At 39.9% G+C, this 910,558-nt stretch overlaps 3 protein-coding genes and 1 pseudogene across 4 annotated transcripts; 2 read left to right on the top strand and 2 right to left on the bottom strand.

The window, feature by feature from the left end:
- Positions 1–81,745: 81,745 nt before the first annotated feature.
- SAMD12 (sterile alpha motif domain containing 12) lies at positions 81,746–585,476 on the bottom strand. 2 transcript variants are annotated; one of them, XM_062188075.1, is made up of 6 exons: positions 585,384–585,476; positions 542,564–542,742; positions 396,816–396,857; positions 379,228–379,357; positions 303,067–303,207; positions 81,746–90,378 (listed from the first exon to the last, which is right to left on the bottom strand). In XM_062188075.1, exons 1-6 carry the CDS (start codon positions 585,394–585,396, stop codon positions 90,356–90,358), a joined length of 528 nt encoding a protein of 175 aa, XP_062044059.1. In that variant the 5' UTR covers positions 585,397–585,476; the 3' UTR covers positions 81,746–90,355. The 2 variants fall into 2 exon arrangements, with proteins under 2 accessions (XP_062044059.1, XP_062044060.1); XM_062188076.1 differs by lacking the exon at positions 396,816–396,857.
- On the top strand, positions 342,518–343,264 carry LOC133758291 (copper homeostasis protein cutC homolog). Its single transcript, XM_062189465.1, has one exon. It carries the CDS (start codon positions 342,535–342,537, stop codon positions 342,964–342,966), a length of 432 nt encoding a protein of 143 aa, XP_062045449.1. The 5' UTR covers positions 342,518–342,534; the 3' UTR covers positions 342,967–343,264.
- A 32,476-nt stretch (positions 585,477–617,952) lies between the features above and the next one.
- Positions 617,953–618,096, top strand: LOC133758988 (U2 spliceosomal RNA; annotated as a pseudogene).
- Positions 618,097–868,066: 249,970 nt separating this feature from the next.
- TNFRSF11B (TNF receptor superfamily member 11b) lies at positions 868,067–896,851 on the bottom strand. The gene is made up of 5 exons (XM_062188074.1): positions 896,744–896,851; positions 877,330–877,699; positions 873,522–873,713; positions 870,801–871,025; positions 868,067–869,188 (listed from the first exon to the last, which is right to left on the bottom strand). The coding sequence occupies exons 1-5, from the start codon at positions 896,771–896,773 to the stop codon at positions 868,800–868,802; spliced, it is 1,206 nt and encodes a 401-aa protein (XP_062044058.1). The 5' UTR covers positions 896,774–896,851; the 3' UTR covers positions 868,067–868,799.
- Positions 896,852–910,558: the final 13,707 nt, after the last annotated feature.

Genomic DNA, 910,558 nt, shown 5'->3' with positions numbered 1-910,558 from the left:
GCGGAGGCGCGGCGAAGGCGGGCCCGGCCGGGGCCCGCGCGACTCGGCTGCCCCGGGCGTTCCCGGCGCCTCCTGGAACGCCTGCCGGAGCAGGGGCCGGAGAAGGTGCAGGCTCCTTGGAAATGGGGCCGTGGGGGAGCGCCCGGGGGGCGGGGGAGGAGGGGGAGACTTCGGAGCCGGCCAGCCCACCTGCGAGCCGCCGAGGCCCAGTATCAGTATTTCTTACAAAGCGTGGAACCGCATCCCTGCTCCTCTACGTGGCCCGTCTCTCTTTTTTCTTCTTTCCTTAAGGCGACACGGCAGTCCCCAGGAATAAAGAATGATTACGGTGCTGCCTGCGTGCCTCTGTAGGAACACCTGTCCTCCCCCCACTCCTAGCACCCCCCCAGTCTGCAGCCCAGGGAAGGTAATGAGATTCAGTCACAATGCCCACAGACGTTTTCTGATAGCTGAGGAAACTCCGGTTAACTTCAGCTTGTCCTACCCTAAGAGCGATGCTGTTTCTCTCTTTGTGATGGGTGTGATGGTAGTTTTAAAAAGACGTCTCTGAAGGATGGGTGACCAGTAGAACTGCCAGCCAGCCCAGCTGTGGCGGGAAATTCGAAGCAGAGAACGATCCTAATTACAGTCAGTAGGAGATGGTGGGTTCTTCATTAAGTTGACTTCCAAGGTCCCAGCCCCTCTAAAAGCCCACCACGCCCCCACCCCTAAAGTGCTAGGTGCCTAGCAGAATCTGTGGGCCAAGCCCAGCTCTCTGGCCTCACAGGCTAACACCTCCCACCCTCAAGTCCTGGGGCCTGGCCAAGCTGGACACACAGTTGCCTAGAGCAGCAAGCTGTTTAGTGATTGTTTATTATGGGAGGGACTGGGAGGCAAGAACCCTACTTGCCTGAGGCCGCAAAAAAAAAAGAAAAAATCACCCAGCTGGCGTGAATGAAGGCAGGGTGAAATGATACAGTGGAAACATTTCGGCTTCTGTTGTTTCAGATTTGTTTTAATAAAGGGGGGAAGGGGCGTGGGTGGTACATCACTGTGCATTCCTGAAACCTCTCCCTGTTTCTAACCTGCCAGAGATGAGGCAGCCTTTCCAGATTTGACTGGTGGTGCACCCTGCACAGTTTGGGGAGGCCTGGGATAGGAAAGACGATTCGGTCATCTTCCAAGTACGATGACAACGAGGCAGATAAATGCGGTGATGGAAACCACATGTGACCCACAGCTCCCCGGAGCCTGGGGAGGAGGCTGAGAACGGTGGTGCCGGCAGAGCAGGGTGCGGATAGATGCGTTCCTGGGGGAGTTGCAGCCCTCTGGATCCTACCCATGACCTTAGGGGGAGCTGGCACCTTCCTTGCCCTCTTGTGGGCTCTTCCTGCGTCGGCATGTGTTTCTTGCCCTTCCCGCCTGGCTGTGGCTGATTCTCCTATCCCACGCACCATTGTTACCACCCCCACCACCCCCCACATTCCACAGTACTGCACAGTGTGAGAAAAACTTTGGTCCTGGAAATGAAGGCAGGCATGGATCCAGAACTGGGAGCTGCCACTTCCTGGTGCCTTGAGTATGTGTCTTAATCTCACTGAACCTTGGTTTCTCATTTGAAAAGTCAGAGTCAGAAGACCTTTCCTGCCAGCCTCTTTGCATTTGTAAACTGTAAATCGCTCCACATGTGTAGCATCATTAGCCTCAATTCCGCATTTCAAGATCCAACTGGAATCTAAAGTAGCCCCTACAATGGCATCATCATTGCATCTCCCTCTGTTTTATTTTTTTCCTCGCCCTTCTCATTAGCTGAAATCGCTCTCATTTGCTCATTTCCTGCCTGTGTTTCTCCACTCTGAGAAGAGCTCCCTGAGAGCAAGAGCAGTCTGCCCTCCTGATCCCCAGTGCCTCAGGCAGCTCCTGGCACTTGGGTGCGGTCCAATCGCTGATTTGAATGAATGGACAAATTACTAAATTTCAGCTTTACCCCTGCACTTTGAACAGGCTAGAAAAGAACGATCCCCCTAAGTTCAGGCACCAAAAGCAAAACATAAACAAGTGGACTGAATCAAACTAAAAAGCTTCTGCATGGGAAGGGAAACCATCAACAAAATGAGAAGGCAAACTATGGACTGGGAGAAAATTGATGTGAACCCTACATGTGTTAAGGAATTAACATCCAAAATATTCATACAACTCAATAGCACATAATAATAACAATAATATGATTTTTAAATGGGCAAAGGCAGTGCTGTGGCCCAAGTAAAGCTTCTGTCTACAGCGCTGGCATCCCATACAGGCACTGGGTCCTGTTCCAGAGGCTCCACTTCCAATCTACATGTCTGCTAATGAACCTGGGAAAGCAGCAGCAGATGACCCAAGTGCACCCAGGTTGGAGACCCTGAAGAAGCTCCTGACTCTTGGCTTCGGCCTGGCCTAGTTTCAGGCATTGTGGCCATTTGGAGAGTAAACCAGTAGATGCAAGATCTTGCGCGCGCGCGCTCTTTCTCTCTCTCTCTTTCAAATAAATAAAAATAAAGTCTTTAAAAATGGGCAAAGGTTTTTAGTTTCTTTCTACCAACACGTTTAAAACATATGATACACAGATTCAGGTCACTCAAATTAAAATGTATCTTTGATTGATTTTAGCAGCTTAAATTTATGGACAATCTTATCTATAAGCCATTTAAAATAAAACTCTTAATAAAATTTCCCCATGTGGACATACAATATGTACACACATATAATATAGCATAATAGACCAATATAGCAATTTTAATAATAGCTTTTAAAATCTTTAACTCTTTTTGTAGATTTGAGTGACCTGAATCTGTGTATCATATGTTTTAAACGTGTTGGTAGAAAGAAACTAAAAACATTTTAGATGGTTGTGCTTAAGTTTACTGGTTAAACAAACTACACCATGTTAGATATTTAAGAGGTGTTTTCAAATACATGATTCTTAAAATTTATAGAAGGCATTGGACCTTCTGGTAAATGTTTTCTTAAGTTGTTATCTAATGGTTGAAACAGTTTGCTAAGTATTCATGTGATATTGCTATTGTCAGCAAGCGATCTAGGACTTGCTCCCTCATTTCTCTATTCTAAGCCCAACTTGTTCTTTCATTTCTCTATTCTCTTCAAGGTAGGAAACTAATTCTATTATGAAGGAATCTGTAGGATGCACAATTTAATCTTTAGACCTTATAAAAGAGATGGCTAACATTTTTCTGTAAGAGCATAGCCAAAATAAGAACTTAAATAATAATCTCATAGCTAGATTCACTTCGCCATCAGCGAAGTATACAGTAAGTAGCAAAAACCTCCCTTTCAGACCAAAGGGAAAGAAAGTTTTAAAGTGAGAATATAATTTTCCTCATGGGCATTGTCTACCTTAGAAAAACTACTACAGAACATGCCTGTGACTATAGACTTGTAGTTCAGGCCACAGAAGATTAGAGATGGGACACGGGCACTCCCTTGACTTGCATCCTCTGGTCTGCTTTAACACAAACCAGGAGGAAAAGAAAGCTCAGCATCAGAAGCAATGGGTGGCAGGCCTATTACTGGCTGATCTGTACAGTGATCTGCCTCAAAGAGACCCAACAGGCCAGTCCACTGCAGTGGCTTTCAATGTGGTAAGCCTGGGCTTCAGCAGAAGTCAGCTTGTGAAGAGCCCTGGCAGCTCTGCCAAAAGTTGGATCACTGGAAATGGACCTGCCCTGGAGTCGAAGGATTCCAGGTCAGAGCCACAGATCTTATTGGCTCTAAGCTGAAAAGCCCTTCACTCAGCCCAACTTCCAAAGTGACCACTGCAGCTGAGGGGATGGTCAAGTAGGGTCAGCAACATTGCAGGCAGAACTGTACATTTCTTGTTAGAGATGCCCCCTGCCTTTACCTGGCCAGCTCTCCTCCCAGCCCAGCCAAGTAATGAAAGTCAACAGAGTGCCTTCCCCTAGGAGGTTCACACCTCCCTTAGGATATACCCCATGTGAAGAGATAGATAGGTCTGGGCCTCTGAATTTACAAGGCCTAAAGCCCACCAGATTATTATCAAGCCCCTTCTATCAGGTTCTATTTGCCTCTCAATCAGAAAAATTACTTGTAGCTTAGACAGCACCTTTCTTAGCTCCTCTAATAATGATTCTGTCCTTTGTTCTAGACCCTGTCTAGTGCACTTGGGCCTCATTCCTTTGTAATCATAACCTCTATTCTACCACCAATGGCTCTACTCCCAACCTGTGTGTACTGATGGTCCTCTTCCCCACTTAATGCTGTATAATTGTTCAAACCTGGTAAATGCCACTCTTAAGATCATTGGTTACTATCCTCACTCTGTCTTTTATGACCTTGTCTAAATATGATCAGAGTCGGTAAACTTGGAAGGCTTCCATAGCCTTGGCAACTCATGACAATAGCCTAGGATGGTTACTGGCGCCGTAAACTAGAGTGTCAATTTGTTGGGTCAACAACAGGAGCCACTGTGCACTTGCTCCTCATGTGGGATCTCTGTCCTTAATGTGCTGTACATTGTGATTTAATGCTATAACTAGTACTCAAACAGTATGTTTCACTTTGTGTTTCTGTGTGGGTGCAAACTGTTGAAATCTTTATACTAAATTGATCTTCTATATATAAAGAGAATTGAAAATGAATCTTGATGCAAATGGAAGGGGAGAGGGAGCGGGAGAGGGGAGGGTTGCGGGTGGGAGGGAAGTTATGGGAGGGGGAAGCCATTGTAATCCATAAGCTGTACACTGGAAATTTATATTCATTAAATAAAAGTTAAAAAAAAAATGGGCAAAGGATCTAGAAAGATGTTTTAAAAGAAGACATACCAAAGGCCAATGGGTACATGATACTCAACATCACCGACCATCAGGGAAGTACAAGTTACAACTACAATGGGGTGTTGCTTCAATGCTGTTTGGACAGCTGTGAACAAAAACACAAGAGACAACACTTAGGAAGGTATGGAGAAAAGGGAACACTATTTGTGGGACTGTAAGTACAGCCACTGTGGAAATGGAGGTTCCTCAAACAATCAAAACTAGAACAATGATGCAACCCAGCAAAACCCGCTTCTACATACATACCCAAATGTCAGAAGATCAGTTTGCTGAAGAGTTGTTCACACTCCCATGTTCACTGCAACATCATGCACAATAGGCAAGATAGGGAACAACCTAGGCACCTGTCCATTGATGATGGCTAAATAAAAGGCGGGACATTTAAATGATGGAATGTTATTCAGCCACTCAGAAAATGAAGCCCTGCCATTGGAGATGGACAGATAAACCTGGAGACTATTACGTTACGGGAAATAAACCAGGCTTAGAAAGACAAACACCACCCCCTGATCTCACACTTCTATGCGGGTTCTCACAAAGTCAAGCTATGGAACAGAGCCCGAGAGTGGAGCAGTGGTTGTCAGAGGCTAGGGCTTGGGAATGGGGAACCGCGGTTCAAAGAGTATAAACTCCAGTTCCAAGATGAGTAAGTTGGTGATTGCAGCCAGTGATGCTGTACTACAGACGTGGAATTTGCTAAAACAGTAGATTTTTAAGTCTTCTCATAACCAAAAAAAGTAACTGGGGTGACAGGTGTGTTCATTAGCTTCATTATGGTAATCTTCCCTGGTGTGCATATATATTGAATGATCATGTTATACACCTATTTTTAAATGTATACAATTTTTGTCAATTATATCCCAATAAGGCTGGAATGTAAAAGTAAAAAAAAAAAAAAAGACCTCAGGGTAGTCCCTCAAACCAGGACTGAGTCTCTCATTTGAGACATTAACCAGGGATATCTTTTTTTTTTTTTAAAGATTTATTTATTTGAGAGTCAGAGTTACACAGAGAGAGGAGAGGCAGAAAGAGGGAGGGAGAGAGAGAGAGAGAGAGAGAGGTCTTCCATCCAATGGTTCACTCCCCAATTGGCCACAAGAGCCAGAGCTGCGCCCATCTGAAGCCAGGAGCCAGGAGCCAGGAGCTTCTTCTGGGTCTCCCATGCAGGTGCAGGGACCCAAGGACTTGGGCCATCTTCTACTGCTGTCCCAGGCCAGAGCAGAGAGTTGGATAGGAAATGGAGCAGCTGGGTCTCCAACCAGCGCCCATATGGGATACTGACGCTTCAGGCCAGGGCATTAACCCGCTGTGCCACAGCACCGGCCTCCTAACCAGTGATATCTTAACAGAGTTCAAGTTCAGCTATTAAAATCCTTTAACAGTATAATGTCAAATTGTATAACTCCTCTGGTCAAAGTCCTCAGAGGATTTCAGTATTTCTTTTTTTTTTTTTTTTTTTATTTTTGACAGGCAGAGTGGACAGTGAGAGAGAGAGAGAGACAGAGAGAAAGGTCTTCCTTTGCCGTTGGTTCACCCTCTAATGGCCGCCGCAGCTGGCACGCTGCGGCCGGCGCACTGCGCTGTTCCGATGGCAGGAGCCAGGTGCTTCTCCTGGTCTCCCATGGGGTGCAGGACCCAAGCACTTGGGCCATCCTCCACTGCACTCCCTGGCCACAGCAGAGAGCTGGCCTGGAAGAGGGGCAACCGGGACAGGATCGGTGCCCCGACCGGGACTAGAACCCGGTGTGCCGGCGCCGCGCAGTATTTCTCAGATTGAAAGCCAAACTCTTTACAATGCCCTCCAATGTCCTATACGATCTTTTCTAACTGGCCACCTAATCAAACCATTCTCACACCATGTCCTGCCTGGAACTCACTCTCAGCAACCCAATGTCCTTCCTCTCTCCACTCAGATTTATTACTTTTCTCTTTCTCACAAATGCCAAAACATGTCCTCGCCTCAGGGCCTTTGCATATCCTTTTCTCTACCAATCTGCTCTCCGTATCTGCATGGCACACTCTCATTTCCTTCACATCTTTCCTCAGATGCTTTCTTACCATTAAGACATTCTTTGGCCACCTTAATAAAATAGGATGGTCATTTTCCTACTCCCTCACCTTGCTTTATTTTTCTCCTTATCATTAGTCAATGCCTCGCATACTATATATTGACTTGTTAATTTATTATTTATCTGTTGCATCAAGACATGAACTCCAGGGGTTTGGCTTTTTTGATTTGTTTGTTTGTTTTGGTTCTTGTCTATATCCCTAAGCACTAACATTCATTCAAGCCCTGTTTAATTTCCTCTTTCAGAAGTAATTCTTCTTCAGGACTGACTAAATACATAGGAAAAAAATGTATGACATACAAGAACCCAAAAGATGTTAATTCTCGTCTTACTTCTGCCACTCACTCTCTAACCTTGAGGGAGTCACTTCGCCTCCTTAAGCTTCAGTTTCTCACTGGTAAAGTCAGGAATGGTTATAATATCTATCATGCATAGCTCACTGGATCACCGTGAGAACTGACGGAGGACAAAGGAATAGCATTTGAGAAAGTCCTGTGCAGTCCACAGTGCGCATGGTGACTATGAGATTTGACCAGCACACTCCTGGACAAATAGCGACACAAGGACATGAGATCATGTTTGCAAGTCAACAGCATTAAATCTAGGGAGTGTTGCCCAGCAAACATACAACCGTTTCCAGATGTTCTGTGAACTCTAGAATGGTCATTGGCTATTATAAATAGGAAACAGGAAGAAGGAAAACTCATAATAGAAGAAAAACAAAGGGGACCTTTGTATAAAGTGCCATAGGCACACATGCTTTTCAAAAGTCTATTTTTCAAGGGTCTATAGCTACTAACTACTAATTTTAGCAGCTATAGGAAAAATAATTCATTGCATATTGAAAGTGATAAGTGTTTAAATTCTCTAAAATGTGGGTATTTGGCCTTGTGGTTAAGAAGTCCCTCAAGGTGCCTACATTCCACATCAGCGTGCCTGCTCCCCGGTTCTAGCAACTTGTTGTAGGGTCCTGCGAGCCCTGGGAGGCAGTGATGGTGGTTCAAGCGACTGCAGTGCCCAGCCTGAGATGCTGCAGGCATATGGGAGTGAACTGGTTCATGAGAGCTCACTCTCTCACTCTCTCTCCCTGTATCGCAAATAAACAAATTTTTTTAAAGATTTACTTATTTATTTGAAAGTCAGATTTACACAGAGAGAGAAGGAGAGGCAGAGGCAGAGAGAGAGAGAAGTCTTCCATCCACTGGTTCACTCCCCAATTGGACACAACGGCCGGAGCTGTGACAATCTGAAGCCAGGAGTCGGGAGCTTCCTCCAGGTCTCCCACATGGGTGCAGGGACCCAAGGACTTGGGCTGTCTTCTACTGCTTTCCCAGGCCATAGCAGAGAGCTGGATTGGAAGAGGAGCAGCTAAGGCTAGAACCAGTGCCCATATGGGATGCCAGCACTGCAGGCGGTGGCTTTACCCACTGCCCCACAGCTCTGGCCCCAACGAATTTTTTATTTTATTTTATTTTTTTGCCAGGCAGAGTTAGACAGTGAGAGAGACAGAGAGAAAGGTCTTCCTTCCGTTGGTTCACTCCCCTAATGGCCTCTGCGGCCAGCGCTGTGCCGATCCGAAGTCAGGAGCTGAGTACTTCCTCCCGGTCTCCCATGCGGGTGCAGGGACCCAAGCACTTGGGCCACCCTCCGCTGCCCTCCCGGGACACAGCAGAGAGCTAGACTGGAAGAGGAGCAACCGGGACTAAAACCTGGTGCCCCAGCTGGGACTAGAACCCGGGGTGCCGGCGCCGCAGGCAGAGGATTAGCCAAGTGAGCATGGCGCTGGCACGATGAATTTATTTTTTAAAATGTAACCATACATTGACTGGTAAGGTGATTGTTTTTCATAAAGTTATGGACAATTTTATTTGACGTAGGCATGTTTAATATTTTGGTGCAATGTGCCGAGGTTTCTGAAGGCACCCCCAGCTCCTACAAAGACTAGAAACTCTGCAGGGTATACCCTACAGTCGGCTGTAGGAGATAGAAAAAGACAAGCAAGTTGAAGACCAATGAGGCATCAGGGAGAAGGAGAGAGATTCCCAGCCGGGAAAGAAGACCCCTCCTCAACCCATCCCAGATTTCCTATTCCTTCTTTGCCTGGAATTTGGGGAAACCTGGGCATTGTTTCTGCATATGCAGCCTGGTGGGCATCTTCTCCACAGTGCAAGTGGGGCTCTGTGGCCTCTCGAGCTGAAACAGCCAGGGATGCCCTGTGTAGACCACGTAGGTAGAGGAGAGGAGAGGGGAAGCAGGGGCTCCGTTGAGAAGGGAAGAGGAGGGACCCCAGCAGGTCACCCCAGGTTGGCCAAGCAAAGAAAGCCAACCAAGGGCAAAAGGATGGAAATTTGACCTTGGATGTGCAAATCCTGACCCAGGGACTTAACAGGCATTCTGGATCTCACAAGGTTCCTAGGCCACAGGTATTTTCCTTATCCACTGTAACAAATGAGGAAGGCAAAACTTAATCCTGAGAAGGGCTCCAGGCCATCCGTTCACATGTTCCTTGAGTACAGATTTACTGAACAGCTACCCTGCACCAGGCATGGTGCCAGACTTGGGGGTATCTGCCTGTAGCCTGTTGTCACTCACAAACGCTTTCCTGAGAACGCTGCTTGAGCATCCCTAGAGCCCTGTGAAGTAGGACGAGAACATTATCCCGATTTTGCCTATGAGAAAAGCAGGCAGCTCCAGCTCAGGGTTTCTTAGCTTGGGCTGCATTGGCACTCTGCTTCACATACCATGCTGTGCACTGTAGGGTGTTTAGCCACAACCCTGGCTGCTATGCACAAGTTCCGACAGCATACCCGACTCCCACCTGTACCCCACAGTTGTGACTCCAGAAAAGATCTCCAGACGCTGCCAAATGCTCACAGGGGGCACAATCATTTCCCACTGAGACCACTAATCCAGTTAGGTGACATGCCCAGGTCAGCTGATTTTCAAATGGAAAATTCAGAACTTGACCCTTGCCTTCTGGCTCTGTGCCAGGGCTCTGCCACAAGACTGCAGCTTCCTTTAGAGAATCTAATATATCTTCTTTCTTCAAGGCAGGTAGATGATGAAAAACTCTCAAGACATTAACTTAAGAAATGTATGAAGAACCTACTATGTGCAATGAACTATTTAACCTCTCCGGGGTCTGTGCTATCAAAGATACATAAGATGAATCCGCCCCCATTCAAATGGGGGATTAGGTAACACAATAACAAGTAAATAAACAAGCAAGCTAATTTCATGTAGGTCTCTGAAGAAATTAAAAGGACGATTTGCAAGGGTGGGGAAACTTTTCTGCCAAGGTCTGTTTGGATATGGATACATCCTTTGTGGGCTATACAAAATTATCAACTTAAAAATTAGCCTGTTACCGATTTATTGAATCCGAGTCCCACCTACAGTTGCTTTGCAGGGCCAGACCAAATGATTTTGTGGCCTATGGGCTGGACTTTTCCCAGCCCTGACTTAAAGTACAGATTGGGATGAGGAAGAGTAGGAAAGCTCACTTCAAGTAGGACGGACATTGAAAGCCACTCTGACGAGCTCACATTTGGGATGAGAGATGTACAGGAGATGAGGAAAGAGACTTGGGAAGAATGTAGCAGGCCAAGAGTCTAGACAGTGCAAACAAAGGTCCTGGGGTAGATATGAGCTCTAAGAATTAGCTCAGTGGTTTTCAAACTTCAGCAGATATCAGAACTACCTGGTCTTCTGGGTCCAACCACGAGATTTTCTGATCCAGTAGATCTGGGGTGGGATCTTAGAATTCGCAACAACTTCCCAGGCAGGGTTGTTACTTCAAATCCTAGGACCACACCTTGAGAATCACTAAGGTAGAGAGCATCAGTAGAGGGCTACTGTGGCCGCAGGGTGGCCAATCCAGGAACAAGGAGTAGGAGATGAGTGCAGGGGCATTGTTTCAGGAACCTTTGCCTCCCCTGCTGGTGCTGCCGGGGCAAATTATTGAGACTTTATTTTACAGGTGGGAAGGCTTAAAAAGTTTTAAGCAGGAGAGTGATATTATCTGATTTCCATTTTTAGCAACTCACTCTAGCTATTGGTAAGGCAGGAAGTCAAGTTATATATTCAGTAGATATATTAGCAAGTCTATCTTCCTTTCTGTAAGGACTATTGTAAACAAAGATGGCAAGGCAAGAAAAGAAGGGAAACAGAACCAGAGTCAAGACAATAAGCCCTGGTCACTGGACAATCAGCCAGCAATTGCTAAATGGGCAAGGTAACTTGCCTTCTCTTTGTCAAAACTGCACGTTGAAGCTGAGATTCTGTGGTATTAACTCTGTGCTTCGTATACTGACACCTCACTAGCCTAAGTCATATTTAGTTGAGCCTTTTGCTTGTATTTAGCAACTTGGAATTGCCTCCTATTTCACATGATAGGACAGCCTCTTGCTGCTAAGTGTTCTCTGAGAAGAAACGGTGACAAAAATATTGCCTTATCTAAGTTAGCGCGCCATCCATCCTAGGAGTCCCACGCAAGTTTTACTGACCCCTGACCGAAGGTACAAAAGTTCTACACTGCTTGCTTGTCTTGGTACCTTCTGTTTTCTCTAAAGGCTCACATTCTTTTTTTTTTTTTTTTTTTTTTTTTTTTTTGACAGGCAGAGTGGATAGTGAGAGAGAGAGACAGAGAGAAAGGTCTTCCTTTTTGCCGTTGGTTCACCCTCCAATGGCCGCTGCGGCTGGCACGCTGCGGCCGGCACGCTGCGGCTGGCGCACCGCGCTGATCCAATGGCAGGAGCCAGGTGCTTTATCTTGGTCTCCCATGGGGTGCAGGGCCCAAGCACTTGGGCCATCCTCCACTGCACTCCCGGGCCACAGGAGAGAGCTGGCCTGGAAGAAGGGCAACCGGGACAGGATCGGTGCCCCGACCGGGACTAGAACCAGGTGTGCCGGCGCCGCAAGGCGGAGGATTAGCCTAGTGAGCCGCGGCGCTGGCTTGGGCTCACATTCTTTTAAAAATGTATGTGCCACATGATCCCTGATTTCTAGGGACCTACCCTCCAGGAAGAGAAACAGATACTGAAATCAATGAAATAAATTATCATTGATAATTGATAATCATAATAAAAATCAATGGTAATCAAATATCAATCAATTGACAATCATCAATAATCATGATGAAACAGGCTCTGAGTTACACTCTACAAGGGGAGGAAGTGGCTGTGTATGTGTGGGTCCCCATTAACATTTGTAGATCTATTTGTTAATGGATAAATGAGAAAAAATGAGAAATGGAAATGTCATGTGTTGAAAGTGATGAAATCAGATGTCACCCACCATTGAAGTTCATTTTCCCATTAGATTTTAACACTTTTTCAGAGTTACAGATAGAGAAAGGGAGAGACAGAGAGGTCTTCCAACTGCTGTTTCACTCCCCAAATGCCTCAATGGCTGGAACTGGCCCAGATTAAAGCCAGGAGCTTCTTCCAAGTTTCCCTCAGGGGTGCAGGGGCCAAGCACTTGGGCCATCTTGTACAGCTTTCCCAATCATAAGCAGAGAGCAGGATCGGAAGAGGAGCAGCCAGGACTAGAGCTGGTGCCCATGTGGGATGTCGGCACTGCTGGCAGAGGCTTAACCTACTATGCCACAGCACCGGCTCCAACACTGTATTATACAACAGTCTGTCAATGCTGCCTTGACTTTACTTCTGTCTTTTTTAACTTCTGGTACTCAGTGGAATCAAGTTTATCGTACAGTCTGTCAACTGAAAGTTTTATAATCTGCACTTCTGTATTACTATGGTCCAATAATTATTGGTGTTCACGATGATAACCGTGAGACCCTGGGAGATCTTAAAGTACCTGCCAACTCACTCAAGTGAGGTTAAATGACATTTAGCCCTACTTGAGTGAGCTAAGTGTGTTTCATGATTGTCCAATTCATTCATAGTTGGTGATCCATGCACTTGTGATTAGCACACTGGTTAAGATGGACCATAGAGCTAGCTATCAGAACAATCCCTGGATGCTCCTAGGTTGTTTCTTTGATTGATTTTCTTATATTTCCCTGAGTCCTGTATTCTTGAGTTCTGGAGGGCATGTCTCTGGGTCATTTCTTGATGTCAGTTGCCTTCTAAAATCGGTACAAATACACACATATACCTATGAAAGCCCACATGGTTGGGGACTCCTCTCTGGCCTAGGAAAGCCATCATTCTGGAAATCCTCAATCAAACCATTCCTCAGATTATAAATTCTACATAACTTGAGGTCCATCTCAGTTATCAACTCCCTAGCTGTTCTACCTCAACTCCTGTCTCTTCACACACAGATTTTCTTAGTTTCCCAGAGATCAGTCCCATGATGGAAGTTCAGACAACACAGGAGCTATGAGTAAAAGGATATGAAGATTCCAATATTTAAATCTGTCTTGATATGGTAAATTTAAGCATCGGGCTTCTTTCTCTGAAAATTTGAATATTTAAATCACAGCCAAGCAAACTGAAAACATATATTCTGGCTTTAAGTAAGCCTTAAGATCAATCACTGTCGATAGGGGCAGAGCTCGTGGCTTTCTTAATCGTTCTGTCCAACTGAGGGCTGTAGCCAACAATACTCTACCCAACCTGCTGGTGCAATAATTCCTCATGACATGGGAAAAATGCAGACTACGACTAGATAAGCCTGGTCCCTTTCTCTTCCTTCCTTCCTTCCTTCCTTCCTTCCTTCCTTCCTTCCTTCCTTCCTTCCTTCCTTCCTTCCTTTCTTTCCCTCCTCCTCCCCCTCCTCCTCCTCCTCTTCTTCTTTCTTCTTCTTCTTTTTTCTTGGCCTGTGGAGACTTGTAAGAGGAACCTTCAATCAAAGCATGCTCCAGGCACAAGATAGACAGGCCCCACTGCTTTGTGAAGCTTCCCCTACAAACATTTCTCGACCCTTTCTACAGCCCCCATCCCAACATCCTCTCCATCTAGGCTCTATTCTGACCTACTGACCCCCTTGCTCGTCTGATCTTGGAATTCCTTGCAATAGAAACTGCTGACTACTGTAAATCACATGCTGCCTTGACAAGGAGAGGGTGAACCCTCCAGGGTTTAGGAAGAGACAGCCATGCTCTTCAACTGGAACTGATAAGACACTACAGTACACTAGGATTACCTTTCTTCCAAGTCATATGGGACCAATGAGTGGAGGCGGGGGCCATCGTGAAAAAGCTGCCAGTGGCCACAGCCCAGTTCCTGTATTCATTACATTCTCTCCCATTTTCCTGTCTGGTCTGGTATGGGAGCATCATGTTGCCACTCAGCTGTGCACACTTCTACTTGTTCAGCATATGTACTTTATGAGTTGCATGACGTTGGCGGCAAGCGAGAGTATAGTGGCTAAATGCAGGAGCTTCAGAATCTGATCTCTGGAGTTCGGTCATCATTCTGCACCCCATGGACTCAGGTTCAGGCAAGTAACCTAAGGGCTCTAACCCTCAGTTTCCCCAAATGCCCCTCCCTAAAACGAATGATGCTAACTACTTCAGATGCATTTGGGATTATTCATGTAAGGCTCACTCAACAGCAGTGTTTAAGAGGAGGCACCTAGTAATGTTAAATACTGTAATTGCCTCCCACCCCTTCCCAGTATCTCTAGCAGCCCCTTAAGGTAACTCATTGGTTTCACATTCTGTTTTTTCAGCAGTTGTCTTCCAGAATTTGAATTAATGCCCTTCATAATAAAGATTGGCATTTCAGCAAATCATGTAGAAGTGTTGCAATGACTATGAGAGGACATGCTCATTCATCCATTTATCCACTCAATACCAAATACTTATTGAATGTCTACTGTGTTCCATGGTGTATATCCTAGTGAACACCCCTGGCCACGTGTTAGCCTATAGACTGTGAAGTCTGCTTAGGAAGACCATGGGGAACAACCAAGTTAACACCTTAAGGAATTGATAAATGCTAGCACTGCTCAGGAAAGGAAGCGTGCTCTTAAAGAGCATGATCAGGAAGACTTCCCCAAGGAGGAATTTAAGCACAGACACAAAGGGAAAAAAGGAGCCAACCTTGTGAGAAGCAGAGGAAGAATCAGAGGGAAGGAAGAGCAGATGCCAACAACCTGAGGCTGGACAAGCCAGGCTGCCTGACCTAGGGGCAGAAAATAGAAACAAGTGACTAGAGCCTTCACTGAATAAGGCGCCTTGGCCCTGCAGGCCAGCAGCTCCTGTCTGAGGAGGCTGTTTGTGACAATGTCCGTCTGTCACCCATATGAGAAGGAAACTATGGAGGCTCAGAAATATGGAGGTGAGCCATTGGGATAATCAAGCCCATCTCCTCTAATCCTTTTCAAACCTCCAACTACTGCATCAATGAAGCCTTTCTTTAACAGTTCCATCCAGGATAGAACTGGCATCGTCTGGATTCCACTGCACTTGGTGCAGAAGTCAGTCCTAGTGGCTTTAATGCATTATTGTGTTTATTCTTTTATGCATCCATCACCCCTATAGGACAACAGTGCTGGGAGAAGCAGATTATATCTAATGAATTTTTGTAACTCCAGCATTTAGCACAATATCCACCCTTAGTTGGTGCTGTAGAAATGTTAGTTGAATGAAAGAATCACCACTACATTTCTTATGCTCACTGTTGCCAGGAAATATGCTAACTGCTTTAAATATATTAACCCATTTAATTCTACAATGCTAGAAGTATGTACTGTTTTTTACATTAATATATAGTGTATCTTTTTTATTATTTATTTGAAAGACAGAGAATCACACACACACACACACACACAGAGAGAGAGAGAGAGAGAGAGAGAGAGAGAGAGAGAAAGGAGAGAGAAGAGAGAGAAGAGAATCTCTACTGGTTCCACTAGTTCATTTCCCAAATGCCTGCAATGACCAGGACTGAATCAGACAGAATCTAGGAACTGGGAACTCAGTCTGTGTTTCCTGCACATGTGTCAGGGACCCAACTACTTGGGCCATCACCTGCAGCCTCCCTGGGTCTGCGTTAGCAGGAAGCTGGAATTAGGAGTGAGCCAGAATCTCAACTCAGGTACTCCAACGTGGGATGCAGGCATCACAAGTGGCATCTTAATCATTGTTATGTTAAGATTGTGCCAAATACCCACCCTGGCATGTACTGTGATCAGTGATATTTTACAGACGAAATTAAGGTCCAGAGAGGTTAGCAACCCACCGAGGCTCTTACTGTTGGAAAGCAGTTCAACTAGGATTTGAACCCAGGCGGTCTGGCTCCAAGGCCCTTGCTCTGGACTTACGGTAGTGCTTCTCAAACAACTGTGCACGAGAGGCACCTGGAGCCCATGTTAAAATACATTTCAGGGCCCTACTTGCAGTGTTTCTGATTTAGTAGCTGCATTAGTTAGCTGTCACTGTATTAAAAACTTAGCCCCAAATTAGAGGCTTGAAACAACATTTACCACAGCAGACATGTATCAGTGTTTCTGTGGGACACGAATCCTGGCCCTGCTTCTCTGGCTTAGAGCCTTTCACCAGGCTCCAGACTAGATGCCAGAGGCTGCAGTCCTCTTAAGGCTTGACTGGGGGAAGACCAGTTCCCCGCTCACTCACATGGCTCAGGACCTTGCCACATGGGCCTCCCCAAAGGGCTGTTCACAATACAGCAGCCAGCTTTCCTGTTGGCAAAGGAGATAGTACAGCCAAGGCTGGGACCAAGTATTTTGGTAACTTCATCTCAAGGGTGACATGCCTTCACATTTGCCTAGGCTCAAAGACCGCCTACCACAGTTGATGTGGGGTGGGCCCAAGAATTTGTATTTCTGGCAATCTCTCAGAAATGACAGAAGAGTACACTTTTGAGTAGCACCAGCATACCATACTGAATAAATCAATGAATGGGTGACTGAATGAATGAATGAACAAATAAACCAGCAAACCAACTAACACCTATTCTTGACTGGATCATACATTACATTTATATAAGGCATTTTTCTACTGTGGCTGCCATTACTACCACTTGCACCCCAAAACCTCCTGTCAAAATGGTCAAGAAGGAGACTATGTACCTAGGAAACCAGGTGATCACTGTGTCACTCCTTGGAAAACACTGGGCTGGTCTGAAGTGGACACATCCTATCTTCCACTTCTCACAAGTCTCACTCCTAGGAGCTATAGAGCCCTTCATGACAGCCGAACACTTTGTCCAGTGAGTTACAGGCTCAGAGCAGGCAGGAATAATTTCAAGGGACTCCTTTTCCTTGCCTTGTCTTTAAAGAAGGTGTAAAGATGATTCATTTTTCACAGGAGTCCTTAAGAGCCCACCCAATGAGGGACTGCTAAATTAAAGTGGATTTGCTCTTCCTGCCTAACCTAAGCAGGACTGGCTGGTGGGTCTGCCTCTGGACAATTTCTCTGACCTTGCTTCCTAGTCACTTCTGTAGTTGACCCCTGCTACCTGGTAGAGAGAAGACACTGGGACTCTGGTCCCAGCTCTCACTGCCAACTTAAGAGACCCAACAGCACACACCTTCCCCTGCCCTGCCTGGAAGGAGTGTTTGCTGAGCCGAGCAGCTGCTCAGAGTACAGGGAGACAAATGTTACTTAATACACGTTCTTATTGTGCATTGGTGTGTCAAGAAAAATTAGATCTCCTTGTTCTCCACTTGGATGTTGTTTTAAAAAAAATCTCTGCTCAACCTCAATGCACCTCACAACCCCTGGCCCCTAACTAAAGAATCCAATCGTAGCCCAATTTATTTTTCTTCTCATATCCTTAAAATAAATGTCCTCTTGTCACATTCTGACAGCTTCTAGTACATTCTACCACTCCCACTGCACATAACCCTTGAGTCTCTGAGTCTGTTAGCCTCCCAGGCTTGTTTTCATGCCCAACCTTTCCCTGTGTGGTGCATGGTGTAGCCTGCTTGAGATGGCCAGAGAAAAGTGTCTCTCTGAAATGAGCACAAATTATCCCAGTGTTAGTTCTTTCTGGGGATTCTGTTTTAACTATAAATCAGTGATCAGAAATCTCCCATTATTATGAGAGTGTATGCAGCTTAAGTGTGTATGTGTGCAAATGTACAGCCTTCATCATATCAGTAATACGTTGATTGGGATGTGTACATCAAGAAACTGAGTCGTTGACTTGAATGTAGCAGATATTCGTCCCTTAGGTGAGAACACAGTGGCTAGCACCACGCAGCCTCTTCACCTGAGATGGTATATCATTTCCGAATTCATGAGGCCTAGGCTCCTAGGTATTCTTTTAGCCCTCTCTATGGAATTGATTTAGATCCACCACTGTTGCCTCCCTCTCTTCCCTCCAAGTTCATCCTTGCTTCCTCTTTTGTGTACTCACATTGAGAGCTAGAATCACCCTTCCTATCTGCCACACTAATGGCATGCAATTTTTTGGAATGAATGGCTAAATGAATGAAGCCATGTTCTGAAGAACAACTAACTAAAATAAAACAGGATCAGTGTATGTCTAACCCAAGCAGACTTACTGGAATCGGACGAAAATTGGATGATGCTGGCAATGGTTATTGATGTTGTGAAGGAATCAGTGTTGAATGAAAGGTTTTCTTTTATTGACTCGTTGCCATGTAAAGTTGACCAGTCCATCTGGTGTGGCTCAGCCCTGTACCTTATCCATGCCTCTGTAATAATGATTCTCCCTTCCCACTTCAAATGGTGATTGTGAGATAATATAATAATGGTAACATAATAGAAGTCTCAGAAGGACTATTAACTTCATGAGAACTAGGCTGATCTATTTTTCATCTCTGTTTCCTGGACACTTAGCACAGTGCCTGACACACTGTAAGTGCTAGTCACGTGTGTGTTGAATGAATGAGGGAAAGAGTGAATTAACCCCTCTAATAATATAATATAATATGTGAATTTGTGAAGGGACGTTCTGGAGGAGAAGAAAATTTTTAAAGTTAAAGGCTTAGAAAGAAATATCACTGGAAAATTAATCATCCTGATAAACCATCTTCAAAATACACAGGCTACAGGAAAATGGAATTTTCTTTACAATAAATCGATTTTCATTTGCATTGCAGTGCTGCTTGTGATCACTAAAGGGAGGCACATATTTGGAATTGCTATATTATTTCTGTAAGCCAATTTGCCTTATTCTCAATAGGTTTACTACTGGCTGAGGCTCCAGGTTCCAAGCTAAATCCTTCACCCCAGTATACGATTTATTTGGCTCTAGGGAGAGATCATTAACTTTTCCAGGGTGAGTGTCTCAGAGGTAACAAAATGGCCCTGTGGCCAAGAAGCCAAGCTCAAGACCTGCATCGCAGCCACCTCCCTGGCCCCATGCCAGGCCTCCTGCAGTGACAAGGCTTGGAGGCAAGCTGCCAATGCTGGAGGCTGCGTGTGCACACACCTCTGGCTTCATGGCCAATATCATCAATATATTGTTTCCCACTTTAAACCTTCAAAAATAAAGTCTCTCTTGAAGACATGAAAAGATGGAATTTGCTATAAAACTATACTTTGAAGAGAACCAGGTTTATCATATAGGCTGGAATGAATTTTATCCTCCAATACCTTTAAAGCCTGAGCGTGATTCAGCTGCATTGGTATCCTCTGTGGCCAACAGCAAAAAGGCAGTCTCCTCCCTCTTCTGCCAGAGCCTGGTGGGTTTCTAGCCAAGCACAATATGAATACAACTACGTTGACAGAACGCATCTACATGTCTTTAAGATGGCTTGGCCTCCTGCAGGGATGACTTTCAGGGCCCTATGGGCAAACAATAAATGATACAGTTTTTATAACTTGATTAAAAACATTATTGAAAGTGAGACACAGTGGGAGAGAGATACAGAGACAGAAGGATAGAGATCTCCCATCCATTGTTTCACTCCCCAAGTCCCTGCAATAGCTGGGGCTGGGCCATGCCGAAGCTGAGAGCTAGGAACTCAATCCAGGCCAACCAGGCAGGTGGCAGGGACACAAGGACTTGAGCCTCACTTGCTTTCTTCCACAGTGCACATTAGCAGGAAGCTGGAATGGAGAGCAGCGCCAGGACTCAAACCCAGGCACCCCAGTATAGGATGTGGGTGTCCAAAGCAATGGCTTAACCGTGGCACCAAAATGTCCACTCTAAGTGATGTACTTTTTGAAGTTGCTAATTTGGTGACTGAAATTATTAAAATGAGCAAATTGAAAAAAGAAACAGGTTAACTAACAAAATATGATAATAAAGGGGAGGTATATTTTTTCTTTCTGTAGCTCATTTCGGATGCAAGTGACAGCATAGCCAAACAACTAGTGGCTTCAACAAAAGGTCTTCTCACCTAGCACATGGCCTAGAGATTGGCATTTGTTGGAGAAGCAGGCCAGCACTATCAGGAATCCAGAGACGGGGGAGAGAGGGAGTAGAAGAGGGGGAGGTGGGTGGAGGGAGAGGGAGATTCCATCTGCTGGTTCACTCCCCAAATACCCACAACAGCCTCCAGGGGTGCTGAAATCAGGAGCTGGGAACTCAATCCAGGTTTCCCATGTGGGTAACAGGAACCCAACTACTTGTGCCATCACCTGCTGCCTTGCAGGAGCTGTATGATCAGGAAGCTGGGGTCAGCAGCCAGAATCAGAGCTGGCTATGAAACCTGGGAGCTCAGATGCAGAATGTGAGCATTGCCACCTCACCACCAGTCTAGGTTAAGATCATCACTTGTCCCTGCAGTCTTTCTTATTCTAAAGGAAAATTGTCCCACAATCCCTGTCCCCTACAGCATTCTCCTAAAGTTTCATAGGCTAGAAGTGGATTACACGGATAGAATCATCAGCAAAAGAGAATACTATGACCATTATTAGCTTAGACTAAGAATCATCTGTCAGAGCTGAATCTACTTCCCCCAGTATGCTGCTGCTCAGTTCCCACATAGAATTTGGATTGGGTTAGAAAGGAAGAAAGTTGGGAAAGCGGATAGGCTACGGAGTGTTTCTTCTGCACTGATTTAAGTATTTATGACAATTAAGCTTAAAAAAATGGGTTAATAACAAACTGCTAACAAATTTGGATGATAATCATACCACCAGGGTTAGTGCTGTGACGTAGCCGATGCATGCCGGTTGCTCCATTTCCGATCCAGTTCCCTGCTAATGCATCTAGGAAGGCAGCAGAAGATGGCCCGAGTGCTTGGGGCCTACACCCATGTGGGAGATCCAGATGAAGCTCCTGGCTTCGGCTTGGCTGAGCCCTGGCCGTGGTGACCACTTGGGGAGTGAACCAGCTGATGGAAGAGCTCTCTTCCTCTCTCTCTCTCTGCCTCTCCCTCTCCCTCTATGTAACTCTGTATCTCAAATAATTTGAGAGGAAGAGTTACCAACTTCTGTATGCCAGAATCCTCCCCAATACATTCTTCCTAATTTTATTGTCTGCTCCCAAAATGAAGTCCTTGAGCAGAAGTCAGGAGAGCTGAATTTCCAGATAAATGAGGAATAGTAAAAAGAACATGTGGACTCCTACAATTTATGTTTATTAGTTTGCTTCCTTGGAATAACACCTCCTCCCACGAAAGAACAACTTATAATATCATTGAAGGGTCCAATGAACTCACAAAATCAAAGCATTCTGTGTAATACAAACTTTCAGTACGTGCTATGTATTATTATCCCAATTATAGTAAAAATAACACTTATTCCAAAATTCTATTTTTGTAAATTATATAGTTCTATAGAAAATTCAGACAACACAGAAGATAAAAGAGAAGATAAAAATGACCTGTGTTCATTATCAAGTAATAACCAATGTTAACATTTCCCATACACACTTCCAAACCTTTTCCTTTCATATTTACACTTTTTTTAGAAAAAAGTAGGCATCAAACAATACTATTTTGTAATTGAAATTCTTTCTCTGCCACATAAGAACATTTCATACATTATTCCATATTCATACAGACAGCTCAACAGCATGATTTTTTAAAGTTTGTTTGTTTGTTTATTTATTTATTATTTATTTTTAAAGGCAGAGTGACAGAGAGAGGCAACAACAGGGAGAACTGGTCCACTGGTCCTCAATGCCTACAACAGTCAGGACTAGGCCAGACCAAAGCCAAAAGGCAGGATCTCCTTCTGGGTCTCCCATGTGAATGGCAGGAACCCAGGGACTCGGGCAGTCATTTGCTGCCTCCCAGGCACATTAGCAAGAAGCTGGATCAGAAGTGGAGATACGAGTTGACTGCAGACACTTTAAAAGAGGGATGCTGGTGTTCCAAGCAGCGTTTTACCCCTCTGAGCCACAGTATCCACCTCTGCTGCAGGACTTTTTTTGGCATTCATAGAGTTGCTCCACATTTCACTCAAGCATTTCCCCTATTGGACGTTTATTTACAAAAATCTACAAAGGAAAGCAGTGCCTCAGAACTTTTCAGAATCTTAGGGTTTTTCTGATGAATGCTCTGCATATATTGCAACACCTTTAATTCCAGCAACAGGAGGATACACAGGCCTAGAGAGTTCTATTTTTTTCAAATTTATTCCTCCCTTGCTATTATTTCTTTGCTGAACTGCTGTTATCCTCAACTCAGATTTCTAGAGCATTCAGAAGACTGGGGACACACTCCCCACAACTGCTCCATAGTAACTCTGGAGGTGTCTGCAGGGCAACCTGGCAAACATGATGCTGTTCATGGAGAATATCTTGAACAAGTACTTCTGGACTTCTGGATGGAGTCTTCTGGGCCCCAAATTAGAAACGGCTAGTTCAAAGCCACAGCAACCTTTGCTCCATTCAACTGTTCCTAAGTACTGCTTCCTGGAATCCCCTGAATTCCCAAGGCAGTTCCATACATCTCATTCCATCCTACTCTCTGGAGTCAAATGTGTTTTAATTTAATTTTATTTTTTTTATTTTTTTTTTATTTTTTGACAGGCAGAGTGGACAGTGAGAGAGAGAGAGAGAGACAGAGAGAAAGGTCTTCCTTTGCCGTTGGTTCACCCTCCAATGGCCGCCATGGCTGGCGCAATGCGCTGATCCGAAGCCAAGAGCCAGGTGCCTATCCTGGTCTCCCATGCGGGTGCAGGGCCCAAGGACTTGGGCCATCCTCCACTGCACTCCCGGGCCAGAGCAGAGAGCTGGCCTGGAAGAGGGGCAACCGGGACAGAATCCGGCACCCCGACCTGGACTGCCGGCGCTGCAAGGCGGAGGATTAGCCTATTGAGCCGTGGCGCCAGCTGTCAAATATGGTTTTTAATCCCAGGAGCATCCGTAGTGTAAATTTTCTTACATATATTTTCATTACTCAGAAGTATAGCATATGCTTGGGTGATTTCACAATGTGGCCCTCTATCAGGTAAACTAATATTTATTGTGTGTTCTAGGGAGAAAAGGAGATACTTACAGTGGGTAGCCTACAGTGTATTACCTCAGATGAAGCATACAATACATCTGAATAATTTCCACCTTGACAAAATTGGCATTTTCATTACCTATTTATTATATTACCTATTTCATTACCTATTTATTACATTCACTTCTTTTTATGTTTTTTTTTAATCTCTTTCTAAAGTTTCTTATGAGTATTGAAATATGATCCTGTAAGTCAAGCATGGAGCTCAGTATTGAAGGCACTCAATAAATGGCATTTCCCTTTTCTCTTCTGCTTTGGTACTGTACTGTGGTTTAGAAAGCATTTTGATATCCATCATTCATTTTGTCTTCTTAACCCTGAGAGAGAGCCAACACAGTCTTTACATTCATTTTGTGTATGTGAAAATATTTACATTTAGCTGTGTTGATCCTGTTTCCTATTTTAGATTGTGAATTCTTTCAGAACAAATGTCTCCTTTAAATTTCTTTTTACCAAATAACTCAACATGTCAAGATTCAATATCTGATATACAGCAATAATGATTTTTTTTTCTATTAAAATCTATCTTTAAAAAATGGTGGTTGGGGCCAGCATTGTGGTGTAGCATGTGAAGCCTCAGCCTGTGCCGCTAGCACCCATATGGGGGCCACTCTGAGTCCCGGCTGCTACACTTCTGATCCAGATCCCTGCTAACACCCTGAGAAAGCAGCAGAGGGTGGCCCAAGGACTTGGGCCTCTGCATCCACTTAGGAGACCCAGAGGAAGTGCCTGGATCCTGGCTCAGCTGTGGCCATTGCAGCCATTTAGAGAGTAAACCAGCAGATGGAAGATATTTCTTCTCTCTGTCTCTCCTCCTTTAAAAAAAAAAAAAAAAAATGGTGGTTTTTCTTTCTTTCTTTTTTTCCTCCCAGAAATTTGGCTGCTAATAGAATAAGACAAAGTACCCTTTCTAATGTGAATTTATGGAATGATTGTCTGCTCATAAAAAATTATTCTCCAGCTTGGAGCAATTAAAGTGGTCTCTCTCCTCTCCAAATTAATGTAATTAATACTATAGTCTTGGTTGTTTATCATGTCTTGATAATATCACAGGGGAATGAAAATATTGGCTCTCTTATTCCCTTAAATAGCTGAGATGAAACTGTTGGGGGCTCTAATGTTACAACAGCTGTTTCTCATGTCCTGGAATATAATTGGTCGGTACTGAGGTTGCTAAAGTGTAAGAAATTGACTTTGGTTTTATGGTTGCCTACTCCTGGTGGCAGGAAAGATGGGAAATGTTAGCGCTCTCTAGTAATGAAAAGGTAAAACCTCTTCCCCAGTGAAATGGCAGCGTCTGGACCCCCTCTGTGTCGTTTTCGTCAGCAGCTCGCTGCCTGCACTTGCTAGGTAACACGCCTGGGGAAGCACGACCGTGCTAGCTCCCCTCCTAATTAGCTCTCAGCCCAACGCAGCTGGCTGAAGCGCATCAGGGCTTTCCCAGGAGGCGCTCTTTCTCCAAGTCGCTGTAAAGTGGTCTGATCTCCAGTGACAAACTCAGTAGGGGATTTGAGCCCGTAATTATCCCAAATAACCTGGAGGAGCAAGATTCTTTAGTGTGGATATCTTTATTGCTGAGGAAAGCATGCCCCGGACTGTTAGACACGCAGATTCTCAGGCCCACTGTGGTAGACCTGTGGAGCCAGAAGCACCACCACGAGGAGGGGCCCGCAGTCTACGGTTTAATGAGCTCTCCGGGCGACTGCGATGTCACTAAACTTCGAGAGCGGAGCCAGGCTATACTCATCAGTCTACTGCTGACTCGTCTTTCACCTAATCCTCATTAGTCTCTCGAGGAATACAGCGCGTAGCAAAGCACCCACTCACCTTCGTGTCCGCTTCTTCAATGCAGACGCACGCCTCACTCATTATCGCGCCTTTGCTCATTCACTTCCGGGATCGAAGGGCACGGCCTCCCAGTCATTACTGTGCTCGTGAATCTTAAGGGGATCTGGTGAGAAACACAGTTTCAGGCTTCGCAGAGCCAGAGTAGGCCTAGAGGGTCTGCTGTTCCAACAAGCTCACAGGTGCTGCAGCTGGTGATCCAGAGACCACACAGAGATGACCGAGGAGCTGGCACATGTGAAACCAAGTGCACCTTGGAGAAAGCAACACATTTTAAGAGATGTTAACAGTTGATTGGTGCAAAATGAAAGATCTTAAAGAAATTAAGAGTGTGTGCTGTTGGGCCCTGAAGATGGGCTTGGACAAGCGTCTCTCCACTGCAGACTGTGCTGCCCGGTTCCTTGCACTGCCCAGCCTTCTGTCCCCAGCTGCTCCTACACAACACCTTCACCCTTTCTTTCTGTCCCACTTTGTCCCCCACACCGTCCTTCCTGATCCTTGTAACCTGGAGCCTTAGTAGGCATCGTGTTGGTGCTTACATCAGTTCCCATGAAATAAAAAGCCAAAACAGTTCCAAAATTTTCGAGGAGTCTAGTGGGAGTCCTAAGATAGAATTTAAGATCTAACTTTTCCACTGAAAGAAGTTTGTTGCAGTTGCAAACCAAGTACTCAGTGCTGAATTCTGGTTTCCCTGATATTCTCCATCCAATGGGCTGCAGTACCTCCACCCTTGGGCTGCCTTTTTTTTTTTTTTTTAAGTTCTGCCACTTTTTTTTAAAGATTGATTGATTGATTGACTTGAAAGAGAGAGAGAGAGAGAGGCAGACACAAAGAGAGAAATCTTCCATGTGCTGGTTCACTCCCCAAATGGCTGCAATGCCCAGGCTGGGCCAGTCTGATTGGAAGCTGGGACCCAGGAGCTTCTTCTGGGTCACCTACATAGTTGCAGGGGCCCAAATACCTGGGCCATTTTGCGCTGCTTTCCCAGGTGCATTAGCAGGGACCTGGATTGGAAGTGAAGCAGACCGGACTGGGATGCCAGCACTGCAGGCAGTGGTTTTATCTGCTATTCCACAGCACCAGCCCTAGCCTTGCTTCTTTAGAATGGAAAGAAATCAAGTGTGTGTCTGGTTTTTCCAGCAGCTTCCAGGCTGGCAAGTTTCCATTAACCTTTGAAAATTACTTCGCAGTTTCCGTTTGAGGAAAACTAGTTGTATGCACAGCTTTTGCTTATGGATTTGGCTCTTCTAGCCCAGATGCAGACATGTGCATTGCAGGAGGGGGAGCCACTGTGATGTCTGCCATGGTATAATGGCAGAAGGAGATTGGAGGAGATGTGGAAAATAAGGCAAAACTGTGATCAGTCAGCAAGGAAGAAAACTTAGGGTTTTTTGTGTGGGCAAATTCCTGGACAGCTTTTTTCTGCCTCCTCATCTTCCCCCATTTCTTTCACAATAGAGGTTCTTCTTCCACAAGAATGTGCATCCCCAATATACCGCTAGTGCTGGAAGTTGCCCTGTAGTCATTGAATTATGTGATTTGGAGGAGGAGTATCAGTTGTTTTCCTTCTAGACTCTTTCTTAAAGTTCTACTGGTTAGCACACTGCAATTCAACAAATGTGAAGAAGAGGTCTTTTTTGCTTATAAAAGCTAACTCTTTTTCTTTCCCATTTTCTTTTGTGTGTGGCACTATGGTTGGAGGGGAGGGATTAGATATCAATAGTAGGTAGAATGAGACAATACAAAGTGTGGAACAGACATCTCTTTGGAGTAGAGGAACCAGGGTCAGATGAGAATGGAGGGAAAAACTTGATTTGGGTATTAAAGGATAATGAAGGAAGCAGCATGGGATAGTGTTTTTTTTTAATATAGATTTCTTTATCTGAGAGGTAGAGTTACAGACAGTGAGAGGGAGGGACAGAGAGAAAGATCTTTTATCCCCTGTTCACTACCCAAATGGCTACAATGGCCGGAGCTGTGCCTATCCAAAGCCAGGAGCCAGGAGATTTTCCAGGTTTCCCACACAGGTGCAGGGACCCAAGTACTTGAGACATCTTCTACTACTTTCCCAGGCCATAACAGAGAGCTGGATCGGAAGAAGAACAGCTGGGAATAGAACCAGTGCCCATGTGGGATGCCAATGTCTCAGGTGGAGGATTAACCTGCTGCACCATAGTTCCATCCCCCTAGAATAGTTTCAAGAATATGGATCTTATCCCAGAAATATGAATATGGGCCTACCATATGACCCAGCCATCCCACTCCTGGCAATTTACCCAGAGGAAATGAAATCAGAATATGAAAGAGTAATCTGTACTCTTATGTTTATTGCAGCTCAATTCACAATAGCTAAGATATGGAATCAACTCAGATGTCCATCAACAGAAGAGACTGGCTCAAGAAATTATGGGATATGTGCAAGATAGAATACTACACAGCAGTAAAAACAAAACTGAAATCCTGTTGTTTGCAACAAAATGGATGCAACTCAAAACCATTATACTTAATGGAATAAGCCAGTCCCCAAAAGACAAATACCATATGTTCTCACTGATCTGTGGTAACTAATGGAGTACTTAAAAGGTAATCTATAAAAGTGAAATTGACACTTTGAGATGTGATGCCTTTGAACAACCCTTATCTCGACTGTTGAGGAAAGGATTTTTTTCATACTATTTACTGAACTCTTTACTTAGTGTATGGTTAATCTTATGTATATAAAGCTAATTAAAAATAGATATTCATAAAAAAGTAAGACTGGGAACAGTAGAAGATGGAGGAAGAAGAGTGGGAGTACAGACGGGAGGGAGGGTAGGGTGGGAAGAATCACTATGTTCCTGAATTTGTGTATATGAAATGCATGAAGTTTGTATACCTTAAATAAAATGTATTGAAAAAAAAAGAACATGGATCTTTAGAACATGCATCCTGATTCCATCGTTAGTGGGTGATTTTGAGCAGGCTGTATAGTCAATGACTGCGTGAGATTGTATGTAGAAGCACAGTGTACGTCAAGAAATACGTGCAGAAAACAAATGCTCTAGGTATTTGCTGTGGTCTGAATATTTGCATTAATTCATACATTCAAATTCTCATCCTCAAGGTGATAGTATTAGGTGGCAGTACCTTTGCAAGGTGATGTGTTCATGAGAGCAGAGCTCTTCTGAGTTGGGATAAATGCAACTGTCAAGGAGGCCCAAGAAAGACCCCTGTCCCTTCTACCACATTAGAACACTTCTAGAAGGTGCAATCAATGAACAAAAAAGCAGGCCCTCACCAGACACTGAATCTGTTGGTGCCTTGATGTTGAACTTCTCAGTCTCCAGGACACTGAGAAGTAACTGTGTTGTTTACAAGTTATCCAGTTTATGTTATTTTATTATGGCAGCTGAAAGAGACTAAGACGGAATTTGAAACAGAAAAGAGTTTGAAATGGGAAGTAAGTGGTTCTGGAATTGCAGGTCAGTTGTCAGGAACTGATGACACAAGGCACCCAATAGGCTTCAAATCTTCTCTAGCAGCTGCTACTCAGGTTCAGGAAGCCATGTGCAGTATCACAGCTCCCCTCCAGCCTCAGATCTTGTTCCCAGATCAGCTTTCTGATGACTGCAAATGCTCACGTTTGATGGAGTGTGTATCAGCCAACACCAACACAGGAAGAATGGCCCTTCTCCCTTCCTCTTTTCAATCTCATGAGAGTACAACTCCATGGGTGGACCCTATGTTATACTCAGCTTAACAGTAAGGGAGACCTGGGTATGTGATTTTTGAAGGCATAGTAGAGCAGAGGTGATGGAAATGGATATTAAAAATACCTAGTATAAATGCAGTGTAGAGAATCCAGTAATGATAGTTTTCACTGGAAGACCAAGTCATTAGGTGAAGTCAGCCCAGAGTTTGGTGTCAGCATTTTGGCAACAATAAAAAAAAAAAAATCTTTCCTTTAAACTTAAGGAAGACCTGGATGGTGGAGGGAAAGGATTGTCCTTAGAAACCGGCAAGGAGAAAACATATAACTGCATATTTTTCCCATTTGTCCAATGAAAACTAATGAGAGCTTCTATTATGTATGGCTAGGATAGTGAAAACAATATCATAGCTTGTTCACGTTATGAGGCTGGACCCCTATCTTCCTCCTGCTCACCAGCCAAAAGCCAGAGGCCCACGTGCCTTGAATTTTCGTTCAGACTCTATCAGCTGGGACCTTCTCCTTCCCACTCAGTCCCTTGGGGTGACAAACACATTTACCAGCAGCTCTGGAGTCACGATTGCTTACAGACACAGGGCCAATCCAAACAAGTCCAGCTGGAAGGCACTGAACTTCCTCCCCTTTTGCCCTCCTCCCAGCTGAAACCACAGGGGCTTTTGAGCCTCATGACCAGCAGACAAAGCTGAAGCAAGAGAAGCAAGTCTCACCTCCCAGGGAGGAGCACAGAGCTACTAGGATGGTCTCAAACCCATTCTATCAAATAACATTGACACTCTTGGAAATGGACAATGATAGAAGTATAAATAATGATTAAAGCAAGAAAATAGACTGTAAAACTAGAACGAAGCCAAAATATTTGCACTCTTCTACCTCAATGTATCCTTCACAAATCTGGGAGTTTGTCTGTCTTATGTGTTGTTATATTTTTCTGCATCTAGGACAGTGTCTGGGATGTAAAAGGCAATAACTCTTCTTGAGATGGAGGGCAGTGTTTCACAGAAAAGTTGGCACTCAACAAATATTCCACTTGCCCTGCTATATTTTCTAACCTCTCTTGCAGTTCAGTTGGGCTAAATAATTGGTTCTGGCCTATAGGCTATGAATGGAAATGAAATGTGTCACTTCTAGCTAAGGTAGTTAAAGGCCCTAAGCATACTCCACCTTTCTTCTCTTTCCCTGTAGCATCTATGGAAACCATATCTTGATTGATAATATAGAAGAACCTTGGATATCTTAATCATTGAGGGCCCCCAGTCCCTGGCTCCATGATCCCATGACTCCATGACCTCCATGACCTACATCAGATTTTACATGTGTAACAAAGTTTTGTTGAGCTAAATCTCTGAGATTTTAGGATATATCTGCTATTGAAGCATTGCCTAGCCTAGCCTAACTAGTGACTATTGACTTGCCCATACATTAATGCAACAGGTATTTTTGAGCACTCTAGAGTGTTAGTCACAGAGGAAAGAATATTTAGAAACTGGCCAAAGAATGAAAAGCTGTCGAAGGAAATTCTAAGATTATGAAATTTGCTAAGGGATGTGGCAACAATTTAGTGACTCAGGTTTTCTGAAAGTCCTGGGATTTCATTAGCTCTTTGTATAAACTCAGCAATTTGAGACTGTCATATGCTTAGAGAGGACTAAAAAATGAAAATTATAATTTCTTTCATATTTACATAATAATTCCTTACACATTTATGTATTCTTTATGCTTTCAAAGGCTGTTAAATGGTATGATCTCATTATAGTCTTCTCAATAATCCAGTGAGGATAACAGGCTGGGTATGACTGTTCCCATTTTACCATGATGGAAAAGGAAGCTTAGTCGGGGAGGATCTGCAGATCTTAAATGAAGAATCTTCACACTTAATTTTCCTTTTCCATGTCACCTTCCAGCAGCATTAATTAGGATATGACAAGGGAGAAAGATGAGATTGGGACATTCAGCTCTAGAAAACCAAATATAGAGAGAAAAGTAAAGGAGAGCTAGGAAAGGCCTGGCTAGGAAAGGCCGAGGTTCTGACACAGCCTTGGTCATCTCTGTGGCAGTTACCAGAACATTGTGGAAAACGGAGTCTCCCTAGCATGGTTCTCCATGGTTATGACCTAGGATTACAGCCCGAGGTCATGAAATGATAACTTTTGTGACATGAAATGATACCTTCTTAGGCTCAGCAGCTAATAATCCTACACATCTTGAGGCCTTACCTAAAGAATCTCACTACATGTGTGTGTCTTGAGGTTTGAGAGACCCTGCACCTGCTTAGAAAAGTTTTTCCAAGTCAGCCTCGGTCATGTATTTCTCTCAGGACCTTGAACTTCTTGTTTCCACTGGCAAAATTAACAAATGTTAGACGCAAACTCTGACTACTCAACAATGTAAAGCCATGAACTGAAATGACAGTAACCTTTTAAGAATCAATGTCAGCATTCATTTTCACCCAAATGCTTTTAGCTCTATGAAAAGAGTCTATTTCTGCAATCGTGCTTATACTCTCTCTAGAAGTTCCCCCTTTTTTTCTGCCATCAAATGCCACTCAATCCTTCTAATCCCAATTCAGAATCTTTTATTGCAGAATCTGTGCTTGGCAATGGAACACAATTGTGAATGGAACACCTCAGATCTGTGGGCTAACTTCAGTCTAGCAGACACAGCATCTGTCTCTTGCTCTCTGCTTCTCCCATGAACCCAAGTACTCCTACACTGGCCCTCGCAGCACACTGCTATGTGTGAGTATCTTTGCACAGGTAAGCTCTTCGATGCCAAGGGCCATTCATGTGTCATACACTTCTTATATCCACAGTGCCAGGTAAAGGAGTGGGCCACTTGATGAATGTGTCTTGTTGTATGTCAGTGACTAATGTTATCCTGTGTCATAGAGCTCATGGGAGGATAGGGGTGGAGAGAGAGAAGAGTGAGGAAAAGGAAATATGTTTAAACTTGGTCTGCCTAGAGCACAGACCTGAAGATTTCTCAGAATAATGAATAATAATAATAATGAATAAACCACAGGCACTAGCTAGGGCCTGCTGATTGCTAAACTCATTAAGAAGGTATGATAGTGAACCTCTTCTGATTGAATAACTTAGCTTACCCAATTTGTTTAAGCTTACTAATGGAAATAACATCATGAAACTTATCATATTAAAAACTAGAGAAATTTTCAAAGATTGACTTTGAGTTGTGTTTTCTGGAAACACAATCAGTTGCCAGTACCTGGTCATCTGATTTTTTGAGAATCATTTATGCCACACAAAACCAGTAGATAATCAAGATCCTTGTCCTTTATGTAACGTGTTTTTTAGACCTCCTCATTTGCAAAATTAGGTATGTGGATCCCAGATCCGTTTACATAAATGTTTTTGCTTTGATGTAAAAATCAATTAACTATGGATTTATGATTCTCTTTAAATCCAGAAAAGAACTTTGGAGTTAAACTCATCCAAATCCCTCAGTAGCCACATGAGGAAACTGAAGTACGAGCCAAATGACACATCAGAGGTCACGCAATTTACTGGTATCTAAAATGAAGAACTCATGATGTATACTTGTGCACTTCGTACCAATCACATCAGGGGGTAAAATGTAGAATAATGTTAGCAAACGGTACATGCAGGCAAGTGTGTCTTGACAGCCTAGACTGATGGAGGTTAGGAGTGTTCTGCTGTGAGTATGAAATTTAGAACCCAGAGGATCTACTCTAAGGTGGAGCTTAAAATTAAGCTTGTAAGACTTAATCTCAAATTTTCTGGGCAAGGGCAAAATGAAACTGTCAATCCAGGAAGTAAAAAAAATATAAAGTTCAGAAAACAGACAATATCTAAAGTTCTATAGGATACATGTGGCAGGAAAACATGGAGAAGGACCAAGGTCTATGCTCTCATTTCCCAGATCCCCCAGCCTAGGTTAGAGCACCTTGTTTATTTACCCCAATGTGTTAGTTTATTATAGCTGTTCTATACAAACTTGTGAGCTTAAAACAGCATAAATGCATTCTCTCACAGTCTGGAGGCCAGACATCCAAAATCAAGATGTTCACAGAGCTGTGCCCCATTCAAAGTCCCCAGGGAGAGAAGGAAGGAAAGAGGATAAATGAGAAGGAAGGTGGGAGGTGGGGGGGGGGGGTGTAGGGAGGGAGAGAGAAAAGAGGGAAGGGAAGGGAAGGGGAGGGGAGGGGTGGGGAAGGAAGAGGTAATATTTCCAAGCCTCCTTCCAAATTCTTATAAGATTAATTTAAAAGTTAGAAAAACAAAGATGGTTTCATAAGCTCAATTATTTAGCAATAGAGCTTCTCTTTCAAAGGATAAATTAAAAATCCCTGTCATCCAGTACAATACAGGCTTTGTTAGATGTTAGTGGGTCAGGCTAGGGTGAGAGGGATGGAATACATAGAAGTGTGTGCTACTCTGGCTTTCAAGGAGACTGCAGTCTAGTGGGGGAGTTAGCCAGTCATACACTTCATAGAGATGTGGCAATGACTGAACCTCGGCCAAACAATTAGGTCCTAAATCTTGTAAGGCTTTTAATGTTTCTGGATATCATTCTATATAAAGCAAAACTCAATTTAGATTTCTAGGCATAAGTAGTAATATTCAAAATTTGCTATTTGATAGCAAAGAATAATTTTTTAGTTATATAATTTCAATGAAAATATCTATTGTGTTTCATACTCAAGTACCTTATTCTATAGGGTTATCCTGAGTAGTAAATTATATATTTGGCATAAATCTAAGTATTGGAAAAATACCCAGTTGAAAATAAACACACAGATGCTGGCATCGTGGTCTAGCAGGTAAAGTCACCGTCTGCAGTGCTAGCATCCCATATGGGTGCTAGTTTGAGTCCTGGCTCCTCCACTTCTGATCCAGCTCTCTGCTACGGCCTGGGAAAGCAGCAGAAGATGGCCCAAGTCTTTGGGCCCCTATGCCAGAAGAAGTTCCTGGCTCCTGGCTTCATATAGGTGCAGCTCCAGCCATTGCAGCCATTTGGAGAGTGAATCAGTGGATGGAAGACCTCTCTCTCTGTCTTTGTCTCTCTCTCCTTTCTGCCTCTACATCTCTGTAACTCTGCCTTTCAAATAAATAAATAAATCTTTTTTTAAAAAAAGAAAAGAAATGCAAAATTAACATCCTTTCTGTAGTACATTTTGTAAATGAACCTGAGTCTTCAAATCAGAAAGTTCTTAAATGTTGTCCACCACCTGCGAATTATATAAGATTAGACATCATTCAGTGTTGAACACTATTTTAAACTTTCATTCATTCCATAGTAATTTACTGAAATCCTATATGTGTTTTTCTGTGAATTGTAGATATAGTTTAAATAAAACTGTGTCTCGTGTCTTCCAAGAACTTGCTGTCTGTGTTAGTCAGAAAGGAAAAGGAGACTCAGCCACAAACTTGAATACACAGTTAGTTTGAATGGAGAGGAAGATGGTAAATGAGAAAAGAGGAACAAACAGGATCTGCAGAGAAATCCCACACATGCCCATGAGGCATCCACAAAAGGAAAATGGAAAGAAGCAAAATGAGGTAGAGAGGGCCTCAGACCACAGTGCAGGTCCGATAGACTCAACCAACCTGAAGATTTCCTACAAACGGAGTCCTGTGTTGGCCATGGCTCCACCATTCCTCTCAGTCATTGGCTGGGCTGCCTGGAAAGATCATGGTCTCAGCTCAAAAGCTGAAGCAGATCTTGCAGGCATTAACAGCTGGAGGCTGTCAGCTAACTGCACTCCTTGCAGTTAAATAGCAAGTTCTTTCTTGAAGGGAGATCAAAGTGACGCAACCCTATGGCTGCCACATGGTGTGACCAGGAAGAAGGGCAAATAAACAGGCAATTTAAATCCAGTAAGGGTAATGACAGGGTGCCATGGAGCTTAAAGATGGAACACTGAACTTGGACTCGGGTACAGGAAAATTTCCAGAGATGTAGTACTTAAGAAGATGCCTGGATTGTTAGTAAGAGTTAGCCAAATGGAGGAGTGGGGGGGGGGGGGGGTAGAAAGATGGTATTCAAGGCAGGGGTGCAAGATGTGCAAAGCCTTGTGGGAGAGAAAGCTTGGTACATGTAGGGGGATGGAACCAGCAACAGTATGATATGATTGTAGCATCACATTGCAGGAAGGTAGTAGCAAGAGGTGAAGCTGGATAAGTAAATAATGAAGGGCCTGGTAGACCATACTAAGGAATGCAGGCAGCATAACTATCTGCAAAATGGTCTGTGATTTGAACACACAAATACCAACCATTTTTCCCTGTTAATCTTGTAGAGAATGCTGAAGACACAGTATTTCAATTTTGTGTTTAGATGCTAGTTGTCCTTATAAAAACTCAATTGTGCTACCTATGAACAAAGATTTGTTATCACTAATTGCCTTTTTCATGAGCATTTTTACCCAAGGCCACCCAGTCCATCCCCTAATAGGTGAGAGAAATTACAATGCTGATGAGCTTTGTTTGGAGAAACTGGGAATCCTGGAGCCACGGGACTCTCAGAGGCACCAGAACAAGGTAACAGAGCAAGAATCTGACCAACCACGTTGGGTGTTCCCAGCATTAAAAAGAAAGTTGAGAGCCAAGAAGGTGTTTGACTGACTTCTGACACAGAGAGCAGTGTTTTAGGTATGATCCCTGGGATTTCCCTTCTAGGCTAGTATTCTGAGGAAACAAAATAATAAATTTAAAGTTTCATGGTAATTGCTGATGACAGTATTGATGGTGAAGATAAAACCATATTTCCTGTTACTATGCTAAGTGCTGCGTACGTGGTTTTATATAATACTCAGAAATACCGTATTGAACTAAACAAGCAGGGACTGGTAATGATGCCAGTTGTCCTGTGACAGAGAGGTGAAATGACATGTTTGAGGTCATACAGTTAAAATTCACAAAGAGGTTAAACAAAGCCTTATTTAAAAAAATTATAAACAAAATCTGGAACTCATTGGGGGAATACTGAGTAATTATAAAAATGACTCTTACAAATATTTCTGATATACTCTTTAGTAATAAAAAAAAGTAGAATGCAAGATTACACATAGAATAGGATCTTCTTTGCCAAGATTTAATTGATATACCATAAAATGTACTCTTTTTATGTGTATAATTCAATGAGTTTTAATAGCTTTTGTAAGTTTTATTTATTTATTTGAAAGGAAGCAACAGAAATAGGGAGACAGCAAGAACTCCTCCATCCACTGGTTCACTTCCTAAATGCTTGCAGCAGCTAAGGCTGGACCAGGTCAAACTCAGGTGCCTAGAACTCTAACTGAAGTCTCCCACATAGGTAGCAGAGACTCAAGCACTTGGGTCATCATCTGTATCTGGGGTGCATTAACAGGTAGTTAATGGGTAGGATTTGATCACAGGCAATCTGATATGGGATGTGGGTATAATAGCCATATTCTTTATCTGCTGTGTCGCTACAACTCAATTATTTTATTTATAAAAACTCAGAGTACAACCATTACCACAATCTAGTTGTAGAGTGTTTGCATCATATCTCCCTGGCACATACCACCTCCCATCAACCAAAAAAATCTCTCATGCCTGTTTGTAGTCAACATCCATTCCTACAGCTTTACCCACTATGCCACAGCACCGGCCCCCTATTTATTTATTTTTTAAAGATTTATTTATGTACTTGAGAGGTAGAGTTACAGAGAGGGGGATACAGAGAGAGAGGTCTTCCATCCACTGGTTCACTCCCCAAGCGGCCATTGGGCCTATCCAAAGCCAGGATTCAGGAGCTTCTTCTGGGTCTCCCATGTGGGTGCAGGGGCCCAAGCACTTGGGCCATCTTCTACTGCTTTCCCAGACCATCAGCAAAGAGCTAGATTGGAAGTGGAGCAGCCGGGACTCAAACCAGCACCCATATGGGATGCCGGCACTGCAGGCAGATGCTTAACCTACTACTCCACAGCGATGGCCCCATTTTTAACTTTTTAAACATTTATTTATTTATTTGAGAGGCAAAGTTACACAGAGAGGAAGATACACAGAGAGAGGTTTTGCAGCCACTTATTCACTCCCCAGATGGCCAAAATGACTGGCGCTAGGCCCATCTGAAGCCAGGAGCCAGGAGCTTCTTCTGGGTCTCCCAAGGGGTTGCAGGGGCCCAAGCACTTGGGCCATCTTCCACTGCTTTTCCCGGCCTTTAGCAAGGAGCTGGCTACTATGCCATAGTGCTGGCCCCTATATCTTTTTAAAGAAAGCACCAAAAAGGCTTTCAACATGGCTGTGCCATTTTGCATTCTCATCATCAATTCATGAGAATTCCAGGTCACTCACATCCTCACCAACACTTGTAGTTGTGTATATTTTTATTATAATCAGCTTAGATGTGAAGTGATATCTCTTTGTGATTTTAACTCATACTTTCCTGAAAACTAAAAATGCTTAATATTTTTAAATAAGCCCATTTTCCTGCTATATATCTTCAATTATTTTTTTGCCCATTTTTGTTGGGATGTTTTCTTATCACTGAATTTTGAGTTTTCTTTCTATCTCATATATACAAGTTGTTTCTAAGATAGATGATTTTTCCCCCAGTTTTTAGCTTGAGTTCCTTTCTTTTGTTATATTCTTCCAAATAACAGATACTCTTAGTTATGATGAAAAATAAAACAATTTTCTCTTCTATAGATTGTATTTTTTGTCCTAGCCTAAGGAATCTCTGTCTAATCCATGCTTCCAAAGATTTTATTCTATGTTTTCTTCTAAAATTTTTATAATTTGAAACTTTCAAGTTAGGCTCATGATCCAATTTCATTTAATTTTTTTTCTTAGAACAAAAATTTCCAACCAAATCACCTTTGCACTTTGTTGAACCTATCTGTTGAACCCCATGTGTAGACTGCTTTTGGCTTTTATTCTGTAATTATTCACCAGCACCACACAGTCTTGATTATTTTACACCAGTGATTCTCAACTGGAAGTGATTTTGCTTCCCATCCTATTCCTCTACCAGTGGACATTTGACAAAGTTTGAAAAACATTTTTATACTTACAACTAGACTGATACTGTTGAGAGAGACTGAATAGGATGCGCAGGACAGTCCTAACAACAAAGAATTGTCTACCTCCAAAAGTTAGGAGTTCCCTATGGAGAAACTATTTGCTTAACTTCTCATGTACCTTCATTGGTATTTTTTAAAATCTCACCTATAAAATGAAAATTTTACTTCAGTATACTTCCATTTAGCCCTTCCTTGCCTTTATATTATTGTTAGAATTTTACTTCTATTTTTGTTGCAAATATGACGTATCTTTTTTTTGTTGTTGTTGCTTTAAATAGTTGATTATCGGGGCCAGCAGAGTGACTGAGTGGATTAAGCGGCTGCTTGCGATGGTGGCATTCCATATTGGAATTGCCAGCTGGTCTGCTTCCCAACCAAAGTCTTGCTGATGTATTTGGGAAGGCAGTAGAACATGGCATGAGTTCTTGGGCCCTTGTCAACCACATGGGAGACCTGAATGTAGTTCCTGGCTCTTGGTTTCAGCCTGGTCCAGCACCAGCCATTGTGGCCACTGGGTGAACCATCACCTGCTGCCATCAGAGTGTGCATTAGTAAGAAGCTGAAATATTCGGAGTGGGACTCAAATCCAGGATATCTGATATACAATACTGATATTCCAAATGACATTTTTAAAAAGATTTATTTTACTTATTTGAAAAACATAGTTACAGTACAGAGGGCGGGGGGGAGGTCTTCCATCTGCTGGTTGACTTCCCAAATGGCCACAGTGGCTGGACCTGAGCCGATCAGGAGCCAGTAGCTTCTTCTGGGTCTCCCACATGGGCATATTAGCAGGGAGCTAGATCAGAATTGGAGCAGCTGGGACTTGAACTGGCGCCCATATGGGATGCTGGGGCTGCAGATCAGAGCTTTAACCTTGTGTGCCACAGCACCAGCCCCTCCAAATGACATCTTAACTGCTGTGCCAAACATCTGCCCTGGCCTTCATTTTGGAAAGGTATTTTTGTAGGGTAAAACATTCTAGATTGACATATTTTTTTCCCACACACTACTACTGCTTTTTAGCTCACACTATTTCCTTTTGAAATTTTTACTTATTCATTTTCACCTTATTTGAAACACACACACACAGAGAGAGAGAGAGAGAGAGAGAGAGAGAGATTTCATCTGCTGCATTTCCCAAATGCCACAACTAGGGCTGGGCCAGGTCAAGGCTAGAAGCCTGGAACTCAGTTCATGTCTCTCAATTGGATGGCAGGGACCCATGTACTTGAGTTATCATCTACTGCCTCCCAGAATGCATTGGCGGGAGTCTGGATTAGAAGCAAGTAGCTAGGACTTGAATAGTCATTGTGAAATGGGATGTGGGTACTCCAGTTGACAACTTAGTTGCTGAGCTCACATTATTCTTTTTTTTTAATTGTAAAATTTCTTTACTTTTAATATAACAAAACAAAACTCATCCTTATGTCACCAATTTTCTACTTGAGAAAGTGTTAACTCCCTTTTACCATATAAACATACCTTATCAGATTATTTCTGGTGAGTAAATCTGCTATCATCTTTGTCTTTGCTCTTTTGCATGCACGAGCCTTTTTGCTAGCTGATTTAAAAATTTGTTCTTTTTAAAACATTTCTTTGTTCGTTTGTTTTAAAGGGAGGGGAAAAGAGAGAGATACCTATCATCTGCTTGTTCTTTCCCCAGATGGCTACAATAACTGTGACAGGACCAAAGTCAGGAGCCAGGAACTCCATCCTCTTCTCCCATGTGTATGTCAGGGGCCCAAGTGCTTGGCCATCACTTCCTAGGCACATTAGCAAGAAGCTGGATTGGAGGTGGACTGGCTGGGCATGAACTGGCACTCTGATGTGGGATGCAGGCATCCCAAGTGGCACCTTGACCAACTGCACCACAACATTCACTACTAAAAAATTGCTTTTGTCACTATTTTTCATAAGACGGATTGTGATGCACCTTGGTGCAGTTTCTTCTTTTGCTTTTAATGCTCCTTGTACTTGAAGTTTGTCGAACTTATTTGTGCAAGTTTATACTTTAATTCAGATTTAGAAAACATTTAGCCATTAGTTCTTCAAATGGTTTTTAGAGCCTCACCCTTAGGGCCTCTGATTACATCTAAATTTGTTTTATAAAGTTGTTCCCCAGTTCAGTGATGCTCTGTTCACTTTTTTTAAACTGCTTGGTTCATTTTTTTGTTAAGTATTTGCCATTATTTTAAATTAATTGAGCATCTTTTTTTTCACATTTTTTATATTCTATATTAACTGCTACATATCAGAGAAAACATGATATTTGTCTTTTTGGGACTGGCTTATTTCATTAAGCATGATGGTCTCCAGTTGCATCCATTTTGTTGCACAAGACATGATTCATTCTTTTTTATGGTTGAGTAGTATTCCAGTGTGTGTGTGTGTGTGTGTATATATATGTATATATACACATATATATATATATATATACACATATATATACATATATATATATGTGTATATATATATATATATATACACATATATATACATATATATATACACACACACACACACACACTGGAATACTACTCAACCATAAAAAAGAATGAATCATGTCTTGTGCAACAAAATGGATGCAACTGGAGACCATCATGCTTAATGAAATAAGCCAGTCCCAAAAAGACAAATATCATGTTTTCTCTGATATGTAGCAGAATGAATCATGTCTTGTGCAACAAAATGGATGCAACTGGAGACCATCATGCTTAATGAAATAAGCCATATACATATATATATATATACACACACACATCACCTTTTTAAAAAAAGATTTATTTATTTACTTGAAAAGGAGAGAGAGAGAGAGAGAGAATCCATCTACTGGTTTACTCCCCAAAGGGCCACAATGGCTGGGGCTGGGCCAGGCCAAAGCCAGGAGCCAGGCACTTCATTCAGGTCTCCCACATAGGTGCAGGGGCCCAAAAACTTGGGCCATCTTCTGCTGGTTTCCCAGGTACATTAGCAGGGAGCTGGATCAGAAGTGGAACAGCCTGGACTTGAACCAGTGCCATGGGATACTAATGCAAGAGGCGGCTTTACTTGCTACACCACAGCGCAGGCCCAACCACATTTTCTTTATCTAATCATCAGTTGATAGCACAGCTATTGTAAATTGAGCCACTATAAACATGGGGATAGAAATAACTCTTTTATAGGCTGATTTAATTTCCTTGGATAAATTCCTAGGTGTGAGATGACTGGGTCATCTGGTAGATCTACTTTCTGGCTCGAAGGAGACAAACATGTCTGTTCACTTTTTATTTTTTTTTATTTTTTATTTTTATTATTTATTTATTTATTTATTTTTGACAGGCAGAGTGGACAGTGAGAGAGAGAGAGAAAGGTCTTCCTTTTGCCGTTGGTTCACCCTCCAACGGCCGCCGCGGTAGGCGCGCTGCGGCCGGCACACCGTGCTGATCCGATGGCAGAAGCCAGGTACTTATCCTGGTCTCCCATGGGGTGCAGGGCCCAAGCACTTGGGCCATCCTCCACTGCACTCCCTGGCCACAGCAGAGAGCTGGCCTGGAAGAGGGGTAACCGGGACAGGATCGGTGCCCCGACTGGGACTAGAACCCGGTGTGCCTGCGCCGCAAGGTGGAGGATTAGCCTAGTGAGCCACGGCGCTGGCCTATGTCTGTTCACTTTTAAAGTCTTATTTCTATCTATGTTTCATTTTGGTTAATTTCTATTGCTTTAGCTTCAGTTTCCATTATTTTTTTTTCTTTTTTTTTAATTTGAAAGGCAGAGCTACAGAGAGGCAGAGGCAGAGGGAGAGAGAGAGAGAGAGAGAGAGAGGTCTTCCATCTGCTGGTTCACTCCCCAATTGGCTGCAACAGCTGGAGCTGAGCTGATCCGAAGCCAGGAGCCAGGAACTTCTTCCGGGTCTCCCACATGGGTGCAGTGGCCTGCAGACTTGGGCCATCTTCTACTGCTTTCCCAGGCCATAGCAGAGATCTGGATTGGAAGTGGAGTGGCCAGGTCTCGAACTGGCAACCATATGGGATGCTGGCACTGCAGGGGGTGGCTTTACCCAGTATGCTACAGCGCAGGCCCCAGTTTCCATTATTTTTCTTCTGAAATATCTGATGTGCATTTACTCCTATCCTGTGCATTTTCCATCTCTGACATTTTTGTTTTCCCTTCTAAAGTCTCTATTTGAAAAAAAAAAACTCTCTGTTTTCTATGTATGTAGTTAATATATTCAACATTTCCTTCAGCTTCTTAAATGTATGACAGTCAGTGACAGAATTTAAAGGCCTGTGTTCAGTTCCTGACTTCGCCCCCCAGGCTTTTGTCTTCTTGGTGATATGGTGAGGTGGAGGCCATTGCAATGGCAACCAACAGGTTTGAGGTCAGCTTCTCTGTCCTATACTGACTCTCTCTGTATGCGTTTTGGCCAATCACTGAAACACTCTGTGACCACTTTCCTCAAGTAGAAAATGAGAAAGATGGGTGATTTTTTATCCGGGTTCTGTGGAGTCTTGAGTTTGCTTGGAGACACCTCAGACACAATTGGGAAAGCCACATACTTTTCTCCACATGGGCCTTTGTTTTAAGAAAGGGTTTGATGGCTGAAAATGAACTTCAAAATAAACGCTCCTCGACACAGCAAGAAGAATGACGTGTACTGGGTAGGCTCTAGGACCAGAATATCTGGTTTCTTAGTCTACCCTTGATGGATGGTGTGAGACCAGGCAAGTTTCTTTAAGCTTCAGCTCTGTCAACTGTAAGAGATTATAAAATTATGGTGAAACAGTAAATTGTGGTGACACTCCAGTGGTCTATCCAGATACTCTGACTCCTTGTTTCTGTGTATTCCTCTGTTGGCTTCTGTGTGCCTGAACATTTTTTCAGATGACTAACCTCAAACTGCAGGGCTTTTTTACCTGGGTTCTTAGCCAGCCAGAAGTACTGGATGTTCGTGTCCCTCTTGAGCAATAGGGTATAGACAACAACTGACATTTGGGGATTATCGAGTCCTTGACCTCAAGCCTGGAGAACTCTGAGGTGAGATTTTGCCCAAAATTGCATCTTTGCTAAGCTTCTTTGCTTTCCTCATTCCTGTCCTTCTTTGCATTTCCCTTATGTGTTTGTCCTGGACTGACTAAATTTAATAAATCACACTTATTCCCTATCTATGAATCTTTTTGTGGAAAACCTAACCTAAAATCTGAAAACAGTACAGTGCCCAAAACATTATTAGTACTCAACATATGTTAGGTGTTATTATTGCTACTACAGTTGTTAATTTTCCTTATTTCCTTTTCTGGGTGGCTCTTTTGTGAAAATGTGAAATCATATCATTTTTTAGTTTTTTCTTTTGACAAGCTATAAACTCATGGTGGCTTTTAGTTAGTTAACACTGTCTCTGGGGGCTGGGGTTGTGGCTTAGCGGGTAAAAGCTTCAGCTTGCTGTGCCGTTATCCCATATGGGTGCTGGTTCAAGTCCCGGCTGCTCTACTTCTGATCTAGCACTCTGCTGTGGCCTGGGAAAGCAGTGGAAGATGGCCCAAGTGCTTGGCCCCTGCACCCATGTGTGAGACCAAGAGGAAGCTCCTGGCTTTGTTCTGGCCCAGCCCCAGCTGTTGCAGCCATTTGGGGAGTGAACCAGCAGGCCTTTCAAATAAAAAATAAATAAATCTTTAAAAAAAGAAATAAAACAAAAAAACACTGTCTTTGCTTAGTACTACAGGAATGATATGTGGTCTTTTATAATTACATCATGGGACTTTCATTTTGAAAACATACATCTAGACATTACAGATCATAATCTCAGCAGAAAAATAAGAATAATGATAATAAAGAACAATCATTAACAGCCCAGAGTGACCATGGCTGGGATCAAGCACAGATTAATATTTTGAGTTAGCAAAAATCAAGCCAAAGATGCAAGATGGGAGTATCCGCAGAGACTAGGAAATCCAAGGGTAATACAGACCCTAAGTAACAATAAGGTAGAAGCTACTCCGCCCTCAGAGCCTTCTCAAGTATCCACGGGTAAAGGGATTATACTTAGCGGCAGTTCAGATGTAAAGACCATGTTCAATTTTGGTTTTTACAACTTAGAAGAGATATAACGAAGTAGAAAAGGGCTCAGCAAAGAGCAGAGAGACAGTAAAATAACTGGCAAATAGAACCTCTGAGGAAAGGTTAAATGAATTTGTATTGTTTACTCAGAGAAAGAAAGGCCAAAGGTCTATTTAATACTTGTCTTCAAGAATTTAAACTTAGGATCTCACCAGATATCCTTCACCCCAGAAGACAAAACTAGTTACATCCCACTCCTCCTAGAAAGTGAGGGATTTAAGGTTTAGCATTGCAAAGAGAAACTGAGATTCACAATGGCCAGAATTTCTTGATTCAAGAGAAATTAATGTGTTGGAAAAGCCACCACTGGTAGTGGAATTTCTGTTCCTAGTGTTTTGTGACACATAAGCCCAGGGCCTTTCATTATCAGAAGTGCAACTTTAACAATGGTGGGTGGAAATCTGCGAAGGGTCACATAGTTGAATGGATCTATCTCACTTCAATTGTCGCCTGCTGCAGCTGCTGTTCAGATCAACATTTGACAAGCTGTGGGCTACGACTGATTCTCATAACCACAGCCTGGCTGAACAAAGTTAGGAAGGGAGCCCCAAGGAACATCACTCATAAGCATACTTCTACTTGCTGACTGTTATCAGTTAGTTTTCCCTGCATAACAAAACACACCAAAACGCAGAGGCAATAATTATTGACTTTCTCATGCAGGCTTGAGTGCCTAGGCTTCAAGTATCTGCTGGATTGACTCTGCTTCATGAGTGTTTGTTGGAGAACATGGGTAAGTGGGAAACAACTACCCTTGGGAAACACTCTTGTGATGAATGCAGTGCAAATGGGCCAGCCGCACTGCACAAGCACATTTCAGAGCCCTGCTTGTATCACATCTTCTAGCTCCCCGGTGAAACTCAATGCCCAGGGAAAGGGAGCTTCACTCTGTCTTTTGTGGGAGACACTGCCGTGATACACTGCATAGGGTGTGGGTAAAGAAAGGGGTAATGACAGGGGCCAATAATGTGTGCAGTCCTCCTCCTTTTGCTGAGAGAGGAAAGGTCAGCTTTCACATGTAGTTCAGAATCAGATGACTTGGAACTAAGGTGTTGGTTGTTACAAGATTCCTCCATGGCCTAGATCTATGTCAGTCCTAAGCTTGATTCCTCTTGTTTTGGCCATAGAACTGATCTTGTCCCTTGATCCTGCTTTAGAGAGGGGGGTGACTAAGGGCCAGGCCATGAACCTGGAGTTACTCTAGGCCAGAGTGGCAGCATTTCTACCTTTTCTCTTCTTCCATATCTACCAAAAGCAAAAGTTCATGCTCTATAGTTTTAATGTGAATTAATGGTTTTATAATGGTTTATTGATAGTTTTTACCTATAGGCATCCAATTTAGAAACTTCAGTTTCACGTTTGGTCCCTACTTTTTCTTCATACCCTCATCCAATTTGTTTTAAATCTCTTTAATGTATGTCTGAAACAACTTTCTCTCCCACTTTGTTTGCTACCTTCCCCACTGAGATCCTCTCTGTCTCTCTCTCTCTTTTTTAAAGATTAAGTAATTTATTTGAAAGGCAGAGTTACAGAGAGGAAAAGGCAGAGAGAGAGAGAGAGAGAGAGAGAGAGAGAGAGAGAGAGAAAGAGAGAGAGAGAGAGAGAGAGAGAGAGAGAGAGAGAAAGTCTTCCATCCACTGGTTCACGCCCCAAATGGCTGCAATGGCTGGAGCTGGGACAATCTGAAGCCAGGAGCCAGGAGCTTCTTCTGGGTCTCTCACAGTGTGTGCAGGGACCAAAATGTTTGGGCCATTTTCTACTGTTTTCCCAGGCCACAGCAGAGAGCTGGTTTGGAAGTGGAGCAGATGGGACTTGAAACGGCACCCATGTGGGATGCTGGGACTGCAGCTGGAGGCTTTACCAGCTACGCCACAGTGCTGCCCCTTCCCTGTCTTTTATTTCTGCAGTCATCTGAATTGGTCACTGCCACTACACTGCAGCTGATCCAACCACTATATTGTAGCAAATTTCTTTTGAAAAAATCAAACCAGATCATGTGAAAACCTGCTTATGCAAAAGCCAAAGAAGAAGCAATCAATTATCTAGTATGTATCTATTAAATGATACCAAAATATGGCAGTTGAGGACCTCCAATATCTTGCTCCCTTTCCAGCCTCATTTCCTCTCAACCCACCTGTACTCCAACCACACTGAGCTACCCATTTATACACGTCACCTACTTCAATAAACACTTGTATGTGTGCCTGCTATCTCCTATGCTTAAAATGTCCTTCCATATATCTTTGACAGGCTGAAATTTCTAGTCATTATCATCAAACATCACTGTTCTTTCAGAATTAATCATTCTCAACTGTGAGTCTCTGAGCACTCTGTTCATACTATTATCACCTGGCAGGGCTCACATAACTGTGCGTGTATTGATTACTCACAGAAACTCTTGGGTGAAATAAGAGCATCAATAATGTTCTGCACAATGCAGAAACCTTTCAGAAGGCATTTAGCTTGGATGTTGTTCTTTTGCTTCCTGAGATCTAGGGTGATAGATAGAATCTTCATACCATTACATTTCAGCATAACTTAAAGTGTATCTATGGCTGTAATAGACAATAATGCAGAGTTGGTATTGGAGATTAGTAAGCATCCTATGGACCAACACTACATACATTTGTGCAATAGCCATTTGGGGACAATGATATTTGGAGTTGTGGTAATAAATACCTATAACCTAAATCTTCAAAGCAATGACAAAAGAAGAGAAAAACTCTGTAATGGTACTTCATACTTGAAATAAAAAAGGAAGCAAATAGCCTGGCAAAGGACCATTCTTCTCACCAAAAGGACTGAGCAAACAGACATAGAACCACAAAGCAAGATGAAAAGAGTTAGGTCCCAGCATGATGGTGACATTCTTGGTTAACATCATGGGCAAGACTGCTCACAGTATGTTTTAGTAAGATCTGCATATTAATTATGGCTTATTCATTCAACTTTAATATTGTATTTACATGCATAATAAGTATGCATTTATTAATTTGTTTCTATTTAGTATATTTAGTATATATTAAGATGTGGATTCAATCAGGCAAATTCTTTCCTTTTTTTTTTTAAGATTTATTTATTCATTTAGAAGGCAGAGTTACAGAGAGGCAGAGGCAGAGAGAGAAAGAGAGAGAGATCTTCCATCCACTGGTTCACTCCCCAGATAGCTGCAATGGCTGCAGCTATGCTGATCAGAAGCCAGAAGCCAGAAGCCAGGAGCTTCTTCCAGGTCTCCCACATGGGTTCAGGGGCCCAAGGACTTGGGCTGTCTTTTACTGCTTTCTCAGAATGCATTAGAGAGCTGTATCGGAAGTGGAGCAGCCGGGACTTGAACTAGCGCCCATATGGGATGCTGGCACTGCCGGCAGTGGCTTTACCCACTACACCACAGCACCGACCCCAACTTAATCCTTTTCATTGCTTTTAGTAAGTCTTGGTAGAAAAATCTTGTTGTGGGTCAGGAATTTGTTGGAGGGTTAAGGGACACCCACATTCCATACTGGCGTGCCTGGGTTTGAGTCCACCTCTGCTTCTGATTCAATTTTCTGCTATTGTGACCCTTGGAGGAAATAGGTGATGGCCCACGTACTTGATCTCTACTACCCTTATAGAAAACCTTTATGGAGTTCCAGGATCCTGGCTCCAGCCTGACCCAGCCCTAGCTGTTGCAGGCATGTGGGGAGTGAAATTGTGGATGGAAGGTCACTTTCTGTCACTGTCTCTATCTGCCTCTCTTTAGCTCTGGAAAATACATAAAAATAAGCAAAGAAATTTTAAAAAAGAAAATCTTGTTGCATTTTGCCAAAGTTAGAATGGTCCCAACTTCAAATTAAAGTAATGACCTAATGTTCAGACTATATAGATCAGAAACATCATTGAAACAAAGTGTTTCCTCTTTGGGTGGGCCACATGTGATGAAATTTATAATAGTGCTCCTTATAGTTCTACTAAATTGTAAGAGCCATAAAACCCGGGATTGCATCGTATTCACTGTAGGACCTAGCGCTGTGTCTGGTGTACCATAGGTGCCCTGTCAGTGCTCACTGATCTGAATTGAATGGGTATGAGTAGGATGTACTTCAGACTGCATCAGAGGGGGAAGTTCCAAAGCAGGGGAATGCCAGGGTGCCCCTTGCTCAAGAACTCTGGGGCAGGGACCTATGGCAGAGACTTCACTACTTTTTCCCCACACACCTCAGCACATTTCTAGTCTGTTCAGCTTCTCAGAGGATAAATAATTAAGGGACAATGGTACGTGTCCACATCAGCAGTGTCCATGCACTGAGCTGAATACAGTGAAGCAGTCGGGAATTTTTATTCAGGTTTTAGATTTTTTTTTTTTCCTTCTCATTCTTTAGTTAATCCACTCAGCTCAGTCAAATTAAGTGTCACAATCACAGAAGTAAATCCAAGCATTTCTATCCAACATCAAATTCTTTCTGTATCATAAAGCATACATTTCTTTCATAATATGTAACATTAATATGTGATTTATTTCCAGTCCTAGGCCATGAATAATCTCAAAGTCACTATCGTGTTTTAGTTGAAGACAAGGGAAGCAATAAAATGTCATCAAACTTGCATGCAACTGGCTGGGGAATCCACAGTGGCCATCACTCCAGCTCAAGCATGGTTGCTTAGCAGCTTAGCGACTGTAAAAAAGACCCATTGATGGCAGCTCCTTTCATTTCAGTGGCTACATGGCAATAATAATAACACGTAATCACTCAAGCCAACACAGAACAAACCAGCTGTGCTGTAAGATAACATCAGATTGAATCAGTGTGAAAATTTGGCCTAGTATGGCTTGCGTGGACCCAAATGTCTTTCAACCAACTTGCCTGAAGATGCTAATGACATTTTTTTTTTTTTTTTTTTTTTTTTTGTGGGTGGAAAGATGGAGTGAAGATTTCCTTTTGTATTTTAGAGGCTTGTTGGAGAAACACTGGATACCAAAACACTGAGCAGGCCAGAGCACTGGATGTTTTGAAAGGGCTCCAATGTCTGTACTGCTTGGTACAATCAGTCCTCTGTCTTCATCAGTTCTATATCCATAGATTCACTCAACCCAGGGTTGAAAATATTTTCCAAAAATGTACCCATACTGAGCATGTACATGCTTTTTTCTTGTCTTTGTTTCCCAAATGATATAACAATAATTTTAATAGTATTTAGATTATATGAAGTATTATAAATCATCTAGAGTTGATTTAAAGTGTATGGGGGGATGTGCTGAGGGTATATGCAGACACTACTTGCATATAAGGGAGTGGAACTTGTGGTGATTTCGCCATGTGCAGGGGTCCTGGATCCAATCCCCATGGTTACTGAGGGACAACTGTACTTTTTGAATGACTTAAAGTAAACTAAAAACAAAGACTAATGTACTAATTTCTATTTTTCCCAGGATATCCAGATTTGGAATTTTCAATTTAATAAGTTTTTTAAGGGCACCATTTATGCACAAAGGTACTGTGTGAAAAGTTCATGATAATACAAAGACAAAATTGCCACGGAGTAGAGGGAGGGCATGTGTACAGAATCCTATAAATGCGGCAAAACATTGGGGGAAGAGTTGAAAAATGCTTTGTTAAGGGACTCTGAGTATAACATATAGAATATCTGATATAACTGACTGAATGAATGAACTCTGTGTTTTGTCAGATAAATTATTAAGGGTTGGTAGGACTTTTAACCTATGGAAATTTGGAGAGGAAAACATTATAAACAAGGGAATTATCAAGAAAATGTGCACAGAAATAAGAAAAATTCATAGCAGTACTGGTGTGGTGGTAGTGGTGGTGTGTGTGTGTGAGAAAGGAACAAGTATAATTTTGTTAGATTGGAAGAGATTACAGAGAGTAGGAGTCACTACAGAACATTGAAGTCATGCTTTTTCAGGACTAATACATCAAGATTAAATACATATTTACTTCAGGGGTTCATGTCAAAATGGGGAAATGATGTGATTTTTTTTAAAAGATTTATTTATTTATTTGAATGTCAGAGTTACACAGAGAGAAGAGGCACAGAGAGAGAGAGGTCTTTCATCCACTGGTTCACTCCCCAGATGGCCACAGTGACTGGAGCTGTGCTGATCCAAAGCCAGGAGCCAGGAGCTTCCTCCAGGTCTCCCATGTGGGTGCAGGAGCCCAAGGACTTGGGCCATCCTCTACTGCTTTCCCAGGCCATAGCAGAGAGCTGGATTGGAAGTGAAGCAGCCAGGTCTCGAACTGGCACCAAAATCGGATGCCAGTGCTTCAGGCTAGGGCGTTAAACCACTGCACCACAGCACCAGCCCCATGATGCGATTTGAATAGGACTTCAGGAAGACAAATGTAGTCTGCTGCACAGTACCAAGCTCTGTAGATGGTAAGAGAGGTTTGGGCTCCAATCTCAGCTCCACCAGTTGCAAAAAGAATGATCCCAGATGTGTTACTTAAACTCTCCAAGCCTCAGATTCCTCTTTAGTAACGTGAAGCTAGCAAGCCCACCATGAATGTATTAATCCATGAACAAGAAGAAAATTGGCTCCTGGGAGAGAAGGTAGGGAAGGGGACTCGAGAAACCAGTACAAAGGGAATGACAGCTGTTGCTTCTGAAGCATATATTGCAAGAGGGACGTGCCTGTCAATCCAGGTGTACAGAACAGCGTATCACCTTCAACTTCTCTAAGTGAGATGTTTCATAAATAAAATATACAAGCCCAATTTGTGATCATGATTGCTGGTCATACTATCAATCAAGTGTGTACAGACCTTGGCGCACAGCAAGTTTTCATAAATAGAAACTATTTCATGATTGTTTGCACAATGTTACAAAGAGGATAGTGGAATAGAAAATAGAGGATGAATAAGAGTGGCAAAATAAAGTTGTAGGACTTCTAGTTAGAGCCAAGATGAAAAATAGGGAATAAGTTTGCCTTTCGAAAGAAGGGAAATGTTATTATATTCTTAGAATGGTGCCTAGCTATGGAAAGCCAAAACACGCTGGAAAAAAAAAAGACCTAAATGAAAGATCTCTGTGAGTGAGATCCCAGCGGAAAGAACGGGCCATCAAAGAAGGAGGTACCTTTCTCTGAAGGGAGAAGAGAACTTCCACTTTGACTATGACCTTGTCTAACTAAGATCAGAGTCGCTGAACTCAAAATGTTTCCATAGCCTTGGAAACTCATGACAAGAACCTAGGGTGATTACTGACACTATAAACAAAAGTGTCAATTGTTAAATCAACAACAGGAGTCACTGTGCACTCACTCCCCATGTAGGATCTCTGTCCTTAATATGTTGTCCAATGTGAAGTAATGCTATAACTAGTACTGAAACAGTACTTTACACTTTGTGTTTCTGTGTGGGTGCAAACTGTTGAAATCTTTACTTAATATATACTAAATTGATCTTCTGTACATAAAGAGAATTTAAAATGAATCTTGATGTGAATGGGATGGGAGAGGGAGCAGGAGAGGGAAGGGTTGCGGGTGGGAGGGAGGTTATGGGGGGGGGGGGGAAGCCACTGTAATCCAAAAGCTGTACTTTGGAAATTTATATTTATTAAATAAAAGAAAGTAAAAAAAAAAAAAGAATTGTGCCTAGCAACTACATTGAATCTGTTCTCTTTGTATTAACATCATATTAACATGACAATTGATGAGAATTTTGTTGTAGTAATTATCATGCATTTGCAATGACCCTGAGAATCTAGTGTATTTATAAATTCCTTTAATAAAAAATTCTTAATATGATTTTAATGAAAAGAGATCCCACTTTTATATAAAAATACCCTAGGATATGGACAAAATATATGAAACTAAATTTTTCAACATAGAGAGAACCAAGCAATGATGGGTAGCTCTTCTGGAGGGAAAGAAAACAAATGAAATGAGTCTAGTGTTGCCCTAGGTTGCTGTGCAGACAGTTTCCAGGCACTGGAGCAGGGAACTCTGAGTTGAGGAGACAGAGGTGAGAAATCAGGAAGGCCAAGCCAGTAGCCAGCGTTTGTAGGAGAGAATACCAGAGAAGGCAAAACTGAACAGAGAGAGGGCTCTGGGGTTTCTGGAGAGGATACTCCTTGAATATTCAGCTGAATAATGATCCGCACCTTCAAGGAAACCATCCAGGGCCAGGGAAAGAATCATCTGAAGGGGTTACAGAAATAACCATCTGTAAAGAATAGAGGGAACAACCTTTATGATCTCATACAGGACCAGGAAGCTTACCTGCTTATGCCAGCAAGAATATAAAGTATCATAATTCATGAGACATCAGATAGGTTATTAAGAAAGGATTTATTCCACTAGTAGAGAATAATTAATCCTAGACTAACTGCTTCTCTCCTCTTACCTAGCAAAATATAACAGTACCTCAAGGAATCAAACTGTTGCCAATTTCAAAACAGCTTGACTTTATTCCAGAATAAATCTCAGAAATATTAGTAGTAATATAAAAATATCCACTATGCAACAAAGTAACACACTATCTAGTCATTAGTCTGATGAAAGATGTACACTACCCATACACGGAAAACTATAAAACATTGCTGACTTGGACAAATGTAAAGATATACTATGTTCATGGATCTGAAGGCTTGGCAATTTTAATACATTGATTATCTCTACAAATCTATAGATTCAATGCAATTCCATTCAAAATCCATGAAATTAGTATGGAAATACAATGCATCTAGACTAGGGTAAACAATTTTCAAAACAAAGAGCAAAATTTATACTACTTGATTTCAGGGCTTACCATGAAGTGACAATTATCAAAGTAGTGTTGTGTAGATGGCAATGTAGGCAGGAAGATCAATGATATGAAATAGTCCAGAAACCAAAACATAGAGTCTCATACAGTCAATTGAGTTTCCAACAAAGTGGAGAAAAAATTTCATTAGATTTTTTTTCTCCAACAAATGATGGCAAATTATCTGCATATACAAAAAGAGGAAATTTGATCTATACTGTGAGCCATACAATAAAATTGCCAGGAAGTATATCATAGATATAAATATGGAACCTTTAACTTTACAATTTCTGGAACAAAACAAAGAGGAAAATATTTGTAACCACGGATTAGGCAAAATGTATTAGGTCTAATCCAAAAAGTGTGATCTATAAAGGGGAAAAAAAAACTTAGCAAAATTATTTATTTTCTTCAAAGATACAGTGAAGAGATTGAAAAAAAAAACACAAGCTATACATAGGGAGAAAATATTTACTTGTCATGTATCTGGCAAAGGGCTTGTATACAGGGTGTACAAAAATATATTAATAATTTTCACTAACTAATATGTTCAATAAATAAAATTTTAGCAAAAGGTTTGAATAAATATTTCACCAAGGAGTACAAATGGCAAATAAGCCCAAAAAACAGTCAATATCATTTTAACAAATGTGAAATAACCTATAGGGATAGAAAGTAGATAGTAGTCACCTGGGGCTAGGGAATATAAAGGTCCCAGGGAATTAAAGCACAAGACAACTTTTTTTTTTTCTTAAAAAAAACCTTTTATTTAATGAGTACAAAATTCATGAATACAACTTAAGGAATATAGTGATTCTTCCCACAATACCTACCCTCTGAACCTCACTCACACCCCTCTTCCTCCCTCTCCCAATGCAAGTCCCATTCTCCATTAAGATTCATTTTCAGTTAAATTTATACACAGAAGACCAACTCTATAGTAAGTAAAGATTGCAACAGTTTACACACACACACACACACACTGTTTGAGAACAAGTTTTACAGTTAATTCCCATAATACAACTCATTGAGGACAGATGTCTTGCATGGGAAGTAAGTACTTGGTGACTCCTGTTGTTAATTTAACAATTAACACTCTTATATATGACGTCAATGATCACCTGAGGCTTTTGATATGAACTGCCAAGGTTATGGACACCTTTGAATCCACAATCTCTGTCAGTATTTAGACAAGGCCATAAGCAAAGTAGAAGTTCTCTCCTCCCTCAGAGGAAAGAACATTCTTCTTTGATGGCCACTTCTTTCCACTGGGGTTCTCTCACAGAGATCCTTCATTTAGGATTTTTTTTTTTGCCACAGTGTCTTGGCTTTCCATGTCTGAAATGCTCTCATGTGTTTTTCAGCCAGATCAGAATATCTTAAAGGCTGATTCTGAGATCAGAGTGCTATTTAAAGTGATTGTCATTCTATGAGTCTGCTGTGAGGACTGCTTCCCATGTTGGAACATTCTCTTCTTTTTAATTCTATTTATTATTATCAGACACTTGATCTTAGTTATATATGATGCTTTTAACACATAATACTATCTATATGTTCACTTTAACATTTTATATGTTCACTTTAACACTTAAGATGGTATTTTTATCACCCAACTTAATGGGATTTGGGGTCCCATAGAAAGCTTTTAAACTGTACCCTTAGATGTAAGTCCATAGGAATGTATGCAGAACTATACAGCTTTACAGTTACAAACTTCCATCTCCCTCTCTTATACCTACTCTTATTTTTTTAATAAGATCCATCTTCAATTAACTTTATACAAATATGATTAACTCAATGTTAAATAAAGAGCTCAGCACATATAATAAAAAAACTGTTCCTTGACAATCAAGCCAAGGGCTGTTCAAGTCATTGCTTCTCTAAGTGTCAATTTCACTTCTATGGATATTCTTTTAGGTGCTCTACTAGTTATCACAGATTAGGGAGAACATACAGTATTTGTCCCTTTGGGACTGGCTTATTTCACTAAGTATGATGTTTTTCAGATTCATCCATTTTGTTGCAAATGATCGGATTTCTTTCTTTCTTTCTTTCTTTTTTAACCACTGTGTAGTATTCCATAGAGTACATATCCCATAATTATTTATCCAGTCTTTAGTAAATGGGCATTTAGGTTGATTTGATTCCATGTCTTAGCTATTGTGAATTGAGCTACTATAAACATGGGGGTGCAGATAACACTTCTATTTACTGACTTCATTTCCCTTGGGTAAATTCCCAGGAGTGGGATGGCTGGGATATATGGTAGCTCTATATTCAGATTTCTGAGGTATCTCCAAACTGATTTCCGTAGTGGTTTTATCAGTTTACATTTCCACCAACGGTGGATTATGGTGTCTTTTTCCCCACATCCTTGCCAGCATTTGTTGATTTCTATATGAAAGCCATTCTAACTGGGTTGAGGTGAAACCTCATTGTGGTTTTGATTTGCATTTCCCTGACGATTAGTGATCCTGAACATTTTTTCATGTGTCTGTTAGCCATTTGGATTTCCTCTTTTGAAAAATGTGTTTAAGTCCTTGGCCCATCTCTTAAGTGTTTTTTTCTTTTTTTATTCTTTTTTTTTGTTCTTGTGGACTCTCTTTATCTCTTTGTAGATTCTGGTTATTAATCCTTTATCAGTTGCACACTTTGCAAATAATTTCTCCCATTCTGTCAGTTGCCTCTTCACTTTCCTGACTGGTTCTTTTGCCATGCAGATGCTTCTCAATTTGATATAATCCCAGTTGTTAATTTTGGCTTTGACTGCCTGTGCCTCTGGGGTCTTTTCCAAGAACTCTTTGCCTATGCCAATATCTTGCAGGGTTTCCTCAATGAACTCTAATAATTTGATGGTATCAGGTTACAGATTTAGGCCTTTAGTCCATTTTGAAAGGATTTTTGTGTAAGGTGTAAGGTAGGGGTCTGCTTCAAACTTCTGGAAATCCAGTTTTCCCAGCACCATTTGTTGAATAGACTGTCCTTGCTCCAGGAATTGGGTTTAGCCTCTTTGTCAAATATAAGTTGGTTGTAGATTTGGATTGGTTTCTGGTATTTCTATTCTGCCCCATTGGTCTGTCCATCTGTTTCTGTACCAGTAACAGGCTGTTTTGATTCTAACTGCCTAGTAGTATGTCTTGAAATCTGGTATTGTGATGCCTCTGGCTTTGTTTTTGTTGTATAGGAGTGCTTTAGCTATTTGAGGTTTCCTGGGTTTCCATATGAATTTCAGCTTCATTTTTTTCTAGATTGGAGAAGAATTTCTTTGGTATTTTGATTGGTATTACATTGAATCTATAAATTGCTTTCAGAAGAATGGACATTTTGATGTTATTGATTCTTCCAATCCATGAACACAGAAGATTTTTTCTATTAAAAATTTTTTTTTTGTATTTGTTTCTCTAATGTTATGTAATTCTCATTGTAGAGATCTTTGACATCCTTGGTTAAATTTATTCCAAGGTATTTGATTTTTTTTGTAGCTGTTGTGAATGGGATTGATCTTAGAAGTTCTTTCTCAGCCATGGCATTATCTGTGTATACAAAGGCTGTTGATTTTTGTGTATTGATTTTATATCTTGTTACTTTACAAAATCTTCTATGAGTTCCAATAGTCTCTTGGTGGAGGCTTTTGGATCCCGTATATATAGAATCTTATCATCTGAAAACAGAGATAGTTTTACATCCTCTTTCCTAATTTGTAACCCTTTGATTTCTTTTTCTTGTCTAATGGCTTTGGCTAAAACTTCCAGGACTATATTGAATAGCTAATGGCTTTGGCTAACACTTCCAGGACTATATTGAATAGTAATGGTGACAGTGGGCATTCTTGTCTGGTTCTGGATCTCAGTGGGAATGCTTCCAACTTTTCCCCATTCAAGAGGATAGTGGCCATGGGTTTGTCATAAATTGTCTTAATTGTGTTGAGGAATGTTCCTTTTATACCCAATTTGCTTAGAGTTTTCATCATGAAAGGGTGTTTTATTTTATCAAATGCTTTCTCCGCATCTATTAAGATTATCCAATGGCAAAAAGGAAGACCTTTCTCTCTCTCTCTCTCTCTCTCTCACTGTCCACTCTGCCTGTCAAAAAAAAAAAAAAAAGATTATCATATGGTTTTTGTTCATCATTTTGTTAAGGTGATGTATCACATTGCTTGATTTGTGAATGTTGAACCATCCCTGCACACCAAGGATAAATCCCACTTGGTCTGGGTGGATGATCTTTCTGATGTGTTGTTGGATTAAATTGGCTAGAATTTTGTTGAGGATTTTTGCATCTATGCTCATCGGGAAATTTGGTCTGTAGTTCTCTTTCTCTGTTGTGTCTTTTCTGGGTTTAGGAATTCAGGTGATGCAGTCTTCATAGAAAGAATTTGGGAGAATTCCCCCCCCCCCCTTTCAATTGTTTTGAACAGAATTTAATTGAGGAAACATTGCTGTTACAAATAAGTGTCTTAGATTTTAGTCCCTTTTGTAATAGATAAAGGATAAGTAAAGGTTAAGAAAAGAATAAAAGTGGTGTGGAAGCAATGGTTGGTAAGTTCTGAATTGTTTCAATTGTTTTGAGAATAATTGGTGTTCTTTAAATGTCAGGTAGCATTCCACAGGGAAGTCATCTGGTCCTGGGATTTTCTTTGTTGGGAGGGTCTTTATTACTGATCCACTTTCCGTCTTGGTAATGGGTCTGTTTAGGTTTTCTATGTCTCGCTGGCCCAATTTAGGTTGGTTGTATGTGTCGAGGAATTCATCCATTTCTTCTAGGTTTCCCAGTTTGTTGGCATACAGTTCTTTGTAGTTATTTCTGTTTATTCTTTTTTTCTGTAATGTCTGTTACATTTCCTTTTTTTATCTTCATAGTTGGTCTTAGCCAAATGGCCGACTAGCGATTACTTTTTTTTTTATCCCTAATTTTATTGATTTGGGTCTTCTCTCTCCTTTTTTTGGTTATTTGGGTGAATGTTGTGTCAATTTTTTATTTTTTCATAAAACCAGCTCTTCGTTGTACTGATCTGTTGTGTTTTTTTTTTTATTTCAATTTTGTGATTTTTTTCTCTACTTTTAATTATTTCTTTTCTCTTACTAGTTTTGGGTTTGTTTGCTGCTGTTTTTCTAGATTTTTGAGTGAACTGATAACTCATTTAGTTGGTGTCTGTCCAATTTTTTGATGTAGGCACCAATTGCTATATACTTTCCTCTTAACACTGCTTTTTGTATCGCATACTTTTTGATATGTTGTATTGTTGCCTTCATTTGTTTCCAGAAATTTTTAAATTTTCTTTTTGATTTCTTCTTGACCCACTGTTCATTCAGGAACATATTGTTCAGTCTCCATGTGTTTGTGTATGTTCTAGAGATTCCTAAGTTGCTGATTTCCAGCTTCATTCCATGTGGTACATCTATAGTGGCAGTCTCTTTTTAGTTAGGGTGACTGTTGCCATATTTATGTAAGGGATATGCAGGAAGGACAACCAAAGGATGTCTATTACAAAAGATACTACAATCCAAAACCCTTATTTGTAACAGCAATATTTCCTCAATTAGGGTGTGTTTTCTTTTAAGAGGCTTTCTCAGGTAGGTGATTTTGCATTTCTGTGTGTTGGTGGGGAGACTTTATTCCCTTTATCATAAGGGACTCTACCAAGTGCCCTGGAGCCAGCCTCCACAGTGTACACTTGCTAACAGGGATGGAGTCTATCCCTACACAAAACTAATTGTTGAATCCTTGCAAATGGATGAGGCTGCTAAACGGAAATGGAAGTTGAGGAATTTCTGCAACTACAGGGGCAAAGGATAAGAAAAGAATAAAAGTGGCATGGAAGCAATGGTTTCTAAGTTCTGAAACACAAGATTGAATGAAGTGACAAATTCAAGACACAAGAAGGTTTTGATCATTAAATGGTCTCTGATGTCCAATGAGCATTAAAAGTGAAGAGGATGAGAACTGAGAAGAAAATAGGAAGTTATAGCCAGCGCCGCAGCTCACTAGGCTATTCCTCCGCCTGCAGTGCTGGCACACCGAGTTCTAGTCCCGGTCGGGGTGCCGGATTCTGTCCCGGTTGTTCCTCTTCCAGTCCAGCTCTCTGCAGTGGCCCGGGAGTGCAGTGGAAGATGGCCCACTGCACCTGCATGGGAGACCAGGAGAAGCACCTGGCTCCTGGCTTCGGATCAGCGCAGTGCGCTGTCCGCAGCGGCCTTTGGAGGGTGAACCAACGCTAAAGGAAGACCTTTCTCTCTGTTTCTCTCTCTCTCACTGTCCACTCTGCCTGTCAAAAAAAAAAAAAAAATAGGAAGTTATTAGTAATCTGGCTAAAAACAAAAACAAACTTTGGAAGGATATTAGAGACTGATGCTTAATTTTGAGGGGTTAAATACTGAATGGATTTAAGTAACTAAGTATACATAATTTCCTATATTGTCTTTAAGTATCTCAGTAAAAATTTATAGGGAATCAAGGTCAATGAAAGTAATTTCTCTAACAGTTTGGATAATGTGCAATGTTTTTAGGAAGGAGGATCAAGGCAGTAGGAGAGATGTAGGCCAAGGCTGACTATTACACAGTGGTTTTCATACTTAGCCACACATTGGAACCACCTAAGGGCATTTTGAAGAAATACTGGTGCCTTGGTGAATTAGATCAGAATCTCCAGTTGAAGCAAAGTCACAGAGGGAGGGTGAGGAGCATCAGAGCCTTAGTCTTCAACAACTAGGGAGCAAGAACATCAGTAGGAATGGGATTCCTCTTTTAAAGTTACACAGCTGCTCTTAGCAGAGTCAACAAACAGCTCTACCTTTGGCAAGGAGGAGGAGGAAGAGGAAACGTGGGGAGGAGGAAATGAAAGAGGAGCAGCAGAGGGAAGTGTAGGGAGAGGGAACAGCCAGAAGAGGAGGGAGAGAAGGAACTCCTGTGGTGTTTGCTGTGGTTCAGAGACACTTTTTAAGACTTTGGCCCCACCCCACCCCCAGCTTTCATTATTATTTGGGGTAAAGATCAATGGGGGAAATATGAACTCTTCAAGGGGAAAATGCAATTTTGAAGCAGCTCCCTTTGCCTTCTGGGGATTTTGAAGGTCAAACAATCATTGTCTGCTTCAGCTGTAACAAAGCTAGAGGGGTCAGGGGGCACAGCTTCCCCCACCACTGTTGGGGGTCATTCCAAGCAATAACACTGCAGCCTGAAGAGGGTCAGGCTTATGCCAACTTTTCTTAAAGACCTCAGGGTACTGAGTGCATTGTGCTCTTCCATCCAATTTTTGTCCCTTTTCAAGCTTTTCCAACTGCAAGCTGTTCTTGCAGAAGGACTGGGAGAAAAGACCAAGGGCTTTCACTGTGAGTGACCAGCATTCACTCCTCTGCTCTGAATCTTACATGCTATGGGCAAAATTTTTTTTAACTTCTTCAAGCCTAGCTTCAGTTTTTCTTTTTAAAGAAAAACCAATAATGTCTATTTTCATGCTTGTGCATGTATGAACATTAGAGATTCTTGCTCTTGTATATACATAACTAAACGCTTCATCCACATTTATGAGTCAAACATTTTTTTCTACTGTACACTCACACTCACTCTCAATACTACTGGCAACAGATGTGTGGATTTCCCCCCACACATCTATTTCCTGCAGCCACCAACTGGGTGTTCTATTGTTTAACTCAATTCTGACCCTATCTACCTGGAGATAGCATTAGATTCCACAGATTCAGGACTCAGTCCCACCAGAATGGCCCCCCAGCTTGTGTTTCTGACAGATTGGCTGTCAATTGGAGGTTTACTTGATCCCTTTCTTGGGTTTGATAAGTTGCTAGTATGGAACAGAAAATTCAAGGAAACACTTGACTTGCATTTACCCATTTACCATAAAAGGCTACAATGCAGGGAGAGCCTGATGGAAGAAACGCATGGGCAAGTTATGAAGGAAGGGGTGCAGAGCCTTCCCTCTCGGAATGTGTCACCCTCCACGTGTTCAACAAACGGGAAGCTCCCTGAGCACGTAGTTTATGGAATTTTACAGAGCTTTCCTCACATAGGCAGGCTCAATTATTAACCCAATCTCTATCCCCCTGTCTTCCCTGGAGGATTGGGGGTGGGATTGAGCCTTCCAATCTCCTAATCATGAAAAGTGGCCTTTTTGGTAAACTAGTTTACATTCAGGAACCCATCATGAGTCATCTCATTAGAACAAAAGACACTCCCATCACCTGGGAAATTCCAAGGGATTAGGAGCTCTGCGTCAGCAACCAGCATCAAAGACCAACTATGAGAACAAAAGATTCTCCTAGCACCCCTATTGCTCAGGAAATTACAAGGGTTTTTAGGAGTTCTACCAGGATACATGGTTAAAGACCAATACGTATATTTCTAATCATAAATTGCAATGTCCCAATACATATGTCACCTAACAGGATCTGAAACAAAATGGCATTGCACTTAAAATAAATGCTAGCTGCAATCATTTGCTGCTTCCATGCTTTTAAGTTTACTTGTAATCTTTTAAACCAGTGGTTCTCAAATTGGGATCCTTAGATCCATAGCATTAGCATCAACTGGGAACACATTAGAAATACAAATTCTCCTGCCCAGACCTAAGGAGTGAGACAAATTGTGGGTGGACCCAGCAATTTGTGTCTTAATTCCAATGTATGAAGTATGTGAACCTTTGTTCATTTGTTCTAGATGATCAGGCTTGCTCAAGTCAGTTATGCAGGAGGGTCTTTTCTCTTTGTTTTGTGATTCTTTTTTGTGATTTCTTTTTGCATTTCAGATATCTGAGATTTCCAGTGACTCAAATGGATTCTTACATTATATAACCAGCAACGGGAGGACTTACAGCAATCCTCTATTATTCAGTTGGCCTTGATTGAGCGCTTATTTTATGCTAAGCATTGGTTTTAACCAATGACTTTGAATACTTGGTGTCATTTAGATTGTTTCATTTGTATTTCCTATATTTCCAAACTAATTCCTATGCTTTCACAGGGCAGCGATGCAGGATCCCATAGCATTTGAATATGCTATTGGGACAAATATACATGCATGGTTGCCATTGCTGTCTAAATGACAGGTGCTTACAGGATTTTCTTCTTTTTTAGAAATAGGAAACATCTGGATATTCAGTCAATATTTTTTCCCTTTTTATTTTTGTGACTTGAAACAATGATAAGTGACATGGTTGGATCCAGTTGTTTTTTTTTTTTTTTTTTTTCAACCATTGATCCTCTCCATCCAACTCCTACACCCTTGGCTTCTGTTTGCCTTTGGATTTGTCCTTGAAATATGCCTACTTTGTGTGGCATTTTGGTTTCTTGGTTGGTATGTTGGGTTTCTCAACTTCATCCGATTTCAGTTCCATGCAATAAATAATAGCCATTTTAGCTAGAGTTTTAGCTATGAATAGCTTCTCTCCTCATAACTTCATCTTATATTTATTGCCTAAAATGATAGATTGAAAGTCATCACCTAGCAACTGGCACATTTTTCTCTTGTGGTCTAGTTACTTGTAATGATTGACTATTGCTATCGCTTCACTTGCTTGTCCTCAAAAGTGGATATAAGGGGTACTATAAATAGAGGTCCATTTACATACTCTCAAGATTATCAGTGCAACTTACTGCAACGAGTTCGGTTGGGTAAACTTCTTTGTCTATCAATTTATTTCTTAACAATCTTCAAAAGGAGTAGCTTATTCAAGCCTATCTAGGATTTCATACTTACAATACCTTTATTAGTTCTGTTATCTCAAACCCCAGATCTCCTGTTGGAGACTGCCTTTTGTGGCTCTGTAAAGAAAGCAACTAAAAACTTAAAGCAGGAAAGAACACAAAGATTTTTATATCGCTTCATGTTCATTTCTCGTATATTGCTCTGTCACAAAAAATTAATGCTTTGTACTTTAAAAGAGCCTTTCATCCAAGAACCTCAAAGAACTTTATAAATAAGTAAGCATGATTATCCACATTTACAGGTTGGGAATGATGCACAAAGCTGTTAAAAGTACATTGTGCATTATTACCAAACTCCTGGAAGACGTTCATTTTAATTAAATGCATGTAAATTAGTTGATTTGGTGTTTAAAAAACATGCACACTAGGTTTCTTTAGGCCTCAATAGACCGTGGATATGAACAAAAGTGCAGTAGTGGTGAAGTCAAATTTCTCCAGCTCTTCTCTCTTTCTACATAATTCAAGAATTCAGCTTCCTGCAAAGCCCCCAGGTGTATCTGGCTGTCCCCAGGGGGCATCTCTCCTGTGCTGCAAAAACATCCATCCCAGCTGGCTCACTCTGCTTCACTGAGCATCAGAATTTCCAATCAGGTACAGGGATGAAGTTTTCTCCCATTTGCTTTGCCAGACACCCTCCATCCTCCAAAGTTAATCACACCCCCTAGGTGCCCAAGATGCACAGTGCCCAGCCACCTGGCATGTCATGGGAGAGCAGATCCTCTTCCCTGTGTGTTGTCATCAACCAGGAGGCAGCCCAAGGCAGAGTATCTCAAGCTCCAGTGTTTTGCAAGTGGCTTTTCTGTTCAAGGAAAACAGTTCAATCACTTCTTGCTTTTCCCTATGGGGAGCTAGATTCAGATATGGGCTTGACAAGGAACATCAGATAGACTCAGAACTCAGTGACTTCTGTGTGCCAGAATGTTGACCCTAGTATGCACCATGTTGACCCTGGTATGCACTATGATCGAGAGAAGAGCAGTCCCTATTCTCTGGGACCTGATATGATACCATCAGCTGGGCCCTTGAGATTCTCCCATTGAACATGAAACATACACAGAACCTTGACATCAGGTAAAACTGTTCTGTGTCCAGGATGGACCAAGAGCATTCTATAGTCATGTTGGAACACAGACAAAAAGATGAGCATTGTGTAAACCACACAAATTGCCAAACAATCTAGCTAGAAGAGGGAAATTCCATCAGAAAGTTGTGGTAATTCTATGATTGGGCATCTTAATAAATTTTGCAGTGGGTTAAACCACATTTGTTGGGATGGCCAAATCCTACATTGGAGTGCAGGTTCAAGTCTTGGATATTCTGCTTCCCATCCACCTTCCTGTTAATGCAGACCCAGGAGGTGACAGATGATGGCTCAAGTGCTTGGGTCCTTGCTGTCCATGTGGGATACCTGGATGGAGTTCTGAGCTCTTGGCTTCAGCCTGGCCCAGCCTTGGCTGTTGAGGGCGCTTTGGTAGTGAACCAGCAGACATAACATCTCTCTTTCTCTACCCCTTTCTCTGTTACTCTACCTTTCAACTACTTGCCTACTTACTTACCTAATTAGAATTTGAAAAAAGAATGAGGGAGAAAGAAAGTTAGGCTAAGGGTATGATTGGTAAAGAAGTTGCTTTAGCCCCTCTTCTTGGCAGCCAAACCAGAATGAGGTTCTCTCTCATTCAGTCCTTCCCCAATTCCTATCACCAACCCATATCCTAGAAATCTGTCCTTCCTTATATACCCTAATGGAGGCTCCCCCCACTCTCTATGGGGTCCCATTCTCACTCACCAGAGTGAACAGCAAACCCAGTGAATTCAAACACACCTCTGTTCCCTAGGGTCTTGGGCTGGTGGGCTTTGGCACCTAAGCAATGGTCTTGCCCTCTGATTTTTTGAATGGGTTTTGCCAGTGCAGGAAGCAGCAGAAAATGGAGGGAAAAAAGAGAATGGAGTCAGCGTACTTCTTCCCTCATTTTCCTCTCTCTTGACCCCGTGTCCTCCTCTGTTCACATTCCCATAAACACACAGGCTCCCCTGTGTTATTAGCTCTGAGTTACCTCGCTAATTCTTGCTGATTTCCCTAAATTCTGACTACTGCTTTGTATACCATCTCTTTCTTAAGAACTCAACCACCTGACATGAGAGTGCTGTCAAAGGAGGCCTGGACCCTTAGCACCCCAGGCTTTCTTACTGCATTCTCCCCCTTTCACTCTTCACCCCTTTCACCCCTTTTCTCCATTAGGTTGTGTCCCTCCTGACTCGTCAGCCTTCTTGTAAATAGGCCTTTGCATGCCTGCCTCACCAGTTTGCTAGGCACATCCCAGGCAGGGCAGAATCATGCTTTGACATGTTATCTAACATCTATGTGACATAATTAACAGTTTTAGGAAAGATCTTCAGAAATTATGAAACTTTAAGATCAACTGAATGGCAGGTGTTTCCTTCTCTCTCTCTCTCTCTCTCATTGAGAGACAGAGAGATAGAGACAGAATGCTCCCATTTATTTGTTCACTCCCTAAATGCCTGCAAAGGCTGGGGCTGGGCTAAGACTGAAGTTAGGTGCCAAAAACTCAAGCCCGATCTCCCCTGTGAGTGGCAGCAGCCCAATTACTTGAGCCACCATCACTGTCTCCCAGGGTCTCCACTAGCAGGAAGCTGGAGTCAATAACCAGAGCTGGGTAGCAAATCCAGGCACCTTAATGGTAATGCCAAAAGCCCATCTCCTTCTCTTCCTCCTCTGACTGCAATATCAGAAAACTGCAATTGCACAACAGTTGTTAAAAAGTCCCTTAAGGAAAAAAAAATTAGGGTTATGTAGATGAATATGTGAAAGAATGAACCCATTTTCACTAGACAGTACCAAGAATATGAATCCCTAACCACAGCCATGGCCATGGATCACATAAGAGAGCACCCTTAATGAACACATGTGAAGATGTTTAGCATTTTTATACTTTTCTCTTTGGAATCAGCCAGAGACTTCTAACGTCCAGAGAGCACAACAGCCATGTTTCCCCCCCACCAGAAGTGCAGATCCCGCCTCAGGATTTTCACGTCCAGCACGCTCTTTGTTCTCCTTGTCACTTAGTGTGGCTCTCTTATTGTTTCATCAAAAATGATACATTTTCTTTTACAATATGTGATTTTGAGGAGCTTTCTTACAGATGTAATTGCTTTAAAATTACACGTTGGGGCTACATTTCATAGTCCCTGTGGGAATACATCTTCACTTGTGTAATGTAAGTCAGTATGAAAATAAGATTTGCTTCAAGAAAATCATTTTATAGTCAAGCTTCAGGACCACATGTAATCCGTCTGTCAGCTGCACCAATGCCATAGGCAGAAATCCTAGCACCCAAAATGTTCTTACGGGGGAGCTAAGGATAGTTCTAGAGGTTTTTAGAAGAGGAAATACGTACATTTCTGAAACATATTTATTCTAACTGAAAAAAAAAATAGTAGGAGCACAACAAAGCAATCCCTTTTTTTTTTTTAAAAAAAAGTTTTACAATTTATTTATTTTCATTTTATTTGAAAGGCAGAGAGACAGAGAGAGTGAGAGATCTTCTATCCAGTGGCTCACTCCCCAAATTCCCACAACAGTTGGGGTTGGGCCAGGTTGAAGCTAGGAGCCAAAAACCCTATGTCAGCATCCTACGTGGATCATGGGTAAATGGTTCGTGAACCATCACATGCTGCCTCCCAGAGTGCACATTGTCAGTTAGATGGAATGTGAAATGGAGCTAGGACTTGCACCAGGCATTCTGATAAGGAATGCTGGTGTCAAAAGCTAGGTCTTAACCAATGTGCCAAGTGCCAGCCCCAAGCGATCCCTTCTTGAAATAGGTAATATAATAAGCTACTTGGGGGGACTCTTATTTTGGGATCATTTTTCTCAAAGACTAAGGAAAACCTTAACTTAGGGGTTAAGTATTTCCATATAAAATAATAAATAATTATTTAAAATAAACACATATTAAGGAGATGGGAAATGTTGCATGAACTTACAAATTAAACATCTAGCCTCCAAAAAAATGACAGGTTTGTGGTGGCTGCACTGGGCCATGATCTCAGCCTCTGGAGCATAACTGAGACTCTCATATCTGATGCTAGGCAGTATCTCCCGGTGAAACCTAGTTCATAGACTTGGAAATGCGTGAGTGACTTCTCAGCTGGGGAAAGCAACAACTCTAGATCTTGGTCTTCACATCCGAGGAAACTGTATGAGGGCACCTCAAAACGTTATTAGGAAAATGTCATTGAAAGATAAGTTTCTCAGGAACAGCATTGCGGTGCATCAAGTTAAACTGCTGCTTGCCATGCTGCCATCGCATGTTTGAGTGTTGGTTTGAGTCTTGGCCACCCTGCTTCCAATTCAGTTTCTTGCTAATGTGCCCGGGAAGGCAGCAAGCAATGGCCCTGAACTTGGACCTCTGCCATCTATGTAGGAGACCAGGATGGATTTCCTGGCCACTGGTTTCTGCGTGGCTCAGATCTGGCGACTGACATCATTTGGGGAGGGAACGTGGATGGAAGGCCTCTCTGTCTCTCTTTCTGTACCTCATTTCTTCCCCATCACTCTTCCTTTCAAACAAATGAATAGGCAAATCTTTTTATTAAATGATAGTTCATTTCAGTGTAGAAACAACACTTGGAATACACGCTTGATTTTTTATAATATGCATTTTCCACTAACTTTTTGAACTCACAAAGCTCTTGCAAAGATTAAATACCAGCCATAATTCAAAAACGTAACACAGGTTCACGCGAGTTATCTAGCCCCTGGCTTCAGTCTGTCCTAGCCCTATTGGGGAGTGAGCCAGCTCTGTTCCTGATTTCAGCTTCCTACTTATGCATGCTCTGGGAGGCAGCAGTGATGGTCTGAGTAACTGGGTTCTTGCCATCCATGTGGGAGACCTGGATTGGGTTCTTGGTAGCTAGTTTTGGCCTGACTTATCCCTGGCTGCTGGAAGCAATTGGGGAGTAACCAACCTGCTGGAAGACCTTTGTCTTTCTCTCTCTTTGCCTCTCAAAGAAACAATCAAATAAATAAGTGATAGGCCTAGATAGAAGAGGTAAAACTAGATAAGTCTTAGAAGATAATGTAAATCTTGTGTTCTTGGATTAGGCAATGTTTTCTTCAACTGGATGACAAAGGCACAAGAAAATGTAGGTAAATTGGACTATATCAGAGTAAAAAAGCTTTTAAAAATTTAATTGTGTGTTTTTCCATCTTCGAGGCAGAAAGAGAGACATCTTTCGTCTGCTGTTTCACTCCCCAAATGCCTCTAATAGTTGGGGGGAGGCCAGACCGAAACCAGGAACCTGCAGTGCCATCCAGATCTTCCACATGGAGGGCAGGGACCTTACAGCTTGAGCATCACTGGCTGCCTTTCAGGATGCAGGAAGATGAATTGGCAGTCGGCAGCCTGGACTTGAACCAGACATGGGATGCAGGTGTCCCCAGCAGCAACTTAACCACTATGCCAAATGCCTGTCCCCGAAGTTAAAACTTTTGTGCTGCAAATATTACCATCAAAAAGTGAAAAGACAATAGGCAGAATTATAGAAAAGATTTTTCACCCACATACCTGAAAAGAGACATGCATTCAAATATATAAAAAGAACTATTATGTCTCAATCAAAAAACCAAATTAAAAAATGGTAAAAGCATTTTATTAACAACAGCAAAACAACAAAATGGTCAAAGAAAATGAATAGACATTTCTCCAGAGACGTTATACAAACTACCAATAAGCACATGAAAAAATGCTCAACATCATTAGGCATTTGGGAAATTCAAACCACATACTATCTCATACCCACTAAGATGGCTATAATTGAAAACTTGCAAAATCACCTGTATTGGTAAAGATGTGGAGAAATTTCAATTATTATACGTTACTGATGAACACCTAAAATGGTTCCCTCATTTTGTAAAATAGTCTGGCAGGTCTTCAACATATGAAACATAGTTACCACATGACCCAGCAATTCCACTCCTGAGTATATACCCAAGAGAAACAAAAATAGCTAACCAAACAAAACCTTGTAGATGAATATTTACATAAGCATTATTCATAAGACTCAAAAATAGAAATGGTCCATCAACTGAAGAATGGACAGACAAAATGTGGAATATTCATACCAAAAGAGTTCTACTTGTCGATAAAATGGACTGAAGTAGTGATACACTTGCTACAGTGTGGATGAGTGTGAAATCAATCCATCATATAAGACCACATATTATATGATCACATTTGTATGAAATGTCCAGATAGGTAGATCTACAGAGACAGAAAGCACATCAATGGTAGGCAGGGGCTAGGGGAGAGGAAGGTAGGTTGGAATGGGGTGCAAGATTTCTTTTTCAGGCCATGGAAATGTCCTAAAGTTAGACTGCACAATCCTACATATTTTTAAACACTGAATTGGGCATTTGAAGTGTAAATTGTGTAGTATATTTATAATTCTTCAATACAGCTGTTTAAAAAGAAAAGGAAAGAGAAACCCAAAATGGATTTTAAATGTTAGATTTTTCGATCAATTTCATTAGTATAAGTTTTTAAAACATAAAATAATGTTTTATTATTGCATTGGCTTTACTGAACACTATCCTGTTTGAACAAATTAGACACCATTGGAAATTTGGATAGAAACGTAATTACCTGAGTTGAACCATGGCCAAAGGCATTCTACTCTAACTGGAAAGTGCTATTGGTTTTTTTTTTTTTTTTTTAAGCAGCTCTTTTTAAGTATAATTGCTATACAAAAACCCCAGCCCATATTTAATGCATACAACTGATGGATGTGGCCATATGCATACATCTGTGAAGCTGTCACCACAATCAGGTAAAAGTCCATCTCTCCCTTCCAAAAGCCTCTTCCTGCCCCCACCCCCTGCCCGTTTTTGAGATATGAACACTTAACCTGGGATCTACTCTTTTGTAATTCCCAGTGTACAATGTAATTTTGCTCATTGCAGATACCACATCGCACAGCAGAGCCCTAGGACTTATTCATCTTGCATAACTGAAACTTTACAACCACATTCAACAGCATTCCCCATTTCCCCCTGTCCCTCTGCCCCCAGCCCCTGCTAGCCACCATTCCATTCCCTGCTTCTATGACTCTGAATATTTTAGATACCACATGGAAGTGCGAGCATGCAGTATTAAGTCCTTTGTGACAGTCCTAGGATGTGGGCTTGCTGCCCTTGTGCAAGAAGCAACGATGCTTTTCCACCAGCCCCTGCTTCCTATTGGGCAAGTGATATACACAGTATTGACTCTCCGTTAAGAGGGCAACCTCCTGAGAACACTACTCCTTGCAAGGCTGGAAATGTCTGCCGTTTTCTTGCCTTCCATCCAAGTATTGATCGAGACGGAGTTCTATTTCTATGTAGCTTACAAAGTATTAGGTGTCATCTGACTGTGAAGTTGGTGCTCTGAAGCCACCCACTGTGAAGGGTTGAGTGTCTTTATGGGAGTGGAAGGGCCGAAGGGCAAGCTGGTGGATTAAGAAACAGAAGTACTTTCCTTAAAGGGCCTGGAGGCTTAGCTCAAAACCAAGGCCCCTGAAACCTCCATCTTACTGACACTGCTAAGAAGTTGCTGTTGTATGTTAGAAGGCATTGTCTTTTAGACAGTGATTTTCTGTTATGGGATGAACTAATTTTGGATGTGTTTTTGACTATTATGTATACAAAAATCCGTAAATCGATTCATAATTAAAAAGAATGCATGTTAATAATTGTATGCCACATTTTAGACAGTTTGATGTGTCAGAAAAGTGGGGTTCCAATCATGGTTCTGCAAGCTAAAAGTGCTGGACCTTAGTTAAGCCATGTAAACTCTTCCTGTGCTACTCTACCAGTAAATGAATAATTTTACCTGTTGCATAGGACTGACCTGAGGGTTCAATGGGCGCAGTATTTGCTGACATGCTTTTGTAGTGTGAAAAGGGCTCTCATGGTTATCTTTGTTGTATACAAACCTACTATACTACAGCGCCAGCCCCTCTATAAGAACTTTTTTCTCCTGGTAAGACTGAAGGCCCCTGTATAAGCAGGTCCACAAGGTTGAGACTGGGCACTCAGATTTGCTGATTTGTTGGTTGTTTTGGGAGCCCTTTGGTATTGAGGAAAAGACAAGTGTTCTAGGCACATTTCCCCAGCTCATCACTCAGGAGGCTGGGCACTGCATGGGTCAAGTGTTTCTGGGTGGGCCATTTATTCATTCAAGCATTTAACAATTATAAATTGAGTGCTGCTTTGGGATGAACTGGTTCACCAGGCTGATAAAAGTGCCATTCCCAGGAACTTATAATCAGTAGAGGAAGATCCAACAATCAATGAAATAATGAAATACAGAATTTCAGAGAATTCTATGTGTTCTGCAGAAAATAAAGCAAGATAAAAGGATAGAAGTGGTAGTGGAGGCTTCTTTTTCCCCTTATTATTTCGAACAATTTCAAATCTACAGAAAACTTGAACTAACTTTGCAATGAACACTTACTTTCTCATCACCTAAATTTACCATTTATTAACATTATTCCTCATTAGCCATTTCTCTCTGTGTGCATGTCTCTATGTATGAGGGGATTTTGAAAAGCTCATATAGAGGGGTTGGCACTCTGGCGTAGTAGGGTAAGCTTCCATCTGCAAAGCTGGCATCCCATGTAGGTGGTGGTTCATGTCCTACCTGCTCCTCTTCCAATCTAGCTCTCTGCCTGTGGCCTGGGAAAGCAGTGGAGGACGGCCTGAGTGCTTCGGTCCCTTTACCCATGTGGGATACCCAGATGAAGCTCTTGCCCCTGGCTTCGGAGTGGCCCAGCTCCTGCCATTGAGGCCATTTGGGGAGTGAACCAGTGAATGGAAGACCTTTCTCTTGGCCTCTCTCTCTCTCTCTTTAGTGCTGCCTCTCAAATAAACAAATAAATAAAAAAGTCATAGAAATCAGAATTAAAAGATAATGTATTTTGCTGAGAGAAACATTTGAAATCCATGGATAGTTTTTTTGAATACCTGCTTTCCATCACTGTTTTGAAGTCCCTTGTACTTGAAGCTTCTCAACTGATCAATATGAAAATTCAGAGCCATCATGTTGTAGCCCAACTGTCAACCACATGTTTTAGCTTTGGCCATCCAAATTTGTTTGAGCAATTTTATTGAATATTTTCTTGTTTTTTTTTAAACCTTAGTATTTAATAAAAAAATCAAAGAGAAATGAACCAATAAATATTCTGAGACTAGAGTTAAGAAATGTGAGCCCCATGAACTAGTGTAATTAAGACCTAAATTGTAAAAAGGCCTAAATTGAAGTTATTATTAATATCAAAAGTGGTACATCTTAAGCCAACCAACTCTGTTCAACTGAGAAGGAAAAGAATAAAATGAAAGACTATATACACAGATATGGGAATATTTGTAAGACAACCTGAGAAAGTAAGGGGCAGTAGAAATTTTATATATATATATATATATATATATATATATATGTGTGTGTGTGTGTGTGTGTGTGTGTAGTTTTAACTCTTCTTGAACAAAATATCATCTACAAAAAAGCATAAAAGACTATTGCATAATTTTTTTCAAACACTAAGATTTTTATATATGTCTCATGTTAATATTTCCCATATAGGGACAGGAATTTGGCATAGCAGTTAAGGTACGTTTTAGGATGCCCACATCCCATATCCAAATGTCTGGGTTGGAGACCCAGTTCTGCTTATGATTCCAGCTTCCTACTAATGTCCACCTTGAGAGGCAGCAGCGAAGGTGCAAGTAGTAGAGTCTCTGCCATTCACCTGGGAGATGCGGATTGAGTCTTGGCTCCTGGCTGTGGCCTGGCCCAAACCAAGCTGTTGCAGGCATTTGTGGAGTGAATCTGAAGATGGAAGATTTCTGCTTCTCTTTCTTTCTCTGTCTCTTTCTCTCTCATACACTCTGTGTTTCTGCCTTTCAAGTGAATAGGAATAGACATAGATTTCTCAAATTAATTAGAGTAATGAATCCTCAGTGCCATAGCAGATAAATCCTGAGATTTCAATGACTTCTACAATAAAATTATATTTCTTACTCATATAGTGCCTGGTGTGGGTGGGACAACTTTCTCCATGTAGCCTCACCATCCGGCACCTCATCCAGTGGGTTTGAGAAGGCTGGAAGGCGATACTATGGCTATTTGCTTCTACCTAGGCGTTCCTGAGGGTATCATTGCTTCTGTTCAAAGTCCATAGGCCCTGGCCCAGACACAGACTGTGCAAGACAGCACTTGAAATACTCAGTGAGCATCAATGGTTTCTGCACAGAAACCAGAAAACTCTTAGTGATGGAGTCTTCAGGAAAACCCACGTGGTCAGTCATGGTATTAGAAGAAGTATTTGGAGTAAGAGAAAACAATAAATTAAAATCACCATCTTTTAGAACATTTTCTGGAAATTTTCCTTTTTTTCTTTCTTTTGGCTCAGGTTTTCTCCCCTACTTCTTTGAAGGCCAAATCATCACTTGAGTAGGGCCCAGGTGACAGAGGCCTACTGCCAATCAACCACTTAGGTCAAGTTCTAGTTTAGGCCAGAGGAGGCAATAGAGGGTATACAGTCTGACTCATGCTGACACAAGGCTAGGTAGGAGCTTGGAATCAAAATTATGTGTACCAGCTGTGGTGCAGCTGTGGCGCTGTGGTGCAGCGGGTTAAAGTCCCAGCCTGTACTGTGGGCATTACATATGGGCGCCAGTTCAAGTCCTGGCTGCTCTACTTCCTATCCAGCTCTCTGCTAACACGCCTGGGAAAGCAGCAGAGGATGGCCCATGTTCGTGGACCCCTGCACCCATGTAGGAGATCTGGAAGCAGCTCCTGGCTCCTGGCTCAGATGGGCACAGCTTCAGTCACTGTAGCCATTTGGGCAGTGACCCAGTAGATGGAAGACCTTTCTCTTTCTCTGTCTCTACCTCTCTGTAACTTTGCATTTCAAATAAACAAAATAAAACTTAAAAAAAACCAAAACGATGTGTACTGGTAAAACATGCATTTACCTGCATTATGCCTCATCCCATCAAATACCTGCATTATCCAAGATCATGAGGCAGCCTGCTAAGAGCTCATGCCAGCATTGTCCTACCCAACTCACTGTCACCACTGAAGATAAGAATTCAAGTCATAGGAGGAGCTGAATTCAGAAACATTGTCAGCTTCAAAATACAGCTGCCTTTGATGGTTAGCCTAGTATCTTGCAGTCTAAGGAAGTGTCTTCTCATTTGGACTCAGCTCTGGGCAGCCCTAAAGGCTGGCAGGAGCAATCAGTCTCTGGGTCAGCTTCTTTCTCTGTGACTCCTGGTGGGAGGCAGAGTTGACAGGGTGCTAGCTGGCTTTGCCTGACTGCGGGGGTTGGCATCTCTTTTTTCATTCTCCTAGGATCACTTAAAGAGCTAGCAGGTCTGTGTCTTTCTCACTCATGGCTGCCAGAGGGAGAGCTTGACCAGAAAGTACTATTATTCACATTTGCCTCTGTGGCTCTTGAGGAATATGTGACAGAATTGCAATAGGTAAGAACTAGGGGTTAGAATTATATGGCTCTACATGCCAGAGATATTTAATACTCACAAATATCCACATACACACCACAACCCTTCCCTTCTCTCTTCTCTGCCCCATCATTTCCTACCCATCTCACAGGCAGGCAGAGCCACGTGACTCACTCTGTCTGGTGAGCTCTGGTGAAGCTTCATGCCTCTCTCTTCCTTTGCTGTATGGGTGTGGAATCCAAGATTTCCAGATTCTAAAGCTTTCACAATCATGGGCGGGAGGAATGGTAGGGTGAGAAGTATCACTAAGTTCCTAAATCTGTATACCTTAAATTAAAGAAAAAAAGAAAAAAAGGCCCATCTAACACTGACTTCTTTCATGGCATAATCTAAGAAATTTCTCTTTCTTTTCTTCTTAAGGTGGTTTGGGTTGGTTTTAGCCACTTGTAATTGAAACATCTTGACCAGTGCCCCAACCTTGGAGAGTGATATAAAAATTAAACAAAACAGTGCACTAAAGTGCCTGCCATCTTACAAATGCTCCAAACATGGTTGCTCTTAAAGTGTGGCTGTTAGGGACCTCCAGTCATGAGCCCAATATCTTGCTTATGTGTTGCTCTCAATCCTTTAGGTAACCTTAAGATTTGATGAATTCATGAATGGAGGCCACATTATTTTGGCCACAACAGGTTTTTCCCCCCCACTTCATTGCACATAGTTGCTTTGCTCTTTTCTGCCTTGGAGGAACATCACAGGAAGCAGCTATTTCAGAAACCTTTATCGTGTGTGTTAGAGGGACTTTGTCCACTGCTTTGCTCAGGGTCCTACCTGTAAAGACACATTAAGAAAATTTTCAGACTTATGTGGGAAGAAACACTTGACTTCTTGCAAAGTGACACTTCTCCAACTGCATTAAAGAGGACTCACTGTACTCTCAGGGCTTAGAGGCATAGCTCTAAGCATGGTGAGCCCAATTCTTCTATTTTATATTAAAAATTCTTGTGAGTTTCATATTGTTCCCTGTTATACATCTATGTTTATTTTTGTTGATATTGTAAATCCTATACCATGTCACTTTGATTGTCTCCAAGGTTATCAGGAAATCTATAGTTCATCTTTAATAATGATGGCCAAAGAGTATAGGCCACAACCTACATCCTTGTCTTGATCGTCTAATTGTTCTACATTTTCTGTGATCCTGATTTTGATTTATTTTTAGCTTTATATTTTACGGTCTATTTTCTTGTGAATTGCCTCAACTACTTTGTGGATATAAATGGGTTATGAATAAATAAAAGCACTCATATAAACATAAAGAGAAAGAATTGACAAGCTTGCAATTGTTCCATATGAGGACAGAGGATATATATACTTGGTTTCCGACTAATAGCCACCTTACCCCCAATGTTAGCTGAATTGCGTAACATGTTGCAAGAAAAAAAAGTGTTTTAAAATTTTAACAGAAACAGTACAAGCAGGCGTATCTGACAGTCTCTTGATACAGAGAAAATCAAAACTACTAATTTGAAGAGAATACATTAACACCAATTTCAGAGGACAGATGTTGGAATCAGCATTCGAAAGAACAAAACTATTTGCTTCTGTTTTACCAAAGGCAATTGGAGAAATATTTTTGTTAACATAAATTTTCAAGTTTTTTCTTTTTTTCATACTACTTGTTGAACTCTTTACTTAGTATAGAGTTAATCTTACGAGTATAATGTTAACTGAAAATAGATCTTAGTAAAAAATATGAATAGGAATAGGATAGGGAGGAGGAAGAAGGTGGAAATGCAGGTGGGAGGGAGGTAGGGTGGGAAGAATTATTATGTTCTTAAATTTGCATATATGAAATGCATTAAGTTTGTATACCTTAAACAAAAAGTTTCTAGGTTTAAAAACAGAAAAAACCATAAATGAAAAACCATAAATGTTCATTATATTATCAACTTTATAAATTGGTACAGAAATTGCGTAACAGTAATATCTTCAGCATGAACATCCAATAAATAACTATCTGGCCTTTTAGATATACTTAGAAGCACCAAAGAGCTGAAAAATGCACAATGAGGGCTAAGAATTGAATGCCTGTTCACTTCTCTGTCTCCTTTTCTCCATGAAAACTGACCTTATCTACACAATTTTCTATTGTATTTCCAGGGCCTCCCAAGGAAGGCACCCAATAAATACTTGTAGAATGAATCATCACTCTCTTTCCTGTTCCTGTGAGAGGAAGTTTGCCCTGTATTGAAGGCCATCTCATCCCTGGTTTCATTGCTTCTCCTACCATTTCTTCTTTATGAATTTAATTCCACGTTGTTACATAAAGCAGAAATTCTTAAAATGGGTTGGGTTCTGAAGGTCCTTGAACTCACTGAAAACATATGTCAATGTTTGTGTGTCGAGTACATTTTGAAGAGATCATCCATAGCTTTCAGCCATGTTCAAAAGGTACACTGTGATCTTAAAGAGGTATAAGATCACCTCTAGCAAAATGCCTTGCATATGGCAGACGCTCCATAGATGCGTTTATACTGTGATGGTGGAGATTTTGTGTTTCCAGTCAGAAAGAGCTGGGTTAGCCAAGTGATCTGGCCTAGGAACTGAATTTATTTAAGCCTTATTTTTTTAATCCAGTGAGATTAGCAATATGTATCAGAATGTTGTTAGGATTGAATGAGGTAATGAAAAGAATGCTTAATCCACAATAAGCATTCTGTTAGTGTAGCTATTATCTTGTTAGAGTAAATGAAATCATATTTCAGAGATCATTTTCACATCCTCATCAGGATTGAGTCTCATTTAAGCAACTTTTGCTTTTCAAAATGAAATAAAATATATAATTTTTAAGTATTCTATTTTCATGTAGCAGTATCACACATGAACACACTTTCAGAAATATCATCTTTTGGGAGTTATCCCAGAAACTTTCTGAATCCTTTAAAATGCAGCTCTGAATTCTAACTCCCTTATTAGTTTTGAATAGGGTTTCATCCAAAGAAAAATACCCAAAGTGTCAACTTTGATATCATTCGTGTGTGTTTGCATTTTTTTTCAGATTCTTTGAAAGATTTTTTTCTGGTTATGTTGTATTGAAGAATAATTTTTAATGACTTTGGATTAACCAACAAATATTCACACCTACTTGTGTTAGTAATGTTACCAGTGGTGGGCTATGTGCTTGTATGATTGTTGAAATCATGGTCCAAGTTCTTGTTTTCTTTGAACAACTGCTCCTTGTGAGATAAAAATGTCTAAGTTAAAAAAATTCATCAGTCTTGGGAAGGAAAGTGAACTATGGTGTATCAGAAGCATATAGGTTTCATGAATTTTAGAAAGAATGCCTACTGGTAATTCCTGTAGTATTTTTTAAAGATTTTATTTAGTTATTTGTAAGAGTTACACATAGAGAGAAGGAGAGGCAGAGAGAGAGAGAGAGAGAGAGAGAGAGAGAGAGAGAGAGAGAGAGAAGAAAGAGAGAGAGGTTTTCTGTCTGCTGGTTCACTCCCCAGTTGGCTGCAACAGCCGGAGCTGCACTGATCCAAAGCCAGGAGCCAAGAGCTTCTTCTGGTTCTCCCACAGGGGTGCAGGGGCCCAAGGACTTGGGCCATCTTCTGCTAATTTCCCAGGCTATAGCAGAGAGCGGGATTGGGAGTGAAGCAGCTGGGGCTCGAACTGGCGCCCATGTGGATGCTGGGACTGTAGGCAGCAGCTTTACCTGCTATGCCAACAGCACTGGCTTCTGCTTAGTTATCTTTAAAAACAAAGTTAGAGAAAAGATTGTGCAAAGTTAGAATTTGGTTGAAAATTGTAAGCTGCAAAGGGATACTGGAGTCTATCTATTTCAAACTCCCAGTATTCTAGGAAGGAAAATTAATACCTAGAAAGAGGTGAACCTTAGTCAAGATCACATAACTATTTTCCCCTCTCCCATTCATGGTTGGTGACAGAGCTAGTAAGTCCTAAATTCATGGGATTGAAAATGAAATAGATGCTACATAATAATTTTTAATAATAGAAAGTTTGTTGTCAGTTCACTTTCTGGCCCCAGGGTCTCTATCTCCCTCTCAGGGGCTGATATTTTGCTTCATTTATTTCCTGGAACTCCACATTCACTTGACTAAGATAACATGGCCATCAGCTAATGACTGACTTAGAACAGCATTTCCAAAAATGTGAGCTCTGTGGGCTCCTAATTGGGATTCTCTGAGGAAAAATAGTTGATGCTCAAATTTTGAAATACTGCACTAAACCAGTATACATGATTATTTCCTGCCAGACTTATCAGAGCCTTTAATGTGCTAATGTACATCCCCAGTCTCTAGTACATGTGTCACATTTTCATAGTTTATTTGACTATTTAACATTTTGCATCTTTCCCCAATCCCAACATCTGAGAATGAATGGGTCCTTCCAAAGACACCTGCATTTTGATAAGGAATACTTAAAGAAGAAATTATTTGTTGAGCTGCTAATTTCTCTTAGGATGTAAGATCTTTAAGTTCAGAAAAAAAGTCATTAGCTTCTAGAATTACCAATGTACAGAGTAAACACACAAGATCCATCTATGTTAAGTGAATACATGAAAATATTTCCAGTCCCAAAAGGCTTACCTTTTAGAAGTAGAATTTGAGCCACCAATGGCAGCTACATTAAATTTCTGTTACTCTCCAATTTTTAGTCATCGATTCTGCAGTTTTGGGGTAAGAGTTACTAAGAAAAACAGAGAAAAATTGATAAAGACAATTATTAAGGGAAATAGTGCATAAATGTAGTCCGTTTGCTCTCTTTGTTACTAAAGAAAATTCAATATTAACCAAATTGGTTTTTATGCTTTGGGGAGACAGAGTCAGGCAGCAGGGATAGAGGAGCAGAGCTGCAGAAGCAAAATGGGAGGATTATAAGGAAAGAGGCTGAGATTGAGAAGTGCTCTTGCTCTAAAGACTAGAAGTAGAAGGAAGCAGCTGCCTTGGGGTAGAAGAGAATGAGGGTGACATAGATGCAAAGAAGAATTTTGAAGATATTTTTCTGTGTAACACATCCACGCACTCATTTCCATACACTATGCTTTTGGAGTTCACGAAGGGCAAAGGGTAATCTGGCTACCCTTTCAAGAGCATTTTCATCTCTCTCCTGGACTTCCCTGCAGAGTCTGGGCCATGGGGCCCTATGATATCTGGGTGACATGACCAAAAGAAGAGAGATAGGAGAGAACAGAATCCTGTCTAGTTTTCCATTTCTCACAAGACTGGACATTTTCACATACAAATCTCATGATCTACTCTCACCTCCCATCTCCCCAGTGCCATGCACAAACAGAAGAATGTGACTGCTTTTATTAAATGTTTTTTAAAGCTGATTTTTTAATATTTGCACACTACTCACACAAGTTCATAGAAAGCTGTTTTATAATGTTCACATATCTAAAAATAGAGGTGTGAGCCAAGTATGAAAAATCCGAATGAGTTCATAATCAACATAAGCAACCTCCTGCACCAGAGACAGTTCTTGGGAAAAATAAATACCAGTAAACTAGAATGCATTTTAGGATTTATTTAGCACAAGATATCCAGCAGCACAGTGCACACTGAAGGGTTTTATAATATTCTGAAAAAAATCTTAATTATTTTGGTGCTCTCAACTGAACTGAACTCACAAACATCATTGTCCTTGGATCCAAATGTAGCTACCATATTTATGCAGAAAAACGTGAGTTCTTCCAATGAGTGTGTTCATTGACATTGACAAAGTGGTATAAATGGGAATATGCTTACATCTGGTTTGGGAGAACCTGCTTCCTTAAGCTTTCACTGACCTCAGAAAATGCATCTGACCTCAGTCTTCATTACTATGAGATAATTTGCTTAATGAAATGTTGGTAGGGGCTACTAGCTCAGTAGGTGAGAGGAAAATAAGCTGAAAAGAATGTGGCACCAAGTTTAACTAAATTCACCTAACATTTCTTGAGCAACTATTATATGCAAAGAGATGGGAATAAAATGCTATGAGTACTCTACCCTAAAAAAAAAAAAAAAAAAAAAAAAAAAAAAAAAAAAAAGAAAGATAAAGGTGTTAGAAGTGAGAGATAGTAATGGGAGTTTGGGGAGAAGGAGAAGAGACAGAGGAAGTAAGTACAACAGAGATAGGTAACAAGATGATCTTACAGACAGGAGGAGATCATTAAAGGCAGAGGAAAATGAAGAAAGTGGTGTCAAAGACAAGAAGAAAGAGAACGATCAGAAATGACCCCAGAAAGATGAAGAGAATGTTGGGTTTGGGGGCTCTCGTTTTGACATCTTCTGAGGAGGTTAACTAACAAAAAGTTCACCCATTTTCTATATCCTTAACTGGCATGTAGAGAAAAAGGGGAAAAATTATGCTTTTAGAGTTTCAAGGTGTGTGAAGATACTTAGAAGCTTTATTCATTGAGTAAGTAAGTTAATATGAAAGGTCATCACAGGTTTTGCTTATGGAAATATTTCTCAGAAAATGACAAAATCTAAAAAAGACCCTAGATTCACAGCAAATATGTCAGAAGAAAAAAGGCAATTCGTGCATCCTTTCTTTATACAATTTATAAATGCTTTTTCCTCTCTGAGAAAAAGTGCTTCTTCTGTACTGGTTGAGGCAATTCATCACATTCAGCAAAGTCATGGTATCCATAAGTACTCATTACAATGTCTCCTTGAGCAAATAAAGGGTGAAGATGGTAATTTAGTGTGGGTAAAATGGTTTGTTGTTTGTATTTGATGCATCCTACTATTCAGGGTTTTTTCCCTTAAGTTCCAGGAATTTTCTCGGCATTTTAAAACTATGTAGATGTGATTTAAAGGCATCCAGATGCTTGCTTAGCTAGAAAACTGGATGTGTCAAATCTGTCTGACAGCACTGGTTTCTAACACCATGCTATGGCTTGGATACTAGTTTGAATGAGCCAAAGGCTTATGTGTTAAAGGCTTAGTCCTAAAGTATTGTTAGTAGCACTAACAGAGCAGAAAACTTGATCTAATCATCATGTTTGGAGGTGGTGCTATTGGGAAGTGATTGGATGGAATGAGGTGGAGCCCCAACATGACTAAGTCATGGCAGCTTTGTAATAAATTGCATAGCATTGACTTACAGTTTCCCTGTCACTCTTAGTTGCCTCAAGACTTAGCTATCAACATCGTCACCAGAGCACAAACCAATGGGGCTCATTCAATCTTGGACTGTGAACCTCCAAAACTATGGACCAAAATAAAATTCTTTTAAAAAATTAATTGCTTCAGGTATTTTGTTATAGTAATGGCAAATTGACTTTTTCACACCCTAGATCTCTTGGGCATATATAAAGGTCAGTATCTCTATTCATAATATACAGATTGCTTATACTTGGTTGCCACTGGAGAGACATGGAGATGGGAGGCACTAGGGGATGCCATCAATCATGCTGTTACAAGCGCTTATGACTCTCACTGGTGAGAGCAAATTTGTGGACGAAGATCTGTTGTCTTCTTTCTAGTGCCTTATCATGTCTGGGAGATGAGGAGAATTGTGACTTTTACCCAGCTGTGCTCAACACTGAAGCCTGTAACAGAAATAGCAATCACACTGGTGGGACTTGGTGCTGGGGGAATTCTGTGTGCTGGGAGCTGGAGGGAGACCACCAATTCATTTCACATATATTATTTCTCCAGGAAACACAGCGTAATTGAGGACAATTTTCCACCATGAATTGCATCATTAGCTAACACAGGGAAAGTGAAATGCTGTTAACTTTTCTTTTTCTTCTGCAAAGCTGATGAACTGAAGAAAACAGAAATGAAAAGTTTAATATAATTTTTTCCAAGGATATATGTTGAAAATCAGAATCAAAACACTTTTACACGGTAATAGAAATCCCACATTTTAATACATTGCCATGCACATAAGGAGTCAAGGAATACTGAATACAAAATAGTCAAATATACAAAATGATAAAGCAGATTTTCAAGCCTGATAGAGATCATGCTCACAAACACAAGGGGGCAACAATCTGTACAGTTTCATTTTTATCAATTTAAAAAGAATCATGCCCACCCCCCACACCCCAGCTCCTCTTGAGGACAATCCCAAACAGAAGGAAACATTTTAAGAAAATACAAAGGCGACTCAAAGGGAATTGGCAAGTTGATAGCTGCTTAAGAGATGGAAATCAGGGGTTCAAAATTGTGGTGCACAGTAATTCTTATGTTTAGAGAAAAATGTTTCTCAACATCTTCTGCCCTGGGAAACCAGGGAACTAAAGTGAACATGCAACAGAAAAGGCACTCTTGTTTTACCACATAACTCCTCCTCCTAACTCTAGTCCTGGGAATTTGTCAAGGGTGCATAGCAAAAATAAAATAAAATAAAATAAAATAAAACCTACAGTTGAGGGCCATGAATAAAGGAAATATTTCATTAGCTTAACCACTCTTCGAGGACCAACAGAATCAGACGGTTGGTTTAACTCCCTATTAAGGGAAGCTATAAAAATATCTACCATCTATATAATCTTCTGGGTTATGAAATGTGCTTTTAGCCATGTTTGTGAAACCATGAAATGGTTTGTTTTTCATCATACACTTTCCCCTCAGACCTGTGGAGAACACTGGTCTTAGATTCAGTTGATGATTGTGTGATTTTTTTTTCCTGCTGGGTGAAGTCATTCACTAAGGCTGTTTGGTGTGGCTGTCTGCTTCCCAAGCTGAAACTTCACACTTGGGTTGGTCTGCTCCAACCGGAGGCCTGGCAGTCTTTGTGTCTCCTAAGCCACGCCTGAGGTTCCCTCCCTCAGGAGATCATGAGACTCTAAGTCTTTGGGAGGTGGAGAAGTGGAGATAAATGGAAACCCTGGCCATATGCTCTGCAGACCAACCTCAGTATACTGGAAAAAGCATGTGTGTGTGTGCATGAGTGTGTGTGCATGTGTGTATGCGTGTGTGCGTGCATGTGTGTGTGTATAAAATGCTGATTGTTACTTCCTCGTCCTTCTTTCTTTTTCCTTTCTAAATTCCAGAATGGAGGTTCAGTAATAACTGCTTTGAGGAGAAAGCCTCAAGCAAGGGAAGTGGATCACTGAATCACGCCCCAAGCCCAGCTCACCATAATAATTACACAAATCTTGGTGGCACAGAACAGCGTCTTCTCTTAGCTCACTCTGGCTTCCAAACAGGCCTGTCTGCTGAGTAAGGACAGACAGCATCCCAAACGGCTGAGCAGAGGTCCCAGAGAGATTGGGTAAATTCTCCTCGTCCAGCATTTTTAAGAAGATTTATTTATTTGTTTGAAAGACAGAGTGGCAGAGAGAGGAGAAACAAAGAGAGAAAGATCTTCCATCTGCTGGTTCACTCCCCTAAATGCCCATAATAGCCAGCACTGGGCCAGGCCACAGCTAGGAGTGAGGAATTCCACCCAGGTCTCCCAGATGAGTAGCAGGGACCCAAGTACCTGAGCCATCAGCTGTTGCCCCCATCATGCACATTAGCAGAAAGCTGGATGGGAAACAGATGTGGGACTTGGTCCCAGGCACTCCAATATGGAATACCAGGGTCCCAAGAGGTAGCTTAGCTTAATCTCCTGTTCCACAATGCCTACCCCTCCAGTACTCTTGAATTCAGAATATTACCTTCCCCTGTATCACAGCTGTGCCAATCTCCACAAAGTCCTAAGAATAACTCAAGTATATAAACCACAACAGATCAATATTTTCTTTTCTCTGGTGCTTTTTACTGCTAATATGTAATTTTGTTACCATATTGATCTTTTCTAAAATTTTGTGTAAAGCTATTTAATTCAGTGCCTAATGATATTAAATAGTTGGATTAACTGGAACTAGAGTAGTATGATTTAGTGATATATGAATTTTGGTGGAATTAGTTTCAAAACATTGATGCTGGCTTGGTTTTTCAGCAGACTGGTTAAATCTGTCCCAGTTCTGATTGAGACTTGGAGCATAAAGTCAAAAGCTGGCATTATGCAGCTTTCTGTAATGTGAGTGTCTTTCACTAGCCAAACTGGGGTATCCTCAAACATGGCCTTGTAAAGACATTAGTTCTGTATTTGTGAAGGAAAGAGAGTGGTAGAGAAACCATTCGGAGCCCAGAGAACCTTACAATCACCTATGTGTGAACTGAAGCAAATAAAACCCCTGACTCTCCGTGGGCGCCAACACAGGGAAGAGGCTAAGACTTCCCATTCTGGGGATCTGAAGTGGAAACTGAATAAGAATGAAAAAGATGCAGCTGCAGTGTTCAGACGTTAGTATCCTCTTCCATGCCACATTCTCTTAAAACTTTCCACCTGTAAGCAAGGACATTTTTTATGTGAAAAAGAACTGGGCTGTGCATTTCTAAACCTCTGCAGCTGACATGTGGGGAGAACCTTCTTGGTCTTCTCTCAAATGCACTGAATGGATCTAGATCTAGGAATTGTCAAAAGTGGCCAGAGAGCCAGCAGACAGCTCCCAATGCAAACAGACTAAAGGTCATTAATTGTGGTTAGAAATAAAATGCAGGAAATACAATTAACATTGATTTAGGGGTCACAGAATCAAGGACCAGGTGGTGCTTAAATTCCAAATCACCTTTTTCGGAATTATGCTTGAATGAAGGAGTTTATGCAATGCTTAGATAGGTGTTTTCATGGCGTCTGTGCTTTCTTACAGGTTGGGCTACCTCCCGAGGAGATGAGAGAAGACCGTCACCAATTTGTGGATGGGACAAAAGAAGTTCCTTCATGCTCCACACATTTAATGGTGAATAAGATTTTCTCCAAGGGTATCTTCAAGAACATTGGCCCTACTCCAAGCAAAATCATGACCAAGTATGAGTCTCCTGTTTTAGGCTTTGTTTTAGCAGAGAGTATATGAATGCATTTTTACAGAATTTGAGGGGGGCAGGTTATTTGTAATTAAAAACGATCACACAAAACAGATCTGTGCACTCTTGCACATCAACCTAGCCTGGAATTCCATGTTTGGTAGCTGTGCGTCTTGATGCAGCAAAACCACAGAATTTTTCCTTTGATTCAAATGACTGCATTTTTAAAAAGGCTATTAACAATGCGGGATGCAACCAGGAGAGTCTTCAGTGTTTTAATTGTTTTAGGTCTTACTACATCCAACATTGGATTAATTTAATAGCCTCTTTGTAGTTCATGTCAGCAGGACTGTTTCTAATTCTCTGCACATTAGGCAAAAAGGCCTTGGTTTCAGAACCTCTGTAATCTCCTAGGAATACATTGGCTTGGAATATAACATCAATAAAAGAAACAAGTAACCACATAAAACTCCCAAGCCACTGGCTCCCAAACATGAAAAGAATTATGTAGAATCAGAACTAATGTCTAAGTATATACAACATTAAATATAAGGTGGTCTTCTGAAAGTTCAGGGAAAATCTGTATTAACAAAAAAATCTATAGCTAGATTTCAAAATTTTGCAACAAAACTATATTATCTTTTCATCTTTTTCCACAAGCTGTTTGGATTCGTTTCATATGATGCCAACCAGATAACTAATTAAGCACAAGTTGCACAGTGACTTTTACTAGTCTTAGTGCCTTCTAATGCTTGGTATTATTGGGGAGGGGGAGGCTCTGGAGTTAGAATGCGTGAGGTGCTTCAAGATTTTTAAACAGCCTCACAGGCTAATGGAACCACAGTTTTGCAGATCCTGGTACACTCATTTTCTGCTCTTTCATGGAAGGCATTTTGTTGTTGGGCAGGAGGTAAAAAACCTACCCAACGCCCAATAACGATGTCCCTTTATATCTGTCACTTGTACAGTTCACCCTAAAATATTAAGACTTGGGGAACAGTGCTTGTCCCTCTCTCCCCAGGCTGCATGCCTTCCCAGCCAAGAACCTTCCCTGTTGAGTCAAAGTGAAGGCCAGAAGGCAGCCAGCACAGATAGCTTCCTGCTTGCCACCTTCCCAAATAAGAACAATTTATTAGTTTTTCTTTTGATTGAGGCATGGCACAACCTTCCCTATGTATTTGGCCAGCTTTTCCTCAAGCTTCCTGCAGCTTTCAAAAGATGCTCCCTGTCTCCCAGAAAGTGCCAGTCCCCAGAACAAAATAAGGCAATGAAGGCCTCTTTTACCTTGAAGCCATGTGGTGGTGTTGGCATCCAGTGCACTGATAACCAGAATTCACAAGACAGTTCCCTGGTCCCAGGGTTACAGGCAGATCTGAGGAGCTGGAGGGGCAGGACCTGCTCGTCTTTGAAGTAGAGTCCCCAGCTGTGCTCCAGTAGGAACATCTCCTGGGCTGACTTCCTCCCCGATTACCCAGGCTACCCACGCTTCCTTTGGATTAGTGGCACTGACAAGGCACCACCCAGAGAGGAGAACCCATCTCCCATTGCTGTCTGGGCAGCAAGCTGTCGCCAAGAGCATGCCTAAGAAGGAATTATTAGTAAGGACTGGGGAGAAAAGGTGATGACTAGGCTGTTCTATTTGAGTTCTTTCTAGAATATTTGAAATCTTAATAGAAAGGGCAATGAAAAGAAAAAAAATCACAAAACAAAGCAAAAATAGTGGGGTGGAAGGGACTGTGGGAGAGGTGAAGAAAACTGGCCTTTAAGCAATAAAGGAATTTATGTCACTTTCAAAGATTAGATTTTTAAGGAGAGTCTACAGCAGCTTTAAGTCTAGTGGTCAAGTAACACAATTACTCTAAAGACTGCAGAGGAAAACATCACAGGAAAGAGGCTGCTAATGCACTGGGAAGAGGAGGTTTTGGTAAAACTCAAGTGCTCTGGGGATCTTGAAAACTTCACGTTCTTGAGACTTTCATTGTTGTCTTCCCAAATTAATTATCTAACATTTGCAGATGAGGGAAGCGTTTTTTGCAAATAGTAAGGAGGGAAATCCACTGGAAGTTTTTACTCTTAGTTTGTATTCTCATGTAAAGTGGGGCTTCCTTCCTTTCCTCCCTGAATGTTGAAAATGGCAGAACTTCCTTAGAGCTAAGGACTGTGTGCTTCTGTCTGGGTGACTGAGATGCGACTTGGAGAGAAACGTGGCGTGTTGACCCGTATTCTGGAGGTAGAAGTCAAGTCTGCGGGTGCACAGCTCACAGAGCTGGAGCAGGGATTCACCACTACCCATACAGGACGTTGATAAGATCTCTATCCCCCTAGGTATGTCTTACCCTACTGAAGTGATTCATTCGTTTTTTTTTTCCCTAGCATTTTTTTCCCTAGCAGAGCTGCCAATGCTCTGCATGTTTAAATCCAGTTCTGGAGCTTGAACAAGTTAATCCCCTTGGCATCCTTAGAGAGACTGATAATTATTCATTTTGTTCATTCCCAAGAGTGCCTTTCCTGCACAAATGTGGGTGTTAGCCTTTTAACAAAGGGTGTAGCATAGGTTTGAGTAAAAGGAAAAGTTGAGCATCAACAGTATACAGCCCTTACACATCAAAATATTTATTCCTTACCACCCTCAAACTCACTTCCCATGAAACAAAACTCACCAGAGCCACTCCTGCATTTCTGGGAGGTAAAATTTCTACACCCATCTGAGGAAGAAGGTCCCACGGGAAGGGACCGTTGGTAATCACAGAACATCATCTTGTAGCCAAGAGGTCAAAGCCTGAGAAGAAAGTCATTTCTCCATTTTTTTTGCTGGTTTTGCTCTTGACTGCTCAGATTATATGCCATTATGTTTCCAAAACTATCCTCCAAATGATTCCAGAGGTTGAGTTTGGAAAACAGTAGTAGTTCATATGCAAATATGTGCTTTGTTCCAGGCATTAAGGCATTTTTACAGACTGTCTTCTACTGGGCTCTTTAATAGTCTTTATTTTATCTTTTCCTGTTTCCATCTTCACTCATCATCTTTCAAAAATTCTCCTTTGACTACAAAAAAATCTAGGAAATTACTCATTTTAACTATTTAGGATATTTTGCAAAAAGTCAAAGTAAGTAACAATGCACTAACATAAGTTAGACATCTGCACCCTAAAGCATGTCTTGTTTTCCAAGGGTGTTAGCGGTTGTCTCAGCATGTCCTTGGCTAACCCAGTTAATTCCCAGCTACACTAGCTCAGTCCCGGGCAGTGATTCTTGAGGGTTCATCAGGCTCAATTTGGTGTTCCCAGGACCAGTTATGGAACTGGAGCTTTAGCGAATCCACCATAGTGATGAATAATTGTGCCTCTATAAGGGATGAGAATCTATGTGGCCAGCAGTGGACATCAAGGGAAGCAACTGAGAGCTGCTTTGGGAAGCACTGTGGGCCCTGGAAGGGTAGGATGTCCCTGTGTGAGCCAATGGGGTGTGATGCCTTTCCCTCCTCTGCTACACCTTCAGGCACGAAATCTGCCTCCTACCTGCTGTGCTTAGTTCCCTGGGTCTCTCTGGCAGAAAGTGAACGCTGTCTGGATTCAGCTTTCACTGTGGAAGACACAGGTAGTGATAGTGTTTGGGAGAAGGAATGTCTTTCCTGCATAAGTGTGGGTGTCAGCCTTTTAACAAAGGGTTAAAAGCAGTTTTATAAGGGCAGGGGGTACCTGTCTTGTACACTGCTGTTATCCCAGTGCAGTGCTTGGCTTGTGGTTGATCCTCAATACATGGCTGCTGGATAAAGGAAGGAATGGGAGGAGGAGGAGCTCTGCTGTTGAAACTGGACTTCCTGAGATGGGCAGTGGAGAGGGGATGTTATAGCGCTGGGCATTAGCAAGCAAGCAGGGTTTGGCTTCTTAGCTCTGGATTTGGAGACAATTTTGGTCTGCCGAGAGTGTGACGATCATGGTGTTGACCTCTTCAAAGGCCGGATCTTGGTGGTGACTTTCCCACTTCCTTCTTGGAAGCCCCCTTCTTCAGTGTTGCAGCCTGACGGGGGCCGTGGTGACTCACCCTGCTGGTGACTCACTCCCATCGAGTGTGGATCTCTCTCTCCTTCCCTGTCAGCTTTCCAAATCTCAGGGAGGGGTGGTTTCCAAAGGCTGTGCATTTCCTGAGACCTTGAGAGGAGGCAGGCAATGAACATGGATTGGAGATACCCTCAAATGTCAAGTTTGCTTGTGTCGGAAGGGTTCCAGAAGGTGATCCGTAGATTTTTAAAGGAAAGCCTCTGATGTCTGCCTGCTCCAGGCTAGGACAGGGGACACACAGTACACACTTTGCTGAATTTTTAATTCAGCCAAATTTATGTTAAACACAAAAACAAAACAAAAGTAAAGCCTTTTGTAGGGCCAGTCAAGATGAACATTTCTCTCATGCTCCTAGATGAGCAATCATAACTGATTTGACAGGTTTCCCAGACTGCGCTTTGTTCTAAGACATAGTAAAAAATAATTAGCCATGGGAATAGACCCAGAAAGGATTAAAAGGGACTAGTAGGTTCCAAACTGAGGAATGAACTTAGTGTGATACTGAACCCCTTTTCTTCTCTAGGCACACAAGCGGAATCATTTGATGTTTTTTCTGTTCAGAGAATTGTGATTTAAACTTGACCTAGAAATTTTTCCAAGGTGTTAAAGTGATACTACACAGGAAAACCGCATTCTGTAGCCTGTACCATCAATCCACCGTGGTTTGTTGAATAGACAGCTGCTCCCTTTTTCTCTCTGGATGAAGTCTTCTTCATAGAAGGAGGAAAAATGTCCACTGGCCACACAGAAGCCTCCTGGACTGGAGGAAATGAATGTGCAAGTGGCAAGTTGTGCCTAGGTCCAAGGAAACAAGAGCTGAGGGATTACAGTCACCAGGCTCTCCTCTATTTCCTTCTGGTGCTACAAGTAATCCATTTATTCGGTAAAGAGTCAAGAGGTTAAGTCTAACAGTATTATGGCCATATTTACACCAATCTACCACAAACGACTTGGGATATGCTAGCAGTAGAGCTTGCCTTGGACAGTCTGAGCCAGAAATAAGATACAATTTATAAAAGAAAGAAGAAAATACTTGCTTTCTCACATGTACTGAACGTGCTAATTCATCTTGGTATAGTGTTCTCCTATAAAGTGCTTAAGAATTGGACAGAAGACCTTTGGACATTATAACTAACATCATGGAGACATGTTTACATTCCTACCAGGGCATAAAATCGCAAACACTTCCACTGAGATTGCAGAACTGCTGTAATTTTTTCTAAAACATCATGCCATCTGCACACATAATAAAATAATCCAGTAGTTGCCATGCTAAAACAGGACCTCTAGTGAAGGGACAGGCAGCTCCCCAAAGGGAACTTGAGTTATGCACAGTGATGAAAACTGGAAGCAATTTCCCAGCTAATGGTCTGCCAATGACCACTTGGAATGAGTTGGCACTGTATATTATGCACCTCATTTTAAAATCTACAGCAAACTCAGGTTTTTTCCAAAGCCCATAATCTTGACTGAATGGGTGTTTTTTCAGTTAATCCGGTTAATCTGTCAGTGCTCCAAGGATATCTTCTGGCAGTGCCATGAGTTAGTCTTTCAGGGAGGAAGAGGCCGTGTTCATATCAACTGGCAGGACAGCAGCTTGGAAGGCTAACCGTGTTTATGGAGAACCCTCGGCGGAGGCTGCAAGAAGACAAAGGGGAAAACATGGTAAGTTCTTTCCTTTGTGTTCACAGATACTTACCATTGCAATTATCTTATTCAAACAAATCTTAACACCCTTAGGTCAAAGAGAAAGCTCTAGCCTGGATAATGGTTACTCACCTCCAGGATGGATTAAGGGTGCTTATATTCATGTAGAAGAGCAGAGCATAGAAGACACCCATCTCAGAGACAGGTGAAGCTGCCTGCAAGGGAGGGCAAAACCAGATCTTGGGGACTGGCATCTGGCCTTACGATGGGTGCAGTTTGGGAAATCATTGCATATGATATGGGGCTTGGTACATCTACCTGATCTGGAACAAGATCACACTGGGAATGGTATGAGGCATTTGGGGATGGGAGCGTAGCGTGGCATTTATTTATCAGGAAGATTTCTTGAGATAAAATCAAGAAGGAAATATTTGAAGCAGGACAGTTAGAGAGTTCTGAGTTTGTTAGCTGCAAAGTCATATTGGCTGAGCAGGTTAGCGACTAGATGGAAAGGAAGTCAATAAAATCTGACCAGAGATTGAACTACTCAAATTACAACCCTGCTAATGGCCTTGGGAATACTGGTGCAGATATATTTTCCTGATTATTTGAATTTTCATTTTCAAATTTTACTCCCTACAGTTTTTTATAAATGGAAACTCAATAATTAATTATTATGAGTGAAATTGAATATTTTGTTCAGAAAATATTGTATTAGCTTTGTTTCATACACAAAACTATGAGGCGATAGAAGAGAAGGATAGCAAGAATTCTTGATATAAAAGAACAAAATATGTCCTGGGTTTACAAATATAACTTGCTTTCCAAAACATGAAGAGAGTGCATAAGTTGTAAGCAACTGTTTGATTAAAACTTGCTATTTTTGAGAAAAATGCAAAAACAGAAGGTACTCTATAAATGTATTAACATCAAATAGTAATATACAATTCTGATGGGTTGTATTGATAAGGTTGTAATGAAAGTAGAACTCTAATACGTTGTTGATGACATTGCAAACTGGAAAAATAACATCCATTTATTTAAAAACTAATATAAATACATATTCCTTGACATAGTGATACCACTTCTAGGAGTATAACTCTAAGGAAGTAATCTCAAGAAAAGAAAAGAAGCTTTATGTACAAATATGCATGTGGAGGTTATTTACAATCGAGGAAAAGCTAGAAGCCACCAGTCTCCTATTGTTGAAAATTTAGGTTAAGTAAATTATGGTACATTACATGGATATGTGATTATGTGGTCATTAAAGTAATATTAATTAGGATTATTGCATAACAACGTGGTAAACAGCGGTGATATACCACAATATAAAATTTATACACAGGAACAGCAAAGAACTGTAGGTGAAAATGGTGAAGCCACAGGGATTTTTATTACTGTCATCGTATTTTTTGCAAAACAACTAAAAAATTTAGTCTCAGAGTGGTGTAGATTTGAACCATGAGCACAGATTAAATAAAGTATAATGGCTATTTTCATCCAGTAACAGTACCTGGAGAATGGATACTAGGAACCATTCCAGCATTACCGAAATGGGGATAGAACCAATGTGAGCAAAAATCTTCTGTGTAGTTCAACCAGGAGACAAACTGGACAAACCAAGTGGGCACTAGGAAACTGACATAGCATACTGTCTTTGTGACTTGCTAAAATAAGACCCAGAAAATGTATGACCTTGGAAAAGAGTTATTAATAAGCCACAAAATATATGTTCAAAAGGGAGTAATGATAATAAGCAGTGAGTCCTAATGAGCACTATACTTTGAATCCTGTCAAGAGTTGATAATGAGGTCATCCAATCATGTTTTCTCCATGAACCTCTCCTAGCTGATAGATATAATAACTTTAGTGTCTAACAATACTTCTAACCAGAGGTAAGCTGAGCCTATTATACTTTCACTTGTGACCAATCTAAATACTAAATACCAATCTAAATACTAAGTATAGGTAGACTTATCCCCATTTCATGGATAAAGAAATGGAGGCCCAGAAGCATTATTAGCCCAAGGTCACAGAGCTATTGAGAATCAAAGCTGTGTTCAGAGTTAAGTGTACCCACCCTAATCACATAGAGCAGTGACAGAGACAAATATTTAAAGTCTAAGTATTTTAGAATTGTTTTCATCCCTTTCTATGTAGAATTCTATGCTTATCCATAAGTCCAGTCAGCACAATGAAGGGCCCTGCTGAATAATTTATAATAGAAAGAGCAGAGAGATAATCCTATTTGACATGAATATAAACAGAAGTAGAGGCCAAAGAGAGATAAAGTGGGGGCTTAGAGAATGACATAGGAGATCTGGGGTGGTGGCTGCCAAGTGTTTGTTGGGGCAAAATGTCCCCTGTGCTGTCTTCCCATGATGTCTAGTACATCTTTCCTTCTAAAGTTAGCATTGCATTTTTTTTTTTTTGAATGGGTCAGCATGTTGAGTTGTGCTTTATGAGCAAGGACTATGGCCAAACTAAAACTTGAACCTTAATTCTCCTGTCTTACATGCATGAGATAGGCTCATCTAATATCACTTTGCTAGGGACTTTTCTTACCCACCATGGGAACCATGTCTTTGGGTATTTATAAGCTACAGGAGGTTAAAATGCAGACTCTCAGGTTACCCTAGACAGCTGAGGCTCTGCAAAAGGGGGATTGTGTGATCATCTACACAGTGTACTTTTGGGCTCCATCCCCTGTGCTACAGCCATCTCAGGCTCCTTTCAGCTCCTCATACGCACCGGGTTGTTCATGGCCTTTGTTCAACCTCCCCTTCTGCCCAGGATGCCTTCTTTGTATACTGCCTTTACTTTGTGCTAATTTGGCTTCTTGAATTTTTTTTTAGTTTATTTATTTTAAAGGCAGTGCAACACGTTCCCTCCTCCCCCTCCACACACACAGAGGAGAGAGAGAGAGAGAGAGAGAAAAGAAAAGAAAAGAAGAGAAGAGAAGAGAAGAGAAGAGAAGAGAAGAGAAGAGAAGAGAAGAGAAATCTTCCGTTTGTTGTTTCACTCACCAAATGCCTACAACTGCCAGGACTGGGCCAGGCAGGAGCCAGGAGCCAGTTACTCCCTCCTGGTCTCTCAAGTGGGTACAAGGGACCTAAATAACTGAGTCATCGTTACCACCTCCAATGGTTGCATCATCAAGAAGCTGGATTGGAAGCAGCGGTGTGAGAGCCTTCACAGCAGTTGAATGTACCCCAACACCCACCCTGACTTCTAAATTTTACTCCACTCCAAAATAATACTTTATTTTATCTATCATTCTTCCCTGATTGTTTGAGGCCAGTGCTGTATCTTAATGATGCATCTTCCTAATCCAATGTCAGGTATACAGAAGGTGCTTAAAAGTTGTGCAATTAAGAAAGGAATGGTACTAGAAAAGTCTCTTTTTTGGGTTTACTTTAGTAACTAATTTTGTATGAGTCCACCCCATAGCTCAGATCTGTGTAAGAAGACAGGCATTGCCTTACGTTTCCTTCTCTACATCTAACAGCTAATCAAGGAAGATACCACGAACATCCTGCCAAAGTGTAGATTTTGCAGCTAACAAATACAAAGGGCTCGTCTTTTTTACCTGGTGGGTCAACATTACTAGTACAGCTTTCCTGGATTTGATCATCATATTTAGCCCAGTGGTTTCAAAATCTGGGGTGAGTGGGACGCACTGGAGTCCTATGGTTAAGAGCACAGGCTTTGATGGGTCTTGGTTCATATTCTGTGTTCTCCACACACCAGTTATAATAGGTGTCGAAAACACAAATTTTTCCAAACCTCAATTTCTTCATCTTTAAAGCAGCAATCATAATCCTCATGTCAGTTGCTGTGATGATAAAATGAGCTCCTAGGAAAAGTACTTTGCATGGTGTTTAGTAAATAGTAAGTAACTATGTAACTGCTGCTATTGTTTCACTATTATTACCATCACAAATACCCCACATTCCTTTGAGACATAAGATAGAAATATGCCAATTTGCATATGCCAATATGGCTGCAGCAGGGCCAGGAAAAGCAATATAATGCCTCAGAGGTCAAGCTATGGCACCCCTTGGAGGCAGATAACACTCCTCCTGCCCGTCAAGGCCACTGTCAACACACACTGGCTTCCACTTTCTCCCAGATTAGTGCACACATGAACAGACAGTTTGTTGACAAGGAGAGTTTGAAACACTTCAAAGGGAGGAAGTGACAAGCAGGAGGCAGCAGCCAGCCTGGCCCAGAGCTCGAGAGCAGATCCCAGACCAAGGGGTTCAGTGCCAGCTTTCCTCACTCCAGCAGCAAGGGCTGAAGAGCTTGGTGTGGTTTGGGAAGAAGAGAAGATGTTATACCCAGGTGGCACTGCATCTCATGGCAAGAAATTAGACTTCACCCTAAAAAGGCTGTATAGCATGTTCCCTTTGGAAAAAAGGGGCTGCATCTTCCACAGGAAAGTGTCTGGAGACTGAGCTCTCTGAGGTGCATCTGAGCTGCACTTGGATGCGGGACAATGTAGATCAGGTGTGAAATGCACATTCCAGGTGAGCGAGATGCACAATAGCATAAAATAACAGCCAGTAAGCAGAGCTAACATTCATTGAGCAGCTACGATGTGCCAACTGAGGTTTTATAGGCAGTCAGACATTGAATCCTCATTGCCGCTTCTGGATTGCATTACTCCTATCAACTAGAGAAAAACCAGGACAGCTTCATTAGCTTGTCATTGCCATACTGCTGGGGTGCAGAGAGCTGGGACTAGAACCCAGATCTCTTCATACCATGAGGCGTTCCTGACTCAATAAGAAGAAACGTATGTTAAGAAAACATTTTTTTTTTTTTTTTTTTTTTTGGACAGGCAGATTGGATAGTGAGAGAGAGAGAGAGACAGAGAGAAAGGTCTTCCTTTGCCGTTGGTTCACCCTCCAATGGTTGCTGCGGCCGGCGCGCTGCGGCCGGTGCACCGCGCTGATCCGAAGGCAGGAGCCAGGTACTTCTCCTGGTCTCCCATGCAGGTGCAGGGCCTAAGGACTTGGGCCATCCTCCACTGCCTTCCCCGGCCATAGCAGAGAGCTGGCCTGGAAGAGGGGCAACCGGGATAGAATCCGGCGCCCCAACCGGGACTAGAACCCAGCGTGCCGGCGCCACAAGGCGGAGGATTAGCCTGTTGAGCCACGGCGCCGGCCAAGAAAACAATTTTTTAGAAAAAAAAATTATTTAATTATTTGAAAACAAAGAGAGAGAGAGAGAGAGAGAGAGAGAGAGAGAGATTGATTTCCCATCTGCTAGTTCACTCTCCAAACTGCTGCAATAGCCAGGAGCCAGGAACTCCATCCTGGTCTTCCACATGGATGGCAGAGGTCTAACTACATTGGCCATTTTCTGCTGCCTTCCCAGGTACATTAGCAGAAAACTGGATCGGAAGCAGAGGAGCCAGGACTAGAACCAGCACCTGGATATGGGATGCCAGAGTCACAAGTGGTGGCTTAATCCACTGCACCCAATGCCAGCCCTAGGAAACAAATTCTTTTACTCCAATAGGATTCAGGAGAGAAATCAACTGTTTGTGTAAAACCTTCACATTTAACATGAATCCTATACATAAATCGTCATAAATAAGAGATTTGAACCTAGGGAAAGTGATTACATTTCTATTTTATTTTTAAAAACGTTTATTTATTTATTTGAAAGGCAGAGTTATAGAAAGAGAGGAAGAGATGGAGAGAGAGAGATATATTCTATATGTTGGTTTATTCCACAAATGACCACAATGGCCAGGGCTGGGCCAGGCCAAAGCCAGGAGCTAGGAGTTTCATCCAGGTCTCTCACACGGGTGGCAGGGGCCAAGCACTTGGGCCATCCTCCACTACTTTTCAAGGTCATTAGCAGGGAGCTGGATCAGGAAGTGAAGCAGGCAGGACACAAACAGGTGTCTATTTGGGATGCTAGCATTGCAGGCTGAGGCTTAACCCGCCATGCCACAATGCCGGCCCCCTAAATGTACTATTTCAACAGTGCAAAATTTTTCCTGTGTTTGGAGCTGTGGTTCTCATCTGGGTGCAATTTTCCCTCCTAGGAGACAAGTAGTAATATCTGTATACATTGCTGGCTGTCACAACTTGGTAAGTACTATCCGCATCTGGTAGGTAGAGTCAGGGACTCTGTTAAACCTCCTAGAAGGCACAGGACAGCACTCATAACCCAAAATGGCAATTGTGCCGAGGTTGGTTTAGAAGATAGAGTTCCTTGTTTATCTTCTATTCCTGGTAGTGAGCCAAATATGTCACTCCCAAAATAGGCCAAGATAAAAACCAACATAAGTATGGCTCTTGTATGTACAGGAAACAAGACTAATTTCAAACCGTGCCCTCCTCTTCTGTTCATCATTTGCTCATTTTATTTGATTTTTATATTCAGTGTAATCAAAATCTGTAGTATGAAATAATCGCTGAGTTTTAGAACCTGCGCAGGCATACCATTATAGGAGTTCAGATGGGATGATTTAGGAGGTATGCTCAATTAATTAATTAGTATGTATGGGAGAAGTTAGGAGATAAAGAAGGACAAAGGAGGATTTATGCGGTAATAAAACTAAGCTCTGCTCCCAGCCCATTTGATGGGAGAAGTCGTATGGATTCTTGGTGGTCCTGTTCCATTTCTGCTGGCTCCTCCCTCCATGGGTTTGGAGGTTGTTGCTCATTGAATATGATTAAGGAATCAACTCTACTGCCTGACTGCATAAAGATGGAGGTCAGAACCTCAGACAAGATGGTTATCAGGATGCCAGAGAACTGGGTTACGGGAAATAAAATAGATGATGCATACAAACTAGCCTGTAACTTCTCATAACTCTGGAAACCACAGTGAGTCTGTGATGGTTTAATTTTGTGTCAGCCTGACTGAGCCATGAGGTATCCAGATATTTGGTTAAATATTATTCCGGGTGTGTCTCTAAAGGAGTTGGTGGATGAGATTAATATTTGAGTTGGTAAGCATATCGCCTTTGCTAATGTGGGCGGGCCCCATTCAATCCACTGAAGGCCTGAATGTAGCAACAGGCTGAGTAAGGGATAATTCATTCCCTGCTGGCCTTTGAGCCAGGCCATTGGTCTTCATTGGTTTTTTCCTGCCTTTGGTCTTAGACTCAGACTGCATTTATGCTAACAGCTCCCCTAAGTTTCCAGCTTGCAGATTTTGGAACTTTTTGGTCTCTATAATTACAAAAGAGACAATTCCTGATAATAAATTTCTGTCTCTGAAATATATAATAAATGTATCCTATTTGTACTGTTTCTATAGAGAACCCTAAGTAACACAGAATCTTTAGATGACACTGACCATAGTGATAAGGACTATTGCTAGTCAAGTACATACCAAATGCTTAGCATCACGCCATGAACCTGTGCTGCTTTTTCAGCAACCAAAGTGGATAGGCACCATGACCCTCCCTCCACAGTTGAAGAAATTCAGATGTTGACATAAATGACTTACGACAGGCTGTGGCCTTTAGGTCAGGCTATGGCCCTAGATCTGGCTATGAAATGTCAAAGGCCTGTTGGTTCCAAACGTGTTAATAGGAAATAAGAGATCTTAAAATATCATAGGAACAGTTTTAGCTAATTATTTGTGTTTAGAAGGGATAGGCATGTGTTGATTTCTTCAGTTAGAATGTGATGGCTCCTGATACTGTGAGATGGGCTTTGCTGCTGCCTGACTTTGCAGTTCTCATTGGCTTCAGCGGTCACCTCTCTGCAGAGTTGTAGAGGCTCCGATGACAGTGAAGCTGCTTCACCCCTGAGAGAATAAGAGAAATGAAGCACCTGTGTGCACAGCACACTGTCCTCTTTCATCTTAGCCCCAGGACAGGAAACAACAAAGACACTATATTTGTTCACTTGCTATTCTACCACAAGTAAGAAAAGCTGTTAGTCTACACTGTGAGGCTCAAGAATCTCTCATGAAACCAGCATCTTTCCCCAGTGCTTCAATAATAGCTAGTTGTCCACCAGACAGAAAAGGGATATAGGTGGTGGGAAAATTTGGTTTGTAGCTTTGTTCTTTTCATATAATAAAGCACCAAGAATCCTGAATGTAATATAGTGCTGTGATCCCAAAATTGAGTTTTAGAGTTGAACAAACAAGAGTGGCTTTGAGACCTGAGTAAGATATCCAACTTGTTCAAAGTCCCAGAGAGTCAGCCAGATTCCATCATCATAGTGCTGTTTACTTTCTACAGGTTTACTGATATACCAATCAAACAACATGTGTTTCATTGAATGCTCTCTAAAATGACCCGCACTGCCTAGGGGACTACAGGGCTTGAGGAGTTTCAAGCCTCTGTCATTATACTGTATTAGAATCTGTATCATATCGGGGAGGGTTGCGGGTGGGAGGGAAGTTATGGGGGGGGAAGCCATTGTAATCCATAAGCTGTACACTGGAAATTTATATTCATTAAATAAAAGTTAAAAAAAAAAGAATCTGTATCATATCACATTAGAATCATCTGATAATGTATCCATTTTTTTAAACTTTACTGTGCTTAGGAATCTCCTAGGGAGGTTGGTAAAAATAGTTTTCCAGGCTCCAATTTGGGGAGAATCTGATTCCACAGGTATGGAATGGGCCAGAGAATTTGAATTTCTAGAGATGTTGTAAGGGATGCTGGTATTGCTAGTCTGAGGACCTCTCTTTAAGCACCACTGTATTGGAGTTCAAGTGCCTTATGGCAAAATGTGTGTCTTTTCTTTCTGTAGTACATGGTAGAATGTCTGGAATCTCAAAAGTATCCTTAAAACATTTGTTGAGCGAGTGAATGAATAAATGAATGAGTGGAGAAAGTTATATGAGTAGAGTTAGCAGTTATAGGAACAAAGTTATATGAAAGTTACATGAATACACATTACATGAACAGAGTTAGCATTTTTAAGGACAAAGTTACATGGTTATATGAAAGTTACATCAACAAAGTTAGTAGTTTGTTCAATAATTTGTTGAGGGGAGCATAATATTATTTTCTAATGGCAGCTGGTTTAGAAATTTCAGAGACAGAGAGACAGCTTCCATCCACTGGTTTACTCCTCGAATGCCTGCCACAGCCAGGTGAGTGAAAGCTGAGACAGGAAGATAATCCATGTCTTCCACGTGGGTGATGGGAACCCAATTCCTTGAAGCCTAGCCATTGCCTTCCAGGCTCTATATTGATGGGAAGCTGGAGTTGGGAGCTGGAGCCAGTAGTTAAACCCAGGTACTTTAATATGGGATTTCAATGTCTTAACTTTTTTTAATAGCAGCTCTCAATTTAAAAAAGGTTAATACATTTATTTGTTTTCATTTTTTTTAAAGGAAAAAAAATAGAGTAAGATAGACAGATCTTCCTTCTGCTGGTTCACTATTCAAATGTCTGCAACATCTTGGGCTTGGGAGTCTCCCACATGGTTGGCAGACACTCAAGTACTTAAGCCATCATCCACTGCTTCCCAGGGTATGCATTACCAGGGAACTGGAATAGGAAGTAGGTCTGGGATTTGAACTCAGGCACTCCAGTATGGGTTGTGGGCATCCCAAGTGGCATCTTAACTGCTGCAGCAAATGATGGCCATTTACCTGGTGTCTTAACTGCTTGACCAAATGCCCATCCTTCTTCCTTTAAAAATTAATTTATACTCCTCTTTGTTGCTCCACCTAATCTTAATCTCATGGGCTTCTTTGTTGACCAGTGCAGTAGTTTCTTTATTAGAAAAACATTCTCTGAGATTTACTGCTTTAGGAAAAGTACAGTTAAAAAAATTCTCCAGATTCTGTGGTTTTTCCAAGAAAAAGAAAAGTGCACTTTAAGGAGAGGATACAAGTTATATTTTAGTGTTTCTCTGTTTGCATGTCAAGTCCCAAGGGGCTAGAAGTGTCTCTTTTTGAAACAACACTATGTAATATGTATATGTGTGTACATACACACATACTCTCACACACATACACACATAAATAATACTGATAACAAATGATGAATTCACCACAGAGAATCTTAGAGCAGAGGGTATCTTAAAACAGTGCTTCTCTGGCCGGCGCCACGGCTCAATGGGCTAATCATCCACCTGCGGTGCCGGCACACCGGGTTCTAGTCCCGGTCGGTGCACCGGATTCTATCCCGGTTGCCCCTCTTCCAGGCCAGCTCTCTGCTGTGGCCCGGGAGTGCAGTGGAGGATGGCCCAAGTGCTTGGGCCCTGCACCCCATGGGAGACCAGGAGAAGCACCTGGCTCCTGGCTTCGGATCAGCGTGGTGCACCGGCCTCAGCATGCCCGCTACAGCGGCCATTGGAGGGTGAACCAATGGTAAAGGAAGACCTTTCTCTCTGTCTCTTTAAAATTTTAATGTGTATTTGAGTCACATGGACATTGTGTTAATCACATTGTTCTAACAAGCTCTTGATGTTACCAATGCTGCTGGTCTAGGAACCATTTCTTTGAGTATCAAGGCCATAGATTTCCTTAATCTATAGCAACATTGTCCAGTAGAATTTTCTGAAATAATGTAAATGTTCTACATCTGTTCCAATAGTCAGCCATTAGCCATACATGGCTATTGAGGACTTGAAATGTGACTAGTGCATGGTGGAAATTCAATTAAAATTTTATTTAATTCATTAAGATTTAAACTGTCACATATGCCTAGCAGCTACCACATTTGGCTGCACTGCCCTATGGAGCAGAAATGTGAGGCGGTGATTTAGTAACAAGCTTCCAGAAAGAAGAAACCTCAACGGCAAGGGGAAGCTCCAAACCTTTTGCCCAGATTGTAAATTTACTCTTGTTCCCACTCTCCCCCTTCCTGTGTTATGTAGGGGGAGCCCAAGACTTCCCCTCTGTTTTCTGTCATGTTCCCAGAATCACTGTATATACAAAATAGTAATTAGGAGAGGCTTTATAAACATTCTGAAGTGCAGAAGATTATCTCGTTTATATAAACCTCTTGAGTTGGCAAAATTGAGTGAGAAATCTTATGAGGAATAGTTCCTTTGTCATGAGCCCTTTCACCTTGGGTTATGGCTGAAGACAGGTTCCAAGGTTCCATTGGCCTGGAACACAGAGGCAAGTGCAAATAGTCCAGACATACCAGAAAAGTTTAAAAGGAAAAGCAAAAAGCTCAGTTCAAACTCAGTTCCTATAAATGAGAAAGTGCCAAGGGGTAGGGAAAGGGTAGGGCTTGGTTTTGTCTGAACTGTAGCTGCCGGCTTTCAGCAGGCTATGGTCTATATTATAGTTAACAAGGTTTGGAGATCTTCCCTAGGCTGGTGAGTGCTAATTTCCATTGAGGAAAAAGTTATGAGGCTTGGATGTCTTAATGATAACAGGTAATTTCTCTGTGTGGGCAGAGTTACAAAGTGTGTTGCCATGAAACTGTGTGGACTGCACTATTGCTATTGTGTACACAGTTTCCCCTTAAAGAATCCACTTGGCACAAGTTGCAAACCTGTTGGGGACTCCCGTGATTAATTGCTTCAACTGGCTGGTGGCCATCAGCAGGATCTTGCAATTTACCAGGTTCTGTACAGAATTATGAAGCTGAAGGTTTAATGGGATTTCAGGTAATAGAGCCCAGATGTCCAGGACTACAATGTTTGAAATTACACTGCTTGCAAGGCTGCGGGGTTTAAACGTTATTTATTCCTTGCTTAGTAGATTTCACTATTCCCTTCTTTATGTAATCTTGGAGCAGTCAAATGCTAAGCACCTTCACCTTGACATACTGTATCCAGAGAAGCCAATCACACACATACTCAGGGAGACAGCACTCCTTTCTTCCAGCTCAGACCTTTGGGATCACCTTCCAGCCAAGAGTATGGTAATTAACAGCCCCCTACTACCTTGCTGCTATGTCGCACTTAACTTCTAAATTGCTTTTGCAAATTTAATTGCATTTTATTCTGTCAGGGTTTGGGAGAAATTGGCTAGGACAGGTATTATTGTCTCCATTTGGATGAGGAAACCAAGGTACACTGAAGACAGGGATACTAATAGCTATCATTTGTGGAACCTTTTCCTGCCAAGTACTGTTCCCATGGGGCTTATGTACATCATCTTGTTTAAGGTTCCTCACACTGTTGTAGTTGATATGATTGTCAGCTCCATTTTGAAACAGGCAAACTGGAGCACAGAGAGGTTGGGTCCCATTAATAATAACCACTGCAGCCAGGATGGACACTGGGACTCTGAGCTTTAGTTACTGAGCACAGTCACTCCCCTAAGGAAGCATTGCCAGCATCACAGAGCAGACCTAGAGTAGCTTTTTTTTTTTAAACATTATTTGCAAGGAAGAAGACAGATCCTGGGTATGTTTGTCTAATGAGAAGTCACCTGTGTCCTTGTTCCCTATTCTGCTCTGCTCAGCAGTGTAGCCACCTGAGTGTCCCAAGGCATTGCTTATTGGGATCCCACTTGAAAACAGACTTGGTCTAGTAGTAATTGATGAAATTTATTCTGGGTGGTCCTACCTTTGTCAACACAGTCCTTATGTCTTCCCTCATCTTCCTGCCTCAATGCTACTCTTCCTACAAGGGCGGCTTATAGGTTCCTTCCTGGAAAGAATGCTTCAGATAGTCCCACAATGCCCATCTCTCCCTGTCCTGAAACCTTATGTGATCGTTTTTTTGAATGAATGGATAAACAAAGGGAATAAACATAATTTGCTGGTAGCTGTCCCACGCACTCAGCTGAACACCAAGGAAATACAGATGAATACCAAAACGATAACCCTTGTTCTTAGGGAGCTCCCAGTCTAATAAGAGAGATACACAGAAAAACCACTACCACACCAGCTCCTGTAGGCTGCCAGAGGACTTCAAAAAGCATGTGGAAAATGGAATTAAAAGTTAATTCTGATGCATAAATGTTGAAATCCATACTTTTTAAAAAAATTGCATATTCCATTAATTTTTGGACATACTCTCATATTTTAAAAGGGCAACATTCCAGAGTTGCACACTGGAATAGGGATACATGCTGCTGTTTATAATGGGGCTGGTAGTTCTGCCCAAGCTTTTCCCCACTCCTAGTTGGGAATTTTCAAGTGCAAAGCAATTGTGTTTTATGTATGTGTGTTCATATGACAGGGTATGCCCAGGAGCCTCCTCTCCTGTATTTGCAGTGGAAATAAAGAAAGCAGAGAAGAACTCTTGGGGTTGTTCACAGTGGCCATGCAATGGTAATGGCCAGGCAGGGAGAGGAAGATGAAGCTCCTGGCATTTCCTTAGATTCTGGAAGCAGCAGTGACCTAAACCCAGCTCTCTTCTGTTCAGTGCCAAGGGTGCTTAAGGTATTGCCCTAAAGCAACAGCTTGGGCAAGTCTCTCCCAAATCGATTCCTGTCCTCAAGGATTGGAAAATATTTTCTACTTTGAATTATTGCCATTTCAGAGCAGCGACTCTGATTACTTAGTGTTATGCACCCCTTTATAAAACTCTGCACAAATTAGCATTTTCATTAGCAACTCTTTAATTTAGTTTTGGGGGACTGCAGTAACATTTTATTCTTATTTTTGAAGTTTGTGAGGGATGGGAGTGGAGATGCTCTCATTGTACAACATTCATCTCTTTCTAGAACCATCAGCCTGTATTGTTCTACACTAGGAATTAGTATGGGGTTGGGGCCGGCGCCATGGCTCACTTGGCTAATCCTCTGCCTGTGGCACCCGCATCCCATATGGGTGCTGGGTTCTAGTCCTGGTTGCTTCAGATTGGCGCAGCGCCAGCCGTAGCGGCCATTTGGGCAGTGAACCAATGGAAGGAAGACCTTTCTCTCTGTCTCTCTCTCTGTCTATAGCTCTACCTGTCAAAAAAAAAAAAAAAAAAAAAAAAGGATTCAGTATGGGATAGTGAAAAGAGCAAGTTTTCCCAATTGCTGGTTTTCAGATTGGTCAAGTCATAGAACCACTCTGGGCCATCTGGGACACAGCTCACTAAAAGGTGGTAATTTGTGTGTGTGTTTAGATTTTTTTTTGGTCAGCCTATGTATATTTGATTGATTTCTAGATGCATGGTTAAAATGGATCACTAAGAAAAAAATCCATCTTGCCAATTACACTATGATACAATGCCTTTGGTAGTCCTGCAAAAGATACAATATTAACCTTCTGATGCTCTGAGAAGTCTTTCATCTGTTCTGAATAAACCTGCAATTTCTCTGCCTTCAGGTAGAAGCTTCACATGTGCTAGGCAATCCTTTTTCATGTATCTCAGTAACAAAGCACAACACACTTTCATTTAACTGGTATTCTCTTTCTGATATTGCAAAGCTCAGACTGTAGCTTTGCAAAAACATATGAAATTGTGGTTATTCCTCTATTGTCAAAATTTGCCTCATTGATGGTGAGGTGCCTCTGTTATTTTCAGTACATAAAATGCATTTTTGCTTCAATGCCAAATTATAGGGTAATATTTTTAAAAGCACTTAAAAATAGCAATTAAACTCAACAGGTGAAGTATGTGTGTGTGTGTCTGTGTGTGTAAATATATGTGCATAAATATCAAACTTGAGTGCAGTGGTGAAAATCTGAACAATCACAAATTCATGCATCCAAGGCTATCATGTGACCTATAGTGATTATAAAATTTCCTACATTGTAAAATATACAGTTCAGAAATGTAAAAATATGGGAAAAAGTGTATCTCAGGTGCAATGAAACAATGACAATTGAAAGAGCATTTATCATGGGTCTTGTACCTGAAAGATGCTCAAAAGATTCCAAATTCCTTTCTTTTTAATAAACAATGAGAATGTGATGAGGCTCAAAAAAAAGCATGAATGGAGGCTAGATTTTAAATTTGATTCTTGTTAGATAAAATTTGTATTTCAGGAACTACAAAACCATGAATGATCTCCATACATCATGCAAATTATTTGTCATATCCTCTCTTGCTATCCTCATTCAGAGGTGGAGTCTTTTATTTTTGCTACCCCACTGAATATGGGCTAGGTCTGTGACTGCTCTGAGTGATAGAATATAGTACAAATTTAATTGTGTCAGTTCTGGGCTTACTCTACAGGAGGATTGCAAGCTCTTTCCTGTTCCTTTGAACAAAGTCACCAGGCTGTGATAGCCAAGGAGGTATAAGGGGAGGCTCACATGGAGGAAAACTGGGGCTTCCAGCCGACAGCCCAAGAGAGTACCCAGCTAGCAGCATGGACTACTTGCCAGCCACTCCAGTGCACCATCTTGGATGTGGCTCCTCAGCCCCAGGTGTTCAGGGAAAAAACCAAAAGATCCCTGCTCTGTCTTAGCAGGATTGCAAAATCATTACCAAAGAATAATTGTTGTTACTCTGAGTCTTTAAAATAGGGAACAGTTTAATATGCAGCAACAGATCATCAAAATTTATAACCTTGTTAATTTTCACAGATGCTCTGAGTAAGACTTGTTCTAGAATCCCGAGAAGCAGAGCCTGGAATTGAACCTAGACCTGCTGACTCCTACACTGAGAGCTTTGCATAATTACTCTGCACACTGGAGTTCTTACAGGCTAAGCAAAGCTTACGGAGCTCTGATAGTCCTTAGTTCTCACCTGACTGTATGATGAGAGGTGCCTGGGTCAGTTCCTGCAGGTTCAGGAAAGAGAGGAAAAATTAAAAAAAAAATTCAAGAAGGAAACTATTTTTGCAATACACACACACACACACACAAACACCAGATTTTGTACCTTACTTGGAAATTGAAAGTAATATTCAGGACTTAGATGTACTTGTTATACTCTCAAGCTTTTTTAGATATTTTGTGGTGAACCCAAGGAATAAACTTGTAGTAGAAAGAAGCAAGAATTTCTGAGGATTCAGTCATCCCAGTCATATTATTCAGGACAGAATTCCAAGAAGGCATTGAACACTTAGTTGGCAGAATATGACACAGGAACTGTATGTTTCACATTGCTATCCATCAATGTCAAGATCTTTTGTTTCAGTCTGGATGCCAAGATTATGGTTTCTGCTTGCATGTTAAAGTGTGTCCTTGGTAGCTTCATCTGTATCTACTGCAGCAATACTATCAAGCAGAGCAATGTATGCTCTTCTGAAGAGATGTAAGGGGACAGATCTTTGTCGCAGAGAAACTCCAAACATCACTGAAATAGGGAGTGTTTTAATAGGCATGTATCCAGGCTGCTATTTACTATAGTTACGGATGTTAGAAACTCGAGATGTAATTTAATTCGGAAATCAGAAGGTAGAGGAAAGTAATTTGCTCAGTGTTGAATTCAATACAAATAACTTTTGTTTCTCTTTACTTTAAAACTATAGCACTAATGAAATTGTAATTCTTTCCCATGACTTGCCAGCTGATGACAAAGCTCTTATTTCCTAAAGAAATCAGCAGTGTAGGAGACAGTGCCTTATAGCACATGGACATAGCAAATTACAGAAAAGTGCAAAGTGCAGTAGAATGATGACTGGAGGTGAAGACAGAGGTTAGATAGGACTAATCCTCAGATGAGAGGTTAAACAAGAAGGTCAGACTGTTTCAGCAGTTGTTATATTTTAGGAGAATTTATTTGAAGCATTTAAAAATCTGAATAAGAATTATCAAGCTAGAGGAGTACTACTTCATAAAAATCTGTTTATTATTTTCTTTGTAAAACAAGTTAAATGAAACTCCTTTATTTCAAAAGTTAGACTCTAGCTATTTCTATAATCTAAAACAGGTACTGGCCAACTATTGCACCAGCAGGACATATCCAGCTCATCATTTGCTTTTGTAAATAAAGTTTTATTGGAACATAACTATGTTCATTTGTTTCTGGATTTTCTATGGCCACTTTCAAAATGCAGTGGAAGAGCTGAGTAGTTGTTGCAGAAATCACATGACTCAAAAATCTCATAATGTTTATTACTTGCTGATCCATGATGAAATAAACTTAATATTGAAATAAATCTAAATGTTAGCAAAAAGGCTTTGAGTTTATATATTTCAAGAAAAATAGCTGTCACCAGGTGCTTTCTACTTTCCTGTCCAAACATGATCCATTCCTCTTCACTCACAGCAAGTTCTGTGAAGTAAAATAGCAGGATAGAAAAAGCAAGGACCTACAGATAATACCTACTAGTAGCAGTTTATAGGGAATTCAAAAGAGAGAATAAAGGACTAAACTGTAGCAGTCTGGGGCAGTGCCATAGCATAATAAATAACTGATGTGTATGACGATAGATTTAAAAATCTAGTGAGGTGCTTAACAAGATAAGTATCAGCGATCTGTAAAAGTCTTACATATTGGAACCTTTCTCAGCATTTCTTATAAAGATAGTAATCACTGTGTATGAATGTGGTATGAGACTTCAGCAAGTTGAGGATATGACTTTGTGTACATAACACATATATGTAAACATTCATTCACTACTCCTACGCTCTACGTTAGTCCTTCCTTGCCAGTCCATGGTCTCAACATTCATTTTGTAGGCCCTTGCGATGCCTTCCTCTGGTCTTGAGCACTTCCCTTTGTGCTCTAATATATCCAAAACACTTTTGTCAGATTTGTGCCCCCACAAAACTATCTGTTATTCATCATACACAGCAAACGAACACTTACAGGCAAGAGATTGTGCTAGGTGGTGAGGGAGATTCAGAACTGTATAAGGGAATTTTTGTCCACAAACTACTTAAACTATCAGGAGGAAAGATATTATATTTGTGGAAATATAATTAATAGTATAAGGCTCTAGGTGATATATGAAAATATGTTCAGTGGGTTTCATATAAGAATGTGACTATCACATAATAGGCTGGTTCTAGAGAAGGTGGAATATGAATGAGGTCTTGGAAGAAAGGAGAAAAGGGGGAGAAAGTGTTCCAGGAAGCTTGTCTCATCTGTATCCAAATACCTCCCAAGGCTCTGCATTCCTTAACAGATAAATGCAAATGTACCAGACTGTATCCAAGGCTCTCAATAATCATTACCTAACTGCCTGCACCTTCCACAACCTCCTGCACAAATAAGCTCTCCTCCTATTTCTACCTGCATTTCCCTGACTTCAATATTCTTAGTATGGAGAACAGCTTCTGGTCTCTCATGTTCATCCCAATCCTGTCCATTGTTTGAAGCCTAACTTCTCCGTGGGGCACATCATGGGGCTCATTTTAACACTTGGTCACATTTGATTCTGTTGCATACAACTAGTATGCAACTTATGCCAATTGTGGCTCAAAGCTCAAGTGTTGCTGCACTCAGATTGGTCTAGACCCAATAAGGCAAGTGCACCCAAGACAGCTTGGATATGAAATTGATATGAGAGCCTAAATTCTTATTCTTTTTTTTTTTTTTTGGACAGGCAGAGTGGATAGTGAGAGAGAAAGAGACAGAGAGAAAGGTCTTTCTTTTTGCCGTTGGTTCACCCTCCAATGGCCGCTGCGGCTGGCGCATCGCGCTAATCCGAAGCCAGGAGCCAGGCGCTTCTCCCGGTCTCCCATGCGAGTGCAGGGCCCTAAGACTTGGGCCATCCTCCACTGCCTTCCTGGGCCATAGCAGAGAGCTGGCCTGGAAGAGGGGCAACCGGGATAGAATCCGGCGCCCCGAGCGGGACTAGAACCCGGTGTGCCAGCGCCGCAAGGCGGAGGATTAGCCTGTTAAGCTATGGCGCCGGCCAAATTCTTATTCTTAAGTTATTTACTTATGTTCTGTGGATCAGCTCACAGACTGGTACCAGTGCTTAGCTAACACTTTTTCATCATTATTATTATTTGGTTTTAATTTATAAATTATTATATATGGGGTACAATATGATTGTTATGATATATGTATACTTTGTGAAATGATTAAATCACACCAGCATGTATGCTATTTCACACAGTTAATATTTTGCATGCAAGAACACTTAAAATCTACTCTTTCTGGGGTAGGCTTTTGGTTTAGTGGTTAAGATGCTAGCTAAGATACTTGTATCCCACATTGGAGTACCTGGGTTTGATTGCTGGTTCTAGCTCTCTGCCGATGCAGACCCTGGGAGGCAGTGGTGATGACTCAGGTAATGGCTTCTTGCCATCACCATCATGTATGAGTCCTGGATTGTATTCCTGGCTTCCAACTTTGGCCCCAGTCTAGTTCTAGCCTGCTGTTGAAGGCATGTGGGGAGTGAAACAGCAGATGGGAGCTCTCTCTATGCTTCTGAAATATATCAACATTTAAAAATCTAATCTTTTGGCGGGTGCCGCAGCTCACTAGGCTAATCCTCCGCCTGTGGCTCCAGCACTCCAGATTCTAGTCCCAGTTGGGGTACCGGTTCTGTCCCGGTTGCTCCTCTTCCAGTCCAGCTCTCTGCTGTGGCCCAGGAGGGCAGTGGAGGATGGCCCAAGTGCTTGGGCCCTGCACCCACATGGGAGACCAGGAGGAAGCACCTGGTTCTTGGCAATGGATCGGTGCAGAAAAAAAAAAAATCTAATCTTTTAGCAATTTTGAAATACATAATATATTGCTATTAACTATAGCCACCATACTGTGCCATAGATATCACAAACTTATTCCTCCTGTCTCACTTTGTCACCTTTGACCAATACCTCCTCCAACTCCCACCACCTCACCAAGTCCCTGGTAACCACTATGCTACTCTCTGCTTCCATGAGTTCAACTTGTTAGATTCCACATATAAGAGAGATCATGCAATATTTGTCCTTCTGTATCTGGCTTATTTCACTTAGCATAATGTCCTCTAGGTTCATCTACATTGTCACAAATGGCAGGATTGCTTTTTTTTTTCATGGCTAGTATTCTATTGTGTACACAGAATATACCATATTTCTTTTATCCATTTGTCCATCAATGGACATGTCTTGTGGGTCCGCACTTTAAATTGTGCTGCTCTAGTTTACATTTGTCTCTTCTTATGAAGCCTGAAGCATTTATTATCCATTTTTAAGGACCGAAAACTGAAGGTCTATAGGCCAAATCTAAATCAATTTTCAATGTCTGTTTAGATTTCTTTGAGAAATTTGGAGTTGTGGTTTCCTGTCTCACATCCTCTAATAGCAATGATCAGCTGGAGCTGAGCAAAGCTGTACCATTAGATGTGGCGTGAACTCTCTGATTCCCCACTATCCTCATCATATTCCTAGTATTCTTGGGCCAGCTCACCTCATGCTTGTGTTTGCCCAAACCTTGTAGGCATTCATGTCTATGATGTGCATTTGGCCAGAGTCATTATAATATGTACTCTAATTGCTCACTTTTTTTTTTGACAGGCAGAGTTAGACAGTGAGAGAGAGAGAGAGAAAGAGAGAGAGAGAGAGAGAAAGGTCTTCCTTCCATTGGTTCACCCCCCATGGCTGCTACGGCCAGCGTGCTGTGCCGATCTGAAGCCAGGACCAGGTGCTTCTCCTGGTCTCCCATGCAGGTGCAGGGCCCAAGCACTTGGGCCATCCTCCACTGCCCTCCCGGGCCACAGCAGAGAGCTGGACTGGAAGAGGAGCAACTAGGACAGAATCCAGTGCCCTAACCAGGACTAGAACCTGGGGTACCGGCGCCGCAGGCGGAGGATTAGCCTAGTGAGCCAAGGCGCCGGCCTCACTTGTTTTCACAAGCAAATTCCTGGAGGGGAGAGACTATACCCTATATTCTCAGTCTGTCTCTGTTGTTAGCCTAGTGCCAGTATAATAAGCAAGTGCTTTTTCCCCCAAATAGTGCAATGAACAAATGATGTATTCTATCTCGCTTGTAAATCTAACATACAAATCTTAAAGCAAATGTACCAGACAGTTTTGCTAACATTCTTGGATGAATTAAAGGCAGCCATAAATTCTCTGAAAGACCTTTCCAGAAAGAGATGGAGGTCTATTTCCCCACCCTTTGAATGCAGGTTGGTCTCTGACATCGTTATAGCCAGTGGAGCATGGTGGAATGATGCTATTCTCGTTCGAGCCCTGGCCTCTAAGAGGACTGCCAGCTTCACCTTGGTCTGCTAAGAAGTCTAGTTATAGAGACCCTAAAGAGAAGCCCTGAAAATATATGGATTGGGGATAGCTCGGCTGAGCCACATCTTCCAACCATCCCTGCCTTGACAACAGGAATGTGAGTAAAGCTGCTGTGGATCAGACCTGCCATGAGCTTGATACAATTTAGGAATCACAATACTGCATGAAGCTGCAGAGGCACTTCACTAAGCCTTCCACCAACTCTTTTTCTTTTTTAAAATAGTTATTTATTTGAAAGGCAGAGTTATAGAGAGGCAGAGGCAGAGGGAGAGAGAGGTCTTCCATCTGCTGGTTCACTCCCCAAATGGCCACAATGGCCAGAGCTGCACTGATCCAAAGCCAGGAGCCACAGATTTCTTCCAGGTCTCCCACACAGGTATAGGGGCCCAAGGACTTGGCCATTTTCTACTGGTTTCCCAAAGCAGAGAGCTGGATCAGAAGTGGAGCAGCTGGGAGTCGAACCGACGTCCATGGGGGATGCTGGCAATGCAGGCAGCAGCTTTACCCACTATGCCACAGCCGTGGGCCCCAAAATGTACATTTTAATAACGTGATCTCCTTCCCAAGAGTGTTATTAGTTAATGACTACATTTTTCTTCTACTATTCTTATAATGTTATAAAGTAATTTCTCAAAGAATTTTTCCCAACTATTGTCATCCATTTCTCAATTTCCTGTGGTAAACCCTGGAAACCAATTGGTGATAATTATGATTCAAACTACTTTTGCAAAACAGCAAGAGCTAGACTAGAATAAGGGTGGGAAGGCAATGGAAACAGAGTTGAGAGCTGCTTCATTAATTCCTGATGCTTTACTCCAAATTAAAGAGAAAAACAAAAATAAAAATAAACAGATTAAAGCCTTCTAAAAGAATAATTTTTCCACATTTTGATATGGCTGCTTTGTAATTATTTAAATAGTGATTATGTAAATATGTAGAAACTGTCCTTATGCCAACTGCTCCAAGATCCAGAAAGTGGAAGGGGGTGGTGGACATTTGTGCAGAGAGAACACACACAGTGGAATAGGAAGATTTCTGGAATTATTTGCACATCACTTCTACAAGAAAATAACAGGAGGGAAGATATCTTGGTGTTAAATTGGAGTGAAAGGAGCTCCTATGAGGAAGTCAAGACTCACGGTGAAAAGAAATAAAATTTTTTGACTCCCTTGTTATGTAATTATGGTTGCACTCTATGCCATAAAACGAAATCAAACCTATATTAATTAAAATGATCTCAACCCCAGAGTGATTCACAATCTCTCGGCAGAGGTAGAGAGGAAGTAATTGCACGTATTTGAAAAAATTTTTAAAACATTTGTGGGAAATGGAATGGAAAAATAAGTTTATTTTGGTGCAAAATAATTTTGAAATCCATGCATAGTTTTTTCATAATGTGCATTTTCCATGAATTTTTGAAGACCTCCTCGTATTACAAATGGAGAAGTGCTCTATGTATGGTGTTGAAAGTGTGTTGGGAAATATGGAATAACTACCTACATCCAGGGAGTGAGAGGGACCATTTAAGCTGAGTCTGAAGCATGAGTAGGTTATTTCCTTGTATAGCCAGAGGAATAAAATTTCTGGAAGTGAATTTAGTTTAATCCAAGGTTTGGAAGAATGAAGGGGCAGAGCCATTCCTGGAATAATAAGATGTAAAAAAAAATCTATCAGATATGGCTTAGTCATATAATGAGTTAATGAGGGGGAAGGAAGTGGGGAGAAATAAGGTTGCAGTAGCTTGCAGCTGAATTGGGTGTTTGGGGCCAGATCATGAAGAGGCATGTACACCAGGCTAATGGGTTTGCATTTTATCATGTAGGCAGTAGGCATTAGGAGCGTTATAAAGCACAGGGTGTGTCAGGATCACAGTTAGGGTTTAGAAATCACTCTGTATTGGTACCATAGGAAGTTGATCGTATGGTTTGCTTTTGCAGCAATTGTCACAGCTGCCCTTTTTATATTTGTTGGAGTGATTATTTGATTACCACTTAATTAAAACCCAGAACACCATAAAGGCAAGGTCCATGTTTTGATTTTGCTCAGAACAGTCCCCTTTGTACCAAGCACAGTACCTGGAACAGAGAAGAAGTTCAGAGATGATTTGGCAAGAGAGTCAACTTACTGAACAGTAGTGTGAGCCAGGCGAGAGATGAGGAAGGGTCAGAAGCAGCACAGGACCAGAGATGGCAGCTGCCAGGGAGGAGCTCTGACAGACATTTCCAAAATCAAAATCCTAACTGAAAAGTGTGGTGAGAGAAAGGACAAAGGTTTGGGGGGACTTTGAGGTTTCTGGGATGGGTGATTTGGGGTAAGGGCAGCTATCAAACAAGCCAGGAAGGGACCAGTGCTGTGATGTAGCAAGTTAAACCACCACTTTAGATACTACCATCCCATATCACAATGTTGGCTTCTCCACTTCCAATTCAGCTCCATGTTAATATGTCTCAGAGGGTAGCGGAAGATGGTCCAAGTATTTGGACCCCTGTGATCCATGTGGGAGATCTGTGTTTGGAGTTCCTGGCTTCTGGCTTTGGCCTGGCCCAGACAAGACTGGGGTAGCATTTTGGGGAATGAAACAGCAGATGGAAGATCTCTTTCTGTCTCTCCCTGTCACTCTTTCAAATCTAATCTTTTTTTTTTTTTTTTTTTGACAGGCAGAGTGGATAGTGAGAGAGAGACAGAGAGAAAGGTCTTCCTTTTTGCCATTGGTTCACCCTCCAGTGGCCACTGCGGCCAACGCATCATGCTGATCCGAAGCCAGGAGCCAGGCGCTTCTCCCGGTCTCCCATGCGGGTGCAGGGCCCAAGGACTTGGGCCATCCTCCACTGCCTTCCCGGGCCATAGCAGAGAGCTGGCCTGGAAGAGGGGCAACCGGGATAGAATCTGGCGCCCCAACCGGGATTAGAACCCGGTGTGCCGGCGCCGCAAGGCAGAGGATTAGCCTGTTAAGCCACAGCGCCGGCCTCAAATCTAATCTTAAATAAGCTGAGAAAACAGGAAGAAAAGGAGGAGTGGGCCTTTCTGAAATGGGAAGAATACCTTATGACATCCAGGCAGAGGCATCACATGGACAGGAGGCAGAATGCCAGAGTGGAAAGAACAAAGAAGCCAGAGGACTCAGGGTTTGGGTCTCATCATTTGCCAGCTGTGTGAAGGTGACATAGGGTGTGTTATGTGCTTCTCTTAAGTCAGACTCCAACTTGCCCAATGGAGTGATAAGAATCTCTGCCAGAACTAACTTAGGATGATTTAAAAAAAAGATTTATTTATTTGAAAAGCATAGTGACAGAGAAAGAGGGAGAGACCAGAAAGAGAAAGAGAAAGAGAAAGAGAAAGAGAGAGAGAGAGAGACAGACAGACAGACCTTCCATCCATTGTTCACTCCCCCAAGGGGCTTCAACAGCTGAGGGTGTGCCAGGCTGGAGCCAGGAACTGAATCCTGGTTTCCTGTATGAGTGGCAGGGGCCCAAGTACCCAAGTATTTGGGCCATCCTCTCTGGGTTCCCAGGTGCATTTGCAGGGAGCTAGATATGAAGTGGAGCAGCTGGGAATTGAACTGGCATTCATACAGGATGCTGACATTGCAGGCTGACATTTAACCTGCTACACCACAATGCCACCCCCAAGATGATATTATAATAATATAAAATTTAAAATGTATGAGAAAGTGCTTTTTAAAAGTATACAGCATTTTATGAGGACTCCTAGATATAATTATTGATGTTGCACTGAAAGAGTAGTGCATCCCTCAAAAGAGCAAAGCGCTAGTTAAGTCAAGATCACAGGCTTAATACATAGGACAACCTGATTTTTTAAAACTACAGATAAACCCCAACTTTTGGCCAACAGCCTTATGAATGGGTTTGACAGCACAGTAGACTAAGCTCATCATCAGAAAGAGAAAGATCTCTATCCATGGCTTCTTCTAAGAGTGGCTTATTCAAGTTTAAACAGAAGATGAGGATTGGAAGACATATGTTACAGCTTATGCCTGCATAAATGCATTCCCTTAACAATCTCTAGAGCCTTCCTTCTTTTTAGAAAGTCAAACACAAATCCCTTTAATTGAACTCACCATGACTTATGTGTTGTACAACGTGAATTAATGCTATAACTAGTGCTCAAACAGTGTTTTACTTTATGTTCTGTGTGGTGCAAACTGATGAAATCTTTACTTAATATATACTAAATCGATCTTCTGTATATAAAGATAATTGAAAATGAATCTTGATGTGAATGGAATGGGAGAGGGAGCGGGAGATGGGAGGAGTGCGGGTGGGAGGGAAGTTATGGGGGGGAAGCCATTGTAATCCATAAACTGTACTTTGGAAAATTATATTTACTAAATAAAAGTGTTTATAATAAAAAAAAGTATTTTCATTTTATTTGGAAGAGAGAGACAGAGAGAGAAAGATCTTCCACCTGCTGGCCTATTCCTCAGAGGCTCTCAGCAGATCAGACCTAGCCAGGTCAAAGCTAACAATACCCAATTTGGGTCTCCGACAGGGATGGCAGGCCCCAAGCACTTGAGCCATCACTTGCTGCCGGCCTCCCAGGATGTGCATTAGCAGGAAGCTGGGACTGGGAGCAGAACTGGAACTCGAACTCAGGGGCTCCAGTATGTGGTGCTGACATCCTGAGGGCCATCTTAACCACTGAGCCAAACTCCCTCCCCCTTCCTTCTAACGTGATCCCTTTGTTCTTTAGCCCCCATCCAAGACTTCACCCCTAGGATCTAGGCCTACCAATTCAATGTCAGATTCCGTGCAGCACCAAGTCATCCCTGAGCTAATTTCAGCAGCATCTGGGATTTCCCTGGAAGATACTGACTCACAGAGTAAACATCTCAGCATTTTGCACTTGAGTCAATTCTAAAGTTCCAAACTGTCTGTTGGATAGGAACAGAAGACAGTGAATCAGATGGCTGGTTTCAAGATTCCTAAAACCGTACATCACAACACCCCTGTCTTGATAAGCAGCTGGGCTCATTGGTGTCAGTCTTCCCATAGAACCTGGCTCCCACTGTTAATATGGGCCCTAAGAATGGACACCTTGAGGAATAGAATGGTCGAGTTTCTGAGAACAATCAATAGGGCTGTATCTTCTATCTGTCTCAAGTCCTTGGATGCGTTATAAAAGCAATAATATGCCCAGGAATGAACTCATAAACAGTTATTCATTTTATAGCATAATAAAAGTGCAGCAATATTGAGTTGGGATTTAGGCAAAGAATTGGGCTGGTGATAAGATCTGTTTTTTCTTACTAGCTTTCTCACTGTGTCATTTTTAGTAAATCACCAGGTGACTCTTGACCTCGGTTTTCCCACCAGTGAAACCGATAGAATAAGATGGGTGAGTATGCAAACAGGTAAGGAAAACATTTCGGATGTACAGTGAAGAAGGCTTGCCACATGCTGGGCTCTGTTCTTGACTTTGGGATACATCCCAGAACAGAACAGAAAGAGTTCTTGTGTTCATGGAACTCTTAGTCCAGTGCACGGAGAGACAACAAACACACAGTAAATAAGTAAACTATTCTTTATTTTGGAAGTTGATAAGGTGCTGTTTAAGAAAATCACATAGGACAGGTAAAGTGGGGGCCAGCCATGTGGCACAGCTGGCATCCCATATCTGAGTGCTGGTTCAAGTTACTGCTGCTCTGCTTCCTATCCAGATCCCAGCCAATGCTACTGGGAAAGCAGCAGAAGACGGCCCAAGTATTTGGACCCCTCCCACCCAGGTGGGAAACCAGGTTGGAGTTCCTGGCTACTGGCTTTGAAATAGTGGATAGAAGATGTCTCTCTCTCTCTCTCTCTCTCTCTATCTATCTATCTATCATCTATCATCCCTATCTCAATCTCATCTATCTCTATCTCATCTATCTTTATCTCTATCCCTTACTCTCCCCTTTTCTCTGCCACTCAGCCTGTCAAATAAGTAAATACATAAATAAATGAATAAATAAACAGAAGAGGTAAGGTGGAATTGGAGCATGAGGATGGATGGCAACATGTCAGCTATAGGATCTGAAGAAGCCTGGGTTCTAGCCCTGCCTAGTGACTCTTCCCATTCATTGCATCTGAATAATTCACTCAGTTTCTTATGGTGGCTGTGATGACTCAACGAAGTAAGGGGAGAAAAAAGCACTTAGTGCTCAAACGTTATTATTACTATTACCCTTATTTTCTAACTGCAAACTCTATGACTCCATAACAGTGAACTCAAATAATAAGCGTTAGTGACAAAGGACAATATTAACATCACAAAACCTGAGATGTAGAGAATCCAAGATGGCGGAATAGGAAGGGAGCACATTGATATTCTTCAGCAAGACACAGGTTAATAAAAGTGGAGATACTGCAGGGTCAAGGAAGAGTAGGGGAAGAAACAACAGAGGAAACTCTACCGGAACTAGTGATTCACAGCGGACCTGCGTGGAGAGCGTGGGAGCCCAAGTTCGGGACACCAGCAGCAGACTCAACGCACCAGCGCTGGAACGCGAGGTGAGCCGAACCTTCATAGCCCGAGACACCAGCGGGCAAGCGGAAAGAGGAGGCTAGAGGGAACGAGGCTTGAAACTCCGTGGGGAAAAGTTCACCAGGCTAACTAGAAGAGAGAGAGAGGAAAAAAAAAAAAAAAAGTGACCGAAACGGACACGAGTTTCTCTCTCTCCGCTCACCCCTCAAGGGCGAGCAAGACAAAGAGCAGGCGCCATTTTGGACATACGTCATAAGCAGGGCGACCTCAGGTCTGCACCGGCCCTGAGCCTAGCAGAAAAACCTGACTCTGGGGGGAGGGGTGAAATAACTGGAGATTAGCATCTAACTTGGCAACCCAGTGGGAGACTGCAGGAGAATTGGAGCCCACACCAAGGGCAGCAGAGATTCCCTGTGTGGTCCTTGGGAAAGAGCTTCCAATCTCTGGCTCCTGTGGGTATATCATTTGCCTGCTAACTACCTCCAATTACATTCAGCTGTGTGGAATTACTTCCCTTTTGAATCAACAAAAGAAAGAGACATTTACCACACCTAACCTGGGAGTGTCATCTTGACACACCCTCAACCCTGAGGAACCAAACACAGCTCTCAGTCCACACCCATCTCAAGCCTCTAAGGCTCCACTAAAAGCAGACAGTCCACTTAATCTAGAGTCATAGTATAAGAAAAAAAAAAAAAACACCACAGTGAAGAAACCAAATATCTCCAACATGCCATACAACAAACGCAAAAACCGAGGTAACAAGAACAAGGAAGACACTATGACGCCCCCAAATGAAAAAGACACCCCAACTCAAGATTATGAAGATGAGGTGATCGAAGAAATGCAAGAAGCGGATCTCAAAATATTGATAAGAACATTAAGAAGTTCTTAAAAACAAATTCTTGAACTACAGAAATCCTTAAAGGACAAGATAGAAAATCTCTCTCGTGAAAGTGAAATATTAAGGAGGAATCAAAATGAAATGAAACAACTAGTGGAACAAGAAACTGTGATTGTGACGAGAAATCATAATGAAATGAAGAATTCAATAGATCAAATGACAAACACATTAGAGAGCCTTAAAAACAGAATGGGCGAAGCAGAAGAGAGAATATCAGACTTAGAAGACAGAGAACAGGAAAGGAAACAGGCAAACCAAAGAAAAGAAGAAGAAATTAGAAATCTAAAAAATATTGTCGGGAATCTACAGGAAACTATTAAAAAATCTAACATTCGGGTTCTAGGAGTTCCTGAAGGCATGGAGAGGGAGAAAGGATTAGAAGGCATTTTCAGTGAGATACTAGCAGAAAATTTCCCAGGTTTGGAGAAGGACAGAGGCATCTTAGTACAGGAAGCTTATAGAACCCCTAATAAACATGACCAAAAGAGATCCTCACCACGACACGTCATAATCAAACTCACCACAGTGAAACATAAAGAAAAGATTCTAAAAGGTGCAAGAGAGAAACGTCAGATTACTCTCAGAGGATCTCCAATTAGACTCACAGCAGACTTCTCATCAGAAACCCTACAAGCTAGAAGGGAATGGCGAGACATAGCCCAGGTACTAAGAGAGAAAAACTGCCAGCCCAGAATATTATATCCTGCAAAGCTCTCATTTGTGAATGAAGGTGAAATTAAGACTTTTCATAGCAAACAGAAACTGAAAGAATATGTTGCCACTCATCCTGCCCTGCAAAAGATGCTTAAAGATGTGTTACACACAGAAACACAGACACATGGTCACCAATATGAAAGAAGGTAAAGGAAGGAAACCTCACAGCAAAAGATCACAGGAAGCTCAATTTCTCTTTGACATAGAATTAAACTCTGATGCACTGTTAGAGCAATGTGTTAAAGTAATCTATTATGTTCTCTTGATGTCTGTTAAATTCTAATTGTTCAAAAACAGCTGAATTTTTATTAAGAGCTATGGGTTATTTAACTATGTGCTTATTTTCAAAGACTTGAATAATCACCTTGTAACAATGATCAAATTTGGACTATGTTATGTCATGATTTTAAGGAATCTTAGTTCAACCAGATATTTTGGATTTTGATATTGGTCTATTATGCTATGTTATATGTGCGTACATATTGTATGTCCACATGGGGAAATTTTATTAAGTTTTATTTTAAATGGCATTTAGATAAGATTGTCCATAAATTTAAGCTGCTAAAATCAATCAAAGATACATTTTAATTTGTGGGACCTGAATCTGTGTATCATATGTTTTAAACTTGTTGGTAGAAAGAAACTAAAAACATTATAATGGTTGTGCTTAAATTTACTGGTTAAACAAACTACACCATCTTAGATATTTAAGAGGTGTTTTCAAATACATGATTCTTAAAATTTATAGAAGGCATTGGACCTTCTGGTAAATGTTTTATTAAGTGCTTATCTAAGGGTTGAAACGGTTTGCTAAGTATTCATGTAATATTGCTATTTTCAGCAAGTGATCTAGGACTTGCTCCCTCATTTCTCTATTCTAAGCCCAACTTGTTCTTTCATTTCTCTATTCTCTTCAAGGTAGGGAATTAATTCTATTATGAAGGAATCTGTAGGACGCACAATTTAATCTTTAGACCTTATAAGAGATGGCTAACATTTTTCTGTAATAGCATAGCCAAAATAAGAGCTTAAATAATAATCTCATAGCTAGATTCACATCGCCATCAGCGAAGTATACAGTAAGTAGAAAAAAAAAAAAAACAAAACCTCCCTTTCAGACCAAAGGGAAAGAAAGTTTTAAAGTGAGAATATAATTTTCCTCATGGGCATTGTCTACCTTAGAAAAACTACTACAGAACATGCCTGTGACTATAGACTTGTAGTTCAGGCCACCGAAGATTAGAGATGGGACATGGGCACTCCCTTGACTTGCATCCTCTGGTCTGCTTTAACACAAACCAGGAGGAAAAGAAAGCTAGGCATCAGAAGCAATGGGTGGTAGGCCTATTAATGGCTGATCTGTACGGTGATCTGCCCTCAAGGAGACCCAACAGGCCAGTCCACTGCAGTGGCTTTCAATGTGGTAAGTCTGGGCTTCAGCAGAAGTCAGCTTGTGAAGAGCCCTGGCAGCTCTGCCAAGAGTTGGGTCACTGGAAATGGACCTGCCCTGGACTCGAAGGATGCCCAGGTCAGAGCCACAGATCTTATTGGCTCCAAGCTGAAAAGCCCTTCACTCAGCCCAACTTCCAAAGTGACCACTGCAGCTGAGGGGATGGTCAAGTAGGGTCAGCAACATTGCAGGCAGAACTGTACATTTCTTGTTAGAGATGCCCCCTGCCTTTACCTGGCCAGCTCTCCTCCCAGGCCAGCCAAGTAATGAAAGTCAACAGAGTGCCTTCCCCTAGGAGGTTCACACCTCCCTTAGGATATACCCCATGTGAAGAGATAGATAGGTCTGGGCCTCTTAACTTACAAGGCCTAAAGCCCACCAGATTATTATCAAGCCCCTTCTATCAGGTTCTATTTGCCTCTCAATCAGAAAACTTAATTGTAGCTTAGACAACACCTTTCTTAGCTCCTCTAATAATGACTCTGTCCTTTGTTCTAGACCCTGTCTAGTACACTTGGGCCTCATTCCTTTGTAATCATAACCTCTACTCTACCACCAATGGCTCTACTCCCAACCTATGTGTACTGATGGTCCTCTTCCCCACTTAATGCTGTATAATTGTTCAGACCTGGTAAATGCCACTCTTAGGATCATTGGTTACTATCCTCACCCTGTCTTTTATGACCTTGTCTAAATATGATCAGAGTCGGGGAACTTGGAAGGCTTCCATAGCCTTGGCAACTCATGACGACAGCCTAGGGTGGTTACTGGTGCCATAAACTAGAGTGTCAATTTGTTGGGTCAACAACAGGAGCCACTGTGCGCTTGCTCCTGATGTGGGATCTCTGTCCTTAATGTACTGTACATTGTGATTTAATGCTATAACTAGTACTCAAACAGTATGTTTCACTTTGTGTTTCTATGTGGGTGCAAACTGTTGAAATCTTTACTTAATATATACTAAATTGATCTTCTTTATATAAAGAGAATTGAAAATTAATTTTAATGTGAATGGAAGGGGAGAGGGAGCGGGAGAGGGGAGGGTTGCGGGTTGGAGGGAAATTATGGGAAGGGGAAGCCATTGTAATCCATAAGCTGTATACTGGAAATTTATATTCATTAAATAAAAGTTAAAAAAAAAACAAATAAATATCTTGTAACAGTTAAAAAAACAAACAAAAAAAAAAAACAAACAAAAAAAAAAACAAAACCTGAGATGTAGTTTTGCCATGTGTTTTGCTTAAAGATGTGGCCCATTATGGGAACGATAGTGATGCATGCTGAGGCAGGAGCACCTCTAAGATTCATACAGGATAGACATCTGCCAGCTACCTTTTTACTTCCAGGGTTTAAAAAACAATAAAGGAGACTTATAAAATTTAAAACAAAGCCTTTTAATTTTATGTGGTCTAACAAGCCCCCAGAGGCTGGCTCTTTTGAGAAGGAAACACCTGAGCAATAATCAGAAATGGCAAAATTGTCTCCTCTGGGTACTGACATTCACAGATACGACTTTTTCTTTTTCATCCAGGCGCAGCGCACTTCTGGCAGAGGTGTGAATTTCAGTGCATCACTTATAGAACTGCTGACCTCTGTGGGAAATGTTTAAGTCTTTTGATGTAACTTATTGTTGAGCAAACAGTATTTCTGGCACTAAAAACATTTGGGGTTTATATCTGTTTCCATCAATCTTTATTCAATGACATTATCACTGCTCCCCTCTTACAGATATTTCTCAACTGAGAATTCATGAAAGGGCAGAAGGCTGGAGAGCTTGTTTATTGAAATGACCAAAAGATTTTATTGCACACTCCCGCCCCATGCTTATAAGGATCATAAAATCACTCATGGGAAATTTCTTTATTAGAAAATAATACAAGTTTTTTTCCCCAGTATTCTTCTTTTATTGATTAAATCCCAAACATCTAGAGGCTGTTACCATCAAAAAATCAAGCTGTATTCATTCATTCATTCACCATATGTTGAGTGTTAGGCACCAGCTGCTGTGCTAGGTGGGCACACCTGTAAAGCACAAGAGTTCACAATTCCAGGGAGGGCCCTTCCTGCCTCTGCACACAAGGCTGGGTTGCCTGGGACCTAAAAGAAAGTGAGTCCATTAAGTTTACAGAGAACCTGGCCTAGCTTCCCAAACACTGCTGGGAAGGTTGTGTTGCCAGGGCCTTTGGAGTCTGTGGGTTCCCAGAAAGAATCAGGGCGGGAGTGGGCTTTGTGCCATGTTAGGGGCAGCAGGATCATTAACTTCACTAGCAGTTTGCAAGGGAAGTGGGTTAATGGGCCAGAACCTTTCTGGAGCTTAATGTTCAGGAATTTTGACTAAGTCCTCAAAAGAGCAACTTAAACAATTTAGGGAAGTTTATTTCAACTCTGAAAACTTTACTTAATATATGCTAAATTGATCTTCTGTATATAAAGTTAATTGAAAAATGAATCTTGAAGTGAATGGAATGGGAGAGGGAGCAGGATTTGGGAGGGTTGCAGGTGGGAGGGAAGTTATGGGGGGGGGTGGGAAAGCCACTGTAATCCAAAAGCTGTACTTTGGAAATTTATATTTATTAAATAAAAGTTAAAAAAAACTTTATGAAGGGCCTCTTTATGAGGGTAAGTTGGGCCTAGATGTATATAGGCAAGGATATAATAGTTCCTGTCTTCAAGAAGCTTCCAGTCCAGTTCATAAGGTGGGTCAGGCCAGTGCAGCAGGGGATCCAACAGTGCAACCTCAAGCTCATTAACGTGGAGGCAGCTGGGCAAGGGGCGATGTGTCAGGCCCAGAGAAGGGAAAGTAATTTGTGTAAGGGTGCAGTGAGTTACAGCTGGTTGAGTCCCCAGAGTAGTTCAGTCACCTCCTGTGGCTTTGCTGGAACTGGATCTCCATATACAGAGCTGACTCAGCCAGGTTTTCTGGGTCACTGAGATTCATTGGTGTGTAGTACAAAGACAGAGAGCTCCCACATATGAAGTGTTTACTCTGAGTCAGATGCTATCCAAAGTGCTGGCACATATTAATGCTTTACATTATTATCTCATTTAATCCCCACTAACCATTTGTATGGGAGGTGCCATTGTTTGTCTATTTAATATGTGAGGAAACTGAGGGGGCCCAGAGCTGTGGCGTAGCTGGTACAGCCGCTGCCTGCAGTGCTGGCATCCCATATGGGTGGTGATATGAATCCTGGCTGCTCCACTTCTGATCCAGCCGTCTGCTATGGCTGGAAGCTCCTGGCTCCTGGCTTGGGATCAGCCCAGCTCTGGCCATTGCAGCCATTTGGGGAGTGAACCATCATATGGAAGACCTTTCTGTCTCTGTCTCTCTGTTACTCTGCCTTTCAAATTATAAATAGACAAATCTTTTTTTTTTTAAAAAAAGGAAACAGGAATGGGGATGCTAAGTTATTATCAAGAATTAAACACATGCAGTAACTTGCTATTCAAATCCTTGCTATCTGGAGGCTAAGCTATTCTTATATTTCAGCAATGGAAATGTTAGCTGGAAGATCTATACCAAAAGCATCACTGGATCCTATCAAAAATCCCATCCTTATACAGCAAACTATAAATCTCAACATTGAAAGACCTCCTATCCATCTAGCCATCCACACAAATATTCAATAAACATTTATAGAAGAACTACTATATGCTATGCATCGTCTAAGAAGCAGGAGATACAAAGATAAGTATATATACAGTCCATACTGTCAAGGAAGACATCATAGGGAGGTAGCATTGTCAAGAAAAATAATTAGAACCGAATAAGGTCTGTGTTAAACTGAGATAGGGGAGGAGTTCCTTGGGTGCACAGAAGGAGAAGGTACTATAAGCTGGCAAGAATTGAGAATGTCCAGAGTGCAGACATGTGACTGAGGGTGAGGGCTTCTTACAGCAGCTTGGAAGCCTTGGACATGTGTGTGGGGCAAGCCGAGGAGTAGCAAGAGGGTGAGTGAGTAAGAGATTTTATACACCATTGGGAGCATTAGGAGTGGTAGACACTGAATTAGGAATCAGAAGATACAGGTTTTCCTTGTGGGCCTGCTTTTTTTTTTTTTCCTTGTGGGTAGGCTGCTGGGTAACTCGTTTTTCTTTTATAGACTCACTTTGCTCATTCATTAGCCCAGAGTATTGATGCACAATCAGTCTGTAGAGGCATACTGTGATGGTTATGGAGCTTGGGAGAGAACATTTTATTGACACAAAATAATATGATTGGGGTGGGTGTTTGGCCTTACAGTTTCAGGTGCCACTTGGTATGCTCCTATCTCCTACCAGAGTTCCTGGTTTGAGTCGCAGATGCTCTGCTTCTGATCTAGCCTTCTGCTAATGGTGCAACCTGAGAGGCATCAGGTGATGGCTCAAGTTATTTTATCCCTGTCACCCACATGGGAGACCCTAATGGAGATCCTGTCTCCTGGATTCAACCTGGCCCAGCTGTGGCTATTTCAAATACTTGGGGAGTAAACCAGTAGATGGAAAATCTCCCTCTTTCTCTAATAAAATTAAAATAATAAAAAAAATTTTAACCCCCAGTGTTACAATTATGACTATCCTCCCACTTCTCAACTGTCTCTCACCATTCAATGACAGGTCTCAAACTTAAATGAAAGAAAAGCAACCCCTGAGTAAGAAACAGGGCTTAGAGAAAAAAATGTCTACTGCATCATGTATGGATTTTTCCCCCTGATTTATTTATATTTCCCCAAAGTTTAAAAGTCTGCATTGTAGCTTATTTTAATTATTTTGCATTTTGCATTTAGCCTTTTATCCCTTTCCTTTCTATCTTAGCAGTGAACTTTCAGACCTCCTAAATACTCTTTTTCTTTTTGGCTGGATTGAATGGAGAATCTCTGTGGCAATGTTGAAAGCCACTTGTTGATGATGGCAGAACCTCTGTTGGTCTAGGGTGGTGAATGATCTCATAGATGAGAACCATCCTGCCTATTTGTTCACTTGCATGCAATAGAAGTTAGGTTACTGGAGTCATCATTCATTGTTTTGGTCTATCTGTTATAGCAGTTGGCTTTCTCTTAAATGTGGAGGACAAGACAGGCCTCACTCTATGTCTCACTCTGTGCTGAGGAGACAATTTAATTGCAACCAAGTTTGGAATGAGATGAGAGAAGCCCAAGCTCCTCAAAGCAGCACATGACAGGAGGATATAAACCACCCTGGGGGACCTGAGGAATGACCTCCAGGTTGGACTGAGAGGGTGAACTGAAGCTCATCAGAAGGGGTGTTCCTATCAGAAGGTCAGCAGGAGCAAAGAAAGAGCATGTTGGTTTGAGGAAATGGAACAGGCTCAGCTGAGCTGGAGTAAGGATAGGGACAAAGTTGGGGAGTGATAAGGGATGTTGCTGGAGGGTTAATAGCATCACATCAGTGGAGAGAAAGAGTCTCCATTAGAACACCAAGCTGAGAGGCTCTGGCTTCATTTGAGTGACACCTTTTTGAGACAGATGCACTGTCCAGCATCAGTCCTATTTCATCTTTGCTCTAAGGGAAGGCCAAAGTGTGTGTGTGTGTGTGTGTGTTACAGAGTAATGAAGGAAGAAGTTTGATTCAGTTACTGTTGACCTGAGTCATCTCAAAGAGCAAACTAGGGTGTTGGCTTGCAGGATGCTGCTAGCCTAGTCTGGATGAAGTCTATGGCACCAGGCAATTTTAGCAGTTCTATCACCAGCTTTGACAAGTTTAGCAGAAATGAAGAGCACCAGCCTGATTCCAGCTTAAACAGACAATGCTGAAACCCTGCCAGGAAGAATCTGAGCAATATTTTTGCAAACTTTAATAGCAGCTCAGAGAAAATGATCAGAGAATTTGGCTTTGCAATGCAGTAGTGCTTAGGTGGACACATGGAATAGGAGAGAGGAATGAATCGATTTTTTTTCCTCTTTCACAGAGAATAATATTTTTCTTCATCCCAAACTGAGAGGAATTGGCTAAAGTCTAAAATGCATTTGTCTTGTTCCTCCTTTCAACTTCTCTATAAATTGTCCATAGGTTTTTGTACCCACCGTTAAGGCAGTCAGTTTACTGCCTGAAATATCTTCACCTACTGGAAATTATATTTCTAGAAACTGTAATCTTCTTTGGTTGAGACCTTAATTTGTAGCTCAGATGTCTCACATGTCAGACACTGACCATGAGAATTAGGTGCAATGTTTTTGGATATGCCAAGTTTTGGTTGAGTTGCATGTATTATTTGCCTCTGGGACAAAGGAAGTTGACAGCTTCCTGGATCCATGAAACAGAGGAAAGAGATAGTTTTGAAACCTGAACTTGGATCAATTCCCAGGTCTGCCATTTATAACATGGTGACTTTGACATTGTTTAAGCAACTGGTTTTCCTCTCACCTGTAAAATGGGGACATTCTTGGGCTCCCAGGTAGATTAGATTAGGTAGTCTGTCTACCAAGACAGGTACTTGGAGAGTACCGGCTTTTAGGAAAATCCTATCCAATCATTACCCTTCCTCCTTCACCTCCCCCTAAAGGCTGAGAGAGTAGCTTGTAAGGCCCTGCATTGCAGTGTGAATTACTTCTAGGTTAGCGTATGAACTCCTTACTATGAGGCCATGAATGCGAAAGGTCCACCAACACCTGATCATCTAGGCAAGAGTTAGATCAGGCACCATATGGGAAATGGTAAAGTATTTCCCTAGGGTACTGAGGTATCTTAAGAGTCAGAAGGATTAGGCAACCTGACTTAAATAGGAGCTTTCAAAAACAAGCTTCAAGCTACTTCTTGGTAGGACTGGTACCTGTGGCAGAGCTGCTCCCATTGGGCTCACCTGCAGAACAAATGAAAGACCTCACTTTGGAAATGTTAAAGGGAAGAATGGGGGTGGGATGGCACTGTGACATAGCAGGTAATGCCACCACCTGTGGCGTTGGCATCCCATTTGTCCACCGGTTTGAGTGTTGGCTGTCTCCCTTCCAGTCCAGCTCTCTGCTAATGCGCCTGGTAAAGCAGCAGCAGATGTCCCACGTCCTTGGGCCCCTGCACCCACATGGGAGCCTGGAAGAAGCTCCTGGCTCTTGGCTTCAGATAGGCACAGCTATTGCAGGCATTTGGAGAGTGAACCAGTGGATAGATGATCTCACACACACACACTCTCTCTCTGTAACTCTGCCTTTCAAAATCTTAAGAAAAAAAGATGGGATGCTGTCTTTTCATCTTAGAGCACTGTTTTCCAAAGAAAACAGAACCAGGCAAACAATGGTAGCGGAGGAAGTAGGAGAGAATTATTATCCTGTAGGCAGGACTGGTAAATTCCCTGCCAGTCTGTGGTGAGGAGTTTGTAAAGGAAGGTGTGGATGTACACTTTCTCATTCACAGTCTACAGGAATTCTACCCCCTTTAAATGCAATCTACCTGCTTAAAAGACCTTCCCTGATGATTCTTCTTCCCAAAGAGGGCATTCTCTACCTCTGATCTTGGCTTTATACTGTCCTAACATTTATTTATACCGAAATTACAGCTATCACTTTCGTTTTGTGTTAATAACTGGTCTCCCAAGCAGAATACATTTGTGATGGCAGGGATTGCCTGTCACTTACTGTTCTCTCCCTGCACAATGCCTGACCCAGCATTCAAGAAATAGTCATTGAATGGAGCAATAAATAAAATAATAAATATTTATGGTAATTATTTTTATTGTTTTCTGGAGGTTAAAAAGATAATTCTTTTGGTCTGATTTCTAAATTTTTTTTAGAAGCAGAATTAGCTTTTATCCACTTTTCTTACATAAGCATCCTCAAAAAGTTCTTTGTCTGATGAATTCCTAGTTATGTTTAGATAAATATGCTTTCATTTTAGAATTTCATCCTACTTCTTAGTAGTCACAAGATATTATCCAAATAAATTCTACCATTGTTTATTATGGAAGCTGGTCAATTGTCCCAGAAGTACAAACCTCAAATTTAGGGTAAGAAGCCAAATCTCACCTACCATATATGTCACATATATGTACAATATACATTATATACTATGTTAATGAACTTAATTACCATACATTTATTATCTTTGAACATGTATACCGGTAGGGTTTAAGCATTTTGATTAAGGAGGAATAATTCCTGCTCAGGCAATGGAATGTGAGTCTTGCTACAAAGTAAGAGAGCCCCTAGCAGTGCGCACTGATAAGATTTCATGCTTTATACTTCAGAGTAACATTCATTTTGTTCTCAGTTGTTGGTGTTATATTTAAAGAGTCAGAGGGGACACAGAATCAAGGACAAGCCTCACGGGCAAATCATGTCTTCACAGTTTACCTGGAAAACAGGCAAACAAATATCCAGGATGCACAATATTCAGGATTTTCTTCTCTCTTTACCAAGTGTTTCATTCTGAGTTTTCTGTCTCTCTGCTTCTCTCTTGCATAAAGAACTTAAATTCACCTGTGCTGAGAAGACGTCATAACAGTTTCCAATATTTGGCTCTGGAGCAGGTGTTTTGTGCCTTGGGCCCTGTGACATGCTATAAATTGGCCCCTTTCAGCTGCTGTAAATGGGATAGTAACAGTGATGATCAGGCAGATGTGTTGTGAGATTAAATAAGTTGATGGTACAGGGCCAACCACTCAGTAAGTCCTTAGTGAGTGTTAGGAGTTATAAGTAACTCTATCTGGTGACTATTTCATCTCTTTAACAGACTCTTCCACAAACCCCACACTGCAACAATATTTGTTTTATTAAAATATTGAAGCAGAGAAGCCCCACTGAGCAGCAACGTCTCATTTGCCAGCAAGCTCTAGAGAAGACCAGGGAAGTCGGCAGCCAAGGGCCTTCATAGCATTAAAGCAATTACACCCTGCGTTATTAAACTCCCTGGTATCCAGTTCAATTCGCTAAATAATAAGAATTAAATACAGCCCAAATAGTAGCACTTTCCCTCACCCGTGAAAGAGTGGCACTCAACAATGAAGCTCTCTGGCTAAATTACCAAGTATGAGGCCTAAATTTAGGATGGGGCAATTCTGAAACAGTTGATTACTGAATCTGAGATTATGGGTGTTCTTGTGAACTGTTGAAATTGATGAAATAAATATGAAATGATGGATTATTACAGACACAATTATGGGAAAAACTTTGCTTGGGCCGGCTGCAATTGTTCTGCACTGCTATAAGAAAAGATTATTGAAAAGCAATTGCGACTCATGCCTACAAAAGGCACTACAAATGCTATCTACCTTCTATAAGAAATTTGATATAGTGACTGAATAGAATACGTTTGTGGCTAATATTGTGCCGTAGGTAGAGCCAGTGCCTGTGATGCCCATATCCCATATCTGAGTGCTGGTTTGAGTCCCAGCTTCTCTGCTTCCTATACATCTCTCTGTTAATGCACCTGGGAAAGCAGCAGATGAACCAAGTGCTTGAGACTCTGCCACTCACGTGGCAGACCTGGATGGAGTTCTTTGCTACTGACTTTAGTCCAGACCAGCTTCAGTCACTGGTGCTACTTGGGGAGTGAATCAGTGGATGGAAGATCTCTGTCTCTGCCTCTCTTTCTGAATCCAAATAAATAAATCTTAAAAACAAAAAGAACAATACATTTCACTATTACCTTTGACCCTTAAGATGAAAAGATATGGATTAGGAGACTGGAACCCCTCCTTATGATTCCTTGGATGAAAACCAAAGCAGAAATGGCCACAGCATAGAAACCAGAGACTGGGCAAGGCAGTGGTTTCAACATGCTCAGAAATTTACCTTCTTGGTTTCTAATCAGTACCTGAAAAGACCAAAGGGCAGAAGGGGTCATGGACTGCTCTTTGACACAAGATAGATCCTATGGCTCTGCCACTTTTGAGCTACGTATTCTCAGTGGGTTCTGTGATTTTCCTAAGTCTTGCCTTCCTGTTGGTAAATTCAGGATGGATTAGTCATCCCTTCTTCATAAGGTTGGTGTGAAACTCCGGATTAAAATGTAACATGAATTATTTCATTCAACATCGATGTAAGTGCTCCATAAATGGTAGCCATCATGATGATTATATTCTGCATTTAAGGTATAAAAACTTCATGACCTTGGGCAAGGTGTTCCTGTGTCTTTGTATGGAAACAAGATGACTAATGATTAAGAAAAGATGATTAAATTGTTGGGAGCAATAAGTGAATGGCTCAACAATTAGTTCTATGGTTAGCTCTCTCTATATAATATAGAGATATATAGATTATATATATAATATAGCAGCTCTCATCAGCTTCTCTATTATTACCAATAACTTTGTAGTTATTTTAAGAGTCAGTCATGTCTATGAAAGGGTTTGGGGGAACAATGATTCTGGGGCTATTGCCCTGAACCAGTGGTGTGATGGGTGCCTTGAACTTGATATTCTCCTAACAGGAGTGTTCTAGTAGCCTCATATATGCCAATAAAGGCTTTTCAATATTGGAGTCTCCCAATGCCACCCAGAACCTCTCAGCATTAGAGGAATAGGAAGGTTGGAAGGAGGAGTCAGAAAGCTGGAAAGTCATTTGCTTACAAGGCCTTTCTTGGGAGTTTTGATGTCATTGTTCAATAGGGTATTTTTCTTATTATTGGAATAACACACATGGCACTTATCTTTTTGGGACTGACTTATTTCACTATGTATAATGGTTTCCAGTTGCATTCATTTTGTTGCAAAAGACAGGATTTCATTCTTTTCTTTATGGGTAGTATTCCATAGGTTTGATATATCATACTTTCTTTATCCAATCATCAATGGATGGACGTCTCAAACATCATAGCTAAATGTAAATTTTAAAGTAAAATGTTTTGAACTGTATTTTGGTAATTTTTCCTTATCGCTTTTTCTCTCCCCTTCCTCTCCATCCTCCTCCTCTTCTGGTCCAGTCTATTGGGAGTTTCTAAGAAAAGGAGACAGATCTTCTTTTAAACTCTACCAGGTCTCCATATCACTTTCTATACCAAAGCACATCTTGACCAGGATTTTAGCTGCTAGCACTTGTAATTTGTACCAAAAATATGAAAACTAAATAGCAAAGGATATGAGCCCTCCAATGATCTTAAGTTTCTATTTTATCATCTGTAATATAGGGTTATAAAAACAGTAGCTCATTCATTAGGAACACTGCTAAGGTGAGATCATGCATCTGGTGGCTTAGCAGTGCTTGGCACATAGTAGGGGGTCATATGTTCCAGCTAATATTGTTGGTCTGAAATCTTAGTATTCTAGTATCAGAAAGCTAGAATTCCAGTCAGCCAGAATTTACTTCTTTTTAAAAATTGTGGGATGTTCCAAGATGGTAGAGTGGGGAGGAAGCTTAATGCTCTATCCCAGGAGAAGATAGTCTAAAAAAAGTGGAGATAGTATAGTCTCAGGGAAGAGTTAGGGGGAAAAATGGCAGATGAAACTCTACAGAAATTAGAGGGACATAGTGAACCTATGTGGAGGGCATGGGTGCCCATGGCTTGGGACTCCAACAGCCAAGAGCCTACACACCAGTGCTGAAAGTGAGGTGAGGCCAGATCACAATAGTCCAAGCCACTTGTGCTAAAGTGGCAGGAAGAACCTAGAGGAACCAGGCTTGGAGCCCCGTGGGAGAAAGTCTACCAGCCAAACTATAAGAGGAAAAAAAAATAAAAAACAAGGACAGGATGGACATGTTTCTCTCACCCCAATCACTTTTACAAAATGGCATACTATAACAAGCCAATAGAATGGATGCCATTTTAGACACACATAACAACTGCGCCAGCTTGTGTCTATGCCTGGCAACCAGCCTAGTGGAGACTCCTGACTCTGGTAGGGAGAATAAACAGGGGGCTAGGAGCTTGTGACTGTGTGAAGCTTCTGAACCGGGAATGTGAAAAAAACTGAGGGTGTGTGGGAGGACTCACAGTGTGGCTGGGACTTTGAGCAGTCTCAGGGGAAGACTACACAAGCTGAGAGGTTCCTGGTTACCTGCTGAGAGACCGTGCTGGGGAATCTGAATTTACACAGAGGACTGCACAGATCCTTTGTGTGGTCCTTGGGACAGAGCAGATGAATATTATACCCACTGGCGCTAGTGCTCAGGCACTGGTCTCTATTGAGGAGAGGAGCTCAGCTCAGAATATACCTCCCTTCTGATTAAGAGAGAGACTAAGATGGAGATAAAGTGTGTGTGTGTGGGTGTGTGTGTGTGTGTGTGAGAGAGAGAGAGAGAGAGAGATTGATTGATTGATTTACCATGCCAAACCTGGGTGTGTCACATTAGGCATGCCCTTAACCCTTGAGAACTGAACAGAGCTTCCAGGCCACACCCATTACTATAGACCAAATGGAATTAATGGGTATCTACAGAACACTGCATTATACATTTGCAGAATACATATTCTTCTCAGCAGTACGTGGAACTTTCTCTAGGATTGACCACATACTAGGCCATAAAGCAAGTCTCAGCAAATTCAAAAAAATCAAAATCATACTATGTATCTTCTCAGACCACAATGGAATGAAGTGGGAAATCAGCAACTCAGGAATCTCTAGAGCAGCAAACACATGGATCCTGAACAACATGCTCCTGAATGAACAGTGGGTCATAGAAGAAATCAAAAACTTTCTGGAAACAAATGAAGATGACAACAGAACATATCAAAACTTATGGGATACAGCAAAAGCAGTGTTAAGAGAAAAGTTTATAGCAACAGGGGCCTACATCAAGAAATTGGCAAGACATCAAATAAATGAGCTATCAATGCATCTCAAGGATCTAGAAAAACAACAGCAAACCAAACCCAAAACTAATAGGAGAAAAGAAGTAATGAAAATTAGAGAAGAAATCAACAGAATTGAACCCAGAGAAACAATACAAAAGATCAGCAAAACGAAGAGCTGGTTTTTTGAAAGAATAAACAAAATTGGTGTATGATTGGCTGAATAACCAAAAAAAGGAGAGAGAAGACCCAAATCAATAAAATTAGAGATGAAAAAGGATATGAAACAACAGACACCACAGAAATAAAAGAGTCATCAGAAATTACTACAAAGAGTTTTATGCCAACAAACTGGGAAACATGGCAGAAATGGATAGAGGGGCTGGTGCTGTGGCGTAGTGGGTTAAGCTGCCACCTGCAGTATTGCCATCCCATATCAGCCCTGGTTTGAGACCTGGCAGCTTCACTTCTGATCCAGTTCTCTGGTATGGCCTGGGAAAGCAGTAGAAGATGGCCCAAGTCCTTGGGCCCTTGCACCCGCTTGGGAGACTCAGAAGCTCCTGGCTCCTGGCTTCATATTGGCTGAGTTCTGGCCCTTGTGGCCAATTGGAGAATGAACCAGCAGATGGAAGACCTCTCACTCTCTCTTTCTGCCTCTCCTCCTCTCTCTGTGTAACTCTGACATTCAAATAAATAAATAAATCTTTTTTTTTAAAAAAAAGAAAGAAATGGATAGATTCCTGGACACATACAACCTACCTAAATTGAGCCATTAAGACCTAGAAATCCTAGACAGACCTATAACCAAGAGGGAACTTGAATGAGTAATAAAGGCCCTCCCAACAAAGAAAAGCCCAGGATCAAATGGATTCACTGCTGAATTCTACCAGTCATTTAAAGAAGAACTAACTCCAATTCTTCTCAAACTATTCAGAACAATCGAAAAAGAGGGAATCCTCCCAAATTCTTTCAATAAAGCCAGCATCACCTGAATTACTAAACCTAAAAAAGATGCAGCAGAGAAAGAGAATTACAGACCAAGTTCCCTGATCACCATGGACACATAAATCCTCAACAAAATTCTATGCAACAGAATACATCAGAAAGATCATCCACCCAGACCATCAAAGAAGGAGGTACCTTTCTCTGAAGGAAGGAGAGAACTTCCATTTTGCTTATGGCCCTGTCTAAATACCGATGGAGTTTGTGGACTCAAAAGGCTTCCATAACCTTGGCTGCTCATGACAAGAGCCTTGAGTGATCACTGACATCATAAATAAGAGTGTCAATTGTTAAATCAATAATAGGAGTCATTGTGCGCTCGCTCTCCATATAAGACCTCTGTCCTTAATGTGTTGTACTATAAGAACTAACGGTAAAACTTGTCTTCAAACAGTACTTTATACTTTGTGTGTCTATGTGGATGTAAACAGTTGAAATCTTTACTTAGTATAGAGTTGTTCTTCTATATATAAAGATAATTAAAAATGAATATTTTTTTTTCTTGTTTTTGACAGGCAGAGTGGACAGTGAGAGAGAGACAGAGAGAAAGGTCTTCCTTTTGCCGTTGGTTCACCCTCCATTGGCCGCTGCGGTAGGCGTGCTGCGGCCGGCGCACTGCGCTGATCCGATGGCAGGAGCCAGGTGCTTCTCCTGGTCTCCCGTGGGGTGCAGGGCCCAAGCACTTGGGCCATCCTCCAATGCACTCCCTGGCCATAGCAGAGAGCTGGCCTGGAAGAGGGGCAACCGGGATAGAATCCGGTGCCCCGACCGGGACTAGAACCTGGTGTGCCGGCGCTGCAAGGCGGAGGATTAGCCTAGTGAGCCGCGGCGCCAGCCTTAAAAATGAATCTTAATGAAGAATGGGATGGGGGGAAGAACTGCTATATTCCAAAAGCTGTACCTATGAAATTTGTATTTGTTAAATAAAAGCTTTCTATAAGACAAACAAAACAAAACAAAAAATTGTGGGGGCTGGTGCTGTGGTGTAGCAGGTAAAGCCACTGCCTGCAGTGCTGGCATCCCATATGGGCACCGGTTTGAGTCCCAGCTGCTCTACCTCTGATTTGATTCTTTGCTATAATCTAGGAAACCATCAGTGGATGGCCCATGTCCTTGGACCTCTGCATCCATTTCAGAGCCCCAGAAGAAACTCCTGGTTCTTGGGTTCAGATTGGCATGGCTCTGGCCATTGCAGCCAATTGGGGAGTGAACCAATTGTGGAAGGAAGACTTTCTTTCTCTCTCTCTCTCTCTCTCTCTCTCTCTCTCTCTCTGCCTCTGTATAACTCTGCCTTTCAAATAAATAAATAAATCTTGTAAAATTGTGGTAAAATACACATAAAATTTATCATTTTAGTCATTTTAAGTGTACATTTCAGTGGTACTAAATACATTCATATTGTTGTACAGCCTTTATTTCCACCTAGGTTGTGGATAAGAGCCCTGAGAGACTGAATTTATTTTATGCCTTGTGCAAAGTCACACAGTGTCCAGGAATCTGTACCTTACACCATTCAGAGTATCCTAGAATTTGGAAGGATCTTTTCTTCTTGTGCTGACTCAAATTTTGCAATTAGTAGTGAAGTTGGGGACATAAGTAGTGTTATTCAATTAGTGAAAATATTCATTCCTTAAAGATTTCTTGATCAGCTACAATGAAAAGGTCACATGTAAGAAATTTTACAAGACAATCTCAGTTATTTCTTATAATAGCCCTAGTGGTATTTGGTTGGTAGTATTTTTTTCATGTTAGCAATGAGGCCATGCATGTCCAGAGAAGTTTGGTAAGCTATTCAAGGTTGCATAGTCAATAAATGGAAGAGATGGGATTCAACACCAGGGGAGTATGACTTCAATAAATTTTGGATGAACCTGGTTGACAGGGCTTGTTGATATTTTCTAGGTATACAATTTTCCCTGTAAAGTCATAATGATATTACACTAATTTAGTGAAGCAGACCTTTTGTTACCACAGGAAAAAGAAACAGATTATTCAGCAAATGTGCTTGAAGCAGAAGAAGTTAGGTCTCATTGTTTAGAGTGAGAACACTGTTGAATTTGCGCATTAAGGTTCTCTTAGGTTTTGCAGATGGGTTGTTGGTCATGGTGATGATGGAGATGACAGCAATGCTGATAACCATAAACCACGGAACATCTACTACATACCAGGTTCTACATTATGTGTATTCATTCCTACAATATTTGCTGGGAATCTTCTCTGTTTTAGGTATTGAGAGTATGGAAGTAAGACAGTAGGTTCCTGTTCTCATGGAATTTACAATTTAATGTGCCATAAGGATTCTAAATAAATAATTGCATAACTTACTCCTCCAAACAGAGAAATTATGTTACAATGATAATAGGACAAACAGTAGATGCCTACTTTTTGAGCATTTACTTTATGCCAGACAATTTTCCATGTGCTTTACATACAAAGTATACTCTTCTACAGAATACAGAATTATTCTATCTAACATAAAGGGAAGCAGGGTTTCCAGCCAGACCACTGGTTATGAATTGCTTCCAAGGAGCTATGTGCAGAAAGCAAGTCTCCTCATCTTCACTCCACAGGTTACAATGCTTCTTTTAGAAGGGCTGAGATTTTTCCAGGACATGAGTAAATTAGCATGATCATTATTTTCAAGGAATCAAGGATATTTCCACATCTTGAATGTTAAGATGATGATGAATTAATTTAATAATAATGATAATATCCAAAGTGTGTGCCACCTACTTTAGCTTATGTAGCATTATCTCATGGGTGTCTTAGTTGATACTTATAAGTGCCCCATACGTTTCTGGATGTGTAGGTGCAGCTGAAACTCAAGTAGAGAAACCCCTAGGATGGGGAGCTGAGGCTCTCTGCTGACAGCCACAGGCATGATGTTGGACAAGTATCTTCCAGCTTTGGTCTAGTCTTTAGATGACTATAATCCTGGTTGACAACTTGGCTACAACTTCAGAAAGGACTTTGAGCCAGACACAGTCAGTTAACCCAGTCCTACATTTGAGTTCTTTAGAAATCATAGGAGAGATAATAATGTTTGCTGTTTGAAGAGGCTAAAATTTGGAGTAGTTCGTTATACACTACTGGATAAATCATAAACATTTGAGAATATAGAAATTCATCTTTGGAGTCACATATTTCCAGATCTGCATTCCAGCTTTGCCAGTTATTAGCTCTGTAACCCTGGGCAACTCATTTCACCTCTCTAATTTAATTTCCTCATCTGCAAAATGGCGATAATAACAGCACTTACGCTCTAGGTTGCTTATTTTTCCCCCAGAGTAAAAGAAGTGGTGCTTGTTAAACACAATGCTTGGCACAGAGCATGCAGTCACTACATGGAAGTTATAATTATTATTGTTATTATAATCTTCTGAGCTCATCTGGCAAATATTTGACATGCTGATTCTTCTTAAAGTTCTGACTACTAGTCTTGCTCAATTGGATTATGCAAAATGCATCTTTTGATGAGGAAGACATACTCAGCCAGAGAACACAGATTTCTCCTGCTATTGCCCGTGGTGCTGAAGGACATGCTAAGATTAAAAACCAGCAGCCGATGGAGCTTTTTTTCTCCTGTCCACAGAGTGCTGATGAACAGCATTTTGTAATGCAATTAAGATCACACTGAGGAATGAGTTCTCCATCACCCCACCATTCAATCACCTTCCCCTTCACCAGCAAGAGCCAGCATCACCTTCCCCTACAAACAACTACCTGACCCCCAGTTCCTTAGTTGCATCCCTGCAATGGAAATCCATTGATTTTAGGGGCCAGAGTCCAATATTTCTATCCCATTTTTCTTTTTCTGGTCTGAACTGAGGTCAAAATTAATGACATACTCATTTTCAGTAGGGCATTTTCTGATGTGAGTGATTAGAATCTTCTTCACGAATCCCATTCTTCAAATCCAAGTTTCTCCTCTTTTTTGAGCCCAACGGCTCCTCCCATCTCTGTAACAGGGGGCAGGTGTAAAAGAAGGCTTTCCATGAAAACCATCACTTATCTGTACCAGCCACATTCAGAAAAGGACTCATTAAGGAAACTTATTTCTTACAGAAGTATTCAAGGAGATGAGTTACTTCTACCACACTAAAACCTCTGCCTTCCTTGAGACAAATGAGCTCTCTTCTTAGATCAGAATGAAGAATCCATGTGGCTATCTTAGTAGGTGGTAAATGACTTTCTTAGGGAGAATTTTGAGGTAGTTGTACCTTGCTGGAGACAATCCAGCCTCTTGATGAGCCTCAGGAGGATACTGGTGGACAGAGGGGTAAGAAATTTGACTCTTGATCCTTCCTTGGCTACTAATTATCTATAACTTGGGAAGGTCCCTACACCTCTTTGCGTCAACTCACTTTCCTTATGCACAAAACGGGGAGAATAGCTTTACCTACTTTTCAGAGTTTGCATAAAGATCAAATGAGCTGATATCAACAAAAATACTCTGAAAATAACTTAAATGCCTTCAATTTATATAAACATTCAGTTATAATAAATCTTAACAATAAACCAAGCTTAATGAGTGCCCTTTTTTTCCAATACACAAAATGAAGAAATGAAAAAAAGCAATGACATGTGAAAGATAAATGCTTTAAGTATAAATAATACTATGTAACACCAGGTTTTTTTTTTTTTTCATTTCCAATTATCTTTATGTACAGAAGATTGATTCAGTATATAATTAGTGAAGAACTCATCAGTTTGTACCCACGCAGAAACACAAAGTGTAAAAATACTGTTTCAGTACTAGTTATAGCATCACTGCACATTAGACAACACATTAAGGACAGATCCCACATGGGATGTAAGTACACAGTGACTCCTGTTGCTGACTTAACAATTTGACACTCCTGTTCATGGCGTCAGGAATCTCCCTAGGCTCTAGTCATGAGTTGCCAGGGCTATGGAAGCCTTTTGAGTTTGTCGACTTTGATCTTATTCCGATAGGGTCATAGGCAAAGTGGAAGTTCTCTCCTCCCTTCAGAGAAAGGTACCTCCTTATTTGATGGCCCCATTCTTTCCACTGGGATCTCACTCACAGAGATCTTTCATTTAGGTCTTCTTCTTTTTTTTCTTTTCCATGGTATCTTGGCTTTCTCTGTCTTTAATGTGCTGCACACTGTTATTTAACGCTATAACTAGTACTCCAACAGTATTTTTTTCACTTTATGTTGCTATATGGGGGCAAACTATTGAAATCTTTACCTAATATATACTAAACTGATCTTCTGTATATAAAGAGAATTGAAAATGAATCTTGATGTGAATGGAAGGGGAGAGGGAGCGGGAAAGGGGAGGGTTGGGGGTGGGAGGGAAGTTATGGGAGGGAAGAAGCCATTGTAACCCATGAGCTGTACTTTGGAAATTTATATTCATTAAATAAAAGTTTAATAAATGGAAAAAAATAAATAAATTCTAAAAAATACTATGTAACAAAAGAAAAATCAATAATTTGTTTGACAAAAGATGCTAAAGAAATAAAAACATAAAGACGACAGATTGCCAGAATACAGCATGCTGAAAACTTTGAAATAAGCATTATCTTGAATCTGTGAGAAAGATAAATATAAAAAGAGACATGAAACTTACCCCACCTCTCAAATATAGGAATTTAAAAAGACTAATCTTCAAATAGAGAAATTTAACTAAGAATTATATTAAGTTATTCACAAATTCACTGATTATCTGAAAATTCAAATTAAAACATTTAGATATCACTTAACACCAATTTGGTTGACTGAAATTAGAAACCTGAACAATATCATGCACACCGGAGGCAGTGGACAATGGTTTACAGTCTGGGATGCATATGGCAGCGTTTAGGGAAATTAGGCATGAACGTGCTCTATGATCCAGGAATCTCCATCCTTGGTCTGTAGCAGACAAATACTTCTCAGTTATTTGTAGGAGACAACACAAGTAGGGTAGTAGCTAAGCACAATGTGATGGAATGTCAGACAGCATGAATAGATTTTAAAACAATGTAGAATAAGAGAAAAAACTATGAGGTCTATGGCACAATATTATCTGTATGGATTACAAATATATCCACTTTATATATTATATAACATTATATATTAATAATGTATCTAAATGTCAATACGTTGGCATTTCTGCATAAGAGGGCGAGAAATAGAAGTTAAATTTGAAAACAGAAGGAAAGGGACAGACACTGTATTACTACTGTAGCTGTTTGGGACACTTGCATCCCATAGCGCAGTGCCTGGGTTCAAGTTCCACCTCTGCTTCCAATCCAGCTTCCTGCTATTGCAAAGTCTGGGAGGCAGCAGATGATGGCTCAAGTACTTGGGTCATTGCCATGTAGAAGAAGTAGATGGAGTTCATGGCTCCCGACATTGGCCTGGCCCAAACCTAACTGTTGGGGGCATTTTCAGAGTGACCCAATGGATGGAAGATAGCTCTGCCTCTTGCATTCACTCTTCCATTCAAGTACATTAAAAAATAAAATAAAAACTTAAAAAAGAAAACAGAAAGGGAAAATCCACAAGAATCTTTTGAAATAACTAAAAAAAAAAAAATGTGTCATGAATCAAGCAGTAGAGTGAACACAATTCTGTGTATCCGTGGTGCAAAAAGAAAGTCTGCCTGCAAAGTGCAATTTCATTTTTGCTAAAATGACATACCCAAGTGTGTGTATATATATATATATATATATATATATATATATATATATACTTAAAAGTGGAAAAGGATTTGCAATAAATTTTAACAGTAAGCATTCCTGGGTGTTGGCATGGCGTACAATTCTTATTTCACTTTACTTAGTATATACTAAATTGATCTTCTGTATATAAAGATAATTGAAAATGAATCTTGATGTGAATGGGATGGGAGAGGGAGTGGGAGATGGGATGCTTGCAGGTGGGAGGGAGGTTATGGGGGGAAAAGCCACTATAATCCAAAAGTTGTACTTTGGAAATTTATATTTATTAAATAAAAGTTAAAAAAATTATTATTTCATTCTTTTGTTTATCTGTATATTCTAGACTTTCTACAATAGACATGCATTCCATTTACATAAAGCAAAAACAACTTTACCTAAAAATACTAAAGCTATATGTCATGTTTTTCTGTCTTAGTAATAAATACACATGTCTGCGGTGCAGGAAGTTGAAGGCTTGTGTCCTTGAAGGATGACACAATCTTCTGGTCATTCTTCTCATGAAAATGGAGAGGTTAACTTTAAAGAAATGATATTTTCATATCCAGACTTACCACAAGATTGAACTCTGTATGAAGAGAGAGAAAATGGTATACTGGGACAATGGTTTTCTTTCACTGGACACCACCCCCCCGCCCCCCCGGCCAACAAGCTTGAGTGTATGGCTAAGAAAACACCATCTACAGAAATTATCTGAGCTTTTCCCTGCTAGAAATCCACTGTTAGAAATACTTTAAGTATCTGCCTTTAGTTGGCTTTGGTTTTTCTGCTGAGATTCTAGAACATTTGCAGTCATTTCCATGGGTTGGCCTTCTCTTTACATTTTTGCAAGAAAAAGAAATCAATTGATATTTGCATGTGAAACTAATGTGTTATTAATATCTGACTTTGGTAGTCCACTAAGAGAGGGAACTATCTTTGTGTGCGAAACTTTTGGATGAGAGCTACAGGGTATAAGGAGAATACTAGTCAAAACCATGAACATTGGTGATAAAATGTTCTGAATGAGAGAGTAGGAGGAATTTTGTTTTCTGCCAAAAGGAAAAGTGGAACAAAAGCTAGAAAAAAAGAGGGAAGAGAATATATAGAGAGGAGGCATCAGGGTCTGAATGAATAAGCAGATGATAGTCCTTTCAGGGTTTTATAAACAGATATATCTAGTGATAAATCTGAAGTTATTTGAGATCTACAAACAACTTCTTTTCCCTGCACACATTTTCAGTAAGGTTTATTTCTGGAAATAGGAGAGGAGGCTTTTTATATCACAGAGGCAGCAAGCGTGGAAGAAGAGCCCAGAGTTAGAGAAATCCTGAGAATACCTCAGGCTCCTTAGAACCCACAGCAATCCTGATAATCACATCCCTTCTGTCTGTGTCTTCAGAGTGACCACAACTGCCAAGCTGTTTATTTTCCACTCCACCAGACAAACAAAGCCAAGGCATGTCAAGCTGGGCAGATAACTGCTGTTTTGGGGACCTGAACAAGATATTAAAGATGGCTAAGAAAACTCCAGTTCATGTGATTAGATACTGTGGGGCCAAATCAGTGCTCAGAAGAGTTTCTCTATGACCAGTGAATTTCTTCAATAGTCTGGGTTACCTGGAAATGAGAACTATGGAACAGCAAATGTTAGGCATTTGTACCAGTAGTACACTCTTGTGCATTGCAGGGAGATGGGGCAGAGGCATTAGATGGCCTTGAATTGTCCTAGCTTGCATAGCTCATTTGTAATGCTACACAGTGGCATTATCATCCTCATTTTACAAGGCTGAGCTCAGAGAGATTAGATCACTCACCAACATTTCATAGAGTTGAGAAGTGGTAGTGCCAGGATTTGACCCAGACCTGTTTGCGAAGTGTAGTATCTTTCTACTCTGTTATATTCTTCCTTTTGTAGGAACAATCAAAAAAATATATAGTGTTTGCCTTCAGGGAATATTTAATAAAAAAAGGACTCACTGGTAAACCTATTTTCTTTTGATGTTTCCATCATGTTTGATGATGTTTCTTGCATTGATCACAAAACCTTCTAGTTATGAGGGAGCTGTGGAGAGCCTCTAAACAGGCAGATCTTCCTGGAGTTGGGATAGGGAAGGGAGAGGCTGGGAATGAGGAGGTAATTTTCATTGAGGAAAGGTAAGCTAATATAAGGGAAATGAGAACTCACTTCAGACAGGATTTAGTGGCAGAGTAAGAAATAGCAGTGGGAGAGTGGGAGACAACCAGCACGGAGGAGGAATCTCAAGTGAAATGGAAAGGGATGCATAGGCATAGACTTGCCTTTCACTTGCTCACTTCTCTTCAGCTAGGGGAGTGTGTGTTGATTATCTAACTTTGCAGGTATCAAGCACCGAGCTACATGCTGAAAACTCAAAGAGGAATATGCAGGGGAAACATGACCATTAGTCTAACTAAAGAGGATTGTGGACATTATTGGTCACCTTTCTTCCTTCCCCTTTCTATAAATATCTGAACCTTCCAGCCATGAAATCCTAGCCAATCATGACTCTCATCTCTTGCAAAAGTGACTGGTATAGGAATAGGCAGCAGTCTTTCACAGATTCAATCAGAGGAAGCTCAGAGCTTTTGTCTGCTGGTGAGGTGGAAAGAAATCTTTTCATCAGGATAGCAATAAGGAAACTTGTGCTAGGATCAGTAGCAATCCTTCTGATACCATGAAGGAATTAATCTGAGTTAACCCATTGTCAAGAGAAACACAGAGAAATGAAGCCCTAATAATCTTTGAACCTTTGAACCAAATGAAACTTGATGTGTGCATGTCTGTCTGTTTTCATTTATGTGTATCCATACATTCCAGTTTGAGTTGGATTTTCCTCAACATGGAGAAAAAATATAATCATTTTCAGGATACATCAGAATAGATCATCACCCCAATGTTATATAGTGAGTGCTGTAAAATAACTAAGAACAGAATGACAGGGGATGTTACAGGAGAGGTACTGATCCCAGTAGTGGGACATAGGGAGGGATTTCAAGGAAATGCTGGCTTAGCTGTTTTGAAGGGCGAACTAGAATCAGGTGGGGGAAAGAGATCCAGGTAGAGGGCTCAGTACGAGTGGAGGTTCAAAGGCAGGAACTACATAATGCTTGTGGGGAACATCAAAGGGTAAACTGCAATTTGTGGAGGAGCTTCAGTCTCCCTGTGTAGATGGAAAGGATTGAGACAGGGATCTAAGCAGGGCAGTGATGTATCTAGATTTGCAAGTGGCTGAATTGGAAGGATAAAATCAGAGGCAAGCCTGGAGACAGGGAGCTCCGTGTGTGGGGGACCATTTATCCACACTCAGATGCCCAATGGTGCCAGACAATTGTATACAATGAATGAGAAGAAAAACAAAAACAGTTGCGATCATTGAGGAGGTTACTGTTGCTTGGGATTGATGTAAATGTTCAGGTAAGAGCTAGAATGGAACAGTGTCTCTGGATGGTGACTAGTAGAGACATTGGAAGATATCAAATTTTTAACAGAACTGTACGTTATTTATTCCCAATACAGCCTAATTTAAAATGATTAATCATTTTCATACACTCAAAACTGCTATTCAATTTCTGTTTAAAGGGATCACATGGTGCACATTCAGCAGTGACTATTTCTATTCCATTATTCCATATTGAACATGGAATTCTTATTCGTGGTTACTCTCATATAAAGTTTACCTCTGACTCTGGGCAGACAAAAGGATTGTTAGCTCTGGGGTCAAAGTGGTATCCAACCCTGATGGATTGGTGGTGGCTGCATGTAGGGCAGTGATAAGAAAATGTTAAGATCACTCAGATTGATTTTTGATGTTTGCTGGGCACAGGCAAGGTCTGATGGCAATCCTGACTGTGTATTTGCTCACCTGGCCTTATTCCACTGTTTGTTTCACTCACTGTCTGATAAAAATGATGACTTTGTTTTAATATATTTGAATACTATATCCTCGTCTGAAAACATAAGTGTAATCAATGGAAGATAACTGAAATATGATCAGTGGTAATTGACAAAAAGCCCATAAACAATTCTTATTAAAAACTCTTTTAACTCGTTAACATACACTTCTCCTTAAATGCTCAACTCTCTAACACAATTCAGTCTAAGATAAATACAGTTATGAGCACCTCTTTATTCATGAGAATCTGTTCATGTTCAAGAACCATCAGCTAAATGGAATGGCTGCAATTACGAAAATACTATTTGAATGAACAATTATTTTATTTAGAAAAATACAAGACACACATATCACATACAATTTCCTTCAGCTGCAGGTTTTTTTTCTTGTAAGTAATTTTTAGATACCCTATGAAATAGTATCTTCTGGAATATTTTATATTTTGAAGGGAAACAAAGGTAATTCTAATGACATGTAGCACCTCACTAACCAAAGACATGCAGTAATCGCAGGTTTTCTGTGTGTGTTCTTTGCTTATTCTTACTCCAAACAGCAGCCACAGGCAATGTAAAGGTGCAGAGTACAGATAAATAGATTTATCAATGATTGGATGAATTTCTGTTGGAGTTCATGGTGGGTGTATCTGAGGTAGGTGTAAAAGGACCTGTGTGACACTGTGTGACACTGGTCTCATAACTAATTGGGTGACTGTGAGCAGGCAGTGGTCTCTGAGTGATGAGGAGAGTCCAACGCCAAGTGTAGAGCTTGAAGGGACATGAAAAGATAAGCTGAGCAGTTCTGCCTTGTGCCTGAACTTAGGCTGAGTTTCTGGCCTTAGGGATAGCAGACTCAGCCAGTCAGCATAACTAGGAATTCCCTTGATCCTTCTAGGAGAGCATTCTGTGTGGGTAGGAAGAGCAAGGCAAGCAGGGTCAGCATGTTATTTAATTTCATGATCCCTGGTGTGTATAGGAGGCTGATGGAATAGCATGCAGTTAGAACACCTTGAGTTTGAATCCTGGATCATCAAAGAACAGCTTACCACTGTAGGAAAGATGTTTAAACTCCGTGAGCCTCACTTCGCTGATATTTAAAGTGGCAGAAAATGAAAGGGCAGTGCAATAATAGAATATTCTACATAAAGTACCTGAAACAGTATTTGTAATGCAGTGGGCACTCCATAACCAGGATCAACCTAAACTCATTCAGTGTGGTGGTAAAGATCCCAAAATACCCTAAGGCTTAAGGATGCAGTGGTGGGCAAGCAAGAAGTTGAGATCAAAGTCAGTCAATACATTATTTTTGTCCCTATGTTGTAAAAGCATATCAGGCACAGAGCTAAATCCCAGGGAGTTGAAGACAGTGTTTGTCCTCCACATTTGAGGTGGTGGGCAATATCTGGCCTGCAGGCCCATGGGGCCCACAACATCATTTATTCTGGAACTGCCAAGGTAATCACAGGCAGTACTTGAAATTCAATGTCTATAGTAGGTTAATTTAAGTCGATTATTTTGCATGGCCTGTAAATGATGTTATAAGTATCCAAATGGCCCTTGGGGAAAAAAAAGTTTCCCCATCCCTGCATGGTTCTTTGTGCCTTTAGGGCTCTAAGCATTTGTTATGAGACTCTCACAATTTTATTATGATTATTGTCACTTAAAATGCACAAAAGGAAGATGCACGAGTGTTGTGTGTGAGTAGCAGAAGTCAGGAAAGGCTTTGTGCAGATGTGATCTATGATGCTCCCTGAAAACTCTGAGTTTGGTCTTGAAATTATATCCTCTTCAGTTGCATTTTGTAGCAGCAGGCAAGGAAGCTGGGCAGCCAAGCTTACAGTCCTTGCATCTCATAGAGTAGCACCAGGTATCTCAGATGACAGCCGGGTCCCTGCTGCTCCAACCAGGGCATCAAAGCCAGCCCTGCTTTGGTTAGAAATAAGGTGATTATCCCATCTGAAATGAGGTGGCAGAGGTAATCACGCATCTGAAGCTTTTCTTGTCTGTCTAGTGCTCACCAGGTCTTTTCACACCCCCACCTTTGCTGTGTGCACTGAAAACCTTTTGCTTTTTGGTTACTTGTGCTTTAGAAGTTCTCTCCCCAACCACTTCTCGGAATGGAAATTTAATCTTCAAAACTGTTCTGCACTGCTGGCCCCAGAATTAAAAGCAAGCACCTTCAATGGGGAAATTAAATTTATTTGATATACCTGTACATGTATAAAATTGGATCCCGCACCCATTTGGTTTGCAGGCTTGCACAAAATGCTTTTAGCTATATTCTGTGCCTAATACCTAATTCGCTGCTGAAAGGGGGCCAACCTCAAAGACCTTGTCTCCTACTGATCCAGAGCAAGGTGATCATTAGCTGAGAGCGGGCGTCATTTTCGCTTCGAGCTGCTCCCCATGCGCTCACTGTAATCCACAGCTGAGGAGTCTTCCTTGGGGAACTAAATATTCAGTTGACTGAATTTTCATTAAAAAAAGAAAGAAAGAGATACCCAAGGGGAAAGATACTTCAATTATAAATATCTATATTTCATTTCACAGTCTCCTCTCTGAGGCTTCCTGGTCGGTGCTGCCTGGTGTTAGAGGGTAGGACTTCAGGTTTGCATTTGCAGGGACTTTGGCTTGAAGGAGACGCTAGGTGAAGTTAGATTTGCCCTTCTGGGCTCCTCCTCATGTTCTGCAATTTAGCTCCCAAGGAAACAGCACCCATGTTTTCTTCCCTGTGCTCAATGAGGATGCCTAGGTGCCTAACAAGAGATGAAGACTGGGGCAAACAGAGAGGGAATGTGGACTGGCTGCCTGGATGGAGGTGCCCTCACAGAGAAGTCTATATGCTGATCTGGTCGGATCCCCTCCTAGGCCAGGCCAGTCCTTACTCCATGCCACAGAAAGCTGCCTGATGAGCAGTCACTGGCACTCCCCTCTCAGCTCAGCAGCCTCTTCGGCTGCCGCTGGTTGCTTCCTTCTTCATCTTGCCCCCTCATTCTATCTTCCTCTCTTGCTTTTCTCATTTCCTTCTCTGCCTCCCTCCCTCCTTTCTCACCCTGCTTGTTCCTTCTTCTTCTCTCTTTTCTCTGCCTTCCTTCTTCTACTTTCTCTCTCTCCTCTCCATGCTGTGCTACTTCTTTCATTTTCCAAATATTGGCTGATTGTCTGCTATTGACAGTGAGTGTACCAGGCACCAGGAACCCACTGGTGGCCAAGCAGTCTCCATCCTTAAACTGGAATCTGAGCCAAGCCTTTTGGGGGTAAGGCAAATTCCATGTTTCATCCTCTGAGGGACCATTGCTGCTCCGCTGAGTGTGGCAGTGAGGTGGGCAGAGTGGGGTAGCATTGCTAAGAAGAGAAGAAGGACGCCACCTAGAGAGGATCAGAGCCAAATCTGGGTATTTCATAGACAGTATGGATGGGGGAGAGATGGTAGCCCTTTAGGGAGCCACAGAATGTCCAATGTGCCTTGGTGAGAGATGTGAGTCTCCCTGGCTATTTCTTTGAGAAGCAGCTAGAGATGACACATTCCCCAACATACCTAATCCTAGTCTGGAAAAATTAAGTTGAGTGAGTGTGGTCCATAGTTCATCAAGAATTCCCATGAAAAGACTGGGCAGTATTAATGCTCCCTAAGTACTCTGTTACACAACTCAGTTTTCTCAGTTCCAAAAAAGGAAGAGTGGTAATACATATTTTGTACCATTTCAATGTATATCATTAAATAAATTATCTACAGAAAACTATGTTAAACTTTAATGTTGTGTGTTATGTATTACTTCTAAATAGAATGTTCGGCCGGCACTGTGGCTCAACAGGCTAATCCTCCGCCTTGCGGCGCCGGCACACCAGGTTCTAGTCCCGGTCGGGGCGCCGGATTCTGTCCCGGTTGCCCCTCTTCCAGGCCAGCTCTCTGCTGTGGCCTGGGAGTGCAGTGGAGGATGGCCCAAGTGCTTGGGCCCTGCACCCCATGGGAGACCAAGAGAAGCACCTGGCTCCTGCCTTGGGATCAGCATGATGCGCCGGCTGCAGCGTGCCGGCCGCGGTGGCCATTGGAGGGTGAACCAATGGCAAAGGAAGACCTTTCTCTCTGTCTCTCTCTCTCACTGTCCACTCTGCCTGTCAAAAATAAAAAAAATAAATAGAATGTTCTACTTTTTTCTTGTTTTAGCATTTAGGGATACATTCATACTGAAACTCTTTATATCTCAGGACCTAGCAAATTTCCATGAACACAGCAGGCCACCAGTGTATCTCTGATAACACTGCTGCTGATATAGGTATTTTAGGAAGCTTATGCTCCTGATGTTGCTTCTTCTGGGGTGAGAACACACGATGCTGATACATTCTCTGGGCATGGCATAATCTACAATCTTTAGCATGTGTTCAGTTCAATGCATGAATAAATAATGAATTAACCAAGTAACCTATGTCCCAACCAACACCAGGCCTCAGAAAAGGAGGACAACCTGATCAATGGATATAACACTAAAATGTAACAGAAGGTGATTTATATGAAACCAAAACCTACTTATTTTTAATTCCAAAATATTTATTGAGTACCTGCTATGCAGCATGAAGAAGGCACTCAGCATGGGAAATATAATTCTTGGGCTTGCAGTTTATAACTATACTTTCTGTTTAAAAAGTCCTTACATTTTAATCACGTTGCAAGGTTCTAATTGTATACCAGAAAGTTGTTTCAAACATTTTTTAGATAAAGGTGAAGCTTAGGTGACAATGGCCATCACTAGTACGACAATAATCACACTTGAACCATAGACTCCTGCAAGTAAAATAGATTTTATCCAGGAGAAATTGGCTGCATCTGTTGTGGATGAAAGATGGAAGATGGAAAGGTGGGTGGTGGGAATGCGAGCCATTAACCGCTCATTTTGGAATATAACTAAGCTTTGAAAAATCATCCTGGAGTCAATTCACCATATGTCAAGTACTCGACTCTGGTGGGTGTTTTCACCCTGGGGTCTTTCAGGCCAGGGTTGACGGGAGAGTGAAGAACAATTGCAAAAGTGGCAGTGATGTAACACTTAATCTTCCCAATAGCCCGTTATCAGCACTGCAGTCTCCTTGCTGGAAACAAGAAGGCTCCAGAGATTATGATTCATGCCACACGAAAAGACACAGTGAGGTATGTTGGAAGTGATCTTAAGCAATATCCCTATGTCCTCATCCATCTTGCCACACCAGGCTCTTTGGAGGCAGTAATTAATAACATGTGCCTAAATTGTTTCCATTCTCTCTGTCCTGCGGCCTGCCTCCTTCCTCCCCTACTTTCGTCCCATGACAAATGAGTCAGGAGAGTCCCTCTTCCTTCCTAAATGATCACACCGCATGATGGGCCTTTTCCTCACCCCAGTGCCCACTGCATGGCCTTGCTGTTCCTCAAACTCTGGCCACGTGGCTGAGACTTGTCCTCACTCAATCTGCTCAGCCTATGCTTCTCCATCTTCCTAGGGCCCCTCTCATTCTCTGAGAGCCCCCTTGTTCCTCCCTCAGACTGATTCCGGAGAATGGGCAATTCTATTCTTAGTGTTCGCACTTGACTTTCTCATCTGTCTCCCTAAAATTACTAGTCCCCACTCTCCAGTGATTACAAATCTGGTATTTCGATTTCTTCCCTCTGGATTCTCCTATTTCTTCCTCAATGTATTCTCAGTATCTTCTCTACATCCTAATTATGATGTGGCTCAATTCTGTTGATATGATATCTTTAGAATACTGACACCTCCACAAACTTAATTTTATTTATTTAGTGGGGGGAGGGAGAGAAGATGAGGGAGAAAGATAGGGGTAGGGAGAGGTAGAAACTCTTCCATCACCTGGTTCACTTCCTAAATGCCCACAATTGCTGGGGCTGGGCCAGGCTGAAGCTAGGAGGCAGGAGTCTTCTAATCCAAGGTCTTCCATGTAGGTGGCAGGAATACAGCTACTTGAGCTACCCCTGCTGCCTCTGAGGGTGTGCATTGGCAGGGGTAGAACCTGGGACTCCAACATAGGTGTTCCAATACAAGATGTGAGTAACCACTATGCCAAGGGCCTGCACCCTGCACAAGCTTTAAATTAATAAACTCACAGAAGCACCTTCAAATCCAAGTTTAAGTTACATCATTGTGATGAAACCAGTATAGATGGGAGAACAGACTACCAAAGCAGGGAAAATCAGATATACATAAATCTAAAGAAAACTATTATGTGCCTTATCCTTTACTCCTTGTCTTCTAAAGAATATAACTTACGCTCCATCCCTATTGTAAAAATATTAGGTGAATAGAATAAAAACCAACAGAAATAAAGTCACCCTAGACACTATATTATGGGATAGCTATTGTTAACATTTTAATACCTTTTCTTTAGAATATTCCTGAATATATTGGATACAGGAAAACACATAACTATACATATGTACACATACGCATATATGTTATTAGACATAGAACTTACTTTTTATAACTGGGACAAATGTATGATTGGCCTACAGATTACAAATGGGTTATGTTTTAACAACTCCCTTTACATTTGCATGAGAACATATTTCCTATTTGAAACAGCATTATTCCTGGTATTTAGTTTCTTAGGCTAACCCTCAAAGATTAATTTAAATATAAGAAGAATTTTGCTTAGGATAAATGGACGAAAGAGAATAAGAAAACCTGTTTTCCAATTTCAGTCCTGCCCCAGAGATAAAACCCTAGTAGAAGTCAAGTTTCATTTCAAAGTGTGCAAGGCCAAAAAGAATGAAGTCCCTGTTAAAAATAGTAATTCATATCTTAAAGGCTTATAACACATTATCTTATATGTAAATAACCAGTGTCTAGCAGTACTTAATAGATAACAACAAAACGGGAAGCAGCAGCAGCAGGACTGAATGTATCTGCTCAGCATTTATGTTTATATATATATATATTTTTTATATATTTATATATGTTTATATATATTCTTCTCAGTCACAGAACGCTTGGCTAGCTCAGAGAGGCTTCTGGGATACCTTGGATTCAAGCAGATTGCAAGAATTCAACTGAAATTTAGCAGCTACACTGATTCCACTTTTCCTAAACCCCCTCATCCCTCTTTTCCTATGGTTACTAACCCTAAATGCCACCTGAGTTCAACTCATCTCCTACCACTCTGCTGCTTGCTCATACTCCAGACACAGGCCTCGAGATACTGTCCCAGACTGCATTAATGATCCCACTAGAAAAGGCATCCAGAACCACAGACAGCTGCTCTTTGCGATCAGTGTAGACAAAACAAAGCTAAATATTCATCATGTCCCAAAGTCACTCGATGTAATTCTTGCTGTGTTTGGATGAGACTTAAATGCCAGAGAAGTGATACTTCTCACCCAAAGCAGCCCAGGAATGATTTAATCAGACATCTTCTGCCAGAAAGATGGTTAAAAGCCACCATATTAAAAAGAACCATTAGCCCAGCCCAACTAACTGGTGACCTATCTGAAATGTCAAGACAGCAGAACTCAAGAGATGCACAGAATTTTTTTTCTGATTGTTGCCTTTTTTGAAAATACAAATAGATGCTTGTTATAGTCTAGGAATTTATCTTTCCAGGACCAGCTATTTTCTTGACTCTGGGCGAGTCAGACTGTCTTGATTTCTTCAATAGCTGTGCTCACAGAAATGATCATATGAAACCTGCAGGTGCAAGTCATGGCATCCCTGTGTCCACTCAGTTCCGGGGATGCTCACAGGTTAGCCTGGATTTGGGGTCCAGCCCTGAGAATGATCTGCTCTCAGGATTGTGTCAGGTCTCTACTCCCAGGTAGAACCTGGCCAGACTTGGACTGCTTTCTCAAGATGAGAATCACCATCTGGGATCCTGTCACCACTGGGAACTGTTAAGACCGGGCATGACCTTGGAAGAATGCAGTCAGTCAAATGTCGTTCTTGTCCCAGTATTCAGAGCTCTATTGGACATGATCCCTTTTTTATTATATACAGAGTGTTTTTAAATGAAATGCTTAGCCCTGACCTTGCTCACCATTCAGGTAAGTGTTCCACTGCAGGTTGCTTTATTCTGGCATGAGGGATTATTCCTTGCTACAGCATCCAGAAATAGCCTAACAACCCAGACAAGTAAGCCGTTAGATATACCAGAGATTCTATCCACTGTTGTCAGGCAGACACTGAGAGTCTTAACCTTTCTTTCTATCCATTAAAAAACACAAGCGTTTGCAATGGAGGAAATACAAGGAAGGGAATTTGTCCTAGGAGCTGGAATGCACTGGGCCATTCCCAATCAGTGAATGTAAAAGAGAACCCCACAGCAGAATAGGAAACAGGTTAAAGTTCAGTCATTTCATTTCCATCTCCCCTCTGGGACTATTACAGCTCGCTCTTTATCTGTGACATGAAAGATTAGCCTGTGCTTTTATTACAAACCACTTTCCTCATCTGAACTTTTGAAGTCCTTATCTTTGGCTTGTCACACCTTATGTGAGTTTTTTCATACTGGCAATTGAGAAGTTAGATGATACTTTCCATTAACACTTTTTCAGTGCCTACCAGGTGCCTGGCACCATGACTCTATGCTAGGTGCAAATACATGGGACTTATTCTACCTAAAACATCAAAGAATATCTTACTGGCTTGTACTATCCCAGACTCTGTGTAGCCTCACAGGCCATAAAAATGATATATTACTCAAATTTAACTTCTAAATAACTGCAGTAGTTAGGGGGGTAGTGAAAAAATAGAGTTAATTACTCTCTGAAATGTTTGTGTACCATTGGCAGGAATGTTTGAATGATTACCAGTCCATCAATCTATGACTCTATCCTGTATCAAAGATATTGGAAAGTTGATGTGGCCAACATCATAAAGGCCTGTTAGTAACAGCCATGATGACACCACACTAATGTGGAAGAGACCCATAAGAGAAGATGAGAACTGAAGAATATGAAGGCTTCTGCATGGCTCAAATAAGTCAAGTTCATCTGCCAGGTTCTTGTACATCCAAGCTTAAACTCACGACTATGGATTCTCATCTTAGATGTGATGTATGAAAGCTGGCTAGCCACATTTTAAATACTCAGCAGATTAGAAATAGCAAATTAGTATACTTCAGTGCTTATGGGTAAAGTGACAACTGTCACCCACACAAGGAGAGTGGGAGGGAAAATAAAAATCATGAAACAGAAACAAAGTCTAAAAAATACAGTTTACTTCGGATGCAGGCAAACAATTCTAACATGTCTTTTTTTTTTTTTAAAGATTATTTATTTGAAAGGCAGTTATACAGAGAGAGGAGAGGCAGAGAGAGAGAGGGAGAGAGAGAGAGAGAGACAGAGAGAAGTCTTCCATCCGATGGTTCACTCCCCAATTGGCCACAATAGCTGGAGCTGCTCCGATACAAAGCCAGGAGCCAGGACCTTCTTCCAGGTCTCCCATGTGGGCGCAGGGGCCCAAGGATTTGGCCCATCCTCCACTGCTTTCCCAGGCCATAGCAGAGAGCTGGATTGTAAGTGGAGCAGCCGGGTCTCGAACCAGCTGCTTTAGGCCAGGGCGTTAACCTGCTGCGCCACAGTGCCGGCTCACTAACATGTCTTAAAGATGTTAGGATTGTTACAGCTGGTACCCTCACCTAACAGTCTAGGAGCTCGTATATAACAGGTCAAGGGTGTGACTGTCATATTTTAGAAATATTTTCTAGGAATGCTTAAGATTGAAAAAGTATTTAATGCAGTGGTTTTCAGTGAGATGACAATTTTGCCCTCCAAAGGCCATCTGCTAATGTCTGCAGACATTGTTTGGTGGTATAACTGGTGGTGCTGGTGTTGAGATTTACAGCAGCATCACTGGGTAGAGGATAGAGTTGCTGCAGGACATTCTACAATGCACAATTAGGTCCTGATTTCAAAGTATCTTGCCCTATGTGTGCATAGTGCCAAGACTGAGAAACTGGACTTTAATGGAACACAGTTAACTATCAGAAAAATTTACTTATGTGGCCCATTTCAGTTCCTATTGATGTAGGAAAAGGAGGCATCCTTGCATCTTATCTGCTAAGAACTCTTTACCTCTTTAATCTCATTTGATCTTCACAATAACTTTACAGGATAGTTGAGGGAAAAAGCATAACTCCGATGTTAAGGACAGGAAAAAAAAGAGAAACAGAAATGTTTCTAGTGATGAACAGATGTCCCGACTCCCCATCTTGTTCTTGTTGCATAATGCTACTGTTCTTGATATCTATTTATTTCTAGAAAAAAAAGGAAGAATCAAAACTGTATCAGTTGCTAATATATATCAAGCTGAATAATAAGAAATTAAAATAAAGATGTGGGACTTTGGTTCAGGTATAGTTCTTTGGTTCACTCGTTCATTCATTCTCCAAACAGCTACTGAGCACCTGATGCACACCAAACAAGGATATTGGAAGCAGCTACAGCACAGTGGAGAACAAAGTAGACATCTCCTTGCCACAAGCTTATGGGTCAGAGGTCTCTCATACTTGGTTGGGCAACATGTGGTGGAAAGCCTGGGTAACATCTCCAACGATCAGAACAAAGCCTCACAACATCTCAGATCCATTCCCGTGTACTGTACCCTTTATGTTCCAGTCATGCTGATGCCTAAACAAGCTTTGTCGATGTCTGTGATCTGTATACTTCCATTTTCCCCTGCCCCTTGTTATATTCTTCTTCTTCTTCTATTACCCAGAAAACTTGAACGTATCCTTTGAGATCCATAATAAATGTTCCCTAACCCTGGGACTAGTAGCTTTATTACCTGGACTCCCACATTATTTTGTAAATACCAGTGTAATGTTTATTACTATGGGTCAATAAAATGTATCTACTATGTGCCGATCTCTTCACCCATTAGATTGAGCAGATTGAGGGATTCATAATTGTGCTGGACTCTTCTTTTTGTCTTTCCAGTCCCATTCTCCACCTTTTCTATCCTCCTCCATGCCCTGAGAGGAGAACCTCCAAACCTCATTGATGGGAGTCCATTCCCTCCATCTTCCAGGGGGGTCAGCAGGAGTTCCAAGGGGTGGGAGAAGAGTGATGTTGGAGTTTGCCCTCTTTGACCACTTCCTTGGCAGGCCACCCTGACTTGCCTGCATTTTCTCAGAAATGGTCTTCTTCATACTGGCCCCTCCCTTTGTTCATTTGGGTCACAGGGTGGGCAGGGCTCCCTGATGTTTGATCCCTGGGGACCCTTGTACCATCTCTTGTGGCTTTATCTAAGCCCAGTCCAGACACTGGCAGTTAGTCCCTTTGTGAAACTCTCAATGCCAGAATTTAACAGAGCTTTTTCTTTCCTTTTGCAGGACTATAATCTTACTCATTTTAGTATTCTAGTGTCTAATAAAGAGCCTCGCCCAAAGCAGAGGCCCCATAAATGTTTGCTAAGAGTGTAAATGGATGAATACAGATCTTACAATCAAATTTCAGTCAGTCTTAGAATTTTTTATTTGTTGAAAAAGCTGCTTTCATCAAAGGCTTCACTTTCCTCAGAAGTTGTGAATTATTTTTTTTGAACTCAACTCAACATAGGACCTCTTATTAGCATTGCTGTTTTTGTCATTTTCAACTTTACAGGGAACAGAAATAAGGTGATGTTTGTACTTTCCCCTAGAGCATCCAACATTTCTTCTATTGAGTTCTTCATTACTAACCTCAACACAAAACAAAATCAAAGCATGAAACTTCTATCCTAAACGAGCCCTGGTCAGGAACTTTCCACCTCTGAGGATACATATAATGACAGTTGGGTAGACAAGAAAGGAAAAAAATAAATTTGATGAGACTCTCATATTTCAGTGTTTCCAAAGTGAATATAACACATTAAATGAGCACCAAGCTCAAAGAAATTCCTCTGGAATTGGTTGGTAGCTGTGTTTACTAAGTTAGCAAGTGCCTGCTAGCAACGGGAAAATTGGTTTCAACTTAATGTGGCAACTAAGACTACACATTATTTATATTTTTTAGAGCTCTTATTGTCCCTGGTTACTATTTTTCATGGTTTCATGAACTGGTAGAGTCTATAGTAGTGACAGCTATTGACCTTTATAAAATTTTTGCAATAGGTGACAGGTTCTGCAACTTTTCCAAGCTTATCTTCCTAGCAATATTACCAGGTAGGTGGTAGAGTTACTATTTTATGGCTGGCAAGGCTGAACCTAGGGGAAGATGGTATAGAGGCAGAATTTGAACTCTATAAGGGATCCTCAAAAAAATAATGAAAAAACTATGCATGGATTTCTATTTTTTTTGGTGCCCAAATCAACTTATCTTTTAATTACATTTTCTATGAACTTTTTGATGTACCCTTGTGGGTTGACTCAGATGTCTCAGGTTGCAATGGACCTTCCTTCAATCAATAGCCACTCAACCCCAGTATCAAGGAGAGTCAGGTGGATGCCTAGGAACCTTTGAATTTCAATCCTTTCTACACCAGTTCTTTTGGTGTGGAAGTGCTCAGATTTTCACATGGATCCAGGGAGAACAAGTCACTTAGCTCCGAGAATGGGTTTGGGATGATGTTAAGGAAGAAAAAGAGAGAGAGAATCAAAGAAAAGCAGTTTCACAAATTTTCAAAGTTAAAGGGATTTCTACATGGTAATGAAACACAATTTACATTTCTGTTACTAATCTAAGAAACTTTCCCACAAAGAGAAAGAAAGCTGGGGACCCATGTTAACTTGGCTGTTTTTTTTTAAATGTTACCTTAAACCTAATATATTACAAAGAAATCACCACATAGAGCAGATGGAACAGCATACAGCAGATGTAGAGCCAAAGTCTAAATAGAGACAAACAATTCTTCAGTTAACAACAAGAAAATGAGGTGGCGGCACAGACAACACGGAAAAGCAGTTGACATGGAGAAAAGTTACTGGAAAATGCATACATTATCACAACTGAACAGAGCACAAAGATTATTTCACAGCATTTGAAATGACATCGCCTTATGTCTTCCTGGCATACAAAATAGACTTCTGTGAACACTCAGGAGGAAAGCTAAAGGAAATCAGAAGGCTTTAAGGCCATGCTTGGTAATCATAGTTGGAAATATTCCACCCAAGGTTTCAATAGGCTTCTAAAATACAGCTCAGCTCATAGGAGTATTTTCTCTATGAAGGGCAGGTACTCAAATAATTTTTTATATATTTATTTATTTTATAATTTTTAAAAAAGATTTTACATATTGATTTGAGAGAGAGAGATACAGACAGAGAGAGGGAGAGACAGAGATAGAGGTCTTCCATCCGCTACTTCACTTCTCAGATATCTGTAATGGCCCAAACTGAGCCGATCTGAAGCCAGGAAACAGGAGCTTCTTCTGGGTCTCCCACGTGGGTACAGGGGCCCAAGCACTTGGGCCATCTTTCACTGCTTTCCCAGAAGAGAGCTAGATTGGAAGAGGAGTAGCTGGGATATGAACTGGCACCCATATGGGATACTGGCACCAGAAGCAGAGGCTTAGCCTACTATACCACAGCACCGGCCCCAGTACTCTCCTGACAAGTTTTCTTCATTAGCTCTACTTTTGTAATTTTAAAACTTTTGCCTAATGGGCACTTTCAAACATATGCAAGGACTTCAAAAATTTCAAGGAAATGGAATTAAAAATAATTTTGGAAAAAGATTGAAATCCATGTATCATTTTTCATAACATGCATTCTTATAAGCTTTTTGAAGAAATCTCCTATGCATGGATTGAAAGTTTTCTTCCCCAAAATATCTTACCTTGTAATTCTATTTTGCACGAACTTTTTAAACTAGTCTCATGAAAAAGGTAGGAAGAATAGTACTGTGCACCCACATTACCCATCACTCAATTTCAACAACCATAAATAGATGTTTTCCTTGCAACATGCCTTGTTTCCTTCTCCACATATTTTTCTCCATATTTGCAGCCACTCTTTTTTTTTTTTTTTTCTGAGAGAAGCAAGACTTTAATGAAGAATGCTACAAGTATGGACAATAATTAGTTCTCATATTTAAAAAAAAGATTACAGAAAACACTTTACTGAAATTTTTTTGCTAAAAAGACAGTCTTTAAGGATGTCCAAGATAGACAGCAAGCACAACACAGTACAAAAGGAGAAGGGAATTTTGAATTCCAGTGCAAGACACTAACACAGCACAAGTAGAGAATCAGGCAGAAGCAACCATTGCAGCCACTCTTAATTAAAAAGCCCCTTCTTAGTTTTACTGTTTGTAGAATGCGCCTACTTGCTATAGTTGACGGCTGGAAAAAAAGCTGTACTGTGGTAAGCACAGAACCCTGCCCAGGGGAAGCATTCACTAAAGGTTCAGAAAAACAACAGTAGAGGTATGGAAAGATGATGTCACTGGTGAATGTGACAGTGGAGCAAAATCAGGGCAGGGCCATCAGGGGCTTTTCAAGATCTGGCCTTGTTTTATAGTATTGGATATTGGGAAATGAAACTCTAAAGACACATTTTAGGGAAGCTAAAGAACAGATCCTGCTCAGAGGTACAGACACATGTCTCCCAGACAGAAATCTGTAAGTGTGTCAGCCCCTAGGTTTAGAGACTGGCCCTTTATACATAGTATTGCCCTAAATGCCACCAAAAGGTTGGGGGAAAAAACAAACTCCAAAAGATATTGCTACTAGCTTCCAGAAAAAGAAGATGTCCATAGTGAAGGTGGAATAATTACAGGAGGAAGACAAGAGCAGACATAAAGCAGAGCATATGTGGAAATACAATTGAAAGATTTTATATGTGAGCATTTAGGAGATGCTGAATAATCACTACTGCTCAAAGAAAGGCAGCACCGTACCTTGGAGAGCACTTGGCCCTGCCTGTCAGCAGTGGAGATGGAAATGGCACTCTCAGTCAAGGTGCTGACAGTAAATGCATAAACAGTCCTTAAAAAGCTTCCACAAGTTGCAAATGCACGAACCACTCCTCTCCTGAGCCACAAGAACATGGTTTTCATCATGTAATTTGAGACTTCCTTTAGTTTCTGAAAGCTATAGCCAGATTCTATTGCAATTGAAATAGTGCTACATTCTGTTGTTTCTAAACATAAGTTCTAGATTTATTTTCATCTTCAGTCTAACTTTCTTAACTCGTTTTTTAAGAACACCTGCAAAAATGAACATGCTCTTAGCTCTATCCACAAGGCATATGGTTCCCGGGTAGCTAACCCTGTGGCTCTTGTTCTGACAGCATTGTTACCACCCACTGAGGAATCTATGTAAGATGAGGAAGTCTTCAAAATGTTCAGGGCCATGCACATTAGTTTTTAATTCCATTTTCCCACGAATATTTTGAAGTTCCTGTGTACAAATAGCGACACATCTTCTGCCTTCTGTTTTCAAGTTTCACTAGACTGAAATTCCAGAGTTCTGGCCATCTTTTACAAAAACCTTCACATTAAGCCATGGTATTATATTCCACTTTAATGACACAAATTATCATGTGTTGACACTTTGCTTATAAAGTCAAAAAAGAAAGATAAAATTTTTTTAAATTGTCATCTTTTATTTATTTTTTATTACATTTTTTTTCCTTTGGATAAATCTGGTGTTCTTTAAAGGTTTATTTATTTATTTGAGAGGCACTGTTACCGAGAGAGAGAGAGAGAGAGAGAGAGAGAGAGAATGAGAGAGAGATCTTTCATTCTCTGATTCACTCCCCCAAATGGTTGAACTCTGTAATTAACACACAATTACTCTTAGGTGTTTAAATTTTAACTGAAAAGTGATCCCTGTTAAATTTAAGAGTGGAAAAAGAGAGGGAGGAGATGTACAATTTGGGACATGCTCAATCGGACTTGCCCCAAATGGTGGAGTTAGAAACGTGCCATGGGATTCCAATACAATCCCATCAAGGTGGCATGTACCAATGCCATCTCACTAGTCCAAGTGATCAATTTCAGTTCATAATTGATCACACTGATAGGTCTAAGAGTCAAAGGGATCACACAAACAAGACAAGTGTCTGCTAATACTAACTGATAGAATCATAAAGGGAAAAAACTATCCAACATGAGTAGCGGGATACACAGCAGACTCATAGAATGGCAGATGTCCTAAATAGCATTCTGGCCTCAGAATCAACCCTTCAGGCATTCGGATCTGGCTGAGGAGCCCATGAGAGTATTGTAGGCATGGAAAGCCATGACACTCTGGCAAAAAATATATAAATAAATAAATAAATAAGAAAAAAAAAAAGAAGACCTAAATGAAAGATCTCTGTGAGTGAGATCCCAGTGGAAAGAATGGGGCCATCAAAGAAGGAGGTACCTTTCTCTGAAGGGAGGAGAGAACTTCCACTTTGACCATGACCCTATTGGAATAAGATCAAAGGCTTCCATAGCCCTGGCAACTCATGACTAGAGCCTAGGGAGATTCCTGACGCCATAAACAAGAGTGTCAAATTGTTAAGTCAACAACAGGAGTCACTGTGTACTTACACCCCATGTGGGATCTGTCCTTAATGTGTTGTCTAATGTGAAGTGATGCTATAACTAGTACTAAAACAGTATTTTTACACTTTGTGTTTCTGTGTGGGTGCAAATTGATGAAATCTTTACTTAGTATATACTGAATCGATCTTCTGTATATAAAGATATTTGAAAGTGGAAAAAAAACAACCTGGTGTTAAATTGGAAATTGCATAGAAAATTAATCAATTTTTAAAAAAATATCATGTAGGATCTCTGTCTTTAATGTGCTGTACACTGTTATTTAATGCTATAACTAGTACTCCAACAGTATTTTTCACTTTGTGTTGCTATGTGGGGGCAAACTGTTGAAATCTTTGCTTAATATATACTGAACTGATCTTCTGTGTATAAAGAGAATTGAAAATGAATCTTGATGTGAATGGAAGGGGAGAGGGAGCGGGAAAGGGGAGGGTTGTGGGTGGGAAGGAAGTTATGGATTGGGGGGAAGCCATTGTAACCCATAAGCTGTACTTTGGAAATTCATATTCATTAAATAAAAGTTTAAAAAAATTGTCATCTATCTTTTATTTATTTTTTATTACATTTTTTTCCTTTGGATAAATCTGGAGTTCTTTAAAAGTTTATTTATTTATTTTTTGAGAGGCACTGTTACTGAGAGAGAAGGAGAGAGAGAGAGAGAGAGAATGAGAGAGAGATCTGTCATTCCCTGATTCAGTCCCCCAAATGGTTGTAACAGCCAGGATTGGTCTAGGCCAAAGTTGGGAGCTCGGAACTTCATCCAGATCTCCCACATGGGTAGTGGGGCCCAAGTATTCAGGCCATCTTCCACTGCTTTCTCAGGTACTTTTATTAATAGAAAGAGAATTCTAGAAGAACTGGTGGCCTGTCACAAAATCATCAGTATATTCAGAGCTGGATGCTGTCTAAGGCTGGTTAGGGTAACTAGACTGAAAATAATATTGCTGTCATGGGCACGAGAGTGAAACAGTGCGGGTGGAAGCACAAAATGAAGCAAATGTGCTATGGTGAGAACCGGAGTCTCTGGACATGTGACGTGGGCATCTGACCTGTTTTACACATGTCCCAGAGGCACAGCACACCAAAGTTCACCTTTCTCTCAGCTGCTCATACCTGGTTGAAGAGTTGTAGAGAAAGGGAATGACCATAAGATGTTGCAGACCTGCCAGCACAGCAGTCTAAGGACTTACACTGAGACAGAGCTGTCCTCTGTAGAAATGAAGGAACCACCGAGAGGGTAAGGTTAATTCAACAAGTCCCTCTCTGTGACTTTGGTTCTACTGCTTCTCAAATGGCCACTGAAAGTTCCATTATCCTGAAAATGGTAGGGCTTGGGCAATGTTTTCAGTTGTTTCCAAAGCTGATTAACTGAAAGAATGGAACTGCACCACAATGAAGCATTTTCATAATGAAACTTCCTAAATCCAGTTATCCCAGCACTATCATCACTATTAAGTTTGTGAAGTATTCCCAACTCTCCTTAGGACTTGCACATCTTCAAAACATCCACAACTGGCTAATTGATTAGGACTTGGCCAGACAGCTCCAGGTGGCTAATTGGTAAAGTGATATCTCAAAGAGAATTCATCTTTAATTATGGGCATTTGACATCTTTATGTACGTTTTATGAGACATTAAATACATTTTCACTAGACATCCATTGAAGCCATATGGCAGTCTTGAATATGTAGAACAAATTGGGCATAATGGAATGCTACTTATTTATTTATTTTAGAATGGCAAGACATAACTGATGAGGGTACTGTCTGGGCAGGACAGAGGTTTCTTTTTGCACCACTTCAGGGTAGACAGAGGTAGTAGATACCAAAGCAGACAGAGTCCAAAGAGCAAGTAGGAAAGAGATCCATAATCATTTCTCGTTATTCTAAAAGGAATATGAAGACATAAAATAGGACACAATTGTGTGTCCTTGTTCTTACCCAATAAGTGAGTTGGAACTGGATTCCCTGTCTTCAGATTCATTCATTCAATTCAAAAATTATTTAGAATGACTAATAATATGGAGAAATCTTATAGTAGGCTCACAGACATTTAGCTCATCTATGAGTAGGCATCAAGACTTGGTGATTTTCCTAAAGTATAATGTGATGACAGGAAGTTTTCTAAAGAGAGTGCCTACAGCTTTAGTGAGCCTTCATGAGATTAAAAGCCTCATGAATGAAATCAAAGGCTAAGAAACACAGAGCTTCAGCCAAGACTGTAGAAATCATACTCTTCAATAGTCACCTTAGTACCTAGATATCACCTTATAGCTGTTAGAATGGCTATTATCCAAAAGACAAAAGAGGAGTGGAGGTGAAGATGCAGAGAAAAGGAAACACTGGCACACTGTTGGTGGAATGAAAATTACTAGTGTCTTTATAGGTAACAGGACAGAGATGCCTATATGCTGAAGAATAAAAATGCTTTGCAAAGTTTGTGTCGTGGTTTGGACAAGATTTGACTTCTGAAACTCCTGCAGATATTTAAAACCCCAAATCTTATGTTAACAGTTAATGGGTTGAAGTTTGTGGATAAAGGGTGAAGGTTTGATCTAATTAGGGTATCTGGGAGGTGAGCCTTGGGGGAGGTCTTTAGGTCACTGGTGATTTGCCCTGGGAGGGCAGTTCTCAAAAGAGGGTTGCCTCGAAGAGCTGAGCGTGCTCCCTATTTTTCTCTGCTTCCTGATTCACCATGTGATCAACTCTCTTTTCATCTTCCAGTCTCATCAGATGTCTGAACCTAATGGAACAGCTTGAACATGGATCGTGAACCTTCAAACTGTGAACTGAAACAAACCTTCCTCCCTAAGAAGCTCTGCTCAGTTTTGGTTAGAATAACAGAAAGCTGACTAATATAATTTGCTGTAAAAAGATGATCTGGCAATATCCCTAACCTGATAAACAGATATCTGCAAATCTTTGAATGATAGGCTTATATTACTACTTTTAAAGAACTGATTTACCACCATGGAAATGGTAGACTTTACTCTCTTTCCTCCCTCTATTCTATCACACATATTGTCTTTCTCACCCTTGCTTCATTCCAATAGAGTCATTCTTATAAAATAAGTATTTAATGTTTATATTACCAAACTATTTAAATGCAATCCAGGGTTGAATGTGGAGGACTCTACCTTCGTGACTCCTTTCCTGTGTGACTATTGCTTTCTTGGGAGGTAAGAATGATCTTGTTTTTAAAATTGTTTTTCTAAATACTTATCACCAACTCAGTCTTAAACTCTTCACCAATTGTCTAAATTCCCTCTTCAGATGGTCTATTCTTCAGGGATCAATTTCATCTTCCTGGAGAAGTATCTCCTGGATTCCCCGTCTCAGCTATGCCTTGAATACTTCATTGCCAGGGACTCTAAGTACTCCCTTCAGGACACAGTTTCACATGTAGGGGCATCACAGCCTCCTTAATTACTGGGGATCTGGGGATCTGTTTCTCAAACTTTCCAGTAATCTTTATTTTAGCTCAGATGTCATTATCTGGAGACTGCCAGTGTATTTACTATAAATCCATCTCCTTCCAGCTCCCCAAGTTTTCTAAAATTTTGCAGTTCTCTTTTGTTTGCCACATCATGATGGATTCATGCCTTCAACATTTTTCTTCGCTGTTCTCTCTCTCTCTTCCACCCTTTCCCTTCCCCCAAGTTTCTCAGGAACAAATGTAGAAGTGAGGATTTAATCTGCTTTCACATTTTCTGAGTTCAGGAAATCAATGTTACAGAAAACCAGGCAAATATGTTAAGCAGGCATTTTATCACCAGCTATTTATGTGACAATAGCCAAAATACTATTATCTGTAACTTATAGATGAAGCGAATGAGGCCCATTCTGCCTCCAGTTACATCATGTGCCATAATGATATAGATATTGGATACCTTATGCCCCATTCCTCTTTCACTTAACCTTCCTAATTTTAGGTTTCTATAGAGCTTTGTCTTGTTGATAGTCAATAGCTGCTTTTAGATCCCAAATACCTGAGAATTGCCTCAGTCAATCAATACATTTTGTCATGCTCTATTACAGCTGATCAATATGGACAAGGATGCAATGAAGTGGAAGCAAGATGCTTAATTCAATAAAGTTTTGGGTCTCTTTTATTGACCCCAATGCTTTAGTAGTGCTTACAAAACTTCTATATTCCTCTCACCTAATTTGTTTTATGCCAGCTAGCAAGAATTGTTTGCATAAAAACACCTCATATCCCTTCCCTCATAGTTTCAAACTGAACCCATCAGTGCAAATCGATCTGGAGATTAGATTCATCTCTGCCTGTTTGTTTAACTCTGGGTAAGTAATCACTACTTCAGGTGTATCTCATCTGTGCAATGGGAAGCAAGGCTCATAGGCTGGTATTGCATGGGCCTATTACCATGAGCAAACATGTTTAGTGCAGTTGCCATGGTAAAGAATTTTATTTTATTTTTTTCCAAAGATTTATTTATTTATTTGAAAGTCAGAGTTACACAGAGAGAGGAGAGGCAGAGAGAGAGAGAGAGAGGGAGGTCTTCCATCCGATGGTTCACTCCTCAATTGGCCGCAACAGCTGGGGCCGCACCAATCCGAAGCCCACGTGGGTGCAGGGGCCCAAGGACTTGGGCCATCTTCTACTGCTTTCCCAGGCCATAGCAGTGAGCTGGATTGGAAGAGGAGCAGCCGGGACTAGAACCGGCACCCATATGGGATGCTGGCGTTTCAGGCCAGGGCATTAACCCATTGTGCCACAGTGCCGGCCCCAAGAATTTTATTTCTGATATGATTGCTTTTAGTGGTTGTAGGGAAGGGGGAGGTACCCTATGTTTTTCTATAGTCATTACTACTTCCTATTACAGAATCACAGCCAGGCTGCTCCACTAATTTCTATGAACTGTCTGTGCCATGGTTTCTATGAACTGTTTTTGAGGTGCTTTGTTTTTTGATTTTTTTTTTTTTGCACAATGACTCGGTATTCTTTCATACCCCTTTTAGCACTAACCTCCTTTCAGTTTATGGACACTGAATCTTGAGGGTGGCAGAGGTAGACTAGCACTGTAACCACATAAAATCAGAAGGAAAATGTTATAAAATGACCTCTCTGTGTTCCTTCTTCCTCTATATGTTTCCATATTTTGCTTTGATCAATGCCCAAGAACCACCTGACTCCTCTTTCTCTGTATTTCCATTTCCTGGAAAGACATTAGTGCCAGCAAAGTCACTGCCACCCCTTTACTTCTCTCCTGTCTCACTCTATATGTTTGCTATATTTAGATTGTCAATTCCCACAGTGTATGATAGTATTGAGTTTTCATCTTCCTCTTCTAAATGTTTATTTGGATTGCAGTTTTTGCACTACACACACATTGAATGAAAACATTCCTCATTTCTTTCTTTTTTTCTTTCTTTCTTTTTTTTTTTTAGGGGAAAGGTTTATTGTCGGGTGCGGGAAGCCCGATGGGCCAGGGGGAGAGGGCGAGAGGGCGAAAGAATAAGAGAAGGTAAGAGAGAGAGCATGTGTTTGGGAACAGCTCCTGTTAAACCTTTGCTGGGGGGTGAGCAAGGAAGTAGGAGCAGCAAATCCTATTAGGGTTGGGGTGGAGCTGAGAAGGTGGCCATGTGGTCACCTGGCTTCCAGCAATGGTGGCAGGGGCTAGAACCTATGATGGTGTCTGGGGCGTAGACTGCACCACAGATAAGACTGCACCATTTTACTAGCATTCCCTTCTTTTGTTTTTTTATAAAAGAAGAGTTGTATGGGATTACATCAGCCCCAAAAGTCCAGGAAGGGTGGAGGGATGATGATCTGTCTTTAGAGCTACTTCCTGCTGACATAGGGCAATGAGGTACTCTCCGCTGTCATAGGGCGATGTTTCAAGCTGCTGTCTCCTGGGTGGGGAGCTGAGTATATCCCTGTAACAGCATTTGGTTGACTGCTTGGTTGGTGAAAGCTATAACATTCCTCATTTTTATCTGGACTTCTTTTGAGGAGTAAGGGAGTCACAAAACAAAGTGTGTTCTTTGAGTAGATTTCAGGAAATGGCCATTAAAAGGCAAAATTAGTGATACAATTATGATACTCTTTCCTCACAGTGCTTCTGCATATCCTTGAACATTTCTGGGAACATGCACTTGATTTTAAAATTGTAAAAGAAGGGCCAGTTGGGGGCCAGTGCTGTGGCACAGTGGGTTAATGCCCTGGCCTGAAGCGCCAGCATCCCATATGGGTGCCAGTTCAGGACCTGGCTGCTCCACTTCTGATCCAGCTCTCTGCTATGGCCTGGGAAAGCAGTAGAAGATGGCCCAAATCCTTGGGCCCCTGCAGCCACATGGGAGACCTGGAAGAAGCTCCTGGCTCCTGGCTTCGGATCAGTTGCAGCCAATTGGGAAGTGAACCATCGGATGGAAGCTCTCTCTCTCTTTCTCTCTCTCTCTGCCTCTGCCTCTCCTCTCTGTGTAACTATGCCTTTCAAATAAATAAATAAATCTTAAAAAAAAAAGAAAGGCCAGCATAGTGGGTAAAGCTGTTGCCTGTGATGCTGGCATCCTATGTGGGTGCCAGTTCATGATCTGGCTGCTCTATTTCTGATCCAGCTCACTGCTAGTGGCCTGGGGAAAGCAGCAGCAGATGGCCCATGTGTTTGGGCATCTGTCACCCACATGGGAGTCCCAGAGCTCCTGGCTCCTGGCTTTGGCCTGGCTCAGCTCTGCCATTGTTGCTTTCTTGGGGAATGAACCAGCAGATGGAAGATCTCCCTGTCTCTCTCTCTCTCCCTCTCTTTCAAAATAAATAAATAAATTCTTAAAAAAATCTTTAAAGAAGACAACAGTGAGGTATATCCTGAGTTATAGCAAAACAAAACAAAACAAAACAAAACAAAAAAACAAAAAACCTGGTAAATTAACAGAGAGCAGACAGACAAGCATAAAGGAGAGAAAACATCTTACAACTTAAGAAGGCCAAAGGTTTATACCATTAGTTGAATATAGCTATTTGGCAAGTGAGGGTCTTAAGGGTTTCAAGTCAGAATCAAATGGAGCAAGGGTAAGTTATAACATCTCTTCTAATTAGACTGGGCAGCCATGATTCATTGTTGGTATGCTGGAAACTGCTTGAATGCAAGGGAAGAAGGAAATGGAACAAAAGTAATTTTTTGAGGACCTCTCATCTGTCAATTGTAGCTTTTATATAAGTTCCCTCACTGAATTTTGTCTAAGGGGAAAGCCCTATGATGACTGATTGAAGAGAGTAGCTAGTCAACTAATCAGCTTGAGACATGAAGAGGGTACAGCTCAGGAAGGAGACCAGAACCTGGAAGCCTCCAGGATGGCCCTGTGAGCTGGTAGGTGATATCACTGGAAACAGATTTCAATAGACGGCCTTACAGGAATGGGGTGGGTTACTCCAATCCAGTCAGCATTCAGGATCCCTCTCTCCGTAGTAATGAGCAATAATAAGCAATGCATATACAGAGATGGGACACCAAAAAATCTGTCTCAAGGAATGTGTCCTGTGGAAACAGGTCTGAGCATCAACAAAATCGGTATAATTATGAGGTATGGACAACTGTCTTCAGGAAGTCATGGTGAGAGGGAGCCAGGCAAGGCCTAGATCCATGACACTAACGGTGGCTGTGGTGCCATCTGTGTCTACATTAAGCCCAACATCATGCAGGCATCTTTATATTTCTTAATCATCAATTGTAGTGAACTTTCATTTTCTGCTTTCTACATTTCAGGAAGATACCATTTTGTTTTGACTCCCATGGTAAGGGGTAGGCGTTAGGTTTTCTGCTTTAGAGAGAGGAAGAGGAGCTCAGGGAAGTGAGGGAATTGGCAAATGATCGAGTGAGCACATTGTTAAGGTTACTGAGTGATATGGATTATGGCCATTAGAAGTGAAAAATATGAATTAAAAGAATCTAAAGGCAAATAAAATGGATAATATGAATGCAGGCCTTCCAAGCGATGGCTTAGTCCACTACACAACACCTGCCTTTTTTTGTCCCCAGATTAGTTTTGATAATTTATAAGTATTTTTAGATTTAAATCATCTGTTTTATTTAAATTTTCAAATTTGCTTGCATAGATTAGTTTACTACATTGTCTTCTTACATGATTAAGTTCTTGTGCACATGTAGTTATAGATCTGTTTAAGTCTTTGTGTCGTTGATTTGGGCAATTTCTTCTTGTGTGTGTCATCAGGTCAATCTTGCTCACTCGCTATTCTTATCAAAGAACTGACTTTTATTGTGATCCTCTATTTAAGTTTTCTACTAGTTTTTACTATTTTAATCTTGCCCCATTCTGCTGCTTTTTAAAATTTTCACTCGATTAACTTAGTATAATTTTTTTCTTACATAGGCATTGCAGCCTCATCCTACATATTTTGTTAAATAGTACTTATTTTACATTTAATTTACACACTTTTCATGTTTTATTTATTGAACTGTATGTTTTTTAACAGTGCATTTTTAAGTTTTCATAACTATGCACTTAAGCATCTTTTTATAATTTGTTTATATTATCTATGGTAAAATATTCTTTTTTTTCTTTTTTTTTTTTTTTGCTAGGCAGAGTTAGAGAGAGAGAGACAGAGAGAAAGGTCTTCCTTTTTCCGTTGGTTCACCCCCTAAATGGCCGCTATGATTGGTTGCTGCGGCTGGTGTGCTGCGGCTGGCATTCTGCGCCTATCCAAAGCCAGGAGCCAGGTGCTTCCTCCTGGTCTCCCATGCGGGTGCAGGGCTCAAGCACCTGGGCCATCCTCCACTGCCTTTCCAGGCCACAGCAGAGAGCTGGACTGGAAGAGGAGCAACCGGGACAGAACCGGCGCCCCAACTGGGACTAGAACCCGGTGTGCTGGCGCCGCAGGTGGAGGATTAGCGTAGTGAGCTGCGGCGTCGGCCTATGGTAAAACAGATTCTTTAAAATTTGTTGAGAGTTGGTTTATGTTCTAGAATGTGATTTTTTTTTTTATAAATTTTCTATGTCTCCCTTAAAGGAATAACTGCTGTCCAGTAGTTGGAACAGTATTGTCTATATGGACTGCAGGCCGCATTGTTCATTATGTTGCTGTAGTTTTCTATATTCTACCAAAAGCCTTATCTAAAAATTTCCATGCATAATGTGGAGTTGTATACTTCCTATTGTGATTCTATTATTTTGCCTTTAATATTTTAAACTATGCTGTTGAGTACATATAAATTCAACATTATTATAGCTTCTTGGAGAATGTTAACTTTAAAGAAAATGCACTATACCTCTTTATATCTAGTATATTCCTTTTTACTTGTAATTAGATTCTGCAAGATACTATTAAGGAATATTTTTTCCATTTGTGTGTAATACGAAATTTATAATTTTTGCCTTCCCACTCTGTGTCTCTTTATAAACAGCATTTATCTGAATTTTATCTGATGATGTGTGTACATGTTTGTTAATCTAGTTTGATAATTTCTGTCTTCTAATAAGAGAAGATAGTAAATTTGCATTGATTTTGTTGACTGAAATATCTAGATTGGTTTTTAGCACTTCACGTTGGGGAATGTGTTCCATTGTTTTTTTATTTTTCTATTGCTACCTTCCTTTCTTGGTTTCTTGAGCATTTTTTGGGAAGTGTTTCTCTCTTTTGAGTTTTTCCTTTACAAGTTTAGAAACTGTAGACTACACATATACCCTCTACAACCTGGTTTATGAAAAGTAAGTAGTCTGTGTATTTTTAAAAATAAACAATAGAAACTTGTTTCTTATGGTTCTTGAATCTGGGAAGTTTCTCTGTTGTGAGGGTCTTCTTGATGGGTCCTCCCACGGAAGAAAGGTGAAAAAGGCCTACCTAGCTTCTTTTATGTTCCTTCACCCAACTCCCTGCCTCCCCCACTCGGTTACCCTCCTGCCTATATCATCCTTTGGCTCCTGGCCTTTGTGTGTGTGTATGTGTTGTGTGTGTGTGTGTGTGAAAGATATCTGATTCAACCTGCCATCCTGCCCAGGGCCCAGGTCTTCACATTGCTCTCCTGTCTTCCACACAGTACAGAAGAGCTATTAACGTAGATTAAAAATGTCAGCTCCAGGGTTAGTTTAGCTCTGTGTTTAGCTCTGTGAAAAAGAAATTTCTGGAAGGCTTTTGACTTTGATTATCATATATTTATAATCTAACATATTTGAATATAAACTGGGAGTGTTTTTTCTAAACATCTGGTCATTCATCTTGCTAGAAACAGAAGACAATGCTTTGGGTTTTTTTTTTTTTACTTAGTTTTTTTTTTTTTAAAGATTTTTATTTATTTGAGAGGTAGAGTTACAGTCAGTGAGAGGGAGAGATACAGAGAAAGGTCTTCCATCCTTTGGTTCACTCCCCAAATGGCTGCAATAGCCGGAGCTGCACCGATCAGAAGCCAGGAACAAGGTGCTTCTTTCTGGTCTCCCACGCAGGTGCAGGGGCCCAAGGATGTAGGGCATCTTTTCTTGGCCATAACAGAGAGCTGGATTGGAAGAGGAGCAGCTGGGACTTGAACCGGTGCCCATATGGGATGATGGCACAACGGGCGGAGGATTAACTTATTGTGACACGGCGGCCCCTACTTAGTTATTTTTAAAGATTTATTTATTTATTTGAAAGGCAGAGTTACAGAGAAGCAGAGGCAGAGAGGGAGAGAGAGAAGTTCTTCCATCTGCTGGTTCTCTCCAGATGACCACAATGGCTGGAGCTGGGCCGATCTGGAGCCAAGAGCTTCTTCCAGTCTTCCATGTGGGTTCAGGGGCCCAAGGCTCTGAGCCATCTTCTACTGCTTTCCCAGGCCATAGCAGAAAGCTGGATCAGAAGTGGAGCAGTGGTACTTGAATTGGCACCCAAATGGGATGCCAGTGCTGCAGACTGGGGCTTTAACCCGCTGTGCCAAAGTGCCGCCCCTGCCCCCAATGCTTTGGTTTTGATGCAATAATTTGCTTTTGTAATGTTGACAGGTTTATAAAAGCCTGGGACAACAGGGAGAAGCTAATTTATTTAATTTGTATGTCATGAGTTAAAAAAAATTATGGAATTGCAGTTTCAGATGATATTCTTTAGCAATCAAGGAAATAAAAAAAGGATTAGTTTTAGTTAGGTACTTTTCATCCATGCTGCACGTTGTGTTCATATACTTACTTTATTCATTCTTAAAATAACCCTATAAAATAGTAATTATTGTCCCCATTTATGGATAGGGTACCTGAGGCTATATTTTGAGGTTCACCTAATAAATTGGTACACAGACTGTTCTACAACTAATTCCGTATTTCACGCCCTTTCTCCTGAACCATGTTGCCTTTCCCCAGAGAAATAGCTCTCAGGAATTCTTTTCAAAGCTGGTAAGAACAATCTTGGTTAGTCTTTCATTGGTAATTTTCATAGCAAACACTGTAGTTATTTACCCAGCATTGGTAGAACTCTGCTAATTGCTAGAGCTCATTCTGTTAGCAAACGTTATTTATCGACTCCAGAAAGGGTCCAGATTGTGGGAAAACATAAACAGTGATAATATAAACAAATCCTTTGAAAGAAAACCTTTGCTTGGGTCCTAGCATCAAACAATTTTTAATTGTCATTTTTACTTTTGACCAATTATCTCTTATGTAAGCCTCTTTAAACCTCTGAAAATAATTAAGCTTCCCATAAAATCTTTGGTGTTGGTTCATGTCATAAATCTCATACATATATCTGTTTATGTAAAAGTCCATATAGCCCTGTATGCTAATACAAACTTAATGGAATCCCCCTTGCCAATTTCCATAGATTACTCAAGAGTGCCATGGATAAGCAAATGTTTCTTTATCACTGTGCTTCACCACTATGGAACTTACCATAAGCAAATCATTCAGGAAAAGATTCTCTGTCCTTGGCTTTCCAAGGGTCCTCCTTCCCCCAGCTGATTTTAATGCCTAAAGTGGATTCAAGAGAGTTCCAACATCTGGGTAGCCTAGCAAAGAAAACGAGGCACATGGGCCAGTTTTCATTTGTCATTGGTTGCCTGCTGCTGTTAAACCCTCACCAGTGGAACATAACCATTTCTGATCAAAATCAGCCTGGAAACAACATCCCTAAGTCAAGTCAGCCCACTCTCTAGCCATATGGTTGGGGGGGGGGGTAGTTTGGATCAGTATAATTTAAGGGTCAGTGATCACAAACCCCAAGCCAAATTCGTCAAACTTTCCATTTTGAAGCTTCATACATGATCAAAGTGATCAATAAAGCAGTAGAAAGCGAGCTAGAGGAAAGTAAAGGTATACTGTCTCCATTATGTAGCCACGCACATCTGTGAAGTGGGTCATAAGATATCACACATGAGGTTGTAAAAGACTCTAAATCCTTCTTTGTGCAAGATTTGCCCCAAAATACAACTTAGAGAAGAATGTATTAACATGTTCTCCCAGTAGGTATCCCTAGGTCTGCTGTTAAAACAAAATGGGTGTGTTTACATAATCCGGGCATTCAAGAAAAAAATTACGCCATTCAGCGTAATTTTCCCAAAGGAGCTGAAACTGAACAGAAACCAACTGCACATCTGGCTTTGGGGGTGCGTCAGCCGCCTGTGCAAAAATGAAGATGAATTCCAAGTGGTCAAAAAGCTCAAATGTTCATCCCTGACAATTTTTGTTCTCCTGAAATGGAAAGTACAACAATTGTTTTTCTGAAACATAAATTACAATCAGCCGGTGTTAACTCTGTTACTTTTAAGACATTTTGATCTGACATTTTGTCTATTAATTGAGTATGTATGAAAAGGAAAGTACCCTAACACCTTTCCGTGCTTTTGACTGGAATGGAAATATAGATCAAACGTGGATGTGTTTTGTGCCTTTTTACATGAGGCAATGATCAGATGTTACCATCTTCTCATTAATGTTTATTAATGTAAGAAGAAATGGTTGCATGAAAAATGATGTAAATGTTGTTTTTCTAAAATTTGATTATAATCAACCAGTTCTAGTTAATATTTGAACCATCCTTTGAACTGTAGCCAAGACCACAGCTGTCAGATACAGAACTGAAATAGTTAATTCACAGTTTCCTTGTTTTGACATAGTGGTGTATATTATATTGTTTTATATGCATAAGAGGAACTAAGTAAAAAGTATATTTTAATGTTGTAATCTGGATATGCATATTTCATGTATTGTTGCTTATTTACATACAGCACAATCTTGTTCCCCATGCATCTGAGATTTCAGTCTTTTCCAGGCAGCTCATGGGAGACAAAAGCCTGTCTTTGTGGGATTCACTTCACCAAATAAATGTTGGTTAAACGGCCCACTTGAGTGCAGACACAAACACAAAGACATGCATGACTTAAAAATTTTTTTTGTGTGTGCAAATAATTCCCTTCCACAGTATACTACTGAGATTCAAAGTTGACCTTTGTACTTTCTTTCCACCTGCACGTGGGACAGGGCTGTTTTGTCTTTTAGTGGTGATGATTGGAGGGTTTGGGGAGATGGAGCACAATAAATGGTCGTGGGCTTTCTTCTGTTGCAAGCACTCAGATAAACAAGATCACTAGCCATAACATTTCTTTAGTTGAACAAATTCGAAAAATAAACCCTTGTGTAAATGATAGCACAATATTATCATTCTTAGTCAAAATAAACTTTTTACTTGAGTTGTTATGGTGTTATAGTAAATATTCCCTTAGTGTCATGTACAGCCAAGCAACTTGAGTGGAGCACAGTTCCTCCAAGTGCATCAGTCTCAACTCCAATCAGCCCCATTGCCCACTCTGAGCTACAGGGCAAGGGAGAAGCATGAGTTTGAGAAAGAATCAAGAGTAAATTATCATCACTAAAACCTCCAGGGTGACTTTGTATTGCAGCCCTCAATAGAAATATGGTGAAGGTAGCCTGGATGTTGCTGATAGTACTTAATTACCTGGAAGGGGTGTAGCAATGGACAGCAAACTCTGGAGAAATAAAAAATTGTGAGTCTGTGTCTAAGAAGCAAATTCCATTCAGCAGCAATAAGGAAAGAGAAAAGGCTCAAGCATTCTGCAGAAACTGGTTTGAGCCTGGCTTCTGGGGAACACATATAAATGGTGACAGGAGGTTATTTTCTCATTAGGCAACTGAGACTATCTCAATTGTATTACTATATATGTTCTGTGCCCCAAGCACTTTGGTGGGAGAGATTCTCTACAAGAAAGAATTCTTAATAATCACAGGCTATGTCAACCAGCTGCATGGGGGCAGGTGTCTCCATGATTTCAATTTAAGTCACTGGCGTATACATTCTGCATCCCCAAGCAGAAATTGCAAGGCTGCCTTCATCTGTACTATCTTCATGATCATATCCTACTTAGCATTTTAGCAGCACCTTATGTTTACATGGATATTTTATGTTGTTAAAACTCGTTCACATATTATCTCAATTCAGTGTCAGACACAGTGAGTGGTGCTAGCAAGACAAATATTGTTATTTCTCTTTGACAAACACAGTCGCCAAGGCACAGATTTTCCTAAGGGCAAGGAATTGTTATTCTAGGATCAAAAAGGTCCTTTGAGAATTCATTTTGTCCTCTGCTTTCACGGGTTAGATGATGAGAAACATCATAGGGTGAGTTAGAAAGAGGGAAAGAATTGAGATTCCACAAGGACTTGGAAGCAGGCGCTTTCCCTAATTGTGTCATTAGACATGTCCAGTGGAGAGGCAGTCCCCTTCCTTCAAGGGCTTTTCTGTGTGCTGCAGCTGAGAGTGTCCAGGCAAATAGACGCTGCGAGGCAGGCACAGAGTCTGTCTTGTTCCCCCTTGACTTATCATTCCCTAGCACAGTACCCACTCCATAACAGGCAGACAATAAATATTTGGTGAACGAATGTATGTCTGCTAATAGATAGTAGGCATTTTTTTAAGAAATAGAGCTGTTGACATCTGGCATAAAGTGATAATCTCTAGACTAGAGAGAGCAAAGAATATGTCATTGACATGCCAATCTTCTCTGTACATGACATGATACATGCAGAAGTAGCTCAGAAACCTGCTTTGGGGTGAACGTGGAGAAAGGTTCTGACTCAAACGCTGAGACAAGCTGGTAGTGTGCTAAGTAGCCTCAGACTTGGTAGCCTTAAATATAGACCCCTCCTGATTATAATTTCAGAATGGTTTAAAAGCCCTTCCCTGGTTTCTAAACCGATTATCTCTTCTACCCTCCCTAAAATTTGTTCATCACCCATTTCACTACATTAAAAGCTCTGATTCTCCCCAGGGGAAATTTCAAAACTTGCTTTCTTCTCCTGTCAACTAGGTACAGTTGTAGCCCCTGCTCTAGCCAGGCATTGGTCCCTTCGGGTGCTTTTGCCAGGAAGGAGGTCAATAACCACTGAAGAAAGACATTAACAATCTCTGTTTTAAGGCAAATCATCAGGAGAAGAGGGTAAGCGATTGGAGCTGAATGACATTGGATGGTAATAGCTTAATTTGCCTCTGTTACAGTTCATCAGGTCCTTTCACTTCCATTTTCTTGTCTGACCATCATGACCTTATGGTGCGAGTATAAACGATTCTTTCCCTTTTTCTTAAGATGGGTAATGTGGGATTGGAGTGGCCACATCACATTTAAGGTCAAACATGTGACAGGAACTTGAATTCAGGTCTTCTAACCCTAGGTGCATTGGTCTTCTACTTTAAAAAGGAACTGGAGTCAAAGGGAGGGTAAAGGTACCTCTCCCTCTTATCTCTCCTGTATAGGCTGATGTACGTCATCAGTTGAGCAGATAGAAAGCTAGGCTCCGGCTGCTGCCTGAAGTCCAAAGAACTGCTGAGTTAGAGGAAGGGAAACTTTTGTGTAAACCCCACCTTTCAATTTCCTGCCATTTATTTCTCTTACTTTTGAAGCACACAATATTTTGCTCTAAGGTTTAAGAAATTGTTGAAGTTGAAATTCCAATTAACCTCGGCAGTAAATGCCATAACTCTAAGGGAATTTTCATTCTTTATAAAATGAGAATTGACCCCAAATGTTCCTGGAATTTGCTGAAACTGAACAGTTATCAGGCTGTAGATGCTTAAGTGGACAGCACTTAGTCGTTTAGACTGGAAATACAGGGAAAAGGTGCCGATTTTAAAGGAAAGACATCTATTTTGAACATATAGCCTGTTTTCAATAGTAATGGTTTCCTGCAATCTATTTTATTTTTATATCAGCCACATATATGCTGTGCATATGTGTGCATATAGTATACATATGTATGTGTACTCATGCACACATCTATGAGGGGATTTCACAAGATCCTGTGGAAAAACAGAACTAAAAGATAATGCACATTTTCCATGAACTTTTTGAACTGTATATTCACTTACGCTTTTTCTCTTGTTCCTTTATGCATATCACGTAATCCTAAATTGGGTATCAGGTAGAATGAGCTGGACAATTATATTCATGGGTTAAATACACAAACAATAAAAATGCCACTGGGCCTAGACATCTCACAAATAAAATCCAGTTTTAAGTGTGGCTATATGTGGAATTTCATGTCACCTCAATATTTGGCCACGAGTGGTGCAGGAAAATACACAACGCTCCTTCTCAGGCACTTTACTTTTAAAGGAAATATTGTCTCTGGAAAAAACAAGATATTTCTTTGTAGACTCACTCAGATCAGTCAGAGAGAAGGAGGGAGGGAGGGAGAGAGAGAAGGAATGAGAGACAGAATGAGAGAGAGAGAGAGAGATCTCTTCTATTTGTTAGTTCACTCCTCAAATTCCCCCAACAGCCAGAGCTAGCTGAAGCCAAGAACAAGGAATTCTTTTAGGGTCTCCCAAATGGGTGGCAGGGATCCAAACGCTTGAGCCATCAATTGCTGCTTCCCAGGACGTGCGTTAGCAGGACTTGATCTCAGGCACTCCGATATGGGACACAGGTGTCCCACTGTGTTATAACATCTGTCCTGTAGTGCTCACTTCTAAAGAACAAAGACGGCTCTGAGTTATAGCCTTCATGCCAATAAAGTGGGTAGAATAAGGTGACATTAAATACTGCCTAAACCTCCCTTTCACCAATTTCATTAAATGAAGTCTTTCCTCATATGGAGATATTTTAAAAATTCATGGACAAATGGAATTAAAAGCATGAATTTTGGTGCAAATTTTATTTTAAATCCACACCTAGTTTTTTTCAGAATATTCATTTTCCATCTATTGTGAAAAAAAACTTTCACACCAAAATAAACTCGTTATTGCATTTTTCCATGTTTAAAGTACCATCATATGTGTTTTCTGCTAGATTCCTTATAAGCAACCTTGAAGATCACTTCTTACCCTGACCATTTGTTTTTTTGTTCTGGTACTCAGTGTCTCTATGACCCTACATATCTTTTTTTCTGAGCTGTAAAGATGAGTTGTTTTAAGGATGAATACATGTAGAGCACTTTGTGCCTGGCATATCAGAATACTTACTTTGTAAAGGTAAGTAAAACAATTTACTCATCTTTTACAGTTTGAAGTATACAATTGGCTTGAAGAAGAGCTATCTAATGTGAACTCATAACTCCCTTGAAGCAATATGATTTGAGAAATGTTCATATTGAATTTTACCAGAATCAGCTTACCCTATTTGGAAGACCTGCACGATTAGGTTGATAAGGAAGTGATGGTGACTGAACCTTCAGATCATTATTCCTAAGGAATTTGAAATAGTCCCACTTATCCCTTATACCTAGACAAAAAAATGGAGTATCAAGACCGACTGGAAATGTTGGTGTGAAATCCACTAAATTCTCTTGGAATTACCAGAAGTGACATATGTATACTCAGTGTTGGCTACAGGAAAAACTTGGAGAAGTAGTGATTCAAAATTCAACTGTTTTGCAAACTACATGATTCCAGGCACACAAATGTCAAGAATGAATGGGACACTATAGTTACTAAGTATTTGGCACAATGGGTGTCCAGTAACCAGTAGCTATCACTATTATAAAAGCCCGAGGATGTGAGAACTCTTGCTGGATGCTTATAGCAGGGCTGGCTGTGGAACTGCATGGCCTGAGCCTGGTAGTGGGGTAAGCAAGTTGTAGAGGGCCCTTCTGTCTGATATACGGTCAGGGATGGTACTTTTTTACTTTGTTGGGGCCTGTTCGTGTCTGAGCAAGGTTTGTTTCTTATTTCTCCGCAAGCCCCTCTTCCTTCTTCCTTGTGAAACCAATCCCATCTTCTTTTCCTACCAGCATCTTTAGAAAAAATAAAGGCTAACAGCAGCACTCTCTTAGCCTATTGAGAACATTTTCTTCTGTTACCCCTGAGGCCATGTGTCATAAGCTGGCAGAGTTGTCTATGCCAGGGTGATGGGACCAGGCAACTGGACACATGAAGAGAGCCGGTCAAAGGAGGAAGGAAGGAAGCTCTAGAGTTAGCAGGATTGGCAGCTCTTCCACCTGCCAGAACTAGGCAGTTCCATTGAGCTTGATAAGGGAGGTTTGAAGAAGCCAGATTTAGGATAAACAGTTTAAATGCTTGTCACAGCATCTAAGTTCAGAATCGAACCTTAGCTTCTCTTGAGAGATTTCCATGTGAAATCGCATACCTGTTTCTACCATGTTGAATGAAGCTGGGAAGGCAGCCTGGCTGCCTGTGCCTGAAGCTCTCAGACCCTTGTTCTGGTACTCACTGTCTCTGCAACCCTACAGATTTTTCTCTGAGCTGTAAAGATGAGCTGTTTTTAGGATGAATACATGTAAGCACTTTGTCCCTGGCATATCAGAAATGATCAGCAAACTTAGCATCCAGAACCGAGACACTGATTAAGGAAGAATGTTCTTTAATTCCAACAGAAAAATGAGAAGTCAGGACCAAGAGCTAGGAGAATGGAAGGAAACAGTTCATTGATGACAATCATTGTAATAGTGTTGGGAGTTATAGGAAACCCTAAACTTGATATTTATCAACTCGGCTCAGTTTTCACTAACCTGTATAACTCACCCTATCAATTTGCAATAAAGAGTAAAAAAAAGAGGACGGGGTGGGGCAAAGGAAAATTTATGAGGTTTGTCCCTAGGGATTTTTCTTGTTTGCTGTTTTGGTTTCCTATGATTTCAGTTTATCGTTTTTTGTTTTGTGTTTTTTCTTTTTGTTTCCTCCCCCTGCTGTCTTAGAGAGGTATTGTGAAGCACGGACCTTCATGAATTTATGAGTGTGGCTGTGCTCTCCAGACCTGGCTGGTTCACACAAAAGCCCCTAAAGACTCTGTGGCCTGAAGAGTCATGTTTTCTACTCACGCTGAACCTGACATTGGCCCACGAGGATGGGAAGATTGTTGGAAAACTTCCGCTACTCCAGACTGTTTAACTTCAATCCCATGTACTTGCCACAGGAAGAAAGAACATTTACGTGAAACTCCAAGGACTGATCTTCCTAAAGACTAAAGTTATACCTATCAGCAGCAATAAATTTCTCTAATCATAAAAATAACCTTGGAAATGATAATAATTTTGAAAAAAAGATTTATTTATTTGACAGTTACAGAATTGGGGGTAGGGAGAAATCTTCCATTTACTGGTTCACTCCCCAAATGACTGCAATGGTCAGAGCTTGGTTAGGCCAAAACTAGGAGCCAGGAGCTTCTTCCAGGTCTCCCACATGGGTGCAGGGATCCAAACATTTGGGCTGTCTTTTATTGCTTTTCTTAGGCCATTAGCAGAGAGTTGCATTGGAAGTGGAACAGCTGGGACTCAAACTGGTTCCCACAAGGGATGTCAGTGTTGCAGGCAGCGGCTTTACCTGCTATGCCAGAATGCCAGCCCCAATAACTGTTAGCTATGATAAAACTCTGTGCTAGGTTTCATAGGGTCTCTCTTTAATCCTTAGACCAGTGCTGCAAAGTAGGCATTACTGCCTCAAATTTACAAGTATAATGGCTGAGGCTCAGAAATGCATCAAATATCACAATGTCTGGTAGAGGTGGAGAGAAATTCACATCTCTGTGAGCACAAAGCTTTCCTTTGCTTCTCTCTTCCTGCCAACTGTCTGTTACAATCTTCAGAAAGCCAGGGAACTCCAATTTGACTGCCTAGGAACATCTTTCCCATTCCTTTCTTTTCCTTCTGGAATTGAAGCTTGTAAGCACTGGAGACTAGCACTCTCAGACGATGACTTTGGATTTCTCGGAGAACATTACACACTACAATTACTTTACAATAATTAATGAGAAACAAATACTTTTTTTTTGTTAAAAAAGCAACCATTCATTTAAAAATGATTTTAATTTTATAATGACTGGTATATAATTATAGCAGAACAGAGCTATTTGGTTAGAAGAATAACTTCAAAGATTAGAGCCCATTTACTGTTATTTGCTTCAGGGTTCTAATTACTTTGCAAACCACCAAAATGTTCTATATGATTACTAACAGCATTCAATAGTGGCTCTGAGGGAACTTGAACCAATACCTTTTTTTGAAATCCTATTAACATGTGGGAAATAAATAATAAATACTAGGGGCATGTATACATGAAGTCTTCATTACTTTCCCACTTTGTTGCTAGTTCAGGTCTCTCATGCTAGAAAGGTAAAAAATAAAACCCAACATGTCTTCCAGGTCATTTTTGAAATAAGACCAACAAAAGATAAGAGAGGAACAATAAACACAGTATTTTTTTTTCCTGTAATATATTAGCAAATCCTAGTAACTTCAATTTGGTTTCATTACATTTCCAATATGTGCATGCATCAATTCATCTTCTTTTCTTCCCATAGTTAAGATTTATGTACTTTATTAATCACCTTGTGACAGTCATCTCAGCAGTTTCATGTAGCAGAGTAAACCAGTCAAACCATGTCAGACTCCTGGGGACGTCAGGTGGCAAACTTTGGATTCCTGGCAACTTGAATTACTCTAGCCAATAGGAGATTTTTTTCAGAGTGATCCATCTTAGGATCATGTAATATATCACATCTGCCTCTGCTCTTCTCCTAATTGATAGGTTGAAATAGAGACACCTGCTACATCACAAAATGTCCCCCTAAAGCTGCCTTGGCACACAGGTTCCTTGGCTACAATGGATCAAAATGGCAGGCAGTTAATGTTCTGTTTTCCGACTACAACATGAATGATGTGAAGGGCCCGTGTGGCATTCAGAAAGCCCACATCCTCCAAAGGGCTTTGACAAACAGCAGCAACCTTCCCTGCACTCACTGCATGCTCAGGTGGGTGAAAAATGTGATGCTGCCAGGTGTGATGGACCAGTCATTCATGTCGCTTTCTCAGCTTATAGTATGCTAACCAGAACTGTGGGCTGCTGGCAATCTACTTAAGTTGTTGTCACCTGCTCAAATTCTTGATCAGGATGTATTTTTTTTAAATCATTTTTTCTGATGCCAACTCTGTTATCTCTAAAGTTCTGAAAGGACACAATTCTAAGCTTAATGCAATATCAAATGATTTTCAAATACCCTTTGTTAAGTCTCTAAAGTATGTTTAGGTTAACTGACATCTTCCTTTGACATACAGAGAATATATAGTTGGACTCCAAATGTAGCTATAATCAGAAGGAAGCAAATTTACAAAATTATGCATTTAGAGGAGGTATCTAATGAGCTTTTTTAGCTCTTGCCTAAAGCTAAAATCTTTTTGGGGGCACTTTTCACAATAAAGAACTCAAGAAAGATTCAGTGACTTGGCCAGCTTGCAAAGGGTCAGCTAAGTAAAAATTATAGCCCTTGTACAACAGCATAGCCCATGAGACCAAAAATAAAAGTGACCAGTGAGAACTATGGAGAAGGAAATGGGTTATCACAGTGTTATTTCTACTGTCATTGAAATGTACTCATACTTCCCAAACCTGGAAATTAATAGCACTCAAAAGTCAGCCTTATAGGTTTATAAAGGAAGTGTTGTTTACCAAAGAGACTCCTAGACCAGAAATTGAGAGATTTGTTTTCTAGCCTTGACCTTGGACTAAATGGGAGCTCCTTAGCGTGGGCCCTCAAAGCTGCCACAGAAAAGGGTTGGGGATAGGTAGTGGTTACTAACCAGTCATGCAAAAATGGCAGTGCTCTCTGTTGCTTATAAAATTTTCACAGATATCATACATTTACCCATAATATGATTACCCAGGTTAATCAAAATATCACATTTGTTTTTTTTTTTTGTTTAAATTATATTAACTAAGCGAGGTAACACTAGCTGTTTCATGCCAATCAAACGCTCTGGTTGGAGGGTCATGTTTTCACTTACTGGGAAGTCAAGTTAATTGCTACCTAATAAATGCAAATTGTAAAGAGAATCTTTCAAGAAGTACAACTCATAGGGAAAAATAAGTTTTCAATGGGAACTTAGAGGTGGCTGGTTTAGATATGGCTTCACAAAAATCTCAGGTTTGTTATGACTACAAATAGAAATACAAAAAAGAAAAAAATTATTCAGTCTTTTTCTATTGTCTACTGAGTTTTAGTGTAGAACTGTTTTTGTTTACTAAACCCATGGTTTTACAATTTCCTTCCCCCTCCAACCTGTATATACCTGCAGAAATCGTATTTTAATCAAACCTCCCAATTTCCGTGGCTTACTCACTCCTCGCTTCACTGGCCTAATGATTTTAATAAGCAGCTTAAAAGAAATGTTGGCTTGTACTTATATTTCAATTTAATTATACAGTTTCTAGTACAACGAAAACCTTAAAAGTCTTCTCCTATTTGTGGCAGTGTTTCACTGTGTTTATTTGTTAGGGACTCTAACAAAGTCAGTTCACTTTCTTTTTCTCTCTTTCTAGATTAACACTGCACAGAAAAGAGAGCAGTCTAATGTCCCATCATTGAGTGTGTAGATGAAGAGGAAAGACAGAGTCCCTCCCCAGGCCACAGGGGCCGCTCCTGCAGCCCATAGCTTGGATGCTCCCCTTCCATTTGGTCCCACCTTTTCTCACAATTTTCTCACAGGGGAAAAAAAAAACCAGGAAGTGGAAAAAAGAATGGCATGGCAAGTCAGTTAGTAATCACAGTCCCTGTGGAATGGGAAACAGCATTCCCTTTATGGTCTAATTATTCTTGAGTTTCTTCAATGAAATCAAATCAGGCGAGTTTCCAGTGCCTGGCTGATGTTTCAGAGGCCTGGTTTCCGTGTGTCTGTAGCCCTGGAAGGAAATATTTACTAAGTTCCTGGAGTTTCCCTATTAGCATCTATTACCATTTAGTTCCCAGAAAAATATCTGTCATTTTTATAACACGGAAGGAAAAAGTCAGAGGAACATATGTAAACTGTCATGTGTTTTCTTTGCTTGAAACCACAAAAGAGTGACTTTGAAAGGGGGTGTCAGGTGCACACAGAGCACCTGACTCTTCACTGACAACTGGTTAGAAATTTAGGAACTGACCCTGAGTATGTTTTTGCTTTGCCTGCTAAAGTAAAAGACACACATCTGTTCTCATCCATGTTCTTGCATGTGTGTCTATAAAAGAAGAAAATGCTACAGGGTGATGCTTCCAAAGCTCAGTGCTATTGCCTACTATGAACAGCACCATGCCAGGAGATTTTGGTAAATCTAATCAAATGCATTCTGGGACCCTTGGATCAAAAGCAGTATTCATAATTCGCAGAAAAAACAATACAATGGTGGCTACTTCTGTTCAGCACTCATGGTCTATCTGGCTAGTCTAGTCTTTAAAAAAAAAAAAAAGAGGGAAGAAACCTTGCACATAGGGCATTGTTTTATCTTAGTCTACATTTGAAGATCAGAAATGCTAAGCAGTATACCCAAGACGACATAGGTGTTAATGGCAGAACCCAGTGGACTCCTTTTCCAGATACCCTCAGGATTATACAGCTTATCCTCCTCATTTACATAGAGCAAGAAGATATTTAGGCAAAATAAGCTAGTGAGTACGAAGTATTAAGGCTAGGGAGTTTTTAATACACTCAATGTTATGATTTATGCTAACTTCAAGGGAATGTTATTTTGACGTTTTGTTTCTTGTGGGCCAGAAAAATGTCTGTTTTGCTCACATTAGTGGAGGCACAGGCTAGGCACTTAATCAATAAGTGTAAATGGAAAGATGATGTATAAAATTGAAGGCAGACAAGTCAATTTATATTTGGTTTTAAAATACATGGTTTTCCTCAGCAGTTTTTCTTCCTAAGATTACTTATTTCCTCTTTAGGATCGTCGCAGCCAGCTTGACTCCTCTCTCTCTTTTCTGCTCCTTAGCATTCTGGTGAAAATTGGAGTCAGATGTATGCTGCTGGAAGGCAGCTGGAGATGGAAATGCCTAATGTCCTCAATGTGCAGCCAGAGCCAACACAATCCTCTTTGCCCTTGGGTCCAAAAGGATATTGCTTCAGGAATCCTAATTCCCTTCCCAACCATTCTACTGGCAAACTCAGGGTCTCATGGATTGATACTATGTGGAAGGGACAGGTGAATGAGGATGGATGCTAGTGACAAAAATGAGGTGTCCCTTACCTGCCTTAAGACAGAAGTCAACTCTATTGGACCAGTCTTACACTTGACTTCTTAGGCTCTGAATATACATCACAAAGCTAATCATAAACCCACAGTGAAGTAAGATTTATCACACACTGCTCCGCTTAGCAGAACTGTTCTCAGACTTGGGGTATTCTTGCTTTCCAACCTGAAGACATTCTATTTTCATGTCAGACATATACACCTGTAAGGGCAGGAAGGTGTCCCATGTAGGCAGCAGGGACTTGAGACATCACCTAATGCCTCCCAGGGTGCCCATTAGCAGGAGGCTTTAATAGTGAGTAGAGGGGCCGGCGCTGTGGTGCAGTGGATTAACACCCTAGCCTGAGGCACCGGCATCCCATATGGACGCTGGTTCTAGTCCTGGCTGCTCCTCTTCTGATCCAGCTCTCTGCTGTAGCCTGGGAAGGCAGTAGAAAATAGCCCAAGTCCTTGGGCCCCTGAACCCGTGTGGGAGACCTGAAGAAGCTCCTGGCTCCTGGCTTTGGATAGGTGCAGCTCTGGCCGTTGTGGCCAACTGGGGAGTGAACCATCAGATGGAAGACTTCTCTCTCTCTGCCTCTCCTCTCTCTATGTAACTCTGACTTTCAAATAAATAAATAAATCTTTAAAAAAAAATAGTGAGTACAGATGGGACTTGAATCCAGGAACTCTGAAATAGGATGTGAGCATCCCAAGAGGCATAATAGCCACAAGTGCCTACCCCAATATTTTTTACTTGAAAATTGGAAAAAACAGGGCTTATAAGTCATGTAGAAACAAAAGGAATATGACATCAATTTTTTGGCATACCAATTCATTTAGAATTCTACATTAATTAGCTACAACACAACATGGAAAAAAGAAAGAATTGGATTTCTCTAATCAGCTGAATTACAAGGTCAGAGCTCTAAATTACTGCTTTCTTGTTTGAGTTGCAAATTATTGGTGAAAAGATATTTTTATTTTTATGCATTCATTTAATCTCATGTTTACATACTTTTCCCACAGCTATCAGAAAAATGCTGTAATGCAAATATATATTGCAATCCAATAGGTATAGATTGCATTTTTTATCATTCTAAATCATAGCAATGCTTTGAAGATCTGAAATAACCAATATTCTACTTATTTGAAAAGAGAATCATGTCAAAGGAGTACATTTAAGCCCTAAATATCAATGGGTAATAAAAATACATAATTCTACATATGAAAGTATCAGATGCTGGAAATGCTATGGTAATTTTTATTACATAAAATCCTAGGTGTAAAATATATGTTAAATCCTAGCACATAGAATATGGCTTAATAATCATAATGACAAACCTAGCTTTCATTTATAGAGCATTTACAAAGCAGCTCACAATAGGATGTGCATTTAGAAAATCTGTTGAAGTATAAGAATGAAATCTTGCCTTTAATGAAATCAAAATATAGGTTACAGAGGGAAAGAAAGAGTCAAAGGAAATTATAATGAGCATTTCTCATGGGCTCAGTGTTCAGCAAGGAGCAACACATGTACATATGCATGGACTTTGTAGGCCTGACACTCACAGGAAACCTGCCAGGTAGGTGTATTCATGCCCACGCTGCTGGTAGGGAGGCTGAGGTTCAGTGAGGCCATCACATGGCCAAGAGGTGAAGGCCCTCATCCCGAACTTCATCTCACTCTCTTTCCACCCGCATCCTTGTGTTTCCCATCACTTGCTTGTTCGTAGCTTCTCCAATGCACGCTGCTTGTGTTTGAACTTATACTCAATATGTTCCCTGTTTCCACATACAACTCAAACACACTCTTATGGAAGAAAGCCTTCCTTGATTACTTAGCCAGGTAAAGCTCTCCTGTCACATGCCTAGCCTGCAACAAAGTATTTTTTTTTTTGATTATTTATTTATTTGAAAGGTAGAGTTGTAGAAAGAGAAGGAGAGATAGGGAGGAGAGGGTGGGAGAGGGTGGGAGTGAGGGAGTGAGGGGGAGAAGGGAGAAGGGGAGAGAGGAGGAGGAGGAGTAGGAGGAGGAGGAGGGGGGAGGAGCAGGAGGAAGAGGAGGGGGAGAGGGAGAGGGGAAGAGGGAGGGGGGAGGGGGAGAGAGAGAGAGAGAGAGAGTGAGTGAGCGAGCGCGATATCTTCCATCCACTGGTTTACTCCCCAAATAGCCTCAAAGTTGGGATTGGATCAGGCCAAAGTCAGGAGCCGGGAGATTCAACTGGGTCTCACACATGAGTTCCATAGGCCCAAACACTTGGGCCACTTTCTACTGCTTTCCCAGGTGCATTATCAAGGACAAGGATCAGAAGGGAGCACCTTGGACTTGAACCAGAGCCAGAGACTTGAACCAGATGCTGGCATGTAGGTGGCAGCTTAACCTTCCACACCATGACCCATGAAATTTTTAATTCCCTAATTATTTTTAGAAATATTTAATTAATGCATATCTCTCATACACACTAGATTCTAAGTTCCCTTAGGGTACAGTCTACATGTCACAGTCTTCATGTATACACAGCATTGAACAAGATACAGCACATATACAGTAGGTACTCAGTAGACGTTGGTGGAGAGACTAGCATAACAGCTGTTCTCTGATAAGCTGAAACTTGCCTGTATTTCTACCAAGACATTCTACTTTTATTGTGCACAGGTCACCTTATTATCCAAAATGCCATCTTATGTTCTACAAAATAAGCAAAGAAAGCTTTGGTCTTAATGTCCAGTGGTTAAATATTGGTTCATTCATTCATTCACCCACTCACTTGTTCAAATCAGGTATTTAAGAAATATTTGTTATTCTGTGCTAGGCATTGTTGAAATCTAAGTGTATACACAGGTACATAAAACAGACACAAATCCTTAAGATGAATGGCATTCTAGTTTAAAATATTCTAGTTCACAATCTTGATCCAATTTCCAGGTGTCTATTGTATAAGGTTGTGTGTATAAGGTTGAATGACATACTGCATGCAGACTAACAGACAACTATTAATTAATATGGACATATTAAATATGAGGTCTACAGAATAATGAGGTGGATGTAATGAGAAGCCCTCCATGATGGATGTATTCGAATGACTGTAGTGCTTCTCAGTAGCCAGGCATAGATTCTGCTCATGCCTGCATGGCTCAATATGTAACTGGAATGCCTTTTTGACAACTGCTCTCCTGACTGGTTTATGATTGGAGTTATCACCATGCAGTTCCTTTTCATTTTTCTCTCCAACTTGATAAAGAATCTTAAGAACATCCAAAACAATGTCACTTGGGCTCTGATGGTCATTCAGAAAGAAGAGTTACCCCAACATGAAGGCCATGGTCATTTTTTGGGGTAAGGACACAACCTCTGGGCTAACATGTGGCACAGAGAGTCTGAGTCATATGTCCTATCGGAGTCCTGATTCTTCTTCTGTACACGCTGCTTCTGATCCAGCTTCTTTCTAACATATCCCGGGAAGGCAGTGGATGATGGTTCAAGTACTTGGGACTCTGCTTCCCCCATGGAAGATATGGATGAAATTCCTGGCCCAGCCCTGGCTATGTAGGCATTTGGTGATTGAGCCAACAGATGCGGTGTCTATCTGTCTGTCTGTCTGTCTGTCTCTTTCTCTATCACTACCTCTCTTTTTTTCACTCTTTCAAATACTTTTTAAAAAAGGACACTACCTTGCAAAGTAACTAAGTTCACAGGGACAGCATATACTGGGTGTCCAAGCTCTGTATGTTCATTCAAAAAGCCAAAAGAAGAAATATAAATGGCCAGTAAAAAGATGCAAAATCAATTCAAACCTGTCAGAAAAATAAATGCAGCATAAAGTTGTATTATTCCTAATTAGAAAATATCAGAACATAAAAGAAGACTTAATTTGGAGAGGTTTTTAAAGGAAGCAAAGTATTATAAGCTCTCAATGGAAGGATAATTGATATAAATTTTCAGAAGGGCAGTTTGTTCACATGCAAGTATAATATGGATTCTTTAAGATGCTTATAGGGGCTGGTGCTGTGGTGTAGTGGGTAAAACTGATGCCTGCAGTGCCAGCATCCCATATGGGTGCCTGTTCGAGACCTGGCTGCTCTACTTCCAATCCAGCTCTTTGCTATGGCCTGGTAAAGCATTAGAAGATGGCCCAGGCCGGCGCTGTGGCTCAACAGGCTAATCCTCCGCCTTGTGGCGCCAGCACACTGGGTTCTAGTCCCGGTCAGGGCGCCGGATTCTATCCCGGTTGCTCCTCTTCCAGGCCAGCTCTCTGCTATGGCCTGGGAAGGCAGTGGAGGATGGCCCAAGTCCTTGGGCCCTGCACCCGCATGGGAGACCAAGAGAAGCACCTGGCTCCTGGCTTCGGATCAGCGCAATGTGCTGGCTGCAGCGGCCATTGGAGGGTGAACCAACAGCTAAAAGGAAGACCTTTCTCTCTCTCTCTCTCTCTCACTATCCACTCTGCCTGTCCAAAAAAAAAAAAAAAAAAAGAAGATGGCACAAGTCCTTGGGCCCCTGCACCCACGTGGGAGACCCGGAAGAAGCTGCTCCTGGCTTCAGATCGTCACAGCTCTTGCCATTGTGCCCAACTGGGGAATGAACCAGCAGATGGAAGACCTCTCTCTATCTCTGTCTCTCCTTCTCTCTCTGTGTAACTCTGAATTTCAAATAAATAATAAATAAATATATTGTTTAAAAAGATGCTTATATACTTTTTTTGAGGCACAATTTTGCTTGAAAAAAACTAAAATGTTTTTGTAGGGTAATTTTTATTATTAACCATAATAAAATATTAATAGTAAATTATCAAATGCAGCAGAAAATAGCATTTGTTTGACCCATTGCTACCCATCCTTGTGAACTGCTTCCCAGTATAACTGCTTTTAGTTATTTTTGGTTATATTTATCAGAAGAGTTCATATACCTTTTTCATGGAAATCATCTGCTAAGAATCTACCCTGGAAATAACTGGCATGAGCACAAAGATTTAGAAATAGGGATGTTCATCCTAGTATTATAGATAATAATAAGAAGATTATAAGCAACAGTTGTCACAATTGTTTGAATAAATGATAATCATAATATACAAGAGACTATTAAGCAACCAGATAGACTTAAGTGGCATGGCAATAAATCAGTAACTATATGAATTACATAAATATAAAATACAATATTGACAAGGCTTATCTTTGGATGGTGATTTGTGTAATGGATGAATTTTTCTTAGGGTTGTCTTCTTAGCTACAAAATTCTCAGTAATATTTGCTCAATATTAGAAAAAATGAATAGTTTTAAAATGTGAATTATCTGTGTTTTCTAATCTTTGGGCTTTGATTTCATGTGAGGGCAGTGTTGCGGGAAGTGCATGTTTTAACAAGAGCTACTGACCAAGTCTGTGTGGAGGAGACATCAATGGGGTAATGACACAGCAATTATATGATAGAAAGAAGAGTTTCTGACTGGAATCTACTTGAATCATAGGTGTTCTTTGAGGTGACCTGGGAGAACTGACAAATGAATAGGCTTCCAGAGCCTGGGAGATACCAAGTCCCCAGCTTGGCAAGTGGTCAGATTCAGTGAGGTTGGGGGTTTCAGAGAAGGGGTTGTTCTCATCTTGGCAGAGTTCAGAGAAAGTGGCTATGTGTCAGAGAGCTTCAGCAAAAGTAGTATTAGATACAGTGTTAAGGAACACAATTTTCTGGCAGGCTCTTTGCACTCTACAATGTAACCCTGAGATGAAAGATGTGAGCCACTCCAAGTCCATTGGGTTTGAAGATGCCTAAAAGGAAAATGCGCCCTAATCCACATGGGGTCAGAAGTTCTAGGATGGCCTTATTAGTAAGGCAGAGCTGTCCAGTAATGGGCTTTAAATGAGAGGAAAAGAGCTTTGGTTTCATCAATGATGAAGCAAACAATGTGTGGGCAGAACCATTTTGAGAATACAAGAATCCAGCAGTCCAAAGGATAGGCAGTTGGGAAAGACTGGGTAAAAGATGACAAAAAAAAAAAATGTAGCAAGGTGGGTTTAGAGGATGTCCAGAAGGATGGGCCAAGTTTTTTCATGACCAAGTTTCTTCATAGACACATGGCGCTATGCTTAGTACGTCTAAACCAATTCAAGTGCTTTTTGGTTTGTTTTTTGGTGGAATTGAGGGGTAGATGGTAGATTGATCCAACCTACTCTCAAATTTACATGCTAAAAGTTTCCTCAAAGTTGGACATGGTTCATTTCATGATGATGTAAGTCAAGTCTACTAGCATATAGCAGCCAATGCTCACTCCAAACCTCAGGGTTTGATGTAACAAAAGCTTTCTCTTCTTTTAAGTGACAGCTGTGAGGAAGGCAGTTTTCCTCCACACATAGATGCACAGACCTAGGTGCTTTCATCTTGGCAGGCTTCTACCTTCAATAACTGGTCTTCATAGTTGCCCATGAAAGGGGAGAAAGAAATTGGAAGACCATCTGAGGACTTTATGGTCAGGCTTGGAAGTGGAGAGCACTTCTAGTGACCAGAACCTACGCATTTGGGAAGGCTGGGAAATGCTGTCTTTCTTGTGTTTCAGGAGAAATGAAATAACATTTTTTTAAACATGTGGTCCAGAACAACAGCATTAGAATCAACTGGGATCTTGTTAGAAATGAAAACTCACAGGCTCAGCAACCAATGTTTCAACAAGCCCTGCAGGTGATTCTAATGCATGTAAGAGGTGCAGAACCATGAAGATAAGAGATTAGTCAGTCTCTTTCATGTACTTTTTGTTAATTTTTGAATGTTACAGATTACTGATAGATAGCTCATGTTCAAAAAATTGTATACATTTCTGTGATTTTAACTCTTATTGGGAATTAATCAATTTTTATAACGTAAATACAAACACATCTTACTTATTTTGAACTTAATACATACATAAAGATGTTTATAAGAACTACATACACTTTTGGGAATTCATTTATAGACTCACATAACCTTTACATAAAGGTTAAAAAGTAAATATTAATTTAACTATGGTTGAACCATTTGCAGAAATTCAAAAAAATAGAGTAGATATGCTAATGATACATGAGAAACAGGACCAAATAGATTGACAGGAGAATAAAATTCTCACACAAAAATGACACTAAAACCAGAAAGAGAGGAGCAGGCATTGTGGTGCAGTGGGTAAGGCCATCCCTTGCCATGCTGGCATCCTATATTGAAGTGCAGGCTGGAGTGCCAGTTGTTCCACTTCTGATCCAGCTCCCTACTAGTGCACCTATGCAGGCAGCAAGTTCTAAGTACTTGGGGCTCTGTCACCCATGTGGAAGATCTAAATGGAGTTTCTGACTCCTAGGATTGGCCTGGCCCAGACCTGGCTTTTGCAACCAGTTGGGGAGTGAACCAGAGGATGGAAGATCTTTCTCCCTCTCTCTCTGTGCTCAGCATTTTAAATAAATAAACAGATAGGTTGATAAATAAATATTTTTAAAAAAGAGTTCAAGAGAAAGAAAAACTTGGGAAATGTGCAGAGTGAAATGTGGTAGGGTTACTGGATATGAAACACTAGCAAGCTGTCATGAAGGTGGAGGACCCATAACATGTGAAATGTGCTACTACCATGAACAATGTCAAGGGGAAAAACTTGAAGTGAAAAATACTCAATCTGCCCTGATGGAAGTGGTTCTCTTGGAGCAGTGACTCACAGAATAACTGAATATCTTTATTAAAATGCTCACTGAGGAAGGTCATTCAAAGCTAAAAGCTATAGATACAAAAACAGCTTAGCCATCTCAGGCTCATAAATAGATCCTAGGATTAATTGTTGATCTGTATTTATTCACAGACCCCCAAGAGTTCCTTCGAAAGCTGGAGTACTGTAGTCATTCAATGCTAAAACAGTGAGATTGTTCACTTCTTTGCAGTAAACATATGCATAAGAAAATTGCTTTAGGATTTCATTAACTGTTTTTAAGACCTGCTAGCATGGCCTATGCCATGATGGCTATACATACTTTATTTTTTAATCAGTTTTCACCTTTATATTATAAAAGTCACACAGGCTCCTGGCAGAAGGAATCTGTATAGACGCATACAGACTCTATTGCATTTCTACTCTTCTCACACAAGACCACTGCCACTCGTTCTAGATGTGATTCTTAGAGAAATTTTCTATAGCAACAGACACACTGACCTGCAGATAAGAAGATCTCATTTAAAATAGGCATCTTCATTAGCAGTCACAAAGAAGGCAAAGATAATATACTTTAGAAGATGACAGCAGCAATTAGACTTGCCCCAAATGATGGAGTTAGAAATGTGCCAGGGGATTCCAATACAATCCCATCAAGGTGGCATGTACCAATGCCATCTCACTAGTCCAAGTGATCAATTCCAGTTCACAATTGATGGCTCTGATAGGTCTAATAGTCAAGGGATCACACAAACAAGACAAGTGTCTGCTAATACTAACTGACAGAATCAAAAAGGGAGAGAAAGATCCAACATGGGAAGTGGGATACACAGCAGACTCATAGAATGGCAGACGTCCTAAACAACACTCTGGCCTCAGAATCAGCCCTTAAGGCATTCGGATCTGGCTCAAGAACCCATGAGAGTATGGTAGGCATGGAAAGCCAAGAAACCATGGAAAAGAAAAAAAAAAGAAGAAGACCTAAATGAAAGATCTCTGTGAGTGAGATCCCAGTGGAAAGAACGGGGCCATCAAAGAAGGAGGTACCTTTCTCTGAAGGGAGGAGAGAACTTCCACTTTGACTATGACCCTATCGGAATAAGATCAAAGTCAGCGAACTCTAAAGGCTTCCATAGCCCTGGCAACTCATGACTAGAGCCTAGGGAGATTACTGACGCCATGAACAGGAGTGTCAAATTGTTAAGTCAGCAACAGGAGTCACTGTGTACTTACACCCCATGCGGGATCTGTCCCTAATGTGTCGTCTAAAGCCAAGTGATGCTAGGACTGGTACTGAAAGAGTATTTTTATACTTTGCGTTTCTGTGTGGGCGCAGACTGATGAGGTCTTTGCTAATTATATACTGAAGTGATCTTCTGTATATAAAGAGAATTGGAAATGAAAAAAAAAAAAACAAAACAACCTGGTGTTAAAATGGAAATGGCATAGAAAATTAATTATTTTGAAAAAAAAATTATGTAGGATCTCTGTCTTTAATGTGCTGTACATTGCTAATTAATGCTATAATTAGTAATCCAATGGTAGTTTTTTCACTTGATGTTGCTATATGGGCAAAATGTTGAAATCTTTACCTAGTATATACTAAACTGATCTTCTGTATACAAAGAGAATTGAAAATGAATCTTTACATGAATGGAAGGGGAGAGGGAGCGGGAGGGGGGAGGGTTGCGGGCGGGAGGGAAGTTATGGGAGGGGGGAAGCCATTGTAACCCATAAGCTATACTTTGGAAATTTATATTCATTAAATAAAAGTTTAATAAAAAATATTATGTAGGATCTCTGTCTTTAATGTGCTGTACACTCTTATTTAATGCTATAACTAGTACTCCAACAGTATTTTTTTTCACTTTGTGTTGCTATATGGGGGCAAACTGTTGAAATCTTTACCTAATATATACTAAACTGATCTTCTGTATATAAAGAGAATTGAAAATGAATCATGATGTGATTGGAAGGGGAGAGGGAGCAGGAAAGGGGAGGGTTGTGGGTGGGAGGGAAGTTTTGGGAGGGGGAAGCCATTGTAACCCATAAACTGTACTTTGGAAATTTATATTCATTAAATAAAAGTTTAATAGAAAAAAAATGTTTAGATAAAAAAAAAAGAAGATGACAGCAGGTACTGAGAAAATTAGAAAAGATCAGTTTAGGACCAACAATAAAATAAGCATGTAAATGCACAAATACATAAATTGGGTAAAACCCTTCACATATTTTCTAGCACCACATGTTGGAGAATTTTTTTTTTTTTTTTAGCTGAGGTCGATTAAAAGGGCAGAGGACCAGAGGGAGAAAAATTAAACCTGTATCTTAATCATGGAAGACAGAGGAAAAGTTGGAAGCCTTCCAAGCAATCTCCAAGGAATTGTGCCCTCTTACTGAATTTCTCAGGTCACATCCTGTAAATGTGAATGGTAGCATCCTGACTCTGCAGCCACATTCATGTATTCCTTTGCTCATTAGTTCATTTATACATTATTTTCTGCGTATCTACTATGTGACATTCGCACTGATCTCAACTTAGAACAGAACTGGAGACCAGCACACATGAAACATTTGGAGAATAAGAGATGATAAATAATAAGGAACAAACTGAATATAATTAACCACCAGCCTGCATGGTGCCATGAGCAACACTTAATTAAATCCATGCCATAATGCACATCTTGGTTCTAAGAAAAGTCTCCTTTAATCTCTTACTTTCCACTGCAACAAATATTTGCATTTTAGTCCAGTAATATAATTTAGCAATGCCAATATTTCCATGCTTAAAAGGGAACTCTGTTATTCTTGAAATGTATATGTATGTTTAAAAATTTCTGTTTAGTTTCAGGAGGAAAGAAGGTAGACCTTATTTCCTGTAGTGATTGGTTCTTCAAACTTAATACTTCTTAGAAAAAGATGTCATAGTCTCATACAATTCAGAGGAGCCTAAGAAATGAGAAAGCCCAATCTTTTACCTCCAGGTAGGATGGAACCTCTAATGTGTAACCTTGTCAAAAAGTTATGGGGAAATTCTCACGTATCTTTTCTTCCTGCGTTTATTGAATCAATCTGCAACTAAGGCATCTGGTATTGGAACCTTATAAAGCCATATGTGATGCTCACTAATACAACATGCCTGGAAGGAAACTAAGTTAATACATATGGCTTTAAATTTACAAATGAAGACTCATCCATCATCAAAGATACAGCATACTCACTTCTGTGACATAAAAAAGAACTTAAAGGGATATCTGTTTTCATTTGTGTATCATCCCTTTCAATACTAGCAAGAGAAGGACATATGTGCATTTTCTGGACTTGATCCAGGATATGCAACACATTCTACAAAGGGATTTGTGGACCTGCGGTCTCTTAGACATGTTACGTCAATTACATGTCAGAGACAATTAAATTGTGGTGTCTTCAAAGGATGACATATATGTATCCTGCCAAAGTCATAAACATTGGAAGTCCTTTAAAAAAAAAAAAAAAAGCATGACTATATGCAAGATACGGATGGAAGACAGTTCTGGAAAGGCTTGCTGTTGCTACACCCCAAATACAGTATGGTTTCCTTCTCTAGTAGAAAGCACATGCATCCCATATTCCACCACCTCACACACCCTATTAGAAAAGCCATTAACAGAGAGTTTGTTTTAGAAACCTATGACTGAAAAAAAGTCAGAGGACACAGAATCCTCCTGTGTCTTCACTGTTGCCAAGACCTTCTTGGGGTCTCAGAAAGAAACTTTCCCTTCCAGTTTTGACACTTTTCTATTTGGCAGAGTTCATTTTTTTCCCTGCCTGTGTTTCTAATGGAGCTTGAAATTAACATGGCTTTTTGTTTCCCTCCTAATTTGTGTGCCGCCATCTCCAATGTTGTCAGCATAGTTCTGGGAATAGGGTTTGTTTACTGTTTCTGTGGAGCCAGCACAGGGAGAAATGCAGGAAAGACGGTTGTGCTCATCCCTTTCCGGTTTGAATTCTTCTTCCCTTCACAGAAATGGTGGTCACTAAGCAGTCAATGACTGTCTTCAAGTGCCTACCCTCCTCAACATTTCTGGACTGGCGTCGCCACCATTGAGTATATCCCACCCCCCACCCCCCACTACTCCTCCTTTACACGGTTCCCGGACACTAACATTTTCCTCATTATCTCCATCCTTCAAAGGTTCCATCGATGGGTTCTCCCCATCTCCCTAATTCTTTGCTCAGGTTACCCATTTCCAAGTCTTCAGATACTCCCTATAGAACAACGCCTCTCAGTTCCAAATGTTTCTCCATTTTGCCTTTTCCTTTTCATTCAAAACTATGCTTATATCTCATGATCATATCAAGTTCAGTTTCAGAAAACCTCACAACAACTTTGGTAAGACAGAATTTCCACTTTGATGTCTTCATTGTCTTTTATTCTGTTTTGTCCATTAGTTTCTCTTGCGTCATTACCAGCATTCACCTTTTCCATAAAGGCTTTTTTTTTCAATCAATAAATACATTTGGGAAATGCAGGAACCTCCTTACTTTTGTGTTTTCACTTGTAATACCTTTTTAAAAATTTACTATTTTAGGGCTGGCACTGTGGCGTAGTGGGTAAAGCTGCCACCTGCAATGCTGGCATCCCATATGGAAGTCAGTTTGAGAACTAGCTGCTCCACTTCCGATCCAGCTCTCTGCTATGACCTGGGAAAGCAGTAGAGATGGCCCAAGTCCTTGGCCCCTGCACCTGCATGGGATGACCCAGAGGAAGCTCCTGGCTCCTAGCTTTGGATCAGCATAGCTCCGGTTATGGCGGCCAATTGGGGAATGAACCATTGGATGGAAGACCTCTCTATGCCTCTCTTTCTCTGTGTAATTCTTTAAAATAAATAAATTAATCTTTAAAAAATGTACTATTTTAACCTTTTAAGATATACAGTTCAGCAGCATTAAGTACAATAGCAATGTTGGGCAAACAGCACCATGATCTCTTTCCTTAACTACTTTTCATAAATACAAATAGGAACTTTGTCTTCTCCCCCATCCCAAGGTAGGTTCTATTCTTTCTGCTGTTATTAAAAAAAATTCCCCTATTCTAGGCACTTCATATTAAGAGGAATCATATTATGTTTGTGTCATTTTTTCTGGCTTATTTCATTTTGTGTAAGGGTTTCAGGATTCATTCATTTAGTTCATATCAGAATATCATCCTTTTTAATGACTGAATAATATTCCACCATAGGTAATATCATATTTTGTTTGTCCATTTGTCTGTTAAGAGACATTTGAGTTGTTTTCACCTTTAGACTGTTGGGAATAATGTTGCTGTGCACATTGGTATATTAAGTATCTTGTTTGCATTGTTGCTTTCAATAGAAGGCCCTTCTTTAACTCAGAAAATTTCTTACCTCCACTCAAAAATTATATTTAGCAAGGTCTCCATGATCAGTAATTCCTCCAGGTCTACAGCATAGGTTTGGGTATTGTTCTGGTTGCTTACATGTTGGCTTTCAGATTTGCGTTTATCTGTCTCTGCCTACTTGCTTGTGTGAAACTACAGACTTGGCACTCTGGCATTCAGGTAGCCTTAGCCAATGAGAGTAGATGGAAGGAAACTGAACGGCAGAAGGAGGGAAAGGCCTACATATTTCTTCCTGCATTTTTTTGCTTCAGTGTCTTTTTGGCAGTAGCTGCATCTCCTCCTGGCTCTGGCTCCCACTGGAATAGTCCACTGGGTTTCGATTTCTGCCCAGCAACCTGGCCATCCAGGCTCTGTCTTTCCCTTCATGCCTCCAGCTCCAGTAGAGGTAGAAATTTCCTACTGTTGCTAATCTTTTCATTGCTTCATTTTTTAAGTTTGTATATTCAGTTATTTTATCACTTGCGTTACCATTCCCCTGCATTCATTTCCTTCTTTTAAAAATATCTGGAGTGGTATCTGTCATCTTGATAAGACCCTTCATGTCAACTGCTCTACTGGAAAAAGAAGGCCCTGAGTTTCTTAGGTCAAAGAACTTATGGCAGTGACTCTTAGTATATCATCCTTCTAATCAAAGTGTTGTCAATGATTCAGTTTCTCAGCCTCTTTCGTAGTTTGGTGTGGCCACGGGAACAGGATCTGGCCAAAGTGACGCAATCAGGTGTGATACATGGCCCATTCTAAAACTTCTTGAAAAGGCAGATGTTACATATTCCTTACTCCTCCTTCTCCTCTTCTTTCTATGTTTTGGAACATGGATGTGGCACCTGGGGCTGCATCTTGGAACATGAGGACATGGATCACATTGTAAAAGGGACAGGGCCAAAAAACTTGAAGGAGGCTGAGTCCTTGAGAACTCAGTGGCGTAAAGCTCCCACCCAGACTTGCCCTGCCCACCCAGGAAATTTTATATGACTAGCAGATAAAATTCTCTTTTGTTTAAGTAGCTGCTATTTTGAGTCTATGTTTATTGCAGCCAAGCTGAATCCCAACCAATTTAGAAGCCAAATCATAAGCTCAATGTCTGTCCCAGACTGCTGATGTTTTCTTGTACATTTCTCTAATTGAAGACAAGTCCTCATCCTCCAATTTTATCCTAAATTTTGGCCTCTTATTTATACTTGGAATTGATTTATTCACACCTATAAATCTTTCAAAAATCTTTATTCCCTTTAATAACTTCTACTTTGCCTATTAAGTTTTTTTTCTGAAATGGGGGTTAGATCCAGCCACTCGCCAAGCTGATATCCAACCTAGTAAATGATTAAAGTCTGGATGTTAGAGAATTTTTAATTAAAAGCCTGGGTACATTGTTCCTCAGGTATTAATAAAGTCGGTAAAATGGAGAATCAGCATGACCTAATAGCACAAGACAGGACGTTAGCGTCCTGGTCTGATAATCCCCTTCATGAAGCTGATGGGCTGTAACTGCTCCTAATGACAGCCAAGCACAGATAAATCTCATCTATACTTTACCCAAGTGGGCATCAATTAGAAACACAGACTTCTATGATGGTGGTTCCCAGACTTTATTGTGTGTGAAAATCATTTAGGGGAACTTGTCCAAAATGAAGATTTATATCCTTCTGCTCATGATTTGGTCAGACCGGCATAGGGGTCATGAACTCTTAGCTTAAAAAAAGACAGCAAGTGCCTCTAAAGCACATGGTCTATGGACCATCCTATGAGAAACACTGTTTCTGGGGAACTCATACAGGCTGTCAAGCAGCCACAAGTAGAGAGAGCTGTCATCAGCTGAGAGTGGGATTAGTGTTAGTTAATTCATGTCTATCATGTGGCAGGGGCTCTGCTAGACATTATTTAGATGTCAACTTTGTTTATGCTGACAATAAACTTGCATAACTATTATTGCTACCCTTGTTTTATACTGAGAAATCCAAGATTTTGAGGAATTACGCAACTTGCCTTAAGTGACAAAGCAGCTTCACAACCTGGGTGTGTTGTGTGTGTTCCTCTACTTTCACTCTGTACCCTTCTCCCAGCATGCTCTGGGCTCCTAGATGCTGACCTGGAAGTAAAGCATCTACCTCTGGCTTCTGGTAGGGTTGGATTCTGTCAGTGGGTGGTATTGGAAGAAGACCCCAAGAGGAAAAGGAGTAAGTGGAGGGTATTTATTCCCCCAGCCTTCCTCACTGCAGGTGCCCAAGCCTGCTTCCCTTCACCAAAGGCCACAACTCCTTTTTGTGGCTCTTTCTATGTGACCATCTCATTCCAAATTCCTGTATCTATTCCCTTCTGTGACAGTAAATAGGCATCAAGATGATAACTTATGCTCTTCCTCGTTTCCTCTCTAATAGGATGAGTAGGTTGCTAACCCTTTTCTGCCTTGGTAGCCTGTACATGACTTTGTAAATGCAATAGCTTCCTCATTAAATTCACCAGATCACCTCATTTGAGTATTTGATCTGTTTCTTGCCAGGAGCCTAATGAATCCAGAGTGCTGGACTATGAAATCTTCTTTCCACCCTTCTCACCCCCTCACTGTGTCCTCTCACAATGGCAGTGAGGGTGACAACACTGACACGGTCTAAGTACTTGTTATGTGTAGGGTGTTTTACATGGATGTTCTTATTTCATGTGTACAACTACCCTAACTAAACTATGCATTTGGCATAGATTTATTCTTTCTTTCCAGAGGAGGAAAATGTGGTTCACAAAGATTAAGTCATTGTCTTATGTGGAACCAGGAAAGGGTAGTGTTCAGGTAGGAGTGATACTTACGCCTTCTAACAGGCATTAGTTCTGTCACACATTATTTTCCTAGCAAATGTGTAAATAAAATTGTTGAAAATGATGTCAAAAAGAGGGGCACTGTAAAATGATTAAGGGATCAATTCAACAGGAAGATGTAACTATTATAAATGTATATGCACCTAATTACAGGGCACTGGTTTATTTAAAAGATATGTTAAGGGACTTAAAGGGAGACTTAGACTCCAAAACAATAGTATTGGGGAACTTCAATACTCCACTCTCAGAAATAGACAGATCAACAGGACAGAAGATCTTATTTAATCGACACTACAGCCCAAATGGATCTGACAGATATCTACAGACCTTTCAATCCTACATTTAAAGAATTTACATTCTTCTAAGCAGTGCATGGAACCTACCCTAGGACTGACCACAAACTAGGCTATAAAGCAAGTCTCAGCAAATTCAAAAGAATTAGAATCATACCATGCAGCTTCTCAGACCACAGGGGAATGAAGCTGGAAATTAGCAACTCAGGAATCCCTAGAGAGTATGCAAACACATGGAGACTGAACAACATGCTCCTGAATGAACACTGGGTCATAGAAGAAATCAAAAGAGAAATCAAAAAATTTCTGGAAGTAAATGAGGATAACAACACAACATATCAAAACTTATGGGATACAGAAAAAGCAGTGTTAAGAGGAAAGTTTATATCAATAGGTGCCTACATCAAGAAATTAGAAAGACATCAAATAAATGAGCTTAATCCCTAAGCCTGAAAAAGATGCAGCATTGAAAGAGAATTACAGACCAGTATCCCTGGTGAACATAGACACACAAATCTTCAATAAAATTCTGGCCAATAGAATGCAACAACAAATCAGAAAGATCATCCACCCAGACCAAGTGGGATTCATCCCTGGTATGCAGGGATGGTTCAGTGCTCACAAATCTATGTGATACACCAAATAAACAAACTGCAGAAGAAAAACCATATGATTCTCTCAATAGATGCTGAGAAAGCATTCGATAAGATACAACACCCTTTCATGATGAAAACTCTAAGCAAATTGCTCAATACAATCAAAGCAATTTATGAAAAACCCACGGCCAGTATCCTATTGAATGGGGAAAAGTTGGAAGCACTTCCACTGAGATCTGGTACCAGACAGAGATGCCCACTCTTACCACTGCTATTCAATATAGTTCTGGAAGTTTTAGCCAGAGCTATTAGGCAAGAAAAAGAAATTAAAGGGATGCAAATTGGGAAGGAAGAACTCAAACTCTCCCTCTTTGCAGATGATATGATTCTTTATTTAGGGGATCTAAAGAACTCTACTAAGAGACTATTGGAACTCATAGAAGAGTTTGGTAAAGTAGCAGGATATAAAATCAATGCACAAATATCAACAGCCTTTGTATACACAGGCAATGCCACGGCTGAGAAAGAACTTCTAAGATCAATCCCATTCACAATAACTACAAAAATAATCAAATTCCCTCCAGTCTGCTGGGTTTTACCCCAATACACTCTTTCCCTTAAAAAATAATCCATATTGAGTGTATTTTTGTGTAAGGTGTAAGGTAGGGGTCTTGCTTCATGCTTCTGCACGTGGAAATCCACTAGCAATCAGGGAAATGCAAACCATAACCACAATGAGGTTTCACCTCACCCTGGTTAAAATGGCTCACATACAGAAATCTACCAACAACAGATGCTGGTGAGGATGTGGGGAAAAGGCGACACTAACCCACTGTTGGTGGGAATGTAAACTGGTTAAGCCACTTTGGAAGTCAGTTTGGAGATTCCTCAGAAACCTGAATATAACCCAACCATACAACCCAGCCATCCCACTCCTTGGAATTTACCCAAAGGAAATTAAATTGGCAAACACAAAAGCGGTCTGTACCTTAATGTTTATTGCAGCTCAATTTACAATAGCTAAGACCTGGAATCAACCTAAATGCCCATCAACAGTAGACTGGATAAAGAAATTATGGGACATGTACTCTATAGAATACTATACAGCAGTAAAATACAATGAAATCCAGTCATTTGCAACAAAATGGAGGAATCTGGAAAACATCATGCTGAGTGAAATAAGCCAGTCCCAAAGGGACAAATATCATATGTTCTCCCTGATTGGTGACAACTAACTGAGCACCAAAAAGGAAACCTGTTAAAGTGAAATGGACACTATGAGAAACAGTGACTTGATCAGTCCTTGTCCTGACTGCTGACGAACAACTTAATACTTTATCTCTTTTAGTATTTTTTTTTTGTCCTACTTAATACTATCGGTTGAACTCTGTAATTAACAGACAATTATTCTTAGGTGTTTAAATTTAACTGAAAAGTGATCTCTGTTAAATATAAGAGAGGGAGGAGATGTATAATTTGGGACATGCTCAAGCTGACTTGCCCCAAATGGTAGAGTTAGAAACGTGCCAGGGGATTCCAATTCAATCCCATCAAGGTGGCATGTACCAATGCCATCTCACTAGACCAAGTGATCAATTTCTGTTCACAATTGATCATAATGATAGGTCTAAGAGTCAGAGATCATATAAACAAGACTAGTGTCTACTAATACTAACTGATAGAATCATAAAGGGAAAAAATGATCCAAGATGGGTAGCGGGATACACAGCAGACTCATAGAATGGCAGATGTCCTAAATAGCACTCTGGCCTCAGAATTAGCCCTTAAGGCATTCAGATCTGGCTGAGGGGCCCATGAGAGTATTTTAGGCATGGAAAGCCAAGACACTCTGGAAAAAAAAAAAAAGAAGACCTAAATGAAAGATCTCTGCGAGTGAGATCCCAGTGGAAAGAATGGGCCATCAAAGAAGGAGGTACCTTTCTCTAAAGGGAGGAGAGAATTTCCACTTTGACTATGACCTTGTATAAATGAGATCGAAGTTGGTGAACTCAAAATGCTTCCATAGCTTTGGCAACTCACTGTAAGAGCCTAGGGTGATTACTGATGCCATAAACAAGAGTGTTAATTTGTTAAGTCAACAACAGGAGCCACTGTGCACTTACTCCTCATGTAGGATCTCTGTCCTTAATGTGTTGTACAATGTGAATCTATGCTTTAACTAGTATTCAAACAGTATTTTACACTTTGTGTTTCAGTGTGGGTGCAAACTGTTGAAATCTTTACTTAATATATACTAAATTGATCTTCTGTATATTAAGATAATTGAAAATGAATCTTGATGCAAATGGAATGGGAGAGAGAGCAGGAGAGGGGAGGGTTGTAGGTGGGAGGGAAGTCATGGGGGGAAAAAGCCATTGTAATCCATAAACTGTACTTTGGAAATTTATATTTATTAAATAAAAGTTAAAAAAAAAAGAAAATGATGTCAAAAAGTCAATGCACTGATTTTCCAGACTTTTATTTGAAAACTTGTATTTCACTTCAAAAAAGGAGTTTGTTTCTACTCTCTCAAAACTCAGATCAGACCCTTCCACTGCACAGGTGTTGAGTTGGAACCACTGCCTCTCCCCAAGCTCCTCTGAGGAAACAGCCACTCTCTATTTTCCTGTGCTTTCCATAGCACCAGATAAATGGTTTTTAAACTCTTTTTGGTTCTTTTGATTATTGCTGCACTTTTAGAAATGATCAATATAATTCAAAGAATAAGTGCTAGAATAAACCCAAATTGTAGGCAACACAAAAACTTCAAGGATTCAGTGTTTGTTGATTCTCAAATTATTTTTCTAGCCTTGCATGTGACTGCTTCTGTATATAATCTGATGCCTAAAAGATCAAACCGTATCATCATTAAACCATATGTAAAGCATGGGTGTGTCTTCTGCTTCTGACTTAAAGTCTTTTCTTATGGAGTTATTGAAGTTACTTAAAAAATAATTATTGGAGGAAAGAAAAATCCTTAAAATTTCTCCAACTTTGCTTAAAGAAAATCATTTGCATATCAAAAACGTTTGTTGTACTTCCAGGAAGAAGAGGAAGGGACCCTAACTTGTTGTTTGTGCTGTTTCTTCTGCCCAGAATGCTTTTCTTCTATGTGTGCACCTCCAGAGTCTCCAGTCACCCTTCAACCTTAGCTAGTACTTCACCAGCCAGAAGAAAAATCGCTCCCTCCTTTGATTTAATTACATCTCAGACTAATATTGCTGGTTTATGTTCATGTTCCTACCTGGTAGAGTAACTGGTATTTGGTATGTGTTCCTCTCTGACTTTGGTGTGTTTTGTTGTAATAAGGAGATGCATAATACAAATGACTCCATTTTTAAGACCTTCTCGCCATCAGACAGTAGGTTTAGCCAATTAGACACTCTGGATGGAGAGCATGAGGTAGAAGCTGCACATCCATTACTGTGGAGATGCTGGTGTTGCTATGGCAGAGCTCAGAGTAAAAGCCAAGGGTGTGTAGAGGTAAGTGAAATGATGGGTTTCCTGAGCCCTAGAATCAGCTAATGTGGAATGCTCTGAACATCAATGATTTCCCTAGTATTATCCTGAATCCTGCCTGTGTAGTTAGGTAGAGAGAGTAGCTTTCCTCACAAAGTCAGATGGGTGAGCTTGTTCACAAGTCATTTCTAGAATTTCAGCAGAGAGCTTGGGTGTCCTCTAATCTTTCCAGAAGGTTTTTTTTTTTTTTTTTTTTTTTTTTTTTTTTTTTTTACAGGCAGAGTGGACAGTGAGAGAGAGACAAAGAGAAAGGTCTTCCTTTTGCCATTGGTTCACCCTCCAATGGCCGCCGTGGCCGGCACGCTGCGACCGGCGCACCGCGCTGATCTGAAGGCAGGAGCCAGGTGCTTCTCCTGGTCTCCCATGGGGTGCAGGGCCCAAGCACTTGGGCCATCCTCCACTGCACTCCCTGCCCACAGCAGAGAGCTGGCCTGCAAGAGGGGCAACTGGGACAGAATCCGGCGCCCCAACCAGGACTAGAACCTGGTGTGTCAGCACCGCAAGGCAGAGGATTAGCCTATTGAGCCGCGGCGCCGGCCCTTCCAGAAGTTTTGTAAACATCTAATTCTCTATATTAAATATCTGCTGTTTAAAATAGCTAGAATGATTTATATTTTCTGCACTTGAGCCCTGACTGATATCTCTATCAAATAGAGAGCTTGTTGAAGGCAGGGTCTATATTTTATCTGTCTTCTCCTTAAAATAGTGCTTGTTACAAACTAGAAAGATTTAATTGTATGTTGATGTGAATAAGCACTTTGTTAGGCTAATACTGTGCTAAACATTCTCTACCAAGTAACTGATTCTCAAAACAGCCTTATGAAGTCAGGACAGTCACATTTTCAGAAAGGTTTAGCCAATTGCTTAAATAATCTGTTACAAGACCTGGCAGCTATTATCAGATTCCAACCCAAGTTTGCAGTCTTCAAAATCCTTGATTTTCTTCTTTTTTTTTTTTTTCCTTTTGTCAGGCAGAGTTAGACAGAGAGAGATAAACAAAGAGAAAGGTCTTCCTTTTTCTGTTGGTTCACCCCCAAATGGCTGCTATGGGCAGTACCGTGGCGATCTGAAGCCAGGAGCCAGGTGCTTCCTCCTGGTCTCCCATGCGGGTGCAGGACCCAAGCACTTGGTCCATCCTCCACTGCCTTCCCGGGCCACAGCAGAGAGCTGGACTGGAAGAGGAGCAACTGGGACAGAACCCAGCGCCCCAACGGGAATTATACCTGGGGTGTTGGCATTGCAGGCGGAGTATTAGCCAAGTGAGCTGCGGCGCCGGCCAATCCTTGATTTTCTATTACATGATTGCTTCTCTATATGAGAGAGGGATTTTAAAAAGATTTATTTATTTTTATTTATTTGAAAAGTGGAGCAAAAGAGAGAGAATGAGATCTTCCATTGCTGGTTCACTTCCCAAGTGCCCACAACATCTGGGACTGGGTCAGGCTGAAGCCAGGAGCCCAGAACTCCACTTAGGTCTCCCATGTGGGTGGCAGGGACTCAAGTACCTGAGCCAGTATCAGTTGCCTCCTAGGGTGTACATCAGCAGGAAGCTGCTTCAGAAGTGAAGAAAGGACTCTGATCCGGGATGCAGACATCTTAACTACCGTTTCAAATGACTGCTCAAGAGATTTCACACGGAAAATGATGCCGAAGAGTCACTACTGACTGTCTTATTCGCTCATCAGAAATATCACAGAGCTGAAAGTCAGTTTCTGAAGATGAGTAGGGGTTACCCTGTTGCAAAGAGTCATTTTCCTACTGTGTGAAAGATATTCCAGTAAGCAGTCTGCAGTCTTCCTTGGAATGTTACCTTGCCCCCAGGCCTTTGCAATCACAGTCAGAAAGTGGCCCAGAGCGTGCTATGCAAACTAAGGAGATGAGGAAGCTCCCTTGTGAGGAACCGCCTTAGTGAAGACTAAAGGGCTTCAAGGCCTTTTGATATCCCCAAGTTCCTGGTGGGAGGTAATTGACTTGTGGTTAACACAGAGAATACCTGGGGCATTGAACAGGGGCATCCAAAGTGGCATTCTTGAAATAATGAATACCCTTAGGAATGCGCACTATTTCCCAGTAATTGTTACATAAGCAGATTGTATATATTTGTCTGTTCTTGCTAAGGTTTTGACACTAGACTGATGTATTGGAATTTTAATGCTATATCACTGTGCATTCTGTAGATGAAAGCGGCATTGCTTATTATTTGGGAATAGAATATTTTAGATTTCATTACATCTGCAGTGACTATACCTCAGCTAAGTTCCGTATCTTCTACTACCTCAAGACATCTTTGAGATATATGCCAAATATTTTCTTATTATATGAGGAGACATATCAAGGTGTAGTGGTGCAAACACACACTATAATCTGGAGAGACTGGATGGAGGGACTGCTCTGTCTTTTGGACCATGGAACAACTTGGAGGGAGACCAAGGTTTATATACAAAAAACCTGACCTGGATTAGGGTCATATGCATTCTAGAACAAAGGTCAGAAAATCTGGTCCACCACCTGTTTGTATAAACAAATTTTTATTGGCTCACCACCAAATAAACATTCATTTGCATCTCAGCTATGTCTGCTTCTGTGTTACAACAGCAGAGTAGTGACAACAGAACTGTCTGGCTCACAAGTCACAAATGTATACTGGATAGCCCTTTACAGAAGAAGCTTGCTGATCCCTGTTTGGGATCATTTCTATAAGATGTCATTATGCTAGACTCTGCAGAGTTTCACACCCATTCAAAGGCAGTCTAGGTGATTGAAAATTAGACAAATACTAAGGCTCACATGCACTTGGGATCTATATTGAGGCCTCTGCCTTCATTAAATCTCCTGGAAGAAATCACTCTTTGTTTTTTGTTGGTTTATTTTTCTCCTTCTGTCTCTGCACTGCGACTCTCCTTCGGTGGGACTCTGTTCTCAGTTCTCTATCTTCTCTTCCTGAGAAGGCCACTCTTTTGCTTGATTTCAATCATCACCACATTTTTGACAACAAAGGCTTTTTCTCCAGTTATATCTCTAAAATATCTACAAGCCTATCCCTAACAGAGTGTCAATTATATCTTGTTTTATATTTTACTATTATCTCAAACTCCATATGTCCATATGATCTATGTTCTCTTTGATGTTTCATCTTTACAATTTTTAAAAAGATTTATTTATTTATTTATTTATTTGAGAATTACAGAAAGGGTGGCAGAGACAGAAAGAGACAGGGAGATCTTCCACCCACTGGTTCATTCTCTGGGACTGTGCCAGGATCCTGGAACTTCATCTGAGCCTCTCATGTGTGTGGCAGGTGGTTAAGGCATTTCATTTATCTTCTATTGCTTTCCCAGGAGCATTACGAGGGAGCTAGATTGGAAGTGGAACAGCTGGAACTTGAACTCACACTCTATGGGATTTCTTACTTGCAGGTGGCAGCTACCTGCTGTGCCACAACCCTGGCCCCTGGTGTGCCACCTTTACTACCACACTATGATTTTTCTTATATTTGGGCTTCAAATAAGGTGGCATGTTCAATCTTGTTTGCCCTAGAAATGTAAATGTTCCTTAAAAATGTTCACTATTTTATATATGGATTATTTTAACAGAATTTAGAGATCTTTCTCTCCCCAGACACACCCTGTAGTACTCTCTTAACCTTCATCAATGGCTAGTTCCATCACATTATATAGCTACCCAGAAGTTTTGCTTTATTTGTTCATGTGTCAAATATAAACACCCTCTATCAAAGTCATTGTTATGGTGGCTCCACTTTGCCCTCCACCTTGTTTTCTACTGCTTGGTAGATGCCTCTATGTGAGCACTTCAAAATTCTATAGACAAACTCTATACAATTCAGCCTGAATTTCCCACTTATACTTTAATGGCCTTCCATAGTCCTCCCACATCTCCCACCCTCACATGCTTCAGAACCCAGATCATATCTCACCTCACGAATATTTCCAGGACCGCTGCATCCTTGCTTTTGTTCTATTCTCTAAACCTCAGCAATATTTAATTACACATTGTCTGAGAATATTGCTTGATGTGGATTAGTCTTATCCTTGTAAATTACATGTATTCAGGACAGGCCTTAAGCTTAGATGACACCAGTTAGGATCCTACATTGCACATTGCAGTACCTGAGTTTAATCCCCCATTCCAGCTCCTGACTCTAGCTCCCTGCTAACGCAAACCCTGAGAAGCAGTGGTGATGGCTCAAGTAAATGCATTCCTGCCACCCACGTGAGAGATGTGGATTGAGTTCCAGTCTCTCAGTTTGTCATCTAGTTATTATGGGCATTTGAGCAGTGGACTAGTGGATGGGAGCTCTCATGCTTTATCTGCCTCTGCTCCTCTAATAAATAAATATTCAAAAGAATATGTGTAATCTCTTACTCCTTACTGCTTCCACCATCCCCACCTCAACTATCTCCAACTACAGTTTTTATTAAACCATTTGTAGACTAAATACTAAGACATGCCCTATGTATTTTTATGTGTATCTAATACAAAAATATTTTTGATGACAATTTTATCTAATGTGTACCTTTGGAGAGACTGAGGTACAGAAAGATTTAAACAATGTATTCAAGAATCAGAGGTAGCTTCAAAGACTAGATTAACTTCAAAACTCCCGCTCTTTCCAGATCAGACTCCCAGGTGACATACAGACTAAACAAGGGAACATTTATTATATTGGTTCAGTATTAAATGAAATAATAATATTCCCTAGTTACTACTAAGGAATTTTATCCTTTCTAAAGTGGATTACTCAAATTCATGGGAAGACATCCACAGAAGGAAAAATTTAGATTGCATCCCCAAAGGGTGAATTACAACATACAGATTTCAAGATTGGCATTTTCCTTCCATTAGAAGCCACTGGTGCAAAGCCATAGATCGAGCTGCTTAAGAGGTTCCTTCCTTGTCCCTTGTCTTCTGTGGGATTTCAGAAATATATTTTCTATCATAAATACACACCCAAATGAGAAACTCATGTAGAATAGAAACCAATTTATAACCCTCTATTGATGTATTAGCGCAAAGCACTGATGGCACGCAGGTGTGAGAGCAGCAGGGAGGAAAATTAGATAATCTGATGGCAATTTGCTAATTTACAAGTTGAAAGAAGGTGTTCTGGTTTTTCCTCACTTATACATCTCAGCCAAGCGCAAAACAACAGCTCTAAGGGCTGAGGTGATAGCTTTGGAGACCCTCCAGGAAGTAACTGTGAGACCTGCCAATCTTCCCTCCTCCTCTCTTGCAGGCAGCTACCTGTAGTGATTCTACTGGCAACCTGAAAATGCCAAGGCTTATAAGAAATACATGGAAACTAACAAATATTCGGCCCATTTGGGATAGCAGATAGGATGTACAATATATGACCCCAAAGAGCAATACAGTTCCTCCAGGCAACAGTGGTGACTTATGGTAGGTTTATAGAGAGGTCAGCTCACAAATCTTTGAACAGAACCTCTTCCATGATCTCATTCATTGCATTTTTTCCTAAGTCTGGAATATTCACCCTGGCTTATATGATTTAATGGAAAGAACAACTTTGTGCTCAACTTTATGAAAGTTTTCACTCTTGGTAGGAATGTACTGATTGTTTAGGTTGCAAATGTGCTTTTTGTTTCTATCCATATCACTATATATTATATCCATATCTATAAACAGTATTATATATGTGGAGAGCTAGGGAGGGAGAGAGAGAAATGGAAAGAAGGAGGGAGGAGAAGGAGAAAGGGGAGCACTGGGGTGGGGAAACAAGGGATCCATATTTACAAATAATTCTGAATTTTTACTTGAAAGAGATTAAAGGTGAAGATTCTTGCAGAGGTGATTAATGCATAGTTCCAAACATTTCAAATGAGCCCAATTCTAGATTTCACTATCCCCATTAACTTAAATGATAAGAGCAAATACAGGCTTGACATTTTCTATACATTTTTCTTCTCATTTCTACCAAACTACTTTAATTTATAAACTGTATAAATAAAATGAAATCTTAACAGCATTCATTAAATAGTACCACATGGCTTTACTGCCAATGGAAACCTGAATGTATACTTTTATTACCACTTTGAAATAATTCTAGACTCATAGGAAATCACAGAAAAATGTACAAGGAGGTTATGTGTCTCTCAAACCTAGAAAACTGACACTGGTGAGATCTATCAGTTTTATAGCACTCGTGTGTGTGTGTGTGTCCATGGGATTTATTCACATGTGTGGCTTTGTGTAACCAAAACCACTGCCCCATACAGAATGCATCCCAGAGCAACAGAGTTCCCAGTGTTGTACTTTACAGTCACAACCATTTTTGTAGAAAGCTTTTATTTAATGAATACAAATGTCATAGGTACAGTTCTTTCATAGGTAGCAGTTCTTCTTCCCATACCTGTCCTTCCACCCCACTCCTGTCCCATCTCCTATTCCCTCTCCCATTCATTAAGATTCATTTTTAATTACCTTTATATACTGAAGACCAACTTTATACTAAGTAAGGATTTCAAAAGTTTTCACACACACAGACACACAATGTATAACATTCTGTTTGTTGACAAGTTTTACCGTTAATTCTCATAGTACAACTCATTAAGGACAGAGGTCCTACATGGGGAATAAGTGCACAGTGACTCCTGTTGTTGATTTAACCATTGACACTCTTATTTATGATGTCAGTGATCATCCGAGGCTCTTGTAACAAGCTGTCAAGGCTATGGAAGACTTTTGAGTTCACAAACTCTGTCAGTATTTAGACATAAGCAAAGTGGAAATTCTCTCCTCCCTTCAGAAAAAAGCACATCTTTCATTGAGGGCCCCTTCTTTCTATTGGGATCTCACTCACAGAGATCTTTCATGTAGATCATTTTTTTGTCACAATGTCTTGACTTCAATGCCTGAGATGCTTTCATGGGCTTTTCAGCCAGATCCAAATGCCTTAAGGGATGATTCTGAGGTCAGAGTGCTATTTAGGGCATTTGTCATTCTATAAGTCTGCTGTGTGGCCCATTTCCCATGCTGGATCATTCTCTCCTTTTTAATTCTATCTATTGTTATTACCAGACACTTGGTCTTATTTATGTGATCCCTTTCAGTCACAACCATTAACCATTACCCATCCCTAATTCCTGCAAATCACTAATTTATTCTCTATCTCTATAATTTCATTATTTGTTATATTTGTGGACTCATACAACATACACCCCTTTGAAATTGGATTTTCCCTCCAATTCAACATAATTCCTTTAAGATTTCTCCAACTCATTGCCACATACCAATAGTTGGTTCTTTGTTATTGCCAAAAAGTAAGCCATAGAATGTACCAGTTTATTTAACCTTACACCTACTGACAAAGGTGTGGATTGTTTCCAGTCTTTGATAGTCACAAATAAAGCTGTTTTGAATCTTAAGTATATAGGTTTTTGCATGAACATACATTTTCATAAATAAATAATCAACAAATGTTCAATAGACTTCTTTTAAAGGACAAAAACTGAAAAAAATCAGTATGTTTTATTTTGGCATTATGCAGTGAGTAGAATAAAAAAGTTAATTGAATGAACATATTTACCCAATATCCCTCTACCCACACTCAATAGCATCTAGGCTGTTAGAAAGATTGTTTTCCAATCAGAAGCCTAAGAAGACTGGACTGGCTTCAATCCTACAGAGATACACTCACATGGAAACACTACTATTTGCTCTTTGTGGATGCTGCTAATTTATCAATTGTTTTCTGGAGCTCTTTTTTAAAATTTTTTGACAGGCAGAGTGGACAGTGAGAGAGAGAGAGACAGAGAGAAAGGTCTTCCTTTTGCCGTTGGTTCACCCTCCAATGGCCGCCGCGGCCAGCACGCTGCGGCCGGCGCACTGTGCTGATCCGAAGGCGGGAACCAAGTGCTTCTCCTGGTCTCCCATGGGGTGCAGGGACCCAAGCACTTGGGCCATCCTCCACTGCACTCCCGGGCCATAGCAGAGAGCTGGCCTGGAAGAGGGGCAACCGGGACACTCTGGCACCCCGACCGGGACTAGAACCCGGTGTGCCAGCGCCGCTAGGTGGAGGATTAGCCTGTTGAGCCATGGCGCCGGCCTCTGGAGCTCTTCTGAAAATAAAGCACGACAACCACCACCAGCACCATCACCAATAAAAGTCAACCAAGAAACCTCCAAAAAGTAAGTGAAGTTCTATTCCTATCTACAAGTTTTAAAATTCTGCCACCAGGACAGGTGATGTGACATAATGAGTGAAGCTGCTGCTTGAGATGCCAGTACCCCATATCAGAGTACCTGGTTTGAGTCTCACCTACTTTGTGCTTCTGATCCTTCTTGCTAATTTGCCTGGAAACAGTAGATAATAGCCCAAGTACTTGTTGTATTCTTGCTACCCACATGGGAGATATGGATAGAATTTCTGGCTCCTAGCTTTGGTCTGCCTAACCCTCATTGTTGTAGGCATTTGGGGAAGGAACCAGTAGATGGAAGATCTGTCTGTCTCCGTCCCTCTGCCTTTTAAGTAAATAAATAAATCTTTTTTTTTTTTTTTTTGACAGGCAGAGTGGACAGAGAAAGAGAGAGAGAGACAGAGAGAAAGGTCTTCCTTTTGCCGTTGGTTCACCCGCCAATGGCCGCCGCGGTAGGTGCGCTGCGGCCAGCGCAGCGCGCTGATCTGATGGCAGGAGCCAGGTACTTATCCTGGTCTCCCATGGGGTGCAGGGCCCAAGGACTTGGGCCATCCTCCACTGCACTCCCTGGCCATAGCAGAGAGCTGGCCTGGAAGAGGGGCAACCGGGACAGGATCGGTGCCCCGACCGGGACTAGAACCCGGTGTGCTGGCGCCGCAAGGCGGAGGATTAGCCTAGTGAGCCGCGGCGCCAGCCGTAAATAAATAAATATTTAAAAAAGCTTTGGATCTAATAAAAAGATAAACTTCAGGACATGATCAGGTCATATATATTTCTGTTATTTAGGCCACATAGTCTGCAGTACTTTATTTTGAAGCCCTAGAAAACTATACAGTATACCTGCATGTAGCCCCACAAATCCACTCCAAGCTGTTCCACCAGAGATGCATGGAAATGTTCACCCAAAGCATATCCAGTTATAGTCAGAGCATCATTTTTCACAGCATTATCTCAAATTGGAAACAACTCGAATACCCATGAACTGTGGAGCACATAAATAAATTGTGATATGTTCACATGTTGGACAATTTAGACCAATATAGGAATAATCTAAATTTTTGGACTACATAAATGGGTCTCACAAGGAAAATGTTGAATGAAAGAAAGCAGACACGAAAAGTACATCATGTGTGTCTCTGTTTATATAAAAAAGTACAAAAACAGATGAAACTATTCTTCACTATTAGGATTCAGGATCATGTTTACCCTCCAGGTTACCCTTCCAGGATGGTGTCTGGAAGGGAGCAACAGATGGCTTCCGGGGTGCTAGTCACGTTCCATTTTTTTGATGTGAGTGCTAGTTACATGGTTGTACTCAATTTGCAAAAATTAAGTGAGCTACACACTTTACAAGTGTACTTTTCTGGGTTATAGTTGCCTGCAGGAGTTTTAGAAGGAGGTTTACCATAAAGAAAGCTGGGCATGAGCAGCTTGCTCCCTAAATTGCTCAGATTGAGAGAGAGAGAGAGAGAGAGAGAGAGAGCGAGCGAGCAATGAGTTGCTTTCTAAGTCTGGTGAAAGGGCTTTAAGGCCACTCCCAAACTATGTGTCACATGTTACTGGGAGCTTTCAGGACAGAGTAAGGAATGTAAAGAGCCAGGCCCGTGGCCAGCTAACTGCTCTGGCAGAAGACAGATTGAGAGACTCTGAAGTGGGGGGCAGTCTGTCCTCAAGCACATCAGGGCAGGAGCATTTTGTGAGGACCAGGTTTGGGCCTTCTTGAGGAAAGAGCTAAAATCTCCCCAAAGGCCACTTAAAAGGGAAAAAACACAGCTCAGCTCTAAACCTAAAAACATTGCTGGAATATTGTGAGTGAGAGAAAATATAAACTTGAAGAAGAACACAGACACATTGGTCACAAGTGAGCCATCTCTGGCAATGAGGGTGGTGGAGGTGTCTGCAGAACCCATCAAGGAGCAAACAGCCCTCAAGAGCGAGGGCCAGCTAATGACAGCATTCATCAAGAACTCTCACGACTACCTGCCTCCCTCGCCCTTCTCCAATTCAGTAAAAGTTTGAAACCCTCTCTGAGCAAGGAAAAGAATTCTATGGGATAACAAGGAAACTCCACACTGAGAAAGAGAGGATCATCATTACAGTTTGAATTTTAACTCATAACTCAGCCATTAGACCTGCTGGAAATCATGGCCTAGGGAAAGATAAGTCACAGAACGATCTATAAGTTGATAATATACCCACAAAATGTACATCTAGAATGTTCACTTCTCTCCAAGTACTACACGTTGTTCTTAAGTGAGATCAATACCACTTTTTCAGTGACATAGACCAATTGGAGCTATTCATTCAGTCGAAGGTGGGGGTGGGTGGGTAAGGGAGCCATCCAGGGTAACTTTGAGTGATCAGGAAGAAGCTGATGTCAATCATCAAAACGCAGATGCAGGAGAGAAGAGCACATCTGGTGATTCAGGCAGTATATGAGTTCAATTGTAGGGTAGTCTCTGGATGTAAGGTGAAAATGTTGGGGGCACAGCTGAGAATTGAGGTATGAAGCCTTAGAAGAAATAGCCAGGACTATACACTTTGGTGTATAGGTGTAGGCGATAGTGTAGGAGTGGAGGTGGGTTTCCGAGAATATCAGAATATGATTTTTATAAGGAATGATCTACTAGGGAGCCTGTTTTTTTTTTTTTTTTTTTAAAAAGCAAAGTAGATAAGAAAAAGGGAAGGGTGACTTTGCAGAAGCCGAAGCCTGAGAAAGACCCTTTAAGGAAACAGTGATTACATGTAGCAAAATTCTACAGATGTCAGAGACCAGAAAGAATGGACAAGCATTGACTTGTGAAAGCCGCAGTGATATCAGAGTGATCAGACAGTGAGAAGACTCTGGGGTTAAAAAATGAAAACAGTGAAACAGGGAACGGACATGAGAAGCACAGACAGTCCACAAGGACTACTCTAGAAATCTGATGTAGTGACAGAGAGCTAATGCTTAGACACAGAGAGTGTGAAGGAAGAGATATGAACTTTTTTTGTGTGAGATGAGGTTTTTTGGGGGTCATCTGATGAATCCTATGGAACCTTTTCCAGATTTTTTTTAAGAGCACAATGGAAAATATAGGTGATCACAAAACAAACTAATCATTTGGAAAATACCAAAGCAGTATATAACAAATCTGTGATAGAATAATACATATGACTCTTTATCAATGCATGTCAATGCATGTCAATGCATGAATAGGGTTTATTGTTAGGAATAATAACTACTATAATTTGAAAGTAATGAAATGCATTTCAAGACATCTTCTGCAACTATTTTTTTTTTTTTTTTTGGACAGGCAGAGTTAGAGAGAGAGAGAGAAAGGTCCTCCTTCCGTTGGTTCAGCCCCCAAATGCTCGCCACAGCTGGCACACTGTGCCAATCCAAAGCCAGGAGCCAGGTGCTTCCTCCTGGTCTCCCATGCAGGTGCAGGGCCCAAGCACTTGGGCATCTTCTGCTGCCTTCCCAGGTCACAGCAGAGAGCTGGACTGGAAGAGCAGCAACCGGGACAGAATCTGGCGCCCCAACCGGGACTAGAACTAGGGGAGTGCCGGCGCCGTAGGCGGAGGATTAGCCTAGTGAGCCGTGGCACGAGCTTCTGCAACTATTATATGATTGAAAACCATTACCTGTGATTCTAGTGAAAAATTGATGTTAAGATTACTGAGGTTTTGTACTTATATTAATAATAGAAAAATGCTAAATTCCAGTAAAATGATGAATATAAGGTATAAAGATTTATAAGGGTACTTTGAAAAGTTTGTGGAAAATGAAATTTAAAAGTTTGATTTATTTTTGGAGCAACTGTGAAATTTATGCCTATAAATATATTCAGAAAGTTAATGGAAAATGTGTAACATAAAACTCAATGTGTGGGGCCGGCGCCGTGGCTCAACAGGCTAATCCTCTGCCTAGCGGCGCCGGGACACCGGGTTCTAGTCCCGGTCGGGGTGCCAGAGTCTGTCCCGGTTGCCCCTCTTCCAGGCCAGCTCTCTGCTATGGCCAGGGAGTGCAGTGGAGGATGGCCCAAGTGCTTGGGCCCTGCACCCCGTGGGAGACCAGGAGAAGCACCTGGCTCCTGGCTTCGGATCAGCGCCATGCACCGGCCACAGTGCGCCTGCCGCAGCGGCCATTGGAGGGTGAGCCAACGGCAAAAGGAAGACCTTTCTCTCTGTCTCTCTCTCTCACTATCCACTCTGCCTGTCAAAAATTAAAAAAAAAAAAACCTCTATGTGTGGATTTTGTTATTTGACAGGCAGACAGAGAGAGAGCCAGAGAGAGGGAGAGCGAGAGCGAGGGAGAGACAGAAATAGATACTGTGTGAGTGAGCCAGAGATTCATCCCATCCTCTCATCTGCTGGTTTACCCCTTAAATGCCTCTAATGGCTGGGGCTGGGCTAGGCCAAAGCCTAGATATAGGAAATCAACCCAGGTTTCCCACATGTTAGAAACATTTCAACTACTTGAGTCATCACCTTCTGCCTTCCTGGTCCACATTAGCAGGAATCAGGAATATAGCTGGTACTTGAACCCAGGTACTCTGATATGAGACACAGACATCTTAACCAATGCTTTTACTGCTAGGTCAAATGCCTTTCTCTGTATTTCAAAAAATGTTTTGCATCAAAGTTAACTCATTCTTTGTTTTTCAAAAAACTAATCAATCAATTTACTTGAAAGGCAGAGACAGAGAGAGGGAAAGAAGTTATCTGCCATCCATTGTTTCACTCTCTAAATGCCAGTAATAGCCACGGTTGGGCCAGGCCAAAGCTGGGAGCTAGGGACTTGATCCATGTCTCCCATGAGGGTGACAGGGACCCAACTATTTGAGCCATCACCTGCTGCCTCTTGGGGCACATCACTTTTGGATGCTGGTTTGTGTCTCGGATGCTCCACTTCCAGTCCAGTTCCCTGCTTGTGTGCCTGGGAAAGCAGTGGAGGATGGCCCAAGTATTTGGGCCCCTGCACCAATGTGGGGGACTTGGATGAAGCTCCTGGCTCCTGGCTTCAGCCATGGCCTAGCGCTGGACATTGAGGCCATCTGCAGAATGAACCAGTGGACTGAAGATTCCCGCCCCCTACCCCCCCCCCAAACCCCTTGCCTCTGTAACTCTAACTTCCAAACAAATAAGTCAACCTTAAAAAAAAAGAACACCATGCTAAGGAAAGAGAGATTCTCTATTTTTTAAGGTGAGAAAATCTGCTTTTGTTAAGAGTGGGAAGTTCTGAGTCTTGCTCTGGGCAGTATGACAGTATAATGCAGTGGACAGGGGGAGGCACAGAGCTAGACTCTTATTGAGTTTAAATTCTAGTCCTCCTGTATGCTAGCTGTATAATATTAGACAAGTTATTTAACCACTTATATCTCAGTTTCTTTATATATAAAGTGAGGGTGAACATTAAATAAGACTACATTAGCTATGATCATATGGACCACTTTCCATTTTTCCAACATTCCAAGCCCAAGGGACCCCTTCAGTTCCTTAATGTGCCCCATTCTTCTTCCCAGTGTTTTTCTGTCTGGAAGACTCATCCCCTGTTCTTCACATACCTGCCCTGTTGTCACCACTGGGGGACACAGTCTAAATAATACCTTCTCGGCGATGCCCTCCCAGAAGCCATCCCAGAGACACTCAATGCCTTCTACCATTATTCTACAGTTTTCAACACTCTTTACCAGAATTTGTACTCTTTCTGTTTGCTGTTGTCCTCTCTGGTGAGCCCCATAATTGCTGGGGTTGTGTCTGTATGGTTCTCCTCTGCAGTCCCATGCCCACTACACAATAAGCTCTCCATAAAAGTTAACTAAATGGGGGCTGGTGCCGTGGCTCACTTGGCTAATTCTCTGCCTGCAGCACTGGCATCCCACATGGGCACCGGATTCTGCCCCGGTTGCTCCTTTTCCAGTCCAGCTCTCTGCTGTGGCAGTGGAGGATGGCCCAGCTGCTTGGGCCCTGTACCCACGTGGGAGACCAGGAGGAAGCACCTGGCTCCTGGCTTCGAATCGGCGTAGCCCCAGCCATAGCGGCCATTTGGGGGTTGAACCAACGGAAGGAAGACCTTTCTCTCTCTCTCTCTCTCACTGTCTAACTCTATCTGTCAAATAAAAAAAAAAGTTAATAAACCATTGAATAGGGAACCACTGAAGATACTAGGGAGACCCCTGGTTACACTCAGGTGGTGGCTGTGCATGGGTTCAATCAGGCTGTTCTAAGTCATCTTCTGGAGCTGGCAGAAGGTCAAATGTATTATTTGTTTGCATTAACATGTTTAACAAAGCAGCGTTGCTTCAAGTACTAGAAGGAGCTTCTCTCTGTATGAGACAGAACCAAGTAAAACAAGACCTGAATAAAAATTCTGGGCTGAGGGATAATAGTTCCCCTTGCTGTAGGCAGCACACATGATATCCACGGATAACGTTCCTACCAAGCCAGTATTTTGCCATTGAAGCGATGGAAGAGATATTGATCTAGCATTCAGGAGCCATGCTTCCAGCTCTGACTGGTTAACTGAGTGATTTTACACAAGTCAGCCTCTATGAGCTTTAGCTTTTTTCATCTCACAAACGGCAATTTAAAAATATTTGCTGTGGCAGAGTCTGCTACCTTTACCAGATCCCATTCTTGCCTTCACAAGTCTGGACTGCAATTGCACACTTCCCTTGGGGCTGAGGTGTTTATGTGATTAGGGTCTTGACAACACAATGTAAGCACAAGTGACATTTGTAAGCTCTGTTTACTTGCTCAAGGCCCTCTGCTTTCAGGCTGGAATGGAAAGAACTGTAGGAATCTCAAAAAAGGGAGTATTAAAGATGGCAGAGCTGCTGCCAGACTGGACCCCTAAATGACTTTATGGAACGGAGCCTCCGCTGACCTGTGACCTTCAGTTAGGTCTGTTAAATGAGGGAGAACTAGGCCACTAACTTTCTGGAATATATTTGTTACAGCAGCTAGTGTTTCTCTAATAGGCATGTATCATCTACTTTATGGAATCCTGGGAGAAAGACCTAATATATGAGAAAGAGCTTTAGGAGGTAATAAATGTTTAATATATAGTATTTGTCATCATTCATTCCAAGAAAGCAAATATGTAATAGAATATCTCATACAGAATAGATATTTAATATTTACTTGTTGAATGAATGGATGAATATCTGACTGAAACAACAATCCTGAGATTAAAAGAAAAAATTCTATACCACAACAGGGCTGGCAAGAGATTTATTTGTATAGGGAAAACCTTTAATTAATTCAGTTGGGCATATGCAAGTAAAACAAAAACTTCCTGAATGTGTGAGTCTTTTAAAAATATTCTTGTTTTCACTTTTTAATACCTTGTTTCATAAAATAAGTTATAAAATAATAAAGAACATTTTGACAAAAGGAAAATACACCCTTGATCACACTTCCCAAACAGCATTCACTTTTGCTCATTGCCATCTAATTTTGTCTATATGCATGTCTGTTTTTCATTGACAAATCTGCTTCTTTTTCTCACTATTTTTAAATTTGTACCAATAAGGGAAGCATAGACCTGGTAATTTTCCAGAAGTGATTTAAACATTGAGCTATGTAATACCTCTAACAATTCCAATTTAATTTTGCCAAGGGTTTCCATTCTTATTAAAGAACATACCAAGGAGGGGGACGTGATTTTTTTAAGAAAATACAGGTGGATGTTAAGTCTCACTACAAGTAGGGTGATCAAGATTATAGCTATTTGGGAGGGCACTTAGCCTAGTGGTTAGGATACCAGTTAAGACATTCACGTAGTACATTGGTGTGCCTGGGATTGTTTTCTGACTCTGCCTCCTGATTCTAATTTCCTGCTAATGCAAACCCCGGGAGGCAGTGCTGATGACTCAAATAGTAGGGATTCTGTCACTCATGTGGGTGACTCAGATTGAATCAGATTGGCTCTGGCTCCAGCTCTAACCCATGGACATCTGAGGAGTGAATAAGCACATGGGAATGTGCAAGCTCTCTCTCGCTAGTGTATGTGTATATATATATATATATATATATCTCACATATATGTATAAATATGTATATATATAAATATACAAATACATAAATTTCTTCACATTCTATTGAAGTGCTAACTTGTTGCTCTTACAAAAATTACACAAAGGGCAAGTGAGTATATATGGATCATATTCAACAACATTAATTCAATGGTTGATTTAACAAATATATTAAGTACCCACTACGTCTTAAGAAGAATATGGACTCTGTGGACTAAGATCCCATCGCTACCCTTAGAGAGGTTATAGTAGATATGAAAGACAAGAGAACACTGCAGTGTGTTCCAAGAGGGTTTAGGTGAGAGGAACTTGGAAGAAGTGAGACCTCACGTTTGGCTTGTGGTTAGTGAAAGAAGGGAAGTCCATGAGTGAGAATAAACAGAAGCAAGAAAGAGCATAGAGTTCAAGGCAATGCAAGTTATTCTGCCTAACTGAATATCAGTAGGATCCACTGGGAGAGGCTGAGGCAATAAGCAGGTGTCAGCTTATAGAAAGTGGATAATCTTCACCAGAGTGGTGACTGTGTTTTCTTGGTGTTGCCTAGGACAGCACCTGGCACACAGCACTCAATAATGTGTCTGTGGACTGAGCTAATTACATACACCACACCACAATCTGCACTTGATTCACTAGTTGTGATGAGCTCTAGTTGCAATGGAAGAGTGTGGGGGTGGGTGGGTGGGACGGCTGAGGGAGAAGGACAGCTCTTCCCCTGTCTGTGGAGACTGGATCTGCGATGGTGTGCTTTTCTGTGCTGCCTGCTTCTCAACACAGGATGCTGCTTTGAGCTGCCCACCGCTGAACAGCAGGGGGAGGCACATCAAACCCTCACTGCAGAATGGCTTCTTTAACCCAATTTCCCTTTCTAACAGCATCATAAATGCCACCCATGTAGCCTCTCTGGACGTGCTTGCAAGGGAAATGCATTAAAGCCATTTCCAACTCCTTAGGCTAGAAGCAGAATCAGGGCGCGTGGGGGGATGCCTAGGGAAGCTGCATAGGAAACAAGCAGACAGAGGGGAAAGGCTGGGAAGACTTTTCCTGTTTGTCTTTCCAGTTTTACTGACTTAGAACTGACAACAATTGTACACATTTAAGGTATACAATGCTGTGTCTTGACATATGTATGCATTATGTTTACCACAGTCAAGCTAGGAATCTACCCAGCACCTCATTTGGTTATCTCCTTTTGCATCTGTGGTGAGAACACGTATGATCTACTCTCTTAACAGCCTTCCAGTATACATGCTAGAATTATTAACGATTGTTAATTATAGTCACAGTGCTGCACATCAGGTCGTCAGGCCTCATTCATGTAGTAACTGAAAGTCTGCACCCTTTGACCAACGTTCCCCACCCCACACTGTTCCTTCTTCTCGATTCCAGGCCTCTCATTTTTTGACATTACTTTTACTTGAAACTGAATATCAACAATATAAATGTACCACAAGTCTTACTCTGTAGGGAGACGAACAGATTAATAAACCAGGTCTAGCAATACTGAATAATTTGGAGGCAAAACCAGAGTTGATTCACAACAGCCTGGCAGGGTAGCTTACTTTGGAAATGTTTTGCCACCACCCTGCTGGGCAAACTAAAGAGGCATGGTGCTGGCCACTCCATGGGGAGAGTGCATGGATTCAGCTGCTGCAGAGTGATGTGAAATTAAACAGAGAATGAAATGTGTGATCTTATTTAATCACACCTGGTGCTTCAATTTCTCAATAACGGCGCCCTGCTCCACTGTGTCAAATTGGATGGAATATATATATATATATATATATATATATATAATATCTAGAAGATGGATTAACTCTGTAATACTTGCCAATCAATTGCATGGATCTCAAATGCAAATAACAACTGTGTTTTCTTGCAAAATATTTGGAAGCAATCATTCCAGGATCAGCATGGAATTGCCAGGACTTAGGGGTGAACAGTTAAATGCCACCTCCTATCATAGGCCAAAAACTCAGCGACCCAGGCTTGAGGGTGGTATGGGGAATATAATCTATTTTTGTACCCAAATTCTATTCTGGGTCATGTTCATCTTCTGCTCAGATAACTGGATAAGTTGAATTGCTTCAGATCCCTAGGAGTTAACAGGTACCAAGAAGAGGGAAGGGGAACCATTTCTGCCTATTTAGGGGTATGTGCTTGTTAGGAATTGAAGTTTATTAATTTGTATCTGAGTTGATATTAAGTGGACAACACCATACCCACCTTTCTACTTTGGCACCCAACTAAGAAGGTGTTACTTTATAACAACTGTGGGTTTATCCTGAGTATCAAACAGTTTAATTCTGTAGAACTGCACGTTTTCCTGGCTAATCAAAAATGGCAACGGGATGCAAAATGACCTAGTAAATCACTTTCCATAAAGGACAGCAAGGAGCTTCATCTAATGTAAAAACGGTTATCCAGTTAGATGTCCCTGTTTTTTAGAGTGGGGGGAATTCCTTCCACATAATTCTATTGAGCAGCAGACAATAAATGCTTAGGTATAATTAGCCTAACGTAGCCAACTTTATAGTGAGCTTTCACATTTGCAGTGGAGCAAATCACAGATGAAAACAACTAGAAAATAGCTATTTTTCCCTTTCCCTAAAGTGACCACGCAGTGGCCTGAAAACATGCACTTGAGTGGTCTCCCACAGATGCACTGCTCGTCCAGAGCTTTGTTTGGAGAACTTGACTCAGTGAAGGGAATTACATAGGGAATACATGAATACACTGCCCAGAATTTTAATGTGAAAAATGTTTCAGGAGCCTGGGCTTTCAATATTTTGCTTTGTTTTGTTATTTAAAAAAATAACCTCCTGGAAAAATACTCTTTCCTGCCTGAAAGCCAAGTGATTGAAAGAGCTCCCGGTTTCTTTCTCGCTTCTGAGAATCCAGTGTAAAGCTAGCCATCTCTGCACCACTCCACCACAGGGATCCCAGCATTGTGTGACCCCGGGCTTCCCATTTTAAGACAGGGGGCTTCTTGGGGGCAGAAACTCTGACTTATGAAGCATATGATACCCCACTCCTTGGTCATAGGTACACAGGAACAAATTGAACAATTACGCCAAAGGGGGCATCAATCTGGAAAACAACCAATGGTCTTGTAGTGTATGGAAAAATAAGGGATAAACGTTAGAGGAAGGAGGGAAAAGAAGGCAGGAAATCAAGCGACATTTTATTGAAATCAATTCCAAGATATTAAAAAAGAACAGCTAGATGGGTCCTTTATAGTCATTGAATGAGGATCTATAATAACAAATAGTTGATTTCAAAGCAGGCTCGTCTATTTTTGTCATGGGCTACATTTCTCTGGCTCCCTGATGATCTTAAGCAGGCTTCAGGGTTCATGGGCTCCAGCCTTTCATGCAGGCAGGCAGGCAGGCAGGTCTGACTGGCAATGATGAACTGGGGCAAGATTGATGTGGCTGGCGCTGAGGTTCTGACATCTCCCATTCAGAAGATGAATCTCCAGATGAAGCGTTGTGAATGCCAGGATATCTTCTAAGGTTTGCCAGATCTATTTTCAATCTTCAACGTGTAGCTTGAGTGTGACATATTTTCATCTATTTAGAGATTCTTGTTGTAGATATTATATATTTATAAATAAATATATAACAATATAATAGATAATAATATACATTAATCATTCCTGGTTATATTTTGGTGCAGAAATACCCCAGTCTGCTGTCCCCATCTTCTCCTAGGTAGACAAGGCCATGGGAATGACCATGCCTCTCCTTTTCTTTAAAGCCTACAGAAACTCATCCATACTTTTAGGATACAACCAAAATCCTGATCCTGTTTTTTCACAGGCCCACAAAAACATGCTACTCCCATTCTTGGGCCATTGCACAGTTTCCTTATGATGTCCGTCTGCTAATTTACTCTGTTTACTGAGGCCGTCCAGTGGAGCTAGGAGTCTGTGGGCCTCTCAGATGTAGGTATAATGTCCTACACAGATTACAAGTTTTGTGCAAGCAGGCTGCCAGTTGTGGCTAAAAAGCTTGTTTCCAGACCTGCCCGCATCTCCCCCACTATAGATTCCTGTGCTGCATGTGTGACCTTGAGGTTTTAATCACAACTTCAAGTAAGTTGCAATCTCCCACCCAGCGCTAACAGAGGAGGGGGCTGAGGCCCTAAGGGGAATCAGGATGTCTCCAAGAAACCCCTGCTATCTCCATGAGCCCCAAGCTAATCAACATACTATATCTGAAAATCCCGTCAGGTGGGCACCCCCAATGAACAGACAGTAGTGCCTTAAAAACCCTGGGCACTTCCTGAAAGCCAGCGTCCCATTCGGGCTCTCCGTCTGGTCTCCTCTCAGACCAGATGCTTCACTGTCACTTGTAACCAAATAAAAGTTTCTGCTTCTTTACAAATTGTTTCCTGGCTTTTTATTCCTTATTAAGCTGAGGGAAAGAACCCAAGAAACTCGCTCTGGCAATAGCCCTTCCATCCATGATTGGTAACATTTCTCAAATTCTCTCCAGTCTTCTGGATTCCCCCTACAGACCATTCTCTCTATTGTACTGTTCTCCCTGGGGCCTTTCTTTACTTGCTCCTCAAGAGTTCAGATTATTAAACACTTCCTCAAGAATTACTTTCCATGCCCTCTCATCTAGGTTCCCCCCTACATATGATCACATAGTACCTTCACAGCTATCACTTAATAATTACTTGCATAATTATTGATTTAATGACATGTTCAAGTGCGTATTTTACATGCTATGAAATCTGTGAAAAGATATGGTTTATTTATTGTTGTGTCCTCAGTACATAGAAGGCGCTCAATAAATATTTACAGAATGATTGAAGAGCATCTTTTAATTTGAATTGACTACAACCTCAAGTATTAGGCAATGTGATAAAGTCCACAGTGGGTAGACTTTGGACTCTTTTGGAATGTAACTTTTGTACTAGATAATGAGCCATGACCCTTAGCAAATTCTTTTCTCACATAGTTTATATTTTTTGGAAAAACCTAACAAAGACTGATTAAAATATTGTGACTCAAATTATTGTGAGTGAAATGAAGATAAATCTTCAATATGCAAAATTAAAAATTATTAAAATATATATTACTATAAAATAAAAACAAACAAAACACCTATGTATCAGCTACTGACTTAAGAAGTAGAATTTTTGTAGAATTTCTGAAATCCTGCAATATCTCTTCCAGATTCTACTCCCCCTACCCCCGACTTTCCACCTGAGATAACCACTGTGCTGTACTTGTGTTCATCATTCACTCGCTTAAAAACTACTTCAGCCACCTAGGTACCTACTTCTAGTTTCAGCAATACATTGCTCAGTTTTGCCTGTTTGTGAAATTTATATAGATGGATCAAACTGAATATCTTCCATAATTTGGATCTTCTATTTAACTTTTTGCTTTAAAGATCATTTACTTTGTTTCAGAGTTTCACACACACACACATATGTATGTATATGTATGTGTGTGTATATATATGTATATATATATATACATACATATATATATATATATAGAGAGAGAGAGAGAGAGAGAGAGATGGAGGGAGAGAGAGAGAGGGAGAGAGAGAGAGAGAAAGGTATCTTCCATCTGCTGGTTCACTTCTGAAATGCCTGCAACACCCTGGTCAAGTCTGGAACTCCATCTGAGGCTCTCATTTAGATGGCAGAGGCCCAAGTACTTGGGCCACCTTCTGTTGCTTTCCCAGGGACTAGCAGAGAGCTGGATCAGAAGTGGAGCAGCCTGGAACTGGAACTGGCATGCATATGGGATGCTAGTGTGACAGGTGGTAGCTTAACCTAATGTGCCACAAAGTCAGCCTCTCAGCTTTGTTTATAATGTTTGTCCATGTTGACTACATGTGGCTCATTAGGATTTATATGCATTATACAGTATACTACAATCTATTTAATTATATAACTGCAGATAAATGTTGGGTTTATTCCCAGTTTGTTGTTATTACTTGCTTTTTTATGAACTTCTTCCAGCCTCTTGGGGAAAGGTTCTTCATATTGAGGACTGAGATTTGGGTGATAAGGTATTCCATAGGAGCAGGAAGGACCGGCTTCTATGGGACAACATGGAGCATACAGTGCAGGGAAAAGATTGTATATGACTCAGCCACACAGAATTCCCATGAAAGTAGGGATTCTTTCTATATAAAGAGAATAAACATCCTAGGATTAGAAAAGACATTACCCTGACTCATGTCAGTTCTACCTAACTTACATAGGTAGACATTGCATGTAAGATACTACACAGACTAATGGGCAAGGTAAAATGTAGAAAAGATACATAGAGATAGATCTTGATGCAAGAATTCCTAGATATGCAGAAAACTGCTAAGTCAAAATTCTGTGACAGGGATGCTGATAAACTTGGTCCTTCTCCATGCTCCTCACACTTCTGACTGGCAAACACCATGCAATATATATCACACAGCCACTAACTTAAGAGATCCGGGCACTGCAGAAAAGTCACCTCATGCGCTGCTGGAGAGTGAATTATCAAACGGGGCCCAACATGGAATTAAAAAGTCTCAACGCAAAAGAGGGAATAATCATAACATACAAAATAATGGTACACTACACAAAGGATTTACCGTAAAAGAAATATGGAAGTTTAAGAGACTAACTTCTTTGTATTCTGAAGATAATTACTTAAAATCAAGCCTACTAAAAAAAGAGGCAGCAAATTGAAATAAAAAGGGATCTTTGGAAAAAATATAAACAAGCAAATAATTCCACAGCAGAACTTAAAACTGCATGGAAAGCTGCAATGAAGAGAATCATCCCTGAATTAGACAAGTCAAGCGGGAAAATGGCCTGAAATCTGGAGGCACATCAGAAATATAAAGTGTGTATGTGTGTAACACTTAAAATATACATTCCTAGGATCAAATGCAGAAGAACTTGAGTTAGTAGACCTTGGAGGAGGCAAAGAAACCTTTATTTACAGGAACTCCCATATGTGAGCATTTGTCAATTTTCTGTTACTATGGCAAAATACCTGAGATATGCTATGAAAAAAAGATTTTTGGAGACAAAGTCCAAATGGTGTGATATAGACTCTGGCATAGGCCCTATGGTGGATGACAGAAAGCCTATGGAGGAAGGAAGGAGTAAGCCAAGAAGTAGACAGAAATTGGGCTCAAATTCAGGTATTTATAACTATCCTCTTGAGAACTACCTTCTAAGACACATCCCCAGTGACCCAGTGACCCAGGAACCTCTTCCTAGCCCTGGCTCTTAAAGGTTCCATCACTTCCCAATAGCACCACCCTGGGAACCAGCCTCTAATGCATGGGCCTGTAGGGGATATTCAGCATTTAAACCAGAGTAAATTCTGAAGATCAGTCTGGTTTAGAAACCATTAATGTGAACACAAACTTGAGACAACCACCCATAGTCAGAGGGAGAAAAAAGGCAAAGGAAAATGATTAATGAGAACAATATTAAGAACCAGGACATAGTATGAAACAACATGAATAATAGGAGAAAAGAAAGAAGCAATCAGAATGCATGCAATAAAACTTATTTGGAAAATGTATATTGAAAAAAATTTCATGGAAGTGAAGAAAATACCTCTAGTTTTTAAAGTTTTACTATGAACTTAGTGAGAGCTGAGAAACACAAATGGGTAGGTTAAGAAACTGCTTGTAATGCTTGCTTTCCTTGGAGTCCTGTCTCTGCTTCCAATTTCAACTTCTTGCTAGTGTGAACCCTGAGAGGCAGCAGGCGATGGCTCAAGTAACATGGGTCCCTGCCACTCACAAGGGAGACCAGGAATGAAATCCAGGCTTCCTGCTTCATCCTTAGTCCTGGCTGTTGTGGGCATTTGGGGGAGTGAACTGGCCAATGGAAGATCTTTGTTTCTCTTTCACTGTATGTATTTTAAATAAATAAATAAATGACACCAAAACGATTCTGAATATTAAGTGCATAAAAGGCAACTTAACAAAACCCAGGAGAAAGCAATAGATCCCCTACAAAAGGAAAGATGCCAGTGGAATCTGTTGGCTGGTTTTCAGGAAGAATGGCTACCCTATGATTCCTAGAGTCTATAACCATGCCAAGCTGTCAGCAGTCAGTGAAGGCAACAAGAGAAGATAGGGAAGAGCTTGAGAATGCTGATGTCCTCTATGGTAACTGAAGTTCACCAAGAACGTGGAAATAGAATAAAGACATCTAAAAATTACACAATTCTAGGAAGAGTGTAAACAATCTCATTCTTGAGACAGGAGGTCTGATTGTATGAGGATCTACAATCCAACTGGGACAAAAATGTCACAGGATGGCAAAAGCTGGGAGAGAAGCTGGAGGAAAGAAAGTGCAGTCGTTTCTTAATTATATATGGAGAAAAATCAATGGATTGCTTCATTTTTTATATTAATAATTCAAGATTTAGAAGATAGTATTTAGACAACATGCATCATTATCATTTAGAAATTTGAAAAACTATCAGAGAAACATAAAACATATCTTCCAAATTCCTGGGATAGGGTTGAGGAAGAACACAGAAAACTCAGACCATAAAGCAAAAATTGGTCCCCTCCCCTTCAAAAAAGGGAGCAGGGACAAAGGAAATAAGAAAATATTAGAATCAAATCTAAAGTAAGAGAAAACAATGAAATGGTTAGTTTTTATAACTTACACATATTCATGAAAGCCTTAAAATATACACCAAGATGTTCATTGTTATTTCTGCATGGTAGGTTTAGAGTAACAGTATTTTTTTGTTTGCATAGCTAAAATTGAAAATTTTTATGACAATGATGATATAATCTATGCAACTGAAAATAAAGCCTAAACTTGAAATTCTTCTCCCTTCCTCTGGGTGAACATGGATCACAAGGCTGCTCATGAAACATAGAAATGACCGGTACAGCGGCAATGGCGAAGACTGGCATTTTCTGTGGTTATTCTACCTGTTTTACTGATTTGACTCATTTCCCCAACAGGATGCACAGGTGTCCTTCATTTATTCTGTCACAACACTAATTACTCTTTACCACTGTGCCTTTCCCTGCTTTTCTCAGCACGACCACTGCCGTGATAGGAAGGCGTCCTTAGGTGATGGCTGTGTGTACTGCGCATGCAGAGGGTGGGAGAGCTTGACTCACAGCCGCAGGAGAACAATCCTGCACTGGGGGGTCAATCCCCAAAGGCTATGAGAGTTTATTGAGCACACGCCAATACCCCAGCTCCATATCGTTTCATCAATATTTCCATTCAGCCCTCATAATCGCCCTCATCACCAATCTCAAACGCAAGCCAGACTGAGCACGTCATTTCTTAAATCTTGCTGCCATCCCTGGAATGCTTTGCTTTGTTCAGGCTCAGATCTGGAGTTTCCTGTTCCATGATTTCTGATTCTTCCCCCATGCAGGGGAAGTTACAGGCCCCTTCTGGTTTCTGTGGACACCGTCTATCTTAGCCCCTTATTTATCTCCTGTGTTATTGTGACTGCTTAGTAATCTGTCTCCAGAGGAGGAAGTGTCTGTCTCACAGAGGAAAACATGGGGATTCTTGCAGGCAAAGAATGTGTGGTATTTACCTTCCAGCATGAGTTCAGTGCCTGAAAGGTAACAGACAGGTATTAATTGTGTGTGTGTGTGGGGGGGGGGGGGCTTTTAGGAGCCTGGTCACGTCAGTTCCCAGCCCCTCTGTCCTTTGCTTACATCTTTTCTCTTGGTGAGGGAGACCCACCAAGGGTCTACAAGATGAAATTTGACAGCACGGCTTGCTCTAAGAGCTGCCGCGCTCACAGAATCACCCTCTCCCTGTGCACAATTGAGTTGTTTTACTTGAAAACATAAGTTGCTGAGACCCTGATGCCAAGTTCACTGTGCTCTGTAGCTCTAATGTCATTAAAGACCCTAGTGCATCCTGAGTTTCTAAAACATCTACCTCCCAAGTCCCACCACTCTCCAGTTAGAAGCTAACACCAAGCTTGTTTGGCTTTCTGTATCATGATCCCAAAGTGTGTCACTTCTCAAGAGAAAGGATGCCCATGAATAGCTGATGTTGATGTCAAAGATTCCCAAGCTGAAGAACGATCTCACCCACACCTATCTTTCAGAATATGATTGAGCCACGATTCTTTTGTTTTACAAATGTGCAAATGAGGATAAAGAGGGAGTGTCTTATTTATAGGACAGTTAAAGGAGTGTTAAATACACAGGACTTGCACTATGTAAAACATTAGAGGAATTAGGAGCTTAAGAGACAACTATTTTAACATTTACTTTATATGAGGGAAGTTGAATATTCATTTGATTACTTGTTTAGAGCCTTTGCCTATTTTCTTTTTTTTTTTTTATTTGACAGATAGAGTTACACAGTGAGAGAGAGAGAGACAGAGAGAAAGGTCTTCCTTCCATTGGTTCACCCCTCAAATGGCTGCTAAGGCCGGAGCTACACCAATCCAAAGCCAGGAGCCAGGTGCTTCCACCTGGTCTCCCATGCGGGTGCAGGGCCCAAGCACTTGGGCCATCCTCCACTGCCTTCCTGGGCCACAGCAGAGACCTGGACTAGAAGAGGAGCAACTGGGACTAGAACCCGGCGCCCATATGGGATGCCGGCGCCACAGGCGGAGGATTAATCAAGTGAGCTACAGCGCTGGCCCCCCTTTGCCTATTTTCCTGCTGGACTATGATCATCTTACTTCTTATTTGTTTAATTCTTTATTTGGTAGAGCCATTAAACCTTTAAATATAATGTAATATAAAATGTGATCTCAAAAATAAATAAAATGTTAAAAATAGATTAATATAAAAAAGAGAGAGAGACGGAGGAGACAATTGAGTCAGGTTAATGTACTTGATCCTCCTGCAGGCTCCTCTCTGGTGACTGGCACTCTCTCTCTGTTGCATAACACCACATTGTCCAAAGAGCTCAATCATCCCACTTCTGAGGTATGTGTGCGTCCCATATCTTTAATGACCATCCTGTAAAGCCGGAAATCATCTTTCAAGATGCAGTTCAAGCACCAGGTCTTCTGCAATGCACTCCCTAATGACTTCACCCATGGTTAGACATACAAACAGCATACTGTGATAGCAGCTATAAGCTTATGTCATTCTATTAGAATTTATCTGCTTTCTCATCTCTATTCATGTATCTATTCAACAAATAGTTGTTGAACGACAGGAGCAAGTCAGAGAGCTCGTTGAGGACATGGCCAGTGTCCGTCATCCCTATCACCCTAGGCCTCCTTGCATGATTCATGCACATAATCTCTCTCTGATGCATGAAAAGATGATGGGCAGATAAAACTGGCTCTTTGATAGTCAGGGATGACCATGCTGGTTTGGTAATGGAGAGATGCTTGCCTTTGTATTTGAGACAGGTAGAAATGTCACCACAGTATTTTCTTCTCCTTCCTTTCCTCCATTCCATCTCTTCCTCCTCCTTGATTTTTTTTTTCAAAAAGTGCTTTAAAATATATTCTTACTTATTTGGAAAGAAGAGACAGAGGAGAGAAGTCATTCCTAGTTCACTCCCCAGATGCCTGCAACAGCAATGGCTAGGCAAGGCTGAAGCCGGGAGCCTGGAACTCAATCCAAGGGACCCCTGTACTCCAGCCCTATCTGTTGCCTCTCAGGGTCAAGCATTAGTAAAAAGCTGGAAATCAAAGTGGAGCTGGGACTAGAACCCAGACACTTTGATATGGGATGCGGGTATCCCAAGTAGTATCTGAACTGCTATGCCAAAGCCATGTCCTTGTCTTCAGTAGACTACACATACTATCAGGAATTCCTCTCAGATTTAATTTGATTCACATCTCCTGTGATTCTAGCTTCCACTGGGTTCTCCTTTTAAATTGCCAGTGTTGTTACTCGTTACTCTTCAAATCTCTGAAAATTAGTCATTGTCTCAGATCCATTTCCCAAAAAATGTGGTATAAGAATCTCAATTAACTTTATCCCACTCCTGGAGACCCACGTCTACATCTCTGTTTAAAAAATGTGTTCTGCAAAAACACTGAAGGTCTTTGCATCACACTGCAGCTGTGGGTCCAGAAACTTCCACACCTGTCCCTTTACCTTGATTTCTGAAGGTGTCAGCCAGCTTCTTATTAAAGTTTATGCCAAATCTCCCAGTTACACCAAACTTTCTTCTACCTTGGGGAATGATTAAACATTTGATCTTCTCTCTCTGCAGGAAGGCCAGAGAACTAATTCACAATGGGGTACCAGCTCAGGGAAAACAGCAACATGGGAGGAACAAGCATTGTGGCAGGCACTGCACACATTTCTATTTACTCCTGAAAACCCCTCAGGCTGTAAGGACAGTGTTGCTTATTCTCACATTGCCAATGAAACAGATTTGGTCACATGGTTAGAAAATGACAGCACACACATTTGAACCCAGCTCTGACTCTGAAGCCAAACCTGGATTTTCCTTCTGTGGCAGGAAACTCAGTATCAGGGAAGGTTACCCAATAAAGCTAGTTATTGTTACTTTCTTGAAGACTTCAAAACAGACACTTTGTTATCTTTTATGGATATGTTATGCATGGTTTCACCTGAAATCAGAGCAAGACAATGCAATCTTTCTTTTTTTTTTTTTTTTTTTGACAGGCAGAGTGGACAGTGAGAGAGAGAGAGACAGAGAGAAAGGTCTTCCTTTGCCGTTGGTTCACCCTCCAATGGCCGCCGCGGCTGGCACGCTGTGGCCGGCGCACTGCGCTGATCCGAAGGCAGGAGCCAGGTGCTTCTCCTGGTCTCCCATGTGGATGCAGGGCCCAAGGACTTGGGCCATCCTCCACTGCACTCCCTGGTCACAGCAGAGAGCTGGCCTGGAAGAGGGGCAACCGGGACAGAATCCGGTGCCCCGACCAGAAGTTGCTTTTGGGTCTATGATTTTTATGATAGAATCATCTCTATAAATTGAGGAAGAAAGAGCCTTATGCTTCAGGAATTTTACCATGTCATCCTCATTTGAAATTTTCAGCATTCACGACTCAGATTCAAGACCTTGTAACTAAGCAGGTCCTTAGTAATTGCTAACCTGGGATCAGTAATCTGTGTCACATGTCAGTTACATGTCAGTGTCCCTGGACACAACTTAGGTCCCGAAATATTAATTGATTTAGATCCCTTAGTAGCAAAGAGACCAAGCATGTTGTCTTTGACCTTATTTTACCTGCTAGGCACCTCCTTGCAGGGAAGGCAAGGCGACTTTCATTCACTGAACAATGCAGTGCCTTAGGCCATGAGAGTCCAGGTTTGAATGTACTGAAATCACCAAGGGTAGCAGATCACACAGGCAACCTCCAAAACAACCAAGAGCAACTCATAATTAATCTACAGATAAAAGAAAGGATGTGAAATTTAAGAGGACAAAAATACAAATCAGTGGGAGAGTTAACGTTTTCAAGAAGACTGAAAATTCTTTCATTTTGCAAGTATATCACTTTGGTCCAACTCAGACAAACTCAGTGCCTATTATGCACAAGCTAATAATCACTATCCATAGTTTATACTGCTTGCTTAACTTTAATATATTTACTTTTGCAATTTAACCTAACTACTTAGTGAGTTTCTTTGTATTCTAAAGCTGAGAATCTAAAAAGCTACACTCCTAAGAAAATCTCTCTTGATAAAGATGGTATTTTCCCCTCAAAAGCTTAAAATGATGATAAGCTTCTAACAAACAATTTTTTATAAGAACATATTGACTGTACTTATATAATTTTAATGTAAACCAAAAGAGTGTGTAACAAAATCAAGGTATATATAAATAATTTAGGAACTTTTTATATACCTTGTATATGAAGGTTATAGGTTTATATCTAAAAAAGTAAAAGTAATTGTTAAAAATACATCATATGATTTGATTGATTCTAACAAAAATTTTAAAATGTTTATTTATTTGAAAGGTAGAGCAAGAAGGGAAGAGGGGAGAGGAAAGAAATCTCCCATCTAATAGTTCACTCCCAAAATGCCTACAGCATCCAGGGTTGGACCAGGCCAAAGCCAGGAACCTGGAATTCCAGCCAAGTCTCTCTTGTAGGTGGCAGGGACTCAAGCACTTGAGCAACCATCTGTTGCCTCCCAGGATGTGCATTTGCAGGAAGCTGAATCGGAGGCAGAGGTTGGACTTGAACCTGAATCCCGAAATGGGACAAAGGCATCCCAGGAGGCAACTTAACCTACTGTGCCACAAGATCTGCCCTGCTAAACTTGAAGAATTAAAGATGAAAGGAGTGTGATTGTCACAGCTGTTACCTTTCTTATAAAGTTTCTACAGAGGCGCTTGGAGTCTATTGAAATAAGGCAGCAGATTAATTACATTTAGGTATTTCATCAGGTTCTACTTCGCCAACAGAAAGTCATTTCCACCTGCAGAGCTCAGGCTCCCGGGGCTAGACACTGCCTCAATGGCTAGGAAATTGACAAGACAGCAAAGGCATCTCCCTCAGAATTTCTTGCCAACCTCCTGTTCTCTTTATTTAACATAAACAAAAAGAAATCATTCAAGACCCAAATGCATTTTAATCAACAATCTGCAAATATCGATCATATCAATATATTGACATTGACGCTCAACCTCACAGGGAGAATAAAGATCTAGATGCCATTTATTTCTAAGATTAAACAAAGGTCTTTGCTTCCCCTCTGCCCGACTTCATCAAAGTCCTCAATTATGAGGAAAACAGGGAAAATATGCACAAGCTGACACTTTGCCAAAAATACTTGAGAAGGAAAAAAGATAATTCCTCAAAGTTCTTGGCATGGGGGATGAGCTGATGCCAACCAGAGCCTTTCTCACATCTCTCTAGAATGAACTGGAATTCTGGAGCCGCCCCACTGCTGCAATGTGGCTGCAGCTTTGAGGAGTGGTGCTGGTGGCGTGGCCTCGCTGTCGTGTCTGCAGTCTGGCAAGCAGAGCCTGACGGAACGATGCGTCAGTGCTTCTGTTCCTGCTTTCCTGATGGGTCCCTGAGGGTGGCTCTGAGGAATTGTGCCTCGGTTCCTGCAACTCTAATGGGCTATTCTGCTCTCCTTCCTTCCTGTGTACTCACTCCAGTACGGCAAGGCTGCTTCTTTGGGGTAGGTGGTGGGCAGCCCCCTGCCCAACTCTGGGCTCCTCCAAGGCATGTTTCCCCATCCCTTGTTGTTTCTTCCTGATATAGGAGTGAATAGCGGCTAGACACAGATGAAATGGTTTTCCTGCATAAAAGAATGTGCTAACCCAGGAGGCATGACCAGTATTTAATTTGCTGTCTGTGTTCAATAGACTGTGAGCTCCCCAAGGGCAGGGACTATGTCTCATTTGTCTTTGTACCCTTGGTGATGAAAACACATTCATTTGTTCATTCATTTATTCAACAAGTATTTGCAGAGAGCTGACAGTACAAGATGAGTGAGGCTCAGGCTTCAACAAAGAAATCAGATATTTCATTTGCGCCACAGGCTGGATTGCCAAGGAATAAATGCATTCCTAATATGTTACAAGATACATAAATATACCCTCCAAGTAAATAATACAAAAGCTGAGCTATTTGACTCACAGACTCAACGAAGTCAAGGATGAATGGGAACTACTTGTACAAATAATGGAACCAGTTCTCAGAGCTACCCAGTCCTTGGCCTTTTATTCTCTTCACCTTGAGCAAGGTGGTCCATGGGAGATAAAGCTCTTCAAGTGGAAATTCCCATTGCTCTGTGTATCCCTCCTGCCCTTACAACCCAGGTTTGTCATCCTTTGGTATCCACAGGGACAGGTTCCAGAATCCCTTGTGGGTACCACAATCCACATACTCATATCTCTTATAGAAACTGGTGTGGTGCTGCCTATAACCTATGCACCTTCTCCTGTTCACTTTATAACAGCACCGGATCACTTATCATATCTCAGATAACATAAATGTTACCTAAATACACTTATTACATGGTAATGGCAAGATAAGTCTGTGCAGTTTCAATTAGGTGCAGTTCTACCCTGCTTCAAATTTTTTCAATCCGTGATTGATTACATCTATGGATATAGAACCTGCCGATATAAAGGGCTGACTGTGTGTATGTGTGGATACTCACACACACATACATATATACAAGGATACTTCAAAAGTCTGAGGAAAAAATAAAAAGTAAGTTTATTTAGATCCAAACTGGCCTGAAATATATGTTGATGAGGAGAGTCTTCAAATTGTGAAAAATGTGTATTGTAAAAAAAACTATTGCATGGATTTCAGTGAAGAAGTGTCCCACGTGATGAAGGGTAAACATTGCTAATTTCTTAGCGCCTAGGCCTAGAAATTGGTTTTGCATCACTTGTTCCATATTTTAATGACTGGATTCAAGGGATGCAGTACCCAGACCTCACTTCTCAATGGGAGGTGAGTTGATGAATTTATGAATATCTTTCAGTGTGCTTTAGTGTGTTTAAGAGAGCCACATCTACGCACCAGATTGCTGCATGGTGGGACCCTGGCCATGTCCTAATCAGTTCAGGCTGTTATAAGAAAATATGTTAGAATGGGTGGCTGATAAACAAGAGGAATTAATTTCTCACAGTTCTGGAGTCTGCAGGTCAGGGAGCAGCGTGGTCAGGTTCTGGTGCACGCCCTCTCTGGGCTGTAGACTGATGACTTCTTACTGTGTACTCACATGGCAGAAAGAGAGGGAGAGAGATCCCTGGGCTTTGTTTTATAAAGGCTAAGCTTATTCATGAAGGCTCCACACTCAGGACCTAATGACCTGCCCAAATCCCTACCTTCAAATGCCACCAAGTTGAGATTAGTGTTTCTATAAGTGAATTTTGGAGGAAACATAAATATGCAATGTACAACAAGCCCAGTATAAGAATGGAATTTTCTATTTAAAATGAGGAAATGTCCTTATTTTGAAGTGGCTGGCAACTGATGCAAATTTTGTGAAAAACCCTTTATGTACAAGATATGCACATTCACAGATACTGCCCATTCCCACCAGTACACATCCTCAGCTTCTTGCACTAAGCCAGATTCTTTTTTTTGTTTGTTTAGTAAATATAAATTTTCAACGTACAGTTTATGGACTGCAATGGCTTCCTCCCACTCCATAACTTCCCTCCCACTTGTACCCCTTCCACCTCCCGCTCCCTCTCCCATTCCATTCACATCAAGATTCATTTTCAATTATCTTTATGTACAGAAGATTGATTTAGTATATATTAAGTAAAGATTTCAACAGTTTGCACCCACACAGAAACACAAAGTGTAAAATACTGTTTGAGTACTAGTTATAGCATTATTTCACATTGGACAACACATTAAGGACAGAGATCCTACATGAGGAGTAAGTACACAGTGACTCCTGTTGTTGACTTAACGATTTGACACTCTTGTTTATGGCATCAGTAATCTCCCTAGGCTCTAGTCATGAGTTGCCAAGGCTATGGAAGCCTTTTGAGTTCACAGACTTCGATCTTATTCCGACCGGGTCATTGTCAAAGTGGAAGTTCTCTCCTCCCTTCAGAGAAAGGTACCTCCTTCTTTGATGGCCCTGTTCTTTCCACCGGGATCTCACACACAGAGATCTTTCATTTAGGTCTTCTTTTTTCTTTTCCATGGTGTCTTGGCTTTCCATGCCTAAAATACTCTCATGGGCTCTTCAGCCAGATCCAAATGCCTTAAGGGCTGATTCTGAGCACAGAGTGCTATTTAGGACATCTACCATTCTATGAGTCTGCTGTGTATCCCACTTCCCATGATGGATCGTTCTTTCCCTTTTTGATTCTATCAGTTAGTATTAGCAGACACTAGTCTTGTTTGTGTGATTCCTTTGACTCTTAGACCTATCAATGTGATCAATTGTGAACTGAAATTGATCACTTGGACGAGTGAGATGGCCTTGGTACATGCCACCTTGATGGGATTGAATTGGAATCCCCTGGCACGTTTCTAACTCTACCATTTGGGGCAAGTCCTATTGAGCATGTGGTGAACTGTACATCTCCTCCCTCTCTTTTTCCCACTCTTAAATTTAACAGGGATCACTTTTCAGTTAAAATTTAAACACCTAAGAATAATTGTGTGTTAATTACAGAGTTCAACCAATAGAACTAGAAAAAAATACTAAAATGGATAAAGTATTACATTGTACATCAACAGTCAGACAAGAGCTGATCAAGTCACTGTTTCTCATAGTGTCCATTTCACTTCAACAGATTTCCCCTTTGGTGCTCAGTTAGTTGTCACCGATCAGGGAGAACATATGACATTTGTCCCTTTGGGACTGGCTTAATTCACTCAGCATAATGTTCTCCAGATTCCTCCATCTTGTTGCAAATGACCGGGTTTCATTGTTCCTTACTGCTGTATAGTATTCTATAGAGTACATGTCCCATAACTTCTTTATCCAGTCTACTGTTGATGGGCATTTGGGTTGCTTCCAGGTCTTAGCTATTGTGAATTGAGCTGCAATAAACATTAATGTGCAGATGGCTTTTTTGTTTGCCAATTTAATTTCCTTTGGGTAAATTCCAAGGAGTGGGATGGCTGGGTTGTATGGTTGGGTTATATTCAGGTTTCTGAGGAATCTCCAGACTGACTTCCATAGTGGCTTTACCAGTTTGCTTTCCCACCAACAGTGGGTTAGTGTCCCTTTTCCCCCACATCCTCTCCAGCATTTATTGTTGGTGGATTTCTGAATGTGAACCATTCTAACCGGGGTGAGGTGAAACCTCATTGTGGTTTTGATTTGCATTTCTCTGATTGCTAGTGATCTTGAACATTTTTGCATGTGTCTGTTGGCCATTTGGATTTCCTCTTTGGAAAAATGTCTATTGAGATCCTTGGCCCATCTCTTAAGTGGGTTGTTTGTTTTGATGTTGTGGAGTTTCTTGATTTCTTTGTAGATTCTGGTTATCAACCCTTTATCTGTAGCATAGTTTGCAAATATTTTTTCCCATTCTGTCGGTTGCCTCTTCACTTTCCTGACTGTTTCTTTTGAAGTACAGAAATTTCTCAATTTGATGCAATCCCAATTGTTAATTTTGGCTTTGACTGCCTGTGCTTCTGGGGTATTTTCCAAGAAGTCTTTGCCAGTACCTATATCTTGCAGGGTTTCTCCAATGCTCTCTAATAATTTGATGGTTTCGGGTCATAGATTTAAGTCTTTAATCCATGTTGAGTGGATTTTTCTGTAAGGTGAAAGGTAGGGTTCTTGCTTCATGCTTCTGCATGTGGAAATACAATTTTCCCAGCACCATTTATTGAATAGACTGTCCTTACTCCAGGGATTGGTTTTGGATCCGTGATCAAATATAAGTTGGCTGTAGATGTTTGGATTGATTTCTGGTGTTTCTATTCTGTTCCATTGGTCTATCCATCTGTTTCTGTACCAGTACCATGCTGTTTTGATAACTACTGCCCTGTAGTATGTCCTGAAATCTGGTATTGTGATGTCTCTGGCTTTGTTTTTGTGGTACAAGATTGCTTTAGCTATTCGAGGTCTCCTGTGTCTCCATATGAATTTCAGCATCATTTTTTCCAGATCTGAGAAGAATGTCTTTGGTATTTTCATTGGTATTGCATTGAATCTGTAAATTGCTTTTGGGAGAATGGACATTTTGATGATATTGATTCTTGCAATCCATGAGCATGGAAGATTTCTCCATTTTTTGGTATCCTCTTCTATTTCTTTCTCTAAGGTTTTGTAATTTTTATCGTAGAGATCTTTAACGTCCTTGGTTAAGTTTATTCCAAGGTATTTGATTGTTTTTGTAGCGATTGTGGCATTTTTGTATTGTATACACATGCATTTGTGGTATTGCCTGTGTATACAAAGACTGTTGATGTTTGTGCATTGATTTTATATCCTGCTACTTTGCCAAACTCTTCGATGAGTTCCAATAGTCTCTTAGTAGAGTTCTTTGGATCCCCTAAATAAGGAATCATATCATCTGCAAAGAGGGAGAGTTTGAGTTCTTCCTTCCCAATTTGTATCCCTTTAATTTCTTTTTCTTGCCTAATAGCTCTGGCTAAAACTTCCAGAATTATATTGAATAGCAGTGGTGAGAGTGGGCATCCCTGTCTGGTACCAGATCTCAGCAGAAATGCTTCCAACTTTTCCCCATTCAATAGGATGCTGGCCGTGGGTTTTTCATAAATTGCTTTGATTGCATTGAGGAATGTTCCTTCCATACCCAGTTTGCTTAGAGTTTTCATCATGAAAGGGTGTTGTATTTTATCAAATGCTTTCTCTGCATCTACTGAGACAATCATATGGTTTTTCTTCTGCAGTCTGTTAATGTGGTATATCACGTTGATTGTTTTGCGAACATTGAACCATCCCTGCATACCAGGGATAAATCCCACTTGGTCTGGGTGGATGATCTTTCTGATGTGTTGTTGCATTCTATTGGCCAGAATTTTATTGAGTATTTTTGCATCTATGTTCATCAGGGATATTGGTCTGTAATTCTCTTTCAATGCTGCATCTTTTTCCAGCTTAGGAATTAAGGTGATGCTGGCTTCATAGAAAGAATTTGGGAGGATTCCCTCTTTTTTGATTGTTCTGAATAGTTTGAGAAGAATTGGAGTTAGTTCTTCTTTAAATGTTTGGTAGAATTCAGCAGTGAATCCATCTGATCCTGGGCTTTTCTTTGTTGGGAGGGCCTTTATTACTATTTCAATTTCTGTCTCAGTTATGGGTCTGTTTAGGTTTTCTATGTCTTCCTGGTTCAATTTAGGTAGGTTGCATGTGTCCAGCAATCTATCCATTTCTGATTGATTTCCCTGTTTGCTGGCATACAAGTCCTTGTACTAATTTCTGATGATTCTTTTTATTTCTGTGGTGTCTGTTGTTATGTTTCCTTTTTCATCTCTGATTTTATTGATTTGGGTCTTTTCTCTTCTTTTTTTAGTAAGTTGAGCCAATGGGGTGTCAATTTTATTTTTTCAAAAAACCAGCTCCTTGCTTGGTTGTTTTTTTACAATTTTTTTTTGGATTCAATCCTATTGATTTCTTCTCTGATTTTAATTATTTCTCTTCTCCTACTAGATTTGGGTCTGGTTTACTGCAGATTTTCTAGATCCTTGAGATGAATTGAAAGCTCACCTATTTGGTGCCTTCCAATTTCTTGATTTAGGCACCTATTGATGCAAACACTCCTCTTAACACTGCTTTTGCTGTATCCCTTAAATTTTGGTATGTTGTGCTATTATCCTCATTTACTTCCAGAAAATTTTTGATTTCTCTTTTAATTTCTTCTATGACCCATTGTTCATTCGGGAGCATGTTGTTCAGTCTCCATGTGTTTGCATATGCTCTCGGGATTCCTGAGTTGCTAATTTCCAACTTCATTCCTTTATGGTCTGAGAAGCTGCATGGTATGATTCTAATTCTTTTGAATTTGCTGAGGCTTGCTTTATGGCCTAGTATGTGGTCAGTCCTAGAGAAGGTTCCATGTACTGCTGAGAAGAATGTAAATTCTTTATGTGTAGGATGAAAAGTTCTGTAGATATCTGTTAGATCCATTTGGGCTATAGTGTCATTTAAATCTACTGTCTCCTTGTTGATCTTCTGTCCTGTTGATCTGTCTATTTCTGAGAGTGGAGTATTGAAGTCCCCCAGTACTACTGTATTGGGGTCTAAGTCTCCCTTTAAGTCCCTTAACCAGATTCTTATAAAGAAGTTTTAAAAGAAACTGATGTATATTTGGAAAATGTTACCTATAGTTGAAAATGAATATTTTAAGAATGTTTCATCAGCTTTGGCAACATACTTTTACTAAAAGCACATCATAGAAAGTGCGGAGCTTTCTATATAACTCTGTAATGACCCATAAGAGAAAACTAATTCCGCCTATTCTTTTTTTTTTTCTCTTTTTTTTTTTAACTTTTATTTAATGAATATAAATTTCCAGTGTACAGCTTATGGATTACAATGGCTTCCCCCCCCGCCATAACTTCCCTCCCACCCGCAACCCTCCCCTCTCCCGCTCCCTCTCCCCTTCCATTTGCATCAAGATTCATTTGCAATTCTCTTTATATACAGAAGATCAATTTAGTATAAAGATTTCAACAGTTTGCACCCACATAGAAACACAAAGTGAAACATACTGTTTGAGTACTAGTTATAGCATTAAATCATAATGTACAGCACATTAAGGACAGAGATCCCACATGAGGAGCAAGTGCACAGTGGCTCCTGTTGTTGACCCAACACATTGACACTCTAGTTTATGGCGCCAGTAACCATCCTAGGCTGTCGTCATGAGTTGCCAAGGCTATGGAAGCCTTCCAAGTTTGCCGACTCTGATCATATTTAGACAAGGTCATAAAAGACAGAGTGAGGATAGTAACCAATGATCCTAAGAGTGGCATTTACCAGGTTTGAACAATTATGCAGCATTAAGTGTACCATCAGTACACACAGGTTGGGAGTAGAGCCATTGGTGGTAGAGTAGAGGTTATGATTACAAAGGAATGAGGCCCAAGTGCACTAGACAGGGCCTAGAACAAAGGACAGAGTCATTATTAGAGGAGCTAAGAAAGGTGCTGTCTAAGCTACAATTAAGTTTTCTGATTGAGAGGCAAATAGAACCTGATAGAAGGGGCTTGATAATAATCTGGTGGGCCTTAGGCCTTGTAAATTCAGAGGCCCAGGCCTATCTATCTCTTCACATGGGGTATATCCTAAGGGAGGTGTGAACCTCCTAGGGGAAGGCACTCTGTTGACTTTCATGACTTGGCTGGCCTGGGAGGAGTGCTGGCCAGGTAAAGGCAGGTGGCATCTCTATCAAGAAATTTACAGTTCTGCCTGCAATGTTGCTGACCCTACTTGACCATCCCCTCAGCTGCAGTGGTCCCTTTGGAAGTTGGGCTGAGTGAAGGGCTTTTCAGCTTAGAGCCAATAAGATCTGTGGCTCTGACCTGGGCATCCTTCGACTCCAGGGCAGGTCCATTTCCAGTGATCCAACTCTTGGCAGAGCTGCCAGGGCTCTTCACAAGCTGACTTCTGCTGAAGCCCAGGCTTACCACATTGAAAGCCACTGCAGTGGACTGGCCTGTTGGGTCTCCTTGAGGGCAGATCACTGTACAGATCAGCCATTAATAGGCCTGCCACCCATTGCTTCTGATGCCGAGCTTTCTTTTCCTCCTGGTTTGTGTTAAAGCAGACCAGAGGATGCAAGTCAAGGGAGTGCCCAAGTCCCATCTCTAATCTTCGGTGGCCTGAACTACAAGTCTATAGTCACAGGCATGTTCTGTAGTAGTTTTTCTAAGGTAGACAATGCCCATGAGGAAAATTATATTCTCACTTTAAAACTTTCTTTCCCTTTGGTCTAAAAGGGAGGTTTTTTCCACTTACTGTATACTTCGCTGATGGCGAAGTGAATCTAGCTATGAGATTATTATTTGAGTTCTTATTTTGGCTATGCTATTGCAGAAAAATGTTAGCCATCTCTTTTATAAGGTCTAAAGATTAAATTGTGCATCCTACAGATTCCTTCATAATAGAACTAGTTTCCTACCTTGAAGAGAATAGAGAAATGAAAGAACAAGTTGGGCTTAGAATAGAGAAATGAGGGAGCAAGTCCTAGATCGCTTGCTGACAATAGCAATATCACATGAATACTTAGCAAACAGTTTCAACCATTAGATAACAACTTAAGAAAACATTTACCAGAAGGTCCAATGCCTTCTATAAATTTTAAGAATCATGTATTTGAAAACACCTCTTAAATATCTAACATGGTGTAGTTTGTTTAACCAGTAAACTTAAGCACAACCATATAAAATGTTTTTAGTTTCTTTTTACCAACAAGTCTAAAACATATGATACACAGATTCAGGTCCCACAAATTAAAATGTATCTTTGATTGATTTTAGCAGCTTAAATTTATGGACAATCTTATCTATAAGCCATTTAAAATAAAACTCTTAATAAAATTTCCCCATGTGGACATACAATATGTACACACATATAATATAGCATAATAGACCAATATAGCAATTTTAATAATAGCTTTTAAAATCTTTAACTCTTTTTGTAGATTGCCAATTGATTTGAATTGCTTTTTCTTTTTAGTAACCTCAGTTAACCATACTTTCTCTCAGTTGGTACTGTTAATACATTATTGGCTTCATCTGTTTACAGAGCCATCCCAAAGTACTGAATACAATAAAAGTGGCTGGTAAAAGTCCATAGGAACCTATAGGAGGACAGCTAAACACAGAACCAACAAGGCTTTAATTTTATGAGCAGCAGATCATATATAACTGTGGATGACAAAAGACTTTAAGTCGCCATGTTTAAAATTATAAACTCATCAACCAACAAGAGGCACTTGCTTACTTCACAGTATTTTTGAAAGCACCTGTAGGATTTTACAAGTATTTAACCCTTTAAGTCTCTGGGGCTTTCTCATTAATATAACTGTCATGTCTAGTAACACAAGATCATTAGACTTTTTAATTCTCAAACATTTGTATTAATAGCATTTTCCATTATAGAAACTTAAAGTCTGGTACCACATCACATCTTGACAGTACTTCTAATATAATCCAAATAGACTGATTAGTTGGTGTCTCTATAAGATGAGAGACATAGGTCCTTCGATTTTTTTCAGTTGGGCCCAAACTAGAAAAACCAAAGTCCAGGATTTACTGGAAATTTTAGAGACCAGATTGTTTGAAACTTTGATTTTTTGAATGCCTGTCAAGAATGCCAAGAAGGCTCAAAATCCAAAATATCTGGTTGAAATAAGATTTCTTAAAATCATGACATAACATAGACCAAATTCGATCATTGTTACAAGGTGATCATTCAAATTTTTGAAAAAAGCACGTATTTAAATAACCCATAGCTCTTAATAAAAATTCAGCTGTTTTTGAACAATTAGAATTTAACAGACATCAAGAGAACATAATAGATTACTTTAACACATTGCTCTAACAGAGCATCAGAGTTTAATTCTATGTCAAAGAGAAATTGAGCTTCCTGAGATCTTTTGCTGTGAGGTTTCCTTCCTTTACCTTCTTTCATATTGGTGACCATGTTTCTGTGTTTCTGTGTGTAAGACATCTTTAAGCATCTTTTGCAGGGCAGGATGAGTGGCAACAAATTCTTTCAGTTTCTGTTTGCTATGAAAAGTCTTAATTTCACCTTCATTCACAAATGAGAGCTTTGCAGGATATAGTATTCTGGGCTGGCAGTTTTTCTCTCTTAGTACCTGGGCTATGTCTCGCCATTCCCTTCTAGCTTGTAGGGTTTCTGATGAGAAGTCTGCTGTGAGTCTAATTGGAGAGATCCTCTAAGAGTGATCTGACGTTTCTCTCTTGCACCTTTTAGGATCTTTTCTTTATGTTTCACTGTGGTGAGTTTGATTACGAAATGTCGTGGTGAGGATCTCTTTTGGTCATGTTTATTAGGGGTTCTATAAGCTTCCTGTACTAAGATGCCTCTGTCCTTCTCCAAACCTGGGAAATTTTCTGCTAGTATCTCACTGAAAATGCCTTCTAATCCTTTCTCCTTCTCCATGCCTTCAGGAACTCCTAGAACCCGAATGTTGGGTTTTTTAATAGTATCCTGTAGATTCCCGACAATATTTTTTAGATTTCTAATTTCTTCTTCTTTTCTTTGGTTTGCCTGTTTCCTTTCCTGTTCTCTGTCTTCTAAGTCTGATATTCTCTCTTCTGCTTCGCCCATTCTGTTTTTAAGGCTCTCTAATGTGTTTGTCATTTGATCTATTGAACTCTTCATTTCATTATGATTTCTAGTCACTATCAGAGTTTCTTGTTGCACTAGTTGTTTCATTTCATTTTGATTCCTCCTTAATATTTCACTTTCACGAGAGAGATTTTCTATCTTGTCCATGAAGGATTTCTGTAGTTCAAGAATTTGTTTTTGAGAACTTCTTAATGTTCTTATCAATTTTTTGAGATCCGCTTCTTGCATTTCTTCGATCTCATCATCTTCATAATGTTGAATTGGGGTGTCTTTTTCATTTGGGGGCGTCATAGTTTCTTCCTTGTTCTTGTTAGCTTGGTTTTTGCGTTTGTTGTTTGGCATGTTGGAGATATTTGGTTTCTTCACTGTGGTGTTTTTTCTTGTTACACTATGGCTCTATATTAAGTGGACTGTCTGCTTTCAGTGGAGCCTTAGAGGCTTGAGATGAGTGTGGACTGAGAGCTGTGTTTGGTTCCTCAGGGTTGAGGGTGTGTCAAGGATGACACTCCCAGGTTACGTGTGGTAAATCTCTCTTTCTTTTTTTGATTTAAAAGGGAAGTAATTCCGCACAGCTGAACGTAATTGGAGGTAGTTAGCAGGCAAATGATATACCCACAGGAGCCAGAGATCAGAAGCTCTTTCCCAAGGACCACACAGGGAATCTGTGCTGCCCTCAGTGTGGGCTCCAATTCTCCTGCAGTCTCCCACTGGGTTGCCAAGTGAGATGCTAATCTCCTGTTATTTCACCCCTCCCCACAGAGTCAGGTTTTTCTGCTAGGCTCAGGGCTGGTGCAGACCTGAGGTCGCCCTGCTTATGACGTATGTCCAAAATGGCGCCTGCTCTGTCTTGCTCGCCTTTGAGAGGTGAGCGGAGAGAGAGAAACTTGTGTCCGTATCAGTCACTTTTTTTTATTTTTTTTCTCTCTCTTCTAGTTAGCCTGGTGAACTTTTCCCCACGGAGTTTCAAGCCTCGTTCCCTCTAGCCTCCTCTTTCCGCTTGCCTGCTGGTATCTCGGGCTATGGAGGTTCGGCTCACCTCGCGTTCCAGCGCTGGTGCGTTGAGTCTGCCGCTGGTGTCCCGAACTTGGGCTCCCACGCTCTCCACGCAGGTCCACTGTGAATCACTAGTTCCGGAAGAGTTTCCTCTGCTGTTTCATCCCGTACTCTTCCTTGACCCTGCAGTATCTCCACTTATATTGAACTTTCTCTGCCCCCGGACTAAGTGTGCTCCCTGCCTATTCCGCCATCTTGCCGCCTCTCTAATTCCGCCTATTCTAACTCATTTCTCCTGTTTCTAGCTTTGCCAAATCACAGTGAGATTTAAACTATGGTGATTTTCATTTCTTGCTGAATTTGACTGAGAACTAGAAACACAAGATGATGGAGGGATTGACTCAATGCCCCAAAGGAAAGAAAAACAAAAGGAAGACCAGAAGCTAAGATTGATATCAACTGTCTCAAATCTAGATTCTTAAACTCTTGTGACAGAATCTTCTGACTCAGAAAAACTGGGGAATGTCCAAGAGTCTACATTTCAAATTAATTCTCTAGATGACTCTGATGTACATGGTCAGGAACAACACTGCTGGTGCACAATACACAGACATGCTTTTGGGAGAGTAAAACTGGGCACAGCAATAATACAGATGGTTCCATTTATGAGTTGGTGGTCATAGGGTCTAGTTATTAATAAGAGTCATGAGAAGAATGTATATGGTGTGCTCCACTTCTCGGATTCTGTGTGGAATTGTGCTAGGGGTAAAAAAAAGATAAGGTTTCTTTCTTTAATTTTGTATTAGGTAGCTAAGTAAGTTTAAGAAGGTCATTTCCCAAATGAATCTTGATGTAAATGGAATGGGAGAGGGAGTGGGAGATGGGAGGGCTGTGGGTGGGTGGGAAGTTACGGGGGGGAAAAGCCACTGTAATCCATAAACTGTACTTTGGAAATTTATATCTACTAAATAAAAGTTTAAAAAAAAGGAAAAAAAAAGAAGGTCATTTCCCCTCTCAGGGCCTCAGTTTAAAATGAGAAGGGTGGGCGTGGGCTCCAATAAAGGCAAGTGCAGCTCATCATATCCTGTGCCAAGGGAGACCCTGCTCAACAGTGCACCATCTGCACATCCAGTGCAGCAAAATATCAGCTCATCCCTGGCTTCACAATGCTCTACTGAGCCAGGGGTTCAGCAAATGGGTTGAAACCAATTTTCCAGCCTTTGTAAATGATCTTGGTGGTCTCTTTGTTTTTCATAGATTTTTAGGTAAAAATCCAATGAAAAAATCATGAAAGGTAGTTTTGGAGGGGGAAATAGTTTGGTGGGGGAGAGAAGTTTTGCTGAAATGGCAACCCTCAATCTGAGAGGGGTAGGGGAGCCAAGGATTCTTTCTTTCAGTCAGTTTCAGGACTTTCCTGGTTATCATAGTGTTGGGGGTGTTTCTGTAATTGCTGCTTGGGAATTCTAGCAGCCATATATCAGGATAACCTAAAGAAGGGGCAGGGCTGGGATCAGGGTGAGAAAAACTGTGGATCTGCACATACATGCACTCGAAAGTTAGTACCTCCACACCTTTTGTGCCAGGCACCTCCCTCTCACTCTAGTTCCAGCTCTGAATTGTGAGAGCAGGACAATGGCATTGCAAGCTTGCTGTGAGTTTCCTTCTCCACCTTAAATCTCGTGGGCTCAGTGGGAGAGGGTTGCATAGAAAGAGAAGTACAGTCAGATCAGACCAGACTAACCTAGATTTTCCATGGATTTGATTTATTGTTGGGCATTTGATGTAAAGAGTAAAGATCCTAGATCTGTACTGGGTTAGCTGTGCAACTTTGGACAGGTTATTCAACATCTAAGTCAGCTTTCCAGTATGTAGATTGGGGATAAGAATACTTTCTTGGCAGAGGTGTTGTAACAATCGAGACTGTATATGTATGTGGCACCTGGCACTTAGCATGTGATGAGTATATGGAAATTCTTACCTTCCTTCCAATTTCCATTCTGCTTCTAGTGACTGCCAGGAAATGAAGCAAGCTAGAGGCAGCAACCTTTAAGCCAAAAATGGATGTGGAGGCCCATGTCCTTGTGCAGAGGAAGCCTGGCAGGTCTTTACATGCATTGTTGACTCTGTGACTCACAATTACATTCTCTTAACTCCTTCCATCCTGCTTAGGATGTGCGCAATGTGGGGAGGTTGGCACTACAATGCTGAGATCTAGAACACCAGGAAAAGTCTTCTAAGGCCTAAGTTCCAAGAAAAAGTATCATAAACACTTGCATCACAGGACAGCTTAGTCTGAATTATAGTCATCATTTATTTACACGATTAGTATGCGCCGGGCCCAGTGTTGGACACTTTATAAACATTATCTAAGTTAGCCCTTACAACACTGTAAGGGATAGATATGACTGTTCCCAGTTTATGGATGAGGTAATAGAGGCTAACATGGCTAGTGAACTGCAGAAATAGGCCATGAACTGGATCTATTCCTGAGTCACTAGCCTCTACTTACTGTTGACCATTCAGTATTCTGGAAATATAAAAATCATAGGAGTTATTCCTTGCTCTCATGAAGTTTGGAGACACAGTGAAGAAAGCAACAGTAGGAGGTGATAAAGAATAGTATAACATCGGGGCCAGGGCTGTGGCATGATGGGCTAAGCCACTGCCTGAGGCACCAGCATCCCAAATAGGCGTGGTTCTAGTCCTGGTGCTCCTCTTCTGATCCAGCTCTCTGCTATGTCCTGGAAAAGCAGAAGATGCCCCAAGTGCTTGGAACCCTGCACCCGTGGGGAACCCCGAAGAAGCTCCTGGCTCCTGGCTCTGGATTGGCCCAGTGCAGACTGTTGCAGCCATTTGGGGAGTGAAACAACAGATGTAAGACTTTTCTCTCTGTCTATCCCTCTCTCTGTCTGAAGCTACCTCTCAAATAAGTAAGATCTTAAGAATAGCATAACAGGTTATGGCAGAGCTCAAATATATAGTAAGCTCCTTGTCACAGGGACTTTCTTTTCTTTTCTTTTGTATTCTAAGTTTTAAGCAGTGAATGACTCTTAGTAGGAGCTCACTTGCTATGTGTTGGATGCATAAATTAAAAAAATGGTGTTATGGTACACACTACAGACAGGGGTATCAATAGGAATTCTAAGATCCTAGAAGTACAAGGGAGGAAATCCGATTCATAGGAAATAGAGTGAAAACTGAACTGAGTTTTGCAGTGGTCATCGAGCAAAGAGGGAGAAGAAACACACCAATGAAGGCAAGATGCAGCAGAAGTATAAGGTATTGAAAGAGTGGCGTCGCGGCTCACTAGGCTAATCCTCCACCTGCAGTGCCAGCACACCAGGTTCTAGTCCCGGTAGGGGCGCCAGATTCTGTCCTGGTTGCTCCTCTTCCAGTCCAGCTCTCTGCTGTGGCCCAGGAGTGCAGTGGAGGATGGCCCAGGTCCTTGGGCCCTGCACCCACATGGGAGACCAGGAGAAGCACCTGGCTCCTGGCTTCGGATCAGTGTGGTGTGCTGGCCGCAGCGGCCATTGGGTGGTGAACCAACGGAAAAAGGAAGACCTTTCTCTCTGTCTCTCTCTCTCACTGTCCACTCTGCCTGTCAAAAGAAAAAAAAAAAAAGATAGAAAGAGCGAGGAGGATGAACTGCTGAGAGAATTATCTGTCTGTCCATCTAATCAGTCTGGCAAAGAGCCAGTTAGGTCAACTAGTAACTGGTGTGTTGTTGATATAAGCCTGTCTGTTTTCTGGAAACAGGTCAACAAGGGCAGTAAGCACAAGACCAAAGGAAAACAGGGTCAACTGGTCTAGACATAAAACACAGGGCAATAACGTAGAACTGGCTGAGTGGCAGGAAATGCAGTTCTCCACCCATAGTAGAGGATGTGCAAATATAACTTTGGCAGCTGTGAAAAACATAAAAGGAGGAGAAGTCAGCCATAAAGAATGTGGAGGAGGAGGAGTACCAGGAAAGGTGCTTAGAGGAGCACACGCTGGGGCTCAGCACCCTCTGTGTTTGCCTTTTCATGCACCATAGCAGCCGACCTGCTCTCAGGGGACCCTGGTGCATCTGTTTACGCCGCAAGATGAACTCAGGGAAATCATGTTTGCTGGGGGACGTCACAGCCTCAGTCATGAGGTGCAAAAGTCCAAGGAGTCCCATTAGTTGGGTTTTCTGATTTGATACATTTTAAAATTTTATTAATATATAATTTAAATGTATTTTCATAAAAATCACAATTTTCTATAAATTTATGAAAATAATTGTAACTGGATTGAAGAGCTAAGTATAAAGATGTATGACTAGAAAGGATGGCTGTATTTTTTATCTAAGATTTATTTATTTATTTGAAAGTCAGAGTTACACACAGAGAGAAGAGGCAGAGAGAGAGAGAGAGAGAGAGAGAGAGAGCACACTAGCGAGCAAGCGAGCTCTTCCATCCAATGGTTCACCCCCAATTGGCTACAATGGCTGGAGCTGTGCTGATCCGAAGCCTGGAGCCAGGAGCTTCCTCTGGGTCATCCCTTGCTGGTGCAGGGGCCCAAGGACTTGGGCCATCTTCTACTGCTTTCGCAGGCCATCGCAGAGAGCTGGATCAGAAGTGGAGCAGTCGGTTCTCGAACTGGAGCCCATATAGGATGCCGGCGCTTCAGGCCAGGGCGTTTACCCACTGCGCCACAGTGCCGGCGCCAGGATGGCTATATCTTAAGACTATTGGTCCCATCCTTATTCTTCTCACTCAGTTATTCCAAAAGGATGATGAAATTGTACCAGTTGCTTTCCCAGTATATATTTAATCTATGTATCCAGTATGGGAGGAAACTGTTACTTAGCAATGAATTCCACATTGTGCCTGAAGAACCCTTACCTTCTTTTTTTTTTTTTTTTTACCAAAAAGCTCCAAATAATGATGTAGCGTGATCTCTACCTTTAAACATGATGAACAGCTCATCACGCCCCATGGAGTAGGCTTTGTAACCCAAATGACCCATGAGATATTCAAGGCATTGTTAAGAAAACAATTTTCTGGATGTGATAGGAGTCCACAAGGGACATCCCAGGTTCGGTGATTCACTAGGAGGATGCATGGAAGACAGCATACAGTTGTATTCATGGCTAAGGTTTATTACAAAGAAGGATACAATGCAAAATAAGCTAAGAGAAAATATTCATGGGCATAGTCCAGAGGAAATCAGGCATGAGCTTCCAAGGTCCTGTCCCATAAGACTCACCAAGGATACATTTAATTCCTCAACAATGAGTTGTGACAATGGGTATGGAATGTCTATCAGGAAAGCTCATTAGACCCAGTATTCAATGTCTGTACTTAGAACTAGCCACTCAAGCACAGTGTATATCTAGCATGTACCAAAACTTCAGGTTCCCTGAAGGAGAGCAGATGTTCAGCATAAATGGTGTTGTTGCACAGTTTAGGCACAGTGATCCATTCTGGTTACAGAGTTACGGAAAATACTCCTGAGACCCAAGTTTTCAGACTGTTAGCAAGGGACAATCTTGCAATAAGGACTTCCTAAGGAAAACATTAACTTTTCCCCTCCAAGGTTGTATGATAAATGTAAAAATTGCGGAATACAACCCCTATATACCGTGGCCACCTTCTGGAGTTTAGTAATGCACATTATTGAATATTATTTAATATTAGACTTTGAGAAGTAGTATGGTATAAAAGATTTTTTAAACCAATGCTTTCCCCATTGAACCAAGGTCTCTTTTTTTTGAGAAATAGAATACTATCTACCTTCTGTTGGATACTAATATTCATTTTTATTATTTATTTTATGGGGCCAATGTTCTGGTATAGGAGGTTAAGCCTCAACTTGTGACACCAGCATCCCATATGGGTGCTGGGTTTGAGAACTGGTTGCTCCACTTTTGATCCAGCTCCCTGCTCATGTGCCTGCGAAAGCAGGGAAAATGGCCCTAGTCCTCGGGCCCCTGCACGCACATGGGAGACTTGGAATAAGAGCTGGCTCCTGGCTTTAGATTGGCCCAGACCCAGCTGTTGCAGCCTTTTTGGGAGTGAGGCAGCAGATGGAAGATCTCTCTGTCTCTCCTCCTCCCTCTATAACTAGGTTTCAAATAAATATATATTTGCTTTTAAAGCTTTTTTTAGATTTATTTTTAAAATTTTTAAGATTTATTTTTTATTTATTTGAAAGGCAGAGTTACAGAGAGAGGAGGAGAGATATTCATCCACTGGCTCACCCTCCACATGGCCGCAAAAGCTAAGGTTGGACCAGGCCGAAGCCAGGAGCCAAGAGGTTCATCCAGGTCTCCCATGTAGGTAGCCAGGCCCCAAACACTTGGGCCATCTTCTGCTGCTTTCCCAGGCACATTAGCAGGGAGCTGGATTTAAGCTAGGACTTAAGGGCACCCATGCGGGATGCCGGTGTTGCATGTGGCAGCTTAACCCTTTATGCCACAACATTGGCCTTGGATACTAGTATTCTACAGAATTCAATTTGGAAAGTCCTGGATGAAGTATATGAACTCCCAGCATTTCTCCGGATGCAGTCATCACTATTCATTAAACTCACTAATAATAACTTCTAGCACTCATGAGTACATGGCTCTTACTGTGTGTTAAGAGCTTTTTATAAAACAATGTATTCAAAATAACAGAGGTTGGGCTGGGTCACCTCTGAGTAGGGCAGAGCAACACAGTAGGGAATTCAGAGCTCAGACTCTGAATTTGCCTGCCTGGGTTAATCTCCCAGCTTTGTCAGTGATCAGCTATATGACAAAGTGGCTTAATCTTGATGTACCTCAGTTGGTTTATCTGTAAAATGGGAAGTATGCTTAGTAAAATGGAAGTGCTACAAATGAAACTGTTCTGGCTCAAGGAGTTTTTATCTGTTGCAACGAATCACCATAAGGTATAGATAAAGACTTTTGGCTTCAGAGGGTTACGAGATGGGCTGGTCAGAGGAGGGCAGCTTGAGGACCCCAGAATGGTCCCAGCTAGAGTTGGTGCCAAGCCCAAGAAGCCCTATATCCACTGCCAGTCAAAGCCGGGGACCAACTCCAGGGCGTAAACACAGAGTGTCACAGGCCAAGAGACACCGTTAATTTCCTGGGCATCTGGGACTAGGGCCAAGAATAGAAGTGATCTGTTTTGCCTGTAAACAGCAAGAAAGACCCTGAACAGTCTCCAGTTAAATCTGGCAATTTTATCCATATGCTCAAAGAAAGGCACCTCACGAGAAAATCCCCTCTGTCTCAAGACTCATACAGATCTACATGGTAGAATAAGGAAAAGGGAACAATGCCAAATTGAAAAATGACAAACTGCCGTCAGGAAAAAGCCGATTTTTACTATGCCTTAACACATTCTTTATCCCTTCTCCAGCTATCTTCAGCTGAGGAATGTTCTATGTAACTGAACAATCCTTCATCAAGATATATGAAGAGTCAGCAGTGCCATTCTGTAAAATGGAGGGCAGTGACCCATTTGCGGTGTGCAGCCACAGGTGGATATACTATGTGGGGGGAGAAAACCTCACTGTATGGGGTGTGAGATAGTTGCTTGGGTGAAAAGATTAGTTTGCTATCTCTTTGAGACAATCCTAGGTTTGTCATGTCCATAATTGTTCTCACAGAAAATTCCCTGTAGCCGTTTTCTTAGCATCCTTCTGAAGTCAGGATCTAGAACTTTCCATATCCCGTGGTTGCATTGTGCTTGGTGCTTGGTACACAGTATAAGCATAACAAAGGTGCACTGAGTAAATCAATGGTCTTAGTTCACAGATCCTTCTATTTCAGACGTTCAACACCCGCCTCCCTCCCTAGCAGCATTGGATATGTCAAGGCCTGCTTGTTCACTGAGCCCTGCCAGACCCTACTGTCACCCCCAACCCAGGGGCAGGACCTGTTCTCATTGCACAAAGCTGCTTGTGAACAGCAGTATGGGTTACCACTGTAGGGGCTCCTACTTTATTCCTGCACTGTTCTGGCACTTTTGCACGGATCCGCTCTTTTATTCCACACGACCACCTGTAAGCAGGTCTGTTTACTGCTTTCACTTCACATGTGTACATCAGTGAGTCCAGAGAAGAAAGGAACTTGCCCAAAGTCTCACAGCTGGGAAGTGACAGAGACTCTAGTTTTACTCTAGATTTACCAGGTCATGAGGTGGCTTATTACGGTGTAACTGTTTACCAGTTTATGTCAACGCTAACCTGAGAGCAGTGCTAACTAAACAAATAAAACCAAGGATTTTGTGGTTAGACAGAACCTGAGGTCAAGGTCCAGTGCCTCCAATAACTAATCATGTGGCCCAAACCAAACTATTTCAGTCTCTCAGAGCTTTGGATTCCTTTCCACAAATGTTAATTACAGAAGAATCTACTTCATGATGTAGGCTGTGAAAATGAAATGAGTCAAAGAATGTGAAGTGCTTACCCAAGTGCCTACCAGAGCTTCATTAACACTAATACTCACTTAAATGTCTATTTTGTAACCATACGATCTGGGATTTGCTTGAGGATTAGCAGGTGTTTGACAAATGCCCATCAAGATAAATGAATGAATGAAAGAATGAATGAGTGTGTGTGGGGGTGTGTGAGTGTGTGCATTATTTGTCTTTATTTGGTTGTCCAATGCAGTAAGACACAAATAGAAAGGTCAATGGCATTTTTATTGTCTCATAGCAGATCTTATTTCTAGGATGTAAGCCTCATGAAATAAGTGTCAGTTGATGTTTAGTTCACAGCATAGCTGATTCTTAATCAATGTGGCACCCAAGCAGCCATATTGACAATAGGAAACCCCACTCTCTTTTTCCTTTCTTTATGTCATTCCTAGTTCTGATATTTTACTTTAGTTTCTTTGATTATATAGCATCATCTCCCCGATATGGCTCTGTGACCATCATTTGCTCTTTCTTGCCATATGGGACATAAATCTTTAAAACTCACTTTTCAATGGCTCCATCTTGATGAACTAACTAAATGTAAGTTTCTTTCTCTAAATGGTAAGGCAAAAGAAAATTTATAATTTGGCAAATTCACATCTCTGTAACATTAAGTATAACAAAAGCACTCACTATGGTAAACATCTTTTTTTCTTTTCAAAAGATTTATTTATTTATCTGGAAGGCAGAATTATAGAGAGAGATGGACACACACACACACACACACACAATCTTCTATCCACTGGTTAGCTCCCTAAATGGCTGCAATGGCAGGGGCTGGGACAGGCTGAAGCCATGAGCCTGAAACTCCATCTGCATATCCCACATGTATGGCAGGGGCCCAAGCACTTGGGCCAGCTTCAGCTGCTCTATTAGCAAGGAGTTAGATCAGAAATGGAGCAGCTGGGATTAGCATCAGCCCTCATATGAGATGCTGGCATTGAAGGCAGCAGCTTAACCCACTGTGCCACAATGCTGGTCCCTATGTTGAACACTTTTTCAAACTTCTGGCAATCTCACAAAGACCACAGGGCACAGGGGATGTTTCCAGGTGAGGCAGGACATACACCAAAGTCCTGCCTTAGCTGTTGCTGATTGGTGGAAACTTGGACCTATCAGTGTTCATGTATAGGGAATTTGAAAGCGTGTTGGGGAGGGTCAGAACATAAATAGGGCAGAAAGAAGCAAAGCCAAGAGAGCACTTAAAAGAGTTTCAAGAGCTCTAGCCACAGACAGAAAACATGAAGAGAGTGGACATTTTCTGCCATCCTTTGAGATGTCATACAGATAACAGATATTGTGTCTGAAGACCAAAGAAGGTAGTAGGTAGAAAAGCAGAAAAAAGTGGAAAAAGGCGCATATGATTGGATTCTCGCTGGTTTTCCAGAGAGAGTTCTAATTCTTCCTGCACCTCTGTTGTTCTGCTCTGGAGCCTTGTCAGAAACCACCGGTGGGTGCATTGGGACTGCCCCTCCAAACTGCACTGCCATGCTGGAGTCACCTTAAGTTAATTTCTGTTCCTTATAACTACAAGAATCCTAATTTACCATGGCAAAACCATGGTAACAATTAGGGGTGTCAACAGTAATCCTTACATGTGTGTAACACTGCACATTTACAAACTGCTTAGTATTATTAATATCTCCTACAAGCAAGTACTACAGTAATGCTGCTGAAGCAGTCATCCAAGAACTAATAATTGGGTAACAGCTGGAGGTTAAAAAGCAAGCCAAGGAGAAGGAGTACATTTACTGAAATGATAGCTAATATGAAAATACTGGATATAATTTCCCTTATATGAGTCCATCAAGGCCACATGACTACAGATCAGTAAGACTGTAGGGGGAATTTTTTTTTCCTATTAGAAACAAATAAAACAATGAAACAGATGGATTACTGTTTTCAAGATTAAGATTACAAGAGCACAAAACACTGGCTATGCTTAGGTGGCTCAGAAAAAAAAAAAAAGGTTTCCATAGCTCCTAAGAAATATGGTCTATTCTTACAGATGCCAATAAAGCATTATGCAACTGTCAATTTCACAATGGAAGTGCCACCAAAGATTCATATTTAACAGACAAATGTCATCGACAATGGGGAAAGGTGGTTGGTGGGGATCTAAATTAACTAACCATGATTGAGGAAATAATTGAGGCAATGAAAAGATCAATAGGAAATCAAGCTATTCTCCAGGTCCTGAGGGCTTCTCAGTGGGATATTTTAAAAGAAGAGCATTTTATTAACTCATCCTATTTCTAATACTCTAAGAAATGCAGTGCAGGGGCCTGGCCACTGCTGAAACGTGCAGACAAGGACACTTAAGCTAACAGGAGAGCCAGGGAACGAAGGATAAAAAGGAACTTGGTCACATACCACTCCTGATGCAATACAGCCCTACAGGCAGATCAAAAACAACAGAAACATTGTTCCAGATTACAAAAAATACCATGATCTTGCTGCTTTAGAAAATTTGGAAAGTCCAAGAGAATTCAGAGAAGGAAGTTAGAGATCACTGTTAAGCCACCCTCCAGGGACAGCACTTGTTAAAACATGGATGCATTTCTTTCTAGTATTCTTTTCTATGTGTGAAAGTAATATATATTTACATTTATTGCATATGCATTATTAAAATATTTTTATATTCCTGGATGTGCTGTTTTCATATTTTTTTCTGCTTAATATCTAGTAAGTATTTTCTCTCATTACATACAATTTCAAGGCTTTGTCATAATGTAATCAACTATTAGGCATTTATAGGGTTTCCACTGTATTATTTTCTTTTTTTAAAATTTTTTAAATTTATTTATTTATTTTTGACAGGCAAAGTGGACAATGAGAGAGAGAGAGACAGAGAGAAAGGTCTTTCTTTGCCGTTGGTTCACCCTCCAATGGCTGCCGCGGCCGGTGTGCTGCGGCCGGCGCCACCGCGTGATCAATGGCAGGAGCCAGGTGCTTCTCCTGGTCTTCCATGGGGTGCAGGGTCCAAGTACTTGGGCCATCCTACACTGCACTCCCTGGCCACAGCAGAGAGCTGGCCTGGAAGGGGGGCAACCGGGACAAAATCCGGTGCCCCAACCGGGACTAGAACCCGGTGTGCCGGCACCGCAAGGCGGAGGATTAGCCTATTGAGCCGCAGCACAGGCCTCACTGTATTATTTTCTATGGACCTAATGTTTGTGTTCCTGAAAAATTTAACATTTTAATCCTAAACTCCAGTGTGGTAGTATTTGGAGATAGGGCCTTTTGGGAGGTGATGAGCCCATGAGGGCAAAGGCTTCACAATGGGGTTGGGGGCCTTGTAAGAAGTGAAATTCCTCACCCTTTGTTCTGCACTGGAAGATATGCAAGATGACAACAGTCCACAAACAAGGAAAAAGGCCCTTACCAGAAACTGGATCTGTTAGCACCCGCATCACATCTCATCTCAGACTTGAAGTCTGCACAATAGTGAGAACAAACATTTTTGTTCTTTAAGCCACTTGGTCTGTGGCACTTTTGTTATATAGCCCACACTAAGACACTCTTCTTTTTTAATTTTTGCTTCAAAAGTGCTATTTCCATTTTCTTTCCCTTCCCTTCCCTGAGATCCACCTGGACTTCTCCATCCACATCTGTGCTGTGGCAGGCTGACCCCCATGGACTGCACAACCGTGACCCCTTGCTCTTCAGCTTTTGCCAGTGAGCAGCAGCAGTAGGAGGTAGGAAATGAGAGGTAGCTATCTTCCTTTGCCCACCCTGGTGACACTTGGTGTCTCTGGCACTTGGTTGCCTCCCTCTGCCAGGCCTCCTCCCTCTGGTTGGCTGACTTCTGCATGACTCTGGCTCTCCCCAGACCTCTGAACACACTCCCTCCCCTAATTCCCCTCAGCCCATGCTGCTGCTTGTCCAGGCTAGACTGAACAACCTGCCTTGTGAGTGGCTGAGCAATTGTTCTTTGAATTCTCTTTAGATGCCCTCTTGACTGCTATTGAAAATTTCAATGAACAATTGCGCATTATATGGTCCAGCTCTGTGGAAATCCGTTATTTATAAAAGGCTTAAAAAAAGCTGACACATGCAATCTCTATCCCCAGTAACAGGAGGCTTGGTGCAGGTAAAATACTGATAACAAACTTGTGCAATAAGGAATGTCTCGACTAGAGTTTTCTCGCCGAATGTTTTCAGAAAGTCTCTCTCATGGTACTTCCCTCATTTTTCTTCCCTCATATTCACAAACCACATAGTTTTCCCCTCCTCCCAGCCTTTGATCTTGCTATTAGCCCAGATCCAGTGGTCCCCCAGTTGCCTCCTTATTTCTAGGCCCTAAGGGAAGCCCTACTGCCTTCTTGAGTTCTTGGAGTTCACAACTTCTCTCCTCAGAGTTACTGGAGCTATGATGCTCAATATGGTAGCAGGTAGTCAAGGTGGGAATCTGAATTTAAGTGCATTAAAGTTAAATTTAAAATTCAGGGTGGATATTTGATGCAGCAGATGGGATAGCATGTGGGCTGCATTCCATATCACTGTGCTTGGGTTTGAGATTGGCTCTACTCTCGATTCTAGTCTCCTGCTAATGTATACCCTGGGAGGCCACAAGTGACAACTCAGGTAGTTGGATCCATGCCACCCACAAGGGAGACCTGGATGGACTTCTGGGCTCCTAGCTTTGGCTTGACCCAGCCCTAGGCATTTGAGTAGTGAGCCAGCAGATGGAAGGTCTCTGTCTCTCTGTCTTCCAAATAAAATAAGTAATAAAAAAGCTCCTTATTCACACTAATCATAAATCAAATGCTCAGTGGTCACCTATGCTTAGTGGGTACTGGAATGAAGAGGGCAGATCTACCATATGTCCATCATTTCAGAAAGCTATATATGACAGAGGTGGTTTAGAGTTACTTAACTATGTATGATTTGAATATTCATTAAATCATAGGTAGTCCTGAATTGTTCTTTAGTTAAATCTTGTTGGCAGAGACAAGAAACAATAATAAGAAGTCCGTCTTCCTTATTCTGAGTCAAAATAGTGCCAGGCTCACAGAACATAGTAAAACCACTTGCTCACTTGGATAATGATCATGAGTATTCCCTATTAGAACATTTAAAAACAAGGAACTCTTGATATTGGACGCAAGAATACAGAGCAACAGTATATATAGCCTAGGTAATTTGGAAGGTAGTGGTGAAAGGGATTCTTATAGTCCTTATGCTAATGCCAGCAATGACTCTGTGCCCTATAAAATGTCCTTCCTATGTAGTCAGAAAGAACCCATGTGAAACTTCAGAAGTGATTCCTCAATAAGCTACTCATTCAGATCAAATGACATCCTCAAAAAGATCCAAATGTGCAACTGTATATAGAAGCTTCCACAGCCTCCCCTAGACTTGTTCACGATGAAAAACTATCTCTAGTTATGGTACACCTCTGACTGTGATTCTGCTTGCCAAGGAAATGGCCCTGTGTCTGCAGCAATTGAATTGAAGTGATAAAGCTATATATCCCCTATACAATGCCTTCTCTCATCTGGTTGTTTTGAAATGATTGCAAAATGTTAACAAAAATTCAGTGTTTGATTTATTGTAATAGCATTATCAAATCTATATTTCATCCCTAAACTAATCTCTGGAAAGAATGTGTTCTTAGAAGAAAAGCCAGTTTCTATCTACCATTTACTGAGATCTGTGCTAACAATTAATTTACAAAAAAAATCTTTTTCCTCATGGCAACTCTGTAACCTAAGCATTTTTGTACTCATTTTACAGCACAGAACTCTTACTTTAAGAGAAGATATGTCGCTTGCCTAAGATTATATAGGCAATGAGGGACAGAACTGGGGTCACAACTTAGACTCTGACTGTGAAGACCATGCTCTGAGCCACTCTGTGAATCTTCACTCCAACACTGACAAAGATGATGCTGGGGATGGGGAGCTGATGGAGGGCTGCCATGACACTCACTGTATGGCCCTGTCATGCTGTTTCATTGTCTCTCTTCTTCAGCACAGCTTCTGGTCCCTCTCAAGGTCTTTTCTGGTACTTTATTTGAACAACATTTTGTCTGAAGTGTCTGATGATATGCACAAATGGTGACCTGCAACTCGGTGAAAGAGGCACACCTAAGTCTCGTGGAGCCTGCACATCTAACTCCAGTATTTGGCACAAAACAAAGCCTGATCTGAGAGAAAGTTGGGAATGCTTGGTGATCAAGTGTGTATCCCACCCCCATAGCAACCTTGACATAGGTGTCTGATGACTTCAAAACTCACATTTTTCAGTCTCAGATATCTATTTTGTTAGATGTTTCAAAGCCAGGAGCCAGGAACAACTTCTGTCTCCCACATGGATACAGGGGCTTAAGGACTTGGGCCATCTTCTGCTCCTTTCCCAGGCACATTATCAGGGAGCTGGATTTGTAGAGGAGCAGCCATGGGGCTAGCGCTGTTGCTCAGTGGGTTAATGCCCTGGCCTGAAGTGTTGGCATCCCATATGGGCACCGGTTCGAGGGCTGGCTGCTACACTTCTGATCCAGCTCTCTGCTATGGCCTGGGAAAGCAGTGGAAGATGGCCCAGGTCCTTGGGCCCCTGCACTCACTTGGAAGACCTGGAGGAGGCTTCTGTCTCCTGGCTTCAGATTGGTGCAGCTCTGGCCATTGCAGCCAATTAGGGAGTGGACCATCAGATGGAAGACCTTTCTCTCTCTCTGTCTCTCCTCTCTTTGTGTAACTCTGACTTTCAAATAAATAAATAAATCTTAAAAAAAAAAAGAAGAAGAGGAGCAGCCAGGACTTAACTGGCATCCTTATGGGATGCTGGCAATGCAGGAAGCAGCTTTAACCTGCTATGCCACAGCACTGGCCGCTCCATTTTTCCTCTATTGCGCTTACCACACTTCAACAGTATGTATGTACATCTCAGTTCCTATAGGTAGGATATCAGCAAGGAATGTGCTAACTGAACAATGCAGTTGCGGGGGCAATGCACTATAGCTCCTCATGCGATTCCTCCCTGGCATGGGAAAATAACCAATTTTATGAATGCCAGGAACTCTCACATGCCTCCATACATAGATTTTTCCAACAACCAATGATCAACTTCAGACAGCAGTGATATTCATGTTGACTTTTGTTAAATTCAGATAAATCCTCATTTCCTACTTATCTTTATCTTCTGCTTCTTTGGCAATTACCTTAAAAGCAAATTTAAATCCCTATAAAACCTGCATTTTAACAACTGCAATTAGGTACTTTAAAATTAAAAATGTCTTTGTTACAGTTTCAGCAATATTCCTTGCATGCCCTTTTATCATTATGAGTCAAAATTGGCCACCTGTTGACAAAATCAATATTAGAGAGGCCAAAGCAGGATAAAAATAACCTGGGAATACACTTAGCTTAGGATATTAAGAGAGATTACCAATTGGCTGAGCATGTTCCAGGACCCCAAGTGAGTTGCACTAATTCACAAGAGTATGGTAATATGCGGAGAATAGAAAGTATTTTAACATGTACTTTGTTAGGAAGTTAGAGATATAAAACAAATTTCTAAAGAAAATGCTTAAGTAGTTAAGATGGATCAGTGATATAGGGTATGACATTAAAATCTATATGTGTGTGTATACATATATATGTATATAGGCATAGACTTTCTTCAACATACAATAGTTAACCTTAAGATTTATTGACTTTATGATGGTGTGAATCTGATACTCATTCTGTAGAAACTATGCTTCATATATGTGAATTTTGATCCCTCCTTCCCATCCCTCCAACCAGTGATATTCCATATGATACTCTTTCTCCACACTGGGCAACGGCAGGGAGCTGCAGCTGTCAGTCAGCTATATGATCATGAGAGGAAAAACATGGGAGCTAAGCAACAATGTACTCAGTGCATTTTCACCTTAAGGATATTTTCAACTCACTACAGGTTTATCAAGAAGTAATTCCATTGTAAGGGAACAACTGTGTGTGTTCTCTTTCTTCCTTAACCTTTATCTCTGTTACTGGCTGAACTGTTTCCCCTCCAAAACACATATATTGGACTCCTAACCTTACTACCTTAAAATGTAATTTTATGTGTATGCATGGATTTCAAAAGTTGTTTGCACCAAAATAAACTTTTCTTTTTTTTTTTTTAATGCTTTTTTTTTTTTTTTTTGACAGGCAGAGTGGATAGTGAGAGAGAGAGAGAGAGAGAGAAAGGTCTTCCTTTTTGCCGTTGGTTCACCCTCCAATGGCCGCTGCGGTTGGCGCATTGCGCTGATCCGAAGCCAGGAGCCAGGTGCTTCTCCTGGTCTCCCATGTGCGTGCAGGGTCCAAGGACTTGGGCCATCCTCCACTGCACTCCCGGGCCATAGCAGAGAGCTGGCCTGGAAGAGGGGCTACCGGGATAGAATCCGGCGCCCCGACCGGGACTAGAACCCGGTGTGCCGGTGCCGCAAGGCAGAGGATTAGCCTGTTGAGCCACGGCGCTGGCCTTTTCAAAATAAACTTTTCAAATTCCACTTTCCATGAATTCTTGAAGTTCCCTCATATTTGGAGACAGGGTCTTTAAAGAGATAATTAAGTTAAAATGAGTTCATTAGGGTGGGCCCTGATGCAATATGACAGAAGTGCTTAAAATAAGAGGACATTAGGACACAGACAATACTCAGAGGGAAGACCTTGTACAGACACAGGGAGATATCAGCCACCTACAAACCAAGGAGAAAGGCCCCAGGAGACACTAACCCTACTGATATTCTGATTTTGGACTCCCAGCCTCTAGAATACTGGGAAATGAGTGTCTGCTGTTTAAACCACTGTGTCTGTGATCCTTTGTTATGGTCACCCTAGTAAACTAATATGATCTCTTATCAGGTTCTAAAACCAGCTGGGACAGGGACTATTTATACTGTGTTCTCAGCTGTAACTGTATTACCTGGCAGAGAGCAATGATGAAATATTACATTCCCAGTATATTCAGTTAAAGCAACACAGAGGTATCTTAGAGCATATGCTCTTTGGATGTGAATCCTAGCTTCATCATTTCTTAGAATAACATGACCTGCTTTAAATCACTTAACTTGTTTGTGCTTCAATTTCTTTAAAAAAGTATTTATCTGTTCAAATAATTCAGAGGGAGAGGAAATCCTCCCATCAGCTAATTCACTCCCCAAATGCAGGGCCATGGCGGAAGCTTGAAGCCAGGAACAGCAATCGGGTCTCCTATGTGGGTGGCAGGAACCCAATTATTTATCTATCACTGCTGCCTCCCAGGGTCTGCATTAGCAGAAGCTGGAGTCAGGAGCCTGAGCTGGGAGTAAAATTCAGGTATTTCAATATGGGATGTAGGCACCTTAACCACTAGGCTAAATGTTCACTTCATGTGCTTCAATTTCTTGAGTTGCAAAATAGAGATAATAATAACCTCTAGGGGCTGGCGCTGTGGTGCAATGTGTTAAAGTCCTGGCCTGAAGCGCCAGCATCCCATATGCGCACAGGTTCTAGTCCTGGCTGCTCCTCTCCAATCCGGCTCTCTGCTGTGGCTTGGGAAGGCAGTGGAGGATGGCCCAAATGCTTGGAGCCCTGCACCCACTTGGCAGACCCAGAAGAAGCTCCTGGTTCCTGGCTTCGGATCGGCACAGCTCCGGCCATTGCGGCCATCTGGGTAGTGAACCAGCAGATGGAAGACCTTTCTTTCTGTCTCTACCTCTCTCTGTAACTCTGCCTTTCAAATAAATCAATCTTTTTTTTAAAAAAAGAAAACTTCTATCTATCTCAGAACTGCTGTACATGTACAATGACAAAATAGCGTGGTTAGAATAGTGTTGATACATAATAAAGCATATAATAAACAGTAGTGATTATGTAATGCTATTTGCACTGGCCTCCTGTGGGATCAAGTATCCTGGGCCTACATACCAATTCTGATAAGACTTGCACAAGTCTAGCTTTCTGAAATAATCACTGATCCAAAAGATTTTCAGGTACTATCTTGAGCCTGCTAAGTAACCAATACATAACAAGTGCTCAATAAATGTTTACATTTGAATACTCTCCAGAACTGCCCTTATAGGATCTAGAATGGAGCTGCTAAGTTGCAGCCTTTCCTACCCCACTCAGGATCTACTCAAATCACCATTTCTTTTCCACCTGGGCAGTAAGATTCCAGCTAGAGACAATACCCTCCACATTCTTATCAAGGAACAAAGAAGTCAACTCTTTCTCAACATTTACTTTGTATGCCCAGGGCTTGAATAGTATGGGCTCCCTGGAGTTGAAGTGATAATTATTTCAATTATCTTTACTGTCACCACACTTAGCATATACCAAGAGCTATTTTAAGGATGAAGAAACAAAAAACCTAGCAGTTCCTGACCCCAGTGCAGGCTTAACCCCAGGGACCAATTGACTCCTAGTACAATTGCCTTCCCAATGGAAACTGCCATGCTGTCATAATTTTAACTCTTATTATGCTATAGAGAAGTCAAAAGGATGATTTATTTAAAGACTATGTTTGTGCCTATTTTGTGGAGTTAACTCCTTAAGCTGTTGAAAACTCAACTTTCTAGCCCTTTAAACTTAGTTTTGTTTACAGACCTCTTAAGGTTAAAAACCAGAACCAGAGGTGGAGTTGCTTGTTCTACAGGAGGCAAAGTGGCAGTGTGTGTATGAGGGGCCTCAGAGTATCTCTGTGTACTGTGTACCCAAGGGGCTTTTACCACAAAGGATTTCCTATGTGTGGTTGGGAGACAGTCTACTGTGCAAGGTGGGCATCAATGGCCATTTCTACTTTAACTGTATTTGTTTCCCAATGAAGAATTCAAATCATTACTTTACCCTTTCAGTATGTGTTCTGGGAAAGCAGAATAAAAGCTTAAGAACTAATAGGTCAGTCTTCTGGAATGGGATATGATTTTCTCACGTCCAAAAGTCTTGCGTGAGTCCTTTGCAGCCAGCCTACCTATTTTAAGAGAGAGTGTCTGTGTTTGTTTTCTATACTGTGTAACAAATTACCATTAAGGAACTCCCCTAATGAATGTGTAAAATCATGTATAGTAGAAACCTCACACCCACATCCACACACCCACACACTGTTTTTACTTATATGCATGGCACAGTTGTCATATAGTATCATATGGTTCCAGAGTTAATCTGTTCTGCCATGTTTTATGCCCTGGTGCCTCCTTTGCATCAACATCCTTGTGTTTTTGGACTATTATTAAATAAGGGTTAATTGAACACAAACACATGGTACCCTGAAATTCCATCTGGTAACTGAGATGGATATTAGGTGCTTAATGGGCAGGTAATTTATAGAATATAGACAACCTGGACAAAAATATGATTCACGTCCTAAGCAAGAAACAGTGGACAGCATGAGATTTCAAATTATTCAGAAAGGAATGCAATTTATGTATTTATTTAATTGAAAGGCAGAGTGATAGAGAAAAATCTATCTATATATAATTTATGCATATGTATATACTTTGTTTAGATTTGTTTATACAAACACACACTGAGTATCTTCTATTTACTTGTCCAATCCCCAAATGCAAAATCTGAGGTCTGGGCCAGGCAGATGGCAAGAACTCAGTCTTGGTCTCCCATGTGGGGAGCAGGAACCCAAGTATTTGAGCCATCAGGGTGTTCTCTGCCTTTCAGGGTGTGCATTAGGTGGATCAGAAGCAGAGCTGGGACTTAACCCAGACACTATGATATGGGATGCAGGTATCCCAAGTGAACTCTAAACCACTAACACAATTTCCTGTCCCAAGGAATTCAATTTAAAAGTTATTTCTGGAATTATTCCATCTAATATTTTCAGACCATGGGTAACTGAAACTGAAGAAAATGAAACCAAGGATTAGGATCACTGCTCTACATGTCAGGCACTACATACCCCACAGACTTAATGTGGAATAAATAGGCAATCAGCCAGTTAGGTCTATAGAGCTGATGTCATAAGCTGCCACCATCCCTTCCCACTCCTTACCTGTCAATCAAAATGTTGGCCTTTCTATAATGTATATCCCTTCTAAGCATTTAACATTATAATGTTAAATCTGGAACCTGCACACAGAGGTTATAAAAGGAGTAGAAGTTGGGAGTGTGGCCTTTTCCCACTGTGGACATTTCTTGAAAGCACTGTGCTCATCGTGTTGGTGTGTGAACGGAAGGTTTTCACTCTCCTACCTTTTTATTCTTGGACAGAGCTTCCCTCTCACAGGTATCACTTTTGATTTCCCTTTCCTCCCTAGTTGGTGTGCAACTCCTTGGCTCACTCATGCTCTGCCCACACTTGCATGTGAACATATGTATGTTTGCTCCTTCACTGCTGAATAGCCTGTTCTTGTTTGCACACAATACCAGTCTCTGCTAAGTATTCCTATCTTTGTAGGAGACAACAGTCTGATTTAAAAGTTAATAAATTCATTGCCCAAATCACAATGGCAAACCAGCCAGGAGTATATAACCCTAAAATGGCAGTTGGTAAATAAACATTGGTTGCATTTTTTTCACGTTATGGGAAAATCACTTGGTCAGTTTAAAGGGTTTTATTCCTCTGTTCTCAGATCAGTGAGCTTTTGAAATGCAAGAGTTTATTCTTCTGTTTTTTGCCTTGGTAATTGTAGGGCAGCCTCAGGCAGGAAACATTGTTAAAAAGACTGCTCTTCACCAGCTCTGCTCTGGAAACACTGGAACAGGTTGGTTCTCAGCACTGAGCCATTACTGCTGCCTAACTGGTATCTGACCTGGCTTTGTCTTCTGTATTATATTCTGCTCAACCCATGGCACCTGCTCCTCTCCTTTGCTTACTGGAAGGGGGAAGGAGGAAGGGCGAAGAGCCATTTCCCATTATCTACTGACTACATCCAGCTGCCAAAAGGCTCGGAAGTTGTTCTCTATCAGAAGTAAGGAAGTAAGGACCTCCCTTCTGGCTCTCCCTTTCCAGGAACGGTGGGCCAGTGCTAGCCGTGTTTGAATGGCAGCCAGCCTACTTACAGTTTAGTTAGGGCTCGATAGCTGTTGCAACCTCTCTGCTCTAGGACAACTAGTAGCCAAGAGAAATGCAGCTGTTTTGGTTCCTGGTGATGAATGTGGTTTCTGCTAGCCAAAGGGGACCTAACAGTTAATACATAGTCAAGCCCTCCCTTACCACAGAGGTCAGCTGTGAGAAATACTAATGCTGGGATTTCTCGGCTACAACATCTGAAGATGCATGGACACTGGCCCCACCCTGGAGGTGAGATTTATGGCCCCCTAGGGGTTGAATACCCTATGCATGGCAGAGCTTCAGGGTTTAAGGAAATTCTGACAACTGGTCTTAGCTTTACACTGGTTCTCTCATCCAAGAGCAGAGACTCCAGGTGTGAGGTACAGTGCCCCTAGAGGTTGACCTCTAGCAGTACTGATGACAGTCCCAAGCTCATCTGGGATGCTGGGAAAATGCCCCAGTCATTCCTCTGATGTACTGGCATCTTAATGGCTTGGCAGTATGCCTCTTGACCAGTTACCCTAGGTTTGGTAGTTAGGAAAATTCAAGGGGCATTGGGTATTGCCCCTTGATCTAGACTGACCTTCAAGGGAAGCTCCAAGCAGGCTGAAACAGGAAATCCTACCTTTGCACACAAAGAGGAAATTCTAGGATGCCAGATTCCATCCAATGCAAGGATTGACGTTACATGCGTAAACATAATGAGGCTTGTGGAGAACCATGTTTGCTTTTGTCTTTTCAGGTTCTGTAGAGACTTTTACCTGCATATAGTTCTGCAATTAATCCTATGGACTAACTTCTACGGGTAGAGTATCAGAAACTGTTCATGGGGCCCCAAATCCCCATGAGCCTTATGCTAAAAATAGAATTTTGGAAGTTTAATGATATAGACAGTGCTAAAGAGGAAAAGGGACTCTCATGTGGGAAGCAGTTCAGACAGCATGCTCATAAAATAGCACCTGCTTTAAACATTGCCCAGCACCCTCAGAAACAGCCCAAGAGGCATTCTGGTCTGGCTGAAAACCCACAGGAGAGTATTTCAGATGTGGAAGCCAAGACACTGGTGCAGGGAGTGTCTGTCCATGAAGTACCTCTGTGGTCCATGGTCTAGTGCAAGAGAATTGGTCATCAAGAGGGAGAATGTTCCCACCCTCTGAAGGGAGAATAGAACTTCCACTTTGCTCATGGCCTTGTCTGAAGAATGATGGGGTCTTAGGACTTAGGCGGCTTCCACAGCCTAAGCATCTCATACCAAGAGCTTTAAGTTATTACTGAAATCATAGATTACAGTGTTAATTTGTTACATTAAGACCAGAAGTCACTCTGTAGCAACTTCTCATGCAGGACTCCAAACCTCAGAGAGTTGTATTATTAGGGAAGTTGATAGTAAACCTTGTTCTAGGAAATTTACTTTGTCAAATAGAAGATGTTCTTATCTCTCACCAGTTTTTGGTGATGTCTGAATGTCCATTTCCTTTGCTTAGAAGGGATATACTATCATCACTGGCTACTTCCCTCAAGGTAATTGCTCTTCCAAAGAAACTCTTCCAATTAAAGAATGTAAAGAATGTGGAAATTCTGCAGCCCCTTGTCTAAGGAGGACTCAGATGAAAATACCATCCAAGTATTAAACTTTTAGGAAAATAGGGACAAGAGTTTCCCCAACCAAAGCTCAAATTTCTAAACAAGATGTAAACTACTTAGGATATATTCTGACTATGGAAAAATGCGCACTTTCACTGAAGAGAAAGGATGCTTTTTATGTACAGGACCACCACAAAGAAACAGCTAACGACATTCCTAGGAAGGGCGGAGTTTTCTAGAATGTGGATTCCAGGATTTGGGTTGGCAGCCCAAACTTTATATGAGGCTTTAAAAGGTCCTGACACAGGCCTACTTCACTGACCAGGAGAGTAGGAGAAAGCCTTCCGGAGCGTTAAAGAGCTATTGACCGAAGCTCCAGCTCCAGGAGTCCCTAACTTGGACAAGCATTCACTCTGTAGTAGAGAAACAGGGAATAGTTTTAGCTGTACTACCTAGATTGGGTCCACTCTCATGACCAGGGGCCTGTTTTTTTCTAAACAGCTAGATTCAGTGGCTGTAGGATGGCCTGCATGCTTGAGGATAGTTGCTGCAATAGCACTTTTGGTGGAAGAAACCATTAACCTGACTTTGGGTCAGTTACCTGAGGTTCACACTCCATACCAGGTTCAAAGAGTCCTAGAGATTAAAGAATGTCAATGGCTATCAGGAGGATGTCTCACAAAATATCAGGCTCTTTTGTTAGACTCACCTGAGGTATCTCTCAAGGTATGCCTAGTCCTCAGTATGGCTACTCTTGCTATCTGAAAGTAATGTGATTAGAGCCTTGCAATTAGGAAAAGGCCAATGAGTTACAGATTCCAAACACCCTGTCCTTGTATTACATGCACATGCTGCAAGTTGGAGAGAAAATCATTAAGGAAATGCATGACTCCACCCACCCAGGAAGAGGATCCCTGTTGCAAATTGTTTCTCAAGTATTTGGAGGGAAACAACTGCATAGTGTTATAAGGAAAGTAACTCATTCCTGTCCTCTGTTTGCAAAATAACCCTGGTGGTCAATAATAGCACATCAAGCCACCTCCTTTGTTCACTCCTGTGCAAAGAACATACCCAGGTGAAGAGGCAGACAGACTTTACTAACATGCCTTCAGCAAATAATTACAAATATCCACTAGTCCTTGTTGTTACTTTCACGGGATGAATAGAAGCCACTCCAACTGGAACAGAAGGATTCTAGACTTCTCCAAAGCCCTGTTACAGGAATTAATTCCTCACTTTTGCCTTCCAAGGTCAATGACCTTATGACAGTGGACCTTTTTTTTGTGTCTAAAATAAGGAGCAAGTAGCTACTGCTGTAGAGATCTCCTATCATTCCCATGCCTATTGGAGATCCCGGTATCAGGTAAAGTTGAAAAGGCTAATCATAGTCAAGAAAATTCTAAGCTTTGCCAAGATACCCCAGAAACATGATTTAAACTATCGTCTGTTTCCCTCTTCAGCATGAGAATGGCACCCAAAGCTTCTTTAAAGCTTAGTTCATTTGAAATGGTATATGGAAGACGCTTCCTTACTCCTGACATCCTTTGATTTAGAAACTGAAGATCAGATAAGCTGTATCATTAATCTAGGTCAGGTGCAAAAGGCTCTGCTAGAGTATGGTAACAAAATTCTTCCAGTGCCAGATTCCAAAAGTCACCAACAGCTTATATCCCCAGGAGACCTAATTTTATTTAAGACTTGAAGGATCTCCTCTGACCAGCTGCAGCCTAAATGGAAGGGATCTTACCGTGTGCTACTTAGCACTTCTACTGTAGTTAAGTTACAGGAAATTCCAAGCTCGGTGCATTTGTCAAAGATTAAACTTCTACTTTTTGAATCTTCTTGGGTGTATGCAAAGAACAAGTCTGCTTACTTTTGTGAACCAATTGAAGACCTAAAACATCTGTTCAACTCTGGCCTCAGAATCAGCCCTTAAGGCATTCGGATCTGGCTGAAGAGCCCATGAGAGTATTTTAGGCATGGAAAGCCAAGATACCATGGAAAAGAAAAAAAAAAAAAAAAAAAGAAGACCTAAATGAAAGATCTCTGTGAGTGAGATCTCAGTGGAAAGAACGGGGCCATCAAAGAAGGAGGTACCTTTCTCTGAAGGGAGGAAAGAACTTCCACTTTGACTATGACCCTATCGGAATAAGATCAAAGTCAGCGAACTCTAAAGGCTTCCACAGCCCTGGCAACTCATGACTAGAGCCTAGGGAGATTACTGACGCCATGAACAGGAGTGTCAAATTGTTAAGTCAGCAACAGGAGTCACTGTGTACTTACACCCCATGTGGGATCTGTCCTTAATGTGTTATCTAATGTGCAGTGATGCTATAACTAGTACTAAAACAGTATTTTTACACTTTGTGTTTCTGTGTGGGTACAAACTGATGAGATCTTTACTAATTATATACTGAATTGATCTTCTGTATATAAAGATAATTGGAAATGAAAAAAAAAAACCTGGTGTTAAATTGGAAATGGCATAGAAAATTAATTAATTTAAAAAAATATTATGTAGGATCTCTGTCTTTAATGTGCTGTACACTGTTATTTAATGCTATAACTAGTACTCCAACAGTATTTTTTTTTTCACTTTGTGTTGCTATATGGGGGCAAACTGTTGAAATCTTTACCTAATATATACTCAACTGATCTTCTGTATATAAAGAGAATTAAAAATGAATCTTGATGTGATTGGAAGGGGAGAGGGAGCGGGAAAGGGGAGGGTTGCGGGTGAGAGGGAAGTTATGGGGGGGGGAAGCCATTGTAACCCATAAGCTGTACTTTGGAAATTTATATTCATTAAATAAAAGTTTAATAAAAAATAATTAAAACAAAACAAAACAAAAAAACATCTGTTCAAAAAGCAGAAATATAAGTAAAGTCTTTACTCTTGTCCTATCAAGGTTGCCACAATTTATAGTAGATATATACTAACAACCTGTTCTGATTCTCTCAGGAAGGTGCTATTGGCAGAAAAACTCCTTAGTGAGCTCTTCTGTCATAGTAAAAGATTCTGATATACTTCATGAAGCCATGTTCAAAAATCTGTCTATTGCTTGGGGCAACCTAGCCTATACTTCAGGCCAACTTTCACAGCAAGTACTAAAGTTTGTGAATGTTCTAAGATAGCCATGGACAATGCAAAGATAATATATCTGCACCTACTATTTGGGAAACAATAAAATATATTTTACTTTCTTAAAGGGGATTCCACTTGTGGTTTATCTTTTTCCAAATATGCTCATCCTAATTGATAACTTTGTTTCAGAATTTGACAGCTTCTAAGAGCAATGATGACTTTGAGGCGTCCACAGCCATCGGCAGTGACGAGTGAAAATCCTCTGGCTTGTGAAATGGATCCATTAGATGAGACAGGTAGAGGTTCTGAACCCAGAATAGGAAGGGACAATGTTCTTGATCAGCAGAGAGTAGATATCTCTCAGTAGCTCCTTAAGACTAAGGCTCAGAAATGTCTGAGGTTTTGAATGATGTGGGATAAACAGACAAGCAGTTAGGCCTGCAGATCCAGATAATAAAGATAGGCAAGCAGTTAGTTAGGTCTGTGGTGCCTGATGTCGTAAACTGCTGCATCCCACTTCCCATAATGCATCTGCTATGTCTGGAACCTGCGTACAGAAAATAGAAAAGGAGTGGAAGACATGACAGCCATCTCTTTATGCCATGGACCTTGCTTGAAGGCACTGCGCTCATCTTTTTCACATGTCAACTTCTGGACGTGAATGGAAGATTTTCACTGTTTTGCCTTTCTATTCCTGGATAGAGCTTCCCTCTCACAGGTACCACTTTTGATTTCTCTTTTCTCTGCAGATTGTGGGCAATTCTTTGGCCCGTTTATGTTGTATAGTTCTCTGTGTAGAGTGACTTACACTCACATGTGAATGTACATTTGTTCCCTCATTGCTGAATAAAGTGTTCTTGTTTGCACACAATACTACTCTTCACTTACTCTGAGGAAGACAAGAGCCTGGTTTAAAAATGCATAAATTCATTGCCCACATCAGACCAGACTCCATTGTCCAGTAGTGACTTCTAATCTTATCTGGCACAGAGAACTCAATAAGTTATTAAATGACTGATTGAATGTTTATCCCATTTTAATCACTTAAAACACCTTTCATAATGTTCGTTGTATAGTCCATACCCAATGAATAACCTTTAAAAATTTCAAGGAAGGCCGGCGCCGTGGCTCACTTGGCTAATCCTCCGCCTGCGGCGCCGGCAGCCCGGGTTCTAGTCCCGGTTGGGGCGCCTATTCTGTCCCGGTTGTTCCTCTTCTAATCCAGCTCTCTGCTGTGGCCGGGGAAGGCAGTGGAGGATGCCCCAAGTGCTTGGGCCCTGCACCTGCATAGGAGACCAGGAGGAAGCACCTGGCTCCTGGCTTCGGATCTGCGCAGCACCTGCCGTAGCGGCCATTTGGAGGGGTGAACCAATGGAAGGAAGACCTTTCTCTCTCTCTCACTGTCTTAACTCTGCCTGTCCAAAAAAAAAAAATAAAAAAAAAATTTTTTTTCAAGGAAATACTAGGTAGAATTTTAAAGCTTTCATCATCAATTAGCATTTTCAAAAGTTAAATACACACAGGTGGTTAAAATATTACCTTTGATATTTTCTTAAAGTCCTAAAGGACTACAATGATGGGTATGGTTTACTTTCCTGTTCTGGCACACACAGATGCATGTGTGTGCACAAATATAAATAAATACATACCCATACCTGCACCTAGATAATATCTACACAAGTAAACAACCACTCATACATTTGTTCATCACAGCTTTGTTTATACAGTACTTCTACACAGTGGAAGAATCATTAGTGTATCTTTTGTGCTGATGTAAGAGACATTTTTCAGTGAGCAAATGAGATGAACCCAAGTTCCTACTAAGAAATTCAAGCCTGGAGAACTGGATAAATAAATATAAATGAGTTCATTTGACAGAGTGACATTTTCATTTAATTAAGGCAGAAAATCAGCTTTAAAACAAATGATTGTCCCTGACAAAGAAGCAGAAACTGGTCCTTAATTAATACATTTCTAATAGCTCTTCCCTGGGCTGAGAGGAGTCTTTAGCAAAGGAATACATTTTGGAGCAGGGCAGGGGCAGGGCAGGAGAAAGTAATTGGGTTAAAAATGAGAGAAATAGGAGGGAAAGAGACACAAAAGATAATGCATATTTAAACTTTTAAAAACAGAAAATTAGGGACCTTTTATTTATGCATTAATGCATGTCAACTCAAAGACCAAAATTATTACAGCACAGCTTTGGTATAACAAAACCAATATCCAAATCTCAGGAGAGGATCAAGTGATTTTTTTTTTAAATATAAAAAATTTTAGGTCAATGAAATTTGTTCTTTTTTTTTTTTTTTTGACAGGCAGAGTGGACAGTAGAGGGAGGCAGAGAGAAAGGTCTTCCTTTTTGCCGTTGGTTCACCCTCCAATGGCCGCCGCAGTAGGCGCGCTGCGGCCGGCGCACCGCGCTGTTCCGATGGCAGGAGCCAGGTGCTTATCCTGGTCTCCCATGGGGTGCAGGGCCCAAGCACTTGGGCCATCCTCCACTGCACTCCCTGGCCACAGCAGAGAGCTGGCCTGGAAGAGGGGCAACCGGGACAGGATCGGTGCCCCGACTGGGACTAGAACCCGGTGTGCCGGCGCCGCAAGGCGGAGGATTAGCCTGTTAAGCCACGGCGCCAGCCAAATTTGTTCTTTTTTTTTCATTGCTTTCTCCTTTCTGTGGTGTGGAATGCTTTACAGACACAAATGACAAAAAAAATTCAGATTGCCTGATACTTACATGTGCATGTATAATAATTACAGTAAACATAAATCTCATGACAACCAACCACATGATAGAAATGGGATGAATTGAAAAGTACACTCAAAATCTCCCTACCCCTAACAATATTTATCAGTTTTTAGCACCAAACATGACTTTTATTTCTGTGAATATCATGGAGAGAATCAGTCTTCAAATATATAAATCAAAGCCACATCACCTCTTACATAATAGACAATTGAAAGCCTTTAGGTCACTGTTAATAATTTTCTGTGCACTCATTTATGCCAAATCAATTTCAGTTAAATCAATTAAAATGGCAAGTAGTGAAATTTCATGTCATTGATCTAACAAGATTAAGATTACTCAGGATATTTGGAGACACTAGGAAATGCTAGGCTGGCATCTCTGCTTTGTTATGATGTCAAACAGGGAGATAAACAAGTTTGATTTCTTAATACCCAGTAGTTCAGGAATGTAGCAAGCAGCTCATTGAAAGCATACACCACCTATTCCTAGTAGCCCAAAATAATGGAAAATGGAGGATGTGGGAGTGATAACTATGTGTGATGAGCAATATATTAAAACATTTTATTTAAACAGTCTCATGTTCAGTATTAAAACTACATCAGGCCGGTGCCACGGCTCAATAGGCTAATCCTCCACCTTGCGGCGCCGGCACACTGGGTTCTAGTCCTGGTCGGGGCGCCGGATTCTGTCCCAGTTGCCCCTCTTGCAGGCCAGCTCTCTGCTGTGGCCAGGGAGTGCAGTGGAGGATGGCCCAAGTGCTTGGGCCCTGCACCCCATGGGAGACCAGGAGAAGCACCTGGCTCCTGCCTTCGGATCAGCACGGTGTGCCGGCCACAGTGCGCCGGCCACAGTGTGCCGGCCGCGGTGGCCATTGGAGGGTGAACCAAGGGCAAAGGAAGACCTTTCTCTCTGTCTCTCCACTCTGCCTGTCAAAAAACAAAACAAAACAAAACAAAACAAAAAACAAAAAACAAAACAAAACAAAAACTATATCAAATTCAAGGGTTTATCTTTAGAAGAAAAAACGACGTATGTCTGAAATGAGATATTTTGCCTAAGGAAGGCTGCTGAGAGCCCTGGTTTTGGAGGCAACAACAAGTCATCTCTCTTGCCACAACGGTTAATTTCATCTGTCAACTTGACCGGGCCATAGGGTACCCAGATGTTTGGTCAAACATGATTCTGGTTGCATCTGTGCATGTCTTTTTGGCTGAGACTAACATGTGAATCTATGGACTTAGTAAGCAGATGGTCTTCCTGATTGTGGGCAGGATTCATCCTATCAGTTGTAGGCCTGAGCAGAACAAAACAGGCTGATCTTTCTGGGAGGAATAGGGAACTCCTCCTGATAACTCCCTTTAGGCAGGACACTGGCCTTTTTTCTTTCTCTTCTATGGTTTTGAGCCTACTGGCTTTGAGACAGGAACTTAAACCACGTGTTCTCTTGGTTCTCTGGCCTTTGTACTTGGACCAGAAGAACTATACCATTGGCTTGGGACGTCTCAGTCTCTCTAATCATGTGAGCTGGTTCTTCATAAAAAAAATTCCTTTCTCTCTTTGGAGTATAGTGGTACTTTTAAAAAACATAATTTTATGTTGGTATAAAATTATCTTGATATCTATGTTCGGTTTGTTCATCATCTACATTTTCTGTGACTTTCTCAGGACCCTGCATCCTATTGGTTCCATTTGTCTGTAGGCACCTAACTAGTGTGACCACTTGTAGTTGTGTGACCTTGGGCAAACACTGTAGCTGATGATATTTATTTTGCAAAATTATTGAGGGGACTAAAGATAGGATCTTAAAATGCCAATGTGTTAATAAGTACATAATCAGTATAAGCTCCAGACTTCAATTTGGTGAAAAATCGGAGATTTGGGAATCAGTGCCTTCGTGCAGAAATAAAATTATAGTATCTCATGCTAACTATTGATTTTGAAAATGACTGCCTAACTTTGTGAGACTAATGAATGCCTGCACTATTCTTTGTAGAGCTGAAGCAACTGTCTTTCTATTTTTCCCCTTTATGTTCACAAGAAGCTTTACCATGGAAGCTTTGCCCTTATCCCTGCCAAGCACAGGGAACTTATACAGTGCTTTGTTTATTGCCTTATGGAGCTGCCCAAGAGAACCTGGGAAAATAGGAGGTGAGATTTCGGTGGTGTTGCTAAGAACTATGGAGTGTGAGCTACCTTCTTAGTTCTCAAGGACATGACCTGCAAGGTTAGGTAAGAATGCTATGATTCACCCTAGTTTGCTCTTTAAAATGGGATACCTTCAATACTCAAACACCTGCAAGCCTCCCTCTGAATTTACTTTGTCATGACATGCTGATTCATTAAGGCCAAAAAGAGTTTACTTTGATGCCATTAAAGAGATGTGCTGTGGGCCCAAGGCACTGTGTGCTGTGAGCTTTCACAGTGATAGATGGTGGCCCTCAAGATTTCACATGCACAGGAGTCAACTGTGGTGATGCCTCCTGAGCCCAAGAGCCTCATTCTACAAGTCTGGGTAAAGCCCAGGAATGCATTTTTAAGATATAATGCCCAGAAAATTCTGCTGCAGGGAAGTTGTGGATTTGGGGAGGTCTCTTATTTCCTGTTTCTCAATTTATCTCCAAATGTTCCCCATCTTCTGATTTAATTTTTCTTCATTCCCATTTGCCACGACCCATGTCACGCTGTCATCATCCTGTATGTGGCTTAATGGCTGTCTGGTTTCCAAAATAATGTCCTCCAGTGCCTCTTCTCACCTTTTGTTGCATGAGTCTGATCAGGATAGTTTTTGGTTTCAAAACTCTGGAGTAGTTGCCCATTGTATTTGGGATAAATTCTAGATTCCTGAAGTAAAGCAAACAAACAGGTCATTTACTTTACCAATTAGTCCCGTCCTCATATTTCCAGCATTGTATCTGTTGTCTCTCCTCCTTTATCATTTCTTTTGCCTCTACCTATACCATCCTTTTTCATGTTCCTCAAACACATGAAACTTCCTCTTCAATCTTGGCATCTGTGATGGTTAATCAGATGTGTAAACTTGACTTGGGTAAGGGATGGCCAGATTACTGGTAGAACAAATTTTTAGATATATCTATCTACAATGTACTTCCAGAAAAAAATAGCATTTAAATCAGTAGATTAAGTAAAAAAGTTTTGCCCTTATCATTATGGGTGAGCATCATCCACTCCATTGACAGTAAGGACAGGACAGAATGGTGGAAGAAGGACATTCTCTTTCTCTTCTTGAGTGGAGGCATCCATCTTCTTTTACTCTTGGACATGGTAGCCATTGATTCCTGGGCTTTTGTGCTTTGTGACTTACACCAGTGACTCTCCTTATTCTTAGGCCTTTAGACTCCCAACAGTTTTCTTGATTCTTCCTTTTACAGATGGCAGATCCTGAGTTTGTGTGAGCCAATTCCCAAAATAAATCTTCTCTCAAATATCTACATAGGTCTTAATGGTCTTATTTTTCTAGAGAACCCGAATACAGCCTCATATCAAGTTGTTCCTTCCAGCTGGTAAATTTTTGTTTCTATAGTCCCCAAGCACTACCAGTCCTGGGCTAGCTCCCTTTTCTCTTCTGGATCTCAGCTTCCCAAGAAAAATTTTCCTGATTCTTGAAGCCAGGGAAGTCCTTTTGCTTGTTTGCTCTCCCAAACATAATTGATGTCTCATTTCATGTCATTATCATGGTACTACAATTTTGTTGGTGACTCTCTTCCTATCAAATTATAAAATCCATGTGTATGAAAAACATGTCTATTGTGCAAGCTGTATTTCACTAAAACCCAGTAAGCAACCTTGACACTCAGCAGATGCTCATTAAATATATGGTTTTACAGTAAATTCACTATTATGGCCTGATATACCTCTCCAAACATCTTATCACCTTGGCAATTTTATATTTGTGATATTTCTTTTTTTTTTAACTTTTATTTAATGAATATAAATTTCCAGTGTACAGCTTATGGATTACAATGGCTTCCCCCTCCCATAACTTCCCTCCCACCCACAACCCTCCCCTCTCCCGCTCCCTCTCCCCTTCCATTTGCATCAAGATTCATTTTCGATTCTCCCCATACACAGAAGATCAATTTAGTATAAAGATTTCAACAGTTTGCACCGACATAGAAACACAAAGTGAAACATACTGTTTGAGTACTAGTTATAGCATTAAACCACAATGTACAGCACATTAAGGACAGAGATCCCACATGAGGAGCAACTGCACAGTGGCTCCTGTTGTTGACCCAACACATTGACACTCTAGTTTATGGCGCCAGTAACCATCCTAGGCTGTCGTCATGAGTTGCCAAGGCTATGGAAGCCTTCCAAGTTTGCCGACTCTGATCGTATTTAGACAAGGTCATAAAAGACAGAGTGAGGATAGTAACCAATGATCCTAAGAGTGGCATTTACCAAGTTTGAACAATTATACAGCATTAAGTGGGGAAGAGAACCATCAGTACACACAGGTTGGGAGTAGAGCCATTGGTGGTAGAGTAGAGGTTATGATTACAAAGGAATGAGGCCCAAGTGCACTAGACAGGGCCTAGAACAAAGGACAGAGTCATTATTAGAGGAGCTAAGAAAGGTGCTGTCTAAGCTACAAGTAATTTTTCTGATTGAGAGGCAAATAGAACCTGATAGAAGGGGCTTGATAATAATCTGGTGGGCTTTAGGCCTTGTAAATTCAGAGGCCCAGACCTATCTATCTCTTCACATGGGGTATATCCTAAGGGAGGTGTGAACCTCCTAGGGGAAGGCACTCTGTTGACTTTCATTACTTGGCTGGCCTGGGTATTTGTGATATTTCTAAATACAAAATACACAAATTCTTCTAACTATAATTCCTGGCTCAATTCAGAGGTTACTTTTTCTTGGAATATTTCCTAACATATCCCTTTTGGGTCAGATGCTCCTAATACATGATTCTACAGAGATCATTCATATTTCTGTCACCCTCTTACTTTCTATGATATACCTTTTATGTATGTATTTCCTTCACTTGGTTTCAAGGGTAAGAGCTGTCATATTTGGCCGGCGCTGTTGCTCAACAGGCTAATCCTCCGCCTTGCGGTGCCAGCACACCGGGTTCTAGTCCTGGTTGGGGCTCCGGATTCTATACCGGTTGCCCCTCTTCCAGGCCAGCTCTCTGCTATGGCCCGGGAAGGCAGTGGAGGATGGCCCAATTGCTTGGGCCCTGTGCCCACATGGGAGACCAGGAGAAGCACCTGGCTCCTGGCTTTGGATCAGCACGATGTGCCGGCCGCAGCGGCCATTGGAGGGTGAACCAACGGCAAAAAGGAAGACATTTCTCTCTGTCTCTCTCTCTCTCACTATCCACTCTGCCTGTCAAAAAAAAAAAAAAAAAAAGCTGTTATATTCATCCCTGTATCCCTTACATGTAGAATATAGATATTGGTTTGCATATGGTATATTCTCAATACATTTTTGTGAACAAAATTGAATTAAATAAACTTAAATAATGACTGTACCTGATACTATAAAGGGATAAACAAAATATAAAGGGAATACTAATGGATGGAATACTTCAGATAAACACAGAAGACTTTATTCTTGGGTGAGCTCAAGACTACAACAATGGCTGTACCACTTTGGAGTCCATTCACATTGTAATCTTTGCTTCTGTTGCCTTCTGGAGTTGGAACCCAGAAACTGTGATGCAAGGAGAGGCTTGAACATCCACATCATTTAGAATTTTATGCCAAACAGTGAGAATTAGTGGCCCTAAATTAAAAGGCCACATAAAAATCAGATAATATAAAGCACTAGGGAGAGCAATGTTAAAACATATAGATGGTATATTTCTCTGCTTCTTCTTAGAAAAGCCAGAGACACTCAGTGAATCCCAGAAAATGGCTTTGATTTCTTCTTACCCATTCTACATGTTATTGTCCTAATACAACTGCCTTTCTAAAAATCCCATAGGACATTTGAAAGTCACAGAGATGAGATGGCAGGCTCTGGACTTATCTGAATAAAGACACTGGTGTCAGCTGTGCAAAACCCATGATGCATCTTTCTGTAATGCCGCATCAGTCACTTAAGATCCTTCAAATCTATAGTGAAACCACAAGGTCAAGGTGACGTATCAATGCAAAACCATGAATATCTTATATTGTCCAATAAGCAACAGAAAATATATTGCTTCATCCAAGACATTTAAATGCAAATGGGTCAACAAAGCAGAATTTTGAGGTTGGGAGTTCTGCAGAGGCAGACATGAAGCTATTATTGCTATGCAAAGAATGACATGAAACACCGAATTTTGCAGAGGCAATGACAATGATAATTCCTGATAAACAAGTCTAAATTAGAAAAATAACATGTGGAAAACTCTCCCATATGCTTGTTAGGAGAACTATCAAAAGCACTATAACAGACAGATACTTTTGTACCATGAAGAATGCAATAGAGAAGAAGCAGGAGTCAATTTCAAATAAAATATCTTAATGGATGAACTGGCCCACAATAGAGTCCCAGAAAGAAAATGTAATAGGAATGGATGGTAACTAGATTTATTTGTTATAATTCTAACCCCTTTTGATTAACTGATGTGTGATGTTAATAATCCCCCCAAAGAAGTCTGTGTTTAGTTATCCTAAATGTAAAGCTCATATTAAATTTCTCTGGTGGCTTAAAACATGATAAAAATGGGGCCAGCACTGTGGTACAACAGGTTAAAGCCCTGGCCTGCAATGCCAGCATCCCATATGGGTGCCAATTTGAGTTTCGGCTGCTCTACTTCCAATCCAGCTCCCTGCTAATGCACCTGGGAAAGCAGCAGAGGATGGCCTAAGTGCTTGGGTCCCTGAAGGAAGATTCTGGCTCCTGGCTTTGGCCTGGCCCAGCCCCAGTTTTTGAGGTCATTTGGGGAGTGAACCAGCTTGAGGATGTAGCAGTTTGAAGAGCTGTCATCTTGGAGAAAACTGAGAAGAACATGCAATTGGCAGATCATAGTCAAACAACACTAGATGAAAAAATAGTAATGAAAGACCCAAATCATAGAATAATCTTTATAAAATTCTGTGAGATGACTCACCCAACATGAGTTACTGAGCAATGAAATGGGCTGTCAGAGAAAGGGTGCACTTTACAGTCTCTTGATATTGTCACTCAGAACACTTAAGAATTGAAAATATTAGGAAAAACAACTCTAAGCAGGTGGGTGCCTTATCTGAGGGACCTTCAAAACATTCCTGAAAAATGCATGTTATGAAAAAAGTATGCAGAAGCCTCTAAGGCACCACTGAAAGCAGACAGTCCACTTAATATAGAGCCATAGTGTAACAAGAAAAAACACCACAGTGAAGAAACCAAATATCTCCAACATGCCAAACAACAAACTCAAAAACCAAGCTAACAAGAACAAGGAAGACACTATGACACCCCCAAATGAAAAAGACACCCCAATTCAAGATTATGAAGATGAGGAGATAGAAGAAATGCAAGAAGCAGATCTCAAAAAATTGATAAGAACATTAAGAAGTTCTCAAAAACAAATTCTTGAACTACAGAAATCCTTAATGGACAAGATAGAAAATCTCTCTCGTGAAAATGAAATATTAAGGAGGAATCAAAATGAAATGAAACAACTAGTGGAACAAGAAATGGTGACAGTGACGAGAAATCATAATGAAATGAAGAATTCAATAGATCAAATGACAAACACATTAGAGAGTCTTAAAAACAGAATGGGCGAAGCAGAAGAGAGAATATCAGACTTAGAAGACAGAGAACAGGAAAGGGAACAGGCAAACCAAAGAAAAGAAGAAGAAATCAGAAATCTAAAAAATACTGTCAGGAATCTACAGGATACTCTTAAAAAACCCAACATTTGGGTTCTAGGAGTACCTGAAGGCATGGAGAGAGAGAAAGGATTAGAAGGCCTTTTTAGTGAGATACTAGCAGAAAATTTCCCAGGTTTGGAGAAAGACAGAGACATCCTAATACAGGAAGCTCATAGAACCCCTAATAAACATGACCAAAAGAGATTCTCACCACGACACGTCATAATCAAACTCACTACAGTGAAACACAAAGAAAAGATCCTAAAATGTGCAAGAGAGAAACGCCAGATTACTCTCAGAGGATCTCCAATTAGACTCACAGCTGACTTCTCTTCAGAAACCCTACAAGCTAGGAGAGAATGGCGAGACATAGCCCAGGTGCTAAGAGAGAAAAACTGCCAGCCCAGAATATTATATCCTGCAAAGCTCTCATTTATGAATGAACGTGAAATAAAGACCTTTCACAGCAAACAGACATTGAAAGAATTTGTCGCCACTCGTCCAGCCCTGCAAAAGATGCTTAAAGATGTGTTACATACAGAAACACAGAAACACGGTCACCAATATGAAAGAAGGTAAAGGTAGGAAACCTCACACCAAAAGATCACAGGAATCTCAAACCATATATTAGAAAGTATCTTTGGCTAATGGCAGGGCAAAGTTACTCCTTCTCAATAGTCACATTGGATGTTAATGGCTTGAACTGTCCAGTTAAAAGACACCGATTGGCTGATTGGGTTAAGGAACAAAACCCATCCTTTTGCTGCTTACAAGAAACCCATCTATCCAACAATGATCCATACAGGCTGAGAGTGAAAGGCTGGAAAAAGATATACCACGCCAACAGAAATGAAAAGAGAGCGGGCGCAGCCATCTTAATATCAGACAACATAAACTTTACCACAAAAACTGTTAAGAAAGATAAAGAGGGGCACTATTTAATGATTAAGGGATCCATTCAACAGGAAGATATAACGATTATCAATGTATATGCACCTAATTACAGGGCACCAGCTTATTTAAAAGACTTGTTAAGTGACTTAAAGGGAGACTTAGACCCCAATACAATAGTACTGGGGGACTTCAATACTCCACTCTCAGAGATAGACAGATCAACAGGACAGAAGATCAACAAGGAGACAGTAGATTTAAATGACACTATAGCCCAAATGGATCTAACAGATATCTACAGAACATTTCATCCTACATCTAAGGACTTTACATTCTTCTCAGCAGTACATGGAACCCTCTCTAGGATTGACCACATACTAGGCCATAAAGCAAGTCTCAGCGAATTCAAAAGAATTAGAATCATACCATGCAGCTTCTCAGACCACAAAGGAATGAAATTGGAAATTGGCAACTCAGGAATCCCTAGAGCACGTGCAAACACATGGAGATTGAACAACATGCTCCTGAATGAACAATGGGTCATAGAAGAAATTAAAAGAGAAATCAAAAATTTTCTGGAAGTAAATGAGGATAACAGCACAACATACCAAAACCTATGGGATACAACAAAAGCAGTGTTAAGAGGAAAGTTTATATCAATAGGTGCCTACATCAAGAAATTGGAAAGGCACCAAATAGATGAGCTTTCAAGTCATCTCAGGATCTAGAAAATCTGCAGCAAACCAAACCCAAACCCAGTAGGAGAAGAAAATAATTAAAATCAGAGAAGAAATCAACAGGATTGAATCCAAAAAAAACATTACAAAAAATCAGCCAAACAAGGAGCTGGTTTTTTGAAAAAATAAACAAAATTGACACCCCATTGGCCCAACTAACTAAAAAAAGAAGAGAAAAGACCCAAATCAATAGGATCAGAGATGAAATGGGAAACGTAACAACAGACGCCACAGAAATAAAAAGAATCATCAGAAATTACTACAAGGACTTGTATGCCAGCAAACAGGGAAATCTATCAGAAATGGACAGATTCTTGGACACATACAACCTCCCTAATTGAGCCAGGAAGACATAGAAAACCTAAACAGACTCATAACTGACACAGAAATTGAAACAGTAATAAAGGCCCTCCCAACAAAGAAAAGCCCAGGGCCAGATGGATTCACTGCTGAGTTCTACCAGACATTTAGAGAAGAACTAACTCCAATTCTTCTCAAACTATTCAGAGCAATCGAAAAAGAGGGAATCCTCCCAAATTCTTTCTATGAAGCCACCATCACCTTAATTCCTAAGCCAGAAAGAGACGCAACATTGAAAGAGAATTACAGACCAATATCCCTGATGAACATAGATGCAAAAATACTCAATAAAATTCTGGCCAATAGAATGCAACAACACATCAGAAAGATGATCCACCCAGACCAAGTGGGATTCATCCCCGGTATGCAGGGATGGTTCAACATTCGCAAAACAATCAACGTGATACACTACATTAACAGACTGCAGAAGAAAAACCATATGATTCTCTCAATAGACGCAGAGAAAGCATTTGATAAAATACAACACCCTTTCATGATGAAAACTCTAAGCAAACTGGGTATGGAAGGAACATTCCTCAATGCAATCAAAGCAATATATGAAAAACCCACGGCCAACATCCTATTGAATGGGGAAAAGTTGGAAGCATTTCCACTGAAATCTGGTACCAGACAGGGATGCCCTCTCTCACCACTGCTATTCAATATAGTTCTGGAAGTTTTGGCCAGAGCTATTAGGCAAGAAAAAGAAATTAAAGGGATACAAATCGGGAAGGACGAACTCAAACTATCCCTCTTTGCAGATGATATGATTCTTTATTTAGGGGACCCAAAGAACTCTACTAAGAGACTGCTGGAACTCATCGAAGAGTTTGGCAAAGTAGCAGGATATAAAATCAATGCACAAAAATCAACAGCCTTTGTATACACAGGCAATGCCACGGCTGAGGAAGAACTTCTAAAATCAATCCCATTCACAATAGCTACAAAAACAATCAAATACCTTGGAATAAACTTAACCAAAGACGTTAAAGATCTCTACGATGAAAACTACAAAACCTTACAGAAAGAAATAGAAGAGGATACCAAAAAATGGAGAAATCTTCCATGCTCATGGATTGGAAGAATCAATATCATCAAAATGTCTATTCTCCCAAAAGCAATTTATACATTCAATGCAATACCCATCAAGATCCCGAAGACCTTCTTCTCAGATCTGGAAAAAATGATGCTGAAATTCATATGGAGACACAGAAGACCTCAAATAGCCAAAGCAATCCTGTACAACAAAAACAAAGCCGGAGGCATCACAATACCTGATTTTAGGACATACTACAGGGCAGTTGTTATCAAAACAGCATGGTACTGGTACAGAAACAGATGGATAGACCAATGGAACAGAATAGAAACACCAGAAATCAATCCAAACATCTACAGCCAACTTATATTTGACCAAAGATCCAAATCTAATCCCTGGAATAAGGACAGTCTATTCAATAAATGGTGCTGGGAAAATTGGATTTCCACGTGCAGAAACTTGAAGCAAGACCCATACCTATCACCTTACACAAAAATTCACTCAACATGGATTAAAGACTTAAATCTACGACCCGAAACCATCAAATTATTAGAGAGCATTGGAGAAACCCTGCAAGATATAGGCACAGGCAAAGACTTCCTGGAAAATACTCCAACAGCACAGGCAGTCAAAACCAAAATTAACATTTGGGATTGCATCAAATTGAGAAGTTTCTGTACTTCGAAAGAAACAGTCAGGAAAGTGAAGAGGCAACCAACAGAATGGGAAAAAATATTCACAAAATATACTACAGATAAAGGATTGATAACCAGAATCTACAAAGAAATCAAGAAAATCCACAACAACAAAACAAACAACCCACTTAAGAGATGGGCCAAGGACCTCAAGAGACATTTTTCGAAAGAGGAAATCCAAATGGCCAACAGACACATGAAAAAATGTTCAAGATCACTAGCAATCAGAGAAATGCAAATCAAAACCACAATGAGGTTCCATCTCACCCCGGTGAGAATGGCTCACATTCAGAAATCTACCAACAACAGATGCTGGAGAGGATGTGGGGAAAAAGGGACACTAACCCACTGTTGGTGGGAATGCAAACTGATAAAGCCACTATGGAAGTCAGTCTGGAGATTCCTCAGAAACCTGAACATAACCCTACCATACAACCCAGCCATCCCACTCCTTGGAATTTACCCAAAGGAAATTAATTTGGCAAATAAAAAAGCCATCTGCACATTAATGTTTATTGCAGCTCAATTCACAATAGCTAAGACCTGGAACCAACCCAAATGCCCATCAACAATAGACTGGATAAAGAAATTATGGGACATGTACTCCATAGAATACTATACAGCAGTAAGAAACAACGAAACCCAGTCATTTGCAACAAGATGGAGCAATCTGGAAAACATCATGCTGAGTGAATTAAGCCAGTCCCAAAGAGAAAAATATCATTTGTTTTCCCTGATCGGTGACAACTGAGCGCCAAAGGGAAACCTGTTAAGTGAAATGGACACTATAAGCAACAATGAACTGATCAGCTCCTGTCCTGACTTTAGATGTACAATGTAATACTTTATCCTTTTTAGTATTTGTTGTTGTTGTTGTTGTTCTAGTACTATTGGTTGAACTCAGTAATTAACACACAATTATTCTTAGGTGTTTAAATTTTAACTGAAAAGTGATCCCTGTTAAATCTAAGAGTGGAAAAAGAGAGGGAGGAGATGAACAATTCGGAACATGCTCAATCGGACTGGCCGCAAATGGTGGAGTTAGAAATGTGCCAGGGGATTCCAACACAATCCCATCAAGATGGCATGTACCAATGCCATCGCACTAGTCCAAGTGATCAATTTCAGCTCACAATTGATAGCTCTGATAGGTCTAAGAGTCAAAGAGATCACACAAACAAGACAAGTATCTGCTAATACTAACTGATAGAATCAAAAAGGGAGAGAAAGATCCAACATGGGAAGTGGGATACACAGCAGACTCATAGGATGGCAGATGTCCTAAACAACACTCTGGCCTCAGAATCAGCCCTCAAGGCATTCAGATCTGGCTGAAGAGCCCATGAGAGTATAGCAGGCATGGAAAGCCAAGATATCATGGAAAAAAAAAAAAAGACCTAAATGAATGATCTCTGTGAGTGAGATCCCAGTGGAAAGAACGGGGCCATCAAAGAAGGAGGTACCCTTCTCCGAAGGGAGGAGAGAACTTCCACTTTGACTATGACCCTATCAGAATAAGATCAAAGTCAGCGAACTCTAAAGGCTTCCATAGCCCTGGCAACTTATGACTAGAGCCTTGGGAGATTACTGACGCCATGAACAGGAGTGTCAAATTGTTAAATCAGCAACAGGAGTCACTGTGTACTTACACCCCATGTGGGATCTGTCCCTAATGTGTCGTCTAAAGCGAAGTGATGCTATAACTAGTACTGAAACAGTATTTTTATACTTTGCGTTTCTGTGTGGGCACAAACTGATGAGGTCTTTACTAATTATATACTGAAGTGATCTTCTGTATATAAAGAGAATTGGAAATGAAAAAAAAAACAACCTGGTGTTAAAATGGAAATGGCATAGAAAATTAATTAATTTGAAAAAAAAATTATGTAGGATCTCTGTCTTTAATGTGCTGTACATTGCTATTTAATGCTATAATTAGTAATCCAATGGTAGTTTTTTCACTTTATGTTGCTATATGGGCAAAATGTTGAAATCTTTACCTAATATATACTAAACTGATCTTCTGTATACAAAGAGAATTGAAAATGAATCTTTACATGAATGGAAGGGGAAAGGGAGCGGGAAAGGGGAGGGTTGCAGGCGGGAGGGAAGTTATGGGAGGGGGGAAGCCATTGTAACCCATGGGCTATACTTTGGAAATTTATATTCATTAAATAAAAGTTTAATAAAAAAAATCCCAAAAAAAAGTATGCAAAGATTTCAAAAGCATTGGCATGAAAATTACCTTATCTTTTAATTCTATTCCCCAGTGGACATTCTGAAGTACCCTCATGTATTTAAGAGTACTTCCTTAATGTGTGTATATTTAAGAACACTCACCATTGTCTTTACTACTTGAATCAATATAGAAAGAACATAAAGCAATAAAACAGATTCTAAAAAAATGAGGAAAAAAGAGGAAGAGATTCTTGATGTTGCTCATGAGACTGATGATCCAAATGACTTTGAATCTACTCTTAAATTATGAAATCACAAAAAATTCATATTGCATTCACTGCTTTGAGAAGATAAAGTAGAAAATGAGATAGAGTTAGAAAATGAATGAAAAGGGCAACAATTATATTTAAATTGGCAAAAACAAAGGATTCTCTTTCTGCTGGGCACTATACTAGGAGTACAAAACAAATTACAAGATGACTAAGGTTACTTGGAATATACAGGGGAGACAGAGTAATACTACCCTACTATGCCTTAATAGAGTCTCCCCTTTATGCTTCATGGTAGCTATTGGCTACTTGTTAAAACTTTTGTCCTTCAAGGACCATGTCATATAGTATACCAATGGCAAAACTTCCTTATTTACCTAGTCTCAGGTGAGGCTAAGTTCCAGTTCTGTACCATCATTATACAGCCACACATCTGTAAAATGGCATTCACCGCTCTTGCCTCATTGCTAGACAGAGCACTTAATTTTATCCCTTGTATCTGCCACTGGTTCTGGAGCTCACTAGATGAAAGAAAAAGTGGATACCATGTGATGAATACAATATTATCCGTATGAACAAAGTGTTTAGTAATACAGAGGCTGTGATGATAGGTTCTACCCAAGAGATGATGTAAGGCTTTTCAGAAGACACCCTATCTCATCAAGGCAAGGTCTTTTCATGAGTTTCATTACACCATCTTAATAATAATCTTATAAAATGGATCCTATCCCCATTTTTATAACTAATGAATCTTAATTTCTGACAATCGACTTGCTCAAAGTTAATACCTCTATGAAATACCTTAGAATGGCTTTCCATAGGATGCTAAGGAGTTGGATTTTATTCCGTAGGCGACTGGGAGTCATCAAATATCTTAATGATGGAAGTAATATCATCAGAAATATATATGAATTAACTCTGGTAATAGAAGTGGGAAGTTAATTGAAGGAGAACTGAAGGAGCAGGGCAGAGACTAGAGATCAAGTGATAACTAGTTGATTATCTTAATGGCCTGGGAAGGAGCTCAAAGGGATGAATTAACAGTGGCTCAGAGGATTTGGCCACTGATTACGTGAGTGGTGAGGAAAATGGAGTAATCAACAGGAGACTTGGAGCCATCTTTATTAGGTAATGGAGTGAGCAGTAGAGGGTGTTTATTTTGAGAAGAAAAATGGGGGAGGAACAAACTGGGAAGCTGAAAGGAAAGACAATAGAATTAAATTTGGACATTTTAAATTTGAGATGTCAGGGGAATATTTGGGCTCATTCATACCATTTAGGGGAATTAAAATAGGGATCTGAGACTTCAGAGAGGTCGAAGATATAAAAGAGAGTTGCTGTGAAGTAGGGCATGGCTAAAGCAATGAAGTCAATGAGATTTTACAGACAGCATGCAAAATAAGAACCAAGAGGCCCCATCCCCTGGAGGAATCAGTACTTGAGAAGTGGTCGAAGAAGGAAGTTTGCCACCAGCCTGAGGAAGTGCCATGAGAAAGAGGAGAGCCAAGAGGTCATCCGAAAACAGGTGAGCCCCAGGAAGCACAAGCTCAGCATCATCCAATTATAAGGTGGAAATGTGAGAATGACAAGAACTGTTATGTGAACATCACATTTGTAGCACTAGTGCCACAGCTAATACAAAACCTGGCAGAGTCTCAGGATTCAAATAGTGTAATTTCAGAGACACCAGAAAACAGGCCATCAGACACACTTCGTAAATGTACAGAAAGGGAATCTGACCAGCTGATGTTTTCTTTGCTAAGAGCAGGAAGAGAGACAAAAGAAGAGTTTCTCCATGACAAATGGGAGAGCTATATCCTACTGCCTGGCACGTAGATGCTGAGAAAATTTTATCAAGTAAATGAGTTAACATCAAACATGTTTGACCTGAACATATTTATTTATTTATTTATTTTATCTTTTGACAGGCAGAGTTAGACAGTGAGAGAGAGAGAGACAGAGAGAAAAGTCTTCCTTTTTCCATTGGTTCACCCCCCCCAAGTGGCCGCTACGGTCGGCATGTTGCAGCCGGCGCACTGCGCCGATCCGAAGCCAGGACCTGACACATTTTGAAAGAAATTCAGGAAACGTCTTAAAATGGTAGTGACTCCAAGAGGTGCTAGGTAGTATTTTTACGGAGACACATTGGTATTTCAGAAAACCTTGCAATATTTTGTACATATTAATGCTAGTCTACAACCCTGTTATCCTGCTTTTATTGTCTTAATAAAACTGACCTAGACATTTCTGATGAGGTAAAAAATGTATTTATTCACTTCTAGATACTGATCCAATGGAATGGAAAGCAAAAACTTACATGTGAACACTGACAGTAGCTTTATGAGTATTTGACAAAACTGCAGACAACCCAAATGTCCTTCTAATAGGGGAAGAGCTAAACAAATAATGGTTATATATCCGATGGAATAGACAGCAAAGAAAGTAAATGGACTGGTGACACATACCACAGCTTTGACAAGTCTTAATGCATTTCAGTAAGTGAAAGAAGCCAGATCCCACAATTCCATTTATATGACATTCTGCAAAAGGCAAAACCAAGATATGGCAAACATCAGTGTTTACCAAAGGACAATTGTAATTTGAGGAACTGATAGCAAAGTGGCACCTGGGGGTAATTTTTTGCAATGATGGAAATTTTTTTAACTTCTATTTAATACATTTAAATTTCCAAAGTACAACTTTTGAATTATAGTGGCTTTTCCCCCCATAACCTCCCTCCCATCAACAACCATCCCATCTCCCACTCCCTCTCCCATCCCATTCACATCAAGATTCATTTTTAATTATCTTTATACACAGAAGAAGATCAATTTAGTATACACTAAGTAAGGATTTCAACAGTTTGCACCCACACAGAAACACAAAGTATAAAGTACTATTTGAGTACTAGTTATGCCGTTGATTCACATAGTACAACACATTAAGGACAGAGATCCAACATGAGGAGTAAGTGCACAGTGACTCCTGATGTTGATTTAACAATTGACACTCTTATCGATGACGTCAGTAAGTACTCGAGGCTCTTGTCATGAGCTGCCAAGGCTATGGAAGCCTCTTGAGTTTGCCAACTTGGATCGTATTTAGACAAGGCCATAGTCAAAGTGGAAGTTCTCTCCTCCCTTCAGAGAAAGGTACCTCCTTCTTTGATGGCTCATTCTTTCCACTGGGATCTCACAGAGATCTTTCATTTAGGTCTTTTTTTTTTCTTTTTTCTGCCACAGCGTCTTGGCTTTCCATGCCTGAAATACTCTCATGGGCTCTTCAGTGAGATCCGAATGCCTTAAGGGCTGATTCTGAGGCCAGAGTGCTGTTTAGGACATCTGCCATTCTATGAGTCTGTTGTGTATGCTGCTTCCCATGTTGGATTGTTCTCTCCTTTTTAATTCTATCAGTTAGTATTAACAGACACTAGACTTGTTTATGTGATCCCTTTGACTCTTAATAATGATGGATCTTTTATGTCTTGATCATGGTGGTAGTTACAGAACTGTGTTTGTTATCAATTGTAGAACTGTACACTAAAATGGCAAAGTTTTACTGCAGTTAAATTATAATAATAATAAGAAAAAGAATACTGGCATGGGAATTAGGAGAACTGGGATCTAGTTTCAGTTATGGTAGCAATTAGCTGTGTAACGATGGACAATCCTCTAATCTTCCTTGTGTTTTGTTGCTCAGATGTGTAAAATAAAATTGAAAAATTTCTCTGATTTTCTGTTCTACAATACTTCCTTCTTTAAGCAAGGTGGTGGGCCAGATGGCCTATTTCAGTTCAGATGGACTGCTTCAGTAGCTGAAGTATCATTGCAAGGTGACTGGACTAAAATACCCATTCAGTACACACAGTACTGAAAAGTATTCCTGGATTAGAAAGTAGTGTTACTAATTTTTGTCATTCCAGAAAATGGGGCTTTGAGAAAGTCCATCTGGTCATACAATTCTCAACTAAAATTTGACACATATATTTGGACAATGTAGAAAAATCCCTTCAGGGAACACTAATGTTTAATGAGCCAAAACTAGCCTTGGTAAATAATCATGCTGTTCTTTTTCCATTTTGTAGGCACGAATTAGAAAGGCATTTAAAGATGGCAGTGTTTATTGCTATCATCTGCCTTATCTTCCAGTTGTGACATTGCTTTCTACTGCCTGAATTTATCCAACCCTCATAGCTGCTGGTAGTTTTTTGAACTATTCATTTATTTGTAGTCAAAAAGGTCATTGAAAGGGATACCCCAAGAGTAGCTTCCTACTGTAGGGTCCCTGGAGTTGAGGGAAACATTTACAGCACAAAGGGAAAATACTAAGAATAAAAATAGCAATCTTAATGATGACATCAAAAGCATATTTTTGAATTTGTAAAGCAGGGGTCTGCAAACTACAATCCAGAAATATTTTTTATTGTGTTAAAAACCACAACTTTAATTGTACCATCTTAGCCGTTTTTAACTGTACAATTCAGTAATGTTGAGTATATTCAGGTTGTTGTGCAACAATAGTTCTCCATAACTTTTCATGCTGCAAAACAGAAACCCTGTACTCATAAACATTAATTCCTTCTCCCCTAGCCCTTAGAATCTACCTTTTACTTTCTGTTTCTATGATTTGACTACTTCAGATACATCATGCAACATAATGCTCTTGAGGTTCATTCATGTTGCAGCATGAGATAAGATGAATAATATTCCACTGCATGGCTATACAATGTTTTTAAAATCAGATTTGGACATTTGGATTGCTTCTACCTCTTGGCTATTATGACTAATGCTGAAATAAACATTGGTCTACAAACATTTCTTTAAATCCTGCTGAGTACTTTCAAACATACACCCAGAAGTAGGACTGCCAGATGACATAGTAATACTATTAATAATTTTTAACCAACCCCCGTGTTGCTTTCCATATTGGCCTCACAATATTATACTCCTGTTAATAAGGGTTCCAATTTCTCTACATTCTTGCTAATATTTGTCATTTCTCTTCTTTTGATAGTGGTCATTCTAATGGCTCTGGGGTGATTTCTCAGTGTGGCCTTCATTTGCATTTCCTAGTGAGTAGAGATGTTGAACATCTTTTCATAAGCTTCTTGACCTCTGTGTATCTTCTTTGGATAATTATCTATTCAGTCCTTAATTATTAAAATTTATTGTTGTTGTTGAGCTGTAGAAGTTCCTTATACATGCTGGATACTAATCCCTGTCAGATACATAATTTTAAAATATTTTCTTTTATCCCATAGACGGTCTCTTCACCATGTTTCTTATTTCCTTTTATAAGTAACAGCAATTACTTTTGTAAATAAAGTTTTAGTGCAACATGGCTATGCCTGATTCATTTAAGTAAATGTGTTTGCATGGTAGGGTAGTTGCAACATTTACTATATAGCTCACAAAGACTAAAATACTTGCTATCTTACCCTTTACAAAAAATGTTTGCTAATCCCTGGCATAGTTTATATGCCATAAGCTATAAATTCTCATTAAATTATCACCATGGCATGGGAATTACCAGAGCAGAACAGTGAAGTGTAGTGGGTCAGCACTTGCTATGAAGTCAGACAGGCCTGTGCTATGCTTTTACTAGTGGTCTGACTTTGAGTGTGTTCCTTAAGTTCTTTGTCTTCACTTTTTCCCATAGGTAAGATGAGGCTTACAAACAGTACTAGCCATTGTAGGGAAGATTTCAGCAGTTGATGTGATAGTAGTGCACATTGTATCTACAATAAACATTTAATACTCACTAGCTAAATGAAAAACAGTCAACAATCAGTGTCACTGGGGGAGATTTTCTCCTAGAAATAATACTCAATATTAAAAAGCTGAGGATATGCTCATATCCTTGATTATGGATTAGTTTGAAGTATTTCAACATAACTTGCACTACCTTTTCTCCCTTCTCTCATGAGTCTAGCAGGAAGAATTAGATATAATAATTTTTCTGGCACCATAGTGTTTCCCAAGAAAAAAATAGAGGTTCCTTGACCTGGCTAACTTTCTAACAGGAACATACAATCAAAACTTTCAGATTGACATCCTGCCTACTCCACAGACAGGAATCAGAAGATCAAACAGCTACACACAGGAGAGAACCATCATAAAGGCACCAAAGAGAGACATGGAAGCAAGGCCAGACACTGATAAGGTAACTTGTAAGTGTCAGGTTGTTAGGGGCCATTGTGCATCAGGGAAAGCAGAGGCCAGGATTTCAGCTGAAGGACAATTTGGGATGCAGACGATGAGCTATGCTGGGAATTTTTGTCATGGTTCATCAATAGTACTTATAAATTGGTATCTTTCCTATGCATCCACCATACTAAACCTTGTAAATATCTTACAGTGTTTGTCTTTTAGTCAGCAACTAGAAGGAGCAGAGCAAGAAAAAGGAGGGGCAAAGAATTCATTTTCTTTGTGTTCAGGTAACTCACAGCACCTAGAAGGTGCTCTCCTGGTCCATTTGTGATTATCTTGGCCACAGTCACAGGGTCCCTGGCCAACTGGTGAAGAATCAAAAGCTTAAGATAAGCTTTAAAACAGCAGTTTGAAAGTTGGAAAAGGGGCCTTAATTACCTACTATGTCATTTCCCCTAGAAGCAATGCTTAGTGAACTTTCAGGTGTGGCTACCTAATTTGGAGGTCTGATTACAAACTAATGTACCTACTGTTGTGTGTGTGCACGTGCATGTCTGTATTTAACTTTCACATCCAAAAGTGTGATGCTTCCTTTAGAGAAAAACCTTTAGGGCACACTCATCTGTTTCACTTTGGAATCGATTACCAAGTTTGTGGCAGGTTGTTCCGCAAGTTCTCGGTGGGGCAAGATGTCACCCTTTGAGGACAGAGTTTCTTTTTACACACAGCAGCCAAACATTCAGCTGTAGATCTTTACATAACTTGAATAATCAAGCATGGTAAAACATGGTGAGTCAAAAGTAAAGCCTAGATAAAACAAAGGACCCTACTAAAAACACAGAGAGGATCTAACTACACTTTGTTTTTTAAAGAAGATAGATAAAGGACCAGGAAAAAAAAACTCATACATGAAAAGGTGGTCAACATTAGTCATCAGGAAGATGCAAATCAAAGCCACAAAGACACAGACATTCCTTCACACATACTAGAATGCCTGAATGACACTAGTCTGTGCTGGGGAGAATGTAGAGAAGTTGAAATTCTCATATTCTGCTGGTGGGGATGCAAGATGGTGAAGTGACTTTGGCTTTGGTTAAACACTGAGCTCCCATGTGAGCCAGCAATTCCATTCCTACATGAAAACAACTGCTAATGCAAAAATTTGCACATAGATGTTCAAAGAAGTATTAGCAATAATAGCCATAATTCAGAAAGTATCCAAAGTTCCATCAACTGATAGAGAGATAAAATATGGGCTATTCATATAGTGGAGTATTATTTAGGCATAAAAAGTTAAACACAGACACATGCTTACATCATGAGTGAACATTATCTAAGTGACAGCAGCCAGTCGCAAAGACTAAATACTGCAGGATTCCATAGGAAATGGCCAAACTAGGCAAACAAACAGAAAGGAGATGAACTCTGTGGTTGGGGTGTTGGGAAGAAATGGGGAGTGATTGTTAATGTGTGCATGGGGTTTCTTCTTGTGCTCTTTATTATGTTTTCAACTGAATATGTTGACAGTTGTACAGCTTTGCAATGATTAAGCTAAAAATCACTGAATTGTACATTTTAAGTGGGTAAATTATATGTTATGTGAATTACATCTGGATAAATAAAGATGTTAGAAAAGTAAGCCCTGCTATAAATTGTATGAGGTTAAGTATATAGCTTCTACCACTGCTAACAATACTTAGTGTCATTATACTGAGAGATTTTTATATGTTTGCTCCTTTAATTCTTAGAACACTGCTACTGGTTGAGCAGAATTACTGATCCTTATTTCAGAGATAAAGAAATTGGAGCGGAGAGAATGAGTAATTTTACAGAAGCAGCCCAGGAGTAAGTTGGGACCAGGATTTGAAGTTCAGGCCCATGATAATTTGGTGCTAAAATTTACTCTCCCGTCTTTATGGCTTGTTTAAAAGATTCATTACTTTAATTAGCTAATATACTCAAACACTTCAAAATAAAAATTGACATAAAAAGCATACACCCAAGGACCCGTATTTTGAAACTGACTCCAAAGATAGGTAGGAAACTCACAGGAGAAGTTCAATTTGGAAATAAATCCCTTTCATAGAGAATGGACTACTTTGAAGATGATAGCCTTCTTTCAACTGTGTAAGATAGTGAAAATATTTGTTAAATAACAAAGCAATGGTCTGAATGTCACGTCTACTTGCAAATCATCTGGTGCAATCCTCATCTCCAAAGTGGTGGTACGAGGAGGTGGCCTTTAGTACAAAACTAGGTCATGAAGGCTGAGTCCTCAGGAATGGAGCTAGTGCCCTTATGAAAGAGATTCTGGAGAGATCCCTCTCTCCTACCACACGAGGGCACAATGAAATGAATATTCAGTAAGAATGCCCACGAGAAAATGGTTTCTTACCAGACACTGAATCTGCAGGTGCCTTGGTTTGGGACTTCTTAGGCTCCAGAAATGTGAAAAACAAGTTTTTGCTGTTCATAAACTATTCAGTTTGTTGTATTTTGTTATAACAGCACAAATGGTCTAGATAATCAATAAAAAAAATTTATACTTATACCAAAGGGACTTATACCAAAGGGACAACCCTCCATGGGCCATGGAAAGATGTTAAATTTCTGTATACTGGAAATGTGAATCACACTCTTCAAAGGGGAAGCCCAGAGCTTTTTCAAAAGTTGCATAACATTCTGAAATCTCCTTTTGTACTTGCTCAGAACACTGTTTACGCTAATATTTGAGGAGACGAAGAATCACATATTCAATACTGAATCACAAATGGTGAATTTCCTTATGCTATCTATGTTAAACAAATCGATTCACTTGAGTAGGATCGAATTCCAATTCTTGTGATAGCAAACCTAGACTCAAAATATTTTAGGACTACCCCAGTTGTCTTTAGAAAATCTATTATTTGTCATAAAAAACTAGTCAATTTTGTTTCCTTTATAAAAAAAAACCATAAGTTCAATAAGTTACAGAATTTCTGAAGGATCTATGACCAAAATGAATACGAATATTAATATATAAAGGACAAAAACTAAAAGTTAAAATGAGTGCAGACAAAATATCCAAGAGCTATAGAACAGTGATGTCTTCTAATGGGGATGAGATGAAAGAATTCAAAACACACAGCTTTTCAAAGCTAAAGAAAGTGACAACAACTGAAATGAAAAGGCTGAACTTAGCATTACCTTCCCAGAACACAAACATATATTTATCTTAATAGACTTAGCTACTATCTCAGGAAAAATCTTATATATTATGCATCTAGGGCAATGAAAGCTGTAGAGAATGATTTTGTAGAGCAAACACACTGTAGGCTGACAATAGCAGAAACAAAGAGTCAAAGGCACAGGCAGTGAGTTTAGGTCTCATTCTGTGTATTGTCACAGTAGGAAAACAAAAGACCTGAAGGCACATCATAGACTACACAGAACCCAGCAGAACTACAGTTGTGGTTGAAGCTTTAAAAATGTGCATATGTGTATTTTCTGATTTTAATCATAACATGGATTGGAAAATAGAGGAAAATACTTAAAATCACCCCACATCTCACCACCCAGATCGAACTATTATCAAAATACTGGCAAATTTACTTTTAGCCCTCTTTCTGTGTACATATATGAATATACATTTTTCAAAAAATTAGGATTAAGCCATAAATAAAATTTTATACATTGTTTCCCCCCCCACTTTGTATTCCCTCTTGAGTAATTTCCTATGTTATAATATGTTCTTTGAAGATTTAATTTTAGTAACTACATTATGTTGTATCTTATGAATTTAAGCAAAATTTGATTCTTTCCATCTTACCAAACTCTAGATTATTTTTAATTTTTGCATTTTACAAATACACCGAGATGGACTTTCATATAGCTACTTATACCTTAAATGAATATTAAAAGTATATCAGTATGTCACATGGAAATTTAAATCACTCAGTGTACCAGTACCTGTAAATTCACCAAAGGAAGTCTCCAAGGATAATATTCAAGTAATGCATATCAAATAAACAACACTATTTTCATATCACTCACAGCCTATATTTATCCATCTGGAGCAATCATCTTACAGATAGTACAATATTTCCTCTAGCTAAATGGACTATTACTGGGTTAATCTAAATGCAATAACACGAAACTTGGCTGACCCAGATTTCTCCAATATCAGTATGCATGCAATTACAATATTTTGCAGATTGGAAAATACCCAAGGCTCTCAAAAACACATATTTTATCATCCTTTCATTTAAAATGATACATAGTACATAAAAAAAAAGACAATGGAGGTTGACAGCAACTAAATCTTAGGTAGGTACTCATATTCAAGTATAACTTAAGGTTTTCTTCACATTCTAGCTTTACTTTGTCACTGCCACAGCTATAAAAATTGTAACTGTTCTCATCATATTGAAGTTAATGATTCTTGTAAATGATTATGTATCCTTAATAGTCCAGTTTTAAGTTCTCTATATTTAATTTTTAAAAATTATTTAATTTTAAATAGGGTGAATATAGTTCTTTCAATCTCTAAAGTATATTTTTATAAATACATTTATGTATAGATACACACATTTAAAATATTTTTCTTCCATTAGCCAGTGAAAAGTAAAGTCAAACAAAACACATAACACAAAAAACCCCACTTGTATCACTGGTCATTTTACTATGGAATCATTCAAATTCCAAGGTGCCCCTCAGAAATGGTAGCTGGATGAAGATAATTAGAGCTGCACTGTACAGCTGTGTAGACTGCACACTTTAAAATCTAGGGAGTGTAACTGTCCCCTGAACTATGAGACTGGTACTCTCTGGGGTTAAACAGTGCACAGTTTATACAGCTGGATGTGATGCCTTCTAAGCTAGCTCAGGCAATGCTGTTTGCTCATCTACCACTTATTTGTACATCCTATTCTGCAGTGAGCTATGAAAAAGAAAAACTGGGGGAGGCACGTGATCTTCATAGTTTCTTTTTTTAAATGAAAGAAATTCTGCAAAGAAATAACAACAACTCTCTGTGGCTCCTCTCCATCATGGTGTCAAGATTTTCTTTTTCCCTTCACCTTCCCTTCCACCCACCAGGAAGCAACAGGGTACCTTGTGTGAGTAACTGCAGGTTTCTGACTTCTTCTCGCACCTTCAGCTGGAGCACCTGCTGTAAGATGTGTTGCCGGAGGTTCTCCTGGCCAATCCCCATTCGCTCAAGCTTTTTGTCAGTGAGTCTCAGCAAGGCTCTCCCTGTAGGTTAAAGAAAAACAATTTGTTTAGGAAGGAATTCTGTCTTCCTCTTAGGTAACTCTGTCATAACAGAAGTTTCTGTCTAAACATGGATTCGAGAATAGAGGGCCCTCCATTATCCTTGCTGATGGGAATGGATAATCTAGACGAAGAAAACCTACATCTGTAAAAGAAAATCCCAATTTTAATTAAATACAGATTCTCAATTGACCCATACATTGGGTACATAAAATTGCAAAATTTTAACCTGAATACTCAGGTTAAGGAATGCAGGTTTCTAAGGTGACAATACTGCTCACTGGGGATGGGTTTGCGGGAGCCCGAGTCTCCGCAGTGTGTCTGGAGAAGTGAATGCTCCATAGGTATACAGCACCCCCTGTGACTTAAGCCAAGATACAATGATACTTCAGTGGAGCATGCACTGGAAGCCTAGTTTTATTTTGCAGGCATCCAACTCTCCTGCTGGAACCCTGGTGTCGGGTGAGAGTTTTGCTTATGGCTGGTGGGAGCTATGACTTGACCTCAATTAGTGGCAAAGGGAAAGGGTTCTGGCAGGGCTGCGGGTGAGAGGAGTGAGACGAGCCAGGGCATCTCAAGAGAGAAAACACAAGGTGCCTTGGAGTGTGAGTGTCTACGTTGTTCAGACACCCTGGGCTCTGGTTAGCACAGCGTGGCCTCCTTTTAATCCTTAGCTTTCCCTAGAGGTCTAAATGTTTCCTACTGTGATTTCTAACAAGTTCTCAAATTTTGCTATTGTGATTTCTATCAAGTTCTCAAATTTTCCACCACTCTGTGCTTGTCCTGAAATTAAACATATTTCTACTTTGAGGGTTTCACAATAAATAAAGGGGATGACCATTAAATGCCCATAGTATCACCTTCTACTTTCTCCTTACATCCCTCCTTAGGACATCTGAAGACCTTTGGTAAGTCTATAGGCACATTATCATTTACTCTTCAGAAACTAAATGCTCTGCATCATCGAAAAAGAAATTCAACAACCAGAAGGTGGGGTTCATGGAGATGTTCATCAAAGGAACCGAAAGCCTAGGAGGCCAGTGAATAAAGAGATAAGTGAATGGAGAGAGCCAATTAGGACCATATCTATGTGGTTTACTCTTCTTATTTCCTCCTCTTCTTTGCTTGTTAAGTTTATCAGATAAGTTAGGTTATATGCTTCAGTGACACCCCCAAAATATCAGTTGCTCATTTGCTTCCAAAGTATTTTGCATGTTGACAGCAAATCTCCCCCATCATGAACACTGCTGGAAGCCAACATGAACATGAGGAAGTGCTAGAAGATCTCATATCGTCAAGGAAATGCTCAGCCTGAGTCATTTATGAATTAATGACAGGATCTAATCATATGTTCTTTCCCACCCACAAAAGGACAATGAACAGAGTTCCAATATGTGCCCAGAAGTGGCAGAGAGAGTTAGAAATATTTGAAGGGAAGCAGTGAGAAGAACTGTACTAATATAGATTGTGGTCCTGGATCAGTGTCTGCTAAAAATGGGAGTTCAGTAATGGGTGAATGTTTGTGGTGGTGGTGGTGGGCAATGGGCTGAAGCTTCAATAGAATGTATATCAGGAAGAGCAATCCTAGGTAGCCATTGTTCAGACTTGGCAAAACCAGGAAGATCATAGTGGTTAGGAGAAAGAAAAATATAAAAGCAGACTCAGGTAATTCCTTTGCCTTCTGAGGTAGGTGGAATAATAGCCCAGTGAAGATGTTCGTGTTCTCATCTCTAAAACTTGTGAATTGGGGCTGGCATTGTGGCATGGTGTGGTGAGAAAGGCCGCCACCTGTGTCGCCAGCATCCCATGTGGGCGTTGGTTCATGTTTTGGCTGCACGACTTCCAATCCGGCTCCCAGCTAATGGCCTGGGAAAAGCAGCAGGGGATGGCCTAAGTGCCTGGGCCCCTGCTACTGGCTCTTGGCTCCTTGCTTTGGCCTGAACTATTGCTGGCTGTTGAGGACATCTGGGAGTTAACCAGCAGATAGAAGATCGATCTCTCTCTCTCTCTCTCTCTCTCTCTCTCTCTCTGTAACCCTTTCAAATAATTAAATAAATCCTTAAAAGAAATAAACCCTACATACCCCCCTGATTGGCAAAAGTTTAAAAGACTGACAAGTCTAAGATATCAAAATTAAAGAAAAAAAAAACCTATAAATTTGCAAACTTACATGACAAAAAGGACTTTGCAAAGGTGATTAAGGCAGGGATCTTAAGATGGGAGAGTACCCTGTACCATCCAAGTCGGTCTAAAATCTAATTACCTTAATCCTTATCAGTGAAAGAGGGAGATAGGATAGCCTGAGGGAAAATGAGAACCAGAAGATGTAACAATGGAAGTAGAAGTTAGAGCAATGTAGCCAAGAGCCAAGGAGTTCACATGGTCTGAAGAAGCTGGAAAAGAGGGTAAAGATTTCTCCTCCAAGCCCTACAGGAATGCAGCTCTACCAACACATTGATTTTTGCCTCATAGCACACATTTTAGACTTTTGACTGTCATGACTGTCACAAATGTAAAATAATAAATTTATGTTGTTCTAACCCACTAAGTCTGTGATAATTTGTTGCAGCAGCAATTGGATTTGTAAATGGAAATAGCATGTTTTCAGGAGGCCAACAGATGGCCTTAGATTTCCATTTCCTTCCCAGTTTTTGGGTAGTGGCTTACTGAAAAGTAGAGAGCAGAGGAGAGCTCAGAACAGTGAGACTAACTTTCAGGCTTCCCAGCCAGTTGCTGCCTTCCAGTGTTTTGTTCATCATCAGATCTTAGTCCTGAAGCTGCATTGAGAAAACAAAGAACTGGACTTGGGTATCACTTATGTGGATAATCAGTTTCCCAATAGCAGACATCTAGATTTTTAAACACGTCATAAACTTTGAAATTTGCATAAACCCTCCCTGAAGTACAGATGATCTAAATCCTTGCCAACACTAAAATGTCGATCACTCTTCCTTCTTTCTGTTCCCAATTATTTGTGCTCTGGTTTCACAAGCTGTGGCATTCCATAGTGAGAGTTACTGAGGCATTGGAAAAACACATGGTAGCTTTAGTTTTGAGAAGTTGCCTGGTCTGAAGAGGACATATTGTTTACAACTTGGAGTGCTGGTTTTATTCCAGTGCACAATGCTCAAATTTTGTTTGATGCCTCCATGAAAACCTCTGATCTCAGCCTTTCTCCATAAATGCATCTGGTTGGTCAAAGATTGGACACCTAAGCCCTACCAGAATTTATCTCTGTTCAGGTGGGTTAATTCCATCAGGTTTGAATACACAGTTATAAAACTCTATCAGTTGTAGTCTGTGCATTCTGATTTTATGTTACAAACATTGTGCCTGGGAACATTTTACATATTACATGCCCAGCATGTTCAAGTGGCTTAATCCTAATCATGTGAATATGGGTGCTGTTCATGCTATCATTATTTCCATTTCTTAAAAAGGGAGAATTTAGAAATTAAAGATTATTTAGAACATAATGCTTTCCTAGTTTTTCACATGATGCCTGATTTCAGTTGTGCTTTATTTTCCTTGGTAGGAAAATAAAAGGTTTAGACTTTAGGAAGCCAGATGAATGGTAAAGTTCACAGAAGAATTTCCTGATAAAACTTCTAAAAGAGACCATGATATGTATACCAAGGACTTTATGAACAAATCTAATTCACTATCTTGCTTGCATAGTTTCTACAGTGTTTCCTGTGTCTGTGACCTTGGAAAATTTTTATAGTAAGTAGATAATTTCCAGGAGCAAATGTCACATCCACCTCCTATCCCACCACTTCTTGCTGACCACAGAAATAAATGAATGTCTAACAAAATGTAGTGTTCCTTTTGGTGCTGGTATCAGGAAAGTGATAAGTCATCAATCATTAATCTTTTTTTGTAGTTTAACTTTTGTTACCATAAAAATTCCATTGTTAATATATGCTCAATATTTGCTTGTTGAACTATGTCCCTGTCACTTGGTTACCCTCCCTGAGTATTGTGCACAGTAAGGCAGATAGGGTCACTCTTGGAACTTTTGGATTGAGAAGGTAGGCAGGTAAAGATAAATGTGAAGAGGTGTGTGATGAATGCAGAGGAGAATCACATACTGGAACTCAGAACTGGGGGACCTAACCTAGTCTGGGCATTGGGAAACTTTTATTCAGTAAAGACATTTAAGCTGAAACTTAAGGAGTAAGACAAAATTATTATGTACTATAGAGGGAACTGGAAGAGAGGAACTGGTAGTCATCAATCATGGAGGAAGGGTGGAGAAGTGGGGGTGCTGATGACTTGATTTGATGAGCTGACACTGCATTCATTCACTGAAATATTGGACTATGGCCTACAAATAAATTAAATATTGGACTATAGCACTAAATAAAGAGGTCAAACATTTTAAAAAACAAATTTTTTAGAAAACTTTTATTTAATAAATATAAATTTTGAAGGTACAGATTTGGATGATAGCAGTTTTTTCCCCTATAACCACCCTCCCATCCACTAACCACCCTGTCTCCTACTCCCTGTCCCATCCCATTCTTCATTAAGATTCATTTTTACTTATCTTTATATACAGATCAACTTAGTATATACTAAGTAAAGATTTCAACAGATTGCACCCACACAGAAACACAAAGTATAAAGTACTATTTGAGTAACAGTTTTACCATTAATTCAGATAGTACAGCACATTAAGGACAGAGATCCAACATGGGGAGTAAGTGCACAGCGACTCCTGATGTTGATTTAACAATTGACACTCTTATTGATGACATCAGTGAGCATTTGAGGCTCTTGTCATGAGCTGCCAAGACTATGGAAGCCTCTTGAGTTCGCCAACTCTGATCGTATTTAGGCAAGGCTATAGTCAAAGTGGAAGTTCTCTCCTCCCTTCAGAGAAAGGTACCTCCTTCTTTGATGGCCCATTCTTTCTGCTGGGATCTCACTCACAGAGATCATTTTTTGTCACAGTGTCTTGGCTTTCCATGCCTGAGAAACTCCCATGGACTTTTTAGCCAGATCCACATGCCTTAAGGGCTGATTCTGAGGCCAGAGTGCTATTGTCATTCTATGAGTCTGCTGTGTATCTCACTTTCCATGTTGGATTGTTCTCTCATTTTTAATTCTATCAAATATTATTAGCAGACACTGATCTTATTTATGTGATCCCTTTGACACTTAATCCTATCTTTAGGTGATCAGTTTAAGTTCATAATTGATCATAAAGATAGGATTAAAAAACAAATTTTAAAAAGCCCTAGATAAATCAAATAGTTTTCAAGAGTCCAGTAACCAAGTATATTGAAAGGGAAGCTGCCATCAAAGCAGACAACTGGGGGCATTCTCAGGGCTTTAATATTCCTGCCTCTTTTCAAAAGGGTGCCTTGGTCATACGATCCTGCAATCACCAGCCTACACAGAGAGGGATCAAGGAGTGAAAAATCAACTCAGTTTCAAAAAAGCAGCACCAACTGTTTTAGGACGCACTCAAACTGGTTATAAATGGTATTTAGGTGAGCCAGGCTGCTAGGTCCTTCACAGACTCATAGACTCTTGGGGTTAGGAGAAGTGTAAAATCCTTCACATTGACCAAATTTCTTGACTTTAATTTTGTTTTTTTCAAGTATGTATTGAACCTGCCAGTATTCTGGGTGCTGGGGATATGGAGGGGAGTAGTGTCTTCTGTCTTTAAGGAGCTGATTATTTAGCATAAGGAAGGTGATATACAATTACTTTAGAATCTGGATCTAGATATGGATCTGGAGATATTGACATGATGTCAAGTGGTCATAAATATTCCCAAGAGAAAGCTGGATATGTGGGGGAAGATGAGGCCATTATTGGAAAAATGGAGCTTATCACAATTTGGGTAGGTAAGAAAGGTCTCTTTGGAGGAGATACATTGGAGCCAGAGAGAAGGATGAGGATACAGAAGCATCAAAGCAATTAGAGGAACAGCAGGAGGGTGTTGTGTTGCTAGGCAGAGCATGCAAGGTGAGAGAGTGGTAATAAATGGGGTCTGACAGAAGGCAGGGGCCAGGTCATATAGGACCTTGGCAGCCTTGGAGGGAATTCTGGATTTCAATCTGAATATGCATGACTTTGAGCAAGGAAAACTTGGGCATGACATCAGGTGTTAACATATCCCTATGGTTATTAAGTGGAGAATGGATTGGGAGCAGGGGAAGAAGTACAGGAGCAAGGAGAGGCAATAAACTTCCATTGTAATCTTAATAGGAAGTGATGATGGCTCCAGATGGGGTGGGAGGCGGAGGGGGAAGAAGTGGTAAGAAGTAGAATAATTCTGGATATATTTTTAACGACTTTACAATGCATAGATGTGGGATATAAAGGAAAGGCAGACACATCACAGATGACTCAGGTTTTCAAACTGATCCACTGATGGCTGCTGGTACCATTTCTGGGCAGGAGATTGAGTCACTGCTCTAAGAGGATGTGCTGGATGGTGGAACTCATGGTGGTGATCCTGCAGTGTTTCTTTTTGAGAGTATATGGATCTAGAGAAGTAACGAAAATCATAGAATTTTTTTTAAAAGGGGAATGGTTAAACTACTTCTTCCTTTTAATGCTTTCATTACTTCTAGACTCCTCAAATTCCAAAGCTCTGAATTGAGAAATGGTGAAGTGAGCAGAGGCATACATTGGTGGAATTTAGAGAAATAGGGAAGATTTTGTAAGACCACCTCCTCTCCCTGCCCCCCACAGACTTATTGACCCAGGAATTGCCTCCTGTGCTGAAAATATTTCCCAGGACAACCTGCAGTTTGGGGCGGGGTAATAGTTAGTGAGGGTGTTCACCCAGCAGCATTGATCTGATGCTATGGTAGTAACAGAGATTTGCTGCCCTCCAAAGCTTGAGTATATACACAAAACCATTGCTATGTGGCTGGCTAGAATGACATCTCACAAGAGTCAATGTGATGGTAAATTTTATGGTCAGCTGGACTGGGCCACAAGGTGCCTATGTACTTAATCAAACATTATTCAAGGTGATTCTGTGAGGGTGTTTTTTGGGTGGGATTAACATTAATAGATTGCCTTTCCTCATGGCCAGAAACCATGGCAGTTTCTGGCCTTTGTGTTTGGACGTTGGCTCTGCAGATTGTTGGACTTGCCAGCCTCTAAAATGCATGAGCCAATTTTTCCCATAATGAATCGATCCCTGTGTATCTCCTTCTTGTTTCTCTGGAGAATCTTAATATATTAGAGAACTTTTCCTGTCGGGCCCAATCTAATCACAGGCTCCTTCTCATTGACTCTATGCAAGATCTAGTGATGCTCATAGTTATTGAACAACTACATTTAGTGCTGCTAAATAAATGTAAAGGTTGTCTTTTTACCCACATATTGATGATCTCCAGGTAATTAAATCACTGTGTTTTCTGGTGACAGTCATCAAGAGACTGTAAAATAACAACTAGAAACTGAATGTAGCAGAAGGAGGGAGACTCATTGGTAGTGACTAGAGAATCACATGACAAGTCACAAGGAACACATAACATGAGAGTAAAGGCATACTTTGCCTTCCAGCAGGCTTAAAGAAAGGTAAGTCCTTTGTTCCATTTTTGAACAAACATCAAATGACATTACCTACAAGTCTTCCTGGGCAGATGGGTAGCATGAATAGGTGAAGGATAATCAAATCACAGAGCTCTTTATTAGTTTCCTATTTTTTGCTATAATAAATGATCAAAAAACAGGGTTTAAAACAATAGATGTGTATTCCTCATAGTTCTGAAAGTCCAAATTTCAGCATCAGTTTCTTCAGGCTAAAATCAAGGTGGCAGCAGGGCCACACACCCTGTAGAGGTTGAAGGGGAAAATTTATTCTGTGATACCTCTGTCTTCTGCTGGAGGCCAGCATTCCTTTGCTTATGGCCACATCACTCTAATCTCTCCCTCCATGTTCACATTACCTTTTCCTATGGTGCATGCATAATCTCATTCTACCTGTCTTCTTTAAGATTTATTTATTTATTTGAAAGGGAGAGTTACAGACAGAGGTGGGGTGTTGGGCAGGGGGAGAGATAAAGAGAGAGATCTCCCATCTGCTGTTCACTCCTCAAATGTCTACAATGGCCAGGGCTGGACTAGGCAGAAGCTGGGAGCTTCATCCAGGTCTCCCATATGGATGGCACAGGATCAATTACTTGGACCATTTTCCACTGCTTTTCTAGGTGTATTCACAGGGGACTAGATTAGAAGTGGAGCAGCTGAGACTGAAACTGGTGATGCCACTTTACAGGCAGTGGCTTAACCCACTGAACCACAACACTGAGTCTGCCTCTCTTTTATCAAGACAGTTGTGATCAGATTTAAGCCTACCTGAGAATCCAGGGTCATCTCCTCACAAGAAGATCCTTAACTTAATCACATCTGTAAAGATGCTTTGCCTGATAGCACTTACAGGTTCTAGGGGTTAGAACCTGCTAATCTTGGGTTGCTATTCAGTCTCAAAGGAGACTATGAGGCCTCCGACTTTGGCACAGGACTCACTCACTGTGTTACCCTTGGAGAAGTGAGGCTCACAGAAAGTGATTTGACTAAAATCATATGATACAAAGATTTAGGTCTTGGCATTTATCTCTGGCCTTCAAACCCCATCTAATAGCCAGTACCTATTTCAGGTGTCCTCCATCTTTTGCTCTGAGAATTGTAGCAGATTTCCTGTTTCAGCTTTTCAATATAAATAATTGCATGCTGTAAGGTACAGTTGGAAATGACAGATTATGTTGGAGGTAGACAAAGTGTAGCTTTAACCCCTCACATACTGGGAAATCTCAATGCCACTTTCCCCAGATAACAGACTGAATTTCAAAGCTTCTTTTCTGCTAGAAATAGATATCCTGGACAGTTCCACACATAAATGGCCATATGTGCACTGGGTGAGCTCCAAATCTGCTCTCAGGTAAAGGTCTGCGTCATTCACTAAGCAGATGTCCTTGATTCTACCCTAGTTCCAACTAGGCGTGAGCAGCAAAGCATCAGGCACTGGGCGTACAACCAGTGTCCCCTAGTCTGAACCTGTATTTCCCCCATTACATCATTTTTCCAAAGTCATGATTTCTGGAAGAAACAAGAAGAGAGGCAGCATGACAAAAGCACAGGATCACAAGCTAAAAGACAGGAAAAGCACAGTCTGAGTCTTCATTCTTTCATCTCTACAATGCAGATTAAAAAAATTACATTACCCGGGTACTGTAAACAGTTCATGGAAAAGTGAAATTAAAAGGTAAGTTCATTTTTGTATAATCATTTTTGAAATACACAAATAGCTTTTATTGTAATAGGCATTTTCTATGAACTTTTGGAAGACCCCAACTCTTTCAGGAATGACCATGGGGATCAGAGGAGGTAATACATACGCGTGTTCTTTGCAACTTGGATCTGCTCTGAGGGGTACTCGAGTTCCTTGGATGGTCTTGATCTTTTCATTCTCCTCTGACTCATCATCATCATAACAACAATAATATACAACAGTGATAACATTTTTTGAGTAGTTACTATGTGTTAAACACAGATCTAAGTGTTTCACAAGGATGATGCATTTTCAACAATTCTGTTATTTGAAACTGATTAAGCATAAAAATAGCTCTAGTTCATATACCTAATAAACTGCAGATACAAATTCAGGTAAAGGTCATGCTCTGAATCACCTCCCTATACTGCCACCCAGGAATTCTTCATAGAAACTTGGGTGTTCCTCAAATATGCTTCTGCCAATTCTCTTATGGGAAGCACCACTCAGGCTGGTGAGAGAGACTGAGTGTCAGGAAAATGTCAACATCTTTGAGGACTTAGAGACAAGCAGCAGGGATATTGGTATAACCTCATCATCATACACAAGGGTGTGATCATCTTTGCATAGTTGAGAGGAACAGGGGACTAGGGGGTCTTTGAGGGAAGCCATTCAGCAGATTCATCTACTCCTTTATTAGAGACTGGCTATTGCATGTGCCATGGATGGAAGCTGTCATTCTATAAAGAACTAGGAAGACACTGATTAATAGGATAATTTCCTTGCCAGAGGGATAGGCTCTGGTTCTTTCAGAGTCCATAGTGGGGACACTTTATTCATCTGGGGAGCTTGAATAAAAAATAAAAGTCAGGAAGGTGAGTAGGAAAGCAGAGGGCATTCAAAGCACAGAGAATGGCTTAGGCAAAGGCAGATGTGAGACCCAGAAAAAGACATTAAAGGAATTCCAAGAAACTGAAAATGCTATGTATAAAGCACACATCAAGAAGTACATGGTGCAGGGCCTTGTGTGCCATGTCATGATGCTTGGTCTTTCACTTTACAGACAAGCCAGTCTTTGTCTTGTGCTTTTTTCTCTACTCTCCAGAAAGCAACATTTATGAGACATAGAGATGATGTTCACAGTAGTAAAACTCTCCCATTGTAGAACAAATATTAGCAATATTTTATATTTGTTTATATTACATCCTTGGCTTAAAAACAAATATAACAACCCTCCTTCTGAATTTCTCATTATTATTATTATTATTTTTGTCGTTTGGGAGCTGTTCTTCCTCACAGGTGCTCCGGTTGTCAACACAACATACTTGAGAAAGGAGAATTGTTTTGAGGGACAATGGGAATTAGTTGGATGACTGGTAGACTAGACATTTTTTTCCCTCAACATGAACAATCTCAACTAATTTTTGTTATATTAGACTAGAAGCTATTACTACCAATATTTTTAAGAACCAAAAGGCCCAAAGTTCTATGAAATCTCTCAATTTTAAATTTGCCAATTTTTCCCACACAATGAGAGCCTGATGGATCTTGTATATGTGTTCTATTTGGCTCCCAAGTTGCCACTTTCAACAGTAGCCTGTCAATCCTACTTCTCACACATCCCTCCTACTTTCCATGCAAAGGAATTCAAGCAGCTTTGCCTTCAGGGTTTCACTTGACTCTGGGAATGGACTCCAAGAACTGTGACTCTGTTGTGAACAACCTATTCTAAATTAACAGCCAACTAAGATGAAGGGTAGTTGAGGACTAGACTAGTCTTCCATTTTTTTAATAACCTAGAGATATACTGCAAGTCCATCTTCCTAATTAAACCCCAGCCCCATGCTTGATTTCCTAAAGGTGACTACGAATCACCCAATACCAGAGCCAGCAAGGACTTAAAGGTCAGCCAACCCATTACCTCAGTTCCTGGCAAGAATGTACACAAAACCTTCCAAGACCAGTAAGTCTCCTCTCTTCTACCTGTGAACACAGCCAGTGCCAAGCTCAATCTCTCACTTGGTTACATTTAGAATGATTAGTAGTTAATTGAAGACCCCTTCTCTGAAATAGTAAGAGAAGGGTTAATGGGTTATTTGCACTGTGGTTACTGTAAGTAATTTACTATACTGATGGGAACTATATATTGATTTTTTTACCAGTCTTTGGTAAAAAGACTGTTTTAGACAGTCTACTTTTTGGCTGAATATATTCAGGTGCTGATGATGTTAATAGGAGGAAATTGGAATAACATTAATTCCCACCTGAAATATAAATTCAGAAAGAAATTATATTATGGTACTCTTCAAGCAGAGTAAAAAATGTGTTCCAGCATTATTTTTAGCCCTCCCAAAAAGAATACACAGCACCTTAACAGTAAATTAAAGCTTACAAACTTTTATGTTGTTAGTACATATAGTTACCAGATCCCCTCTGAAAATTAATTAAAAAATATTTTGTTTGGGGATTTCATTTTAGTCCCTGAGTAGACTCAGTAATTACTTCCCATGTACCTTACAGCAGATTTTTCAAGCAAAGAAGGCTAGTAACAACCTAATAAAGACTATAGTTGATGATTTATGATAAAATAAACAAGCTTCAAGGTCTTTTCTGATTTTGATAGGTAGACTAAACCTCTTGGTACATTTGCTTTTATTTGTCAGCATTTATTTGTCAGTATTTGTATATTGTTTTGGGACTCTCTGTTAATGGACTGTCACTAGATGAGCAACCCAGTGCGCATTAGGCATCTTTTAAAATTAATTACCAAGAAGCATATGAAATGTCTATTGACAAGCATCCTCTTTCCCCTTGTTCTACTTATAGCTATAATAACCAAACACATATATCATTCATAAACCAAAAAGAATGGGCACTGGGAATGCTGGTTCCTAGATGTGAATTAATCTAAACTAGTTTCCATAGACAAGGTGATCTTTAAAGAAAAGTTCTAAGTTTACTTTGACTTCTTTCCCTAAGAGCCAAGAGATTAGTTTTTCCTTAAATTTTTAATTATTCTTATTTCAGAGAGACAGAGAGAATGATTACATTTTTAAATATTTAACTTTATTAGTATTAGGAATTTCTTTGCTAGAAAAATTATGAAGTGAGTATTGCCTTAACTTCATATACACTTCACAGGAGGGATGGAAACGGTGCTCTTGCCTTCCTGGAACTTAAAAGTTACCTGTAGATCTATGACTAGTAAACGTTCAAGGGCCTATACAAATTATACAATAAAACTCTATAGCCATGACCATGAAGACTGGGAGCTCTGTTAAGAAGGCTTTGGTAAAAACAGGGAGATCTTGAGTTTGGAGTTCAAAGTCCAGAGCTAGGTCAACCCATTATCATAAATATGGCAACTGTTGCAATAATTCATTTCTCAAGGTTTCAGCTGTTTCCATTGTAAAATGGAGATAATGTGATACCCTCTCTGCTGTTGTGCTGATTATGCACTTGTTGAGTAAGAAGGATAAAAAGTCCTATCATTACCCTTAGGGAACAGACCTAAAGAAAGGTAAGGAATCAGCTGAAACAAGATGGGGAGCTGTGGTAGCTTGCTCAAAAACTGATGGGGCACTTGTATGGATGGTATCCTGATGGTGGCACCAGAAAACAGTTCTAAGGAGAAAGGGGTAAAAAGCAACAGGAAATTGTACCTACTGCATGCTCTGTTTCAAAAGTCATCAATCTGGTGTGCAAGCAGAGTTGAAGTTTTCTGCTTGACTACTTCTATCTTTGTTGTGGAGTACTGTTTTGTGTAGTGTAGGATATCTTTCTGCAACGCTGGCCTTTCATCGGCAAGGTCCCAATTTCAGCAGTCAAAAATATCTCCAGATTTTTGGGCACTTTTTGGTTGATGGACAAAATTGTCCCTGGTTGAAAAGCATTAATCCAGAAGTTTGCTTTCCACCAATTGGAATGTGAATTAGCATCCTCAAGGGGTAGACCAAAAGGCAGACTAATTCCCAGAACTGGAGGATTATAGGACTCACAAGGTGAGACAGCAAACCAACACTAAACTTACCTTTGGGGAAAGCATGTTAAATATCAGGCTTTTTTCCTATTAATTGTCCCAACTTAATCTATACCACCATCCTGGGATGTATTCTTATCCTCATTTTTAAAGATGAAAATGTTCTTGGATAGGAAAAAAAAAGCACACAAATAGCAAAACAGAGATTCCAACTCAGTTTTGTAAGTAAAAACTTCAGTGTATTTGATCTTGAAATATCTCAAATCCCATAACCACAGCACTTCAAGTGATATTTAACTTATGGAGCCTTTTGAATAAAAGAGCGATGAAAGTTGACTAAAGTTTAATTATTGCCAGAAGACTGAATGAATTAACATTGAACTGAATCATTTTATAGCCAAATCTAAGCCAGAAGAGAAAATTATACCAAAGTATCTGATCTCACTTTTTATTTTCAACTTCTGTGTTTCCAACTTACTCTGGGTCCATTTTTATGACCATATACAATAGACTATAGACAGAGTCTATTAATTCTGGGGGAAATGTTAAAAAAAATACCCAAATAAATACACAACCTCCATAAAAGAAAAGAAGAAAATGCTTTCATGAGAAGACCATGGGAAATCTAAATTAGATTAAGGTATAAGGAAAGCAAATTTGAAGAAGGCATATTTAGGTTGAGATATGAAGAATTAGATAGACAGATTGGAATAAGAATTGAAGTTCTTTTCTTAATTTTTATTTATCTAGTAGAGATACAGGAAGAAAGTAGGAGACAGGAAGAGACAGACAAAGCTCCCACATGCTGGCTCATTCCCTACAAGGCTGCAATAGTAGAAGTTGGACCTAGGGGCAAGGAATGCAATTCAAGTCTTCCATATGGCTGGTAGGAACCCAATTACTTGAGCCATCACCTGCTACCTGCCAGGGTCTGCACTGACAGGAAGCCAGGCACTCCTATATAGGAGGTGGGTATATTAACTGCCAGGGCAAATGCCTGTTCCCTGAAAGTGTTTCGAGGCAAGAGAAAACATACATAAAAATATTCTTCTAGAACAGGGCTTCAAAGGAAGACAACAAAGCCAGTGAGAGGGACAAGTGGAAAGGGTAGAAGCTAGTGATTTCAGATAAGGATATAGCGCAGACAACAGCAGGATCACACATAGTCTTGGAGGCATATCAAGGATCTTGTTATTGACTCTAAGAGTGATGGGCAGTTAGTACAGAGTTTTAAGCAAAGGAGAGACATGATGCAATTTATGAGTATATTGCAAAATTCTGTCTCTGGCTGCCAATAAGTAGAATCTCAGTTGAAAATCTAGGTGATTTTTGAAAGTAAAGAAACTAGTTAAGAAACCAGAGCTTTTGAGCCCACAATTGATGGCAGCTTCTAATAGAGAGGTGGTAATATGAAGACATGTAGACTGGAAACATTTTACATGTAAAATTAAAAGGTATTTGAAGCAAGACTGAGGGGTTGTCAAGGGTGATCTGCAAAGGTGCTTCTAGCTTGGTCAATAAAATAAGAAAAAGTGTAATTGCTGACTTGGGGGAATACTGAGTGAGCAAATATGAGAGGAATGAATAATATTTTTGGCTTATGTATGTAATAAACCTAAACTGCCTATGTTCACAGATATTCAATGGAAAAACTCAATGTATGTATAAATGTACAGGCTAGAGCTACAAGGAGAAGTTGAGTCAGGAGTTTTAATCTAGTAGCCACCGTCATAGAATTGACATACAAATCCACAGGCATGGGGAAATCAATATGAGCAGTGTAAGGGGGTCCTAGGATTGACCCTTGAAAAATTCTTGTCTTAAATGGGTAGATCAGTGAGTGGGCCATCAAGATAACTTTTTAAAGATTTATTTATTTATCTGAAAGGCAGAGTATGAGAGAGGGAAAGACAGAGAGAGGTAGAGACACACAGAGAGAGAGAGATCTTCCATCCACTGGTTCATTCCCCAAATGACCACAGTGACCAGAGCTGGGTCAATCCAAAGCCAGGAGCAAGGAGCTTTATCTGGGTCTCCCATGTGAGGGCAGGGGCCCAAGTACTTGGGCCATACTCTGCTGTTTCTCAGGCACATTAGCACGGAACTGGATCAGAAGTGTAGCAGCTGGGACTTGAATTGGAGCCCATATGGGATGCCACTGTGCAGCAACTTTACCCACTATGCCACAGTGCTGCCCCAATCCCCTTTATAAAAGATTTATTTATTTGAAAGTCAGAGTTACAGAGAGATCTTCTATTTACTGGTTCACTCCCCAGATGGCTGTAATGGCCAGGGCTGGGCCAGGTCAAAGATAGGAGCCACGAGTTTCATCTTGGGTCATCTTCAAGTGCTCTTCCCAGGCCATTAGCAGGGAGCTCAATTGGAAATGGAGCAACTGGGACACAAACTGGGACCCATATAGGATGCCAGCACTGCAGGCCACAGTTTAACCCACTATGCCACAATGCCAGTCCCTACGAATGGCATTTCTATGGAGTGACTGGAGACATTGAAAGAGGAATGATGTGTCAGAAAGAATATGTTTCAGGAATGAGCAAGGGGCCATCTGATGAATGTTGAGAACTCCATCTCGTGAAGACACTGGAACACAATTTGCAATGTAAGGTCTATTAAGTACAGAAACCCAGAGTCTATTCATCTGAGCCATTTGAGGAGTCTAACATGTCTAGATCACTCAATAACTGCTATTCTCCTATATTAGTTAATTTTTGTTTGGCCTAACAGACAATGGTGAAGGAGTTACATGGAAATAGATCCATAAATCTTTCACATCATCACCATCATCCCATCATCATAACAATGGGCTGAGTATAACTGTTTATCATTTCTCATTCTTTAATCTCTCTGGCACCCTCTGGATAGGTTCAATCATTATCCTCATCATAAAAAAAGGAAAATAGGACTTAAGAATTTAAACAACATGATCACAAAGGTAGCAGGGGACAGTCAAATTTCAAATTGTTAATTTTCCAATTTCAAAGCTTATCTGCTTCCCTTTTGTGGTCTGGACTTTCTCTGCATATACAAAGGCAGCCTTGCACAAGAAAAGAATCTTTGTCTTTTTTTGTAGGCCTCCATAAAGTGCCAACAATTTTATTAATATAAAATTCTAGAAAATGCAAACTTAACCATGTGACATAGTAGAACAGCGGTATTAGGAGAGGAAGGTTAAGTAGAGAGAGATGGATTAAAAAGGAAATGAGGAAACTTTTGAAGTGAAAAAAAAGATGTATTGCCTTGAATCTGGTGGCTATCTCATAGGAGTATTCATAAGTCAAAACTGATTGAATTGTAAAATATATAAGGCTTACTGCACATTGGTTGTGCTTCAACAAAGCTATGAGAGGAAAAGAAAAAATAAGCATATGATTAATGAAGGGGTAGGGTGGTGGGAAAAATGGAGAGAGAAAAGAGCAGAGAAAAGTAAAGATCAGAAAACTTAAACTGAATTCAACCACAATCCCGAACAATAATTGTTTATAACCTCTGTAATGGACTTCAGGCTGTCACTTTGGACTCTGCTCCCTTCCCCCAACACTTTAGGACTGAAGGATTCCCAGCTACTTTGCTTTGTCATCTACTGACAGCTATTAGTTCTGCTTGGAATTCCCATAGGCTTAGAGAAGCCACCTTGCCCAAGGTCTTGCCTCCTTTACCTGATAGCTGCCTGAATCCATCAACTCGTGGGAATGGGGGCGTAGGTACAAAGGTGCAGCCCCTTCAGTTACTCTAGCTCCAAGTACAACTTTTTGAAGGGAAATCCTAGTTCTAGAGCTCTCATGGGGATGCCTATGGTCTTGCTGTGGCCAAATTACAGTCACATTTCTTCTTTTGTCCAATCCTGCTATTTTTCATTTCCCTCATAAGGACACTACCAAATAAACTGGCCAAAGGGGGATGCTGTTCTGAGTCTGCTTCCTGGGGAACTCAAATTCTGATAGGCTTCCACTGGGTAAATTGTGATTCCCTGCCACAAACATGACCTGTGCCTGTGGTGATTTTAGAACAGCTCAGGTAACTTCCATGTAGCACCCAACATGTTTCTAGATCACCTATCTCTACGGTTAGTGTGTGTGCAGAGAATAGAGATGAATTTGAGTAGTGACCTCTGTAACACATAATGAGTAAGATAAATCTGCTATAAACTCTATGTGGACACTATTGATTGCACATGTGCCTCATTTTTCATAACACCATGTACACTATATGATCAGTGGACCATGTGCCTAAGCACCACCCAAATCATCAACACATATGTATGTATGCATATACATGCATGTATTTTCACACGCACAAACATTTAGTACTATCTATTTAAGGGCTTGGTACTGTGATAGGGGCTTGACAAGAATTAGCTCATCAGATTCTCATAGATGGGTGTGATTACTTTCCTCTTATGTATCAGATGAGAAAACTGAAGCCCAGAAAAGTTAAGGATCCTGAGAAAGATTTCCCGGCTAGAACAGCTGATACCTTGGGTGAAATCTAGGACCATAGCCTTCAAATCTTGCCCTTTCTATCACTATACTACCATGAATGTCATGTTGAGCAAATTATGTACAAAAATTTGTGAATTTTACAAGAGAATGAGAGATACTAAGTAAGACTCACAGATCCTTCATCTGTAAACTTAGATTTTGTATAATCTGTTTCTTTAAATCAGGAGACACCTGTATATGTGAATAAGTAAAGTCACAAACAAGAGAGCCACAGGGACATGTGGCATTGTCCTCTGCCCCTTGCAGAAGATACGTTTTCTCAACAACTGAAATGAGGTTGCTTTTACAATTGAAATGCTTTCCTTTGTATGCAGAGTAATGGAGCATAGCGGAATACATGCCTTCAGCTACAGAAATCTGTAAATCAACACGCACTCCACCACATTGTTACTGAAAGAACATGCACCCTTGTACGCCGGGAGACAGCCTCTGTCAGAGGCAGGGCTGATTCCAATGAATACTGATCAGCCACTAAAAACAGAACCGAAATTTAAAAAGCATCTTATAACTTGTAAATGTATTGCTCTCATAACATCAACATCTTGAATTCAATGAAAACTATATTGGTTAAATTAAGTCTTCCACATAAAGATGTCAAATCTTACAACTTTTCTATTGCAGAGAAGAGCTTCAAAATGTGTCTAAACTGAAGAGTTAGATGAACCATCCTTCAAATGATTTTATAGAATTGTTAGATAGAAAATCATAAATCTTTAATTGAATACAAATTCCTTTTGGTTTAGGTTAAATTTTCCAGTGTCACATCACTCCTGTCCAAGGCATTCAAACCACCTCTGTATGCTGTTTCTAAGAAAAGAATATAAGTGTTTATAACAACTGTTTCTATAGTCCTCGCTCGTTTATGGACTGCTATGAAGACTGAACAAGCCTGAAAATTTGAATTTATAATATTATGTACATATTTTCTTTGGTAGTAAAACAACAGACTTCCTAGTATCTTTTTGCCTTAGGATCTGTGGGTTTCTGGACTGGCTTATTACAGCTCAGGGCTTTATTTAAAATAAGAAAACATTAAAAAACTCACAAAGCCATCTAGGTTAGATCTATGAGAAATCACCATTTAAATGAGCCATGTCTTGAGATTCACTGCTAGGCTCGCTCTCTCTCTCTCTCTCTCTCTCATTCACTCACACAACACACACGCACACACACACACATCTCTTTGAAGATATTGGAATTTCTCAAATACTGACTAAATGTTCTCCAACATTTCACCTTGAGATTTTATTTTCAGAATATCTTCTTATCACTTACAAATGTACCCATGATTTTCAATCTCACTTTAAAGATGAAACTGGGCCTTTCTTGAGCATGATTTACCTTTCCTTTATTTGTTCCTTATAAATTATATTTCAAGTTCAATATTCTGATTTATAAGATCCATTTCCTTGTCTTTCCTTATGAAAAAGGCACATATTTTCAAGATTAGGTTCTAAATAATCCACTGCATTTAATTATGAAAACCTATGCACCACAGGGAAGTTGGGGAGAAGAAAGTCATACGCTACAAAAAGAAATAATTCAGTATTACAAAATCATGGAAATTAGAGATAGAAAAGGATTATTAGGTCATCTATCAAAGAAAGTACATGCATTTGACACCCAGATTTAATATGCCAAAGATGTTGGGTCACCGGAGGTACCTCCAACCTTTTGATATAGTAGAGAAACTAAAAAAGAACATTTAAGCAGTGAGCCCTTAATCAAAGGCAAGTCCTCATAGATCAAAATATCAGACAGAAATATGTAAGATGCAGAGGAGAGGCAAATGGAGAAAAAACACTGAAACATCAAGGAGATAAAATTTATTTGAAAATGTAGTAGATAGAGATTCAAGTCATGTATGATACCTACCCTGTGAAAGCATCCAGGGATTGGGGTTTATAAGGAAACTACTACAGACAGAAATGTCAGAGAGGTCAAAGGCTGAAGAACATTATTGTATATGTAAAACCCCAACCTTTCTTCTGTGGGATGACCCTTAACCCTTAGAAATCTCCAGCCCTGTTTTCCTTCTGGAAAAGAGTAATGGACAGCAGAAGACCCTCTTCTGAGTGTTTTATTGGGGTGGGAGTGAGGGAGGAGGGAATGGGACTACAGGGCTCTGGGTTGATAAAGTAAAACCATAAAAGAGCAGATGCTGGCATTTACTAAAATAATCAGAGCAGAATTATCCAGAAATGTTAATCATCTCCAGATTTCATCAGATGACCTTTGATGACACAAATCTTGGATAAGTTCTAGGCTTGATTTTATTGTTTTGCTTTAGTAAAAATTGACAGTAGGAATTAGTTGTCACAGGCCACTTAAAAAAGGAAAGCCTGCTGGAATGCATAATGGAATGAGACAAAGAGTTGGTGGTAGGCAGTCTCTAAAATTTATCAAAATCCCTGTCAAGAGTCTACCTACCCACACTGCACTGTGGATTGGGTACTAAGCTTCTTTCATGATGTATCACATCTTTCCACATAAACACAAAGCTAGCATGTGCAAGTGTAGGGAATGTTGAACCTATATGTCAGCCTACCAGTTCCTTTAACACAACTCTATGAATTCAAGGGAATCTGTTCATTTCCACCAGATCACTGTTGGAACTGGGCTAATGAAAATGAGGGGAATGGTATAAAACATGTCCTAAACTGTAGAGCAAATTGGGCTGTCTCAGTGGAAATGGGGAATAAAGGCTGGTGTGTTTCCATAAACATTATATGTAGTCTGTGTGTGTGTGTGTGTGTGTGTGTGTAGTTTTTAAAACTGTAAGTCAGCATAGCAGAATAATTGAGTAAAAATTCTGGGGGCCAGCTTTATAACATAGTGGGTAAAGCCACAGCCTGGGATGCCGGCATCCCATATGGGCGCTGGTTTGTGTCCTGGGTGCTCCACTTCTGATCCAGCTCTATGTTAATGGTCTGGAAAAAACAGTGGAAGATGGTTCAAGTGTTTGAGCCCCTGCCAGACATGAGGGAGACTCAGATGAAGCTCCTGGCTTCAGCTCCTGGCTCCCTGGCTGTTGTGGCTCTCTGAGGAGTGTAGAAGTAGATAGAAGATTCTCTCCCTCTCTCTAACTCTGCCTTTCAAATAATTTAATAAATGTTAGAAAAAAACCACAAAGAAATTCTGGAATAAGATCCTTAGTAGCTCAGTAAAGCTGAAGAATAATTTTCTTTATCTTCAATTTTAACATCTGTTAAATAAAAGTGTGATAGCATTTATTTACTAAGATTGTCATGAGAATAAGGATTAAGAAAGATGATCTATCTATATATGCATAGCACCTTTCATACAGGAAGGTTTTACAGCTGCTATTACTAAAATAAAAACAAAAAAAACACAACTAGTTTCTTACATTAAATTGTGAATATTTGGAGAAAATGACCTTAAAGTGCTAACTTTAAAAACTGAAATATGACAATTCTATGGTGTAGAGTACATCAGAGAAATCAATCAGAGAGAGAGGAAGATCTAGTGAGGCAGAGAAACAACTGCATCGTCTGCTTTACAAAAAGAAACATTAACTTGATCCAGAAGGCTGTGAGGCTCTTGACAAAAAAGGTTTCCACATCTTTGGAATATAGACTTCATATTACCTTTGGCTTTCAGCAATTTAAGTCTCAGTGCAATGTGTTTTGTTTCCTTTCTCTCTTGCATTATTTATTATTTATTTTTATTAATTTGAAAAGCATAGTGATTCAAACACATACACACACAGATAGACATTTAAAAAAGAGAGAAATCTTTCACCTACTGTGCCTATAACATCCAGTTTGCAGCCAGAAGCCTGGCACCCAATTTAGGTTTCCCACGTGGATGGCAGGGACCAAAGTACTGACCTATAATCTACTGCCTATCACAGTGCACATTAACAGGAAACTGGACCGGATGTGGAGGTAGAACTTGGTCCCTGGCACTCTGACATGGCGTGCAGCCATCCCTAGTGGTGGCTTAACCTGCTGTGCCACCGTCAGCATCTGTCTCCTTTGTTCTTGGTTGTTTGGAGATGGACACCACTGACTTAATGCACTCTATGCAGCTCAGGGCCATGTTAGATTGATGTTTGCTGTTTATCCTGCTGGATATTCTCTGAGATTCTAGGATCTGTGGCTTGGTGTCTGAATTAGTTTTGTAAAATTCTTAAAGAAATGTCAAATATTTCTTCAGCCTTATTCTTTCTTCCTTCAATCTGGAATTCTAATTACCCATATGTTAGACCATTTGATATGAAGGGTGGCTGAGATTTTCTGAGGTAGTTCTGATTTCAGAGTGTCTCAGTTGTTAGCCTGAAAATATGGTCACTGCAGATTTAACTTAACTTTTCTTAGTTACCATTGGAGATTTCTGTCATGTAGATTTAATTCAATTTCTTGTAGCTGGCCTTTGAGGTTTCTATTGTTATTTATAATGGTAGATACACAAATTTTAATGACCTTAAGAGTCAGCAGAGAATTTGGAATACAGGTCAAATTCATGGAATAGAATTCTGACTTACTGGATCTAGGGAGAGGCCTGGGAAAGCATATTCTTACCAAGTACCCTGAATGAGGCCGACACAGGTCATTTGGGGATTATACTTAAGAGAAATGTTAGCTCAACAAATACATTACTTTTTGCTATATTGAGAGTCTTACAAGCTTTGCAAGGTTAATGTCTTTCTTTCTGAGATATCCTGTTCTTTAGTCTACTAATTTAAATTTATTTTTCTCATTTTAGTTCAAGAAAGGACTGTTCTTACAACTCTACCATAATGGCTAAAACTGAAAGTACTGACAATACCAAGTGTTGGCAAAGATATAGAAGACCTTAATCTATCATGGTCTGCTGGTTGAAGTGCAAACTGAAATAATTAATTTTGAAAACTCTGCGGTGTTTACCAAGAGAAACATACAAAAGACTTGGAAACTCCGTTTCTGAATACAGAACTGGGTACTCATTTCTAGTAAATTACATGTACAAGATTGTTCATGGTTGCTTTATTGGAAATAACTCAATGTCCCTCAGCAATTCAATAAAAAATTAGGATGTATTCACACAATGGAGTATTGTTCAACAATGAAAAGCCAAAATCATAGCTATACTCAAAAACATGGATGGATCTCACAGAGAAAATGTTGAAGGGAAAAAGATAGGCATAAAAAAGTTTATAAACAATATTATAGCAGTAGAGGTTATAATATTGGTTAACTCTGAAGACATTAGGTGGGAGAAAGCACAAGAGGGACTGGAAGGGTTCTAAAACTTTCTGTCTTGATCTGAGTGGGTTTTATATATGACTGTTTACATACAAAAACATTTAATGAGCTGTACAATGAAGATTTGGATACTTTACTGTACATGACAGAAAAAAGGAAAAAAAAATGAGACAGAGAGGGTCAGGGAGATGAGGAAGGAAGCACTGAATAAAAGAAAAAATTTTTTCCTAAAACTTGGAAATTTAGAAAACAAGTTTGAAATTTCTTTGGGTCCTTGCCACTAATAACTTCAACAGTCATTAGTGTCCCTCCTCAGCCATCATAGTACCAAACTTTAAAGAAAGGTGAGGTGAAGATACAATTTTTCGGGGCGGCAAGATGGCGGAATACGAAGGGAGCACACTGATAGTCCGGGAAGAGACAGTTTAATAAAAGTGGAGATACTGCAGGTTCAAGGAAGAGTAGGGGAAGAAACAGCAGAGGAAACTCTTCTGGAACTAGTGATTCACAGTGGACCTGCGTGGAGAGCATGCGAGCCCACAGTTCAGGACACCAGTGGCAGAATCAACACACCAGCTCTGGAATGCGAGGTGAACTGAACCTCAATAGCCCGAGACACCGGCAGGGAAGTGGAAAGAGGAGACTAGAAGGAACGAGGCTTGAAACCCCGTGGGGAAAAGTTCACCAGGCTAACTAGAAGAAAGAGAGAGAGAGAAAAAAAAAAAGTGACCGATACAGACACGAGTTTCTCTCTCTCCGCTCACCTCTCAAAGGCGAGCAAGACAAAGAGCAGGCGCCATTTTGGACATACGTCATAAGCGGGGCGACCTCAGGTCTGCACCAGCCCTCAGCCTAGCAGAAAAACCTGACTCGAGGGGGGGTGGTGAAATAACAGGAGATTGGGACATAGTGAATGTGTGTTGCTAAAGAACTGAGACTGTGAAAAAAGAGATGGTAGGGGAGAGAACTCACAGAATTCACGTGAGTGCTCTCCAGAGACGCTAAATTCGGTAACCTTGGCAACCCAGTGGGAGACTGCAGGAGAATTGGAGCCCACACTGAGGGCAGCAGAGATTCCCTGTGTGGTCCTTGGGAAAGAGCTTCTGATCTCTGGCTCCTGTGGGTATATCATTCACCTGCTAACTACCTCCAATTACGTTCAGCTGTGCAGAATTACTTCCCTTTTGAATAAAGAGAGAGAGAGAGAAAGAGAGAGAGAGATTTACCATGCCTAACCTGGGAGTTTCACCTTTGGCACACACTAAACCCTGAGGAACCAAACAGAGCTCTCAGGCCACACACATCTCAAGCCTCTAAGGCTCCATCGAAAGCAAACAGTCCACTTAATATAGAGCCATAGTGTAACAAGAAAAAAACACCACAGTGAAGAAACCAAAGAATATCTCCAATATGCCAAACAAAAAAACGCAAAAACCAAGCTAACAAGAACAAGGAAGACACTATGACGCCCCCAAATGAAAAAGACACCCCAATTCAAGATTATGAAGAAGATGAGATCGAAGAAATGCAAGAAGCGGATTTCAAAAAATTGATAAGAACACTAAGAAGTTCTCAAAAACAAATTCTTGAACTACAGAAATCCTTAATGGACAAGATAGAAAATCTTTCTCATAAAAATGAAATATTAAGGAGGAATCAAAATGAAATGAAACAACTAGTAGGACATGAAACTGTGATAGTGACGAGAAATCATAATGCAATGAAGAATTCAATAGATCAAATGACAAACACATTAGAGAGCCTTAAAAACAGAATGGGCGAAGCAGAAGAGAGAATATCGGACTTAGAAGACAGAGCACAGGAAAGTATACAGTCAGACCAAAGAAAAGAAGAGGAAATTAGAAATCTAAAAAATATTGTTGGGAATCTACAGGATACTATTAAAAAACCTAACATTCGGGTTCTAGGAGTTCCTGAAGGCATGGAGAGGGAGAAAGGATTAGAAGGCATTTTCAGTGAGATATTAGCAGAAAATTTCCCAGGTTTGGAGAAGGACAGAGGCATCTTAGTACAGGAAGCTTATAGAACCCCTAATAAACATGACCAAAAGAGATCCTCACCACGACACATTGTAATCAAACTCACCACAGTGAAACATAAAGAAAAGATCCTAAAATGTGCAAGAGAGAAACGTCAGATTACTCTTAGAGGATCTCCAATTCGACTCACAGCAGACTTCTCATCAGAAACCCTACAAGCTAGAAGGGAATGGCGAGACATAGCCCAGGCACTAAGAGAGAAAAACTGCCAGCCCAGAATACTATATCCTGCAAAGCTCTCATTTGTGAATGAAGGTGAAATTAAGACTTTTCATAGCAAACAGAAACTGAAAGAATTTGTTGCCACTCATCCTGCCCTGCAAAAGATGCTTAAAGATGTGTTACACACAGAAACACAGAAACATGGTCACCAATATGAAAGAAGGTAAAGGAAGGAAACCTCACAGCAAAAGATCACAGGAAGCTCAATTTCTCTTTGACATAGAATTAAACTCTGATGCTCTGTTAAAGCAATGTGTTAAAGTAATCTATTATGTTCTCTTGATGTCTGTTAAATTCTAATTGTTCAAAAACAGCTGCATTTTTATTAAGAGCTATGGGTTATTTAAATATGTGCTTATTTTCAAAGATTGGAATAATCACCTTGTAACAATGATCCTATTTGGTCTATGTTATGTCATGATTTTAAGGAATCTTATTTCAACCAGATATTTTGGATTTTGAGCATTCTTGGCATTCTTGACAGGCATTCAAAAAATCAGTTTCAAACAATCTGGTCTCCAAAATTTCCAGTAAATCCTGGACTTTGGTTTTTCCAGTTTGGGCCCAACTGAAAAATCGAAGGACCTATGTCTCTCATCTTCTAGAGACACCAACTAATCAGTCTATTTGGATTATATTAGAAGGACTGTCAAGATGTGATGTGGTACCAGACTTTAAGTTTCAATAATGGAAAATGTTATTAATACAAATGTTTGAGAATTAAAAAGTCTAATGATCTTGTGTTACTAGACATGATAGTTATCTTAATGAGAAAGCCCCAGAGGCCTAAAGGGTTAACTACTTGTAAAATCCTACAGGTGCTTTCAAAAATACTGTGAAGTAAGCAAGTGCCTCTTGTTGGTTGATGAGTTTATAATTTTAAACACGGCGACTTAAAGTCTTTTGTCATCCATAGTTATATATGATGTGCTGCTCATAAAACTAAAGCGTTGTTGGTTCTGTGTTTAGCTGTCCTCCTATAGGTTCCTATGGACTTTTACCAGCCACTTTTATTGTATTCAGTACTTTGGGATGGCTCTGTAAACAGATGAAGCCAATAATGTATTAACAGTACCAACTGAGAGAAAGTATGGTTAACTGAGGTTACTAAAAACAAAAAGCAATTCAATTCAATTGGCAATCTACAAAAAGAGTTAAAGATTTTAAAAGCTATTATTAAAATTGCTATATTGGTCTATTATGCTATGTTATATGTGTGTACATATTGTATGTCCACATGGGGAAATTTTATTAAGAGTTTTATTTTAAATGGCTTATAGATAAGATTGTCCATAAATTTAAGCTGCGAAAAACAATCAAAGATGCATTTTAATTTGTGTGACCTGAATCTGTGTATCATATGTTTTAGACTTGTTGGTAGAAAGAAACTAAAAACATTTTAGATGGTTGTGCTTAAGTTTACTGGCTAAACAAACTACACCATGTTAGATATTTAAGAGGTGTTTTCAAATACATGATTCTTACAATTTATAGAAGGCATTGCATCAGAAGCAATGGGTGGCAGGCCTATTAATGGCTGATCTGTACAGTGATCTGCACTCAAGGAGACCCAACAGGCCAGTCCACTGCAGTGGCTTTCAAAGTGGTAAGCCTGGGCTTCAGCAGAAGTCAGCTTGTGAAGAGCCCTGGCAGCTCTGCCAAGAGTTGCATCACTGGAAATGGACCTTCCCTGGAGTTGAAGGATGCCTAGGTCAGAGCCACAGATATTATTGGCTCTAAGCTGAAAAGCCCTTCACTCAGCCCAACTTCCAAAGTGACCACTGCAGCTGAGGGGATGGTCAAGTAGGGTCAGCAACATTGCAGGCAGAACTGTAAATTTCTTGTTAGAGATGCCCCCTGCCTTTACCTGGCCAGCTCTCCTCCCAGGCCAGCCAAGTAATGAAAGTCAACAGAGTGCCTTCCCCTAGGAGGTTCACACCTCCCTTAGGATATACCCCATGTGAAGAGATAGATAGGTCTGGGCCTCTGAATTTACAAGGCCTAAAGCCCAACAGATTATTATCAAGCCCCTTCTATCAGGTTCTATTTGCCTCTCAATCAGAAAACTTAATTGTAGCTTAGACAGCACCTTTCTTAGCTCCTCTAATAATGACTCTGTCGTTTGTTCTAGACCCTGTCTAGCGTACTTGGGCCTCATTCCTTTGTAATCATAACCTCTACTCTACCACCAATGGCTCTACTCCCAACCTGTGTGTACTGATGGTCCTCTTCCCCACTTAATGCTGTATAATTGTTCAAACCTGGTAAATGCCACTCTTAGGATCATTGGTTACTATCCTCACTCTGTCTTTTATGACCTTGTCTAAATATGATCAGAGTCGGCTAACTTGGAAGGCTTCCATAGCCTTGGCAACTCATGACGACAGCCTAGGATGGTTACTGGCGCCATAAACTAAAGTGTCAATTTGTTGGGTCAACAACAGGAGCCACTGTGCACTTGCTCCTCATGTAGGGTCTCTGTCTTTAATGTGCTGTACATTGTGATTTATTGCTATAAGTAGTACTCAAACAGAATGTTTCACTTTGTGTTTCTATGTGGGTGCAAACTGCTGGAATCTTTATACTAAATTGATCTTCTGTATATAAAGAGAATTGAAAATGAATCTTGATGCAAATGGAAGGGGAGAGGGAGCGGGAGGGGGGAGGGTTGCGGGTGGGAGGGAAGTTATGGGAGGGGGAAGCCATTGTAATCCATAAGCTGTACACTGGAAATTTATATTCATTAAATAAAAGTAAAAAAATATATCAAAAAAAAAAAAGAAAAAAAAATATCGGACAACATAAACTTTACCACAAAAACTGTTAGGAGAGACAAAGAGGGGCACTATTTAATGATTAAGTGCTCCATTCAACAGGAAGATATAATGATTATCAATGTATATGCACCTAATTACAGGGCACCAGCTTATTTAAAAGACTTGTTAAGGGACTTAAAGGGAGACTTAGACCCCAATACAATAGTACTGGGGGACTTCAATACTCCACTCTCAGAGAAAGACAGATCAAGAGGACAGAAGATCAACAAGGAAACAGAAGATTTAAACGACACTATAACCCAAATGGACCTAACAGATATCTACAGAACTTTTCATCCTACACAGAAAGCATCTACATTCTTCTCAGCAATACATGGAACCTTCTCTAGGATTGACCACATACTAGGCCATAAAGCAAGCCTCAGCAAATTCAAAAGAATTAGAATCATACCATGCAGCTTCTCAGACCACAAAGGAATGAAATTGGAAATTAGCAACTCAGGAATCCCTAGAGAGTATGCAAACACATGGAGACTGAACAACATGCTCCTGAATGAACAATGGGTCATAGAAGAAATTAAAAGAGAAATCAAAAATTTCCTGTTAGTAAATGAGGATAACAGCACAACATACCAAAACCTATGGGATACAGCAAAAGCAGTGTTAAGAGGAAAGTTTATATCAATAGGGGACTACATCAAGAAATTGGAAAGGCACCAAATAAATGAGCTTTCAATTCATCTCAAGAATCTAGAAAATCTGCAGTAAACCAGACCCAAATCTAGTAGGAGAAGAGAAATAATTAAAATCAGAGAAGAAATCAATAGGATTGAATCCAAAAAAACATGACAAAAAATCAGCCAAACGAGGAACTGGTTTTTTGAAAAAATAAACAATTGACACACCATTGGCTCAACTTACTAAAAAAATAAAAAATTTAATAAAAAAAAAAGAAGAGAAAAGACCCAAATCAATAAAATCAGAGATGAAAAAGGAAACGTAACAACAGACACCACAGAAATAAAAAGAATCATCAGAAATTAGTACAAGGACTTGTATGCCAGCAAACAGGGAAATCAATCAGAAATGGATAGATTGCTGGACACATGCAACCTACCTAAAGTGAACCAGGAAGACATAGAAAACCTAAACAGACCCATAACTGAGACAGAAATTAAAACAGTAATAAAGGCCCTTCCAACAAAGAAAAGCCCAGGACCAGATGGATTCACTGCTGAGTTCTACCAGACATTTAAAGAAGAACTAACTCCAATTCTTCTCAAATTATTCAGAACAATAGAAAAAGAGGGAATCCTCCCAAATTCTTTCTATGAAGCCAGCATCACCTTAATTCCTAAAAAATGATGCTGAAATTCATATGGAGACACAGAAGACCTCGAATAGCCAAAGCAATCTTGTACAACAAAAACAAAGCCGGAGGCATCACAATACCAGATTGCAGGACATACTACAGGGCAGTAGTTATCAAAACAGCATAGTACTGGTACAGAAACAGGTGGATAGACCAATGGAACAGAATAGAAACACCAGAAATCAATCCAAACATCTACAGCCAACTTGTATTTGATCAAGGATCCAAAACCAATCCCTGGAGTAAGGACAGTCTATTCAATAGATGGTGCTGGGAAAATTGGATTTCCACATGCAGAATCATGAAGCAAGACCCCTACCTTTCACCTTACACAAAAATCCACTCAACATGGAATAAAGACTTTGACTGCACAGGCAGTCAAAGCCAAATTAACATTTGGGATTTCATCAAATTGAGAAGTTTCTGTACTTCAAAAGAAACTGTCAGGAAAGTGAATAGGTAACGGACAGAATAGGAAAAAATATTTGCAAACTATGGAACAGATAAAGGGTTGATAACCAGAATCTACAAAGAAATCAAGAAACTCCACAACATTAAAACAAACAACCCACTTAAGAGATGAATCAAGGACCTCAATAGACATTTTTCCAAAGAGGAAATCCAAATGGCCAACAGACACATGAAAAAATGTTCAAGATAACGAGCCATCAGAGAAATGCAAATCAAAACCACAATGAGGTTTCACCTCACCCCTGTGAGAATGGCTCACATTCAGAAATCTACCAACAATAGATGCTGGAGAGGATGTGGGGAGAAAGGGACACTAACCCACTGTTGGTGGGAATGCAAACTGGTTAAGCCACTATGGAAGTCAGTCTGGAGATTCCTCAGAAACCTGAATATAACCCTACCATACAACCCAGCCATCCCACTCCTTGGAATTTACCCAAAGGAAATTAAATTGGCAAACAAAAAAGCCATCTGCACATTAATGTTTATTGCAACTCAATTCACAATAGCTAAGACCTGGAACCAACGCAAATGCCCATCAACAGTAGACTGGATAAAGAAATTATGGGATATGTACTCTATAGAATACTATACAGCAGTCAAAGACAAGGAAATCCATTCATTTGCAGCAAGATGGAGGAATCTGGAAAACATCATGCTGAGTGAATTAAGCCAGTCCCTAAGAGACAAATATCATTTGTTTTCCCTGATCGTCAACAACTATCTGAGCACCAAAGGGGAAACCTGCTGAAGTGAAATAGACACTATGAGAAACAGTGACTTGATTAGCTTTTGTGCTGAATGTTGTTGTACAATGTAATACTTTATCCATTTTAGTATTTTTTTTTTTGTTCTGGTACTAGTGGTTGAACTCTGTAATTAACACACAGTTATTCTTAGGTGTTTAAATTTTAACTCAAAAGTGATCCCTGTTAAATATAAGAGTGGGAAAGAGAGAGGGAGGAGACATACAATTCGGGACATGCTCAATCGGACTTGCCCCAAATGGTGGAGTTAGAAATGTGCCAGGGGATTCCAATACAATTCCATCAAGGTGGCATGTACCAATGCCATCTCACTAGTCCAAGTGATCAATTTCAGTTCACAATTGATCACACTGATAGGTCTAAGAGTCAAGGGGATCACACAAACAAGACTAGTGTCCGCTAATACTAACTGACAGAATCAAAAAGGGAGAGAAGGATCCAACATGGGAAGTGGGAGACACAGCAGACTCATAGAATGGTAGATGTCCTAAATAGCACTCTGTGCTCAGATTCAGCCCTTAAGGCATTCGGATCTGGTTGAAGAGCCCATGAGAGTATTTTAGGCATAGAAAGCCAAGACACTCTGGAAAAAAAAAAAAAAAGAAGACCTAAATGAAGGATCTCTGCGAGTGAGATCCCAGTGGAAAGAATGGGGCCATCAAAGAAGGAGGTACCTTTCTCTGAAGGGAGGAGAGATCTTCCACTTTGACTATGACCCTGTCGGGATAAGATCGAAGTCAGCGAACCCTAAAGGCTTCCATAGCCTTGGCAACTCATGACTAGAGCCTAGGGAGATTCCTGACACCATAAACAAGAGTGTCAAATTGTTAAATCAACATCAAGAGTCACTGTGTACTTACGTCCCATGTGGGATCTGTCCTTAATGGGCTGTCCAATGTGAAGTAATGATATAGCTAGTACTGAAACAATATTTTTACACTTTGTGTTTCTGTGTGGGTGCAAACTGATGAAATCTTTACTCAGTATATACTGAATCGATCTCCTGTATATAAAGATAATTGAAAATGAAAAAAAAAAAACCCTTGGTGTTAAATTGGAAATTACATAGAAAATTAATTTTTTTAAAAATATCATGTAGGATCTCTGTATTTAATGTGCTGTACACTGTTATTTAATGCTATAACTAGTACTCCAACAGTATTTTTTTCACTTTGTTTTGCTATGTGAGGGCAAACTGTTGAAATCTTTATATATACTAAACTGATTTTCTGTATATAAAGAGAATTGAAAATGAATCTTAATGTGAATGGAAGGGGAGAGCGAGTGGGAAAGGCGAGGGTTGCGGGTGGGAGGGAAGTTATGGGGGGGGGGAAGCCATTGTAATCCATAAGCTGTACTTTGGAAATTTATATTCATTAAATAAAAGATAAAAAAAAATAAAGTGTATCTGATTTAGACCAAAAAAAAAAATTGGTAAATCAACAACAGGAGTCACTGTGTACTTACGTCTCATGTGGGATCTGTCCTTAATGGGTTGTCCAATGTGAAGTAATGCTATAACTAGTACTGAAACAGTATTTTTACACCTTGTGTTTCTCTGTGGGTGCAAACTGATGAAATCTTTACTTAGTATATACTGAAGCGATCTTCTGTATATAAAGATAATTGAAAATGAAAAAAAAACCTTGGTGTTAAATTGGAAATTGCATAGAAGATTAATCAATTCTTAAAAAAATATCATGTAGGATCTCTGTCCTTAATGTGCTGTACATTGTGATTTAATGCTATAACTAGTACTCCAACAGTATTTTTCACTTGGTGTTGCTATGTGAGGGCAAACTGTTGAAATCTTTATTTAATATATACTAGACTGATCTTCTGTATATGGAGAGAATTGAAAATGAATCTTGATGTGAATGGAAGGGGAGAGGGAGTGGGAAAGTGGAGGGTTGCAGGTGGGAGGGAAGTTATGGAGTGGGGGGAAGCCATTGTAATCCATAAGCTGTACTTTGGAAATTTATATTCATTAAATAAAAGTTTAAAAAAAGATACAATTTTTCATAAATAAATATTAGATGTGGATAGAAATCATACATGAAAATACCATTGGCTTCTTCTGATTTCTCTCTATGGTCAGTCATAAAAAATATTTGGCATGGAGCAATGCAATAAAGTTCAATGACATCAAGAGGCAGAGGAAAGCTGCTATAACTTGTTTAATAAGCTGAATTGAACCAAATCTAAGAATTTCCCTCTTTTACAGAAGAAAAGAGAGAAATAGACAAGATTTTCTGTAAATTTTGCCTGTCTCCCATATTTCTTATGAGAAAATTAGGCTAAAACAAACATTATACATTCTTTTTTTAAAAATATGGTAGTAAGCATATAATTGTTGTATGACAGATTTGGTAAATTTTTACTTTTTTAAAGAGACTTATTTATTTATTTGAAAGTCAGAGTTACACAGAGAGAGGAGAGGCAGAGAGAGAGAGAGAGAGAGAGAGAGAGATAGAGAGGGCCTCCATCTGCTGGTTCACTCCCCAGATGGAAACAATGGCTGGAGCTGCGCTGATCCGAAGCCAGAAGCTAGGAGCTTTCTCTGCGTCTCCCCAATGGGCGAAGGGGCCGAAGGACTTAGGCCACCCTCCACTGCTTTCCCAGGCCATAGCAGAGAGCTGGATCAGAAGTGGAGTACCTGGGTTTCGAACCAGCGCCCATGTGGGATGCCAGCACTTCAGGCCATGGTGTTAACCTGCTGTGCCACAGTGCTGGCCCCAAATTTTTACATTTTGCTTTACCCACTACACCACAGCACAGGCCCCTAACTACTTTTATTTTATCACAGCAAATTTTTCAAGTTCTTAAAGTTTATGCTTCCTATATGCCCGTCTGTTTACCTGTTCTCTCATTCCAGCAAATCCTGTCTTTCAACCTAATCTACCTTATGCCTCCTTTCCCTCACAAATCGATAAAATCTCTCTCTCTCTCTCTCTTTTTTTTTTTTTTTTTTTGACAGGCAGAGAGGATAGTGAGAGAGAGAGAGACAGAGAGAAAGGTCTTCCTTTTCCGTTTGAGTTCACTTTCTTACTTCATTCTGACAATTGCATATCAGACTGAAACTCAGTGTCCCTTGTACATACACTGCAAAAGGCCAGGTAAATATAAATAAAAGATTACACCAACCATTTGTTTTTTTGATCTACATATCCCGGGTTATACAACATCAGGGTGTGGACTATTATTGCCTGTACAAGACATGGTCTCCATCCTACCTGGACACTCCGATCTGCCCTACAATTCTCACAGAGATTCTCTTCAATTCTGTACCACTGCAGCAGTCCAAGTTCTGCAGGATCATCCATCTCCCTGTCCAGGCACTACTCCCCACCATGATCAATAAGAAGAGTTGGCAGAAAAGAGCACTTTCAACTCTATGCTGCAATATCAACTAACAGCCTCTGCTTTGGGTCAGACCTAGACAGAGTAGTCAAGTTTTCACCTTCCTAAAGAGATGTTAGAAGACCCAGGGTACTCCATCTTGGATCTTTCAATTTAATAAGCTATTTTGTAGCAACTCTACTCCATAAAATATCATTCTTACTAAATCTGTTATGCTGTTTTTAGTTTTAAGAGCTCCATTACTGGCTGATTGAAAAGAAAATTCACGCATTTAATCATCAAGGGTTCCTTTATTTCTAGCCAAAATCAAAAGGCCATAGTGGCTCAAAGGAACACAGGTAAAGCCTCTCAGTCAGAATTTTTAGAATTTAATCCCAGCATGGTTATGGAATCTTTATATGGCTTTAAGCAAGGAATTTCAACCCACTTTGCTTTGCTTTCCATTTAAAAGAACAATAACAAAAAAGATATTAATACTGTTAACTCAACTTGGCTAATTTTTGAAGACAACAGAATCATTTATGAGAGTTAAAATGTAAAACTCAAGCTATCAAGATAAGTTACAAATGGGAAGGGTGCACATAGTAGAAAACATTGTTAATCTTTATTGAAAATGAAATTAATTTTCCAAATGAGCCTCCAGTGGAAATACATTTTTTAAGAAAATAAGTTCTAATCGTCCACAATGTTTTGACTAGAACATTGAGAAGATGAGTTGAGAATGACTGAGATTTTTGCAATTTTCTTTTTGTTGTAGACACAGCAATTTCATTATTCATTCAACAAATACGGAATGCCTACTTTTTTTTTAAAGATTATTTTATTTATTTGAAAGCAGGGTTACAGACAGACATAGAATGAGATCCTCCATCTGATGCTTCACTTCCAAAGTGGCCACTATAGCTGGGGCTGGGTCAGGCAGAAACCAGATGCCAGGAGCCTCATCTAGGTTTCCAACACAGATGCAGGGGCCCAAGGACTTGAGCTATCCTCCCTCCGCTGCTTTCTCAAGCACACCAGCAGGGAGCGGATGGGAAGTGGAGCAGCCAGTTCTTGACCCGGCACCCATATGGGATGCCAAGACTGTAGATAGTAGCTCAACCTACCTAGCCACAATTCTGGCTCCTGATTGCCTACTTTGTATCATTCCATTTATTTAAATCGACTCAGTATCTATTTACTGAATACCTCTTTCTCAATTGCTTTGATTACAGTGCGTGTTTGCAACTTCAAGGTGCATACCGGATGACTGATTGAGGTGTGGAAAGAAAATCCGAGATTGAGGCAGGCATTTGGTGTAGTGGTTAAGATCTTACTTGGGATGCCTGTATCCTGTAACAGAGTGCCTTTGTTCAAGTTCTGGCTCTGCTTCCAATCCTTAATTCCTGCTAATAAACACTCTGAGAGGCTCTAGGTGATAGCTGACACTCATGTTCCCACCTCTGACTTGGACCTGGTACATTCCCAGTTGCTGCAGGCATTTGCAGAGTCAACAAGTGGATGGCAGAATTTTTTCTGCCTCAGTTCTCTCCTTCGCTCTCTGCCATTCAAGTAAAACAAATAACAATTAAATAAATGCAAGACTCTATATTTACTTTTTGTTTTAGAAATTAAGTATCCATTAGTTTAGAGGCTATGGTATTTCTAAAGTATCCCCAAGAAAAGGAGTGAGGAGATAGCAGGGCTGCTCATTGATCAGAAACTGGGACGTATCATTGACATGTGACTGCTTACATGGATTTGTAGCTTATAATACTTAGTTTTAACTAAACTAGCTCATATAAAACAGGTAAGGAAGTTAAAACAGTCATTGGAAAATAAATAATGGAGAAGTTGCCACTTTTCACTCCAAAAAGAAAAAAATTAGTAAACTGTGTTGCAAGGTAAAAGCAACAGTGCTATACCATTCTGACAAAAAGATAGCCCTGAATTCAAGATTATCAAAAAAGACTAATTTAAATATATTCACTGTTGTTAGCTGTGAATGCCATCTTAAAGTATAACATTTGCCTTTAACCTCTAGCTAGAGATAATATGCAGTCATAGTGAGATATTTTAAATTTTTTATATTTATTTTTATGAGGTTCATGTTTACTTTTTATTTGTAAGTAGGTTTTATAGCAAGCATAATCATGAGATTATTTATAGAGTGTATATCTAAAAGTATTTACACCTATTGGAGATATGTGTTCAAAAGTATTTATTCCTTTGGTTGTATGATAACATACAATTTGAAATGCTGAGAGAAGCTTGGAGAAATGAAGGTTGAAAGTCAGAGTTACATGATGCCTCATTGAGAACAAAGGGATATGGTCATTTGAAGTTAAAGTTCTACTATTTCAGCAAGGTCTATGAAAAAATTTTCATATGAATTAATATGGTGGTTTTGAAACATGCATTTGAATATTGACACTCCTTTCATTGAAAAGTAGGGGCTAAGGCTCCTGTCCTTGGGTCTTCATAGGTTGTGTCTGTTTTGACTAACAGACTTTGTTGAGAAGACAAGCAAAATCATTCATCATTTCCTGGTAGTTTTGGGATGCTTGCTACGCTAAGGAGGAAGCTACCTGCTATCCCTGACTTTCGGTTAAGACAGCCATGTAGGAGAGGCCATGTGCAGGTGAATAGTTTCAGGTGAACCAAATCTTCAGAGCCAGCTGTCACTGAGGCCACGATGGGCCTTCTATACCAGTCTACCTGCTGGGTGAAAACCAGTGAACAACCTCAGGTGACATTATAAGTTATGGAGGAATCACTCAGCAGTTTTCCTACAACTTACTCATAAATCATCTGAGAATGATGTGTTTTCTTAGGTCACAAAATCTTTGGATTCTTTGTACATAGAAATACATGACTTTAACCAGATTTTGTCCTAAGAGGTGAGGTGCTATATAAGAAAAAAAAAATTAAACATGTGGCATTGACCTGGAGACTAGGTTGTGGAAAAAAGATGGAAAGAGTCTGAAGAAGCTTCCGGTGAGAAAAGTGAGAAGAATGATAATGGAAAATGTGTATAATGCTACGAAAAGCTGTTGTAAAAGAGAATTATATAACAGTGGTGGGAATTTTAGAAACTTTTGTTTTAAAGATTCATGTTTTTAAAATTTATTTGAGAGAGTGAGAGAGAGAAAGGGAGAGACAAAGAGACAGACAGCCAGACACACACATAGATCTTCCATCCACTGGTCTACTCCCCAGATGACTGCAATGGCTGGGGCTGGGCCAGGCTGAAGCCAGCTTCTTCCAGGTCTCCCAAGAACTTGTGCCATCTTCTGCTGCTGTTCCCAGGCCATTAGCAGGGAACTGGACAGGAAATGGAGTAACTGGGACACACGTGCCCATTTGGGATGCCAGTGTTGCAGGCAGTGGCTTTAACTGCTATGCCACAACTCCAGCCCCAGAAACACTGTTACGTATAGTATTGTAGAAAACAAAAAATGTATTAATTGACTCTAAGATTTCAAGGATATCAAAAGTTTCTTTTCACTTCGTTTTATAAGTTGCAATAAAATACAGATGAATTTAAAAGTAACTTTGAAGTTTTCTATCAGAATTTAGAAGAAAAATAAAGGAACCATTAATTACTTAATTCTAAAGTAAAACTGTTTCTCTACCCCAGTATCTCCCAGCAGAACATCATCAACACAGGAAAGTGAATTAGAGTACAAAGCTCAAACCTAGGACTTTATGAGAAAGATGTGGTCTCATGGTTACTATGAACACACAATGTAAAACCATTTTTTAGTACCTTAAAAGATTTGAGATGATGTATCACAGATAATTTTATGGGGGAAAAATCATGATAGGTATCATGACCCAGTACCCTGTAGAGTGTGATAAAACAGGACTTGGAAAAATTTTAAGGGCATTGTCCCACAATGGGCCATGATAAAGAAAGGCATTTTTCCAAGATTTTAATGCATATGACTTTGTCTAATAAGGCAAATTCCAATAAGATTTCCTGAAAACCCACTATTTTTTAAAGAGAATTGTATTGGCACAACACACCAACAACTCAGACTAAAAAGGTCAGATACAGAAACAAAGATCATACGTTGCACACAAAGCTAAAATATTGACTATCTGACACTTTATAGAAAAAAGTTTGCTGACAGTCATCTAGATTTGGTAAATCCAAGAAACACAGACACTCAATCCCAGGGAACAGTAATAGGCTTGGCAAGATTTCAGAACTGATAAAGACTTGTACTTATTATGGTGATCTTATCCCTATCCCAATATTTTGTGTTAGAAGGCAGATGACTACTCTCTTTAGTTTACTGACATTCCTCTCAAGGAGCCATACCAAGGAATGGCACCTTAAAAGGATTCTTACCTAAATCTGCACCTGAATTAAATAATAAGATCCTGGATTTTGAGCCTGAGCCTGTCATGCTAATGGGATAGATCTTTGGTGGGTGAGTTTTATGAAGGGCTAAGTATAATTCACATAAAATAGTGAAACAGTTTGTTGTCTGAGCAATGACCATGGTGATTGGAAAACATGTGTGAAAATTCTTTCATACTCCTGAAGAGAGGTGGAGTCTGCATTCCCTGTCTGCAAGGATTTGGGTCTATTCCAACTTACAGAGAATGCCAGAGGCTACTGCATAAATCCCACCACTAGATTGGAAAGAACTATGCATTTTCTATATAACTCTTATGAGATATTTGCTCTAGGGAAAGGCTTTGCCATGTAAAGCTTTTGATCCCCCTCAGCCCCCATAATGTTGGAGTGGAGCAGTCACTCTTCCTGATAATCCAGCTGGGTCCAGACTCCTAGACAAAAACACCAGACTAGGGAGGGATGCTCTCTTGGACTAGATGAGTTCATCTACCAGCTGAGTATCACTGAGAGTGGGAAGATCAGAAGAACTGCTCAGTTAAGCCCTTCCAGAATCTTTGACTCCCAGAATTTGTGACATATAATAAAATCACGGTTGTTTTCAGGTACTAAGTTTTTTAAAAAAATATTTATTCATTTATTTGAAAGGCAGAGTTACACAGAGAGGCAGATGCAGAGAGAAATCTTCCATCCACTGGTTCACTCCTCAAATGGCCCCAACAGTTGGAGCTGTGCCGATTCGCAGTCAGGAGCTTCCACAGGGTCTTCCACGTGGGTGTAGGGTCACAAACACTTGGACTATCTTCTTCTGCTTTCTCGGGCCATAGCAGAGAGCTGGATCACAGGTGGAACAACCAGGTCTTGAACTGGTAGCAGCTTTACCTGCTACAGCACAGCACCGACCCCTTCAGCTACTAAGTTTTTTTTTTTTGACAGGCAGAGTGGACAGTGAGAGAGAGACAGAGAGAAAGACAAAGAACTGTGCATGTCCCTTATTGCTCTTTGCCGTCCTCTGCCAGTCACTTTCCACCGAGCCTTTGACATGGTACAAGATCCAATGGCAGCCCTAGAGACCCTCTTAACCTTGGGATTTGAGCGAGTATTGACCAGTGGATGTGACAGTTCAGCACTAGAAGGACTACCCCTAATAAAGCGACTCATAGACGAGGCAAAAGGCAGGATTGTGGTAATGCCAGGGGGTGGCATAACAGAAAGAAACCTACAAAGGATCCTTGAGGGTTCAGGGGCCACAGAATTCCACTGTTCTGTTCGATCTGCTAGAGACTCAGGAATGAAGTTTCGAAATTCCTCTGTTGCTATGGGAGCCTCACTTTGTAGCTCAGAATATTCTGTAAAGGTAACAGATGTGACCAAAGTAAGGACTTTGAATGCTATTGCAAAGAATATCCTGGTTTAGCCAGACCTCTCTGAGACACATGATGATCACTGGATAAAGGTAGAAGTATAACCTACAATTTCTTATGAGACAGTTTTAACTTACTTCTCTTCACATGGCCATGGAGAATGTTTTCCAGAAGAAAAGGAACTTGAAACAGAGATACAATCACTTTCTTTGCTTAATCTTGCCAGCCATTGCTGTCATCATGAATAAATCTGGTCTGTGCTTTCTCTGCAAACAGACTTAGTTTGTGGTGAACTGGGAAAACTCAGCTGCAAGGTACGAATTTAGAGTGTGACTTCAGGATCAATTCAGTAGCAACGTTTTTCTTTTTCTTTTTTTTTTCTTTCTTTTTTTTTTTTTTTTGACAGGTAGAGTGGACAGTGAGAGAGAGACAGAGAGAAAGGCCTTCCTTTTGCCGTTGGTTCACCCTCCAATGGCCGCCATGGTAGGCGCGCTGCGGCCGGCGCACCGCGCTGATCCGATGGCAGGAGCCAGGTGCTTCTCCTGGTCTCCCCTGGGGTGCAGAGCCCAAACACTTGGGCCATCCTCCACTGCACTCCCTGGCCACAGCAGAGAGCTGGCCTGGAAGAGGGGCAACCGGGACAGGATCGGTGCCCCGACCGGGACTAGAACCCGGTGTGCCGGCGCCGCAAGGCGGAGGATTAGCCTGTTGAGCCACGGTGCCGGCCACGTTTTGCTTTTTCATTTATAAAGTAGGCACGCTGTGGCCGGTGCACCACGCTGATCCGATGGCAGGAGCCAGGTGCTTCTCCTGGTCTCCCATGGGGTGCAGGGCCCAAGCACTTGGGCCATCCTCCACTGCACTCCCTGGCCACAGCAGAGAGCTGGCCTGGAAGAGGGGCAACCGGGACAGGATCGGTGCCCCGACCGGGACTAGAACCCGGTGTGCCGGCGCCGCAAGGCAGAGGATTAGCCTAGTGAGCTGCGGCGCCGGCCTCAGCTACTAAGTTTTAAAGTATTTTTATTATGATTCAATAGGAACTGTTCAATATGTATGTGTAGGGTATACATTATGGGGAGGTGCTGTGGACCCAGCCGTGGAACTTGCTTTGATCAAATGTGACATAAGAAGGGATTTAAAAAAACAACAAGATTGGGTTTCTCTTCACTTGCTATGAGAATATGTACCTGGGCCAGCACTTTGGAAGACAAGACATGGCAGCAAACTGTCTTACATAAATGAACAGCCAGCTGCCTCCAAGACAAGTAACTGCATCCAGCATTGCTACTCATCAAATACAGCCTAAATTTCCAGGATGCAAACTTGTGAGCTAATAGTTACTGTTCTGAGTTGTTCATTTTCTACGTTGCAAATGTTGCAAATGTATCGTGCTATACCATTTTAGTAGCAACAGTTAATCAGTACAATGAGAACTTTTATTTTGTTTTATCTTATGGTGCTTTCCTAACAAAATACTTTGTATCTAATCTTATAGTTTCCTGCACTGTCCATAGTTCCCTCAGCATATTCAGTCTACTATATTGTCTTACAATGCTCTTTGGTTCTTGAATATCCATTACTCTCTTTTCTGCCTCTGCTAATACTACATGTTCCTCATATTCCTGCTAAAATCATGTAACCCTAGAATCAATCAAGATCACTCCATCTCACAATAGTTTTCCTTCCCTTCTGGATGCTTCTTTCTTTCTTTCTTTCTTTATTTGAAAGTTAGAGTTCCAGAGAGAGAGGGAGAGACACAGATAGAGTGATCATGCAGCTATTGGTTCATTCTCCAGATGGCCTCAATAGCCAGGGCTGGGCCAAGACTAAGTCAGGAGGCAGGAGTCCTAGTCACTCACATGGGTGGCAAGGGCCAGGGCACTTGGGCCATTAATCTCTGCTTTTCCCAGGCCATTAGCAGGGAGCTGGATCAGAAGTGGAACTGGTGCCCATATGGGATGCTGGTATCTCAGGTGGCATCTTTATCTACTATGCTGCAATGCTAGATTCTTGTAGAATGCATTTTGTTTGACATTCTCTTTCTTTCTTGTTTATTTGAGAGAGAAGGAGGAGGGTGTGGGAGAAGGGAAGAGGAAGTGAAAAAGGGAGAGATCCCATCTGCTTCCAATAGTTAGGCTGAAGTTGGGAAACAGGAACTGAATCCAGGTTTCCCCTGTGGATGGCAGGAACCCAGTCACTTGAGCCATCACCATTGCCTCCTAGAATCAGCATCAGCAGGAAGCTGGAGTCAGAAACCAGAGCTGGGTGTTGAACACAGGCTGATAGGGATACAGGTGTCTGACCTTGCATCTTTTTTTTTTTTGACGGACAGAGTGGACAGTGAGAGAGAGAGAAACAGAGAGAAAGGTCTTCCTTTTCCGTTGGTTCACCCTCCAATGGCTGCTGTGGCTGGCGCACCGTGCTGATTCGAAGCCAGGAGCCAGGTGCTTCTCCTAGTCTCCCATGCGGGTGCAGGGCCCAAGCACTTGGGCCATCCCCCACTGCACTCCCAGGCCAGAGCAGAGAGCTGGACTGGAAGAAGGGCAACTGGGACAGAATCTGGCGCCCAGACCAGGACTAGAACCTGGGGTGCCAGCGCCGCAGGAGAAGGATTAGCCTATTGAGCTGCGGTGCTGGCCTTAACTTGCATCTTTTTTTTTTTAATTTTTTTATTTTTTTGACAGGCAGAGTGGACAGTGAGAGAAAGAGACAGAGAGAAAGGTCTTCCTTTTTGCCGTTGGTTCACCCTCCAATGGCCGCTGCAGCCGGCGCATCATGCTGATCCGAAGCCAGGAGTCAGGTGCTTCTCTTAGTCTCCCATGCGGGTGCAGGGCCCAAGGACTTGGGCCTTCCTCCACTGCCCTCCCGGGCCATAGCAGAGAGCTGGCCTGGGAGAGGGGCAACCAGGATAGAATCCAGTGCCCCAACCGGGACTAGAACCTGGTGTGCCGGTGCCGCAAGGTGGAGGATTAGCCTGTTAAGCCACGGTGCCGGCCCTTAACTTGCATCTTAACAACTAGGCCAAACATCAATCCCTACATCATTCTCTTAACAATTAACTGTAGATTGCTTTGAGATGCTACTTAACTTGTGTTTTTCATTTCCTATATTTTAAGATCTGCAAAGGCAGATATCATGTGTCATGTTACTTCCCCCCTCTCACCCCGGGTCCTATAGCACTTAGCCCCGTTTCACCAACATAATAGGTGCACAATAAACAGAGGAAGAAGGCAAAGAATGAGCCATAGTTTTTGAAAGGGGCTTAGGTAGACACAACAGAACATGCATTTTATAACATTGCCTATAATCATATTCTATTACTTGAAATTTGAAAGAATAATAGAACTTATGGAAGATAACTGAGCAATTTGGTACAGGGTCAGAGGGTGGGAGGGAAATCTGCTGAAATCTCTAATGTTTTCAGTGAATCAGAGTCTTAATGGGTAAAAAGGTATTAAACAATTGCTGTCAGTCTTGACTATCTGCCAAATGACTGATCACAATGGCAGAGCTGTATTTCCCAACTTGGAGGTTTTGCAAGTCGTTAATAAACTGTGCAACACTTACCAGGTGTTTGGTTAAAGCATGCCTACATAAAGAGTTTGCAAATATTTATACTCCACAGAAATCCTCCCACTGTATTTAGAGAGTTGAAACAGAATAATTGTTTTAAAAGATTGTGTTTCTGATGCAGGGGCATTATATTTCTAAGAATCATAAAGAGAAGTATTACTCTGAAGCTTTTGTCTCAACTTCCCCTCACAAGGAAATTATCTATGAAGATAATATGAGAAAGCTGAAGTAAACTGTCATCTGCCAAACATTCTATTTTGATGACAATGTATCATATCTAACATTTTTTTTTAAAAAAAGGAGAAATAAGAAATACTCCTTTAATATCTGTTTGGGAAAAAAAAAGCATTCAAACCAAATCAGCTTCAATTTTGTAAGACACAAGCACATTTGTTAACTTTTCTCTTTCTTTTAAGGGGAGTCTTTAAGTAGGAAGTTGGAAATTAAAGTGAGGTCACATATGTATTCTGCCACTGAAATAGAAGTATGTTTCAGGGGCAGGATTTTAAGGTAGGGAGGGGGAAACCTCATGAGTCCTTTATTATTACTCTTATTAAAGGATAAGAGCATTCATTTCACGTTAGCCATAAGAGAACCCAATGTGCTTGCTTATCTAGCAGAAGATGGTAGGTGTAAATTACTACATCCACAAAGAATGCTCTACTTAGCAGCGCATGTCTAGGGCCAACCACCAGTGCTTTCTGACTAGTGGGGACCAGTGGGGATATATACGACTCTTTTCCTATCACGGGATACCTAACATGGAAATTGATTAATTTATATCCAAGGATGACCTAATAGATTTTTTTTGATTCATTGTGATTGGCTGTCACTTCCTATCACGTTAATTTAGGAATTCCTACCTACCAACGGGAGATCTTGCAGGAGGAACCAGAAAGATAAGGAAGTGCCCACAGAAAGCCCATGCACCAGTGTGAGTACCCTACAGTTGGCTTGTGTGAAAGCTCCCCCTTCAGGAACTTAGAACAACTGCAAAAGGCAACAAGAGGTTGGGACAAAGGAAAAAAAAAATCCCCAAAATTTCTGCCCAAGGCCATGCCACAAAAGTATTTTTCCCCTTCCTTTGAAGATCTTTTATTATTTAACTGGAACCTCTTGTAAACTAGAGACATATAATGAAACACATTGTCATCCATGCCTGCCCAATCACCCTCCAGGAACAACTATTATTAAAAGAATAAAGATAGGGGCCAATGCTGTGGCACAGTAGGTTAATCATCTGCCTGCGGCACCAGCATCTCATATGGACACAGGTTCTAGTCCCATCTGCTCTTCGGATCCAGCTCTCTGCTATGTCCTGGGAAAGCAGTAAAAGATGACCCAAGTCCCTGGGTCCCTGCAACCATGTGGGAGAACTGGAAGAAGCTCCTGGCTCCTGGCTTTGGATTGGTGCAGCTCCAGCCATTGTGACCAATTGGGGAGTGAACCATCAGATGGAAGACCTTTCGCTCTGTCTCTTCCTCTCACTGTCTGCAACTCTACCTCTCAAATAAATAAGATCTTCTTTTAAAAAAGAATAAACTCTGTCAAATGTATAAGTGTGTGTATTCTGCCATCAAAAATCAGTTATTTAGGCCGGCGCCGTGGCTCAACAGGCTAATCCTCCGCCTTGCGGCGCCGGCACACTGGGTTCTAGTCCCGGTCGGGGCACCGATCCTGTCCCGGTTGCCCCTCTTCCAGGCCAGCTCTCTGCTGTGGCCAGAGAGTGCAGTGGAGGATGGCCCAAGTGTTTGGGCTCTGCACCCCATGGGAGACCAGGATAAGCACCTGGCTCCTGCCATCGGAACAGCGCGGTGGGCCGGCCGCAGCGCGCTACCGCGGCGGCCATTAGAGGGTGAACCAACGGCAAAGGAAGACCTTTCTCTCTGTCTCTCTCTCTCTCACTGTCCACTCTGCCTGTCAAAAAAATAAATAAATAAATAAATAAATAAATAAAAATAAAAAAATATCAGTTATTTATTTTCTGAAAACAATGTGAAGGAAAGGACACTTTTTTTTTTTTTACAAAATGTTATAATTGGAAAAATTTTTGTTAACTAAACAATTTGGAGATTCTGCTTTTTACTCAAGATAAGCACACCATGGGGCTGGAGCTGTGGTGTAGTTTGTGAAGCCACTGCCTGCAGCACCGGCATCCCATATGGGCACTGGTTCAAGACCCAGCTGCTCCACTTCTGATTCAGATCCCTGCTGACATGGTTGGCCAAGCAGCAGAAGATGGTCCAAGTCTTTGGGTCCCTGCACCTGGAAGAAGCTCCTGGTTTTGGACTGGCTTAGCTCTAGTTCTTTCGGCCATCTGGGGAGTGAACCAGCAGATGGAGGACCTCTCTTCCTCTGCATCTGCCTCTTTCTCTCTGTAACTCTGCTTTTCCAATAAATAATCTTTAAAAAAACAAAGCACACCAGAAAGCCAACTCATATTGAGTATTTCCAAGAATCAGGAGAGTTCCTTTCATTGTATAGTCTTCAGTCATATTCTTGTACAGGATAAGCTGGTTCCTTCTCCAGGTGTTTTAAGAGTGAGCTATCCAATCTGCCCACTTAAGCCAAATAAGCAACCCCTGAGAGGCACATTCCATGCTGGAAATGGCAGCTCACACGTTGATATCTGCCTGCTATGCACTAGACTAGAGGGAGGGTTGCATCAGACTAACAGTGCTCAAGGCCTCCATGATTCAAACAGATCTTCCATTAAAAGTATCTCAACATTCTTAGTTATCTAGCATGGCTTCTCATTTCCCTTTACAAGTTTTTCGGGACATCTCTCATGGTATAGTGAAAAACAGTCATCTATTCTTGGCTTCCTTTTTATCAATTTAGGGAAGTGTGGTTCCAGTAATAAGTTAATACTTAACCACTGAAGTGGAATCAAGGAGGTACTTTGCAACTTGTATGATTCATCTAAATCATGACTCATCTAAATCATGGTGTGCTGTCATATAAATGTCAGATGTAGGGAAAACTTACAGGAAAAGTTACATGAGGTGATGGGCTTTGTACTTGTATTACTATTAATCATATTAACTATTAATAATCATAATCATAATAAATTAAGCAGACCAGGGGAAGAATTTAGAATTTTTCAGAGTATATGACTCAAATTCTGGCAAAAGATAATCAATGACACCACACTTTCACTTCACATCTCTAATATGCCCATGGGAGTTGGCTGAAATCAAGGTAATCTTTAAACTTGGGAAGATTCAAACAACAAAAATCTGGTTTCATATAAAATATCATTTAGTTTGCTGAACTGAATGTTTCAGCTGCCAAACAGAGGGAACTGTCCCATGTGAAAAACAAGCCATCCAGTTAGTAGTTTCATTCATTTGGGCTTGATTAACCTGACCAGTACTACATATGACAACTGGTACAATGGAATCACAAGATAATCGCTACACTTCATTTAACCCCATTGAACTCTTCCAATCTTGTTTGCTCCCAGTATCTCAGCCATCTCTCCTTTCATCCTTCAAATATTTAATATCAATATCTATATGAACAGTAATGTATGTTATTTTTAATTATATATAATATAAAATCTAATTTTGGGGACTCAGATAACTTTTTGAATTTTGATTTTTCCAAGTATTTCCAGATTTTTGAAAGGTTTTTTCATTTTATCAGTTTTTAAAAAAACTGTAACAGATGAAATTTCCTAAAGATTACCCTCTTCTGAATTTTTTTAAATGGAGCTAAGCAGAATTGGGTTAAGAAGAGATACTGTGAACATATGTGTTTGCACTAAAGAATATGCAGTTTCCAAGAAAAGCCCAATCCCCTACTCTGGCTTCTCTGTGTCTATTCTACTAGAGTTGGTTATCTAGCAATAGCTCAGCAAATGTTTATTGAGTAAATTAATGAGCACCAATTCAAAGATAATTGAACAATTAGCAGGTAATGAATGATCTGTAAATTAGCAACTTATAATAAATTACAAATTATGTAGTTAATCAGTAAATAATTAAACAGAGATAACAATGGATAAAATGTTTAGTAAGTCAACAAATGGCCAGAATCAAAAAAGAGTAGCTCCTCTAAAAATTAAAAGTCCCAAATACAAACTGTTTGCAATGGCAGGTATGTTATTATTTTCAAACACTGTAAGATATAAATGGGTACTGAAACAGAATTAGATAAATAGTGTGCATTGCAATTCCCTGTGCCATCTTGCATAATAACCTATTATTAACAGTGATTTAATAGTCCACTGCCAAACACCCAATTTTGAATCTTACTGTTGAGATATATTTATGAGATTTTCTTTTCAGACTCCATTGTTTTGCACATGCAGGCTTTGTGACACATTTTTGACAAATAACCTGCTCAAGTATTCTTGAGCTGGGCTTCTGTCCAGTTGGGTTATCCTTTCTTTGCTTCTATTTCTCCTGCACATCATTGATTTGATAACCTATTTCTGCAGGGCCTACTATGTGGTGTTCTGATGGCAGTAGGCCAGTTTTTTTTTTCTTTCTGTGAATTCTGATGTAATGGTTCCTAAATAAATGAGTACAGGAGGGTACTTCAAAAAGTTCATGGAAAATGGAACTAAAAGTTTATTTTGGTGAAAAAAATGAAATCCCATAATACACCTTTTCCATAAGCCTGAAAATTTTTTGAAGACAACTTGTATGTGTAAATTTCAATATTTGTTGTACCAGAACAAAGTTATCTTTTAATCAGATTTTCCATACTTTTTGAGATAGCCTTATATATGGAACACTTATTTTTCTGGAGCTGTGACGTTTCAAAGGTAGACACTATAATATGGATTACCTCCTGAGCCTGGCTTGGCTTTCCTCTTGGTGGTTTCAGTAACAATCATTTTTATTGATACTGCTTGCAAGAAATGGAGTATACCTGCTTGTAAGATTCAATTTACTTCCTAGGCTTTTTTTCTAAATGTACTAAAAAAATCCAACTCAAATGTGTATAGCCAGAGGTGATAAAGGGAGAGGGTGACCTATTGCAAAAAGTTCTAAAGGCAAAGTCAACCAGTTTCTTAAATAAAAAGCAGAAGAATGTCAAGGATAATTTTCCAACCAGGAAATGCTTTTGCCAGTACTGAATCCAATACATGATCAAAGAGAAACCTTGGTGAAACATGTTTTTCCATTGTTTCTAGTCCATCTGTCTCTGATATTTTGTTAATTATCTCAGAAAAGTATTTTGGTATAATTTTCTTTTCCCTTCTATATCTAATTAAAGATAACAATTTCTCTTGGTGAATCATAGCTTCAGCATTAAATGACCTTCAACAACTTGGGATATTTACATCATTGTAAACTTCTGAATCTCCTAAGACAAAACTTCTTGATTTCAAAAGGCTTCCCCTATATTTGTAGATTAATGGTGTATACCACTCTATATTAGAAAAATATTACTGTGCTGAATATTTAATTGACAAAGGTAAAGTAATAGGAGTAAGGCAGGCAGAATTTTCCTTACATTGGAGCAAAAATAATTAGCCTTGGGAGTCAGAGGAGCTCAGTACTGCCATCTACTGGCTATGTGGTCTGCATCAATTTTATTTTTGCATTTCTGTTTTAGGTTACCCAACTGAAAACAAATTCACACTAACATTCTATAAACAGGGTTCTGACATTAGAAGATAATGCATGTAAAATAACACTTCATAAATTTCAAATATGATGCAGATATCAATGGTAAATTTCTTATGAGTAACAACACCTGTAAGATTGTGGGGATCCTCATAATAATTAAAATGTTTAGGAAATTGTTCGGAGGACTTGGGTATTTGTCTGTACTTAGCTATCACTTTATCCTTTACTCTGTAGTCATCCATGTCTGATGGGAGAGGGGATCCTGTTTGACTTGGACTTAGCAGGAGTGTATTTTACAGATGTAAGTATATCTTTCCCCCCTTTTCCAATGTTCTCAACGATTCATCACTGAATTTATTACTAAAAGGAATATCCTTCTGGAAAGACTACAGTAGTCCCACCTCCCCTCTATGCCCTGTATTACGCCTCAACATCCACTGAAAGATTTATAAAGAAGGACACCACTGTGGCCACATGTGACCTTCTGAAACTGCTCACTGTATGTTCTCCCCTGGAAGCATTTCTAATGTCCTCATGTCATATATTACCTGCTGTGTACCAGCCACTGGGGAAAGACTGAAAATTTAATGAATTTAAGAAAAGCTGTGCAAATTTCTTTTTTGGAGAAGCCTTAGGGAAGTGGGAGGCAGATAGAAAGAGAACATTCAGAGAAATTATACCGTCCCTAAGGGTGGCATCTACAGAGGAGAGCGACAGGAACTTGGAAATGTATTTTTTTTTTCTCTTCTGCTCTTTTACCTACAGAGTTGACTTCAGCACCAGGGCTGGACACAACCATGGCAAAGGGGGAGGGAATCTGATCAATATTGACATGGAGTTCACAGAGCTTTGTATATATGCACGTGTGTGTTTGGGAATGAGGTTGAAGAACTCAGAATATAATCTAAGAATGCAGTACATGGACACAGCCAGGGAAGGAGGGTAGGATGTTAACTGCAGAAGAAAATGGGACCAGATATACAATTTATTCAGAGTAAAAAAATATACAACATTCAGAGAATAAATACAAAGAGACAGAGAAAATATTTTACATTCAACAACTGATATATTAGTGCATTAAAATATATAATTTTAAAATTTATGTTTATTTGAAAGGCAGAAAGAGACAGATGTATCTATGGGTATACTCTCCAAATGCCTTTAACAGTCAAGCCTGGGCCAGGCAAAAGCCAAGAGCCTGAAACTCAATTCTGGTCTCCCATGTAGGTGGAAGGAACTCAAACGCTTGAACCATCAGCTGCTGCCTCTCAGGGTCTGCATTGGCAGGAAGCTGGAATCAGAAGCAGAGCCGGGACTCCAACACAAGCATTTCTTTATTGGATGCAGGTGTTCCAAGTGACATCTTAATCACTGCATCAAATGTATATCCAATTATTTACATACATATATATTTAAATACATATTTTAATTAATATAAATAAACTAATATTTAAATATTTTACATATAAAGAATATAAATATAATATATTTATATTTATAAATATAAATATAATATTTAAAGAATTATTTATTTGAAAATGAGTTGTAGAGGAGGGGGGAGAGAGGGAGAGGGAGAGAGGAAGAGAGGGAGGGAGGAAGGGAAGGAGAGGAAGACGGAGAGGGAGAGGGACAGGGAGAGGGAGAGAGAGAGAGAGATCTTCTATCTGCTGATTCACTCTGCACATGCCATAACAACCAGGGCTGTGCCAGGCTGAAGCAGGAGGAAGCCAGGAGTTTCATCTGGGTTTCCTACATGAGTGACAGGGGCCCAAACACTTGGACCTTATTCTGTTACTTTTCTGAGACAATTAGCAGGGAGTTGGTTTGGAAGTGGAGCAGCCAGGACACAAATTGGCACCCATATGGGATGTCAGCATTGCAGGCAGTGGCTTTACCTACAATGCTTTGCCACAATGCCAGATCTTCAAAAATATATTTTTAAAGTGGAAAACAGAAGGCTATGCTACCCTCTAAAGTATGATGCCACTCTCAGCAATAAATATGAGTGTAGAGAAAACCATTTGAAAGGATGGAGATCAAATCAGTAATTATTTCTGGATGTTGGAATTAGAGGGAAATTTTACTGAAAAACTATGACTTACCAATTTCTTTCATAGAGCTCACTGAGAAAAAACATTTGGACAGAGAAGGAAGAAGTTACAACATGGATTTGCAAATTATAACCAAGAGACCACACCTGGCCAGGTATTTGTTTCTACAAAGTTTTACAGAAATATAGATACCTAATTCATTTACATACTACAATTCATTTACATACCTAATTTATTTACATACTACAAAGTTGAGTAGTAATGACAAAGACTCTACATCCTGCACAGCCAAATAGCCCCCTGTGTCCCTTAACAAGAAGAATCCATCCTCTAAGACTGAGCTGTCCACTGCACAGCTAATTATTCCTAGCTGTGGAAGCCTGGGGAAGTCAGAACTTCTATTCCTCAGTTTCCCCATATGTAAGGACAGGGATAACAGATGTTAGAATTGTTATGAAAATTCAATGAATAATGCATAAAAGTACCAAACATTAAACTTGTATACATTGTGTGTAACAGAATAAATGCTCAGTAAACGCTATGCTTCTGTGTAGTCTTCCTTTACATAGGTTACATTACTCTACTAATATGTTAAACCTAATTAAATTTTTATTTATCCAAACGGTAACATATTGGCAGTTTTTATGGTTCACTGTAACCACACTTTAGCCACTCACTCCTACTTAAACTGTGATCTCTATCAGTGTCATCAATACAGTCAATTTTGGGTAAGATAAATTGCCATGAAGGGCTGGAAATCAAACTCTAGCATTATTATACCAAATTTGGACATTTGGATACCCTAAACAACATACTATCAAATATAGTGTCTTATGAAACACAAGTTGGCAGTTAATGTACCTATGCTGTGACAGATTCTGTGCCCTTGCCCTAAACAGAAGCCTTTTAGATAGAGGATGCGCATTTCCGTCTCACAAAAAAGGAACTAAACTTTCAGCAGACCCAGGGAGTTTCCACACACTGACAATCACGCCTGGCACTAAGCAGAGTTTCAGTCTGCCAAAACATCCTGGGAAAACCTGCTCAAATGGAATACTGGGCTCAGGATATATATTGCAAAATCTGGAGTATCTGTCATTCAGGCACACTTAAAAATGGCATTTTGGAGACTTAGTATAAATCCAAAATAAGCATTCTTTTAAAAAGTAAAATGAGGCTTTCCCAAGAATGAGACAGGAAGACAGACTTGAACATCAATGGAATGCAATTATAAGAAGCTGTAAATAGGAAAGTATAGGATGAACTTCATGAAAAGGAGGCAAATCAGGAAACTGAAAGACTAATCAAAACATTCTTATCAACAGGAGTGAAGAAAGCCTTTAAGTTCAGTGCTAAGTCTATCAAAGGAATAACAAACTCAATTTAATCCAATCACCACTTATTAGATGCTGATTTTATGCCAGGCTCTGGGTTTACAAAGCTAGAAATAGTGAGATAAATCCAACAGTATTTCTACCCTAGAGGTGTTTCTGGGCTGGTGGGAGGGAAAGAAATGTAACCAAATAAGTTTAGTAGCATGTGGTAAGTGCTACATTAACACTAATAGCTGTCATTCATTCACTGCATCAGGTGTAAAGAAAACATAGAATGAGAAAATTAATTCTGCTTATAGAATATTGCAGAGGGTAAGGAAGAGCCAAACACTGTGACTACAAGTTCCCTAGGTGGGTACTGAGGCAAGAGTGAGAGTGATTTGCTGCAGTTCCCAGGCAGGATGGATAGCAGGAATGTTTAAGAAAGATCTCATAAGCCAATCCTTTCAAACGGTTTTCTCTGCACATATATTTATTGCTGAGAATGGCATCATACTTTAGAGGGTGGCATGGCCTACTGTTTTCCACTTAAAAATATATTTTTGGAGGGTCTGGTGTGGTGGGATAGTAGGTGAAGCCATCGCCTGCAATGCTGACATACCATGTGCGTTTCAGTTTGTGTCCCAGCTGCTCCACTTCCAATCTATCACCCTGCTAATTGTCTGGGAAAAGCAGAAGATGGTCCAAGTGTTTGGGGCCCTGTCACTCATGTAGGAACCTAGGATTAATTCAGTAGGCATTAAGTATCTGTGAGCAGGGAGCAAACTGATTACACCTGTTTTCTTTTCTTTTCTTTCTTTTCTTTCTTTCTTTCTTTCTTTCTTTCTTTCTTTTCTTTCTTTTCTTTCTTTTCTTTTCTTTCTTTTCTTTCTTTTCTTTCTTTTCTTTCTTTTCTTTCTTTCTTTCTTTCTTTCTGACAGGCAGAGTTAGACAGTGAGGGGGAGAGAGACAGAAAGAAGGGGAGACAAAGGTCTTCCTTCCATTGGTTCACCCCCAAAATGGCTGCTACAGCCAGTGCGCTGTGCTGATCTGAAGCCAGGAGCCAGGTGCTTCCTCCTGGTCTCCCATGAGGGTGCAGAGCCCAAGCACTTGGGCCATCCTCCACTGCACTCCCGGGCCACAGCAGAGAGCTGTCCTGGAAGAGGGGCAACCGGGACAGAACTGGCGCCCCAACTGGAACTAGAACCCAGAGTGCCGGCACTGCAGGTGAAGGATTAGCCTAGTGAGCTGTGGTGCCGGCCTACACCTGGTTTCTAAACACACAAGAATAGATGCTGTCTTAAAGAGCCATGAGGCAGAATCAGAGGAGAAGGAAACAATGAAAACCTAGACCTGAAGGTTGGCAGTAAGGACAGAGAGGAGAGAATGTAGACAGGATGCAGCCAGGTTTTCAAGTGGAAATGCCAAAGCGGAGGCAGGAAGTCAGAAGACCCAGAAGAAAGGGAAAAATAGAATCCAGTTCTGGTGTGGGAAGAGCCAGAGAGAGTGGACAAGGAGGAGAGCACAAGCTAGGTTATCAGTGTTGGGAGAGACAACGCTTTTTCCACAAACATAAAGGAATCAGGTGGGCAGGGATAAAAAGGCAGATAAGATTACAGGGAGGGGTGTTAGGGAAGCTGACTGCCATCGATCTCTACTCTTAGAATACATAATGGGAAGAGAAATGAGAGTTTTGTGGAAAAGGGGCTGTATATGAAAATACCTTTGAAGACTGGGCAGGGAATAAACTAGAGACAGGTGAAACAATATCCAATAGCTCCAAAATCTACCTGAGCCAACAAGTCCTGCACTGGTGATACCTCTCATCAGCACACTTACTTGATTCCTATCAAGAGTGCTTTGAGCTTGTCACTTCACTCGTCATTAATTATATCACATTAATGAGTATCAAATGACACTCAAGAGAGGGAATCAGATTTTCTCAGCCTGGCCCTCCAAGTCTTCTGTAAAGCAGCTCTCAACCTACCCCTCTGATATATCTCCACCCACTTCACTTTCCTCCGCAGGATCTGAATGTCTTCAGGGTTTGGGTAGGTAAGAGTGTAAAGATGCAGGGTCTGAGAAAATAGGAGAAGGTGACCGCACAACTCAAATATGAGGCTTTCCCTTTTAAATTCTCCAAGAGCCAAACATAATGCATACACACAACTTGACATTTTAGGAGCTTCACCCTTATCTTTGGGAACTTTATTTTCAAAATTGTTATGCAGGATAAACTCAGCCTTCTTTAAGCAGACTTCTCAATCGACCAGACTCACAGAGCTAAGCTCCTTCTCACTTTTTTTTTTCCAATACTCACCCCCATGTTTATTTGCTACACCACGCACTAGCACTTGTAATATGCTATGTTTCATTGTGTAGAGGTCAAAACATCAGCTTTGGATTCAGACAATCCTGGGTTAGAATCTTTACTTTGTCACCTTTGGGTTTGTATGAGCTAAGAAAAGCTACCTAAGTTCTCTGACCTGCATATTCCTAATGTACAAAATGGGAAGTATACCTACTTTATCGGGTTATTGTGAATATAAAATTAAAAAATATGCAAAATATTTATATAAGTCCCTCACATGTAAACACACAGTAAATATTTTTGGAAGTCTATATGTTTTTCTAATATGATGATGATTTAAAGAAGGGCAATAATCACATCTTATGAATTTTTAATACTTTGAATTACTAGAGAAATGTCTTGGGAGTGTTTGATGCTCCATATATGATGGGTTGGATTTGTAATAATCATTATTAGTCAAAATGCACTGGGCAAGGCAAAATTCTGATGGTCTGGGGAAACTGAATCTGACTGGTAGGTCTTAGGGTTTTAGATCACTGAGATACTTTTAATTGAAACAAACACTACACACATAGGTACATTTATAAAATTCTTTACCACTTGCAAGTGCTCCACATCACACAAATCTTTATATGGAGTTCATACAATTTCAGATCAATAATAACAATGCTAATATCAACTATGTAAGGTACACATTATAATTCTATTTTTTGAGAAAGGGCAACTGGGGCTCAGAGGGGCTAAATGGACTTGGCCAAGGTCATGCAGCATGAGCAGTAAGTGGGACAGAAGCTATCCCAGGTCTCCATAGTTCGCTCCTTCTCTAGTTTTCCATAATTCTAAATGGTATAAATTTTTTCAAGAGCATTTTAAATATTTAACAGTAACATTAGTCTAAAGTTAATATAGGAATTGAAAAATATCTATAATGAGACTCTCAAAATAGGGGGCATAAGAGTTCAAGCAAAATGTCCTACAAAATGCTGGCAAGACCTCTTGAAGAAAGTTACATTTCATCAAAATAGTGCCACAGGATCTTAAATGTAATCATCCCCACGTGGGTGGGCTTTAGCTTGCTCCATCAATAACATATGGCATCAATCTCATCACTGAAAATGATGCTATCTGAAGGAAGAGTCATTGGTCCATTAGCTCTATACCTCTAAAATGTCTAATTTCCGGGCTGGCACCATGGCTTAACAGGCTAATCCTCCGCCTTGTGGCACCGGCACACCAGGTTCTAGTCCCGGTTGGGGCGCCGGATTCTATCCCGGTTGCCCCTCTTCCAGGCCAGCTCTCTACTATGGCCCGGGAAGGCAGTGGAGGATGGCCCAAGTGCTTGGGCCCTGCACTCGCATGGGAGACCAGGAGAAGCACCTGGCTCCTGGCTTCGGATCAGTGCGGTGCGCCGGCCGCAGCAGCCATTGGAAGGTGAACCAACGGCAAAAAGGAAGACCTTTCTCTCTGTCTCTCTCTCTCACTATCCACTCTGCCTGTTAAAAAAAAAAAAAAAAAAAAAAAAAAAAAAAAAAAAAAAAAAAAAAGGTCTAATTTCCAATCTCCCAATGAGGTGCAGCTACAGGGGCTCTTCCCATGCTGCCCAGAACTTCATAAGGATGTAAACTCCCACAAGAAAGGAGTACATGGCATGTTAATTGTCAAACAAGAAATAGGAGTAAAACCAGGGGAGAAAGTCTCCAATACCACACTCTGACTCTAATACCTTCCAAAAACCGTCAAAATGAAAGCAAAACAGACTGACAGAGTAATTAACACAGCCATCAGTAGAGAAGGAATCAAATGGAAACAGGGTCTAAAAAGCAAATAGGGACTTATCAAAACATGTGTAATTGACTTAATTTCTCTGATATGGCATATAGAATACAAGAAGAGGATGTAGCTCTTCAATCATTTTAGTGTCAGGTGACATTCTCATAGGGGACCAGAAAGGTGGAATAAAGATAGGAAAAATGAGGAAAGACTGGATCTTTTTGAAGGTGAGGAGACAGATAAAATCTATCACCATAAAAACCTTTATGTTGCTCCTTGAATTTCGTTAGCAGCATACTGGATTTGCATGAGAATGTCTAGCCTTTTCTCCTATAGCCATGTGATCTAGCTCTGAACATTTTCTAGTAATCCAGAAGTTGTGTGTCCTTGTACAAACAGTGAAGCTCTGGGCCTCTGTTCATTCTTCTTAAAACTGGAGGTTTCCTTCCAGTCTGACATTGCAGAATCAAGGATGCTCTGCTTTTCCAGCTCTCTGCAAGGGGATAAACATCACCTATCTCTACTGACACTGTTTAGTGCTCGCTAAAAGTTTATCAATTAGCTAAATATAGACCAATAGTGACGATGAAAGGTCCTTTGTCTCCTATAAGGGCCAGGCACTACTGTATTTTCGAGGTTTTAGCTCCATAATTGCTACAAAAGCCAGTATGTTAGGTCCTGCTGATGGTAACTGGTCTGAGCCTCTGCTTTCTGAGTGGCCACCTGATCTCTGAGCCTCACTTCCTCACCTGTATCAATTGGCAAGATTGCTGAGAGCACTATTTTTTTTTTTTTTGTTTGTTTGTTTACTTGAAAGGCAGTTACAGAAAGGGAGAGGGGCCAGCGCTGTGGCTCAATAGGCTAATCCTCTGCCTGCGGCGCCGGCACCCCAGGTTCTAGTCCCAGTTGGGGCACCGGATTCTGTCCTGGTTGCTCCTCTTCCAGTCCAGCTCTCTGCTGTGGCCCAGGAGTGCAGTGGAGGATAGCCCAGGTCCTTGGGCCCTGCACCCGCATGGGAGACCAGGAGAGGCACCTGGCTCCTGGCTTCGGATCAGCATGGTGTGGCCATTGGGGGGTGAACCAACAGAAAAGGGAAGACCTCCTTTCTCTGTTTCTCTCTCTCACTGTCCACTCTGCATGTCAAAAAAAAAAAAATAAATAAATAAATAAAGGGAGGAAGAGGGAGAGGTTCCATCTGGTTTTTCATTCCCCAAATGGTCACAACAGCTGATGTTAGGCCAAGCCAAAGCCAGGACCCAGGAAATCCATGTGGGTCTCCCACATGGGTGGCAAGGCTCAAGCACTTGGGCCATCTTCTGCTATCTTCTCTAGTGCACTAGCAGAGAGCTGGATCGGAAGCTGAGCAGCTGATACTGAAACTAGTGCTTCAATATGGGATGCCGGTGTCATCAGTGGTGGCTAAACTTGCTGTGCCATAACGCTGGCCCTTTGAAAGCTACTAATTCTGGACATTCAGTACTTTCAGGCTCAGTTCTGGGAACTTGACAGGCATCTACTCCCAACAAATACAGTTCCCAGAAGAGCCTCCTGCACAAAGAAAGCCTCCAAGAACCAATAGGCATTATCGAAGATGCCAGAGGTTTCTTAAAGCAAGACTGCTTGACACTAGACTATGCCTTCTATTCCAATTCTTAGATCTATGTAACAAATAGTTCATTTGCTAACAACTTCCACTCTTCTGTAAATATTATCACTAATATTAAGCAAATTCTGCATAGAATATCCATAAATGTCCTCTTAGAGCAGTTATTGCCTTATGCTGGCCTACAAAGTACTGCTGTTCTGTAATGAAAATGGAAGAAACAATGATAATGTGTTTTTCAGAGAGCAGAATTTACTCAATTTTTAAATGACTCTTTGTACTAAAATTTTTTTGGTTTATAAAATGGTGGTGATAGTAGTTTTTACTTTAAAAAATATTATGGGTAAAATACAAACGAGGCAATCATATGTGATTTGTAAAAAACATTTTCTGCAATTTAAATAATCTGTAAAATCCAAAAGTCTTGAATGCACTGATATAGTCTCAATCAGGCAGAATCTCAAGAAGACAAAAGAGTTGGTCTTTGATCAGCAGGTATCTTCCATGGTAAAACTGTGCCTCTCCATAAAGATGCCTTGATATCTTCAAATTAAAATGCGTAAGGAAACTTTTCAAATTCAATCCTTGTATTTATAACTATCTGCATTATAGTCAGTTGGATATAAAACCATATTCAGTCATCTATCTGCACTCTTGCCTAAATGATCCTATAGCCAGTGTGGAAAGCTGTAGGATTACATTTTTCCTTTTCCTTTTTTTTTTTTAGAAATTTCATCATCTAAGAAATTTTAAGGGTACACAAGTTTTTACAAATTTAATTTACCAAGACATTATTTGCAAACAATAGATTTCACAAGCACAAAAGGGTAAGTGGATGACTTTTGATAAAGACATAAGAAGTTTTCAACCCCAGAGAGTTCCTTTGCTCCTCTGTCCAGTCTCCTTTCCACCCCCATCTCCAGGTGATCACTGATCCCACTGTTATCACTACATACTAATCTATTCTGTTTTGGAATTGCATATGACTAGAATCCCACAGTCTGTGCTCTTTCGTGTTTAGTTTGTCTTAGTACAATGTGAGATTTGTTCACGGTGCATGCATCAGTAGTTGGCCCCTATTATTGCTGAGTAGTCATTCTGGTGTGTACATATGACAATTTGTTTCTTTCCTCTTGATGAACACAAGGATTGTTTAGAGTTTCTGGCTATTCTAAGTAAGGCTCCTTTGAGTATTAGTGGACTAGAATTTTTGTGAACATGTTTCCATTTCTCTTGGGAATCCTCTCAGAGTAGAACTGCTGGTTGACTTCATACATATGTGATTAACTTTATAAGAAATCTAAACTAGATGAATCAGGTGGCATCCTTTTATACTCACAACACTATTGAAGAGATTCATTTGCACCATATCCACAACAACACTTAGTGTTGCTGGGTATTTGAATTTAAGCCATTCTACCTGTCATAAAGTGGCATCTTGTTGTGAATTTATTTGCATTTTCCTGATGCCTTAATATTTTTGAATACATTTTCATGTGCTCATTGATTATCTTTCTTCTTCTTTATGAAGTATGACTTCAAATATTTTGCCAATATTGGGTTATACGTCTTCTTGAATTTTAAATGTTCTTTATGTGTTCTGTATACAAGTCCTTTTAAATATGTGTGTGTGTGTGTGTGTGTGTGAGTGCTAGAATTACTTTTAATCTATGGGTTTGCTTTTCCGTTCCCTTGATGGATTCTTTGAAGAGCAGAAAGTTTTAACTTTGATAAAGACCAATTAATCAATTTTATTTTCTTAAGTGTATGCTTCTGGGGACCTAATAAACATGTGCTTATTCTCAAAGCTTTGAAAATTTTCCCATATGTTAATTACAAAATTTGTGTTTTACATTTAAGGTCTATGATTTCAAGCTAAATTTTGTATATAATGGGATGCAGAAGTTCATTTATCCAGTTGTCCCAGGATACCAAATGTTGAAAACACTACCTTTTCTCATTGAATTGGGAGATTTTTCTCTCTTTCTCTGTCTACCTTTAAAATAACTAAAAAATAAAGCATTTTACTTTTATTTATTGCTTCTTCTGATGTCTTCCTTTCATTATGTCAGTCCAGATTTCTGTCATAAAACTTTTCTTACTTGAATATTTCTTGCAGAGGAGTTTGCTGGCACTGAATTCAGTTTTTATTCATTTGGAAAAATCTTTACCATATTGGAGGATAATTTGCTTCAATATAGAGGGGGCAATTTCTTTTCCAATTAACCCTTTAAATTTTTCACTCTATTCTTTTCTTGCTTGAGAGGCTTCTGATGAGGAGTGTCCTAACATTCATATCTACCCCTCCTTACTCTCTGCCAACAGGTGCAGTAGCTTGTTTTGAAAATCTGATTTCTTTCAAGATTTTACCTTTGTCTTTTCATCATATTCAAACATGACATGCCTATGCATGTTTGTTTTGGTATTTTACACTGACTGGTGTTCTTCAAACTTCTTGGATTTGTGGTGTGATGTCTATCATTGATTTTAGAAAGTTCTAAGCCATCACTTGAACCATTTCTTCTGTATTCTCTTCCTATCTGGTATTCCATTAACTCATATGTCACATCTTTTAATATTACTCCACAGTTAGTTAATGTTTACTGTATTGTTCTCACTCATTTTTCTCTTTGAATTTTGGTTTGGTTAGTTTTTATTGATCTTCAAGTTCATTGACTCAAGTGGTAAGTTTATTGGTTAGTCCATTAAAGACACTATTTCTGTTATGGTGCTTTTTATTTTTAGCATTTGCTTCTGATCCTTTATAAAAGTTTCCATTTCTGGGGCTGGCGCTGTGGCATAACGGGTTAACGCTCTGGCCTGAAGCGCTGGCATCTCATATGGGCACTGGTTCTAGTCCTGCTGCTCCTCTTCCCATCCAGCTCTGTGCTGTGGCCTGGGAAAGCAGAAGAAGATGGTCCAGACCCTTGGGCCCCTGCACCTGCATGGGAGACCCGAAAGAAGCTCCTGGCTCCTAGCTTCAGATCGGCGCAGCTCTGGCCGTTGCGGCCAATTGGGGAATGAACCATTGGATGGAAGACCTCTCTCTCTCTCTGCCTCTCCTCTCTCTGTGTAACTCTGACTTTCAAATAAATAAATAAATCTTAAAAAAAAGTTTCCATTTCTCTGCTTATAGTACTCAACTGGGCCCGCAAATGGCTTTCTGCCTTTTGAGCTTGAACATTTTAATCATAGCTATTTCCAATTTTCTGTCTGATAAATTCATTACCAAATATCATATTTGAATTTATTTCTGATAATTGCTTTGTCTCTTCATTTGTAATTTTTCTTACCACTTGGCAGGCCTTTCAGTTTTGTGAAAGGTGTGAATACTGTATTTTGTAATGAAAACTGAAGTAAATAGGCTTATAGAGTAGGGATTTATGATACCCCAAGTAGTAGCTGGGCTCCACTTACTACTTGTTATAGTCTCAGGCTGCAAAGGATTTTTCCTGTTCTTGGCTTTGGAGTTGCCTTTTTTACTGTTCCTCAGAGGCTGTATCCTTAAACTCTAGATACATTCCATTACTATTATTAGTGGAGGCTTATTAGTGTGATAGTAGATTATGGGTGTGAGTGTTTAATTTTCTAATTAAGTCCTAGTGTTTTAGTGGATTTACGTAACTGGAATATAGCTTTCTGTAGTGTTTCTGTCCATCCTATAGCAGTTGGCCTGCTGCCCCTTACTTTATTCCTGGGCACTTCATTCCCAGATTGCTTGCTCAAAGTCCTCTCCTCTCTTGACTGAGGCATGCATGCTTTTTCCCCCTACAGCTAGATTTGTGTTTTCTCAAGGAATTTTGTTAGGAGATATTTTTTCTATATCATACCATTATCATCATTTGGTTCTAGTATCAGGATTATTCTGATCTCATAAAATACATCTGGAAGTGTTCTCCGTTTCTTCTATTTCCCAAGAATATTAGTGTAAGTTTAGTACTAATTCATTCTTGACTGTCTGAATTCACTGGAAAAGACTTCTGGAGCTTCCTTTGTGGGAGGCTGTGAGGGAAAATTTAATTGAGCATCTTGTCACCATTTAGATTTTTCTAGCCTTCTTGAATAAGTTGTAAGTTATATTTTTAAGGAATATGTTTATTCATATAGGCTTTTAAATATGTTGGCATAATCTTGTTCATATTTTATTATATTTTAAGATACATAGAAAATTTAGTGATAACATTTTCTGATATTGTCTCTTTCTTGTTCAATCTACATAGGTTAGAGAGCGAATGCTGTTGATCTTGTCAAAGAACTACTTTGTAAATTTTGTCTATTGTTTATGTTTTCTATTTGATTTCAATTATTAAATTTATTATTTCTTTGCATCTATTTTGGGATGAGCATGCAATTCCTTTTCTAACTTCTATGGTAATAATTTAATTTATTGAAATTAAAATTTTCTTCTTTTCAAATACAATACAGGCATTTAATGGTAAATTTTTTTTCTATATTCTGTTATAGTTGCACTACAAAAATGTTTCAACTGTTTCTACTATCATTAGTTCAAAATATTTCCTATCTCTCTTATAATTTTTTCTTCCCCATGTAGTTTCTTGGATGTATGTTAAGTTCCTAAACATTTAGAAATTTTCTTGAAATCTTGTTCATGATTTCTAACGTGAAATCTCTAACACGTGACCTGAGAATGCATCCTATAGAATTTCAGCTTTCTGAAATTTACTGAAACCGATTTATGAACTAGGATATAGCATATCAGACTGCATAATTCTCATAAACTTGAAAAGAATGTTTATTTCAAAGTTGTTGGGTGTCGTGTGTGCCTGGCATAAATAAAACTTAAAATAAATGATTTAATTATGATTTCATGAGGAAAAGAGTTGGTCAAGGGACTCAAAAGAACTGTTAAGAGAGGAAGGAGGCTGGGGCCGGCGCTGTGGCGCAGCGGGTTAAAGCCCTGGCCTGAAGTGCCAGCATATCGTATGGATGCCAGTTCTAGTCCTGGCTGCTCCTCTTCCTATCCAGCTGTCTGCTATGGCCTGAGAAAGCTGTAGAAGATGGCCCAAGTGGTTGGGCCCCTTAACTCACATGGGAGACCCGGAAGAGGCTCCTGTCTCCTGGCTTCAGATAGGCTCAGCTCTGGCCATTGCACCTATCTGGGGAGTGAACCAGCAGATGGAAGACTTCTCTCTCTGTCTCTACCTCTTTCTGTAACTCTGTCTTTCAAATAAATAAAATAAAACTTAAAAAAAAATAGAGAGGAAGGAGGAGGCCAGTGTAGCTAGTGAAGATTGATGTAACAGAGAAAATGTTTTCAGAGGACATTGGAAAAGGAGATATCTTGGTAAAGCAGAGGCAAAAAGGTTATCTGTAGAGTGAAACAAAGCATGTCTTCTAATATAAGAGAAAGAAGAAGCATATATATGGGGTAGAAGAAAACAAACTTTTAGGGAAACCTTGTCAGGTAGCCTTAACTCCTCAATACAGCATAAAGAAGCACCATTAGAGGGGCTGGCACTGTGGCTCAGCAGGTTAATGCCCTGACCTGAAGCACTGGCATCCTGTGTGGGCACTGGTTCTAGTCCTGGCTGCTCCTCTTCCCATCCAGCTCTCTGCTATGGCCTGGGAGCAGTGGAAGATGGTCCAGGCCCTTGGGTCCCTGCACCTGCGTGGGAGACCTGGAGGACGCTCCTGGCTCCTGGCTTTGGATCGGCGCAGCTCCAGCCATTGCGGCCATCTGGGGAGTGAACCTTTGGATGGAAGACCACTCTCTCTCTGTCTCTCCTCTCTCTGTGTAACTCCTTTGAATAAATAAATAAATCTTTAAAAAAAAAAGACACCATTAGAGATGAAGATGGAACTGGGGAGGAAGTATTTTGGGATAAGCAACCAACAGCCCAATGGGATGAAAGAAAGGATCGGGAGATGGCCCCATGGCTCTACTGAGGCCTGGTAATTATAATCTGTCACAGGTGCTCATCAAAAACTTTCTTCAGAAAGGATATTTTTCTGAACCCAGGGTTATGTTTCAGTTTAATCTAGCCATAAACTTTTTAATAATGGAACTTTACTACTGGCAACTTCATGAGAAAGTCTTACCACCAGACCTATCCTAAGAATTATAGGATCATTCCTAACCCAAATGAGAAGAAGTGGTATCTAAATTCAAGGAAAATTAGGATTATGCAGGTAAGTAGCTGAGTTTCATACTGGCAGACAAACTATGTCATTTGAGAACCTTTTCAAAGCTATTCAGCAGTCCAACTTAGAATAAGAGGGAGTAAGGGAAGCTAAACACCATAACCACATACTGACATACTACTTTCACAAAATTCCAAAATTGAACAGAAAAACAGGGTATTACCTAAAACTATGAAATGCTCATTCCTAGAGGTGTTGAAGCAAGGCATGCCTGGTTGTCTAGCAAGGATATTGGGAACGATATGTAGGGAGACAGTTGGTTGCATTGCAAGGGATATACCAGTTTCCTGCTCTTCCTACTCACTTGTGGGTGGACATTCCTGACTAATGCTCTTAGCCTTTCTCCTGACCTCCATGTAGTGCTTGTGCAGACCAGTCTCATGTTCTGTCCTCTCTTGGGGCCCACGTGCCTGCTGCTGTCTGCTGTCTGCCATACAGTAGAAAGGACAGTGCCCAAATGTGCCCATGACTGGGGAAACCTACTTTAGAGAAAAAACATTCTTAACAAACCAATGTCTAAAGACCTAAATGACATTCTCCAAAAAGACTGATCAGGAATGAATTATGTATTTAGCTAACCACTGTGTTTATTTCATATTGAAATGGGTATTTTTTACTGACCCCATAAAGTCCTGAATTACATCTAAAGTCTTTCCAACATTCAGAAATCTATTATCCTGAATCATCAAAGAAATCAACACCAGTACTCTTGATTTAAGAATGTTGAGGAATATTTTTTAAAAGTTAGTAAGCAATGCCATCTCACTAGTCCAAGTGATCAACTTCAGTTCACAGTTGATCACACTCATAGGTCTAAGAGTCAAAGGGATCACACAAACAAGACTAGTTTCTGCTAATACTAATGGATAGAATAAAAAAGGGAGAGAACGATCCAACATGGAAAGCAGGATACACAGCAGACTCATAGAATGGCACATGTCCTAAATAGCTCTCTGGCCTCAGAATCAGCCCTTAAGGCATTCGGATTTGGCTGAAGACCCCATGAGAGTATTTTAGGCATGGAAAGCCAAGACACTCTGGCAAAAAAAATAAAAAAAAAAGAAGACCTAAATGAAAGATCTCTGCGAGTGAGATCCCAGTGGAAAGAATGGGGCCATCAAAGAAGGAGGTACCTTTCTCTGAAGGGAGAAGAGAACTTCCACTTTGACTATGACCCTGTTGGGATAAGATCGAAGTCGGCGAACCCTAAAGGCTTCCATAGCCTTGGCAACTCATGACTAGAGCCTAGGGAGATTCCTGACACCATAAACAAGAGTGTCAAATTGTTAAGTCAACAACAGGAGTCACTGTGTACTTACGTCTCATGTGGGACCTGTCCTTAATGTGTTGTCCAATGTGATGTAATGCTATAACTAGTACTGAAACAGTATTTTTACACTCTGTGTTTCTGTGTGGGTGCAAACTGATGAAATCTTTACTTAGTATATACTGAATTGATCTTCTGTATATAAAGATAATTGAAAATGAAAAAAAAAACTTGGTGTTAAATTGGAAATTGCATAGAAAATTAATCAATTCTTAAAAAAATATCATGTAGGATCTCTGTCCTTAATATGCTGTACATTGTGATTTAATGCTATAACTAGCACTCCAACAGTATTTTTCACTTTGTGTTGCTATGTGGGGGCAAACTGTTGAAATCTTTACCTAATATATACTAAACTGATCTTCTGTATATAAAGAGAATTGAAAATGAATCTGATGTGAATGGAAGGGGAGAGGGAGCGGGAAAGGGGAGGGTTGCAGGTGGGAGGGAAGTTATGGGGGGGGGGAACCATTGTAATCCATAAGCTGTACTTTGGAAATTTATATTCATTAAATAAAAGTTTAAAAAAAAAGTTAGTAAGCTGGAAGCACATATTTGGTGAAGCAGTTGAAATACCACATGGGATATTTGCATCCTATATTAGAATGCTTGGGTTCCAGACCAACTTCACTTCGGATTCCAGCTTCCTGATAATGTGTACCCTGGTTGGTAACAGGTGATGGCTCAAGTAGTTGAGATCCTGCCACCCACGTGGGAGACCTACATTGATTGGCTCACAGCGTTGGTCTGGCCCAATCCTAGATATTGTAGTCAATTAAGGAATAAATCAGCAGATGGGATATCTCTCTCTGTCTCCATCTCTTTGCTTCACAAATAAAGAAAACATAGAGTTAAAAAGTTAATAAGTTAACAAGTTAGAGATCTTTCTAATCAAATATTTCCATCAAAAGGGGTTAAATAGAGAATAAATATTACTGGGATATTAACTTATGAGAAATAACTCACATCCTAATGATATCAGTACCTTTGCTATATAGATAGAAAATGATGCTCAAGGTTCAACAAAAAATGTAGAGCAGTTCACACACAAGAGAAATGTGACAAAATACAAAAATACAGAAAAGTAGAATACAATATCTAGTGGGGGAAGCAATAAAGATGAGAAAACGTGCAGATGAGGCGCTGTGGCAGTTAAATCTGTCCACATTTTATTTGATTATGCTGGATTCTACTAAGCAGTATTCTCATAGGTATACCACATAAAGTAATTATTTCACATTTTTTTGACACTTGTTAACTACACACCCTATTGGTCTCTCTTCTATCCATAAGAAAAGACTCCAAAGACAATAGCAGAAGAAAAATAAAAGAGTGGAACAGCTCAGGAAAATCAGCACTAAAGAGGGCAATGTTAGTAAATGCACAGAGCCATGTTGCAAAGTTTCAAAAAGATTAAGTGGTTGCCCCTATATGCAATGGTATAAGCAGAACTGCCAAATTCTGGGCAGCTCCAACTCAGCAGAAAAGCGAAAAAGGAAAAACAAAGTAGTGGGTGAAGCACAGAAAATGACAAGAGGCATGAACCTACTTTGCAGGAGATCATTTAGAAGGAGGACAAATCAATACAGACCATTTGTAGGTGGCACTCACATGCTAACTACATTTCTATTGGTATCCAAAGGATACCGGTTGTTGTTGCGTGAAGTAGATCCAAGGAAACCCTTTACACATTCAAAGTGGCTTTTAAAAGATATTTTATATTCTGGGGAGCTCTGAGTGCTTCACCCATGAAAATAAGTCTTTCAAGTTGGCAGGGGAAAGAGCCCTTCACAGATGGAGGATTCGAAGCCAGAGGAGTTGAGGCGACTTAGTAACCACCATCCGGAGAACACCAGGCACAGCCGGGGGCTGAAATCTCCTCAGACCTGAAAAGATTCTTAACTGTGCATAAAAGAGAATCCGAAAGTTGCCTGTGAGCTTACACCTGGTCCTAGCGGAGCTTCCTCATCAGCATTCCAGGCCAGGCCTCAGAAAGCTCAGGAAAGAATCTTACAAGCACAGGAAAATAGACAAATTTCTTTCCTTCAAGCCTAATCTGATTTTTAAAATCTATATATCCTAATGCCTCTCCAGTGTTCTAAATGTCTTCTTCCTTTTTAACAGTGCTTCTGCAGGGAGTTAACATGAATAGCTTTCCTTCATTAAATACATCAGCCACCAAATAGCAGGTGCCTTCTGGACACAATGAAATGATCAGAAGTTTTACTAGGAAATCTGAACAAGGCTTTGAATATTGCTGGGTTAAAACACATCTGATGCTTTCTCAGGCTGTGGAGCAATGGTGTGGGAGAATTTAAATATTTAATGTCCTTCAAACAAAGGCATAAGAGAAGTGTTAATACAGCGGCACTGTGAAAACATGAAAACAAAAAATTTTCAAAACTACTGACATTAAAGGGTAAATTTTAAAAAAGGTTACAATCATGACTCTCATACAAATACAAAAATGAACACATGCTTAAGATTTTAATTTGACTTATTAATGAGGAAAGTGATGAGATATTAGAACCATCTCAAAGGAGACTGCAAACAGCAGTTACAATTAAAGGTCAGCAAGCCTGAAATGAATGTGTAATGCAGGCAAAATTCACCTTTTCCCCAGCGACATCAATTGCAACCCTGTGGGACAGAGTTTCCAGGTTAGTAGAAAATAATTTTGTTACATAGTGTCCCCCAGGCTCCCAATCCATGAGGGATGTTCTAAGACCCCTAGAACCTAGTGGTTGGAATACTAGCATTCCACATCGGAGAGCCAGGGTTCGATTCCTGACTCCTGCTGCTGATTCTAGCTTTCCGCCACTGCCAATGCAGATCGTGGGAGGCAGTGGTGATGGTTCAAGTAATTAGGTTCCTGCCACTGACACCAAGGCCTGGATTTCGTTCCTGGCTCCTGGCTCAGGCCCTGGCTAGCTTCAGACCTGGCCATTTTGGGTGTTTGGGAAGTGAACCAGTATTTGGAGGGGTGTGCTTTCCCATCACACCCTCCTGTCCCATCTGTCTTTAAAAAAAATCCTCCCAATGAATACTTGGCATGAAATAAAGTACCAAACCCTACATATACTACTTTTTTCCCCCTGTACACACGTGCCTCTGACCAAGTTACTTTATAAATTTGATTCAGTCAGTAAAAGATTAGCAATATCATAAAACACAACATTTATAACAATATAGTGTAAAAGTGGTGAGTGGGGTCTTTCTCTGTTATTTTCCATTTAATATGTTCACACAAGTTTTCCAAAACTTGGTATGCAATAGATGCTCCATCAATACTTGCTAAGTGGATGAAAGCATAGGATGTGTCAGCATTCAGCTAGGTCCTTCATCTACATCCTCCCATTTAGACTTGCCAACGAGGCTTTATGATCAATATTATTTTCATTTTACTGATAAGAGATTGTCTTAGTGACGTTATGCAACTATGATGTGTCAACCGTGGGGACCGGGGTGTTGGAGGTCAGTCAAGAGGATTTGCAGCAGATGGATGATCAGACAGTCTACATCTTGTATTTCTACAGTAAATACCCTGCAGTTTTATTCACCATCACTGGGCCACCTACCTCTAAGTCAAGGGATGGCTATATGTTACACTGATGCAGCGTGCTTCCTCAGTAAGCACACTATTGGAGATCCTTACCTTAAGAAAAATACCTGAACAGCAGCCCTCCTGAGAATCCCAGTTTACAGGCAACATCTGAAACATCTTTCTCGTAGCCTTTCAGATTACCACTGGATATTTATTGTTTTATTTCTTTTTAGGTGTTCCTTTCCCAATTTTCAGGATAATCAGACATCGCAAATTGAATTCAAAACTGTCTTGTGTTGTTTCGTTTTCAAAGAAATCAGGATAGCACTTAGGGATCAGCAGTGGCTCACATTCATTGAATGCTTATGGTGACCCTGAAGGACCTTTGCAGCCACACCAGCAGGTGGTATCCAGCATCATCACCTTTTCGTAGGCAAAGCAAGCTCAAGTGCAGCAAGCAAACATTGCCAACTCACACAATTAACACTGCCGCTCTAGGCTTCCACCTGACACTTGTAATGACTCCCCTTGCTTTCTCCTTAAGTTGCTCTACTGTCTGCACAGCCCGCTGTGCTTTGCTCTGGCATTCTGTTTTATTTATAAAGTGTTTTGCCCCATTTATCACCACCTTCCTGGATACTATGTTTCCTATGGCTTCCAGCATCACAGGGCTGGTAACCACAGACAGACTGGCTTAAGTCCTGGGAACTATTATGTAGCTATTTGGCACTTCTGGTCATTGGAGCACTTCTGGTCATGTAAAGCACTCACTTTAAAGAGAGGCAGGGGATAGAGAAAAGGGGGAGACAGTCATCTTCTGAGGGCTCAAATAGGTGAAAGCCAAAAAGATGTGTACCAAGTGTTCATCTGAAGTCATTCTCTCTGTTCCCTAAATCCCCGAATAATTCCTTCCTTTCTTTTCTTGCCAGAAAATATGCTGCCCTTAGAATGAAGAAACAAAAGTATGCTTTTTCTGACACTTTCAGATGAGGCTTGCGCAATGCTGTCAGGTAGAAGGTGTCAATACATGGTTGGCTTAGTGGTTTACCTGTGTAATTTCATTTCATCTCAACAGTGATTCTCTGAGACAGGCGCTATTATAACCCTCGCTTTGGAGATGAGGACATGAGGTTAAACAACTCAGATTCCGTGCTTGCAATTTCCCAGTACTGGAGGTGTTTTGCAGAGATGAACTGGGCCATCAGAGGCAGTGTGAATAACCGCTTGAAACACATCCTTCATTGCCACAGCCCTGCTAGAAAACCTTAGGAACAGGCACCATCACTCCAAGAGCACTGGGCACAAGTCTCATTCCAAGAGGTGCACTGCCCATCCTCTGCAGACTGGTGTGAATGCTTTGCCTTCCTCAAAGGGCCCCCATGTTTCTCAGCCCCATTAAAAGATAACTCTACTTTCCAGTACAATCATGAGAAATGCTTTGCCATTGCTATCACATGGACATTTAAAAAATTTTTTTTTAAATTTTTATTTTTTGACAGGCAGAGTGGACAGTGAAAGAGAGAGAGAGAGAGAGAGAGAGAGAGAGAGAGAAAGGTCTTCCTTTTTCCATTGGTTTATCCCCCAATGGCCGCTGGGGCCGGCACGCTGTGGCTGGTGCACTGCCGAAGCCAGGAGCCAGGTGCTTCTCCTGGTCTCCCACGCAGGTGCAGGGTCCAAGCATTTGGGCCATCCTCCTCTGCACTCCCGGGCCACAGCAGAGAGCTGGACTGGAAGAGGAGAAACCGGGACAGAATCCGGCGCTCCTACTGGGACTTGAACCTGGGGTACTGGCGCCGCAGGTGGAGGATTACCCTATTGAACCACGGTGCCGGCCCACAAGGGCATTAAGTTAAGCTGCCTTTATGTGATGTAGACTACCCTACACAGATGAATGGTGACTGATTACTTTTAGGGGTGGAACAATTGACCCTCTTGAGATTTTCCTATCATCTGAAGGGAGAGGCTAAAACAATACAATGTAGACACTTGGAATCTAAGCTAGGTATCACACTGCCTTCAGTATTTCAGGAATTTTATTCTATAGGAACATTAGCTCTAGCTGAGAAATACAGAAGCATTTTTTGGAGAGGCACCAAGATGGTGGAATAGGGAAAGAACTCACTGCTCTAGTCTAGGGGAATATATTTTAAAAAAAAAAAAAACATGGACAGAGTGCAATATCAGGGAAGAGTTAGGGAGAAGATGACAGAGGAAAATCCATGCAAATTAGAGGGACACTGTGGACCTACGTGGAGAGTGTGGACATGTGCAAACAAGGACCCCAGCAGCCAAGAGCCTCAGTACGAGCTTTGGAGAGTGAGGTGAGACCAGCATGCAGCAGCCCAAGCCACTGGTGGTGATAAAGCCGTGGGAAGAGCCTGGTGGGAGTCTGGCTTGGAGTCCTATGGGGGACAGTTTACCCACAACCCAGAGGGAAAAGAAGCAGGAATGTTTGTCTCTCCCTGACCACCTGACACTGGTCTCCTGTAACTAGCCAAGAGTGGCTGGGCATCACTGTGGACATACATAACAGCTGTGCCAGCTCATGTGCACATGCCCAGCAACCAGCTGAGAGGAGATGCCTGAGTCTGGTTGGAAGAATTGACCAGAGGCTGGGTGCTTGTGACTATGGGTGCCTTGTGTGTTAGGACTGTGAAAACACTGTTGTTGAGTGGGAGGGTGCAGGGTGTGGCTGGGTCTTCGGGCAGTCACTATTGGCGGCTGCACACTCTCCGGGCTCCCTGATTCTCTGGTGAGGGTTATTGCTTCAGGATCTGTGCTCACACCGAGGACTGCACAGATGCTTTGTGTGGTTATTGTGGTAGCGTGGATGAATATTGTAGCCACTGGCGTTAGCACTCAGGCATTGGTCTCCTTGGAGGAGAGGAGGTGAGCATGAGATGATATTAACAGAGCTGAACAAACCTCCACTCTGATTAAAAAAAAATATATATAGAGAGATTTACCATGCCCAATTTGGGAGTCACCTTGGACACTCCCCTCACCCTGGAGCACTGAGCAGAGCTCCCTGGCCACACCCAGCACTTGCCTCAGGATATTCACTGAAAAAGCAGACACTCCACTAAGCTACAAAGATAAAAGCCATCACAGGGAAAGAAAGTAAACCAACAAGGGTCTCCACAAATGCCTAAAAATAAATGTAGCAATTCAAGAAACAAGAAAAAGGAAGACAACATGATGCCCATAAAGGAACACAACATTTCAATACTAGAATGTGAACATGAAGAGATGATAGGATTACTTAGAAGTAATCAGAAGCAAATCCACAAACTAAAGAAATCCATATATGACATGAAAGAAAATTTTCCTCATGAAATTGAGATCTTAAAGAGAAAGCAAAATGAAATATTAGAAAGGAAGAATTCAATAGAATAAATAAAAATGCTGTGGATAGCCTTAAAAGACTTGGTGAGGCAGAAGAAAGACTATCAGAGTTAAAAGACAGATCTCTGAAAACTTTATAGTCAGACTAAAAAAAAGAAGAAATTAGAAAACTAAAAAAACAGTGTTGGAGATCTAAGCGCTACTACCAAATGATGCAACATATGGGTCTTAGGAATTCCTGAAGGCATGTAAAGAGAGAATGAATTAGAAGGCCTTTTTAGTGAAATAATTATAGAAAACTTCCCTAAACTGGATAAAGAGACATCTAAGTACATGAAGCACAGAGAACTCCTAATAGGCATGAACAGAAAAGATCTTCACCACGATACAGTGTAGTTAAACTCTCCACAGTAAAACATAAAGAAAAGATTCCAAAATGTGCACAAGAGAAACGCCAGATTACATTCAGAGGATCTCCAATTAGACTCACAGCTGAATTCTCATCAGAAACCCTACAGGCTAGGAAAAAATGGTGAGATATACTCCAAGTCTTAAGGGAAAAAAACTGTCAACCCAGAATGCTGGACCCTGAAAAGCTCTCATTTATGAATGAAGGTGAAATAAAGACCTACCATTACAAACAGAAATTGAAAGAATTTGTCCACTTGTCCAGTCTTACAAAAGATGCTTAAAGAAGTGCTACACACAGCAACACAGAAACATGGTCATCTTTATGAAAGAAGATGAAAGCAGAAAATCTCTCACTAAAAGCACAAAGGAAATCCAAAGTAAACAACAGGAATATTTATGGAAAAATAAGTAAAGGCCAAGTCCTTACTTATCAATAGTCACCTTGAATGTAAATGTCCTCAACTCTCTAGTTAAAAGATACAGACTAGCTGAATGGATTGTTAAACAAAGCCCATCTCTTTGCTGCCTACAAGAAACATATCTCACCAACAAAGATACACAGACTGAAAGTGAAAGGAAAAGATATTCCATGCTAGCAGAAACCAAAAAAAGAAGTGGTGTAGCCATCCTCATATCAGATAAAATAGACTTTAACACAAACACTGTTAAAAGAGACAAAGAATGTAATGCTTAAGGAATCTATTCAACAGGAAGATGTGACTATAATAAATGCATACACACCTAATTATAGGGCACCTGGCTATTTAAATGTTAATGAATCTAAAGGGAGACACACTACACTTCAATGCAATAGTAATGAGGGACTTCAATACCCTACTTTAGCAATGGACAAATCAGCCAGACAGAAAATTAGAAAGGAAACAACAGTTAATTGACACTATAGACCAAATGGACCTAACAGATATCTACATAACTTTTAATCCTACAGTGGCAGAATACATATTTTTCTCAGCAGTTCCTGAAACTTTCTCTAGGATAGATCACAGTCCAGGCCATAAAGCAAGTCCAAAAAAATCAAAATCATACCATGAATCTTCTCTGATCACATTGGAATGAAGCTAGAAATCAACTACTCAAGAACCTCTAGGGCTGGCGCCATGTCTCACTTGGCTAATCCTCTGCCTGTGGCACCGGCACCCCGGGTTCTAGTCCCAGTTGGGGCGCCAGGTACTGGTCTCGGTTGCTCCTCTTCCAGTCCAGCTCTCTGCTGTGGCCTGGGAAGGCAGTGGAGGATGGCCCATGTGCTTGGGTTCCTGCACCCGCATGGGAGACTGGGAGGAAGCACCTGGCTCCTGGCTTTGGATCAGCACACAGTGCCGGCTGTAGCGGCCATTTGGGGAGTGAACTAATGGAAGGAAGACCTTTCTCTCTGTCTCTCACTGTCTATGACTCTCTCTCTAACTCTCCTTGTAAAAAAAAAAAGAAAGAAAAAAAACAAAAAAACTCTAGAACATATACAAACACATGGAAACTGAACAACATGCTCCTGAATGAATAGTGGGTCATAGAAGAAATCAAAAGAGAAATAAAAAACTGTTGAGGGAGAGGTTTTTTTTTTTTCATACTAATTGTTTTTGTTGAACTCTACTTAGTATAGAGTTAATGTTTTGTATATAAAGTTAATTAAAAATAAATCAGTAAAAATTAAGAATGGGAATAGGAGTGGGAGGAGGAAGAGTGAGAGGGGGGGTGGGATGGTGGGTATGGTGGGAAGAATCACTATCTTGTGTTCCTGAAGTTGTATTTATGAAATGCATGAAGTTTTTATATGTCAAATAAAAGGTTTCTAGGAAAAATATTTTTTAAAAAAGAAGCATTTTTATAATTTTAGGAGCATTTCACTCTCTTGTTTATTAGTTCAGCTTGGGCACAATGGGGTGTGTTTAGATATTACATATTTAGACATTGTCAACTTGGCCAACAGGAAGCTATGATATTCTAGCCCAGTCATTTTTAACATTTAGTACTAGAATTCTTTTAAAAGCCAAATGATGTTTTCCATACAATTTGAATATATAAAACAGACATAAAGGGAGCTGCTGCTGGTTGACATACCCACTTACACACAAAGCACACCTGCTATTCCTATGTCAGCAAAGGGCTCCAAGGAATCCACTTTGAAAACCAACAACCAAGTCATGCTTTGGGAAATTGAAGGGATCTGTCCCAGACCACACAGCTACAGAGTAAGATCTGAACTGAACAAAGCAATCTTTTCTACTTAGTGCATCCCATTTCAAAGTAAAAAGGTGTGACTTGAACAACCAGAAGGCTTATGTTTCCTCAAGGTAGGAATCAGATTGGAAAAGGATTGGCATCTAGGGTTCTGCTGGGCTATGCAATGGTAGGTCACTTTCTCATGAGCGAGTATGTCAGCATTCTCTTGGAAAAGAAGGAAGCATCTGCCCTTAAATCAGCACTTCTCAACATGGGGTCCCCACTCCACGTGGCCCCAGCTGTGATACACAGCACAGGAGGGAGGGAGCACTGTCCCATACATATGGGCAGAATCTCAGGATAAGAGGGCAGGTGAGGTCTGGCAGGCTCCGCAGAGGGCAAATTTGCTCCATCTCACCCACCTTGTCCCCTGACTGAGAGAATTGAACCTAACGGCCTTTACATTCATCAGGTTGTCTTAACTTCTGGTTCCCAGTGCTTCTTGACCTCCACATATAATACCCCAAAATCCTTGATTAAAATGGCGTCTTGATGCTATGCTTTAAAGGTAACCATCTTGGAGGGACTCAGGCAATTCAGAAACTTGGAGCATCACTGAGTTCAAAGAAGGGGTCACTGGGGAAGTGGGTGACTAGGGGACAAAAACCATGGGGAAACTGACTTTCTGCCATGGACTCTTATATCACCGAGTAGCTTACCAGTCAGAAAAAATCCATGAAATTTAACTTAATTAAAAAAAAAGAATTTCCCTACTACAAAACCTTCCCTATTTAAAAATTTCTCTTAGTGATCCTACAACCAAGTTAAATTGAAAGGCTTGCTCTTTTTATTTCATTTTTCTCTAGGATTGCTAGGTCTTCATATTCTCTAGGATCATCCAATTTCTCACCCAGAACACATTTTTTTAGTAGACACTCACAATCCATGCATTTCCTATAATAACCACTTAGGTTTGCTTAGTAGCACAGCTCACACGGATCTGGAGTTTATCATCCCTTTTTAACATAAACCCATGCCAGAACACTGAAGCAGGAAGATGCTGTCTCACTGTAAGGGTACTGGAAAGGCCATGGGGATGGGGAAAGAGGGAGTGGAATATCTTGGATATTGCATACTTTACCAGTTATGTCATGCTGCTTGAATGACTCACTGTAGATCTGATACTGATTTGGACAATGTTTCTTCAACCACTTGCAGACATCCTGCTGGGTCCACAGAGCCACTGGTTTTGACAGCTTCACCGTAGCTGACTATAAATAAAGAAGGAAAAGAAGGTCTATTAATACTGACCTCATGTCTGGGAATATACTACTGTGAAAATTCCTCGAGGGTGGTAAAGGCTTCAGCCTAGATTTCCTGAAGACAAATAGCTGGCTCTTGTCCCCCTCCTAACATCTGCAAACCTCAAAATTGAGGAAAATCACAAAGTTAATATCCAGGTGGAGAAGGCCATGAAAATTACCTCAAGTTATAATTTCTACAGGGAGAAATCCCTAGGAATACCTCGGCAGTTGTGTTTGCTAATGAAAATTCTAACATCTAGGGGTTGCCAAGTAATGAGTTAAACTTTAAAGGGGGCCGGCTCCACGGCTCACTAGGCTAATCCTCTACCTGCGGTGCTGGTACTCCAGGTTCTAGTCCTGGTTGGGGTACCAAGTTCTGTCCTGGTTGCTCTTCTTCCAGTCCAGCTCTCTGCTGTGGTCCAGGAAGGCAGTAGAGGATGGCCCAAGTGCTTGGGCCCTGCACCCACATAGAGAGACCAGGAGGAAGCACCTGGCTCCTGGCTTCGGATTGGTGCAGCGTGCCAGCCATAGCAGCCATTTGAGGGGTGAACCAATGGAAGGAAGATCTTTCTCTCTCTCTCACTCTCTCACTGTCTAACTCTGCCTGTCAAAAAAACAAACAAACAAACAAACAAACAAACAAAAAACCCACAAAACTTTAAAGGGGAAAAGAGTTGCCACCAAGTATCTTTCTTTGTATTCCAAGTTGTCCATCTCTTACCCCTGACATCTCAAGGGCTGTGTACAATATTTGTCCCAGCAGATACTAATACTTGTTTTAGGAATGAATGCTATAGGATTAAGATATCTACATACCAAAAATTGGAAGTCTATGTGCACTTGGTGGGGGGGGGGGCTATAAAACCTGGGAATGTTAATTATGCCACTGTGGGAAAGCAAAAAGTCAATTCCACCAGCATGTGGGGAATGGTAGTAAGATAAGGGGGTAGTCAGGCTTTATAGATACACCAACCAGCTAAGAGCTTTTATTGCTCACTGGATCATTCATGGAAATGTTGAGAAGGAAAACAAAGAGATGTGAAGGGCACAGCCTTTGACAAAAGGCAGGATACAAATACATTTATTAGAACATAAGCACCAACACTTTGCCAGACACTCATGTCCCTCACAGATCCCAGGAATCTGACTGAGGCTAGATGAGAGCTTTATTGTCAATAATTTTTACCATTCTGGAGGAGTGTTTGCTAAAAAAGTAGGGCTATAGTATTGAATGGTACAAAGACTGACCCTTAATTATTACTACCCTTTTCACTTGGAATCATGTTCTTTCATTTCTCTTTTAATCTTTCAGATTAAGGCAGGAAGAGAAGCTGAACTTGGAAGAGGTACAAGAGTGGGTATTTTAAATGTTCATGGAAAATGCACATAATGAAAAAACTATGGATTGATTTCAAATTTTTGCACCAAAATAAATTTATCTTTTAATTCACTGTTTCCATGAATTTTTTTAAAGTATAACTATATTTAACATATTTTAAACACCTGCCAACATTTTTTTTGTCAAACAGAAGGCTCATGTCAGTTTCAGACCCTTCAACAGAAATCAGCAAATACATTTAATAACTTTATAGCATCTAATTTAAGTATATAGCATCTACTAACTCTTCTGTTTTACTTCCATTATGTTTATTTTATGGCAAAAGAATATAATTTATTTGATATTTTATTCATTTAATACATTTTAATACTTTATTAAGTAGAATTTTCATTTGGGATTTTTGGAAAGCACATTTCTCAAGTGTTATTTTTTCCTTAGTGCATTTCCATTTGCATGATTTTTTTTAGATCTAATCACTTACAAAATAATCACAAATAATACTTAACATTTTTTACTTTGTAGTATAATTTTTTTCTTTTAAAATGTGATAATTATATTTTTCACAGGTGATTTTTTTTGTGTGAATACATTTATATACACTATGCATGTGTGTGTGTGTCCATATGTATCTGTTTTACATCCAAATACCCACTGATTTTTTTTTTTTTTTTGGCAGGCAGAGTGGACAGTGAGAGAGAGAGACAGAGAGAAAGGTCTTCCTTTGCCATTGGTTCACCCTCCAATGGCTGCCGCGGCCGGTGCTCTGCGGCCGGCACACCATGCTGATCCGAAGCCAGGAGCCAGGTGCTTATTCTGGTCTCCCATGGGGTGCAGGGCCCGAGGACCTGGGCCATCCTCCACTGCCTTCCCGGGCCACAGCAGAGAGCTGGCCTGGAAGAGGGGCAACCGGGACAAAATTTGGTGCCCCGACCGGGACTAGAACCCAGTGTGCCAGCGCTGCAAGGCGGAGGATTAGCCTATTGAGCCGTGGCACCGGCCCACTGATATTTGAGGTTGATGTTTCCTCCCCTTGATTTTTGGCAGGGTATGGGACTGTCCTCAAGAAAGGGTACAGAGGAATGAATGCTATATGCATTCTGATGCTGTGTCATAAAAGAAACAAGTTCTACCTGGTGCACATACTCTACATTCATCCTTGGGACCCAGCTACAGTGGAGTGAGAAAGCCCAGGTCACACAAAGTGACCACATGTCAGGGTTTTGGTCAGTCCCCTCTAACAACCACCACCAACCACTGGACAAAGGAATAAACAAGATTCAGATGACTCCAGCCAACAATCTTCACTAAAGATACCTCAGACACAAAGATGCAGGGACGCTGTCCCCTGAGTCAATTTCTGACCACTAATCCATGAACATTGTAAATAGTTTTCTCCAACAAGATTTGGGAGTAATTACTTTTTTTTAAGATTTTGTTTCCTTTTTTTAAAACTTTTATTTAATAAATTTTGAAAGTACAACTTTTGGATTGTAGTGGCTTTCCCCCCCCATAACCTCCCTCCCTCCCACAACCATCCCATCTCCCACTCCCTCTCCCATCCCATTCTTCATCAAGATTCATTTTCAATTATATTTATATGCAGAAGATCAACTCAGTATATACTAAGTAAAGATTTCATCAGTTTGCGGGGCTAATTACTTTTTGCAACTCTGGTAACTAGAACATTGTTATATATTTCTACAAGGATTACCCTGAATGTTTTTGCTTTCTTGTTGTTTTGTTTTCAAAGATTTATTTATTTGAACAGCAGAGATACAGAGTGAGAGGGAGGGAAGGAAGCAGGGAGAGAGAGGGAGGGAGAGAGAGACGGAATCTTCCATCCACTGATTTACTCCCCAAATAGTTGCAATGGCTGGGGCTGGGCCAGGCTGAAGCCAGGAGCCAGGAACTTCTTCCAGGTCTCCCAGGTAGGTGCAAGGACCCAAGTACTTGGGCCACCTTCTGCTGCTTTCCAAGGAGTTGGATTGGAAGTGGAGCAGTGGATCAGGGAAATGCAAATCAAAGCCACAATGAGGTTTCACCTCACCCTGGTTAGAATGGCTCACATTCAGAAATCTACCAACAACAGATGCTGGAGAGGATGTGGGGAAAAAGGGACACTAACCCACTGTTGGTGGGAATGCAAACTGGTAAAGCCACTATGGAAGTCAGTCTGGAGATTCCTCAGAAACCTGAATATAACCCTCCCATACAACCCAGCCATCCCACTCCTTGGAATTTACCCAAAGGAAATTAAATTGGCAAACAAAAAAAGCCATCTGCACATTAATGTTTATTGCAGCTCAATTCACAATAGCTAAGATCTGGAACCAACCCAAATGCCCATAACAGTAGACTGGATAAAGAAATTATGGGATATGTACTCTATAGAATACTATACAGCAGTCAAAAACAATGAAATCCGGTCATTTGCAACAAGATGGAGGAATCTGGAAAACATTATGCTGAGTGAATTAAGCCAGTCCCAAAGGGACAAATGTCATATGTTCTCCCTGATCAGCGACAACTAATTGAGCACCAAAGGGGAAACCTGCTGAAGTGAAATAGACACTATGAGAAACAGTGACTTGATCAGCTCTTGTCCTGACTGTTGATGTACAATGTAATACTTTATCCCTTTTAGTATTTTTTTTGTTCTAGTACTATTGGTTGAGCTCTGTAATTAACACACAATTATTCTTAGGTGTTTAAATTTTAACTGAAAAGTGATCCCTGTTAAATATAAGAGTGGGAATAAGAGAGGAAGGAAATGTACAGGTCAGCACATGCTCAACCAGACTTGCCCCAAATGATGGAGTTAGAAATATGCCAGGGGATTCCAATACAATTCCATCAAGGTGGCACATACCAATGCCATCGCACTAGTCCAAGTGATCAATTTCAGTTCATAGTTGATCACATTCTTAGGTTTAAGAGTCAAAGGGATCACACAAACAAGACTAGTGTCTGCTAATACTAATGGATAGAATCAAAAAGGGAGAGAATGATCCAACATGGGAAGTGGGATACACAGCAGACTCATAGAATGGCAGATGTCCTAAATAGCACTCTGGCCTCAGAATCAGCCCTTAAGGCATTCGGATCTGGTTGAAGAGCCCATGAGAGTATTTTAGGCATGGAAAGCCAAGACACTCTGGAAAAAAAATGACCTAAATGAAAGATCTCTGCAAGTTAGACCCCAGTGGAAAGAACGGGGCCATCAAAGAAGGAGGTACCTTTCTCTGAAGGGAGGAGAGATATTCCACTTTGACTATGACTCTGTTGGGATAAGAGCACAGTCGGCGAACCCTAAAGGCTTCCATAGCCTTGGCAACTCATGACTAGAGCCTAGGGAGATTTCTGACGCCATAAACAAGAGTGTCAAATTGTTAAGTCAACAACAGGAGTCACTGTGTACTTTTGTCTCATGTGGGATCTGTCCTTAATGTGTTGTCCAATGTGAAGTAATGCTATAACTAGTACTGAAACAGTTTTTTTACACTTTGTGTTTTTGTGTGGGTGCAAACTGATAAAATCTTTACTTAATATATACTAAATTGATCTTCTGTATATAAAGAGAATTGAAAATGAATCTTGATGTGAATGGAATGGGAGAGGGAGCGGGAGATGGGAGGGGTGCAAGTGGGAGGGAAGTTATGGGGGGTGGAAACCATTGTAATCCATAAACTGTACTTTGGAAATTTATATTTACTAAATAAAAGTTCAAAAAAAAAATGCCTGTATGGGATGCTGGCACTGCAGGCAAAGGCTTAACTTTCTATACCACAGCTCTGATCCCAAGTGTCTTGCTTTTGACAGATACTCCATACATGTGAAAAGAGTCAATGAATGAATTAATGACATTTTTCATGGAGTTAATGTTCACAGATTTGCCTTACTATTTGATTGGAAGTCAGTCCTGAGTCTAGTGCTTGCTGCTGCACCCTGCTCTATTGAGTTTGCAGCTCATAAAAAACATATCTGCTTGCCACTCACAACCCTAAGTCACATGTCCCCCTACTTCTATATGAAATCATATCAACAGACCCATAACCGAAACAGAAACTGAGTTAGTAATGAAGGCCCTCCCAAAAAAGAAAAGCCCAGGGCCAGATGGCTTCACTGCTAAATTCTACCAAACATTTAAAGAACTAACTCCAATTCACTCAAGCTATTCAAAACAATTGAAAGGGAGGGAATCCTCCCAAATTCCTTCTATGAAGCCAGCATCACCTTAATCCCTAAATCTGGAAAAGATACAACAAAGAAAGAAACCTACAGATCAATTTTCCTGATGAAGACAGATGCAAAAATCCTCAACAAAATTCTATCCAATCGAATTCAACAACACATTAGGAAGATCATTCACCCAGAACAAGTGGGTTTTATCCCTGGTAATGCCGGGATGGTTCAACATTTGCAAATCAATCAATGTGATACATCGCATTAACAAATCAAAGAACAAAAACCATCTGATTATCTCAATAGATGCAAAGAAAGCATTCGATAAAATACAACACCCTTTCATGATGAAAACTCTAAGCAAATTGGGTATAGAAGGAACATTCCTCAAGACAATCAAGGCAATTTATGGCAACCCACAGCCAGCATCCTATTGAATGAGGAAAAGCTGGAAGCATTCCCTTTGAGGTCTGGAACCAGACAAGGATGCCCACTCTCTCCACTGCTCTTCAATATAGTCTTGGAAGTTTTAACTAGTGCTGTCAGGCAAGTAAAAGAAATCCAAGGGATTCAGATCAGTAAGGATGAAGTCAAACTATCCTTATTTTTAGATGATATGATTATATATAGAGAGGAACCAAAAGATTCCACTAGGAGAATACTGGAACTCATAGAAGAGTTTGGTAAAATAGCAGGATATAAAATCAACACATATACAAGTTATGGGAGGTGTATACACAGACAATGCCATGGCTGAAAAAGAACTTCTATGATCAATCCCATTCACAATAGCTACAAAAAAATTAAATTCCTTGGAATAAATTTAATCAAGGAGGTCAAAGATCTCTACAACAAGAGTTACAAAATTCGAAAGAAAGAAATAGAAGAGGACATAAAAAAATGAAAAAAACTTCCATGTTCATGGATCAGCAGTATCAATATCATCAAACTGTCCATTCTTCCAAAAAATAATATACGAATTCAATGAAATACTAATCAAAATACCAAAGACATTCTTCTCAGATCTAGAAAAAATGATGCTGAAATTCATTTGGAAACACAAGAGACCTCACATAGCTAAAGCAATCATATACAATAAAGACAAATTTGGAGGCATCACAATATCAGATTTAAAGACAAACTACAAAGCAGTTATAATCAAAACAGCATGCTACTGGTACAAAAACAGATGGCTAGACCAATGGAAGAGAACAGAAACACCAGAAAAGAATCCAACCATCTACAACCAACTTATATTCGACCAAGGAGCTAAAACCACTCCCTGGAGCAAGGACAGTCTCTTCAACAAATGGTGCTGGGAAAACTGGATTTCCACATGCAGAAATATGAAACAGGACCCCTACCTTACACCTTACACAAAAATCCATTCAAAATTGATTAAAGACCTACATCTATGACCTAATACCATCAAATTACTAGAGAGCATTAAGGAAACCCTACAAGATACCAGTATAGGCAAAGAATTCCTGGAGAAGACTCCAGAGGCACAGGCAATAAAACCAAGATTAACAAGTGGGATTCCATCAAATTGAGAAGCTTCTGTACAGCAAAAGAAACAGGAAATTAAAGAGGCAATGAACAGAATGGGACAAATTATTTGCAAACCATGCAACTAATGAAGGATTAGTAACCAGAATATATAAAGTGATCAAGAAACTCAATAATAGCAAAGCAAACAACCAAGTCAAGAAGTGGGCAAAGGACTTAAACAGACATTTCTCAAAAAAGGAAAGCCAAATGGCCTATAGACACGTGAAAAAATACTCAGCATCACTAGCTATCAGGGAGATACAAATCAAAACTACAATGAAGTTTCACCTCACCCTAGTTAGAATGGCTTTTACATAGAAATCAACAAACAACAAATGCTGGTAAGGATATAGGGAAAAGGTAGCCTAATCCACCATTATTGGAATGCAAACTGCTAAAGCCACTATGGAAGATAGCTTAGAGATACTTCAGAAATCTGGAAACAGATATACAATATAACCCAGCCATCTCACTCTTTGGAATTTACCCAAAGGAAGTGAAATCAGCAAATAAAAGAGTCATCTGCACCTCCATGTTTGTTGCAGCTCAGTTCACAACAGCCAAGGCATGTAGTTAACCTAAATGCCCATCAATGGAAGACTGGAAAAAGAAACTATGGGATATGTACTCTGTAGAATACTACACACCAATAAAAAAAACACCTGGTCATTTGCAACAAATTGGATGAATCTGGAAAACATCATAGTGAAATAATCCAGTCCCAAAGGAACAAATACCCTATGTTCTCCCTGATCTGTGAAAACTAACAGAGTTCCTCAAAGGTAACCTGTAGAGGTGAAACTGACGCTACGAGAAGCAATTACTTGAACAGCTCTTGTCTTGACTGTCAAGGAACAATTTAGTATTTAATTTCATTTTATTTTAATTTTTTTCATTCTTTTTTTTCTACTTAATGCCATTGGTTGAACTCTACTTAACATAGAATTAATCATAGGTTTACTAAGTCAATTGAAAATAGATTCCAGTTAAAAATAAGAGTGGAAATGAGAGAGGGAGGAGTTGTACAGATCAGCACACATTCTCACAGACTTACCCCTAAGGGTGAAGCTTAAAACTTGCCATGGGACTCCAAATCCCATTTAGCTGGGTGGCACTAATCCTATCTCATGTGATAAAGTGATCTTATTAAGTGTGAAATTGATCATATAAATAGGATCAAAAGTCAGAGGGATCACATAAATAAGACCAAGTGTCTGATAATAATAGATAGAATTACAAAGGAAAGAAACAACATGGGAAGCAGTCCACACAGAAGACAAACACCCTAAACAGCACTCTGACCTCAGAATCAGTCCCGAAAGCATTCATGAAAATCCCATGAGAGCATTTCAGGCATGGAAAGCCAAGACATAGTGGCAAAACTGTTCTGCATGAAAGATCTCTGTGAGTGAGATTCTAGTGGAAAGAAGGGGCCATCAAAGAAGGATGTACTTTTTTCTGAAGGGAGGAGAGAACTTCCACTTTGCATATGGCCTTGTCTAAATACCGATGGAGTTTGTGGACTCAAAAGACTTCCAGGGATGGCGCCTGTGGCACCGGCACTCCAGGTTCTAGTCCTGGTTGGGTGCCGGATGCTGTCCCGGTTGCTCCTCTTCCATTCCAGCTCTCTGCTATGGCCTGGGAATGCAGTGGAGGATGGCCCAAGTGCTTGGGCCCTGCACCCACAAGGGAGACCAGGAGAAGCACCTGGCTCCTGGCTTCGGATCAGCGCGGTGCACCGGCTGCAGCACGCCGGCTGCAGCGGCCATTGGGGGGTGAACCAACAGGAAAGGAAGAACTTTCTCTCTGTCTCTCTGTCTCTCTCTCTCTCTCTCACTGTCCACTCTGCCTGTCAAAAAATTAAAAAAATAAAAAATTAAAAAAAGGCTTCCATAGCATTGGTAGCTCATATCAAGAGCCTCACTTGGTCACTGATGACAAAAATAAGTGTTAATTGTTAATAACAGAAGTCACTGTGTACTTACTCCCCACGTAGGACCTCTGTCTTTAATGAGGTGTATAATGAGATTTAATGGCAAAATTTGTCTTCAAACTGTACTTTATACTTTGTGTGCCTGTGTGGGTGCAAATAGTTGAAATCTCTACTTAGTATAGAGTTGGTCTTCTGTATATAAAGTCAATAAAAACAAATCTTAATGAAAAATGTTGGGAGAGGGAGTAGGAGGCGAGATGGGAATGGGGATGGGAGGGTGGGAATAGGGGGAAAAAACACTATATTCCTAAAGCTGTACATATGAAATCTGTATTCATTAAATAAAAACCTTCAAAAAAACCTAAAAAAAGAAACCATAGAAAATATAGTTGTATTTTTTCTAATTTTGATGACAGAGAAAGACCTTCGATTTTGAGGATGCAAATGGCTAAGTTTCTGTTTTTGTTTTTGTTGAAATGTAGGTTTTCCTTTTGGTACTTCATTAGTTCCCTTCCTTGGTACAATTAGGGAGCTAAACTGTTAGACCTCTTAGCTAGCAAATGCACTTGCCACTGTGTTTCACAAGTCAGCACCTCTGAATCTGTCTCTTTCCTGCTCTAAAATTTTCCTTCAGATTAGCTGAATGAGTTTATAGCTGACACATCATTACCCCAGAACTCTTGCAAGTAAAGCTAATCACATCTTTTGAAAACTCCTATAAACCAGTCGCAAAAGGCTGTAAATTAGGTGGGAAAGCAGGAGGATAAATTGTTTATACATCAGTATCCTAAACTTCCTCCTTCCTGTAAGGTCATATTTTCTTGCTCATTTCCTAGGAAATGGAGGATCCTCTATACCAGGACCAGCCCATTCAATTAGGTTTCAAGTAGAGACTCACCTGAATGGGACAAGAAAACAAGGAACCTCACCAGTCCACTAATGTAGGGCTTTGCTGTGAGTTTTCCTTTTATCTTAAATTCAGAGGTTCTGAGGATATTACTTAATGCTATGGTTGAATTTTCTTCAGAAAATACTTTTTTTAAATTAAACTTTTATTTAATGAATATAAATTTCCAAAGTACAGCTTATGGGTTACAATGGCTTCCCCCTCCCAAAACTTCCCTCCCACCCACAACCCTCCCCTTTCCCGCTCCCTCTCCCCTTCCAATCACATCATGATTCAAGAAAATACTCTTTTACTTGCCTGGAATGCTGTTAACTCAAAGGTTTAAGCATTGATTTTTTTTTTCCAAGATTTTACTTATTTATTTGAAAGGTAAAGTTATAGAGAGAGGGAGAGACAGAGAGAGAGGTCTTCCATCCACTGGTTTACTCCCCAAATGGCCTTAATGGCGGGAGATGAACTGATATAAAACCAGGAGCCAGGAGCTTCCTCCAGGTCCTCCACGTGAGTGCAGGGGCACAAGGATTTGGGCGATCCTCCCCTGTTTTGCCAGGCACCTTAGCAGAGAGCTGGATCAGAAGTGGAGCAGCTGGGACTCAAACTGTGCCTATATTGGATTCCAGTGCTGCAGGCTGGGGTTTTAACCCACTGCACCACAGCACCCTGAAATACTGTCTTTTGCAACAAAATGGATGAAACTGGAAACCATTATGCTTAGTAAAATAAGCCAGATCCCCAAAGACAAATATCATATGTTTTCTCTGATATGTGGTAGTTAATATAGAATACAGAAAATTTATAGGAATGAATCAGACATCTTGTGGTTTGATTGTTGTTTTTAGCCCTTGTTTATATTCCTGTGGGTCTGTGGTCTTTCTACTTTTTACTTGCTGGATATTATGGTTAGTTGTGTATTAAGCCTGTCATCACAGAGTGAACTAAAATTATATTTTTGCAAATATTAAAGAAAATAAAAAAGGAAGGAGGGGTATTGAGGGAGGGAGAGAAAGAAAGGAAGTTCATTTACCCTCTTAGAGTTATACCTATGAAACCTGAAATCTGTTTTCTTTATATTAATACAAATTTTAAAAGCAGCTGGCATTGTAGTGTAGCAGGTAAAGCCACCACCTGCAACGTCTGCATTCCATAAGGGTGCCAATTCATGCCCCTAGTGCTCCACTTCTGACCCAAATCCGTGCTAATAGCCTGGGACAAATAGTAAAAAAGTCCCAAGTACCTGTATCCCTAATATCCATGTGGGAGACCCAGATGAAGCTCCTGGTGTCTGCCTGGCCCAACCTTGGCTGTTGCAGCAGTCTGGGAAGTGAGCCAAATGATGGAAGATCTCTCTTTATTTCTCTCTCTCTCTAATTCTTTCAATAATTATTTTTTTAAATTTTACTTCTATGTTTAACTTGGAACAACAAAAAGCATCTGCTGACCCACAGCTATCTGATCTACCATACTGTCCTACAGAAGGGAAGCACAGGAGGTTGAGAGTTGTCAAACCTGTCCACTGTCTCCTAACATCCATACCTCTCTCTCTCTTTTTTTATTTGACTGGTAGTTATAGACAGTGAGTGAGAGAGAGACAGAGAGAAAGGTCTTCCTTCCGTTGGTTCACTCCCCAAACGGCTGCCACGGCCAGTGCTGCGCCAATCTGAAGCCAGGAGCCAGGTGCTTTTTCCTGGTGTCCCATGTGGGTGCAGGGCCCAAGCACTTGGGCCATCCTCCACTGCCATCCCGGGCCACAACAGAAAGCTGGACTGGAAGAGGAGCAACCAGGACTAGAACCCAGTGCTCATATGGATGTCAGTGCACGCCACAAGTGGAGGATTAACCAAGTGAGCCACAGTCCATACTTCTCTTTACATCCCCCTCTACACTTTTACTTTCTCTGGTTTGCTGTCAGTTTATTTTTCACAGTAGGAGCCTTGGCCAACATAATAGTTCATGAAACAGAGATAAAGCATTTCACATTTACTAGGAATAGTAAACTAATAAGAAAGGAAACATTCTGCCCAAAGGCAAACATTAAAAAGGCATGGGCTCCAGTTCTCTCTCTATGTTCACAGCTACCGCATGGGTCCTGAATTTACATCCCTGGAGATGATTTTGGTTTGTTTTGCTGCCTTAGAAGTGGCCCGAGGCAGTTTGTTATCCTAACCCCTATGCATTGTGACACCAAGCAGAATTTCAGGCAATGCCTATCTAATTTGGTCCCAGTCTTTTATAGACACACTGAAAGTACATTTCAAATACCTATATTTTGTATTTTGCAGACTTTATACAAGATACATATTTCTCTGAGAGAATGGTTGTTTGCAAATTATATTTTTGCAAATGATTCCTTTTTTCATTTATCCTTATACAATAACTTCAGTTATGTTTTATAGTAATTTCTGATTTGTATTGAATGGAAAGAATTCATAATCATTAAATGGTAGGTTCTCATAGGTAAACCTGAATCTTTTTGAGTAATAAAAGTTAAATATTTTATAGAAAGCTTGATATTAAAATCACATATTTCTAAATGCCTTTAAAGGTTTTTTGGTTTTGGTAGTTTGTTTATCCCTTATCTGTTTAGCAGTGAAATTTTCTTTTAATTTATTGGGCTTTGATTTGTAAGAAAATGCTGCCTTTTAAAAATATTTATTTATTTATTTGAAAAGCAGTTACAGAGAGACAGAGATAGAGAGAATGAGAAGGCTTCTGTCTACTGGTTCTCTCCCCAAATGGCCTCAATGACTGGAACTGTGCCAGTCTGAAGCCAGGAGCCTAGAGCTTCTTCTGGGTCTCCTACAGGGGTGCAGGGGCCCAAGGACTTGGGCCATCTACTGCTTTCCCAAGCCATAGCACAGAGCTGGATTGGAAGTGGAGCAGCTGAAAGTGCTGGAAGTGGAGCAACCGACACTCTTATGGGACGCTGGCACTGAAGGTGGTGGCTTTACCTGCCACACCACAGTGCCAGCTCCGAAACTGCTGCCATTTTAAGCTCCTGATATCAGTACAAACTCTCAACTAGGTGAGCTTACATGAGGTCCAGGTGGTTGGTTGTGAGAAAGCAGAGGATGCTTACATTGATACCAACAAGAGGAAAAAGTGAGCTTTATGGCTAAACATCAGGAAAGGGTAAATATATATATTTGCAGTATCTCATTATATGTAAGTACCCGCAAACTCAAAAGATTTGCCTCTTTTTTCTCTGCATATCCTGCAATGACCTTCCTTTAGTTCCCAGATCTCTCTTCTACTGGTTTCTATTTTGTCATTATCCTCAAGGCTGCCCAATGAGGAAAAAGAGGGGAAAAAAGGTAAAGGAGGAGAAAAATAGGAAGTTCAGGGAATAGAAACACTTCCAAACCATGATCATTTATTTTAGTAGTTGTTGGTGTTCATGCACTCAAAAAAGGGCTTCTAAATATAATAATGGGCTGGTTCACAGACTATTTAGCATTTTTTTTTTTCTTTTTGGACAGGCAGAATTAGACAGTGAGAGAGAGAGACAGAGAGAAAGGTCTTCCTTCCATTGGTTCACACCCACCCCCCCCAAATGGCCGCTACAGCCAGCACACTGCACCGATCTGAAGCCAGGAGCCAGGTGCTTCCTCTGGGTCTCCCATGCGGGTGCAGGACCCAAGAGCTTGGACCATCCTCCACTGCCTCCTGGGCCACAGCAGAGACTTGGACTGGAAGAGGAGCAACTGGGACAGAATCCGGCTCCCCACCCGGGACTAGAACCCGGGGTACCGGCACCACAGGCAGAGGATTAGCCTAGTGAGCCTCGGCGCCGGCCTAAATTAGTTCATTTTTAAGTATTAATAATGCCGTCTCTTTGACTTTTCATGAAAGTCTTTGACTCTTTCATGAAAGAATATGGTTAGGACATTTTAAATAGATATCTTGTCTATATAAGAGGATTCTACAAAAAGTTCATGGAAAATGGAATTAAAAGGTATATTTATGGGGCTTGTGCTGTAGTGTAGCAGGTAAAGCCACCACCTGCAGTGCTGGCATCCCATATGGGCACCAGTTCAAGTTCTAGCTGCTCTACTTAAAATCCAGCTCTCTGCTATTGTCTGGAAAAGCAGTAGAAGATGGCCCAAGTCCTTGGGCCCCTGCACCCATGTGGGAAGACCTGGAGGAAGCTCCTGGCTCCTGGCTTTGGATTGGCACAGCTCTGCCCATTGCAGCTAACTGGGGAGTGAACCAGTGGATGGAAGACCTCTCTTTCTCTGCCTCTCCTCTCTCTGTGTAACTCTTTCAAATAAATAAAATAAATCTTTAAAATATAAGGCATTTTTTGGTACAAAAAGAGCTTGAAATCTATTCATACATTTTTCATAAGAATTTTCCATGAATTTTTTTTAAGACTTCTAGTATTGGATTTTATTCCAGAGTAGCAGACCTGAACTGTAATGAATTTATCAAGAGGTATGTGTGTAAATAACTTCATTCAGATAAGGATTAAATGTCAGCCATTGGATTAAAAATGACTGGAATGTTTTTTCTTTCTTCCTCCTTCTCCTCCCCCTCCCCTCCCCCCTTTCCTTCCCCTCTTTCTCCTCCTTTTTCTTCTTCTTCAGCTATATGAAGAAAACAGTGGTCTAGATTCAGGATTTTCGTTGGACGTTCATGCAGGCAGAAATTGCATCCTGTTAAACAGGGTACTTTACTGCTAATAAGCATTAACAACTTAAAATTTTCTTTCATATTGAAGCCAAAGTTGGATCTCTATCATCTTTCTGCCTGATTTTTTAAAAGACATTTTGTTATTTATTTATTTGAGAGGTAGAGTTACAGGGTGGGGGGAGGGGAGAGACAGCAAGAAAGGTCTTCCTTCTCCTGATTTCATTCCCCAAATGGCCACAAAGCCAGGACTGAGCAGATCCAAAGCCAGGAGCCAGGAGCCAGGAGCCAGGAGCTTCTTCCGGGTCTCCCACATCAGCACAGGGGCCCAAGCACTTGGGCCATCTCTCACTGCTTTCCCAGGCCATTAGCAGAGAGCTGGATTAGAAGAGGAGAAGCCAGGACATGAACATACACCCATATGGGATACTGGCACTGCAGGTTGAGGCTTAGCCTACTATGCCACAGTGTCAGACCCTCTCCCTAATTTTTGAATCCTGTCTTTGGAAAAAATGCAAGAGAAATCTTCTCACCACCACTGCACTAATATCTAACATATCAAATCAGTTCTCTCCACTGGGTCTTGTGGCTTTATTTTCTCCTCACCATGATATGGACTGATGAATGCCAAATTACATCATCAGCCCAGACTTCAATCCAACCTACAGAATCATGCAAGCAACCGATGACTTCACTGTTCTATTTATGTATCTAGTAAATATCTCAAAGTCCACATGTCCAAAGCAGATTTCCTATTCTTACCCCCAAACTGCCCCATCTGTGACTTTCAACATCTCACCTGATGGAAACACTGTATTTCTTCTTGCTCAGGTTTTAAATCTTGAATTCATCATAGAACAATTATCACTTCTTCCTCCCTCCCACCCAGGTAATCTATTAAACCTGAAGTTTCTACATTAAAATATTCCAGACTCTAACCTCTTTTTCATCAGCACTGCTATAATCCCGATGGAAAATATTATTATGCCACACCTCGACTATGGCATCTGGGTACAAAATGTACCAACAGGACATTCTGTTCTTCCTCTGCTCTCATTTGAAGTCTTTCAAAGGCTTTACAAGGCCTCACATGATCTGGATACCTACTATCTTTAACATCTTTACCACATCCCCTAATACATTCTACTCGCACCATACCAGCCTCCTGCTTATTGCTCAAAAATTGCCAACCATGCTCATTTCTTATTTTGGCTGAAATGATCTCCCAGCTAACCACATGGCAAAGTCCCTCACTTCCTTCAAGATTCTGCTCAAACATTCTCAATAAGTCTGATCCTGACCTACCCGTTTACAACACGACATTCTCCCTCTGCTTCCATTACTCATTATCTTGTTTCACTGTTTCCTTAGCCAAGGCAATATGCATCTAGCACACTATTTTGTCTATTTTTTATTTTATGTCTTTTCCTATTGGCTTGCGACCTGCACAAAGGCAGTGGTCTTTCTTATTTGTGGAGATTCCCAAATATTATAACAGTACCTGGTATAAAGCAGGCATTATTTGTTGAACAAATGAAAGAACTGCCTGGGCTGTCACCTCATGTCACAGCTCCTATATATCCTTTGAGAGTCAGAGTATAGGTTCAAGTTTGAGGTATACTCTTGACATTCTTAGGTTGGGATTAAAACGGTCTTTTCTACATTTAAATTTCTCTTATACTTGTATGGAGCTAAAATGTAGAGGCAGTCTAAGACTGTAGCTCTTAGCAAGATAGCTCATATCTCTGGTTTTCAATTTTTTCTTTCATGATTGACACAGAGAGTGATAGATGAAACAATCCTGGCATTTGGAATCATGCACCCCTGGAATAGAAGCCAGGTCTAGCATTTACTAGCACTGTGGAAGTTGGGCCTATCACTGAACGTTCTAAATATGTTTCTCAATACACTGCAAATAATATCTATCTTGTAGTTTGCAGAAGGATTAGAAATGGCTTATCTAAAGTACTAAAAAAGTCCTATAAGTTTATCTTAGTATCTCTTGACTGGCATTAATACACTCTCTTGTTGGATTCTCAAGCCTGGTTTGGGGAGGCTGGAGTACAGCATAGTCTTTGGAATCTAGCTGAATTGAGTTGTAGGCACTGTGAGTTGGTATTAGGTACAGTCAGCTAAGACTGTAAGAAAAACAGGTGACATGAAAGGAGGAGGATTAAAAGGAGTCAATGGAAAGATAAACACAGGAAGAAGAAGAAAGAGAGAAGATGTAGAAAAGTGAAGCAAAACTAGTGGAATGAAAAAGATAGCAAAATAAGAAAGGCAAAGGGATTCTTCTTATTCGGGATGGGCTTTGTTGCAACTACTGAGATGCCCCTCTGTGACTGCCAGTGCTAAGTCATGCAGCTTTCCTCTGAGACTCAGTCATCTGTCCCCTATGTCCAGTGACAGTTACACACCAGATGTCTTCATACTATGCTAAAAATACAGCCCAGATACTCCTGGCACGCCATGGGGTGCACTATCCATATATACACCATCCAGATGTGTAAATGCTGCAGTTCATTAGCTGTGAAGGAAATGCTTTCAGGAAACGCTAAGATCTGCTGGCCCCAAATGTGTAGCTGGACATCGGGCTTTCTAACAATGAAACACCAGAGAGAGCATCAGCAGATGTGCAGAGGCAGTCAACAAGGAACAGGATGTCTCTGGCATCCCAGAGGGCTCTGGTTATCAAGGCCTGCTCTTCCTTTCAGCCCAGATTATGCAGCTTGTTAGGAAACATGGAAGAAGAGGATCACACTATACTTTTCGTATGCTATGTCTTAATACAGCAGAAAAACCCACCACTCATTCACACAGATAAGCACACCCTATGGAGGACATACTGTGTGCAAGATACAAAGGTACACACTCTCTGAGCACATACCTGATGGGCAACTTCTTGTAGAAATGTTGGATTAATGAAAGCCTGACAAAAACAAATGAGCGAAAAAAAGTTTAATCATCATCATCACCATCTCATATTTCTACAATTCCTCCATGACTAGTAAAGTACACTGGTAACAATGACCTCAGTGCAAAAATGACATGGCACAATATCTAGAGGTCCTCTGACATCCACTCTGTGTGTGGGGCGGTGGGGAGCCACAGGACTTGCTTTCATGAAAGAAAATATGGCAGAAGTGATGAGCCAGGCCTGAGCTGAGTTCTCGAGAGACTGCACGCTTGTGTACTCTTTCTTGCTCTTCTGAAAGCCCTGTGAGAAGATGCATGGTCAAAGCTGACCAAATTGGGTTTGGGAATGTGGCAGAAGAGCATACTGATGCCATTCTAGATATAATATTAGATATAACTTTATAACAGAATAATGGGAAGAATCGTTATCAAGGGCATTAGCTAAATCATCTGAAACTTTTCAAACAACCTACCAAGAAATTACTTCTAGTTTATGGAAACACAGGCTTAGAGAGGTGAAGATCATCCACGGTCATACTGCTCATGCATTTCAGGGAAGAATCACTTCAGCTTGGCAATACTTCCAAACTCCATGTTTACTTCATGCTATCAGGCTAGCTTGATGAACATAGGGTGACATATGAGGCTATGAAGTGTGAGTTATTGAGGTTCCCAGTGCTAGACTGATCTCCTAATTAATCCTCCAAGATAAACCTTATAATATGGATATACAAAGTATAGAAATGGGTTAAAATCAGTTTCCTGACCCATATTCTAGGCCTCTTTCCACTATCCTTGTTGTGGAAGAAGGCCCACTTTCTGTACTATAAAATAGGGCAGTACTACTGTTTCTGTTCCCCAGTTGTATCAGTGAAATCAGTAACAGTAAAATGAGAATGAAAACATCTGCTCTTTCCATTTCAAAAGTTATTGTGAAGGTCAAATAAAATAATCAGAAGATTGTTTTGTGTGTATGCTTTTATGGAAAAGAGAGTACTCATGGTTCCTAGAGAAGTTCAGGCCACCTCGTCATCTGCACTCTGGAGAAAACAGGCACAACAGAAATGTTGCTGCAATTATGTCTGTTAGGGCAGGGTTGATCCTCGGGTTTTCAGATCCAACAACTCTTGAATCTGTTAGGGTAGGGGTTGCTTTGTTCAAAGCTTCTGTACCAGAATTCTTGAGCTTTAAAAATTGAGTTTACACAAAGGAGAGTCAATCACACAGCTCCATGGCTTCTTGGTGGCCAATTTATCCATTTGTCCAGTTTACACAAATGAAAAGTGAATTCAGTGGGGCTGTTGAAGATTGAATGATTTTATCCTCCCCAAATACAGATGTTGAAGTTGCAACTCTCATATTTGGAGACAGGGTTTTAGGGAAGTAATAAAGGTTAAATGAAGTCATAAGGATGGTTCACTGATGGACAGAATTATAAAACAGAGAACACTGTCTCTTCACCACATGGTAAGATTAGTGGTAGAAACCAGGAAGGGAGCTCACCAAGTTCTGACCATGTGAACATCATGATCCAAGACTGCAGCTTCCAGAATTCTGATAAAAATACATTCCTATTGTTTAAGCTACCTCATCTGTAATACATTAGGGGCAGCCCAAGTTAACACAGTGCAAGCTCTAGTTCAAATACACTGCTCAATTCAGATACAATAGTTTGTTAACCTAAGGATGACAGAGCCTGGAAAATCTCACTACCAATATATTATTGGGAAAAGGAAAAACTGAAGGTGTGATGAATTGTAAAGTATTAGAAGGATTTTTTTTTTAATGTATGACTTCGTTTTTAATAAAACAATTCTGTTTCAGTGCAAATGAGTAGTCCAAAACAGAACCAGAAAATGTCTCATGTGACTTAGCAGGAACAGTTTCCACAGCCTTTCACACTGTTTACAATTTCTTCATTTTTGTTATACATTTGCATTAATTTCTTTAAAAAGATTTATTTATCTGCTTTAATTTTATTTAATAAATTTAAATTTCCAAAGTACAACTTTTGATTTATAGTGGCTTTTCCCCCCCATAACCTCCCACCCACCTGCAACCATCCCATCCCATTCACATCAAGATTCATTTTCAATTATCTTTATACACAGAAGATCAATTTAGTATATACTAAGTGAGGATTTCAACAGTTTGTACCCACACAGAAACACAAAGTATAAAGTACTGTTTGAGTACTAGTTATGCCATTAATTCACATAGTATAACACATTAAGGACAGAGATCCTACATGGGGAATAAGTGCACTCCTGTTGTTGATTTAACAACTGACACTCTTATTGATGACATCAGTAATCACCTGAGGCTCTTGTCATGAGCTGCCAAGGCTATGGAAACCTTTTGAGTTCACCAACTCTGATCATATTTAGACAAGGCCATAGTCAAAGTGGAAGATCTCTCCTCCCTTCAGAGAAAGGTACCTCCTTCTTTGACGGCCTATTCTTTCCACTGGGATCTCATGCACAGAGATCTTTCACTTAGGTCATTTTTTATTTTTGCCACAGTGTCTTGGTTTTCCATGCCTAAAATACTCTCATGGGCTTTTTAGCCAGATTTGAATGCCTTAAGGGCTGATTCTGAGGCCAGAGTGCTATTTAGGCCATCTGCCATTCTATGAGTCTGCTGTGTAACCTGCTTCCCATGTTGGATTCTTCTTTCCTTTTTAATTCTATCAATTAGTATTAGCAGGCACTAGTCTTGTTTACACGATCCCTTTGACTCTTAATCCTATCATTATGATCAATTATGAACTAAAATTAATCAATTGGAATAGTGAGATGGCATTGGTACATGCCACCTTGATGGGATTGAATTGGAATCCCCTGGCACATTTCTAACTCTACCATTAGGGGCAAGTCAGATTGAGCATGGGCCAAACTGTACATTTCCTTCCTCTCTTATTTCTACTGTTATATTTAACAGGGATCACTTTTCAGTTAAATTTAAACACCCAAGAATAATTGTGTGTTAATTACAGAGTTCAACTAATGGTATTAAGTAGAACAAAAAATACTAAAAGGAATAAAGCAGTAAGTTGTTCCTTGACAGTCAGGACAAGGGCTGATCAAGTCACTGTTTCTCATAGTGTCCATTTCACTTCAACAGGTTTCATTTTAGGTGTTCGGTGAGTTGTTACCAACAGGGAGAACATATGATATTTGTCCCTTTGGCACTGGCTTAATTCACTCAGCATAATGTTTTCCAGATTCCTCCATTTTGCTGCAAATGAATGGATTTCCTTGTTTTTGACTGCTGTAGAGTATTCTATAGAGTTCATGTCCCATAATTTCTTTATCCAGTCTACTGTTATGGGCATTTGGGTTGGTTCCAGGTCTTAGCTATTGTGAATTGAGCTGCAATAAACATTAATGTGCAGATGGCTTTTTTTGTTTGCCAATTTAATTTCCTTTGGGTAAATTCCAAGGAGTGGGATGGCTGGGTTGTATGAATAGGGTTATATTCAGGTTTCTGAGGAATCTCCAGACTGACTTCCATAGTGGCTTTACCAGTTTGCATTCCCACCAACAGTGGGTTAGTGTCCCTTTCTCCCCACATCCTCTCCAGCATCTGTTGTTGGTAGATTTCTGAATGTGAGCCATTCTCACCGGGGTGAGGTGAAGCCTCATTGTGGCTTTGATTTGCATTTCCCTGATGGCTCATGATCCTGAACACTTCTTCATGTGTCCATTGGCCATTTGGATTTCCTGTTTTGAAAAATGTCTATTGAGGTCCTTGGCCCAACTCTTAAGTGGATTGTTTGTTTTGTTGTTGTGGAGTTTCTTGATTTCTTTATAGATTCTGGTTATTAACCCTTTATCTGTTGCATAGTTTGCAAATATTTTTTTCCCATTCTGTCAGTTGCCTCTTCATTTTCCTGACTGTTTCTTTTGAAGTACAGAAACTTCTCAATTTGATGCAATCCCAATTGTTAATTTTGGCTTTGACTGCCTGTGCTTCTGGGGTCTTTTTCAAGAAGTCTTTGCCTGTGCCCATATTTTGCAGGGTTTCTCCAATGTTCTCTGATAGTTTGATGGTGTCAGGCCGTAGATTTAGGTCTTTAATCCATGTTGAGTGGATTTTTGTGTAGGGAGAAAGGTAGGGATCTTGCATCAAGCTTCTGTACGTGGAAATCCAGTTTTCCCAGCACCATTTATTGAATAGACTGTCCTTACTCCAGGAGTTGGTTTTGATCTTTGATCAAATATAAGTTGGCTGTAGATGTTTGGATTGATTTCTGGTGTTTCTATTCTGTTCCATTGGTCTATCTATCTGTTTCTGTACCAGTGCCATGCTGTTTTGATTACAACTGCCATACAGTATGTCCTGAAATCTGGTATTGTGATGCCTCCAGCTTTGTTTTTGTTGTACAAGATTGCTTTAGCTATTCGAGGTCTCCTGTGTTTCCATATGAATTTCAGCATTATTTTTTCCAGATCTGAGAAGAATTTTTGGTATTTTGATTGGCATCGCATGGAATCTGTATATTGCTTTTGGGAGAATGGACATTTTGATGATATGGATTCTTCCAATCCATGAGCATGGAAGATTTTTCCATTTTTTGGTATCCTCTTCTATTTCTTTCTTTAAGGTTTTGTAATTTTCATCATAGAGATTTTTAATGTCCTCGGTTAAGTTTATTCCAAGGTACATGATTGTTTTTGTTGCTATTGTAAATGGGATTGATCTTAGAAGTTCTTCCTCAGCTGTGGCATTGCCTGTGTATATAAAGGCTGTTGATGTTTGTGCATTGATTTTATATCCTGCTACTTTGCCAAACTCTTCTATGAGTTCCAATAGTCTCTTAGTGGAGTTCTTTGGATCCCCTAAATAAAGAATCATATCATCTACAAAGATGGATAATTTGACTTCTTCCTTTCCAATCTGTATCTCTTTAATTTATTTCTCTTGCCTAATGGCTCTGGCTAAAACTTCCAGAACTATGTTGAATAGCAGTGGTGAGAGTGAGCATCCCCGTCTGGTACAAGATCTCAGTGGAAATGCTTCCAATTTTTCCCCATTCAATAGGATGCTGGCCGTGAGTTTTTCATAAATTGCTTTGATTGTATTGAGGAATGTTCCTTCTATACCCAGTTTGCTTAGAATTTTCATCATGAAAAGGTGTTGTATTTTATCGAATGCTTTCTCTGCATCTATTGAGATAATCATCTGTTTTTTTTCTGGAGTTTGTTAATGTGGTCTATCACATTGATTGATTTGCAAATGTTGAGCCATCCCTGCATACCAGGGATAAATCCCACTTGGTCTGGGTGGATGATCTTTCTAATGTGATGTTGCATTCTATTGGCCAGAACTTTATTGAGGATTTTGGCATCTATGTTCATCAGGAATATTGGTCTGTAATTTTCTTTCAATTCTGCTCTTTCACTGGCTTAATAGAACCTGGGAGGATTCCATCTTTTTCTTTCAATTGTTCTGAATAGTTTGAGAAGAATTGGAGTTAGTTCTTTAAATGGTAGAATTCAGCAGTGAATCCATCTGGTCCTCGGCTTTTGTTGGGAGGGCCTTTACTACTGTTTCAATTTCTGTCTCAGTTATGGGTCTATTTAGGTTTTCTATGTCTTCCTGGTTCAATTTAGGTAGGCTGCATGTGTCCAGGAATCTATCCATTTCTGACAGATTTCCCTGTTTTCTGGCATACAAGTCCTTGCAGTAATTTCTGATGATTCTTTTTATTTCTGTTGGTGTCTGTTGTTACATTTCATTTTTCATCTCTGATTTTATTGATTTGGGCCTTTTCTTTTTTTAGTAAGTTGAGCCAATGGGGTGTCAATTTTGTTTATTTTTTCAAAAAATCAGCTCCTCGTTTGGTTGATTTTTTGTAATTTTTTTTGGATTCAATCCTGTTGATTTTTTTCTCTGATTTTAATTATTTCTCTTCTCCTACTAGTTTTGGGTCTGGTTTGCTGCAGTTTTTCTAGATCCTTGAGATTCATTGACAGCTCACTTATTTGGTGCCTTTCCAATTTCTTGATGTAGGCACCTATTGCTATAAACTTTCCTCTCAACACTGCTTTTGCCGTATTCCATAAGTTTTGATATATTGTGTTGTTATCCTCATTTACTTCCAGAATGTTTTTGATTTTTCTTTTGATTTCTTCTATGACCCAGTGTTCATTCAGGAGCATGTTGTTCAGTCTCCATGTGTTTGCATACTCTCTAGGGATTCCTGAGTTGCTAATTTCCAGCTTCATTCCCCGGTGGTCTGAAAAGCTGCATTGTATGATTCTAATTTTTTTGAGTTTGCTGAGACTTGCCCTATGGCCTAGTATGTGGTCAATCCTAGAGTAGGTTCCATGTACTGCTGAGAAGAATGTGAATTCTTTATGTGTAGGATGAAATGTTTTATAGATTTCAGACCTATTTGTTCTACAGTGTCGATTAAATATGCTGTTTCCTTGTTGATCTTCTGTCCAGTTGATCCATTTCTGAAAGGGGAGTATTGACGTCCCCCAATACTATTGTATTGGAGTCTAAGTCTCCCTTTAAGTCCTTTAACATATCTTTTAAATAAACCAGTGCCCTGTAATTAGGTGCATATACATTGATAATAGTTACATTTTCCTGTTAAATTGATCCCTTAATCATTATATAGTGTCCCTCTTTGTCTCTCTTAACAGTTTTTGTGTTAAAGTTTATTTTGTCTGATATTAAGATGGCTATACCAGCTCTTTTTTGGTTTCTCTTGGCATGGAATATCTTTTTCCAATCTTTCACTTTCAGTCTGCATGCATCTTTGTTGGATAGATATGTTTCTGGTAAGCAGCAAATAGATGGGTTGTGTTTTTTAATCCGTTCAACCAGTCTGTGCCTTTTAACTGGAGAGCTGAGGCCATTTATATTCAATGTGACTATTGAGAAGTAGTGAATTTGCTCTGCCATTTTCCCAAAGATATTGCGAATACATGCTTGAAACTTCCTGTGATCTTTTACTGAGAGATTTTCTTTCTTTACCTTCTTTTGTATTGATGGCCGTGTTTTTGTGTTTCTGTGTGTAACACATCTTTAAACATCTTTTGCAGGGCTGGACGAGTGGTGACAAAATCTTTCAGTTTCTGTTTGCTATGAAAGGTCTTTATTTCACCTTCATTCACAAATGAGAGCTTTGAAGGATATAATATTCTGGGCTGGCAGTTTTTCTCTCTTAGTACCTGGGCTATGTCTCACCATTCCCTTCTAGCTTGTAGGGTTTCTAATGAGAAGTCAACTGTGAGTCTAATTGGAGATCCTCTGAGAGTAATCTGACATTTCTCTCTTGTGCATTTTAGGGTCTTTTCTTTGTGTTTCACTGTGGTGAGTTTGATTACAATGTGTCGTGGTGAGGATCTCTTTTGGTCATGTTTATTCGGGGTTCTATGTGCTTCCTGTACTTGGATGTCTCTTTCCTTCTCCAAACCCTGGAAGTTTTCTGCTAGTATCTCACTAAAAAGGCCTTCTAATCCTTTCTCCCTCTCCATGCCTTTAGGAACTCCTAGAACCCAAATGTTAGGTTTTTTAATAGCATCCTGTAGATTCCCAACAATATTTTTTAGATTTCTAACTTCCTCTTCTTTGTTTCGGTTTGACTCTGTACTTTCCTGTGCTCTTTTAAGTCCGATATTCTCTCTTCTGTTTCACTGATTCTGTTTTTAAGGCTCTCAAATGTGTTTTACATTTGTTATATTGAATTATTCATTTCATTTTGATTTCTCTTCAATATCTCAATTTCATGTTCTACTAAGTTCTTCATTTCATTTTGATTCCTCCTTAAGATTTTATTTTCACGAGAGAGATTTTCTGTTATGTCCTGTATGGATTTCTTTAGTTCATGCATTTGTTTTTGATGACTTCTAAATGTTCTTTTCATAAATTTTTTGATATCTGTATCTTGCATTTGTTCTATTTCATCATCTTTATAATCTTGTATTGGAGTGTCATGTTCATTTGGGAGTATCATGATGTCTTCCTTGTTCTTGTTTCCTCAGTTTCTGTGTTTGTGTTTGGAATTATGGAGATATTATTTGGTTTCTTCTTCTTTTTCTCTTGCTGTGATGGTTTTTCTCATTATATTATGACTCTAGATTTAGTGGACTGTCTGCTTTTGGTGAATCTCTAGAGGCTTGTGGTGGGTGTGGCCATAGAGCTCTGTTGAGTTCTTCAGGGTTAAGGGTGTGCCCAAAGTGACACATCCAGGTTTGGCATGGTAAATCTTCTCTCTATTCAGCTGAGTTCTTTTGCTTGATGGCAAACAGTGCCTGAGTGCTAGCCCCAGTGGGTATAATATTTGTCTGCTCTGTCCCAGGGACCACACAAAGGATCTGTGCAGTCCTCAGTGTAAGCCCAGATTCCCCTGCAATGTCTCTCACCGCATAGCCAAAGCTACCCAAATTTGTGGGGTCTCCCACTGAGACTACTAACATCTCAGCCTCAGTTCTCCCACACAACCTCAGTTTTTTTTTTCCCCCCACAGTCTCAGTTCATAAGCTCCACACATTCATTAGGTCTTAGTCTCCTGTTATTTCTCCCCACCAGAGTCAGCATTTTCTGCTTGGCTGAGGGTGGGCGCAGCCCTGAGCTGGTGCAGCTGTGACATATGTCCAAAATGGCACCTTCTCTATTTTCTCGCATGTCTTTGTAAGGTGAGTGGAGAGAGAGAATCGTGTCTGTACTGGTCCCTTTAATTTTTTTTCTCTCCTCTAGTTAGGCTGGTGAACTTTCCCCCATGGGGCTTCAAGCCTCGTTCCCTCTAGGCTCTTCCTGTCACTTTTCCACCAGTGTCTCGGGCTACCGCAGCTTTGCCTCACCTCCCTTTCCAGCGCTGGTGCGTAGACTGGGCAGCTGGGTTCCTGAGCCGTGGGTGCCCATGCCCTCCATGTCCCACTAATTCCATAAGAGTTTCCACTGCAGTTTATTCCCTAATTCTTCCCTGAGACTGCAGTATCTCAGTTTTATTAAACTATCTTTTCCTGGACTATCAGTGCACTCTCTCCCTATTCTGCCATCTTGGAGCCCCCCCCTATTTATTTATTTGAAAGGCAGAGTTACAGAGAGAGAGAGAAGAAAACGAGAAGGAGGAGGAGGAGGAGGAAGAAGAGGAGAAGGAGGAGAGGGAGGGAGAGAGAGAACTGCCATATGCTAGTTTACTCCCCAGATGGCTGCAACAGCTGGGCTGGGGATAGGCCAAAGCCAGGAGCTAAGACTTCTTCTGGGTTTCCCACATGGGTTCAGGGGTCATTTATTTTTTAAATACCAATGTTTATACAATGAAAAAGAATTACCAAGGATTTACTTCATTAGCATAATTACTTTTATTTTTTTAAACTGTTTTTCGAGAATCCATGTCCATGCACATGCTTTTATGGCCACATAACCCCCAAACAAATAATTATGTATCTTTATTTGATTAATAATTTAATTAATTTGAATGCTTCTAAAATCATCTTGTTTATTTTTAATCTGGTTGCTAGCAAAGAGAAAATGCATGTGACTCAAAACATTAAGTTAATGAAAGGGCTTATAGCAAAAAATATCAGTCTCTTGCCCCATCTCTTTTCATTGGCAATTATTTTCTCTTTAAAGTATGACCCACACATCATCCTAATTCAAACACTTTCCACCTCTCTTCTCCAACTTCATTTGCAATTTCTAGGGCAAACTCTTAATTATTTATCTTTTTGCTCTCTTTAATTTATCAGCCTGAGGGAATTATCTATTGATACCACAATGAGGATGATCAAGAATTAGCACAATAAAGCTAACTTTCTTCTTGTATCTTTTTCCCAATGCTTGTGCTTTTCATTATTAATTTTAGATGTTTTGCTAATTATTTATTACACTAAACAATATATTTAAGCCCACATGATTTTTAAAATAAGGAATCCTTTTTATTTTTTCTATATTTTTTTTCTTCCCTTCCATCACCTACAATATTACTTTTATATCGTCAAAGTCCTATGCCCTCTATCTGGTCTGTTAGATTATGACTGTGAATTGACTCAAAGTTAAAAAAATCAATAAGCAGAATTTATCTTATTATGACTGTGTAAATACTGTCCAAATGCTTGGCCAATTGGTCAGGTTTGGATTACTTCTTCTATTACATTCTCTGCAGCCCAATGTCATATCCAGTGAGAATCTCAAAGGAGTTTCTCAACATGAAAAGAAAATAGACTTTCTTAATGTGCCAAAACTCGCTTAAAATCATGCCACAGTTTTGTTTAGTTTATATTTGGAGCAGATATTCTTATGAAGTTTTAGGGTCTTTGGGGTATGTTTTTTTCTTTTGTCATCAAAATTTTCAAAGATTTTAATTGTATTCTGTATTTATCAATTTCCCTGTTTCCCAAAGGTCTACTCCTTGAAATCTTTCTTGTTCCAGATAACCTTGAATTCTTCTCCATATTTGCTATGAAGGAATCATCCTAAAACCATAATTGAATTAAGTTTCAACCCTCTTGGTACTATTAACTTATGGCCTTGGAGTTTGAATATCTGCATGAATTTTGGAACCAAATCATATTTAAACCATGTCACTTTCTAGATTGAAGATTTATTTTTTTGATCTTTAACTACTATAAAATATAAAAAATTTATAATGAAGTAAGTATCCAGTCAGTGGTATAAAGCATATTCACACTGTTGTACAGCCATCACTACTATCCATTTGCAGAACTTTTAATATCTTGCCAATCTGAAACTCCATACCCAACAACAACTCTCCATAATTCCTTCCCCTCAGTATCTGGTGGTAGCTTTGGGATCTGCAAGGAGAGAAGGCCTACACTTCCGGTAATGGAGAGTCCCTGCCTGCACTTCTGGGAAGGAAAAGTCCTTGTCAAGGTCCCCACAGGTGCCTAAAGGTCAACCAATGAGAATCAGACCTGCCTCAACCTTTAACCCCCACGCTCTGTATCTATAAAAGGAGCCCCTACCCAACATCTGACGTGCGACTTCCCCAGCTCCTGCTATGTTGGGATGGGTGAACCTCGCTTGGGAGTGGAATTCCAATAAAAGTTTGTGAATTAACTGATTCATCTGACTGGGAAGATTTGTTATGCACCAGACACCTTGTACCTGGCAGCCAACATTCAACTTTCTGCTTCTATAAGTTTGACTATTCTAAATACCTTATTTAAGTGAACTCATATAGTATTTGGTTTATTTCATGTAGCATAATGTCCTCAAAATTCATCTGTGTTATAGCAGGTGTCTGAAATTCTTTTCTTCTTGAGGCTGAATAATATCCCATTGTACACATATACATATTAGCTGCTCATCTATCTTAGTACACTTAGGTTGCTTCCACACTTGAGCTTTGTGAATAATGTTGCTGTGACTGTGAACTTGGGTATACCCATATCTCTTTGACACTCTGCTTCCAAGAGTTTGGCATATATAGCCAAAAGGATGAATAGCTTTATGAAAAAAAATCCTTATCTCACATATCACACATTTCTTGAACTTTCAGGGTGAACAGCCTTGTCCTATGGGCTAAATTGAGCCTGCTGCCTACTTCTGTATGACTTGTAAGCTACCAAGTAATTGTCTTCATATTTTTAAACAACTGAAAAAAAAATCTAAAGACATTTTATGACATGTAAAAACTGTGCAACTCAGATTTCAGTGTTCATAAAGTTTGATTGAGACGTGGCCATGCCCATTTGCTTTTATGGTGAACACAGCCAGAGGTGAGTAATTGTGATAGAAACTATGAGCTTGCAAAGTAAAAGTATTTACCATCTGTCCCTTTATAGAAAAAGCTTACTGACCTCTGTTTTATGCCAAATCAACAACTATTTTAAAATTTGCAATACTTGTTGGGGTTAACTGAATTTCTTCCCACTTTGCACCATCTCCTGACACTTGAATGAGTTCCGTCTCACTCTTCCACCTAATGTGCTGTTGTCATGGTCACTGAGGCATGAAGGTTGCTAATTTCAATATCACTTTTCCAAAATCACACTTTGTTTCATATGGTCTTTTGGTAACATCTGACACAATGGACATACTGTCTTCTTGAAATATTTCCTTCTCCTGATATCCACACACCTCTTTATAATGATTTTCTTTTTTTTTTAAGATTTATTTATTTATTTGAAAGTCAGAGTTACAGAGAGAGGAGAGGCAGAGAGAGAGAGAGAGAGAGAGAGACAGAGGTCTTCCATCCGATGGTTCACAACCCAGATGGCTGCAATGGGCAGAGCTGCGGCCATCTGAAGTCAGGAGCCAGGAGCTTCTTCCGGGTCTCCTGTGCGGGTGCAGGGGCCCAAGGACTTGGGCCATCTTCTACTGCTTTCCCAGGCCATAGCACAGAGCTGGATTGGAAGAGGAGCAGCCGGGACCAGAACTGGCACCCATATTGGATGCCAGTGCTTCAGGCTAGGGTGTTAACCTGCTGCGCCACAGCGCTGGCCCCGTGATTTTCTTTCTTCCTCACTAGTTTCTCCTCTCCTTGTCATCACTCATTTCTCCTCTGAACTAAATGGTATTCTTTGGGATTCAGTCTTACCAACCATCTATACTTTTTCTTGGGGGTAATTTCAAATCCAACTATTTTTAAATTTTGTCAGTAAGTCAATGACTCTCATCAAATTGATACTCTCCTTTCACCATCTCTCTGTAACTTCCAAAACATCTATATAAGCTGCCTTTTTGCTTTCTCAACTTAGATGTTCAATAGTACTTTAAACTTAATAGGTCCAAAATAGGATTCATGATTTTTTCTCAAATTTGGTCCTCTACCAGTGTCACCTCATATTGGTAGATTGCGACCACAAGCTCAGTACTCATCTTTTCATTCTTTAGTTTTCCTTCTCTCCAACCATATTGCACAAATTCATACATCCCTCCCTCTCTCCCTCCATCCATCCTGCCCTCCATCCAGGAGTGTGGAGTCTACATGGAAAATATCTCCAGGGTCCATACATTTACCTCTACCTTTACTCCTGTCATGCCACTTCAAAAGGCAATTGTTTCTCATTCAGGCTAGGCAAAAACCTTATGATTTACAGAATTGTCACCTATAGTCTATTCTCTATAGCATAAAGTAAACTTATTTTTGAATTTTTTAAGATTGCAAGCCAGAGAGACAGACACAGAAATATTTTCATGTGCCAGTTCAATCCCCAATACTCACAACAGCCAAATCCAGGAGCCAAGACCTCAGACTGGGTCTCCCACATGTATGACGAGAACCCAGCTATTCATCTGCCACCTTCCAGGGTGCACATTAACTGGAAGCTGGATTTGAAGCAGAGGAGCTGGGATTTAAACCGGGCACTCCAATATGGACTGCAGATATCTTAGTTGCTCTGTCAATTGCCTGCTCCAAAGTAAACTTTCAACTGTGTAAATCTGATGTTCTAAGACCAAGATATTCTTGCCCTCTTTCTGTTTCCCCAACACAGTGAGCCACCTCTACTTAGGGCAGGTAATAAAGCTATCAAGCTATGTCTTCTCTCAGGTGTTCACACACTTAGCTGTAGTTTGCCATCTAGATCCCAGTTTAAATGTCATTTCAAGGTTGTCTGTCTTCCTTGACCATATGATCTAAAGTAATTCCCAAGGTATTTTTAAGATATTGCATTTTCATCCCAGTCCTAATCATTATCTGACACCTTGCTCTTCCTGTTTACTAGAATTTTCCTGCATATAGCATAGTAACTTAATAAACATTCTTTGGATGAACGAACTAAACAGTAAACCTGGGACTTTATTATTCAGACTGTTTCTTGGTGGTATATAAATTCAAAAACTGAGAACACAGAAGCAAACTTTCTCTTCTCTGTCCTCTATCCTAATTTGATAAAACCAAATTTTGGTGTTAAGACAAAGGGAGGATATGAAGCAATATTTAATGGCTAGGAGTGGCCTTGCACATCCATATTAAAAAAATAGTGATGCTCTGCTCTGTCTAATGCATTCACTGAAATACATTTACTGGATACTTGTTCAGTGCCTAGCATTATATTAGAAATGGAGTACTAAGCACTGAACAACACAGAAAGGGCCTTTCCTTCACTGTGCACTTCATATTTACAAATCTAAGCTGAACAAACTGAGAAAGTACAGAAGGGAGGCTGTGTGACACTGTAAGCAGGCATTCAGCCTGACTCTGCTCAAATGGAATCTTACAGACGTTGGATTTTACATTTGCCAGTTAAATGGAAAGCAATTGATTTAAACTCTCTAAGCCTTTGCTTTTTCATAGAAGAGGGGAGATGACTTATTTATCTCATAGATTTTCTATAAGGATTTAATTTGAAAATAAACATAAAAGATGTCATTTAGTCTTGGTACTAATGATCATTAATTAATGGCAGTCTCTGCCTTGATTGTCATTCTATTATTCCTACTACTGCTGGTATACTGCTGGTACTCCCACTACGGACACTACTATTCCTCTTATCATTGAGGAAGTATGGGGCAGATAGAAATCAGAGTTTAAAATGTGCTTTAAGAAATAACATCCACAGCTACATAATAAGCCACATTAGTTATTTCCCAGTGGCTAAATCCACTCAGACGAACAGAAAGGCAAAAATGCACAGAGTTTGGTGGTTGTCATTTTATAGCTCCTTTTCAGAAATCAGCATGAAAGAAACACTTTACCATATGTTGGTCATTTCTTAGACCTAGGCATGAAACTGGATGTGTTATTACAAAGAGAAATTTCGGCATTCAGGCTGATTGGCCACAAATATCCAATTATACACAAACCCTGCACCCAATCAGTACACACACATACACACACCATGGCCAGAAGGAAACAGTTTCAACTGCTCAACCTTTTCTTCCAATTATGACTTCTCCTTTGGGTCTTCGAGGCTGACCAACCTTCTCTAGGGAGGATCATTCAGGGCCAGAAATAGAAATCTGGAATCTCACTGAGCAATGCTCACTTGGCTCATGGATGCTATTTGTGGAAATGAAATCTGGGATCCCATGGAAGTGCTTAACAAACCACAGAGAAAAAAAAACAAAAAACAAACCTCTGGCACTTGACAAGCATCACCCAGTCAATGTGAATGAACAATGACACTCCAGGATACATCACAAAAGTAGTTTCCTTATTTAATTACATCAGATTTCTCCACAAAAACATCATCTAAAATACTCTTTCATGTTTTCATCCTTTCTACCACATGTGTTTTCCCTTTTAATAAGCTTCCCTTTTCATTTCTGTATTTCATTTCCATTTTCCCCTTGAACGTAGCCAGGCTGTTAAATTAGAAACCCTCATCTTTTGCCTTTGCATGCACATTATTTTCCACTTCTATTTTGGGGCCTAATTCTGACCCTTTAGACGTTTGGCATTCTGAGCAGGGGCAGAAGGAGGCCACAGGTTCAAAGTTATCTTCTGCATTTGCTGACCTCTTTGATTTGAAAGCATGTTTTACCTTAATAATAAAACTATCTTGGTAACACATTTGATACAGAAACCAAAGAAAATCAAGTGCAGGACATTTTTTTCATCCTTTAAAAAAATGCCTAAAAAAAGATTCTAAACTGATTTTCCACTGATTCTCTATTCCTCCATTACATTATTTTCTGCACCTTTTATGCATCAGCAGAGCCCTTCAGAGTCATAAGGGATTATTGATTATGGAGCAGCAGAAATCTTTCATATTGCAAGCAGGGTGATGCTAACTTCTCTATTACCTAGCTTTTCATATTATTTCTACGCATCGTATATATTTTATCCAATAATTCATTTTAAAGTCAAACTACTTTTCAAGTTACTGTTATTCATTGAAAAGTGACCATATAAAAAGTTTAAAATCTGTTGATTTAATGTGCCTGACACTTAATTTCATGCTCTGTTTGCCCCACTTTTTAAAGCAAACAGTAAAAGCTTCATATATATATATATATATATACACATTTACATATATGTGTGTGTATTCAGTTTACACCTTTAGTTTAAAAATATTAGCATATTTTAAAAATCTGCTACACAGGAAAGGTGTTAAACAATAATTTATAATCTATCACATTAACCTTGCGTTTCCTATTTGCAAAGGATTCTGATTTCCAGGGTTAACATATTCAGAAGCACTGCAACATTATTCTTTATTTTCTACTTTAAACAAGACAACTTCTAAATGATGAAGAATAGCACTGGAAGTAGGTAAAATGCTTCTGCACATTATAATTCAAATTATCTAAAAGTCACTTAAAATAAGCAAATAATTATTAATAACTATGGGTGATTATTTTGTGTCAGGTACATGAAAAGATTCTTGAATCTGTTGAATAAGTGGCCTCTACTAATTTAAAAGGGGGAAACTTGAATATGATGGATTTTAAATATATGGCAGAGGGCAAATAGTTAGGAAACTTTTATTGTGGACTAGCTAGAAGATTCTCTCATGCATTATGGAATCAAGTATCTATCACGTGGATGGTACTTGGGGATGCACTGATGAGAAATACTGACACGACACCTGCCCACACATGGCTTATTTTCTAGCATCAGAGAAAGATATAAAACAGTTGAACATTCTAGTGGTGACAGGTGCCATGAAGACAACAAAGTTGGGTGAAGAGAAAAACCAAGACCAGGAAAGGAGGACCACTATGAGGTGATGCTTATTTTGGGTGGGTTAATCAGGTTTATTTCCTATCAGGACAAGTCATTGAAATTAAAACTATGATACAGTTTGGAGGTATTCTGCATAAAATTAACACATGGAAATCTCAGCATTAGACAATGAGAATTAAAAATTGTTATAACATTGATTTATTGAGAAGATGGTACTTTTAAATAGAAATGTGTTTCTCAGTTATAAAATGGCTTACAATCTGATCTGAATTCTAACATATGGCCTCTTGGAAATGTTACATCCTATTGTTCTTTTTTTCTGAGAATTTTAAAAATTTACAGTGTTGTATAGCCATATAATTATAACATTATATATACATTATACATATTGTATATATATTATACACATAATTATACATATAATTATAACATATATATATTATACATATATATACATGACATTATATTGCTAGGTGGGCCAAGAAAAAAAACACAAACCAACAATCAATAACCCACCATTAAAGGAAGGGAAAATTCATTTATTTAACTTAATTAACATTATATTAAGAACACAGTCAACTCCAAGATGGCTGAATAGGAAAAAGATGTGTTGATTTTGACCAGGGGAAGATAGCAGAAGAAAAGCAGAGGAAGTGTATTCCCAGGGAAGAGTTGGAGAGAAATTTGCAGTGGAAACTCTACAAAAAGAGGAGGGATGCTGTGGAGCAGTGTGGATAGAGCTGGCACGCAGCAGCAAGCAGAGACACTACACATAACTCCCATAGCGGGGGACTGGAAGAGATGACAACTCCTGAGAGCGCGAGTGCCTGGCAACCGGTAAGGAGCAAGTGCTATATTACACCAGTAGAGGAGGTGGCACCTCTCACATGTGTGATCAGAGAATTCTACCAGGGAAAAATCTGCATTCTTCACTGACTCTGAGTCTGGTTTTTGGGGGGTTGACAGGGGCTCTGGGCACCCACTTAGGATTGTGAGGTGCTGCTATCTTCTCAACCTGGAGGTCGGACTACCAAGATGGAGCACCCACAGGTGGATGGCTCTGGAAATGACTATAGGAATCCTGTGACTGCACAATACGGCATGGAGGTGTAGCTGGATCTCTGTCAATCACTGTGTCCGGGGTCAGGGGCTCAGAGCTCCCAGTCTGGGATGGGTCACTGCAGAGGGTTGCTTGCTTACATTGAGAACTGCAGTTTCTTTGTGGAGTTCGTGAGTCAATATGAGAGCCAACACGGGTGTCTCATTACCCACTGTGAACTAACCCTGGGCACTGATCACCTTGGAAGAGAGGAAGTGAGGGTATGATTACATCCAAAGGCATGGCCATACCCTCCCCTCTGGTGACAACAGAGGAGATGTACCATACCCAACTTGGGTGTCATGCTAGATTCTCACTCCACCCTTGCGCATTGACCAGAGCTCCCTGGCCCCAATTAGTACGTGCCTCTGGGTATTCACTGAAAGAGCAGACAGTCTACTAGGCCACAGAGGCTTAGTTCAAAGATAAAACCCATCAGTAGAGAAAACCAAAAAATGTCCACAGAAATACCTTAAATTAAAGACAGAAATACAAGAAACAAGAACAAGGAAAGGGTCCAACTCCATGGAGCAGGTTAATCCTCCGCCTGCAGTGCCGGCATTCCTTATGGGCACTGGTTCTAGTCCTGGCTGCCCCTCTTCCAGTCTGTCTCTCTGCTATGGCATGGGAAAGCAGTAGAAGATGGCCCAAGTGCTTGGGCCCCGGCACCTGCATGGGAGACCAGAAAGAAGATCACGGCAGCTTTGGCCATTGCAGCCATCTGGGGAGTGAGCCAACAAAAGGAAGACCTTTCTCTCTGTCTCTCCCTCTCACTGTCTGTAACTCTACCTCTCAAATAAATAGATAAAATCTTAAAAAAAATAAAAGAACAAGGAAGACAACATGACCCCCACACTTCAAAGGAACACAACAACACTTCAATATTAGAATGTGAAGATGAAGAGATTGATGAAATGTCTGAAAAGGAATTCAGAAGAATGGTCATAGGATTACTTAGAAGCAATTTGAAGTGAATCCATGAGTTAAATAAATCCATATATGACATACATGGGTGAAAAATTTTCCCATGAAATAGAGATTTTGAAGAGAAAAAAGAAGAAATTAGATAACTTAGAAAATAAAGAGTGTGGGAGATTTATGGGATACTATCAAATGACCCTATACAGGTATTGGAGTTCCTGAAGGTGTGGAAAAGGAGCATGGATAAGAAGGCCTAAACAGTGAAATAATAGCAGAAAATTTCACTAATTTGGAGACAGACAGGGACATCCAAGTACTGGAAGCACACAGAATTCCTAACTGACATGACCAGAAGTGATCTTTACCACAATACACTGTAGTCAAACTTTCAACGGTAAACACAAATATTGTAAAATGTACATAAGAGAACAACAAATTACCTTCAAACATCTCCAATTAGACTGGTAGCTCACTTCTCACCAGAAACCCTACAGGCTAGGAGAGAATGGAGAGATAGTCCAAGAGAAAAACTGTCCAACTAGAATACTATACCCTGCAAAAAATTAAAGACCTTCCATAACAAACAAAAATTGAAAGAATTTGTCACCACTCATCCAGCATTATAAATGATGCATAAGGATGTGCTACACACAGAAAGATAATCATTGTAATGAAAGGATGTGAAAGCAGAAAATCTCTGGTAAAAGAACAAATAAATCCAAAGCAAACAGAAGTATAAACAGAGAGGGGGGTTTCAAGGTAGCAGAATGGTGACAGGTCGGTGTAATCTAGGGTAAGTGAAAATAATATAAAAAAGTGGAGAAAGGGCCGGCGCCGCGGCTCACTAGGCTAATCCTCCACCTTGCGGCGCCGGCACACCGGGTTCTAGTCCCGGTCGGGGCACCGATCCTGTCCCGGTTGCCCCGCTTCCAGGCCAGCTCTCTGCTGTGGCCAGGGAGTGCAGTGGAGGATGGCCCAAGTGCTTGGGCCCTGCACCCCATGGGAGACCAGGAGAAGCACCTGGCTCCTGCCATCGGATCAGCGCGGTGCGCCGGCTGCAACGCGCCTACCGCGGCGGCCATTGGAGGGTGAACCAACGGCAAAAGGAAGACCTTTCTCTCTGTCTCTCTCTCACTGTCCACTCTGCCTGTCAAAAAAAAAAAAAAAAGTGGAGAAAGTACAGTCTCAGGGTAAAGATGCAGGGGACACTAGTGGGAGGACCTGTGAAAGCAGTGTGTGGAAGGTGCAGAGACGCTGCAATGAGCGAAGAAACGACAAAGGATCCTGAAAAAGCACATGCCTTGGCAAACAAGGTGAGGTCAGACTGCACGGGCCTGCACCACTGCTGATACAGCTGGAAGCAGAGCCTAGCGTGCTGCACCACTTTTGAGTCTGGCCTGGATCCTTCAGGGCAACTGGGTGACTACTCACCCAGAGGGGGGGGGGAATAGAATCAATCCCCCCCCCCCCCCATAACAGCAACTTGAGGCCAGCTGTGGGAGGGCTGTCACCATTTTTGGACTCCATTTTGGTCTCCAGCTCTCGGAGCTCTTACTGGGGACACTCTTCACCCAGTCAGCAGGGACAACCACAGTAGTTCAAGAGCAACTGGTGGGGAGGGTCTCCATCTCAGCAGCTGCACCCACATGGCAACAGGTGAGGAGGGGGAGCCATCTCTATGGAAGGGGACTGCCACCTGCGGAGACTCTTATATAAGCCCAGCACAACTGTGAAGTGAGCAGGGTTGTGGCTGGTAGGTATTGTGTGTACCTGTGATCCAGGGATTTTACCAGAGAGAAAAACCTGTGTTCCCTGCTGACAGAGTCTGGCTGGGAGGATTGGGCTTGTTCAAGCAGGAGGAACACACATGAGAAGCTGCTCTGGGAACACCTCAGTCTCCCTGTGGATGTGACAGGCTAGGAGGGCAGAGTGGTCCCTCTTGCACTCCTTGACCATGAGAGGCCTGGGTGTGGAGAATGAGAAAACACTGTGACTGTGCAAGAAGAGGCAGGGTATAGCTGGGTTTCTGGGCAATCGTTGAGTGCTGCTGCATAGTTTCAGAGCTCCTTGGTTGCATAGAGCAGCTCATAGCAGGGGGAAACATCCTCACAGGGAGGACTGTGCAGATCATTTGTGTGGTTCATAGAGTTGTGTGGATGAGTGTTGAACACACTGGTGGCTAACACCTGGGCATTCCTCAACTTGGAGGAGGGGAGGTAAGGGAGTGATCACACCATCAGAGGTGACCTTTCCTCTCCATTTTGTTAACCAGAGGAGAGCTACTACACCCAACTTGGGTATTACCCTGAACACTCACTCCACCCTATAGCACTGCCCAGAGCTCCATGAAAACACCCACCATATACCTCTTAGTATTCACTGAAAGTGCAGACACTTCACTAAGCCATAGAGGCATAGCTCAAAGATAAAAGCCATCAGAGGGGAAAAACAACAACAACAACTAACTCTACAAATGCCTAAAAATAAATGCAGAAATTCAAGGAACAAGAACAAGAATAAGGAAGACACCATGACCCTCCAAAGGAATACATTTCAATATTACAATGAGAAGATAAAGAGATGGTGGAAATGGAATTCAAAAAAGTAACCACAGGATTACTAAAAGGCAATCAGAAGTAAATCCATGAACTAAAGAAAACCATACATGATATGAATTAGAATTTTTACCATGAAATTGATTTTTTTTATTTGACAGGCAGAGTTAGACAGTGAGAGAGAGAGAGAGAGACAGAGAGAAAGGTCTTCCTTCCATTGGTTCACCCCCAAAATGACTGCTATGGCCGGCGCGCTGTGCCGATCCAAAGCCAGGAGCCAGGTGCTTCCTCCTGGTTTCCCACGCAGGTGCAGGGCCCAAGGACTTGGGCCGTCCTCCACTGCTTTTCTGGGCCACAGCAGAGAGCTGGATCGGAAGAGGAGCAACAGGGACAGAACTGGTGCCCCAATCGGGACTAGAACCTGGAGTACCAGTGCCACAGGCGGAGGATTAGCCTAGTGAGCCGCGGCGCCCATGAAATTGATTTTTAAAAAGAAATCAAAGGGTCTGTCTGGCGCTGTGATGTAGCAGGTAAAGCTGCTGCCTGCAGTGCCGGCATCCCATATGGGCACTGGTTCAAATCCTGGATGATTCATTTGCAATCCAGCTTGCTGCTATGGCCCGGGAAAGCAGAAGATGGCCCAAGTCCTTGGGCCCCTGCACACACGTGGAAGACCTAGAAGCTCATAGTTTCTGGCTTCAGATTGGCACAGCTCTGGCCATTGCAGCCATTTGGGGAATGAACCAGCAGATGGAAGACCTCTCTCTCCTTCCCTCCCTCTCTCTCTGCCTCTGCCTCTCTGTAACTCTGCCTTTCAAATAAATAAATAAATATTTTTTAAAAGAGAAATATGGGGCTGATGCTGTAGCGTAGTGGGTAAGGCTACCACCTGCAGTGCCAGCATCTCATATGGTGCCAGTTCAAGTCCCAGCTACTTCACTTCTGATTCAGCTCTCTGCTATGGCCTGTCAAAGCAGAAGATGGCCCAAGTCCTTGGGCCCCTGTGCCTGCATGGGAGACCCTAAAGAAGCTCCTAGCTCCTGGCTTCAGATTGGCACAGCTCCAGCCATTGAAGTCAATTGGAGAGGGAACCAGTGGATGGAAGATCTCTCTCTCTCTCTCTCTCTCTCTCTCTCTCTCTCTCTGCCTCTCCTTCTCTCCTTGCTCTTTCAGATAAATAATTATTTTTTAAAAAAGAAATAAAAATGAAATAAAAGAAATGAAGAATTTAATAGATCAAATAAAAATGCAGTGGAAAGCCTTAACAACAGACTTGGTGAGGCAGAAGAAAGAATATCCAAGCTAAAAGACAAATTTCTGGAAATTATTCAGGCAAACCCCCCCCCCCAAAAAAAAAGAAAAAATTAGAAAACTTACAAACAGTGTTAGAGATGTATGAGATACTATCAAACAACCCAACATATCGGTCTTAAGAGTTCCTGAAGGTGTGGAGAGAGAATGTACTAGAGGCCTGTTTAGTGAAATAATTGTGGAAAACTTCCATAATTCAGAGAAAGAAAGGGATGTCTAAGCACAGGAAACATATAGAACTAACAGACATGACAAGAAAAGATCTTCATCACCACACATTGTAGTCAAACTTTCTATAGTAAAGCATAAAGAAAATATTCTAAAATGTGCATGAGAGAAATGTCAGATTACTTTCAGAGAATCTCCAGGTACACTCACAGGTGACTTCTCATCAGAAACCCTATAGGCTAGAAGACAATGGCAAGATACAGTCTGAGTTTTAAGAGAAAAAAAACTGTCAATCCAGAATACTATATCCTGCAAAGCTCTCATTTATGAATGAAGGTGAAGTAAAGGCCTTTCATAACAAAGAGAAATTGAAGAATTTGTCACCACTCATCCAGCCTTACAAAAGATACTAAAGGATGTGCTACACACAGAACATAGAAAGAAAGCCACCCTCATGAAAGAATGTGAAGTAGAAAATTCCACAGTAAAACTACAAAAGAAATCCAAAGTAAATGATAGGAATATTCATGGTAAAATGGCAGGGCCAAGTAGTTACTTATCAATAGTTACCCTGAACATAAACGGCCTCAGCTCTCTAGTTAAAAGATATAGACTGACTGATTGGATTAAAAAACAAGATGCATCTTTTTGCTGCCTACAAGAAAGACATCTCACCAACAAAGATACACGTGGGCTGAAAATGATAGGATGGAAAAAGGTATTCTACCCTAATGGAAAGCAAAAAAGTGGAGGTGTAGCCATACTAATCTCAGACAAAATAGACTTTAACATAAAAACTGTTAAAAGAGACAGAAAAAGGCACTATGCAATAATTAAAGCATCAATCCAATAGGAAGATGTGACTATAATAAATATATACATATGCAATTGCTGGGTGCCTAGCTATTTAAAAAAAACTGTTAATGATCTAAAGGGAGACATAGACTTTAATATGATAGTAACAGGAGACTTCAACACCCCACTTTCATCAATGGATAAATCAACCAGACAGAGAATCAAAGAAACAACAGAGCTAATCAACACCATGGACCAAATGGACCTAACTGATATTTACAGAACTGTTCACCCCACAGTTGCAGAATACACATTCTTTTCAGTGGTGCAAGGAACTCTCACTAGGATAGACCATATACTAGGCCATCAGGCAAGTCTCAGCAAATTCAAAAAATTCAAAATCATACCATGCATCTTCTCTGATCACAATGGATCGAAGCTTGATATCAACAACTGAAGAATCTATAGGTCATGTACAAACACATAGAGACTGAAAAACATGCTCCTGAAGGAACAGTGAGTCATAGAAGAAATGAAAAGAGAAATAAATTCCTGGAAACAAATGAATACATCATATCAAAACTTATAGAATACATAAAAGCAGTGTTAAGAGGGAATTTTTTAGCAATTGGTGCCCACATCAAGAAATTGGAAAGGGATCAAATAAATGGGCTGTCAATGCATCTCAAGGACCTAGAGAAAAAAAAATACTAGCCAGACCCAGAATAAGTAGGAGTAAAGAAATAATGAAAATTAAAGAAGAAATCAACAAAATTGAAACAAAAAAGCACAAAAGTTCAATGAAATCAAGAGCTGGTTTTTTGAAAAAATAAACAAAACAAACATACCCTTGGACCAACTAACCACAAAAAGAGGGAGAAGACCTAATCAATAAAATCAGAGATGAAAAAGGAAATATAACAACAGAACCACAAAAATAAAAAGAATCATCAGGAATTACTACAAAGAGCTATAGGCCAACAAATCAGGAAACCTAGAAGAGATGTATAGGTTCCTGGACACATACAGTCTACCAATATTGAGACATGAATACATAGAAAACAGACCAATAACCAAGGGTGAGACTCAATCAGTGATAAAGACCCTTCCAACAAAGAAAAGCCCAGGTCCCAACAGCTTCACTGCTGAATTCTACCAGACATTTAAAGAACTAATTCAAAATTCTTCTCAAACTATTCAAAGCAATTGAAAGGGATAGTATCTCCCCAAACTCCTTCCACGAAGCCAGCATTACCTTAATTCCTAAACTAGAAAAAGAAACAACAGAAAAAGAGAATTATAGATCGATTTCCCTGATGAACACAGATGCAAAAATCGTAACTAAAATATGAGTGAATAGAATCCAACAACACATCAGAAAGATCATTTGCCTGGACCAAGTGGGATTTATCTCTGGTATGAAGGGATTGTTCAACATCCAAAAATCAATAAATGTGATACATCACATTAACAAACTGAAGAACACAAACCATATGATTATCTCAATAGATGCAGAGAAAGCATTTGATAAAATTCAACATGCTTTTCTGATGAAAACCTTAAGCAACTGAGAGTATGAAGGAACATTCCTCAATATAATCAAGGCAATTTATGACAAACCCACAGCCAGCATTCTACTGAATGGGGAAAAATTGGAATCATTCCCATTAAGACCTGGAATCAGAATAGGATATCCACTCTCACCAATGCTGTTTAATGTAGTCCTGGAAGTTTTAGCTAGAGTCGTTAGGCAAGAAAAATAAATCAAAGGGATATATATTGGGATGGAGGAAGACAAACAATCCCTATTTGCAAATGACATGATTCTATATATAGGAGACCCAAAAGACCCTTACACAACAAAAACAAAACCCGAGGCATTACAATACCAGATCTCAAGACATACTACAGGGCAGTTATAATCAAAACAACCTGGTACTGGCACAAAAACAGATGTATAGACAAATGAAACAGACTAGAAACTCCAGAAATCAATACATGCATCTATAACCAATTTATTTTTGACAAAAAAGCTAAAATCAATCCCTAGAGCAAGGACAGTATCTTCTACAAATGGTGCTGGGAAAATTGAATCTCCACATGCAGAAGTATGAAACTAGACCCTGACCTTACACCTTATGCAAAAATCCACTCCAAATAGATCAAAGACCTAAATCTATGACCCTATACCATCAAATTACTAGAGAACATTGGGGAAACTCTGCAAGAATTGGCATAGGCAAAGCCTTCTTGAAAAAGACCCCAGTAACACAGGCAATCAAAGCCAAAATTGACAAATGGGATTACATCAAGCTGAGAAGCTTCTGTACTGCAATGAAAACACTCAGCAAAATGAAGAGGTAACCAACAGAATGGGAGAAAATATTTATAAAGTATGAAAATGATAAAGGATTAATATCCAGAATCTATAAAGAGCTCAAGAGTCAACAACAACAAATAATCCAGTTAAGGAATAGTAAAGGACTTGAACAGGCATTTTTCAAGAGAGGAAATTCAAATGCCCGACACATAAATATGCTCAGGATCACTAATCATTAGGGAAATGCAAATTTAAAAAATACAGGCAATGAAGGGAAAAAACACCCATAAAAATAACCCACAATGACGTTTATCCCAGTTAGAATAGCTCTCACACAGGAATCAAAGCACAATAAGTGCTGGCAGGGATGTGGGGAAAAAGGATCCCTAACCCACTGTTATTGGGAATGCAAACTAGTTCAGCCATTATGGAATACATTATGGAGAATTCTCAGAAATCTGAAAATAGATAGACCATATCATCCAGCCATACCACTCCTGGGAATTTACCCAAATGAAATGAAATCAGCATATGAAAGAATTATCTGTATCCATGTTTACTGTAATTCAATCCACAAAAGTTAAGATATAAAATCAACCCCAATGTCCATCAGCTAATGACTGGATAAAGAAATTATTGCATATATTTATAGCGTGGGATACTATTCAGCCAAAAAAACCATGAAATCCTGTCTTTCACAAGAAACTGGATGCAATGGGGAACCATTATACTCAGTGAAATAAGCTAGTCCTCAAAAAGTAAATACCATATTCCACCCCCCCCCCAATCATTGGTAACTAACAGATTACAAAAAACATAATGTACATGAGCAAAATTGAAATTTTGTGAATTGATTATTGTTTATAGCTCTTGTCTCTACTGTTATGGGACAGTGTTTTTATTTTTTTTCTTCTTACTAATTTGTTGAATTCTTTACTTAATGGAGGGTTAATCTTAAGATTAGAAAATAAGCTGAATGTTTATCATTGTAAAATTAACAGAAATAGGAAAGGAAGGAGGACAGAGGGTGTAAGTGTTGGTAGGAGTGAGGGTTGGGTGGGAAGTATCACTGTGCTCCTAAATCTGTATATATGAAATACATATAATTTGTTCACCTTATTTAAAAAATAAAAAATCCCATACTATATGCAGGAACTATGCTATCTGCTGGAGACACAAAGATGAAAGATTAGGATTTGGGATTCAGGTCTCAAAGAGACAAGAGGAGAAATGGGGCCATATCTAGGCAAAAGTAGTATTCAATACATTTTTAAGGATAGGGAAGTTGAGCAGACAATCGGGTACCCATGGGGGTACACCAGCTTATCTTCTGCATGAATGTGCAGTGCAGACATGGAGACAGTGGGAAAGTAGTGCTAACAGAGGATATTTTTAGGAAAGATATACAAGAGAACAATAGCAATAATAAGAAGAAAGTATGAAGTAAAGTCAGATGTGGAGGAACATTATAGGGTGGAAAAATGTACAGAAGAATGGGAAAAGAGTTGTGACAGACCAGAGATGATGATGTGATACAGTTCTGATCCCATAAATATCAGAATGTCCATTAGAACACACACATGCATTCTTTCAAACTATGGTAGGCTGGGTGCTAATGATATAAGGATGAAAAAGAATGATGTCTACAGTTCAGTCTCTCAAACCTGACATGATTTTGCCCAACACAACTTCCTAGCCTCATAATCTATCATTTCCCCAGAACTATTTCTCCAATCAGATAAATGTCTGCCCTTTTCCTACCTCTGTGCACTTGCATATAATATTCTAACTTGATAGGAAGTAACTTCCTGCTTCTTTATTTGGATTGACTTCTGCATACCTTTCAAGCCTCAAACCAAATATAATAACCTCATTTGGAGGAGTCCTCTGAATCTCCCCTTCCTCTTCACATAGTTTTGGCAACATTCTCTAATTAGAGCCTGTTTCCCAGTGAGGTTTAATTATCTAACTGTCTGCTCCCACATAGAACCAGGAGCATTTCAACGGTACTGACAGTTCTATCCATCATTTCTGCTTTTCCCAGCTTCAACACATGCTCTGCCACATAGTAGTTGCTGATTATATATTTGCTTTAATATAATTAGCTATTCTAGTTGTCACTTAACAAAGATCCAGATAATTAAGACAGAAAACATTTATATTATGGATGTTTTAATAATTAAACACACACACAGATTATTGAATGCATTCTCACTTTAACAATTTGAATATAGATGTACAAATAAATTCAACATATTTTTGTACTAATAACCCAATTCTATTTTTTTCTTGGCAGAGTTAACAACTATCACCACTCTTAGGTGCATCATTATATATATTTTCTTTCTTATGTATTATGTATAGGCAATATGTAAGCATGTAAAATAGGGATGGAAGGTTTATTGTAAATCTAGCCCATCTCTACAAATGGAACAATGCTAGGTCCACTGTTTTCAACTCATCATGTCACTAAACAATAGGTTAAACAGATATTTGCTTCCCTAGAATATAAAGGCTCATACTATTATTTTCAGCTGCTGCTTAGTGTTCACTGGTAAACAGAGAGGTGCAAAAGAAAATGAGTTTTCACCCAAGAAGTACACAAGAAAGTAGATTTAAAATGCTCAGTGGGAACATGCGTCTTCTCCAGACTAGTTTTGCCTTTTTGAAGTGAAAGTGTTTTTCTAAAAGCAGATAGTGTGTAACTCCATCTCAAGCTTTGTATCCATTAGAAAAGGGCACATAGAATTGTGTATAATTATAGTATTCATAAGCGTGACAATGTAGAGATGTCTTAACTTGCCAGAAGAGTTCCATGAATTATACTACACCTGCACTTGATTTTATCAGTCTCAAGTATATGTATTAAATGAATCTTATTTTATTTCAATACCATATCCACCCTTTCCTAAGGCTGCTTTATTTTAAATCTCTCTCATTTCTAATATTTTCAAATACTACAATTCAGGATTACATATACATCTGACAGTGTGATTCCTTTGGAGATATTACTGATTTCCACAGATATTTTTTTTTTTAATTAAACTTTTATTTAATGAATATAAATTTCCAAAGTATAGCTTATGGGTTACAATGGCTTCCCCCCTCCCATAACTTCCCTCCCGCCCGCTACCCTCCCCTTTCCCGCTCCCTTTCCCCTTCCATTCATGTAAAGATTCATTTTCAATTCTCTTTGTATACAGAAGATCAGTTTAGTATATATTAGGTAAAGATTTCAACTTTTTGCCCATATAGCAACATCAAGTGAAAAAACTACCATTGGATTACTAATTATAGCATTAAATAGCAATGTACAGCACATTAAAGACAGAGATCCTACATAATTTTTTTTTCAAATTAATTAATTTTCTATGCCATTTCCATTTTAACACCAGGTTGTTTTTTTTTTTTTTCATTTCCAATTCTCTTTATATACAGAAGATCACTTCAGTATATAATTAGCAAAGACCTCATCAGTCTGCGCCCACACAGAAACGCAAAGTATAAAAATACCGTTTCAGTACCAGTCATAGCATCACTTGGCTTTAGACGACACATTAGGGACAGATCCCACATGGGGTGTAAGTACACAGTGACTCCTGTTGCTGATTTAACAATTTGACACTCCTGTTCATGGCGTCAGTAATCTCCCTAGGCTCTAGTCATGAGTTGCCAGGGCTATGGAAGCCTTTAGAGTTCGCTGACTTTGATCTTATTCCGATAGGGTCATAGTCAAAGTGGAGGTTCTCTCCTCCCTTCGGAGAAGGGTACCTCCTTCTTTGATGGCCCCGTTCTTTCCACTGGGATCTCACTCACAGAGATCATTCATTTAGGTCTTTTTTTTTTTTTTCCATGATATCTTGGGTTTCCATGCCTGCTATACTCTCATGGGCTCTTCAGCCAGATCTGAATGCCTTGAGGGCTGATTCTGAGGCCAGAGTGTTGTTTAGGACATCTGCCATCCTATGAGTCTGCTGTGTATCCCACTTCCCATGTTGGATCTTTCTCTCCCTTTTTGATTCTATCAGTTAGTATTAGCAGATACTTGTCTTGTTTGTGTGATCTCTTTGAGTCTTAGACCTATCAGAGCTATCAATTGTGAGCTGAAATTGGTCACTTGGACTAGTGCGATGGCATTGGTACATGCCATCTTGATGGAATTGTGTTGGAATCCCCTGGCACGTTTCTAACTCCACCATTTGCGGCCAGTCCGATTGAGCATGTTCCAAATTGTTCATCTCCTCCCTCTCTTTTTCCACTCTTAGATTTAACAGGGATCACTTTTCAGTTAAAATTTAAACACCTAAGAATAATTGTGTGTTAATTACTGAGTTCAACCAATAGTACTAGAACAACAACAATAACAACAAATACTAAAATGGATAAAGTATTACATTGTACATCTAAAGTCAGGACAGGAGCTGATCAGTTCATTGTTGCTTATAGTGTCCATTTCACTTAACAGGTTTCCCCTTTGGCACTCAGTTGTCACCGATCAGGGAAAACAAATGATATTTTTCTCTTTGGGTCTGGCTTAATTCACTCAGCATGATGTTTTCCAGATTGCTCCATCTTGTTGCAAATGACTGGGTTTCGTTGTTTCTTACTGCTGTATAGTATTCTATGGAGTACATGTCCCATAATTTCTTTATCCAGTCTACTGTTGATGGGCATTTGGGTTGGTTCCAGGTCTTAGCTATTGTGAATTGAGCTGCAATAAACATTAATGTGCAGATGGCTTTTTTATTAGCCAAATTAATTTCCTTTGGGTAAATTCCAAGGAGTGGGATGGCTGGGTTGTATGGTAGGGTTATGTTCAGGTTTCTGAGGAATCTCCAGACAGACTTCCATAGTGGCTTAACCAGTTTGCATTCCCACCAACAGTGGGTTAGTGTCCCTTTTTCCCCACATCCTCTCTAGCATCTGTTGTTGGTAGATTTCTGAATGTGAGCCATTCTCACCGGGGTGAGGTGGAACCTCATTGTGGTTTTGATTTGCATTTCTCTGATTGCTAGTGATCTTGAACATTTTTTCATGTGTCTGTTGGCCATTTGGATTTCCTCTTTCGAAAAATGTCTATTGAGGTCCTTGGCCCATCTCTTTAGTGGGCTGTTTGTTTTGTTGTTGTGGATTTTCTTGATTTCTTTGTAGATTCTGGTTATCAATCCTTTATCTGTAGTATAGTTTGCGAATATTTTTTCCCATTCTGTTGGTTGCCTCTTCACTTTCCTGACTGTTTCTTTTGAAGTACAGAAACTTCTCAATTTGATGCAATCCCAAATGTTAATTTTGGTTTTGACTGCCTGTGCTGTTGGAGTATTTTCCAGGAAGTCTTTGCCTGTGCCTATATCTTGCAGGGTTTCTCCAATGCTCTCTAATAATTTGATGGTTTCGGGTCGTAGATTTAAGTCTTTAATCCATGTTGAGTGGATTTTTGTGTAAGGTGATAGGTATGGGTCTTGCTTCAAGCTTCTGCACGTGGAAATCCAATTTTCCCAGCACCATTTATTGAATAGACTGTCCTTATTCCAGGGATTAGATTTGGATCTTTGGTCAAATATAAGTTGGCTGTAGATGTTTGGATTGATTTCTGGTGTTTCTATTCTGTTCCATTGGTCTATCCATCTGTTTCTGTACCAGTACCATGCTGTTTTGATAACAACTGCCCTGTAGTATGTCCTGAAATCAGGTATTGTGATGCCTCCGGCTTTGTTTTTGTTGTACAGGATTGCTTTGGCTATTCGAGGTCTTCTGTGTCTCCATATGAATTTCAGCATCGTTTTTTCTAGGTCTGAGAAGAAGGTCTTCGGGATCTTAATGGGTATTGCATTGAATGTATAAATTGCTTTTGGGAGAATAGACATTTTGATGATATTGATTCTTCCAATCCATGAGCATGGAAGATTTCTCCATTTTTTGGTATCCTCTTCTATTTCTTTCTTTAAGGTTTTGTAGTTTTCATCGTAGAGATCTTTAACGTCTTTGGTTAAGTTTATTCCAAGATATTTGATTGTTTTTGTAGCTATTGTGAATGGGATTGATTTTAGAAGTTCTTCCTCAGCCGTGGCATTGCCTGTGTATACAAAGGCTGTTGATTTTTGTGGATTGATTTTATATCCTGCTACTTTGCCAAACTCTTCGATGAGTTCCAGCAGTCTCTTAGTAGAGTTCTTTGGGTCCCCTAAATAAAGAATCATATCATCTGCAAAGAGGGATAGTTTGAGTTCGTCCTTCCCGATTTGTATCCCTTTAATTTCTTTTTCTTGCCTAATAGCTCTGGCCAAAACTTCCAGAACTATATTGAATAGCAGTGGTGAGAGAGGGCATCCCTGTCTGGTACCAGATTTCAGTGGAAATGCTTCCAACTTTTCCCCATTCAATAGGATGTTGGCCGTGGGTTTTTCATATATTGCTTTGATTGTATTGAGGAATGTTCCTTCCATACCCAGTTTGCTTAGAGTTTTCATCATGAAAGGGTGTTGTATTTTATCAAATGCTTTCTCTGCGTCTATTGAGAGAATCATATGGTTTTTCTTCTGCAGTCTGTTAATGTAGTGTATTACGTTGATTGTTTTGCGAATGTTGAACCATCCCTGCATACCGGGGATGAATCCCACTTGGTCTGGGTGGATGATCTTTCTGATGTGTTGTTGCATTCTATTGGCCAGAATTTTATTGAGTATTTTTGCATCTATGTTCATCAGGGATATTGGTCTGTAATTCTCTTTCAATGTTGCGTCTCTTTCTGGCTTAGGAATTAAGGTGATGGTGGCTTCATAGAAAGAATTTGGGAGGATTCCCTCTTTTTCGATTGCTCTGAATAGTTTGAGAAGAATTGGAGTTAGTTCTTCTCTAAATGCCTGGTAGAACTCAGCAGTGAATCCATCTGGCCCTGGGCTTTTCTTTGTTGGGAGGGCCTTTATTACTGTTTCAATTTCTGTGTCAGTTATTGGTCTGTTTAGGTTTTCTATGTCTTCCTGGCTCAATTTAGGGAGGTTGTATGTGTCCAAGAATCTGTCCATTTCTGATAGATTTCCCTGTTTGCTGGCATACAAGTCCTTGTAGTAATTTCTGATGATTCTTTTTATTTCTGTGGCGTCTGTTGTTACGTTTCCCATTTCATCTCTGATCCTATTGATTTGGGTCTTTTCTCTTCTTTTTTTAGTTAGTTGGGCCAATGGGGTGTCAATTTTGTTTATTTTTTCAAAAAACCAGCTCCTCGTTTGGCTGATTTTTTGTAATGTTTTTTTGGATTCAATCCTGTTGATTTCTTCTCTGATTTTAATTATTTCTCTTCTCCTACTGGGTTTGGGTTTGGCTTGCTGCAGATTTTCTAGATCCTTGAGATGACTTGAAAGCTCATCTATTTGGTGCCTTTCCAATTTCTTGATGTAGGCACCTATTGATATAAACTTTCCTCTTAACACTGCTTTTGTTGTATCCCATAGGTTTTGGTATGTTGTGCTGTTATCCTCATTTACTTCCAGAAAATTTTTGATTTCTCTTTTAATTTCTTCTATGACCCATTGTTCATTCAGGAGCATGTTGTTCAATCTCCATGTGTTTGCACGTGCTCTAGGGATTCCTGAGTTGCCAATTTCCAATTTCATTCCTTTGTGGTCTGAGAAGCTGCATGGTATGATTCTAATTCTTTTGAATTTGCTGAGACTTGCTTTATGGCCTAGTATGTGGTCAATCCTAGAGAGGGTTCCATGTACTGCTGAGAAGAATGTAAAGTCCTTAGATGTAGGATGAAATGTTCTGTAGATATCTGTTAGATCCATTTGGGCTATAGTGTCATTTAAATCTACTGTCTCCTTGTTGATCTTCTGTCCTGTTGATCTGTCTATCTCTGAGAGTGGAGTATTGAAGTCCCCCAGTACTATTGTATTGGGGTCTAAGTCTCCCTTTAAGTCCCTTAACAAGTCTTTTAAATAAGCTGGTGCCCTATGATTAGGTGCATATATGTTGATAATCGTTATATCTTCCTGTTGAATGGATCCCTTAATCATTATATAGTGCCCCTCTTTGTCTCTCCTAACAGTTTTTGTGGTAAAGTTTATGTTGTCCGATATTAAGATGGCTACGCCCGCTCTCTTTTCATTTCTGTTGGCGTGGTATATCTTTTTCCAGCCTTTCACTCTCAGCTTGTATGGATCATTGTTGGATAGATGGGTTTCTTGTAAGCAGCAAAAGGATGGGTTTTGTTCCTTAACCCAGTCAGCCAATCGGTGTCTTTTAACTGGACAGTTCAAGCCATTAACATTCAATGTGACTATTGAGAAGGAGTAACTTTGCCCTGCCATTTGCCAAAGATATTTTCTAATATCTGGTTTGAGATTCCTGTGATCTTTTGCTGTGAGGTTTCCTTCCTTTACCTTCTTTCATATTGGTGACCGTGTTTCTGTGTTTCTGTATGTAACACATCTTTAAGCATCTTTTGCAGGGCTGGACGAGTGGCGACAAATTCTTTCAATTTCTGTTTGCTGTGAAAGGTCTTAATTTCACCTTCATTCACAAATGAGAGCTTTGCAGGATATAATATTCTGGGCTGGCAGTTTTTCTCTCTTAGTACCTGGGCTATATCTCGCCATTCTCTCCTGGCTTGTAGGGTTTCTGATGAGAAATCAGCTGTAAGTCTAATTGGAGATCCTCTGAGAGTAATCTGGTGTTTCTCTCTTGCACATTTTAGGATCTTTTCTTTGTGTTTCACTGTGGTGAGTTTGATTACGACGTGTCGTGGTGAGGATCTCTTTTGATCATGTTTATTAGGGGTTCTCTGAGCTTCCTGTACTAGGATGTCTCTGTCCTTCTCCAAACTTGGGAAATTTTCTGCTAGTATCTCACTAAAAAGGCCTTCTAATCCTTTCTCCCTTTCCATGCCTTCAGGAACTCCTAGAACCCGAATGTTAGGTTTTTTAATAGTATCCTGTAGGTTCCTGACAGTATTTTTTAGATTTCTGATTTCTTCTTCTTTTCTTTGATTTGACTGTTTCCTTTCCTGTTCTCTGTCTTCTAATTCCGATATTCTCTCTTCTGCTTCACCCATTCTGTTTTTAAGGCTCTCTAATGTGTTTGCCATTTGATCTATTGTGTTCTTCATTTCATTGTGGTTTTTTGTCAGTATCGCGAATTCCTGCTCCATTAGTTTTTTCATTTCATTTTGATTCCTCCTTAATATTTCATTTTCACGGGAGAGATTTTCTATCTTGTCCATTAAGGATTTCTGTAGTTCAAGAATTTGTTTTTGAGAACTTCTTAATGTTCTTATCATAAATTTTTTGAAATCTGTATCTTTCATTTCTTCTATCTCATAATCTTCATAATCTTGCATTGGCGTGTCTTGTTCACTTGGGGGCGTCATAGTGCCTTCCCTGTCCTTGGTACCTCCGCTTCTATGTTTCTTGCTTGGCATGTTAGAGATAATTTGTGGTGTTTTTGTTTTTGTTTTTTTCTCTCGTTATACTATGCCTCTAAGTGAGCTGTCTGCTTTGTTGGAGCCTTAGGGGCTGTGATGGGTGTGGCCAGAGAGCTATGCTTGTTTCTTCAGGTTTAAGGCTGTGTAAAGAGCAACTCTCCCAGATTTCTCACTCACTTGCTCCTTGCTGGCTCGCTCTCTCGCTCTCTCTTTTTTTTTTTTTTTGACTCAGTTGGGAGTGGGGTTGAGTGTAGTTGAAATCTGGCCTTTGTGAGTATTCGTTTGATCTACCCCTGGGACCATCCACAGAGATTATGCAGCCCTCAATGTGTTCTCCAGTTTCGCTAAAGATACTGAGTTTGGCTGAGCTTTACATATGTAAATTCGCAGTGTTCTTTGTTTTGCTTGGTGAGTGAAGGGAGAGGCCTCTGTTCCCCCTCCCCCCAATGTCTCGGACTTCTCAGGTCTTTGTCTTACCCTCCTCCTCCGTTCCCGCGCTGGCGAGATTCTGAGGCTCTGGCTCCTCTCTCGCCGCTGCCACTCGGCTCCTCTCGGTTGGTTTTCCACGCGGTGGGTTCCCTGTAAGTCCTCTGTGTCTCATCCACGAGATCCGGAAGCGTTTCCTCTGCAGTTTTTTTCTTGAGTCTTTTCCTGAGGCTACAGTAATTCCACTTTTATGAAAGTTTATTTTCCCAAACTAAGGCACACGTCCTCACTATCCGCCATCTTGGCTCCGCCCCCTCCACAGATATTTAATAGTCTTGTCTCTCTTCCTACACAAAGTGAAAGATATGGTTGTATAAGTTCCTCCTTCATTCTGATACAAAATTTGTATTTGAAAAGGCTATAGTAATTTTTGCTATATTATTAATAATAGGCATGTATTTAATGTCAACAATATTGAAGGGGTTGCAGGGAGGGACACATAATAAAACACAAAGATACAGCATTAGTTTCATAGAGCCCAGATACTCTGACAGTCATGGATCATCAAAAAGGAAATAAGCAGAATGTCTTCAGGCTTGTTTGTCCATCCATGCATCTGTCTATCCATCCATCCATCCATCTGCTGGATAGATTGATGTAGTGAAATAATCCTGTATAAAATTAAAGGGGCCAGCACTATGGTGTAGTAGGCTAAGCCTTCACCTGCAGTGCTAGGATCCCATATGTGTGTCAGTTCGTGTCCCAGCTGCTTCTCTTTCGATCCAGCTCTCTGCAATTGCCTGGGAAAGAAAGAAGACAACTTGGGCCACTGCCGCCTATATGGGAGACCTGAAAGAAGCTCTGGGCTCCTGGCTTTGGATTGGCTCAGCTCTGGCCATTAAGGCCATTTGGGGAGTGAACCAGTGGATAGAAGACCTTTCTCTCTGGCTTTCCCTCTCTCTGTCTATAAACTCTTCTTCTTAAATAAATAAATAAATATAAAATCAAACTACAGAGAAGGGAGAATATGAACAAACTTGATACTATGACTAAAATGAAGTCAATAAGAAATGAGGAACCATTTACAAAATAAAAAATAGAACAAACACTATCGGAAAGACAAAAGGCAATTGTTGGTTATTTCCATATGCCTGGATAAAAAATCAGCCTTGTATGAAATAAATGAAAAATATGGACACCAGTTTGAGTCCTGGCTACTCCATTTCCAATCCAGCTTCTTGCTGATGTGTGTGGGAAAGCAGAAGATGGCCTGGGTGCTTGGCCTTTGTCACACACATGGGCAACCTAGATGGAGTTCATGGCTTCTGGCTTCAGCCTGGCCCAGTCCCACTCTTGCAGCTATTTTGGGACTGGTTCAGGAAGATATCTCTGTCTGGCTCTCCCTCTCTCTCCCTCTCCCGCTCTGTAACTCTGCCTTTCAAATCAATCAATCAGTCAATCTTAAAAATGAAAAAAGAAGAAAAAATGAACAGTGGGGGATAGTGCTGAGTTCAAGCAGAATCCTCAGTTGGTTTAGGGGCTGAATGGCTTCTTTCCAGATGAGAAACTGAACTTCAGAAGTGGCAGGATAAGGCTGGATCCTTGAACCTCAACAGCCTTTGGGAGGTGGGGTCAGTTCTAGGCCAGGGGAAGAAGTCCAGGGAGATAGGGGCAGCACAGGGGCTAGGCATACGGTGAGACATAAGGGTCAGGCAGTCATTAACAGATCAGGAGGTCTAGAATAAAGACAAGGCTTATAAGGAATTACTGTACATGTGAAGGCCTGTGTTGTAGGGGAAGACAAGCAGGTGGACAGGGGGCAGGAGAAAGCAAGGCTTGGCAAAGACTCAGAGAAAGCATAGACTCGGTAGGCGAGCCAGGCACCAAGGCAGGGCAGCTCTAGTCTCTCAGGAATGGAGTGACAACTGGGAGAATCTGACGAAGGGTAACACAAAAGCAATCCTCCTCATTACAAAACCAGGTTACATAATGTGACTGGGCCACGCCTACAAAGGCCAAGCCCAAGTGACAAGACTCAACTCCCTTAAATTCTCTGAATAACAGCCCCAATCCCACGCCCTTGGCCTAGGGTGGAACCTTTAAATGTGGCAAATGGCTTCAGCTGTGGAGACTAGAAGGCTTCCAGGGCAGGGGGCCAGGCAGGTCATCGTACTCAATTACTGAGTTTGGCAGCCAGAGGGGGGAAAAGTGTGGTTTTGGCAACACTGCTGGAATTATAAGGCCTTAATTAGATTACTGGATCAACCTCTGACTAGCAATGAATGTCCTTGGGGAGGTCGTTTAATCTCTCTGTGAGACGATGTCTGAGTTTTCAAAAATAAAAAATGAAAATAATATTTCAGAGGCAGCTTACAGGGGGAACCCATCTGAGCAACAGTGTTGCTAAAAGGATTAGGACTTCAGCTGATCCTTCAATTATCTACTGCCCTTCACCCTATGGCCCCACAAAGAAATTTATATAGGAGGGCAAGGAGAAGTCCCCCCAAATAACTACTGCAAAAAAATGCACTTAACTTTATATTTATGGTAGGTAATGGAGCTAACTTTGCTGAGCTGAAATTGGTTGTGTTGTAAAATAATATAATATGACTGAATCATTCACCTTCAAAAACCTGTAATTGAGAAGTAGCAGAGACAGAGTGACTTTGTATTTCCACTGGCCCAAGAGAGTTGGACCAGAACAATGACAGAGAAACTTCAGAGAAAACACAGATCCAGGAAAAGGGTATTAAAGGTTGACCATAGCGAAAGCCAGGGAAAGAATCAGATTAAGAGAACTGTTTATACTTAAGAAAATGGTATTAATTTGGAGTCTAACCAATGGAATGCTGACTATTTAAGCTAAGAATAAAATGCTTCTAAAAGTTTCAAGAGGGTACAGAGAAAATCTTTTGAAAGCGGAGTGAAGGACACACAGAAAAAATTCTATTTGGTGGAACCGAAATTTTATTTGAAATATAATTCCTATTTAAGGCTTATTGTGTGCTGCTCCTTTAAGATTTCAGGGTAAAATTTGCAAATGCCGTTACTTAAAATTACAGTTAAGAAGAGTCAATTACAAATGGAGGACATTAGTCACTTAAGGAATTATCCTACCATAAGAAACAGCTTAGATCCTCCCCCCACCCCATCACCACCCCACATTCAGTCCTGTAGAAATGACCTGGATTAGACTCAGTAATATGTGCTATGCTTTGCTGTGTTGTTTTAACAGCATGGTTTAATTTTTATGGAATTAAAGCAAAGTGAACAGTTGTCAGAATGTCTGGTACTATTCAATGCTGAAAGCTCCCATGTCAATAGTGGTAAGAGAGCCCTCCATCCCCTACATCCTTATCTGCAACATTGGGAAAAATAACAATCACTTGGAGAGTCTGGGAAAATAAAAAGGGAAATACCTGAGATCCACCCCAAATCAAATTAAATCAGAATCTCTGGGGGTAGACACTGGCATAGTGATAACTTCACCAGGCAGGGTTGCCTTGGTATACACCTTCAGAGGGGTAAGCTGAACTTACAAAACTTCATGGATTTCTAATATAATTTCTCAATTTCCTTTTCTCTGGGACCATGACTACCAAGCAAACACTCATAACAGTTATTTGATTTTTTTAGGTTGATTCTCTTTAGAGGGGCTAAAAGAAGGCAATCACCTGACCTAAGGCAACTATCTCCTTGCCAGTTTCTATTCTCATTGCAAATCAATAAAAGGGAGTTCTCATATGTCTACTATCTTCTCATTATTCTGAACAGTCTGTAATGATCTCCAGAATCTGTTTAACTGGACAGGAAGGGATATACACAACTTCAGGTATTTACAAAGCAAAGGATAACACATGGATTTCACATGACTATGTTTTCAGTGCTGCCTTTAGGAGAAGCTATGTGACAGTCACATTTAACAGACTGTTAAGAGAAGTTATTGCATTTGAAAGGGAATAATAATAAAGTGTGTTTTGGGGGCCAGCACTGTGGTGCGGTAGGTTAAAGCCCTGGCCTGCGCCACCAGCATCCCGTATGGGCACTAGTTCTAGTCCCAGCTGCTTCTCTTCCAATCCAGCTCTCTGCTATGGCCTGGGAAAGCAGTAGAAGATGGCCCAAGTGCTTGGGCCCATGCACCCATGTGGGAGAACCAGAGGAAGCCTCTGGCTCCTGGATTCAGAATGGCTCAGCTCTGGCCATTGCAGCCATTTGGAGAGTGAACCAGTGGATGGAAGACCTTTCTCTCCCTCTGTCTGTAACTCTACTCTCAAATAAATAAATAAAATCTTTTTTTTTTAAAAAAAGTATGTTTTTATTATAGCAAAATAATTACAAACAAGCAACATGTTAATTATATTTTTTAAATTTATTTATTTCATTTGAAAGGCAGAGTTACAGAGAGGCAGATGGGGGAGGGGGAGGAGGAGGGAGAGAGAAAGAGATATTTTCCATTTCCTGGTTCACTCCCCAGAAGGCCACAATGGCTGGAGCTCTGCCAATCTGATGCCAGGAGCCTGCAGCTTCTTTTGGGTCTCCCACATGGATGCAGGAGCCCAAGCACTTGGGCCTTCTGCTGCTGCTGCTTTCCCAGGCCACAGCAGGAGCTGGATAGGAAGTGGAGCAGCCCGAGTCACACATTCTTGGCCATCTTGATCTTCCACACCTAGGATGACCAATCCCCCAGCATCTCTAGAACCTAGGACTTTCAGTTTTAAAATTGAGATGGTTCTGAAGAAACCATTCCTTCTGGAATTCCTGAAAATATTTCAATGCTAAATCCATCTAGAACAAGCTGGTCACTCTACACACGCCTAAGATGTATCATTTTTACACTTGGTCTTAGCCAAAAGGCCGAGAAGCAATTGATGATGTATCCATTTTTAAAATGAGGTTTCATTGGCGACCCAATGGTAAATAAAGGGAAACAAGCAAATCAGAAGGGAAACCAAGGATGTTCTCCATCTCACATTTCAATTCCTCAACACTGAGAATGAGAAACAGCAAACATTTTATTTGCACTTGTAATTAACACCTTGCTCAGTGTTTTTATAGGTTTAATCTCAGTGTATGTTTGTTAACAGTCACAGTTCAAGAATAAGCAATGTGAAAGAGTTAGCAGGGGTCTCAAGACTGGTCCTGGGGATAGATGCAAGGGGAAGTTTTAGACCAGGGCAGTCAGCTGGTTCTAGTTCATGGGATCAGAGGCCAAGACAATCTTGAAGCCATGTGGGAACAGGTAACATTTATTAAGTACTTAGCATATCCTCGGGACCGAGACATTTACAAAGATGACATAATTCAATCAGAATTTAGTGGAAAAAAAGAAAACCTAAGTTCTATTTTATAGACGAGAAAATTTAAAAAGCTATATCTATAAATTTTTATTCACCTGTGTACTTCTCCCATGTCAGCTCCACAGCAGGCTCCCAATAGGCCACAAAAATATTAGCTACAGAAAGGAAACCCCAGGAGTGAGAAAACTAGACACATTGTAAAGGCAATTTAATAAAATCTTTTGCTTTTATCAAGTATGCTACAAAACGGCTGACATCTGTTTAAGCAGGTCTGTAACTGACCATCCTTTGCAAATTACTTAAAATAAAGATAAGCCAGGAGAAGGATTCAGATTAATATTATTAACCTTACATTCAAGTAAAGTAAAATTACAGATGATGTGTTCTTGCTAGAAGTATGAGAGAGAGAGAGGAGAGATAGGAAAAAAAGAGATGTATGTTAAGAAGAAAATTAAACTGAAAATTAGATTCCCTGCCCACAAGTTTTGACAAAACTTGAAGGAAATTAATCAACTATGTTACACTTGCTTTGCTCATCACAGAAGGCCTCTGACTCCACTTGACATAAGCAAATAAAGATGTAACACTTGACATGTAATTCTTGGCTCACTTAATTGCATTGCTCCACAAACCATTTTTTGGTAATCAATGATTCAAAGTAGAAATCACACAAAGGGATACCAGGCTGATAGAAATAGAAAATGACAGGATTGCATTTTCTTATCTATTCTACCCCCTGCCTCTTCTTGTCTCTACAACTACTTCTGGTTTTCCTTCAGTCCTTGTATCCAATTGTAGTTTGAGGACCCTAAATTCAGACTGCCTGGGCTCAAATCCCCACTCAATAGCTATGTGACACAGAGCAAATCATGTTAGTATGCCTCTGTTTCCTTGTGTACACAATGAGAATAACTATACCTACCTGATGTGGTTGTTGAAGGGGTAAGTGGTATAATCCATGTAAAGGAATTAAGACAATATCTACTAACTGAATTATCTATATGAACATCAACTATGTTGTTTTATGTTTCAAAAGCTGTGCTATTGTTCTTTAAAGTTAAGATCTCTGATCTAGGTTCAGTTAGAAAAGTGGCAGAGCCATCTTGTCTTTCTGCTGAAAGACATGTGGCTACTGTCTTTGCAGCTGTGTAGACTCAGCACGAAGTAGATAATATCAAGATGTCTAGACTACAGACATTTACGTTACAAACTTGTTGGACATCCAATCTAGACAGCCTTAGGCTTAGCAGTTCCTAACCAGTTTGGAGCTGGGCATAGGCCAAATGTGCTTGTTGGTACAGATCTGTTTGAATCCTTCTCCACCAATTATGGTCTGAGGCACAAATGCAGAATAGATGGTTCTTGATTTGATCTGTTTATGATAAGGTCAATCTACACACCTTCATGAATCAGGGTGGCTACTTAGACCTCATGTTCAAATCACAAGGAAACATTTTAAGAGACTAATTTAAGAGACCAAAGACCTTGTCAAGATCATGAGACTCATGGCTTTCTGAGCCCTACCAGTGCATGAGGATGGAACCAGTGTGGCACCACTGATGCAGATCACCTTACCCACAGGACACGGAGACCTGCTGCAAGCTACCACTGCTTTCTCCTTTAGTAATCCCGTTCCTCTAAAACACAAATCTTACTTTGTAGCAATAAAAAGATAGTCCTTCATAATACAAATGTGGAAACTGTGAACAACAATATAGGTTACCTTCACAAAGGAAAGGCGTGTGTGTGTGTAAGCGCACACACACACACACATCCTTGGCCTCAGTTTTAACAATATAAAATGGTTGTGGATGGTGGGCAAACAGCTTCAGCAAGCAGACCAAAAAGCATATCATCATGATCTTTGGCATACTCACCAGGCAGTAACATGAACAAGCAAGGAGGGATAGGTTTCTGCCAACTGCCTCTGTCAACCAACTGCTCTTCACATGTTTACCAAAAGCCCACCCCTACTGGCAGAGGATCCACTCTAAAAATGCCAAAGTGTCTTTCAACTGTGCTGCTCTTATTTCCATTGGCTCAGAAATGCCTTCAGAAATTAACCCACTCCAAAGAGAGATCCTATGAGCCACTTGGTATATCACAGAGCTCTGCTGATATGAAACAGTATTCTGTTTTTTTTAAATCTGAAAACTTTCAGTCAACTAAAACTTGGTCTCATAACTCTCTTGTCCTCTTCACATTTTTCTATGATTCAGAAGTGCCTGGAAAAGGCCAGGCATAGTTAATCTGCTGAACTGTAGCTTCATCATGGAAGCAGACTACATTTTTTACTCCAGCTTCAACACTCTCACTGAATTTTACATGGACACTATGCCCTTCAAGGGATGTGCAAGCCGTTTGGTAGCTTAACCACGGATATATATAATTCTTGTCTGTACAAAGAAGTAAGGTACAAAAATCAGTGGCTGAGGCCAGTGTTTTGGCACAGTGGGTTAGGGTGCCACTACGAGGATGACATCCCATTCCAGAGTGTCAGTTTGAGTCCTGGCTATTCCACTTCCCATCCGGTTTCTTGCTTATACCCCTGAGAAGACAACAGATGATGGTCCAAGTACATGCTCTCCATGTGGGAGATCTGCATAGAGTTCCAGGCTTCAACTTGGCCCAGACCTGGCTGTTGTGGACACTGGGAAATAAACTACTGGATGGAAGATCTCTCTTTCTCTGTCACTCTGCCTTTCAAATAAACAGATCTTTTTAAAGAAAGCAATGCCCAATATGAGAAGATAAAGCCAAGTGGGTAACTTTGCTGCATGACTAATACAATGCAAAGTAAACTTTTAATCCAAAAGTTTTAAGTTGGAATAGGAAGATACAGCTTCATCATATCATATAGGATTTTGCTGGATTTTAATATAAGACTACTTCAAAAGGTTCATGGAAAACATAATTAAAAGATAAATTTATTTTAAAGCAGAAAACTGGAATCCATGCATACAAAGGGTCTTCAAAAAGTTCTTGAAAATGCATATTATGAAACAAATATGCATGGATTTCAAAAAATACTCTGCACCAACATAAATGTGTCTTTAATTACATTTTCCGAGAACCATTTGAAATCATCTCAATTTTTAAATTTTATTTTTATTTATTTATTTTACCCAGAAACCTTAAATTTAAGATATACAAACCATGCATTTCATAAATAAAACTTTAGGAACATAGTGATTCTTCCCACCATACCTCCCACCCTTCTTCCTCCTCCTTCTCCTATTCCCATTCTCATTTTCTACTAAGATCAATTTTAAATTAACTTTACACACATAAGATTAGCTCCAGCCGGCACCACAGCTCACTAGGCTAATCCTCCACCTGCGGCGCCAGTATTCCAGGTTCTAGCCCCATTTGGGGTGCTGGTTCTGTCCTGGTTGCTCATTTTCCAGTCCAGCTCTCTGCTGTGGCCCGGGAAAGCAGTGGAGGATGGCCCAAGTCCTTGGGCTCTGCACCTGCATGGGCGACCAGGAGGAAGCACCTGGCTCCTGGCTTCAGATCGGCACATTGTACTGGCTGTAGCGGCCATTTGGGGGGTGAACAAATGGAAGGAAGACCTTTCTCTCTGTCTCTCTCTCTCTCACTGTCTAACTCTGCCTGTCCAAAAAAAAAAAAAAAAAAAGATTAGCTCCATACTGAGTAAAGAGTTCAACAAATAGTGTGAAAAAAACACAACTGTTTCCATTACACTTATCTCCTCCCTCTGCCTTCACCCAGGCTATTCTTTCTGCAATGTTGTAGCTCAACATGTATCTTACTCAACCAGAACCAAGTCAAGACCAGTCTTCCCAGATCATGGTCCCTCTACCCCTCCTGGACTTTGGGGACTAAACCCTGCTTTATAAAAACAAAAGGGGGGAATGTTAGGAAACTGGCGCAGTTTTAGCCAGGTGGCCACATGGCCCAGCTACCTGAGCCAGGCTCCACCCCCATCCTAATGGGATTCGCTGCTCCTGCTTCCCTGCCTGCCCTCAGGCGAAGTTTTAAAAGGGCCTGTTCCTGAACACGTGCCATCTTGGCTCTTGGTCCTTCTCTCCTGCACTCTGTTGGCCTCTCTTGGCTTCTCTCCTCCTCTAGTCTCTCTTCTCCCTCCTCTCTGTCTCTCTTCTCCCTCCTCTCTGTCTCTCTCTCTCTTATAGTCTCCTTCTCTTTTTCCTTCGCCGCCCCTTCCCTCCGGTCTGTTGGGTGTTCCCCAATAAACCCTTGTTCCTTAAAAAAAAAAAAAAAAAAAAAAAGACCAGTCTTCCGCCCTTCCTCCACACTGAAGCCAGAAGTTTCCTGTCTTTCTCTGACCTTATAAAGCTCAATGTGCCATTCATATGTTGATTAGCATTTGCTGCCTGTGTACTTCTTCATGGTCCCCTCTTACCCATCAAAAAGGATGCACCCCTGCAGAGTGAGGGTCCTAGATTTACTCTGCAGGGTTTTCAGTGAACCTCTGAGATGAGTGCTATTGTCTCCATTCTAAAAATGCAGTTCACAGAACTCGGTTTTCCTGCTCTGGCCTACTACTGGTTCAGTTTCCTTTGTAGATAGTTGGGCAAAAACCATTGAAATTTAAGCAAATTTGACTTTTAACAGCATCTCTAGGGTCAACAAGTATTCACATTTGCATAGACAGGTATATATGATGATTTTTTTACACCATGACTGCAGCATTAATTGTAATGGAAATTATGGTGCAGACAAGCCAAACATCCAGTGACAGGGGAATGTTATAATAAATGATGTTATTGCTATATATAAAGGTGGGATATTTTTCATTTGTGTATGTATGTGTGCATTTGGAGGGAGGGTACTAAATCTAGATGTGAGGATTTCCCAGTGCTGATAACAGTAAATATTTGTTTAATGAATATAGCACTAAGAAAAAGCATGAACAAAGCAAATCAGAAAACACTACACTCATATACAGTATCATTTATGATAAAAAGCTATTTACACATACACACAAATAAGAATAAACACTAGGAAATCGACAGTGGTTCAGATATGCTTTATATTTTACCTATCTCTCTTTTTTAAACACAGGAGTTATATTTGTGCATTACTTATGTGATTAAAACAGTCAACTTGGGAAAAGATAGATAACCTGACCCAGGTGACCTAGAGATTAGGTTATGAAGTGGGTGTCAGACCAGGCCTTGCTGCATTGGAAGTCCATGAGTTTTGCCTAAGAATTTTCTTCCTCTGTGTAATGGAGAGAATCAAGTTGGTGCTGGAAGATCCAGATTTGGTTCTGGCTCGGCAGACATTGACCTTGCTAATTTTAGCTGAGTCACTGAAACTTTAGAAGGTTTGTTGTTGATTCTCTAACCAGAGAGTAGGAATAATGTCTATCTTCCAAGGTAACTACAAGAATAAATAAGATGATGCATGTAATAGCCCTTGATAAACTATAAAGCACCATCCAAATGCAGTAGGAGATATTATTTATCATTGTGATTATTACTCCCATGAAGTACTAACACAGTGCCTCACATAGATAAGGCACACAATATAAATTAGAGAAATGAATCACTGCATTAGTGTCTGTGAATTTAGTCTTCTGCATTCATTCAGCATTAGCTTCCTCCAAAGGATTCTTGTAGAGAGTTTGCCTTAAGAAAAAAATAAAAATAATGGAAACGATCTGAATCCTCTCTTTCATCTGATATAAGAACACCATGGGCATTAATTTTATGTACCACTAAGGCAGAGAAAGAGAGATGCTAAATAAACTATGTCACACAATGATGCTTGATTTTGGAAATGTGAAAATGTACATTTAAGGACTTATGAAATACACTATTTAAATGAAAGCTTCTGGCAAATTAGCTAATCAATTATACATTGTAACTCTCAAATGAAATTACTAATTTAATAATAAAGCATGGTTTTCTCATAGCAGTGATGTTTTACAGTATCTTTTCCCATTTGGATGTGCTGGCCATGGCATTTTTTCATGTTTTAAAAATTATAGAGAATAGATAATTACCAGTGAATGCTGACCTTTTCCTTATTATGAGTAATTATACTATTAACAGTATCATTTGGACCTTAATATGATATACAAATTATTTAATTCTCTAGTCTGAAGTTGTAAGGATTTTTAGCAGTCACCAGTTTTTGGTGAGAGGGGATGGACAGTCCTGAGCATGAAATAATTTCATTTTGTTTAGAATAAGATTTATTTGAATTGCAGAGTGACAGAGAGAGGGAGAGGTAGTGGGTAGGGAGAGAGACTGATCTTCCATCAACTGGTTCATTCCTCAAATGCCCATGAGAGCCCTAGCTGGGCCAAGCTGAAACCAGGAGCCAGGAACTCTATCCATGTCTCCCATGTGGGTGGCAGGCATCCAGGCAGGTGGGCCAGTATCTTCTGCCTCCCTGGAATATTATCAGGGATCTGGATCAGAAGTGGAGTACCGGGACTCTAACTGGCACTCTGATATAGTACGCAGGCATCCCAAGCAGAGGCCTGATCTGCTGCCCTACAATGCCTGCCTCATGAAGCAATTTTATCTTGCCCTTTGTTGCAACAATTCTAGTTGTATCAAAATAGCGTTAAAGTAGTGGCTATGCCATTAATTCCATGGAAATGCTTCATGGCACCAAATTATAAATAGTATGTCACTACTGAAAACATTTGTGAGTTAAAGAAACCCATTAAAGATCCTTTTGCAAAGGTACAATGGAAGCATGTCATGGAAAAATAAAACTAGAGTTAAGCTAAAATAACTCTTCCTTCAGATGTCTGAATTTAGTGCCCATGAAATTGGTATCTATTCATTGTTCTGTTTTGGTGATGGTGGTAACAGTGGTAGTAATGGTGACAAAAGTGGTGATGGTGGTGGTGATGGCAGTAAATGGTGGTGATACTGGGAGAGGCACTGAAGGCAATGGTAGTGGTGATGACAGTGGAGATCCAATCATCCAATCTCTTCCACAAAGTAGGGTGGTAGATCTCCTAAAGGTCTTCCGTTGTCTAAAGACAATAGAGTGTAGGCAAAAGCAAAAACCGAGTTTGAATCTTGGTTTCATGATTTTACTAGAGTTGTAGTGTCATTGGACAATCACTGCCTCAATTTACCAATTTAAAAATATAAGATCAATTAAAATCCTGTCACACAAATGAGTTTCAATAAGTTGGAAAAAGAGGAGAGGAATTATTGTACTTATGCTGTAGTTTTCCATAATAATCCTCGAGTAGAAGAAAGTTGCTGGTTATAGTTAACACAAAACAACAATAATCTGGTATCTGACTCAGAATAGGAAAGTGTTTGAAAATTGCATAATTTCTAATCTTATCCACAGCTATTATTTTATTGTAGATTTTGGCTCCCTCCACCCAAAAATAAATACTTAAAATAGTCTCAAAATTGCCTTTGCTAAGGTATTTCCCATCTTCCCCTCTGAATCATTCTTAGACCCTTCTTGGGCTCCCAGAGACTGACCTCTTCATTGCTCTGCTGTATTTGCAGGGAGGCACTGACGGGAGGTGAGGAGAGGCCAGGATATCTTGCTCTTTTCTGGGCTCAATGCTCCTCGCGCCAGCTCCTTCCTCTCTCAGGTGACTCCTCCTCTATAGCTTCTGAGTTTGTGTCACTGTTCTCTCTCCCTGCCCCTGCAGGTTCTTTCTGTAGCTAACCCCTGTACACTTCCCCATGCCTTGTTGGTTTCCTAAACCCTACCCATTACTCTAAGTCATCTGTTACCGAACATTTTCATAAGAAACCATAATCAAATATGTCATCTATTTCTTTCCTTATTGATAGAGAATTCAAAAAGAGAATATCTGTCCATTCCTCTGGATAGAGGGCCTAGACACTCTGAAGTCCCAGGACCACGTCTATGTAACTGAGGTAATTCCTAGCTTTAAGAGTCAGTGTTGGTTTGTCTCATTCAACATGATGTTCTCCAATTATAATCATTTTGCTGCAAATGATAAAATTTCATTCCTTGTGAATAGCAGCATAATATTTCATTGTACACAATTACCACATTTTCTTTATTCATCTGATGATGGATGCCTCAGTTGATTTCATATTTTGGCTATTATGAATAGTGCTGCTATAAACAGAGTGGAGTAGGTATTTCTTTGAGACAATGAATTCATGTCTTTTTGGTATATATTCAGTAGTGGGATTGCTGGATACATAGTAAGCCTAAGTTGAATATCTTTTCACTTCACTATATTTATAGTCCTTGAGCATTTTCATGCTGGACTATAGTCTTCATTTTGTTTAAGGAATACAGCTTCATGCATTTAATATATACAGATATGGGAACATGATGATTCTTCCCTACTACCTTCCCCCACCCAGACTCCGACCTTTCTTTTTCCTCCCAATTACTTTCCCATTCTTATTTTTTACAGAGAGCAATTTTCCGTTAATTTTTATACTCAAAAGATTAACTCTACACTAAGTAGAGAGTTCACTGATTAGCATGAAGAAAAAAAAAGAAGAAAACCAAACGAACAAGAAAAACATTGTTCCTCAACAAGGCAAGGGCTATTCAAAATCATCGCATCTCGAAGTACCTTAATGTAACCAGGTACAGCCATTCTGGAAGACAGCAGGGAGATATCTCAGAAAGCTGAATACAGACATGCCATATGACCCAAACATTCCACTCCTGGGAATTTATCCAAAAGAAATGAAATCAGCATATGAGGGAGTGATCTGTACCCCCATGTTCATTTTAGTTTAATTTATAATAGCTAAGATATGAAATCAACCCAGATGTCTAACTGAAGACTGGATAAGGAAATTATTATACCATATATATATGGTATAATATATATACCATAAAATACTACATAATGGTTAAAAAAATGAAATCCTCTCATTTGCAACAAAGTAGATGCAACTAGAAACCATTATATTTAGTGAAATAAACCATTCACAAAAAGACAAATACCATATGGTCTCTCTGACCTGTGGTAACTAATAGAGTACCTAAAATGTAATTATATAAGCAAAAGGTACAGTCTTTTTAAATTTTTATTTATTGAACTTTGTATTTAGTGGAGCCATTACGTCTTTGAGTATAATGTAAATTAAAAATGTTATCTCGGGGCTGGCATGGTGGCTCACTTGGTTAATCCTCTGCCTGTGGCGCCGGCATCCCATATGGGCGCTGGGTTCTAGTCCTGATTGCTCCTCTTCCAGTCTGGCTCTCTGCTGTGGCCTGGGAAGGCAGTGGAGGATGGCCCAGATGCTTGGGCCCCTGCACCCGCATGGGAGACTAGGAGAAAGCACCTGGCTCCTGGCTTTGAATCGGTGTAGCTCCAACCATAGTGGCCATTTCAGGGGTGAACCAATGGAAGGAAGACCTTTCTCTCTGTCTCTTTCTCTCACTGTCTAACTCTATCTGTCAAATAAATTAAAAAAAAAAGTTATCTCAAAAAAAAAAAAAAAAGAGAATCACTTTTGTTTATGCAAGTCTTCACCTTTATTTGCTCCTACCCTGGCTCTGTCACTCCTCTGCTCCAGCAATGCAGAGGAAACCCAAACTGCCTGTCAAGGCATCTGGGACCTTTCGTGCTCCCCTTCCTCTTCACCTCTGCACCCCAGCCTCTCTGTGCCCTACCTTCTAACGAACCTTCCCAAAATAACCAATACTTTCTGGTTCTCCAAGCACCTTCCTCGCACACACTGCTTCTTCCACCTGGAAGGCTCTGCCCTCACTCCACTTTGTTGCTAACCTGCTTATTACGAGATAAATGGCTGGCATATCACATCTCCAGAACTCCTTCCACCATCCTATTTCATATTTCCTCTATGCACAGCACTGCATACATCTTTCCCAAACTATTACGAACCTGTGATGAGATTATTCTGTGGTTGGTTATATCCTTACCTGTGATTACTAACCACTTGATAGTTGAGCTATATTTTTTTAATTCAAAACACAATAACATAACCAGCATACTGTCATCACTACTGTCACAGTAATCATTGTCCTTGTCATTATCTAACAAGCATCCATACAGTGCTTGTTATATGTCAAATATTGTTTTATGTGTTTTTTCATATACTAATTCATTTAATATCCCCATCAACTTAATAAGAAAATACTAATATTAGCCTCATTTTATGACTATTTAAGCTGAAGCATACAATGCTTATGTGAATTGACTGAATCATAAAGGTAGCAAGTTATAAAGCTGGAATTGTAATTGGGGCAGTCTGGATCTTGAGTCCATATTACATGCGCTACCTTTTAAAGGCATATAAATAAAATTGGCTGAACCAATTAATAAATCCTAGTGAGAGGGGTTGGTGCCATGGCGTACTAGGCTAAGCCTCTGCCTACAGTGCCAGCATCCCATATGGATGCCAGTTCTAGTCCCAGCTAGTCCTCTTTGGATCCAGCTCTCTGCTATGACCTGGGAAAGCAGCAGAAGATGGCCTAAGTCCTTGGGACCCTGCACCCATGTAGGAAACCCAGAAGGAGCTTCAGGCTCCTGGCTTTAGCTTGGCCAAACTCAAGCCATTGCGGCCTCTTGGGGAGTGAACCAGCAGATTGAAGACCTTTCTCTGTCTCTCCCTCTGTTACTCTGCCTCTCAAATAAATTTTTTAAAAAGCTCACTGTTTAAACAAAAATGCTAATGAGGTTCACTGCATACAAAATGGGGTATTGGAGAAACAAAACATGAAAATATGGCTGATTCTGCTTATAGAAAACTTCTGAGAAAATCTCCTTTTGGGCTTGAAACCATTAATATCACCATGAAATTTTTTTCCTCTTCTCATGAGAAGCAGATGGCATTAACAGATTAACAAATTTTTCAGTGTTCTCAAGCAAGGCACTGCTAAGACCTATATGTCCCTTCCCAAAGGACTCAGTGTATCTGCAACAAGGCAGGCAGGGACACTGCAATGTTTGAAAATTTCCTGTGAAAAGTCCTTCCTCATTTACAGAAATCGTTCCTATACGTAAAGTATAAAACACCCACCACTTGGTATCCCAAATGGTATGCAAAAGTTGTGCTTGAGTATCTCTATTGAATCTGCTCCCAAGCATCGAGAGAATGGTGACTTGTCACTAGAGGCCCACACATCCTGACTCAAGGTGGAGAAGAAGAGTCAAGACACTTTCCCAGACTTGAAGCATCACCTAGTGAGGATGGCACAGTGTCAGTATCACATCACAGATGTGCTTCTGCCATTCTTCCTAAAGCCTGGGTAAACTGATCCAGTTCTCACATTCTGGGCCATGGATATTAATTTATATTCTTACCTTGAGACAGAAGGCAAGAGCTACATGGGAAATTCTTGAGTTGTTCTAGGCACTACACTTTTTAAGGCATAAATGGATAGCAAATTTGTTTTGGATGATTTCTGTCCCGCAGTGTACCAAAGTTTCATTTTACAGTGATAAACAACGTAGGCCAGAAAGGTCAGATATCTTGAATTCTACCAAATCTTCCAACAGTTCCAAACCACCCAGGTTCCAGTTCAGAACCATGGCATGCCTGCTGTTATTATCACAAGAACACACAGACATGGTAGAAATCACAGGGAGTAGCTTACAGACTAAAGATGCCTGGCATTGCCGCCACCTCAATTGAACATATCTGAACAGGTGGCTCTAGGGACAAGATAACACTAAGCATGTTCTTAAAATTACTAAAAATAAATTCTAAAATTATTTCATGCCCTCATTCACATACTGGCAGGCCCCATTATCAAAGACTTCTGCCAAGTAACCTTAGTGCTCAGAAAATCGCATTTGTTCCTCTAGGTCTAGTGGCTGTCTGCCAACTCATGAGCAATGCTCAGTGCCTCTCCCCAACTGTCAGCATTGGTCCAAATGCAAGGACTCCAGAGAGCCTGTCATCACCTGGTTCCAACTCAGACACATCACTTCCTGTACCAGCACTGCCAGCAGGCTCTCTAGTCATCTGGTGAGGTATAATAGCAAGGTAGGACAAGTCTAATTCTGTGGCCTATCTAATCCTCGATTCAGGATGGCTGCTTCACAAGTCCTCAAATGGTAATTCCCACTTGTTCTCTGATGCCCACAAGTCTTCAAATGCCCCAACCAGCCTAGGCTGGGGTAAGATGAATCCAGAAGCCAGGAACTCTATCTGGGTCTCCCACATGTGGAGTAGGGACTCAAGTATTTGAGCCATTAGCTGCTGCCTACTGGGGTATGCATTAGCAGGAAACTGGAATCAGTAGTGGAATTGGGATTTGAATCCAGGCATTCTGATAAGGGGTGGGAGTATCCCAAGTGGCATTTTTACCACTTAGCTAAATGCCCACCTCAAATAAAATATCCTATGCTTTAACACAACCCAGATATATTTAACTCAAATTGTCCTCTCAAACTAGTGACTTTCCCATTTTTCTATTTTTTCACCTTTGCATGAATACCAGTTCAAATACCAGTTAAAGTCCATATGTCCCAGTGAATGTAGGCAACAGGAGATATATACAGTATTGACTGTGGGAATCCAAGGTTCTGACAGGTAGGTGCAAATGTTACCTGCCAGGTTGAAGTAGGACATGTCATTTGACCCATAATACCCAGCATTGACCTACCAAGGGAGGCAGGAGAATATAGTGGGAAGAGTGTAGTCCAGAGAGGCACACACAGAAGGTGTGGAACATTGGCTTCTCTATTTGTAGCCACTTGGTTTCTTCAGTGTTCTCAAGCTGTGGTTACAGATGATACAATCTACCTCACCAAGTGTGACCACTGGCTCTGACATACACTCTGCCATCCACCATGAGGCCTTTGCCAGAGACTACATCACAGTTGATTGGATTCTCAGCCTTTAAAACTGTGAGCTAGATAAGATTATTTCCTTCACCAATAGCTTATCTCAAGTGCTTTGTTGTGGTAATGAAAAACTAATACACTAAGTGAGGCTTAACTAACATAGTTTTTGAAAAAGCATCTGGGATAGGAGAGTACTCAGTACTAAGTTAGACTAATTACTTGAATCTAGAATTTAGAAAAAATCTAGATACTATTCTAAGCATAGCATCACATAGATGCCAATTTTTCAAAAACCGAAGAATTTATAAAGAATGAATATATGGGGCCAGTGCTGTGGTGCAGCAGATAAAGCTGCCACCTGCAGTGCTGGCAGCTCTTATGGGAGCTGGTTCGAGATCCTGCTGCTCTACTTTCAATCCAGCTCACTGCTATGGTCCAGGAAAGCAGTGGAGGATGGTCCAAATGCTTGGACCCTTGCACCTGCGTGAGAGACCTGGAGAAGCTCCTCACTCCCAGCTTCAGATCAGCACAGCTCCGGCCATTGCAGCCATTTGGGGAGTGAACCAGTGGATGGAAGACCACTCTGTCTCTCTCTGCCTCTCTGTAACTCTTTCAAATAAATACATTTTTCTAAAAAATGAATGTTATTCATTGCCTAGCCCTGTAATCTAGTTTAAACACAAACCTTTTCATATCAATTAATGTAATATACTACTTTTTAAAAAGTTAAGGAGCTCAACAACTACCAAAAATAATCCCTCTGAGTCTTAGATAATTAGCATGGTGACTTGGCCAAAATATTTTGTTCCAACATGTTCCTTTTAAAGGAAATCTATGGATCTCTTTTTAAGCAGTCCTAGAGGAGAGTCTTACACTCTCAGGGTTAGCTGTAGAGCCATCCACTACCTGAAGGCAGATACAGAATCCCAGGGAAGAAGGGCAGTCAGTGTGGCTTTGTGTATAGCAACCTCCTTTCCTAATGCCACAAAGTAGTAACTCTCATGCATACACCCAAAGTAAGGGAAAGAGTAAATACAGATTTTACTCAAAACACTTGTAGAACACTTTTCAAATGCTTACCAATGCTCAGGACAGTTCTAAAAGCTACCATAAACATTCCTATCTCATGGTTGTGGCAACTGATGTTGATTTACCTCTCTTTGCAGGGCTTCCAAATGACAGAAGAGGCTAGGCAGTGGGACCCAGGAACCCTGTTATCAGCCACTACTCTGGGGCTGTGTTCTGCACTTCCATTGTGTCCGAGTCTCTTCCTAATGACCAGCCACATGGGGCAGCCTCTGCCATCACAGACTCTGCTGCACTGATGTGGTTCTCATGATCCTGTGTCTCTCCAGGAGTGGGAACTCCAGGACCTCATTACACAGGAGCTGACACTCCATCATTTGACATTAAGCCTCCCAGGCAATGAAAATATTTCATAGTTACTCATAGCCACTAAGAGCAAATTCCTATTGCATACCTGGGACACCAATTTCAAGACAAATGGATTTGGAAGAGTTTTCCTTCCATCACTTGATCAAGATTTAACAGTCAAAAACCCTGTCATACCTTTGCTCAATACTTCAGCAGCAGGGGAATTTTCCCCATTTCCCTTCAAGCAAAAGATGAGTCCTTAGAGTGGACTAAATAGCCTTTCCCAGCCGGGCCTTCTAGTGTTCTCTCTTTGATTATATCTTCTATCCATTTCCTTATGCTCACTCCCCTCTCACCCTCTGGCCTTTCTCTTACTTTCTAGGAACATGCCCTCAGGACCTCTGCACTGGTTGTGGTCCTCATGTGAAATGCCTTTCCCCAACATCCTAATCCTTCACTCTTGTTTAGGTATTTTCTTAAACGTTGCCTTCTCAATGAATTCTTCTTGACCACGATGCCACCCACCACCGTTTCCAATTGTTCCTAGGAGGTAAGCACTACAAGAGCAGATCTTTTTCTTATTTGTGTTTAATTGCATCACTAAACACTGTTACCTCCAACTCCAAGTTTGGGTAAATTATCTCCTGAAGACAGTATAAAAAAGGTAATGAAGAAGGGAGAGAAGTATCAACCTAATGCTAGAGCCATTCAAAAACAAAAGCTTAGTAGGAAGGAGAAACAGGGAGGGTGAGAGGAATGAAATATCATCATATTCTCTGAATTGCATCTATGAACTCTATTGAAATTAAGAATTTAACATATTTTTAAAAAATTAGAAAAAACCCAAAAGCTTAAAAATACAGAAAAAATTAGGTATAAACTTTTGGGAAATATCAGCATCAAATATATTAATGATTCTTTAGACAAGGAGGAGCAAATAGTTTTTGCGTCCTTACTCAGTAGGAGGGGTGATGTACTAGATTACTGATGCATGTAGGCATAGGCATAGGCATAAGCTACATGTAGGCTACATGCAGGCATAGGCTCACATGCCACACATCCTAAGAAAAAACAAAATTGGCCGGCGCCGCGGCTCACTTGGCTAATCCTCCACCTGCAGCCCGGCACTCCGGGTTCTAGTCCTGGTTGGGGCGCCAGATTCTGTCCCAGTTGCTCCTCTTCCACAGCTCTCTGCTGTGGCCCCAGGAAGGCAGTGGAGGATGGCCCAAGTGCTTGGGCCCTGCACCTCCATGGGATACGAGGAGGAAGCACCTGGCTCCTGGCTTCAGATAGGCTCAGCGCGCTGGTTGTAGTACCAATTTGGGGGGTGAACCAATGGAAGGAAGACCTTCCTCTCTCTCTCTCTCTAACTCTGCCTGTCCAAAAAAAAAAAAAAAAAAAAAAAAGAAACCAACAGCCATTGACCAGGACATGGTGAGCAAATTAGAAGATTACAAACAAGAGACGCAATCCTCCTGGATGGCGTTAAGGGCAGATTTCCATACACCACTCTTACCAAGCTTTTCTGACATGTCAGGAACTATGCTAGAATCTAATGATGAAAATACCAAGAGTCCAGTGTACTAATCATTAAATAACACTATTATTAAATAATTCAATATAGGTATGAATTGTTAAAAATAGTCTCTTAATTAACTGGCCCCTTTACATTGACTTGGGACACCTCCAAGGTAGTATTGAAAATGATTAAACAATGAAAATTGGAAGCTGTAACCCTTCTGATATCGCACTGACTTCCCATTATGCTTCAGACCCAGGTGTTTGTGTGGCCTGGATGGCTGTGGGTGCTCACCTTGTCCACCATTCGGATTTCACTCTACTCTGCTCCAACTTCTTGCCTCCACACAGTTCCCCTCAACTGTCATGGTCTTTCCCAGCTGTCTTGGTACAACGGTTTATTCTTATCTTTCAAGTCTCAATTTTAACATCTCTTCCTCAGAGCAGCCTTTTTTAACTACCCATTTTAATGAAGCTCCCAACGTTATTTATTCAGAGCAAAAATTTGTTCTTTTTCAATCTAGCTTCTATAGCAATTCCTAATTATATATTAAACTATCTGTAGCATATGGTAAGTTCTGTGAAAACATGGGCCATCTCCGTTTTGTTGATCATTTGTATACTTAACACTTAGCACTGTCTTGGGTGCACAATAGGAGCTAAAAATTATCTGATGAATAATTGGCTGGTAGACTGGTGGATTGAAGGAAGAGGGAGGGAGGAAAGCAAATGAGCAGACCAGTGGGCTTAGAGGATAAAGGAACACTAAGAAAGAACCACCTAATTCTGAATAGGGACAGGAAAATGAAACCCTAACAGACTTTACAGAGAAGGCCCATTTTGATCTATTTTTACCAATGATTTGAAGTCAAAGACTTAACAAGCATATGCCAGATGTTATTGGGACACAGTAGGATTTAAACATGGTTGTTCACAACACCTTCTCTTAGAAATGTGTGGACAAGACTGACTCACATGAATGGGAAAAACACAGAGAGGCACAACAGTTCCGCTAACTATAATAAAACTCCACCACACAGGGCTCAGATGATAAGTCATACAGGTTGCCAGAAAATGAAGAGACACAGAAAATCCCACACAAGGAGCAGGACCACAGTGCGCCTTGTTAGACAAATATGGAAGGGCCTTACATATATTAACTCATTTAATTCCTTCAACAATTCCATGAGGTAGATTACAATCTTTATCTCCACTGTGTTAATTAGGCAAGATCATAAACTGATGAATAGCAGAGTTAGGTAGGCAATGTTATCTGTCAGAGAAAGATGCCCAATGACATTTGTTAAATTTTCATCTATCATTTTCATTTACAAATGATGAGTATAATTTTAATTCAATAGGTACATAAATTTCATAATTCCAGACCTGAAATTATCCTTTAATGCAGTAATTCCAACACTAGGTATAACATCACATCTACTCTCCCAAACAAGCACTGTTAGTTATTTCAATCTTGTCCCAAGTCTAAGGGAAACTTTTTGAGGAACAAGTCCCTTTAATTTGTTACAACTCACTTTACTTCATACACATCATACACTTCTACTGTGGCTAAAAGTAAAACTGAATGCCTACCAAGTAAAAGGTAAGGAAAATAGAAATATGTTTTATTGCTTGCTTTAAAGCTGCCCAAGGATCAGTAATTCAGGACACTCCAGAGGTCACCTCATCCTATCATGAGGACATTCTGACACTTTGGCAATGTAACTCTTCAAGAAGGACCTGCTCTAGTTTCTTCATACTGTAAAGGGTTTTCTTTGGCTTTTTGAATTCCCAAGGAAGCCACAAGGGAATCACAGTATTTGCATTTTACCTTCAGTAAAGTTGGCAATTAGAGGACAGTGTGGCAAAGTATTTTTAAAGTATCTGACCTCTGCCATCCATCTCAATCTAAAAAAAAAAATTAGGTGCAAATATCATGCTAGCTTTATGTAGAATATGATGAACCTCATGAATACATTCTTAGAGAAACATGGAAGAGGTACAGGGCATTACAGTTATTTAATAAAGTTCTAATCATGTCAGAAAGCCTATCTACTGTTTGTAACAATCAACACAGTAACTGGGAGCATTTCAGGTTAAACACAAACCATCAGCAGCATCTTAGCAATTCGCTGCACTTGACATTTTAAGGAGACACTATTTCGCATTATCATGTACCTTTTATGGGAAAACACACCACTTAAATTTGTAAATTGAAAAAGACTGACATTATAAGAACCTGGTTCTAAATCACTTTTCACATTTATTGCCCTGCTTGTGTCATCTAATGTGTTCACTTACAATTTGCTTTAACAAGTAAGCCCTGTTGTCAGTCACTCAACTCCTACCATATTGAGCCCAAGATCGCCATCTAGTGAATTTCATTATAACATTTCTTTTAATGGTCAGTGGCCAACTTTGATTTTCTTTCCAAAGATGAAATTTGGTTATTTTAATTCATGTCTAGATTATTAATATCGAAAAGTTTCCTAAGTATTAGTGAAAATCTTCACATAACTACAAGAAAATGCTTATGCTCCTGAAGAACATACACAATTAAAATGGACAATGCTGAATTTAAAAAAAAAAAAAACTTATATTGGAGAGTATATTAAGGGGCCAGTTATTGTGCCAGGATCTTACACATCCTGTTTGTTAATTTTAAAAATAATTCCATGATGTAATTACCCCCTTTTATAGATGAAAAACAGACTCAGAGATATTAACCTGCAGAAAGTCACTTGGATTCAAAGCCAATGTATACTTGTTCATTCAACAAGTATACACCCAGTGCCAACTCTGTGTCAAGAACTGTTCTCAGGAGTAGGGACATGTTGGGAAACAGATAGTGCCTTGCAGCATGCAAGAGATGAAAGTTACAGTGTAGTCTAATGTCATTCAGTGTGAAGTGCTAAGAAGGAAAACAGATTAGGGAGGGAAAAGGATGGGTGTGGGATGGGGAGACCTTATCTAAGATGAAAATATGTGAGCACATTAGTGCTCAGTGAAGTCAGTCAAGTGGATAATGCAGTCATGTGGCTGACTATCCAAAGAATGAGTTTAAGATATGTTACCCCAATGGAATTCCTAACTGATCTATAATATTCTATTACAAGTAATTACATATGTATTACTAATACATCTTTGTGGTTTAAATACCTATGCCCCACAAGTTTATTTTATGCAAGATAAATAAGCCCTGGAGAATTATTGCACAGCATAGTCTATAATTAACACTATGAGGAGCTTCAAAAGTTCATGGACTCTCTTTGGCTGCAAATCCACCTGTTTCAAATGTGCTTGCTTTACTCTCAGAGAGACAGAAGATGGCCACAGAAAATTAGCCTTTGTCTTTGGAGGTGTGGTTACAAACTCTTCAATGTCATTTCTTTTTCTCCACATCCTCTTTGATTCCTTCATGGAGTTTTTTGTATGTTGGGAATATGGATGTCAAAGAATCAGGACAAGGATCCCTGTTTCATGTGCATCATTCATCCTAATTGATTTACTATAAGATGTTTGTGGGTGGTCCTGGAATCCCTGCTGGCGACCTGTTCCCCCATTTCCCCTAATACCACCAGCGATTTATAGTCCCAAGCACAGGCTTCTTAGGAAGGCTGTTCCTCAAGTTTGTGCTCTTCTGCTGGTATGATTTCTGTTAAAGAACTGATCCATATTTGGGAAAGAATTGACTTTTAAAAGATGGGTAAATGACTCTCTTATCTGTTGGGGAGTTTACAAAGACCCCACCAGTGGGACTCTCTCACCATAGTCATACTCCTGGGAGAGTTCACACATTCAAACAATTCACACCAATGCTGCTGTGACTTACTAAATACACTTTTCTCTGGCAAAGGACAGAGGTACAGGTGAGGAGAGAAGGAAAAAAAACAGGTAGATTGGATAGCGAGACAAGAGAGAGAAGGGAAGACAAAGAGGTAGAACAAAGTCTTTCGTTGTTATTTAAGAGGGAGAAAGTGAGAGAGTGAGATCTAGCTCTGCTGGTTCACTCCGCAAATGCTTTCATGAGTCAGGGCTGGGATCCAGCCAGAACCAGGAGTAAGAAACACAACCCAGGTGTATCACATGGGTGGCAAAAATCCAATTACTTCGGGCTCCTAGGGTAGCCTACTAGGGTCTACATTGGTGGGAAGATAGAGTTGAAAGTTGAGCTACGCATCAAGCATGGGCACTGTGATATGGGATCAGGCATCTTAACTACTAGACTCAATACCTGCTCTTAGAACATAGTTTAATATACCTTATGCCATAGCTTCCTAAATTGAAAGTTCTCAGCAAATTTTTCTTTCTTATTAATCATTTTTCTTGTTATTTTTATTCTGGGTTGTGATCTTTGTGCTATAGTGTAAGCAACATGCTTATGTGTATATATTTTTGAAGTATACATATTATACATTTTGTCTTAGGCTAGCCAGAATTTATGGAATTTTATGGCAGTTCCAGCACCTGGGAGGCATACATGATTAGGTATTTTTAAAAAAATTAATATTAAAATTATTCAGCACTTGCATGGTGAACATAAATTCAGCTAACTGATTTCTGTCCTCAATTTTCTCATGTGTGAAACAATACCTATGTCAGAGAGTCATTATGGGAAGTGAGCAGAGAAATAAGCAGTGCGGTATTGATCAGTGTCCTGGGAGGAAACAGCGAAAAGGGGTTCATGAAGGCATTTAGTTGAAGAGAGTTGTAGCAGACAGACTCAGGGCCCCCAGAGATATCTACATTCTAGTCCCTTAAATTTGTGAACATGTTATTTTTCATGGCAAAAAGAATTTTGCTGGTGTGATTAAGGCAGAAGGGGGTCAGAGATCTGACATGAGGACTTAACCTGATTTCGCCAGCTTTGAAGATGGACGAAGGGGCCCTGAGGCAAGGAATATGGGTGATTTCTAGAGACCAGGAAAGACAGCAAACAGAATCTTCCTAAGAGACTCCACAAAGGAAGGCAGCCCTGCTGATAATAGCCCAGTGAGGCACAGATCAGATTTCTGACCTCTAAAACTGTAAACTTTAAAATGTTTTCTTAAAAATTTTTAGTATTTTATAGTTTTTTTTTATTGAAGGAAGGAAGAAAATAAAGAGAAAAAAAGCAAAATTATCTTTGAGATGTAATAAAATGTGTTGTTTTAAAGCACGAAGTTTATAATTTATTATGGTAGCATCTAAAATTTATAAAGTAGTGTTGAGAAAGGCACAAGCAGGTTTAAGGACCAACAAGGGGAAATGAAGCACCTCTGCAATAGCAATGGTGGACACAGATCCCTGCAGAGCAAGGGGAGAGCTGCTTGGCAGGAGCCATGACCTCAGGGAGCAGAATGTAGCCACGGTCAACCACTGCCCAGGTTAAGAGAATACTCCAATCTCCCTCTCCTGGTGCCTTTAGGCTCCTGTTGCAGCTTTCCAATTGCAAGTCACAAGGCAAGGGAGCTGGGGTGATCTGGTCCTATCAGGGCTTGAGTAAAGATGGGAGCAGGATAGAGCTGGGGAGGTAGCAGGAGGCAAACAGAAGACCCTGTCCTCATGTACACACAGCACCCAGCACAGAGCTGGGACATGGTTTCCCACTGAGGCACCTCATTCCTTCTCCTTAGGGTGTTAGTGGCTCTAGGTTTTTGTTATTGTTATCCTCTTGCTGTTTTACACAATTGTACTACATGTAGCACATAATATGAAACTTCAGTGTGAATATCCTCTGGGAAATGAATCCAATTCAAAAGACTGCAAGCTTTGTGAGAAGAGTTTAGGGGAAGGCACACTGAGTTTAAAGCATATGCCAAGAACAAGGAACAGGAAGGCTGGAAGACAACCCAGGCCATGCCAAGTACTCATCAAGGATACCTTAATCTATTTGAGACCCGCTTGGTCATATACGGTTTAATGTAGTAGAGGCTTCTTCTATGCAAATTGAGAGTGTCCAAAAATGCGGTGCTTTAACCAAAGAAGGAAATCCACATCTGGATGCCTCTTGAGGCTTCTGGGAAGACTGAAAGAAAGAACTGCACTTTCATTATGCCTTTAACCTAATGCATATTACACAGTGTGCTAAGGGCTTTCAAAATATGATTTCATTCTAGTTTCCCAAATGTCCTCTTGACATGGATATCATTGGTGTCCTTTTCAGAGAAAAAGAAAATAAAACTCAGGGATGAAAAATGGAAAATAAAACTCAGAGCTAATGTGTGATAGGACTGGGCTTGGACCCCAGTTCTTTCTGACTTTTATTGTAACATGGTTCAGTACATCTCCAAATCATAGCTTTGTAACTTGACAGACAGACCTAGCAAATGCATTATGTCTATTCCTCCAATCTGATTAGCTGCACCAATGGGCTACATTAAATATACTCCACTGTTACCCTGCAACACTCAGATAATCACTGTCAAGTTCAAAAGTACAGCTGGTAAAATAAAATGAGAAGGATACTTGCTTCCACAAGCATGGGGAAGGTGGGTCTCTGGCATCAAACGTATAGATATGAAGACTATCAAATGTGAGTTTACACTAACAGAAAGTATCTTCAGTTCAAAATTTCAGCCTCTCACTTCCTACCATTTTCTCTAAAGCAGCTGAGGCAGATGAGTTTGTTCCCCTCTAAAGATCTCTAGAGAAACCACCTTGACAAATTTCCTTTGGTATCTGTTCCGGAGCTTTAAAATCCTTCCTATCAGGATGTTTCCCCTTCTTTATATCGACTGGAAATTACAATCCTGCCCATGTGATGGATTTATAATGTCTTCAGTTTTCACATTAAAAACTAATTCAAATCATTTTTATCTCACAAAGTCCTTCTGTTCTAAGAACAGTTATTATAATGGCTTGTTTCTTATGTTGGCTTCTTCTTTTGTATAAGACACTGAAAAGGAGGAACAAGAGGGAACATGATTTAACTACTCAAAACAAGTATGCAAATTCTTGGATATCACTAGGATATAGAGGTCCTCGTGGACATCGCAGTAGGGGAATGGGAGGAAGGGAAGTAGCTCTGATCCCCAGAAGCATCCTAGAAAATTCAGATTATATAGAGGAGGAATAGTGTGTTTGCATAAACACCTCTCTGCTCAGTTCCTTCCTTGCAGGTAGAAAAATTCTTTACTGAGTAACATGCATTACTATCTGAGTGCTTTCAAAATAAGGTGTCTGCTCTTGTTGATGAAGCAAAGCATTATCGTATGTTAACATCTTGCAGGTACTCAGATATGAGAGTCATGTAACTTTCTATTTAAGATGCTAATCAACTTTGCTCAGTACAAACTAGAAGAGGGTGAAACCACTTACTGAGATTTGGTTCCAATATTCTGTGCAATTAGTTTGTAACTGTGGACCATGTCTGTCATTTCCCTATGCCTTAACCCAGCAACTAGCAGAAACTGGAAATAAAAAGCACGCCATGTTACTCATGTTGATGAAGCATATCTTTATTTTCATCTTCATCTCTAAGAGACAAAGAAACAAAACATAAGGCAAATATCAGAGGAATGTCATTAAAAGACCATGATGAAGTCAGAATGACCTTTTAAAAACACAACTCTGTGTTAGTTAGAATTATGTTCAGAAAGAAGTAACAAAGGCCAAAGATTGTTTCTCTTCTCTCTTTCTTGTCTCCCTTTCCAAATTCAGTGATGCTGCAAAAAATTATTTTCATGAAGTCCCAAGTTTCTGGCTACAGGGTGTGGCCACTGTCTTCAAGGTCAAGGATCACATCTAAGGTCTCTGAAGTAGGAAGAAACAGGAAATAAGGTGGGCATGTTGCAGCTCTCTCCTAAAGAAGGCCCGCAGAAATTGCCAAGGAACTCTTCCATTTGCATCCCCTGGCCAGAACTTAGTTATATGATCACACAGAGTTCAAGTTAGGTAGGAAATGAAGCCTTTACTTTGGGCAGGCATGCTCAGCTAAAATTTTTATTAAGATTCAAGAGGGAGAATGAACACCATTGGGAACCTAGCAGGTTTCTCTGCACCAATGACATAACTCCACACACTCTAATCAAGCACTATTTCCTCATTGCCCCTGGGTTACTATCAAAGCCTTCCACAGACCCTATAATGATTTTTCATGGGCTGGTTCCTGTCCCCCTCTCCCATGCACCACCTGCTGGCCATTCTCTGTACTGTAGCCACACAGGACACCAGTTCCTTGTCGCAAGTTCCTTCCTTCTCACTTTGAACTTCTTAGGAAACTGTTTTCTCTCTTTGCCTCTTCATTGTGATCCTAGTCATCCTGCCTCATCTTTGAGTGTTTGCTTTAAAGACTTCTCCCTCGGAAGTTCTGACATCCCTTAGGTATTTCCTCTTAGGTTATGCTTCCCTGGTACTATATGATAAAGATCATCCCACAGGTAATTTCCTATTGAATGTCTTTCTCACCTACTCAATTGCAAAATCCATAAAGGCGGGTAGCTCATCTATTTTGTTTCTTATTGCATTTCTGTGTGACCTCGCACAATATTTTTACTTTTAGGTGAAATCTACTTATAGTAAGATATATAGATCTTACCAGAATTCAAGAGTTTTGAAAAGTATTATCGCTTCTGAATACTCCAATAAAATATAGAACATTTCCACCCCAATAAGAACTTCTTTGCATATCCTCTTCTAATCAATCCCCATGTCTTATAGTAACTGCCATTATATATTTTCAATCATCATAGGTTAGGTTTGCCTGTTTGTACTTCGTATAAATGGAGTCATACAGTGTATATGCTCTTTGGGTCTGGCTTCTTTTGCTCATTATACTGTCTGTGAGACCCAACCATGATGATGTGGATAGAAGTTGTGTGTTCTCATCTAATGCTGTAGAAATTTGCATTGTATATCTCTTTTTTTTATTTGACAGGTAGAGTTAGACAGTGAGAGAGAGGGAGAGGGAGAGGGAGAGGGAGAGGGAGAGGGAGAGAGAAAGAGAGAGAGAGAGAGAGGTCTTTTTTCTGTTGGTTCACCCCACAAATGGCTGCCATGGCTGGCGCCTTGCGCCGATCTGAAGCCAGGAGCCAGGTGCTTCCTCCTCGTCTCCAATGCGGGTGCAGGGGCTCAAGCACCTGGGCCATCCTCCACTGCCTTCCCAGGCCACAGCAGAGAGCTGGACTGGAAGAGGAGCAACTGGGACTAGAACCCCGCGCCCATATGGGATGCTGGTGCTGCAGGCGGAGGATTAACCAAGTGAGCCACGGTGCCGGCCCTGCACTGTATATCTCTACTAGAATTGTTTCCATCCATTCTCTTGTTTGTGGTTGTTTGAGTTGTTTACCTTTTGGAAGCATTATGAAGAAAGCTACTGTGAATGTTCATGGATGGATCTTTATGTGTATATATATTTTTTCTACTTCTCCTAAAAATACCTAGGGGTAGAACTACTGAGTCACTGGACAAGTATTTTTCACATTATTTTATATTACAGTTTGAGGAATTGTCATTAGTTTTGTAAAAGCAGTTGTCCCATTTTACATTCTCACACACAAGGTTTGGGAGTTCTGGTTGCTTCATATTTTCACTGATATTTGGTGTTGCCATTAAAAAGACAAAAAGCGGGGCTGGTGCTGTGGCACGGTGGGTTAAAGCCCTGGCCTGAAGCGCCAGCATCCAATATGGGCGCTGGTTCCAGTCCCGGCTATTACTCTTCTGATCCAGCTCTCTTCTATGACCTGGGAGAGCAGTAGAAGATGGCCCAAGGCTTTGGGCCCCTGCACCCATGTGGGAGATCCGGAAGAAGCTCCTGACTCCTGGCTTCGGATTGGCACAGCTCCAGCTGTTGCGGCCATCTGGGGAGTGAACCAGTGGATGGAAGACCTCTCTCTCTGTCTCTACCTCTCTCTGTAACTCTTTCAAATAAACAAAATAAATCTTTTTTTTAAAAAAAGGCAAAAAGCTTTAGCCATTCTAGTGAGCATCAAGTAGGAAGTATTTCATTGTGAATCTAACTTGCACCTCCCTCAGTGCTAATGGTGGTGAGCACATTTTCATGTGCATGTTGACCATTTTATTATTTTATATTGTGAACTGACAATTCAGGTCTTTCTCAGTTAAAAACTTTAAGGTGCTGGTCCTTATGTACTGATATGCATTATATATACTGAATGTAAATCATTTGTCATAAGTATGCATTGTACATATTCTTCTGATCCTATGTACACACAGCATATGAGAGTAAGAATTTTTAAAACTTTCAAAAATTTTTAGTCATTTGAAAGGCAGAGAGAAAGAGGAAGTGAGACAGAAAGAACTCTATAAGTAAGAATTTAATAAATATATTTTAAATTAAGTTGTAAGGAATGGGAGTTACTTGATTTTGCTGTGGTGGGATGGGAGGGAGGACATTAATTTATTTGAACAAGCCAGGCCTTGGATCATGCCATCTCCATTTCCTGCTACTCTCTCTCAGCTTTTCTGACATCTACTCTTTGATGACCAATACTTTTTGTATATATCTTCATCTATTTTACTAGTATTATAATAAGCACAGTGTATCCCAAAGTATTTGAGAACAGATCATATAATATGATGCTAGGCATAAAGAAGGAACTTAAGGGATATATATATATATATATATATATATATATATATATATATATATATAGACAGGCAGAGTGGACAGTGAGAGAGAGAGACAGAGAGAAAGGTCTTCCTTTGCTGTTGGTTCACCCTCCAATGGCCGCTGCGGCTGGTGCATCGCGCTGATCCAAAGCTTGGAGCCAGGTGCTTCTCCTGGTCTCCCATGCGGGTGCAGGGCCCAAGCACTTGGGCCATCCTCCACTGCCTTCCTGGGCCATAGCAGAGAGCTGGCCTGGAAGAGGGGCAACCGGGATAGAATCTGGCGCCCAAACCAGGACTAGAACCCGGTGTGCCGGCGCCGCAAGGTGAAGGATTAGCCTGTTGAGCCACAGCGCCGGCCGGGATATTCTTAAATAACTAGTTCTGTTGAGTTCCTTGGATCCTAATATGTTCAAATTATTATGCCTAAATCACATATGAAAGCCCATATTCTACATTTAGATTTTGTTCAACTAAATTGCTTATAAAATGATTTTATATGTATCAAGAGTCACAAGAAAGATATGTGTCAAGCCTTATCGTACGTTCAAATATCAATCATGAGCTAGATAAAAATTCTACACTAAATTGCAAGTTAGTGGAGAAGACATCTGTGTATACCCAGCATTAAGTAATAGCCTGAAATCCTCCGCCTTGTGGCGCCGGCACACCGGGTTCTAGTCCCGGTCAGGGCGCCAGATTCTGTCCCGGTTGCCCCTCTTCCAGGCCAGCTCTCTGCTGTGGCCAGGGAGTGCAGTGGAGGATGGCCCAGGTGCTTGGGCCCTGCACCCCATGGGAGACCAGGATAAGCACCTGGCTCCTGCCTTCAGATCAGCACGGTACACCGGCCGCGGTGGCCATTGGAGGGTGAACCAACAGCAAAGGAAGACCTTTCTCTCTGTCTCTCTCTCTCACTGTCCACTCCGCCTGTCAAAAATAAAGATGACATGAATACCCAGCTAGAAGGCCCAATGCCAGTGACCTGTTAGAAGTTCATATAGCTAATGTTATATTGGCCTGAATATTAATGCTGACACCAAACAGTTCAGAAAAAATATTATTTTTAAGCTGAAAATTGAACATTTGCTAGCCAGTTGACCACGTGAGAAACTTTTGGGTCATCTGTTAATTCTCCATCTCATCTTCCTTATCCAGGTAATCACCAACTGCTATACATGATAAATTTTTCTCAAATCAATGGTCCTTTTCCATGGTTACTGCCTTACTTCAGATCTCATCAACTCTCAACATCAAAAACTTCTCAACATTCTTTCTTGCCTAGGTTCTTTCTGCTTCTGCTCATTTCTTGTGATACTATTAGAAAACCCCAGACCCTCATATTTCAGAGGAAGATGGTAAACCGTCCCTAACCCTCTTTACAGCAGTGACAGGCAGAATAATAGGCTCCCCAAAATGTCTATATCCTAATCCGTGAAACTGGTGAATACGTGCCATTCCACACAAAGGCTACTCTGCAGACATGACTAAGGTGAAGGTAAATCCCAGGCATCCTTGTAGGAGGGAAGCAGGAGTGTCAGAGTAGAAGAGATTTGAAGATGCCATGCTGCTGGCCTGAAGATGGTGGGAGAGTCACAAGCCAGGGAATAATCATGTGGTTCACCTTCTTGGTGACTATGTAATCATTCAATGTCAACTCTGTCCCCAGCTTTTCCCAAGGAGTTGTTTACTCCTTCCCTACACCTTTCCTCTCTTATATTCCAATTCCTTGTGTACATATCTGTCTACTCTACAGGAACGTGAGCACAAACCTCATTTTCTTCTTCTGAGTGCTCAGCACAGGGTCTTAAATAAATGTGTGATGAACCAATGCCTCCCATCTACCCCAAATAATGTATGATGAGATTGGGTTTGCTCAGCTCTGTAATCTACTTGTATCATCTTTAGCAATCATGTAACCTTCCCCAAGCTCAGTCTCATTATCTAGAGTCTGAGATTATAACAGTCTGTTCCTTATAGAGTTATTTTAAGAATTATGCAAGAAAATGGTCCTAAAACACATGGACCAAGTGTCTGACACACAACAGGTTTTCAGTAGAAGTTAGCATGTCATCATTACTGTCACTAGCAGGAGATGTTAAAGCATGCAGGGTGAGCCTAGGCAGTAATGTATCAAATTGGAAGAGAACCAAATGTGTCAGCTGGGCCATCAGACTGTCATGGCACCCATGCCTCAATGATAGTTGCACTGACATTGATGTTGGGCATTAAATGAGCCACAGCACATGAGTCTCAAAAGCCTGAGTCCCAAAGCTTTGGGAAAGTGTGACACCATAACATCACTTTTCTTAGTCTGAAAATCAGTTCCAAATATATTGACTCGCTACAGCAGTTCATCTACTTGTAATTCACGTGCGTGTGATTTTTATAGCTTACAAAAGTAGACATGCTTGACTTCCGACCCCTGGAACCATAAGATAAGAAGTTGAAAACTGTTTAACAAATTTTTACAATGACAGAAAGATAATCTTCAAAATTTGGAGATATTCATAGTCCACAGTCAGTTATTTACCCAACCTCCTTAATTTCTCAATTTTATATTTATGGTCTTATTTATGTCTAAGAGAATCGAGATGTGGATTGAGCTGTTTGGGTAAACTGCACAGTTACTGACTGATGGTTTATCTCTGTATCCTCATCTGTAAAATAGGATAACAACAGTACTTACCTCTTAGGGTTTTAGTAAGTATTGAATGAGCTAATATACGAAGAGCACCTAGGAAGTACCTGACACATTTAGTACTCACTACATGTTAGCTATTACCAATGTTAGTCTTTTTAAAGTAATACAATTTATAATATCAAGGGTATCCCACTAGCTATCTACTCTGGACTTTGAGTATAAAAAATTGTTTCTATAAGAATTACAACTGTTTGGGAACATTTATTTGCTCAAACAACGATGCATTTTTGAATACTTACATAAGGGTTTGAAATTTTTCAAACATGTAAAAATGACCTAACTGAATGTTAGAAATCTGATTAAAAAATACTAATGCAATCTGAAATGTTAGAAGAGACGTCAGTGAAACTCAGAGAACAAGATGAAACTTCTGAAGACAGAAACCAATGGAGGATATGAAAGAAAGCTAGGAATTGGAAATAGTGACCAACATAGGACTGATTAAACGGAAGAACAAGAGGCAGATTACTAAAGACCCGAAACTGGGCAGGGGAGGTGGTACTGCAGGAGGACTGCCGTGAACACAGATGCTTCTGACTCCACTTGAGACAAGTTTACGTTTGCTTTTCAAGAAAGTATTTGCAATCCACTTAATCTCCATGAATACTCGGAGAAATGTTTGCCTTTTCCTTAAAAGATGTATTTATATATCCATTCATTCATTCAAAAGGCAGAGGCAGAGAGGGAGGGAGAGGGAAAGAGGGGGGAGGGAAGAAGGGAGAGAAGGAGGGAGAAAAATAGATCATCCATATGCTGGTTCCTTCCCCAAATTGTCGCAATAGCCAGGGCTGGGCCAGGTTGAATCCAGGAGCTCCAGGGTCTTCCACTTGGTGACAGCGATACAAATGCTTGAGCCATCATCTGCTGCTCTCCTAGGTGTATTAGCAGGGAGCTGGATCAGAAGTAGAGTAGCTGAGACTTGCCCCAGGACTCAGATATGGAAGTGGCTTAAACTGTTGGGGCACAATGTGGGCCCCAGAAAGTTTCCTTTTAAGTACCCTGATTACACAACTCTATGCTGTTTCCTCGAAGATAACCTTACTCATATAAGACAAAAAAATGTTTGCAAAAATATAAACTAGATATGTACACCATCTTATTTAAGATCCATTAGATTGGCAAATGATACCTCTAACATTTATTATCCCACAACACTGCTAGAAGTCTGTGAACAGTTTCAGGCATATCACCAAATCAAACTGGGGGATCCCCACTGTGAACTGCTGAAAGCAAAAACTAATGTATTTCTCTCTTATTCCTCTAAAGTCTATGAAGTAGAGTAGGCATTGTGGCACAATGGGTTAAGCCTTCTCTTGGAATGCTTGCATCCCATATCGGAGTGCCATTTGGAGTCCCAGTTACTCCATTTCTGATACAGCTTCCTGCTAATGTGCTTAAGAAAGCAGTAAATGATGGCCCAAACGCTTGGGTCGCTGCCACCCCTGTGGAAGCCCAGGATGGAGTTCCAGGTTCCTGGCTTCACCTTGTCCAGCTCCACTCGTTGTAGACATGTGCACGAATAAACTGTAGATGTGTCTCTCCCCGTCTCTCTGTCACTCTACCTTTCAAATAAATAAACAAATCTTAAAAAAAACTATGAATCTAGCTGTTTGGTTATAATAAAGTATACTCTCCTAGACTAAATTCCTTGGAAAAGGCCAGTGTTCACTCTAGAAATCTTAAGGCTTATAGTGTGCAACATGGGAAATATGAAAAATAATAGAAATAAAAATTACATTGCTAAGATGTTTTGACAGAAAAATATCTATATAGTTCACTCTAAAATAGAAATATCTCTCTACTCATTCATTCATTCAGCAAACATGCAGAAGGTACCTGTAACTTTGATGACAGACACAGTTCCTTCTCTATGAGAGAACAGAGTTTTGCGCTATGAATTGTTTTAAACATATGCTTTATCACCCTACTAAGTTTATTTTACACACCTTCTCCTTCCCTACCACTCCACCCACATGTTGGTTTGTATGGATAGAAATTTTATGGGAGATACACTGGTCAGCACAAGTTACAGTACAGTAACAAACAAGCCCCAGATCTGAGTGACTTTAGAACAAATGTATATTTCCTGCCCATTCCACATTTTCATGGTAGGGGTTCAAGGAAACATACTTACTCAAGGACCCAAGCTGACACAGCTAGTGCTGACCTGGGCTTCCATGATGACTACAGATAGGGGAAGGGAACATTTGACTTCAAATCAGATTTAAATGCTCTGGCATGAAAGTGACACATCACCTTGACTTATCTCAGAATCGAAGCCAGAACCTCTCACCCAGTAGAACACCAGAAAGTTCAGTCTCCCTAGGCCCAGAAAAAGAAGACCAAATGTTGTATCAAGAACTAATAGTAATTATTACCACTGTTTATTCTAGGAATACAATTTATTCTAGAATAGGTTTACTCTATGAATAACAGGGAGTCTGAGGTTGTGGAAAGGACAATCTATTGATCTATTCCCAACTTCGAGACTTACCAGCCACGTGCTCACAAAGTCACTTAATGTCCTCAATTCATTTTATATGGCAAAATACCCTGGGCTGGAGCTGTGGCTCACTTGGTTAATCCTCCGCCTGCGCTGCCAACATCCCATATGGACGCTGGGTTCTAGTCCCGGTTGCTCCTCTTCCAGTCCAGCTCTCTGCTGTGGCCCGGGAAGGCAGTGGAAGAAGGCCCAGGTGCTTGGGCCCCTGCACCCGAATGGGAGACTAGGAGGAAGCACCTGGCTTCTGGCTTCAGATTGGCGCGGTACACCGGCCGTGGCGGCCATTTGGGGGTAAACCAATGGAAGGAAGACCTTTCTCTCTCTCTCTCCCTCACTGTCTAACTCTGCCTGTCAAATAAAAAAAAAAAAAATACCCTGAAGAGATCTGTAGTTTCAATGAAGTAATGGTATATGAAATTGCTCAGAAATCCCAAACATGTTCTACAAATATAAAATCGTGTTGACTACAAGTTGCATGTGTTTGAGGAGGGACATAGGAGGCCATGGATAGAGATAAAACTGACGATAATAGGAGGCTCCTAAGTGATCCACATGGATAAAAACATAAACTTATAAATCTTGGCTACAGACTCCAAAACAAAGTTGAAGGCCAAGGGCTTCAAGTATCTCTTTCTTGAATAAAATAGAGGGTGCTGATCTTGGCCTCTGAGACTCCACAGGAGAATCAACAACATTGTTAGGTGCAGCCAGTATCCCAGAAGACTCTCTGCCATGGCTTCATAGACCTCCCTGCTAGAAAACAACAAGCCCTTTCATGCCGTCTCTCATGACATGCCTTGTTCTCCTCTCGCAGCAGAGTAGATGTGAATCAGGACCCCAGAACAACTTTCGTGCTTCTGAAATTTGCTCTTATCCTTGGATCTCCTTTTTCCCTATTGTTCCAGCTCACAGGCGATTAGAACAATGTTCAGAGCACAAAAGCCTGGAGGTTCCTTGTCACAAAGACATTCCAGAATCATTTATCTAGCAATCATTCCTTCCTCTATGGTCAGAATACAATTATCATTTTACCTTGCTTTTCTATTTATTTACTTCTCACTTGGGTCAGAGTTGTTATTCTGCTCTCTCATCAAATATAGTGGCAGAGGGCAGAGACAATGACTTTCTATTCACTTCATGGTCCATGAATGCCTAGCACGGTAGTTTGTACAAACACTCAATAGATGGTGGATGAAGGGAGCACTTCTCTAGATATTTTTCCTGTCACTTCCATTTCCTCTTGTCTTTCTCAAAAGGCCCTTGACTGATCAGAATTGGGCATGTTAGATCTAACCTGAGCTCTTTTTCTCAATGTTAATCCTTACCATTCTCTCTTAATCCTAATTTTAAAAGCTCTCCATTGGCCGGCGCCGTGGCTCACTAGGCTAATCCTCCGCCTTGTGGCGCCGGCACACCGGGTTCTAGTCCCGGTCAGGGCACCGATCCTGTCCCGGTTGCCCCTCTTCCAGGCCAGCTCTCTGCTGTGGCCAGGGAGTGCAGTGGAGGATGGCCTGAGTGCTTGGGCCCTGTACCCCATGGGAGACCAGGAGAAGCACCTGGCTCCTGCCATCGGAACAGCGCGGTGCGCCGGCCGCAGCGCGCCTACCGCGGCGGCCATTGGAGGGTGAGCCAATGGCAAAAGGAAGACCTTTCTCTCTGTCTCTCTCACTGTCCACTCTGCCTGTCAAAAAAAAAAAAAAAAAAAAAAGCTCTCCATCGTAAATCTCATTCTCCTAATATCTTGCTATCTACAAAACCAATTGCCTAGAAACCTTTATAATATATATTCAAATTTAGGTAGATTTTTTAAGTGCTCTCACTACAAAAATATTTGAGGCACTACATATGCTAATTGGCTTGATTGTACTATTGCAAAATGTGCACATATTTAAAAACATCCTATTATATTCCATAAATACTAGTATATATAGTTTTCTCTGCCAATTAAAAATATAAATTAATTAAACACTTTAAAAAACCTACACACTTCTGGTCTTCATAACACCTATTAAATCATCATTTTGTAGAAGCAGCCTGGGATTCTATCCAGCCTGGACACCTGCCCTCTGAGTGGCATTTGGAAAGCATCTTTAGCATATGTGTTCATGCGTGACAGGTCTATGGAAAGACAAGTGTATTAGCAGAGGCTTACAGTTAGTCCAGTGCAGTGCTTCTCACACTTAACATGCATACAAATCACCAGGGGATCCTCTTAACATGCAGATTCTGATTCAGTGGGTCTGGGGTCGAGGCCAAGCTTATGCATTGCTAACACGCTTCCAGGTTGTTGGTGTGCAGACCACACTTGTAACTGTTTTGTTTGGTTACTTTGAATCTGTACCTTCCAGAGACTCTATTACAACAGACAAATGCAATCTTTCAATATCTTGAATATGTAAGCCCAAGTTTGCAACATCTCTTTAGTCTAAAGTCAGTCAATTCATAAGACCAATGAGATTGCTTTCATGAATACAAAACTTGAAAGCATGGGTTATGTAAGACAAATGCACATTAGCACCAGTGCTCCATTTCTGCATATTACATCCCTGATGAATGTCCTGTTTCATAGAGACAAAAATAATCATTTACAAGTATTTAGCAGCTTTTCTTGCCATCTTAGATTAGGTGTCAGTGAAACAGAAACGACATTATAAAGTTTTTTTCTATTATTGGCATTACAATTAGTACAAGTGAAAACATCGCTGGTCTCCAGTATATTCAAGTCTGGGATATATTTAATGGCATATTTCCATTAAAGTTTCCAGTGGGTACAGATGTAAAATAAAATCAGTTGATTTCCTCTCTCACCTCTGCAATTTGAGAAAAACATCTTTAGAATGATACCTTGATCCTAGTAAGTAGATTCTGTAGGTTTTCCAGCATTGAGCTATGTCTTATAGGGATGGTTTTGTGAAGGGAAGGAAAGGTCTCTCAAAGGATAAAATGAAAGTAGTATCTTGGCACAATTCTTGATGGCAGAACAAGCACTATTCTTGGTCTTCAGAAAGTTTCAGGGTAAGGATTCCCTCTCTCCTCTTACTCAATTTCATGCCAAAGTAATATGTTTGCCAGAATACAGTTAATGTGTTACAAGTACTATAAATAACATGCACAGAAAACAGTGAGTGTGTGTGGGGGGGGGGGGAGAAAGAGAGGCATAGATAATAAATGCATCAAGGTAACAATTTTGTTATGTCCAACAGTTAATTCTGCCTCAATATTAAATAGCTTGGTGGCTTTTAGTGATAAAAAATTATGCAAACATTAAAAAACAATTTTGTATAATTATTTGGAGTTTGCTTTCATTTTTACAAATAACTATTTAAAATAAATCCATTAATGCAGTCTGTGGGGATTTCTTGCAAGTAAAAGGAAATGTATCATGTGCTGCAGTTTGGTCTAATACCAGATAATAAGCTCTCCTACCAGTAGTGAATTGTGAAGGGAAATTAAGAAACTTCAAGAGTGATTATCTCTGTGGCAGGGAGTAGGTCCTTCATGGAGCAGGTTCTTTAATATAAAGGTATTAGCATCATGCCATTTTTTAACAAAACACATATGAAAAGTTGAACAGTGCTCAGGACTCCCTTCTTACAACCAATCATTCTCCTAAGGGTCATGCCACCAAATCCTCCATCCAGCCACATAGAAAACTTCAATCAGGGAAAAACCCATCCTCAAGGAATAAAATGTCCACAGAAGATTGGTCCTTGTTTTCAAGATTATGCTGGCTTTCCTCGTTTTTGAGGAAATTGAAAAAGACCTTTATTTTGAAGCTAAACATTAGTCAGAAACCAAGCGCCACCTGGGGGTAGGAGGAGGAATCACAACACTGCCACTATCTCCTTCCCTCTGGCCTCTTCCTCTACTTTTAATTCTTTCCTGTCAATCCTCCTTGATAACCACCTTCTCTTTCTACGCCTCAGGTAAAATCCAATTAAACGAAGCACCTGAAACAGAACTAGAAGAAAAGTTATTCCTATTACAAAATGGTTGCCTGAGGTGATTTTGTAGAGGCTGAGAAGTGCAGTAGCACTAATTTTGCAAGTTGGCCATACTGGGCAGAGGTCATCCTTCAAATCTCCTATTTAACTGTTTTTGGAGGAATACTTCAAAGGATAAATTCCTACCTTGTTTCTTATATTAGCCATCCCCTAGAAAAACCTACATCATGTTTTTCTTGGTTTATTCCCATGCCCTGGTACCACTTAAGTCAGGCATTCTCTTACCTCTTATTCTCCCCAATTGCCCTGTAAGCATATTATAAACTGCAGATTAACTATTTGCCTAAATCTTGAAGCCAGGGTTGACTGGGAAACAAAGGCTGACTTTCTCCAAGCCACTTCTGCACTACCCTATTTAATCCACAGCAAAAACAACACACTCTTGTCTGTGACCTCCACTCTTAGACCAGCATTATAGAGAAGCTCAGAAGAGTGACACAGTAGGTGCTGACATTGTGGTGTAGTGGGAAAAGCAACCACCTGTGAAGCCTGCATCCCATATTGGTGCTGGTTTGAGTCCCAGATGTTCCACTTCTGCTCCAGCTCCCTGCTAATGTACCTAGGATAGCAGCAGCAGATTGCCCAAGTCCTTGGGCCCCTGCACCCACATGGGAGACCTGGAAGAAACTTTTTTGTCCTGGCTTTGGCCTGGCCCAGCCCCGGCTGTTGCAGCCATTTGGGGATGGAAGACCTCTCTCTCTCTCCCTCTCTCCCTCTCCCTCCCCCTCTCCCTTTCCCTCTCCCCACCTCTTTCTCTGTAACTCTGCCTTTCAAATAAATAAAACAATCTTAAATTTCTTTTTAAAAAAGAGCAACATAGCAATCATGGATAGCTTCTGTTAATACATATGTACTTAATATTTACTTAATACATATAAATACACATTTGTCAGGTCCATCTAATAATAAATACCACAAAGTCCAAATAAAGGCAAAGGGACTCAGTTGTTAATCTTTTTCTCATACCTAGCAAGATAATCAGACAATCTGGCTATTCCTTTGCCTTGTTGTTTCTGAAAGGTTTACAAAGACAGTGCTTAGCAGAGGGTGTAGAAGGTTGAGTGCTGGCTCTGAAAAGCTATGCTCATGTTGTCCGAATCTTTGGAACTCAGGAAAGTGACCTTCCTTGGATCATGGGTCTTCAGTGATGTAATTATGTTAAGGCTATTAAGATGATGAAACTATCTGGGTATGCAAGTGAGATCAGCACCCAGTTATAAGTGTCCTTATAGGAGGAAGGCACAAGTAGCTTTCAGACAGAAGGAATAGTGACACAGAGATACGGAAGAGGGGACATGGTGAAGACAGAGACATGACCACAAGAAAAGGTGACAAAGCTGGAAGTAGCAAGGAACAAATTCATCCCTGGAGCCTCCAAAGAGAATTAATTTGTTTTGAGACACTCCATTTGTGGTAATATATTGTAGCAGGCACAGAAACTAACAGAAGGTAGACATGAGTGTCCTCTTTTTGAGTGAATATCTCCAATTCTGACTTCTGTCTTACCTGGCACAGGTTAGAAAAGGGTGATTTTATGACTGAATATGATATTGATTTATGAGAAGGAGCAGAGGCTGAACATGACTCAAGGCCTGTCTTATTCTTACATGATTCGAACATAACAAACCTTAGTAATTAGTGCTCCTTCAACAGTCATTCTCTCCTCTCTAATTAATATAACTCACTTCTTTTTTTCAGGGCAGCACCATGGAAACTACATTTCCCAGCCTCCTTTGCAACTAGCCAGGTGATTGAGTTCTAATCTGAGTGATACAAGTGGAATTTTTTGTTAGATTGGTCTTTAAGAAAACTGCTGGTAAAAGGAGTAGACTCTCCTGGCACTCACTGACAGCAGGGGGTTTTATCCTTCTTCCAACTTGCTATGCAAATAAGTCAAGCTGAAACCATGAAAGTGAAAATGCTTCCCGCTAAGGATGGCAGAAGAGAAAGAAAGAAAGCAGTAGCCTGTGACACTGAAGATATTGTACTGCTATGAGTCATTTACACACTGTAGACTCTGGGCTTCAAACCATGTGAGAAAAGTCAACCATATACTCATACCTAATCCACTGTTTAATTAAAGTTTCTGTAACTCACAGCCAGATGTAATCCTAGTATGCTGACCAGCTTAGAAACACAAAAAAATTTCTTGATTCACTCACTCGATTAGCAGAGCTTTCTATATCAAGAGTTCTGCAGAAACCACAGCCAAAAACAAAACAACTTTGAACAAAGGTATTTCTTTGTCTCCTATTTTCCAGTCACTGGAGGATCTTCCTTGGATCTATCAACAGAATTTGGATACTCCTTGGTGCCCTGGTCATAGTATTTTCTATTAGCATCCCAATCTTATAATCGACCCTTAAAAAGAATCTTTTAATAAAAATTGGCTCTTTTGCTTACTATTCTAGTCACTAAGAGAATCTAGTACCCCACCTACAGTTATATCTATGGTCTAGGTCAATTTATTATAGAACACTAATTAGTAGGATTAAGCAGAGGGGACAACGACATAGGAAACAGCAAGCTTGAGCTTTGAAGGTTGCTGTATTATTTTTCCTGAACTTTTCATCTATTCTTGATTGTATCTGCCAATTAATTAATACTTTATGTAGTTATCTTTAGTTTTCTTAATATCGTGATTATTCATGAAACCACATAACATTTATTTTTCTATGTCTGAGAATTTACGAACTTGGAATACTTCTTTGGCTTTGGTGTCTACTGAGTAAAACATCTCCTATTTATGGAAGGGTTATTTTGGAGGGGTCCTTTCTCTCCTGACAGTCTCTGTCTTGTCTTCCAGATCTTTTATGTTTTAGAACGAGTTTCCAATTTTCCACCAGAAAAAGGAGACTGAGACAAATCCACCTTACCATGATGGCAACAAGATTTACAAGGATATAATCTCTTAGTCTGTATTTCCCAATCCAAAACTGGGTATAAAAGCGCTTAGTAAAGAATGGCAGTACCAATTGTTGCATGCCAAGCACTAGAGTCATTCTCTGCTGAGGGTTTCCTGGGCTTACCTTCTTTACACTAAAACTCAGTTGCAGAAGATTTAGAAAGGCCCGTAACTGAGACAACAAAAAAATGGCCTCTCAAACTAGACTCCATTGGTGTGATGGAGAGTATGACCAACTGGATAAGAGAAATCCAGAGCTGTTCAGGAACTTCCAGCTACTGGATTTTGACTCATCCTGCCTGTCACCATGAGGCTGTGTGGTAAGGTTCTCAAACGTGGGTGGGTATGGTGGTTATAAATGAACTATCCATGTATGCTTCCTAATGATTAGAGTGAAAATTCATTTTCCATAGCTTAGAAATCAAACTTTAAAACAAGTCATTCCAGGTCTCACCTAACCAATGTAGCTATAACCAACTCCCCCCGCCCCATCTTTGTTTACACTGCTGCACTTTACAAATATTCAAATGCATCGAGCACCTCATGATCACAGTGTGCTTTCTTGCCTTCCCGGCTCTACTTGTGCTATCCTTTTCCCCTAGAAAGGCTTCCTTATTTATTCAAATAGTACTCATGACATTCAAAGCTCAGGTTAAATGACATTTTCCTCCAAGATTTCTCCCTTAGAGGTGATCTTTTTTGCCTCTGAACTTTTCCTTGTATTAAATTATAACCTCATAAACACATGTTCTGCATTAATGGCTAGATTGTATACTCCTTGAAGGTGTATTTACCACAGACAAAATTACCTCAAAGCACAAATTGAGGGCTTATTAAATACTATGCCTGATGTCAAGCATAGTACGATCATCGTCTCACTTAGTCCCCATCATTCCTGTATAGTAGTAAAAATCTGAGGCTTGGAAATGCTATGTAATTTGACCAATATCCTAGAATAATTTGGATCGGAGTTTGAACTACAATATAAATAACAAATTAGTTATATGTTAGTTATTTTATTGAATAAAGGCCTAGACTCAGAAACAAGAAGAAAACAGCCTAAACTTTTCTCTAATTTATGAGCAAAGGATTTTCTAAGGTCTGATCTTATTTACTCTCAAAAGGAAGGTGATGTCTTCTTGGTTGAACAGATTTCCAGAAAGAACAATCTTCCTTTTCATAAGAATTAAAGCAGTCTTCTCTCAAAGTTATGTTTTCCATCTGGTAAGTTACTATCCTTATAACTAATAAACTTTGCTAGTTGATGGCATTTTGACTCATTTTTTACTTCATTATGTCTGCAAATAACAAATACATCTCTGTTTTATTAAATTCTTGACTCTATATCACTTGCACAATTGCTGCTTATTTGTATTAATTTTGCTTATTTAAGCCAAAGTGTTGCTTATTTTTTATTGCTAAACATGAGGTTGTTTTGGTACACAATAAATGCTCAATCAATATGCAATGTGGGGAGAGAGAGAGACAGAGAGATCTATCTCCCATCCACTGGCTCACTCCCTAAATGTTCACAACAGGTAGGGCTGCTCTAGGCTGAAACCAGAAGCTGTGGCTCAATCCAGGGCTGCCATGCCATTATATGGTTAGAGGGACTCAACTACTTGAACCATCATATTTTCGCTCTCAGGGTATGCATGAGCATGAAGCTAAAATTGGGAGCAGAATCAGGACTCATATCCAGAAATCCTATTATGGGATGCATCTTAACCAGCATGTCAAATGCTGGCCCCTGTACCACCTGTTTCCAACCAAATTCCTCTGAGCAGTCACAAAGGTATGTAGAGCATAACAGAGGTAGAGATATAAAAGGGATAAACATATTTTTCTCCAGATTCATTTGATTCTGCAACTTTACATAATTCCAAGACCCAGGCAACATTAAAAATGGAACTTTAATGTTACAGCATGATTGAAGGTCTGGTATCATGCTGAAGTGATGGATCAAGTTTTTTATGAAATCTACTCTGTAATGATATTTCATATTCTTAAATAATGCTCTGGACTAAATATTGACAGTGAATTACCACTTGAGAGGAAAGCGGATGATAAAAAAATTCACCAGGAATATTAGCCTTCTTCCCTTAAGGTTCAATAATTGGTGATAGAAAAACACCACTTTCTTGGGTGATTCTGAACCGATCTTCAGTAGGAGGCAAAAGATCACAGGTCTACCAAATATGTGTCTGTGCTTGTACAAATAAATGCAAAATTATATTAGAAGTTCTCATGTGCCTGGATGTGATCAATTATCAAAAATTTTATATTTTTTCAGCCCATAAGGACTCTCTCTCACCGTAACAGTCATGTGTGCATTCCAATTAATCCTGCAGGCTAAACCAGGTAGGGTGAGCCAGGGATGGGGTGGGTCTGATTGGCATCAGAAATGTAGGAAAAGGACCCTAGGGTTTCAGAAACCACTTCCTGGAAAAATAGAAATTTTTTGTCTTCATGAAGCTGGTTTCAACTTTGAGATCAGGAACAGACATATCCACAATGTTCTGTTTCTGTTCTGTTTATTTTCAAAATCTAGAAGCATATGGTTTAATGACGTACTAGACACAGTTTTCCCCAAATTCAAAACTGAATTACATACACTCTATCTCTCACTCCTTTTGTATGGTGAAGCTCACATTATGTTTAGCTTGCTATTTTAAAATTCAACATTAATAGCTTTCAGTTGTTTCAACATTTACACATAATTTAAATATTTTCTTGATATGTCTTTAATGTGTGCCCTAAATATTCAGCATTAATCAACATTTATTTTAAACTATAAATCTTGAGGAAAGGTTGTTGCCTGTGTAATAATGCTGGTTGTATAAAAAACATAGTCATATATATAGTTAATGCTCAATAAATTATTCCAATAATAGTAATTCCACTGATATTTAAAGATGATAATCTTCAGAGTGAGAACTTCCTGTTAATATCTAAATATCTAGAATAGTTACATACACATTTACAAGTACTTTTTAGCAGGCTGCTTATGTTAGTAGAAGAGGCACTCTCCTAAACATGTATTGGGTGAGTATTTTATAATCATCAGTAATCTTTTATCACAGTGTTTCTCAACTTTCACTTGGCAGAAGACTCCCCTGAGAAGCTGGATAATTATTATTTTCCCCACACCTACCAACCCTCCAAGATCTGTCTGAGTAAGCCTAGGATAGGGCCCGGGAATCTTCACGGACAAGCATCTCAGGGTATCTCTGATGAAGATGACACTCTGAGAAACAAAGTACTCCACTATCTTATAGTATCATTATCCCTTCTGAAAACAGAAAGGGAATTACATGTATTCTAAGGAGGTTTCTTTTATAATACTCTATTACTGCCTGTAATTTAGGCTGATAATTTAATTTATATAACTCAATTTTGAATTTTGAGGACAGAGTTGGGCAAGAGGAGCCACTCATTTTTTGTTTTTGTTTTTGAAGGTTTTTATTTAATGAATACAAATTTCATATATACAGCCTTTAGGAGTACAGTGTTTCTTCTCCCCATTCCCGTCCTCCCACCTCCACTCCTGTCCCACCTTCTACTCCCTCTCCCATTCCATTTTTCATAAAGATTATTTTAAACTGACGATATGTACTGAAGACCAACTCTATACTAAGTAGGATTTCAACTGTTTGCACCCACACACAAAGTATAAAGTACAGTTTGAAGACAAGTGTTACCATTAATTCTCATAGTATACCTCATTAAGGACAGAGGTCCAACATAGGGAATAAGTATACAGTGACTCCTGTTGTTGATTTAACAATTAACACTCTTATTTTTGATGTCAGTGACCACCCGAGGCTCTTGACATGAGCTACTGAGGCTATGTAAGTCTTTTGAGTCCACAAACTGTCAGTATTTAGACAGGGCCATATGCAAAATGGAAGTTCTCTCCTCCTTTCAGAGAAAAGTACATCCTTCTTTAATGGCCCCTTCTTTCCACTGGAGTCTCACTCACAGAGATCTTTCATGCAGAACAGTTTTTGCCATTATGTCTTGGCTTTCTATGCCTGAAATGCTCTCATGGGATTTTCAGCCAGATCCGAATGCCTTAGGGACTGATTCTGAGATCAGAGTGCTGTTTAGGGCATTTGTCATTCTACGAGTCTGCTATGTGGACTGTTTCCCATGTTGGAGCTTTCTCTCCTTTGTAATTCAATATAATGCTATTAGCAGACACTTCATTTTATTTATGTGATCCCTTTGACTTTTGATCCTATTTATACGATCAGTTCCACACTTAATATGATCACTTTATCACAAAAGATGGGATTAGTGCCACCCAGCTAAATGGGACTTGGAGTCCCATGGCAAGTTTTAAGCTTAACCCTTAGGGGTAAGTCTGTGGGAATGTGTGATCTGTGCAACTCCTCCCTCTCTTTTTCCTATTCTTATTTTTAACTGGGACCTATTTTCAATTGACTTAATACACCTCTGATTAATTCTATGTTAAGTAAAGAGTTCAACCCATGGAATTAAGTAGAAAAAAATGAAAAAATAAAATGAATAATAAACTATTTCTCGACAGTCAAGACAAGGGCTGTTCAAGTTATTGCTTCTCTAAGAGTCAGTTTCACTTCTACAGGTTTCCTTTTAGGTGCTCTGTTAGTTGTCACAGATCAGGGAGAACATATGGTATTTGTCCCTTTGGGACTGGCTTATTTAATTAATATGCTGTTTTCCAGATTCAACCATTTAATTGCAAATCAACGGATTTCATTTTTTTAACCATTGTGTAGTATTCCATAGAGTACTTATCCCATAGTCTCTTTATCCAGTCTTTGTTTGACAGGCATTTAGGTTGATTCCATGTCTTAGCTATTGTGAATTGAACTGCAACGAACATGTAGGTGCAGATGACTGTTTTATTTGCTGATTTCATTTCTTTTGGGTAAATTCTGAGGAGTGAGATGGCTGGGTAGTATGGTAGGACTAGATTCAGATTTCTGAGGTATCTCTAAACTGTCTTCCATAGTGGCTTTACCAGTCTGCATTCCCAACAACAGTTGGTTAGGGTACCTTTTTCCCCACATCCTCACCAGCATCTGTTGTTGGTAGATTTCTGTATGTAAGCCATTCTAACTGGGGTGAGGTAAAACCTCATTGTGGTTTTGATTTGCATCTCCCTGATGGAGAAGCCAGTCATATTATAAATCAAGTGAGAACGATCCCTTCCCCTGGTTATGCAGTGTGCACCTTGCTTGGCCATGGTCAGTGGGCAGTGGGAAACGCACATGCTGGAGAGTGGCACCTATTGGTTGAGTTATTACAGCCTAGCCCTGCCACGCACCTAATGCCCAGAATCTCTCCAAGTACTTCCCTAAAAAGCTGGTGAAGAGAAACACCATTTATTCACTCTACAATCATTTTCAACATTCCCATTTAAGACCTTGGGTCAATAGTTACATGTGCTAATAAGTCACAATATTCAGTAGATTAATTTCCTTCAAGGAAAGAAATTGTATATGCAGTTACTTTACTATTGATGTTAATTAATGCTACTATAGCTTTAAGTTTCTTCGGAAATTCAAGCTAAAAGCTATAATAGCAGGGCCATCATTAAGAAAAAAAAAACAATTGTGACAGTCTGTGATATCATATTTTTCTCCACAAAGAACCTACTGGAATTCAAATATTAATTTCCTTATCATCAACAACTCATCTAGCACAGAAGGAAATCGAACTAACAAAAGGGATGTCATAGTGCAATAGATTCACGAAATCAGAAAAGAACAAATAAATAAATATCGAAACTCAAAGCTGCAGAGATTAATTTAACGTGGTACTTCCCTGGAAAGCACTCAGAATGATGGGACTAGGGAGGGAAACAAAAGATCAATATTTATTTAGGGGAACTGACAGCAATTGAAATTGAAACATTCATGTAAAGAGAAAACCATTAAAAACTGTAGGAGATTTAACAATTCCACTTTTCTCCCACTGTTTACATTGTTATTTTAAGCAACATAATATGCAATGCCTAGCAGGTCAATTGGCAAATTTAGAAATCTTTGTTTTAAAAAAGCACATACATAGACATTTTGTGGACCAGAAAATCTGGGTAGATTTGCTAAAGCGAATTTCAGATCAATTTTTGCTGAACCTCTCCTGTGTCAGTTATCATGGAGGGGCACCAGCAACCCTACAGTTCCAGCTGAAGTGGTACTGTCTTTCTTAAAGCACTACATTCAAGTTTCTATAGCATGCTCTAAAGCAAAGCGGGGAATTTTAAAATTATTTCTAAACACTGTACAGTAGAAGTTCCATGCTGGAATGAAAGTTTGCATTGGTCTTTACAATGTCATAGAAACCACTTAACAGGAAATGAAACAGACACAATTTATTTGCAGTTATTTCGTAAAAACACACAACAGGGGTGCATCCAGGTATGCACAGAACAAAGAGGCAGCCTTTTGCAAATACCTGATGCTACTTTTAGGACATACAAACAAATCAAATATGCCTTTCATTTCTCATCAATGAAATCTGAACCTCCAATCTTAAATTAATAAATGTATACATTAATCAGTAGTTGGACATTTCTGAGACAGAATGGGGCACCATAGTGGACACTTTTTCTTTTCCAGCTCTGTATCCATCCCCTTTCAGCTGGAAGTAGGATCTGTACTGTAACACTCCCTGGCTTACAAATCAGTTGGACAAATAAAACAGTAAAGGTGATTCCTTAACTCTGAAGACTTTGGTAGAAAGTTTCAGAACAGAGACATTTGTTTACTCAACTTAAGGTTGGAGACGACTACATGCAGAGATTGGGTCAAGGAGTAAAGCAAAGAAAGACAAAATAAAACAAAAAGTAAAACATAAAACATGACATTGTGAGTTCTGGATCCAGCCATGCCTGAGCTCTGATGGGCTTTTTCAGTTTTATGAGCCTATAAATGTCTACCTCATTATCTGGTCAGTTGGCTGATTTCATAAAATAGTTTGAGTTACTTTTAAAATTAACAAATTCTGGAGAATTCAAACACAGATCAGCTTGCAATGAAACAGGGTCATGGAGCCAGCACTGCACCTCAGTGGGTTAAGCTACCACCTGAGATGCTGGCATCTCTGAGTGCTGATTCAAGTCTCAGCTGTGCCACCTCTGATACAACTCCCTGCTAATGTGATTATTAAATCAGCTGAAGATGGCCCAAGTACTTGGGTCCCTGCCATCCACGGAGGAGACCCAGATGGAGTTCTTGGTTCCTGGCTTCATTCTGTCCCAACCCCAGCTATTGCAGCCACTTGGGGAGTGAGCCAGCAAATGGAAGACCTCCCTCTCTCTTTCTGTCCCTCCCTCTAACTCTGCCTTTCAAACAAGTAAATAAATCTTCTAAAATAGATATGGTCATTCCAGATAACAAATAATATTTTTTATGAGACCACAACAAAGTAGAAAAAAATCCATCAGACTGTTGTTAGAAATACTACGTTTTCCAGTTTAGGGTTTGCATCCTTAGCAAGGTACTCTGAGTTCTCTATGACCTCATCCCAATTATTTTTTCAATGAGATCACACAGAACATTGTTCTGTGCTTTCTAAGATCCATTCTTACTGATCTACTAGCCACACCCATGCATACTTTGCCCTTTGTGCCTCTTTCCTTTGCTCACACCATTCTCCTGGCTTTGAATGCCCTCTGGCACACCTTCACCATTGTTCAGGCAACAGACTATCCTTCAAAGCCAAGTATAAATATCATTTCCTCTGTGAAGTTTTCCCCAATTTTCCAGTCAATTATTGCTCTTCTATAAAGCTCTTGCTTATATCTAGTAATATGTGTGAAGGTCAGCTATTTTTAATATTACTGAGTACTGGTAAGATCGTTTTTCTTGTAGTTACGTCATATATGTATCTTCTTCAATGACTGTGAACATCTTAAGGGCAGGGACCATCTTTATGTTTTGGCAACATAAACACTAAAATGATGGGTACATTTCAGGTCTGCAGTAGTCCTTTGATTCTTCTTCTGCAAACCTAAAGGCCTTAACAATTAAGCATTTCCAAATGCAGCTAGCTCAAAGACAAGGACATGTAAGGCAATATTTTAAAACTAAAATACTACATCCCCATAAAGATGAATAGAGTTGAAAACTTTAAAGGGAATAGTGTTTGAACACACTGATTGAGAATTGTTAAAAGAGGGTTCTAGAAGGGCTGTGAGGAGTGCAAATGGCCAACAAGGCTTATAGGGTGCCTGTTAAGTTGAAATCAAAATTCTCCTGTTAATGAGGATGCAACCCCAAACAGCAAAGTCTGAAAGCAAGCATACAGTGACCACCACAACCCCACCCCCCAAATGTATATATTCCTAAATGTGTTAAAGAACAAACTGAATACAGCAGCCTTTCCACTAGAGAAAGGATAGGAATTGGTTGCTCCAGAGAAAAAAGAAGATGCTGCTGCTAAGGCAAACAATTCAGGGGCAACTGGGGATGAGGAAACGTGGGGAGAGGTGGTTAGAGTGGCTCAGAGCTCCTTGGTAGAGATTATAAACTTGATTGCTGACAGGGACTAGATGGGTAGTGTAAATGAGCCAACATCAAATGACATTTTCTTTCAGTTTTTTGGGAACAATGATTGTGATCATAGCTAACAAATACCTCTTCTACAGGAAACCACCAATACTCCATTCCAGTGTATTAATTCTATGTGGCTGATCAGTTCCAAGTTTTCTAATAAATCTGATTTCCTATCAAACATTCAAAATTCATATTTAAGTAAATTTTTCTATTATGAAATTCTGGAAACTATTTAAAATTACTGAGCAGGCAATTAAATGCCCTTGTTAGCTGACTATTAGATCAGAAACCCTAACCAGTCATATGGCACTTAAAGCTGGTTTTTTAATCCACACGGTATTCTCTAATGGGCTGACCATTGAGTGTCCTAAGTTGAGCTGCATGACTAGAGTAGGAAGCTTAAACATGTATATAGAGTGTCATGTGTTCACAAAGTGCTTTCTCTCAGTTCATCTTCACAGCAGTTTTGGGAGAAAGGTATTATTCCTATTTTCAGATTGGCTTTACAACAGATTCTGGAGAAGGCAGAAGGGAGTCCCAGAACTCATTCATCTCCCCATCCATTCACAGCAAATATCTATTGAGCACTGTGAGCCAGACATTCTCTTTTTTTTTTTTTAACTTTTATTTAATGAATATAAATTTCCAGTATACAGCTTATGGATTACAATGGCTTCCCCTTCCCATAACTTCCCTCCTACCCGCAACCCTCCCCTCTCCCGCTCCCTCTCCCCTTCCATTCACATCAAGATTCATTTTCAATTCTATTTATATACAGAAGATCAATTTAGTATAAAATACTTCAACAGTTTGCACCCACATAGCAACACAAAGTGAAACATACTGTTTGAGTACTAGTTATAGCATTAAATCAAAATGTACAGCACATTAAGGACAGAGATCCCACATGAGGAGCAAGTGCACAGTGGCTCCTGTTGTTGACCCAACAAATTGACACTCTAGTTTATGGCGCCAGTAACCACCCTAGGCTGTCGTCATGAGTTGCCAAGGCTATGGAAGCCTTCCAAGTTCCCCGACTCTGATCATATTTAGACAAGGTCATAAAAGACAGAGTGAGGATAGTAACCAATGATCCTAAGAGTGGCCTTAACCAGGTCTGAACAATTATACATTCTCATTTCATTACTCTCTTTACTGCCACAAGATGGGGAAGGCTAACAAATAGTCACATATTATTCATTCTCTTTTTATCTATAACATATTTAAAGTGGTTCACAAATTGTTTAGGTTGTAGACCATCTGTGGATCATTATGCTCTTTGCACATGAAATATTGATTTAGTCAATATAAGAATTAAATAGAGACAATTATGGGTTCTATCAAATGCTTACCCTGAACTAGACTGGTTTGGACAAGTGGTGGTTATTATTATAGATTAAGACAAGTCTTTGAAAAAAATATTAATACTGCGGAAATAATAGTTTTATTAAATTACTCTGTTTTTTTTTTATTTGACAGGTAGAGTTATAGAGAGAAAAGTCTTCCTTCCATTTGTTCACTCCCCAAATAGCCACTACAGCTGGCGCTGCACTGATCCAAAGCCAGGAGCCAGGTACTTCTTCCGGGTCTCCCATGTGGGTGCAGGGCCCAAGCACTTGGGCCATCCTCCACTGCCTTCCTGGGCCACAGCAGAGAGCAGGACTGGAAGAAGAGCAACCAGGAATAGAACCTGGCGCCCATATGGGATGCCAGTGGCACACACAGAGGATTAACCAAGTGAGCCACAGCGCCGGCCCCTAAATTACTCTGTATTTATGCACTGAGGAAGGGCCACCTGTATTTAGTGTCAGCATCCTTATATTGGCTCATAGTACAGGAAGAAATTTTGGGAACATAACTCAAAACTCCCTTGGTCTAGCTCAGTAAAAGTGTGTGGACAGGGGTGCTGATGGAGCACAGTTCTTCCTGGGTCTGCCTCCCTGACTTCTCTGATGATAAGTCCCTTTGCCATTCCTCACCTTTCCCGATTCCTAGATTCTGATAGGTGAAACCTCGATCTCTATGTATTCACTCCAGCCAGCCATCAATAACCAGCAAATCCAAATGCTGTCCCCCAGAGGGTTAGCTGATGTTTTGCATGCCTTTACTCAAGACTCACACTTCCCAGTAGACCACAGTCCCTAGCACTCCCTCAGGCATTCATTCCCATGACCTGCTAATCCTTGGAGATATTTAAATAAGGAATCTTGCTCTGGGTGTTCTCCTAAGAAAGGATTGCCAGTTCCAAAATCCTGCTCTCACAAATGGAGAGCCACAGAGTCACAGATAATTGTGATTCTCACATTCACATTCCAATAGCCTCCCTCAATTCCCCACTCACACCAGGGCCTGTGAATTTGCTAAGAGGATTCTCCAGGGCCCTGGGAAAAAGATAAAAATCAAAGTAGCTCACATTTCCAAGCACACAAACTCCTTGATCTTTTATTTTGCCAGTGACTTCTCCAACCTTCCCTTATCTCTGTCACATACTTATTGGTTCCTGCCCTCTGCCTTGGGGCTATGATTTATGTTTGTTAAGACCCCAGTATCATGGTCTAGTTTAAACACCCCTTTACAATTGCTGTCTGGTTGTTTCATTTATGTTGGTTTTGGCTATTGTAATGGCATCTCCATTTAGTTAAGTATTTTGGACAGATGTTTTATATTGTTTATAATGTACTACTTACACTAAACATGTGTAGTGCTCAGTACAGGAGACCTGGGAGCCCTGGGAATGCAGAATGCTATCCTGTACACAAGCAAAGCAGCTCAGTCCTTAAAAGGTGCAGACGTTTTTATTTCTCCTTTCTTGAATTCAAAAATATTCTGGTTCAAATTATCTTTTCATATTGACTCTTTATTCCCCTGAAATCTAACCTATAGCTTTTTGCTGCTGTTGTTTTTTTGTTTTGTTTCAGATAAATCCTGTTTTTCTATTTATAATTTTTTATTCATATACAGTAAACAAATTTCATATATACAGATTTGGAAGCATGGTGGTACTTACCAAACCCTCCCTCCTGTCCATGTTCCCACCCTCTCTTCTCCTTCCTTTCTTATTCTTATTTTTGATTATTATAATGACATACTTTGTTTATTTTTTAGTCATAAGCTTAACCCTCCACTAAGTAAAGAATTCAATAAGAGGCTGGCACTGTGGCGCAGCAGGTTAATGCCCTGGCCTGAAGCGCCAGCATCCCATATGGGCGCCGGTTCGAGACCCGGTTGCTCTCTGCTATGGCCTGGGAGAGCAGAAGATGGCCCAAGTCCTTGGGCCCCTGCAACCACATGGGTGACCCAGAAGAAGCTCCTGGCTCCTGGATTCGGATCGGCACAGCTCTGGCCATTGCAGCCATCTGGGGAGTGAACCATCGGATGGAAGACCTCTCTCTCTCTCTGTGCCTCTCCTCTCTCTGTGTAACTCTTTCAAATAAATAAATAAATAAAATTTTTTTTAAAAAAGAACTCAACAAATAGTAAGAAGAGAAAAAACACTGTTCCTCAACAGTAGAGATAAGGGCTATAAACAATAATCAAATCTCAAAATTTCAATTTCTCTGATATATATTACATTTTTAAAAATATTTGTTTATTTGAAAGGCAGCGTTACAGAGAGAAAAACAGATTCACAGAGAAATCTTCCATCTACTGGTTCACTCCTCAAATGGCCACCATGTCTGAGGCTGGGCCTGGGTGACACCAGGAGCCAGGAGCTTCTTCTGGGTATTCCACTTGGGTGGCAGGGACTCGGGCCATCCTCTGATGCTTTCCCAGGACATTTGCAGGGAGATATATCAGAAGTGGAGCAGCTGGGACTTGAAACAACACCCATATGTGATACAGGTGTTGACTTAAGCTGCTCTACCATCCCCCCACCCCACCCCACCCCCCTTTTTTTTAACTTTATTAGTTACCACAGATCAGGGAATTCATATTATATCTGTCTTTTTGGGACTGGCTTATTTCACTAAGTATAATAGTTTCCAGTTGCATCCATTTGTTGCAAAAGATAGGATTTCATACTTTTTATGGCTGAGTAGTAGTCCATAGTGTATGTATACCACATCTTCTCTATCTAGTCATTAGTTGATGGACATCTGCGTTGATTCCATATCTTAGCTATTGTGAGTTGAATTGCAATAAACATGGGGGTACAGATACTCTTTCACATGCTTATTTCATTTCATTTGGGTAAGTTCCCAGTAGTGGGATGGCTGAGTCATATGGCAGATCTATTTTCAGATTTCTGAGGAATCTCCACATTGTCTACCACAATGGCTGTACTAGTTTACTTTCCCACCAACAGCGTATTAGGGTACCTTTCCTCCCACATCCTTAAAAAGGCATTTTTTTAATTTTTAAATTTTAATGTTTATTTTGTTTTTAACACATTCAGTATGCTTTGTAGATACAATTGTAAGAACATAATGATGTTCCCTTCCTCCATACCTTCCCCACTCCCTCCCATCCTCCTTCTTTCTTCCTTTTTTTGTTCTTGAGATAACATATTTTAAATTTACATTACAGTAAAATGGCTTAATACTTCACCGAATAAGCTTAACAAGTAAAAAGCAAAAAGGCCCTAGTTTAGTGAGAATATAGAGAATAGCTATAAACAATAGTTGAATGGAAAAATGACCCATACACAGTAAATTTTAAAGTAATCACAGATTATTAAAACTGCAGTAGTACAACATTTTTAACCATTGGTTTGACAAAGGTATAAAACAAATTTTACAAAACTATATTTGCAGCAATACTGATACACTTTTTTTTTTTTGATTTTTAAGTTTTAGTTCTCTATAAAAGGGAGAACATGTAGTATTTGTCTTTCTAGGTCTGTCATATTCACTCAACATGATGTCCTCAAGTTGCATCCACTTCGTTGCAAATGGCAGAATTTAATTTTCCAAATTTTAAAATTTATTTAAGGTGAACAATTTTTTTAACTTTTATTTAGTGAATATAAATTTCCAAAGTACAGCTTATGGATTACAATGGCTTCCTCCCCATAACTTCCCTCCCACCCGCAACCCTCCCCTTTCTCACTCCCTCTCCCCTTCCATTCACATCAAGATTAATTTTCAATTCTCTTTATATACAGAAGATCAGTTTAGTGTATATTAAGTATATATATATATGTATAGTATGTATATAAAGGTGAACAAATTTTATGTATTCCATATATAAAGATTAAGGAGCACAGTGATACCTCCACCCTACCTTCCTTCTCACCTACACTTCTACCTTTCATCCTCCTTCCTTATTTTAAATTTTATAATGATACATTTTCAGTGTATTCTATGATCATAAGCATTCATTGTTTTTTGATTTCTGTATGAGAGTCATTCTAATCGGGGTAAGGTGAAACCTCATTGTGGTTTTCATTTGCATTTCCCTGATGACTAGTGATCCTGAGCATTTTTTATGTGTCTGCTGATAATTTGAATTTCATCTTTTGAAAAATGCCTGTTCAAGTCTGTTGCCCATTTCTTAACTGGATTGTTTATTTTATTGTTATGGAGTTTCCTGAGCTCTTTATAAATTACAGATATTAATCCTTCATCAGTTTCATTATTTGCAATTATTTTCTCCCATTCTGTTGGCTGACTCTTCACTTGTGTGTTTCCTTTGCACTGCAGAAGCTTCTTAGCTCGATGTGATCCCATTTGTCTATTTTTGTTCTATTCCCTGTACTTCTGGGGTCTTTTCCTATAATTATTTGTTTTCACAGGATTTTTTACAGATGCCATGTTTCTACAAGTTCCATATTCCAGGACTGTTCTAAGAAAACTAAATCCTTTCTTGTCTTTCCCTATATGGGTGAATCTCTCTCCTCACAATCTGTGGAGAAGAGACATCTTAATTTCTGATGGTTGCTAGCTCAAAGTGAGTACTAGACATGTTAGTTACCAGGTAAACACAAGCTTAGAAGAAAAAGATAACGTTATCTAAAGGGCATTCACACATGTGTCCACCCAAATCACTTCAGTTACACAGATATACTCCACTTCATGGTGGTTCTAACATGACTGGAGACAGCTCTAGCTTCCATCTCTGTTGCAGCACTCACTCACCAGCTTACCTGGGGAAATTATTTCATTGCCGTGCATATTAGTTTCCTTGCTTATAAAAAGGTGATAATAACAATACCATCCCAACAGGGCTACAGAGCAGATTAAAGGTTATAATACTGATTTATAATTCTAGTTTTTGATGCATAACGAGTGACTGAGAAATGTTTAAAACAAAAAATCAAAGTAAAGCATTTCACACCCACAAAGGCAACCTGTAGGAATTTCAGATGATGAATCATCTTGCAGCTCATGTTTACAGAACATGCTTATTGGCAGAACCACAAGGGCCCACAGAGTCTGCTGACACTGCCCATCCAGAGGATGTGAACTGTCATGTGACAGAACAGAAATGACCACACACTTATCAGCTGGTTTCCAAAGGCAACATGGCCTGTAGGTTTGTAGACTTCTATAAAATCAGCCAGCATTTATTGGTAATGCCTTAATTTTTCAATAAGTGAGTTTATAGAAAGTCTTTTGATTGTAACTTAATTAATTATAATTTAGCTTATACCTTCAACCCCGGAATTGGTTGGGGGAGGAAGTCGCTGAAATGCACTCATAATTGGAAATGTTATCTTCATTCATGATTGAACCAAGGACCTGAAACAATGATACTCAGATTCTATTTCTCTCCCTCTGTCCAATAGGGAAATAAAAAGGGCCAGAATCATCTCTTACAAATGTAGCTGTAATAGTTTTACACAGAGAGAGAAGAGGCAAAGAGAGAAAGAGGGGGGGGGGGGGTGTCTTCCATCCGGTGGTTCAGTCCCCAATTGGCCACAATGGCTGGAGCTGCACCGATCCAAAGCCAGGATCCAGGAGCTTCCTGTAGGTCTCCCACGTGCATGCAGGGGCCCAAGGACTTGGGCCATCTTCCACTGCTTTCCCAGGCCCTAGCAGAGAGCTGGATCGGAAGTGGAGTAGTCGGGACTAGAACCGGCGCCCACATGGGATGCTGGCGCTTCAGGCCAGGGCATTAACCCACTGAGCAACAGCACAAAAGTTAATAGTTTTAGCAAAAAGTCCTACATAGATCTCTCCTTGACTCACCTTTGGTCTCACAGCCACCTCTGAACTAAATATCTAGGCAAAAGGCTGGTGTCTTTGAAGGAACAGACATAAGTCACATGCCCACCACCATGGGTGAAGGACCAGTGGCTCCACTAAACCACTGTAATGTGTTCCCCATAGGATTGAGGACCTGTGTTATTAAAGGAATAGGAGAGGATGACATATAACCTAAGAGAGTTCTCTTTCAATGAAAAGTATCACTGGCAAAACAAAATCTACATCATATTAACTATAGGACTAATATTTACATCTCAATACATTATAAAATGGTCTTCCCCTCCTCATCCGTTCTTTTAATACTCCTATTCTCACTGTACCCCAAGCCCCAAAGAGTCCAGAAGGACAAAGACTGTTGCCTCTGTGCTTCATGCATGTAGCACATGTAACATTTTCTAAGTGATCAATGCATTCTTATTGTTCTAAACTGGGCATAAAGGGGAATATCACCATAACATGTGGGCCCAAGACATCTTTGTTAGTCCTTAGTATATAGCATATATCTTTGAAAAGGTTTTTTTCATATGCTAGCATATCACCATCATGCTAAACACCTCTGGCTTCCTGAAGAAAAACATGAAGAAATTTGTTCCAAGCATAAGGCTTCATGAGGCTTCTGAACTAGGATGTATGTTACTGGACTGCACGGGCATGTCTTTTTTTTTTTTCTCTTAATCTCTGTAGCCTCAGTATCAGGCACAAGGGACTAGTAACACAGCATACAATCAACAACCAAAAAAGTTATGAAGTCTTAAGGAAGGAGAACATGGAAACCAAAGTTTGAATCAGTAGCTTTGTGTGGTAGAGCTAGATTTAAGCAGGAGATGTGGAAATGCAGGTAACTGTCACCAGCAGACAAGTCAAGAAAAGTCAGAAGACAAGCAAGTTTGTCACATGCAAAGGAAAGAAAGCAAGCCAACTGCATGGCAACACTGGTTGTTTCTCCATGACTCTATCCTCACTGGAGAAACGCCTTTCTGGAACTTGGGAAGAACTGTCTCTCCACACCGCTAAGTTCCATCTCTTCTGGAGCAAGCTCCAGAGAACTCCTCCTGCTAGACTCAGCACATGACTACAAACTATTATTTACTGAGCACTTACTGCATTCCAGACATTTTGCCAGGCACTTGACACCTTTAATTACATTAGTTGTTAATAAAGAGAAGACTGAATGGCTAAGGTTTCCCAGTGGGCCTAAGTTATACCAAAATTTCAGTGAAGGTCTGGCTGACATTCTTAACATTATTTATCCTGCATAGAGATTGCAAGTCCTCTAGGGCTACTTCCTTTGTTAATGTAGTACAGTATGTTGATGTCCACTCTAAACTACATGAGCCGGCGCCGTGGCTCAATAGGCTAATCCTCTGCCTTACGGCACCAGCACACCAGGTTCTAGTCCCGGTCAGGGCACCGGATTCTGTCCCGGTTGCCCCTCTTGCAAGCCAGCTCTCTGCTGTGGCCAGGGAGTGCAGTGGAGGATGGCCCAAGTGCTTGGGCCCTGCACCCCATGGGAGACCAGGATAAGCACCTGGCTCCTGCCTTTGGATCAGCGCGGTGCGCTGGCCGCGGCGGCCATTGGAGGGTGAACCAACAGCAAAGGAAGACCGTTCTCTCTGTCTTTCTCTTTCACTGTCTACTCTGCTTGTCAAAAAAATAAATAAAAATAAAATAAACTACATGGAGCACAGGTTTACCCTTTTTGAAGATTTATAGATGCACAGTGGCTGTACTTTGTTTTCAAGTGATGTTGGAGTATTTGATGTTTGTTTTTCTGTGCTGAGGGATGTTGAGGCACAAGCATGTATGCATCTTTTACCATAACAACTGTTCTGTCCAAAGATGATCTACTAGTACAATGCCCTTCAAGAACACATTGAAATTTTAAAAAAACAAACAAAAAGTGAGCCACAGATTGTCTAGAACTGTATACTTTTAAAATTAGGACTTGGTTTCACTAAAGAAAGTGATTTGGCATCTAGGCTGCGTATTCTAGATAATTTGACTGAAGAAGCCACAGAATCATTGCTTATGCTCCAGCTATTAGATTACATTGAAGTTCACTATTGGAAAAATGTAATAATTATGTTGGTACTTTCATAAGTGTAATTGCCTCTTGTATGATTACTGATAATTTCAGGTAATTGTCAGCAATATGAAAGACTTTTCTGTGGTCCCACACTAGACAATACTCTAGGGAAAGCATTATAGAGCTGAGGGGGAATTGAGAGAGGCAAGAGTGAGTTCATTCCTAGTATAACTTGCTTGGTTTATTCTCTAAAGTAAATATATCATTTGACCAGAATGATTTAATTACCTAATATGACAGCCATCTGCTGAAATACAACTCCCACTTTTAGCAAAGAAGAAAAGTACATATAAAAATATCTTTCCTTCTTAGAATTCCTGACCCCACAGAAAACATAATCAATTTAAGTCATTTAGACGCCTACCTAAACATTCTTACACCTGGAATATCTAAATTGGCAGGCATGGCAAGAGATCACACTACAAGGGTGTGAGGTACTTCAAAACATGTCCATTACTAGTGTCAAGGAAAGAAAATTTCACTCACATAACACAAATCAACGTCTTCCTCACTATTAGGATGAGTATAAAAGAACTACAGAAAGATAACTTAAAACAAAAACGTTCACTGGGATCTGGATACTGATACCTGTAGTCTAAGGCACGTACATGGATTAAATTTTCTGAAAATATACATAACTAATTTGTGAAGACACAGCCTCGCAATGGGAAAATGTTAAAAAACAAAGGACTGGATGCCCAGGAAAAGTAATCAGAAAGCCAGCTGGCTCATGCGTCTATGCTGGGGAACTCAGCAGTAGGCTATCTGAAGATAATCACTTACATTTTTGCTCTACCCAAATATCAAAAGGTCAGAGTGGCTCAATTTACTGTTTCTTATACAATTTTTTTTTTCATTGATTTAGAAAGGAGAAGAGCAAAATGATAGTAAAACTCCAATCAGCTTGAGAGAAAGGTTAAAGCCATTCTTTTTTATATCCGTTCTGGGTAGTGATCCATAAAAAATAATTAGGACAAGGGTAAACCTATTATGTAGCACGGATTTGCTATCACTCTCGTCAATCTGCATTTGCTCAGGCACTAAAGATTTGTTGGACTCTGTGTAGATTTATAATTAAAATGCGCATCAAAAGTATATGTGTAAATTTTTCTTCCTCATGCCATCTTATCCAAGCCTGGGAAAATGCCCTCTGATCCTTCCTCTTTAGTCTAAGCCAGCATCATTTTGCATGCTGATCTAAAAAGTGTGGTCTTTCTCCACTCTGTAGTTTATTTGTGCATTGACCAATTCTTCACATATTTCTAAACATCCATCATGCGGCTGTTATCTCCACACAGCACTCACTGTCTGTCACATTTCCTCTGATCCTCCCTTTGAGCTAAGCGCCTTTAACACTGGCTGCCATGTCTATTTCCTTCATCCCTCAGCTGAGCACAGGTGGCTGAGCACAGGGTCTCTGGCTCTCAGATGCTGGCTCTGTTATGCATAAGATTTTGCATTAGAGACCTGTCAGAGCTGGCCTGAAGGAGGCTACATTTGAAATCATTTCTCTTATTGAGAGATAAGTGCTTACTGTCATTTATTCTTCCATTCTTGCTTTTACCTTTCACACTACTTCCATATTTATCCTCCAGCTGCCTGCATATTTGACAATGCCATTGCCGATAGTGTTATACTACCAGATATGCTCGCGTATGGCTGAAGTGACTGATGCATGACCTTCAGCATTTTCTATGCTTAATACACACATCCTGCTGCCTACAAGACTGTATGTGCTGTGTTGATTATCTCAAAGCAGGTCCTTATTTTCCTTAATGGTAATAATAATGCTAAGTGATAAGGCCAAGAATTTATTAAGCTTCTTTCTTCCCAGGTAATTAAATGTCAGATCCCTGTAACCGCCTCAGTGTTGGCTTTTGGCCAGACTTAGAAGCCATAGAACAAATACAAAAGAAAAGGTTTTCTGCTTCATTGTACAGCAGGAGATATTTTGCCTAGCTTTTCAAGCACATATTGGATTATTCCAGAGGGAATCTTACAGTAAGTTTGTGTACATATTTATCAGCAGGAAATACAGTTTTCCAAGGAAATCCTGGTCATTTAACAAGGTCTCTAGCCTATATGGTAATAAATTTTTCTAGTGCTCCCCAAACTGTGAACTCTTATGGATGAGACTAGTGTCATTTCATAACTTTGTTTTGCTTAGTGTTCAGCATAGTGGTAACTGCTTAAACAATGATTGTGTGACACACACATACAAAGGGTATGGAAAGGGAGAAAACAAATGGGAGAGATAGGCATCAGGATTTTGAGAGGGAGAACCCATGTGTTCCATTCAACTGGATTTCAGTTCAAGGTACTAGGACCTCTCTGAATGGATTGGTGGGCTTGATAAATGGTGTTTTCTGGGCTGGTACTGTGGCATAGCAGGTAAAGCTGCCACCTGCTGTGCTGGCATTCCATATGGGCTCTGGTTCAAGTTCTGGCTGCTCCACTTCTGATCCAGCTCTGTACTATGGCCTGGGAAAGCAGTGGAAGATGGTCCAAGTCCTTGGGCCCCTCTACCCATGAGGGAGATCCAGAAGAAGCTCCTGGCTCCTAGCTTTGGATTGGTGCAGCTCCAGCTGTTGTGGCCATTTGTGGAGTGAATCAGCAGATGTAAGACCTCTCTCTCTCCCTCTCTCTGCCTCTGCCTTTCTGTAACTCTGCCTTTCAAATAGAATAAATAAATCTTTTAAAAAAACTGTTGTTTAAAAAAACCAAAAAGGTGTTTTCTGCAGTATTTTGGTAAACTTAAGCAAATAAATGTTAGTTTATGGTAACAAATTCATGTACCAAACTCAATTAGAAATGAGTGCCCACATGAAAGAGTGGTGCAAAGCTCAGCACTGCATATTCATTTCCTATCAGCAAAATGAAGCCATCACCAAAGAGAAACAGAAAAGAACTATTTCACAAGAGACATTTTTTTCTCAGAGTTCTTGTGAATTTTTATCTGTTTATGATAATTCACACTGAAGAATACACAGTTTAATTACAGTCCTTGTCAGTATGTCTTTCTGGATGTGCTGCATTGAGGAAAAAACAAATTGATCATTAAACACAAAATGCATCTGAACAAACCGAACACAACTTAATGGAACAAGCAATTTGCTTTATTTACATGAGTTAAAAAAGCAAACAAAACTCAAAAAATAGTGTTGTTCCCAAGGACATAAGCAAACAGCCATGGGAAGGCCATCTCCAAACAAAACTGTAAGATAGATTATGCTGGTGTAAAGACATTTCATACCTGCTCCCAGGATGGATTTTGTTTAGATCTCTCTACCTAATAAAATCCACAATGTTCTTGGCTGTTTTTGGTCCTTGGAGGTCATTCCGATATTTGATATTTTGCTAGCTGAAAATGCAATCTTATCAGGCTTTACAAAATGTACTATATATATATATATATATATATATATACATATACCTAACTCATAAAATATATTTTATGCTTGAAAATAGTTGGCTCAGTTGGACCAAAGGGGTGCACAACACCCATGTACTGTGATGCACAAAAGTTTTAAAATTAACCCTGGGAGTTGCAAACCTTTCAGAGACTGCTGACACAGCACGTGGTTTATTAAAGTCTTTGGGGAGGGTGTGGTGGGGTGTGTTTCCTCAACCTCTTGTAGAAATTGCAGTTATTATTTGCTGTGGTACAGTCAACTGATAGACCTACGCTTGGAATAGGCCCTGAAATTGAAAGCAGTTTTCAATGCCCAAGCAGTTAAAACAGAAGTGGCACATCATTTCTCATTACCTACCCAACAGTGTGCAGTTCCCCCTTTTCATTGCTATCACATTTATCTTATTGCTCTTTGTAGAACATGTGTATCATTCCAGTTGACTCCCAGGGCTTAAAGCATAAAGCCAGTCTTCTCCTAAGCCATACTTTACCTCTGATTTTGTCAGCGTATCTGCCTGGGGTGTAAACCTCAACCTCACCTAAACTCACCTGTTCTCGATAACTGCAGCAACCCGGCTGCAAGAGGTCAGAGAACAAATGCACTCCTGCTGACCAGTCTCTGTGTAACTGGAGGGGCCCTTAGTGTTCCAGGTGTCTTCATGACCTGACCTTAACCCAATCACCCACCCAATCCCTTCCTATATCCCCTCTTCATCCTCCTTGTTGAATGCAAACTTGGATTCTGTCTTCTGAGAAAAAACAAGCAGTCACGATAGGGCTTCCTAACCCTGCCAGCACCATCACTACCACTCGCCTGCTTGTCTCTGGGCCCCTCTCTTTTGCCTTCTCTCCTGTAACTGTGGGCACTCCTTTAAATCAAACCATTCAGCATATGTCTCCCTTTCCCCTCACCTTCTCTTCCTCTCTCTCCGGGATCCATCAACATTCAAACTTCCTTTTGTATCTCACATCCTTCAAAAATCATTCTCTACCCAGGGTACGGCCCTCCATCTCTAATCTGTTTCTCTTTCCCACCTTTAGAGTAAAAACCTTGCAAAGAGTTGTCCTTGCTCTGGTTCTCCTATTCCCCTGGGCCCATTCTCTGCTGAGTCCTCGCCTATCACCACTTTGTATGTTGCGTACTCAGTGAGACACCCCTTCATGGCCACCAGTAACTCCACATTTCTGAATCTAATGGCGAGTGTTCAATCACCACACAAACACCACAACATAGCAGGGACAATTCATTCTACTCCTCCTCCTCTGGGAACCACTTTCTCAGTTTAGCATCAAGGACATGACTCCTCATCTCTCTTCTGTGCTCCCTCACTGTCTCCTTAATATTCCTTAACACTTAAATACTGGGTTCACCTCTCCTCCCTCTCTCCCACCCCCACTACCACATCCAGTCCCTGAAATACAACTCTGTCCCTAAGGCAATCTCTGCCATCCAGGGTCTCAATGCTTTAAATACCATCAATATGCAAATGAATCCCAAATTTATGCCTGCGACCTAGACTTCTTCCCTGGAACTTCAGACTTAGTACCCAGCTGCTTTTCAACACATTCAACTAAAATTATATAAAGGAGAATTTCTGTTTTCATTCTGTCCTGACAACTCTATTCCTCTTGCAATTTTTTTCAAACATTTAGTAACTGTGACCTTCCAATTGCTCAGGCCCAAAACCTTAAGTTGATCTTACCTGTTCCTTCTCCCTTGTGCACACTGCCACCTGCGATTTATCATGGGACACACTGGCTCCACCTTCAAGATATCAAGAGCCTGATCACTCCTCTCCACTGCCACCACTTGCATGCTGACCCAACACTGTCTGCTCCACTGGATGGCTACAATAGCATAGTAAGTGGGATCCCTGTTTCAATCCTGGTCCGGACAATCTATTTTCAACACAGCAGCCAGAATGATTCTATAAATGCTAAAAGTTAGATCATATCAAAGCCCAGTGAGACTTTCCCACCTCAAGGTAAAAGCAAAAATGCTCCCAATGGCCTATCAGACTTCACAAAAGCTACAACCCCCATGCCATCCTCCCATCCTGTCTCCTGCCACTCTTGTTATTTTTTTCTGCAGAAGCCACACGGCTGTTTCCCAGCATATCAGGCAAGCTCTGCCTGGAGGTCTTTGTACTATGTTCCCTCTGCTGGGATCATTTTCTCCAGATGTCCACTTGGCCACCTCCTGCATGTCCTTTAGTTCCCGGATTAAATGGGACTTATTAGTAAAGGCTTCCCTGCCTACCCTGTATTATGTCCCTTCCCACTTGTCTCTCTTGGCCTTGACCTTTCTGTACAACACTGTTCCATAGCAGTGATCACCATTTCCCGTTATACTTGTTTGTCAATTGACTAGGGCTCCACAAGAAAGTAAGCGCCATTTGGAGAGACACTCACCTGTGTCCCCAGCATGTAGAGCAGTGTCTGTCTCGTGAAAAAAGCTCATGAAATATTACTGAAGCACAGAATGGCCTGACAGTTTCTAAGGGGTTCATGACGTTGTGTTTCTCTCATACCAGACTGTGTCCATTCCCAGTGATTCCCTGTCTTACATGCCCCAGGCTCCATGTGCTACTGAATACTTCCCTGTCTCGTCACCCAATAGATGGACAAGATGAAAATGTCTTGGACATTTCACAATTATCCCTGTACTCTGCTCTGCTACTTCCAACCTCTTTGGTACTCCTTAAGCTGTCAGGTTTATTAAGCCATTTGTTCATATGTTCAAAGCAACACTGGTCATGGAATTGTTAACTCTACCTTATAGGAGAAGGAAAGAGCTGACACACTTTTGTCACCCAGCTTTGTTGACATCAGTGAAGCTTTATGAATTAGAAGCCTATAAATATTGAATTGTTTCAACATTATAACTGAATAGCTTTGATACTTAGCTCTGTGATGGACCCTAGCACCCCATATTTTAGCAGGTACCTCAGGTGATTTTTGAGACAGCAAATTCTCTGACCAAATTATAGCAACATTGAATTTTACTGTCATTCTTCTACTTCTCTGTGCCCTTCATAAGAATGAATACACAGACCAAGTCTTATTTGAACTAAAGCTGGAAAAACATGAGAGAGTATGTGTGGAGATTAAATACTTCCCAAAGATAATAAATAACACTCCTGGAAGTTCATTAGCACCCTACTGTTACACGCCTCTGAACAACAATATTAGTAAAAGCTATTAACTCCCTTTACATTTATGGAACATGAGGTTTAGATAGGTAAATAAGTCATCCAAAGGTCACATCCAGCACATGGCAAAGCTCTGTAACCTCTACCATCTGGCTTATGATATTAACGATTCTCACAAGGTCCCCAAGAAAACTAGGAAAGGCTTCCCAATTAGGCTACAGATAAGAGTCACCTGTGATGTAAAATTACCATCTTGGATTTCACCCCCAGAAAATATCTTGTTAACTCTAGGATGGAACTTAGAGATCTTTATTTTTAACAGGCAGCCATTTCACTGGCCAGGTGTAGCACGCAGGGAAAAAAAGCATATCAAATCATATGATTAGGAGGAATTTAATAAAGAGATGACTTAGAAAGATGTTGGCAGAGATAAGGAAAAGTGGAGCTCCAGCAGAAAGCCATTCGTAGCCCTAGGTTGTAAGGGACAGGGTGAGGGAGCAGTTGCCAGATGGTGCAGAGGATCTACGGTTGCAAGAAAAGAGCCTGGCAGGAGATGAAACATTCAGTCAAGGTCAAAGGCGATCAGAGGACAAAGGAACCTTGATACAGCTCATCCAAAACAGCCTTCTGAATTAGGGAACAGAGCAGGACAGAGGCAAACTGATCTGGAGAAACATTCTGCATGCCCAGCATTTGAGAATCAGTTTCTTGTGGAAAGAAATATTGGTCCAATCATGGCACTGGGCATATCAAACACACCTGCTGTTGAAATCCAAATGTCTTCTTCAAATGCAACTTCTACTCATAGTCCCAAATCCATATAACCACCTGCCTGTTAAATAGCCTGTACATATTGCAGGTACTACAAGCCCTAACTGAACATGTCCCACTCCAATCCCCCATGGAATCTGCTTTTTGCTCTGCATTATTCAATGGACAGCACCCTTTTCACCCAGTCTCCTGGTCAGAATTGAGGGGCTCATCTGTAACCCTTCCCTCCTCCTCCATTCCAATCAATCAATCAATTGTGAGTTGTTCTTTATTCTCCCTGCCTGATATCTCAGATCCTTCCTTTCTCTGACTTCTCACTGCTACTGCCATTGCTTGAAGCTGCATGGTTTCTACTTGCATCACTGCAGGATCCTCATAATGGATCTTCATGTTCCAGCATCAACATTGCAAACTACCCCCTTCAGAGCTGCTTAGACATTCTTTTAGAAATGTCACCCTGCACCTATTTTCCCCAGATTGAATTACCTGATAGGTGTTCCTGTAGCATGCAGGTAAAGTGCAGGCAGCAACAGTGAATACACTGCTTCTTTATTTCCATTCCTAAGTCATTTTGCTATAAGAGAGGTAAAGCTACTGATTTTTATGTATTTATATTTACCATGAATGGAGGCTTTGAATCCTGGTACTTTGCCTTTTTTAAAAAGATTTATTTATTTATTTGAAAGTCAGAATTACACAGAGAGAGGAAAGGCAGAGAGAGAGAGAGGTCTTCCTTCTGATGGTTCACTCCCCAGATGGCTGCAATGGCTGGAGATGTGCCAATCCGAAGCCAGGAGCCAGGAGCTTCTTCTGGGTCTCCCATGTGGGTGCAGGGGCCCAAAGCCTTGGGCCATCTTATATTGCTTTCCCAGCCCTGGCCTTTGTGGCCATTAAGGGAGTGAACCAGTGGATGGAAGTTCTCTTTCTCTTTTTCTCTTTCTCTCTTTATAACTCTGCCTTTCAAATAAATCTTTAAAAATAATTTTAAAAGTAAAACCACAAAGTAGAAGTTCTTTCCTTGTCTAAATAAGATCAGAGTTTGTGAACTCAAGAGGCTTCCATAGCTTTGGCAGCTCATGACAAGAGCCTCAGGTGATTACTGACATCATAAATAAGAGTGTCATATGTTAAATCAACAACAGGAGTCACTGTGCACCTACTCCCCATGTAGGATCTCTGTCCTTAATGTGTTGTACTATGCAAATTAATGGTAAAACTAATACTCAAACAGTACTTTATACTTTGTGTAACTGTGTGGGTGCAAACTATTGAAATCTTTACTTAGTATATACTAAGTTGATCTTCTGTATATAGAGATAATTGAAAATGAATCTTGGCTGGCGCCGCGGCTCAATAGGCTAATCCTCCGCATTGCGGCGCCGGCACACCGGGTTCTCGTTCCGGTCGGGGCGCCGGTTCTGTCCCAGTTGCCCCTCTTCCAGGCCAGCTCTCTGCTCTGGCCCGGGAGTGCAGTGGAGGATGGCCCAAGTCCTTGGGCTCTGAACCCGCATGGGAGTCCAGGAGAAGCACCTGGCTCCTGCCTTCAGATCAGCGCGATGCGCCGGCCGCAGCGCACCAGCCATGGCGGCCAGTGAAGGGTGAACCAACGGCAAAAGGAAGACCTTTCTCTCTGTCTCTCTCTCTCTCACTGTCCACTCTGCCTGTCAAAAAAAAAAAAAAAAAAAAAAAAAAAGAAAGAAAGAAAAAAAAAAAGAAAATGAATCTTGATGAAGAATGGGATAGAAGAGGGAGTGGGTGATGGGATGGTTGCGGATGGGAGGGAGGTTATGGGGGGGGGGGAAGCTGCTATAATCCAAAAGTTGTACTTTGGAAATTTGTATTTATGAAATAAAAGTTGAAAAATAGTAAAACCACAGTGTAAAAGGATCTTTTTGAGACAATTGATAATTTAACATGTACATATTACTAAATAATCTTAAGAAGTTGCTTATTAATTTGTTGTGGTTTTGCATTAAACAGAAATATTCCTGTGTTGTTGGCACATAGTGGGGTACTTTCAAACAAAGTACTGAATGTCTTCATTTTTAATACCACAACGTGTGAGAAGAAAACAGTTGCAATAAATATAAAACTAGATATTTGTTGAAACTGGGATATTGGATATCTAGGAGCCCATTTTATGACTCTTTTGATTATTTTCAAATGTTTGAGAGTTTCATATTTAAATAATTAAGGAAAGTTATATATTTACTTACATGGAGGCTTTTACGCCATTACTGAACCTCCTAAATGTTCATGTTATTGTTTTAATTTTTTGGCAGTCTTCCTCAGAATTTTCATAGCCTCAGTTCAGGGGTCAACAAGCTTTTTCTGTAAATGGCCAGATAGTACATATTTCAGGCTTTGCAGGTCAAGAGGCAAAACTGAGGATATTATGTAGATACAAGAGTGAAAACATTTCTATAAGCCATTTATTGGCTAAATTCAAAAACATAATAGTAAAATTTAAGTATTATTTTTGTAAAATTGGTCTAAAACCTACAAATGGAAGCAATGAGGTTTTTGGAAACAGGCATTTTGTTTGGGGCTTAATCTCGCGTTCTCTATCATTCTGGTAGAAGTGTTTCATTCTGTTTTAAAGCCTTTCTCTGCTTCTCTGATACACAGGGATCTTCCCTCCTCAGAACATGCCATAAGATACTGCCCTCCTGGTGCAGAAGGTCAGGGGAGCCTGTGGGTCCTCTTCAGAAGCCACTTTGGGGTTAGTCTGTCCTTAGTCGTGAGGTCCTCAGCACCCTACTGATAGAAGTCTCTCCAGGAAGCAAGCAACAAGTAATCTTTCCCCAAAGTCTGTCATTGTACCCCAGCCTTGAGTTGTGTCATGACTTGTCCCTAGTGTTGCAGACTCCAGCAGATCTCCAGGTGTTCCTTGCCTAATCCATAACTGTCCCCTATAGGACAGAAAGAAGGCAATTAGACTGTGATTAGCATGGGGGTGGCAGGCACCTGGTTCTGTGATCCATGTTCCCAGGCAAATTTCAAGGTCTTGACAGTCTGGCTTCTGCTTTTGCTCTAACATCATCTTTAGCCACTTTCCATTTATTTCACTATGGGTCTTTAATATACAGACTTCTAGGCATTCTCTTCATCTTCTTTTATTTTTTCTGTTTTAAAAATTTTATTTAAGTTATACAAATTTCATGTATTTCATATATACATATTTAGGAACATAGTAATACTTCCCTCCCTCCCACCCATGCTCCAACTCTTCTTTCTTCTCCATCTTCCATTCCCACTCTTAACTTTTATGAAGACCTAATTTCAGTTTAATTAATGATCAAAACGCTAACCCTACACTAAATAAAAGAATTCAACAAACAGCATGAAGAGAAAACAAAACAAAACAAATCATCCCTCAATAGAAGAAACAAGGACTGTAAGCAATCATCAAATCTCAAAATGTCCATTTCACTCCAATACATTACATTTTAGGTACTCTATTAGTTACCCCTGATAAGGGAAAACATATATTTGTCTTTTGGAGACTGGCTTATTTCACTAAATATAATGGTTTCCATTTACATCCATTTGTTGTAAAAGGGTTTCATTTTTTATCACGAGTAGCACTCCATAGTGTATATAAACCATAATTTCTTTTTTAAAAAATATTTGAGAGGTAGAGTTACAGAAAGAGAGAGGGAGAGACAGAGAGGTCTTCCATCTGCTGGTTCACTCCCCAGTTGGCTTCAACAGCCAGAGCTGTGCCGATCCAAAGCCAGGAGCCAGGAGCTTCTTCTGGGTCTCCCACGTGGGTGCAAGCACTTGGGCCATCTTCCACTGCTTTCCCTGGCCACAGCAGAGAGCTGCATCAGAAGAGGAACACCTGGGAGCAGAACTGGCACCCATATGGGATGCCAGTGCTGCAGGCAGAGGATTAACCCACTGCACTGCAGTCCTGTCCCAAACCATAATTTCTTTATCCAGTAAACAGCTGACAGGCATCTGGATTGATTCCATATGTTAGCTATTGTGAATTGAGCTGAAATGAACATGGGAGTACTTGTTCTGTGCTGATTTCTTTACGTTTGGGTAAATTTATTTTCTGTGCTTTCATGTGCTGATTTCTTTTTGTTTGGGTAAATTCCCAGGAGTGGAATGAATGGATCATATGGTAGCTCTATGTTTAGATTTCTAAGGTATCTCTGCACTGTCTTCCACAGTGGCTGTGCCAGTTTACATTCCTATTGAGAGTGGATTAGGGTACTTTTTCCCTCACATCCTCACCAGTATTTGTTGTTTGTCGATTTCTATATTAGAGCCATTCTAACTGGGGTGAGGTGAAATCTCATTGTGGTTTTGATTTGCATTTTCCTGATGGCTAGTGATCCTGAGTATTTTTTCTAGTGTCTCTTGACCATTTGAATTTCTTCCCTTGAAAAAATGCCTGTTCAAGTCCTTTTTCCATTTTTAACTGGATTGTTTGTTTTGTTGTTGAATTTCTTTAGCTCTTTATAGATTCTGGATATTAGGCCTTAATCAGTTGTGTAGTTTGCAAATATTTTCTCCCATTCTGTTGGTTTACTCTTTACTTTCCTGAGTGTTTCTTTGTAGTGCAGAAGCTTCTTGGCTTGATGTAATCCAATTTGTCATTTTTAGCAGTGATTGCCTGTGTTTCTAGGGTCTCTTCCAAGAAGGTTTTGCCTATGCCATGTCTTGCAGAATTTCTGCAATGTCCGCTAGTAATTTGATGATACTGGGTGGTAGATTTAGGTCTTTGATTTATTTGGAGTGGATTTTTGTGTAAGGTGTAAGGTAGGGGTCTAGTTTCATACTTCTGTATGTGGAGATTCAATTTTCCCAGCATCATTTGTGGAAGAGACTGTCCTTGCTCCAGGGATTGAAATTGGTTGTAGGTACGTGCATTGATTTCTGGAGTTTCTAGTCTGTTCCATTAGTCTGCACATCTATTTTTTGTGCCAGTACCAGGCTGTTTTGATTATAACTGCCCTATAGTATGTCTTGAAATCTGTCATTGTGATGCCTCTGCTTTATTTTTGTTGGATAAGATTGGTTTAGTTATTCAGTGTCTCTTGTGTTTCAAATGAATGTTGTTTTCTTACTCTTTCTACCTACTCACCCCCTTTCCCTTCCACAAATTATTCGCAATATTATCACTTCCATTTCCTTTCTAAACACTTCCATACTATTACATCTTCCCAACATGCATTTGTTCATGCTATCCTGAAACCCTTTTATGTTGTAGCCTCTAGATATAGTATGGTGTTTCATCCATGAATGAGCATATGTCATCTTTGATCTCTCTTTTTTTTTTTTTTTTTTTGACAGAGTGGACAGTGAGAGAGAGAAAGAGAAAGGTCTTCCTTTTCCATTGGTTCTCCCCACAGTGGCCTCTGTGGCCGGCGTACAGCGCTGACCTGAAGCCAGGTGCTTCTCCAGGTCTCCTATGCGGGTACAGGGCCCAAGCACCTGGGCCATCCTCCACTGCACTCATGGGCCATAGTAGAGAGCTGGACTGGAAGAGGAGCAACTGGGGCAGCATCTGGCACCCCGACTGAGACTAGAACCCAGGGTGCCTGTGCTGCAGGCGGAGGATTAGCCTATTGAGCTGTGGCACCAGCCAGTCACCTTTGATCTCATTGGAACTCTTGAACCTAGCTCTGACTGTGCAGGTAAATCAAGCATATTATAACCAGAAGATAAACAGAAAAGAGGAAAGGACACATAAGAAAAGACAAGCATGATCTGCTTGGGAAGGAAGCAACAAAAATATTTAAAATACAGCTGTTTAAAATTAACAGTTGAACTGTAACGTGTTATATGAAGATACAGTCATGGTGGAAGTCTGTGACGATTCATTGCTAATACACATTTATTTATCATTTGTGTGTATTCTAAAATTAAGTCACAATAACTTAAAACAAAAGATGCAGGTACAATAAAACTTTAGTACATGGGTAAGGGGCCATTGTTTTGGTTCAGTGGATTAAACTACCACTTGCACAGTGTTATCTCAAATTGGAGTGCCTATTTGAGTCCAGGTACTCAAGTTCAGATCCAACTCCTTGCTAAAGCTCCTGGGAAGGCAGTGGAAGATAGCCCAAGTACTTGGGCTCCTGCTACCCTGGTGGGAGACCAGGATGAAGTTCCTGGCTCTTGGCTTTGACCTGGCTCAACCCTGGCTATTGTGGTCATTTGGAGAGTGAATCAGCAGATGGAAAAATTCATTTCTCTCCCTCTCTGTCACTCTGGCTTTCAAATGAATAAATACATGTTCAAGATATAGGAGTAAGAGGAGATCAACTCATAAAAAGCAGTGACAAGGCAAGAGACTAACTGTACTAGAAGTCCTTGGGTGAAGTGTAAGAATACTATAACAAAAGCAAGTTGGATTATAAAGAATATCATTCTGTGTTAAGCACTGATCTGACAATGGGAAAATGTTGCTCTTAGTCTGTGACATTCTGTGAATGGAGGCAAATGCATTACTGGAGTGAATAAAGCACTCCAAATTGCTGTTGAAAACATCTACCAAGTTTGCCACAGCTACGTTAAGTGTTTGAAGCAGGGTTGAGCCACCACATGGAGCACCTGCATTCTGTATTAGAGTACCTGCTTCAAGTTCTGGTTACATCACTTCCAATCTAGCATCTTACTAATGTACATCCTGAGAGGCAACAGGTTATGGCTAAAGAGCCCGGGTTCCTGCCACCCACATGGGAGACCCAGACTGAGTTCTATGCTCCTAGTTTTGACATGACTGAGCCCTTTCTTTTGCAGACATTTGAGGAATGATCTTGCAGATGGAAGATATATCTCTGGCTGTTTTTCCTCCTTTAAAATAAATACAAAAATCTTAACAAAAAAACTTCCATTTCAGCTAGCTCCCATTCTTACTCATCAACAGTCTTCTGTTTGGCTGCCAATTCCCTGGACCAATGTCTGGTGCTCAATTTCTTTCCATTTGCATCTACCCTGATAAATTAATGATTTGCATTTCTGGTTCATGGTCAGTGCCTTATGTGTTAGCTTAGTATAAATCAACAACCCAGGACCTGCTCACCTCTGTTTAAACTGATAACATGTGGTTCCAGAAATTTGAAATGTCAAGAAGGTTTGGAACATGCCCTTATTATCCTGAAAACTAAAGCACAGCAAACGAAGTGAACCTATTATGTAAAGCCCATGGAAACAGCAAGCACACGCCTTGCTCATCTGATTGCTGTTGTTCTTACTGTTTTTGCCCAGAACATGACCTCCAAGCCTTCACCATTCCCATTCTGCACCCCCACACACAAGGAAAATCACATTGCTTTATCTGTTCCCTCTCATTTTCCCTATTTCCAATCACTAATTTAAATGAAAACTTTCCCATGACTTTTTCTTGAACAGATTCTATATGGACGATGTACAACCTCATCAGACAGCAACCTGTACACAGTTATTCAGGGAAGAACTGCATAATTCTAAGAGGTGCCATTTACTTCATGGTCTACGGTTGGGCAGGCCCAGCTTGCATTACCATACACAGAAGCTCTGTCAATTACACATTTTATTTGTACCATTCACTTAACATAAATGATCATTTTCTTTTGCAAACTATATTTCAAATGTACCTGTCTTATCTTCATGGGCAGAATGGAATGTTTTTGTAGATTCAATCTCCTCTGTATATCCAGTAGGTGATAACTGAATATTTCTTAATTCATACAATTCTTATACATTAAAGAAAAAAAATTGATATGTTTCAAGGGCCTATTATGTGATGAACATTGCCTTACTTGTCTTGTACTTAATACTTTACTCTCACGTTAATCCCATTAAAATAATTTATTAGTTTAGGAGAAACAAATTAATACAGCTACACCTAAAATAAATTCTATAATGGTAAATGCAATTGTGACTATCATTCTTTATTCACATATCTCTCTGTAGGTGTCTCTACTATCAAGTTTGGGGTATATCACTGCTGTCCTCCTTCTACACATTTATATATATGGACATACAGTAGCTTTTATACAAATTGCATCTACTGTATTTTTTCATTCTATGATTGATTGTTTTCCTTTTACAACACATTTGGAGAGCTCTCCATAATATTGTGGTCTACCTATTTGTGAGTTTAAATCTCTGCATAATATTCCACTGAACAGTTATGTCATGAATGATTTAACTTCCCTCTTATTCTTGGATATTAGTTTGCTTCGAATGTTTCACTCTAATGGATCATAATATAACTATTCTTCTATTGATGGAGGTTGTTTCTAATTTTTTTCGTGACAAGTATACTGAAATTAGAATCCTTGCACATATGCCACTGTGCAACTTTTAAAGATTCTGATGCATTCCTGGAGGTGGAATTGCTGGGTCCAAGGATATACACATTTTATATCTTAGATTAATGCCAAAATAACTTAAACTGAAGTTTTTATAAAGAACACTCCCATTCCCAGTGTAAGAATTCACTCATTATTTCACATGACTTTTCAGTATCAGATATTTTAATGCTTTTTAATTTTTGCTAATCATATGCAAAAGAATCTAATTTAAAAATGAATTTCTTTGATTAATGACAAGATTGAATCTTTCTATAAGTTTATTGTCTCATAAAAATTTCTTCTCTGAATTGCCTTTGTATTCTTTTAGACTATTCATCTATATGAGAGTTTGTTTTAATGATTTGCTAGGCATATTTGTCTTAAGGAACATGTTATGGATATTAATTAGTGTTTGTGTCTGTATACACAAATAACCTGTCCCAGGGTATCACTTAAGTTTAACTGTGCTAACAGTGACTTTTATATTTAGAAATATATTTTATGTTGCTTAAGAAAGCCTTTATTTTTTTTCATTTCCAATTATCTTTATATACAGAAGATCGATTCAGTATATAATTAGTAAAGATCACATCAGTTTGTACCCACGCAGAAACACAAAGTGTAAAAATACTGTTTCAGTACTAGTTATAGCATCACTGCACATTAGATAACACATTAAGGACAGATCCCACATGGGATGTAAGTACACAGTGACTCCTGTTGCTGACTTAACAATTTGACACTCCTGTTCATGGCGTCAGTAATCTCCCTAGGCTCTAGTCATGAGTTGCCAGGGCTATGGAAGCCTTTAGAGTTCGCTGACTTTGATCTTATTCCGATAGGGTCATAGTCAAAGTGGAAGTTCTCTCCTCCCTTCAGAGAAAGGTACTTCCTTCTTTGATGGCCCCGTTCTTTCCACTGGGATCTCACTCACAGAGATCTTTCATTTAGGTCTGGTGTTAAATTGGAAATGGCATAGAAAATTAATTAATTTTTTTAAAAAAATATTATGTAGGATCTCTGTCTTTAATGTGCCGTACACTGTTATTTAATGCTATAACTAGTACTCCAACAGTATTTTTTTTTCACTATGTGTTGCTATATGGCGGCAAACTGTTGAAATCGTTACCTAATATATACTAAACTGATCTTCTGTATATAAAGAGAATTGAAAATGAATCATGATGTGATTGGAAGGGGAGAGGGAGGGGGAAAGGGGAGGGTTGTGGGTGGGAGAGAAGTTTTGGGAGGGGGAAGCCATTGTAACCCATAAGCTGTACTTTGGAAATTTATATTCATTAAATAAAAGTTTAATTTTTTAAAAAAAGCCTTTATTTTATATTGCCTTCTGAGAATTTAAAGCTCTTTTTTATTATCATATTAGGTGTTTAGCTTATCTGAAATTGATAATCATGTGTGATATGAAGTAAGGCATCTATTTCTATTGTCTTTTATCATCATTTTGAAAATGACAAAATGACAACTCAGAAAGGTTAAAGAACCTGGCTGGTATTTCAGAGGTAGAAAGTGGACTAACTAGGAAATAAATCTAATGACACTTTCTACCAAACCAAGCCACCTTCCAAGAGTAACTTGTGATACATTCCATATTAAAACATTATTACACTCAGTACAAATAGCCTAAAAATGTCACTCACATCAGCAGCAATGCTTTATCAGTGAGAAGTTACTTGGAGTTGCTGATCATATATAGATATACCTGCCAAGATCTGCTTTGCATTAGCTCAGAGATGGAATCATGAAGTCCACAAATAGAATTTCATTATTATTCAGCACCAACTAACTGCTATCACAAAAATAAGGATGCCTCAAATTGACACTTTCTCAAAAAACAGTTATATGTTCTCTTGGCTGGCATAGAAGCAAAGTGAAAATAACCATAGAAGAGTAGAGTTAGTATTCTACCCAATATCAGGAGGCTGTACTATTCTAACTCCAGCTTCAACCACCAATCTCCTAAATTCTTTTCTGCTGCAGGCAGTGTGGAAAGTTGACATTAACATTTCTTTTTAAATCTCATCTACATAATGAGGCCCATGGTAGACACCTTTGAAGGTATTTTCCTAGTTTAAAATGAACTTGTGTTTGGGATTGCACCTCATTTTCCCACTGGAGAGCCACAAGGCCCCAGGGAAGGTCTGCTGGTCACCTCGTTTGTGTCACAGATGATCTGCCAAGGGTAGATGCCCAATGAACACTGAACCAACCAGTTTCTGTCTCTCCCAGTGAGGGTTGCCATGCACTGTCACATGGACTGGGAAGCAGAGAAACCAGCTGCAGGGAAGAGAAGGAAAGGGATTCATGCACAGAGAAGTACAAATAAGAGCTGGAGACAGAACATGGTCCAGGTTTCTAATGACATTCTGTTTGGGATCATTCATTTATCCAATAAATATTTTCTGTGAATCTAATATGTGCCAGACATATTTGAATGACTGAGGACTGAGGATGATGTCACGTCCTTAAAATCAGTTCTCTGTACTTAAGCTATTCTTTGCAACCACAGACAACTGATAACAGGTCCACAAACACAAGAATCCTCTATCTCTGGGATGTCTTATATTTTCAGCTGTTTCATATGCTAGTTACATGTAGTAGATACTCAACCTCTGTTACCTAGAATCATCTTTCATCTTAAAAGTATCTCTCACCACCGTAAGGTTACTCCAAGTTCTGCTAGGGTAGTAGTTCTTAACAGCAATGGCATGGGACACTGGTGTACTGTAATCATTGATGAAGTATATATTATTAATTGTTTCTAATAAAATGCTAAAGTCAACTAGTGTTTTACGATTTTTTTTCTTGAGCAGACTGAAGGTCATTTGTAATACAGTCTCACTTGCATTCCTGTATGCTTTCTTAGAAGATAAATCTGATATAGCCAGCATACAGGGAATTGTGCATAACCCTGGGTGTGTACATAGGAGTGTGTCAGCTATGTGAAAATCTTCCTTATTGTTTGCCAAGGCAGATGGAAAGATAAGAATCTCAGAGACTGTGTCTTTCACAGAATTCTAAACATAAGACAGCAACTCCATAAGCCACTGTCATTGCAACAGAAAGGCATCTTTCTGCTCCTTAAGACTATACAATTTCAATTTGCTACAGAATAACTATATGTGTACTTTAGGCTTTGACTTTACAAAAATTGATCTCAAGCTGGAACATATATAAAGATTGCACAAAATTGAGAAAGATGAGCACAAAGAAAAGTAAGAGAAGTGCCATGAACATATCACTTTTTAGCAACATTCCTTTATTCTGGGGAAATGTCCCTCCATCACACCATAGGATCCTGGCAGGGCAGTGACTGGTCCAGAAATGGGACAATGACATGAGTAAGGTCAATCAGGATCCTTCTGAGGAGACAAAGTGATGCCTGGGAGGTAAACAAGATTTTTTTTTTTGACAGGCAGATTTATACAGTGAGAGAGAGAGAGAGAGAGAGAGAGAGAGAGACAGAGACAGGTCTTCCTTTTCCATTGGTTCACCCACCAAATGGCCGCAATGGGCAGTGCACTGTGCCGATCCGAAGCCAGGAGCCAGGTGCCTCCTCCTGGTCTCCCATGTGGGTGCAGGGCCCAAGGACCTGGGCCATCCTCCACTGCACTCCCAGGCCACAGCAGCGAGCTGGACTGGAAGAGGAGCAACCGGGACAGAACTGGTGCCCCAACCGGGACTAGAACCCAGGGTGCCAGTGCCGCAGGTGGAGGATTAGCCAATTGAGCCGGGGCGCTGGCCTGAACAAGATCTTTAATCTCTCCTAGAAATATCGTGCAAGCCTGAAGCTACAGGGACTATGTTTTCTGGAGAATGAAGCTAACTCAGCGAAGCAAACACATTAGTTCGATTACCATACTGGGTGTGTATGTGGGGGTGGGGGCTGCCTTCAAAAAGTTCATGGAAAATGTGTATTATGAAAAAGCTATGTGTGGATTTAAAAATATTTTGCAATAGCAGCCTCATTTTTAAATTCCATTTTCCATTAACTTTTTGAAGAGTTCCCTCATGTTTGTGTCATTTCATAAAATTCTTTTGACACAAGAAGATACAGCTATCAAGCCCACTTCTCTCTGAGAAAAGTAGGAATTTGAGTTTAGGTCACTATCTAAAGTCATATTATCAGTGAAGAGGAGAACAGAGATTTTAATCTATGTATTTCTGGCACTAAATCTCACCGTTCTTTAAGTAGGCACAAAATGTTCTCTATGAATTTGTAACCAGCCTGAAACTGCCTATCCAGGAGACCATGGACAAGTCTTTGAGTCTCAGTTGACTTATGTCTCTGTCCTTTTCATCTAGATCTCAAGAAAACTTCTTACGTTAAAAGACCAGATAGTAAATATTGTTCAGCTAGGCAATATATGTTCTTTACTAAAAGTAGTCAGATCTGCCACTGAAGCCTGAAAGTAACCACAGGTAGTACTGTATACACATGAATGTGTGTTTATGCTCAAATAAAAGTTTATTTATAAGATAAGCAGTGGGAGGGTGCAGGATTTGGCTTTTGGGTAACAGTTTGCTATTACCTTCCATGCAACTAGTTTGGAGTTCCTTATAAAGAAACTTCATATGCTAAATATTTTTATATTTCTTTGTAATTTCCCATGATTAAACTATCTATCTCCCCTTAATTTCAGTAACTGTCATACACAATACAGAAATATATTTATTGATCAAGTTGATAAATGCGTTCACTCATAATTTTGAGTACTGAGATTATTCAAAAGGACTGTGTCAAATGTCTTATTGAGAATAATCCAAAGAAAACTTAGGTCAGTAGGCAATTCTAGGGAGCGGGCAAATCATTCTTTAAAGAGGGACAGTTCATTTGACTCCATGCAAGATAAAGCACAATTAAGCCTGGGAAAAACAGGCTACTGTAAATACATGGAGAATATTAAGTCGGTAACTTTCAGATAAACACAGGATAAGAATAGAATAGAAAGCGTACTAAGAAGATTTCTTTGAAATGTGTGAAGAGAACTAGATTGCCTCACTCCAGGTGAGTATTGTAGTATAGTAGTTAAGCTTCCTGTACCTGCCATCTGACTACCTGGGTTTGATACCCAACTCCAGCACTTGTATACCCTAGGAGGCAGCAGTTATACTTCATATAATTGGGTTCCTGCCACCTACATTAGAAAGCTGGTTTGAATTTCTGGATTAAATATCTGGCCTCGGGGCCTGCGCTGTGGCTCAGTAGGTTAATCCTCCGCCTGCAGTGCCAGCATTCTATATGGGCTCCAGCTCTAGTCCTGGCTGCGGCTGCTCCTCTTCCAATCCAGCTCTCTGCTGTGGCCTGGGAAAGCAGTAGAAGATGGCCCAAGTGCTTGGGCCACCCACATGGGAGACTGGGAAGAGGCACCTGGCTCCTGGCCTTGGATCGGCTCATCTCTGGCTGTTGTGGCCATTTGGCGAGTGAACCAAGAGACAGAAGACCTTTCTTTCTGTTTCTCCCTCTCACTGTAACTCTACCTTTCAAATAAATAAATAAATTTTACAAAAGAAAAAATCTCTGGCCTCAAACAGTCCCATTCATTGTGTATATTGGGGAGTGAACCAGTGGATGAGAATGCTTCTCTCTCTGCCTCTCAATAAATAATCAAATAAATAAATATTACCTCAGAGTGGAAAAACAGATACACTTATTTCCATTAATTTGCCAAATAATATTTTTGTTTAATAATTTTAGGAATGCTTTAGATATAAATTAAAATATCCATGATATCACAATATTTGCTCTACATATGAATACTTAAAGTATTACTACAGAAAGAGTATAATCGTATATACAACTTTTAAAGTATGGTTTCTAAGGGTGTGTGGTGCTAAGAGCATTTGGAGGAAGAGAGAATCCTGATTGCAACTTCCACCATCACAGGAACACAAGGGAGTTGTCCCAGGTCTTCCAGACCCAGGAAACTAGAGAACAAAGACAATTTTATGACAATCACTTTTATGAGATTACTTCTAACTCAATCCAAGTGAAAGTTAATTTCCCAACCTATACAAATTTAAGTAATGATGGGCTGCCTGTAAATGCCACTTAAGAGGGTTTATTTTCTCTCTATTCCCAGGAATAATTTGCCCTTGAGGGACAAGGTAGTATTGTGTTTGATGTAAGAAGTAGAATCACAGACTTCCCATAGGAAGGTCGCCTACATTTTCCTTCCTATGTCCCCTTCTTACATCCAAGGTTGTCCTGAACCTTCAGCTAAATGCCCAGGCATCTTTGCACTAGAATAAGGCAAAGGAAACCATGGTGCAACAGAGAAAACGGGAATGGAAGAAGTGAATCAGGAAGAGTGATGCAAGGAGGAAAAGGGCAGAAAAGGGGGAAAGGGAGGATGAAAGGAAAGATAAGGAAGAACAATCAGCTTAAGAATGAGGGGAAAGGGGACTTTCTTTATAGGAATAGCTTCTCTCCCCAAACTTAAAAAAAATGGATAGGGCATTCTTAAAGGGCCATTTCTGCATACTCCACTGTAGACCTCCTGTTTCGCCCCTGCCTGCTCGGTTTGGACATTCCCCAAGATCTGTGCATTAAGTCCTAAACTCATCTTTCCACACTCATTTTGCCAATTATCTTCCTTTGTGCACAACTTCCACATATCTTATCTCCACTACTCATCCATCTTGGTTTTTCATTCCCAGTATCTAGTTGTCAACTGATACTTCCCTTTAGAAGAGCTACTTTCATTTCAAACCCTATTGTGATCAAACAAAAACTCACCTGCTTCTTCAGCCTGCTTCCCCCTCTCACACCTCTATTTCAGTTCACAGCAGAAACCACATGGATCTCAGCCTACAGCCCTCAGCAATAAAGACTCCTCCTTCAGTACAGATTTGTGTATCCATTCTCTTCTTTCTATTCCTTTGAAACTATTAAAAACCTTAGTCAGAGGCTGGCACTGTGGCAGAGCGGGCAAAGTCTCTGCCTGTGGTGCTGGCATCCCATATGGATGCTGCTTCATATCCTGGCTGCTCCTCTTTTGATCCAGCTCCTTGCTTTGGCCTGGGAAAGCAGTAGAGGATGACTCAGGAGCTCGGGCCCCTACACCTGCATGGGAGACCAGAACATGCTCCTGGCTTCTTGGATCCTGGCTTCAGATTGGCTCAGCTCTGGCCTTTGTGGCCATATGGTAAGTGAACCAGCAGATAGAAGACCTTTCTTTCTGTCTCTCCCTGTGTCTATGACTATCTCTCAGATAAGTAAATAATTTTTTCTTTAAAAAAAACCTTAAGCATTCATAAATTTCAGGAATAGTTCTCATATTTACCTTTTAATACTTTATCTCCAGCATCTCTTTATTTATATAAAGATTTATTTATGTATTTGAAAGTCAGTTACACAGAGACAAGAGGAGAGGCAGAGGCAGAAAGAGAGAAATAGAGGAGAAGACAGAGAGAGAGGTCTTCCATCCACTGGTTCACTCCCCAATTGGCCACAACAGCCGGAGCTGTGCCGATCCAAAGCCAGAAGCCAGGAGCCTCCTCCGGGTCTCCCACATAGATGCAGGGCCATCTTCTACTGCTTTCCCAGGCTGTCACAGAAAGGTGTATCAGGAGAGGAGCATCGGGACTAGAACCGGTGCCCATATGGGATACCAGCACTGCAGGCGGTGCTTTACCTGCTATGGCACAGCGCCAACCCCCTCCAGCACCTCCTATGTAAAGGCATGGTGGTGAGGCAAATCTTATCAAAATATCATCTTTACCCCACCATTCTCCTGTAAGAACAATCCATGGGGACATCTACCTACAGTTCAAGGTTTAAGCTGCTGTGTCTGATGTCCTGCTTCTCTCACCACCTGTTCCCATCCTACTTTCCTCTGTCACCCAGATGGAAACCCTCTATGGCCTTAGCAAATCCACTGGTTCTTATCCAAAGAGCAATGCTCATTCCAGCTTTTCTCAGGAACATGTCCAACTAAATATCACACATATTTGTTTTAGACATGTAGGGGATAAAATATACTATATTTCACTTTCACAATATATTACAATAGTTGAGTGAAAATATTAGCTATAGAAAGTTCAAGCATCTATTTGATGAGAGATTATTTCTAAGATTGAGGAGGCCAAAGATGAAGCAAAAGTGAAACAAAGGCAACCGTTGGCTGTGTTTGAGTTTTGGTTAAGGGGAGTAAGTCCTTCAAGGAAGGGTGCTGAAGACTGCAGGATAAGTTTTTCAGCCAAACAGAAGCAGGAGCTTGGGAGAGCACACACAGTCTGTCCCCAGGGTGTCTGGATAAAAGTCACACAACCAAGAACAGATTACAGGAGCTTCTACAGTCTGACTGGTTTTCTAAGCATATGGTACTTAGATTGGTGTTGACTAACACTCAAAGAGGATAGAGAGTTGCTCTGTGGATTTCACTTCAGGTCACATGCCTTGAAAAAATGAAACAAAGTATTCCATGTACATTAAAGAGAACCAAGGACAGAACTTAATACCAGGGCAGCCAAATACCAGCAGAGTTATCTGGATTCCTCCCTCCTCCCCAACCTTCATTTTGCTAATAACTTAGAGAAGAACCGCTCAGTAGTTCTCATCTCTTTCTATGTGCCTTCCTGAACACACCATCCAACTCTGCTCCCTCACGTTCTATTTACTGACAATTTCAGAAGCATTAACGGAGAAAGATGAGGGAAACATTAGATTTATTGATAATACACGATGTGCCAGGCTCAGGGTTAGCTAATTCCACATACACAAATAGAAGAAAGGAGGAAAGCAGCTAGAAAAAGGCAAATTAGTGACCAGAAGCAGAATTAAAGCCAGTGGTTCTCAAACTGTTGCATGCCTGCTCTAATGGAATCCTCGAAGACAACTCTTAAAAGGCAGAAATTCAGGTACTATGTATATAAGAATACATACATAAACCTGGGGTATGTAGATGTGTGTGCGCATGTGTGTACGCACACAAAATACACATATAAATATGTACTTACACATAAAATTTTTAAATAAGCAGCCCGCACAATTTAAATATCACACAGGTTATTTGTCAATAGGTAATTGTCACAACTCCTGATTTAGAATGTCTGTCACTTCCTCTAGGTCAAAATGGTCCAAATTGAAGAAAGAAATGGTGTTTCAATGCATCTTGATGCCTATAAAATATACCATGATTTTGTGTATCACAAAGGAAGAAAAAAACACACTGATTATTAAATCATGATAGTCAAGCAATTGTCTGATGCCTACCAATATCAGATTTATCATAGTTAAAAAAATGTTCATTTCTGATCTCATGAAGCAGTGTCAAGCCCCCACTACAGTCAGGATTAATCTTGGTAAGATGACTGGAAACTGAGGTTAAACTCCCTGAGTTTCACAGGCAGGAAGAGACCAAGTTAAGATTATTCCCAACTCCAAAGCCAGAGCTCAAGTGCTGCCTTCATTCAACCATGGAGTTTCCACAAGTGCTCAAGCTGTTAGACTGGGTCTTTTAATCTCCACTATACAATCCTCCACAGAACATACCTCAAACAGTTAGAGAGATGCTTGGCCCAAAGTAAGCTCTCAAGAAATTGCACGAATTCCTGGCTTCAGACAGTATACCATACAGAGAAAGAACTGCGAAATAACTCCCATCAAGTATAGTGATGGGAGAAGCACAGGACGTGGGCAGAAAATAAAATGAGTGAACTAAACTGAGCCTTCGGTGGCCAGGGTAGGCTCCTGGAGCAATGAACATCTCAGCCGAGACCTGACCAATCATGAGTAGCATTTAGATATCAAATCAAAGGGTGAAGTGGGTAGAATTTTCAGTAAATCCCATCCCTGTAATGGAAAGAAAAGTCCTACTCACAATGAGATAGAAAACTGAAGCACTTCTCCATGAAAGCTTACCCTGACTTTGTCCATAGAATTCTCACCACTTCCTAGAGTATCCACTGGGAGAGAAGGCGAATTTAAACCCACTAACTGTCAAAGGAACAGATGACAGATCTGCTTGCAGGGCAAATGGCAATGGAGCAATAAATTAGCCCTATAAAATACTTTGACTTTTTTTTTTAAATTAAAATACTTTGACTTTAAATGTGTAATCTCTTAATCACAACGAGATGTTTCTACAGAGAGTTTTTTTTTAAGCAAGCAAATAAAATTACTGTATCAAACTAACTGGCAAGCCCCTCTGGACCTCCACCAGCCCCATTTTCCCATTTAGGCAGTAACATTTGGAAATAGCTTTCATGTTCAAGGTGATGATGTCAGCCTCTATGGGTCTGCAGTATAGGGAGGAACAGAAGGAATGCATCACACAGACTTAGTGGGAACTGGGCCCAACAAGCTCTTGGCACCTGGACCGAACAGAAGGCCACATGGGTTTGCTTTACAGTAGGCTTCCAACAAACACAGAACCAAACTGAGTGATTTAATTAAGGATACAAAGTGTATTTTAATCCATAAACATTGAAAGCCATTTTTCTGTTTTCCCTTAAAAATGGCAGTTATTGAAGATAAATGTTTATAGGATTCATAGGATTTTACTTGATAGTACTTAAGGACTATAGAACTACAAGTCCCAGGATAGGTAATGAGAAAGCTGAGGGAAGGCAAATAGTCCAGAATTTAATCAGCGGATAGTGAAAGCTTAGCTCAAGCTTGCACCTGGGACTGGGGAGAGAAATGAACAACCATAGGTGCTTTCTTTAAGAAAACGCTTATCACAAAATACTCAAGAGTCTGCTGAACCTCTCTTGACATCCTAATCCCTGTTCCTTATATCTAGAAGGCTCATCTTGTTTGTCAACCCGGTCAAGAGTGATGCCAATGAGGCTTTTCATGATGTTGCTAAGGTAGAGTTAGTATCTTCCATCTGCATTACCCACGCCTGGTACATACTAAATACTTCTGTTGGGGCTGGCACTGTGGGTTGGCAGGTAAAGTCACTACTTGCAGTGCTGGCATCCAGTATAGGTACTGGTTTGAGACCTGATGCTCATTTCTGATCCACCACCCTGCTAATGTGCCTGAAAAAGCAGTGGAGGATGGCCCAAGTCCTTGGACTCCTATACTCACGTGGGAGACTCAGGAGAAGCTCCTGGCTCCTGACTTTGGACTGTCCTAGGTCCGGCCATTGCAGCCATTTGGGGAATGAACTAGCAGATGGAAAATCTCTCTCTGTGTCTCTGCCTCCCTCTCTCTCTCTCTGTAACTCTGCCTTTCAAATAAAATAAATCTCTCAAAATTGTATTTCTATCACTGCAGATAAGATTCTGGGTTGTAATAAATCTTTTATACTTCTGATGTTCCACTAGATTATAAGATACCTAAGGACAAATCCATATCCTATTTATCCAAAGATGCTTGAACCTGAGACAATAGTCAGCACATGATTGTGTACAAGTTGAACAAAATATTACATGAACAATGATGTACACTGTTCTCTGATAAGACAACTATTGCCTATATAATTCCCTTAAGAAACAGCCTGGAATATATGAAGATAGTTTCACAAGTTTAGTATATATTCCAAACTTTAGTAATTTTCAATATATTTCTATATCAATCAAAAACATGTATTTTCTTAATGCTCTTCTTTACAATACCCTTCTTTATTCTCTTTGATAGTCTTGGTTTTGTCCTAAGCCCCAATAAGCACATGATTTAGTATGCAAATTATGTTGTTCAAATATATGATAAAATCTTAAATTATTAAATTGGAGGCAGGCATTTGGCACAATGGTTAAGATATTTTTTGAGACACCCATATCCCTGGGTCTGAGACTTGGCTCCACTTCTAATTCTAGTTTTCTGGGAGGCAGCAAGTGATGGCTCAAATGCTTTGGTCTCTGCCAATCTTGTAGAAGACTTGGACTGAGTCCCTGGCTCTTGGCTTTGGCCTATTCCAGCCCTGGCTGTTGACAGCATCTGAGTAGTAAATCAGGAATCTGTGTCTCTGCCTTTCAAAAAATAAAAATAAATATAACTTAATAATAATTGTATCAAACATTGTACATATGTATACAAGTATAATACTTCCAATCATCTGGCAAATAGTTGAGTAATAGACATAATCCACTTGAAGAAAATCTGAATTAATGAAATATTCAACCTGAAAAGGTCATGAGGGATAACTAGACCTGTACTGTCCATAAAGAGATAAGGAAATCCTAGCTCAGAATGTTCCCATTTCTTTACCTACTGATGAAATCAGTGAGTGGCAACAATCATTCAGGGCCCCAGTCTCTCCTAGTAGTGTTTTGCTCTGATAACTGAGACACAAATAAGGAAAATCTTTCAAACATCCAAAATATTACTGCAAATATTTTCAAGATATTTTTTAAAATACCTTTTTATTAAAAAGATTGAAAGAAAATGAAACAAGCTCTGGATGGATAATGGATGTATTATTCTTTCTCCTTCAAAGTTTTCTAATAACTTGCAATGTGGTTGCAATCCTATTATAATGAAAGAAAATAAAAAATATGTCATATGTGAGGTTTAATTGCATGTGTCAATCTCGCCAGTTACAGTGGACAGGCGTTTGGCTAAATACTAATCTAGATCTTATTTTCAGGGCATAGGGTCCCTCAGCTCCCTTGACTCCTGCCTCCTTTCCATGTCCTGACTGAAGAAAACAGAGAGCCTGACCACTCAGTGACCTGGCCAAATGCATTGCTCCTAGATGCCTAAGCCCAAGCTTGAGGCCTTTACATTCTCAGGCACTGGTAAAGGTGTTGAAGTTATTGTCCAAAACACTGGCCCTGAGCCCAAATCCTTTAAGCCCTCATCTAAACTCCAGGTCCTGATCGCATTGCTACAGGTATACCCAGGTAGAGCATTCCTTTCTCTCTCTGTGCGCCTGAGAATCTGCTATATTCTTTGGACTGATGTTTACTGCTTCTTTCTTTGGAATCCCAACCGGCCCCATCTCAGAATGGTTGGGGCACTTTTGGGAACTTTTCAATCCTGCTTTTGGGGTGACTCTAACCTTGGAGTTTGGCCTTCATGAAATAGAGGATTTTAAAAAAATAAATTCACAATCAGTTGATTTTAAGCATAAAACCCTCCAGGTCATGCTGAGTCTCATCTGATAAGTTGCAGGCCTTAAAAGCAAAGACATGTTCCTCAAAGAAAGAATTCTGCTTCAAGACTGCAACATAGCAGCCTGAGTTTCCAGCATGCAAGCCTGCGCTGTGGACTTCAGACTTGTCATCCCCCTAAGTATGTGGGCCAATTCCTTCATCAGTCTCATGATAGAAAACCAGATCCAGCTCTGGATCTCCTATTGGTTCTGTTTCTCTGGAGAATCCTAAGTATAGAACCTCTTTTCCCATGCTTCAGCTCTTGGAGGAGGTAGGGTTTACACCTAAATGAATGATTAAAGGTTTGGAAGCAAAATAATTCAACAACAACAACAAAAGAGCTTCATTTCATCTATTGTTTGTTAGCACAGCAAATGTGAGAATAAAGTAAGGTCAGTCACACACCGAGTACCTCTTCAGTTCAATTAATTACAAGTTAGTTTCCATGAAAATTTTTTCAGGATACATACTGAAGCATTGGTTTCCTGATGTTATTTATCTTCATATTTGATTTCCATTCTTTGTTTTGTCTAAATCACTAATAAAACAAGTAAAACGCTCCCACCCAAGTTTCAGTTTGCTTATAGTATTTCTTTTTGAGTGGGTGCCAGGGAAAATGATACTAAATTCATTTCCCTAAAACAACAGTGTTGCTCTTCTTCATTTCCCTCCATAATGAAGTCAGCAGGAATGTTTCCAGCGCATCACTTTGCATTATTGATACACAAATAAAAGGCTTGTTGCTCCGAACTTCCACAGAGACACTAGTTATAAAACCTTTTGTTAATGAATCAAACAAGTGAATGCACTCTATAGCCCATGGTGACAGCCAAATCAATATTCAAAAATATTAATATCATAAAATTTACATAGAAAGTCTCTTCTATGCTGCAAATCCGCTATAGTATAGCACCCTGTTTCCATTAAATAATCTGTAGTGCCAGTGAAGTGCAGACCAGCTACTGGCTCTGTCGTACATTTATCATCAGGTTTCTTGAACAGAGGAAACAAAGTCCAACACAAAGGTTGTTAAAATGTATGCAACTAATCTGCAACCAATGAAGTCTCTTTCCTGTTGCAACATGAAATTGGGTAAGGGGTATGATTGGGTCTCTTGAGCAGTGGATTAAATCCTACATAGTACAAGTGGCTTTTATAAACTACATTTTAAGCATAATTAGCAACCCTTGATATTTGATGATTTTTGTGTATATTAGTCATTAGTGATGTTCTCCTATATTGGCCCAGGAAGAAAAAGAGGAAGAAGTCACATTTGGAGAATGGAAGACTAATAAAGTCAGGATAAAACACTTATGAGCAGAATACTGAGAAAAATGCATGGAATTCAGATTTTGAGTTCTCATTTTGTGCCTAATCTCATCTGTAATTTCATCTTTAAAATATAAGGAACAGATGCCACATTCTCAAGTCCATGGAGCTGTGGTTAGCAGCCGGTGGGAGAACCAGGCAAAATGTTTGAAATTCCAAGAGGGAAGAATAGCAGAAAAGACGGAGAACCAGGGCATACCCCTGCTTAGTGCACCAGGGCTCTCCTATCTGCCCCATCACCACCCAGAAGCAAGCAGGACTTCCAGAGGCAGGGCTACATATTTCTATTGGCAATGCGCAGACACATAGCAGCTCATAGCAGAGGGAAATCTGGCTACAAGCACCAAGACACATATTAAAGATAAAAGAAATCGGAAATGCAGAAAAACAAGGGGAAAAATTTTAATAGGACTAAGGAAGATAGTATTAGCCCCAGAATGGAACATTACATCAGCTCTTCAATAATAGAAGCAGAAGAAGAAGGGATAGAAAATATGCCAGAAACAGAATTCAGAAAATTAATCATCAGATTACTTAGAAGCAATCAGAAACACATTCATGACCTAAATGAAAAATGTTCCCAAGAAATTGAGATATTGAAGAGAAATCAGAATGAAATTCTAGATATGAAGAATTCAATAGAGCAAATAAAACATAGAGTGGATAGTCTCAAAAAATAGAATAAATGAGACAGAAGAACAAATATCAGAACTAGAAGATAAATTTCTGGAAATAACACAGACCAAACGCAAGGAGAAAAAATCAGGAAATTGAAAAACACGGTTGGAGATCTGCAAGATTCTACCAAACAATCCAACATAATGGATCCTAGGAATTCCAATAGACAGTACTAGAAAAGATCTTATGTGATAAAGTGACCATATTAAGTATGGAATTAATCATATAAATAGGATCAAAAGTCAAAGGGACCACATAAATAAGATCAAGTGCCTGGTAATAACAATAAATAGAATTACAAAGAGGGAACATTCCAACATGGGAAGCAGTCCATCAAAGAAGGATGTACTTTTCTCTGAAGGGAGGAGAGAACTTCCATTTCGTATACGGCCTTGTCTAAAAACTGATGGACTTTATGAACTCAAAAGGCTTCCATAGCCTTGGTAGCTCATGTCATGAGCCTCGGGTGATCACTGACGATAAAAGTAAGAGTGTCAGTGGTTAAATCAACAACAGGAGTTATTATGCCCTTGCTCCCCATGTTGGACCTTTGTCTTTAATGATGTGTACTAGGAAAATTAATGGTAAAACTTGTCTTCAAACTGTACTTTATACTTTGTGTGTCTGGGTGCAAACAGTTGAAATCTCTACTTAGTAATAGAGTTGGTCTTCTGTATATAAAGTCAATTAAAAATTAATCTTATTGGAAAATGGAATGGGAGAGGGAGTAGGAGGTGGGATGGGAGTAGGCATTGGAGAGCAGGAATTGGGAGAAGAAACAATATATTCCTAAAAGCTGTTCATATGAAATTTGTATTCATTAAATAAAAACCTTCAAAAAAGTATGGAACAGAAATCTAGCTATTCCTAACCTTTTAAGGAAATATAAATGTTACAGATTTAAATGAAAAATAATTTCATTTATAGTATGATTTTTTATATTATCAAGGATCAATATTCATCATTTTTCATTCTAGAACTGGAAATGCTTCCATATTCCCTCAGTATGATCTGTCAGGCTTGCCATTAATGTCATGATAAATTGAAAGGAAATTTTCAGAATTCTCTGTGACTTTTTTTTGGTATTTTTGTGACAGAGCGAACCAAGACTCCCTAGTACATATAACTGACAAGTCATCATATCAAGTGACATGTATATATAAATTCCTTTGGCTGTCATCAAAGAATAAATTTTGCGCTCAAAAATTCTTCAAGTTGCAACTGTAAAAGTCACTTATTGGCATTGTTTTCAGGATCTACTAGGTGTAAAGGTGTGCATCATTGATGAGGACAAAGACACAGAGCTTTTCTGTAAAAAACCCATGGTTGAGAGACAGAAACAGATAATATAATAGAGGAACACTCCAAGGGCAAGAGACACGTAGGCGTATTAATTCTGATTGGGGGTTGAGTAAATAAGGGAAGCACTCATGGAGAATGAAATCATCTGAAACCAGTCTACAAGAAAGAACTAAAGTAGGGAGAAAACAGCACTAGATTTAATTCAAGGACACCTCATAAACAAACTATACAATATCTTAACATATGACATGAGTTCTAGTGGTTGACAGATTTTTCACATAGCTGGTATAAACATACATCCTTTTATTTCTCCTTTTGGTAAAAATAATTTTTGAAGAAAAGCACATCACTGTATTTTAAGTAATATCAGCCTTGTTTTCCTATAAGGTTAATTTAAAATAGGAATTAGAATAATTTATAAGTATCTAATACTTATACATTTATCATTGTCTTAAAACTATCTTCTCTAATAAAGGAAGTCAAATGTTAAATTGCAACTCAATTTGACTAGAGACAAAATAAATTAGCATGTTAAAATTTATGGTTCACGGGGCTATCTGATTAATAAATTTTGTTCAGAAAGCTATAAAATATAAGATTAAATTCCTGCTCAGTCCACAAACACAGGAATCAATACTCGGTAATTGAGTACAAAAGAGAAAGGCTTAGAAGAGTGTTAATCAAATAATTTAGGTGTGCAGCATTTGTAATACTTTCTTTGAAAATTGCAAGATGGACAAGAAATGAGCTTGACTTGCTTCTAATATAATACATACTGCATTTCCCTCCTTGATTTCTCTATCAAAGGCTTCTGAGTTCCTAAAGAAGGGTGTGGCCTTTCCTCTGTACATTCCTTTGATCTTGCCCTTTGACCTGACAGCAGGATGACAGAGGGAGCTATCCACTTGGCAGCTGAAAATAAAGGAGGGCTCAGGAAAGAAGTCAAGCCTGAAGATAAGGCTCCAGCTGTCATCCACACAGAGACTGCCAAGGAGAAGAATGGTAGGAAAAACCTGGGCAGGGCTGATGACAGGTCTTGGATATCACTATATTTGAGAAATGAAGTTAAAAAAAAGGAAGAGATTGTTTCCATGTGGTTGCTTTAAAGAAACAGCAAGCTGAAATGTATGTTTAGGTAGCAGCATTTCATAGAAAAAGAGAAAATGCAGAAAAGGAAAAAGGATATAGCTAAGAGAGTCATTCATAGAACAATACAAGACATATTCAAGAGAGAGCAGACTCTCAAAAGTTTGGTGATGGTTTCACCATGAGTTCATTTTGTTATTAGTCATATAAATATGTTTGCATATGTATAAAGTATCAGTTTTTTAAAAAAGAATGAGTAGAGATATTATGACTCAGACTAACCTAATTTTTTTATTTATTTGAAAGGTAGAGTAACAGAGAAAAAGAGAGGGAGAAAGGTAGGAAGGGAGGGGGAGGGAGAGGGAGGTTGATCTTCCATCTGCCAATTCATTATCCAAATGCTTGCAATGGCTGGGGCTGGTCTAGAATGAAGCCAGGAGCCAGAAACTGGACCTGGGTATCCTACATGGGTGGCAGGAACTCAAGTAATTGAGTCATCTTCTGCTGCCTCTCAGGTGCATTAGCAGGAAGCTAGATTGGAAGTGGAGGAGGATTCTATCCCCAGGCACTCCCATATGGCTGTAGACTTCCCAAGTGGAAGCTTAACCCACCACCCAAACCACTCCTCACCCAGTCTTTAGAAAGTTTTATTTTTTTTTTTAACTTGAAAGTGTGTGTTTGTGGAGAGGGAAAAGGAGAGGGAGGGGGAGGGATGGGGCAGGAGGAGAGAGAGAGAATGAATGAATATATCACCTTTTCAGCAGACATACAGCAAGTCCCTTGGATTCCATTCCTGGCAGTTGCCATCAACATCCATACCCAGAAAATACAGCTGAAGACCTCCACTGCCCTATCCTTGTGATGGCTCCAAAGACCACTCCAGAAGGAAGGTTGAGAAACCCTTAAGAAGAATCTAAACACAAGCTCAGTCTTTGCATGATCTCACTTGAGTAAAAGAAGAACTAAGAAATAATCTATAAAATGGCTACCCCACATATATCCTTGATAAAGTGTGGAACAAAGTCTCAAGAAAGCAAAGACATGGTAGAGTGATAGACTGAGAAGCAAGTATCTAACTCCTTGGCATGTCTGTAATTCTGCAGGTCATTTAACTTTTTGACCCATCAACAGTCTCACAAATAAATTGAGAAGCGTGGGTTAGATTATTTCTAATAACCATTCTAATCATAACCACCCAATTTCCCTATATTATCTGTGATTTGTCATAAACATACACAAGACTCCACTTCCTGAGTAATGCCTGCAAATTTCAAGGCCATCCTTAACAAAATGGCAGAGTTGGTGAGAAACTGCCATGATTCACAGAAGTGCCCTAATAAACATGGCTGTAAATAATGGCACTGCACTAATCCCCAGATGTTGCCAATAAATATTAGCCAAGTAAACCAAATAGGAGAGGGGTCATTAAAGGAGAAGCTTTTATGTCTCAGAAAGTTAATGTGTACATGGTAAAAGTTGCATGCCAGATTTGCATGCAGGAGGCGAAAATAGGTCAACTTCTCCAAAATAAAATAACTGCTTAAGCCGATTAAACTACAGACACACACATACGACACTGCAAAAACAACATTCATCTCTAAGCCTAACAATTGAGACCAGGTGCAGAGCATTTGGTACACAGAAGAAATCGTGAGTCACATTAAAGAAAATCGTAGCACCAAAATGAGCAGAGGCAGTGGCTGATTGCTATCATCCACACACAAAGACAAAATGGGGCTCTAGGGAGGAGCACCCCACAGAATATTCTGGCATTGGTAACAAGGGCAGAGGCCTAACGGCAAAGCTTTAAAATCTTTAAATGGTAATTTCATCTTAATTCTGTAGAGTAAAAAGAAACATTGATAGCTTTAATGTGTCAAAAATAAAGTCATGATCAATGTAATGTATAAGAGTGAAATTGACATTTTGAGATTTTATTACTGTTTAGAGCCCTTGTCTATACTGTGGAACAGGGATTTTTCTACATTATACCTGCTGAATTCTTTATTTTGTGGGGGATTAAGCCTGTGACTATAAAGTAAATTGAAAGTATGTTATAGCAAAAATTAAAAGAAAAAAAGAAAGGAAGAAAGCTGGGTGGGAAGTATCATTGTGGGTTTAAAATTGTATATATGGGCCGGCGCCGTGGCTCACTAGGCTAATCCTCCGCATTGCAGCGCCGGCACACCGGGTTCTAGTCCCGGTCGGGGCACCGATCCTGTCCCGGTTGCCCCTCTTCCAGGCCAGCTCTCTGCTGTGGCCAGGGAGTGCAGTGGAGGATGGCCCAAGTCCTTGGGCCCTGCACCCCATGGGAGACCAGGATAAGCACCTGGCTCCTGGCATCGGATCGGCGCAGTGCGCCGGCCGCAGTGCGCCTACCGCGGCGGCCATTGGAGAGTGAACCAACGGCAAAAGGAAGACCTTTCTCTCTGTCTCTCTCACACTGTCCACTCTGCCTGTCAAAAAAATAATTGTATATATGAAACATATGAAATTTGCTCTCTTTATATAAATAAAATTTTAAAATGTTAAGCATACCCATCTTTGTCATGGTTTGCACTTGGTCTGAGGTTCAGCAAGATGATTGCAAGTGAGAAGCTTACAGTATAAGGGGAAGCAGTAATGCACTGTTCCCTGATGACATCTAGATTAATCCAGTTAGGCTAAGCCTACACTGTTGTTAACAAACATCCCTCAAAATCTAACTCTTCTTAAATTTGTTATTTATACAAAGCACACTGTAAGTGAGCTCCTGGGCAGCTGTCATCTATGTACTGACTTGGTCTTCAAAGTTCCTATGACTTTGAAAATGTGACATCTCTATGTATGGCCTCTACATTTCCCTAAAGGAAAGAAGGAATTGGAAGAATACACCAGGGATTTTGCTACCCCAGCCTGATGGTGCAGCATATCACTTTCTTTCATGGGCTACTCTCTAGAACTAGGCATTCTGAGTGATGGGAGTGTGAAGGAGAAGATATGTGGATAGGATGTGAAAGCAAGTGACTTCTACCATAATACAACTGGTAGAAGACATATCTTCGTGTCCTTAGAGGAAATGAATATGCCTTAATGCCAAGTGGGGGGAAAGCTGAACAACAACAAAAAGCACCAGCAGCTCATTTCAGACAACCCTTTCCAACATCCCAAGAAACACATGGGGCATTTCTTACTAGATGTGCACAACAGTTAACAGTGGGGAAATACATTTGTGGGGTGAAGTAGAAAATTAAGTTGAAAGAAAAAAGATCAAATGTGCTATTTCTACCCAAGTGCATTCACGCTGTGCCACTGTCCTCCAGACTGAACACTTGGGCCCTTAAACCCATCACAGTCCAATGAGGACAGACCCACCAAAGAAACAGCAACAGAAGAGACAGGGTGGACCAACAGAAAACCCCTTGCATTCCACCTCTGTCACAATCGCATACACTCCCTCACAGTGACAAATGGGACCTCTGATGCACAGCTTTGAGACTTCCATTTTGGACACCTGGATTCATAACCTACTTGGCATCATCTCTTGGGTAGAACTCAAACTATAAAACTAACATGGTCAAAAATGAAACTTCTCATTCTCTGTCAACCCTAAAAGATACCCATATTCCCACTATCCCTTGACAGTTATCCTATTTCACTGAACACCAATGTCCAGTTACCTGCTGAAACTAGATACAAGGCATCATCCTGAATTCCTCCTGGTGCCTCATGGATTACACCCAATCACATCTTCTCAATCTTATCGTCAACATAAAATTTGTCTACTTCTGTTCCTTTCTCTGCTGTGTAAACCACAATAATCACTTTGCAGTCTCCCCATTTCTACTCTTGTTGGCTTCTGATCAATCGCTGAGCAGCAGCTAGAGTTTTCTCTTTTTAAGTCCATTCCCTGTGTAAAACCCTCCATTGATTTTCCATTGCTGGGAGTATAAAATTTAGATAAAACAACATGATATCTCCATCTGACCTGTCACATTAGTCTTCTGTTCCATAGTAGAATACATTCTCTCTTCCTTCAGGGTCTTTAAATAGGTTGATCCAGGTGAATGATATGTTCTTGTTCCAATACACTTTCTCCCTTTTAATATTTAGTTTTTATTTCAGAAAACATCCTCCCCACCCCCACTCGATTCCCTAGCCTCTGCTTCAGCTCTTTTTTTTTTTTTTTCTCTGTCTCAGTTCTTCAGATCTTGGTTGGTTTAAATCCAAGCATATAATTTGCATTATAATACTTATTTGAGATCTGGTTACCCAAGTAGAATGGAAACCCCATGAAGGTAGGGACTACTTCTGTCTTGTTCAGCCTAGTATCACCAAAGAAGGGGCCTAATACATACTTCTGAGTATAAAATGATATGTGCATTTTTTTTATTTGACAGGTAGAGTTTTTTAGACAGTGAGAGAGAGAGAGAAAGGTCTTCTGTTGGTTCATTCCCCAAATGGCTGCCATGGCTGGAGCTGCGCCAATCCAAAGCCAGGAGCCAGGTGTTTCTTCCTGGTCTCCCATGTGCATGCAGGTGCCCAAGGACTTGGGCTATCCTCCACTGCCCTCCCAGGCCACAGCAGAGAGCTGGACTGGAAGAGGAGCAACTGGGACTAGAACCCGGTGCCCATATGGGATGCTGGCGCTGCAGGCGGAGGATTAACCAAATGAGCCATGGTGCTGGCCCCAATATGTGCATTTTTAAGGATATCAGAACCATTTTCAGTAAAAGAGGGTTAATGCCATCACTTATACTATGTCAGCAGCCTGTACTCTGATGATAATAAACTGTAGAATCCCAGCAGGAAACCTAATGAGTGAAGAGGGCCAGACACAGGTGGAACTAAACCAGAAAGACTGTCCACCTACAAGGAGCAGCTTCTATACAACTCCAGCTGGTACAAAATTCAACTTATTATTTCCAGACCTTTTAATTTTCCAGGAGATGTGAAAAATCTGGAGCTTTTAAGTGGGAAAAATTTCTGGATTTTTTGACCACTGAAGAATAATTCAAACTTTAGTCTGTGTGTGCAAATGACAGGCATCCAGTTTGGATTCTCTGCAAATGTATATTATACATATATAAACATACATTTTCAATCCATTTTTGCAGAATTCCTGAGGATAACAATGATGAAACAAATAATAATAGCAGCAAACTTACATGTGCCTAACCTATGTCAGGTGCTGTTGTGAGTACTTTATACACAAGTATAATATGCAATGATCCTAATCACTCACTAATGTAGATAAAATTATTCATACTGGACAGATGAAAACACTGAGGCACAGAGAGCCTAAGAAATTTGTCCCAGGTCATGAAATTAGCATAAAGTAAGGGCAGATCAGATCTCAGGCTGCAGAGTCTCTTTACCATGTTATTTGGAAAAAAAAAAGGAAAATAGCAAAATTATAATCTTCCCTCTAAAAATCTTCTGTTTGATAACAAAGTCAAGCTTTGACATTTCTCTGTCATCTCTGTGTTCTAGTTCTGGCAAACTACTGTCCACCTCTTAGAGTTTACTACCATACAGGCACATATAGAGTTAGCCCTTGTTTGTCTGGTACAACATGAGAAAATGTTGGTATCTAAATACCTCCCCATCCAAAAGATTAGAGTCACTGTGCACTTACTCCCCATGTAGAATCTCTGTCCTTAAGGTGCTGTACATTGTGATTTAATGCTATAACTAGTACTCCAACAGTGTTTTTCACTTTGTGTTTCTATGTGGGTGCAAACTATTGAAATCTTTACTTAATATATGCTAAACTGATCTTCTGTATATAAAGAGAATTGAAAATGAATCGATGTGAATGGAAGGGGAGAGGGGGCAGGAAAGGGGAGGGTTGCGGGTGGGAGGGAAGTTATGGGGGGGGGCATTGTAATCCTTAAGCTGTACTTTGGAAATTTATATTCATTAAATAAAAGTTAAAAAAAAAGAATACTCAAGTCATACTTATGAACAGATATGAATACTTAGGAGGCAAACTTCAAATTATATAAAGGACGAAGAATCACTGATGTTCAGCTTTGGTTGTGCTATTTGCCAAAAAATATGTTATTAGGATTTGACTTCAGCCATGATTTTGAGCAGCCCAAGTAGACAAATGCCATTTCTTTCCTTCCTTCTTTCCATCATGTATTTATTCATTTGAGTGCACAGAAAGAAAGAGCGAGCGAGCTTTCATCTATAATTCATTCCCTAAATCCTTGCAGTGGCAACCTGGGGTGAATGGTTGGACTGAAGAAAGAACTCAATCTAGATCTCCCACCTGAGTGGCAAGAACCCAAGTACTTGAGCCATCAGTGCTTTCTCCCATGGCTGACATTAACAGGAAGCTGAAATTAGGTGTCAGAGCTGGGAATCAAACCATGGCACTCTGATGTGGGACATGGGCATTCTAACCAATGTCTTACTCACTCAGCCAAATGCTTGACCTTTTTTTTCAACTCATGTGCAATTAATGATCATCTGATCATATAGGTTATTTACACATATAATACCACCAATAGCTCAAATAGGGGTATCTTTGTTTTATTGTTATTATATTAAAATTCCCTTTCCAACAAAAGTAGGCAAAATAGATGTAATCAGAGTGAAATTAGAGAGTGAAATACCCTTATTTTGTTTCATATATTAAAAGTCTATCAGCCAGTTGAAGACTAAATGCATATTATTTAGTATAAGAACTCAAACAATAAACAATTGGGCCTCCTCTGTGTTTCAAGTTATACATAGATTTAGAAAGTGATGAAGGTATAGGTGAGTAACAGGACAGAGTTAGAAGATCAGGGCCTTGGGAAAGACATTCCAACAGCACAACCTGACAGGGAATATTACACTGATTTGAAGGATATGGAGGCACAGGTTATTTTTATCCTGATGATAGAATTCCAGACAGAATGAACAGCAGTGCAAAAGCTTGGAAGCAGGAAGGTGCCTGGTTTGAATCAGGAGCAGCCTGAGCGTGGAAGATCCTAGTGGCAGATGACACACAAGGCCTGGAAAAGCACTGAAAGGACATTAGCTTTTTTAATTTGAAGAAGAAAGGGAATGATTAGTTTTGAGTAGAGAAATGGCATGATTAGACTCCTACATTAACCAGATCATTCCGGTTGTCGAATTGAGAATCATTTCACAATGAATATTATGAAAATATAGCTTTAAAAAACCCACAAAGGATAGCAACAAAATTAATCAGACTCCTCAAGCTTTCATTTATTAGACTGTTTCAATGAAACTGTATCAACCAAGATAAAAATTCCAGAAGATGAGGTCTTTATTTTAGTCAGCTACTACCAGAAACAAAGACAGCTTGATGACTTGAGGGGACTATCATACCATCAATGAAACGGCAGGGCTTGACAAAGTTTCATTTTTCTCATTCATGAACCTCAGGTGAAAGAGCATATTTTCAGTACCACAAATGTGTAATATTAAAACCATAAGAACTGCCATCTCTTAGAGATTATCACTACTGATTCATAATGCCAAATTTTTAAAAATTTTGCTTGGTATAATTCTAATTAGGTTTTAATAACTAGGTATTCTTATTAACATGTCAAGATTTATTCTTGTGTGCCACACATTTTATGATGGCCACATTTGACTTTAGCCAAATACTGATTTAACATGTAGCTGTTTGGCATTTAGCCTAAAGGCATGTTTGGTCTAAGTCACAGACAGTATGTTTGTGCCCCTTGAAACTTGTATACTGATGTTCTAACCTCTAATGTATCTGGATGTGGGGCTTGAGAGAAGCAATTAGGTGTGGTGAGGCCATGATGGTAAGGGTCGCCATGATGGGATTACCATCTTTATAAGAAGAGGAAGAGAGACCTGAGTTCATACTTTCTGCCATGTGAGGAAACAATAGGAAGATGTTCACTTGCAAACTGGGAAGAGAACTCTCATTGGAGCCCTATCAGCAGGTAACTTGATCTTAGACCCCAATCTTCAAAGATATGAGAAAGAACTGCCCATTGTTTAAGCTATGCAGCTTATGGTACTTTGTTACAGTAGCTCAAGCAAAGATATTATAAGGGTAAGTGTGAAAGTAATGATTGAAACTATTATTGTAGGCTTTGCTGGGTACCTGGTAGTCAGGAGTTGTAAGCATTTAAAGCAAAGAAGCTGTTTCCATTTCCTACATATTTTGTTTATATCAGGGAGTAGAGTGGAAATGAAGTGAGACAGGTCAGCTGATGCTTATACTTAAGGATCCTGAATAATACCAGGGATGGGGGTGAAGAGCTTTGCTATTTGAAATCTTGACCAACTCTAGAAACAGCAGAGAGATCACGAGGCCCTCATCAGAAGGTTGGAGATGCTTCTCTAAGTCTGGGATGTGTGATAGAGACTACAATGAGATATTTACCTGGAGGGACAACCTAGACTTTTTGAGGATGAAGGGTAATAGAGTGACTATGGAAGCATCTATTGTCCACTGTGTGGACAATACACACCATTTAGGAGAAGCATTCCCTGATATGATCAACCATTATAAGACCTGGCCAGATTTATCCTTCTACTTGCTGTGGAGAACCTAAAGATAATGACATAATTATGAGTGATAACAGAAGAAAACCCAGAAGCAAGGGGCTCCCTTCTCCCATGAACAGACTTATTTGCTCATTTATAAAAAATTTAAACTTGGTTATATGCCACAGTAACAGGAATTGGTATTATAGCAATGAAGAAGGCAGACAAGATTACTGCTCCTAAGGAGTTTGAATTCTGGTATAGAAATAAAATAATTTCAGAGAGCAAGCAGCTCTAGGGAGGATATCAAACTTCATGATATCAGAAGGACTAGAGCACTAATTTTGTTAGGGTTGTCAGGAAACGCTGCTTGAAGAGGAGCATTTGAGCTATATATCTAGAAAGGAATCACACAATGATGATGGGAAAGAACAGGATGATAAATACCAACAATACATGGTCAATCAACTGAAAGGTAAGTATGTTGGAGCTCAGAAGAGTGCCTGGTGAGATGCAAGCAAACCCCAATATCTTAGTTTCTTTTCTTTTAAAACGGGTTTCCTTTTTAAGATTTATTTATTTATGAGAAAGTCAGAGTTACAGAGAGACAGGGAGAGACATACACACAGAGATATCATCCATCTGCTGGTTTGCTCCCTGGATGGCCACAATGGGTCAGGTTGGGCCAGGCCAAAGCCAAGAGATTCATTAAACTCTGCCAGGTGGATGGCTATGGCCTAAACACTGGGTTCATATTCCAGTGGTTTTCCTAGGCTATCAGCAGGGGGCTGGATCAGAAGTGGAATAGCCAAGACAAGAACCCAGATCCATATGATGCTAGCATTGCAGGCGGCAGCTTTACTTGCTATGCCACAACATTGCTCCTTTGTTAGTTTCTTACTCATGATAATAAGCATGGATGTTCACTTGAAATGTCATGGAAAACCAACCATTAAGGATGTGAAACAGTTGAGTGCCATTTTTTTGATTCAGGATTGTTCTATAGGAAATGGATCACAAGAAGGCAAAAATGAAATGGCAGTCAATAAAGAGGCTAACAACGGGGTTCCCAGGAGAAGATATGATGAGGAGGATCCTTGTGATGACAGTGGATATGGAACATCCATGGATTTCAGAATATGCAGAGGGACATAAAGAATGAATCCATTTCTGAATAATGAAGTGGTCTTACGCTATCTGCATTTAATGTGATAGAAAATGCTATAGTTTTTCAATTCAGTTATGATTGCAAATTATTTCTTCATGTATCAGTGATATCAGGGCAGTTTTAAATATTTTATTCCTTATCATGTTTCTTTTACTTCCAACTGTAAACTTCTGGAATTTATATCCAAATAGATATCAGCTATGGCCATTTGTTTCTTTATAGAGATAGTAGAAGACTAAGAAGGATGTTTCTCTAAAGTTATTTAAGTACTACTTCTTCTACGGCCCACTGTGCCACCGGGCAATTCTCAGTGCCACTGGGCATGCAGCATAGAACTGAGCTATCCAACACCTCCAATAAGACACAATGAGGTACAGCAAAGTCTTAGAGGTGCAGTGAAGACATGCAGATATGAGCCTAACTCATGGTCCACTGCTTACCATCTAAGTGAAATGCAACCTACTTGCTCAGAGTCTCATGTGATTTCAACACCCACCATACTGAGCTATTTGAGCTATGAATAAAGAAAGAGGTATTAAATCCCAGTTACAGGCTGGCACCGCAGCTCACTTGGCTGATCCTCCACCTGTGGCACCAGCACCCCGGGTTCTAGTCCCGGTCGGGGCGCTGGATTCTGTCCCAGTTGCTCCTCTTCCAGTCCAGCTCTCTGCTGTGGCCCGGGAAGGCAGTGGAGGATGGCCCAAGTCCTTGGGCCCTGCACCTGCATGGGAGACCAGGAGAAAGCATCTGGCTCCTGGCTTCAGATTGGCACAGCGCACTGGCTGTAGTGGCCATTTGGTGGGTGAACCAATGGAACGAAGACCTTTCTCTCTGTCTCTCCCTCTCTCTAACTCTGCCTGTCAAAAAAAAAAAAAAAAATCCCAGTTACAAATGGTGATCTGAGTCCATATATCGATAGATCAAAAGCAACTTACTAAACAATATACATTTTGTAAAGAAGACTGTGCATGTGTTTAGGAGGATTCAACTCTATCTGCTTAAATAAAATGTGTTTCTGAAACTATCAATGCCCCTCAATAGGTACTAGCATTAAATGTCTTGCTTTGGGTGAGGGCAAAGACCATACACTGCTTTCTTCTACCACCCTCCACTGTTCTTCATGCCTCATCCTTCTGTGTGTTCTATGCTACCCGTTTCTTGAGTTCTTCAGTGGGCTGCATTTGCCAAAGGCCCACAGATTCCTCCAGGTTTATCCAGTGTGCCCTTTTCAAGCAATGGGAGTCTTCTTATCATCATGTGGAATGAACTGAATGCAGTCTTGAATTGTATCTATGCTTTTGTTTCTCAAGTACCAGCTGTATACTCACTTTCACATGGATACATGCAACTCTGAAATGTCTTAAGTCTGAATATTATGACTCAAATTTTTGTCATGGCTGTAATGGTTGTACATTGATCTTCAGAATTTCAGGCTGGAAAAGAATGGTGGCAAGAGTACTAACAGACCATCTATAGAACTCAAATGCCCTCTTCTTCAGAGCCTACCTGTGCTGTGGCAAAACTGTCAATGGAACTGTCACTGGGCACCCTAACCCACCCACTAGTAGGGGCCCATATCCTCTATTATCCTTACATGGCATGCTCTGTAGTCTTAATCCACCAGAGAAATACCATTAACCAAAATGCTTATAGCATGTGAAGATTCATGTAGATTCTTAAGTTCAAAAGAACCAAATGCACTGAACATCTGCTAGAACTGCTTTAGGCTACACTTTGTCACTATGAGTTCAAGATCTTGAAGAAGCCATTTCATCTCATCTGAGGATCAGCTCCTCACCTGTAAAATAAATTGGATTATCAAATGCTACCTGGACTTTCTTCTTTGTTGATTATACAGTCAATCTATGGCTTAAATACACCTTATTTATTGTCACGCTTTTCAGAGCTTAACACTTCAGTAATAAAGGCTTGCCTCTTCAAATATGAGTTTACTGTATTTCTCCTGAGATGTGTCTGAAAAACCCAATGTATTTAAGCATTGTGGCCCTGGAACTTATTCAGTTTTGCTTGTCTCTCTTATTCTGACTCTTGACAGTTCTTAAGTATGTGCTCATTACATTTCATGCATTATGTCCTTTCCTATCATTGGTGGCATGAGATCAGGTTGGCAGTTTCATTTGGACACTCTTTTTCCTTTTTCCTTGAGCCAAGAATACTGATAGCCAAGAATGAGATCATTCTATCCCCGAATTGCCAGAGACCTTCTCAGAAGCAGCTGAGCAATGTAATTTGATCAAGGTTAAGTACAATCCACCCTTCATCTTTTAACCTAAGTCTAAATTCTCTTAGCTTTCTATTTTAATCCCTGAGTAATGGTTCCTATGCACCCTTACAAACATCCCCCAGTTGTCCTGTAGTCAATTCTGATTTATCCACCTGTAGCATATCCAAAGTACCAGCCTTTCTCCTCTTCCTGTCCCTGGCACCAAGTTCCAGGCCAATTCCTTTAACTCCGTGCCAAAGAAATACAAACTAAATCTAATATTAACTTAATGAGAAAAGGCTAGCTGCTGCCAAAGATTCACATAATGTATCCCAAAGCCAAGTGCAAGCAATTATTCACTGTTTTAGATGCTGGCATTGTTTCTCCCTTATATAATACAGCACTCAAAATTTGTTGTGTTTCTCTCCAAGGAGTAAAGAATCCATGCAGTGTTTTAACCTCTTATTGTGCATAGCTGGCTAGATTCTCAGTATAACAGATTATATTTGTTTTTCAAATAAACAGATTATTTGTACATTTAATATTAGGAAATAAAAACTCTGAATTTAGAGACATTAGGCATAGATTTAAGTTCCATCTTCCTGTAGTTATTTCCCAGAGACTACAGGTTGGTGAATCATTTAGACTCTTGGCTTTCTCAGCTATAAAATGGGGATACCAATTTTATAAATAAAAAGTATGGTATACAAATGCAAATGTGAAGTATTCATAGAGAGTGCTGGGTTCATAAATTGGCATCATGGCAGGGAAAAACAAGGATTTTTATTCTTGGAAACCCTTATTTGACAGGCATAAAAACAGCCTGGTGAAGCTTCCTTGTGAGCACCCAGAACAATCAAGTCCAGAAGTTATACTTCCCCATTGCTGTGTTTAGGCAACTTGTGAGGACACACCCCAGAATTCCAAGATGGGAACAGCCAGCACTTCCTACTCAGGGGATGATCTGAATCCACTGCTGCAGTTGCCATGGAAACTTAAATTCCAACCATCACAGTTGTTAGGAATACCACTTTCAAATGGAATCCTGAGTATTTTGAATGTCAACAAAATTTCATTTTTCACTTTATTCTAATTTCTAGAAAACTTCAACAATCCTCCACCCTGATTAAAGTAGAATGGTTCAACAGAACGTTCTGCCATGCTAGTCATGTTCTTGTCCACACTGTCCAAAATAGCAGCTCCTAGATACATGCGGTGACTGGGCACTTGTGTTGGTGTGATGAAAGAAATAAATTTTTAACCTTTTTCTATTTTAGTAAATTTAAATAGTCACACATAATTAGGGGCCACTATACTAGATAATACAGGTAAAAAAGTAAATCCATATGCCTCAGCAGGAATTAAAATCCATGTACAGCTTGGCCCCCAGCAAATATTCCAGTTTCAATTTCTACAACAGAAAACCCTGACTCTGAGAAATTGTTGCTGAACACACCTGAGTATCTCTGCTGCAACACTCTGACTCAAGATGCTTAGGCTTCATTGCTAAGGGTGTCCTCTACTCTTAGAGTGCTAACTACTCAAATGTTATAGCACAGGTTAAGTGTTCCAACTGCTCAGAGAGATGCAGAGCCAGAGAGAGAGAGAAAGAGAGGGAGGGAGGGAGAGGACTTCCGTCAACTGGTTCACTCCACATATGACCACAACGGCCAGAGCTGAGCTGATCGGAAGCCAGGAGCCAGGAGTTTCTTCCCGGTCTCCCAAGTGGGCGCAGGGGCCCATCTTCCACTGCTTTCCAAGGCCATAGCAGAAAGCTAGATTGAAAGTGGAACAGCTGGACTTGAACCAGCACACATATGGGATGTTGGCACTGCAGACAGCAGATTTATCTACTATTCCACAGGGCTGGCCCCTCCCCATCTAATTTTTAATAGTTTTTATTTATATAAAGAGAAGAGATTTCATATATTTTACATATACAGTTCTTAATTTTAATATTTTTTAAAGATTTATTTTCTTATTTGAAAGTCAGAGTTACACAGAGAGAGAGGAGAGGCAGAGAGAGAGAGATGTCTTCCATCTGCTGGTTCACTCCCCAGCTGGCCGCAACGGCTGGAGCTGTGCCGATCCGAAGCCAGGAGCCAGGAGCTTCCTCCAGGTCTCCCATGTGGGTGCAGGGGCCCAAGGACTTGGGCATCTTCCACTGCTTTCCCAGGCCATAGCAGAGAGCTGGATGGGAAGTGGAGCAGCTGGGTCTTGACCTGGTGCCCATATGGGATGCCGGTGCTTCAGGCCAGGGTGTTAACCTGCTGCGCCAGGTTAATTTTAATATTTTAAACATTCTCTTGAAAAGATCCTACTCAACTATTCATCTTCGTTGCAAAAGAAAATCCTTAAGATCTATTTATTGGCTCTTTCAAGACTCTGGCTTTTGTGGCACAATGCATCGATCAGGTTTAGATGTCATAATAAGGTTCACTTATTTCTAACTCTCCTCACAAACCAAACTACAATGATCATCAACCACTTTCCTACAAAGTGTAATTAATTTCTCTCAGCTAAAGTGTTTAGTGCAAAATACCCACAATATCTTTCCTGCTAATCACTCCCTGCTCCTACTCCACACAGACACACACATACACATACATCCAATGTCATTAGTTTTAAATTATTCACATTAAATAAGGAAAGTGATTACAGTAACTGTTAAAAACTGTACATAAAGCAAAAAAAAAATCACACTTGATTTGGAATAAATTATTTGAGAGAAAAGGGAGGTGGTCATTGCATAACAGCAAAATAACCTTTCTATTTAAGATCTTCCTGGGAAGCTTATAACATCTGCTCTCCAAAAATGTCATACATTGATTCACCTAACAAATATTTGAAAGGAAATTTGCATGCTGAGAATATACAAGGGGAGAAAGGAAATGCCATGACAGCTAATTTCCTCAATTTCCAGGGGTCAAATTTATCCATCTTCAACACTATGTATGAACATTAACATCTGCCAGTTCCAGCATAGAAAGCCTTTGGAGTAGGATGTCTACAGTTAAGAGCTATCAACCCACTGTGCATTTTATCAGTTTTATAGTATCTACATTTTGGCTAAAAACTAAGAGGAACTAAGTATCCACAGCAAAAAAAATAATAATAATTTTGCCCTATTAATTGGAGGCCTTGTTAAATTTGTCTATCTCACAGAACTGGTGCAGGGACAAATAAACCAGAAGAAGAAGAGCCCTTCATACTGTCAGAAGTGTGTGTGTGTGTGTGCGCGCGCACTTGCATGTTTGCATGCACACATCTGCATTTCATGAAATATCTATTACAATGTCAGCAAACACCCCTCATATCCATGCGATATTGGAGCTTTTTAAAGCACTTCCACATTTGGGGAGTGAATCAGTAGATGGAAGGTTGTTCTTTCCCTCCCTCCCAAAAAATAAAAATAAATGCCTCTACAAGCATAGAGCTCTTTGCTTTGATAAACCTAATGTGGGAATTAGTTTTCATAATTCTCATTCTAGAAATGAAGAATCTGGAACTCAGAGTTATATGACTTGCTCAAAAAGATAATATGGTAAATCTGAGTCTGGTAGATGGAGGTTTTAGCTGTAAGTTCAAGGCAATCTTCTCCACAAACCGTAGCTCAGAGCCTCTTGCTACGAGGCTGCCCACAAATGTGTCTCAATTTCATTCCAAAGGGAGTGTAGTCAATATTTCATTTATTATTACTTATCATTAAGATGTAGTGCTTACTTAACCGAGAGCTCAACAGTAATTAGTGTTATCAGTTCTCTGTGCAGGACCACAACGTATCAGATAAACAGTTTTTAGAGTTTCTGTAATTAACCAGATTATTTCCTACCTTAGCCGTCTCTGTTTCTGCTTGCAGTCGCTTGGGGGTTCCTTTTGAGTCTGGCACCTTCTGGAAATTTTTGTTTTTAATGGATTGAGATTCCACACCTTCACCTTCAATTTGCAGTTTAATACCTTCAGTACGGGCAGCGTGATCAATACCCCGTGGATTCAAACCACAGTGGAGAGCTGAGAAAGAGGAACAAATGGAACTCAGAAAACAAATCACATAAAGAAAGTGCTCAAGACAGAAAATATTTCATCAGGCCTAAGTGGGAAGAAACAAGGCATCTGTGAATTGAGTGGTGGTGTGATAACTATAGGAAATAATATGGCGAGGAAAGAACACTGTATGTGAAATCCTGAGCTTGGAAATCAAAAAGACTTAAGTACAAGCCCAGAATCCATCAGTTCCTTATTATCTTAGAGCAAGTTTTTTTTTTTTTTTTTTGACAGGCAGAGTGGACAGTGAGAGAGAGAGAGAGAGAGAAAGGTCTTCCTTTGCGTTGGTTCACTCTCCAATGGCCGCTGCGGCCGGCGCACCACGCTGATCTGAAGCCAGGAACCAGGTGCTTCTCCTGGTCTCCCGTGGGGTGCAGGGCCCAAGCACTTGAGCCATCCTCCACTGCACTCCTGGGCCACAGCAGAGAGCTGGACTGGAAGAGGGGCAACCGGGACAGAATCCGGTGCCCCAATCGGGACTAGAACCCAGCGTGCTGGCGCCGCAGGCGCAGGATTAGCCATTGAGCCATGGCGTCAGCTACAGCAAGTTATTAATCTCTGCATTACTGATGAGAATACCACATAAGGCAACTTAGCTACTACCTCCCACACATGCAATCATTTCAACCCCTGCAGTTATCCTGTATCTCTATTTCCAGCTGGAAAGCTGCTCACTCCCTTATTCTCAATCTTTTCTATTGTTTAAGGATCCATTCAAGTCTACCGTTTTAAATTCTTCCAATCAATATTTATTTACCAAGTACTTACTAAATGCTATTCCTGGGTCAGATCCTAGAAACAAAGGCTTATCTCAATAAAATTCATAATCTAAGTAAGCTAAGAGGCAAGGAAGCAGTGATTCCATTTTTCTTTTAATAATTTAAATTTATTTTATAGGTAGAGAATGAGTGCATGCCATCCACTGGTTCATTCCTCAAATGTGCACAACAGTGACTCTGAAGTTTTAGCTCTAGATAGACTTCTATCCCAAAGGTAAGACAAAATTACTGCTCAACATTCTAAGTTAAATACAAAAGAGATGTCTCAAATTTAACATGTTGAAAACAGAACCTTAACTTTCCTACAAGAAAGTTACCTCCCCCAGTCTTGTATTTGCATGTAAACTATGGAGTCACCTTTGACATCACTCTCTCCATGACTCGCCAATGCTGTCCACATGCCACCCACATCAGTAGCTCTTCACAATAAGATGGCCCCAAGCCATCCACGGTGCTCTATCTCCACGCCATTACCTGTCCCAGCCAACCACATTTCACAGCAGATTCCTAATCAGTCCAACTGCTCTTCCTCACTTGACCCTTCCACACCCATTTCAAAAGGAGTATTTATAAGATTTTTCTAAAATTTCATGGAAAGCAGAATTAAAAGATGTTTGGCAAAAAAAAAATTGAAATCCGTCAATAGTTTGTTCACAATATGCATTTTCTGTGGACTTTGTGAGATTCTTAATGTGTGTGATGTCATGAGCCTCCTCTGCTTTAAACTTTCTAATGGCTTTATTTTACACGAGATAAGAACCCAGCATTATGTGCCTACTTCTTGTTTTTCCAACTTCACCTGTCACCATGTTATCCTTCATTCTCAACCCTTTGAACACACACTTCCTTTTTTCTTCACCCAATTCCTTCTCACCTCCTGGACTTCGTACACCTTTCTTTACGTGCAGTGTTCTTCTCTATTTTTTACCTAACTCTTACTCATCCTTTAAGTTCCAGGTTCCATGCTACTTCTTCAAATGTGACTTTCCTTAAAGCTGTTCCTTGTCTGTAGCTCTGTACCCACCCCATGCTAGATCATGTGCTTGGACTTAAAAAACAAAAAACAAAACAAAACAAAAAACCTGAGTGAATCTAAGTGAATAACTTAAAAAACTGATTGTATGAAGATCTATAGAGAGTTTACTTCTCAAATTTTATCTGACTATTTTGGGCTGATTTTGCTCCAATTGTCTAAGTTTCTTAAAATGAAGAACCAGCCTATTTCGTGGTATACAGTAAGCACTTGCATGTTAGTTCATGTTTCCTTCCTTGGGCTTTCATATGGATCTCAAATAATATTCATGAAAAATGATGAAACATAATCATATTCATTTCACAGATCAGGAAAACAAGGCTCATAGGAGTTATGGTTACAAAAGTTCAAACAGGTCTCTTTGGAAAGTCACAAAGATTGTGGATCATTTAGGATGCACATGATTTCAAATTATAGATGAGCACATGCTAACAGGATTAAGTAGTAAAGAAATGGATTAGCTTTTTTTTTTTAATTTGACAAATAGAGTTAGACAGTGAGAGAAAAAGACAGAAAGGTCTTCCTTCCGTTGGTTCATCCCCCAAATGGCTGCCACGGCCGGAACTACATCGGTCTGCAGCCAGGAGCCAGGTGCTTCTTCCTGGTCTCCCATGCAGGTGCAGGGCCCAAGGATCTGGGCCATCCTCCACTGCTTTCCCGGGCCACAGCAGAGAGCTGGACTGGAAGAGGAGCAACCAGGGCTAGAACCCGGTGCCCATATGGGATGCAGGTGCCGCAAGTGGAGGATTAACCAAGTGAGCCACGGCACCGGCCCCTGTATTAGCTTTTATAACAGCAAGTCTAGCAATCATATAATATAAAGAGTTATCTGATTTTGCAACCCCATAATTTCATTAAGGACCTTGATTTAATTTTTAAAAATTTATTTTAAAGGCAAAGAGAGTGAGAGAGAGCAAGTACCCATCTGCTGGTCCACTTCTCAAATGCCCACAGTAAACAAGGCTGGACCAGGCCAAAGCCAGGAGCTAGGAACTCAATCCAGGTCTCCGATTTGGGTGGCTGGAACACAACTACTTGGACTGTCACTGCTGCCTCTCAAGGAGCATATTAGCAGAAAGCTGGAATCAGGAGCATTAAATGTGAGCTAAACTCAGACACTGATATTCGTTGTGGGTACCACTAGCATTATCTGCTACACCAAGTGCCCACCTCTAGTTTTTTTAATCTCTCCATTTTGTTATCTATAATATCATCTTTATCCTAAACCTGAATGTCCTTGCAGCATGAAGAGCTATAAGCTTCTGGGTCTCATCTTACAGAGAGCTTGCTTGAGCTTGATTTTCTTTCCCCCACATCTCCTCTTACTGTCCAGGAGAGAATTTTATGCTGATCACTGAACTAAAACCATGTTAGTTGAGACAGGATTATTCTTAAACCGAGTGACCTTCAGCTAAGGTTAATTCTCCAAAGCATGCTGACACAGCTACTTGACAGGGGAAGAGAAGAAGAATGGGTTCTAGGGACCCAGCCACAATGCTCAAATTAGATGGTGGCAGGAAGAGTACAGTAGCCAAAACCTATGAACATGAGCTAATTACCATTATCAGTTTCTTCTCCTCCAAATAATTGCCTACTTATAATGAATATCCAAACAGATTAAAATTGTGATTATTAAAAAATGTGTACTTTTGCAGGGAACTGGAAGATTGCCATGGGATGGATTTAGACATTACTAATGAAAAGAATAATACACAGTTTTGGTCTTTATCTGCAATAGTATCTTCTGCTGCTTTCAAACTTGAAATTCATGGTCTGGGAATATCACTGAATAACTGGTAGCTTCCGATGCCCCTTATTTTCTTTCTCCATCTCTCCACTATATCAGGCCCTCATACTGCCTTCACCTCTCCTCATGATGGTATCTCCACCAAAAATGTTCAATTCCAGCACAATCCTGTCCCCTTCTCATTGGGCAACTAACTCCTACTAACCCATGTGTCAGCTTAGATGTCTTTTTTGGAAAGCCTGTTTAAATCTCTGGCTCTTCTCTCTCTGGCTCATCATTCTTGGGTGCTTCATCTTCTTCATGGAATAAAGCGTGTACACATAACTCCCAAGGATGTGTTGCCATTCAAACTATAACCTGTTGGAATGCTGGTATTACCCCTAATTCATCTCCATAATCTCTACTCCTTGGTCTGGAACTGGCACTTACTAGGCACTTATGAAATAGCTGCAGTGAATCAGCAATATCTGTGTACATAATCATGTCTTACTCAGAAGAAAACTTTTCTCTGCTAGTAAATACTAAAGGTTCATTTGGCAGAAAAGGCACTGCTCAGGATGCCCACATTCCACAAAGAAGGGTCTAGGTTTTAGTCACAACTCTGCTTTCAATTTCAGTTCCCCACTAAATTGGGTTCCTGCTACACATGTGGGAGACATGGAGTGAATTCCTGGCTCTTGGCTTCGACTTGGCCCTCCTCCAGCTGGTGAGGGTATTTGGCGGTGTGAACCAGCAGATGGAAGATCTCTATGTTCCAGTATTTCAAATAAATAAGGATAATGAAAATTTTAGAATGTAGGATGTCTTTAAACAGGAGGCAGAATTTTTTTTTTATTTTCTACACACATAGCCTTATTCTTCACACAAATATTTTAATCCTCATAGCTCTTTCCTTGACTGCAAACCAAGCAGTTGATTTAGATTTTTTGTGCTCAGGCTTATTTAAAACCATTTTTGACAGGCTTTCTTTTGTTTGCCCTTAAATTACATGTCCCTAATATTTACAAACCAGGCTACTTTCAGCAGCCTCTTACAGGGTGTGACCACCATCTCTTGGCTCATTTTGTAAAAGGTGTTTCTGATTACTTTTTCTTTTCTGTCATCATTACATTTTTTGTTTTCACCAAAGTTATTTATTCAATTTAATGGGCTCATAAATTTGTGAGTCAGCTTAGAGACCCTCTTAACATTTCCTGATCTTTTTGACCACTATTGGGTCTAAAGGATTCCCAGTTATTGAACTGACATTGAAGGTAGCTTGCAGACTCTACCTGAAATGCTGTCATTCCATTTTCATTTAATTTAAGTGTCACTAACTTTGAATTATTCAAAATGAAGAGTTGAAAAAACAAAAGATTTCACAGATAATGATCTTTATAAAAAATGTAGCAAGGGAAAATTTCAGTATAAAGGTACATATTTTGGCATTATTTTGAGATGCCATTTTGAAGACAGCATTTTTTTTTCCTGTGAAAAAACCTTTACCTCCAGAAATTACAAATTGGGTGATGTAAGTGATGTATCCTCCGTGGGAAATAGTACAGCTGTTCCGGGAAATATTAGGTATAGAATTATTTGATCCAACAATTCAATTTTTAGGTATAATCACAAAACTACTGAAAGCAGGGCCATGAGTAGAGACTTAAAAACTCCCCCATGTATGCAGTAGTGTTACTAATAACAACAAAAAGGCAGAAACACCCTAACTGTCCATGGACCAACGAATGGATAATTAAAATGATACACTTACAATATTTTTCAGACTTAAAGACTAATTAGACAGAAATTATAAGATCATTCCCATTAACAATAGATGCAAAAAATTTAAATATATTGGAATAAATTTAATAAAGAGGTGAAAGAGCTCTAGGATGAAAATTACAAAACATTAAAGAAAAGAAATAGAAGACACACAAAAAATGAAAAAATCGCCTATGTTCATGGATTGGCAGAATTAACATCATCAAAATGTCCATACTTCAGAAAGCAATTTACAGACTCAATGCCATCCCAATTGAAATACCAACAACATTCTTTTCAGATATAGAAAAAACAATGCTAAAATTAATATGGAAACCAAGAGACCCTGAAGAGCTAAAACAATCTTAAACAAAGCAAAGTCAGGGAGAAGATATACAATTTGGGACAAGCTCAAGCTGACTTGCCCCAAATAGTAGAGTTAGAAACGTGCCAGGGAGCAGGGGGGGAGGGGGTTGCGGGTGGGAGGGAAGTTGTGGGGAGGGGGGGCATTGTGGTCCATGGGCTGTACTTTGGAAATTTGTATTCATTAAATAAAAGTTAAAAAAAAAAAAAGAAACATGCCTGGGGATTCTAATTAAATCCCATCAAGGTGGCATGTACCAATGCCATCTCACTAGTCCAAGTGGTCAATTTCATTTCACAGTTGATCATAATGATAGGTCTAAGAGTCAAAGGAATCACACAAACAAGACTAGTGTCTGCTAATACTAACTGATAGAATTAAAAAGGGAGAGAATGATCTAACATGGGAAGCGGGATACACAGCAGACTCATAAAAGGGCAGATATCCTAAACAACACTCTGGCCTCAGAATCAGCCATTAAGGCATTCGGATCCAGCTGAAGAGCCCATGAGAGTATTTTAGGCATGGAAAGCCAAGACACTCTGGCCAAAAAAAAAATGACCTAAATGAAAGATCTCTGCAAGTGAGATCCCAGTGGAAAGAACGGGCCATCAAAGAAGGAGGTACCTTTCTCTGAAGGGAGGAGAGAACTTCCAATTTGACTATGACCTTGTCTAAATATGATCAGAGTCAGTGAACTCAAAAGGCTTCCATAGCCTTGGCAAATCATGACAAGAGCCTAGGGTGATTACTGATGCCATAAACAAGAGTGTCAATTTGTTAAGTCAACAACAGGAGTCCCTGTGCACTTACTCCTCACGTAGGATCTCCGTCCTTAATGTGTAGTTCAAAGTGAATTAATGCTATAATGAGTACTGAAACAGTATTCTACACTTTGTTTCTGTGTGGGTGCAAACTGTTGAAATCTCTACTTAATATATACTAAATTGATCTCCTGTATATAAAGAGAATTGAAAATGAATCTTGATGTGAATGGAATGGGAGAGTGAGCGGGTGATGGGAGAGTTGCAGATGGGAGGGAAGTTATGGAGGGGGGAAGCCATTGTAATCCATAAGCTGTAGTTTGGAAAGTTATATGTATTAAATAAAAGTGGGGAAAAAAAAGCAAAGCCAGAGGCATCACAGTACCAGATTTCAAAATATACTACAGGACAGTTGAAATCAATACAGCCTGGTACCGGCACAAACATAGATGTGTAGACCAATGTAACAGAGCTAAAATGCCAGAAATCAATCCATACATCTACAACCAACTAATCTTTGACAAAGAAGCTAAAATCAAACCCTGGAGAAAGGACACACTCTTCAACAAATGGTGCTGATCTCTGACTGCAGGAGTAAAAAACGTGACCCCTACCTCATACCTTATACAAAAATCAACTCAAAATGCATCAAGGATCTAAATATATAATTTAAAAACATCAAATACTAAGGGAGATAATCTGGGAAACTCTGTTAGGCATTGGTATAGGCAACTACTACTTCTTTTTTATTTGACAGGTAGAGTTATAGACTGAGAGAAAGAGAGAGAGAGAGTGAGAGATAGAAAGGTCTTCCTTCTGTTCATTCAACCCCCAAATGGCCGCTATGGCTGGAACTGAGCCAATTCGAAGTCAGCAGCCAGGTGCTTCCTCCAGGTCTGCATGCGAGTTCAGGGGCCCAAGCACTTGGGCCATCCTCCACAGGCAAATACTTCTTGAGAAAGATTCCAGGAAAACAGGCAATCAAAACAAAAATAGACAATTGCAATTACATTAAACTAAGAAGCTTCTACACTGCAAAGGAAACACTCAACAAAGTAAAGAGGGCACCGACAGAATGTGAGAAAATATTTTCAAATTACATATCTAGTAAAAGATTAATATCTAGAATCTACGAAGAGTTTGAGAAACTCAACAACAACACAATGAACAATCCAGTCAAGAAATGTACAAAGGGCTTGAATGGGCATTTTTCAAGAGAAGAAATTAAAATGGCTAATAGACACTTGAAAAACTGCTCAAGATCGCTAGCCATCAGGGAAATTCAAATCAAAACTAAAATGTCACCTCACCCCAGTTAGAATGGCTCTCATAGAGAAAGGCATGAAGAATAAATGCTGATGAGGATGTAGGGGGAAATGTATCCTAACTCACTGTTGGTAGAAACGTAAACTAGTACAGCCATAGTAGAAAACAGTATGAAGATACCTCAAAAAACCTGAAAATAGATACACCATATGACCCAGGAATCTCACTCTTGGGAATTTACCCAAATGAAATGAAATCAGCATAAGAAAGAGTTATCTGTATGTGCAAGTTTATTGTAGCTCAATTTACAGGATATAGAATCAACACAGATGTCCATCAACCCATCAACTGATGAGTGGATAAAGAAATTGTGGTGTGTACATAGATATTAGATATAGTATGGAATACTACTCAGTTATAAACAAAGAATGAAGTCCTGTCTTTTGCAACAAAATGAGTACAATTGGAAAGCATTATACTTAGTGAAATAAGACAATCCCCCAAAAAGCAAATATTGTATGTTTTCTCTAATCTGTGGTACTATTAGAGTATCAGAAAAATGTAATGTATATCAAACTGACATTTTGAAATTCAATTCTTGCTTACAGCCTTTGTCTCTATTGTTGAGGAACAGTGTTTTTTTTCTTGTTACTATTTGCTGAATTCCTGATTTAGTGTAGGGTTAATCTTAGGAATATAAAATAGACTGAGAGTAGATCATTGTGAATATTAAAGGGATGGATGGGAAAGGAAGTAGGAAGCAGGATGGGAGTATGGGCAGGTGGGAGGGTAATGTGGGAAGTATTACTTGTCTCCTAAATCTATATAGTTGAAACACACGAAACTTGCTCATCTTAACAAAAAAAGGAATGAAGTTCTGAGACATACTACAACCAAATGAACTTTGAACATGCCATGCTAAGTGAAATAAGCCAGACACAACAGGACAAATATTATATAATTCTGCTTATATGAGACACTTAGGGGAGATAGAATAAAGAACAGTAATTAATCAGAAGCTAAGGGAAGGAAAATAAGGAGTTACTGGGAGTTTTTTGTTCTAGTTTGGGGATAATGAAATTTTCTGGAGATGGACAGTGTTTACAATTATACAATGATATAAATGTACTTAACGCCATTGAACTCTAAAAAATAATTTAAAATGGTTCAAATGATAAATTTTATGTTCATTTTACCACAATAAAATTTCAAAGCAACAATAAAAACCCATTCCCTCTCATTTCAATCCCTTTCAAAAGTGGAAAGAGATGCTTCAGAAACACTCACATTCAAAACTTTTTTGGGGCCAGCATTGTGGCATAGCAGGTAAAGCTGCCGCCTGCAGTGTCAGCATCCCATATGGGTGCCAGTTTGAGTCCCAGCAGCTCCACTTCCAATCCAGCTCTCTGCTGTACACTGTTATTGAATGCTATAACTAGTACTCCAACAGTATTTTTTCACTTTGTGTTGCTATGTGGGGGCAAACTGTTGAAATCTTTACTTAATATATACTAAACTGATCTTCTGTATATAAAGAGAATTGAAAATGAATCTTGATGTGAATGGAAGGGGAGAGGGAGCGGGAAAGGGGAGGGTTGCGGGTGGGAAGGAAGTTATGGGGTGGGGGGAAGCCATTGTAATCCATAAGCTGTACTTTGGAAATTTATATTCATTAAATAAAAGTTTTAAAAAAACTATATTTGCAAGAAAAAAATATATAAATTTTTGTGCAAAAAGTTTTATGAATGTCATGCAAATGGAAAAAATTAGAATGCTTCAGTGAGGAAATAGAAAGCCTCTGCAAATAAATAGAAGGCACAAAGAACAACAACATGCAAAGGTTCAAACGGAAAATTTAAAAACCAAAATGAAAGTTCAGTAGATGTGCTCAATGGCAGAATGGAAAAAACAAAGATTCCATTTAAAAGAGCAGAGGGAACTTGGAATATTGTATATCATGCTTTGATTGTATGATTGAATTAAAGTCACTGAACTGGGTGCTTCAGATATGTAATTATACATTAAAATATTAAAATTATAACAAAGACAAATAGAATTAACTAAATTGATTTTTAGAAACAGTTTAGAAATGACTTGTTTTCATTCATATCCCTATTCTTTATTCACCATCCACTGAATGTAGAACAAGCTCTACAATTTTATTGTATTATATGTATTCAAGCATGGGAAGATTTTAGAACCCATTTTCTGTAAAATGGCAACAATAATTTTGCCCTCACATTATATTTATATTGATTAAGCAAAATAACACATATAAAACAACTGATACCTAGCATTTGCTGGATGAACATCAATCCTTCATTTCATCCTATCATTTTCCTCTACCATAGTGAAGGAATAATAGACATTAATTTTAATTGTTCAGTATCCAGAATGATAATCATATACTTTTAAAGATAAACTGTATAAGATATGTATTCAAAATATTCTTGAAAATGTGCATTATCTTTAATTCCTTTTTTTTACACATTTTAAAGTACCCCTATGGTCCTAAAAAAGGAAATTCTAAGAAAAAAAGAGAAACTTAAGTAAATGCAATAGAAAAGCTGAAGGAATAAAGAACAGCTCTTCAAACAATCTCAGTGGCAACTAGGTAATGAAATACATAAACAAAGATGAAAGAAAATATCTACACTTTATATCATAGTTTCTCTTGAGAAGCTGGCTGTCTTCTTTAAAACCTAAGAAGAGAAGTTGACCCTAAGCATTCGGAACATCTTTTTAGAAGAAGTACAAGAAAACAGATAAAGTAGTTAATCAGTGCCTGGCATTTAGTAAGGGCTCAGAAAATGGTAGCCACTGGTTTTACAATTACATCCTACCTTACTGTCAATACCATCTTAATATTGATTTCTTCAAAATCAAATATCTTGATCCATTATGTACATATCTGCATGTACCTATACACACAGAAAAAGAGGGGTGGTCACTGTTAGAGAGGGAGAGAAGAACAGGCAGATAAAGGCTTTGAGGAAGAAAAACAGAAATTTAGAATTCTCTTGAAGGGGAGATTCTGGAAATTAAGGAAATAATATTCCATGCAGAAGTATAAGCATCAATAAAACCACAGAATCATAAAAAAGGCTTTACAGATTCCAGTTTAATTTGATGAGTCACTCATTCCTCTTTCTAGAGGACACAGAGCAAGATAATCTTAGTGGGTTACTTTGTTTGCTTATCCTAATCATGGCGGTACTTAATGGAATATTCAGGTTTAACAGGCTCCATCTCTTATTTTACTTATCAGCCTTCATATACAGTTGTCTCTATGTATCCATGTAGGGTTTGTTCCAGGACTCCCTACAGATACCAAAATCTGCAGATGTTCATGTCTCTTATAAAAGAGTGACGTATTTGCATTTAACCTACACAGACCTTCAATATACTTTAAATCACATCAACATTACTTATAGCTAATACAAGGTAAATGCTAGTTGTTAAATGTATTGTTTAGGTAATAATGATAAAGAACAAAATTCTGTGCATGGGCAGAGCAGATCCAATATTTTTCCAAATATTTTTTATCCAAGGTTGGTTGAACCCCCAGATGCAGAACCTGTAGGTATGGAAAGCTGTCTGAATATGCATGTGTTTAGACACATGTGTATGTAAGTGTATAATATCATATATATGTATGTCATATATAATAAAGTTACCTAAAAACAAGCCATATAACTGAAGGAATTGAATGCTCTTAATTCATGAATTGAAAAATCAGCATTTAAAAAAATTGTAGTGATCTGAGAGCAAAAGTACTTCAAAACTTAACAGAGCCATCGATCGCTACACAAATTGCTAAAGAAAAATTAATAAGAAAAAATTGTTGCTTTTGAGTATATCAGGTTTCCTGTGAAAATGGATGAGATGCTATCAAACTTGGCATTCACAAATGGCAGCTGAAATATTAAACATATCTTAGTCAATCCTTTGCAACCACACTGTCCAGTATGGAGGCTAAGAGTCACATCTGGCTATTTTAAATTAATCATATGTAAATATAATTTAAAATTTAGCTTCTCAGCTGTTCAAGTCACATTTTATCAGTCCCATATGGGAATGTGGTTAACATGTTGGCATGTCAGACTATGCAGATTATTGTATATTACCATCACAGAAATTTATGTTAGATAGTAAAAACTTGAAAAACTATCAGTGCCTTTCTAAAATCAACTTTTCTGTTGTAAAAATATTTTTACGGGGGCTGGCACTGTGGTGCAGTGGGTTAATGCCCTGGCCTGAAGCCCCGGCATCCCATATGGGCGCCGGTTCTAGTCCTGGCTGTTCCTCTTCCCATCCAGCTCTCTGCTATGGCTTGGGAAAACAGAAGATGGCCCAAGTCCTTGGGCCCCTGCACCCACATGGGAAACCTGGAAGAAGCTCCTGGCTCCTGGTTTTGGATTGGTGTAACTCCAGCCATTGCAGCCAATTGGGGAGTGAACCAGCGGATGGAAGACCTCTCTGTCTCTACCTCTGTATGTAACTGTCTTTCAAATAAATAGATAATCTTTAAACAAATTTCATTTATGAATAATTGAGACAGTAAGACTTTAAGGTTGGGAATTACTTTAGAAAATTTTTTTAATTTTGTATAGTTCTTTGGTTTTGATGGTTTAAGTAATAATATCTATATTTTATAGATAAGAAAAATAAACAATGGTATAAATTAGGGGTTTTATAAAATTTTAGCTCTGAGAATGAGCAGTCTTTGTAACCTGCCTATTCCTCTTTCTTACACATTCTAGACATGGTCTTATAAAAGTGGCTTCCTGTTTGGTTATTTTAGACAGCTGTCAGATCTTTGAATAATCTATCCCCCAATGCAGTTGCTCTGTGTCACAAATCACAGTTATTTTCTTGTTACATGCTTTTACAGACCCAAGATTATCTCTGAGGTACATAGAGATAAATTGGGATTCAGAAACAAATCAGCTCTGGTAAAGCTCAGTCTCCTAAAATAGCAGCTCCCAATAATGCCAATACGGAGAAGAGAGAAATACGTGATGAAGCTTTCATTTGTCCTCACAGAAATAAAAACAGACAGGTTCTTAAGTGCTCTACTGGCCACATATTTTCTGTTTAAAACCTGTCCTTTATGTTGACATTGTCTTTTCTGTAGTTTTCTATGTTAGCTGAGTATCTTTTACAAAATTAGATAAAAATAATGAGTATATGAATTTTAACATTAGAAACAGAAAAACTTACTGAAACTATGTGTCCCCTTTTTTTTTAAAAAAAAGATAATTTTTATGAAAGTTCAGGATCTAAGTACTTCAATGTTAGCGACCAACACTAAGCTGGTCCACAGTTATAATGGAGATGATTGGAGATAAGGGAGGGCGAGAATAAAAACTGCAGAGAAAGTAATGATGAGAAGTAGCAAAATTAAGGAAGGAGATACAAGAATACTTCTAGTAGTGTGTGAAAAATGGAGTTATAAGATCAGATGTTTTTTAAAGATTTATTTATTTGAAAGGTAGAGTTACAGAGAGACAGGATGAGTGACAGAGATGGAGATCTTCCAACCACTGGTTCACCCTCCTAAGGGCTGCAATGGCCAGTGTGGTAGCAGGCTGATGCCAGGAAGTAGGAGCTTCTTCTGGGTCTCCCATGTGGCTACAGAGGCCAGGACCCAGGGACTTGGGCCATCATCCGCTGTCTTCCCATCTTCTACTGTCTTCCCAGACACATTAGCAGAGGGCTGGTTTGGAAATGGAACAGCTGGAACTTGACTCAGCACCCATATAGAATGCTGTCACTGCAGGTCAGGGCTTAACCTGCTGTGTCACAGTGCCAGCCCCAGAAGATCAGTTTTTTATGCAGAAAAACTTTCTAAACTTTATACACAGTTTTTCCATTATTTGCATTTACCATGACAGTTTTGGATATTCCTCCTAATAACTTCCAAGTCAAGATATCAGGAAAAGCTTCACAGAAACCTAAAATTTCAAATTGGTCATGAAGAAGTTGGGTTTCTATGCATATATCAGGAGAAGGTATTCATAAAGAAGGATCAATGTAAAAGTTATAGATTAGGGAAGGTTGGAACTTTTACGAGGAATAGAAAGTTGTTGTTTTTTTCTTCCACCAATCAGAAAATCAATAAATGCTTTAAGTAGGGAGAAATGTGGTCCGTGCTTTGTCAGTAGTATAAATGACTTGATACACACAAAGATAATATTTACCTGTTGATACATGAATACCCTCCAAGATTCGTTTTCTCTCATTAAAAACTTCCCCTACTCTAACACACACACACACACATATATTCCTTAGTCCACACTGCCATGCATTAATACCAAGTTTAACATCAATATGATTGATTGAATGCTTATCAGTATCATTATCTATATACCTTTATATACTCGGCACATGATAGAAACTAAACAATGCCTACAGTTTTAGCCAACACACATTCTGTAGCCCTTAAGTTTCTAACCACGAGTCCTACAGCAAGCACTGGTGGGTGGATATCCTGTGAACATCTTAATCACATACATACACACTGCTCTAAGAGACAACTAAAGAAAGAAAAATACATAATCGTCCTCTGATTGCTTGAAGTTAAGAAAGAATTTATATCCACACTTTGCTTTTCAAATTAGACCATGCTTCTAAAATATTTTAACAGTTTCCTCATTGGTCTAGATCTTTTTGGTGGATATAAAAAAAGCCTCAAGAATCTATTTTGAAAGATTAGTGATTCATTTTATGATGGTATAAATCATTCCTAAAGATGCTTACAGATGACCAAAGTACTTGGGCCTCTGCCATCCATGTGGGAGACCTGGAAGGAATTCCAGGAGCCTGCCTGGCCCAACCCAGACCATTGTTGCCATTTTTGGAGTGAACCAATGGATGGAAGATCTTTTTTCTATCCCTGTTACTCTGCCTTTCAATCAAACAAAGATTAAATCTTAAAAAAAGATGATTCCAGTCACTTCTCATTATGAAGGCCATTAAAACATTGTAAACATCAAATATTTTTCACTTTAACTGTTTCCTTAACATTGGGCAGGTGGGGAGAACCAAGTACATAATGACAAAAGTCTATCAATCCAACTATTGACTGGTTGGTTGCTGTTGACTTCAAAAGCCATGAGGAAGATGATGTCACTTTAAATTCATATTTCCATACCTCCGCTGAGTATTCCTTCTTTGTTGTTCGATCTTGAGTCAGCACAGTGGCTCCTTCCAACAACCTAGTAACATGCTCATGCCTTATCCTATATAATAATATTCCCTCAATTCTCCTGTTCATTTATTAACAAACTACTTCCTTTTTCTCCTTCCACACAGTAAGAATGATAAAGTTACTTTAATGTTTATAGTGTAGACAGACCTGTATGGGGACTATTTTAAATACCCTCTGTGCTAGAGTGTTGTTTAATAAATATTAATGTCCTTCCCAGATGAATAGGTATGACTGGACAAGATGTGAGCAGGGGAGCTTAAACATGCTTGTGGAGTTTGGTTTAATCTTTCATACACTTCTGATAATCAGGGGAAAGTACACCAAGGGGCTGCTACCACTTCAACCTAGATCCAAGACTGATACAAAGCAAAAGTGACTCCAACCAGAAGCTTGAAGTTAAGTCAATCAACTCAGAGACTAGGAATGAAAAACATAAATGTGAATTTATAAGCTGCTCAGACTCTAAGTAGATTTGTTATATGGCAGTAGCTAATGCACATGCCAAGAACATTACATTCTAGCAATTAGATACATTACGATACCATTTTACAGATGAACAACCTGAGACAAAGAAAGAAGTAATTTACCAACTCACATACTAAGGAGGGGCAGAGGCAGCATGTGAAACCAGTGGACCAACCAACGAGGCCACTCTGGAAGGCATCCCACCACACTGCTCCCAAGTACATTATCCAACTGCTGTATCCCATTCCCACATCTCACCCAGATCTCAACCCACTGTCATCTGGATCTTCCACCTCTATGTGACCCCAGAGAAAGCTTTTAGTCTGCAGCTTTCTTTCATCCCAGCCATTTTAGGCACTGCTGGTCAATGGCAACCACCACACTCTCTTTCCCTTAGCATCCAACCTGTCCTCTTTATTGGTTGTCCTCTATTACTCTCAGATCCTTTTATTTATTATCTACTATCTATAATTCTGTCACCTTCCCAATCTCCTTTCTCTGTCTTTCTTCTTGGTACTGTTCTGCTTCTTCCTTTCCTCCCTTACTATGCACCTTCCATTTCCTAGGTACTCTACTACACACAGGAGTCACTGAATAAATCTGATGTGAACCACAGCTGTGGGAACTAAGCAGCCAGCACAGACAACAATAGCATGAACAGAGCTTCAGAAATACCTTCAAGATCTACAGATTATAAAACTGCACACAGAGCACCTGTGGATTTTCATGTGGTGAAAGAAGTGGTTGGGAAAAAGAATCTAGAAAAATTTTGCTGAGAACATGCAGGATTCCACTGGGCAGAGTCAGCAAAGCAGATGGAAACATGTCTGAAGTCCTGTGAAACTGGAAGATCGGGGATACATTCAAAAGAAGAATGGAAAGCTCTAAGCTTGCACGGAGCACAGAGGGCATGGAAAGGTGGTATTAGTCAAGGTTGGAGTTGGTGGCAGATACAAGACCAGCAGGAGCCTGCAGATCATGGTAGGATTTTCCTCTTAATAATAAGGCAAATGGATCAAAGATGGTGGATTAGGGAGCGGCATGCTTTGCAGGGCTAGGGATAAACAGTGAGGAGCGAAGTGTAGGAGGTATACTCTTGGTGGAGGATTGAAGAGGAAACCACCTGGGAAGTCCCATGGGAGGAGGTGAAACAGCGTGAACCTGAGTGGCAAGTGATGTGCTCAGCCTGCACATCTGCAGCAGCGGAGAGCTGGAGCCCACAGCATTTTAGAGATGGAGGGGAGGCCAGTCTGCACCAATCCACGGGGATAGAGCCAGAGAGACACTGTGCCATGGGTCCGAATTGGAGTCCTGGGGGCTGGCGGTTGCTGGTGATTGCCTGTGATACCAGTGGAAATGGAGGGGGATGTTCAATTCAAACCAATTTCTCCAAAACAGAACCTGTGATCTGGCTGAGAGACCATGAGTACCATTTTAAAAGAGGGCAACAAGTATGAAAGCCTGCAGGTGTGCACACAACAGCTCACTGAGATGGGGCATCTGAACTGGCTGGCATTTGGTCAGTGGCTCTAGTGTTTGTGTCTGATCCAGAGCTTACAGCAGAGGGAATGGCCTGCAGCCCCCACTGACTCAGAGCTTGGTTGGAAGGTGGCTGGGTAGCTAAGAGGGACAGAGGGGCTCCCACACCAACAGTGCCCTCTGGAATTGGCAACTGTGGGAGCCTTGTGTGGCGAGACCTTGGGGACTCAGTGGCTACATGAGAAGGTACAGGGTATAGCTGGGTATTGAGTTCTACCATGCCCAACTTTGGTGTTACCTTGGAAATTTACCCCACCCTAGAGCATTGACCAGAGCCTCCTGGCCACATCCACTACACACTTCCAGGTATTCACTGAAAGTGCACACATACTAAGCCACAGAAGCATAGGCTCAAAGATAAAAGCCATCAAAAAGAAAAAAAAATTAAAAATCAGTTCCACAAATTCCATAAAATAAGAGCTGAAATTCAAGAAACAAGAATAAGGAAGTCACCATGACCCCTGAGAGGAACACAACATTTCATTATTAGAATGAGAAGACGAAGAGATCAAGGAAATGTCAGAAATGGAATTTAGAAAATTAACCATAGAATTAAAATTAGTCAGAAAGAAATCCATAAACTAAGGAAAACTATACATGATATGAATGAAAAATTTTCCCAGGAAATTGAGAATTTAAAGAGAAATCAAAATGAAGTATTAGAAATGAATTCAATGGATCAAATAAAAAATGTGGTGGAAAGCCTTTTAAGAAGACTTGATGAGGCAAAAGAAAGAATATTCAAACTAGAAGACAAAACTCTGGAAATCTTACAGTCAGACAAAAAACAAACAAAAAAGGAAGAAATAGAAAACAGTGTTGGAGATCTATGCGATACTATCAAATGATGTGACATATGGGTCTTAGGAATTCCTGAAGGAGTGGAAAGAGAAAAGGGAATAGAAAGCATTTCTAGTGAGATAATTACAAAAAACTTCCCTAAACTGGAGGAAGAAAAGGATGTTCAAATAGAGGAAGCACACAGAACTCCTAACAGAAAACCAAAAAAGATCTTCACCATGACACATTGTAATCAAACTTTCCACAGTAAAACAAAGAAAAGATTCTAAAATGTGCACAAGAGAAATGCCAGATTTGAGAGGATTACCAGTTAGACTCACAGCTGACTTCTCATCAGAAATCCTACAGGCTAGGAGAGAATGGTGAAATATATTCGAAGTCTTAAAAGAAAAAAAAAAAAAAACTGTCAACCCAGAATACTAGATCCCACAAAGCTTGCATTTATGAATGGTGAAATAAAGACCTTCCATAATGAACAGAAATTAAAAGATCTTGTCACAACTTGTCCAGCCTTACAAAAGATGCTTAAGAATATGCTACACACAGAATGGCAGAAAGACAGCCATCATTATGAAAGAATGAGAAGACAGGAAACCCTCCAAAAGCACAAAAGAAATCCAGAGTAAATAATAGGAAATATTTATGGAAAAATGGTAGGCCCATGTCATACTTATCAATACTCACCTTGAATGTAAAGGAACTCAATTTTCCAATTAAGATAGACTGGCTGAATGGATTCAAAAATAAGGCCCATCTATTTGTTGCTTACAAGAAACATATCTCACCAGCAAAGATACACACAGACCAAAAGTGAAAGGGTGGAAAAAGATAGTCTATGCTAACAGAACCCAAAAAAAAGCTGGTGTTGCCATCCTCATATCAGACAAAATAGACTTTAACACAAAAACTGTTTAAAAAGACAAAGAAGGCCAGCGCCGTGGCTCAACAGGCTAATCCTCCGCCTTGCGGCACCGGCACACCGGGTTCTAGTCCTGGTCGGGGCACCGGTTTCTGTCCCAGTTGCCCCTCTTCCAGGCCAGCTCTCTGCTGTGGCCCGGGAGTGCAGTGGAGGATGGCCCAAGTGCTTGGGCCCTGCACCCCATGGGAGACCAGGAGAAGCATCTGGCTCCTGCCATCGGATCAGCGCGGTATGCCGGCCGCAGCGCGCCAGCCGCGGCGGCCATTGAGGGTGAACCAACGGCAGAAGGAAGACCTTTCTCTCTCTCTCTCACTGTCCACTCTGCCTGTCAAAAAAAAAAAAAAAAAAGACAAAGAAGGGCACTATGTAATGATTAAAGGATCAATCTAACAGTAAAATATGACTATAATAAATGTATATGCACCCAATTACAGGGTGCATGGCTACTTAAAAGAAATGTTAATGGACCTAAAGGGAGACATAGAATCCAATACAATAGTAATGGGAGATTTCAATACCCCACTTTCAGCAATGGACAGATAAACAAGATAGAAAATTAGCAAGGAAACAACAGAGTTATCAACACTATAGACCAAATGGACCTAATGGATATCTACAGAACCTTTCACCCCACAGTGGTAGAATACACATTCTTCTCATCAGTGCATGAAACTTTCTCTAGGATAGACCATATGCTAGGCCACAAAGCAAATCTCAGCAAATTCAAAAAATTGTAATCATTCCATGCACCTTCTCTGACCACAATAGAATAAAGGTGGAAATCAACAACTAAAGAATCTCTAGAACATATGCAAACAAATGGAGACTGAACAACATGCTCCTACTAAATGAACAGTGTGTCATAGAAGAAATCAAAAGAGAAATAAAAATGAAACAAATAAAGATCACAATATATCATATCAAAACTTATGGGATACAGCAAAAGCAGTGTTAAGAGGGAATTTATAGCAACCAGTGCCTACATGAAGAAAATGGAAAGGTACCAAATAAAAGAGCTTTCAGTGCATCTCAAGTACCTAGAATATCAACAAACCAAATCCAAAACTAGTAGGAGGAAAGAAATAATTAAAATTAGAGAACAAAAATGAAACAAAAAATACAAAAAAAAGAGTGATTCTTTGAAAAAAATAAAGAAAATTGATACATTGGCATAACTAAAAAAAAAAAAAAAAAGAAGGAAAAGACCCAAATCAATAAAACCAGAAATGAAAAGGGAAATGTAACAAGATATCACAGAAATTAAAAGAATCATCAGGAATTATTACAAAGAGCTGTACACCAACAAACTAGGAAACTAGAAAAATGGATAGATAGTAAATTCCTAGAAATGTTCAATCTACCAAAATTGAGTCATGAAGACATTGAATACCTAAAAAGACCAATAACCAAGATGGAGATTCAATCAATAATAAAGACGCTCCCAAGAAAGAAAAGCCCAGGACTGGACGACTTCATTGCTGAATTCTACCAGACATTTAAAGAAGAACTAATTCCAATTCTTCTCAAGCTATTCAGAACAATTGAAAAGGAAGGAATCCTACCACACTCCTTCTATGAAGCCTACATCATCTTAATACCTAAACCTGGAAAAGATGCAAAAGAGAAATTACACTCTTGAGAATTTACCCAAACCAAAAGAAATCAGCATATGAAAGAGTTGTCTGTACCCTCATGTTCATTGCAGCAAAATTCACAAAAGCTAATATATGGAATCAATGCATATGTCCATCAGCAATTGACTAAAGAAATTAGTCACACGCACACACACACACTATGGACTACTACTCAGCTGTTAAAAAAAAAAAAAAAAAAGCCAAAATCCTGTCTTTTGCAACAAGATGGTCATAACTGGAAACTATTATATTTAGTGAAGCCAATTCCCAAAAGACAAATATCACATGTTTTCTCTGATCTAACTGATCGAATACCTGAAATGTAATGCATTAGAGTGAAATAGTCATTTTGAGAATGGATGATTGTTTGTAGCCCTTGTCTTACCCACTGAGGAACAATCTTTGTGTAGTTTTGTATTTTTTGTTTGTTTGTTTTCGTTCCCTTCACACTATTTGCTGAGCTCCTTTACTTAGAGTAAGGTTAACTATATGATCACTACATATACTGATAATACATCACTGTAACAATTAAGAATGGGAATTAGAGGGGGGAGGAAGGGTTGAAATGTGGGGGAGAGAAAGGGGAAGTCTCACTATGCTCTTAAATCTGTATATATGAAATATATGCAATTGTATAACAAATAAAATTTAAAAATCTTTAATATTTAAAAATTATTCTGTAAGAATTCTATCTTCTGTGATACCAAGATTCCAGAAAAGATGGAGTCATGTTTCCTTTGTTTTTAATCTATTCTTAGCCCTCTAGAGGGTGATAATAAACATATATCGAATAAAAAAAAATAAGGCAAATGGAGTCCTCTTAGAATTCAGCTTTTCAAGAACTTGTCTACCTAGCCTATCAAGTTTCTGTTTAAGGTTCCTATAGATCTTCCAGGGTCCTGGCACACATTATTACAGAAGCATGTGCCACAATGCAATTTTCGTTTATGCATTTGTCACACCACCAATACTAACACCCTGCTTCCAAATAGCGTCTCTAACTCAGGCTAAAAACAGTAGTCACTGAACTCCAGGAAAATCAATGAGGATTTAGAGAAACGGATGCATGAATTGATGAGTCTTGCCTCTTCAAACACAGGATCTAGACATTTCAGAGGCAGGATAAGAGCAAAGCATCAAAATCAAAGAAAACATCCAAGTCATGCCTGTCACAGAGCACATGCTGAATCCTTGCCCTCCATGCAGCAGAACTGACTCTTGGAAGCAGCTGGTATGAGAGGAGGTGGCTCTGCCAGCTGATACTAAAATAAACCAGAGAGTTAACAGGCATTTCATCAGCCATAAGCTCTATGTTCTCATTTTCATGGTTAACTCCTTGTCATTCAAAGCCTCCACTTAAACATACCTCCCTAAGGACATTTCTGACCACACCATCCAAGTTACTTCTCAGGTAAACAGCATCCCATCATTCTATTTGGATTCTCTGCATGGTGCTTGGTACTCTCTGATAGTGAATGGTGTATGTGTTGGTTTTCTGTGTGTCTCCAACAAAACTGTAAGTCATGAGAGCAAGAGCTTTGCCAGTGTTGTAGCTCTTGCACAGTGCCTGGCACATGGGAAGCACTCAGTAAATAATTATTGAATGAAAGAGAATAGGATGCCCTCTCTCTTCTGTACACACTCTTCTTATCCTGCTCAGTAGTATTGATTTTCTTCTGCAAGTCTGCTTCAGATATTCCTGTTTAACAGGGATCTTTAAAGCTATTTGCAAGGTTTTACATGTATGTACGTCTCTTCATTTTTCTGGGTAAAGGAATCCCAGATTTCATCAGGGAACCAAAAGATTCATATCTATTACTAACTGAATTTTGCTACTCTTCCCCCAACCCTCAATTCATACTGAGGCCCTAATGTCCAATGGAGATAGGACTTACAAAGAGGTAATATGGCTAGATGAATTAAGGATGGAATTCTATTCCAATACGATGGTGTCCTTGCAAGATGAATAACACACATTCACACAAAAAGATCTGCAAGCCAAGAAAAAAGGCCTCAGTAGAAACCAAACCTGCTAACACCGTGATCGTGGGCTTCCAGCCTCCAGAATGCTGGAAAAAGTAAATCTCATTATTTAAGATACCAAGTCTATGCTATTTTGCTAACACAACCTAGCAATGCTACATGAGATCCATGCAAAACAACTGAAAAGAAACTACCTTTTTGGGGTCACCTACGTAGGCTATGTAGCTTACATTCATCACCTCACTTAATCCTCTCACCAATTCTGCTGGATGAATGGGGTTGTTCTCATCTTCCAGATCAAAATGATTGAAGCTCAGATGGCTTAAGCTGCTGAACCAGTAAATGAGACCAGGATCTAAACATAGTCAATAAACTTGCATCATGTTAGAATCACCTGAAGCACTTGAAAAATCACTCATAGCTGAATATCCATGGGAGACACCAAATTGATCGTCCTTGTAGAACTCAGGCAGAGATAAATCTAATAAGCAGCCACAATTAAGAACTGCCACGTAGGGCACTCACAACCCCTAAACCTTGTGATAATCTTGAAATGTCCATTCATTCTTCATTTAAGTCTGATTAGCTGGGACAAAATGTTGGTGAAGAACTGGATAAAGGGCATGGTGACTTTACCTTAACATCTCTGAATTATCCCAGAAAAGGCCCAGAAAAGTACCCGTGAGAAACAAGGTAGTGACTGAGAGACTGTGCTTCAAACTTGTGGCCATCAGAAGAACCCACCTAATTCTGAATTCAAAATGAACAGCACATACGATGGAGACTATAATAATGTGTACACTGTACATCTTACAAAGATGTGCGGTGTCTAGGTTGCCACTTTGAAGTATATGGCTTCTTTTCTTCTCTGAACCAGATTTTCCTTTTGTGAAATGAAGAAGACGATTCCATGATGCATGAACTTCCTTTTGATTCCATCATTGAGAGTCTGACATTTCCTGTCATGATCAGAACCAAGTGATGACCATGTGACCAGGACAGCACAATCACAAAGACAATGGTTAATAGCAGCAGGTACAATGATTACTAGTCTCCCCGAGTTCCAACAGCAACTGCTACTGCTCTTGACTCTCAAAGGGCTCCAGCTGATAGCATACTCAGTGACTATTGTGAGTTTTGTCTCAGTCAGCCTATATTCACTGTTTCCTAACAACTCATCGTTTGCTTGAAGATTAAGTCCTTATAGTTCAGATGGGTTCTTAACCCTAACTCCGAGGCTGAAACTGTAAACTGGTCCTAAGACAATCAGCACATTCTGTTATCCCTGATCACATGAACCATGCAGTCCAACCAGAGATGCGTGAACTTTTGCAACTGTGAGAACAGGCTTGTTTTCTGCCCCACCACATGTGAAACCAGGAGGATTTGAGCCAGGAACTTCTGTAGCAGTCTTCATCTCTCAAGATCAGAGTTTCTGTGTGAATAGTCATACAGCAGAGGAGGAGGCAACAGAAAGAAAACAGCCTAGGTGATACAATCAGAAACCAGAAAAGAGCTTTTCCCAAGGCTAGTCCTACATGCACACTACTCAGATAAGGAAACCAACACATAGCCTCTTCTTACTTAGGTGTGGTAGATGAACTTGGTTGGGTTCTCTGAGACTTGCAATTCATATGGAATATATTATGTTAAACTAAACCCTGAAAAATTCTTCACATGTTAGTGAAGTTTTTTTTTTTTAAATCTAATATATCAGGAAAGGAACTTGAACTATTTTTTTTAAAGAATTTATTTTATTTGAGAGAGTTACAGACATTGAGAGGGAAAGACAGAGAGAAAGGTCTTCCTTCCTTTGGTTCATTCCGCAATTGGCCATAATGGCTGGAGCTGCGCTGATCCGGAGTCAGGAGCCAGGTGCTTCTTCCTGGTCTCCCACGTGGGTACAGGTGCCCAAGGACTTGGGCCATCTTCTACTGCTTTCCCAGGCCATAGCAGAGAGCTGGACTAGAAAAGGGGCAGCCTGGACTAGAACAAGTGTCCATATGGGATGTGGGTGCTGCAGGCAGAGAATTAACCTGTGCTACGTCGCCAGCCCAAGGAACTTGAACTTTTTATCCTGAGTGCAGTAGGATGCGCCTGAAGGGTTTTAAGTGAGGAAATCTGGTGTTTCAAGTTAAAAAAAATACTGCTTTTGTGGATATCTCAGAGGTTGAACACTGTAATCAGAGAAACTAAGTTTAGGGGCTTTTGGGTTATCCAGGTAAGAAGAGATGAAATCCTAAATTACGACAAAGGTAAAGGAGATGAGAGGAAGAGATGGGTTTACAAATCATGTAGATCAGAGGCTGGCAAACTTTTTCAATAAAGGGCCAGATAGAAAATATTATAAGTTTTCAGATAAAACTGTTCCAACTACCAAATGTGTCATTGTGGCACAAAAGGCAGCCATAAACCATACATAAATCACTAGCTTATCTAGGTTCCAGTGAAACTTTATTTACAAAAACAGGTGATCATTTGTTAATGCTGACATATTCTGGAAAATGGGTCAAACTTGATAAATTATTGGCTGTGACTGAGATGAGAGTATAGAAGTCAAGCTAACTGCTTGGTTTTGGTCTTCATGTTCTCAATGTTTGGTCCCAGAATCATAAATTCATTGTGACATTGAGAGTCAGAGCAGGAAGAAAACTCATTAAAATTATATAGTTCAAGATCATTATTTTATTGATGATATTAATGGTAGATGTCTCTGATGTGGCAATTAGATAGAAATGCTGGTCCTGTCTGCTAAACTCTAGTTTCAGTGGTGGTTCCATTGCACTGTTTTACTCTCTTTCATGCCTCTACATGAAAAGAGTTTTCTCTTCAGCTTTGAGACCACCATATTTCATGTAATAATTATTGTCCATTTGATAAATATTAGTAGACATCAATAATGTGTCCTAGGACCACTGGGAGACAATTTATCAATGTCTTGTCTTTGTAACACACTCCCAAGCCATTTTTTGTGCCTCTGATTTTGTTTTAGATCTGTTTTTTTAAATGGTTGTGAAACATTCATCATAGTTCTATGCTCTAAGGATTATTCACTTTCTAATCTGAACAATGTTTCATGTTAAAAGTGCATGGAGAATTTATTCAAGCCAAGAACTAAAGACAGTGTTTACTCTGCTTCCTAAGGACAGAATAAATCACAGAATGCATTATCAGAACATAAGTACAGTCAACTCCAATTGACTCCAAAATACCCCATTAAAAAGCAAGCAAAGTGCCTTATGACTGCTATGCACAACCAAAACCACAGTAAAAAATTAGAGGAAAATGTTAAATATTAATGGCAGTAGTACTCCAACAGTATTTTACACTTTGTGTTTCTCTGTGGGTGCAAACTGTTGAAATCTTTACTTAATATATACTAAATTGATCTTCTGTATATAAAGATAATTGCAAATGAATCTTGATGTGAATGGAATGGGAGAGGGAGCAGGAGATGGGAGGGTTATGGGTGGGAAGGAATTTATGGGGGGGGAAGCCATTGTAATCCATAAGCTGTACTTTGGAAATTTATATTTATTAAATAAAAGTTTTTTTAAAAAAGATTAACTCCCAAAGGAAAATAAAAACAAGAATCAATGGATAATTTTCTTTTTTCTACTTTCCAAAGGGTATATATAATAAGCATGTAATTCTAATTATTTTAAAATGTTAATTTAAAAGATATAGAGATGTTGATTTGCTGCAAATATATTTTCCTAATTCTTGAATTCCTAATCATATCTTGCTCTATTACTAGGAGATATTAAATTAAGCAAAAATAATATAGATTTAGAAAACAAACTCTTTTCAGTTCTAAATATCTGATAAAGCTTAAAACAAGATAGAATTATTTTCTCTCCATGATTAATGAGTGATTCTTAATTTAAATATCTCCAGACATCATGCCTTCCTTATTATGAGCTTATTTCTAGTTACCACTATCTTTTTTCCTCATCAATTGACAAATAATCCTGAAATGGCTGATAGGGTATCTTAAGTTCAAATGTCTGTATGCAATCTTTGAACACAGATGCCTCATTCTCAAGAGGAGAAAAATCTTAGAAACACTGGGTATTGCTCCTTTCTTGCCTCTTTCAGGAAATCCTTATCCCACAGATCCTTCCCCTAAGAATGGGAGTCCAGGTGTCAAAATGAAGGACAGAGGCAGTTTCAAGGAGCAAATGGCCATGCCAATATCTGAGCCTGCTGGTTAGACAGTTGGCTCCTTCAAAAACACCAGTTCAGCATTAATAATCTCTCATCCCTTTTCTTCTTCAATGATGAAGAACTGGTGAGTAGAAGAGGGGGAAAACAAGAGGAATCTAATGTGGATGGCAAGAGACAGCTGTGGAGTGCTCCCAAGGGACATCTCTCCAGTCTAGGTTTTAAAAGTCAGCAGAAAGAACCAGATGGGAAAGACTCTAGGAAGCCGTCAGCAGCCTGTATGCTTAAGTCAGGATCTGAGATGCTATAATCTTAATGCACAAATTCAACCAGAATTCCTTCACACAGCAGTTCTGCACCCCATGCAATCGTTTCCCACTTGCCCCTTTCACACCGACATGGGGTTGGTGCCAACCCAAGAAAACTTCTCCATAGAAAATATTACAAAACTCATTCTTGTCCCTAAGAAGTTCTATAAACAGGAAATCTTTTTTAGACAAGGATGTATTTTTTTTTTCATGACTGCCTTTGAAAATCTGAGCATATACACATGCACTTCAGCAATAGAATTGGGTTTAGGAAACTTGGGCCTTCTTCTACATTCTATCACCTTGCCTGATGCTGTGAGCAACATCTCAATTTAATCAATTTTCTGAGCACTACTATGAAGCAGGTATTTGAAACAGAAATCCTAAGTTCTGCATGTAAATTGTCAACTTTCGTAAAAAAACATGAAAAAGATACACAGACACTGAACCTTATCTAGAAGTTAATAATAAATAAATGGGTGGATAAGGTCATAGACTCTGGAATCAGATATTGAAGTTCAAACACTGGCTCTCCTATGAGTAATTAACCAATCAAAAATCTAAACATTATTATATAAGAAGACATCTTCCTTGCCCTAAATATAACCAGATAATTCAGGTAATTCACCTAATTCATCTAACAAAGAAGACAATGATTCATAATCCCATTTCACATATAGAAAGCTTTCAAATATTTTAAAAATGAGCCCCCAACTACAAGCAGAAAGCCTAATATTAAACAATTGATGAAAACACTTAATACAAAAAGAGACCAGAATGAACTATAAACACTTGAAATGAAAGATGAGGAGTTATCCCCTTTTAAAAAACAAAATATAAATATCCTCAATGAAACCTGGAAAAACACTTAAAAAGTTTCCAATAACCAAAATCCTCTTGAAAAAATTAGAAATTATAAATGCACAGAAAGTTATAAAAGGTAGAACAAAAATAAGTTGAAAAAGACAAAATAAGTCTAGAAAATTTATTATCTCAAAAATAGTAGGTGAAGAACAAAACTGATATCAGATAAATAATTCAAAAAAATTCCCAGAAATAACATAAGTTTCCATTTACAAAGTTCATTAAATATACAATACAGTAGATATAAGCCAACTTTCACTAATGCACATTCTTATGAAACTTCTGAACACTAGGGCTAGTATGAAGAAAAAAAATCACTGTTCCTCAACAGTTGAAACAAGCGCTGATAAAAATCACTGAATCTCAAAATGTTAAATACACTCAAATAGATTGCCTTTTAGGTACTCTATTATTTAACACAGATCAGGGAAAACATGATATTTGTCTTTCAGGGACTGGCTTATTTCACTAAGTATACTGGTTTCCAGTTGCATCCATTTTGTTGCAAATGACAGGCTTTCTCTCTCTCTCTCTCTCTCTCTCTCTCTTTTTTTTTTTTTACAGCTGAGTGGTATTGTCATGTGGTAAATGGAGACAATATTAGCAACCATCTCATATAATTATTATAAACAGGTAAGATATTTAAAAGTAACAACCACCAATATGGTCTAGATAACAACTCATCAAAAAGCTACTAACATCAACTGGTACAGTGATATCAAGGTTTATAGGCTCAAGAGCAACTGTGGCTAAGATCAGTGAATGCCCAGTAAATGCTAGTAACTACAGTTAGTTGCTTATTTGTGTTTTTACAATTTTTCTTTCTATGCAAGATAGAAGCAATTTTTATATCCTGAAAAATGTGTTACTTTATTGAAAGGCAAAAAGAGGGGCTGGCGCTCTGGCATAGCAGGTAAAGCCACCGCCTGCAGTGCTGGCATTCCATATGGGCGCCAGTTCAAGACCCAGCTGCTCCACTTCTGATCCAGCTCTCTGCTATGGCCTGGGAAAGCAGTAAAAGACAGCCCAAGTCCTTGGGCCCCTGCACCCCGTGCGAGACCTGGAAGAAGCTCCTGGCTCCTAGCTTCATATCAGCACAGCTCTGGCCGTTGTGGCCAACTGGAGAGTGAACCAGCAGATGGAAGACTCTACCTCTCCTTCTCTCTCTGTATAACTCTTTCAAATAAATAAGTAAATCTTTAAAAGAGAGAGAGAGAGCAATATCTTCTACCTGCTGGATAACTCTCCGTCCTGTATGCCCTCCCAAATGCTTACAAGAACCAGGACTGAGCCATGCTTAAGACAGGAGCTAAATCCAGGTCCTCCACCTAAGTGGCAGGGACACAAGCACTTGAACAATACCTGCTGCCTCTCAAGGTGAATATTTTTAAATATTATTTTAATTTGGTTATGTAGAAGACTGAGCAATGAATAATCAAGGAAAAGAACTCAACCTCTCATCACATTGAGTCAATAATTGGGGCACTTTTGGAGAATCATACTACGTCAGGTTCCATTCTGGTTGCCTTCAACCATAATTTAAGAAAAATTATGGATCTTTCATAGAACATCACATTTATAAACTCCTCCAAGGCAGACTCTATGTCATCCTTTTTGATCACAGCTGCAATGAAAGAAGCCACAATAAAAAGACTCAAGACACTAAGTTTTAAATTCACGCTCTGCTACTAATTATGTGACCTTGCCAAGGAAGTCTTCACAGCCCCAGCTATAAAATGAGAAAAAGAGCACCTGTTCTAGCTGCCAATGGATCAGCTCTGGCTCAAATGAGAAACTGTACTTTGAAAAGTACAGAGTGCTGTGTAAATCCAGGGACTTATTATTTCCATGATGATGGCCCTGGCAAACACATGGGTGCCAAAGCTACCATCTGTTGAGTTTGTTAAAAAATCTTGGCCAGGCAAAGCAAGTCAGAGGAAGACCAGCACTTCTTAGGGTTGGATGATACTTGGCAAGCAAAGAGGACAAGAGCTGGCATTAGAATCAGAGACAAGGCCCTCAGCACCCGGAAAACTTAAGTCTTACCACCCTTGAGGGTAGGAAAGGAACAGGAGATATTAAGAAAATTGTGTAAAATTGTGAATTTGGTCAGGTTTATTATCAGCATACCTTTCAACTTTCCTTTCAGAAACTATCCCCACTTCCTGGGGAATCTGAGCACTCTGAGAGACCTGCTGCTTGGAAGGTGCACCTAAATCCTGCTCCACATGCAAACACCCACTGAAAGTGAGTCTCTTTGGAAAATGCCTTGTTCTCAAAATTGTACCTGCCCCTAACATCTGAGAATAAGAAGTTCTATTCCATCCCCACCCTCCCTGGGGTTAGTTATCACAAAATTAACTGATTTACAGGAAATTGTCAAAGACCACATATTCTCAAAGGTCATCGTTTAATAGACTCATTTTTTTAAAGACTTATTTGAAAGTTAAAATTACTGAGAGATAGGGAGAGACATAAAGAGATCTTTTACCTGCTGGTTCACTCAATGGCCATATGACAAGGGCTGGGCCAGACCAAAATCAGGAGCTTTATCCTGGTGTCCCATGTGGGTAGCATGGGCCCAAGTACTTGGGCCATCTGCTGCTGCTTTTCTGAGGCCACTAACAGGGAGCTAGATCAGAAGTGGTGCAGCTGGAACACAAACTGTGCCCATATGGGTTGCTAGTGTTGCAGGCAGAGCCTTAATTTGCTATACCACAATATCAGCTCCTAAGAGGCTCATTTTAGAAAAAAATTCTGAAGAGGATGTCTTAAATATTCTTGAAAGTGCCCCAACTAGGAAATCAGATGAACATCTTTTTAGATAGCATGTTTAACAAATTCCACATCTACTGCTTACTAGCTGAGTGACCACGTGTAACTTACCTTTCTGTGTCTCTTTTGTTATTTGTAAATAAGTATAATGGTACCCCCATCATAGGATACTCCCCAGCAGCCCCCATCAGAGAGAAGAGTACCTGATTTCAGGGCTAAATCATCTGTACTACTAATGGTCCTTTCTCTATAGTTATCCTTGCTAATTTTTTATTTTCAAAACCTCCCTCCCCACAAACTCCATTAACATAGCCCATGAACTGTCAACTTCTCAACAACAAAAGCTTCATTTGAACTTGTTTCCAGTGTAAGGATAGCTCTAGGTCTTCCTTCTTCCAATGTCTCCCCATGTTTATACCCTCTTCTGCCTTGATCTCTCTCCTGTTATTGCCATTTCTCCCTTTCACTTTGATAGGTTTCATTTCTACACATGTGCATCAAGTGGAGTCCTCATTACCCATTTAATCCTTAAACCCTCATTACACAGATTTGTCCCCTTGATTCACGAGAAGGCCCTTTTCTTCTTGCCACATCCAGTATTTCCCAAGACACAGCTTTCTGGCTCTCTTTGTGCATCAGGCATGTCGGACCCTCGACAGCGAAGGTCCAACATAGTCACGACACGGCCACTGTTCATCGGTTCTCAAGCAACTTTTACTTGTGGGGGTAAAAGGAAAGTGGGGAGAGGAGAAAAGAAGAGGAGGGGCTGCGGCGGCGGCCGCCGGCAGTGGCGGCTGCGCAGGCCCGCCCAGATCCCAATGTCCCTTTATGCTGATATCGTCCAATCAGATGAAAGGGCGCGTACAGTCTCAGGTCGAAAGTTCATCTGTTTCACCTGGTTCTTCCTAGTTGTTTATGCAGAGTCCATTCTGTTTCATCTGTTTCACCTGGTTGTTTTCGTAGGCCTTGTGGACAACTGATTGCTGCAAACTATGTAGATGAGGAGATTCTCACAGGTGGCCAGCCTGCGGTCCCCCACAAGGCAATGCTGACATACTCCACGCTGCAACGGTTTATCCACTCTATTTGGCCACATCTTTTTGTCTCTTCTGCTTCCTCTTCCTTGGCCCATCCCTTAAACATTGCAGCTGCATGGCAATCATGTTCCTCTCACACCAGGAAATCCATTGCTCTTGTCCACCAGGTTTCTTGCCATCAGTGTGTACATAGGTTCTGAGAAGTATGCTATGTGAATTGGTGGTTGTTTGAGGCGATAGGAACAGCATAAACAAAGACAGGAGGGATTCAAAGTAAGCTGTGAGCCCAGGAAACAGTATCGAGGAAAATGTCTTAGGAGGAAAGAGGCACACGAAGGCCATGGCATTCTGGGAGGGAAGGAGTTTGGACTTCCTTTTTCTGGCAGTTAGGAGCAACTACGCATCTGCACTCTACAACAAAACAACCTCAAAATCCTGTTGTTTCCCCATGAAGCATTTCTTTTACCCCTTTTATGTTTCTTTTTTTCCCTTAGAATGACATTTCAGCCTTTTTTTTTTTAATCTTTGCAGACTAAAACCTAACTTTCCATAGCAGTGACTTCCCTCTACATACATACATAAATATCAAACCACCTACAATAACTTTTCAAAGGGGTCCAGGGCAGTGTGAGGATGTTGATGTGGGCAAGGAAGCCCCCCCTTCCCGCCTGGATACAGAGACCACAGCCTCCCCTGCCTACGTGTCCTGCTCAGGTCTCTACAATTTTGTTGTGATACATTGGCAATATACGTCTTAAAACTCTAACTTCCAGAATGGGAAGGTCAAGAGCTTTAGATTTTTTTTTTTTTTAAATATCCTAGCTCTGCTCACAGAGCTGACCTTATAGCAGGTATACAATGGAGACTTGTTGTCCAAATAAAATAACAGTTGTGCTAATTGTGTCTGCTGGGCACACAGATGAATTTGCAAGGCAACATGGGAAAACGACTCCAAAACTCCAAAACTATGGGCTCTTCACAAAGAAAAGATGCAAATGTATAGAAAGCTAACACCAAGATAAACATGTTAATAGATAGGTGGGCCAAAAACCTGAAAGAATTTTCTTCATTGCACAAAACAATGAAGCAATGTTTTATTTTTCTTTATAATGCTGTTTTGTTTTATGTTTCCAAGGTTTCTGAGAGACAACTAGTATGTTAGGACCAAACTACCAAACTAGGACAAACCAGAAAGCAACATAGTTCAGTGAAAAAGCAAGGAACATAGAATAGGGCATATTTGGTTACCAAGCCCAGCTCTGCCACACATTAGGAAATCATTTATCTTCTCTGTGTCTACATTCTCTCATCTATTAGATGGGGGTCATCCCACTTAGCTCACTGCAGTAGGAAAACTGATTTCTTAAGAATGGACATAAAGACCCTGGCTCAGAATAAGCACAAAAATAACATCAGTTCTCTTGTTCAGTCAACCAGTAGTTAAGTACCTTCTATGTGCCAACCATGGCTGCAGGCACTGGAGATTATATCAGAGAATGAAAAAGTCAAAAGCATGGTTTTTTAATTAGTATTAATCATCTATAGCCCCTGTGAGAAGAGGACAGAAGCACCAAGCCCTCACTCTGAAAAATATACATCATGTCCACATACATTATGCACAATTGTAAGCAGATCAAGGATCCCATGGAATCCTTCAGGGTCCTCTTGTGATCTTACCTTAAGAACCCTGCCTTTAGACTACTGTCTTCCAAGAGTGACTGAGGGCACATATTGGATGCAGGACTCCATTTCTGATTTAGCAAGAACAAGTAGCCAGGGGAGGGAAGTAGAAACCTGGATGTTACCAATAATCCTAGGGGATCTCATCATATATGGAAACTCTGGCCAAGAAGACCTCAATCTCCCACAGACCTGGTTTTCCTAAGCTTATGACAATTATTATACAACTATAAACCAAACCCTTCTAGAGGTTGGCACATAATAGTCAATAAATAAATGTGAAATGAAAATATTCCACTTCTAGGCCACAGAAAGTAAGTGCTATTCTATATACAGTTCCTAGATGACTCTCTAAATCTCACAGTTTAACCAGACAGAAATATTTACTAAATGACTATAATGTAAAAATGCTAGGTTTTTAGAAAACAAAAGGCAAGAGCTGGGTACCACAAAGCATGGATGTGCATCTGATGCTGCCTTCCGAGGCGGAAGGGGGAGAAGGAAGATGGGGACTGATCAAGGCCAGAAGCCGAGTTTCCCATCCCCATCCCTATTCCTTGATCCTCCTCCTTCACCTAAAAACCTTTTTTCATCAAGGGAACAATGACAAAATTCAGATAAAAGAAAAGACAAAGTATATCTACTAAAGTCTGGTTAGTAATTTATTTTTCTTCATGTGATGCACAGGCATCCTCTCCAAATACAAAAATGAAACCCTCCACTGAAATGTTCACATTTTACAACCTCAAACATCTGTGTTAGAGCAACCACGTGCCTGAGAATTCTGTAGCCATGCTAAATTCCCATCTTCCATATCACAGTACCAGAGACCAGCAGGAAGTCCTGGGAAACCCAATGTGTTAGTATCCAAATTCATTCTCCTAAACCACATTTTACTTTTGGAAACAATTCCATCATCAGGTACTATGCCCAATTTGTAGCCAAATAAAACATGTCCTTTGCAGGTGAACAGTACTACTTCCATTGTATACAAGGACATGTGATGAATCACCCAATTCTGTATTCGAATCACACAGACTGCAGACATAAGCGGGGCCCCTGTGGTCCCTGACTTCCTCAAGGTTTAATCACACTAGAAACAGCTAACTCTTTCTTAGGCTTCTCTTTATGGAATCCAAGGCTCACCAACTCTAAGACCAATATATTTTTCCTACTCTGGCTAAATTCACCTTCTGTGGCCTCTTACAATGTTTCTTCCATTTCCCGTCTTTGAGTTATGGCCTAATTTTTCCCAAAAGCAAGGCTTATCCATTTTTTTTTTCCCACCAAAAATTAAAAAAAAGCCAACATAGAGAACTTTATGGCATATTCATTAGCTACTAACAATAAAATTAAATTTAAAAGTATTCTTTTTCATGCCAAAGCCAGTGAAATTCTAGGGTACATCCATGCTTGAAGTCTGGACTAACTTGGAATCAGGGATGTACATTTGCCATGAATATACTGCACGGGCTTGTATACTGCAGCCCAAGGAACTCATCTTTGGAAAGCTGTTCCTCCTAAACCATCCAACTACCTACAAAGTCCTATTGATCTAAGTCCCCTGTCCTTGTGAAGTTCTCATTAACAGCAGATGTTTTAATACAGAGGAAAAATATACTCCAAATAAAGGAGAATAATTGTGAGGCACAGCCACTCGGCAAACAAAAATACCTTTCATTTCACACTTGATTTTTTGTAACCCAATTTTAAGGGTTTTTTATATATATATATATATATTCTATGTGTAGTATTTCTTTAGTTATGTAGTATATATAGTATGTATATATGTCTGTCTCTCTGCCTCTCTCTCTCTCTTCTTGAATGGTTATCTGGATTAATTTGGTTAGATCTTAATTGGGCCATAGCTTTATGATTCCAGCAGTTTTCCAAAGTCACTTTCAAAGAACCCATGAAATTTTTCCTCTTTTGCAAGAACTGACATTTCTCTTTGCAATCAACTTACTTTGCATATATATTGTATGTTTAGGTAATGATCAATCAGAGGGACCAGCCTTGAAAATTACTGGTGTTAAGTGGCAGGTACATTTTTGGTGGGGGAAAAATGATCTAAATGATGAATCTTTAATGAATATACTCATTATAACTTTTACTCCCTTCTGTTTCCTAACTGCAGATAGCCCTAGAATGAATGCATCAAGTAATACATTTTAAATTAAGAAAGTTTTATATTTACCAATCACAATTCATCGGTTTTTATCCCAACTCTACATTCCTTTAGCGAGCACCTACTACTGTGTCAGACTCTACATTACCATTGAACTATGAAAATGCCTTGGATGCTTGCTTAGGTGTGACAGGGAGACAAAGAGAGCCAGACGACATGATCTCATCTAACATTTACTGTTTACTGAGCACCTACCAGACCGGATATTAAGAGCTTCCTTGAGACTAACTTAACCCTCCCAACATGCCTCCGAGGTTACTATTATTAAGATTTGCACTGGAAATACAGATGACAGCATCCTGGAGCTGTTCAGTGAATTATCTGGGAACACACTGCGGGTCCTGGGCACAGCTTGGGTTCAAACCTTGATTGGCCGCAAGACTTGAACATTCAAAACCAACACTGTGAGTATATATGTGACAGCCAGGCACAATGGGGGCTGGGCAAGCCTGAGTCCATTCTGTATCCAAGCCTGAAGGTCAGCTGAAGCTAAGGGCCATATCTCATAACCACACCTGATACACAGTACAAATCTATCAAGTCAAGTCAGACCACACATATCCCCAGCAGAGCACAGGGAGGGTCAGAGGAACGCAGCTTGCCAACAGGCTCCTCCTAGCCCCAGCAGAAGAGGCTGCTTAAGGCAATGAAGTAGGCCACCCTTATCACCCAACAGCTTCTGCCCTGTCCGGCTCTTCATTCAGAGAGGCAAGCTGTACAGGCAGCTCCTTGCACCCACACTTAGAAAAAAATCAGACTAAATATAGCCATTTGCTCTCATAAGCCAGCCCAAAGCAGGTGGCACAGCCACATTCCACTTTGGGAAATCAGGAAGGAATCATCTTGATTTACAAGAGTGCAAACAGCAGCTCCCTCACTTGCCCTTGTGGTTTCAAAAGGACCACATACAAGATCTGGCTGAGCTGTGGAGAGTGCTGAAGGTTTAGCCATGCAGATAATAGAGCCCATAGGAAAAGGGATAACCAGACCTGCCTTAGGAACCTCCTCATTCACCTTCCTGCCTATAAAAGTTCAAAAAGCCACAGCACCAGGACTTCCACTAGGAGGCACTCATCAACCACACTGTACTCCAACTCACGCCCTTTACCATTCCCACCCATCAAAATCATACTCAAAAGCTCACTAAAATGCTAGTCCTTCCGTTGGGCTGTCCCCAACTAGCTCGGAACTAAATGCTCCATTTGTTCTCAGACCTCCCACGTTATGCTGCTTGTACTTTATTTAGCACTTATATCACTCAGCCTAATCTACTTCTCTATCCCCTTCACCCAAGTGGAAGCTGGAGGTGGGGTGGGGGGCTGCAGAATGGGCCCAGTTCCCTTCCTCATTAGACTCTGCACCAAATTTAGTAGAGTTCCTTGAACATGGGTGATGCTCGCCTGCTTAGCATTGGAAAATGCAGTGAAAAAGAGCTGGAGTACTCCTTATTCCTCTTGATGAATTAAATGCACAAATTGGACACTCAGTATCAGGAGTTCAAGCATGGGCTGCAGATTCCCAGCTATGTCTCTCATAACATGTCACCACAGCGTCTCATCTGCTGTGACTCAGCACTACAGAACCCAGTTACACCAGCAAAGGTTCCACACCATCTCCCCTTCGCAGCACCAGCCCTTGTTTCTTCTAGTGTTGGAGAACAAGACAGATGAGAAAGAAAAGGAGGGATGAAAGGGATTGGGAAGGGATGGGCAGTGCAATGCAACAGTAGCATTGGATGGCAGCCCTGCCTGTCCTGGCTGAGAGAACCGTGAAAGAGATGGGTGTGGCAGAAACCTCTGCCACAGCAGCTCAGAAGTAGGAGGTGGAGTCTCCCTTCTGATTCACACAGTCACTGGACAGGAGTTTTCAATGACAGGATTCTAAACAGCACACCCGCGTCCTAATACAGAGTGATCAGCCAAAGCTGCTGGTGCAAGAAACGTCAGGCTAGAGAACAAAGTGAAAAATAATAATAAAAAAATAAGAAAAAGGCAAAATCAACTCTTGGTAATAAGTGACATGGAAGGTAACTGGGGAACAGATAGTTTTAAAATCACACCATGTTGCTGTAGAGATAAGTACCTCTAGAGAACTTGTCCATTGTCCCTTCGCTTGTCCATCTTACTCTCCAGAACACATTTGGGAGTTCTCCTTAAGTGTATATGGGAACAACTTCAGAAATCAAAAGCAGATATAGCCCGCCCATTAATTCTTTCACCTTACATTCACTGAAACTTCATGGAGAATCTACCACAGGCCATGCCCAAGACCTATTCCTTGCCCTCAGAAAGTGCCACCAAGTAGACAAGGTGCACATAAGTGACACTCCCAACAAGCAAAGGAAATTATAAAAGTGTGGGTGGGGTAGAATCAAGAGAATCATCCAAGGACAGGATCAAGTCCTCCCTTGATTCATATGCCCTTTGAGGAGAAATCCATCCAAACAACACCTCTAGTCTCTGCCTCTGCCCTGTTACGGGCCCTACTCAGGGAAAGAGAAGTGAACTCTGTTGTGCATATCTAGGAAAAGGAACAAAGTTCAAGGGCACAGCCCCTCACTCCCTTTCTTCGGATTCCCCCTGTTTGCTGCAGGAGCCCAAATTCTCTTTGCTGTCTGTTAGAGAGGGAAGCACTCTGTTAAGGGGTACACTCACTTCTGGGGTGCAATATTTGCAAACCTACTTTACCATCCAAATGCCAGCAAAAAATAAGCCCTATAGCCTTGTACTATAGATGATATTTTTAATGCTCCTTGGCAACTCCCTCGACTGTTACTTAGTTCTGAAGTCATGTAGAGAGTCGTCATTCACTGAGCTACCTGCTGCTAGTGTTTGATTCAATATCATTTGCTTTTCTTGCACAGCTATTTTGATTATTACCTAGTTTTACAAAATTTTGTTCTAGGAGAAGAGCTACACAGACCAAGAATTGAATGACTTATCAGAGGTCATCTGATAGCCACCTAAAAGGGAAAAAGTAGCTCTTCTAATGTGGATATGATTTAGAGCACACAGCTTGCCACTTGAAATCTTTGAGTTGCAATGGTTGTGCAGAACATTCTTTAAATTGTTTTTCATTTGAAAGTGGGAGGGGAGGGGAAGAATATGAATCTGCAATCTGTTGGTCACTCCCTAAATGCCTGTAACAGTCAGGGCTAGGCCAGGCTGAAGCCAGGAACTCTAGCCAGTCTTCCACATGGGTGGCAGGAACCCAAGTATTTGAGCCATCACCTTCTGTTCCCAGATGCATTAGCAGGAAGCTGGATCACAAGCACGGAGCAGCCTGGTCTTGAACCAGCATTTCTGCTAGACCTGGAATAGAAGGACTATGTGCAATGCTCATCTCCTCTACTTTTCTTTAAAGCACTGAGGAGAGAAACTGGGGAAAAGGAGTAGAAATACCCTTCTTTAACTCTGGGCCATCAGGCATTTATACTTTACTCATGAAAGAGTTAATTACTGTGGGCTTCCTAAGTGCCAGGCACTTCATTCTTCAAATACACAGATGACCACAACACTGTCTCTGACAATTCCAATTTTCTCTTTTCCTATATAATATTGTAACCCATTTCTGTTAGAAAACAATGAATTAATAAGCACAACCATCTACACAATCTGTTTTTAGAGAATGGATTATTCCAGAGTCCTTGCATACTAGCTCCTCTCTAGAGAAACTAGCTCTCCATTTAAATAAACAAAGGCAATGGGTGCTAATATAATGCAACCCAAATGCAAACCATAAGGTGGTACCCTGTTCCAGGCCTGGGAAGCATGGCACTGAGGTGCCCAGCTGCCCATAAATGCAAGAAATAGATTGCCATTAAATTTGGAGAAAAAATATAATCCAGGATAGTCATAAAACAATAAACAAAGGGCATCTCTTTGTAAACACAAGGGTTACAGATTCAGCCAAGTAAATGAGTGCCTGATTTGCAGTTAACATTTTACAAGTTCAAGTTTACTTTAGAAAAAGGCTACATATCATATAAACCTTCTAATTTGTTACTGCTCAGAAAGACCACCTGGCATGAAGGAGTGAAAGGTTAAAAATTCAAAACCCACACAGAACAGATATTTGACTGAATGGTTGACACTGGTTACAATGCCTGAATCCCTTATCAGGCACCTGGGTTTGATTTCCAGCTCTGCCTCTTGATTCCAGATTCCTGCTAACGCAGACAGTGGGAGGCAGTGGAAATGTTTCAAGTAGTTGGGTTCCCACCACCCACTTCGGGGACCTGGGTTAAGTTTCTGGCTCCTGGCTGCAGTCGGTTGTGAGAGAATTTGGATAGTGAGCCAGTGAATGGAATATCTGCCTCTGTCTTTGTCACCCTGTCTCTGACCCTCAAAAAAATGTGCCAATACACAACTGTTTTAAAGGAGTGGATTAGGATGGAGTGCACATAACATTTACTGGAGACCTGGGTTCTAGACACCCTTCTATCAGCTCTTTGTTTGCTTTTTTAATCCTCGATGTTCCCCAGAAGTGAATAGTAGTGAGCATATTTGGAAACTAAGGCTCAGATGTTAAATAACATGTATTATATTCCCTATTCTAGTTCCTTTGGAAAAAAATCCCTCATTCTCAGTCACTGTTTCCCAAAAAGCTTGGTAAACTGGTCTTTAGTTGGTCTTGGCCTGGGAGCTCCTATGAGATAGCCATGTCCTTCAAGACAGTTAGATTTTTGTCCTGAAGGCAAAAACCAATAACAACCCATTTGTAGTTCCCACACACTACATATGTGCCCTAGGAGGACAACATCACTCTCCACAGTAGATGGAAACTATTACTCTAAAATATCTTTTGAACATCAGGTGGAAGAGAAAAGCACTTTCTTCAAGGGTACCCCCACTTTCAAGTCTTCACAAATTCCCCTATTTTGTGGTATTGAGGCTTCTAAGAAATCTCTTTCCATTTTTGTGGTGCCTGTTACCAAAGCTCCATAAGCATATTTGCCAGGAAATCCCCAAGCATTTACTATGTATCTACTATGGGTCAGGTACTGTGCTGTCAGCTGCAAATACAAAGTCAAAGTCCTGACCCAAGGGGGTCCAAGTCTAATAAAGGACAGATTAGGTAGGATAAGCTTTCAGACATATGCAAGTGTGTGTGCGCTAGGGTAGCTCAGTGCAGGAGGCCCCTACAGACTGGCGTGGAAATGCTGGAAAGGCAGAGGGAAAGAAAAGCCTGGGATAGATTCCCAGAGGAAGCGAAGTTCCCCCAGAGCCATCCAAGACCAAGTGGGAGTAGCAAAGAAAGTCCCTATCTGAGCTAAGAAAATTGCCTTTGTGAAGACCAGACACAAGAATCCTACTTGCAGTAAATGTTTTAAATACTTCCTTCAATTATCATTGTGATTCAAACACAGGATCTCCAGTTAACTAAAAGGTACTTTACTCAAATAAGTCACTAGAAAATAAACTCTAAGTCATCCAAATGCATTTTTTTTCCAAAGCCTATTTTTGTAAGCTCTGGCTCACTGGTGTAATTACCCATAAGACAAGAAATATGATAATATTTTTACTTCTTGCAGTGAACAGAAAAATGTTCCCAAAAAACACTGTGGACAGGTAGGTATTTGGCACAGGAGATAAGACGCTGCTTGGGATGCCTGCATTACACAAAAAATGCCTGGGTTTAGGTCCAAGCTCCTCTTCTGATTCCAGCTTGCTGCTAATGCACACATTGGGAGGCAGCAAGTAGTAGAGCCCCTACCACCCATATGGGAAACCAGGATTGAATTCCTGGTTCCTGATTTAGGCCTGGTACAGCCTTAACAGTTGCTGGTATTTGGGAAGTGAACCTTTGGATAGGAGATTTTGCTCTCTTTCTTTTTGCCTTTCAAATAAGCACAAATAAAAGAGCACTGTGAACTGGTCACAAGTGGGTGTCCCTTAGCTGAGGACAGAGAGTGATCAGAATCGATCATCAGATGAATGAGGCAGAAGGGGTACCAGGATGTTAGTCGACCCCTAGTCTCAAGCTCCAGATGAACTTTACCTTGGTTTTTCTGTTTTGGGAGTGGCATCAGAAGTCTTCTTTTACTGTCAACTGTAACAGTGCAAAAAGCCAGATTCTCACTCTACGAGGACCTTTGCACAGAAAAGAAAACCTAGAACTGTTTTTGAGAGACAGGGTGGGCTTCATTTTTTTATTATCACGGCTGGGAAAGGTGGAAGAGGCCAGCTGGGAATCTCTGCACCTGAGATAGCCCAAAGGCAAGTTTTCTGACTTTATGGGAACCAAGTGTAGGCGTTGAACTGTTGATAAGTTAGGGTAAGGCAGCAATTATAAGGTAAGCAAGAATCAGATGAGCTCAACCTCGCTCTCATTCTCTCTCCTGGGACCAGGAGGGGCGGGAGAGCAAGCAGGCCCTTGTAATTCCTTCTCCTCTCCAGCCTACCAGGGCACACTTCCCCTTGGCAAGGAGCCTGACCAGCTAGCAAGCATGCTCTTTCTCCCCGTCGGTGCTCCTCCGACCTGAACTACATTCGGGAACTTTACTTCTGGAGGTGAACCTTGGCTGCACTTTGCTCCACGCCGCACTTCATCATTCAGACAAGTCAGGCAGCTTGGCCTACACCGTGACATCAAAAACACTTCAGGTCTGCACACAGTTCTTGTTCCAGAATCGACCCTCAACAAGAAAGCCTGTACGCTAGGCTAAGAGAACCTGAAAGGAAAAACTCATAAAGTGCTTTCAACCAGGAAGCTCAGAGGAGAGAGGACAGCAGAGACCACAAATCTAAACGCTCACAATTATTTGAGGCAAGCAGAGGGTGGTCTTCAAAGGCTCCGCCCTCCTTAAAGAGGTTGCAGATTCCACTCGGTTTCGGTAAACTTTGCTGACCCCGGGAGGCGCTGGGGACACCTCTACCCCAAGGTACTTCTGTTGCCCACTGAGGGCGGCCCTAGACCCAATCGCAGTCCGAGCCTCGCAGTGACGCACCTGGCCCGGGTCCGCTCCCCACGTGCAGGGGCAGGGCGAGCATCCCCGGCCCGGTGACCACCCAGCCTGCCCTGGTGGAAGGGGGCTGGGAGCCAAGGCATCTCGGGGCTGCAGCCTCAAGCCGGGCTCCTGTCGGCTCTCCCCCTATTTCCAGCACAACGTCTCGCATCAGGGACCCTGAAGTCCTGCGCACCTACAAGTCTCTTCAAAGCAACTGAAGAGAGCGCCCACAGGCCTCCGGCGGCTCAGGTGAGTGCCGGGAGGTGTAGCAGGAAGGGGCCCGCTCTCCGCCACCCCCTTTCCTCTCCTCCCCACGCTCGCCGAGCTGCAACGGGGATGTGTGGATCGGGGTGCGCGGGGTAAGAGGGAGCTTAAAATGCCCCAAGCGTCCCTTACCTTCCACAGCCATTCTCTCAGAGCTTCCCTAACGCATGCATAATTTTCTCGGCCGAGGTACTCCTCCTGCCCCGCGCTCCCCCCCGCCTCTCGCTTTCGCCTAAATATTCTGCGCTCATCTGCTCCAGGACCAACCTGCCGCGGTCACGCAAAGCGAGCAGCCGGCTCCCGGCTCGGCGCGGGGCGCCATGGGAAGTGTAGTTTCCGCGCTCCGAGGAGGCTCGGGAAGGAGCCCCGAGTCCCCCGCGGGACGCGGCCCCATCGTGGCAACGCGGGGCAACAGCGCCGGTTTGGGCTGGACCACACTGAGCCATCTCTCCTGGGGGGCCTTGTGAGGAGGCCCCGGGGACGCGGGAAGTGGCGGAGACTACATCTCCCAACATGCAGCGCGCCGGGTTTCGCTCAGCGCTTCCGAATACAGATCCGTGATTGAGACCTTCGCTGTCAGCTGGAAAGGGGTTAGGCACCTGGCCGCGGTGAGGAGAAAAGAGGGAGCGCCCTTGGAACGTCCACTTCCTGGCCGGTCCGGGGGCCTCAGTCACCTGCTACGCCCCCTGGCCCCTGGGCCGTCCTTTGAATGAGGAACTGAGAGCCCCTGGCCGCCTCTGGTTCTTCACCTGTGCCGGAGACCTGCCTCACAGGGTGCGGCGAAACTTGGTCCTCGGAGCCTGGGCTGTTTGGGGTTGGTGGGGAATCCCACCGGGTGATGCCCCTTCCTTCTCGTCTTGAGGGGCGGTTTCAGCAGCTAAATACATAGCAGAGGAGTCTGGGGGCGGGGGATGGGGTGGAGATGAACTAAAAAATCTCCAACAAGCAACATCACCAAAGGGTTATTCGAAGTGAACTCCAACCAGGATTCCACCGGGCGTCTTCAGCTGATGGAAGCCTGTCTGGTTTCCCAGTAGGAGGCTTTGGGCTTGCCTGGCCTGCAGGGCGGTTAGCGGCCTGTGGTAGGGCCTAATAACAGTCGCTAAAAATGAGTTATTTCAATTTTTGAGCCTATGCCCTTACTCCAGGTGCTTCGGGTGCTATAAACAGGGGGATCGCTTGCAGGGCAGTAGAATTCCCGAATTGCTAAATATTGATAAAATCAAGTTTCCAAATCTTCTCCCCCCTCAACCCCACCCGTCTGTATGCAGAAATACAAACACTGCTATAGTGAGCAGGAGTAAAAGTATGGCCTTAGAAAAGAATCAGGTTCGGGGCCGGAGCCGTGGCTCACTTGGTTAATCCTCCATCTGCGAGGGCCTGCATCCCATATGGACGCCGGGTTCTAGTCCCGGTTGCTCCTCTTCCAGTCCAGTTCTCTGCTGTGGCCCGGGAGGGCAGTGGAGGATGGCCCAAATGACTGGGCGCCTGCACCAGCATGGGAGACCAGGAAAATCACCTGGCTCCTGGGTTCAGATCGGCGCAGCGCCAGCTGCAGCGGCCATTTGGGGGATGAACCAACGGAGGGAGGACCTTTCTAACTCCACCTGTCTAATTAAAAAAAAAAAAATCAGGCTCAGGACTCAATCAAGACTTATAAAGAAATGCATGGTATCACATCCACCCAGCCCCAAGCTGTAGTATATCACCTCCACCCCATTTATAACTTAAAAAAAAAAAATTACACAGTAACTCTAAGGAAGTAAAAAGATCAGTTTCATCCCCCCAGTGATGACTATTTAGACTTTCTTTGTTTAGGTCATCAGAATATTTTTATAACAATTGTTTGAGTGTTTACATGCACTCCTATTTTTCTGGTCACTTGGTTCTTCCATTAGGCAATATGACTGTGTAGAGGTACTTCTAGAAGTGCCTGTGTGTAGCCATTAAGTGCTCTTGGTGATATTTTAGCTCTTGAGTTCAGGAAGTTGTGTACAAATCAAACCTAAGGATTCCCATCTAGGTAGAGAGAGAGAGAGAGAGAGAGAGAGAGAGAGAGAGAGAGATTGATTTACAGTGAGGCAAAATACATGAGAAGACTTTTCCAACCCAATATGCCAAGCATTCCAATATCTGGAGAGAACTAAAATCCAATTGCTTCCTTTCCCCTTGTGTATACAAAGTCATCAAAGTGTTAATTCTTTCCTTAAAATGAATCAGTGGAAAAGAAAGCCACACAGCAGGCAATATTAATTTGTCTCAACCTTGGCTGTGCACCAGCCTTTTACAAATACATACTCTTACATACTGCATTAGTCTCAAAAAAATCTGTATTTGTGGGGAGTTTGGTAGGGGCATTCAAGTTTTAAAAATCTGCAGAAGCTTGTAATCAGCAGTGGTGAAATTGTTGGTCTGTTTTCAAGCATTTAAGATCCGGGTGATATTAAAATGCAAAAGTCACTGAAATCCATTGTTCACCCAAAACCTTCATTCCAGCTCAAGCCTTTGATATGCTTCCTATTGATGTGGATTCCAGTTGACTTTCATTTTTAGTATAAATATAAATAAGACATGAAGGATATACTAGCCTGAACTACTAAAGCAGTTTCACTTGGGTTTCCCTGATAAAAAGATGAGCAGCAGAGGTTTTCAATTCTGGCTGATTATGAGAATCATCTGGGAGTCTTTGGAGGAAAAGAAATTGCAGTGCTCATCGTAGTGGAAAGAGAGAGGATGCCAACTCTTGGCAAGGTTGTGAGACAGTAAGAGCTCACATGTTGCTGGTTGTATACAGACTGATACAACCATTCTGGAAACCCATTTGACATTTTAACCTAAAATGAGGCCTATCTTGTGACCCAGAAATTCTACCTTTAAGTGTGTACCAAATAGATATGCATATACATACTGGGAAAAATGTGCATAGTAATGTTCATGGCTACATTGTTTTAATAGCTTCAAACTGGAAACAACCCAAATGTTTTTCACTAATAGATTTATTAGCATGGATTGTGATATAACCAAAGACTCCTATATAGGAGAGATAACAAACTGGCCAATGGGTTGAAATGACCCACCATTTATTTTATATGCTTACAAACTAAGTATTTCTTTTGCATTTTTAAATGGTTGGGGAAAAACCAAAAAAGCATGATATTTTGTGATGTGTGAAAATTACATAGAAGTATTTATATAATACCATCAATTCTGCCTTTTGTCCTGAAAAGCCTAAAGTATTTCCACATGAACCTTTGCAGGAACATTTGCTAAACCCTGCTGTGAAATAATGGGAATGAATTTCAACTGTATTTAATGACATGGATGAACTACATCTTATCAAGGAAGGTAAAGTATCCAAAGTGCTTGGTCCTATTAGGTGTTCTGATCTCCTTTGCCACGTCTTCAGATTCATCATTCACATCAGGTATATATCATAGTTTTTTCTCCTTGATTTAATGTACAGCATTCATTCAACAAAACAACTATTAGGCAGTCACCAAGGGTCCATTACTATTCTTGGGCTTGGGCTTTCAGAGGTAGCTTCTTGAGAATATCAGAGATGGTACCCGGATGAGTGAAAGGAAGAAAAAGGAAGGGGAGATGAGGAGGAATAAACAAATAAATTCACTGTTCAATAATACATTATAAAGGCTAGGACCAATGTAAAGATTACTTTTATGTGTCAATTTGATTGGGTCACAGGGTGTCCAAATATTTGGCCACTCTGTATATTTTGAGAGGATGTTTCTGGTTTAAATTAACACTGAATTGGTATACTAGAACTATTTAATTGCTCTACTTGTTCTCAGGTCTTCAGAGTCACACTGTAACTAAATTCAGATATGATGTGTTCTCCTGGGACTACATGCTGACTTACCTTGCAGATCTTGAGCTTTGCCAGCCGCCAACAAGTCATGAGCCAATTCCTTCGTTAGATAGATTTTATTTTTTAAGAAAAATTTTATTTAATAAATATAAATTTCAAAAGTACAACTTCTGGATTTTAAAGCATACCCAGGATCATGGATTCAGGTAGATCACCAGGGAAAGAAAAAAGAAAAGGATCAAAGAGGACGTTCCAGAGATCAGATGTTTGAGCCCGGTATTGGAAATGCACTGATCTTGGGCTGACAAAGGAAGGGGAAGCATTTACAGTGTGTGCAAGGGCTGGGAGGGGCAAGAGATCATGAGCGGGCAGAGGTCAAAGACAGGATGCACACCTACAGGTGCTGACAAATGTCCCCAGAGCACAAACGTCCCATGTTGCAGTGACAGAGTTTTGATCTCCCACTTAAAGGGGAATCAATAAAGGATAATAAATGGGTGACAGTATTCAAAGTTGCCCAGCTAAGGTCTTCAGTGGCAATGGCACAGAGGCTGACATTGCTGTCTTTTATAGATTTTTATAGTCTTTGTACATATTTATATATTTATAATTTTATATTCTTCATTTGTAGTAGAATGTAAAATTTTATCTAATAATTTATTATTAATAATAGCAATACCTATCTAGGGACTGCTTTCATGTACACAGTATTGAGCATTGCACACATTTCTTTTTTCATTCACAACAACTGCTGAGCTGAGTATCAGTAACTTTATTGTATACATAAGGAAACTCAAGCACAGAGGAGGTAATAATTTGTCCATGTGTATCCAGTAAAGCAGTGTCTGCGGATTTCTTTCTGGATATTCATTGTCCTTTTCCTTATTCACATGATTTTTATTTTATTTAAGATGATGATATTCTAGTTAAAATATTATAGCCTTATTTGCGTGACTAAGTTTTGGCTGAGTGGAACTAGTAAAAACTTTGGTTAAGACTTCTAAGAAAAAAAATTAAAGGATAAATGATAGCCAGAGTGGCTCATTTCTATACTCTTCACCTTCTACCAGTTGCCTGCCTTGAACACAGTGCAGTGTTAGTGGTTGGAGACCAAGTAGCCATGCTGAACTATTTGTTGACCTTTATGATTGGTGACATGTGCTAAAACCATAGCAAAAAGAGGAAAAAGCCAAGGTACTGATGCCAACCAACCAACCAACCAATCACATACTGGCTATCTGTAGAATTCTTTTATATAATGGAAATACAGTTGTATATTATTTAAATCATGTTTGTTCTCTGATATCACTAGCCAAGTACAGTTCCTAACTGTTATACTCAATTCTAGTAAGGGGCAAAGTCCAGGTCCAACCTATGCCCCCCAGAAACCAAATTCTATATGCATTATTTTCATTATTTATTATTTTTAAATGTTTATTTTGTTTATTTGAAAGGGAGAGAGAGAGAGAGAAGTATCAGCGCTCTGATATGGGATACTGACATCCTGGGTGGCAGCTTAACTAATGTGCTGCATCACAACACTGGCCCCTGTGTTCATTATTGTGCTATTATTTGTGGATTTTCTTTAATATATGAGCATTTTGAGCACTTTGTGACTGAGTCTTATATTTACTTCATCATTGTTTCATAACATTTGTTTATATAGTAAGTGCATATTATTTCTATTGGCACCACTAATCTTATCAGTAGCGTTATCATTGATTCCAAATATTGTAATATTGTATAGATTTGGAATAGATTACAAAATCTGTAGTAAGCACTCTCATATTACATTATTTTCTTTAACCCCTGTGGTATTATCAGATATCATCAGGATCAGTGAGGTAAAGTAATTTGCTCAGTGTTTCAAGAGGTGAAATAGTAGGAAGGAGATTCAGGTCCATCTGCATTCAGAACTTCATAGCAATACTTGAATTGGATTTCAATACTAATTACACAATCACAGAAGTGATTTCATGAGCATTTGTGCAAGTAGAAATTGTCAATGCTAATAAAATTAAAGGTTTTAAATATACTATTTCAGAAAGCATGATATCTACAAAGATTCAATAATTTAAAAAAATACATCAGGAGGTACAAGTAAGAAAAATCCTACCACCTTATTAAAGTGATTTTAAGAAAGTAGAAATATGAAATCACAAGTGCAGTTTTCATTGGATGCTATTAAGTAACATATGTAAATATTTTACTATAGTTGTTACTATATAATGTATATAAATATTTCACTATATATTAATAGGTTGCTAAATCCATAAGTCTCCATGTAAAACATTCACAAATCTCAAAAGTAAATAGATTGGTCATATATTTCCATTCTGTCCAGGGCAATCTTATAAATTTAACCAGAAAGATCCAAATCAAACAGATTAAAACTTTTGACATAATGGTACTATAGGAAAAATGTTTCTAAGTCTTAAAATAAAAACAATAACTCTAATATTTGAGTTGTAAACAGAAGTGCCAACCATTCAACTCATATCAGATATCTGTAAGAGGAAGAAACCATATTTCAAGGAATATGACTTCAGTGAAAGCATAGTTGTTTTTGCTTAAATCACATTGTGAATGGTTAAACTGTGTTGTGTGTTTGTAATGTGATTAGTTGGTGAAGGTTCACAGCAGCATTCTTTTAACCTACTTTCAAAATTAGATATGTAAATTATGTGTCAAAATGTGGGCAAAATCCTACTTTTCTGTGAACTGTTTCTATAATATTTGGATTATCAAGTTTCATAGATATAAAGAAGTAGGCTCTGATCCTGGTTGACATTTACTAACTTGATTATTAGTGAAGTTCTCTATGTACCTTGATTTCCCTACATGTACAGGAATATTATTAACTGTATTATATATATATATTAATTAACAATATTGTTGCTTATCAGTAATTGATAGAGAATTTATGTGTGGATTAATGTGCACTGGCCCTGGCACATAATGAATACCCCAAAAGTATTTGTGTCATCATCACCATCAGCATCATCATTATCATCATCATCATCTAAGGAATCCTCAGAAACTATTCCCTAGAAACATAGATACCATTTGGTGGCAACAAGGGCCTTCAGGATCTCTGCAGATCTGACACAAGTCTGTCAATCTGACTTGCAGTTAAATCACTGCACAGGCTTTAGTCCAGGCAATGCAGTCTTTTCAGACAGGCAAGCAACTTGGTTATATTGTGGGAAAGTTGGGTTCTGGACATGTGCCTGTTCTTTTCATAGATTCTGTTGATGGAAAGGAGTGTGGGACTATTGTGGGTCATAATGGCTGCTTCCATACAAGGTTTTTCTGTCTCAGAGTTCCTATCTAGAGATTAGTTTATAGCAGCTCTTCTCAGCAGAGTCGGTTCCTTTTTTCTACCAGTAGAAGTTGTAAAGCAACTTTCACAGCGTTAGAGTAATCTGGATTTACTTGTCATTTATACCAATCAGAAAAACACTAGACAAAATGCACCTTATTTTCACAATTAAACTAGTCTACATCAGGTGGTGAATACTAACATTGGATAGGTTCCTTTTTATTTCTTCCTGTGCATTCTTCTCCAACAGAGATGCTAAAAGTAAGAGGCTACTGTCATTATTTTCTTATTCGCTTCCCCTCCCTGCTCTTCCTCTGTTGATCAGCTAACATTAACTTTTTTTACACTTTTAATTCTTGTATCCTTTCTACCTACTTTGACTATGTGTGGATATTATTTACTTCTTCTGGTAGGTATAAAGCAAGCTAGGAAAGACAGATGATTTGCCCAAATTGGTACAACCAGAAGGAAGCTGACCTCAACACTTTTGACTTCCAAATTCTGCTTCTTTCATTGTATCTCAGTGCACTACCTCTTCAGGTGTAAAAGTACAAAAAGTGCATATAAAAATTCACTCTTGGCCAGCGCCGCGGCTCAATAGGCTAATCTTCCGCCTGCGGCGCCGGCACACCGGGTTCTAGTCCCAGTTGGGGCACCAATCCTGTCCTGGTTACCCCTCTTCCAGGCCAGCTCTCTGCTGTGGCCAGGGAGTGCAGTGGAGGATGGCCCAAGTGCTTGGGCCCTGCACCCCATGGGAGACCAGGAGAAGCACCTGGCTCCTGCCATCGGATCAGCGCGGTGCGCCGGCAGCAGCGTGCCTACCGTGGCGGCCATTGGAGGGTGAACCAACGGCAAAAAGGAAGACCTTTCTTTCTGCCTCTCTCTCTCACTGTCCACTCTGCTTGTAAAAAAAAAAAAAAAAAAAAAAAAAAAAAAAAAAAAAAAAAAAAAAATTCACTCTTATGTGAAGAATCCCATTTGGCATGGGACATTTCAATAAAATTCTACCTTAATTGTGCCAAAGAACTCTCTGAGAGTGAAACTTTCCTTGAATGAGCTTAAAACTAAAGGTTGCAGTGGGAAGATGTTCGCCTTCAGTAGCTTTCTAGCTTTAGGGACACTCTTTTCAAGACCACTGTGATATTTACCAATGAATCTATTTGGCAACAGTTCTTCAGCTGTGCAGTCGTTTCTCCACCAGCAAACACAATGGTGTGGCCCAAGTCTAATTACTGCACTCCCTTGTGAAGTCCTTTGATTCCATCCTTTGCTCTTTGGTGAGAGTCTACAAGCTTTAATAAAGCTTTCTCTGGCTTCCTGTGCTAGGGTGGGGTAGTTTTTTTCATTCTTGTAGAACTATGAATCTTCCCATAACAGCACTCACAGCATCGTGTGGGAAAATATATTGTTAAGCAGTTTCAGTGCCCTCAGGGATTCCATCAAAGCAAGTATCAACTCTGATTTTTCTTAGATAGGATTTTTGCATCACTAGTATTGTATCTAACACAGACTGAATTTTTGATACATGTATTATGTTTTTAGAAATAATGATCAACTGCAGAAGTGCATCAATAAATTGTCTAATTATGAGTATTTTACCCAATGAAACTGCAAGTAAATGTTTTATCTTTGCTTGTTTCTGTGTTCCACAGTCTTTGAAGTAGACATTTTTTTTAGGGGTGTGGATGTTTGACATAGCTGTCAATATGCCAGCTGGGATACCCATATCCCATTTCAGAGTGCTTAGATTTGAGTCCCAGTTCTGCTCCTGATTCTAGCTTCCTGCTAATATGTACCATAGGAGGCATAGGTGATGACTCAAGTAATTGAATTCCTACCACTTGCATGGGAGATGTGGATTGAGTTCCTATTTATAAGCTTCAGCATTTCCCAGCCATAACCATTGAGAGCACATGGGGAGTGAAACAGCAGATGTGGGATTCATTCATTCTCTCTCTCTCACCCATTATCCCCTTCTCCCTGCCACTAGAACAAATAAAATTAAATAGAAATTTTTATACCCAGAATCAGTTCATAAATAATTAGAGACAAGTTAATTTAATCTCTCTCACTTAACAGTGGAACTGGAAAATTTAAAAGGTTTTCCCGGGTTACATCATGGCATAACAGTGTCTAGAACTCAGTTCCAGGCTAAGTTTTTTTGGTTGTTGGTTGCTTTGTCCTCAGAAGGATGTGCCAGAGGTAGGGAGGGGGGAGTGATTTCTAGTGCTCTATGATCAGCTTGGCTTGGCGGCTAAACAATGAGTCAGGAAGGCTAGAAAAACTCTGCTCATCACTGAAGGTTTGTGGGTAAGCTGGAATAACTCTTCCCCTGGCTGAAGGGGCAGAATCTATCTGGGGGAAGGCATTCTAATAGTAATGGCAAAGGAAAATGCGAGTGAAGGGAAGCATGCAAGACTTAAACATTTATCTGTTTGTTTGTTTCAAAAGCAGACAGGAAGAGATCTCCCACCCTCCTATTCACTGCTCAAATGCTTGTAACAGCTGGGGCTGGGCCCAGTCAAAGCCAGGAGCCAGGGACTCAATTTAGATCTCTTATGTAAATGGAAGGTACCCAAATACCTGCCACATCTCGGGGTGTGTCTTAGCAGAAAACTGGAATTGTAAGTGGAGCCAAGACTCAAACACACACTTTGATATGGAATGAAAGCATCCCAAACAGTGGCTTAACCACTGCACCAAATGTCTCCCTGGACCCTCCTTCCACCACCATGCAAGTCTTTCAAGACCTGGCTTAGAACTGGGTATTCTTTTTCTCATGTCATTTGTCCAATTATGTCACATAGCCAATCTCAAAGTCAAGGCTTGAGAAAATCTACTCTGCCTGTGAAGAAGCCATAGTAAGGGTATGAATGCAGGGAAGGATGAAGAAATGGGATAACTACTCAAGCTCCGCAATGACTGTGTATTAATTTCTTGTAGTTGTTGTAACCAAGAACCATAAGCTGGGTGGCTTAAGACATCAGTAATTTATTCTCACCCAGATCTGGAGGCTACAACCCTGAAATCAAGGTGTTGGTAAGGCCATACTTCTTCTGAAGGCTCCAGGGGAGAATCCTCCTGTGGCTCTTCTGATTTACCTCTTAGAAATCCTTGGTGTTCCTTGGCTTGGAGATGCATCACTCCATAGTCTGCCTCTACCATCACATGACCTTGTTACCCAAGACTATGTCTCTGTCTCTGAAAACTTCCACCTCTAACCCTGTATTATCTTACCTAAATTTGATTACATTTGCAAAGACCCTATTTTCAAATAAGGTAACATTCACAGCTGCTGACAGGTAGGTTTTTATCCTTTGTTTTGTTTTTGTACAATATTTAATACATATTTTGGAATGATTACTACCAATGATCTATTGCTGACACACCTCTCTGAGAAAAAAAAAAATGACACTGGAACCCCAGTGACTACAGGTATAGAGCTAAGAGAACAAAAATTCTAGAGTTAAATGTAGCACGTCAGGCCATTGGACATAGGAACTTAATTTACTAGTGAAGTCACATCTAATGCACAACTAAATTTAACAAAATGGAGTCAAAGCTCAGGTGGTATTAGGTTCTCAAGTAAAAATGTAAAAATCAAGAAAGACCAGTTTTGCTCTTGAAAAATGCCTTACATTGTCCATGAAAAATGGGACATGTGATTTTGTGAATACAACCATGTAGGTAATTTAATTTCTTAGAAGAGTAAAATTAGAGAATATGAGGGAAATACTTATGGAAAGTCTTTAAGCAAACATGCATATTGAAAACATTTTGCCTCTAGGATAGCAATGAAACATCTAGTTTTGAATGGGAGCAACAATAGACAGTTGCACATTTTTTTTCTGGACGCTAATGTCTTAATATACTTTTTGGTTTTGTGAGAAGTGAGAAAATTAAAGCTCCATCTAGAATGAAGGTAGGTCTAGAAATAAATGGGAATTTGTTCAGTAAATATGACCTACTTGTGTGAATCAAAGGCTTATTTAGTGGCTATGATTTGCTGGAAATTCTCCAAATATCCAAGCAACTTGATTCTGGAGGATGGGTCCTTCCTTTTTTTTTTTTTTTTTTAAGTTTTACATACTTTTTTGAAAGGCAAAGTTAACAGAGAAAGAAAGAGACCGAGAGAGATCTTCTACATGCTGGTTCACTCCACAAATGGCCTCAGTGGCCAAGGCTTGGTCAGGCCAAAGTCCAGAGCTTAGAACAACATCCAGGTCTCCCATGTGGTTGAAAGAAATACAAGCATTTGGGCTATCTTCCACTGCTTTCCTTGGTGCGTTAGCAGGGGCATGATTCAGAAGAGGAACAGCCACAACTTGAATCAGTGCTCACATGAGATGCCAACATCTGAGGCCATGGTTTAACATGCTGTGCCACAACACTGGCCCTTGGAGGTCTTGTACTTAACCACTGTACTGTGTTGCCTTTCTATTTTATCACATATTTTCTTCCTACCATATACAATTTTGAGGGATGATAGACCAAAGTCAAAACATGGAGTTGCACACCTTGATATCAGGTGTGGGCCCTTCTGGTGAATCTCTTTCTGCAGTGTGGGTGAGGAATATGAATAAAACTCAGTAGCCTTTTCTTTTTGGACTGGACCATATGCTTTCTTGCTCCTGGGACAGGAAAAAATGTATATTGTGCTATTGCAAAAAAAAATGAAAGGAGTGATGCTTTTATCCTTAGCAATGAGAAAAGTCGTCTAACAGCTGTAAGAAAGTGGAAGTTTGAGGAGAATTTGTGTCATCAGAGATAGGCAAAGGCTCTGTGGGCACAGATGATGGATTATTGTCTTCATAAAGCCAAAAGCATGAACTAGGGCTCAATCTTAATGTCTGCAAACTCAAAGAAGTAAAGTAAAAATAGACATAGAAGATTTAGATTGCACCTGAGAGAGGAAGAACACAGTGTACCCAAAATGTGACCTGTGAGATAAGCAAGTGTTAGCATAGCACAGTACTGGGTTTGGCCTTGTGCTTGCCTTTTCCAGCCTGTGGAAACTATTAGTGAAAATGTAGTATATCAAAGGTGATGTCTGGCTTTATTCAGGGATTCTAAAAACTGGAAATGTGAATCTTATTGGGGTGGGAAAAATTACTGGCCAATTTTTCCTTGCAATTCTAAATGCAAATGCAATAGTATCTGGCAGTTTTGTTAGGGTCATGTCTGCCTCCCTTCATTACCATGCTTATATAGATACTTGGGGATTCCTTATTCTTTCCCCTGTGCTGGTCTCAGGAAAAATAACAACAAACTAATAGAAAGTACCCCCTCCCCCTGCCACATACACATACAAAGCCCTAGTTGTTTATGGATGATGTCTCAAATGTGCTATGTGTATTGTTGATTCTACATGTGTTACACTATGCATGTTTTTTGACTCTGTATTGTGCTGTTTGCTCTGTGGGTATTGTGCTGTGTGTGTTGTTGATTCTTTAGGTATTATGCTTTTATGCAGTGTTTTATTGACTCTGCCTTTGAAGGCACAATGATGGAGCAGAAATATCCTGACTCTTAGAAATATAGATCTGCATTCAAAGCCTATGTCTCCTACAGCAGACCTAGGTGTACTAAATTAAGATAATTATTGTCTCTGGCCTTCATTTTTTTTATCCATAATATAGACACTACTCTATTCCTTGTGGATCATTTTGAAGAAAGTTACCTGTCTAACAAACTAACCAACCAGAGACTTAGTGGCTTTGAGGACTGATTTTGGGTGCTCTCTTGACTAGATTAAGTGTTCTGAGTTAGATGAAGTATTCTTTATTCTCAGTGTTTCCATAAGTATTGAACCTATCCTTCCTCTGCTGAATCAGAAACCCAGGTGGCTTGGCATTTGATCAGAAGGATTGTGTTGTCCCAGGTGTGTCTGTGAGTGTCTCCAAAAGACATTGGCATGTGAGCCTGTGGACTAAGTGGGGAGAATCCATTCTCAATGTGGGTAGGCATCATCCAATCAACAGGGGGCTTAAGTGGAACAAAAAGCCCCAGGAAGGAGACATTTGCTTTTTCAGAGCTGTGACATCTTCTTCTGCCTTTGGACATCAGAACTCTAGATTCCTTTTTTTTTTTTTTTTTTGACAGGCAGAGTGGACAGAGAGAGAGAGACAGAGAGAAAGGTCTTCCTTTGCTGTTGGTTCACCCTCTAATGGCCGCCGCGGCCGGCGCACCGCACTGATCCGCAGGCAGGAGCCAGGTGCTTCTCCTGGTCTCCCATGCGAGTGCAGGGCCCAAGCACATGGGCCATCCTCCACTGCACTCCCTGGCCACAGCGGAGAGCTGGCCTGGAAAAGGGGCAACCAGGACAGAATCCGGCACCTTGACCGGGGCTAGAACCCGGTGTGCCAGCGCCGCAAGGCGGAGGATTAGCCAACTGAGCCGCGGTGTCAGCAGAACTCTAGATTCTTTAACCTTTGTACTCTGGGATTCATATCAGCTGTCCCTCAGCCACTTGAGCTTTCAGCCTCAGACTAAAATTAAACTTTCAGATCCCTTGAGTCTGAAGCCATTGCACTTGGACTAAGGAATATGATCCACCTTCTTGGTTCTCCAGCTTGCATATAGCTTATCAAGGGACTTCTCAGTATCCATAATGAAGTGAACCAATTCTCCTAATAAATCCCTTTTCATATACAGATGCTTCCTTATTTGCATCAGAAGTTCCCAAAAAACCCGTTGTAGGTTGAGAGTATACATTGGAAATGCATTTAGTATACCTAACCTTCCAAACATCATAGCTGACCCTAGTCTAATTTAAAACTGCTCAGAATACCTATATTAGTTTACCATTGGGCAAAATTGTTCACATAAATCCTATTTTATAGCAAAGTATTAACTAGTTCATGTAATTTATTGAGTACAAGTATCAAAAGATGCTGGTAATATAGTACATGTTAGAGAATGGGTTTTTTTTAACCTTGCGATCTTGTGGCTGACTAGGTCTTGCAGTTCATAGCTCACAGCCACTATCCAGCAACTGCAGTAAAGGATCATACCACACGTGACTAGCCCAGAAAAGTATAAAAATTCAAAGTATGGTTTCTATGGAATGTATGTAACTTCTGAATCACTATAAAAACAAAAAGAATTGTAGGTAGAACCATTGTAAGTCAGAGACTATCTGTATCCTAATTAGTTTTGTTTCTCTGGATACTCTTAACAAACTGTTACTTAAAATCACAGACATCTATCATCTTATACAATTTTTGTGGATTGAGGAATTTGAGAGAAGCTAACTTGGGTGGTTCCAGCTTGGGATCTTTCAGAAGATGGTGGTCAAGATGTGAGGCAGGTCAGTATTTATCTGAAGGCTTACCTGGGACTGAAGAATCCATTCCAATGTGGTTCCCCTGTATACTTGTCAGGATGGTGCTGGCTGTTTGCAGGATGCCTCAGAACCTTGCAACACGGACCTCTTCGTGGATCTGCTGGACTGTCCTCATAAAACTCAACTGGCTTCATGCAAAGAGAGCAGTCCAGAAGAGATCAAAGATGAAATCGCATGCATTTTGTGATCTAGTATCAGAAATCACATTGCCATGTTTATTTTACTTACTAGAAGCCAGCCACCACATTAAGCCGTACTCAAGGGGAAGAGAAATCAAGCCCCACTTTTGAAGGGAGAGTTTAAGAATTTGTGGACATATTTTAAACCAACACAAGAGATAACATAATTAAAATTCTTGAAATAAAATAAATGTTCAGTAAATGAAAGCAATCATTCAAAAACTTTAGTAACGTCTTGTTCTATTCTACTTCCTCAGTACCTAGCACATTGCCTAGCACCCTTCTTAAATAGTTAGCTAAGTGTATTGTTGCTTTGTATCAGATGTTGTGCCAAGTATTTTAAATAAGATAGCTTGTTTAATCTTCACAATGGTGCTGGGGAAGAGCACCAATGGTGCCAGACTATTAATATCTCAGCTTTACAGATGGGGAAACTGATATGTTATTCAAAGTTAAGCAACTTGTTCATTGTTAACATACGGAGGGTTGTAATAGAGCTAGGAATTGTTCTCAAGTAGTCAGTTCTAGAAAGCAGCTTTCATCTGCCCTCGTCTGGGTTCTTCCATGAATCAAGGCCTCCAAAATTACTTATGTGAAATATTCATGCTCTGACACTTCTTTTTCCAGGAATATTTTTGAGGGTGAGAGAACTGATACTGGAATCATGAAGTGCCTATCTTGAGGCCCTGCTTTCAGATCTAGACTGCGCTAAAAATTCCCAGCTACAATATTGCCATGTGAAGCTTAGGACGTCCTCCTTTACACTTTTTTTCCTTCCTCTAGGAGAACACTTCCATAGCCTTTCTGCTTTCTTCTGTTTGGCACTTCAGGTTTTGCCTTGAAACTTTGGTGTTTGAAAGTCCTGTGGCTACATGAAACTTTGCAAACCACCCAACTGGATTATCTCCGAGGTCACCTGCTGCTCTAAAGTCTGATGACTACCTGAGGACTCTTAGAAGTCCTCCTCTCTGCTTCCCTGTTGTTTCAGAAGTTAGTGACCATGTCCAGTTAATTTGTCCTCAATAGTTGCTCTCTTGACTCTCACTTTTTTGTCTCTTAGCTGCTGTCCTCATTCTGCATCTGATAAGGAATAAAACTGAAACATTATAGCAGTTCTTTAACAGTGTCTCAGTCACTCTTACTTCAAGGTTATCTTGTGTCATATGACCAAATAAACCTCTAAGAATGTCTTTGGTTATGCCATTCTAGGGTTAAAATAAAAGCCTTCAACTGGCTGTGTCACACTGGATAAGGGAGTCCTGCAGATATTAGTACAAATCATTTTTTTGAGAATACAATATAAAGAAGTTGTTTGTCTTTACTAATTGAATTTTTTGAAGACTTTGATATGCTAATGTGCAATGTGAAGCTTCCTAAGGGAGAGATAATATAACCACGATTTTTCTTTCTGGGTTTTAGTATGGGAAAGTATGATTTCAGGTTGTGAAATTCTCTTGGGTTGTCCACTTGAAGCTGTTTCTCATCACCAGGCATCTTCCCTGGAACATCTCACTTGGTGATAAGCCCCTTATTTATGTATTTCCTCTCAACTAATAAGAAAGTACAGAAAGTCATTGTTCCATAGGCTGTTACTCTCTCCAGCCTGTCAACACTTACCCACCTCATCCCCACTCCTGTAGACACATATGTGCATATAAGCCCAGACAGCACTTTCTTTACCAAAAGAATGGATGGTGTCAAGTGTCATTGCCCCACAGATGAAAAATGTTCAAGCCACATATTAAATATAACTCCATTAGGGTTCAAAAATGTGTCAGTGTATTTGTGGTGACTAAGACGTCAGCACTCAACTAGATCGGTCACTTGTGAGTACATGCATTCACTTTTGAATCTGACTTCTTTATCCCTGGTTTTACCTCTTTATCCAAGAGAGCCATATCTTCTAGACTTCTCCTATGATACTCCATTTATGTTTGGGAAACCCCAACACCTACCTATTGGGTCATCTCAGGACCCATTGTGATTCCCTTCATTGAAGTATTCCCCAAAGTTCCAAGTGATTTGAGTCCAGAATTGTATCTTGTAACTTTTATTTCATAAGCAGTGATTTCTATGCATAACTCTAGAGCTTCAGATTGGGTAAAAAAAAAAAAAAAGAGTCAGGTTGATGCTATGAGTTGTGCAGCAACATCCACTTAGGTATGGATTTGCAGGGCAGATCTCCCTGAGAAGTCTCCTTAAGGATACACCTTAAAAAACTGAACCCCAGGAGCCAGCACCGTGGGTCACTTGGTTAATCCTCCACCTGCTATACCGGCATCCCATATGGGTTCTGGGTTCTGGGTTCTAGTCCCAGTTGCTCCTTTTCCAGTCCAGCTCTCTGCTGTGGCTCAGGAAGGCAGTGGAGGATGGCGTGAGTACTTGGGCCCCTGCACCCGCATGGGAGATTAGGAAGAGGCACCTGGCTCCTGGCTTCAGATCCGTGCAGTGCCAGCCGTAGTAGCCATTTGGGGAGTGAACCAATGGAAGGAAGACCTTTCTCCCTGTCTCTCTATCACTGTCTAGAACTCTACCTGTCAAATAAAAAAAAAAAAAAAAACTGAACCCCAACCATGAGACCAGTTAGAATAGTATATAGTTTGCCATATTTATTTTTTTCATTTTTAAAATTTATATAAGGTGGACAAATTTCATATATTTTGTATATACAGATTTAGGAGCATAGTGATATTTCTCATACTACCCCCTCCTCCTTTCTTTCTTATTCTTTCTTTTTAATTTTTACAATGATACACTTTCAGTATATTTTATAATTATAAGCTTAACCCTCCACAAAGTAAAGAATTCAACAAATAGTAAGAAGAAAAAAAAAGCGCTGTTCCTCAACAGTACAGACAAAGGCTACAAACAATAATCAAATCTCAAAATGTCAATTTCACCCATATACATTGCATTTTTGTACTATGTTTGTTGCCATAAATCAGGGAAAACATATTTATCTTCTGGGGACTATCTTATTTCACTAAGTGTTATGGTTTCCAGTTTCATTCGTTTTGTTGTGAAAGGCAGGATTTCATTCTTTACAGCTGAGTAGTATTCCATAGTGTATAAACCCCAGGGAGAGCACATTTTCTCTAAACCCTGAAGAAAAGCTGACTGCTTTGTAATTTGCAAGATAACTTTTACTTCCTTGGAAGCCAGTGACTTTAATTATAAAACACAGTAATGTTTACATTCCTTCAAAGCTTTTGGTTTGTAACACTTTCAATCTGATGAAAAAGAAAGGAGCCATTTGCATCCTACAGATTGTTTCCTTAGAAAGATAACATTTGAAGGACCATTAAGACAAGTGTGCAGCCAGACTCCAGGCTGGGTAGTAGAAATAGAAACATGGATAACATAAGTTCCTGCTCTGAGAGGTGGCCATAAAAGGCATTTACCAATTCCTTTTTTTCTCACATATCAAGTATATTCTTGACACCTACTATGTGCTTGATAGGTTGTTGGGTGGTAGGAAGCATCTCATTTTGCATTCCACGAAAACAGACTCTGAGACTGAGAACTGTGAGTGTGGAGGATTACTGGAGAATATTGTTGAGAAATACAGTGAAAGAAAATGAAACTGGCAGAAGTGGGCAGGAAGAGAATCGATGTTTCCTGAAGTTGCAATTGTGGCCTAGTTCAGCCCTCCTAGGAGCCCTGGAGCTGAGATAACCCTTTAGAGTTGTCCCAAAGACATAGAAGTACCAAGTCATTGTATGCCATGTCATCCAGTTACTGGTGGCACATCCTTAATGAGATGGGATATAGGTAGTACCCACTTTTTACAGCTTAGGGCAATTCCAGGTAAGGAACATAGGTTTGAAACATCAAAAACCAATGTTCCAGATACTGGAAGATGGGAATTGTCACATCTATGTGACAATACACCATCCACTTTTAGAATATGCATGCGAGGATACGGATAGGATACTTTCATGCCTTTGGTGAGCTGATGGTTTGGTTGGGAGCCACAGCAGCAATTGTGCAAGCACAAGTGGAGATAGGTAAGTGCAAAACTGTGTTGAGGGCAAGGACACCTAGCCAAATCTGAATGGTCCAGAGTATGATTCCCAGAGGAATGTAATAGCAATACTTAACCACGATGAAGAATTAGGCATAAGAAGGGAATGGGTGTAGAAAATGGAAAGATTACAACATGTGCCAAGGGTAGGAAATGCGAGAACATGGCACAGTGGTCAACCTAAAAGTTGGCTGTGGTACAATAGACATGGTGCAAGGGGAGGTAAGAGAGCTAAACAAGAGCCTGACCCTGAGGGATGGACCTGAAAGAGCAGGTTTGCCAAACCTAGCAGCTGGAGATTTTATGTGGATTTTCCTGACAATCACAGTTTCCAGTAGGGAGCTGCATGATGAAATTTGCCCTTCAGGAAGATAGTTCTGCCTGCAGTGTAGAGAAAGGACTGCAGGTAAAAGACAACACGGGGGTTCTTATGACAAACTGTGTAGGTGGTTGGTTCATTAGTTTCAAGTGAGAAATGAGAGTGATTAAAATGGAGATATTTCAGGTGGTTGGAGAGAAATTGATGGATTTGAGAGATATTAAGGAGACAGAATCCATAAGACCCGACTGATTGGATATGGATCATTAGGGAAAGAGAGGAGTCAACCTCAGATTTGTTTCTGAGCCAGAGCTGGCTGGCAGTAGTGGGAAGCAGGAATATCAGTGTCAGACTGAAATAAGGGAACCAATTAGAGCTATGATAAACAACATCTTTTTGTATATAGGGACCCAGTCGGGGGGGGGGAAGATTTATGGAACACACTCCTTTCCTGCAAATGAAAATAGCATTATAAAATTCTATGAACATAAGATATATTTTCTTATAACTTTAATAACCTTTTGTAGATGAGTGTTAATGAGAAAGTTGACCTTTTTTATTTTTTGAAGCTTTATTTATTTGAAAGAATGAGAAAGGGGGAGGGAGAAAGAAAGAGAGTTCTTGCATCTTTTGGTTTGCTTTCCAAATTGCCAGGCTGAGTCCAGGAGCCAGAATCGCCATCTGGGTCTCCTACATGGATTGCAGGGGCCCACATAGGAGCATGTGATATGCCCATATAGGCACATTAGCAAGGAGATACCAGTATGCAAACCAGCACTCCAGGATAGTATGCTGGGATTGCAAAGGGTGGCTTAACCTGCTGCACCACACTACCCTCCTATGGCCCTTTTTTTAGACATATTCATATCTGGGAAACATTTAGACACAGCAACATAGAGGCAATTTGTCATTTTTAGGGGGTTTCTCTTTGTGTAGTACTCCAGTCTCACAAAGAAAGTTCCATAGCATGTCTCTTTTGTCTTTGATGCAACCACGCAGGTAGGAATGATTGCCTTCTAAACTTAAAGAAGTAAAAAGAGAGCCTCAGAAAAGTGAAATAATTTCACTTTCCAAGTGGCAGAGTTGAATCTAGAATGTTCATTCCATTCAGCTCAGTGTTTCCTAAGGGAGCAGCCACTGTTTGCCAAGCTATTATGTAGTAACAGCATAGAGATGAAATTAATGTGTCTGCTACCTGCATCTACAGATGCCTTTCTCTCTGTTGGCTGTAGGACTGTCTATCTGCTTCCGGGCAGAGAAGCCTAAAAGGCATGTAATGTCCTATTACCCTCAGGGAGCCCCAGCGCTGCCCTGTTCTCCTGGAGAGTCTTGCCACCTGAACATTTTTGCTACCTGCTTGCATTCAGACTCTTCTGGGGACCCTCAATGGGCCATGTTATCAACTGGGACTTGCCCTTGGGTTATTTGGATTTTAGGATCTGGGCTGGACAGAGGCATTTTCTGCTGAGGCAGATCCATGTGCTTTGTAGAGTATGACAAGTTGTAGTTGAACTTGCTTTCTGAACTGCGTGTTGTAACAAATTGAAATGTAGAGTCAGTGATTTTTTTTAAAGATTTTATTTATTATTATTTTTTATTTTTTGATAGGCAGAGTGGACAGTGAGAGAGAGAGACAGAGAGAAAGGTCTTCCTTTGCCGTTGGTTCTCCCTCCAATGGCCGCCGTGGCCTGCGCACCGCGCTGATCCGAAGGCAGGAGCCAGGTGCTTATCCTGGTCTCCCATGCGAGTGCAGGGCCCAAGCACTTGGGCCATCCTCCACTGCACTCCCTGGCCACAGCAGAGAGCTGGCCTGGAAAAGGGGCAACCGGGACAGAATCCGGCGCCCCGACCGGGACTAGAACCCAGTGTGCCGGCGCCGCTAGGCAGAGGATTAGCCTGTTGAGCCATGGCGCCGGCCTAGAATCAGTGATATTTTAATCATGCTGGACCAGATGACTCTGACCCTTAACTAGGGCAGGGAAAGCGAAGAGAAGGGGGAAGCAGAGAGGAGGCAGGATAATTAGGGAAGGTAGAGGAGGAGAGAGGAAGGTAGAGAAGGGCACAGGGGGAGAAAGTAGGGACAAGAGGAGAGGGAGGGGAGGGACAGGGTCAATTCTGAATCTGGTTCTCTCTGGCCCTTTCAGTCCACTCAAAGTCCTCCTTCCTGGCAGGAACATCCAATATCAGATTTTCAACTACAATGAAAAGAGAGCTTGTTTTCTTAATCTGGTAATTTAAACATAACAGAAGCAATTAAATATGATTATGGATTTGTTTAAAATAGATTTCTTGACTACAAATACATAAAAATCAGATTTTTCCCTTTTTAAAAAAATTTATTAACTTGAAAGGCAGAGTTGGAGAGAGAGAAAGGGGGGTAGTCCTCTATCCTCTGGTTCACTCCCCAAATGGCTACAACAGCTGAGGCTGGGCCAGGCTGAAGCTAGGAACTTCCCACATGGATGCAGGAGCCCAAGGACTTGAATCCTCTGCTGCTTTCCTAGGAGCTTTAGCAGTGAGCAGGATCAGAAGTGGGGCAACCAGGACTCAAACCGGCACCCACATGGGATATAGGTGTTGCAGGTTGTGGCTTAACCCACTACACCACAGTGCCAGCCCCGGATTTTTTTTTTCACATATATTCATTAATCTGCCCACTGCACTGTTTTTTGGTTACCATGGGTGGTTAGTACAAGACTTTGTTTCTTTTGTCTTCTTCCTTATGTTCTCTGAAGTCCTCCTCTGTCCTGGGCTGCTTATCTATTTCCTGAGTTTTCTGATTTGTCTCCAAAATGTTCATAAAAATGAGCAAGAAACTGCTCTTAGCATTGTAAATACTGGCTTCAGAGAGTCATAGAGCATCTCTGATTTTACTTGGATATTTAATTATAATACAAACAACTACCATATATTGAGGACTTACTATACCCAAACTGTGCTAAGTGCTTTACAAACACTAACCCAATAATGTTTCGGGATTAAATTATATTACAATACAAAGATCTTGTAATTTGGGGTCAACAGTTTAGCCATTGCTTTCTCCTTGTTTTTACTGCCTTTACCCAGTCTATTTGAACTGTATGTTCTGTTCAGGGTTCAAAACGCTTCTGAGGAGGTTCAAAGCACCAGATATGGCCTCATTATCTCCACCCTTTGCAAAGAGGGAAGAGGCCTCTTCCTCCAGATTGATACATTGTCTCTGGTCTATGTGTCTTCTGTTCCTGTCCCCTGATGCTCTGTTCTTGAAGGTCTCCTCTCTCTAGAGTTTTCTCCAAGGACTTATCTCAGGCCACACAATCTTCCAAAGTCAACACTTCTGAATAATTCCATCACTTTGATGGATTCCTGCAATTATGGACACATTTTGTAAGAGCCACAACCACAAACTGTCTCATACCACTGTAGAAGAGAAAAGCCAGGCTGCAGATGACATTTCGTTCCCAGCATGGGCCAGAATATCTTTCATACTCTGCTCATCAGGCAAGTGTATCTCTATAAAAGCAATAGAATTGAATACAGTCTCAGTTGTTTAACTTTAAACTAGAATTGCTATGAATCATTTTTTTTTTCATTTGAGAGACAGAGTACTCCCCATCTACTAGTTCACTCCACAGATATCCACAACAGCGAGGGTTGGGGACTGGGACTCAATTCCCAGAGCCAGGATTATAACCCAGGTTTCCCATCTGAGTGGCAAAAGCCCAATGACTTCATCAGTGCTGCTTTCCTGTACTAGTGGGGAGCTGAAGTCAGAAATCAGAGTTAGGAATCAAACCCAGACTCTTTAATATGGTACATGAGTATCTTAATTGCTAGGCTAAATGCCCATTCACTGCCAGGAATCTTATTCCACAAATGAGTAAGTGTAAAAAGTAGCATACTTGTATTCCAAAAACTCTAAGGAATCTGCAATAAAAAAACTACCCAAAATAGCAAATGGGTTTACTAGTTCATAGGGTGCAAGATCGATATACAAAAATCAATTGTAATTTATGTCCTAGCAATGAACAATTTGAAAATGGAATTTAGAAAACAATTTCACCCATAATAGCTCCAAAATTAATAAAATACTTAAGAATATAACAACAAAATATGAGCAAAACTTGTACACTGAAAATTATAAGACATTGGTGACAGGAACAAAAGAAAATCTAAGTAAATGGGGAGAAATTCCATGCGCATGAATTGGGAGAAGCTAATTATCCCCAAATTAATCTGTACATTTAGCTCAGTTACTATCAAAGTCCTAGCAGGTGTCCTGTAGAGTTCACCTTCCTGCCCTCATGAGGGGTCCTGTTCTTCCCTCTCCTGAGCCATTCTGTTAGCTAGAGCCGGGCCAGAGTCATTTTAACCAGGTGCAGATGTTTGTACTTTATAAAGGTCAAATATCTTCAGTTGAAATTAGTGTCCTGGTTATTTGTTACAGACAAATGAAGTAGGTATAGGTCATATGAGACCCCTGTCTATCCAGAGTAAGCAGATGCACTAACCCACTAACTATCCATGACCAGAGGGACTAAAAGCTCATCATTAAGACAATGAAGTGGCAAGCTACAAACTGTATTGAGAAAACTCTTACAAATCATACATCTTGTTAAGCAAGCATTTAGGTGCAAAATATATAAAGAGCTCTTTTTACACCTTGATGAGAAGAAAACAACCAGTGGTGCAAGAGATTCCATACTCTTTTACCAGAGAAGACATCTGAAGGGCTAGTAAGTACAAGAAAAATACTTAACATCATAGTTGTTAGGAATATGCAAATAAAAACTACACTGAGATGCCACTATCATATATGCCTGAATGGCTAGCATAAAAAAGACAAAAACAGGAGTTGAGGATGATGTGGAGATATTAAAACTCTCACAAATTGCTGGTAGAGACATAGAATGATATAGCCACATTGGAAAACTAGTTTTCAATTTCTTAAAAGCTGCCGTATAACCCAGTGTCCTGGTCTACCTTCTGTTGTTATAATGGAATACCATGGACTGGATAAATCATAAATAACAGAGGTTTATTTGGATCTTAGTTCTAGAAGCTGGGAAGTGCAAGACTGAGGCACTTCATCTGATGAGGATCTTCTTGCTGAGTCACAACATAGTGAAGGCATCACATGGTGAGGAGAGAGAGAGAGAGAGAGAGAGAGAGAGAGAGAGAGAGAAGGGGAATGGAGGAGGAAGGGGCCAAATTCCCCTCTTTTATAAGTAACTTACTTCTGTGATAGCAGTTTATCCATTTATGGTGATGGTGACCTCATAACCTAATTACCTCTTGAAGGTTATGGCTTTTACCACTCTTGCACTGAAATTTAGTTCCTGATACGTGAATTTTGGGAGACATATTCAAACTAGGGTACCAATCATTTCTACACATAAGTATCTAACCAAGATACATGAACATATGTACATGGAAAGACTTGTCAGTGGAAGTTCACAGTACAATTATAACATAAAAGGCCAAACTGGAAGAAATATTCATAGACTGGTGAATACATGTATAAAATGTGATATATCTGTGCAATGGGCTATTAGTCAGCAATAAAAAGCATTGAGCAATTTATATATGCTACAACATGGTCGAAGCTCAGGAATATTAGGCAAAGAAAAGGAAATCTAAGCACAAAAGACTGCATATGTAATTCTCTACATTTGAAATATCCAGAAAAGGCAAATCTGCTCAGACATAAAGCAGCTCAGTGATTGCCTGCATTTGGGGATGAGAGCAAGGATTCACTACAAATGGATATGGGAGGACCTGGAGTGACAGAAATACTTTAAAGCTGAATTGTAGCAATATTTGTACATCTCTAGATTTATTAAAAATAGTTGACTTTTACTCTTATATAGGTGAATTTTATAGATTTTCTGTCTCAAACTGCTGCATAATAACAGCAGCTTTTATGGAGAATGGGAGGATAATGGACAGATATTGGCAATATATTGATAGTTCTTAGGATGAATGATGGGTAATGATGGTTCACTGTGCTTTTCCTTTCCTTTGTGTCTACTTGAGTTTTTTACAATCAAATATTTGAAATTTAAAAATTGTTTTTCCTTATTCAAAATTAAATCATATGATGAGGTTGGAGAGAAATTCAACCTCCAGTTATTTTAGCAGTCATTTTGCTAGAGTCACTTTTGGTGGCCAAAAGTCATCAGACCTTCAAAGCCAAGGTGGTATTGTTGTTATCTGGCATGAATAATTTTAGAAGCCAGCAAGGGTGAATGTAAACAAAGCTAAACCAAGGAATCTGTTCTGAGGTTTGGGGTACTCATGATTGGGGCACTCTCCCTGGGTCCCCTCTAGGCACAGGGCCCTGAGTAGCTGCTCCCCATCCGCACTCTACTCTGCACCCTACTCTCTGTTTATTTGTTCTCTAGGAGAGATTTGACTTCCTAACACTGGGTAAACTGTCTTCTCAAACCTGGGAATAACTTCCTCGCTCTCATTCCAGATCGCTTGACATCTTCCCTGGATTTATGCTTTCAACTGCAGTCAGGAAAGGAGTTCATGTGCAGCCCTGTCTTCAGGTTGTGCTAATGGTCTGTACTGGATACAAAAACAAATGTTCTCTGATTTAAATATGCATGTATTTTAAAAAATATAGGGAAGAAACACCCATCCTTTCAAATTTGTCTATAGCATGCAAATCTAAGTACATTCACTTAATTAATCAGTCATAAAACAAATATTTATTGAGCCCCTGAAACTAATGTTAGGTACTATGTGAGTCATTGGAAATGCAACAGTGAATGAAGCCAACAAAGACTCTGCCTTTATACAACTTAGATTCCAGGGCTTGTGTTTTCAACCTTTAATGTGCCTAAGAATCATATGGAGATACTGGTAAAGTAGAGATTCTATTTCCAGAAGATCCTGGGATTCTTCGTCTGTAACAAGCTTCCATTTGATGCCCCTGCTGATGGTAAGAGAAGCATATTCTGAATTGCAAGGTTCTAGGTTTAAAAGGAGAGAATTTTAGAAAATACAAACATTTATCATTCACAAATTGCTGTACTGTTATTTGTAACTTGTCTCCGGCCTGTACTGGTCACTGAACCCATCTGTCCTGAGAGGCCCCGGACTGCACACTTGGCCAATAAGAAAATTAATTTTATGTCTTCCTCTGGACACCAAGAGCTAGTCAAGCAGCCTACAATGCCCACACCCTTTAGCATCTGGACAGTCTGTTCACACCCAGTGACCTCTCTAATTAATTCATAGGTCAAGGCTTGTGAGTCAGCCTTCCCTCAGGGGTGTGATCTTGTTTTACACTTCAAAGTTCTATCTGACAGGTATCAAAGGTGTGGCTAGATCCTTGGAGCTAAACTTGAGTCTTCTCTGTTCTTACAGTTTAACTCTTTCTTGTCCACTATTTCTAGTTATCTGTCAATGATGAGAGAATAGAAAGGAAGAACAAAAAGCTAAAAACTCCCTTATGTTTATGTTTTCATTTGTATTTTCCTTGTTTACCCTGGACAGCAATCTGTTTGCATGAGAATGTTTCACAAAGTAGGTTAGTTCTACACAGGCCCAGTGGCTAGGGTTCAAAATTCTAAGCATTCAGATTGCCTGACACTTGTCAGTGATGTAAAATGGTCAAGGTTACAGGAATGTTACTGCTAGAAAATCATTCTAATGAAATCATTGGAAAAGCAATAAAAGGTATCTATAAGAGAAATCACAACATTTTTATAATAGTAAACATTTAGAAGAGAAAAACCCCCCTAAATATCTGTAGTTTTGTGTTGCTTCTGTGAAAATCATTTCAAATGTAGAAGCTTTAGTACTTCAGATCTCTTCTACAACTCTTGTGATCAGAAAATTCCTTTTCATGACTTTATTTTTTTTATCTCTACGGGTTGCCCACATCCTTCTTCTTGTGGCCCCTTCCATGTTAAGAACATCTCTTTCAGTCTCTTCTGGCATCACACTGTCTTCTCTTCTCACTCTGAGACCTGCATTCCTTTGTTAAGCTCTAATATGATTATATCTGGTGCATCTGAATAGTCCTGGTTAATATCCCTACCTTGCAGCCTTAATATTTAAAGATTAATATCCTTACCTTAGTCACATCTGCAAGGTCCCTTATTCCATCTATGCTAGCATTCACAGGTACTATAAATTAAGATATATTTGGGAGACTGTTATTCTACTGCTTATAGTATTGAACTAGATGAAGGCGTTAATTATATTACATAAATTCATGAAACATTATACAACAATTAAATGTATTCCATACCCTTAATGAAAATCTATACTTATCATAGTGATTCAACATTTGTTCAAAAATTGAACACCAAGTTCCCCACTGGAAAGAAGGCAAAGAGCTGTGACCTAGCTCTCTAGCATCTTATGTCCTATTTAAGGAAGCAGAGAGTGAACATGCCAATTAAGAAATGGTAATTTAAACTGGTAAGAAGTGCCAGAAAGCAACTAAGGGAGGCAGAGAGGGAGAGACCTCATATAGGGAATCAAGGAAGACTCTCTGTGGGGTTTAAATTTCAGCTAGGCCCTGATGAACAGGAGTCACCCCATGTGTGGACCAGAGAGAAAAACTCTCCAGAAAGAAAGGAAAAGAACTGCTGAGGCCAGTGAGAGCTTGCTGTGTTGTCAGAACTAAGGATGGTGTTTCTGGGCATAGAAGCAAAAGGTAGGTAGATCAGGCAGGCAGAAGAGAGGGATACTGGGGTACATAGGTGCTGGGGCTTGCTATACCCCATACGTCTTCTTTCTTACACAGGCAGTCACAACTTAGTGTAGAATCCTCAAATATTGGTTTTCCTGGCATTTTTTTTTTTGAAGCTGGAGTAAGAGTGGGGGAATTGTAACACTCTCCATGTCAATAAGGGGGAGGAGCAGGATAACAGATAATCAGAAGGCAGGGATTATTATAGTCCTGTCTAGGTTTGATAATACTAAGTGAGGTTGACTGACCTAACTGCCTGTGAGCCCATCTAACGACTGAGACTCCAACCTCTTTCATAGATTGGGGATACAGATGGAGATACAAACTAGAAAAAAAAAAAAAGACTGGAAGGAAATATACCAATATGTTAGAAGTTTTATCTCTGATTATGATTATACACAATTTTTCTTCTGTACGCTTTACTCATTTTCCAATTTTTCTAAAGTGAATACGTGTGAATACTTACATGCAGTGAAGTAATTAAAAAGTAAGATATTATGTTTTAGCATTGTGACGTTTAACAGTAGCCTTTCTATTAACTTAATTGATTTTGGTTGTAGAGAGATGGGGCTATAACATAGTTTTCATAGTAAAGACTACAATCACATGTGGCTCAACTGTGTAGATTAAGCTGTAGAGCAGGTTAAGTTCCAAGACCTCTAGGACATAATTATGACTTCCTCTTTCTAGGCCAATTATCTTTCCACTAAAAATATAATGTCATAAAATTTTTTCATATTCATATTTGTTCAGTTTTCCCAAATATGGTATTGTAGAGAAATAACTTTTCAGACACATAGGCTGAATGGTAGTTCAAATGGGCTCCCCTGTGTCTGGATTATATATGTGCATTGGCGTTCTTTGACAAATTCCCTTTGTCTGACCTGATTTCATTTTTTAAATTTATGTTTGAGAACACTTAGGGAAATACTATACCTGTGTTGTGTATGTGTGTGTGTGTGTGTGTGTGAAAGGCAGAATAAAAAATCATTAGAAGGTAAATTCATTTGTCAAATTCATAGTCTTAGAGCTGCTCAGACAGAAGCCAGCTGAACTGCTCATCTACCTCCTCTGCTGGAATGAGAGAATGAGGAGACGGCAGGAAAAACCCTTCAGAGGGTAGAAGACCCTGAATAACCCTTTATATTTCAAATCTTTAAAGTTCCTTATAAGTTCTAACCTCCCTGAAGGCAGTGGACTTTTATTTACTCTCTTAGAATAGCCTGATTTGTCCTCCAACTCACATGTTTACTGTTTATCTAGTTCATAGCACTAAACCTTGCACCCATACCATGGATATATTAGAAGAAAGAAATACAATTCCTAATATATCAAAAATGGAAAATAAGAGATAGTAAAATAATGCACTCCACTTCAAAACAAATAATGTAGAAACATGGTACACTTATATACACATATATTTTTAAGAATTTGAGAACATTAAAGTATACATTCTGATATATTAAAAGGTTTATATTAAAAACCAGGACAAAATTCTGAATAATCCACACTTCATTCATTAAAAAGTTCTGTGTTCCTTTATGTCTGTTATCTCTAGGATTTGACGAACTTTGTAGTCAAATTCAGTGGAATATCAGTGATGGAAGAGAAAATGATAATGAAAAATTAGTGTTCATTAGCCATGAAGAAGGATAAGAAGATCAGAATAAAAAGACTTTAGGATAAGCATTGACTGCATATCAGATTTTTTTTCTTGCTTTAAAATAGATGTGAGGGATTAGTTTAAGCTTCATGACGGTACTAGTGTTTTATAAAACAAACTTCAGTTGAGCAATGCACTACTTAGTAAATGGACTATTTCTAATAAATCACCAAGATATGTGGCTGCTAGATTGCAGACAACAAATTTACACACAAGGAGACAAAGCCCCGCAGACACTTTTATTGCAGATGTTCTCACTGGCAGTGCCAAGCTAACAAACAAGCAAAAAATGTGAGCATAATCACAGCCTTGCTCAACAGAGAAAGGAGAATTGATTTGAGCGAAGCCCCATTGTAACTCATGGCGTGGTGCAGGTGGGGGTGAGGCACAGAGCTACTCTCTAAGCAGGACTGTAGATCAGGTTCCAGTGCAGGAATCACAGCCTTGTTATGGGAAGTTTTGGATGTGACTGGTGGATATTAGGTTGTGTTATCTTCTGGTTGAACAATAGAATAGTTCTAAGTCCTGAGGTCAGTATTAGGGAGTTGGTCTTAACTCTCACATGATGTTGGACTTCCAATTTTTTCTCAGATGGTTTTCTCATTGGTTATATGTGGTGCTATGAACTATGTTTACTATACAGATTTTTCTAACATGTTATTTGTGTTTCTTTATGTTTATCTAGAAAACTAATTTGCATTCTTTAACTGTAGGACACTATTGTTGAGTTTAATTTCTGATAAATGGAAATGGAAAGCTCAAATGTGCAGAACAAGGATGTGAAACTTTCTCAGGCTCAGTGTAACTGATCATAGGTGCATGACTGCTTCACAAAAATTCGCTTTCTTTTTTTTAAGAACCCTTTCCTGTGTGAGGATTATATTATCTCTGCCCATTTGAACCCAGGGTTAGCCAGGGATGTTACCTTATTCAATAGGATACATAGGGAAGAGAGTAACATGTGCTACTTCCAAGCTGGATATTATGAATTGGTCATGTATCTTTCCTCTGTTACAAAGGGTAGAGTGTCTGAGATAGAGGAGGTCACATCAGCTTGAGTCCTAGCAGGCTCATATTTAAAGTGGTTAATTGTCATGTATTATGGGAAAGAAATAATCCTTAGTCTTAAGCCTCTGCAATTTGGTATTTACTGTGGTAAAGCCTAACCTCCCTTGACTACTGCACCTGCATTCTAGGAATAGGCAGTAGTTATGATTTCTTGATATGAATAGAAAATTAGAATTTTAAACTTTTAAGAATTGCCTCTCTTTTCTCTAATTTTCAGTTAAGCACCATCATTTGTTCATAAATGTGTATATATAACATCTCCACCTACATGTTATAGGTTGAGTTATTTTATGATTAGGCAATAGAAGCACAGTTCTAACTTCTGAAGCCAGTATTTGGGAGTTGGTCTATGTAGATGGATAGACAGACAGATAGATAAACAGATTCTCTGCTAATTCTCGTATCAGCAACCCAGTATAGGCACTGAACTCTGGTATGCTTGCAGAATTTAGTTTCTCTTTATTCTGTGATGCCTTTAATCTATTTATCCAATTAATATTTTTTTAGCATTTTTTTTAACTTTTTATTTTTGAACACTTAACTAAGTAACAGATAAACACAAGAAACAGAAGAGTGAAAAGATAGTCTTGATACTTTAACAAGGCTGTGTTGTAATTAACAGTAGCTTTGAAAGGCAAGTATAAGACAGTGTGATAAATACTATGCTAGAGAATTCATAGGATGTTATGGGAGTACTTAGAATGAGCATTGTAAATCCAAGTTTTTGTATTGAGGAAGGCTTTCTAGAGGAAGTTCTGCCTGATATAAGACCTGAAGAATAAATAGAATTGTAAGGGTATATGTGTGTGTGTGTGTGTAGGGCTGGGGAATTAAGTGTGATAGTAGAATACTGACAAAAAGTATCCTAGGGAGAGGATATCACACAGGTGAGGGATAATTGGTTAGCCCAGGTGGGAAATATTAATGGGTTTATTGGAATGAATGAAGTCAGATCACAAGAGAACTCCCAAGCTTTGTTTAAGACTCTAGATTTCATCTTAAGAGACAATGGGGAACCACTGAAGGGTTCTAAGATGTTTCCTCTGACTCTATTACCCTCCTCCCTTGGCCTATTCCCAACTCCTGCTGACACCATAATTCATTTAAAACATGTACAACCCCTTTTTCTCATTATTAAATGAGTGCAATTGAAACCTTCCAAACCTTTCCAGGCAGAGATGGCTGCTTCTCCTCTAACTTACAATTTGTATCATATGTCTATATCTTCCCAAACACACTTCTTTTGTATATATTCACTCTCATACCTTTCTTACAACTTAAATCCTGAAGTCTTGAGAACAAGATCTTGTCCTTCCATCTGTGGATCTTCTGTGACTCTCCGAGTTCTTGGCTCCTGCCTGGTGCCCCGCAAAGTGGCAGCAGGGAGATGCAGAATATGCAGAAGGAAGCAGGAGTCTGAAGATGGACCTGATGTGTAAGGACATTTAGGCACTTACGCTAAATAACCAGGTTCCTCCTGCTTGGTGGAAGGGGGCCCTTACATCAGGGAAGATAAGTTTTGAGAACACTCAGAATGGTCCTTTTCAGAGGAGACTCCTGGCAGGGAAACTCAGGCCTTGGAACTTGCTGCCATTATCCTTCCTGAGTACTCTCATGCCAGCTGGGGTTTCATCTATCAGTTCCAATTCTTGGGACCAATTAGCATGGTTGGGAATACCTGTCTAGACTCCTTAGTTACCCCAGATTGGCTGAGGAGTACAGGTGTCACCATGGCTTTGGAGATGAACAGATATGAAGTTATGCTTTTACTGTGCCATCCTTTGGTTGTGTATGGTAGGCAGAAGTCTGGCATAAAAGCACAGAGCTCCACACCCTGTAGAATTCTTCCCCACCTTGGGCATTGGTAAAACCTGTGAATGTGGTTGGATACATCACTTGTGTGGCTACATTATAAACCAGATGACTTTGAGTTGTATGAGAGAAATTATCCTGGGGTGAGATTGATTTAATCAGAAGAGCCTTTAAAGACAGTGAAACACTGTTGAGATTGTAGTAATGTGCTATGTAGCAAGAATTTATCAATAGAAAGTAATACCCTTTACTTCCCTCCTTCTCTCTCTCTCTCCCTCCTCCCATTTCCCTTGTGCTCTTGCCCCCCCTTGTGTATGTGTGTATGTGTGTGTGTGAAAGAGAGAGAGAGAGAGAGAGAGAGAGAGAGAGCGAGCGAGAGATTGGGAACATTACCTACCTTCTCTGAACCTCATTTTTCTCTTCTGTGAAACAAGTATAATAATATAACCTCATCGCCTCTCGGCCTTTTGGCTAAGATCAAGTGTAGTATCTGTTCTTATCAGTTTAATAATATAATAACCTTATGATCTGATGAAATTCATTGTGATAATTATGCAGAGTACCTGGGAGTTCTTTAATATAGATTAAACCCCATTTCCCATACCCCAGCCTACCACTGCTATCTATGTAAAGGCTTTTCCAGAATAGTCTACTCTGGTTTCCTCTTCAAAGGATGGCAGAATCATTCACTGTGTCTTAGGTGTCATTTGCCCAGCAGCCCGTCTATGGCCATGCTCTGATGAAAATTCCTATTGTAATGCATAACCATGAGGAGTCCAGAAAGAAATTGCCTTGGAAGCATTTGTGTGATTAACATTTCAGCTGTTTATGGAGTCTTTGCCCTATAATTTCCTGTTTTAAAAAATTAATGTCCTGGTTTCTTTATTATTAAAAGCAAGAAGGGGAAGTTCAGATGAAGCAGAGGAAGTAGTTCTCTGTGATCCAAATAAAAGTTTCTGAGGAAGGAGAATATTTGGAAGATCCTTTTATTAAATTCAAGTGCTTTTTAAATCTCTACCACTCTTTCTGTGAATGTCATGCCTTCCCAGCTCTAAGTACCCTGCCCTCTGCCCATCCTACCCCTAGATTTGAAAGGGAGGAAAGACATTTCAGTCAAGAGCATTATGATATTTTTATCAATGGCCATTGTATTATAGACGACAGAATTGTTTTAGAGACTTTAGTCAGAAGGGATTTTTGCAGATTTTGCAGGTAATAAAACTGAGGCTTGGTGGTTTAATTGCCCAGGGATACACACCTAATCAGTGACTAAGTTTTAAGTTTTTCTCTGAATTTATATTTATTAAATAAAACTTTAAAGAAAGAAATAAAAATTTTTTCTCTGAAAGAAACCAGATCTCCCCACACATAGTCTACTAATCTGAACATATTACTTTATATTTTAGAATACTTAAACTAGCCTCAACCAGACTGTGCGCACAGCCCTCTGCTGAGCCGCCCGCCTGGTCTGGCCAGGTGTACTCTCTCCACTCAACCATGTAACCTCGCTCCTCGCCCCCCCCCCCCCCCCCAGTCTCTCAGGCTCTGTCTGGAGAGGTGCCCTTCCATCCTTACGGATGTCCCTTCCCTAATAAACCTTGCTATTTTACCTCCCACTTAAAAAAAAAAAAAGAATACTTAAACTTACTGCTAAGATGTACAGATAAAATCCTTTCGAGGGTCATGCCTTTGTAGACAGCATCGATGATCCTGTTGATCTGTAATACTACTACCTACTAAGGTTCTGTAGAGAATAGAGGGCTTTTAAGCCACATTGAAAGATCCAGTTAAATACAAATACAAAACTTAGGTTAGATTTAAGGGATAAAAATATCTCAGATGCAAGCACTGTCATGTAGAACTTGGAAATTATATTCTTTAAGGATCACTGACAAAGTATAGATTTATGCATCCATCAGATGGATTTACTCATTAACTATGTGGTCTCACTCATATTCCTCTATCTATGTCTTAATCTATCATTGATGACTAGTATAAATACATCTATTGGGACAGTATGGGTTCCCTTCTTCCAAGGGAAGAAAATGTCCTAGTGCCTAATTAACTTGAGATTCTAAGAAAGCTTTTGGCTTGATGAAGTATTCATTCTGTATGTAGAAATGTAACATAGCAGGCCTGGAACTGACTACTTACCTTACAAAGTCTTGCTAACAAGATTCACTCTTGACTGGTGTCTGAAAATTTGAAAGATAGTTACCTGTACTGATATAAAATGGTCTTTAATGATAAGAATGATTCACTCTACCTAGACGTTTACACAATGTCATTCATGCTGAACTACTGCTTTCCTTCTGGGATTCTGGAATTTTGTTATGTGTTAAACAGTGGATGCCTACACAACTATCTCCTAATAAAAACTTTGAGCACTGAATAGCTAATGAGCTTCCCTGTTAGACAGAATTTCGCATGTAGTTAACAACCCATTGATTAAGGAATTAAGTGTGCTATGTGACTCCCATGTGATGCCACTTAAATGGGTACATTTGAAACTTGCACCCAATTTCCTCCAACTTAGTGCCATGCAACTTTGTCCTTTTTTTTTTTTTTTTTTTTTTTTTTTTGGTTTTGCTTCATGTCCCTTCACTGAAATAAATCTTAACTCTGACTACAACTATATGCTGAGTCATGTAAATCCTCCTAGCAAATCATCAAACCTGAGACTGGTCTTGAGACTCCTTCTGTTCCTTAGTGGTAATATATTTTCATTGAACCAGCAGGCTCTTGTTTTAAGGAGTCAAACTCAAGAGTCAATGTGAGGAAAGAGTGCACTACAAAATATTCAAATAAAATGCCATACCTCTTTTTATTTATTTATTTATTTATTTTGACAGGTAGAGTTATAGACAGTGAGAGAGAGAGACAGAGAAAGGTCTTCCCTCTGCTGGTTTACCTCCAAATGGCCGAGATGGCCGGAGCTACACCAATCCAAAGCCAGGAGCCAGGTGCTTCCTCCCAGGCTCCCATGTGGGTGCAGCGCCGCAGGCGGAGGATTAACTAAGTGAGCCAAGGCACCGGCCCCAGCCATACCTCTTTTAAACCCACCATTGCCTACTGTTTTGCCTATCTGTTCTCCCCAACCAGATTTCATATGCCTTCTGTTTTAGATTTTCACCTTACTTTTCCCTTTCTATTCACCATTTACCAGGGTTATGTCTGTCCTATTTTACATCTTGGATTGTGAACTTTGGGGCAGCACAGATTACATAAGGAGCAGATTAATGGAAAAACTAAAAAGATTAGTATGAGAGTATTTCAAAAAGTTCATGGCAAAAAGTAGAATTAGTAGATAAGTTTATTTTGATGTAAATAAAATCTGGGGTGAGCATTTGGTATAACAGTTAAAATAACACTTGGGATGCCTTACATGGTTCCACATGATAGAGTCAGGACTAATAGGGGGAAAAAAAAAAAAGGCAGAGGAATGACCTGGTGAGGTCTGAGTAAGAGAGCATGAGAGCCTATTCCTGGGAGCTGATTGAGAATGGGATGAGCCACTGTCCACTGCCAGTATCCCATGTTGCAGTCAGATTACATACAGGGTTGATAAATGAATGTCTGTTATAAACCACTCCCATCATTTTTCTGTAGTTCTCTCTGTATTATTCTTTATTGGATGTTTTTCTTTAAGCGATTCACTCACTTTTTACTGATAAACTTATTTTGCAGATTTCAAGTTTTAGCTATTTTTCTGTAATGCACATTAAAATAAAACAGAACTATAAAACATATTTTCCAGTAAACCTGAAACTAAATGCCTTCCAAACCTGATATTTCATGGAAATTCTTAAATTCTAATCTTCCCTTTATTTTTCCTAATGCCCATTAAAATAAAAACAGAACTATAAAAACTAATATTTGTCAGTAAATCTGAAACTAGAAACCTTCCAAACCACATATTCCATGGAAATTCTTCTAACACATGAAAGACAAAAACAAAACTATGGCACTGAGACACTTATTCCTAATTCTGTGAATGCTTGGACCAATGGACATCAGTGTTTCTTGAAGTAAAAGGTGGTGCCTTGCTCACTGTGAGCATTATCACCCTGCACCATATAAGGCCCTACTTCTCCACTCTTCAAGTGCTTATCACTGCACAACCCACCAGGACAATAGTTATGGCCCAGGACTAAAGCAAACTGGGATATAAGGCAGTACCATCTTTTCCACCATTGCAGATCTGGTTTTGCCCTTCCCAAATAAAGCATTGGCACTTAATTCTTCTCTTCGGCTCTGCATACTGGAAGTAAGGTCAAATATCCCTATCTTGGACTGCAAAAGTTATAGTTCTGCCCTCATGACCCCAGTTGACTGGAGCAAGGAAGAACATTTGTCTCAAGTTAGATCATTTTATTCTTGCTGAAATTTGAAATTTCAACTTGGAAACAGAAGTGTTGATTTGCTAGGGTTGCTGTAAAAAAGTATAATAAACCAGGTGGCCACCAAGGAGGAGTAGCAAAGAGTTTGTTTCAGGGTCTGGACAAAAAGCAGGTTGCAATTATGTGTTTGATGACAAAGAAGCCATACTACAACCATCTCAAATAATAGAGTCAGGAGAAGCAAAGCCTGTAGCAGCTGACCTTTAATAATCAAGGCTGTTGACAGATATGTAAAATTTATAACCCTTTTTGATATGTTAAATGTACTGTATGTATGTTATATATTGTATAGTGCTTAGTGGACAAATAAAAGTCATGTTTAATAAAGACGTGTTTGAAAACAGCTTGGCCAGGCAAAATTACTTCCTTAAACTCAAGGCCAATGTAAGGTCTTTGCAGGTGTTCGGCTCTCTTAATTTTTGGGATCCACACCATATCAAATATAATATGGGAATTAAAGCATTTTAATATATATAACCATCTTAAGACTTATTGGTTGTTGTATAGTTAACAAAACAATTCTTCCTGTGGATATAATTATAGCATTTATTAATTCCTGTTTTATAAATTCCTGTTGCTATTTTAGATAAAATACATTCTTATGGCTTTTGAAAATTTTATATGCTCCTAGTGGAAAAATTGGATTTGTTTGTATCTTAATCTTTAGTAATTTTTTAATCATTTAATAATTATGTCTTTAACCAACTGCAAAATACAGTTAAGAATTAGTATTGAATTTAAGTGGAAGTTTGCTCTCAAGAAGGGAAAGCTGCCTAGAAATAAGCCTGTGTTTCTACAAACATGAGAAATAGTTCTGTATTTTAAAAATTACTGTTATTTAATCCATGCAATGAAAAATAATCTCTGAATTTAAGAAATATTTTTGTTAAAAAAAAGGCATCTAGAAAGCCACTCTTCATAACCAGCTTACTTGCATGAAGGTCAATGTGTGTTACTCCAATTCAAAATATGTTCAAATGTATGGCCTATAATTATATACTACACTTCAGAATACTTAAGCAGTTTCAAAATTTTCAATATAAAATTAAAACATGTTGCAATACCTCAATGATAGTGAAATAAACAATAATTTTAAAATGGATGGATATAGTCATAGATATTGAATTTCCTATTTAAAAATACAAGGCATTTGACCTAACAGTTAAGATATCTATGTCTCATATAGGAATACTTGAGTTTGTGTCTCAAGTATACTCCTGATTCCAGCTTCCTGCTAATTTTCACTCTGGGAGGCAGCAGTAATAGCTCAAGCAGGTGGATTCCTGACACCCATGTTGGAGACCTAGACTGAATTTCTGGCCCCTGGATTCAACCAGGCTCACTCCCGGATATTGTGAGGGCATTTGGGGAGTGAACCAGAAGATAAAAGCACTATTTCCTTTTTTTTTTTTTTTTGACAGGCAGAGTGGACAGAGAGAGAGACAGAGAGAAAGGTCTTCCTTTTGCCATTGGTTCACCCTCCAATGGCCGGCATGGCCAGCTCACTGCAGCCAGCGCACTGCGCTGATCCGAAGGCAGGAGCCAGGTGCTTCTCCTGGTCTCCCATGGGGTGCAGGGCCCAAGGACTTGGGCCATCCTCCACTGCCTTCCCGGGCCATAGCAGAGAGCTGGCCTGGAAGAGGGGCCACCAGGACAGAATCCGACGCCCCGACCGGGACTAGAACGCGGTGTGCCAGCGCCGCAGGTGGAGGATTAGCCTAGTGAGCCACGGCGCCGGCCTACTATTTCCATTTTTTTAAAATTTATTTTATTTATTTGAAAGAGTTACAGAGAGAGGTAGAGACAGAGAGAAGTCTTCCATCAGCTGGTTCACTCCCCAGATGGCCACAACAGCTGGAGCTGCGCCAATCTGAAGCCAGGAGCTTCTTCTGGTCTCCCACATGGATACAGGGGCCCAAGGACTTGGGCCATCTTCTACTGCTATCCCAGACCATAGAGCTGGATAAGAAGAAGAGCAGCTGACTAGAACCGGAGCCCATGTGGGATGCCAGTGCTTCAGGCCAGGGCATTAACCCGCTATGCCACAGTGCCAGCCCCCTTTATTTCCATTTTGAATAAAATATAAATAAGCAATAAAAATTAAAAATATTGACATCTGCAAACATTTCTACTTTTTCTGAATTAAATTTTGATCAAAGGAGTGGTCTTATGCCAGTATTCTGTGTTGGTGAATGTAAGGTTATTTAAGATATATACATTTTAAGGTATATACAGGTACTTTCACATGTATGTAGTCTGATCTTCATATAATTTGACAATGTTTATCAAAACTCTAGCAGCTTTTCCCAAGAGGCAACTTGCAGTACTGGTTACATGCATATTTTTAAATTCCATTACATAATCTGAATTCCATCACATAATCACTGTATGACTTTGGAAAATGTCTTAATTTTGCTGCCTCAGTTTTCTCATTTTTGAAATAAGGATAACAGTAGTACCCATTTAAGGACAACAATAGTATCCTTTATAAGGTTAAAATAAGCCAATATTATTAGAGTTAAGAAAATATCAGATATATCACATAGTTTATGATGTATTAGCTTTTGTTTTTGAAGATTTATTTATTTATTTGAAAATCAGAGTTACACAGAGAGAAGAGAAGCAGAGAGAGAGAGAGGTCTTCCATCCTCTGGTTTCACTCCCCAGTTGGCTGCAACTGCCGGAGCTGTGCCAATCTGAAGCCAGGAGCTAGGAGCTTCTTCCAGGTCTACCATGTGGAGTGCAGGGGCCCAAAGACTTGGGCCATCTTCCACTGCCCTCCCAGGCCACAGCAGAGAACTGGATTGGAAGTGGGGCATCCGAGTCTCGAACCAGCACCCACATGGGATGCCAGCGCTTCAGGTATTAGCTTTTTTTTTTTTTTTTTTACAGACAGAGTGGATAGTGAGAGAGAGAGAGACAGAGAGAAAGGTCTTCCTTTTTGCCGTTGGTTCACCCTCCAATGGCCACTGCGGCCGGCGCATCTCACTGATCCGGAGCCAGGAGCCAGGTGCTTCTCCTAGTCTCCCATGCGGGTGCAGGGCCCAAGCACTTGGGCCATCCTCCACTGCCTTCCCGGGCCATAGCAGAGAGCTGGCCTGGAAGAGGGGTTAGAATCCGGCACCCCGACCGGGACTAGAACCCGGTGTGCGGGCGCCGCAAGGTGGAGGATTAGCCTGTTAAGCCACGGCGCTGGCCCCCCGTTGTATTAGCTTTTGACACAATGTTTATACTTACAGAAACTTTGAGGAAATAAAGTTGAGAGCAAGTATCTGTATAAAAGCAAGTAAAATTAACTGCATTTAAATTTATTATTATTATTTTTTTTATTGAGAGACAGAGAGATCTCTCTAATGCCTGAAAACTTGAAGCTCCATCCAGACTCCCATATGGGTCTCAGGGACCCAATTACTTGACCCATCACCTGATGCCTCCCAGGGAGTGCATAAGAAAACTGGAATTAGGAGCAGAGCTAAGACTTAGACTCAGGCACTCCAATATTAGGTGGGGGCATAACAAGTGGTATCATAATTGCTGCAGCAAATACTTTTTAATTTAAATACTTTTTAAATGTCAAGTAAGATTGGAAGGGCTGAATTCATTATGGTATGGTTATATTAGAGAGTATTATATGGCCATTAAAAAAACAATTTTCAACCAATGTGAGAATGGAGACATTTCAGGTATGATGTTACATTTTAAAAGCAATCTGAAAAGTGGTCTATATACATTTTGATCTAATGCTGTTACAAGACACAAAGAAAAAGTGCCAGAAAAAATATCAAAATACTAGTAGTAGTTATTCAAGGTATTAAAATTAGGAGTAATATTTGTTTAATTCTTTATCATCTTATGGCTTAAAAATTTACCACAATCATGTATATTATCAGGCATCTAATAAAAATAATATATGTATCTTTATATATTTATGCATCTATTTTAAAATAATACAGAAAAAGGAAAAGTGATAATCAAAGAATTATATTCCATCCTTTTGTCCCTCTGAACTTCTGTAAACATACAGAATGGGAATCTGATGCACCTTCTAGGAACAGCAACTTTTTCAGCCAAGAAAATGTTTTAAGATCTAATTAACTGGAGCATGAAATGTCTGTGTATGTATATGTACATGTGTGTGCATTAAAGGAAATATAAAAAACTTGCATAACTTAAAATAGTTATTAAAATAAGCTTGAATGAATCATACTCTAGCTGGAAGGTGATGAAGTAAGAGTAGATGAGTTTTGGGTAAATTCAGTAATAACTCAAGACATTAGGTGAGTAGAAACCATTTCAGGGTAGGGAAAAATAACAACTACAGACAGATGATCTTGGGTATTGGTAAAGTAATTCACGAAAGCTAAATGTTATAGCAAATCTGACAACTGGTGGTACTGAAATCCATTCCATCAGGTGCCAGCTAAGTGCCAGAGTCTACTTGTGCCTTGGGGTTACTTACTCCAGCCATCAAACTTCCTATCCTGGAGATGTGAGTTATGAGCTCAAATACCCAAGTTTCTTTATGAAAATATGCCTTCAAATGCTTTGAAAATTTTTCTTCTCTCATTTCCTTCTTTGGGGAAAATTGAAGTATGCCTTCATGGTAGATATACAAAAGAATATTTACTGCCTAGAACATTTCTACTGGATTTTCTTAAAATATTAGGAAAAGAAAAAAATATGCTCTGGACATTTGTAAACCTGCCCAGTCTATCAAGGAAAATGTTGGGGCACCTTAGTAGCTAATATAGTAATTGTCAATTGTAATGGCTGAGGTGTATTTCTTATTTTTATAGTGGCTTTGTGCCTATAGTACAGGGACCCTAGAGAAATGGACAAAGGAAAATTTTAAGGTTAAAGACATATCCTTTCTGTAGGAAAGAGGCACAAGATACATGTTCAGCAACTTTTAAAAGAGAAAGTGATAATTGTAATTCATTTGAAGGGAAGCAATCTTAATTTATGACCTTTAAAAGAAACTGTCTTTATTATACTGCTGAGTATTCTAAGTGTGTATCATAGCTAATATTTTATGCATACATTTTTTCAGTTGAAAGCATTTGCCATAATTCAGCTTTAACAAACTCTGTTCTCAGCTGTATCTCAGAGCATGACATATATCTGTTGTCCAGCTATAAATCTGCACTTGTTATCATACTTTTATGTATCTGATTCATGCAGAAAGCATTATCCCTGCAACTTTAATTAAGGAGTTAGGAATTTTCCCCATTTGAATTCCTAGCATTCTGTATACTTTATTGCATCTTCCCTCGTGAGCCCCAAATGAGATATTTGGATTACAGATCCTTAGAAGAATAAAATCCATAAGCTCTAAATCAGAAATGGGTAAGTGGATTTGATCCAGCTTTAGAACTGACTTTGATGGTTCAAATTGCATTGAATCTCTTAGGGATTGGCTCAATCATTAATATCTAACTTTTTATGGCTGTAATTCTCGGTATCAGGATATTAAGATGCAGAATTTTGTTGTTTGGTTTCTTATATCTGGAAAACACTTCAGTCTCTTACTGAAGCCAAGATTCTGACTAGACACTAATAGAGCAGAATAACATAACATGTTAGAGGGAAAGTTATGGATGGCTTATTACATTATACATTGTTACATTGCTATTTTTAATATAGCAAAAAAGACTGTGGATATTTACGGTTTGCTCATGTGCAGGTGATTTTATACAAATACACTGAAAATAAACATTTCTATACTATTTATATTCAGGTTGACAATATCTTTACATGTCTTATTCCTAATGTTATAAATACAAATAGCATAATATGATGCTCGCTCTTAAGTATCAGCTTTTGTCTACAGGTTTTATATATTTATACATTGAATAATCATAATAAACCAATGAAGTTAGTCCTACGATTATCCCTATTTCACAGAAAAGGAAACTGAGACAATAAGAGGATAAGTAACTTTACTAAGATCACAGAGTTAGAAAATGAGAGAGACACAAATATGTGCCTGAGTAGATCTGGCTCCAGAATTCATGATATGAAGCCCTATGTTATGCTGCTTGAGCAAATAAAATTGTCAGAACCCATGATTGGGCATTTTCAAAGTAGCTCTTCTCTGCCTATCACGGAGAAGGAAATGGTTAAGACTGGCTGTGCTCTTTGGGGCTGGCGTGGTGGCGCACTAGGTTAATCCTCCGCCTGCAGTGCCGGCATCCCATATGGGCACCAGGTTCTAGTCCTGGCTGCTCCTCTGCCAGTCCAGCTCTCTGCTGTGGCCCAGGAGGGTCGTGGAGGATGGCCCAGGTGCTTGGGCCCCTGCACCCCTGGCACGGGAGACCAGGAAGAGGCTCCTGGCTTCGGATGCGGGTAGCTCTGGCTGTAGCAGCCATTTGGGGAGTGAGCCAACGAAAGGAAGACCTTTTTCTCTGTCTCTCTCTCACTTTCTGTAGCTCTACCTGTCAAATAAATTTTAAAAAAAAAGGACTGGCTGTGCTCTTTCCCCAAGAAGTTTGTTTTTGAGACAAGAAATCCACATAGCAAAAGTTATAGAGGAGTCCATGCACCGTTACTAACATTTATTTGATGATTGCCCTGTGTTGGCTAACATGCAGCTAAGTAAACACATGTCACCATCCAGAAGGAAGGGGCCGTTTTGATCTGTGTTTCACAAGGCAAGAAACTGAAGGCAAGGCAAGTAACTAAAATCACAGAGCCCATACGTAGCAGAGCTGTAATTAAACCTAGGCAATTTGTATCCAGAGCTCTTTTTTTTTTTTTTTTTTTTTTTTTTTAAGATTTATCGAATTATTTGAAAAGCAGAGTTACAGAGAACTCTTCTGGGTGCAGAGGCCCAAGGATTGGAACATCTAGACTGAAGCAAGGAGCCAAGAGCTTCTTCAGGGGCCCAACATTTTGGATCATGTTCATTGCTTTCCCAGGCACATTAGCAGGGAGCTGGATCAGAAGCAGAGCAGCCCGGACTAAAACTGGAGCCCATTTGGGATGCCAGCACTTCAGACTGTGGTTTAACCCACCGTGGCATAGTGCCAGCTCCGGAACTCTTGTTCCTCACCCCAAAAATATAATGTAAAACAATATTCAAATGTATGTGGGAGCAGCCAACTGGCTTAAAGTGCTGTCATCCCTTATGGGCACAGGTTGGATCCAGCTCCCTGCTAATGTGCCTGGTAAACAGCAGAAAATATTCCAAGTGCATGGGCCCCTGCACCCATGTGGGAGACCTGGATGAAGCTCCTGGCTCCTAGCTTTGGCCTGGTCCAGCCCTGGCAGTTGTAGCCATTTGGATAGTGAACCAGCAGATGAAAGATCCCTCTTTCTCTCTGTCTCTCCATCTCTCTGAAACTTTGACTTTCAAATAGATAAATCTTTAAAAACAACCCACAAATATATGTAGGAGATTTTAGAAAAGTATTATAATAGATTAGCAAGAGTAGGAAGGTATACAGAACCCAGTTACCCAATTACTTATCTAATTATGATATTTATTGGTTGTCTTTGTTACCTGCAGTCATGCTGAAGTACTTTTGGCCTCTTTATTTAGCAGGTCCTCTTTTATTTCTAGATCTCTGTACATTCCTTCCACATATGTCTTTCATGCCCAGCCTCCCCTAGCATCATCCTACTTGCTAATTTGCCACCTTGTCCACCACTACCATCACCCTCCACCCATCAGTTCTCAGCTCAGATCCTTAAGTCTCTGTCAAGGTTTTCTGTCCTCCAAAACATGAGTGGATGAACTGATGTGTAAATCCCATCTTATCACAGCATCTATCATCCTATATCACAAGGACAGTCTTCATGTCTATCCATCCTATTCATGAGCCTTTACACAGTACCCCTCTCCCAACCAGCACACCCTACATCAGTGATACCATATGCCCAACTATAATCTTGGAGCTTCTTGAGTGCTGAAACTGAATCTGACCTTTCCTGTGGAATTGCAACCTCCTAACAAAGTGCCCGATACGTAACAAATGCTTTATATTGTTTGGATGAAAGAGTTTTAAAATCCGTCACATACTGTGCATATAAAATACTATGTGACAGCATGGACTAAACACAATTTCTATGATCTCATTGAATTCTCATTCTCCTCTCAGATATAATTTCCATTTTACAAACAAGAGTAACTAAACAGCATCCTTAAGGTTACATAGCTAGTAAATGAGTACTTGGAATAAGAAAGCAGGTCTGTCTGACGCTAAATCTAAACTGCATATGGGTAAGTATATGTGTTATATGTCATAAAATACATACTATAGTTCTAATAAGGCTCGCAGATGATACAAATGAGTCAGAAGTCTTCATGTCATGATTCGTGGGAGATAATCCTGAAGGACAACTCTGAGTTGGTTTGAGCGAGCATCATGAATTGTGGGATGACCCAATGTCTTCCTCTGGAAAGTGGTGAGTCTTTGGGATCGAATACAGGGTGCATGGAAGAAGCAGCCAAGCATATTTTTTTTGACAGGCAGAGTTAGACAGTGAGAGAGAGAGAGAGAGAGAGAGACAGACAGACAGACAGAGAAAGGTCTTCCTTTTCTATTGGTTCACCCCTCAAATGGCCACCATGGCCCCCGCACTGTGCTGATCTGAAGCCAGGAGCCAGGTGCTTCCTCCTGGTCTCCTATGCAGGTGCAGGGCCCAAGCACTTGGGCCATCCTCCACTGCCTTCCTGGGCCACAGCAGAGAGCTGGACTGGAAGAGGAGCAACTGGGACAGAACCAGTGCCCCAACTGGGACTAGAACCTGGAGTGCCGGCACCGCAGGCAGAGGATTAGCCTAGTGAGCCGTGGTGCCAGCCAGCCAAGCATATTTGATACGGAGTAGTGGTAGAGTTACTCTAGTGCAAGGCAGAAATGCCAGGATTAGAGGAATGACAAAAGCATGGACCTACCTTAATTCCAAGAGGTAGTGTGTGTGTTCCTAAGGGAAGAGTATTTTTATTAAGCCCTGGAAGGGATGCCAAGATAATGGGAAGCCAGGTGGGAAATCAATTGACAATTAGAAGAAGATACATTCCCCTCCTTATCACATGAGAAACAAGAGTGTAAAGCCTTTCACTTTGCTAGCAACTCTTCAAATCTTACTCTGTAGACAGCTGAATGGAAACTTAACAGTGTGGAAGATTAATCATCATGTCCATTAGATATTCCTACTCTTGTTCTCTGCTTGGGATGCCAGCTGCTTTATCTATTGTTATTACTGTATTGTATTTATAACTGTTATTTATGTGTTAGACATCACACTATGCATATTCTTTATTTGTTAATTGGTTTCATCCTTCTATTAGGGAGGTATAATTATCTCTACTTCTGAGATAAGAGAATGGAAGATCAGAGAGGCTGAACAACTAGTCAAGTCCCACTGCTGGGAACAGAGCAGATTTAATCCACATGTATGTGACATCAGTCTATGATCTTAACCAGTATCATAGATATTAAAAGAAATACCTGGGGCCGTCGCTGTGGTGTAGTGGGTAAAGCCACTGCCTGCAGTGCTGGCATCCCAAATGGGTGCTGGTTCAAGTCCCAGCTGCTCCACTTCTGATCCAGCTCTCTGCTATGGCCTAGGAAAGCAGTAGAAGATGACCTAAGTCCTTGGACCCCTGAACCCACGTGGGAGACCTGGAAGAAGCTCCTGGCTCCTGGTTTCGGATTGGCTTAGCTCTGGCAGTTGCAGCCATCTAGGGAATGAACTAGCAGATGGAAGACATCTCTCTCTTTCTCTCTGCCTCTGCCTTTCAAATAAATAAATAAATCTTAAAAAGTAAAAAACAAAAAACGAAATACCAAAACAATATCAGTGCCTCCTCTGAGTCAAACCCTTCAGATAACATAACAAATAGGACAGGATATTTGCTCTGCCTAATATTTGAGTCCATTAATTTGAGACAAGTGAAGATCGGGCTAAAATGTACTTACTGTGTTCTCTTCTCCCCTGTTTTTCTCTTGACCTCATTTTCTACTTACTCATTTAGAAGGCATGTAATATTTTGATTATTTGCTCAGACATGAGAAATTTTCTTCTAGAATTTTATATTTCTTCTTCAAATCCACCATTGCAGTCTAAGAGCACAACTTCATGAAAGAGCTTTAAAAATAAATATGCAGCACCCATTGCGTCCTCTGTCTCCTTTTAATGAGAAATGGACAGGTTATTATGCTATTACATGGCACAACCTATTCCGGGAAGCAATCTGAAGCAGTTTGGGATAATGTATCTCTGCACTGCTTGAACCTCTTTGTTCTATAGATGCTATTTTTTTAGAGCTTTATGAACAGCAAATGGCACCTTAGGAGAACATTGTAATCACTCAATCTGGATTTTCCAGCAGTCTTGGTATAAGGGATGATAAAATGCCCACAGGGCAGTGCCAATTTGAAAAGCATGATTAACTCCAGATTTCAAATCCTTGGGACCTTGCAAATGCCTGTATCAAGGTCTGCTGTGTCCAGGATAGTGTGCTTGGCTGTACAAGCACTCAAGGCTTCTGTTAGGAGAGAAACTGAGAATCAGAGTGTGTGCTATTTATTCATTTAATCAACCAGCGAATACACAACGAGAGCCCATTCTATGCTGGGCACTGCTTGAGGTGCTGAGGATGTAGAATCTCACTATCAAGGAGCAGCCTTCCCTGGGGGAAGACACACATTAAACAAATAAATCCAATAAACTCTATCAGGGAAAGCTAGAAGGGAAAGGAGTGATATGGATGAGACATGCTATTTTCCATTAGAGCAGGAAAAGGGCTTTTTAAATCTTAATCTCAGCAGGGACCTTAAGGAACTGATGAGGAAAGACAAGAGATGTCAAGGGAAAAGGGTGTCTGAGATTCATAGCCAAGTCCCTGGAGTTGTTGATAGAATAGCAGAAAGTCACTTCTGGCTGGAACATAGTGGATCAGGAAAATGACAGGAAGATGGAAGGTCATCAGGAAGATCTAGGAAGAGCCATGGGGAGCTTGGCATGAAAGACCATCAAGACTTACATGCCTTGGTAAAGAATTTAGTTTTTCTGTGCCATGCAGATTACAGGAGGTGGAACAGGATGACTTGATCTGGCTTACCCTTTCAGAAGATCACTCTGCCCCGTGCAGAACAGATGGAGAAAGGGGATAGCAGTGAAGCCTCAGGTAAGGGGCTGTGTTGTCCAGACAAACAATGCTACTTCCCTGAACCAGAGCTACATTGTTAGGTGGTAGATGGTGGCCAAATTCTGTATGAATTGGGCAGAATTTCCTTATAGTATACATGTGAGGGAAAGAGAGGAATCAAGGTTTTTCTCTGCCTGTAATTCTGGAAGAAAGACAATGTTAGTGACACAGGGAAAAGTCCCAGGAGAAGTAGACTGAGCGAGTGGAAGCCTTATCTCAGTTTTGACATGTCCTGTGTGTGATGCCAGCAGACATCCATAGGGAGTGGCTATGGCGGGGGCAGGATTTGCAAAGTGAGTCTGGAATTATGGGCTGCAGGTTTAAAGTTGGAATTTATGAACATATTGCTAATCCATGAGACTAGATAAACCACGGAGGTCAGTATTGATAGGCAAATACATTGTTGATTGGTCTCTTAAGGGGTTCAGTAACATTATCAACTTGGTATACAATTTCCTGCATGGCTTTCTTGGTTTTTCATGTTTTTTTTTTGCATCTTTTCCCTTCAGAGGGCATCATGCACCCATGCTTTTCTTGAAGTAATTTAAACGTAAGTGACTCTCAGGCTAACTCCAAATCATATTTTTGAAATTCTAAGGGCTTTAACAGAGAACAGCAAAGCAGATGGTATACTTGGTATGGCAACAGAATACTTTTGAGCAACTTTTTTGCTTTACCTGTTATGAAATGAGCCAGTGTGGCTCAACAGCATGGTGATACATTCAAGATGCCTTCTCTTCCCAAGTACATATCAATGTCAGAAATGTGTTTTGGGATTCTTCTCAGTAAGAGCCCAGAGCCATCTTGCTGTTTTTAGTGTAGGACTTCTTTCTACTGCATGCTGTATAAGACAGAGGCTAGGAAGAAAGAGCAGTGGGTGTCCAATAAGAGGAGTATCCACTGGTATCTCAGTACTAGTTGAGGCAGGTAAGAGAATGCACAGTAAACCACACTTCTGAAAGGGAATGGTTGTTACATGCACATTCTGATATTACTTTTTTTTCCATCTCTCTCTGTATAGTGTTTTCTTAGCTTTGAAATTCAATAATTTTTAACATGTTGCCAATGCATGCCATACGTAGATAGTATATACATATACATATATACTGTTTTTCATGAAAGCAGATATTAATAGTACTTTATACTTTGTGTTTCTGTGTGGGTGCAAACTGTTGAAATCTTTACTTAGTATATACTAAATTGATCTTCTGTATATAAAGATAATTGAAAATGAATCTTGATGAAGAATGGGATGGGAGAGGGAGTGGGAGATGGGATGGTTGTGTGTGGCAGGGAGGTTATGGGGGGAAAAAAGCCACTATAATCCAAAAGTTGTACTTTGGAAATGTATATTTATTAAATAAAAGTTAAAAAGCAAAACAAAACAAAACAAAATTAAAAAAAAACACAAAGTGAAGGATTTATGGAATAAAGGGTATATTGTCATGTATGTAATATAATTCAGTGAAGCAATATTTACATTTATACTAAATGACATATCTTCACAATTTTTATATTCTCTGAATATTGATTTCTACAAATAAGAGACAAATATATTTTTCTTTCTAAGCCTGGTTTATTTCACTTAACATTCCACTATAACTGTTATACATGAAGAAATGATATTATAGTGATTGTGAACGAAACATATGGACTGTTTCAATACTAAGCTGCCCAACTACAATATATTGTTATGTATATGAGATTCAGAGTGTTTGATTCACTAGAATATGAGGAACAAGAAGACATATCCACTAAGCTGGAGTAGGTCCATTCAGGACAAAGGGCTCTCAGAGTTTAGAGAAGGCCTAGCCAGGTGGGTATGGAAAGGGCATATGGACAAATAATGATGTATGGTCATGCACTTGGTGGATAGTATTAGGATGTATAGGCACACTGACTGAATCAAAGCTTGCTAAACTGAGTTCTGGTGGTTACTAGTAAAGAGGTTATTAGTCACAGATTCTGGGACAGAGCCAAGACAAGAGGTTTAGGACAAAGGGAATGGAAACCTGGTGCCATCAGAACAGTCAGAAGGGTGATTTCACCTTAGCATTACATTTACTTACATCTTTATGCTTAGAATTTTTTTTTCTATGTCTGTGTCATTCAGACTCTGGCAAGAAATAGATTATGTAATTTAATTAGCTAATTTTTAAAAGTTTTTTTTTTTTTAAGATTTATTTATTTGAGGCCGGTGCCGTGGCTCAATAGGCTAATCCTCCGCCTTGTGGCGCCGGCACACCGGGTTCTAGTCCCAGTCGGGGCACCGATTCTGTCCTGGTTGCCCCTCTTCCAGGCCAGCTCTCTGCTGTGGCCAGGAGTGCAGTGGAGGATGGCCCAAGTGCTTGGGTCCTGCACCCCATGGGAGACCAGGATAAGCACCTGGCTCCTGCCATCGGATCAGCGCGGTGCACCGGCCGCAGCGTGCCAGCTGCGGCGGCCATTGGAGGGTGAACCAACGGCAAAAAGGAAGACCTTTCTCTCTGTCTCTCTCTCTCACTGTCCACTCTGCCTGTCAAAAAAAAAAAAAGATTTATTTATTTGAAAGCCAGAGTTATAGGCAGGGAGAGAGAGAGAGAGAGAGCGCGGGAGGGAGGGGGGCGGGGGGTGGAAGAGCTCTTCTTTCCACTGGTTCACTCCCCAGATGGCTGCAACAGCCAGAGCTACACTGATTGGAAGTCAGGAGCCAGGAGCTTCTTCCAGGTCCCCCACGTGGTTGCAGGGGCCCAAGCACCTGGGGCATCTTCTACTGCTTTCCCAGGCCATAGCAGAGAGCTGGATTGGAAGTGGAGCATCTGGGACTTGAACCAGCACCCACATGGGATGCTGGCACTGTAGCCGCTGGCTTTACCTGCCAACCCACAGTATCAGCCCTGGAAAGTTTAATTAAAGTAATATTACCTACATGCTGGCAACAAGTAGAGAAACTGCAAGGGATGACCCAGCACCTTGAAGTCAGTAACATCAAGGAACTGTAACCCTCCCTAGATTTACAGAGGAATGGGGAGGACCACAGGAAAAACCCATGCAGGCTGTCTGGGGAGCACAACATGATGAGCTGACTGTAGGGTGAGAGCGGCAGCCTGCCAATGATGACCCAGCAAAGTTGGAACTGGGAGAATATATTTATGACCTCATCTCCACATCCCTTCAACCTTCTGCTGCTGCTTTACTGGTGAACTCAGCAGTCAGCTGAGGGCAAGGAAGTAGGTTGAGTGATTTAACAAGCTAGCTGCTGCACAGAGCAGGGTAGACAGGTGCAAAGCCGATCTACAGAGATGAAGCAACCTCATTGGGTACACCTCCTGATGAGGACATACACAGGCACATGGCAGTCATAGACTCAGGGTTTATATCATTTTATTTCAGGGTCCCATTCCTGCCACATTTCTTGTAATGTTTTTTTGTTTGTTTGTTTGGGTTCTTTTTTTTTTCATTTATTAAACTTTTATTTAATGAATATAAATTTCCAAAGTACAGCTTATGGGTTACAATGGCTTCCCCCCTCCCATAACTTCCCTCCCACCCGCAACCCTCCCCTTTCCTGCTCCCTCTCCCTTTCCATTCACATCAAGATTCATTTTCAATTCTCTTTATATACAGAAGATCAGTTTAGTATATATTAAGTAAAGATTTCAACAGTTTGCCCCCATATAGCAACACAAAGTGAAAAAATACTGTTGGAGTACTAGTTATCGCATTCAATAACAGTGTACAGCACATTAAAGACAGATATCCTACATAATAGTTTTTTTAAAAATTAATTTTCTATGCCATTTCCAATTTAACACCAGGTTTTTTTTTTTCATTTCCAATTATCTTTATATACAGAAGATCGATTCAGTATATACTAAGGAAAGATTTCATCAGTTTGCACCCACACAGAAACACAAAGTATAAAAATACTGTTTCAGTACTAGTTATAGCACCACTGCACATTAGACAACACATTAAGGACAGATCCCACATGAGATGTAAGTACACAGTGACTCCTGTTGCTGACTTAACAATTTGACACTCTTGTTTATGGCGTCAGTAATCTCCCTAGGCTCTAGTCATGAGTTGCCAGGGCTATGGAAGCCTTTAGAGTTCGCTGACTTCGATCTTATTCCGATAGGGTCATAGTCAAAGTGGAAGTTCTCTCCTCCCTTCGGAGAAAGGTACCTCCTTCTTTGATGGCCCTGTCCTTTCCACTGGGATCTCACTCACAGAGATCTTTCATTTAGGTCTTCTTCTTTTTTTTTTTCTTTTCCATGGTGTCTTGGCTTTCCATGCCTACAATACTCTCATGGGCTCTTCAGCCATATCCGAATGCCTTAAGGGCTGATTCTGAGTAATGTTTTTATAATTGATTTTAGAAATTAATTCTGTGATTTTCTTGTGGCTAACATAATAATATTGTGTTGAACTTTTTGAGTATTAAAATCATCAGTTTTCTCAAGTAAATATTTAAAGTGTACTATAGCTTTTCAACTCTCAGAGTGTGTGTGTGTTTCCATGTGTGTATTATTTTTTAAATATTAGATAACCTTGACCCCTGTCAAACACAAGAACAAAAATGAGTCTCAGCCTCACAGAGATTGGCTTCCTGGCTACTTCTAAATAGAGGAACAGGTACAAGAGGAGAGGGCGGGACTCATTTTTCAGAACAGAGAGGAAATATGTGGTTTTTATTTTATTTTATTTTAGCTTCAAAACATTTTTTTATTTTTAGTTATTTTAACAGATTCACTATAGTTCGTAGATACAATTCTAAGAATATAATGATTTTTTTTTTCCTTTCTCCCCCACCTCTTTTTTTAGGTTTTTTTTTTTTTTTTTTTTTTTGACAGGCAGAGTGGACAGTGAGAGAGAGAGAGAGAGAGACAGAGAGAAAGGTCTTCCTTTTCCATTGGTTCACCCCCCAAATGGCTGCCATGGCCGGCGCACTGTGCCGATCCGAAGCCAGGAGCCAGGTACCTCTTCCTGGTCTCCCATGTGGGTGCAGGGCCTAAGGACCTGGGCCATCCTCCACTGTACTCCCGGGCCACAGCAGAGAGCTGGACTGGAAGAGGAGCAACCAGGACAGAATCCGGTGCCCCAATGGGGACTAGAACCCAGGGTGCCTGCGCTTCAGGCAGAGGATTAGCCTAGTGAGCCGTGGCGCCGGCCTTTTTTTAGTTTTTGAGTTGACCCATTTTTAACTTACATTACAGTCAAGGACTTAATTCTCTACCAAACAGAGTTCAACAGGCAAAAAGCAAAAAGATCCAAGTTTAGCAGAAATATAAGAAAGGAGTATAAATGATAGTCGAATGAAAACAAATGACCATTTCACCAATATACAGTAAATTTTAAAGTAATAACAGAACATTAAAATATGGTAGTATAACATTCTTAACCATTGGTTTCACAAGGCATAAAATAAAGTTTTGACAAACTATATTTGCAGCAATACTGATTTGCACAGGCATTTTTTTTTTCCTTTTTAAATTTTAGCTCTCATATATAAGGGAGAACATGTGATATTTGTCTTTCATGGTCTGGTGTATTTCATTCAAGATGATGCCCCCCCCCCCCAGTTGTATCCATTTTGATGCAAATGGTAGAATTTTGTGTGTTTTTAGAGCTGAATAATATTCCATTGTGTGTGTTTGTGTGTGTGTGTATATACACACATCTCACATTTTCTTTATCTGTTCATCTGATGCAGGGCACCTTGGTTGATCCCATATTTTGGTTATGTGAACAATGTGGTTATAAATATGGTGGTGCAGGTATCTTTGATACAATGTAATGTGTTCGTGTCTTTTGGGTATATACCAAGAAATGGGATTGCCAGTTCATATGGCAAGACTATTTCTAGTTTTTAAAGAAATCCCTATGCTGTTTTCCATGGTGGAGATTTTTACATTCTTATCACCAGTGCATAAATGTTCCCCTTTTTCACATCCTCACCAGCATTTTTTACTGTCTGTCTTCTTACTTTCAGCCATTCTGACAGGGGTGAGGTGATAGCTCATTGTGGTTTTGGTTTGCATTTCCCTGATGATTAGTGACGTTGAACATATTTTCATATATTTAATGGGCCATTTGTATTTCTTCTTTTGAGAACTGTCTATTAAGGTCCTTTGTCCATTTTTTAACTGGATTGGTTGTTTTTTTTTTTTTTATTTTTTAGTGTTAAATGTTTTAAGTTGATATATTCAGGATATTAATCTCTTTTAGATAGGTAGCTCATAAATATTTTTTCTCTTTCTGTTGGATGTCTCTTCAATCTATTGATCATTTCCTTTTCTGTGAAAACTTTTGAGTTTGATATAATCCTATTTGTTTAGTTGTGTTTTTGTTGCCTGTTCTTTGGGATCTTATCCAAGAAGATATCACCTAAACCAATGTCTTCCTGTATTTCACCTATATTTCCTTCCACCAACTTCTTCATCTCAGGTCTTAAATTCAGGTCTTGAGTTGATTTTTTTTATAAGGTGAGAGTTATGGATATAATTTCATTCTTCTACATATATACATCTCATTTTGTCTACACCATTAGTTCGAGAGATTATTCCTTAATCCAATGTATGGCATGAGCACTTTTGTCATAAATGAGTTGGTTGTATGTATGTGGATTAATATCTGGGCTCTCTATTCTGTTTCATTGATCTATGTGTTCCTTTTTATGCCAGTACCATGCTGTTTTTAGTACTATATCTTTGTAGTATGCTTTGAAGTATAGGGTTGTATGCCTCCAGTTTGATTTTTTTGTTTTTATTTTTTGCTCAGGAGTGCTGTGGCTATTCTGTGTCTTTCGTGATTCCTTATGAATTTTAAGATTGTTTTTTCTAAAGGTGAAGAATTCTGTAAAGAATCTCCTTGAATTTGGATAACGATTTCATTAAATCTGTAGATTGCTTTAGGTAGTACAGACGTTTTAATGATATTGATTCTTCCTAAATCCATGAGCAAGGAATAACTTTCCATTTTTTATGTCTTTGCTGATTTCTTTCATCAATGTTTGATAATTTTTGTTGTAGAGATCTTTCATTTCTTTGGTTAAATCTGTTCCTAAATATTTGACGTTTTGTGTGTGGCTATTGTGAATGGGATTTCTGTCTTGCTTTTTCTTTCAGTGTGTTCATCACTAGTGTATAAAAAAGCTACCATTTTCTGAATTTTTTTGTAACCTGCAACTTTACTGAATCAGTTTGTCAGCTCTAATAACTTTTTGGTGGAGTGTTTAGGTTTTTCCATGTATAACCTCATCAGAGCTGGGGCAAAAGATCAAAGACAATGTAGAGTTAAACTGACCTTGTGTTCATTAATTGAGTTCTGAATTGGGGGATTCTTTCAGTTTTCTCCAAGGAAGGATCAATTAGTCATGGTGCCCAGAGACTAGAAGTGAGACTGCAGGAGGGGACCATATGGCCCCGGTTCAGGTGGGAGAACCGATGTGAGTACAGAGAGTGATGCAAGCATTGTGGAAACATGTGATAATCACAACCCAAGGGCAACTTCTGATCCGTGCTATGATGCTAGCCTGGAGGGAGGAGAATCAGGGTTTTCTTAATGGCATACCAGTTTATTTGGCCTGATGCTAAATTCCACCTCTTAGAACAATGAATTGACTAACACATGGGGTGAGGCTGGTAGAAACTAGAAATTTTATTTGAAAGCTGAATTAGCTCATTTAGTGCCTTCTGGAAGTTTCAAATAATGAAAGTGTGAAGTCTGAATCCTTTTCTAATGCCTTCTGAGATGTCTTTAACTTTCAATCATTGCATTGAAACAATGAGAACTGTGGTATAAAATAGTGTGCCTGGAGTAACTATACAGAAATTATGAATTTTTCGTAAATTCAATTGCAAGATACCAGCAGGCAGCAGTAGAATAAATCAAATTTTAATCCCTGAATTTATACCATGTGGTTGTTGTATTGATTTTGTCCATAATATTATAGCTTAATAAAATGCTCAGTCTTTGCCAGAAGTAATTCTTGATGCTTTTTGCCTCATTTATACAGATATTGAGATTAACCTTAAATAATTACCAGTAATCATTTAATTTTAGACTAAGATATTTTAAAACATAGAATATTCCTCAGAACCTAGCAATAGTATTAAAGATCTTAAGACAGTGCTCTCACTTTTGTTAAAGTTTGTACATATGTTTTTCTTTCATTAATTTGTATGAGCTTTCAAGTGGTCAAATATGTAGACTATTTTTGTACTGAGAAATTAAGATTCATATTTAGATAATTATAATGTAAGTACTTTAACTTACTTTTTACAATATCCAAGGAAATTTAAGTCAATGAGAGGTATGATGAAGAATCATCTGTGTCCAAGTTTTTAACTTTATTTTGTGAATGTACACGTCAAAATATTTTTCTAATAATTTACTAAATTTATTATTTCTCAATTAACTATGTCCTTTAAAATATATTAACTAAGCATAAAGAAGAAAGCAAAAATAAGATGTAATGGTATAGTCAAGAGATAAAACTATAGCCATATAATATATCATACTCTATATTTTAACTAGAAATATTAAAATTGATCATACTTTGTAAAGATTTAGAAACACATGACCATTTATAGAAATGTATGATCATACTTGTATAAATTTTAAGGGTTTATTTGTGTATGTATTGGTTGGTAAAGTGGTTCATCAGAGAAAGAATCTGTTGGTACACTCTCTAAATGCCTACAACATCGAGGGCTGGGCCAAGCCAAAGTCAGGAGCTAGGAACACAATCCTGGTCTCCTACATGGTTGGCAGGGGTACAAGCACTTGGACCATCTTCCACTGCCTTCTCAGATACATTAACAGGAAGTTGAATAGGAAGCAGAGTACCCGGGACTGGAACCAGCACTCTGATATGGGATGCCAGCCTCACAAGCAATAGCTTAACCCACTGTACACATTGCTGACTGCAGGAAATATTTTTATAATTACAATAATTTTTTTTTCTCCCCATGGCTGTACTTCAGATTAAAACTTTTATTGGAGGGTGAACCAACAGCAAAGGAAGACCTTTCTCTCTGTCTCTCTCTCACTGTCCACTCTGCCTGTCAAAAAAAAATTATTTTAGATTGATTGTGATTTCTGATAATTTTTAATGATTTGTTCAAACTAGATTCCTTGGGTTTTGATAAACTCCAAATAGCTGGAATTAATATCAGAAAATTTTAGAATATCAGGATAGATATAGACTTTCAGAGTGATCAGTTGACTCCTGAGTCTGATGCTGGGTATGGTTATGAAGCCTTGGGTTGATTGCTTTTTATTAATGAAAGGCTCACTTCCTTTTGTGGATTTTCCATCTTGAAATAATTGATTTTCCATCTTGAAATAATTTTGATCTTATGTTCTAAAATCTGCCTCCATATGATCTCTATCCTTCAAAACATCAGAGAAAGCTTGCTCTCTTTCCTGCAGGATGGCAGCATAACCACAAAATTAAATACAGCCATACATATCCCACCACCTGCTATAAGCTTCTTTCTTCTTTGGCATAAGAACTACCCATTCCTGTAGGAGCCTTGTTTCTGTTTCGAAGTTTCGAAATACCTGACAAACTGTTAGAAATAAGGGCAGCATTATCCCATTATTATAGAAATGATCAGTTTTAAGAAATAGTGTCATTTAAATTAGGGGCAAATTTATCATGAAAATAATTATAATATTTATTTTTCCTAGAGAGATAAAATTCAATGAATTGCCATAATGAAACTGGGCAATGCAATTTGCAATATTTATCTTTCACTGATGTTTTATTGGCCTATTAAAACTCATACTTAATAAATTGAATCTTTTAAGGCTTTCTTAGATTTGTTTAATATATTTATATACCACCAGCAATTAAACATAATTCTGAAATTCTTGACTATCCCGGCATATTAGTAACATAATACATAATTTTATAAATTATCTAAGACCAAGATTTGACTCCTTCAATAAATTGCATTTAAAGGCAAAAAGTTCCAAATCTACATAATTAATTATACAGTATTATCTTTTCTATCCTTAATTCCTTAATCAAAACAGTGATTAGCAATTCAAATAATAAAGGGAATTGGGTTATGAAGGAAATAAAGATTAGTGACTCTAAAATCAGATAGGTGGTTTTAGAAAGTCAGGTTGAAATTGGGCTGTATTTTGTAATTCAAATGAACAATGTAACTACCTTGTTTTAAACCCTTTCAATTCTAAGGATAAAGGACTAAGTATTTGTGTTTGTTTTGATGAGAATTTTACATGAAATCCATGGGTAGCAAAGGATTAAATTGTTATGCATGTAAACAGAATAACCCAGAATACATCAAATCACTCCAAATCAGGAACACTCACTGCTTTTGGGGGTGTTATTTGAGAAATTGGTTTTTGGTGAATTCTAACAGTTATTTCTTTCTACACCCTGCGATTTTGACTGGTTGATTGGTTAACTGGAGTCCCTAGAGTACAAGAGTTTTTATTTTAACTCACCAAATGAAAGCAGTGCTTTTCAATAGATCGTGGGTTCCAAATAATTTAATGAGAAGAAGCAATGCAGTACTTGGGAAAAATACAAATAAAATTAATTAAATCTTCATCAAGGCAAAGATTGGTCAAGGAAACCATGTCAACTACCACCTGCAATATAGTCTTTCTCTGTGCCTGGCAAGCTGGTGAAATCTGTGCTTGTGTCTACAGAAGGCAAAAAACAAAAAACAAAACAAACAAACAAAAAAAAAACTCTGCTGTTTAGATTTCTAGATTGTGCATATTAGATATATAAATATTAATAAAATGTCTGCCTTTAAGTATTTCATGTCACAGTTAATATTCTATGCTCTCTGTCTAGATATTTGCTCTTCAATGTTTGCTGCTAGAACTTTATTAATGCATTAGAAGCATGTTTTTCCCTGTGTGTGAATGTTATCTGGAACACTGTTCAAACAACTAAGGGAAAAAATACTGGCCATTCATTTATTGATGGAAGATAAGAATGTAGCATACACCCTAAGTTGTAGCAATATAAGATATTGCTGAGTTAAATAGAATTATAGACAAATGCTTTATTTTGTGTTAAGCATAGCAGAGGACTATTTTATTATTATATGGGGGCATTGAGGCTCCCAAATATTGAATAGCTAGCACAAGAAGATATCAAGGGTGTTGGTGTTGAAGATGGGCTTCCTGCATTCCTAGGAAATGTTATGGCAGTGACTTTGCTGTAAGGGAGCTCTGAAAGATACTGATGCCTGTGCACTAGCCCCTAAGATTCTGATTTAATTCATCTGCTATATGGCTTGGACATCGAGATGTTTTTAAAGTTTCTTAGATGATTGTGATGTGCAGCCGCAACTGGAATAGCTGTTCTTTGATGGTCTCTAACCAACATTAGAGATCTCTTCTGAACACGTTAAACAAGTTTGATGAGATTTTTAACATTGATTTGAAAGGTAGAAGGGAGAGACAGGAACGTAGAGAGAGAGAGAGATATCTGCTAGTTTACTCCCCAAATGCCAGCAGCAGCTGGAGCTGTGCCAGACCAAACCCAGTAGCCAGGAACTTGGTCCTGACTGGTCTCCCATGTGGGTGGCAGGGACCCAAATACTTGAAGCATCATCTGCCACCTCCCAGAATGTTTATTAGTAGGAAGCTGGAATGGAGAATCAGGCTGGGACTTGAACTCAGACACTCTGATATGGGATCTAGACATCCCAGATGGGGGCCTCGACTGCTGTACCGTTGCCTGTCTCTGGCTGGCTGATTTTTAAAACTATGCTCCCTAAACAAACCCTTAGTCCTGTAAAACACCCAGTGAAAAGAGGTTCTATGGATAAACAGGATATTTTATCTCTTGGAGAAGTTTAATTTACCTTGACATGTTAAAGACAGTGGTAAAATATGTCTAATAAGTGTTTTCCAGAATTTTAAACCAACATACTCCTTTTTTATAACAGCTACTATGACCCTATGAGACTAGCATTCTGTACTCCACGTGTTGGCTAATGCTCCTTTATTCTGAATTGTTTTTGACCTCTTTGTTTAAAAAAAGAAAATTCCCACTTTTATTGCTTTACTGTACATTTCATCACAAAGTGGATTATGTTCTTATTAGTTACATGGCCTTACATTAGTAATTGTTGCATCTATGTGGCTGTTAAATAAAGTGCACATTGGCAGCAGCCCCCCTGGAGACTAGGTTTTGCTCTGAGCTATTCCCTTTAGACTTTGTGTTTATTAATGTAAAGGACCCAGTATTAAGGCCATCCATCTTCAATGCCCAGCTTGACAGCAAGCAGGGCAGGTCTACTGATCTGTGAAAGTTGCCATCTAACCAGTTACTTAAATCCCCTTTCAGCTGGCCCTCTCTGCAATCAAGTCTTGAATTCCCTGCCTTAAATTATGAAACCATTATGGATTGTGTTTCTTTGAGAAAAGAGCCGGATGATATGAGATATGGAAAGAATAGAGTGGTTCAGGTGATGAAGGTAGAACTAAGTGTGTGGCTGAGGGAGCATGGTTGCTAGAAAGTAGGAATCAGTTTTAGTGGATAGTAAATTGGTCTTGAGGCTGGAAGAGGCAGAAGACAAGCCATTTGTCATTTCTTCTTGGGTGGAAATAAAAATGTGACTAGAATACACACCAAAAAGTAAAGCAACCATGTTATTTGTTTACTTCACACTTCAGGTGCTGTCTTATTTGCATTTTTTTTTTTTTTGGCAGTGTGACAATTGTGCCTTCCTGTTTGCTCATTCCCTTCCCTTGGATTTTGTAAGCCCGAGTTCTCCTTATTTTTCTCTTATCCTTGCACTGCTCTTTCTTGTCTTCCCAGGGCTGCGGAAGATGTCCCTCTTTTTTTCTCCCCATGGTGGCTTATGCACATTTATAACTGCTACTGAAGTAGCTGCAGGTCCTCAAAGGTTTCTTAAGTTTTATCCTCACTGTATTATCTTTGTATTAAATACCAGGGTGCTTCAAAATGTTCACAGAGAAATTGAATGAAAATATAAGTGTGAGCATCAGTATTTAGCCTAGAGATAAAGATACGCACGTCGCATATTGGAGTGCCTGGGTTTGATTACTGGCTCTGGCTCCTGCTTGCAGCTTCCTGGTAATGCAGACCCTGGGAGGCAACAGTGATAACTCATATGACTGAATTCTTGCTGCCCACATCGGAGATGCAGTCTGAGTTCCCAGCTCCCAGCTTTGGCCCTGGCCCATCCATGGCCATTGTGGACATTTGAGGAATGAACCAACAGATGGGAGTTCTGTATCTGTCTTTGTGTCTCTTTTTCTCTTTATCAAATACTAAATAAATAAATTTATTTCTAGTCTATTTTAGTACAAATAAATTGAAATACATGCATTATTTTTTCATTATATATATTTTGCATAAACTATTTGAAGATCCTTCATACACATAGATTTCCAAATGCTTGCACCAGAATAAACTTATCTTTTAATTCCATTTCCATTAACTTTTTGATGCCCCCTCATATGTAACACATAATATATGATTTTATATTAGCTGTAATATCTTTAGGAGTAGGAAGTATGCTTGTCACTCATGTCTCTCCAGACCATGGCAGGTACCTAACGGGATGTCAAGACATCGAAGAGATGAAGTAAAGGCTAGCAAAAATATGCCTAAAGTAATAGTGAGCTCTGTTTGTAATGTAGGCATTTCTTTGTCAGCTAAAAGTTATGTTGATAGTAGATTCAATAAATATTTGTTGTAGTAGATCTAGAAAATAAATACAAAGAATTCAGAACAGAAAAACAATGCATAAGAACAAAAGCACAATGCACAAACATGCCCCTACAAGGATAATTATTGTAAATGAAAAAATAACTTTAATTTAAAACTGATATATATAAAATTTCTATTAAAAATGATTTGTATTCCCGCCCAGGTCTTTTTCTATGCCTAGGTAAGACTGTGTGTGTATGCGTGTGTGTGTATTTATAAGAGAATTTGGATCACATTGAAACCTCTTTCATTGAATATTTTATGTTTTATTTTATATTTATTAGAGGTACTAATTTAGGTACTAAATTAGGCTCAGAGAATACATCAGTAAACAGTATCATAAGATGTACTGCATGCAATCTAGAAACTTTACTTTTAACCACTTATAAACATTTCATATTTTAGATTACCTGTAATTCATTTAGTCAGTTCCTGACTGTTGTTATCATTTCACACCATAATAAATAATTCTGCAACAAGTATCCTGATTCATAGATATTTCTGTTATTCTAAAGTCATTCACTAGAGTGGGAGGAGAATCAGGTTAGTCATTAGATTACCTGTTAAAAAGTTGTTCAAAGATGCTCTGTATAAGATTATAATAATTTATAAACCCAACCCTCCTTAATATCTGAGAGCACCCTTCAGCCACCTTTTCTGGTATTAACAGATTTTTATTGTTAAACACGTGTCTCCGCCTATGTGCTGCCTCATATTAGAATGTATTTTTATAGTAGGGCTAAAGTTCACATTCGCATATAATTGTCAATCTTGTTTTTCCAATAAATTTTTGTTGATTCTCACTGGATAGGGCCACTTAGGAAATAGACTTTATGGGAAATCCTTGAAAGGCCATATTTAAAGATTTTTTTTTTCTGAGAATATAAGTTGTACTTTAGGTTACTGGCAAAGATCTTGGGGCTTTCAAAATGGCTTGCTGCTCACCGATTTCCTCGGCTAACGTATTCAGTTCAGGCATGCACATTTAGTAGGGGTACATTAAGCAAGGCAGCTGTTCAGTGAAAGTCAAGAGTCCTTCAAAGCACAATAACGGTATCCCAGGGGCTCCCTTTGAGTGTGAAACTTTCTGTGAGACTGAGTGTAATGATTTGTTGGGGGAATCCTGGCACATCAGGCTCTTCAAGAAAAAACCGTAGCTTTTCCTAGATCAACTTTTCTTTTTTTTTTTTTTTATCTTTTATTTAATGAATATAAATTTCCAAAGTACAGCTTATGGATTACAATGCCCCCCCCCCCATAACTTCCCTTCCACCCGCCACCCTCCCCTTTCCCGCTCCCTCTCCCCTTCCATTCACATCAAGATTCATTTTCAATTCTCTTTATATACAGAAGATCAGTTTAGTATATATTAAGTAAAGATTTCAACAGTTTGCCCCCACATAGCAACACAAAGTGAAAAAATACTGTTGGAGGACTAGTTATAGCATTAAATAACAGTGTACAGCACATTAAAGACAGAGATCCTACATGATATATTTTTTTAAAAAATTAATTAATTTTCTATGCAATTTCCAATTTAACAACAGTTTTTCCTAGATCAACTTTTCTAACACTGATGTCCCGCATGGAATGCTGTCTCTATTCCTAGGTATATTAATAGAAGAGGTACAAGTGTTATTACAAAGAACAATTTCAATCCCAAACATTAATTAATAAAATCCTACATTCTAATGACAAATTAGAAACTATTAAAAGGAAGATAGGCTGGCGCCGCAGCTCACTAGGCTAATCCTCCGCCTGTGGTGCTGGCACCCCGGGTTCTAGTCCCAGTTGGGGCGCTGGATTCTGTCCCAGTTGCTCCTCTTCCAGTCTAGCGCTCTGCTGTGGCCCAGAAGGGCAGTGGAGGATGGCCCAGGTCCTTGGGCCCTGCACCCGCATGGGAGACCAGGAGGAGGCAGCTGGCTCCTGGCTTTGGATCAGTGCAGCGCACCTGCCATAGCAGCCATTTGGGGGGTGAACCAATGGAACGAAGACCTTTCCCTCTGTCTCTCTCACTGTCTAACTCTGCCTGTCAAAAAAAAAAGAAAAAAAGAAAGAAAGGAAGATAACCTCTAAGGAGAAGACATGCTATTCATCAAGGATTTATAAGTGTTAATACCATGCAATCTAAATTGAATGCTGATTAATCTAAGGAAAATTAAATAACTGAACATTATCCAACTATGAGATGTTAATGATATAATAAAAAATTAAAAGAAATTTGGCTGGTCTCTAGATCAAGGAGTCTTTGCTCATGATATAAAAGGTGACATCAGAGGCCAGCATTGTGACATGTGGGTTAAGCTGCTGCCTGCAATGCCGGAATTCCATATGGGCACCTGTTCAAGACCCAGTTGCTCCACTTGTGATCCAGCTCCCTGCTAATGTGCCTGCAAAAGCAGTGGAAGATGACCCAAGTACTTGGGCCCCTGCATCCATGTTGGGGACCCAGAAGAAACTCCTGGCTCCTGAATTCAGATCAGCCCAGCTCCAGCTGTTGTGGCCATTTGGGGAGTAAATCAGCAAATAGAGGATGTCTTGCACTTTCTCTCTCTCTCTCTCTCTCTCTCTCTCTCTCGCCTTGCAAATGAATAAATACATCTTTAAAAAAAAAACACCAGTGGATCCTTGTTTGGGGTGACTATAAGTCTAGCAATACAGCTTACTCTTGATTATTTTTATATTTCAGTAGTTTGCATCTTTGCTTTCTATGAACACATATACCTTACAATTTGTGTAGCATTTTTTCTGTAGCTCTTTTCATGCAGCCCAGAAGTCAAAGAACAGATCTATGTAGAGTATATCAAGGTTTCCTAAGCTCCCTTCATTGAATGGATGTGCATCATATGATGGTTAGCAATGACTTTCGTTGTAGTTATGACAATCACAAAATGTTTCTGTATACTTCCAAATGTCCACTGAGAGGAAAAATCGCCACTTGTTGAGAACCACGGTAATAAATGTGGCTCGGTCTTCTAGAAGGGTCTTCCATTTCACGTCTTGGCAGACCACATCCATTTGCCTACCTAACTACCAGAGATCATTCCTAAATATAAGATTTTTTTGCTTCCTTGATAGCATTTGTCCAGCAGCTTCTCATGGCACTGTAATAAATCCTGAACTCCTTCCTGCATTCCATATAGCCCTCCATGAACTTACCCAGCCTACTTTCTGTTTCATTGGATACCACTCTTTTCTTCCTCAAACATTTATATTCATCCAAAGTCAGTTTTCAAAGAGGTTCTTCCTTCCAGCCTATTAGTGTGGTTTATCCTCCCTCCAGTTATGCTATTATGTTATATATTTATTTTTAAGCATTTTTTAGACGTTGAAATTGCCAAGTACCTTTATTTGCTCACTATTTTATTGTAATTTCTAAAATACAGTAGAATGTAAGCCCCATAAGTACAATGGGCATTTCTATTGTGTTCAATATTCTTTGCCCAAATCCTAGCATTTTATAGGTGCTTGAAAAAAACCTACATGGTGAATAAATGCATAAATTAGTACAAATAGACAGAGGTAGTGACTTGGTAAAAATATTTTCTGTTTTCCTATGTCTACATATAACAATTCAGTATGATGCAGATAGTTGATAAAGTACAAAGTAATGCCTCTTTATGTGCCTGTCATCCAGTTAATGTGATCTTGTGGGGCAAAGGATGAAGTACACCTTTGTGTGCATGACAGAGTCAGTGTGCATTTGTATACGATAATTTACAAACACATCATCAAGACGTTTTCCATCCAGATGAATCAGCATTTATGTATTAGATATTTGTTAAGAGTAGAATGCATTTTCCTCCATCAAGGAGCTGACAGTTTGGTGGGCATGTAGACACAGGCAAGCACAGACAAGCACAGACAAGGAGACCATTAAACATAGTCTGATTAGTGCTTCAATGTGAAAGGAAGCACCAGGAAATTGAGAACACTTGAAAAACACTAGGACTCACAGGAGCTGGGATGTGCGTATGTGTGTTAGGAATCAGGAAGCTGGAGTTCTGGCTCTTTGTCTCTGCTGCATTGTGGAGGAGAAACATCCCACTTGGGTTGCTAAAGGAGCATGCTTATATATCCTGCCTTTCCGAGTCACAGGAGCGCCTGGCAGTAGCTGAGCTCCATGGCCCCAGGAGCCTCCAGCTTTGGAAAGCCTTTGCTTTCCTCACATCTTTTGCTTTCTATTTTTGCCTTGAAATATGTGCACTCTTAGAGTTCTTTGCTTCCAAAAAGCCTTCTGAGCTAGTAGGCAAAAACAGTTAGCTTTGGGGAGTGTCCAAACATTTGTGGATTGCCATCAATTGCTTTTTAACTGCAATAGCAAGGCAAATATGTTCCAATAAGTAGTAATATAATATTGATATTCTGCCCTCAATGATGGCTCCAGTATAAATATCCTGCTCAAATATTTCCTTTCATTTTTGAGTGTGGCACTATATTAAGTGGAGAGAGTGGTGTTTTCATGTAGATTCCATAATTCAAAAAAAAAATTGAGCTGGGTATTAAGGTGTGGTCAAATAATCTTATAAGACTATTTTTAAAAATATTTTTGGACAAGAGTTTATGTGAGTTCAGCTCATTAATTATTCAGTTGAGAAGTTTCTCAGGTTGGTTTAATAGAGCAGATATTTTGTGGAGTGGCAACTAGGACAGTGAAGATTCTTAAGAGTTATTGTGTTGCTGTACAGCATTAGAACTCAAAAGGAAAATATCTGTGAAAGTAGTTTAATTTGTGAGTGGAAATTCATACTCTTTTTGAATTTGGTAGAGGACAAAAACTATATACTTTGTCCCCAGTTTTGTTTTTGGTGTGAGATGTAGTATATCAAAGTATTTGTGTTAATTTTGTAGGATGGACACAGAAATGAGCTCAAATAGGGTCCTTGAGAGTTTTCTACTCCTCATTTAAAGATGATGGGAAGATCATCCCGAAAATAAATCTTCATCTCCTCTTGTTCTACTTAGAATTTTCACCATCCAAAGCTGGGTGTTAGAGAGATTTGGCTCATTACTCCTGAGTCTCCAGAACACTTTTTGCAAACTTTGTGCTTCCAGTGGTGTACTAAGATGGGTTTTTGCTCTTTGTTTTGTTGTTGTTAGCTGAGTTTATACAAGGATTCCTTAAACTGCTTTTATGACCACATATAGCTCCTCCTCCCCCAGACAAAATCTGTACACACTCTCAGCAAGGCTGACATCACCAATAAGAAATTTTTCTTCTTCCCCAAGGGTTAAAGACATCCACTTTCTCATCTGTTCCTGTTCCTGTGGACACAAATGTCAAAATCTGTATTGCCAGCGGCATTTGAAATGGGATATGCACAGTTCAGGAAGCATAACTGTTTATCCATTAATCACTCTGGGCCAGCAGTCAAAATATTTTCTCTGCAAAAATGCCTTCCTATTTTGTACCAATTAATATTGGATGGAACTCAAGAGTCACAGTTAATCTGTGGCAAAGCTTTTATTTGCTGTCAGGCATGCAGACATGAAAAATGCTCAATGTAATATTTTAATTAATAAAAATATGCTGAGAAGTGTATTTTTCTGAAGTAGATTTTTATTACACTTCATTACATTTCCAAATTTAATGGACACATATATTATGTCCTGTCACCATGGGAACCACATCAAGACAGGCTTTTTATAGGCTGTTGGATATAGTTATAAAACTCTCACAAAGACAAAATTGTTTCTTGTAAGTTTAAAAGAAGCTGTTCTCATTTACAGTAGGGATAATTTACTGCAGAGCTTGAGGCAATAGAGATGGTCTTTATTTGATTTAGAGACTAACACTTCTTTTAATGAAGCTCTTAAGTTTTAATTATTTCAGGTCTAGTTAATGAAGATGGAACTTGGCATATTGAAAATGCAAATAAAAAATGTCAACTTTGTATAACAGATGAAAAAGATGAAACTTGTGTCTCGTGAGCAGAAAATGCAATGAACTTTTAAAAATAAAACAATTCCAAACATATATAAAAGTAGGGACTGCAGTGAACCTCAACGTTCAACATTAATCGCTAACAGTGTTTTGCTCTATGTGTTTCATCTATACCCCTGCAAACACTACTTTTTAGGGTTGAAATATTATAAGACAGATTCCAGACATTATATCATTTTACTATCAAGTACTTTAACATATGTCTTTAAAAAGAGTGGGCAAGGAAATGGGCCATGTAGTGAACCATTTTTGTATTCAGTAAAAATATAATGACAGAACAGAGACCAAATATAAAAATCATTTTAGCAAATGAAAACACTCACTTATTACAAAGAAAAAATAAAGATATTCAGATTATGCCAAACAAGTAAATTCTTGTGCTCTGCTAGTAATAGGACTGTGCCTAAAATTAGATAATTTCAAAGCTTAAGGATAGCCAATTGCAAATTTAAAAAAAAAAAAGGATCTTGATATTAAAAAAAAGTGTGTCCTGCACTGTGGCATAGTTGATAAAGTTGCCACCTGCAGTGCTGGTATCCCATATGGTTGAAGTTCCTGCTGCTCCACTTCTGATCCAGCTCCCTGCTAATATACCTGGGAAAGCAGCAGAAGATGGTCTAAGTCCTTGGCCCATTCACCCACATGGGAGACCCAGAAGTAGCTCCAGGCTCCTGGATTCAGAATCGGCCCAGCTCTGACCATTGTGGTCATTTGGGGAGTGAGCCAGCTGATAGAAGATGTCTCTCTCTCTCTCTTTCTCTCTCTCTCTCTCTCTCTCTCTCTCTCTCTTTCTCTCTTTCTCTCTCTCTCTCTGCCTCTCTCTAACTCTGCTTTTCAAATAAATAAATAAATAAATAAATAAATCTTTTTTAAAAAAAAATAGAACTTATATCCCTCCAAATTAAGAGAGAAAGAGGAGTACTTTCTAATACTAAAGGTATAAAATCACACAGATGTTATTAAAGTTATCATTTTGTCTAATGGCCCAGCAACAACTTTCAAAAAGCAAAATTACAAGAGATGAATAATAAGGACACACCAATAGGAGATTCTATCTAACATACTTCACTGCATTCTAGGAAAGTCAGAGGACAAAACACTTGTAAGTATAGATAAGACTTAACCAATAAGGTAGAACTAATAATTGTATTCATATTTTAACTCTTATAATAGATATTATTACTTTTTTCACATAACAGTCTTTAAGGATGAAATTAGTAAAAGTTGATGATGAACAAAAATTAATAGAGTTTGAACCTTGCCTTAACATTACTTAGCATTCCCTAAGTTTAAAAATGTGTTTACTAATGCAAATCAAAACCACAATGAGGTTTCACCTCACCCCAATTAGAATGGCTTTCATACAGCAATCAACAACAAATGCTGGTAAGGACATGGCGGGAAAAGGTACCCTAATCCACTGTTGGTGAGAATGTAAACTGATAGTGCCACTGTGGAAGACAGTATGAAGATACCACAGAAATCTGAATATAGACCTACTGTATGATCCAGCCATCCCACTCCTGGGAATTTACCTAAACAACAACAACAACAAAATCAGCTTAAGAGTTATCTGTATCCATATGTTCATTGTGGCATAATTCAAAATAACTAAGATATGTAATCAGCCCAAGTATCCATCAACTGTTGACTGGATAAAGAAATTATGGTATATATACACTACTACTCAGGTATAAAAAAAAAAATCCAAAATCCTATCTTTTGCAACAAGATGGACACAACTGGAAACTATTATACTTAGTAAAATAAGCCAATACCAGGCTGGCGCTGTGGTGCAGCAGGTTAAAGCCCTGGACTGAAGCACTGGCATCCCATATGGAGTCTGGTTCAAGTCCCGGCTGCTCCACTTCCGAACCAGCTCTCTGCTATGGCCTGGGAAAGGAGTGGAAAATGGCCCAAGTCCTTGGGCCCCTGCACCCACATGGGAGACCCGGAGGAAGCTCCTGGCTCGTATCGGCACAGCTCCTGCCATTGTGGCCAACTGGGGAGTGAACCAGTGGATGGAAGACCTCTCTCTGTTTCTACCTCTTTCTCTGTAACTCTTTCGAATAAATAAAATAAATCTTAAAAAAAAAAAGAAGGCAGTACCAAAAAGACAGATATCATATGTTTTTCCTGATCTGAGGTAATTAATAAGAGTGCTTAAAATATAATGTTTAGGAGTGAAATGCACATTTTGAGATTCAGTGATTGTTTATAGCCCTTGTCTCTTATGTTGAGGAACAATGATTTTTTTTTCTTCATACTATTTGTTGAACTCCTTTATTTAGTGTGGGGTTAACTATACAATCATGGAGTAAACTGAAAATAGATTTTTGTAAAAATTAGGAGTGGGAATGAGAGAAGTAGGAGGAAGAGTTGGAGTATGGGCAGTAGGGAGGGTAGGGTGGGAAGTATCACTGTGTTCCTAAATCTGTGTATATGAAATACATGAAACGTGTATAACTTAAATAAAATTTTAAAAAATGTGTTCGCTTATTCTGTTCAAAATTCTTTGTGCATCTTCCTTCTTCCCTTCTGATGGCCTGCCCCATCTGAAACAGTGATCTATTCTGGCTATTTATGATTTTCCGTATTAAAAGTAGGCATTGGTACTGATTTTTAGATCAGAAAGAGCTTGGAATATTTTTCTTCAAATGTTTCCAACTTTAACTTCCAAGGAATATTTAGTTTAGCCTCATATGAGCGTTTTGCTTTTTTTTAAATGCCAGAAGAGAAATGTGAGATTTCACAACCAGGCAGATTGCTTTTCCATCAGTCACAACCTGTGCCTGACATACGAAGGGGGGCTCCTGTTTATAGAGACAGGTAACAGACATTTAGTGAAATGAAAGATTAACCTGTTTTTTAAGGGCCTTTCTTCTCTGTTTTGATTCAAGATTCTCCCTTATCCTAGAATTGACATTTATGAGGGAGCTTTTAGAGCCTTATTTTCCAAGAAATGCATCATTTGTTAAAATTTACTACCTTTAGGATTTTGGGGTGTCCCTACTTTAAGGCATAGCATTTTTTTCCTCTCAGTTTTCATAACATGAATATGAGTGAATGATGGGAGCATGAGTTGCATCACAGATGTCAATATTGGTTATAATAGGATTACTATAAAACTGTTAAAAGCCTGCTCTGGGAAATGCATGGGAACTCAAAGCTGTTTTGCTTAAGTGGCTACCTGCTCTGCTTGTGAGCAGTTATTCATGTTTACTCTTATGGTTCTGTGTTTATTTATTTGTTTTGTTTGCTTTAATATCTGGGAGACTGTGAACTGCTACAAATGAAATTTACAGATAGAACAAAGTGGCCTTGAATATGGATTTTAGGACTGTTTGCTTTGAAATTAGAACCATGCTATTAGCTACTTAGTTTCATAGGACAATTTGCTTTAATTCCCTGAGATTCCTATTTACCTCTTGTCAAATGGGAAACATAATAGTAATACCCAGGTAACAGAATTGTTGTGAGGGTATAAGTAGGAATTTTTATGAAAGACCTGGCATAGTGCCCTATCTATGCTTGAAGCTAAACTTATAATTCTTACAATATTCTAAGAATTAAAGGAGTTGAAGAGCTGAGAAACTCCAGATTGTATGGCTAAAAATGAGAAGGAAACATTTTTAAAATAAGCTTTTCTTAAGTTGTTAATTATGGTAAAAAAAATCATAAAAGTTGTCATTCTATCCATTTTTAAGTGTACTTAACATTCACGTTATTGTAAAAGAGAATTCTAGAATGTCTTCATCCTACAAAAATCCAAACTCCACAGTCACTGAATAAACTTTTTTATAAATTTTTTTCCTTTAAAGAACTATTTTAATCTAAGTAAAAGTTATAAAGCTAGTACAGAAAATTTCTATATCCCCTACACCCAGTTTTCCTTATTAATAGCATCTAGCATTAACATGGTATATCTGTTAATGATATTGATGTTATTACTCACTAAAGCCATACTTTATTCAGATTTCCTTAGTTTTTTATTAATGTTCCTTTTTCATTTTTTTAAAGATGTATTTATTTATTTGAAAGTCAGAGTTACACAGAGAGAGGAGAGGCAGAGAGAGAAAGAGAGGTCTTCCATCTGATGGTTCACTCCCCAATTGGCTGCAACAGCCACAGCTGCGCCGATCTGAAGCCAAGAGCCAGCAACTTCCTCCAGGTCTCCCACGCAGGTGCAGAGGCCCAAGGACTTGGGCCATCTTTTTTTTTTTTACTGCTTTCCCAGGCCATAGCAGAGAGCTGGATCAGAAGTGGAGCAGCCGGGTCTCGAACTGGCGCCCATATGGGATGCCGGCACTTCAGGCCAGGGCGTTAACCCACTGCCCCACAGCGCCGGCCCCAGTAATGTTCCTTTTTCTATATCAAGATCCCAGCCAGAGTTTTCCATCATTAAACTAACATTTCGCTTCAGTTCTCCTTGACTGTCGCCATTTCTCGGGAGTTGTTTTGGATAACCTAGAGAGTTTCAGGAAGCACTGGTCAAACATTTTGTAAGTTGTCCTCATTTAGGATTGGCCTGATGTTTTTCTCATGATTAGACTTGGATTAGAGCACATACTAACAATTTGATACCACTCTTGGTATTGGTCTTGATCACTTGACTGAGCAGTGTTTTTCAGATTTCTCCACTGTAAAGTTAAAACTTAATTTTCAATAGCCTAGTACTTACAAAGTAGCTGATTTGGATTTTGACAGGGATTTCACTAAATCTATAAATTGATTTGTGAGATATTGTCATCTTAGCAATACTGAGCTTTCAGATCTGTCAATATGGACTATCTCCATTTATTTAGATATTTTTCATCCGAACTTTGTAATTCTACGCAAATATGGCTGCAAGTGTAAGTATCACACTTGCATGCAAGTGTTGGCAAAGATGTGAAGAAAAGGAAACCCTAGTACACTATGTAGTGGGAATAGTAATTAGTACACTCATTATGGGAAATACTATGGTAATTCCTCAAAAATTACATCTAATATGATCCAGTAATCTCACTATTCAGAATAAATTCAAAGAAAATGAAATCAGTATGTTTAAAAAATATCTCCATTATATTCACTGTAGCATTATTCAAACCTGAACAGTATTCTGTTAAGTAAAAATAAAAAAGCAGGCACACAAAACAAATAATGCATATTCTCTTATATGCAGAATCTAAGAAAAGTTGAACTTACTGAAGCAGAGGGTAGAATGGTGATCACTAGGAATTGAGATGAGAGGTGAAAGACTAGGTGTCAGTCCAAGGTTATACTATTTCAGTTATACAAGAGGAACAAGTTCAAGAGATATATTGCACAACATGGTGATTACAGTTAATAATACTGATTGTATGCCTGAAAATCTCTAGTAGATGTCAAGTGTTCTCGCCAAAAAACTTAGGTGAGGCAAATTATGTTAATTGGCATGATTTAGTATTTCTATGTATTTTGAGACATGTGCTATACCATACATAAATACAATTTTATTTCTAAATTAAAAACATTTAAAAATAATAAGATGCTGTATCTAAAATATATTTTAAAAAGAATTAATCAGTAGAAGAACATATACATGCAAAATGATTCCAAGGTGGTGGATTAGGGAACAACATACTGTGCTAGGCCAGGGATGAACAGTGAAAAAAATTAGTGTAGGAAGTGCGCTCTCAGGAGAGAATTGGAGAGAAAATTGCACTGGAAATCCTACAAGAAGAAGAGGAATGCCATGGACCTGTGTGGAAGGTGTGGAGGCACAGCACGAACACCATCACAAGCACACCTGCAGCAGCGGAGGGCGGTAGAGGTAGGCAGTTTGGAGACAGAGGTGAGACCAGACTGCAGCAACCCCTGATGGTATAGCTGAACGAAGAGAGCAGCATGAGTCCAGATTGGAGCTCTGGGGGCTAGTGGTTGCTGGTGGTTGCCCCTGGAGACCCAGTGGAAGTAGAGGAGATACATGCACACAAGTAAATGCATTTCAGTTGTTTGTGTGCCATGATGGAAACCCACCAGATCCAGTGAGGTACAAAAGTAGGAAAGGTCAACTGTATAGAATGAGCTGGAGTTTCATAATCCATCTCTAACTAAAAATTTGAACACAGAAAAAAGGAAGCAGGGAAAGTCAGCTGGTGAAGTACAGAAGAGAGCATAGCGCAGTAACATTCTATGAGAAAATAGAATTTTATAATTTTCCTTACAAAGATTCTGTACATTGTGTTACTTTTAAGAGTTACGCCGGCGCCATGGCTCAATAGGCTAATCTGCCACCTGCAGCACCAGCACCCCGGGTTCTAGTCCCAGTCGGGGCGCCGGATTCTGTCCTGGTTACTCCTCTTCCAGTCCAGCTCTCTGCTGTGGCCCAGAAGTGCAGTGGAGGTTGGCCCAAGTACTTGGGCCCTGCACCCACATGGGAGACCAGGAGAAGCACCTGGCTCCTGGCTTCAGATCAGCTCAGTGCGCTGGCCACAGCGCTCTGGCCACAGCCGCCATTGGAGGGTGAACCAATGGCAAAGGAAGACCTTTCTCTCTGTCTGTCTCTCACTGTCCACTCTGCCTGTCAAAAAATTTTTTTAAAAAATTTAAAAAAAGAGTTATAATACTTTTTAAGAGAAAACTCAAATTTCAATTGTTAATTGCTGGTGTACATGAAAACAGTTGCTTTTATATATTAATTTTTAGTTGTATGGCTTTGCTAAATTTGATTATTATTTTTGAGTCATTTAGTAGATTGTATGGGATTCTCTGTATGGACAATTATGTCATCTGAGAATAAAGACAGTTTTATTTCCTCCTTTAAATTCTGTATACTATTCATGCTATCAGCTGCTATCTAGTGGTCTGCACGTTAGTGAAAAGCTGGAGTGGAATTGGAGCTGGGACTTGAAACTAAGTGTTCCAATTTGGCATGCTGGCACCCCAAGTAGCACCTAACCCTTGTGCCAAATGCCTCCCCTTAGTTGTTTTTTAATCCAAAATTTTTACAAATGATAGCTCGAAATTAAGCAAAAACCTCAAACAACCCCTCACTTCTGTTTGTTTATATAAGCATGATCACAGACAACCAGCATTTTGTACTTTATCCCTGTATCAGAAATATTTTCTTTTACTCTATTTCTTTGTTTCCTCTTGATTTGCATTCTTCAAGTAGATGTTCTACCATGCAGTTGGTTAAAAATAAATGTAGAATTTAATGTCTGCATATGGTTAGTGCCTGAGTCTGTAACTTTAGCTTCATTTTCATCAAGTCCTTGAAAGGGAGAAGGAAACCCTGGGAGCAGTGAAATATATAAATCCTCATCCATGTCTGAGCCTTCTAGGCAAATTCCTTCAACAAGGCAACCAATTTTCAGTCCAGGTGACTGCATTAATCTCTAAGCCAATTCAAACCAATTTAACGAATAAAATTTTATGAGATTTCATCACAAGCTTCACCAAAGGCCAATTATGAAACATCTACTTCATTTCCCTCAGCCATTGATTTTCTAATTTGTTGGCAAAAATCTATGACTCTAGTCTAATGTGATATTTTCGTTAAAACCCATCTTATCTTTTGCTTATGATTCTATTGTACTCCGTTTAAAGATTTCTCATTATATTTGTGTTATTATATTACTAAAGTAGAGTTTCTCAATTACAATAGCTGGCTGAACCATTCTTATCTACTCTGTGGAATGATACCACATCTGTCGTACTTTGTATTATCTTGTGTGTGTGTGTGTGTGTGTGTCTTGAATGTTTTGTTTAAAGACAATTATAAGCAATTCAATAGATGTTTGCTTATTTTCTTTTTATGGTAAGGTGCATAGCATCCAGACCAAATGTTTGTGTTCACATTTATTCTCAGTACTCTCCGACCTGCATTTCACCAATACTTATTTTTCAGAGTCTCCATTATTCTTATTGTGCAAGTTTATTTTTCTAATTTGACTTGGTAAACAGAAGTTGAAAAATGACTACAATCACTTAGCTAAGTTTAGAGTCATAATAATTTAGCACTCTATCTTTTTATTAGCAGACCTGTCTTCTGTAGACTTTATATTTCTCCCCTGGTATAGTTGTTTAATGTTTTTTAACTTCAATTCCTTTCCTTTGCTTCTTAGCATTAATTTTATTCTAGATTTTCATTCACATGATCAATTCTGGCCACACTCTCAAACAGCACAGGTATTTTTCCTCTTTCTTTTGCTGTCTGTCTCTGTGGGACCATAAAACAAATTACAGACATTAATTTTTATGACTTGGGGACCAAAGTTAAAGAAAACTGTCAACAAGAATTACACAAATGACTATAATCATTTGCCTTGATAAAAACTTAAGCTTTTAAATGATGGCAGCTTCAAATCCTGTCTGAAAGTATGAAAATCTTCACTTGGCACAAAATGGGCATTGTAGGAAATTGCTATGGCATTTCATACATTAAGTAAGGATAATGAAAGGGAGGAAACTAATCCATGGGTAGATATCATGACTGACACACTTAGATCTTGTGATCTAAAAGAAAGTGTACTAGGTGATGTGGGCATTGAGAATAGGTTTATAATAAAAATAGTAATTAAATAGTCTCTGTCTATGGAATCTTTTTTTAAAGAAAATCTCCTCAGCTGTACATATGCTTTTCAAAATGAGTTTGATAAAAGTGGTTGATTATCCAGGGGGACCACACATACACCAAGATTCTTTCAAGGGAACCGAGGCCATCAGGCTAAGATTGGCTGGACTCTCTCTTCTGCTTGGCAGAAGGCTCAGCCTCCTCCCCAGCCTTCCTCACAGATCCCTGCATTCTGGAAATGTGAATATGGTTGTCTGAGCAGTTTGGCTGCAGGACAGGGCACAAATGTGGATGCAACACCAGTTGTTAAGTATGAGTTCGTACTTAATTGGGAGCTCATTGAAAAGCATGGGTACTGAATGGGAATGTCACATGATCATACAAGAACTTCCAAACCTTTCCGGAACTTTGCTTCCATTTCCCAAAGTAAGAATATTGAGTTCTTGTGTTAGCAAGAGTTTAATCAGAATGCAGAATCACTAACATGTGTACATAGAACAACAGACACACATGCACATATGTGTTTGTTACATGGATTTGGCTTTATTTGTGCATTTGGCCTTCTGTATCCATGGGTTCCACATCTGTGGATTCATCCAATCATGGTTCAAAAACATTTGAAGAGAAAGATTTTATCTGTACTGAACATATACAGGCATTTTTGTCATCACTGCCTAAACAATACAGTATAACAACTAATTACATAATGTTTACATTGAATTAAGTATTTTAAGTAATCTAGAGATGATTTAAATATGTATGAGGGGCTAGCATTGTGGCAAAGCAGGTAAAGTTGCCACCCACAATGTCAGCATCGCATGTGGGTACTGGTTTGATCAGCTGCACCACTTCTGATCTAGTTCCTGGCTGATGGCTTGGGAAAAGCAGCAGAAAATGACCCAAGTGTTTTGGGTTCCTGCTACCCATTTGGGAGGCCCAAATAGAGCTCCTGGCTCCTTGCTTCAGCCTAGCCCAGCCCTGGCTATTATGACCAACTTGGGAGTGTATCAGTAGGTGGAAGATTCTCTTTCTCTTTTTTTTTTTCTCTCTCTCTCTCTCCCCCTCCCTCCCTCCCTCTCCCTCCCTCTGTGTGTATGTCCCTCTCTCTAACTCTTACTTTAAATAAATAAGTAAATCTTTAAAAATATATTCAGGGCAATTGTGTAGGTTGTATGCAAATACAAAGGCATTTTATATAAGGATTTGAGCATCCATGGATTTTGGTATCTGTGGGGGTTCTGAAACCAATACCTGGTGGACACTTAGGGACAACTAATGCAATCATAGGTAGTTGGGCAGTTTCTGTCATGCTATTGTCTTTGCATTAGTTTTGGTGTTTTGAGGCTACTGGGTAGGCATTCCTGACAGGAAACTGGGTTTAGACTGGAGAAGAGCAAGATCAAATTGTAACCCAGAAACAAGTGCTGGAACCCACAAGGATAAACTGAAACCTGTACTAGTTCTTACGGCTCTGATCTGGGTGATGTGAGTGCCCTACAGAAATCACAGCCATTAGTCTTGAAGTTAAGCACACACACACACACACACCCCTGCTGCAACAAGGATGACTGGAATAAAAAATGATTCTGTATTTTTTGTCTGCTTCTCTTCTGCCACATTTGGGCAGGCTGATAAGAAAGCCTGAGTGCCCCCTTCTCTGGCACTGGCAGAAAGTTCAAACCATGTAAGCCCCAGCCTATGTGTGAGTAGGTTCATGGACTCCTGCCCTACAGTCCCACCACCTGCTTGTTCTCGCAGTTATTTTCCAACATGCCTGAGAACCTGCCTTTGTCTCTCCAGAAAGCCTCATTACCTGTAGAATAGGATTTTTCATACTTTCCTGATGCATATATCAGTCATCAGTTTGAACACCTGAACCAAATTTTAGGTGTATTTGAGTCCATTAAAAAGGTACGGGATCTAGGGAAAGGTGGAGTAGTTGTAGGCCCAGCCACATCTTATGCCGGTAAGATGGATCACAAATCAGCAATACTGAAAGCCACCAAAATCTCTCAGAAAAATCTCTGTGGTCCACCCTATCCTGAAACATCAGAAATGAGAACTTGGGGGAATGTGATTAAGATAGATAATACTTTGCAAGGCCATTATAGCTTGTCTGATTCCTCCGTTTTCCTTGATATCTATAATCATTTAATAACTGACATAGCCTAGTACTTGTTTTACAATTTTGAGTATCTCTTCTTTGAACCTTAAAAAATAGATAATTAAAACACTTAAAGCTAGTAATATTGAGCATTTTTATGTATTTTTTTGACAGGCAGAATTAGACAGTGAAAGAGAGAGACAGAGAGGTCTTCCTTCCGTAGGTTCACCCCCCCCAAATGGCCGCTATGGCTGGCGCACTGCACCAATCCGAAGCCAGGAGCCAGGCTCTTCCTCCTGGTCTTCATGCAGGTGCAGGGCCCAAGCACTTGGGCCATCCTCCACTGCCTTCCCAGGCCACAGCAGAGAGCTGGCCTGGAAGAGCAGCAACTGGGACAGAACCGGCGCCCCAACCAGGACTAGAACCCAGGGTGCCGGCGCCGCAGGCAGACGATTAGCCTAGTGAGCTGCAGCGCCGGTCTTTTATGTATTTTTTGACCATTTATATTTCTTCTTTTGAAAACTGTCTTTGCATATTCTTAACTGGATTGGTTATTTTTATTTTGTTGAAATTTTGAATTCTTAATTTATTCTTGTTATTAATCTCGTTGAGTAATTAGTTTGCAAATATTTTCTCCCATTCTATTAGTCTCTTCACTGTATTGAATGTTTCCTTTGCTGTAAACAAGCTTCTGAGTTTGATATAATCCCATTTGCTTAGTTGAAATGCAAATTAAAGCCACAATGAGATATCACTTCACCTCTGTCAGAATGGCTATTATCCAAAAGACAGAGAGTAATAACTTCTGAGTAGGATGTGGGGAAAGGGGGATGCTCTTACATTGTTGGTGGGGATATAAATTAGTGCGGCCATTGTGGAAAACAATCTAGTTTTTTTTTTTAAAAAAAAAAAACTAGAAGAATTGCCATATGAATCCAGCAATCCCACTACCTGGTATATATTCAAAAGACATGAGCTCCTTGTACCAAAGAGATACCAGCTCCACTACATTTATTGCAGCACTATTTACAATACCCAAGATATGGAATCAACTAAAATATCCATTATCAGATGATTGGGTAAAGAAATTGTGGTATATACATGCAAGGTGAATACCATTCAACCAGAAAAAGAATGAAATACTTTCATTTGCAACAAAATGGATGGAATTGGAGGACGTTTTGTTAATCGAAATAAGCCAGACACAGAAAATGTTGTCTCTCAAGCAAAAACAAAAACTGAAATCAGAACACAGAATTGTAATTATTAGAGTCTAGGAGAAGTGGATGAGGTGAAGGGAGTTTGAATAATGGCTATCATTCCTCGGATGGGATGAATAAGTTACTAGGCTTACAAAGCATAGTGGGAGCCTATAGTTCACAATATGCTTATGTGTATTGATTGCACAAATAGAAGAGAGAAGCTCCAAGCCTTCAATCATAAAAAATGTTATTGAAATAGAAATGATGATTCTTCTGTTTTGATCAGTATACACTATTTAAATGTACTAAAAAATCACACTATAATACATAAATATGTATAATTATTATTTAAATATTTAAAATACTCTTGGGAAAATTCTTGTAAATTTTACTAAAAATCATCCATGCTCACTCAATAAATTCACATGTTTTAACAAATAAAAACATTTATCACTGTGCCTTGCATATACTTTAAAGTTACCTGTTAATCTATAATTACAGAATATAGTATGTTTCATTGTCAGTATGCAGAATTGACTTTTTTTGTCAGTCACTAAAGATTCTCTTGATTGTTCTTTCCTTGACATCCTCTGAGAATGGAGATCAGAAGGTGGAGAAAGAATGTGTACCCACTTTAAATCAGCCTTACTCTTATGGTGCTGCCATAGAGAGGAAAAAAGATAATTATTTCCAACAGAAGTGGATTTCTAATGCAAGAAATCTATGGGGTTAGTGGTCCACCTTCAGTTTTAAGCATGTTTTTCATTGGATATGTAAATATATGTGTTCCTTACCCTCCCATTTTTCCCTTCTAAACTTAGACCTTGGTTCTTGTTTTTGGTTTGCTGGTATAAGACAGTGTGTTTTGGATTTTATTTTAAAGAATATAACTTTATTAATTTTTTCAAGTATATTTCAAGAGCAAGACTGAAATGGAAAAAGGGAAACTAATGTGTAGAGCTTAATTAAATGTTAGCAGGAAAATAGTCCCTTTGCCTCATTGTTTTACAGTAGGAAACATGTTGAACAATATATAGAAATAAAAGTGTTTGTTAGGATCTCTCTGTGATGTGGCTTGGGTCCCAGAACACTGGACTTTGAAAAAGAGATAGGCAGAGGCCTTCAATTAGTGCTCTTCAAATCGACGTAGGAAGGAAAGAGCAAGAAGCAGAATCAGGCAGAGGGAGAGTGGGGCCAAGATGCAGTCTCAGGGGACACCTCAATCATCCTTATGGTGATTTTTGAAAAGCACTGGATTCTTCAACACTGTCCTGAGCTGGAGTAAGATGGTTAAGGACCAGTGCTATTACTTTTTTTTTTTAATTTTTAAAAAAATTTGTTTCTTAGGCAAAGCCACAGGGAGAGATAGACAGAGCTCCCATATGTTGGTTCATTCCTCAAATGTCCAGAAACTGTGAACTCAATCCAGATCACTCTCATTGGTGGGACCCACTTGCTGGAGCCATTATCTGCTGCCACTCAGGGTGTGCATTACCAAGAAGCTAGGTTGCAAATGGAACTTATACTCGGACACAGGGACTCTAACATGAGATGAAGGTGACTTAACCAATGGCTCAATAGCCTGGCCAGACACCTACTCATATAGGTCAATATTAATTTGTTAGTGGATATTGGCTGTTCTTAGATTGGGATGAGGTATTTGATGTTGATTGTGCAGTTCTCTTCAAGCAAAAGCAATGACAGGCGGGAGCTAACAGCTAAGGTTTGCCAAATATACTCCCCACTACTAGGGTACTAAGACCTTCACTCTTGATGAGAAATCATATGGTGCATGACTGTGCCCTACATGTTCCAAAAGGAGTGCTTATGGAGGATGATTTTCTAGAAATGGTGTTTTGCTATCCTATTATGGAATATTCTGCACTAACCCAATATCTAATATCCTACACTGTTGGTGGTTAAGGGAATAAAGCCATAATAAAATGTTCCTTTAATACTTTTTTATGAGCCTCACGGTCAATTTCACATTTTTCCTGTAATGTCTTTATATCATAGTCTTATAGCCATGTCAGTAGGTTACCTTGAAAATTGTTGGGAAAAAAAAAAGGTTTTTGTAGACTCTACTCAGGGGGTTGACCATTTTCTGCTCTCTCCTGGCTACGCTTCTGAACCTGATTAGATTTCAATGGGCAAAGTAGATCTCCAGGGTCTGAAATAGAGCAGATAAAAATAATGAAAATCATCTTACCTCTGCCCATCTACCTTAAATTGTTCTTTCTGTTCTGTGCCCTATAAGGCTGATCATGAACAACTGTATTTCCCCACCTCCCTTTCTGGCTTTACATTGGATTCTATGAGTGGAAGGCAAGCAGAAGGAAATGAGCATACTGAAGGAGAAAGGAGAAGAAGAGTTTCTTTCCTGCTCTCTCTATGTGTCAATGCCACCTTTTTAGCAATGGCAGCATCCTTCTGTGATTGCAAGGCAGTCCTTCTTCTAGGTTCCTTACTCTAGTTCCCATCGTCAACTGTATTGGTGCTGAACAAAAGTAGAAGACATCAGATCATAGGTTACTCAGTGCATGGCCCAAGTGACAATTTTTATGTTTTTAAAGCACCAATAGCTTTGTTCCATGCATTTATCTGCCCCTGGAAACCCAGTTAATTAGATGTGGTTGTCACTCCAGATCAAAACAACACCTGTGAGTTTTTATAGTCTATCCCTTACTCATCTTCCTTAATTGCTGTCTGCTGTTCCATAGTGATAGTGATAAACCCACATGCAGTGTAAAAGGGTAGCTGTGGATCCCGAGTCAACAGTTTACCATCATTAGCAGAGGTGATAAGGCAGATACCAAGAAAACTTGGAAAACCGCCTGCAAGATGTGCAAGGATGCCTGCCAAGATCACACACTCTGACTTCTGTACTCCTGTCTTTGGGCTGCCTGCAGCCAACTCCATCCTACTCCATGCAGGTTATACCATCTCTTCTTCCCTTAGGCAATTTTCTTCACTACTACTTTTCTCATGATAACAGCTGTTATTTTTATAGACAAAGTGACTTATTAAGAAAAACGTAAATTAGAAATTTTGTTCATGACTCCTTTATCCCCTCCTAGCTCTTAACAAGGAAGCTGGTGCTATGTGTCTGCTTTCTGGATTGTCTGAAACAGAGTTTGAGGAACAGTGAGTTCCTCAGTGGAGAATGTCAGGGGAAGCCAATGTTTGGATGGACAGACTTTGAGGCATAATTCAAGTGACTGCTGAGACTGGAAACACAGTTTTCATGATGGACACTGGGCCCTGCGAGAGGAAGCTGTCAAATCAATGTCTCAGGGAATAATTCCTGTGAGATACATCTCTAGCCTTGTCTGCAGTGGCAGCTGTTGGGAGGATGAACTGAAATATTGAAGAAGCCAAATGGGTCCTGACAGTGGTCCAAATATTGGATGATTTTGGGTAAATGTTTCTTTTATATATCTTATATGGATAACTATATACTTGGTATATTAAAAACTGTGGTTCAATGGCTATTTTTTCTACTAAATAAATTAGTTTGAAGAAAATAATATAGGTAGTCTCTAGTTGTATAAATGCTTAAAGCTGGAAAATATCACATAGTCCAAGAAATAAAGTAATAAATGGCAACAGCCAATGAAATTTGGCTTCTCTCCAAATATTGTGCCATGTATTTTCAAGGTTCTTCTCTCATCCTATGGAGGAGGTAACTAGAAGCCAGACACTTCTTGTGATCGAACTTGTCACCAACAGGGTAGGTGGAGACGTGGAGCAAATATAATCTGATAGAACACTGAAGGCAGATGAACTAGAGTCTCTACACATTGTATTAATTGCCTCTTCACTCTCTCGAATTTGTCCTGTGCCCTGCCTGCCCACATCGACTTCCTGGGCTTTAATTGGGTTCATCCACTGCCAAGATGAGGGTAGGTCATCTGAGGTACTATCAAAACCTCTTTAAAATGTGTGCTTGGCTCCATCCCTGTATTCTCCAGTAGGAGTCAGGGTAAATAGGAATAAGGTTGGGGTATGTATCACCTAGTTCCATCCCTGCTGGATTGTTATTTTCTGGTTATATTCTCCATGGAGACAATGATTGAATCAACAGGCTTCTCCATGTAGTTCTTTATATTCACTACCCCGACCCTATTACTCTTTCAAGTGTGTGTGTGTTGGGGGCTGAGAGGGTGGTACCTGGTGGCAATAGCTGACTCTTTGCTGTCACTAGTTCTGGGATACAATATATTCCTTTGCATTACTCTGGAGGACTGCACTGTTCCTGTTACTTCCGTGGAGTACTGTACTATTCTTTTCTAGGACACTAACTGTGCCCACATATTTTAAAATAGTCACTTTATTAAACCCTCCCATTTACCTATTGGAGTGTGCTTATTCTTTTCTCCTTTTTTTCTTTCTTTCATACTTCAGGGGCAGAGAGAGAGTGCTCCCATCCACATGTTTACTCCCTAAATGCTCTCAACAGCCAGGGCTGAGCCTGGCTGAAGCAAGGAGCAAAGAACTCAATCTCGCTCTCCTACATACAATGCAGGAATCCGGTCTATTGAGCCATCACTCCTGCCTTCCTGCATCTGTGTTAGCAGAAACCTCGAGTCAGGACTTAGAGCCTGGTATCAATCCTAGGTACTGTTTGGGAGGTGGGCATCTTAACTGCTGGGTCAAGCAACCATCTAATGCTTCTATTTCTTTCTTGGACTCAAGATGATACAGCATATGACATATCTTAATCCCTAGATATGTGATTGAAAATTCAACTCCACTCCACTTAGTAAATTAAGTAAATTCCTTAATACCTATCTTCCTAATAGTTTACTAACTAGTGAACAGGGTGTATGACATTATCTGTTGTATGGTGACATCTGAAGGGCTTACATGTGTAGCATATGATAGATGCCTAACAAATGCTTATTGACTGAGTTAATAATTTTGACAAAATCTAGGTCCCAATTTCCCCATCTAAGAAAACATGAAGAATTATTGGATACTTGTCTGTTAGAATAAAAACCTTGCAGCAAAGGAATACACTGAAGAAAGAGGGGTGCATTTGTTCTCTCTCTTTGCCCCTGTACTGTATCATTGCTTTCCCTAATTCCTTTAATTTCTTCTTTGTCATTTCTTGGCTCTAAACACCTCTATGTATAGTAAAATAGCTTTCAATAACCAAACTTCAGTGGGGGAAAAAAAGCATGATAAGTACAGCACATGCTCATTTCTCCTTAATTGCCTGATCTTCCATCTGTTGGTCTGGTATAATATTGATAAAGGAATTAAAGGCACCATACCATCTCCTGAATCAAATGAGAACAGTCTTTCTCAAATTACAGAGTATGACATTTTTATGTTTTTACAACATGAAGAAGAAAGAGCATTTAATTTATTTTAATATGGTTAATTTGAAGCTAGATTAGATCATCTAGTTAACTCACAGGTTCTTGATTTTAAAGATCAAACATTGTGTAGCATCTCATTTTCACAGTAGTAGTTGTTGCTGTTAATGGTGTCTTACATCTAATCAACTAGGAAGTTAACCTTGAATACCAAACAGAATCCATAAACCAAAAGGTAAAACTAATATAATTTCAGGAATACAGGCACTCTTAAATAAGAGGTGGTTTCATGTTCCTTCAAAAATAATCATAAGCTGATGCTCGAATATTTTGATTTATTTTTAGGTATGAATAATATTTGTTATTTTAAAACCTTGTTACTTTCTCATTGTGATGAATAGAAAGAATGGTGGAGATGTTGAAAAATACATAATACAACACTGGTAGAAAGTACTTGGGATTATATCTGTGGTTGCAGCAGCCATGGAATACATGCCCCGAATCTAGAGAAAGTCACAATCATGTTTTCAGGTAGGCTTGAATGCGTTCTCTGGTGGAAGGTCTAGATTGTTCAGAACCTCTATGCCAGATTTACAGTGGATAACAAGCAATGATGAGCCATTTTAGTTTTCTACCATATTTCAGACTATCTGATCAGGAGTGAAATTGGGCAAATAAAATGATTTGGTGACTTATTATTTTCAGACCTCTGAGGACTTCAGTACTGAAAGATGAGAATAGTAAGTTGTAAATTTGAATTTTCTTTTTGTGTGACCCATGGAGGCCCTTAAACTATTTAATTTTAAACTTTCAAACAACCACAACCTGATGACCAAACTCAGATTTTGGTTCAAGTTCAATTACTGCCAGATGACCTACAGTTCACCAGATCCTCCATAGGTCTGAGGTCTAAGCTTAGTTTTCTCTAGTTAGTTTTCACCTTTTATATCCCCTTCCCTTCTTCCTGTCTCTTAATCTTGCTCTGTTGTGATCTGTTTTTGTGTGAGAGCATCATTTAACTGAATCCAGACTAATTACAGAATTAATATATAGTACCTTCTACTTTGCCTTGCCTATCTCCTAGGTATACTAAGAAGAGTGTTCTCATTTGTTTGTATTTCTTGCAGGCTAGTTCTCTATACCTGCTGTAATAAGACTGTGTCCTGCAAAAGTTCATGTGTTGAAAACTTAATCCCCTATTCATATGTTAATTTATTTGGCAGGTAGGGCCTTTAGGTAGTGATTAGGATTCTGTGAGGTTGCAAAGAAGGTCTCCCCTTTAAGGCATTAGTGGCTTTAGAATAAAAAGATTAACAAGCTTGCTTGGTCTTGCCAGGTGATGTTCTAAACCAATTTATGATAAAGCAAGATGGCCATCACCTGATGTCAGCCTCAGACAGTTGGAATTTCCACAGTCTGTAGAACTGTGAGCAACATAAGCCACTGTTCTTTATAAATTATCCAGTCTGTTGTGGTCAATCATAGCAACAGACAGTAAACTAACAGTATGTTTTGATATTTTTATTATCTTATTACTATTTACTTCTAAAATATACTGAAATATGTCTTTTCTTAGCTCATCTCTAATTCTTTAGAATTAAAAAACACATTTTTTTTTTTTGACAGGCAGAGAAGACAGTGAGAGAGAGAGAAAGAGAGAAATGTCTTCCTTTGCCATTGGTTCACCCTTCAATGGCCACCGCGGCCGGCGCACCGCGCTGATCTGAAGGCAGGAGCCAGGTGTTTATCCTGGTCTCCCATGGGGTGCAGGGCCCAAGCACTTGGGCCATAGCAGAGAGCTGGCCTGGAAGAGGGGCAACCAGGACAGAATCCGGCGCCCCGACTGGGACTAGAACCCGGTGTGCCGGCGCTGCTAGGCGGAGGATTAGCTTGTTGAGCCACGGCACCGGCCAAAAAACACAATTATTTTATTTAACATCTTTTTCAGTGCCAAGCTCATTCACTTGAAAAGATCCACCTTTCATAGGCTGTAAAAATGGGATTTTGGGCACCGGCACTGTGGTGTAGTGGGCTAAGCCTCTACCTGTGGCACCGGCATCCCAATATGGGGCTGCTTCATGTCCCAGCTGCTCCTCTTCCTATCTAGCTCTCTGCCATGGTCTTGGAGAGCAATAGAAGATGGCCCAAGAACTTGGTACCCTGTACCTGCATAGTCTTGGATCCTGGTTTTGGATTAGCCCAGCTCCGCTTGTTGTAGCCATTTGCAAAGTGAACCAGCGGATAGAATACCTTTTTCTCTGTGCCTCCTTATCTCTATCTCAACTCTAACTCTCAAATAAATGAATAAAATCTTTAAAAAATGGAATTATTAACTTGGGTATGTAGCCCACATATGTGAAGACAGGAAATAAAAGATTTAGGGACTGGCCGGCGCCGTGGTTCACTAGGCTAATCCTCCACTTGCGGCACCAGCACTCCGGGTTCTAGTCCCGGTTGGGGTGCCGGTTCTGTCCCGGTTGCTCGTCTTCCAGTCCAGCTCTCTGCTGTAGCCCGGGAAGGCAGTGGAGGATGGCCTAAGTGCTTGGGCCCTGCACCTGCATGGGAGACCAAGAGGAAGCACCTGGCTCCTGGCTTTGGATCGGTGCAGCGTGCCAGCCGTAGTGGCCATTTGGGGGGTGAACCAACTGAAGGAAGACCTTTCTCTCTATCTCTCTCTCTCACTGTCTAACTCTGCCTGTAAAGCAAAACAAAACAACAACAAAAAAAGATTTAGGGACTAACACTGTTGTGTGCAATGCCAGCATCTCATATAAGCACTGGTTTGAGTCCTGGCTATTCCACTTCCAATCCAGCTCCCTGCTAATGTGCCTGGAAAAATAGAAGATGGCGCAAATACTTGGGCCTCAGCACCTGTGTGGGAGACCAGGAAGAATCTCCTGGCTCCTAGCCTTGACTCGGCCTAGGCTGGTCATTTTTGGCCATTTGGGGAGTGAGCCAACAAATGGAAGATCTCTCTCTCTCTTCCTCTTTCTGGCCCTGAATTTCAAACAAATAAAAATAAATCTTTAAGAAAAGAAATAAAATATTTAATTATAAAGGACCTTTTTAGTTGAGTAGCAGAAGTATGAATGTGAGCATCAGTATTTGTTTCTCAAATATGTCAGCTTGTGCTAGCTATATGGTTTTGGGAGCAGGGGAAAGGTCTTAAAAAGAAGAACCAGATGAGATCATGCAGGAAGATTTTTATTCTGTAGAAATGTTCCTGTGTTACATTTTATCCAGAATCTCAACTTTATTGCTAAAAACTAAGAAATCAAAATTGCCAGCAATTCCTAATGTGTTCATAGAAGAGACCAGGACGTTGGTGACTCCTTAGAATTAGGATATACTGATGCCAAGCTTGGGTCCCAAGAGTCACAACATATTGATAAAATGTTGATGAGAGCTCTATTATATTGAATGATATGCTGTGTGAGTCACTGTGACCACTATCAAAGATCCCCTATGTGGCCCACCACAAAGAGGGAACCAGTGAGCTTCCTAGCTGATGGTGATGTAGTCAAAGCTATGGTTCCCTGTAGCAACATGATGCCTAAAACCCACTTGCAAGAAAAAATGGCCAAAGAGAAAGTCCATGCTTAAAAAGTCAAAGAGAATTGATTGACACAAAACTAGGATATTCAGGCTAAAGTAGAATGAAAGAAACTCAACCTAGTGGGAGAATCCACAGATTTCAAAGACTATTAGTTACAAAGGTTTTCTGTGATTCAGGTTACAAAGCAAAAATGTGGCCTTCTTTTGGCAAACCACAGGAAGACATGGTACAAAGATCAGGGCAACAGGCTCAGGTTGGAGGGTGGAAACTCTTTGTCCTAATTAGAGTCAAGAAAACTCCAGGAAGACAGACAACAATGAACCTGGTCCTCAAGACAATCATCCCAGTAAGAGAGGGGGACTGGAACAGTGAAGACAGGGATAGAGATTTCCAGGTTAAGGGGATTACTCATCCTTTGCAGGGATAAATCAAACTAGAAATTGCCTGGAGGAAGGGCGTGGTAATGTGTATGTCTCACCCAGGGATTGTAAATTTGTAGCCAGTGGTCTGTGTCTTGGCCTGCAGGTAGATTCTATTTGCCTTGCTCTGTTTATTTAAAAGCATGCTGGTTATTTGGTAATGCTATGAAACTAAAAGATTTCACATGAGCCAAGATTTCTAGCCTGTGAAATACGAAAGGATCTAGCAAATCTGCATATTCCTGCCTAGTAATCATGTGGAGCCCAGTAGCTGCTGTCCTTGGATAAAGCACACACTTTTACCAATTCACCAAATACTCTACCCACATCTGCTTCACTCACTTATGCCTTAGGTTTTTGACATCTCAGCCTTTTGAGTTGGAGAAGGAGAACCTGGTTTAGGGGGACTGTGATGAAGGCTGTATATCATTTGTCTAGGGTGATTTATCTGTACATGTGTTCATTTTTATATATCTTGCAAGCACTTGCCAAGCAGCAGTTATTCACCAAGCTAAGCACAAAGGGAGACTGAAAGACCACAGATGTAAGTTTTTGCCTTTCAAGGAACAATATGCAATAGGAGGAACTATACCACAGGTGTTGGGGTCTTAAGCCTGAGACTGGCCCCTGACCAGCAGGGGACAGTACAAGCACTCCCCGACAAGGCAAACGGGAGAGGTAAGGTTGACAGGTCAAGCACACAGCAGCAAGCACCCGTGAGTTCTGTCGAAGCAGGAACTACTTTATTGAGGAAGTGTACAGGCTTATAAATCTCACGAAAGACATACACAGTAGAGGAGCCAATCAGCAAAGAGGTCATGCAGGCATGGGTGGACCACGCACAGGGGCATCTTAAGCGAGGTATTGGGATCATGCACTGTCCACATGTCCGGAACTAAATCGGACCTATCCCTGCAGGTGGTCCGATCTCACGTGGTTTAACCACAGCAGCTGCAGACACGCCTCCGAACATCCGCCAGGTGCCATGTTGTTAGAGACTATTTTAGGCAATGCCCAATACACAGGCATATGTTACATCTTTGTGCAAGTCATAATGTGGTGTGGACTATGACAAGTGTAGAGAAAAGGCCATGGGAACTCGATGCTGGACAACAACTCTTCAATCTGAGGAGCATTAAGGACGGCTTCACTAAAGATGAGGTATTTTTTTCCAAATTAGTGGCTTTGTTTTTAAATTCCTCAGGAATTCACGCAGATAGTGGCTAATAGAGAAAAACTGATCCTGGGTGAACTCCATTGATATAATCAAATAGGCACTTCTTTTACATTTTTAAATGAATTCTTTTACATATTTTTAAAAATAATATCTGATTCATTTATTGTTTGAGAGGCAGATAGAGAGACTTGCTACCTACTAGTTCATTTCTCAAATGTCCACAATGACTGGGGCTGGGCCAGCCTGAAGCTCGGGATCAGGATCTCTCTCTGGATCTGCCCTGTGGCTGGCAGGCAGTCAACTACTTGAGGCATCACCTACTGCCTCCCAGGATCTCCATTAGCAGGAAGCTGGTATCAGAAATGGAGCTGGAACTTGAACCCAGACAGTCTAATACCGGCATGGATGCCCCAAATATCTGAACCACTAGCCCAATGGCTCACTCCCAGAAAGATTGTTCTTGATTGAGCTGGTTGGAATTCTACTTGCAAAGTGGCCCAGTTAATATTAACATTGACATACACACCATTATACACAGAAAGTACATGTATCTGGGGTTGCTGAGTATCTTTTCCTGTACTACATCCCCTTAAGGGACTACTTTTTAAAATTTTGTTTAGAGTCCATTTGAAACCTAGTGAGATAAACTCCCTTTGTGTGTGGCAACTTGCATCCTTCCCTGATTATTAGGATGCAGTCTTCTTTTTATTTTTAAGATTTGTTTTTTATTTGAATGGCAGAGTTACAGAGAGAAAGAGGAAGAAACAAAGCAACAGAATGAGAGAGCGAGAGAGAGCGAGCTTCCATTTGCTGGTTCACTCCCCAAATGGCTGCAAGGCTGAAGCCAGGAGCCAGGAACTTCTTCCTGATCTCCAACATGGGTGACAGGGGCTCAAGCACTTGGGCCATCCTCCGGTACCTTCCCTGGCACATGCGTTGGGAGTTGGGTTGCAAGTGGAGCAGCTGGTACTCCTATGGATGCTGGTGGTATGGACGGGCGGCAGCTAGGCCATGGTCTTTAACACTGAGGACAGTAGCCAATAAAGTGCTAACCTCCTTTGCTTTGTCAGTTGTACTAGGACAAACCATGGGGCCTACACTAGTCATTTTAATCAATCCCATTTAGGGTCATCTCTACCTCAGGATTTTGTTTGGTTATTCTCTTCTTGTCTTAATCAGGTATGGGTTTGAGAAATTTGCCTGTTGGCCCCAAATGGCTCCTGCCTTCTCTCAACTGGTTGCCGGAAACAGCTGTGGGGATAATGGGGAGAGAGAAACATGCCCTTTTTTTCACTGGGGCAGCAGGTAGCCTATCCCCCTTAGGGCTCCAGGCTGAACTCATGCCAACCTCTCCTTCCAGCTATATCACCAGTGGACTGCTGCAGCCTCATCTCACCTTACTCTAGAGCAGTACACTCTTCTCTATTCTGCCATCTTGGAATCTTCCTCCAGAGTCTGGGTTTGAATCTAGGTTTGTCTATCCCCAGTTTGCAAGTATCTCATTTTACAAAGCAGTTTCACCTATGTCAAAAGTGTCTCCCCACAGGAGTAGGAACAGCCAGAGAACAGGAAAAAACATTGATCCAATTGCTAGCAGACATTAGCAGAAAATCTTTGGCTTGAGAACTGGAAAGCCCCTGCTCCCCCTTTAGCTGCTCAGGATGAGTGAGGTGCTTCCTGCACAGTTTCAGGAGCAGCATAGCACAGCTCAGTTCTGTCACTTACTGAGAACTGACTGAGGCAGGCCCAAGATCACAGCAAATAGGGTGAGATACAGGGAAAGGTGGGGAGTGAGTCCTGTCTCCCCAGGGCCCAGCAGAATGCCTGCCTGCAAGAAGCCTCTATAAATATCCTTGGACAGGCTCTTTTGTTTGCATCTCTATTTCATTGGGTCATATTTCTAGAAGTGGAATTATTGAGTCAATGGATGTAAAATATTATTTTATGCACTGGAAAATGTCACATCAAAATCTAGAAGTGCATCATTACCAGTTGTGGACAGTGCTGGGTTTCCTGGCTGGCTTGGTTGAAAGCACAAAGAGCTTCTCCTGACATGGCAATCCCATAACTAGTATTCAGTTAAACTATAAACTTGCTGATTTATTTGAAAAAGATTTCTGGGGCTGACACTGGCACAGTGGGTTAAGCTGCTGCCTGTGGTACAGCATCCCATATAGGTTCTGGTTGAGTCCTCACTGCTCCACTTCTGATCCAGCTCCCTGCTAATGCTCTTGGAAAAGCAGAAGATGGCTTAAGTCCTTGGGACCCTGCACTCATGTGGGAGACCTGGATGAAGCTCTTGGGTTCAGCCTGGCCCAGTCTGGGCTGATGCAGCCATTTAAGGAGTGCACCAGCAGAGAGGAGAGACAGAAAGAGAGAGAGAGAGATGTTCCAAAATGGTCCACAGTGCTGGAACTGGAGCTGGAGCAAGGAGCCTCTTCCAGGTCTCCCATGTGGGGACAGGGGCTAAGCTCTTGGGCCATCCTCTACTGCTTTCCCAGGTGCATTAGCAGGGAGCTGGATCAGAGGTGGAACAGCTGGTACTTGAACCGGCATCCATATGGGATGCTGGTGCTGTAGACAGCGGTATAACCTGCTATGCCACAGCATCAGCCCCTCACGTAATATTGATAATTTGTTTTTTGAGAGTTGAGCATTTATGTTCTTTATATTTTCCACTCTTGATTTTACTTCTTGATATATAAAACTAATTTAATGTTAGAGATGCTTATCTTTCTTAAATGCTACAAATATTTTGTTATCTATTTGCCTACTTATTTTATTTGCAATGCTGCACTAGACATGAAAATTTTAAACAAATTTCATTAGCACTTTCATCTGTACTTTCTGCTTTTAGGCGTATGAAGTCTTTCACAATGTCTACTAAATAATCTATTATTGCCGAGTCTTGTTTCTTCTTCCTGTATCCTTCTTTAATCCACGTAAATTTCATCCTTATGCATGGATGAGACCAGTGTTTAACTTGACAGATTTTCTCCCCGAAGTAATCCAGCTTCTTTCTCCCAGCCATCTACCCTCCATTGCCCATGGGGTTGGATCATAAATTACTATGAATCGTTGAAGGAGAAGAAGGAAGCCAGGAAGACCACCTCTGTCAGGACCCCCCTTACTTTTGTCATCCAGAGATACACGCTTGAGGTTTCTGAGGGGAGCACTTGCATTTTAGCAGCCTGGAATCTTCATTAATTTGAGATCATAAATAGTGGTACTTATCTCCTTTTCGTTGCTGAATATTATTTTTCTTGGTATGGAATGGGATTCTTTTCCCTTTTTGTTTTAATTCCCATGATCACCCAAAATACTTCTTTCAAAAGAGGTGGGTTAAATTGACTTCCAGTTTCTCTTATACGCTGGAATAGAAGCCAGACTTTCACGATAAATTGCACAGAGGAAAAGGCAGCAGGAGCTGCTTGTACCAAAATGAGAGTGGCTTTTGGCTCTGCTTCAGTGACTTTGTTCCACATTTCTCTCAAATTCTCAGAGAAAAGTGATAATGAGAGCTTAATCTCTAGACTTGTGGCATCAGCTCTTTATTTTCTTTGGAATATTTTAAATCCGACAGAACCTCAATTTCAGCCACTAGACACAGCTCTTTCATGCTCATTCTTCCCTGGGGTGGAAATAATCAGAGGGTGAAAGACCAAGGTTTGCCATATTTTCCAGCTGTGATCTGGTATATTTTCATTATTTTTGAAAAGACTAGGGGTGCAAATAAAGCCAGGGAGTGAGATGCAGGATAGAAAAAAAAAATCATTCTTCGATTTACTGCAATTGAGCTACTCCTATGACACAGTATTCAGTGTCTTCATGGGTGTTGCTACTCTGATTTTTCCATTTCTCTGGAATGCCTCTCTGTCTTGCTCTAAAGGATTGTTATATAAATCACAGAACATGCCATTAGGCATGAACAAGGTTGTATGTTGCCTTCAGATGTAGAACCAAAAGAACTGAAGATTCACAGGAATCCCTTGTGGAGCATGTGAGCAAGGGTGTGGCTAGCAGGAGTGGTGAGGTTTAATGAGTGCTTTTCTAACATTATCATAAAGTAATAGAAATGTTTTTCCCTAAGTCTTACAAAAAAATAGCACTTCTATTTACTACATGGTACTTGGGATACATATTTGTATATGTATTTGTTTAAAGTAGATCAAATCTGTCTCCAGGTCTCTTCTTGCCAACTTTCATTCAAGGTCCACCCTTTCTACTGCTTCCCAGGCTTTCTTATATCTGACAGGGCTCCAGGACTAATATGATTCTGGCCATCAGCCCACAATATTCACAGCTGCCCTGGCTCCCATCCATGACCACACGATCCATCAAGAGAGGGTGGTTTCTGGCTGCACCACTTCCTTTTTTTCCTTCCCCATCTCAGCCACAAGTATCATTGCTGAGGTTACAAAGGCCTTGTGTTTAATCCAAGTCCTTTTGACTGTCCATGTTGCCCACCCCTGAGAAGAACTGGCTTGCCTCAGAGGAAAATGCTTTGCAAAAAGCATCTAGCATCATTGTTTTATTCAAATTTGGGATACACTATCTCCCAGAATCCTAGGAACTTCCCCTGCCAATTTTCGAGACACATTCCTCTTGGTGATTTAACTTAGTCTCAATAGTGTCCAAAGCCTTGAATTTCAGATATGTCATTAGGAATTATCCTTAGGGGATTCTTCAGATCTGGGATTTCAGAGATGTGGATGGGGGAAGGGATATCCAAAGGTTTTCTTTTTCTCTGCAAGAGGAGGCTTGAGAAGCAATCCTAGAAAGCAGAGCCTGGTTATTCTTTTGAAGTGTGAGAAAAATGCATTTTTGGTGCTTTCAAGTAATTCTAGATGGGAGAAATAAAACCCCTTTAGTCAATCTTTTAATGAGTAATAGTTCTATATTAAATTTTCAACACATCTCCATGACATATGTGGACTGTCAATTTGCAAAGCAGGCAGAATTGGAGGCACTTTGGTGGGAGTGGAGAAGGGGCTGGAAACTTCCCACTTACTAACACCCTATTTTCTCCATGGCTCCTGAGCTACCTTGCAGAGCCATGGGATAGGGCATGCATCTGTGGAACTCAATCTAAAAACCATTGCTCTGGGCATTTGTGATAACCTCTCTTCATATGCACAACCCTTCCACTTTGATATTTATATATAAGAAAGTAATTCTGACTAAAGAGGGACAGGTCCAATAGCCATCTAGCCAACCTGCATTCCATTTATCACATGGTACTGTGAGATATTTGAACAAGAACACAGGGTTCATTGGAGACACCCACTCTCTAAGTAATACCCTCAAAAAATAAAGGAGTCCTCTAAAGCTTGTAGTTTTCCCTAAGAGAGGCATGTCACTTCTAGGTAATACCTAATATGTATCAGGTTGAGTTTATGCACAAGAACTGAAATTCATAGATTCTTACTTTGTGTCAGGTACTTTTTCAAACACAACTCATACAGTATTTATTATGCTTGTAAATACTTAAATATGGCCAGAAGTTTTCTGAAAAATCAGTAAACATTGATTCACTCACTCATTTTAAGAACCTTCTAAACAAGTACATTATTAGCACCCCCATTTTCTGGATGAGAAAATTAAGGCAAAGCAAGGTGAAGAGAATTTTCCAAAGACCCACAGTTAACCAGTGGCAGAGCTGATGTTTGGGCAGAGACAATCTGGCTCCAGAATTAAAGTTCTTTGTGTCTACATGATGTCATACCATGACATACAGAAGTTCATTTACTTATCCTAGGGAGGGAGGTAATATATCTCCATTATATAGATGATGAAACTGTGTGCATTAAGTAGTTTGCTTAGTCATACTACTGCTAAAGGAAATAAATATGGATTCAAATCCAGTTATTCAGAGTCCAGAGCCTGTCTGAAGAGCAGCAATTGAATCTTCAAGAGGTAAATTTGCCAAGGTCTCTCTGCTGCTAAGGGCAGAATCCCCAGAAGCACTCTAGATTTGTTTCCCAAGCCTATGTAATAAATTCAATGCCTGTAATAAATTATTAGTTCATCCAAAAGTTTTTGGAACCCATTTAAAATATTTCCCTTGTCTATATGTAATAAAATAATATTAATAGATAGGTTTTACATTACTCTAATTATTAGTGTTATTATGCATGTATTATCTCACTTATTGAGACAACATGCAATTTAGGAAAATCGGCCAATGTTTAGAAGAGTATATAGAAGAAAGCAAATATGATCAGAAATCTTACAGTTCTGGAGAGCCACAGTTAACATTCTGGTGAGCATTTTTGGAGTCATTTTTCTCCATGTATTTCATGTACACACTCTAATTGTACAAATTGTAATCATACAATTTAGGTAAAAGGAATCAAACTATAAAACTGTAGATACTATTTGTGGGGCCGGCACTGTGGTCCAGTGGGTTAACGCCTTGGCCTGGGACGCCGGCATCCCATATGGGTGCCGGTTCTAGTCCCGGCTGCTCTACTTCCAGTCAAGCTCTCTGCTATGGCCTGGGAAGGCAGTAGAGGATGGACCAAGTCCTTGGGCCCCTGCACCCGCATGGGAGACCCAGAGGAGGCTCCTGGCTCCTGCCTTTGGATTGGCGCAGCTCTGGCCATTGTGGCTATTTGGGGAGTGAACCAGCAGATGGAAGACCTCTCTCTCTCTCTCTCTCTGTGTGTGTGTGTGTGTGTGTGTAACTCTGACTTTCAAATAAATAAATAAATCTTAAAAAAAAAACCAACTATAGATACTATGTGTAACCTTCTCTTATCCAGTTGTTCCTTCAGTCAAAACATTTATTGACCACTACAAACCAATATCCTTTTCCTGCATTGAAGAACAAAACTACTGATCTTTTATGGTTAATAAATTATATTACTCAGGATAGGCAAGGTTATTCTGTCGTGAAAGGTTAATCCCTGAAACTTGTGGCTCAATGAAACAAGGCTTACTCTCTGCTTTCACAGTTAACTGAGGGTCTAGTGCTCCTAACTTGTGACTTGGGGATTGAAACCTCTTCCATTTTATAACTCTCATGTCAAAAAGGGATGTCTGGTCACTGCAGCAACAGAAGAACCCTAAAGGCTTTCCGTGGCCTAGAAATAACACAAAACTCTTTGTTCCTGGTCCTCTGGCCAAAAGTAGTCACCTGGTACCACCTCACTTTGGGAATACTGACACATGCATCCTTCCATGTGCACAGAGAAAGGTGAGGAGAATCAGAAATTGGTAAGCTCTTAGTACTGCCTCCCATATGAGAATTATGCTATGTGATCCTATAATTGTTTAAGCCCCTCTTGATGGTTATTTAGATAGTTACTATTTTTTTCTCTGTTATAAATAATGCTGTGCTGCACATCCTTACATACATATAATTTATACTGATCCATTGATTTCTCAGTTTGAATTCTTGAAATTGAGATAGGCATTTGATGTGGTGGTTAAGATGCCACCCGGAATACCTGTATCCTATATCAAAGTGCCTGGATTCTAGTCTGGGTTTCCTTACCAATTTCACAGATTCCTGCTAATGGACACTCTGGGAAGCAGCAGGTAGGTGATGGCTCAAGTATGTGGGAGACCTAGATTGAGAGTTCCTGGCTCCTGGCACAAGCCAGGCTGCTGCAGGCATCTGAGAGGTAAAATAGTAGATATAGGATCTCTCTCTCTCTCTCTCTCTCTCTCTCTCTCTCTCTCTTTCTCTCTCTTTCTCCCTCTGTACCTCTCTCTCTCCCTCCCTCCCCTTTCAAATAGATAAAAATAAATTTCTGGAGGTAGGAAGCAATATATCAAATGCGTTATTTATATAAATTTGCAACCTATACTGCTCATCCCACACTTCTAAGTTCTCCTGCATAACGTAGGGGCTTAATGCCGAGAATTCAAAGATTCCTTTGACATAAGGTTCTGTTTAGAATCTACTAATGAGAGGCACTCATGTGAGATGGAACAGGAGAAGCCATTATTCTCTGGCGGTAGCTGAGAACTGACAAATGGGTGAACTCCACTGTAGAGTTTTCTTGTGGTTTTTGGACATCCTCTTGAGAATTATATGCTTCAACACTGTGTGCAGTGAGGTCATCAGTCTCCTGGTACCCTTCTGAGAATCGCCTATTTCAGTGCTGCAGGAAACTGAGATACCTGTGGTGATCTCCATATTATTCTATGATTTCTTGAAAGGAAATCACTACACTCCCCATGAGGCCCAAGCCTCAAGATGCATTCCCCAAATCACACCTCACCTTTCCTAGGATGACTTTTTTTTTGTTTTTAATATTTATTTACTAAAAGGCAGAGTTTCAGAGAGAGGAGAGGGGAGAGAGAGAGAGAAGAGATCTTCCATCCACTGATTCACTCCCCAAATGGCCAGGGTTGGCCAGACTGAAGCCAGGAGCCAGCAACTTCATCTGGGTCTCCCATGTGGGTAACAGGAGTTGAAGAACTTGGGCTATCTTCCACTGCTTTTCTCAGGAGCATTAGCAGGGATATGGATTGGAACTTGAGTAGCTGGGACTCTGTGGGCACCCTTATGGGATGCCAGTGTTACACACTGAGGCTTAACCCATTACACCACAATGCCAGCCCCTAGAAAGGTTTCTGTTCTACTGAGCCATGGCTGATGCAGCACCCAATGCCACGTTGTTTTTCAGGTACTATGTTCCAAAGAAACGCCCCGTCGTAGTGCTCTTACATCAGTGCTCTTACAGTTCACACTGTAACAAGTACTGCCAGAATTTTTCAGCGTTGCTAAAGTAGCACTTAAAACAGAGAAAAGTGTTGTTGGGTTCAAAATACTTCTTATCCTTTACTGTCATTTTTTCTTCTTTTGTAAATGGTATAATAGTGTCTTTGGATGCTATGCCTCCTCTTTTAACTAACAAACTTTTCTAAATGCTTTCATCTTGAATACTGTCTTTTAACACTACTTCGTACCTGTTGGGTTGCAAGGATAATCATTTGTTTCAGTATGTTAGAATCGGAGAAGGATCGTATCATGTGAGCAGATATAAGCCATCAAATGGGAGAGTGATCGGGATGCTCATCAGGAAAACAAGAAGAAGCAGCCAATTGTTTAGCAGTTAAGATACTGCTTAATGCACACCTTTCCTACATCAGAATGCCAGAGTCAGATACTTAGTTCCAACTCCTGACTCTAGCTTCCTGTTAATGCAGACCCTGGGAAGCAGAGATTATAGCTCCAGGAACCTGTTCCTGCCATCCAATGTGGGAGATCTGGTTTGGGATACAGGGTCCCAACTTGGGACCGTTACTTTCCTGGTGTTGCAGCCATTTGGGGAGTAAGCTAGTGCATGGGATCTCTATCCATCTGCCTTTACAAATAATTGAAAATATATGAGAAACAGTGATCTGGTGATTTCTTCTCTTTGCAACCAAGAGAACAAGCAATTTTAAATAAAAACTATATGGTAAAGTGGAATTAGTTTAAATAAAAATAACTTACAGGGCCTTCTAATGATATTTGGTTATCATTTTCCCCATGATTATGCCCCTTCAACAGTTCTATTTTGGTCCAGGTCTGGCACATCATAGCTTTGAGAAGGAAAAAAAGAAAATTTCTTCAGATGAAAGGAGTTAGAGGGAACAGGTTTATACTCTCTTGCTTCTGAGACACTGAAAGGAAAATGTGAGAAAGGGTTACAGTTTTCTTTTCAGCCAGAGGGATGGAAAAACAGCAGCAAAAGTAAACTTAAAGCAAAAGAATTGTGACAAAAATATCAGAGAGCTATTACCAATTGTTGGTATTTTGTGGAAAATTAGAACTGGAAGGGAAAATGAACAGTTTGAAGGTGGTGTAGACCTAAGAATGGAAATGAGAATTTACAAATCTACTTGATAGGCAACAGCTTCTTGAGAGTTGGTTTGAGTTAGATTCTGAGAACTTCCCTTAATTAGAAAGAGTCCCTTTGTCATTTAATGATGGCTATGATTTGGAAGACAGAGGTATAATAGGTGCCTTGAAGTTGCTATTCTCTGACTGAGAATGTTGATCTCTATGGGAGCAGAAACTAGACCTTTTCTGAAATGAGACTGAATAAAAATGAATTTTGTATATTTTGATGTCCTAGAAAAGAGCAAGACTTTCTAAATGCAATCTTTCCCAACCTCAAAGTCCTTCTATCTGCTTAGTTGATGAACAGAAGTTGAAGGTAGGAATCAAACTGTTTCTATGTATCTGACATAAGGAGTTAGTAGCTTTATTTTTCAATTCTACATCGACTGAAGACTGAATCTTATGAGTTCATACACACGAGATCAAAAACATTGCTGTTCTTTGAGGAGACTTGCTTATTGCAGAAAGACATTGGTGAGTAATGGATGTAGGTTTTGTGGTACATAAATTACTCTCTGATCGTAAGCTAATTCCTTGGGGAAGTTCATTAATCCTTTCATGTAAGTCCTGTACTGTTTATTATTTTCAGATGACTCTATAAAGAGCAACTAGGATAACAATTCTTTCATTTATTTCACACATTATTTATTTACTTGAGAGGCAGAGAGATGGAGAGAAAGAGAAGCAGAAACATAAAAGGAGAGAGAGAATAAGAAAGAGAGATGTACCCACAAGTTCACTTCTCAAATGGCTCAGCTGGGTCTGAGCCAGGCCAAAGAATAGAGTCAGGAACTCAATCTGCATCTCTTACATAGGTGGCAAGGACGCACATACATAAGCCATCACCTGCTGCTATCCAAGGTGCGTATTATTGGGAAGCTGAAATCTGGAGTAGAGCAGAGACTTGAACCTAGGAACTCTGCTATGGGATGTGGGAGTCCTAACTAGCATCTTAACCATGAAACCAAATGCCTGCCTTGATTTCACTAATTTTTAGTTGCTGCTATGTATAAAGTATTATGATGTTCACAGAGCCAAAAGACATTATGAGGGGCTCACTGAAGAACAAGAATAACACAAATGGAAACCTGAACAATGTAAGCAGTAATTACAAAATTGTTACTTATGCGACACTGATAGTGAAACATGTAGAAATTCAAAAAAGGCTTGAGTCCTCAGCAAATGATTCACATGGAGAGAGATGAAATAAATAAAGGAAGTATACTTTTCTATTTGGGAGGAGATGGAAAGAAGCATAGCACAATGAGACTGAGCATGTTGCGACCTGCTTGACTGGAGATGAGATTTTCTTGCTAGCAAATAGCAAGAGAAAGAGTTGGAATGGCTGATCTGCTGCCTTTTCACCCGTTTTTGGCTATGTCTTGACTTTTAGGTGGAATCTGCAGCCTGTGGGTGCTGTTTCTGGAGGTCTCCTCCTAAGTGAAACACATCCCTGCCTTTAAAATGTATCATTATGACAGTTCATGGGCTAGCATTTCCCCAGATCGGCATTTTCCAAATTGCTCTAGATTGTACATAACCTATTTTGAGAAATCAATGCTAGCTTTATTTTTCTTTGTAATGTTTATAAAAATGTGTGAAAGAAAATACTGGTATGTGCAGCCATGTAACTTGATGTAACAATACATAATCCATATAAAACAAGTCATGAAGTTGAAGAAACCACCTAATACATAAGCACACAATGTTCAATTGCTTTTATGGGCCGCGTTGGGGACTTGAGAATCATGTTGATATATGTTGGCTGTCAAGTGATAGCTGGACCATTGTGTATACTGTTTAGAATGCAAATACATGTTTATTGACTATTAAACACTTGCACTACAAAAGCCTGTTTCCATGCATTGTTGGCTAAGAAAAGTTCTTTTTACATGATAATCAGAATGTAATAATTCTCAAACTCTTTTAAATTGAACCAAGTAAAAGACAGAGTACTTCAAAGCACAATAGTGATCCCAAGCTTTCATCTCTCTTAAAATAGGAACTGGACTCTCTGAAGCCAGGTAACCATTTTTGATGCACATTTATTCAATAAAACCAAAATAATTTAGAACATGTTTTTCTTCCTTTGAAAATATACCTATATAGAACAAAATTTTCATACTGTATGTTAATTAAAGCAAATCATAGGAGTAGACACAATGCTATTCCTGATATGAAAAGCTGACCTATCAGTAGTTTTTCTCATATTAAAAAATCTGTGTCACTCATAGTGGGTAAAATTGTCCCCCAAGAGACATGTATACTTGGAAAGTGTGAATATGAACTTATTCTGAAAAAGGGAGTCTGCAGTTGTGATCAGAATCTTGAGATATGTTCACACTGGATTTAGGATGGGCCCTAAATCCACTGATGTGTGGCCTTACAAGAGAAAGAGAAGACACAGAGGCAGAAAGAAGTCTACATGGAGACAGAGGCAGTGATGGGACTTTTGCAGCCCCAAGCCCAGGACATCAGGGGTTAATAAGCAGCCCCCAGAAACTGGGAGAGAGGCGGGAGTGGAATCACTATGAGACTCTCCAGAGGGAGCCAATCCTGCTAATACCTGCATTTTGGACTTCCAGCTTCCAGACTGTGTAAGAATAAATTTCTACTTTTTAAAGCCACTAAGTGATCAATTGTTATTGTAACCCTTACAATCTGATACACCATTTATTCCTTCTTTTTTCTTCCCTCTTTCCTCTCATCTCCTGTCCTCTCTCTCTCCTTGGTCCTTCTCCATTTCCTTCTTTCCTTATTTCATTGCTGCATGCAGCAAACCTTTTGTGTGCCTACTATGTGATGTGATAAGCAGCAAGCTAAGAGAACTAGACATATAGCAATAACACTGTCTTTAAAACATTTTGTTTTATTATACATTTGTGAGAAGGTACAAGATCTTTTTTTTCCTACTGTGACTTCTTATCGGCTTTTCAGCATTCACATCAGCCTCTGAATGTTCTCTGCCAAATATCACTTTACATGTGAATGGTAACTCATTTGATTTGTGTCAAATGCTGTTCTGAAACCGTCTTAATGCATCTCAGAGATGATGGTATAGGCACTGGCTAGTCTTGAGAGTGGCTGCCTTTGTCGCCACTCACCCTGGCATTCTTCAAGCTTGCAAAATCACTGAAGCTACACATCAGGCTTTTCCCTCCTGCACCATGCCCATGTTTCCCTCTATCTCCATTCCCCACCATCACTCAACTCTCACACCCTTTGAGTATTCTGGTTCATCCAAATAAAATCCAAAATACTTGTCACAGTGTTCAAGTGTGAAATATTCTTTTTTTTTTTTCATTTTTTTTTTTTTTAGAGTTACAGAGAAAGGAAATAGAGAGAGAGAGGCTTTTTGTTGTTGTTATTGTCGTTGACAGGCAGAGTTAGACAGTGAAAGAGAGAGACAAAGGTCTTCCTTTCCTTTAGTTCACCCCCCAAATGGCTGCTGTGGCCAGCATGCTGCGCCGATCCGAAGCCAGGAGCCAGGTGCTTCCTCCTGGTCTCCCATGCGGGTGCAGGGCCCAAGGACTTGGGCCATCCTCCACTGCCTTTGCGGGCCACAGCAGAGAGCTGGACTGGAAGAGGAGCAACCGGGACAGAACCGGCACCCCAACCAGGACTAGAACCCGGGATGCCAGCGCCGCAGGCAGAGGATTAGCCTAGTGAGCCACGGCGCCGGCCAAGTGTGAAACATTCTTAACTCTTCTTCCTACCAGTCCTCTCCTTGTTCACTAGACTTCCAGTGAGCCGATTTCCTTGATTGTTCCTCCAAGATTCTGATTGTGTTCCCATCTCAATGTGTTTATTATATTGGCATCTACTTTACCAGGAACATTCTTCTGGAGACAGTCACATTGCTCATTCTCTACTTCATTCAAGTCTCTGCTGAAAGATTACCTGTTCAGAGAGAACTCTGACCAATTTTCCACTTTTCCTCATTGTGCTTCTCTGAGATAGCGCATCTGGTGACCTGGTAATTGTCTCTTTACCTAGAATGTGGTTTTCACACCTTATTTCTCCATGGTTGCATTTCCAGCACATCAAGCTATATGTGGCACATATTAGATACTTCATAAAAATTGTGACTGAGTGAATGAATGCAGATCAGAATAAAGTGTTGAGACAATGAAACCCCACAGAACCTGTTGTCCTTCCTCCACCTTTGTAACATAGTTGTAGGCTAGGAATATCTTTCTGGGGACTTTTTCTTAAACATAAACCAGCATTCTATAGTTTGTGAAGCATTAAAGTCTATTATAATACTCAATGCAACCCTCAGCTTTAACAATGAGGAAATTGAGATATCATGAGGCCAAGAGACTTAGCATCTAAGATCACACAACTTATCAGTGACAGAGCTAATATTCAAACCTTGGTTTCTAGATTTCAGATCCAAAGCATAAAAAAAAAAAACAATAATAACATCAAAAACAAAAACCCAAAGCAACAATTAACAACAACAGAAACATAAAACCTCTGTCATAACACCCTTTCTTAATGGGAAGCAGCTTCTACATGGTGCAGATGGGCATTAAGGGTGATATTTCATAAGATGCAAGTAAGGTTAGCACTAAGTCTACCACAATTGAATTTTCCATACTTGAAATATATCCCTAATAATCAGTCAGAAGTGACTCATCTTCCAGGGTTGATGGTGTCCTTTATCTTTCATGATCCTATTTCTATGACTGTGACACATTTTTGTTCATGGACAAGAGCAGCAGTGATCTGGATGACAGCAGCGGCTAACATTCATTGCCCACCACACTATGTCAGCTCTTTTTCATCTAATTTTTCTAACCCTTATGACCACCTTGAGATTTTATTTCCTGCATTTTATAAGTAACCAAACAGACCTAGAGAAATAAGATAACTTTCCCAATGTATCACTTAGAAAGTAGCATTGTTAATATTTTAATGCCACTGACCATAAGGCTGGACTTCTAACCATCAGAGTTGTTACCCTATAAAAATAGACTTGATTTTGGTCGCTGTCATTGCTAACATTACAATGAGTCCCTGACAACTACAGCTCGCTCACTGGCATTTTTAAAAATACACATACCCAGACATATATACACCATGTTTCATAAATATTTCCTTTCTTTAAAAAATTATTTATTTGAAAGGTAGAGCTGCAGAGAAAAAGAGAGAGAAAGAGGGAGGGAGGGAGAGAGAGAGAGAGGGAGAGAGAGAGAGAATCTTTCATCTACTGGTTCACTCCCAAAATAGTCGCATTGGCTGGGGCTGGACTAGGCTGAAGCCAGGAGAAAGAAGATTCTTCCTGATCTCCCATGCGGGTGTAGGGGCTCAAGCACTTGGGCCGTCCTCCACTGCTTTCTCAGGCACATTAGTGGGGACCTGGATCAGAAATGGAGCAGCTGGGACTCGAACCAGCCTCCATATGGGAAGATGGTATCACAGGTGGTGGCTTTATGTGCTATACTACAAGGCCTTTAAAAGTTCCTAAAGTTATAATTTGGGGATTTGGGCTGAAAAAAGGACAAAGTTGTTTGTGTCAAATTTTAGATTAAAAATGTATTTTTTCCTGAAATTGCAAATACAAAGGTGAAGTCTTATTGATCATGTGTAGATTGCAGAGAATGGAAATACTTAACCTAAAAGATACCATGTTTTTACTCATACTGCTGCTGAAACACCATTTGATGAAATCAAATAAAAGACAAACCCTTTATAATTAGCTCTGCAGCCCTCTGACTGCAACTTGGCAATCTTGGGTGACTGTGAAAAATAATTTTCATTCCTGATGTCATGATTAAGTCAAAGCTGGCACAATCATACAAGGGTGCAGGTGGGAGGAGATAGGTCTATAGTAGCATACATTTTTTATTTGACCAAGTCATGTTTTCAAGGAATCAATGTACAAACTATATAATTTATATACAAATATAAATATCAGAACCAAGGAATACCAAAATAGGTGCTATTTCCAGCATCTCTTCTCTAGTTTTTGAACTCAAGTATATCTATCTCTTTCTTTATTCTTATTCTTAAATGAACACATTTGAGTGAGTTACAGAGAATCAAACAAGTTATTATATATTAATTATGACTATTGATTTAGACTTCCTATAATGTTTTCCCACAGAAGTATGAAATATTTTCAGAGTCCACAGAATATGCATATTATGAAAAAATCTATGCATGGATTTTTATATTTTTGCACCAAAATAAATTTACCTTTTAATTCAATTTTTTATGAACACCAAGCTTTTAGCCAGGAGCTATGGATGGAGTGGAGAAGCAATAGAAATGAAATTAAGTACTATGTGATTTCTGGCATTTGCTTTACTTCTGTATCTGGGATAACCTTGAATTTCAGCTGCTTCTGTGTTATTATAGATGAGACTTTGTTGAACATTATAGGTCTAGCTCCTTGTGAGACTCATGGAAACACATCAGGTTGCCTTTATTTTGTTCTTCATTGGGATGAGGAATGGGAGGGGAGTGAATCATGTGAGTGTGAGATCTAGGACACATTGCAAATTTGCTATTAGAAATGTTTCTAAACTGAAATTTACACACATATGATGTTTTTAATCAATATACTACACACATTTGATTTTAGAATCCTTTCATATAGTGATAATATATTATGACTTACTACTCACAGTTTTTCACAGGAAACAAGCAAACAACTTTCTGAAGGCTATAGTTTTTCGAACAAAAGAAGGCCGGCGCCGCGGCTCACTTGGCTAATCTTCCACCTGCGGCGCTGGTACCCCAGGTTCTAGTCCCGGTTGGAGCGCCAGATTCTGTCCCGGTTGTTCCTCTTCCAGTCCAGCTCTCTGCTGTGGCACGGGAAGGCAGTGGAGGATGGCCCAAGTCCTTGGGCCCTGCACCCCATGGGAGACCAGGAGGAAGAGCCTGGCTCCTGGCTTTGGATTGGCACAGAGCACCAGTCGTAGTGTCCATTTTGGGGGGTGAATCAATGGAAAGGAAGACCCTTCTCTCTGTCTCTCTCTTTCTCACTAATTCTGCCTGTCAAATACATAAACAAACAAACAAAAGAAAAAATATTGCTGATTGGAATCATGGAAATTCTATGTGATAGTCATTAGAGCATATTATGGAATATTCCCTTTTGATTAAGTTGTACTTCCAAGCTCTATCACGGATGCAGCCATCTCACCATTCTCGCCAATGAATCATGAGAAGCAGCTATTTCAGCTACTTCATGACACTTCCAGGTCAAGCATTTAATCTTCTTCCTCTGGCACAGAAACTGACAGTATCCGAGATGGTGCTTGCACTGTCAGCTGGGGATGCCAGCTGACTGAGGGGAGGCGAGACTGGACCATTTGTGATGGACAGACAGTGGAAAAGAATTAAACCTTTGATATTTCAAGCTAATAGACTGATATATATCTGAGCAGGGAGCCAAAGCTAGAGTTGTGGATAGGAGATGGAGAGTAGGTCAAAATAGCAATGGAACTTAAAAAAGGGATGAACTGAATTCAGTTGCTCTCTTGTTTGTCAACATGCTCACATACTGGATGAGGACATCAAGAAAGCTTGGATATCTTTGTGAATCAGGTGATTTGCAGAGTTCTGGATAAAATCCTTTCTAGATAAATATAAGTACAGCTTTTACTTGTGTAGTGGAAATGGTACTGAGTGTCAATAATGGACCCAACAGCTTCAGAATAAATTGTTCTTACATTAAATGGAGAAAGCTCCTTGTTCTGTGATCCAGAGCAGTTGCAAAGAGGCTGCTGGACCAGCATAGCTACATTTTGATATGCATTTGTTAATTTTGAAAATGAATATGAATATGGGATTTTAGCATATAAACACTTAATTTCATACACTTCCTATTTCTCATTCTGGAACCTCAAAACTAGTATAACAATTCTTAATTTTTTTTTTAAGATTTATTTATGGGGCTGGCTCTGTGGTGCAGCGGGTTAAAGCCCTGGCCTGCAGTGCCAAAGTCCCATATGGATGTTGGTTTGAGTCCTGGCTGTTCCCCTTGCAATCCAGCTGCCTGCTAATGTGTGTGGAAAAGCAGTAGAAGATGGCCTAAGTCCTTGGGCCCTTGTACCCACATGGAAGACCTGAAAGAAGCTTTGGGCTCTTAGCTTTGGATCAGCCCATCTCCTGCCATTGTGGCCATTTAGGGAGTGAACCAGCAGCTAGAAGACCTTTCTTTCTCTCTCTCTCTCTCTCTCTCTCTCTGTAACTCTGTCTTTCTTTCAAATAAATAAAATAAATCTTTAAAAAATATTCTAAAATTGATCACTTGTTTTTTATTAATATTTATTTATCTGCTTGAGAGGCAGAGTTACAGACACAGAGAGGGAGAGATGAGAGAGTTCTTCCATCCACTGGTTCACTCTCCAAATGGCCACAACAGAACTGAAGCCAGGAGCCAGGAGCTTCTTCCGGGTCCTCAATGTGAGCGCATGGACCCATGCACCTGGGCCATCTTCTACTGCTTTCCTAGGCCATCAGCAGGGAGCTGGATTGGAAGAGGAGCATCCAGGACATGAACCAGCATCCATATAGTATGCCAACACTGCAGGTGGGAGCTTAACCCGCTACCACAGTGCCGGCCCCCAAATAATTGTTTCCAATAAGAATATCCTTCTATACTATATTCAGTTATGTTGGTCCAATATATTCTTAGTGGTTAATTGCTATCAACAATACTAATTAATAATTAATGCTTAGTACTAGAAACATTACTGGTAGTGCTTATAACAATAGTAATGATGCAAATAATGGCTCCTATGTTTATGCTCTTTCTATTGTCATGGTTCTTCAGTACATGTATTTGAATTATTTAATCCAAAAACACTCATTTCTATTTTAAAGAAAAATAAATAACATCTGCATGTTGAAGGGAGAGGACTTGCTACAGACCCACTTGCTGGCAAATGGTAGAGCTCATATTTGATGTTGGGGCTGTATGCTGTTATATTCTATACTATAAAATATACCACCTTGCTAAGGTCAAGGTTCAGAATATTAACTTTATTATAACCTATACCTTGATTATATTTAGTTGAACTCTTTTACATAAGGGCATCACAAATTAAAATTATTGAAAAATTGCTTTTAAAGAAAAGTGTTTTGTTAGGTGAGTCTTGTGGTGACTCATTATCATGAAGATAATGCATGAAGATCATGCATAAAGAAAATATGGAAGCCCAAATAAAAATTATGAATATAGGTTCTGTGCTATTGTTTTTAAAAGGAGAAAAAGTGCCAAGGCCACAAATTTACTCTTTCAGGGATGCTGTTTATGGAAGTCTAGGTGTATCTTTCCAGGAGTAGAATTACCTGGAAATTGCTGCCCTATGTCATTCTTGATTTATAGATGACAGATTAACAGACAGGTAAACTGATTTGTTTGTATTGCCTCTGGGAAATTATGAGACCTGGGGCAAGGTTTTATAATTTAATGAATCTCATTTTCCTCACGTGTACTATGCAGGGTGGACTGACTCTAATGTTATTCCAGTGTTACTATTCTCTTTGTCTCTCTATTTTGCATCTTTACATTACAAAACTTCTGTTTAACTGACAGCTGTACTCATGGATAGACTATGTCAAAAATTTCCTGGGGAACAAATTAGTAGGGGTATGAAGTAGATTTATAATATGTCCATGTGGCTAATCTGGAACTGCAATTCCCTTTCATGTATAGCCCAGACTGAGGTAGCCACAGAAGATGTTCTGCACAAGATCTGGAAGGTGGAAGTGAAGCAGCAGCGATATTCCTTTATGTATTAGAGGTTGGTGCTGGCAGGAGGTGTTGTTCAGACATGTTGTCCCTTATCTGAAGATCTTACCTTGTGGCCATGTGGCAACCCCAGACAGACTCCCTTTTTTCAGTTTTTCTGACCCTGCCATCGGGTATGGGTTCAGTTACATGACCAAGGGGGCCCCTTTCCTCCTTTTCATGTGGCTCTAGAATTCCTGTAAATGATTAAGACCTAAAGTCATGGGTTGATGGTACTAAGAGGGTGAAGGCTTGATACATTTTTAATATCTAGATGGAAGGCTGAATGGGAGGTCTTTAGTTTATTGGGTTGTGAATTCATAAGGGAACACTCATGAGATGATTGGTTATAAAGTCGTGAGTTGGGTCCTGTTTAACTTTGTGTTTTATGACTTACCATGTATTGATTATTCTATGTGATCCACCATTGCCTCAAACCAGAGGGATCTGTCTTATCTTGTACTGCGAGCCTCCAAAACTGTAAGAGGCAATAAGGAATCTGTGCTAATATTTTGTTATAGTACCAAAAAACTGACTATTACAGGGGCTGTGCAATCTGATACAGATCTCAGGCATCCTCATGGGTACCAACGAATCCCCAGAGGTTACCACTCCAGCTTATTACCCTTATGCCACATCTTTCATTCCCAAGTACCAGGGCCAACTGACTTCCCCAGTCACTGAAGCCATGGCTCAGTAGATTCTAAGATTAAATACCTATAGTAAATCCCTTATTATATAAATTTCTGAGTGGTTCTGCTTCTCTGATCTAACCCTGATAAATACAGTTTGTGAAACCAGCTTAAGGAAGAGCAATAGATGGAGAAAATAGAATTTAGATTGAATTCTTGTTAGGGAAATAATGTATATGATTGAGAAGAATTATTGTTAAGCTATCTTGGGGACTGTTTTATAGGAAAACTGTGGTAACCATTCCTAGTTAACTAAGTTTCATCTTACAAAGGGGAGTCTAGTTCAGTTCAGGGCTTTTGTTTTTCTTCTGAATAGGCCTTCAAGGTAGGAGACCAGAACTAAATTGGTTGGTGGCATCATTGAAGGAGGATGCTACTACTGGGACTCCCATAGCTCCCTGTCCTAGTGCAGAACTCAGAATCTTCTATAAATACATTTTCTTTTTTTTTAATTTTTAATTTTAACTTTTATTTATTTTTTGACAGGCAGAGTGGACAGTGAGAGAGAGAGACACAGAGAGAAAGGTCTTCCTTTGCTGTTGGTTCACCCTCCAATGGCCACTGCGGCCGGCGCACCGTGCTGATCCGAAGGCAGGAGCCAGTTGCTTCTCCTTGTCTCTCATGGGGTGCAGGGCCCAAGGACTTGGGCCATCCTCCGTTGCACTCCCGGGCCACAGCAGAGAGCTGGCCTGGAAGAGGGGCAACCGGGACAGAATCCGGCGCCCTGACCGGGACTAGAACCCGGTGTGCTGGCGCCGCAAGGTGGAGGATTAGCCTATTGAGCCGTGGCACCAGCCTATAAATACATTTTCAAACTCATTTTAGCAATATTGACTTGAAGAGCTTCTGAATTGCTAGAAAATTTTGTGTTTTGTGGTTCTGAAAGCCACGTGCTCTTTCTACTCTACCAATGCCCTGAGATCTATGATGGCTTAAAAAATGATGCCTTCTCTGACCCTTAACAAAGAGACTTCCCTCTGCTTTGAAGCATTAGAATGAGTGGTTGATCTACTCTACTAAACCACACTAGGGTATCATCTATACTTTTGGACAAATAAGACACATTTCTTCACTAATTCACTAAAGTACATGTGTGGCTTCTTGTAGGAGCAATATTTTACTTCTTAGTTTGAGTCTCCTTCAAAAGTTCCAAATTTCCAAGGAATAGTGTAGGAACTGTAAGGCTTAGGCATCCCTAATTGCATGGTGCTGTCTAATTCAATTTGTTCTTTTGTCTGTCACAGAGAGAGTATAAAAGAAGTTTTGAAAGATGGTGGAGGAGGAATTTTCACAAATTTAACCTTAATAGAATACACTAAAAATAAACAGAAAGATGATGAATCATGATTGTTATGTGGGCACTCATTTTTGTGTGATTTAAGGAGCTGTTCACCCTCAGGGGTGAATGACAATTAGGGACACGCAGTGTAATTTTGCAACACTTCACAAACATTATTCATGAACACAAATTGTGTTTTGCCTGTAAAAATTACAATGAGTTCTCCTTCCTTATTTTCAGCTTTTCTGGAGTCCCCTCTGTTAATAGGCTAAGTGGGCCTTTATCAGTAGCTCCCTCAGCTATTCCATCAAATGTGGACAAAAACATGAGTTGAAAAGTGAAGCATAGTGTGCTGGAATTATTAGGCATGTTGTTGAGTAATGTGTTACTACATTCTCTTGCTTTTTTTTCCTCTAATGATTGGCACTCTTGATCGACTTCTTTAAGATTTATTTATTTCTTTGAAAGATAGAGTTACAGAGAGGCAGAGGCAGCGATAGAAAAAAGTCTTCCATCCACTGTTTCACTCCCCAAATGGCTGCAATGGCCAGAGCTGGGCCGATCCAAAACCAGGAGCCAGGAGCTTCTTCTGGGTCTCCCACACAGGTGCAGGGGCCCAAGGACTTGGGCCATCTTCTACTGCTTTCCCAGGCCACAGCAGAAAGCTGGATCAGAAGTGGAGCAGCCGGGACTCAAACCAGCACCCGTATGGGATGCTGGCACTGCAGGTGACAGCTTTACCCACTATGCCAAAGCACTGGCCTCTTGATTAACTTTTGTATTCATTGTCTTCCATGATTATTAATTTTTATGTGTTACCTTGGCTAGGTTATGGCAACCAGTTGTTGGATCCAACAGCAATCTAACTGTTGGTATGATGATGGATTTTATATGTGATTAACATTTAACTCAGTAGTCTTTGAGTAAGGCATGTTATTCTCATCATGAGTGTGAGCCATGACCAATCAGTTATCTAGGTTGCCTCCAAGGGAAGGGAATTTTGCCTCCAGACTGCTTTCAGCCTCAGGATTGCAAAATCAACTTTTGCGAAATTTCCAACCTGCAGTCCTCCCCTACAGATTTTGGTTTTACCACTACCCCTCAATTTTTGAGCCAATTCCTTAGACTAAACCTATAACTATAGATGTAATATCTATTCCTATAATTGTGCCTGTATCTATCTTTAGTCCTATATCCATATCCACTTTTATGTCTACATATCTTTGTTATCTGTATGTATATTCTGTCTTTATCTATGTCTATCATCCTATCTCCTATTGAATCTATTTAGAGAATCCTGACTCATAGAGCTCACTTAATGCCATTTTATCAGAAATATGGGTTGAGAGCATAACCTTTCAAATCAAAAGTTCAAGAGGCTGAATCTAGCTTTGCAATTTATTAACTTTCTAACCTTTGGGGATTTTTTAAAGCTTCCCTAATCCTCATTTTTAACACCCATTAAATAGGAATAATAAAAACAATATTCATTGAACCTTGACTATGTGTCAGACACTGTTGTTAAATGTCTTACCTTCCTTGATATTCACAACACTACTAAACACAAAATGACTGGTGACATTTGCCCCTTCTCAGGTCATTGCTTGAATGAAGACCTGATAGGGCGGAGTGTGTGCATATGGGCAAAGCAGGGGGTGAGGTGGCTGCTGGGAGAGTCAGATCCCGCATCTCACTGTGCTTGCCACTCTTCCAGTTTTGGGGTTTGATGGTTTCTCCTGATTTATCCCAGATTCAGTTGCTAGCATTTACCCAAAGATTTACCTGAGTTTATTAAACAGATCTCACCAGTCACACATGTGAAAGAAGAAAATAAACCATATTCACTTTTCTCTGATGCTGACTGAGACTGCAGAATTAGCCTAAATTAACCAGCAGAGGATTCTGATCACAGCAAGTGGAACATGTTCCAGCTTCCCTTTTCTCTGAGATCACAGTAATTTCTTGACCGTACATGCTGACAAATCTAAAATGATGCCAATAACTGTTTAATGTTTCTCTCAATGCAAGCATAAATATTTTAGATGGCTGAATCCATTTCTTATCACTGTGGCTCCACTGTTTCTGTTATCCTCAGGGAGTTGAAAATTGTTGGACCTCTCACCTCCTATATGTTCCAGGAGCTGAATTTCTTTCATTTCTGTCAATATCCCAACACCCGGAGGGCCCTCAATAGAAATGTTGCAAGGGTGTTTGTGAAATGTGAGCTTTCTGTTATCCTTGTATAGGTGTTAGGACGCTTGTAGGTTCTCCTGAGTCTGTTGCCAGTGCTTTTCTCTACATTCCCTATTTCTGTTTTTAATTTTTAATACATAGAGCTGGATGATATACCCATGGCATTGTTCACTTTCTATTCTTAAATAAGAACTTAACTTCCTAGACATCTCTTCCAATCCCCAAATTGCCTTAAGAACCAAATCATAAATAATAGCTACTTTCCAAGTTCTTTTATGCATTATTTAATACACAAAATTTCTCTATGAGAAAGTTACTTATATTGGAGTTCATTTAAACTCATGCTTAGAAGTATTATTCCACATACTCCAGGTCACAATGCCATGGGGTGGTGGAGGTGGGTGCTACCATATTTTTGTTGCCCATAAACAGAGCCCAGGAGTTTGCAACACCCCTGGGGCCGCTTAGCCAGTGTCTGTCAGGACTGGAATATGGACTCCCAGATCCCTGGCCTCAGACTGGGATGACACTGAAGCATTGCTTCCTCTCTGGAGCTCCCCTTTGGGATCCAGCCAAATCTTTTCTCTTTGGGCCTTTTACCTATGGTCACATCAAACACTTGCTGTGCTTCATCTCTTTCCTGTATGGTGTCTTATAATCCCATACAAGTCTTTCTTGGCAGCCCATTCTTAATGAGCCACTTGTACATAAGTCATTTCTCGGGTCTTCTATTGTCCTAAGATACTGAACAAAAGTTGTTGATATGGGAACACCACCTCTCATTCACTCACAATACTTTTCAATATTCATGCTCCAAAAGTGCCAGTTATTCTTTTTTGTAACAAAACTCTGTAGGCAAATGTAATTAGATGTATACTGTGTAGACACATTCATTTATTCACCGTATCTCCATTAAGAACAAGTTCCAGATCTGTTCTAGGTACCGACAATACAGCGCCAAATGAAATGGCAAGGTTTATGCTCATGAATTTACATTCTAATACTTGAACAGAGGGAAGAAGTGGAAAAGAAACAAAGGTGGAAGAAGATAATTGCAGTTATGATAGGTGATGTGAAGCAGTGAAACAGGATAATGAAGTAGTAGGAGGAAGGGGGTGATTTTAACAGGGTGGTCGGGGAGGTGCACTGAGGCAAGACAATGTGTGCTGTGAGACCAGAATGAAGAGAGTCTGGGCCTGCACAAATCAGGTGCCTTTCTGAGGAATAAGCACATCTAAAATCCTAAGAGGGAGCAACCTTGGAGGGTTGAAAGAGTAAAACAAAGCTGGCACTGCAGCTCACTAGGCTAATCCTCCTCCTGCGGCACTGGCACCCCGGGTTCTAAGTCCCTGTTGGGGCGCTGGTTCTGTCCCGGTTGCTGCTCTTCCAGTCCAGCTCTCTGCTGTGGCCTGGGAAGGCAGTGGAGGATGGCCCAAGTTTTTGGGCCCTGCACCCGCATGGGAGACCAGGAGGAAGCACCTGGCTCCTGGCTTCGGATCGGCTTGGGGAGTGAACCAATGGAAGGAAGACCTTTCTCTCTGTCTCTCTCTCTCACTGAGTAACTCTGCCAGTAAAAAAAAAAAAAGAGTAGAAAACAAAGATCAGACTGTAGACTGTCTAGATTATCACTGAGGGAAAGAAAGGAAGAGGATGAGAGTAAAACACTGATACAAGCCAGATCATGCCAGGGCTTGTAAACCATGCTATGGATTTTGGGTTTTACTGTCTGGGTCACTCTGATGTTTATCCAGCTGTGCTGTTGAGAATTGAAAATGGGACAGGGCCTGGCAAGTGAATGCAGGAACCATTTAGTAGGGGGTTATAGTGAACTGGACTGAACTGGTCGCTATGGATATAGAGAGGGGCAGCTGGACGGGAACGTTTAGGTAGGGCTACCAAGATATGGAAATGGATTGGATGTGAGTGAGGGTGTAGAGCTTGCAAGGGTGTGCATTTAGAGTTCCAAGGAATGAGCAGATGTGTGGCCTTTACTAAGATGGAGGGGAAAGCCCAGGAGGAGGGGGAAGATGTACGTTGAGGATGGGAGAAGTCTTACTACCTAAGTATAAAACTATAGTATTTATTATGTAACTTGGGCTTCATAAAATGTGAAATTTGTTCCAGTTCCCATGGCCTTTAGTGAAGAAATTTGTGTTCATAGTAGACAGTGCCTTCAGTGTGGCATTTTTGGCTTCTACAGTGAATAAGCCTCTTTCAAGAAATTGAGTTTTATTCCACCATCAGGGGTGTCTTCCGTGGGAAAGTCTTCCCCATTGTTGTTGTCTATTCACAATTATACAAGGTCCCCTTCTTTGACATGGAAATAAGCAGCAACACCCACTGAAGTCAGCAGCAGGAACTTGGCTTTCATTGCTACAAAAATCTTGAAGATAAGAGTTGGGGGAAAAATAGCCAAGACTGAGCAAAGGGCTTGGCTCGGATTTCAAGGGCGGGCTTGTGCAAACATTTCTGAAGCATGATTATGATCCTTAAACATTGAAGCATGGATTTTATAACAAGAAACAAACCCCTATTCTCCAAATGTTCTTGCCTATGTTTCAGTCATTTGAGTTCTAAGAAACCAATTCTATTCTTTTAAAGAGAAAGGGGTCACAGTTGCTGTCAATGTCTTAAGAAAGGTATACCCATCTGTTCCTGATTTGAACACCAGCTCATAACACTTGTTGTTAGAGTCAATGAGGTTTTCCTCTAGGTTTGTGCTGGTGGATTCTTCTGCAGTAATAGGGTCATTGGCTGATAACACCATTTCCTCTGTTTTTAGTACTTGGCAGTCTGCCACACACCAATTTTCTTCTCTTATTCAGATTCTCCTGAGTAAAGACATTTTGAGGAGGGAATCACAGATGCACACGTTTATGAAGAAACTTGTTCATTTCTCCAGAGAAAGCTTTTGTTTTTCCAGTAAGTGCTTCCTGATTGTTTTTCTACTGAGTGCATGATGGTCCATCCTGTAATGTCAGTCCCCCACCAGCAGATGGCAGTCACACCACACAGCGCTGTGGCAGTAGGCTAAGTATGAAAACACCGATTGTCCTTTGCTCAGAGGTACGAACTGATGTGCTCTGTGCCTTGGTGGAAGGAGTAAATTGTTTGGAATTAGTAAAAGTGAACTCATTATATGCGTCTATGAATTTGGCCATGAAGTTGAAGATGTTCTTGGATGTAAAAGAAAACAAAACTGAATTAGAAAAAAAACTTCTTAAATAAATCTGTCAAAATGACCTATGAGGTGAATGCCCCAAGGTCTTGGGCTTATTCTAAGCTTTCTTTGTTTCACTGATACATGGATCAATATAATCATAAAGTTAGGAAAAACTTCAAAGATACTGTATTTTCAGGAGGAGTAACGGCTCAGAATAGCTGGATGGGAGAAAAATTGAAGAAACTCAATGGTACAATCAGAAACCTTAGAGCTTTTAATTTTTTTAAAAGACTTTTATTTATTTGAGAGGTACAGTTACAGACAATGAGAGAGAGAGAGAGACAGAGAGGTTCTCCATCCAGTGGTTCACTCCCCAAATGGCCACAACGTCCAGAGCTGGGCCCATCTGAAGCCAGAAACTAGGAGCTTTTCCTGAGTCTCCCACATGGCTTCAGCAGCCCGACCTCTTGGGCCATCTTCTACTGCTTTCTTAGGCCATAGCAGAGAGCTGGATGGAAAAAAGCCCAGCCAGGACTAGAACCAGTGCCTATATGGGATGCTGGCACCACAGGCAGAGGATTAACGTACTGCACTACAGTGCTGGCCCCCATTTTTTTTCAAAAGTTATTAGCAATAATTATACACGTGTATGGTTTGGAGTGTGAAATTTCAATTCATGTATAAAGTATGTAGTGATCAAATCAGGGTAGTCAACATTTCCTTTCCTGACATTACTTTAAGAATGTAGGCTGGTAGCTTCTCTTTTCTATTTGTTCATATAATATCTACCGAGTTAACAACTCTAATTCTGTTACACTAAGAAGTCATTTTGTAGCTGGTTCTTGTTATCCAGACCCCCTTATTCCCATCTTCCATTGCTCCAAGCAAACATTCTGTGTTCAGATTAAGGTTTGTTTAGCTCCTACATGTAAAGGGAAAAATGAGGTAGTTGTTTTTCTGTGTCTGGCTTACTTCAGTTACGTGATGTTCTCCTGTTTCATCCACTTTGTGGCAAATAACAGGATTTCATTCTTTTTTAATAGCTGAAGTATTACATTCTGTATATATGCTATATTTTCTTTATCCATTCATCTAATGATAGACACTTGGTTGACTCCGTATTTTGGCTATTGTGTTCTATGTTGTAATAAACATGGGGGGGACATGTATCTGATACAATTATTTCATGTCTTTTGAATGTATATCTGGTAGTGGGATTGCTGATCATATGGAAGTTCTAGCTCTAGTTTTTTTTTTTTTTTTTTTTTGACAGCAGAGTTAGACAGTGAGAGAGAGAGACAGAGAGAAAGGTCTTTCTTCCGTTGGTTCACCCCCTCAAAATGGCCGCGCTGCACCAATCTGAAGCCAGGAGCCAGGTGCTTCTTCCTGGTCTCCCATGCGATTTGGGATTGAACCAACAGAAGGAAGACCTTTCTCTCTCTCTCTCTCTCTCTCTCTCTCTCTGTCTAACTCTGCCTGTCAAAAAAAAATATTTTATCTCATTCTGTTTGTTTGATGTCTCTTTACTCTATTGTTTCCTTTGCTATATAGAAGTTTCTGTGTTTGATATGAACTCATTTGTCTACTTTTTCTTTTGTTGCCTGTGCTTTTGAGGTCTTTCAAAATATCATTGTCTACACTAATGTCTTAAAGAGTTTTCCCTAGTTTCCTTCTAGCAATTTCATAATTTCAAGTTACATGTAGGTCTACATTTAGGTCTTTGATCTATCTTAAAGTATAGGGTGAGGGATAGGGATCTAATTTCATTTCCTTCTTCTACATATGTATATCCAGTTTTGCCATCACCATCCATTGAAACACTATGCTTTCTCCTATGTATGTTCTTGGCATCTTTGTTAAGAATCAGTTGGGGCTGGTGCCTCGGCTCAATAGGCTAATCCTCCGCTGTGGCGCCGGCACACCAGGTTCTAGTCCCGGTTGGGGTGCCAGATTCTGTCCTGGTTGCTCCTCTTTCAGTCCAGCTCTCTGCTGTGGCCCGGGAGTGCAGTGGAGGATGGCCCAAGTGCTTGGGCCCTGCACCCGCATGGGAGACCAGGAGAAGCACCTGGCTCCTGGCTTCGGATCAGCGTGGTGCGCACTGGCCGCCACGGCCATTAGGGAGTGAACCAATGGAAAAAAGGAAGACCTTTCTCTCTGTCTCTCTCTCTCTCTCACTGTCCACTCTGCCTGTCAAAAAAAAAAAAATCAGTTGGCTGTCTTTACATGGATTAAGTTCTGTGTTCTCAATACTGTTCTGTTGATCTAGGAGTTGGTTTTTGTGCCAGTGCTATGGTATTTAAGTCACTATAGCTTTGCAGTGTACTTTAAATCATATACTGTGATATCTCCAGTTGTATTATTATTATTATTTTTAATAATTATAATTATAATAAATTAGTATTATAATTTCCTCCTCAGGATCTGGCTCTTTTGGGTCTTTTATAATTCTAAATGAATTTTGCGATTCTTCATTCTAATTTTGAAAAGAATATCTTTGGTAGAAGCACTTTTATTCCTTCCACAGAGATATTTGCAAAGGAATTCTTTTAATAAATATCAGGATTTTCCACCGAGGGAAAGGGGGCATTTCAATCATTCCTGCTTCTGCTTCATTGTGTTTTCCTGAGTTTCTTCCACCACAACCCCATTGATTGGGTTACTTTTCCTTTCCCACTTAAGTGGTTGCTTTGCTCTTTGTTGAAGCTATGCTGGCTTTGGGACAGGTAGAGGGCTTACATGGCATTGAGTAGATATTTCTGTTTCTCTGCCTGCACTGTAGTTTCTCTGAGCACAGGCACTTTTTATCTCTGTGTTTGAGTTGGTGTTTTGAGTGTGTCTCACTAGGAATACTGTGGGACCAGAGCTGAGTTTAAGGAAAACTTACATGTAGAAATGGAGCATGATAGTCAAAGATTTTTGCTACTTTCTTTTTCCAGGGAACTTCTGAATCTAGGACTCTTGTGAGATTACATAGTGACAGAGTGTTTACAGATTTGGGATGGAAACTGCATGCGTAAGCGTGAAGGCCTTAATAGAAGTATTAGCAGTTTCCTGGTTCTCAGGCCTTTCCATGTCTGTTGAGGGCTCAGGCTTATTTTCCATTCTAGTATTTGTATAGTTACAAGATCACCATCCATACTTGAGCAGGGGTTGGATACTCTTGATCTTAGTGTCCCAACCAAGAACTGGGCAGTGGAAACAGTCTGCCTGGGACACAGGCAATCCAGGATTGTCTGATCCATAGAGAACTTTCAAGCATAATGAAACTAAGTACAGATTGATTTGCAGAAGGATCCCCATCAATTCTTAAGTACTGTTAGTTGTAGCTGAGTTTCAATAATATATATATATATGTATATATATATATATGCAAGCTTCAAATCAGCACATGCAAATTATTCATTTAATAAGCATTGAATTACCTGTGGAAGTTAGCTGAGAGAACTCTGAGCTATGCAATTGGCCTCCACCACATTCACTCTCAGCTACCATGCTGACTTCAAGAAGTTCCTTATAGTTAAGTATCCTCAGACTTGCTTCTGGTACAGTTTATATTTCTTGCACCCATTGTACTATAGATTTCTGTATTTAAATAGCACATCTGAAATAAGTACATTTGAAATACAGATGGCTGTGTGTGTATTTTTTTTCTATTGGAATTATATATTTTTCTGGTGAGAAGTGATAGGCAAGGTTAACCAGACAGAAAAATATATGCAAACAACTAGGATCAGTTTAATTATATACTAGAAACAAGTTTCAAACTAATTCCTTGAAAATTGGTACATAGAAATAGTGGATAAAGCCATTAACTATGTAAGATATAAGGCACTGGACATTTACAAATAAGAAGAAGGAGGATTTGGGCTAGAGCTGTGGTGCAGTGATTAAGCCACTGCCTGCAGTGCTGGAAATCCCATATTGGAGCACTGGTCCAAGGCCTGGCTCCTCTGCTTTCAAGGTAGCTCCCTCTCCATCCACTAGCCCCATGGTACCACGGTAACTTTTAAGTGACAACATGGTGAGTCCTTGAGCCTCCTGCAGTAGCAGAAAACAATCAAAGATTTCCATGCAATCAGAAACTTCCATGATTAGCTTTTGTTGGCAAGTTACAAGTTTTCATTGGGTGAAGCCAAGGACGTGTTAGAGTTTATTTGTTACTCTAGCATCGCATAGTCCATTGTCATCAATAAATATGATGAAAAGCCAGCATGTTCTACCTAGAATAATTGGCATCCAGAGAATAATATTTTTTTTAGATTTATTTATTTGAAAGGCAGAGTAACAGACATGGTCGGGGGTGGGGGGGATGAGAGACAGAACAAAAGAGATCTTTCATCCCACTGGTTTCATTCCCCAACTGTCTGCCATGACAAGGGCTGGGCTAGGTTGAAGCCAGGAGCCAGGGACTCCATCCAGGTCTCCCAAGTGGGCAACAGGGAACCATGTACTTGGGCCATCATCTGCAGCTTCCCAGACATACGAACAGGGAACTGTATCAGAAGCAGAGTAGCAAGGACTCTGGCCCTCCAATATGGGATGCAGCCATTCCAATCTGCAGCTTAACCCACTGCACCACAATGCGGGTACCTAGAGAGGCAGTATTCTACCATGGTAGTAGCTTGTTAATGGTGTCTCTGCAGTCTTTCCCAATTATCAGCCTTGCAGGACAGTACAACTACCTTGTCAGTGGTTTGCAAATCAAGCGTGTGAACTGCTTTATTTTGTTCCAGTGAAATTTTCAATGTAAACCAGTACATTAAAAATTCACAAATATATTGCTGTTCTGTTTGGAGTAAAAACAACCAGCTAAGAACTCTTAATTGCTCTTTTCATTAATTCACATATTCTTCCCCTCCCTTTTCATCTCTGACATTCCTGGGACTCTAAGTTAGCTTTCTGTAATTCCTGGCTTCTGATGGATAAAAGTTGAAAATCCTTGCAATAGGCAAATTTGGGACACAGAATCTTTCTGGACAAAAAAATGTGCTGTTTGGTGAGATTAAAGTTTAAACTGTGGTATAAGAGGCTGCTACACCCAATCTAGTTCTTTACAACTTCATCTTATTCCACTCCACTTAGCATCTGTTAGAAGTTCCTTACACATTTCAACCTTTATGTACACCATTTTACTATGGTTCTCAGTGTTGAATGTGTTTTTTTCCATTCAACATTGAGTGTCAGGCATCAGGAAAACTATGGTAAAGACTCTGATTTCAAAGGAAAGAATTATCATAAAATTAAATGAAAAATCCTAAATATGAAGTCAACAATGCAATGTGATTTAATAGTGTGGAAAGAACCATCTTCTCTATATCTAACAATGAATGTTGATTCCTCTTTATTTACCTTAACCCTTATGTGGCCTCACATCCCATGAAGAGCAATTGAATCAAAAAGCTGCCTTAATTGCCAGAAACCCAAGCAAATATGCAAAACCATCTTATCAAAGATAAGAATTGGTTGCTTTTTTTTTTTTTTAACCAGTTTTGATATTTCATTCCATGAAAGAGAGCCCATTCTGGGAATAGCAGGCATGACAACATGGATGTTGGAATGTTTAGTTTCTTGGTGCATAACTGACCAAGGCAGCCCTCCCTACCAACATGCACCTGGAATTCACTCTTGTTTATAACCTAAGACCAATCCCTGGGAGCTTTCCATTGGGATACCATCAGGACCTCCCTCAAACCTCCCCCATTAGGCAGAGCCAACTAAAACAGGGTCCGTTCCACCAACTTAAGTATTTACTACATTTGCACAGGTATTTTTTCCCCTCATAATATCATTGACACAAGGAATAGATTTATATAGCTATGGTTCAGGCTGCAGAGCAGTTTTAATTTCTGCAAGCCTTTTCATTTGGCTCAACTCAAACATTCCTATCTTGACCCATTGTAGTGATTCCAGAGATGTAAACAGATTTCTTAGAATTTAGACCCATCACAGTTGACTATTCCCCACTTCACATTTGTTTTAAAACATTTATTTATTTATTTATTTGAAAGTCAGAGTTACCTAGAGAGAGAAGGAGAGGCAGAGAGAGAGAGGTTTTCCATTGCATATCCACTCCCCAATTGACTGTAATGGTAAGAGCTGCGCTGATTTGAAGCCAGATGCCAGGATCTTCCTCCAGATCTTCCCAAGTGGGTGCAGGGGCCCAAGGACTTGGGCCATCTTCCACTGCTTTCCTAGATCATGGCAGAGAGCTGGATTGGAAGTGGCATAGCCAGGACTTGAACCAGTGCTCATATGGGGTGCTGGCACTGCAGGCGGCTGCTTTACCCACTATGCCACAACGTCAGCCTCCATTTCATATTTTTATTTAGATGAAAATATTTTTATCTGAAATAATGCTGAAATTGCTAATGCAGTTATTGCATCTACTTCTGATCCCATATTATGTGCCATATACCAGCTTGACGGCACTGTTAACAGAGCAAGGTATGGGCGACATATTATTGTGCAGACATGAATTTTATCTTATGCTTTTCTCTACACATTACAAATTGATGTAATTTTTTTCTTTATTGTGAATGACATTGATTTCAAAATGTTAAACTATCTTCCTATTCCTAGAATAAACCCAACTATGTTCATTGTTTTATCTTCATATGTCCTGTATCTTTTGGACCAATTTTGAAAAATGAATTTGACCAGATTTCTTTTTCTCTTGTAGTATTGTCAGGATTGTTTTCAGGCTTTTGCTGGTTACATAATACAAATTGGGGGGTGGGGGTGCTGTGGCACAGCGGGCTAATGCCCTGGCCTGAAGTGCTGGCATCCCTTTTGGGCACCAGTTTGAGACCTGGCTGTTCCACTTCCAATCCAGCTCTCTACTGTGGCATGGAAAAGCAGTGGAAGATGGCCCAAGTCCTTGGGCCCCTGCACCGGCATGGGAGACCAGGAGAAGCTCCTGGCTCCTGGCTTTGGATCGATGCAACTCTGGCTGTTGTGGCCAATTGGGGAGCGAACCAACGGATGGAAGAACCCCCCTGCCCCTCTCTGTCTCTCCTCTCTCTGTGTAACTCTGACTTTCAAATAAATAAAAAATCTTTAGAAAAAAATTTGGAAATACTGGCTTTTTTTCTGTTCTCTGGAAGATTTGTGTTTGATGGGGTAATTTCTTGTTAAAATGTTTGATGTAATTCCCAATGATTTCATCTAGACCTGGAATATTTTTAGTTTAGTATGGAAAGATTTTTAACTATCCTTTTACTATCTTTATCTTTAAAAATATAAAAACCATAATGATCTATGTCAAACAAACAATATTTCAGAAACATACTAAAAATGTTGTTAATCTGAAATTCAAATTTAACTGCACATTCTGTATTTTATCTGTAAACCATATAATCTCGTTATTTTCTGAAAGAAAAATGATTGTCCTCTTTTATTCCAGTAAAAGTTATTTGTGCTCTCTCTCCCTCTCCCTCATTCTCCCTTTATCCCTCTCTCTCCCTTTCTTGAATGGTCTCAAGAGGCATATCAATTTAATTAGTTTTTTCAAAGAAGTAGCCCTTAGGTTGTTTATTGAGTTTATCTAAAGGCCCACTTATTTTTTATTTTCCTTTTTCATGATTAGCATTTAGGTTGGACTTGTAACTTCTTGAAATGTATAATTTGATCTTTGATTTTTCAGCTTTTCTTCTTTTTAAATATATGAACATAAATTTCCATCCAATCATGGTTTAATCAGCTCATAGAGTCATGCTCAGGGACTTGGGTTTTACTTTGTGTGAAAAGGTCCCATTAGTTTTATGGTGAGAGTGCTACCTTTGTGTCTGCTTTTCTTAATGCACGCCATTTTGTTGTGCTGTGGAAATAATTTATGGGGTGCTGTGGCTGAATGTTTTTGTCTCCCTCTAAAAATTCCTATGTTGAGAGGCAGGCATTGTAGTGCAGCAGGTTAAGCCTCTGCTTAGGACACCTTCATCCCACTTTGGAGTGCACAGTTTGAGTTACAGCTACTCCATATTTCTGATAACAGCTAATCTGTAAAAACAAAGAATGTATGTAACAACCATTCTATGTGGTTACGTGTCGTGCCATTACTTTGGTTTCCTAGGCATAGCGAAGCGCCACCGGTGATCCTCAGGTCAGTGATGCCCTTTACCAGAATGCTGAAGGATAGAACTCAGACCTCAAGCACGGGCCATCCTGAATCTTCCTAGATGGATATAGTAGGGGAAGTTACAGACTTGTAGCCACTGAAGTCCTTGGTCTATCCCTTTGTCTTTTGGGTTTTTCTGATTTAGTGAGGTAGATAGCTGTATGAAATGTTTTTAGCAACTTAGTGAAAAGTACCTTAAAAGTAAAGTAAGCCTTCATTTCTGTTGTAGAGAATAAAGGATGAAATGTCTTGCCTATTTTAAGAGAGAACAGTTGAATTTAACTCACAGCAAGTCAGATTCTGATTTTTTTTTTGAAAGAGAAATACAGTTTACAGAGGAATAAAAACTTCAGCTGTTTGTTCATGAATAAGGCATTCCATCTTTATGTGATGTAGACTATATATTATTTTCACCCAAAGTGAATAATGACTAAATGCACACTTTTGGAATAGCCATCCTTAGAAATCAGCGATGTGTGAGATATTGAGAGGAATGCAGCCTAGTGATTCTTCAAGAATGAATTGAGGTGTGAATGGGCCTTTGTCCTATCAAACTCCAGTGTTCTGAACATCTCTCCACTGTCTCTTTCCTGTCATGTTGTGAAGGAGCCCACAGTTTGTTTCTGTTTTCCCCTTTGGTTCTCTAGACTCACCATATCTGAGGCTTCTCAGCTGATATGTCTATGGGAAGGAAAAATGTCTTCTTCAAATGAATCAATTCTGGTGCCTACAAATTTGGGTGTTTGTGTAGATATTGGCCAATTCCTTCTGAAATTTGAAAACCTTCTTGAAGTTCCCAACATCATGCTAATTCATAGGAAGTTAACATCTTTGAAAATCTGTGGCAAAAACAACCACCACTTTTAAAACCACATAACACCATCTTATTCACACTATATGACACATCATGGCTCAAGTTTAATGACAGGGGATAGCTTCATTATATTCAATGTTCTGATGTGGTTTTGGGTGTGATTATAGGATAAAGAAATAGATTGTTTGCCCATGCTCAGTTGCAAGTCTTTAATGTGTTTAAACAACACAAACAAAGAAATAATAAAGCTGTATTCCATTGGACCACACCCTTGCTTTAATTGTCATAATATTTTTGTCAATGACTTAGTAGAGAAAGTCAAGTAAGTACAATTATTGAACTGCCTGTGATGATTTCCATTTGCTGAGCTGCTTTTTCATCCATTCCTTTCCTTTTGGGTTTATCTGATGGGTGGCTAGGGATGAAACCTGAGAGATTTGGCCATCCTGATGATCAGGTAGGATATGAAATTTTCTAAACTATATTGATGTTAAGATGGATATAGAGCTGAGCAAGATGAAATACTTTGCTTTATGAAATTCCTGACAAGTAAATAGTTAGGAAATAATGTGATCTGTGATAATAATCAAACCATGTACCAAGTGTGCTGGATTGGAATGAACAGAGACAAATAGCATCAGGTAAAATTCACAGTGAGGGTTTGTACCAGGGCTGTAGCAGTGGTAATAAAGAGGGAGAGGAGGAATAAAACTGCTTTCAGTTGAGGAAAATCACTGAAGCTATGAGTTTGGTTTTGAGTCCTGAAACTACCGCATTATATCTTGCTTACTGAGTCATTCACACAAGTCTCTTAATTTTAGTTTCCATATTTATAAAATAGGATAATAATACATACTTCCTATACCACCTAGGGTTATTGTGTGGACTAAATCAGGCAATTTTTGAAAGTTCTCAGTATTCAGTGCTTCATAGTAATTCAAAATATATTGATGACTATCTGAACTGGTACTTGGGTTAAAATTCTCATAGAGTGAAAATGCAAAAGTTTTATTTCAGCTAATCGTTCATTTTTTAAAAGATTTATTATTTATTTATTTATTTGAGAGAAAGAGAGGTGTCTTCCATCTGCTGATTTACTTCCAATGTCCACAATGGGTGGATCTGTGCCAATGAGAAGTTAGGAGCCAGTAGCTTCTTCTAGGTTCTCCCACATGGGTGCAGGGGCCCAAGCATTTGGGCCATCCTCCACTGCTTTCCTAGACCATTAACAGAGAGCTGGTTCACAAGTGGAGCAGCCAGGACACGAACTGGTGCCCGTATGGGATACTGGCACCATATGCAGAGGCTTAACCTACTATGTCACAGTGCTGGCTACTAGCCTTTCATTTAAATCCCATTACTACCTTATACTATCTGCATGACTTTGGGCAAATTAATTTCTGTTAGCCATAATTTCATCCTTTGTGAAACAGTGATATCAGGTTCTATTTTCTGGGACTCTTTTCAGTGAAATAGATCAAAATATAAAGAATATGGCCTCAAATCAAAACTCAGTAAATGAATGCTACTATTACTGGGGGCTGAGGGAGAACATGATCTTAGATCTGTGGTGTCAGTACTAGTTAAACAGTGATGATATGTAGAAGATGTAGGCTTTTTTTTTTTTTTTTAAAGATGAGTTTTGCTTTTATCATGGGTGAATACATCTGCTGTCTCTGCTAAATGGAGATAAATAAAGGTGTGGTCCCGAGAAAGGCTTTAGACATGGCATTTTAGCTTTGTCTATCAGCAGCCTATAAATTGTATTTGATTCCATAATATGGATTAGATTTTCTACACACATGAAAAAGACCCAAATTTGTAATCTTGAGAACACCACCCACTAAGGAGGATGAAACAGAGAAACAGGTACATGATTAACACTGAACTACAGCATTGTTGTTAGAAGGAAAATCAGGCAAGAGGGTTAATGGACACGGTAAGAGAGGCGCGTTAAGTTCATGAACAATTGTAGTGGCCAGATATCAAGTCAGAGAAAAATGAAGACAATACTCTGGATTTGGCCCCATAGAGGGTACCTGGTGACTTTCCCCTGAGCAGTTTTTGTGAAGTAAGGTGGGTGGGAGGCAGGGTCTGAAAAGAGAATGGGGAGAGGAGGTAAGGATTTGGGCAGTATGAGCCAAACTTAAATTTTAGTGCTCAGTAAACAACTGAAAAGACAGAACTTGAAGGAGTGGTATTCAGACTCCTCTGTTTGACCAGGTGGTCAAAAATAAAAAGTGCTGTGATGATCCCCAAATCACAGCCATACTCTCCTGTTGTAGAATTCTTCTCTTGAGGGCAAACTGAAGACAGTACTGAAAGGTCATAGAAAAGGACAGAGATAAGTATGGAAGAGAACAACAGAGACCCCAGTGCCTTAAGTGAGATCAGAGGAAATGAGAATTAAGAGGAAGAAAAAGGAGGGAGGGTTATAGATGGAGAAAGCAGGCAGATTGTACAGTCTGTGATTTGGCAGTCAAACCATTGAGGTACTGTAGGGGGTGATAGGTAGGCAGGGAAGAAAATGAATGGTAGGAGGCAAGGGAATGAAACAGGGACATTGGAGGTCACCCAGCACAGATATGCCTGATTTGCAGTTTGCCTAGCACTGGACTTGCTTATATTTAGTCTAATCCATCAGCTGAGTGAATTCCTATGGGTAGCCTACAAAGTGAAAAAGTGTGAATTAACACCTTACTTTACATAATAACCTTTCACAATCCAGATGTTTTAAGGCATTTGAAAGTTTTAATGTATCTGGTATGTGGCTAATAGCTTCAAAGGATATATTTGGATTTCTCCCTTAGAGATATTTCATTCTCTGCCAAAAGAGAGCCTATGGAGTTAAGTGAAAAACATATTCCCCATTAAAAGTTCATAACAAAAATTAAGGGTCATGGTGTTATTACAAAGACAACAGATGGGGGGGGGGGCAAGGAAAACCTAGTTTTGATTTGAGATGGCCTAAAGTAGCTTTGCTGTCTTATCTAAGATTTAAATTCTCTTAGCCTCAGTTTTATCATTTGTATGAAGAACACTGTGATTTCTGTGGTCTTCTTTGATACGCAATTCTTTTAGGCCAGGGACTCTTGAAATTTGTGAATATGACAGGATTGGAGTAAACAATGGGAGATGAAGATACAGACTACAAAATCACAAGAGAGTGATAGTAAAGAGGTAAATTTTAGAGTCCCTCTGACCTAGGTTCAAATTCTCATCTTACCATATAGTAGCAGATAGTTTGGGGAAAGTTTCTCTAAGCCTATTTCCTCATTAGGAAAGCTAATGACAATAACAGATATTAAGTTGTAGATATGTAAGTATTCAGTGGGATAATATGTGTTAAGTGCTTAATGATGCTTGGTAGCCTGGAAGGGCTCAAATATGTTGGAAAATAAAGTACAATATATCTGTTACATAAAACCAGACTTTTCTTTTTAATTTTTCCAGTTATATTTTTCCCCTCCAGAAGGCAGAAGTAGGGGGTGAGCTTATTGGCGGTAAAAGCATAAGTAAATATGGTAGTGATTTAGAAATTCACAGTAAACATACTATTTTACAGCAAGGAGGAAGGAAGGAAGAATCAAGAATTGAGCAAGCAAAAGAGGAATATTATTCAGACCGGAAACTAGTCAGCTCAATAGCTAAAAATACTGTGGGATCGTCAAGGAAATTGAGTTGTTCCTTGGACAAGGAACCCTATAATTTATAAAACATAGCACATCTGCGCCAATGGTTGTTCTGTAGAGGCCCCTGTGATCACCATTCCCAGGACTACCTTGCTTTTCTGGCCTCACTGGGGTGACTGGTGGACCATTCTGAAAGTTTTTATTTTAAGTTCTGAGTGAGAAACAACCTAGACCCCACTGTCACTGCTTCCCCAAATTCAAAACTGTGTTCACTCTTAATGACACCTGCTCCTCTGTAGCCTTCTCATGCGCCAGCACCAAGATGATGAAAGTTTTCATCTGCAGTGGCTAACTTACTGTGAGAAGATGAAGGTTTCAGAAAGAGACAGCAGTGTACTTCAGTACCAATTTCACACGTGGCAATGTATAACAGACCGACATTTCAGCCCAATTAGATGGGCAGCCAATATTCATGCATTGCCTTCTGCGTGGAGATGTAAGCCAGATCCCTGTTCATGATGAGCTTATGATCCAGCCTAGAGGCACAGAAAGAGGAGATCAGAAGGGAAGAGTGTCCTGGAGGTAAAAAGTTGAGATAATTGTAGTAAGCCCACGTCTTTCAGAAGTTCTCAAGCAAGAGAGAAAAACAGAGGAAGAGGAATGAATCTATACTGTAATGATTATAAGCACTAACGCAGCCAGGCAGGATGAAGAAGGTGGGAAGATAGACGAAAACTACTGGACAGAAATATTGAACATCCATGGGAAGCAGGTGGAGAAACGCAGAACAGGCTTGGAAATCTTATGTAATAATCCTCGATTATTACGAGCAAAGATGGGTACCAAGGTGGAGTCAGCTCTTTCTCCTGTTGAAACAGCTCCTATTTTTAAATTTCCAGTTAATAGAGTAGGCTGAGTGTTTTTCCTTTATTCTGATTTTTGTCCAATCATTTGGGTAGAGTTTTTGGGTAAAATCAGTACGAAGTGAGTGAAGTCATTAAATAATGTCACAGAAGCAGGCAGAAATTGGGCTCAAAATATATCACACACACACACAAAATTCTGTTCAAAGTGGTGGTTTTCATGGTCACATCGTTCTACCATTATTTACTGTCTCGGACTGATCTTCCACCTTGACCCTCGTTCCCCACAAATGGTCACAGACACAAAGAGGAGGAGGCCCCATGTCAGTCTTCAGCACTGTCCCTGTATGAGCCATCGCTTGTGGGCACACATGAAGGAGTAAGGAGAGACAAGTCTCGCCTTTTCGGTAAAAGGCGCATTTGATCTTTCCCGACCACAGCAGAGGAAAAGGCAGATTTCCTGGAAGAAGCTCAGGGGAGGGAACAGGAAAATTAGAAGGCTTCATTTGAAAAGTCAGAGCTAGGCTTGAATTCCTAATTACCAGAAGTCTTTTCCAAGAAGCAGGTCTCTCTGTGGTGTACCAACCTTCAGCTGGGTGGCTCTTGGATCATGTGTCCTTCATCGCCAGGCTGATGGCACCGGCACTAGCAGCTTCCTTCCAGGAATGCAGTGCCCATGCTCTCTGGTTTTCTGTTGAGTTGGTCTGGCCCTACTTAAGAAGGAAATAATTGGTATTTTAAACTCCCATGTCAGGCAGTAATTTCCTTTTGAGCCATCCTTCACATAAGGGTCAGTTATCTGAAAAATTATGCAGTGGACAGTTTATTTTTAAGTATTTCTCTTTTTTCCCCTGGTACTATCAGTTGCCCTGGCCCTCTCCCCTGAGTTCTAGTTTTCGAGGTCACTGGGTTTTCTAATTGCCATCAGGGATATATTCACAGTTATCACTGTGGTACCTGCACCCAGCCAACAAACACCTCTTTGTTTTGGAATTGTCAACCTGCTTTAAAAGTCACCAGTCTTTTGTATCATTCTATCATGCACCAGATACTGTGTCAGTGCCATGGGCATACTGTGAGAGACAGGATTCCCACATTTATGGAACACATAGTTTCATGTGACATGTATGCAAGAATAGCCAGTATCACAATAAAGCTGCAAAGGCAGGAGGCAGCATAGAAGATTGGATGAAATTGCATGTAAAGCCCCTCAGACATGAGAAGACTGTTCTGGAAAGGCCACTGGGAAAGTGCACTGAAAGGGTAGAATAAATGTAAGCTCATCAGGCTTGTGAGAGATCCCAAAGAGAAGTACACAAGAAGATGGCAAGATCAGATTTGCCATGTAGAAAGCCTCTCTTTTAAAGTAGTGACATGGAAAAAGAGCACTTAGTTTGTATCATAAATTCAGATGGGGGGCATTTAAGCTGGGGTTAAGCTACTGCCTACAATGCTGGCATCCCATGTCAGAGTGCCAGCTTGAACCCTGGCTTCTTCACTTCCCATTCAGCTCCCTGCTAGTGTGCCTGGGAAAGAAGCAGATGATGGCCCAAGGACTTGAGCCCCTGTTAAAAAAACATGTAGGAAACCAGGATGGAGTTCTGGGCTCCTGGCTTCAGCCCTGGCTGTTGCAGCTATTTGGGAGTGAACCAGTAGGTGGAAAGTATCTTTCTGTCACTCTGCTTTTCAAATAAATAAATATTTTTAAAAAGAAAATAAATTCAGATGAAGATTTGAGTGTCAGGTGTCTAGTTTAAAGCAGTGGTAGTCCAGATGGAAAGGAGTGGGCAGATTTGAGACACATTTAGGAAATAGAAATCACTTATTTTGATTCTAGCTTATGCCCATGTCTGGGGAGATGGCGAGGGAGACAGAGAAATCTAGAGTGGCTCTAAGAATTTTGACAAAGTCTTGGGCATAATAGAGCCTCCCCATGGATGTGGAATGCACAAAATGGAGTTGAATTATGACACTTGTTTTGATAATGAAACAAGCTAAAAATTTATTATTAGTTTATATGTTACTTTCTTATCAAAATAGAAACAAATTGGTTTCACTAAGTTAAAATACAAGTCTCTTTTACTATACTCATAAAGAATTTTGATAATGCTGATCGATTTAGAGACCATGATAAATATAGGGAAGAAATGCCCCTTTTTGTGGCTGAGCACTGGGATGGAATGGCATAAGGATCTGCCTGTAATCAACTCACATTTCTGGGCCTCTGATCATTATGCTTGCCTGTGATACTGCCTGCCCTCCACTTAATTTTTCTCTTACCTTTACTCCTCCAATTTCTGTCCCCTTCAGCCTATAACTCATACCTGTATTGCTTCCTCTTCCAGCATTGCCAAATCCTCTGTACACAGTGCACTGGCAGTTGTACAAGACCTCCCTGCTTTGTGTGTTTGTGATCTAACATAACAGCAATGACCATTTCTTTTCCGTGGTCTCAGGACTCAGAAAGAATCTATCCTGCTGTGATAGAATACATTTTTGAAGACAGGTAACTGATTAGACAAACGAGAATTTCCAGTTCCTTGCTATTTCTCAGGTGGATAAACCCAATGGTGTGACTGAAAGTAGGGAAACAAGATAGTTGGGAAATGAAAAAACTTTTTTAATGTTGAAAATCACCACATCATCGATTCCTTTGTTTCTATCAGTACAACTCCTAAATTCTAATTTGCTTTCTCTCCTGTTTCTTAATCTGTGGTTATTAAAGTCTTAACATTCCTGGTTTTCCTTATTTTTAAGATATAATGGAAGAGAGGAAGCAATAGACTCTTCCCAGGAGTTAAAGAAGGGTGAGAAATAAATGTGAGTATAAAAATGTTCAATGAACAACATGTGACCAAAATTTTTGCCATTTTTATAGTTTAAACATAGTCAAATACCTTCACCATTGATATGATCATTCATGTAGCTACCTTGTGCCCTTCATCATGTACTAGGAAAGAACATATCCACTTGTTATGCAATGTGGACCTAGGAAGTGGTTTTGGATTGGTTTTGGCATCTTTGAGATGGTTTTGGATAAGATTCTGTTATGAAAGCTAAACACAAGTTATGATTGCATGCTCTAAGAATGCCTCATATTCATTGGCTGTTCAATCCCATAAACCCACAGTGAGATCCTGCAGGGCAACTGATGTCAGAGGCAATTTAGAAAGAACAGGATAAGTTTTGGCTACTGAAAAATATGGAAATTACTTTAGATCTTGAATCTTCAAATGAGCAACACATTGCTATAACAATAGGCAATGCTCAATTCAGCTTGGCAGAGCCATATACCTGGGATGACTTTGTCCTACTAGTATGCCAGGACCCTCAATATACTGAATAACATAACAGGGGGTAAGCACAGGAGGCAAAGGTCACTAGTCACTTATTCCAATAAAGTTGAATGTAGGAGAGAGGGGTTGTATTGACCCACTCTAATTTTCCAGCTGAGATTGAAAACCAGTGAGTTCTTCAGATGTTATATATACTAAAAATTCAATAACCAATAGCTTGAAATTGAGTGGTAGACACAGGAGGGTATATTCAGGTTAAGGAGAATTTAATAGAATCTCTTTGTTATTCTTAAATCCTACCAAAAATTATTGCTACCATATGATAATAATACTGTGACATTCTTGAGTGCAATGACCATCCATTTTAACTTGTATCTTCAGCACCTAGGACAGTTTCTGGTATATGATAGGTGCTCAATAAATGTCTATGTGGTAAATGAATAGTAAACATATGATTGGATGGCTATATTTATACACAATCATCTACATGTCACATTCATAATATTGAAGTGATGGTTGCTACAGCAATATAAACTTTGTTTACCTGTTACCTATAACCAAATTTTTCTCTATGAGGCCAGATAGCTAGTTATTTTAAGATTCTCAGTTTAAGGGGTAAAATTAAAAATATTATGAAGATGACTATAAAAGAAAAGAAAAGGCTAATTTCCACAATTAAATTAAAAATATATTTAAAAAATACAATGAGTGTAGAGGATGGAATTCTCTTTTTAGGAGAACATTTTACTTAATTGGAATTCAAAGTCTTCCTGTAATCAAAATATATTACTATATTATCTATCAATGCTTATATTTAATGAAATTTTAATTATTTATTTAATTTATAGTTTGAGTTCTGTATTATTATGTGGCATTTAATATCATTATTTTTTTTTTGTCTGTTGTTTTGTTTTTTTGCTACCATTTAAAAATGTAAAAACTACTGTTAGCACTCAGGCCATACAAACACAGGCCAATGACTGAATTTAAACTGCTGGCTATAACTTGTTCACCCCTTAGCTATATCTACTAGGGGTTATTTTTACTTTTTATTTATTTTCATTTTATTCTAATGGGAGAGGGGTAGAGAGAGGGGAGAGAGAGAGAGAGAGAGAGAGAGAGAGAGATCTTCCATCAACTAGTTCACTTTCCAAATGTCTGCAACAGCTGGAGTTGGGTCAGGCTGAACCAAAGAACTGTAATCCTGGTCTGCCACAATGGTGGCAGAGACCAAGTCACTGGGCTATGATTTGCTGTCTCTCAGGGTGTACATTAGCAGGAAGCTGGAATCAGAAGCAAAGCAAGGAATCAAACTCCTGCCCTTTGGTATGGGATAAGGGAGTCTCAAGTGGTACTTTTAGCACTATGCCAAATACTCACCCACTAATAGGTTTATAAAACATTCATTTTATTTATTTATTCATTTTTGAAGCTGTCCTGGAAAGAAATAGAATTAGGAAATTTGCAATTACTTATACTATTTACAATATCTCACATACCAGAAAATTCCCTAAATGTAAAAGGTTTTCTTTATTTTTGAAATACTTTTCTGTGGGCACTGGTCTGAGAACCACTAAACTGAAAATCATCTTGGTATCCTCTTGGTTAACCTGACAGTTTCACCCCTAAACTGAGCATAACTGTTAGCAAGACTGGGCTAGAGTTCGGAGACTTTGTAAGAACTTCCTCTCCCTGGGATAAAAATACAATGACAAGGACAGAACCCAAAGGAACTGCCAAGTTCACTGAATGCCCAAATTTGAAGTTATTTTTTCACGTTGTCCTTTGGTCGGAAATGCTTGAAATGCTTCTGTGTGTCACTGTCAGCCTTGTCCTCCAGTGTCACTTCCAGGCTGTCTCTCCTTCTTCCTCCCTCAAAACCCCAGATTCTTTGTAGTGCATGTCCTGGACCTCATTATCTGTTATCCTTCCTTGTTGCTCTCCTATCACTATCTCCCAATGTCTTCTGCTTATTCATTGTGTGCTCACCACCCAACATCACCTATTCACCTGCTCATCACTCAGTAGGATGGTAAAAGCAGAATTTGGAATCAGACTCACTTGGTCCAAAGCCTAATAATATCATTAAGTAGCCCTGCTTTATCTCTCAAACATAAACTGGGTTTAATGATAATAATACCTACCTTGTAAGGACATAGATAAGATTAAATGAGATTTCTTTTTTTTTTTTAAAAAAAAAAGGTAATTAAAGAAAAAGGTAAGTACTTAGAGAAATGCCTGCCATGTAGTGAACATTCAATATTCAGAACCTTCACCATCATTTAAAAATAAAACAATAAGGGCTGGACATTTGGCTTAACAGTTAATAGACAAGTTAAGATGCTGCATCCCACACTGGGGTACCTGGGTTCAATGCCCTATTCCAGCTTTGGAATCCAGTTTCTTGCCAGTGTGGACACTGGAATTAAGCAGTGTTGGATCAAGTCCTTGGGTCTCTGCAACCCATATGAAAGATCTAGATTCACTTCCCAGCTCTGGGCTTTGGCTCAGCCCATTTCCAGTACTGGAAAATGAGCCAGCAGATGGGAGGTTTTTCTCTGTCTCTTGGCCTCTTGAATGAACAAATTAATTACTTAAATGCTTGCAAATAAAAAATAATGTACTGGATGCTTACTATGTACTTGGCACATGTCACCTATCTTAAAAGTGAAACTAAAACCAGCTCCTAACTTCTTTGATCATATATACTTTCCTGGAATTATTTTCATGTATCTTTTCTATCAAAATCCCTAAGATACCATTTCTGCTTACTATCTCCATTTCCTCGCCTCCCTTTCTCTTTGTACAGCTGTAATAGGAATTTAAATCTACTCTCCACAAAATTGGCTTAATGCAACTGTGCTGGCAGACACTGTTGATTGTCTACCCCAAAGGTACCTCCATACACGATTCTTCCTTCTATTCTTCTTTCTCCTTCTCCACCTTGTTCTCCTCTTCCTCATTCTCTTAATGATTGCTTCTAAATGCTGGCGATTAAGAACAAAATTGCTATAAACATCCATGTGCAGGTTTGTATGTGGACTCATGTTTTCCTTTCATTTGAATGAATGCCCAGTGGCATGATTGCTAGAACATAGGGTTAGAGTATATTTAGTTTTATGAGGAACTACCAGACTCTCTCCCAAGATGGCTGGACAATTTTGCATTCCTACTATCAATGAATGAGTGTCCATATTGTGCCACACCCTTGCCAGCATCTTGTATAGTCAGTATTATAAATTTGTCTATTATAATAGTTGTATAGTATCATTGATTGTTACTGTAATTTGAAATTCCCTAATGACATATGATACTGAATAGTTTTTTTAAAATTTTTGACTTATCATCTGTGCATCTTCTGTAAGTATTTCTTTAGGACTTTGCTTGATTTTTAACTGGGTTCTAGTCCTTGTCGGGGCACCAGATTCTGTCTCAGTTGCCCCTCTTCCAGTCCAGCTCTCTGCTGTGGCCCAGGAGTGCAGTGGAGGATGGCCCAAGTGCTTGGGCCCTGCACCCGCATGGGAGACCAGGAGAAGCACCTGGCTCCTGGCTTCGGATCAGCGTGGTGCGTCGGCCGCAGTGTGCTGGCCGCAGCGGCCATTGGAGGGTGAACCAACGGTAAAAGGAAGACCTTTCTCTCTCTCTCTCTCTCTCTCTCTCTCTCTGTCTGCCTGCCAAAAAAAAATTATTTATTTATTTATTTATTTATTTAAAAGTGCTACAGAGAGAGGGAGAGAGGGAAGGAGTGGAGAGAGAGAGAGAGAGAGAGAGAGAGAGAGAGAGAGAGAGATATCAGTCTATTGCTGGTTCACTCCCCAGGTGGCTGTAACAACCAAGACAGGGTCTGGCTGAAGCCAGGAGCCAGAAGCTTCAACAGGTTTCCTACACAGATGGCAGGAGCCCAAACACCCTAGCCTTACTCTGCTGCATATCTCAGACCATCTGAAGGGAACTGGATTGGAATCAGAGTAGCTGGGACATGAGCAGGTGTCAATAAGAGTTGCTGACATTGCAAGTATTGGCTTTACCCATTGTACCACAACTCCAGCCCTATTTTTTTAACCGAGTTTTTTAAGTTGTCTATTTTGAATAACCATCATTTATTAAATGTGTCCTTTGCAGTGATTTTCTCCTACTCCGTAGCTTATCTTTGCATTCTGTTAACATTGCCTTCCCAATCCATATTTTTGAGATTAAAAGAATAACTATGTTGGTACAAGTAGTACCACCAGTGCCTGAGACATTAATATGCCTTGAAGTTAAGAACATCTCAAGGTCATATGTCAACTTCTTCAGAACTCCATATCTGACTTGATTCTGCTGACAAAAATTTCATATTAATTTTACCAAGATTTATTTTATTTATTTGAAAGACAGAGTGACAGAGAGAAAGGGAAGTACATGGAGAGAAAGAGATCTTGCATCTGTTGGTTTACTTCCCAAATGGCCATGAGGATTGAGGTTGGGCCAGGACAGAGCCAGGATCAAAGAACTCCATCTGGGTCTCCTATGTGGGTCACAGAAGTCCAGGTACTTGGCCCATTGTCTGCTGCCTTCCTAGGTACTTTGGTAGGGAACTAGATGAGAAGCAGAGCAGCCAGGGCTTGAATTGGGAAACGTGTGTAGAAGGTGGTAACTTAACCCACTGCAACTAACACCAGACCTGGACCAAAATTTTCTATAGTAAAACCCATGCAATCTGGATAGTCAACTTAGCTATCACTATATCTTTCATTTATTATATTTGTCAAAATTAGAGTAAGCAGAAACATTCTCATGATGAAACAAAACCCACCTTTAAGTGATGTCAAACAGGACTAAGTTCTAGCACCTACTATTTTTTTTAAAAAAAATATTTATTTATTTGAAAGGCAGGGTAAGAGAAAGGGAGAGAGAGAGAGAGAGAGAGAGAGAGAGATAGAGAGAGAGAGAGAGAGATCCATCTACTCGTTCACTCCCCAAATGGCTGCAAAAGCTGGAGCTGGGTCAGTCTGAAGTCAGAAGCCAGAAGCCAGGAGCTGCTTATGGGTCTCCCACTTGGGTGCAAGGGCTCAATCACTTGGACCATTCTCTGCTGCTTTACTACATGCATTAGCAGGAAACTGGGTTGGTAGAGGAGCAACTGGGACTCTAACTGGTGCCCATATGGGATACTGGTGTTGCAGGCAGTGACTTTACCCTCTATGCCAGGATTCGGACTCCTCCAGCACCTGCATTTTAAAATGTAACTTAGTGCAAGTATGAAATAAACTGAATTCGTTTTTTTGCTACAACAAAGAGAGATACGAGTGTTTCTTTAGGCTGATGGCCTTTTCATATTGTCTAAGAAAGAACTTGAGAACAGCATAGGTCTATTGGCATCTTACTTCTTTAAAGAAAAACTCAGCATGAAATCTGCAAAACAAAAATAATTATATTTTTAGATATTCAGTCTTAAGCATCCTTAAGCAACAAATCAATTGCTCATGTCTTTCACAGAGATTCAGTCACTCCTAGCACCCAAGTGGACTTACTCTATTATACAAGAATGCATTCTACTCTTAGTTCCTCCTGATGGCTCCTCAGGATCTAGTTCTTCAAATGAGATGTTTTGTAGTTTACATAGTGATGTTCTTTTATAGATGAAACCAAACAGCTGGGCACACAGATGTATGTACACACACACACACACACATACACACATACAGACACATACATAGCTGTGAGATAAAATATACACAAGACTTTTAAACACTTTTATTTCATGTTGCCTGGTGCTGAACTGTGGAGTTTATAGCAAACACTCATGGTTGGAAAGATCAAAGCTCTGTTCTGATAAAAATATATTAACTTTACCTTTAGGCTTCCCTGCTGCTCTACCTGCACTAACTATCATAATTAATTTTTAATTCATGGCATTTTTCCATTTTTGACTCAACTGTCAGGAAACAGGATATTATTCATTGCATGTGATGGGAATTGATTATTGTTCTTAACCCTAGCCCCTAGACAAGTCTCAATTGCTTCTGTGCTCTTTGGAAAATTTTGTTTTTATTGGGTTTTATTCTCTTTAGCCTTATGTTCAATTTTCAAGCAATGTAAATGATTTTTGAAGAAACTCCAGAGCATTTTAATTCTTTCAACAAGTATTTGATGAATATTGTACAAGTTATTAAGTTACTGACTCTGACTCAAACTCACCCTTCTATATTCAGCTTTGTGCTGCTGGGGTTGTGGCTGGATAAACCAAATTTTGGCTTGACCAATGGGTTCCATACTAGGCTCTGCCAGTAGAGGGCAATAGAGAAGGTCAGAAAGGTCAGAGAGGAAGAAGGGATTCTCCAGCTCCCAGGTGCTGTGGGCTTCCTTTCTTTCCAGTCCTAGTACTATCACCCCAGCAATGCTCTTTCACCCAGGTGAATCCAGTGTGCAGTGAATTCTTCCAACATAAATGGAACCTGTTTCCTCAATTCCTGTTCCACCAGTCCAGCCTGCTGACTGACTCTTCAAAGACCTGAGTCCCGATCCTACTAGGCTATCCTCCAAGGTCAGAGACAGCCTGGCAGAAAGCCCCTCCTCAAGATCAAGTTTCAGCTCTACACAGGTGCTCCTCTAGCTTACTGTGATTTCTTAATCCTGTTTTCCTTGGACCTCCTGCACAAGAGGTCAGTTGTTTCTGATGGTTGCTAATTCTGAGATTTTTGAGACGGTCTCCTTGTGTCCTTTCACTTACCTAGTTAATAAATTCATAACTAGTTATATTAAATTCCTTCTCAAGATAACCAGTGTGCTTTCTGATAGCCTCGTTGGCATCTCACTGGAAAAGGTATTTAGAAAGTACCAGTACTAGAAACAGTTATGACCAAAATAAAGGCCTTTCCTTCACAGAGCTGATCTTTGAGGATCAGATGGATGATACATGGAAATACACAGTATGGGCTGGGTGTTTGACATAGTGGTTAAGATACTGTGTGTAATGTCTGCATCCCATATTGATGTCCCTGACTCAAAACAAACCTACTCTGCTTCTTATGCAGCTTCCTGCTAATATGCACATTGGCAGACAGTAAATGATTGCTCAAATACTTGGGTCCCTGCCCCTCACATGGGAGATCTGGATTGAGTTCCAGACACCAGACTTTGGCTTGGTCTATGGTCCAGTCTGGCTACTGAGGGCGTTAGGGGCATGAACCAACAGATGGAAGATTTAACTTTATCTGTCTCTTTCTCTGTTTAGCTCTTTCAAATGAAGTAAAAATAAGTAAATACATAAATATATAAATTGAAATATATACAGAATTTTTTTAGTGTTACTTAAAATTTTTTTTTTGGTACTGTGGAAACTAACAAAAAAGCCAGCACAGGGGAAGAAGGTAACATAGGTCATGGTCAAAGTTTGCTATTGTATGAAGATGATGGAGAAAAGCCTCCCTGGGTAGGTGACATTTGAGTTGATATTTTAAAGATGTATTTATTTTTATTTGAAAGGCAGAGTTACAGAGAATTTGAGAAATGGGGTGGAGGAATGAGAGAGAAAGAGAGAGATCTTACATTCACTGGTTCACTCCCCAAATGGCTACAGTGGTCCAGGCTGGACCAGGCTGAAGCCAGAAGTTTGGAACTCCATCAGGGTCTCCCATGTGACTATGGGGGCCCAAGTACTTGGGCCATCTTCTGCTGATTTCCCAGGTGCATTAGCAGGGAGCTGGATCACAAGTGGAGCAGCTGAGACTCGAACCTATGCTCATATAAAATGCTGGTATCACAGGTGGTACCTTAACCTGCTATGCCACAATACCAGCCACAACATTTGAGTAGATTTGAAGGAAGCATAGGATTGGATTATGTATCCAATAGTGTTTCAGGGAAGAGAAATGGGACATGCAAAGATCCTGGAGGAGAAGCATGCATGCTGTGGTCAGGATGGAGAAGGTAGTGTGTCTCTAGCAGAGAAAACAAGTCAGGAAGTGGCAAGAAATGACAGCAGAGGTTGCTGGAAGACCAGATTCTGCAGGGTCTTGTGAACCATAAAGATTCTGGAATGTCATCAGAGCGATATGGAAACCCACAGGAGGGTTTTGACTACAGAAAGGGCAAGTAAGTTCTCAAGGTCCAAAACTTTACTGAATATCTGTGTTGTGTCAAACACCTTCTTAAAGGCAAATAATACAGCAGAGAGCAAAATCAGTTTATTCCTGCCCTTATGGTGAAGACAACAAATGAAGAACTTCTAAGTCAATTGAGAATATCAGATGATGGGCTGGCGCTGTGGCACAATGGGTTAATCCTCCGCCTGTGGCACTGGCATCTTATGTGGCGCCAGTTCTAGTCCCGGCTGCTCTTCTTTTAGTCCAGCTCTCTGGTACAGCCTAGGAAAGCAGTGGGGGATGGTCCAAGTCCTTGGGCCCCTGCACCCATGTGGGAGACCAGGAAGAAGTGCCTGGCTCCTGGCTTCGGATCAGCAGAGCTCTGGCCATTGCGGCCATTGGGGAGTGAACCAACGGAGGGGAGACTTTTCTCTCTGGCTCGCCCTCTCACTGTCTGTAACTCTACCTCTCAAATAAATAAAAATAAAATCTTAAAAAAAAGAATATCAGATGATAAGTGCTATGGAAAAAAGTAAAGCGAAGTCCAAGTGTAGGGATGACCAGAAGACCTGAAAGGAACAAGGGAAAGCAGGAGGCCAAGTTAGGTAACTATTGCAATATACTAGGCTAATAGTGACTTAGATCAAGAGCGGGGAAAGATGTTTAAAAAACATGATCAGATTTATTTGGATATGTTTCATATCTAGGATTTTCTGATGATTTAGATGCCTCCACATTGTTCTTAGAATAAAGTTTCAGAAACTAATGACAAGCAACAAGATGTTACATGACCTTTGTCTGTACTTCCATTTCTAACTTTCTCCTACCCTCCACTTAATCATTGTGTGCTCTGTTTTTTCCCCTCTTCTGAACACTTACAGTTCACCTCAGGAGCTGTGGTCCCACTGTTCACTCTGCATTTGCACATTCAGTATCGCTCAAAAAAGTAGTTGCCTTTCTATTGCTCTTTTCTTTCATCTCATAGCTTATATCTTCCCCATCCACAGAGCCTCTTTTGATTTCTGGAGATGAGGTTAGGAATCCTTCTATGGAACCTGATCCCAGGGATGACTTGATCTTCTACAATAAATCACCAAGAAAGCTATGCGCATTCTTCTTATAATCAAAAGTCTTAATATACTTAGGTACATCTTCAACTTTGATTTGACTTCAAAGCTCTTGGTTAGAGGAAGATATCAGATAGGTCCCTTTACATCACAAAGATCGAGCACCCAAAGCAACAGAGACACTTGGTAGCCATTGTACCATCCAACTGAGTACTTGGAATATACACTCCTCAGTGTGTCCATATTTAGACACAACTTCACACCAATACAGAACAGTGAGATGAGTCATTGGATTTTTGTTTTGTTTTAGAACCGAATGTTTTGCTATCAGGGACTTAATCAACTCTCCTTTTCTCCAGATTTTAATTTATCATGTTCATTTATTTTATTTCTTTTTATTTTATTGAGAGCATACAATAAGTTTTAATCAGAAGCTCAAATACCTTGTAGAAAAGAGCTATTGCTTCTTCTATTAAAACAATATGTAAAAGAAAATCAAGAATTCATTTCCCGAAATATGGAGCAAATTTCTTCAAACCTTGGAAACATTCCATTTGCATGAAATAAAACACTCCAGACTGGTAAATTCCCTGAGATTATCATTACAGACCTGTTAAGGAGAACTGAGAAGGGTTTCTATTTTGAGAGAATACTGTTTTTGGCAGGGAGGGGAGCCTTCTGTAGTTGTCTTTTTGAGAATAGGATAACTCATCTGAATTCATCCTAGCCAGAAATAAGGATTCTTGATGCCTGATATAGGTGTGTTACTGGAAGAATTGTGAGTCTGGCTTAGTACTTCTTGCAAAAATGATTTATGGTTGGCACTCCCAATGTGTTTAAAAAGCCTCTTTTCACATTTGATTAAATGTTTCTGTCTTGCTTTCCATAATTTATTTGAAGTCTACCTTCAAAATGCTAAAAATAAAGTTATTGTTGGATAGACCTGTATCTGAAATCCAGGAAATAACTTTAATTTTGGCACTAGGTAGAAACCACATCATGTATATTAATACAATTTTCTCATTCTAAAGTTTTTGTTTCCCATTCTGGCCAGGCTTTCATTAACGTGCTTAAACCAATAAGTCATCACTTTTTACTGGAGCAAGCTAATTGTGTCCTATGATGAAAAGCTCTAAACTACATTTGCCAAATTTATGTTTGCACCCAGCCACCCCATTGAAATCAGACTGGGTTACAGAGGAGTAGCTTTTCAAAGAACTGTGTTGAGTCAGCCATTTAAAATATTTCCTTGCTAATGACATCTTAAACAACTTAATTCTGTAAATGTTATTTTTTGCTGGAGTTGTGCAAATTCTTCCTACCAATATTTACAAATCCTCTTGATCATATGCCATTTTCTATTTGTTAGAATGCTGATGTTACTGACAATACACATATTTAGATGAAAAATAAACATATATCAGCTTGTTTTATTGCCTCTACTTTGGTCGCTCTGTTCCTCTTTGCCTACCTGAATGCTTCACCTCCTTTTAATTCAATGAAAATCTTATCATCTTGCTGCTCATACCTAATTACTTCTTATCTTTTTGGCTCAACATTGTATAGGTCATGGGGGTTCCACTAGTTTATGTAGTATGTGCTCCAAACTGGGGTCAATACAGAAAAATATCTCTTGGATATAAAAGCTTTGTTTAGCAAGAAAAATTACCTTATTATTTGTCCTAATGAAAATTACAGGCTGAAGGATAATTTTTGTTTCTTTGCTTATTTTTGACATATCTCTAAGAGGATTATTATTGTATAGGACATGGGTTAATTTTTGCCTTGCCTGAAATTATTTACCTTTATCCAGGTAACAGCATGCACTTTGGCATTCCTTCTGCTGCCTTTAGGTCTATGAATAAAACTGGTCAGAGTAAACGAGGTTCAGTTCCCAAACTCCTTTTGGAACTTATTCAAAGAGATGTGTTACTCTATTGAACTTGGTTCTGAGGATATTACATTTTAGTTCTAGGAGCTGCTATCATGGGAAGATATGCTTGAAAATTAAGCAATCTCAGAAGGTAGTGAAAGATGGAAGATATTACTTTCTGAAGATATTGAGCACTTGAATTCAGTTGTGGCAGATGAAGAGTCCATAAATATCTGTTGTTTTTCACTTATTTATTTTTGCTTAAATTTTATTCATTTGTTTACTTAAGAGGCACATGGACACACACACACACACACACGGATCTCTTAATCTCCCATCTATTGGTTCATTTCCTAAATGCCTATAACAACCAAGGCTGGGAGTTGGGAACTCAATGTGGATCTTCCACATGGGTAGGAGGGCCACAGTTGCTGGAGCCATCACTGCTGCTCCCCTGGGTGCATATTAGCAGGAAACTGGAATCAAGAGTGCAGTTAGTACTCAAACCCAGGCAATTGGATCTGAGATGCAGGCATCCCCAGTGGTATGTTAGTCACTATTCCAAATGCCTACCACTATTTTTGGCTTAACCAAATTTGGCCAAGTTTTTCATTTGCAATTGAAAGAGCTCTGAAAGAATGTCATTACTTGTCCCGATTCTATAGATGAGAGAATGAAGCTGGGAGAAGTTTAGAAGGAAAGAAAGCTAATAAAAGATGGCAGTGTTCATATTGGAGTGGCAGTTTGAGTCCTGACCTCTCCACTTCTGATCCAGCTTCCTGCTAATACACCCTAGGAGGCAGCAGATGACAGCCCAGTAATTGAGTTCCTGCCACCCACATCAAGATACTGATGAAGTTCTGGGCCCCTGGCTTTGACCTGGCTCCATCCTGGCTATCACTCTGACTTTCATGTATATAAAAGTAAATAAATACACATTTTAAAATGAGATAGAACTGATATTGACAGATATATCCATATCCAGGATCCATTCTCTCTCTACTCTACCATATTGCATTCCAGTTTTCTGGTATGTTTTCGATAGTATATTTGGATTCTTCCAAGAAATTTTATTTATTTATTTTTGATGAATAAAGGCCATGACTCGCAGTTGTATCATTTTATGCTAGTATTTTGGAGAAAGAGTATGAGTGGCACAAAACATTTGTGTTCTGAGGACCTAAAATAGAAGCTCCGTGAATTACTGTTGAGCTTTTCAAGGATGAACATTTGTCTTATGTGGACTAGGTTCACAGAATCTTGCTTGAAGTCAGTCATTCTTCATTACAGAGAGACCTGTTCATCTTTGAGTGTGAGCTACTTTAGTGCCCCATGTTCACAATCCCCAACTCCATCAATCTGTACTATTTTAAGAAAACATAAAAAGGTTGAATTAGACCATCTCAAGGATCTTTATATTGGGAATGCTGGGAAAATTATGCATTTGAAGATTGCCCTGGACAAAGTATTTTTCTAGGTTTCACCACAGGGAAGTTAATAAGAGTGGGAGAGGAATATCTGAACAGTTCCAAATGAATACATTTACTCTTTGTAGTGTTAAATTCTATATTCCCATTTTCCTGAAATTATTCCCAATTTTCTGTGAATTCAAAAGGTAGATCTTAGACAAAGCCTTTGAAAAGTTCAAAAATAGTAGCTATTTTACACAGAAGTACATGCTGAGAACATAGAAAACAGGCCTGGTGCACACACACAAAGGCAGGTGGATCATTCCAGTCAGAGGGTGTCATTCACTAATACCTAATTAGCAAAGCCGCCTTGGTGGCATTTTCAGAAAGGAAACCGGAATCATTTGCCTGTAAATATCCCCATTAGCTCAGTGTGTATGTTTTCATTGGCCTTTGGAGAAGGCTCTAGTTCTATTATGGTTTTGTTGATGGCTAGCAGTGTTCTTGGCGCTGAGTGAGATATAGAAGAAGGTACAGGATCCGCCCAAGGCGTTTGCAACCTAAGTTAGTAAAACAAATAACTTGCTATTAGTTTTGACCTTGCTGGAAATTGGGTTTAAATATCAGTGGTGCTAAATTCCAGAATAATTCTATTTATGCTCCCTTTGGGATGGGCAAGAATGACATTGGTGGAGCAGCTGTATTGCCTGGTATGCTCCCTTTCTTCCATTTTTAGCATGTCTCTCTTTCTTCCATACTCCAGGGCTTTTTCCATGATTGAGTTAACCACACATGTGGTCTCTCAGCATCCATTTGTTTTGATGTAATATTTGCCCCAAATTTTAGTTCACTATAGTTGAGTTTCATTTATCTCTACCTACTTTGGATAGCAGGAAAAAAAGCTTTAAAATAAATTTTTTGAAATGTGGGGAGGAACATTTGTTCTTATACATAATTGTGTTAACGTCCATAATATTTCAAATAAAATAATGATTCTTCAGTGTGAAGACTTAGTGAGGCAGAGCTGAAAAAATCATTCAACACCCTCTGTCCATGTAGTTTTATATTTTTCTATATTGGTAAGAAAGCAAAAATATTACTCCTCAAACTCTCTGATACTCATACTTTGTGTTTTTAAAGATTTATTTATGTATTTGAAAGTCAGAATTACAAAGAGAAGGAGAGGCAAAGAGAGAGAGACAGACAGACAGAAGAGAGAGAGAGGTCTTCATCCACTAGTTCATTCCCCAATTGGCTGCAACTGCCAGAGCTGTGCCAATCTGAAGCTAGGAGTCAGGAGCCTCTTCCTGGTCTCACATGTGGATGCAGGGCTCGAGGACCTGTGCCATCTTCCACTACTTTCCCAGACCATAGCAGAGAGTTCGATTAGAAGTGGAGCAGCCAGAATGTGAACCAGCACCCATTTGGGATGTGGGCACTGCAGGCAGCACCTTTACCTGCTATGCCACAGCACCAGCCCCAATACTCATACTTTGGGAAGAGTGAGTTACGTAGGAAAGGAGGTCTGATAAGACACAGGATGATTGCTGGGCAGAACCTGGAAAAGGGAAACAGGAAATAGATAATCTGAGGGGTGGGCATTTGGTATACTCGTTAAGCTGCTGTTTGAGAACCCAACATCCCATATCAAAGTGCCTGGGTTCAAGTCCAGGCTCCATGCCTGAATCAAGCTTCCTGTTAATGTGCACCCTGAGAGGCAGTGGGTAATGGCTCAAGTAGCTGGGTTTATGCCACCCATGTGGTTGACCTGGATTGAGTTCTTGGCTCCTAACTTCAGTCCTGGTCCAGCAGTGATTATTTGGATATTTGGGAACTGAACCCATGGATGGTATTTCTGTCTCTGCCTCTTTCTATGTCTTTCAAACAAATAAAAAGTCATACAATTTGAAAACTCATTTTCATGGAAAGGCTTGAGCAATTGCCAGGTGGAAGCATATATGAGAAAGAATAGAACTGTTTAATAGTCAGAAAAATTTGGGCCGGCATTGTGGCACAGTGGGTGAAGTGAAGCTGCTGCCTGCAATGCTGGCATACCGTATGAGCATCAGTTGAGTCCTGCCTACTCCATTTTTGATCCAGCTCCCTGTTAATGTGCCTGGGAAATCAGTAGAAGAGGGTCAAGTACTTGGGCTCCTTCCAACCATGAGCAAGACCTGGAGGAGTTTCAAGCTCCTGGCTTTGGCCTGGCCCAGCCCCAGTTATTGCAGCCATTTGGGTAGTGAACCCAAACCTGATCATTCAACTGATAAGGACTCATCTACAATATTGAAAACAAATGAACTATGCTTCATGTAGCAGCTTAAATTAACCATAGAAGACAGACAAGAGGCCGGCGCCGTGGCTTAACAGGCTAATCCTCCACCTTGCGGCACCGGCACACCGGGTTCTAGTCCCAGTTGGGGCGCCGGATTCTATCCCGGTTGCCCCTCTTCCAGGCCAGCTCTCTGCTATGGCCCAGGAAGGCAGTGGAGGATGGTCCAAGTCCTTGGGCCCTGCACCTGCATGGGAGACCAGGAGAAGCACCTGGCTCCTGGCTTCGGATCAGCATGATGCGCCGGCCGTAGCGGCCATTGGAGGGTGAACCAATGGCAAAAAGGAAGACCTTTCTGTCTCTCTCTCTCTGTCACTATCCACTCTAAAAAAAAAAAAAAAAAAAAAGAAGAAGAAGACAGACAAGAGATTAGAGATGGATTAGATCCATTCAAAAAAGTTCAGAAACAGGCTGGTTGGCCTCTGGACAATGAAATGTTTGGAATATTCTGTTTCTTGGTTGAGATGATGGTTATATGTGTGTGTCCCTTTGTGAAAATCCATCAAGCTATATGCTGACAATTCTTTATTTTTCTGTACTGTTTTATACTTTATTAAAAATATTAATTAAAAATCCCTAATGCATGGCATGACTCAGTTTTCTTGAATTTGCTGAGACTTGCTTCACGGCGTAGCATGTGGTCAGTCCAAGAGAAAGTTGCATGCACTGCTGAGTAGAATTTATAGTCTGTGACTGTAGGCTGAATATTTCTGTAGATATCTGTTAGGTCAATTTGGTCTATTGTGTCAATTAACTCTGCTGTTTCCTTGCTTCTTTTCTTTTCTGTCAGGTTGATCTGGCCATTTCTGAACATGAGATATTGAAATCTCCCATTATTACTGTAATTGATTCTAATGTCTCCCTTTTGATTCCCTAGCATTTCTTTTAAACAGCCAGTTGCCCTGTAATTAGGTGCATATACATTTATAATAGTTATATCTTCCTGTTGAATTGATCCCTTAATCATTATATTGTGCCCTTTGTCTCTTTTTAAGAGGTTTTGTTAAAGTCTATTTTGTCTTCTATCGGGATGGCCACACCAGCTCTTTTTTGGTTTCTGTTAACATGGGTTATCTTTTTCCATCCTTTCACTTTCAGTCTGTGTGCATCTTTGTTGGTGAGATGTGTTTCTTGTAGGCAGCAAATAGATGGGTTTTGTTTTTCAATCCATTCAGCCAGTCTTTGTCTTTTAACTGGGAAGTCAAAGCTGTTTACATTCAAGGTGACTATTAATAAGTAATGACTTTTCCTTGCCTTTTTTCTTTAAATATTCCTATTTTTACTTTGGATTTCCTTTGTACTTTTACTGGGAGATTTCTTCATTTACCTTATTTGGTAGTGATGACCATGTTTCTGTGTTTCTGTGTGTAGCACATCCTTAAGCATCTTCTGCAGGGCTGGATGGTGGTGAAACATTCTTTCAGTTTCTGTTTGTCATGAGAGGTCTTTATTTTACCTTCATTCATAGATGAGAGCTTTGCAGGGTATAAGATTATGGGTTGACAGTTCTTTTCTCTATTACTTGTAATATATCTCACCATTCTCTCCTAGCTTTTAGGGTTTCTGATGAGAATTCCACTGTGAGTCTAATTGGAGATCCTCTGAAAGTAATCTGGCATTTCTTTTCTGCACATTTTAGAATCTTTTCTTTATGTTTTTCTGTGGAGGGTTTGATTAAAATTTTTCATGGTGAAGATCTTTTCTGATCATGTCTATTAGGAGTTCTATGTGCTTCCTGTACTTGGATGTCCTTTTCTTTCTCCAAACTAGGAGAAATTAGTTATTATTTCACTAAAAAGGCTGTCTAATCTTTTTTTCTCTTTCTGTGCTTTCAGGAACTCCTAGAACCTTTATGTTGGGTCATTTGATAGTATCCTGTAGATTACCAACAGTGTTTTTTTTTTTTTTTCTAATTTCTTCGTGTGTTTGGTGTGACTGTATAATTTCCTGTGCTTTGTCTTCTATGTTAGATATTCTTTCTTCTGATTCAGTGATTCTGTTGTTAAGGCTTTCTACAGCATTTTTTAAATTTGTTCTATTGAATTCTTCATTTCCAAGATTTCATTTTGATTTCTCTTCAAGATCTCAATTTCGTGGGAGAAATTTTCTTTCATGTCATGTATGGATTTCATTAGTTTGTGCATTTGCTTCTGATTACTTCTAAGTAATCCTATGATCAACTTTTTGAAATCCTTTTCTGGTATTTCTTCAATTTCATCATTTTCACAATCTAGTATTAAAGTGTTGTTTTCTTTTGGGGGTGTCATGTTGTCTTCCTTATTCTGGTTTCTTGAATGGTGCATTTGTTATTGGCATTTTTCCCCCCTGTGGTGGCTTTTATCTTTGGGCTATGTCTTAGTGGATTAATGGAGTGTTTGCCTTCAGGGAATACCTGGAGGCCTGTGGTGGGTATGGCCAAAAAGCTCTGTTCAGTGCTCCAGGGTAAAGAGGTGTCTGAGGTGACACACCTAGGTTTTGGCATGGTTTTTAATCCTAGGAGAGGTTTGTTCTTGTTTCTTGGTGTAGGCAGACTCAGCTGACCTCCTCTAAGGAGACCAGTGCCTGGACACTAACCCCAGTGGGTATATTATTTGTCCACTTTGTCACAAGGACCACACAGAGGATGGGGACTGTCCTCAGTGTATGCTCAGATTCCCCAGGAATGTTCCTCACTAGATAACCAGGCAGCCCTGATCATGCAGAGCCTCCCACAGTGACTGCCCAAAGTCATAGCCATACCCTGAGTCCTCTAACGCAGCATCAGTGCTTTCACAGTCCTAGCACATATGCCTCCAACAGTCATGAGCACCAAGCCCTGTCTGTTCTCCCCAGCAGGAGTCTCCACTTGGCGGTTTGCTGGGCATGGACACAATGTGGCACGGCTATTACATATGTCCAAAATAGTGCCTGCTTTTTATCAGCTTGTTACAAGACACTGTTCAAGGGTGAGTGAGGAGAGAGAAAGAATGCCCCCACTTTGTTTTTTTTTCCTCTAGTTTTGCAGGTGCACTCTCCCCCACAGGGCTCAAGCCAGATCCCTTTAGGCTCTTCCTGCAGCTTTTTTTGCCAGTGGCTTGGGCTGCTGAAGTCTGGTCTTACCTCACTCTCCAATGCTGGTGTGGAGGCTCTCAGCTGCTGGGATCCACATAGGTCCACTGTGTCCCTCCAATTTGCGTAGTGTTTCCTCTGCTGTTTTCTCCCTAACTCTTCTCTGAGATGTCATTCTTTCCTCTTTTTTAAACTATCTTCTCCTAGACTAGAGCAACAAGCTCCCTCCTGCCACCACCATCTTAATGTGTATTAGAACCCTAATGTGTATTAGAGAGATGTTTGCATGTATACATGTTATTATGGATCCATTAAAACATTTTGCTAATTAACTGTATTTTTTAAAGATAATTTTATTTATTTGAAAGATTTACGGTGGGGGGGAGAGGGAGAAGAAGAGGAAGAGAGAGAGAGAGTGAGTTAGTTCTATCTGCTGGTTCACTCCCTAAATGGCTGTAATGGCTGGAGCTGAGCCAATCTGAAGCCAGGAGCCAGGAGCTTCTTCTGGTTTTCCCATGTGGGTGCAGGGGCCCAAGAGCTTGTGCCATCCTCTGCTGCTTTCCCAGGCATATTAGCAGGGAGCTGCATTGGAAGTGTAGCAGCTGGGACTTGAACTGGCACCCATGTGGGATGCCAGCACCACAGGCTGTGGCTTTAACCCTCTGCACCTCAGTGTGAGCCCCTAATTAACTGAATTTGATTGTCTTCTTTCAAATCAGTTGCTGAGTGACATTTGTTTATGGAAAAAATTTGTTAAGTAAACACTTTGTTATTGCCAAAAGAAAGTAGTATATCCTGGGCAATAGTCTTGTGGACAGTGGTGCTATGGGCTGGTTTTACCCTCATCACAATCAAAGGCAGCTAAACCAAGAACTGAGTGCTATTAGTGGACTGCATAAAAGTTGGAGAGGAGAATGATGGAGCTAGATCACAGCAATTTCGTGGCAGATAAAGATAGATGATCTGTACTGCACTTTTCCTCAGCAACTGAGATGTATGGCAGCGGCTGTCCTCATAACTTGTCATCCATCTTTATTGCAATGATCAATTCTCACCAGCAAATCTAGAGGGGAAAGCTACCTATTCCTTTCTCCAGCAGTGATATTGTCTCCCTACCCCTCACCATCCCTCTTTGGAGAGCAGCAGACAATTGAAAGACTACTATGGTTGATTTAGTATATAAGAGATCAAAAGAGAGAAGACATAGGAGAGAGAAAAGAGGAGCAAGAGGAAAGGGAAAGAAAAGAGTGGAGTAATGCAGGAAAGATGTGCTGAAGTTGTCTGGAGGTCATAAATGTCAAAGAGAGGCCAGCTAGTGATGACAAGGTGATGTGGTCATAACACTCTCCTATTTTTTTTTAAGTTTAACATATACTTACTAAATGCTAAGATCTTCCTAAATGCTATCTGGTCTGTATAATTCCCTTTAATTTTAAATTTATAGGAATAAAATTGAGGAGTCAGAAGGATTTGGAAATAGTATGTCTAAATCCTCTTATTCACTAAGATAAATGCTTGTTTTCAGAGCCCATTCATTAAAATAATACTGTAATGTATCGAGAGCCTACAAGATCCCAAGTATGTTTATTTCATCTTAAAGAAATTTTCCTTGTTCCTACTGATTGATACATGGATATGGTTGAGTCTGGTTATCTGTATCCATTTGAATCTGCTATTTATTACTGGCTATGGCCTTATAATTTAGTATGCCAGCCAAGTTATGGCTTGGAAGTAGACTGGACCTCATGGAACCACTCCAGTCTGTGTGGAGCCTCTGGTCTCTCTTATCTGGAGTTGTTCCTTCTCTTCTTCCATCCTCCCTACCAGAGCTTAACTGGAACTGAACCAGCCCGCATGGGTAAAGCTAGGTCACTGGGCAGATGACCTTGGTCCTTTAATTGCTGACCTTGGTTTAAGAATCCTGACTTTGAGGGAGGCTTCTTGTGACTTCTTTTTATTTTAGGCTTATATTTATAGGAAGATTAGATTTTTGTGCTCCTCTTGCAAACACATATAAGGTTTGGCATGAATGATGGGATAGAATCCCACAAACCAATGAATGATAGAAATCAATGGCACTCATATATAAGTGACCAACTTGGGCTTTTGATTCATGCTTTTGTATCCACAGAAAAAAAATGACTACAAAGTTTTTATAAACTAGTTATAGAACAATCACAGCTATCTGAGTGACCATTATATGCAAATATTATACCAGGCAAGTTATGGAGATACAGATGTGTGATGTTAATAGCTGGAATAAGGAAACTGTTGAAGTCTCACTGAAGTATCAACACTGTACCAATAAACAACCTTGTGCTGATGGAACTAATTAAGAAAGGAAGTGGTAGGGCTGGTGCTGTGGCATAGCAGGTTAAGCTGCTGCCTGCAGCACTGGCATCCCATACATACACCCACTGCTCCACTTCTGATCCAGCTCCTTAGTAATGTACCTGGGAAAGGAGCAGAGGATGGCCCAAGTGCTTGGGCCTCTGAACCCATGTGGGAGACCCTAAGGAAGCTTCTGGATCCTGGATTTAGCTTGGTTCAGCCCTGGCTGCTTCAGCCATTTGGGGAGTGAACCAGTAGATGGAAGACTTCTCTTTCTGCCTCTGCCTCTTCCTCTGTGTAACTCTGCCTTTCAAATAAATAAATAAATGGTTTTTCAAAAAAAGAAAAAGAAAATAAAAAACAGAGCTGCAAGAGGGCAATTCACTGAGAGATGAATGGGATGATTACTTGGTGCAGGTAAATGATCTTTCCATACATCCAGAAGAGTGATAATTTCCATATATTTACAAACAAGAAACAATGACAGTTGATGGTTTGTGTCAAGTGTGGCTTCATTGGCCATATGAGGTAGAAATGCCAATTTAAGAAACTTCATATAGGAAACTTGATGGTAGGATTTTCCAAACTTCTTAATGCTAATTTTAAAACTTTAAGACTTGCACCAGGGGATGGGGCTGTGGCACAGTGGGTTAATCCTCTGCCTGCTGCACTGGCATTCTAAATGGGTGCTTGTTCTAATCCAAGCTGCTTTGCTTCTGATCCATCTCTCTCTGCTATGGCCTAGGAAAGCAGTAAAAGATGGCCCAAGTTTTGGGCCCTTGCCCCCACATGGGAGCCCAAGAAGAATCTCTTGGCTCCTGGCTTCGGATCAACCCAGCTCTGGCCATTGTGGCAATTTGGGGAGTGAACCAGTGGATGGAAGACCTTTCTCTCTGTCTCTCCCTCTCACTGTCTGTAACTCTACCTCTCAAATGAATAAAATAAAAAAAGAGCTGCACTAATTTTCTGTTTTTCCACATTTTCCATACCTTGAAAGCATTTTATAAACAATATCTTCAAAGGCTAGTCCTTAGAAAGCCTAGGAACAATAGTTCATTGTTTTCAAAATCATCTGCCTTTCATTTATGTTCATAAAGTCTCAAGGAGAGAGTCTAGGTGACCTAGTATAGTATAAAAATGACCAGAGAGTACCCTTAGACCTAGAATCATCACTCAAAGCTATAGTTTTGGTTTCACCTTCTATGCAAATGAGTCACCCCTTAGTCCTCAACAAAGTGAGCCCAACTTGAGACTCGTTGACCTAGAAACTACAGTGGCTGAAAGATTTCAAGTTTCTTAAAGCCCAGGGAGCAAATGTAGTCCTAAATCCTTTAAACACATCCCTGAAATGCATTTCCCTTTTTTTTTTTTAAGATTTATTTATTTATTTGAAAGGCAGAGTTACAGAGAGGCAGAGAGAGAAAGAGAGAGAGAAAGAAAGAGAGAGAGAGATCTTCCATCTGCTGGTTCACTCCCCAAATGGCTGCAACGGCCAGAGTTGGGCCAATCAGGAGCCAGGAGCTTCTTTTGGGTCTCCCACACAGGTACAGGGGCCCAAGCACTTGGTCCATCTTTTGCTGCTTTCCCAGGCCATGGCAGAGAGCTGTATTGGAAGTGGAGCATCTGGTACTTGAACCAAAGCCCATATGGTATGCTGGCACTGCAGATGGTGGCTTTTACTTGCTATGCACAGCTCAGGCCCCTCCCTTTTCTTGAAATAGAATTCCTTGAGAGACACATCAGTTCAATGCTCCTGCTTCACAAATGAAGAATCTAAACTTCCTTTGGACTTTGATGTCCCTTGGGCTATGGTGTTCCTCAGTGTGAAGGACAATAGGGGAATTAAAGTCACCTGATTCATGATTTCTTATGGTGGCATACAGGAACCTGAGAGCACGCTGAGTTTTGAGTTCCTCAACACGAATCAAACTTATGGAATGTGCATGGGGGAGATTTTCCAGTTTCACCCAGCTCTACTTACTGTTCTCAAACATACTACTTGATACTTGCATACTTAAATACTGTTCCTATATCTCTTGGTAAAAAATATTCAATACAAGCAATTAGGGTTAAAAAAAATCCTCCATCAATCTATTAAGGATTTACTTCTGTCTCAGAATGAAAAAATAAAGAATCCTATTAACAGACCTTAGATACTGTTATGTTGAGTGTCCCAGGAAATTATGGTTTCACACTCAAGGGTTTCAGAGTAAGACCTAGGGAAAATGCATGGTGTCTCCAAACCTCAGGCAATTGACTGTGGCTGCCAGGATCTCCACAGAAGGAGCTTTTCAATTGGTATATTTATACTTTCTTTACTTAGTATTGATTCTAAATAAGGATAAAACTCATCCTTGATGGGAAGCCTATGAGTAAGAACAGATGAATTAAAGTTTGTTTTATCTTCCCACTCTCCTCTCCCTGGAGCCAAAAAAAGCCGCTCCTTTAGAGGCAAACGGGATGTATTCTAGAGCAGCAGCCACAGCTTTCAGAACAACCCAGTGATGAAGAGGCTGGAGATCCTGGCACATCAGTAGAATTTGGTTTGGAGGCAGGTGCAGGGTTTCCCAAACCTTTCATCTATAAACCTGAAGGAAATAGACCATCTTTAAGATCTACTGTTCTCTGAACTTCCCTGCCCCCTACTGTGTATATCTGATGTTCAGGTATTCCATTTATCATTTTCTCAAGCCCATGTACTTCAAATACCTGTTTTTGGGTTACTAAGAATATCATCTCTCTCTCCCTCTCCTTTTCTCTGTTTTAGACCTTACAATGAACTGACTTTACTGTCAATTTTTGATGATTGACTATAGAATTGAAATAATTTCTAGATAATTCTCCTTATAGGAGAAATTGTGTGGAGAGAATGAATGGCCAAGATTCAGACATTTTCTGTTCATAGTTTTGTGTTTGTGTGGTATGTGTATATGCACATGTGTGCAGATTTCAGTTCTTGAATGACAAACAAGTTATTGAATCTTTCTGAATTTCAATTTTCTTCCTTATAAGATGGACACAGTAATTACCTTGCTGCTTTTGTACCAGGTGTAATGAATTAATATATGCCTTTTTTTTTGCCTTTCTGCTTTATTTTTCCTAATTACTTCCTCAGTTATCCTTGGAAGTTTCTTTACTAGTCATTGGTGGGCATTGCCCTCTGTTTCTCAAAGAACTGCTATGATTCACTTAACTGAAAGTTTCAACTGAGAGGGAAAGTACCAGTCTTAGGTCATTTTTACTCATTGGCCATCTATAGTGGTTATAAGTGATCATCTGAAGAAATGAAGCATTTGATTGTATTCAGGACAACACTGCTGCAGGCCTCTGAAGAGGAAGTAGATAACCTCTCTGTTATCTCTAGTTTTTCTGATACAGTTCTGCAAATAGCCAGGCAGTGATTCCGCAATGCCTTTGGCATGAGCTTTTCTTTTAAGGGTGGCTCTGGAAGAACCAGAGAAAAGCTAGAAAAGCAACAACCTAATGGCCAGACTTATTCAGATATCACATGTAAAACAGCATTTCTCTGTGGGCACTTTAAGAGTTCATTAGTGGTGCAGGTATTTGGCACAGCAGTTAAGTCCTTGCCTGGGATACTCACAACCCTAATTGGAGTGCCTGGTTTGAGCCCAGGCTGTACCATTTCTGATCCAGCTTCCTGCTGATGAACAACTAGGAAGCAGTAGATGATGGCTCAAGTGCTTATGTCCCTGCCACCCATGTAGGAAGAACCAAATTGAGTTCTAGGCTCCTGGTTTCAGCCAGACCTAGCCCTAGCTATTTCAGGCGTTTGTTCAATCTCTCTGTCTTGTCTCTCTCTGTCCCCACCCCTTACAAATACAATAAAATAATAAATAAAAAATTTTTAAATGAGAGACCATTAGGTTCCCAAGGAGAAAAAATAACCAAATAGCTGTCCTTTTCTCATCTGCCTGGTATAGAACTTGACATTGTCTCATTATAGTAACCCATATTAGGTTCTCTGCAGACAGGGGCTTCTGTTGGTTTAAGTTTTAATTTTGTGTTATATTGATTTTTGAGTACCTTGTTTAAGAGTTGCTTACCTGATTAGTTGATATATTTGTTACTTACCCAAGGTTGTTTGACTCAATTGCAAATAGAAATTGACAGGAAGCCAATATGCAACCTAGAAAAGGTTTACTGAGGTGAGGGCTTATGCTCGAATGCAATTGAAACAGCCCAGAGAGAAGAGGTTCCACCAACTGGCTCTCCAACAGGAGCTGAACAGGTGCTTTTACAGGGTTCAGGCAGCATGGTAGTTCTCCCTCAGCACACTGTGCTTAGTTTTGCACACAGTTCAGTTTTCTGAGAGGTGCTATTGTTTTAATTTTTCACACAACACACTCAGAATGGCAGTAGTACTTACTACTGCTGCCCAAGGAGCTTCTCTTGTGGATCACTGTGGGCTAGTCTAGGTGTGCACACAGATCAGGAAGTAGGCAGTAGGGAGTCTTTGCTCTTAGTTCTGGACACTCCTTGCTTCTGATGGGTTTGGAGCTTGAATTGGATATAGAGTTCAGGTTCTGAATATCTGTCAGGTTGGGTGGGGCTTGATTTAGGGAAGCTTTTTCTATCTTGTCTCCCATTCATACCTGATTGGTGCTAAGACAATGAGAGCCAGCGCAAGAGTGAGAAAGAGAGAGAGAGAGAGAGAGAGATTCTAATAAGGAGAGATGAGGTAAAAATAGGATACAAACTAAGTCATGCTTAGAGGGAATTGATTACCATGGGAAAGAACATGATTTAATACAAACACAAAATTCCCATGAGTTAGGAAATAACAAGAAAAAATCCCTTTTATTTTAGGCTGATCCATTAACTTACTGAAAAATATAACTATTATTCATTCTTTATTTATTTATTTAGCATTAACTCTTTCCCAAACACAGTACAAGGCAAATCACCAAATAAATACAGAAAGGAAGGAAACTTGATCCCTCTTCAAGTCCAAAATCTAGCCAGTTATTCACTAGAAATGTAAAGGCCCAGGCTTTAGAAGGGATGTGTGTATAGAGCCATGGAGGCATGGAACTTGTGTTCTTTTTATCGGGGTCCAGATATCTGGCTGACGAAGGGTCAGCCATGACTGGAATTCCCAAGACTGGTCGGAACTTCCCCACTTCACTTCCGTGGTAATTAAGGTCATCTTCATTGTGTTTTACTGGCCAGGAGCTGGGAGAAACATGCAAGCAGTACTTTAGACTTGCAGGAGCTGTGTAAACGGTTTTGCTGAATAAGTCTGACCAACACAGATGTGTAGGCAGACAGTGAGGATGCTAGCAATTAGAGCTGATCATTTGTGTGCTTTTTATATGCCAGATACCATACTAGCATGTTTAATCATCAAGATACCCCACAAATAGTCTCATTATTGCTGCTTTACAGATAAAGAAACTGATGTTTACAGCATATGCTCAAAGATACCAAGTGTCAGACCTGGGATTTACTTCAGTCTTCAAACTTTATTTAAATCCTAAGCCTGAATCATTAAGCTACTGGATATCCAGTACTTCAAGGACATTGTAAGTAGGGTTCACCATTGCAAATAACTTTGAGAGAAGACTGTACTACAGGTCCCGAAGGTTTGGACAGAGAGTTAACTCTTAGAAAAGGGAAGCAGAAGCATGTATAATCATGGGATAGACATGGCTCTTTGATTTGGGGAAAGAGGAGAAGCCAACAGAGACAAACCTCATTACATTAAGCACTGATTTGTTGCTGGTGCATAGTCAAAACTAAGAATGGCATCTTCCTGGTGATCCAAGAGATGGAGTGTTGCATGCTACTGGGGATTCCATTTTGAATAAGGGATATAGTGATGTTCTATGAGCCCAGGATTCTCTAACTCTGTTCAGTTAGGCATCATTCTCACTATTATAATGTTCCAACATCAGTACCGATCAAATAGGAAAATAGCAGTCATTTTTTGATCAATATGCTTAACACATTTTTATTTTGTTTATGGGAAACTATAAAGAAATGGAACTAGCTTCCAAATGTAGGTTTTACTATAAAATTAAGTGGATAAACACAGTTGTGGAAATTAGAAAGTCATAAGCCTTGAGCAAACAGTAGAGAGAATATTATAATACTTTGTCAGTAAGGATGTAATTCTGGCATGGTCAAAGGAACAGTGATTAGGAACAATGTTTCCTTGATGATAGCTTTACTCCATTAGTAAATATGTGACTCCACATTCTAACTTAAATGCATTTGTTTCCAGTTGAAAATAATCAATGTCCATTTTAATTTTTTGACATCAGTTCTAGAAGACACTAACATAAAAACTTATTTAAGCTTTCCAAAGAATCATCTTTTTTTTTTTTTTACAGGCAGAGCTAGACAGTGAGAGAGAGGGAGAGATAGAGAGAAAGGTCTTCCCTCTGCTGGCTCACCCCCAAAATGGCTGCTACGGCCATCATGCTGCACCGATCTCAAGCCAGGAGCTAGGCACCCTGCCCTGGTTTCCCCTGCGGGTGCAGGGCCCAAACACTTGGGCCATCCTCCATTGCCTTCCCAGGCCACAGCAGAGCGCTGGACTGGAAGAGGAGCAACTGGGACAGAATCCAGCACACCGACCGAGACCAGAACCCGGGGTGCCAGCGCTGATTTTTGATGTGAAGGAAGCATGGATTAGGGAATGATACAGAAACCCAATCCTAAATGTTCTGCACACATGGTTTGGATGTTCATGAAAGCTAAAAATGTGTATAAGGTGTTTTATTAGAAGTGCTGTTGATATTTAACTTGGAGATTTAGAAAAGCATACCTATTGGCCGGCGCCGTGGCTCACTAGGCTAATCCTCCGCCTTGCGGCGCCGGCACACCGGGTTCTAGTCCCGGTCCGGGTGCCGGATTCTGTCCCGGTTGCCCCTCTTCCAGGCCAGCTCTCTGCTGTGGCCAGGGAGTGCAGTGGAGGATGGCCCAAGTCCTTGGGCTCTGCACCCCATGGGAGACCAGGAGAAGCACCTGGCTCCTGCCATCGGATCAGTGTGGTGCGCCGGCCACAGCGCGCCAGCCTCAGAGGCCACTGGAAGGTGAACCAATGACAAAGGAAGACCTTTCTCTCTGTCTCTCTCTATCTCTCACTGTCCACTCTGCCTGTCAAAAAAAAAAAAAAAGCATACCTATTTGTTAAAGGTATGTATATATACTACTGACTCTTTAAAAGAATACCCAAGGATATGTTCTAGCCAACTATGTGAACAAATCTGGCTTTGATCTCATAAATTAAAGCTACAAATGCATTTTGGGTAGCTTTATAGTAAAAATTATTGTCAACAAGATGTGGGTTTTATTATTATGGCAGCATAGCCTTTTTCACTAACCCATGTGTTACCCACAGAAACATAGCTTGACCAAGAAGAGAACGTAAAGCACCAGAATTCTAATTTGGACTAACTATAAAATAGTTGGAAAATAATGTTAATTTTGGGTCATTTTAGTTTTCATAAGTAAACAGGAGTAATAACATTCAGTCTGTCAACTTCATGTTAGCCGAAATGTGGAAACATGACAATAGCTAACAACTGATGAATGATAAAGTATGGTGTGTGTATCCATCCATGAGCTATTATTCAGCTATGGAAAGGAATGGGGTACTAATACAGGCTACAACATGGATGGACCTTAAAAAACACTATGCTAAGAAAAAGAAGCCACGAAAAACATAAAAGCATGGATATTATATGATTCCATTTGTATGGAAGTCCAGAATAGACAAATCTATGGAGATGAAAGTACATTACTGGTTGCCAAGGGCTGGGGAACGAGGAGTTTGAGTGTGACTATTAATGGTCCCGAGGGTTTCTTTTTGGGGAGATGAAATGTTCTGAAATCAGATAATATTGATGATAAATTGACTAAAAGTCTCAGAGTTTATATTTAGTTGTATGTTTTAGAATAGTGTGTTATATTGGAGTAGGTATTGTGGCCCAATATGTTAAACTGTCACTTGAGACACCTGCATCCCATGTCAAAGTACTTGGATTCTGATGCCACCGCTGCTCCCAGTATTTGCTTTTGCTGATGTGCATCCTTAGAGGGATCAAATGATGGCTTAAGTACTTGGATTCCTGCCACCCACCCACATGGGAGATCCAGATGCCCCACCGAGTTGCTGAATCCTGTCTCAGCTTGATACACTTTTGGTTGTTGCAAATATTTGAGGAGTGAACCAGTAGGTGGAAGATTCTACTCCACCCCCATCTGTCTGCTTCTTTCTCTCTCTCCCTCCTTCCCACCCGCCCTCCCTTCCTCTCTCCCTCTCTCCCTGCCACTTTGCCTTTCCAATAAGTAAACATTTTAAAAAAGAATGAATTATAAGTGAATTACTTCACAATGAAGCTTTGTTTAAAAAATTAACAAAAGCCAATGGCATCACTCCAGATCCACTACATTAGAACCCTATTGTGTGATTAGAATCACTATGGTTTATAGATATTTTTGATTCAGACCCCAATAAGAATCTCAACTATGTTAAACCACGCTACCCTTGATAGGACAATATGATACAGACACATACTCACATACATACAAATTTGTGCCTTGCAAGAATAATGCAGCCATCCCTTCATAGCCCTCTCTTATTTGTCTGATTTCAGTCTGCAGTTTCATGTCTTATAAATAGAATGTTGTAAGACATCGTCTAGGCATCATTGAACATGACCATGAAATAGTACTACTGAAAAGTTTTATTTCCATTTTCATGTCAGTCACCTTCTTAGTTCATTCATCAGGATAAGTTACTTTCCTTCATCAGACTTTGAGTTGAAATATTGAAATATTAAAAAGAATGAAAATGTCAAAAGGATAAAGCTCTTATAACTATTGTGACTGCATTCAATTTTAGGGTATTTAGAGGAATCTAATAAACTTGGTGAATTGGCTATTGCAGTATGCTTTATTCATCTGTGAATTCCAAATATTTGCCTGTCATGAAGTTGATGATCAAAAACTTTTTTGAAATGGACTATTTCTGTTTGTCCTGAGAAGAAACTTCAGAGACTCTCTCAATTTACTAACTCCCAACCTCAGTGACTTGTCCGGCATCTCTTGACTCTTTCATTGGAGAACTGAGGTTAGAACCAAAGTATCGTGTGTCCTGGACAACTATTCTCCTTTTATCTTAATTGAAACAATCAAAACCTAGCATGATTAAAATAACATTTTTCTTAAGACCAAAAAGCACTCCAAGATCATGGATACAAGCCATGACAACAAACAGATCATAAATTAGAAAGTTCATGGGACTAAAAATCCAAGAATGAGACTACATTTTAGTACTTTGGAGCTTAGATTTAGTATTTTTATGTTGTCTTCTTTATATTAACTGGATTTCCATGACTCTGTCCCCTTGCAATGCACTTGTAATTATGTAGCAGCTAACATCTCCTCTGGGCCCAGCACATCCCATAATTAGCTGTGTTCTCTCCACAGTGTATGACTCAACCCCATGCGGTTCTTCTATATCAAAGGCAGGGTGGCCAGATTTTTTAAAACCACAACACTGGAGCATGTAGTGGCAGATGGCTGCACAACCCAAGTGCATCGGGTCCTTTTGAAGAGCAACCTCACCAAAAACAAGCAAACAAACAAACAAAACCAGACCATGAGATTTATTTTTGAAAAAAGGAAAGAACCTTCTTGAGGATGTTTCCAAACACTGCATCATTTGAAAAGAAAAGCATGTTTTTTATTTTTTTCTGGAAGAACTAAAATAGAAGTAAATGAGTTAGTGCTTTGAGGTCAGCCTTGATCAGGAAGAAGGGTACTTCCTGGTCTCTAATCAGAGGCCTGCAGAGGTTTACTTGGTTGAGTGAGGACATTGGGTGTAATGTAGTATGTGGTGTAAAGAACATTGGACCAGGAGTCAGAAGACCCAATTTCTTGTCTTTGCTCTGCTGCTAATTAAGTATCTGAAGCTCTCTGCGCCGCACAAAATGGAATTCCTCTTGAGATCTCTTATGAAAACCTCTATTATAAATGCAAAAATCTTATATTATTAGAATAGCTGAAAAAATAGAGAATTTCAGACACCCTGTTGCACATACACATTCATCAACATCTACTTTTGAAGAACTCTGAAGAAGGAAAAACTCAGTAGCTGCCCTGGTAAACTTATTATAGGTTTACTGAAATGTACCACCAGGGTGTTCCTTATTATATTAGTAATAACACATCAGAATGAAGAACATTTAATTCACTAGAATTCCATAGAGGAAAGCAACAACATTTTAGGGGGAGAACACTTAGAATGAAAATTGGAACCAATGGGCATAAGTATGAGATTTACTGTTCTGTGCTTTGTAAAGGAATGGATTTTCTGGAGCCAGCGCTGTTGTGCAATAGGTTAATCCTCCGCCTGCGGTGCTAGCATCCCATATGGGCACCGGTTCTAGTCCCAGCTGCTCCTCTTCCTATCCAGCTCTCTGCTATGGCCTGGAAAAGCAATAGAGGATGGCCCAAGTTCTTGGGCCCTTGCACTTGCATAAGGGAGACCAGGAAAAAGTTCTTGGCTCCTGGCTTTGGATCATCACAGCTCCAGCCATTGTGGCTATTTGGGGAGTAAACCAGCAGACAGAAGACCTTTCTGTCTCTCCCTCTCACTGTCTGTAACTCTTCCTCTCAAATAAATAAATAAAATTCTAAAAAAAAGGAATAGATGTTCTTGTTATTCTTCAAGAGTGGGGTGAAAAACAAAAACAGATTAGAAATGATGGATGGTGAGGCTGCTAAAGGAGTTACAAGGTGGTCCTGCCCCCTTAACTTCAAAACTTGAATTGTCCCAAAAATGCATAAATGCTAGTAAATGGTGTGTGCACAAGGGAAGAAGTAGTTAATTAGAGGTGTCAGAGAGAGCAAACATTACACTCATTAATTCTAAATGTTACCAATATTGGATGCAGGAAATCAAGAGACAGAGAAAATAAAAAACCAGTCTTGGAGGCTGGCTGGAATGCTGTGAGAGTTCTGAATCCCTAGTTTATGGACTTGAACTTTAGATTAAAGCCAACAGATCTTACAAGGGTATTTATGACTTAAACAGTTCTGCAAACATCTATGTTTTGTGTACTTTCCACCTACAAGGCATTATGCCAAATGCTGGGCATGTATATAGGTACATTCACACATTTGTGCAACCATGATGTTAAATTTTAATCTTTACAATAATCCTGTGAAATGGTTATTATTATTTTAATTATATACTGGGATAAATTAAGACTCAGATTATACAAATAGCTAGGGACACACAACACTGAGGTGCAATCTACGCTTGATCTTAGCCAAAAAGTGGAGGTGTGATGTGAAGTGTAAGCTAGATTCAATACCAAGATACAGTTGTGCTATGAAGACAATATAAGGCATAGGTTCTGTGAGATGTTTAAATACTTAGAATTCCAGAGGAATTGAAGATCTAGCTCTCTTCACCCTACTCCTTGGCTAGTCTGAATTACTTTCTCTTGTGATGCTGGGGAATAGTTTAGATTCTAAATATGACTCAAAGTCAGACATTGTCTTGCCCAGTGCCATCAACCATGATCAGAATTTCATCTTTTCATTCATCTCAATATCTTTGAGGATCTCCACTGAAAATCCTTGATGTCACAGGCTGTGGTCACCTCAGACAGCATAGTACGTTTCGTTTTGTGCATTCCCCATTCCACATTTTTCCTCTCCTTGAGCTTCCTCTCTAGGTTCTTGTTTTCCTCTCATCGACCACATTCCTCCTGTTTCTTGGCTAGCATCTCTCTCTCCTCAGGCTGCCACCTCTACTCCTTTTATTCCAAAGTCTGGCTTAAAGAGAGCTTTTAGAAATATTTTTCCCCAAAGCTAGACTCTGCAAAGGATTTAATTTCTTGTTTTGTTGCTCTGAACACAAGTTTGCCTTCATGAGGAAATCTCTTTCATGAATATGTAGACCTGCATAAGCCTTCCATTCCTCAATAGTCCCTTACTTTCTGTGTTTTCCAAGAGCTTCATTAACCAGCTCTCTCCCATGGTCTCAGCTGTTTTGATACAGTACTTCTCAGTAGCTCAGAATTATCCTGAAATAGTGGATAGAGAGGTATGTGACAAGCATGGGAAACTGAAACCAGCCAAATATTGTATGAGCTGCTTTTATAAAAGAAACGTAAGGAGAAGGAAGCTAAATGGTGACGAGGGGTGGCCTGGAAGTTGTCATTTCTTTGATTTGAAGGTGAAGTTCATTTTGAAATACACTTGCATGGTATTATAAAAATAGCTTTGTATTTTAAACTCAGTTCTCAACCTGCAATCAGGAAGATCATGTAATTCCTAGTCCTGCCACTTTGGTGTTTTTTTGACTTGGGCAAGATTTTACTTAACCATTCTGCCTCTCGATTTTCTCTTCTGTAAATTGGGTGATAACACTCTCTATCTGATCAAGTTATTGTAAATGTTGCATAAAATAAATATGCATCTAGAACTCAGTGGGCCCTCAATATATGAAGATGATTATTTACATTGGAAATCTAAAGAATGTCCATTAAGAAAAGCAACTCTTTCAAAAAACTTAAAAATTCTCAATTCCCACATTATTTTTGAGTTTTTAGTTGAATATTACAAGTTATGCATATGTTGGCTAACTTTTATTTATCTACTTACAATTCTATGGTTATATAATAGGAATGTTTATAATTGAAATACAAAGTCAGCCAACTTAGTGAAACCTAGTGTTGGCATTCATAGGTGAAAAAAACCCCACCCCTGAGTCTAAATTGAATGCGTGCAATTCATTTCCTGAGAAGTCTTCCAAATATGTGATTTTCCATAGCTTCAGGCTTTGTTACCTGTTAGACACCCTGCAGCTGCTGGCATAGGTGACTTCGTACATAGTTAAGGAGATGGGGTTTTTCTGATTCTGTGGGGGAAGATTCTTTGTAGAATCAAAAGTATAGGGGCCAGTGCTGTGGCATAGTGGATAAAGACACCGTCTACAGCGCTGGCATCGCATATGGGCGCCGGTTCGAGTTCCGGTTGCTCTACTCCTGATACAGCTCTCTGCTATGGCCTGGAAAGCAGTGGAAGGTGGCCCCTTGTCCCCTACACCCACATGGGTAACCCACAAGAAGCTCCTGGCTCCAGGCTTCAGATCGGCAAAGCTCTGGCCATTGCATCCAACTGGGGAGTGAACCGGAGGATGGAAGACCTCTTTCTCTCTGCCTCTCCTTCTCTCTCTGTGTAACTCTAACTTTAAAATAAAATAAATCTTTCTTATAAGAAGAATCAAAGCAAATATATAGAATGTAAGATCTCTGAGAGGAAGTAAGTCGGGGTCCATAAAAGGAAGAACCAAAGCATAATAGTTGAGTTTAATAAAGCTTCAATGTACAGAAATCTCCACATTCATTCTTGTGTTTTTACAAGAAAGGCTGTGAGGCAAAACCTTCTGAACAATTCTTTCTTTTTTCTATTTTCTTTTTGCTTTAGATAGCTGTTATCTTATTAGAAAAGTATAAGGAAAAATGATAGACATACATGCCATTGCTGTCATATATTGAGCAAATATGTTCTCCAGTTTTAGAATTAGGTATTGTTTTAACTTTACAGATGAGGAGTGTGGGATTTAGTGATAGTAAGTAAGTGATTTTTCCCAAGTTTAAAGAGTTAAGGAATTAGTTCCAAGAGTCCACGAGTTCAGTCATTTCCATCCATCCAAACGAATATACACTATGAATTGTTTAGCCTTATTTTGTTCTTTTGGTTTCCAAAGACATTTACCAGTGATGTATATTACTATGAACAATCCAGTTTTGAAGGTGTGAAAATTACATAATCTCTTTTAGACAACAGAGTAGCTGCTCTACACAGCTTCTAAATTCATATCTATGGAGAGAACTTCTTTGATTTTCTACAAAATCAAATGCATTTTAAAAGCAAAAGAATGTTACTAAGGAAATATATTCAGTCTCAGAATTCTAGGAAATCTTAATTAATTAGATTCAAGAGGAAGATAACACCATCAAAGAAAATGAATCCTGATCCTTTCTGGAATTTAGCTTCCTTCAGGGTGTGAAACTTTACTTTTGAGTACTTCAAAGCACTCATCATCAGTTTTATCCAATTATAGGCCTAAAATTAAATTTCATTGAATGAATGGCATCTAAACATCTCAGACATAATAGCAAATCTTGTTCCCATGTCTCTTTATGATGAAAACATTGTTTCACAAAATAAACAGATAAATGAGAAATAGAGGATTCATTCCCCTCTAAATGTGTGAAGTAGGGCAGTTAATTAAGGAAAGTGAGATTATGGTTAATTGAAATCTTACTATATTAAATGATGTGATTGCTGTTCATTGGTAACTAGGAAGCAAAATATTATATATTTATTTTATATTATTATATATTTCACACAATAATTATTCCCATATTATTGGCAAATACATTGAATATGGATGAGAGGCAACAGCTTGCCTAAGGATATAACTCAGGTTGAATAGATGTGTGAGATTTAAAATCTTTGACTCAAATAACCAGATTGACTCCCTGAACTCTGTTTTTTTTTTTCACCATATTTTACTCTTTTAGTACTGAACATCAATCCTAAAATCTGGGGTAACTTCATCATAGTGGACACTGTTCAATGTTCATAGATTAAGAAGAGTAGCCTCCAGGTTTCGTTCCAATGGCATCAACTGCACAGAGGATCTGTTTATAGATTCAGGATCTCAAGTTCACTTTCTACTGTGACTGCATCAGAATCTGCTGTTAACATAGTTTACTGATTTGTAAGCCTATTAATGTTATAGAATCACTGCCCTAGGAGTTATGCCCCCATAACACCACACAAAGATATTTTGCTTTTGCAGTAGATAAAAGAAGATCATGTCAGTTCAAATAGGACTCTCTACATGCTTGGCAGTGAAAAATATTTGACTGTGATGATTTATGTCAGGAATATGGCAGAAGATCAGAACTTTGTGCTTTGGAATCATGCACTAATTCACTCTGCCAGATCGCTTTTACATTATCAGTGCTGAGGAAATTAAACCACGACAGGACAGTTTCTCACTGGAGGCACTGACATCCACAATCTTTCCTGTAGTAGGAGAAGCAGATGGGCTTGGACTGAGATATTATGCATTCTAACAGCAAAGCAACAATCTTTCATGAGCTACCCCGGAGCAAAGCAGGAAGAGCTCTGTGTTAATTTTTTAATGTCTTTTTAATTAAAAGTGTCAAGCTATAGTCCCCGAGTTTCATTGAGAGGACTGAGTTCTTCTCTGTTATCATCTATGAATTGAAAGCCACTCTAAGGAGCCATTTCTTGTCCTTAGTCTTTGTTTTTGGTCTAGTTTCTTGCTTTCCTATTTTTGGTACATTTCAAGGTGAAGAGCAACTATTGGTATTGGTTAAATAACAAGTTTGAATCTGAAGGCATCTTGGAACAAAGAGTGGATACCCCCATCTATTTTAGTCAACCATGGCCAGAGTAATGCTGCACAATAGTACAAACATCCACAGCATTCAACAATAAGTGTTTATTCCTCACTCTACATCTATGGATGTGTCAGGGATTGGCTTGCCTAGAAGGAGTTTGGTAAATGGCTCTGACCCAGGCATCTCTCTTCCTCTTTCTGGTACCTGGAAGCTGAGCATACTCTTCTCATTGAGATGGCAGAGGTCAAGAGAAAAAGCAGAACCATACATGGCCTCTCATTGCTTAGGCTCGGACTGGTATACTTTCACTACTGTTTCATTCTGTTGACCAAGGTAAGCCATGTGGCCAAATTCAAAGTCAGATATCAAAAAACATATTCTACTTCTTTACTGAGAACTACAAAAGTCATATAGCAAAGGGCGGATGGAGGGAGAAGTGAATAACTGGGACCCTTAAGGTAATTGATATAAACTAACTCATTACCTGTTGATTTTCTTGGATTTCCTAAATTTCAAGGATTTTTAGCCTTATATTATAATACAAGGTATCCTGATGTAAATACCATGATAAATATTGCATAGTTTATTTCACATGTACTGAGAAGAGATATGCTTAATACTTAAAGTTCTGCTTTATTCCTAAACGTTTTTCCATGTTCATAGTTAATATGACATTATCATGCTAACTACAAATAGTTTTAGTGGCCCAATATTATAGTTTTTTTTTTCATTTCTTGATAATATAAGCTTTCAGAGGAGTTCGATTAGTGAAAATTGCTGAACGCAAATTAATGTAAATAATGATGAATAATTTAAACTCTAGTCAAAGATTTTTTTGAAAGAGAAGTTCAAAATAGGGAATTCAAGAAATTCTTCTATGGATTAATAGGGTTAAAATTCTGCATTTCACCAACTCTTTCAGAATTGAAAATTAGTTTCTTTACTTTTATTATTAAAATACCATAGAGGCCAGCACCATGGCTCAACAGGCTAATCCTCTGCCTAGTGGCGCCGGCACACCGGGTTCTAGTCCCAGTTGGGGCACCGGATTCTGTCCCAGTTGCCCCTCTTCCAGTCCAGCTCTCTGCTGTGGCCCGGGAGTGCAGTGGAAGACGGTCCAAGTGCTTGAGCCCTGCACCCCATGGGAGACCAGGAGAAGCACCTGGCTCTTGGCTTCGGATCAGCGCAGTGCGCCAGCCGCAGCAGCCATTGGAGGGTGAACCAATGGCAAAGGAAGACCTTTCTCTCTGTCTCTCTCTCTCTCACTATCCACTCTGCCTGTCAAAAATAAAAAAATAAAATAAAATAAAAAAATAAAATACCATAGAAAGAGAATGTTTTCACATTTTGGAGAAGGACAGGATGACTTTACCCTAAACGTCAAGCAAGATGATTATCTCAGGCCTATGATTTGAAGATTCCTTGCTCCAATATTTTTTTCTCTTGCTCCTAGTGCCTAAAATTTTACTCTGCAGGAGCAGGCATTTCACTTAGTGGTAAATCAGCATCCCATATAATAGGTCCTGGCTCTGTTTCTGACTTCAGCTTCCTGCTAAATATGCACTCTAGGAGAAAGCAGATAATGGGTCATGTAGTTGGCATCCTGCTACTCATAGAGAACACCTGGATTGAGTTCTGGCCGCTCAGCTTCAACCTGGCCCAGTTGTAGCCAGTGTAGGCACTTGGAAAGTGAACTAATAGAAGGAAGCCCTTTCTGTCTCAATTTCTCTGTGTGTGTCTCTGAAATAAATATTTAAAGATTTACCCTTAGAAAGTAAAGTTTTATGATTTTTAAGACACTTACCATTAATTAGTTTATTCTGCTCCCTTTCCTATTTCACTTATGGGAAGTGAAAAAATATTAGACTTTAAGGAAACCAAATGTTTACCTTTGCTATACCTATGGGGCTACTCTTTTGCCTTTTATACACAGAAGCAACAGTATTAATTATGGTTAGACAAAACAAAAGTTTTTTCTTAGAATGAATTATGTTCTTTTTATTTTATGCAATTGTACCTCTTGGGGTTACTATGAGGATTAAGTGAATTGTGCAAACCACTTAGAAGAGTGCTAGACACACAATACATTATTACAAATATCACTTTGCCTATAGCATCTGCATCACTTTATGGCATTCATTTTTGAGACTGTCAATATTTTCTTGTTAGATAGAACCATTTGGTAATATCTAGAAAAATCCATGGCAAGGGATATGTCCCAAATAAATATTCATCAGTGGGATGAATTTATTGAGAACTCATTATGTGTTAAGACCAGTGCAAGGTAAAAAAAAAAAAATTACCTAATATCTTCCCTGGAGGAGGGCATATTCTAGAAGAGACACATTTCTATACAGATCCTAACACATAATATGCAGTGAATAGAATAGAGCGATATTAAGAGTAGTATGGGTTCCTAGATGCAAGAAAGATGCTCAAAGGATCACAAGGCTTTGGCCTGGACATTCAGAATGTTATCCGGGCCAATGAAGGAATTGAATTAGAGAAGTGATTCCCAAACTTACCATGAATCAGAGATGCTGGAATAACTGTTAAAACATGGATTTCTAGGGGCCGGCACTGTGGCTCACTTGGTTAATCCTCCACCTGTGGCACCGGCATCCCATATGGGTGCTAGGTTCTGGTCCCAGTTGCTCTTCTTCCTGTCCAGCTCTCTGCCATGGCCCAGGAGTGCAGTGGAGGATGGCCCAAGTGCTTGGGCCCTGTACCCGCATGGGAGACCAGGGGGAAGCACCTGGCTCCTGGCTTTGGATCAGTGCAGCTCCGGGCGTGGAAGCCATTTGGGGGGTGAACCAATGGAAGGAATACCTTTCTCTCTGTCTCTCTCTCTCACTGTCTAACTCTGGCTGTCAAAATAATAATAAAACAACATAAAAAAACCATGGATTTATGGACCCCACACCTGGAGTATCTAATCCAGTTGATGTGGGATGAGCCTGCAAATTTGCATTTTTCACAGGTTTGCAGATGGTGCTAATATGAGGGCCCTGGGAACACATTTTGAGAACCACAAAGGAATGGGAGATAACAATATAAATAGAGACAGTTTTCTAAAGTCTCTCACTCTGTGGGGAATAGAGTACAAACTTTAAAAGACCACTATCATGTAAGGTGCTTCTCATTGTCATGTATTCTCCAATATTACAAGGTAGGTTTACTTGGCAAGATAGTCTAGGCGACTCTGGTGGTGACAGATGAACCATGGAATATCAGGGTTTAACATGCATGCAGATATTTTACCTTTCCTCATGCAGATGTCTAATGTGGGTAGGTGGGTTCTGTACTCTACTGAGTCATTTAGGAATTATAGTGGATGCCATTGCCCACTGCACAAAGAGTTGAGATCCTTAGTTCCTCTGCTCAGATTTGTTCCCAACTGAAAAGAGCTACCATTGTCCTCTAGGATCACCCATTGCCACTGACTGGGTAGTAGAAGGGAGAAAGGTATTGCCAGATTGTGGGGAAATTCTAAGGAGCCATTTCAACTCTAGAACTTGGTTAAGTGGAACTTGTTTGCACCTGAATCCACATGCATCCCTGTCTTAGACCACTTGCCCATAAAGAACACGCTGTATATATTTTTTTAAAGATTTACTTATTTATTTGAAAGTCAGAGTTACACAGAGAAGCAGAGGCAGAGAGAGGTCTTCCATCTGTTGGTTCACTCCCCAGCTAGCCTCAACTGCTGGAGCTGCGCCAATCCAAAGCCAGGAGCTTCTTCTGAGTCTCCCACATGGGTGCAGGGGCCCAAAGACTTGGGCCATTTTTTCTACTGCTTTCCCAGGCCATAGCAGAGAGCTGGATTGGAAGTAGAGCAGCTGGGACCAGAACCGGTGCCCATATGGTATGCTGGCGCTGCAGGCAGCGGCTTTACCCACTACACCACAGTGCTGGCCTCTGATATTTTTCATTTGGAAAGTTTATCAGGGAGTGCTGTCAGTATCAGTATCCTGATAGAGTGAAGAAAGTAGGACTAAGTAGAATGATGTGATCATGTTTAGAGTTTGAAACTGAGATTAATGTCTACCTCAAGCTTTGGAGTACAGATTCAATGGCAGGGCCCCAGCCCTATAGTCTCAGAACCATCATGGGAGAACAGCAGCATGAGGAGAGAATTGTGGGTTCTGCTTTAGTTAGCTGATTCTTTGGAAAGGCAAGATGGCATTTTCTATGGATTCTCACTGTCCTCTATTAGTTAGATACCTTGTGGTGTTTCTCACATAAGTCAGAGCATAAGTAACATCAGGAGAGAGATTATAAAGTATAGATATTGGCTCTGCACAATGAGATAATCTTGATGTTTTAGCAACAGCAGAATTGAGTATTGCTTCTCATTTTCAGCAACATATTATTCATATGGACAGTGAGAAACAGATTCCTCCATCAAAAAGGCTGCCTGGGATATTGAAGGGGTGCACAAAACACTTCACATGAAGACATTTGAGATGTACAACCTGGAAACGAGACAGTGAGGGAACTGGATCATCTCAAATTCTGAGGCTGTTCTGGAAAATCAGGTGTGAACTTACTTTGTCTCACTTCAAGAGCCATTCTAAACTAGATGTATAGTCTCTGTGAGGTTAATTATAGGATCTGTTAAAATTTCCACTGTAACCCTGAGACTTGTCATAATACCTTCCACACAGTAGTTACTCAAGAAACATTTTATTAAATTAAAAAGACTGAGTAAGTTCAGATTTTAACTCAACAGAACGATGGTCTCACTCTTCAGACTCTGTCTCTAACAATGGACTAAGCTGCTTTACAAGCTAAGTCTAGACCTCATCACCAAGAGGACCCAGTTTATATGTTATAAGGATGGCTTTCTCTGTGCAAAGAATATTTCAGAGTCAAATGCCTTCTCCATCTGGGAAGTTGATTTGAAATGTTTCTTTCAACTTTAAGATGCTACAGGATAGAAAGTAAGTATTCCTCATGGACAGAACTGCCAGAAGGCATGGTAGCTACTGTACACAGAAAGTGTTGAAATTTCTACTTTTGCTTTATTTCCACAGAGATTCCAAAAACACCTGCAAGGAAGACATATTTATTTTATGTTACTCCACTTTATATGTCAATTATTAATGTTCAAACTATTTTCTTGAGTTCAGTGATAGCCTTTTGATGAAAACAGTAGAGTCTTCAGAATCATTAGACAAAGCAATGATGGAAGAATCCAAGCTTGCTTTCAGTTCTCATGAATTCACTACTCTAAGTGAGCAATAAGGAATTTAATCATTTAAACTGCAATTCAAGATAATAGCATAGGAACAAACATAACTGTACAAAATCTGTGACATAGGAGATTCTGATTTTTAACTTCATGGACCATAGCTAATTTGGAGGACATGGAAGAAACTTGCATCTTGCATATGAAGAAATGTGATACATTCATAAATTTTTGCAAATGTTAACTTTCTAAAACCCAGATAGGAATTAAGAATCCATGGCACAAAGATGAAAATTTTTAGAGGCCTATATGCCATCTGAATATTCCGCTTTGAGTGCAGAAGGCTACTCTTATCCCTAATACCCTGTAAGAAAATTCTTTATAGAGATATTAGTCACTGCATTTATGAAGTCCAAGGAGACATGAGTGATCTGACATAGGGTCATAGAAGATGAGTAGGGAATTGCTGTCTCCTTTATGCTGCTGAATATATTAAAACAAGACATAAATGTTACTGATTGTCACTTTGTCTTAAAATTATCTTCTTGCATTATATTTCAATATCCTCATAGGCATGACATTCACATAGGTAGACTGAATGTCTTGCCTACTTGATGTGATAATTGGGCAGTGATAGAACTGCCCACAGGAAGATGTGTCAAACCAAAATGTATATAGGTCTGAAATTACCACCAATATTTGAACCCTAAAGGAAGTTCTGGATGTATGTGTTATTTAATAGAAAGAAAGCAAAAATGTGATCTTGTAAGCTGTAAAGTTAAAAAAAAAAGACATGACTTTGGGAACAGAAAGCTCTGCTTTTAATTCAGCTTCAGTGCTTGCTAGCTAGTGAGGCCAGTTACTTAAGTTATGCTAATCCTCAGATACTTCACCTGGGGAATGGGGCTGAGCATGTGTACCTATTTTATAGTGTTGTGATTGTACATGCAAAATATTTAGCTTAAGAGTTGGTGTGAAAAAGGGATCCATCTTAGTTCTTTCCCTTTTTTCACATAGGACACATTCTAGATGAGTGTTGTACAATAATAGTTTATTTGATGGATAGGGCATAAGAAGATATGTAGTAGCCTCTTTAAGGGGAATGTGCCTGCAGATAATTATGAGGATGTGACATGCGTGAATGGAGAGGAATCAGGACATTAAAAACATGGAGTCAGGATGAGAGGCAGGAAGACAGTTTTTCTTCACTAACACTTTTTTCTAGAGTGAGTCCAGAGTTCTTTCCACATCTTTTTGTGAGGTACCAGTTTTCAACCTTTGACTTTCTCCATTTGACTCTTTACATTAATGCAGAAGGAACAATTTGAAACATGTTTGTTCCTCTGCTGCATTTTCCATCTTACCTGCAATAATCTCTGCCTAAACCAAGGAAAAGAAGCTGGAGGTTATGAGAATACTGAGTTGGTTACACTCAGAGGAGAGATGTGTAAGCTTCTCTTTGAAGGATTTTTAGTCAATTGGGACTATGATGGGAAGAAGGAAGTTTACATTTTTAGTCTAAGATTTCCCAAACTTAGAAGTGTTAACAATTTGGATAACTCTCTGAGAGTAACCTATGTATTCTATGGGAGGATGTTTAGCTGTATCTCTGTACAAACCCACTGCTCTGATCACCTTTCTTCACTGTGAATCAAGATGCAGAACATTGTTCAAGCCAATATTCAATCAAAGTATGGTCAAAAACCCAGCGTGGACAGACTCAATACCAATAAACAAGTGTTATGGAAACACTGGAAGCTTGGAACAAAGTCATTTCTGAGAAAACCCTGGGAAACTGGTGTCATTGTACTCTTCTATAAAATAGCGTGAGACTGATATATTACTTAAAAATGACAGAATAGAAAAAAAATTATAAAATGTAGCCAACCTTGTTTGTATAGAGTATTATTTAATACAAAATTCAAATTCATCCCTAATAGAAATGCTTCATAGCTTAGTTTCCTCCATGCCTGGGGGTATGCACTTTACTTCTGGTCTTATATCTGGATCTGTTAGAATGCTTAATAGGATTGTTTGTCTCAAATGGATTAAAAACCTAAATCTATGACCTGATACCATCAAATGATTAGAGAACATTGGGGAAAACCAATATATTGCCTGTACCTCTGGGGTACAGGCAAAGCCAAAATTAACAAATGAGATTACATCAAATTGAGAAGCTTCTGTACTGCAAAAGAAACACTCAAGAAAGTGAAGAGGCAACTGACAGAATGGGACAAATTATTTGCAAACTATTCAACTGATTAAGGATACATAGCCAGAATATATAAAGAGATTAAGAAATTCTACAACAACAAAACAAACAGCCCAGTTAAGAAATGAGCAAAGGACTTAAACAGACAGTTTTCAAAAGAGGAAATCAAACTTACCAACAGACACATGAAAAAGTGTTCAGGATCACTAACTGTCAGGGAGATACAAATCAAAACCACAATGAGATTTCACCTCATCTCAATTAGAATGACTTTCATACAGAAATCAACAAAAAACAAATTCTGGTGAGGATGTGGGAACATTGGTACCCTAATCCATTATTGGCGGGAATGTAAACTGGTAAAACCACTATGGAAGACAATTTGGAGATACCTCAGAAATCTGGATATAGACCTACCATATGACCCAGCCATCCTACTCCTGGGAATTTACCCAAGGGAAATGAAAACAGCAAATAAGGGAGTTATTTGCACCCCCATATTTATTGCAGCTTGATTCACAATAGCTAAGACATGCTATCATCCTAAATGCATGTCAACTGAAGACTGCATAAAGAAATTATGGGATATGTACTCTATGGAATACTACACAGCAGTCATTTGCAACAAAATGGATGAATCTGGAAAACATTATACTTAGTGAAATAAGCCAATACCAAAGGGACAAATGTTTTCCCTGATCTGTGATAACTAATAGAACACCTAAAAGGAAATGTATAGAAGTGAAATTGACACTTTGAAAAACAATGACTTGAATAGCCCTTGTCTCAACTGTCAAGAAACAGTTTTCTTTTTCTCTTCTTCATACTGTTTGTTAAACTCTTTACTTAACAAAGAGTTAATCTGGCTGATGCCACAGCTCTATAGGCTAATCCTCTGCCTGCAGCGCCGGCACCCCAGGTTCTAGTCCCGGTCAGGGAGCCAGATTCTGTCCCAGTTGCTCCTCTTCCTGTCCAGCTCTCTGCTGTGGCCAAGGAGTGCAGTGGAGGATGGCCCAAGTCCTTGGGCCCTGCACCCTCATGGGAGACCAGGAGAAGCACCTGGCTCCTGGCTTCAGATCAGCGTGGTGCACCTGCCGCAGCGGCCATTGGGGGGTGAACCAACGGAAAAAGGAAGACCTTTCTCTCTGTCTGTCTCTCTCTCTCTCTCTCTCTCTCTCTCTCCACTCTGCCTGTCAAAAAATAATAAAAAAAAATAGAGTTAATCATATGTATATAAAGTCAATTGAAAATAGATCTCAGTAAAAAACTAAGACTAGGAATAAGAGAGGGAGGAAGAAGTTTGTGACTGAAAGGCTGTATAGTACTGCATACATTCCTATGCACTTACTCTAAGGGTACAGTTTAAAAACTTGCCAAATCCCATTAAATTGTGTTCTAAAAATGCCACCTCTTAAGTGTTAAAGTGACCACATTATGGTTTTAAGTGATCATATAGATAGGATTAAGTGTTAAAAGGATCACATAGATAAGATCAACTGTCTGGTAATAATAACAGATAGAACTAAGAAGGAGAGAATGTTCCAACATGGGAAGAAGTCCACACAGCAGACTCGTATAATGGTGACTGCTTTAAATAGCACTCTGACCTCAGAATCAGCCCTTAAGGCATTCTGGTCTGGCTGAAAAGCCCATGAGAGCATTTTAGCCATGGAAAGCCAAGACCCTGTGGCAAAAAAATGCCCTACATGAAGGACCTCAGTGGGTGAGACCCCAGTTGAAAGAAGTGGTCATGAAAGAAGGAGGTACTTTTCTCTTAAGGAAGGAGAGAAGTTCTACTCTGTTTATGCCCTGTCTAAATTGACAGAGTTTGTGGATTGAAAATATTTCCATATCCTTGGCAGCTCATGTCAAAGCCTTGGCTGGTCACTGACGTCATACATAAGTGTGTTAATTGTTAAATTAACAACAAGAGTCATTGTGCACTAACTTCCCATGTAGGAATTCTGCCTCAAAGAATTTTAATATAATTATGTCTTAGTGCTCACAAAACGTATCATTCTTGGGTGCCTCTTTAAAGTTAATTACATTTAAAAAAAAGGTGTGAAATTAATTTCAAGATGCAATGACTTGGACAGCCCTTGTCTTGACTGTTGAGGAACAGTCTTTTATTCATGCAAATTGTTGGACTTTTTACTTAGTATTGAGTTGGTCTTGTGTGTATAAAGTTAATCAAAAGGGATCTTAGTGGAAAATGGGACTGGGAATAGGAGAGGGAAGAGGAGGAATGGTGGGAGTAAGAGTAGGAATGCGGGTATGGTGGGAAGAATCACTATGTTCCTAAAGTTGTACTTACAAAATGCCTGAAGTTCGTATTCCTTAAATAAAGGGTTTCTTTGGGAAAAAATTAAAAATAAAACATATTCACCTTTAAAAAACAGGATAGTGTTTGTGAGAAATTCTTTGATTGGCTTTGGGCAAAATATTCAAACACATGATGTAATAATACTATTTATTCTACCTAGAGAGAGTTAACTGAAGAGGAAGATTAAATAATTACAGACCTAAATAGATGATTTTTGAATGAGGGATACAAAAGGAAATAACAATAATAACAAAATCCCTCCCAAGATTGAGATGGGAGAAAAATGCTATGTGTTGGCAAAAATGTCCCTTACAAGAAGTATCCAAACATTCAGACTAATAATATACTGAGTATTTTCATAGAGAATTTTATACCATCCAATTCTAGAGAGTCTAAAAGCAAAATATGGTGACATAATTTCAAAGTAAGGGGGTTGGAAGGTGGTAGAATCCATTGATTATGCTGTGAGGACATTCAGAGTTAAGGTTAATGGCAAATTCAGTCTCCCACACTTCACTGCTCAAACTCTTATAACATTTTAAGCCATATACTAAGAGTTACAATGCCTCATTTTGACATTCTGTAATTATTTCATTTCATTTTATTTATTTGAAAGAGTTACAGAGAGAGGTAAAGACAGAGAGAGAGGTCTTCCATCTGCTGGTTCACTCCCCAGATGGCTGCAATGGCCGGAGCTGTACCTATCCGAAGCAAGGAGCCAAGAGTCTCCTCTGCATTTCCCACGTTGATGCAGGGATCCAAGGACTTGGGCCATCCTCCACTGCTTTCCCAGGCCACAGCAGAGAGCTGTATCGGAAGTGGAGCAGCTGGGACAGGAACCGGCGCCCATACAGAATTCCAGCACTTCAGGCCAGGGCTTTAACCTGCTGCACCACTAGCCCCAGACATTCTGTAATTATAGAACCATGCATTAGGGCCAGGTTTGTGGCACAGGAGGTTGAACCACTGCTTGTGACACCAGCATCCCACATCACAGTACTAGTATGAGTCCCAACTGTTCCAGTGCAGCTCTCTGCCAAGGCAGCTGGAAAAGCAGCAGATGATGGCGTAAGTGCTTAGGACTCTGATACCCACATGAGAGACCTGGATGGAGTTCTGGGCTCCTGGCTTCAACCTGGAGCAGCCCTGGCTGTTGTAGTCATTTGGGGGAATGAACCAGCAGATGGAGAATTCTCTCTCTCTCTTCTCTCTCAGTCACTCTGCCTTTCAGATAAATAAATAAGTACATCTTCTTAAAAAAATGTTTATTCCTTAATATAGACAGATGAGATATTTCCATAACTCCAACTGTAGTGAGTGTTAATTCAACACTAGTCCTGAATTATAAACTATATAATTTGCTTCAGAGAAATGTAAACCAATACTAAACAGAAATTACTGAGTCATGTTATGTTACGGAACACAGTCTGAAGTAGACTCATGGTGCCCAGTGTCTTGAATAACACTTCTACCCTACCTGTGATTTAAGGCAAAACCTGCAGAGAATTACCATAAAAATGGGTCAGGGTGGGAGAGCTTAAATATAGTAGCAGTAGGCTGGCAATGCAGCTAGGTGAAAGGAATGGTCATAAAATAAATAAAAACAAGTGTCAACTCATTTTGGTCAAGACTTCAGATGATTCATTTTAATGCAACAACTATCTATTGCAAAGCAACTCCAAGCAGAGCAGTGATCTAGGATCTGTGAAGCAAGAAGGATAAATATTGCCAGACTTCCCACTGTCTAGTGGAAAAGACACATACTGACACTACAAATGATCCATGAAAAAAACACAGACTACAGCAGTGCTATAAAGTGTAGGTATAAATAGGAGGTAGGGATGATAAGCATTTCATATGAAATGAGATAATGTAGTATAAGTCTTTAAACACCTCAAGTTGTAAAGGATAGCAAGTGTACAAATTCTCCCAAAATTACTTTACAAATTAAGTGTAGTAGCTGCCTTAGTTTAGCAATTACCATAAGAAAAAATAGACTTTTTCTAACTTATTTTTGGTTGTGTGCCAACAGAGGTAAAAGATGCAAACACACAAGTTTATATTTGACATATACAATAGTTTTTCTACTATATTAGTGGGTATGTTTAAGAATGTTATGGCATAAATCTCATTCATAGACACATGAAGATTTGGAGCCAACAAATTTTGTTTTTGAGTCCCATATCTGCTGCCTTTTAACTATTCATTTTTGGATATTTAATGTATCTAAACCTCACTTTTCTTGTCTTTGCAATGGAGGCAAACCCTGAGATATGTGAAATGCTTAAGCATGATACTAGAGGAAGCATAGAGCAAAATAAATAATCGGGCAAGATTTGCTGCAATAAACCAGGACTTGGGTGTTAGCAAATTTTTGTTGTGAGGGTTTATCAATGAGCTTTTGGGGGAAAAATGTCCTGATTTTATTGTTTGTCAATTCCTGTGCTGTAAATATCCACCATGTTCATTTTAAACCAATAACATCACATCTCTGAGAGGAGAGTTAGAAATTGATGGGCATAGTGCACTCTCATGCACCAGAATACAGCAGGTTCAACAAACCACTGGGTGTCAGTGTTCCAATGTAATGACACTTACAATTCAACAACCCTTATGGGTAATAAACTGTTGACAACAGAGATTGGTTTATCTGAATCACTGTACCAGAATATGGCCTGGGGGGATGTAAACTCTCCAGAAAGAGATTAATCCAGTTACAAGGAATAAATTAGAGCAGGTACCACAGGAGAGAACTGCTTTCTCTCTGGGATTTGTGAGCAAGTAGACTTGGGCTGTATACCAGTAAGCTGCACAGAACATTCCATATGGTGTGGAGAAACTGGTCTTGGCAATATGAGGCTGCCTGACACTCAGAAGAGATTATACCAGGTGGTCTTAGCACCGTGAGAGTGGTTTGTATGCATGGGTTTTTATGAACAGATTTCCCAGAATCAGTGTTAAGCTTTTCTGTTGCATTTCTGTGTTCTGCTCTAGTAAATTATAGTGTAAAGTTGCAGTTGTGTAAAAGTTATGACATGAATAGTTAAAGATATTGGGGTCCCCTTTGTTTCTTTCTTTTTAAAGATTTATTTATTTATTTGAAAGACAGAGATAGAGAAAAGGAGAGGCAAGGCAGAGTCAGAGAGAAATCTTCCATCTGCTTGTTCACTCCCCAAATGGCCACAACAGTTGGGGCTGGGCCAGGCCAAAACCAGTAGCCAGGAGCTTCTTCTAGATGTCCCTTGTTGGTGCTGGGTCCCAAAAACTTAGGCCATCTTCCAGTGCTTTCCCAGGCCATCATCAGAGAGCTGGATCAGAAGTGAAGCAGATAGGATTTGAACTGGTGCCTATGTGGGATGTGAGCTTTCCAGGCAGCAGCTTTACTGGCTACACCATGGCGTCAGCCCCAGGATCTCCCTTTCTATAGACAGGGTAGTTATGACTGCTTCCAAAACAAACGTAGCACTGGATTACTGAATCCATCTTTCCTCTGTCCAAGATACTCTTAAACCATACCCATGGTTTCATTTTCTTCTTGACAGGACTAATAGCCCTAAAAGGTTATGAATCACTTAGGTATATATTAAATACCTTGTACATATTTTTTAATTTTTAAGATAGGTTTTATTCTTTTACTTTTTACCATGAGATATCTCACAATCTTTTATTTTTGACAATAGGGTTATAGATAATTCATAAAAATGGAAAAATAGTGCTGGTTATTTTTTAATTAACTTAAAATTGTGTGCTAGTATCTAAAATGTTATAGACTTACAAAATCACTCAGAAGAGAATTTAAAGTATATTTTCAAACAAAACTGGCATAAAATGTTCTTAGTTGCATTATTCATAATAGCCTCCATATGGGAACAACTTCCTGTCCATTTGGGGCTGAGCAGATAAACAAAATATTTATATATATATTGGAATATTGTTCAGTCATAAAAAGGAATGAAATCTTAGAATATGCTACAACATGAATGAGACTAAAAAAATACTGTGCTAAGTGAAAGAAGCCAAACACAAAATGCTTCCATTTATATTAAACATTTAAAATTGGAAAATCCTAGATAGAAAATAGATTAGTAGTTGCCAAGGGTAGACCAAAGAGGAGAATTGGCCTGTAATTGGTAAGTAATTTCTTTTTGGAGTGACAGAAATGTTATAGAATTAGATAGATGTGATGGTTTCACAGTACAGTGAGTATTCCAATAGAATTGCTGAAGTGTACATTTAAAATAGACAATTTGGTGGTAGGGGGCGCTGGCATTGTGGCACAGTGGGTTAAGCCACTGCCTGTGACAACAGCTTCCTGTATTAGAGTACTGGTTCAAGTTCTGGCTCCTCTGCTTCCAGTCTGGTTCCCTGCTAATGTGCCTGAGAAAGCAGTAGAGGATGGCCTGAGTGCTTGCGTCCCTGCCACCCACATGGGAGACCCAGATGGAGTTCTAGGTTCCTGGCCTTGGCCATTGTAGCCATCTTGGGAGTGAACCAGCAGATGAAGAATCTTTTACTCTCTGTCAGTGTCTTTCTCTTTGTCACTCTGTCTTTCAAATAAATAAAATCTTAAACTTGAAAAATCTACTGAGGTATCCTCAGTGGGTAAATTATGAAAAAAATAAAATAAATTTTTTCTTATATTAATTGTATCTCAATTAAAAATGAATACTAACTTAAAAAACAAAACAAAAAAACTTCGGAATTATGGAGGCATATCAAATACAAGAACAAACCAAAATAGCTTTTGATAGTCTGGCCTGCAGTAATACAAGGAGAAAAATATTTGTTTGGATTACATTAGATTACATGTTGACTTATAGCTGAAAATATAAATATTCATAAGTCCATAATGATATAAATAAATGATCGAATTAATAAATAGTGGAGAGAATAAACAAATCTCCACTATGGGAGAATTCCAAATAATTCATATACTTGCTTCACCTTCAAGGCAGTAAACAACTTCCAATTCCTTAAGTCTAGGGCGTGCAAAATTGTTTTTTTTTTTCCAGGGAGTACAGTGTAGAAAAAGAAGGCAGGATGTAATTTTGCAGTAGAGAAATGTACCAAGCACTGCTTCAGCCCCAGTGCTCAGTAGAAGCAGAGGTATCATATAGATAGTATACATCATTGACAGACAGGATGGGAGGACAATGGCACTTTACCTTTGTGATCTTCTTCCCCAAAACCCATAATTCCAACATGGTCCTAAGAAAAACATGAGCCAATAGAGGGACATCGTTACACATATGTGATCAGTACTCAGCACTGTTGTGCTCATCAAATAAAAGGAAAGTCTGAGAGATTGTCACAGCCAGGAGGAGCCCAAGAAGATGATGACTAAGAAGGTAACAACTAATGTGTGGTGATCTGAATGAGATCCTGGAATGGAAAAGAATAATAACAAAAAAAAACCCCTCAAATCTAAAAGGGTAAAATCTAAGTAAATATGAACAAATTATGGACTTTAGTTAATAATGTAACAATGTTAGTTTATTAATTATAACAAATATACCATGCTAATATAAGATGTCAGTAATAACAAAACTGGATTCAGAATATATAGAAATATGTGATAACTTCTCAATTTTTCTGCAAATTTAAAACTTTCTAAAAATTAAAGCCTATTTTAAAAATTACATATTAACATTTAGAAAACAAGTTAGCTCTATTTGAGTATGGAAATGTATAATTATAAGAAAACCAATCTCAGGTTATATGGGCTGATTTTAAGCAGTGATTTGTTATTTCAGTGATTTTGATACAGAGAAAACATATTTATTCAGTTTTCAGGTTCTTTCAGCTTGCTCCTCCAGGCTGATAGCCAGAATGTTAGGACCATGGGAGTTGGAAACACAGATCTTCTCATGCTGTCAGTACCATCTGGAGATGCATCCTCAGTACCGATCCATGCAGACCTGAGCAATGGTCCCCAGTAAATTTAAAATATTCCAACATGCTGGGACTGCGGCACAGCCATCCACCAACCAAGCCACACTCCTGGACCAGACTCTCAGCTCTGCTAAAAGAGGAACTGTATCTGATTTTGTTCTCTGATGTAGCTGCACCATGCATGTCAGTGCTGACATGCTCGATTACGTCAGTCAAGTGAATGCATAAACTAAGTAAAGTGAGAAGAGGAAGGTGCTCTTTAATTCATGATTGAGAGTATCCACACCAATTTCCTTGGTCTCTCTCAAGGGAAAATAGGAAAAACAAAGTAGTACTGAAAGAATCCAATATGAATTTATCTGCCTGTGACACTGAAGTACTCCTGTTTTATTGATAGTAGACTAAAATTCTTCTTTGAGGGAGGCCAAGTTAATCTGACTTTAATATGGGCAATGAAAACCTGGCAGGGTGAAGATTTAGATATTTGGTTCCTTAACTGTTAATTAGCTACTGAGAAACCTATTGATTCATTCTTATTTCAAACCAATATTTGATTTTTTAAAACATATTTATTTATTTGAAAAGGAGAGAGAAAGAGAGAGAGAGAGAGAAAGAAAGAGAGAGATCCCCACCTGCTGCTTCAACAGCTAGGATTGGACCAGGCCAAAGCCAGGAGGCAGGGACTCCATTTGGGTCTTCTATGAGGATGGCAGAGACCCAAGTACCCAGGGTGCACATTAGCAGGAAACTGGATCAGAATCTGATGTGGGATTCCATCCCAGGCACTCTGATATGAGATGTCAGTGACTCAAGGGGCAGCTTAACCTGCTGAGCCAGAGCACCTATCCCAGAGAAAATGTTTTAAGTCACCAATAACCTTACCTTATAATGTTTTCCACTGATGATATTAACTGATCATTCAGATGCCTCTATATTTATTGAACCATTTATATAAATTCAGTATTTGTGTACATGTATATCCATACATATATAGTATGTTTGTGTATGCATGTATAGACATTATATTATGGATACTTTTTTGTCAATATGTAAAACTACATATTTTACATATTATCTATATAAATATATACTTATTTATCTAATGCTTATTAGTCCTAATAGTAAGGTATATTAATGCTGTGATAAAATTATTTATACATGCATCTATCCAATTATTTTCCTGAGATAAGCTTTTAGAGTGTAATCATCATTAGGTTAAGTGCACATACTTCAACATTTTATTGCCTTGTGGCAAATTGCCTTTAAATGTGATTTATTTGAGACTGCCAGTTTCTACATATCTTTACCAACACCTGGTCAGTGACAACAAGCCTAAAGATTAGAACTGACAACTTCGAGGAGATTTAGAGTAGCCAATTGAATGAAACACTAAGACTTAAAAAAAAATGTGCTTTAGTATTTTGTTTGTTTGAAAGGCAAAGAGACTGAGACCTTCTATCCACTGGTTCTCTTCCCAAATGATTGCAACATGACCTCAGTCCAGATCTTCTACTTGATTGGGGCCCAGCTACTTGACTCATCACTTACTACCTTCCAGGGACTTGGGAGTGGATCCAATACCTAAACCCAGATACTCCATTGTGGGTTTCCCAAGTAGACAGCCAAGTTGGAGGCTTACTCTGAAGAAGCAGACAATCCACATGAAATGCAAAGAAAATTGTATTTTAGAGCCATGTACCTACATTTCTTTTTCTGTTCTTTTTTGCTTGAGCCAGTGCAAGGGAGGAGATGAAGAATTTTACTTTAACAGATTTAAAGCACTGGACATTTTCTAAATTGGTGAATAAGTCACTTGATTGCATTAGATTTTCTGAAAACTATATATTTAGTTCTAGCAACATGCAATGTGTATCAGTGAATACAGGAAACTAGAGTATGCTGAAGTACAAATGATTTCATTGCTAGCAATAATTTTAGTACTGTATATTAGGACTTCTATGGTATAAAATTTTGAAATATGTGATGCAATAGTCATATAAGTATTAAATTTAGTCAAAGTGAGTCAACCCATATTACCTTATGTAGGATGTTAAAGTAGGTCATATGGGGAGCAATTGAAGATATGAGTCAACTCTTGGTGCTGTAATGTGATGATTTTATGTGTGAAAAGCTAAGTTGAAATTTTCCTTTTGTAGCACTTTCATCTGTATAACTGTTGCTATGTTGTATTATGTAGATGTTTTGGGGGAATTACAGGGGCCTCAAGTCTGATAGCAGCAATTAGAGAAAGAAATTTATTGAACAAGCACCAGCTAAAATCATAACTTTATCCACAATACAATATTTGAAGAAAGTCAGGAAGTTTCATAATCTTCCACTGTACCACACATACAAAATTTGGTTCTATTTATAGATGATGTAGAGAAATAGAGAAAATGTACTATTTATGGGATCCTAAAGGAGAGGGGAGTATTCCTGCCTAAAGATTTTAGTTTAGTGAATTTAGTTACAAGTTTTTTTTTTTTTTTTTTTTTTTGACAGGCAGAGTGGACAGTGAGAGGGAGAGACAGAGAGAAAGGTCTTCCTTTTGCCGTTGGTTCACCCTCCAATGGCTGCCGCGGTAGCGCGCTGCGGCCGGCGCACCGCGCTGTTCCGATGGCAGGAGCCAGGTGCTTCTCCTGGTCTCCCATGGGGTGCAGGACCCAAGGACTTGGGCCATCCTCCACTGCACTCCCTAGCCACAGCAGAGAGCTGGCCTGGAAGAGGGGCAACCGGGACAGGATCGGTGCCCCAACCGGGACTAGAACCCGGTGTGCCGGCGCCGCAAGGCGGAGGATTAGCCTGTTGAGCCACGGCGCCGGCCTAGTTACAAGTTTTAACATGGGATATTCTCCTATCATCTAAAGCTTATGCTACTTGTCCAGCTCATCCAGGAATTTATGAGAACATGTTTTAATTTCCACATGTTTTTACAGGTCTGAATTCACTGTAGAGTTTGGGTATAAGACATTTTTTTTTTCCTTAAATTAAAACCAGGCCCACATTCTTGATGACAGTAAGAGATTCCATATCTCATTGTTTTGAAGGAACAGGGAAGCCATAGATGGAAGATAGTTTCTATTTTTCAGTGGTGTAAGGAAACAAGGAAAGTACAATCAGCTTCAGAAACAGCACAGGCTTGGTGTTCGGGTTCTGATTTCACTTTGGCTGATATGAAGTCATTACTGTTGTCGCCTCCTACACATAGGGCAGAAAAAAACAAACATTTTATTGGTGATACTTAAGGGACTTAATGCCCAATGAGGAAAATAAGATTCATGTACATGTGATTAGATAATGTGAGAGCAATTAATTGGGTGCAGGCACTGTGGCACAGCTAGTTAAGCAGCAGCAGCTTGTAACATCTGCATCTCATACTGGAGTGCCTGGGGTCAAGGCCTGCCTCTTCATCTGATTCAGCTTCCTGCTAACGCATCCTAGGAAGCAGCAGATGATGTCCCAAGTGGCTGAATTCCTGCCACCCACTTGGACGATCCAGATGGAGTTCCTGGTTCCTGGCTTGGATCTGGCCCAGCCTTGGCTGTTGCTCACATCTGGGGAGTGAACCCACAAATGGAAGATGTCTCTTTCTCTCCCTCTCTGTAATTCTACTGTTAAAATAAGTAAATAAAAGATTTATTTAACAAAGAGGAATTAATCGGTCTTCCAAAATATAAAGTCTTTCAGAGTACAAAAGGCAACTACCTTTTAAATGGGCTCCTTAGATTGGATGGGGAGAGACCTGTGGCATGGGGAAATGCAAATGCTAGTTAGAGAAATGATAGACATATCATTTGTTCTCTTTCAGTGATTAAGAGTCCTCATATCCCCCAGGCAAACTTTCTTCTAACCAAGACTGGGCTTTTTAATCTCAGTTCTTGTGCAGCTTTAGCCCCAAGCCATGTAACAGAATTTCCAGACCCCCAGAAGCAATTAACACTTCCTTCTCAGTCTTCTATTCTCTCATTTGAGATTTGGAGGGGGCTGGCACTGGGAGTGGAAAACACCTATTGTTTTCTTCAAATGGGGAAGACCTGTGCCTGGTTTGCATGCAGTGTCTGGATAAGGATTGGATGCCAGATGCTATGGAAGCATCTCTGAGCCACAAGCCCTTGACAGTAGCCATGAGGATTTGTGGAGACAGCTGTTGTTTAGGGCATCACTGATGTTACCCTTCTTCTACTGTGCCAGTTCTGGGCTTGGTGGGTATCAGAAAGAGCGAATCTCGACCTCAGGTATCTGGTCTGCAGATTTCACTGTGAGGTATAGACTGCTGTTGCTGACACAGCACCCAGGATAAAGATCTGCCTGTATTGCACTACTGCATGTAAACATTATTTTACAGCTTTCTTATACCCTTGCAGAGAAACTAAGAAACTTGGGGACTCGGATCAAAGACTCCATGTACTACCAAAGCTGAGTGTTCTTTGTTGTACCAGGTAAACCATTCCCTTGGACTTGAAAAAGGAAGGGAAAAGAGATGAGAGTTCTCAAAACAATAAAACAAAAGTATACACTAAATGAGACTTCAGGGGATTACTTTTAAAACATTTCAGAAATCCAGAGGATTGACAACACAAATGGAGATTTGCAGCGCATCTGGAGGGTCTTTTTTCTCCTATTTTCTTCAACTGCTGCCTCCATTTGTAAATGGGAAATGGTAAAGAGGCAGATGTCAGCAAGACTGCCAGACAATATCTACTTTATTTACAATGTTAAAGCTCCAAAGAGAATTGCTAAAACCTAAGCCATCCCTTCCTTCAGTTAGAAAATTTTCAGAAAAAAGTCAAAAACCAACACTGGAGGATTGAAATGAAAAGTTGACTATTTCTTGGAGCTGAAAGACAGGTTTGTGGTTACTTTTCTGTGACTGTGGCCAGTGCACTAGGAAGGACTTGATCTGATGTCCACAGCCCCAGGGATGGGGTCTGAGTGATACCCCAAATTCTTGTTGTACATGTGCTAACCTCATTGGGCTCCAAGCTGAGAGGAAACCCCAGGCAGAATGAGGTAAGCAAAAGAAAAACTTAGACCTTTAGCTCTATCTACTCTCCCCTATTTTGATTGAACATGACTCCGTCTCCTTTGATTGAATATGGCTCCGTGTCTTAGATCTTAACACATTTAGAGTCACCTGGTTGACTTGAAGAAGTCTAACGGTGCACTCTAGACCTAGTTATATCTAGCAGTCGAGCTCAGGCATCAAGCTGGCTGACTCCAAAGGGAGACCACAAATGGGACCAAACACTGAAAGCCCTCTCCTCTAATGTCATCATCTAGAAACCCAGCCTAGAATGGCTTTTACTCTTTCAAGTGAAATTTTTGGCAGGCATCAATATTGGTTTTTTTAGTTAATAAGATAAAAAGGATACAAAGATCCAATGTATCACTTAGGGTGGGTGGGAATTGTTTATTTCCTAATCAGTTTTCAATGAGACTAAAAGTATTCTAAAAAAATGAAAACTCTATTAGATAATATTTTTAAATGTTTAAAACCAAAGAATAAAAGAGAGATGAAATGTAACAGATGGGTTCACCAGTGCTAATCTTGCCAGATCACGCCTGCTGTGCCGTTCAAGGGAAAGTCATTGTGCAACTGCTAGCACTGCTTAGTGGCATCTTTCAGTCTTTATCACTTTTCCAATAGCTTATTTACCAGCCAACCTTAGTTAGTCCCATACACTTGTAAAACTCAGCTCCCTCGCAAGGCAGGTCATTGTGGCCTTGTGTGCTTGCTAACATCTAGAAACAAGGATAGTCCCCCATGTCAACATTTGAAACCCTGACATGGCCACCTGTTGGATTTCCCTCTCCTGTATGAATCACCTACAGGCTTTAATTCTTTGACTGAACTGAGATGACTTGCTTACTCTACGCACTTCCAGGTACTTAGGTGACCCTATAGAGTTGGTTTCTATTACTAAGCACATCAGATATGATATGAGGTAAATACAGATGCTAGTGAAGACAGAAACTGTTTTCATTGCTTAGGAAATCATTGATAGCTATTTATGGTACATTGTCTGCATACTCAGCTCTGTGGCTCCATCCGAATGTCAGAATATTTCAGTTTGGAAACTTGAAAACTTTGAATTTTATTTTTCTCCTTTGGTGTCTTGGAAAAATGGAAAAAAATTTTCTTTTTCAGGGAAAGTTCAAACTTAAAACTTTTCTTGCTTTTAAGGAAAAGAGGAACTCAGATTTTTCAGTTGCTAATAATTCTGGTTTTGGGTTTAATGGGCCATAAAGGTTTAATGTCTGAAAGAAGCACTACTGAGGAGAATGGGTGGTCCAAGGGGAGTAAAAAGGAAGGCCCCCGGAAAAACTTGGGAAGAAAGGGCTTTACCCTAGATAAATATAGGTCATGAAGGGCAAAATGCCTGGGTCTTCAGAGTTCATGGAAAATGCACATTCTGAAAAAAAAAGTATGCATGAATTAGATTTTAAAACACTTTTTTTGTGCCAAAATAGACATTTAATCCATTTTTTCTATGAATTTTTAAAAGTATTTTTTTACAAGGAGAAGGAACCAGGAAAGGTGAGGGGCTTCTCTCTGAAACTTCATGACACCTAGCAACCCACCAAATGAAGAGGGAGCCTGTGCACAGGGTGGAAGCAGTGGGGTGCTGCGTAAGTGCCCACTATCCTTGCTAAGTACTTGGTGACCCAGCTGATCTAACCCTGAGCAGAGCCAGCCAGGGGTTTATGATAGACAATTTAACAGTGCACATTTGTCATGTTTTTAGGGTAAACATAGACTTGGATGATTGCAATCAGATAGAGGCAGAAATCTGCTACCCATACTCTTTGCTACCAAATGCTTTGTTAGAACAAATGCAGGATTAAGAAAAAAGGCACACAAATGATCATGTTGCAGCAAGGGTTTAATCCAAGGTGGACCAACAAAATCCTGAGGGTAAAATAAACCCATTTTCTTGTCAGTTCTGGAGATGAAATTCTTTGTTAAGAAGGGGGACAAAGTGAGAAACGGGCCCCTATGTCTTATTTCTTGAGGAATGATTCCCTATAGAGAACTTACCACTCTTTTTTTAAGGTTTTTATTTAATGAATACAAATTTCATATGTACAGCTTTTAGGGGTATAGTGTTTCTTCCCCTCATTCCCACCCTCCCACCTCGACTCCCATCCCAACTCCCACTCCCCTCCCATTCCATTTTCCATTAAGATTTGTTTTTAATTGACTTTATATACAGAAGACCAACTCTATACCAAGTAGAGATTTCAACTATTTGCACCCACACAGACACACAAAGTATTAAGTACAGTTTGAAAACAAGTTTTATTGTTGATTCTCATAGTACACCTCATTAATGACAGAGGTACAACATGGGGAGCAAGTGCACAGTGACTACTGTTGTTGATTTAACAACTGACACTCTTATTTATGATGTCAGTGATCACCCGAGGCTCTTGACATGAGCTACCAAGGCTATGGAAACCTTTTGAGTCCATAAAGTCCATTGGTTTTTAAACAGGGCCATATGCAAAGTGGAAGTCCTCTCCTCCCTTCAGAGACAAGTACATCCTTCTTTGATGGCCCCTTCTTTCCACTGCAGTCTCACAGAGATCGTTCATGCAGAACCATTTTTGCCACTATGTCTTGGTTTTCCATGCCTGAAATGCTCTCATGGGATTTTCAGTCAGATCCGAATGCCTTAGGGGCTGATTCTGAGGTCAGAATGCTGTTTAGGGTGTTTGTCATTCTATGAGTCTGTTATTACCACTCTTTTAAACTTGTTTTTACACATGCATGCAAGTTACATTCCAAGCAGTTACATCATTTTAATAATGTAGTGTTTGTTAAAAAAATTCATAGAAAATTTTGCATTGTGTTAACCTAGCCATCCTAGTAATAGGGTCATATGAATACAAATACAGATGTCAATATTTCAAACCTCTGCCTACTAAACAAAGATAAATGCCATAATCGACCATGTCTCACCATCTCACCTTCTGTGGAGCTAGCCCATCTGCCATTATCTCTTGCTTGAGCTACTGGAAGCCTCCTAAACTGAATTATTTGTTCTTTTCTTGCCCTCCATAACCACAGCGGGATTTTAATGAGTCTGATCACCTATTTCCATTTTCTGAAACTTTAATGGCTTTTAATTATTAATGAAAGGAGATAGAATCTTGTAATTGTGGTTACATGATGAACCCCGTGGTTTTACAATACTATCTCCTTATCTTCTTCTTTTCCAGCCACATTGCTCTCAGTTCATTTTCATGAATACAAGAAAAGTCATTGTTGATTTTTTTCCTTTCCCCAGGGCATTTATTCTTGGCATTTTCTCTGCTTTGAATGCAGAATACTCTTACTAAACTTCTATGTGGCAGTCTCCCTTTTATCATTTCAGATTTCAACTCAGAAGTCAATTCCAAAAACATGATAACAAGTCGCCTTCATCCTGTTCCATTTCTTCTTGTTATTTTCTTTGTAGCATATGACTCTGTCTGAAACTATCTGCTTACCTGATTGTCATCTGCCTCTATGTCAGCTGTTTCATTCACCCTGGAGTCCTTCGTACCTACAATAGTGCTTGCACACAGTGCGTGTTCAGTTAACAACTGTGGAATTTCATAATGGAAGATGTGCATTGGTACGCCTGCCTGTGATTTCTTCTCAGATAATTATATTCTTGCAGAGTAAGAAGGACATGTTATTTTTATTTTCCTTTCTGACAGACATAACTGTTGGAAGAGTAGGAGGGCAGGAAGGATCTTAACAGCAGACTTGCTTGGACTGCAACCTATTGAAGTTCACTATGATCATTCTGTGCTTCTTCATTATTAAGCTGCTGTGACATCCTCTGGTGACTGATGAACTGTCTAGAAAAGTCACCATTATTGTAAGAAATTCTCTTCCATGGTGTACTAATTGTAACTCACCTAATGCATTGAGGATATGACTGCCTCCTTAGAAGAAAGCAGAAGACCTTTTCCCTCTTTGGGTTGAATTCACTAGAACTGCAGCTCCCATGACTAGACTGGGTTATTGTTATAGGCTGAATCACATCCTTCCAAAATTCAAATATTTAAATCAATTTCCCAGTATCTCAGGCTATCTTTTGACAAAGGGTCTTTAAAAGGTAACTGTAGTTAAGTGAGGTTGATATTGGGCTGCTTATTAATAATTTTCAGTATTAATAAGCCTGTGGACTCTTTCCACTTATTCAGAGAATTCTGAATGCTGGCTCAAATAGACCACACAACATGGTAAGTTTTTAAGGATTTTATTCAGTGAGAGAAATGCACAGGAGAGTGAGGGCTTTATGCAGTGGAAAAAGAGAAGTCTAGAAGCTAAGTTGGGTCCATGCCAAGCAGAGAGCAGGCCAGAATGGAGCCATTTGGAGCAAGTGTGTGTGCAGGAAAGCAGAGATTGGGAGGCCCGAAGGCCATGCCAAAGACACAGGCAACAAGGGGAACAAGTACAGATCCATTGTGTTCCAGGCCTTTTATTTACTCCCAGAGAGGGAATGGTTATATAGAATAATTGGCAGATGGGTGTACAGGTGGGATCAGGCAGAGGCATGAGATCACACAAGGGGTGTGGTCTTCCAGATCTAATCTATTTTATCCTATCTGCCTGCCTACATCAAGGTCACTGAGAGTTACTGGTGTTTTAAGACACTAGCAAAGAGAACAGAAGCACTAGTACTCTAACAGTACTACACAACTAGCACAGTAGATATACCAAATTAATAAGCAATTCTACCTATATTTAACTATAAATATTAAAAAGGAAAAAATTTCAAACTAAAATATTTAACAGAATAAGAGGGGAAATGAAAACAAGCCTATCATTACAAGTGTTGTGTTAGTTATCTGTAGTTGCATAATTAATTCAAAACTTGGTGTTTCAAAGCAGCAGTCACATGCGATTTCAGTTTATGTGGGTCAGGACTTTGTGAGCAGCATAGCTGGATGGGTATAGCTCAAGGTCTGTCATGGTGAAAGGTATTGGCAGGAGCTGCAGTCATTTGAAAGCTTGGATGGGGCTGGAGGATCCACTTTCAACGTGTTCTAATCACAGGATTGCTGGCAGGAAGCCTCAGTTCTTTAGCTAACACTTCAGAACAGCCCTCTACATCGAATATTCTGCTTGAACTTTTGTTCTCTCCCTGATCTGACTACAGTAGTAGTTGATCCTGATACGAGGATATTTATTTCATATGTGTACGGGTGAGCTTTTCAGGTATTCTCTATAATTCTTAAAAGTAAAATAGATTTTTGGATTTCACTGAGCTTAGAAAAACAGAATATGTGACTGATTTTGGTTTATTTACTAATAAATGGTTGTATGATTATTTTCATTTAAGTATATAATCAGCTATTATGCTTTTTGTAAAAAAAATTATTTAATTAGTTTATTTGTAAGGCATAGGGGGAAACAGAGAGGAGGTAAGTAGAGATGGAGAGAGATATCGTTCATCTGCTGGTTCACTCACCAGATGGCCATGGCAACTAGGTCTGAGCCAAGCAGAAGTTGGAAGTCAGAACCCAATCCTGGTCTCCCATATTAGTGGCAGAACCTCAAGTACTTAGACCACCATCTACTGCCTTCCCAGGCACATTGGTAAGGAGAAGGAATGGAACTGGAGCAGCCAGTTTATGTTTAATTTATTATTTATTTGAGGGACAGAGGTAAGCCCTATCTGTTGGTTTACTTCCCGAATGCTTATGGCAGCTAGAGTTGGGAAGGGCTTGAACTAGTAACTAGGAATACAATGCACATCTCCCATTTGCGTGGCAGAAATCCAACTACTTGAACCATCGCCTGCTACCTCCTCTGCATTCAGTGAGCAGCTAGAGCAAGGAACTGAGCCTAGGCACTCTGAACTGAGAAGTGAGTGCTTTAACCACTTTAACTGTTTTTTTTTTTTTTAATTTTTGACAGGCAGAGTGGACAGTGAGAGAGAGAGAGAGAGAGAAAGGTCTTCCTTTGCCGTTGGTTCACCCTCCAATGGCCACTGCGGCCGGCGCACTGCGGCCGGCGCACCGCGCTGATCTGATGGCAGGAGCCAGGTGCTTCTTCTGGTCTCCCATGGGGTGCAGGGCCCAAGTACTTGGGTCATCCTCCACTGCACTCCCTGGCCACAGCAGAGAGCTGGCCTGGAAGGGGGGCAACCGGGACAGAATCCGGCACCCCGATGGGGACTAGAACCCTGTGTGCCGGCGCCGCTAGGCGGAGGATTAGCCTATTGTGCCGCGGCGCCGGAGCAACCACTCCAACTTCTAAAGCCAACACTTTCTCTGCACATATTTTTCTAACAAATTTTTTTTCATATTTATTTCATGAACAATTTTTTATGGAAGAATAAGTAACAAAAGTAGTTATGAAAAGTATGAGAATATATAGCATGATAAAAATACTGCCTTGCTAGGGCCAGTGCTGTAGTACTGTGGGTTATGCTGCTTCCTGCAATGTCGACATCCCATGGGAGCCGGTTCATGTCCTGGCTGCTCTAATTCTGATCCAGATCCCTGCTAATGTGCTTGGGAAAGTCATGGAAGATGGCCCAAGTAATGAGCCCCTGCCTGCCTTGTAGGAGACCAGAATGAAGCTCCTGGTTCCTGGCTTTGGCCTGGCCTTCCCCAAGCTGTTTGGGGAGTGAACCAAAAGATGAAAGCTCTCTCTCTTACTCTCTCTCTCTCTCCTCTCTGTAACGCTACCTTCCAAATAAATACATCTTTAAAAAAATATTGCCTTGTTATAAAGTAGCACTGGCATTTAAATAAATTAATAGATCATTGGAGCAAAAAATCTAAAATACATTCTAATATTTATGAATTTTAAATGTGTAATACAATTGAACTTTATTTTGCTACAGAAAATATTTTTATTATCTAATTGCTATACCATATCCGACAGTGAATTAATCTGGAAGAAAATAAAGTAGGAGCCATACCATGTATAACACAAAAACAAATTCCAGTTGTATTAAAGGCTCAAATATACCAAAAAAAAAAGAATCTTAAAAGAAAATCTAGAATGTTACATTTACTGAGAAGATATAGGAGAAAACTTTTTAATCAGGACAGAACTTCAGAAACTATAAAAAGAAACAAATATATATAACTTTACAACTTTGTATGGAAAAATATACCAAATCATGGATAATAAATGAGCAAAATATATTTTCCTCATAGACACAGCGGACAGTTTAAAACCTATAAGATACTAAGAATTTGTCTGATTCAAACTGACAAGGAGACACAGCTTAGTAGAATTATGAGCAAGGATATGAGCAAGCAATTCCTAGAAACACAATCATTTATTTCAATTGTAAAAAGCTTAAATCACCATTGAGAGAAGACTGGAAAGGAGAGGGACAGTGTTGGTAAATTAAAAATAATGTTAAGAGAAAAATACTGAGCAAAACAATTTATCACAATGTTTGATATGAGCATGGATGGATAAAATTTTCAACACATCTGAACACATGTATGAAAAGTCTTTAGAAAATAGACTGAGTTATTGCTATACTTACTATTACAACAGGGGATTGAGGATATATGTATTTAAAGGTTGGCTCCTTGACATTTGAGAAAATAGCAGAAATAGGAAGCCACCTTCACCTTTCCTAGCCCTTGTTCTGTAAAGCAGATCTTTACACCTAGGGAGAGTTTTCCTGCCCCTCTTATTTATCAGCTTATTAGACCTAATGTGAGAATCCCTTCCCTACACTTGAAGAAAGGGAGTCTGGACAAACAGACCTTGCTAAGTTTTCCTAAATTTATTACTGTTCGATCACACCCTTTAGTCCTGTAATTGCATTTCTCTATGACTATCTACTCTTCATTAAACCTACTCTAAGCCGGCGCCGCGGGTCACTAGGCTAATCCTCCGCCTTGCGGCGCCGGCACACCGGGTTCTAGTCCCGGTCGGGGCACCGACCCTGTCCCGGTTGCCCCTCTTCCAGGCCAGCTCTCTGCTGTGGCCAGGGAGTGCAGTGGAGGATGGCCCAAGTGCTTGGGCCCTGCACCCCATGGGAGACCAGGATAATCACCTGGCTCCTGCCATCGGATCAGCGCGGTGTGCCGGCTGCAGCGCGCCTGCCACGGCGGCCATTGGAGGGTGAACCAACGGCAAAAGGAGGACCTTTCTCTCTGTCTCTCTTTCACTGTCCACTCTGCCTGTCAAAATAAATAAAAAAAAAAAATTAAACCTACTCTAAAATATACTCAGGTTTAAGCATTTTTTTATGTCTTCATTTTCTTATGAAGGCTCCTATGTCATGTAAAACTCATACTAAAAACATGTGGTGGCTCTCCTTTACTGATCTTGTATTGTTATTGAGGTTATAGGGGCCTCGACCATGAACCTAGGATGGGTAAACAAAAGGTAATTTTCCTCCCTACACCAAACATATTGAATATAGAAAGATAGGTAGGTAGATAGATAACTGGAAAAACATTACATTGTAATGTATGTAGGGGGTTCTGTTTTGCTAGAAATCCTACAGATGCATATATACAGAAGTATAAATTTGATGGGGAGAATGCCTTGAAAGGGCACATGGACTAGTTACTCTGTGTGTGTGCATATGTGTGTGCGTGTGTGTGTGTGTGTATGTATGAGGATATGGACAGCCAGAATATTTGCTGATCTGTTCTTCTATCGGATTGTTTTTACGCCTATAAGAATATGTTACTAAGGACATTTGAAAAATATAAAAAATACTGAAAATGTATATGTACTCATTTGTATTCCAATGTCATATGCTCTGATAAAGCATTAAACAATTATTTTAAAATTGAGTTATAAATCAAGAAATAAGGTAAAACTTAGAGTAAGAATTACTCAAAGAATCCCTTATATCACCCATGAAAATTGTGTATTACATGATGTTTAGCATATAATCCTATATAATACTTTGCACATTAAAGTTTACAAATGAAATTTAAGGAGGAACAAAGAAAATCTCCTGTAGGTATGTAAACATATAACTATTTTGCTCTAACATAGCCATCCAAACCTTGGGAGTGAGGAGAGGAGAAGCAGAATCTAAAATGTTCCTTCTTGCCTGATGGTTTTACTCAGGTTTAACATCAAGTTTCTAAATCACGATGTACTAATTTACTGTAAGGGTAACACATAGTTCAGTTGCACTTTAGAATATATAGGTTCTGAGGTTACCCTGAAAGTTATGTGATCTTAATGATTCTGTATACCTATGACAGCTGATACCTCCAACCCAGCTACACTTCATGTATATGAATTAAAACTTCCATTGACAAAAAGAAACCACTTCAGAGGTTTTAAATAACTTACCCAAGAATACCTGCATAGTAGGGGATAAGGGGGAATTTGAATCCACATCTGCCCCAACCTGAAGCTTGGACTACACAGTTCTCCTGTACCAACCTGCATGCAAAAATCTAGAGAAACCTGGCAAAGTGACTTAGAAATCCACCCAAAGAACAGAGGTATGAGAGGCAAAGAAGACAGAGGGTCTATGCCTGTGTTTCTGGGAGTGAGTAAATTGGGTCGGGGTGTTCATGTAGGATAAGTATATGGCAGAGGTGAAAGGAAATTGACTTGGCTCGGGGAAATCTAATTGGCTTGGAGGTGAGAATTGTGGGTGACTTAAAAACTGCTGTGGCCTCCAACTAGTAATTTGTATTTCATCCAACCTTTATTTCATGTCCAAAGAGAGAAAAAAAGGCCTTAAGAACAGGAGTAGGAGGGAGAAGAAAGGAAGAGCTGGTGGGAGGTTAGGCTAAGGTTGGTTTCCTTCCTGGCCTCACCCACCTTCTCCCACTCTTCCTGTCTGTATTCAGCTGCTGCCCAGGCAGTAGCTGCTAAGGAGGTTCTGAATTTCATGGAGACATCATAGGAAACAGGAGGCCTGAGACTGGGCTCAAGTTCTAGGGTGACTATGGGGCTGAGTTTTCCTGGGAAGCAATTGCCAACCTAAGAGTTATAGGATCAGTGCCAAGAGCCTCCTATGTGGCAGGTGTCCCTTACAAGTTAGTGATGAATGAATGGATAACAGAATGATTATAATCTTTTATTTATGTTTCAGAATCTGAATGTCTGTCTTTGCAATTCTCTGATTTTCCAAACACCAACTGGGTGTCCAGCCACTCAATTCTATTCTAACAGTAGCTCCCCAGAGTATCCATCACATACCACTGATTTAAAGACTCAGCCCCAGAAGACCACCCTCATTCTAGATGTCAGGCTCAAGTATCAGGTCTCCAGGTTACTGGCACCTCTGACTTAATTATAGATACAGGGGTTCTCACAATGCCCTCTCAGTTTTAATAATTCACTAAACTAACCCACAAAACTCAGAAAAGTGCTTCCTGTACTGTCCCTAGCTTATTATAAAGGATGCAATTCAGGAACAGCCAAATGCAAGAGACACACTTCTTTGAATAAAGGGAGGGGAATGACAGAGTTTCCATGCCCTTCCGGGGTGCCACCCTCCAGACACCTCAATGTATGTAACCGGAAGTCCTCTGAGCCCTGTTGTTAAGTGGTTTGTGTGGAGGTTTCATGACATAGGAATGATTGACCTCAATCTTCAACCACTCCCTTCCTAGTAGGTCGGGGGTGTGGCTGGAAGTCCCAAACCTCTAATTGTGCTTTGCTGTCTCTGTAGACCAGCCCCCATCCTGAATCTTTCTAGGGGGCTCCCAGAATCATGCTGTTAGCATCAACTCAGGTATGGTTCACAGGGGTATGCTCTGAAAAAAATTGATGTCAGGAAATGCCACAGATTTTCATAAGCCTTGGCCAGGAACCTGGGACAAAGACCAAATAATTATTTTACATTATACCAAAGTAGCATGTTTTGATAATGAAATAGGATCTCTTTTTGTTGAGATAGGAGTTACCATTTCTTTGTTATGTTAGGATAAATAATTTGGCTCATTCTAGGGGTAATCTGATATCATCCCTAAAAATTAGGGATTATAATTTTAAATAAGAGCTTCCTCACTGAGAAGAAAAGACTCAAATTCCCTACATTAGTTTGCTATAGCTGCAAGCAAGTGGTTTAAATGACAGAATTACTATCTCACAGCTCTGTAAGCCAGGAGTTCAAAATCACTGTGTGCCAAGGTCTGGATACTTCTTTTTTTTAAAGATTTATTTATTTATTTTAAGGGCAGAATTACAGAGAGACAGAGGCAAAGAGAAAGAGAGAGAGAGTTCTTTCATCCCCTGGTTAACTCCCCAAATGGCCGCAATGGCCAGAACTTAGCCATTCCGAAGCCTGGAGCCAGGAGCTTCTTCTGGATCTCCCACACGGGTACAGGGGCCCAAGGAATTGGGCCATCTTTTACTGCTTTGCCAGGCCATAGCAGAGAGCTGGATCAGAAATGGAGCAGCCAGGAATTGAACCAGTGCCCATATGGGATGCCAGCACTGCAGGCGGAGGCTTTAACCCACTGCGCCACAGTGCCAACACAGGATTGGGTACTGTTGCTAGTGTAGTAACAGCACCAAGGCTGTGTTGGGTCCAATAAGGGTTTTATTATGCATTGGGAAAGGCACACATTTTAATTCACACAACACACTGGGCAAACCAACCACCCAAGGTTCCCAAAAATACCTCTGGAGCTCATCAGGACATGTCTTACCCACAGAGGATGGATGGATTCTTACAGCATCCTCATGGGAGGTGCCTCTGGGCTAAAGAATGCAGGTCTTGAAGGGCAAGTAGAGTCTGGGCTTCAGGCAAGCAAGGCTTTAACGTCAGGTGAGCTCAGAGCCTTGGTATCAGGCAAGGGCAAGGCTGGCTGGGAGAACCTCTTGCAGGAATTGTCTGAGTACAGTGGGTCAACCCAGGACTTTCACACTGCCGCTCTCAGTGGAGTCTGTTTAGAGACTCTATGGGCCTCCTCAGCCCGCAGTTTACATACACTTTTGGTGGTCAGTGAAGGGCCAATAAGGTTCTGAGAAGGCTGTGTGCACAGGCCATGGATGGTTCTTATCAAGTCCATGCAGATCCTCTGCAGTCAGCTTAGCTCTTGTTTATTTCTTGTTAATATTATGGTGAAATTGTTTAATTTCTCCTCCTTACAGGAACTTCTTAGGAACAATGGGATAAGGAGCTGCTCCAAGCCCATTTTCTCATGGCTTCTGCATGACCCTATTTTATACCACTGGCATCATCTTTGTCTTCTCACTGTTTCTATATTTTCCCTTTTTTATGAGAACAGTAGTCAGATTAGATTAGGGCTTACTCTAATGGGCCCACTTTAACTTGATTACCTTGGTGATTACCCTGTTTTCAAGTCAGACTACCTTCTGAAGTACTAGGGGTTAGGATTTTTACATATAATTTCAAGAGACACACAATGTAACTCATGACCTTCCCCATTGCTAGTGGATTGACTCATGGTGAGATGGCCTGTTCTTCTGAGCCAGTCACTAAAGGTTACTATGTGGGAATTTTGTGTAGAGGTATAAATGGGAGCCTACAGAAAGTGCTGAAGAGACTAGACATGAAGGGAGATGAGGAGAAATGGCCAGAGTGGGGTAGGTCTTGAGAGTGGGGCTACCTTCAAGTTTGGCCCCACAGATAAAGTGAAAGAGGGGTCACCACAAGGCATATTTTTAAAATTCAAGCACCCTGAGTATGCTCCAGTTACATGTTCAATCTTTGGGGTGAGTAGAACTTTCCTATGACCGAATAGGCACTCACCCCTCAGCCACTGTGAATTTGGGAAGATGCCCAACCCAGGAGGTAAGCACTTACTCGCTGCTATCCAGGCCCCCTAGTGAAGCATGGCTGCATCTCCCACTGATTGTCATTCATTGATAAATGCTTATCAGCCCTGTGATCCAAAGTCCCCTTGAGGGAAATGTCTAATATATGACATGATGATTTAAAACATGACTCAGTCATGTTAGATACTTTTGAACATTTCAATTTTCAACTGAATTTAATTTGGGGCAAATTAAAGTTGGCTTTACATCTTATAGGAGTTTATTTTTATAACCCCTTTCAAAAGAATGTGACTATATATATATACATATATATATATATATATTTGAAAAATGTAGGAAGTAAAGGTACTAAATATGTGTCCATTCTTATTTTGAATTATGTGAATATTCTCTTTAACATGAGAAGAAATGGATAAGCTACATCCATAGTGCTAATAGAATTGGTTATTCTAAAACAGGAAGAGAATGCCGAGAAAAGCCCAAGATAGAACTGTAACTAATAAACCTCTCTGCTCTCACTATCCAGAATTGCAAGATGACAGAATTCAGTTCAGGGTTTTTTGTATGTTTGTTTTTTTTGTTTGTTTGTTTGTTTGTTTTTGTTTTTTTTTTTAGCACCTACTGTGTACCTTACTCTAGACTATCAGTTTCTACCTGTAAACATCTGTGATGAGAGGGAAAAATATATATGGACACAGAGTGTAGACACTCTAGGAAGAAAGGTCCAGAAATTATCTCTTTCACTGGGAAATTCCTACAAAGACATACCACATTGCCTTGCTATGCTACTCTATGCACCTATTATTTAACCCACACAATTTCAGACTTCATCCTCAAATCAAAGACATTGATTTGACCCTGGTGTTTTTCTTTTCTTTTTTTTTTTTTAATTTTTTTTTATTTGACAGAGTTACACAGTAAGAGAGAGAGAGACAGAGAGAAAGGTCTTCCTTCTGTTAGTTCAACCCCAAAATGGCTGCTATGGCTGGAGCTATGCCGATCTGAAGCTAGGAACCAGGCACTTCCTCCTGGTCTCTCATGCGGGTACAGGGGCCAAGCACTTGGGCCATCCTCCACTGCCTTCCCAGGCCACAGCAGAGAGCTGGACTGGAAGAGGAGCAACGAGGACTAGAACACAGCGCTCATATGAGATGTTGGCGCCGCAGATGGAGGATTAACCAAGTGAGCCATGGCACTGGCCCAACCCTGGTGTTTTTCATCAATTCCACCCACACGCCCAGGATATACTGGAACAATAATCTTCATCAGTGTATTGCTCAAATTCTGACATTTAAAACATCTGGAACAAAGACTTTCTGTATTCTATTTCTCCATTCTTCTCAGGAATAGCAACCTATTTCTATGTAATGCCGATGTCACATTCCATGTCAATCAAACAAGTTCTGGGGATGAGACTGATTTAAGCCCCCCAAATGACTCTACAATGCAGCCAGAGTTAAGAACCACTGATCTAGAAAAGCAACATGAAACATAGCAAAAAGGAGCTGATTTGGATTCTCCAAGTCCAAGATGTGTATTTATTTCTCAGAAACAAATACAGCTTAAATACATTTCTTAAATAAGAAATATTTTTCTAACTACAAAATAATTTAAACAAAAGTCTCTGCCAATAATGGATATGGTATATTACCTCATTTATAAAGAGATTCTGTGTCTGTTTGTTAATTGGATTCTTGGTTAAAGCCTGTACCCTGATGATTTTTTTTTTTTAAGTTATCCCTAATCTACCCTTAGCTGCACAAAATGTTTGTTGAGATTTTCAAATTAAAACCTTTTCATTGCTTCTTCCAGGTCTCCCAGGCAAGTGCAGGGACCCAGGGACTTGGGCCATCTTCTACTACTTTCCCCAGCCATAGCAGAGAGCTGGATTGGAAGTGGAACAGCTGGGTCTCAAACCGGCACCCATATGGGATGCCGGCACTTCAGGCCAGGGTGTTAACCTGCTGAGCAACAGTGCTGGCCCCTCATTGCTTCTTGACCATTTAACACTTACTTTTGGATGAAATTATATATCCACATAACTTAAAGAGTTCATTTGTTCTAGCATATTTACTAAGAAGTAAGCATCTTAATACCGCTCATGTGATTTCCTTTTCTCACAGGAAAGTATTTCTGTAGTTTCTGCCTCTTTGACTGAGAGAGACATTTTAGCTCCTTTTGTCATCTTGTCCTTGTTCTCTGAACTCTGAGGTCTCAAAAATTGTCTAATGTTTGTCAAGTGATAGGCTCATTAAGTTGAGGAGAAAGTTGGTCCCAAATTGCCATCATAGATTTCATTTATTGTGATGCATGTTTTCTTCTAGGTGTCCTATAAACTTTGCTTTTCTTCTTCCTATTTTTTCCTAGTTTGTTTCTGTAGGTCTTGTGCTGCTCCCTTTAAAAATATTTTTAAAGTAGAATTCACAAAACATGAAATAAACAACACATTTTGATGTTTACCATTCAATGGCTTTGGTATACACAGTGTTGTGACACCATTGCCTTTATATAGTTAGATCTTCATCACTCCCAAAGGAAAGCTGTTATCCACTAGGCAGTCTGATTACCTTCAGTCAGACCACATGCTGATCATGTTACTGTTGTTGTAGAACAAATACGTGTGAAGCACAGCATCTTTAACCAACAACCATCGCATCTCACGATTTCTGGGAGGTCTGCAGTCCCCACGTGGCTTAGACCTCAGCCCACAGCTCTCACATGCCTGCCATCAACGTGTCACGGGGCTACTGCCTCGTCAGTACTTGATGAGGAAAGGCTTATTTCCAAGCTTATGCACATAGACCTGGGCCTGATTCATTCATTTACAAGCTGCTGCACTGAGAGCCTTGGTTCCTCACTGCTTGGCTTTTTTCACAAGGAAGCCCACATCAGGGCGGCAGCTCCATCAGAACAAATGAATGAAAGAACACTGGTGGGAGCAGGGGTGGGGGGTGGGAGCCCCAGCACAATGGAAATGGGAGCTTTTTGTAACTCATCTTGGAAGTGACACCTATCATTTTTGCCATATTCTGTTTGTAAGAAGCAACCACTGGGTCCAATATACACTCAAGAGGAGGTGACTGCACACGGACGGGTGGGAGGTGTTACCGGCCTGTCAGGAAGCAGTCATGTGGGGACATCTCAGACACGGCCTCCTATGCGTCCACAGGGCATTCTGCAAACATTTTTTCTTATTTGGAAATGATGGCAATTTGAGGAGCTTGTATCCAATTTTGAGTAAACATTGGTAATTAGAGGATGGCTTTATATTTCTTGTTACATATTTCAAAGGATTTACATTAATTTAAGGGATAGAAAACTTAGACAGGCAAAACTCCTAATAATTAAGACAGAATAAAATAAGGCTTTGAATATATGTGCAAAGCATGTGGAAAAGACAGATAACACTGAATCATGATAATAATCCTATGCATAAACATAGGCCCCACAATCTATATCCTATTTATTAAATACTGTGCAAAATTATATTGACCAGTAAGATGAAGGAAATGCCAATATTGACTGTAGGTATTAAGGAGGAAGTAAACTTTAAAAAAAACCCCTCAATTCAAAGAGAATGAATACCATAGTGATATTTAAAACCATGTTATTTGACCAGTAGGAATCAGATGATGTTTAACATGAAGGCAAAAATATTCTGGGTGATTTGGAAACAATTTCTTTTTAAGGCTTTTTTATTTTTTATGTGAAAGAGAGAGTTAGAGAGAGAGAGAGAGAGAGAGAGAGATATCTTTCATCCTCTGATTCTCTCCCCAGATGGCCACATTGACCAATGCTGGGCCAGGCCGAAGTCAAGATCCTCAATCAAATCTCCCACGTTGGTGACAGGAGCCCAAGTACTTAGGCTATCTTTCTCTAGTTTCCCAGGTACATTAGCAGGGAGCTGGATCAGAAATGGAGCAGCTAGTATTTGAATTGGCACCCATATTGGATGACAGTGTCACAAGCAGCAGCTTACCCTACTATGCCACAACACTAGCCCTTTGACAACAGATTTGACTCTGATGTTTTTGTGTGCTGCTGGGGAAAGATATAAATGGGTGAAGCTCTACATTTTGTATCCTGGATCTAACCCTAGCCTTATTTCTCCTCAATCCTAGCTTGTAACTTTGAGCAAGTTACTTAACATCTCAAAGTCAGAATAGAGGTAGTTCAAGAGCAGATTATATCATATTTGTCTATATTTATCTAGGGCTAAGGAATGAAAGCATTTGAGGGAGGGAGGTTTTGACTTCATATTAGGAAGAATTATCACAATTTAGAGCAGCAGCTGGTGCACTATGGCAGATGTGATTTTGCCCATGGCCTTGTATGGGCTGTGAGTGTAGCATGATTTTTATTCTTTTAAGGAGTTGTTGAAGGATCAGCAACAGCAGTAGCAACAGAAGTAGCAATGAGACATTACTCATATGGAGCAAACAAAATCAAAGTATTTGCTCTCTGGCCCTTTACCAAAGAAGTCTGCCAACCCCGGAGAGCCTTCTCCAAATGGGATGACATCCTTGGAGACTGCGGGAGTCTCTTGTCACTGAAAGAACTTAAGAAGGCACTCAGCTGATGATTGCATAGATGCAGTTCAAACCCCAGAGGAAAACTGAGAAAATAAACTCTGGTGTCTCCTTCAGCCATGAGATTCTATGAATTTGTGATTGTCCATTTCATATACTGACCTCTCTGCATTAGAAAATCCTTCCTTATGTTGAACAAACTGTTTCTTTGTAAACTCTATTCATTCCTGTTCTCTTTTCTGCCATTTATTCTTTGTTTTTCAGTGTCTTGGAGCTATTTTCAGATGGAGAACATTCAGGTCTCAGTAATTTCTGATGTCTCAGTTCTATATTGTTTCATATTTTTCAAAGATTTTAATTTATTTGAAAGGTGAGAGAGAGAGAGGGAGAGAGAGAGAGAGAACGAGAACAAAAGCTGGGGCTGGCCCAGGGCAAACCTAGGACCCAGAAATTGCATCTGGATCTCCCATGTGAGTGGCAAGGACTGATGTACTTGGGCCATCCTCTGCTGTTTTTCCTAGGTGTGATAACAGGAAGCTGCATCAGAAACAGAGGAGCTGGGATTTAAACTGGCACTCTGATATGGGTTGTCAACATCACAAGTAGTGGATTAACCTGCAACAATGCTGACCCTTAGATTGTTCCATATTTTATGGCAAAAGTTGGAGAGCCACAGTGATGATAGAATGAAGAGAAAAATAATAATAGCAAGAAAAAAAAAACTTGAGGAGATGCTAATCTGGATTATTTAGATTTCAGCCTAATAAATGGCACTAAGGCATATTATTGTAATACCAAAATGTATTAAGATCTATATGCATGACATGGAATATATATCATCTCATTGAATACTTACAAAAACACCATGAGGCGCCAGTTATTATCACAACAGTAATTGTACACAATAACAGAAACATCTGTTATCCAGTGAGATATGTTTTGTTAGTATCTTCACTTTGCAAATAGGAAAATAAGACTTAGAAGCAGTGAAAAACTTGTATAAAGTCAGGTATGTGAGTAGCAGCTTCATATTCAAGCCTTGGTTTGCTCACTCCAAATTTGCTCTGCTTATCCACTCCGGTGCTCAACATAGGGTATCTTGTGTTTGTGGCAATTGTGAATAATTTGAGCACCTTTGGTTCAAAACCTCTTGCTCCATTTTCCTAATAATTATATAAAATCCATTCGTCTCATTTTACATGTTTCTCCCTCTTTAAACTATTGGAGGGAGCAAGATCACTTACACATTATCTTCTCTGAATGCCTGAAAAACAATGATTATTTTTCAATGTTTATTTTTATTAGCTAGCACTATGTGCATAGGGAAATGGATTGGCATGAAATCCAAGATTCTTTTTTTGCTTTCTTTGGCGAAAGAGCAATGGTTTTCTGGTCTCTGGGCAAGTGTAATGATATTTCTTACAGAAAATATTATTCTGGAGCTACCTAAATCTCTTATGTGTGTTAAGATTCCACAGTCTCTCCCATCTGTTTTTCTGCTCTTCTGAGAATTTGGCTTCTCTGTTTTTCTTTGCTACTCAGAAGAAAGTCTGTGTCTTTTTGACTTTAATTCCCTGATCTTAAAAGTCATAAAGATATAAACTAATTGGATATCAAGTGTGTTTGAGACACTTAATAATTCTTTTTAAAATTATGACCATTCCATGGTTATACAGTGAAATACAATAGGCTTTCCATTTTTGTTTTCTATAATCAGGAATAGAATTTAATAAGAGTAGAGAAAGCCTTGCATAGAAGTTAGGGTCATGGAGTGATGTACAGGTGGAGGAGATGTTTTATTTTTGCAGAGGTTGTTGGCGGGGGCACAGAGTAATCATCTGCTAACTCAGGAGTGTTTCTCCAGTAGTGAATGCCACGGGAGATGTTCCTTATGCATGTGGGATAAACTAGGATCTGAGGAGTCAAGGGGAGCTGCAGGTGAACTCAAATCAGCTAGTTAAACTCACTTTCCTAAAAGCTCTACACTTGAGACCACAAAGATGCTGAGCTTTCCAAAGGTAGCCCTTGGCCAAGGCAGTCCTTTAGTTCCAGGATTAGGCTTGGATGGCAAAACAACTTCTGCACTTGTTTAGGCTGAAGGTAGGGAAGGCTTTGTCAGACAGCAAGAAAGACCACAGGGAATGAAAGAAGTAAAAGTAGAAACAAGGGGCCAGTGCTGTGGCGTAGCAGGTTAAAGCACCAGCCTGCAGCGCCAGCATCCCATGTGTGCACCGGTTCGATCCCTGGCTGTTCCTCTTCCGATCCAGCTCTCTGCTATGGCCTGGAAAAGCAGAAGATGGCCCAAGTCCTTGGGCCCCTGCACCCATGTGGGAGACCCAGAAGAAGCTCCTGGCTCCTGGCTTCGGATCAGCTCAGCTCTAGCCATTGAGGTCATTTGGGGAATGAACCAGTGGATGAAAGACCTTTCTCTCTGGCTCTACTTCTCTCTGTAACTCTTTAAAATAAATAAATAAATCTTAAATATATGTATGTATATATATGTATGTATATATATGTATGTATATATATGTATGTATATATATGTATGTATGTGTGTATATATATATATATATATATATATATATATATATAAAAATGCCTCTGCTGGCGCCGCAGCTCACTAGGCTAATCCTCAGCCTGCGGCGCCAGCACACCGGTTCTAGTCCTGGTTGGGGCGCCGGACTCTGTCCCGGTTGCTCTTCTTCCAGTCCAGCTCTCTGCTGTGGCCCAGGAAGGCAGTGGAGGATGGCCCAAGTCCTTGGGCCCTGCACTCACATGGGAGACCAGGAGAAGCACCTGGTTCCTGGCTTCGGATCAGTGCGGTGCGCCGGCCATAGCGCCATTGGAGGGTGAACCAACAGTAAAGGAAGACCTTTCTCTCTGTCTCTCTCTCTCACTGTCCACTCTGCCTGTCAAAATAAATAAATAAATAAATAAATAAATAAATAAATCATGATTGTCCTGATGTGCTTGTGTTTATATTGCCTGTAAGGCACAGTGACATTCCTTCATGATTCAATGCAATGTTTTCTCTGTGTCTCTGCCTTGAAAAAGATTGTATCTGTTTGTGGCAACCAGAAAAATAATGTGAATATAATGAATCAATATACCCTTCAACTATTAAAATGTGTAACTTAATTGTGACTAAAGATTTTGAGTGAGACGAGATCTAATTTGAGTGAAAGACTGGCCCCAGTGATCGTGAATAAGATGAAGCTTCACTACTGAGAATTCTTCCAATGTCACCATCCTTATTTCTAATCCTCCATGTTCTATGTGCTTGCCAGAGTTATAATTAGTTTAGCAGACTGCTGAGCTGCCAATTTGCATAAAATGTCTTTAGGTACGTGTTTCATTATATTTCCTCTGTCCCACCTAGCTTCTTTTCTCTTCCCAGCACCACTTTGCTTTAACCTTACATAATCCACTAACATAAAAACCTGGTATTACCTTTGTTGATTCCCTCTTAGTCTGCCTGGTTTGGGATAATCACATTCTCTCCTGTTTCCCAAATGCTCCATGCAAATATCTATTATTGCTTTTATCATATGTTATTATAATTTCCTATCTGTGTTTTCCTTTTCCAGTTATTCTGTGGCTTGTTTTTTGTGCAGAGAAAAAGTGATTTTGAAATGCCACAGACTGAAGTGAGTGCCTTTTCTGAACAAGACTAGTTCTAACAGACTCATGTTAAATTATGTAAGAAGCAGACACAAAAGGGCACATATTGTATGATTGCATTGATATGAAATATCCAGAATTGGCAAATCCATAGAGACAGAAACATATTATTGGTTGCCGAGGGCTGGGGGAAGAGAGAAATAGGGAGCAGTTGCTTACTAAGTATAGAATTTCCACTTGGAATGATTAGAAAATCTGGAGTGGTGGGGGCTAAGCAACATTGCAAATATCCTTAAGATTACTTGATTGCATCTTTGGAAATAGTAGTTAATTTTTGTGTTATGTGTATTTACCACAACTATAAAGCACATAAAAAAAGAAAAGTAAATGAAAATACAAACAGCAATCACAAAATTGTGGTAAGGCCAATTCGCTTATGTCTCTCTGTATTTCTCAGACTTCTGACTACAAAGTCTTGGTTTCTACTACTTCCCTTTTACTACGTTCTGAAGTGTGATCATAGCTTACAGTATCCACTTTAATTTTCTTCCCTATAAAATTCCCTATCATATAAAAAGGAGAGGAGGATTTTTGTGCTAGGAAAATGCACTTCTCAGGTACGTTCAAGAATCACCCCTTCCCTTTCTGTTCGTAACTCTTTTAATTTACAAAGCAGTACCAATTGTTTGCAAAAATAAAAAAGAGACAAGAATACAAAGTCAAATGTAAGTCATTTAAAAAATCCCCTCTAACTGAGACAAAAATAACACAACCAAGCTGAGGTTTTGTTATCCTTCTTCTATGCACACAAACTGTATTCCTTAGCCTCTTTTGCAGCTAGGGGGGGTACTGTGGAACTGTGTTGCAGCCAAAGAGTTGTCAGTGGAAGTATGTAGTGATACAACACATTCTAAGGGCACCTATAAAAACCATCATGTGCTCTCATTCCCTTCTGCAATGATTTCAGAAGCAGTGTATTTGAGATAAAAGGGTCAAAAGTTAGCAAGAAACTAGATTCTTTTGCCAATGCTTGGAAGCAAGCTGCTAAAAAGAGCCAGGAACTTGCATAAGACTGTTGATATGAATGAAATAAAACTTAGCCTGTCATTGTATTAAGCTTTTGAGATTCAGATTCTAATTGTTATCGCAGGGTAACCTTTCCTATTTGGATTCATTTACTTCTCAATTATAACTCACAGGAGATAGCTAACTATGTCTATTTTATTTTTCAATCAAAGCATGGGCTATTCCAGTGTTATATCTACTCTTCCTTTCAAGTAGATCCAAGATGGTTGGAATCACACATTTACTGTTTTTAGGCCATGTACTTCCATAAATCAAGTATGGGAATTCACTTAGGAATATATTTGTAATAGGATTCTGGCCAAAGAGATGTGAGAGGAAGTCTACCACAAGGTTTCTTGGAAAGATATTTCCATATGTTAAAAAAAAATACTGTTCTCCTTTTGCTAAAAATTGTGATGGAGCCTAGAGTTGTGGTACCATAAGTTGATAAGTACAGTTACTAGGAACAAAATCTATGTGCCAAGCAGAAGATAGAGATGGTATTAACAGTCATTCTTTATGAAACTTTGGGTGAATAGATTAATTAATACTTGAAATATGTTTTCCATGAAGTTTTTGATGCATGTGTTATATAATTTTTTTGTATTTAGCCAAGCAACCTAAGACATATTTGACATTTTAGCTGATTCCAGTGATTTAAATATTTCAAACAATATTTCACCAAATGTCATTGTACATTTATTAGTGATTATATTCATAATTCTGTCTGCAGTCTTATTTCAGGTACACAGAGGGTAAGCATTTAAATTTTCTGGAGGTTATACCATATTTTCCTCCAAAAATAGTGGCATTCCTTTGGCTTTTAAATTTGCCAATCTGGAAATTATAAATGTATTTGATTTTGAGAATCTGGCAGTCAAAATAATATCTCCTTATTTTACTTTGTTATTTTTTTTTTGGTTTAATAGAGTTGAAAATCACTTCATATGCTTGATGAATATTTGAACAGTTTTTGCAAGTTGCGTGTTCAAACATGACTATTTTCCTTCATCTTGTATTTTCTTATTGTTTAAAAAAATTCTTAAGTGGGGGTGGGGGAAAATAAAGTTCTTAATACAATAAGACTATTAAGCCTTCCATTGCAAATGTTTTCTTCCACTCTGCTGTTTATCTTTCACTCATATTGTTATATCCATTCCCACATAGTATTTTACATTTTTTATCTTATAGCTTTTATTACTCCTCAATTGAATATTTTACAAATTTTATATATTAAAACTCCAGGTATTTTTCTTTCAATTGTACATTGTCAAGGGCCAAAAAATCTTTAATTTATAAAAAATCCAAATTTTAAAAAATTGAAATCATATTTAAAGGGTTAGGATATATAGGCAAATATGTCTTAAATTGTTTCATGTAGGTCATTGGTTTGCCTAATAGGGTACCTGAAGGAAAGAGAATATATTTTTTGTTGAATGTTTATTATGTACTAGGCATTATAGTAGAGGCTTTATATATCATTTATTTTTCTATTTTAATCCTTGTGACAGTACTATAAGTTGTTTCTATTATTGTTATTTCAATAAAAAAAAAGGTTGACAGCTTGCCTGTGACATGGCCAATAAAAAGTAGATTGTTGCTGATTGTACCTCGCTTTCACTTCTTAACATTGCCCTTTGCCAAGGAACTATAATGTGTCCAGAAGACAAAGATACTGGATAAATATGTAAAGCAAATAGAATTTGTATGTTGACCTTCTTTATTTCTCTTTTTGAGATCCTTTTTTTAAATCCTAAAGCCGGGAATAAAAACAAAACAAGATAAAACCAGATCTACATGATTCAAGCACTCTTCTTTTTTTCATTGTACTATGATGTCTTAGCTTGAGCTTAAAAAAAAAAAAAAAAAAGGAGACTTTTTATTTATTTTTTAGCTGTCTACATCGAGCACTTTTCTTTTACAAAACTGAATCACCTACATTATCAGGAAAACTTCCTATGTTCTTTGTGGGCTAGATCCATGTGTCTTTGGAGACATGGATCAAGTATGTGATGGCTTTGTCCCATTTATCACCACGACTTGTTTGTTAGGGACTTACCTCGCTGAGTCCCTCCCTGTATGAACAGTCACTTCCTCCTGTCTCAGCTGGCTGCCTTTGATGTCTAGTACTGTCTGGTATTATTTTTAAGATGAGAGTGTGGGAAGAAAAGAGGAAATGTGTCTGCATATTGCACCAACGTCTGATCCAAGAGGACTTTTCTACTTCTGAATTTTAAGAAGTACTCTATGGGGTTTACGTTCCTTTGCCTTATAATCCATCTTTGAGCCTTCTCTAACAGCCTTTTCTTGAACAAACATTCATAATAGCCGAAATGAAAGACGCTTTCATTCAAAGGCTTTAAAGCCTTTGAAATAAGATCTGGAAAAACCCTAACCAAAGAATCTTGAGAGTTACCACATTTTTTTTTAATTTAACAAAGCAGGTAGGGAGTTGGAAATCTAGATTTTTAATATTCTTCCACTTACTCACAGAGTAGATGAGTAAGTCAGTTAAGTGCCTGGGACAATGGTTTTGCTATACACTAAGAGAGATCAAATCAGGAGAATCCCAAACCCCCTTCTGTAACGTCAGAGCAGACCTAGAGAACTCTGGAAAATTGCCAGAGTTGGTCTTATTTGTTCTCGCCTTCCCTTCACATTTCCATTGTCCTCTGGAACTCACTGATGCATACTCTGATAGCTTTTGTTTTCCTATGAACATTTTAAAAAAATTATTTATTTATTTGAAAGTCAGTTACAGAGAGAGAGGGAGAGAGAGAGAGACGAAGTGAGAGAGAAAGAGAAAGAGAGAAAGAAAGAAAGAGAGAGATTGATTGCATCCACTGGTTCACTCGTCAGCAGGCTGCAACCACCAGAGGTGGACCAGGCCAAAGCTAGAAACCAGAAGTTCTTCCAGGTCTCCCATGTGGATAGCAGAGCCTCACACACTTGGACCATCTTCTGCTGCTTTTTCCAGGCCATTAGCAGGCAGCTGGATCAGAAATTGAGCAGCCAGGACTAAAAATGGCACCCATATGTGATGCAGGTATTGTAGATGGAAGCTTTATCTGCTGCACCACAACACTGGCACCTGTGAACATTTTAAGGTCTCTGATTCTGAATTCTTTCTTCTAGTTCTCTCAAATATTATGTCTTGTCCCCAAGGCATTTATACTGACAGTTTCCTAAGGCCTTTCTCCTTGGCATTAAAATGATTTATTAATCTGTGGCTAATGAGATAATGGGCTATTTCTTAGTAACTTGCTTGCATTCTAACAAGTACTTTTAATGAAGCTAACAAATTTATTCCAAATGAATGGCACAAAAAGTGGAAATCGCAAGCACTTTGGGCCAGTGGAAGGTTGAGGGTGAGTGTGTGTCAATGGCCCCACAAAAGTCATTAGAAAACAATCATTTGTTTTCCCTGATCGGTGACAACTGAGCGCCAAAGGGGAAACCTGTTAAGTGAAATGGACACTATAAGCAACAATGAACTGATCAGCTCCTGTCCTGACTTTAGATGTACAATGTAATACTTTATCCTTTTTAGTATTTGTTGTTGTTGTTGTTGTTCTAGTACTATTGGTTGAACTCAGTAATTAACACACAATTATCCTTAGGTGTTTAAATTTTAACAGAAAAGTGATCCCTGTTAAATCTAAGAGTGGAAAAAGAGAGGGAGGAGATGAACAATTTGGAACGTGCTCAATCGGACTGGCCGCAAATGGTGTAGTCAGAAATGTGCCAGGGGATTCCAACACAATCCCACCCAGGTGGCATGTACCAATGCCATCGCACTAGTCCAAGTGATCAATATCAGCTCACAATTGATAGCTCTGATAGGTCTAAGAGTCAAAGAGATCACACAAACAAGACAAGTAACTGCTAATACTAACTGATAGAATCAAAAAGGGAGAGAAAGATCTAACATGGGAACCGGGATACACAGCAGACTCATAGAATGGCAGATGTCCTAAACAACACTCTGGCCTCAGAATCAGCCCTCAAGGCATTCGGATCTGGCGGAAGAGCCCATGAGAGTATAGCAGGCATGGAAAGCCAAGATATCATGGAAAAAAAAAAAAAAAGACCTAAATGAAAGATCTCTGTGAGTGAGATCCCAGTGGAAAGAACGGGGCCATCAAAGAAGGAGGTACCCTTCTCCGAAGGGAGGAGAGAACCTCCACTTTGACTATGACCCTATCGGAATAAGATCAAAGTCAGCGAACCCTAAAGGCTTCCATAGCCCTGGCAACTCATGACTAGAGCCTAGGGAGATTACTGACGCCATGAACAGGAGTGTCAAATTGTTAAATCAGCAACAGGAGTCACTGTGTACTTACACCCCATGTGGGATCTGTCCCTAATGTGTCGTCTAAAGCGAAGTGATGCTATAACTAGTACTGAAACAGTATTTTTATACTATGTGTTTCTGTGTGGGCACAAACTGATGAGGTCTTTACTAATTATATACCGAATTGATCTTCTGTACATAAAGAGAATTGGAAATGAAAAAAAAAAAAAACAACCTGGTGTTAAAATGGAAATGGCATAGAAAATTAATTAATTTGAAAAAAAAATTATGTAGGATCTCTGTCTTTAATGTGCTGTACATTGCTATTTAATGCTATAATTAGTAATCCAATGGTAGTTTATTCACTTTACGTTGCTATGTGGGCAAAATGTTGAAATCTTTACCTAATATATACTAAACTGATCTTCTGTATATAAAGAGAATTGAAAATGAATCTTTACATGAATGGAAGGGGAGAGGGAGCGGGAAAGGGGAGGGTTGCGGGCGGGAGGGAAGTTGTGGGAGGGGGGAAGCCATCGTAACCCATAAGCTATACTTTGGAAATTTATATTCATTAAATAAAAGTTTAATAAAAAAAAGAAAAAGAAAACAATCATTTGGTGTGCCTTGTTGAATAGAACATAAATGAACTCATGATGATATCTCTAGTTAATCTCTTTGAGGAGGCTGAATGTTCTTGGCATCCTTTTTCTAAGTTTACAGGCTGATGTGATTTTTTTTTAAATGTTACACAGTCTGAAGTGGGAAATCAGGAAGCAAAGGATTCTTACGAATTCAGGGAAGCCTGCAGCCCAATCAGATAACTGACTCATAGGCCATCCTTGGGAGTTGGGCCTAAGGGACCTGGCCAAATCATCAAGACCCTTCTCTTGATTTCAAGGACCTTAAACTCTGGTTGTTGCTTGTGGTGACACATTCTGTTTCTGAACAGAATTCTGAGTCCTGTTTGGTCAGAGCCAGGGCATTTTATTTTTTATGTTTCATGGTACCTGGCACAGTTTGAGGATATGAAATTACTTAATGAGCATTGTTAACCTATCATCTTTCTGGAAAGGAAGTCAACACTGTTATGCATTTGTTATGTTCCTGGTATGAAACAGCTTTTGGAAATATTAACACACAGTATCTTTATTTTGTGGCAAGAGGAAAATAAAGGCAACTATGTGACTGATCTTTTGTCACAGCTACCTTAGGTCACAACAGCTTTATTAGAACTAAAACTTGGCAAGCAGCTGCGACAGAGAGCACAGAGTCTTCTGTGATTACTTTCCTGGCCCTTGGATGGCCCTTAGTACATTGTGAGCAAAAGGAGGAAAAGGAAGAATGACTGAGAGTGCACTGGTTTGTAAAAGAGTTGGAACTAGATAGATTCTAGTTATCCCAGATGGGCAATTGAGGAGAAGACAGTGTGGGACTTTTCGTGGTACCTAAAGATGCCATCCAGGGTTTGATCTGCTGACCTCTGTATGTGCCAGCATTTCAGCTTTGAATTTGAAGACACAGACTCCAGTTCCTAATTCTGATATGATTTAATAGAAGGTAAAAATCCCAATAGAGCTTAAGATCTCTGAAGACACTGAATTGATAGGTAATATACTCTCCAACAAAATAATAATCAGTGAGGTTATGAGTATGTTGATTACCTTCCTTGACTCTTGCTACAAAGTATACATACTTGTAGGTGAAAACATCACTTTTGCTCCACAAATACACACAAGAATTATTTGTCAACTAAAAATAAATCAGTAAAATCTATCCAAAGGAAAAGGAACCTGTAATGAAAAGATTCTATCTGCTTCACTGTTTTAGCCTCAATATCTGAAACATTCTTGTACAAATCATTTAATTGATTTACTTAATGAGGAAATGAAATATTTCAGCTTCCATTTCTGTGTTTTTTTTTTATATGTCGAGCAGGAATAATAGTCCTCTTTCCTTTTTATTGAAGAGGTGCTATACATGAAAGATCTTAGTAAACTTTTGGGCACTAAATGAATATAGAGTAGTTTGGTTGTCTTTATAACTCTGAGTGACCTGAAAGAAACTTACTAACATCTTTATATTTAAATATTGTTCTCATTTTCTAAATTGGATTTAGAAATAATTGCAACAATTCTCATGAATGTTTTCCCTCACATTATAAGGATCATAGACATGATGTATATGCAACTAAGTGAAATGTGCTGATGGACTTCCACGTGAAAATCCCCAGTGGACTTTTAAATATTAGTAACTGGGAGGCAGTAACAAATTAGCAAGAGTTAGTGATTGGGTTTCATCAGAATAAAGATAACAGGCTTAATGTGAATACTAGCCATCACTCAGTGCAAGTTAAATATTAAAATAGCAACTTCAAATGACACTGCTGTACACCAAGTTTAGCATATGCTACACATCATACTTTCTATTTTTCATGCATTATTTCATTTAATTCTCATAAAAGCCTTATAAGTAGAAGCTAATATCAGTTGAGGGGGCCATGGTTTAATGAAAGAAATCAATTTGAAAAAAGCCCACAGAGCTTGTAAGAGTAAGAGCTGGAATGAAAATCCAGGTTCATCTAACCTGAAATCTGAGGCTTTTAGCCACTATATTAGATTAGATAGGACGTAACATATAAATTAAAAATTAAACGCATAGTCTCAGCAGGAAGGCTGTTGTCTTTTATTACATGGTATGAGAAGCCCATGAAGTCTGGGTTTCAGTTACTTGGCTCCTTCAGAGTAGAGTCCAAAATGAAACCTTTGGGTTTCATATTTCCTGCTCATACATTGGATATGCATAACAGGTCCTTTAGAAAAACACTATCCCTCTTTTCTAAAGTGCCAGTGCAACTGCAAGTGACACAGGCTTCTGTGTAGAGTTCACTTTTATTCCGGAAAATATTGTGATGTGTGTTATATGAGTTTTCGTATCCCATTGACATAAATATAATGTGCATATTATAACAAAACTGCAAAAGTTCCTGGCATGAAAGCAAAGAATGATGAATGAAACCTAGTGTGAATTGCCTTCAGTTGTGCTCCTCTGTGGCTGCCTTATGTCCTTTTCTTTATTTCACTCCAAACAGTTTGAACACAGAGCAAACAGCCATGTTAAATCATACTAAATAATTCAATACAGCACTTGGCAGATGTTTGCAAGGTATGTATATTAAGGATGAGGGTAATCTTAGTAGAGAGGAGAAAGGCCAGAGAAATATTCAGGCAATGTGTATAGACGTGCACTTATTTGCTTTGCTTTGTTTCTTTTAAAGATTTAGTTTCTTTCACATTTTTGTAGTACAATATGGGGGAGTCAGCAGGCAGTTCTTTTCTGATTTTCACTATTAGGTAATTAGGGGGCACATATTACACAAAGGGTTTGTCCTAAGAATAGGTGGTACGGGTAGGCGGTGGTACTGGGGGATTCAAAATACACACACATACGCACACACACACACACACCTCAAGTCAAATTCAAAGAATGGCACCAGAAATGCAGACAGGCCTGCTGAATAGGCCAGAAATCTGCTGGTAGCTTCCCTTGCACTTGGCTAGGATTTACAGTCAAATGTCCACTTCTTGGCAGCTGGTGTTTGCTTAAATAAGGCAATTTTGAGCGGCTGTGTAGGCTTTCATGATGGTGATGGAGACCAGAGAGATACAAATAAATAGAGTTTTCAGAACTATGGCAAAGAACAGAGCTAGACCATGTCAGTGCAAAAGTCTGGGGAACTTAAGTATTTGTTGTCCTCTGCTAGGGCCAGGAGACTAACAAGGAGACCACATCTGTGTGTGGAGTCAAGTTGACCCAGGCATGAAGCATGATCTTTTATTCTGTGGTTTGCATTTTGAGGCACCTGCAGTGACTTCACAATACATGAGGGGGAATAGCACTAGCAAAGTGACTGAATAATATTGGGTAATAGAGCAATTCTATGGGAGTTATTCAACTCATAAATATATATAAATCAACAAGTGTTTATCTTACTCATAATTTTCTTTAACAGTTACTTACAGTTCCAAAAAGAAAGAGATGACATATTCAAATGGGGTAATTACAGAGAATTTAATAAAGAGATTATCTATAAGAGTGTGGGCAGGGCCAAAGGAAACCAGCCACAGTTGATTAAGCACCCCAGGGCTGGTAATGCAGGGGATTTATTATCATTCCTGGGCCTGAAATAATAGGAGTTGAGAGCAGAAACCACAAACACAGCACTTATTAACATGGCCCTGCTGTTTCAGACAACTGTTGCTCAGGAATATGAAGTCTCAAATGACTGTGTTGCTTGTTTTAAAGAGTTTCTGGAAGTCCATTCATCTTAACGCCATATTACTTAACTTAACCTCATGTGAGTAAGCATCCCCTTCTCAGAATCGCAGGCAATACAGCCATGCTTTTTAAGTAATTATTTATTATTTAACTTACCTGAAAATGTCGATCTTAAATTGCTATATTAGGAACTTTGCCCAATTTGAAGCAAGCCCCCATCTTGAAAACTTCACCTTAAACCAAACCCCCAAGTCCTCCTGTAGAACTTGGCTATGCTTGCTCTCCTGTGAGATTCTGCTAAGACTATCAACCTGTGTCCTGTGATAAGAAAAGTCTCAGTTTTGCCTCATCAACAGATTATTTTGGTAATATTTTCCAGAGCCAGCATTTGACAGAGCAATTATGGGAAACCAGGGCAAATGCATGGGTGCAGGGTACAGCTACCCAGCATTTTTTCTAGAGAAACTGGACTTTCTAGAAATAAACTGAAGAAACACTTTAAAACCAGTTTAGAGTTTTCAAGTAAGTTGAAAATTGCATATAGTAAAAATTACCCTGGAAAATCCCTAAATTACCCATAAATACAGAGTAGAAGATTCTTGGTAGAAAGCCTGTACGCTAATATGTATGTATAACTAGATAACATACACAACATACAATCCCGTACATGGGCCATAATCACCAAGCAAATAATATGAGGGTTTCTACAACACTTCCACAATCTTGTGGAAATTCCAAACTGATGGCTTTAACATTATCATTTTCTACATTAGATTTTTAGCAATTTCTCTCCAATTTTGGCCAATGTTTCTTTATGGCCTTACTGTAATTCCTTAATGAAAAATTTGGAGATTGAAATAAGTTCCAACTTACAGAGAGACTTTCATAAAAGCATAAAGAGCAACTGTATATGTTTTACAAAAATTATTAGTTGTTAATATTCTGCCTTATTTGCTTTTTAATTCTCACTGCACACACACACATACAACTTTTTGCTAAACCATGTGTGGATAGATTGAATGAGTCATTATTTTTAATCTCTTATTTTTCATAATTATTTCTTAAGGATTTTTTTATAAAACCATAATCTACTTACCAAATTCAGGAAATTTCATATTGCTGTATTAATTATATATAATATATGCCTGTATTCCAGTTTCATTGATTATCCCAATAACATCATTCATAGTATTTTTCTTCCAGGTAGCATATCTAATCCACAATCATGTATTGTATTTGGTTATCACACTTTTTGATCTTGTTTAATTTAGAACAATTTCTTAGTCCTTTTTTGTCCTTCCTGACCTTTATATTTTTGAAGATCACAAAGGCTAGTTGTTTCAAGGGTGTTCCTCAATTTGGTTTACCTGATATTTCCTTCTCGTATAATTCAGGTTAAATATTTCTTGACTGGATTCTGAATAAGTGATGTTATATCCAACGTAACAGTACATAATACCAATATAACAGTATTTCATTTTTGTTTGCCTTTAATTCATGATGTTAATTTTCATTGCTGTTAAGGTTGTATTCAATTTCTCCACTATATAGTACATTGCAATTTTTATAAATTATAATTTATAAGGATGTATTTAGAGATTATGTTAATAGCATGTGTCTCATCAACACACCCCCTCCATTAATTCCTTAATCTCTTTCTGGAGTAATCACTACACAATTTTTCCCTCATTATGTTTAAAACCTTTTAATGCCTGGTAATCCCTTGGGGTTGGCTTTGGGAAATCACTGAAACTCTTAGATTTATTTTAATTTTTATCCAAGCTGATTGAATTCATGTAAATTAAATGTGAGTCTCCTGAAGCTCCATTATAATAACCATAAAGGAAAAGTCCTATGGGTAGAAGCTATAATCAGTCACATTTGATATAGACAAAATGACTGGCCAATAAATCTGATGTTCGGGGAATAGTTTACAAAAAAATGATCCTGATGACTATAATTTCAATAGCATAAACATAAAAATGTTTTCACTGTGCTGAATAGAAAATCCAATAATAAATTAAAATGGTCTAATGGTATTTGCTTTGTAAACTTCTTGCTTGACAAAAACTTTTCAATAGTGTTATAATTCTAGGTAAAATATTTTCATTTGTAAAGATAGAATACAGATTCCCATGACATAAAAAATGTTGGGTAAAGATCACAGGGTGAGGAAGTATAGCTGGGTGGGCAATTCAGTATTTGGGTACTGGAAGCCAGTACTCAAGGGGTTGGACTTTCCTACTGCTGTGTACTAAAAATGACCATAGTTATTTAATGTTTGCATCAATTGCTCCATCTGCACAATGGAGAAATGTATGACTTTATATGATTACTATGAAGATTTAAGATTTAAGACATGTAAAATAGTGAGAACTGGGCCAGCACATGATTTAACCTCAGTAAACATTTCCATCATCGTCACCATTTTCTTCACCTGCATCTCCATGTCGTTTTTTTTCTGGGATTGGAAGAAGTGGTATTTCTAGGCTGGAAAACTCATCTCATTTGAGATTAATAGGGAAAATAAGAGAATAATCCAGGATAATTTTTGATGGTTATAATAATGCTGTAGTTCATAAACTGAATGAAGCAGCAATATATATCAGTAAAAGAGCTGTCTTCAAAATGTGTGGATAATGCCTCTCAATTGATGTCTCATTCTTGAAAACATCATTTAACACCATTGCTACAATCTAGCTGTCAGTTTTAATATCTGTATCATGCTATGAGTTTAAACCAAACTATCTCACTTAATCCCTTCAAAAATTTTACAAGAGAGATGTTATTATTCAGCATCATATTATTAAGAAGGAAACGGGTTTTTCTGAGAAGCTATATTATTTGCTCTAGTTGATGGATCTAAAAGAAGAAAAACTATAACTTAAACCTTGGTATCAAGATTTCAAGAGAGCTGAATAGGAAACCAGAGTGCTGCTTCTGACCAGGGGAGAATAGCAACAGAAGAGCACAGGAAGTGCATCCCCAGGAGAGAGTCAGAGAGAAGTTTGCAGTGGGAATTCTACAAAAGAAAGAGGGATGCTGTGGAACAGCATGAAGGTGTGAAAGTGCCACAGTGAGTAGCTGGGGGCTGGAGGACATACCAACAACAGAGACCGAGGGGAGCACAGACTGCAGTAGTCAGTGCCGCTGGTGATATGCCTGAGGAAGAACATTGTAGACCACATAGACACTGCGTCCGGCCTGGAGCCCTAAGGGTGGGGGGCGCAGGATAGCCACACAGTCTAGTGAAAGAAACGCATGTTTCTCTCTCCCCATCCCCCAATAAGGGAACCCAGCAGCTGGCAGAGAGAAGGCATCATTTTGATACCAGTAGAGGCTGCAGGTGGCTCTCGTATATGCATGTGATCAGGGGATTTTGCCAGAAGGAAGAATTCACATTCCCTACTAACTTTGAGTCTGGATGAAAGAGTTGATGGGAGTTAGGCCCCCACAAAGGACTGTGAGTCCCAACAAATCCCAGACTTCATGGTTCAAACTGCCAAGGTGAGACATCACAGGCAGCTGTTTTCAGGAACATCTCTCATCTCTCCTTAGATAGAGCAGGCTCATGCATCTGAGTGGATTCTCTGCACACCATAACTGTGTGAGCTTTGAGTGCTGTGACTGTGGGAATTCTGTAAATGCACGTTAGGCCATGGGTTGTAGCTGGATCTCTGGGCTATTAGTGAGTCTGGCAACAGAGGCTCAGAGATCCCTGATGGCCTGTGATGGGTCACTGAGAGGGTTCTGTGCTGAAACTGAGGTCTGCACAGATCCTTCATGTGATTCATGTGCCACCATGGATGGGGTTGCACCCACTATAGGTTAACCCTGGTCACTAATCACATTGGAAGAGAGGTGAGATTGTGATTATACCAACAGGCATGATCACACCCTCTCCCCTGCTCACAATAGAGGAAATATACCATGCCTAGCTTGGGTGTTACCCCAATTCTTGTTCCAACATTGAGCACTGAACAGAGTTCTCTGGCCATACCCAGCACACACCTCTGGGTATTCACCAAAAGAGTATATACCACTAAGCCAGAGAGACATAGTTAAAAGATAAAACCTGTCAGAGGAAAAGCCAACACGTATTTCCACTAATACCTAAAAATAAATGCAGAATTACAAGAAACACTAACAAGGAAGGTAACATGACTCCACCAAAAGAATACAACACTTCAATATTAGAATGTGAAGATAAAGGGATTGATAAAATGCCTGAAAAATAATTCAAAAGAGTGATCAGAGGATTACTCAGAAACAATGAAAAACAAATTCATGAGTTAAAGAAATCCATATATGGGGGCCGATGCCATGGCTCTCTTGGTTAATCCTCCACCTGCGGCACCAGCATCCCATATGGGCACCAGGTTCTAGTCTCGGTTGCTCCTCTTCCAGTCCAGCTCTCTGGTGTGGCCTGGGAAGGCAGTGGAGGATGGGCCAAGTACTTGGGCACCTGCAGCCATGTAGGAGACCAGGAGAAAGCACCTGGCTCCTGGCTTCGGATCGGTGCAACTCCAGCCATAGCGGCCATTTGGGGGGTGAACCAACAGAAGGAAGACCTTTCTCTCTGTCTCTCTCTCTCACTGTGTAACTCTATCTGTCAAATAAATAAAATAAATTTATAAAAAAAGAAATCCATAATGATATGGATTAAAAACTTTCCCATGAGATTGAGATTTTGAAGAGGAATCAAACTGAAACATTAGAAATGAAGAATTCAGTATGTCAAATACAAAGTATAGCAAAAAGCTATATTTGGATCTCCTTTTCTTTCTCCAAATTAGGGAAATTTTCCATTATTATTTCACTGAATAGGCCTGGACTTCAGGAACTACTAAGACTCATATGTTGGCTCATTTGATAGTATACCATAAATCTGCAATATGGCAGAAAGCCTTAACAACCAAATTGATACACCATTGGCTCAGCTAACCAAAAAAAGAGAAAGAAGACCCAAATCAATAAAATCAGAGATGAAAAATCAGATGTAACAATGAATATCATAGAAATAAAAAGAATCATCAGGAAATACTATAAATACCTATATATCAACAATTTTGAAAATCTAGAAGAAATGGATAGATTCCTAGAACCATACAATCTACCAAAATTGAGTCACAAAGACACAGCAAACTTAAACAGACCAATTACCAAAACAGAGATTGAATCAATAGTAATGAAGACCTTTCCAACAAAGAAAAACCAGAACCATTATTCTTATTCAATAAGAATAATTCTAATTCTTCTCAAACTGTTCAAAACAATTGAAAGGGAGGAAATCCTCCCAAATTCCTTGTATGAGGCCTGCATCATCTTATTTTCAAAAACCAGAAAATGACACAATAAAGAAAGAGAACTATAGACCAATATCCCTAATGAGCATAGATGCAAAAATCCTCAAGAAAATACTGTCTAACCAAATCCAAAAACGTATCAGAAATATCATTCACCTAGACCAAATGGGATTTATCCCTAATATTAAAGTTCAATGAATGCAAATCAATGAATTTGATTATCACATAAACAAATTGAAGAATAAAACCATATGATCATCACAATAGGTCAAAGAAAACATCTGATAAAAACCTTAAGCAAATGGATATAGAAGGAACATTACTAAACACAATCAAGGCAATATATAGCAAACTCACAACCGGATCATACTGAATGGAGAAAAGTTGAAAGCATTTCCACTAAGATTCAGAACCAGACACGGATGTCCACTCTCACTGTTGCTATTCAGTATAATTCTGGAAGTATCAGTGAGAGCCATTAGGCAAGAAAAAGAAAATAAACAGATACAAATTGCAAAGAAGGAATTCAAATTATCCCTTTTTTGTACATAACATGATTCTATATATAGGGGAACAAAAAGACTCCACCAAGAGAATATTGGAACTCATAAGAGAGTTTGGAAAAAGTGACAGGATATAAAATTAACACACAAAAATCAATAGCCTTTATATACACAATGTCTTTCCTGGGAAAGAATTTGTAAGGTTAATCCCATTCACAATAGCTGCAAAAAATTAAATACTTTGGAATAAATTTAACCAAGGATGATAAAGATCTCTGTGATGAAAATTATAAAACATTAAATAAATAGAAAAAGACATTAAAAAATGGAAAACTCTTTCATGTTCATGAATTGGAAGAATTAATATTATCAAAATGGCATACTACCCAAAGCAATTTACCTATGTGGTCCCAATCAAAATACCAATGAAATTTTTCTCACATCCAGAAAAAAGTGCTAAAATTCACATAGAAATACAAGAGACCCTGAATAGCTAAAGCAATCTTAAATAACAAACACAAAGTTGGAGGCATCACAATACCAGATTTCAAGATACACTACAGGGCAGTTATAATCAAACCAGCCTGCCACGGGGACAAAAATAGACATATAGATCAATGGAACAGAATAGAAACCCCAGAAATCAATCCACACTTCTACAAACAACTAGTCTTCGATAAAGAAGCTAAAATCAATCCGTGGAGAAAGGACAGTCTCTTTACAAACAGTGCTTGAAAAATTGATCTCCACTAACAAGTGTATGAGACAAGACCCCTATCTTGGGCCAGTGCCTTGGCTCACTTGGTTAATCCTCCACCTGCGGCACCAGCATCCCATGTGGGCACTGGGTTCTAGTCCCGGTTGCTATTCTTCCAGTCCAGCTCTCTGCTGTGGCCCAGGAGGGCAGTGGAGGATGGCCCAAGTCCTTGGGCCCCTGCACCCGCATGGGAAACCAGGAAGAAGCACCTGGCTCCTGGCTTCAGATTGGCATAGCACCAGCCATGGCAGCCATCTGGGGAGTGAACCAATGGAAGGAAGACCTTTCTCACTGTCTCTCTCTCTCTCTCACTGTCTATAACTCTACCTGTCAAATAAAAAAAAGGCCCTTATCTTAACTTTATACAAAAATCAACTCAAAATGGATCAATGATTTAAATCTATGACCTGACACCAAATTACTAGAGAAGAACATTGGCATAGAAGCACAGGCATTCAAAGCAAAAAAAAAAAAAAAAAAAAAAGACAAATGGGTTTACATCAAATAAGAAGCTTCTGCACTGCAAAAGAAACACTCAGCAATGGGAAGATGCAACTGACAAAATGGGAGAAAACTAATAAGGCAATTAAGCAATGAGCAAAGGACTTGAACAGGCACTTTTCCAAAGAGGAATTTCGAATGTCTAACAGACACCTGGAGAAGTTCTCAGGATCATCAGCCATCAGAAAAATGCAAATGAAAACCACAATGAGGTTTCACCTCACCCCAGGAAAAATGGTTCTCATATAAAAATCAACAAACATGTGGATATGGGAGGAAAAGTTACCCTAATAACACTGTTTGTGAGAATATAAACTGGTGCAGCCACTATGTAAAACAATATTGAGATATCTCAGGAATCTGAAAACAGATCTAAATTTGCATATATATGACATATGTGGAATTTGATCACCTTAAAAACTAAATAGATTAATTAATTAAAAAAATAAATAAAGACAGAGACTTCTATGCATATCATAAGCCTAAAAATAAAAATGAAAAATAAACCTTGATATCAAAAGCAATGAACTTATCCATGACACCTATTGTTTTCTGAAAATTTACTCATTTGTCTGTAGTATTTGTTTTTTAATATTTATTTATTTATTAATCAGAGTTACAGAGAGAGCCAGAGAGGGAAAATAGAGAGATCTTCCAGCTGTTGGTTCACTCCCCCAATGGACATAATGGCCAAAGTTGGGCCAGGCCAAAGCCAAGTGCCTGGAGCTTCTTCCGGGTCTCCCTAATGGGTAGCAGGGGCTCAAGAACTTACAGCATCTTCCACTGCTTTTCCCAGGCAATTACCAGGGACCTGGATCAGAAGTGGAGCAGCCAGGACTCAAGCTAGTTCCCATATTGGATGCCAGCATAGCAGGCAGCGGCTTCACCCACTAAGCCTCAATGCTGAGTCCTTGTCTGGTATTACTGTCGTCTCAATTTGTACCTACTTTGCTGGTAATTGATATGTATTTCTTCAAATTTGGTATTATAGCAAATAATGTTTTTGACAGCTTTATGAATCAGAGTTAGGACTAAAGAAAGGAGATGTGCATATAAGAATAATTTAAGAAAATATAACAAAAGGACTCTTTACCATGGTATGGATGGGATAAATGGATTCAAAGGGGAGGGTTGGCAAGACTAGTAATAACAGAAAGCTGTTGCCACCATTAGGCAAACATGGTCAAGGGGAGGTGACAAACATGAGAATCTGTAGAAAACTCTTACCTTGTGACAGGGACCACCTTATATGTCCACATCAGAGCAACACAACCTTCACTAAAGTGTCACCCAGTTGGAGGAGGGTAGTCCTCACAAAAACCCCAGCCTCTTTCTTCTTTGGTAACTGATTTTGTGAAAGTGCCTCCTAGTGGCAAAGCCAACTAGAAGCTAGAATAGAAGGAAGCCTAGGTGACACTATTTTTAGAAGCCATCCTTCGTGAGCACATATCAAGGCTGAGATGGGAGGAGAATATACCAAGGGATGGAGAGATGCAGACTTTCTGTTACACTAAGCATATTGGAGGCATTCTATTATGGTACAATACCAATACAATTCCAGTAAAGAAAATTAACAGGATCAAGAAAAGAAGGTATGGATTCCATACATGTAAAAGGCAACATGCTTTTTTGAGTGTGAGAGAAAAAAATATCTTTTCATTAAAAGCAGACCTCCTTAAGTAATGCTTTTATGCAGGGAGGTAGAATGTAAAATGTTCAAATGTGATCAGCAATCTTTTTCAAGTAGATTATATGTTAAACCTGTCTTTGATGGGTGACCATCTTTGTACTTTAAAGAGTCTGGCATACTTTTCAAGTCTGATACTTTGCTTTCACATTACTTTTGCATCTTGGTTCCAATGGGGGTTATCAGGCTGATGTGAGCCCAGCTCTAGCTTCAGAATTCTCACTTAAAATATTTCTCTGCATGCCCTGTTACCGTGCCTACTATATGTCATCTGCTGGATACCCACATTGTCATTCTTCTCCTTGTACATCTGTTTTCTTGTCTTTTCTATAATGAACCCCCATGAATTTGCTTGGCAGGATTTGACTTATGTGTGGAAACTGAAAATGACTATTAACAGATTTTATTCTTTTATTCACTTGGAAGATCATTGACATGTCTTAAGTTTGGTGTTGCAACTTATACCTTTCATATAATTTCAGATTTTTGGACTCCCAACTTCTACTTGTGTTTAGGACTTTGTCTGCTTTTGTTAAACAGCACACAGCAGAATGAATGAAACCTTGGTCAAGTCCTAGCAGACCATAAGCTGATGCTAACCCAGACAAAAGGCTCAGTGGTAGGAAAGAGCTGATACTTCAAGCAGTGTTGTAGGTTAGGCAATTCCTTCAACTGGTGTCTTATCCCCTACTGGGGTAGACTTCCCAGAACTAACCTGTAACAATGGAATTTGTGAGTCTAAAAATTAAAATAAAAAGTTGCTAGGCTGAATTGAGAGGGGAAATTTGGCTTGTTATTTGTTTTCTATCATAATATATTTTGTAAAAATCCCCCATTTTTTATTCTTCTTATTTTAATTTTTCCAATGATTGAAGCACTTTGTTTTGGGCAAAGAAATGTAAATGAAAACTGAATTACTTAACTAGGAAATGTGAATCAATAGGAACTTCCTTCAGCAGGTTTTTGAACTGAAATATTTAGCAACATGCTCTTTGTTCTAAAAATATGGTTTTACTAAGTGATAGCTTAGAGTGATGCCATGTACATATCACAAAATTGTAGAACAATCTGCCATTTATCTCTGGGTACAGCCAAATAGCACATTTTTTTAAATTCTGTATCTATGATAGAGCAATAATAAGAAAATAAATACATCAACTCTGAATACCAGTTAAAAGGGAAGTTTCCAGTATATTTTAATACATTATACTTAATCCATGTTCCATATTTCCTATTAATAAGTCTCTAATGAGAGTTTATGTATAGTGATCATTTAAAAGCACTGTGACTGCTGAACAAAAAATATCCAAGAACATTTTGCATTCGATCTTTTCATTTTCATATTCTAATGATTTTCTGTAATAAGAAATCAAAAATAATCAGCTAGGAAACTTCTTCCACTTTTAGAGATCAAACTTTATGCTAGACCCTAAGTTTGTGATTCTGAAGCTACCACTTACTAGCTGTTCAATGTTGAGTAACTCACTTGTATGGTGGCTGTTTTTGTATTTCCAGTCTTCGTGGCACAGATCCTTTCTTACCCTGACCTGGTGCCAAATGGTTGCTCCCATTTTTTTATAAGACTGCACTCCAGAGGCACTAAGATGGCAGAATAGGGAGGGAGCTTACTGTTCTAGTCTAGGGGAAGACAGTTGGAAAAAAAAATGTGGAGAGACTGCACTCTCAAGGAAGAGTTAGGGAAAAAATGGCAGAGGAAATTCCATGCAAATTAGAGAGAAACTGTGGACCTATGTGGAGGGTGTGGACATGCACAACTCAGGACTCTAGTAGCTGAGAGCCTCAGCAGTAACTGGCTTTGGAGAGTGGTGTGAAACCCAACTGCAGCAACCCAAGCCACTTGTGATAAAACTGCAGGAAGAGCCTGATGTGAAAATGGCTTGGAGCCCTGTGTGGGACAGTATATCTGCAAACCTAGAGAAAGAAAAAAGAGAGCATGTTTTTCTCTCTCTAACCACCTGGCACTGGTGTCTGATAACTAGCCAAGAGTGGGTAGATGCCATTTTGGACATACATAACAGCTGTACCAGCTCGTGTCCATACCCAGTAACCAGCCGAGAGGAGACAACTGTGACTGGCTGGGAGAATTGACAAGGGGCTGAGTACTTGTGACTGTGGGAGTCCTGTGTGTTGGGACTATAAAAACACTGTGGCTGCAGTGAGGGTGCAAGGTGTGGCTGGGTCTTCTGGCCATGACTGTGGTGGCTGCACACATTTGGGGCTCTATGATTCCCTGATGAGGGTCATTGCTGTGGGATCACTGCTCATACCAAGGACTGCATGAACCCTTTGTGTAGTTCCTGTGGCCATGCTGAGACTGTGCCAACAGAGGTGAATAAACCTCCACTATGCTTAAATAAATAAATTTTTTAAAAATGAGATTTACCAAGCCCTTAAATACTCCCCTCAACCTGGAGCACTGAACAAAGCTCCCTGGCCACACCTAACACATGTCTCAGGGTATTCACTGGAAGAACAGACACTCCACTAATACACAGAGTCATAGTCCAAAGGTAAAAGCCATCACAGGGAGAAAAAAACCTCAGAAGAATCTCTACAAATGACTAAAAATAAATGCACCAATTCAAGAACCAAGATTAAGGAAGACAACGTGATGCCTCCAGAGGAACACAACAACACTGTAATACTCTTGTATTGAAAATGAAGATTGAAGAAATGCCAGAAACAGAATTCAAAAAATCGATTGTAGGATTACTCAGAAGTAATCAGAAGCAAATCCACAAACTGAAGAAATCCATATAAGACACGAAAGAAAAATTTTCCATGAAATTAAGACTTTAAAGAGAAATCAAAATGAAATATTGAAAATTAAGAATTCAACAGAACAAATAAAAAATGTGGTGGAAAGCCTTAACAATAGAATTGGTGAGGCAGAAGAAAGGATATCTGAATTATAAGATAAATCTCTGAAAATTTTATAGTCACACCAAAAAAGAAGAAATTAGAAAACTAAAAATCGGTGTTGGAGATCTATTGGATACTATGAAATCACCCAACATATGAGTCTTAGGAGTTCCTGAAGGCATGGAAAGAGAGAATGGATTAGAAGGCCTTTTTAGTGAAATAATTACAGAAAACTTCCCTAATTTGAAGAAAGGGACAACCAAGCAAGCACATAGAACTCCTAATGGACATGATCAGAAGAGATCCTCACCATGACACGTTGTAGTCAGACTCCCCACAATAAAACATAAAGAAAAGATATTTCCTGCTAACAGAAACCAAAAAAGAGCTGGTGTAGCCATCCTAATATCAGACAAAATAGACTTTAACACAAAAGCTATTAGAAGAGACAAAGAAGAGCAATATGCACTGATTAATTGACATTATATAACAAATGGACCTAATGGATATCTATAGAACTTTTCATCCTACAGTTGCAGAATACACATTCTTCTCAGCAGTGCATGGAACTTTTTCTAGAATAGATGACAGGCCAGGTCATTAAGCATGTCTCATCAAATAAAAAAAAATCTAAATCATACCATGCATCTTTAACTCAAGAATTTCTAGAACATATGTAAACACATGGAAGCTAAACATGCTCCTAAATGAATAGTGGGTCATAGAAGAAATCAAAAATATATTGAAGAGCAGTTTTTTTTTCATACTATTTGTTGCACTCTTTATTTAGTATAGAGATAGTCTTCTCTGTATAGAATTAATTAAAAATAGGTCTTAGTAAAAAGTAAGAATGGGAATAAGAGAGGACGAAGAAAGGTGGGAGTGGGGATGGGAGGGAACTTACAGTGGGAAAAATCACTATCATCATGTCCCTAAAGTTGTATTTATGAAATGCATGAAGTTTGTTTGTATGACTTGAATATAAGGTTTCTGGGGGAAAAAACTGTGCTCCTTTGCCCTTCTGCTTCCCTGCACTTCCCTTGAATGTGCTGTTCAACACTTACTTGGTGTTTACTTATTCATGGAGTGTTTTATCTCATTTGTTTCTGCTAAGACTGTTAACTGCTGATTTTCAAGAGTCACACACAAAGTCCTGTATGTAATTTTTTATTAATTATTATGTCTCTGAAAATTGTGATGTTGTCATAAATCAGAGATCCATTTTGTATCCTAATCAATAAAACTGAATGTCTCTGAATCTTGAACGTCACTTAAACTCTGTGACTCCACTCCTGTGTAAAATACAACTTCCCTTCATGCTTGATTCACTTTTACAACCCACTGGGAAAAGGTTCCTTTTCTTCAAACTCACACTGAGACCATAATGTGGAGGTGCCATTGATTAGTAGCAGGAAGAATTTTGAGGAGGAAGTGACCTGGAGAACTGGAAACTTGAGGGGATTTTAGGTAAAATTCTACCTGTATTACCCATATGGAACACACAAAGGGTCTTAATACTGAAGGGACAATTGCTGAAATGAAAATTCTAGGTATTGCACGTTGGGGATTTTTTCATTAAAATATCATACTTCCTCTTTGATGCTTAGATGATACTTGGAAGTTTTGTGGTCTGGTGTTTGGTTCTTTCTTTCTTTCTTTTACACATTTTACCCCCAGTTTTATTCCTTTTAACATATTACAAGTATAACACTTTTTACATGTTTTAAATATACTGGAAATAGTTTGCTGCCATGAAAGTACTTAACAAGTGATGACAATTTAACCATTTTTTTCAATGCTGTGATTCAGTTGGCAGACTTGAATTTCTTATCACATGGTTCTGGTTGCCTCTTCTCTCCTTACTTAATGTATAATGCACCTGACAGTTTTCTGATTCTAAATGTTGCTTCAGTTTTTTATATCAATATGGTTATGGCTTCTGTCATTTAGTTATGGAGTAGTGGCTAGTCAAATGTTTTCTTTAGGAATACTTCAAGAAATGAAAAAAAAAACAGTAGATATGAGTGATTAAAAATGTAGCTTTAATTAAGAATGATTACTTTATTATTTTCATTGCCCATGTCCAATATTAAAATTACAAGGCCAGTATGGAATTCAGAACTAGAATTAACTAGGTTCAATTTTACATACATAAGAAGTTTAGCCAAGATTACCTGATAGATCTGGTCATTAAGAATCCAAAGCCAGTGGAGGAAAATGTCTTCCTACTTCTAGATGCCATGTCTTGGACTTAGAGGGGCTGGAGTAGAACAAAAAGACAATGATTGATGTTAAGAAGCCAAAAAAAAAAAATCCACAAAGATAAAATAATCAATAAGGGAGGCCTAACCAGCTGCCCATTTGGCATTTAGGAGAAAAAAGCTGATCGTGACCAAGAGCTCTAACAGTGATTCTTAAAAAAGAATCTGATAGATTTTAGAGAACAGTATCCCTTTGATGTCGTGTACAATAGGGGAGATTCTGACTTCCAGGAATGGAAAAGTATGGAGAGATAGGGTTCTATATTCTGGGTTAGCACAGGATGCCAGTAATAGAAGACTGGAGTTAAACACATAGAAGCACTCCAAGATCTGTTTTGTCCCTTCTTCCATTTCTTTTTTCACTCACAGGTGTCAGACTTGCAAATTTCACTGTATTTATTCTCTGTCTAAACATTTTGATGACTTCCATTTATTGCAGAATAAAAGTCCTAATTCCTTAGCTGACCCAAAGACTATTTGGTTTGTCCATTCACCACCAACCTCTTTGCCCAGTTTCCCATCTCATTTTCTATACTTCAGCACACCAAGTTATTATAATTCCAAAAAGGCAACTACCTTGTGCCACTATCTTTTTGCACATCCTGTTGCCTCTGACTAAAAGACTTTCACCTTGAAAAATCTTCCTTCTCCTTCAAATCTTAACTCAAGCGGTACTTCCTTTATGAAGCATGCCTTACCCATTCTCCCAGCAGAGTAAGTCCCTACTGTCTTTGTACATCCTCAAATTATAGTAATATTGTACCTTGCTGAGATCTCATTTTACATGGTTATCTGTTGTACTAGAAATATCATCTCATTGTGAATAGATTCCATGTATTATTCATTAACCCTAATGTTTAACATTATGTCGTATTGTACCCTCAATGCTTACAGAATGAATAACAAGAGAGATTTTCAGTTAATGAATCTTGGGCAAAAGGTGGAAGTTTGAGATAAATAAAGCAAGATCTGGTTATAGAAAATAAAAGAGAACATCAGACTATGCCCAGCATCAGCAATAACCTCTTCTAGCTCTTGAATATGAGCCTCCATAACTTTCTTAGAAAGAATGTTTTTCCCCTGGTGCAGAGGCAGTTAAACTTATTTATATATGTGGAATTCAATAAAAACAAAGCTATATGCTAGAAGAATATAAAAACAGATATCTAAAAGCCTGATTATTCAATATTCAGAAATGCAAATTTCCCTGACCTTAAACAACATCAAGCAGTAGAGATACTTTGAGATTTCGTGTTATACATGTCTTGGTGTACAATCATTTATTAAATGTAAGATGTTTAATTTTAGTTATCTCAGTCTCAGAGGCTCACAGTGTTTCCCCAATTGAGTTTTCTCAATTTTAAAATAGGGTTGATAGGGGCTGGAGCTGCAGTGTAGTGGGTAAAGCCACAACCTGTAGTGCCGGCATCCCATATGGGCACCAATTCAAGACCCGGCTGCTCCACTTCCAATCTAGCTCTCTGCTATTGCCTGGGAAAGCAGTAGAAGATGTCCCAAGACTTTGGGCCTCTGCACCCACATGGGAGACTCAGAAGCTCCTGGCTCCTGGCTTCAGATCGGCACATCTCTGGCCGTTGCTGCCAACTGAGGGGTGAACCAGCGGATGGAAGACCTCTCTCTCTCTTTCTCTGCCTCTCCTTCTCTCTCTGTGTAACTCTGACTTTCAAATAAATAAATAAATAAATAAATCTTTAAAAAAATAAAATAGGGATGATATTCCTAACCACAGAGGACTTGTGAAAATTAACTGGAAACAAAGTGTAAATGTGACAGGATGTGCTCCAGGAATACTTTTTCCCCCCCTTATATACTAATCTCCAACTAAATACTGGCATTTCAGAATTATTTTGTGCAGAAAAACCAGTCTATAGATAAATAAGTGCATGAAAAGTAGCATGGAAAGTAAAATACTAGTTTATTTATTTGTGTAGTTATTTGAGAGGCATAGGGACACACACACACACACACATAAAGAGATGTAAAGATAGACTTGCCATGGCCTGGTTCATTCTCCAAATGCCCACAACAGCCTGGGGTGAGCTGGGTTGAAAATAGGAGCCAGGTATGTAATCTAGCTCTTCCATATGGCTGGTAGAAACTCAGCTTCTTGAGCCATCATCACTACACCCCAGTGTCTGCATTAGCAGGAAGCTGGAGTCTGGAGCTGTGGCTAGGAATTGAACCCAAGTTCTTCTATGTGACTTGCTGGTGTGTCTTAACCAGTGTATTAACCACTAAGTTAAACACCCAGCCCACAAAGCATGCCTTAAATTCTGAACGTGAATATTAAGAATAATGATATCACCTAGATAAGGTATAGCAATTAAGATATTTGAAATGATAGCCATAAATTTACAGTGGAGTCTTAGCTATTGTGTATTATTTATGGTATGTGAATAATAACTTCAACAATATGGATAGTTATATGGGAGTACCGAACCTCAAGAAAATTCTTTGTCTATACATCAGTTTATCATTAGTACACACCTGGACTTTTAAGTAGGTCAAATTTTACCTTTGTATAGCATTCCATAGAACATTGCAGCAATAGTACTTTAGTCAAAGGCATTGTCTGTCTGCTAGGAAATGGAAGATGTTTTATCTAATTGATTTCACAATTTTTCTCCAGTCTGATAGACTCATCATATATTTTAGTCAGAGTTTGGTGCATAGTAGCACCACTTCTAAGAAACATACATGAATATATAAAAATATTATTTAATTAATTACACAATTGTGACACATGGTAAAAACCTTTTGTGAGACATATTCTTCTGTGTCTCATGGTGGAAATAGGAGTCCACAGGGCAGGAGGTTGAGAAAGGACAGCTGTGGATTGTCAGAAGCCAGAACAAATGGGAATCTGTGAAGCTGCCTGGGGCCCAGTAGGCCAGGGTAACAATCTCTCTCTCCAATCTTTCATTCCTGTGCCATCTCTTGTTGAAAACACGGGTACACTGCAGGAGAAATGAGTGCCCTTCATCATGTAGTAAAATCTTCACCTCACACAGGAGCCAGCAAAGACAAGTGAGGATCTGCCAGAAGGTATAGGGATTGTATATATAATACTATGTCAAGGTGGTGCAGCAACAATAATTAATTGTATGTGAAAGCTTCAGAGAACATCTGCCTATTTTGACCTTGGAGTACAAAACATATATGGCTGAAACTTTATGTTAACCAAGGGTTATTCAGGGAAGAGATTTTGAGAACTGTTGTTGCAGTTGAGTTAAATTGGTGTACTAGAAGCCCGCGACATTCTGAATGACTGTGTAAGATTTTCACTTTGTACTTTTTGATTTCTTAACCTAACTTACTTTCACATGCATCCTTGAGATAAAATATTCCCCCCACTTATCCTAATTCTCCTTACCAAAATGAGTTCTATTTGCTATTTAATAGAATAATGAGTCCAACTTAGGGTATCAATTTTCCAGGTCAACATTAAACTTTAACTGCTTCATAATGGCTTCCCAGAACTAGTAATAACATTCTACCCACAGTGCCCAGCAACAACTTGTTTAAAATGAATTCTGGTTAAATGTTTTTTTCCATGTTACTCTGAAATGCAATTCCTGCTTATTTTTTTCAGCTGTCTTACACTTAAGTCTTAATTTGGCAAATGTGGGTAGATCTGTAGTACATTGAAAACCTGAAATGCATTAGTGATGGATTCTGGTTAGTGGGAAAATTAATTTATAGTTTATGAAAGCCACTTCCCCTACTAAACTTTAAGAAGAATATGGAAATTTATGTCATTAGCAATAATTTACTAATTTGCATATTTTACACAAGCTTAATATTTTTTGCATTAAACATTAGCTTTCGTTTGGAGATCATAAAGCATTTTGTCAACTTTCAGACTAAAGATCGAAAGCTTAAACCTGACCTGTGCACATGCACCACACTGTTATTCCCTCTCCTTCCTCCTTCTGCATGATAGAAGCACAAGCCAAACACATAAGAACTGGTGCAATAAAGCAACCATGGTCATGAAAATTTGAAGAGACGGGGAATGAAGAAGTTAGATCTCACACTACTGTCTCCTAGAGAAGTTTAGAAACTTTGCAAAACAGCACACCAAAACTGATAGGTAGATGTTGGTGGGACAATGAAACATTTCTGGAGCATTGACATAAATTCCCCTAGGAGGAAAAGACAGGGAGCTCCAAGAAGCTCTTGAACAAAAGTATGAAAAATAATTCAGATGTCATGTTGTACAGACTCTGTTAGGCCACTGTTTGTATAGGTGAGAGGGAAGGAAGATGTAGTCACTACCAGTGTTCTCCAAGGACCTCAGACTCATCTACTGTCACCCCACAATACTCACAAGCACTGTGTAAACAAATGGTATTGATGTTTGTGTGTTGATTTTATATCTTGCAACTTTGCTATATCTCTTATTAGTTCCACTAGAGACTAGTCAAGTCTTTTGGTTCCCCTATGAATAGGATCATATAATCCACAAACAGGGATAATTTGTCTTCATTTACTGACATACTGCAGAGCTTTGGTATGCCCTCAAAGAAATCACTGCATTTTACTAACTTATTTTGGTTACATTAATGAGGACTTCATCCACAGTAAACAGGGATAATTTCTCATTGGTATCCCTTTGATTTCTTTTTCTTGCCTAATGATTCTTACTTAAACTTCCAGAACTATATTGAAAAGTCATGGTGAGAATGGGCATATTTATCTGATTCTGGATCTTAGTGGAAATACTTTCACCTTTTCCCTTTCAATGTCATCCTGCCTGTGGGTTTGTCATGCATTGCCTTGATTGTATTTAGGTATGTTCCATCTATACTCAATTTACTTAAGATTTTTTATCATGAAAAGATGTTATATTTTATCAAATGGGTTCTGTGAATATATTGAAATAATATTATGGTTTTTATTCTTCTTCAATTTGTCAATGTGGGTATCATGTTTATTTGATTTTGCATATGTTCAACCATCCCTGCACCCCAGGGGTAAATCTCACATGGTCTGTGTGGATTTTCTTTGTGAGGAATTGTTGGGTTTGATTACCTAGTATAGTATTTTGTCAAGTATTTTTGCATCTGTGTTCATCAGGGGTATTGGTCTATAGTTCCCTTTGTTTGTTGTATCTTTTTCTGGTTTTGAAATAAGGTGATGCTGGCCTCAGAGGATTTTGGGAAGATTCCCTCCCCTTCAGTTGTTTTGAATAGTTTAAGAAGAATTGGGAATAATTATTTAAAAGATTACTAGAATTCAGCAGTGAAGCCATCTGGCCCTGGGCTTTTCTTTATTGGGAGGGTCTTTATTATTGACTCAATCGCCATCTTGGATATTGGTCTATTTAGGTTTTCTATGTCTTCATGCCTTAATTTTGCTAAATTGTATGTGTCCAGAAATCTACCCTTTTCTTCTAGATTTTCCAATGTGTTGGCAATAGCTGTTTGCAGTGATTATTGAAGATCCTTTTATTTCATTTTTTTTATATCCATTGTAACATCTGCTTTTTCATCTCTGGTTTTATTAATTTTGCGTTTTCTCCCTTTTTTGAGTTAGTTGGACCAGTGGTTTATCAATTTTGTTTATTTTTTTAATAAAAAACAGCTTTTCATTTCACTATTTTTTTTTTGGTGTGCTGTATTGCCATCTTCACTTCTAGGAATTTTTCAGTTTCCTTTTTGATTTCTCCTATGACTCACCATACACTCAGGAGCATGTTGTTCAGTCTCGATGTATATGCATATTTTCTATAGTTCTTAATGTTCTAGCAACAGGAAGATGTGACTATAGTAAATGTCTATACTTCCAATGATTCAGCACCCAGTTGTTTAAAACAAATATTTGTGGATCTAAAGGGAGATATAAGCTCCAATGAAGTAATAATGGGGGACTTTACCCCACTTTCATCAACAGAAAGATCAGATAGGAAAAAAAAATCAACAAAGAAACAACAAAGCTAATCTACCATACTGACCAAATCAATCTAATTGATATCTATAGAACATTTCATCCCATAGCAGCAGAATACATATTCTTTTCATCAGTACATAGAATGTTCTCTAGGACAGATCATGTGCTAGGCCATAAAAGAAATCTCAACACACACACACACACACACACAACAGTTGAAATCATACCATGTATTTTATTCTGACCACAAACACTTTTAACTTTCACAGCTCTCAGTCTGTCTTTGTCTCATATCCTTCACTTTTTACCCTGTTTCATGAAGAAAACAGAGGATGGTACTTCAAGTTCTACTCCCTGCATTCATTCACTGGGAGTAGAAACTAGCCTCCTCTCCTTTATATCTGACTCAGAGAACCTGTCAATATCCTTGTCACTTCCACATGGTTAAGAAGGCCAGGAAGCTATGAATATGCTTAAGTTAGCTTTGAATATTTGGCTGCAAGATTGTGAGTATCCATTATTTTGGTTTATCCAAGGATTTCTCCATTTTCTGACATCCTGCAAAACTTCAGTATGCCCTTGAAGCATTAGCTGCATTTTACTAACTTATTTTGTTGACATTAAGAAGACTTCATCCACTTTTACTCAGGTTACAAGATTTTTGGTTAACAGGTAATATGCCAGAAAAGTGGCAGTATTATGCAAGTAGTTTAATAAAGTGTCCCCAGAACCTCCTTTTTCAGTGCCTGAGTCACAAAGACTAAAAACTCATCAAAAATAGATCTTTATAAATACCAGATAACTTTTATTGAATGTGGAGTTGAATGGTGGTGGACTTTGGAACAGATGGTCTTTGGTTTTAAGTCCAGCTCTACAATTTAGTAGCTAGAGGACTTTGTAAAAGTTATTTGATATCTTCAAAATGAGACTCTACCACTTGTATAACAAAGATATATACATGCATCCATCTCAAGGTTATTTTAATGAGCACTGCAGTGCACTGAAGGTGTCCCCTCAACATTCCTGTGTTGAACCCCTAAACCCAATGTTAGGATATTTAGAGATGGAGCTTTGGGAAGTAATAAGATCATGAGGGTAGACAAAAGAGAAATGATTCTTCACTTGGCCATGTGATAAATACAGCAAGAAGGGAAACATCTGACACCAAACACTGGACATGCCAGTGCTTTGATTCTACACTTTTCAGCTTCCAGAACTGTGAGAAATTAATGATTTTTGTTTATGCCATCCAATCTATGACGCTTTGCTATTTCAGGCCAAACAGACTAAAAAAGTAGTTGAGATAACTGCTCAACATATCCAGCACCTTATTTTGGTTAAATGACAAATGATTCCTGCGAGCACCAATTTTCTTTAGACTTCCTGTCCCCCTCCTACTTCCCTCCTTCCCATCTCATTAGTTTGGTTCATAACTCTGTAATTGAGATATAATTGATGTGTTTAAGTTCCCAGAGGAGCTGATGAAATACAAATGTTCCCAGTTAATCCTATCAGAGCAAGCATTTGAGTTATTTTGTTATTGTGTTGAGGGGTGGGTACTGCCCATTTGATATGAGTTTTAGTAATGGAAACCTAATGAGCCTTTTTTCATCAGGAGACTATCTCTAGTCTAAAACAAAAATGTATTGTGTAAAGAGTCAATTATTTTCATGTTTTCTTAGCCAAATTTTATAATGATCAGTTACTACGAGGCATTATAATTAGACTATTGAGAGTATTATTCAAGTTTTTAAGTTTTAAAATCTTGTAACTTGATAATATTAAGATACAGACATAAGCAGAAACACTGATGGAGAAACTTGTGTCCTCAAGATTAATTTAGATATGTTCAAATGCTTTGGATTACTGTAAGAGTTTTTCTCCTTTTAGATGAATTTGTTAATTCATTTGGTGGAATCTGATCTATCTTCCTTAGAGAAGAGAAATGCTATGATTTTCAAGGGACACAATAGAGACTAGATCTCCACATTTGTTCTAATCTCTGTTGATAGCCTGTGCTGCAGCTGAGAAAATGCCCTCTCTTTAATTCCCAGAGTTGGTTTGATATTTACCAACATAATGCTGATTTGATATGGGAGTGTGATGAAAGTGACAAATGGAAAATATTCTCAGGGAATGAAAAAGAGGGAAGAAGAAAATCAGGTTTTGGTATACAGCCATTAGTGACAGTCAATGAATCTCTTCAATTGAGGAGCCACCATTGCTTAATTATCTGCGTTATTATGAGGATGGAAGATGGAGGGGGAGGCTTCTTCAGCTTCCCTTATTTAAGGCCTTATTATTTCAGCCAACAAATTGAACTCTCTTGAGATTGAATAAAGGTTGGTGTAAAAGGATAATGGTTATGATAATTCTTAGATCCATCTCTTTATTCCTCTAGGATTTACCTATTCGGTACCAGAAGAGGATAAGGAATGAGGTAAATATACTTCTGTATCAATTCCAATTTACAATTCTCTCTAGAGTGTTTACTATCTTTCAGGCATTGATTTAAGTGTTAGATATGAAGAGATAAATATGTCATCGTTTCTGTTCTTAATCAATCTCAGAGTTTAATAGGAGAAACTGGATATTTGTTACTAAAATCAGTGTGCTCAGAGCTATGTCTTAGATCAGATTTCCTAAAAGCTCAGTCTTAGTTGGAGGTTATTTTGCAAGTAATTTACTAATTAAGTGGTTTCAAGAGAAAACTGTAAGGAAATGGGGGATGCAGATTAGGGTAGGGGGAGAAGATAAGCAGACAGTGGGTGCAGCTAAGTGTGACCTCAGCCTAATCTCCAAGGGACACATGGAATGTGAGCAACGTCACACACTTGTTCCTCCTAAGTCAAGAGACCAAGGCCTTTATGTCATTGAATCATTTAGTCTCTTGATAACTGGCACCCCTCTTGAATTTCCGGGCTCTTACTGGTTCTCTGGAGAAAGATACTATGGCCATTAGCAGTCAAGCTCACAACAGCTGGTTGAGATTGGTTCTCTGACTCAGTTGGACTAAGCTAAGCATAGATAGAAAAATAAATATAACATGACTTTACACCAAGATATTCCAGAGTCTTATTGTCCTGAATGACTGCATTGTCCTACAGTATAATAAGACAGGAATGAAGGTGAAAGTCTGTACAAGGTATGCTGGAGGAGACTAATTATTCAGTTAAAACTTCATTGGCTCTTAGGAGAATAGCAAAAGAGTGGCAATTCCTTCTGAGCTCCCAGTTTACTGTAAAACAAATTATGTATCCCACCCTTCTGATGGTTCTTTTTGTTTTATCATGAGCAAGCCATACAGAATAAAAGATTGTAAATCAGGTCTTCTGATGGTTTTTGTCCCTGTCTTGTAACTGAAAATCAAGTTTTTTCTTCCCCAAAATTGTATTTAAAAACCTCAGTACCAATGACCACTTCAGGTTTTGCTTCTTTTGGAGCCCCCCTCCATGCTGCTCTGCCTGGGGGTCTTTGACTCTAATAAATCTTGCTTTGAAATCTGAAAAACAAAAGCAAAAGAAAACAAAAAACTTCACTGGCACTTTGTCTCATTACACAAAATACTGGAATTTGTAAAACTATAGTGGTAAAGGGTATGTCATGGAAGTCTTGTTGGAGAAAGTGTAAACTGAGGTGGGTTCACTATAAATAGTGTCTGTGAATGTGATACTGATGAGTGGGGAATTATTGAGTATAATGTTTACTCCATGTCCCTGAATCAGATCTCAGAACTCTTTTCAACTCTGCTTCTCTCTCTCCCATATAACACAAGAAGGACTTTCAAACATTCATGGAAAATGTATATTTTGAAACAAACTAATGAATGACTTTTGCACCAAAATAAATTTATTTTTATTTCCATTTTTTTACAAATTTTTGAATTACACTTGTGTAATATACTTTTATATATAGAGATTAAATAAATTCAGCTTTAAAGGGAAGAAAAAGCTCAGGTTTCAAGGAAGCAGACCACTCATAATCTGATAGGGGAACTTCAAAATGTTTACGGAAAAGGGAATGAAAAACTCAGTTTGCATTGGCACAAAAGTGGGTTTCAAATTTTTTCGTGTTTCAAAATAAACTTGTCTTTTAGTTCCATCTTCCATGAACTTTTTCTGGTTCTAATTTCTTCCTTTCGATCTACAAAGGCACCTAGTGATGTGAAATGTGAGTCAAGCGCTATTAATATGAGTCAAGATGTGTCTTTTTATTTGTTGATTCTTTTTTTTTTTTTTTTTTTTTTAGAGGCAGAGTTAGACAGTGAGAGAGAGACAGAGAGAAAGGTCTTCCTTCCGTTGGTTCACCCCCTAAATGGCCGCCACGGCCAGCGCACTGAGCCAATCCGAAGCCAGGAGCCAGGTGCTTCTCCTGGTCTCCCATGCAGGTGCAGGGCCCAAGCACCTGGGCCATCCTCCATGCCTTCCCGGGCCACAGCAGAGAGCTGGACTGGAAGACAAGCAACTGGGACAGAACCGGTGCCCCGTTCGGGACTAGAACCCAGTGTGCCAGCGCTGCAGGCGGAGGATTAGCCTAGTGAGCCGCGGTGCCGGCCTTGTTGATTATTTAGTAGAGCCCTTAAGCCTTTCACTATAATAGATATGAAAAATGTTATCTCAAAAAATAAAAAAAAAAAAAAATAGAGGCTGGGATGGTGGTACAGCAGGTAAAGCTGTTACCTGTGATGCCAGCATCCCATCTGGGCACAGGTTCATGTCCCAGCTGTTCCACTTCTGATCCAGCTCCCTGCTAATAGCCTGGGAAAAGCAGCAGAAGGAGGCCGGAGTGCTTGGGCCCCTACTATTCACCTGGGAGACTTGGAAGAGTCTCCAGCCTCCTGGCTTTGACCTTCCCCAGCTTCAGCTGTTGTGGCCATCTAGAAAGGGCACTACCGGGTAGAACATCTCCCTCTGTCTCTACCTTTCTTGATGTAACTCTTTCAAAATAAATAAATAAAACATTAAAACAATATAAAGACAAACAATAACTATAAAAAATCTGTTCTGAGATAAATAGGCTTTAATTTAATAATGACCTTGATCTGTCAAATTTAATGATTGAGATTTCATAAAACATTTTCCTAAATATCCAGTGATAGTTTAGTTTAATGCTACATTGTTTGGTTTGAAATATCTTGGAAGTAATGTTGGCTGGGCTTGTAGAATCTCCAGGGAAGAGTTCTACCATGTAACTGGGAACATCTCTAATTGATTCCAGATTCTTATTTCTTGTCATGCTCTCCTGCAGAGTTTATTTTGTTCCATTGGTAACAAATTAAAACCATGTCTCAGGATACTTATTACTACACTGCCCACTTAAATATCTGCTTTTTAACCCTACAACAGAATTAAGTAAGATTTCTTGGTATGTGTTGCTCAGTATCAGTTTCTATAGTGCCATATTAATCTTAAGGCCTGGAATATGGTACTTGACTTAGAGGCTGAGAAACTGACTGGCTATTTAATTGTATTCTTTAGTTATTACTTGAGATTTTCACGTTTCATACTTCAAGTTATCTTCACATGATGTTCTTTTAGTTCTTGTTCAATTTTCAAACAAAAAAAAAAGGGAAATAAAACTTTCTGTGACCTCAACAATTGCCTTCCACATTTGCTTACTCTTTCTTTTCATGTGACTATTGCAAAACTTGTTTGTGTATCTGACATTCTGTTTAAGAAACAAAATCACACTATGTTCTGTGTTCATTTGTCCATGTATCATGCTTAGGCGGTAAATGACTACAGAGAAAAGAAATTCCTTATCTGGAGAAATGCAATAGAGAAAAAGGAAGTGATACACATAGACTCACACTCACACCCTTGTGGGAAAGTATTGTAGGACAGTGGCTTGACTTAAGCAATACTCAGAGCTTACCAACAATGGGACTTAATTCTACTTCCACAAAGGTTTATTGGACAAAACTGTACTAGAAAGTGTTGGCAATTTATGTATTTCTGAATTTTGTTAATCTTACACATTCCTTTCCGAGACAAGAGAATGTATGACATCTTAATTGAAATATAATAAGGATATAGGCAGGCTTAGGAAAAGCAATCCTTTTATTTGCATAACTTCTGTTCCTTTGTTTGCATGCTTCCCATTGGGATAAGTGAACAGTTTACCTTTTGGGGGAGATAAACCTCTCCAAGCTATTTCTCTGTAGCCTAAATAGAAAATTTGAAGTAAGTGTCTGGGCAATTTATGAAGTAGGCTAGAAAGAATCCAGTAAGGAAATTCTTGTTAGTCAAATTATGTAGTAGAGGAAGGAAATCTTGATTAGCCTAGTTTGATAGATAGCTGCTTACTTACACTTCACTGAACAATGTGTAGACACAACTTTGTGGCCTCTAGAGCAATAGTTATTCCAATTAAATGAAATTAGAATTGGCCTTGAATTGACCTGTTTCTTTTTTGTGTCTCTTGCGCTCTCTCTCTCTCTCTCTCTCTCTCTCTCTATATATATATATATATATATATATAAATTAGGTATTTGAAAGTGCTTTTCTCTCTCTTGGTTAGTAATGTTATCCTGTGTTGGTTATTCATGTTTGGTTCAGTCCTTTAGAGAGGCGTGGCAACTTTCAAAGCTTTTTCTACTAGCAGCACTTTGATTTTTCTTTAGCAAATTTCTCCTCTGAAAATTTGAAATTCTGAAAAAATGAAATTCTCAGCACAGTTTGGGCTACACTAGCCACTACTTCCCTCATGCCCTCCCCCATCTTTGCCCCTTGAGGAGGTCACATGACACAGATTGACAATCAAAACATTTCATCCTCATTGGCAGGATGGTACAGATCAGAAGTTGGTCCAAGCTATAGAAATATCTGTCCTTGTAATCAGAATATTTCTGTCCTTGTAATGAGAAGGCTCAATACTTTCTCAGATGGATAAAGTGAATTTTTTCCTTTTGGTTTTAATTCACAAATAATTAAAAAACAAATGAAAAGATATTTTCTCATTCTTATAATCTTGTTTTTAAAATATATCAAGTCGCAGCCGGCGCCGCGGCTCACTAGGCTAATCCTCCGCCTTGCGGCGCCGGCATACCGGGTTCTAGTCCCGGTCGGGGCACCGATCCTGTCCCAGTTGCCCCTCTTCCAGGCCAGCTCTCTGCTGTGGCCAGGGAGTGCAGTGGAGGATGGCCCAAGTCCTTGGGTCCTGCACCCCATGGGAGACCAGGAGAAGCACCTGGCTCCTGCCATCGGATAGGCGCGGTGTGCCGGCCGCAGCGCGCCTACGGCGGCGGCCATTGGAGGGTGAACCAACGGCAAAAAGGAAGACCTTTCTCTCTGTCTCTCTCTCACTATCCACTCTGCCTGTCAAAAAAAAAATATATATATCAAGTCGGGGACCTGCTCACACATATGGTTCATCATTTCACATAATTCCCATAGCACATCCATTATCTCCATTTTGCACATGAGATATCTAGCAGCTTTCTGAATATCATATGCTAAAAATTAGCGGTAGTCTGGCTTGAACTTGGACTGGTCTGATACCTGTCTTCTTAACCACTCCAAATAATCCATGGGCATTCTAAAGAGCAGAGAGGTCTACATTTAACATTTTTGCAAATATCCAAGTAAAATATATTTGGGAAGGAAAGCACGCAGATAACAGAGATTTGGAGGTACTAACTATGTGCCTGCCAAGCCAAATCTATAACCCAATGTAGCCTGGGGGCATCACATCACCTCCAGGGTGAGGGTCATGATCTGAAGCTTGAACTAAGTAATGAGTCTGACTTGCAATCCTGCTATTTTATGTGTTTGTTCACCCATCCATTCTTTCATTTATTCATTCATTCATTCTTTCAAGATTTTTTTTTGAGGGCATCTACTAAATGACAGATATTAGATACCTGGAATATATCAATGTATTTATCTTCTCAAGAAACTCCCAGTCTAGAGCAATATATAGAAAAATTAAGAACTAATCGTAATATATCAATAAATTTAAACAATTTTACTAAAAAATAAATTAGACTAGATTTTGTGTTCTTAAACCTGTGTTGAAATGAACACCATTGAGACAAGGACAATGCTCCTAATATTTACTGTTGTTAATTTTAATTACTGATAAATTTAATTCTGGAGATGTTTTCAGATGTCTTTCCCTGCTTGGGAGCACAACCATTTTACAAATAGTAACTTTCTCCTCTTGAGCTGATCAGGAGCCATCTGAATTCTGCAGTACCATAGTTAGAAGCCAAATTTAAAGGATTTTTATGCAGAGATCCTGTGATATAAATGTGGAAATGGAAGGAATCAGATGCTATGAGTTCCAGTTCAACTTAACTGCCTACCACATGTGCAATTATGTACTACTTAATATCTCTGAAGCCTAAGTTTCTTTAATGATAAATGGATGTTTGATTTTGCGAATATGAAGTAAACTTCATGCTATGTTCACTTGCTTAATAAATGTTGATTTTGGGGCCAACATTGTGACACAGCTGGTAAAGCTGCCACCTATAACTCTGGTATCTCATTTGGGTGCCAGTTTGTGTCCCAGCTGCTCCACTTCCCAACCAGCTCTCTGATAATGGCCACGGAAAAGTAGGACTGATCATTCAATGAGAGAACTTATGTCAAAGATGGTTGGCATATAACAGATGCTCAATACTTGTCAGATTCTTCTGTCTTTTCATCTAAATTCTTACAACTACAAGCAACTTCCTATCTTCTCTTGTTAAAGTAGTTCTTGATACACTCTAAGAAGAAGAAATTCTACATCTCTGAATAATTACATTCTTGAGTAAGGGTCAATTATAGCCCTCTTCTTTGCCTAGAAAGAAAAAAATATAATGGAAGCTTAAAACAGGAAGCAGATCAAAAAGACTTGTAATATATGGCATAATGAAGACTTTAAGATAATTTATGAGTATATATATATATATATATCCTCAATGGCTTGCTTGATATTATCCTAATTTTATAAAAATAAAAGCAATGCTTAAACCTTAAATACAAGGAAAATGTGATTTGGAAATATAATTTTACTTCTTTATAAAATGAGTAAACATTTTGTCATATTTGACCTAAACCTCATTTTACTCATTTCTGAAGTGAGTATATATTTTGTCGTATTGGACCCAAGCCTTGTGCTTGCTAGTCAAGACATATGTAACTCCTCTTTCTGCTGAAAAGTAGTTTTCTACTCTAAGTCCACTCTATTTCCATTTATGCTGGAATGATGAATAATTCAATGTAAAAATGCTTTTTTTTCTGATTCAATACTAGCACAGGAACTCCTCTCTTGAATAATATCCAATTAAAATTCACCGTGGCAGATGTGGGTTATGGACCTGGTCAAAAGGCATAAACTCCCAACCCCTTCTGTGAATGCTTTAGAAGAGTTATTTCTAGGTATTACCTCAAATAATCTCAGCCATGCATTGCAGGTAATGAGGGAGGTACAATTTCACACCCTGCCCCTTAACTCCTGGACTGCTGCTGAATATGGCTTTATTTTCCATTTGTTGGGCTAGAACATCCTCTCAGATTAGCGAGAAGGCCGTCCTTTGCAGAGTATAAGCTCAGTTCTGTTAGGAGTGAGTAATAATACCATGGATCTTGAGTTTTTATAGTCAATTCCATTTATACTTTACAGAAAAAAAATTTTCATTATCTTTTTAAGGAGCAGCAGAATGGTGCTTGGTAAAAGTTAAAGCATGAACAATACCAGCAAGGATAATTTAAATCAGCATACTTAAATTATATTTTATTTATTTCCAAACATGTGTTAAAATTCTACTTGTATGCAAAATAGTATGCTCTCTGCATATATGCTGGATTAGGAATATCAATATCTGTAATTTAGATCAGTCCATCCAGACTTCACAGAATCTCGATTTTATGCAGTTATGCAGTTCAACTAATGATGGTTAACTTTCATTTCCTTCTTGTCTTTTGTCATCCATAAAGTTTTAGAGTCACCTTAAGCTCCCAGAATATATTTATTTAAATAAAAGTTAATTTTGTAAAGAAAATGTCTTATCAAGATTTCAAGACAACATCAAAGAAGTAAGAAGAGAATGTGTCCAGTGTGTCAAGGTTATTTCTTTCCTGTCAGAGTACTCTAAGTTTGACCAGAGTGGTGGGTTATATCTCCTAATGATCCTCGCCTCTCAGTATTCATATCCTGTGCAGTCTGTCCCCAGTGACTATAGGATTGCCCAGTGACTTGCTGCTAATCACTCAAATAGAATATAGCATCAAAGTGGTAAAAAAAAAAAAAGACACCTGTATTATCAGTGTGATGTTGTCAAGATAGCACTAAACAAACTCCTGACCTCTTTTTGCCCCCATAACCATGCTGATTCAACAATAATATATGGAAAAATTTCCTTTGTGAGAAATCCAAAAACTAGAATTAACCTGGAGGAAGTTATACTAAGTGAAATAAACCAGTTGCTGAAGGAGAGATATTGTGTGATTCCACATTATGTGAAGTATGTAAATAGCCAAACTCAAGGAGAAAGTAGGCTGGTCATTGCCAGGAGAGGAAGGGAGGGGGAATGAGGGAATTGTTCTTCAAAGGATATAAAGTTTTCAGTTATATAAGGTGAATAAATTCTGGAGCTCCCCTATACCAAACTGTGCCTACAGTCAATACTGTATAAATTGTACACTCAAAACTTTGTTTAAAGAGTACATCCTATGGTCAATGCTCTTACTATATAATTCTTTTATAAAAGTATTTTTTTAACTTTTATTTAATGAATATAAATTTCCAATGTACAGCTTTTGGATTAGAATGGCTTCCCCCCTCCCATAACTTCCCTCCCACCTGCAACCCTCCCCTTTCCCGCTCCCTCTCCCCTTCCACTCACATCAAGATTCATTTTCAATTCTCTTTATATACAGAAGATCAGTTTAGTATATATTAAGTAAAGATTTCAACAGTTTGCACCCACACAGAAACACAAAGTGAAAAATACTGTTTGAGTACTAGTTATAGCATTAAATCACAATGTACAGCAGATTAAGGACAGAGATTCTACATGAGGAGTAGGTGCACAGTGACTCCTGTTGTTGACTTAACAAATTGACACTCTTGTTTATGGCATCAGTAATCACCCTAGGCTCTTGTCATGAGTTGCCAAAGCTATGGAAGCCTTTTGAGTTCACCAACTCTTATCATATTTAGACAAGGTCATAGTCAAAGTAGAAGTTCTTCTCTCCTCCCTTCAGAGGAAGGTACCTCCTTCTTTGATGACCTGTTCTTTCCACTGGGATCTCACTCGCAGAGATCTTTCATTTAGGTCATTTTTTTTTTTGACAGAGTGTCTTGGCTTTCCATGCCTAGAATACTCTCATGGGCTTTTCAGCCGGATCTGAATGCCTTAAGGGCTGATTCTGAGGCCAGAGTGCTGTTTAGGACATCCGCCATTCTATGAGTCTGCTGTGTATCCCGCTTCCCATGTTGGATCATTCTCTCCCTTCTTTGTTCTATCGGTTAGTATTTTCAGACACTAGTCTTGTTTATGTGATCCCTTTGATTCTTAGTCTATCATTATGATCAATTGTGAACAGAAATTGATCAAATGGACTAGTGAGATGGCATTGGTGCATGCCACCTTGATGGGATTGAATTGGAATCCCCTGGTATGTTTCTAACTCTACCGTTTGGGGCAAGTCAGCTTGAGCATGTCCCAAATTGTACATCTCTTCCCTCTCTTATTCCCACTCTTATATTTAACAGGGTAAAAGTATATTATTGAGTGAGTTACTCCTGACAGTTAATGGAACTCAACTGCTGGGGAACAATAGGAGATTGTTTCCAACTCACACCTCAGTTATTCTACCCAGAGAACTCTCAGTGATTATCTATCAACTCCTCAGTTAGTCACTGAGTAAAGGTAGTAGGAGGAAGGCAAGAGGTACTCCTTCCCTTAGAACTTCTAGCCTTTTATGTGTATGGACACAGGGGATTTCCAGCTCAGAGGAAATCTTTAGGCAACCAGCAAAAAGGTGCTGGCAGTTGGAAGCTGGACTAAGCACACATGGATATGGTTAAGTACTGAATGAACACAGGCAGGACATCAACAGTATCTGCAACTTCTTAGGTACCATTGTTATTCCATTTTGTGAAAAAGGAAACTGAAAAATTGGTCGAATCTTTGTCAAGCCTCTGAGTTTGTCTGGAGCAGTTCTGAGGTTAAATAAAAGCCAAACTAAATGTTCATCTGTAAGGAAATGATTGATTATTTGCAGGGAAGAGCAACAGAAAGAGATGGAGGGACAGAGAGATTTTCCATCTGTTGATTCAGTGCCTAAATTCTGGCAATAGCCAAGTCTGCCTAGGCCTGAAGCCAAGAGCCAGGAACTCCATTCTGGTCTCCCACATTGGTGGCAAGGACTCAAAGACTTGGGTCATCTTCCACTACCTTCCTAGGTACATTAACAGGAAGCTGGATCAGAAATGGAGCAGCTGGGATTAAACTGGCACTCAGATATGGGATGCCAGGATCACAGCAGCAGCTTAATCTTCTGTGCCACTGCACCAGCCCCTTTAGTTTGTTTTTAATTGTTGACTGTTATAAATACTGCAGTGATAGACATGTTTATGACTATGGATTTATCCATTGTTTTTTGCATTTACTATTACTTTTACTCCCTTTCATATTTGACAGGTAATATATTTTGTGTTCTATTTGTACAAAGTGTTATTTGTACAAAATAATAAACAGAAAAGCATTTTCTTTTCACTTCTATGCTTTGTCTGTATACTTTACCACCCGTAAAACAATCGAAGTATTGAATTATTTGGAATCTTTTTGGATAACTTTTATGCCTAAATGATAGCTATCATTGCCTCTGATATGATTTTCACTAAACAGTATATCTTAAGATTGTTCCATAGCAACATCAAAAGGCATACTTTCTATGGGGGAAAAATATTCTAGTCTATAAAAGCACTATAATTTATTGGACATCCTTGCTCTTTAACCAGAGCAAATTCCATTTAACTAGGAATATGCCTTAAATCATCCCATTGCTTATATACAGCATAATTTATTTATTGGTACATGTACAAGTTTTTGAAATCTTGTTTCTTGTCATAGTAGACTACATAATGCAGACCAAATTTCAAGTAGAACAACTTTTCTAGTCTTTTTTCTGTTGCTATGAAAGTTTGGTACTTTATAAAGAAATGAGGTTTATTTAGGTCATAGGTTTGGAGGATGACAGGCCATGATCAAGTGGCCTTATCTGTTCAGCTTCTGGTGAGGGCCCCCTTGGCTAGATCACAGAATGAGAGAAACAGAAAGTGAACTGGTTACTCATTGGTTACTCACAGAGAAGTTCAAGTCTATGGTATGGTCTTGGTTTATAACAATCCATTCTGGAGGGATCAATCAGGATCCCATGAGTACTTTATCAGCCTCTCCTGAGGACAGCACCCTCAGTGACTTGCCCACCTCCCGCTAGCCCACACCTCTTAAAATTTCTACCACCTTAACACTGTCACATTTGGGAGCCAGCTTCCAGCAAATGAATCATTGGGTATCACATTACATCTAAACCATAGCAACAAACCAATTCCTAAATAAATGTATAAAAAGAAAAATGCCTTTCTGAAGAGATCTGATAGTTGGGAATTATCTGATCAGGAGTCGAAAGGAAAAGAAATCCAGAATTGAGTCCAGCGTTTGTATCTGCTTTTACTTGGGCAATGACATGTTAACAGAGATTTTGTGACAGCCACATGAGGCTAAGAAGTGTCATGGACCCTTCAAAGTATGGGAGTCCTGATGAGCTGGTACTGCAAAGGGTTGGATCTGAGGAATGAGAAGGAACCTCAAGTGACCTGTCGTTAAAAGGCACTGCAACCCAGCCTCACATCCTCTGAATTCCTAATACTGGATTGAGATGATTCAGGATTATTAATAATTGCTGAGGAAAGAAAAACAATTCTTCCCAAGAGAAGAAAACAACAAACTAACCTTCATCTTGTTTTTAGAAATAACTTTATGAAGTCCCAACCACAAAAACTAACACTCATACCCCTAAATAAAGGGAAATTAAGACAAATGACAGTTGGGAAAAAATAATAGAAACAGACCCCAGAAATAAGAAACCAGTTAGAAAATCAGCATTGTTGCAACGCCCAAGGCAAGAAAGAGAAAGAATTAAAGTTCAGTGGGGAATTAGAATTGATATTGTTTTCACTGTTTTACAAACAAGCAGGGCAACAGTGGATACACTTGTGCAAGTGTATTTGTAGAAGGCAAATGTAGAGGTGGAATTGCTGTCTCAAAATGTATGAAATTGTAATTTTGTTGCCCGCTGAAAAATTGTCTTCCCTAGAGCTGTTATCAATTTATTTTCCCACCAGCAAGGTAGGAAAGTGAATGTTTTCCTGTCACCTTGATAAGTCATGTGTCAACAGATTTTTAAAATTGTTTCTAATATAATGGGTGAAAGTACCTCACTGAAATTTTTATTTATTTTACTAGTAAAGTTGAACCTAATGGTATCTACTTAATGGTTGTAAATCTCTCTTTAAAATGGAAGACAGTATGGAGATTCCTAAGATATCAGAAAATAGATCTACCATATGACACAGCCATTGCATTCCTGGGAATTTACAAAGGAAAGAGTTATCTGTACCCGTATGTTGTTGCAGTTCAATTCACAATAGCTGATCTGGAATCAACCCAGGTGTCCATCAGCTGATGACTGGGTAAAGAAAATGTGATGTATATATACACTAAGGAATAGTACTCACCCACAGAAAGAATGAAACCCTGCCTTTTGCAACAAAATGGATGCAACTGTGTAGTGAAATAAGCCAATCCCACAAAGACAAATATCATATATTTCCCCTTTCTGGTAATTAATATAGAGCACAAAAAAGGAATATTTATGACTGAAATTGACATATCGAGGTCTTATTAATGTTTATAGCCCTTGTCGATACTCTTGAGTAGCACTGGTTTTTCTACTTACTGCTTGTTGAATTCTTTATTTGGCAGAGGGTTAAGCTTGTGATTATAAAATAAACTGAAAATATGCCATTGTAAACATAAAAGAAAAAATTAAAGGAAGGAGGAGGGAGGGTGAAAGTATGGGTGGGAATGACAGGTTGAAAAATATCATAATGCTGTTACATCTGTATATATGAAATACATGAAATTTGTTCACTTTATATAAATAAAAAATTTGAAATTTTTTCCATTGAATTATTAGTATTTTTCTTAGTGATCTGTGAGAACTCTTTATAATTTATAAACTCTTTATGAAGGAGATTAATTCTTGCTTTCTAAGATATAAGTTGCAATTATTTTTCTCATTTTGCCATTGAAAATTTTAACCTTTGTTATCATGGATTTTGCCATGCTCTGATATTTTTTTTTTGTAGTCAAATTTCACACTTTTTGTTTCTTTACTTCTAATTTTCATGTTGTGTTTAGGAAGATCTTTGCCACCCCAATAGTACGTATCAAATATTGCTACCATGGTTTATTCTTGAAATATTATGTCTTCATTTTAAGAATCACATTACTGATCCAACTAAACTTTTATTTCAAATGGAAATCCAGTTATTCTGACACGATTTATTGAATTATCCTTTTTTCTACACTGATTTGTAATGTCACCTTTATCATATACTTAAACCTTAGATACAGTTGTGACTATTTTTTTCTGTTTCATGGAGTAGTTTATTCATATATCTCTTGTGAAACAAATTAATTTTCTTTAGACCTTCAGTATAGTATAGGGTTTTGAGTTGACCAGATTCTTCTTTCATAGAACATTATTGTATATGATCCATGCAAAACTCTTTTAAAAATTATTTTCTTTAATTGATTTAGTCCATATTTTTCTCTTCCTTTCCATCACAAATTGCCATCAACATGTACTTAATGTATATTGCGTTGGCTTTGGTTGTATGTATTACTGCAAAATTTGCTTGGTGCATGTGTATTATTAATTTAGATAGTTTTGCATCTTATATTTCACTTAGCAGTATCTTTTTAAGACCAAGTATACTGCTATGTAAAAACCTAATATGTAGCTTCTACTGTCATAACACATTGATGCACACATCGTATTATACTTATTCATGTTCTGATAGAAACCCAAATTATTTGACTTGCCCTTGTGTAGGTAGTGTAAGAATTTGGGAGCTTATTAATTTAGGATCTTGGGTTGTGTGATATATGCATACTTGACTAGTAATGTTGGAGGGTTTTTCAGGATGGCATCATCAGTCTACTCTCCCATAAACAAAGCATGAGCATTCTTAAATGCCCTCAACTCCTACAGAGATCTAGATAAAAGGAGTTTTATATTATATGCTGATCCCTTCTGTTTTGACTTCTCCTATAATCTTTTTTTTTTCTGAGCCTGATTTTAAAGTTTCATACATATATTTTTTTTAAGATTATTTATTTGAAAGGCAGAGCTACAGAGAAGCAGAGGCAGAGGCAGAGGCAGAAAGAGAAAGAGAGAGAGAGATCTTCCATCTGCTGTTTCACTCTCCAAATGGCTCTAATGGTTGGAGCTGGGCAGATTGCAAGCCAGGAGCCAGGAGCTTCCTTGGGGTCTCCCATGCAGGTGCAGGGACCCAAGGACTTTGGCCGTCTTCTACTGTTTCCTAGGCCATAAGCAGAGAAATGGATTGGAAGTGGAACAGCTGGGTCTTGAACTGGTGGCCACTTGGAATGCCGGCACTGTAGGCAGTGGCTTTACATACTATACCACAGCACCAGCCCCCATACATATACTCTTTGTAAAAAGATACCATATTAATTTCACATTATTGCAAAGCAAGTTTCTCAATATACTATTTGCATTTGAAAGATGTGTGAGTTTCCTTCAAATATTACAGTTTGTGATTTAAAATTTGTAAAAGATTGTTTGTATCAGGAGTTGCTGACTATTTATACAAAATATTCCTCTTAATTTTCCCACATGTTGTCTGTCTGAATGCAACAGAAGAGTAATATAATTTAAAAAAAAAAACTAGGTGTTATGGACTGAAGGTTTGTATTCAATAAGAATTTGTTGAATTCTGCACATCCAATATAGTGGTATTAGGAGGTAGGGTCCTTGGGTGGCAATTAGGTCATGAAGTGGACCTCTCATGAATGGGATTGGTGACCTTATTTTTTTTTTTATTTGACAGATAGAGTTAGACAGTAAGAGACAGAGAGAAAGGTCTTCCTTCCATTGGTTCACTCTCCAAATGGCCACTATGGCTGGCGCTGCACCGGCCAGAACCCAGCAGCCAGGTGCTTCTTCTTGGTCTCCCATGCAGGTGTAGGGGCCCAAGCACCTGGTCCATCCTCCACTGCCCTCCTGGGCCACAGCAGAGAGCTTGACTGGAAGAGGAGCAACTGGGACTAAAACCCGGTGCCCATATGGGATGCCGGCACAGCAGGCGGAGGAGTAACCTAGTGCACCATGGCGCCAGCGGGATTAGTGACCTTAAAAATGAGACCCCAGAGAGAGACCCCTCGGCCTCTCAGCCATTTGAAAAAATAAGGAGATAGTGGTAGTCTGCAGCTTGAAGAGAGTCTTCCCTCCAGAACCCAACCATGCTGACATCCCGATCTCAGACTTCTAGCCTTTAGAAGTGTTAGAAATAAATTTCTATTCTTTACAGGCTTCAGTCTAGCATAGTTTGTTGTAATATCCTGACCCTAAGGCACTAGGTAGGCATGATGAGGGAATGAGGAGTCAACATAGACCAAGCAATCATTGCAAAAACATATTTACTCACTCATTTAATAAACATCTACTAGCTTCTGTACTGGGCACTATAATAAATGTCAGTGATACACAGATGAGTAAGATACAACCTCCTCCCTTAAAAACACATGTCTAGGAGGAGAGAGAGGCATATAAAAACAAATGAATTGCAAATATTACTACAGAAACATTAGCGAAGCACCAAGGACAGAGGCTTTTTCCATTTTATGACTCAGGTTTTCCATTGTTAAATTAGTGTGTTTATTATGTTGCTGACACATTTTCAGAGTCATATTAGGGCAGAAGGAATGAAAAAATTGAGATTAAAACATTGATTGTTGGATTTAGTTGACAAATATTTACTAAATGACTCATTTTGTCACTGTGCCAGGAATTAGGGAAAAAAACAGTGAGCCAATGTTAAATGATATACTTTGAAGGACAAGCATTCATTGTTGGATTTTTTTTTAAGATTTATTCATTCATTTGAAAGTCAGAGTTACAGAGAAGCAGAGGCAGAGAGACAAAGATCTTCTATCCGCTGGTTCACTCCCCAAATGGCCACAATGGCCAGAGCTGGGCTGATCTGAAGCCAGGAGCCAGGAGCCAGGAGTGTCTTCCAGGTCCCGTATGTGGGTGCAGGGGCCCAAGTACTTGGGCCATCCTCTGCTGTTTCCCCAGGTGCATTAGCAGGGTTGGGAATCTTCCCTGCAGAAGGAGCTGAGAATGTCCAGATTTAATGGAATATACCAGCAAAGTAGAGGTTGGGTGTGAATAACTCCTGAAGAATCTTAAAAGCTAATGGTGATATAGATTTTAAAAGAAGACATGGTAAGGTCATTTCTAAGGCATAAAGGGAGTCCTTTGAAGCCCAGAGATTCTAGATAAGAATGATTTTGGACAGTTCATTCTTTGAATCTGTGACAACACTGGAGTTTGAAGCCACCTCTTATTATCCAGTTTACTCTTCCTTCATTGTGTACGAGTCAAAAGTTTAAGTAGACTTAATTCCATCCCTAAATCACCTAAAATGATTCCATCTATATTACCATAGTTGTTCATTCCTTGGAGGGATGCACAAAGGAGGAAAATTGAGGTGGGATTGGGTAGGATTTTGCTGAGTGGAGAGTGCACCAAAGACAAAAAATGAAGAAACAACAATATGCAAAGTTTGTTCAAGAATCATGAGCAAACTTTTTTTTTAACTAGAGCAAAATGTCATGCTGTTTATAACTCTAAGAGCTGTCCAGGCAATTATACTCAAGTTTTCTATCCAGCAAGCATTGTACTGTGCTAAGTAATGGACAGTTGAGAAATCTAACTGCACAGATAAACCCATTGATTTTTAAAAGCACTCAAAAAATAATCTAACATAATCCATCCATTTTCATTTACCAGAAACTGAGGCCTACATAGTTTAAGTGAATGGAAGCAGCATTTAATTCAGAGAAAATCTCATATTGTAAGAGCCATTTCAACTCTCTTAATTTAAAATTTGTCACCTACAAAGTGGCAATAACAGCACAAGAGGCTGTTGCTGGGATTCAGGAAGGATATATGTGAAAAGGACTAAGCATGTAGTAGATAGTAAATGAATTTCCCTTTAATTCTCTCTCCTCCCTTTATTTATGAGCATGTAGTAAGTTTGTGGCAGACTTAGAAATAAAAGTGTACTGATTAGATTTCCCAAAGAAACTTGTGCTACCCAGCAGTTCACTGTTAGAAGTTTATTGATAGTTAACCTCAAGGTCTCCCAAATTTCTCTGAAAAATATTTATCTTCCCTAAATATTTTATTTTGTTGTCCTTTCCATGCACCGAGATCATTCTCTTTTTAAAAGATCTGTGAACACCTTACTTTCAGATCCCTACCCTTACAAGAATATTTTTTCTTCCTTCTTTCCATCTCTGAATCCCCTCGTTTGTCCATTGATTCATTCAAGTAACCATCATCTAACTAGACTTAGTCATAAAACATATGGTGAGCACCTCCTACGTGTCAGGCACTGGCCAAGGGCTTGAGATTAGAACACTGCAGATTTGTCTTCAAGGAATCTAGTTTGGGCATCATCTTGATGAAGCCAGATATATCTATTAGAGTTAAGGAATGCTATTCTGGAGGTATGAGGATGATGTCTTGGGGACATGGAGCCAGGGAAGACTAGATCTGCCAGAAGGGATGTCTCTCATTATGCAATGCCAATTATACATTCATCACTCAGCCTCCTATCACATAAAGAATTGGGCACACACACTGGGCCCATGGTTATATATACTGCTTCCTCTCATTGTACTGCTGACAGAAAATGGATTTAAGGCAATCCAAACAAGTGGAAAATGCCAAAGAGGCATCTCAACTTTATTTAGAAAAACAATGAGTTATGCCCAGGGTGATAGGATGGATAATTCTTTAATCAATAAACTCCTAAGGGCCTACTTCAGTGTTTCTAAATCTTGGATACACACAAGAATTATCTCGAAAGCATTTGAAAAGCACCCTAGACTATTAGAAGCAAGATGTTTGAGGGTTAAATACAGACATATGGGAATTGAAGTACCAAATGCTTGATTCTGATGATTAGCAAGTGTTGGGATGTGCTGGTTTGTATCATGTAGACTTTTGCAGAACACGGAAAATATGGACATGAATAAAATGCAGCCAATGCTATTTCTTCCTTCAAAGACACTTCTCTGTCCCAGAAAAACTTAATCAGGTGAGAGATACAGTCAAGTAAAAATACACAACCAGATTAGACCTTAGATAAAGATAGGTGCAAAATAATGAACATAGAGATAGGAAGGACCAACTGATCCTGGGGAAGCAGACTGATTTACTTACCACTAAGGCAGATGATGCCTCCATGATACTGCATTTGAGATGAGATCTAAAGTACTCCTAGGAGTCTCCCAAATGAAGGTGTGAGGAAGGATATTTGAAGGCTGTAACTGAGTCTCTGCTCCCGCTGGGCTCAGCCAGCAAGCCTAAGAAATGTTTCAGAGGATTAGGGCAATTATACTCTGGGAAAGGGCTCTTGGGTGTGTCTGAGTTGGAGAATGTGGAGATGCGATATGTCAGGGATTTACATGCGCTTCATGTCCGTTCTTATTTCACTTAACGGGGTACTTACTGGGTACGTTTGTACGTAGGCAGCATTGCCAAACAGAATGCACGGGGACATGCACAAAGGGTGACAATTCCCTCAAATTTGAAGCCTGGGAAAAGTTCCTCCCACCGCAAAATGATGCTGAGATTAGCCTCAAAAATTAAAGTTTTCATTAAAAGGAGGGAAAGAGTTAAAGGGGCTCAGTTCTGTAAATGTAAGCAAGAAAATGAGAGCAGATCCTGCACATTCAAAGAACTTTAAGTTCAGTGGCCAGAGCATAACACTGACAGAGAGATATGGCTGTGGACAAGTCTGGGGAGGAAGGATGCTCCAGGATGCTGGAAGGTTTCTTAGGCTCTGCTAGAGACTGGACTTTTTCTCATTGGCATTGGAGAACCCAGGTCAGTAGTGGGATCTGGTTTACTAAATGAGTATTTCCAAGCATATGTTTATTTCTTTTGCCAACAGAATTGCAAGCATCTTTCAGAAGGGATCATATCCTCTTTTATTTGTTTTTATGTCGCCAACAGTGCTTTGCACAGTGAAGGACACAATTTGAGAGGTCAATATTTCATGGATTTGTGAGCTGATTGAGGAGTACAAGCCCATACTTGGGGTACCATGTCCTGTGTTGTGTCTAAAATTTCATAGTATCAAGCAGTCTTAAACTGTGCTTCTTATGAATCACCTAGGTATTTTGTTATAATGGAGATTGTAGTTTACTATATTGGGTAAGACCTCAGGTTCTGCATTCCTAGGAAGCTAACACATACTTCTGCTTATCCTGTTGAGTTGGGTATCCAGCTTGGAGATTCAGGGACCTTACACCTCTGTTCCCTCATTTGGAAAAGCTCTGATAATGGGGTTGTTTACAAACTGTAACTTGTAGGCTGTGCTGTGAGAGGCTCTTCCATGGAAGAGACTCCATACAGCTCCACTGGGACTGGTTTCAAAGGCAATAGCATGTCTTTGATGCCTTTGGGGCAGACATTGATATCATTTGCCTTTAAGGGAATTTCTGCTACTGCTGCCAATTTCTTCCTTGCACTGCCAAGTAGTGAGTTCCACAAGAAAATGCATTAGTTACAGTGGAGTTGATAACAGAGCAGACAAAGTCAGAGGATTCTGAAAGCATGCTGTCAGCGTGTAATTTGTTTAGGCCTGCATAGAATAATCTCTTCTTGGAAATTTTTAAGTTGACTATGGGCCAATTTGTAATTTCTTGATAGTTTTCTTTTTCTCTGTCATGTTCACATAGTCATTGACATAAAATGGCAATCTGGCTATCTCACAGGCCTCCTCAGCATGCAAGAATAAACAACCACGATGGTTAGGTGAACCTGCTGGCTTGGGGCAGTTGTTACTGTGAGTAGGGGCTTGGTCTTCATGTGGTCATTCTTTGACCTGTCTAGTGGCTCTCAAAGAATCCTATCTTCAATCTTAATATGGGTTGTTGTAGATACTTCTCACATCAATCAGCTATAGGTCTACTGTGGCTGCTTTATGTTCCTACGAACTTCCCACAACATCCCATGTCTACTTCTCATCCACTCCATGCATGGGTGTGGCCATCACTTCCTTGGACTGAAGCTGCTACTCCTTTGTGAAACTAAGTGAGGAGGCAATCTAGAATGGCAGCAAAGGAAGTTACCTCTGATGACAGGATGTCATGTATCTCTTGTGTGATTTGCGCAAGTGACTTAACCACTCTAAGTCTTAGATTTCTTAGCTACAAAGTGGAAATAACTAGAGTTCTATAATCACAAGATAAGGTAGTCTATTTAAGCTCCTAACACTTCTTTCCTGGCATGAAGAAAGTGCTCAATAAATGCTAAGCATTATTCATTGCTTTTCTCTTTATCACTATGGTCCCAGCCTGTGCAGCTTCATTTTTATTTCACCACAGCACAGCTGAGAGCAATTAATAATGGCATTGCTGATGGCTAGGGATAAGAAGAGGAATTAAACTCAGAGAGAAGTATAATTTCTCTTTAATATGGAGATTCTGAAATATTATAGCCTAAAGTGTATGCTTCTAGGGTCCCTTTTGGGGGTCTTTTGCCTCGCTACAGAATTGTCTGTCTATATCCTAGACATATTTCATGCAAGTGAAAAGAGTGCCCTTGAACTCAGATTCCTCTGTGTCCATGCTTGGAGATAGGGATGGCCATCCACAGGTTCATTTCCTTTTCTGACAACAGCTCCTTCTCAGGATTATGGATAACAGGAATCCCTAACCCCTTGAAAGAAGAGCCTTTAGCCTACTCAGGGGTGTTTCCTCATCTGGAAATGAAGACAATGTCTCCACTTTCTGGTCTTGCTATAGTATTCAGTCTTTCTTTTGCAGATGACAATGAAATCTGCATTCACTTCATAAAAAATCTCTATCAAGCTTATAGTAGAGATAACCTCTAATAATGATAACAACTAATTTCTCTCATTCTCACTCCACTGCCTCCTAAGAGGTATTTCTAAAATACATTTGTTATGTCACTTTCTTCTTAAAGCCACCAGTTGCCCCTGGCACTTGGGTGGAAAACTCCTAATAACATAAGGGGTTCTTTATGTGTGCTACTCTTTCTTCTTGAGAGGCATTTTCCTCCTTTGCTTCTACAAAGACATCCATTTGTTCTTCAAGGCTGATTCAAATCTGACATCCTCTGTGGGTTCTTTCTGGAACCTTACTGGCATCCCTTTATCCCCAGAGCTCAGCCAAACTCCCTCTTCTAGGCCCCTATGACACTTTGAGTATTATTCCATAAACATTATAATATGCCATGATTTGCTTCCAGTTCTACTCTTCCAGCATAGAGGTGCCTGTGAGAAAAGGGTGTTTTTTCTCACTAATCATAGGACCCAGGATCTAGAATTGTACGTGGTCATAGTTTTACAGTCAGTGAACAAACTCATGTTTATTTGCATTACCTGAATTTTTGCCTACTGTGTTCCTTACTAGAGGTCTGTGAGATTAGTAGGGCAGAGATCACCAAGGTGTCCACTTCAGATGTGAGACAGGGGCACCAGATGCCTCATCTGTAGTCACTGTGGCAGCTATGTGAAGGAAGAGGAGAGTAAATTCAGACTCAGTTCTTTGGACTTCAATGACAATGTCTTTTCTCGCTACTTTTTATTGCTTGTTTTAGACAGAAACTAAATCCTAATAGGAAAATGGTAACATTTCAAGGAAGACAAGATATGGGGCAAACGCAGAGTTAGGGAAGATGACCACACACTCAGGAACCACAGCAGTTAGGACTCCTAACACTAGCTGGTGATGTCCACTAAGGCTTTTTGTTGGCTGACTTTTAGACTTGAGGGAAGATGCTCTTTGATATAAACAGGGGGGATGAGAATACAAGTTGGGAGACACACCATTAAAAAGAATTTCACTCACTTAAAAGCTGGTCCCAGGCACTACCTCTCAGAGCACCACTCCCTCTCAACAGCCCTGGAAAGGGATCGTTGTTAGTGACGATGGATAATCTTATAAAAGTCTTAGACTGTTGTTAAGAGTCTTTTTTAAAGCCTAAAGCAAAACAAATAAACACAAAGTCCTACAGAGCCAAGAATAAGCTCCACTGAGAGTGAAAGCAGTGGAAATAGTCACTGGATGGGGAAGGAGATGGCAGTGTACCTCATTCCAAGCCCCATGAGCACTGTTGCCTCTCCCACTTGCAAGTCCTGTGGGCAGTCTGAACTCTGCTGAGGGGGGAGACCGGGGGACGCCAGGACTGGAGCGCTCAGAGCTATTTCAGACCCGAGCCAACGTCCACGGAGACCTTGAGTTACGTCACCGAAACTGTCTGGACTTTGGTCCCCTTATGCCAAATGCGGTTTCCAGAAAAAGGATCGGACGCACACTTGGAAGCCTATCAACTAAAAGTTGTCCCGTCAGTGTTGTGCATGGGATCTTTTCATTTGTGAAGAGCATATTATTTTGCTTAATTATGGGCTTTGGGGAGATGGCATAGAGCAGTGGAAAAAGGATGAGCTCTGTAGTCAGAGATCTAGGTCTAAAAGATGGCTGTGCCATCGCCTAGCTGCGGGCCACTGGCCTGGTGGGCCTCACTCTGTTTGTCTGTGAACAGAAAATAAAAACTGATGACATTCTAGACAAGTTGTTAGGATTGGATGGTTAATGCAAACCAAGAATTTTATATTGTTCTGTTATTCAGATATGTAAAAATTAGTAGTTATTACTAATAGGATATCTGGCTTAACATTTGGCAAATGAGATTTCACTTTTATTCCGAAAGTATATGTATTGTGGTACTCTCATTTTGATAAAAACTACTGCTCTATTGGGTTTCTATTTCCTAGGAAGATTTGACACACAAAGTTTCACTGATGCTGACTTTCAGTACCTTGGCAATGTGTTGTTTTTAAATACTTAAATATCTTGTAATTATCTATGCCATGATTAATTATATTTTTCTCAAGGAAGGGGCACATCCGGAAACACAGATCAGAAGCCTTTATCCCTAGCATTCACTATCCAAGACTTCTTCACCTCAGTTTGTGGGATTAGAGATGATGGACCTATTTTACAAAGGTTTTGTTGTATTTACCTTGAACAAAATCAGTAAGGTCACAAGTGGGAAAATGTTTTAATTAAGAAAATAAGAAAAATGCAAGAGATGAGTTTTGTGATGGGTCCCTTTGCAATAGATAGGCTGTTGTGACATGCCTGGGAGTCACCTTGAGGTTACTTAGAGCTAATTTTCACCACCAGATGGAAGGAGATTGGGCAACTGTCTTGAGTAACTGGCTCCTCTGACTCATGTTTCTTTCAGTTCCTATTGTGAACTGTGTACTACCCAGGGTGAGCAAGAAATTTCCTCTCTGGCATTGCTTAAGGAGTAGCCCTAAACCTCAGCTGTGCCTTGTTTTGAATACTTCTTCGGATGTTGTCTACCTGAGTAGCCGCAGAACCTGTATTTGCTTCTTCTGGATTAAGATATGCTGAGAGATATTTTGGGTACTCTGGAAAGGGCACAGAATCTTACTTCTCTAATGGGATTCTGTGAAAGGACATTCATGTCAGCCTAAAGACTCAGTTGGGATGGAGGAGTATATTCAACATATGATCTGTGTGCCAAAAGTTGTTAAGAAATACCAGTTAATTCTATATCACCATCTTCTTTCCTAATTTTGCCTCTTGGTTTTCATATTGGATCCCTTCCTTTTCCAATATTACTCTCTTTCACCATCCGTGGACCTTTCATGGCATCCCAGGCCTATCATTCACTTCATCAGAAGCACTCAGACCATGAATAGTTGTAGCCATTTAGTCCAAGTCTGAGATTCTCACCTCTTGCTATGTATTGTAAATACCTACAGAGTTTAAAAGATACTGATGAAAGTATCTTTTAATCCTAATAGAACCACAACCTTTGAGCAAGTTGGGAAATATATCTGTTATTTTTGAGAAGCTGCAAAAATAATTTTAACATACACTTATGTTACATTTGCTGAAGATAGTCAGGAAGCAAAGGTATGAGAAAGCTACTCTAAAAATAAAATAACTTTTCAAGCTCAAAGAGATGCAATTCTGTAGTTTGGCTACACTTGCTTGCTTTCTATCCACCAAATAACAAGTATTTTTTGAGAACCAAGGAAAGAATGGAGTTGGTTGTAGACAGGCAGAGACTCTAGGTGCATTTTAAAGACAAATGACCAGGAAGCACTTTTAGAGGTAATATTATTTCAGGGCACACTCTGAGCTATATGCTATGCTAGACAATTTTACCATACATGATCTCATTTAATGCCCTCCACAACTCAATGGGGCATTATTATGTTTCCCCATTTACAAGTGGAGAAACAAAAGGTCAAGTGATTGCCTAATAGGCTCAAGACCCAACCTCTAATCAGAAGTGATGCTGGGAGATTTGCATACAAGCAGGTGGATGGCAGTCTCTTAATTATCATACATACTTCTCTCTATAGTGACAGATAAGGAAAAATTACAAAAATTTTCTAGAGCAGTGGTTCACAATCTTGACTGAACAATAGAAGCATTGGGGAATTTTGAAAAGCTTTGCTTAACAACAACATTAAAAAAAAAAAAAAAAAAAACGAAAAGATCCTTTGCTCGGTCAGACCCTGAACTTATTTAATCCATGTTATCTCCAAAATAGAACCCAGGAATTTTTAAAGGTGCCTGCAGGTAATTTCAATATATAGATAAGATTGAAAACTGTATTATCAGTAAAAGGACAATACTGGGAAATTTTCATAAGTACAGTGTAACTTAAAGTTGGCCTGTGGTAGGCAGAACAATGTTCTCCACATACCAAAGGTGTCCACTTTCTGGTCCCTTGGACATTACATGACAAAGAGGAAGCAATCTTGCACACAGAATAAAATCTGTTAATCAGATGATTTTAAAATGAGGAATTATCTTGGATGATCCAGTTGGAATCAATGTAATCACATGGGTCCTTAGCAGGGAAAGAGGGAGACAGAAATAGAAGCATCAGAGGGAGAGCAGCCTAAGAAGGATTTGGTCCAAAAATCACTCGATTTGAAGATGGAGAATGAATTCAGGCATGCGGATGTCTCTGGAAGCTGCAAGAAAGATCATGAAACAGATTTTCCCTTAGGGTATCCATGAATGGATCAGTCTTTCCCACACCTTGAATTTACTTCAGTGAGACGCATTTTGAGTTTTGACCTCCAAAACTTTAGAAAAGCTTGTATTGTTTAAGTTACTGATTCTTTTAGTTTGCTTCAGCAGGAAATTAATACAATACCTTTAGGAAGGTACAATTTAGAGAAATATGTGATAAGAATGAAAAATACCCATTTATCTGCTGGTTAGCTTTTCTTTTGGAGCAAAGTATGTAATAATTTGAATAAATGAATGAGGTTTTGGACATGCAGGCAGAAAAATGTAATTATTATGATAAAGGCTAGAGTATTGAAATGTAATAATAGGAACCACAGTATACTGTGGGTCATCTATGTACTAGGTACCTTTTATATCTGCTCTATGCAAAGTAGACATGATATCTGGACTCCATAATCAGTCCATTCCAGATACCATATTTTGCATTTTTCCATCTTGCTAAGACAGTTTGGAACTCTAGTGGTTTTTCTGATCTGTCTTGAGCACAAGTCAAGGAAGTATGATGTCACTGAGGACCTCATGTTACAGAGAAAAAGCCTTCTCATACAAGATCCTTAGAGGAATAAATTAGGGGATGTTTAAAGAAGAATTATCTAATAGTCTGTACAAGATGATGCTGGTGACAGGCAGATAAGTGAGGAATCTGGATAATATATTGGGTTCCTAGGGGCTTAACAGCAGTGGCAGTAAGAGTAAAGAGGAGAGAATGAATCTAAGAAAACTTAATGCTCAAATAAGTTTGAGGGATGTGATTGGGATGGTGCCATTGAATGATAAAGAATTTTACTGGCCTTTGTCCCTGGTTCCTTACAGGGAGACAATTTTTGGACTATCCAAGATGCTGAAAAGGGCATTCTTGTTTGCTCCCTATATAATTTTGGGCTGAGAGTTGGTCACCAGAAAGGTCAACCATGCTGATTATTGTTGGGACTTTGAGCTTGTCTAACTTCTGAGGAACACAAAGGAGATGGAAACTGAATTCTGTCATGTGATCAGTGACCTTAATTGCACTCACCTGATGAAACTTCAGTGGCGCTGCCAGAATGTTGATGTTCCTGGAGGCTGATATACTTGGTTCCATGGGAAAAGGGCTTAGAAGATCATATCCAGGAGACTCCTAGATCTTGCCCCTATGGGTACCCTTTATAATAAAACTGTAGCCATGAATACAGTGCTTTTCTGAGGTTTGTGAATCATTATAGAGAATGAACAAATGGTGATGATTATGGGAACCCCCAATTTGTACCAATCATGAGTGCAGGTGGCTGGTGATCCCCAAGACTTGTGTAGAGAAACAGAATAGATGGACAACAATGTGATATAAATGTTTGTCTCTGGGCAAAACTCAGGGTTGTGTGAAGATAGTTCACCTTTAACAGCTGACAGAAAGTGAATGCAGAGAACATTGTCTACATCTTAATTCTTGACTGACCTCTCTCTGACTTTCTCCTATGACTTTAGGCCAAAGTGGTGGAATTTAATACCAGGGGTTTTAAAGGCAGAGTCAAGTTCAAATTCTGTCTCTGTCACTTGCTGTTAAATAGTAGACATGTAACTTATTCTCATTGGGTAATAGTTTTTTAATCTTTTCTAGAGGTTTATTTATTTACTTGGAAGATACTGGCTTGGGGGTGTGGGAGAGAGATGGGAGCTGGAAAAGAAGGGAGACAGAGAGAGAGAGAGAGAGAGAGAGATCTTCCATCTACTAATTCATCCCCTAAATGCCCTCAACAGCTGGGACTGAGCCAAGCTGAGGTCAGGAATCAGGAATGCATTCAAATCTCCCATATGGGGGGCAGGAACCCAAGAACTTGGAGAATCAACTAATGCCTTCCTAGGCACATCAGCAGGTAGCTACATCAGAAGCAGAGTACTTGGGACTCAAACTAGCCATACAATGTGGGATGTAGGTGTCCTAAGCATCAGCTTAATCTGCTGAGCCAAAATCCCTGTCCCACATAATCCTCCATCGCAAAATTGGAATATTAATTCCTAATGTGTAAAGCTGTTAAGAGGACAAACATCAAAATGTAGATCTAGGCATATGAGAGATGCTCAGTGAATGATATATTCTACTGTCCTTTAAGATTATTTTCAGTTGGTATCATCCTTTCTGTGAGAGGTTTTCTATTATGTAGATTTATCAAGAGGAAGTCAAAGAGATTGATGTGGCTTCACTGAGCACTCAATGAAATGTCTGACTTTGGCAAGAGATGTGCTGACTCATTCTCTCAAATGTCAATGGCTGGTAGAGGGTTTGTCTCAAAGAGAGTCTTGCCATAATTGAAAAGTCACAATCTCTGCTGTGTATGTGAAAGGAGAACATCTCTACAATGCCTGCGATTGCTGGTACCATATTTGTCACAGACTCTCTGAACTTCAGGTGCCTCAGAATCTCTGAATAGCATCATTACAATAGGCACACAGTGAACTTACATGACTTCTCTAGGGAGACAAAATAAGTTGGAGACCAGAATGAAAGCCATGACTGTGGATACCTCCTTATATCCTCAGAAGTCTTCTGACTTGACTTTCTTCCATTTTATGGTGCTCTGATTACAGCTCTGAATCAAATAACTGGGGTAGTTATTGAGACGAATGACTCTGTCATGGTCCTCAATACCATCACATCAAGTGGCTGGATGCCATCCCTTGTCTGAATTTATCTTTTGTTAAGGATTATGTATTTTTTTTAATTTTTAAATTATTTATTTAACAGGTAGAGTTATTATCAGTGAGAGAGACAGAGAGAAAGGTCTTCCTTTCCGTTGGTTCACCCCAGGAATGGCCGCTGCGGCCGGCGCACTGGGCCGATCCGAAGCCAGGAGCCAGGTACTTCTTTCTGGTCTCCCATGCGGGTGCAGGGCCCAAGCACTTGGGCCATCCTCCACTGCACTCCCGGGCCACAGCAGAGAGCTGGACTGGAAGAGGGGCAACTGGGATTAGAACCCGGCGCCCATGTGGGGTGCCGGTGCCACAGGCGGAGGATTAACCAAGTAAGCCATGGCGCAGCCCCAAGGATTATGTTTTAAAACATTTGTTTACTATGTGAAATACTGTGATTAGGGATGTCCAAATGGGTTTCTGAGGTTTTTATTCCTTTTTTTTTTTTTTTTTTTTTGTGGATAGTGAGGCTAAACTTCAGAGTAATCAAGTGACTCATCCAGAGGCACACCATTTATAAGAGGCAGGATTTAAAATCAACATCTCACTCCAAAGACATTTTCCTCTTATTCATAGTTTGTTAATACATGTGCACCTGCTTCTATAAGAAGTCTAATGTTTATTCTACATAAAATCTGCTCCTCTCCTATTTTTTAAAGATTTATTTTATTTATTTGAAAGACAGAGTTACAGAAAGAGGTATAGACAGAGAGGTCCTCCATCCGTTGGTCCACCCCCCAGATGGCACAATGGCTGGAGCTGCACTGATCCGAAGCCAGGAGCCAGGAGCCTCCTCCAGGTCTCCTAAGCGAGTGCAGGGGCCCAAGGACTTGGGCCATTTTCCACTGCTATCCTAGGCCATAGCAGAGAACTGAATCGGAAGTGAAGCAGCTGGAACTAGAACTGGCAACCAAAAGGGATGCCAGTGCTTCAGGCCAGGGCTTTAACCCGCTGCGCACAGTGCTAGCCCCTCCTATTTTTTTTAAATACTCAGAACATATCATATTATTTTCTGAAAATTTTACTATAATTTTTCTTATTCTTTAAATGTGGCCTATTCAATAGAACTTATTTTCAAGTTATAGGGGAAAAAATAGTTCCAGCCACATCCAAATACCAGGCTGTTCGTTGTAAGATTTTTTTCTTATACCCAGTCCCAACTTTTGGATTTGAGTTTTACAGAAATTTATTCTGGAGGCTTTAGCAAGGCTGGCTTCTATGCCATCTCCTCTAAGTAAGCAAACCCTGGATGCTCTCCTTGCCACGAATGCTTAATGGCAGAGTACATCTTGTCACCATCCAAGGCATATCCTTTTGAGTGGCATATGCTCATGGCTAGAGAAGAAACTCTGATCCAAACCCAACAAATAGTGGATGGAGTTTTCCATATAAAACCATTATCCTTGGGTTCTTTGCTAGTGAATTTCCGTTTCTTGGATTTGTGACTTTTTCTCTCTTATTACTGATGTCATCTTATTTTGGAGGTCATTTTAACTTCTCAAGTTCAATCCCAAATGTACAATTGGACTTGATCATTGGTAGGATATACAAGCATACTTTAAAAAGTTGGTGGATGAATGAAATTACAAGATATGTGTATTCTGGTGGGAAAATTAGAATTCATTCATAGCTTTTTTTCATAATATGTATTTTTTCATATACATTTGAAGACCTTTCATAAGCATGGATTTTCAAATTTCTTTGCCCCCAAACAAACTTATCTTTTAAATCCATTGAACATTTTAAGTATTCTCATATAATACTTGGTATAGTTGGGACTAGGAGATCAAACTTTGTGCCCAGTCCAAGCAGTAGACAACAGGGCAAGTTCAAAAAAAAAAAAAAAGGTGGTAGATATCAGAGGTCAACTACTATGGTTATTAGGATTTAGTAAAATGATGATGATATAATAAATGAGTAGTGGAGGTCAGAGAGACTCACACAATTGAAACATTGAGATTTAATGAGATGATGTCTATAATGGTCTTAAATATAGGGCTGAACTCCCTGCCAATTTCAGTAAATGGCACTTACTGTGAGTACCAAGGTCAATGAAGGAGCATTAACAAAGCAGTACAAGATGAATTGCTGAAAAGGATTTTGTTTTTATAAAGCATTGCTTTCTAGGAACCTACATGGGCCCATAGTCTGGAAAAAGGAAAATTTTGACAAATAATATCAATTGATATCAATTATTATTAGTATTAACATAAAAAGAAATAGCTAAACTGCTACAATGTCCAATGATAAAATGCAATAATAGATGCATGAATCCAAGTAGGGAAGACTTGCTGTCTTTCATCTTTCCTAAGAGAAGCATAAACAATAGGAGTCTTAGTAATACTGAGGAGCTCTGCATTCTATCACTTTCTGTGAAATTTAATTTCTCACGGTGTTATTTAGATCTTTAAGGATAAGGTAGAATAATATTTTCTAAAATGGCTCAATAAAAATCCCAGTACCAAACCTCTCACCTATGGTTTAAAAATCATCTTGGAGGAATGATAGAATTTTGCATTTTTAGCAAATATCCCAAGTAATTCTTTTGATCAAATGAAATTTGAAACATACCAGGCTAGGACAATTTATCACCCCTTCCCACCTGCCTGCTGTAAAATCCCAAGAAAGTATGAGTTTCCACTAGTTAGGAAACCCTTTCTACCCAGTCTCAATTCCAGAATGAAAAGTATTAAGTTATGGAATTGGATTCCACTGGTTCTATGTGTGTAGGATGAGGCAATGAAGATCAATATAGTATGAAATATTTTTTATAAAATTTAAAACCCAAGTCATCACTTTCCAGATTGGTTTAGATATGGCTGGACCAAAAATGAGAGGTAAATATATGACCTCCTATTATCTCTTAGAAACCTATGATTCCACAAGTGTGATATAAGTTTTATGCATGATCTTCCCTGTTTATTCCACTTGTCTGAAGTCAATGAGTCATGAAAAACCAAAATTGCAATAGAAATGTCAGGTTGGAAGACGTCTTTATTTCAGTTAAAAGGATTTTTGTGGAAATATGACTTAAGCTTTTGTGTCTCAAAAGATGAGGTAGATTTCCCTGGGAAAAGATTCAAGAAAACCCAAGGAAATGGAAGATTTATTTCATAATTAATACTTGGAAAAGAACAGAAGTCTCAATTCATTAGTCATAACCCAATGCCCAGTGATGGTGCTCTTCATGTGATTCGTCCAGAAAGATTAATGACTCTTTCATCTGACCCTTCCTTTCCACTCTGGTCTCCCACCTGCAGTCTGAGTTGTCTGTTTACCTCATGATGGTTTTGAGAGTCAAACAGACAGTTTAATTGTCTCTAACCTGATCTATACTCTGTGCAGGAACAATCTTTCTGAAATGTTGCCTTACAAATAATCAATTTATTCTTACGACTACAGTGGCAACCATTGTGTTGATAGGTAAATACTGTAAAATTGAAGATTCTCAGATGTATGGGATCTCACAAATCATGGCAGTCAGCTCTACAAACTCAAAGATGTTTGTATGGTATTCAAAGACCTCTTATTCATTCCACATGTTAGTCAGGACTTTTGTTTACAAATGACAGAAACAGGCTTGGGTGAAAAGGGAAATTTAATGATTCATAAAACCAAATAATAGAAAGGAAATAATCGCTAAAACTAGGGGCTTGAACATCATCAGGATGCTCTGCCTGTCATTTACAGTTCTTCTGCTAGAACCCTTTCTGTGTGGCCTCTGATGGTTTTAGATTCACACCTTTATAGCTATTCAAAGGTCAGAAAAAAATCCTCTTTGGGTAATTTCAGTTGTTCATATATATACAAAAGTCTGTGAATGTCTTGGGTAGAGATGGGGCAGTATTGGAACTATATGGTTGAACTGCGGTTAGAGTAGGGGAGAGCAATTTTCTAAGACAAAGAGTTGCTTATCAGAAAAAGTGAAGAGTCCTGGAGAGGCAAATCAATTTTATCTATTTACAACCCACAATGTGTTAGAAGTCAAGTTCTGCAAGCTTATTTTATACCATCCTTTGCATTTTTATACCAACCACATGGGGCTAACCAATGTTTCCTCAACATGTTATGTTCAGTTTAGCCTTAAGGTATTTCCCAATACAATTTCTTATGTCTAGAATTTACTACCTATTTCTCTCTACCTATAGTATCCCATGACACTGAGCTTAAGATATGACTTCTTGGTCTGCTCTGGAGTTCAAAGATGATGTTTGTTGACTGTGCCATGTTTATACAACTCAGTCAGCACTAAGCATATGCAATCTGTTATTACAAATTACTCTGATGTTTATATCCTGTTTCTCCAACTAGATTAAACCATCTTCAGGACAGATATGCTTAAACTCAGTTACAGAGAGAATTACTGCTTGCTATTATTATGATTAACTCTGTGTTTTAGAATTTCTTAGATTTGGGAAGAGAAATTTGGAGAACAGCAAGGAAGTCAATAAAGAATTAGATCTTTGGGCCGGCGCCGTGGCTCAACAGGCTAATCCTCCACTTTGCGGCACCGGCACACTGGGTTCTAGTCCCTGTCGGGGCACCAGATTCTGTCCTGGTTGCCCCTCTTCCAGGGCAGCTCTCTGCTATGGCCTGGGAGTACAGTGGAGGATGGCCCAAGTGCTTGGGCCCTGCACCGCATAGGAGACCAGGAGAAGCACCTGGCTCCTGGCTTCGGATCAGTGTGGTGCGCTGGCCGCACCACCCCGGCCGTGGCGGCCATTGGAGGGTGAACCAACAGCAAAAGGAAGACCTTTCTTTCTGTCTCTCTCTCACACTGTCCACTCTGCCTGTCAAAAATAAAAATAAATAAATAAATAAAATAAAATAAAAAAGAATTAGATCTTTGGTGTATTCAACATCAACAATCATGATCACACTAATGGAACAGATAATAGGTATTGAAGCTTTGAGGAAAGAGAGAAGTATTGATTGAGTTTGGGCTTCAGTTCTGAAAATAGCTCCAAAGGGACCAAGTATGTTGGAAAGAAATTAGTTCCAAGGGCTAGAAAGTTCTGCACTCACAAAGAAAGGTTTGGAGTTCTTTTTTCTTAGGACTCTCCTTTTCTCTTCCACTCATCTCTAAAACCGTGCATAAACATCTTATTTTGACAAGGATATTTCATAAATAGCAAATTAAAACAACCAAAGACAATGCTCCTGGTGGCTTACAACTGTATCTGTTGCATAGAACTGCATATAAAATGCACTGTCTTGAACAATCTAAATTTGTCACTCAAACACATCTATTTATTTTCACTTTTTTTTTTTTTTTTTGACAGGCAGAGTTAGACACTGAGAGAGAGAGACAGACAGAAAGGTCTTTCTTCCGTTGGTTCACCCCCCAAATGGACGCTATGGCCGGTGCGCTGTGCCGATCCAAAGCCAGGAGCCAGGTGCTTCCTCTTGGTCTCCCATGCAGGTGCAGGGCCCAAGCACTTGTGCCACCCGCCACTGCTTTCCCGGGACACAGCAGAGAGCTGGACTGGAAGAGGAGCAACCGGGACAGAATCCAGTGCCCCAGCTGGGACTAGAACCTGGGGTACCGGTGCCACAGGCAGAGGATTAGCCTAGTGAGCCATGGCGCCGGCCTCAAAAACATCTTTTATGGCATGATTTCTTTTTCTTTTTTGGCATAAAGAAATACTGTCAATTCTTAACATGCAAGGAGAGACTGTGTTAGGGGTACCAGGTAATTAGATAGAAGTTATTTCAAGAATCTAACCTATATTTTGGATAAGGGATTCTCAGACACTTACTAAATTATTAGAAATAATGAAATAAGGCTGGTGCCGCGGCTCACTAGGCTAATCCTCTGCCTGTGGAGCCGGCACACCAGGTTCTAGTCCCGGTTGGGGCACTGGATTCTATCCCGGTTGCTCCTCTTCCAGTCCAGCTCTCTGCTGTGGCCCGGGAGTGCAGAGGAGGATGGCCTATGTCCTTGGGCCCTGCACCCGCATGGGAGACTGGGAGAAGCACCAGGCTCCTGGCTTCGGATCAGCGCGGTGCACAGCGGCCATTGGAGGGTGAACCACCGGAAAAGGAAGACCTATCTCTCTGTCTCTCTCTCTCACTGTCCACTCTGCCTGTCAAAAAGAAAAAAGAAAAAACAAAACAAAACAAAAAGCAGAAATAATGAAATAAGTAGTGAACAAAATGAACATGTATTATGCTTGGTTCAATGATGACACTATGTCATGAACCAAGGATCCTGATTCAGCCAATTTTGTGCAAGGCTGGGCAATATATGAGAAGAGGAGGGAAAAATAGTGGTTATATATAAGTGAAGACTTCATAGTATATTTTTGCTTACATATATAGAATTACTTTCAAATATAGACTTTGTTCTTAACATTTTTTAAAATTTATTTTATTTATTTGAAAGACAGTTACAGAGAGAAGTAGAGACAGAGAGAGGTCTTCCATCCACTGGTTCACTCCCCAGATGGCTGCAACTGATCCAAAGCCAGGAGCCAGGAGCTAATTCCAAGTCTCCCACATGGGTGCAGGGGCTCAAGGACTTGGGCCATCTTCTACTGCTATCCCAGGCCATAGCAGAGAGCTGGATCAGAAGAGAAGCATCCGGGACTAGAACCAGCGCCCATATGGGATGCTGGCGCTTCAGGCCAGGGCTTTAACCCACTGCGTCACAGCTCTGGTCCCTGTTCTTAACATTTTAATCTATAATATCAGGAGTCTTCAAACAGTTCAAAAGAATGCGTATTATAAAAAAAAAAAAAAACTTGTGCATGAGTATAGAAATTATTTGGATCAAAATTAACCTGTCTTTTAATTCTACTTTTCCATGACACTTTTGAAGCACTTGTACTAACCCAACAAATAAACCTACAATTTGTGTAAGTTTCTAGATAGACAAGAGAAGACAGCATATCTGACCCTGTAGGAGAAGTTGTACTCCAATCCAATCATTCACATCAAGTCTTGAAACACCAAAATTAACTGACAAGTTTTGGCTTTCAACCAGGTCCATATAGGGCTGAGAGACATTGAGAGCTAAAATCAACAGTGCTCCCAAACTTTGAACAGAAAGGAACAAAGCTAAGTACAGATCTATGCTTTTAGAAATCATTAGAGACCTAAGGTCACGTAAAAATTAGTGATCCAAAATCCAAAAAGAGACAGTGATTCTGGATAGAGAAGATGTATAAATGAGGGCTTACATGGGGTACATGCAACTGGACACCAGTAAGCAGAATGAGCAGAAGGAACAATGAGTATGAGAAGAATGGTGTGGAAATCCTTGAGTGCTACAAAGATTGGGAAGTCTGCATGCTTTTGCAGGTTCTTTATCCATGAATCCATTTGAGTACTCACAAAAAATCTTACCTAGAAGGAGGTATACTGCCTTGGAAGAACAAGCAGAAGCCCTGGGGAGGGCAAGAAACCTCACTCAGAGAAACAGAATTGTTAACCAAGTAACAGAAGGACTGGCTTTAGGCTATTGTTGACAACTCATTGCAACTGAGTCAAGGGAACTGGAGGAAGAAAAAAAGCCTATTCCTTGGAAGAAAGGAAGGATTAAGAGCTGAGTCCACAATTGTGGTGAAGGGCAGAAGTGAAAAGGCCGTACACCCCAGGGAAACAGGCATATCTAGGATAGAGCCTTAATCAGAACAACAGAGACTGTACGGCCACACTCCGCTGTGAAGTTAAGAAACATAAGGGTCCGGCACTGTGGTGTAGTGGGCTGAGCCGCCACCTGTGGCACCAGTATCCCATAGGAGCACGAGTTCCTGTCCTGACTACTCCTCTTACAGCCCAGCTCCCTGCTAATGGCCTGGGAAGGCAGTGGAAGATGGCCCAAGTCCTTGGGCCACTGCACTTTCATGGGAGACCTGAAAGAAGCTCCTGGCTCCTGGCTCCTGGCTTTAGCCTGGCCCAACCTGGCTGTTGAAGCCATTTCAGTAGTGAATCAGCAGATGGAAGATCTCTGTCTCTCTGTAAACTCTGCCTTTCAAATTACTAAAAATAAATAAATCTTTAAAAAAATCTTCAAAAAGCAAGTACAGAACACTGCTAGCAGAGGACCAAGGCTGTACAAAAAAATAAATAAATAAAAAGAGGTGCAGCTCGAATGAAGACCTAAAACTCAGGAGACATTGCTCTAATATATTCTCACCACCCTAGAAACAGTCTATCTATAGGAATTTGAAACCTGTGATGCACAGAGTATAACTGTAGCAACAACAACAACAAAAATGTATAAAGCCACCCCTATCCCTAATTGAACTAATGTGAAGTCTTTCATTCTGTTCTGGTAGAGGGAAAGGCATGCCCATTGCCAGATATAGGACCAGGTACCTTGTTTTCTACTGACCTTCGTAGCCTTTCTGGCTTCTAACAGAAATATGAGGCATACTGAAAACCAAGGAAGAATATCAACAGCCAGATGACAGAGCAGTCATAGGCATAATTTCAAGACCTACTATAAAGTGATAGCAATTAAGTAATTATGGCATAGATGAAAGGAGAGATTTCAAAAATTAATGGATTAGAATAAAGCTCCAGAAATATACCCACCCTTGTATTAAAAACTGAATTCTAACAAAGATGCAAAGGCAATTTAATGGAAAAATGTACTTTTCTCAAATCATACTGAAACAATTGGACTTAATATGCAAAAAATAAAAGGACTTCAATGCATATGGTATAAAAGTTAATTCAAAGTGGATCATAAAACTCAATATTAAATATAAAGGAAATAGAAGAAGCTTCTCTTCTTTTTGTTTTAAAATTTTAATGCTACATTTTTAAGGGATACAGTGTGATAACTTTAACATGTGGATTTAAAGTGTAAAGATCAAATCAAATTAGTTAGCATTTTCATCCCCTTAAACTTAAAAGAAATAATTAACAAGAATTGCACAGAGTTATGGTGAACAGTATGACATTTCAATGAATGTCTATATTGATTACTGATCAAATCAAGATGATTAATGCTTCCCTCTGTCTTCATTTTATAATCGAAGACTTTGAGCTCGTCTCTTCCAGTTGCTCAGAAAATATTTTGTAGGTTACCGTTACCTTCTGTTTCTGGGAGATGAATGCTAAAACTAGTGGGTAAAACTTCAAGGAGGAACAGTTTGCTGAGTCTCGAGGGATCTTCTCCCCAGAGTTACTGTGGTAGTTTAAATAGATTGCTTCAAATTCCATCTTCTCTCTTTCTCCAACCTGAGCACCTTAATTCCCCAGTGCTTTAGTGAGAATGGGCCTAGTGATTAGCTTCAAGTGAATAGAATATAAAAAGGGAAAATGTGTAACTTTACAGTACAGAAACCTAGCAAAAACATTTTAGCTAACTTGCCAGGCTTAATATGGACAGTGATTAGTGATTCTGATATCATTTGCTCCCTATTATAATGTGTTGAGAAGAGCTATTAATCCTGTGATGTTGTTCCCCAAATATGAGAAAACATCAGACAAACTGAAATTTAGGAATAGTTTACAAAATAGCTGATCATTTCTCTTTTAGAAATGTTCACTTGAGGCCCGGCGCCACGGCTCACTTGGTTAATCCTCCGCCTGCGGCACCAGTATCCCATATGGGGGCCGATTCTAGTCCCGGTTGCTCCTTTTCCAGTCCAGCTCTCTGCTGTGGCCCAGAAGGGCAGTAGAGGATGGCCCAAGTGCTTGGGTCCCTGCACCCACATGGGAGACCAGGAAGAAGCACCTGGCTCCTGACTTCAGATCAGCATGGCTTCAGATCAGTGCAGTGCTGGCTGTAGCAGCCATTTGGGAATTGAATCAAAGGAAAGAAGACCTTTCTCTCTGCCTCTCTCACTGTCTATAACTCTACCTGTCAAATAAAAAAAGAAAAAAAAGAAATGTTCAGTTGAGGAAGGACAAAGACAGAAACTGTTTCCAGTTGGAGCAGATGTGGCAAATAAATTCAATGTGGTGCCCTCAATTTGAATCCAAAGAGGCCATTGCTAGCAAAATCAGAGAAATCTAAATGAAGTTGGTAGTATAGTCAGTGGTATTGTACTAAGATTAATTTCTCAGTTTGGTTAAGTGGAATATCAGTTATAAAGGATTATAATTTTAGAGGAAGCTTCTTGAAGGGTGTACAGGTGAAGTCTGAACTCTTTAATGATCTCTTAAAGCTAAAACTATTTCAGACAGAATTAAAAGTTTTTAAAAGCAACAAAATGTAGCTGATATAACTTCCACGTACTTTATCTGCCTTTGAGGACAAACGCAAGGTAAACTGAACACAAAAGGGGAGCCAGATAATCCAACCAAACAAGAATTTGAATAAATTTGCCACACCAGTAATAAGTTGCAAATTTTTCTTTTTTTAAAGATTGATTTATTTATTTGAAAGTCAGAGTTACACAGAGAGAGGAAAGGCAGAGAGTGAGAGAGTAAGAGAAAGAGGTCTTCCATCCGATGGTTCACTCTCCAATTGGCTGCAACGGCCAGAGCTCCACTGATCCGAAGCCAGGAGTCAGGAGCTTCTTCCAGGTCTCCCATGCGGGTGCAGCGGCCCAAGGACTTGGGCCATCTTCCACTGCTTTCCCAGGCCATAGCAGAGAGCTGGATTGGAAGTGGAGCAGCTGGGTCTCAAACCGGTGCCCATAGGGGATGCTGGCGCTTCAGGCTAGGGCATTAACCCACTGCACCACAGCACCAGCCCCTCAAATTTTTCTTAAACTAAGCTGACTTAGGTAGGTCATTTCATTTCCTGCAAATAGGAATTTGGGTGGAAGAACTGGAGCTTCTGAAGGGAAAGTGGGGGTTACTGTCCTGTCATCTGCTTATACCTTCAGCACTCAATTTCTACGGCTTGTTCCATATCAATATAGCAAAGGTGTGATGCTGTTCCTCATGTTGGAGCCTCTTGACTTCCACCTTCAGTTTGCATTGCTTAAGATTTATGAGTCTGTGTTATATCTACCTCAATCTTCCCTTCTATCGGAGTGGCTATAGCATCAGATTTTATAAATCAAGTGTTGATGTCTGTCAACGTCACATTCTAAATCATAATAAAGTGAGGAAAAAGGAAACTAGAGTAAGAAAGGATGCATATGGTGGAGCCTGTTCACAATGATAGCCCCTTTCTGAGAATTGCAATTAATGAGTGAGGACAGACCCTCACTGCCCATGTCTTGACATGAATTCCAACCTAAGACAATTAGATGAAGTTGGTAGTTTTGTTGGTAGCATTGCACTAAGATTAATTTCTTAGATTGGATAAGTGGAATAATAGTCATAAAAGATCACAATTTTGGTGGAAACCCATTGAAAGGCACATAGGGAAACTCTGAACTGTCTTTTTAGTTTTTTGTTTTTTGACAGTCAGAATTAGACAGTGAGAGAAAGAGAGAGAGAGAGAAAGGTCTTCCTTCCGTTGGTTCACCCCCCAAATGGCCGCCTCGGCCGGAACTACATCGGTCCACAGACAGGAGCCAGGTGCTTCTTCCTGGTCTCCCATGCGGGTGCAGGACCCAAGCAGTTGGGCCATCCTCTACTGCCTTCCCGGGCCACAGCAGAGAGCTGGACTGGAAGAGCAGCAACCAGGACAGAACCAGCGCCCCAACTGGGACTAGAACCCAGAGTGCCGGTGCCGGAGGCAGAGGATTAGCCTAGTGACTGCAGCGCCGGCCTGAACTGTCTTTTTAATGTTCTTATAAATCTAAATTTATTTCAGAATAAAGTTAAGAAACAGAGAGAGAAAAAGGCTTCCATGACTTTCATGTGTTTTATCTCTCTTAAAAGGGAAACTCTGGGTAAACCGAAATGCCTAGGAATTGGAAATTTAAAATGGAAAAATATAGAGATGTAATTGCAAGAAAGAGTAGAAAGTTCCCCCAAGGGACCCAGAGGTTTCTTGATTCTGTGCTTTCTAAATCTTGGAGGCCATCTGTACTAGTTTCCCGTGGCTGCTGTAGCAAATTACCACAAGTGGGGCAGGGGATGGGGAGTGCATAAAACAAGAGAAATTTCTTGTGGTTCTGGAGACCAGAATTCCAAAATCAAGATGTCAGCAGGGCCATAATCCCTACAGAGGCTTTAGAGTGTGGGATGGGGCACCTGTGCCAGGCTGCTCCTAGCTCCCTGGACATAGGGCCACATCACCATATTACCAACTTTGTCTTCACATTGTCTCCTTTTCTATGCGTCTGTGTTGTGTGTCTCTTATAAAGAAATTATCTTTGGATTTACGACCTATGTGGATAATCTAGAATAATCACATCTCCAAATTCTTAATTATATTTACAAAGACCCTTTTTTCTAAAAAGGTAACATTTAGAAGTTCTGGGAATGATTAATAAATTGTGCATATCTTTCAAGGGCTGCCATTCAAACCAATCAATATGCCATCCTTCAGTTAGGTTTTTCTGTTTCTTAAATTAAGTAGTGCTGTTTTCTATTGTTTGTAATCAAAAGAGCTCACTATTTGGTCTTTCAAATTTAGTGACGGCAATTTTATGTGGCTTACACTATCTGTGTTCCAAGCCTGATATCAGAAGTTCACCAATTTGAATGTATAAAAATTACTTTGGGACTTGTTAAAAATGGACATTTCTGCCCTCATTCCCAGTTTTTCAAAAAAATCAGTCCGGAAATCTGTATTTTTAACTACTCCCAGATGTTCCTTCTGATTTAAAATACACATACACACACAACAATAAAATATTGTGAAAGCTTAGACTTATCAACATCCATCCAAATAAAAGCAAGAGGAAAAGCAATGAAAAATAATTTGAAAACTTTAATGATGTTTATATAGTAAAACTATAAAATCTTTTAAATAAGGTACATTCAATTTCTCAGAGCATCTAATATTCAGATAATTTACATTTCATACACTTTCCAACATTAAACCATTGACTAAATAATGCATTTTCTATAAAATGATATTACAGCTTATACAGATAAAATTATATTATAAAAAACACTCCACATAGGAAAAATGGCGGTATCTATTAGAAAATCCTACAAACTTTCCATTAAAAAATATATTTTATCTCTTTCATTTTTTATAATAATAAACAGAATATAATTTTTTCTTTCCAAAATTAAGTCTTACACCACTTCTCTTTAGGATGATAATATGTACAAACCTTCTATTTGAATGAATATAAATAGCAATACTGTAATAGTGTTACAGATACATTAGTAACTTTTACAGAGAAAAAATATGGCTTTCTAATAAAAGCCACTAGCACAGCTGAAGTCTCAAAGCTATTTAAGTTACACATTCCCATATTTAGTAAAGCACAATGGAGTCTAGTTTTTGTTGTTTCCAGTTGAATTACTGCAAGCAGTAATAAGGGGAAATATAGTCAGTAGCTACAGGGCCAGATCTAACAGTTGAATAAACTATTTGGGATTATTGAACTTTTGGGGAGATGCTAGTTCTTTCTTCACATGATAGTTTCTTTTACTGCCCCGTGGCAAAATTAGTCATTGGTGGTGAGAAAGAAATCATTGTCTCCCCTCAAGTGCCTGAGAAACAGTCTACCCAGCCATCAGATCTGGCCCTTGGGAAAGAATAGCTCAGTGGCTGATTTCGGTTATAAGCAGCTTATTTTTACTGATTGGACCTGGTTCCCTATCATCTCTAAAAATAGCTTCTGGTACAGTCTGTACATCGTGAAGCTGTGAAGGAACCTGATGGTCTTCCTCAGACTCTGAGTGACACTCTTGGGAAAGTGGTAGGTTTTCAAGTGCTTCAGGGCATGCATGAGGCCCTTCAAAGTGTCTTGGTCTCCATTCTTTGTTCTCCACAGACTGAGCAGCTTGGGGAGCTGCTCACTTGATTTGCAAGCCCTTCTGGCTTTTTCAATGTCTTCTGCTCCTACTTTCTTCCCGGGTAAACTCTCCATCAAGCTGCGAAGCTGATCCAAGGTGAGGTTTGCGTGCCCAATGTGCCGCTGCACACTGTTTTCACAGAGGTCAATATCTGCATGAAACAAAAGCCCAAGGAGAGTTTACATCATTTATATTCATTTAATGCCATCACGAGGCCAGCCAGAGGCAAAGGAGTCTCAAGCAATTTCATAGTTTTACTTTAAGGGTAACCTTTTCCTTTCTTTTTTGGGGGGAGTTTAAGTGACACTAGTTATTTCTGAGAACTGAGATAAATATTATTTGTGTTTCAATAGGATAATGTGTTATATATTCTAGGCATCCATCAGAGCTTTATGAGAAGCCTCCAACTTTGAAAATTAACACTATAAAATTACAGACATATCACTCTTAGTTTTCTAACAAATGACTGAGAATAAAACCTTAACATTTCAGAAAGAGAAATAAAATATTCAAGTGATTTATCTTGTAATGTACACTTCATTAGTTGCTATATGACAGAGGCACTGTTTGAAGAGTTGCTTTAACTACTCCTTAATAAGTATACTCCGCATTGGAGGACTACTACCCTGAGAAGAATATCTGAAAACCCGAAGATATGAGGCCAAAGAACTGATGGATACACATGGGCTAGAGGATATTTCAGCAGTGAGCTTGAGAATAAACATAAGAGGGAGTAACTTCTGTTCCTATTAATGACATAAGTCATTTAGTATCTGTGAGCCCTCAGGCAGGTCAGCTCATTTTTCTGGACTACACTGTCCTCATTTGTAAAATAAGGAATTTGATTATGACAGTCTTGGATTCTCTACTTCCTTTTCTTTTCACTTTGGGGGTAATGTATACATGCAAAGAATATTTTGGCTTGCCAAAAACAAAGTTTGCTCCTGGCAAAAATAGAAGCATTCAGTTATCAAAGATGTTAGTTTCCTAAAATCTGTTGCCTCAGTTGCAGATCTTTGAGGTTTTTAGGATAGCGTAAGACTACCAGGTCACATAACTAATACCAAAGTATAGAATGAGATTATTGGCAATATCTACATTATGAAAATCTTCTTCATCTCTCTCTCTCTCTATCACACACACACACACACACACAATACTTCTAAAGGGGATTCTTTATAAACCACTAAAATATAACAGTACTTGGTTTTTAACTAGCCCTTTCTTCTAGAAAATTCAAATACTTTTCAGATCTTATCCCATTAAACCTCACAACATATCCTATTAAAATGGTAATTTTAATATCAGCTATATTATAAGAATTAATGAGAGGATATCTGAAAGACACTTAGAGCCTCTCAGACAAAATTTCCAAATAAATGCAACATAGCTTTTTGGTAAAAAAAGAAGGTGATATCTGAAGTGGTTAAAGAATGTCTCCTAGGAAGGTCTGCAGGACAATAAAGAAAATAAAAAGGATAAAGAAGCAGATTCCTTGGTGTCTTGTCTTGTATTTGAAATGCATTTCTCCTCTGTTAGTGTTCAGTACACTCTGGTAAGAAATTTGGGGTGCAAGTAAGAATAAAACATTATATGACCGCACTAGGAATAATATCTACACTATCACAATATATAGTTTTTCAATCTAGGCGTAATTACACAGGGAAACATCACTCGCACAGCAGGCACGCAGTCTTGTTCCTGCTTTGTGATAATCAGACATCTTTGATTTCTGGCTGAAGTGTTTATTCGGATTACCATACCTTGGATGATCTTCTTGACCATGTCTTGGTCTTTGTTTTGATGTTTCCATAACTTCAGCAGCTGGAACGTTTGCTCTTGTGAACTATGTCGCCGTTTTATCCTCTCTACACTCTCAGCATTTACTTTGCTTCCAGGCAAATTGTCTACCAGGACACTGAGCCAGTTGGGTGTAAACTTTGTAGGAACAGCAAACCTGAAGAATGCCTCCTCACATAAGGTGACATCTAAAGGAAGATGACAAAACAAAGAAGACTTACTCAATAAATGCATCCCTGGAAGTCTATTGGACAGACACCAAAAGAAGACACAATACAGGATACACTTACAACAATAAGAAGTTTGAATAAAAGCATCCTTCTGTTGGCTGGTCAGTGCCAGAGACCAACTGGACCTATGTACTTTCCAATGTTTGTTCTTGAGCATGTTTGGGAGAGTGCAATGAATAAATGTGTAATAAGAATGTAATAAGGGTCAGCACTGTGGCATAGTGGGTTGAGCTGCAATCTGCAGTGCTGGCATCAATTATGGGTATGGGTTCAAGTCCCTGCTGCTCCACTTCTAATACAGCTTCCTGCAAATGTGCATGGAAAAACAGCAGAAGATGGGCTCTGTACCCATGTGGGAGATCCAGAAGGAGCTCCTGGTTTCTGGCTTTAGCCTGGCCCAGCCTGGCTGTTGCAGCCATTTGAGGAGTGAGTCAGTAGATATAGGATCTCTCTCTCTCTCTATATATATATATATATATCTCCTTCTGAATCTTCAACTCTGCCTTTCAAATAATTAAATAAATATTTATAAAGAATATAATATTGGTATAAATAAATCATACCCCCAAATTCTATAATATTCACACTCTTAGAAGTTTACCTAAGAACCCAGAGGTACTTACAACAAGATCAGTATCAAAATAAACTTAATCAAGCCTTTAAAGAGCTTAAAGTGTAATCTGAAATAGTATATCATTTTATGAATATATACACCTATATGTGTATTATTTTACATCTGTGTCTAACCTCTGCCTGGAAACAAAGAACAGCAAACCTGAAGAATACTCCTTTATTCAGGGTAACATTGAAGAAAGGTGAGAAACCCAACAACTAGAATCCTGGAAGTTTTTTTGACAAACACAAACCAAGGCAGGGGATAGACAGAGACATTTAACTATGCATTCAGTGGGAAAATAATCAAATGTAAAAATATATCATTTAAAAAACAGTTGTAGTAGCCCAAGCGTCTGGGGAGAGTCAGTATATCCCAGGGATCAGGACTTTGTCTTTGGATTCAGCAGACTTGGGTTTGAATCCTGGCTCTGCCATTCACCACCCACACTGACTTTAAACAAACTTCAATGTGAAAGTAAATTTTAAAGCTTATATAGTGATGTACTTGACACATGGTAAGTACTCACGAATGACAAAAAGAAAACTAGATATGAAATAAAGACAATGTTAAAGTAAGGAGTCACTTCTTTTACTAACCCTGCCCTAATTTCACTTAAATTTTTAAAAATTTATTTATTCAAGAGACACAGAAGGGGACTGGGGAGAAAGAGAAAGACAGAGACAGAGTGAGAGAGAATAAGAGCAAGCTCCAATCTTTTGGTTCACTCTTCCAATGCCCACAATGGCTGGGGCTGAGCTTTCCAGCCAGGACCTGGGAACACAATCCAGGTGTTCCATAGGACAGGCAGGAACCCAGAAACTTGAGCCATCACTGTTCTTCCTAAGTTTTTGTTTGTTTTTTTTTGTTGTTGTTGTTGTTTGTTTGTTTGCATTGGTAGGAAGCTGGAATAAGGAGCCAGATACAGGAATCAATCCCAGGAACTCTGATGTGGGATGTGGGCTTCATAACTGCTAGGCTAAATGCCTGCTCCCAATTTAACATTTTAGATAAGAAAGCAGAAAGGCTAAGTGATTTGTCTAAGATTTTGATGGTAATTAAAAACAGAAAATGATCAGAATCCTAAACACGTAAACCCCATTACTATACTTTATATGCATCTATGCAGCACAGAAAGATATTTGTGGAAAGTAAAGTTGGTTTATGCTATTATAGAAAGCAGATTGCCTTTGATGTGATGAAACCTTGCATGAAGGGCTGAGATTAGTCTAGTGGTAGCAGTGACAGGGTAAGAGTACACCCAAGTTGATTCATTACTGATGTGGAATGCATCCAGATACCTGAAGCCTTTTTGTGCGAGGGACACCTGCTAAAGAAAGAGTTCAACAACTAAGGGACTTGGAATATCCACATAACACAGGCAATAATACCACAAGTAGCAAAGCTAAGTACACATTTCTAATGTGGCACATTTTGTATCACCTTAGTTCTTGGTGGTCAATGTATTCTTCAGCTAAGAACACAGTTTATCACTGAAAGTGGTAAAAATACATAACTCACGTTCTACAATTTGGACTCTGCTACTTTTGGCCTCAGCCACAAGCTTGACACTGTCTTTTACCCATGAGTAAGAGCTGATTTCAGTGTGAAAGGAAGGGAATAAAATCAGGGTTTGGGGTATTATCTGAGAAGACGAGGGCTTTTTGAAAGATTCTGTGTTGTGCATTAGCAATGATGGCGTGAGGGATAGTCTTAGCTGGCAACAATTCAAGAAAGGGAAAAAGTGAGATTGACTAAGAATGTGGTGAGAGACACATTTAACTTAGCGAAAAATAATACTACAAAATGGTAGAAAGTCAAAGATTTTAAAATATAATTACCTATTACACATTTTTGAGTTGATTCACTGTTTCCAGAACATACATTGTCATGTGTTGCATTTCCTTTCTGAGTTAGCAGCAAACCAAGTGCACTGCAATTTGTGTGTTTTCTACAGGGGGCTTTAGAAGACATCTCATTCGAGAAGAATCCATCTGGACATCTTTTGCAAACTGTATTTCGCTCTGGGGTTCCTACAGGAAGTATCAAGCAATTTAGCACCTTCTTCTCAAATACTTTCACAGCAAATACCCTCTTAAAACACTTTAGGAAAGACTTTCTACTTGTTTGTAACTGCTACTTTTATGTTGCACAAAACTTCAACCATTTTCATGTTTCACTTCATTAGACAGAGAGAACAAAACTTCTACAGTCAACCCCTTAGGCAGTCTCCCCTCGTTGAAATACCAGTGCAAGTTTGTTTTGTTGTTACCTACAAAATGCTCATGAAATAAGAGAAGAAAGAGGAATGGGGCATTCATTGGTCCTGCTTCTGCTTGAAGTGGCAATAAGGTCTTGTTGTCAGCCATATTCTTGACACAATTGTTCCTGGAAAACCATTAAGATAACTGCTGTGTGTCTGCTGTAATATCATTCTTTGAAATCAGCATCCGTTGAATGTTGCATCATTAAATTCCAATCAGTTCCTACTGAAGTTCTTTCTTTCCTGAATCCTAATGGTGAAGCAACTCTTAAGTATGCTAACCTTGAGAAGTAAAAATTTACAGCATTATAATAAACTTTTTAAGGTGGCAATAAAGTTGGCTGCTGACTCAAAAGCATAAGCCTGCAGTTAGCCACATGGTAAATGGAAGATGATATACTATTACTTAAACTGTTGAATAAAAGTAGTGAAAACTTAGAGAAGGATGATTACAAGGGCATTTATTTCATGGTGGAAAAGTACTTGATAAATTTGGAGAAATCACTGATAGGAAACACGAAGCAGTCGACAACTAAAGATGCTATTAAAAATAAATATCTTCAAATATTTGGCTGTATTAAGCATGGGTAGATCATACATTTATGCATTTGCATATGAAAATATCTCCATCTAGTGTGAGTTAGTTGAACAGATTTATATTTCAATATTCAAATGTAAATTTTACAGGGCAATTCTGGCTTATGCAAGATAACAAATACAAAAGAAACAAATGGAAGCTATAGAAAGTTATTAAAACTTCATTTATTAAAAATCTCAACCCCCTACTTCAATGTATTTTTTTACCAAAACCAGAAGAAAAGGGGTTGGGGCAAGCAAAATTGATTGGGTTTAGTTTCATCTTCTGTTTCTTTTTTCTGACTGAAGGTACATTGACTTACAAAAATGATATGGGACTGGCAGAAGAAAGAGGAAAGAAACTATTGCCTGAAATCTTCACATGTTAAAGGCTATTTCCATATTTCCTGGATTTTGGTGACATTTTCATAGGAATCACCATATAAAGCAAAGAGAGGTTTTTTTTTTTTTAAATACTTTCTTAATGCATCACTCTCCTTGACTTCTATAAACCAAACAGTATTACAAGCAGAGATATTTGAGTAGGGATTCCATGTCACTCTTTCATTATTGATTTGCTAGGAATCACAGAACATGTAGATCTAAGACTCCTTTTCCAACTGCCACATTCTGCACACAAACTCATATGTCATTCTTTAGATACACCCCTGTGGCCTGGGTCTTCTCATGCCCCCTAATGAGAAAGCAATATGAATTAAATGTCCTTTTAGGTAAGTTGGGCTTTAAAGTTCTTTAACAACAGGAATCCAAGAATGATGGAACTCAAGTTCACAATATACTTGCAGGCTTCGTCTAATGACCTTTCTGGGTAGGATTTTCCCCTTTATAATCGAAAGAACTTTTTTTTTTTTATAAAGAAACAATTTATCCACCTAAGTTGTGATTCAGCCTTATTAGTGTTAGTGGGAATATAAAAGTTATGACCAGGCAAAATGTGATATATGAAAATGATGACAGAATGTCGGCTTTACAGTGGAGAATTCACCACACTAGTTGTAAGGGATTCCACAGGAATTATAGAGCTAACTGTCAGAGGTTATACACAAAATATAGAGGCAGACTCTAACTTCCAAACAGCAACATCAAAAAGGAGTTGTTATTAAATACATTTAGAGCAACACCACATAACCCTTCCTTCTGTTTGAGCTGGAAACCTTTCATTTTTCAAGAGAAAGCACCATGTGAGCTTTTAGGGAGGGAGAAATAAATAAATCACACCCTAATGCCAGAGACTAGACTGGGTGCCTTTGACCTAAGTCTTCTAATTCCTGGCTTACTTTACTTTATATTTTCATGCTTATGTGAAAAAGATTCTTACTATTTCCATTGCTTTTCAAAAATTTTCTAGTTTACAAGCTGCACAGTCAATGCTTAATTAATTTTCTAAATATAGGACTTCTGAATCGAATTAAAAAGATTTGCTTTTGTTGGATGGGCTTCCCTTCTGCACCTTGGCTTAGCACTGAATTCCAAACCATCATCCAATAAAAATTAGAAAACGCCATTAATTCCTCCCTTGAATGTTCACATGAGATGCATTTTAAGAATCTGATAGAATTTGCACCTTCTGTAATTGATTTTATAAGATTCACTATGTAGGAAATGGAACAGATTTCGACTTTTGAATATATTTCCTTTGTATGCCTTTAAACCTAAAGGATATGTTATCTAATAATCTGGACTTTGTGTGTCACAATGTTTGAAAGTGAAAATAGGTATAGATAATTAGCATCTAGTGTGCTGGTGGTCTTTAATAAGGTGCAATTTTACCAGCCAGTGTTGAGAAAGTTTTGACTGTCACAATGGGGAGATGACAGCTGCTCCTGTGACAGGAAGCTAGGGATGCTGGTAGACACAGCACAGTCCACAGGACAGCTGCCCACCACAGGAATTATGCAGCCCCAAATGTCAGTAGTGCTGAAGCCAAGAAACACTGCTTCAAACTGAATAATCAAGATCTATACTTATTCCAACTCTCTCCAGTGAAGTAAGCGAATACTCTTAATTTTCCTAAGCCATGAGGAGTTGTAAGTGACACTGAAGCTTCAGGAATGTGTGGGAAAAAAAATGTGGGTTGTAGTTTTAAAAGATTCAATGCACACTGGTTCTAACCTACAATGTTCAGGATGCAAAAAAGAGAAAGCACTTTGTTTCTAGAAAAGAGCTCACTCTTTGCTTCACAATCTGTTTTGTCCAAGATAAAGAATAAGCTCATTGAAGAGAGGCTGCAACAAGCTTTATCCTCCCAGGCACTCAACTCCCAGGCCAAACGAAGAAGTAGCTTCATTTTTTAATAATGAAATGCGTTTCCCCTAACCATTCTCATTTTTTACATAATTAATTATAACTGCTCATTGTTAGCACTCCAGAGCCTCATTAATATCAGCATAATTACTCCCTTGTTATCAATTAACATTTCTGATGTTTGTCAGAAAGTACTGCAGTTTGAAGCCACCCATGCTGAAGTGAAACATAGAGGATATATCAACCACAAGCCATGAGACTTGGAGTATGTTCCTTTAAAGAACAATTCATCATACATCTCATTAGAGAGTAATTTGCTGCATTTGAGATTTTTCACTAAATTGCCCTATAGTGGTAAAGTATTCCTCTGAGAAACGGTTCTTTGAAAGTATGCCAGACACACAGGACATACCTTCAGGTCCTATTCCTGTTGCAATTTGCTAGCCTGTAATCTTCTCAGGACAAAAGTATCCCCCTACTTTCACTGCTGTCAGGCTTTGCACAATCCTCATTAATGTTGCTGCACGCTGGAAACTGATACATACCAGCTTGTACCACTCCAAACCCAGGGGGACAGCTCCTGTGCTTCACGCAGAACTCTAGATCGAGGTAGCGCCCTTCCTCGCATTCACACACACGGTTGTGGGTGCGATTGCACTCCTGCTTGACGTGCTGCAGTTCCTTGCACACGGAGCTACAATACAGACACTCTTCACTGGTGTGCCAAGTGTCTGTGTAGTAGTGGTCCGGGCAAGGGATGCACAGGGTCTCCCGCCTTGCTGTACAGTGCTGCTTTAGGTAGGTGCCAGGAGGACATTTGTCACACATCAGCTGACGAGAGGTTTCTGGATCATAATGGAGATACTTTGGAGGAAGGACTTCCTGCATGGTCCATTTAATGGAGATGTCCAGGAACTAGAAGTAGAAAGGGAAATAACAGCCTTTTAGCATGGGAATAGGATTATTCTTTTCTGCAAAGGCATCATTAGATTAAAGAAACCTCTCACATACTTAGTGCTAATGCCCTTGCTGTCCATTGAGTTGCACCCACAAAGTAAGTGCCTCCAGTAGCTTAACCTCAAAGACCAAGAATGTGGACACCTGCACCCCATGTTTTAGTAACAGCCCCACTTCCAATTTCTGCTTCCCCTAACGTATACCCTGGGAAATAGCAGGCAATGATTACCGTAGTTGGGTCCCTGCCATTCACATGTGAGACTGGACCACACTCACAGATCTTGGTTTTAGCCTTGCTGCATTTGGAGAGTGAACCAGAGAACAGAGGATCTCCCTCCCTCTCTCTCTCTCGCTCTCGCTCTCTATCTCCTCTCTCTCTCTCCCTGGAATAAAAATTTAAAAAATTAATTTAAAAATCAAAACCAAAGTAGGCAAGATATTCTAACCTTATGGAATTTGCAATCCAATTGGAAGAATAAGAAATTAAGTATATTATAAATAAATTATAGGTTAGTACATAAATATTGTAGAAAAACAATGAGCAGATAAAGGAGACTGGAAACACTAAGGTTTGGAAGGTGGAGAGATTACAGTTTCTCAGTGGGGTGGACAAAGTAGCCATATTTAGGACTAGATGAAATGTCTTTTAGTTTTCTATTTCTAAGACTTGATGATTTCAAATAGTGAAGTAAAGTGTTGTTGATGTGTGAAGGTTCTTGATTACATAACAGGCATTCTTATCATTCATCTATTCATGCAACAAATGGTGCCAAATGCCTAGTAGGGAAAGAATCTCAGCAAGAATATGCAGATAAGAGACATGGCCCTGCCCAAATATGCTTGGAATCCTCTGAAAAGAGATTTATGACTTTTAAGACCATATGGAACAGCTGTCTAAGTGAATGATGTCTAGAAAATTAAGCCTCTTCAGGTCAATAGGGAAAAATTATACAGAGCAGGGAGTGTTTCAGAAGTCTGCATATAAGGTCAGGAAGAGGTCTGGGTAGCAGGAGAAAGAATTTAATGGGCATGGGTGCTTTCTGAGAGGACAGCTCCATTTGGATATCTATCTGGTATTCTAGACCCCAAAAGGTCTTCCAGGGAGAACTGAAGCAATTCTTCACACTAATCACAGTATATACATGCTCAGCAAAAACAGTTTTATGTGTGTATAGGGGGTAGTTTGGTTTTTATTGTTTGTTTTTGGTACAGGGAACAACGTTGACTATTTTCAGGCTCTGGGGAGGTGGCAAATCAAAACATTATAATTTTTTCCAGGTGTTCTTCTTTGCAGAACTCAGGAAATTTCACAGAAACCCCCTGACCTAAAAAGATGTGCCAAGCTAAGTTAACAGAATTCCATTTGGAATTAGAGATGGCAAAGTTAAAAAATGGCCTTTTTCTTAAGTGCTTAGGAATTTTCATATAAGTAACTTCATTCACTTCTTACTGGAACATGGCAAGTATCTGACCTGATTGGACCTGATATGAGCCAATAAAACAAAGGAAAGGAACAAAACATGCCACGTGGATCTCTTTATAGAAAGGAATTTTCATACAGAGAGAGTGCTTTGATGTACCGGACTCTGAACCAATGAAAAAGCAGAATGGAGGCAAAACTGAGGATGCTTGTGGTCATTTCAGAATTGCCTCTTGATCTGATAGTTTCTGGAAGAAAGACTGAGCTCAACTTTTCCTAGGGCTTTTATTGGCCAAGTTGGAGTGAGTTCAAATTAAGAGAAAGAAATGGACCAGTGATTGGTAGAAACTCTGGTTTGACCTGTATCTTTCAGAAATAGATTGAATTCAATTAAAATCTATTAAGCATCTACAATTTACCAGACAGTATAGGAGGAACTTAGCATATGGTGGTGTAAAAAATAGAGGTGATCCTTGACTTCAGGCATCTCACAGTTGAGTGGGGAGGTAGGCAGCAAAAGAGGAGAAGCAATTACTTGTAATTATAAATAATGATCAACGCAATGGAAGAACCAAAGCAAGATTAAATAACTTAATGCACTGGAAGGTGATTTGACTCTATTATGAGCATCCTTCCAGGCTCATTGGGAGGATTTAACCCAAATATTTCTAATATCCTCAGTGCTTTGCTGACACAACTTGCTAAGACACTTGAAATCAAGGAGAAATACTTCTTTCTCTGGCTGTTTGCTTTAGATTTCCTGGAAAGCCACTTTTGAGGGTTCTGTTTGCTTGCAAGAAGCCTGACTCAGACGTCCAGAAGGATTCCTTTATCTAGAGTACTACTGCTAAGTGAGCTATATATCCTAATAGGTTACAGTCCTGAGAGCCTCCCACTTCCCATGGAGGTACACCCTCCACGTGGATCAGGTGTGCCCATTTGTTCAACAGCACTGACTTTTTCTCTTTTTTCCAAGAGAGCTGAGGATGGGATTAGAATACCCAACTGATGGTACCTGTGTTCTTCATGAGAAGGAGCCCCACAGACACAGATTTGGTCAAGAATATTGATGCAGCTTATATTTTTCTAGGTTATTGGTCATAGTGTTTGTTTTTTGTAAATGAGTTGTCATTTAGTTAAGATACTGGGAAGTTGGGATGAAAGAAATTACATAGAAAAATAAATATTGTCGACTTAAGAATTAGTATTTAGTGAAGGTAATTTCTAAGGTTCTCATATGAAATTATATGCAAATCTAAAAATCAGAGAGCCTCAAGAAACTATAGACTTATTTTCAACAAATTCAATTAGGCCTTTGTTTTATCTGAAAATTTTCCACTTTGGTAAAAAAGACAGAACTCTGTGTGGCCAAAATTAGATGTTTAGGTCTCAATTTTTGGTTAGCCCCAATTCCCACACAGAATTTCTGGAATCAGTTACTGGATGGAGGACAAGCAGGATTAAGAGAACCTTTCTTCTCAGCCCTTTCTCTTACTTTCTTTTGCCTTTTCTGGAAAAGCATTGAAAAAGTTGCTATACAACATAGCATTTTAACATTGGATATTGCCTTAGTTAGCTGATATTTAAAATGTATCAAGAGTTTTAAAATGAATTTCTATATAAGATTCAGTCCCAAATAACCACTGAATAAGATGTGAAAAACCCAGGACACATGTATAGCTCTGTCTGCAGAAGCATTAAGTGCTTTCTGCAAAAGAAGCCACTCTGTTTTGTTTTTTGTTTTATGTTGTGTGTGTATGTGTGTTTCATGCTTGACTTCTACAGAATTAAGTGGAATTACCCTTTGTAGCCTTCGTAGGTTTTTTTTTTTTTTCTTTCACCTTTCTCCCATTCTCTCTCTATCCAGAATTTGGTATACACGACTTGTGCTTGAAAAAAATCTCAAAGCCCTCTACTCTAGTACTTTCTACCAATCCAAGATTTCTCCCTTAAGCACCCTTTTATTGAAAGCACAGATAATGTTGCATCTATAATAGATTTTTCCCTTTTCTCTCTTTCCATTTTTAATATTGGGAACTGTTAAATAATCTTCTATTTGCAGATGATGGTTTGGGTAAAGATCGTGATAGCTTGAACGAGTTGTTCTCTAATGTCTTTTGTAGCTCAACCATCATACTATCATTTGGTATGACAGTTAACTTAGCCAATGAACTTGGAAAAAAAAGTCTTGCTCTAATCCCCTCCATACTTCTCATGCCACCTTGTTTATTTTTGAGACATTCCTTTATATGCAAACTCTCCACACTAATCTCCATTGTTTTTGGATTCACCCATTCCTTCCATTCCATTTGTAAAATCATTTGATGATAGTTATTCCTTCTCTCTAGCAACTAGCTCATTTGATTTCACCAGTGGAGCCTATGCTTAACAAAAATCAGTTGAAAGCATATTATTGAATCTTTTTATGTTAATTGTACTTGTAACTACAATTAAGCAATTCAATGAAATATTATGTAAGCTAACAAACATGGTTATGGAAAAAAGAACTATTTTACTACAAAATGAGGCCGGTGCCGCGGCTCACTAGGCTAATCCTCCGCCTTGCGGTGCCGGCACACCGGGTTCTAGTCCCGGTCGGGGCACCGATCCTGTCCCGGTTGCCCCTCTTCCAGGGCAGCTCTCTGCTGTGGCCAGGGAGTGCAGTGGAGGATGGCCCAAGTGCTTGGGCCCTGCACCCCATGGGAGACCAGGAAAAGCACCTGGCTCCTGCCATCGGATCAGCGCGGTGCGCCGGCCGCAGCGCGCCTACCGCGGCGGCCATTGGAGGGTGAACCAACAGCAAAAGGAAGACCTTTCTCTCTGTCTCTCTCTCACTGTCCACTCTGCCTGTCAAAAAAAAACAAAACAAAACAAAAAAAAAAGTATTTGAATGCTTGGAATGTCTGGATAAAGATGAAACCTCCTCCTTCAAAAGAAAATCCAAAAAACAAAACACCAACAAAATACATCCTAAAAAAGAATTTGGAGAATGTGTGGCAACAATTAAAAAAATGAGAAAATGTTTAGAAAGATTATGTCATTAATTATTGTCATAAATATGTGTAGCCTTCAAAACTCAATGGATGGGGGACCAGCATTTTAGTGTAATGGGTTAAGCCATCACTTGTGATGTCAGCATTCAATTATCAGAGCACCAGTCCAAGTCCTATCTATCCTGCTTCCTATCCAGTTTCCTGCTAATGCACCTGGCAAGACAGTGGAAGATGCCACTCACATACAAGACCAAAATGGAGTTCCTGGTTCCTGGTTTTGGCCTTGGCCAGACCAGGTTATTACAGTCATTTGGGGAATGAACCAGTAGATGGAATATTCTCTCTCTCTTTCTTCCTCTCTCTCTCACTTTTCCATCCCTCCCTCTCTCTGTTCCACTGCCTTTCTAATAAATAAATCTTAAAAAACTGAATGGGAAATCATATACATAAGGGTTTTGTAGAAAACATAGGATGAAACTATTAACATAGACTTCAAGAAAAGTCTTGACCATGTATCAAAATGTAGATGAATGGATATTTATTTAAATGCTTTGAGTCAAATAAAATATTTAAAATATATGTGTAAATTTTGGTATTAAATTCTCTAAATAGTTTTTCAATTACTAGCCGATATATTCAGCTATTGGTCCTCCAAATATATAAACTTCTAATGATAATTCCCTATATTTAGGAAGCATGATGATATGGTAATGGTGGGTGCAGGGAAGAGAGAAAAGTGGGTTCTATGAATATTAAATTCTCTTCTGTCTATTCCATTTAAACATACACATATTAAACCCACCCTGCACCAGGCAGTGGATTAATTAATAATGTATATAATATTTTGGTTTGTTCCTACTGTGTTTTATCATTATTATCATTAATTCTCCACCAGCTACAAAAATGGATCTTTGGATAATTAACTTGTCCATTTTGTAGTGATTAGTACAAGCAAAATTCAATCCTAGATCATGTGGTATATAAGATGATTTATTTTGGTCAAATCCCTTTACATCAAAAAATACTTGTACTTATACTATCAATTTTATATTTTGTCCAAAAACAAGTGCTTATTTTTCATTAATACTCGAGGGCACATAGTTAGGAAGTCACCAATATCAAGAGGTTTCCTGAAGTCTAGGTGAACTGACTATGGCTTTCCCTGCCTCTTGCTAAGACTAGTTTTTCTCCAAAGCTACTAAGCTGGAAACTTCTCAGATGGTAAGTGATTTGACTAGAACACTCTACTGGTGAATGTGTCTTCCTAGAGGACCAAAGGAGAATACATTTCCTCCAGCAAGTTTATTTTTACATTACGCAATGTAACCAGTCCCATACTACTGGGCTTGCTCTCTGGTATGCAGAACCATGAATGACCCAGTGGGTTTCCATTTATGGAAGATTCATTAAAAGCAGCCCACGCAAAGCTTGAAATAACCACTTGGTTTGGGAGTTCCTTTTGTAATTCCTCGTCATGATCTTTGCCACAGAGTGAACTATTTGAGGACTATCCAGAGTTAGCTAAACTTCTGGTCAGTTTGGAAACAATGCCATTTTATAGCCCATCTTAGCCATGAAAGGAAACATCCTGATATATACCATAGTGAGTTTCCTAAATACTTCTTATAGAATAAATTATAAAGATTATTTAAAAATAAACTATTTTCTTGTATCAGTCCATTTGACTTTTGTTACAAATAGTCTTAAATCTTATAGTCTAGCTCCTCCCCATTTTTCTCATACTTTAAGTAATTAATTTATTTACCCATTTGGTAAACACTGAAAGAATTTCTATGCTCTGAAAATGTGGCTAAGTAATGTAGTTGAATAAGTTAATACACATCTAAAAGCTCACTCTGATGTAAAATACTCATAAGTCACCCACTGCAAAGAATTGGAGGCAAATGAAATAAGAAACAAGACAAAGAAAAGACTCAATGTAGAAACAGATCAGAAATTATGAGGGTCACCAGCGATGGAGAAGGAAAAAAAAAATCATGTTGGTTGATTGCGCTGGGAGGGGTGGAGCTAGAAGAAGCAGTTACAGAGCATGCCCATTAGGTATGTGGCACTGTAACAAATTACTGACAGCTGATAATAATAGAAGAATTGGTTGGGTTGGGAACATTATCCATCTATGATACTCAAGTGATAATATTTCATAGATGATAAGAAGCATGCAATGAGAACTCAGGATAGAGTCACAGCTGAATAGATAGCTTTCAAGTATATGAACACATAAATGACTGTAGAAGCAGAGAGAGTAGCTGTCATCACTGAAGAAAACTGTTTACAAGAAAATAAGGGATAAATGTATTAACTTTGGGAACTTACAGACATTTGTGCAATGAGATGAAAAAAGATCAGATAAAGTGTCACAGAGAATTTCAGGAAGAATGTTAAGTAATAATAAGTTTTTAAAAAATATTTATTTGAAAGAGTTACAGAGAGGGGGGGGGAGGGAAGAGAGGGAGAGAAAGGTGGAGGAGAAGGAATATCTCCCATCCTCTAGTTCACTCCCCAGATGGCCACAGTGGCCAGGGCTTGGCCAGGCTGAAGTCAGCAGCCAGGAGCCAGGAGATTCTTCCAGGTCTCTCAAGTGGGTAAGAGGGGCCCAAGCACTTGGGCTATCTTCCACTGCTTTTCTCAGGCCATCAGCAGGGAGCTAGAGAGAAACAGTAGCAGCTGGGACATGAGCTGGTACCCATATGAGATGCTGGCATTGCATGCCATGGCTTTATCCAGTATGCCACAACACTATCCCCAAGTTTTAAAAACATTCAACTTGATTGTTTAATAAGACCTTCAGATAAACTTGGTAAAAAAATAAGGTTTCAGACAAGTATGAGACATTTTTACATATGCTAATTGCATCAGACATAGGAAATAAAAGATGTTTTGAGACAGCCTCATTTCTAGAGACATGTTGATGTTTGTTTAGTCGCAAGTACCATACCTAAAATGTGCCATAAGCTGATTATATTCCCTACTTTTAATTATCTGCAAAAATAGCATTTCTGACTTGTTGATAAAATTAGTTTCAGCATTTTCCTAACTGGTGCCATTTTCTTATTCTAGTCCAAATGATTGAAGGCAGCTCCAATGGCTTTGCTTTGAGGAATCAGATTTTAAAAACGTATTTGTTCCCATATTTCTTAAATGCTTAGCATGGTGTCTTCCATATAGCAAGTATTCAATACATCTAATTTAATTGTGTTCAACTGAATAGATAAATTGAATACTTACTTGGTGTAATTATAATCATTTGGGATCTTAAAGACACAGAGAAATATCCATCATATAATGGATATATTTGCAAGGACAGGCACAGAGCCTGCAAGTTTTCCATCTTTAAAATGATAGTGATGACAGACTTTGCCTGAAGTTTGAACATTTTTTTCAAAGTATCTCCCATCTCACATGATATTTTGCATGTGCCACTGCATTTGTAGGCAGCTTCCATTTTAAATGTGAACGTATGAAATAAGCAAGAAATTCACTTGAGGGGTTTATCTACTGCAGCTGGTTGCCCACCTGAGGGTCTAACACAGTTTGGTCATTGTCACAACAACCAGTCATTTGGCTGGGAATTTTGTCTCTAGGTAAGAAAGTAAGTGAAAATGAACCCAATACATTTGTCTGTGCAGAATTGACTTTTTGTCAACAGGGGTGAGGAAACACAATTATGACTTATTAGATGAATCGATGAGTCAAATTACATATTATTTTGCTTCTTTGAGATGGAAGAACTTTCTCCGGGTGAAGTTTAACTTTTAGTATAATCTTTGTTCCTTTCAGAAGTTTCCTTTGTTTGACAGGAAGGTTTTAAATTAATTAGCAGTATCTTGCTTGTGTTCAGAATCCGTTCATGTTGTCAGGTTAGATTTGCTTATGATGCTTTGCTGCTTCAGAAGAGTTTTACAGACAATTAATATTTGACAGATTAATAAATAAAGGTGAGAGGGACCTCTGACCAAAAAGAACATGTAACACAGATAAATAACCTATAAATTTCCAAGGAAGATATATATAAATATTTTGGGTCCTAGATCTTAATATTTTTAATTATTATCTTAATTATTTATAATTATATTAATTATAAATATCTTAATTATACTAAACATAATCCTCTCAAATTATATACATTATACTTAATATAATATATAAATTATATCAATATAAATATATTTATTATTTATAATTTTCTTAATATTTTTTCTCCCGGAATTCTGTTAATCATGAAATTTGAGATATAATGTGAATTCTTGAAACCAACTCAACAGCAGAACCAGTTGCATTTTTCATTATAATTATCTCCATTCAGGCCCATTTGACAAGCACAGATATTATCATTAGTTCAAGCTTTTCCAGCTGAAACCCACGATATTTTGGCTCAGAATTGGCAATGCATTTTAGTATGTTCATAGTTTGGAACATAAATTTTTAAATTCTATGTAATGCTATAGTGCTTTTTTTGAAATAATACATTGTTCATATCACCTTATGAATCTCTTTAATTACTAATGACCTATATTGTAGCACAGTCAACTAATGGCTAAGGGAATTTAGGTAAAAGATAAGAAAAGCCATGGTGGTTATGAAATAGAATAGAACCTTGAAGTACAAATGGAATAAAACAGCATTTGAGTTACATATGTTGATATTTACTGCATGCCAATGATATATGAAACATGCTACATGTCCTAAGTGATTTGATAAATAATAGTCATATAATATACTATACTCCTATTATATAGCAAACTGTATATAGTAAGCCCTATCTTCTCATGCTATGAACATCCAGCCACTCCAAACCTTTCGGAGGATATGTGAGTATCCTCATTTTGTTAATGAATAAAGTGAGTCTCAGTAGTTAAATGATTTGTCAAATGCCACAGTACTAGCAGACTTTCAAGCTGGAATTCAAATTCTATCTGTTCTAAACAAATCTTTTAACTATCAACTCTTCTCTCTGGGGATTTATTGTCTTTTGAAAGAGACAAACATATAAATGATCAACTATAACACAATATAATTGGCCTCCAATTTCATCCATGTTTCAAATAACAAAATTCCATCCTTTCTTAGGGAGGAATAGTATTCCATTGTCTATCTGTATCACATTTTCTGTATTCATCAGTTGATGAAGTTACTTTGTTTCCCCTTGTTTGCTACTGTGAACAGTGATTTAATAAACATGTCAGTGTAGATATCTTTTGGACAGACTGATTTCATTTCCCTTGGATATACCTACTAGGAGGTTTGCTGAATCACCTGGTAGGAAAATTTAATGTGACCGACCTTCTATCTACATATAAATCTATCTATCCATCCCTCCTTCTATTTATCCTGGTGAATAAATTATTCTCCCTTCCTCTCTTGTCCTGGAATGTAGTGTTCATGCAACCTCTCTGGAAGATGATCCTGATATGGGGCCATCAGTGCACTTTATGCTAAGCTGTAACTTCTCAGTAATTCATACCCCCAAATTTGTTTCTTTGTAAAATAAAGACAGTATTCTAAAGAATTTTTGTGAAAACTAAGTGAAATATTATGTGTGACATGCATATATAGTAACTGTTCTAAAAGTGACTAGGTCTTTCTATTTTATGGTTTGCTTATTTGGGGTTGGCTTATAGATTAAAGGTGTAGATGAATAGATGAAGATGAACTAACTTCTACAAAGGAAGAGTCAGTAAGAAATAATGAGAAAAAGCATGCATAGGATAGAAAAAGCATGAATAGGATAAACTAATAATCTGAAAGCATAGATTGCTATCATTCATGATACTTTTTCTTCTCTTATTTGAAAGGCATAAAGATGTGTGGGGTGGGATTAGGGGAGAAGGGAAGATATCTTCCATCTGTGAGTTTACTTCCCAAATGTTCATAGCAGCCAGGATGGGGTCAGATATATAACAAGAGCTGGGAACTCAACCCCAGTCTCCCAGCTGGGTGAGAGGGACCCAAATCCTTGTGTTATCATTCACTGCCTCCCTTGAGCGCAATTAGCAGGACACATGAACCAGCATCGAGAGTCGAACCTGGCATGCTGATGTGGGAACTGGGTATCCCAGTGGCATCCCAACCACTATGCCAAAAGACTCCCCTTGGTCACTTGTGATTTTTAAATGCTTTTTGAAGTCCCTGCCCTTCATTGATCAGTCATAACTAGAATTTGGCTACTGAATGAGTGAGGACTATTTGGTTTTTATGTTGTAGTAGTAAATAATGACATAATATCAGTGGCTTAAATAACAACAAAGATTTATTACCCACTCATACTACACTCCCTAGCTGGCCTGTGGAAACCTCTTAGCATTGTCTGCTGTCCAGGACCTAGGATAATATAGAAGCTGATATCTAGAAAACAGCTTATTTGTTGTAGAGGAAGGAAAGAGGGGTACAAATAAAACTTCAGGGTGCTGTACATCCTCAATTGAGTACTTTAGTTTGGACGTGACACCATTTTAACTCAGAAGTCATTGGTTAGAACTATTCATATCCTGCCCCATCCCATCCTTACCAGAAGGAACTTAAGAAGTACAAGAGTAATTTTAAAAATATATGGATATGTAGCTGGCATTTGGTACAAGTGTTAAAACTCTTCTTTGGACACCCACATCTCAAGTTGGAGTGCCGAGGTTTGAGCCCAGGCTCTGCTTTCCATTCCACTTTCTGGCTAATATGTACCCTGGGAGGCACCAGGTATAGTAGGCTCCTTGGAACCCACAATGGACATCTGTATTGAGTCCCTGGCTGTTGTGGGCATTTAGGGAGTGATGAATCAGCAGATAGAAGATTTTCCTCTGTCTCTGTCTCTTTGCCTTTCAAATGAAATGAAAATAAACAAATTATAAAAAGAAGTTCATGGAAAAATGGAATCAAAAGACATGTTTATTTTGATGCAAAAACAATTTTGAAATCCAAGCATAACTTTTTAATAATGTGCATATCCACAAACTTGTAAAAGAACCCCTCATACTGTCCTACAAAGTTTCTGGATGGAGAAGAGCTGAGAACAGCATTACTATGCATCCTTCAATAAACATCACACATGTTTCCTACTGCACATTTATTTTAGCACAGTCCAGTTGATTATTTTTGCCTTTTTATTGTCCATTAAAAGAAGAGACAAGAAACTGAGTGTGGAGCAGAGGTCTTCTGTCTATCAGCTTTTGTATTACTCAAATGCAGTTTTTAATGGTCACGCCAAGCTACCCATTACCATGCTTATTATGCCTGAAGGTTTGACATTTACTCCAAAGAGCAGTGTGCAGTTTCAAGCACTTCTTTGTGAATACAAATTCAAAGAAAATTCTGCTCAATGAGTCTAAGGAGATTGCTAGTGACCATAATTAGACCTCTTCAGTAAGTCCTGAGGGAATGTCTTAGACTTGGCCTTAACTAAATGGAATATGAAAAATATACATATTAACAACTTCTATGCATATGAGCTAAAGACAAGAAGGATGTTTCAGGATAAGAAAATATTTTTTGGCTGAAAAGAAGAATCTGGGATACTAAAATATATGTCATACTACCTAAAAGTAGGTCGCATTTCAAAAGCTGCTTCCTCTTGTGGTCTCCACGACTCAAATAGGATTTCTTACACATGAATGAATGGGGCAGAAAAAAACCCAGACAATTGCAACAAGACCAATGATATTAATATATTCATGGAGTGATGGTTTCATTTTTTAAACTGTTTGTTCATTTTTGAAAGGCAGAGAGACAGAGAGACACACAAGAGAGATCATCTATCCACTGGCTCACTCCCCAAATGCCTGGGACCAGGCTAACACCAAGAGTTCAGAGTTCAATTCATGTTTCCAATGTGGGTCGCAGAGACCCACGTATTTGAACCATTTCCTACTGCATCCTGAAGTGCAATTAGCAGAAACCTGGAATTGGAAGAGGATCCAAGACTCAAACCCAGGGACTCCAATATGGGATACAGGTATCCCAAGTGGGGTATTAACCACCACACTAAAAGTTCACCTGGAGTAATAGTTTTTTAAAAGATTAATTTCTTTGCTTGAAAGAGTTATGGGGCAGAATGGGAGAAGGAAGGGATCTTCCATCTGCTGGTTCACTTCCCAAATAGCCACAACAGCCAGCGTTGGGCCAGGACAAAGCAGGAGCCAGGAATATTTTCTGGGTGTCTCACATGAGTGGTAGGGTCCCAGGCACTTAGGCCATCCTCCTCTGCTTTCCCAGGTGCATTAGCAGGGAGCTGGATCAGAAGTGGAGCAGCTGGAACATGAACCAGGGTTCCTATCAGATGCTAGGTCACAGACAGCAAATCGACATACTATGCCACAACACTGGCCCCTGGAGTAATATTTTTATAAATAAATATAAATATTTGTATAAATAAATAACTGATTTTTGCATGTGTAGAATAGGAAATAATGCATAGAACTTTTTTTTTCAATTCTAATGTCAAAAATCTAAAACTCAAGTAGAATTTCCATCAACTGACCTAAAAACTTCTATTTTAGACTTGTGGGAACAAAGACCTTTGAGAAGTGAAATGATTGATGGAACCCGAGAGCTTTTGCCTCCTGTCTGCCATTGCCCTCACAAAGTAGTGTCATTATACCATAAAATTGAATTCCTATATTATTCTGCTGTTTTTTGGTGGTTGTTGGTCAGGGCAGGGGGACACTGATGCAAATTGATGATGGGGCAACTTTGTGAAAATAGAAGACTAATATCTATTTTTTCTAAAAATTTTGAACAAGAAAGTAATAATAGATTTCTGGTTTTGAACAAGCAAATATAAGAACATGTGTGAGAACAAGAGCAAGAACAAGAGGAAGACCAAGAGTAGAACAGAAACAAGAACAACAGAATAAAAGCAAAGGAAAGACCCAGAAATAACAAGCTTTTGTTCTTGAAAAAAGAAAATCCAAGAACATGAGTGAAAGCAGGAGCAAAACCAGGATTAAGACTAAGACTAAGAAAGAAGAAAGTTTTGTTACTGAACAATGTTTTGGAATGAGAAAGAAATATTTTTAATAAGAAAATTGCAAGGAAATAGAGGGTTTTAGATTGAAGACCAGAGAAGAAATTGAATTCACCAAAGACAGTCAAAAAGCTTAGATGAAGCAATGTCTTGCTTTAAATTTAAATTAACATTGACACCAATTTTTCCATTTTACAGTTGATCATTGAGTCTTTTATAGAAAATACTGCCAAGGTGGAATGAATTGAAATAAAAATCTGAAGACTATCCTTCTATTACTTAAGAATATGCTTAAAGAAAATTAATATTTTACAGGACTAAGACTATCATTCTAAAGAGGTCAATTTTTAAAAATCACAACAAGAACGTGGTAAATCAGGACCATTAACGTCACATCAGTCTTTTGGAAGGACTTCAGGAATAGCATCCTCTCTCCATTCATGATCTGACTGGTTTAGGTGCTTTTGAGAAATTGGTGTGAAAAAAAAAAAAATCTACCTAAACACCTAGGAAATGATGTCATCCTGTAGTTGGGAGAAACCATTTTAGTGTGTCTGCAGACTGCCCTGGCCTTGGAACATTAGAGAGGCCAGGTAAATGTGAGGAGAGTGGGTACCAAGCAGCTTCTTACCTAACGTGTAGTAATCCTATTCTCGTCTCTTACAACTGTCTCAGAGAATTCTTTTCTTAGACTTTCTATGCGAGTTACCCCAAAATATTCTGTGGTAGTGAGTTCCAAAAACTAATTACATGTCACATAAAAATACTGTCCTTGTATCTATTTCAAGTTGGCCATACCTCACTCTTTCTTCTTGCCTGGATAGTTTACAGATGTTGCTAGGATTTCCGATTCACTAGTTCCTGCTATTGTGGGTTGCTAAGTTTTACTTTGACTTTTGTTTTCTTTTCTAACCATGGCTGCTATTGCTGTTCGTATTTGCGTTTTGTTTACCAGACTATCAATATCAGAAATATGCTCTGTGGGTAGCTTCACCCTCCCCCCTCCTCTCCTATGAAATCATCTTTCTCTGTGGCTCTAAAAAAAATCTTCTCTAGGCCAGTGACCCAGATTTTCATCTCCAGCCCAGGATTCTCATTTGCTATGAAATTGTTCAAATCTAAATATCTGCTGGGTATCCCTATTGGGGTGTTTTACAAACTTATACAACTTATCAAACCAAAAATAAAACATGTGATGCCTAAACCTAGTGGCTAGCACACAATCCAACCAGAGGGGAAGGACAGAAATCTGTTCATCTGAGCTTAGATTGCATCTCCACATATAAAGATATGAATGTTGCTCATTTTTGTGGCTTGCTTAAAAATAAAATTTCATAAAGGTATTGATATGAACCTTTATAGTAGAAATATAAAGAAAAATATTTAATATATTGCCATGCATGTATAATGTTAGATTTAAATTTTGAGCTCTAAATGCTGTTGGAACATCCATGTAAATTACTAGTGGATTTTTCAACATCCTTTGCTCCTTCAACTCAATAAACACACACTTAGTATCTGGTACTCTGAAGGTCTGGGGGTTAGAAATGAGTAAAATGAAAATCTGTGCTTGCAAAGACTTCATTGTTTCCCACAGAAGGGTGCTGTCCCCTATGAGAAGTTCTTAGATATTTTTAGGGCATTTTTTAGGATCATTATGAGTGTTGCCACTAGGTGCCCTGAATAATCAAGAGTCATCCCACTACCCACAACACTCACACATCCTATTGACAACTGTGTAAACAATTTAAGTGGAAAAAAAAAAAACCTATTTATAATTATCTTAGCATAAATTAGATCCCAATTTTATTTAGATGCAAACTATTTCAGATGTGGTTGTGATACTAAATGAATATCTAGGGAACTTCACAACATAAAATTTGAGAGTAGATTGGACTTTGTTTTTTGCTTGTTTGTTTTAGCCTCTCTAGCACCAATTATTTACTATTTTGGGAAAATCTTAGCACCAAAGCCTGTACTGTTCAAGTCACCAGTGTGATACATGCGCCCAGTCTTCATTTCCAGTGGTATATTCATGGTAATTCCAGATAAAGAGGCTAGAGATCACTACTGCTTTATGTTTTCTAGTGACGCTTATTTTATTATAAATTACTTTCCCTTTACTACTCCTTTATAGAATTGTTATGACATTATATTGATTTTTTAAAATTATATGTGTAGATAAAATACATGTACTCTGAATTTCATTTCAGGAGAGCAAGGAAGTTGTTACAAAGGATTTATTATGAAAGTACATGATAGAAGCCTGATATAATGGAGAACTATTTCCCTGCAGGGTGAAACATACAAGTACACTGATAATTTTGACATTCTGCTTCATCATAGCAACATAAGAGACACTCAGGCAACATTAGTCAAGGCTTTGAGTAATATAGACATAAATTTGTATACAAGTTTCTTTTTTATTCTCAATTTTTTTTTTTTTTTTTTTTTTTTTTGGCTTCAAAGGACAGAGTCAGGCTAAAGGAAATGCTTGGTTAAAGAGATAATAAGGAAAATAGTGTTTTTCTCAGAAAGCTTTCATTCAAAAAGAACAGGAGTTCAGGGCCCTGACAGCAACACCTGGAAGTCAAGCTAGGGGCTAGGAGAAATTGAGTGTCCCTTTAGTGCCCCTTTGATGAACACTACCATAGCTCTTCTTCTAGAACTAACTGGAGAAACAATCTGGCACAGAGTGCTTCCTGTGAGTTTGACAAGTGTGGTTTTACTTTAGGAAGTAAAATTAAAAACCAGATTGAAATTAAGAGCTGTTGCTAGGCAACACAGGTCCAAAAGGTTGCTGTGGACAGGGGTTAGGACTGTTTGGGACCTAGTATAGGTCAGATTCTCCTAGAAACTTCAAAGGTTTCGTTCTCTGAAGAAAGAAGGCTAGGAAAACACAAACTCAGTGACTGTGGAGAAGGACAGCAAAGCAAAATGAGTGACAAAAATCAGATGCTATAAAGGCTATATGCTAAAGGAGGACAGTTTCCTTGAAAAAAAAAAAAAAAAAGCAACTCCTTCCCCATACCCACACCCTTCCACCCCAACTCCTGGTATCTAAATAAGAACTCAGAGCTTCAGTCTGAAAACTCCTGTGGATGGTTCTGGCACTAGATGATGGGGAGTTTCAGCCCGTTAAGGGGAAGTTAGGCCACCATGTTCCCAGTGCATCGGGTCATTCGTGGGCAACTGTGAAAGAAATGTCTTGGTGTTGTTACTCTCTCCCCTTGCAGAGCAAATCTGCACTTGATGACATTACTGAGCATCCCAGGGAAGCCTACGACCCTGGCCTTCGTCCTGATGATGGCATTTACCCACTCTGTCACTGCTCACCCACCGGCGTATCCTCTGCTCTCACAAAAGGAATCTAGAATATCTGGAATTCTACTTCGTCATGCAGTGTTACTTGTCTTACTTCTTGGATCCAGGACATCTTATTATGTCTCCTACAACGAGACAACCTACCTGTCCTTCCAGCTTAAATGGTCAATTCTTCCTCCTGTGAATACCATGCACATAGACATAGTTCACTTGGCTCTAGGTTGCCCTATCGTTCTCTGTGAGTGTAGTGCTAGAAACTGGTGCTAATGTGGAACAGGAACTTTACATGGCAGTGGATATACATATATCATTACTGCCATTTCATAGAAAAGAAAACTAAGGGCCACAGTGTTCTCTCAGGTAAGTGGTAGTACAGGGCTTTGAATTTTGGCCCATCTGATAACTGCTATTAGTGCAACTTCCCTTACTAAGTCTTTGAGAGTAAGATCTTTTATATATTCCCAAGTCAGCTAGTACTTCCTCTTTTATAACTTAATTATGTATACAACTACTTGACCAACGTCTGCCTTCTCCAGTTCGCTGTGAGGACCATAGGAACAGGGATAGTATTTATCTTGGTTTTCCTGTGGCTTTTAGCATCCCTAGCACACAGAATCAAATATCTTAATGCTTCTAGTTCCTGGAACTGCACTTCAGTGATTACAAAAGGACATCCAAACTCTTTATGTGTAAGGATGAAGTGCCCATTTCCAATCATCTACAAAATAAAGTCAACTTCAGAAACTAAAGAAAGGGAAAGTGAAATCCTTCCCGTTTACAGTATTTACAATGTCCAAATATATATGAAGTCTTCTCTTCTGGTTATACTGAGCCACCAAACATGTACTGACCTTTCTTTACAGAGCATATATATATATATATATAATGTGTCTATTTATTATTTAGAAAGAGTTATTAGGAGCACAAATTATTTTGTAGAAATTCTGAAAGTTAGTGTATGGCCGTACCACCCTAAATGCGCTGGATCTTGTCTGATCTCGGAAGCTAAGCAGGGTCTAGCAAAGGTAGTACTTGGATGGGAGAAATTGTAAAATTTATAAGACACTGATAGTTTAATATCAATTAAACCTTTGACAAAATACTAAACACTGCGAAGAATAAAATTTTTCCTGTATTAATTGCAAAATTATCGACATGAGCCAAAAATTAGAATTAGTAGATCAATTGTGTTATATCCATGCAGTAGAGTACTATACAGCAATGAAAATGGAATAACTATTATACTACTAACAGTGAAAATAAATCCCACAACAGAACTTTGATTGAGTGGAGCCAGACACAAAAAAGTATACAAAGTCCATTTACATAAAGTTCCAATACAAGCAAAACACGTACGTTGTTCAGTTTAGGATGCTGGTTACGCTGGCTAGGAACACAGAGTGGCAGGGACCGGGACAGGGTGCCTCCAGGTTGCTGTAATGCAGGCCTTGTTCTGTGTGCCAGCTCAAAAGTGCTCACTTGGAGAAACTTCATTAGACCCTCAGGGCTTGTGCCGTTCTGTGTATATTATGTTTCAATAGTGATTTACTTTATAAAAAGTTCTCTTTACTATCCATATTGATAGTTATCAGTCCATCTAACAAAACTATGTGTAAATTCCTGTTCAACACACCTTTTCTTTAGTGACTTGGCTGTTTATTTACTTACTTGAGTTTCCCAGGACCTACATGGACAACTCCCTTATTGCAGTTAATAAGTGTGTGGAGTAGGAGAGAGAGAGAGAGGGATGGAGGGAGAGAGAAGAGATCTTTTCTCTGGGGCCCGTTCTTCCACATCTCCCCTCATACTTGCATAGCGAGACTAACGATGTATCCCATCATATTCACTGCCTCCAATAATGTAGAGTAGTTACAATAGTTTTTAAAAGACTGCTCTTCCTTTCCGATTCACCAAGGGCAACTCCTTGCCAGTAGGAATAATGATAAAATACAGCCCAAGCCAGTGAAGCAAAGAGAGTATAAATTACGTGAGGACTTGAGTAATCTGAGCTGAAGAAACAGCAAATAAAATGAAAAAAAAAAAAATCAGTGAAAGAAAAAAGATCTACATCTGCTCTCCCCGTGCATAAACTCAGCAGGAACTTAGCTACAGAAAAAGGACGCCCTAGGGGAAGCGCTGTACAGGTAAAAGGAGGTTTCCTGTTACAGCCGGACCCCAAATCCAGCAGAGAGGGCGAGCGGCGCTTCCTCTCCCCATCCCTGCGCCGGGACGTCCAGGGACCAGGTGGCACGCAGCCTCCTGGCACCCGCGCGTCCCCCGGGGCCGGGACTCACCACGAGCGCGCAGCACAGCAACTTGTTCATTGTGGTCCCCGGGAAACCTCAGGCTCTCGGGCAGCGGCGGCGGCGGCGGCGGCGGCGGCGGCGGCGGGGCGAACGCGAGGTGCGTCTGTGCAGCCGGTGCACTGGTCACGTTATATATAGCAACGGGCCGACAGGAAGTATCGCCTGCCTTTGATCCGTCATTTTTCTTCCTCGGTCCAAACTTGGCACCTTTCCTTTTTAGGAACCTCGGGCGGGAGCGGTGGGGGAGGTCAGGGGGGCGTGCGGAAAGCTCTGGGTTAACGCTTTCTCAGCCAGGGTGGAAAGATTCCTCCCAGAGAGGTGGGGCGTGGTGGGGCAGGGATGTCTGGTCCCCAGGACAGGGAGGGGGAAAAATCCACGAGGCCGAGGAACAAACAAGGCAGCCGCTGTGTCCGCGCGGCTGGCTCTGAGGTTTCTCGGCCTCTTCCCGCCAGGGGCCGGCCTCCTGGCAGCCGCAGCGGCGGGGACAGGGCTGGGCGCGCGCTGGGGAGCCGCTGGGCTGTGTCTCCTCCACCCGGAGCGTCTCCCTCGGCCAACATCCTGACGCAGCTGGAGTGCGTCCCAGACACTCTGTGCGCTCGGCTCGGCTCGCGGGGGGAACGCTGTGAGTTTCCGCCTTGTTCCGTCGTCTGACCCTCTTCTGTGCGGGTTCTGAGAGCTCAAATAACAAGGCCTCTCTTTGTATGGCGCAGCCTTTGTCTGCATGCGAGGATGGGGCGGTTGCAGCCATTAATCTTCAGGGTTCCAGACCCTGTGGAAGGAACTCCTCGAAGTCATGTGATTGACTCTAAAGCCTGTACTTTTCCCCCATTCACTTCTCCTCCGAGCCAGAGAGAAGCTGCAGAGTACACACCTACTGCCTCGGGCAGGAAAACCGGTGCGGGCCACTGCCTTCTTGGCCGCACGGATCGGATCGACATCATTAAAGGGCTCTTGGTGCCCTTAGCGTCCTGCACACTCCTCCTTCATGCTTGCTCCGCTGTCCCCGAGCAGTTGCCCGTAGTTGGGCATTTTGACATGAAAGATTCGGGCCACCCCTTCGGTCCCACCAGCCACTTTTCTGGGAGCGGGACATGGTGACTTCTGAAGTGTATTCCCATTCCAAGGCCCTGCAGGTCACAGATGATAGGATCCTCAGGTTGTCACTAAAAGTCTCTGTTTAGACGTGGCTGAGAAAGTCCCTGCACGACCAACTTCCCCATCCGTGCCAAGCGGTCAGTTACAGAAGTATGTCTACCGAGAAGAGCAAATTCCGCTTTTCTCCACAGCCAGGGAGGGGAAGGTGGCAAAGCAGCAAAGGGGCCTCTTGGAGAGGGCGTCAGGGTCACGTTTTGCCTACAGCGATTTGCTCCTCCGAGTGGACACTGCTGCACCAAGAGTTCAAATGCATCCATAGACCAAGGGGAGAAGACTTGGAGGAAAAGATTGCCGGCTGCTTCACCTTATGGATTGCAGCAGACAAGGACCCACCCCAAGGACAGGAACTGAAGTGCGTGCTGCTTTCCACACTGAACCCGTGAATGAGCAACCGTGGGTCAGTGAGTGAAGCCAAGTTGCCGGTTGCGACCGGCCCTCCCATCGTGACCTTCAGTTTTGACATCTGCAACCTGAGGCACTGATGCTTAGACTTACTGAGGGGCTCAAAGAAACCTAAAATCAGGAGGAAGGCACTTCCTAATGGCAGCGTGGCTGTTTTTGTGAGGGTGATGTTTGTCTCAAATACTATTTCAAGGCATGTTCCTCCAAACATAATATGATGTCAGTGTGTCCAATGGGACCTTGGAGAAAACTGACCGAGGATGGAGTCCTGCAGTGTTAACCCTGGGAAAGGCTCGTGTTTCCCTTGCCTCAGTTTCCTCATCAGTAAGATTAAAAATAATACTAATGCAGGCCGGAGCTGTGGCGCAGCGGGTTAAAGCCCTGGCTGAAGCGCCGGCATCCCATGTGGGTGCTGGTTCAAGTCCTGGCTGCTCCACTTCTGATCCAGCTCTCTGCTATGGCCTGGGAAAGCAATAGAAGATGACCCAAGTGCTTGGGTCCCTGCACCCCCGTGGGAGATCCAGAGGAAGCTCCTGGCTCCTGGCTCCTGGCTCCTGGCTTCGGATTGGTGAAGCTCTGACTGTTGCGGCCATCTGGGGAGAGAACCAGCAGGTGGAAGACCCCTCTCTCTCTCTGTCTCTGCCTCTCTCTGTAACTCTGTCTTTCAAATAAATAAAATAAATCTTAAAAAAAAATACCGATGCTGCAGAGACATGAGAGCAAACAAATGCAAATATTTTTCAAAGTAGTCAAAAAATGATGATAATCACTAGTGGCACCAGTTGTATAGTAACTCAGCACAGTGCCTGGCCCACAGGAACAATTATACTCATGATGGTTCTGGAGAGTAACCTGTATTTGAGCCCCAGCCCCACTTCACCCCAATCCTGTGGCCTCACCTATTTGTGTTCTCATTATCTGCACAATGAGGATGATAATTGCATCTACCTCGTAGGATTATAAAAGGTAATTTCGAGGATTAAATTAGATAAAACCTGTAAAACATCTAAAATAGTGTCTGGCACATAGTAAGTGCTCATTAAATGTTGGTTGTGGTGATGAGGATGATGATGGGCGGTTCGCAGAATATTTTTAGGGAAGGTGAATCTAGGCTCCTAAGGGCAGGAACCATGGTATTCCCTAAAGCTTTTGATTTAACCTCTGGTTCCCTGTAACCATTCAATAAATAGTAGCGTGATGGTGGTAGTTTGGGAGTTGGAGCTCCATTATCTAGAATCACAAAATAGACTGTGTATCGACTGTGTCTCCCAGGGCCTGCCTGTGTGCCCTCTATTAATCACTCACTGACAGGAAACTGACAGAGACTGTGAGTTATCGCTCATTTCATTAGTTCTATTTCTGGACCACTCTGGCCAATCCCCTGGGGTATCCGCAAGTGATCCACTACTGTGGGCAGCAGGCCCTGGCTACTCTGAAGCTAGGGTTCATCTTAAGGTTTAATTAGAATGGACCCAGGGATTCCAGTCTGAACCCAAGAGGGGTTGTTTCAACAGTAACTCCACAGACTACATTCATCTTCTGACAGATCCCTCACTGGCAGGGCCATCAGTGACATTAACAGAGTGTCCTGTAAATTTAGCCTTCTGTTTCTGAATGCCAATGATGTGTAATGCTCACTTGCCAGGGGACACCTCATCAGGTATCCCTCCTCTTCTCTGCTGTAAACTCTTGAATCAAGTCCCACAATGCAAACATTTTGACTACCCATTACTCTGATTGTCACTAACAATACACTATGCATGTCCACATACCCCTGTTTCAGCTACTCCTACAGCCTAGAGAAATGATGTCTGACTATTGGGAGCTCCCATAGGGGAAACACCTGGTTCTGTTAGCACAGCGGTGCAGCCCGTGATCCAAAAGGTCATTTATAATCATCAACAGCAGGGAAATTCCTAAAACTCAGGTCAGCGAGTAACGTAAGTGATATGGGAGACAAGGCAGGCTCTGAGGTGACTGAGCAAGTGTCTAAAACATCTGTGCATAAGCTTCCTCACCTAAAACAGGAAATACTATCTCTGAGCCCATACACACACACACACACACACATATATATATATGAATGAAAGGATGCTAACTTGAAGAACAAGATTATATTCCTGGTTATTTCATTGTTGTTTCAAAACTTCGTTCTGATTTCCTAGGGAAAAGAACAGAGGGAAGCAAAGAGAGTTCATACAACCAACTTATTTTCTTTTATTTGTTAATGTTTACCAGTGTTTTCATTAACCAACACAAATTTATGTGTGATAGCATTCTAGACAAAAGCTACCTGAATTTAAAGGCCTTGTACACTGTGTAGAGAAAGGAATATGTACTTGCTTTACCAAAATAATATATAGAAGGGTGGGGTTGCCTGGCCGAAGTACTCTGGAGCAAGTCACCAGTTCCTTAAGGATCTGCTTCGAAGTGTGGGATCAGAGGCCAGCAGCTGCTAGTTGTGGTTTCTGCTCAATGGGAGTGCGACCCATTCATTATAACTCTTGATTTGAAAATTGGCCTTAACCAGACTTTCACACAAATATTTTTCAAAAAGTTCATAGCAAATGAACATTATGAAAAAGTTAAATGAAGTTCAAATTTTTTTTCACTAAATGAACTTCATTTTTATTTTAATATCATTTTTTCCACAAACTTTTTGAATTACCCTCAAATTAAACAGTACTATGTGCTATATGGAGATTAATAAGTTGCAAAGGAACATCTGACTCTGACATATAGCTCCTGAAGCATGAATATGTTAGCTGGTGGTAAGGAGCCGGGAAGGAAGAACCTTAGGCAGGAAGAGAGAGTGTGATGTCAGAAGGCCTTGAGGTGTGAGAAAGCAAGCTGTGATTTCAAGGAACAAAGAAGCCAGCTATGGCTGGTACATGGACACTAAGACATTGCATGGGTAAGAAGAGACTGGAGAGAGGAGTGGATAATGATCAGGATGCAAAATGTTGTGGATTGCATTTTTCTCCAAAGAAATGTAGGAAGCACTAGAGGGTCTTAGTCAGACCAAGCTACTGTAACAAAACTGCATAGGCTTGGGAGGCTCACAAGCAATGGGAATTTATTTCTCACAGTTCTGGGAACTGCAAGCCATATCAGGGTACCTTGCATGGTTGGGTTTTGGGATTCCAGACTGCTGACTTAGCCTTGTATGTTCTCATGGCAGAAAGAGGGTGGGAGCGCTCTCTGGAGTCTCTTCTCAAGGGCACTAATCCAAGGGCACAAATCCTATTCCCGAGAGCTAATCACCTTCCAAAGGAGACATGGCACTGAGGGTAAGAATTGCAACATATGAGTTGGGGGGTGTGGAGTGGACACATTTAGCCCACAGCAGACTGACATGATCATTATAGCTGCTGTGCAGTGGAATCCTCTGAACTTCACACTGCTAACTTCTCAGGGGCAAGGCTGTATCTAACACTGACATGTAAGAAGAAGGAGTTCTACATTGTAAATCACAGCAAAGTTCATGATGCTGCTGGGTGAAGCAGTTGGGAAATAAGAAACAAAAACCTTAACAGGCCATGACAGAACTGCGTTCTGATCAACTAGAAGAAGAGATAAACTTTGCTTATAAAATTTTTGGCCATTTATGCCAATCACTCTAGTCACTTCACCTGAAGTTTCCTGAAACTCAGATACTCATCTAGTGTTTACTCAGTCCCAAGAAATAGGTTCCTTAATTAAACAGTAATTCATAACCCAAACAACTGCTCACCCAAAGGTTTCTGAACAAATAAATACTTTTATCAATAGAGTGCTAACTAATACTGCATATCCATTTAGGGCTCCCCTTCAGACACCCTTGATGAAATTTGATCTCTCAAATGAATTTAAAAAAAATCTTTGTCTTCCCCCATATTCTAAGCAATTCCTCTGCCCATGCCTGAGGGTAGAGTGGTTGATAAGAACCCTTAGAATTACTCTCTTTTTATAGCCTATTAGGTGCTTGTGTCTGGGAAAGTCCCCTCCTTTAACTAAAACAAACCTTTAGAAATAGAGGCTTTGATGGGATAGTTTTCGGAGAAACTAGCCAGAGTGAATTGCTTCCTGAAACAAGTATTTGCTTATACAGTGTTTTGCCTAAAGGACCATCTGTAGGTCAATGTTACACTACAAAGGGAAGTAAAGTTATTCAATGTTCAGTGCGGGGGCAGCATCAACAAATAGCAAAGAAAAATCAGTCTCAGCCCTCAAAAATAATCATCCATGCAAAATATTCATTTAGTATCTACTGCATGCCAGAGACTGCGCTAAATACATCTAAGATAGAAAAACTCCCCACATTTCTGAAGCTTGTAGTCAGGTCAGGGAGAAAAAGTAGCCAAGTAAGCCTATAAATAAACTAACGTTTTGGGTTCTAGGGAGGTGAAGCAGATCATGTAAGTCAGTATAACCGCGAGTGGCTAAGAAGGACTGTGTAGGCAGAGTCTGAGGTTCTTGGGGAAGGGCTCTCCGAAGAAATGACTTTTGATAGATGATGGAGGTAAAGGGAAGAGCAAGTGGGGTGGCACTGTTACCGGAGAAATTGCAGGGTTCTTGTCTTCGCGCAAGAAAGAATTCAGGCGTGAGACAGAGAGTAGTGGGAGGTAAAATAGCAAGGTTTATTAAGAAGGAACATCTGTAAGGACGGATGGGCACCTCTCCAGACAGGGCCTGAGAGAGAGTGCCCAGTCCCTCAGACTGGGGGAGAGGGAGGTGGGGGGGGCTGCATGGGTGAGTGGAGAGTACACCCGGCCAGGCCAGGCGGGCGGCTCAGCAAAGATGCAGAGAGCTGAGCGCGCAGTCCAGTTGAGGCTGGGGGTTTTTTAAGGAGATGGGTCTTGCTTCCCCACCTCTGCTCCTCTTGGAACAAAGGGCTTTTTGGATGTAAATAGAAAAACTTCTCTTGAAGGTCTGAAACAAAGGACTTTATGGATGCAAATGTTATCAGACCTGAGGAAGGGAGCAGGGTGTTTGACATGCAGATACTGGGCTGCACCTGGGAGATTGTGGAAGATTTATCAGGCAGGAAGCAGGAGGGGTGAGGGCCTCCACCTGGCAGGTTATCAGGTAGAAGGGGGCAGGGCAGGCAGGATGCGAAATCTGGGCTTCCCCTGAAACCTTGTTAGGATGACTTTGAGATGCAGATGCATATAGATGTCTTCTCTTTAGGCCTGTCACACACACATAAGCTCATAACTGACTTCCTACCTAACAGCACGATGAGCAATGTCAGTGAGGCTAGCATCAAGAGAATGAGAGGCAGAGTTAGAGTTAAACCACATGCAGCCAGAGAATCGGGTAGGACTAGACCAAGCAGTGTTCAGAAAATCAGGGTAATGATTTGTCACTTCAGTCTAGGAACAATATAAATCCACTGGCATGGCTTAAACATGAGTGATTTTACATAAGAGGATACTTCAAAAAGTTTTTGAAAAATAAGTTCATTTTGGTGAAAAAAAAAATTTGAAAACCATGCCGAGATTTTTCATCATATGCTCTTTCCATGAGATTTTGAAGACCCCTTATATGCATGGAATTCAAAAAAATTTGTTTAAGATTTTATTTATTTACTTGGGAGGCAGAGTTACAGAGAGAGGGAGAGACAGAGAGAGAGGTCTTCCCTCTGCTGGTGCACTCCCCAAATGGACTCAATGGCCAGAGCTGGGCCTGTCTGAAGCCAGGAGCCAGGAGCTGCTTCTGGGTCTCCCATGAAGGTGCTTATGGCCCACTGGGCCAACTTATACTGCTTTTCCTGGCCATCAGCAGGGAGCTGGATCAGAAGAGGAGCAGCAAGGACAAGAACCAGCACCCATATGGATGCTAGCACCACAGGAGGATGCCTAACCTACTATGCCACAGCGTCACCCCCTCAAAATTTTTTTTGCAACAAAATAAACTTATCTTTCAATTCTATTTTCCATGAAAGTTTTGAGGTCCCCTCATACATTCTAAAGGGTCATTTTTGGTGATGGTAATGTGTCCAGGTAGATGCGTAGCCATCACCAGAACCCACATGTCCTGGGAGGCAGAAGAATGAATCTTAGCCTCATCATTTATATCCAAGTGTCGTTAGTTCACTCTGAGCCTTTGAGTTTATAATCTGTGAAATGACGAATACTCTGCTTACCTAATGAAGCTGTGCAGGCCTCATAAGGCTACTTGGAAAATCAGACAATACATGAGAAGGAGTTCATTAGTCTATGTACATTTCCATCATCACTAAAGAAGGGCACTTCCTTAGATTCTGCCTTTTGATTTATTGACCAGTATATTCAGAAGGACACAAAAGGATGAAATGGTAAAATAGGAAGATACACACACACACAAAATGGACACTAAATGTAGAGGGCCTTTAATACTTTTGAAAGTTTCTTCATATTTTTTTCTGGATATTTGATTTTTATTTTCCCTGAAAGTAATAATAACAGTAATGTTTTGAATGCCAACAATTTGTAAAATACTCTATTTCATATGTTAACTTCTATAATATAGACACTATTATTCCCATTCTACTTAATATAGAGGATTGGTGCTGAGAGAGGTTAAATAATTTGTACAAGGTAAATATTTAGAGGATGGAGCTGAGTCCAAATAATCTAATTCCAGAGTTTGTGCTCTTTACCACCTCTGCATCTATAATGAATTTGAGGGATTCTCTAAAGCTCAAAGACAATCTTGTCATGTAGAACTCTTGGGTATTTGGTATATCTTGGGAGAGGCCAAGGCTTAGAACTAGATGGTTAGCTTCTCTGATCAAAATCTGCCACATATACACACACATTTCTTAGCAAGCAGACCTCAAATAGTAACATATTGTGAACTGATAACCTTGATAACCCAGCTTCCATCCATTTGGAGGAATTCTGAACATAATTTGCATGACAATGAACTTGAAGCAAATGTGACAGTATTTCAGTGGCAAAATGCAGCTATAATACTTCTACCAGACAAGTCTTTTTTGAATCAAATGTGAATACAGGACAGTTCAGGGATCAAACCCAGAATACAATCTAACAATGAAGGGCAAAGAACTGGTTACAATTCTCTATTCAGGTAAGGGTGTAGAGGGTGTTAAAATCTGTTAGCCCAGTCTTTTTCCACATTCTTTTTTTGTTACTTCCCCCAATAGGAGAAAATTTTATTTAAATTTATTTTTTTATTTTAAAATATTTATTTATTTATTCGAAAGAGTCACACACAGAGCAGGGTAGACAGAGAGAGAGAGAGAGAGAGAAGAGGGTGGGGCAAGAGAGAGAGATCTTCATCCACTGGTTCACTTCCCAGGTGTCTACAATAGCTGGGACTGAGCCAGGCCAAAGCCAGGAGCCAGAAGCTTCTTCTAGGTCTCCCATGTAGGTGGGTAGGGTATTAAACACTTGAACCATGTGCTGCTGCTTTTCCCAGGCTATAGCAGGGAGCTAGATCGGAAATGGAAGTCAGGACGCTAAGGTACCATAGTGTTGCAGGTGGTGGCTTTACTCACTACACCATAACAAATTTAATTTGTTTAATAATAGAAACTAACTATTAGGGTCATAAAACCTTCACCTTATCTCAGATATTGTTCACCTCCCACCACCCCCAAAGAACCAATTATTGACCAATTGAAGACAATATTACTATCACCGAGGATGCGAGCTTTAGCCAAACCATACCTTGAATATCCATAATTCCAGCAATAGCCTGTTTACCACCGCTGTAGTAAGTAGCAAAACTTCGGATATTGCTGAGAGACACCGAGGAGAGACACTGGAATGTGGACTTTGTGATGAAGTGCTAGTTGCCCTTCTAGGAAGAAGGAATCTGGTCAAGTCAGCTGTCTACCTTTAGAGAGTAACTCACTCCAACTACTGTGTGCATAAGGGAACAGAACCTGTACTACAACATTTTAAAGTTAATTACAGATATAATAGGAATCCAGAGCAGGTGAGTAGGTAGAAGAGATGTATTTTGGGAGTAGGTGAGACTACTATCTAGGAAGGAGAAAAAGGTAGGAGTTGGCTCAGAAGGAATATAAGCAATGCATAAATGAAAATTAGCCTGGCTGTTCCCACCACAGTTTTTCTTAGGTATATGAAGTAATCCTGGAAAGGTCCTATGTTTGTAGGCACCGCACAACATTTGCTAAGAATTAGGAATATGAGAACAGTGGGACTTGAGCACAGTCAGGGTTATAGGAGACAGCAGAATCAGAGTGTCTTGTATTTTCAGGATAAAAGAATTTTTAGATATTGGATAGAAAATAGCAGTAAGCAGGCTAGCCAAGTTTAGTGAAACAAATACACCTGACAGACCAGGTGGCATCTCGGGAAAGAGCTGACATCCTAGTCTGTATTCAGACTGGAGTTTTATGGATTTGGATATGGCTTCCCATTTCTCTCCTTCCTTCTGGGGATGTTGCTGGGTGAAAGGCTTTCTGGGCATGCAGTTCCTGAAATTTCTTCTAGAATGTTAACAGCACAGTGTTAATGGACCAAATAGCTCCCCTCATGCACAGCAGGGGAGGTCCCTAAGCTGTACCTAGGGGAGGGCTGGGACCCACCTAACAAGATTATGCTGGTCAGCTCCCAAGGAATACTTCCACATTTCACTCCTCATTTAACCATTGTCTTCAAAGAATTTTCATTTTCTTCAACTCCTCTTACCCTCTTTTTTTTTTCATTTATTAAACTTTTATTTAATGAATATAAATTTCCAAAGTACAGCTTATGGGTTACAATGGCTTCCCCCCTCCCATAACTTCCCTCCCATCCGCAACCCTCCTCTTTCCCGCTCCCTCTCCCCTTCCAATCACATCAAGATTCATTTTCAATTCTCTTTATATACAGAAGATCAGTTTAGTATATATTAGGTAACGATTTCAACAGTTTGCCCCCATATAGCAACACAAAGTGAAAAAAATACTGTTGGAGTACTAGTTATAGCATTAAATAACAGTGTACAGCACATTAAAGACAGAGATCCTACATAATATATTTTTTTAAAAAAATAATTTTCTATGCCATTTCCAATTTAACACCAGGTTTTTTTTTTTCATTTCCAATTATCTTTATATACAGAAGATCGATTCAGTATATAATTAGTAAAGATCTCATCAGTTTGTACCCACGCAGAAACACAAAGTGTAAAAATACTGTTTCAGTACTAGTTATAGCATCACTTCACATTAGACAACACATTAAGGACAGATCCCACATGGGATGTTAGTACACAGTGACTCCTGTTGCTGACTTAACAATTTGACACTCCTGTTCATGGCGTCAGTAATCTCCCTAGGCTCTAGTCATGAGTTGCCAGGGCTATGGAAGCCTTTAGAGTTCGCTGACTTTGATCTTATTCCGATAGGGTCATAGTCAAAGTGGAAGTTCTCTCCTCCCTTCAGAGAAAGGTACCTCCTTCTTTGATGGCCCCGTTCTTTCCACTGGGATCTCACTCACAGAGATCTTTCATTTAGGTCTTCTTCTTTTATTCTTTTCCATGGTATCTCGGCTTTCCATGCCTACAATACTCTCATGGGCTCTTCAGCCAGATCCGAATGCCTTAAGGGCTAATTCTGAGGCCAGAGTGTTGTTTAGGACATCTGCCATTCTATGAGTCTGCTGTGTATCCTGCTTCCCATGTTGGATCATTCTCTCCCTTTTTGATTCTATCAGTTAGTATTAGCAGACACTAGTCTTGTTTGTGTGATCTCTTTGACTCTTAGACCTATCAGAGCCATCAATTGTGAACTGAAATTGATCACTTGGACTAATGAGATGGCATTGGTACATGCCACCTTGATGGGATTGTATTGGAATCCCCTGGCACATTTCTAACTCCACCATTTGGGGCAAGTCCTATTGAGCATGTCCCAAATTGTACATCTCCTCCCTCTCTTTTTCCCACTCTTATATTTAACAGGGATCACTTTTCAGTTAAAATTTAAACACCTAAGAATAATTGTGTGTTAATTACAGAGTTCAATCACTAGTACTAGAACAACAACAACTACAAATACTAAAAAGGATAAAGTATTACATTGTACATCTAGAGTCAGGACAAGAGCTGATCAGGTCATTGTTTCTTATAGTGTCCATTTCACTTCAACAGGTTTCCCCTTTGGTGCTCAGTTGTCACCGATCAGGGAAAACAAATGATATTTGTCTCTTTGGGACTGGTTTAATTCACTCAGCATGATGTTTTCCAGATTCCTCCATCTTGTTGCAAATGACTGGGTTTCATTGTTTCTTACTGCTGTATAGTATTCTATGGAGTACATGTCCCATAATTTCTTTATCCAGTCTACTGTTGATGGGCATTTGGGTTGGTTCCAGGTCTTAGCTATTATGAATTGAGCTGCAATAAACATTAATGTGCAGATGGCTTTTTTATTAGCCAAATTAATTTCCTTTGGGTAAATTCCAAGGAGTGGGATGGCTGGGTTGTATGGTAGGGTTATGTTCAGGTTTCTGAGGAATCTCCAGACTGACTTCCATAGTGGCTTAACCAGTTTGCATTCCCACCAACAGTGGGTTAGTGTCCCTTTCTCCCCACATGCTCTCCAGCATCTATTGTTGGTAGATTTCTGAATGTGAGCCATTCTCACCGGGGTGAGGTGAAACCTCATTGTGGTTTTGATTTGCATTTCTCTGATTGCTAGTGATCTTGAACATTTTTTCATGTGTCTATTGGCCATTTGGATTTCCTCTTTCGAAAAATGTCTCTTGAGGTCCTTGGCCCATCTCTTAAGTGGGTTGTTTGTTTTGTTGTTGTGGATTTTCTTGATTTCTTTGTAGATTCTGGTTATCAACCCTTTATCTGTAGTATAGTTTGCAAATATTTTTTCCCATTCTGTCGGTTGCCTCTTCACTTTCCTGACTGTTTCTTTTGAAGTACAGAAACTTCTCAATTTGATGCAATCCCAAATGTTAATTTTGGTTTTGACTGCCTGTGCTCCTGGGGTCTTTGCCTGTACCTATATCTTGCAGGGTTTCTCCAATGCTCTCTAATAATTTGATGGTTTCGAGTCGTAGATTTAAGTCTTTAATCCATGTTGAGTGAATTTTTGTGTAAGGTGAAAGCTCCTCTTACCCTCTTACACACACATAAACTAGTATCTATCTTGCTACCCAACAGTAGGAAGAACATTATCCATACTATGTTTTTTTCTTTCAAAAAACAAGTGCTTCTGCTGGGATGAGTTCCAGTCAAGGCAGGTGCACACTTGTACTATGAAGCCATATCTGTTGGGAGGGTTTTTCATGCAGGACCTAAGGCTGGGTCCAAATGATGCCTTGCTTGTTTTAACTCCTTTTGGTTGGTATGTGGCAGGATTGCTTTCTCAGGAAGAGAATGCTTCATGGTGGGAGATTTAAAATTCATGAAAACCTTGGTTATTCAGGCCAGAAAAATAGACATAGTCTCCTGCAAATTTTGCATTCAATTTCAGAAAGTTCATGGCCCATGACTCCAGTGGGGAAATTGATTTGGAATATGATGAAACTTCTTGTTGCTGAGTTTTAAAAAGATGTTTGTCCCTCGGTTAATAATAACATTGTTGTGTCATCATTTGTCATATTTAGGTATTTATATTTCCAAGGTTCTTGTCCAGGGTATCAATCCTGAATTTTAGTATTACATAAGAGAGTGTTGTTTTGTTCTCACTAGTGCATCATTATACTAACCAAGACTATAAATGGGCTTGCCCTTTGAAACTGTGTACTCTCAGAACAGCTCAGATCACTGATTCTGCTTGGCAGGTGTGGGATGTGTGATTGAGTCATTCTAGAATCTGAAAGGGATATTTGTTAGAAGGTACAGGGAACAGTGACTGATTCAGTAGCTCCTTGGGCTCCAAACAACCTGGTACTTACCACAGTTTACATTTGAAGGAAGCACTGCCCCTTCTTTAGTGGTCGTTAGATGTAGAGAGATGAAAGCAAGCAAAAGCAGAAGTTCCAAGGGCAAGCACAGTGGGAAGTGTGGAAGAAGGTTTTTGTGTGTGTGTGTGATTTTTTTTTTTTTTAAACCACTAGAAGATAAGGCTGGGAGAGCATGGGATGAAGATCTGGCAAATTTGGTCAAGTCATTTGGAGACTTTTTAAGTTAAAAACAATAGAGAAGAGTAGTTAGTAGCTCAGGCGCTGAGACTAGACTGTTAAGATTTGACTCCTTGCAGTGGCTTGCTATCCACATCCTTTCATTTCTCTGTACCTCAGTTTCCCCATTGGAGAAGCCCCTAATGCTATCCACTTCTAAGGATTACTC

This window comes from Lepus europaeus, chromosome 4, assembly GCF_033115175.1.
Source record: "Lepus europaeus isolate LE1 chromosome 4, mLepTim1.pri, whole genome shotgun sequence".
Taxonomy (NCBI): Eukaryota; Metazoa; Chordata; class Mammalia; order Lagomorpha; family Leporidae; genus Lepus; species Lepus europaeus.
Note: the sequence above shows the minus strand (reverse complement) of the source record. Positions and strands in the feature narration are given on the sequence as shown.

Bases quoted from the DNA above. Each gene is read 5' to 3' on its own strand.
- LOC133758291 (XM_062189465.1), top strand. From the start codon at position 342,535: ATGTCCCTTATTGCTCTTTGCCGTCCTCTGCCAGTCACTTTCCACCGA.
- SAMD12 (XM_062188075.1), bottom strand. The intron at 396,858-542,563 runs GTAGGAAATAAT...TGTTTTTGTCAG, and splicing joins CAGAAACAGAGACGGCTAAG to GCTTTCATTAATCCAACATT. The intron at 379,358-396,815 runs GTATGTGCTCAG...CTTTATTTATAG, and splicing joins TACAAGAAGTTGCCCATCAG to TCAGCTACGGTGAAGCTGTC.
- TNFRSF11B (XM_062188074.1), bottom strand. From the start codon at position 896,773: ATGAACAAGTTGCTGTGCTGCGCGCTCGTG. The intron at 877,700-896,743 runs GTGAGTCCCGGC...TTCTACTTCTAG, and splicing joins TGCTGTGCTGCGCGCTCGTG to TTCCTGGACATCTCCATTAA. The intron at 873,714-877,329 runs GTATGTATCAGT...TACTTCCTGTAG, and splicing joins GTTTGGAGTGGTACAAGCTG to GAACCCCAGAGCGAAATACA.